At 42.7% G+C, this 1,153,433-nt stretch overlaps 2 protein-coding genes across 4 annotated transcripts; one reads left to right on the top strand and one right to left on the bottom strand.

Annotated features, from left to right (window-relative positions):
• Nucleotides 1-218,119: 218,119 nt before the first annotated feature.
• ITPR3 (inositol 1,4,5-trisphosphate receptor type 3) lies at nucleotides 218,120-693,158 on the top strand. Of its 3 annotated transcripts, none has more exons than XM_073616048.1 (58): nucleotides 218,120-218,478; nucleotides 273,743-273,813; nucleotides 278,479-278,600; nucleotides 282,063-282,149; nucleotides 284,483-284,641; nucleotides 285,958-286,056; nucleotides 296,250-296,333; nucleotides 298,090-298,236; nucleotides 304,970-305,065; nucleotides 334,476-334,532; nucleotides 335,881-336,023; nucleotides 343,474-343,573; nucleotides 349,934-350,094; nucleotides 403,503-403,644; nucleotides 403,981-404,142; nucleotides 405,794-405,966; nucleotides 412,928-413,047; nucleotides 416,141-416,323; nucleotides 419,308-419,559; nucleotides 422,635-422,773; nucleotides 424,958-425,108; nucleotides 428,084-428,172; nucleotides 439,855-439,984; nucleotides 466,428-466,485; nucleotides 468,346-468,508; nucleotides 478,979-479,143; nucleotides 480,328-480,402; nucleotides 480,678-480,803; nucleotides 501,832-501,954; nucleotides 527,570-527,770; nucleotides 535,624-535,875; nucleotides 536,185-536,310; nucleotides 536,436-536,561; nucleotides 536,923-537,043; nucleotides 541,165-541,352; nucleotides 542,253-542,401; nucleotides 543,013-543,121; nucleotides 546,552-546,642; nucleotides 546,933-547,102; nucleotides 562,517-562,688; nucleotides 563,425-563,609; nucleotides 567,747-567,947; nucleotides 578,930-579,040; nucleotides 587,483-587,578; nucleotides 587,722-587,823; nucleotides 591,221-591,304; nucleotides 599,691-599,804; nucleotides 617,475-617,667; nucleotides 620,714-620,839; nucleotides 632,695-632,867; nucleotides 634,410-634,574; nucleotides 639,253-639,433; nucleotides 639,715-639,822; nucleotides 646,348-646,469; nucleotides 646,632-646,797; nucleotides 669,868-670,028; nucleotides 691,197-691,358; nucleotides 692,818-693,158. In XM_073616048.1, the coding sequence occupies exons 1-58, from the start codon at nucleotides 218,390-218,392 to the stop codon at nucleotides 692,920-692,922; spliced, it is 7,926 nt and encodes a 2,641-aa protein (XP_073472149.1). In that variant the 5' UTR covers nucleotides 218,120-218,389; the 3' UTR covers nucleotides 692,923-693,158. The 3 variants fall into 3 exon arrangements, with proteins under 3 accessions (XP_073472149.1, XP_073472148.1, XP_073472147.1); XM_073616047.1 differs by having other exon boundaries at nucleotides 427,976-428,172; nucleotides 563,467-563,609; XM_073616046.1 differs by having other exon boundaries at nucleotides 427,976-428,172.
• A 4,029-nt stretch (nucleotides 693,159-697,187) lies between these two features.
• On the bottom strand, nucleotides 697,188-770,878 carry UQCC2 (ubiquinol-cytochrome c reductase complex assembly factor 2). The gene is made up of 4 exons (XM_073616049.1): nucleotides 770,665-770,878; nucleotides 718,544-718,618; nucleotides 697,690-697,759; nucleotides 697,188-697,384 (listed from the first exon to the last, which is right to left on the bottom strand). The coding sequence occupies exons 1-4, from the start codon at nucleotides 770,800-770,802 to the stop codon at nucleotides 697,287-697,289; spliced, it is 381 nt and encodes a 126-aa protein (XP_073472150.1). The 5' UTR covers nucleotides 770,803-770,878; the 3' UTR covers nucleotides 697,188-697,286.
• Nucleotides 770,879-1,153,433: the final 382,555 nt, after the last annotated feature.

Here is a 1,153,433-nt window from a genome sequence, read left to right as displayed (position 1 = left end):
ATTTTTTGATAATTTCAAACGTATTGGTTTGAAAGATTTGTTTGTTGAATTTAATGCCCGAGCCAAATATGTACCTGGTTTGTTTGTATTCATGTAGAAATTGTGTTTGGAGCGTTTGAGGGATTTATCAACTGACTCAGTGAGAAATAGATCGTATTCCAATCTAGATTTTTCAAGATGAGATTTTGTACTCTGAGATGGATTATCTTGAAATGATATGTAGGCTGCATTAAAATTGAGTTCTAGTTTTTTTGCTAGATTTTTGCGTTCCCGTTTAAATAGTGCCATTTGTCTTTGTATTGTACCACGCAAGACAGGCTTATGAGCTTCCCACAGTGTTATTGGGGAGATGTCTGTTGTATTATTAATTGATATGTATTCCTTTAAAGCTTGTTCAATGGCCATCTGATGTAGTGGGTGTTTGAGCATTATGTCCGGTAAGTACCACGTTGGGTCATGCGCTTTTGGTATGGCTGAGGCTATAGTAGTGTATACTGCATTATGGTCAGACCACGGAATCGGAATTATATCTGATGCAATAATTTCTGGTATCATTCCTATTGTTAGAAAAATATGATCTATTCTGGTGAAGGTTTGATGAGGGTGCGAGAAATAAGTGAATTTCTTTTTCATTGGGTTACTTTCTCTCCATGAATCTACCAGATTGTATTTGAAAAGAAGTTGAGAAAAAGGTAATCTAGAGGTTATTTTGGATGGTGTAAAAGGTGATTTATCTAGAAATGGGAGGAGGACCTGGTTCGAATCCCCACACATTATCACTGTTCCTATTTTGTGTGTATTAATCACTTGTAATATATGTGAGAGGAATGGTGTAGGTTGTCTGTTAGGAGCGTAGTAGGAAATCACCGTGATTGCTGTATCCATTATATAACCCATGAGTATAAGGTATCTACCATCTGGGTCTTTAATTTCTGATGATAAAGTGAATAGTGTGGATCGGTGAAATGCAATTAGAGTTCCCCTTTGCTTGGTACAGGCAGAAGCCGTGTAAATTTGTTGATAAAAAGGAGAAATATATTTTGGAGTAGAATCTTTGGTGAAGTGTGTTTCTTGGAGGCATACTATGTGAGCCTTCTTGTTATGGAAAGTACGGAAGGCTTTGGTCCTTTTTTGAGGGACATTTATTCCCTGAACATTCAGGGAAAGTATATTCAGTGGTGCCATGGCAATAGATCAAATAGTTTTGACTTACTTTTTGTTATGCAGAGCTGACTGCGCAGATCAACCTGTGTGGACTGAAGAGATGAATAGATAGAAAAGAAACCAGTGAATTCTGGAGTAAAGAGTAAACAAAAAACATATGAGATTAGATGATACATTGTATAAATTATTTTTTGCAAGTAATCACAATTTACCCGTGAAAGAGAATAAATATCTCTCTCAGGGGAATAAGTGCCTTCGTCACACTCCCACATAATATGGTTGGGAGAATGAGGAGGGCTAATGGGGGTACACGGATCTTCCGCTTACAGGAGAGAAGTGCTATGTCAAAAGACATCAAAATGATGTTTCATTAATTGGAGTGCAGAATATAGTTTTTGTTGAAATTATTTATTCCAGGGTGGTTGTATATGGTTAGTCTTGCCCTAGGCTAAATAATTCAGTTAGAAAGGTACTGTTAATAACATTGGTATTGATGAAGATAGTTTGAATTATTTTGGGATTTTAACCCTTTTAGAGTAAACAATTACATATTTTATTCATATGTAACTGTTTAGATATGTTAACTCATAAAATTGAGGTTGTATTGCTTCAGATTAGAATAAACAAAAACATAATTCTAGGAACTAGTTAGGTAATAATATATTTGTTTTAAGAAAAGAAAGAAAAACCTTCCATTACTTCTGGATTATTGAACATATTTGTCCTAAAAAGTAATAAATCTATTGTTATTACCTGATAATATATAACTGAACAAGAATTTCCTTATTTCACTTATATATTCTAAGGCCATATGAATCAGAAGTAATAAGAAATATAACTGGAATGTAACATGATCCCACACAGTGTGTGACTATCAGAATGTAGTTACACTCAGTTATAAATATAGTTTTTTTTTTTTTTATAGAGAACCATCTCTTAGTATAATAAATGAAGAGATATCAGGAATTAGGATGTCAGTCCATTGAATCTTCTTGGTCCATGGATGATGTGGCATAACGGCCTCTTTTGTGAGAATGATGATTCCCATTTTGTTCTGAAATTTTCTGGGTGCTGCCTGAAGGTGAAGATGATGCCATTCTTCTGCGTGTGGGAGTGTTGCTGCTTGTGGGTTCTGTCAGATTTAATTTTAAAAGGGTTTGTTGTAGTTCATCTGCTGATCTGCTTCTGTAAATTGTACCTTGGTAGTTAAATCTGACTGAAAAGGGGAAGCCCCATTGATACATAATGTTGTGGCGTTGCAGTTCCATTAGTTGGGGTTTCATGGATCGTCTTTTAGTAATAGTAAGTTGGGATAGGTCAGCAAAAATTTGATAATTGTGTCCTTGAAAATTAAGTTCCTTTTTTTCTCTTGCAGCAATTAGTATTTGTTCTTTCGTTCTGTAATAATGAAATTTTGTGATTATATCACGTGGGGGTCCATCTTTCTTTTTGGCTGTGAGGGCTCTGTGTACTCTGTCCAGTTCTAAACGTTCAATAGGGATATCTGGCTTTAGTTCTTGTAATAGAGCAGTAATAGTAGATTGCAGGTCTGTCACAGTTTCAGGTATTCCCCTTATGCGCAAGTTTGAACGTCTGGCTCTATTTTCGTAATCTTCGAGCTTAGTTTGAAGTATTAAATTCTCTTTTTTTAATTGTTCCAATTCTGTTATATTTTCTTGGGTTGTAATTTCAATTTCATCCATTTTTATTTCTAAGGCTGCGGTGCGGTTTCCCAGCTCTCTTATTTCTTTGGTTAGGCTTTTTGTTATTTGGTCTGAGGTTTGTTTTAAAGCCTTATGAAGCATCTTTTCAAATTGTAATAATATTACTGGGGATACTGAGGAGGCTTGTGGAGAAGTTTGTGAGAGGATTTGTTCTGTACCTGACTCAAATGGAGAGTCTTGCTGTGACATTTTCTGTCTGTGAGAGCGCCCTGATGCTGTATATTGTGAGGTGACTGGAGCTGCTTCAGCTGCAGTGAGTGCCTGTGAGCTCTTTGTGAGGTGATTTTTATTTCTGCCACGGTTTCCTCCCAGTACCATATTTCCTGCCCAAACTTTCACAGTTTGTTCCCTGGGGCAAAAAGGTTCAAATGGATACCTTTTGAGCCTGCAGGCTCCGCTTTGTCCTTCTCTTCTCTCCTCAGCAGTGTGGAGCTCTAACACTGCATGTCTGCTCCGCTAGGCTCCTCCCATACCTTTTCAAACACCTTCAATTTATCCTGTAGAATTGCTTTTAACCGCTCATCATAAGCCAGGAGAGCTTATGTTTAAGCTGCTCAAGTGGTATGGTAGCCGACTTCCAATTTCTGGCTGTAGTAAATTTGGTAGAGACAAATGACAAAAGTCATCTCTGGTTTTTCGAGGCCTCCTCCACCTTACACCCCAGCAGCGCATGTTTTCGGGGACTTGGTCAGATTAATTTGAGTAAGAGAAAAAATAAAGTTATAAACCCTGATCCAAAACCTCCTTACATTAGGACATTGCCACCATATATGGTAGGCCGTCCCTTCCTGACCACATCCCCTAAAACATTTAGACGAAGCATCCGGGACATAAGTAGCCAGTCTAGTGAGAACCATATACCATCTCAGTAATACTTTATTGTTTGCTTCTATGATAGAAGTATTGATGCGTGACCTCAAAGCCACCAGGGCTATTGAGTGCCAATCGTAAAGTTCAAGGCCTTCTTGGATATCCTGTTCACATTTGACCATATAACTCAGTTTGGCTGATGTATATGTTAAAATGGTATATATTGCAGATATAGGAACGCAAATTTTATCGTACCTGTAACATAAATATTCTATAGGTGACTGTCATGGTTATGCAATAGAGGTTGTTTGTCAGCTCACCTGTTTCCATGTGTTCATCTCGAAAGACCAGCTGTCTCTCACCTGACTGCTTTTATTAACTCTCCTCTAGCATGGCTCCACCCCAGCTCCTATCAAAGAACTCTATATTAACCTCTGCACTGCAGGTCAGCCCTGCTGATCAAGCTTTGTGTGTTTGGCTTCCTGTTCCTGCCTGCCGTGTGCTCTACATTTATTTCTGTTACCGACCTTGGCGTGTTCTATACTATTCCTGTCTGCTCGTGACCCTGACCTTTTGGCGTGTCCCCGACTATCCCTGTTTGCCTGTGACCCTGAACCTTGGCGTGCACTCTGTTGTCCTTGTCTGCTTGTGGCCCTGACCTTGGCTTATTCCTTTACTATCCTTATCCTTCTGTTGCCTACTGTGGGTGTGAGCTGGGGGACTCTGGGGGTCGCGACCTGGAGCCAGTTGCAGCCCAGTCCATCCTCACCATCAGAGGCTCTGGTGAAAACCTGCAGGCTCTTAGACTCCGCGCCCCAGGGAATCCTACGCTCTAACCTCGGTGGGATCCGTGTTGGTGTTCCAGCGACCCTGCCTTCCTTATACCCGGACTCCCATCCGCAGCAGTCAGCCGTAGGGTCCACTGCCTTGCGGTGCACTCCTGATCCCAACGGTGTGCATCGGTCACCTAGCCTCAAGGTGACCTGACAGTGACATAGTTACAAGATCACATTTGCGAGATAAAGTGTGCATGTAATGTGTTATGTGGGTGTATCGAAATTGTTCAGAGTCCGGCATTTGGTGTTTGTCTATTAAGATTTGTTTGGACAACATTCCCTTGTGATCGCATAGGTCTGCAATGCACAGGAAGCCCTTGTTGGACCATTCGAATACCAAAGGGGTGAGGCCCGGGGTAAAGTCCTTGTTTCGCAAATGGAATATTGGGCAATTTGAAATTATAAGGCTTAGACAATCTGTTCCATATACTAAATGCTAATGATAGTAATGGGCACAAAGATCGGTACCCGGTCTTTCGTTGGCAACAACATAGCATGGTAAATTGGCCTATATTGCCCTAAATATGACTACCGACATCCACAATGGATAAGGCTGCTAGAATGCAATTTAGTGAGTTGCGCTAACTGTGCCGCAAAGAAATACTGTATTTCAACAAATCAGGAACTCCCAAGCTCCCCTTCTGTTTTGGGGTAAACAGTATACATTTATTCAGTCTAGGCCTCTTGTCTTCCCAAATAAATTGAAGGCCTCTTATCTTCCCTAATAAATTAAAGAAGTTTTTTTTTTTTTAAAACACATTTAGATCACATCTAAACAGTGCCACTGGTATTGTATAAAAAAAAGTCTTGGTAGTCATTTTTACCGAATGTAGTCTGCCAAACCATGACAGAGGGTGTAGTTGCCATCTAGCTATGTCCGCTGTTAGGCGTTTATACAGTGCAGGATAGTTCAGAGAATATAAGGTGTTTAAAGAGGGTGTTAAGTGGATGCCTAGATAAGGGAGAGCATCTGATTCCCAACTAAACTTATAAGATCGTATATAAGGGCCATTTTAGTGCTATCCTGTAGAGATATCTTTAGTGCTCGGGATTTGTTCTGGTTGATGGTGAAGCCTGAGATTCTAGAGAAAGGCCGAAGGGTTGCATAAAGATTAGGAAGGGTGGTGATGGGCGACAAGATGACCGTCAGCATGTCATCTGCGAATAACATACATTTGTGCTCCCTATCTCCGCAATCTATTCCCTTTACATCTGGGCAATTTTGAATTTTAATTGCAAGCGGTTCCAGTGCCAGTACAAACTGGGGGATAGAGGGCACCCCTGACGAGTTCCTCTTTGTATTGCTTGGAACCGTGTGGAATATCCTCTAAGCATTATGGAAGCTGTTGAAGTTCTATATAATGCTTGAAGTATAGACAAGAATTTTTGACCAAAACGAGCTAATACATATAGTTACACAGTTACATAGTAGGTGAGGTTGAAAAAAGACACAAGTCCATCAAGTCCAACCTATATGTGTGATTATGTGTCAGTATTACATTACATATCCCTGTATGTTGCGGTCATTCAGGTGATTATCTAATAGTTTCTTGAAGCTATCAATGCTCCCCGCTGAGACCACCGCCTGTGGAAGGAAATTCCACACCCTTGCCGCTCTTACAGTAAAGAACCCTCTACGTAGTTTAAGGCTAAACCTCTTTTCTTCTAATTGTAATGAGTGGCCACGAGTCTTATTAAACTCTCTTCTGCGAAAAAGTTTTATCCCTATTGTGGGGTCACCAGTACAGTATTTGTAAATTGAAATCATATCCCCTCTCAAGCGTCTCTTCTCCAGAGAGAATAAGTTCAGCGCTCGCAACCTTTCCTCATAACTAAGATCCTCCAGACCCTTTATTAGCTTTGTTGCCCTTCTTTGTACTCGCTACATTTCCAGTACATCCCTCCTGAGGACTGGTGCCCAGAACTGGACAGCATACTCCAGGTGCGGCCGGACCAGAGTCTTGTAGAGCGGGAGAATTATCGTTTTATCTCTGGAGTTGATCCCCCTTTTAATGCATGCCAATATTCTGTTTGCTTTATTAGCAGCAGCTTGGCATTGCATGCCATTGCTGAGCCTATCATCTACTAGGACCCCCAGGTACTTTTCCATCCTAGATTCCCCCAGAGGTTCTCCCCCCAGTGTATAGATTGCATTCATATTTTTGCCACCCAAATGCATTATTTTACATTTTTCTACATTAAACCTCATTTGCCATGTAGTCGCCCACCCCATTAATTTGTTCAGGTCTTTTTGCAAGGTTTCCACATCCTGCGGAGAAGTTATTGCCCTGCTTAGCTTAGTATCGTCTGCAAATACAGAGATTGAACTGTTTATCCCATCCTCCAGGTCGTTTATAAACAAATTAAATAGGATTGGTCCCAGCACAGAACCCTGGGGAACCCCACTACCCACCCCTGACCATTCTGAGTACTCCCCATTTATCACCACCCTCTGAACACGCCCTTGTAGCCAGTTTTCAATCCATGTACTCACCCTATGGTCCATGCCAACGGAATGAATCCATGCTGATTACTGCTAATGATATCGTTCTTATTACTAAAATCATGTATATAGTCCCTTATCATCCCCTCCAAGAGTTTACATACTATTGATGTTAGGCTAACTGGTCTGTAATTCCCAGGGATGTTTTTTGGGCCCTTTTTAAATATTGGTGCTACATTGGCTTTTCTCCAATCAGCTGGTACCATTCCAGTCAATAGACTGTCTGTAAAAATTAGGAACAATGGTCTGGCAATCACCTGACTGAGTTCCCTAAGTACCCTCGGATGCAAGCCATCTGGTCTCGGTGATTTATTAATGTTAAGTTTCTCAAGTCTAATTTTAATTCCGTCCTCTGTTAACCATGGAGGTGCTTCCTGTGTTGTGTCATGAGGATAAACACTGCAGTTTTCGTTACTGAAGCCCCCCGATTCACTCGTGAAGACTGAGGAGAAGAATAAATTCAATACCTTTGCCATCTCCCCATCCTTTGTAACCAGATGTCCTTCCTCATTCTTTATGGGGCCAATATGGTCTGTCCTCCCTTTTTTACTGTTTACATACTTAAATAATTTCTTGGGATTTTTTTTGCTCTCCTCCGCTATGTGTCTTTCATGTTCTATCTTAGCCGTCCTAATTGCACCCTTACATTTCTTATTGCATTCTTTATAAAGTCTGAATGCTGAGGATGATCCCTCAACCTTGTATTTTTTGAAGGCCTTCTCCTTTGCTTTTATATGCATTTTTACATTGGAGTTAAGCCATCCGGTATTTTTGTTGCTCTTTAAATTTATTACCCAATGGGATACATTGGCTAATGCCCTTATTTAATATGCTCTTAAAGCAAACCCATCTCTCCTCCGTATTCTTTGTTCCTAATATTTTATCCCAATTTATGCCTTTTAGCAAGGTTTGTAGTTTAGGGAAGTTGGCTCTTTTGAAATTCAGGGTCTTTGTGTTCCCTTCATGAAGTAGATAGTCCCAGGACAGGGAATCAAAGGCCTTATGTATATCCAAGGACTGCAACATGCCCCGACGGGGCCCCCTGTCATCCGAATCAGAGTGAATAGCCGAAATTATGTCTATGATTCTCCTGGTTTGATCTGATGCCTGGCGGTTAGGGACAAATCCCACTTGGTCTGGGTGAATGTATTGTGCAAGAAATGAATTTAGTCTAAAGTTGAGTATCTTTGTCATGATCTTTAAATCTACATTTATTAAGGAAATTGGTCAGTAATTGGAGCATTCTCCGTGATCTTTTCCAGGTTTCGGTATAACATGTATGTATGCCGCATTCTCATGTTCTGGGATACTATTATATATTATGGGATATGCCTTATGTCATTAAATTTAATCATAAGTGGGGTACCAGAATCTCCTGAAATTTCCTATGAAAGTGCCCAGAGAAACCGTCTGGGCTGGTGCTTTGGAGGGATTTAAAGTCTTTATGGACATTTTATTTTCTGCCTCCAAGAATTCCTTATCCATACGTTCCACATGTATTTGCTGAAGGTGTGGTAAAGGAATATCGTGGAAGAAATCATCCACCCTGTCCCGTGGAAACCGTTTAGGTTCATGGTACAGCTTAGAATAGAAATGATAGAATTCCTGCAAAATCGGGTTGGGATTTTGGGTTGGGTGCCCATCAAACAATCTCAGTTTAGGTAAAGCAGCTGTGTAAACCCGAGGTAACAGTTTTCTAGCAGTGTGGTTGGTTTATCACCCAAGGTGTAAAATGTATGTCTTGACCAGCGGATACGCTTTTCAGCCAGGGCAGTAAGACTCAAATTTAGGGCTAACCTGGCTTCATCTATTTTGGGTCTTATATTCAGCTGTGGGGCCATTCGCTGTTCAGTCATAAGAGCTTCCAATTCAGCCTCCTGCTGCTTAATCACATTTTCCCGAGCGCGTTTGGTATTTGCTGCCAACTGAATTCGTTTACCTCAGATGGCGGCCTTATGAGCCACCCAATTGAGTGTAGGAGACATATCCGAGGTGGAGTTTTCACTAAAAAACACCCTCAACTCTGTTTCAAGTTTGGCGTATAAGATGGGATCATTTAACAAAGAGACGTTAAGGCGCTACAGAGAGGGACGCAACTTCGTCCAAAGATCAGATAATGATAGCTTGACCGGAGAATGATCTGACTAGGAGACAGACAAAATTTTACTGAGTTCACATACGATAGTAACGAGGTATGTACTAAAATATGGTCTATGCATGAATATGTATTTTGTACCTGTGAAAAGTGGGTATAGTGCCTGAAGGAGGGATTGGCTTCTCGCCAGGCATCTATCAAATCGTAAAGGTGTAGCAGACATGCCACTCTATTGCTGTCCTTGGGTATATTTTTAAGAACAGCCTTATTGGGATTAGATTTCTCTAGGATTTGATCCAACAGAATGTTACTATCGCCACCCAAAACCACCTGTCCCTGTGCCCTGGGCAGTAGGACCGACAGCATAGTGCATAAAAAGTCCACCTGTCCCGAGTTTGGGGCGTAATAAGAAATAAATGAGAGCAGTTGGTCATGAATATGACCCACTGCCATGACATACCTGCCATTCTTGTCTTTGATGATAGTCTTACAAGTGAAAGGGGTCTTTCTCTAGAAACATATTGCCACCCCCCTTTTTTTCACAAGACCAGATGACAAATAAAATTGCGGATATTTAGCGCTAAGGTATCTAGGGGCCGAGGACTTAGAAAAATGAGTTTCCTGTAACAGCAGCTCCCTGTGTGTGATAATTTTATAAAGCTTTAGTTCTTTTGATAGGGGAATTACAGTAAATCCATGCACATAATGGAGGACTACACAATATTTTGTGAGATAAATCTTAGCCATTGTGGTCAGGCAGAGTACACTCATCTTGATACATGAACTCGAAAACTGGAACTCCAGAGCGTGTAGACCTGGTTCCCCTTACCCTCCGAATCAGAGTACTGAGACCAGAGCGTGGAGTCAATGTCCAGGGTAGGGAAGGGAGAATAGAGAAGAAAAGAAAGTGAATGAGTAGAAAAAGCAGGAAGATATAAACCCAAAGGCCTAACATACATCTCGTAATAAACAAAACCATCAAATGTGGGTCAATACCCACCCTGGGGTCAATGCCCAGGGTATAAAACGTGAGGTTGCCGTCCACATCAGAAGAAGGCAAGCTCACCAGTGAGGCATGCGTGTTCACCCTGGCCCAAAGTCCATGATGCTGTAAGAAGAACAGGAGGCAAAATAACAAGTATAGCCCTTATGGCCTGTACACACGATCCGAATATCGGACAAAAACGGTCGTCCAAGGAAGAATCATACGATTTTTGGATTGTGTGTACACTACTTTCGACACTCGTTCATGACAGTTCATCCAATATTATTTGATCGCACATGCACGAAAATGTACCTCGTACGATTCCAGATCGTACGATTTTCTTTTAGTCAGTATAGTTGTTGTACGAAAATACAATTCAAATACATTACAACACGTGACATCACTTCAGTTTTTTTTTCTGTCGTACGAGAATTTTCGGGACTTTATTTACCTATTCAATTTCCGCTTGCGAATATTAAGCAAAAATGGTCATACGATCTGTCGTACGATATTCAGATTGTGTGTACGGGCCATTAGAGTCCTGATTGACTAAGCCAAACCCCCCTCAGTTCCTGAGGAACCAGAGAGTGGCAAGGCACATTCCTAATCAATTGCCAGTCCTGATAGGGCATCAAAGCTGCCTATCAAGATAGTCTCCAGCTTCCAACCAGAGTGGCGAGAGGGGGCAATTCGCCAAAACCCAAAGGTGAAGTGGCCTGGGGATCACGAGATATAATGCCCAACTCCAGCAGCAAATCTTCTCCATCATGAAATGTAGAAAAGAAGTGGGATTTGCCTTTAGATGTGAATGATAATTTAAACGGGAATGCCCATCTATATTTTATTGGCCGGTTCATTGGCTGCTGCAATAAAGGCTTCATGGATCTCTGTTTCTGTACCGTTGATGGAGCCAGATCTGTGAAAAGCTGGATGGGTGCTCCATACAGGGGCAGGTCTTGTCTGTTTCTGGCCACCATCATCATCTTTTCCTTTGTTCTGTAGTAATGGGGTTTAACTATTACATCCCGCGGCAGACCATCAGATCTGGGAGCTGTTGGAATCCATAGTGCCCTATCTGTTGTGGGGTGATATCCGGAATCAGATCTTTCATAAACTCCTGAATAGCCTCTTCTAAATCAGTGTGAGTTTCTGGAAGTCCTCTGATGCGCAGATTATATCGACATGACCTGTTCTCCAGATTTTCGATCTTAGTGTAGGCCTCCTCCAATCAGGGGCGTAACTAGAAATAGCAGGGCCCCATAGCAAAATGTTGTATGGGGCCCCCCTGCAAACAGCCCCCCCCCCACAGCTACCCTAGTGTCAATGCAGCGTGACCTGTGCCACATACAGCGTGAACTGTGCCCAATGCAGTGTGACCTGTGCCCCATACAGCGTGACCTGTGCCCCATACAGCCCCACCTATGCAAAGAAAGAGGCAAGCCACCCGGATCAGCAGAGAGCGGGATTGCCCGCTGTAATAGCTTTCATTTGAATTTCCTGTCTTCCCGGGGCTCATCGTCACATAGCCCCACCTCTTGGCCCGACGCCTTTGATGACGTCACATGTCCCGCATTGGATCGGCGTTCTGTCTATCAAAGGCACCGGGCCAAAAGGTGGAGCTATGTGACATGAGCCCCGGGAACACTGGAAGTTCTAATGAAAGCTCTTACATCGGGCAATTCAGCTCTCTGCTGATACAGACAGCTCGCCTCTTTCTTTCCTCTCTCTTCCCCTGGCTGGGAGACTGTGCCGGCGGTGCTCTTATCCCCACTGGGCCCCACTCGGCTGCGGGCCCCATAGCGCCCGCATGGGTCGCTATGGTGGTAGTTACGCCCCTGCCTCCAATCTAACTTGAAGCTCCGAGATCATTGCAGAATTCTGATTAACCCTTGTGACCATATTGTCAACCTTAGTCTCTATCATATAAAATCTTTCTCCTATACTTTGGATATCATGTTTAATATCAGCAGTGATAATAGAGCATGCTTTAGAAAGCTCCTGTTGTAGCAGCGTTGAAAAGTGAGCCAGAAGCACAGCGTCTCCTGCATAAGGAGCTGGTTGAGCAGATGGGAAATCTCTGTCAGGGATGGGCTGGCTAAACATCTGGTCAACCATTTCTGCCATGTTCCTATACATAGAGGACACTGGGGAGTCTGCTGGTTCATGTGTGCCCATGGGAGTTCCAGGAGATGGGGGTAGCGAGTAAGACTCAATGTCAGGAAGGGCATACCAGCAGCAAAGATGGTGGCTGCAGAAAACGTCCTGGGCTTCCAATTACTGTGAGAAGAATACCGCATGTGCGCGTGCTCACCCTGTGACAAGTCATGGCTCCAAAAGGGTTTAAAAATTTAAACTGGGTCAGCACCCAGAATTAATGCTGTCTGCTCTACAGCGTTCCGTGTGTCCCTGCTATCTGTGCCTGATACCTCTTCCAGTAGATTGACCCGGCTTGTTCCTGACTTCCCCTGCTATCTGCCTGCATCTGTCCCCAGCTTGTCTCCAACTTTACATCTGCCTGCTCCCTCTGCTACTTCGCTGCCAGATTGTTGCCGACCCGGCCTGCACTTAGACTTTGCTCCTGCCTCTGCATCAGTTCCTGACTTGCTCACCAGTGTATGACCCAGCCTGCCTGTACCTGCCTTCTCTCTGGTCCCTTCAGAGCATCCATCCCACCAGCAGCTGCACCTGCTTCTCAGCCCATGGTGTGTCCGGGACCAGTCTGTTCGATTTCCCAGCCTACCTGCTGTTCCTGCTTCTCCGCTGTGTCTGTGTTCCTCCACAACTTTGCTAGAAGTACCAGCCCAGCTCCGCAGCCAGCGATCCTGCCAGGCACTCGTGCAACTCTGCACTCCTGCACCTCCTTTCTACTCTATCAGGGGCCTCGAGTCAGAGGTGTAAGAGAGGCCATCCTCTGAACATCAGGCTCTACCACCAGGCACATGACACTCAGCCTGCTGTGCTGTGTCCTAGTCTCCCGATGATTGAGAGGATAAGGGGTCCCGTATGGCTGATGATTGCTGTGTTTGCTGTGTGGAGGGCTTTTGGGACTGAGATGTATCCAGGCCGCCTTGTATCTCTCCTGTCTCCGGCGCCATCTGCCATGGGGGGGGGGGGGGGGGGGGGGCGCTCCGTTCTTGTTTCTTTGCTTGTACTGCCGTTTCTTGGGCTTTCCAGTTGCCTGCCACTGCATCACCTTATGCGGATGTCTGGCAGGCTAGATGCTGGTGGTTTGACGTGCTCCAGTCGATGTATATAGCTGTCTCGGGGCGGCGGTACACGGAGCTCCTTCTGTCCTGCTGCTGTCCAAAGGTGCCCCCTATGTTCATTTATCCACAGCACTCTGATACAGGAGGTGTGTTACTAGCCAGTTCACCAGGTAAAAGCAGAGGGAATAAAGCCTAATGCCACGTACACACGATCAGAATTTCCATCAGAAAAAACTTGGATGCTTTTCCGAAGGAATTCCACTCAAGCTTGCCTTGCATACACACGGTCACACAAAAGTTCTCTGAGCTTTCGACTGCCAAGAACGCGGTGACGTACAACACTACGACAAGCTGAGAAAATGAAGTTCAATGCTTCCAAGCATGCGTCAAATTGTTTCCAAAATGTATACAGACGAACGTATTTTTGGATAGGAACTTTTCCTGACCGAAAAATAGAGTACATGCTCCCAATCTTTTTCTGGCTGGAATTCCGCCAGCAAAAGACCAATGGAGCATACACACAGTCGCATTTTCCGACAAAAAGCTCTCATCTGAGTTTTGCTGGTGGCATTTCCGATCATGTGTATGCGGCATAAGAAAAGAAAACTGATGCAATTCATCTAATGATTGGTAAGCTGCAATATAATATACTTTTGGTTTTAGGTTTCATACCGCTTTAATTTTGCCTACCATGCCAAGTCTAGGGCAACTTAGTTAAAATAGTAAAGAATAACTGCTATAACAACAAAATGGCCCCACTCTGTCCAGTATTGTGCAAGAATCTGTTCTCAAAGACAGACCTTATGGTCATGCAGTCTATCTCTTTTGACAGAATTTTAAAAATGTAGAATTTGGTGCACGTGGAAGGTTTCCAATTGGGCTATTTCAAGCATTCAGAAGTTTACTAGGACCCCAACAACTCTGTGGTTCAGAAAGTATCCTATGCCCTACAAACCAGACATAATTTAAACTTCTGGGGTTGCAGACCCAGTGGGAACGTAGCACTATTGAAAAGTGGAGCTTCTTCGGTGTATGCAAACTTGATTGTAGACAGTTTGCAGAAGATGACCAATAAGTGCAGTGAATGAGAAAGCACCTTATAAAGAGTATGTAGACATGCCCCCGTAGGGGCTGCTGAATGTTGTGGTTCACCCGTCACCCTGCTCAGCCAGACACTCATCTCTTACTCACTCAGAGACACAGAGCAGTCCATAAATGTTGTTTCTGTTGTTTTATTGAGGGATATACAGTAACTTTAAAGGGGATGGGAAATTATGGGATGCCCAGGAAGATTTAGCATAACTTGCTTGGGACTACTATATACAATCTTGTATATACACTCCAGTCTTCTCTCCAGCACAACTCTTACTTAAGACCTCTTTTCCTTACTCCTCCAGCACTTAACCTGCTGCAGACAGTTACTCCGCCAGCACTTTACTTGCTGCAGATTCCCAGACCAGCTAGCACCACATGGTTAGGCCTGACACTAACTCAGCCGGGTCTCAGTGAATTGCCTTTTGTGGGCAGGGGCCCCAGGCCCCTATGATGTAGAAATAGTTCTGGTGCTAACTGTCCTCAACTCGGCTACTTATCCCGGTAAAGCATGATGGAGACAGAGTGACTCTTTGTAGGCCATCCCTTGTGGATAGACCTTCCCAACCCATTCCTTCCGAATGTCCTTAAAGCGGGCCCAGGTCTCCTCACACTCTTGCACCCGCAGCAGCTTAGGGATGCGTGGATACTGCCAAACAGAGTCATCCTCCCAGTCTCCCCGTGAGTTCTCGATGATGTCCATGGTTTCAGGAGGGACATAGGGTAAGTCTAGACCCCACTCCAGAGCAACTCTCCTTTGAACTTTCCACTGAAACCGGGAAAGCCTGGGCAGCTTTCTAGGTTTTCCTTGTTTTCCATGTAATTTTGCGGATCGCCGCCTTGAAAGACACTTTGGGTTGTTTCCAGGCCTTGGCAATGGTGAGCTTCACACCCAGAAAAATGAAATGAATTAGTTTACGGGAAAGTTTTGGAGCCTTGGGCAAATTATCATTTAGGAGCGCCAATGCTGGGGTTTTCGGAATTTGGACATAAGTGATTTTTCTGATCAGGAGGAAAATCCTGTTCCAGAATGTCCTCAATCTCGGGCATTCCCAAAATATGTGGGCCAAAGAGCCCCTGAGTAGACATCCCCTATAACACCTGGGATCTGCCGGGGGGAACATTTTGGCTAGTCTGTCCGGGGAAAGGTACCACCTGGTAATGACCTTGAGACTGGACTCTATCATGGATATATTCTGAATGCCCCTAAAAAAGGCGACCCTCCATTTATCTAGGTCCCACTGTATGAACAGGTCTGACTCCCACGCGAGCATGTATGGGGTCTTGGTAGACTGGTTAGCGAGTGACTGGTAGATGATGGGGATTCCACCCCTTTATTCTGTAGACCGACCACACCATAGTTCGTATGGCGTGAATGTGTGGGGTGCGGATTTGGCCTCCCCAATGTGGGAGAGGAAATGACGTATTTTGATGAAATCTGAAACGCTCAGAGCTAGGCATCTCTAATTGGCTCACACAAAAGGCTAGGGTGATAGGGCCTACGTTAGTGAAGTAATGTCTGATCCGATACCCTTGTCCAACCACCATCGAAATGCTTTGATGTCTAGTCTCGGGGCAAAGTCCGGATTGTTGAAAATGTGTGCAAGTGGGTGGCAATTAGAAGTTAAAGCCTGGTTATTTCGTAATGTTTCCCATATATTGAAGGATTGTGAGAGAATGGGGGAAAGAATTGGGGGGCGTTTTCTTGGGGGGACCCACAAGAGGAAGTCAATAGTATGAGAGGGTACAGCCTGTCTCTCTATTTGAATCCAATCTGGTTTCTCCGCCTTCGCATACACTGTCGATATCTGGGCAAGCCTGGCAGCTTGGTAATACCAGAAGAGCTGAGGGAGACCCAAACCCCCCTGTGAGCTGGATAAGAATAAAGTGTTTTGCTGGATTCTGTGTCCCTTACCCCCCCAAATGAATTTGATAACCTTTCTTTGAAAAGCAGACAGATGATCTTTTACAATATGTATTGGAAGGGCTCTGAAGAGGTAGAGGAGTCTAGGAAGCAATGTCATTTAACTGCGTGAATTCTCTCTAGCCAGGATATTCCCCCCTTTGCCCAGTTGCCTAAGTCTGCCTCGAGCTTACGGTATGTGTGAGGGAAGTTGGCCGAATAAAGTAGTTCCGTTTTAGCTGTGAGCCCGATTCCTAAATAGTCGATAGAAGTGTCACTCTATTTGAATTCAAAGGCACTCTGGAGGGAAGTCATCGTGTCTGGTTTGAGGGAGATGTTCAAAGCTGAAGATTTAGAGTAGTTTACCTTTAACCCTGAGATCCATGAAAACTCCTTCAGGAGTCTGCACAGGTTTGGGAGGGAAGTGGTTGGGGATGTGATGAAAAGGAGCATGTCGTCAGCAAATAACCCGCATTTGTGGACTTGGTCCCCGCATGACACCCCTTGAATGTTGGGATTAGATCTAATTGCTATTGCCAGGGTTTCGATCGCGATTGCGAAAATCAAAAGGAGAGAGAGGGCAACCCTGCCTAGTGCCTCTTGCAATGGGAAGGGGTTTAGAGTATTGGCCTTGTAAACGAATCACCGCTCGTGGAGTGGAATATAGTGATCTGAGGGTCCCTAGAAAACTGGGCCCATATCCCCACTTCTCCAATAAGGAGAAAAGGTAGGGCCATTCGATGGAGTCGAAGGTCTTGTGAAGGTCCAGCGAAAGGATCGTTCCTTCCTGTTTCGGCCCACCTTCCCAGTTTGATTGGAGAATGGAAACTATATCTATTGCTCTCCTGATTTGGTCAGGGCCTTGTCTGCCCGGTATAAAACTGACCTGGTCCTTGTGAACATAAAGATTGATGAATGAGGAGAGACGATTGGCTAGGATTTTGGTCAGAATTTTGAGGTCATTATTAATCAGAGAGATAGGCCTGTAATTTTCCACTTCCTTGTGATTTTTGTTGGGTTTGGGGATTACAGAGATAAACGCAGTGTTAAATCGAGGGTCCAGTGGGGAACCTAATTTTATGAAATTGAAAAATTTAGCCATGTGGGGAGCTAAAATTTCACCGAATTCTTTGTAGTAGGGGACCGAAAGACCATCTGGCCCTGGGGCTGAGCCAGACTTAAGGCCTTTGATAACCTCCCTGACCTCTTCCACTGTAAAGGCTCCTTCCATTAAGCCTTTGCAATCTTTGGAGATAGAGGGAAGCTGCAAATTCTGCAGGAATGCATTGGTTAAGGGGCCTTTCTCTGCTTGGGGAGGTTTATAAAGATTTGCATAAAAATCATGAAATGCGGACATTATTTTGTTCGGATTAGCTGTTGGGGGTTGTCCAGCTATCTTCAGTTTAGGGAAGGAAAGAGAGCGGTATTGTGCAGCAATTTTTTGCAATATAAGGCAGTGCAGTCACTGGGCCCAGGGTTTTAGAAGATTTAGCCTATTTGGTGGTGGGTAAAATTTCCTCAGTGGTAAGCTCTCACTTCATGATTTCCTTATAAGACTGTAGACACAGGATTGGGAGATCAGTTAAGAATTTGTCAATATCATGGGCCTGGGTCTGGCTAGGTGCTGTATAAAGGACAAAATAATAAGAATGAAATTCACAAAGAAGTGAATAAAACTACTGAGTAAAGGAACCATCAGGTTTTCTAACCTTAAGCATGAAAGTATGTGAAGGGCGGTGAATACGATTCTTGGCAATTAGAGAACCTGGGAGATCAGACTGGGTATGAAACAAAGATTTTTTTTTTTTGCATTCTAGCTTTATTGTAAGTTTTTATGATTTTTTTTTTTTTTACAGCAGGAAAAACATACAATCATAAAAATAAACAATGTTCAAGGCTGCCTATCAGGCAAGGTAATGCAAACTGGGTTCATGTAAAAAAATTAGGGCACATAACAGCATCCAATACAAGTCAGTCTCTCTCTCTCTCTCTCTCTCAGGTACCACTGCGATCGTTAGAGCGAGATAAATAATTCTAGCCCAAGACCTCCTCTGTAACTCAAAACATGCAACCTGTAGAATTTTTTTTTTTAAATGTCGCCTATGGAGATTTGAGGGTAAAAGTTTATCACCATTCCACGAGCGGGCGCAATTTTGAAGCGTGACATGTTGGATATCAATTTACTCGGCGTAACATTATCTTTCACAATATAAAAAAAAAATTGAGTTAACTTGTTGTCTTATTTTTTTTAATTCAAAAAAGTGCGATTGTAAGACCGCTGCGCAAATACGGTGTGACAGAAAGTATTGCAATAACTGCCATTTTATTCTCTAGGGTGTTAGAAAAACGTTATATAATGTTTGGGGGTTCTAAGTATTTTTCTAGCAAAAAAAATCATTTTAACTTGTAAACACCAAATTTCAGAAAGAGGCTCTGGGCTGAAGTGGTGAATGAGCATTTCAGTGTTATTTTTAAGTCAAGTGGCTGTTAGTACTCCACTAATAGGGGACTTATGAGCTGGCCAGTGTCACATCTACCCCAACGCAGGTGGCCAGACACTATAGCTAGCTATTGTGTGCTTCACCTATAGCAGCCCCCTTTCCCTTAAGGCAAGTAGGCCTACCGGTACTTGGTTGCCCCCAGGACTTATACACAATGCTATAGTGCCTGGCCACCATGCCAGGGCAGATGCAAACAAAGCAAACAGACTACTTGCAGTTAGCAGACAGATAGCGTGGTTCTATGAAAGTCCAGGTAAAAGGCAGGCTGAGTTGAGGGAACAGTCCAATATCCAATCCAATCCAATGACAGTCCAGGTAAAAGACAGGCTAAGTTCAGGGAATAGTCCAATATCCGATCCAGGTCATACACAGGGAAATCCAATATAGCAAAGCAAGGCAGATATCACAAGCAAATACACATGTGCGGTTCGCTTCGTTCCAAATTTTAAAAAAATCGGGCACATTTTTGGACAAAATTCAAATTCGAATACTTTTTGAATTCAAACCGTTTTCCAATTTCCAAAGAGAATAGAATAGAAAATAAAGGGATAGAATAGAATAGGAAAAAAAATCTATTCTATTACTTTATTTTCTATTCTATTTTATTACTTTTGGAAATTGAAAAACTATTTCAATTTGAAAACTTTTCGAATTCGAAAACTATTCGAAATCGATTCGAAAACGAATAAACGAAATAAATCCCGAAAATGAATTAAAAGAATGAAACTAATTTAACTAAACAAATTAATGTAAATAACGAAACTAAACACATTTTTTCATTCTGCACATGTCTACAAGCAAAGGACAGAGCATTTGGCTTGGTTATAACAGGTGACTGACCACTTCAATCACCCAGCAGGTGGATACAGACATGAAGAATGCAACAACCAAAACTCAGATTCTGGAATTAGAAGCAGAAGCACTTAAGTGATTGTAAGAGTCCAGGGCTTACTACGCATGCCGCAAGAGGAAACTGAGCATGTACCAAAGACGCCTCAGTGCACCAACCCCCACCTGCGCAGAAGACTTGATGGAAAAAGGCAGGAAAATGCCCAGGAGGTGCACAGGAAGTGACCTCAACCTGATGGAAAAAAGGCAGGAAAATGTCCAGGAGGCACACAGGAAGTGACCTCAACCTGATGGAAAAAGGCAGGAAAATGTCCAGGAGGCACACAGGAAGTGACCTCAACCTGATGGAAAAAGGCAGGAAAATACCCAGGAGGCGCACAGGAAGTGACCTTAAACTTCCCTATATAAGCCCAGGCCAGACACTGCCAAATTGCTGGATTATCTTCAGTCTGCCCTTGTTCCTGTGCTAGTGTGTGATCTGTCTGAACTTGTTGTGACCTGGAAACCTATTTGACTACTCTTGATTGCTGCTTGCCATTGACCTCGGATTTATACCTTGACCATTCTACTTCTTTGTCCCTTTTGTACTCAGCTGCCAGATTGGAACTGACCCCGGCTTGGATCTCGACCATTCTTCTTCTGATTAACCCTTTTATACTTTCTTGCCCAACTGGACTTGACCTCGGCTCGGATCTCGGACTAAGGCTTGCATGGTGCTCCCCACCCCTGGCACCCGTGCCACTCGGTGTCCATCAAGTCTCTGTCTCCATCTCCAGAGTCTTCAAGGACCCGAGGTGCAAGGGAGGCCTCCCCACTACTTCAGTCTCACATCAGGTACGTGGCTCCCGTGGCAGTGATCCTGATAGCCTGTTAGGCCCCTTTCACACAATAAGCCCACTCGGTTCCGCCTGTCTGTTTTTCAGGCGGATCAAAGCAGGCCACACATTGACTCCTATGGGCAGGCGAATGTCAGGGGAGATGTGTTCGCTGATACCTGCCTGCCATCCTATCCGCTAAAAACAGACGTATGACGATATGTTCAGCCATCCATCTGGTGGATCGTATGAGGACTGATTAAAACGGAAATGCTGTCTGTTTTCGTCCGATCTCCCGAAATAAATCAGCTCTGACCCCTCAGTGAGCAGAGACGGACCTGTCATCTGCTGGCTCAGCAGAGATCAATGGAGCGATCTCCCCCTGAGCTGGCAGACTCCACTGAGCGGATCCGCCCTGTGTGGAAGGGGCCTTAAAAGGTGAACTCCAGCTTAAGTAAAAATCTTCCCTTGCAGGGGGCCTGCCCCCACACTGCAAGGGTTAAATGCTTGTTTACATCTTGAGGGCTCGATATAGCAGTTGTTCCTCCACATTGCAAGCCTAGTTCTTGCAGCCTCTTCTTCCATATGCTTTGGCGGTTGTATGTCCCTGACATCATCAAGACTGGTGCAAGGCCCATAGCCATAGCCCTTCAACGTGAGGATGCCAAGGAAGAGTTCACTGCTGGAGCATAAGTGAGTGTCATGTGCTAAAAGAGAGGAGGATCAGGTAAATAAAACAGCTTTTCCCATCCCTTAGACCTAAAACAAGAATTTAACACTTGCTAAGCAGGAGCAGCCTGGAGGATTTTACATTAAAGTGAAAGTGTGGAATTCCTTTAGTTGTTGTTTGTAATCCCTCTATATGTTTTGATATAAAAAAAAAGCCTCAGTGAGTCTCCAGGAGAAGGAAGTATCTGGTCTCCAGAGGTGAGCTATTATTGCCACTGTGACGGACCGCCTGGCACCCAGCTAAGGTGTCTCCACCAAGATACAGCTTCCTCCACTCTGGAACCCAGAACCAGGTATTATAGCTAAGCATTGCACCCAAGAACTAGACAACACTAGCTTAGGTGCAAACTGGAACTGACTTTATTGTAAATTCACACAGAATTTATACCACACAAAATCAGGTAAGAGCTTCATCACATTATCCTAAACAATGCAAACTACAAACAGTTGCTAGCTGTTGATTAGCTTACTGTTTACGTGTATAGTAGCTGTTCATTAGATGTATTGATACCACTAACATCTAACAGTGATCTAATCAAATAGTAATCTAAACAAACATTTAAACATTCCACAATAGTTTGGTAATGCGGTGAGGTGGACACAATAATTAGAAGACAGACAGAAACAATAGGTGACTTAATTAACAATGGGGGTTCACACCTAGGAGGCACACAATGGGGAATTTTACAATGAGAGAAAGACACCTTAATAAACAGATTACACATAACACCAGAAGACACCAGCATCAGGTTGTTTGAAACTCTAAGGAAAATATTATAATCAGTTTCAGTTTCAAAGTCTATGAGGGGGGTTGAAGCAACCTATGCTGGTTTGGAAACAGAGGCCCCAAATCTGTATCCTGGTCCTAGGTTCCCAGAGTCTGTTTTCAGGGAGACATGGACCTGAATCTAAAGCAAAACCACTCCAAAAAGGTCCCTCAGGCACACACCTCCCAAAAAATGGAGCCCCCTCAAAAGCCAGGCCATAGTCAGTAAGCAAGAAGCTACCCTGCAGTCTCATTCAAAACCCCCTGTCCCGGCTGGGTCTGTCACAGCCACTATTGTGGAATGATTTGAACTTCGATTTTAGCCATCAGAAACAAAAAACATTGAAAGAGGATGTGAGAATGCGGTCAAGTCATGAATAAGGGGAATGGATGTGAGAAAATAGATAAAGTCTCAAATGAATAGGTTGAGTTCCCCCCAGACTTCAATTAGGTCATGGTGGAAAATCATTCTGGCAAGTTCTAGTACCTAGCTTAGGGAGATGTTTAGGGAAGCTTTGTCTCTGTTAGACTTAGTAGTAAGTCTAAAACCATGCTGGAGTGTCCACCAATCAGAACCACACCCTCAATTTGTTGAAATAAGAAATGGAATAATGTAAGAAAGAAGTAATTGTCCTTAACTGAGAGCATAGTAAGAAATGAAGGCGACCAACATATCTTCTAGGGTACCCCAAGTTAGAATATACCAACTCTCCAGTAGCCAATAACTTTGCATGGTGGCGAGGGCACGTTTTTGGAAAAACCAACAGCCACTCCACTCTTTTTTTATCGGGTGGATTTGTACTATTCAAGGTAGTGCTTATGAAGGAATGTGTGGTTGTACAAGGCGGGAAAGCGTGTTTCCTGTAAGAGAAGAACTTCTGCCCCTAGAGAGTGATAATGCTGCAATGCTTTATGCATTCTGTTAGGCAAGTTTAAGTTTGGACTTTAAGAAGTTGTGTCGGGTATAGTGTAACCATAAAAAGTGAGAAAAGAAAAGCTACAACAGTCATAATCTTTGTACAAAAAAGTATATTGTTTGCTTTATAAACTGCAGCTTGGCATTACATGTTGTTTTTAGGTCTATGGCCTACCAGAACTCCCAGATCCTTTTTGATTATTGATCCCCCTAGAGCAGGGGTAGGCAACCTCAGCCCTCCAGCTGTGGTGAAACTACAAATTCCATCATGCCTCTGCTTCTAGGAGTCATGCCTGTGATTGTCAGGGTCTTGCAATGTCTCATGGGAATAGTAGTTTCACCACAGCTGGAGGGCCGAGGTTGCCTACCCCTGCCCTAAAGTATACGATGCATATGTAGCAATAACTCTCGGTGGAGCTGCTGGTTTAAAGCGGGCTGTCACCATCACCTTCGCTACCTCAATTTCACCAGAACCAGGTCTAGGGTCCCGTTGAGCTTAATACCAGACAATGTAGGCACTGGACACTTGAGTATCTTTTCCAAGGTTTTAATAAAGAGTAACTGAAGGAAGTAGCAGGAAAGCGGTAGAAGAAGAATTGCAGGGAAGTTCAAATACCTTTTCTTAGTGTAGTATTAGGAATTGAAATCTTGTAGATGAATGTACTCTCCTTTTAGAGTTGAATCTTTGCCCTCCCGGATATGTTTCTCTCACTAACCTAGCAGCCGGTACGCAGCACGAACGAAAGTCTCTGCCACAGACTTGAATGTAATAGAAACCCGTACGATCCTCTGCCACAGGATGTAATGGTTCACGATGGATAGCAAACACAGCACTAGAACCTTTAAGCCGACCCGGCAGTACTATGTGGTAGGTTAACTTTAGGATGCGTCCTCCAACAGGTCCCTCTCCAGACCAGCACTCTGCATGATCCTTCCATGACGGGTCTTCCCCTGGGATCTTCTCAGTTGTTCAGCTTCTTCCCGTAGGACAGACAGCACAGGACCATTCCCTCGCCGCTGTGGTAGACCCCAGGCAGGCTTCTGGGACCACCCACAAGCTGCAGCAACGTGGTCCTCCCGGTCGGAGGACCACGAGGTAGTACTCCTAACACATACCTGTTGGCCAGGAGGGCCAGCAGGTGGAACAAAAGACCCCTAAAACATGGCGTCTGTCCCACAAATACCCTCTCCCAGAATGCAACTCGGAGGACCACCTCCACCGAGTTATCTCCGGGCAGAGGAGCACTTATACACTTTAACGTGTTGCCTTTCCAACACCGACCCATGGCGACAACGACACCCACAGGCACAGCGTGAAACTACATGCAACACAGCCAAACTGGAACAGAGGCTAAATCTGACTATGTATGAACAGGTAACCCACTAAATTTACCTATAAGCGGTAAATTGAAAATCTACCAGCGCTACACATATATGTTTTAACCCCAAGTACATAACTTTACAATATTCAACAGTAAACATGATTTTTCACATAGCTACCAAAACAAATAGTGCATTTTTGTCTGCTATTAAAGTTCTGGAACTGGACATCCTGCATGCAGTATATGTGGTTGTGAAGAACAATAAAAGTTATTTTTTTTCTATGGAAGTGGTGTGCAGCTCCAGAATTTTACTAAATTAGGTATGGGAAGAACAGACCCTGGAGGAGTTAGCACCTGCAAGCTGGAGCTGAGGATTGTCGAGATCTTTGGAGTGGCTTAATTTTTTGCAAGTAGCAGGTCTGTTTGTAAGTTAAAAACATTTTTTAAAGACTTCCACTACATAGGGAGGGAGGGCAGTACCGGGAGTGTGTGGAAGCAATCCGGCAGCAGTGCAGTCATCCGAATGATTTCATCTGACAGGCAGGAGTCTTCTTGTCAGATTTACAACCACAATGTGTGTCAAATAGCCCGCTGTCAGGTCCATATGAGGGGGTCTATTCCCAGGGCTTCACCACTCTCTCTCTTCTAGGGATCTCTGCACTGGCTCCTGTGTTTGTCACCTCCAATATGCAGCCACCACTTGCTCCGTTGTTAGAAAAAGGAGGAATAGTATAGTGCTTTACCATTATAACACAAAATCCCTTTATTAAAAAGCTTAAAATATACACACCCACATGATAGGTGTCCTCAGACATCAGTGCACCACTTTAAACAGTTGCCACAATATCTGGGTACAGTGTCCCCTTAAGTCAAAGCCTCAGCATCAACTATTTTCAGCAATCCAACAGCATTTCCAAGTTGGCACGATGATGTCATAGGCCCTATACTGATGCATTTCGTTAGGCCCACGTGACTATCAAAGGGTTATCCTTAACAAAAGTTAAGTCTTTACTAGCAGGTGTGCGCAGAGAATAATTCCATTTATTATTGTCTAAAAAATTACAATAAGTTTACAAAAGGACTAAAGTGACTGGCCCCCAATTTACTCACCCCACTATACAACAAGGACTCCACCCTGAAAATGGACACACCCAGGAAGGTAAGTTCTGGGGCATCAGCTTGCTATACCACGCTTGGGGTCATTCCACACCACCCAGGGAGGAGTAGTGCTGCATGTGGACGGTCCTCTTTGAATGAACTGACCATTATTGGCATAAACTAAGGCAATGGTTCAGCCAGCGTCAGAATGAGCGGAGGGGGGCAGCAGGAACACGTGCCCTGGATGCAGTGTTAAAATGTGGAGACAAGATTGACTGCAGAAAGTGCAAGAGCCCAATAGCTGTTGGAGGGAGGATTCTGATCCTCCTTCCAAAAGCAGCCTGTGGGCTGGGCCTACTCACCCTACACATGGGGGTACCTTTCGCCATGCACACGCTCATCAATGTCCAGGACCAGTCAGGGCCGCGTTCATATGAAAGTCAAACTTTATGGCCAGGCTTAGAGATGAGCGGTACACTGTGTGCAGTAGTTAAATATGCAAAATGCCTCTGTAAAACATGTTATCCCATGTTATTACTCACCTTCCTTGTTCTATGTTGCATGTAGGAGGGACACTTGTGAGCCTATGCCCTCTCCACCAGTCCAGCGTACCACTGTCACCTCACTTCCAGTGACAGAATAGGGTCCCGCTTAGCACTAGCGGGGACCTCATGCGTACTCTCACTTAACTCCTTCTCTCCGATACCATGCGGCCAGGTACATGAAGTCTCCGTACCGCAAATTCGGTCCCAGATACTTTTGGGGAACTGACCACAATGGAGAGACCCGGAACACTGACCCCCTTGCTACTGGAGGACCTGTCACCCACTCCAGGTACCATGTTTTATGACCGGCTGTTATACATTTTCCACCAGTCCTTGGTTACCCGTGGCAACTGCTCTCCAACTCTTGTTCCAAGTTAACCCTTAACTAGTGACATTGTTTTATACCCTATGTGTGCTTTATAGGCCCTGTTCCTCTGATACTCGATGCACCCCTTGAATAACTTCAGATCAGGCTTAGAATATTTTAAAACTTTACATAGCAAAGTCTATAACAGAGCAATACATTCTCAATCCTAACTACCAAAATTGAGGCTGCCCAGGCATACCTTGATAAGGCAAAAGTCCATGCTTGCTATTCTCCAACAGTTTGGCAGATGCTCTGGTGTTCCATAGGAATACAAAGTGCAGAAGCCCCTCCCATGTGCAGCAGTGGCCCGAGAGCCTGAGACCCAGCCTCCCCCTTTTTTTATAACACAGGATAGGAAGGCAGGGGCCAATAAAGCCTGGGAAAAGAGTCCAAACCCAGTTAACCCCTTCCAGGCCTGGGCAGACTAACTTGCTAATACCGAAAACCCACATTGTAGGCAACCTCCCTTCAAGCCTGCTGTGGTTGGAAAGGAACGGGCCCCTGCCAAGAACAAACCTCCGTCTCATTATGACACCAATGTGGAGTGAGAGCAGGCTGCCATTCTTTCAGACCCCCTTTATCACGTGACTTGTCATATCAAATGACCAGAGCCAGGAAGAAGGAGAAGCTGCCTTCGTTCCTTGTACTAGGAACAAAGGCAGCTTCTCCTTCTTCCTGGCTCTGGTCATTTGATATTCACTGGAACAAAGGCAGCTTCTCCTTTTTCCTGGCTCTGGTCATTTAATATGACAAGTCACATGATAAAGGGGGTCTGAAAGAATGGTGCTGCACTGAGAAGCTGAGTGAACTGAGTGAGTACCCAGAGGTTTGGGGGATAGTTCTGCACTAGACCCCCCCCTTCTACTCTTCAGAACCCCCCCCAAAGAATCCCTTGGCCTCCTCCCTTCCTTTAGAGCCCTTCAGCCCCCCTCCCCTTCTTCCAACAGAAATGCCACCCACAGATCCCTTTAGTTCCACACACACTACAGACCCCACCTCCTCTCTTTCAGCTCACTGACATAGAAGCCAAAGCAGTCTTTCCCAGACTGGCATCATGAGGCAAGGGCATGTTTTTCCCACTGACACTGATGTAAGTTTTACTCTTGGGAAACTGTCCTTGGCTGGTCATGTTGCTATCTTCGCCCTAGACACTGGATGTTTCTGCACTGCAGCCATTGTTTTGCATGCTCACATGCTTAAGATTTGCATAGAATGAAAGCTGCCAGGACATTTTTGTCAATTGAAATATAAGTTAAGATGTGAAAAACCTTTGGATACAAATATTACCACTAGGTGGATTGCGTGCATCTTCTGAATTCATGGCCTTTGCCTACCGACAAGAACCATGAATCAGACGGAGACAAAAAATGCAGTAAAAAAATCACACTTTTTAATATAAAATAGTAAAAAAATGGTACAAATAATAAACATAGTCAAAACATAGCCAGGGCTAAGTAGCCAAAGTGGGTAGTAAGAACAAGCCAGTAAATCAGGAAGCCAGAGATCAGCGTAGTCAGAGGCACCAGACAGGATCAGAAACCAGAAGGGACGTCAGCCAGGCAAGTCTTCAACAGGAACACAGCAGAGAGTTTCCAGATATGTTTGACCAAGGCGAAGGCACTGAAGGAATGAACCATGCAGTTTAAATAGCCAGAAGGGGCTGGCTGACAAGCAGGAAATGATCACCAGGTGAGCCACTGTGGAACGATGGGTGCTGGCAATTAACTGACAGCTGAGCAACCTGAGCATTGAGAAGGGAGGGCTGAGCCCAGCCCTGACAGATGCACATTGGCAAATATATACTGTAAATCTACAATGCTTGCATCAGTTTTTGAAAGATATCATAATAACAAGACAATACAGATAACAATGACTCTACTGGAACCATACCTTACACCTATATGATATGTTCACAATAGATGGTTAACTACAACTTCAAAATTTTGCAGACATTTTATGGAATACAAATATGAAACTCACCCAGTCTTTACATTGATTTTGACACATTTTTTTTTTTCAATGAAATATTATAGTATTCTTGCAGAACCCCAGTGATAGGTTTTAAAGTTTCGCTTAGGAGTTTTGTGTTTTTTATTTTTTATTTTTTTGTATGAGATGAGATTAAAAAGCATTTTTAAACCTTGTATCTCTGCTTTTAGTATAGTTAAAGGTTTTTTCTAGGATCTATCTTACTCTCTTTATGTAGCGCTGGTAGATTTCTAATCTACCGCTTATATGTAAATTTTGTGGATCATCTGTGCTGTACATAGTTCAGATTTAGTCTATGGCTAAATTAGCCTCTGTTCCAGCATTGGCTGTGTTGCATGCAGTTCTGCATTGTTGCCTGTAGGTGTCATTGTCACCATAGGTCAGTGTTGGAAAGCAACAAGCTGAAGTATATTGAGTGCTCTTCTTTCTCGGAGGCAACTCGGCAGAGGTGGTCCACTGCTGTGCACCCTGGAGAGGGTACTTACGGGGCAGACGCCATTTTTCTCTCTCTTTCACCTGCTGGCCCTCCTGGCCTAAAAGGTATGTGACGGGGAGTTCTACCTCGTGGCCCTCCAGGCCGGAGGGTTGCGTTGCTGCAGCCGTGAAAGTGGGCCCAGAAGCCTGTCTGGGGCCTACTACTACGGAGATGGTCCTGTGCTGTCTGTCCTGCGGGAAGAAGCCGGACAATTGAGAAGACCCAGGGGAGGACCCATCTTTAGAGATGACCGAGCGGAGCGCTGGTATCTCAGGAGGGGCCTGGTGATCAATTGGAGGATGCATCTTAATCTAATCTATCGCACAAGTACTGCCGGGTCGGCTTAAAGATTCTGGTATTGTGTTGCTGTTCATCTAAAACTACTACGTCCTGTGGCAGAGGATCGTACAGTTAAATTGTTCTTCTCAAGTCTGTGGCAGAGACTTTTTGTTCGTGCTACACTCCGGCTGCTAGGTCAGTGAGAGAAATCTATCCGGGTGAGCAAAGATTTAATCTTGGACTGAAGGTATATTCGTCCCGGAGATTTAAAGTCCTCAGTGATATAAAGAAAAGGTATTTGAACCTCCCTGCAACTCTTCTTCTACCTCTTTCCTGCTACTTCTTCAAGTTACTTTCTATTAAAGCATTGAAAAAGAACTAAAGTGACTGGTGCCTACATTTTCAGAGACAAAGCTCAACATGGACTCCAAGTTCTGGTAGTGGTGAAACTAAAGGTAAAAAGGTGACGGTGACAGCCCGACTTAACTCAGCAGCTCCTTCGGGGGTAAGTGCTGCATTTAGAAACCCACAATTCACATTGAATGCTCAGTAATCTGATTTCATTTTAGCAGCTCTTATATTCTTTGTGATTCCTGAATGCTGAAAGTGTTCCATCAGGTTTATATTTTCTTAAGTGCCTTTTTTCTTATTTATTGTTTTGTTAATACTAAAAGCAAACCACACAAGTTCTATTTTTAGTCTATTATACTTAAAGCCTATGGTAATAAATTGTGTAAAATGTTTACATAAACAAAGATTTGAAATGCTGCTATTTGTGTTCTATATATTTTCTTGATAATATTTCCTATGGGTTTGCAAGTTTAAGGGCAGGACTCAGTATGTGAAAAATGCCTATTTTAACAGGGATGGATACTGTTTTTCCACATTATTTTCATTCTGTGTTATGCTGAGAAGTAAAAAATATAAATCATGAATTTTTTAAGCTAAACTTCACATTCAGAAGCATAGCAGTATAAAAAAATGTCTTTGTAAAATAAAGATTTTATACAAATACTAAAAATAACAATGTAGGCATCAATTGATTTACTTCAAATAGGTTTAAAATACATTTAAAGAAAACACTATAGTTTAATTTTAAAGAAAATCTGTATCAACTGTATTGAAAGACATATGTAGGCTGGCATGGAGAACCTCTACTCAAAATTCTTATTGTATGAGTCACATACCGATCCTCTGGCCTCAGTACATCCTTCCTGAGTCATTGACCCAGAACAAATACAGAGATCAAGAGCATTTAAAACAACCCTATATTAAGATGGCCGACATGCCCTTGTGACTAATAATGTAAGGGTATGTTCCTTAAACTCATTTGGATTAGGAATAGGAAGCTACATTGATGTCTTCAACATATCTAGTTTAATGTGACTTACTATTATTACTTATGACGACATCATCACTGTTGCCCTGCTTTTTCAGAATGGATACTTGTAATCTGAGATTTTTATAAAGTATGCCAGATATCATCCAGTAACTTTTTTCGGCTTTCTTCAATACCAAAATCAGGGGAGAACTGAGAACTTTTGACCTGGAGTGAAATACAACCAAGTGGTAGTTTCATGATAAGAACAAAAAATTGTGGGCTAAAGAAACTGTGCCACGCAAATATACAGTGTTGACTCACTGACTGGTAGTTGAAAACTGGGTGCTCTTAAATGACAGTTTATTATGAAACTTAGTTTTACATCTTTCAGTATCAGTTTATTTTAAAGTATATTTCCACTTTTGAAGCCAAATTGGGATAATACCTACTTTTTGTTTTTTAAATGTCCCCGTTCACATAGTAGAACTTAGAAAAAAAGTCTACTTAGGTTGACCATAGACAGTTCGAATTTCGGCCAGTTCCTACTGAACCAGCCACGATTTGAACCATTAATGGTCAGGCTGAATGTACCAAGGTGAACAATCGATCAACTTGGGTACAACCAGCCTGCTGGATTCGCTTGTGGCTGCTAGAAATAATTACTGTCGGGGGCGTGTACAAGATGGCAACCTGAGAGGATGTAGGATCCATAGCTCTGCTGGCTACACGGAATTTATCCTCACTCCTGACTGATCTTCTGCTACAAAACTACCCTGACTTGCTCCGGATGTCCTACAGAACAAGGCACAGGGGAAAAAAAGCTTTGTTTCCCGCTGAGTGCGGAGGATACAGCCCCGCGAGCGGCTCCCCACGTGGCGGACTCCCCTAGGCGAGCAAACAATATGGCGTCGCAGACCGAGATGGAGGACCAGAGGACTGAGACTTGGCTTGGATTTCAGGAGGTAATGGTGGCGATTGCATCCTGCCAGGCAGCCCTGACCAACAAAATAGAGGCCGTGCAGATGAATGTCAGTCTCATCCGGCAGGATCTCGATAAGCTCTGCTCGAGAATGTTGGAGGTGGAGCAGCGCGTCGGGCAGACTGAGGACACCGTAGTGGAACACACAGCTTCTATCCGCACAAGTGGACGATGCAGAGAATAGGAATAGAAGGAACAACCTCCGGATCGTGGGCATGCCTGAAGGAGTGGAGGGGAAGAACCCGACGGTGTTCGTGGAAGAGCTCCTGAGAGCCTTGCTCCCGGCTGCTCAGGTCTCTCCATATTTTACAGTAGAGCGCACCCACCAGATTCCTCCTGTCCCTGGACCGCCAGGCTCTAATACCCGCACCCTGATCTTTCGGATGCTCAACTTCAGAGACCATGACGAGATCCTCAGAGCAGCTCACAGGATGGGTGAGTTGAAACACCAGAATGCCAATCTGCTATTCTTTCCTGATTACTCCCTAGAGACACAAAAACTCTGCAGATCTTTTGATCAGTTTAAAGTGGGGCTGCGGGCACGGAACATCAAGTATAGTGTCCTTTTTCCCGCCAAGCTGAGTGTCCAGGACAGGTAGACCGTTAAGTGTTTTACCTCGCCTCGGGACACTGCTGCCTGGAGTCGCTGCCTCCCCTCCTCTAACTGTCAGCTAACCATTTATCTCCAGTTCCTCTGTTCTTTCTTTCCTAGTTTAACTGCGGGACCTACTGTGGAACACTGTCAGGTGCACCCTACTAACTGCATAACATAACTGTTTTGGTCCTTGGCTTTACCCTGCGTGTGATGTCAGGGTCTGTATGGTAGCGATCTCTATGGCTACCTGCTGCTATTTAACACTATTACTGTCAACGGGGTCATGTTATTCATACCTTGCCACCGGGTCTGGCTATCCCACGTAAGTATGTGGTCATTCCTGGGTAGAACTCTGCAAATAGACGGTGACTCTGACTAAAACACCCGTTGCTGCCCACGACCGTCACGCTTATACTTCTACACACATACTTGCGTGGTACTATGACCCCCTTGCCTTTCACATGTCATCTGGATATGTCTGGTACGCTCCCGTGTCCTGGCTCATGACTTGCTGTGGGCAACCAAATCTGTAATGATATCGGAATGCCAGGCTGGAAGCCACTCTGAACCCACTTGATGCCAAGAGGCTGACACATTTTCAGGTTTATGACTCCCTTGTTACCAACTTGACTACCGGAGACATACTTCTGTGGGACAGGAATGGGGCTGCTCTTGATCTCGGACCCACAGCTGTGTGCAGGTTCTGCAGCGGGTTCACATATTTGAGTTGTAAGTGACTGTTATACTGTTCAAAGGAGGATGTGTAACTAAGCTATGTACCCCGGGGATCACCCAGGAGAATGTCTATGCAACTTTAACCAGCATCTCTGTTGCCCTGTTAGGTAACACCTCTTTGCTCTAAGTTCACGCCCTCACTAAACATTGTAATAGTTGAGGGTTAGGGGATACCATGCATCACCAATTTCTTCCAGGGATGTGGGGTGGGAGGGAATGTTTTCTGCCATTGCAGATATTGGGAGAAATTGTTATTTTTTTTATTTCTGGAGTTGCTTTATTAATATTGGAGACCTGTTGTCTCACATGTGCAATATCTTTGTAGTATTGTATTGCTTGACCTGGTATTGCTCTTAACAAGACCTATCCGATTGAGGGGTGGTGTGGTTTGGGTTGTTTTTCTGCCCCCCGGGTCCCGACTAGCTGGAGTAAAGACATGCGATTCATGGCCATTTATTTACAATCAGTAACTAATGTCTAATATATTTATCATCTCATGGAAAGTTAGGGGTCTAAATTCAGCGACCAAAAGGTCCCTGGTTTTCAAATTTTGACAGAAATATAACCCACACATATGCATTATCCAGGAGACTCATTTGATAGGTTCCAGGATCCTTGGTCTCCGGAGGGCATGGGTGGGAGCCCACTATCATTCCACATAGTCAAACTACGCCAGGGGGGTAAGCATCTTGATCCGCAGGTCCCTCCCATTCCAGATATTAGATGTACAAACAGACCCTGGGGGCAGATACGTGATCATACACACCCTAATGTGTGCTAAACAATTGGTGTTGGGCCTGTACTTACCTCCTCCGGCTAATATACAACTTCTACGTGATATCATGCAGATTGTGATGGGATATAATACTCAGGAAGTTTTTCTACTTGGTGACTTTAACTTGGTGCCCTCACAGGACCTGGACAGACTGCACCCCGTGGCCCGCCCTTCCTTAGACCTACAACATTGGGCAGACACGTTTGTTCTGACAGATGTGGCACTTTCACCCACATGACAGTGAATACACCTGTCATTCTACCTCCTATTGAGCCCTATCCCGTATAGATTTGGCTTATGCCTCCTCTGATGCTTTACGTTGGACAAAGGAGGCAAAGCACTTGCCCTGAGGAATCTCGGACCATGCGCCCCTCAATCTTACTATCTCCCTAGCCAGGTCTACTGGTCTGAAATTGTGGTGTCTGTCCTGGTTCTGGGCCTTAGATGAAAGGATACAGGAGTCAATGTTGGAAGCCATCTGTAATTTTGGGGTTTTAAATGGGGGCTCTGCTAATGCCACAACCCTATGGGATACGTTTAAATCCTGGATAAGGGGGGGAATATATCTACCGCATCTCTTCTCTGCACAGGGAGGCTTCTCGGTCCCTGGAGGTACTAGAGGGGGGGCTGCAAGGTGTGAGGCAACATACACTGAATCTCCAAATGCCACCAATCACCTGACATGGCAGAGGGCCCTACAGGACCTCTCCCTGTATAATGTTGAACAAACCAAAAAAATCTATGCTACATTCCATGCAGAGAATATTTGAACATGGTAACAAAAGATGGAAGACATCTGGCTTGGTTGGCAAGAGGTCAGACAGCCTTCACACACATAGCAAGCATTCAAAGATGCTCAGGGGCAGCTGTTGTCTTTTCCTGAGGAAATCAGCTCCAGATTCTTCAAATTCTTTCAGGAAGTTTACACCTCTAGGACCCATTTTTCCCCCTCTGAACTGCAGGAATACTTGTGGAATATCCCCTTTCCTGCTCTGTCAGATGCTCATAGGACTCAACTTGACGACGATATCTCCCTGGAGGAGGTTCAGGCTGCGATTGGGGGTCTACAGAGTGGTAAGCCTCCGGGTGCAGATGGTCTGCCTACAGAGTTCTAATCCCAACATGTGGATCACCTTGCCCCTACACTCACAACTCTTTCTGTCCTGATCCCCAAACCCGGTAAAAACCCCCTTGAATGTGTATCATATAGACCCATTTCATTGCTCAACGTAGATGCAAAAACCTTGGCGAAAATACTGGCCACCCGTCTTCGGTTATCTCCACATTGATCCATGTTGACCAGATCAAGTTTATGCCGGGCAAGGGCACGGATATAAATATTAGGTGCCTCTTCCTCAACATGTCCCTAATCCATGACATTGCTGGATCCCAGGTGATTGCCTCTCTGGACACTGAGAAGGCATTTGATTGAGTGGAGTGGGAGTATCTTTGGGGGGTGCTGCAGCACTTTGGCTTAGGCCCTAACTTTCTGCACTGGATACATTACTCTACCGGGCGCCGAAGGCTAGGGTGTGCACCAATGATTGGATATCTGATTCCTTCCCGCTACACAGAGGTACTCACCAAGGGTGTCCCATATCTCCTAGTCTGTTTGCCCTGGCATTAAAACCCCTGGCGATATTAGTCAGGGAGTCTCTGGAGTTTCGGGGATGCAGATTGGCAGTTTGGAAGAGAAAATATCCCTCTATGTGGATGACTCCCTACCCTACCTGAATGATGCCAGTCCATTGCTAACTGCTGCCCCAGAGCTTTTTGATAAATTTGGAACCCTATCGGTTATCTGTATAAATCGGTCAAAATCGGTCCTTTTCCCCCTAGATAACCAGGCCCCTGCCACAGGGGGATAAGGGCATATGCGGACCTACCTGCTCCAACAAGGGCAACGGTACAAGTATGGATTGCGGCTCGATGCCAGTTCTTCCAGGCAGAGCGCTGGTCCCCGGTCCAGCCTCTCTGGGGGAACCCTAATCTGCCCCACTTTAGGTCGATTCTGGATCCCCAGGTGTGGGCGAGATTCGGTATCAGGACATTGAGAGATATTATACCTGCAGGTACATTACTGACATTCTCCCAACTTTCCAAAACTCAAAATCTACCTGGCTGGATGTATTTCCGGTATGCCCATCTCCGTCATGCGACCAGGGCTCAATTTCCTATACCTCCACTTTTTCAATTAGACCCGGTGGAAGACCTCCTCTCCTCCTGTAGTGATCTGGTGAAGCCTTTCTCTCTCTTGCTCTATATAGTACCTTGCTTACCACAGACTCCCCTAAAATGGATAAGCTGTGGGATATGTGGAAAATGGATATCCCTGCCCCTGCCCTTGATAAGGAGGATTGGGTGGACTGCTTAGAACAAGGTCCCAAATTGGTAATCTACGCAGGGGATAAGCTAATACAAATCAAGTTTCTTCACAGGGTCTATTATACCCTGGTGCGCATGTCCAGAATATATCCTGATAGGTATCCACACTGTCCCCGGTGTCGGACACACTTGGGTACCCATCTACGCATGTTTTGGGACTGCCCCGCTCAATCGACCTTCTGGTTGGGGATTTTTGAACAATTAAATGTCCGCCTTGAATTGTCTGTCCCCATGACTCCTGAACTAGCTCTGCTGGGTATTCTTGAGGACGAACAAAGATCTCACCATAGCAAACTGCTGATTTCATATCTTCTTTTCTATGCCAAAAAAAGAAATCCTCTGTAAATGGACTTCTCCTGCTTTGTCATCCTGGGAAAGCAGAGTCAATGCTGCTCTGCCCCTCTACAAGCTAATGTACATTAGTCGTGGCTGCCCCTGGAAGTTTGATAAGTTGTGGCTGCCCTGGACAGTCTTTTAGGGCAATCACGGCCACTCTGCATACTCACCTTGCCTGCCTGACAGAGTAGAATTGACTTGATGTAGTTGTGCGTGATCCTTCTCCCTGCCCCCTCTCCTCTTCCCTCCCCCCTTTTGCCCCTCCCCCTTACCTGGGCCTAACTCCTAAATATAGTACTTTCTCATTGCACAAACTTTTGTACTGCCTCACTGTCCCTACTGTTGATCGGACAACGAATACACAACATATGATGTATCAAATCCACTGTGATATACCATGTCTGTTCCATAAGATGACTGTATACTTTACTGTAACTTAAATTCTACTTCAATAAAGCATTCCTGATTGTTATAAAAAAAAAAAAAAAATAAAAAAATAATATGAAATAATCACTGTGTTCTCCCAGCGGGGATGGCTTCCCTCATGCCCCACCCCCAACCCCAACCTCCGGGAGAAGACAATTGCTCGGCAGGAGGGATTCCCCTGTGATCACTGATGTGTTGATGGGGGAATCGTGCAAATTTATTTTCCTGCACTGTCTATGGCCTGCCTTAAGCCCCATACACACGATCAGAGAATTGTACAAAAAAATACAGCTTTCAAAGTGATCTTATGATAATCTGATTGTTAGTACACAGCTTTCCTCCGAAATGTTCCAAAGGGAAAAAACTAAAAAAATTCTCTTACGATACCAGATTGTACTATTTATGTTTAAAAGTCCAAAATGCAGCGCTTAGATGAAGCAAAATATATAAAAATGTGTAATAGTCCATGTGAAAATCAATATAAGATAGAGATGACGTAGAGCAGGGGTCTTCAAACTATGGCCCACCAGTTGTTCACGAACTACAATTCCCATCATGCTTAGTCATGTCTGTGAATATCAGTGTTTTACAATGCCTTATGGGATGTGTAGTTCCTCAACAGCTGGAGGGCCGTAGTTTGAAGATCCCTGACGTAGAGCCTCCACCTAACTTCAATGTGCAAAAGAAAAGCAACAACAGTGAAGCCCGTAAAAGGTAAAACACACGTGCCATTGGGATCTATTATTAACCTCTTGCATCATATGATTACATTGCTTGTTTTCATATCTTTCTGGTAAGCAGATTGATAGCACGTGGGTGTGGTGTGCTTTTCTTTTGCACACTGAAGTTTGGTGGAGGCTCTACGTCATCTTTATCTTATATTAATTTTCACATGGACTATTACACATATTTTGATTCATCTAAGCGCTGCTTTTTGGACTTTTATACTTGTGTTTGATGAATCTGTGCTGGCTGCTTTTCCGGTTTCTTTTTTTTAGTTAGCGCAGATATTTGTTCACCCTGTTTTTACTATTTATGTTTATTCAGTACAGTTTTCGTCCAAAAATACAATACAAATTGTGACATTGGGGATTGTTCAGCTCAAGTGGATAAATGCGTTTTGGTGCAGTGAGTCCACATCAGAGAGGCATTTATAGCTGAGGGCCTGGTAGCCCACGTTTATTAAAGGGAAAAACAAAAGTCCATCCAGGAATCCCACGCAGGGGTCCAAGCTTCAATTAAACACACAAAATCCAAATGAAAATGCTAGCCCACCTGGCTACTCTTCAGCAGTAATGCTGCTATAGGGAACAGGCCCCTCAAACAAGCTGCTTGGATACACACAGCTTCAAGAGCTTCAACACACACAGCTTCTGGCTCCTTGGACCCACACAGCTTTGAAGCCCTTCAACGCACACAGCTTCTGTCTCCCTGGACGCACACAGCTTTGAAGCCCTTCAACGCACACAGCATCTATTCTCACACAGAGACACTTACTAGCAGCCACTGCTCCAACTTCACCTTCCTCCACTCTCTGCTCTCACTAGCCCCTCGTTATATGGGCTGTGTGCACCTGGGCACACACCCTGCTGGCTGTCCACAAGACCCGGACACAGGGTTGGAGATCCCGTCCCACCCAAGACTCTGAAGGATCTCCAAATTACAGAGCCCCATAAGGAACTAGCAAAACCTGGAGAAAACTGCCAGAGCAGTTTTCTCCATTTCAAATTTACACTCTGTAGCTCTGCACTCAGCCAATATGCAGACTCTGTGTCCACTTTTACCCCATTTTCATAGGGACAGAGCCTTGCTCTGCCAGAAAATATATTATGATTTTTTTTTCTGTCGTACGAGAATTTTCGTACTTTGTAAGAGACTAGTATGCAAAAATAAAAACGGACGATCAGTCGTCCAATAATCTCACTGTGTGTACTAGGCTTTAGTCTTCTTTGTTATGAGTAGGGCTGGGAAGCTGTGTTTGCCATAACCCTGTCTATACTGTGCAAAGTAGATATCATCTCTTGCATTTTACTAAATATGAAATTGCCTGTCTTAAGCTGGCCATATATGAATTGAATCTCAGCTGGGTTCAGCAAGGACTGGCTAAGATATTCGATCCATGTATGGGCTGGCTGGTTGTACCCAAGTGGATCCATCAATTGTATTTTTTACATGCTATAATGCCTCGTACACACAGTCAGATTTTCCGACAGAAAATGTTCGATGAGAGACTTGTCGGAAATTCTGACTGTGTGTAGGTTCCATCAGACAGTTTCCATCAGAATTTCTGTCGCACAAAATTTGAGATCCGGTTCTCAAATTTCCTGACAACAAAATCCGTTTGCGTAAATTCCGATCGTGTGTACACAATTCCGACGCACAAAGTGCCACGCATGCTCAGAATAATTAGCACTCGGTCTGGTAAAACTAGCGTTCGTAATGGAGATAGCACATTCATCACGCTGCAATTTTTTAAATAGCTTAATGCAGCGCATTCTCTTCTTCTTTAGAATGCTAGAAGAGTGAAGTTGTTTTGCTGCTCATATTCACACATTCATTCACAAACTGATTTCTTTAGCATTTCTCGTGATCTTAGAAATAATATTAATTTTTTTTTCGTCACATCTCCATAATAATGTATTTTTTTTTTTATTTATTTTGTTTCTTTTTTTTATCAAGATCTGAATTTTTTGATTTTTCTAGTGCTCTCCATAATATTATTTCTCGTTTTGTGTGTGAAGTTACCACAGCACCATTATTATCTTGTATTTTTTTACCTGAAGGAGGTTGGTTGGTGTCACTTGTTAATTTGACCTTGTATTTTTGAAATGTACCTGCCTATTCACAAACAAACTGTCCTTTTTGAAGTAAAACACAAGTATTTGTGAAAAATAAATAGCCATTTATTCTGGGTCATAACAAAATAAAGAGGAAGGCAATGCTGGAGAAACTGCTGAAATTTGCAAAGCCTTTGTACCCCAGGGCACACATCAATAATTTTACAGTCAAAATTGGTGGCCTGAGGAGTCCTTATAATAGGGAGCACAATCCGGTCCAGGACTACAAGAGATCAGGAACAGCAGCAGATGATATCTATGTCCCCAGGCTGTGGTCATACAACAGCCTGCATCTTTTGCCAGACCAGACTGAACCCAGGCCATCACACTCTTGTATTCCTTAGACGCTTCCTTCCAGGCTGTGGCTTTGGTGTTGAAGTTGCGGCAGGAGGTGGAGGAGGAGGACCTGGAGGAGGAGGAGGAGGACCATGGTTGAACTCACAAACGTGGCTTTGGCTTGTGAGTTCGCCCCTCAACCCCTTATTTAGGGCTTGTAACATCACTTCCTCACATAAGAGGCATTGGCCCTCCTCCATTTCCAGCATTTTGCAGGCTGTCATGTAGGCATAGTTCTCTTGAACACTGGGGGGGGGGTTTCTGAGTGCCGCAATAGCCTTCAGAAATAGGCCAATTGCTGCCTCCTTCAGGTTACTCCTTCTCCTGGCACTTTTTTGTGGAAGGCAGAGGGGAGGGACCTGGGATTCTGGCAGGCTACTAGGCCCGGCCACCTCCTGGCTGCCACTTACCCCCGCCACCTCCTGACTGCCACTTTCCACAGCCTCCTCCTGGCTGAGACTTTCCTGTGTATGAAAATGGGACATAGTTTTAGTTTTTTGTTCATCAATCACACCCAATTTTCAGCTCATGACTGTTGCAAATTGAATGTTAATAAATAGAAAAGACTATCATTCTGACCCCAGCATTTTTCATTCTTTTCCCAATCATTTGTGGCCCCTACTGTCTATTGATATGTAAAACACTTTGTGAAATCAGAAATTAGTGATCAAAACTGACATATATTTAACCTCATTAATTTGACAAACCGAAATATTTAGAAGAATGCTATACCTGACCCAAGCTGGGCTCCTCCACATGTTGCTGCCTGGAAGGCCCAGGTTGGTCGTCGGAAGCCTCAGCTGGGGGGGGAAGGAAGCCTTGATGGAAGACTGGAGAGTGCTGGCCTGGGTTCAGTCTGGCCTGCCAGAAAATGCAGTCTGTAATAGTACCACAGGCTGGGTACATAAATGTCATCTGCTGCAGCTCCTGATCTCTGGGAATCCTGGACCTTCTTGTACTCCCTATTATAAGTGCTCCTCATGCCACCAATTAGGGCCTTCAAATAGGGGATGTCTGCCGTGGGGATCACCGGCTTCACAAATTCCAGCAATTGATCCAGCGCTGCCTCCTCTTTGGTTTATTGTTATAAAACGGGTGGTTTACCTGCCTCAGACAGGGCAGCTCCCTATACATATCAATGAACAAGACACAACACAAGACAAACCCTAATGTCAGGCAACTTAAACTTAAAATTGTACCTTTGTTATAATGATGGTTGCTTCCGTTACTTCGTCCTCTGCTCACAGATCGTAAGTACGATGCACGCATGTTACGCTTTATATACACTGCGCATGCGTGAAACTCCGCCCACCCCTGACGTTCTTTGTAGTCTATTCCCCGCCCCTTCTCTTTTGGCGCAGTGGAAGAGAACATGGCGGAGAGACAACATGTGCATGCAGAGGAGAACAGCAACGACGAAAGGCCGGAGCCCCAAACCTCATGATCCCGGAGGAGATTGAAGGCCTCTAATGTGTCCTTTGTAGAGATGTTGGAGATGGTGAACATCTTGAAGAGGGCCGACTATGAAGGGAAGCATGGACCTTACCCAAACCCAAATGTGAGAAAGGCCAAGATCATGCCTAAAGTTGTGAAGAGTCTGCGCCAGAATTTTGGGGTACGGCGATCCAAGGATCAACTGAGGAAATGATGGTCAGGCCTCAAATTAAGGGAGCAGGATCAGTACAGAAGAATTAAGAGAGTGCTGCAAAAAAGTAAGTATTTTGTCGTGTGTTCATATTCTTCTTAACGTTCGTGCTGCCCCATGTTCTTTACTGTTGTACATTTTAAAATGACTACTTTGATGTTCATGGGCACAGTAATCTGTCATAGGAAACATTGTTCGTTCGCCCACTTTAAGATGATTTTGGCAGATACAGGTTAACTACATTTGTTCATGCCCATTTGTATTTAAAGAAGTTGGTTGTCTAGATGGGTTTGTAACTACAATGAAATGTAACTTGATTCAGTGTAAGGAGAGGACACTCAGCAGCTGTTTACACATCTGGATGCAGGAGCACTAGTGTGGGACACCAGAACAAACTTTTTTTGGGTGTTCCACACAGGTGCTCCAGTGGATACTAGGGGTGACTCCATGTGTGATACTTTAACAAAAAAGGGAAGTATTCCAGCTTGAGAAAGGAAATAAAATGTTCTTCAGCTTGGAACTCTGCCAAAACAGACAATTGTATGACAGTTCCAAGCAATGTTTTATATTTATTTTTTTCTGACATCAAATATCTGTGTGCTAAGTATACCTATTTTTTATTCACATAGGGGAGAAAAGACTCGGGACATCTGAGGACACCAGGGACCCCCCACCTCATAAAGAAGGGGACATCACCAAAACACAAGCAGAGGATGAGGAGGGAGAGGTTTATGAAGTTGGCGAAATTGTCACCACAACAGGTGAGTGTCTGAGACCACAGCTTCAGGTAAGAGATCTATGCCTGCATATTTATAATACATGGTGTGTTTTTTTCTTTTAGGTGATGTGGATGTTGTGGAAGAAGAATCTAATTCCACAAGTGAAAGTGCCCAGATCCTCATCGGGGAGAGAATGGGGTGCAATAGGTATTTAGAAAACACAGTCAGGTCCATAAATATTGGGACATCGACACAATTCTGTAATTGACTGCAAAGGATTTGCAACCAAGTATTAAAAAAGTGAAAGTTTGAGGGATGATTGTTAATCTGTCCCATTACTTTTGGTCACTTAAAAAGTGGAAGGCACATATACAAACTGTTGTAATTACTACACCGTTCACCTGATTTGTAAATACCGTCAAATTAAAGCTGAAAGTCTGCAGTTAAAGCACATCTTGTTTGTTTCATTTCAAATCCATTGTGGTGATGTATAGAGCCAAAAAGATTAGAATTGTGTTGATGTCCCAATATTTATGGACCTGACTGTATAAAGGAAAACATCAATGCTGTTCCACAAAAAATGAAGAACATCATTGACGTTTTAGGCAGAATATAAAAAATAACAAAATTGTACCGTTTTATTGCGTATTTTTGAATTAAAAAAAGTTTTAAAGTATTATAAAAGCCAAAGTTTGAAGATGCACACAATGTGTCAACCTGTGCTATCTGCCATCAAGGGATATCAATGTATGCGTTTTGTGGGTGCAACCCCTTCCTCCCAACTCAATTAGGTGAGAGGAAGGGGTTGCACCCCCAAAACACGTCCACTGATCCCCCATGATGGGAGCTAGCACATGTTGACTTTAGGCATGGGATCAGGAGGAAAATCACCATTTTTACTCTCAATTTGTGTGCATCTTCAAAATTTGGCTTTTACAGGGGTGACATCACCCCATCTGATGAAGGCAATATCAACACATTTTGGACATACTAATGTCTGATATTGCCTTCACTTTATCAAAGTTGAACTTCGTAAGTTCCTGAGTTGTGTATGTTATGCTTTTAAACATGCCTGTTTAACCAAAAAAGGATCTTTACAATGTAAAAAAAAAAAATATACACCAAAGATGTTGGTTTGTTCAAAAAACCCTTTCTAACGCACATGTGAATGTGCTTTGAGTAAAATGTTTTATACTCAACAATGTGTGGCTTCTTCTTTCAATGCTCAATAGCAATTTTTGTAGTAAGTCGGTGTTTACTTTGACAATGGGGGTTATTTACTAAAGGTATTTGCCTTTGGTAAATAATTCCCACAGTGCTTTCTAAATTGCCACAATCACGCTATTTTCATGACTCCACAAAATTCATTCATGGTGCTGAAAATCATAAATATAAAGGTCAGTTATGCATTACATACATTAACAACAAAAACAATGTGTGTGTAGCAGACCCACAACATAATAATAGTTCGCTGAAGAAGAGATTGTCACCTCATGTATCAAAAAAATTACATTTGCACTATTGAAGAAAATGTCCAAAAAGAAAAGCCCATTGGAGAACCTAGGAGGCAGCTAAAAGAAATCCAGGCAGTAAATCAAAGGAAATCTTCTTTCAGTTTAAGTTCAAAAATTGTTGATAAAATGTTTCTTAAACATTTTCTGGCATATCAATGGCCCCCCCACCTGCAAAGTACCCAACATACTTATGTCTTACTTTGCGGGCGCTTTGGGGGGGCAAGCCAGGACGGCCAGCTTCAAGCGCTGTCAGGGTTTCTTGTTGAAGTCTGGCCTCAGGCCCAACTGAGGCCACATAGTTCATTGAATTTCTCCTTAAATAGGTGTGTAGAATGCAGCATGCAAGGATTATATGGTTACGTTTATATTCTACCATTTTGATTGGCATAAGGAATAGGCGGAACTGGCTGGCCATTATCCCGAAAACATTCTCCACCACTCTTCTGGCTCTGGCAAGACAAGTTTGGATGTCCCTAGGGCCACACTGGGAACAAGTAGCTTTATAAAACCTACTGGGGGATCTCCGCTTGGAGCCATCTGCCCAACATATCTTATTAGTACTGGTCCAGAAAGAAAATGCCCCCAGTCTCCCCACCTATTTCACCACTAACCAGAAGTACTATCACATAAGTCAAATTCAGATTTGTTAAAGTATACTTACAGGCTACCTTTTTCCAGTAAGAAGACAGTAACAGAAGATCTGAAATACCTACTCCTACTCCAGACTTCCTCTATTGCTGCCCACATTTAGACATTTAGTAATATGGTCTTGTTTGAAGATAAGTATTTTTTAGATCTTGCAAAACTGTTAACATAACGTTAAACTAGCATTTGAATATTGGCCAATTTTTAAGTCCTCATTAGTACCATTGTGACAGCTGTGCATTTTTTTCACTTTGTGGGATTCTGAGTCACCGCTTCCTTATTAAAGGAGACATAAACTCTAACTACACCCCCAAACTTTTGTATACTTATAAAACTTTCTAGTTACTAATCTACTAACCATTCCAAGCTCTTAGGGAAGGGCTTTTTTTAAGGTAGAGTTTCTAGTTGGTTGGGTAGGCTAAGTGACCCTCATTAATCAATTGTAAGGCAAGTATAAGAAGTCTGGAATCATTGGTCAGTGGGTAAGAGAAAGTTTTATTAACATACTATATAACAGTAGCCTGGGTTTAGCTATGCTTCAATATAAGGGGTCACGTAAGAAGTTACCATATTCCATTAAAAAATCCTTAGGCTTTTTTCATTCAACTGGCATATTTTTTTCTAATTAGGGTAATTTTTGCGAACGTTCTTATTTGTTTAAGACTGTTTATAAATGTGTAAGCACCACTGAAATTCAGTAATTGGAATTCAGTAATGGACACCTTTTCCCAATAATTGGCATCTCCTCCTAGGAGACCTAAGGAGTGAAGAAGAGTGAAGTACTGTACACACACAGGTAAAGTGCTTGCTTTCATTTAGAAACAAATTGTGCGTGTGTGCTTTTTTAAAATATATTCTTTATAGAATACAGTACCAAAATAAATCAGTTTTTTGTTCTGTTTTTCATTCAAATGGATCTAAACCTAAGATAAAAAATGTAATATTTTTCAAAGTTTACTAGTTTTAAGATGTAGTGACTGCATTTGTTTTCTGTTTTTTTTCACCTGGTGATCCTGCCAATAACACTCTTCCTGTCCTATTGTGACAACATTTATCTTACCAGTATTTATAGAATAGCAGCATTGTCACCCTAGGACAGGAAGTGTGTTAGGACTACAAAGCATCTCCCCTCTCATATTATCCCTCCACTTCATAGCGAGCAAATTATTACATCTCAAGCAGGTTCTCTCCCCCAGCCTAAAACGGGAATCTACAAGCCGCTGGGGTAAGCCTCGGCGATTAGATCGCACGGTGCCACATGCGCCAATTCCATGATCAAACAACTGAATAAAAAGTGGCATGCTTGTGTAATAATTGTCCACATACAAGTGGTATTCTTTCCGAATAAGGGTGACATCAAGTCCCACACAATCTTACCAGTGCTCCCTATGTAATCTGAGCAGTTCTTCGGCTCTACGTAACTATCTCTTCCCTTGTAAACCATAAAACTATATTATAGCCTGTTGCCCTGTCACAGAGCTAATACATCTTGATCCCAAATCTGGCATAGATACTGTTTGAATGACAAGCGGCCAGAAAACTTAATCAGGGACTCATCAACGCAGACAACTTGATCGGGAGTAAACAAGCTGCAAACTGCTGGTTTAAGTGGTTTATGAGGGGCCAAATTTTGTAGAGCCGATCATATTTAGGGTCACCTCGAGGACGACAGAGTTCATTGTCAGTGAAATGCATGTACCGCAAGATCTGCTCGTATCGTGTCCTGGTCATGCAAGCAGAGAACACGGGCATATGGTGAATTGGGTCAGTGGATCAATATGACCGCAACTCACTTTTTTAAATATGTCCATGAGGAGGGATAGGCCCAGGAAGGTCTTAAATTCGGAGACGGTAATAGATCTCAAATCTCTGGCAAGGGTCAACTGGGTCTACAAATTGCTTTGGTCCACAATTAATCTATAGAGATCTTTCGTGAAAAACAGCGAATAAAAATCAAGTGACGTAATATCAGCTGTTTCCACCTAAATTCCGGGTTGGCAAGTGAATGGGGGAAGTACGGGTGCTGCAGAAGTGGTGGGCTCCCAATTCGGATTGGCAAAGGCAGCAGGAAGGGCACTATGGGCTCGACGGGCCTGTCTTTGTCTTCTTGGTGGCTGCGGGACACTAGTTGTGCTAGCCACCTGGCCAGCTTGAACTGCACTTATGGGTCTCACCATGTCACCAAGTGTTGCTGCAATGCTAGATGTACGACCATGATGTACTAGGCCACTAGTACTGGGCAGCACTAGTACTGGCTCTCTGCTCCATACGAGAGCCCTGCGGTTCTTGCACCTCAGCAACAGCAGAAGAATGGGGTCGGGTACGCCTGACCTTGGCTGGGACCAATACTTTGTTGTCAGAGCTATCTGTCAGGGTGCCGCTGCTGTCTACAGGTTCGTATTCTGAGCCTGAATCTGACAGATGGGTAACTTCCTCCTCACTCTCATCTGTCATGCTCAGAAACGTATAGCCCTCTTCACTAGTGTACCTTCGATTGGACATTTTGGCCTCTAAATTTACTGGAACTAGTGAGACTCACAGGAAAAAAGAGCACCTGACTGTCAGCGACTGCTTCAAACACTACCAAAAAAACTGTTAGCTTTCGCAAGGATCAGGCCTGACTCTGCGAATGCTGCAGTTATGTGTTCAGTGTTTTGTAAGTGACAGTGATCGATTGATACTGCACTTGGGTGGGCTGGGCTGGGCGGAGAGGCTAAACGCAAGTGCTAGCAGGTATCTGGGCGGATCCCGCTAACGCTGCTTGGGAACCCTAAACTATTGGGGACGCTAATATAGTTCTGATCAGATCAAAGATATTGATCCGTTCAGACTCTATACTACTAAGTGCGTGTGTGGGTGTTAGTGCTACTGGCCCTAATCTGACGCTGCCTGGGGCGACGCAGACCCCACCGGGTGATCAGGGGGTTAAACCTTTTATTAGGTAATGTACGGCGGGTGCCCTGAAGCTGTAAAAAAATACCCAACTAACCATCGTCACCCGTGACACTAATACAGTGATCATTGGTGACAGGGGGTGATCAAGGGGTTAAACCTTTATTGGGGGGTTTAGGGGGTACCCTAAAGCTACCTGGGCCTACTACTAAATACCCCAATGCTGATTATTGTCATAAATGACACCAGTACAGTGATCAAAGAAAAATATGAACACTGCACTGGGTGACACAGTGACAGGGAGTGAAGGGGTTAACTGGGGGGGGGGGCGATCAGGGGGTGATCGGGGGTCGAAATGTGTGCCTATGTGTACTGTGTCAGTGTAGTGTTGGTGCAACTCACGTGTGGATGTCCTCTCTCCACTCTCTGGAACAGAAAAGAATTCCAGAGAGGGAGATGACATCACTTCCCCTGTCTGTGTTTATACTTACAGACAGGTGAAGCATTTCATTCATCAGTACTGATCAGCAGGTCCAGGCCAGAAATCATTGGCCTGGAGACTGATTGGTTCTGAAACCAATCCGATCGTCGCGGCCGCTGTACAGCTATGTTGTTTCGCCCACCTGTGCCATTTTGCCGCAGTAAAACTGCAGGGGCTGGTTGGGAAGTGAATAACACGATCTGTAGATTCTGGCCCTAGCCACTTTATAAGAAAATCAAGTTCCTCCTTGGCAGTAAGGTTGAGATCAGCAATAGAAGCTTTGAAGGTTGAGCTCCAAGCTCTATAGTTCTCTGGACAGTCGTTGAACCTTGAGAGGCTTTTTACCAAAAGTATGTAGCAGAATACATATTGGCCTAAATTGATGAAGAAATTAGATTTTTTACATTTTTTCATTGGATTTGTTTTGTAGCAGAAAGTAAGAAATATTGTTTTTTTTTGTTTGTTTATAGCGCAAAAAATAAAAACCGCAGAGGTAATCAAATACCACCAAAGGAAAGCTCTATTTGTGGGAAAAAAAGGACACCAATCCAATTTTATTTGGGTACAGCGTTGCACGACCGCGCAATTGTCAGTTAAAGCAACGCAGTGTCGTATCGCAAAAAATGGCCTGGTCAGGAAGGGGGTGAACCTTCCGGAGCTGAAGTCGTTAAAAGTATTGAATACTAGTGTATCATTAGCGCTTTCAATAAGTTTCTATTGTCAATGTAGCGCCCTGCTCCTGAAGAGCAGACGCTATTCTTTTCAAATTTAAGTTAGTTGAAGCTACAGTTTGGCTCAGCTTATTATTACCTAAAGTTTCTGGTTTCTGTACCAGTTTGGCTGGACTGTGCAAATTTCCATCTGAAAATGGGTGGTGCTGTTACCATTGGTGGATGTTGTAAATAGTCTGATTGGACATATTGAATACTCTTTGCTCAGAGACAGTTCGGTGGGAGTGGTTCGTCCACTGTGCATTCTGGGTAGGGGTATTTAAGGAGCAGACACCATTTTTTGGGGGTTCGTGCTTCCTGACCTCATGGCCCTCCTTGCCTGGGGAAATTGCTGCTGCCTAAAATTCTGCCTTGGGGGTCAGCAGACCCAAGCGGACCCAGCTACTAGAAGAAGGCCCAAAGTTTTAGTGGCCTATTAGTCTATAGGATGGTCTCTTTGCTGTCTGGCCTGCAGGAAGAAGCAAGGGACTGTAGCAACCAGGGGAGGACTCTTCAGGAGAGGACCGAGCATAAGGCTGGTATCTTGAAAAGAGCCTGGGAACTCAGTCGGAGAAGCATCTGGGATCAAGCACAGCAATCAGTTTATTCAAATTTGTCAGGTCTGTGGCAGAGACCGTATCAAGCACAGCAATCAGTTTATTTAAGATTGTCAGGTCTGTGGCAGAGAACAGAGAAAGTTCCTATTCCAGGCCTCCGCGTCCCAGCTGTTCTGTAGCTCTCCCTCCCAGGCTGTCATGTATGATAATTTTGCGCTGTCTGAAGCAAGTAACAGGTATATCGTGGAGATGCCCACCCTCTGCTCTGTGACCTGGCCATACCATTGCTCATATGCAGTCAATATTGGGGGTTCTGGATTATTTTTCCATTATTTTTCCATTGAGAGTGCAAGAAGTGAGATATTTGCATGATTCAAAACCTCTCCAAGTCAGGCATTTCCAATTTGCTTTTGCAGTAACTGAGCGAGAGCGGGCCTAGGGGAGTAAGATAGTGTCCAATGCGGTATAACCCCTTGTCTAACCACCATCTGAAGGCCTTAATGTTCATTCCCGGTGTGAATTTGCAGTTATGAAAGATATGGGCTAAAGGTTGTATGTCCGAGGTTAGGGCTGCAAGGCTTTTCAGGTTTTCCCAAAGGGTAATGGAATGAGATAGTGTCGGAGACAATATGAGAAGGCGATCTTTGGGGGGGGCACCAGAGTAGGAAGCCTAACGTGTGTGTGGGTACTGTTTGCCGTTCGATATGCACCCAATCAGGTTTCTCCAGTCGAGTATAGACGGTTGACAGTTGTGCTGCTTGGTAATACCACAACATGTGGGGTACTCCCAGTCCTCCCTGTGTTCTAGGTCTGTACATAATTTTTCTGGAGAGGTGGTGACCCGAAGAGGCCCAGATGAATTTTATGATTTTGCTTTTGAAAATCCGCAGATGATCCTTATTTATGGGGATTGGAAGAGCCCTAAAGAGATAATGTAATTTAGGAAGCAGTGTCATTTTGACTGCATTCACCCTGCCCAGCCAGGATAATTCATGGAGCGCCCATTTCTTAAGGTCCATTTCGAGTTTTTTGTAAAGAGGCGGGAAGTTTACCATGTAAAGTTTCTCAGTCTTTGAAGTAAGATCTATTCCCAGATATCTAATTGTCGAATCGCTCCACTCAAATTGAAAGGAGCTTTTAAGATTCTCCGCCTTCTGAAGTGGGATTCTCACGTTTAGAATCTGGGATTTGAATAGGTTGACCTGCAACCCGGAGGCCTTAGCAAAGTCGTCTAGCAGTTTACATATGTTTGGAAGGGAAGTCGTCGGGGACGTGACGAATAACAGAAGGTCATCCGCGAAAAGGGCACATTTATACGTCTGTGGGCCACAGTGAACCCCTTGGATGTCTGGGTGGTTGTGTATGGCTATCGCTAGAGTTTCTATGGCTATTGCAAAAATTATGGGGCAACCCTGCCTGGTTCCTCTAGCTATTTTGATTGGCTCTGAGAGATAGCCTTGCAAGCGTACTCAGGCTTCCGGGAAGGAATAGAGTGCTGTCAGTAGGCCCATGAAGTTCTGTCCAAAACCCCATCGATATTAAATAGATAAGGCCAGGAGACCAAATCGAAGCTCTTTGGAGATCAATGGATAGGAGTAGTCCTTCCTGTCCCTTTATCCCATCCTGTCTGAACAAGAGAAATGAGGTTGATTGCTCTCCTAATTTGGTCTGGGCCCTGTCCCCAGGTATAAAACCTACTTGGTCCTTATGTATATACAGACTTATAAAAGTTGCTAAGCGATTCGCTAGTATTTTGGTCAGGATCTTCATGTCATTATTTATCAGGGATATTGGTCTGTAGTTGCCCACCTCCCCTTCGGGTTTGGGTATTACAGAGATAAATGCAGAGCTAAGTTGTCTATCTAAAGGCTCTCCTTTGGTTTTGGCATTAAAGAAGCGAGTAAGGTGTGGGGCCAAGGTCTGTGCAAACAATTTGTAGTAAGGTGTGGAGAAGCCATCTGGACCCGGGGTTGAACCCCGTTTAAGATACTTAATGACCTGGAGGACTTCTTCCTTGTTATTGGGGTCTCCATTTAGTCCTGGTGGCAGTCAGCCAATGTCGGAATAGGGAGGGAATCTAAAAAGGAGTTCATGTGGGCCTTGTTGTAATCATTCTTCTCGCTGTATAGCTGCTTGTAAAATGTGTGGAACGTTGCCATAATCCTTTGTGGGTTCAAAGTGTGCGTCCCGTCTGATGTTCTAATTTTTGGTAAAGCCCGCATACGTTGTTGTGGAGATAATTTAGGCAAGAAAAGATCCCATTCTGTCCCTCTGGTGATAAAACCTGGCTCCGCTCCATCTAATATTCTTTTCAGCTTTGGCAGTGAGAGCCAGGTTAAGGGAGAGGCACGCCGCGTCTAGTTTAGACATGGGGACCATTTTGGGGTCTTACTTGTGGAGACGTCGCAGTTGTGTAAATTCCGTTTCCAGTTTGTGTATGTCAATCATTCTTTCCTTTTTAAACTGTGAGGAAATCTGCATTAATGTACCCCTTATTGTGGCCTTGTGGGCAGCCCAGAGAGTTTCTGGCGAAACTTCCCCTGTGTTATTCAAAAGGAAGTATTCCTTTATCGCTTTTTCAAGTTCCACCACTCTAATCGGGTCACTAAGTATGGATTTGTTAAGTCTCCAATTACGTAGGATTGGACTATCAAGGCTCCTATTTAAGATGAGTAGGACTATAGAATGGTCTGACCAAACCGTGTCCCTGATAAACGACTTAGCTACTTTCGGGAGTTTGGAGGTGGAAATAAATATGTAGTCAATCCTTGCATAAGAATGGTGAGGGCATGAAAAGTGAGTGTAGTCCCCTTTGGTTGGGTTCATTTCCCTCCATGCGTCCGCCAATCCATATTGGAAAATTAATTTGGCCAATTTGAGGCTCCTTTTGGGAGGGCGGAAGAGTTGAGAGCCAGGTGGTCTGGATTTATCCAGCCCCTGATCTAGGGCCATATTTGAATCTCCCCCGTATATGACCGTCCCTTCCACTAAGGGGTCTAGTTTTTTTTTTTTTAAACTGACAATTTTTATTAATTTTCAACAAAAAGGACAAGAACATACAAAAAGATATACATGACAAAAGACAATAAGCGCCCATAGGCAATACCATCATGAAAGGAAAAAACAATAATAAAGATAGAAAAAATTGAAATTGGACATGCGAATGGTAGATATCAACTTTAGTTTTATTGGTCTCAGTCACAGTAACATAATGCCTACAATGGCACAACTGTCTAATGGTATACACTCTAATAGGAGAGAGCACTGGAATGGGCGTATTGGCAAAAAACAAAAACAAAACAAACAAAAAAAACAGACAAGTGAGCCTAAAAGAGGCAGAGAAAGAAGAAAGGGAGAAGAGAAAGGAGTAAAGAGCAACCACCCACACGAGGACGCACCTCAGAGACCGGAGTCGTTATCCACACAGGATGTCGCCAGGTTAGGAAGACTTCACGCTGAAGGGGATTCCAACGAATACCACAATTCCCAAACCCGATTATGAGCCTCGAGAGTATCATTTATTGAAGCGGTCAGGCTTTCCATCCGTTTCACATCTCAGATCCTGGAGTGCAAATCAGCCATAGAAGGAGGGTCCCACTTTTTCCACCTAAGAGCAATCAAGCACCGTGCGGCAGTTAACACATGCGCACCAAGCTTTCTAGCCGTTTTAGAGAAAGAAGGGGGTGGAAGGCCCAAAAGAAAAATTGTAGAATTGAAAGGCACCCAGGAGCCAAATATGAAATGGATTAGGGAGTGGACCAACCGCCAGTAAGGAGTAATTAAAGGGCATGTCCAGAAGATATGGTACAACGTACCCACAGCAGTGTTGCAATGCCAGCACGGATGATCGGCAGAGGGATATATGGAATGGAGCAGGTCTGGGGTTTGGTACCAGTGGTAGAGTATCTTAGATTGATTCTCTTTGTACAGGGTACAGATAGAGCTCTTAGATGACTGTGACCAAATTAATTGCCAGGATTTCAAGGGTAACTCCTCGCCCAAGGCCTGCTCCCACTTACGCATATAGGCGAGCCGAGGTCCAGCTGGGGAAGGGTCTGTGATTAAAAGTTGGTACATACGCGATATCATACCTCTAGGGGATGGGCCCTCCAAGCAAACTCTCTCGAAATCGGGCAGGGGGGAGAACTGGAGATTTGTGACTAAGGACTGCGCAAAATGTCGTATTTGCAAGTAACTATAAAAAGCCTGTCTAGGCAAGTTATAGGTTTCCTGCAAATCCTGAAATGTTCGCAACCTTCTAGTTCTAAGATCCACCAACTGACCAAAGTGAAATAGGGCCTTTTCCATCCAAGGGTGAGACATCAGTGAGGTCAAGCTGTCCGGGACATTAGGCGTGAACAAAATTTAGGTTGCCAGAGAAGCCGGGATAAACCGATTTGGCACAGAGCCATAGACGCCACACGAGTGACATGGGCCCTAGCAGTTGTACATTTTTAAGCAGGACTTCAGTGCTCCATAATATGGAATTCGGGTGGATCGGTGCCAGCCACAGCTTCTAAATTTGTGTCCAACGATTGTAGGCATGCAGAGTATACCACGAAACGAGAGGACGCAGTTGCTAGATAATATTTAGCTATATTCAGGAACGCAAGACTGCCTTGACTACAAGGGGCAAAGAGGATAGACCTAGCAATGCGGTGCCTTTTTTAATTCCAAAAGAAGTTCAACAGGTCCCCCTGGAGGGATGGGGTCTTGTTTTTTAAACAATTTCTGGAAAAATTCTGTTTGTCCCTGATTGGGTGCATAGTATGAAATAAAGGAGTAAATTTGATCATCAATTGTCCCCTTCACTAGTAAAAACCTGCCCTCTGGGTCCCTGTGTTCAAGTTGCGGAGTGAATTTATTTGAAAACAGGATGGCCACCCCCCTAGTTTTATCCTCGACATTCGCTAGGAAGAACTTTGGAAATTTGGCATGCAAAAAGAAGAAGTTATACCGCCTTGGGAAGTGTGTCTCCTGTAGGAGTACTACCTCTATTTTTTGGGAATGTAGCTCTTGTAAGATTTTTCACCTTTTCACTGGTGAGTTCATCCCCTGCTTATTGTGGGAAGCAATACGCAGTGGAGGAGAGGGTGCGGTGTCATTAGCCATTGAGCAGAGAGGTTACATTCCTACCTGATACGCTGTCACTTACTTTGAGGAGTAATTCCGTAGCTGTTTGGGAGCCATCTCGCGAAGGTGTGGTGGTCCTGTGAAGGATGAGGAGCATGTGGGGATCCCGAGGGCTGGTCAGAATAATCACGAGAGGAGCAGAAGCAAGAAAAAAGTAAGAAAGGTTATAGGAGAGATCTCTAATGCCCCGTACACACGGTCGGATTTTCCGATGGACACTGTCCGATCGGAGCGTGTTGTCGGAAATTCCGACCGTGTGTGGGCGCCATCGAACATTTTCCATCGGATTTTCCGACACACAAAGTTGGACAGCAGGAGATAAAATTTTCCGACAACAAAATCCGATCGCGTCAATTCCGACCGTGTGTGGCCTGTTCCGACGCACAAAGTGCCACGCATGCTCAGAAGAAATTCCGACACGGGACAGCTCGTTCTGGTAAACTTAGCGTTCGGAATGGATAAAGCACTTTCGTCACGCTGCAATGTTCAAAATGGTTTAATACAGCGCACTCTCTTCTTCTTTATAATGTGACAAGAATTAAGTCGTTTTGATGCTCATATTCACACACACTTCTCACAAACTTTTTTCGTTACTATTTATCGGGATTCCCTCAATATATTTTGATTTCTCACATCTGACAACATTTTTTTTTTTTTTTTACTTTAATGTAGAATCTTTTTTTGTGTTTCTCTTTTTTTTTTTTTTTTTTTTTGGTGATTTTGATTTGTACTCCCGAAAATGTTTGTGTGTTTTTTGTGACAAGTTCCCACAACACCATTGATATGTTGTTCTATTTAATCTGTAGGAGGAGATTGTTTGGTGTTGTTGTCCCTTGTTAATTTCACATTGTACTTTAGAAATGTACCTGAATACTCACCAACAAACTGTCCTTTTTGGATGAAAACACACACAGGAGAGTAGAATTTACCTAAAAATATTTTATTAAGGGGTCACAACTATAAACAAAGAGGGAGGCAACGCTGGAGAAACTGCAGAAGTGGGCGAAGCCTTGGACCCCCAGGGCAGACATCAATTATTTAAAAGCAAAATTGGTGGCCTGAGGAGTCCTTATCTAAGGGAGGGCAGTCTGGTCCAGAAGTCCCAGAGATCCGGAAAGCAGCAGATGACATCTGTGTCCCCAGGCTGTGGTCATACGAGAGACTGCATCTTCTGTCAGACCAGACTGAACCCAGGGTCATCACTCTTTGGTCTTCTTTCCACGCTTCCTTCCAGCCTTTGGCTGTGGTGGTGGAGTTGTGGCAGCAGGAGGAGGAGGAGGAGGAGGATGGTCCATCTCAATGACATCCGTCTTGGGTGTCAGTTCCCCACTCTCCCCCTTACGAAGGACTTTATAAATCAGGTCCTCAGAAATCTTGCGTTGGCCATCCTGCATGCCCTGCAATTTGGTGGCAGCCATGCAGGCAAAGGCCTCTTCAGGACTGGGGAAGGCTCTGAGGGACGTAGAAGCCTCCTGGATCAGCCTGTACGCTGAATCCCGCACAGGACTGGGAGTGGCCTTCCTGGCCCTTTTGTATGGAAGCCGGAGGGGAGGGACCTGAGACTCAGTCAGGCTGCGACTTGTCCCTGGCTTCTCTTGGCTGACACTTAGCCCCGCCTCCTCCTGGCTGCCACTAATCCCCGCCTCCTCCTGACTGCCACATTCCACAACCTCCTCCTGGCTGAGGTCTTCCTGTGTATGAAAAAGGGACATAGTTTTAGTATTGTTTTCATCAATCGAACACAATTTTCACCTCCTGACTGCTGCAAATTCAATGTTAACAAATATAACAGACTATCCTTCTGAGCCCAGCATTTTGCATTCTTGTCCCAATTTTGGGTGCCCACTACTGTCTATTGATATGTAAAACACTTTCAAGCAGCAATTAGTGATCAATAATAACATCTAATAAACATCATTTATTGATTGACCAGAAATCTGTAGAAGAATGCTATACCTGACTCCAGCCTGGCTCCTCCACTTCTTCCTGGCTGGAAGGCCTAGGTTGGACATCAGAAGCCTCAGCTGGTGTGGAAGGAAGCGTGGAAGGAAGAGTAGAGAGGGATTCCCTGACTTCAGTGTGGTCTGACAGAAATCGCAGTCTCTCATAGTACCACAGCCTGGGGACATAAATGTCATCTGCTGCAGCTCCGGACCTCTGGGAATCTGTGACCTTCTTGCGCTCCCTCAGATAAGTGCTCCTCAGGCCACCAATTTTAGCTTTTAAATAAGGGATGGTTGCTGTGGGGACCACCGGCTTCATCAACTCCAGCAGTTTCTCCAGCGCTGCCTGCCTCTTCTGTTTGTGGTTATAGTGGGGGTGTCTGACCTGCCACAGACAGGGCAGCTCTCTGTACTTGTCAATAAACAGGGGCAGGAAATTGTGGTCGTTGAACCCATCCATTTTCTCTGCAAGACACAACACAAGACAAACCCTAATGTCAGGCCAAACTCCCCTAATCTTGTTACAATATAGGCTTTAATTTTGAAGCAGTATAGGCCCAAGTTTAGATCCTACCTTCGTTAGCACGATCGGCGTCTCCGATGCTCCTTCCTCCGCTCACAGATCGTACGTAAGACGCGCGCGTTAAGATTTATACACACTGCGCATGCGTATAACTCCGCCCGCCCCTGACGTTCTTTCTATTCTATTCCCCGCCCCTTTTTGTTTGGCGCAGTGGAGGAAGAGCACATGGCGGATAGACAGCAGGATAGTGCTAAGTACAGCAACGAGGAGGAGGAGGAGGAGGAAAGGCCGGAGCCTGAAACGTCTCGATCCAGAAGGAGATTAAAGGACTCAAATATGTCCTTTGGGGAGATGTTGGAAATGGTGGACATCCTGAAGAAGGCCGACTATGATGGAAAGTATGGGCCTTACCCCAACCACAATGTCCGAAAGGCCAAGATCATGGCGAAAGTGGTCAGGAGTCTGCACCGGAAATTTGGGGTACGACAATCGAAAGATCAGCTCAGGAAGCGGTGGTCGGACCTGAAATTACGAGAACATGAGCAGTACAGAAAGATCCGGAGAGTGCTGCAAAAAAGTAAGTATTTGTGCTGTGTTCCTATTGTTCTTGTGTTTATTACGTTCGTGCTCCTCCATGTGCTTTTAGGAACTGTTGTACAGTTTAAAATGGCAACTTTCATGTTCATGGGCACATTATTCGTTCGGATCACACATTGTTATTTCGGACGATAAAATACCATTGTTTAGGCCATATGCATTTGGCCACCATTTTGAGGCCCTATACTTGTCTTCAAAGAATTGGGTTGTGTAGATGGCTTTGTTACTAGAATGAAATGCAAATTAGATTCTGTGTAAGGAGAGGACACTGAGCAGCTGTTTTCACATCTGGACACTGGAGCACTAGTGTGGGACACAAGAACACCATTTTTATTAGGGGGGCCACACAGGTGCTCCAGTGTATAATATAGGGGGGGCTACATCTGTGAAGCTTGTACTAAACAGGTAAAGTATTGCAGCTTGACAAAGGACACTAAAAAAGCTACATCTTGGAACTCGGCTAAAATAGACAATTGTACCCCACTTCCAAGCAATGTTTCATCTTTATAGTTCTGCCATCAAATATCTGTGTGCTAATTATACCATTTTTGTTTTACATAGGGGAGAAAAGACTCGGAGGACACCCCTCATCCCAGGAGACCAGAGACCCCCCCCCTCTGGAAGAAGGGGAAATCCACCCAACACAAGATGAGCAGGAGGAAGAAGACGTGGTGGAAGTAGTCACCACAACAGGTGAGTGTCTGCAACCACAGGCTCAGATAAGAGATGGATGGCGGCATTTTTTTTAGACCTAATTTATTTTGGGTTTCCTTTCTTTTTAGGTGATCGTGAGGTTGTGGATGAAGATCCTTTCACATCCGAAAGTGCCCAGATCCTGATCGGGGAGATCATGGGGTGTAATTTACAATTGGAAAACATCAAGCAAAACATCAATGATGTTATTCCAAAATATAAAAACATCATTGATGTTTTGGGGCGAGTTTAAAGCCCCTCAAAATCACTTTCTTCTTTTGTCTGCTACAATGTGCGAAATGTTTTTGTGATTTTTCCCAAAGCCAAATTTGTAGGATGCACACAGTGTGCCAACATGTGCTATCTGCCATCACGGGAGATCAATGGACGCGTTTTGGGGGTGCAACCCCTTCCTCAATAATAAAGTAGCGGTGAGGAAGGGCTTTCTCCCCAAAAACACGTCCCTTCATCCCCCGTGATGGCAGATAGCACATGTTGACATTGGGAAATTTGTGTGCATCTTCCAAATTTGGCTTTTCCTGGGGTGATTTCCCCCCATCTGAACGCAATATCAAACACAGTTCCTAAATACTCATGTCTGATATTGCCTTCAAGTTCTACCAAATATGGACTTTGTAAGATCAAGATTTGTGTCTTTCTTGTGGGTTTTACACAGGCCTGTTTTCTATAAAATGCACATTTTGATTTTGGATAATGACACCACAAAAATTGTTATACAACAAACATGTTGGTTTGTCAGAAAAACCTTTCGTAAATGCACATGTGATTGTGCTGGTATTAAAAAGATTGCTCATCAAGAATGTGTGGATTATTGTCTCACGCTACAACACTTTTGGGGTGATGTAATAATTGTTGTTTTATGAGAAAATGGGGGTAATTTCCTAAGGGCAAATCCACTTTGCACTACAAGTGCAGTTTCAGTGCAGTTGCAAGTGCACTTGTAGTGAAAAGTGTCTTTGCATTTAGTAAATAACAGCCAACAGTGCTTTGTATAAGGTTACACAATCACGATACTTTCTGCACTCCACACATTTCTGTCAGGGTCAGCTAAAACAAACACAAGCAGTAAATGTCCACAAAGAAGAGCCTGGGGGGAGATGCCTGTCGAGAACTTGAGGTCCTGCAGGCTTCTCCCTGTCGCCAAATACCGCAGGGTAGCGACCAACCTCTGCTCCGGAGTGATGGCTTGCCTCATGCAGGTATCCTGCCTGCTGATATAGGGGGTCAGCGAAGCCAACAAACGGTGAAATACGGGGTCCGTCACCCGGAGAAAGTTCCTGAAATCATCAGGATTATTCTCACAGATCTCACAGAGCAAAGGCATATGAGAGAACTGGTCACGCTGAAGCAACCAATTCTTGGTCCATGAACTCCTCCTCGCCCTGTTCATGGACTGGACTTGTGTCAAGGTCAGGACCCCAACACCAAGCCCCCGCACAGCACGAACTCTACGAGGAGTACGCATACGAAACATGGCTAGAAAACGGTCGGCTGCTCAGAACGAAGTAACAGAACGCACTGAAGAACAGCAAGGCCTGTGAAGAGCGACCTGAAAAACAGCAACGAGCGGACAAGATCGCACAGAAAACTCTGATACGAACTGACTGCACGCACTGAAGAGCAAATACAAACCCACAAGCACAAACTGAACGGCAGAAAACGATCTGAAAGCCACGAGTCTGAAAAAGCGCGAATCGTCTCTCACCAAACTTTTACTAAAACGAGATTAGCAAAAGGAGCCCAAAGGGTGCCGCGCTTGGTTCTGAACCGGCCTTTTCTAGTCTCGTCGTACGTGGTGTACGTGACCGCGTGGTTGTCGATCGGAAATTCCGACAACTTTGTGCGACCGTGTGTAGGCAAAACAAGTTTGAGCCAACATCCGTCGGAAAAAATCCGAGGATTTTGTTGTCGGAATGTCCGAACAAAGTCCGACCGTGTGTACGGGGCATAAGAGCTCCGTCTGGTAGGAGAGTAAAAACATCTCACTGCCTCTAATACCAACAGTCGTCTCAACCTCAGCATTTGAAGTTGAGGACCCACCAAGTGGGCATGGAATAACCATATCCTCTTGGTAGGGGGGAGGCGCAAAGGCAAGCCACCCCGGCCGAGGCCCACCAAAACATATGAACAGAAATTATAATGGCGTTAACTGCCTGTGAGTAGCTTAAAACATTATAAATAGTTTATAAACAGTTTCAAACAGCCTTTTCCTGGAAGGCTCGTAGAGGGGGAGAGGGATGCAAAGGGGAGGGGGGGTGAGGGGTAGAGGACGAGAGGGGGGATAGGTAGGGTGTTGGGGGACATGTGGGGGAAAGGGGTGGGAGAGGGAGTGGAGGGCATCATCATTGATCCAGTGGAGGAAGAGTTCTCATTGTAGAGTGATATGGTCCTCAGGAATATCAGTTCTTCCTTGTCACTATCAGTTCGGTGCAGTCAAAATACCCAAGCTCTTGGGTAAAGATTGTGTTTCTCAGGGGTCCGCCATTATAGTGGGGGGGTGCAGGAAACTGTCCTAGTTATGAACTTGGTAGCCAGAGAACTTTACTCAAACTTTGGAAACGCACTTGGTAACATCTAATTGAAGATCGCAGTTTTGATGGGCTCTTCTCTAAGGAGCAAAGCTGGAAAAGTCCAGAAAGGAGGAAATGTTGGTTCCGATCCTACAAGTTTCAAGGAGGCCTGACTTCTTTGGGTTTCTTGAAGCTGTTCTTGTTCCACATTGGGGAAATGGGACTAGAAAGAGTTTGTCGTTTTGTGGCCCCCGATTGGATGTTCGTGGGGGTGTGCAGGGGTTCGTGCGAGATGAGTCTCAGGCTCCACAGTAGCTTCTCTCCTTTCTGTAAACTGGAAAAGGAATAGGTTTTTGATTTATAAGTAAACTTGAGGGCGAAAGGGAAGGCCCACTAGGGCCTACCTTTTTTGTATGGTCAACGGGGAAATGTCTGCAAATACTTGTACGGGGTGATTGCGACAGAGGAGTGACGATTGTGAGCATGACTTCTTCATAACTTCCTCTTTCACCGAGTAGAAATGGGGTTTGATCACCACATCCTTGGGGGCCTAATCTTTGCGTGGGAGACCCAATGCTCTGCGTGCGTGATCCAGTTCCAATTTATGAGGAGGAATGTCGAAGATAAGGTCCCTGATAAAGTCCTGAACTGCCAGTGTAACCTCAGTGATTGACTCGGGAGCACCCTTAAAACGATCTGTTCTCGAGATCATCGATTCAAGATAAAGCTCTGTCCAATTGATCCTGGAGAACATGGATGTGATCCGAGTTCTGATTGGTCCTAGCTACTGTGGAATAGATTTTAAGTTCCATTGCTTCCATTTTGTATCCTAAGTTCTGGAGATCTGCCTTTATGTCCTCAGTGATTTTAGCTGCTGTAGTGGAGAGTCCCCTATTTAACAGTTCTGAAAGTTTATGGAACAGATCAGCAGTGTTGATCAGTGTATTTGAGCTGGTGTGCCCTGGCTGTTGTGAGGTAGCTGGATAGGCCTCAGCATATCCCATGGGGGAGAGCATATAATCCTCCAGAGTGTGCCCAATAAGTGACTCTGTGGAGGCTGGTGAGAGAGCCTCTGTGTGGGGATTACTCACTGCTGGTCCCGGAGGTCCCTGTATGGAATCCTGGATAAGTGGCAGAGGGAGTTCTTCCTCCATGTCAGCACACGATTATGCCGCGGCCTCCATCTTGGAAACGAGCGGGTCCCGCTCTGTGTAAAATCTTGGCTGCAGATCCCTCCTGATCGGATTTATAAGTATGTGCCGGTTCCCGGGGGTATCCCCGAAGCTACTGTGTGGCCGTAGTCAGGCTTATTAGCCGCAGGCTGTGACACGGTGAGCCGTTCGGCTGGGATGGTGCAGAGCTCCAGGCTTACGCAGCCATCTGGAAGCTTCCGCGCATGCAGCAATTCTTATTTAATTTAACTCTAATTGGAGTAGACTGAGAAGTGAGTGACCAGCAGTCATATGAGTGCTCAGTTATCTTTGTTATAGTGGAAGTGGGACAGCTGCAGCATCACACAGATGCTGCAGCATGGAGAGGAGTATGGATGTGATTTGTTTCAAAAGCCCATACTTTTTATTTAAGTACTGTACAAGGCGTGATGACAGTCCAACTGCTTGATAATGCTATAGTAAGCTAAATTGTCATAGCATTCATGTTCACCATTGCAAACTTACCAACGGTCCCGGATGTTCCGGGACAGCCCTGCTGCTTCTTAAAGTGGAGTTCCACCCACTTTTACAACTCTTCAGCATCCCTCACTAAACTGTGCACTGCAAACGAATTGGATATTTTAAATTTTTTTTCTCAGCACTTACTGTATATCTGCTGTATTCATTTTTCACTTCCTCCTCCCTAGCCGTGGCTCATCGCATCATTTCCTGTTTGCAATGTCTTCTGGGAAGGGGCGGCAACTTCCTCTGACACTGCCGTTGCTATGGAAACCTGACCTGAAACCTATTACACTGTTTGTGCTGCACTGAGCATGTGGGAGATCTGCAAGGATGAGATCCAGGAAGAAATACAGTCTGGCTTCAGATGCCCACACTTAAGATGGCCACAGCCTGCTGTAAGTTTATAAAATAAAAAAATATTGCTATAAACAAACAAAACAGACCTTAGTTTACAGACTAACTTTACTATAATACATTAAGCTTGTGTATTATATGGGTATTTTTATTTAAAAAGTATAATTTTGGCCGGAACACCACTTTAAGTTGGCACTGGTCTACTTTGTCCCCAGCTATGTCTCGAGATCTTAGCTTTAAGCACTCAACTGTAACTGTCTGCTGCCCTGCACTCACTCCTCTGCTCTAACTAGTAGGACGGTATATGACATGAAAACTATTCAGAGGAAGGACACAGGCAGAACTGAGAAAGGGACACCTTTAGCTGAACACAGCACACAGCACTTAAATAAATAAATTTATTTGAGTTCATTTATTATACTACACCAATTGAGGCTTGTTTTTTCTTCTCTCCTTCACTATATCATTCATACTTCATTGGAGCACATTTGGACAAGCATATGAATGTTAGTAAGAACTGAGAAGAAATCGCTAGAGCCATGGCTACTTGATGAGAACCTATTTGAGCCCCATTCCAATGCTGCACCTAGATCCATATATCTGGTCACATTTAGCGATGCTTGATTCTTCATACATCTAAGGTGAGAGTTTTGGGAGACTGGTGTCATTAGGAGATCATTTGTGAAGACATCCATGAACTTCCTTTGACTTTTTGTGCCACCTAGCCACTTTATATTTATTGATCCATTATTTGCACTTTTCAACTCCTGGAATCACATTTTATTCACCCAACAGATAGGTAGAACTTTGCACAATACTTGATTATTACCATTATTGTTATTATTATCATTAGTACTATTTTTATTCGCTTTTTTATTAATACAGTATACTTCATCTTTATGCATTTTATTTTTGCTATAAGAATTGTTTGTTTCTCACATTGTTGTGTGTGATTTTACATGATAGCGCAAGATCACTATTGCTTTTTATTAACAACAAGAGAGGGTAAGGGGATTTTTGCGGTGCCAAATACAAAGAGAAAGAATTTGCTTTCGTCAGTTAAAATAGACCAAATTTTTTTTTCGTAACATATTTGTAAAAACAAACAACTTTAGAGCAATTTAAAATTGCAGATATTTGGTGGTCATTAATAAGGAGATAAATCACAGATCACAAATGGAGACGTTGCACACTAGCCCAACATGTTTCGCTGTTAGCTTCCTCAGGGGATGTGCAAGGCTTAATTGAAACCACTAGACAGATAAGATATAAAGATGTTATGGCATATGTATGAAAACATACAGTCAAAATTAAGGTGCAGGAAATTGAGTAAGGTATGAGCTTGGTTGCCAAAAATGAGACAGCGTGGGTATAAACACTTACCCAAACAAATGCTAGCACCCGCAAACCACCAGGCTGGACCCCAGACAAACAACCCAAGCAACCCGATCCAAGGGAACCAGTCAGCTGCGACCATAGAGGGCAGATAGGGCGACACTGGGGGGCAGTGAAGGTTCATAAAGTTAAAAATGATAAAGGTAAATGAACAAATTCAAAAAGGGGGACAATCGGACCCTATCTGCCCTCTATGGTCGCACCTGACTGGTTCCCTTGGATCGGGTTGCTTGGGTTGTTTGTCTGGGGTCCAGCCTGGTGGTTTGTGGGTGCTAGCATTTGTTTGGGTAAGTGTTTATACCCACGCTCTCTCATTTTTGGCAACCAAGCTCATACCTTACTCAATTTTCTGCACCTTAATTTTGACTGTATGTTTTTATACATATGCCATAACATCTTTATATCTTATCAGTCTAGTGGTTTCAATTAAGCCTTGCACATCCCCTGAGGAAGCTAACAGCGAAATATGTCGGGCTAGTGTGCAACGTCTTCATTTGTGATCTGTGATTTATCTCCTTATTAATGACCACCAAATATCTGCAATTTTAAATTGCTCTAAAGTTGTTTGTTTTTACAAATATGTTACGTGATAAAATTTTGTTCTATTTTAACTGACGAAAGCAAATTCTTTCTCTTTGTATTTGGCACCGCAAAAATCCCCTTACCCTCTCTTGTTGTTTCTACCTACGTTGGGATGAGGTGTCTAGCCTAGGGGTGTTGCATCATCAACCAGACCAAACCTCTGCTATTGCTTTTTATTCTTTTGTTGTGTAGTGTGAACACTTTTAGATTTTGCTGCTATTTGTATTGAGATTATTACACATCTTTCACTTTTTAAACATTTACTTCATCTACTCAGAGTAGCGCTGAGGACACTTTTTCTTTTCAGGATCTGGGGGCCCCTTGGTAAAGGGGGCTTCCAGATTCTGACAAGCCCCCCGCCCATAGATCCCCACAACCACCACCCAGGGTTGTCGGGAAGAGGCCCTTGTCCCCATGGGCAGGGCCCCCCCTGCCCCAAAGCACCCACCCCCCCATATTGAGGGCATGTGGCCTTGTGTGGTCCAGGAGGGGGGGAGCGCTCGCTCATTACCCCCCCCTTTCCTGACCTGCCGGGCTGTGTGCTCTGATAAGCGTCTGGTATGGATTTTAAGGGGAATCTTCATGCCAAAAAAACGGCGTGGGGGTTCCCCTTAAAATTCATACCAGACCCTCCAGTCTGGTATGGTCTTAGAGGGGGAATCTAATGCCGTTTTTTATATTTTGGTGTGGAGTTTCCCCTCAAGATTCATACCCAAAGGCCCTGGTATTGTCAGGATCAAAGTCGGATCTTGTTCATTGAAGTCGGATGGAAGTCGGACTTTAAGTCACAGGGCAAAGTCGGATCCACAGTTGTACAACTGTGAGTCATACCAGTGTGACCCCAGCCTAAACAGAATATTTGCCATCCACAAAAACCTTCAACCCATCAGCAGCCAAAACAGGTGTTGCAGTACTGAACAGAACGGCTAGTGTCAATTGATGTTTTCAAAATATTATTTGCCAAATGTGTTTTGCTGTGTGGTGTTTATCACTGTATTCTCTGCAAGAGCTGTTGGGTTATCACACTATAAATAGACTGTATAGAGCAGGCATGTCCAAAGTCCAGACCACGTTTCGGTTTTGAACGGTCCGCCTGGTTAACTGGACATATATATCTTTTGTGGCCCCCAACGATCTCCTGGCGCCGGGGCCAAAAAAGATATATATGCTGGCTGCCTTGGAGGGGACAGGGAGGAGGCTGGACGAGTGCCGTACACACAGGAATATTTCCTATTTACACAGCAGCCTCTGTAATAGGAAGTACCGTCTCCGTTGCTACCATTGGACCACTGTTCTGTCCATCAAAGGAGGCGGGACTTTCTATTAAAGAGGCTGCTGAGAAAACAGGAGTTTTTCCTGTATGTAATTTTTTGACGCTCATCCTGCCCCCTCCCTGTCCCCTCTAAGGCTGCAGATGGGTGAGCATCAATCAGGCTGCACTGATGGCAATGGTGAGTCTGCATTCCTGGCAATGGTGGGTTCTGCATTCCTGGCAATACTGGGTGTTGCATTCCTGGCAATGGTGGGTGCTGCATTCCTGGCAATTGGGGTGCTGCATTCCTGGCAATGGGGATGCCGCATTCCTGGCAATGGGGGTGCTGCATTTCTGGCAATGGGGGTGCTGCACTGATGGCAATGGTGGGGCTGCATTCATGGCAATGGTTATGCTGCATTCATGGCAATGGTGGGGCTGCATCCATGGCAATGGTGATGCTGCATTCATGGCACTTGACCCTTATGCCCTGTACGCATGATTGGACATTGATCGGACATTCCGACAACAAAATCCATCAGATTTTTTCCGACGGATTTTGGGCCAAGCTTGTCTTGCATACACACGGTCGCACAAAGTTGTCAGGAAAATCCAAACATTCTGAACGCAGTGACGTAAAACACGTACGTCGGGACTATAAACAGGGCAGTAGCCAATAGCTTTCATCTCTTAATTTATTCTGAGCATGCGTGGCACTTTGTGCATTGGATTTGTGTGCACACGATCGGAATTTAAACGATTGGATTTTATATCCTGGATTGCATGTTGGATTGGAAAATTTTATATCCTGCTCTCAAACTTTGTGTGTCGGAAATTCCGACTGAAAAAGTCAGATGGAGCCCACACACGATTGGAATTTCCGACAACACAATCCGATCGCACTTTTTCCATCGGAAAATACGACCATGTGTACAGGGCATTATTTTGCTTCACAGTTCTTTATTTAAAATTTAAGTTTTTTTCCTGAAACTTTCCTCTTAAAGTGAAGGTGCGTGTTATATGCCAATAAATATGGTATATCCAAATAACACACCCGAGCTCATCTCTTTACTCACACACAGCCACAAAGGCAAGAGGATTCTTGTTGGGCAGTGTATTAGTGTTCAAACGAACACGTTTAGACTGAATTTTAATGGTTCAAAGAATGTCAAGCAAAATGGTCAGCCCCCATTCATGTTCACTTCATCAAATCTGGCCCTCTTTGAAAAAAGTTTGGACACCCCTGGTAAAGAGTAAAAGTCGTAGCTAGCTAAACAAATACATGGATTACTTGAACAATACCTTTTCAGTTGTGTTTCTGTCCTTATTAGGATAAATCTTACTGTATCCACTTGCTGACCAGTCACATACATTGTATGTCATTGGACTTCAAGTGGTCATACTGGGATGATGCCTGCACCTGCATTTTTTTGGAGCTGACAGTCAGCTCTCTTGTAAAAGCAATCCTAGCCGCTGAATTGCTTTTACAAGCAGCGGAAGAGGATGACACCCCCCACCACCACCACCACGTTCCGCAATTTTACCGGGATCTCCCATCCCACCGGGAGTCCCGGTCGGCCAGCCATCGCTTTTACCAGCTGCTCGGAGAGCCGCACAAAGACCATATCAGCTTTGTTCAGATCTAAGCTATGATAACCGAAAGCAAGGAAGAACCTAACATCACTTCTGATTTAACCAGATGTCAGCTGTATCATTTTCAAAAATTTAAAGCATTCAAACACATCAACCATGGGTTGCAGGAAAGAAATTTGATTCTCCCATCAACACAGACAGTGTTGATGCAGGAATCCCTCCTGTCGGGCCATTGTTCTCTCCTGGCGAAGAAGGCCGTCACTGCCAGGAGAAGACAGTGATTATCGCTAGTGGCTATAACACCTGCTTGCGACAATTACAAGTGAATCAGGCATGCTGGTTGTACCCAAGTCGATCGATCCATCAAATTGGTACATTCAGCCTGCCCCTTAATGGTTCAAATCTCTGCCAGTTCCTGCTGAACTGGTCGAGATTGGAACTGTGTATGGCCTAATTCTAGAACCAGATCCCCTGTGTAAATCTAAAGTGGTAGCCTGCAAAGTCTTTTGAAGAGTCGCCTATAGATAGTAAAATTTGCATCATTCTTAGCCGTTGCATGGGCATGCGCAATTTTAAAGCGTGACATGTTTGGTATCATCTTTTATATTTTACCAAAAATTTGGGTTATGTTTTTTATTTTTTTGCATTAAAATTTTAAAAAGTGTATTTTTTTCCCAAAAAAATGCATTTAAAAAGACGCTGAGCAAATACCATGTGACATTAAAAATTTGCAAAACCTCCCATTTTATTCTCTAGGGTCTCTGCTTTAAAAATATATAATGTTTAGGGGTTTTAACTAATTTTTACAATAGCTTCCTGGATGCACAGCAAGAAAAGGGGTCTCTGGAAACTTGGAAATTTTTGAAATGTTGGCAACAATGCAATTGAAAACATACATCATGGGACACAGAGACTTGATAATTACTTACTGGGTTAGATAGTCACCATCAAGTAATTGGACACTGGCAAGCCTAATTACAAGACGAGTTCCTCCCCTATCTAACCCCTCCCATATGGAGAGTACCTCAGTTTTTTCTCCAGTGTCTAAGGTGGTTGGTCACGCTAAAAGATGTGCTAAGAAGAAAGCTCTGCTTGATGGTCTCTGCGGGGGCCTAGGAGCTATACAACCGGATCCATACCTCGGGCCAATATATTATTATTATTATACAGGATTTATATATTGCCAACAGTTTACGCAGCGCTTTACAATATAAAAGGGAGACAATACAGTTATAATACAAAAAAATACAAGAGGATTAAGAAGACCCTGCTCAGAAGAGCATAGAATCTAATAGGGTGGGGTAGGTGGTACAAAAGATTGTAACTGTGGGGAATGAGCAGTTGGAAGTGGTAGGAGATTAGTTGGAGACGTGATAGGCTTTCCTGAAGAGATGAGTTTTCAGGGATCGCCTGAAGGTAGCAAGGGTAGGGGATAGCCGGACAGGTTGAGGTAGCGAGTTCCAGAGGATGGGAGAGGCTCTGGAGAAATCTTGGAGACGAGCATTGGAGGAGGAGATTAGAGAGCTTGAGAGCAGGAGGTCTTGAGAAGAGCGGAGAGGACGATTTGGGTGATATTTAGAGACAAGATTGGTGATGTAGCTCAGGGCAGAGTTGTAAATTGCTTTGTATGTTGTGGTTAGTATTTTGAATTTAATTTGCTGGGTGATTGGGAGCCAGGGATTGGAGGAAAGATTTGGCAGACACTGAGCGGTTGGTAAGGTGTATAAGTCTGGCAGCAGCATTCCTGATAGCCTGAAGAGGGGATAGCCTATGGAGAGGCAGGCCAATGAGAAGGGAGTTACAATAGTCAAGGCGAGAGATAACAAGGGAGTGAGTGAGGAGTAGGAATGAGCTTCGAGTTCGAGTCGAATTCATGTTTGACTCGAACATCGGCTGTACGCCAGTTCACTGAACAGCGAACAATTTGGGGTGTTCGCGGCAAATTCGAAAGCCGCGGGACACCCTTTAAAAGTCTATAGGAGAAATCAAAAGTGCTAATTTTAAAGGCTTATATGCAAGTTATTGTCATAAAAGTGTTTGGGGACCTGGGTCCTGCCCCAGGGGACATTGATCAATGCGAAAAAAGGTTTTAAAAATATCAGTTTTTTCAGGAGCAGTGATTTTAATAATGCTTAAAGTGAAACAATAAAAGTGTAATATTCCTTTAAATTTCGTACCTGGGGGGTGTCTATAGTATGCCTGTAAAGGGGCGCATGTTTCCCGTGTTTAGAACAGTCTGACAGCAAAATGACATTTCAAACGAAAAAAAGTCTTTTAAAACTACTCGCGGCTATTAATGAATTGCCGGTCCGACAATAGACATAAAAGTTCATTGATAAAAACGGCATGGGATTTCCCCACAGGGGAACCCCGAACCAAAATTTAAAAAAAAAATGACGTGGGGGGTCCCCCTAAATTCCATACCAGGCCCTTCAGGTCTGGTATGGATTTTAAGGGGAACCCCGCGCCAAAATTCCATACCAGACCCTTATCTGAGCACGCAACCTGGCAGGCCGCAGGAAAAGAGGGGGGATGAGAGAGCACCCCCCTTCCTAAACCGTACCAGGCCACATGCCCTCAACATTGGGAGGGTGCTTTGGGGTAGCCCCCCAAAACACCTTGTCCCCATGTTGATGGGGACAAGGGCCTCATCCCCACAACCCTTGCCCGGTGGTTCTGGGGGTCTGTGGGCGGGGGGCTTATCAGAATCTGGAAGCCCCCTTTAACAAGGGGACCCCCAGATCCCGGCCCTCCCCCCTGTGTGAAATGGTAGGGGGGTACTTGTACCCCTACCATTTTACAAAAAAAGTGTCAAAAATGTTAAAAATGACAAGAGACAGTTTTTGACAATTCCTTTATTTAAATGCTTCTTCTATCTTCCTTCGGTTTCTTCCTCCATCTTCTTCTTCTGGTTCTTCTGGTTCTTCTGATTCTTCCTCTGGTGTTCTCGTCCAGCATCTTCCTCCGTGGCGCCGGCGTCTTCTTCCCTTTGTCTTCTCAGGCTGCTCCGCATCCACCATGATGGGAGGCTCCCGCTGTGTGACGCTTCTCCTCTTCTGACGGTTCTTAAATAATGGAGGGCGGGGCCACCTGGTTACCCCGCCCCCCTCTGACGCACGGGAACTTGACGGGGACTTCCCTGTGGCAGTCCCCGTGACGTCAGAGGGGGGCGGACAGGGAAGGCACCGTGCATAAGAGGGGGGCGGGGTCACCGGGTGGTCCCGCCCTCCGTTATTTAAGAACCGTCAGAAGAGGAGAAGCGTCACACAGTGGGAGCCTTCCATCATGGTGGATGCGGAGCGGCCCAGAAGACGAAGGGAAGAAGGCGCCGCGGAGGAAGATGCCGGAAGAGAACACCGGAGGAAGAACCAGATGAACCAGAAGATGGAGGAAGAAACCGAAGGAAGATAGAAGAAAGAAGATAGAAGCAAGAAGAAGCATTTAAATAAAGGAACTATCTCTTGTCATTTTTAACATATTTGACACTTTTTTTGTGAAATGGTAGGGGTACTTTTGTATCCCCTACCATTTAACACAGGGGGGAGGGCGGGATCTGGGGGTCCCCTTGTTAAAGGGGGCGTCCAGATTCTGATAAGCCCCCCGCCCGCAGACCCCCACAACCACCGGGCAAGGGTTGTGGGGATGAGGCCCTTGTCCCCATCAACATGGGGACAAGGTGTTTTGGGGGGCTACCCCAAAGCACCCTCCCAATGTTGAGGGCATGTGGCCTGGTTTGAGGAGGGGGGGTGCTCTCTCATCCCCCCTTCTTTTCCTGCGGCCTGCCAGGTTGCGTGCTTGGATAAGGGTCTGGTATGGATTTTGAGGGGGACCCCACGGCATTTTTTAAAAAATTTTGGCCGGGGTTCCCCTTAATATCAATACCAGACCTGAAGGGCCTGGTATGGAATTTAGGGGGACCCCCATGTCATTTTTTTTTTTTAATTTTGGTTCGGGGTTTCCCTGTGGGGAAATCCCATGCCGTTTTTATCAATGAACTTTTATGTGTATTGTCGGACCTGCAATTTATTAAGAGCCGCGAGTAGTTTTAAATGACTTTTTTTCATTTGAAATGTCATTTTGCTGTCAGACTGTTCTAAACACGGGAAACATGCGCCCCTTTACAGGCATACTATAGACACCCCCCAGGTACGAAATGTAAAGGAATATTACACTTTTATTGTTTCACTTTAAGCATTATCAAAATCACTGCTCCCGAAAAAACGGCCGTTTTTAAAACTTTTTTTTGCATTGATCCATGTCCCCTGGGGCAGGACCCAGGTCTCCAAACACTTTTTATGACAATAACTTGCATATAAGCCTTTAAAATTAGCACTTTTGATTATTCATGTTTGTGTCCCATAGACTTTAACGGTGTTCGCGTGTTCGAACAAATTTTTTGCCTGTTCGCATGTTCTGGTGCGAACCGAACAGGGAGGTGTTCGGCTCATCCCTAATGAGGAGCTTGGTGGTTTCATTTGTTAAAAAGGGGAGAATTTTAGAGATGTTATGGAGGTGAATTCTACAAACAATATATACGCCTAAGATGGATGGTACCTGGGCCTCGTGTGTGAAGAAATTAGGTTTTGCCTGTAATGTCTCTCTTTGAGGACTGGGCTCTGGGATCCAGTGCTTTGATGCACAAATTAAGTTGCGCGAAAAGTTTTTCTGGCAGAGTCTTCTACAGGTCCAGGGAAGGGGATCCTGTGAGTAGGAACCAAGAACCCTGAAGGTTGGCACAACGCTACCCGCCGTGATGGGTGAAGGTTGGATCTGTCTGTTATCAGCAGTCCTGCGGCGGGGATAAAGTAAGTGAAGACAATCCTAAAGTATAACAGGAATTTGGAACACGAATACTCACAGTAAGAACTAGCACCACATCCCATATAGTAGAAATAGTAAATGGAGGAATTGTGGGATTTTTTAGGTGCGGGAAACAGGAAATGAATAAAAATATATTTCTTTTATATACATTTGTTTAACAATTAGAAAGATGGAAATTCATCCAGTAAAAACATCAAAATAGGACATAAATTATGGCAAGTACGGTTTGGCACATAGACAGTGATACAGCAATATAGAATGGACTTCCCTTCATGTTTCGCCCCTGTATCGGGCTTCTTCAGGGGATGCTGGTCACATGCACGGTACAGTGCTTTCTGACAAGAAATATAAATAGACAATTAAGTAGATTGAAGTAATTAAAGATCTATACATGTGATTACCAATTAACAACATAATACAAAAAATAATAAATATGCAAGTGCGTCTCCCAAGAATAGGGCACGGCTGCTTACCCATATCTCCTATAGATAGGGGACAGGTTTCTACTGCCAGGGCGACTGGTGGTAACTGCTATGTCCGGTTGCTCAGGTGCTACAGGTGACCATAGACGGCAAAATAGACCGGCTATAAATAAAGAAATAGAATAATACTAACCCCTACTAGCTGAGGAAGAGATGGAATAATCTCCTAGAAAATAGGGGCATACAGCATAATGATCAGAAAAAAAACTTACAAAAGCAGATGTAGCGGTTAACTTGATGCTATGGGGCAACACACCAGATGATGGAACACTGAGCAAGCATATCTAGTAAAAAAGGGGGGCATAAGGCAAAAAAATGGATAAATAAAGACCCGCTGTATATCAACAGCGGGACAAGAACATAGTCTTCATCATAAAAAGGGGGAGAGGAAATAACGAGGAAATGTTTTTACAGATAGCTTCTATGATAGTAGGAATATACTGAATAAGATAGCTTAAAATGGTTACCTTGGTAGAGCAAACTGGTGTGCATACGTTCCACAAGTCCTGCAGCATCTCCACGCTGCTAGTGAGGGCTATTTATACCGTCCATCCAAGCCATAGGACCAGATGCGGACGTAATAGCTGCACTGCACCGGCGCGCTCATTGCCATGACAATGGACGCCTATCGCCTCCGCCGAGTACTAGGACACGGTCGGAGAATGGCAGAAAGGGTCCCTCTGGTGGTGAAAAAGAAGAAACCAGCCTGTCAAAGGACACGCACAATTTCTAAGGCAAGGCAGCACTCGCGCCGGGCGTGCAGAGAATCAGGTGTCACGCTAAAGGGGAAAGGAAAGAGAAAAGAAAAGGGGAGAGGGGAAAGGGATAGACAGAAGGGAATAGAAGGCGGCAGGGGCTAAAAGGACAACAAGAACCAATTGATTATAAAAAAGGTTTATAGCTAAGCATATCATTTATTCCAGGATGTACTGTAGCTTTTAGTAAATAAATCCAACATGATTCCAGTTGTAACAATTTTTGATCGTTACTACCTCCTCTAACGTCTGGGGGAATGTGCTCAAGGGCCATAAATTTGATGGTATTGAGACTAAAACCATGAAAAAGACCCACATGGTGACTAATTGGCGTTTCCATTTTACATTTTTTTTATGAGAGAAATGTGATCACTAATTCTCTTATGAACTGGACGTTTTGTTTTGCCTACATTAAGGAATTGGCATGTACACTGCATAAGATAAACAATACCTTGAGTTTGACAAGTAACCCTGTGTCTAATTGAATGGATCTGTCCATTTGGTAATATTACCTAGTTGGTATTGGGCATAAAGCGACATTTGTTACATTTACCACATGAAAAGGTGCCTGGTAATTGATTGGATAATGAAGGAATTTGATAGTGACTCCGGGTCAGACGATCTTTAAGAGATTTAGCACGTCTATAGGTAATTTGGGGTTGTTCCTTGACATATTTAGTGGCAACTGGATCTGCCAATAAAAGTGGCCAATACTTTGCAATCATTTGTCTAACCTGTTTATGCTGTTTATTGTATGCAGTAATAATTCTAACAGTCTGAGACTCAGTTTTGGTGTTTTTTTTTATGTATCAAGGTATCTCTAACGTGGGTCTTGGCTCTGTTAAATGCTTTCTTTAGAATTCTATGAGTATAGCCTCTTTCTCTTAGTCGGCCATAGAGAAGATTGGATTCAGCTTGGAAATCACTGTCCCTGCTGCAATTGCATTGCAGTCTTAAGTATTGGCTGTAGGGGATGCTATTGATTAGGGATCTAGGATGTGAGCTTGAAGCATGCAATAAAGCATTACTCGCTGAAGGTTTCCTATATAGAGTAGTACCAAGTGAGCCGTCATGTTCAACAAATATTTGAATGTCAAGAAAGCTAACAATTTTTTGGTCATAGGACATGGTAAACTTCAAATTGTATATATTTTCACTGAAAATAACCATAAATTCGGTGAGTTCTTGTGAAGAACCAATCCATATCAGAAAAATATCATCTATGTATCAATGGAAGGTTAGCACACAATCCAGATATTTTTTAATGTCCTCCCTTGCAAAAAGGTTTCTCTCCCACCCCCCCAGGTACAGGTTGGTATACGATGGGGCACAAGGAGTCCCCATCGCAACCCCCTGCATCTGGTGGTAGTAGAAGGAGCTGAACATGAAAACGTTCCTTGTAAGGATGAATTTCAACACTTCAAGTATGAATTCGTTATATGAGTCAGCAGTGTGACCACTTTCCTGTATAATCCTAAAGTATACACATTATGGATTATCTTCTTTTGAGTAGTTTCATGTCTTACCTGGTTTTCACCACTAGAGGGAGTAAGAACATACCTGGTGTATACTTACGTGCCATCCAGGATACGCACTCAGTGAAGCTGGTCTAAGAAGCCGCTCACCTCCTTCACTGCAGGCTCTGCCACATAATATATAAGGGGGGATCCCACGCTGTCCGGGGGTCCCTTGCAGTTCTCAGAGTTCCCCTTTCTCCTCCCTCACCCCCGGCCGCAGGGGTGTGCTTTTATGGTGATTTTTGGCGGGGAAGGGGCGTGGTTGCAGCACGTGCAGCGTGCACAGCGTACCAGTGCGCAGGTGCGAAGCAGCTATGTTTAAAGCCCGGTACGCCAGAGCTACTGTAAGCAGTGGGACACAGAGCTGTGGGCAGTAAGCATCTCAGTGGATTCGGATCTAGGCATACCTAAGACACCTACTCAGCATCAGGTTGTGCAGACTGAGCAAATGTTTATATTGTAAGACCAGGGCACAGCAGTGATTGCATTTGTACTAGTACCTCTGCTTTGCAGCTTAGGACTATGTCTCCTTGTAAGAGGGCTTCAGAGGGAGGTAAAAGAGGCACTAAGAGATCACCACCTACTTCTAGGGGTTCTGGGCATGCCTGCAGGATTCCATCCCCTCTGAAAGACTGGAGGCAGCCTCACAGGATGAGTCTGTGCCCCTGTCAGGCTTTGCAGCCTCTCCCAATGTTACAGTCCCTTTATATGTCACTGAAGACAATATGAAGGCTGCAGTGGATGGTTTGGAAGGAAGGATTACTACTTTTATCACAGCTTCCTTAAAGAGTTGCAGAAAAAGGGGTAGATCCCCTCCCTCTGCTTTAGGTTCCCTATCTGATGAGCATTCTGATGATGATGAAATATCCCTATCTGGGGATGGGGATCGTGAGCAGTTGGACGATTCAGGGGAAGAGGAGAAGCTCTCTTCTGCCTCCCAGGCACTCAAAGTACAGGTGCAATATTTTACAGAGTTGGTGCATGCCACATATAGATTGTCCTTTGCTGAGGCTGCCAAATCCTCTGTTACCTCCCTGGGATCCCGGAAACCCACACAGGCTGCATATATCTTCCCAAATATCAAAGAATGAGACATAAAAAACTATGTTCAGTATCCTTCCCTCAGCGCACACAGAGAAAATATTGATAAAACAATAGTCAGCAGCTGCTATACTAAAATGAGATGCATCAAATATATGTCAAAGAAAAATTTCTAAAACATTAGCAGTTAGTTTTGCTAGTGCCAAAAATAGCAAATATTTAAAAATGTCAATGAAATTGCTTAAGAGTCCACTTAAACAAAGTATCAAATGGTGATCCACTCAGTGAAAGTCCATTAAGAAAAGGCAGGTGAGTATAAACTAGACGATCATGGAAGAAAATATTAGCAGTGATCCCAAGTCTCCATCACCACACCACTTGTGCCACAGCCCTGTAGGTAATCCACTTACCAGACCCTGCTGGTTAACACGCTTATCAATCAAAGGGATAATCACTGTTCATTGGACACTTTTCATCTGTATTTTGCTCATTGCAAGCAGTAGATAAAAAAATTTCACATAGCGTAATCCAGTACAATAATTATTTATTAATTTTAAATTATTCCACAAAAAAACACTCACAATGTTTGCATAATATAAGGTCATGTAACATTAATACTATGTCAGTCGTGCATTCCCCTCTAACCTCTCACCGCTCTTGCGCTGTTCCCGGGAAGGACAGACGAGGAAAAGCCGACTCTGTAGATAGCTGCGTTAGCAACGCCCTTATATTATGCAATCATAGGTGTGCGCAGCCCTAATGCATTAGGGTGTGCACCCTTAAGCTCAAACATACATGCATGTGTATGTATCTACATATATATGACCCCGGCACATTGATCTCCCTGCTGGCACAGTGAAAGAGAAAAGGATAAACACTTCTCTTATGGCAGAGTCGGTAAGAGGGAGAGCTTTCCCATGTTCCTGTTGCTACACAGAGCGATAACACTAATGCGCATGGGGTGATTAGGGTGTGCCTGGGCACAGCCGGCACACCCTGTGCGCACGCCTATGTATGCAATCATTGTGAGTGTTTTTTGTGGGATAATTTTAAATTAATAAATAATTATTGTACTGGATTATGCTATGTGGAATTTTTTTATCTATTGCTTGCAATGAGCAAAATACAGATGAAAAGTGTCCAGTGAACAGCGATTATCCCTTTGATTGATAAGCGTGTTAACCAGCAGGGTCTGGTAAGTGGATTACCTACAGGGCTGTGGCACAAGTGGTGTGGTGATGGAGACTTGGGATCGCTGTTAATATTTTCTTCCACGATCGTCTAGTTTATACTCACCTGCCTTTTCTTAATGGACTTTCACTGAGTGGATCACCATTTGATACTTTGTTTAAGTGGACTCTTAAGCAATTTCATTGATATTTTTAAATATTTGTTATTTTTGCACTAGCGCTGCTAATGTTTTAGAAATTTTTCTTTGACATATACTGTATTTGATGCATATACCTTCCCAATTAATCCCTTATTGGGGAAGTTGTTGTATGATGACTGGGGTCACCCAGATAAACTATTTTCTCCTCCTAAGAGGTTTTCTATGCTTTATCTGGTGGAGGAAAAATTCACCAAAAAATGGGAGGTGCCAGCAATAGATTGGGCTATTTCTTGTGTGAATAAAAGCCTGACCTGTCCTGTGGACAATGCTCAGGGGTTCAAGGATCCAACTGATAAGAAGCTGGAAACTTTATTTAAAGCCTCCTTTTCTATGGCTGGCGCTGTGGTCCAGCCTCAGTTGGAGCAATCGGCATGTGCCAGTTCCTCAAAGGAACAAATGAAGCAGGTACTTAACCTCCTCCCCACTGAGGAGGTTGAGGTTTATGAAGACCTTCCTAAGGCCTTATGTTTTGCGGTTGATGCCATTATGGATTCTGTTCAGCAAGCATCCCGCCTTTCCCTCCTGCTCGTACACATGCGCAGGGCCCTTTGGCTTAAGCATTCTGCAGCTGAAGCTTCGTGCAAAAGATATTTGACTGTGTTCCCGTTTTATGGGGAATGCCTGTTTGGGGATGACCTGGACAAATACATCCAGAAGATTACCGGGGGGTAAAACCACGGTGTTACCGGTCAAAAGAAAGAGTAAACGCCCCACATTTAGACGTTCTCTGTCCCCAGGCCTTGAAGCCTTGTCCTCCAGGCAGTGGCGACGGCCTCCCCAATCCAATACTAGGGGAAAGGTCCAAGGCCAAGCCCAAGGGCAAAAGAAGTCTTGGGGTTCAAGATCTGTTAAGAAGAACCCCAAAACCTCCCTATGAAGGGGCGCCCCCACTCGGCCGAGTGGGGGGAAGGCTACTGCAGTTTGCAGGCACCTGGCGGGAAGAGATTCAGTACAGATGGGTAACCTCCACGTTGTCTCTGGGCTACAAGCTGGAGTTCTGGGAGTTCCCTCCTTCTCATTTCCTAAGGTCAAGAGTCTCCAAGGATCCAGAAAAAAGAAGACCCTTGTTTCTGGCCTTAGAATGTCTACTATGCCAAGGGGTGATTATAGCGCTGACCCCAGAGGAGCAAGGCTCAGGGTTCTACTCAAAACTCTTTACGGTTCCATAACCAAACGGGAATGTCAAACCTATTCTAGATCTAAAAGACCTGAATCGTTTTTTAGACATTCGTTCTTTCCGCATGGAATCTATCCACTCGGTAGTTTCCACCCTTCAGGGAGGAGAATTCTTGGCATCAATAGACATCAAAGATGCATATTTACATGTGCCAATATTTCCCACTCACCAAAGATTCCTGAGGTTTGCGGTGGTTCAGCGCCATTTCCAATTTGTGGCCCTACCTTTCGGTCTCGCTACAGCACCTCAAGTGTTCACAAAATTTCTAGCCCCGCCCTTGGCAAAACTAAGAGCTCGGGGCATGACAGTGACAGCTTATCTGGATGATTTGCTTCTTGTAGAACAGTCTGTAGCACGCTTAGACCGCAGTGTGCTCAGGACAGTAGAGTACTTACAGTATCTAGTCCTCAATCTAGAAAAATCTTCCTTAAAGCCCCTAAAAAGGCTGGGGTATCTGGGCATGGTCATAGACACAGTCCAAAGCAGAGTATGTTTACCCAGGTCAAAGGCCAAATCCATAAAAGATTTGGTCCAGGTAGTCATGGAAGGAAGATGAGACTATTAGGGAAGATGGTGGCCTCTTTCGAGGCTGTCCCTTACACTCAGTTTCACTCAAGGCCTTTGCAGAGCAGCATCCTCTCTGCCGGAGCAAAAAAGGTACAAGCCTTGGATCTTCCAGTATGCCTGTCTCCTTGGGTACGCCAGAGTCTCAATTGGTAGCTGCTGACCAAAAATCTGCTAAAAGGAAAATCTTTTGTTCCAGTTACTTGGAAAGTGGTAACTTCCACCCAAGGAAGGCTCTTGCCCATCAACATTCTGGAGATTCATGCAATTTGGCTAGCCCTCAAGGTCTGGACTTGTAGGTTGCAGGGTTGTCCTGTCCGTATACAGTCCGACAATGCTACGGCTGTGGCATATGTCAATCACCAAGGGGGCACCAAGAGTCTGGATGCCCAAAAAGAGGTGAATCACATTTTTTCATGGGCAGAGAGACATGTTCCTTGCCTGTCTGCGGTCTTCATCCCAAGGGTAGAAGATTCGCCAGCAGCTGTGCCCAGGAGAATGGTCTCTACACCCCAACATATTTCAGGCCATATGTCGAAAATGGGGTACCCCGGACGTGGACTTGTTGGCCTCCAGGTTCAACAAGAAACTGGACAACTTTGTGTCAAGAACAAAGGATCCGCTAGCACAAGGGTCAGATGCCTTAACGATTCCATGGGATCAATACTATCAGATTTATGCGTTCCCTCCAGTTCCGCTTCTCCCACAATTCCTTCAGAGGGTCAAAAAGGAAGGAAATCCAGTAATTCTGGTGGCTCCGGCTTGGTCCAGGCGACCTTGGTATGTGGAGATCATAAAGATGGCAGAGGAAAAACCTTGGGTTCTTCCGCTCCGCCCAGATCTACTCTCACAGGGTCCAATATTCCATCCTGCCTTACAAAGTCTAAATTTGACGGTTTGGCGGTTGAGACCCACACTTTAAAGGGTGGTGGCCTCTCAGGCCAGTCCTGCCCACACTGGTTAATGCTAGGTTAGACAAGTAAACAAACAAATAGCGCAGGTTACATGGTTAATGTCATATGCAGATGTTGCTATAGAAATGTCCTTTTGAGCGTTGCGCTCTTTGTGAGATGCAAACAGCTTCTAGATAGGGCAGCCTTTTGATGGGAGGTGAAGCCACTCCAGATATGCAAAGAAAAAACAACAGGAAAGGCGCCTCTTAGTAAAACTGTATATTTAATGGAATATATGCATTAAAAACACTCACATTAAAAACTTAGATAGTCCGGCATGGGGAGTTCAGTATAGCCAAACAGGATTGCGTCCTCCTATGTCCACAGTCTTATTCCTCTATTGCTGACGGCTGGTCCGTGTGGTAGAAGCTTCCGGTATCAGTAAAGATCCACAACGAGGCTTGGGCACCGCCGAGTAGTCAATTGGGAGGCTGGGACGCTGGAACGCACATCCAGAGTATGTGCTGTACTGCCGTAAGGCGACGCGTTTCAGAGCATGCGCACTCGGGCGCGCTCCTTTCTCAAGCTAGGGAATACAAGAAACTGCAGCCTATTTAAGTGCTCTAGTGGCACCGCCACCTAGTGGATATAATGGTAATTGCATAGGGAATACAGGTAATGTTACAAAAAGGGCCAAACGGAAAGAACTGTATGTTAGCATTGCAATTTAGGTATTGTGTGCCTACTTATTGTAGGTATAAGATATTAATATGTGTAAGATAATATTGTTATGCATGCTATCACTACTTATGGCCATTATTAATACATACACTATATAAAATAACTGTAGTCGCGTTGGGCTAAATATTATGTAATTATCTAAATGGACTAAATACCCATGTATATGTGCAATATATGCAAATAGATAGTAATGAGGTTATGGGCACATTTATGCACAATGGCACTATCTGATAAAATAATACTAATATGAATTGATAATAAAAATTAATTAATAAAAGAAATTAGTTAACATTAATTTAAAATAAATTAAAATTAGAGCATATATATATATATATGTACTAAATATATATAAAAACTATATATAAAAAAAGTGGTACTTTATATTTAAGATGAGCCTCAACTGCTAATGGGAGGGCCTATTAGATATATGGCAGGGTTGTGGCAGAATTCTTACTTCATATATATGTATTCATATTCACTCTAGGTCAGTGTTATTAAAGGATGGTGGATATCTCTATTTCTTCGTTGATTCCACCGGGATTTAGAACGTCCAAAGAATAAATCCAGAAAGTTTCTCTTTCACATAATCTGTGAAATCTTTCAGCTATGGGTAAATTTTTTGGCATTTGTTCAATAACCCATACTTCAAGACCTTCAGTGGAATTAGCGTGGTGTTCACAGAAGTGGCGGGGGACACTATGTTTGTCCCTCCCGCCTTCTATCTTTCTTCTATGTTCCCCGAATCTTTGCCTAAGTGGGCGTATCGTGCGCCCCACATAGATAAGATTGCATGGGCAACTTAGGCCATAAACTACAAACTCCGAACCACAATTATAAAAATTGTCAAGTAAATAGGTTTTCCCTTTAGTAGTGAATTGTTTTTTACCATGTTTTACAAACATACACGTTTTGCACATGGTTTTTCTACATTGGAACATGCCTTTAAGAGGAATCATGTGGGCCTGTGATGGTGCGGTTTTTTTGATGGTCTTTAGTTTGCTAGGTGCTATTTGGTTTTTTATATTGGGGGCTTTTTTGTAAGTGATTTTGGGGTAATTAGGTAGAACTGGTTTAAGATATGGGTCCTCAAGGAGGATGGGCCAATGTTTTCTAAATATTGCTTCCATTTTGGAGAATTTTGTGTGAAACCTAGTAATAAAACGTCCTGATGGATTTGATGTGTTATCGTTTTGATGTTTGGTAGCAAGTGTGGGTTGCAAATATTGTTTTTGCGCTTGGTCAACCAATGACTCTGGATACCCTTTGTCTTTAAGTTTTTTTCTTAGTAGATGGCTTTGATCTATATAGTCAGAGGTTTGTGTACAGTTTCTCCGTAATCGGCAAAATTGCCCTTTAGGGATATTATTTTTCCATTTTTCATAGTGGCAACTTTTGTAGTGCAGCAAGGAATTTCCTGCCGTAGGTTTGAAGAAGTTCCTTGCGTGTATTTCATTGCCAACGTGAAAAAGGTCAAGGTCAAGAAAAGCTAATCTCTCTTTGTCCATGACATGAGTGAAACTCAGACCATGTGGATTATTATTGCAGTGGGCCACAAACTGGTTAACGACATCAGCTGGACCATCCCAAATAATAATAATGTCGTCTATGTAACGACCGTAAAAAATAAGATGCCTGAGGAACGGATTGTTTTGCCAGATATATCCGTGTTCCCATAGTCCCATTGCTAAATTAGCATATGAGGGCGCAAAGTTGGCCCCCATAGCTGTCCCCTGGATTTGTAGATAATACTGTTCATTGAAGGAAAAATAATTGTGGGTTAAACAATATTTAGCACAATCTAAGATAAATGTTGCCTGTTTGTTGCTCATATATGGGTCTTGGGATAGAAAATGATTGAGGGCTAATATTCCAAAGGTGTGAGGAATAGACGTGTACAATGAATTCACGTCTAGTGATAACCAAATATATTGATCCTCCCATCTGTATGGTTTCAATAGGTCTAATAGATGGGTACCATCTCGGATGTATGACTGCAGTCCCTGAGCTAGGGGCTGTAGATGGTGATCAATATATTTGGATAGGCCAGACGTGATGCTGTCCATGGCAGCGATTATGGGCCTTCCTGGGGGATTGGTCGGGTCTTTATGAACCTTGGGTATGTGATAAAAGTATGGGGTGCGGTAATAATCCTTCCGTAGGAAGGATGCCTCATTCTTATCAATAATGTCTGATAGAATGGCTCCATTGATGAGAAGATTTATATCATTTTGGAATTCTGGTAGTGGATCAGACCGTAACTTTTGGTAGGTAGAGCTATCTGCAAGTAAACGTTCTGCTTCTTTTATGTAATCTGATCTGTTTTGGATTACAATTCCACCACCTTTGTCAGCAGTTTTTATGATTAGATTGGTATTGTCTGTTAGTGCTTTTAGGGCCAGTTTTTCTTTTGTGGTGAGACTACCAAGGGTGGTGGAACTTGTTTCACCTTGACCACACATCTTTTTTAGGTCTGAGAATACCATATTATAGAATGTGGTGAGGTGTGGGCCTTTTGATTGATATGGGTAGAAGATTGATTTGGGTTTTAATCCAGAATGTTGTACTGGTGGAGAGGTGTGAAGATGTTGAGTAAAAAGGTCTAATCCTGTAAGTGAGTCGTCGTGATAGAGATGCTCAAGCATCTCGATCATTTCTGTATCAAAATTGAATTCTTGGGTTTCTAATAAAGGATCTATAGTATTTATCAGGCAAGAACTATTGGTATTATTTTTGGTTTTGTTTTCTTTTGCATTTTTGATTTGGAAAAATCTCTGCAATGTTAGATTTCTGATGTATCTATTCAAATCTTTGAACAGGATAAACGGGTCTGGTCTATTGGATGGAGAGAAATTTAGGCCACGGTTTAGCAAGGAGACTTCGGCTGGGGATAGGATATGTTGGGACAGATTGAAGATTTTGACCGTTTCCGGTTGTTGGATGCTTGTGCTTCTATTTCTGTTTCTGTTTCTGCCCCCTCTGCAGCCTCTCCGGTGAATTTTCTTTTTAATTGTATGGCTGGAGAGGGGTTTATGGATAAAAAAGGTGAATTATCTATTGTGCTGAGGGAGCCAAAGGTAATGGGTATATTGTTTGTGATTTGTGAAGCAGATTGGGAATAGATAGGAGAGATGTCTGATGCTGATCGGGTGGAGGGTAGGGTTCTGGAAAAGGGTTTAGTACTATCTGCACTGGGTATGATAACAGTATCAGTAGTGTTTAGAGTTTTTTCATGACTGGATTTATCTAATGGAATAGAAGCATCCATTTCTATAATCTGCGTTGGATTAGATATTGTAGAAGCAACTCTAGGGATGACATTTGACGTGTTTTTGGTGGGATCAGATTGTGAACGGTTATAGAATAGGTTTAGTTTATTCAACAATTGAGCTTTGGGTGACTTGATGGGGGGATGAGAGTTGTCTTGTAGTTGTATCTTACAAGCTGTGTGAGAGGAACGTTCTATGTTTCTACTAGTTTTTGATTTTTCCTTTAAAACTCGTGATGATGATAGAAGACGGGATGGAGGTAATGGGACAATGGGCTGGGTAAATGGATCTAGTTCCATTAATGATGGGATGTGTGTTGATTTTTTCATCCATGTGAATACTTTTTTGTTTGAATAGTCTTTGATATCACGCCTAAATTTTCCTATTTTACTGGAAATAAGATCATTTTCTTGTTTTTTGGTGTTATTCTTAAGGATATCTAGCCAGGGTGAGGGAACTTTGTGTCCTATGTTAATAATCTCAGTAGTTAAATTTTCTAGGGTTTTTTTAAGACTTTCAAACTTTTTTTCTCTGTGATTAACTAATATGTTCATCCATTTAGTAGTACAGAATTCTGCCAGGCTGCCCCATTCACGGGCATCCTCTGGTTCTAAAAATGAACAATTCTTGAGGATGCGGAGGCCTCGTGGGGAAATTCTGTTTTTCAAATATTGATTGAGGAAATATTTATCCCACCATTGGGAATTGGTAGAGTGAATGAGACGTTCAAGTTTTTTGAATTTTCCGCATAAGTTATAGCGTGTCTTTTTGTCTAGGGCAACATCTGGGCTAAACATAGACAGTGGTAATAGATTATATAACGAATCTAAGACACTATATTTGTGCGACTCTATATCGGTAATGAAATCCATAACAATAATATGCTAGGTGTGGTGTTGCTGTTAATATGTGCAATTGTACTAGTCTAAGAGAGGTTTGATGATGCGTAATGGAGACAAAACTACCCCTATTTTTTCTTACCAAACAATATTCGTGAGATAATGAAATCGCACCAATATATAAGTAGATAAACGACTGGGGAGGAGAAAGGAAAAAGGAAGGAAGATGTAAAGGGGGGGGGAGGGGAGAGGAAGGAAAAAGGAGGGGGGGGGGGGAGGGGGTGGGGGGAAGGAAGATGGGTTAGGGGGAAAGGATTGATTTACTAGAAGTATATATAATATAGATGAACAATAATAACAACATAGATAAAACCACTGATGTTTGCAGCCACTTAAAACAAGCTTCAAAATGTATTAAACAAGTAAACAAACAAATAGCGCAGGTTACATGGTTAATGTCATATGCAGATGTTGCTATAGAAATGTCCTTTTGAGCGTTGCGCTCTTTGTGAGATGCAAACAGCTTCTAGATAGGGCAGCCTTTTGATGGGAGGTGAAGCCACTCCAGATATGCAAAGAAAAAACAACAGGAAAGGCGCCTCTTAGTAAAACTGTATATTTAATGGAATATATGCATTAAAAACACTCACATTAAAAACTTAGATAGTCCGGCATGGGGAGTTCAGTATAGCCAAACAGGATTGCGTCCTCCTATGTCCACAGTCTTATTCCTCTATTGCTGACGGCTGGTCCGTGTGGTAGAAGCTTCCGGTATCAGTAAAGATCCACAACGAGGCTTGGGCACCGCCGAGTAGTCAATTGGGAGGCTGGGACGCTGGAACGCACATCCAGAGTATGTGCTGTACTGCCGTAAGGCGACGCGTTTCAGAGCATGCGCACTCGGGCGCGCTCCTTTCTCAAGCTAGGGAATACAAGAAACTGCAGCCTATTTAAGTGCTCTAGTGGCACCGCCACCTAGTGGATATAATGGTAATTGCATAGGGAATACAGGTAATGTTACAAAAAGGGCCAAACGGAAAGAACTGTATGTTAGCATTGCAATTTAGGTATTGTGTGCCTACTTATTGTAGGTATAAGATATTAATATGTGTAAGATAATATTGTTATGCATGCTATCACTACTTATGGCCATTATTAATACATACACTATATAAAATAACTGTAGTCGCGTTGGGCTAAATATTATGTAATTATCTAAATGGACTAAATACCCATGTATATGTGCAATATATGCAAATAGATAGTAATGAGGTTATGGGCACATTTATGCACAATGGCACTATCTGATAAAATAATACTAATATGAATTGATAATAAAAATTAATTAATAAAAGAAATTAGTTAACATTAATTTAAAATAAATTAAAATTAGAGCATATATATATATATATGTACTAAATATATATAAAAACTATATTTTGGTGGATATCTCTCAACGAAGAAATAGAGATATCCACCATCCTTTAATAACACTGACCTAGAGTGAATATGAATACATATATATGAAGTAAGAATTCTGCCACAACCCTGCCATATATCTAATAGGCCCTCCCATTAGCAGTTGAGGCTCATCTTAAATATAAAGTACCACTTTTTTTATATATAGTTTTTATATATATTTAGTACATATATATATATATATGCTCTAATTTTAATTTATTTTAAATTAATGTTAACTAATTTCCTTTATTAATTAATTTTTATTATCAATTCATATTAGTATTATTTTATCAGATAGTGCCATTGTGCATAAATGTGCCCATAACCTCATTACTATCTATTTGCATATATTGCACATATACATGGGTATTTAGTCCATTTAGATAATTACATAATATTTAGCCCAACGCGACTACAGTTATTTTATATAGTGTATGTATTAATAATGGCCATAAGTAGTGATAGCATGCATAACAATATTATCTTACACATATTAATATCTTATACCTACAATAAGTAGGCACACAATACCTAAATTGCAATGCTAACATACAGTTCTTTCCGTTTGGCCCTTTTTGTAACATTACCTGTATTCCCTATGCAATTACCATTATATCCACTAGGTGGCGGTGCCACTAGAGCACTTAAATAGGCTGCAGTTTCTTGTATTCCCTAGCTTGAGAAAGGAGCGCGCCCGAGTGCGCATGCTCTGAAACGCGTCGCCTTACGGCAGTACAGCACATACTCTGGATGTGCGTTCCAGCGTCCCAGTCTCCCAATTGACTACTCGGCGGTGCCCAAGCCTCGTTGTGGATCTTTACTGATACCGGAAGCTTCTACCACACGGACCAGCCGTCAGCAATAGAGGAATAAGACTGTGGACATAGGAGGACGCAATCCTGTTTGGCTATACTGAACTCCCCATGCCGGACTATCTAAGTTTTTAATGTGAGTGTTTTTAATGCATATATTCCATTAAATATACAGTTTTACTAAGAGGCGCCTTTCCTGTTGTTTTTTCTTTGCATATCTGGAGTGGCTTCACCTCCCATCAAAAGGCTGCCCTATCTAGAAGCTGTTTGCATCTCACAAAGAGCGCAACGCTCAAAAGGACATTTCTATAGCAACATCTGCATATGACATTAACCATGTAACCTGCGCTATTTGTTTGTTTACTTGTTTAATACATTTTGAAGCTTGTTTTAAGTGGCTGCAAACATCAGTGGTTTTATCTATGTTGTTATTATTGTTCATCTATATTATATATACTTCTAGTAAATCAATCCTTTCCCCCTAACCCATCTTCCTTCCCCCCACCCCCTCCCCCCCCCCCCCTCCTTTTTCCTTCCTCTCCCCTCCCCCCCCCTTTACATTTTCCTTCCTTTTTCCTTTCTCCTCCCCAGTCGTTTATCTACTTATATATTGGTGCGATTTCATTATCTCACGAATATTGTTTGGTAAGAAAAAATAGGGGTAGTTTTGTCTCCATTACGCATCATCAAACCTCTCTTAGACTAGTACAATTGCACATATTAACAGCAACACCACACCTAGCATATTATTGTTATGGATTTCATTACCGATATAGAGTCGCACAAATATAGTGTCTTAGATTCGTTATATAATCTATTACCACTGTCTATGTTTAGCCCAGATGTTGCCCTAGACAAAAAGACACGCTATAACTTATGCGGAAAATTCAAAAAACTTGAACGTCTCATTCACTCTACCAATTCCCAATGGTGGGATAAATATTTCCTCAATCAATATTTGAAAAACAGAATTTCCCCACGAGGCCTCCGCATCCTCAAGAATTGTTCATTTTTAGAACCAGAGGATGCCCGTGAATGGGGCAGCCTGGCAGAATTCTGTACTACTAAATGGATGAACATATTAGTTAATCACAGAGAAAAAAAGTTTGAAAGTCTTAAAAAAACCCTAGAAAATTTAACTACTGAGATTATTAACATAGGACACAAAGTTCCCTCACCCTGGCTAGATATCCTTAAGAATAACACCAAAAAACAAGAAAATGATCTTATTTCCAGTAAAATAGGAAAATTTAGGCGTGATATCAAAGACTATTCAAACAAAAAAGTATTCACATGGATGAAAAAATCAACACACATCCCATCATTAATGGAACTAGATCCATTTACCCAGCCCATTGTCCCATTACCTCCATCCCGTCTTCTATCATCATCACGAGTTTTAAAGGAAAAATCAAAAACTAGTAGAAACATAGAACGTTCCTCTCACACAGCTTGTAAGATACAACTACAAGACAACTCTCATCCCCCCATCAAGTCACCCAAAGCTCAATTGTTGAATAAACTAAACCTATTCTATAACCGTTCACAATCTGATCCCACCAAAAACACGTCAAATGTCATCCCTAGAGTTGCTTCTACAATATCTAATCCAACGCAGATTATAGAAATGGATGCTTCTATTCCATTAGATAAATCCAGTCATGAAAAAACTCTAAACACTACTGATACTGTTATCATACCCAGTGCAGATAGTACTAAACCCTTTTCCAGAACCCTACCCTCCACCCGATCAGCATCAGACATCTCTCCTATCTATTCCCAATCTGCTTCACAAATCACAAACAATATACCCATTACCTTTGGCTCCCTCAGCACAATAGATAATTCACCTTTTTTATCCATAAACCCCTCTCCAGCCATACAATTAAAAAGAAAATTCACCGGAGAGGCTGCAGAGGGGGCAGAAACAGAAACAGAAATAGAAGCACAAGCATCCAACAACCGGAAACGGTCAAAATCTTCAATCTGTCCCAACATATCCTATCCCCAGCCGAAGTCTCCTTGCTAAACCGTGGCCTAAATTTCTCTCCATCCAATAGACCAGACCCGTTTATCCTGTTCAAAGATTTGAATAGATACATCAGAAATCTAACATTGCAGAGATTTTTCCAAATCAAAAATGCAAAAGAAAACAAAACCAAAAATAATACCAATAGTTCTTGCCTGATAAATACTATAGATCCTTTATTAGAAACCCAAGAATTCAATTTTGATACAGAAATGATCGAGATGCTTGAGCATCTCTATCACGACGACTCACTTACAGGATTAGACCTTTTTACTCAACATCTTCACACCTCTCCACCAGTACAACATTCTGGATTAAAACCCAAATCAATCTTCTACCCATATCAATCAAAAGGCCCACACCTCACCACATTCTATAATATGGTATTCTCAGACCTAAAAAAGATGTGTGGTCAAGGTGAAACAAGTTCCACCACCCTTGGTAGTCTCACCACAAAAGAAAAACTGGCCCTAAAAGCACTAACAGACAATACCAATCTAATCATAAAAACTGCTGACAAAGGTGGTGGAATTGTAATCCAAAACAGATCAGATTACATAAAAGAAGCAGAACGTTTACTTGCAGATAGCTCTACCTACCAAAAGTTACGGTCTGATCCACTACCAGAATTCCAAAATGATATAAATCTTCTCATCAATGGAGCCATTCTATCAGACATTATTGATAAGAATGAGGCATCCTTCCTACGGAAGGATTATTACCGCACCCCATACTTTTATCACATACCCAAGGTTCATAAAGACCCGACCAATCCCCCAGGAAGGCCCATAATCGCTGCCATGGACAGCATCACGTCTGGCCTATCCAAATATATTGATCACCATCTACAGCCCCTAGCTCAGGGACTGCAGTCATACATCCGAGATGGTACCCATCTATTAGACCTATTGAAACCATACAGATGGGAGGATCAATATATTTGGTTATCACTAGACGTGAATTCATTGTACACGTCTATTCCTCACACCTTTGGAATATTAGCCCTCAATCATTTTCTATCCCAAGACCCATATATGAGCAACAAACAGGCAACATTTATCTTAGATTGTGCTAAATATTGTTTAACCCACAATTATTTTTCCTTCAATGAACAGTATTATCTACAAATCCAGGGGACAGCTATGGGGGCCAACTTTGCGCCCTCATATGCTAATTTAGCAATGGGACTATGGGAACACGGATATATCTGGCAAAACAATCCGTTCCTCAGGCATCTTATTTTTTACGGTCGTTACATAGACGACATTATTATTATTTGGGATGGTCCAGCTGATGTCGTTAACCAGTTTGTGGCCCACTGCAATAATAATCCACATGGTCTGAGTTTCACTCATGTCATGGACAAAGAGAGATTAGCTTTTCTTGACCTTGACCTTTTTCACGTTGGCAATGAAATACACGCAAGGAACTTCTTCAAACCTACGGCAGGAAATTCCTTGCTGCACTACAAAAGTTGCCACTATGAAAAATGGAAAAATAATATCCCTAAAGGGCAATTTTGCCGATTACGGAGAAACTGTACACAAACCTCTGACTATATAGATCAAAGCCATCTACTAAGAAAAAAACTTAAAGACAAAGGGTATCCAGAGTCATTGGTTGACCAAGCGCAAAAACAATATTTGCAACCCACACTTGCTACCAAACATCAAAACGATAACACATCAAATCCATCAGGACGTTTTATTACTAGGTTTCACACAAAATTCTCCAAAATGGAAGCAATATTTAGAAAACATTGGCCCATCCTCCTTGAGGACCCATATCTTAAACCAGTTCTACCTAATTACCCCAAAATCACTTACAAAAAAGCCCCCAATATAAAAAACCAAATAGCACCTAGCAAACTAAAGACCATCAAAAAAACCGCACCATCACAGGCCCACATGATTCCTCTTAAAGGCATGTTCCAATGTAGAAAAACCATGTGCAAAACGTGTATGTTTGTAAAACATGGTAAAAAACAATTCACTACTAAAGGGAAAACCTATTTACTTGACAATTTTTATAATTGTGGTTCGGAGTTTGTAGTTTATGGCCTAAGTTGCCCGTGCAATCTTATCTATGTGGGGCGCACGATACGCCCACTTAGGCAAAGATTCGGGGAACATAGAAGAAAGATAGAAGGCGGGAGGGACAAACATAGTGTCCCCCGCCACTTCTGTGAACACCACGCTAATTCCACTGAAGGTCTTGAAGTATGGGTTATTGAACAAATGCCAAAAAATTTACCCATAGCTGAAAGATTTCACAGATTATGTGAAAGAGAAACTTTCTGGATTTATTCTTTGGACGTTCTAAATCCCGGTGGAATCAACGAAGAAATAGAGATATCCACCATCCTTTAATAACACTGACCTAGAGTGAATATGAATACATATATATGAAGTAAGAATTCTGCCACAACCCTGCCATATATCTAATAGGCCCTCCCATTAGCAGTTGAGGCTCATCTTAAATATAAAGTACCACTTTTTTTATATATAGTTTTTATATATATTTAGTACATATATATATATATATGCTCTAATTTTAATTTATTTTAAATTAATGTTAACTAATTTCTTTTATTAATTAATTTTTATTATCAATTCATATTAGTATTATTTTATCAGATAGTGCCATTGTGCATAAATGTGCCCATAACCTCATTACTATCTATTTGCATATATTGCACATATACATGGGTATTTAGTCCATTTAGATAATTACATAATATTTAGCCCAACGCGACTACAGTTATTTTATATAGTGTATGTATTAATAATGGCCATAAGTAGTGATAGCATGCATAACAATATTATCTTACACATATTAATATCTTATACCTACAATAAGTAGGCACACAATACCTAAATTGCAATGCTAACATACAGTTCTTTCCGTTTGGCCCTTTTTGTAACATTACCTGTATTCCCTATGCAATTACCATTATATCCACTAGGTGGCGGTGCCACTAGAGCACTTAAATAGGCTGCAGTTTCTTGTATTCCCTAGCTTGAGAAAGGAGCGCGCCCGAGTGCGCATGCTCTGAAACGCGTCGCCTTACGGCAGTACAGCACATACTCTGGATGTGCGTTCCAGCGTCCCAGCCTCCCAATTGACTACTCGGCGGTGCCCAAGCCTCGTTGTGGATCTTTACTGATACCGGAAGCTTCTACCACACGGACCAGCCGTCAGCAATAGAGGAATAAGACTGTGGACATAGGAGGACGCAATCCTGTTTGGCTATACTGAACTCCCCATGCCGGACTATCTAAGTTTTTAATGTGAGTGTTTTTAATGCATATATTCCATTAAATATACAGTTTTACTAAGAGGCGCCTTTCCTGTTGTTTTTTCTAATGCTAGGTTAGAGCTGGCTTCCAGGCTCATCTACTACAGAATCTGGAAGGCATAAGTTTCCTGGTGTGAATCCAGAGGGTGGCATCCAAGAAAGTATGCCATTAGCAGAATTCTTGACTTTCTCCAATTAGGCGTAGAAATGAAGCTGGCCTTGAGTACTATCAAGGGCCAGATCTCGGCCTTGTCAGTATTCTCTCAAAGACCTCTTGCCTCTCATTCCCTCGTATGGGCCTTTGTTCAAGGAGCACTACGCTTGAATCCGCCAGTTAAGCCTCCGGGGTGCCCATGGGATCTGAATTTGGTTTTGCTTGTTTTACAGGAACAACCTTTTGAACCATTGCATCAAGCTTCTTTAAATCTTTTAACAAAGAAGTTAGTGTTTCTGGTAGCCATATCCTCGGCTAGAAGTGTATCAGAATTAGCAGCTCTTTCTTGTAAAGAGCAATATTTGATTATTCACAAAGACAGAGTGGTGTTGCGCCCTCACCTGACTTTTCTGCCTAAAGTGGTTTCATGATTCCGTCTGAATCAAGATGTGGTCCTACCGCCCTTTTTTCCAGATCCGCAGTCCGCGGAAGAAGAGTTGTTACATTCTTTAGATGTTGTGAGAGCAGTCAGTATCTATCTGCAGGCAACTGCTCAGATACGAAAGACTGATTGTCTCTTTTTTTTTCTGCCAGAGGGCCCCAAAAAGGGCCAAACAGCATCGAAATCCACAACATCTCTAGTTGGATTCAACAGGTTATTATTCAGGCTTATGGTGTAAAGAAGAAAGTTCCTCCTTTTCAGGTTAAAGCGCACTCTACTAGAGCAGTTAGTGCTTCATGGGCAGTGCATCACCAGGCCTCCATGGCTCCGATCTGCAAGGCTGCAACTTGGTCTTCAGTCCAGACATTCACTAGATTCTATCAGGTTGATGTAAGAGGGCATGAGGATGCCGCCTTTGGGCGCAGTGTTGGCGGTCTAAGTTTTTTTTTTCTAATCTGTGTCTCCCTCCCTTCAATTTGGGCATTGCTATAGGACATCCCACTAAGTAATTATCAAGTCTCTGTATCCCGTGATGTATGAACAAGAAAATAGGATTTTTTAATACAGCTTGCCTGTAAAATCCTTGTCTTGGGAATACATCATGGGACACAGAGCTCCCGCCCCTCTTCTGGATTATATGTTGGGACACTTATTGCTTTGCTACAAAACGGAGGTACTCTCCATATGGAAGGGTTTATATAGGGGAGGAACTCGCATTGTAATTAGGCTTGCCAGTGTCCAATCACCTGATGGTGACTATCTAACCCACTAAGTAATTATCAAGTCTCTGTGTCCCATGATGTATTCCAAAGAAAAGGATTTTACAGGTAAGCTGCATTTAAAAAATCCTATTTTTTCCAGCAAGATAAAGCCTAAATGATCATGCTCTAGACCAGCGAAGGACAAAAATAAGATAATGAACTGCACATCAAGTCAGGTAACCTGATCTATTCCCATTAAAACATGTTTAAGATATGATTGACAGATGCATTATTACAAATGAACACCAGACTCACAATATTGAACAATTGACTGTGGAAGTTATGCAGACCTGGAATAACCCTCTTCAAGAAGCCACTATTATCTTTCAGTTCAATGCTTATCTGAATAAATGTTTGTAATGCTTCAAAGGGAGGTCATATCTTCCTATTATTTCTTTTTTTTCTACTAACTAAAATTGGTTCAAGGCATTCAAATGTATAATCATCTATTATAGGTATTTTTAAGCATGTAACAATTTTACAAAGTTTGAAAAAAAACTCCTTATAGGTGTTGCAATGTTTATTTACATCAGTTTTAACTGCATAATATTATTTTTTATTTTCTATTTTTATTTTGGGAGTTTTAAAATATCTTCAAGCTTTTTATTACAGTATCTGTGTCAAGTTGAGATATTTCTCCCCATTTCCTGCCCGTTTGGTGACAGAAAAGGAAGTAAGGTGAAATCCAATCAACACATGCAGCAAGAAAAATATATTTTTCTGATAGAGTGGGGAGGGGGAAGGTTTGGGACTTCGTTAGGGAGATCTCCCCTCACTTCCTCTCCAGGTGTCAAGATTTATCTTCTTTTTCTGGTCTAGCAAACACTTATCTATGAAAACACAGACAGTACTTAAAGCTGAACTCCAGGCACAAAAATATCCATTTAAATATATTCCTCAATAGCCACAAATGGTATTAGCCCACCGTGTGTGAGTCAAATGCCTTTACAAACCCAGATATTACCCTATAAAAAAGCAGTGACATCATCACTGTGCTGGAGCCATGGGAGGCTCCACCCACCACAGTCAGCCTGTGTAATACTACCAGGGGGCAAAAACAAGACCAGTCACCCTGTACTAGGAGAGAGATCAGTAGTGACTAGTCTTTATTACAGGAAGTTTCTGCAAAAGCAAAGTTTTACACTGGATTACTGCACAGATCTGAGAGAAATACACACAGCACACCATGATTCAAGTAAGGATACACATGATGAATGTATGTGGGCAATATTTGCTTATCCCAGAGTTCAGCTTTAAACCTGACATATACTCTATCCCTTCCCATTATCCAAAGCTAAATAAAAAGATAGGCTTTAATGGGAATGTAAAGTGGTTTTATACCCATGTTAATTCTCTATTTATTAAGGTCAGAATTACTTGCCCTGTTTTATACTAACTAGCTAATAGCTTGGGATCTCTGCAGTATTTCTCAGGTAAATACGCACTGCTCCCACTGACCACCAATGAAAGAGTGCACAGAACACGGACTACCAATGAAAGGGGCACAGACCACTGACTACCAATGAAAGAGTGCACAGAACACTGACTACCAATGAAAAGGGACACAGAACACTGACTACCAATGAAAAGAGGCACAGACCACTGACCAACAATGAAAAGGGGGACAGACCACTGATCACCAATGAAAAGGGGCACAGACCACTGACCACCAATGAAAAGGGGCACAGACCACTGACCACCAGTGAAAGGGAGCACTGACTACCAATGAAAGGAGGCACAGACCACTGATCACCAATGGAGACACTAATTACCAATATTGACACTGTCCACCAATGGGGGTGCAGGCCAATGAGCATCCGTGTTACAGGGTCACACATACCACTGAACAACATTCTTATGAAGGCACACTTACTACTGACTCTCAACATTTAAGGAGATACACACCACTGACCACCATCATTTAAGGGGCACACATCAATGACCACCATCATTTAACCACTTAAGCCCCTGGGCCTTTTCCTCTGCCAAATGCTCCTTGAATCCCAGAGCATTTTATGGTTTCAACAATGTTACATGGAGGTTGGTTTACTAAAGGCAAATTTAGTTGCGGGGAGGTTGATTTACTAAAGGCAAATATACTGTGCACTAGCTCTAGATCTGAGGAAAAAATCTGAAATGAGGGGAAGCTCTGCTGATTTATATCATCCAATCATGTGCAAGCAAAAATTCTGTTTGTTTATTTTCCTTGCATGCTCCCCTCGGATCTAGAGCAACTGCATTTGCAGTGCACTTGAAATGCACTTGTGGGTGCACTTGCAGTGCACAGACTATTTTGCCTTTAGACAGAGGCGTAGCTTGAAGCTTGTGGGCCCCGATGCAAAAGTTGACCTGGGCCCCCCACTACTTCCAACATGCGTACAGATGCATGTACCACACGCCAAGATACTCAAAGAGCCTTAAGAGTTTTGAGTTCCCAGAGTTCATCTTTACATCAGAGGACAGGGATTACCGCTGGAGAATCAGAGGACAGGGATCACCCCTGGAGAATCAGAGGACAGGGATTACCGCTGGAGAATCAGAGGACAGGGATTACTGCTGGGGTATCAGAGGACAGGGACCCCTGGCAGGTCACTTGGCAGAGCTCCTTTCCCATTCCAGCACTGTACTGCACTGAAATCACATTCCTTTACACACAGTCTGTCAGTCTTCACAGGGAGTATCTGGCTTTTATGTTTCCCTTCTGACCTGTGAAATCCCCTGGTCAGAACGGCAGTGTAGTTGCAGTAGGCAGATACTCCCTGTGCAGATCATGGCTAACTGGCTGTGTTGTAAAGGAATGTGATTTCAGCCCTGCAGAGGAGGAATGGTATAGAGTGCTGTAATGGGAAAGGAGCTCAGCAGCTGGGCATAGCATGAAGGGTGGAGGGGGTGGTCAGGGGCTTAGGTGTGGGCAACTTAGATCTGGGAGGACAAAGCCATGTAACACAAAATCTGGAGCCTGCAGCCCTTCAGGGGCCCCCAGAGGAGGTGTTAAGGGGTTTGTTTTAGAAATTTCTGAAGGTTTCTCTGTCAGTGTTGGCAGGTGTTGAGGGAAGGTCACCTCCCGGAGGTATGTGTCTTTTCCCCAGTTGTCAGGGAAGTGGTGTAAGTAGACATCCCCAGGTCGAGGCTACAGAGAATCCCAGCTGGTGACTAGGAGACGCTGAGCAGTGTCATACCTCACCAGTGACATCGGTCCCATTGTGGCCACAAGATGGCAGTCTCCTCCTCTTGCCTCGCTGAGCTCAGTTACCATTCCATGTTGCCAGCACACAGCACAGACACTTCCCCATCCTCATGCTCCTCTCCATTCAGGAAATGGCTCACAGCTTCTCCCCAGCCAATGGGAACAGAGGGGTGTGGACTGTGAAAGGCAAAGTACAAGCCCAGTACTGGAGCGTGGCTTTGGGGCCCTAGGGCAGATTGGAGCTGGATTTTGTGGAGGATATGATAATATGATAGGGAGGCTGCAGGGGGCCCCTGGAGCTAGGGGCGGGGTTGCAATTGTGACCCCTGCAACCCCTTATGCTACGCCCATGCCTTTAGTAAATCAACTCCATAATTAGTCTGGTTGAAAAAAGACACAAGTCCATCTAGTTCCACCAATAAAAGGGAAAAAACTAATAAATATTTTTTTTTTTACAATCCTATATACACAATTCTATATCCACAGTTGCTCCAGAGAAGAATGTCTTGGCTCTGCATTTAATGCCTTTTAGTGTTTGTAGTCTACCCTAACATATTATCCATTTTGTAGAATATTTGAATACATTTTAATTTCCTTGGTTTTTATTGGGAATAAATATTAATTTTTATTTAGAAAATTTCCCATAACACAACATTTGCATAATCTGCACACCCCCATACATTTACACTAAAATATAATAAACAGAGTCTGCATTAGTATGAATTTTATGTAACATAGCTGATTGGTACAGCTAAAAGTGAATGCATATGTTTTGCTTTAGGAGAGCTTTATTCCACTTTTGATGCTACATTGCGATGCACGCTTGAAATGGTTTGCATAAATTGTTAGCTTAACATTAAGATAAGATTAGGTCAGGTTAATGAGGGCACAAACTAGCACAACAGTGATGTTTTCACAGTTTTGTGAATGATTCCAATAACATTGATTCAATTACATGAGCATTAAAGAGGAACTGCAATCTGCTCACATAATTTGTAATAAAGCATCTTTGCCATTCTGAAGCTTCCCTCCAACCACTTTGCATATTATTTTATACTGTATATACTGTGATTCTGTACTTGCCAAATATGCTGCAGAAATCTCCCTTCACTGAGTCTGGCTGCAACCATTTTAACTGTGGGCAGCTGAAGCAGCTGCCTGTTCACTTCCTGGAATTACACAGAGGCACACCTCCAGCTCTGCAGCTCTCATTGGCCCTCTTATGACTCACCCCCCTCCCTTACTGGCAAACTCTCACAAGAGTGAGAGAGAGAGAGATGTGCATGATGTCATAAGCCTAGGCTATTTACCAGAGAAGAAACAGGAAGTGGGCTGTATGCGGTATTTACTGGGAGAAAAAAAACTGTTTTACTATCCAAAGTTAAAACAACAAGGCCAGAAGATTTAATAGATGGAAAGTTGAAAAAATGACTGAAGGTCCGCTTTAAACACTTGTGCAGTAAACACAAATGTCACCCAGATCATCTGACCCTTAAACACAGTCTGATTTTTGTTCATTAACATCAGTTTGATGACTTGAGTTTTCTCATGCAAATATTCATATGTTTCACTGTCTGATCCTCATGATTTTACAACTTTTTCTCCTCCGAAATCACTGTGTATTTTTTTATCTTGTGCTGTTCTTACAATATAATTCACTTACCACATGCCAATGTTGGGTTTTTTTTTTGCTTCCCATAGGAAGTTGCTCTGCGTTAACACTGAGACGTATTACTGAGTCACATCAGTTGCAGCTGAACTCCAGATGGCGATCTTACATCACTTATTCAAAAGCCCTAAGCTTGTTTTTCCACTAATTTTCTTTGAGATTTTTGCTATTTTCTCAGCTGGGAGCCTGGGGCTCATCTTTTCAAGTCCCCCATACCAGCTTTCACCCTCCCATTTTCCTAGGGTGTGGTGCCTGCTCTGAGGGCAGAATGTAGGCACCATTTATCTGAGACACTTTAGCAGTGAAATTCTATTTGTCTTCTAATGTATACATAAAGAAGCAAAAGAAAAGTATTCACGTTGCATTCATAGCAACCAGTGATGTACTCATTTTTATTTTTCAATTCACTGTAGAAAAATCTGATGGAATCCAATATATTACTATGGATAACACACCAGGTTCAGGAGCCTACTAGACCCTGACACCTAGTGTGCATGACTCAAGTCTTCTGCTGAATGCCCCCAATGACCTTTGCAGTCATCATTGCCATCATTTCAAGAATGACAAATATAATTCAGTCTTTGTCCAACTTTGGTTGTGAGTTTTTTGTATATAGCACATCTGTTCTCATGACCATACCAGTAACTTCATTTTTTTCACACTTCTTTAAAAATACTCTAAATTGATCATTTAAAGAATATGTTATTTTTTTGTAAACTCTTTATTTTCCCAGTTGTACAGAGCATATGACATATTCATAAGCGGATAGGAAAAGGACAGGCAATTATCCTTGTGCCGCAGTACCGCACATTTGTTTACCTGTAACTCCAAGTAATTAGGACTAGACATCCTTTCCTTTTGTTCATTTAATCCCCCCTTTTTGAGTTAAAATCAGAGTTTATCTGGTGTTTGTATTCTTTGTAGGCATGTGGATGCATCAGCTCCTGAAGCAGTGGCCTTGTACCACGAAACGCGTCGAGCACTGTAGGATGCTACCATGCTCTTTCTATACATCATTATTGCATGCATACCATATTAATGTTTTTGTTACTTCAACAGTTTTCTCCAATAGAGTTTTATATATTTTATATCCGGTTACTGGAATGCGCTGCTATACCATTTTATGTGTTATATATATATATATATATATATATATATATATATATATATATATATATATATATATATATATATATGAACTGTATTATATCTATTGATATATATGAAATGGCTTTTTACATATGTATTTACTGTTTAATGCTATACTACCTTTTTATGACAATAAATGTGTCAAGGTTTTATATCATTCTGAGCTGTCTCTCAATTGCCTCATTTAAAATCCCAAAACCCTTTCTTTTAAATTATAGAAAAAGGAATCTTGCCTTTTTATTGAATTATTAGGTTTCTTGTTTAACGGTACTTTGCAATGCTTATTTCTTTTTCACTTAAATTAATGCTCGTTGATTGGCATTGAGATCATACGTTCTGTGCATAAAACCTTTATAATTTCATGTAGTTTATCTACTTTTGAATAATTTATTACTATGTTTAAATTAATGTATTAGTATTTCTTTTTTAAAGCAATGATGATAAAGTTGCTTTTTAATTTCAGTCATGTCATCATAATTATGAAATCAAAGTAATGATTGTTCAATTAATTTTTTTCAGAAAAAGGATTATATTAGTCTCAGACACAGATCAGTTTCTTGTAGGTTTTTTAATAATAGTGAATGTTCATCAATTACATTTTTGAGAGGGCTCAGGTTGTTTGTAACCGCCATATGACTTTTTAAAGCAGCTACATCCTAAGAAAAATAATTACCTAAACCTTGCCAAGCACACATCACACATTCTTACGTAACAATAACTAATGTCTGATCATCTAATCAACTATATCATCATGTTACTTATCATAACATGATCATTTTTACCATGACATTATAAAAATGACTGACATTACAACAATATTTTTGATAGCATAGTAAGTACTAGGTAATACTTTTTATTCTGACATCATGATAATATGTCTGGTACCCACAACAGGAACATAATATTAATTGTGACATTGTACTGTGACATCAGTCATTATTGCAGACTGGCATGATGGCATCTCATATGGGTAAACAAAATATAACAGTACAATTTGTGAAATTACATCACTTATGCTGGCATAAAATTCACTGTGACATCACAAAATATGTAAAATTTATTCAAGTAAAACCATTGATTCCATAGGTTGTTCTAAGACCAAATACAAGAAAAAAACGGCAAGATCTCTTCATTCACTGTTCGATTCTTCAAAGCAGACAAGTTTCCACAACTTGTTAGATATAAGTTTAAGCCCTGGTTCACACTGCCAAGACTTGAGAGTTCAAAGTTTCCTGACAAGTCACACTCCATTAACTGCAATGGAACCGTTCTAATCGGTGCGACTCAAGTTGCTCCGACTTAGAAAAAGGTTCCTGTACTACTTTTGGTGAGACTTCAATACGACTTGCATTGACTTCCCCTTAGGAAGTCATATGCAAGCTGCAATGAAGTCATGCAGGGATGTCAGATTTGAAGTCGCAGGAGTGTGAACCCAGGCTTAATAATACAAACAAAAAGCATATGAAGCACCTGTAACAGTATCAATGTATCAGAATGTACTACATAGAGTTATAAATGGATATTGCTTACATAGATATTTGGCTTAGGAGAAAATTATAAAATGCAGCACAGATTAAACATTTTTGGACCTGTCCAAGATCTTACCTTCATCAATTGCCTAAATGATGTAGCGATTATCCCTAACGCATTTGGTTAGACACTATAACTAGCTTCTGTGTTCTTCACCTTTAGCAGCCCCCTTTCCCAAAGGCAAGCAGGCCTACCGGTACTTGATTTCCCCCAGGTCTTTTACATAATGCTGTAGTGCCTGGCCACCACGCCAGGGCAAGCGCAAACTGAGCAAAGCAAACGGGTATTTGTGGTTGGCAGACAGACAGAGTGAATTTATGACAGTCCAGGTTCAAGGCAGGCAAGGTTCAGAATATGTGGGGTCAATCTATAGTCAAAAGGCGGGCAGAATTCAGAGAACAGTCGATATCTGATCCAAGGTCATAAATAGGGGTTCCAAAGAGGAGAGCAGGACAGGCAGAGAGCTTGCACGTATTACACAATATCACAAGCATGAGATAGACAGACCAAGAATTTACAGGAACTGGAGGCTTTTTGCCAAGAGGAATGGGAAGCTTTACCATCTGAGAAGATAAAGAGCCTCATCCACAAATACCACAAAAGACTTCAAGCTGTCATTGATGTTAAAGGGGGCAATACACGGTGTTAAGAACTGGGCTATGTAAACTTTTGATCAGGGTCATTTGGCTAGTTTCTGTTGCCATTATGATTTAAAAAGAATAAACACAGTTGATTGATAATAAATGGCTTTAGCCAAACACTAACCATGAGTGAAAGAACGTTTTTGTGTTATCATTCATATTCTCTGAAAGATGGCCAAGAAATCATAAATTCTGCTAGGGTATGTAAACTTATGAGCACAATTGTATACATATATATACTTTGTATTCAGTGTATACTCTACATTCAGTCAATGCAGGCAGTGTAGTTTATATAACACAGTGTATTGAAGTGGTTAAGGGAAACCCTGCGCCAAAATGTAAAAAAAGAATGTTGTGGGGGTTCCCCCAAAATCCATACCAGGCCCTTCAGGTCTGGTATAGATTTTAAGGTGAACCCTGCAGCAATTTTTTTTTTTTAATGACATGGGGTCCCCCCAAAATCCATACCAGGCCCTTCAGGTCTGGTATGGATATTAAGGGGAACCCCGTGACAATTAAAAAAAAAAAAAAGGCATGGGGTGCCCCCAAAATTCATACCTGTCAGAAACCATGAAATCAGACCGAGACAGAAGTACAGTTAAATCACGCATGTTTAACAATAAAAGTAAAAAGAACAGACTTAGTCAAAACATAGCCAAAGTTCAGTAACCGAAACGGATAGTCAGCCAAGCCAGAAGTCAAGGATCAAAGTAGTGGAACAGCAAGCAGGATCCAGAGCCAGAAGGGATGTCAGCAAAGCCAGTCTTTAAACAAGTTCACAGGAGATGTTTCTTGTGATGTTGACCAAGGCTAAGGCAGAGCTCCTCTAGACTGGACGGCTTAAGTAGGCAGGACTGATGAGCAGGATATCAACAACAGCTGAGTAACTGTGGAGAGAGATGGGAGCTGGCAATTAGCCGACAGCTGAGCGACCAGCTCCGAGAAGGAAGGGCTGAGCCCAGCCCTGACAATACCAGACCCTTATCCGAGCATGCAACCTGGCAGGCCGCAGGAAAAGGGGGGGACGAGAGAGCACCCCCCCTTCTGACCCATACCAGGCCACATGCCCTCAACCGCGAAAAGGCTGCAATTGGCACGACGCCTCCCATGTTTTTTTTCTTTTTCTCAGGACCATCGGCGTGATTGAAGATGGATGGACATCACGGGACACTTTTTTTTTTTAATAAAAGAATTGTCAAAAACTGTGTCCCATGATGTCCATCCATCTTTAATCACGGCGCCAACGGTCCTGAAAAAAAAAACAGAAAAAATTCCGGCTCCATGGGAGGCGTCCCGTCGACTGCAGCCTTTTTGCGGTGACAGCTGTTATATTGCCAAGGGCAGGCCACCGGGTGACCCTTCTGATGTCATGTGATGTTTATAAAAAAAAAGGATTTGTCAAAAACTGTCTGCTGTCATTCCAGACTCCGATAAGCCCCCACATGCAGACCCCCACAACCACCAGGCAAGGGTTGTGGGGAAGAGGCCCTTGTCCCCATCAACATGGGGACAAGGTGCTTTGGGAGGGACCCCAAAGCACCCTCCCCATGTTGAGGGCATGTGGCCTGGTACAGTTCAGGAGGGGGGGCGCTCTCTCATCCCCCTTTTCCTGTGGCCTGCCAGGTTGCATGCTCGGATAAGGGTTTGGTATGGATTTTGGGGGACCCCCACGCCATTTTTTTTTCATTTTGGCATGGAGTTCCCCTTAATATCCATACCAGATCCAAAGGACCTGATAATGGACTGGGGGGGAACCCACGCCGTTTTTTTCAATGATTTTTTATTTATATTGCTGGGATCCAACAATAAATTACAGCCGCGAGCAATTTTAAATTACATTTTTTCCTTTAGAAATGTCATTTTGCTGCTGTACTGTTATAAACATGGAAAAGAGGTGCTACTTTACAGGCAGACTAAGGGGACCCCCCAGGCACGATATTTAAAGGAATATTTAATTTTTATTGTTTCACTTTAAACATTATTAAAATCACTGCTCCTGAAAAAACGGCTGTTTTAAAAACTTTTTTTTGCATTGATACATGTCCCCTGAGGCAGTACCCAGGTCCCCAAACACTTTTTATGGCAATAACTTGCATAAACCTTTAAAATGAACACTTTTGATTTCTCACGTTCGTGTCCCATAGACTTTAACAGTGTTTGCATGTTCGCACAAATTTTTTGTCTGTTCGCATGTTCACAGTTAAAGTGGAACTACACTGCATCTAAACATAAAAAAAAAAAAAAAACACAATTTACTTTATCTTTAATATTCAAAGCAAACTTACCACACCCATCTATGTTTCCATGCTTTATTCTGCGGAGAATAAGTTTGAAAAACAATCCCTAGCATTTCTGATGCCATCTTGTGTAAGGGGAGATTCCTGGAATCCATCTGTCCTTAGCTCAGGCCTGCAGGCAGCAGGGTGTGCTTAGCTTGGAAAACCCCTCCTCCCCTCCTGAAGACTCCTGGGATGTATGGTATCATTTGCCTAGGCCTGGAAACCAGAAAGTAACTGAAGAAATGTAAAAAAAAAGTTTAAAACAAGTAAATATAATATACTTTTCTATCTATTTTACTAAAACTAGTAGCATAAGAGGATTAAAAATAGTCAATGCTGATTGACAGGGAATCCCTGGGAGTGGTTGAGTGGTTCAAAGCTTCTTGAGTCAGTTAAAGAGTTATGTAAAAAAAAACTGAGAAATATATCTTTGATTGCAAGAGAGTCAAATTACAAAGGGATAGAACAGATTTTTTAATGGGCCTTGCCTTTAGGTGGAAAAAATAAAAGTAACAGGAGAAGAGGTGATGAATCTTGAGGTAGGGCTAATGCTGAAGGGATGATAGCTGGTACAGATACAGAGAGGGATTTTTTTATGCCGAAACGATAAAAATATAAAAAGAGAACCAGGAGAGGCGTCCAAAGCATTACACGAATTGGAGGAATGGACATTGCCACCAGAATTTTTTTTTGGTTACACATGATGTGAAGTCAATCTACATAAATATGCTCTAAACATGGAGTCCCATTTTAGGTTCTACATGAATTGACTTTTGAGTTTGCAATAAAGTATAACTATTTTGCTTTTGATGGTATGTTTTTATTGCAAAAGGTTGCAAAGTGTGCACCATATGTGATTAACTTCCTGACTGGTGGGAGAGAGAGACTATTTTCAGTGAAAGGTATTCATTGATGGTTTAGATTCTGTTTTCCTTAATTTTTATCTGTGCTTCAGTGTTCTACCCATTAGATATGTGTAGAACGGAAACATTTGTTTTGTGTCGGATATATTCTTTATGTTACTAATTTTGTTTAGTTTCAGAATCAATGTTATATAGTTTTGGAATTTTTTTATTTTCGTTTTATTGTCGTTAAATTTCATTATGTTTTCATAAAACTTTGTTTCTTTTATTAATTTTCTAACGAATTCCAAATTTTCAGAACAATTTGAATTTCGGATAAGTCAAAAAATAATTCAAATTCTGTGTGAAGAATAGCTGTTGTTAAGGACATGGTGGCTTGCTTCCTGGCCCACTGCTTAACGACCGATGACTCATCAGCTGTCAGCTGGCTTCCCCACTAACAGCTGAAATGTAAACAAAACATGCTGGCAATAGAAAATTTGGGTAAAAAAGTGTGGGGTCCCCCCCCCATCCATACCAGGCTCTTCGGGTCTGGTATGGATTCTAAGGGGAAAAAGAAAAACGGAGTGAGGTCCCCCCCAAAATCCATACCAGACCCTTATCCGAACATGCAGCCCGGCAGGTTAGGAGAGGGGGACGAGCGAGTGCCCCCCCTCCTAAACCATACCAGGCCACATGCCCTCAACATGCTCTGCCGCCCCACCCCAAAGCACCTTGTCCTCATGTTGATGGGAACAAGGGTCTCTTCCCCACAACTCTGGGCTGTGGTTGTGAGGGTCTGCAGGTGGGGGGCTTATAGGAATCTGGAAGCCCCCTTTAACATGCCAGGCCCCCCTATATGAATGAGTATGGAGTACATAGTAACCCTACTCATTCACCAAAAATGTGTAAAAAGTGAATAAAGACAGTAAACGTGTTTTTGGCAATTTCTTTATTAAAAATAAAAAACAATGTCCCCCGATGTATGTCTGGCATAGGTTGCCTGTTTGGTCCGAAATTCCTACTGCTGCCTTTCTTTCTTTTGAAGCCATTTGGTTCTGTTGTACCAAAGCCTGGTTGTCCAGAAACCCACTCTGTATTAGATAACAGCACTCACTTTTACAGCTCCAATAGTAGAGTTCTTCTGGGGAAGGGCAGAGTTGCATTTGAACTTAGTCCTCTGCGACTCCACATGCATTAGGGGACCCAGGCTGGGTAACCAGTGCATTGGAAAGACTTGGATGGCTGTTAAAATACAAAGCAATTTCTAGCAACCAAACTAGTAACTCAGTTGTGGAATGTTCAGTTGCAATGGGACATTCTGTATGGGTTAAGGACTCCAGTGTTAAGCCTTCCGATGGCCCATGGGATGGCCCATGGGATCCCAGCATTGGGATATTTGCTACCTTATAGTTCTGCAAGTTCCAAGTGTTCCGCCTCTTACATGATCTGATCAACTGCCAGACCCTGGTGGCAGGGTAATTCAGGGGGTTGAATGACTATGGCTTAAGGAAATTAGAAAAGTCTTCTCCTTTTTGGACCCAGTGCAAGAGCCACTCACTCAGTTTTAGGTGCGAGTATCTGTAGGCCTCCGGGGGGGAAGAATTGGATCACTATGGTTCCCAAAGTAGAAGGGCACAGTTTCTGTGGCCACCAGTGGGTGTCTCCCAGCAGATCCCAATGATTAAGTTCCACCTGATGCTGGCTGCTGGGAAGATATATAATCACAATGTATGAATTTATGTACACTGCAGTTGCTGAAACAAACCTGAATGTTTGTTTTTTATAAACGTCTTTTAAGTATAACCATATCTTAACTGCTTATCCATAACTAGCCCCAATGAACTCCTTTCTCTCCCTGCTGGCCTTATTTCTTAGGCCCCTTTCACATTGGGCAGAATCTGCCTGCTCAGTGCCACACAGCCTGCTGCTCTCTATGAGGCGATCAGATGGAAATGGACTGCATGTACGTTTTGATCCAACTGTCATCCGATCTGATCTGGCGAACGTATCCCCATTCGTCTGTTTTTAGTGGACAAATTGCAAAATAGAATTACCGCTTCTTATATATAGCAACACTAGTTTTAAAACTATAATTGGTCTACATGGGAAAAAAAGTGATTTTATTTTACTTTATGCTTTACTTTAAAATATATACAAGATTAGGTAACTGTCAAAAAAAGACAGCAAAATAAAGCTAGCTAAAGAAAAGGGAAATGGTTTAGGAACTTGGCTAGTTAAGGCTTGCAAAATATTACCCTGGAGGGCCAATGAATCTTGGGGCAAATTTCAGAGAAGGAACCCGGAGCTTGATGTTCCTGGTGAAAAGCTAGACTTTGTCTCCTGGCTGTAGAGAAGGCGGCTTACGCCTGCAACGGCCAGCAAAACCTTTGAATTTGTCCGCAGCTGCCCAGAGGAAATCATGAACGTCACCCCAAATAGAATTGAATGAGTCTTGAACTGTAGCCAAGCTAGAATGTCCGTGGAACAGGTCATAGGAAGAGGGAGCTGAGGGTATCTTCCATAAACTATGAGAAAGGGTGTCTTCTGAGAACTCATGTTAACATGATTATTGTGAGAGAATTCTGCCCACGGGAGAAGAGAGGACCAATCATCATGATGAGCAGAGACTAAAGTGCGGAGAAAGACCTCTAACTCCTGATTAACCCTCTCAGTCTGTCCATTGGATTGGGGGTGGTAAGAAGAGGAAAAATCCAAGACAATATTTAGGGATTTGCAAAAGGCTCTCCAAAAGCGAGATGTAAATTGAACACCCCTGTCAGAAACAATATGGGTAGGAACCCCATGGAGGCGGAAGATTCCTCAAACAAAAATGGGAACCAAAGCAGAAGCAGAAGGGAGACCAGGAAGAGGAACCAAACGATTACCACCCCAGTGACCATGTTATTCTCAGACGGTGGAAGATCGGTGATAAAGTCCATGGCAATGTGAGACCAGGGCTCCTTAGGAATGGGCAAGGGCATGAGAAGACCAGCTGGAGCTTACGTGGAGGATTTAGACTGGGCACAGACATGACAAGCCTTAACATAGTCTTTGACATCCGAACGGAGAGTAGGCCACCAGTAGTGATGAGAAGGAAAGATCGGAGGAACCCAGCATGACCTGCCACCTTGGAATCATGTCTCCAATGAAGGATCTTAGCTCTTAGCCAAGTGGGGACGAATGTCTTGCCAGGAGGAATTTTTGACTCCAGGGTGGTACAATGAGCAAGAATGCATGAGGTAAGAATGATCGGCTCAGGTTCAGAGGTGGGCTCCTCATCCAGAATGTCAAATGACCTAGAAAGTGCATCAGCCTGACTGTTGCAGGAACCAGTTGTTCCTGTCCACCTGGCCTGTCTGGGATTCAGTTGTTTGGCGTTCTGTAAGTACTGCACATTTTTATAATCAGTGAAAATTGCTATGGAGTTAGAGGAGTGGTGTCATATCTTGGAGGGTTCCTCTAACACCAATTTAATTGCAAGAAGTTGAGGTTTTTTCTCAAAGGCTTGAAAAAGCACAGCTTTCACCCCAGTCGAAGAAGCGTCCACTTCAATAAAAAATAGAACCCTTGTATTAGGTCTCCTAAAGAGAGGTCCAGAAACAAAGTACTGTTTTAACTCATGAAATGCAGAGACAGCTTCTGAAGGCCACTTCTTGGCATTCCCACTCTTCTTGGCCAAGGCAATAATAGGCGCAGCAATGGAAGAGTAATTCCTAATAAACTGCCTGTAGTAATTCGTGAACCCCAGAAAGCATTGTGTCACCTTGAGGCTGACAGGGAGAGGCCAGTTAGTAATGGCCGAGACCTTTCCAGGATCCATACGAAGACTGAAACTAGACACAAAACAGCCTAAAAACAAGACTTCAGAACATTCAAAAGAACACTTTTCCAACTTGGCATACAGATTATTCTCTCTAAGGCGCTGGAGTACAGTCCAGACATGGTTTCTGTGAACCACAAGGTTTTAAGAAAAGATGAGAATGTTTATCTAGATAGATGACAACAAACAGATCCCTGAAGATTTAATTGACAAAGTTTTGGAACCCAGCTGGGGCATTACACAGACCAAAGGGCATAACCAGATATTCGTAATGCCCATCTCTAGTGTTAAACGCAGTTTTCCATTCATCACCTTCCCGTATCTGGACCAGATTGTATGCAACCCTGAGATCCAACTTAGTAAAAATGGAGGCAACTTTCAATCTGTCTAACAGTTCAGATATTAAGGGTAAGGGGTATCGATTTTTGATTGTCACCGCATTTAAGCCTCAATAGTAAATGCAGGGTCTTAAGGTACCATCTTTCTTGGCGACAAAAAAGAACCCTGCTCCCGGAGGCGATGGGGTTTTCTTGATGAATCATTTTTTCTGATTTTTAGCAACATATTCTGACATGGCCTGGGTCTCTGGGATGGACAGGGGGTAGGTACGACCCCTGGGCAGCATTTCTCCTGGAACAAGGTCAATAGCACAGTCAAAGGACCTGTGAGGAGGAAGCACTTCAGCTGATTTTTTGCAGAACACATCCCGGTAATAGCTATATGCAGCGGGAAAAGCAGAAGATACTGATGTGGGGGCAACGGGAAGTCTCTCCTTTGGGGCAACCTTGAGTAGACAGGACAAGAAACAAGAGGAACTCCAAGTCAGGATCTGCCCAGAAGTCCAATCAACGTGTGGAGAATGGAGCTGTAACCAAGGAAGGCCCAATACAATAGCGGTTGAGACTTAAGTAGGATAACGAAGGATATCCACTCCTGGTGGAGTACCCCTACCGACATCTTATTAGGGAGGGTCTGGAAGCGGATAGGGCCCCCTGGAAGAACAGTGCCATCAACTGCCACCAGCAGAGTGGTGAGGGGTGAAAGGGAAAGTTTCATGGAAGATGCAGTTTCCCAGTCCATAAAATTGCCAGCAGGGCCGGAATCCAGATATGTCGAGCGCAAATGAGAGGAAGCGCCAACATGGAGGAACACAGAAAGAAGGAGACAAGAAAGCGAAGGTGATATTTCTGGGTCCTATATTCCACCTTCCAGATGTATTAGATCCGAGCGTTTCCCAGACAAAGTGAGCAGGTGTCACAAAAATGACCTTTGCCTCCACAATAAAGGCACAAGCCCAGAGTTCTGCGCCTAGCATGTTCCTTAGGAGATAGTCTGGTCTGGCCCAGTTGCATAGGTTCCTCAGCTGGCAGGGGATGCTCCACGGGTCGAAGAGAGGGGAGCTCAGGCTGACTAAGGACCAAGGAGTGCAGCCGTTATTTTTCCAAGGTCCTCTCCTGAAAATGAATATTGATCTGATTACACAAGGAGATGACATTGTCCAGATCAGCGGGGATGGTTCTTCCCACTAATTCATCCTTCACTCTGTCAGAGAGGCCTTGTAAAAAAGGCCTCTCCTTGCAACTAAGGCTTCATTATTCCAGCTCAGCTCAGCAGTTAGTGTACGAAAATTAAGAGCATACTGTGCCACTGAATCAGACTCTTGGCGGAGATGTAAAAGGACGCGGGCTGCTGAAGAGACACAACCGGGTTCCTCGAAGATATTATGAAAAAGTTTTTAAGAAGTTAAACAGGCTAGAAACTACTGGATCATTCTTATCTGACAGAGGGGCAGCCCAGGCTAAAGCCTCGCCTTACAGGAGGGAAATAATATAGGCTATATTTGCCCGATCAGACAGGAAGTTTTGAGGCTGGAGTTCAAAATGAATGGTGCACCGGCTAAGGAACCCCCTGTAGGCCTTGGAGTCCCTAGAGTAATGGCACAGAGCTGGTATATTGCAAAGAATTTGTAGCTGCGGTTGTGACTGGAATAGGTACGGCAGCAGATTGAGGTTGTTGAACCGGGGGTTCTAAGGAGGCCTGAAGCTGTTCAAAGTGGGAGGCCAAATCACCTGGGTCTCGAGTCTGCGGAGTATGCCCTGCAGCTGATCATCAGTGGGTAGAGGCACATTAGCCGGGTCCACGGTCGAGCAAACTGTCAAGTCGCCTGTGGGACCAAGTAACTGGGAGCGGCCTTGGAGGTTTGTGGACCCAACGGCTGACTGCTGAGGGTCGATGGTTCTGAGAAGAAGACACAGGGTCGCAGCTATGGTCCAGGACAGGGGGCTAGAGCATAAGATTCTCCAGGGTGCAGAGTCTATGAGCCAACAGGTTTCACCAGGGCCTCTGATAGGGAGGATGGACTTGGCTGCAGTTGACTCCAGGTTGCGGTCCCCGGGGTCTCCCAGCTCATGCTCACGGCTGGTTCTGGTGGATGGAGAGGAAGCAGCAGTCCAGGGCAACAAGGAATAGTCAGGAGGACAAGCCAAAGGTCGGGGCACAAGCAGACAGTAATGGTCAGAAGAATGAGCTGAAGGTCGTGGCAACAAGCAGACAGGGATGGTCAGGAGAATGAGCTGAAGGTCAGGGGCAACAAGCAGACAGGGATGGTCAGGAGAACAAGCCAAAGTCGGTACACTGGAATCAAACGTAGAGCACTCGGCAAGAAACACCCAGGGAAGCCTTCACACTATTGTAGTGCACGGGGTTAAATAATGTTTCCTGTTAGAGGCTGGGGTGGAGCCATGCTGAGAGAAGATTACTTAAACACACAGGTGGGAGAGCATGGTCCCTAAAGCTGATACACAGATCAGAGAGGTAAGCAGTCAGGGCAAGAAACATTATTGCAAGAAAGTGACATATAGTTTTTTAGACCAGGGGGAGGGGGAGAGTGTTCAATAAGGAAGTGACTGCTCTGGACTTTAACAAAATGGCCTCCAGCAAGAAGAAACATGAGCACTGCTGGAGGCAATTTACAGCACACACTAATTTTGGCAGCATAATTATTAATGTGGAATGTATGTTCCTTGCTAGAGAACATTATTTTTAATCCGGTTGTTGTGGGTAAAGTTCTGCTTTAATGTGGTCCTACAGTGGAGATGGACTGCCGCAAACAGAAGATCTTTAAATACTGACTGAGCCATGCCGTTGAGTTGTAGAGTGTGCATTTGGAGTGTATGTTGTTTTGTTACAGAACATTAATGCCCTGTACACACGATCGGACATTCCGACAACAAAATCCATCAGATTTTTTTCGACGGATGTTGGCTCAAACTTGTCTTGCATACACACAGTCACACAAAGTTGGTCGGAAATTCCGAACGTCAAGAATGCAGTGACGTACAACACGTACTACGAGCCGAGAAAAATGAAGTTCAATAGCCATTGCGGATTTTGTTGTCGGAAAATTTTAGATCCAGCTCTAAAACTTTCTTTGTCGGAAATTCCGATGGAAAATGTTTGATGGAGCCTACACACGGTCAGAATTTCCAACAACAAGCTCCGATCGCACATTTTCCGTCAGAAAGTCCGATCCTGTGTACAGGGCATAATTGTTATCAATCTGTTATGGGCAAAGTTCTACTTTAAAGGGTAACTCCACTTTCGTGGGAGAAAAAAATTGCAAATAATATAGCATATACAATTGCGACACGTTTTTTCTTTAAGTCATATTGTAAATAAATGTTATTTAAAAAATTGTCTTTCATTTTCAATCTGCAGCGGCAGATTTTCTAAAAAGGCAATGCAATATGGCTATCTAGAGGTGTCCTGTACACAGAATCTGTACAGAACGCCCCGCAGAAACATAATTACCTGTTTGTTTGATTGGCTCACTGATTTTTTTAGAAGTGTACACTAAGATACAAGTCAGATTTCAGACATCCCCTGCAACAAAAATGTTATTTTTGGTGAGATACTCCCAATAGGAACACATCTAAAGGGATGCAGACCCAGCAGCTTTCCTCTTTCTTCATTAGAGCTTTGCAGGTGCCACAGCTGACTGATAATTATGAAACCACTCCTATTAGACTCACTTTCCCACATGAATACAGAGAAACACACAGGGATTTCATCAGAATAACAAAAGGTAGGAATCTGCAACAAAGTTTGTTAAAATCCTTGTAATGTACATATATCATCCAAGGGGGAATGTCAACAAAAGTGGAGTTACTCTTTAACACTCACAACTACTAACAACCGAAACACAAGATGAAGTTAAATGACAGTTTAATTAAACTTTTTTTTATTTATTTCACCTTAGCATTCTATATGTTTCTGGATTATTCATTTTGGGTGCCGAATGTACAATACATACCCAAGTTGAGTGACAATTTCATTCATTTTGCACTCCGGTGTACTTTTTACCAATGAAGGAGAATTTGCGCCTTCTTACTGTGAATTACTAAAGAATGATTACTGCACCTATTAACTGAAACCAATGAAGAGTGATATTGCATTCAAAACATTGTCAAGATTCATAGAACTTGACATTGATAATGATTTCTGAATTTACAAACTACCCATGAATAATTCATCTAGTTTACAACTGATAATGAAAATCTACCAGCACAGCACAAACAGGGTTAATTAAACTAAACATTCCTCATCTGCCTCCTTAACATCATATGGAAGGGGAAAGCTTGCTAGAAGTTTTCAGCAAGTAAAAAGCTAAGTTTTATTTTTTTATATTTCTTTAAAGTCATGTTATGTGAAAGGGAACATGCAATTACATATAAAGTAAGCATTATTCCAATATGGCTGAAAAGTGGAAATATATTTTGAAGTCTCTAATACAGTCACATAATAAACCACCAACTCAACTACCATGGGTTTAAAAGAGATTTTTACCTATTTAAAGTGATGTTCATCATGCATGATTTTCTGGATGTTCATGCTTTTCCCTGCAATTATCTCCCCAAATGTTCACCCTTGCCTTCTACTATTTAAATTACTGGAAAAATTTTTCAAACATTCTTTCAAAAAGTGTGAAAAATGTTGTTAAATGAGCCAATCCTGACCCATGAATTATTACGTCCTACATTTTCTGCTAGAAACGACAGAACCCACCACCAACCCTTTAATTATACATTCTCAGAAAATGCATACTTTGAATTTCCATAGAAAGAAAACAATGAAGAGAATAAAATCTCAGTTGTACTAGCACATGATAACAATCACATTTATCTTATTGTCTTCTATAGTACTCCTTTCTGAACTATGCAAAAGCTCCAACTGTTGTCATGATAGGTTTTCCAGAGCCAATTACTGGCACTTCTCTTTTAAAATGTACTGTAAATCCCATCTCCTTATGACTGCTATGTAGTAGTGTAGACCAGAAAATGTGGTGACCAATTTTATCTCTATTTCCCAAAAGAATCTTGCAGCACTGTCCATCATACACAGAGAGAAGGATTCTCTATGAGCTCCATTCTTCTTGATGATTGGTTCAGAAGCAAGAAACTGCAGATTATTGCTGGCTGAGTTGCAATTGTCTACACATTAAATTTTAATATAAGTAAATGCTTTATAAATCCATTCTATTCAGCTATACCTAGATCTTTTGCATACTAGTTAATTCATCTTTACAATGTTGTTCATTATGCAAGAATCTTGCTTTGGTAATACCCTTAAAATGTATCTCTCTTTTTTTTTGAGTGGTTATAGGTTAGAAAGTCTGTCCAAATTGTATTGCTGTCTGTAATTTGTATTGCTCCCTTGTTACCATTGTTAGTGAGGGAAGGAGATCTTCCAATGGGGACATCTGTTTTGGTGACAACTGTCTAAGGGGGAATCTCCCTATGACGGAATTCGCTCTCACTTGTGTCTTCTTGACAAAAAGTAAAGAAAAAAACTTCCAATGGCACAAAGTTTCTAACCAATCACTATTCTATCCAAAATTAAAATGGCTTTAGATACACTTAAATCAATTAAAAAAAAACAGATACAATAGATGTGTAAAGATCTCTCCCAGACCAAAATGTGTTTTTTGGCTGCTGTATTGCTGTAGACAATATATTGGAGCTGAGCTTGTGATGATTTTTTTTTTTTTTGGGGGGAGACATGTTTGATATGCCACGTGATCATCAGCCTTGCATAGTCTCAGGAGAAGAGCCCACTATTTTGCTTAATAAAGATTCTTAATAAACAATAGTGTTCATATTTACTGCAAGTGTATTGCTTTCATGCATATATATTTTTTTTATTCAAAATTCTTTTTTTTTTTTTTTTTTACACATAAGTGTACATGACAAGTTGGACCCAGACAGTCAGATGCTGTGAAAAAAAGGATCTTGCATTTTCAAGTGTTTATTTTTTATTTTTTCCTGTGTTTGAGATTAAGCACGTGCACACAGAGCCTAAATGACTTTGCTGTTACAGGCATTGGGGTTGATTTACTATAGGCAAATCCATTTTGCACTACAAGTGCCCTGAAAGTGCACTTGGAAGTGCATTCCCTGTAGATCACTGTAGATCTGAGGGGAAGCTCTGAAATGAGATGAAGCTCTGCTGACTTTATCATCCAATCATGTACAAGCAAAAATGCTGTTTTTTATTTTCCTTGCATGTCCCCCTCAGATGTACAACGACTGCACTTCCAAGTTGCTTTGCAGACTGAAATGAAGACAAAGTTTTTGTTTTATCCAGCTGTATTTACTCTTATACTATCCAAGTAAAAGATATAACACCAACATGTCAGAAAAAAAATTAAAACTTAAAAAAAACTGAATGACTGAGTTGGATCACTTTTGTGTCAGTATTTTGTTGATACTCCTTTATCCCTTGATAATGTTCTTTTGAACGAAACTAGTTGGGAGGAGCTACAGCGGTGACTTTATTACACCCGCTGGGGTGTCTCCATGTAATTGATTGTTTTAAATGTGATTTTACTCCTGCCTTCTTGTAAGCAGTTTTAACCTTCATTAACCACTTCAATACAGGGCATTTATACAGCCTTCTTGCCCAGACCAATTTTCAGCTTTCAGCGCTCTGACATTTTGAATGACAATTACTCAGTCATGCTACATTGTATCCAAACAAAATTTTTATCATTTTGTTCTCACAAACATACACTAATTTTGGTTGTTTTTTATTATTTGGTCTCCGTGAAAGTTATAGAATTAACAAGCTATGGTGCAAATCATTGAAAATTGATCACACCTGATGTACTGACGGCCAATCTCATTTCTTGAGACCCTAACAAGCCAGGAAAGTACAAATACCCCCCAAAATGACCCCTTTTTGGAAAGTAGACATTCACAGGTATTTAGTAAGAGGCATTGTGAGTTTTTTGAAGATGTAATTTTTTTTCCCACAATTCTTGGGAAAATTAATAATTTAATTTTTTTAAATTTTTTTTTACACAAAATTGTCATAATAACAAGTTAGTTCTCTTACACAGCACATGCATACTTACAATGACACTCCAAAATACATTATGCTACTCCTCCTGAGTATGGCGATACCACTTGTGTGAGACTTTTACATAGCCTGGCCACATACAGAGGCCCAACATTGAAGTAGCACCTTCAGGCGTTCTACAAGCATAAATTACACATCTCATTTCCCAACCACCTATTACACTTTTGAAGACCCTGACAGGGCCGATCCCAGGTGGGTGCATGGGGTGCAGTGCACCTGGGCGCCAGACAGGTGGGGCCGCTGGAGCGCTAGAGTGCTCCCCTCCTTCTCCTCCTCTCTATGTCCAGAGGTGGCTCTCTCCGCCTGTCACCACCTCCGCCACTGCGTTTCCTGCTGAAGCTCGTTCCCCCTCCCTCCTCCTGTCAGAGAAGGGGAGCAGCCAGAGATCGGAGCGGCTGTCTCTGTGTGGACAGAGACCAGCCGCGCAGTGACGTCCCTGGGGGGGTGGTCTGTGCCTGACAAATGTTCTCCTCCTCCTCCTCTCTGTGTCTAACGCCTGCCTGCTGTGATCTGTTCTCCACCCGGGTGGTGCGGCTGCGCATTGTCCTCTCCAACTGCCACTGGGTGTTTTTATGTACATTAATGGGGGGTTTGTCCTAGTGGGGGGGTCTGTAATAATGGAGGGGGGTTTGTTCTGGTGGGGGGGGTCTGTAATAATGGAGGGGGGTTTATCCTGGGGGGTCTGTAATAATGGAGGGGGGGTTGTCCTGGGGGGTCTGTAATAATGAAGGGGGGGTTGTCCTGGTGGTGGGGTCTGTAATAATGGAGGGGGGTTTGTCCTGGTGGGGGGGTCTGTAATAATGAAGGGGGTTTGTCCTGGGGGGGTCTGTAATAATGGAGGGGGGTTTGCCCTGGGGGGTCTGTACTATTGGAGGAGGTGGTTTGTCCTGGGGGGTCTATACTAATGGAGGGGGTGGTTTGTCCTGGGGGGTCTATACAGATGGAGGGGGTTCTGTACTGAGGAAGGTCTGTACTGAGGGAGGGGTTTATACTTAGTGAGGGGTCTGCACTGATGGAGGGGGTTCTATACTTAGTGAAGGGGGGTCTGTACTGAGGGGCAACTATAGTTGGTGGAGGGGGGTGACACCATGTTTTACCGCACCTGGGGACACCAAGGTGGAGGGGGGAGACACCATGTTTTACTGCACCTGGGGACACCAACCCTAGTGACGCCACTGCAGCTGCGGGCTCTGCTTTCCCCCTCCCTCTCCCTCTCCTCCTCGCATGCGCTGCTGTACTAGTGAGCTAGCACAGCCGCCCACTATGTTTCTTCCCCCACCTTCATATCAGTCAGGGAAGAAATAGAATAGAAAAAGGAGCAGAGAAGAGGATTGTGAGGCATGTAGTACCGAGGACTGGCAGCCCCACTGTAACATGGAAACTGCAGCCCACACAGCATGCTCAGCTGAATGGGAGAAAGAGAGCCAGGAGCTTGGGGAAGCTTTCAGGGAAGTACACCCAGGACTCCAAAGGGAGAGGACAGTGCTGAGAGAACACCATCAGAGAGAGAACCCGGCTGCCCTGCACCACCAGAGGGAAAGCCACAAATGCTAGCGCCATCCCTGGCGGGGAAAAGGAATGGAGTCATTGCCAGAATACAGCTCTAGGTGCTACCCAGCGGAGTCGCCACGGGCAATTCAGAGTGAGCTGACTCCTGATCGGAGGAACCGTTGCTGTATTGCTGGGTCAGGTAAGAGGGCTGATCGGCCATTATCTACTAACGTCCATAGGAACTGCAGTCTCTGATCATCTCCTGTACCATGTCTGCAGTCTCTGACTGTCTCTTGTATCATGTCTGTAGTCTCTGACCATCTCCTTTCTTATGTCTGCATTCTCTGACCATCTCCTGTAATACGTCTGCAGTCTCTGACCATCTCCTGTACCATGATTGCAGTCTCTGACTGTCTCCTGTATTATGTCTGCAGTCTCTGATCATCTCCTGTACTATGTCTGCAGTCTCTGATCATCTCCTGTACTATGTCTACAGTCTTTGACCGTCTCCTGTACTATGTCTGGGGGCTCTTTCTAACAGACTCTCTAAGAAGCCCTCTATGTGTGCATCAGAGAGACTCCCCTCCAGGTCTCATTAGTGTAAGCTCTTCCTCTATTTTCTTTATTGTTAAAAGATCATGGGAGGATCCCAGGGTAACAAGGACTTCTTAGGGGAGCATCTCTGTGTTTGAGTCATTGGCATAGAAATATTTGTAAAGGGGAAAGATTGGTAAGATTACCACGCCCATGTGGCGGCGCCAGAATTATTTCTGCACCCAGGCGTCTGTGACCCTAGGATCGGCCCTGGACCCTGGAGCACCAGGGCAATAGAAACGCACACAAAATGACCCCATTTTGGAAAGTTAACACCCCAACATATAATCTATGAGGCATATTGAGTCTTTTGAACGGTTCATTTTCTTTCCAGAAGTTTTTGGAAAATGTGGAAAAAAAATGAAAATGCATTTTTTTTTTCACACAAACTTGTCAATTTATAAGATATTTCCAACACACAGCATGTACATAGCAAAAATTACACCCCAAAATACATTCTGCTACTCCTCCTGAGTATGGCAATACCACATGTGTGAGACTTTTAAGTAGCCTGGCCTGCAGAGGCCCAACATCCAAGTAGCACCGCCAGGCGTTCTAGAAGCATAAATTAGACACACAAATTCCTGCCAACCTATCACATTGTTGAAGGCCCTTCATATTTCTAACCCATAGCATGTACTGTACATACCAATTACAAACCAAAGTACATTCTTCTGAGAAAAGAGTAAAGAAAAGATTACCTGTGGTTTTAGTAGTGCAGTGGTCCACAGAGGAGAGCATCGGTCCAAGTAGCAGGCAGGGATGTGGTCAGCAGCAGCAAAAGGATCGTCCATGCAGCAGGCAGGAATACTGTCCATAGTACACATAGAGACCCCCTAGTAACCCTCTAGTACCCCTAGAGATGAACACATGGTGATAGCGGACCCTTATGGTCCCCTTTTGTTAGTCCATCTGCATTCAATACCAACACCCATGGTTTTACACTATTGGAGCACTTATATTTTACATGCTATGCACATCCAACTATGGGCTGGGAATGAAATGAGGCGATCTGAGGAGTAATGGTTCCGTTGGGTGTCTTTGGAGATCATATTATAACCACTGACGATCTGAAGGTTATTGGCTGTATCTGATATGCCCTGGACGCCCATGATTACAGGCTTCCCTTGATCCTCTGTAGTGGTGGATTACGGGCTTCCGGTAAACAGTAACTCTCTACACAACTGTGGTGGATTTTGCACAATCTTTTCATTTCACACTGAAGATTTTACATCTATGGATGGACAATACATTCACTTTTTAATTTTTCATTTTTCATCTTTAGGGTTCACAGGTGATATTGGTTTTTCAGTTTTTTTGGACACTTTGTAATCATTTGTTTTCTATTTAGCTAATTGCTTTAGTCGAACAACCACCATTGGTCAATTTTTGCTTTTCCATGTGTGACGGTTTAATTTGACAATCAGGATTCTTGTCCATAGCACACATGATTGCACATATATGGACATTGGATTGCTTTTTAATTATTGGGTTAGTGCGTCAGTTTGCACTTGCTTTTTTTATGTAACATTTTTCACATGTTTAGCGCGATTGTATTTATTTTTTCCATTTTTGTTTACTGTATTGATGTTGTGCAGGAGAATCGCTGCTTTATCATTTTTCATGTACAATTTTACAGATGCCCTTTGAGATTGGGTATATGTGTTATAATTACTAAATCATCTATCCTAGCGCAGTTTCTTTTTCTGTTTACCATGTCCATAGTACAGGCAGCAGGCAGAGATATGGTCAGTGCAGCCAAAGTATTGGTCCAGTCAACAGGCACATGGTCCATGAAAAGTCCTGGGTCAGTACAGGTAGAGTTATTGTCAGCACAGCCAAAGTATTGGTCCAGGCATCAGACAGGACCATCAAGTTTAGGGCCTCGGTCAGGGAAGAATGGGGACAGGGGTAGAGGCTTCTCCCACTCAAATCACTTTGAAGCCTCCGGACAACCAGACCCAGTTCAGGGAATTACAAAACAAAGAGAAAACCAAAAACTGTTTTTCTCAGCTCAGAACACTATTCTGGAGCCCCTCACGTATGTGAGACCCCTGTGTAGCAGGGTGAAAGATCAGTCCAAGCAAGGGGCAGGCAAAAACATGGTCATAGTCCAGGGGCAGTTCACGTGAAAGGCAGAAACATGGCGGATAAACATGCAGACGGCAGGCAGAGGCATAGTCGATAGTCTAGGATCAAAGGGGCAAACTGGTGTAGTAATTGTCCATGTAAATGTGATACCCCTTTTGGAAGAGTGGGAATGCTCCCAGACAATTTTCCCGCTTATTCCCATGTACGTTGGACACTCAGGGGGCTGGAGCTGGGAGTCTTTGCCTTCGTACACACGAAAGGCATTCACATATCCAGAGGAGCTTTCACAGAGTTTGTTGAGCTTCAATCCATACCTCGCCCTCTTACTGGGGATAAACTGCTTGATTGGACACTTTGTATTCATATGTTTTCTATTTAGCTAATTGCTTTAGTCGAACAACCACCATTGGTCAATTTTTGCTTTTCCATGTGTGACGGTTTAATTTGACATTCAGGACTCTTGTCCATAGCACACACGATTGCACATATATGGACATTGGATTGCTTTTTAATTATTGGGTTAGTGCGTCAGTTTGCACTTGCTTTTTTTATGTAACATTTTTCACATGTTTAGCGTGATTGTATTTATTTTTTCCATTTTTGTTTACTGTATTGATGTTGTGCAGGAGAATTGCTGCTTTATCATTTTTCATGTACAATTTTACAGATGCCCTTTGAGATTGGGTGTATGTGTTATAATTACTAAATCATCTATCTTAGCACAGTTTCTTTTTCTGTTTACCATGTCCATAGTACAGGCATCAGGCAGAGATATGGTCAGTGCAGCCAAAGTATTGGTCCAGGCAACAGGCACATGGTCCATGAAAAGTCCTGGGTCAGTGCAGGTAGAGTTATTGTCAGCACAGCCAAAGTATTGGTTCAGGCATCAGACAGGATCATCAAGTTTAGGGCCTTGGTCAGGGAAGAATGGGGACAGGGGTAGAGGCTTCTCCCACCCAAATCACTTTGAAGCCTCCGGACAACCAGACCCAGTTCTGGGAATTACAAAACAAAGAGAAAACCAAAAACTTGTTTTCTCAACTCAGAACACTATTCTGGAGCCCCTCACATATGTGAGACCCCTGTGTAGCAGGGTGAAAGATCAGTCCAAGCAAGAGGCAGGCAAAAACATGGTCATAGTCCAGGGGCAGTTCACGTGAAAGGCAGAAACATGGCAGATAAACATGCAGATGGCAGGCAAAGGCATAGCCGATAGTCTAGGATCAGTTCACGTGAAAGGTAGAAACATGGCAGATAAACAATGCAGACGGCAGGCAGAGGCATAGTCGATAAATAGGGCCAGGGTCAGTTGAGTTGAGGCACTAGGTTGGTTGGTTGGTTGAGGCACCAGGGAAATAATCAGCACAGAAATTGAAACCGGGGAAATGGCAGTCTATTCAAAATTTAGGCTAATAGTTTACACCAGTGTGAAAGCGCTTGAAGCATTCTCCGATGCATAGGCCAGGTTGGGAGACACATTGGGGACAATGGAAACTGGTGTCTTTCCTAACTCCTCTTTTACTGCACACCCGACATCTTTTTGGTGTCTTCTTCTGGTTGCTGATGGTGGAATATTTTCAGGAAAATGGTGCTCCCGCAGTCTGCTGACACAATCGGAGTGAATGCTTTCTGGGGGGAGCCTTGCTGGGGGGGGCAGTGACAATATTTTTGATAAATTTGATAAAGGGGTTGGGGATTTCCATTTATTTTTGATAAGTGACGTATGCATTATAAATGGCCAAATGGAAGAAGTATATTGCAATTTTTTTTGTACCAGAAGAGGGACTTTCATGTTGAAAGGTAGGGCTGCAGCATTTGATCATTTTAATCCACCCCCCCATGAATTTATTGTATTCGTTGATACAGCAAGGCTTTTGAATGGGACTGCATCTTCTGTGAAGTTCCCCCGAGGTGTCATCATGGATGGTGGACATGATGTACACATCTTTCTTATCTCTCCACTTCAAGGCCATCACTTCTTCGTTCCTCAGGCTTGCTGATTCCCCCCTTTGTAGCCTTGTAGTGACTAGGGATGAGCCAAAGACCCCCCCTGGTTCGGTTCGCACCAGAACCTGCGAACGGACCAAAAATTTGCACGAACGTTAGAACCCTATTGACGTCTATGGGAATCGAACGTTCAAAATCAAAAATGCTCATTTTAAAGGCTAATTTACATGGTATTGTTCTAAAAAGGGGTTTGGGGACCCGGGTCCTGCCCCAGGGGACATATATCAATGCAAAAAAAACTTTTAAAAACGGTCGTTTTTCGGGAGCAGTGATTTTAATGATGCTTAAAGTAAAAAAAAAAAAAGTGAAATATTCCTTTAAATATCGTACCTGGGGGGTGTCTATAGTATGCCTGTAAAGTGGCACGTGTTTCCCGTGCTTAGAACAGTCCCTGCACAAAATGTCATTTTTAAAGGAAAAAAAGTCATTTAAAACTGCTTGCGGCTTTAATGTAATGTCGGGTCCTGGCAATATGGATGAAAATCAGTGAGACAAACGGCATGGGTACCCCCAGTCCATTACCAGGCCCTTTGGGTCTTGTATGGATATTAAGGGGAACCCCGCACCCAAATTAAAAAAGGAAACAGCAGTATACAGGCTCTGTACTCTGAACAGCAGTATACAGGTGGGGCAAACAAGACAGGGACTGTAGGTTTGTTGTTAAGTAGAATCTGTTTGTAATTTAGAACGGGTACATTTTTAACGTGTTTAGCTCCAGCAAAAAAATCTATTTTAAGCTTTTTGGAAAACATAGGGAAGGGTTATCACCCCTGTGACATTTGTTTTTCTGTCTGTGCTCCTCTTCAGAAGATTGAACCTCACTTTTTGTCCCAATGACAAATGTTTTTTGAAAATGTGGGGTTTTTTGTGAAACAAGGATTGGTGATAAAGCATCAGTGGAAAGGAGAAATGTTTTTCCCATATTAACTCTTACAGGAGAGAATTTCTCTTCCTAGGGGTAGATTTCATCTCACTTCCTGTTGTCTCCTTCCGTTTGCAAGTAGGAGTCATTTGTAAGTTGGATGTTTGAAAGTAGGGGCCTGCCCTATATACTTAGCAAAAATTTGGGCCTTAGGTGTTGTTGTGGCCACAACACTGTTAGCCCTTACTGGGCCCTGCTGTGAAATATTAGATCAAGAATTGTAATTACATGCCCCTGTTGAACAGGGGCAGAAAAATTGGGCCTTTGGTGGTGGTGCTGGTGCCACAACACTGTAAGTCCTCACTCGCTCTTGGTGGGTGCAGAAACGGGCCCTGCTGTGAAATATTAGATCAAGAATTGTAATTACATGCCCCTGTTGAACAGGGGCAGAAAAATTGGGCCTTTGGTGGTGGTGCTGGTGTCACAACACTGTAAGTCCTCACTCGCTCTTGGTGGGTGCAGAAACGGGCCCTGCTGTGAAATATTAGATCAAGAATTGTAATGGCATGCCCCTGTTGAACAGGGGCAGAAAAATTGGGCCTTTGGTGGTGGTGCTGGTGTCACAACACTGTAAGTCCTCACTCGCTTTTGGTGGGCGCAGAAACGGGCCCTGCTGTGAAATATTAGATCAAGAATTGTAATTACATGCCCCTGTTGAACAGGGGCAGAAAAATTGGGCCTTTGGTGGTGGTGCTGGTGCTGGTGCCACAACACTGTAAGTCCTCACTCGCTTTTGGTGGGCGCAGAAACGGGCCCTGCTGTGAAATATTAGATCAAGAATTGTAATTACATGCCCCTGTTGAACAGGGGCTGAAAAATTGGGCCTTAGGCACTGGTGCTGGTGCCACAACACTGCAACCCCTCACAGATACTCTAGCTGGAACGCAGGAACAAGCCCTACTGCAAAGTATTGCATCAAAAATTGTAATTACACGCCCCTGTTAAACAGAGGCTGAAAAATTGGGCCTTAGGCACTGATGGCGGTGCCCAGAACCAAAAATGTTCTTACAAGCTATCAGCATGATCATTGAGGAGGAAGAGGATAATTACTCAGGATAGTCACTCAGCATCAGCATAGGCAGTCTTTGAAGGGATCTGAGATTTCAAAAAAAAATATTCGGTTACATCAGCATCAGGTGCTTGGTAGCTGGTGGTGATCCAAGACTGATTCATCTTTATGAAGGTCAGTCAGTTGACCGAGTCGGTGGACAGATGCATCTGTGATCGGTTACAAAGCCTCCAGCAGCACTGAATGTGCATTCCGAAATAACGCTGGATGCAGGACAGACCAGTAGCTCAATTGCATACTGTGCAAGCTCTGGCCAGTGATCCATCCTCAAGACCCAGTAACCCAGAGGATTTTCGGTGGGAAAGGTGTCCAAGTCAGATCTTGCCCCTAGGTATTCCTGCACCATGTAAAACAGACGCTGGCGATGGTTGCTGGAACCGATCATACCCTGGGGCTGCGGACTAAAAAATTGTCTGAACGCATCGATCAGACGGCCACCTTCTCCACCGCTCCTTCTTTGACTGACCGAAGCCTCAGCAACACGTTGTCCAGAAACAGGAGTTTGAAACTTCCAGGTCTCTGGGAACGCGTTGCACAGACCTTTCTGCAAGGCCTCCTGAAGATGTTTCATCCTTTGCTCCCTCTGCGACGGCAAGATAAGGTCCGCAACCTTACCCTTGTAACGTGGATCAAGGAGGGTTGCCAGCCAGTATTGGTCCTTCTCCTTGATACCACAAATACGAGGATCCTTACGCAGGCTTTGCAGGATCAGGGAGGCCATGCAGCGTAGGTTTGCTGAGGCATTCGGAGTCATCTGGGTCACTAAGGACGACATGGTCCGCAGCCACCTCCTCCCAGCCACATACAAGTCCATGTGTTTCTTGGGACTGATCCCTTAAAGACTGCTGCTGATGCTGAGTGCCAGGCTCCACCTCCATACTGACACAATCCTCCTCCTCCTCTTCCTGTGTGATCGGCGAGCACGCAGGAACACTGTCTGGATAAAGGGGGCCTTGAGAACTAAGGAAGTCCTCTTCCTGCCTCTGTTCTGCCTCAAGTGCCCTGTCCATTATTCCACGCAGCGTGTGCTCCAACAGGTGGACAAGGGGGACAGTGTCACTGATGCATGCACTGTCACTGCTCACCATCCTCGTGGCCTCCTCAAATGGTGACAGGACAGTGCATGCATCCCTGATCATGGCCCACTGGCGTGGGGAAAAAAAACAAGCTCCCCTGACCCTGTCCTGGTGCCATAGTCACGCAGGTACTCATTGATGGCCCTCTGCTGCGTGTGCAGCTGCTGCAGTATGGCCAACGTTGAGTTCCACCTGGTGGGCATGTCACAGATTAGGTGGTTCTTGGGCAGGTTAAACTCCTTTTGGAGGTCCGCCAGCCGAGCACTGGCATTATATGACCGGCGGAAATGCACACAGACTTTCCTGGCCTGCCTCAGGACATCCTGTAAGCCCGGGTACCTGCCCAAGAACCGCTGCACCACCAAGTTAATGACGTGAGCCAAACAGGGCACATGGGTCATTTGTCAGAGGGCAGAGAGGAGGTTGGTGGCATTGTCGCAAACCACCATTCCTGCCTTAAGTTGGCATGGCGTCAACCACCTCTGAACCTGCCCCTGCAGAGCTGACAGAACCTCTGCCCCAGTGTGGTTCCTGTCCCCCAAGCACACCAGCTCAAGCACCGCGTGGCATCTTTTGGCCTGCATACTTGCGTAGCCCCTTGAACGCCTACGGAGCACCGCTGGTTCCGAGGACAAATCACAGGAAGAGGCCATGGAGGAAGAAGAAGAGGAGGGGTGGAGGAGAGGGGTGTGGCAGAATCACCACTAGTAGCATTTTGGAGGCGTGGTGGCGGAACAACCTCCAACACTACTGCACCTTGTCCTGCATCCTTCCCAGCTGCCAGCAGAGTCACCCAATGTGCGGTGAAACTTAGGTAACGTCCCTGTCCATGCCTGCTGGACCATGAGTCAGTGGTAACATGCACCTTACCGCTGACCGCCCTGTCCAGCGAGGCATGGACATTGCCTTCCACATGCCGGTAGAGAGCTGGAATCGCCTTCCATGAGAAAAAGTGGCGTTTGGGTACCTGCCACTAAGGAACCGCACATTCCACAAACTCATGGAAGGGGGCAGAGTCTACCAACTGAAAATGCAGCAGTTGAAGTGCTAGCAATTTTGCCAAGCTAGCATTCAACCGCTGGGCATGTGGATGGCTGGGAGCAAACCTCTTTCGGCGGTGCAGCAGCTGGGGCAGGGAAATTTGCCTGGTACAATCTGACGTCGGTGTACCGAAAGCAGATTGCCCACAAGTACTTGGCTGTGACACACCTAATTCTACACCTTCATTCCTCTCAGTGCAGGTCTCGGAGAGGACTGAAGGTATAGTGGGGTTGGAGATCTCAGCTGATGAGGAGCAAGGAGAGGTCCTCTTTGTTCTTTGGTGTGGGTCTTTTAGATACGCTTGCCAACGAACTGCATGGCAGGTCAACATATGTCTGGTCAAGCATGTGGTGCCCAAGCGGGAGATGTTTTGGCCACGCGAGATGCACATGCGGAGCTTTGGGGTGTGATGCAGTCAGTGTGCTGCCCTTAGGCTGGCCCCTGGAGGGCATCCTGCCTCGTTGGTGATGTGCCTCCTCCTCCTCTCTCCTATCAGGCACCCACGTTGAGTCAGTGACCTCATCATCCCCTCCCTCCTCATCACTGGAGCAAACCTGGCAGTATGCTGCAGCAGGGGGAGCATGACTGCCAGATTGCTGTCCTTCTTAGGCACCCCCTCTGTCCGTGCTCATGTTACTGCCTTCATCTAGCTCAGTATCATCATCACAGCCTTCCAAACGCTGGGCATCCTCCTGGAGCATGTACCCAACACTGTGGTCAAACAGTTCGAGGGACTCCTCAGGAGGACATTGTGGGGCTAGGGAAGGAGTCACTCATGACATTGAGCCAAGGGAAGAGGCCGCTGCTTTGCCAGACAAAGTACCCTGAGCATGGGTGAGAGAGGATAAGGAGGATGAGGACGGCTTGGTCATCCACTCGACCAAGTCTTCTGCATGTTGCGGGTCAACACGGCCAGCTGCCGAAAAAAAGGCCAAGCGTGTCCCACAGCCACGTGCTGATGAGGATGCACCGCCTCCACAACCAGCACTGTTGCCTCTAGACACAGAGCCTGCTTGCCCTCTTTTATTGGCTTGTGACTGTCTGCCTCTCCTTGTTGGCCTTCCAGACATACTAATGGCCTGTAGCTGCACTAAGCTGGGACATATATATATAGATATATATATATATATATATATCTATATATATACTGTATGTACTGATACTGCAGCTAGCAAAATCAACTGCCTGCCTGTAGTATGAGAACACCACCAACCTTCTGCAGGTAGCTTTAGCTGAACACTGTGCAGAGCTTGCAAAAAACTAACTTGTAGCTTATTTAGCTGCCTGCGGTAGTGATAGGATCAGGAAAACACCACCAACCTTCTACAGGTAGCTTTAGGTGAACATTGTGCAGAGCTCGCCAAAAAATAACTTATAGCTTATTTAGCTGCCTGCGGTAGTGATAGGATCAGGAAAACACCACCAACCTTCCACAGGTAGCTTTAGCTGAACACTGTGCAGAGCTCGCCAAAAAATAACTTCTAGCTTATTTAGCTGCCTGCGGTAGTGATAGGATCAGGAAAACACCACCAACCTTCTACAGGTAGCTTTAGCTGAACACTGTGCAGAGCTCGCACTACACTAACTTGTAGCTTATTTAGCTGCCTGTGGTAGTGATAGGATCAGGAAAACACCACCAACCTTCTACAGGTAGCTTTAGGTGAACACTGTGCAGAGCTCGCACTACACTAACTTGTAGCTTATTTAGCTGCCTACGGTAGTGATAGGATCAGGAAAACACCACCAACCTTCTACAGGTAGCTTTAGCTGAACACTGTGCAGAGCTCGCAAAAAAATAACTTGTAGGTTTAGCTGAACACTGTGAGGAGGACGCACTACACTAACTTGTAGCTTTAGCTGAACACTGTGCAGAGGTCGCACTACACTAACTTGTAGTTTTAGCTGAACACTGTGAGGACGCACTACACTAACTTGTAGCTTTAGCTGAACACTGTGCAGAGGTCGCACTACACTAACTTGTAGTCTTAGCTGAACACTGTGAGGAGGACGCACTAAACTAACTTGTAGCTTTAGCTGAACACTGCGCAGAGGTCACACTAAACTAACTTGTAGCTTTAGCTGAACACTGTGAGGAGGATGCACTACACTAACTTGTAGCTTTAGCGGAACACTGTGCAGAGGTCTCACTACACTAACTTGTAGTTTTAGCTGAACACTGTGAGGAGGACGCACTACACTAACTTGTAGCTTTAGCTGAACACTGTGCAGAGGTCGCACTACACTAACTTGTAGTTTTAGCTGAACACTGTGAGGAGGACGCACTACACTAACTGGTAGTTTTAGCTGAACACTGTGAGGAGGACGCACTACACTAACTTGTAGCTTTAGCTGAACACTGTGCAGAAGTCGCACTACACTAACTTGTAGTATTAGCTGAACACTGTGAGGAGGAAACACTACCCTAACTTGTAGCTTTAGCTGAACACTATGCACTACTATGAATGTGCAGAGGTCACACTAAACTAACTTGTAGTTTTAACTGAACACTGTGAGGAGGACGCACTACACTAACTGTAAATAGTCTAGCTGCCTGACTGTGGTACTAATAGGATCAAAAGAACACCAGAAATTTTCTTCAGGTAACTGTAAATACTGTAACAAGACAAGCCTGCCTGTCAGTAGGAAGATAACAGGAACGGATCTAGCTAAACTGAATACAGTGTATATATATATATATATATATATATATATATATATATATATATATATATGCGCAACACCTGGGATGCATATATATATATATACACAATACACTGTAAGTGCAGCTAACTCACTGACTGTCCTGCCTAATCTAGCTAACTCAAATGATATGACACTGTCTCTCTCTCTCTCTCTAAGCACGCCGGAACACACTACACAGGGCCGCCGTGCAGGCGGCCTTATATAGTGTGGGGCGTGTTCTAAACCCCCTGAGCCATAATTGGCCAAAGCCACCCTGGCTTTGGCCAATTACAGCTCTCTCTACCGATGGCGCTGTGATTGGCCAAGCGTGTGGGTCATAGTGCATGCTTGGCCAATCATCAGCCAGCAATGCACTGCGATGCCGCAGTGAATTATGGGCCGTGACGCGCCACATGAATTTGGTGCGAGCGGCCTATATCGTTCGCAATTCGGCGAACGATCGAACGATCGAACAGGCAATGTACACGAATGAACACGAAGCTCATCCCTAGTGGTGACTAGACTCTGTGGGAAGCCTTTCCTGTTTTTTCATGCTGTACCACAGGCCAAAGTTTTCTTCAGGTATACGTGGTGAAAAAGGGGCAAACTGGTGTAGTAATTGTCCATGTAAATGTGATACCCCTTTTGGAAGAGTGGGAATGCTCCCAGACAATTTTCCCACTTATTCCCATGTACGTTGGACACTCAGGGGGCTGGAGCTGGGAGTCTTTGCCTTCGTACACACGAAAGGCATTCACATATCCAGAGGAGCTTTCACAGAGTTTGTTGAGCTTCAATCCGTACCTTGCCCTCCTACTGGGGATATACTGCTTGATTCCCAGCCGGCCTGTGAAATGGACCAGGGATTCATCCACAGAGATGTTCTGGTCAGGGATGTAAAGTTCGGCAAACTTCTTATTAAAAGAATGATTACGGGGTGGGGGGGCACTGCGAGTTATCACTGAAATGCAGGAACCGAATGATCATGTCATAACGGGGCCTGGACATCACAGCTGAAAAATTTGGCATGTGGTGGATGGGGTTGGTAGACCAATATGCATGCAGTTTTTTTTTTTTGTAAGCCCCATGTTTAGCTCCTCCACTGTTAGGGGTCTCCATTCAAAAGGGCAGGCATAGCATAAGTTGTGGTTGTTTTCTATGTACTGACGGGCAAAAAGATTTGTTTGGCAAAAGATGCTTTGAAGTAACTCATCAGGGAAAAATAAATTTAAAAAATCGATTTCAGAGAAACCTTCGGTGTTGGCCTGCACACCTGGCTGTGCTGTGGAAGGGGGGATTGTGGCTGAACCTGTGATAGAAGGCAGCCACAATGGGTTTGCCAAGGCATCCGGAAGATGGGTTTGGGCCCTACTTCTTTGGCGTGGAATTCCAGCGCTTGTACTGGGCCTTTCCTCCTGGGGTCTAGCAGCACTTGTACTGGGCCTCTCCTCCTGGGGTCTAGCGCTGTTGGCATTTGCTGATTGGCCAATGGGGTGTCTGGCGCTGCTGGTAGCCACCTGGTGTTCAGACCGTCGTCTTTTTGGACGGACCACTTCCTCCTCCGATTCAGATGTACTGCTTTCGGGGGGCTCGTATTGCGAACCAGAATCGGAACTAGAATCAGAACTGTACTGGGGCAGTGAGAGCTCCCCACTGCTCTCATCAGTCAGGCTTAGCATTTGGTATGCCTTTTCTGGAGTGTATACTCTTCTGGACATGGTGGCTGTATGACAGGGCTGCACGACAGGGACTAATGGGCTGTACATCAGCTAGAAATTGGCTGCACATCTAGCACTGCTGGGCTCACAGGACAGGTACTCAGACGGGTTGACAGGTACTCAGAAGGGGTGACAGGTACTCCGGTACTCCTGATGGGGGTGACAGGTACTCCTGATGGGGGTGACAGGTGCTCAGGTACTCCTAATGCTGACAACAGGTACTGCTGACAGGGGAGACAGGTACTCAGGTACTCCTGATGGGGGTGACAGGTACTCCTGCTCGGGGTGACAGGTACTCCTGATGGGGGTGACAGGTACTCCGGTACTGCTGATGGGGGTGACGGGTACTCTTGATGGGGGTGACGGGTACTCAGGTACTCTTGATGGGGGTGACGGGTATTCAGGTACTCTTGATGGGGGTGACATGTACTAGCAGCGCTTGTACTGGGCCTCTCCTCCTGGGGTCTAGCGCTGTTGGCATTTGCTGATTGGCCATTGGGGTGTCTGGCGCTACTGGTAGCCGTCTGGTGTTCAGACCGTCGTCTTTTTGGACGGACTACTTCCTCCTCCGATTCAGATGTACTGCTTTCGGGGGGCTCGTATTGCGAACCAGAATCGGAACTAGAATCAGAACTGTACTGGGGCGGTGAGAGCTCCCCACTGCTCTCATCGGTCAGGCTTAGCATTTGGTATGCCCCTTCTGGAGTGTATACTCTTCTGGACATGGTGGCTGTATGACAGGGCTGCACGACAGGGACTAATGGGCTGTACGTCAGCTAGAAATTGGCTGCACGTCTGGCACTGCTGGGCTCATGGGACAGGTACTCAGACGGGTTGACAGGTACTCAGAAGGGGCGAGAGTTACTCAGAAGGGGCGACAGTTACTCCAGTACTCCTGATTGGGGTGACAGGTACTCCTGATGGGGGTGACAGTTGCTTAGGTACTCCTGATGGGGACAACAGGTACTCCTGATGGGGGTGACAGGTACTCAGGTACTCCTGATGGGGGTGACAGGTACTCCTGATGGGGTGACAGGTACTCCGGTACTCCTGATGGGGGTGACAGGTACTCAGGTACTCTTGATGGTGGTGACGGGTACTCAGGTACTCCTGATGGGGGTGATAGGTACTCAGGTACTCCTGATGGGGGTGACAGGTACTCCTGATGGGGGTGACAGGTACTCCGATACTCCTGATGAGGGTGACAGGTACTCCGATACTCCTGATGAGGGTGACAGGTACTCAGGTACTCTTGATGGGGGTGACAGGTACTCAAGTACTCTTGATGGGGGAGACAGGTACTCTTGATGGGGGTGACAGGTACTCTTTATTCGAGGGGGGCAATCTGGGCACAATAATAATGAACAGTAAACACTGTAACTCACTGTTCCAATTTCTTCTTCTCACACTGGATCAGTGTGTGAGGAGGAGAACCCAGCAACAGCCGTTACAGTCGGGTTTGTTTACACTTGTGACCAGCTGTGATTGGACACAGCCGGTCACGTGGTAAAGAGCCAATTTCATTGGCTCTTTACCCTGATCGGGGATAGGCTGTGTCCCCTGGGGGCCCGCAGTAGTGGCGACAAGCGCACGCCGTCATATGACGTCCACCCGGAGGGAGGGAGGGTTCCTGCCGCCATCATATTACTATGACGCGGTATGGAACTGGTTAAAGGGCCTGGATTTTTAATTACTACACTATGAGTTCCTCCTTTGTCTCTCTATTGCTGAGCTCACTGTTGAACATCCTGGTCATATGGTAACCCATCCTGGAATCTTGGCTCCTGATATCCATCAATCCCATAGGGATAATGGGATAAAGTTCAGCCAGACCCCTATCTTGGGTTCAGAGTAGCTGGTAAGTATTGGGTGTGCACTTTCGGGTTTGAAGATTTTGTTATCCACACTAAAATATGGATTTTTTTTTTACACACAAATTTAAAAGAACATTTTGCACAAGAGCACTTCTCTTCTTTTTTTCCAAAGGACTTTATTGGATTTTCAATATATATGAATGTTTGCTTGATTGGTTAATTGTTATGAATTTATGCACTGTATGTTGATAGTGCAACAAGTTTTTCAGTAATATTAATATGTATAATCTTTATGTGGACATTTTGTGAGTGCAGCTGTCACTGAGAAATTATTATTTTTTTGCGTAACTTATTTTTTTGTTTAGTATTTTGTTGAACCACCTTTTGCTTTGATTACAGCCTTTAGTCTGTTGGGATATGTCTCTACTAACTTTGCACATCTAGACTTTGCAATATTTGCCCACTCTTTTTTGCAGAACTGCTCAAGTTCAGTGAACTTTTATGGTGAAGTTTGTGGACTGCAGTCTTCAGGTCATTCCACAGATTTTCAATGTGGCTTAAGACTGGGCTCTGACTAGGCCATGCAAGGATTGTGTGGTAATTTTTGCTGTGTGTTTTGGGTCATTGTCATTTTGGAAGGTAAAGCTTCAATCCATTTTTCCTTCTATCCTGAGTGCTCCAGTCCCTGCTGCAGCATACTTGCCAACTGTCCTGAATTTCCCGGGACATTCTGGGATTTAGACCTTTGTCCCGGTCTTATCGTTTCCCGGGAAATGTCCTGGGTAATTGCAGTTTTCTAGTTTTTTCGCTGCTGCCGCTAGAGGCCGTGGCCGGCAGTGGTAAAATGTCTCTACCGGCTGCCATTTTACTGAAGACCAACTATCGTGAGGAAGAAAGAGACGGAACCCAAACTCCACCTCTTGGTTCTTCCCTTCGGCTAGTCTTCTGTAATGGCATGAAAGCCGAATCACCTGCGGCCCGCACTCGAGGGGACACCTGATGTAAGGAGGGACTCCGCTGGCTGGGGACACCTGATGTAAGGAGGGACTTCGCTGGCTGGGGACACCTGATGTAAGGAGGGACTTCACTGGCTGGGCACACCTGATGTAGGGAGGGACTCCGCTGGCTGGGAACACTTGATGTAGGATGGGACTCCTCTGGGGGCACCTGATGTAAGGAGAGACTCTGCTGGGGGCACCTGATATAAGGAGAGACTCTGCTGGGGGCACCTGATGTAAGGAGAGACTCTGCTGGGGGCACCTGATGTAAGGAGAGACTCTGCTGGGGGCACCTGATGTAAGGAGAGACTCTGCTGGGGGCACCTGATGTAAGGAGAGACTCTGCTGGGGGCACCTGATGTAAGGAGAGACCCTGCTGGGGACACCAGATGTAAAGAGGGACTCCGCTGGGGACACCCGATGTAAGGAGGGACTCCACTGGGGGCACCTGATGTAAGCAGGGACCCCGCTGGGAACACCTGATGTAAGGAGGGACTCTGCTGGGGGCACCTGATGTAAGGAGGTACTCCGCTGGTGGCACCTGATGTAAGGAGAGACTACGCTGGGAACACCTGATGTAAGGAGGGACTCTGCTGGGGGTACCTGATGTAAGGAGGGACTCCACTGGGGGCACCTGATGTAAGGAGAGACTCCGCTGGGGACACCTGATGTAAGGATAACCTCCGCTGGGGCACCTGATATAAGCAGGGACTCCACTGGTGGCACCTGACGTAAGGAGAGACTCTGCTGGGGGCAACTGATGTAAGGTGGGACTCCGCTGGTGGCATCTGATGTACGGAGGGACTCTGCTGGTGAAACCTAATGTAAGGAGAGACTCTGCTGGGGGCACCTGATGTAAGTAGGGGCTCTGCTGGGGACACCTGATATAAGGAGGGGCTCTACTGGGGACACCTGATGTAAGGAGGGACTCCGCTGGTGGCATCTGATGTAAGGAGAGACTCCGCTGGGGACACCTGATGTAAGGAGAGACTCCGCTGGTGGCACCTGATGTAAGGAGAGGCTCCGCTGAGGGTACCTGATGTAAGCAGGTACTCCGCTGGGGACACCTGATGTAAGGAGGGAGTCTGCTGGGGACACCCGATGTAAGGAGGGACTCCGCTGGTAGCACCTGATGTAAGGAGAAACTCTTCTGGGGGCACTTGATGTAAGGAGGGACTCTGCTGGGGAGACCTGATGTAAGGAGGGACTCTGCTGGGGACACCTGATGTAAGGAGGGACTCTGCTGGGGACACCTGATGTAAGGAGGGACTCCGCTGGGGACACCTGATGTAAGGAGGGACTCCGCTGGGGATACCTGATTTAAGGAGGGACTCCGCTGGGGATACCTGATTTAAGGAGGGACTCCGCTGGTGGCATCTGATGTAAGGTGGGACTCCGCTGGGAACACCTGATGTAAGGAGGGGCACCGCTGGGGACGCCTGATGTAAGGATAGCCTCCGCTGGGGACCCCTGATGTAAGGAGAGATTCTGCTTGGGCACCTGATGTAAGTAGGGGCTCCGCTGGGGACACCTGATATAAGGAGGGGCTCTACTGGGGACACCTGATGTAAGGAGGGACTCCGCTGGTGGCATCTGATGTAAGGAGAGACTCCGCTGGGGACACCTGATGTAAGGAGAGACTCCGCTGGGGACACCTGATGTAAGGAGGGACTCCGCTGGGGGCACCAGATGTAAGCAGGGACTCCGCTGGGGACACCTGATGTAAGGAGGGACTCTACTGGGTGGCACCTGATGTAAGGAGGGACTCTGCTGGTGGCACCTGATGTAAGGAGAGACTCCGCTGGGGGCACCTGATGTAAGCAGGGACTCTGCTGGGGGCACCTGATGTAAGGAGGGACTCCGCTGGGGGCACCTGATGTAAGGAGGGACTCCGCTGGGGGCACCTGATGTAAGGAGAGGCTCCGCTGGGGGCACCTGATGTAAGGAGAGGCTCCGCTGGGGGCACCTGATGTAAGCAGAGGCTCCGCTGGGGACACCTGATGTAAGGAGGGAGTCCACTGGGGACACCCGATGTAAGGAGGGACTCTGCTGGGGGCACCTCATGTAAGGAGGGACTCCGCTGGTGGCACCAGAAGTAAGGAGGGACTCAGCTGGGGATACCTGATGTAAGGAGAGACTCTGCTGGGGGCACCTGATGTAAGGAGAGATTCTGCTGGGGCACCTGATGTAAGCAGGGGCTCCGCTGGGCACACCTGATGTAAGGAGGGACTCTACTGGGGACACCTGATGTAAGTAGGGACTCCGCTGGGTACACCTGATGTAAGGTGGGACTCTGCTGGGGGGCACCTGATGTAAGGAGAGACTCTGCTGGGGGCACCTGATGTAAGGAGGGACTCGGACACCTAATGTAAGGAGAGATTCTGCTGGGGCACCTGATGTAAGCAGGGGCTCCGCTGGGGACACCTGATGTAAGGAGGGACTCTGCTGGGGACACCTGATGTAAGTAGGGACTCCGCTGGGGACACCTGATGTAAGGTGGGACTCTGCTGGGGACACCTGATGTAAGCAGGGACTCCGTTGGGATCACCTGATGTAAGGTGGGACTCTGCTGGGAATGCCTGGTGTAAGGAGGGACACTAATGGGGACACCTGATGGCATCTGGTGGCAGGTAACAGTGGCAAATGACACGCTCAGGGCTCCCACTGATCCTGCATTATGGTGAGTTGAACTATTTCATTTTATATTACAATGTAATAACAGAAATAATGCGCTTCAATCATCCTGACACCATACCAACCATGGTGCCGTGATGATTTAAGCACTAACACCAGTTGTTAGGAGTATCTTTATCTGTTGATTGTTAAACTTTCTGGAATACACATATTTCTATTGTGGTGCAGGGTCTGGGCCTGCTGTCCCTCCATCCCTCTCTCTCCTTCCCTCCCTATTTCTTTCTTTCAATCTTTCTGTCTTTCTCTCTCCCTTACTTTCTCCCTCCATCCCTCGCTCATCTCAGATTCTAACCACACCCCCTTTGAGCCATGCCCCCTCTAAGCCATGCCCATTTTTGTTAAAACCATGCCTGTTTTTCTCTGCAATGCATTTTTCTTTCCTCGATACCCCCCGCCTTCAAATGAATGCCCCACCCCCTAATTATAGCAAGACTCCGCCTACAGACAAAAAAATGTCCCTATAATTTTTTTGCTCTGTTGGCAAATATCCTGCAGAGAAACACCCCCATAACCGGATATTATCACCTCCATGCTTTACTGTAGGAATCTTGTTATTTGGATGGTGAGCTGTATTGGATTTCCGCCAGACATATCGTTTGGTGTTGAGGCCAAATAATTATGGTCAGATCAGACTAAAATATAATACCTTTTTTCAGCTCAGTTGTGCCTTTCTTGAGGAGTGCATTTTTCCTTGCATCCTTCCCATATAAACCACATTTGTGGAGAATTTGTGATATTGTTGTCACATGCACACAAGGACCATTCTTTGTCATAAATTCCTGTAACTGCTTCAGAGTTGCTGTAGGCCACTGGGTAACCTCTCTAACCAGTTTCCTCCAGGTTCTTTCATTCAGATTAGAGCAACATCCTGATGCAGGGAGGGTCTGTGTTGTACCAAATACTTCCACTTCTTAAAAATAGACTTCACTGTGCTTCTAAACATTGACAAAGCCTTTGAAAAAAAAAATTCTATCCATCTCCAAACTTGTGCATATCCACAACTTTAGCCCAGAGATATTTTGATAGTGCCTTGCCACCCATAGTTGATTGTTTGCTGCAGTTGCGCTACCAGGGACTTAAATGCTCCAGGAAAGCTCTTTTCATCCTGAGCTAATCAAAATGACCACAGCTGATCACAGTTTAACGTCAAATGGCTTTATGTGCAATTGAGAAGAGGAATAACTACACCTGATTGAGTTTACAAATCATTTTAGGAGGGGGTGAGCCTTTTTCCAACTCAGTGATTCTATTTTTGATATTATTTTTATTTTTTCTGACATGTTGGTGTTATATCTTTCACTTGGATTTTATAAGTTGCACTAATAAGTACAGCTGGATAAAACAAAAACTCTGTCTTCATTACTGGTTGCAAAGCAACAAAATGTGATTATTTTTAAGGAGGGTGCTTCTTTTCTATACCCACTGTAGGTATTTACAGGAGTATTAGGAAAGAAGCTTTACAGGCTGAAAAAAAAGTGTGTTCAGGAGAGGAGCTGAAGAGCAGAAAGAATGTGGAAAGCGTCTAGCCATGTGTAACGTTTGGGCATCGGACATCAATTTTAGTGGTCAGAAATAAAAGTTACTTTGATTTGTAAAATGACAATCCAGGAATTCCTGTCTGTACAGGAGGTTCCTAGTGGCCTTGCCCCCTCATGGTGTTGCTGTACACTGGCTGGTCTTCGGTGGTGTACTGCTGTTGTGCTGTGCTGCAATGGCAAAGGATGACACTCAAAGTCAACTTACTGCTGTGGAGCTGCATCCTAGCTTTGGGACCTTTCCCGACCCCGTATGTGGACCGCATCTTTGTGCGCTGGGAACTCACTTTGGAGAAGGAGGCAGCCTGAAGTGGAGCCCCATACCCCAGCCTAAAACCCCATCCTTTTTGTTTGGGGGTCCCTGTGTGAAAAGTTAGCACTTTAGTACTGCTTTTGTTACTAAAACTAGGTAAATCGCCGGTCAGATGTAATGGATATTCTTCTGTTTACATCTGACCACAAGCAAGTGACAAAGTGACTGGCTTAAGAATTTGTTTCTGTTTAATCCCATTTGTAATGTGTTTTCTCATAGGACCGCATCCAACTAGTCTGCGAATGAGAGGGAGAAGCAGGTGAAGACTAGAGAATGAGGTCGGGTCCTCTAGCCCAACAATATCAGTGAGCTCACCGGTTCCCTCAAGACCTGCCACACCAGGAGGATCCAAATAGCCTGGAAGCCTGAATGTGTCATTTTATTAGGTATATACAGTGCCTTGAAAAAGTATTCATAGCCCTTGAAATTTTCCACATTTTGTCATGTTACAACCAAAAACGTAAATGTATTTTATTGAGATTTTATGTGATAGACCAACACAAAGTGGCACATAATTGTGAGGTAGAAGTAGAATGATAAATGGTTTTAACAAGTTTTACAAATGGATACAACAGTGAACTGATTTTGAATGTTCATTACATGAGAAATGGAGCATAAGTCTATAAACTGGACATCATGAGCAGGGTTTGGGGGCACAGGTCAAAGGAATCTCTCTCTTTTTCAATTAGTAAATTGTGTAGCACACAGCAGGCCAGCACCACTTTTATGGCATTTTCCATATCCAATTGTATGGAGGAAAGGAGTACATGCCACTTAGCAGTACAGACTCCAAATGCACACTCTACAACTCAACGGCATGCCTCAGTCAGTAATTAAAGATCTTCTGTTTGTGGCTAAGTCCATGTCCACTGTAGGGCCACATTAAAGCAGAACTTTACCCACAACAACCGGATTAAAAATAATGTTCTTTAGCAAGGAACATACATTCCACATTAATAATTATGCTACTAAATATAGTGTGTGCTGTAAAGTGCCTCCAGCATTACTCCTGTTTCTTTGCTGGAGGCTGCCATTTTGCTGAAGCCCAGAGTCCCTGGACAGTAGTAAATTATTAGGCCAAACAAAACCCATAGATTTATGGTTTCAAAAAAAACAGCAATCCTGGCATTTCAAAAATGTAACTAACTGTCACATTTGCTTGTGTCCTCAACCAAACTGTCAAACATGACAGTTGTAGATGAAACAGAAGCTTGGCTGTAAAGGCTAGGAGGGTTTAATTCAGCTTTAAGGCTGTCAGCCGATCGGCCTCTAGAAATTCGGCAGTGCCTAAAAATAGAGATCAACTGAGCATGTGCAGAGTAGAGTGAGAGTGAGAGTGAGAGTGAGAGTATAGGGACTTATTTTTAATGTTTTGCTATTCCTGCAAAAGGGGCCAGCCTGAAGTGATCTAGCAGGACTCAATTTTCTGACCAAAGTTCCACTTTAATTTCTCTGCTAGTCTAAACACCTCCTTAGCTATGTTGACAAATAGAGGACTTGGCTCCATTGTACATAAAAAAGGCCTGCTTGGGGGAATCCTGAGAAGTCCTTGATATAGCCAATGCCCTATCTCAGACTCTCGGAAGGTTCTGACATCTCCTTGACTTCCATAGGCTCCCACATCAACAGATATGAAATGGAAGTGGGCAATAGGGCAATAGGACAATAGAAAACTATTTCTTGTAATTAAAATACTTTGATCCAAAGTTTGGTGGCATTTTCACCCTAACATGTTTTATGTCAAGCACTCCAATGCAATTGGGAAACTGATTTTTCTCCCAAAATTCTTCTGCTTGTCATGCTTTTGACATGACGCAACTCCTCCTAAAGTGCCAAGCAGGTTTCCTTGGTCTCTTTTGCTACTGTATAACAAAAAAAGCCATATAATAACAATGATATACAGTATATACAGTATCTAACAAAAGTGAGTACACCTCTCACATTTTTATTAAATATTTTATTATAAATTTTCATGTGACAACACTGAAGAAATTACACTTTGCTACTATGTAAATTGGTGAGTGTACAGCTTGTATAACAGTGTAAATTTGCTGTTCCCTCAAAATAACTCAACACACAGCCATTAATGTCTAAACCTCTGGCAACAAAAGTGAGTACACCCCTAAGTGAAAATTTCCAAATTGGGCCAAATTAGCCATTTTCCCTCCCTGGTGCCATGTGACTCGTTAGTGTTACAAGGTCTCAGGTGTGAATGGGGAACAGGTGTGTTAGATTTGGTGTTATCGCTCTCACTCTCTCATACTGGTCACTGGAATTTCAGCATGGCACCTCATGGCAAAGAACTCGCTGAGGATCTGAAAAAAAGAATTGTTGCTCTACATAAAGATGGCCTAGTATCATGTACCTGGTGCTGGAGGCCAATGGAGAGAGAGGGCTTTCCTTGCGGCTAAGTTCCAGACCCCCCTGAGGGTGAAAACAGGAGAAGTCAGGCCCAAAGTAGCACGGGTCGCCTGCTGGATTGTATGCAGGAGGTTCCAGAGTACAGCTGGTGTGCTGGCGTAGAATCAGCAGACAAGTGGCACCCGTGAGGTGTTGCAGGATTCTGCAATAATGCTTCAACTAGAGCATGGTCAGAAGGAAGCCTAGGTCATGAGCCGGTTTGGTATCAGAGCAGACATGGTCAGGTGGATAGCCGAGGTTCAACACAGGAAGCAAACAGGAGACAGGTCAAGCCGGATCGGTAACAGGAGACATAGGAACAGGAATATCATGGAGATAACACACTGGAGGAGCCGAAGGTCAACAAGCAAATGCAGACACTAGCAGACTTCCTTATATAGGTCCATGTGCCCTGCTGGTAGAGATGCTGGGTCCTAAAGTCTTTCTCCTGCCAGAGATGCTGGGTCCGAAAGTCCTTCTCCTGCCATAAGTGCTGGTAGAGATGCTAGGTCCTAGAGCCCTTCTCCTGCTGTTGGTTCCCTGACACCTAGGCTATAAGAAGATTGCCAAGACCCTGAAACTGAGTTGCAGCACGGTGCCCAAGACCATGCAGCGGTTTAACAGTATAGGTTCCACTCAGAACAGGCCTCGCCATGGTTGACCGAAGAGGTTGAGTACACAAGCTCAGCGTCATATCCAGAGGTTGTCTTTGTAAAATAGATGCATGAGTGCTGCCAGCATTGCTGCAGAGGTTGAAGGGGTGGGGGGTCAGCCTGTCAGTGGTCAGACCATATGCTACACACTGCATCAAATTGGTCTGCATGACTGTCGTCCCAAAAGGAAACCTCTTCTAAAGATGATGCACAAGAAAGCCTGCAAACAGTTTGCTGACGACAAGCAGACTTAGGACATGGATTACTGGAAACATGTCCTGTGGCCTGATGAGACCAATATAATCTTATTTGGTTCAGATGGTGTCAAGTGTGTGTGGCCGCAGTAGTACAAAGGCAAGTGTGTCTTGCCTACAGTCAAGCATGGTGGTGGGAGTGTCATGGTCTGTGGGGCTGCATGAGTGCTGCCGACACTGGGGAGCTACAGTTCATTGGGGTAACCATGAATGCCAACATGTACTGTGACATACTGTAGCAGATCATGATCCCCTCCCTTCGGAGATTGGGCTGCAGGGCAGTATTCCAACAAGATAACAACCCCAAACACACCTCCAAGATGACCACTGCCTTGTTAAAGAAGCTGAGGATAAAGGTGATGGACTGGCCAAGCATGTCTCCAGACCTAAACCTTATTGAGCATCTGTGGGGCATCCTCAAACAGAAGGTGGAGGAGTGCAAGGTCTCTAACATTCACCAGCTCTGTGATGTTGTCATGGAGGAGTGGAAGAGGACTCCAGTGGCAACCTGTGAAGCTCTGGTGAACTCCATGCCCAATAGGGTTAAGGCAGTGCTGGAAAATATTGGTGGCCACACAAAATGTTGACACTTTGGGCCCAATTTGGACATTTTCACTTAGGGGTGTACTCACTTTTGTTGCCAGTGGTTTAGACATTAGTGGCTGTTATTTTGAGGGGACAGCACATTTACACTGTTATACAATCTGTACACTCACTACTTTACATTGTAGCATAGTATAATTTCTTCAGTGTTGTCACATGAAAATATAGAATAAAGTATTAACAAAAATGTGAGGGGTGTACTCACTTTTGTGAGATACTGTATATATACTTTTTTTTTCCTTTTTCAAATTTTGGTAATGTTTATATTGACATTATTGTAGCATAATAACATACTTGAGTGTGACTACGAGACATTGTTTAGGTGACACACTCATCCTCATGTGGAGGTCCATGTGGGAGAGTGTGGGTTGCAGCCGTTGAAGAAGTTTATCAAAGTGCCAACAGACTTCCGCAAAAAAATTAAAAAAATTGTTAGGATATTTTCCCAGCTCAACAAACTTGCTTGAGAAGTATCCTAAAGAAAAACACTGAGACAGCAAAGAATGGATCTGGATCTCTTCTTTTCAAATTGTCTCCATCTTCTCACCCTCAATAATATCAGAAGGACTGCTTCAATAATCTTATTGATAATGGGATCCATGCTAAATGCAATGAAGAAAGACAGCTAGCTCTCTGTTCTTACACTGCTCTCTCTGCTCTCTGTGAAAATGGCACCAAAAAAATGTAATAAATAATGTTTTGCAATGCATTGTGGGCATTTGAAAGTAAAAAATGAGCAGAGGTGAGTGTATGAAAAACGAACGCTATACAAGCGTAAACTCGCATAAACACGTGGGCAATACACAGCTTTTAGCAAGTTTTTTTATACTTTTTTTGCCAGCAGTTCTGGCATTCCGGGGGCTTTTTCAGATGCTTTGTGCGCATGAGGCCTAAACTGGATCAGAAGTTCTTGTCACTGCTAGTAGCATAGGAATAGAAGATGAAAGCAAAAAAAAGAGAAAAAAAAAATCACACCAATGTAGTTCTTTTGTGATTTTCTGGATGTGGAAGAAAATTAAATGTCTTATCCTAGCTGCAGACAAGTACATACATCCTAATTAAGAGGGTAATTAAAGTTAACTCTTTGAATATAATAAAACTTAATCAAGGGTAGTTTTCCATCATATAATTTAGAGCTTTTTAAACTTTTACCATCAACAGTAAATTTCTTACAGGTTCAGTGTGTTTATCTCTCATAGTGTGTAAACCAAGTTATAAACTTAGAGATTAGCTGCACATCAAGGGAGTAGCATCCCAGATAGCAAGGATAACGTGCCACAAATTTGTGGCAGTGTTGAATTGTAAGTCTTGTTAAAGTGGAGGACCACCCTTTAAAAAATAATTGCATACAAAAATTCTTAAAAAAATGGAGGGGAAAAAAAAAAAATTTTTTTGACTTACCTGAAATGGCTGTTGCTAGGCAGTCTTCCTAATCTACCTCTTCCTACGCCGCGGTGATCTTCAGTCTTCTCCTCCCCGCATTGTCTTCTGGGGAATGGGGCGCGGTGTGTTATGGGAACTGTGTGTGTCCCACAACACATCGCTTCCCATTCACAAAGCGATGCACGACTCGCACATGCGCAGTAGGAAACGGGCAGTGAAGCCGTAAGGCTCCACTGCCTGTTTCCCTTAGTTAGGATGGCGGTGCCGCGAACCCGAGAGCCGAGGGACGGGTCGGCCTCAGGCAGCCGACATCACGGGCACCCAGGACAGTGTTTGTAGCTGCTGACTTTTACATTTTTTTTTTCCCGGCCGGAACCCCGCTTTAACTTGCTGCACATTTTCACTGGCATGTTGTACACTTGCGGAGTGCTTGAAGCTTAAGTTATAGTTGACACTTTTTCAATTTGTAGCAAATTTGCGTGGCAAGTCTCTAGCAAGAGCAAAGTTGCAGTGGTGAGAAACAGATGAGCCATAGATGGAGTGATTTTCTTTCTAAGGGTTGCAGGGAAAAAAAATGATTGATTCCCCATAACACAGTCATTGCTGCTGCCACTAGCAATAATCACATGTAAAATCCAACAGGCTTTTTGTTGTACCCAAGTTGATTGATCGATCAACTTAGGTACATTCAGCCTGCACATACATGGTTTGAATCTCGGCAGGTTCCTGCTGAACCGGCCAATATTCAAACTGTCTATGGCCGGCTTTAGAATGCTACTCAGGCTTGGCAGAAGCCACAGTTGGCCTATAGGTATGTCATTGAAAGGAAGCTCATGTTCTCTGTACTGCACTGTGATTTGTAAACTACTGGCAACTCTTAAAGAGGAACTGCAGTCTGCTCACATAATTTGTAATAAAAACATCTTTGCCATTCTGAAGCTTCCCTCCAACCACTTTGCAGTGAAGGTGATGATAATACTCCAATCACAGTATCTTCACCAAATACTAAGGCATGCAACATTGTACCCAAATTAAATTTTTATAATTTATTAGACACTAGGGATGGTCCCGATGTCCGCAAACAAACCGAATATATGGGGCATTCGTGGCAAATTTGAGTGCCGCGTAGTGCCCCATAATGCACTGCGAGATCGCAGTGCATTGATGACTGCTCCTGACCTGCATGCTTTGGCGAATCACAGAGCGATCTGCTGGGAGAGCCATGATTGGCCAAAAGCAGGGTGCCTTTGGCCAATCATGGCTCAGGGGGCTAAGTCCAGGTGTGATATGTGGAGGAGATTGAGAGAACTTGAGCTAGATTAGGCAGGTTAGTTAGTGGCTTGCAGGCAGTTTAGTATATATATATATATATATATATATATATATATATATATATATATATACACACAGGGCTTTTTTCCTCAAACAATAGGTGCTGGAACTCAACCATGACCCCCCAAAACCGCTCCCCTACACACACCCTCCAAATTACATCAAATAGTGGGTGTGGTCAGTCAAATTTCATGAACAGTATTGGGGGTCTTAACCGCTTCAATACCCAGCCATAGTCAAATGACGTCCACAGATGGGATCTCCCATCCTGGGTGGACGTCATATGACGGCCTTGGCTTTCCGCCGATACTGCAGGCCCCCGGGGGCCCGCAGAGCGGCGATTGGGGTACCATTGTGTCCCTCAGGACACAGCCGTTCCCCGATGGGGGTATTGAAGCGGCGGCGGGCAGCGGCGGGCGGCGGAGCGTCGGTAACGGCGGATGCAGAGCGGCATTGGGAAGTGGCGTGTATTCTGCGGGTTCCGGCGGAAGAGCGGTGATCAGGGCGGTGATCGGGGTTGAGGCTTTTCCCCTGGATACAGCTCAGCCCTGATCACTGTAGCCAATGACATGGCTCTGCATCACATGACCGGCTGTGTCCAATCACAGCCGGTCACTAATGTAAACACAAACACTGTGTGTGTAACTGCTGTTGCTGGGCTCTTCTCCTCACACACCGATCCAGTGTGAGGAGAAGAGATCAGCTAACAGTGAGTTACATATGTACTACTGTGCCCAGATCGCCCCTCCTAAATAAAGAGTACCTGTCACCTCAGAGTACCTGTCACCTCAGAGTAACTGTCACCTCAGAGTACCCGTCACCTCAGAGTACCCGTCACCTCAGAGTACCCGTCACCTCAGAGTACCTGTCACCTCAGAGTACCTGTCATCTCAAAGTACCTGTCATCTCAAAGTACCTGTCATCTCAGAGTACCTGTCCATCAGGAGTACCCGCCACCTCATCACCTGCCACCAGAGTACCCGCCACCTCATCACCTGCCACCAGAGTACCCGCCACCTCATCACCTGCCACCAGAGTACCCGCCACCTCATCATCTGCCACCAGAGTACCCGCCACCTCATCACTTGCCACCAGAGTACATACAACCAGTCAGCCACTATGTCCAGAAAGATGTACACCCCAGAAGAGGCATACCAGATACTGAGTCTGACCGATGAGAGCAACGGGGAGCTCTCACCGCTCATTCCGAATCAGAACCAGAATCTGAACTATGAGCCCCCCGAAGGCAGCACATCGGGATCCGAATCAGAGGAGGAAGTAGTCCATCCAAAAAGATGACGGTCTGAAAACCAGGCAGCTACCAGCAGTGCCAGCGGCGGTAGACCCCAGGAGGAGGGGCCCGGTACAAGCGCTGCTAGACCCCAGGAGGAAAGGCCCAGCACAAGTGGATGCCAAAGAAGTAGGGCCCAAACCCATCTTCCAGATTCCTTGGCAAACCCATTGTGGCTGCCTCCCTCACAGGGTCAGCCACGATCCCCCCTTTTACAGCACAGCCGGGTGTGCAGGTCAACACTGCAGGATTTTCACAAATGGATTTTTTTAAATTTATTTTTCCCGAACGAATTGATTCAAGGCATCGTGGACCAAACTAATCTGTTTGCCCAACAATTTATTGCAACCAACCCCAGCTCCAGCTATGCCCGCCCTTTTGAGTGGAGACCGCTAACAGTAGTGGAGCTAAAATTGTTTTTAGGCCTAACCCTGAACATGGGGCTTACAAAAAAAAATTAAATTCATAAGTATTGGTCGACCAAACCCATCCACCATATGCCAGTTTTTTCATCAGCCATGTCCAGGACCCGATACGAAATCATAATGCGCTTCTTGCATTTCAATGACAACTCACAGTGCCCCCCCCAAAATCACCCAAACTTTGACAAATTATATAAAGTTCGCCCCCTAATTCATTTTTTTTTCCCAGAAGTTTGCCAAAGTTTATGTCCCTGAAAAAAATATATCTGTGGACGAATCCCTGGTGCATTTCACAGGCCGGCTGGGAATCAAGCAATATATCCCCAGTAATAGGGCGAGGTATGGCTTGAAGCTTAACAAGCTTTGTGAAAGTGCCACCGGTTATGTGTACGCATTCCGCGTGTACGAAGGGAAAGATTCCCAGCTGCAGCCCCGAGTGTCCCTCGTACATGGGAATAAGTGGGAAAATTGTTTGGGAGTTGGCATTCCCACTCCTCCAAAAGGGGTACCATATTTATATGGATAATTATTATACGAGTTTGCCCCTTCTCCGCCACCTATATCTCAAACAAACTTTGGCCTGTGGTACAACTAGAAAAAACCGAAAGGGCTTCCCACAGCGTCTTGTCACCACAAACATTCCAAGGGGGGAATCGACAAGCTTGAGGAACGAAGAAGTGTTGGCTGTGAAGTGGAGGGATAGAAAAGACCTGTACATCATGTCCACCATCCACGATGACACCTCGGTGGAACTTCACAGAAGACGCGGTACCGTTCGCAAGCCTACCTGTATCACTAAGTACAATAAATACATGGGGGGGGGGGGTGGATTTAAACGATCAGTTGTTGCAGCCCTATCTTTCAACAAGAAAATCCTTATTCTGGTACAAAAAAGTCGCAATTTACTTTTTTCATTTGGCCCTTTTAAATTCTTTCATAATCTACCAAAAATCCACAGAAACACCCACCACCTTCATAAAGTTTATTAAAGACATTGTCACTGCCCTGATTTATCAGCAAGTATCCCCCCCAGAAAGCATTCACTCCGATTCTGTCAGCAGACTACATGAGCTCCATTTCCCAGACCATATTCCACCAACAGGATCTGGAAGACGACGCCAAAAAAAATGTCGGGTGTGCACCAAAAGAGGAATTAGGAAAGATACCAGCTTCCATTGTACCGACTGTCCGTCCCAACCTGGCCTTTACATCGGAGAATGCTTCAGGCGATATCACACTCTGGAAAATTATTAGTCCATATTTCTAATACTGCCATTTCCCCGTTTTTAATTTCTGTCCTGAATATTTCCCTTCCTCAACCAACCATATTATTGCCTTCCATGTGAACCGACCCTGGCCTGTTTCTCGACTATGCCTCTGCCTACCATCTGCATTGTTTTTCCGCCATGTTTTTGCCTTTCACGTGAACTGAACCTGGACTGTATCGACTATGCCTCTGCCTACCGTCTATTTCTGCCTTTTACCTGCACTGATCTCGGCTTGTTGACCATGTTTTTGCCTGCCCCTTGGATTGATCTTTCACCCTGCTACACAGGGGTCTCACATATGTGAGGGGCTCCAGAATAGTGTTTGGAGTTCAGAAAACCAGTTTTTGGTTTTCTGTGTTCCCATAACAGGGTCTGGTTGCCCGGAGGCTTCAAAGCGATTTGGGTGGGAGAAGCCTCTACCCCTGTCCCCATTCTTTCCTGACCGATGCCCGAAGCTTGATGGTACTGCCTGCTCCCTGGACAAATACTCTGGCTGTGCTGACCATACTTCTGCCTGCTGCATGTACTAACTATGGACAGTATTCCTGCCTGCTGTATGGACGATTCTTTGATCCTTTTGCTGCTGCTGACCACATCCCTGCCTGCTATCTGGACTAATGCTTTGGCTGTGCTGACATCTCTACCTGTACTGACTATTCCTGCCTGCTGCCTGTTTTGCTGTCGCTGTCCACGTTCCTGCCTGCTGCCTGGACCGATGCTCTTCTCTGTGCACTACTAAAACTGCAGGTAATCTTTTCTTTACCCTTTACTCAGCAGAATGTATTTTGGTTTGTAATTGGTATGTACAGTACATGCTATGTGTTAGAAATATGAAGGGCCTTCAACAATGTGATAGGTTGGCAGGAATTTGTGTGTAATGTATGCTCCTAGAACAACTGACAGTGCTACATGGATGTTGGGCCTCTGTATGTGGCCAGACTGTGTAAAAGTCTCACACATGTGGTATCGCCATACTCAGGAGGAGTAGCAGAATGTATTTTGGGGTGTCATTTTTGCTATGTACATGCTATGTGTTGGAAATATCTTATGAATGGACAACTTTGTGTAAAAAAAATGCGTTTTCATTTTTTTTCCACAGTTTCCAAAAACTTCGGGAAAAAAATGAACCATTCAAAAGACTAATAATGCCTCATAGATTATACGTTGGGGTGTTAGCTTTCCAAAATGGGGTCATTTTGTGGGCGTTTCCGTTGTCCTGGTGCTCCAGGGCCTTCAAAATTGTAATAGGTGGTTGAGAAATGAGATGTGTAATTTATGCTCCTAGAATGCCTGGAGCTGCTACTTCAATGTTGGGCCTCTGTATGTGGCCAGGCTGTGTAAAAGTCTCACACATTTGGTATCGCCATACTCAGGAGGAGTAGCAGAATGTATTTTGGGGTGTCATTTTTGCTATGTACATGCTATGTGTTGGAAATATCTTATGAATGCCTAACTTTGTGTAAAAAAAAAATGCGTTTTCATTTTTTTCCCACAGTTTCCAAAAACTTCGGGAAAAAAATGAACCATTCAAAAGACTAATTATGCCTCATAGATTATATGTTGGGGTGTTAGCTTTCCAAAATGGGGTCATTTTGTGGGCGTTTCCATTGACCTGGTGCTCCAGGGCCTTCAAAAGTGTGATAGGTTGTCATCATATGAGATGTGCAATTTATGCTCGTAAAACGCCTGACGGTGCTAGTTGGATGTTAGACCTCTGTATGTGGCCAGGCTGTGTAAAAGTCTCACACATGTGGTATCACTATACTCAGGAGGAGTAGCAGAATGTATTTTGGGGTGTCATTGCAAGTATGCATGTGCTGTGTGAGAGAAATAACTTGTTATTATGACAATTTTGTGCAAAAAAAAAAATAAAAAAATTTCCAAGAATTGTGGGAAAAAATTACAACTTCAAAAAGCTCACCATGCCTCTTGCTAAATACCTTGGAATGTCTGCTTTCCAAAAAGGGGTAATTTGAGGGGTATTTGTACTTTCCTGGCTTGTTAGGGCCTCAAGAAATGAGATAGGCCTTCAGTACATCAGGTGTGATCAGATGTGATCATTTTTCAATGATTTGCACCATAGCTTGTAGACTCTATAACTTTCACAGAGACCAAATAATATACACTAATTTGGGTTATTTTTACTAAAGATATGTAGCAGTATACATTTTGGGCCAAATTTATGAAGAAAAAATACTTATTTGCAAAATTTTACAATAGAAACTAAAAAAAAGTGTTTTTTTTTCAAAAATTTCTCTCTTTTTTCGCTTATATTGCAAAAAATAAAAAAAACAGCAGTGATTAAATACCACCATGATTAGGGTGATGTATTTGTACCTAGGTGGCTTAGACCCCAACAGAAATTTCAAAAAAAGGCTTTTGATGGAGTTAAAGAAGGCTCACGGGAACCACTGGAGGAATTCCTAAAAATATACGTAAATTTGAGAAGAACCTTCATTTTGAGGAGGTTAATGCATCCAACAAGCGATAGGGGGAGGTTGCTCCACGCTTTCAGTTTGGCCTTAACCGTAGCCACAACAGGGTCTAGATTCTCCCTCACAAAGTCTTTGCTGTGTCTAGAGATTACAACCCCTAAGTATGTGAAGCTGGTAACCCACTGCAAGGGGAGGGGGGGTAGGCGAGGAGGACCTAGCCCCTTCATCTACCAGAACAGTAATGATTTATGCCAGTTCACCTGTAATCCCGTAAAGGATGAGAAGTCATCCATAATCCTCAGGGCTCCCTGCAGAGAGGAACAAGCATAATTTAGAAACATTCGCTAATCATTAGCATACAAAGCCACTGTCAGGAAAGGCTTGCTGGGAATAGCAGTTCCACACAAGTGGATGCATGCTTGTGGGTGCCTATGCGCATGCATGGGTGCGTGTGATTACATGTGCCAGACAGGCTATTTAAACTCTGCTGTGATGATGAAACTCTGCTGTCTGATCTACAGAGTTCCCTGCGAGTTATCTGCTTATCCTGATTTGTTCCTGTGATATTCCAGCTTGCCTTGTGACTACCCCTGCTATCTGCCTGCACCTGACCCCAGCCTGTCCATGACCTTGCACCTGCCTTATCCTCTGGCTCATCCGTACCTGCCTGTGACTCTCCTTCAGTCTCCTGCATCTGTTCCAGTACTGCTAGTTTTGTGTATGACCCGGCCTGCCTGACCTTCCTGTGTTCCAATCCCTGGAACCACCTCTCTGTATCCTGTGAGTGTCTTCCTGTTACCAGCCTGCTCCTGTTTCCAGTCAGCTGCACCCAGCCTGTTGTTCCAGTCTGCCTCAGCATTATCCGGAGCTCCAGATCTACCGTTCAGCTGTTGATCCTGCCAGGCACTCGTGCTACCTTGTACTCCCGTACCTCCTGTTCATTCTACCAGGGGCCGCGAGTCAGGGACGTAAGAGAGGCCTCCCTCTGCGGCTCATCTACCAGGTATGTGACAGCCACTCTCTCCTCCAGCCACTCCACCCTAAGCAGGGGCGGATCCAGGGGGGGCAACGGGGCAATTGCCCCTCCGAGAAATTAGTGCAATGAACAGGCCAGTCAGGGCCCAGGGACGAGTGTGCGGGCGGGGCAGTCATCGGGAGTTGGCAGGTGAGTGAGCTCCTAGAGTGGGGGGTGCCGTGGCCCCGGGCGTGACATTTAGGGGGCGCCAGTATGTGTCACTGGCTGCCTCCTCCTAATTTTATCTTCCTGTGTCCCCGGGCTCCGGCCGCCATGTTCAGTGTCCGGCGCCCTGTGATTGGGCGTATGGGGGTCACGTGAGGCTAGAGCTGGCCTGTCCGTGATTGCTCCTGAAGTCCCGCCTCCGCACATGACCCCCATACGCCCAATCACAGAGCGCTGCGCCGGACACTGAACATTGCAGCTACAGCGCGGGGGAGAGAAGCATTGTGAGCCGCCGCTGTCTTCTCCTCCTCCGGACTGATGCAGGCCAGCCAGACACGAAGGTAAGTGAGACTCCCTCGTGACAGTCCTGTTACTGGCCCGGGGGGGTAGAGAAAGTCAGTTAGTGTAGTATAGTGGTCAGTTAGTGTAGTATAGTGGTCAGTTAGTGTAGCATGACGGTCAGTTAGTGTAGCATGGGGGTCAGTTAGTGTAGCATGGGGGTCAGTTAGTGTAGCATGGGGGTCAGTTAGTGTAGCATGGGGGTCAGTTAGTGTAGCATGGGGGTCAGTTAGTGTAGCATGGGGGTCAGTTAGTGTAGCATGGGGGTCAGTTAGTGTAGCATGGGGGTCAGTTAGTGTAGCATGGGGGTCAGTTAGTGTAGTATAGTGGTCAGTTAGTGTAGTATGGGGGTCAGTTAGTGTAGTATGGGGGTCAGTTAGTGTAGCATGGGGGTCAGTTAGTGTAGCATGGGGGTCAGTTAGTGTAGCATGGGGGTCAGTTAGTGTAGCATGGGAGTCAGTTAGTGTAGTATGGTGGTCAGTTAGTGTAGTATGGTGGTCAGTTAGTGTAGTATGGCGGTCAGTTAGTGTAGTATGGGGGTCAAAAAAGGGGGGGTTTCGGCGCTCTGCAACATGTGATGTCTAAGGTAAATAGTACAATGGTAGCTATAATAGCACATTAAAATAAGGCAGGTAAATTCTAGAATGAGGAGGCAGCCATCCTCAGAGGGTGTGCATTACCTCTGTTGATAATCAATGTTGAAAAAAGGAGGGGTGTGGAGGCGCCAACTGTGGTAGCTTGTTTATGCAAAAATAAAAGTTAGTGTAACAATTACACTTACTGGTTCGCAGGGTGTTTCTTTGAGATGGAAAGTGTCCTGGGATGTGCTGTTATCTTGTTTCAGGCTCAGATTTCATTCCTTCAGGCGTCTGGGTGTGGAGTCTGTAAACAGGCTGAACCGCTGCATCCAGTGCATGGAAAGCTCCACGCTGACCACTCTGGAGAGCGGAAGAGGAAATGACATCACTGATGCACGGCAAACGTCCAGGCTGGCGTTGGGGATAATGCAGGGATAGTACAGGCTACGCGCTCGGGGCTCACAGCTCCTTCTACTGGCCTTTTTGCTCCCTGGAGGAGAGCAGCTTGAATATATAGTGGAGGCAATTAGGTTAATTAGGTTAAGGTGTATGGGCTGGAGGTCTGTGGCTGTGGAACCACAACAGCCAGCAGACCCACAATCTTCCAAAAGCACATAAAAGTTGAAAGTAAAGTATGAAGAATTAAAAATATGATGAATTGGGGGTAAGTTTAATAAATATAAGGATAATAAAAGTAAGTGGAATTAGAGTTAAAACATTTATTTAGAAGATGAAAAAAATGTGGAAAAAAAAAGAAATAAAAATAAAAATAATAAATATAAACTGAAAAATAAAATGAAAAATAAATAAAAAATAAAAATAAAATAAAAATGGGAAAAAACAATGAAAAATAGAAATAAAAAAAAAAAAAAAAAAATATATATATATATATATATATATATATATATATATATATATATATATATATATATATGTATGTATATATATATATATATATATATATATATATATATATATATGTATATATAAATAAAATAAATAAAAAAATAAAAATAAGTATAAAAAAATTAGTATAAAAATAAAAATAAATATAAAAATAAATGTAAAATTAAAATAAAAAATAAAAAATGAGATTAAAAAGCACTGGGATACACATTATGAGGATGAGCTCAGAGGGGACATGAGGGAAGGGGGGGGTGGGGAGGGGTGGGGGGAGGAAAAAGGGGGTGAAGTTGTTATGTAGAACAGTGAAGTTGCTATCTGGGTCCATGAGGGGACAGCGGTCCCTCAGGTGACTGGATGATACGACAGCAAAGGACCATGGGGGTATTTTTATGTTGTAAGAAACTTACATGGTTTGTATAGTGATGGGCAAGGTGTATAAATATATAATAAGAAAGTGAAGAATGAATGTATGATTGGAGAGGGGAAGGGGGGGGGGAGTGAACTACAACAAAGAATGTGTTTCTAATTCTTCATTGAGTCCCCCTGGCGAGAGAGTACCCAATGAATATATCCAGTAGGCCTCCTGCTGACACAGGCGTTTAAAACGTTCCGCAGCAGGAAGACCTCTGGGCATGGCCTCGATGACCCAGACTCTGAGGCCCATGGTAGATTTTTGGTGTTCCTTCAAAAAATGAAGAGGGACACTGTGTTTGTCCCAGCCCTTTTCTATGAAACGCCTGTGTTCGCCAAAACGTTGGCGCAGGGGGCGTATGGTCCTGCCCACATAAAAGAGACCACATGGGCAGGTCAGGCAGTACACCACGTATTCACTGGAGCAATTATAAAAGTCTTTTATGGTGTATGTTTTGTCTTTAATAGTGAAGTTTTTTTGTCCATGGTCAACAAATTTGCACGTTAGGCATAATTTTTTCCGGCATTGGTACATTCCCACTAATGGAATTAGGGGGATGTGTGAGGCTGGAGTGAGTGGGACTTTACGGATTTTACTGGGTGCTATCCTACTTTTAATATTTTTTGCTCTACGATATGAAACCTTGGGTAGTTGGGTGAGGGAAGAACCTAGAAAGGGGTCTCCAAGCAAGATGCACCAATGTTTGGCTAAGATGTTCTCCATCTTCTTGTGACAATCATGAAACTGGGGGTCAGTTAGTGTATTTTCTGCCAGTGCCCCTCCCGAGACTAGGCTCTGGATCCGCCCCTGACCCTAAGGCAGCAAATCTCCAGAGAAACCCTAAGAGCCTCAGCAATTGGCTTCATGGTCAGGGTAAAGAGGGCCGGGTAGAGAGGGCAGCCCTGCCTAGTACCTCTCTGCAGTTGGAAGGGGGCAGACACAAGGCCACCTATCCGGATGCTTGCCAGGGGACCCGTGTAGAGCTTTAGTATCCAGTCAATAAATTTCAATGGAAGTCCCATTCTCCGCATCACCTCCCATAGGCCTATCTCATTTCTTAAGGCCCTAAAATGCCAGGAAAGTACAAATACTCTCACATTGGCCCCTTTCTGGAAAATAGGCAGTATAAGGTATTTTGTATATAAATGTGTTGCGTTTTAACTCAAAATAAACAAAGAGTCTGAGTGTCAAAGTCTATTAATAAGCAATGAACCCAAATTAGTGAAGATACTGTAGATGAAAGTGAATCTTGCGTTCCAAAATTAAGGTAGAATCCCTCCACGATGTGAGTTCACCGCCAGCACATGTAAGGATGTACTCCTACCACAGAGCATGAACCTCCTATTAGGGAAGGTCACATAAGCTATAATGTCTCCTCCCGCACTGGTCACATATGGAAATCAAATGGAAGTGGTTGCAAACAGGCCACAAGGTAACCTCAGTCCTCTGTCCTCAAACCATCCGCGTCAATGGCAGTAATCACCATAAAGAGATAAACGTTAATAGTGTAAAACCTCTTTATGAGCTGCATTTATTATATAATATTGCACTTACATGGTTCCAGAAACAAATCAGCCTAGAACAACGTGCTCCAGATCATAAATAGTGATCACTGCTGTATACGGGTAATGCGATGACAGGTATGTGTAACTTGCCCGACCGGTTTCGGGGCAAGAAGTCCTCTGATGTCGAGACCAGTGCGAGAGGAGACATAATAGCTTGTGTGACCTTCCCTAATAGGAGGTCCATGCTCTGTGGTAAGAGTACATCCTTACATGTGGTGGCGGTGAACTCACAGAGTGGAGGGATTCACTTTCATCTGTCATCACTTATTTGGGTTCATTGCTTATGAATGGACTTTGACACTCTGACTCTTTGTTTATTTTGATTTATAGCGCAACACATTTATACATACATATTACTTCATTGTGAAAAATATGTCATGTTAGCGGTGCAGCTCTAATTTTATCTGTGATATATGATGAGCGCAATATTCTATGGTTGTTTGTTTGTTATGTTTAAGGTATTTAGTAAGAGAGTTTTTTAAAGTTTAATTTTTTTCACAATTTTTTTTTTACATGCTGTCACCGGAGCAGTACAGCACCACCATATGACTGGGACACTGACTGGTGATAGTATGTAAAAAAAAATTATATTTTTTTTAATTTCTTTTAGCATTTTTTCTTACAATATTTTTGTTATTTTACATACTGTGACCAGAGCAGTAGAGTGTCACCATAGTGACACTCTACTGCTCTGGGGAGGTGATTTTTTGTCTTTGTTTAACACTATGATTATTACAGTAATGCAATTATTTTTACGAGTGGCATCCATTCATGTCCCATTGTGTACAACTGTGATAGCTGTGATTGGCTACAGCTATAACATGGTACATGCCAGCTGTTATTGGCCCTGTACCATGTGATCACTGTGACCAATCACAGAGATCACAATAGTACACAATGAATGGCTATGAATGGCAAGCCGTTGTGTACAACTAACATGTGATTACTGTGAATAGTCACAGCAATCACATGGTACCAGTCCCAGCCTGGTACAATGATCTGTCTTTGGCTGTGTCCGATGGACACAGTAAATCACAGATTGCACCGCTGCATGGCACCTAAAGCTTGACCTCCTCTCAGGATAATGGTACTCCCACCCAGCCATATTATTAGAACTTTTTATTATAAATTTGGATGAAGTGGAGAGGGATTAGAATGCCTGTCAGATCCCTATTTGGAGATCTACTCTTTCTGTTTTCCCTATTTTCCATTATCACTGAATTGAAAGGAAATCCCAAATTTTGAATTGTCCCCAGAACAAGAATAGAAGGGAATTCTCCTATTGAGAAAACTAGTTCTTGGGACCTTGGTGACAGCCAGATATTCCTTCGCTTTGAAGGGATTTCCTCTTGCTTCCTGCTTTAGCTATGGGACAGGAAGTGAAGGGAAATCTTCCCAATGGGACACAGATGGCAAAAAAAGGAGAATGCAAAAAAGGAGGTGCTGAAACACACATGATGGACAAAAACTCACAGGTGGATAGGATCTAAGCTACCAAATATGTCAGAGAGATCATGTTGTTTAAATATCCTAGACATATACAAAGCAATGGGCTAACTTAGATGACTAATGGTTTGCTGTGGAGTGTACGAGAATAGTTATTCTTCTGACACAAGATTGACAGCATACACATATGAGTACAGGCTCTGACCCCTGCCCAATCACAGGAGCGGTTATGCTATATAAATGAGTCACCCCCACAAGGTGGCATTCACCTTTTTTTTTTTTTCATTGCTCATCTGGTTATGGATTTGTTTAAAGCAGAATTTTTACCTTCTCCTTGCTGTAATTATCTGGCCTAGACGCACAGGTTCACCCTCTCCTTTCCAGATGCATGAGCATGACAGCATACAGGTACCTCCCTGGGCTTTGCATTTAGTATAGTTAAGAGAATGCTGCCTTGTGGGGTGACTTATTTATATCGCGTAACTGGTCCTGTGATTGGGCGGGGGGGGTGGAGCCTGTAACCATATGTGTATGCTGTCATGCTTATGTGTCAGAAAAGGAAAATAACCTTCAGGTAAGTATACAATTTTCCATTTTAATTGAGGTGGGAACTACTGGTTAAGCACTGTGCAATATGCATGGCATAAAAATATAACATAACAGTAATGACAGGCAAGATCGAAAATGTGTCTGGCTGGAAATATGTTGGCATATGCTACCTTATGTGTTCAGATTTCCTTTTTCTTAAGCTGGCTTTACACTAGTAGATTTTTACACAAATGTACATGTACTGTTAAACAAGTCAGTTGTTGTTATGAGATCAGGGCAGATGCTCCATGTTTTGTAAGAATGTTGCATAATGTAATGTTTGACCACTTTTCCCTGCTACATGCGGTCAAGCATGTACAGGGTGGAATTCTATTAGGTGGGAAGTTTGCAGACCAATTTGTGTAGATCATTCTGTCTCGGCAAGGCTACTAGGGGAGCCCTCTTGGCAATGCTAAATGCCTACACAAGCTTGCCAGATCTAAAAACTTTTGCTCTAGGTCTTTGGTACAGGTGAAAGGGATGAGGGATAGAGTTAAAATAGGAAAAGAGATTAAATCATACATTCATATTGAATAGTCATATAACTTAAAATATGAAAGGCAAAACTTTGGGGGGGGTGGCCAGAAGCCGATCGAGATGGCTGCTTTCTGAATATGCTCTAGGGAATGGCGGCTATCCAGAGCAAAAGCGACAAGCAGACACAGACAACTGCACTGACCAATACCTCTTCTAGGTACTGGAACCTCCAGCATCATGTCCAAAGGGATAAAAGAGAGCGTTCAGCACCGCGGAAACTTACCGAATTCTACCTGGTAAACAGCAGGAAAGATTTCCAAGATGATACCGGTGGACATGCAGGCACAGCACACGGCGGTTCTTCCTCTGCACATCCAAAGGGGATCAGGACGATGCGCTGACATCACCTCCAGACTGTGTGTTCTTTTCCAGTAGGACGGGTTTGTCCATGTGTGTTCGGCCGACACAACGGACTTTAGGCTTGTTTACGGATGTGCTATGTAAGTGTGTCTTTGACTTTTTTTATATAAATAAAGCTAAAAGGTTTTACACGGTCGAAGTTTCCCACTTTGTGTTACATGCCATACTTACCACTGCACTGATCGGGTCCCTATGACGATCTGAGGTACAGCCGCAGCAGTCCAGCACGGGAACTATACAGCTGACATGCCTGCTATGATCCTCTGTAATGGGGGATCATTTATGTCCGGTAAGAAGTAACCCCTTCTATACTGGTGGTGGTTCACATTTTTCGCTGCATAACAGTTGAAGATTTCCTTATGGATGGACTTTTGCAATCTGTGTTTTGCACAGGTGGATTATTTATCACTTATTGAGAGACTTTTTTCTTCTTTGTATCATCTGTTGTATCATCTGTTGTTTACGTGTGCACTTAATGTTTATTATTAATGAGCATAGAGTTATATACCAATAAGGTCATACACACATTTACTCAGTTTATTTATTTTTGGGACATATTAGATTCATCACTGATCACTTATTAATTTTTATGATTACTTATTAGCGTGATTCAGGTGTTTTCTATAAGTCTAAAATGAAACTGAACCAGGACACAGAACAAGTCACTGAGGTGAGCCCTGTTTCTCCGACATCTCCTATGTGCCATGTAAATACCAGTTCAATTGCTGCATACCCCACTCTAAATCAGCCAGTATTAGATACTACCCTGAAGGATATGCTTCTTACACTGCAAAATTCCATCCACTCTGAAATCACTAAAATGATGCATAACTTTACATTTGAAATACCCTACCCAGAGGAGAGAGTCACTACCATAGAAGCCAAAATGGGAGAAGTGACATCCTCCTTTAATGATCTAGTGCAGGGGTCCTCAAACTTTTTAGACAGGGGGCCAGTTCACGGTCCCTCAGACTGTTGGGGGGCCGCACTATAGTTTAAAAAAATATGAACTAATTCCTATGCACACATCTTATTTGTAGTGCAATAAAAAAACAGGAAAAAACAGTACAATATTTAAAATAAAGAACAATTGTAATCAATATGAACTTATCAATATTTCACAGACTCCCCTCATTACAGAACCACTCCCAATCACAGACCCCCCCTCCCCATCACAGACTCACCCCATAACAAAGCCCCCCCATGACAGATCCCCCCATCACAAAGCCCCCCAACACAAACTCCTCTCCATCACAAAGCCCCACATAACAGATTCCCCCCATAACAGACTCCTCCATATCACATACTTCCCCCATCACAGATACCCCCATACCAGACGCCCCATCACAGACTTTCCCCATAACAGACTCCGCCATCACAGATCCCCCCATATCACAGTCCCCCCATATCACAGATCCCCCCCATAACAGACTCCCCCATAACAGACTCCCCCATCACAGATCCCCCCATAACAGACTCCGCCATCACAGATCCCCCCATAACAGACTCCCCCATCACAGATCCCCCCATAACAGACTCCGCCATCACAGATCCCCCCATAACAGACTCCGCCATCACAGATCTCCCCATCACAGATCCCCCATATCACAGACTCCCCCATAACAGACTCCCCCATCACAGATCCCCCATATCACAGACTCCCCCATATCACAGACTCCCCCATCACAGATCCCCCATATCACAGACTCCCCCATAACAGACTCCGCCATAACAGACTCCGCCATCACAGATCCCCCCATAACAGACTCCCCATCACAGATCCCCCCCATATCACAGATCTTCCCATATCACAGACTCCCCCATCACAGATCCCCCATATCACAGATCTCCCCATATCAGAGACTCCCCCATCACAGATCCCCCATATCACAGACCCCCCCATATCACAGATCCCCCCCATATCACAGATCCCCCATATCACAGACTCCCCCATATCACAGACTCCCCCATATCACAGATCCCCCCATATCACAGATCCCATATCACAGACCCCCCCCCCCCATATCACAGATCCCCCCCTCATATCACAGATCCCCCCATATCACAGATCCCCCCCCCATATCACAGATCCCCCCATATCACAGACTCCCCCATATCACAGGATCCTCCATCACAGATCCCTACATATCACAGACTCCCCCCATATCACAGACTCCCCCATATCACAGATCCCCCCCATATCACAGATCCCCCCATATCACACACTCCCTCATATCACAGATCCCCCCATATCACAGATCCCCCCATATCACAGACTCCCCCATATCACAGATCCCCCCATATCACAGACTCCCCCATATCACAGGATCCCCCATATCACAGACTCCCCCCATATCACAGACTCCCCCCATATCACAGACTCCCCCCATATCACACTGCCGCTCCTTGTATAATATCACAGCACTCCCACTCCCCTCTGTTACCTGTATCACCGAGACACAAAGCATGGTAGGTCCGGACAAAGGGCAGGACTTTGCAAGTGAAAGGCAGGTGATTGATTCCTAGGACCGCCCCGATGCCTAGTAACCAATCACCTGCTTCTTAACACAAAAGGTCCTTTGTCCAGACCTGTCATGTTTCCCGTCCTGTGTGATAAAAGTAGCAGAGGGCAGGGGGAGTGCTGCGATGTTAAAGGGGCAGTCTGCGGGCTGGATAAAAAACGCTGGAGGGCCGGATTCGGCCCGCGGGCCGTAGTTTGAGGACCCCTGATCTAGTGGATGCACAGGGGGAAAAAGCAGAGGACATAGAGTGGATGGAAGCCAAAATCGCAGATTTGGAAGTCCGTTCTAGAAGGAACAATTTAAAGATAAGATGCATACCAGAATCCATCCAACAATCTGCACTAAAAGAATACTTCACACAATTAATCTCCGCTTTCCTCCCTGATATTCCTCCGGGAGAACTGATAATTGACCACATACACCGTCTGCCAAAACCACCACATCTACCAGATACTATACCAAGAGACACCATTGTCCGGATAAATTTTTTCCACATAAAGGAAAATTTACAGCGTGTCACACGCAACCCAGCCGAATACCCCCAGCCATATACAAATCTGGCTTTCTTCGCACATCTATCCAAATACACTATGCTACAGCACAAGAACTTGTCCACTATCACTAAACCCCTCCGAAATCACCAAATACAATACAAGTGGGGTCACCCGGTTAAACTGGTCATTACCAAGGACAACAAGTCCTATTCAGTCCGCACCCTGGATGAAGGCCTCTCACTACTGCGTCAATGGCACATCTTGGAACCATTGGAACAACATTAGCATAACCACAACCATTGCAATCATAACACTGGTGACTGGGATGACTTTGAACCATCTGATGATATGACCACCTGAATTGCTTCTACGACCCAAGGCTTACGTACAAGCCCTGGAACGCCTGCCAGAGCCCAGTTTTTCAGCCTTCGAACTCTGTGTGAGCGGTGTATACTGCGACTTATATTGGGGTTATATTATTGTTTTTAGTTTTAAGTGTATGGTAACACTAGTTCCTCATTGTTCACCCCAATATTGACTTGATCTTGATTCTTTTACAGTCTACAACCTAAACCTATTCTCCACCAACAGTGGAATTTCAGGTCAGACCTGTGGTACCCTGCCTCTGCCGGAAGCTATAAATTCATCTCTACAAAGAGTAAATTGACTACTGCATCACACCAAAAACCGTGCATTACATACATTATATAACCTAAAAGATGACCCCTAAACCACACAACCTACTGAAGCCAACATTACAAACTTCTTGGACTCCACGAACCTCCCCAGACTATCTCACAATCATCTTTCCTCTCTTAATGCCCCATTCACAGCCACAGAAATCACACAAGCCATCAACACTCCCCAATGGCAAAGCCCCTGGCCCGGATGGATTTTCGGCCGAATATTACAAATTGTTTGACAGCATCTCAGCTCCACAAATGTGTCAGTTGTTCAACTCTGCTGTGTCCTCAGGCGAATTTCCAGGTGAAATGTTATCTGCAAACATTGTGACCTTACCTAAAGCAAGGAAGGAACTGGTCACCCCATCCAATTTCTGTCCCATCTCTTTACTAAACACCGACCTCAAACTATATGCAAGACTTGTAGCCCAAAGACTAGCCCCAATCATGCCCAATCTCATACATCCAGATCAGGTTGGCTTCACTCTGGGTAGACAAGCCCCTGATGCCACATGCAAAATAACAAATCTTTTACACTATACTGAGGCTAAACACATCCCATCTCTATTTTTAACATTAGACACAGAGAAAGCATTTGATACTGCAGCTATCTGAGACACACTCAAAGTAAATTTGGCTTCCAAGGAAATATAGTATCAGCCATTCTGGCCTTATACCCAAACCCCTCTGCCCGTGTCATTTCAGACGACATCTTCTCTGACCCATTTGTCATCACAAATGGCACAAGCAAGGTTGCCCCCTCTCCCCACAAATTTTTACATATTGATGGAACCCTTAGCTCATAAAATTCACTCTTCAGATCTCATATCAGGAATTAAAATTAAGGACCAAGAATACAAAATTACCCTATTTACAGATGACATAATTCTCACACTAACAGACCTGGCTTCTTCAAATATTCTAAGTGTAATGGTACCTAACGCTATAAAACCTCACCTACAATCCATGGTCCCCTTTCAATGGGTAACTGCCTCCATGCCCTACTTGGGCATCTATCTAACCACTCCCTCCTCTAATTTGTATACATGCAACTATATTCCCTTTCTGCAGACCTGCAAGAAAGACCTCCAATTAATTAGTAAACAATATCTATCTTGGGCGGGCAGAACAGCTGCCTTTAAAATGTTTACTCTACCGAAACTTCTTTATCTATATAGAGCTTTACCTATTGAAATCCCCAAGATCCCCAAGACATTTTTCAACACCCTCAAACAATCTTTGAGCTCATTTGTTTGGCAAGATCGGAAACCCCCGCTGTCCATATTCTTCTATCATTAAACACAAATCTGTAGGAGGAATGGGCTTCCCTGACATAAAAGATTACCACATTGCAATGATTCTTGATCAAATCAGATACTGGTTTACACCCACCTGTAACAAACAGTGGCAACACATTGAACAATCGTTTATTGCTGAGGGCAAATTGAGCTCTCTCCTCTTAGCCCAGACCTTCCCCAATAAACCCAAGGAAATAAACCATCCCACTATCTCAGCTGCTGTAGCAGCATGGAAGTTTTTATGCCTGAACTCTTCACCACCAGATGATGGCCAAAATGTACCAATTCTGATAGAAGTCCTCAAGTTTCTAATCCCTAATCTATCTCTGACTAATTGGTCTCAAATAAGAAACCAACCATTGAACTCACTGATACACAACAACCAACCTCTACCATTTTCAGCTCTACAAAACAGACATAATATACCCCCACAGGGAGCATACACATACAAGCAAATATATTCCTACTTGCAAAAAAAAATCTACCCCATCATTTAAACTGCCACACAAAGCCTTTTGGACATCTAACTCTCAAAGCTAAAGGGATCACTCTTATGTACAACATCTTGCACAATAAAGACCAGTTTGCTAAAACGTCAACATATAAAAGATGGGTAAGAGATCTACAAACCTCATTCTCTGATTATCAATGGCGTAAAGCCATTCAATACAACCAGAAAGCTTCTAACTGCATCAAATATTGGGAAATCTCACAAAAACTCCAGCACAGATGGTACCTCACCCCAGTTGAAATGTACAAGTTTGCAAATTTAGATGATGTCCATTTTCGGAGGGGATGCTCCCTTAAAGGATCCATAATCCATATTCTTTGGAAATGCCCCCACATCTACCCATTTTGGAAAAAAAATTTTGCCTTTATTACCAGGCTGAGAATGGCTAGGGATGGAGAGGGGTTGGATATGTAACCCGTGATATCTGAGATAAACTCATACCCAAAATTCTTAAGTGACTGCACTTCCAAGTGCACTTGCAATGCAAAGTGGATTTGCCTTTAGCAAATCAACCCCATTGTATCCCACCCCTCTTCATCATCAATAACTGACCCAATATTAGGTGTTTCATAAACAGTGGTTTGTGCATTATGTACTCCTTGTTCATCCTTGCCGTTCCTACAGCTACAGTGCCTTGAAAAAGTTATACCCCTTAAAATTTGCCACATTTTGTCATGTTACACCTAAAAATGTAAATGTATTTTATTGGGATTTTATGTGATAGACTAACACAAAGTGGTACATAATTGTGAAATGGAAGGAAAATGATTAATGGTTTGCAATTTTTTTACAAATAAATATCTCAAAAGTGTGGCGTGCATTTGTATTCAGCTCCCTTTGCTCTGACACCCCGAACTAAAATCTAGTGGAACCAATTGCATTCAGAACTCACCTAATCAGTAAATAGAGTCCGCCTGTGTGTAATCTATTCTGAGTATAAATACAGCTGTTCTGTGGAGCCCTCAGAGGTTTGTTAGAGAACCTTAGTGTCGGTTCACACTAGCGCGACGCGCTAGTGTGATTCCAGTGCCAGTTCCCGCATCGCATAGGACTCGCAGGCAGTTCACACTGCCCTATGCGAACCACTGCGGGTGTCAATAGAAAGTTAATGACACCCCCAGATCTATTCCCATATTGCAGTGCGAATTGTAAAATCGTGCAGGAATCGGATCGCATGAGTGTGAACACCCATGCGATCCGATTCCAAAGTGGACCAAAAAAAGGGTCCTGTACCATGCAATGCAAATTTAGCCATTCAATCTGTATGGCTGAATTCACATTGCACAGACATCGCATGTGATCTGCACAGCAGTGCGGTTCAAATCACATGCAGTGTCTAACATCACACCAGTATGAACTCAGCCTTAGTGAACAATCAGCATCAAGGTCAAGGAACACACCAGACAGGTCAGGAATAAAGTTGTGGAGAATTTAAAAGCAGGATTAGGGTATAAAAAAAATGCCAAGCTCTGAACTTCTTACGGAGCACTGTTCAATCCATCATCCGAAAATGGAAAGAGTATGGCACAAATAAAAACCTACCAAGACATGGCCATCCACCCAGTGGCGTAGCGTGGGTTGTCAGCACCCGGGGCAAGGCAAGTAATTTGCGCCCCCCCAACCTGCGGACTTTTAGCTATCCCTGAGTCCCTTCAAATACAATAGTACTGACCTACCTGATTCCTATACTGACCACTACACTGAGAACTACACTGTCCACTACACTGACCACTATACTATACTGACCACTATACTGACCACTATACTATACTGTCCACTATATTACACTTACCACTACACTGACCACCATATTACACTGTCCACTATACTGACCACTATACTACACTACACTGTCCACTATACTACACTGTCCACTATACTACATTATACTGACCACTATACTACACTACACTTGACCACCATACTACACTGACCACTATACTACACTATACTGACCACCATACTACACTGTCCACTATACTACACTACACTGTCCACTATACTACATTACACTGTCCACTATACTACACTACACTTGACCACCATACTACACTGACCACTATACTACACTATACTGACCACCATACTACACTGTCCACTATACTACACTGTCCACTATACTACATTACACTGTCCACTATACTACACTACACTTGACCACCATACTACACTGACCACTATACTACACTATACTGACCACCATACTACACTGTCCACTATACTACATTACACTGTCCACTATACTACACTACACTTGACCACCATACTACACTGACCACTATACTACACTATACTGACCACCATACTACACTGACCACTATACTACACTATCCACTATACTACACTATACTGACCACCATACTACACTGTCCACTATACTACATTATACTGACCACCATACTACACTGACCACCATACTACACTGACCACCATACTACACTGTCCACTATACTACACTGTCCACTATACTACACTATACTGACCACCATACTATACTGACCACCATACTACACTGACCACTATACTGACCACCATACTACACTATCCACTATACTACATTATACTGACCACCATACTACACTGACCACCATACTACACTGACCACCATACTACACTGTCCACTATACTACACTGACCACTACACTACACTGTCCACTATAATACACTGTCCACTATACTACATTACACTGACCACTATACTACACTACACTTGACCACCATACTACACTGACCACTATACTACACTATACTGACCACCATACTACACTGTCCACTATACTACACTACACTGTCCACTATACTACATTACACTGTCCACTATACTACACTACACTTGACCACCATACTACACTGACCACTATACTACACTATACTGACCACCATACTACACTGTCCACTATACTACACTACACTGTCCACTATACTACATTACACTGTCCACTATACTACACTACACTTGACCACCATACTACACTGACCACTATACTACACTATACTGACCACCATACTACACTGTCCACTATACTACATTACACTGTCCACTATACTACACTACACTTGACCACCATACTACACTGACCACTATACTACACTATACTAACCACCATACTACACTGTCCACTATACTACATTACACTGTCCACTATACTACACTACACTTGACCACCATACTAAACTGACCACTATACTACACTATACTGACCACCATACTACACTATACTGACCACCATACTACACTGACCACTATACTACACTGTCCACTATACTACACTATACTGACCACCATACTACACTGTCCACTATACTACATTATACTGACCACCATACTAACTGACCACCATACTACACTGACCACCATACTACACTGTCCACTATACTACACTGACCACTATACTACACTGTCCACTATACTACACTATACTGACCACCATACTACACTGACCACTATACTAAATTTTCCACCATACTACACTGTCCACCATACTACACTGACCACTATACTACACTGTCCACTATACTACACTGACCACTATACTACACTGACCACTATACTACACTGACCACCATACTACACTGTCCACCATACTACACTGTCCACCATACTACACTGAGCACTACACTACACTGACCACTATACTACACTATACTGACCACCATACTACACTGTCCGCTATACTACACTGTCCGCTACACTACACTGTCCGCTACACTACACTGTCCACTATACTACACTATACTGACCACCATACTACACTATACTGACCACCATACTACACTGTCCACTATACTACACTATACTGACCACCATACTACACTATACTGACCACCATACTACACTGACCACTATACTACACTGTCCACTATACTACACTGTCCACTATACTACACTACACTGTCCACTATACTACACTGACCACCATACTACACTGACCACTATACTACACTGACCACTATACTACACTGACCACCATACTACACTGTCCACTATACTATACTGTCCACTATACTACACTAACCACTACACTACACTGTCCACTATACTACACTATACTGACCACCATACTACACTGACCACTATACTACACTGTCCACTATACTACACTGTCCACTATACTACACTACACTGTCCACTATACTACACTGACCACCATACTACACTGTCCACTATACTATACTGTCCACTATACTATACTGTCCACCATACTACACTAACCACTACACTACACTGTCCACTATACTACACTATACTGACCACCATACTACACTGACCACCATACTACACTGACCACTACACTAACCACTACACTGACCACTATACTACCCTACACTGACCACCATACTACACTGTCCACTATACTACACTGTCCACTATACTACACTATACTGACCACCATACTACACTGACCACTATACTACACTGACCACTATACTACACTACACTGTCCATTATACTACACTGACCACCATACTACTCTGACCACCATACTACACTGACCACTATACTACACTGACCACTATACTACACTGTCCACTATACTACACTGACCACCATACTACACTGTCCACTATACTATACTGTCCACCATACTACACTAACCACTACACTACACTGTCCACTATACTACACTATACTGACCACCATACTACACTGACCACCATACTACACTGTCCACCATACTACACTGACCACCATACTACACTGTCCACTACACTAACCACTACACTGACCACTATACTACACTACACTGACCACTGCACCACACTACACTGACCACTACACTGACCACTATACTACCCTACACTGACCACCATACTACACTGTCCACTATACTACACTGACCACCATACTACACTGACCACCATACTACACTGTCCACTATACTACACTGACCACCATACTACACTGTCCACCATACTACACTGTCCACCATACTACACTGACCACCATACTACACTGACCACCATACTACACTGACCACTATACTACACTGACCACTATACTACACTGTCCACTATACTACACTGACCACTATACTACACTGACCACCATACTACACTGTCCACCATACTACACTGTCCACCATACTACACTACACTGAGCAAAAAATGCCAAGCTCTGAACTTCTTACGGAGCACTGTTCAATCCATCATCCGAAAATGGAAAGAGTATGGCACAAATAAAAACCAACCAAGACATGGCCATCCACCCAGTGGCGTCGCGTGGGTTGTCAGCACCCGGGGCAAGGCAAGTAATTTGCGCCCCCCCCAACCTGCGGACTTTTAGCTATCCCTGAGTCCCTTCAAATACAATAGTACTGACCTACCTGATTCCTATACTGACCACTACACTGAGAACTAAACTGTCCACTACACTGACCACTATACTATACTGACCACTATACTGACCACTATACTATACTGTCCACTATATTACACTTACCACTACACTGACCACCATACTACACTGTCCACTATACTGACCACTATACTACACTACACTGACCACTATACTACACTGTCCACTATACTACACTGACCACTATACTACACTGACCACTATACTACACTAACCACCATACTACACTGTCCACTATACTACACTGACCACTATACTACACTGACCACCATACTACACTGTCCACCATACTACACTGTCCACTATACTGCACTGTCCACTATACTGACCACCATACTACACTGACCACTATACTACACTATACTGACCACCATACTACACTGTCCACTATACTACACTGACCACCATACTAAACTACACTATACTGACCACTATGCTAACCACTATACTATACTACACTAACCACTATACTACACTGACCACTATACTGACCACCATAGTGACACTACACTGACCTCCATACTATACTACACTACACTATACTGTCCTGCCTACAGTCTCTCTCTCTCTCGCCCCCCTCCCTCCCTCCCTCCCCCTCCCAGTAACAAGACTCTCACTCACCTTCTTATCCTGGGGGCATCGATCCGGATGAGGAGGAGAACACAGCGGCGGCTCACTTTCTTCTCTCCCCTGCGCTCTGCTTGCTGCCATGTTCAGTATCCAGCGCCCTGTGATTGGGCGTATGGGGGTCATGTGCGGAGGCGGGACGCCTCACATGACCCCCATACACCCAATCACAGGGCGCCGGACACTTAACATGGCGGCCGGAGCCCGGGGACACAAAATTAGAAATTAGGAGGAGGCAGCCAGTGACACATACTGGCGCCCCCCTAAATATCGCGCCCGGGGCCACGGCACCCCCTGCACCCCCCACGCTACGCCACTGCATCCACCTAAATTGACAGGCTGGGCACGGAGAGCATTAATCAGAGAAGCAGCCAAGAGGCCCATGGTAACTCTGGAGGGGTTGCAGAGATCCACGGGAGGGTGGGAGAATCTCAGGTGGGAGAATCTGTCCACAGGACAACTATTAGTTGTGCACTCCACAAATCTGGCCTTTATGAAAGAGTGGCAAGAAGAAAGTAATTGTTGAAATAAAGCCATAAGAAGTGCCCTTTGCAGTTTGCGAGAAGCCATGTGGGGGACAAAGCAAACATGTGGAAGAGGGTGCTGTGGTCAGATGAGACCAAAACTGAACTTTTTGGCCTAAAAGCAATGTGTGGTGGAAAACTAACACTGCACATCACCCTGAACACACCATTCCCAATGTGAAACATGTTTGTGGTAACATCATGTTGTGGAGATGCTCTTCTTCAGCAGGGACAGGGAAGCTGGTCAGAGTTGATGGGAAGATGGATTGAGCCAAATACAGAGCAATCTTAGAAGAAAACCTGTTATGCCGCGTACTCACGATCGGACTTCTCATCGGAAAAAGATATGACGGCTTTTCCGACGGGATTCCGCTCAAGTTTGCCTTGCAGACACACCGTCATGCAAAAGTTCGCTGAACTTACAACCGTCAAGAACACAGTGATGTACAACACTATGACGAGCCGAGAAAATGAGGTTCAATGCTTCCGAGCATGCATTGAATTGTTTCCGAGCATGCGTAGCAATTTTGCGCGTCAGAATTGCCGCAGACGATCACCTTTTTGGATAGGAACTTTTTGCGACCGAAAAATTGAGAGCGTGCTCTCAATCTTTTGCTCGCTGGAATTCGACCAACAAAAGTCCAATGGAGCATACACACAGTCGCATTTTTCGACTAAAAACTCTCTTTTGCGGGCCGAAATTCCGCGTGTACGCGGCATTAGAGTCTGCAACAGACTTGTCCTGCTGGAAGGTGAACCTCCTCCCCAGTCTCAACCACGCTTAAAACACAGCCAGAGCTACAATGGAATGGTTTAGATCACAGTATATTCATGTGTTAGAATGGCCCAGTCAAAGTCCAGACCTAAATCCAATTGAGAGTCTGTGGCAAGACTTGAAAATTGCTGTTCACGGATGCTCTCCATCCAGTCTGACAGAGCTTGAACTATTTTGCAAAGAAGAATGGGCAAAAATTTCAGTCTCTAGATGTGCAAAGCTGGTAGAGACATACCCAAAAAGACTTGCAGCTGTAATTGCAGCCAAAGATGGTTCTACAAAGTATTGACTCAGGGGGGCTGAATACAAATGCACACCACACTTTTCACATATTTATTTGTAAAAAAAAAATTAAAACCATTTATCATTTTCCTTCCACTTCACAATTATGTACCACTTTCTGTTGGTCTATCTCATAAAACCCCAATAAAATACATTTACATTTTTGGTTGTAACATGACAAAATGTGGAAAATGTCAAGGGGTATGAATACATTTTCAAGGCACTGTATATTTGACAAAGATATCATCAACATGAATGACAACTGTTGCATTTTCCAAATATACAGTACATTCCCCTTTCCTTACGTTGAAATTTCAACTTCAGTGAAAACTTCTGTGTGACCAAAAATAAGATAAAGAACATATAAGCACAATAAGTGGCTTTGCATTTTAGATACTGATATTTGCCAGTATTTGCCAAAAATTGATGAGGAGGTTGGTATTTTTAGGTTATAACTGCAAAAGAAAATTAGTGGTACACAGAGTTGTTACAGCACACACATGCCAAGCAGGACACTTTTCATTATTTTTTATCTTGATGTACAATTTTTAACGCTTATGCTTCACTGCTTCACTGAAAGGCCCTAACTATCTGTCTATCCACTATTGGCCTGTGTGTGTAAAACTATCTAGCAAAGTATATCAAGTGCAGATGCAGATTAATGACAATTTTGAAGAACGGGTGACTACCACAAAGCTATAAATGCTGTGCTAAAGTAGAAGATTATGATTATGATAATGAATGACAGTAGATTCCCCTGGGCTGTATTGTGGTTTAGCAGTTTTCAGTGCTCACTGCTTAAATATGTGGTTATAGACGGGGCATACTCAACAAAGATGCTCTTCCCTTGTGTAAACATGTTCACAGACAGCACTGTGCTTAACATGAAATCTCCGGTTGGCTCAAAGTGCTGATCCTCTCCGTGTCTACATGTTGCTGTGCAGGAGATTACAGGATGCTTACAATAAGGACAGATTCTGGTATTTACTTTAGCTGTATGTAAATAATACCTTTAAATATATTTTTTAAATGTATGAATGCTTCCACTGTACTAAATGGTTTTTAAAGTGTAACCTTTCCAACCATCTGGTTTTGAAGGTGGTTTTAAAGGTGAAGCACTCTGATGGTCTCCCTTTGCATTTTTAAACTGAAGAGTTGTCTTTAGATGCTGACTCTGGCTGTTGTGATAAAAACCAACTGAAGAGAAGGTGGAGGTGGATGATACATTTGGAGATAACATGGAAATAACCTCTCGAATGGGGAAAAGTGCATGGTGACCTATTAGTCTATAGGTCAGGGGTTCCAGGTGAGCGCATCAGGTGAATGGTGGTGGGTCTCACATGTATGACAAGATACAAGTGGAAGTAGTAAAATGCACATTGATCACAAGGAGGTGTTTTGGACTTTAAATTGTGAAACTTTGTGAAAAATGAATAAAATAAAGACTCTTAAGAAAAAGGATGTTTATATGTGGTTACACACATATACAAGCACTATTATGAGTTTGTATTGAATTTGCACAGTGCTTCAGATTGAGCTGCACTTGTTTGTATACTCATTTATCAGCCAAATGTTGTGGCCTTCCATTCATGCTTACTAAATAAAGGCAATTTTTTTTCGTTTTAGATGGGGGGAAGAGGTATAAGCTCTGTCAGCTTTTTCATTGCTGTGTCCCTGCTGTGAAGATTTACCCTTCTGTCCCAGTGACCTCTGCCACTGAGACAGAAATTGAGGGAAAATACAAAAGTTTACAGTTGTCACCACAGTAAAGGGTGAAGAAACATCTTCCAAATTGGACAATTGTTCCTCTAACAACTCCCTAAGATGGGCATTCCATTCACTTTAGGAGTAAATTTCCTTTAATTTCCTGTTGCGTCTTTGTGACAGGAAATGAGAAGATAGGCAGGGCAGGCAGTAAAAAAAAAAAAAAATAACTGTTCATGTGTTTTAACCCCTCTCTACTCTATATTAAACTAAAAAAAAAAGATCCGACCTTACACACACTTTAAATGAATACATTACTGTCTGAAGTTGTATTCTTTTTTTAACTGCTTCCACGTACAGATTGCTCTTTAGAGAGCACTAAACAGTTTTAACCCCCTAAATGCTGGACTACCGCTCCAAAACCACTGTGATGCAGTTACAGTGAGGCCCTATTCACTTGAATGGGTTCCGCTCAGTGGGTGGTAATGCCTGGTGAGCACAACAGCGAGTATATTTCCTGCTGTGGCATTTGTACACCTCCAGCCACTACCTTCCAAGCTAAAGGCAGAGTGGTGAAGCTCAACAGCGGAGTTTGATCTCCCCCCCAACCACAAGTGTAAACAAGCCTTTACACACTCACCTATAAAAGATACATGCTATCGACAGCCTGCTTGTTACACTTTTGTTACTCTAGATAACCACTTGTGTACTTCACTTTACTCCATTCTACACCGATGTCTTCCTACCCCAATGTTTTAGGACCCACTGGTTGACTGTGTGTGTGGGCCGGTTATGTGCGATACAACTCTTTATTAACTTCAGACCAGACTCAGCCAAAGCAAATCACCTGTGCCATGCGCAACACAGGGAAGATGGGGAGATTAGGCAACCGAAAGCATAGCTAAAGACCTGGTATAAGACCTAGGATTTGGATTCCTAGAGCACTGGGCTGACTTTTCGTTGGGGTACAACCTATATGCACCTAAATGGAAGGGGGTTTGCTCTGCTGCAGGAGAGGAATATGGGCTGGAGGAGTATTTAAACTAGGATTGGGGGGGAGGGAGAATTACCGGTAGATTATAATGGGGCAGACAGGTCAGACAGAGGTCAGTCCCTATTGGTGGGTGGAATGGGGAAATATGGGGGATAGGCTATGTAACTTGGGAACCTTTTTATAACCTGCCAAACAACCATTGGAAATGGTACTATTTACACTGAAATAAAAAATATGCAAAATATGTGTGCAAAATGTGACAATGAATTAAAGTGTTTGTTCACCAATGCCAGAGGTCTGCCAAGCAAAATAGGTGAGTTGAAATATTCGGTGCTTCAAGAGAACTATGATTTAATTGGTATTGCTGAATCTTGGCTTCATTCTTCATATGACTGGGCTATGTATATTTCTGGCTATGCTCTCTTTCGGAGAGACAGGGTATCTCAAAGCGAGTGTGAATGAGGACCTAGTTGATGGAGAGTGTGATGAGTTTGAAGCATTACGGGTGGAACTACACATGGGTGTTCGAACTACAAAGGTAATCGTTGGAGTTTGTTATAGACCCCCCAGTGTTAATGAGAAGGTGGAGACTCATCCCATTGTACAGATAGAAAGGGCTTTTACCTACCTGGAAATTGACTGGAGTAATGGCACTGCAGGAACAGTTAAAGGGCAAAAATGTATAAACCTGTTACAAGATCATTTTATGGTATAGTTCATAGAGGCCTCAACTAGGAATGATGCTCTGCTGGATTGGTAATCTCAAACCATGCAGAGCTTATTACTAATGTTCATTTAAAAGAACTTCTGAGTGGCAGTGACCATAACATGATTTCATTTAATATTAGCTGTAAACAACAAGCACATACTGGAAAGATAAAAACACTTAACTTTAGGAGAGCACATTTTCCAAGGATGAGGGCTGCTCTCCAGGACTTATCCAACATTTCCCGTCGGAAAATCTGATTGCATGTCAGGCTTTTGGTGGAAAATCCGACCGTGTGTATGCTCCATCGGACATTTGTTGTCGGACTTTTCCGCAAACAAATGTTAGCTAGCATGTCTTCAAATTTTCCACCGACAAATGTGTGTTGTCGGTATTTCCGATCGTCTGATCACACCTGATCACATCTGATGTACTGAAGACCTATCTCATTTCTTGAGACACTAACAAGCCAGGAAAGTACAAATACCCACAAAATGACCCCATTTTGGAAAGCAGACACCCCAACGTATAATCTATGAGGCATAATGAGTCTTTTGAACTGTTCATTTTTCCAGAAGTTTTGGGAAAATGTGGAAAAAAATGAAAAAACATTTTTTTTCCACAAAGTTGTCCATTTTTAAGATATTTCCAACACATAGCATGTACATAGCAAAAATGACACCCCAAAATATATTCTGCTACTCCTCCTGAGTATGGGGATACCACATGTGTGAGACTTTTACACAGCCTGGCCATATACAGAGGCCTGCCAGGAAAGTAGCACCTTCAGGCGTTCTACAAGCATAAATTACACATCTCATTTCTCAACCACCTATTACAGTTTTGAAGGCCCTGGAGCCCCAGGACAATGGAAACGCCCACAAAATGACACCATTTTGGAAAGCAGACACTCCAATGTTTAATCAATGAGGCATAATGAGTCTTTTAAACTGTTCATTTTTTTCCAGAAGTTTTTGGAAAATGTGGAAAAAAAATGAAAAGGGTCTGGTATGGATTTTAAGGGGAACCCCGCGCCAACATTTTTTTAAAAAATGGCGTGGGGTCCCCCCAAAAATCCATACCAGACCCTTATCCGAGCACGCAACCTGGCAGGCCGCAGGAAAAGAGGGGGGACGAGAGAGTACCCCCCCTCCTGAACCATACCAGGCCACATGCCCTCAACATTGGGAGGGTGCTTTGGGGTAGCCCCCCAAAACACCTTGTCCCCATGTTGATGAGGACAAGGGCCTCATCCCCACAACCCTTGCCCGGTGGTTGTGGGGGTCTGCAGGTGGGGGGCTTATCAGAATCTGGAAGCCCCCTTTAACAAGGGGACCCCCAGATCTCGGCCCTCCCCCCTGTGTGAAATGGTAAGGGGGTACAAAAGTACCCCTACCATTTCACAAAAAAAGTGTCAAAAATGTTCAAAATGACAAGAGACAGTTTTTGACAATTCCTTTATCTTCCTTCGTTTTCTTCCCCCATCTTTTTCTGGTTCTTCTGGTTCTTCCTCCGGTGTTCTCGTCCGGCATCTTCCTCCGCTGTGTCTTCTTCCCTTCTTCTTCTCGGGCTGCTCCGCATCCATGATGGGAGGCTCCCGCTGTGTGACGCTTCTTGTCTTCTGACGGTTCTTAAATAATGGAGGGAGGGGTCACCCGGTGACCCTGCCCCCCTCTGACGCACGGGGACTTGACGCGTGGGGACTTGAAGCGTCACACAGCGGGAGCCTCCCATCATGGCTAAGGGCCACAATCAGGTAAGACCTGTGCACAGGGGCACAGGGGTAGAGGCTTCGATCCACCCAAATCTCTATGAAGCCTCCGGACTCCAGACCCTAATCCGGAAATTACGAAACCCGGAGACAACAAAAAAAAACTGTTTTCTCCATCCGGAAAAACATTTCTGGAGCCCCATACATGTGAGACCCCTGTGTCCTACAGTAGCAGGGTAACAGATCAGTCCAGGCGGCAGGCAAAAGCATAGTCCATAAAACAGGCCAAGGTCAGATGACGTGCAAGCAGTCCAAGTGGTGGGCAGAAGCGTAGTTAGTAAAACAGGCCATGGTCAGTTCACATGTAAGCAGTCCAAACAGTTGGCAGAGGCATAGTCAAAAAACAGGCCAGGGTCAGTTCACGTAGAAGGCAATGGCATGGTTATTTGAGGAAGCATGGGAAATGGTCAGCACAGATGATGAAAATGGGGAAATGGTTAAGAATATGGGCTAATATTTTAGGGATGTATGATATAGTCTGAAGCATTCACCAATGCAAAGGCCGGGTTCAAGGGGACACTGGGGACAATGGTAGCTGGTATCTCTTCGAAATCCTTTACTGCTGCATACTCAACATCTTTTTTGGCGTATTCGGCCTGCTTCAGATGGTGGAATGTGGTCTGGGAAGTGGCGTTCATGAAGTCGGCTAACAGCATCAGAGCGAAGGTATTCTGGGGGGGGTCTTTGATGGTAGATGAGGAACGTGACAACTTCTTCAATGAATTTTAGGAAGTGGGCAGGGCTTTCGGTGGATTTGGTGTAAATTATGCAGGCATTATAAATGGCCAAATGAATTAAATAGAGTGCTACTTTCTTGTACCAGAAACGGGACCTCCTTATTGCTAAATAGGGCTGAAGCATTTGGTCATTGAAATCCACCCCCCCCCCCCCCCCCCATGTACAGATTGTAATCTTGTACACATTTTGGCTTTACAATGGGACCTTGTCTTCTCTGAACTTCAACTGTAGTGTCGTCATGGATGGTGGACATCATGTACACTTTCCTGGTATCCTTCCACCTCAAGGCCAGCACTATGTTGCATCTCAAAGTTGCTCTTTCTCCCCTTCGCAATTTCTTATTTACTATGGCTTGTGGGAAGCCCTTCCTATTCTTTCTGGAGGTTCCACAGGCCAGGGTTTGTGCGAGGTATAGGTGTTTGAAAAGGGCCAGGCTTGTATAGAAGTTATCCAGGTATATGTGGTAACCTTTCTTCAGCAGTGGGTAGGCCAGGTCCCATACAATTTTACCAGTTGTGCCCATGTAGGCCAGGCACTCAGCTGGGAATCTCTTCCTTCGTATATGCGGAACGCATACAGATATCCCGTGACTCTCTTGCAAAGCTTATAAAATTTCACTCCATATTTGGCCCTTTTGCTATTGTTTTATTCCTAGCTGGCCTGAAAAGGGTACCAGGGACTCATCTACACATTTATGCTGATCGGGGACATAGAGTTCTGCAAATCGTTGGGAAAAGAAATGAATGAGTGGGCTAATTTTATGTAATTTTGGATAATTTGGATGATTGCGGGGAGGGCACTGGGTGTTGTCACTGAAATGAAGAAAGCGCATTATCATCTCGTATTGGGACCTGGACTTTACAGAAGAATAAATGGGCATGTGGTGAATGGGTGGGTGGACCAATAGGCATGTCCTTCATTTTTTTTTGTAAGCCCCATGTTTATGGTGAGGCCCATAAACATTTTGAACTCCTCCAGAGTCAAATCCTTCCACTCGAATGGACTGGCGTATGAAGATTGGGGGTTGTTGGCAATATGCTGCTGGGCATATAAATTGGTCTGGTCCACGATGAGTTGCAGCAAAGTGTTGGGCAAAAATAAAATAAAACAATCAATTTTAGAAAAATTTTGGGTATTGGCCTGCAAACCTGGCTGTGTGGTGGAAGGGGGAATTCTTGTTGATCCTGAGTTGGAAGGCAGCCATGTTGGATTGGCAAGACCATCTGGGAGATATGTAGCGGCCCTGGCTCTTGGGGGACGTTGCACTCCAGTGCTGGTAGTTGGAGTTCCTGTGCTGGCATTTGGGCGTGATGCTGCGGAAATGCTGGTACTGGGCATTTCTTGTGGCCTTTCGCTGGCGGCAGCTCTGGTACTGGGCCTTTGGTTTTGGAGTCTATCGCTGGCAGCAGCGCTGGTACTGGGCCTGGGAATTTGATCCTGGGGTATATTGCTGGTGGCTGTCTGGTTTCCAGAGTGCCGTGCTCTTTTAGGAGGGATCCATTCTTCCTCTGATTCGCTTGCCAATCCACTACTATCGATCGGTTCAAATGCTGAATTTGATTCACAATCGGAATTGGCATTTGAATCTGATGAGAACTCCCCGCTGCTCTCATCAGTCATGGAGAGGATCTGAAACGCCTCCTCACTAGTATAGAATCTTTTGGACATTTTTTCTGATGGGCTGTGCGACAGGTGACAAATTACGGTTACTGATGGGCTACGGGTAATGGGTGACAGGTGACAGCCACTGATGGGCGACAGGTGATCGGTGACAGGTGACGGTCACTGATGGGTGACAGGTGACGTGTGACGGTCACTGTGAGCCGTTACTCACTGCTCCTGGCTCTTCTCTCCTCACACTGGTAACAGCGTGTGAGGAGAGAAGAGCCGGTAACAGCTAGTAACCGGTCTATGTTTACATTTAGTGATTGGCTGTGAATGGATCACAGCCGATCACGTGGTAAACAGCCGACAGCCATTGGCTGTTTACCCTTGTCGGTGACGAGCAGTGTTCCTGGGAACACCCCGCTACCGATGTGACCGTGCTGCGCACTCCCGATCACGCGCATGCGCGGTCTTAAGCGGGTAATATCCCTTTGTGATCTGCCGTGACGTAATCGCGGCCGATCACATGGTGAACAGCCATGCCCAATGGCTGTTCACCCCTGTTGGTGACGCGATGTGTCCCGGGGACACGGTGACACCGACAGAAAAGGGCTGCGCGCCCGCGATCGCGCGCATGCCCTGTGTGAATCAGCAGCCGTCATATGACGGCGGCCCAGAACAGGAGCCGCACCGCTCCGCCGTCATATGACGGTGGGCGGGCAGCAACAGGTTAATGGGATAATAATGAAGCTGCTTTGCTGGTGATACTGATGGAGTTATTGCAAACAAATTTTCAAAGGCTTTTTTTTTTTACTGATATCAAAAATAATATTATTATGTTTTTGTTTTTTTTATTTGTGCAAGTTACCACAACAACATTATCCCCTAGTTTATAAGATCAAACATACAACTATGTTGGTGTACCTTGTCAATTTTATTGTATTTTTTAAAATGTAACTGCCTACTCCCGAACTGTCATTTGAAGTAAAACACATAGCCAAGTATTATTCTCCACAATTTTTTAATTGTGTATTAAAAAAAAAAATTAGACATGCTATCGACCAATAGAACTTAACCAAAAAGTGCATTCTTTGCATCCAAAAATATAGAAAATATACCAAATCAAATCATTATTCAACCCAAAAAAAATGGGCAATAAGTTTAAAAGGCTGAAGATAAAACCTCACGGCCAAAGCTAAAAAGCTATAAATAATAAAAGAGCTTTTAACACTATAAAAATGAAGGTGCCCTACTATGGTTTAAATGTTACAAAGAAAACAACAGAATATGTAAAAAGGTACTCAAGGCCACAAAAATTCAAAACAAATGAGAGATTGCAAGAGATAGTAGGACAAACCCCCAAAAATTCTTCAAATATATTAATAGCAAAAAGGTCAGGTCTGTGCATGTAGGCCTTTTACAAAATAATCTAGAGTGGGTGACTGAGGACAAAGAGAAGACAAATGTATTAAATACTTTCTTCAGCTCTGTGTATACAGAGGAGTATGGGGGAGCTCATGTCCATAATGGAGATGATATTGACACAACCCCAAATGTTCCACTATGGCTCAAAAGTGATATGGTCCAGAAATATTTAGACAGCATAAAGGTGAATAAAGCACCTGGACCAGATGGCATCCACCCACGGATCCTAAAAGAATTGAGCACTGTCATTTCAAAGCCATTGTTTCTTATTTTTATGGACTCATTTTTTATAACTAGCATAGTACCACTGGACTGGTGTAGAGCCAATGCGGTGCCTATATTTGAAAAAGGATCAAAGTCTTTACCAAGTAACTACAGTCCTGTTAGTTTAACTTCTATAGTCGGGAAGATACTGAAGAGTTTATTAAAAGATCACATGGACAAGTTTTTGCTGGAAAAAATATTTTAAGCAACAGACAGCATGGATTCATGAAAGACAGAAGTTGTCAGACAAATCTAATTTCTTTTTTGAGGAGGTAAGTAAAACCTTGGACAGAGGGGTGGCTGTGGATGTGGTATACTTGGATTTTACAAAAGCATTTGACAGAGTTCCCCACACACGGCTAATGTGTAAAATATAGTCTACAGGCTTGGAGAAATCAGTTTGTAAATGGATAGAAAACTGGCTAAAAGACCGTATTCACAGAGTAGTGGGTAATGATTCATACTCTGAATGGTTTAAGGTTCTTAGGGGTGTACCCCAAGGTTTAGTGTTGGAACCCTTACTTTTTAATATATTTATAAATTATATCGGGTCTGGGATTAAAAGTACCATTTCAGTGTCTGCAGATGACACCAAGCTATGCAGCGGAATAACGTCCTTACGGGATGTCTCCAACTTACAAGCTGACCTCAATGCACAGTTTAATTGGGCAACTATGTGACATGTTTATGTTTAATGTCTATGTTTAATGTTGTTAAATATTAAGTTATGCACTTGGGGGCTAGGAATATACATGCATCATACATACTAGAAGGAGTACAACTGGGAAATCAGTGGTGGAGAAGGATCTTGGGGTTCTGGTAGATCATACACTTAATAATGACACGCAATGCCAAGCAGTGGTTTCCAAAGCAAGCAAAATCCTTTCTTGTATTAACCACTTTACCCCCCGGAAGGATTTACCCCCTTCCTAACCAGAGCACTTTTTACAATTTGGCACTGTGTTGCTTTAACTGCTAATTGCGTGGTCATGCAATGCTGTACCCAAACAAAATTTGCGTCCTTTTCTTCCCATAAATAGAGATTTCTTTTGATGGTATTTGATCACCTCTGCGGTTTTTATTTTTTGCGCTATAAACGGAAAAAGACTGAAAATTTTGAAAAAAAAAATGATATTTTCTACATTTTGTTATAAAAAAAATCCAATAAACTCAATTTTAGTCATACATTTAGGCCAAAATGTATTTGGCCACATGTCTTTGGTAAAAAAAAATGTCAATAAGCGTATATTTACTGGCTTGCACAAAATTTATAGCGTCTACAAACTAGGGTACATTTTCTGGAATTTACACAGCTTTTAGTTTATGACTGCCTATGTCATTTCTTGAGGTGCTAAAATGGCAGGGCAGTACAAACCACCCCCCCAAATGACCCCATTTTGGAAAGTAGACACCCCAAGGAAATTGCTGAGAGGCATGTTGAGCCCATTGAATACTATTTTTTTGTCCCAAGTGAGTGAATAATGACAAAAAAAAAAAAAAAAATTACAAAAAGTTGTCACTAAATGATATATTGCTCACACAGGCCATAGGCATATGTGGAATTGCACCCCAAAATACATTTCGCTGCTTCTCCTGAGTATGGGGATACCACATGTGTGGGACTTTTTGGTAGCCTAGCTGCGTACGGGGCCCCGAAAACCAAGCACCGCCTTCAGGATTTCTAAGGGCGTAAAATTTTGATTTCACTCCTCACTACCTATCACAGTTTTGAAGGCCATAAAATGCCAAGATTGCACAAAACCCCCCCAAATGACCTCATTTTGGAAAGTAGACACCCCAAGCTATTTGCTGAGAGGCATGTTGGGTCCATGGAATATTTTATATTTTGACACAAGTTGCGGGAAAATTACAAACTTTTGTTTTTTTTGCACAAATTGTCAATAAATGATATGCCCATGGCATGTTTGAGCAATATATCATTTAGTGACAACTTTGTGCAAAAAAAAAAAAACAGTATTTGCGCAGTTTTTGGGAAAAAACACCCTTTTTAAATGTTAATGCACTAAAACACACTATATTGCCCAAGTGTTTGATGAAATAAAAAAGATGATCTTAGGTCGAGTACATGGATACCAAACATGACATGCTTTAAAATTGCGCACAAACGTGCAGTGGCGACAAACTAGATACATTTTTAAAAGCTTTTAAAAGCCTTTACAGGTCACCACTTTAGATTTACAGAGGAGGTCTACTGCTAAAATTACTGCCCTCGATCTGACCTTCGCGGTGATACCTCACATGCATGGTGCAATTGCTGTTTACATTTGACGCCAGACCGATGCTTGCGTTCGCCTTTGCGCGAGAGCAAGGAGGGACAGGGGTTCTTTTTTTTTATCTTTATTTTTTTTTTGCTTTTTTATCTTATTTTTAAACTGTTCCTTTCATCTTTTTTATCATTTTTATTGTTATCTCAGGGAATGTAAATATCTCCTATGATAGCAATAGGTAGTGACAGGTACTCTTTTTTGAAAAAATTGGGGTCTATTAGACCCTAGATCTCTCCTCTGCCCTCAAAGCATCTGACCACACCAAGATCAGTGTGATAAAATGCTTTCCCAATTTCCCAATGGCGCTGTTTACATCCGGCGAAATATAAGTCATGAAATGCTCGTAGCTTCTGGTTTCTTAGGCCATATAGATGTTTGGAGCCATTCTGGTCTCTGATCAGCTCTATGGTCAGCTGGCTGAATCACCGTCTGTATTCTCAGGTTCCCTGTTGGGACAGGAGAGCCAGAGAAAAACATGGAAGATGGTGGGGGGGACATTCCCTCCCACTGCTTGTAAAAGCAGTCTAGAGGCTAATTAGCTGCTAGGATTGCTTTTACATGAAAGCCGACCGCTGGCTGAAAAGAATGATACCAAGATGATACCTAAACCTGTAGGCATCATTCTGGTATAACCATTCAAAGTCCAGCAACCTACCAGTACGTTGCTGGTAATTGTTGGGCATATATTGTAAACTTTTTTTTCATGCAGCCTGTGGGCTGAACGAAAAAAAGAGATTGATCGGTGGGTATGCCCACCATTAGAATACCTCCCTTCATCCACCTACTTCTAATGATGGGCATACATGCACCGTTTATATATGCCGAAGCATGGGGGCATCCGCCCCAAAAGATAGGAGCAAATCGCTCCTCCGCCCCTGCTGCCTGCATGCTTTGGCATATATGCTTTTTTTTTAACTGTGGTGGTGAAATCACCTCCTACAGCGCTGGAGTCACGGCTTTATGTATGGTGGGAGCAAACGCTGTTGCTGTCAAGATAAATAAATCCGCGCTGCAACTGAATGGCGTACCTGCTAAGCAAATGATGGTTAACAATAAAACAAAGTAACATTACAGTATAACAGTAAGACTTACCATACCTGCAAAGCAAATACAAATAAAAATAGTAAAAAATAAAACATTTAACGCAACCTGTGCCTAAAATATATATATGCCGAAGCATGGGGGCATCCTCCCACAAAAGGTAGGAGCAAATAGCTCCTCCGCCTACTGCTGCCCCCATGCTTCGGCATATATGCTGAAGTATGTAACTGTGGTGGTGAAATCACCTCCGACAGCGCTGGAGTCATGGCTTTATGTATCGTGGGAGCAAACGCTGTTGCTGTCAAGATAAATAAATCCGCTCTGCAGCTGAATGGCGTACCTGAAAACAAAAAAAATGGTTAACAATAAAACACAGTAAACAGTAAAGTATAAAAAAATTGCATACCTATAAAGCAAACATGATAAAACATAATAACAATAAAACATTGCAGAATAGAATACAGTAAAAAAGAGCAGAACAATAGAGAGAGAATAGAGAGAGAACAATAAAACGACAACTATTTTTGTTTTTTTTATTTTATATTTTTTTGTTGTTTTTTTTTTTTTTTTTACACCTTTTTTTGTAACTGTAACTTTTGTAACTGTAACCATTTCCAGGTTCGGGTCTCTCAAAATGCGATGGCATCTTGGGAGACCCTGTGAAAGTGTGTCCTAGTCTGTGCAGTGCTGTACCCAACGCTAATACTCAACTAGTGTATGGTAGCGTTCAAAACATTCACCAATGCAAAGGATTGTCAGGACAGGCGGGATAATAATAGCGGGTGTCACGCCTATATCCGCACTTGCTGCAGACATGACATCTTTTTTGGGGGGCTCGTTGGGTAGGGGTACTCGGGAGGACATAAAGAAAATGCCTCTCATGCAGCCGGCTTACTGCATTTGGTTGGGGAAGGTGAGGTGGAGCATCGTCTGGAAACAGAAGGGTTCTGACGATCTCTTTCTGGAATTTAAGGAAGGATCCAGTCTGTCCTGAAGCTCTGTATAGCACATAAGCGTTCAGCAAAGCCAATTGAAATAAATAAACAGACACTTTTTTGTACCAGCGTCTGGCCTTACGGGCAACTAGGTACGGCGCCAACAACTGGTCGTTGAGGTCCACCCCTCCCATATTTTGGTTATAGTCGTGGACACAGAGGAGTTTCTCCACAACACCAGTCGTCGTAGTAATTTGGACCGTCGTGTCTGCATGAAGGGAGGTAAGAACGAAAACATTCTTATTATCCCTCCACTTCATAGCGAGCAAATTATTACACTTCAAGCAGGCTCTCTCCCCCAGCCTAAGACGGGAATCTACAAGCCGCTGGGGAAAGCCCCGGCAATTAGGTCGCACGGTGCCACATGCTCCAATCTGCTGATCAAACAAGTGACTAAAAAGTGGTACCATCGTGTAATAATTGTCCACGTACAAGTGGTACCCCTTTCCGAATAAGAGTGACACCAAGTCCCACACAATCTTGCCAGCGCTTCCTATGTAGTCAGGGCAGTTTGTCGGCTCTACGTGACTATCTTTTCCCTCGTAAACCATAAAACTACATGTATAGCCTGTGGCCCTGTCACAGAGCTTATACATCTTGACCCCGTATCTGGCACGCTTGCTGGGAAGGTACTGTTTGAATGACAAGCGGCCAGAAAACTTAATCAGGGACTCATCAACGCAGACAATTTGATGGGGAGTAAATAAGTCTGCAAAACGTTGGTTGAAGTGGTTTACGAGGGGCCGAATTTTGTACAGCCGATCGTATCCAGGGTCTCCACGAGGACGACAGATTTCATTGTCATTGAAGTGCATGAACCGCAAGATCTGCTCATATCGTGCCCTGGTCATGGAGGCAGAGAACAAGGGCATATGGTGAATTGGGTCAGTGGACCAATATGACCGCAACTGTCAGAGAACTCACAGTTTCCGTCTCCGTGCAGCAGTGACTAACGGCCATGCGCGGTGTCCCCGACAGAGGCGAACGAGTTCCGTATCAAATGTGCACACCCACGCACCCGTACGAACGTGTGTGCGCACCCGCACAACCATACGAGCGGGTGTACATTCTCACGCACGCACGTTCACGTCCACCAATCCCGGCGCTCAGCGCCATATATAAACAAAGTCTTTGCCTGACACTAGTGCTGGATCGTCTTCAGCTAGTTTCTAAGTTCTTGATTCCTGTGTGACCCGTTACCTTGTTCCTGACTACCCGGCTTCCTTGACTACTCTTCTGGATCTCCCTTGCCTGTTACCTACCTCTGCTGATTATACCGACCCTGGCTTGAATTCTCTACTACGGCTCTGCCTCCTGACTTTGTACCTCGCTGCCAGCCCATTGCCGACCTCTGCCTGACCTTGACCACGAACTTGCCTCCTGTTTAAGATACCTCGCTGCCAGCCAGTTGCCAACCTTTGCCTGTCCTGACGTTGCAGTTGTTCTTGAACCCACACCTACCTGCCCGGCTTCTACTAAACAGTTCTGGTGATCAGTCTTCCCATCTTCTCCTAGAGGATCCTGAACCTCCTAGTTCCAGTTCTCCAGCTGCAGGCACCTGCACCCTTCCGTGCCCCGGCACTCCCTGTCCTCACTACCAGGGGTGTCAGGACCGGAACCGTGTGAGAGGCCTCCCTCAGCATTTCAGACTCCTCTGTAAGGTACATGACAGTACGATCCAGCCAAGATAGAGTCTGAAAGGGGGACCTCACCTCTAGACGCTCTGTGCCAACAGATTTCGGCCCCTACCCAGGCAGTCCAGGGCCTACAAGATGGCTACCGGCAACTCGAGCAAAGAGTGGAGTCATTGTCTCCAAATCCCTCAACTCACCAGGCGGCTACAGCATCTCGGCCTCCCGGCCCAGCGGCCTCAGCATCAGCACCTGCAATAATGATGCCACCCCCAGAGCCTCGAGTCCCCACTCCAGAGAGGTTTTCAGGAGATCGCAGCAAGTTCCGTGCCTTTAAAAATGCCTGCCAGCTATACTTCTTGGTACAGCCCCTTACCTTCTCTTTGGAGAGCACCAAGGTGGGGTTCATTGTCTCACTACTCCAGGGGGAACCCCAAACCTGGGCTCACCGCTTACTGGAGCAGGCCAGTCCGCTATTAGACACTATGGGCTCTTTTCTGAATGAAATGGCCGAATTGTATGACGACCCTCAACGTGCCACCACCGCAGAGGCCAGTCTTCATGCCCTCCAGCAAGGACGTAGGCCAGTGGAAGATTACGTAACAGACTTTAGGCGGTGGAGTTCCGATACCCAGTGGAATGATGCCGCCCTCCGCTATCAGTTCTGCATCGGACTCTCTGAGGCACTGAAAGATGAGTTGGCCCGTGTTGGACTTCCAGACTCTTTGGAGGACCTGATCCAATTGTCCATCCAGATAGACCGTCGTCTAAGAGAACGGAGATCTGAACGAACCAATCAGATGCGGCCCATGTGGATGTTGCCCAAGGTTCCTAGCAATCCTCCTATGTCCGCCTCCCATGTACCTGCTGCCACCTCCGAAGCTCAAGAGCCAATGCAGATAGGCCTGCTTCGTTCACCACTGCCACCTGAAGAAAAACAGCGTAGACGCCAGAACAACCTCTGCCTCTATTGTGGGGAAGCTGGCCACTATGCAAATATGTGCCCAAATAAGACCCGTAAGTTTAACTCTCTGCCTCATGAACCTAGTTCACTACCTGTAACAAGATCTGCTCACATTGCTGTCCCTGTTTCCTTGCAGCTTCCAGAAGGAACACTCCGGGTCCAGGCCATAATTGATTCTGGCGCCTGCAGCTGCTTCATAGATCGTGCCTTTGCCCTGCAACATAACATTCCGTTAACACCCAAACAACAACAACGCTCCATACGGCTAGCAGACGGGTCAAATATTAAATCCGGGCCCATGTGTGGACTACAGAGACCTAAATAAAATAACGGTTAAGAATCTTTATCCTCTCCCATTGATCCCAGAACTGTTTCAGAGACTTCGCTCGGCACGGATGTTCACAAAGCTGGATTTACGAGGTGCCTATAATTTGATTCGAATCCGTGAGGGGGATGAGTGGAAGACAGCTTTCCGGACACGCTTCGGCCACTTCGAGTACCTAGTTATGCCATTTGGACACTGTAATGCACCGGCTACCTTCCAACATTTTGTAAACAACATTTTTAGAGACTTTTTTGACTCATTCGTAATTGTCTACTTGGATGATATTCTGATATTATCAACCTCCCTAGAAGCTCATCGTGACCATGTGAGACAAGTTCTTCAGAGATTGAGACAAAACTGACTTTTCGCCAAAGCTGAGAAATGTGAGTTTGAACGCCAGACTATTCACTTTCTCGGCTTGGTAATATCAACTGGGGGTGTGGCAATGGATCCTCAGAAGGTCTCAGCCATCATGTCCTGGCCACCCCCAACCGATAAAAAAGGAGTGCAACGTTTTATTGGATTCTCTAACTTTTACAGAAAATGTATTAAAAATTTCTCCAGTATTATAGCACCCATCACACACCTCACAAGGAAGCAAAGCCGGTTTCAATGGACCACAGTAGCCCAAGCTGCGTTTGACAAATTAAAAGAACTATTTACCTCCGCCCCGGTGTTGAAACACCCTGATCCTGCAAGGCCTTATACCCTGGAAGTGGATGCATCGGAGAGCGCTGTGGGGGCCATCCTGTTCCAGCGCCAAGGGCCCAAATCCTTAATGCACCCTGTGGCTTTCTTTTCCAAGAAATTAGGTGTATCAGAGAGGAATTATGACGTTGGGGACCGAGAGCTCTTGGCGATAAAAGCAGCCTTAGAAGAATGGCGGTATCTCCTGGAGGGAGCAGCGCATCCCATATTGATCTTCACACATCATAAAAACCTAGAGTATCTCAGGACTGCCAAGCTTCTCAGACCCAGACAGGCAAGATGGGCTCTTTTCTTTTCCCGTTTCAATTTTCACCTTACCTACCGGCCAGGGTCTAAGAACATCAAACCCGATGCGTTATCCCGCATGTTCACGGAGGCTGAGGTTTCTTCACCACCAGATGCAATCCTGCAAGCTGGAAATTTCTTATTAACCCAATCTAGCTTTATATCACAAATCCGTCAGACATCTTTAAGGACATCGGTACCCCCAGGAACTAACCTCCAAGAAAAAGATGGGCTCTTCTGGCAAGGAAATAAAATTTTTGTCCCTCAAGATCTACGTACCACTGCCCTACAGGTCTGCCAGGACTATCCCTTAGCGGGCCACTTTGGGGGTCACAAGACCATGGACCTAATTCAAAGGCACTTTTGGTGGCCCAACCTTGCAAAGGAGTGTAGGAATTATGTAAATTCTTGCTTGACCTGCCTTAGGAATAAGAGTAGCAAGAATAAAGCATGGGGACTATTGAGATAACTGCCCATCCCTGAAAGACCTTGGGATAAAATTGCAATGGACTTCATTGTGGAGCTTCCCCCCTTCTGAGGGATTTTCATCTGTCTTTGTGGTAGTTGACCGTTTTTCCAAAATGGCACATTTTATCCCCATGAAAGAGACTCCATCGGGAACCGAGACTGCCAGGATTTTTATCAAGGAAATCGTTATACTTCACGGAATTCCCAGTGACATTGTTTCGGATCGTGGAGTACAATTCACATCTCAATTTTGGAAATCATTGTTTGAGGCACTAGGCATCAAACTGAGCTTTTCTTCAGCATATCACCCCCAGACCAACGGGCAGACTGAACGCACTAATCAAACGTTGGAACAGTACCTACGTTGCTTCTCTTCTTTTTCTCAGACAGATTGGGCCTCATTGCTGCCCTTGGCGGAATTCGCATTCAACAATTCTACGCACTCAACCACAAACCAGTCACCATTCTTCTCCAACTACGGGTTTCACCCCTCCTCCTCGTACCAGACTCTCCTGTACCCGCTGTCCAGGACAGACTCAATTTCTTTGCCGCAAACAATCAGTTGCTTAAAGAAACTCTAATGCCGCGTACACACGGTCGGACTTTTCGTCTACAAAAGTCCAACGGACGCTGACGGACTAAAGCTGGCTGGTAATCCGATCGTGTGTGGGCTTCTCCGGACTTTCAACGGACTTTTTCAGCCTCAAATCCGACGGACTTTAGATTTGAAACATGCTTCAAATCTTTCCGATGGACTCGAGTCCGGTCGAAAAATCCGCTTGTCTGTATGCTAGTCTGACGGACAAAAACCCACGCTAGGGCAGCTATTGGCTACTGGCTATCAACTTCCTTATTTTAGTCCGGTGTACGTCATCACGTAAGAATTCGACGGACTTTTGTGTGATCGTGTGTAGGCAAGTCTGTTCGTTAGAAAGTCCGCCGCAAGTCCGCCGCAAGTCCGTCGAAAGTCCGTCGAAAGTCTGTCGGACAGGCTGTCGGACTTTTGTAGCTGAAAAGTCCGACCGTGTGTACGCGGCATTAGGCACAGGAAGATAATAAAAAATTCTTCGACAAGAAAAGAAGGGGAGAATTGGATTTAAAGGTTGGTGATCGTGTGTGGCTGGCTACTACAAACCTGAAATTGGCATGCCCTTCTAAGAAACTGGGACTCAGATACTTAGGGCCCTTCCCAGTCAAGAAGAAAATCAATTCAGTCGCCTACGAACTTGAACTCCCCAATTAATTCAGGATCCACCCTGTTTTCCATATTTCACTACTCAAGGTCGATGTACCAAATTCCTTTCCGGATCGGGAGGTAGGACCCCCTGAGGCTATAGTTGTGGATGGGGAAGAGGAATTCGAGATTGAAGCCATTTTGGACAATAGGAAACGACAAGGGCAGAATCAATATTTGACCAAATGGAGAGGCTTTGGCCCAGAAGAGAATTCCTGGGAACCCGAAACAAATCTCCATGCCCAGAGACTCATACGGGCCTTTCACCGCTCTCGCTCAGAGTGTTCGGTTTCAAGAGGCATCCGGAGGCTGCCCTTAAGGAGGGGGCAATGTCAGAGAACTCACAGTTTCCGTCTCCATGCAGCAGTGACTAATGGCCATGTGCGGTGTCCCCGACAGAGGCGAACGAGTTCTGGATCGAACGTTCACACCAACGCACCCGTACGAACGTGCGCGCGCACCCACACAACCATATTAGTGGGTGTATGTTCTCACGCACGCAGTTCACGTCCACCAATCCCGGCGCTTAGCGTCATATATAAACAAAGTCTTTGCCTGACACTAGTGCTGGATCGTCTTCAGCTAGTTCCTAAGTTCTTGATTCCTGTGTGACCCGTTACCTTGTTCCTGACTACCCGGCTTCCTTGACTACTCTTCTGGATCTCCCTTGCCTGTTATCTACCTCTGCTGATTATACCGACCCTGGCTTAAACTCTCTACTACGGCTCTGCCTCCTGACTTTGTACCTCGCTGCCTGCCCATTGCCGACCTCTGCCTGACCTTGACCATGAACTTGCCTCCTGTTTAAGATACCTTGCTGCCAGCCAGTTGCCAACCTTTGCCTGTCCTGACGTTGCAGTTGTTCTTGAACCCACACCTACCTGCCCGGCTTCTACTAAACAGTTCTGGTGATCAATCTTCCCATCTTCTCCTAGAGGATCCTAAACCTCCTAGTTCCAGTTCTCCAGCCGGGGCACCTGCACCCTTCTGTGCCCCGGCACTCCCTGTCCTCACTACCAGGGGTGTCAGGACCGGAACCGTGCAAGAGGCCTCCCTCAGCATTTCAGACTCCGCTGTAAGGTACGTGACAGCAACTCACTCTTTTTGGTTATGCCCATGTTGAGGGAAAGGCCCAGAAAGAGCTTAAATTCGGAGACCATAATTGGTCTCCAATCTCTGGCAAGGGAGGACTGGGGAATAGTGGCGATGTGTTGACCAGCGTACAAATTGCTTTGGTCCACAATAGATCTATAGAGATCTTTGGTGAAAAACAGCGAATAAAAATCAAGTGACGTAAAATCAACTGTTTCCACCTGAATGCCGGGTTGGCCAGTGAATGGGGGAAGTACGGGTGCTGCAGAAGTGGTGGGTTCTCAATTAGGATTGGCGAATGCAGCAGGAAGGGCACTATGGGCACGACGGGCCTGTGTTCGTCTTCTTGGTGGCAGCGGGACACTACTTGTGCTTGCCACCTCGCCAGCTTGAACTGCACTTATGGGACTCGCCATGTCACCACGTGATACTGCAGTGCTGGATGTACGACCAGGGAGTACTAGGCCGCTGGTGCTTGCCAGTTTACCAGAAGGAATAGCGGCGCTAGTACTGCTCTGCTCCATACAAGGGACCTGCGGTTCTTGCACATCAATGACAGAAGAAGAAGTTCGGGGTCTGGTACGCCTGACCTTGGCAGGGACCACAACTCCGTCGTCAGAGCTATCTGTCATGGAGCTGCTGTCGTCTACAGGATCGTATTCTGAGCCTGAATCTGACAGATGAGTGACTTCCTCTTCACTATCTGTCATGCTCAGAAACATGTAGGCCTCTTCACTAGTGTACCTTCGATTTGCCATTTTGGGCTCTAAATTTAGTGGTACACTAGTGAGACTCACAGGCAAAAAAGCTCCTGACTGTTAGCGACTGTATCAAAACGCTACCAAAAAAACTGTTAGCAATCGCAGGGATCAGGCCTGACTCTGCGAACGCTGCAGTTATGTGTATTAGTGTTTTGTAAGTGACAGTGATCGATCGATACTGCACTTGGGTGGGCTGGGCAGGGATGGGCCAGGGATTCAAATCGCAGGTGCTAGCAGGTATCAGGGTTGATCCCTCTAACACTGCGTTTTTGGGAAACCTAAACTGCTGGGGACGCTAGTATAGATCTGATCGGATCAGATATTGATCCGTTCAGATACTATACCACTAAGGGAGGTGTGTGCTGAGTGCGTGGGTGTTAGCGGTACTGGCGCTAACCTGGCGCTGCCTGGGGCGACGCAGACCTTAGCTGACCCTAAAACTTAACTTATATCACTGTCAGGCGATTAGGGGGTTAAACCTTTATTTGGTAATAAACGGCGGGTGCCCTGAAACTATAAAAAACAAACTAACTAACCAGCGTCACCCGTAACAGTTATACTGTGATCACTGGTGAAAGGGTTAACTAGGGGGCAATCAGGGGGTTAAAACCTTATTAGATTGTAAGCTCTTCTGAGCAGGGCCCTCTTAATCCTATTGTATTGTATTGTATTGTATTATATTATAACTGTATTGTCTCCCTTTTATATTGTAAAGCGCTGCGTAAACTGTTGGCGCTATATAAATCCTGAATAATAATAATAATAATAATATATGTGGGTCTCTGACGCTATAAAACACTGACGGTGAACCTATATACTTACCTCCCTAACTAGCATCACCTGTGACACTAACACAGCGATCAGAAAAACGATCGCTTAGTGACACTGGCGACGGGGGGTGATCAAGGGGTTAAAACTTTATTAGGGCGGGTTAGGGGGGTATCCTAGGCCTAAAGGGGGCTACCACTAACTGCCCTACCACACTGTCACAAACTGACACAATGCAGTAATCAGAAAAAAATAAACTGCTTGGTGTCAGTGTGACAGGCAGTGGCGTAGCGTGGGTTGTCAGCGCCCGGGGCAAGGCAAGTAATTTGCGCCCCTAACCTGCGGACAATTCGCACTCCCTGAGTCCCTTCCCTTCCTACAATAATACTGACCTACCTGACCACTAATCTGATTCCTATACTGACCACTACACTATACTACTACACTATACAATACATTGACCTATCTCATTCCTATACTGACCCTTACACTGACCTACCAGATTCCTACATCGACCACTACACTACACACTGACCTACCTAATTCCTATACTGACCACTACACACCCCACCAACCTACCTGATTCCTACATCGACCACTACACTACACACTGAACACTACACTATACAATCCACTACACAATCCACTATACACTGACCACTACACTACACACCACACCAACCTACCTGATTCCTATACTGACCACTACAATATACTACTACACTACCCACTACACAATACACTATCCACTGACCACTACACACCACACTGACCACTACACTAAACACCACACACTGACCTACCTGATTCCTATACTGACCACTACACTATACTACTACACAATACACTACACTATCCACTGACCACTACACTACACACCACACACCACTAACCACCACTAACCACTACACACTACTAACCACTACACACTGACCACTACACACCACTAACCACTACACACCACTAACCACTACACACCACTAACCACTACACACTAACCACTACACACTAACCACTACACCATTGACTGACCACCATTAACCACTACACTACACACTGACCACTACACACTGACCACTACACACCACACTGACCACTACACACCACTACACATTGACCACACTACACACTGACCACTACACACTGACCACACTACACTACACACCACACTGACCACTACACACCACACTGACCACTACACACCACTACACACTGACCACTACACTACACACTGACCAGTACACACTGACCACTACACACTGACCACCACTAACCACTACACTATACACTGACCACTACATACTGACCACTACACAACACACTGACCACTACACACCACTACACATTGACCACACTACACTACACACTGACCACTACACACTGACCACACTACACTACACACCACACTGACCACTACACACCACTACACTACACACTGACCACACTACACATTGACCACACTACACACCACACTGACCACTACACTACACACTGACCACACTACACTGACCACTACACTACACACCACACTGACCACTACACACTAACCACTACACACTGACCACTACACTACACACTGACCACACTACACTACACACTGACCACACTACACTACACACTGACCACACACTACACTGACCACTACACACTGACCACTACACACCACTAACCACTGACCACTACACTACACTACACACTGACCACTACACAATACACTATACACTACCCACAGACCACTACTACTCAATACACTACATACTGACTGCTACACAACACTCTACCCACAGACCAATACACTACACACAATACACTATACACTACCCACAACACTATACATTACACTATACACTTAATTTCTGGCTGCTCCCTCTCCCCTGACCATATCTACTCCCCCCCGGCCGAGTGAGTCCCTTACCTTTTTTCTTCCATCTGATCTGTCTCTGCGCCGCCAACTGTCACACTGCCTGCCCCAGCAGGGACATGATGATCAGTGACCCGGGCCGGAGAGGAGGAGGAGAGGAGGAGAAGACAGCGGCCGGAGACTGCCTGCCGCGACAGGGAAATGATTGGTGACCCGGGCCGGAGAGGAGGAGCAGGAGAAGACGGCGGCCACAACGAAGGCCAGCCCCGCTCCGCTCCCCTGCAATTGAGGACAGGCCAGCCCCACCTGCTGCACATGAACCCTTTCGCCCAATCACAGGGCGCCAGGGGCCGGCCTGAGAATTAACATGGCGGCCGGAGCGCGGGGTCACCGAACATAGACTTTAGATGTATGGAGAGAGGGTGACACATACAGGAGCAGGATTTCGCCCCCCCAAATGTTGCGCCCGAGGCCTACGCCCCCCTCGCACCCCCCACGCTACGCCACTGGTGACGGGGGGGTGATTGGGGGGTGATCGGGGGGGATTGGGGGGTAAAGGGGGTGTTATGTGTGCCTGGCATGTTCTACTGTGATGTGTAGTGTTGTGCACAAACTGACACCAATGCAAAAAAAAAAAACTGCTATTGGTGTCACTATGACAGGGGGTACATGGGGGTGATCTGGGGTGATCGGGGATGAAAAGTGTGCCTAGTGTGTTCTACTGTTAGTGTAGTGTTGGTGCAACTCACATTGATGTCTTCTCTCCTCGGCGCCGGAACGAAAAGACCGACTCGAGGATAGATGACATCACTTCCTCTGCCGCTGTTTACATTACAGCAGCAGAGGAAGATTGTTATTCGTTGGGAGCGATCGCGAGGGGGTGGCAACAAATGAGTGGCCCCCACCCCCTAATGAAGCCGACCACCTCGGGCACTGGGGGGGTGCCAGATCACGTACCAGGTACGTGATTTTGCCTGCCCGTGCCATTCTGCTTCAGTATATCTGCGTTAGGCGGTTGGCAAGTGTTTAAGAGAGGCATGGACTCCAGAGAGAGAGATATCATGTTACCCCTGTACAAATCATTAGTAAGACCTCACCTGGAATATGCAGTTCAGTTTTGGGCACCGGTTCACAAAAAGATATCGGAGAACTGGAGAAAGTGCAGAGAAGGGCAACCAAACTGATAAGAGGCATGGAGGAGCTCAGCTATGAGGAAAGATTAGATGAACTGAATTTACTCTCTCTTGAGAAGAGGAGATTAAGGGGGATATGATCAACACGTATAAATACATAAGTGGTCCATATAATGAACTTGGTGTTGAGCTATTCACTTTATGGTCATCACAGAGAACAAGGGGCACTCTTTACATCTCGAGGAAAAGAGATTTAAGCTGGGTTCACAACTCCGACGGATGCGGCTCGCAGCCGTGGTCCGGTGCGTCCTTGTTCCCTGTTTCAGGGATGATTCAGGGACCACTTTTTGCCTGAATTCTGCCCTGAAACTGAGCCAAAGACACTCAGATATGTGAACCAACTCCTGTCATGCAAATTGGATGCAGGGAAACCTCCAATTCACATAGGTGTGAACCCAGCCTTAATCTACAAATACGGAAAGGCTTTTTCACAGTAAGAGCTGTAAAAATGGTCAATAGACTCCCTCAAGAGCTGATTCTGTCCAGCTCTGTAGATTGCTTAAAAAAGACCTGGAATATTTCCTAAATGTATATAATATAACTGGATAGTAACATTTATAGGTAAAGTTGATCCAGGGAATATCCAGTTGCTCCAGCAGGGGAACAAATTCCTTCCTTATCCCCCAGGAGGCAAATTGGATTATGCTTTGCTGGTTTTTTTTTTTGCCTAAAAAAAAAATTGTGTTGACATTTTGCAGCAACTTGACGCAGATCCAAACCTGTTTCGTAAAGTAATCACTTGTGATGAAACCTGGATCTTCCAGTATGATTCTGAAACCAAAACATCGTCATCACCAAGAATGAAAAAAGCTTGTCAAAGCAAGTCAAACTTTCCCAAAAGCAGTTGCGGCTGGTGGGTTTTTTGTGGGCAGCAAAACCCACCCCCCCGGCAGGGCAGCACTAACAACCCCCCGTGCACACGCGTCTGCCGGTTGGTCAGGCACTTACCTGGATAGATAGATCCAGAGAGATGGGGGGTGTCATCCAATGTGGCGGGGTGTGGGCAGTGGCTCCAGGCTAACTGGTGCGTGGTCCAGGCAGCGGCTCTAGGCTAGCGGGTGCGGGGTTCGGGCAGCAGATCCAGGGTGGCAGGCTTCCTCTCTGACTCCAGTGGCTTCCTCCCTGGCTCCACAACAGGCGTCCAATAGGATCGCCTGACGTTTTGGTCAATCGGGAAACAGATCTCACAACTGCTTCCTGATTGGCAGGGAGAAGATTTAGTGTGAAAATAGCAATAATTCACTATCGTCATGCAACTGGGTGGAATCAGGACGCAGTGCTCTGCGCCCCGAGCCCACCCTTTTTTGAAGCCTATTAGAGCCTCTGGCTCTAATCATTTGCTTCAAAAAACACACCTATCCATCCCCGCCATAGTAATTAATGTGCCCGTCGTCCTGAAAGAGGCCGGACGCATGTATACAGAGGGCGGCGGTGTTAGGGGGGTGGCGCCCGGGCGCCCACGATGCAGAGGCCGCCACTGGCTAAAAGTTAAATCAGTGCCTAAAGGGGACACGTTTTGAGTCAGTTGATGCTGTAAAGAAGAAAACAGATGATGTGTTGAAACAGCTGACAGAAATAGATTTTCTCCATGACTTCGACCAGTGGAAAACAAGACTGCAGCAATGTATTAGTGCAAATGGGGAATATATTGAAGGGGACAAGCATTCAATTTGTAATACATATAAATAAAGGTGAGTTATTTAACCACTTCCCGCCCGGCTTATAGCAGATTGACAGCCGGGAAGTGGTTCTGTTATCCTGACTGGGCGTCATATGACGTCCAGCAGGATAGCATGCCGGTGCGACAATCGCAAGTGCAGCGTGTCAGTCTGACACACCACTTCTCCGATCGTGATAAGGAGCCTCTGTCAGAGGCTTCTTACCACATGATCAGCTGTGACCATCACGTGAACCAGGAAGTTCCGGTAAACAGCATTCCTCAGTTTGCGTTGACATGGAGAGCTGATCGACGGCTCTTCCTGTCAGAGGGGGGGGTCTGTTATCAGCACAGCCCCATCAGATGTACCAATCAGTGCCCAGCAGTGCCCTAATAATAAAGTCTGTCAGTGCCCACCACAGTGCCAATCAATGCCCACCACAGTGTCAATCAGAGCCCACTACAGGGCCAATCAGTGCCCATTACAGTGCCAATTAGTGCCCAGCAGTAACACCTGTCAGTACCTCATCAGTACCTCATCATTAGTGCTGCCCATCAGTGCCACCTGTCAATGCCAATCAGTACCGCCTATCAGTGCCAATCAGTGCCACCTGTCAGTGCCCAAAACAGCCGCCTGTCAGCGCCCATCACAGCCGCCTATCAGTGCCACCTATCAGTGCCCATCAGTGCCGCCTATCAGTGCCCATCGGTGGTGCATATCAGTGCCGCCTATTGGTGCCTATCAGTGCTGCATATCAGTGCCGCCTATCCATGCCCATCAATTCTTCATATCAGTGCTTCCTCATCAGTGCCACCTTATCAGTGTCAACTCATCAGTCCTGCCTCATCAGTGCCCATCAGTGACACCTCATCAGTGCCTGTCAGTGAAGGGGGAAACAAAATTTTATGACAGAAACTAAGAAAAACTTTTATTTTTTCAAAAATATTGGTCTTTTTTAGTTTGTTCAGCAAAAAATAAAAACCAGAGTACCCGGAGAAAACCCACGCAGGCACAGGGAGAACATGCAAACTCCAGGCAGGTAGTGTCGAGGTTGGGATTCGAACCAGCAGCCCTTCTTACTGGTAGGCGAAAATGTTAACCACTACACCACTGTACCCACTACACCACTAGCCAATCACTACTGTGAAAACTCGCTCCAGTAGTGTTTCTCCTCTGTGATAAGGAAAAGATGCATTAGGGGAGATTTACTAAAAGTGGTGGACACAGAATCTGGTGCTGCTGTGCATAGTAACCAATCAAATTCTAGGTTTTATTGTCAAAGCCTAATTGAGCAAGCTAAAGTTAGAAGCTGATTGGTTACTATGCACAACTGTGCCAGATTATGTGTGCACCAGTTTTAGTAAATCTCCCCCTTAGGAACATGGGAGGACCATGGGTCTATTAGAAACATGATGAGACACAATTAAAACACATAAAAAGAAGAAGATACGTTACTAAACTTCTCTTGAAGGACTGACATAATAATCAAAAAAGTAGATAAGGGGAGTAACATTGTGCCAAGCCTGTGAAGATGTATACAAAGGAAACAATGTGACAAGACAAGAAGTTGGACTGTTTCTTGCTTGTAGCAAGAGTGGGTGGTCACCATTTCATTAGCATTTCACAACACAAGTATTACTACAACAGTTCAGTTTCCCTATATTTATATATTTCTGAAAGTACATAAAAATCAAATCCAGACGTACTAACAGCAAATAGACTGTGGACTTTGCAAGTACAGTTGCACTCTGCCAGTGCAGTTGTTCCAGAATTTAGTAAATGAGGGCAAGATTCACTTTGCAAAGAATACCCAACACATGCAAAGAAAATGTAAAAAAAAAGAATTTTTGATTGCACGTGATTGGATGATAGAAGTCAGCAGAGCTTCCCCTCATTTACTAAGCTCTGGGAGCAGCTGTACTGGCAGGGTGAAACTGCACTTGAAAACACACAGTCAATTTGCCTTTAATAAATCAACCCCAGTGTGTTTAGGTAGGACAAAAAAGAAACAAAAAAAAATACGTACTATTGTTTCTTGGCCCTATTGTGGCTACAAACAACAAATCACACACATGTGGCATTGTCACAATCATCAAGAGTAGGAGAATTTATTTTGCATCTTTAATTTGGCGTTGGGTCATAGTAATGGTATAAAAACACACAGTTACATTTAAAAATATAATTTTTTTAAAAAATTTTGGGCCAGTTTTCCTTTGATAATAAAACAAATCTGGAAATATCCATTAACATTTACTGCCAAATAAAAGGTCAATTTATCCTAAAAAAAACAAGGTAAAATCCACCTAGATACAGTAAGTAGTTGTGTTGATATGTACAGTTTTACTAGCATGTCAAAGTTGCAAAACTGGGTTTGGACCTGTAGCCTCCCTGGCAGTTTTCCCAAGTGTGGCTCGGGGTTAAATTTCAGTACCATTAGCGGTAACCCAGAGTCACACTCGGGATTACATCTCAGGATCCTGGTGCAGTGTACTTACCTTGTCCCCAGGTTACTGCGATGTCCCCCCGCTGTGTCTGTGAGCTGTGTCCTCCGTCCCGATGTCCTGTGTGCTGGGCTCCGTTCCCTGTGAGCGTTGCGACGCATGGGGGCGGAGCCTGGCGGCAAATTCAAAAAAGTGAAAATTCATAACACATACAGTACAGTGTAATCTTACAGATTACTATACTGTATGAAATTATTTCACCTCCCTTTTGTCCCTAGTGCTTTGTCCAATGCCCTGCATGCAGTTTTATATTATATATACTGTTCTTTCTGCCTGGAAACAGGAGATTGTCCATAGCAAACAAAAAGTGTCCCTTTACTTCAAAAGTGGTTTTAGACCAGCTAGAAAACAGCGATAGTAAATTAGAACACTTGCAGAATTAAGCGATAGTGAATTGTGGGGACATTTATTTTATTATCATTATATTATTATTTTTTATAATTATTTATATTTATTTATTATATTATAATTTATGATTTTGTGATTCAAACTTCATCATACCCGGGATTTCTACTAGACTCTTGGTGGACAGATTTAAGTGTGTTATTGCTAAGAATTACAGGCCTACAATATAAAACGCAAAATTTCTATGCAAAACAATTGTACCGATTTGAGACGCAAAAATCTGAAATAATCATACCGCCAGGGAGGTTAAGTGTTACTAAACCCACAACAGTAAAATCAGTCTGTATATGCAGTAAAGCATGCTTGTTATACTCACAGTGGAATCTAAAGGGTTATTCCTCCGCATTGTGTAAAAACGGTTGTTTTATCCTGTCTTCTCTGATTCTCACCGCCTTCCACTCTCCCCTAATAGTTTCCTGATAACACGGAGTCTATTGAGTCAGGCTGCACATGCTCAATTTGGAGTGTATTGCTGGAGAGGTTTTTTTTTTTTCTTTGGAGGATACATGTGATCAGCACAGGGCCAATCAGCACTGTCCAGAGTCAGTGGTCTTGCAGTCTCATAGGACAGTCAGAAAACTCCTCCTACAAGCTTTAACCAGTGCTTGGCTGGACACTGATAGAAGTCACAATACTGCTCTAACTGCTGATGAGAAAAGGTATTTAGCAGATTCAGTTTATGTTTACTAAAATAATTGCATAATTGTTCTGTGTACTGTGGGAGAGCAGATATAGTGAATGCAGAGCCTGGGTTTAGTAACACTTTAAGGTTTGTTTTGACCTTGGTTATGAAGGGGTAAATAGAATAAGGTAAATAAATGTTGGTTCTTAACCCTTTAATGCCACCTCCCGACAGCCCTTTTGGGTGACCTTTAATGCCCGGTAGATAGTGCAGCTTCTCTATCATGTGACTTCTGTGATTGGGAGCCAATGTGTGAGAGCCAATCAAAAGCCATGACTGAGAGCTGTGAGTGACAACTTGAACAGCATGCTCTAGTCTAGGCACACAACCTGAGGCTGACATAGATCAATATGTGCCCATATTTCCTGCCGCTGCATTTATTGTATTTCTTATGTGGTCAGTAAATGGTTAACGTGAAATTTCAGGATAACCCTAACTACTCTTAAAACTGTCCCCTCCTAACACCTATGCTGACTAACCTGTGTAAGAATGATGTACTGTATATACTTACCTATTTTCACGCTGCTCTGAACCGGTCACATGATCCTGCTTCCGCTGTTCACTGCTGCAGGGGAGAGGAGGGAGCGCCAACAACAGATGGACCGTGCCTATGGATGAAGTCACCCTTCCAGGCTTTACTAGCCGTTGTTAAAGCACTCTCTCCTCTCCCCTGCAGCCACTGATGACTGAGACAGGGGAGATCATGTGACCAGACTGGAGTGAGCTGCAAATAGACAAGTATATACATCCAGTGGCAGCTAGTGCTGGGGGATTTTGGGGGGGAGGGGCGCGGGCGGCCCCCTTCAGGTCCGCACTCACCTTACGGCAGAGCTCCCTTGGTCTGTCCAATGCCACAGCTTCTCTCTTCAGCAGGTCTTCTTTCCGGGTTGTGAATGGCCCAGAAGCGGGAAGGCACCCCGAGGACAATATAAAACTGGCCAATAGAGGCCTCGGGATGTGGTCACGTGCCTGTGAGGGGGTGACGGACCTGGTAGAAACCCATTGGTCCGGTTGTTCAGTAAGCAGCAGTGCAGTGGCTCAGTATGGGACCCAGATGCTAGAGATCTCTGAAGTAGCTGTGTCCAGGGCAAAAGGGGCAGCTGCCCTGGGCCCTGACATTGTTGGGGCCCAAAGCAGCTGTCTCATACTTGCCAACTATCCCAGTTTAAATTGCCTTGTCCCTTGAAGTTTTAGTCCTTTGCTGTGTCCCGATATCTCAGTGTGAAGTGCTGCTACTAATGCTGCCCAGCTCTGCCCTATTGTTGTGTACAGATGACTCACCTGCAGACCCTGTGTTTACATGTAAATAACCGGCATTAGTATGTAAATGGTGGTGGCATTACTAAGTAAATAGCTGCGGTCGGCGGCATTGTTATGTAAATAAAGGCGGCACTCATATGTATATCATGCTCCCCTGCAGTGAGAAGATGATGTGCTGTAACCTCTAGCAACCAATCAGTGAGCAGTACTACTGTACAGTAATCTCTAGCAACCAATTAACAACCAGAAATCATTTGCTGTAACCTCTACCAACCAGTCAATAAGCAGTAATGATACACTGTAACCTCTGGCAACCAATCGCAATTGCTGCCTGATCTGATACAGTAAACTGATTTTAAGTCTAGCTGCTATTTATTGTACTGTATTTCTCAGAGCAGGTGGAGAGTGAAATTTTCTTGCCCCCCCCCCCCCCCTGCAATGTTTGCCCAGGGTCCAGTCAATATTAAAGACGACCCTGGCTGTGTCTAGTGTAGAGATTCCATCTTCTAGAGGGATCCCACAGATATGTCAACCTGGTTCAATGTAACTATCAAAAAATTGCCATACCTAAACTTAAAGCCGTTGTACAGGTTACACTTTTGTTATACTTTGTACTTTGTTATACTTACCTGCACTGTGCAATGGTTTTGCACAGATCAGCCCTGAACCTCATCTTCTGGGGTCCCCCACTGGCGCTCTAGGCTCCTCCTCTTCTGTGTCTGCCCCCATAGGAAGCTACTTCCTATGGGGGCAGACATGTGGGCTTGCTCCCGAGCTGGGCTGCGTGCATTAATAGACACACATAGCGTGACTCGGTCCCACCCCTGGCTCTCTCCTCCCAGGATTTGATTTACAGCAGCTGGAACCAATGGCTCTGGGTGCTGCCTCTGTATCCTTTTAAAATAGAGAGAGAGAGAGGAGAAAGCCGCTACAGACAGGCACAGGGCTGGATTGAGCAAGGACTTTTTTTTAAAATAATTTAGTGGTCAAAATTGCTACTGGGACATTGTTTACCTTAATGCAGGGAATACATTAAAGTAAAAAATGTCTTGGCTTTGGGAGCACTTTCAGTTTTAACTACTTGACGACTGCCCACCTGCAATGTACTGCGGGCAAGCAGCTGCTGTAGACAAAGCGATGTACTGGTACGCCGCTGCCTACTTCCGGGTTTAGGGTGCGTGCATTCATGCATGCCCCCCTGCCTGGCACCCGCTGTGATTGTGCACAGCGGAAGTCTGTCAGCAAGTCCCGGCCAATGATTCACGGCTGGCATCTGTTGATCGGCTGTGTGCAATCACAACCCAGAGCTCTGTGACTGTACAGAGGGAACAATCTGTCAGTTTCTCATCCCCGTAAAGCAGCACATATTACACACTTACACATAGTTAGACACATATTTAACCCCTTGGTTGTCCTAGATGTTACTCCTTTCTAGGGGTGAGCGTAAGTTCGACTCGAACATCGGGTGTTCACCTGTCACCAAACATTATGGGGCGTTCACAGGAAATTTGAGCGCCCGTGGAACGTCTCATAATGCACTGCGAGATCGCAGTGCATTGACGGCTGCTGATTGGCCAAAGCATGTACCTGACCTGCATGCTTTGCCAATCACAGCGCGCTCTGCTGTGAGAGCCATGATTGGCCAAAGGCAGGGTGCCTTTGGCCAATCATGGCTAAGAGGGCTAAGTCCACGCCCCACACTATGTTAAGGCTGTTTACATAGCGGCCGTACATAGCGTAATGAATGAGAGCAGCAAAATGACATATCTAAAGGAAAAAATGTAATTTAAAACTGCTTGTGGCTGTAATGTATTGTCGGATCCTGGCAATATACATAAAAATCATTGAAAAAAATGGCGTGGCCCTTCAGGTCTGGTATGGACATTAGAGAACCCTGCGTCAAAATGGCGTGGGGTCCCCCCAAAATCCAGGTATAGAGTTTAAGGGGAACCTCGCACCAAAAAAAAAAAAAAGGGCTGGGGGTCCCCCCAAAATCCATACCAGACCCTTATCCGAGCATGCAACCTGGCAGGCCCCAGGAAAAGGGGGGGGGGACGAGAAAGCACCCCCCCTCCTGAACCATACCAGGCCACATGGCCTCAACATGGAGAGGGTGCTTTGGGGTCCCCCCCAAAACACCTTGTCCTCATGTTGATGGGGACAAAGGCCTCATCCCCACAACCCTTGCCTGGTGATTGAAGATGGATTTACCACGGGAACTTTTCACGAGAAATTTTTTTTTTAATAAAGGAATTGTCAACTCCTGTCATTTTTACTTTTTTTTACACCTTTTTGGTGAATGAGTGGGGTACAATGTACCCCATACCCATTCACATAGGGGGGCAGGATCTGGGGGCCCCTTTGTTAAAGAAGGCTTCCAGTTTTAGATAAGCCCCCGCCCGCAGACCTCCATGTTGTGGAGATGAGGCCCCTGTCCCCATCAGCATGGGGACAAGGTGTTTTGGGTGGGACCCCAAAGCACCCTCCCCATGTTGAGGGCTCTCTCATCCACCCCCTTTTCCTGCAGCCTGCCAGGTTGCATGCTCGGATAAGGGTCTGGTATGGATTTTGGGGGGACCCCCACACCATTTTTTTTAAATTTTGGCATGGGGTTCCCCTTAACCTCCCTGGCGGTTTTCCCAAGTGTGGCTCGGGGTTAAAATTCAGGACCATTAGCGGTAACCCCGAGCCACACTCGGGATTACATCGCAGGTTCCTGGTGAGGCTTTACTTACCTTGTCCCCGGGATCCTGCGATGTCCCCCGCTGTGTCCGTGGGCTCCGTCCTCCTCCAAAGCCTCTCCGTGCCAGGCTCCGTTCCCTGCGAGCGGCGCGACGCACGGGGGTGGAGCCTGGCGGCAAATTCAAAAAAGTGTAAAAACCATAACACATACAGTACTGTAATCTTACAGATTACAGTACTGTATGAAATTATTTCACATCCCTTTTGTCCCCAGTGCTTTGTCCTATGCCCTTGCATGCAGTTTTATGTTATATATACTGTTCTTTCTGCCTGGAAACTGGAGATTGTCCATAGCAACTAAAAAGTGTCCCTTTACATCAAAAGTGGCTTTAGACCAGCTAGAAAACAGCGATAGTAAATTAGAACACTTGCAGAATTGAGCGATAGTGAATCGTGGGGAAATTTATTTTATTATTCTTTTTTTTTTTTTTAATTATTTATTTTTATTTATTATATTATAATTTATGTTTTTGTGTTTCAAACTTTATCATACCCGGGATATCTACTAGACTCTTGTTTGGACAGATTTAAGTGTGTTATTGTTAAGAATTACAGACCTACAATATAAAACGCCAAATTTCCATGGAAAATAATTGTACCGCTTTCAGCACCTAAAATCCGAAATAATCATACCGCCAGGGAGGTTAATATTCATACCAGACCCAAGGGGTCTGGAAATGGAATGGGGGGAACCCACGCCTTTTGTTTCAATGATTTTTATCTGTATTGCAGGGATCCGACAATATTTTACAGCCGGGAGCAGTTTTAAATTACATTTTTTCCTTTAGAAATGTAATTTTGCTGTGGTACTGTTATGAACATGGGAAAGATGAGCTACTTTACAGGCAGACTAAGGAGACCCCCAGGCACAATATTTACAGGCAGACTAAGGAGACCCCCCAGGCACAATATTTAAAGGAATATTTCATTTTTATTGTTTCACTTTAAGCATTATTAAAATCACTGCTCCTGAAAAAAACGTCCCTTTTTAAAACTTTTTTGTGCATTGATACATGCCCCTAGGGCAGTACTCGGGTCCCCATACACAATAACTTGCATATAAGCCTTTAAAATGAGCACTTTTGGTTTTTCATGTTCGTGTCCCATAGACATTTTAACAGTGTTAGCGTGTTCGCACACATTTTTTGCCTGTTCGCATGTTCTGCTGCGAACCGAAATGGGGGGGGGGGGTGTTCGGCTCATCCCTACTCCCTTCCCAACCAGTGTCATTAGTACAGTGACAGTGTATAGTATTATCACTGATCACTGTATTAGTGTCACTGGTGATGTCAGGGGCAGTTAGTAAGTTTCCCCCCCTAGTGTCAGTTAGTGTCAGATTGACCGTCGCAGTATCACAGTCCCGTTATAAGTTGGTGATAACCGCCATTAGTAGCATAAACAAAAAATTGCAGTATTTATACCATAGTTTGTAGGGTTGTAGGCACTATAACTTTCATGCAAACTATAAAAAAAAGGGGGGGGGGTTGGGGAATTTGGGACTTTAAATTAAGCCATGGCCAGGTATAGTCATGTGCCTCCATCCTTATCATTGTGAGGAAAAGGAGCAAAAATGCAGTAGAAAAAGCAGCAAATATGCAACAAAAAGGGTGGGACTTTATATGAAGCTCATGGTAACAAATTACACGCCCACTAAGATATGTGCCCATGTATACAATTTTTATTGTGACAGGGATCAGAAAGACCATAGACCATGCAGATGCTATTTTTCAATTGTGTATACCCAATCATGAATATTGGTGGACTCCTTAATCTTTTTTTTTTTTTTACTCTTTCAATATGTTTATTGAGAATTTTGCAATAACAGAACAAGTAAAGATAATACAGACGTTATCTCGTATCTGGGGTCAACATGCCCCAATCACAGAGGCCAAGGGCCTATACAGACCATCAATATTCAAGGAAAGAAAAAAAAATAAATAAAAAGTTTAATACATATAAAGAAAAACGGAGAAAGGAAGAGACTGAACTTATTAATACCATAAAATATAAGTATTTCCGTAGCTGTCATATATAAATTGAGATTAACCTCACTATGTTAGCGTACCAGGGAAACCTAAGTAAGTTAAAAAAAAAAAACTCAACCCAGGGTCACTGGGAGTTATTACTGTAGGGGTCATTGGGGGGTTTCACAAGATATATTAGCACTATCTAGTCGGGCGGGTCACCCCTTTGGGATCATTCTGTGACCCGCTCGGCTCCAACCGGGTTAGTTGGATATCTTCGTATACCTCTCCCATCCCAATATAGCAATGTATCAAGACCCTAAGTTCCGTTAACTCGCAAGGTAGCTCTTCCCTGTTACAGAGCTACTCATTTCACTGGGAGCATTTACAACCGCTGGTACAGTGTATGTATGTCTCGTGTACGTAAAAAGGTCTCAACCTTGTAAGTCTCTCCATCCAGAGAATCAACCAGAAGGTATGTAGAAAGAAGAAAAGAAAAGAGAAGAAAAGGCAAAGAAGGGAGTAGGGGGAGGGGGAATAGGAAGAGAAGGTAACTTCAAGTGGAGTAGCTTTTCAGGTTAGTATATGACCTGGATAAAGTGGGACCTTGATGTACATTGCCCAAGGTTCCCAAATGGCCATGAATTTTTGGGTCTTATCCAAGAGAGTTGCTGTCATATATTCCTGGGTTATTATCCAGGAAATTTTGCGTTTTGTAGCTTGGATAGAGACCTTAGGTTTTTTCCATGATGTTTTGGCTCCTAAAAACATGAAGAAGATTAAAGCTTGGGTATGCTTGTGAACACCAGTGATTCTGTGATTCAATAGTGCAATTTTAGGGTCTTGGGAGATTGCTGTCCCGGTGACTTTCCGCACTAAAGCAATAAAGTGGTTCCAGAAGCTGCGGATGCATGGACACGTCCACCATATGTGGTGAATAGTCCCCAAGTGGCCACAGCCCCCAAAACAAAGGGGTGAAGCATCCGGGTATATCTTTGCTAGTCTTGTGGGGACATAGTACCACCTAGTGATTAGTTTGACATTTGCTTCAATTAAGCCCGTTTTTAAAATACCCTTATAAGAACGTCTAAAGGAGTGAAACCAATCCTCCGGATCCAGGTGGAGGTCCAGGTCAGACTCCCAAGCTCGAGCATAGGTAGGCAAGTTCACGTCCTGAGCAAGAAAGGTATATATGAGTGATATACCACCTCTCTGATCCGTGAGGATTGAGCACCACTGTTCATACGCGGTGGGATTGGGAAAGGGAGATTTGTCAGTCCATAGAGCGTGGAGGAAGTGCCTAATCTGGGAAAGGCGAAATATCTCCGTATCTGGCATCTCAAGCTTGCTGAGGCAAGTCCCCAGGGTAATTTGGCCCGATGAGGTGAGGAAGTGGCCTATTCTGAATAACCCCTTATTTAACCACCATCTAAAGGCCTGAATATTCATCCCCGGTTGGAAGCTGGGGTTATGGAATAGGTGAGAGAGGTTTTAGTGCTGATATTAATGAGGACTGTTTCTGCAATGTGTCCGAGAGTGTCATTGAGTGGGAAAGGGTAGGGGCTAAAATGGGAGGTCGTAGTCGAGGGGAGCACCATAGAAGGAAATCTATGGTGTGATGGGGAACTGCTTGTCTTTCCATATCAATCCAGTCAGGCTTGGATCCCCTGGAGTAGACCATAGAAATCTGCGTTAGTTGCGCCGCTTGATAATACAACCAAACATTTGGGAGGCCTAGGCCCCCTTGATTTTTGCTTCTATAGAGGATGTCTCTGGAAAGGCGGTGACCTTTCGATCCCCAGACAAAGTCAATAATCTTAGATTGAAGTTTGTTAATATCCTTTTTGGGGATAGAAATTGGGAGGGATCTAAACAGGTAGAGAATCTGGGGCATCAGAGTCATTTTTAACGCATTTTTCCTACCCAGCCAGGACAGATCACATCTCGCCCAGTTTTTGAGGTCCTCCTCCAATTTACGGAACATCGGAGGATAGTTGGATATATAAAGTCTGTTGATATTGTTTGTAAGAGTGACCCCTAAGTATGGTATCGATGATGAGGCCCAGGTAAAGGGAAGACTTTGTTTTAGCTGATCCAGTAGTGATGATGGGAGCGAGACGTTTAACGCTAGTGACTTTTTGGGATTGATCGATAGGCCTGAGATAATGCTGAACGTTTGGAATGTTTTGAGAAGAACTGGGTTAGAGATTAACGGAGATGTTATGAACAGCAACATATCGTCCGCAAATAATGTGCATTTATGTTCCTGAAGGCCACAAGTGACCCCCTTGATGTCTGAATTTGATCTGATAGCCAAAGCCAGGGTCTCAATGGCTATTGCAAAGATCAGTGGTGAAAGAGGACAACCCTGCCTAGTTCCTTTCCGAATATGGAAACTATTGGAGTAATGGCCTCTAAGGCGAACTTGGGCACTGGGGGTAGAGTAAAGTGAGTGAATAGTACCTTTGAAGTGTGGGCCAAACCCTCATGTCTCCAGGATCTTAAATAGATAGGGCCAAGCTACTGAATCGAAGGCCTTTTCCAGGTCTATTGAAAGTAGCATGCCCGTTTGTTTAGGGCCTCCATCCCATTGGGAATTTAAAAGAGAGATTATATCTATGGCCCTTCTCACTTGATCAGGCCCCTGCCTCCCCGGGATGAAGCCCACCTGGTCCTTATGTATATATCTGGCTATGAAGCTAGACATTCTGGTGGCCAGAATTTTTGTCATGATTTTGACATCATTGTTTATCAGAGAGATCGGGCGGTAGTTTCCTACCTCGCTGGTGTCTTTCCCCGGTTTAGGAATCACCGATAGAAAAGCTGTGTTCAGGTCCCTGTCTAGGGGGGCTCCATCCCGTAGAGAGTTAAAAAATTTTGCCATATAGGGGGCCAAAAGGGTCCCAAATTTTTTATAGTAACCGCTAGAGAAGCCGTCGGGGCCTGGTATTGACCCTTGTTTAAGCGATTTGATTACTTCTAATACTTCTTCCGTGGAAAAGGGTTCGTCTAGTAGTTCCCTATGATTTTCATTAAGCTGAGGGATAGGGAAGTCCCTGAGAAAGGCATCTATTTTGGAGGGCGAGGGGGTGGAGCTATCTGTATATAGTTTTTGGTAGAAGTTGTGGAAGGCCTTCATGATGTTGTCAGGATTTTGTGTTAGGTCCCCCCCTCCCAGTCGGATTTTGGGAAAAGATAATATTCGTGTTTTAGGGCTTAGTTTAGTTGCTAGTTTGGCCCCTATTTTGTTCACTTGATAATAGAACCTAGCCCCTGTCCAACGGAGATGTTTTTCTGCAGAAGTAGTTAGAATAAGGTTGAGTTGGACTCGAGCCGTTTCTAGTTTTAAAAGAGTTTCCTTTGTAGGGTTACGTTTGTGCGATTTACTTGTGACAAGGAACTCGTCTGTGAGTTTCTGGGCATCTGCGCTTTTCTCTCTCTTTAGTTTAGAGGCTAACTGTATCAGACGCCTCCTCATCACCGCCTTATGTGCCGCCCAGAGCGTCGAGGGAGATACCAAACCAGTATCGTTTTCCTGAAAATACTGATGGACCCCTCTAGGATAGTGCAGTGTACTAGGTTGCTTAAAAGAGATTCATTAAGTCTCCATTTGTGTGGCTGTGCTACTCTCTGTGGGCAAATCATTGTCAAGGACATAATGGAGTGATCCGAAAGTGATGTGTCCCTAATTTGGGCTTTCGTAGCTAGAGGAATTGCGACGGCTGGTAAAAAGATGTGATCTATCCTGGCATGGGTCCGGTGCGGGGCTGAATAATGGGTGTAGTCTTTTGCCCTTGGATTGAGTTCTCTCTAAATATACACCATCCCTAAAGTGTTTAATTGTTGAGCTATTTTGAGACTTTGTCTGGGGGGGATGTCTAGTCACTGGTTTCGGCCCCCTGGATTTGTCTAGGATCAGGTCAAATGAGAGGTTTGAGTCCCCCCCCATGACCACCGTCCCTTTAAAAAGTGGGCACAATTTCTGTAGCATATGTTCAAAAAATTTTCCCTGTCCCCTGTTGGGAGAATAGTAGGAGAGAAGAGTAAACGATTCTCCATCTATAGTGCCCACAGTCATCAGGTATCGGCCGTCTGGATCCCTGACCACCTCGGACATTGAATAGTTAATCCTCTTAGAAAAGCCTATTGCTACGCCTCTAGTTTTGTTCTCGGCGTTGGCCAGGTAAAAGTTGGGAAAATTTTGGTGAAGAAATGAGGGATTGTATGAGGAGGGGAAGTGCGTCTCTTGGATGAGGACGATATCAGCCTTTAAACTGTGGTATTGGTGAAATAATTTCCGTCTTTTAATTGGGGAATTTAAACCCTGGGCATTGTGGGAAAGGATCAGTAACTGACATGGAGTATTAGTGGTCACCATCACGGATCAGAGAGGTAGAAACACTGTGAGGAGAACAGAAGCTTACCCCGGGTGGACCAGCCATCTGAAGTGTGAACTTGCTCAGGTAGTTCTCTCTGTCTCAAGCTTGTGAGTCGGAACCGCCCCATTTTGTCTATGAAACCAAGGTGACCTGGTAGTTGGGAGGGAAAAAGGGTATGAGAGAGCAGGGTAGAAAAGAAAAAGAAAAAAAAGTTTGTTAAGGTAATTCCTAAAAATAACATTTGATCGTGTAGAACTAGGGGATAAAGAGTTGTCACCCTCAACCCCATGGACCAGGGAAGGCAGCGATTCCACCTCCCTGGGAAATTTTGGATTGTGTCCGACAGAAATGCAACTTCCTCTCGGAAACAATGAAAAGCGCACGGCAACCGTTCCGGTCCTCCCGCCCTAAAAAGAGAAACTGTTAATGGATTTAGCCCCGTAAGGAGACCAGACCCTCAGGTACAATAAAATTGAGCTCCCTGGAGTGGAGGGGGGATATATTCCTTTATAACGGTCATTGCGAGGGTGCCCCGCGGGTTCCCGAGGAACCCCCTAACTTCAGGGATCCCCATCAACCCCCCAGCACCCTCGCCCACACTCTCCCTCACCTCCAATCCCAGGGGGGAGCGCCATAGAGAATATAACAATATAATAACCTATTAAACAATTTAAACAACATACAACACACCGTTAATTTACCCCGTGTCACAACTCCGGGGTAACCCAATTGAGTGCCTGGTAAATGAACTGAATTCCGGGAAAAACATCCAACTGAGCTACATAACGAGTAGGTTTTGGAAGGAAAAAAATAAAAAAATAAATTTCTACTAGAAGTAAACAATTGAGAATGAATGCCATTCTAGGATCCCCGGTGGAATCCCAGAGAAATGTGCCCGAAGGCTCAGAGGGAGTCTGTTAGAGGTCAACAGAACAGATCCTGAAGGAGCTGTGCGAGAAATCTTCTCAGATCCCATTGATCGGTCTGTTAAGGGGGACAGGAGTCTTTGGCCCTCTTGCTTTGTTGCTTTTGCCATACCGGTGTAATTGGGCTAGTTGGAGGAGGTCTCTTGATTGAAGAAGATCCCTTTCCTGTAACCTGGGGTGGTATCTCTTGGGTAATGAGGCCTAATTGGATCAGCAGCCGCTCACCTTCAGCGAAGGACGAAAAACCATAGGGCTTGTTCTGAAAGGAAAAATTCAGGCGAAAGGGGAAGGCCCATCTGTATGTGATTTCCCTTTGTGATAGAATCAGTAGAAGAGGTTTTAGTGACCGCCTTTTCTGGACCGTGAGGGGAGACAGGTCAGCAAAAATCTGTATTTGATGATCCCTTATGGCAAGCTTTTCATTTGATCGTGCCGCTCTCATTACCTCCTCTTTGACCGAGTAATAATGGGGCTTAACTATAATGTCCCTGGGGAGTCCGTCCTTCCTCACTGGCTGTAGTGCTCTGTGTGCTCTGTCTAACTCCAGATGGTGGTCTGGTATGTCAGGGATAAGGTTCTTGAGAAGGGTACGGACCGCCGGTTGCACTTCCTTTACTGATTCCGGAAGACCCCGTATTCTGAAGTTGTATCGACGGGACCTGTTTTCGAGGTCATCGATTTTAAAGAGGGCCGCTTCAAGTTGTTCCTGAATGTCCTGGATCCTGGCTGTATTTTGGTTAATTCTGGCTGATGACTGGTCAGTTTTCTGTTCTATGTGCTCAATCCTCATCCCCAAGTGCTGGAGGTCAGCCTGTATAGCTGAGGTGATTTGTGTTGCTGTCTGGGCAAGACCTCTGGCCAGCATTGTGGAGAACACTTCCATCAAAGCAGGTAGATCTGTGGGGTTTTGTAATGGAGCCTGTCTGTCAGTAACAGAGTAGGTGGGAGTGCTCATTATGTCCTTCAGGGGGGTGAGATGAAATTCTCCCATGGATCTCTCTATCAGGGATTCTGTGGATGCTGGTGAAGCAGGGGCTAAGTAAGGTGCACTTATTGTGTTCCTCCCCTGTATTGAGCTGGGGGCAGGTTCCTCTTCCTGGTTCGCAATGGACTCCTCTGCTGCTTGGTGTGAGCTGTGTGAGCTCGCGGCCGCCATCTTGGATCGGCCTGGCTGCAGCAGCGATTCCTCCAGCTGTCTCGCTAGGTCTCTTCTAGCGGGGCACCCAGTCATCAGTTTATGCCCGGGGATGTCCCCGAGCAGTCCGCGCTGGAGCGGGTCCGGTCCGGGGGCTCTGGCGGCTACAGCGGGCTGGAGTGGACAGGAACGGTGCGGAGCTCCGTGGCTAAGCGGCCATATCAGGACGCTCCGCGCATGCGCTCTGGACTCCTTCATCTTATCATGTGATTAATGTTTATAAATATGTTACTACCAGAAATTACAGTTTTATAAATTGGCACCATAGAAGTGTGCATTTCTTTGTATATGAAATACAATGTATGTAAACATGTATCTATGTATTATTAAATATTTTACTATCCACCATTCATTTCATTTTGTTACCATGAGCTTCATATAAAGTCCCACCCTTTTTGTTGCATCTTTGCTGTTTTTTCTGCTGCATTTTTGCTCCTTTTCCTTTCATGCAAACCTATCAATATACATGTTGTAGAATACACTTTGGCCAAAATTTATGAAGAAATTTGATTTTATCTATTATTGGATATGTTTTACAGCAGAATGTTTTTCAGTCTTTTTTTTTGTTTATATTGCAAAAAATAAAAAAAACAGTGGGGCCCAAATACCACCAAAAGAAAGCTCTATTTGTGTGAAAAAATGAAAAAAATGTTGTTTGTGTACAGAATTGCATGACCGCACAATTGTCAGTTAAAATAACGCTATGCCACATATAAAAAATGCCCTGGTTATGAAGGGGGTAAAACCTTCTGGAGCTGGTTAAAAAGATCAATGCACTCAAAATTATGGGGTTGATTTACTAAAGGCAAATAGATTGTGCACTTTTGAAAGTCATTATCTCTCAGTGGGCTTCCCCACTGACAGATGAATGTAAAGATAAAGAATGCCGGAAATAGAAAAGCGTTAAAAAAAACAGTGAAGGCAACCCCCCCCAGTCCATACCAGGCCCTTCGGGTCTGGTATAGAATTAAGGGGAACCCAATGCCAAATTAAAAAAAAAAGCGTGGGTTCCCCCCCAAAAATCATACGAGACCCTTATCCGAGCATACAGCCTGGCAGGTCATAAAAGGGGGGGAACGAGCGAGCACCCCCTCTCCTGAACCATACCAGGCTACATACCCTCAACATGGGGAGGTGGGTGCTTTGGGGTGGAGGATGGGGACAAAGGCCTCTTCCCGACAACCCTGGGCTGTGGTTGTTGGGGTCTACACGTGGGGGGCTTATTGGAATCTGGATGCACCTTTAACAAGGGGCCCCCAGATCCAACCCCCCCCTCATGTGAATGGGTTTCCAGCACATCGTACCCGCACCCATTCACCAAAAAAGTGTCAAAAAATAAAAACCACAGGAAACTATTTTTTATTTCTTTTTTTTGGGCCCTACGCCGTTTTTCTAAACATATTTCTATTGCCTGCTGACAGATGATGACTCATGGTTGTTAAGGACACGGGTGACCGGCTTCCCGGGCCCACCAGCTATTTCTTCACACAGAATTCAAATCGGCCGATCGTTTTTCGACCGATCCGAATTCTAATCGTTCTGAAAAGTTGGAATTCGTTAGAGAACGAATAAATGAAACGAGTTTTAACGGATTTCAAATAAATAAATTGTTGCTGTTTGTTTGTTACTATTTCATTCAGAGAGCCGGATACATCCGACTCTCCGAATAACCAAACATTCGTCCGAATTTGTATTCAAACCTGAAACAAATTGCACATGTCTAGAAGTTGCTCCAGAGCTTAGGCTGGCCATAAACAGTTCAAATTTCCTGCTGAACTGGCCGAGATTCAGCACTGCCTGCAGATATTTGCACTGTGTATGGCTGGCCTGACTTCCATCATCCAATCAAGTGCTAGCAAAAATGCTGTACCACCATGTAAATCTCACCCCTTAATAGGTAACACCTTACACATCGACAAAGAAGTGTGTTTAAAACATAAGATCACCTCAATACCAGGACGTATGACCCCCAAATGGGAACAAGAACTCTCCATAAACTTAACAGAGGAGGAATTGGAAAATATATACACATGCATATACAAAGAAACAGTTAATGTTTAAACCCAGGAAAATGGATTTAAAATTCTTTCAAGGTGGTACAGGACTCCCTCACAATTGAAAAGGTTTCACCCAAATGTTGGCGATGGAACGACGCTGAAGGTTCACTGTTACACATCTGGTGGATGTGTGCACAAATCCAACCATTCTGGATGGAAGTCCATCGCCTTACCAACCAGATCATGGCATTCCCCTTAGACTTCTCCCTGGCACAAATCCTGTTACATCACTCCTCCATTTTGCTAAAAACATATGGTCGCTCTCTAGCCATGCATATGATCAACGTAGCGAAAATGTGCATAACATTCAGTTGGCGTAATTCCAACCCTTCCACGACAGCAGAGTGGCTTTGATGCATAACAAACACCGCAGAAATGGAGGAGCTTATCCACCAAGCAAAAGAGATGCAACCCAAATTCACCAAGATATGGTCCTGTTGGCACCACTTTGTAACAGATGAATTTGCACAACTCTCGGCCTAAATACTGGAAGACCCTAGTCCCCTTGCCTTTTCATTGCTTTAGCTCTTCCTTCTGGCTATCACCCGAAGTGATTACCAGTACGTTGCAGGATGTGCTGATTTGTTGATATTGATTCCACGATCCATTATAGTTCGCAACCAGAAACTACACTTTTGAAGAAGGAGAGGAGGGTGGGGGGTAGTCTATATCCTGGACACAGTTTGATCCCAATTGGGGTGTCTGGAGGGTGTTGGACTGCACCCCTAACCTTCTTCCTGGTTACAAGTAGTGCTTAATGCTTGAAATATTCATATCTGTTCACACCTTGATATGTCTTATGTACTTTTGCAAATCATTTCCTCAATATAGGATCTCACCGCGTGACAAAATTGTTAACTGGTTTTTACGTGCATTGTTCTTTTTATTGAAGGGTTTTACAAGTAACAAACGATTGGAATGAAAAAAAAAACAAAACATTCCTTGCATGTGATTGGGTATTGTTTGTAAAGTAAAGCTTTGTGGTTGATTTACTAAAGGCAATTGAGGTACAGGGGTTGCAGTTGCACTCTGCAAGTGCCATTGCTCCAGAGCTTAGCGAATGAGCAAAAGCTCTGCTGACTTCCGACATACAATCATGTGCAAGCACAAATGCTGTTTTGTTTTTTTGTTTTTTTTCTTGCATGTGATTGCGCACAAATGAGGTAAAGCTTGCAAAGAATACCCAGTCTTATTTGCCTTTAGTAAATCAACCCCTGTACCTCATTTACTAAGCTCCAGAGCAACTGCACTTTGCAAGAGTGCACAGTCTATTGGTCTTTAGTAAATCAACCTCTGTACCTCAATTACTAAGCTCTGGAGCAACCACAAAGTGCAGTCTTATTTGTCTTTAGGAAACAAACCCCTGTATCTCAGTTATTAAGCTCTGGTCTATTGGTCTGTAGTAAACCAACCCCTGTACCTCAATTATTAAGCTCTGGTCTATAGTAAACCAACCCCTGTACCTCAATTACTAAGCTCTGGTCTATTGGTCTTTAGTTAACCAACCCCTGTACCTCAATTACTAAGCTCTGGTCTATTGGTCTTCAGTAAACCAACCCCTCTAACTCAATTACTAAGGTCTGGTCTATTGGTCTTTATTAAATCAACCCCTGTATCTCAATTACTAAGCTCTGGTCTATTGGTCTTTAGTAAATCAACCCCTGTAGCTCAATTACTAAGCTCTGGTCTATTGGTCTTTAGTAAATCAACCCCTGTACCTCAAATACTCAGTTCTGGTCTATTGGTCTTTAGTAAATCAACCCTTGTACCTCAATTACTAAGCTCTGGTCTATTGGTCTTAGCAAACCAACCCTGGTACCTCAATTACTAAGCTCTGAAGCAAATGCACTTGTATATTTGCCTTTAGTAAATCAACCTCTGTACCTCAGTCACTAAGCTTTGGAGCAACTGCACTTTGCAAAGTGCACAGTCTATTGGTCTTTAGTAAATTAACTCCTGAACCTCAATTACTAAGCTCTGGAGCAACTGCACTCTGAAAAGTTCACATTCTATATGCCTTTTGTGAACCAACCCCTGTACCTCACTTACTAAGCACTTGAGAAACTGTACTTTGCAAGAGTGCATTTGCTTTTAGTAAACCAACCCCTATGTCTTTCCCATGCTCTTCTATTGCTGATTGTTCACAAGTCCTTGAAGAGATGGTGCAGATATGAAAAGTGCCTTTAGAAAGAAGTGTGAGTTTTGTGTGAGGAGGGAGGAAGGACACATGTGAGGAGGAGATGAAGGCAGCATGCCTGGAGTTAATGAGCTGTGTGCTCAGTGCTCAGTGTGCTCAGTGCTGGAGCCCAGGGGTGTGTCTGTAGTGTAGACACTATTTGCATTGAAGAAAACTTCCTGGTTGTGTACAGGTGACTAGAAGAGAGAGGAGGAGGAGTGTGAGAGGAGCAGAGCCTGATAAGAGGGCGCCAGGACGAGCCTGTACATTCAGTGAGGACTGAGGAGAGGACGGGGAGGTGTGCTCTTCTACACAGTGCCCACACCGACAGGAGCAGTGCCAGTCATAGGAGCAGTGCCAGTCACAGGAGTATGAGCTGAGCCTGTTATGTTTTCTCTCCATACATCACTCTGAACTTCATTGCTGGGACCCCCTACTACAAGGTGACCATGAATGAGATGTCCAGCTTCCTCCACATTGGGGACATCCTCTCCCTGTACGCGGAGGGATCGGTGTGCGGCTTTATCAGTACCCTGGGGTGAGTATGAGTGATGAGAGAGACAGAGATGAATGGAGGATGACTGCACGCAGCATTTCAATAGACAGCCTCAGGATTAGGTGAGGGCATATGAACAGAGCTGGGTGTGGGCAGTGTATGGGGGGGGCAGGACAGTGTGCTAGGTTCCTACAAGTAGTCCTTCTCACCCCATGGCACACAACTGTCAGCCTGCTTCCTTCTAATCATGGCAAGGTGTCCTGTACTGGAACATTCTGCCACATGCCGAGCTGTGCGCCAAAGACGCCACTGGTTCACACTACGCCCAAAAAGTCGCTTCTGGATGCCGCTACCTCGCACCCTTTCCCTGCCAGAGCCGTTTTTGCATTTTTTTATTGCACACATGCTTAAACAAAAGTCATTTTAGGCCTGAAGATTACATTGCTTTCAGAAAACATATTTTTTATGTCACACAATATTAACGCAGAGGTCTAGGAAAGGCAAAGTTTTATTCAAAAATACACTAAAGTTAATTCTAGGGCACACAAATGCAATAAATGACTCAATTTTTTTGGTAAAATATAAAAGTCGAGGTTGCACCGAGTAAATAGATTCGCAACAGGTCAAACCTTAAATTTGCGTGCACTCTTGAAATGGCGACACACTTCACTACCCTATATTTTCCATAGGCAACGCTTTGAAATTACTCTCATTCCGGTGTGTGCGCCCATATGTAATGTGTATCGAATAAGCGTTTTCTTGCATAGGTGCCCCTGATGTGTGCGTTTACATTCGTACGTGCATATATGTGGGGGTGGGGGGCCTCAAAAGTTTGGCAGGGATTTTATGTGCTTGGGTATAATTTTAACTTTTTTTTTTTTTTTTCACATAGGGGACTTTTTGTTGATTTTTATTGGTGACGGGTTCTCTTTCCCTTTTAGACCCTGGTTGTCTTCCCTGTGTTCCACTGAATTTAATGCAATGCAGATCGCATTGCTTTACATTCTTTCCCGGGTATGCTGCAGATTGCTTTGCATTACATTCCTTCCTGGGTATGCTGCATATCACGCTGCATTACATTCCTTCCCGGATATGCTGCAGATCGCATTGCCTTACAATCTTTCTTGGGTATGCTGGCCGTGGACACCGAGAGGCAGACCTGGATGTGACGTCAAACATGTCACTTCCTGGGTCAGCATCAAGGAAGGGAGGAGGGCAGACACGAGTCAGCTCTGCTCCCTCCCATTTGCCTGGCAGGACCTGCTATGTCAGTCCCAAGCCCATAGATTGGCAAGCAGAGCCCGGGATGCATGGCAGGGGCACATTACCGGAGGTGTGTGGAAATGCTTCCATTTGACAGATAGGGGTCTGCTTGTCATATTTACATACAATTCCTGTGGCTGTAGCCACCATGGATTGTGTGTAAAACCCTCCAAGCTATGATTAAGCACTAAACATAGTGTGAAACGCGTCAGTTTCCTGTACTTCTTGTTGTGGCATGTATTTTTGTCGTTTTTATCAATAAAAATTGCGGCTGTCCAGGACTTTTCTCACAAATTCTGTGTGTAAAATCCTCCACTGTCAGGTCCGTACGATGTATGGACCTGGCAGGGAAAAGATTAAAGCACAGAGCACTTTTTACTTTTTTTTTCTAAATCTCGGCTTTGGTATGGCTTTTGTTACATTGGGTCAGTGTGGATCATTTTAAGTATATACCATACCTGTAGGAAGCTGGAAATCACCGTAGTAGGCACCGTTATTACAGTGATTGCCACTGGCTTCTGGGTCCCATGCCTTGCTGCTTATTATTATTATACAGGATTAAATAGCGCCAACAGTTTGCGCAGCGCTTTACAACATCAGAGAAGACAGTACAATTACAATAAAATTCAATACAGGAGGGATCAGAGGGCTCTGCTCGTTAGAGCTTACTATCTAGAAGGGAGGGTCAAGTGGAACATAGGGTAGTAGTTGTGGGGGATGATCAGATGGACAAAATGAAAATACAGTTGTTAGGTGTGGGTAGGGTAGGCTTCTCTGAAGAGGTGGGATTTCAGGGATTGTTTAAAAGCTAATAGAGTAGGAGATAGACGAACAGATTGGGGTAGGGAGTTCCATAGGCTTGGAGAGGCTGTGGAAAAGTCCTGCTTGGGCTTGGTCCACCAAAGTAGCACAGGAGCCTTTCCCAAAATCACACCGCACTGTGCTGCATTGATGTGAACAGGCACCATCAAAACCATGTCATTTCTCTTGTCATGCGAGACTGTGAGACCCAAGACGCATCTGAAACCGCTCCAGGCCTCAGTGAACACTTGAGGTCACCTGCTTGGTGTGGGTGCAATTCAGAGAACACTTTGCATTTTCTAAATGAATGCAAAGCATTTTCTGATTGGAAGGGGTAGGGCGGTAACAAAATGATTTCCACCTCATTCAATCAAAGAACGCTTTGCATTCATTGAGACAATGCAAAGTGTTCTCTGAATGGGGACCGTAACAAGCAGGCCATCTCCTATGTTCACTTAGCAGCAGGGCAGCCACTTAACACGGGACCAGGCTAGATGTGGTGACTGTTATAGTGCAGCTTTCACAGGGGTTGGGTAGGTATGGCACATACATTGTACACACACACACATACACTAAAGAGGAAGTTCTGCTTTATGCTCCCCCTTCTACTTTTGGCAGTTTTTTTTGGACGGGTAGGTTTGCGAGTACCTGGTTTTGACAGGTACCTGCTCAACATCCAGTCAGATAACCATGCCGCTTCCACCAGAAGTTCTCCCCGCTGCCCGCAAACTTTTGGGACAGGTTCCAGAAGGCTGCGGGACCATCCAAAAAGCACATCGCAGGTCACGCACATGCGCAGTGGGAAGCTGCAGGGAATAACACATGGCTTTCCACGGTAAACCTGCTAGCGCCGGGGTCCTGAAGAATGGGCCCGGACGAGGACGGCGCTGGATCCCTGCACAGATAAGCGTCCTTTTATTAAAGCTGTAGTAATGCCCACTGTGTGATTTTTACCTACAGGTAAGCCTATAATAAGGCTTACCTGTAGGTAGAATGAATATCTCCTAAATGTGCCCGTTTACACCGGTCACCGGCGCATGTGCTCTGAAGGTCTGGCATACCATGCTGGACCTTCAGAGCTTTGTGCCGAAACCAAGGGCTCCTACGCACATGTGCGGGAGTGATGTCATCACAGCTTCAGCCACTCACATCGCTAAAGCCCACAAACCCGGAAGAAAGACCAGGGGAAGATGTCAGCCCTCTCAGCGGTGACAGCACAGTATTTGTAGCTGCGGTCTTTTATTTCTTTCTTCACACAGATCGAAATTCGGTTCAGCAGAGACCAGACAAATTTTGATCTCTGTGTGGCCCTCTCTGTTTGACAGAAGCCGATTGGTAGAGCAACTACCCCACTGTCAGAACAAAATGGCACAGCAGGGGTGATTCCACCATCCACCTCCCTTGTGTGGATGCGGGAATCTTTTTTTTTTTTTTTTTTTCAGCCCGCCAAAAAAAAAAAAACAAAAAAAAAAAACTATGCATGTATACCTAGATTTGCACTGGTCCGAGCTGGTTCACTGTAACAATGCAAAGAAAAACAACATCCCTGGAATACAGCTTTAACTCCACTGAAATGTCACAGTTTGACATTTCTTTCATTTTTGCGTCTCAGATGAGCTGTGGTGAGCAGAAATGCAAACTGGAATAGAGCTACCAGTGAGCTGTGGGGCAGGATGAAAAAATGCTTTGACATGTTGCAAATTTCTTTACTGCAGCTCACACAAAGGCTGTGTTAAAGTGTGAACAGGGCACATAGTAAACAATTGTTTTCTGTGTGCCCTTGCGGAGAGCCAAAGTTTTCAGGAGCACGGTATGTGAACAAGTATAAATAATGTGAACTAAAAGTATAAATAATGGCAAATGTTTTTTCAGATTTGGATAGAGTAGTGATAGAACCACTGTCAGTTTTCTGCTGCTGTCTGTGTCCACATTAGAGACGTTCACTCTCTAATTGTCTAGCTCTGGGAGTGAAAGTGAGGGTAGATCCAAAATTTTATGTTGCCACCAGTACAGAAATAAGGGGGAAATCTTCTAATGGGGACACTTGTTCTCGTCCTGTTCACACCTGAGCAATTTTCTGCTTGAAGCTTGTAGCTCTAAAATACTCAGCAAGCCAAATCCCATTCATTTCAATGACCTCTGTTCACATATGAGCGTTCTATCACCTGAAGGAAAACACCTGTCTCTCAGAAAAGTACATGAGCTTCTTTTTGTCAGATTACAAGCATTTTTTGGCCCTATAGACTTAGAAAGAAACGCCTGAAAATGCATGACTTGAGCTTTTTGTCGCACGTTTCTGCTCAAACTGGAGCTCTTCCCTTAATTTCTTCCTCCTCTCCTACCCCTAGTGCTTTGTATTGGCTAAACAAAAATGGCTGAGGCTGTAAAGCGCTTGTAATACACTTCTGAAAGTGCTCAAAAAGTAAAAAAAAAAAAAAACCTGAAAGTTGCTATGCTCAGGTGTGGAAAGAGCCTTAGTGCCGGTTCACACTGGGGCGACCTGTCAGGTGACTTAGCCGCCTGACAAGTCACACTCCATGCATTGCAATGCAACCGTTCTAATAAGAGCGACCCAAGAAAAAGGTTCCTGTACTACTTCGGGGCGACTTCGAAGGGGCTTGCATTGACTTCTATACCGTAGTGGTTTTTCAAGCCACACTAAAGTCGCGCTGTACATGGGCTGCTTCCGAGTCAGATGAGCGTTGGGCAACTTTGAAGCCGCCCCTGTGTGAACTGGCACTTAGAGTAGATTTCCTTCTCATTGGAAAAATTTCCTCTCGCTTCCTGTTGAGTTTACACAAAAAGAAGTGAGAGGATATCACTGTAATAAGAAAGAGGTGGCAGAAAAAAATGACAGCAGTTTTAGTCCTCTCCTCTATCCAAAATGATTTAAAAAGTTTGGGCTTTATATATACTTTAATGGTGATGAAAATGTCCACTGCATCTCTTTCAGGTTTTCGGCTGCATCAGTTCTGATATTACAAGTCAGTGAGAATACTGAATAGGGCTCCTGCACACACGCTGTACAAATGTCACATTTAGATTTGTGTAAAATTAATTTTTTTTTTTGTACGGATCTGAACGCAGTTCTATGATAGCCAATGCATCCATTGGGCGCAGCATATTCGGGGCGTCGCAATCAGATCTGTAAAAACAAAACGCCCCAGTCTCGCGTTGCAATTTTGTAGTAATGTAGATGCAGAAGTGCCTAAATGTATGTAAACATGCGTGCATATACACCTACATTTATTCTAGTGGCTAGACTAATTATTATTCTAGCCATCAGAATGAATTTACACCTGTATACTTCTAAGCATTGCATGTGAATAGTTGCGGGACCTTTACATTGCAAAATCTGTCATTGTCAGGCATATTCCAATCCAGTACATCACAAGACTGCAAGGCTTTTCATTGTCCAGATATCCCAGTACACACTTGGTGCTATCAGAAAAGTTTTAAAACTCGGAAAAAAGTTAAGATTGTGCTAAAGCTTATAAAACGATATTGGCGCTGGCAAGCTTTACCAAGGGGTTTCTTTTTTTTTTTTTGTTTGTTTGTTTGTTTTTTTTTTTTTTAGTGCCCTTTCACATTGATCAGTTTTTCTTCCATTTTTGCCTTACCAAAAGCAGAAGAAAAATGCATGACCATTAAATCCTATGGAACTCCTCACACCAGTCAGCTGGCTTTTTAGAAGTCCTGCATGCTGTGTTTTTGTTGTGAAAAAAAAAAACAAAAAAAAAAAACGCACATTTGGTTGCATTATATTTTTTTATTTCAAAATGTTCTCAAATACATACCATAGTCTTACAAATCAAATTTGAAACATATGTGTAAACACTAAACAATAAAACAATGTTGCATAACTGAAACATCAGAATAGAATATACCACACTTTCCTTTTCAACACTGTAAGCAAAAAAACACAAGTTACTCCCATATTTAAGAGTCCTAATTAAAAAAAAAAAAAGAAAAAGAATGAACAGAAACAATATGGTTGCCTTTTTGGTGCTTTTTGTCCATTTTTCACTAGGCGCAAAATGCACTGGAAACGCATATGCGTTTTTAACATGTTCTTGCAATGGAGCAGTGTGAAAGAGCGTTACCCTTTTGTTAGGCTAGGCCGACAATGGGAAATGATTACTCCTATTGCAAGGTTTTTTCTCAGTTAGATCATTACTCATTTAGATCTGCTCCCAAACAAGAAAGTGTATGGATGTAGTGCACATTTTAGGAGATGAGGATTCTCTTTCTCCATAGAAAAGTGAACAATTTGCATGTGGTTGTACAGAGACGCTCCAAATGTTGGAAGATCTCCATGTACTACAAACCTTCAGAAGCTTTGGTATTGCCCTGTAGTTACATCCTGCACGGTCCAATAGTCTCCTGATTCATGCAACCAGTTTAGAGTCAGTCACATTGCTGGAAGCTATTGGGCCAAGGATTGGCTCCCTACGGTAAACACGGCTGGACTGTTCAAACCTGCTGACATAGAAGGTATAAAACAATGAGAATTTTATGTACTGGTGCCATCCAGCTGTAAGGGATTATTACCGTCTGTAGTGGTGTTGTGTTGTCTTTATGTGTCGATGTATTGGGTAGATATAATTACAAAATAAAACTTTAGGACAGCATCACTCAAAAAAAAAAAAAAAAAAAAACACAAAAAAAAAGGTCTTATATCTGTTGGAATTTTTCAACCCTTTCTCCACTGCACACAGGTGTGATTCCTCAGCTTTTTAATCAGATTTTCATGGGAGATATGTTGGATGACATTTTTGGCTTGTTCAAAGAAAACAACCAACAATTATTTAGTAAATCTGCTCCTTAGTTTTCATATCCACTCAAACTGGAGAGTGCAAATCTGGTGTAGCTCTGCATGGTAGCCAATCAGCTTCTACTGTAACTTCAGATTGTTCAATTAAGCTTTGACAAAAAAAAATAAATCTGGAAGCTGATTGGTTTCTATGCAGAAATGCACCAGATTTTGCACTCTCCAGTTTAAGTAAATCAACCCCCTAAGTTCTTATAAGAGATGTTCAGAACAACCAGTGTCAGTAGCAAAGTAATGGGGAGCACAAATTAATTTGCCATTTAGTGCTGGTTCACGCTAGTGAGACTTCTGGTGCAACTCTGGTGCAGCCCTGCGTGGTAGCCAATCAGTAGCCAATTAGCTTCTAACTTCAGCTTGTTCAGTTTAACCACTTCAGCCCTGGAAGGATTTACCCCCTTCCTGACCAGAGCACTTTTTGCGATTCTGCACTGCGTCGCTTTAACTGACAATTGCGCGGTCGTGCGACGTGGCTCCCAAACAAAATTGACGTCCTTTTTTTCCCACAAATAAAGCTTTGTTTTGGTGGTATTTAATCACCTCTGCGATTTTTATTTTTTGCGCTATAAACAAAATAAGAGCAACAATTTTGAAAAAAACGCATTATTTTTTACATTTTGCTATAATAAATATCCCCCAAAAATATATAAAAAAACATTTTTTTTCCTCAGTTTAGGCTGATACGTATTCTTCTACATATTTTTGGAAAAAAAAAATCGCAATAAGCGTTTATTGATTGGTTTGAGCTAAAAGTTATAGCGTTTACTAAATAGGGGATAGTTTTATGGCATTTTTTATTAATAATTTTTTTTTTTACTAGTAATGGCGGCGATCAGCGATTTTTTATTGTGACTGCGACGTTATGGCGGACACATCAGACATTTTTGACACATTTTTGGGACCATTGTCATTTATACAGTGATCAGTGCAATTAAAAATGCACTGATTACTGTGTAAATGACACTGGCAGTGAAGGGGTTAACACTAGGGGGCGGGGAGGGGTTAATCAGTACTAGGGGAATGTTTTCTAAATGTAGGGGGGAGGGGCTGTATGTGTCACTAGACTGATCACTGCTCCCGATGACAGGGAGCAGTGATCAGTGACACTTGTCACTAGGCAGAATGGGGAGATGCTGTTTACATCAGCATCTCCCCATTCGTCCTCTCCATGAGGCAATCGCGGGTATCCCCGCGGCGATCGAGTCCGCGAGACCCGCGACCCGACTCACGGAGCTCCCGGCCGGCGTGCGCGCAATGGCGCGGTGGGGAATTCAAAAGGACGGACAGGTCCGTCCTTTTGCCCAGCCGTGCCATTCTGCCGACGTATATCGGCGTGAGCCGGTCGGGAAGCGGTTAAGTTTGACAAAAAAACTGGAAGCTGATTGGTTTATATGCAGAGCTGCACCAGATTTTGCATTCTCCAGTTTTAGTAAGTCAGCCCCATTACATTCAGGGGTTCTTATCAATGCGAGTCAGCACTTTGCGACTTTGGAAAAGGTTCCTGTGCTACATTGGTGCGATTTATAGTCCGATTTGGCCTTATAGACAGTCACATCACAATCACACTGAAAATCGTATCTCAGCACTGTGAACCAAGCACTAGCCGTTCTTTGAACATTTTCTTCTATAGAATTGTTTGCCCAGGAGCATTGTTTTGAGTTCACAAAACCTTTTGATATATTTTTAAGCCTTTCAAGCAGGTGGATTTTTTGGCCCTCCCCAAAAAACATATTAGATGATGTTTGATTCTCATGAAAGTAAAAAGAGACATTGGACTCATAAGACTTCTCTTTGATGTTCTTGTTGGTTCAGTTACACATTGATTTCTCAGTTTGGGTGAGCCTACTTCTTGGTGGACACCTCATTTTGTGGAGAGCCTCTGAACCCAAGCTATTAGAGAACAAAATCTGGTGCAGCTGTGCGCTCTGCAGTTTTAGTAAATCCACCCCAATGACTTTTGTCATCCTGTGTGCCCAGCGCCTCATTTCTACCCTTTCTTTATCATAATGATACAGGCAAATATAAGTATAGTACACATACCAGGGTTTTGTTTTGTAGTGGAATATTGTGGATGACACCAAATGTAGATGGAGTTATACTTTAATGGAGTCAGTAGATAAATACAATAAGAATGTGTGTTGGAAAGTGTGTAGGTGTTAACAGACTGCAGTGTGGCCGCACAGTGAGTAAACAGTGAGTATTTTGCCAGTATTAGGATAGAGTACTGTGCAGTGAGTTTAAAGGGTGCGGTGCCATAAAACATACTTTAGGGCAGACATATAAAACAGTATCTTGCATATATTTGCACTTATTTGTATGCTTTGCATATCTATCAGTTACCAGCATCATGTAAGATAATATACTAAACATACATCAATGCTTGTCTTAATGCATATGCTGTACATTGTAGCTACTAAATCTCTAGAAATACTTGTCCCACTGGTCTTGCTGGACTAATTCCTTACAGGTTTAAATAGTTTACTGGATAACTGAAGTCTAGTGTTTTCAGTGGTAATGACATGGAGGTAATTTGGAAAGGCATTAGTTCAGATTTAGTATGTGTAACGTGCCCAGCACTGACATAATAAAAAAAATAACAAATACATAAAATACTTGTATCTTCCTTGGTTATTTGACTAAAGTGAAAGCATCAAACAATCAACACATATGTGAAATAAAAACAAATCACGTGTTTAAAAATGATGACATACATTATCAAATTGTCCAGGGGGTTAATTAAGCCCAGGAGCTATTTGTGGGATAATTAGGGAAGAGCAGATTTTTTTTGTCATACATATTAGTTCAGATTTAGCAAATAACAGGTATAGACAGATCATGTGACACAAAGTCAAAAGAACTTCTGCTGATAAACCCTGTGCCTGATTTGTAGATAACCAAGCAAACGAGAGTGAACGTGTTGCCTGACCAATCTGATTAAAGATGCCATATTTGAATGCTGCATTACTATCATTTGTTCAGGTAAAGTGTCCCCAAATTGCCAGCACTAATGGGGCGTACACACAGTCGGACTTTTGGACCGGATTTGTCCGACAGACTTTCCAGCGGATTTTCGACGGACTTTTGACGGACTTCCGACGGACTTTTTAGCGAACGGACTTGCCTACACACGATCACACCAAAGTCCAACGCGGATTCGTACGTGATGACGTACACCGAACTAAAATAAGGAAATTGATAGCCAGTAGCCAATAGCTGCCCTAGCGTCGGTTTTTGTCCGTCAGTCTAGTTTACAGACGAGCGGATTTCTGGGTCCGGCGGAGTTACGACGTAAAGATTTGAAGCATGTTCCAAATCTAAAGTCCGTCAGATTTGCGACTGGAAAAGTCCGCTGAAGGTCCGGTGAAGCCCACACATGATCGGATTGTCCGCCGGATTTGGTCCGTCGGCGTCCGTCGGACAAGTCCGGTCGAAAAGTCCGACCGTGTGTACGCCCCATAACAATAAATGGAAGGGAAACTTATAAAAAGGAAGGACGGTTAGCATCAGATCTGAAAATACAAGCTAAAAGGCTAACCAGTAAATAGTTGCATTGTCTCTTAAGTTTCAAAGGTAAAAAAATACAGACTATAAATGGTAGAAACGTGGTAGATTTCAAGGGCTTGTTAGCAAATTGATGAGAAAAATCAATGTTAACAAGCCCATGGTCTTGGTAGAATTTGTCTTTACATGTATGTAGGGGCATCCCTACAAAGCCTGTAATTTCGCCATGGTGCTCATGGAAACCTTAGATTGTAATTATGCTTCCTTTGTTTTGTGAACTTGGCTAAAAACTGTCTGAATTCGTATTCTGAATCTTTAGTGCTATATGGCATGGCTGAAGCATTCTACTTTAGGAGTGCAAGTGCCAGGCACCACAATATTTCCCATAGGGCTTGGCATCTTGCCATTAAGCTGTGAGATGTGGAATCCCTATTATATTATATATTCTGCATTTGGATTTAGAATTACCTGGGTTGATTTTTTTCCCACTAACTGAGGGTGTTGTAAAAATTGATTGGTATGACATAGGATGGTGATTAATTTGCATTCTTTTTGCCATAGTCATATTTGTGGTTTCTAAGGTATGCTTTGCAGGATTTGTAATACAGTTTCTGTAAGGTTATACTGTCTTAGGGGTCTCGTTGTAGCAATAATAACCTTTCTTTATCAATGTTTATTTACCTGTATATAACAACCCCCAAACATTATATTAAATATAATGTCTGGAAACTGGACATTTAAAGTGGTTGAAAACTCAGAAAAAAAAACCCCTGCAAGACAAAGGCGTAATGAGCTAGTATGCATCGCATACTGGCTCATTATGAAATACTTCCTTTAGATCTAAGCTGTTGCAGCGGTCCCTGCACACCGCTGTGACCAGCAACATGTCTCCCAGAGTTATTTCCGGGGGCGCGGACTCTGGTGCTGTGATTGGCTGGAGCCACGATGACGTCACTCCCGCGAATGCACGCGGGAGCCGCCGGTCACGGCATGGCTACTGAAGAAACAGCACGAGTTGGCCGTTTCTTCAGTGTGCATGTGCCGATGACGTCGGCACATGCGGATACAGTGAATATCTCCTAAACTGTTTAGGAGATATTCATGGTACCTACAGGTAAGCCTTATTATAGGCTTATCTGTAGTGAAATGTGGTGTAACAGGGTTTACAACCACTTTAAATTTGATTGGTTTCTGAGGAGCAGAACAGACAGTTCTTATAAAAGACTCACGGATAAATGACACCCAATATTTAATAAGAATTCTGACTAGTGATATAATAAAATAATTAGTGATATACTGTATCCTAGAAAAACAGTTTGTACATATGTACATTATCTGTTCAGTATAAAGAATTTTGATAAGCATATCCTCTCCTCAGCATGCCATAGCTATCACTGGTAGTGACAAACAAGGACCTAGACGACATCCAATGATATAAACATGCACCTCTGTTACCACAGTTTACATCTCATTGTAAAAGCACCTGACACCTTCTCATAAGAAAGTGTTAAATATTAATTGATACTGATGTTCCCTGGAAAATGTGAACTAAAATAAGGCTGGGTGCAGGCAAAAATGATTTTCAGCTATTTCGCATAGCGAAAAAGCAGCCCCCACCTTCAGAAACTGGCACATTTGTTTAAAGCAGGGGCATCCAACCTGCGGCCCAAGATGGCTATGAATGTGGCCCGACACAAAATCATACATTTAATTAAAAGAGAAGTATGGGATTCCTGAAAAATCAAAACGAAATTATACTCACCTTGAATGCTGCATCTGTCCCTCACGGGCTCCAGACTGAGAACTGAGTGATCAAACACTGCTGATCGCTCAGTTCTTGGTCTTCAGCCTACAGAGAGCCAGTGACTATCAGCTCACTCTGCCCCTCCAGCAATCACTGGAGCGCTGGGCTGTGAAGGGGTGGGGGCGGCTGGCTCTAAGCGGATCGTTGAGAGGCTGTGCCAGCTGCCGGTCCAGGCTTCTCGGGGGGCCCCTGACTGTAAAGTCAGGATGTTTGCCATGCCTGAACCAGCTCTGTGATGTCAGCTGGCAGAAGGCTATAGCCTGGGGGGGGGGGGGGGGTTGTAAAAATTAGTTTACACTTCGCAAACACATGTGGTCTAAGAAAAATGTGACAGTGTCTCTTTACGGGACTTTTATCTTCCCAAAGAGAAATCTCCCACTCTTCACAATTGCACATTATTCATGTCATCAGTTTTCAGCAGCACCTATATTTGTGAGCAACTATTTTCAGGGATGAAGCACATGAAGTGCATAATTAGTTCCAAATGAGGGCCTTGAGAATTCATTGATAATTGCTACTACATCCACCGTACCAAATATTGATGTGTTCGTTTATCAAAAACAGTCAAATATTGCACAGGTTTTATGTCGCCCTCTTTTACTTTTATAATAAAAAAGTATTACAAAAAAATGATGTTTTTGTTAATCTTTTTCTGCTCATCAGTTATACTTATTTTTTGTGTATTTTATGCCCAAGACAATTCCTCTTCTTCCAATGTGGCCCAGGAAGGTCGAAACGTTGGACACCCTAGGTTTAACGTTTGTTTTTAAACATCTAGAGAGTCTTACAAATAAAAACTATACAGATGATCTTTATTGAGTTGCCTTTATGTGGTAGATGTGCCCACTAATGTACAGTCTATGAAGAGTTATGTTTCTGTGTAGTTGTTACACGTCAGTGGTGATGTTCTTCTTTTTAAATATCTGTTTGGTAACTTCGGTGTGTCATACTGGTATGATTCAGAATTCCTAATCATTTAGAAAGGGCATGTCATGCTAAAGTGATCACAAACATTCCTCTGGATGGGTTAAAGAAAGCTATGTCTCTGTGGCCTGCAGATAAAGAAAGGAAACAAGTGTGGGAAAAGGGAGGAGAAAGGGCCAGGACACAATGCATGTCTTTTTCTGTTCATCTAGTCATTGGCAATAGTTCATGTATTAAATTTGTAACTTCTTTGGAGTATATGCAATATTTTACAATTTCAGTTATCTCTGGATTAGGTAATATTTTCTGTTTTAATAGTTTTTGTTGCTTTTAAACATAAGAAGTACAACAGGGCACGATGCTATAGTGGTAAAGGACCAACAGTGAACAATTATAGGTGACCACGACTAGATAAATAAGTTGGAAGGACGATGCAGTAATTAATGTGCATATGTCAGGTGTCAGAGTGGTAAACAAATACAGATTTGGAATACTTTATTAATCCCAAAGGGAAATTATTAAGATACAATCAAGAAAAACAACACAAAATTATAATAACAAACAGAAACAAGACACAATAGCAGCAATATAAAAATATATATACAAAAAATATTGGATAAATCTTCAAATATTGTACTGTAGACTGTTAGTTGTTTGTTCACATAGGCTATTTATACCTATCCAAAAGTTAAGAGTAGAAAGTAAGGAGAAGAAAGTAAAAAGGGGGGTAGAAGGAAGAGGATTTCAGAAGGTGGAAGGGAAGGATGAAAGCGCCTGATGTTGTCCAATCCACATGTGCCCCAATGTTTAAATCATTAGCACTGTAAGGACAAAGTTTAGGGGCATATAATGTGTTTTCCACCAAGTCCAGACTTTATAGAATGTGCGCCAGGTGTCACACAATACAAACAAGATATTTGGGGGTCACACTCTAAAAAATGCATTAAAGATGGTGCAGCCATAAGACCATACAGTAGAAGAAAATATTACAGCGCACACATGCAAAAAAGACATTTACCTCAAGCAAGGCTAGTTTAAAACACCTAAGCATTTCTAGAAAAACATTATCAAAAAATATGTGGATTTGATCACACCATATTGCTATATGGTGCTAAGCCCACTTACTGCGACAAAGTACCCCATAATCAGTGGGTCCTACACTATCCATGGAGTGGGAGAACCTGCATCTCTGAACCATGAGAGCATTACACTCTTCTAAATGGGAGAATCATAAGATCTCCACCCATGACACAAGTGGACACTAATTAAAGGTACTTATGTTATGTAGTGAGGTGCTGTCACACAATGACGCAGAAAGTTCTTTGTTTATTGGATACCAAGACATTTTATGCTTAACTTGGGTTATCGTAGTTATTGCTGATTTCTATGCCTTTGCCAGAGTTTACTTGGCAGCTGTAAGAGTAATCATTAGAAGTTTAAATTGGGAGTTATTACAGCCTTAAGGTTTTAAATTTAGCAAGGCCTCCCAGGTATTTTTCCTGATGCTCCTGCCCAGGACTGTGTATATTAATTGGTAATTAGCTTATATTTTTAACTGTTTTTCTTGTGTGGTTGCTTAACATGTGATATCTTGTCATGGTTCAGCTATATGAAGTTATTAGAGCAGATGTGGCCATAAAGTAGCTTTCTATACTTCCCTTTATGCAAACGTCATTCTCTAAAGGAAAGACAGGTTTTGTGACTTGCCAATCTTACTGCACACACCACAAGCTTTGTACATAAAATGTATAATTCACCAAAGTAAATATAGACATGTTTTTCTATTACAGCAATCCCAATATTTTATGATATTTGTTTACCTGTGGCAGGTTACTTGTACAGCTAACCAAGCAAGTTATTGTAGGGCCCTTTCACACTGAATGCAGTGGGATGCAGTTGGCTGAACTTTGAACTGCACTCCAACTGCATAGACATCCCAAAATCAAAATAAGACCCCTTTCACACTGAGGCTTTTATCAGGCGCTAAAGGGCTAAAAATAGCGCCTGTAAAGCGCCTAAAAAACGCCTCCCCTGCAGCCCCAGTGTAAAAGCCCGAGTGTTTTCACACTGGGGTAGTGCGCTTGCAGGTCGTTAGAAAAAGTCCTGCAAGCAGCATCTTTGGAGAGGTTTAGGAGTGGTGTATACACCGCTCCTCCACCGCCCCTGCCCATTGAAATGAATAGGCACAGCTTCCGAAGCGCCTGCAAAGCAATTTGGCAGTGGCGCTTTTCGGGCCCATTTAACCCTTCAGCCACTAGCGGGGGTTAAAAGCGCCCGAAAAGCGATGCTAAAACCACGGTAAAGCGCTACTAGAACTAGCGGAGCTTTACCGCTAACGCGGAGCGGTGCCAGTATACAGTGTTTGCAACTTAAAACAGAGTATATGTATTAGCCATTACTTGCATTACAGATTGCCAGTGACAAGCTATGCATTATTTTATGTCACATTGTGTGAGTGTTCACCCAGATCCAAGTATTTATTGTACAAAATAATATAACTTTAATTTAGTCCAACTTGCATACATCAGCGGCAAACTTGCTTGCAGGTACTGGTGAAAGTTGAAAGAAATGGCTCCACAATAGTAGGCAGTATCTGTTATACTGTATATATTAGGGAATCTAGGTGCACAGCTGGCCCCTGGATCATAAGAGAATCATTTGCATAACCCCCCCCCCCCATTAAGCTTAAAGTAAAACTTCCTGTTTAAAAAAAATAAAGGCCTCTATCTTTATGTGGCGGATGGTCTTTCTGTAGGAATGAATGAAGATTTCAGTCCACTTGTAAGGAAGAAGTAGGGCTTGTCTTATAAAAACTCTGTGGTTCAGCTTAGTGTGGCCCATGCAATAAAGACCTCTGATGAGCAAGGACAGGTAAGTATATAAATTGTAAAAAATGTACATTCGTCCTTTTACATTGTAAACCTTAATTTTTTTTATTAAAACAAAAAAAAGATGCCACACTTACCTGCTCTGTGCATTACCATTGCACAGAGCGGTCACTTACCTCCTGTTCTGGAGTCCCCCGCTGGCACTCTCTTCTCCTCCTCTCCTGTGTGTGCCTCCATAGCAAATCCTGTGCTATGGGGGCACTCATGTGGGCGCGCTCCCTAGCTGGGCTGTGTGTGTCCTTAAACACACACAGTAAGGCTCCATTGCTTCCATAGAATGCATTAGGGTAAAAAATCTTTAGAGTTTAAAACCTTAAACCATCCTCATTGGTAAAAGACCAGAAACAACTTTTAAAGGGGAAAAAAATTAAAAGAATAATTCACCTTTCTGACCATGTTTCATGTTACACCCATTTATTAGGTGTAATGTGAAACATGGTCACATAATCCAACCCCCCCCCCCCACACACACACACACACACACACCACACACACACTAAAACCACACTCCGCATTTACCTGAATTACAGGGTTCTTCTCCTTGGAGTGTTCTCTTATCCTTTGAATTTAGTGTGGTTTCACAGATCAATTCACATGTTCTGTGAATGAAAGGACTACAAGTCCCATCTTCCACTGCAGCAGAGGGATACGTAGATCCCAGTGGAGCTCAAGTGTGGTGATGTCCATTCACATTGTGTACTTTCTCCGTGCAACCATGATGCCCTGATGCAAGTCCAAATGCAAAAAATACTAATGCAGATTTTTTTGCTTTCGTTAATGTGGGTGTTATTTATGATGGACCGTGCCTTCAAGGGCTTGTTTACACCAGCAGCTTCAAAACAGGACTTGGGAAAAATGGGGCATTTTTTCACAGGGTGCTGGAGTCCTAGAAAGCATGCTTTTAAAAAAGAGGGTTTAAAAAAACAAAAACAAAACACTGCAGTGCATGTGAAAAACACATTGCAGCTCAATGCAGTGCAGGTTAAAAGTGTAGATCAGCAGATGCCCGATACACACATACTATGGAGTGAATAAACCCTAAATGTAATGTCAGGTGCCTATATCTCTTGATCTGTAATCATTTGGCTACATCTGCATATGCAGCTTGTGACTGGTTTACTTTGAAGTGACAAAGCTGTATTTCATGTTACTTGCAAAGTACATTCTGGTTTGGTTTCTATTTCAGTTCCTTAATTTTGCATCTAAACCTAACAGGTTAAAAAAGAAAATAACACAGTGTTGCAAATATTTTGTGACCCTTCCTTGTCAATAGGTCATACTTAGCAGGTCTTGCAACAGAAGTGGCATCCAAGGAATTTTTAAATGACCAGTATAATTCCGCACATCCTTAAGACATGTTTGTACATCTGCAGAACTCATGTTGTGCCCTTCACCTATTTTTACTTTTTTTGCTTCACGTCCTTTGGTATTTTTGTAGGTACATATAGAGCTGGTCAAGTGTTTCTGAAAACTGGTTTTCACTCCTGGAGCTTGTTAATAGTATAATTATCTACCGAATGCAGAAGAACAAGCTATAATCCATTAAAGTGTTTTAGAGCTGCATGCAGACTACAGGATAATACAGCTATAGCCTACAATGTTGCCAATAGAGATCATATATTAATTAGTGTTTCTATGTTATACCAATGTGTTCCTTATTTGTTTCCTGTAATTCTTCTATTTTTACTATATTCTTTTAAAAGCATGCATTAATTGGAATATGTGACTGGAAAGAACTGAAGTGCTTTTAAGACTTCTATTGAATATAGTCAGACTGTTTACTTTGCTTGATAGCGAGCCTCTGCTGAGTGTGTAATACAGAGTAAAGTGATTGGTTAGCTTCCTTCCATTGACAGATCTGCAGAATACCTAGTGTTGCCCAGTATATCCAGTTTTGACATATAGCAGAACAAGATAATTACATTCATACCTGTTTCACTTTTCATATTTGTACAGATAAAATGCAAACAGGACTTTGAATAGTTCTTTGCATCCAGATGTGAAGAACGTGATTTGTTTACAGATCTCACATGATCAATCTTTTTTACTTGTGGTGTGGTTTAAATTTGTGAATGGGCCAACTCATAGGTTAGAAGATTTTTACTCAGGTTAGGCTACGGTTTAAAATGAACCTAACCTTTCCTTGGTTTAGGCAAAGTAACATATTTGCTCTACTAGGAGTCAAAGCAAACCTGTGCTTACTCATGCAAGGCAAAGCAATGTCTTTCATTTAACTACTTAAGGACCAGTAACCGCAGTTGTACTGCGGCGATGTGGCTCGATCGCGCACGTCATTATACGTCGGCTCGTACATGGCAATTTGTGGGCGCGCACGCGTCCATTGGCAAGCAGAGGAGCCAATCAGCGGGTGGGGCAGAATCGATGTCCACCGGCCACCCACGATCGTTCCTCGCAGTGACAGGATGGGGGTCTATCTGTGTAAACAAGGCAAATCCCCGTTCTGACAGGGGAGATCACACAGATCCTGTCTTTCTGCTATGCAGGAAGATGGATCTGTGTATTTTCCCAGTGACACAGTCCCCTATACAGTTAGTAAACACACCCAGGGAACATATTTAACCCCTTGATCGCCCCTAGTGTTAACCCCTTCCCTGCCAGTGTCATTAGTACAATAACAGTATTTTTAGCACTGATTACTGTAATAATGTCACTGGTTCCCAAAAAAGTGTCAAAAATGTCAGGTGTCTGATCTGCCCGCCGCAATGTCGCAGTCCCGCTAAAAATTGCAAATCGCTGCCATTACTAGTAAAAAAAATTGAAAAAATGAAAATGCCATAAATCTATCCCCTATTTTGTAGACGCAATAACTTTTATTTATATTTTATTTATGCTTATTTGCATTTTTTTTTTTTTTTTACCAAAAATATGTAGAAGAATACATATTGGCCTAAACTGATAAAGAAATTTGTTTTTTTTACATTTTTTTTGCATATCTATTATAGCAAAAAGTAAAAAATATATTTTTTTTTTCAAAATTGCTGCTTTTTTTTGTTTATTGTGCAACAAAAAAAACCCAAAAATGCAGAGGTGATCAAATACCACCAAAAGAAAGCTCTATTTGTGGGAAAAAAAGGACGTCAATGTTGTTTGGGTACAACGTTGCACAATTGTCAGTTAAGCGACGCAGTGCCGTATCGCAAAAAATGGCCCGGTCATTAAGGGGGAAAATCTCCTGGTCCTTAAGTGGTTAAAGTGTATGTTACCCCAGCATTTCAAATTCCTGATATGTGCCTGCTGTACCATGTACTTGTATGAAAAAGTATCCTGTTCTCTTTGTATTGCCTCCTCTGTGTACAATCCCTGGTGTTCCTGCCAGTCCCTCTGCTTTTCTGTTAAAAACTGACCACATTAGGCAGGAGAGCTCGTGGTCAGTTCCCTAGCTGTACTGGGAACTCAGGCTGCTCTCCTCCAATGATCAGACTTGTCCTGACATGCCCCTTCTGCACATGCGTTAACTGGGAAGCTCAGTATGCTGTTGCTCCCCCCCCCCCCCCCCCCCAGCTCTTGTGCAGCTGAGAAGAGGGAATGTGATCACTTATAAAAAAAAAAGGGGGAAAAAAAGGTATTTATAATTTTTTTTTTTATATCTATACATTACTATTACTATTTTAACTTTGCATGTTTCAAAAAATCTCAGTGTAAAGCCAGGTACGTGCTAACAGCTGGGTTGCACGAAAAAAACTGACAGCTCTGGTCACAGCTGCTGTACTAACCATGCACACTTAGTTCAGCGATCCCCCCCACTGAGCTGTTATGTTCTGACAGGGGGATATCCCCCCCTTGCCAGAACACTCCGATCAGCGCTCTCTGCCATTGGCGCTGATAAGGAGTCAGTCAGCTGCTGGCTTTCCAGCTTGTACGTCCGACATAACCTGACTGAACCTCCAGCTTCTGTCGAACCGACTGACATACACATGGGCCGAATGTCGGGCGTCTTTGTTTTTTTAACTGGCTGTTGTCTCCCGACATTTGGCCCGTGTTTTCGGGGCTTAACTGAGCCACTCTCATGACATTGTTCACAAAGTGGACATAATTCACAAAGCTAACACGGCACTGGAAAGAGAATATTTTTTTTTTTCTAAATGACTGGTACAGTATTTTCAACTGAGAGCCATTAGATTTAAACATTAAGCCAGGTTCACATCTGTTTGGTGTGTTTTTATGCATGCTTTACAGATGGTTTTAGGTGCACTGCCATTAAACTAAGGGCTTTGCAAAGCATACTAGCACATTAAGCCTTTATTTTACAGAGATGAAGAAAGGAAGAAAAAAACTATCAGGGTTTACTTTCTCTTTAATAGGAGTGCACCTAAAAGCATGATGCTAAAAAAACTGCACTGTGAACCCAGCTTTAAAGTGAATGTAAACCCTCACATATATACACAGTGAAGTGAACAGCCTCAGATGATACACAGAGAATAAACAAATCTCCCTTTATAAGTTTTACATGTATATCTGCTGTCTTCAGCTTTGTATACGGTTTAGAAAGTGCAGATCGTGTTAGAGCCCTTTCACACTGGGGCGGTTTGCAGGCGCTATTGCGCTAATAATAGCGCCTGCAAACCGACCCGAAAGTGCCGCTGCTTGCATTTCAGTGTGAAAGCCCCGAGGGCTTTCACACTGGAGCGATGCGCTGGCAGGACGGTAAAAAAAGTCCTGCCAGCAGCATCTTCGGAGCGGTGAAGGAGCGGTGTGTATACCGCTCCTTTACCGCTCCTCCCCTTTGAAATCAATGGGACGGCGCGGCTATACCGCCGGCAAAGCGCCTATGCAGAGGCACTTTGCGGTGGTATTTAACCCTTTCTTGGCCGCTAGTGGGGGGTAAAACCGCCCCGCTAGCGGCCGCATACCGACGGTAAAACGCCGCTAATAATAGCAGCGTTTTACCGCTGACGCCGCCCCCCCCCCCCGCCCCAGTGTGAAAGGGCTCTAAGGTTATTTTCTCTTCTTGTTCAACGCTGCAGTGAAGCCTGGGCATACAGCCAAGGCTGATTGGAGGAAAGGCACATGCCCCCCCTCCTCATAGGTACAGACTTTCAGCTCTGTTCCTTGAATCATTCAGGGCTAATCTATTTATAGCATCCTCCTCAACACAAAACTTAGGCTGGTTTTATCAAGTCTCAGAGAACTTGTCAGAAGTTATCATACTGATAACAAGAACAGAGCAGGAGAAAGACATGGGATTTAGGGCTTTGGAGAGAGATAAGAAAACACTGCAGATATACATGCCCAGCTCAAATTTCATGAATCGGGTTTACATCCACTTTAACCACTTGCCGACCAGCCGCCGTCATTATACTGTGGCAGGGCGGCTCGTTCCTGTAAATCGCCGTAGCTGTATGTCGGCTCTTTTAAGAGTTATAGCAGGTGCGCGCACTCACTGTGTGGCGAGGGAGCCGACGGCCATGATGTCCGCCGGCCACCCGTGATCGCTCCACAGAGGGCCAGTACGGGGATCTGTCAGTGTAAACAAACAGATCCCCATTCTGACAGGAGTAGAGTAATCGTCTGTTCCTTGTGATCAGGAGCAGCGATCTCTCTCCTCCTCCAGTCAGTCCCCTCCCCCCACAGTTAGAAACACCTCACACGGAACACATTTAACCCCTTGATCACCACTAGTGTTAACCCCTTCCCTGCCAGTGTTATTTATACAGTGATCAGTGCATTTTTATAGCACTGATCGCTGTATAAATGTCAGTGGTCCCAAAAAAGTGTCTGATCTGTCCGCTGCAACGTTGCAGTCCCGCTAAAAATCGCTGATCACCGTCATTACTAGTAAAAAAAAAATTACAATAAAAATGCCATAAATCTATCCCCTATTTTGTAGATGCTATAACTTTTGCGCAAACCAATCAATGTATGCTTATTGCGATTTTTTTTTTTTTTTTACCAAAAATATGTAGAAGAATACATATTGGCCTAAACTGATGAAAAATTTTTTTTTTTTTTTAATTTGGGATATTTATTATTACAATTATTTTTCAAAATTGTTGGCCTTTTTCTATAGCGCAAAAAATAAAAATTGCAGAGGTGATCAAATACCACCAAAAGAAAGCTCTATGTGGGAAAAAAGGATGTCAGTTTTGTTTGGGTACAACGTCACACGACACGCAATTGTCAGTTAAAGCGACGCAATGCCGTAACGCAAAAAATGGACTGGTTATTAAGGGGGAAAATCTTCCGGGCCTTAAGTGGTTAAAGGTACTTAACTGACTGTAACAGCTAGTTGCTGCCAGCCCCCTTCCCACCCCCAGCCCGATAAAATGCTCAGTTAAAACAGAAAAAAAAGAAAGAAAGAAAAACTTATAAGCACCACCTTACCAACTTTTGGCAGATTGTAGGCTTTCTCCCTGGACCCCTAAGATCCCTTTCACACTGCCAGAGTTTTTCAGGCGCTACAGCGCTAAAAATAGTGCCTGTATAGCGCATGAAAAAAGCGTCTCCTTTCACTCCAGTGTGAAAAGCCCGAGGACTTTCACACTGGAGCGGTGCGCTGGCAGGGTGTCACAAAAAATCCTACCAGCAGCTTCTTTGGAGCTGTGAAGGAGCGGTGAACTCACCACTCCTCCACCGCTGCTCCCCTTTGAAAGCAATGGGGCAGCGCTGTGATACCACCGGCAAAACGCTGCTCCGGCGACGGTTTATGGGCGGATTTAACCCCTTTTCGGCTGCTAGCGGGGGGGTTAAAACCGCCCGCTAGCGGCCGAATAGCAGCGCTAAAACTACCACCAAATCGCCGCTTTACCGCCGACGCCTCCTGCGGCTCGGTGTGAAAGGGCTCTAAAGGTTGAGGATTTCAAACCTCATGAAAATGCACTTCCGTCCTGTGCAGGAGATTTGGGCTGCTCAGCTTTCACAGAATCTCTCCAAAAGGAAGCCAGTGCGTAAGTTTTTTTTTTTTTTATTTTTGCTGTCAAATTGTTTTGTTAGTTTAACCCTTTCATGCCTAAGCCTATTTCTGACATTTGTTGCTTACAAGTTAAAATCTGTATTTTTTGCTAAAAAATTACTTAGAACCCCCAAAACATTATTAATATTTTTTTAGCAGAGAATTTAGAGAATAAAATGGCTATCATTGCAATATTTTATGTCACATTGTATTTGCGCAGCGGTCTTTCAGATTTAATTTTTTGGGGAAAAAAACACTTTCATGAATTGAAAAAACTAAGCAGTAAAGTTAGCCAAATTTTTTTGTATAATGTGAAAGATGATGTTACGCCGAGTAAATAGATACCTAACATGTGATGCTTTGAAATTGCGCACACTCGTGGAATGGCAACAAACTACGCACGCCATAGGCGGTGCATTAAAAAAAAAATAACGCTTACCAGGTTAGAGTTACAGAGGAGGTCTAGTACTAGAATTATTGCTCTTGCTCTGACGATCGCGGCGATACCTCACATGTGTGATTTGAATACTGTTTACATATGCGGGCGCGACTTATGTTTGCGATTTATTGGCTGCGCGAGCTCACGGGGACGTGTGCGCTTTAAAAATTTTTTTTTTCTTATTTATCTTATTAAATTTTATTTTTTTACATTGTCACTTAAAAAAAAAATGTGATCACTTTTATTGCTGTCACAAGGAATGTAAACATCCCTTGTGACAGTAATAGGTGGTGACAGGTACTCTTTATGGAGGGGATCGGAGGTCTAAAAGACCCCAAATCCCTCCTTTGCACTTTAAAGTATTCAAATCGCCAAAAACGGTGATTCTGAATACTGTTATTTTTTTTTTAAACTGCGCCATTGGCAGCCGAGTAAACCGGAAGTGACATTGTGACGTCGCTTCCATGTTTACTCAAAGGAGACTGGAAGGAAGCCGTTTCCAGCTTCCTTCCAGTCTCACTCTAGCCCGGCGGAAGTGCCAGATCGTGGATTGGGTCTCCTGGTGGGACGGGAAGAGTGGCGGAAGGTGGCGGGAGGGGGGACGTCCCCTCTCGCTCCTTCGGGATAACAGCCGAGCAGCTTTTATCGGTTGTTATCCCTGAAGAGCCGACCGCCCGCTCTAAAAAACGGTACCGGGATGATGTATGCAGCTGCATGCATTATCCTGGTATAACCCCTTAAATTCGAGGCCACATATGTGCGTACGGTCGCACGCTAAGGGGATGTATTAATCTAGAAGTTTTTATTTGGGAGTTGGGGGCTAGCTATTAAACAGACTTTGCATTTTCTTAAAAGGCCTACTGTAAAGCCGAAGGTTTGTTAAAAAAAAAAATCTCTACAGCTTTGATCACATTATTTACCTGTAAAAAAATATGGTTTTACAATGTGCAGGCAGCTGAATTTTGTGGAAATCTTTACTGCAGGGCTATTCTGTCCTCTTCCTTCTGCTAAACTTGCATTTCATTCATAGAAGTTGTAGTATCCACTTCTATCAATGGAGGCGCTGGAAGGAAAGGGTGGGCATAGTTGGACACTCTTGATGAGTACCTGTCACAGCACAGTTCTACTAAGCCCCTATCTCCCCAAAAGCTTACGGCGGTAGGTTGGGGGTCATTGGAGGAGGAAGATTTCTGTCAAACCAGGAAACATCACATTTAGGGTCCTTTCACACTGGGGCGGTTTGCAGGCGGTATTGCGCTAATAATAGCGCCTGCAAACCGACCCGAAAGTGCCGCTGCTTTCATTCCAGTGTGAAAGCCCCGAGGGCTTTCACACTGGAGCGATCCGCTGGCAGGACGGTAAAAAAAGTCCTGCCAGCAGCATCTTCGGAGCGGTGAAGGAGCGGAGTGTATACCGCTCCTTCACTGCTCCTGCCCATTGAAATCAATGGGACGGTGCGCCTTTGCGGTGGTTTTAACCCTTTCTCGGCCGCTAGCGGGGGGGTAAAACCGCCCCGCTAGCGGCCGCATATCGACGGTAAAGCGCCGCTTACAATGGCGGCGCTTTACCGCCGACAACGCCCCCGCCCCAGTGTGAAAGGAGCCTAAAGGTACAGTAATGCTCAGTTCACACAGGGGCAACACGACTTGCAGGCCGACTCTGTGAGGCGACCTGCACACAACTTCAATGGCGACTTGCAAAACGACTTATGTATAGAAGTCAATGCAAGTCGCCTGAAGTCGCCCCAAAAGTAGTACAGGAACCTTTTTCTAAGTCGGAGCAACTTGAGTTGCTCCTATTAGAACAGTTCCATAGTACAGAACGGGACGCGACTTGTCAGGCGGCTAAGTCTACTGACAAGTCGCCCCTGTGTGAACCGGGGCTAAGTAATATCACTTGTGCTGATATTTTATTTATTTAATTATTTAGTGAAGGAGATGAAGCTTCACTTTGCAAAGAATACCCAATCACATGTAAGGAAAATAAAAAGCATCATTTTTTCTTACACATGATTGGATGATGGAAGTTAGCGGAGCTTCCCTCATTTACTAAGCTCCGGAGCAACTGCCCTTGCAAAGTGCACAGTCTATTTGTCTTTAGTAAATCAGTCCCTTTTTTGTCACTGGCAAAGAAAGTAAAGGGAAATCTACACAACAGGTACGCAAACAACAATAACAAAAACTCTAAACACAGTCAATACAACTAGAAAAAAAGAGTTCTGCCTTAACAGATATCAGGTGGCTGTGTGGAACTGGGGAGCTTACTTTAGCAAATATACTATATGCACAGCCACACCTGTATACAACACAACATTTGTATTTTCATAAATCCATGCTGGTCATCTTTTCTGATACATACAGTATATATTTTTTATTGTATACTATTGCACCTGGTCCCTTAACATTTCCTTAAACATCTTCCCTACATTACAATTTCAGACCTAGAAAAGCAAAATGATTGTGTTCACCCCTATTTTTAATATAGTGTGATCTTGGGGAAGCTTTCAGTGAGTCCACGCCAACCAGGAATTACATTTTCAGGGCTTGAAAGCCCACTTTTCTTTTAAAACGAAAGAAGAGTTTGAATAAAACTGTTAATTATACTTGCAGGGGTTCCACCACCACTTCTAACATGAAAATAAATGACATTCAGCCTCCTTGCTCTCTTGTAGTGCCGTTGCTCAGGGTTCAAGCCTCGGCATTAGGCATGATCTCCTCTTGGATTGCCTCACAACACCTTTGCACTCTCTCAACTTCCTACTGCACTGGATTCAGGCTTAGGGCCTCTGTTTATTCCCTCACAGATGTCACTTGAACTGTGCAAACATTCACACCTCTGGCTGCTTCCTTGCAGCCTCACAGAGAAGACTGGGAAAGGTGTGAACCTGAACTATCCCCCGTGCCAGTAAGACCTGGACACTGGGTTGGGGGCTTCTTCCCTCCTAAGTGCCAGTTCACACAGGGGCGACTTGTCAGGCGACCTAGTTGCCTGACAAGTCGCCTCCCGTTCTGTACAATGGAACCGTTCTAATAGGAGTGACGAAAGTCGCTCCGACTTAGAAAAAGGTTCCTGTACTTCTTTTGGGGCGACTTGAGGCGACTTGCATAGACTTCTATACAGAAGTCGTTTTGCAAGTCGCCGTGGATGTCGTGTGCAGGTCGCCTCGGTGAGGCGACCTGCAAGTCGTGCAGCCCCTAGTGTGAACCGAGCCTAAAGCCTCCGAGCTCTGGGACCCCATCTGAGAATACCTAAACCTGGAAAAAGGTGTGAAACCACCTTTCTCCATTCAGCAAGAACATTTCGGAGCCCATCACTCTGCATTTTTACCTGTGTTCACACAGTGGCAAGGCTTAGCACTGTCACATTTCTTTGCACCTTACAATTGCCTGTCATTAAAATGCGTATAAAGCCAATGGAGTGGGGAAATGTTAAAATACCTTTCAAGTTTTATGGATGTCTGTTTCCCTGCTGGGGAGATTTACCTTATTTATCTGTTCTGGTCACCATTGTCTCTTGTACAGAAGATGGGAAATTCAAATTTTAGAGTTATCACAGGAACAGGGGTGAGGGGAAATCTTCTAGAGGGGAGATCTGTGCTGATCGGCAAACAATCATCTACAGAAGATAGAAGCTGAATAGTTGCCATTCCCAATTGCGGCAGGTTTTGGCTTCTCCAGTTTTGATAAATTCCCCCCATTACCTTTAATAAATAAGGAACGAATGCTCAGTTCTCATTCGGCTATTGGCTATGGTATTAAAGCATTCTGTCTTGCTTTTTTGTAGAGGAGAATATAAAAAATAATTTTGTATTAGCAGGCCATTACACAACTCACATTTTAACTTTTCAAATGCTAAGAGTTTGTTCACACTTGACTAAATTTCTAACAATTACCAAACACTCTTATAGTGTTAGTATGGGCGTTAGACTCATGTTAATGAGATTTAGTATAGGCATCAGACTGGCATTTTACAAGCTTTAATGACGAGTTTAACATGCTCCCAAAATGCCCTATGGGCAGTTTCAAAGCGTTTATTAAGCATTAAGGCGTGTTAAAACCGCTCCACAAATGCCTATTCAATTACAGTAAATCCTAACACCCCGCAACTGCACCACAATTGCCTGCCAGAGCATTTGTAAAGCGTTACCATAGACTTTAATGAGAGACATTTAAAGGCTTCAAACACCTCCAGACTCGACATGAGGCTTCAATTTTGAAGTGACGCGACACTAACGCTTCATGTTTTGATAAAGTGAACAGTACTGTGTGCTGTCTATTGTATCTTGCGCATAGGCATTTGAGGGACATTTTTAACACCTCTCAAATGCCTGCTTTTAATGCCAGTGTGAACTTAGCCTAACACCCATGTCTTATCTTACTTTTGCCACAGCATCTTTTTTTACTTGTAGAAATTGTTACTGAAACTATAAAACAAATGTCATACATATTGCCCAATATTTTAAAGGGAACCACTGACCACTTTAATTGGACAGCATCTTATTTCTTAATCTTAATCGGTAAACTTAAAGTGTTACTAAACCCACAACAGTAAAATCAGTCTGTATATGCAGTAAAGCATGCTTGTTATACTTACTGTGGAACCTAAGGGTTTAATCCTCTGCATTGTGTAAAAAGGCTGTTTTATCCTGTCTTCTCTGATCCTCCCCTTCTTCCACTGTCCCCTGATAATTTTCTGATAAGAGTCTATGGATTCAGGCTGCACATGATCAGTTTGGTGTGTATTGGGAGAGTGCATGTGATCAACCCAGGGCCAATCAGCACTGTCAAGACAGAGGGTCAGGGGTCTTGAAGTCTCATAGGACAGTCAGAAAACTCCTCCCACAAGCTTTAACCAGTGCTTGGCTGGACACTGATAGAAGTGCATTTCCATGTTCTGCGTACTGTGGGATATAGTGATATGCAAGGTCCTGGGTTTAGCAACACTCTACTCTACTCTTCACCTTCAGCAACATTTTCCAAAATCCCTCCCATGCAATTCCATATCTTCTGAATAGTACATACTAGTGAACCTTATGTTTTAAGTGCTGCAACTCTTTCCATTACGGACACAGCTGTGGAAAAAGCTCTCCACAAAAAACGCTGGCCCCTTGACCACCCTACATCCTGCAATTTCAGGGCAGGCTAGACACTACAATTGTGCACAGGATGAATAGACCGGTGCATCCACGACTAAGCTCAGCTAGAGAGCATGCTGTTTGAACACTTTGTAGCAGCTGTCCTTCGAACTGCAGGACAAAGAGGGATTGAGGGGCCAGTGTTTTTTGCAGGCAAGGGCCCCTCACAGCTGCATGTGTAATGGGAGTAGGTTTAGTATTTGAATAAGGAGGAGCACTGGTGTTCACTATTCAGAACACATAGAACTGCATAAGTGACTTTTTGGAAAATGTTGCTGAAGGTGAATTTACACTTTAACTGGCCAGGTGGGAGCTCTCTCACAGCAGATCATTTGGCAATTGTACACAATGAATGGCTTCCATTCATAGCCATTCATTGTGTACTATTGTGTTGCTTGCTGTGATTGGTTACAGTGATCACATGGTACAGAAGGGGCCAATCACAGCCCATATGCACCATGTGATTATCTGTGGCCAATCACAGCTACTCTCAACAATACACATTCAATGGATTTATTCACAACAATTAATTTGCTTATAACAGTGATTATCACTGTTTTAAGCGATCATAGTTACATAGTTACATAGTAGGTGAGGTTGAAAAAGACACAAGTCCATCAAGTCCAACCTATGTGTGTGATTATGTGTCAGTATTACATTACATATCCCTGTATGTTGCGGTCATTCAGGTGATTATCTAATAGTTTCTTGAAGCTATCAATGCTCCCCGCTGAGACCACCGCCTGTGGAAGGGAATTCCACATCCTTGCTGCTCTTACAGTAAAGAACCCTCTACGTAGTTTAAGGTTAAACCTCTTTTCTTCTAATTGTAATGAGTGGCCACAAGTCTTATTAAACTCTCTTCTGCGAAAAAGTTTTATCCCTATTGTGGGGTCACCAGTACAGGATTTGTAAATTGAAATCATATCCCCTCTCAAGCGTCTCTTCTCCAGAGAGAATAAGTTCAGTGCTCGCAACCTTTCCTCATAACTAAGATCCTCCAGACCCTTTATTAGCTTTGTTGCCCTTCTTTGTACTCGCTCCATTTCCAGTACATCCCTCCTGAGGACTGGTGCCCAGAACTGGACACCATACTCCAGGTGCGGCCAGACCAGAGTCTTGTAGAGCGGGAGAATTATCGTTTTATCTCTGGAGTTGATCCCCCTTTTAATGCATGCCAATATTCTGTTTGCTTTATTAGCAGCAGCTTGGCATTGCATGCCATTGCTGAGCCTATCATCTACTAGGACCCCCAGGTCCTTTTCCATCCTAGATTCCCCAGAGGTTCTCCCCCCAGTGTATAGATTGCATTCATATTTTTGCCACCCAAATGCATTATTTTACATTTTTCTACATTGAACCTCATTTGCCATGTAGTCGCCCACCCCATTAATTTGTTCAGGTCTTTTTGCAAGATTTCCACATCCTGCGGAGAAGTTATTGCCCTGCTTAGCTTAATATCGTCTGCAAATACAGAGATTGAACTGTTTATCCCATCCTCCAGGTCGTTTATGAACAAATTAAATAGGATTGGTCCCAGCACAGAACCCTGGGGAACCCCACTACCACCCCTGACCATTCTGAGTACTCCCCATTTATCACCACCCTCTGAACACGCCCTTGTAGCCAGTTTTCAATCCATGTACTCACCCTATGGTCCATGCCAACGCACCTTATTTTGTACAGTAAACGTTTATGGGGAACTGTGTCAAATGCTTTTGCAAAATCCAGATACACCACGTCTACGGGCCTTCCTTTATCTAGATGGCAACTCACCTCCTCATAGAAGGTTAATAGATTGGTTTGGCAAGAACGATTCTTCATGAATCCATGCTGATTACTGCTAATGATATCATTCTTATTACTAAAATCTTGTATATAGTCCCTTATCATCCCCTCCAAGAGTTTACATACTATTGATGTTAGGCTAACTGGTCTGTAATTCCCAGGGATGTTTTTTGGGCCCTTTTTAAATATTGATGCTACATTGGCTTTTCTCCAATCAGCTGGTACCATTCCAGTCAACAGACTGTCTGTAAAAATTAGGAACAACGGTCTGGCAATCACCTGACTGAGTTCCCTAAGTACCCTCGGATGCAAGCCATCTGGTCCCGGTGATTTATTAATGTTAAGTTTCTCAAGTCTAATTTTAATTCCGTCCTCTGTTAACCATGTAGGTGCTTCCTGTGTTGTGTCATGAGGATAAACACTGCATTTTTGGTTACTGAAGCCCCCCGATTCACTCGTGAAGACTGAGGAGAAGAATAAATTCAATACCTTTGCCATCTCCCCATCCTTTGTAACCAGATGTCCTTCCTCATTCTTTATGGGGCCAATATGGTCTGTCCTCCCTTTTTTACTGTTTACATACTTAAATAATTTCTTGGGATTTTTTTTGCTCTCCTCCGCTATGTGTCTTTCATGTTCTATCTTAGCCGTCCTAATTGCACCCTTACATTTCTTATTGCATTCTTTATAAAGTCTGAATGCTGAGGATGATCCCTCAACCTTGTATTTTTTGAAGGCCTTCTCCTTTGCTTTTATATGCATTTTTACATTCAGGATTTTTGTTCGCTCTTTTAAATTTATTACCCAATGGGATACATTGGCTAATGCCCTTATTTAATATGCTCTTAAAGCAAACCCATCTCTCCTCCGTATTCTTTGTTCCTAATATTTTATCCCAATTTATGCCTTTTAGCAAGGTTTGTAGTTTAGGGAAGTTGGCTCTTTTGAAATTCAGTGTCTTTGTGTTCCCTTCATATTTCCTATTTGTGTGATTTATACTGAAACTAATTGACCTGTGATCGCTGTTACCTAAATTGCCCCGTATTTCCACATCTGTGATCAGGTCTGTATTGTTGGTAATCAGTAGATCCAGTAATGTTTTATTTCTAGTTGGTGCGTCTACCATCTGACCCATAAAATTGTCCTGCAAGACATTAAGGAACTGGCGAGCCTTAAATGAATGCGCGGTTCCCTCCGCCCAGTCTATGTCTGGATAATTAAAATCCCCCATTATGATAACACTTCCCATCCTTGCTGCTAATCCAATTTGTGATAGGAGATCCGTCTCCACTTCCTCCCTCAGGTTAGGGGGCCTATAGCATACTCCCAGTATTATTTTCCCCTTAGCTTCATCCCTTTGGAGCTCTACCCATAAAGATTCCACCTCATCCCTAGCTCCCTCAGTGATGTCATCTCTCACATTCACTTGTACATTATTCTTGATATATAGGCATACCCCTCCCACTTTTTTACCCTCTCTATCCTTGCGGTATCATAGTGTGTAAAAAAAAAAAATAAAAAATCCTGATCACCTCCCCAGAGTAGTACAGAGTCACTATGGTAACTCTGTACGGCACTAAACAGAGTATGTAAAAAAAAAATTAAAAAAAGAAAAAAAATTTAACAAAAAAAGAAAAACAATTTAAGAAAAAAAAAATGAATACTTTTTTTTAACATACTATCACCAGTCAGTGTCCCTGATCACCACCACACCAGTCATATGATGACGCTGCACTGCACTGACAGTATGTAAAAGTAAATTGTGAAAAACAAACTTTTTCAATTTCTTAATTTTCAAAAAAAATTACAAAAAAACTCGCCATGCCTTTTAACCGCTAAGCCACCGCCCACCGTCATATGACGGCTGGACGAGGCTTCTGTTGTTCTGGGAGGACGTCATATGACGTCCTCGCCCTCCCGAGCCACTAGGGGGCGCGCGCGTGCCGCCGGCGGCGTGCGCGTGCCGCCGGCGGCGCGTGCCCGCTGCGTCACTCGGGACCCGGTACGCGTGCCCGGCGGCCGCGATGTCCGCCGGGCACCCGCGATTGCCGGTTAACAGAGCAGGAGCGTGGATCTGTGCATGTAAACACAGATCCACGTCCTGTCAGAGAGGAGAGGAGACCGATGGCGTGTCCCTTGTACATAGGGACAGCGATCAGTCACCTCCCCCAGTCAGTCCCCTCCCCCCACAGTTAGAATCACCTCCTTAGGTCATACATTAACCCCTCGAGCGCCCCCTAGTGTTAACCCCTTCCCTGCCAGTCACATTTACACAGTAATCAATGCAATTTTATAGCACTGATCGCTGTATAAATGTGAATGGTCCCAAAAATGTGTCAAAAGTGTCCGATGTGTCCGCCGCAATATCGTAGTCACAATAAAAATTGCAGATCGCCGCCATTACTAGTAAAAAATAAATAAATAATAAAAATGCTATAAATCTATCCCCTATTTTGTAGATGCTATAACTTTTGCGCAAACCAATCAATATACGCTTATCGCAATTTTTTTTTACCAAAAATATGTAGAAGAATACGTATCGGCCTAAACTGAGGAAAAAATTTGTTAAAAAAAAATTGGATATTTATTATAGCAAAAAGTAAAAAATATTGTGTTTTTTCAAAATTGTCCCTCTTCTTTTGTTTATAGCGCAATAAATAAAAACCGCAGAGGTGATCAAATACCACCAAAAGAAAGCTCTATTTGTGGGGAAAAAATGATAAAAATTTAATTAAGGTGCAGTGTAACATGACCGCGCAATTGTCATTCAAAGTGCGACAGCGCTGAAAACTGAAAAATGGCTTGGGCAGGAAGGGGGTGTAAGTGCCCTGTATTGAGGTGGTTAAGCCTCGTACACGCGATCGGATTGTTGGCAGACAAAGCGACAGACTTTTGTCCGAAGGGGGTGTGTTGGAACTTGTCTTGCATACAAATGACACAAATTGTCAACCAACAAACATGAACGTAGTGACGTACTACGTGGAATTTCAGCTCTTGAGTGCCACCCTTTGGGCATCTTCTGCTAATGTTGTGTTTGGTGAGCATTGATTCAGAGCATACTTTGAACTTTTGTGTGACGGACTTGAGTACAGACGATATGCAAATCTGACAACAGACTGTTGTCCGACAAAAATTTACTAGCCTGCCATCCAACATTTGTTGGTGGAAAGTTGGACAACAATTGTCTGAAGGAGAGTACTAACGGTCGGATTTTAGGCAAACAGTCTGTCATCACACAATTCCCTGCCGAAAATCCGATCGTGTGTACGAGACTTAACTAAATACATTGGACTGTCTACTTGCCAAAAGGGGTCATTTGGGGGATATCTGTACTGTGCTGATATTTTCGTTCTCAAGACATCAGGATTGATTGATTTTTCAAATGTGTATACTGTTTGTTGACTATAACTTTCCTACAGACTAAATAATATACACTGATTTGGGTTATTTTTACCAAAGAAATATAGCAGAATATATTTTGGTCTAAATCTATGAAGAAAGAATATCTATTTGCAAAATTGTATAACAGAATACCACCAAATTATTTGTGTGAACAAAATTATAATTATTTCATTGTGGTACAGTGGTGCATGACCACACAGTTGTCATTCAAAGTGTGGGAGCACTAAAAGCTTAAAACTGGCCTGGGCAGGAAGGGGAGAAAAGTGTCTGGTATTGAAGTGGTTAAATAAGAATGTTGGAGCTTTTTACTACCCACCAAGAGGTTAAGCTGCATACTGCAGCTGCTGGCTTTTAATAATAGGACACTTACTTGTCCTGGAGTCCAGCAATGTCGGCACCGCAGCTGATGTTCCCATCAGCTGTCGGGTGCTGCCACCGCCATTGCGGGTAAGGTAACCCGGCAGTGTAGCCTTACGGCTTCACGCAGGGAACCCTACAGCACATGCACAAGGCTCCGCTCCTCTTTCCTACTGGGCCGGCGGCAGGGGAAGGAGGAGGGAGCCCCAGCGATGACCTCAAAGGCTGCGGCCCGTACTCCTGGAAGTGGCATCAGGATACCTATGGAAGACAGGTATTCGCTCCCCCCTTCCCCCCCCCCGAAAGGTGCCAAATGTGGCACCGGAGGGGGGAGCAGGCAAATGAGCAGAAGTTCCACTCTTGGGTGGAACTCCGCTTATAGCAAGCAAAATTATTGACGTTATTTAAGACTGGTTTTCACTCTATTTGTTTGGTTCCATACAAAATAAACTGGCATTTTGCATTTTTATATCTGCAATCTATAAGATGATACTCATATAGTGTAAAACAGCTTATTTTGTGAGAGGTCTCTAAATGTGTTTAAAACAATAAAACCACCATTGTTTTTTCTATTAGAGGATGCATTAGTGTGGGTTTAAATCAAAGTATTTTTTCAGGTGGGGGGTGGGAGGACCCAACAATTTACTTGCAAATAAGTATATATTATTATTGTGGTAATTTTATTATTTTTATTTATGAGATTTGTATTAGAGAGATTCTAGAAAAAAAAAATTATTTTGTTCATGTTGCTTTTGTATGAGGGGTGTTCGTTTTATCAAGGGCTTTACCTAACACGGAAAGTTTGCCCAGTTCCTTGGGTGTTGAGCCACCCAGTCACCCATGAGCCATTGCACTTTCTGTGTGTCCACCCTGGTTTCCTTCAATTGTTTGTCTATAGAAATGCTCGCAATTAGAATCAAACATTGATTGTGCTCATTTGTATTCTAAAATACAATCCCTTGTTAATACATTTGGCATTTCTGAAAAGTTATATGTAAAACAGTACATGTTTTAGTGAAAACCAGTTTAAATTAGAACTATTTGGCACAATATACAGTGATATTCAGCTACTCTGTCCATCCTACGCAAATAAATTTCTTCCTGTAAAATGTGACCTGATTAAAACCTCAGTTCTACAATCATACTGGTTGTGCCAATTCTGTAACAACAATAATGGTCTCGTTGTCACTAAAATTCAAGAGGGCCAGACCTAAAAAACTTAAGCTTTTCTTTTAGAAAACATAAGATAAGAAATGTTAACATTTATGCCCCGTACACACGGTCGGACTTTGTTCGGACATTCCGACAACAAAATCCTAGGATTTTTTCCGACGGATGTTGGCTCAAACTTGTTTTGCATACACACGGTCACACAAAGTTGTCGGAAAATCCGATCGTTCTAAACGCGGTGACGTAAAACACGTACGTCGGGACTATAAACGGGGCAGTGGCCAATAGCTTTCATCTCTTTATTTATTCTGAGCATGCGTGGCACTTTGTCCGTCGGATTTGTGTACACACGATCGGAATTTCCGACAATGGATTTTGTTGTCGGAAAATTTTATCTCCTGCTCTCCAACTTTGTGTGTCGGAAAATCCGATGGAAAATGTCCGATGGAGCCCACACACGGTCGGAATTTCCGACAACACGCTCCGATCGGACATTTTCCATTGGAAAATCCGACCGTGTGTACGGGGCATAAAAGTGAATGTAAAGCTTTATGTATTTATTTATTTAAATAAAAACAAAAATGTCCTACTTACCTGCTCTGTGCAATGGTGCTGCACAGGACAGCCCCTGTCATCTTCTGGGATGCCCACCAGTGCTCCTGGCTCCTCCGCCATGCTGAATGCCCCCATAGAAAGCCACTTTCTATGGGGGTACTCCTGCAGGCTCGCTCTTGAGCTGCCCTGTCTGCATCTATTGACACAAACAGCACGGCTCGGCTCTGCCCTCCACTCGTCACAGAATTCGATTGACAGCAGTGGGAGAATGCATTATGGTAAAAAAAACCTTTAGTCTTTAGAACCTCTTTAAATGTTAATTACCACAATATATAGTGCTTGACGTGCATCTTAACCTCATACACCAAACATATTAAAGTGTCCATGTAGAAACAAAGTGTCCATGTAAAGTATTTTAAAAAGTGCTCAATGCTGTGCAGAATTCCTCAAGAAATATTATGCCATTTTCTTCATGTGCTTATCATCCAGATCACCATTACTACCTATAATATGGTAGGTCATTAAAAGTGTATGTTTCCCCAGGGGGTTACACCGTTCAGGGCCACTCTCAAGCTTCTCAAAACCTTCTTGACTCTTTTCACCAATGCATCTCCATACACATAAGGAGTTTCCATAGAGAAAAAAAGAAAGGCCTCTATAGTGTAAATTTTTTTATCTTTTTATTTAAAACGTGCCCATTAAAAACATAGGTAATGCCTATTCACATTAACACATGGTTTTCCCTGCACAGGTGGGGTTGAATGGGAGCTCTTCTCCCAGCGATCGCCCAGAGGAAGAGAGACGAGAGAGCCGGTCAGATCATCAGAGCACGGAACACTGCTGTAGCAACTTTCATTCAAATTGCCTAGTATTTCCTCTACTCGCCAACACATGCAGCCCCGCCTCCTGGCCCGGGGACTTTGATACACATCGTTTGTCGCAGGATTGGACGGGTGATCTGTCTATCAAAGTCCCTGGGCCAGAAGGTGGGGCTGTATGTGACGGCGAGCGTGGGGAACACACGGCAATTGAAGCGAAAGCTGCTACATGTTCCTCAGCGCTCTGATCATGGCCAGCAATCCTCTTCCTCTCCTCTCTTCCCCTGCATAGGTAGGCTGCATTGTTGGGCACAGGCTGTATTGTTGGGCACAGGCTGCATTATTGGGCACAGGCTGCATTGTTGGGCACAGGCTGCATTGTTGGGCACAGGTAGGCTGCATAATGGACACAGGTAGGCTGCATTGATACGCAAGTAGACTGCATTGATGGACACAGGTAGGCTGCATTGATGAACACAGGTAGGCTGCATTGATGGACACAGGTGGGCTGCATTAATGGGCACAGGTGAGGCAGCATTGTTGGGCACAGGTAGGCTGCATTGATGGGCACAGGTGAGGCAGCATTGTTGGGCAAGGTAGGCTGCATTGTTGGGCAAGGTAGGCTGCATTGTTGGACACAGGTAGGCTGCATTGTTGGACACAGGTAGGCTGCATTGTTGGACACAGGTAGGCTGCATTGTTGGACACAGGTAGGCTGCATTGTTGGACACAGGTAGGCTGCATTGTTGGACACAGGTAGGCTGCATTGTTGGACACAGGTGGGCTGCATTGTTGGGCACAGGTGGGCTGCATTGATGGACACAGGTGGGCTGCATTGTTGGACACAGGTGGGCTGCATTGTTGGACACAGGTAGGCTGCATTTTTGGGCACAGGTGAAGCAGCATTGATGGACACAGGTGGGCTGCATTGTTGGGCACAGGTGAAGCGCATTGATGGGCACAGGTGAAGCGGCATTGATGGACACAGGTAGGCTGCATTGATGTATACAGGTAGGCTGCATTGTTGGGCACAGGTGAAGCGGCATTGATGGACACAGGTAGACTGCATTGATGGATACAGGTAGGCTGCATTGTTGGGCACAGGTGAGGCTGCACAGATGGGCACTGATAAAGTTGTTGTTAATATTTATTTTTATAACTAATTCTGCATAAAACATTTAAGTGCCATAATTTATGATGGCGTGTTTAGGGGTGGGGCAGGGTAGGGGTTGGGTGGGGCAACTGGTGGCGAGTAACCCTGTAGGCCTGGTTAGTAGCTCAGGACTTGAAATTGTGAGCCCTGATCTACACGATCACAGGTGTTGCTGTATCAAGTCCATTTTTCACTTTATCATATAAACTGTTAGACTATATGTGGTTTTTACACTTCTTTTTATACAATTTATTTTTATTTTGTTTACGTTTTTGCCCTATTAACTTTTGTGCTTCATTGCATATCTGACATTGTTTATTGTATTTATTGGTGCTACACTACTGTTATACAGAAAAAGATTTGTTCTTGAGCGTGTAAACTCTAGCAATCAGATTTTTTATACATCTAGCAATGGTGGGCTTGGAAGCAGGGTCTCACTTGTGAGCCCATGAGGTTAGGAAAAAAGGCAATCTGTCTGTCTGGTTGATGCTGTAGCTTTGAGGTAGACTCCACTTTTCATTTCCTGGACATAGTTAGAGCCATTGATTTCCATTGGATGCTCTTGGGCATAAGACAGCCTTGTCTTTGTGAAGTATGAGGAACAGCTCTTTACAAGAGAAAGAGAGGAGTCAATTCAGAGACACATCTGATAGATGTGATAGCAACCAAAAAAAGCTTCTTTGAAGCAGAGGTCATCTAAGGGAATATGCCTGATGGGTTCAAAGAGTGGCTGCTACAGGGCAGAGAGAACCAAATTAAGATCCCATGGAAGCACAGGGTGCTGCAATGGGGGGCCTAATGTGAGGTATATCTTGAAGAAAAAACAGAGGTCACATGGAGAATAGACCAGGCCGAAACCTGTCCTTCAGAGTACTTAAGGCCGAGTTCTGGTGAAGACCTTATTTTAGGATATCCAGAATGTGATGCACTCTTGGATTAAAGTGTCTGTGTTCAAAGGCAAAGAAGGATTTCTAGGTACAGTCTTAGATCCTCCTGGAAGTGGCTTTTCTTGTTATGAGCAAGGTAGGAGTAACAGACTCAGAGACCCCTATATCTTTTAGGACCTTGACTTGCCATGGCATGAAGGCTAGAGACTGAGAAGCAGGATGAAAAAGAGGGCCCTGAGACAACAATCTGGCCTGTTGGGGAGAGGCCAGGAGCCATCTGCTATCTGGGGCCTTTCAGGGCCAGTTTGGTGGAATGAGAAACAGTTTTCTTCTCTTGCTCTATCCTTTGCATAGGCAAGTCTACATTTCCTTGCACTAGAGGATCCTTGGTCCTGGCTACAAACAAACTACCTCTGTTATTGAATCTTGAGGCTAGGATATCTACATCTGGAGTTTCCCATTTCTGAAATATCAGATTAAAGATGTCTGGGTGAAGAGCCTATTCTTCTTGATCCAGGAGGTGGCAGCTCAGGTAGTCTGCTTACCAGTTGTCCACTCCTGTGGCAAGGACTGCAAATATTGCTGGACAGTGAGTTTCCATCCATGAAATTATGGGACCAGACCTAAGTATTCCAAGCAAAGAGAAGGCTGGAAAGCAGATTTTATTTAAAGGCTAAGTTCACCTTTTTTATTTTATTTTATTCCAGCTTCCCTATGTACCAATATAGCATTAATGTACTCCTTTTGCAAAAATAAAACAGCTTTCCATTTATTCTACACACGCTTACCTTACTGTCTTTATGGTCATGACACAGGAAGGAGTAGACCAGCTGATCTCATTAGCGCACACCCTGCATCATCTACCCTCAGCTACCCACCTTTCTGTGTCATGACCTAAAGTCTGTCCAGAAAGTAAGGCAGACGTTATTCGAGGAGTGTTTTGAAACAGCCATAAAGACAGTGAGGTAAGCGTGCAGAGAATAAATGAAAAGCTGTTTTAATTTTGCAAAAGAAGTACATTAATGGTATATTGGTACATAGGGGAGCTGGAATTTAGAAAAAAAAAAAAAAAAAAGGTGAACTTATCCTTTCAATTGATCTCCCAACCAAAAGTCTGGAACACCTGAACTGTCCTATGGAATTTGCCATAAGCTGGTAGAAGAGCAGTCTTAAGTTAAAAGTTAAAGTAAAAAGAGATTTTAGGAGTGTTTAAAATGTTCTATCTGTAGAATCTTTGAAAGAAGAAACATCTTCAATAGGTACAGTGAAATGCTTGTTTAAAAGGGTTGTAAAGGTTCAGAGTTTTAAAAAAAACATAACAAACACGTCATGCTTACCTCCGCTGTGCAGTTGGTTTTGCAGAGTGGCCCTGATCCTCCTCTTCTGGGGATCTCTCAGCGGCGCTCCTGGCTCCTCCTCTTCTCGAGTGCCCCATCAGAGAAGCCCTCTCCTTCGTGGACACCCGTGCGGGTGCGCTCCCGTGTCCTGCATCTGTTCACACAGAAAGCAGGACTCATCCCTGCCCTCCAGCGCACGCGTCATTGGATTTGATTGACAGCAGCGAGAGTCAATGGCTGAGCTGCTATCAATCTGTCCAATCAGGACACGAGACACTGGCTGGAGCTGGTGTGCTCGTTCCTATCGTGGGAAACTCAGGGCTCAGGTAAGTATAATGGGGACTCTAAAGGCTGCTGAGTGACAGAAGGCTTTTCACCTTAATGCATAGAATGCATTAAGGTGAAAAAACACGAGGGTTTACAACCCCTTTAAGATTGAGACGTCAAAAAGTTTAGTGAACTATTTTTCTACTGGATCGAGTTCAGTAAGGATTTTGGCACCAGTGCAAAACCCTTTCTGGAGAAATCCAGTCATCATAGATTGCACTTTCTATCTGTTCATGAACATGGAATGTCTTTGGAGGTTGTATTTGAGGGTACAGGGTTTTTTGTATCCAAAGAAGCATAGGGAGATGGAGGATAAATAAGATGACAATGCCAAGGCTTTTGCGGACAGCAGCAATTTCAACATTAGCAAGCATGTTATGTGAAGTTCCCTCCTCAAAAATGCTGCAGTCTGGGGAAGAAAAAATTTCCACTGCTTCCTCCAATATTGCCAAAATATGATCTTCATTCCTTTCTGTGTCTGCCTTGTCTAGGGTATAAGATATGAGAGTAGGAGTATGGCGTTTTTGAGTCCTGGGCAAAGATGGCTGTATTAAAGCTGTTATTTGTTCAAGGAATTGTGACATAGATGCAGAAAATTCTTCCTTTGTCAGGTAGGCCACTTGTTGCATGCCTGAGATAGAGCTAGAATCGGATGAAGAGATCGGTGTTTGAGTAATCTCAATCACTCAATCTGAGATTGAGTGATGTGCATCCCTTTGGCAGAGCGAAAGTTCACCTGTGGTTTTGCAATGGCTCCCATTTGCCTGGTTTCCACCATAGTGATGTGTGAGAGCATTCCCTTCTGCAATACTTACCGAGTGAGGTGTTGAATAAAGTGTAAACATGTCTTGAAGTGGAACACAGCAACTGTAGACTGTCCTGTAGCGAATCCCTATGGCAAAAGGGAGAGAAGGATCATTGGAGTACCATACAAGGGTTCTATGCAGAAAAAGCAATGTGACCTGCGGTGGGAGGTAATACCAGGTCATCCACCTGAAGCTAAGCTCTACTCTGGTATGGGAGACAATTAAAATAGAATGTAACCCTTTGCAGCTTAGAAAACAATGGCGGGCTTCCATCCTTAAATATATTGTAAAAAAAATAAGAAAGTGGACGTGGGACTTTACATGGAGCCTGTCATTGTGATTAATTTATGCAAATAAATGAAATATAAGTACTATCTACTCTGGTATGAATTTTTTTTACATTGTAGTGAAAACAATTGTAACTGTAGTTTTGGTGATTACGGTAACAGTCAGAAGCTTACAGGGCCTTACCTGATGCTGGGCTTTGCCCGTATTGTATTGTTGTGGAAACCCCTTCAAGGGTATACCCATGATAAATTGCGCAACAATCGCAGCAATTCTGCCCGCGATCCCAAATCAATAGATGCGAATGAGGCTTAAAACTGGCGAGTGCAAAATCTGTTGCAGCTCTGCATAGAAACCAATCAGCTTCCGGGTTTTTTTTTTTTTTTTTCCGTCAAAGCTTAATTGAACAAGCTGAAGGTAGAAGCTGATTGGCTACCATGCAACAGCTGCACCAGATCTTGCACTCTCCAGTTTTAGTAAATCAACCCCTATAATTTCAAATAAAGTTGTTTTCATAACTGAATTGCATTATAAAAAAACATAACTTTTACAGTGGTTTGCAGGAATTTTGTGCTATACCAATACCTGGGCCAGTTATCGCCCAGGGTTGTGCCTAATTTTTTTTAAATCTCTTGAGTATGTACACTGATGCTTCTTATGTTTTATTTACTGAGCAAGACCACATTTGCCCATAGGGACATACTGTTTACACATTATTTGCATACAAACAAAACTGTTCATATGTACTCATATGCTCTCTGTGCACCATACAAATATCAGAATATCCAAGTGCAACCCGATTAGCAGATTATTTCTAATATTTCATAGCCATACTTTTAGAAAAATGATCAGAGCCTGACTATAGAACATATGTGCAAAAGATCCAGCTTTTGGATGCTTGAGTGAACATTTATGGTATGATGATTTATTAAGGATCTCTCTTGGGCAAGGGTTTTTACAAGCTAGAACCACAGGGATACCCTTGCACTTCTAGAACACTGATAAATCTAAATCAGTGTAATAAAACTTTTTAATACTCTATAAATATGGTTGCAATGTAGTTATATCACTGTGAAGTCTTGTAATGTTCAGATAGGGTAAACATCTGTATATGCGATTTTAATTTAATAGATTATAATAAAATTAACATACATTCATACAATACATTCTAAAATACAATTTGAATAATCTTTAACCTCTTATACAGTTTGTAATTCATTGTTACATAAGAAATGATGGGGCAAGAATTTAACATTTTTATCTTAGAACTTTTCACGGAACGTTTTAAATTGTCAGCTATGTAAAAATATAATACTGGGCTATATTTAACCATGTTTTCCGTGCATGACCTGTACTTCCTGAAGCGCCTCCCATGTGTATGCAGCATTAGATACCAGCTTTTACAATGACGTTGCTTTAAGTATACAGTGTATATTTTAATCCATTGTTACATTTGTATATATTATACATGCTTGAGTAAACACTGACACTGATAGGATATCAGTTAATATACCACAGACAAGAGAACACCAGTCAGCACAAAAAGAAAAAAAAAATGAAAAATGCATATTTTGTTGGTTGGTTCTCTGTATTGTGCGAAATGACAAGGTGTTATTTTAATTGCACAGTACAGGACACTGGCTGGATATTAATAGGCTCTTGGTTACTCTGGTGTTGGTACATATAAGATTTTGGACAATGGCAGAGCTTTGCTGGACACACACCCCTGCATGTACCCCTATACATAACCCACTCTGTAAGACCTCATTTTTTGCTAGTGTCCTACGGTGATGGACCTCTTTTCCCTTCCAGAAAAATTATTTGTTTCACTGGTTTATGATTTGTCTTTGGTTTCTTCAAAGAACTCCCAATGCCTTCTAAATCAGCAATAGAATCAGTACATCTGGACTGGTACTAGTGTAGCTATGATCACTTCTGCTGTGCGCAAAAGCCTTAGCATTGTCGCACTTGATTCTCCTTCATCTTACTGCAGGCTTGGGTCTGCAACTGGCTATTGCTGTTATTTCTGTTTCCCAGACCGCAGCTAATTGAGACTAGTGCAACCAGCCTGATGCTGTCTTTCAGGTTTGAACCTTGACAAAACATTTGCAGACACTGTCCTCTGACTTACTTTTTGTGTTGATGCCCTAGAACAGGGGTGTCAAACTCAATTTCATCCGCATCAGCAGTACAGATGCCCTCAAAGGGTTGGTTATATCTGTTCAGAGTGCAGGGTTCAGAAATGAGATACGTACAGAATGCAGAGTTCAGGAGTGCATTATGTACAGAGTGCAGGGTTCAGGGGTGCACTATGTACAGAGTGCAGTTCCAGGGGTGCAGAGTTTAGGGGTGTGCTGTGTACAGAGTGCAGGACCTCTACCTCTTCATTTTTTTCTTCTCTCAAACCAACCAAAATCTTCTCAAGGACATTCAGATCTCCAAACCTCCCTGAACCATCACTTGTCACAGGGAGTGGTTATTTCCATCCCACTGAAGGACAGGTTTCCGAATATTCTGTTCAAACCTATTCACAGTGCTAAACCCCAACAGGGGTATTTGTCCTATCTTGGACCTAAACAAGGATCTTCATGTTACAAAGTTTTGTTATTGCCTGTCAGAGAAAAGAGAAATACTTTTACATCAGTAGAAATCCAAAATGCTTAACTTCTGTCAGGTCACCGGAGGCCAGGTGACAGTAGCACACGGTTGGGGTCAGGAATGCACCGCTATGGTAGTGGACCCTATGGCTGACTGCTGCGGATGGAACTCTGGGTGGTTCAGAAAATCAGGTCCACTGGAGCACCAACACGGATCCCACTGGGAGCTAGAGCATAAGATTCCCCAGGGCGGCAGGTGTTCATCAGAGCCTCTAGTGGTGAGGATGGACTTCGCTGCAACTGGCTCTAGGTCGTGGCCCCCAGGGTCTCCCAGCTCAGGCTCATGGTAGGCTACAGGAGGATAGAGAGTAAGCAGCAGCCCGGGTCAACAAGGAATAGTCAGGAGATAAGCCAAAGGTCGGGCAACTAGCAGACAAGGATAAACAGAGAACACACCAAAGGTCAGGGTAACAAGCAGGCAGGGATAGTCAAAGAACAAACCAAAATCTGTAACAGAAACAGATGTAGAGCACACGGCAAGCTGGAGACAGGAAACCAAAGACACAATATTCCTCAGGCAAGGCAGGCTTGGACAGCACAGTGTTAAATAGTGTATCCTGTAGAGGCTAGGGTGGAGGCACGCTGAGGGAAGATTACTTAAAGAGGGAGTCCACCTAAAAAAAAAATATTAAAAGACAGCAGCTACAAATACTGCAGCTGCTGACTTTTAATAAATAGCCACTTACCTGTCCCAGGGTCCAGCGATGTCGGCAGCCGACGCCGATCACTCGCTCGACTCTCGGCAGCTGCCGCCGCCATCCTAAGTGAGGGAATCAGGAAGTGAAGCGTTGCGGCTTCACTTCCCGGTTCCCTACTGCGCATGCGCGAGTCGCGCTGCGCGTCGTAACTGGTCCCCGCTATCTCCTGGGACCTGTGTGTTTCCCAGGAGACAGCGCGAACGGACAGGAAGAGGCATAGACTCCCGTGGGAGTCTATGCCGGAAGTGGGTGCAAATACCCGTCTTAGACAGGTATCTGCACCCCCCTCCCCCCTGAAAGGTGCCAAATGTGACACCGGAGGGTTCCGAAAAGCGGAAGTTCCATTTTTGTGTGGAACTCCGCTTTAACCATGCAGGTGTGAGAGTGCAGCCCAAGGCTGACACACGGACCAGGTAAGCAGACAGACAGGGCATGAAGGTATTACTGGTTATTCATGACATCTACATATTCCCATTTACCCACCTCATTAGTGCTTCTTGCGCTTCACAGAGACAAACACTTCCAATTTGCTAGATTGCCATGTGGCCTATCCTTTGACCTCATAATAATCACAAAGGTACTTTTACCTCTTCTTGCCTTCAAAGAAGATCATTCAGGTAAGAAGGTAATTAGATGACCTTCTGAAGGACTCATCTCCCCTTCATCTGTCCTCTAACATCCAAAGGACTATTCATGTTTTAGAAATGTAATCAAATAATTAACTTTCAAAAGTCTGCTCTCCAAACCTTTGCTTTGCCTAGAATACTTAGGCCTCATTCTATACAAACTCCGGGGCATTTTTTTTTTTTTACTCATTCTCAGATCTTAAGCTCAAAGAAAAATCCCTCGGCAAGATTCTCTCACAGTTCTGGGCCTTATGGTAGCCTCATTAGAGGCCATCCTCTTCACTCAATTTTATTTAAAACCCTTCCAACCTAATATCTTGTTTGCCTGAAACAAGCACACTTTTTAATATCGTTTTAATAAGATAACAACAGATGACAGCCTCACAGGCTGGGGAGGAGTGTTCCAATCCTCACAGTTTAGGGGATGTGGTCATCCAAGGTCTCTATCAACATTCTGGAGCTCACAGCGAAAAAACTAGCTCTGAATCATATGACCTCCTTCTTCAGGGTCATCCACTCAAGGTACAATAAGACAATGCCATGGTCTATATCAACCAGCAAGGAGGTACCAGGAAGCAATCAGATAACCTTAATGGAAGTAGGTCTGAAAATCCTATAGAAGGAGAAACACTGACCAGCTCTCTCTGCTGTTGAAATCCCAGGAGTCGAAAATTGGAAGGCAGATTACCTAAGCTGTTACCGCCTGGACTAAGGTGAATAGGTCCTACATCCCGACATATTTGATCTCCTATGCCAGAAATGGGGAACTCTAGATGTCATAATTCTGACCTCCAGTTATAACAACTAGTAACCCCTGTTTGTAGCCTGAGCCAAGAATTCTCTAGCACTAGCATTGGACGCTCTGCTAACTTCCTGGACCCCGTTCTAGTTCATATATGCCTTCCTCCAGTGAAAATTCTGCCTCGACTACTATGCAAAATAGAGCAAAAGAAAAAGCAATAGTTCCCATTGCACCAAATTTGCCCAGGAGAACCTAGTACACAAACATAACTTCTAGGAGAGGATCCCTGGCCTCTTCCAAACATGTCAGACTGTCTGCCTCAGGACCGGTTGTTACACCCTTCTTCTTAGTTGCTGGCTTTAACAGCATGGCTGTTGAAACTCTGGTCTTGAAAGACAGGGGTGTCTTGGATTCTCTCATTCTTACGTTGCTCAGAGCCAGGAAAGCCACTTCCAGAACAAAATGTATCATCAGTTTTGGAAATCCTTCTCCTTGGTTTGAACACAGGCATTTCAGTCCTAGAGTTGGGTCTGTTGACCCTTGTTTTTGTTGGGCCTGTTGCCACAGTTCTGTTTGCCTTGTTTTTGCCCACCCTTCTTATTTATTGCCTAGGGACATCCCTGGGTCTATGAATTTTCAGTAAGCATTGGTAAGCTGCAATATATTACATTTTTGTTTTTAGGTTTAGGTTTAATACTGTTTTAAGTAAGGGGATTTTATTTTATTCCAATACTTGGAGTACAGTACAGTTCACCCTCATTACTAAAGAACTTATACTGTATGCATGTTTATACAGAATTTATTTTGGGAAGTTGGGTTTAATACTACTTTAAGAAATACTGTAAGAGCCATTTGCATTGGATTCCACGCTCAAAAAGGTTACTATCCTAGTCAACTATTCATTGTCATTACATGTAGCAGTCATTAACAGTTTTAATTAAATGAAAAATAGAGTTCATTGTTTAAATACATCATACCATATAAATGCCAACTGCCTGGAGGCATATAACACCAAGACAGAGCAGAAAAAAATCCTGCCCAGGGCCTCTGAACCAGTATACTTACATTAAAAAAGCAACTTAAAGGTATAATTTACAGATCATGGTCAATATTTACTTTTAATTCCTGTTAAACCACCTTTACTCAGCCGTACAAATACATTTATAAGGATAGCTTGTGATTTTGTGATCATACAATCTGTAAGTTCTAGTGTTTACTAAAGAATAGATCTGAATGAGCAGCTAGTATTTGGACAGTTTGCATAGGATAAATGGGTTAGAACATGCTGTGTGTGTATATTGATGTGGTTTGGCTTATCATCAACTCAGAGCTTGAGTAAAGCAGTTTGATTGGTAGTAAATGGATACTGATAAGCAATGGTATAACTGTCTGGCTTTTATAGGTCGCCACTTCTAATCTGTGGTAAAGACAAGCAGGATGGATAATGTCCCTTTTAGCAAGAGACCTAGTTTAAATAAGTATTTACTTGTAGAAAAACTCTCCTATAGCAATCTGTTTTGTCACCATATTATAGAATTAAAGTGACACTAAATGTTCGATTTTTATTTTTTAACCACTTGAGCCCCGGACCATTATGCTGCCTAAGGACCAGAGGTCTTTTTCCAATTTGGCACTGCGTCGCTTTAACTGCTAATTGCGCGGTCATGTAATGCTGTACCCAAACAAAATTTGCGTCCTTTTCTTCCCACAAATAGAGCCTTCTTTTGATGTATTTGATCACCTCTGCGGTTTTTATTTTTTGCGCTATAAACGGAAAAAGACCGAAAATTTTGAAAAAGAAATTATATTTTCTACTTTTTGTTATAAAAAAAATCCAATAAACTCAATTTTAGTCATACATTTAGCCCAAAATGTATTCGGCCACATGTCTTTGGTAAAAAAAATGTCAATAAGTGTATATTTATTGGTTTGCGCAAAAGTTATAGCGTCTACAAACTAGGGTACATTTTCTGGAATTTACACAGCTTTTAGTTTATAACTGCCTATGTCATTTCTTGAGGTGCTAAAATGGCAGGGCAGTACAACCCCCCCCCCCCCAAATGACCCCATTTTGGAAAGTAGACATCCCAAGGAAATTGCTGAGAGGCATGTTGAACCCATTGAATATTTATTTTTTTTGTCCCAAGTGATTGAATAATGACAAAAAAAAAAAAAAATTTTTACAAAAAGTTGTCACTAAATGATATATTGCTCACACAGGCCATGGGCCTATGTGGAATTGCACCCCAAAATACATTCAGCTGCTTCTCCTGAGTACGGGGATACCACATGTGTGGGACTTTTTGGGAGCCTAGCCGCGTACGGGGCCCCGAAAACCAATCACCGCCTTCAGGATTTCTAAGGGTGTAAATTTTTGATTTCACTCTTCACTGCCTATCACAGTTTCGGAGGCCATGGAATGCCCAGGTGGCACAAAACCCCCCCAAATGACCCCATTTTGGAAAGTAGACACCCCAAGCTATTTGCTGAGAGGCATGTTGAGTCCATTGAATATTTTATATTTTGACACAAGTTGCGGGAAAGTGACACATTTTTTTTTTTTTTTTTTTGCACAAAGTTGTCACTAAATGATATATTGCTCACACAGGCCATGGGCATATGTGGAATTGCACCCCAAAATACATTTAGCTGCTTCTCCTGAGTATGGGGATACCACATGTGTGGGACGTTTTGGGAGCCTAGCCGCGTACGGGGCCCCGAAAACCAATCACCGCCTTCAGGATTTCTAAGGGTGTAAATTTTTGATTTCACTCTTCACTGCCTATCACAGTTTCAGAGGCCATGGAATGCCCAGGTGGCACAAAACCCCCCCAAATGACCCCATTTTGGAAAGTAGACACCCCAAGCTATTTGCTGAGAGGCATGTTGAGTCCATTGAATATTTTATATTTTGACACAAGTTGCGGGAAAGTGACACATTTTTTTTTTTTTGCACAAAGTTGTCACTAAATGATATATTGCTCACACAGGCCATGGGCATATGTGGAATTGCACCCCAAAATACATTTAGCTGCTTCTCCTGAGTATGGGGATACCACATGCGTGGGACTTTTTGGGAGCCTAGCCGCTTACGGGGCCCCGAAAACCAATCACCGCCTTCAGGATTTCTAAGGGTGTAAATTTTTGATTTCACTCTTCACTGCCTATCACAGTTTTAGAGGCCATGGAATGCCCAGGTGGCACAAAACCCCCCCAAATGACCCCATTTTGGAAAGTAGACACCCCAAGCTATTTGCTGAGAGGCATGGTGAGTATTTTGCAGCTCTCATTTGTTTTTGAAAATGAAGAAAGACAAGAAAAAACATTTTTTTTTTCTTTTTTCAATTTTCAAAACTTTGTGACAAAAAGTGAGGTCTGCAAAATACTCACTATACCTCTCAGCAAATAGCTTTGGATGTCTACTTTCCAAAATGGGGTCATTTGGGGTGGTTTTGTGCCACCTGGGCATTCCATGGCCTCCGAAACTGTGATAGGCAGTGAAGAGTGAAATCAAAAATTCACGCCCTTAGAAAGCCTGAAGGCGGTGCTTGGTTTTCGGGGTCCCGTACGCGGCTAGGCTCCCAAAAAGTCTCACACATGTGGTATCCCCGTACTCAGGAGAAGCAGCTAAATGTATTTTGGGGTGCAATTCCACATATGCCCATGGCCTGTGTGAGCTGTATTTTGGGGTGTAATTTCACATATTCCCATGGCATGTTTGAGCAATATATCATTAAGTGACAACTTTGTGCAAAAAAAAAAAAAAAAAAAATTGTCTCTTTCCCGCAACTTGTGTCACAATATAAAATATTCCATGGACTCGACATGCCTCTCAGCAAATAGCTTGGGGTGTCTACTTTCCAAAATGGGGTCATTTGGGGGGGGGGGGTTTGAACTGTCCTGGCATTTTATGCACAACATCTAGAAGCTTATGTCACACATCAGCCACTCTTCTAACCACTTGAAGACAAAGCCCTTTCTGACACTTTTTGTTTACATGAAAAAGTTTTTTTTTTTTGCAAGAAAATTACTTTGAACCCCCAAACATTATATATTTTTTTAAAGCAAATGCCCTACAGATTAAAATGGTGGGTGTTTCATTTTTTTTTTCACACAGTATTTGCGCAGCGATTTTTCAAACGCATTTTTTGGGGAAAAAACACACTTTTTAAAATTTGAATGCACTAAAACACACTATATTGCCCAAATGTTTGATGAAATAAAAAAGATGATCTTAGGCCGAGTACATGGATACCAAACATGACATGCTTTACAATTGCGCACAAACGTGCAGTGGCAACAAAATAAATACATTTTTAAAAGCCTTTAAAAGCCTTTACAGGTTACCACTTTAGATTTACAGAGAAGGTCTACTGCTAAAATTACTGCCCTCGATCTGACCTTCGCGGTGATATCTCACATGCATGGTGCAATTGCTGTTTACGTTTGACGACAGACGACCGCCGCTTGCGTTCGCCTTAGCGCAAGAGCAGGGGGCGACAGGGGTGCTTTTTTTTTATTATTTTTTTGCTTTTTTATCTTATTTTTAAACTGTTCCTTTCATTTTTTTTTTAATCATTTTTATTGTTATCTCAGGGAATGTAAATATCCCCTATGATAGCAATAGGTAGTGACAGGTACTCTTTTTTGAAAAAATTGGGGTCTATTAGACCCTAGATCTCTCCTCTGCCCTCAAAGCATCTGACCACACCAAGATCGGTGTGATAAAATGCTTCCCCAATTTCCCAATGGCGCTGTTTACATCCGGCGAAATCTAAGTCATGAAATGCTCGTAGCTTCCAGTTTCTTAGGCCATAGAGATGTTTGGAGCCACTCTGGTCTCTGATCAGCTCTATGGTCAGCTGGCTGAATCACCGGCTGCATTCTCAGGTTCCCTGTTGAGACAGGAGAGCCAGAGAAAAACATGGAAGACGGTGGGGGGGGGGGGAATTCCCTCCCACGGCTTGTAAAAGCAGTCTAGAGGCTAATTAGCTGCTAGGATTGCTTTTACATGAAAGCTGACCGCTGGCTGAAAAGAATGATACCAAGATGATACCTAAACCTGCAGGCATCATTCTGGTATAACCACAGTCGTGAATGGTGTACCTGAAGACAAAAAAATGGTTAACAATAAAGCACAGTAAATGGTAAAGTATAAAAAATTGCATACCTGAAAAGCAAACATGATAAAACATAATAACAATAAAACATTGCAGAATAGAATACAGTAAAAAAGAGCAGAACAATAGACAGAGAGAATAGAGAGAGAGAACAATAAAACGACAACTATTTTTTTTTATTTTATATATATTTTTTTTTTTTACACTTTTTTTGTAACTAACTTTTATAACTGTAACCGGTTCCAGGTTCGGGTCTCTCAAAATGCGATGGCATCTTGGGAGACCCTGTGAAAGTGTGCCTAGTCTGTGCAGTGCTGTACCCTACGCTAATACTCAACTAGTGAATGGTAGCGTTCAAAACATTCACCAATGCAAAGACCAGGATTGTCAGGACAGGAGGGAAAATAATAGCAGGTGTCACGCCTATATCCACGCTTGCTGCAGACACAACATCTTTTTTGGGGGGGTTCGTTGGGTAGGGGTACTCGGGAGGACATAAAGAAAATGCCTCTCATGCAGCCGACTGCATTTGGTTGGGGATGTGAATGGGGGAAGTACGGGTGCTGCAGAAGCGGTGGGTTCCCAATTAGGATTGGCGAATGCAGCAGGAAGGGCACTATGGGCGCGACGGGCCTGTGTTTGTCTTTTTGGTGGCAGCGGGACACTACTTGTGCTTGCCACCTCACCAGCTTGAACTGCACTTATGGGACTCGCCACGTCACCAAGTGTTACTGCAGTGCTGGTTTGACTACGACCGGGGTGTACGAGGCCACTGGTGCTTGCCAGTTCACCAAAACGCTACCAAAAAAACTGTTAGCGATCGCAGGGATCAGGCCTGACTCTGGGAACGCTGCAGTTATGCGTTTAGTGTTTTGTAAGTGACAGTGATCGATCGATACTGCACTTGGGTGGGCTGGGCCGGGCGGAGGGGCAAAACGCAGGTGCTAGCAGGTATCTGGGCTGATCCCACTAACACTGCATTTTTGGGAACCCTAAACTGCTGGGGACGCTAGTATAGATCTGATCGGATCTGATATTGATCCGATCAGATACTATACCACTAAGGGAGGTGTATGCTGCGTGCGTGGGTGTTAGCGGTACTGGCACTAACCTGACGCTGCTTGGGGCTGGTGCTTGCCAGTTCACCAAAATGCTACCAAAAAATCTGTTAGCGATCGCAGGGATCAGGCCTGACTCTGCGAACGCTGCAGTTATGCATTTAGTGTTTTGTAAGTGGCAGTGATCGATCGATACTGCACTTGGGTGGGCTGGGCTGGGCCGGGCGGAGGGGCAAAACGCAGGTGCTAGCAGGTATCTGGGCTGATCCCGCTAACACTGCGTTTTTGGGAGGCCGGTAATCATCAGATGTTTTTTCACCTTAATGCATGGATTAAGGTGAAAAAACATGAACCTTTACAACTCCTTTAAGTATAATTTCAAAGATTATGCCTCCCAGTAGTCATGATTTTGAGGCATGGTCACAATTATGGCATCCTAAAGGATATGAAGATATGATTTAAAGCACTGTTTTATGCTCCCTCTATCTATGGTGGGTTATTTGTCTAATGCAGAGCTCTTTAAAAAGGATTGCTCTTCAAGGATAACCAGGCGATGAGCATTTCTGCCTGAATACTGTTCTTGCATTTTGAAGAAAATGATGCATTGGTCTTGTGACTGTTAGCAGAGGGGACCAACAGCTGAGGATTCTTCAGGAAAAGTGTTACTAAACCCACAACAGTAAAATCAGTCTGTATATGCAGCATAGCATGCTTTTTATACTCACCGTGGAACTTAAGGGGTTAATCCTCTGCATTGTGTAAAAAGGCTGTTTTTATCCTGTATGCACAGATCCTCCCTCTCCTGCACAGTCTATCTAGGGAAAGCCAGCTAACACAGGCAGAAAAGCCAACCTGCACATGCTCAGTTGTGTCTTTTATGCTGGAGAGAATAATTACTTGTTGATCAGAGCTAGCCAGGTCACATGATATTGGCATTACACATGTGGGTGTGTATACAGGATGCAGTGGAAATCTCCACCATCCTGAACTCTCAGCAATGGAGAAACTGTGCAGTTTATCACTGTTCAGTGTATACAGATCAGCCAAACAGGTATATAGTGGCAATATTTTAATGTAAAAACAAGATAAGCTGTGGGCAACTGTTAGGGGGGGGGGGGGGCACAGATGAACTATTTTCATATTACTGGGTTTAGTAACACTTTAAGGTCTCTTGCACACTGCGGCCTAAAAAAGCGTTTTTAGTCATACGGGTGTTTTCATTTTTTTTCTGATCTAAACGAAGTCCTATTGCTTTCAATATGGCAGGTAAACATGCACTGCATATAAATAAGTAAAAAAACAAAACTGAATTCTGAGTTGGCAGTATTTTATATGCGTGTGAAGAAATAGGCATGTAAAATGTTAATATGAAGAGGTTACATTTCCATTCTGAGAGAGAGAATTTATTTTACTTGTTTATGGGTCTACAAGTAAATTTGCAAAATTTGCTTTTATTTTGTACATATTTTGGCATAACAATTTTATAAAGTAAACCATGGGATACAAACAGGGATTAAAGCCTGCTGTGGTAATCTGGTGACCTGGGAACCACCTTTGCTTATCTGTTTGTACTACAGGAGAGGTATACCCAAACACACTCACTGCAGGTTCTTTGCTACCTCTCACACACAGAAAGCCTGCTGTATCAGGGTCAGTACAAAGGTAACAGGTGTTGCTACATTGTAGCAACCACTCAGATTCAAACCTTCCATGTGATTGAGAATGAGTGGTTAAGCACCAAGCCAGGGGTCCCCAAACTTTCAAAACAAAAGGCCAGTTTACTCCCCTTCATACTTTAGGGGGGCTGGACTGTGGCCAGTGGGAGTAGAAAAAACCCTGACATCAGCGGGAGAAAACAATGCCATAGCTTTGGTGGTTAGTGGGAGTAAAAAAAAATGGTGTCAGTGGGAGAATTACTTTCCCATCTCTGGTGTCAGTGGAAGGAATTGTACCCCATTTTAGTGTCAGTGGAAGGAATAGTACCTCATGTTTTAGGTTAGTGGGAGGAATAGTGCCCAGTTGTTGGTGTCAGTGTGGGAATTAGTTCCCCATCTGTGGTATCAGTGGAAGGAATAGTCCCCTTTTTTTGATGTGAGTGGGAGGAATAGTGTCCAATGGTTGGTGTCAGTGGGAGAATTCGTTTCCCATCTCTGGTGTCAGTGGAAAGAAATAGTATCCCATTTTTGGTGTCAGTGGAAGGAATAGTATCTCATTTTTAAAAGGGAAAGTGGGAGAAATAGTGGTCAGTGGTTGGTGTCAGTGTGAGAATTAGTTCCCCATCTCTAGTGTCAGTGGGAGGAATAGTACCCCATTTTTGATGTCAGTGGAAGGAATAGTACCCCATTTTTGATGTCAGTGGAAGGAATAGTATCCCATTTTTGATGTCAGTGGAAGGAATAGTATCCCATTTTTTATGTCAATGGGAGGAATAGTGTCCAATGGTTGATATCAGTGGAAGAAATAGTTCCCCATCTCTGGTGTCATTGGAAGGAATAGTACGCCATATTTGGTGTCAGTGGGAGAAATAGTGCCCAATGGTTGGTGTCAGTGGGAGAATTAGTGCCCAATCTCTGGTGTCAGTGGAAATAATAGTAACCCATTTTTGGTGTCAATGGGAGGAGAAGTGCCCCATATCAGTGGAAGGAATAGTGCCCCAAGGAAGATAAAGGCAAGCAAAAGGCCACATCCGGCCTACGGGCTGCAGTTTGGAGACCCCTGCAATAAGCAGATGAAGACAAGTCACCTACTGTACTACATGCTTCAAGAAATAGACCCACCCACCACACATGTGAGAACCTGTCTGGAATCTGGCTGCAGCAGATTACAAAGTATTTAGATTAGACAAAGGTAAATTGAACTGGCTTCCACGTGTTGTCTGGTATTATCTCTTTAGAATGATTTTACTATTTTTGGCAATAAAGTAATGAAGATAAGGGGTATGTTCAAGAAGATATGTTAGTAAAGGAAAATGCCTTAGAAAAGTAATAAAAAGCATTTGTATTTATTTTTTTTTTCTGCTCTTGTATAGATTGGTTGATGATAGATGTGTGGTGGAGCCAGCAGCTGGAGATCTAGACAACCCACCCAAAAAATTTAGAGGTGAGAAAACAAACATTCTAGAGTCTTTGCATAAGTGTATGGGAGTGTATTTCTGTCAACAACCAAATCATTTTTAGACTGCATTAATCCCACCCCAGAATTTGTAGCTGATGTCTGTTTAAAGGGACTCTGATGCTATTTTAAAAAAGTTAAAACAAATTTACCCGGGCCTCCCCCCCCTTTATGTGCTATTTAATGTATGACCAACCACCACCCATTCATTGTAGGACCGTTTAGCTGGATACTGTAGTTTATTGTTTCATTGGCTAACCCTGCTAACAGCTACTGAACATTATGTAGCTGCACTCTATTTTGTGTTCTTATGTGATTATTTAGCTCATGTACACTGGGCTTAAAATAGGCTTTTACAGGCAATTGGCTTTTTTTTTTTCAATCTGTAAAACCCCCTTTATGTAAGACTATGGGGGTTATTTACGAAAGGCAAGTGCACTTGAAAGTGCACTAAAAGTGCACTTGGAAGTAAAATCACTGACTGTAGATCCGAGGGGAATATGCAAGGAAAATAAAAAACTGCATTTTAGCTTGCACATGATTGGATGTTAAAATCAGCAGAGCTTCCACTCATTTCAGATCTACCCCTAAGATTTAGAGCGACTGCACTTCCAAGTGCACTTTCAGTGCAATTTCAACTGCACTTGCAGTGCAAAGTGCATTTACCTTTCGTAAATAACCCCCATGTGTCCATGCACAAGATGTTTACAGGCATATTAGAAGAGGAGCGTTTACAGCCTGAAAAAAAAAACAAAGACACGTTTAGAAGAGGAGTTGAATAGCAGAATGAATGCCTAAACACACCCAAATGCATGTAAACGCTTCTAAATGCGCCTAACGTTTGAACGTTAATGCATTCCAATGAAATAATATTCTGGCCGGTGGAATCCATTAACATTCGAATGCTTGACTTCTGAAAGTGCTTTTGTTTTTTTTGTTTTTTAAGCAACTTTTCTCCTGCCAGGAGTTTTGGCTTTCAGGAGGGGTTAAACAGACATCCCATGTGCATGAGGCCTGAAAAAACCTGAAAGACAGAGGCATAATGAGCTAGTATGCATCGCATACTAGCCATTATGAAATACTAAATAAAATAGAAAAAAACTGCTGCGCCAACTCAATATATATGAAGCTGCCAACACTACCAATTAGACTAATTGTATATGCAGATGAAGAAAAAGAAAAAGTGTAGTGCTATATTAAAATTATAAATATCAGTGTAAACCTTAGTGCCAACCACCTGTGTATACCTATACTCGATCCTGCCACTCAAGCAGGAAAAAACCACTAAGGTCTTATAATAACACCATATATGTAGAAATCTGATGGTAAAAAATAAACCACCCTACTACATAATAAACCTTGATATGCAGTGTAATCGCAGTGAAATAATCCCAAAAACCTCAGACAAAACACAAACGTGTGCAGTAAAACTTAAGGTGAGATAGAAAGCAAGTCTCTGGGATATTAAACAGTTCATCCAATCAGACGGATGTTTCTTGGCGAATCCATATGGGTCTCGCAGTGATATCTATTCGCATCCACAGTAAACTTTCATATATTCAACAAGGCCAGAAGTAATATGAAATGCCCTTACCAGAAGCGGTGGACTCACAGGCCGTTGGCGGTGAGTCATATAGGCTTTCACCGTTTTTACGGTCAGGTTACAGCTGTCCTTGATCCATAGTGGAAGATTCTGAATGACTCCACGACCTGCGATCTTTATCGATAGAATCGAGTTCACCCGAGAGAAGGGGCAAAGATCTTGAGCAGTACTGTGGGTTCCTCTTCCGGTGATCACTTAATCTCACTCATATGAAATCAAGAAAAAAGGGAAACAAAACGGCTCCACATAGCATAAAATCCGGGTGACCAGGGAGTTTTATTGTATCGATAAAAAATTCCAATAAAAATCAGGTTAAAACAAAGTTCATATGAACAAAATAGTAAATCTAGCGCAGTAATATCAGATGGCTGTGGTAGCGTCACACACCCGATGCGTTTCGTCTACCAAGACTTCAACTGGGGTAAAGCTAACCTGTCATCTGCTGCGCTATTTATCTACTACTGCTAGAAATTACATCGGGGACACCTGTGCGGCGTGACTTCCGGGTTTGCTGTGTCATGTGATACAACACTGCGACGAGCCGAGAAAATTAAGTTCAATGCTTCCGAGCATGCGTTGAATTGTTTCTGAGCGTGCGTAGGAATTTTGCATTGGTACAGGCGGTCGGAATTTCCATTCGGAACTATTTCTGACTGAAAAATAGGGAACCTGCTCTCAATCTTTTGCTGGTGGGAATTCCGCCAGCAAAAGTCTGATGGAGCATACACGTGGTCGAAATTTCCGACCAAAAGCTCACAATGGACTGCTGGCAGAATTTCCGCTCCTGTGCACGGGGCATTTGAAAAATATTTTGAATAAGTCAAGGTGAATATAACTTATATAGGTGGTGGGGGTCACACTATATCATGTACTATCCTTATTACATTTTATCTTGCCCTAGAGCCCTTTCACAACAGACGTAGTTGATTGCAGTTGGCTGCAGTTTGATGCATTTTGAATTGTACTCCATCTGCATAGACAGCCCAAAAGCAAGGTAATCCTATTCACATAGTCCACATGATTGCAGTGCAGTTCAGCGCAGTTAAGATAAGTAGAGCATGCTGCATTTTTCTGCACCACAAACGCAGATAACGCGCTACAAGCAAACTTCAGATGCACTGCACCATGCCTTGTTAAGCCAAGAAAGCCAAGCCCAAAAACGTATTAAAAAATACACTGCAAACACAACACAAAACACATACAAAGCACGTGTCAAGCATGCTTCAAACACACTTCAAATGCATGTAAACATGCAGTCAAATATGCGCAGTTATGTGCAGTTGCTGGTGTGAATGGGCCCATACACTAGATGATTTTTGAATGAATGGTTGTAAGAACATTTGTGCAAAATTTCTCATCAGTACATTCGATGACAGGACAGATGTCTTTAGAAAGTACTTTATCCTCCTAACGTCAGTGCCTCCCAGCCCTTCAAGAGGTTTATCATGCCGTGAGGCGGGGCTTAAGAGCACGTGACCACCATCATTGGCTGTCACGGCAGTCACGTGATCCAATCGGGAGCTTTCGGTTAGGTGCCGGAAACTGTGCTGTATGTGCCGTATGGACAGCAATTCACACAAATATGCGGCCCCTTGACACCAAGGACCAGGCACCAAGAGGCCACATATTTGCGTGTGGCCTGGCTCCAAGGGGTTAAATATTGCTTTTAACATTTCATTTTGGAGTTAGTGGATTTCCCAAATGAAAACCACATTCTTCATTTAAAATTTTTTGTTTGTGAAAAATTTTACATCCAGTTCCTTTAAATGTTCCCATTACTGTAGTAGAAAACGAATGTCGTTTTGACCCCACCAATGCTCAGAAAATGAAACGAACATTCTTAAAATGAAAATTTTCTAACGAAATTTTACTAGTGTATGGCAAACTTTAGCAAAAACAGAACATGAGTGTCGGTGTCTGTGTCTTTCCCTTATCATCATCAGGGTAATCTCTATATGCAGCTGCAAAACCCTTCCTGCTGCTTGTGTACTAAAGGCTTGAAGTTCCCCTCTTACCACAGGGAGCTATGCTACAGCTTACTCTTTATCAGCCTTTTGTCCTTTGTTTTAAAGTAGGGAAATGTAAAACTAAATTACTTGTCAAGAATACCATACTATTGGAGTTCCAAAAAGATAAAAGGAAATCGGGGTATAATTTGGCTTAGCATCATTTAAACGAGAAGATTAAAAACATTTTAAGTTTTAGATGTAATGTGGAAGGTGTTTTGTTTCTGGATTCTTTTCACTTCCTTTCCTGAGAACATAACAGATTATGAGAGGAAATTTTGAAAACAAGGAATGTTCTACTCTAAAGCTGGCCATATACAATTTTCTTCAATTTCCTTTAGATTTACCTTCAACTTCAATGTAGTGCAAGGGCCTGCCTGATTGCATACAAATTGAAAGTGTTTAGGTTTGACTTTATATTAAATGGTTTTGGTAAACTGTAGGAAAATTGTACAAGAAGTTTGTATAATGTATGGCCAGCATTAGGCAGGCCGTAGATGATGCAATTTTCCCAAGGGTTGCAGGTAATTAAATCGCTCGATTCCCCCAACAGTCAGTGTTCATGGGGAAATCCCTGAGCTATTGTGTTCTCCCTATGGGGGGGAATGGCACGGGAAGCCGTCCCTGCCAGGAGAACACAATGATTATTGCTAGTGGCTATTGTCTCAATAATCACATGCTAGAAATCCGACATGCTAGTCAATGGATTGACTTGGGTTAGCCTGCCCGTACATGGATTGAATCTCGACCAGTCCCTGTTAAACTAGCCAAGATTTGAACTACGTATCTATGGTCTCTTTTAGAGTTTTGTCATCGAAACAGATATCTCCATTGAAAGAATATTCCCCTCTCTTCCTGTTCCAGTGAAAACCATAAAATTTTGGATTTTTTAACACTTTTTTAACTGATGATAATGATCCAATATTTTGTTTATCAATGATTTAACCCTTTCCTACAGTCTTTTCTTTCATACTTCCTATCTCCCACTGCACATGGTTATTTCCGCAAACATCCACCTTACTCCCCTTCTCCGTGTCTTCCCAGACTGCTTGTTTAAGGTATGTCCCATGAACAGATACTCTGCTCAGAAACAATACTGGAAAGCTAAACAGGCCAAACAAGAAAAAGAAAAAATATCAGATGTTCTCCTCCTTCAGAAACTGCAGGTAATACTATATCTGTCTCTCTATCTTTCTGTCTGTCTGTCTGTCTGTCTAGCCTGGGAATTTTCCATATGATAAAAGCTTTTTTACACAGAGATGAAATGGATCCTCCTACTTATGTTGTACCTGTTTATCAGCAGTAATTTACCTTGTAGTGTAGAGCCTTCTACAACACTCAGATCAAAGGATATTTCTCAGCAGTAGAAAGTAGAGGGCAGGGATCTGACATCCCACACTGCAGAACTAGTGCACAGAGCCCCATGTAATCTGATAAACACACACCCCCTGTACACAGGCTCATGAAAACATACAGAGCTGAGGCTTTAAGTCATCTGCTGTGTGCTGGAGTGAGGGGGAGGGGTGTGTGTCTTCCTTAAGCTATCATCTATCAGTGATTCATGCAGAGGATAGAACAGAGAGGAACCACACTTGGTGCTTTGGATTTAGGCCAATACACACAATAGTGGGATGTACTTTGTTAATTTTTCATGTCTGAGGTTTACTACCACTTTAAATGATGCAAAAAGATAAAATTCATATAAATAGATGCTTTTAGAGGGCAGTTTGCAGAACAACCCTTTTGCCAAACTGTTACCATCTGATCATATATTTCACTCTAATGATATGTTTATTGTTGTTACTCTGTGTGCTGTACTTGGTTATTCTCTAAGTGGCTAAAGGAACACAGCATAAAAGAAAAATGTACTTTGTAAAAGGTCAACACAGAAGACACTGATGATATGCAAAGTATATTAATCCAGAGATTTGAATGAAATTTAATTTTATTAAAGTCAGATGAGTAAGAAGTGATTTAACTGCTGTGAAAACTGTTTGCATATTGCACCTCAATGTGTTATAAATAAAGGAAGCCATGCCAGCTTAGTCTAAGAGCCCCAATCTAATCAACCAAATACTGTGATCACAACAATATTCACTGTAACGCTGAATAGTTCCCAAAAATAATAATTATATTGTGAAAAATAATAATAAAAAATGTCCATCAATCCAAAATCGTGATTCCATAGTGTCCATACACCATTAAATTTTATTCTTCAATTCCATGCTCAGCATGCTTAATCTCCTCCAGTAAGGTTTATTATCCTCCACCATCCAAAATGCTCACTCACCAGACCAACAAGTTTAGAGCGTAGTTATTAAAGATTTTTTCCGCTCACTTCAATCCACCAGGGGTCCTGTAGCCAATGTAGTAATTATCTCCCTCACACAAGCATGCAGTTAGAAAAGGCCATCGATGCGCAACATATTTATTCAATTTAAAACTGTACATCCATGCAAGAATGCTAACCCACATTTAGAGGTTCCCTTAGACCGGCACTCAGTCTTTCTAGCAATCTCTGTCAAGTATCTGTCATGCCGCTCCGTGTATTACTGCCTGCGTTCATTCCAATCAGCAGATGCGACAATAACCAGGTACAGGAAATGACGTGCGCATCACTTAGCTATGCCTCAATGCATTTCACATAAATAATGCATCATCAGTAAGCTCCTGTTGCTGAGCTTCCTGATGACGCTGACGTGGCTTCTTTTATTTATGACATATTTAGCTGCAGCCAGCAATTTGAGAATTAAGAGGGCACTTGTTTGGATTCTAATTTTGCCCCGGTGATACATTATATACAAGGCATATTGCACCTTGCCTTATTAAAATAGTTTAGTAATGTTTTAACTCAACTTTTGCTAAGAGAAAGGCAAGAAAAAAAAAATCTAATAGTCCGTTACACACATTGCAAGGTTTTTTAAATTACTTCATTGTGTCCTGTCAACATATGGATTCCACTTACTTCCTTTGATCAAATTTCTCCTTTCTGAGTGGTACGTTTAGGCCTCGTTCACGGGGGTGTACTGTATTGACCCACACAGCTGTACATTCGGGGCCGTTTATGTATATTTAATTGGGAGCAGTATCTGTGTCCATGCAGTCGCTGCGTCCCAATTGACATCAATGTAATTGCCGGCACAGGGACTCCTGTGCACCCCCGTGCAGATATACATGGCCCCTCCGAGGGCGTACGCATTAGTACGCACTGTGTGAATGAGGCCTAAGGCAGCCCATACATTAAGCATTTTATTTTTGTTTAACCAGCGGGTTGAACAAAAAAAAAATATCCAATTGCTCCATTCACACATTCGCAATGGATGGGGGTGGGGGGGTGGGAATCCTTACCACTGTGGCATTGTATTCTGACAGCGGGGAGCCTTTCCTGCCGTAAGAATACAATTGTAAGTGTTGCCATCTATAGGCTGCGGCACTGATCGTACGGGGAAAAAAAATGACAGGCTGGTTGTATACAAGTTTATCGATTGATTGACTGGTGTATAATCAGCCTGCCCATACATGGATGGAAATTCACCCATCCCTTCTGAACCGGCCAAATTTCAATCCATGTATGGCTGGCTTTAATGATCTCATATGATAAGGATCTTCTACATCACAACTTGGTATAGTGATAATCTTGTCCTTTATTCACATAAAGTAGCAGGCATCACAGGCCGACATTTTGGGACATTTTTCAAGGGGTCCTGCAAAGTCCCAAAATCTCGGCCTGTGATGCCTGTTATTTTATGTGAATAAAGGACAAAATTATCACTATACCAAAGTGGGTTGGTGAAGATCCTTATTTTATGATGACTGTATGGTGGCACCATGCACTAATTCACTACACCACCCATACACACAGATCGAAATTCAGTTGATTCACAGGAACCAGATGAACTTCGAATTGTGTGTATCCCTGTTCAACAGAAGCCAGTCGTTAGACCGCCTTCTGTTGAATGGTCCTGCTAAAGACCAGCCAATGACTGTAGAGCTGATCAGTGTATTCTGCCAGTGGGGGGAGTCCCTACTGTCAGAATAAAATAGCACAGCGGGGAGATTCCTGCACATGGCTTGTGTGGATGCAGGAATCTGTGAGTTTTTGTTTGGTTTGATTGAATGAAAAAAAACTTACAGTGTGTACCAAGGATAAAAAGTGCAACATATACAGGTTGTTGTTAAAGCCAAATCATTTTGCCCCTTATCACACAAATAAAAAACACCCTGATATCACATCAAAACATAGCTCATCTGATTTATTTCTCAAAACGTAGTTCCCTATAAAACGCAGGACAATTACACTGTGCATTGTGATGCACTAAAGTGTACCAAAATGCACTGAGGTGCAATTAATAACAATTAGCAACTCACTGCAACATATATATAAAGTGCCTTGCCATGCGTTACATATCTTGCATTGTGGTGTGAGCAGGACACAGATCAAGAGGGTAGTTTTCATTATGCTAAATTGCTAAATTACTTGTGTTGTAATTTTATATATGTTATTTCAAAAGCATAGCTATCCTCATATATAGAAAGTGCTTTATTGGTACTTTATATGTAACTTTGTGTGAATATGTTGTTTATTGTGTGTCCAGCATTTTTGAGAAGTGTGTTTTCTGTATCTGTAGCATGCTGCTCAAATGGAGCAAAAACAAAATGACACAGAAAATAAGAAGGTGCATGGTGAAGTGGTTAAATATGGAAGTGTGATACAGGTAAGCTGTTCTCCGTACTTATTTCCTAAAGTTTTGCAAAACTATGACGTTTTAAGTAAGAAAAAAAAATACAAAATGATATCTAGGGCTCCTGAGAGGCATCAGTTTTCACAGATTCATTTATGCTAGGGTGATTGCTGCTTGGAACATGGATTCACCATGTTGACTCTTCAAATACTAGCAGCTACAGTTACTCTACTTATCCCATGTGCAGTTCAAAATAACAGAACACAAACCTGACAATTTTTCTGTAGCACAGTGTGATAGATGGCTAGGTACAATTCACTACCATAAATATCCCTGTCATTCTCCAGCATCCTACGGAAAATGTAATTTTTTATTTTGTAAAAATGAAGTATAGCATCTATCTATGTTTTCAGTTTGGACTATAAGGAAATTCTAGCACCTTGTGCCATGGTTGACCTTCCATTCTGAGAAACATGTATCCTGGAATGGAAGTTCAAACTGTTCCCTGGACTTTTCTTTGGAAACAACCAGAAAACATTTGTCATATTATTGAATTGCAAGGAAATGTTCACAAATGCCAGGAGCCTAGTCAATAAAATGGAGGAACTGGAGCTGCTATTACATGAGGAGGATGTGGACTTCATGGGAATAACAGAAACATGGTTTGATAGCTCACATGACTGGCTGGCAAACATCCAGGGGTATTCCTTGTATCGGAGAGACAGGGAGGGTAGTAGAGGCGGAGGGGTGTGTCTATATATCAGAAATGATTTACGGTTAGAAGAGCGGAATGACATCAGTAATGGGGCAAGAGTTGAGGTGGAGTCCGTATGGGTAGAACTTCAAAGGGTGGAAGTAACCGGGGAATTAATAGTGGGGGTAAGGCCCCAAACCTGAGGGAAGAGGTGGAGTTGGATCTCCTTTTACAGTTGGAAATGGCAGCAAGACAGAGAAATGTCATCATAATGGGGGACTTCAACTATCCCGACATTAACTGAGCGGAAGGGACAGTTTCCCGCCATTTCCTAAATGTTTTACAGGACAACTTCATGTCCCAATTGGTGGATTCCCTGAATAGAAGTAACGCATTGCTAGATCTATTAATTACAAATGATACAGATCTGATTGCAGATGTGGAAATATGGGACAACTTGGGAACTAGCGACCACAGAATTATTACTTTCCGCAGAAATCATAGGAAAGGGAGGCACGAGGGGAGTACAAGAACAATAAATTTCAAATAAGACAACTCTTCCAAAACTGCACTCAATGCTGCAGGATATTAAGTGGGACCAAATCCTTGAAACCCTTAAACATGGAGGAAAAATGGGAATGCTTTAGGAACATACTAAATAAAAGTATCACTGAGTGCATTACAAGGGGTAATAAATATAGAAAAATAAAGGTTAAACCAGGGTAAAACGTAAAATGTCATATTAAGGACAAAAAAATGGCCTTTAAAAGGTACAAAGCGGAGGGGTCAGTGTCAGCATTCCAACAATACAAGGAATGCAAAAAGAAGTGTGAGAACGCAATCAGGGCGGCTAAAAAAGACTATGAGAGACAAATAGCGGAGGAGAGCAAAAATAATCACAAAATGTTTTTTGTATATAATCACAGTAAAAAGGCAAGGTTGGAACACATAAAGGACGAAGAAGAGAAATTGGTTACAGATGACAAGGAGAAGGCAGCTGTAATAAATGCTTTCTTCTCCTCAGTCTTCACACAGGAAAAGGCAGGTTATACCGACCACTACAGTATTGTTAGTAACACGTCACAGAATCTATCCTTGTGGCTAACAGAGGCTGGAATCCGGAAAGGATTAGAGAAGCTTAACATAAATAAATCACCATGACCAGATGGCATATATATATATATATATATATATATATATATATACACATACATACACACACTGTAGATATACATACACATGTATAAAATAAGCTGAATTCATAGTCATCCATGCTGTTAAAACAAGTAAAACAAGCACAGATTTACAACGTCAAGCACAAGTAAACTAGGTGCTGCTGAACCCACACTGCAATCTGGTGGGTTGTACTAAAATAGGTGCAGGCCTGCATTTCCATTATGTTGATGTTCTTTGGTGGAAAATGCCTAATACATGAGTTGTTTTAAAACAATGCCCATTATTCTACACTAATATATCACAATGGAAAGTAGATATGTGAAGAGGCTGTAAATGTTATGCGTCCATCATGTAGGTCCATGTAGGATAATAATATTTTCGTTATGTCTATTCTTTTTATTTTGCTTTTGGTAGTATACCAAAGAGACATTGCATGACAACTGTATGAAATTTAAGAAATGACTAACAGACATACAACATCTGTGTTATGTTACAGCTGCTGCACATGAAGAGTAATAAATACCTCACTGTAAATAAGCGTCTTCCTGCACTTCTGGAAAAAAATGCCATGCGGGTGACACTTGATGCAACTGGAAACGAAGGCTCCTGGCTCTTTATTCAACCATTTTGGAAGTTGCGCAGTAATGGAGACAATGTAAGAGAAGCTCCTGAAAAAAACTGGGGATTTAGTTCAATATGGAGATTGGAGGGCAATGTTTGAGGTCAAATGACTGCAATTACTTTTTGTATTTACCTGTATATGATAAAATTTTGTCATGTCATGTTTTAGATATGCTTCTCCTGAGGAAGCGGTGTTTAACCGCGAAACCGGTTGAGACTTAAAGCTCTACATACGCCTTTCATCCAAACTTTGCAGAATCCACCTGTTTTTTTTTTGTGTGGTATTTCCCTTTTATGATGACATAGAGTGATGTTGTTTATAATCGCAATTGTGACTGTAACTGTATTTTTATTCTGTTTTGATTAAAATTTATATTTTAAGATCTTCTAACTCATCCTTATACCTACTATGGTACACCAATAATTCAGTACCGGAATAGTCCCACTTTTCTCCAATTGTTGGGGGGTCAGGACAGGAGTCGTCAGTAGCAGCAACTGCGACTGCGTCCTCACCCTCCCCTTCTTCCTCAATTATGACTTCTTGGGATGATGGTACTCTTATTCATTACTAATTATAGTGTAATCCAGGCCGTGATAATATTTTTCTAAGTTGCGCAGTAATAGAGACAATGTAAGAGAAGCTCCTGAAAAAAACTGGGGATTTAATTCAATATGGAGATTGGAGGGCAATGTCTGAGGTCAAAGTCCAGCTTTTTCCTAGTTTTGGATTTTGTGGCTAAGATTTGGCAGGTCTGTCAGGTTTTTATTGCAAGCAGATTTTCCCTCATTTCATGTTCAAATGCATGGAGATAATCTCCAAAAAGAAGTACAAATCCCACCTTAACTGTCACATGATCATGTTTCCCCTGTACTCTTGCTTGGGTGGAAATTGTTATATTTTATATTTGCTCTGAGATTCCATCCTGGTGACTATAGCCACCATAACAGAAAGTGAAAATGAACCTTTCCAGTTGGACACAGACAGCAATAACAAGCTAACAGTGGTTCTAACCCTTTCTTGCTCTATTTCAAACAAGATAAGTGTCATAACTTAAAGGAGAAAACTTGGAGGAAAGGGTAAAAAAAAGTCGGGAACAAGTGGAGATCTTTTGGACAATAGTGTGGATAAAAAATGACTATTAACTCATAATTAAACTTGTATATACGAGATTCCATTTTTTGTTGTATTACCCGAATATGTATGTATTGATGTATGAGCTAATATACTGTAAGTATGGAGTATTACTTATACCTTAGATAAAGAATTTCTATTTTAACACATGGGCTTTAAGATATTATATCCGTGAAATGTTTACTAAAGCTCTAAGTAATATTTGATTTCCTTTACAGGTGGTGGTTGGTGATAAGGTGAATCTTAACCCAGTCAATGCAGGACAACCCTTGCACGCTAGCAACTATGAGCTCTCTGACAACCCTGGCTGCAAAGAGGTGACCAAGTGATAAAAAGAATGAAGTAGATTTTATTTGCCTATGTTTCCTTTCTTTGTGAATCATTTCATAACTTAGCAGTCAGAGCCACTCCTGTTTAAGCACACATAAACTGAATGCAATGAAGTTATCAGGAAATAATGCAGTTCAAGCATATGCAGGTATGCTTGAGCCAAACAGTTTCATTATGCGTTGCCCAGTCTGTTTTATTTTGTCTTTTAAATGTTTAATCATATTGATTTTATTGTGACGATCAAATTATTGTCATCTGCATATGTAGTGATAAAACAAATAGATTATTATAATATATTTGTTCTAAATACTCTAAAACAACTTACACAATGAGCAAGGGATCAGTTTTTGCATGTGTAGCTCAGTAGTACAAGATTTTGTTGGTTGCTTAAAGTTACATGAAAGGCAACAATTTTTTTATAAAATAACAAACATGTCATACTTACCTGCTCTGTGTAATGGTTTTGTACAGAGCAGCCCAGATCCTCCTCTTCTCTGGTCCCCTGCCGGCGATCCTGGCCCCTCCCTCCTGCCAAATGCCCTTCATAAGATTTTGCAGTGCTGAGACAATAACTGGAGAAATGAAAATATTGCCAGTAGAAACCACCTTAATATTTTTGTAAAAAAAAATTGTGTAGTGATGAGCTAAGATTTGGGACAAAACCACTTTGGCCTATACCAGCATGAAGTTGTCACATGATAGCAGGCCAACTACCCAGTTTACTGCAGCCAGGGAATTCTTCACCCACAGCTGCATGCAACAAGGGGATGGGGATGCTGGTGACATTGTTGACCTAATATGGTCACATGGACATATTTGGTTAATGAGATTGTCCAAATATGGCCATATGGCCTGAACCTTAGCCAATCACAAAGTCTTTTTTTACTGATCTCCAGTATCCTTGAGTCAGCCCTTTTACAGAAATAAGCATACATAGGCAGATTGTTCTTACTGCTGACAAATGAAGATGACAACGTCTCACTTAAAGTGATTGTAATGCTTTGGTTTTTGTTTGTTTAAAAATAATACACGTCATACTTACCTGGGGGCCTCCTGCTGGAAACCCTGCCCCCCCCCCCTTAGGTTCCCCCAATAGGAAGCTGCTTCTTATGGGGGCAGTTAGCCCAGCTCAAGATCGAGTATGCCCATTTGCATCTATTCAGACAAATAGCCTGGCCCAGCCCCCCCCCCCCCTGTTTTCTGCCACTGGCTCCTGCAGCTATCAAAAAAAAAAAAATATATATATATATATATATATATATATATATATATATATATATATATTTATGGTTGGAGCCCTATGTCCGATATGGACATAGATAACACTTATAGTAAAGATGAGACTTACCATTGGAAATAGACCTAAAAGTGTGGACTTACCATATGAAATGGACCTGAAAGTGTGCCTTGGTCTAATGGCCGGTATGCCAAAATAAGGGGGCATACCCTGGTTTAAGAAATGATTTTCTGTAAAGAGAAATGAATGAAATGAATAGTTGAGAAATGTTGTGAAATGGGGATGGGAGGGTGGGTATCGCGCACAGGAAACCGACAAGCACCACAGGTGAGCGGGCTGCTTAAATACCCCCCGGGCTCCTCCCATAAATTCAGGCCACCATACTGGCCTTCCTACTTATGGTTGGAGCCCTATGTCCGATATGGACAAAGATAACACTTATAGTAAAGATGAGACTTACCATTGGAAATAGACCTAAAAGTGTGGACTTACCATATGAAATGGACCTGAAAGTGTGCCTTGGTCTAATGGCCGGTATGCCAAAATAAGGGGGCAAAAACATTCAGGTAGGGTTATAATATTTATTGGTTTTCAGTTATTTATTGAGCCAATTTGGAGAATGCCTGTGCCATCTCTATTTGCGGATTGGGGATATACCGGGCGAAGCAGGCTGATTTCCATCTGCCTAGTCTTTTGATGATGTGGTCTGGAACCCCGTGGCGGGATGCTGCGGAGGCTGCTCCGATGCGAAAGGAGTGTCCGGAATACTGACTAGGGTCAAGGTGAAGATTGCGGAGAAGTATCCTTATGTGTTTCACAAACTGAGAGGCGCTTAAGGGTTTAACTGGGAATGGTAGAAGGGGACTGGTGTCTGGTTGCTCAGGCAGGAGTGACCGGAGTCGGTTGAGTACCGCGACTGGACACCAGCTGTTGTTGGTTTTGTAGAGGTGAATGTTCACTCCTGAGCCCGTTTGCTGGGTTTTAGAGACCTCGAGGTGCAGGACGAAATGGTCTTGGTATGGAAGCAAGTGCCGTCTGCATAGTACTTGGTCTGTGGGTTTGTTAGAGGTGAATTCGCCAGGTCGCAAGAACCCATAGTAAGCTAAATATATGGCTGCTTGTAAGACCGTGCTGGGAAGCAGACCGAATGGCGAAGTAGCCAGAATAGTTGACATGTCCCTAAAGATAGGCCCCGTAATGGGTAAGCGCTTGGTGCTGATGACTGGTTGTTGTTTCTGAATGCCCCTTAGGATGGCTCGTATAGCGTGTGATGAGAACAGTGAAGATTTCGTGGGGTCTTCAAGCGTCAAGAAATGTTGGATGCCGGCTAGATATAGCCGAATGGTATTGTAGGATAAGGCCAGCTGCGTGTGACAGTGCGCAGTGAAGGCCAGTACCTGTTTGACATCTGTTGGTCCTTTACGGCAGGATGTGAGAAACTTATTGAACGCCTTCCAAGCTGTCTGGTAGGCTTTGAGTGTGTTGTGCGAGAGTGAATGATTAATGAGTTGCGTTGCTCCGTGTAAATGTTGAACTAGTCCAGGGTCAGTTGTGACCAGACAGGGATAGGGGCCGACATTGGTTCGGCTTCGGGAACCTGTTCAAAAAAGGAGGTATAATTAAAACGTGACAGTGCGTCAGCAGCTAAGTTGTATCTGCCGGGAATAAATGCACAGTGTATATTAAACTGATGTTGTAAAGACAGTTGTACCAATCTGCGCAGGAAGGACATGACTGCTAGGGACTTGGACCTGCCTCTGTTGATGATGTCTGCTGTGGCCTGGTTGTCGGTGGTGAAGACTACGGTTTGTCCTGTCCAGTGGTGGCCCCAGAGCTGTGCAGCTGCCACTATGGGATAAAGTTCAAAGAGGGCAGATGTTTGAGTAAAACCGGGTATCAACAGTATCTGTTGAGGCCAGGGTCCTGAAAACCAATGGTGGCCAAAAATTGCCGCGAAACCTGTGGAGGCTGCAGCGTCTGTCACTACCTGGGGTGACAGGGGCGAAACCATGGGTATAAATAGGGATATGCCATTCCAGGCGGACAAGAATTCCTCCCACATAGATAGGTCCGCTATAGCTGCGGAGTCTAGATTTAAGATCTGATCGGGGTCTTGAGTTTCTGACAGGAATCTAAGCAGGCGTGATACAAAGGTGCGGCCTTGTGGAATAATTCGCATGGCGAAATTAAGCATTCCCAGGAGAGACTGCAACTGCTTTTTGGTACAGCCCTTGGTGTGTGTGAATTCGTGAAGGACCGCCCTAATGCGTGTTAGTTTGTCGAGGGGGAGACTGGCTTGCATAACGCAGGTATCCAAGCTGACCCCGAGAAAGGTGATGATGTGTGCTGGGCCGTCGACTTTGTGCTCGGCGATGGGAACATTGAGGTTTCCAAATATCACTCTGAGTTTGTCGAGGTCTCCTGGTGGCTTGCTGGGAGGTTCTATTAGTAGGAAGTCATCCAGGTAATGGATGACTTCTTGGCATTGACCCTTGTGTAACAGTATCCAAACCAGGGACTGAGCGAACGTGTCGAAGAGCCACGGACTACTCTTCGAACCGAAGGTCAGTTTTGTGGCAAAATAATATGCCTCCTTCCACTTGATGCCATGCCAGCACCAAAGGGATGGGTGGATGGGCAGGAGCTTGAAGGCATCCGAGATGTCGGCTTTGGAGAGCCAGGCACCTGTACCTGCTTTGATGATTGCTTGTATTGCCATGTCGACGGAGGAATATTTTAGGGAAAACTCTTCGGAGGGGATCAGGGAATTGAGACTGGGGATGTGGGAAGAATGAGGCGCAGACAGGTCGTACACCAAACGCAATTTATTCGTGAACTTGCCCTTGACAAGCCCAATAGGGCTGACTCTCCATGTGCTGAAAGGGGGGCAAGTGAAAGGGCCTATAACATACTCTCAATCTACCTCTGCTTGTAAAAGCTGATCTATGGCTTGTTCGTCAATGGCTGCTGAACGAAGATTGGCACATTCGTGAGTACTGTGGGGTAGTGAAATGAGGCCGGTGTGAAAGCCTGCTGTGAAGCCTTGGATAAGGTAGGTGGCCAGGGAAGGGGTGGGATGTGAGGTGAGGTACAGTCCTAACCATAAGAGGTTGATCCGGCTTAGTCATGCCCTCTTGTGTTGTTTGACTTCACACAAATTCCTTGGGTGTGCTCTTTGGCATAAGGTGCAGATGTGGAGTAGGCGGCACTGGCTGAAGTTGCAGGACCCGTAGTTGTAGTTATTACAGATGGCTGCCCCTCCCACGGTTCGGACTGGACGTCCGAATTTGTCCACCTGAGGCGTTGGTTCAGGGGGCGACTGACCCTGAATTGTACCCGAGGTAGAGGGAAACTCGAAGGGCCGTCTGATCGCCGCATTGGCGCACCAGGTGGCAGTGTGGGTGGAGGACTGACAAATCGCACACAGAGGTGAGCGTAAGCCGGCAAAGTGGCGGCAGAAGAGCTCTGTGTCCATGAGACTCCAATTTGTCGTAGTCTGGAACTGTGTGAGTCTGGCGGCGGCCTTAGCGGAAAAGGAACGGTGGTAATCATAAAACGCAAATCCTCCATACTTGTAGCCCAAGTCTACCACCGTATGGAGATACAAGTCCAGCTCTTCCCGTCTGCTGGGGGTGGCTGAGCATAAGACGTCTCTGAGCATGTCAAAGGCCAGGGTAAATTCTGGGACCGATAACTTGCGATTCAATCTGGGGTCTTTGGCTTTAAGGACCACCGATATGTCACCCCAGGAGTAGGCCTTATTTTCTGCCAGATCGTGCACGGAAATAAGGAGAGAGGCCAGGTTGATGTCCCTGCCGTCCAAAATGTCCTTCCTGATACTGGTTGGGACCAAATGGGAGGGGTAGACAATGGGGCTCCAGCCTGAGGTACCTGCAGGAAGGGGTGTCAAGGTTTGAGTTGCGATTGGGTCAGGGACAGCCGTGGCCGGTCGAGCCTCCAGGAGTGCCACCCTGGTTTGGACGTCTGTAACCGAGGTAGACAAGGATGACACCATCGTGTGTAATTGTGAGATAGCTGATGATATTGACTGGAGGGATGCCTGTTGGGTACTGGGTCCTGCTGCTGGTGGGGGGAAGAGGAGTTTGAAGAGCTCGCCTTTCCTCGCTGTGGCGGGGAAGGGGACCCCTCTGCGTCTGAGCTCTGCCGTCAGTTTGGGGATAGTCCATCCCCTGAGGGACTGCACGCTGCCGCTCTCTGAGACCGGGGAAGGTGACAGGGGGGCCGTGAAGTCTTCGCTGCCGGCCTGAGACATAGTTGATCTGGTGAGAATCTCCTGTCTTGAGCTCTTATTTTCCAGTTGACTGTAACCTATTGGGGTGACATGAATTTCAAGTTTTTCTTTGATCCCCTGAGTCATACTTACCCGACTTATTCTCCCATTTTTTTTTTTTTTTTTACCTGGGGGGATATCGTCCAACCTGGTGCAAGGTGGACCTACTGAACTTTGACTGACCTAGAGGAAAATGAAAGGTGATAATTCGTGAAGGGATTGCTAACTAACTTGAAGCGACAATTTGCATGGTGCATGCAATCTTTGTGACAATGAAATGATTTGAAATGTTTGCCTTGATTATGAAATGAGTGAACTCCATGACAGAGGCCCGGCCCGGTCGTGTCGTGACTGATCCGACCGTGAACCGGGCTCTGGAGCATGTACTGAAATGAGGCAACTGAAAAACATTGGTGCACACCGGGACGAATCGGTGCCTGATTGATGCATCTGGATTCGAATCGGAGCGCAGTATGAAATGAAATGAGAGAAATGTTTACCTTGACCGAGGCTCGAATTGGTTGTGCCGTATTTTGCGACTGGCAACGAACCGAGCTCTGGTATAGGTATGGATACGGCCGAAACAAGTGAGGCATTCCGTGACGAATCGGTGCATCTCAGATGCGACTGGTTTCGAAACGGTGATGCGCTGTGGGAGTGAAATGGTCGTAATGGCATGACAGAGATGCGGATCAGTCGCCCGATATCTGCGACTAGCTATGATCCGGACTCTGGAGCATGTTTCAGAAATGAGGCCGAGCCCTGGGGCACGCCGTAACGAATCGGTGCATGGAGGATGCGACTGGATTCGAAGCGGAGCGCGGTAAGTGCAGGTGTAACATATCGTTTGCCATGACGGAGGCGCGAATCGGTCGTGCTGTTGTAGCGACTGACTACGACTCGGACTCCGGAGCATGTACTGAAATGTGGCCAATCCTGGGGCACGCCGAGATGAATCGGTGCATTCCCATGCGACTGAATTCATGTCGGAACGTGATACGTGGTAATGAAATGATAACCATGACAGAGGTACGAATGACTGATAATAACGTGACTCTGGAGCATGTACTGAAATGAGGCCGTGACTACTGGGGCACACCGGAGCGAATCGGTGCATCTTTTAGGTGCGACTGGATTCGAATCGGAGCGCGGTAGGTGACTGAAATGAGAAATGATTGAAATGATTTGAAATGTTAGAAATGAGTTTAGAAATGTTTCAGGAATGAGAAATGATTGGTATCGAACTGACGTGGTTCGAAAAGATTTATGCATTTACGAATCGCTATGGCTGTCTGCTGACACATGTTTAACAATTAAGACCTGTCTGAAATGAAGCGACGCTTGCGTCGCTATGGTTTCCTCAGATAACGCGAAATGGTAACATGACGACAGTGCGAGTAATACACATGCGGTTACGTTCGTGAAATTTGCAAGTGATTCGTAATTGTGATACCACGGTTTAGTGACATGACATAACGTACGAAAAAACAAAAATCCGAGGGGACCCTACCTGCGACAGCCCAGCCAGACGCGTGGTGCGAACGAATCGATAAACGCGGACTTCAAAGACTCTCGGGCACGGAGATCACGAAATGCGGGAGCCAAGTATTTGCGAACGCTGAAATCGGAATAGTCGGCCTAGTGACGTATATCGCGCACAGGAAACCGACAAGCACCACAGGTGAGCGGGCTGCTTAAATACCCCCCGGGCTCCTCCCATAAATTCAGGCCACCATACTGGCCTTCCTACATATAGTGTATATATATATATATATATATATATATATATATATATATATATATATATATATATATATATATATATATATATATAAACTTGCCCTGCAAAAATTGTGTATAGCAGCTTCATTCACTTTTGTATTACCCTAAGTGCTAAACACTTGACCACAATAAAAATAAAAGTACTCACAAACATAAACCCATCATAAGTGTAAAAAATGAAAAAAAAAACACAATGTAAAGTCCATAAAAAACTGAAAAAATGCTTCACATCTGGTGTGCAAACAGTGCAGAAGAAATGTTTCAGAGAATTTTTCAGGCGTACCAAGACACCCCCACTTGTGTCCCCACTCACCAGATCACAATGACACCCAGCTTTTCAGTCTGGGGGTCGATAAGGCTTGTACCGATATCCAAAGGACGTCAGGCAGAATGAATGGTGGAACTTGGTAAATGTTTCTTCAAGATGATATCTCAGCCATAAACAGGTACCCAAAAGGAAAGAGATGGGCTAATAGTGAAGTAAGCTAAGAACAGGCTTTATTGCGCATAAAAAATGCATGCTTACAGATGTAAGTTAAAAGTAGGCATAAAATGGGGAGAAAAAAACAGCAGACGCCGTTGCTGGCGTTCTTTCCATGAGACCGGAAGTGAGGTCAGTCAGACCGGAAGTTGCGTCGCGTCAATGCATTTCGCCCTCCCACAGGGCATCATCAAAGGACCTTAGCTGATCACAAAGTCTTTTTTTTACTGATTGCCAGTATCCTTGAATCAGCCCTTTTACAGAAATAAGCATACATAGGCAGATTGTTCTTACTGCTGACAAATGAAGATTACAACGTCTCACTGAAAGTGATTGTAAAGCTTTGGTTTTTGTTTGTTTAAAAATAATACACGTCATACTTACCTGGGGGCCTCCTGCTGGCAACCCTGGCTCCTCCCCCCTTAGGTTCCCCCAATAGGATATATGGGGGCAGTTGTGTGTACTCGATCTTGAGCTGGGCTATTTGCATCTATTCAGACAAAAAGCCTGGCTCAGCCCCCCCCCCACCCCCTTGTTTTCTGCCACTGGCTCTTGCAGCTATCAGCCAAGCCTGTGAAAGGAGAGGGGAGAACACATGCTGCAGACGTACAGTACTGGATCCAGATTGGGTTCAGGTGAGTATTTGGGGGGCTGGGCTGTGTGCTAACATTACCTTACAGAGAATGCATTAAGGTAAAAAAATTTTTACCTTTACATAAACTTTAATTTATCCAGATGCCAGTCTGCAGCGAAGATGGAAGTATCAATTAAAAATGTTGTTTAACTTGTTGAAAATGTTTTCGTCTTCAATAATTTTAACAATCCAACTGCACTTTTAGCAGCTCTGTGGCAGGCAAGATGACTACATCTTCTAGTGTGGATACAATCATGCATCTAGTTTGCTAGAGTGGTAGAATTAACAGTGGGAAATGATTAGGGCTGCAACTAATGATTGTTTTCATAATCGATTAGTTGGCCGACTATTGTTTTGATTAATTGGATAATAACCTTAAAAAAAGTGTGGTGTATAATTTAGTTAGTATGTAAAGTTTAAAATAAAAGGCAATTTGTTCTTAAATATCTACATGCAGTGGTAAATGTAAAATGTAAAAGCCCTCGGGCTTTCACGCTGAACAAACAGTGGAGGCTGTTTTGGGGCGGTTTGCAGGCGGTATTTTTAGCCTGCAAACAGCCCCAGTGTGAAAGGGGCCTTACTCAATGTCAGATAATCAAAACTGTATTGGCAAGCATTGTTAAGGACTATGTAATTTTTTTGGAAAAATAAAAACAGTAGGCAAGTGTGTACAGACAATTTCCATTGCCTTTGCATGTAAATGCTGGGTTTATCTTTCTGGTTTATATTTCTGGTTAGCATTTCTATATAATTAATTAAATATAAAGTTTATGTGTAATAAGTGAAAGTTTACAAATTTATACCCTCCTAGAAGACTCTGAGTATTAATAAAGATAGACTAACAAAATGTGCTTAAAACAAACCTGTCAGCTGTTTAAATGTGCTGTATAAAATAAGACACTAGAAGGAGCCTTACTTTTGTTGAAAAAACAAAATTATTTGAAAAAGCTTTTCTGTGCTTCTCTGAAACTAGGTAAACTTTGCTCCTAGGGATCTGGCTTCATTACTAAACTTGACCACACATAGCTTGAATTTTAGCCAATTCTTATGAAATTGGCTGAAATTCAAGCCGCGGATGCCCTGTTGGCACCACCCAGCTTTAAATAAAAATTCAAAGTAGCTTGATGGAAAATTGTTGGCTGAACAGTGACTACATCCAGTCAGATGCAGTAACTGTTCAGGTATTCAGACAGCCACAGGTGCTGCTTATCCTGAATAGAGAAATTCTATGTGTGTATGGGTAACTTTAGCTCACAAGCTGACATTGTCATTGGGCAGGAGGTGGCAGTAGGAAGGGCTTAAACATAAAGTCAGGACAGTTGGGCCCCTACTAACAAAGGGTACTTGGTTACAGGAAGCACGCAAAGGAGGGTTTCTTGGCACCAGGGAGACAGTATAACCATACAGTTGTATGCATTTTGGAATCAATGTCTCTATTGTATTAGACTAGGCTTGTTCTATACACCAGCAGTTCTGGATATGTATCTGGCTGATAAGGCATAAAAGAATGATTTGCATTGCTCCACCCAATATTCCGGAATTATGAGAAATGCCCCTATTTTTGGGATATGTGATGGAATGAGACGAACCATGAACACCATATGTTCTAATATCGGGTATTTTGGAGTGTCTGCTTCTAGGGTAGCATTTAAGAGTTTTAAATTGCTAACTTTTAAAAGTTTAACATAACTGACAGGTTAACTCTAAGGAAAGAATATTACTTACATCCATTATTATGGTTTGTTTTGCATTCAGGTGAATTCACTTAATTCAAACACCAGTTGGAAGATTAATCTTTTCATGCAGTTCCGAGATTACATGGAGGATGTCCTAAAGGGGGTAAGAATTCATATTGACATTTTTACAGCTGCATTAAAAACCCTCATCTGATTGATTTGCTGACACTTCTGAAGTTGTACACATTGCACTGTGTTTTGTTAAGAAGGGCAATAATGACATGGATGGGCCCATGGCAACTATCTAATTAGCCTTGATACTCTTTGTAAAACAATATTTCATAAATAATATGTATTCATGGGTTTTTTTCAAGATATTAACACAAATGAAAAGTGATTATTCTATTCACATTCCTACTTTGGCTTTGTCTATCTTGGGTATGAAAGTTTAAATTTGATCAGGAATGCCAGGATAGAACTTTGTCAATTTAAGGAATGGGGCTTAATGATTAAAGCCCCACAGCTCCATCTTAAAAAATGAAATTCTAAAATAATAGATTTTTTCCTAGGACCCCACATGGCTAGGATGTGGGTCTTTCTATAGGTTTCATTTTTGAAGCTCCTTTGTTATAGAGTCTTACCATTGGTGCCTGCAGAGATGTACCTTAAATTGGGGAGAGGGGGTGTCTCTCTGTCGTATTGTACTGTATTATGAAGAATGCAACAGTAGGTCCTTAGACAAGGAAATATGGTTAGGAACGCTTAAAACTATCAGGTAGACAGGAATAGAGAGGGGGGTTAGGGAAGGGAGAGCTCCTTGTTATAATATTTAAGAGATATAAGAAACCATGGACTGACCCAGCCCACTAGGTTTCACCTATAACTAAAATGGGGCTTTTGATTGGACTCACCCTTTGACTTTGATGGGCCCCAGTGCAAGAATGAGATCTTAAAGAAAGCATGACTTTCATGATGATCATTAAAGGCGGCCATAGACAGTTCAAAATTCGGTCGATTCAGCAGGAACTGATCTATGGGCAGATTGGTTGTACTAAAGTTAATCTATCGATTGACTTCAGTACAACCAGCTTGTCTGTTTTTTACGTAGCATTATAGCCAGAGGCATAGCTGTCAGCAGTGATCATTGTATTAAAATGGCAGGGAAACCACCCACTGTCAGAATACAATAGGACAGTGGGAGGCATTCCACTATTAACAATGAATGTGTTGATGGGGGAATCAAGCAATTTTCTTTGCTTCCACCCATGGTTGAAGGAAAGAAATTTGCATAATCTATGGCCAGCCTAACACCTGCCATAAATGATGGACCCCTGTGGCCAATAAGGACCGAGTAAAAGTTGTTGACTTCTTACTGCTTCTGTCCTAGAAGGTCCATGACACATGCTTCTTTTGCACCTTACAGACACTTGCCTATAAAGAATATCAAATGTCAGTTTATTTCCCTATTTAAACAATAAGTGTAATTTTACTAAACAAAACATTTATTTATTTATTTATTTTTTGAAAAGATTGTTTTAATGTATTTCTGTGAAGTATTACAACTATTGTTAGCAGACCAAAGGCGACAATTACGTTTCCCGCTTGGTTGAGCTCCATGCACAAGAACACACAAGCCTGCGCTATAAGATTAATAGAACAACTGTTGGATTTGACAGGGACAAAATCAGCCTAGGAGACAGAAGATATTTTACACATAAATGTATTTTTTTCTTTAACACGCATAATTACACATAAATGGTACCATAACACAATCCTGACACATCTGTGCCTTGTAATAACAGTTTTCAATTTGTTTGTTAATTTTTTTTCTCTTTAATTTGTTTTTTTGTAAATACAAAGATTGGTCTTTATCATAATGCTGTGTGTATAAATACATTTCTTTAAAATCTTTCCTCCAGGGTGATGTGGTAAGGCTCTTCCATGCTGAGCAGGAGAAGTTTCTGACATGTGATGAGTACAAGTCAAAGCTCCATGTTTTTCTACGCACTACTCTGCGGCAGTCAGCCACATCAGCTACTAGTTCCAATGCTCTCTGGGAAGTAGAGGTAAGAGTAACTGTCATCACTCAAACTACAATAATAGAAAAGTACATTCCAATTCAGAACTAGTTTGGAAGTTGGTGATCTCGTTCAAAATGATAATTCAGTGTTAGTTGAACTCCATATATTACAATGTAACTTTTTTTTACAGTTTTACGAGGATACCATTTTTTTGTGAACATTGTGTGTATGTAAACATTCCACTGTCAAATGTAGGTAGCTGTGAACAATTAGTCACACAGCTTGATTACTATTATAATTTACTATTGCATAGGATGGATTTTTTTAACAACCTGTACAATCAAAAGGTGAACAAAATAGGCATGTATTGCTATATACAAAGTTGATTATGTGTATTGAGAAAGATGGAGCTAGACCAGGGGTACGCAACCCCCGGCACGGTTGCTGCAAGCGGCACGCGAAGCCCCTTCTGCCGGCACTTGACTCCTTTCCCATCAGCAAAGCAGCACAAGTGTCAGTGAGACACTAATGCATTCCAATTTCAGAGTTCCCTACACCGCACCTGCACTGAGGGGGAGGCACTGTGCCCCCACACATTGTAAAAAATGGGAAACATTGTTTGGTTCTCTAACTTTGCAGTAGCTGCGATCATCTGCTTTTGTGATGGGGAAAAGATTGGTTGCAGTTCTGGTAGGGGGAGCGGTCCCTGTTCCAGGAGTTGGAGGACTGTCATTGGCCACTGCTAAAGCCAATCACAGTCCTGCTAGCCCAGTCCACCATCTGGAGGAAAATGACTCGCTTGGTTGCCACTACCAATCTCAGAAGGGATTCACTGTGATTGAGAAAACTACAATCAAGTGATAATTTGTGGAAGTACTGTTGAGCATTTGTTGAAATTATTCCTGAACCTTTGCATCACTTGCTACTGAACCCCGGCACTCTGTGTCCCTTTTAAGCCACAAACTTAACTTTTGCTGCGATGCAGAAACTTTTTTTCAACTGCGTGGGCCCACCTTTTGATCCTGCACACAGGCCCACTGCTTTCAGAAAATGCCCCTGACCTTAGTTCATCATTGCACATCCATGCCAGATGCTTGTATGTGGATCAGAAGGATGAGTGTGCCAGGACAGGTAGATGTGTCTCATCTCTGCTTCCTTTCACCACTCTGTATATCAGACATATCATAGATGAGAAGAGGGTACAGCGGTGGAGCAGATGAGCAGGAGGGGTTCAGAGGTGGGACAGAAGAGCAGGAGGGTACAGCAGTGGGGCAGATGTGCAGGGAGGTACACTGGTGAAAGAGATGACAAGGGTGTTCAGCAGTGGGGCAGGTGAGCAGGGGGGGTCAGTGTTTGGGCAGATAAGAAGGGGGTTCAGTGGTGGGACAGAAAATCAGGGGGGTAGAGCAGTGGGGCAGATGTGAAAGGGGGTGTATTGGTGGGACAGATGAGCAGGGTGTTACAGTGGTGGGGCAGGAGAGCAGGGGGGTACTGAGGTAAGACAAATGTGCAGGAGGTACATTGGTGAGGCAGATGAGAAAGCGGGTTACAGTGGTGTGGCAGATGAGCAGATGAGTTCAGTGTTAGGACAGATGAGAAGGTGATTCAGTAATGAGACAGAAGAGCATGGGGATATGGCGGTGGAGCAGATGTGCAGGGAGGTACAGTGGTGGGGCAGATGAGAAAAGGGGTACATTGGTGGGGCAGGTGAGTGGGGGGTTACAGTGGTGGGACAGAAGAGCAAGGGGGTACAGTGGTGGTGCAGATGTTCAGGAGGTACAGTGATGGAAGGCATGAGAAGGGGATTCAGCAGTGGGACAGAAAAGCAGGGGGGTACAGTGATGGGACAGATGACCAAGGGGGTCCAGTGTTTGGCCAGATGAGAAGGGGGTTCAGTGGTGGGACAGAAGAGCAGGGGGATAAAGCAGTGGGGCAGATGTGAAAGGAGGTGCATTGGTGGGACAGATGTGCAGGGGGTTACAGTGGTTGGGCAGAAGAGCAGGGGGTACAGAGGTGGGGCAGATGTACAGGGGGGGTACAGTGGTGGGGCAGAGGAGAAAGGAGGTACATTGGTGGGACAGATGAGCAGGGGTTTACAGCGGTGGGGCAGAGGAGCAGGGAGGTACAGAGGTGGGGCAGATGTGCAGAGGAGAATGGAGGTACATCAGTGGAACACATGAGCAGGGGGTTACAGAGGTGGAGCAGAAGAGCATCGGGAACAGAGGTGGGACAGATGTGCAGGAGGTACAGTCGTGGGGCAGATGAGAAAGGGGGTTACAGTGGCGGGGCAGATGAGCAGATAAGTTCAGTGTTAGGACAGATGAGAAGATGGTTCAGTAGTGAGACAGAAGAGCATGGGGGTACGGCAGTGGAGCAGATGTGCAGGGAGGTACAGTGGTGGGGCAGATGAGAAAGGGGGGACATTAGTGAGGCAGATGAGCAGAGTTTTACAGTGATGGAGCAAATGTATAGGGGGTTACAGTGGTGGGACAGATGTGCAGGGTAGTACTGTGGTGGGGCAGATGTGCAGGGTGTTACCGTGGTGGGGCAGATGTGCAGGGTGTTACCATGGTGGGGCAGATGTGCAGGGGGTTACCGTTGTGGAGCAGATGTATGGAGGGTTACAGTGGTGGGACAGATGTGCAGGGTAGTACAGTGGTGGGGCAGATGTGCAGGGGGTTACAGTGGTTGGGCAGATGAGCAGGGGGGTACAGTGGTGAAACAGATTTACAGGGGGACAGTGATCTGAGGTGTGAAGGTGCATGAATTGGGGCTGATCTGAAGTGTGGAGTTGCAGGAATTGGGGCTGATCTGAGGTGTAATGCCCTGTACACACGGTCGGACATAGATCGGCCATTCCGAAAACAAAATCCATGGATTTTTTCTGACGGATGTTGGCTCAAACTTGTCTTGCATACACACGGTCACACAAAATCCGATCGTTCTGAACGCGGTGACGTAAAACACATATGTCGGGACTATATACGGGGCAGTAGCCAATAGCTTTCATCTCTTAATTTATTCTGAGCACGTGTGGCACTTTGTGAGTCGGATTTGTGTACACACGTTCGGAATTTCCGACAACGGATTTTGTTGTCGGAAAATTTTATAGCAAGCTCTCAAACTTTGTGTGTCGGAAATTCCGATGGAAAATGTGTGATGGAGCCCACACACGGTCGGAATTTCTGACAACAAGGTCCTATCACACATTATTCCGTCGTAAAATCCGACCGTGTGTACAGGGCATAAGAGTGCAGTATGTTAATTTCTCACTACTACTCAAGTAGTTTACAGAATTTACTTTATAAAAAATCCTTTTCATGATTGGGAGTGTGAAGTTGACATTTTTTTATTAAAAAATCGTCACGCTCAATTTCTTTGAAAACATTTTTCGGCACACTGTGCTCAAAAGGTTGCCTACCCCTGAGCTAGACCCACAGGAAGGCATGGATAAAATGTAGGACCTTTTGCAACTTCCAAAACATAATTACTTTTTGGGCAGATTGACTTCTAAAGGCTAAGTTCACCTTTAAGTAAAAAATAATAAATAAACATATTTTTGCAGGAAAAAAAATAGCATTTATTATTTTTTCCCACAGGAGTCTGCAATGCAATGTCAGGCTCCTGCATACAATTCCTTCAGCTCTCTCCCCAAACCTCTGTACTGGCTTTCAGTTAAAACAGCTGGAAGTGTCAATGGATTATGAGTGCACTGGTTTCTGCTCTCATAGTCTATTGAGAAGTACTGAAACTCATGACATTGATAAAGAATGAGGAACTCACAGGAAAGTACATGGAATATGGGTAACTAATAAACACAATAATTTACAGATAATTGCTAATCAGGAATAATGCCATGTACACACGGGCGGACTTTTTCGACCGGACTGGTCCGAATCCGTCGGACAGTCCGACAGTGTGTGGGCTTCATCGGACCTGTAGCGGACTTTTTCGGGCGAAAATCAGACGGACTTTAGATTTGAAACATGTTTCAAATCTTTCCGACGGACTCGAGTCCGGTCGAAAAATCCACTCGTCTGTATGCTAGTTCGATGGACGGAAACTGACGCTAGGGCAGCTATTGGCTACTGGCGATCAACTTCCTTATTTTAGTCCGGTTGTACGTCATCACGTACGAATCCGTCGGACTTTGGTGTGATCGTGTGTAGGCAAGTCCGTTCGTTCGAAAGTCCGTCGGAAAGACCGTCGGACCTTTGATGCCGAAAAGTCAGCCCGTATGTACACGGCATAAGAGTAGAAAACAGGCTGCAGTTCATCAAATTCCAGCATGCCAACAATTACAAAATCAGGACCTACTGTATTACAATATACTGTAAATGTTTTGTATAATTTCCTAAGTGGATTCCTTTTTTGATTTTGGACATTGTTAGCTTGCTGCAACCATTTTCTGTTGCAGGGGGCCAGAGGCCATGATTCTTGTTACATATTTTTAGATGTTACCACAGGAAGGATTTGTTATTTAATCAGGTCACCTTCATATGTCCTCCTGTTAATTACCCACAACTCCCCCCTAGAAGCAGATTCACAGTTTTAACCACATGCCTATACACTTTAGCCAAAACACAGCTACAGCATGGTCAGCTAATTTTATTCACATCCTCCCAGAACCACGCCCCCCGTGCGCCCCCTGGGACACACATTAGGCACTGTGATCGATGTGTTCTTCAGACACAGCTGATTACAGATCGTGCTAAAGGACCAATCACAGTGCTTCTTTACCATGTGATCAGCTGTGTCCAATCACAGCTGATCCCAATGTAAACAGACTTGCAGGCTATCGACAGTCCTTACCTCACACGCTGTCACATCGTGAGGAGAGGAGAGCAGGTAATGACAATTCACACAGGGGACATTTATGCTGATCATCAGTGCCCTGATAATCAGTATAGCCCCATCAGTGCTGCCTATCAGTGCCCATCATATTAATGCAGCCTCGTCAGTGCTGAATCATCAGTGTCACCTCATCAGTGCCCATCAGTGCCCATTAGTGCAGCCTCATCAGCGCACATCTGTGAAGGAGAAAAGTTACTTGTTTACAAAAGTTTATAACAGAAACTAAGAAAAAAAAAAAACGTTTGTTTAGCAAAAAATACAGTGGTGATTAAAAATCACCAAAAGAAACCTCTATCTGTCTAAAAAAAGTATAAAAAATTCATATGGGTACAGTGTTGCATGACCATGCAATTGTCATTCAAAGTACGTCAGCGCTGAAAGCTGAAAATCGGCCTGGGCCTGGGGTAAAAGTGCCCAGTAGGCAAATGGTTAAAGACAGAATGAGCCACCTGTGAGATTTTTTAATGTTCTGGGTATTATTGGCTGAAAGATTTTCATTTACAAATATAAGCATATGATGCATAGCTGTGGACCGGTAGGTGTGTGTAGACTGGTGGAGTCCCCCTAGAGAAAATATGTATTTTGTCAATGCTGAATTTTTTTTCTAGTTTCCTGACTCTCTATTTAGAAGCAAATATTTAGACTGAAACTTCTGACTTCACTAACTGCATGCTTGTCCTGGGTCAGAGCCCTAGAAAGTACTGAGGCTAGAGACCTCTAGTCAATTAGCTATCTAAAATTAGATCAGCAATGGCAGGCTGCATATTGCTTTTATTAGAACTTTGCTTTAAAATGATGAGCAAGTTGAACGGCTGACATTAAGGAATTCCAAAATAGGCTCCTTACACACGGGGCAGGCTCTGTTGGAGTCTGTCTGCTCAGTGGGAAATCTGTCTGCTTATCCCCACTGAGCAGGTGGATTGCTGGTCTGTGTCTTCTCTGCTTATGCAGAATGGACACAGACACAGCCCGCTCTTCTCTATGGGTGGACAGATGTAAACAGACCGCCTGTCCATTGCCATTCGATCTGCCAGGGAGATGAGGAATGGATCCCCATCCGCCTGTTTTTAGTGGACAGGGTCGGATGGCGGCGGGTGTCAACAGACACATGTCCATTGACACCCACCGCTCCATAGAGGAGGCTGGAGGATCCAGTCGGTCTACCTGAAAAACTGACAGGCAGACTCATTCGGTCTACCCCTGCGAAAGGGCCCTTAGGAGCATGGCATCTCCTACATTTTAAGAAGTACAGTTCCCTGTACAGACAAATAAGTTGCAAATACTAAAGTTCATCTCTGATTTTATCTTTTAAACATCTCAGACTGGTTACATAGCTAACATAAAACCTTAAGATACAATGCTGGCCAAGGAAATACTTAGTTGCACTTTTCTGGTTGGTGGTATTTTTTATCATGGTAGAGAATGATGGATGTGCGGCTTCCGGGACACCTAAGTTAAAGCCTGCTGTGTTATAGTGAATGGCAGTCTCAGCCTGAACCCCCGCCAGGTGACGCCCCCAACATATTTCACTCTGCCCACCAGAACCTATCCCTCTCTACCATTGCCTGGAGCATGGACGAGCTCCCTTCCCAACCAGCACTCACAGCGGTGGGCACAGGACTTCATTCCCATACAGCCTGAGCGGCTCAAATACATATCTTGGTATTTTTATCATGTTTAGTTCTGAGTATAAAATAGTATTTGAGTGTACTTATTTATGTGAGGGAATTAACTGGCGAAAAATAAAACAGTCAGGCTTTTTGCATTTTGACCAGATATTTTGAATTACAAACTCATTTGAAGACTTTCTAAGCTGGTGACACAAATCTTTTAGGATTAGGCTATAGTGAGACCAGCAGTACAAGCATTGGAAAGGCCTTTTAGATGTCTTAACAGATTACGCTATGTCTATCTTTTCATACAGGTTGTGCATCATGATCCTTGTAGAGGAGGAGCAGGGCATTGGAACAGTCTTTATCGATTTAAACATCTTGCTACTGGGAATTATCTGGCAGCAGAGGTAAGCTTCAGGCAAAGGTGAACATTATGTAACAGTATTACTTATTTCACAAACGAAAAGCCTATAGCTTTTATTTAGTAAGGAGCAAATCCTGTATGGCATATTTATAAAAACTGGGACAAACAAAAAAAAAGGTGGGAACAAAAAGTAGAATTTTTGTTCATAGTAACGGCTTCTTTTTCCCAGAGAATAAAAGATGCTTGTCGTCATGAACAATAGCTATACAAATAAAGTTATGCTAAAATACATCTTGTTACTATAATTACCGTATTTATCGGCATATAACACGCACAGGTGTATAACACGCACATTCATTTTAAGAGGGAAGTTTCAGGAAAAAAACTTAAATTTTAAATAAGGAACTTTGAAGCAAAATAAGGGTCAGTGCCCATCTGCAGCCTCACCATTACCATCAATGCAGCCTGATCAATGCCCGCCTGCAGCCTCACAAGTGCCATCAATAGAGTCTTATTAGTCCACATCAATGCAGCCTTGCCATTGCCATCAATGCAGCAGCCTCGCCATTGCCATCAATGCAGCAGCCTCGCCATTGCCATCTATTGACTTCCTATTACAGAGGCCGCCAAGTAAACAGGAGATTCTCACTGTATGTAATCTGCACTCGTCTCGCCCCCGCCCCCCCCCACCTGTTGCCTCCGAGGCAGCCGAAATTGTAATATTGGCGTATAACACGCACACGCTATTTGCACCCGATTTTCATGGTGAAAAAGTGAGTGTTATACGCCAATAAATACAGTACTTTAGACGCTTTTGGCAGATAAATTGTATGTATGTTACAAAATGTATAATATATGATAAAATTAAGACTTGACTGGGTTTTTTTTAACCACAAGTAGCCAGGCTTCATGTAAGGAACCAGTGTCTTCCTAGACTGTCCTAAGTCAGTGTGGCTTAAACGTAGACATCTATGATGTCACCTGATGACAAGCACAAAAGTGGATCTGAAGTCTTCACATAGCCAACAGCTTTGAGCCCAGATTGGAGGGGAGGGACTCATCTCCCTTCACATATTATGGAAAACAGGCACAGCTGTGGGTAACAGTCACAGGCTGAGTGCTGTAGCTCCCCTCCCATCACCTTTTAACTCTTGGTGTCAGAAAAAGATGCCAGAAGTGACTCATGTTGATGACAGAGGAACCAGGCAACAAGTAGAAATGGCACTGTGCTTTTTGAGAGAGATACGTACACAGTATAGAAGGATGTGCTTTTTTCATATTTCATGTCTGAGGTTTGCAACCACTTTAACAGAACAAGCTGAAGATGGAAGCTGATTGGACAGCTGCTCTAGATTCTGTCTGCTCCAGTTTTGATTAATTACACCCTCCCCCCATTGTGGCTCTCCTGGGCAGGCACACTTTTCCTATCATATCATATATCATATGTCTTTTTACATTTACATTACAATTACGTCTTGTGTGTGACAAAGTGTACTGATGTTTGTGTCTATGTAACATAATAATTTAATATAAAAAAATATATTGTACATAGTGAGGTCTACACCCCCCCCCCCAACACACACATTCCACCCTCCTTCTCCTCGTTCCCTCTGTATTCCTTTTCCTTTCTTTCCCTCCTCCACCTCTTCCCTCCCTACCATTCCTTTCTATACTCCTTATCCACATACTTTCTTTTAGCCTACTGTCATTTACCCCTCTGCGGGTCCTATCCATAAAATCGATGAGGATATTTCAGGTGATGATTTTGTCTTATGTGGACATGTATTATGCTAACTCCAGAATATCTATCTGAGCACTGTCTGTCAATTATGATTGATATACTTGAATTATTCACTATATTTATACCATTACTTACATTTCATGTCTGAAATATGTGTTAAACACTCCCCAGCTGTGTCTGTGGGTCAGTAGCCTTCTTATTGTTATTATGATTGTGTTCTAAATAAAGAAATGTAAAAAAAAATTATAATAATATAATGTATTGTGACACTCAACTCATTACTGCAAACGTGTATCCAACTTTATATCAGCTTGTATGTATATCGTACAGTATACAGATATAACTGTATTCCCCTGACACCCGCAAACTATAGTATGGCTTGAAAACCATATGGCACCACCCTCCCTTGCACTGCCTCAGACATCAACCCACTCTCTGAACTGCTGACCCTGTTAAAAAAAACCCCACGCATTATATTTATATTTATTTATTTATTAGGGATGCACCGATAACGATACTGGTATTAGTGTCGATACCAAGTATTTTCACGAGTACTTGTAGTCATGAAAATGTTCCCAATACCCCGAAACCGATACTTTGCAGTGCGATTTGCACCCATATAAAATGAATGGGCGCAAATTACACTGCAAAGAATCGCATGCAATTTGAACAGGAATGTGATGCGATTCCTGTCCAAATCGCATGTGGTTTTCCGCTCTGCTCATGTGTGAACCCAGGCTGAAATCACTATGACAAGCCTGGGTTCACACGGGAGCGGTGGGGAAACCGCATTCGATTTGGATAGAAATTGCACCACATTCCTGTTTATATCTCATGCAATTATTTGCAGTGCGATTTGAGCCCATTCATTTTGTATGGACACAAATTGCATGACAAAGTAGGGTTGTCCCGATACCGAAACGAGTATCGATATCGGTACTGATATCGAGCATTTGCCCGAGTACTAGTACTCGGGCAAATGCTCCAATGCTTCACCCGATACCTGGACAGTCAGGGTGATCGAGCAGAGGGGGAGTTACAAGCACCGATGACCCTATATAGATTTCAATAAAGCCTGACAGCCCTTTCTCCGCTCCCCCCCCCCCCCTTCAGCTGCTTTAATGAAATACACACAGCAGTGATCACTGCTTATAACTACCCCCAAAGCCGCACCGATCACCGCTGACTGTCCCTGTATCCTCCTCCAGTCCCCCTCTGTTCTGCTGCTGTCCCCCTCCGTGCTGCTGACCCCCTCCATTCTCCTCCTTGTCCCCCTCCGTTCTGCTGTCCCCCTCCCGTTCTCCTCCTCTGCCCCCTCCATTCTGCTGTCCCCCTCTGTTCTCCTCCGTGTCCCCCTCCATTCTCCTCTTCTGCCCCTTCGATCTTTCAGGATGGAGAGCGGAGGTAGGAGCCAGTAAATCTGGCTCCTTCCTTTTCCGAATGAACAGTCATTGATAACTGACTCTGTCCATTCACATAACTGAAACATCGTAACCTGTGTTTAAGATGCTTTAGTTTATGAATGGAGAGGAGCCTCTTTCTCCTCTCCATTCATTTTCAGTGCAGCTGAGGCTGCTGAGAAGGGGACTGGGAAACATGTGTCCTCAGTCCCTTTCCCTGTCTCAAAGGGGAGATGTCAGGGGTCTATTAAGACCCCTAATATCTTACCAAAATCCCCCAACAGGGCTAATAATAGTAATAAAAAAAGAATTGAAATAAATAATAAAAAGAAATTAATTGTAAAAAATAATAAAACATTAAATAATAAACACACTGACACTGTCCACCCCCCCCCCTTAAAAAAATAAAGCATTGTAAAAAAAAACATAACAAAATACATTGTAAAAAATAATTTTAAAAAATAATTGTAAAAAATAAAATTGTAAAAACAAAAACAAAAAACTACTGACACACGTGCCACTGTCACATGACATTAAAAAAAGTATCAGTAATTGGTATCGGCCAGTGCTTGAAAAAAAGTATCGGTACTTGTACTCCATCGTAAAAAAGTGGTATCGGGACAACCCTACTGCAAAGTATTGGGAAGTACTTGGACGAAAGTATCGGCTCTTTCATTCCCTAATAATAAAAACGTATTGGTGCATTCCTACAATATACTGTGTATATATAGAGTGGGGACGGAAAGTATTCAGACCCCCTTCAATTTTTCACTCTTTGTTATATTGCAGTCATTTGCTAAAATCATTTAAGTTTTTTTTTTTTTCCTCATTAATGTACACACAGCACCCCATACTGACAGAAAAACACAGAATTGTTGAAATTTTTGCAAATTTATTAAAAAGGAAAAACTGAAATATCACATGGTCCTAAGTATTCAGACCCTTTGCTCAGTATTTAGTAGAAGCACCTTTTTGATCTAATACAGCCATGAGTCTTTTTGGTAAAGATGCAACAAGTTTTTCACACCTGGATTTGGGGATCCTCTGCCATTCCTCCTTGCAGATCCTTTCCAGTTCTGTCAGGTTGGATGGTAAACGTTGGTGGACAGCCATTTTTAGGTCTCTCCAGAGATGCTCAATTGGGTTTAAGTCAGGGCTCTGGCTGGGCCATTCAAGAACAGTCACGGAGTTGTTGTGAAGCCACTCCTTCGTTATTTCAGCTGTGTGCTTAGCGTCATTGTCTTGTTGGAAGGTAAACCTTCGGCCCAGTCTGAGGTCCTGAGCACTCTGGAGAAGGTTTTCCTCCAGGATATCCCTGTACTTACATTCATCTTTCCCTCGATTGCAACCAGTCGTCCTGTAATGAAAATATATTGACTGAGAAAGGTTAGTTTGAGAGTTCATAAAAAGACTCATAACAGGCTAGTTTGCATATTGAAGCTGAAGTATAGACAAACAGCTAAAAAACACAGTGGAACAGTGGAAATATGTATGTGTGCGTGTGTGTATATATATATATATATATATATATATATATATATATATAAAATTTATTATTACTGTTTTTCCTGTAAAAAGGTTTTGGTCTTGTGATCCAAGAATCCCTGCCAGGCAACATAATCAGGTTCTGGTTGTCTCTACATGCTACACTGCAGCTAAGCGATAAAGCCTGGTCCAGGACCCACGACATTCTATTTGTGGACAGTAAATGTGTAGGAGAAAACTGAAAAAGTCAGCTTTACTCTCCTCTTAACCTGTCACAGTGGTGAAGTTCTGCAAAGCAATAGAGCCCTGATAGCATGCTGAACAAACCTTTTCCATTTTGAGCACTGCTGTGCAGAGGATTGTGGGAATCTGACATTCAGTAAAAGTATATTTATTATATACTGTATATGTGGGAGTTTTTTTTGCCTTAATTGTTGTTTGGACATTAAAGCAAAACTACAATTCTGATTTTGTTTGGTAAATACTTGTATACAGTAGGTGCAGGTGTATATTTATCAATGCAGACCAGAGCTTTATATACATATGGATCCATGGTTTTCACTATTGTTACCTGTTGACATGTTATAATAGATTTGTGAAGCAAGTTGTATCTGAACAGTTATGGCCTTTATTATAGGACTTGACAAGGACTGAGAAGCAATTTCTGTGCAATCATGTTATGTTAAGATATATTTGTTTATTTAAAATATGTTTCTTGGTGGTTGTTCCCATACCCCTCCCTTGACTCGTTTCCTTACCTGATAGCATTTCCTCCTTCTGTATCACCACATGAAGTGTGTTCTGTTTTACAGTTAACATATTTTGAAAATAAAAATCAAACAAACACCTAGAAAGTACATAAAATCCCCAAATCCAACAAAGTAGGTTTCAAAGATGGAGAAATAAATCTCCTTCCTGGATTTTTGTATACAGAAGTGAAATTAGAGCTGAAGTATAGTGTATTCATATAATACTTTCCCTTATTCTTCCCCCTCCACATTGACATTCAGTGACAAGTTTTCAATCAAAAGTCCCACTTTGTAAATATACTTGTTTGTAGACATAGTGACATCACCATTGGGCCTATCTCGCCAAGCTTTGCTTTACTGAAAGATCCTGTTTGGTGGGAGAAACTGGAAGATATTTATGTAATCTTCATGTTACTAACCCCAGACTTTTTTCAAGGTAGAAAAGAAAGTTTACTTTACTGCTCCTCATAAAAATTGGTTTGTTCTAAATAACAATACTAATACACTTTTTAATAAATATGCATAGGAGGAATGATTACATCTTCTTGCCTGCACTTTAATCTACTCTTTATTCTACAATCTAGAAACTGCTGCTTAGTATCTGCGTAATCAGACACACAAATTACATAGCAAAGAACATGCATCCTCGAGGTCTCTCTCTACATTTTAGGCATAATTTTGGTGTAGACATTTAACCACTTCAGCCCCGGAAGAATTTACCCCCTTCCTGACCAGAGAACTTTTTGCGATACAGCACTGCGTCGCTTTAACTGACAGTTGCGCAGTTGTGCGATGTTGCACCCAAACAAAATTGACGTCCTTTTTTTCCCGCAAATAGAGCTTTCTTTTGGTTGTATTTGATCACCTCTGCGGTTTTTATTTTTTGCGCTATAAACAAAAAAAAGCAACAATTTTGAAAAAAAAGCAATATTTTTTACTTTTTGCTATAATAAATATCCCCCAAAAATATATAAAAAAAACAAATTTCTTTCTCAGTTCAGGCCGATATGTATTCTTCTACATATTTTTGGTAAAAAAAGAAATCGCAATAAGCGTATATTGATTGGTTTGTGCAAAAGTTATAGCGTCTACAAAATAGGGGATAGATTTATGGCATTTTTATTATTAATTTTTTTTATTAGTATTGGCAGCGATCTGCGATTTTTATAGTGACTGCGACATTGTGGCGGATGCATAAGACACTTTTGACACCAGTGACATTTATACAGCGATCAGTGCTATAAAAAATGTACGGATTACTATGTAAATGACACGGGCAGGGAAGGGGTTAAACACTAGGGGGCGATCAAGGGGTTAAGTGTGTCCTAGGGAGTGATTCTAACTGTGGGGGGGGGTGGGCTCACTACAACATGACAGAGATCACTGCTCCCAATGACAGGAAACAGTAGATACCTGTCATGTTGCTAGGCAGAACAGGAAAATGCCTTGTTTACATAGGCATCTCCCCGTTCTGCTGCTCTGTGTCGCGATCGCGGGCCCCCGGTGCACATTGAGTCCGCGGGCACGCTCACGGAGTAGGTGGTGCGCACGCCCTCTAAGCCATGTCTTAAAGGGGACGTACAGGTATGCCCATTTGCCCAGCCGTGCCATTATGCCGACGTACATCGTCGTGCGCTGGTCGACAAGCAGTTAATGACAGCTAATCAGACATACCTCTGACAAAATGGATGCCAAGTAACAGTGTGGGAGACAAAATATGGGTATCAAATGGAATCCTTCAAATGAGCAGTGGGGGTTCCAATATATATACAGTGTCCAAGGTAATGCCCACAACAGACATAGTAAGAAAAGTAGGCACACCCATAAATGAAGTGAGTCTTAACCTTCCTGGCGGTATTCCCAAGTCTGGCTCGGGGTGGAATTTCAGAACCAAAAGCGGTAACCCCGAGCCAGACTCGGGATCGCATCGCAGGATCCAGGAAGAGCTTACTTACCTTGTCCCCTAGATCCTGCGATGTCTCCCCGCAGTGTGAGCGGCTCGTTCTCTGCTCGATTCATCACAGAGCCGAGCTCTGTTCCCAGCGATCGTTGCGACGCATGGGGACGGAGAACGGCGTCATATTCAGAAAGTGAAACACACACAATACATACAGTATACTGTAATCTTACAGATTACATTACTGTATGAAATAATTTCACATCCCTTTTGTCCCTAGTGGTTTCTCCAGTGCCCTGAATGCAGTTTTATGTTATAAAAACTGTTCTTTCTGCCTGGAAACTGGAGATTGTCCATAGCAACCAAAACCGTCCCTTTACATCAAAAGTGGTTTTAAACCAGCTAGAAAACAGCGATAATAAGTTAGAATCACTCACAGAATTGAGGGATAGTGATTTGTGGGGAGATTCGTCATCAAACACTGAAAAGTAATGACAGCGGCAATTCTGCAACTGAGCAAATTTCAGTGTTTTTGATTACATTATTTAATAATTTTTATTATTATTATATTGTTGTTTGGTATAATTATTTATAGTTATTTATTATATTATAATTTATGATTTCGTGTTTCAAACTTTATCATACACGAGATGTCTACTAGACTCTGGTTTGGACAGATTTAAGTGAGTTATTCCTAAGAATTACAGGCCTACAATATAAAATGCCAAATTTCCATGCAAAATAATTGTACCGCTTTCAGCATCAAAAATATGAAATAATCATACCGCCAGGGAGGTTAAATGATAATGGCCACAAAAGATGCAAAAAAAAAAAGATTCACAGCAGGGGAAAGCAAATAGATGTGAGAGGTGGGCAAACAACAGAGAGAGGAAAGATTTTTGTGATGCATTAAAGTGATTGTAAGGCCCCTTTCACACTGGAGCGGTTTTCAGGCGGTATTGCGCTAAAAATACCGCCTGAAAACCGCCCCTAAACAGCCTCCGCTGTTTGTTCAGTGTGTAAGCCCGAGGGCTTTCACACTGAATCAGTGCGCTCGCAGGACGGTAAAAAAAGTCCTGCGAGCCACTTCTTTGGAGCGGGGAAGGAGCGGTGAATACACCGCTCCTAAACCGCTCCTGCCCATTGAAATCAATGGGACAGCGCGGCTATACCGCGGTAATACCGCGGCTATAGCCGCGCTTTACGAGCGGATTTAACCCTTTTTCGGCCACCAGCGGGGGTTAAAACCGAACGAATACCGCTGCAAGAACGACGGTACAGCAGCGCTAAAAATAGCGCTGTTGTACCGCCGACGCCCCCACCGCCTCTCTTGATCCAGCGATGAACCCTCTCTTGATCCAGCGATGTGCACAAGAGCCTCAGCCTCTGCTGTCAATCACAGCCAGCGAGCCACTGGGGGGGGGGGGGCACGTTCTATGTGTCTTATGAATGCACAGAGCAGGGCTTGGGAGCTAGCATGCACCTGTGCCCCCATAGCAAACAGCTTGCTATTGGGGGCACTGGTCTTGGGGGAGGACCCCAGAAGAGAAGGATTGGGGCTTCTCTGTGCGAAACCATTACACAGAGCAGGAAAGTATGACGTGTTTTTTTTTGGTCAAACCTTTAATACCACTTTAAGTCATTTACGCCGGAAATGAGTCAGGCTTCAGAGAGGTGCTGCAGATTCAATGGATTGTATTGGAAGATGACAACATGCAGCCAATTGTGAGTAATCATCTTCCACATAAATTAAATTGCCACACATTTGGGGAAAAAAAATAGATCTAAGTTCAGCTTTAAGTAATTATGACCTGCATATGCTGTTCAGCAAATATGTGTGGTATTGGCTGTACCTTACCTAAGAAATAAATATTTTTTCTCAACGAGTTTCAGTAAACTCTTTTCAAGGTGAACTATTCATAGAGTGCTTTCTTTTTCTCTTCCAAATAGCCTTGAGTCATTTTTGATTATTGCCTCACAATCCTGTTAAAGACAAAGCAAATTAAAAAAATGGGTTTCAAATATATTTTGGGCTATTGAAAATAACTTCCTAAGAGAAAAGTGTCCTACATACGGCCTAAAATTGAAATACTGTATTCAAGAATAATACTCAAAAGGATTTCCTGATATTCAAACATGATCAAGAAAAATTCTGTAATGCGTTCCCAGTGCCAAGCAATCATACCTATTCTTTCTCATATTCACATGCTTTTTTAATTGGAAAAGACAACTTCATTGAAAGAATGTACATGGTACAGTTATCATTGAAGTATACATGAAAACAAAGGGGATAACATAGGAAAATAATTTGCATAAAGCGCTCATGAGTAACATAGTACATGGTCTTAGACTTCAATGATTACGTGATGTCACACATCCGAAGCTGAACCTCAAATTTACAATCTAGTACACAAAAGGAGAACAATACCCTAAGCAACTGAGGAAGCAGAAGGGGATATGAAGTTCCACCATATGTATTATTATAGTTGCACCTTAATCCTACTATAGGAAACGTAGGGACCTTATTTAGGTACAGGTCTCACCATCCGCCAGCCACCTATCCCACACTTTAGTATATTTAAGTGGGCATCCTCTATATAGGTATATCAGTTTTTTTAAAAGGGGAGGTTATTGTTAATCTCCATTTTCCACCTCTGGATGGTGAGGGGTAATGCTTGCATCCAGTTCCGAGCCACTGTCTTCCTAGCTAAAAAGAGCATTTCATATGTAAAAGTAGCAAGAAATTTGTCTATTTCTAAATCTGGAAGTAAGCCTAATTTGGCAAGACATAATTTGGGGGTTGGTACTACTGGTGAACCCATCTTATCTAGTAGGAAGTGTATTCCTTGAAGCCAAAAACTTTGTATTTCTGGACAGCTCCATATTAAGTGATAGGAAGAGCCAGGTGCGGAAGCACAAGGTGGGCACAGTGGGCTATGCATGGGTTGGAATCGAGCTATTCTCTGCCGTGTCAAATACTGTATGCTCTATGTATGATATACAGTTGTGTAAGGCGTTTTGACATTTTAGGGAAGACGGTTTTGGTGTCATCCAAAATTTCCTCCCAACCATTGTCTTCGATAGCCCCAATGTCAGGTTCCCATGCATTTTTAGCTTTATAGTCCAATGCTGTGGCTGCGGGAAGGCAAATAGTAGATCTAGAGTGGAGATTAATTTAGAGGATTCTGTGCCTAGAATGATATCCAATACAGGGGGATATTAAGAGAGACAGTCACATTTGTGAATTGGGTTTGTAGGGCATGACGGAGCTGCAAGTATCTAAAAAATAAATGGTTAGGGAGAGCAAAATTCTTCTTTAATCATCTGAAATGTTTTGGGCCCTGTGGTCATCATAACCTGATGTAATTAAAGTATTCCGTTGGCGGCCCATACTATAGGATCCAGGACGGTGAGTAGTTCTGGCATGTGTTTATTAAACCAGATAGGAGTATGAGAGTGGATGTGAGTTACATTGAGTTTATGTAGAGTGAGTTCCCATATACGTTGATCGTGTGAAAGCATGCCATCATTGTATCGGAGGGGGTTGTAAGTATATGTTCCCACAAAAAATAGCTTGGAGGGGGGTATTGGCTTGGTGAGTGGAATCCCGACATACCAAGGATTGATATCTCTGTAACTCTGCTTTGTCAAAATAATAAAGGTAAGATAGTTGGGAGGCTAGATAGTAATCGTGGAAGTCAGGAAGGGTGAACCCACCAAGTGTTGTAGGGTTTTTAAGGATTGGCCAGGCTAGCTTGTGCCGTCCATGCCACCAGACAAAGGAGTTCAAAATAGATTCCAACGTCTTAAAGAATTAAGGGGCATGCAACATCATATATAAATCTTAGGGAGGAGTATAATTTTATTTAAATTTATACGCCCCACCACCGGTAATCTAGCCCATGTTTGTGTTTTGGATTTGACCAGAGTATACAAGGGTTCCATATTTAGGGGGATATAATCTCCAAGCCGTCTAGTGATCAACACCTCCAAATATTTTATTGAAGACACTCTAGATAGGGGTAGCTGAGGATATGTAGGCGATGGGGGAAAATGATCAAGGCATAAAATTTGAGATTTATTTCAGTTGATTTGTAGGTCGAAAAATTGCCCTAGGTTCTCTATAATGTGTAGTGTCGCCTGTAAAGAAGGTCCTGGGTCTGCTTAATAGAGAATGGTGTCGGTGGCGGATAGGCAATTTTTTTCTATAGTATTTCCCACTCTTAGACCAGATATTTTGGGATCTGATCTAACAGCGATGGCTAGCAGCTCAGCTGCCAGGGCATACAATAAGGGTGAAAGGGGACATCCTTAGCGGGTGCCCCCTTCCAGTGGAAACTGATCCGATAGCCATTCGTTAACATATACTAAGGCTTTGGGTGATTGATAGAGAAGCTGTACCCACTTTATGAAATTAGTGCCAAAGCCAAACTTGCGCGGACACTCCCAGAGGTAGTTCCACTCCACGTAGTCAAAGGCTTTAGCTTCGTCCAAAGTCACTACAACCCCAGAACTAGGGTTTTCATGTAAGGCCTGGATATTCATGAACAAAAGTCTAATATTCATACCAGTGTTATTCCCTGCAATGAAACTGGTTTGATCAGGGTGAATTAAAGAGAGTATGGCTTTATTTAAGTGGGAGGCAAGAATCTTGGATAGAATTATAATATCTACCTGTAATAATGAGATATGAGGGCGATAAGAATCAGGATATTGTGGATATTGTTTGGTAATAACTACAATTTGAGCTTCTTGCATGGAGGGTGGTAGGACCCCAGTTTCGAAAATAGGTTGGTAAAAAGCGTGTCATTTGGAGGTAAGTATCTTGGAATAGGTGGTAAAAAAAAAAACAAAGGTAGGGCATCTGTGCCGGGAGCTTTGGATTTGGCTAGTTGGGACATTGCAGTAGTGAAGTCATCAATTGAGATAGGTGCTTCTAACATTGTGATTTAGTCAGCAGTGAGACAGGGAAATGTTATGGTTTGGAGAAAATCACATACTGTATGTCCTGTTGTGAATGTGTGATCTGTGATGTATATAATACACTATAGAAGTTTTTTAATTTAGCAGTCTCTTGTGAGGGATCAGTAAGGATATTGCCAATTGAATCCAATAGAGACACAACGACTGGTGGTTTAGTGTCTAGGTGGGCTAGGTATGCTAATGCCGCATACACACGGTCGGAATTTCCAACAACAAATGTTCGAAGTGAGCTTGTTCTGACCATGTGTAGGCTCCATCGGACATTTGTTGTCGGAATTTCTGACAACAAAAACATGAGAGCTGGTTCTCAAATTTTCCAACAACAAAATCCGTTGTCGGAAATTCCGATCGTGTGTGCACAATTCCGACGCACAAAATTCCACGCATGTTTGGAATGAAGCAGAAGAGCCACACTGGCTATGGAACTTAATTTTTCTCGGTTCGTCGTACATGTTGTACGTCACTGCGTTCTTGATGTTCGGAATTTCCGACAACATTTGTGCAACCGTGTGTATGCAAGACAAGTTTGAGCCAACATCCATCGGAAATAAGTCCACGGTTTAGTTGTTGGAAATTCCGATCGTCTGTACTCGGCATAACAATTTTTCCGAATGTTCTCCATATTCAAATATTTTTTGCTTACAGAAAAAGTGCCGCTGCCTGGCCTTCTCTATGTGGAGCTGTGTGACTACTCGTGTTTGCATTTTAATGCTCTCAAGCTTTTCAGAGAAGGGTTGTCTGTGAAATGCCTCCTGTAGGTCTTGTAGCTTATCTGATGCCAGTTGGAGTATGACTTTAGAGGAGAGTTTGAGTCTATTTATTCGTGTAGATAGAATCATGCGAGCATGGAGTTTGAATGCTTCCCATACCATCTCAAAGTCAGATGTTCCCTGATTGGTGTTAAAATAGAACATGAATTCTCCCAGTAAAGCTTTCTGGTCTGGTAGAGCTGATAGCCAGTAGGAATTCAGTCTCCATAGAGGAGCAGGGGAGGGTATTAGCAGTGAAGCTGTCATCCAGCAGGGGGCATGGTCTGACAGAATCCTAGGGGTGAAGACCGTTCCTGTCACCTTAGGTAGGAGGGTTCTAGAGACTAGGTTAAAATCTATTCAAGACATAGTGTTGTAAATAACAGTGACATGTTTCCAGAGTACCCAGGTTATCCGTGAGGTGAGTATGCATATCAAAGTATAAACAGTATATATATCCAAAACATGGGAGCAATGCAAGTCACATTTGTAACCCTTATTCAATGGTAGAAGGAAGAAGAAGGGGATGTCAACCATAGGAGAATTGGACATAACCGTGCTTGTAGCACGTGAGGCAAACTGGTACTGTTAGGTGAGATTCAACTGGAACAGTACATATGCAGCAGGGAGTACTTACATGGTCCTTAAACAGATGGAGCCTATAGGCAGGACGGGCTCGTTGATCCAGCCACGTGGAAGCTGTGTCCGGGTCATCGAAGAAATGCACCCGACCATTTTCTTCCACTCTCAAGCGTGCTGGAAACAACATGGCATATTTCAGGTGCTGGGCGCACATGCGCCGTTTAACATCCTGGAACCGGGATCTTTGTCTTTGCACCTTGTTGGAAAAATCGGGAAATACAGCCAGATGAATTCTCCCGAAGGGAATATATCTTTCTCTCTGGTAAGACGCAGAATTCTATCTCGATCTTTGAAGTTGAGGGATTTGCAATAAAAGTGCTTGATGGGATGCCTGGAGGAGGGGTTCACGGGGATACGATGTGCCCGCTCCACCGCGAACATGACTGAGAATGCCTTTCTGCCAAATGTGGTAATGAGGAGATTTTTAAGGAATTCCACAGATTCAGTACTCTCTGCTTTCTCTGGAAGATCGATAAATCAGAGATTACAATGGCGAATACGATTTTCCATATCGTCCTGCTTGGCGCTTTGCTGTTGCAATTGACGTTGTACATTTTTAGTGGTGTGCTGCAGGGGGTGTACAATGTCCTCTGTTCTACTGATGCGGGCTTCAGTCTCGGTGATACGATCTTTCAATTTGGACATGTTTTGAGGTATAAGTGAGATGTCTATTTTAATTTCTTCAATTTTAGCTGTAAGAGTGCTCTGGCAAGCAGCTATAGCTTCCAGTACCTCGGTGGTGTCTGCCGCAGGTTGCTCTGAGTCAGAAGAGGTGCCAGCACTATCTTTCGGCCTGTTGGTCTTTTTCTTGCCGACGGAATTTGGTGAGCTGATTACCAGCCTCTGTGTTTAGTTTCAGAGGAGACACGATCTACCCTGTGGTGGAGTCCCAGTAGAGCAGGTTAGGTTAATAGACGGATTAACGATCAGGAGAGGTAAAACAGGATAGTTAGCAAGCGGAGCTCTCACTACCCATGTCCTACTCCATTGAGCAGCTTTTTAGTACCTTTAGCACCGTACTTTGTCCTCTGCCTTCTTCTCCCAACTCTTTTATTTTTTTATAATCTGAAGATTTTCCCACATAGTTTTAAAAAATTCAAACTGACAACATGGAAATCACTGTAGAAGGCACCACTGTTATAGTGATCTTCGCTAGTTTCTGGGTCCAGTGATGAGAAGTTGCACTTCTGCATTGTGAACACAGGAGGTCCCTCACTTGGCACAGGGGCAATACGGAGAACACTTCACCTTTTCTCAATGAATGCAAAGCCTTTTTTGATTTCCACACCATATTTACCTTCTGTCAGTTTGTATACCTAAAGTCTCATTCTATGGACCATTTTTTTCTATCTTTATTTATGATACTGGGCAGCATGTTTGTATATCCCTGTATGTTGTGGTCGTTCAGTACTGTAACACAAATTAACAATGTAATACTGACATATAATCACACACATAGGTTGGACTTGATGGACTCGTGTCTTTTTTTTAACCTCACCTACTATGTAACTATGTAACAGTATATTACTACCTGTTGATGCAGATGATGCACAATTGTACTTCCTTATTATCTTGTGTTCCTTACTTCAAAGCTCCTAGACTTCATAGAATGTTGCAGCCAGTGGCCCTCGGGCTAAAGAGACAGTAGAGCAGATCCCAAACCATTAGCCTTGGCTTGGCCAAACCTTTGTTTCTATGAAGAGGAGAGGGAGGTGGAGCAGAGAACAAAGAGAGGCCTCTCGGCTTATTGCAGGCAGGTAGAGAAATAGCAATTAGGGTGGTTTTTCCTATCTGTCTGTTTTTTGTACTTGTAGAAAAACATCATGCAGAGTTTATAAAGGTTTCACATATATGACATGTGACACAACAATTTTAATAATTATTTTTAGATTTTTTTTACAGTAGGCTGTCCACAGAATCACAAGAGGATAGCAACTTTGATGTAAAAATATAGTGGAGCTTTAGTAAAAGAACATAATATGGAAAGAAAATCAATTGAGGTATAAACTTCCAAGAAAGAAAAAGAAAATGAAAATGGAAAAACAGTACCCTTATGATCAAATAAGTTGTTTACAATTAGCGTGCCACTTATGAATATAGGTGAGAGATGTAAATACCAGTGAGTGGGTAGTTGTAGGGGCAAAAGGGGGAGGTTGGAGGTGGAATATGAGGAAGTGATGAGGAGGAGAGGAGGTGGAAGCAGTATAGTCTGATAAATAATGTAAAATTGTAATTAAGGAGGAAATTGTAGAGCAAGTTGTAATTTTTCTCCAAATTGTAGCTTTGTGGAAAGATTTCATTGGTGGTGCATTTGCCAGTGGATTTAAATTTTTCCCTATTATCAAAGTGGCCAGAAGTAGAGCTTTGATTTTCTTAGAATTTCAATATTGTTTAGCTCAAGTGTAGCACCCGCTAGCGAGAACAGTCCACACTAATGATTCCTTTTCAGGGCTTGTTGACCCACTTTTATTAAAGAAAATCAAACAAAGTTCCGAAAATTAAATCAAAAGTGGTTTCCCTCGCAGGGGGTTTTCACCATCAGCTTTTAATAAAAGGATATTCAGCCTCCTGGCTTACACATGCAGCATTGCAAACAAAAATGCCAAGCCACCTGGCTCTCTTCAGCAGCAAACGCACCACTGCTCAGGCTCCCGCATGGAGCTCTCCTGACTACTGTCAGCGACCTCAGACTCAGGTCTCTGGCTTTCACAGTGCAGCCTGCACTCTCTGGCTACTTTAGTGCACACCGGCACTCTCTGGGTTCTCCCTTGCAAGCCTGGACTCCTCGGGAGGGTGGAGCCCAGAACCACTGTCCTGACTCTACTATCAGGCCCACACACACCTGAACAATCAGTGTGCTGGTGAGTCTCAAAACCCGGACCCAGGACTGGGGATTTCATCCCACCCGGATCTCTAAGAAATCCCCGGGCTCCAGGTCCCACAGTGGACCTTATTAAATAATGAAGAAACTGAAAAGCCAGTTTCCTCTCAAACAAGCAATTACCCTGGAGCCCCTCAACCTGCCTGGTTTAGAATCCTGGACCCATATACTGGTAGGGTATGGTTTGTTGGGGGGACTTTTAGAAATCTGGAAGCCCGCTTTATAATAAAAAGACCCCAGATATCCGCCCTCCCCAGGGGAATGAGACAGGTAAACATTACTAACCCAGATAACCCAAAATGAAATGTAAAAAACCACAAAGACACTTTGAAAAGTCCATTAATAGAAATACAATCTAAAAAGTAAATAATGTCTCTCAATTTAAATCAATCATGAAGCCCTGATACTTGACACAGTTCAACGATGTATGCCCGCCGCACTAGTGCCACTAAATCACAGATCCCCAGCGCTGCTGTAATGTCAACAACAGTACTGGTAATCTTGGGTAACGTCACTGACCAATTATGCCCATTAGACAGTGGGTCATTGTAGCTGATGATGGATTAACATTGCTGGATGATGTTATTGATGATGGATTTACTTATTTATAATTATTTTTTGTACTGCTGTTCACTGAATCCGGGAATTGTGAATTACATCCCTAGGTATGGGGGTTTGTAACAAACACTATTATGTCATTTGGAAACATAAAGTGTTGTGGTAATATCCCTCTATTTATAGGTTGGAAATATTTGAAATATTCTGGATTGGAAGGGAGGTTTAATTGCCAATAGTAGTAGGTGAGGAGAGAGGGGCAAGGTTGAGTCCCCTTAAAATTGGGGATTTGTCTGATCTAAAAGCTGAATGTTTGATATATGCTTGTGGACTGCTGCAGAGGCATGAATCCATGTAAGCTAACAGGAGACAAAACTTCCTTTTCAAAATATTTAAAACAGATTGTTCCATAAAAGGGAATAAATAAATAAAGTTATTTTTATATCTAGCAAAAGCAGCATAGAAGGTATGTTTTGACAAATTTTAATAAGTGTAACTTTTTGTACATTATCACTTGCCTGCTGATATGGGAGAAAAGCCACTATCTTATATTGTGACCTCTATCCTCACAAGTGCTGCTCCCCTTTTTTACTCTCTCTACTGATTACTATGTACACTGAAAATGCAAAAGTGTAACCTAAACAGCTTCGTCCAACCTAGGTTTTCAGTGTTGTTCCTCAATAATTTCCAGACACAGTCCCTAAGTACAGCCTGTACCCTCATTTTCTCTACTCTATTTACCTTGTCACACTCTTTTTCACATGCCTCTATCTCTAAAGTTTTCTTTGTGGTGTCTTCCAGGCACTTGCATTGAAAATGCTTTCAAAAAGCTTCAAGCTTCAGATAACTAGAAAATCTGGCATAAAAAAAAATATTCTTGATCATTGATCGTGCTCTGTTTCTCCTCTACCAACAGGCTAAATACCTTCTCTCAACTCAAAAATAATTTACTCATTGCGTTACCTATTGTATCTACTCTTAATTTTCTTAACGTACTGCAAATACTTTGGGAACTGCCTGTGTGCAGGCAGAAAATAGATAAAATGCAACAGTAATACTGACTAACTAGTGCAGTTTGTTATGTTTATGCTGTAAAGGAGGGCTTTGTGATGCTTCAAGGGAGGTCTGTTGCTCAATAAAACTGTTATTTAAAAAGGACTATGTGGGCCTAAGGTACATTGTTGTCCCATTGACATGCCTTCAGTCCAGGCCAAACAGCTAAATTATGTGTTCACAATGTTTACTACATGCATGTAATGTTGTGGAGAGGACATCATACATTTGGTTAATTTACTAAGATATGCAGCTTGTTAAGCAGTACGGCATTCACGTGTGTGGCAGTGGTGGCGTATGTAGAGTCAAATTGGGATTTTCTAATGTTCTTAGGGCTATTTTACGTGTGCAAGGCACTTTGCTTGCACTTTTTTTTAGCAGGAACAACACAGATTTGAGTGCATACTGATATCATTGAATCGACTGTAAAAAAAAACACTTGTGGTTAAATATGACCCAAGATTCATACAACATTCACTCAAGATTAACCCATTTTTAGAATTGAATCCTATGTGAGTATTGATAAGTAGATCAGCTACTGGGGACAAGAGTTAAATCACACAGCAGAGTTGTCACCCTGTGAATAGGGTAGTCTTAGGTGAACATGTAGTTTTAATTGGACTATAAGTAAGAAACAAATTCAAGCTAACACTTTCTAAGTGGTTATAGTAGCAGTTTTTCTTTCTGAAAAAAATGTTTAAGCCATATAAATTAACGCTGACAATTGTCTGAGGTGGACAGGCAGGTGGATGACATCACATTCTCCACCTCTGCCAATCAGAGGAAGCCTAGTTCTCATTGAGAAAATACAAAGCTTCCTGTGAATGGCTGAGCAGTATTCAGTCCGACTGGATTTTTTTGTGAAAGCGGGATGGGAAGTCCCCATTTTGCTGCCAGAGAATATCACTGTAGCTACATACACTTTATACAGTGCTAACAGTTATCTGCATCTGTTAATGTAGGTAATAGTTTGGACTAGCTTGGAACTTTTTTACCGGAAGATTTTAACCCCTTCATGAACTGGTCATATTTTGCTATTTGGCACTGAGCTACTTTAAAGGGCAATTGCGCGGTCATGCAGCGCTGTACCCAGACAAAATGTATTTATTTTTCCCCCCACACAAATAGAGATTTTTTTTGTTGGTATTTGATCCTCTCTGTGTTTTTTTATTTTTTGCAAATATAAACAAAAAAAAAGACCAAACCTTTTTGGGGAAAAAAAAACAAAAAAAAACAATATTTCTACTCTCTGCTATAAAACCTATCCAATAAAAAAATGAAAAAAAATCTAATTTCTTCATACATTGTATGAATGGCCAAAATGTATTCTGCTACATGTCTTTGGAAAAAATAAAATCCCAATAAGTGTACAATAATTGGTTTGTGTAAAAGTTATAGCATCTACAAACTATGGGATATATACTGGAATTTTTATTTACGTATTTATTTATTTTATACTAATAATGGCGGCGATTGGCGACTTATAGTAGGACAATAATTAATGGGTAGGACCCGCTGGTCAGCATGTGCTGGAGCGAATAGCAGCACAGCCACAGCGGGATACCACGATCACGTACATGTATGTGATCCAGTGCAGGGAGGTCGACTTGCCGCAGTATATACCCAGATAGCAAGCAATTGAACTGCAAGTTTAGCAATAATTTATCAAGTCATTTTCAGACTTGTCAGGCTTCACAAGTTTGTTGCACAATTGCAGCAAGTCTGCATTGCATGACTCCAGATCAACTTTCTTCGCAAACATTCTGCAAGTCTGCTGCAAGTTCTGGTTCAGTTATAATGTGCAATAGCCATCCCACCACAGGGGTCAAGGTGAGGATCAGGACTTGCAGAGCTCTTACTGTAGACTCAGATCTGCAACTTTGCTCTTGCTAGAGACTTGCTCCGCAAATTTGCTACAAATTGGAAAAGTGTTAACTAGAACTTATGCTTCAAGTGCTCTGCAAGTGTACAACTTGCTAGTGAAAATGTGCATGCAGCAAGTTAAGACTTACAATTCAACACTACCACAAATTTGTAGCAAGTTATCCTTGCTATCTGGGTATACATGCAGCAGTCGGCAAGTGGTTAAAGTGACAGAAAGCTGGAGTTTGGCTTTACGGGATCATATTGGATACATGAACATCTGTGCCATTAGGCGAACCCTGATCACAAAAGTATCTGAAGGTATTAAAGTGATTTTCTCCCTGTTCTTGTACATTTCCTTTTAATAGATCAGGCTCATTGAGTCTGTTCATAATAACTGTAATTGTAAATTGGAACCTTGTTTTTCCAGGTAGCAAGATTTTATTGAATCTGGTTATAAGGCTCTTAAGTGTGAAAAGTGTGTTAAAGGTAAAATTTCTTGTTGCTAGAGTAACCTATCCTTCCTTTATTTGAAAATTGGTCTGTAAAAAAAATGACAGGGAAAAGCTAATTGGTTGCTGTGGATAATAGAAAGTTTCCTTTAGAACACTTTTCATCCATCAGACCCTTTAGCAGGGTAACTACACAGAAAGATTCAGTAACTATGGCAGGTAGCAATTTTGGTATTTTCAGTAGTTATATACATCCTCAGGAAGACTTTTACAAAGTCAGCAAAGCTCTGAAAGCAGCAATTTTTAAACTAGTAGTTTATATGTCAGAACTGTGAAGAGGCCTTAACTGCTATTGTAATGTATTATTAATATATTATTATGAAGGTGTTATGTGGCAGGCATAGACAAGCAGCTTACAGTGTCAAAATAATGCATATTACATAAAAGGTAGCTTGGTGTGTACAGTTAGAAACGAGTGGCATAGTGAACCCTGCAAAAAGTACATACAATTTACAAGCACTGAGATCGACTGTAAATAAGTGAAAACAGAAATATTAGCTGACAAATGTGTGTGGAGATTGGGTGTGCTGGCAATAACGAGGATTTGCTATTACAGTGTTAGACCCTACCCATTCATTTTTTTATTCACTGAATTAGTATTAAGCGGATTAATGTATCAGTATATACGTGGCATTTCTAACAAGTTTTCTTAGCTATGATACAATGACACTAGGTATAAATGCATAGGATTTGTAGGATGGTTTGAAGTTGAGGAATGCAGGGGAGAGTCGGATGCTTTGGGTTACATTCCAGTGATAAGATGCGGTTTTAGACCAAAGCGTTGCAAGCGTGACTAATATGTACTTAAGAGAAAATCAAAGAGTGAAATCTATTGTCTGTAAAAAAAAAAAAATAAATACATTTTTGTACATTAGGGTGGAGCAGTGAATGGTTTGCCGCTTAGTCTAACGCCTGTAATTTGATACTGAAATACTCAAATTAATTTCAGGAGTTTGTAAACAATAAGCAGTGCAGATACTTGCCTATATTTTAACAAGATAGTTTGCTGTTGGGCTACATTACCTAAGGCTGGCATTACGTCATTATTTATTTTAAAGCATAACTAGAAATCTCTTTAGTGCAGTCACCTAACTCAGCTCTTAAGGTTCAAGGACCCAAACCCATCAACTCTCTTTTTTTTTACTTGATGTGCATATATTTTGGTTTATATAGTACCAATATCTTTTTTTTTTGTTGTTGAGGAAAGTAAATGATCAGCTGTGCTGAATGCCTTGTTTTAAATGTTTCCCGGCATGTTGGACTGACCCTGCAGAATGTCACTGCCCCTTAGTGCACGTTTTTTTAAATCTTTTTTATTTCAGGTACTTATATAGTGCTGTCAATTTACACAGTACTTCACATATATACTGTACATTTACATCAGTCCCTGCCCCCAAGGAGCTTACAATCTGAGGTCCCTAATTCACATTCAGACATACACATACTAGGGCCAATTTAGACAGGAGCCAATTACCTACCAGCATGTCTTCGTAGTGTGAGAGGAAACCCACGCAAGGCACAGTGAGAACATGCAAACTCCAGGCAGGTGGTGTCCTGGTTGGCATTTGGACCGGTGACTCTATTTACTTGCCCATATACAATAACAATTATCACAAGTGGTGGAGAGATGTCACCTTACTAGGGAAAAGCTTGTGTTCTGTTATCTATTACATATGTCTATAATCTCATTGTTAAACAGTTAATTACCTAGAAATTACATATAAATAACATGATTCTCATCAGAGTGTAGTATTTATTGGTAATATGTGAACTTAAAAAAATAAAAATGAATACCACTCAGCACTCCAAAGTCCGCAAGTCGGCCATGGAAGTGATAGCTGTAGTCTCATCTCAATGCATTTCAACGCTGAGGCATCCTCAGGGGGCTTCCTGTTCCCATTGTGATGCCACTTCCAGGGCCGACTTCTGAGCTTTGGAGTGCACGGCAGTTCCGGTTATCAGAGTGGTGGAGCAGTAATTCTATACAGATGCTGTCATGTATTGGTGCCAATCTGGGGCACTGTAAAATGTGGATAGTATTGATTTTTATTATTATGTGTTCACATATTACCAATAAATACTGCACTAGGAGAATCTCTCTAGTACATGTAATTAAAAAACTTAAAATGACCTTCTTAAGTTAAAAGAAATATCGGCTTTTTTTTTCCATACTTACCTAGGTGGATGCAGCATCAGACTGATGCTGCAGCTGTCCCCGAGCATCTCTGCACTGACAACCGAGCCACCAAACACTGCCGATGGCTCGGTTCTCTCCCCTCCCAGAGTGGAGAGATGCTGACTGTCATTCGGCATCTCTCCTTCTCTAATCCTCCATGCTCATTGGAGCGCTGAGCTGTGGAGGGGCGGGGAGCGGCCGTGTGCCATCAGTTAAGGCAGCTGGCGGATCCAGACTTCAGAAGTTGGGATGATGCGCTGCCTCGACTGATAGCAGTGACGTCAGCGGAGAGCAGACTTCAGACCGCTCTCTGCTGAAAACGGTCATGGGGGTGCAAAACGGATTGAACTCTTTGACACAGAGGAGAAGCACAGCCTAAAAATCTCAGGCTGGACTTCTCATGCTTGCACTCAAGGAAGGAAAACCACAAGCACATGAATGACCCAGTGGTGGGTTTACACATACTTTGGACCTATTTCATGGAGGCATGTTTTGGGAAACGGTTTTAGATAATCATATCTGGTTGCAGGGTGAAATAGAAATGTATTTTTACACTACATTTGCAAGGCTTGTGTAGCAATTATACCCTGTATATGATATTTTATTCTCTAAAAAAGTGGAGTTGCTCTTTAAAGTGATTGTAAAACCTCACCTTGTAAAGCAACCCATTCAGTTTAAAACAGAAATGAAAGGAAAAACATTTGTGTATAGATATAAAAAAGGGAGAAAAGATGTCTATTTTTATTTATTTTTTATAAGTGTTCACATTCCTCTGTGAGAATTCTGCTGGGGGGGGGGAGGGTGCAGCAGATACTGAGCTTCCCAGTGAATAACTGGGCGGGGGGGGGGGGGAGCAAGGCAAATCTGATCATTGGAGGAGAGCACACTGAGTTCCCAGCATAGCTAGAGAACTGACTACGGTGTGTTCCCCTGTTTAGTGTGGTCAGCTTTTAATAGGAAAGCAGCGTGACTGGCAGGGATTTCACACAAGGGAAGCAACGCAAAGATAACAGAATACTTTTTACTATACGTACATGGCACAGCAGGCACATATTAGGAAAATGAAATGTTGGGTTTACATACTTGAGAACTTATTGTTTGGGCACTGTTATTGCATTTTGGATATATCTGTGTTAAGCGCCTACTTTTATTAATATTCTTGATTATATCAGAAATGTATTAATACAGACATGTACAATTACAGAAAGGTCAATTTTTAACTTGAGGATTGTTGGGAGCTGTTCTGTGATTAGTAGTAAATCATGTTAACTGGGATTGTTGCTACATCACTTGTAATATAAAATGCTAATAAGTTGCATAAGCAATGTTATTTTAACTTGCTTTAATTTCAAGTATTAGACGTGGTAACAGCTATATCCTTTTCAAACAGGGAAACAGAAATGTGCTCTCGTCAGTAATAGATACTATGTTTGCCTATTTTTTTTTTTCAGATAAATAGTTGTAAGTTAAATATAGTAGTGTCAAAATACTAAAAAAAATACTGAAAGTGTAAAAGTCTTTCCTAGCTGATCTTGCAGTAAGTAGCACAACTGAAAAAAAGAAAGGCACATTAAGCGAAGCACACTGCACTTTCAGACGTTTCCTAAGGCTTTATAAAAGAATGTGTTAGCATCCTCATTTTCTTCTCTGGCAGAGCCTGCTGGTCTCTTTTTTCCACTTCTTTTTTTTGTGTTAAACTCCCATAGTCATAATGAATCAATAAGTATTTACAGTTTCTGTGTGTAGCAGGCTTCATTTTTAGAAAGAACTTCTAAATGTGTTTTTGTCAGCATGTGATTTATGACTTGTAGCTGTTTTGTAGTTTTATCATTGTGCTGTTATTGGTATAATTCTGTTTATAGAATATCTGCTTTCAGTTTATGTTGCCCAGTTGGTTGAAATGGAATTACCACTGGGCTTTGTAGCTTCCACTAATAAACCTAGTGGCTGACTGAATATTGGTAAAGCAAGATGCTGCGTTGTGTGGCTATTCCAGTGCAGTCCCACCGCATTAAAGGCAAAATACCCTCTCTTCTTATCTGCCTGTTCACACCACTGCATTGTGGTGTGGTGTAGCTGCATGCAATACTTTTTTTTTCAGCGCAGAGCAGTGTGAGGTAATCCACCGCCTAGCATCACTCAGCGGCCAGTTCAACTTTATGAAATGTTTCTGTGACATTTCAATAACATTTATTTAAAAAAAAGAAGTTAACAGTACGATGCACTAAGATGGCTGCATCAGCACTGTGCTGATCTTGCCAGACCATAACACACAGCACACACAGCAGCCACTGCATTGTAACATACCCTTAGGGCCCATTCCCACCTCATTTACACCTCATTTACTCATTTACACACCAGCTGTCCATTCCAGTTGCAGTGAGCATGTGGGAGGGGGCGATTCAGCACATCACACAGCTCCATTTTTTTTTTAACACTCAACTTTATTTGAAGTGTACAAAAGTGACACTTCATTCATGCGCTGCTGTACGCTGTCCAGTGCGCTGCGATAAAATACAGCATGTCAGTACTGGGCTGTGTTTCAGTGTAAATAGAACACACAAAAAACAATTGTTTTCTGTTTTCACTAGCAGTTACTGGCGTTTTACAGTGCAGAAAAACACCGTTCACCACACAAGTGTGAATTGACTCTTCCCCCTTAAAGTGAACCTGTACTTTTCCCATGCTCGGCAAAGCAACAGTTTCACTTTAATGCCAGCCTTCACAAAGCATATACTTAAAGCGGAACCTTAGTCAGAAAATTAAGTCCTGTTAGATCACTTTAGTCTGGCCCCTTTTGCAGGTCTATTTAAAATTTTAAACATGTGTCTATACTGTTTAAAATCCATGAATACATTGTCTCACCATGCTCTGCACATGCTCAGTTGCTTTCTATTTTTAGGCACTGCCGAATTTGTAGAGGCAGATCTGCTGACAGCCTTCAAGCGGAATTAAGCCCTCTTACCCTTTACAGCCAAGGAAGCTGCTTCTGTTTGATCTACAACTGCCATGGTGCTGCACATGTGATCAGTTATGACACCAACCATTTGATGGTTTGACAGTTTGGTTGAGGACCTAAGCAAATGTGATAGTTACATTCCTGGAATGCTGGGATTGCTAATTTTTTTTATTGTGAAGCAAACAACAAATAGGACAAAATAACAGAAAAAGTCAGTATTCACCCCCTTAAAGTCAATACTTTGTAAAGCCACCTTTTGTGGCTATCACAGCTCCAAGTCGCTTTGGATAAGTCTCTATGAGCTTGCCACATCTTACCACTGGGATTTTTGCCCATTCATCCTTGCAAAACTGCTCCAGCTCCTTCAAGTTGGATGGTTTGTGCCTGTGAACAGCAATCTTTAAGTCTGACCACAGATTTTCTATTGGATTGAGGTCTGGGCTTTGACTAGGCCATTCCAACACCTTTACATGTTTCCCCTTAAACCATTCAAGTGTTGCTTTAGCAGTGTGTTTGGGGTCATTGTTCTGCTGGAAGGTGAACCTCCTTCCTAGCCTCAGATCACACACAGAGTGGTACAGATTTTGCTCAAGAATATCCCTGTATTTAGCACCATCCATCTTTCCCTCAACTCTGACCAGTTTCCCATTCCTATTGCTGAAATACATTCCCACAGCATGATGCTGCCACCACCATGTTTCACTGTGGGGATGGTGTTCTTTGGGTGATGTGATGTGTTGGGTTTGCGCCAGACATAATATTTTCTTTGATGACCAAAAAGTTAAATTTTAGTCTCATCAGACCAGAGCACCTTCCTCCATACATTTTGGGAGTCTCCCACATGAGTTTTCGCAAACTCAAAACGTGCCATTTTGTTTTTTACTGAAAGTAATGGCTTTCTTCTGGCCACTCTACCATAAAGCCCAACTCTATGGAGCGTACGGCTTATTGTTGTCCTATGTATAGACTCCAGTCTCTGCTGTGGAACTCTGCAGCGCCTCCAGGGTTACCTTAGGTGTCTGTGCTGCTTCTCTGATTAATGCCCTCCTTGCCGTGAGTTTTTTGTGTGCTGCCGTCTCTTGGCAGGTTTGCTGTTGTGTCATGTTCTTTCCATTTGGTTATGATAGATTTGATGGTGCTCCTAGGGATCATCAAAGATTTGGATATTTTTTTATAACCTAACCCTAACTTCTCAACAACATTGTCCCATACTTGTTTGGAGAGTTCCTTGGTCTTCATGGCAGTCTTTGATTAGTGGTGCCTCTTGCTTAGGTGTTGCAGTCTCTGGGGCCTTTCAAAAAGGTGTGTATATGTAATGACAGATTATATGACACTTAGATTGCAGACAGGTGGACATGATTTCACTAAGTATGTGACTTCTGAAGGTAATTGGTTGCACCAGAGCTTTTTATGGGCTTCATAACAAAGGGGGTGAATACATACGCACATGCCAATTATCAGTTTTTTATTTCTGAAAAATAGTTTTATGTATATATTTTTCAAATTTTATTTCAACAACTTAGACTATTGTGTTCTGATCCATCACATATAATTCAGATTAAAAAAACATTGAACTAAAGGCTGTAATATAACAAAATAGGTAAAAAGCCAGGGGGGGGGGTTGAATACTTTTGCAAGGCACTGTAAATAGAGGCTGTCTGACAAAGTGAAGCACGCTAACAGATCACAAAAAGCCACACATCATGCCACAATCTAAAAGAATTCGAGAACAGATTAGAAACAAAGTAATGTACATGTATCGGCCTAGGAAGGGTTTCAAAGCCATTTCTAAGGCTTTGGAACTCCAGTGAACCATGGGGAGAGCCATTATCCACAAATGGAGATAACTTGAAACAGTGGTGAACCTTCCCAGGAGTGGCCGGCCTACAAAAATGACTCCAAAAGCATGACGACGACTCATCCGGGAGGTCATAAAAGAACCCAGAACAACATCTAAAGAACTGCAGGCCTCACTTGCCTCAGGTAAGATCAGTGTTCATGATTTAACAATAAGAAAGAGACTGGGCAAAAATGGCACCCATGGGAGAGTTCCAAGGCCAAAGCCACTGCTGACCAAAATGAACACAAAGGCTCATCTCACATTTACCAAAAACGTCTTGATTATCCCCAAGACTTTTAGGCAAAAATTCTGTGGACTGATAAAACAAAAATTTCACTTTTTTGGAAGGTGTGCGTCCTGTTACATCTGGCATAAAACTAATACAGCATTTCATAACAAGAACATCATACCAACAGTCAGACATGGTGATGGTCTGGGGCTGCTTTGCAGCTTCAGGACCTGGGCGACTTACCATAATTGAAGGATCCATGAATTCTGAGCTCTACCAGAAAATCCTAAAGGAGAATGTCCGGCCATCAGTTCATGAGCTCAAGCTCAAGTGCACTTGGGTTATGCAGCAGGACAATGATCCGAAACACAACAGCAAGTCCACCTCCAAATGGTTCAAACAAAGCAAAATTTTGGTTTTGGAGTGGCCTAGTCAAAGCCTGGACTTAAATCCAATTGAGATGCTGTATCATGACCTTACACAGGCCGTTCATGCTGGAAAACCCTCCAATGTGGCTGAATTAAAACAATTCCGCAAAGAAGAGTGGGCCAGAATTGCTCCACAGCAATGTGAAAGACTCATTGCCAGTTATCGCAAAAGCTTGATTGCAGTTGTTGCCGTCAAGGGTGGCACAACCAGTTATTAGGTTTGGGGGGCAATTACTTTTTCACATGAAGCCAGGCAGGTTTGGACAGCTCTTTTACCTTAATAAATGAAACCATCATTTAAAAACTACATTTTGTATTTACTCGGGTTATCTTTGTGTACTAATACAATTTGTTTGATGATCCGAGTCATTTAAGTGTGACAAATATGCAAAAAAATTAAAATCAGAAAGGGGGCAAATACTTTTTCACAGCATTGTGTCAGGAATTTGAAGTGTTGGGGTAACAAACACTTTAGGTATAACCATTCATCTAAAATTTTTCATCTATAGACACAGCAATATAGTGACTAGAGGAGCAAGTACAAATAACTACTATATGCGTAGTACTGAGCTTATTTTAAATGTGTTGTACTGAGCCTACTTGAGGTTTAGGTATTTACTATATCATATGACTGAAGCCAATATGGTTTTAAAGGAAGATAGGCTTAATAGAACAAACAAGAAAGTAAATACAGTTTATAGACACATTGGCAAAAGCTAATCCTGAAACTGCCATAGCAATCAGCAGTCTACAATTTTGTTATGAAAAATACATTCTGAAATGTTAACCTAAAGGTAAGAGTTGTGGATCCCTTCATTCCCTGTGTTTATAATTAATTAAAGTGTTACTAAACCCACACCAATAAAATCAGTCTGTATATGCAGTTTAGTATGCTTGTTATACTCACTGTGGAACTTAAGGGGTTAATCCTCTACATTGTGTAAAAAGGTTGTTTTTATCCTGCATGCACAGATCCTCCCCCTCCTGCACTGTCTATCTGTGGAAGGCCAGCTAACACAGGCAGAGTAGCCGACCTCCACATGCTCAGTTGTGTCTTTTATGCTGGAGAGAACATTTACTTGTTGATCAGAGCTAGCCAGGTCACATGATATTGACATCACACATGTGGGCGTGTATAAAGACTGTAGTGAAAATCTCCTTTGTGTATAATTTAAAAAAAAGTGCAAACTTTGAAAAAAAAAGTCTGTCTATAACTGAGCTTTGAATTGTAAAGATTTTAGTACACTGGTAATATATGTATTTATTTAATCCTTGGTTAGGATGTTTTATATTGTACTTTGAATATTGCAGGAAAATCCAACTTACAAAGGAGATGCCCCCGAGTCTAAATCTGGAGCATCCTACGCAGTAAGTTTATGTAAATGTATGTTTATAAAATGTGTGCTAAGAGGTTGAATGTACATGTCATGGTAAATTCACAATGTTTTGTCTTATGGCAAAGAGTAGTGGTCAAAACACAGTAACCAACAATCACAAATGTTTTGAACTAATGAAAGGTGAAATCTGATTGGCTGATTTGGATGACAGCCCTTTGCACCTTATCAATGTTCTTTGCACTGCATTACACATGCCAGAGTGTGACAGAACCTGCCTTGAGCGCTCAAACAACCAAAATATGTTAAAGCATGCTTATGAATCTGTATGACATGCAGAATAAAAATGGCATGAAGATTAACTTTATGTAAAAAGAATTGGGACAATGTATAGAGAATTGAAATAGTCACTTGCTAGATTGGCCTAATAGCCGCAAATGAACAAAGCCTACAGTTCTAAAATTACAAATCTAGCTCAGCTCCCAGATGATGGTTAATTAAATTTCTCTAGTTCATACCCAGTGCTTCTGTCTATTTGCTTAGTGCTAATTTTACCACAGTGCACACTCTAAAATTGTGCCTGCTTTGTAAAACAAATGGGATTGCAAAATCGCTGTGTGCCTAGAGAACTGGTGCGTTCAGTAAATTGCCCTTTGTTCCTCTCAAATTAGTTTTTTTTTTAGTTTTTTTTTCGTTCTTTCTGCTCTAGGTTGTGATTTCTATTTTCTAACCGTGACATTGTTTAGTATTTAGTACACTCAATTCATATTTGTATTGTCTCTGCTGTGCTTTTTTGCTTTTTCATTTGTCTTTTTACTTCTCCCTGTCCAAGAACGCTTCCCACACTTCTCTTTGTATCCTTTTAATATTCAGACAGTGAAGTTCATTTATAACTGTCCATAGCAGCCTAAAAGGGTCCCTGTTTAACCTTTTCTACTGAAGGGTAGAGCATGAAAGCTTGTGGGCCTATACACACGAGCACTAGTGTTCATCCAGAATGATACAAGACTGGCAATGTCAGGCTCTGAGGGTCCACCTGGAGGAGCTGTTGAAATGACTCTGGCATCAACATGACATTTAATTTAACACAGTAAGAACCCAGATTTTTGCTGAGTATGTGCCAATGACCCATTCAGTGAAAACTGTTTTTCTGCAGCCAGTAGTGTAGGAACACATGGCTCACAGTTTCCTGATATGGCACTCATGTGCAAAAGCTCAAAAAAGATTGGTTATGAACAACAACCCTGTTTTATGAACTAGCCCCAGTGTCCTTCTACTATCACCATACGTTTCTCACATTTCTTCTTCTCTTCTTGTTTCTGCCTTCCTTTCTTAATTTTCAGCATCTCCCACCTCTTCATTGACCACCGATCTTCTCTCAGGTAGCAAACACACGCCCTAACCGTAGAAACGCAGGGGAGAAGATCAAGTATCGCCTTGTAGCTGTACCACATGGGAATGACATAGCATCTCTTTTTGAACTGGATCCTACCACTCTGCAGAAAACAGATTCATATGTTCCCAGGTACAGATCATGAATAATGGCAGAAAAAATTGTTTATATGTGAGATATGCAATGTGAAACTTCTCACAATGCTTTCCGCTGGCCCATTAATCCTTTTTAGCAATATTTTATAATTCGAATTACTGCAGAATTTTATATATTTTAATAGTACAGTACAGGGCACAGGCTGGGTATTCATAGACTCTGGGTTATAGTCCACTTCACCTTCAGGTGACTGGACACTGGCAAAGCTTTTGGACTTGTTACCCCTTTGGCGTACACTTATAATCCTACCTGACTCTGTGAGCACTCAGTTTTTGTTAGTGTCCTGTAGGTCAGCAGTCCCCAACCTTTTTGGTACTGGGGACTGGTTTCGTGGATGAAAATTGTGCCACGGACCGGGGGGGAGGGGGTGGTGTGAGGGAGAGGGGGACGGCGTGGGTGATTTGTCGGGTCAATGGCTGGTTGTAGCACTTCATGGTTGATTGGTGTCAGGATGATTGAAGCACAATATTTCTATTATTACATTGTAATATAAAATAATGCAGAATCAGTGGGAACCCTGAGTGTATCACTTGCCACCGTTGCCTCCAGCCAGATGCAGCTTGTCACTTGCCACTGTCGCCTGCCACCAGATGCAACATGTCACTTGCCACCATCGCCTGCTACCAGATGCATCGTGTCACTTACCACCGTTACCTGCCACCCGATGCGGCGTGTCACTTGCCACTGTCACCTGCCACCAGATGCATTGTGTCACTTGCCACTGTCACCTGCCACCAGATACAGCTTGTCACTTGCCACTGTCGCCTGCCACCAGATGCAGCGTGTCACTTGCCAACATCGTTGCTTGTCATTATCCTGCTACTAGATGCAGCTTCCCACTGGAGCCTGCTAGCACATACACCAGATGAAGCTTATCACTTTAAAGCCAATTTGTAAAGATTTTCTGCAGTGAAAACACTTACATTTATCCCTCCTCCTGCAGCCTCTCCCCAGTAGTAGGGCATCCGGAGCATCCCGCATTCAAGAGTGGGGAAACCGGCACATGCCCACCACACCCCTTTCGGTGCAGCCTTTGCGGCCCGGCTGCAAACAGGGCACGGACCGTTACCGATCCATGGCCTGGGGGTTGGGGACCCCTGCTTTAGGTGATAAACCTAGTTCTTATTTACTTAGACATTCTTCAATCAGCTCTTCACTGTCTTCTACTATAGTGTAGTAGAGTGTAGGTATGCTCAGTTCTGTTGTGTGCAAAAGTCTCTGTACAGTATAGACACACTTGGTTCTTCTTAGTCTTACTGGCCCCTCTAGGTATTAGGAGACCTGTAAGTCTAAAAAAAAAGTTCTCATTCATGAACAAATAGAACAGGCAATTTATAATGATTGGATTTCTCCTGAAAAGGTTTTCACCCCTCCAAGAGTTATTGCCAAGCTATATCCAGTGGAAACATTCATTAAAAGTGAACTCATCCAGTGGTATCCCCTGCTATCTCAGTCTTAAACAGACATTTTACTGTGCCTATGGAAATGTCAAAAGACAACAAACAAAAATTCCCAGCTCACTTACCAGCCAGCCTGGAACAAACTGAATTGACCCTGTCTAACAGTTCACACTAAAAACAAGGGGTTTAGTTTGCACACATTTGCAAATACATGCGTAAGCTGCAGTGGCCATGTCATGGCACCCCGGTGTAATGCAGTCCTAACTATAATTCTGAGAGTCTCTGGTTTGTTGCAGGCTGACTGGTTTGTTTGTTATTTTCTGACATGCGTCGTCCCTTACATGTGCTCCTTGCTGCATAGGCCAGTTATAGGTTGGGGTGGTTGCCAGTTGTTTGTACCTATAGGAGATTTTCCTTCCTTTAAAGTGGAAGTAAACCCTTATGGCTTTTACTTGCTCTTTGTTCCCCTGCAAAGTAAAAGCATAATGGGCTAGTATACATCGCATTCTAGCCCATTATGTGCCACTTACCTGCAAACGAAGCCCGAGCTGTCCCCGCTGGTGGCCGCATCCATCTTCACCCCTCTTCCTTCTGGGGCCACGGACTCCGGCTGTGTGACTGGCCGAAGTCGCGTGACGTCACTCCCATGCATGCGCGCGGGAGACGTCAGTCACGGCACTTGTGAGTGAAGAAACGGCACGGAAGGCAGCTTCTTCACAGCGCATGAACCGATTACATCATCGGCGCAGTGTACAGCAAATATCTCCTAAACGGTGCACATTTAAGAGATATTTCCACTACCTATAGGTAAGCCTTATTCTAGGCTTACCTTTAGGGAAAAGCCACAATCAGAGGTTTACAACCACTTTAAGGTTTCTGCAGAGAGAAAGATTGAGAAGCTATTATAGATTCTCTTTATTCTTGCAGGTCCAGGCCTGCAACCAGCTATTGCTGCGATTTCTGTTTGTCAAACCACAGCTAATTGGACATGAACACTAAACAGGATCCTGTCTTTCAGAACCGAACTCTGGCAGAACAGTTACAAACATAGTCTTATGCTCTACTTTTCTGTATTAATGCCAAATAACAAGTCATGATACAAATTTCTAGAATGGCTTTATTGTCTGCTCACATGTGCAGAATCAGCTAAAGCTGCCTGTAAAAGATGCCTCACTCATGTGCCCTTTGAAGAAAGATCTCTCTTTTTGAGACACTTGACAAGTTCATAAAGGATGTCACAGGAAGAAAAGTCCTTCTCCCCACATCCGAATGCTTCAGAACCCCACTCTTTAAAATGCAGAGCACCACATCGTTCTCCTCAGACTTCAGCTTCAAAGACAAAATCCAACAATTCCTTTCACTGCAAGACTTGGAACACAAAGCCCACCAAGTCTGCCACAATGCCTTCTCCACAATGAAGGTGTGCCCTCACTCCTAGGAGTGAGGGGAGGGTGTCTGTTACAATTTGCATTCCTCTGGGCCACAGTTGCCCCAGGCCTATGGGTTCAGCTGGTGGTTTTAAGGTTTCAAAGAGGTACATAACAGAGTTTCAAACTCCACCTTCTCATCATTATCTTCTCTTAAACTAAGCAAAATCAGCTCAAAGACGGTCAGATTTAAACTGCTCTGGACCATCTCTTGTCCCAGGGAGTGGTTGTTCCTGTTCCTCTAAAGGACAAGCTCAAAGACTTCTATCTAAATATGTTCACAGTACCAAAACCCTACGGACATATTCATCCTAGACCAAAGTACTTTTGTGTTCAAGTTATGCATGGAATCCACAAGGTCAGGTATTGCCTCTCTGTGACAAGGGGCATACTTGGCATCAGTACTAAAGAAGAAAGGGACCATCCATTTGGATCATAGACGTTGCCACCATCCCTGAGTATAAGGAATAAAAAATACCCCCAGCAATGTAAATGGCACTTTAAAGGCAAACTTTAAACTACTCAGTTGCCTTTAAAGTCCCATTTACATTGCTGGGGGTATTTTTTATTCCTTACTTGGCATCAGTAGACATTCGAGATGCCACCTCCATATTCCTATTTACCCACTTCAGCACTTTCAGTGTTTCCCATTAGTCACAGTGCCATCTTTGGCCTATCCTCAGCACCCAGAGTATTCACAAAGATGCTTGCACCCCCTACTTGCCCTCTTAAGAACCCAAGGCATCCAGATTATAGTTTATGTAGGCCAGCCTTTTTCAACCAGGGTGCCTTCTGGATTCTTCTGGGGTGCCTTGACAAAATGCCTAAAAATTGCCCCAAAATAGTGTACAAGCCAGCAGTTGGATCAAGCCTGCTTTTTTGTTACACAAAGCCACAGGGTTTCATTGTGCAATATTACAACCTTGGGTACTGTGCAGGCCAGCCACCAGTGTCCTAACAACTGCTGATGTCATTTATTGATAAGGACAATGGGCACTTGCACAGCATCCTTGTTTGACTTCCCCACCCCCCTCTGTCAGCGTTGGGGTGACATTAGCTGAGTGGGCTGAAAGAAAATGAGGAAAATGAGAGTAAAAACGCTGTGTTGCTAGTCAGTAGCAGTGTGTGAGAGTGTATTTGCTTTGAAAGAATAAATCCACTGTAATTCTGGGTGGCTCACATGAAAATTCAGACGGACCTAGAAATGGAACATGTTCTAAATATTTTAGACGGAACCAATTCCTATTGGGAAACCGATCGTCTGTATGCTGTTCCGACAGACCAAAAATTACGCATGCTCTGAAGCAAGTACGATACGGAAACTATTGGCTACTGGCTATTGAACTTCCTTTTTCTAGTCCCGTCGTAAGTGTTGTACGTCACTGCGTTCTTGATGGTTGGACTTTGGTCGGACTTGGTTTGACCGTGTGTAGGCAATACTGCTCGAATGGAATTCCATCGGAGTTCCGTTGGAGAAACCTTCAGAGTTTATTCCGATGGCAAAACCGGTCGTGTGTACGCGGCATTATAGTTCTTTCTAGTCAAGCAAGCAACTCCCTAGTTTGGTGGATTGCCAGTCCATCACTGGAAATGGGAAAGCCCTTTTTTCACTCTAACAATATATGCCAGGTTCTGTACTACTGTAACCCCCTTTTCCAGAGACACCCAATTAGGGTGCAATCAGACAGTGCTACTGTAGTGCAGTAGTGACCTAAATCAATCAGTAGAGGTGATCCAAGTGTCAGGCAGCCTTGAAGGAAGGAAGTCTGATCATCTCCTTGGCGGAAAAGCTTTGCCCAGCAATCTTTGCTGTTTACATTCTGGGGCTGGACAATTGGAAGGCAGATTTCCCCAGTCGTCACCACCTGAACCATGGAAAATAGTCCATTCCTCTTAGCATCATCATTCTCCTATGTAAGAAATGGGTGACTCCAGATGTGGACATCCTAGCCTCTAGGTTCAACAAGTTACCCCTGTTTGTGGCCAGGACTAAGGATCTTCCAGCACTGGTAACTCCCTAGACTCCTTTCAGGCTAATATTTGCCTTTTCTCCAGTGTGGTTTCTTCCTTGGCTGCTCCATAAAATAGAGGAAGAAAAGAAACTCACCTCAGAGGAACCTGGTATGCAGACACACTCAAACTTTTGGAAGACAACTCCTAGCTTGTTCCAGACAAGCCAGACCTGCTGTCTCAAGGTCCCCTGTACCTCCCTGCTTCTCAGTCACTCTTATCCTGGAGTTCAAATTTAAATATAAAATGTATTTGTACATGTTGCTACTTTTATATAGTAATAACTGAGTTTGCAAAGGCATTTGGTGCATGTAAAGTGGGTTTATCACTGTGGTGGCTGTTGAGGAATATACACTATATTGTCAAAAGTATTGGGATGCCTGCCCTTACACTCACATGAACTTTAATGGCATCCCAGTCTTAGTTTGCAGGGTTCAATATTGAGTTGTCAGGCATTGATGTTGGTCGAGAATGCCTGGCTCGCAGTCTCCGCTATATTTCATCCCAAAGATGTTCTATCAGGTTGAGGTTAGGACTCTATGCAGGCCGGTCAAGTTCCTCCACCCCAAACTCGCTCATCCTTGTCTTTATGGACCTTGCTTTGTGCACTGATATGCAATTGTGTTAGAAAGGGAAGGGGCCATCCCCAAACTATTCCCACAAAGTTTGGAGCATTAAATTGTCCAAAATGTCTTGGGAAATCTTAAGGCTTCAGAATACATTCACTGGAACTAAGGGGCCAAGCCCAACCCCTGAAAAACAACCCCACACCATAATCCTTCCTCCACCAAATGATTTGGACCAGTGAACAAAACAAGGTCCATAAAGACATTGTTTTGGGGTGGAGGAACTTTACTGGCCTGCACCTCAACCCAATAGAACACCTTTGGGGTGAATTAGGGCAGAGACTGCAAGCCAGGCCTTCTCATCCAACATCAGTGCCTGACCTCACAAATGTGTTCCTGGAAGAATGGTCAAACACTCCCATAGACACACTCCAAAACCTTGTGGACAGCCTTCCCAGAAGCGTTAAATCTGGTATAGCTGCAAAGGGTGGGCCAGCTCAATATTTAACCATACAGACTAAGACTGGGATGCCATTAAAGTTCACGTGTGTGTGTAAAGGCAGGTGTCACAATACTTTTGACAATATAGTGTATTAAAAAAAAATGTTTGTGCCAGGAGTTCAGCTTTAAAGGTGAAGTTCCACATTATTAAGATAAGACAGCTCAAATCAACAAAACCTTAAGACCCCTTTCACACTGGGGCGTTTGCAGGCGCTACAGCGCTAAAAATAGCGCCTGCAAAGCGCCCTGAAAGAGTACGCGGCCTTAGTAGTTGTATTTTTGTCAGATTTCTTGAACCAACTTTTGTTTAAGCTGTTCTTTCTGTTCTAATATAGTTTCAGAACATTTCAGAAAATTAATTCTGAACAGCATTTATATTATTTGAAGCTATGTGTTCAGCTCTTCCTATAGCCACTTTTATCCAGTGTACAGAAAAACTTCTGAAGCTTGTTTGCATATGTAAAATTTTATTGTTTGGTGGGTACACAATCAATATTGCTGATGATCCTATGCCTATAGGTTAACAAAATATTTTTAATTTGTATCCTAAGCATTATTTTTGATCCTACTACGAAAAATGAGATGGGTAGGAAATGCAAGTGCAATGTCACTATGTATTCTCTTTTATGGGATGCATTTATTGAGGTTGATTTACTAGAGGAGTTGAAATTCTTCATTCAATAAATAATAGCTGTGTTTCCTTTAAAAAATAAATTATGTGCAAATTAAAGAAAACAAACAGGAGTCATATGATTCGACAAGTGAATCTTCAATTAGTAGAGGAGTAAATATCCTCTAGCAGTAAGTAAAGCTGGCCATACATGCACCTAAATTCATCTGGTTCCTGCTGAACTTCTGAATTTCAATCCATCTATGGTCATTCTAGTTCACAAGACATCCATCTATCAATTGAGTTCTCATGAACCGGCTTGATGAAAAATTCTGCTTTGATCAGCACATGCTGCCAATTGGCTGAGGGCTGATCAGTATATTTCGATGGCAGGGGAGTCTCACTATTAGGGTGGGTTCACACTGATGTGGCTGTGGGTCACAGCAGGGGGTCCAGTATGTCCCTGTACACCGATTCATGTGAAAATCAGGTCCGAATTTTTGCCTGAATTCGGACCTAAAACGGAGCCAAAGATGCACAGGACCCTTTTCCAATGTGGACCACGGCCGCTCCGGAGCTGTGTGAACCAGCTCCATTGAGAGCCAGTCACACTCCCCTGTCATGCAAATTGGATGCCGGGAAACCCGCATCCAATTGGCACTGGTGTGAACCCAGCCTTAGACTACAAATACAGCGGGGAGGATTCCTTCATGAACCTTAAATGTGCGGATGGGGGAATCAGTTCAGTTTTTTTGATTCAGCCAGCAAAACCACATATGGCTAAATTTAGTCAGTCATATTATATGCATGTGCATGCTGAGTGATAGAAAATGATTAGACAGATCTTTTTCTTTTAAATTCAATTATTATTCTGTTTCTAGAGTGAGTTTAACTGTCTGAATAATTTTTTAGGAACTCATTTGTGAGATTAAGGCATCTGTGCACCAACACTTGGATTCAGAGCACCAATGTCCCCATAGATGTTGACGAAGAACGACCAATACGTCTCATGGTAATTAAATTAATTCTTTGCAGTTATTTTGGATTTTGGTTATTTCTGTCTGGAAAGAAATATGAGGGCTGCTGACCTGTTAATCACCTGTTAGTCACCTTTGTTCCGCTGTACATTTAAAAACAGGGAAGTGGTGGGCAGTTATTTACCCAGGGCTGTTGATAAAAAAAACCCACCGGATTACACACTGTCAGGCAGCCGTTCCGCTCATTAAAGAGGTTGTAACCCTAAAAATAAATTAAAAAGAGATCCTGTTCCCTTATAGCAGGTTAAACGGCACAGTGCTTGTGCTATCTAATTTGCCCCTTTCTATTTGTAAAACACCTGGTTGATTCTGCCTATTCCTGTGTCCCCCTTAGTGTGCTGACCACAGTAATCATGGCTGCTGATCCATGTTATTCTGGTCAGGTTCTGTGCTCCGTCATCCTGCTGCTCTTCTCTCTCCCCCTCTCCCCTTCCCTCCCTGCCTGTCAGCTCCTGTGTGCGTGAGCTTAACTCTTCCCCGCCCCTCCCCTCCTGCCACTATTAGTAGCTGGCAGTAAAGTTAAAGATTACTGCCAGGCCCTCTGCTCTACTACTTATGCAAACATACTACTCGGTGTACATGTTTGCATAAATTATGCCTGTAAATACCTTCTTTCAGTTAGTTTCTCGCCAGTCACGTGACCTCCAGCCGCTCTCCGCCCCCGATCTAAGGGCTACAGCGGGAGGGGCTGAGCAGACAGCACAGTGGTCACGTGACCTCCCAGCTGACGTCAGAGGGGGATCGCTGCCCCTCCCGCTGTAGCACTTAGTTGGGGGGAGGAGAGCAGCCGGAGGTCAGGTGACAAACCGAAAAAAAGGTATTTACAGGCACAATTTTATACAAACATGTACACAGTCTAGTATGGCTTAGTAGAACAGAGGGGCTGGCAGTAATCTTTATTTGAGTTTAAAACCACTTGAAAAAATAACTGAAGGTCTGCTTTAAACTTTCCATGTATTAAATCTTCTGACCTTATTGTTTTAACTTTGGATAGTAAAACATTTTTTTTTCTGCCAGTAAATACCTTATACAGCCCACTTCCTGTTTCTTGTCTGGTAAAAATCCTAGGCTTAGGACATCATGCACATCTTCCTCTCTTACTCTTGTGAGAGTTTGCCAGGAAGGGATGAGTCACAAGAGGGCCAATGAGAGCTGCAGAGCTGGAGGTGTGTGTCTGTGTAAATCCAGACAGTGAACAGGCAGCAGCTTTTTACAAATTATGTGAGCAGACTGCAGTTCCTCTTTAATGCCAGTAAACCAAGGCATCCTCAGACACTCAGATATGTTCACAGGCACTATGTACAAAGCCAATCTGAGTGGATCCGTACCTTCAGGTAATCATATCTACCTTATCCTACACATCTGTATATTAAGCCCCCTTCATCTCCATTCTCCCTTTATATGTGACCTCTACATTAACCCCCTCATCTCCCTGCTCACACTGTATGTGACCTGTACATTAACACATTTTTTTCTCCTCTCTATTGGGACCTGTATGTGCTGTGTCCAGTGCACCATTGCCAAGCTCCACATTTTACCCCCATGGAACCAGAATGTTTCAGAAAATTTGTGACAAATAAGATCACCTTAGGATGTCTACTTTCCAGAAAAGGGGCACTTTGGTGGTTTTCGCACTGTCCTGGCATTTTTATTTTAGCAGAAATTAAGGGAAAGGTTTTTTAAAACTTGTTGGTCTTTTATCCTTTGGTCTTGTCTTGGTCTTTTTATCCTTTGGTTGGTCTTTTATCCAAGTAACAAAACACTGTATTTTTTAAATAACACCAAAATAAATCCGTCTCAAAAAATGATAAATTAATTTGGGTGCAGTGTTGCATGACTGAGTAATTGTCAGTCAAACTGTCACAGAGCTGAGACTGAAATATGGTCTGGACAAGAAAGATGTGTAACATGCTTACGCTGTATTTTCCTGGCTCTGTGTTTATGTTGTTTCCAGTAAAACAGCACTGGAAACCTAATTATGTTTTGTAAGGAAGGGGTATTAAAGACTGGTGCCCAAGTGGTTAAGGGTGCAAGTGAGGGTCTATCATCCTTATTCTTACTTCACTACACTTTACTTCACCAACCCACCATAAAGTATGTAGTATCTACTTACCCCAGTTTAGTGACTCACCAGGCTCTGATATAAGAAAAAGATGACACCCCAGGACTTTACACTTTTCACTTTTGTGATCTCAGCTGAGAGAAGCAGCAAAGCTGGGGCCTCTTATGCAGGCTTTTCCCAGGCAAGCATGGACCATATTGAGGAAGACGCAGGTGGAGGCTCTCCCATAGTTACCAACATTGTGACAAAAAATTTTCGGGACACTTTTTTGGCTGTAGGCGGAGTCTTATTATAATTAGGGGGCGGGACATGCATTTGTAGGCGTGGCACAGGGAAAAGAAAAATGTTAAGCGTGCTGCGGCGGAAAATGGGGGTGGTTTACGCTAAATAGTGGGCATAGCTTAAATGGACATGGCTCAAAGGGGTGTGGTTAGAGTCTGAGATGAATGAGGGATGGAGAGGGAAAGTGGGGGAGAGGAATAGAGGGAAAGCAGCCCCAGTTCCTACACAACAATAGAAATATGTGTATAGAAAGTTCAACAATCAGCAGATAAAGATACTCCAAACACCTGGTGTTAGCACTTCAATCATCCCGGCAACATGGTTGTTATAGTGTCAGGATGATTGAAGTGCATTATTTCTATTATTACATTGTAATCTAGAATGAAATCATTCAACTCAACATAATGCCGAATCAGTGGGATCCCTGAGTGTGTCACCTGCCACATCGCTTGTCACCAGCAGAGTCCGTCCTTGCATCAGGTGCCCCCAGCAGAGTCCGTCCTTGCATCAGGTGTCCCCAGCGGAGCTCCTCCTTACATCTGGTGTCCCCAGCGGAGCCACTCCTTACATCTGGTGTCCCCACCGGAGCCCCTCCTTACATCTGGTGTCCCCAGCTGAGCCCTTACTTACATCTGGTGTCCCCAGCGGAGCCCCTCCTTACATCTGGTGTCCCCAGCGGAGCCCTTACTTACATCTGGTGTCCCCAGCGGAGCCGCTCCTTACATCAGGTGTCCCTAGCAGAGCCCTCCTTACATCTGTTGTCCCCAGCGGAGCCCCTCCTTACATCTGGTGTCCCCAGCGGAGCCCTCCTTACATCTGATGTCCCCAGCGGAGCCCCTCCTTACATCTGGTGTCCCCAGCGGAGCCCTCCTTACAGCTGATGTCCCCAGCGGTGCCCTCCTTACATCAGGTGTCCCCAGCGGAGCCCCTCCTTACATCAGGTGTCCCCAGGGCCCCTCCTTACATCAGGTGTCCCCAGGGCTCCGGTTACCTGGAGTAGTATAACACAAGATGGGGAAAGTGACAAGAGAAGTGCCGCCATAACCCCTTGCAGCACTCTCCAGCCTCCTCCATGCTCCTCTCCCACCATAACCACAGACTTGAACGCGTCTCACAGCCGAGGCGTGGAACGCAAGCTGCTTCTTCATACACAGCACTGCTACACAGGAAGGCTTACCCAGACCATGTCAGCTTCTGGGTTACATTAACGTCATGTTACCCTCTTCACTGAAGACTTCCCCTCTGCCCGGAACCGCCCCCTAAAGGTCACGGCATGCTGGGGGGGCAGTGTGGTGTATCAGGGTGGGAGGGGCTGTGGGAATAGGCAGGGTTAAACTGGGTGAGAGGGGCTGGGCGGGATGAAGTCACACAGTGGGATTTGTGTTACAAAGACAATCTCTATTGTTAGCCACCCGGCCGGCTCCGCCTCTTGTTCTTTCGTAAAATGGCGGCATCTCCGCCGGCCGTGGACCTCTAGCGGAGGCGGTGGGGAGTCGCGAAAAATCGGGAAAAAAAGAATTTCCCGGGACATTTCCCGGGAAATGCTAAAATCGGGAAAAAGGTCCAAATCCCGGGAATGTCCAGGGAAATTCGGGACAGTTGGTAAGTATGCTCTCCAGAGGCACTGAGACCTACTCCATGTGCTCAAGCTGCAATGGATCCTGGGCCTGTCCCTATGCAAGATGAGTCCTTACCAGTCCTCCAGGGTAAAGTGGTGAACAAACTTCGCCGCATTGCTAAAGAGGAACAGAAACTTTCTGTCATGACAGAAGATCTCAGGAAAAAGAAATCTCTGCAAAGTAAGTCTGGAAACAGTAAGAGGGAAGTCTCCAAGCTGAAGTCTCTGGAGGAGGCATTAAAAAAGCAGGAGAAGTTGGTTGCTTCTCTGAAGGAGAGCACCGGTGTGTTAAGAGAAAAGTGTGAGAATGAGGAGAGATTCCAACAGATGAAGGAGAGTGCCTGTGCCAGTACCAGTAATGGCGACAGTATGGATTGGGGGTAAGGAAGTAGCTTCACATAGTGGCCCCAGTACTACCCCTGTCTCATTATCTGCCCCCCTCTCTCTCCAGCAGCCTGGGTCATCTCAGGAGGAGGTTGAGGAAAATGGCGGATTGCTGCAGACCATTATAGAAATGGAATCTCCCTTGAGTGGCACCAACCCATAAGATGAAGATCATGGGAATGCAGGATGAGATGGCGTGTATCCAGACAGAGAAGTTTCTGCTGGCTGTTAGGAGTCCCACATGGACATTAACAGTGTAGAGTAGGAATGTCGCATGAACATTGAAAACGCAGAGCAGGAATGTCGCATGACAAACCAGATTTCAGAGGTTCCTATGCAGCCAGTTAATGTGTCATCTGTCCCAGTTATGAACTATGCTAAGGCTGTGTCGGGACAAAGTCATGCTGCTGCTGGTGGAAGGGAGCCAGTTGTGCGATTTTCACCCAATGCACCTTCTTCCATTAAATGCAGGAATGTGGTACAGCTCAGGTGGAAGGGAGAAGATATTCCACACTATCAGGAGGGTGGTTGTGGATAAGATTCTAGCCATGGGATTTAAGACAGAGGATATTTATGCTCTTATCAGTCCGTCTGGTTCCTATGAATATGATTTATCCTTTGTGCGTCCAGAGTCGCTGGATCTGTTTTGGGAGCGGTTTAAGCATGTATATGGGGGCCAGCCAGACTGGAAGGGGCTTGTCCCCAAAGTTGTCTCATGTCAGCGCTTAATTAAGAATGTGACTATCCTGACAAGGAATGAGTCTATACCCCCCCCGAGGATTTATGGGTCTGGTTAAAGAGGTTTGGTGAAACGTTGTGTCCCCTAAAAAAGATTGAGGATGATAGAGGAATCTGGATGGGTGGGTGGTCAGTGTCAGTGAGGTTGAGTGTGCGTGGGAATGTGGTCCAGCATTTGCCCTCCTCTGCATTTATTGGTAGAGATAGGATTACTGTCTTCTACCCTGGTCAACCTAAGCTGTGCCGTAAATGTGGAGTCAAGGGACATTTCTCCTCTAAATGTCCAGAACAGAAGTGCTCTTTGTGTCAGGAACTGGGGCATCTGGCGAGGGACTGTACCATCTTTAAATGTAACCTATGTGGTAAGGTTGGTCACCCTTATAGCCGGTGCCCTGAAGCTTTGCACAATAAGCCAGAGCTAGTGGAGGAATTTTTCCGTCTGGATGGAGAAGAGTCTGGGTTGGCGGAGGTTGTACCAGGGGATCCTAGTGTCTCTGTCCTGTCAGAGTCCGTGTCTGTGATGCCGTCTGTGGTGTCAGTGTCCCCCCAGTCTGTGGTTCCCCAGTCAGTGTCAGAAAGTGTGGTTGTCAAGTCTGTGTCTGCACCTATTGTTTCTCCTAGTGTAGTGAAGGCAGCGGAGGGTGCTGGACCAGGGTGTATGGTGGTGCCAACCCCTTCTCGGTGTAGCAGAAGTGCGGATGGAGTGAGGGATGGATTGGATGATGGTGGAGGGGGAGGTGGGAAAGGCATGAAGGTGGCTGGTGCAGAATGCAAGGTGAATGATGTGGAGGTTGGGGTGAATGATGTGGGGGGAGGGGTTAATGGGGGGGTTTGGAATCGCATCCTGATGGCGATTAGATCTCAAAATGTTTCTTAGCTTGGATTGTGTTTAAGTTGAGGTTTGGGGTTTGTAGTTGTCATTAAAATATGTTTCTTTCTATGTTATCTTGTCAGGAAACGGTTTTCTTTATTTGCTGATGTAAGCATGCTTGTTTTTGTTTAGTTGTTGTTTATTTTTGTGTAAATATGTTTTTATTAATGAACTGTATGTTTGTATGATTTTTTAATAAAATAATTTACACTTTTAAAACCCAAGCTAATAATGATAGCTATCATACTTTGCCCTGACAGTTAACTTTTAAAAGTTTTAAAATCATCCCAAACATGATGTTATAGAGCATATTACCTAGTTGTTAGTGTTCTTTGCACAGTCTGATTCTTTCATTACCAATATTTTTATGTTTTGCTTAGCTGGGTACCTGTCCCACAAAAGAAGATAAGGAAGCATTCGCTATTGTTTCTGTACCTGTATCTGAGATTCGTGATTTGGATTTTGCTAATGATGCAAGTTCCATGCTAGCAAATTTTGTGGAACGTTTGAATGAGGGATTCATCAGCCAAAATGATCGGAGGTATGTGGTGCAATATGGGGAAGTAAGACCGTCCACCTAATAAGGCTGTCCACCTAGCAAAGTCAATCTAAATAAGGGGAATCTATGTCCACATTTAATAACCAGTCATGTGATAGGGAAATTAAAAGCAGGATTTGTTCTTGCATGTGATTAGATGATCGAAGTAGATGCTATTTTGCCTCATTTACTAAGCTAAATTAATGTTCACTTTTAATGCAAGCATTCACTTTGCTAAGTGAATAGTCTTTATTCTCATGGTACATTATCTCCACAATATCTATGGTATACAAGTTATATAGATAATTATAGTCTGTCACTGTATTACTTGGATTTAATAAGCCAGAAACCCTTTTATAGTTTAAATGTCAAATTAATCTATGTGCAACCATAAGGGGCTCACTGGCAACTCTGGCAAGCAGAGAAGAATTCACAAGAGAATTAAATTGTACCAGTGGGGATGAGTGATAAGCAAATTGATTCATATATGTCAAACATATACATTTGGCCAGTTTGCTGAGAATCCTACAGTTCACAAATTAGGGGTCTGCATGCAATATTCAAGCCATTCATAAACTGGTGAACTGCTGATTCTACTGACTTTGCGAGGGCTACAGGGCTGGTGTTACCACTAAGCAAACTAGGCAACCGCCTAGGGCTCACTATTGCCTAGGGAACCCAGCCACTGGTGTTCCTACTCTCTTCTCTCTGCAGCAAGCAACTAAGTCTCAGCATCAGCAGGCAGCCGCCGCTCTGTACGTACATAGTGTCAGAGGCACAGCAGCAGCGGAAGACTGTGTCTGTGTCCTTACTCCCGAATGAATGTAAGCAAGCAAACATTCATTGATGGGCATTAGTAGGCTGCATTGATGGTCGCTGGTAGGCTGCCATTGATGGGCGCTAGTGAGACTGCATTTGACGAGTGCTGGTGAAGCTGCATTGATGGGTGCTGGTAGGCTGCATTGATGGGCACTGGTGAGGCTGCATTTGATGGGTGCTTCATTAAAAAGGTGGGTTATACATGGGCAGGGCAAAGGGGTGGAGTCAGGGGTGGAGCCAAATGAGGCGGTGGCAAAATGAGGTTTCGCCTAGGGTGTAAAAAATCCTTGCACCAGCCCTGGAGGGCTACCTACTTATTTAATATAAAATTTGAATATTTTGCCTGTGTCCTGCACATCACAATTAAAATAATAACACACCACAGGTTATAGGCGTATACCTTCATTGATTAGACACTGGCAGAGCTTTAGCTAACACACTGGGCGCCTTGCCTGTAACCCTACACAACTCCATGAGTGCCTCAAGGTGATGGACCTTTATTCCTTCATGAAGACATTCACCATTAGCTTGATTAGTTTATTATTTTTCTTTATTATTTTATCTTCTGATTCTTTAGTCAGACCTTCACTTCCCTCTTTTAAGGCCAGCATAGAACCAGTGTATTCAGATCCACAGCAAGCACAGCAAAACCTTGGGAGCCGTACCTGGACCCCACGCTGTGCAGAGGAACTGTAATGTTTCTTCGGGCACTGGATTCTGTATGGGCGGTCACCTTGGCACTTGGTGCAACTTGTTGCATTAGTTGCAGGGTGCTATACAGGTCCAGGGGCATGGTCCACCACCTTGGAACCCAGTACCTGAAGACTCTTTCAGGGGTATGCCCACTGTGATCAGCAAAGCCTGGGCTATTTACAATCCATTATTGTGGAAAGAAAAAACAGGGTCATCCTGTATCTTTGACCATTACTGAAAAAATGGGGCTTTGTTTGCAATGTACTCAGTGTAAACTTTTCAAGCTTATCGCTAAAATTCAACTGCTCAGGGGGGCGTGGCCTGGAGTGGCATGTAAGAGGACGCTAGGGAACAGAGCTCCGCCGGCCGTATATCCGATTCAGCATATCCTGGGACTAATTCACAAGTTGATCGCCTGAAAATCACCCCCGCTGCGCTGGGAACCCCCCCGGATCATGTCGCCGACAAAAAAAGCCGTTTCAGCGGTCACAAAACTGGGACAATACCGCCGTCAGGAAGCTGAGGCCCAGGGGGAAGATGGCGCCGCCATACAGGGGGAGGAGGGGGCCGTCGGAACAGACACAGCTAAAGTGCTGGAAGCCATCACAGCTTGCCAGGAAGTAGTAGCAGCCTGCCAGACCACGGTCACAGCAAAGATTGAAGAAGTGAAAGTAGACATCTCGCTGGTAAGACAAGACTTCCAAAAGCTGAGAGAGAGGGTGACAGAGGCAGAGACCAGGCTGGGCAATGTGGAAGACTCCCTCCCCCCGCTGCAGAACTCCACAGCAGAACTGCAAGGTCAGGTTAATCAACTCCTTCAAAAGCAGGATGAGATTGAAAACAGACTGAGACGCTGTAATTTAAGATTTGTTGGCCTCCCTGAAGGAGCAGAGGGGAAAGACCCCCCCCCACATTCCTGGAAAACCTACTTCGGGACACTTATGGGAGAGATTCTTTCTCCCCCACATTTGTAGTTGAACGCGCGCATCGCTTGTCGGGAAAACCACCGCCTGCTGGAGCACCCCCACGCACGTTCATAGCGAAGTTCCTTAACTTTAGGGATTGCGACGCCATACTTCGACTCAGCAGGGAAAAAGGCAATATTCCCTTTGGAAACAAAATGATACCTGTTTTTCCGGATTTCTCTGCTGAGGTACAACGCAGAAGAAGGACCTTCACAGAAGCTAAACGACGTCTCCGAATCAAAAATATAAAGTATGCCATGCTCTTCCCAGCATGTCTGCGAGTTGAAGGAGAGGACCGCGCTCATTTCTTTGAGGATCCGGAAGTGGCCATTGCGTGGTTGGAGCAAAGAGATGCACACAGATAAGTAACCCAGACGCTCCTCATGGTTTCTTTCTTATTAAACTCCCAATTGTTTGCGGGGAGAATGGGTAATGAGTAATATTTGGTTCAGTATAGATATTGCCAAAGCTGATCTCGACACACAATGACTCTGACTGTTCTCCTCCTTTTATCCCCAGTAACACACTGGTGTGTCGTGACTGCGATTAAGTGCACTGTCACTGCTACCCCCTCCATTTTAATTTTTTTTCTTTCCCTTTTTTTTTCTATACCCAAATGCTATATGTCCTGTTGAAAGAATAGTAGCTTGTCAGGGATATGAACGGAACTGCTACTAATTCTAAAGATGCAGCAGGCTAGAAGCTACAACATAAGCTTTACCAAGTATATGCAGGACTTGCATCAACATGGTCCCTGTTCCCCACCGTGCTCAGGGAGTGTACGGTTTGTTTACATACCCTATTCAAAGTTATACAGCGTATCTTGTAGGTTTGACACTGAACAGTCCACAATCATTACCGGCGGAGGATGATCATCCTTTGAAAATCTCACTAATGGAAGTGAGCCTAGTCCTGAGATGTGTATTGTTATTCAGCGCAGTTTCGCCCCACACATCAATACCCACAACCTGAGATGGAACGAACTGTTCACTGCTATACTTACCTACTCCTGTATATGCACTATTGCTCAGTATGTACTAGTCACAGTGATTGACTATATGAGTAGGTTTTTGCTAATTTGGTTTTTTTCCTCAGGTTGGATACTGTTTATGCCATGTTGGCAGTTTGGGATAAATGCCCGCACCAGTTCAGGATTGTGCAGGGCGGGGAGGGGGGGAGGGGAAATTTCAACGGTTAAAAAACACGTTTTATTGCTATGTACTGAACGCATGTCTACACCATCATGATAGATACAATTTATTTCCAGGAAATGTTTATTTCTTTAGGTTATGTGTCTCTGTGTATATTATGCAGGTTTTCCTGAATCCTGGAGCTCGACAGCCTTGTAAATGGCCCTGATGCCTAATCTAAAATTGCTCACGTGGAACGTTCGTGGTATTAGAGACCCGATTAAGAGGTCAGCAGTATTTGCACTGCTTAAAAAACAAAAAGCAGATATAGTGACATTGGTAGAGACTCATGCAGAGGGTATGGCACATAGAACACTTAAAAAACCTTGGATAGGTTGGGCGTTCCACTCAGTCCACACCACGCATTCCAGGGGTGTGTCTATCTTAATTACTAAAACCACACACTTTGAGCTCCAGGGTTCAGAAATTGACCCACTTGGAAGATATGTATTCCTAAGGGCCAAAATTAATGGGGACCTGGTAATTCTGTTAGCACTTTACGTCCCGCCACCATTTAGTTATGAGGTACTCACCGCTGGCTTAGACTATATGGCTACGTATCCTACGATCCCAGCAATTTGGATGGGGGATTTTAATAATGTGTTCGACCCCCGCTATGGATAGAATGAGCAGTTCAGCACCCTTGTCGCCTTCCCCTTATTTAACCAGATTTGCTAGACTAATGCATAATTTTAACCTTGTTGACACATGGAGAGTCAGAAACCCCTCAACCAGAGCTTACTCGTGCTTCTCCACATCGCACCATGCCATGTCCCGAATAGATCTCATACTACTGTCTGGAGCTCTTGTTCCCAGACTTACAGACGCAGGTTTCTCTCCCCGTTCATTGTCTGATCATTGTCCCTACTGGGTCACGCTCTCTTTGTCCTGTGGTCGTCCGCCTCCCTCTTGGCGATTAAATCCCTTTTGGCTGACATTGCTCCCGGAGGACGATGACCTCCCAATGGAGTGGGAGCAATACTTCAGGACAAATGATGACTCGGCCACAGTACAGTCCGTGTGGGAAATGTTCAAACTACACGCCCGTATGACTCTTACTAGACGCATTAACCAAATTAAAAAAACATCTGAGTTGTCGATTGATAGGGCAGAGGAAAGTGTACGAAATGCTGAGGAAGGGTTTCTTAATGATCCCACCACTGATAGAGCAAACGATCTTAAACTATGCTTGAGAGCCCTTGATCAACTACATTATGAGAAGTCCAAAAGAAAGATTTTTTTTCATAAGCAGAATTCATTTGAACATGGGGAGAGAACTGGGAAGCTTCTGGCGCATCTGATACATTGTGAGGAAAGACCTCCAGTAGTGATTTCACTGCGATCTCCTGATGATGTACTGGAGACGGAACCTGGCAAAGTGTCTGATATGTTTAAAGATTTTTTTAACAACCTATACAAGGCCACAGATACGGATAACACGTCCATTATGGAGTCCTTCCTAGGGGGAATTCAAATCCCTCAACTAACTGCAGAACAGGTGGAGGAACTAGAAGCCCCACTCACAATAGATGAGATATCTAGTGCCATAGCAGGATTCCCCAGATCTAAAGCCCCAGGATCCGATGGTCTACCGGTGGAATTTTATTCCACTTACTCAGACCTGCTGATTCCCAGACTGCTTAAACTATATAATGCCATCTTTGAGAGCTCTGAAGTGCCGGCATCGATGTGCGAGGCCACTATAGTAGTGATCCCCAAACCGGGCAAGGACCCACACGCCCCGGAGTCGTATCGACCCATCTCTCTGCTTCAGGTGGATGTCAAGATACTTGCGAAAGTGCTTGCCATCCACCTGAATAAAGTTATTTTGTCCCTAGTGCATAGCGATCAGGCTGGCTTTATGCCAGGTAGAAACACCTCCTTTAACCTCAGAAGATTGTTCATAAATTTACAAGCCATTCACGATTGTCCAGGGTCACGTGTGATAGTAGCCTTAGATACTGCTAAGGCATTTGACTCAGTAGAGTGGAGATACCTTTGGTCCTGTCTTAGTAGTTTTGGCCTGGGACCTAAATTCATAAAGTGGGTGCAGCTCTTATATCAGGCCCCGGTTGTGAAAGTACTGGCTAATGGCTGGACTTCTGGACGGTTTTCCTTGACCAGGGGTACGAGACAGGGGTGTCCTCTGTCGCCGCTGCTTTATGCGCTGGCGGCAGAGCCACTCGCGATAGCTATCCGAGCACATCCTGGAGTTATGGGACTTGGTAGAGGGGAGGTGATGGAGAAAATCAGTATGTACGCGGATGACACACTATTATACTTAGATGACTCAGACAATGCCCTACCGTTAGTTCTAGACTTAATTAAAAAATTTGGTACGTTTTCTGGCCTTCGAATAAATTGGGACAAATCACAGATACTACCCTTGGACAGTTTCCTGCCACCTAGGAATAGAGCCTTATTACCTTTGCAGAGGGTAGATACTATTAAATACCTGGGGATACGGCTGACTAGAGACCCAGCAGATTATATACCATTAAACATAGACCCACTATATGAAATGATCAGACAGAAGACCCAGATATGGGCTCGCCTTCCTTTGGGAGTAATGGGTCGTATAAACCTGACAAAAATGGTTCTCTTACCCAAAATTTTATACGTGGTCTGGCATTCTCCAGTATATTTAATTCTTAGACATTTCAAGGTGATAGAAGCTATATTAAAACCATTCATATGGGGCAATAATAGACACAAATTGTCCTGACATAAATTGAGGAACCCCACTGATCTAGCTGGTACGGCCCTTCCGGATTTCAACATGTACTATCTGGCAGCGCAATTGGCACAAATTTTCCACGTTGATAAGGTAGATAAGGAGAGATTCCTCAGTTTCTTATGTCCAGAATGGTCTAGGCAGACCCAGGATTCAATGGTGATGATAACAGGGGGAGTGAAGGGGGTTGCGAGGACAGATAACCGTAGATCTCTTTTGTACCAGTACAGGAAGATCTGGAAGCTAGCTTCTGATAAGCTGAGCATACCAGAAATACACGATTTCACTATTCTATGGCATAATCCGGACCTGTCTGAGTTCTCTCTGATCCCAGACAGTGAGGTGTGGAGCTCAAGGGGGATATTCTACCTGTCCCACATTGTCAGTAACGGAAAGTTGAAGAGCTTTGATAGGCTACAAACTGAGTTTACGCTTCCAAACTATTTATTTTTCAGATACCTACAACTCTGCCATGCCTTTCGATCACAATTTCCATCAGATGATCCTGTCTCAGCACGTAATCCTCTCATGGAATCTGTGAAATACCCAGACCCAAAAAAATTGATCTCCCAATTCTATCTTATGCTGACAACACCATCAGCGACCAAAATAGCATATGCACTGAAATCTAGGTGGGAAAGAGAGGTGGAGATAGGTAGTATGGAAGATGATGAATGGAGTGATGCTCTAGATGCTTGCAAAATAGTATCACCTAAGTTGTCAGACCGATTGACTCGATTGATTTTTATATTGCACAGATCCTACCTCACACCATATAGAATCTCCAGATATAAACAAAACCAACCTGCCACATGCACACTGTGCAATCAGGTAGTGGGCACCTTCTTTCACCTAATATTGCAATGCCGGAGGATTCAGGCTTTCTGGGCCCAGGTAGTGAGATTCCTACATGACACAATGGGCTCCCCTGTCACATTACAACCCAAAATATGTCTTCTGGGAATTTTCCCAAACACAGAGATTAACAAATTTCAAAAGGTATTTCTTCATGAAACACTTTTTTCTGCAAGAAAAGTTATAGCTAGGCTTTGGATGAGGCCTGATCCTCCAGAACTCGCGCACTGGATTACAGAAGTAAATACAGTATTACCCTATAAGAAACTCATCTACACACATAGAGGGTGTCCCACTAAGTATGAAAAAATCTGGGAAAAGTGGCTTAAGGCACCTGAAACCTGTGAATGACACTGGAAAATATAAAGGCTGTTACAAAAGAACACATAGACCAATAGCTTTTTTGTTAAACCGGTGTTGGAGGGAGAAGCGAAGTGTGTAAGGAAAAAAAAATCGTTCAGCCGTGAGGTGAGAGGCTGGGGGGACCATCATCCTTTACACACCTTTGACACATCACTGATTACTCCTGGAGGAATCTTTTCTGGCACAATCTTTTCAATTTTATCATCACGATTGGGATTGTACTGTTTATGGGACTCTTTTTGGACAATCTTTGTTTTATTCACATATTTTTCCTTTTTTACACATTTATGTGAAGTGTTGCATGTCTGGAAATGTTTTACCATTGGGAATAGGCATATTGATCTTGCACGTGTTATGCTGTGTTGCACTTGCTACACAATAATTATTTATTTAAGACCTTTTATTTATTAGGGCTAATTGATGTTGCACTGATTGCTTATTTGCACATATTAACATTTTTAGACATGAATTGAACATTTTTTGTTGTCACACATTGTTATTGCTGCACTGATTGTGTGTTTGCACTTAGTAAGTTTTTTAGTTATATATTGATCGTTTATTAATTTTTTTTTTTTTTTTTTCCTTACAAACTTTTGTGACATGCACCTTTGTGGATTATTGAGTTTTTAAATATGTTTTTCATCGTTTAAGGTTGAATTGAGGTTGCAGTTTCTTGCTGATTTGCGCGTCTTCTTACACATCATTTTTTCCCAGTGGATTTGTTATTTTTACACTTTGTATTTATTATTTTATCAAAATGCTCCCCTGAACTCACTTTTATTGAGGATTAATCACTTCATTGGAGAGTTTTTTTCGTTGGTTATTCATTACCTTTATTTTCTCAGGCTTGACTCAGTCCAGAAGTAGGTATACTAGGATTCATTTTTTGATGTAACACTGGTTCACTTCTAACCTTTGGTTACACAATTAGTGGAAGATTAATTTTAAGATACAATTAATACCTGGAATTTCTGTCTTGTAACTGTTGGTATGGTTGATTGTTTCACATAATTTAGCTTTATTTAAATTAGCGCCACATATGTTTACTGTTTTATTTGCTCTTGATTGGTGTGAGAACACCCTTATGTTGGAAGCTTTATTCTTATACTCCTTTAGTTCTCTTGTTTGGTGTGCGCACAAGTATTCTACCTTTTTTTGACACAACTGGCAAAATTTCTTTAACACCATTTAGATACCTTATAAGGTACTCAGGTGTTTCCTCATTACTTTTTACCACGAGGATTCATTACAGAACTGTCTACTCTGGGTTACCGTGTACTCCTTATGAACACGCTTAACCAAAACTTTGCACTATATTTTGTGGGTATCCCACAGGAAAATACCCTCATTTGTAGCTATAGTGAGGCTGATGCAAAATCACACATGAGCATTCACTCTGCCGAAAGCCCGCACAACACTCAACTTCAGAGTAAATGATGTGTCCCTTGCACCAGAGCAAGAACTGGCTCTAACATGTGATTCTAGCTCTATTTTAGGTACACAACATGCAGCCTATTTGACTAAAGCACAATTCTCTGCATCTATATCTCAATTTATTGAACAGAATACAGTCCTAATACAGCCATCTCTGCCCAGCCCCCCAAAATGCCACACCACTTCTCTTTTTCCGGTTGTTATAATATTAAAGAAAGATGCAGATTTTTCTCCCCCAGATTGTCACTATATTGAAGAGGGAGCTTCATGCAACATGCTTAATTGTAAACAAAAATAAACAAAAGTGATGCGTTACCCATCTAAAATCTTATATACTAGCTATGTGTGTGTATGTATATGAAAATATCTCACCACACAGCCATTAATGTCTAAACCGCTGGCAAAAAAACCCCTGAGTCAAAATGTCCAAATTGGGCCCAAAGTGTCAATATTTTGTGTGGCCACCATTATTTTCCAGCACTGACTTAACCCTCTTGGGCATGGAGTTCCCCAGAGCTTCACAGGTTGCCACTGGAATCCTCTTTTACTCCTCCATGACGACATCAAAAAGCTTCTTTAGCAAGGCAGTGGTCGTCTTCGAGGTATGTTTGGGGTGATTATCATGTTGGAATATTGCCCTGCGACCCATTCTCCGAAGGGAGGGGATCATGCTGTGCTTCAGTATGTCACAATAAATGTTGGCAATCATGGTTCCCTCAATGAACTGTAGCTCTCCAGTGCCAGCAGCACTCATGCAGCCCCAGACCATGACACTCCCACCACCATGCTTGACTGTAGGCAAGACATACTTGTCTTTGTACTCCTCCCCTGGTTGCCACCACACACGCTTGACACCATCTGAACCAAATATGTTTATCTTCCAGTAACCTATGTCCTTAGTCTGCTTGTCTTCAGCAAACTGTGGGCTTTGCCATGCAGACCAATCTGATGCAGTGTGCGACCTATGGTCTGAGCACTGACAGGCTGACCCCCCCTGCAGCCTCTGCAACAATGCTGGCAGCACTCATACGTCTATTTCCCAAAGATAACCTCTGGTTATGACGCTGAGCACGTGCAATCAAATTCTTTGTTTGACCATGGCGAGGCCTGTTCTGAGTTGAACCTGTCCTGTTAAACCACTTTATGATCTTGGCCACGGTGCTGCATCTCTGTCCCAGGGTCTTGGCAATCTTCTTATAGCCTAGGCCATCTTATGTAGAGCAACATAAAGAAAGAACTTTGGGCCTGACCTCTCCTGTTTTCACCCTCGGGGGTCTGGAACTTAGCCGCAAGGAAAGCCCTCTCTCTCCATTGGCCTCCAGCACCAGGTACATGATACTAGGCCATTTTTATGTAGAGCAACAATTCTTTTTTTCAGATCCTCAGCGAGTTCTTTGCCATGAGGTGCCATGCTGAAATTCCAGTGACCAGTATGAGAGAGTGGGAGCGATAACACCAAATCTTACACACCTGCTCCCCATTCACACCTGAGACCTTTTAACACTATAGAGTCTCATGAAACAGTGGAGGGAAAATGGCTAATTGGGCCCAATTTGGACATTTTCACTTAGGGGTGTACTCACTTTTGTTGCCAGCGGTTTAGACATTAATGGCTGTGTGTTGAGTTATTTTGAGGGGACAGCAAATTTACACTGTTATACAAGCTGTACACTGACTACTTTACATTGTAGCAAAGTGTTATTTCTTCAGTGTTGTCACATGAAAAGATATAATAAAATATTTACAAAAATGTCAGGGGTGTACTCACTTTTGTGAGATATTGTATGTACATCATATAAAAAAAGCTGAAAAATCGTGTGACATAAAGTTCATACAAATTATCAACCAGCGCTCAAGAAAGTCCACAGTATTATCTTCCAACTGTTCATAAATACTTATTTTTATTATCGGTGTTCTTTCACCAAATATTTCCAAGTCTCACAAGCAATGCATTGTCCAATCGGCCTGCTGCAATGTGGATGGAACCTCTCTGTTGCTTTGTTGTTTGGGGCATACGAATAAGCTGAGGAGAGAGGCATTGAGAGGGATCACTTGGAGGACCTGGAAGGCTAGAAGGTTGGAAGGCTGATTGAATGGAAAGTTATTCTGATCCCTGCACAGAATAACTGTTGCATGCACAGGATCATGTTGTGTTACATTGGATAATATTTTTAGATTATTTACACATATATAATGTGTGTGTACATATACTGTATATATCATTTTGGAGGGGTAGTGCATAACTTTTGTTTATTTTTGACTTTATTATTTTAACTGCTAAATTTTTATATGGTGTATGTATCCGTTATGGTGCTAGCAGCTCCCAATAAAAAGTAACAGGTGTTAAAATAGCCAAGGCATAGGATTCGTGTCACAATAAGAACATGCTTGTTATTGTAAAGCTGATTGCTTCTGTCTGCAAAAGCCTTGTCATTGTGCAAGCTAACTCTCTTCTGCCTTGACATGTTCTTTTGGTACAAAGAGCACTACAAAACCCTGTAAAACATTCCCTGTTCATGAACAGATAAAGCATGCAGTCCATGATGACTGGGTCACTCCTGAAAGACCTTTGACCCCTCCCTACATTTTTACTGAATTCTATGCAGAAGAAAAAGAGTTCACAAAGACACCATTTATGTAGTTCATCCTGCTGTCTCCGTCCTAATCAAACATATCACAGTTCCTATTGAAGATATTCCTTCTTCCAAGGATTTTGCAGATAGAAAGTTTGAGATTCTCCTAAAAGCTCTCTTTCATCTAAAGGCTTGGCCTTGCAAACAACTATTGTTGCAATTTCAGTATGTCAAACTGCAGCTAACTGGCGGTAAGACAATGAACAACCAGCATGACCCTGTATTTCAGGATAGTGGAATAACAGCACTTGCCTTCTGCTCTACATTTCTGTGTAGATGCCCTAGAACATATCATGAGACATATTTCCAGAATGGTTCTAATCTCCATTCGTGTAGGGAATCTTATGGCTGAAAGCTTGGAAAGCTGAAACTGCCTGCAAAAGGTGCCTCACATTCAAGGAAGACGTGTTCAGAGAGGCACTTTACCATTTGGTCAAAGAGGTCGTGGGCAGGAAGATTTCACTTTCACAGTGGAAGGTCCATAAAGCACCATCTTCAGAAGCACTTAGCTCCTCAAAACAAAGAAGCATCCTCACTCCTAAAAGTAGTGGCGTAGCGTGGGGGGGCAGGGGGTGCCGTTGCCCCGGGCGCAACATTTGGGGGGGCGAAATAGTAAATTACTATTTACTGTGTCCCCTGCGATCCGGCAGTCATGTTTAATAGATGGTGCCCTGTGATTGGGCGAATGGGGTCATATGCTGCGGCAGGCCTGGGCGGTGCATGTGCGAAGGCTGTTCCTGGAGTCCCGTTCCGCCTCCTTATTTGTGCCGCCGCCATCGTCTCCTCCTCCTCTCCATCTGACCGTGCCGGATCTGGAACTGGGACGTCATCTGGTAATCGGCATTGTGGCAGACTGATCAATGAAAAAAAGCAGGTGAGTCGTCTCAGAGGAGGGACGGAGCAGCCGCCAGCCAGCAAGCAGTTAGGGAGAGCCACGCTACATCCATGCATTCATTTCAGCCAGCGAGCAAACTTGCAGCAAGCCTGACAGTGTAGTGTTAGTGGGGTGGGCAGTGTAGTGTTAGTGGGGTGGGCATTGTAGTGTAGTGGGGTGGGCAGTGTAGTGTTAGTGGGGTGGGCAGTGTAGTGTTAGTAGGGTGGGCAGTGTAGTGTTAGTGGGGTGGGCATTGTAGTGTAGTGGGGTGGGCAGTGTAGTGTTAGTGGGGTGGGCAGTGTTGTGTTAGTGGGGTGGGCATTGTAGTGGGGTGGGCAGTGTACTGTTAATGGGGTGGGCATTGTAGTGTAGTGGGGTGGGCAGTGTAGTGTTAGTGGGGTGGGAATTGTAGTGTAGTGGGGTGGGCAGTGTAGTGTTAGTGGGGTGGGCAGTGTAGTGTAGTGGGGTGGGCAGTGTAGTGTAGTGGGGTGGGCAGTGTAGTGTTAGTGGGGTGGGCATTGTAGTGTAGTGGGGTGGGCAGTGTAGTGTTAGTGGGGTGGGCAGTGTAGTGTAGTGGGGTGGGCAGTATAGTGTTAGTGGGGTGGGCAGTGTAGTGTTAGTGGGGTGGGCATTGTAGTGTAGTGGGGTGGGCAGTGTAGTGTTAGTGGGGTGGGCAGTGTAGTGTTAGTGGGGTGGGCATTGTAGTGTAGTGTAGTGGGGTGGGCAGTGTAGTGTTAGTGGGGTGGGCAGTGTAGTATTAGTGGGGTGGGCAGTGTAGTTTTAGTGGGGTGGGCATTGTAGTGTTAGTGGGGTGGGCAGTGTAGTGGGGTGGGCATTGTAGTGTAGTGGGGTGGGCATTGTAGAGGGGTGGGCAGTGTAGTGTTAGTGGGGTGGGCAGTGTAGTGTTAGTGGGGTGGGCAGTGTAGTGTTAGTGGGGTGGGCATTGTAGTGTAGTGGGGTGGGCAGTGTAGTGTTAGTGGGGTGGGCATTGTAGTGGGGTGGGCAGTGTACTGTTAGTGGGGTGGGCATTGTAGTGTAGTGGGGTGGGCAGTGTAGTGTTAGTGGGGTGGGCAGTGTAGTGTTAGTGGGGTGGGCAGTGTAGTGTTAGTGGGGTGGGCATTGTAGTGTAGTGGGGTGGGCAGTGTAGTGTTAGTGGGGTGGGCAGTGTAGTGTTAGTGGGGTGGGCATTGTAGTGGGGTGGGCAGTGTAGTGTTAGTGGGGTGGGCATTGTAGTGTAGTGGGGTGGGCAGTGTAGTGTTAGTGGGGTGGGCAGTGTAGTGTTAGTGGGGTGGGCAGTGTAGTGTTAGTGGGGTGGGCAGTGTAGTGTAGTGGGGTGGGCAGTGTAGTGTTAGTGGGGTGGGCAGTGTAGTGTTAGTGGGGTGGGCATTGTAGTGTAGTGGGAAGGGCAGTGTAGTGTTAGTGGGGTGGGCAGTGTAGTGTTAGTGGGGTGGGCAGTGTAGTGTTAGTGGGGTGGGCATTGTAGTGTAGTGGGGTGGGCAGTGTAGTGTTAGTGGGGTGGGCAGTGTAGTGTTAGTGGGGTGGGCAATGTAGTGTTAGTGGGGTGGGCATTGTAGTGTAGTGGGGTGGGCAGTGTAGTGTTAGTGGGGTGGGCAGTGTAGTGTTAGTGGGGTGGGCATTGTAGTGTAGTGTAGTGGGGTGGGCAGTGTAGTGTTAGTGGGGTGGGCAGTGTAGTGTTAGTGGGGTGGGCAGTGTAGTGTTAGTGGGGTGGGCAGTGTAGTGTAGTGGGGTGGGCAGTGTAGTGTTAGTGGGGTGGGCAGTGTAGTGTTAGTGGGGTGGGCATTGTAGTGTTAGTGGGGTGGGCAGTGTAGTGTTAGTGGGGTGGGCAGTGTAGTGTTAGTGGGGTGGGCATTGTAGTGTAGTGGGGTGGGCAGTGTAGTGTTAGTGGGGTGGGCAGTGTAGTGTTAGTGGGGTGGGCATTGTAGTGTAGTGTAGTGGGGTGGGCAGTGTAGTGTTAGTGGGGTGGGCAGTGTAGTGTTAGTAGGGTGGGCAGTGTAGTTTTAGTGGGGTGGGCATTGTAGTGTTAGTGAGGTGGGCAGTGTAGTGGGGTGGGCATTGTAGTGTAGTGGGGTGGGTATTGTAGAGGGGTGGGCAGTGTAGTGTTAGTGGGGTGGGCAGTGAAGTGTTAGTGGGGTGGGCATTGTAGTGTAGTGGGGTGGGCAGTGTAGTGTTAGTGGGGTGGGCAGTGTAGTGTTAGTGGGGTGGGCATTGTAGTGTAGTGGGGTGGGCAGTGTAGTGTTAGTGGGGTGGGCAGTGTAGTTTTAGTGGGGTGGGCATTGTAGTGTTAGTGGGGTGGGCAGTGTAGTGGGGTGGGCATTGTAGTGTAGTGGGGTGGGCAGTGTAGTGTTAGTGGGGTGGACAGTGTAGTGGGGTGGGCATTGTAGAGGAGTGGGCAGTGTAGTGTTAGTGGGGTGGGCAGTGTAGTGTTAGTGGGGTGGGCAGTGTAGTGTAGTGGGGTGGGCAGTGTAGTGTTAGTGGGGTGGGCAGTGTAGTGGAGTGAGGTGGGCAGTGTAGTGGGGTGGGCAGTGGAATTTAGTGGGCAGTGTAGTGGGGTGGGCAGTGTAGTAGAGTTTAGTGGGCAGTGTAGTGTGGTGGGGTGGGCAGTACAGTGTAGTTTAGTGGACAGTGTAGTGGAGTTTAGTGGGTAGTTAGTGGGATGGGCAGTGTAGTGTAGTGGAATTTAGTGGACAGTGTAGTGGGGTGGGCTGTTAGTGGGCAGTGTAGTGTAGTGGAGTTTAGTGGGCAGTGTAGTGTAGTGGAGTTTAGATGACAGTGTAGTGTGGTGGACAGTGTAGTGTAGTGTACTGTACAGTGGGGTGGGGTGGGCTGTTTAGTGGACAGTATGGTGGGGTGGGCTGTGTAGTGGAGTTTAGTGGGTAGTGTAGTGGGATGGGCAGCGTAGTGTAGTGGAATTTAGAGGACAGTGTAGTGGGGTGGACAGTGTAGTGTGGTGGGCAGTGTAGTGTAGTGTACTGTACAGTGTTGTGGGGTGGGGTGGGCTGTTTAGTGGACAGTGTAGTGGGGTTGGCAGTGTGGTGGGGTGGGCTGTGTAGTGGAGTTTAGTGGACAGTGTAGTGGTGTGGTCAGGATAGGAATCAGGTTGGTCAGTGTAGTGGTCGGTGTAGGAATCAGGTAGGTCAGTACTATTGTAGGAAAGGAAGCGACTCAGGGAGTGCTAAAAGTCAGGTTAGGGGGGCGCAAATTACTTGCCTTGCCCCGGGCGCTGACAACCCAAGCTACGCCACTGCCTAAAAGTTAGGGAACGTTTGTCAGTTTTCCTATGTTTGGGTCACAGACATCCCAGACCTGTGGGTTCAATCAAGAGTTTCAAAAGGGCACAAAATAGAGTTAAAAACTCTTACCACCTCTTTCTTCTTTGCGACTGTATACAGTACATATATGGCAGCAAGGAGGCTCTCTTGCTCAGCATCACGTACCTAGGCTGCAATAGGAACCAATCAGCAGGTGCTGGCAACTGATTGGTTGCCGGAACCCAAAGATCAGCTCCAGAGATTATCCAAGAGAGCCCTGTGTAGGTAAACAAACACAGGGCTCTCTTCTGACAGCAAAGCAGGAAGTAAAAAACAGTACATTGCTTAGTAAAAACAGCTCACACAGTACACAGTAAAACTTGTTGGCCACACATTTAACCCCTTCCCTGCCAGTGTCATTAGTACATTGCATGTTTTTAGCACTGATCACTGTTATTGGTGTCACTGGTTCCCAAAAAATTGTCAAAAGTGTCAATTAGGTGTCCAATTTGTCCACTGCAATATCGCAGTCCCCCTATAAGTCACTGATCACCGCCATTACTAGTAAAAAAATTAAATAAATAAAAATTCCATAAATATAGGTAGGTCCATATATATTTGGACACAGGCCAATTTTCATACTTTTGGCTCTGTATGCCACCAGAATAAAATTAAAATGAAACAATCCAAATGAATTTAAAGTGCAGACTTTCAGCTTTAATTCAAGGGGTTTGAAAATAAATATCAAGTACAAATTTTAGGAACTGCAACCATTTTTATACAGCGTCCCCCCATTTTCAGGGGCTCAAATGTAATTGGAAAAATGAATATAATCATAAATAAAATGTTCATTTTTAATATTTTGTTGAGAATCCTTTCCTGGCAATGACTGCCTGAAGTCTGGAACCCATGGTTGTTCTTTGTTTGTGGGCCTTTCTGCCTTTAGTTTTGCCTTCAGCAAGTGGAATGCATGCTCAGTTGGGTTGAGATCAGGTGATTGTCTTGGCCATTGCAGAATATTCCACTTATTTTCCCTCAAAAGCTCCTGGGTTGCTTTTGCAGTGTGTTTTGGACCCTTGTCCATCTGTACTGTGAAGCTCCGTCCAATCAACTTTGCTGCATTTGGCTGAATCTGGGCTGACAGAAAACAGAAGCAGCCAGATGAATTCTGCAGTGTTTAGAGATATACTGTCACATCATAAATAAACACCAATGACCCAGTGCCCCTGGAAGCCATGCATGCCCATGCCATCACACTGCCTCCACCATGTTTTACAGATGACGTTGTGTGCTTTGAATCATGAGCTTTTTCAAGCCTTCTCCATACTTTTTCCGTCCCATCATTCTGGTACAGATGAATCTTAGATTCATCCGTACAAAGAATGCTTTTCCAGAACTGGTCTGGCTTTTTTTAGATGTTTTTTGGCAAAGTCTAATCTGGCTTTTCTATTCTTCAGGCTTATGAATGGTTTGCAGCTTGTGGTGAACCCTCTGTATTTGCTCTCGTCTTCTCTTCTTTGTAGACTTTGGTAATGATATGCCTACCTCCTGTAAAGTGTCCTTCACTTGTCTGGATGTTGCAAATGGGTTTTCCTCATAGAGAGAATCCGGCGATCATCCACCACTGTCGTCTTCCTTGGACGCCCAGGCCTTTTTATGTTGCTGAGCTCACCAGTGCATTCTTCTTTCCTCAGAAAGTACCAAACTGTTGATTTGGCCACTCCTAATGTTGCTGCTATCTCTATGATGGAATTGTTTAGCTTTTGAAGCCTTACAATGGCCTGCTTCACTTGCATGGACAGCTCCTTTAAACACATGATGTAGGTCCACAGCAATAGATTCCAAATGCATATACCACACTTAGAATCAACTCCAGACCTTTTACCTGCTTAATTGATAAAGAACTAAAGAAAGGAGTAGCCCACACCTGGTCTCTAAACAGCTTTTAATTCAATTGTCCAATTACTTTTGGTCCCTTGAAAAAAAGGGGGGGGGGTGGCTATTCTTAAGAGCTGTAATGCCTAAACCCTTCCCCCAATTGGATGTACATACTCTCAAATTAAACCTGAGAGTGTGCACTTTCAGCCCATATCTATTATATAACTTTAGCTTGAATACGTTTTGGTAAATACCTGAAAAAAATAAAATTGTGCCTGTGCCTAAATATACAGTGCCTTGAAAAAGTATTCATAACCCTTGAAATTTTCCACATTTTGTCATGTTACAACCAAAAACGTTAATGTATTTTATTGGGATTTTATGTGAAAGATCAACACAAAGTGGCACATAATTGTGAAGTGGAAGGAAAATGATAAACGGTTTTCAAATTTTTTTACAAACAAATATGTGAAAAGTGTGGCATGCATTTGTATTAAGCCCCCTGAGTCAATATTTTGTAGAACCACCTTTTTCTGCATTTACTGATGCAAGTCTTTTTGGGTATGTCTCTACCAGATTTGCACATCTAGAGAGTGAACATTTTGCCCATTCTTCTTTGCAAAATAGCTCTGTCAGATTGGATGGAGAGCGTCTGTGAACAGCAATTTTCAAGTCTTGCCACAGATTTTCAATTGGATTTAGGTCTGGACTTTGACTGGGCCATTCTAACACATGAATATGCTTTGATCTAAACCATTCCATTTTAGCTCTGGCTGTATGTTTAGGGTTGTTGTCCTGCTGGAAGGTGAACCTCTGCCCCAGTCTCTAATCTTTTGCAGACTCTAACAGGTTTTCTTCTAAGATTGTCCTGTATTTGGCTCCATCCATCTCCCCATTAACTCTGACCAGCTTGCCTGTCCCTGCTGAAAAAAATCATCCCCACAACATGATGCTGCCACCACCATGTTTCATGGTGAGGATGGTGTGTTCAGGGTGATTTGCAGTGTTAGTTTTCTGCCACAAATAGCGTTTTTGTCAGGTCACCTTGAGGCTAGGTGACAGATGCACACTGTTGGGATCAGGAGTACACCGAAAGGCAGTGGACCCTACGGCTGACTGCTGCGGATGGGAGTCCGGGTGGTAAGGAAGGCAGGGCCGCTGGAACACCAACACGGATCCCACCGGGTTAGAGCGTAAGATTGCCTGGGGCGCGGAGTCTAAGAGCCAGCAGGTGTTCACCAGAGCCTCTAGTGGTGAGGATGGACTGGGCTGCAGCTGGCTCCAGGTCGCGACCCCCAGGGTCCCCCAGCTCACACCCACAGTAGGCAACAGGAGGATAGGGATAGTAAAGGAATGAGCCAAGGTCAGGGCCACAAGCAGACAAGGACAACAGAGTTCACGCCAAGGTTCAGGGTCACAGGCAAACAGGAATAGTCAGGGACACGCCAAAGGTCAGGGTCACGAGCAGACAGGAATAGTTGAGAACACGCCAAGGTCGGTAACAGAAACAAACGTAGAGCACACGGCAGGCAGGAACAGGAAGCCAAAACACACAAAGGTTGATCAGCAGGGCTGGCCTGCAGTGCAGAGGTTAATATAGAGTTCTCCGATAGGAGCTGGGGTGGAGCCATGCTAGAGGAGAGTTAATAAAAGCAGTCAGGTGAGAGTCAGCTGGTCTTTAGAGATGAACACATGGAGACAGGTAAGCTGACAGACAAAACTCTATTGCATAACCATGACAGTTTTGCTTTTAGGCCATAAGGTTCAATTATGGTCTCATCTGACCACAGTACCTTCTACATGTTTGCTGTGCTCCCCACGTGGCTTCATGTAAACTGCAAATGGGACTTATTATAGCTTTCTTTCAACAATGGCTTTCTTCTTGCTACTCTTCTATAAAGGCCAGATTTGTTGAGTGCACGACTAATAGTTTTCCTGTGGACAGATTCTCCCGCCTGAGCTGTGAATCTCTGCAGCCCCTCCGTAATTACCATGGACCTCTTGGCTGCTTCTCTGGTTAATGCTCTGCTTGCCTGGCCTGACAGTTTAGGTGGATGGCCATATCTTGGTAGGTTTGCAGTTGTGCCATACTTTTTCCATTTTTGGATGATTGATTGAACAGTGCTCCGTGAGATGTTCAAAGCTTGAGATATTTTTTATAACCTAACCCTGCTTTAAACTTCTACACAATTTTATCCACGACCTGTCTGGTGTGTTCCTTGGCCCTCCAGATGCTGTTTGTCCACTAATGCCACATACACACGAGTGGACTTTTTGACCGGACTGGTCCGACAGTCTATCCGACGGACTTTCGGCGGACTTCCGACAGACTTTCCTAATGAACGGACTTGCCTACACACGATCACACCAAAGTCCGACGGATTCATACGTGATGACGTACGACCAGACTAAAATAAGGAAGTTGATAGCCAGTAGCTACTAGCTGCCCTAGCATCGGTATTAGTCTGCCGTTGGACTTTTGGGGAAAAAAAGTCAGCTGGAGCCCACACACAATCGAATTGTCTGGCGGAGTCCGGTCCGCCGGAAAGTTCGCTCGTGTGTACGTAATGTAATGTGTAATGTAATGTGTGCATTAGGTTCGCTAACATACTTCTGAGGGCTTCACAGAACAGTTGTATTTACACAGAGATTAAATTACACACAGGTGGACTCTATTTACTAATTAGGTGACTTCTGAAGGCAATTGGTTCCACTAGATTTTAGTTAGGGGGTATCAGAGTAAATGGGGCTGAATACAAATGCATGCCACACTTTTCAGATGTTCATCGTACTAGTACTGTGACAAGTCAGGTTTAAAGGATTCTACTCAAGCCTGTTCACTACCGTGAACAAAGCCCAACTATTCTTGATATAAAATACCTCAACAAATTCCTTCAACTTCCAACATTTTGCATGGAATTGGCAGGGTCAGTAATTGCATCTCTGAGACAAGAGGAATACATGGCATCTGTGGGCATCTGAGATGCCTATCTACATATACCCATGTACCACACCTCATCAACGCTTTCTGCACTTCACATTGTCAGACAACCACTTCTAGTTTCCCACACTGCTCTTTGGCCCGTCCTCTGTTCCCAGAGTGTTCACAAAGGTCTTAGCACCTGTGCTTGCCTGCTCAGAATTTAGGGCAACTAATGTCACAGGCTACATAGACGACCTTCTTCTGAAGGACTCATCTTCCCTCCAGCTATTAGAAAATGTCAACAAGTCAAATCAGATATCCCAGGCCTTTTGCTGTGTGATTAATTTCAACAAATCTGCTCTTCAGTCTTCCCTTTGCATGAAATATTTAGTTCGGTCCTTAAAACATTCCAAGCAAATGTCTTTCTACCAGAAAAAGTTATTTCACTAAGAGCCCATGCTCAGTAATTGAGATCCACATTTCGATTCTCCATAAGGGTTCTAGGCCTAATGGTAACCTCACCTCCTTTGAAGCAGTACCATTTAACCAATTCCATTCATGAACTCCCTCACAGAATATCTTGTCATCCTGAAAAAACAGACACCTTCTTTCAATTTGCCAATGCTCCTGTCCAGCCAAGTAAGGAACTCCTTATCTTGGTGGTTCACCATTCCAGCTTCAGCAGTGCTTCCTTCCCTATCACTGGAAACTTATCATAGACACAAGTCTCTCAGGCTAGGGGAGGAATGTTCCAATCCCTAACAGTACAAGAAACATGGTTATTGAGAGAAGCCAAGCTCCCTATCAACACCTTGGAGCTCAGAGCAGTCAGGTTGGCCCTGCAGCACTGGGCCCCCCTTCTGAAGTGGATACCAATCTGGGTGCAGTCAGACAATGCTGTGACGGTTTCCTACATCAACCTTCAAAAGGGCACCAGACGTCTGGCTGTCATGACAGAAGAGAACCAGATCATCTCTTGAACAGAAATTTACTGTTGAGTGATCTCTGCTGTCAACTTCCCAGAAGTGGGCAACTGGTAAATGGATTATTCAATGCCTGGATCAAGGGGAATGGGCTGTTCATCCAGATATCTTTAATTTTGGAAGTGGACATTCTAGCCTCCATATTCAACAGAAACAGGGGCCTTCTAGCTCTAGGCTTAGATGCCTTGATAATCCCTTGGTTTCAGTTCAGTTCCTTCACCCCTACCTCATCTGCTCAAGAAAACATTGCAAAAGATGAAAACAGTGGTTCTAATTGCACCAAACTGGTTCAGAAGAGCCTGGAACACAGACATAAAGAGGTTTCTAGCAGACGACCAATGGTCTCTTCCCAAAGGACTAGATCTGCTACCTCAAGGCCCCTCTATTCCAGCTCTGGCTTTAATGGCATGTCTGTTGAAACCCAGGTGTTAAAGGATAGAGGGGCTTCTGAGCTAAAAGCAAGAAAAGCCTCTTCCAGGAAGATATATTACCGCACCTGGAAATATTTTTTAGCCTGGTATGAAGACAAGCACTTCTTTTCCAGATATTACTATGCACTTCACATTTTGACCTTCCTACAATCAGGTCTTGACCATAAATTGGCCTTTAATGCTCCTTAAGGTCAGGTCTGAGCCGCATCCATTTTTTTCAGAGGCTCTGGCTTCACTCTCACTTTTTGTCAAGGTGTATCTAGTATTAAGCCCCCACTTGAAGAACCCTGTGTTTCCTTAAGATCTTAGCTGGGATCTCTGTTCTTCAGAAAGCACCCTTTGCACCTATCAGGGATAGAGGATCACATGCAAAGTAGCTCTTTTGGTCACCATCACATTTTCTAAATGTGTTTCTGAACTGACGGCTCCTGTAAAAAGCCTTTCCTCCTACTTCACAATGACAAGGTTGTCTTACATCCAAGGCCACACCATCTTCCAAAACTGGTCTCAGCATTGTAATGCTCAATGAGGAAATTGCCCTCCTATCCTTATGCTCTGTTCCTAAGCATCCAAAAGAATTCTCTCTACATTGCCTGGATGTAGTCAGTGCCATTAGAGTATACCTCAAGGCCACTGTTCCAATGAGATGGACGGATTTCCTCTTTGTCCTTTTCTCTGGACCTTTCAAAGAACACCCTGCCACAATGTCTACCATTGCACAATACATACAAAATATGACCTCAAGAGCTTACATTTTCAAAGAGAAATTTCTTCCTGTGCTTTTACGCAAACATTCCACCAGATTGGTGGGTGTTTCCTGGGCACCAAGCCTCTGTAGCCCAGTTGTGTAAGGCTGTTGTTTAGTCTTTGTGATGATAATGCACACTGGACACCCCAAAAAGCTGTGTGTGAGGACAGAGGGCAGCCATGTTGTTCATAATTCATAGGTCAGACATGACATTTTTAGAATACGAGACACATAGTATCAGTGATCGCCTATGTATAATCCCAGGAGGGCAGCTTCTACAACTCACAAACTTTTAGCTGCATTCCAGCCATCATTATTAATACTTTAGAAGGCCACAGCAGAGCCTCTTAACCCTATTAACTAACATCAAAATAAAACATGGCAAACAGATAACTTTTTGATTTATCCCATTGTAAACCCCATTAACAGAACCATACACTTCCCAGTCTGGCTGTCATAGCCATCATAAAAATTTCAAGTTTTAGGCTTATGTAATTACAATATTCCACAGCTATCCATCCTAGTTAATAGTATCAGACTAATCACTGGTCGTAAATAATTTAGTTGGAATAGTCAGCGAATACGCTATTCTGTTTATCTCTTCCTGGAGAATCGCAACTTCAGTGTATTTCCTAACTCCTGAGCTGGTAATAGTACAACCAGAATAAGGACACATTTACATGTATCAATTAATTAGCAGCACCTTAAATGCAAACACCACTATTCTAGGAGGTATCGAAGGCAGATGAGGCCCATTACATCTCTTCGGTGAAATATCCATCTGATAACCATCATACCGTATTTGTATTAATTCAAATGGTAATTTCATGCTGGACAATACTATACATGTTACCAGAATGCAACCTTTAGGTTTTCCATGGTCATAAACACTGTGCCATTCTGTCGGCCACTACCTTCTAAGTCAGTGGTTCTCAACCCTGTCCTCAGGTACCCCCAACAGGCCATGTTTGCAGGTTTTCCCTTTTATCTTGCACAGGTGCTTTAAATCAGAGCCAATGGCTTGGTATTTTGGACAGCTATTTTATCTAAGAGAAATTCCCAAAACATGGTTTGTTGGGGGTACTTCAGGACAGGGTTGAGAACCACTGTTCTAAGTGGCCAGGTCATTTCTGTACACTCTGTCCTTAGGAACCAGAAAAGAGAGCCTGCTTCAGTAGTCCGAAGCTCTGTCTTTTATCATCTTACAAAGAACATCATCCAAGATTTATGAGAGCCACTGATCCATCTTATGCTAATTGACTGGACTTTGCTGAACTTGCAGAACCAGGGCTTTGTTAAGTATTTTCACTTTTAAACCCTTTTTGTTTTTCTGTTGCATTATTGTAATTTTTTTTCCTTTTGTAAGACCCTTTTCTATAAATATTTTGTTTGGACCATTGTACTTATTTGCTTATTAAACAATATTTTGTTAAAAAATGCATCTTCAATGCACTATTGCAGAACTTAAAGAATCCCTGTCTTGTTGAAGAGCACTACTGTACAGTAAATCTCTGGAATTTTCCTGTCTGGGATGACATTTTGTATTACAGACATTTATGAAAAGGCATAATTGTGTTTGTGAATGTTAATATTTATGAGAAACATCTGGTGGCAGATTAAAGAGTTAACGGCATAGTTAATGAAACCCAGTGACGATTGCTCTCTGCCTTCTGACACTTAGATTGTGGTCCTGCAAGCTGCAAAATCTTTGTGCAGGATGAGGCTCAGAGTGCCATTGTCGTGTATCAGTGACAGCGCAGTATGAGTTTGACCAGCCATTTGCCAAACGTTGGTGAAGAAGGTGTCCGAGGTCTGACACCACCTCCATCATAGTCTTCTGGTCAAAGTTTTACCCGGTGGAGGTCCAGTCTTCTGCTGATGCAGTTTTTGGCTGCAAGCTTCTTCCAGCGGCTCTCTGAGGCTGGGTCATTTGAACCTTGTGGTTGGGCCCATTGGCACAGTTCTGTTTGCCTCTTTGTTGCAGGCCATTCTTATCCATTGGTTGAGGATTTCCTATGGCGTATGAATATTCTGTCCTGTACTGTGCCATTAATATAAGAGGATTTTTGATTCACCTGTAAATTTCATATCTTGGAGTACAGTACAGAATTCAGGCTGTCCTAAATTCTGTCCTACTCTCCATTGCTTGCTACAAAACTGAGGACTCACAGAGTGGGGTGGGGTTATAGGGGAGGCGCCCTAGGTGCAAGCCCACTAAAGCAGGGGTGCTCAACCTGTAGCCCAGGGGCCACATGTGGCCCTTGGAGCCCTCTGATGTGGCCCTCAACCTCAAACCAGGGAAGTGCATGCCCATGCTCTGGGATAGTGGGTTGGCAAGCCCAGATCACGATTAATGGGTTGCCAGCCCGCCATCCTTGAGCATCAGAGTGCATGGAGCCAGCGCCAGCTGCAGAGGAAGCAGGCAGCCGTGGAGGGAGCAGGAGCCGCATAAGCTGATACTTCCTCTGTAGCACTGGCTCCTGTCCCAGGCAGAGAGATACCAGGTGCAGCGCACTTTGCCTGGGACCTTTCTAGCATCCTGAAGAGTGATGCCAGGAGAACCTGGAAGAGGAAAAGTTCAGTGTATTAAATATCACATACACTGCACCTTTTTAAAAGTGCTAATATTGCTTATTGCAAAAGTGTTATTAGGCTGCTTTCACACTGATCAGTGCACCTGCCGCTTTTTTTGCAGATTAACTGCACTGAGCCATAGAAAGTGTACCACACCTGCAAGATGTATTAAAAGTCTATGGCAGGGTGCAGCTAACCCGCAAGACATCAGTGTGAAAGCAGTCATATTGGGGGCTCAGTAAGGACGTTTACATCTGCAGTTTGGGGGGGGGGGGGTGGTAAAACACTATAGTTCACTGTGGCCCGCGACCGCTTATCAAATCACCCTTTCTCTTCAAAAGGTTGATCACCCCTGTTTTTTTACAAGCAGGTCCATGCCAATATGCCATGGTGTATGAATATTCTACCTCTTTTTCATTTACTTCACATGTGCTTAATTTTAGGTTTCCTCTTGAAGCCCTAATAGCGTACCTCCACTTTTGTTAAGAAAAAAACATTCCCCTCTGGGTGCTCTATGTACATTACAAGGATTTTAAAGTGGAGTTCCACCCAAAAGTGGAACTTCTGCTCATCTGATTCCCCCCCCCCTCCGGTGCCACAATTGGCACCTTTCGGGAGGGGGGACAGGATACCTTTCTTTAACAGGTATCCTTTCCCACTTCCGGGAGCCTCAGCCGCGGCTATTGACATCACGGCTGGGGCTCCCTCCTCTTCCCTCCTCCTTCCCCTGTCGCCGGGCCAGTAGGAGAGAGCAACGGGCCTCGTGCATGCGCAGTAAGGTTCCCGGCGTGAAGCCGAAAGGCTACACTGCCGGGTACCCTTACCCGCAATGGCAGCGGCAGCACTCGACAGCTGATGGAATAATCAGCTGCGGTGCCGACATCGCTGGACTCCTGGACAGGTAAGTGTCCTATTATTAAAAGTCAGCAGCTGGAGTATGTGTCCCCTGCCCTGCCCTGCACTGGCACATTACAGCAGAGACCGTGCAGATTCTGGCCATTATCAATCAGCAGCTGGAGAGAGAAAAAGGGGTGGCTTTGCTGCCATGGCTGTCAGCTTCTGTGAACATAAGGAGATTGATTCACAGGGTTGACCTGTAAGGCTGGTTTCACACCTATGCATTTTTAGTGCTTTTTGCATTTTGCAGATTTGCACTACAGAACATGTTCCATAGAAAACCATGGTAAATGGATTGTAGTGAAAATCTGCAAAATGCAAAAAGCACTAAAAATGCATAGGTGTGCATCCAGCCTAAGGTGATGGAGGGCTTTCCTACAGGCCACTGAAAAGTAGGCACAGCATTTAAAGTAAAAACAAATCTGAAATCAAGGTAAGAGCTTGTACAGCACTATGTGCTGGTTTTTAAGTTAGAGTTTCATATAGCCTTAAATCTATCTTATCTTAAATCAATCTATCTATAATCAACCTAAAAACTATAATTTAGAACAGTATATAATATAGTGTACATCCTATATTTCTCTTTTCATTTGTTGTCACCTTGTTTCTAAAATGCAGTTATTTTCTTGTTGATAGTTTTTAAATAATGTAATATAGAAGTGACAATTTAAGCTGAATGGCAGTTAAGGATGAGCTCCGGCGTGTTCGCACACTCCACGTGCAGAGCCCGCCAGGAAGTTGGCACGGCACTGCGCTGATCACAGGCAGTGAGAGATTTTCCCGATGTGTGGCTGCAGAGATTGGGAAATGTCTCACTGCCTGTGATTAACGCAGCACCGTGCCGACTTCCTGGCGGGCTCTGCATGTGGAGTTTGTGAAAACGCCCGAGCCCATTCTAAATGGCAGTTATAAAAGATACAAAAGCGTGACATGCTGGGTATTAATTTACTCGGCGTAACATTATCTTTCACAAAATGAAAAAAAATTGGGCTAACTTTACTAATGTCTTATTTTTTAATTCAAAAAAGTGTATTTTTTCCAAAGAAAGTGCATATGTAAGACCGCTGTGCAAATACGACCACCATTTTATTCTCTAGGGTGTTAGAAAAAAATATATATAATGCTTGGGGGTTCTAAGTAATTTTCTAGCAAAATGTTTTTAACTTGTAAACAACACATCTCAAAAAGAGGCTCGGTCCATAAGTAGTTAAAAACGCTTGACGTGGCTTAAGAATACAGCATTAACACGCGTTTAGCCACGTCAGGCGTTTTTACAGCTTATTGCTGCTGCTCCAGAACGTGCTGGCCCTGGGTTTTATTTACTGCTTGAAAAAGCCTATGCCACTTACAGCTCCTAGAAGCCTATGTGTGCATGGACACAGAATAACACGGAGAGACACTTTTAAGCCGTAAATAAATGTCTGACGCTCCTAAAAGCAGACGGAAAACCTCCCTGTGTGCATGAGGCCTTAAGTGTCCAGGGAAAAAATGCAAAAGCTATCTGTTCAGAAGAAAATGGGAAATAAACTTCCTTAGTGCACTCACAGTACACAGCTGTCAAAGCTCGGAAGCCCCTGCTCCCAATCACATGATTACTGTGATTAGCAGAGATCAATCAGTAAAACCCACCCTTTCTACTGTTTTTCCTCTGAATGGAGAAGAAGATAAAGTGTATCCTTTTCTTCTAGTTTGGGGGAGGGGCACCTGTAAAAAAGGTATGTGTATAACAATTTAAATACAGATTAAATAGCTAGATCAGGGGATAAAGGCTTGATCTAAGATAGTGTAAAGGGTCTGGGTCAGAAGTCAGTTTGGTGTTAATATTAGAACATAAACAAATATATGCACTATTTTTTCATGACCTTACTACAGGTAACAACAATTAATATATACATATTGTTTATGGTATTACTACAAATGCCAGGAATAGGAGAATTAATTTTAGTATTTTTTTGTTTTGGTGGTGGGTCAGGCCAATGGCAAATAATTTACAGCTACATTAGTATAGGCTTACCTGTATAGCTTATTCTAGGCTTACCTGTAGGTAAAAATTACCAAGCGAGGTTTACAACTGCTTTAAAAAGTGTTAGCTGGAGTTAAAATGGCCATACATGGATAGAAATGTGGCTGGTTCCGCAGGAACCAGTCAAATTCCAATCCATGTATGGCCACTGTGGTTGAACAGAAGTTGCTATACCGACTGACTTTTGTTCAACCACCTTGCTGGTGCTTTCTCACTCAATCAGTCCTGCAAGCTATAGACTGCAGAGCTGATCTGTGTATTCTGACACTGGTGGAGTCTTCCTGCTGTCAGAGTACCATGTCAGAGCAGGGAGGATTCCCGCATCCATATTGAATGTGTGAATGGGGAAATTGGGTCAGATTTTTTCATTCAACCTGCTGGTTGAACAAAGAAAACTGATCAATATATGGCTAGCTTTAAAGCCTAGTACACAGGAACAGATAATTGGATGAAAAATACCACTTTCGAAGAAATCATTTGTTAATCTGATCGATAGTACACAGCTGATCACGACAGTTAGTCCGAAATTATCCGAAGGGACAAACACAACATTTTGACTCGTACGATACCAGATCATACGATTTTCGTTTAATCAGTACGGTTTTTCCCCGAAAATACATTACAATACAAATACAATACAATACATTGAATTACTTCCCAATTTTTATTCTGCCGTACGAGAATTTTTGTAACTTTAGTAACCTCTTAATTTCTGATATGGAGACTAGTAGGAAAAAAAAAAGCGGACAATCATTCGTCCAATAATTTCATTGTGTGTACCAGGCTTAGGCTTTCAGTAGTTTGTTTTTTAAAGTTCATGTAAATCTACTAGCCCATCTAATAATGGCCATACATAAATTTTCATATGAATGTTTTTGGAAAATCTTCTTTTTTTTTATTTTTATTTTTTTTTTAATTTCTTTCTTTTTCTTTTTTTTTTTTTAAACAAGGACAAAAAAAACTTAAATGAACAATCTTTCCATAGCTTAACATTCCATTCCTGTGTATATACAGCACAAAATACATTAAATCAATACATTCGATTCCCTTTATACCTGATCTTTCCTATAATGATATCCAGTGAAGCTAAAAAACACTAAGTAGGAGGGGGAGGAAAAAAAAAACACAAAAAAAACAAACAGAACAGGAGATTAAATGGAGAAATTTTCCCCTCTAAAATCCACCTCCAGTGCTGTTATTTTATGCCCGGTCCTGGGACAACACTGTACCAAGATCTGGCCGGTATGTGGCTACTACCTTCTAGTATTTCAACTTCAACCATTATTTGTAGTTCATTTTCATTCCTCTCCTTGCTTCCCCCTCCCAAAAAAAAAAAAGAAAACCCCAAATTCCCATTTTCATCTCTTACCCCCCCCCCCCCCCCCCCCACACCCTCTCTAAGTTGTATCAATTTTCTTTTTTCCTTCCTCTGAAGAAATATAGCAATTCCATGGTGTCCAGATTTCCAAATATATTTCTCTTTTTTTCCTGGCTGTCCATACTAGGTCTTCCATCCTGTTCACCTCCTCCACTTTCCTAAGCCACATACTCACAGTAGGTGGTTGTGTATGTTTCCACCTAAGGGGTATGCATGCCTTGGCTGCATTCACTAAATGACACAGGATGGAATTCCTATATGTTTTCCTTGGGATCTCTGACAGGTGCAGAAGAAATAACGCTGGGTCTTCGCGTATCTCTAGTTCACCAAATTTTTGAATGATCTCCCGTACTTCCTTCCAGAATTTCTCAACTCTCGGGCAGGACCAAAACACATGTAAAAGGGTTCCCTGTTCCCTCTGACATCTCCAGCATTCACTTGATGTGTTCAGGAAACACTTTTGAAGTATTTCTGGGGTTCTATACCATTGTGAGATAATTTTATAATTTGTTTCCTGTAACTTTGTACATGTCGCTGTTTTAAATATGGATTGTATCATATTTGTTTTCTGATCCTCTGAAAAGGTCCTCCCCAGATCTATTTCCCATTTTCAAAAGAAGAGCAACTGAAAGTTCTCCGGTGGTTTAGACAGTAACGCATACATTTTAGATATTGCATGCGTGATTGGCTCTTTTCCATACAACATTTCTCAAATGGCGTAAAACTACGGTCCAAAAGACCTGGTAGTATCTCAGTATTTAAAAAGTGTCTTAATTGCGCCGCTTCCCAGAAATCTAATTGAAAAGGGCCGTTTCTGTCCATCAATTCCTGCAGTGTTGGCCAATTACCTGATCTCATAAAGTGCGAAGCCTGATATAATCCTCGTTTAATCAGTACCTCAAAAGGTCCTTTCTGTATACCTGGTATGAATTGCGGGTTACCTAATATAGGTACCAAAGGTGAGTTCTGTGTAGATATCCTATCCTTGGATAAGAGGTTATAACATACCTGTAGTGTAGGTCCTAATGTTGGGTGCAACTTAGTATCAGATGCGAGATTTCTATAACACCAAGGTGCTCTATGTAATAACTCCCCTACACTGTGCTTGCTCTAGACTAGGCCAGATTTTCAGATCTCCAAGTCGACACCAATCCAACAGTTGGCCTAGATGTACTGCCTGATAATATTTATACATATCGGGTACCGCCAACCGAGTGACAATTGGTAGTGACAATAATGTCCTCCTAATCCTTGGCTGTCTATGCGCCCAGATAAATTTTGTAAATAGTGTTTGGATATTTCTGAAGAATTTCCTCGGTATTGAAATTGGAAGAGCCTGAAGAAGGTATAAGAATTTTGGTAAGATAGTCATTTTAATTATATTACTTCTTCCGAACCAGGAATGTATTCCCTTATGCCAGCCCTCCAGTAGTCCACGTACTTTACTTAGTACTGACAAAAAATGTAGTTCATATATTTTAGTGGGATCTACTGCAATGCAGGTCCCAAAATACTTCAGACACTGGTCCGCCCATTTAAATTTGTAATTTAATTTTATTGACTTCTTCATTTCCTTCAGGACTGCTACCATCAAAGCATCTGACTTGGAAAGATTTATTTTAAAGCAAGATAATGTACTATACAGCTCAATTTCCTTAAAAAGATTTGGGAGTGAAATAACAGGATTGGACATTGAAAAAAGCATATCATCTGCATATGCTGCTACTTTATATTGAATTCCTCCTATACCTACTCCCCAGATGTCCCTATTAAGCCGTATCCTACACAAGAAGGGTTCAAGGGTCAGCGCAAACAGTAAAGGGGACAACGGACATCCCTGTCTTGTCCCATTCTTTATTGCAAAGGGTGGGGAGACTACTCCGTTTACCTTCGCTTGGGCTGTAGGCCCTTTATACATGCTTGCGATTCATCTGATCATTTTCCCTCCTAATTTTATATGTTGAAGGCCTGCAAACATAAACCCCCACCCCACCCGGTCAAAAGCCTTCTCTGCGTCTGTTCCAAGGAACACACAGGGAGTCCCGATCGATTTGGCTATATGCATCAAGTTCAAGGCTTTGATGGTATTGTCTCTTGCTTCTCTTGTTGGTACAAATCCCACTTGATCTTGATGGATCAAAGAAGGGAGTTGCTGTTGTAACCTCATGGCTATTATCTTACTAAATATTTTCAAATCGGCATTCAATAAAGATATTGGCCTATAGCTTCCACATTGCTTTGGGTCCTTACCCTCTTTTGGTATCACCGATATCATAGCTTTCACTGTCTCTGAATGGAACGAGGCTGTATCCCCTAGTTCATTAAACATTTTAACCATATAAGGCCCCAGTTCCGGCATAAGTGACTTATAATACTGTACCGAAAGACCATCCGGTCCTGGTGCCTTCCCAGTTTTTGCTAGCCTTATTGCAGTCTGTACTTCTTCTAATGTGATCGGCGATTCCAGCTCCTCCTGCACAATAGTTGTCAAACTCGGCATTCCACTTGATGTTAAATACTCTTCCATCTCTGCCTGGTCTGGGACCTTCAGGTTCAAATTGTAAAGTGAGGAGTAGAAATCGCCGAACACATCCGCAATCTGTCCGAGTAACTCTACTTCCTCTCCATCCCCTTTCCTAATTGAGGGTATAAACGTTCTTGAGTGTATTTCACACAGTGCTCTCGCCAGTTGTTTACCGCATTTATTGCCCGACCCGTAACTGTATTTACGTCCTATCCGTAATGCCATTTTTGTTCTATACTGTAGTAAATCTGTCACTTGTCTGCGTGCATTAAATAGCTCTCGTTCTCCTTCTATGGTCTGGGCATATTTATGTCGTGCCTCTAAATGTTGGATTTTTGATAGAAGCTTTGTTAATTTAACTTCCCTCTCCTTCTTGATCCTTGCTCCATGTTTAATCAATACTCCCCGTATTACCGCTTTATGTGTTTCCCATATTAATCCTGAGGGATATTCTGGGCTTTCATTCGTCTGAAAAAAACATTTTATCTCTTTCTGAACATCCTTCATCACCATAGGATCCTGGAGGAGGCTTTCGTTAAGTTTCCACATCATGGGTACTGAACGATTTCTATCTGCCAGATTGTATTTTAAAAAACTGGGGCATGGTCTGACCAGGTGATTAAACCAATAGAGGCTTCTCTAACTGAAGGAAGTTGTTTGTGCGGGACAAAAAATACATCAATACGTGAGTACACTCTGTGTGGATTGGAAAAGAAAGAATAATCCTTTTCCTTAGGATGCAATAACCGCCATATATCTACCAATCTTGCTTCTGCTGTTACCTCAGAAATCCCCTTTCTTGTTTTAGGTGACACTGACGATGTCCCTGATGAGGTATCTTCACTGGGAATTGGAGGGGCATTAAGGTCTCCCCCCATGATCAACTGTCCCTCCGTAAACCCCATAAGTTTTTCTAATGTATTTTTTACAAAGCGATCTTGCTGTACATTGGGGGCATAATATGATGCTAATGTCACTCCAACCCCTCCAATGATTCCTTTAATAAATAGATACCTTCCCCTCACATCTATCAGAGAATCTCTATAGTTCCACGCCACTTTATTCGATATCATAATGGCTACTCCCTTGGTTTTAGAATCAGGATTAAATGCATGGTACACCCATGGATAGCTTCTATTTCTTAACAAAGGAAGGTTATTTTCTCTGAAATGTGTTTCTTGAATAAATGCAATATCTATCTGCAATCTCCTTAGGTCCTGAAATAATATTCGTCTTTTTTCTGGGATATTTAATCCCTTTACATTAAAGGACATTACTGTTAAAGTTTCCATCTTCCCTTACTCTTCCGTAATATTTATAACCGGGAGATAAACTCCCTCCTCCCCTAGGTTAGCAGTTCCCCAATTCCAGTAGACAACTAGGACCCCTAAGGAGGTGTAGTGAAGGGAAGAGAGGAAGAAGAAGAAGTGAAGGAAGATCTTCCCAATTGTATGCAGATGGCCAAAAATGACGGGGTTTACCTGTTAGACTTTTTATACTTTAACTAGTCTTAGAAAAAAGAACCCTTTGTACACTCATAATAAATTAGAATTTTTCCATTTTGCCATATGTCACCTTGTCCTTTCTACAGTCATTAGGGTTGGATTTTCTAAAGGGAAGTAGGCTGTTCACTTTGTAAGAGAAGTTGTAATTTGCAAGGAAATTTTCCCCAGAGCTTAGTGAATGAGGGGGAGCTCATGCTGACTTCCATCGTCCAATCATGGGCAAGCAAAATTGCTTTTTTTTATTTTCTTTGCATGTGATTGGCTTCACCAGGTTCACTAAGCCTGGGACAAATTCCCTTGCAAACTGCAACTTCCCTTGCTAAGTGAAAAGCCTATTTGCCTATAGTAAATTAGCCCTATTAGGATGAGTTAATTTTCCAAATGTTTATATAGACCTTGAATATATTTGTTATAATAATTTCCTAGGCTTTGTTTTCCAGACTAAACTTGCCTAGTCATTTTTAACCAATCATTCTAAGGGAGAATTCACTCTGAATGCTTTACCACTCTGGCAGCAGTCCATTGCCGGCTGCAGTAGGGGGCAGTGTGGTACCCGATTCAAGAGCATCACATGGCTCCTTTTTTTTGTACAAACTTTATATGAATTGTACAAAGTGTACAAAACATACACTTCATTCATGCCAATGTACAGCAGTGTAATGTCATGTGGCGCACTGCAGTAAAATGCAGAATGTCTGCATTTCATCGCGGCACCATGCTGCACAGCCTTAGCCTACATCACAGTGTGAGTGGAATGCATAGAAAACAATTGTTTACTGCATTGTAAAATGTCTGTCACAGCAAGGACAAACAGGAAAACATGTTATCACTGCACATAGAGAATTTCCCTAAGGCAGTGGTTCTCAACTCCTGTTCTCAGGACCCACTAACAGGTCAGGTTTGCAAGATAACTGAAATACATCACAGGTGATATCATTTGAGGTGATATCATTTGCTGCTCAGTGATTTTAGTCTCCATCTCCCCAAGGTAATACTTAAAATTTGGCCTGTTAGTGGGTCCTGAGGACAGGAGTTGAGAACCACTGCCCTAAGGGCTAATTCACATTATCTTTCTATTAGGCTGCCCACCTTTTAACCCTATCTAAACTTCCATTTCCTTCTTTGGAGTGATGTCTAAAACCATACTGTTAATGGGACCTTACAAATGATTTATCCATTGGCAGTCCTACACTAGCATCATATTTTAATCTTTATTTTTAAATGCATCCCAATATTTAATTTGACATTTTGGAGCTGCTGCTTGGATTTAAGTGCTGTTGATTAGTTTATTTTTAATCAATATAACCAAGTCTTCAGCTCTATTTTTGCCCAGCTATACACCATGTAACACAGAGCAGGTAAAGCCATTACCACAGCCTGGATATATAAGCTCACATTTTTCAACATTAAAGCACATATGCAAATCAACTGCCCGTGATGACATTTTTTATAGATCTGTTTGTATAATGATACCATTCTGCTGAGTTTTAGTACTTCTACTTTATTTTGTGTCTCATAGCAAAACTGGAAACATTATATTCTCTTTCAGTAGATCATTAATAAAGAGATGTAAAAAATAGGGCTCAGTACTGATTTGTCATCCACCTTTTCTGGCTTCAGCCAATTCTTGTACAATCATCTTTTGTTTCTGTCATTTAACCGGTTTTTACCCATCTGAATCTTCCTTGCCACCTGCATTTTCTGTAGTAGTTTGTTATGAGGAATAATATCAAATGCCTTTGCAGAATCGACATTAAGTCAGCAGCATGTTTATCATCCATATTTGAACCTTACTTCCCCATAAAAACAAATCATGTTAGTTAAACACGGCCCATCTTTTATTCCATTTCTAATATTTCCAGCATTGTATATGATCTATTAGAATAACTTCAGATGACTTACAAAACAATAGTCAGGATTACTGATGTATAGCTTTGCAATTTTAGGTTTTTATTGTTCATAAATAATGATAGCAAAATGTATGACAGCTTTGTGGAACTGTATCTGTTAAGCGAACGTCTAAGAACTTAATGTGGATGGAGAGTAAAAGATTATTGGTTTAATCTTTTTGCAGCATACCAATAATTAGTATTATTTAGCTTTCCCATTTGTAGTTATTATCTTCTGTAAATTGAATTTCATTGTGACCTTGCATAAAAGGATACATAGCGTGCTTGTTTTAATATGTGAACCAACTGGACTGTAGCTTAGATGCAAAAGACATGAATTAACATTTAAATGTAGACATATACCGAGGCCAAAATATTTTACAGCGCACACATACAAGAATGACATTTCCTGCAGGGCTAGTTAAAAACACCTGAACACCTGAACATATTAAAAAAATACGGGGGTTTGGTCACACTATATGGTCATATAGTGCTAAGCCCACTTACTGCGACAAAGTACCCCGAATTAGTGGGTCCTACACTAGTAATAGAATGGAAGATTCTTTGTCTCAACCATGGGAGCTGAACTCCTCTATGTGGGAGAACTGAAAGGGATACATCCTAAACACTGGTGGCCACTAAATAGGAGGTAATGAGGAGGGGGAGGGGTGCTCCAGCCCAAAAACCTGGTCAGGGCCTATTACAACATACAAGAACATATTTGGGGGGCACACCATACAATGCATTTAAATTCAAGATGGTGCTGCTATAAGACCTACAAACAGTACAAAATATTTTACAGCGCACACATACAAGAATGACATTTCCTGCAGGGCTAGTTAAAAACACCTGAACACCAGAACATATTAAAAAAATACGGGGGTTTGGTCACACTATATGGTCATATAGTGCTAAGCCCACTTACTGCGACAAAGTACCCCGAATTAGTGGGTATACCGAGGCCAGGGGTCACAGCTAGAAATGTCATCTTCGCTATATGTCATTGTCCAAAGACACTGTAGACAAATTCAGGCGTTATAACTTTCTACGGGATCAAGCTGGCTAGATAAATAATTATATAACATTTGGTCTGTATCATTATAACTTTGGTAATTCATAGTCAATATAACCTTGTAACTTGTATTAATTCATGCTCCTGGTAAATTATGAGGTTCACACACTCTTAAAGCATTTAACAAGTCAAGGTGTTTGGATGTATCTTGCAGTCAACATGGTTCAATCATATGGCTTTTAGGCCCCATGCACAGGGCATTTACTCAGCTCTCCTAAATGCCTTTCCTCCGGGCTGCGTTTGGATGCATTTAGGGGCATCAAGCCTTTTGGCGTTAATTCATTTCTTAGACCAGAATAATAATTGATTCTGACCAAAAGCAGCGTTGTTAACGCTTACTGTTGCATGGATACTGTTTCAGCTATCTAAAATGCTATTTGGAAGGGGAAGTGTTAAAGGGCTGAGCACTGTCATAACAAAAGTGTATTGGTGGGCTCTTTCCTACCTCTTCCTATTTGTTTAAGTGTAGTAATAGGATGTGTAGGATACATAGCACCTTTTATCAGTGGCTGATTTGCACAGCCATTTATTGAATTGTTAAACAAACCCTTATCTGCTCTGTGCACATTTATGATAAAACAATGAGCATCCGTTTACTACACAAACACAGATAACAGCAAGAATGGGAACAGCCCCATGTATATATAAGAGCTTGAGTGCTCTTTGCCATTAATTCAGTGCAGTCTGCTTTATTGTGCATAGATCATCATTTTACTATTAGCGTCCATATATCCAGCATAGTTTTAGAGCAGCATGCTCATTGCTACAGCACACAAGTACAGTCGGATCCAGGTCACTGAGACAATGTGGAGGGTGCTGGATATAATTAGAATGTTCTTACCCTGAGGTTCTGTTCTAGTCTTGTCCTGTTGAATGCACAGGATATCTCATGTCTGCTATGAAATTGTGTCTGCTGATCCATCTATGAATGGTAAAAATTCTTTATAGTCCACACCCCAGTGACTTCATCTCTGCTCTCTGAGACATGCATATTCTTTATAAGGTGCATGCAAAGCAAGGATTAACTAGAACCTACCCAGTTTGCAGTGAAGTAAATTCTGGTTTTCTCTAATCCCTTGTCATTACTGATCTCCTTATGATCACTCACGCAATATTTACATTATTTTTTTTTATCTATGCAATGTGTTCTGTAGTCCATTTCAGCAGTGTTTTCCAACAAAGATGTCTTTGTACGTAGCCGTATTTTTTTTCCTGCTTCCTTATTCAGTATCAACAAAAATTAGAGCATTCTCCGGTACTTTCAACTGTTGGGCCATGAGCCAGGTCTTTTGGATTGAGGAAAAATATAAAAAGGTTCTTGAGAAAGTGGAGTGGTGGTGATCAGCGGGCAGCCTTTGGGTCACACTGTGCCAACTGGCAACCCTCCAATCCCGGACTTGATTCTTTCTCACACAAAGCAGCAGCATCTATACACTTTATTCATCAAAATCTTCCATGAATTGAAATTGGTACACATTGTACACTGTGTCCATAATATTGAGAACAGAGGAAGCTGGCCGGTGGAGAGTGTAGAAAGAACAGCTGTAATGAGGACATTGCTATCTGACACTTGACTGCTAATGTAAAATATGACCTCATTGTAGTATCCACATGTGTATCTGAGAAAATACTGTGGAGTGTTGAATTACGGTCTTACCAGTAGCAAGAGATGAGAGATGAGACTTTACTAGGAAATAATAATCATGATTTGATTTTATTGGGGGAATATGGCTTTGAAAACATGCCATGCAGTGTTGCAAAATATGTAAAGTTATATGAGTCTATCAGTGGTAATGAGCCAGCCTAGTGTCATTGTAGAGCATGTTTGAATCATAGCTTAAATGAAAAAAGTAACCATAAAAGTAAATATTTAAAGAAAAAGTATTGTGTATTATTTTAGTGGGGACTACATTTTTTTTTTTTTTTAGTAAGATGAATATGAAATATTGTACTTGAGTGTTTTGTGTTCTATTCTTTCAGAAGGAGGAGGTCAGTGCTCTTTTAAATGTGTTTTATAGGCTGCACTTATCTGCTTTGCTTGAAAAAAGCCTATTGGTGACAGAGCTGAATAGTTAAAGCTAACATTTACGCACCACTTAATTTTGAGTCATAGAAGTGACTAATTTTTTTCACTCCCCCTCCAGACTTGTTTCCTGAGATGGTAACTATATTAAGTGTCAATCAAAGAGAACGAGTCTGATAGAAAACAGCTTCTGTTGTACTATATCTTTTGAAAACACATAATGCTCTGTGAAACTTGTGGCTACATCTATATTTAATGATTTTTGTAAAATTAAGTTTTTTTTATACGAAGCAAAAAAGGAAATAAAAAAATATTAAACCTAACACACAACCTTTTTTGAGGCTTCCCTTTAAACCCAGGTTCACATTGCTGCGGGTTAGAAATTGATTTCAAACTGGCAATGCAGTTCGACTACAAGGGCGATTTGACAGACATCTGTGTGGGTTTATGCGTAGATGTATATTCAAATCGCCCCCGAAGTCGCCAAAAGTAGTACAGGAACTACATTTGGCAATGGGTGTGGCACCGCACCAATTCGGACAGTGCCATTGCCGGCAATAGCCTCCATTTTGGCATGCAATTTGACATGTCAAATCGCATGCCAAATCGGCCCAATGTGAACATGGGCTTAAAGATGACTTCTTTTTAAATGAAATTTAAATGAAAGTTCAGTGCTTGCATTCTCTGACAATTGATATATTATCAGTTAGGGTGAGAGGTGCAGACAGGGGGCATGAACTGTATTGGCCTAACTTTTGTTTACCACTAACCAATATTACACAGATTTAATTCCCCATCTTCAGCTCTGAAGAGGTCTCCATCCTTGAGCCTAGTACACACGATCATAAAATCCAACAAAAAATACAGAATACCGAAAATATCATACAATAATCTGATTGTTAGTACACAGCTTTTTATCTGAAGGGATAAACACAAAATTTTTTCTCGTACGATACCAGATCATACAATTTTTATCAGTACAGTTTTTGGCCGAAAACACAAATACATTGCAATACATTACATCACTTCCGAATTTTTATTCTGTAGTACGAGAATTTTTATAACTTTAGTAACCTCTTCATTTTTGATATGGAGTCTAGCATGCAAAAAAAAGGATGATCATTCGTCCAATAATCTCATCATGTGTACCAGGCTTTAGAGTCCCTTAAGATGGATGGCCAGGGAATCGACAGCCTGTTTTTACCGTTTCTGTGCCCCAACTGCCCACCTACAAGATTTCATGGTCTTGCTTGGGTAAGCACACATTGCACTGCAATTTTAACACAACATTCCGAGTTTGACAGGTTGCACCAGCTGTCAAATTCTCCCATGTAGGTAAATGGGATTGCACAGTAGCCATGATGCAAATGCTTGGCTCACAGTTGCAGCGCAGTCCCGCAATGTGAAATCACCAGTAAATGCTTCCACATGTTTGCTGTGTCTCTCACATGGCTTCTGGCAAACTGCAAACGGGACTTCTTATGGCTTTCTTTCAACAATGGCTTTCTTCTTGCCACTCTTCCATAAAGGACAGATTTGTGGAGTGCACGACTAATAGTTGTCCTGTGGACAGATTCTCCCACCTGAGCTGTGTATCTCTGCAGCTCCTCCAGAGTTACCATGGGCATCTTGGCTGCTTCTCTGATTAATGCTCTCCTTACCCAGCCTTTCAGTTTAGGTGGACGTCCATGTCTTGGTAGGTTTGCAGTTGCGCCATACTCTTTCCATTTTCGGCTGATGGATTGAACAGTGCTCTGTGAGATGTTCAAAGCTTGGGAAATTTTTTTAACCACTTCAGCCCCGGATCATTTGGCTGGTCAAAGACCAGAGGACTTTTTACAATTTGGCACTGCGCTGCTTTAACTGGTAATTGCGCGGTCATGCAATACTGTACCCAAACAAAATTTGTGTCCTTTTTTTCCCCACAAATAGAGCTTACTTTTGATGGTATTTGATTGCCTCTGCAATTTTTATTTTTTGCGATATAAATGGATTTTCTACTTTTTGTTATAAGAAAAATCCAATAAACTAAATTTTAGTCATACATTTAGGCCAAAATGTATTCAGCCACATGTCTTTGGTAAAAAAAATGTCAATAAGCGTATATTTATTGGTTTGCGCAAAAGTTATAGCATCTACAAACTAGGGTACATTTTCTGGAATTTACACAGCTTTTAGTTTGACTGTCTATCTCATTTCTTGAGGTGCTAAAATGGCAGGGCAGTACAAACCGCCCCCAAATGACCCCATTTTGGAAAGTAGACACCCTAAGGAAATTGCTAAGAGGCATGTTGAGCCCATTGAATATTTTATTTTTTGTCCCAAGTGATCGAATAAAATTTTTTTTTTCAAAAAAGTTGTCACTAAATGATATATTGCTCACACATGCCATGGTTATATGTGGAATTGCACCCCAAAATACATTTTGCTGCTTCTCCTGAGTACGGGGATACCACATGTGTGAGACTTTTTGGGAGCCCCGAAAATCAAGCACCTCCTTCAGGATTTCTAAGGGCGTAAATTTTTGATTTCACTCCTCATCACAGTTATGAAGGCCATAAAATGCCAAGATGGCACAAAACCCAGTCAAATGACCCCATTTTGGAAAGTAGACACTCCAAGCTATTTGCTGAGAGACAGGTTGAGTCCATGGAATATTTTATATTTTTCCACAAGTTGCGGGAAAATGACAAACTTTTTTTTTTTTTTTGCACAAAGTTGTCACTAAATGATATATTGCTCAAACATGCCATGGGCATATGTGAAATTACACCCCAAAATACATTCTGCTGCTTCTCCTGAGTATGGGAATACCACGTGTGGGACTTTTTGGGAGCCTAGTCACGTACGGGGCCCCGAAAACCAAGCACCACCTTCAGGATTTCTTAGGGCGTAAATTTTTTATTTCACTCCTCACTACCTATCACAGCTTCGAAGGCCATAAAATGCCAAGATAGCACAACCCCCCCCCCCCAATTATTATTATTATTATACTGATTTTATATAGCGCCAAAAGTTTGCGCAGCGCTTTACAACGTGAGGGCAGACATTACAGTTACATTACAATTTGGTACAAGAGGAATCAGAGGGCCCTGCTCGTTAGAGCTCACAATCTAAAAAGGAAGGGTCAATTGATACAAAAGGTAATAGCTGTGGGGGGATGAGCTGATGGAGGAAGTAAAACAGTGTTAGTTAGAAGCAGGATAGATTTCTTTGAAGAGAAGGGTTTTCAGGGATCGCCTAAAGATGGATAGATTAGGGGACAGTCGGACAGATTGGGGTATGGAGTTCCCAAGGATGGGAGAAGCTCTGGAGAAATCCTGGAGGCGAGCATGGGAGGAGGTGACAAGGGACCTAGAGAGTAGGAGGTCTTGGGATGACCAAAGAGAGCGGCTTAGTTGGTATTTTGGGACTAGGTTAGTGATGTAGCTGGGGGCAGAGTTATGGATGGCTTTGTAAATTATTGTTAGCACTTTGAATTTTATTCATTGGGTGAGTGGAAGCCAGTGGAAGAATTGGCAGAGAGGGGTGGAGGACACTGAATGGTTGGTAAGGTGTATGAGTCTTGCAGCGGCATTCATTATGGACTGAAGGGGGATAGTCTATGTAAAGGTAATCCAATGAGGAGGGAGTTGCAGTAATCGAGGCGAGAGATGACCAGGGAGTGAATAAGAAGCTTGGTGGTGTCATTAGTTAAAAAGGGGCATATTCTGGAAATGTTGCGAGGCTAAGGTGGCATGATTTGGACAGGGATTGTATGTGGGCCTGAAAGGACAGTTCAGAGTCTAAGGTTACCCCTAGCACCCTGGCATGCGGGGACGGACTGATAGATGTGCCATTGATCTTGACAGAGAAGTCAGGGGAAGGGGCACGTGGGGGAGGAAATATTAAGAGCTCAGTTTTAGATAGATTAAGTTTGAAGAAGTGGTTTGACATCCAGGCTGATATGTCTGTTAGTAGATCAGTGATGCGTGAGGAGATTGATGGGGTGACCTGAAGGGCAGAGGGATAGATTTGGGTGTCATCAGCAGATAAATGGTAGTGAAAGCCATGGGAGGCTATCAGCTGACCCAGGTAGGACGTGTAGATTGAGAATAGTAGAGGTCCAAGGACAGAACCTTGGGGGACCCCAACGGTAAGAGGAGTTGGAGAAGAGGAAGTGGAGTTGTAAGTGACACTGAAGGTGCGATGAGATAGGAAAGATTCAAACCAACGGAGGGTGCAGCCATGGAGACCAAGCAAATTGAGTTTTTTGAGGAGGAGGGGGTGGTCAGTTGTATCAAAGGCAGCAGAAAGGTCCAAGAGTAAGAGTATGGAATAATGACCGTTGGTTTTGGCTGTTGGTAAGTTGTTTGTGAGTTTTAGGAGGGCAGTTTCTGTGGAGTGCTGTGGGCGAAATCCAGACTGAAGGGGATCAAGAAGGTTATTCTCAATGAGGTGATCGCTCAGTCGATTGTAGACTAAACGTTCAAGGAGTTTGGAGGCAAAAGGGAGTAAAGAGATGGGTCTTAGGTTGTTAAGATTGATGGGGTCTAGTGAGACCTTTTTTGGTATGGGAGTGACTAGCGCATGTTTTAGAGGGTTGGGGAGGATGCCAGTAGAGAGGGAGAGGTTGAAGATATGAGTTAAGGAGTGTAGGATTGAGTCAGATGGTGACCGTAGTATTTGAGAAGGAACAGGGTTCAGGGGGCAGGAGGTTAGGTGGGCATTAGAAAAAAGTTTAGTGACTTCCTCTATAGTAGCTGGGTTAAAAGTGGGAAGTATTGATTGTGCAGGTGGACAAGGAGTATAAAGTGAGGGAGATATCTGTAGAGCGGCGATCTCGAGACGAATTGTCTCAATCTTATTTTTGAAGTGATTAGCAATCTCCTGGGCAGTGAGTAAGTTAGTGTAAGTTAGTGGGTGGGGGTAATGGAGGACGAAGTAGAGTGGTAAAGGTAGAAAAGAGTTGACGGGGACTGCGTGAGAGGGTGTTAATGAAACTGGTAAAGTAGGTCTGTTTGGCAGTGTGGAGGCAGGAATGGTATTTTTGGAGGGCAGATTCATATTGGCTGAAATCTTGCTGTGACTTAGTTTTACGCCACAGATGCTTAAGAGCGCGGCTACGTTTTTTGAGGCTTCTGGTATTGTCTGTCAGGGTTGTAGCGGTCGGGGCCTGATTCTGTACGTAGTGAGGGGGGCGAAGGTATCCAGGGTGGATGACAGTGAACTATTGTAGACAGAAGTGGCCAAGTTGGGGCAGGACAAGGAAGAGATTTTGTCGTAGAGACAATCTGTAGCAGAAAAAAGAAGAGAAGGGTTAAGATGGCGAAGGTTTCTATGGGTAATAGTTTGGTAGCTGGAAGGCGAGGAGGCAGACAAGGAGAGAGTGAAACTAATAAGGTGGTGATCAGAGAGAGGAAAAGGAATATTGGAGAGGTTGTGCGGAGTGCATAGGTAGGAAAATATGAGGTCAAGGCAGTTGCCAACAGATTAGAAGCGCTTGTCCATTGTTTTAGGTCAAAAGAGGAGGTTAGGCTCAGCAGCTTAGAAGTAGCAGGAGTGTTAAGATTAACAGGAATGTTGAAGTCACCAAGAATGATTGTTGGAATTTCAGAAGAGAGAAAGTAGGGTAGCCAGGCAGAGAAGTCGTCAAGGAAGTTTGATACCGGTCCAGGGGGCCGCACAGCAATTCTCAATGAAACTGGAGAAAATAGACAAATACAGTGAGCTTCAAATGAAGACAGGGACAGAGAGGGGGGTGGATGAAGAACCGGAAAAGTGCGTTGAGGGGATAGGAGGATTCCAATACCACCTGCTTTCCGTCCACTAGGCCTGGGAGAGTGAGTCCAGAGGAGGCCACCATAGGAGAGAGAAGCAGGAGAAGGAAGGTCAGATTCTTGAATCCAGGTCTCAGTAAATGCAAGTAGCTTCAGGGAGTTTGTGATAAATAGGTCATGGACGGTGGTGAGTTTGTTACAAACAGAGCAGGCATTCCAAAGGGCACAGCAGAAGGGGAGGCTGGTTCTAGGCTGAAGAGGAATAGAAATGAGATTGTGTGGATTGAGGCTGCTATAAGAGGATGGGGGGTGCTGGGTATGTTGGTTGAAGGTAAATTATGGCAGTCCAGGATTTGGGGAAATATCTCCAGAAGTTAGGAGAAGCAGAAGGGTGAGAGAGGTGATATGGGAGTGTGGCTTATGTGGGGGGACACATCCCAGTGGCCTGCAGGTTTTATTGGTATATGGGTTCAGAATTAGCTGGAGCTGATAAGTGCAGTAATAAGGTGAAGACAGGAGTGAGGGTGATATATATAAGCTGTGGGGTGGAGAAGATGGGTGAAGGAGTGCGAATTTAAGGAGAGAGGATGAAACTGTGAGAAATGTAGGGAGTGCATGATACAGAGTGGTGAAATTGAGAAGAAGCCTGAATGAGAGATGAAAAAGTTTGATGGAGAATCAGGTCACCTGTAGTCTGTTTAGTGTTCTGCAGAAGTCTGTTGTGGATGTTCGCTTTGTGCATTCGCTAAAGTGCTGAGCAGAAGTGTAATACTTTATCCAAGATGATAGTTGCCAATGCAATCCCAGCCTGTGCAAACCCCTGCCTGTGCATCCCCCAGGTAAGGTCTAAATTTATACTGAGTTTGGGTGGGGGCATTGCCAATTAATTAGTCAGGATTGCATAGGAGGGACACATGGCTAACAGAATGAACTTCTCACACCAAGACTCACTACAAGACACAGCAAGAGAGCAGAGAGGTCAGAGCTGTAAAGATAGGAACTGCTCATAATTTAAGTATAGACAATAAGAAAGTAAAATAAACAACACTGATATGGACAGAGGTAAAGAATTTGAAGGCAGCATAGATCACCAAAAGCACATACACGGAATTTAGCAAGCAGATCCCAGTTTCAATTACAGGTGGAGGAAGATGTGGTTGAGCTGACACATACACAGAATTTAGCAAGCAGATCCCAAAATACAAATGCAAAATACTCACCATACCTCTCAGCAAATAGCGTGGGGTGTCTACTTTCCAAAATGGGGTCATTTGGAGGGGGGGGGTGCCATCTGGGCATTCCATGGCCTCCGAAACTGTGATAGGCAGTGAGGAGTGAAATCAAATATTTACACCCTTAGAAAGTCTGAAGGCGGTGCTTGGTTTTCGGGGTCCCGTACGCGTCTAGGCTCCCAAAAAGTCGCACGCATGTGGTATCCCCGTACTCAGGAGAAGCAACAGAATGTATTTTGGGGTGTAATTTCACATATGCCCATGGCATGTTTGAGCAATATATCATCTAGTGACAACTTTGTGCAAAAAAAAAATTGTCTTTTTCCTGCAACTCGTGTCAAAATATAAAACATTCCATGGACTCAACATGCCTCTCAGCAAATAGCTTGGGGTGTCTACTTTCTAAAATGGAGTCATTTGGGGGGGGGGGGGGGTTGAACTGTCCTGGCATTTTATGCACAGCATTTTGAAGCTTATGTCACACATCACCCACTCTTCTAACCACTTAAAGACAAAGCCCTTTCTGCCATTTTTTGTTTACATGAAAAAATAATTTTTTGTTTGCAAGAAAATTACTTTGAACCTCCAAACATTATATATTTTTTTAAAGCAAATGCCCTACAGATTAAAATGGTGGGTGTTTAGTTTCTTTTTCACACAGTATTTACGCAGTGATTTTTCAAATGCATTTTTTTTGGAAAAAACACACTTTTTTAATTTTAATGCTCTAAAACACACTATATTGCCCAAATGTTTGATGAAATAAAAAAGATGATCTTAGGCCGAGTACACGGATACCAAACATGACATGCTTTAAAATTGCGCACAATCGTGCAGCGGCGACAAACTACATACATTTTTAAAAGCCTTTAAACGCCTTTACAGGTTACCACTTTTTACGGAGATTAGATCAAAAGGGTGCTGAATACTAAGGACCATGTGATATTTTAGTTTTTCTTTTTTAATAAATCTGCAAAAATGTCAATAATTCTGTGTTTTTCTGTCAATATGGGGTGCTGTGTGTACATTAATGAGGAAAAAAAAAGAACTTAAATGATTTTAGCAAATGGCTGCAATATAACAAAGAGTGAAAAATTTAAGGGGGTCTGAATACTTTCCGTCCCCACTGTATATTGTAATCTTTTTTTTCATGCAGCCTGTGGGCTGAACGAGATTGATCGGTGGGTATGCCCACCATTAAAATACCTCCCTTCATCCACCCACTTCTAATGATAGGCATACATGCACCATTTTGTTTTTAACTGTGGTAGTGAAATCATCTCCTACAGCGTTGGAGTCACGGCTTTATGTATCGTGGGAGCAAACGCTATTGCTGTCAAGATAAATAAATCCGTGCTGCAGCCAAATGGCATACCTGCTAAGCAAATGATGGTTAACAATAAAACAAAGTAACATTACAGTATAACAGTAAGACTTACCATACCTGCAAAGCAAATACAAAAAAAAAACATAGTAAAAAATAAAACATTTTTTAACGCAACCTGTGCCTAAAATATATATATGCCGAAGTATGGGGGCATCCGTCCCAAAAGTTAGGAGCAGATCGCTCCTCCACCCCTGCTGTCCCCAGGCTTCGGCATATATGCTCTTTTTTTTAACTGTGGTAGTGAAATCACCTCCGACAGCGCTGGAGTCACGGCTTTATGTATCGTGGGAGCAAACGCTGTTGCTGTCAAGATAAATAAATCTGCGCTGCAACTGAATGGCGTACCTGAAAACAAAAAAATGGTTAACAATAAAACACAAAACATTGCAGAGTAGAATACAGTAAAAAAGAGCAGAACAATAGAGAGAGAATAGAGAGAGAGAGAACAATAAAATGACAACTATTTTTGTTTTTTTTATTTTTTACCTTTTTTTTTTTTTTTTTTACACTTTTATTTGTAACTGTAACGGTTTGGTTCCAGGTTCGGGTCTCTCAAAATGCGATGGCATCTTGGGACACCCTGTGAAAGTGTGCCTAGTCTGTGCAATGCTGTACCCTATGCTAACACTCAACTAGTGTATAGTAGCGTTTAAAACATTCACCAATGCAAAGAGTAAGCTAGTGGGTGGAATGTCCTAATAGATACGGCACCTCATCCCTGAATAGAGAATAAATAACAGAACAAAGAGGAGGGGATTATAGCGGTGCCGGTAACAATTGAAGCACATTTGGTGTTATATAAAAATTATATCAAATCTTTAATAGTATAAAGTTTAAAATCAAATCATAAAAAGAATTATAAACAGTATACAAATGTAGCACTATACAGTTTGTCTGTTGACCGACACCAGTGATGTTGAATGGTAGTAGCAGGTCAATTCATCCCTACTAGTTTCGCCAAAGCATTGGCTTCATCAGGGTAATAGAATATAGTAGAAAGTAAATAATGACTCTAAAAAAGAAAAGAAACCAGTCACAGAAACAAAATAAAGTAAATATGAAATAACTTAACACAGATCAATGAGCGATTGATCAACATGGAGATCACAATCCTGTCCAACTAAAACCCCATGCATGCCAGGAGGGGGGGCCTTTTATATGATGTAATAAATCCCCATGTAACCATGCCCCAGACATACCCCGTCAGAGCTCCCAGAGCATAATAGGCACAATCAAGCAGCTGGGGACGACAGTCGCACTCAGCCCTGTAATAGGCTACAGGGGGCCTATAGGGGATGCCTATAAAAACTGAAAAACAAAAGAATTAAATAAAGTAAAAAATATATGTCATTTTATTACTATTGGTGCGGGCTAAGAATCCTCAATACATACCAAAACCATACAGATGGAGGAAATGAGAATGAGCGCTGGGCGGATCTATATAATGTACTTGAGTGTATTGAGACAAAGGTATGATTGAAAAGGGGGACTGGAACAACAATGAAAGTTCATGGTATTAATTGCATAGATATTGACATTTCTAAAGCTTATAAAAAAAATGCCTCCTATGGTGCATATAAAGAACTTAAGTTTGTGAAGGAGCAAACGCTTACCCTTATATAGTAACAGCCAGCAAAGGCATCTGAAAGCCCAGTGAAGTCAAAATAAGGCAGTGTGGAAAGCTGGAGGCAAAGACCACACTTTCCTGCCAAAAAAGGCCAATTGGCTCGATCACCTAAGTCTGAGTTCAATGAAAAAACACATAATCAGCATAATGAATTACAATGGACATCTAAAAATGAAAAGAGGAACAGGAGTTCTAAAGGGATAGGGAATATAGTCAGAGAATCGAGTTTACCTTGTACGCAACTAGCAAAGCCACAGCGCTCAAAAAAGTCAGCAGTGAATGTAAGATAGTGGCAGCCTTTTAAACCCCCCACCTGAACGGCATGGCTAATTAGCCAATCGGGAGCAGACAAAGGACGACCCGAACGCCTGTGCAGTGTCTACGGTCGGTAGCCTACAATGCCCAGGATGCCGAGCGCGACCCAAGTAATGATGACAGGCTAGGGCGTGGTCAGGGCACAGGCCTACCAGTGAGTAAGGGAAGGAAGAATACTCCGCCCATCAGAGGAGGAAAGTAAAAGATGCTGATATACAATCGAACAGACAAGAAGTGCAGGCACGGGCCGAAGGGGCGGGCTGACTGTCAATGACAATCAGCCCTTGGGTGTCCATGCAGAATGCATAAAGGCGCCCAACTTGTTAAAGCCAGGAGAGGCGGGGCAGTCTGGAATTAGGGACAGGGGGAATAAGGCAGCAGGAAAAGGGTAGAAGGACAGGCATATAGGTGGTCAAGTAGTGCTCCATATACATGACCTGTGAGTCCATGTAGCCAATCGCTCAGAGAAAAAGAAAACATTAAAACAAACAGTTATGTATTCCAATATTGATAAATCCCATGCACTAATACCAAAGGTCCGATTTAACCTAAATATATAAGATACAAAATATATTTCATTATTTTAAATAAAACTTAACAAAAAAATATGTGTAGTAAATATAGCAATGATAAAGTTTATAAGGGACATTAATCCTACAGCATAAGCTCAAACTAAGTTGGTCCCTAGAATGTTAGAGGGACTGAAAAACAGCAAAATAAGCAGCACAAGCGGAGAAGAGGGAAGGAGATGGAAACAGGGGCATAGGGGCCTAATGCAAACAGACGGTCAAATACAATGGAGACCAAGGATAGATACACATATGGAGCGCGAAACTAATCAAATCAAATTTAATTTTAATTCATATCTGAATCAAAGAAAGGATTTGAAGCTAATATATTCATTCAACCTGGGAAATTTTATAGCGTCCAATTGTGTATCCATCTAGTCTCCAGTTGGAGCAAAGTGATGTGGATGTTACCACCTCGAGCATGTAGAGGTACAAGCTCAAGTGCAGCAAAGCGAACGACATCTGGATCTTAATCGTGTTGTCTAGCAATATGTCTATTCAAAGCAGTTGTGGTTAGATGTTTATACAAAGGTGTAATGTGGTCTTTAATACGTTTGAGGAAAGGACGCTTCATCTTTCAGACGTAAAAACAGCCACACAAGCAGATGGCCAAATATACTACTCTGACTGTTTTACATGTAACTCTGTGTTTAATACGATGAATATGACCGTTCGGAAGAAAAGCGTCTCTAGAATTAATAAAGGGACATATGTCACCTACCACATGGAAAGGTACCAAACAGCGGAAAATTCCTCTGGGCTTCTAACCATATGATGGCTGTGAACTAAACGATCCCTCATGGAAGGGGCACGTCTGTATGTAATCTCTGGATAAGGTTTTAGAAACTTTTTAACAGTTTTATCCGCCATCAGGAGTGGCCGGTATTTCTGAAAAATACCTCTCATTTGGCTGTGCTGTTTGGAGAATTGAGTAATAATTCTAACCGATTGATTTGATTTAGTAGGTTTAGTTGAATGAATGAGATCATGTCTATTGCATTTGGTAACTCTATTGAAGGCCCTTTTGAGTAGGGACCGACTATATTCCTGTTGAAGAAGTCTGTCATATAAATCTTTAGCCGCAAGATAAAAATCAGTCTAATGTGCAATTCCTCCTGAGTCGTAAAAATTTACTATAGGGGATACTGTTCAATAAACACTGAGGGTGTGCACTGGTGGCATGTAAAATAGTATTGCCTGCAGAAGGTTTACGATATAGGGATGAGTGTAGAATTCCATCCTCACCAACATGAATTTGCAGATCTAGAAAACTGATCTTAGACTGACTACATTCCATAATGAAACCAAGATTGTAGCTCGATCCGTTCAGATTCTATACCACTAAGGGAGGTGTATGCTGCGTGCGTGGGTGTTAGCGGTACTGGCACTAATCTGATGGCCTGGGGCTGACACTAACACCTAACTTATATCACCCGCCGGGTGATCAGGGGGTTAAACCTTTATTGGGTAATAAATGGCGGGTATAAAAAACAAACTAACTAACCAGCGTCATCCGTAACAATTATACGGTGATCACTGGTGAAAGGGTTAACTAGGGGGCAATCAGGGGGTTAAAACCTTTATTAGGTAGTATATGGGGGTACCTGACGCTATAAAAAGCTGACGGTGAACCTAAGTACTTACCTGACTAACTAACGTCACCTGTGACACTAATACAGAGATCAGAAAAAAAGATTGCTTAGTGACACTGGCAACAAGCGAAGAAGGGGTTAACTGGGGGGGTGATCAAGGGGTTAAACCTTTATTAGGGGGGTTAGGGGGGTACCCTAGACCTAAAGGGGCCTACCACTAACTGCCCTACCACTTATAACAGTCACAAATGACACCAATGCAGTAATCAGTAAAAAAAATGCTATTGGTGTCACTGTTCCAGGGGGTGCAGAGGGGGTGATCGGGGGTGATTTGTGTGCCTACGTGTTCTACTGTTAGTGTAGTGTTGGTGCACACTTACTTGATGTCTTCTCTCCTCGGCGCCGGAACGAAAAGACCAACACGAGGAGAGATGACATCACTTCCTCTGCTGTTTACATTACAGAAGCAGAGGAAGCTTTTCATTCGTCAGGAGTGATCGCGAGGGGGTGGCCATGAATCGGTGGCCTCCCCCTCAGCACGGATCGCTCCTGTAACGATTCCTACCGCCACAGGCACTGGGGGGGTCCCGATCAGGCCCCCCGCTGGAAGGCAGGGGCGCCCATATGCCTGCCCGTGCCATTCTGCCGATGTACATCGGCGTGCAGCGGTCGGCAACTGGTTAAAACCTAACCCTGCTTTAAACTTCACCACAACTTTATCCCTGATCTGTCACTAGGGTTCTTTAACAAACCTCTGAGGGCTTCACAGAACAGCTGTATTTATACTGAGATTAAATTACACACAGGTGGACTCTATTTACTAATTAGGTGACTTCTGAAGGGAATTGGTTCCATTGGATTTTAGTTAGGGGTATCAGAGTGAAGGGGGCTGAATACAAATGCACACAACACTTTGCAGATATTTATTTGTAAAAAATTTTAAAAACCATTTATCATTTTCCTTCCACTTCACAATTCTGTGCCACTTTGTGTTGGTCTATCACATAAAAGCCCAATAAAATACATTTACGTTTTGGTTGTAACATGACAAAATGCGGAAAATGTCAAGGGGCATGAATACTTTTTCAAGGTACTGTAGAGCGTTCCTTTACATTAGGCTATATGCATAAGTTATCCTTTAGGTTAGACTGTATGCTCTGTATATCTTTTATTTTTTTTTAAATGTAGTTCAGCTCAGAAGAATTAAATTCCTATATCCACCTCCTCCTAAAACCTTAAAGCAAACCTGGTAAAAAAAGACAATCTTAAGACCCCTTTCACACCGAAGGCGTTTTTCAGGCGTTTTAACGCTAAAAATAGCACCTGTAAAGCACCTGAAAAACGCATCCCATGCCACCCCAATGTGGAAACCTGAGTGCTTTCACACTGGGGGAGTGCAGTGGCAGGACGTTAGAAAAAGTCCTACAAGCAACGTCTTTGGGGCCGTTTGGGAGCGGTGTATACACCGCTCCTAAACCGCCCCTGTCCATTGAAATTAATAGGCAGCGCTGCCGATGCCCCTGCAAAGCGCTTTGGCATCACTGCAACATGGGTGCTTTTAACCCTTTTTTTTGGCCGGGGGTAGCGGGGGTTAAAAGCCCCCCTAGCCAACAAGAAGCCACTCTTTACATGCTACAGTAAGCCCTCAAGGAGCTTACAATCTAAGGTGCCTAACTCACATTAATACATACACATACTAGAGCCATTTTAGACAGGAGCCAATTAACCTACCAGCATGTCTTTGAAGTGTGGGAGGAAACCGGGGTACTTGGAAGAACCCTACACAGGCACAGGCAGAACATACAAACTCCATGCAGGTAGTGCCATGGTTGGGATTTGAACCACGACCCTAGTGCTGCCAGGCGGAAGTGCTAAACACTTAGCCACTGTGCTGCTTGTGGGTTTACTCATGAAGTTGCTTTATTACATCGCTGATACATTGATTACTCCCTCTGTGCATGACAGGCTGGGGAAAACAAAGCAGTGTCTTTCTTTCAAAGCACCCAAGCCATGTGTAGTTATAATAGAGCACTATTTGTATTGTTTTCCTTTACATTTTAAATTGCTGCCTTAAAAGTACTAGAAAATTTATTTTTAAAAAAGGGCATTTATTGTAAGTGTGCATCAGTAAGAACATAATATGAGAAAATTGACAAAAAATATATTTAATTTATGCACTTCTTCTTTATATAACATTCTTTGAGTAAAATTTGGTACTGCTAATTAATGGAATTTTTCTTTTTCACTCTGTAGGTTTGCCATCAAGCTTTTAGAAGATTTGGTTTTCTTTGTAGTGGATGTTCCCAACAATGGTCAAAATGTGCTGGATGTAACAATCACCAAACCAAACCGAGAACGGCAGAAGCTTATGAGGGAGCAGAACATACTTAAGCAGGTTAGAATAATTAAGAGGAAGATAGGGAAATGGGAGACTCGAGTCACTGATGTGCTTCACTTGTTTGCTAGTATCATTTCTATTTTTTTCTACTTTTTTTTATTTTGGAAGTAAATTTCTGCAGTAAATTACTTTAAACTGTTACTTATTCACATTTTCTGTTCTTCCTTGCCTTCTTGAGTGATGGATGATTTTATCTCATGTTAAATTTGTTTTACTTTATATTAACGGCTGTGTTTGGGATTTAAATAGTATCTCTAGCTAAAAAAAAAATTAAGAAAACGTTAACAGCTGATTTTTCTTTCACATTTTCTGCATTAAAACCCCTGTTTTTAGATATTTGGTATCCTAAAGGCGCCATTCAAGGACAAAAATGGTGAGGGTCCGCTGCTCAGACTGGAAGAACTTTCTGACCAGAAAAATGCTCCATATCAGTATATGTTTAGATTGTGCTATCGAGTGTTACGTCATTCTCAGGATGATTACAGGAAGAATCAGGTATGGGATCTACATATCTAATAAACGTTTATTGGGCAGGTTTGCATGCAGAATCCCTGGGTTGAGTAACATTCTCAAGCATTTGTCAGCATTCCTTCTTTAATGACCATTTTTGTATTCCTCATGCTATGCTTATATCACATTCACTGTACACATTTATATTGTACATATGGACATATGCAGGGCTGAGTTGGAGAATCATTACATCTATCAAAGGATTTGAAATGATTTGCTTACTCGGTCAACCGATAGAGGGGGGGCAACTACACATACTTAAAAAAAATAATCTTGTTTATATTTTTAGCTGCAAGGATAGCAATTTCTAGATTGTGAAAATCTTTGTCTATCCCGTTTGCACTGATACATGCAAAATTTTCATAGTTAATGGTAAATGAAAAATTGTCAGCCACTATAAAGAATAAAATACATTTCAAAATGATTCAAAAAAGCATTGGACCAATGGGTACAAAATATACTTACCTAAGCTCGATCTCGGTCCAGCGATGTGCATGAGAGCAGCAGCTCTCCTGTGTCTCCCCCTCCTCATTGGCTATGATGCAGCAGCAAGAGCCATTGGCTCCTGCTGCTGTTAATAACAGCAAGTGAGGAGGGAACAGGGGGTAGGGCTGAGCTGTGCTTTCTGTGTCTTAGGCCCCTTTCACACTGGGGTGGGGGCGCCGTCGGCGGTAAAACGCTGCTATTAAAAGCGGCGCTTTACCGTTGGTATTCGACCGCTAGCGGGGCGGTTTTACCCCTGCTAGCGGTCGAGAAAGGATTAAAAAGCACCACAAAGCTCCTCTGCAGAGGCGCTTCGCCAGCGGTACAGCCGCGCTGTCCCATTGATTTCAATGGGCAGGAGCGGTGAAGGAGCGGTATACACTCCGCTCCTTCACCGCTCCGAAGATGCTGCTAGTAGGACTTTTTTCCCATCCTGCCAGCGCACCGCTCCAGTGTGAAAGCCCTCAGGGCTTTCACACTGGAGACACAGCAGCGGCTGTTTCGGGTCGGTTTGCAGGCGCTATTATTAGCGCAATAGCGCCTGCAAACCACCCCAGTGTGAAAGGGCCCTTATAGACACAGGGAACTGTCTTGGGAGCAAGCACACACTAGTGCCCCCATAGCAAGCAGCTTGCTATGGGGACAATTGGCAAGGTGGGGGGTGGCCAAGAATAGGAGGATCGGGGCTGCTCTTTGCAAAGCTATTGCACAAAGCAGGTAAGTATGACATGTTAGTTATTTTAAAAAAAAATATCATTTACAAACACTTTAAAGAGTTACATATTTTTCTTTCAAAGAAAACATGTTAGAAGCTTAAAAAAGATGTGCCCCCATTTTAGCTGTCTTTGGGAGAGCTACTTCTTTTTTTGGGGACCCATCATAAAGCACCCCCCCAGTGATGAAGGAAATGCTTACTCTAATCAGCAACGCAGGGGAATTGACACTTATAGCCCCTTTACCATGGTAATAGCAACCAGCATTCATGGTAGTATTGGAAGGAAACAAGAGGCAATTTTGCTTTTCCTTATTCTAACATTTTTAAATGAAATTAAGGTAACCCCTCAAGTCAACCGTTATAAATATGCTCCTTTTTCTGTTGCTGTTACTTAACCTACATTCTCCTGTACTGTTTTTATTTGTTATTTCACTGTAGGAACACATAGCCAAGCAGTTTGGTGTCATGCAGTCTCAAATTGGCTATGACATTCTAGCAGAGGACACTATTACTGCCCTGCTACACAACAATCGTAAACTTTTGGAGAAGCACATCACAAAAACTGAGGTAGAGACATTTGTTAGCCTTGTGAGAAAAAATCGTGAACCGCGGTAAGTCACCTTTGCTATGTGGAGAGATCTTTTTCAGTAGGATTCTTCTGTTTTTATTTAGTAGAATGTAGTTGTATGAATTAGGTACATATAGAGAATGATCTGGAAATGAGCTGTCACAGAGTTAGTCTATGTATACTGGGCACATGATTAAAAATGTATAAACAGAGGTTACCTATAGTGCAATTTACATTTAAGAATAAGCAGTGGATCCAGAGATATAGGGAGGTTAAACTATATGCAAATCTCAACTCTTCCTGTAAAAAATCTAGTTTAGCTCTGAACCCTCTTGCCCCCTGTTGGTTCAAACTTTTCTTTTACAGGAAAAGTTCAAGTTAGCATACAACTTCAGAATCTTTCATCTCTTTGGATCTGCTGAATGTTTTGACAAAATACAGTTTTTTGTGACAATGTGCAGACAAATAAAATGAAAAATAAAATTGTGATCCAAAAATCAAAATATCGTGCTGAGAATCAAATACATTGAACAATTGTGAAGCAAACTCCTAACAGTGTTTCCCCAAATAATTGAGGAATGGAGCAAAATGGTATTCTAGTCCATGTATCAAACTGGTGCAATTCGTATTTCTATATGGCTGTTCTATCAGATGCACCTGTAGCCTTTACTGCATATAACCACCGATATCCAAAGGTGTTGTTTCCAATGGTAAAACAGACAGAGATGGGATATAGATCCCTACTCACCGGACGTCGTTGACCCTCTTTGTCTTATGACAAGAGGAGTCAAATCGGGTTTGTATGGTCACTGTGACCAAAATGTAGATCTCCAGCCAGGATTCCCATCCTCTCCGCCCGGCAATGCAGGATATCCAAAGTAAGAGCTCTCCCAGGTGTTTGTCCACCCTCCTTACCTCATGACAAGGAGTCTAATCAGGCTGAGTAGTCACCATGACCGGATATGAATCCCCGACCAAGATTCCGATCTCTCCGCACGGCAATGTAGGATACTACAGATGAAATCGCTCATTGGGACTGACATGAAACCTGCTAGAGGCCGAATAAAGGGTTAAAAGCGCCCCTACTATTGGCCAAAAAGCTCCGCTATAACAGCGATAAAGTGCCGCTAAAACTAAGGCCCCCCCCACCCCAGTGTGAAAGTAGCCTAAATGCTACAGGTGCATCTGATAGATCAGCCATATAGAAATACGGATTGCACCAATTTGATACATGGACTACAATACCATTTGTCTCCATTCCTCAATTATTTTGTGAAACACTGTTAGGAGTTTGTTTCACAATTGTTTAATTTATTTGATACTCAGCATATTATTTTGATTTTTGGATCACAATTTTATTTTTCATTTTATTTGTCTGCACTTTATTTAGCAAGTGCTGTTAATCACTGAGCTTTTCTTCTGTGTTGTTTATCACATTATCACTAACAAGTTGTAACAGCAGCTGCTTTCATCGCATTAATTGATTTAAGATATAGAGGTGTGGCGTGGGTGTTATATGCTTAAATCATATACTGTATATTCATAGTTTTTAGTGCTTCTGTGTTTCTTTTGTTTAGATGATCAGTTTGGGCCATCCAGATTTTTGTCAGGTTGATTTTAGCATTAGTAATATACAGGCAAAAATATGTTTTGCTAAATATAAATCATAAGAATAGCAGCTTACTGCTGCATTTTGTTTTGGATTCAGTAACTGTCAAAATAGCTAATTAATCCTTCCAGTACAGGCTATACGCTAAAGTCTGCTTGCAATAGATGGATTTCCAAATAATTTCAGGATGATGTAAAATGTTTAGCACCTCTGCTTAAATTACATGTTTTGTAGATGTTATGTGAAAATAAAGTAACCAAAATCTTGAAGCATGAAGAGAAAGACTGCCAGTTGTCTATGAGTAACATGTATAGATTTCTGCCAGAGAAGTGTTATCCCACTACTGACTGAAAGGTTGCCCAGACTTTTCCATATGCTTGATTTATTGTTTTCCAATCTGTTAATTTGATAAATTAATAGTAATTTATACAAATTAGCAGAAATATGTGGAATCTTGTTTACTGAAGAAATAATTATCACTTAATTTGATCAAGGGGTGGCAAACACGGGCTATAGGGCTGATTTATAAAGAAAACCAAATACCAATCGTTAGCCACACTCCAACAGATGAGTAATTAAATAAATTCATGTAGTGTTCAGCTTGCATATCTCGTGGAGTATTCTCTGCCTAATACTGTAAATAGCACTACATGATTGGAGAGGCTGGTCACATGTCTTTGGTGTCCCACAGCAAGCAAAGCAGAGGACACACTTTAAAGCACACCACTGTGCTCTGTAAAGGTTTTTTCAAAGCAGCACTTTGGTCACAATAAGGTCATAACATTTTTTTTATAAATCAGCTTGAGCAAAGCAATACTTAAATGCAATGATAGTAATTAGTATAGACGATGGTACTTGGAAATACCACTTTAATACTGGGAAATTTTACCCCCTTCCTGTCCAGGCCAATTTTCAGCTTTCAGCGCTGTCGCACGTTGAATGACAATTGCGCGGCCATGCAACATTGTACACAAATGAAATTCTCATAATTTTTTTCACACAAATAGAGCTTTCTTTTGGTGGTATTTATTCACCACTGGGTTTTTTTTATTTTTTGCTATTTAACCACTTTAGCCCCGGAAGATTTTACCCCCTTCCTGACCAGCGCACTTTTTCGAATTTTAAAAATCCCAAAAATGTTTTTAAAAAACACATTTCTTCGTCAGTTTAGGCCAATATATATTATTTTACATAGTTTTGGTAAGAAAAACACAATAAGCATATATTGATTGGTTTGCTCAAAAGTTATAGCGTCTGCAAACTATAGGAAAGATTTATCGCATTATTATTATTTTTTTGTTTACTAGTAATGGCAGTGATCTGTGATTTTTAGCAGTACTGCAACATTGCGGCGGACAGATCAAACACTTTTGACACATTTTTGGGACCATTGACATTTATACAGCGATCAGAGCTATAAAAATGCACTGATTACTGTGTAAATGTCACTGGTAGGGAAGGGGTTAACACTAGGGGGCGGTCAAGGGGTTAAATGTATGTTCCCTGAATGTGTTCTAACTGCATGGGGATAGGACTGACTGGGGGAGAAGACAGATCATTGTTCCTACGTAGTACCTACTTAGTAGGAACAAACGATCTGTCTCCCCTTCCCTCACAGAACAGGGATTTGTGTGTTTACTATCAGGAACCATGAATCAGACCGAGACAGAAGTATAGTTAAATCACACTTGTTTATTAATAATAATAATAATAATAATAATAATAAGGTAAACAGAATAAACATAGTCAAAACAAGCCAGAGTTCAGTAACCAGATCGGGTAGTCAGCCAAGCAAATGTCAGAGAGCCGGAGATAAATGTAGTAGTACAGCAAGCAGGATCCTGATCCTGATCCAGGAGCTAGAAGGAACGTCAGCTGAGCAAGTCTTCAACAGGAACGCAGGAGAAAGTCTCTGTGATGTTGACAAAGGCGAAGGCAGAGATCAAGTAAGCTGGACGGCTTTAAGTAGGCGAGACTGACAAGCAGAATCAACAGCTGGGTAACTGTGGAGAGAGATGGGAGCTGGCAATTAGCTGACAGCTGAGCGGCTAGCTCAGAGAAGGAAGGGCTGAGCCCAGCCCAGCCCTGACATTTACACACACAAATCCCTGTGCGGTCTCTCGTGCTCTCGATCGCGGGTGGCCAAGTTCAACATGGCACCTCATGGCAAAGAACTCTCAGAGGATCTGAAAAGAATTGTTGCTCTACATAAAGATGGCCTAGGCTATAAGAAGATTGCCAAGACCCTGAAACTGAGCTGCAGCACGGTGATCAAGATCATACAGCTGTTTAACAGGACAGGTTCCACTCAGGACAGGCCTCGCCATGATCGACCAAAGAGGTTGAGTGCACATGCTCAGCGTCATATCCAGATGTTGTCTTTGGGAAATAGACGTATGTGTGCTGCCAGCATCGCTGCAGAGGTTGAAGGTGTGGGGGGTCAGCCTGTCAGTGCTCAGACCATACGCCGCAAACTGCATCAAATTTGTCTGCATGGCTGCCGTCCCAGAAGGAAGCCTCTTATAAAGATGATGCACAATAAAGCCCACAAACAGTCTGCTTGTCTTCAGCAAACTAAGGACATGGATTACTGGAACCATGTCCTGTGGACTGATGAGACCAAGATTAACTTATTTGGTTCAGATGGTGTCAAGCGTGTGTGGTGGCAACCAGGTGAGGAGTACAAAGACAAGTGTGTCCTGCCTACAGTCAAACATGGTGTTGGGAGTGTCATGGTCTGGGGCTGCATGAGTGCCGCAGGCACTAGGGTGCTACAGTTCACTGAGGGAACCATGAATGCCAACATGTACTGTGACAAACTGTAGCAGAGCACGATCCCCTCCCTCTGGAAACTGGGCCCCAGGGCAGCATTCCAACATGATAATGAACCCAAACACACTTCCAAGACGACCATTGCCTTGCTAAAGAAGCTGAGGGTAAGGGTGATAGACTGGCCAAGCATGTCTCCAGACCTAAACCATATTGAGCATCTGTGTAGCATCCTCAAACGATAGGTGAAGGAGTGCAAGGTCTCTAACATCCACCAGCTCTGTGATGTCATCATGGAGGAGTGGAAAAGGACTCCAGTGGCAACCTGTGAAGCTCTGGTGAACTCCATGCCCAACAGCGTTAAGGCAGTGCTGGAAAATAATGGTGGCCACACAAAATATTGACACTTTGGGCCCAATTTGGACATTTTCAATTAGGGGTGTACTAACTTTTGTTGCCAGAGGTTTAAACATTAATGGCTGTGTGTTGAGTTATTGAGGGGAAAGCAAATTTACACTGTTATACAAGCTGTACACTTACTACTTTACATTGCAGCAAAGTGTCATATTTTCAGTGTTACCACATAAAAAGATATAATAAAATATCTACAAAAATGTGAGGGGTGTACTCACTTTTGGGAGATACTGTGTGTTTGTGTGTGTGTGTATATATATATATATATATATATATATATATATATATTATATATATATATATTTTTTTTTTTCTTTTTAGAAGTTTGTTTTTATTTTTTTTACATTTTTTTTTAACACACTGTGACCAGAGAAATACAAGGTTACCATACTACGATACCTAAAAATCTCCATAGGCGACATTTAAAAAAAAAATAACGGTTACCAGACTAGAGTTACAGAGGAGGTCTAGTGCTAGAATTATTGCTCTGACGATCGCAGCAGTTCCCCACATGTGTGATTTTAACACCGTTTACATATGCAGGCATGACTTCCATATGCGTTTTCTTTGCTGCGCAAGCTCGCAGGGACGGGGGCGCTTTAAAAAAAATTTTTTTATTTCATTTATTTTTATTTTTTTGCATTGTGTTTTTTTAAAAAAAATTTTTTTGATCACTTTTATTGCAGTCACAAGGGATGTAAACATCCCTTGTGACAGTAATAGGTGGTGACAGGTACTCTTTATGGAGGGATCGGGGGTGTAAAAGAAACCAAATCCCTCCTTTGCACTTCAAAGTATTCAGATCGCCGAAAACGGCTATTCTGAATACTGTATATTTTTAAAAAACCGGCGCCATTGGCAGCCGAGTAAACAGGAAGTGGCGTCACTTCCGTGTTTACAGAGAGAAGACTGGCACAAAGCCGTTTCCAGCTTTGTGCCAGTCTGTCTCTAGCCACCGGAAGTGGCAGATCGAGGATCGGGTCTCCCAGTGGGATGGGAGGCGCGGTAAGAGCGGCGGAAAGTGGGGGGCGGGATGTCCCCTCCCGCTCCTCCGGGATAATAACCGAGCGGCTTTTAGCCACATGGGTTGTTATCCCTGGATAGCCGATCGCCCACTCAAAAAACGGTACCGGGATGATGCCCAGAGCTTCGGGCATCATCCCGGTATAACCCCCTAAAGCCGAGGGCGTATATATGCTCGGCGGCAAGGGGATAAGCAACCATTTCTACTGAAAAAAACGAATTCATTCAGTGTGTTTTCTTGTGATTAACCACAGCTAATCATATAGTACAGATGGGCTGTAATTGGCCGTGTCTGCACCATGGGATCACTGTGACCAATTACAGCTAGCAACAGAATTGTACACAATGGATGACATGAAAAGAAGCCATCCATTGTTTGCAACTGTCTATCAAATCCCTCATGTGAATCCTATATTTTTTTCTAGCTCCTCTATGGCTTTGAACACAGTAACTTTAGAGATGATTGTAACCAATCTTAAAGTTTTTTGTGGTTAGAGCTTTTTAAGGCTTCCAGCATTGAAGAGGTGGTGGAGGTGAGTGGTAGACTTGTGGGGGAGCATGAGGGACTAGGGTGAAGTGTGCAGTAACATTTCAGGAAGACATTATATCTAAGGATTCATGGTCATTGGAGCTGTAGCCTCCAAGCATCCCTAGTGGCGACTATTAACAAAAAAGGAACCAATTTTTGTTTTATGCTTAGTTAGAACTAAATTAAAAAAATACTCCTTGAGTCCTGACCTATAGCATGTATGCAAATTCAAAGTCTAGATTTTACTGTCTACATACAGTATTTGTTCCAGATCAATGTCTCAAAGCATTGCAGGTAGAGAAAGCCAGGCAACTAGTGTTTTTTTTAGAAGAAGGTTAAAAAATGGAACTCACACATTGCCCTGTACAGATTTCGTTTATTAATTACCTTCCTAAAGACTGAGAAAACAGGCTGTTCAGTGTTTTCTTCAGGGTATTACCTTTCAAAAAATATTTTAGGTCTTCCAAGCTGTATCAACATAGTGTTTTAGTTAATAACTGAATATGCATTAGTTATTTATAGTAGAATTAGATCTAAAATATAAAATAAAAAATAAATTACAGTGGGGAAAAGCTATTGATTCATATCTGTCAATGTAAAGACATGAGGTATAGATACTGCATACATTTCTCAATGTTTATAAACATATTTTTCTTCCAGGTTTCTAGATTATCTTTCAGATCTATGTGTGTCTAATCATATAGCAATCCCAGTTACTCAGGAGCTCATCTGTAAGTGTGTACTAGATCCCAAGAACAGTGATATTCTCATAAAGACAGAGTAAGTACTCAACTTAAAATAATAATAATAGCTATATGTTGACTACAGGTAGTCTTAAAGCAGAACTCTGGCCAATTTTTTTTTCCATGTCCTTGTTGCTGATCTCCTACCATCACTAAATTTGCCATCCATGTTCTTCTGAGCTCTGTAGTTCCTCTGTAATTTGCTGCTGAACTGACTGAAATACTGTTATTGCCTGGGGTTTCCTGTTTGTAAGATCGCTGGCTTCTATCCCTCCCCTCAGCTCAGCCAGCAGTCTGGAACACCCCGTTGTAGTCCTCTGTAAAGCCGAGCAGGAAGGAAACAGAGATGTTGTGGGCAGAGGGGGTCTCACAGCCCCCTGGTTTGTGCCGCCCATGGAGTAGGTGTCCTCCTTCTCCTCCTCTGCTCCCTGACAGTCTCCACCCGCCCACTCCGTCCCCGCTGCCCGCTATCTCTGTGGAGAGTGGAGATTATCATCAGAAATCACTTGTATGACACAGTGGGGATATCCCACTGTGTCAAGTATAGTATATGAGAACGCTGCTCACTGATCTTCAGCCCTCTGCCGTTATAGGAACAGTGCGCTGTCAATCATAATAACGGCGGGGGGCAGGGCATCAGCGAGTGCCGTTCTCGTATACTATACCTGACACCACGGGAGATCGCTGCTGTGTATATACAAGTAATTGCTGATGATAATCCCACTCTGCACTGGTGGTCCCTGACATGGAGGTGACATGGTGTTCCCTTGCATGGAGGTGACATGGTGGTCCCTGATAAGCGGCACTGGTGGTCCCTGACATGGTGGTGACACAGTGGTCCCTTACGTGGAGGTGACACGGTGGTCCCTGACATGAAGGTGACACGGTGGTCCCTAACATGGAGCTGACATGGTGGTCCCTAAAATGGAGGTGACATGGTGGTCCCTGACATGGAGGTGACATGGTGGTCCCTGACATGGAGGTGACATGGTGGTCCCTGACATGGAGGTGACATGGTGGTCCCTAACATGGAGGTGACATGGTGGTCCTTGGCATGGAGGTGACATGTGGTTCCTGACATGGTGGTCCCTGACAATCAGTGCTGGTGGTCCCTGACGTAGTGGTCCCTGACAAGCGGCACTGGTGGTCCCTGACATAGTGGTCCCTGACATTTGGCACTGGTGGTCCCTGACATAGTGGTCCCTGACAAGCGGCACTGGTGGTCCCTGACATAGTGGTCCCTGACATGGTGGTCCCTGACATTCAGCACTGGTGGTTCCTGACTGGTGGTCCCTGACATGGTGGTCCCTGACATGCTGCACTGATGATCCCTGACATGCGGCACTGGTGGTCCCTGACATGCTGCACTGGTTGTCCCTGACAAGTGGCACTGGTGGTCCCTGACATTCGGCACTGGTGGTCCCTGACATTGTGGTCCCTGACATGCTGCACTGGTGGTTCCTGACATGCGGCACTAGTGGTCCCTGACATGGTGCTCCCTCACAAGTGGCACTGGTGGTCCCTGACATGGTGGTTCCTGACATTCAGCACTGGTGGTCCCTGACATTATATATATATATATATATATATATATATATATATATATATATATATATATATAGTTACAGTTATATAGTTACTAGACTTTCATATATGCATTTGATTATAGAAATGGACGTGCACACATAACTCAACAAGAACAATTAACATGGAAAAAATGTCTTAATTACTTTTAAGAAAAAAATAATTAACGCATCCTAAATTGTTGAGAAAAAACAATTCCTTCTAAAATAATTTATATAGGTTGAAAAGATGTTAATCATATCTCCTGCTGTTCTGTTGAAACAAAAACATGGATTTTAATCACTTATTCTGAGCTGTATGATGGTCGACTTTTTGTAATCGCATGACTATTCCGAGTGTTGTAATGTAAATATTGCTGAGAAAAGCAGTGACCTAATCAAATGAACAGGAGATTACATTTATCGAGGGGCTGTATATACTAGCAGTATATAGAGCAGCCCAGTGTTGGCATGGTTGGCACAAATACAAAGAAGGAACATTTGAGTTTTCTGGTAGTTTTAGAAAGTCACAACTTTCTAAAGTTTGAAAATGAAATGTAGTTATTAAAAAAAACAAATCACATAGTAATTAATTTGGTTATATAATTTTTTTTTTAACAAAGTGAAGTTGTCCTTCAGTGTTAACCTGTACTTCATTTGAAACTTTTAAAAGTAAAACATCCTGCCTGCAAGCGAACAGCAGAAGATTAACTTCATTAGCCAGAAACAATTATTCTGAGTTTGTTAATGTGGCCTGACTTTTAATCTAGCTTCTATCCCCTGTTCTAATGAGAGTGCCTTGATTGGCCACTGAGGCTCGGTTCACACTGGTGCGATGCAGGAAAGTTCCCACATCGCACCTGAATCGCCGGAAGTTCACACTGCCCTCTATAAAACGCTGCGGGTCTCAATACAAAGTTAATGACACCCGCATATCGGTTCGCAGATCATAGGGCGAACTGTAAATTTGCAGAATCGGATCGCATGGGTGTTCACGCTCATGCGATCCGATTCTGGTGCAGACAAAAAAAGGGTCCTGCTCGAATTTGGTCCAAATGCGATGCAAATTTAGCCATACAGTTTGTATGGCTGAATTTGCATTGCACATACATCGCATGTGATCTGCACAGCAATGTGGCGCGAATCACATGTGATGTCTGGCATTGCACCAGTGTGAACTGAGCCTTAGGCAGGCTTACTGAAAGGTGAAAGGGCTTAACCAGTAAGTTACAAAAGTCAGGTCCCCCAGTAGTAAAAAAAGAAACAACATCTAAGAGGGCCACAAGAGAATCTTTACTTACTGATAAAGGTAATAGCAGGCACTTTGTGACCATTTAGGTGGTACTTTTATTTTAAAAACTTTGAATTGAAGTACTTCTTTGATGTTTGATTAATAGACACCTAAATTATTGTTATAAATCTAGAGAATATCTCTTTACAGTTGTATATTTACTGACCACTACTGTGTATTATCAGTTTAGTGGTCAGATATAAAATGTAATTATGAAATTACCTATTATACAAGTAATTTCCCTAATTAGTTTCCCTAATTATTATATTTTTTGTAGGCTCAGACCAGTAAAAGAGATGTCCCAGTCTCCGGAATATATGAGTATTGAGTACTGTGAAGAGGAGGTGTGGCTCGTCTGGTTAGATAAAAACAATGATACACATGATAAAAGCGTCCGCCAGCTGTCACAAGAGGCACGAGCAGGGAATGCTCATGACGAGAATGTACTCAAATACTACCGGTAGTAAATCTTGTTACACCTACTGTGATGATGCAATTTTAAACTGCACCTTCTAAGTTTATAAATGACTAATTTTTTTCACTCAAAGGGACATGTAGTTCTTCATACTTCTCTTACATGTTCAGTTGATTTAAAACAAAACTCTGGGCAAAAGCTTCTTTACATTTCCTTTTTGCTGATTTCCTACCGTCACTGAATAACCTCTTGGTTCATTCATCTTCTGGTTCATTCAGTAGTTGCTCTGAAAAAAATGTTAATTATCTCTGGTTTCCCGTTTGTAAGACCGGTGGCTGTTATGCCTCCTATTCCCCCAGCCACTGGTCTTGGCACATGCCTTCTGTAGTTCTTTTTCCAGGAAGCAATTATGTAATTTACGCTTACAGTGCCTTGCAAAAGTATTCACCCCCTTGGCTTTTTACCTGTTTTGTTACATTACAGCCTTTAGTTCAATGTTTTTTTTTTTAATCTGAAGTATATGTGATGGATCAGAACACAATAGTCTAAGTTGGTGAAGTAAAATTAGAAAAATATATACATAAAACTATTTTTCAGAAATAAAAAACTGTATAATTGGCATGTGCGTATGTATTCACCCCCTTTGTTATGAAGCCCATAAAAAGCTCTGGTGCAACCAATTACCTTCAGAAGTCACATAATTAGTGAAATGATGTCCACCTGTGTGCAATCTAAGTGTCACATGATCTGTCATTACATATACACACCTTTTTTGAAGGGCCCCAGAGGCTGCAACAACTAAGCAAGAGGCACCACTAACCAAACACTGCCATGAAGACCAAGGAACTCTCCAAACAAGTAAGGGAAAATGTTGTTGAGAAGTACAAGTCAAGGTTAGGATATAAAAAAATCCAAATCTTTGATGATCCCTAGGAGCACTATCAAATCTATCATAACCAAATGGAAAGAACATGGCACAACAGCAAACCTGCCAAGAGACGGCCGCACACAAAAAACTCACGGACCGGGCAAGGAGGGCATTAATTAGAGAGGCAGCACAGAGACCTAAGGTAACCCTGGAGGAGCTGCAGAGTTCCACAGCAGAGACTGGAGCATCTGTACATAGGACGACAATGAGCCGTACGCTCCATAGAGTTGGGCTTTATGGCAGAGTGGCCAGAAGAAAGCCATTACTTTCAGCATAAAACAAAATGGCACGTTTTGAGTTTGCGAAAAGGCATGTGGAAGACTCCCAAAATGTATGGAGGAAGGTGCTCTGGTCTGATGAGACTAAAGTTGAACTTTTTGGCCATCAAAGAAAATGCTATGTCTGGCACAAACCCAACACATCACATCACCCAAAGAACACCATCCCCACAGTGAAACTTGGTGGTGGCAGCATCATGCTGTGGGGATGTTTTTTTGCAGTCGGGACTGGGAAACTGAGTTGAGGGAAAGATGGATGGTGCTAAATACAGGGATATTCTTGAGCAAAACCTGTACCACTCTGTGTGTGATTTGAGGCTAGGACGGAGGTTCACCTTCCAGCAGGACAATGACCCCAAACACACTGCTAAAGCAACACTTGAGTAGTTTAAGGGGAAACATGTAAATGTGTTGGAATTGCCTAGTCAAAGCCCAAACCTCAATCCAATATAAAATCTGTGTTCAGACTTAAAGATTGCTGTTCACAAGCGGAAACCATCCAAATTGAAGGAGCTGGAGCAGTTTTGCAAGGAGGAATGGGCAAAAATCCCAGTGGTAAGATATGGCAAGCTCATAGAGACTTATCCAAAGCGACTTGGAGCTGTGATAGCCACAAAAGGTGGCTCTACAAAGTATTGACTTTAGGGGGGTGAATAGTTATGCACATTGACTTTTTCTGTTATTTTGTCCTATTTGTTGTTTACTTCACAATAAAAAAAAACAATCTTCAAAGTTGTGGGCATGTTCTGTAAATTAAATGATGCAAATCCTCAAACAATCCATGTTAATTCCAGGTTGTGAGGCAACAAAACATGAAAAATGACAAGGGGGATGAATACTTTTGCAAGGCATTGTACTTGCTGTGATGGCTGAACAGGGACTCTCCGGCTCTCATTCAACATGTACAGGCCTAGTGTACTCGCCCACATTCAATACAAATCCCTGTAGTTGTTGGGAACTGTAGTTTCTTTTAGAGGAGAGCATATGACATAATCCCTGCTGTTACACCTCCTCTTTGGCAGAGCAGATCCTGTTATCTTTTGAATTACAGAGATGAAGTCATGAAAATTCAATTAGACTTTTCTCCTCAATGGTAAGGATTTTCAAAATTGTTATAACTGTGTAGTGTTTTGTGTAGGGAGGTGACCAATCGGTGATTTTTTGTTTGCCTATCCAGGAGTTCTTTAATGTTGCACTTTTTAAAGTTACGATTTCAAGATGATATAGTGCACCTTGCCTACTTTTGTTTTCTTTCACAGTCAGACAACAACACATAAACACTTGCAAAACTAGGGCTAATGTGGGGGGAAACACATTTTCTCTCCATTGTCTCTTTTGAATTATGGGAGAAAACTTGTAAAAAAAATTGCAAAGGCAGAATAAAGAAGGATAATATTCTCTCTAAAGTTATAGTATGAACTAGAAGCACTGCAATACAAACATCATTTTATTTATTGTATTGTGATGTCCATTCACTTCAGTATATTGGTAATAAAACATTCAAGTCATGAGTAAATGAGAACCTTATAACAGTGTACTGCACACTATATAATATGGTTTCATGCTTACTGCATTATTTCCACTGTGTTGACCTAGAGGACCGGTGGCAAGCAGCAGTTGGGGAAAACATTTAATTTTTTCTCAGGTAAAGGTGTAATTTTGAATTCTGACAACAATTTAGAGCCAGTGAGTTATTTGGATTAATTACATCCTTGTTTAGAGGCACTATTTAACCACGTATCTGGCCTTTATCCTTTTAAATTATTTGTGCATAGTTTTTGCACATCTCACTTTCTTCCTTGATTTCTATCAATGTTGCACAGGTATCAGCTAAAACTTTTTGCACGGATGTGTCTAGATCGCCAATACCTTGCTATACATGAAATCTCCAAACAACTAAGCGTTGACCTCATCTTTCTCTGCATGGCTGATGAAACGTTGCCTTTTGAGATCAGAGCTTCTTTCTGTCATCTCATGCTGCATGTCCACGTTGACAGAGACCCTCAAGAACTGGTTACACCAGTAAAATATGCCCGACTATGGACAGAAATACCCACAGCCATCACCATCAAAGAGTAAGAAAAATTAAATATGTCCATATCTAGTTTTTTTAAAGTATGTAATGCATAATTGTTTTAAAATATGCAATACAGTAAACAGTCCTTTAAATATATGTAATATTGTTATTTTATTAGTCCTTTCGAAATGGTATAATTTGATTTTGTGCAGACATTTCAGCTCTGTTCTTTTGGTGCTGATCATTTGGCACAAAATCTGAATGACTTTTTGAGCATAATAGTACTCTGAATCTGAACTGCTGTGATAGGATTAACTAGTGTAATAATATAGTGTTTATTGCCATAATATATATACCGGTATATATTTTGTGTGTGCTTTATAGATAGTGTTGAGAGGGCCATGTACATTGACCTGTTCAACAGCTGAATTTTACATTAACTATATAGTGTGATGGCCTACCTAACTGGATTTTCCTGAACTTACTGACCGGTTTAAGGTAAAACTAACTAATATGGGGCTGGCTTTGGTTTATGTTAAGAGTTAACTTTAGAGGTTAGATGTTACTAAAAGTCTTACAGGTTATGTTGAGGTAACAGATTCGTTTTAGGGTTATGTTTCCAGATTACATTTAGTTCACGAATGAGTAAATAATACTTTTTTGGGGTGATAAATCTTTATTTCATATGTGATAAGTTCATAATACTTGGTGTAAAACCTATTAACCACTTGATTACTGAGCACCTAAACCCCCCTCCTGCCCAGACTAATTTTCAATATAAAAAATGAAAAATGCAGTGCTCACAAAACATGCAAGACTAAGTTTAAATATGTGCAGATATAAATAAACAAAGCAAGAGTCATATAAAATAAAGTCCAAAAATGTTCTAATGTTCTCCATTCTAATCCACAATGGAGAAAAAAAAAAACTTTGGAAGTGCAGTGAACCACAGACGCTCCAGGACTTTTCAGGTGCAAATCAACACCCCCACATGTGTCCCCACTCACCAAATGGCGATGACCCCCAGCTTTGCAGTCTGGGGGTAGCTTCAGACTTAAATGATGGTGTCCAGAGAAGTTCAGGGGTAGTGATGTGCACTTCAGATCAACAGATTCGCCAGGCACCAAAAGAAATAAAAATGGAACTGATAGTGAAAGTACCGTTTAAAAGGAATTTATTCCACATACAAGTGGGTACTTACAAAATAGTTGATAAAAATAGGCATATAAGGGGATTAAAGATGTATCCGGACACCGATCACGGCGTGCGTTCTAGAAACCAGCAAGTGCATTCCACGGAGCAGAAAATTACATCAGCGCCGCCGGAAATGCGTCAACATGTTTTGCCCACCCACTGGGCGTTATCAAAGACCTGTCTTCACCAAAGACTTATCAAAGACTTTTTTTCACCATTCAGCGTGAGTTTATATTTTAGCACTTATAGTTTATCAGACTAATTTTTAGCTTTTAGCGCTGTCACTTTTTGAATGCCAATTGCGTGGTCATACAACACTGTACCCAAATTAAATTTTTTATTATTTTTTTCCCACAAATAGAGCTTTCTTTTGGTGGTATTTGATCACCTCTGGGTTTTTTATTTTTTGTTAAACAAATTAAAAAAGACCAAATTAAAAAAAAAAAAATACAAAACCGTTTTATATTTTGTTAATAAATTTTACAAACAGGTATTTTTTCTGCTTCGTTGATATACACTAATGAGGCTACACTGATGGGCACTGATAGGCACCGATAGGCTGAACTGATGGGCACCGATAGGCTGCACTGATGGGCATTGATAAGGTGGCACTGATGGGCACTGATGAGGTGGCACTGATGGGTACTGATGAGGTGGCACTGGTGGGCGCTGATAGGTGGCATTGGTGGGCACAGAGGTGGCACTGATGGGCAGGACTAAAGGGCATTGATAGGTGGCACTGAAGGGCACTAATAGGTGGTACTGATGGGTGGCAGTGATGGGCACTGATGGGTGGCAGTGATAGGCACTGATTGGCACTGATAGGCAGCACTGCTAGATGGCACTGATGAGGCACTGATTGGCACCACTGGTGGGCATTAATAGGTGGCACTCGTGGGCATTGATAGGCGGCACTGATTGCTGGCACTTATGTACTGGTGGACACTGATTGGTGGGCACTGATTCGTGGCACTGGCAGGCGGTACTGGTGGGCACATATGAGGTGGCTTTGCCTCTTCCTCTTCGGGGCCGATGTCCCTCAACAGAAGCCGGTGATCGGCTTTTTTTTCTTCTCACGCTGTTTACATCATCAGCTGTCATTGGCTGACAGCTGATCACGTGGTAAGGCGTCGGGATCGGCCCCTTATTCCGATCTGTGATCACCCAAGTCTCATTGACTCAGGTGATCACAGCGCGTGCCGCGTGAGCCCTTCAGGGGGGCGTGGCCAGCATGCAAAGTGGTGAACGTCTATTGACGGCCTCCCGGCAAAGCTGATCCACGCTGTAGCCGTTATTTGGCTATAGTGCGGATCTGAACAAGTTAATAAAGAAGGAGGATTAGATAAAGTAATCTGTGGGGCATTATAGGGCCCCATTTGAAAAATGTTTGTGCTTTTTTTCACCATAAAGTTTTGATTTTACCAGGCTGGCCTGTGTAGTCAACAGGGTTTTAATTAGTCAGAGTCAATTGGCATTCTTTTATGGATGTAGGAGCACACAGAGATGCAGTAGTTACTGAGTTACTGGGGGTTGTACACTGGTGGTTGTAAAGTTTTCCCCAGGGAGATACTTTACTCTAGATAGAGATGTAGTCACCTTCACCTTACTGCCTGATGGGAACTATAGGGAACTCGCCAAGTATTGCCCAAAAACATTTATCCATTTTGGAGCATTGCTGTCATGGCGAACGTTGTGTAACTGAGACCCAGTTAAAAGCTTGAGAGGGTAATTGTGATTTAGGGGTGTTTAGTAGTATTGACTGCACTGTCCTTGAGTGTGACTCAATAATTTGTACTTAGATTCAGATTGTGAGTTCTCTGTTTAAACCCCCCTTTGATGTGATGGTAGATCTTAAATATATATGGGCACCATAATTATGCAGGTTTATTGTTCAGTTTATGTTCAACCAACTGATTGCATTTTTTTTGTTTTTAAATAGTTATGACTCCAGTGATTCCAGAGATGATAAGAAAAATAAGTTTACAAACACAATGGAATTTGTGGAAGATTATCTGAATGCAGTTGTCAGTGAATCAATGCCATTTGCCAATGAGGAAAAAAACAAGCTTACATTTGAGGTAGAAACCTAAATTGTAATGTAATTTTTAGTAATTTATGCATAAAATATGAATGTTTTGTTTTTTCTATGTGTCTGATCTGTGTATTCTGTTGGCGACTTTAGTGTAGATTATGTGTGGATGCAAACTTTCAAGTACATGCACACATCATTTGTTTGTGAACATGCAGAATAGAGCTCTCACTAATACCATCCTCTATATTGCTAGCATCAACTTGCTGAGTGTTTGGATCTCCATTTTCTGCCAGAAGCTTGGAATTTTTACACTACCTGCCAAAACAGCCACCTGCATCAAAATAATTGTAAACATGCACTTGGTAATGGTTCAGAGCATGGGACAGAACATCTTAAAGTGAATCAGTGCTGCATTTTAAATGTTTAAAAGTAAAAGTTCAGCATAGGGATTTTGTATGTGATGTGAATTTCCACAGATTCAAGCTACTCAAATGAAGGAAGTGTACCAAAGTGGAGGTTCCAAAGAATGAAAAATCATAAATAGCATGGTCCAAATGCAATTATTGGATTTATTAAAAATAACATGAAGGTGTTGGCTGGTTTTGTTAAATCTTTTTCAATAAAGAATTTGATTTACAACCATACCACTTCTGATTTATAATCCTTTGGCACTTCCACATATTGATGTATCTTAATATATCTTAGCCCAGCAATTCTTCCCATAAAGCCCACTTTCCAATGAAGGAGCACTTTGACACCTAGGAGTGGGGGGACGTCTGTAACAGTTTTCTGTCTCTGGGTCCCAGACGTCCCAGACCTGTGAGTTCAGTCAATAGTCTCAAAGGGGTCCAAAATTCAATCAGCTCACCGCTTTCTTCTTTCATATCAGCCAAAATCTTCCTATGGACAGTCAGATTTGCAGAATGCACTGAACCTTGTCGCAGGGAGTACTTGTGCCAGTATCTCTAGAAGACAGTTTCAAAAGTTTCTGTTCAACTCTACTCATGGTACCAAAAACCCAATGGATCCTGTACCAAATGTATCCTTGACCAAAAATCCCTATACAAATACCTGAAAATTCAGTTTTTGACTCTCAGTGACAAGGGGAATACTCGGCATCCATAGACATCCAATATGTCTACCTACATATTCCTATTTATCCACTTCATCAGTACTTTCTATGCTTTGCATTAGAAAATAATCGCTTCCAGTTAGTCATACTGACATTTGGCTTATGCTCTGCTACCAGAGTATTGACAAAGGTCCTTGCTCCTCTTTTTGCCTAAGAACGTTAGCATTTTAGGAGTTTGCCCAGGGGGGCATGTCCAGCAAAACTTTGCCAGTGTCCAGTCATCTGAAGGTACTAGCCTATAACCCAGGGTCTATGAATATTATTAAAATAAAATATTTTTATGTTGCTTCAAGTTGACTCAGTGGGGTTGATTTACTTTAAGTGGAGAATGCAAAATCTGGTGCAGCTGTGCATGGTAGCCAATCAGCTTCTAAAGCTTCCAGTCGCTCTGACTTCAAAGTAGTCCCTGTACTACTTTGGACCGACTTTGATACGAGTTGAGGTCCATAGACCTCAAGTTTACACAGGCATTTCCTCAAATCGCAGCAAAATCGTGTGACTTTCAAGTTGCAGCAGTATGAAAGGGGCCTTAAGCTTTGACAGAAACTGGAAGCTTGGTTTCTAGGCACAGCTGCACCACATTTTGCACTTTTTAGTTTTAGTAAATCAACCCCTATGTGTGGTTTAATATTAGGCTAATTGAAGTTTGGGGAGTATCAGTGGGTTGTGTCACCCAGTGGATACGTTCTCTGCTGTACTTCCCAGCTCTGCCCCTTCTCTGTTGTAGCCATTTTAAAACCATGCAAGATAGGGAAACACTCCTTTAAAAAATGAATTCAACAGCAAGAATGAGAACTAAGAAACCCAGGGTCTGTGAATAGTCAGCCTATATCCTGTACTGTACTCCAAGATGTGGAATTTACAGGTTTGTCAAAATTCCTTTTATTTGTTCCTTACTGGACAGTAATCTCTTCGGACAGTGCACATAAAGAATTAACCGGTTAATGAATGTCATAGTAGGCACTGTTGGGTTTTGGCTGGTATAGAAGACTTTACATTTGAAATTCTAAAACTAAGGACAGTTTCACCTATGAAGTATAGATCTATAGGGCTAATTGAATGTATGATAGTTTAACCCAATTTCTTTACTGTTTTAAGGTGGTCAGTTTGGCTCGCCATCTGATATATTTTGGCTTCTACAGCTTCAGTGAACTTCTGCGGCTAACACGGACTCTTCTAGGGATCATTGACTGTGTCCAGAACCCGCAAGCAATGTTGTTGCACGCTATGTACAATGATGATACAGCAGGTAGGAAAAAAGATGAATAATGATCATAGAACTTCAAATGAAGTTCTTATAGCCTTGCACTGCACGCTAATATCCATATAACGCAAAGGATTTGGCTGCTTATGCATGCAGAGCCTGCAACTACATTATACAGGAATGGGATCGTTTACTGTATGTAGAATTCCTAAGACATTTGGCAAAGGTTTTTTTTAAAGAATTTGGAATATTAGGTCTAAAATATATTGTATTTGTTATAAAAAAAAAGTGCAGACTTATACGATCTGAACATTACATTTTGAGGAGAGAAAATGTTAAGTACCAGCCACGTTGAGAATTTCTATTCATGACAATGTGTATGTATGCTATGAGCAGTATTACACTGTAGTCTAATATCGATTAGTAACTGTGAACAGTAGTGTCCACAATAAATACTTCTCCATACAATATTAATGCAGACCTTAAGGTATGAATGCAGGGATACAATTTTTTTACCCTTGCACTGGGTCCCCCTTGCAAGGATTATCTGCTCATTTTGCCTAGGGGATGATGAACAAGGTGATATAATTATATGCAGACTTCCTCCTCTTCATGCGACTGGTCCCCCAAAGCTTCTTCTCTTTGCTGCCTGACTGGTAGCAGCTCTCTGTAATAAATGGGAGGACTCCAGCACACATTCCAGATTGGAAGAGTGCAGACTGCAGAGGGAATGAGAAAAAGGTAAGTATACCACCTTATTGATCAATCCCTAAGCAAATGAGTATTATGCATTATAATGCAATAATTAATGTTTTTCAGAGTTCAGAGAGTTCAACTTTACTTTTGCTAATTTTGACCTTGCTTGTGTCCCAAATCAAGAGTGCCTCAGATATAAACCAACAGGGCTGTCAAATGGGCACCAATACATTTTTCTTCATTATACTGTATACTGATGACATTATGGAATTACAGATCCCATAGTTGTATTAATTAGTGATGAACAAATATGGCAACTCAGCAAAAAAATTGGTAATTGATAAATGAATTTTTCTAGGCAGCTTTCTCTAGTCTGCTGAGATAATTGACAGCCTAGATTCCTGAACAGTGGGATTTTCTTGATAGCAGAGAGACCTATTCTCATATATGTAGGAGAAAGGAGAACTGCTGATCCCACTCTGTACATCCGTTTTTCAAATTCAGCTATCACTAGTACTAGCCCAATAAAGCCTAACTCAAGTGTAATATGGTATAGTAAAGCAAAGTTGGTAAATATAAAGATAAATATATATATTAATGTGCATTTAAAAAAATTTACTTTGTTTACTTTCAGTAAACCTACAAGCTGCTGTGATTTTTTTCCTGAGTATTAGAAGTTGCAGAGCTTCTGTGTTGTGTGTCCATCCCGCATGTGCAGTACAATCGCTAAAGCTTCTCAGCTATCATTGTAGCCACTTGAAGAAGATATTGAAGATATGTGCCACAACCTGCTGCTGTGGTGCTTCCATGTATAGTTGTGTGGCAATCTTGCATGTAACTGGTGAACTGTGTGAGCTGCCCACCAATCACTCCTGCCAAGAAAAGAAGACTTGTATGCAGTTCACTGCTGTGATTATAGCATTTTGTAGCCAGCTAATTTTTGGCAGTATCCAACTAGCTTGCTTGCATATATGCTATGCATCCTGCATGATTCATTTTACTGCAAGAGCCCCCAACGCTGAGGCAACACATGGACCTCGTAAACTGGCCATACATAGGACATTTTGGTAAATCAATCACAAATTATTTGTTACAAAATCTTTAATTTTATTTAGCTGACACAAAAAGTGTAAGCATTCAGTAACCTATAAACGTAGTGACCCGTAAACAAGTTGATTTTTCCAGGCCATATTTTTGCAGACTTTCAGGGAGTTGCAGTTGCGTTTTTTTAAAGTGGCATTGAATGGGTAAACTACTGACTCCCGGGCACTGAACAGATACACATTGGTGGACTAATTTTGTGTAAATAATAACACAAGAATTACATCTTGACTTTTCCTATATGCTTGTTCATATATATCTCTAGGGTTTTCTGCCTCTTACCATCTTTTGTAGATGTGCTACCTTCCTAAATTTGACAATCATAAATGATTTATTGACCTTAAAGAACACTATTCTAGTATTTGAATCTCACATCCATCAAAATAAAAAAAGGGTTTGTTACATACTTAAAGTAACCTTGATCTGAGCCATTTTAATCATTCTATTATGTCCCAGTGACAAACTATGTATCCAAAACAAATGGCTAGGGCACAGATACACTCTAAGATTATAGAGCCATTTGTTAATGTATATTTTACCCATGGTCAGTGAAAGGTACGTATACCAGAGTTTCAGTGGGTTAGGTATTAAAAACAACTGAAAAGCCCTCCACTGGAATACTTTGAAGTACAGATTGTCTTTGTGATGTGTTAACATTGCAGGGCTAGTTAGTGTGACCTTTCACTGCTCTGGGATCGAAAGTGCTAGATGTATAAGCCAGAGAAAAACCGCTGAACATAAAATTTAAACCCTTAGGAGGGTGTTGTTAATTCTGCTGAAATGGGAGAGAGGACCACACTAGAGACAGTACATTTAAGAGATCACATCTACAAAACCCTTCATAGACAAAAATTCAATTGATTAGGTAGTCATAGGACTGAAACAATCAAAGCATCTCTAAAAGTTTGAGGTAATGAATATTCCTACTTATTCCCCTCTGAGTCTGTGAAAAGAACTGGAAAACAGTGGATTAGAGAACACTTTCGTAAACAAGGATGTGTTCTTTACTGACATTTAAAAGTTTGTACTAAACGAAGAAAGTCTCTATGTATGGCCACCTTTACGGGTCCAGCTATGAGGTTTGTGGATCATATTAACATGTGTTGGTTTTACAGAAAAAAATGTCAGGCGATCTATACAAGGAGTGGGGCAGATGATGTCTACAATGGTTTTGACTCGGAAGCAATCTATGTTCAATTCCTCTTCACCTGTGAATTCTGTAGTGAGTCAGGACAAGTCTAAGAGGAAGAGCGTGGATACGGAAAATGTCACCGTCATGGAAACCAAGCTGAAAATCCTGGAGATCCTGCAGGTTAGTATGTTGTGCTGTTCTGATATTAACTGACATTTGGCTGCCGGATTGTGAGGTGTACGTTACATTTTAAACACAAATAAAAGGAAGTATTCAGACTCCGTATACATGAATATTAAAGTCAAGTTTTGGCAGCTCACAGGCAAAAGGTAATTGCTCGAGAACCACAAAGAACACTATGGACTTTACCTAGCTGGGTAGAACACTAATGCAGCAGCCCACTAACCTGGTTAGAATTTAATTTTCAATAGCTTAGCATAAGTACATGTTAGCTATTTAGAATGAATAAAGTGATGGAAATCATTATATAGCAAACATAGAAAGCATTATGTCACAGAAATAAAGAATGAGCAATTAAAGGAGAATATACAATACAGTGCCACCCACACTTCTGCAATCTGAATTATCACCATGTTCACTTTTCAGTCTTACAAAAGCTAAGGAACCCATTCACACATTTTTAAAGAGACAACATTGAAATTCTGTCACTTTTTTGGTGCGGGAGTAACTGGAAGTATTGTGAGTGCTGAGAGTGACTGGAAGTACTGAGAGTGATTGAAAGTACTGTGAGCACTGAGAGTAACTAAGATTATTACAGGTGCTGAGAGGAGGAGAGGACGCATGGGGACCATGTGATCGGGAAGCAGGAGGAGGGGGACATCGAGGGCCATGTAAATTTAGGAATAGAATTAGAGTCAGGAAGTGAGTTTAACATTAAATTGTACATTCAAATGTAATGGAAATAATCCTAGAATATTAGGAATTATGCCCAATGTCCAATGGGTATGGTAATGTGACTCTGCACATCATGCAACATGTATACGTTTCTTAAGCATCCGTTCAAGGGCAAATACTGCTGCACCAAATGTGAGCAGGTTGCTTCCTTGGAAGCCCAGGTTCTGAATCTAGAGAGCTGGCAACACTGCGAAGCATCACCAACCTGAAATCGAGTTTGGATCATACTTGTCAGGTGCTAGCAGGGTCCAGCACAGAGGCGGAGGGAGATACAGGCGTGCAGGCAGAAGAGCAGAGAAGTTGGATGACAGGTGGGGTAGAGGGAAAAGTGTTAGGGAGGCCAGTCCTCCAGTGAGGGCGGGACAAGGGTGAAGAAAGACAGATTCTGGTGGTGTCAGAAACCATGAACCAGACTGAGACAGAAGTACAGTAAAATCACACTTGTTTATTAATAAAAATAAAAAGGTAAATAGAGTAATCGTAGTCAAAGCATAGCCCAGAGTCCAGTAACCAGATCGGATAGTCAGCCAAGCCAGAGTTCAGTAACCAGATCGGTAATCAGCCAAGCCAGAGTTCAGTAACCAGATCGGGTAATCAGCCAGGCCAAAAGTCAGGGATCCAAGCAGAGGAACAGCAAGCAGGATAAGGAACCAGAAGGGATGTCAGCAAGGCCAGTCTTTAAACAGGAACGCAGGAGATGGTTTCTTGTGATGTGACCAAGGCGAAGGCAGAGATCAAGTGAGGTGGATGGCTTTAAGTAGGCAGGACTGACTAGCAGAATCAACCACAGCTGGGTAATTGTGGAGAGAGATGGGAGCTGGCAATTAGCCGACAGCTGAGCAGCTAGCTTAGAGAAGGAAGGGCTGAGCCCAGCCCTGACAGGTGGTAGGGGACTCCATTATTAGATGGACAGATAGGGCAATCTTTTACAAAGACCATGATTGCTGAACGGTATGTTGTTTACTGAGTGCTTGGGTTTGGCATATTGCAGATTGGATGGACAGATTGTTGGGTGGGGTTGGGGATGACCCAGCTGTCATGGTACACATTACCAACAACAAATTTAGAGGAAGATGGAGTGTCCAAAAAAAAATATTTCATGGACTTAGGAGCTATATTGAAAAAAAAGGACCTCCAAGTAGTATTCTCAGAAATACTGCCTGTACCTCGAAGCACAACAGAGAGGCAGCAGGAGGTTAGGGAAATTAACAAGTGGCTGAGGAACTGGTGTAGGATGGAGGGGTTTGTGTTCCCGGAGAACTGGGCTGACTATTCAGTCGGTTACCGGCTCTTTAGCAGGGACGGACTGCACTTAAATGGGGAGGGTGCAGCTCTGTTGGGAGAGAAGATGTCCAGAAAGGGACTTTTAAACTAGGTGGTGGGGGAGGGGGGAGACCAGAGGAAGTGATAGCCAGCAATAAGCAAGGTTCAGAAGGCGTTATTGGGGGCTTTAGTGGTAGGGTGACTAGAATACCTAAATACAAGGTAAGTAAGTTGGCAAATTCCAATTTCAGCCTCATAACAGCTAACAAGGAAATACATAAATGCTAGAATTCTAGCTAATAAAATGGAAAAACTGAAGCTGCTAATTTACGAGGAGGGTTTCAATTTTGTGGGAGTATCAGAAACTTGGTTTGACAGCTTCAAGAAGAAATGGGGCACAAGGAGGGGGATTTTGGGATTGTACGGTACCAATTAGTACAAAAACGAATAAATGTGTATGAATAAAAGTTATAAATCTTTATTAAATATTAACCATTAAAATTGATCATATAATAGAAATATAGAAAAAGTCCTGTAAAAATATTTCCATATAGTATGATATGTAATGTATAGCAACAATCACTATTCCTTAAGTCCGTCAGAGAAGAAACAGCTCACACGACTGGCTGGTAGCCGTTCAGGGGTTCTCTATATTGTGGGGACACGGAGGGTAGGAAAGGGGTAGAGGTATACCTGTACATCAAGAATGATTTGCGAGTGAATGTTAGGGACGGCATTACTAATGGAGCAAGGGAAGAGGTGGAATCCTTGTGACTGGAGCTCCAAAAGGAAGAAACAAACTGGAAAGTAATAGTGGGCGCAAGCCACAGGCCCCCCAACCTGAAGGATGAGGAGGAGTCTGATCTCCCATGACAGTTAGGAATGGCAGCGAGACATGACAATGTTATTATAATGGGGGATTTTAATTATCCAGATATCAACTGGGCAGAAGGAACTGCTCGTTCATCTAAGGCTTGCCATTTCCTAAATGTATTGCAGGACAATTTCTTAGGTCAGTTGGTGAATGCACCAACAAGTGCATTACTAGGCCCAGTGGCATAGCTAGCACGTCTGGCACCCGGGGCTGATAATTTTTTTGCACCCTTCCAAGAAAAATGGTATGTGGCAATATAACGGTGCTGCGGCAAAACTGTGGGTGTGGTCAGATTGCATCAACAGTGAGAGGGGCTCAAATGGCCATATTCTTTAATGACTGTGCCACAAGCGAGCATAAAATAAAACTGTTCTATTGCATATGCTTTACTACAGGGGTCCCCAACCACTGGGCTGCGGCCCACTACTGGGCCATGGCCTCTCTGTAGCCGGGTCGTGGGTGCGGTGGGGGGCATGAGAGAGCAAGGCAGGTGGGGAGGACGGATGAGAGAGCCGGGTGGATCACAGAGGTTGGCGGGCAGATAAGAGAAGCGGGCTGTTGAGCAGAGATGACATCATCTCTCCCTGCCCGCCCCGCTTTACCACCCTTCCGCCCTAACAGCGTGGGCCTCTTCAATATAGACGCTGCGGTGGGGAGCAGAGAGATGACCTCATCCCTTACCGCTTACCCCACATCACTGTTCTCCTGCCCTTGCTCAGAAACAACCACTGCACAGAGGCCTGCCTCTGTGCTAAATGAACCCATGCTGCCACCAATGCAATGACAATCCACATTTGGTGGCACTGGCAGACGACATGGCAAGTGACATTCCTCATCTGGTGGCACTGGCAGGCAGCGTGGGAAGTGACAATCTGCATCTCGGGGCAGGCAGCGTGGCAAGTGACAATCTGCATATGGTGGCAGGCAGCGTGGTAAGTCACAATCTGCATATGGTGCCAGGCAGCGTGGCATTTGACAATCTGCATATGGTGGCAGGCAGCGTGGTAAGTGACAATCTGCATATGGTGGCAGGCAGCGTGGCAAGTGACAATCTGCATATGGTGGCAGGCAGCGTGGCAAGTGACAATCTGCATCTGGTGGCAGGCAGTGTGGCGGGTGACATTCCTCATCTGGTAGCAGGCGACGTGACAGGTGACAATCTGCATCTGGTGGCAGGTGACATGGCAAGTGACATTCTGCATCTGGTGGTAGGCGACGTGGCAAGTGACAATCCATATCTGGTGGCAGGCGACGTGGCAAGTGACAATCTGCATCTGGTGGCAAGTGACAATCTGCATCTGGTGGCAAGTAACAAGCTGCATCTAAAGGCAGGCGACGTGGCAGGAGACAATCCACACCTGGTGGCAGGCGATGTGGCAAGTGACAATCTGCATCTGGTGGCAGGCGACGTGACAAGTAACATTCCGCATCTGATGGCAGGCTACGTTGCAAGTGACATTCCGCATCTGGTGGCAGGCGAGGTGGCAAGTGACATCCTCAGGGCTCCACTGATTCTGCATTATGGTAAATTTAACTGTTTCATTTTACATTACAATGTAATAATATAAATAATGCGCTTCAACCATCCTGAACCATATGAACCATGGTGCTGTGATGATTGAAGTGCCAACACCAGCCATTGCCCCAACAAATTGCTTGCTAAAAATCGCTTACCCCCCCCCACGCGTCCCCACCCCCTGGGTCTTGGCACAATTTTTTTTCATGCAGCCGGTTCCCGGTGTCAAAAAGGTTGGGGGACCCCTGGTTTACTACACACAGCTAACCTTAAAGTGATATTAAAGTACTTTTTTTTTTTTTTAATAACAAACATGTTATACTTACCTGCTCTGTGTTTTGCACAGAGCAGCCTGGATCCTCCTTTTCTCAGGTCTCTCGCTGGTGTCCCTGGCCCCTCCCTCTTTCTGGGTGCCCCCACATCAAGCAACTTGCTATGGGGGCATCCAAGCAGGCGCAATCCCACCCACTCCATCTCCTGATTGGCTCACTGGCTGTGATTGAAAGCCAATCAGGAGTGCGAGTCCCCAGAGAGCCAAGGCTCTCGTGGACATCACTGAATCAAGAGGGGGCTCAGATAAGTATTAGGGGGCTGGGGAGACTGCTACACACAGAAGGTTTTTTACCTTCATGCATAGAACGCATGAAGTGCCTTTACAATCACTTTAAAAGCATGTGCTGTACTTAGAATGCAGTAGCCAGGAGTAAGAAATGTAAAACACAGCAAGGGGAATTTATCAAAACTGCTGCAGTCAGAATCTGGAATGGCTGCGCATGGCAACCAATCAGCTTCTATCTTCAGCTTGTTTAGCTTTGAAAATTAAAGCCATGAGCTGTTTGGTTGCCATGCACAGCTGCTCCAAATTCTGTCTGTTCTAGTTTTGATAAATTCCCCTAAGGGCTCATTCAGACAGGCGCTGAGACAGGTCCTGTATGCTGAGCCACTTTTTGCTGCATCTGTATCTGCATCCACCAGAGAGCTTCAGAAGTGGGTGCACAGATCCAAATACATGCATGCATCCACTCTGTGTGTCAAATTTTGACTTTCGACTATGTCCATGCAGCTGCTGCGTCCCAATTGACCTTGACCGGACTGCCTGCATAGGAATACACAGAACACCAAGTATCCCCGCGGGGTACGCGGCCATCACACTGGGCACGGGCGCATATGCTCCATGTGAATGAGGCCTAAATGTCATGTGGGCCAGATAGCAGGAAAGAGGAGATGTCGGGTAATAAAAAGAGAAGTATGTGAATTTTTTGGTCATACTTACGTAGCCAGCTCTAAGGCTGAGAACCCAGTAATCAAACACCGCCGATCACTCAGTCACCAGCTCTCTGCTCAGGGAGCATTGAGAACTGTCAGTCTCTGGCTCCCTGCTCTGCCCCAACCCCCCCGCCCGCTGTCAGCTGAAAATGGGTCAGGAGTGCAAAACAATCTGCACTGCTGTGATCCACAGGAGAAGTACGGCCAAAGAAGCAATGAATCTATCACATGACCTGTCTCTCTGCTCCTGTTTGGCATTACTTGCGACAATTGATAAATGTCCCTATTTATGTTGTGAAATCACTCTCCAGTGCCCAGGCAGGCTCTTTCTCAGCTCAGGCTTTAGATCCAGGCTCTTTCTCCCTGAAACTGGCAGGTCCTTCAGGCACCCTCTTTCCTAGTCCAGAGGGCTTCCACTATCAGACACCCCTCTCATAATCAGGGGCCTCCAGGCACCCCCTCACCTAGTTCAGTATCCCCCTTGTACCCCCCATTCAGGGGTCTTTGCCACACCAACCACCATTTCTTAGTCAAGGGCCTCTTCTGCACCCCCCCCAGTCCAGGGCTTTCTATGCACTCTCCTTCTAGTATAAGGCCTCCCCTACCAAAGGCCTCCTTTGCCAAACCAACCCCATTTTTCAAGTCCAGGGCCTCTTCTACACCCCCCAGTCTAGGGTCTCTGATGTACACCTCTCCTAGTCCAGGGCCTCTTCTGCATCCCCTAGTTCAAGGCCTCCTCTGCACTCCCCTGCTAGTCCAGGGCCTCCTCTGCACCTCCCGGTCCAGGGCCTCCTGTGTACTCCCCTCCTAACCCAGGGCCTCCTGTCCTAATCCAGGGTCTTTGCCACACCAACTGTTTTCTAGTCCAGGGCCTCTGCACCACGCCCCCACCCCCCCTTGCAGTGCCTCCTCTGCACCTCCGCAGTCCAGGGCCTTCCGCTGCACCCCCCAGTCTAGGACCTTCTCTGCCCTCCCCCAGTCAAGGGCCTCCTCTGCACCACCTCCCCAGCCCAGGGCCTCCTCCGCACCTCGCCTATTCCAGGGCCTTCTCTGCACCCACCAATCCAGGGCCTCCCCTGAACCCCCCCAGTCCAGGGCCTCCTCTGAACCCCCCCAGTCCAGGGCCTTCTCTGCACCCCCCCCCCCCAGGCCTACCAAACATTTGCCATACCAACCCCAACTTCCTAGTCCAGGGCCTTCTGCACACAAACCCCTCTCCTTGTCCTAATAAATTCCTTCCAGTTCCATGAAGGCTTTCCAATGCTGAAGCCTTGCTCTGGAATGCCTTTCTATAGTGCTGGAGGAGCAGAGTGATTCAGCGCTAGTGCCCCTGTGCAGTCTCCCTTCTATTTGGTTCTCCGGTGTCTAGCAAACTATGCAGCGGGCGGCTGTGACACCCTTAGAGCAGCACTTCCCAGTGCAGGTGGTGGTGACAGAACCCCTGGCGGCGCCCCAAATGCATCACCCAGGGTCTGCTTCCCCCCCAGCCCCCCCTAGTTTCGGGCCTGACTAGACCCACTGATTACAAACAACACAGACCTGATCGCAGATGTGGAAATACGGGGCAACTTAGGAAACAGAGATCAAATAGTAATTACATTCAGTATTAATCACAGAAAAGTAAGCATGAGGGTGGTATAGGAGCACTGAATTTCAAAAAATGGGAGTACTTTAACCCTTTCACTGCCAGGTCCATACGTCGTACGGACCTGACAGCGGGGGGATGGGGGGGGGGTGCAGCCACCGGGCTTGTATGTGAAACTGACAGGCAGACTTCTGCCTGTCAGGTGAAAGTGTTTTGGCCAATCTGCCCGATTGCTCACACACACTCCCGGCATCGGTGCCTCCCTACACCCCTGCGCCCTGCCATGCTTTCCAGGCTCCAATAGCACATCTGCGGGCCTGGGAGTGAGATGGCGGGTGCCGATGGCTGGAGGGGAAGGAGAAGAGCGGACACACATCCACCCTTCTTATTGTGACCTGGTAAGCACCGTCTCTGACGTCACATCTGGGGTCAAGCTCTCCATGTCCCTGGCTAACTTAGCTGGGAAAAGATCTGCATTGCAAAACATTCAGTGGAGCAAAGGAAGACATGCAGGGTCTTTTAGAATTTGAACGTCTCATTAAAGAGTACCTGTCACCTAAATAAACATCACGTAGGTGACTTTTTGTCCCCTATGTAGTGAAAGAAAAACTAATGGTCATCATAAAGGAATGGAAGAGGACTCCAGTGGCAACCTGTGAAGCTCTGGTGAACTCAATGCTCAAGAGGGTTAAGGTAGTGCTTGAAAATAATGGTGGCCATACAAAATATTGACACTTTGGGCCCAGTTTGGACATTTTCACTCAGGGGTGTACTCTCTTTTGTTGCCAGCAGTTTATACATTAATGGCTGTGTGTTGAGTTATTTTGAGGGGACAGCAAATTTACACTGCTACAATGTAAAGTAGTGAGTGTACAGCTTCTATAACAAAGTGTCATTTCTTCACTGTTGTCACATGAAAAGATATAATAAAATCAGTGGTGGAACTACCAGGGTTGCAACAGTCGCACTTGCTACGGGGCCCTGCCATTCCACCACTGTCGAGGGGGCCCCAGTGGGGTTGCTAGTTGTACGGCTCTAAACTGAGAGTGTCTCTCTCATACAGCTCACAGCCATCATTAACAGTTCTCCCTCTCTCCTCTCTCCGATGGGATGAGAGAGGACACGGCCGATCTGCTCCGTCTCCAACCCCCCACCCCCCCTCTCCTGTGTGTGCTCCATGGGAAATGTGAGCTTGTTAGCTTCACACTTGACTGCCCACAGAGCACACACAGTAGGAGAGGGGAGGGGCAGGAGAGAGAGGACAGAGGGGGAGCTAGGACTCTCAATTGCGCCTCTGTGCTGTTCCATGAGAGACATACTCTCAGCTCAGAGCCGTGCTGAGAAGGCAGACAGCACTGATGAGTACTGACAGGCTGCACTGATGGGAGGCATTGATGGGCACTGATAGGAGGCACTAATATTGCACATTAGTGCCTCCTAACAGTGCTCATCAGTGCAGCCTATCAGTGCACATCAATGCCTCCTATCAGTGTCCGATAGGCTGCACTGATGAGCACTGATAAGAAGCACTAATGGGCACTGATAGGCTGCATTAATGAGCACTGATAGGAGGCACTAATGTGCACTGATAGGCTGCACCGATGAGCACTTTTAGGTGGCATTGATGAGCCCTTATAGGCAGAACTCATAGGCTGCACTGATGGGTACTAATGAACACTGATAGGCAGAACTCAGGCTGCATTGACGATCACTGATAGGTGGCACTGATGAGCACTGATAGGTGGCACTGATAGGTAGCACCGATGGGCATTGAGCACTGATAGGTGGCATTGATGAGCACTGATAGGCAGCATTGATGAGCACTGATAGATGCTGAGAGGCACTGATAGGCAGCATTAATAAGCACTGATAGAGGGAAATGATGGGCAGCATTAAAGAGCACTGATAGGTGGCACTTATGGACGCTGTTAGGTGGCATCGATGGGCACTGATAGGTGGTGCTGATAAGAAGAATTTATGGGCACTAATAGATGGCATTGATGAGCACTGATAGGTAACACTTGTAGGCATAATCGATGGGCACTGATAGGCAGCATTGATGAGTACTAATAGGTAGCATTGGTGAGCACTGATAGGTGTCACTGATGATTGGGGCACTGATTATCAGTGTAAACAATTTACTGACATTCTGTATGGTTAATGGAAGTTCTTTCCTCACACAGACACAGCGTGGGAGGAAAGGACTGCAGATAACCGGCAAGTCTGTTTGCATGTGATCACATGATAAAGGGCCGCTGTGATTGCGCTGGATGCACGTCCCAGGGGGCATGCGGGAGGCAGGTTTCCCTGGACACCCTTCCAAACTTGGAAGCCCGGGGCCCTGAAAGTTCTATGTACACCTCTGAATAAAATATTTACAAAAATGTGAGGGGTGTACTCACTTTTGTGAGATAATGTATATACCTGGAAACTACATGCTAGTTGGTGTAACAGCAATAGCTTGTAAATTATTGGAGGAGAGGATAAGGGACTATATACAAGAATTTTCTGTCGAAAACAGTATCATTAGTAATCAGCATGGATTTACTCTATGGAAGGTCATTTTTGCCAGACCAATCTATTAGCATTCTACGAGGAAGTGAGCTGCCATCTAGATAAGGGAAAGATGTTGTGTATCTGGATTTTGCAAAAGCATTTAATACAGTTCCACATAAACTTTTAATTTCCAAATTGATGTCTGTAGGCTTGGACCATAGGGTAAGTACCTGGATAGAAAATTGGTTACCGGAACACACTCAAAGATCTGTCTTGAGACCAATTCTGCTTAATTTATTCATAAATGATATAGAGGTTGGTGTAAATAGCTCAAGCTCAGTGTTTACTGATGATACAAAACTAAGCAGGGCAATAACTTCACAGCAAGATGTGGAAATCTTACAAGAGGACCTCAATAAAATACAGGGGGTGGGCAACTACGTGGCAAATGAGGTTAGGGGGAAGAACCACTTTGGGAATCCAGGATAGAAAAAGACCTAGTAGATGACAGACTCAGCAACAGCATACAATGCCAAGCAGCAGCAAGGAATGCAAGCTGAATATTAGCATGCAAAAAATAGGGGATTTATTCAAGAGATAAAACGATTATTCTGCCAATCTAAAAGACTCTGGTCTGGCTGTATCTTGAGTATTCCGTCCAGTTCTGGGCCTCAGTCCTGAGAAAGAATGTGCTGAAACTGGAGAGAGTCCAGAGACGACCAACAAAGCTAATAAAGGGACTAGAGGATCTCAGCTATGGGGAAAGCCTACAAGCATTGAACTTATTCTCCCAGGAGAAGAGATGCTTGAGAGGAGAATCGATATACAAATATCTTAAAGCGGAGTTTCGCCTGCAAAAAAAAAAAATAAAGTCAGCAGCTACAAATACTGCAGCTGCTGACTTTTAAAATAAGGACACTTACCTGTCCAGGGTGCCCGTGATGTCCTCACCTGAAGGTGACCCAATCCTTGACTCAGGGTGGAGGCGCCGGCATCTTAAGTAAGGGAATCAGGAAGTGAAGCCTTGCGGCTTCACAGCCTGTTTCCCTATTGCGAATGCGCGAGTCATGCTGTGCATTCTGAATGGCCCTGCTGTCTTCTGGGACCTGTGTGTCTCCCAGCGGGGGGGGGCGGAGGAGGGGCCGGACTTTCGCTGGAAGTGGGAGCAAATACCTGTATTAGACTGGTATCTGCTCCCCCCTGAAAGGTGCCAAATGTGACACTGGGTGGGGGGAAGGAACCAGGATGAACCGGATAAGCGGAAGTAACATTTTTGGGTGGAACTCTGCTTTAATGGTGTCATCACATCAGTACCACTCTCTACATTAGCAGAGGACTGCCAAGAGAAGATGTAAAAAGGAAGAAGACCCAGCACATGGTGATTCACATCATGTGCTGGGTCGTCTTCCTTTTTACAGCTTCTCCAGCCCTTGGCAGTCCTCTGCTAATGCAGTGAGTGGCACTGATGTGATGACATCAGACACCCTCTCTGCAAAAATACATGATGAATGAAAGGTGCTATTGTGGCACTGCCTTGGGGGTGGGGCGGAGGCCAAGACACCCTGCATTCATAGTAAGCCCGTTAGGTATCCTTGTTCATACATAGTTACATAGTTGGTAAGCTTATATAAAGACACCAGTACATCCAGTTCAACTTGCGTGTGCGTGTGTTTAGGTCGATAATGAATCCCATATTCATATAAGATGGCCATCTAATCGGTTTTTTAAATTATCGACACTCCGTGCTGTTACTACTGCTACTACGGCCTGAAGACATCCCAAAAGAAAAATAAAATATAGCAAACACTAAAGCAGGATATACAGTGTAAAGGTCCCCTGGGTTTGAGGAGGGGGGGGGGCATTTAGGGGCCCATACTGAGCCAGAGTTGGGTTTTGAATGATATATGGTCTCAATGCTCAAGGTCTGTTTTGTATTTCTATCAACAGTTCATCCTGAATGTAAGATTGGATTACAGGATATCGTATCTGCTCTCCGTTTTCAAGAAGGAATTTGTTGAAGTTTTTCCCATGCAAGACAGCGCAGCTGATGGGACAGCACCAACCTTTGACAACACAAGTAAATCACATGCAAATATTAATGATACAAGTATAGCAGTCATTGTAAAGCGAACTACATGAAATATGCTGCTTTGAATACATGGCAGCAGATGATCTTCGCAAACTCTCAGCATGCTAGTGTCTTGACTGCATGAGAAGGAGTTTCAGATAATAGCAAAATGAAATATCCATTTTTTTAAATACACATGAGGCTTAATTTGCAAAACTTTACACATATAGATAAGTATCTGTTTTTTTAGGCCATGTGACTGTAATTTTCAGATTCTGTACATAGCTGAAAATAACTGTCAAATTTTACCATTGTGAATTGAGCCTATGGTATAATAAACAAACAGTGGGCTGTCCCTGAAATTCATAAATTCTGTCAGGTCTCCATACCACAATTTTCAGTGCTTGTGATGGATTCATGTACCTGTCAGAGACAGATGCATGAATTTGTTGAGTGGAGGCCATACTGGTCAGTCCTTCCTCAGCGAAGCTAGTAGTGCAGAGCTCCCTACCTGGCCACTGCAGCTGTCACACAGAGGTGGATGGAGACGGATGGGGAACTCCATAAGACTAGTTCCACACCAGGTCCACCTTGTTTGTGATTAAAAGAAGACAGCAGTGGATCGATTCCATAGCCGCTATTAAAACCAATAACAGCTATGAAATCTGTCCACTGTCATCCGCTAAAGTCCTAGCAATAGAACTTGTCCTAGAACTAGTCTGCTTGGATTCACATCAGTCTCCACTCACTATGAATGTTTGGTCTGCGTCATTGATTGCTAGGACTCTTGCAGTAAAAATACAAAACACATTAACCACTTCAGCTCCGGACCATTTGGCAGCTCAATGACCGGAGGACTTTTTACAATTTGGCACTGCGCTGCTTTAACTGGTAATTGTGCGGTCATGCAATGTTGTACCCAAACAAAATTTGCATCCTTTTTTTCCCCACAAATAGAGCTTTCTTTGGATGGTATTTGATTGCCTCTGCGATTTTTATTTTTTACGATATAAACAGAAAAAGACTGAAAATTTTGAAAAAAAATGATATTTTCTACTTTTTGTTATTAGAAAAATCCAATAAACTCAATTTTATTCATACATTTAGGCCAGAATGTATTCAGCCACATGTCTTTGGTAAAAAAATGTCAATAAGCGTATATTTATTGGTTTGCTACAAGCTAGGGTATATTTTCTGGAATTTACGCAGCTTTTAGTTTATGACTGCCTATCTCATTTCTTGAGGTGCTAAAATGGCAGGGCAGTACAAAACTCCCCAAATGACCCCATTTTGGAAAGTAGACACCCAATGGAAATTGCTGAGAGGCATGTTGAGCCTATTGAATATTTAATTTTTTGTCCCAAGTGATTGAATAATGACAAAAAAATTTTTTTTTTACAAAAAGTTGTCACTAAATGATATATTGCTCACACATGCCATGGTTATATGTGAAATTGCACCCCAAAATAAATTTTGCTGCTTCTCCTGAGTATGCGGATACCACATGTCTGGGATTTTTTGTGAGCCTAGCCGCGTACGGGCCCCAAAAACCAAGCACCGCCTTCAAGATTTCTAAGGACATTAATTTTTGTTTCACGACCTTACTACCTATCACAGTTTAGAAGGCCAAAAAAATGCCAAGATGGCACAAAACACCCCCTAATGACCCCATTTTGGAAAGTAGACACCCCAAGCTATTTGCTGAGAGGCATGTTGAGTCCATGGAATATTTTATATTTTGCCACAAGTTGCGGGAAAATGACAAACTTTTTTTTTTTTTTGCACATAGTTTTCACTAAATGATATATTGCTCAAACCTGCCATGGGCATATGTGGAATTATACCCCAAAATACATTCTGCTGCTTCTCCTGAGTATGGGGATACCACATGTGTTGGACTTTTTGGAAGCCTAGCTGCGTACGGGGCCCCAAAACCAAGCACTGCCTTCAGGATTTCTAAGGGCGTAAATGTTTGATTTCACTCCTCACTACCTATCAGAGTTTCGAAGGCCATAAAATGCCAAGATAGCACAGAATTCCCCCTAAATGACCCCATTTGGAAAGTATACATGCCAAGCTATTTGCTGAGAGGCGTGGTGAGTATTTATAAAGTCTCACACATGTGGTATCCCTATATTAGGAGAAGCAACAGAATGTATTTTGGGGTGTAATTTCACATGGCATGTTTGAGCAATATATCATTTAGTGACATCTTTGTGCAAAAAAAAAAAAAAAAAAAATTAGTCTTTTTTCCCGCAACTTGTGTCAAAATATAAAATATTCCATGGACTTGACATGCCTCTCAGCAAATAGCTTGGGGTGTCTACTTTCCAAAATGGGGGGTTTTGAACTGTCCTGGCAATTTATGCACAACATTTAGAAGCTTAGAAAAAGGCTAAACCTCAGTGATGGGATTTTAAAGGCAATTCAAAATAAATTTGAAGGAATTTCTTATTAGAAAAATACATTTAAAAGCAGAATATATTTAAAGTACAAAATTCTTTAAAAAAAATTGATCACAACAAAAGCACATATATCATACGAAAAATTACAAAATCATAATTGGTAGTAAACAGTTATGGCAATGACCATCCGACACGTTTCGAGAGTATAAAAATTATAGTCTTCATCAGGGACAATTTGCCATTTCTAGAATCACAAAAACATAATATCAATACAGAATTTTATTTATAAACAACAATTCAAATGCTTTACAGGACTGACAGGTTTGTATGGCCCTCCAACATTGTGCCAAACAATGTTTACGTGCAAAATCCGACATCCATATAGTCTGTATTGGCCTTTGAACATGCAAGGGAGCCCCCAGATATTATAATCCAATTAAGGCGTCAAAGTAAATGTATAGTTGCAGTTTGGAGGAACCCAAGATAGATAGCAACAGGGAGCATCTAAAAGGAGAAATATGAGCCAATGATAAGACTACCTTTCAAAAAATGATAAATAATCAAAAATAGGGCAAAAGGTTGTACAATGAAGACAAACCCCCTATACGCCCCCACAGATAAGAGGGAAGGAGGTGGGTCAAGGGGACTAAAAAGCCCATAAATAAATTAAAAAATAAAATAAAAATAAAAAATGGAAAATGAAAATTAATGAAAAATAAAGAAGCAAAACAAAAAAAGAAAAGAAAAGAAAAAAAATGAATGAACAGAAAAATTCCCTCCACTTACGATAGAAATATTTCAATAGGGATACTAGAGTCACCCTGAGGGACAGATTGAAGAGCCAATTGGAGGAAAACTTTCTCACAGACCCATATCTGAAAAGATTGATTGAACAGAGGGGATAATGTCAGTATCGCAGTGGGGCATCCAACAAATGTTGATAAGTAAATATTAATTCAATATAGAAATAGAAACCGAAGCTTCAAAAAGAAGGAGTGAGAGAAGGAACCACACCACAATCAGTTGAGCCTACCGCAAGTAAGAAGAAATACAAAACCCAGAATAACCCAATCAATGAAATGGGATATACCCAAATACAGCATAATAGAAAGGAGCCATAGCGCTTACCATAGGCAAAGAGATCTCCAAAGGCTCCCCAGAAAAGAAGAAATCACTGCATCGAGGAGAGAAACTAATCCTCCAACCTGCCTGTCACAGCATCAAGCAACACAAGTTTTGTTGTGAAAAGGGATGGCGCCTCGAGGGTTCCCGGCGTTCCCCTTATATAGCCCAGCTAAACACAGGGTCTCATGGGGTCCGAGAAGCGCCGTATGCCATATAGGCAATGACGTTACTCCCCTCACGTCGCTGTATTAAGAATCAATTAACAGCTGATGACTCCAGGAGAGGCCGCAAGACAAGGCCGCAAGACAAGTCCGCCCCCCTGATCACATCAGCCAATCCCAAAAAAAGAAAGGACATACCATACCTGCAAAGCAAATACAAAATAACATAGTAAAAAATTAAAAATTTTTTAATGCAATCAGGGCCTAAAATATATATATGCCAAAGCATGGGGGCATCCGCCCCAAAAGTTAGGAGCAAATCGCTCCTCCACCCCTGCTGCCCCCATGCTTCGGCATATATGCTCTTTTTTTTTTTAACTGTGTTGGTGAAATCACCTGCTACAACGCTGGAGTCACGGCTATATCTATCGTGGGAGCAAACGCTGTTGCTGTCAAGATAAATAAATCCGCGCTGCAGCTGAATGGCGTACCTGCTAAGCAAATGATGGTTAACAATAAAACAAACATTACAGTATAACATACCATACCTGCAAAGCAAATACAATAAAACATAGTAAAAATAAAACCAAGAGAGAACGATAGATATAGAACAATAGTCTGCAAACAGTAGAGTGGAATGTAGAGAACGAATATAAAAGAGAGAACAATAGAGAGAGAGAAGAAAAATACAACCACAACTATTTTTGGCTTAATTTTTTTTGTGTTTTTGTGTGTGTTTTTTTTCCACTTTTTTCACTTTTAAAAAATGTAAAAAAAACTATAAACCGAATGTTGCAGATTAGGGTCTCTCAAAATGTGATGGCCATCCCATATTTCGAGACCCTGTGTACGTGTGCCTATGACTGCATGGTGCTGTACCCTACGCTAATACTTCAACTAGTGTGTGATAGCATTTGAAATAGTCACCAATGCAAAGACCAGGTTGGTCAGGACAGGAGGGACAATAAAAGCGGGTGTCACACCTAAATCCGCGTTTTCTACAGACACGACATCTTCTTTGGGGTGTTCTTTGGGTAGGGGCACCAGAGAGGACATGCGGAAAATGCCTCATGCAGCCAGCTTACTGCATTTGCGTTGGGAAGTTGGGCCAGAGCACCGTCTGGAAACAGAAGGGCTCTGATGATCTCTTCCTGGAATTTAAGGACGGATCCAGTTCATCCTGAAGCTCTGTATAGCACATGAGCATTCAGCAAAGCCAATTGAAATAAGTATACAGACACTTTTTTATACCAGCGTCTGACCTTATGGGCAATTAGGTACAGCGCCAACAACTGGTCATTGAGGTCCACCCCTCCCATATTGAGGTTATATTCCTGGACACAAAGGGGTTTCTCCACAACACATATAGCCTGTGGCCCTGTCACAGAGCTTATACATCTTGACCCTGTATCTGGCACGCTTGCTGGGAAGATACTGTTTGAATGACAAGTGGTCAGAAAAGTTAATCAGGGACTCATCAACGCAGACAACTTGATGGGGAGTAAACAGGGCTGCAAAACGTTGGTTGAAGTGGTTTATGAGGGGCTGAATTTTGTAGAGCCGATCAAATTCAGGGTCGCCCCGAGGACCACAGAGTTCATTGTTGTTGAAATGCGTGAACCACAAGATCTGCTCGTATCGTGTCCTGGTCATGGAGGCAGAGAACACGGGCATGTGGTGAATTGGGTCAGTGGACCAATATGACCGCAATTCACTCTTTTTAGTTATGCCCATGAGGAGGGATAGGCCCAGGAAGGTCTTAAATTCGGAGACCGTAATTGGTCTCCAATCTCTGGCAAGGGTCAGCTGGGGATTAGTGGCGATGAATTGACCAGCATATAAATTGCTTTGGTCCACAATAGATCTATAGAGATCTTCCGTGAAAAATAGCGAATAAAAATCAAGTGACGTAAAATCAACTGTTTCCACCTGAATTCCGGGTTGGCCAGTGAATGGGGGAAGTACGGGTGCTGCAGAAGTGGTGGGTTCCCAATTAGGATTGGTGAATGTAGCAGGAAGGGCACTATGGGCTCGACGGGCCTGTCTTTGTCTTCTTGGTGGCAGTGGGACACTACTCGTGCTTGCCACCTCGCCAGCTTGAACTGCACTTATGGGACTCGCCACGTCACCAAGTGTTACTGCAGTGCTGGATGTATGACCAGGATGTACTAAGCCGCTCTCTGCTCCATACGAGGGACCGTCGGTTCTTGCACCTCAACGACAGCAGAAGAAGAAGATCAGGGTCTGGTATGCCTGACCTTGGCAGGGACCATAACTCCCGTCGTCAGAGCTATCTGGTGGGTTGCCGCTGTCATCTACAGGTTCGTATTTTGAGCCTGAATCTGACAGATGAGTGACTTCCTCTTCACTGTCATGTTCAGAAACGTGTAGGCCTCTTCACTACTGTACCTTCGATTTGCCATTTTGGGCTCTAAATCTACTGGTACAGTAGTGAGACTCACAGGTAAAAAAGCTCCTGACTGTTAGCGACTGATTCAAATGCTACCAAAAAACTGTTAATGTTAGCAGGGATCAGGCCTGACTCTGCGAACGCTGCAGTTATGTGTGTTGTGTTTTGTAAGTGACAGTGATCGATTGATACTGCACTTGGGTGGGCTTGGCGGAGGGGCTATACGCAGGTGCTAGCAGGTATCAGGGCTGATCCCGCTAACACTGCGTTTTTGGGAACCCTAAACTGCTTGGGACACGAGTATAGATCTGATCAGATCAGATATTGATCTTTTCAGACACTATGCTACTAAGGGAGGCGTATGGTGTGTGCGTGGGTGTTAGCGGTACTGGCACTTATCTGACGCTGCCTGGGGCAACGCACACCCTATCTGACGCTAAAACCTAACTTTGATCACCTGCTGGGTGATCAGGGGGTTAAACCTTTATTGGGTAAAATACAGAGGGTGCCCTGATGCTATAAAAAAAATCTAGCGAAACTGCGTCACCCGTGACACTTATACTGTGATCACAGGTGACAGGGGGTAATCAAGGGGTTAAACCTTTATTGGGGGGGGTTAGGGGGGGTCCCTAAACCTAATACTAATTATCTTAACACTGATTAGTGTCACTAATGACACTAGTACAGCAATGAAAAAAAATCTGATTGCTGTACTGGGTGACACAGTGACAGGTGGTGAAGGGGTTAATTGGGGGGGTGATCGGGGGGGGGGTGAATTGTGTGCCCAAGTGACCTGGTGTCAGTGTAGTGTTGGTGCACTTACTTGGATGTCTTCTCTCCTCTTGGTCTGGAACGAAAAGACAGACACGAGGAGAGATGACATCACTTCCCCTGTCAGTGTTTACAGTTACACAGACAAGAGAAGGATCTCATTTGTCAGGACGGATCGCCAGGTCCAGGCCAGATATCATTGGAACGGTGTTCGGTTCCTGATCGAATCCGATCGTCACTGCCGGCACGCGCCCCACAGCTGGCCGCGCGCCCGCCGTACAATGACGGCGATTCGCCTGCCTGTGCCATTCTGCCGCAGTATAACTGCAGCAGATGGTCAGCAAGCGGTTAATAAAGTGAAACACAGTGGGAAAAATAATTATTTGATCCCCTGCAGATTTTATAAGTTTGCCCACTTACAAAGAAATTAAGGGTCTATATTTTTTATCATAGGTGTATTTTAATTGATAATAGACAGAATATTAACCAAAAATCCAGAAAAAACACATGATACAAATGTTATAAAATGAGTTGCAGTTCAGTGAGTAAAATAAGTATTTGATCCCCTACCAACCAACAATAATTCTGGCTGCCACAGACTGGCTACAGTATGTGCTTATGTGGTACACAGTTTGTCCTGTCAATTTAAGAAGGTGCTTCTAACGACAACACAGAATCTCTTTCTTACATCAAAACCTCACCATCATGGGCAAGACCAAAAAGCTGTGAAAGGACATCAAAGACAAGATTGTAGACCTACACAAGGCTGGAATGGGCTACAAGACCATCAGCAAGAAGCTTGTTGAGAAGGACACAACTGTTGGAGTGATTTTTTGCAAATGGAAGAAATGCAAAATAAAATCTTGCAGACCGAGGGCGATTGATTGTTGTCTTATGGGGTATAGATGATCATGAGAAAAGCGAGGGATCAGCCTAGAACTACACGGGAGGAGCTTGTGAATCATCTCAAAACAACAAGTAAAAGGCGCAAAACACTTGTGGGTCTATTGTTACCCAATATAAGCCCATAAATTAGTCAATGAAAAATGAAATAAATATAAAATCCATACACTGAGGGCTGTCACCACGTTAAAATAGAAGCCAGTTTCCAGTGGAGCTGAGAATAAACAAGGAAGAGAGGTGCCTCTTAGACCCTTTTCACACTGGGGCATTTTTCAGGAGCTTTAGCCCTAAAAATAGTGCCTGTAAACCTGAAAAATGCCTCATCTGCAGTCCCAGAAAGTCCTGCGAACAGCATCTTTGGGGCGGTTTGCAAGCAGTGTATACACCGCTCCTCCACCACCCATGCCCATTGGAATGCACGGGCATTTGGCAGCGGCACTACACGGGTGCTTTTAACCCCTTTTTAACCCCTTCTAGAGGGTTAAAAGCACCCCGCTCCCGTCCCGCATAGCGGCACCAAAGCGCCGCTATAACAGCTAACGCCCCAGTGTGAAAGGGCTCTAAGTGCAGAAGTTAACGATGGGAAAGATCCTGCGAGCCACACAAAACTTAGTAAAACACTACTTAGTAAAACTACTCAGCTGCGTGCGTTAAACACGTCTCATGCGCATGCAAATGACAAATGTAAAAAAATATTACGCTGCGCTAGAATGTGTTGGACATGCTACTAAATTATAGCATGATAGAACAACTGCATCTAAATAATGTAAAAAGTGCTAAGTGCCAAAAACAATAAAAAAGGTCATTTGGTGTCACACAGTTCATGTGTAAAAAAAGTCCTCAATGGAACCAAAACATATAGTTCACTATGAAGTCCCTCACGAAAAGTATCATATTTGCCATGCTTAGAGCGGTTCACTGATGCACCTATATATTGTGAATACCCCTTTTGGGGAGAGTATCTATTTTTTAATACATTTTAAAACTGTATTACACTATGTATTTTTTTCTTCCCATCTATATATACCTTTTACTGCATTGGAGCCTGGGATCCTGTGATAGAACCCGGGGTGGTTCACAAGCGTGGTTTGACTTTGTCTAGCGACTTGGTCACACGCTCTGAGGTGAACGCATTACCTTTGGGGTCACCGAATTGCACCATTGCATGGTCTTTGGCACTTTGAGAGTTACTAGCAAGTTTGATTGTATCACCAGTGGACATCACGTTTAGGCACCTTTATATCTTTTGCAGGACTTCATAGTGAACTATATGTTTTGGTTCCATTGAGGACTTTTTTTTACACATGAACTGTGTGACACCAAATTACCTTTTGTATTGTTTTTGGCACTTAGCACTTTTTACATGCTCATATATATATTTATATTGTATTAAGTATGTTTATGTGCACATTTGCACTCTATGCGTTTATATTTTGCACATTTGAGTAATATTGTCATCTAGTTATGCTTATTGGTACTTGTGTACTTTGATGCGTTTATTTGTCATATTTCACATTTGAATTTGCATTTATTACTTTGATGCATTTATATTTATTTGTCATATTTCACATTTGTATTTACATTTATTAGTATCCATCTATTATTAGGTCCGCTTACCTTGTAGAGGTATTCTGTTTCCCTCATCCACATGCTTTTATTTAGACGCAGTTGTTCTATCATGCTATAATTTAGTAGCATGTCCAACACACTCTAGTGCAGTGTAATCTTTTTTTACATTTTTATATTTTTATAAGTGTAGAAGTTGAAACCACTTTAAAAAGAATGTACAAATGGCAACTCACATTTGTGGAGATTTTAAAAACCTACAAGCTTGTAGGTTTTCTCCTTAGAGCAAAAGGATTTTTTACCATGCTGGACAAACTTACATGTTTTACAAAGAGCTTTTCGGCACTGATACATACCTACAGGGGGGTATCAGAACTGATGAGCTAGGTCTGGTGTCAATGAGTTTGTTTGCTCGGGGTAATCTTATTTATAAGATTGCAAGCTTTACGGTAAGTAACTCTGGGATTTTCCAGGAGGATGGTTTTGAGGTGGGGGTCTTGTTGCAATGTGTTTCAATGATTAGCAGGATTCTTTCAATTTTTTTTATATTGAAAATGGAACGTAGTAACAAATCTGATGGGATGGTCACCAGGTTCTGAAGCTGTTTTTGGAGGTTTACCTTTTAGATAGAGTTCATAGGCTCGGTCTACTAGCCATTCTGGGTACTGTTTGTCTAGAAAATGTATTTTGAGGGCTACTCTCTGTTCCACGTGTGCAGGGGTCGAGTGTGAATGGGAGGAGGGAGGGAAGAGGGAGAAAAAAAAAGTACTGTTTCCTTCCAAATCTGTTTCCAGACACCCACCACCCCCTCCAGTAAAAGTTAACAATAAGAATGATGAACTACTGGCTGACCTTAATCAATTTTACAACAGACCTACAAATACATGCAACACCGAGGATAATCTTAGACATGATCATATGGTCTCCCTTCATAAACCTGACCACCCGCAGGTTACTAGTTATAACACAAACAAGAAGAACAAAATTGCCTCATCTTATAACTCTTCTAGAAATAGACCACCAGACATCAACCATTCAGGTGTTGGTAAGGGTCATATAGATCTAGATAATACAGCTACACCCCCTGTTAATCTATCAGACATCCCTACTACAGCTAAACAGGCTACTAACGTCCAAAATATCCCCCCAGTAATCAGTATGCTATCAGTTAATACGTCTATACCATCTCTTCCCATAGATACATCTTTTTTAGTATTCAGCCCTCTTCCAGTCAGCTCCAAAAAAAGAAAATTCAGTGGAGAGGCTGCAGAGGAGGGCGAACTAGGTCCAAAAACATACGTTCAGAAAAGCCGAAAACTGTGAAAATATTCAATTTATCTTCACATGTTCTCTCTGCTGCTGACACCACCCTTCTTAGTCGAGGATTGAATTTTGCTCTTATTAATAACCCCAGTCCCTTTTTGCTATTCAAAGACTTAAACAGAAATATTTGTAACCTTACCCTCAAAAGATATTATCATATTATTATTATTATTATTATTATACAGGATTTATATAGCGCCAACGGTTTACGCAGCACTTTACAACAACAAGGGTAGACAGTAAAAATACAATACACTTTAATACATTAGGAATCAGAGGGCCCTGTTCCTTAGAGCTTACAATCTAAGAGGGACGGTCAAGAGATACAAGAGGTGATAACTGTGGGAGATGTGCTGATGGAGAAATGTACAGTTTTTAGGTGGGGGCCAGATAGGCTTCTCTGAAGAGATGAGTTATCAGGGAAGATGCACCTGAGGGAGGAAATATCATGAGCTCAGCTTGGATAGCTTAAGTTTGAGGAAGTGATGTGACATCCAGGCTGATATGTCTGCTAGCAGGTTGGTGATGCGTGAGGAGACGGAGAGAACTGGTGGGTGGAGAGATAGATTTGGGTGTCATCAGCATAGAGATGATAGTGAAAGCCATGGGAGGCAATTAACTGACCCAGGGAGGTGGTATAGATTGAGAAAAGGAGAGGTCTAAGAACAGAACTTTGGAGGGGCCCCAATGGAGAAAGGAAGAGGAGAGGAGCAAGTAGAGTTGTAAGTGACACTGAAGGAGCGGTGGGATAGGTAGGATGAGAATCAGCGAGGAGTACAGTCACAGGGACCAAAGGAGTGGAGTTTATTGAGGAGGACGGGTGGTCCACTGTGTCAAAGGCAGCAGAGAGATCCAGGAGAAGTAGTACAGAATAGTGTCCACTGGTTTTAGCCGTTAGTAGGTCATTTGAGAGTTTAAGGAGAGCAATTTAAGTGGAGTGTTGAAGGCGAAATCCGGACTGAAGGGGATCAAGAAGTTTGTTCATGGTAAGATGGTCGCTCAGTCAGTTGTAGACCAGTCTTTCAAGAAGTTTGGAGTAGAAGGCGAGTAAGGAGATGGGACTTATATTATTAAGATTGGTGGGGTCCAGTGAGGGCTTTTTAAGTATGGGGGTGACTGACTCTCTAAAATATGAGCTAGAGGGTGAACGTAACATTTGCGAGGGAGCAGGATCCAGGGGGCAGGTGGTTAGATGAGTGCTAGATAAAAGTTTAGCAACCTCATTAATACTAGCAGGGTTAAATGAGGGAAGTAATGATTGTATCTGTGGACATGGGGCGTTGCATGGGAGAGGTTTCTGCGTGTTGGAGATTTCCTCATGAATTGTATCAATCTTATTTTTGAAGTGATTGGCGATCTCCTGGGCAGTGAGTGAGTTAGAGGGTGGAGGCAGTGGAGAACAGAGTAGAGTATTGAAAGTAGAGAAGAGTTGACATGAATTGGATGAGAAGGTGTTAATGAGTGTGATAAAGTAGGTCTGTTTGGCAGTGTGGAGGCAGGAATAGTATTTTAGGAGGGCAGATTTATATTGTGTGAAGTCTTCCTGGAACTTAGTCATATGCCACAGACACTCAAGAGTGCGGCTACGTTTTCTGAGACTTCTGGTTTCGTATGTTTGCCAGGGTTGTAGCAGTCGGGACCTAATTCTGCATGTATTGAGGGGGACAAGCATGTCTAGGGAGGAAGACAGTGAGCTGTTGTAGATGAAAGTGGCTAGGTTGGGGCAGGACTCAGAGTACTGGGGGTTTTATCAGTGTTATGGATGTAGAATGAGCAAGAGTTGGTAGGAGCAGTAATAGGGAAAGGACAGAAGGCAGGGTCATATGTATAAGCAGGGGGGTGGAGAAGAGGGGTGAAGGTAAGAGGGTTTGAGGAGAGAGGACACAAGTGTCAGAAGGAGTGGTAGAGAGCGCATGTTACAGAGTGGAAGGAGAGCTTAATAGAGAGACAGGGTCACCTGCAGTCTGTTAGGCGCTTTCCAGTGCAGTTTGCTATGTATGTTTGCTTTGTGCAATCCCTGAAGTGCAGAGATTTAAGTGCATATTACTTGTAGAAAGAATCACTATGCATGTTTGCTTTGTGCAATCCCTGAAGTGCAGAGATTGAAGTGCATATTACTTGTAGAAAGAATCACTTAGAGAAAGAAGCCTTAACCTCCCTGGCGGTATGATTATTTCAGATTTTTGCATCTCAAAGCGGTGCAATTATTTTGCATAGAAATTTGGCGTTTTATATTGTAGGTCTGTAATTCTTAGCAGTAACACACTTACCCGTATTTATCGGCGTATAACACGCACAGGTGTATAACACGCACATTAATTTTAAGAGGGAAGTTTCAGGAAAAAATTAAAATGTAATAAGGATTTAATATTTAAGCAACATAAGGGTCAGTGCCCATCTGCAGCCTCACCATTGCCATCAATGCAGCCTGATTAATGCCCATCTGCAGCCTCACAAGTGCCTCAATGCAGCAGCCTCACCACTGCCATCAATGCAGCAGCCTCACCGTTGTCATCAATGCAGCAACCTCACCATTGCCATCAATGCAGCAGCCTCACCATTACCTTCAATGCAGCAGCTTCCTATTACAGAGGCCGCCAAGTAAGCAGGAGATTCTCACAATATTTAATCTGATGGCACTCGTCCCGCCCCCCTCCCTGTACCCTCCGAGGCAGCTAAAATTGAAGTATTGGCATATAACACGCACACACTATTTGCACTCAATTTTCATGGTGAAAAAGTGAGTGTTATATGCCAATAAATACAGTATATCTGTCCACCAAGAGTCTAGTAGATATCTTGGGTATGATGAAGTTTGAAACACAAAATCATAAATTATAATATAATAAATAAATATAAATAATTAAAAAAAAATAATAAAACATTTCCCCACGACTCACTATCGCTTAATTCTGCAAGTGTTATAATTTTTTATTGCTGTTTTCTAGCTGGTCTAAAGCCACTTTTGACGTAAAGGGACAGTTTTTGGTTGCTATGGACAATCTCAAGTTTCCAGGCAGAAAGAACAGTATATATAATATAAAACTGCATGCAGGGCATGGGCCAAAGCACTGGGGACAAAAGGGAAGTGAAATTATTTCATACAGTACTGTTATCTGTAAGATTTCAGTACTGTATGTGTTATGATTTTGACATTTTTTGAATTTGCCGCCAGGCTCCGCCCCTGTGCGTCGCAACGCTCGCAGAGAATGGAGCCTGGCACGGAGAGGCTTCGGGCAGAGGACGGAGCCCGCAGACAGCGCGGGGAGAAATTGCAGGATCCTGGGGACAAGGTAAGTATACCGCACCAGGATCCTAAGATGTAATCCCGAGTGTGGCTCGGGGTTACCGCTAATGGTGCTGAAATTTAACTCTGAGCCACACTCGGGAATGCCATCAGGCAGGTTAAGGATAGAAGCCCCTGCAATGTGCTCCCCCAGCAATGTGCTGACCCCTTAAAGGGTGCTCAAATTTATACTGTTATAAGGGTGGGATGGAAGTTTGTTAATTAATCATGAGTGAATATAAGGATGCCTAACAATAAAAGTGGACCTTTCGCTTCTAAAGTCAGAATAGCAAGAGGCCAAGATAAGATCAACACATAAAACTTAGGTAAGATAGTCCAGAGTAACAAAATACAACATCATGGTTATGCACACAGGACAACAGATAGAGAAGCCAAACATACCAAAGACACATAAACAGAAAGAGCAAGCTGATCCCAATTTCATTTAAAGGTGGAAGATGTGGTTGAGCTGACACAAACACAGAAAGAGCAATCTGATCCCAATTTCATTTAAAAGTGGAACATGTGGTTAAGCTGACACATACCAAAGACACATACACAGAAAGAGCAAGCTGATCCCAATTTCATTTAACCACTTCCCGCCCGCCCTATAGCGGATTGACGTCCGGGAAGTGGTTGTGTTATCCTGACTGGACGTCATATGACGTCCAGCAGGATAACATGCCGCAGCGCGCCCCCGGGGGCGCGCATCGCGGCGATCGGTGGAGCGGTGTGTCAGTCTGACACACCGCTACACTGATCTTGGTAAAAAGCCTCCGACGGAGGCTCTTTACCATGTGATCAGCCGTGTCCAATCACGGCTGATCACGCTGTCAATAGGAAGAGCCGTTGATCGGCTCTTCCTCACTCGCGTCTGACAGACGCAAGTAGAGGAGAGCCGATCGGCGGCTCTCCTGGCAGGGGGGGTCTGCGCTGATTGTTTATCAGCGCAGCCCCCCCTCAGATCACCCCACTGGACTACCAGGGATGCCACTAGGACCACCAGGGAAGGGGCAACATGGATGGCCAGGTATGTACCCCATGGCCATCCACATGTGCCCAATCTGTGCCAATCAGTGCCCACAAATGGGCACTGATTGGCACTATTATATCCATGATCTGCCCAGCAATGCCCAGATCTGCCTAGCAATGCTTTTTTCAGTGCCACCTGTCATTGCCCATCTGTGCCAACTGTCATTGCCCATCGGTGCCACCTGTCAGTGCCCATCTGTGCCCATCTGTGCCCATCAGTGCCACACATCAGTGCCACACATAAGTACCCATCAGTGCCACCCATATATACCAGTCAATGCCACCTACGAGTGCCCATCAGTGCCGCCTATGTGTGCCCATCGGTGCCACCTATGAGTGCCCATCAGTGCCGCATACCAGTGCCACCTATCAGTGCCCATCAGTGCCACCTATCAGTGCCCATCAGTGCCGCCTATCAGTGCCCATCATCACTGCCCGTTAGTGCCACCTCATCAGTGCCACCTCATTGGTGCCACCTCATCGGTGCCCATCAGTGCCGCCGTATCAGTGCCCATCAGTGCAGCCATATCGGTGCCCATTATTGAAGGAGAAAGCATACTTATTTACAAAAAAATTTAACAGAAACAAAGAAAAACTTGTTTTTTTTCGAAATTTTCAGTCTTTTTTTATTTGTTGCGCAAAAAATAAAAACCGCAGAGGTGATCAAATACCACCAAAAGAAAGCTCTATTTGTGGGAACAAAATGATAAAAAATTTGTTTGGGTACAGTGTAGCATGATCGCGCAATTGTCATTCAAATTGCAACAGCGCTGAAAGGTGAAAATTGGGCTGGGCGGGAAGGTGTCTAAGTGCCTGGTATTGAAGTGGTTAAAGGTGGAAGATTTGCTTGAGCTGACATATACCAAAGACACACAGAAAGAAAGAGCAAGCTGATCCAAATTTCATATCAAACAAGCTAAAGACAAATCTTTCCCAAACACGTATCCCACAGATCCTGATTCACCCATCCCATCTTCTAGCCTTTTTGACTTTGATACTGAAGTTATGGATACACTGGATTTACTTTCTATAGAGGATGGCTCACTCAACTTATTTACACAACATCTAGCTACCTCTCCTCCTATAGTCCACTCCTCTCTAAAGCAAAAAATCATTTTTTTATCCTGCTCATTCTAAAGACCCCTACCTAGAGAGCTTCAATAGGGTTGTATATGCCGGCTTCCAAAAACTGTGTCGGTCGTCTTCCACCACCACCCCTAATAACCACAACCGCTCTCCTTTAGAAATTAAAGACTTAGAATCTCTGATGCTAGCTATAGACACCATCATCAAATCTGCTGATAAAAGAGGAGGGATAGTTTTACAAAACAGAGTTGATTATGTAGCAGAAGCCAACAGGCTTCTCTCTGACAATACCCCATATACCATAAAGACCAACAATCCCCCCCAGGTAGACCTAAAGTGGCTGCGATGGACAGTGTGACCACGGGATTCAGTCAATATATAGATCAGTATTTACAGCCACTGGTCCACCAGCTACAATCGAACATCAGAGACGGTACACACCTCTTGGAACTTTTATCTCCATGTAAATGGGAATCCACCTATGTGTGGATTTCCCTAGATGTAAATTCTTTATATACCTCCACGCCCCATAGTTTTGGTTTGCTAGCTCTGGAATTTTTCCTGGCAAAAGATCCATTTTTTAACCCCAGACAGGCAGCTTTCATTTTGGAAGCTACCCATTTTTGCCTAACCCATATTTACTTTAATTTTGATGGTGATTTCTATTTGCAGCTGCAGGACACTGCCATGGGGCCAATTTCACACCTTCCTATGCTAACCTGCCATGGGTTACAGGGAAACCAATTATATTTGGCAACAGAACCCATTTTCTGTCCACATTATCTTCTTCTGAAGATACATTGACAATATAATTATCATTTGGGATGGATCTGTCGATCTCATCACCTCATTCGTCAACCATTGCAACAATAACCCTTACGGTTTGTCATTCACATATGTTACAGACCCCAACACTTTGGTTTTTCTGGATCTAGAATTGGGTCATTTAGAAGATACTATCTACAGTATCTCACAAAAGTGAGTACACCCCTCACAGTTTTGTAAATATTCTATTATATGTTTTCATGTGACAACACTGAAGAAATGACACTTTGCTACAGTGTAAAGCTTATATAACAGTGTAAATTTGCTGTCCCCTCAAAATAACTCAATGCACAGCCATTAATGTCTAAACCGCTGGCAACAAAAGTGAGTACACCCCTAAGTGAAAATGTCCAAATTGGACCCAATTAGCCATTTTCCCTCCCCGGTGTCATGTGACTCGTTAGTGTTACAAGGTCTCAGGTGTGAATGGGGAGCAGGTGTGTTAAATTTGGTGTTATCGCTCTCACTCTCTCGTACTGGTCACTGGAAGTTCAACATGGCACCTCATGGCAAAGAACTCTCTGAGGATATGAAAAAAAGAATTGTTGCTCTACATAAAAATGGCCTAGGCTAAAAGAAGATTGCCAAGACCCTGAAACTGAGCTGCAGCACGGTGGCCAAGACCATGCAGTGGTTTAACAGGACAGGTTCCACTCAGAACAGGCCTCACCATGATCGACCAAAGAAGTTGAGTGCACGTGCTTAGCGTCATATCCAGAGGTTGTCTTTGGGAAATAGATGTATGAGTGCTGCCAGCATTGCTGCAGAGGTTGAAAGGGTGGGGGGTCAGCCTGTCAGTGCTCAGACCATATACCGCACACTGCATTAAATTGGTCTGCGTGGCTGTCGTCCCAGAAAGAAGCGTCTTCTAAAGATGATGCACAAGAAAGCCTGCAAACAGTTTTCTGAAGACAAGCAGACTAAGGATATGGATAACTGGAACCATGTCCTGTGGTCTGATAAGACCAAGATAAACTTATTTGGTTCAGATTGTGTCAAGCGTGTGTGGTGGCAACCAGGTGAGTAGTACAAAGACAAGTGTGTCTTGCCTACAGTCAAGCATGGTGGTGGGAGTGTCATGGTCTGGGGCTGCATGAGTGCTGCCGGCACTGGGGAGCTACAGTTTATTGAGGGAACCATGAATGCCAACATGTACTGTGACATACTGAAGCAGAGCATGATCCCCTCCTTTCGGAGACTGGGCCGCAGGGCAGTACTCCAACATGATAACAACCCCAAACACACCTCCAAGATGACCACTGCCTTGCTAAAGAAGCTGAAGGTAAAGGTAATGGACTGGCCAAGCATGTCTTTAGACCTAAACCCTATTGAGTATCTGTGGGGCATCCTCAAATGGAAGGTGAAGGAGCGCAAGGTCTCTAATATCCACCAGCTCTGTGATGTCATCATGGAGGAGTGGAAGAGGACTCCAGTGGCAACCTGAGAAGCTCTGGTGAATTCCATGGCCAAGAGGGTTAAGGCAGTGCTGGAAAATAATGGTGGCCAGACAAAATATTGACACTTTGGGCACAATTTGGACATTTTCACTTAGGGGTCTACTCACTTTTGTTGCCAGCGGTTTAGACATTAACGGCTGTGTGTTGAGTTATTTTGAGGGGACAGCAAATTTACACTGTTATGCAAGCTGTACACTCACTACTTTACATTGTAGCAAAGTGTAATTTCTTCAGTGTTGTCACATATAAACATATAATAAAATATTTACAAAAATGTGAGGGGTGTACTCACGTTTGTGAGATATGGTATGCCAAAAACTACACCAAGTCCACTGCGGGCAACTCCATTTTACATCACAATAGCTGCCATTACCCGAAGTGGATTCAAAATATCCCAAAAGGGCAGTTATGTTGGCTGCGACAAACCTACATATGAGATGAGGTTTATATGGAACAGCTTCATTTGGTAACCATTCCACCAGATTCGTTACTATATTCCATTTTCAATATAAAAAAAAGCAAAGAATCCTTGCTAATCATTGGAACATATTGCAACAAGACCCCCACCTCAAAACCATCCTCCCGGAAAATCCCAGAGTCACTTACCGTAAAGCTTGCAATCTTATAAATAAGATTGCCCCAAGCAAACTTAAACTCAGTGACACCAGACCTAGCTCATCGGTTCTGATACCCCTTGTAGGTATGTATCAGTGCCGAAAATATCTTTGTAAAACATGTAAGTTTGTCCAGCATGGTAAAAAATCCTTTTGCTCTAAGGGAAAAACCTACCAGTTGGACAATTTCTACAACTGCTCCTCAGATTTTGTTGTCTATGGGCTCACTTGCCCCTGTGGATTGATCTATGTGGGCCGCACCATCTGCTGCATTTTGGCCAACATAGAAGACTCATAGAAGAGGGAAAAGCTCAGCATAGTGTCCCACAACATTTTGCTGAGTTTCACCAACAATCCACAGTGGGTCATCGAACAGATGCCCAGATGTCTTCCTGAGGCTGAATGTTTCAAAAAAGTATGTGCCAGAGAAACCTTCTGGATTTATAACCTTGATGCCCTTTCGCCAGGAGGGAATTGAAATTGCTACCGTTTTCTAGGCTTCCTATTCCAGTTCAATTTGTACTATGTGTTTTTTCATCTTTCCTTGCCCCATCCCATTTCTAACTTAAATAGTTTTTATCATTTTTTTTCCCAGGAGTCTTTTTCTTTTTTTGGGGGGTGGCAGGGTTCACGTTTATGTGAGTATCTATAATGTAGTATATAGTAGTTATGTGATCTGGAATCTATGTTCATCATTCAGAAGATCCTCCCATCTTCATAAGCCAACCATCTACCCAGCACTTCAGTTTTACTGTTGATGGGAGATGTCTCTACCAATTATGTTCATTAGGTAAACTACAATATCCACATTTTTGACATTTTATGTATATGTTTTTTTTAATTTTCTACAATAATTAGCATTTTCCAATCTAGGGATTACATAGTGATGTCTCTCTATCACACTCTCTTTTTTTCCTTTTCTTATGTCCCTTTCCTTTTTTCTCCTTGATTTTTTCATCTTCTCCCTATCCCTTACCTTACAAATACTTATTCCATGTTAGATATGTAATGATCAGAATTGTTTATCTTACAAGCCATATATGATATACAGTTGTGCTCATAAGTTTACATACCCTGGCAGAATTCATTATTTCTTGGCCATTTTTCAGAGAACATGAATAACACAAAACATTTCTTTCACTCACGGTTAGTGTTTGGCTGAAGCCATGTATTATTAATCAACTGTGTTTAATCATATTAAATCATAATGGCAACAGAAACTACCCAAATGACCTTGATCAAACGTTTACATACTCTGGTGATTTTGGCCTGATAACATGCACACAAGTTGATACAAAGGGGGTTGAATGGCTATTAAAGGTAACCATCCTCACCTGTAATCTGTTTGCTTGTAATTAGTGTGGGTGTATAAAAGGTCAATGAGTTTCTGGACTCCTGACAGACCCTTGCATCTTTCATTCAGTGCTGCACTGACATTTCTGGATTCTGAGTCATGGGGAAAGCAAAAGAATTGTCAAAAGATCTGCGGGAAAAGGTAGTTAAACTGTATAAAACAGGAAAGGGATATATAAAAATAAAAAAAGGAATTGAGAATGTCAATAAGCAGTATTGAAACTCTAATCAAGAAGTGGAAAATGAGGGGTTCTGTTGAAACCAAACCACTGTTAGGTAGACCAACTAAAATTGCATCCTGAACAATTTTCCTGGCAGTTGTGGCTGCAAAGAAAACCCCACAAATAACTTCAGATGAAATACAGGACTCTCTGAAAACATGTAGTGTGACTGTTTCAAGATGCACAATAAAAAAGAAAAAGAAATAAGGAGGCACTTGAAGAAAGATGGGCTGCATAGTCGAGTCGCCAGAAGAAAGCCATTGCTACGCAAATGCCACAAAGTATCCCACTTACAATACGCCAAACAGCACAGAGACAAGCCTCAAACCTGACACAAAGTAATTTGGAGTGATGAGACCAAAATTGAGCTTTTTGGCCACAACCATGAATGCTACATTTGGAGAGGAGTCAACAAGGCCTATGATGAAAGGTACTCCATTCCTACTGTGAAGCACGGAAGTGGATCGCTGATGTTTTGGGAATGTGTAAGCTACAAAGGCACAGGAAATTTGGTCAAAATTGATGGCAAGATGAATGTAGCATGTTATCAAAAAATATTGGAGGAACATTTGCATTCATCAGCCAGGAAGCTGCGCATTGGACGTACTTGGACATTCCAACATGACGATGATCCAAAACACAAGGCCAAGTCGACCTGTCATTGGCTACAGTCGAATAAAGTGACGGTTCTGGAGCGGCCATCTCAGTCTCCTGACCTCAATATCATTGAGCCACTCTGGGGAGATCTCAAACATGCAGTTCATGCAAGACAGCCCAAGAATTTACAGGAACTGGAGGCTTTTGGCCAAGAGGAATGGGCAGCTTTACCATCTGAGAAGATAAAGAGCCTCATCCACAAATACCACAAAAGACTTCAAGCTGTCATTGATTTTAAAGGGGCAATACACGGTATTAAGAACTGGAGTATGTAAACTTTTGATCAGGGTAATTTTACTAGTTTCTGTTGTCATTATGATTTAAAAAGAGTAAACACAGTTGATTGATAATAAATGGCTTCAGCCAAACACTAACCATGAGTGAAAGAAAAGTTTTTGTGTTATCATTCATATTCTCTGAAAAATGGACAAAAAATCATAAATTCTGCCAGGGTATATAAACTTATGAGCACAACTGTATGTATGTGTGTAGAATATATACATGTTTGCATACATGCATATTTCTTTTATATTGTTTTTTATAGGGCCACACTTATATTATTATATCTAGCTCAGTTTATTTGGTAGCTTTTTTATTGGATTCTACACATTATAGCTGCCAACCAATACTATCTTTGACTATTGATGATTAATCAGACTTTTATATGCATAGACCTCTTTTAGTATTAATCAAAGATTTTTCCCACTGCTGCATGCTCAATACTTATTCGTTTTGTATATATTCTCTCTTTGGAAGATCTAATGTAATTTATTTTATTGTGTATAGTATTTTTAGTCCCTATGGTCATTGCCCCACTACTTAGTCTTCAGTATCTTCATTTATATAAACTGTGTCCTATCATATTGTTTTGCCCCCCCCCCTGCTGCGCTTTATATGGTCAGCCATCTATCCCAGTTACTATGCTTGAAAAAGGAGCACGGCTGCTGCAATACGCACACCGCGTGCTTGCTCGGAAATGCGTCACACTCTTTTGATGTCATCCCTCCTCGCCGCCTAGCAATCTGCGCATCAAGCCTCAGTTTGGCTTCTCCACACTTCCCGGCCATTTGTTTTCACCCTACGGTGACCAGCGGGGATTGCAGTGCTCTGTTGCTGAAACTAGAGAGGCGGAAGGGAGGAAAATTGACTCGTTCATCTATTCCTACTCCTGGGATGCTTGTACCTACAGATGTGCCTTTTTAACGAGTTACCAACCGGCCCATAGCCAAATGACGGGTGCAGGGCGGTTGGATAACTCTGGGAGGGCGTACAGTGACGTCCTCACAGAATCCTGCTCTCGCACGGCCCCTGGGGCGTGCACCCGAGAACATCCGTGACCGCAGGGTCAAATGACGGAGCGATCACATGTAAACAAACCGGAGTCGTGTCACAACACCGGTTCCTCCCTCCCCTCTGTGTACTGATCGGTACAGCGTGAGTGGAGAGAGGGAGGGATCGGATGGCAGCAGCTCTGTGGGCTGGATGTGTAGTGCCCACAGCGGTGCTCTGTGATAATTGCTGTCACATCCATGGATCCATCCATCCATGCTCAGCCATCCCTCCATGCTCAGCAATACCCTGCACTACTCTGCAATACTCTGCAATACCCTGCAATACTCTGCAATACCCCGCAATACTCTGCAATACTCTGCAATACCCTGCAATACCCCGCAATACTCTGCAATACCCCGCAATACTCTGCAATACCCTGCAGTACCCTGCAATACCCCGCAATACTCTGCAATACCCCGCAATACTCTGCAATACCGTGCAATACTCTGCAATACCGTGCAATACTCTGCAATACCCTGCAATACTCTGCAATGCTCTGCAATACCCCGCAATACTCTGCAATACCCCGCAATACCCCACAATACTGTGCAATACCCCGCAATAATCTACCATACCCAGCCATACTCTGCCATACCCAGCCATACTCTGCAATACTCAGTAAAACCCAGCCATACTCTGCAATACCCAGCCATACTCTGCCATACCCAGCGATACCCAGCCATACTCTGCCATACCCATCAATACCCAGCCATACTCAGCCAATTTGCAAAATTTTATAACAGAAACAAAGAAAATGCATTTTTTACAGAATTTTTGGTCTTTTTTCTTTCATAGCGCAAAAAATAAGAACCCAGCAGTGATTAAATACCAACAAAAGAAAGCTCTATTTGTATTAAAAAAAAGACAAAAATTTCATATAGGTACAGTGTTGCATGACTGAGTAATTGTCATTCAAAATGTGAGAGCACTGAAAGCTGAAAATTTGTCTGGTTATTAAGGGGGTTTAAGTGCCCAGTGGTCAAGTGGTTAATTCTCCACAAATGTTACCATTTGTATGTTCCTATTAAAGTGGTTTCAACTCCTACACTTAGAGGTGCCTCTCTTCCTTGTTTATGTGAATGATCTCAAGGCAGTTGGGACCACAGTCACCAAGCAAACCACTGGTAACACAATATGCTGCCATGGATTGAAATTCTGCAGCGTCTGCAAGGTCCCCCTCCTCAAGAAGGCACATATACAGGCCCGTCTGAAGTTTGCCAATGAACATCTAAATGATTCAGAGAAGGATTGGGAGAAAGTGTTGTGGTCAGATGAGACCAAAATTAAGCTCTCTGGCATTAACTTGACTCACCGTGTTTGGAGGAAGAAAAATACTGACTATGACCTTAAGAACACCATCCCTATAGTCAAGCACGGAGGTTGAAACATAATGCATTGGGGCTGTTTCTCTGCTAAAGGTACTGGACGACTTTTCCACATTGAGGGGCCAATGGACAGGGCCACATATTGTAAAATTTCGGATGGGAACCCTCTTCCCTCAACCAGAACACTGAAGGTGGATAATGAATGGGTCTTCTAGTATGACAATGACCCAAAACATACCGCCAAGGCAACAAAGGAGTGGGCTTAAAAACAAGCACATTAAGGTCATGTAGTGGCCTAGCCAGTATCCAGACCTTAATCCTATAAAACATTTATGGAGGGAGCTGAAACTTCGAACTACTAAGCGACAGACAAGAAAACTTAAGGATTTAAAGAAGATCTGTAAAGAAGAGTGGCCCAAAATCCCTCCTGAGATGTGTTCAAACCTGGTAACCAAATACAAGAAATGTCTTACCTTTGTGCTTGCCAACAAGGGTTTCTCTACCAAGTACTAAGTAATGTTTTGCTTGGGGATCAAATACTTATTTTACTCACTGAACTGTAACTCAATTTACAACATTTGTATCATGTATTTTTTTTTTAAATTTCCAGTTGATATTCTGGGGTTGAATTACTAAAGGCAAATAGACTGTATACTTTGCAAAGTGCAGTTGCGCTCTGCAAGAGCAGTCGCTCCAGAGCTTAGTAAATGAAAGGAGCTCTGGTGACTTCCATCAACCAATCTTGTGCCAGCAAAAATGCTGTTTTTTTAATTTTCCTTGCACGTGATTGGGTACTCATTGCAAAGTGAAGCTTTAGCTCATTTACTAAATCTCGGAGCAACTGCATTTGCAAAGTGCACAATCTATCTGCCTTTAGTAAATCAACCCCTCTGTCTCTATCATTTAAATACACCTATGATAAAAATGATAGACCCTTCATTTGTAAGTGGGCAAACTCACAAAATCTGCAGGGGATCAAATAATTATTTTCCCCACTGTACCTTCCCCCCCTTACTCTGGTCTGTCTGTATGCCAACTTTGAGTTAGTCTTAATGAAGTTCAGTTTCATTATCTATGAATCAAAGGCATTTTTTTTATTTGTTGCAGCCAGTTTGTTAATGAAAACGTTGTAGTACTTTAATGAATTTGCCGCAGAACATTTTAAAGTAACCATACTGCCAGAATAGTGTTGCAATTGCTTTACTGAATTCTCCCTATGTGTTTTTTTTACATTTTGGTACCCAGGGGGAAGGAATACAATGATCACTGTTGCTGGCATTGATCTGTTGGGAAAAACCCAACCAGATAGCCCATACATAGATCAAAATTTGGCCAGTGCCTGCTGAACCAGCTAAATTTTGATCCATGCATGACTGGCCTAAGGAGAGCTGGAAGAACATTTTTCAACTGATTAGGATATTTGGCAATAGGTAGGTAGCACGATTGAGTATAAAAAAGAGCATCTTATATTAGAGTAAGTGTCTCAGAAGTATACTTGGGCAGAGGTTCGCCAATCTCTGAAAAGCTGCATTTTAAAATTGTCAAACAATTTCAGATTTATGTTCTGCAACGTAATATTGTAAAGACATTACATTTTTACAAAACCCAGGACCCTGCATTCACACAGGTGGACTCTATTTACTAATTTAATAATAACTACTAGAAAACCATGTATTATTTTTCTTCCACGTCACAATTATGTGCCACTTTGTGTTAATCTATCACATAAAATTCCAGTAAAATACATTTACATTTTTGGTTGTATCATGACAAAATTTGGAAAACTTCAAGGGGTATAAATACTTTTTCAAGGCACTTAACTGGCCTGTCTGCTGTCCAGACATTTCACCAGTTGAAAATATTTGGTACACCCTGAAATGAAAAATACAACAAAGAAAACCCAGGACTGTTGAGCAGTTAGAATCCTATATCTGGCAAGAATGGGACAACTCTCCAAAAAAATCCAGCAACTGGTCTCCTCTGTTCCCAGATGTTTACAGAGTGCTGCTAAAAGAAGAGGGGTTGCTAAACAGGGCCTTGCCCTAACTTTTTTAAGACGTGTTGCTCCCATCAATTTCAAAATGACCTTTGTTTCTTAAAATGGTATATTTTCTTAGTTTAAACATTTGATATGGTTGCTACTTTCTATTGTGAATAAAAAAAAGGGTTTATGGGATTTGCAAATCATAGATTCTGATTTTACAGTGTCCCAACTTTTTTGGAATTAGGGTTGTATGATAAAATTTAAAGTGATGCATTTAGCATGTGAATTCCGATGAGCACAAGGAACAAACAAAGTTTGTAGCTTGCCATTTTTTTTAGGGAAAAGTCATTTATCAGAAGGGTGATCACTATTTCTGCATGTGGTACGTACTATAGAATTCAACACTTTAGTTAACATAGTTGATATACGTTATATAATTATAACATCCAAAAGTACATTGTAACAGTCTATACTGCACTGTCATTACCAGTTTGCTGTCAGTAGATGGACAAAATATGAAGATGTTACTGTAACATTGGTAAATTATATACAGGTAATTGTATATTTAATTCCTAATAAATCTTGAACATTCCATAATTCTTTCTTGGTTGTACAGATGCCACCTTAAATCTAGAGCGTATTTCAGAACAAGCAGAAGCTATGTTTGGAGTGGGGTAAGTAAATATGTCTGCTCAATTGGGGTCAATAAATGGTGCAGGTTATTGCATAAGCACTGCTGTTGCATACAGGGGTTGGACAAAATAATGGAAACAAGTATGGTAAAAGAACTAAATTGTTACGTAATATGGTGTTGGACTGCATTTGGCATCCAAGACAGCCTGAATTCTCCTGGGAAAACATATAAGTCTTGCATGGTGGAAAATGGAATGTGATACCACTCTTTATACAAAAATCTGAGTCACAATCCTGCGCAATGTCCTTTTGTCTCTTTCGATCAGTTGTTCATGTCGACCACACTCATGCTTATCAGACGAAATGTTCCCAGAAACTGTGTATGCTGTTGTCACTGACTTGGGGCTACAGGAGAAAAATTGCCCAGAGATCTCTGTGTCTGAATGTGTTTTCAAGTTATCCAGAATGAGCTGGTCATTAATTGACTTTTTGCTACCTATGTATAATGTATTCCTTTGGGGAGCCGGACTGTCTGAGGTGGCCATTGTCTATGATAATAGGATTAGCTCTACTGTCTGAGGACATTGTCTGTGGTAATGGGAGTATCTCTTATCTTTTAGTTTTCTGTATAAATTCAGTGTTGTTCTCTAATAAAGCAGTTCTTCTGGTTTGCTCCAAAAACTGGTGTTGCCTATATATGCCTATAGCTATATTCACTGGCCTCGTGTTCCAGAGTTTGGAAAGCAGCTTCTTAGTGAAGATACCGGGTTGTCCAGAGTCCGTCACAGTCAGCATAACCTTTGATACTGTTCCTAGCAACACCGCAAATAAATGATCAATTTCAATCACAGAGACACCAGCTAAGTGGGCACCAACAATTTGCCCTCTTTGAAACTCGGTAAATCTCTGACATGACTCCATATTACTAGCAGCGCAATGACGAAAGCAAGGCTTCTCACCTGTTAGCTAGATGTCTCATCACAAAGCGGAAGCAAAATAATGATACATCACTTCCGCTTTCAATGCGAAAAAAGTTGTTACTTTCACACCTGCAAATCATGTCGTGATTCCATGTTATTGTCCAACACCTGTACATTGGGGTTGATTTACTAAAAGTATTTAATTTTGCTATGTGCAAGTTCACTTGGCTTAATAACTGAGGTGAAGCGGGTTGGTATAATCCAAGGGAAAAGCCGCACACCTATGATGTCTTCACAGGCAAAACTTTATTCAGCTTTAGCATATGGTCCCGGCCCCAGGACCACCCCTCTTGACATGTTTTACCCAATGGGCTCTATAATTCATCTATGAAACATATGAAAGGTGTTCCTGGGGGTAGGGGCATGTGTTTAATTTTGGCTGATTAAAGTTTTGTGAAGATATCATTGGAGTGCAACTTTACATTTGGATTATACTAAGCTTTGTGTGGAGGAGTGACAAATTCCTAAATAGCACCTGATTTCAGCATATGATGAGAGCACTTGGAGGATTGAAGTGATGCACTTCTCTTTGACTCTACAAACTGTAAGATGAAACTGTGTTCACTTTGAATATGTAAGGGAAATGAAAAAAAAACAAGGATTTAACTTGCACATGACTGAATAATATGAATTTATCCAAAGTGAATGTGTTTGGTCATGAAAAGTTATACTGCCCATACACAGCACATATTCTAATAATTACATTAAAGGACACTTCCAGCAGTTTGTGCAGCCCTTTTCTGGTCTAAGTAGGCAGAGAAAATAATACTGTAGCCTGTCATCAGCTGCACAGCAAAAATAAATGAAGAGTCAACTGTTTCAGTTCTGAACTGCTGACATTCACATTTCTAGATATTATTATTATAAACCGCAAGTTGTTTGTTAGGATTGATGGACCAATAATTTGATTCTTCCCTGCAGGAAGAATACTATGCTGGAGGTTGATGATGAGGGTGGTAGGATGTTTCTGCGTGTCCTCATACAGCTGACAATGAATGACTACCCCGCCCTCATCTCTGGATCTCTACAACTTCTTTTTAAACATTTTAGCCAAAGACAAGAAGTGCTACATACATTTAAACAGGTACCTCTGGAAGTATGTTGGAAGTAGAAACTTTGATCTGTTTGAAAAAAAGTTGTGTAATGCAGCAGTCATTTATATAACCATGAAAGTTGTTTTAGTAATGAAATGCACAGTGACCAGAAGTCAAAAGTTTTGGTATATGATGGCCTGAACTTTGGAAATCAAACCAGTTGCAATAAATCTATCCTTAGTTCTAAACTCCTGTATTACAGCCTAATTTTAATCCCCTAAGCCAGTTTATTAAATAGTATTTAAACACAGTGGTAGTTAATATTTACAAATGCATATATCCCATGTGATAAAGTAAATTTTTTTCAGAGCTAGGTTCACATTATTGTAACATGCGTTCTGCGCATAGGCAGTCCATTCATTTCATCAGGCTGCCCTACCTGAAGAAACAAGGGGAAAGAAGTCTCCAACCCCTTTTTTTTAATAGTGCTGCACCAAGCTGCACGATGCTGCGGCACCATGCAGTTCAGTGCATGAGAAAAAGTGCCATGGTTGCCAATGCGTGGAGCTGGTATTAACAATCAATGGTACCCCTGTGCGTCTGCTAAAGTGCAATCTAAGCCTAGCCTTAGCATAAATGATCAGGTAATAAATGTGTTGAACAGTATATAAGCATTGATCCCCCCACAACATTAATCATGTGTCATAAAACAAACAAACATTTCAATGTCAAAAAAACAGTATGTGAATAAAACAGTAAATAACATACATTAATATAACTCAATGGCAATGTTTATCACATCTTAGGACAAATATAAGGTGTCATCCAACACCAATAAATGCAATTTATCTTAAAGCGAGCTTGCTTCTTCATATAACTTTCAGTGTTCATCCCACAAATGGTGCTTTCCTCTACCAGTAACCCCAGGACAGACACTTTGCATAAGAATATGTTATATGTACAGGTTATTGCCTTTATCTTCTGCATGTTATGTGTTTGTTTTATGGCACAGGATTACTATTAGTGTGTTGAGAGCACTGTTTATATACTACACAACATGGTTATACTGATCAAGCCAATTGCATATTGGATTTTATACATCACTGCAAATGTTCAGTTTTAAGTGATATTGAGCCCAAAACCAAAAATATAGTATATTGCAGCTTACTAATCATTAGAGGTTAAAAAAAATAATAATACAGCCACCACATCTGTTTTGCCCTGGTGATCTGGCCAGTGACACACTTCCTGTATTACATTCACCCCATTCTGGATGAAGGAGCACAGGGGGCAGATTTTGATAGCAGCATTGTCACTTTGGGGGCAAGGGAGTGCTAGATGTACTGTTTTGGATCAGAACAAAAAAGTCAGATATTATATCTACCCCAGATCAGATTGTTGAATATAAAGCATGCATGCTTCAAGTAACTCACACTGAGACTTAGTTCAGAGTCAAATTACTTTCTGTTTTATTTCCTCTTTTCCAAACTTTTATACAATTTTGTTAAAGATTAAGATACATCAATAAGACTAGCGCATGCAAACCACAAAACAGCCACAAATATATAAATACTTTAGGACAAAGTATGTGACAAAGTTTTGGCCTTTAGCTGGGACATCCATGAGGAAGTGGCCATGTTCTTGCTTCATTTTTAAACCATTGGTGTTATGTTGTTATATTTTGAATGTATTCTCGGAAGCAGGCGCAAACTTCTGTTAACTGTTGCAGTCCAGTTCCTAAGCAAGAGAAGGGTGAGCTTTGCAAAATATCTGAATATGTCTTAAGGCTTATAAGCATAGAAGCTGATATATCAGGCATATAAAACATGTACTCATATACACATTGGAATCGACATTTCATGATTCCCTTAATCACATCCATTACAGACCCCCCTTGAAACTGTCTATTTCAATTATTTTAATCTGTCCCTCATAGTAAAAGTCCTACTCCCCTGGCCCATTCTCTTCTGCAACTCTTTTGGGCTGTATATAGAGAAGAGCAGTGACTAATTCACTACCCCCCTCAATACAGCTTAGAGAGGGGCAATCGGGTGCTGTCTGTCCCTGTAATCCTATGGTGTTGCATCTCAGGGGAAAGTAACTGTAACGGAGCGTAACACATAAGCATCATCAAGTCTTACATAATCTTCATCATCTGGTATTTCCTGGTTCACAAACATGGGAGTAGATTGGTCAACGGCTTTTTCTACACACTTCTTAAAGCAGGGAAGAACACAGCAGACCATAACGGCTAGGGTCACTAGAATTATCAGAATGGCTATTCCAATCTGTGTTAAAATTCCCTGCCATCCTCCCTTGATCCAGGTTTAGTACTGAACCCAGGGGTTGGAGAGCCCTGAATTCTTCTTTAATTCTTTGGACAAAATCCTCAAGTTTCTGGATGGCTAAAGTCACTTTACCATTTGGGCCTGTGTTATCTGGGATGTAAGTACAGCATGTACTTATTTCAGGTAACATCTTACACGTACCCCCCTTATCAGCTAGGACCATATCTAAGGCCATAAGGTTTTGGAAGGTCATATGTGAAGCAGGTTCTAGTTGTTCGGCTAAACCTCGGAGTGCATGTCTGGTGTAATCAACAATCCATTGTTGGTTGTAGTAGATGTCATTTATCCAGTCTACATTCTTGTTTACAGTGATGATGGGGATCAGGGACTCAAATCCTGCTGCTACTTGGTCTCTTGCTTTGAACTCATCTGGGACCCCTCTAGGGACCCCTATGGCATCTATGTATACATGAGGGTCGAAGCTTCCTGCTGGGGCACTCCTACGCCTCCTGTTAGGTCGGAGTGTGTTGTTTGTATCTGGCTTTGGATTCTCTGAGAAAATATGTAGAGGCATTATGGCCTTGGCCAGTGCACATTCTCTTGTCCACTATCCTGTTAATCTGGTTCTAATTTTCATGGTTCCGCAGATCCAGTACATGTCTCCCAAAGACTGGACTTGATTTTGCACCAGATCTGCAGACACCTCACTATAAGACCCACAGTAACACTTAGTGAAATTCTCAAGAGATTTCCCCACTCCCTGATACCGTCCATAGCATGTGTAATTGCCAGGATATATGGTGATACCTTCTCCTGGCTTGGGGGTCTTGGTGACTATGGGATATTCCGTCTTCCAATGTTCACACAGGGAGTGGTTAGTGGTTGTGTTGGTAAACAGGCTGAGAAAGCATGTCTCATGTTTGGGGGATATGTTTAGGGGTACCATTCCTAAATGTGGTCTAGCCCCCCCACACACATAGCAATTGGTCTTATTGTGTTTCCTTGCACTGTACCTCATCCAGTCAAGCCACAAGTTGACATCTGAGAACCCGGTTTCTGCAGCCATAGTATCCGCAAAGGTAGGGTCTGCTATGGCCACCATGTCCTTTAATGTCTGCATATGGGGCCTCAGAGGGTTTGAGCTAGATGTGGATTGGGGAACTCCCCACTCTGGGTTATTGAACATATCTTTCAGTTGGAAAGGTTTTCTATAACTGAGATACCCACTCCCCCACCACAGGCCCAGAACATAGGTCCCACTGTCTCCTGGGCTAGAATTCTCAATGATCAACTTAAACTCTTTGGTGTAATACTGATCTGTGTGCTTGTTGATTGTCATTCTATCTAAGAGTTACTTCCCATTTTTGTCCTTTCTATTTTGGGTGTTTTCAGGTTTGTACCCCCAGTGTTCCAACCCACTGCTCCCCAGGAATCACAGTTGTTACCCCAATAGAAATCAGTAACGCATACATACACAGTCATGGGTCTTACTGCTTCATCCCAGGACCGGGTCTTGTACATAGTACCTGGAATTATCTGTTCATAAGAGGATATAAAAGTGGCAACATGTGTATTGGATAAGTTATACCAGAATTGGGTTATACCATCTTTTTGTTTGATGGCTACCTCTTGTGCCTGAGCAGTGATTACTATGAAAAGGATATACAGAATCATTTGGTCCCCTCTGCCTCTTCCTCAGGTACAGGGACTTTCTTGCAGTGGGAGGCGTGTATCCACATGTTCTTTTCGGCCACCTTGACTGATGTGGCAGTTGTTAGGAGAACCTGGAAAGGACCAACATATCTGGGTTCAAGAGTGTGCTTTCTCACAAACTTCTTTACCAGGACCCAATCATCGGGAACCAGCTTGTGTGTTCCTGTATCTAGCTCAGGATCTGGAATGGAAGAAAACACTTGCGAATGGATACGGGTTAATTCTCGAGATAAAGCAGTCACATAATCAGTCAATACATCAGATTGGAGCTGCAATTGCTGTGGGAAGTAACAACCCAGTCTGGGGGCTAAACTAAACAATATCTCATAGGGTGACAGACCATGGTTTCCCCTTGGAGTGTACCTAACACTGAATAAGGCAATGGGTAGGCTGTCTGGCCAACTCATTCGTGTTTCCTGAGACATTTTTAGCATTCCAGATGTTATTGTGCCATTCAATCTTTCCACCTTCCCACTGCTTTGAGGATGGTATGGGGTATGTGGAGTGTACCTAACACTGAATAAGGCAATGGGTAGGCTGTCTGGCCAACTCATTCGTGTTTCCTGAGACATTTTTAGCATTCCAGATGTTATTGTGCCATTCAATCTTTCCACCTTCCCACTGCTTTGAGGATGGTATGGGGTATGGAAAGCTAGTGTGACCCCTAAAGCTGCCCATATTTCCTTGGTCACTGAGGCCATGAAATCCGGCCCCTGATTGCTCTATATGACCTCTGGGACACCATATCTGCACACTATTTCCATTAAAAGTCTTTTAGCCGTGGTCTTTGCCGTCATGTTGCTAACGGGATAGCCTTCTGGCCATGCGGAGAACATGTCAATGACAATCAATACATATTCATATGGGCCACTCTTCGGCATTTGGATGTAGTCGATCTGTACCCTTTGGAAGGGGTACTTGGCTTTTGCTAGATGCTTCAAAGGTACCTTCTCTGTTCTTCCAGGATTGCACTTAGCACAGATGGTGCATGACTTGCAGAAGTTGTTGGTGAATGGAGTGATCCCCGGAGCCAAGTAGTATTTGTTGATCAGGGTGTTCATCAAGGTTTTTGACAGATGAGAGGCACCGTGGGCCCACTGTACCACTGCAGGAAACATTCATCATGGCTTGTTTAATTCCATGATTCTTTCAACTTCTGTGGCTCCTTTTTTGATCCACACTTCTTTTTCTTCTTTGTCAGCTGCCTCCTGTTGCTCCTTGAGGTGAGTCCTGTTTACAGGAGGGTTTTGTAGAATCATGGTGGTTTGTACAGTCTCCTCAGGGGTGTCTATTGGGTCATCCAGGATAGGTGCATTCGCTCTGCTGACCACTTCTCACGTCCCATCTGTAGCTTGTTTCGCAGTGGTATCTGCCAGGTGGTTGCCTTGTGCTTCTCGGGAAACCAGCTTGCCGTGCACCTTTACCTTAAGTATAGCCACTTGTGCTTGGGAGGAGTAGGGCATCCATCAAGTCCTTGATAGCTGCACTGTGTTTTACAGGTGTTCCTACTACTGTCCGGAATCCTCTGGTTTTCCAGATGATCCCAAAATCGCAGGCCACACCAAGGGCATATCTTGAGTCTTCTGCCAATTTGCATGCCATAGTTAGGGCCTGGAGTTCTGCTTCCTGGGCAAACATGGAGGATGGCAATGCTGAAGCCTGAAGAATTGTATCTTCAGTGGTGACTATGAATCCTGTGTGGTACCGTCCAGTGCTGTCTGCATACTTGGAACCATCCACAAAAATTGTCAAGTCAGGATTCTCAAGGGCTGTTTCACTGACTGTCGGTAGGTGTGATGTCTCCATCTTCATCACTTCGAAGCAGTCATGAGCGGTGAGGTGAGGATCATTCTCCAAAGAGGTTCCCCCTCGAGAAGAGGAAGCAGAGTGGATGGGTTAAGGGTATCACATCAGAGGATGGTGATGTTATCGGGGAGAAGCAAGGCACACTGGAGTCTGAGGTGCCTCTGCGAGGACAGGTGTTTGGGCTGTACTTGGTTTAGTATGGCAGTTATGTCATGAGGGGCAAGGAGGATCAAAGGATGGCCCAATACGAGGTCAGCAGTCTTGTCTAAAAGGGCTTGGGCTGCAAAGACAGCTCTGAGGCAGGAGAGTCCCCCCTGGACACTGAGTCCAGTTGACAGGAGTAATACCCAATGGGTCTGAGTCTGTTGCCATGGGCCTGAGCCAGAACTCTTGTGGCATGTCCTTGTCTCTGTGAGACAAACAGTTTGAAAGTCTTTTCATAGTCTGGGAGGCCCAAAGCAGGGGCTGTTGAGAGGATCTCCTTCAGAGTTTCAAAATTGTCCACAGCTTCTGGAGAAAGCAGGAAAGGGTCAGATTTCAGGGCATCATAGAGAGGTTGCATCAAGAGGGAGGCTCCTGGGATCCAATAACGGCAGCAGGAGATTAATCCCAGAAAGGCGTGAAGGGGCTTTTGACCTTGAGACAAAGGGATGGCCTTGATTGCAGCAACTCTTTCTTCAGTGAGATGTTGGGTGCCTTGGGAGATGCAGTGCCTAGGAAAATCACCTTCTCTCTGCATTACTGGACCTTTTGCTTCGAGGCCTGGCATCCCTGCTCAGCCATTTAGCGGAGGAGGCTTTCAGAGAAGATTGAGGCATCACCAAGGGTATCTGCACAAAGCAGGAGGTCATCTACATACTGAGGGAGTACAATGTCTGGGTGTAACTTCATCCAGGTGTCCAGAATGAGGGCCATTGCCTTGGCGAATTGTTCTGGGGAGTTCTGGGCCCCTTGTGCCGTAGGCATTCCTCTCAGTGGTGAAATGAAGGGGTTGTATTGGGAACGTTGTTTTTGGTGGTGTGAGGGTCCAGGGGGAGTCAATTTAAGGAGGGGTTTAGGAAGAGCACTGGGGGGGTGGCTGCTGGATTTGTGTATTGGGTTGCGAGGGGCGTAAGAGGGACTGTAAATGTGTGTCACCAAATAGGTGGTCAAGTGGGTTGTTGGACAGTAGCGCAAAGGAATCCATTGCCCCTCCAGCTGATGAGTCATACAGGGGAATGGATCCAATGTGGGGTGTGCCTTGAAATGTAACAGTCTGTTGTTTTGGGATTGTACCTATTCCAGCATGTCTGTCAGCTTGGAGCATCCTGACAGGGCCGGCGTGACTCTGGTCGGGACTGTGAGAGGAGGGACCGGGTTGGGGCTGAGGTTGGGTCCCTTGGTCCATTAGCATTAGGTCGGGCTGAGTCTGAGTCCCTAGTCCCGGGTCTGTTGGGGCAGGAGGACCAAGGGGGAACCTCTTGAGGCTTGAGTGCCTGGGTTTTCCCCCTGGGAGCTGTCCGAGTCTTTCCCAGAATATACAATTGTCATTAATGGGGTAGGTTGGGCCTTGTAATATGATCCTGAGGATTGGTCTATCACCGGATACATGTGGGTAGGTTCCGGTGTGGGTGGTGGTGCAGGTGGTACAGATTGGGTCAGGCGTGTGTGGCAGCAACCACCCGAGCCGTACAAAGACAAGTGTGCCTTGTCTACTATTAAGCACGGCGGGGGAGGTGTCAGAGGCTCCTCTGTCACTTGGAACAGAGGGGCGGTAGGGAGAGGTGTCACTTGGAACAGAGGGGCCGTAGGGGGAGGTGCCACTTGGAACAGAGGGGCGGTAGGGGGAGGTGTCATTTGGAACAGAGGGGCGGTAGAGGGAGGTGTCACTTGGAACAGAGGGGCGTTAGACGAAGGGCAGTGTCTACTTCCTGGGGACCAGACGCCATTATAGGGTGGTGGCTGACTGCTTAGCTTCCTCTTTTCTGGTTTCTTTTACACATATACAATACAACCATCTTGATTCGTTTCCTGCTCTGTCCACCCTTCCTCATGAATAGCTTTTGCAACTTTGAACCAAGAGTCTGCTGCTCGTAGCAGCCGTGATCTGACAACAGACCTTTTTTATGTTTCAAAATAGTATGCCATTCATCTACCTGTAGCCTTCCGCCCAAACGCATATCAACCCCACACACTTTTGCCAATTTCTTTCCCTTTTTGACAGCACCCTCTCCTTGCCCTTCTAATACCAAGTCACAAGCCAAACTGCCCTCTTTGGGCCTCACTAACTTTTGCCCCATTGTTTCGTTAGCTATTGGAGAGTTTATGCATCCAGGCACAGGGTTTTTATGGCGGTTTTATGAAGCTGTCTTGGACTCAAGGGGTCCCACAATCTTCTGACTGCCACCTGTCCTCTTTCGGACCACTTTCCAATATATAACGCTACCTTGCGTTCTGGCTTGATGACTGGGATATTTATGTGTCTGCTCAGGATTTCAGACGGGTCACAAGGCTGTCCTGGACTCAAGGGTCTGACAATTTATCTATCCGTCACCTGGTACGGTTCAGACTATATCACAGTCTCAAGTTAACGAGGACAAGACAGAGAGAGAGAGAGAGAGAGAGAGAGAGAGAGGGTGAGAGAAAGAGAGAAGAACGTCTACAGTGTTCAGCTGCCAAGCAAGGCTCCTTGCATGTGCCTTCCCAAAACGTAGACCAGTCACAGCCCTGTCCACCCCCGAGGTGGCCACAGGTAGAGAAGCCGAGTAATATGTGATCACTTATTAATCTCAACAAGACATTTAACAGACAAATAAGGAGTACAGCAGTTAGTATTCAATAATGCACCACTTCAACTTTCATTTACAAATCCCAGCTCAAAGCTTTTACATGTCCCAACTCTGTCCTTTTCTACCTCTGCAAGCCCTTCTGGTTGTTGAGGTTGTAAGGGGCACCTTTTGGCTGCATGTCCTGTTATTCTAGCCTGAGCCTCTATGATTTCCAGTGATTTGCCGCAAGCAAATTTGACTGGATAATATACATTTTATCTGAACACCAATACGTGTGTGGTCTCCGGGAATAGGGGTTTATAACCAAGAGACTCAGCCCTATATCCTGGCTCTACCACTTCAATCAACCCCCAGCCCTCTTCATGTATCCCAAACAGCAGACCATAAACAAACTTAGCACATGACATTACCACAAACAACAAGATGTGACCAACAACCAACAACAAGATGTGTGACAACCGTAGAGAAATACAGGATTGTTCAGATCTCACGGGATCCCCACGCCACCGCTGGGGGTATTCCTGACACTCCCTCCTGGTTTTCCAGTGCTTCACCGCACCTGTGCTTTACTGCACAATTATTTATTCCCCAGGAGGAGTTTAACCGCGTCAAGTAATTTCATCCGTGACTATGTAATCAATCCCTCATTGTCAACAGCTGCCACAAAACACAAGATCAATCAACAAAACAGAACAGAACAAAGCAGGTGGCAGATATAATTAGTACAGGTTCAATAGGCTATGGGCAAGATATATACCTGTCTCTTTTCTTTGCTGACCGTGGAGAGACGATACAGACAGAGATTAGCCAATCACGGGGGGTACAGGATAAACAGTAGACAAGATATCAAAAGTGTCTTACCGTTTTCAGAGGTGATTAGTCTCCTTCCTGTCCCCGTGTTGGTTTGTCCTGGCCTTTTCTCAATTGGCTCCCTCACAAATCAGAACCCAAACAGCCCCACGTTGGGCGCCAGATGTTTTGGATCAGAACAAAAGTCCAATATTATTATATCTACCCCTGATCAGATTGTTGAATATAAAGCATGCATGCTTCAAGCAACTCACACTGAGACTTTGTTCAGAGTCAAATTACTTTCTGTTTTATTTCCTCTTTTCCAGACTTTTATATAATTTTGTTAAAGATTAAGATATGTCAATAAGACTATCGCATGCAAACCACAAAAAAGCTACAAATATATAAATACATTAGGACAAAGTATGTGACAAAGTTTTGGCCTTTAGCTGGGACGTCCATGATGAAGTGGCCATGTTCTTGCTTTTTTTTTAAACCGTTGGTGTTATGTTGTTATATTTTGAATGTATTCTCGGAAGCAGGCGCAAACTTCTGTTAACTGTTGCAGTCCAGTTCCTAAGCAAGGGAAGGGTGAGCTTTGCAAAATATCTGAATATGTCTTAAGGCTTATAAGCATAGAAGCTGTTATGTCAGGCATATAAAACATGTACTCATATATACATTGGAATAGACATTTCATGATCCCCTTAATCACATCCATTACAGTACTAGCAGATTTAAATACAGTAAGAAACTGAAGCTGAACTCCAGATACTACTTTAAAATCAGTTGCAGCAAACAGTTATTTTTCCTTTTGGGATAAAGGTTTTACAAAAATAAATAAAAGCTGGTCATTGTAAGCACCCCTGTCAGTGGTAAATGGTTTATCTCATCCCTGTAACTGCAAGAGAGATTTTCTGTTGAGAAACAACAGACTTATTGGCTGGATCACCAGATAAAATAGAAGTAAGCCTAAAAAGGAAACTAATACAGCCATCACATCTAAGAATTATAATATATTATATTATATATTATATTATATATTATAATATATTATATTATTATATTATAAGCTGCAATATAATAAATGTTTGCTTTTGTGTTTAATACAGCTTTATGTAAGTTTCCTTTGTGTATGCTTTCAATCTTTCAGGTTCAGCTGCTGATCTCAGCCCAAGATGTTGATAATTACAAAGTGATCAAGTCTGAGCTTGACAGACTGAGGACCATGGTAGAAAAATCTGAACTCTGGGTTGACAAGAAAGAAAAATCAGGAAGTAGTGGTTCATCAGATAGTAACAAAAAGGAGAAAAAAGAGGTGATACACTTAAACTACGATAATCACATTTACAATTTTATCCTACAGAAGCCATAATATTCTTTTAGGAAGGCACTCCTATCACAAGCAGCTCTACTCTGCTGTGGTCACTGCTGCACCCATTATAAATTACAGAGTCTGGTAAGATGCAGATCATAGTTTCTCAATTTCATAAGTCTGTTGCAACATTGGATGTGCCTATTGTTCATCTTGGTTATTGTATGAGTTCTGAAGAAGCTGCAAAATATGTACGCCTATACTGTAGCTGAAAAGTTTAATATTTTTTTAAGATGATTACGTAAACAAATTTTTATAGTGTAGAAGATTTCAAAGCTCAGTCCACACGTAATGGGGCGTACACACGGTCGGACTTTTCAGCTACAAAAGTCCGACAGCCTGTCCGACAGACTTTCGACGGACTTTCGACGGACTTGCGGCGGACTTTCTAACGAACAGACTTGCCTACACACGATCACACAAAAGTCCGTCGAATTCTTACGTGATGACGTACACCGGACTAAAATAAGGAAGTTGGTAGCCAGTAGCCAATAGCTGCCCTAGCGTGGGTTTTTGTCCGTCGGACTAGCATACAGACGAGCGGATTTTTCGACCGGACTCGAGTCCATCGGAAAGATTTGAAGCATGTTTCAAATCTAAAGTCCGTCGGATTTGAGGCTGAAAAAGTCCGTTGAAAGTCCGGAGAAGCCCACACACGATCGGATTACCAGCCAGCTTTAGTCCGTCAGCGTCCGTTGGACTTTTGTAGACGAAAAGTCCGACCGTGTGTACGCGGCATAAGTGGTGTTTGACTTAGAAATGGAATGTGATTGGCAGAAACACCTACTGGCTTCTTATTTATCCTGTGAATTCCTATTGGCAAGATCTGTCTTTCGTAGTTTCCCAGCTTCATTTCTGGCCACCTTGAAGTTTCAGATGTCATAATGCAATTGGGGTGTTCCAACTTTTCCTGTTGCATTCTCTGTATTATGAAATCATTTACAAATCCAAACATAGATTGGGGATCCTTTATGCCTGCCACATCAGGTGAGCAGACCTGGGAACAGATTTCAGCACTGGAGTCCCTAAGAAACCATTAGGTGTTTTTTTTTTTTGTTACCAGCATATGGGGAAAACATTAACATATCAATAAAATCAACAAGATTGATTTGCTTTCTTTTTAACAGCATGAAGGGGATCAGGGGAGCACTGGAAAACCAGCTACAGAGAAGAGCAGTGAGAATTATCAGATTGTTAAGGAGGTAAGAGTTTGTCATATGTTTTGTCAAAGCTGATGTGGCAGAGTTTCTTGACTGCTTCAAAAGATATACATCATAATTTGTTTTGCTCTATACAAATCGATTAGTATACAGTATATGCATAGAAACACTTTTCACAGTCAGTTTAATCCAAGTATGTAAAGATATTAGTTTAGTCGAGTGTATCATCATAAGGACATGCAAACATGATAGATTATGTTATAATTCAATACTGCTGATCCCTATAAAATATTTTTTTATAATGTTCTTCCCGTTAGATCTTGGAAAAATTGAATAAAATGTGTGGTGTTGGAGAGCAAGTCCGTAAGAAGCAACAAAGGTTATTAAAAAATATGGATGCTCATAAGGTTATGCTGGATCTTCTTCAAATCCCATATGAAAAGGTATTTCCTTTTATCTTATCATTGTAAACAAGTATTTTCCCAAAGATTACTGTAAAGTTAGAACTAAATATGTAGCATTGATAGTTATGATTAGCTTTTTCACTGCCAGGCCCTGCACTCCAATTTTAAACGTAGCTGGCCAGACAATTTTTTCAATTTTTTTCATTGCTTTTTTATTTTTCCCTTACAGCTTTCAAAGCTTTCATATATTTTCTGAAAGCACATGACCAGTAGAATAAAAATAAGGTGCTACTGATTTTTAGGGCACAAAATTGTTTACCAAAACAAAATTTTCTTTGAAATAAATTAAAAAACATAGAAAATAAATATTGTTTTTTACTTAACAGAAAGTAAGTAAGATAGGCAGTCTTCCTAATCTGCCTCTTCCTAGTCCACAGAGCTGTTCCGTCACTTCCTCATCTTCGATGAGCTCCCCCGTTGTCTTCTGGGACCTGTGTGTGTCCCAGAAAACGACGGGGCCATTCACAAAGTGCCGCATGACCCGTGCATGCGCAGTAGGAAACAGGCAGTGAAGCTGTAAAGCTCCCCTTCCGGTTTCCCTTAGTTGCTATGGTGGCCCCAGCACCCGATCCGATGGAAGGATCAGCCTCGGGGGGCCGACATTGCGGGCTCGCTGGACAGGTAAGTGCCCTTATTAAAAGTCAGCAGCTACAGTATTTGTAGTTGCTGACTTTAAAAAAAAAAAAACGGATGGAAAACCGCTTTAACAGATAAAAAAAAGCACATTTTACAAAATTCCTACTAAATAAAAAAGCTAACCTGTATTAAGTTAATAAACAACAAATATTTGTACATTTTAAATTGCTCCTTTTTGCAAAATGGTGAAAATTGAACATACGCAAAAATGTAAACATTCAAATTGCTCTAAAATCTAGAGGTCTTAATTTTTCACTTGCAGCTTTCAGAGTTTGTTAAGGACCCCCCAAACCATATATTTTCTGAAAACATAGAACCAGTAGGATAAAAGGAAGGTGCTACTGATTTTAACGCCCCACGATATTTGCACAAATGTTTATCAAAACAATATTTTCGCTAAAAATACACTAAAATCATTATTAGTAGATACAAACACAACAAATTTTACAAAATTCCTGCTAAATTCCTACTAAATATAAAAGTTTAACCTCTATTGAGTTAATAAAGAACAAATATTTTTAAATTGCACCTTTTTGCAAAATGGTGAAAATTGAACGTACCCAAAGCTATAAATAACCAAATTTCTCTAAGAATCTGGAGGTTCTCATTTACAGCTTTCCGAGTTTGTAAAAGACCCCCCAAACTATACATTTCCTGAAAGCATAGGACTAGTAGAATAAAGGAAAGATGCTACTGATTTTTAAGGCCCCACGATATTTGCACAAATGTTTACCAAAACAATAATTTTGCTAAAAATGCACTAAAATCATTATTAGCAGATACAAAAACAGCAAATTTAAAATAATTATTTCTAAATTCCTACTAAATATAAAAGCTAAACCTGTATTGAGTTAATAAATAACAGGTATTTGTAAATTTTAAATTGTGCCTTTTTGAGAAACGGTGAAAATGGGACATAGCGCAAAAATTTCTTAAAATCTGGAGGTTTTCAATTTTCACTTACAGCTTTCAAATTTTGTAAAAGACTCCCAGAAACCATTTTCTGAAAGCACATGGCCAGGAGAATAAAAAGAAGGTGTTACTGATTATAAAGGCACCGCGCAAATGTTTATCAAATCAGTATTTTTGTTAAAAATACACTAAAATCATTATTAATACAGAAAAAAGGAAAAGGGGAAATGGGACTTTATATGAGGTGTATCATTGCAAATGATGATACGTGAAATATATATATATATATATATATATATATACAGTACCTTGAAAAAGTATTCATACCCCTTGACATTTTCCAAATTTTGTCATTTTCAATCGGAAAATGGAAAGAGTATGGCACAACTGCAAACCTACCAAGACATGGCCATCCACCTAAGCTGACAGGCCAGACAAGGAGAGCATTCATCAGAGAAGCAGCCAAGAGGCCCATGGTAACTCTGGAGGAGCTATAGAGAGCCACAGCTTAGGTGGGAGAATTTGTCCACAGGACAATTAATTAGTCATGCACTCCACCAATCTGGGCTTTATGGAAGAGTGGCAAGAAGAAAGCCATTGTGGAAAAAAAGCCATAAGAAGTCCCATTTGCAATTTGCGAAAAGCCTTTGGGGGGGGACACAACAAACATGTGGAAGAAGGTGCTCTGGTCAGACCAAAATTGAACTTTTTGGCATAAAAGCAAAACGCTATGTGTGGCGGAAAACTAACACTGCACATCACCTTGAACACACCATCCCCACCGTGTAACATGGTGGTGGCAATATCATGTTGTGGGGATGCTTTTCTTCAGCAGGGACAGGGAAGCTGGTCAGAGTTGATGGGAAGATGGATGGAGCCAAATACAGGGTAATTTTAGAAGAAAACTTGTTAGAGTCTGCAAAAGACTTGAGACTGGGGCAGAGGTTCACCTTCCAGCAGGACAACGACCCTAAACATACAACCAGAGCTACAATGGAATGGTTTAGATCAAAGCATATTCATGTGTTATAATGGCCCAGTCAAAGTCCAGACCTAAATCCAATTGAGAATCTGTGGCAAGACTTGAAAATTGCTATTCACAGATGCATCCAATCTGATTGAGATATTTTGCAAAGAAGAATGGGCACTTTTTAGATGTGCAAAGCTGGTAGAGACATCCCCAAAAAGACTTGCAGCTGTAATTGCAGCAAAAGGTGGTTCTACAAAGTATTGACTCAGGGGGGCTGAATACAAATGCACGCCACACTTTTCACATATTTATTTGTAAAAAAAAATTGGAAAACCTTTTATCATTTTCCTTCCACTTTACAATTATGTGCCACTTTGTGTTGGTCTATCATAATAAAATCCCAATACATTTACGTTTTTGGTTGTAACAAGACAAGTTCAGGGGCATAAATGCTTTTTCAAGGCACTGTATATATGAAATTTGTAAAATGTATTATCACAATCATATTGGTCATACCGTAATCCTAAGAAAAACATTTGTATCAATCAACAATAATATATTAGTAGTCAAAAAGATATATATATATATATAATTTGCTATTGCATCATTTGCAATTACACGCCTCATACAAAGTCCCATTTCCCCTTTTTCTTTTTTTTCTGTATTAATACATTAGGGATGGAGGCCTATCATTACTGGGCTTGTCAGGTCACACCTTTTCCTATTTGTCCTGAAATCATTATCGGTGGATTCATGCATGGCACAATTTACAAAATTCCTACTAAATACAAAAGTTAAAACTGTATTGAGTTAAAGTGGTTGTAAACCCATTTAGTAAAAATCACGCAATCCCCTGGCTTTCATAATACTACTGTCCTTTATATGTGCCTTATTAAAAAAAAGCCATTCTATATCTTATTTTACCACTTCAACCTCGGAAGGATTTACCCACTTCCTGACCAGGCCATTTTTTGCGATACGGCACTTTGACGCTTTAACTAACAATTGCGCGGACGTGCGACGCTGTATCCAAACAAAATTGACGTCCTTTTTTTCCCACAAATAGAGCTTTCTTCTGGTGGTATTTGAACACCACTGTGGTTTTTATTTTTTGCGCTATAAACAAAAAAAGAGCAACAACTTTGAAAAAAATAATTTTTTTTTTACTTTCTGCTATAATACATACAATTATACATACAAAATAAAATACAGATCTCATATTTAGGAGGTCATGTCATGCTTTTTTTCTATTACAAGGGATGTTTACATTCCTTGTAATAGGAATAAAAGTGACACAATTTTTTTTTTCCTTTAAAGAACAGTGTAAAAATAAAAGGTAAAATAAATAAGAAAAAAAAAAATGTAAACGCGCCCCGTCCTGCCGAGCTCGCGTGGAGAAGCGAATGCATATGTGAGTAGCATCTGAAAACGGTGTTCAAACCACATATGTGAAGTATCGCTGCGATCGTTAGCAATAATTCTAGCCCTGGACCTCCTCTGTAACTTAAAACATGCAACCTGTAGATTTTTTTAAACGTTGCCTATGGAGATTTTTATGGGTAAAGGTTTGTCGCCATTTCACGAGCGGGCGCAATTTTGAAGTGTGACATGTTGGGTATCAATTTAATCGGCGTAACATTAGCTTTCACAATATAAAAAAAAAAAATTTTTCCAAAAAAAGTGCGCTTGTAAGAGTGCTGCGCAAATACGGCGTGACAGAAAGTATTGCAACAACCGCCATTTTATTCTCTAGGGTGTTAGAAAAAAATATATATAATGTTTGGGGGTTCTAAGTAATTTTCTAGCAAAAAAAACAGTTTTTAACTTTTAAACACCAAATCTCAGAGAGAGGCTCTGTCTTTAAGTGGTTAATAAGGCACATATATAGGACATTTAGTATTATGAAAGCCAGGGAATTGCGTGATTTTTACTTTTAGTTACGTTTAGTTATTACAGCAGCAGGAGGGGGCGGTGGGCCCTGACACAGAGCTGACGGGCAGGGAGGGGAGGGGGGAGGGAGGATAGAGGGAGACAGAGGAGAGCTGCAGATAGCAGCAGCTGACGGACACGTAAATTGACCACGGTGTCGGGGCTCAGCAGCCATGATCTACTGTGGTCAGTTTACAGGGGGGGAGGGTATAGCCAGGCAGGATTAGCCAGATATTTCAGGTGATAGAGAGCGCCAAATTACACTGCACACGGACCCCATGGGGTAAAGGACCGCACTATACCGCAGATGGACACCGGCGGCAAAAAGCACCCTGAGGCGATTCAGTTCGCATAGGTAGCGCTATAAAAGTCACTCATTTATTCATTCAACATGCTTTAAAGGAGCAGGATCCATTTTTTAATTTTTTTTAACGTTAACGAATGCTTATTAAATAAATAACAAATATTATGTACATTTTAAATTGCACCTTTTTGTGAGATGGTGAAAACTGTAATTAAAAACAATTTAATCCAGAGGTTACTATTTTTCACTTACAGCTTTCAGAATTTGAAAAGAACCCCTAAACCATACATTTTCTGAAAGCACATATCCCGTAGAATAAAAAAAGTGCTACTGATTTTTTGGGCCCCAAAATAATTGTGCAAATGTTTATCAAATTGCTATTTTCACTAAAAATACACTAAAATCATTATTGGTGCATAAAAAAACAACATAACTTACAAAATCCCTGCTAAATTGCTACTAAAGCATCATTCACCTGTGGCATAAAACATCTGTGCATCCCTGTACAGGTAAACACGACCTTGCAGGGGTTAGCCTGTGTACGCCCTGTGTGAACAAGAGCCCCTTTCACACGAGCACAGCGATTGGGCCCGTCTGTCCATTTTACAGGCGGGCCCGATCAGGCCACCCATTGTTCTCTATGGAGAGGCTGATGTAAATGGACATGTGTCCGTTTACACCCGCCTGCATCTGATCCAGTCCGCTGAAAACTGACGGCTGGGGATCCGATCCTCATCCGTCTAGCAGATCGGATTGGATAAGAATTGGATGGAAATGGACAGGCGGTTCATCCGACCGCCCCATAGAGAACAGCGGGCTGTGCCTGTGTCCACTTTGCATTAGCGGAGCGGACATGGACCTGTCATCCGCCTGCTAAGCGGGGATCAGCGAACACATTTCCCACTGAGGCGGCAGATCTGCTTGATGGAGTCTGCTCCCTGTGAAAGGGGCCTTACTATGTTTATTTTAATATGTTTTAAATTTTTTTTACAATTATAATATTTTATATTTTGTATTCTTTTATGAGATATCAGAGGTCTAAACAGACCCCTAATATCTCTTTTTTGAGGTAGAGAAAGGGACTGAAGACAGTCCCTTTGTCTGCAGCCTGAACTGCACATTACATGAATGAATGAGTCACTCCTATTCATTCATAAACTGACACATAGTAAACACGGTTTACTATGCTCAGTTATCAGTGGACACAGGAACAATCGGTAGTGATTGTTGCCCGTGTCCATTGTAGTACAGGGAGGGCGCTGGTAAATACATGTTTATCAAGCCCCCCCAACCTCACCCACCCCTGCACTGCTCCACCCTCCTCTCTCCAGCTTGAGTGCTGAACAGCAGCTACAGGCGGTGAGAGGGAAAGGAAGGAATGCCGCCATCCAGCAGCGATGGATGGGGGAGCCGTTTTAGAGGAAGGGGAGCGAGGGGAGATGGAGAGAGGGAAGCAGTGGCATGGGGGGGGGCATTTGAAGTGAATAACTCTGATCAGGTGATTGTAATCCGCTGATCATGGCTATAGGTTTGTTTAGCAGAGTCTACTGAACAATTCTGATATAAGTTTATGGACACTGAAGTAACCATGAGCTTATATTATAGCAAAGGGAGGAATGAGGTCCGGGCCTGACTAGCTAGAAACAGTGTTGTAGGTCCGTAAGACGTATGGACCTAGCAGTGAAAGGGTTAAAGCTCAGTCACAACCTGAACTTTTTATGTGGAGAAGGATTAGAACATCTGCCACTATTTATTTCTGCGTTGGGTCATTTCCCCTTATGCCTTGTTTTTTTAAATCCATCAAAAGGAAAAGGGAATAAGGGAATCAACATATAGAAATAGCAGGTGCCAAACTGGAAGGAGGGCAAGCATGTATATAATTATTTATAATTTGATTAACCACTTGCCTGCTGGGCACTTTTACACCCTTCCTGCCCAGGCCAATTTTCAGCTTTCAGTGCTGTCACAATTTGAATGACAATTGCGCGGTCATACAGCACTGTAGCCATATGCCATTTTTATCTTTTTTTTCACACAAATAGAGCTTTCTTTTGGTAGTATTCAACCACCACTGAGTTTTTAACTTTTTGCTAAACAAATGAAAAAAGACCAAAAATGTTTTTTATAAAAAAAATGTTTTCTTACTTTGCAAAATTTTATAACAGAAACAAGTACTTTTTCTCCTTTGCTGATGTGCGCTTATGAAGCTGCACTGATGGCCACTAAAAGGCAGCACTGATGAGGCGGCACTGATGGGCACTGATGAGGCTGCACTTTTGGCCACAAATAGACAGCACTGATGGCCACTAACAGGCAGCATTGTTGGGCACTGATAGGTGGCACTCATGGGCACTGATGGGCAGTGATTGACAGCATTGATAGGTGGCACTCATGGGCACTGATAGGTGGCATTGATTGGCAGCACTGATTTGCAGTACTGGTGAGCACTGATTGTCATCACTGATGGGCACAAATATGCAGCACTGATGGGAAATGTTGGGGCTGCACTGATAATCAGGACACTGATGAAGCTGTAGCGTCATTTTGATATAGCGCGGTCGGCAAGTGGTTGAACTAAAAAAAACTTGTTTTGATTTTTTTTAGGGGGGGGGGGGGGAGGGCAACAGAATTCTCCCTTCATTACAGCTAAGAATGGGATAAGGCCTTGAATGGACTTTACAACCAACTGATGTATAAATTATTTATTATAAACTCTTCTTTAGGACTGGAAATTTATGTATGTGATCAGCAGTATCTGAGTATGTTATTTCAAAAGAAGCCCCAGTAATACACATTTTGCAGACACTTGCAGTTAAAGCCTTGCTGTAAATGTATTATGTTGGCAGGGTGTGATTTTTTTCTAACAATTCTTTTGTGAAACCTACTTAACAGAGCATTAAACTGGCAAGTCTGTTCTAGGTCTGGGCTTGACCATTCTTTTTCACAGCTTATTACCTCTTTAATTTCTGTTGCTTTGCTGTGTAGTAGCGGTAGCTGGGTGTGATATTTATCGTCAGGAAACCTAAATCAATAACTTTTCAACAAAAATAAATGACTCAGGCAAGCTTATTTACCTGAAGTGTATTGTAGCAAACCATTTGTTTCACCTTTAAGAAATGTTTTTAAATGCATATAATTTTCTATCTCCCACCAACTTTGCCATCAGAATGTAAGTATTGAAGGTTTACCTGAAAACAACAGAACTTGTATTGACAAAGCACTCCTTAATTGTCCATAGAAACTAATTTGTTGTCATAAGGTAAAAATTGCTTTCTCTAATAAATCCCTTTGGGCTTTGGTTGTGTGGATTGCCTACCCATTATAAATGAGGCATTTCCCCTACAAAATGAGCATTGATTTCCTTTGAATGAGTAATCTCCAGCTAACACAGTAGCCATACTCCCTATGGTGAAGTGATCATGGCCTAGTTATCGAGCAAAGGAATTTTTCATTATTCTGGGAGCAAAAAGCTTTCACCTGTAAAGTTATTCAAAACATATGATATAATATAACTATTCTATGAACAGATATTACAGTTGTTTTGTGAATCATATGTTTGTTTCTTTACTTATTTTAATTCATATTTAGTGACAAGTAATGCCAACAGAATAACAATATAATCACAGTACATAGTACAAGGAATAATGTAGATTATGAGGTAAAGATAATTTAATGTAGGATATTTTATGCACCCAAATGTGTCAAAATTTTGAAAACCCATCAGCACCTAGAAAATTTCACATATGTCTAGGAAGCAAGAGCAGTCTAAGCATTTTAATGACCTCCATGCCGCAGTTATTGTGAGCCACCATTCCAGTGTCCTACATAAAGCATATAAATTTATGGAAACCTCTAAAACGAATGTAGAATACCTGAAGAGAAGTTAAATCCAGAATTGCATGATGGACCATGCTGGAACAGGAGCCTGGTTAATGCCATGGAGAAGTAAACTGGATAAATGAGATTTGTGCCTGCAAGTGGATTACTCATTAGCATCCTACATCTTTTGGGGGCACTACTCCATTGCGTTATGATCTCAGCATGATTTATTGCTGGAGAATGCTTAAGGTAGATTGGGTACACACTGTTTTTTTAGAGCCATGCAAGAGGTTGGGCTAAACCAGAAAAGAAAGACATATATCTAATATATCTGATTGGCCTAAATACATACAGTCATACCTGTCAAATATGCAGTGAATCATAGAATTCATGAAACACAAATGCCTGGATTCTAATTGTGATACTCTCTATAGTCCAGGGAGACCAGCAGGTGAATTATCAAGCCAAACATTTGTAAACTAAGGTCCCTTTCACACTGGGGCAGGGGTGGCGTCGGCGGTAAATCGGTGCTATATTTAGCGACGCTTTACCGTCGTTTTAGCAGCGGCATTCGGCTGCTATCGGTTTTACCCCCCTGCTAGCGGCCAAGAAAGGGTTAAAACCACCGCAAAGTGTTGCTGCAGCAGCGCTTTGCCGGCGGTATAGCCGCACTGCCCCATTGATTTGAATGGGCTGGAGCGGTGAAGGAGTGGTGTATACACCGCTCCTTCACCGCTCCAAAGATGCTGCTAAGCAGGACTTTTTTTACCGTCCTGCCAGCGCATCGCTCCAGTGTGAAAGACCTCGGGGCTTTCACACTCAAGACACAGCAGAGGCTCTTTCAGGGCACTTTGCAGGTGCTATTTTTAGCGCTGTAGCACCTGCAAAGCGCCCCAGTGTGAAAGGGGTCTAACAGTTCTCCTGACTTATCGCTACTTGTCGCTTAGCTTCCTTGTGAAGCAATTCTAGCAAACATAGGTTTTGTTTATATTTTCAATGTTACGTATTGTAGATGCGTATCAATTTTTTGCACTTGGCTTCCCCTATTATACCATATGTTTATTTCAATATAAGCTATACATATATAATGCAGTGTTATATATAATGATTTATTTCTAACTTTCTTCATACGTCCGGCAGAGGTAATAAGCTAACAAAAAGCAAAGGGATTCTTACGAGGTTGCTCCATTGCTTTCCTTTTTTCCTCTGAGCACAGCTCTTGAACATTCTAGAAGCGCCTGTAGAATGTAAATTATAGCTGTAGTTTAGAGTTAGCTCTGCTTTCTTTGCTTCCTCAGGCTCTGCAGCTCTAAATGAGGCACAAATTATAAATGGGACATTTTTCTTCCAAATTATCCTCAATTCACATGAAATTGCCCCTGAAAAAAATGTTTGACAAGGCCTGGGCGATAAATTGATTTCTTATCTGGAGTGAAGAGTTATAGCTATAGCTCGCAACAAGGTGCTGTTCTAGGAAATGAATCAGAAAAGCACACTCACAAATGCTGTGCATGGATATGCTAATCATTTAAATGCACTGTGCAGCAATAGACAGATATGTAATGTACTTTGCACGATCGTTGGCTCGAATGTTGATGTAGTGGTAAGGAGATGTCTATAGTATACATCAAAATAATGTGTAGTGTGAATAATATATTCATGTTTAATGAGGTGGACTATTTGCATTAGGGCATTGAGGGAAAAACAGGAACTGCTACCGTCATTTTATGGCCCCTGCATTACTGTGCATGAATGCGTTATATAAATACAATTTATAGTGCTTTGTGTTGGCCGATCTAAACAGTACATATGACCCTCCTTGTAAAGATTCCAGGCTGATAAAACAAAGTGGTTCTACTTTTCTAGCATTGATTAGAAGACTCGGCTTTATAAAGCGTAGAACATAAAAGTGGTGACTGTGTCCTTCTGATCCCCAGTAACAAAATAGCCTTTCAAGATTTAGCATGCTTTTTCAACAAGGCTCTTTTATTATATTAGTTTGGACAACTATACAGTATAAAGGCAAAGTAAGATATACTATAAACACAACAGTAATATTGTGTACTTAAGCAGTATTGTGTATTTTATACTTTTTTTTTTTTAATTGTTTTTAATTCCAAGCCTGGGTATGCCCGGTAGGCTTTATTTTGTATTTTTCACCTTATATTCTTACAATAAAAATAATTTAAAATAAAAAAATAATTAAAAAAAACAAAAGCAAAGAAAAACAAGGTGATTGGCAACCAAGGCCTAAGGTGACTTAATTTAAGATATCTGGATTGTGCAAAGTAAATATCATGTCGTTCTCTCCCAGTATACAGTGCCATACCTAAATAATAAACAGAAGCAAAACAGAGCATCATATGAAGGTGTTGCCGAGGATCCGACAGTATCCCTGGACTCTGTGCAAATATCCCATACCTTGGAGAATTTTTTTGCCATCCCCTAGATTCATATGTAAATACAATGGAACCAATTTGTTGACAATATTCTTCCAATAATCTAAGGTGGGGGCTTGGGTAGATTTCGATTTAAGGAGTATAGACTTATGTGCGTAAAACAATAAGAGGCCTATCAATGTTCTCATAGATTTAGAGGTAGCCAGTAAATGAACGAAACCTAAAATGCAAATGTCAATAGGTACAGCAATAGTGGTGACTGTGCAGATACATCGGGAAACCACTGCCCAGAATAATTTTATGCCCGGATACTTCCAAAACACATGCAGGAATGTGGCAGGTCAGCCGTACAGCGCCAGCATTGTGAGGAGTGTGAGGGATAAATCGTATGTAACCTTTCAGGTGTGAGATAAACTCTATGAAGAATCTTAAATTGTATTAGTCTGTCTCTGGCTGAGACCAAGGTTTGCATAGGGTAGTCCCAAACATCTTCCCAGTCTTCTAAATCTAACTCTGGAACCTCCTCGCGCCAGCGCAACAATAACTTGTCGAGGCCATCATGAACAGAGAGTTGAAGAGACTTATATATTGAAGAGAGTGGTTTACCTAGACTATCCTCACGTAACATAGATTCAATTCTAGACAAGGTTATGTTTATAGGCTGATTGCCAAATTGCAACTGAAAGGCATGATGCAAGTGAAGGTACCTGAACAGATATGAATTGGGGAGGGCATAATTCACTTTAAGGGTGTTGAATGTCTGGAGCACTCCCCCTTCACAAATTTGGCCAAAATATTTTATCCCCTTAAAAGCCTCACAATAGGGTCAGGAATCAGGAAAGAATGCTTTAGGGAGGGATTATGCCATAGTGGTGTATGTGGTAAAAAAGTATTAGAGGGCACTGGGTGCTGAAGTTGCCATGCCTTAATGACAGCTCTCATAGACTGAGTGAGTGGGAACAAGGCTAACCTACCTCTATATAGTATATTATATAGTGCTTAGTAAGAGCCGAGCTGTGCAGCCTCAAGCACAACGGCAGCATTAGTCTCATTAGCTTTCAACCAGTTGTGGGCCTGAGTAAGCAGAGTGGCAAGATAATATGCAAATAAATTTGGACATGCCAGACCACCCTCAGTCCATGACCTTTGCAAAATTTACAGTCGAAACCTAGGCCTTTGAGCTCCTCAAAAAATGAGGTCACTACAGATTCAAATTGCCTAAAATATTTCCTAGGGATACACATCGGGGCATGTAAATGCTTTAAAGGCATCCCACACCAACTGAGGGGATGCAGTGGATTCATTTACCTCCCAGTAGTGAGGACCTTAGTCCTGCAGCAGCTCCTGCACCCTCTCATTATAAACCCATTTAGAGTCCAGGTGCCAGACACCCAGGGATCTACCCTCCCCTACCTTCACAGTAATTTCCATCGGGGAATGGTCCACAATGCCAGCCAGCAGATAGGAAGCACCCCGAATGGTAGATAGCATAAGTCTAGAGCCAAACGCCAAATCAATGTGCGAGCCAGATTTGTGTGAGGCGGAATAACGAGAGTAAAAATGGTCTGGAGGGAATTTATATCTCCAGATCTCTGTCAAGTCAAAGGTGTGAGCCACCCGCTGAGGATTGGAGGAGTCCAAGTCAGCCTGCAAGGCAGCATTAAAGTCCTCAGCCCAAATAACTCTAGTGAGCTGTAATGGTGCCAATTTCTCTTGGATGGTGTACAGTATGCAAGGAGAAAAGGGCGGGGAATCTAAACATTGAAAAATGCATATTTCACAGTACCAATTTCCAGAACTAAAATGTTGTATCTGCCTACTGGGTCTAAACATACGTGTATAACCTTATAAGCAAGAGATTTATGTAGAAGAATGGTGACCTCCCTGGTATAACTGGAATAGGTGGTATGAAATGCTTGTTGCACACATGCTCTTTTGAGGGATAAAATTGTATTCCTTAGGAGGTGAGTCTCCTGTAAGAAGAGAATATGTGGTTTGTGAGATTTAAGGAATTTAAACATCAGGGCTCTTTTAAATTTATTATTAAGACCCCTTATTTTCCAAGAAACTAATTTCAACTCCATGGGGACACTATAGTAGATATGCATAGCAAAATGGGCACAGGGTACAGAGAGGTATAGGAGGGGCCCTGAAACCAACCCAAAGGAAGGAAAGGGGACCCACCCTCCAGGGGAGTTGCCACACCCCTAGGGAATTAACCCCTTGATGAGGGCACTCCAGCAAATGAGGATAAATGTTAAGCAAGGCAATTGTTTACCAAATAACACAAAAATAGTGAACATGGTAAATATAGTAAACTCCCTACCGAGCAGCAACCCCAACAACTATGCCAGTCAGTTTGATACCCGTAACTAACAAAACGTCGGTTTTCTTTGAAGAAGTCCGGGAATGCGGCATTGGTGAAGCCTCTTTAGAAAGGCAGAACCTGAGGCGCTAGGTGTGTAAACTAAGTACTTAACTAGCAAGGTAGCTTCAGTGAAGAAGAAACCAAAAAAAAAAGAAGGGTGTATAACATGACTAGGATCATAAGGACTGCTTACTTCCACAAACTCAGTGAAGAAAGGCTTGTCCAGTAGAGCCGAAGGTCAAATGTAGCAGTCCCAGGGAGCAAACCTTACAGTAACAAGGATATTCGGATTATCTTTATGAGAGTAACAAGGATTCAGCCAGGAACAGGATGAGTATTAAGGAGGTCAGCTGGATTAGCTAACTTGTGGCCAGTAGCTGGATACAGAACAACCAAAATAATAGATCTTAAAGGAAGATGCCATTCTCAGAGCAACTCTTAAAAGCGACTTGTAATGTTGAATTGGTGTAACTTGCTCATCCCAGGGTATTCAGCCAGTCATCCGCGTTGGCCGGGGAGTTGAAGAAACAAACTGAGCCGTTATGTGGGACCCGGAGGCGGCTGTATTTAATGTTCTTTTCACGTTTGCGCTTACGAACCTCTTTAAAAGGTTTTCCACTTATGTTGCAGCTCAGCTAAAAAGTCCGGAAAAAGTAGGCTGGAGGAGTTGCCATATGGAAGCGTGGGGTGTCTACGAGCCTCGTAGAGAATCCTGTCACAATCCCTGTATTTGAGAAAACAAACAAGGAAGGGTCGGGGATTTGCTCCAGAGATAGCGCGACCTGTGGGTACACGGTGGGTACGCTCAACGACATAGGTCGGGGAGACATCAGTGAAGCCTAGCAAGTTCTTAAATAAACCTTCCGCAAACTCAGCTGGCTGATCGCCCTTTTCACCTTCCGGGAAACTTAGAACACGGACATTGTTGCGCCTCGCCCTGTTTTCTGCGTCATCTGATTTAGTGACTAGCATTTGTATTGTGCATTGTAAGTCAGCTATTGTGTTGGTGTGAGCTGCTGTGAGGTCCTCAGTGGCGGATATTCTGGATTCTGATTCAGTCAGCCAACTTCTGATTTTATCCAGGTTATTTTTTATGAGATTACATTCTTCCGTTAGACGATCTATTCTCACAAGCATGGAGGTTTTGCTATTCTCAATGGCAGCTAGGATCGCAGTGATACCATCTTGAAGGGAGGAGGCAGGAGAAACTGTGTTCGGGGATGCCCCAGGCTGCTCCATAGCTAGCTCAGATAGTAGGGCCTGCAGCCTCCTAACATGAGAGGCATCTGGTTGCGGAACTGGGACAGAAGGTGGGCGGCTTGGCGTAGTTGTTTTTTTAACACCCCTGTTTTTAGTGCCCGTGTGAATAAGGCCCATACCTTTATTAAATGAATGGTTTAATATGAAGGCCATTAATGGAAAAATGTGTGAACTCATATTTAGTAACTTGGACCTCCCTTATAGGCAAAAAAAACCTCCACAAGCTTGCTTTCTGTAGCTGCTAATAACTTAATAGAGATTAGGAGGCATTTTGGTTACATCCTACATAAAAAAAATTTCAGTTCATGTACAGTGGGGACAGAAAGTATTCAGACCCCCTTAAATTTTTCACTCTTTGTTATATTGCAGCCATTTGCTAAAATCATTTTAGTTAATTTTTTCCCTCATTAATGTACACACAGCACCCCATATTGACAGAATTGTTGACATTTTTGCAGATTTATTAAAAAAGAAAAACTGAAATATCACATGGTCCTAAGTATTCAGACCCTTTGCTCAGTATTTAGTAGAAGCACCTTTTTGATCTAATACAGCCATGAGTCTTTTTGGGAAATATGCAACAAGTTTTTCACACCTGGATTTGGGGATCCTCTGCCATTCCTCCTTGCAGATCCTCTCCAGTTCTGTCCGGTTGGATGGTAAACGTTGGTGGACAGCCATTTTTAGGTCTCTCCAGAGATGTTCAATTGGGTTTAAGTCAGGGCTCTGGCTGGGCCATTGAAGAATAGTCACAGGGTTGTTGTGAAGCCACTCCTTCGTTATTTTAGCTGTGTGCTTAGGGTCATTGTCTTGTTGGAAGGTAAACCTTCGGCCCAGTCTGAGGTCCTGAGCACTCTGAAGAAGGTTTTCATCCAGGATATCCCTGTACTTGGCCGCATTCATCTTTCCCTCGATTGCAACCAGTCGCCCTGTCCCTGCAGCTGAAAAACACCCCCACAGCATGATGCTGGCACCACCATGCTTCACTGTTGGGACTGTATTGGACAGGTGATGAGCAGTGCCTGGTTTTCTTCACACATACCGCTTAGGATTAAGGCCAAAAAGTTCTATCTTGGTCTCATCAGACCAGAAAATCTTATTTCTCACCATCTTGGAGTCCTTCAGGTGTTTTTTTAGCAAACTCCATGCAGGCTTTCGTGTGTCTTGCACTGAGGAGAGGCTTCCGTTGGGTCACTCTACCATAAAGCCCCGACTGGTGGAGGGCTGCATTGATGGTTGACCTTCTACAACTTTCTCCCATCTCCCAACTGCATCTCTGGAGCTCAGTGATCTTTGGGTTCTTCTTTACCTCTCTCACCAAGGCTCTTCTCCCCCGATAGCTCAGTTTGGCCGGGCGGCCAGCTCTAGGAAGGGTTCTGGTCGTCCCAAACATCTTCCATTTAAGGATTATGGAGGCCACTGCGCTCTTAGGAACCTTAAAGCGGAGCTCCACCCAAAAGTGGAACTTCCGCTCATCGGATCCCCCCCCCCCCGGTGTCACAATTGGCACCTTTCAGGGGGAGGGGGGTGCAGATACCTGTATAATACAGGTATCTGCACCCACTTCCAGCATAGATATCCGCAGGATCTGCGGGTATTTACGCCACTTCCCCTTCCCCCTCCGCTGTCTGCTGGGAAACACACAGGTCCCAGAGACAGCAGGGACCATCCGTATTGCGCTGCGCGACTCGCGCATGTGCAGTAGGGAACTGGGAAGTGAAGCCGCAAGCCTTCACTTCCTGATTCCCTTACCGAAGATGGAGGTGGCAGCACCCGAGGACCGAGAGACGGTTCGGCCTCGGGTGCCGACATCGCAGGCGCCCTGGACAGGTGAGTGTTCAAGTTTTAAAAGTCAGCAGCTGCAGTATTTGTAGCTGCTGACTTTTAAAAAAAAAAAAAAATTCGGCGGAGCTCCGCTTTAAGTGCAGCAGAAATGTTTTTGTAACCTTGGCCAGATCTGTGCCTTGCCACAATTCTGTCTCTGAGCTCTTCAGGCAGTTCCTTTGACTTCATGATTCTCATTTGCTCTGACATGCACTGTGAGCTGTAAGGTCTTATATAGACAGGTGTGTGGCTTTCCTAATCAAGTCCAATCAGTATAATCAAACACAGCTGGACTCAAATGAAGGTGTAGAACCAGCTCAAGGATGATCAGAAGAAATGGACAGCACCTGAGTTAAATATATGAGTGTCACAGCAAAGGGTCTGAATACTTAGGACCATGTGATATTTCAGTTTTTCTTTTTTAATAAATCTGCAAAAATGTGAACAGTTCTGTGTTTTTCTGTCAATATGGGGTGCTGTGTGTACATTATTGAGGAAACATAATGAACTTAAATTATTTTAGCAAATGGCTGCAATATAACAAAGAGTGAAAAATTTAAGGGGGTCTGAATACTTTTCGTCCCCACTGTATATTTTTGGGATCTCTTATATAAACAGCAAAACATTTTATCGGGATTGATTTCAGGGAGCTGACTTGGTTGTTCAAACATAAGGGACTTTTTTATTTTTAACTTTTTTATTCACTTCTGTGTTTCGTGTCCCAACTACATTTGAGATGAAAACTAGTGTGAAATTCTATGTTAAAACTGATGGATAAATAGCAAAAGATGTAAAAATAGATGTTAGACATCCACAACAGGCTTAGTGATGCAAGTTGCAGAAAACTTGATTATGCCATGGCAATAAAGATGTGTAAAAGATGATTAAATAAGCAAATCTTGGCCCCTCCCTAATTGAAGGATCTTAAAGTGGTTGTAAAGGCAGAAGGTTTTTTTTATCTTAATGCATTCTATGCATTAAGTTAAAAAAACCTTCTGTGTGCAGCAGCCCCCCTCAGCCCCCTTAATACTTACCTGAGCCCCATCTCTGTCCAGCGATATGCACAAATGCCTCGGCCGTCTGGGACTCCCCTCCTTATTGGCTGAGACACAGCAGTGGCACCATTGGCTCCAGCTGCTGTCAAAGTCAATTAGCCAATCAGGAGAGAGGGGGTGGGGCCGAACCATGGCTCCGTGTCTGAATGGACAAATGGAGCTGCGGCTCAGCTCGGGTGCCCCCATAGCAAGTTGCTTGCTGTGGGGGCACTACACAGGAGGGAGGGGCCAGGAGGGCCGACGAGGATCCTAAGAAGAGGAGAATCAAGGCTGCTCTGTGCAAAACCACTACACAGAGCAGGTGAGTATAACATGTTTGTTATTTTTAGTTCCCTTTCACACTGAGGCTGTTTTCAGGTGTTTTAGCGCTGGAAATAGAGACTTTTCACACTGTGGTGGTGCTCTTACGGGACATTACGAAAAGTCCTGCAAGCAGCATCATTGGGGTAGTTTGGGCGCTTTGTATTTAGTGCTCCCAAGACGCCCTGCCCATTGAAATTATTTGGGCAGCGCCTCCAAAGCTCCTGAAAAGCCCCTCAGAAGCGCCGCAACATGGGCGCATTTAATCCCTTCTTTGGGGTTAAAAGCGGCCCACTAGTGGCGCAAAAGCTTTAGCACTAACGCGTCCTCTGCCCCAGTGTGAAAGGGGTCTAAAAGGGAAAAAAAACGAGACTCTAGCATCACTTTAATCTGAAGTAGTAAAGTAGCTTAACACCATTATGGTTTACTGTTAGTATACAGTGTTTGTTTTTTTTTTGTTTTGTTTTTTTTAGTACATTCCAAATTACAATAATAGAGTACAGTTTAAAGTTTAACATCACCTGTTCTCTATAAAAAATTTCAGTAGTGCTGCGCAACTTCCAAGGGCAAATCTTTGTTTTTCCTACAATAGGCTTATAGATACAGATGACATCACATACTGTATGAGGTCCAGATCCTTAAGCTGGCCATAGATTGATAGAATTTTTCTATCTTTCGACCCGTGTGTATGGCAGCCGGCATCTGATCAGTGCTGACCGTAGTGTTCTGGCGGGGGGGGGGGGGGGGGGGGATGGGGGTAGATCCCAGTCCTCCTGTCAGAACACAATAGCTTAGCGGGGTTCTAACTATGCAATGTTAGCACAGTGTACAGAGACTCCTCCCAAGCTCTTCACACCGCTGGGTTGAATGAAAAAACAAATAGTGTGTACTAGGCTTTAGGAAAATTTGTAGAAAAATTCTCAGAATATTAGAATGTCTTTAGAAAGAAGTAATTTGCTTAAAACATTTGATTTTTGGAGTGAATGTACTTTAATGAACGAAAACCAGATACAGTTTTAGAAATTCAAGCAAAAATTTCACTTTGCGTGCTTTTTTAATATTTCTTGTCACCGCAATCAATTTGACCCACTAATGTTTAGAAGAATAAACAAACTTTCTTGGAACATTCTTTTCCAAAGACTTTTTGTTTGAAATTTTACCCATCTATGGCCAGCTATAGCTGTCTTAGGATTCTTTGTCAGCTTTTGAAGCTAGAGGCTGCGGTGGTCAATTTCTCTTCTACTGTACTGTCTGTCTGACGATAGGCTTAAAATTCCTTTTGAAGCCCTTTGTAGTTTTATGAGCTTTAACAACTTCTCTTCTGAGCTCATTTTTAATTGGGGCATAATGCAGTTCATCAAGATTCTTGTATGCAGAGCCACCACATTTTTTTTTATACATTAGGGTGGGTCAAACCCCCTGCCTGAATTGATTGGAGCAACTGTCACTTTGATTGGATTACTCCAGTTGCCATATTCAAAATGACCTTAGAGGCCAGCATACTTCTTCTTTCTTCTTGTACTATTTGTTCAGTAAGGATAATATGTAACAAAGAACACATGCAATATTTCACAAGACTTTAATAATATGACTTGGATTAAAATCAAATCACATGTAGTAGCAAATCATACAAAAATTCTAAGAATTTCTACAGGTGCATACAACCTCCATTCCAAAAAATGTAAACTGAGAAAATTTCCCATTTTACGAAAAAAAAAGGTAATTTTGAATTTAATAGCAGCAACACATCTCAAAAAAGTTGGGACAGGGTTATATTTACCACAGCGTAGCATCCCTTCTTCTTTTAACAACACTCTATAAATGTCTAGGAACAGAGGAGACCAGTTGCTGAAGTTTAGGGAGAGGAATGTTGTCCCATTTTTGCCTGAGCACATTCTGCTCTGAAACTTGGATATATCTTTCAGCATTGATGGTGCCTTTCCATACGCAATAATTCACCCTCATACAATCAGAGATGCAGGCTTTTGAACTGAGCCCTGATAACAAAAGTCCCTCTCCTTTTTAGTTCAGAGGATGTGGCGCCCATGGTTGTCAAAAAGAATGTCAATTTGTCTGACAATAGAGCAGTTTTCCACTTTGCAACAGACCATTTTAAATGAGCTTTGACCCAGAGAAGATGGCGGCATTTCCGGATCATGTTCAGATATGGCTTCTTCTTTGCATGGTAGAGCTTTACCTTGCATTTCTGCATGGCACAGTGAACCATGTTCAAAGACTGTGGCGCAGGGCTCTGAATGAACAGCATGAGTATGCTGTTCTTTCAAAGTGCATGCGTCAGTGGTCTGCTCCAGGCCACATGTTGATTGCAGTTGATAATTAATCCAAACGTCTATTATATGGATATCCGACCTCCGGAAAAGTTTGGAAGGTGATATGTCCATCTGGACATAGGATAAACCTGACGTCCTTTTAGCTCATCAGTAGAAGAAGGTTGATATCTTCACCTATACACAGAATACAGCCAGCAGTCCCAGTTATTGGTGGAAGGCGATATTTCAACTTATATACCAGGCGTGTTTAAAGATTATCATTGGTGAGTGGTGAGCAAGGATTGTCATCAAGATCTGCACCAGCTGTATAAGTTGCATAAGATCAGCACACCATGTATTTATTTGGATGGACTTTATATGATTGCACCTTCTATGTTTGCACTATATTTTCACTTTATATTCACTTTTATTCACAGTTTATTCACTTTATATTATTAATTCTATAAGACTGTTTACGTTATATGATATTTTATTACTCACTGTTTATTGGAGCAGCGCTGAGTTTAACATTTACATTCACTCACTTGGGGTTTTTTACCTTGCACTATAGCAGCAACTCATAACACATATTTGTTTTTATTTTATTTAGTTTATTGTCTCCATAGCGCGGGTATTTACATTATTATTTACCATAACAATCAATCTCAAGTCACATTTTACAGATTTCACTTGACCATGCTGAATCTGATTGGCTGCCGTAGCGTGTTGAACTAAGCATTTTTTCCCAGTGCTTCAACTAGTTAAAAAATGCTTCCTCCATTTACTTTTATAATTCCCTACAGATACATCAAAGTCTAATTTCTTCAAGCATCAAGTAGGTTTTTACACAGGCAAGGTTTGTTGACACAAATATAACATTAAAGGTTCATCTGTCTCACGTGTAAGTACAGCAATAGAACAATAGATTTTCAGGTTACTAACTGATATTACCTTTGTACAGGGAGACATGAAGATGAAAGAGATTTTGAAGTATACACACCAGTTTCTGCAGAAATTCTGTCATGGGAACCCGGAAAACCAGGCTCTGCTGCACAAGCACCTTTCCTTGTTCCTGACCCCTGGGGTAAGTAGCATACACATACAGAACATTGTTAGTCACTAATACCTATTTCTTTCTTCTATGTATTTAGTGTACTCTTTGTGACTAAACCACATCACCACATATTTCAAGCTATAAAACACAGTTTTTTTGCCTAGAGTGCACCTTAAAAGGAACTTATGAATATAGGAATATGCATATTATTTACATGTGGAGCTTCCGGGGCTGTCACCATGATTCCAGCATAAATATCTAGAGAGGGAGACACCTGGAGCAATTTTGTAGGATGGGAGTATACTGACTTCACTGACTACATGCTTGATCCAGTTTTGCAGCTGACTGGATATATTGCAGTCGCAGAGCATGTACTTTATGGCATATTTCTGTTGTCACAGATTCCCCTTAAATTCGATGATTAAAATGAAATATCTGCAATGTATCACATGCTGTGTTTATTCTGGTGGTTAGTGAAAAATGTTTTGCTTGTCTGTTCCTAAATTCAGTTTTAGGTAGAATCATCATACAACAGGCTTTTAGTTTAACAGCATAAATTCCAGAAATTTACAGAAATTTCATAAAACTGTCAACTCATCTAAGGCCACAGTGAACTGAATAATGATATGTGTACATGTCCAAGTTCTCTATCCATTCTGTTTCAGCAACATATTGGAGTTAATTCTAGTAAATCAAGTCAACCCCAGTATTTGCAGGAGACACACAATCCAGCATAGTTTTGCTTGATCGGCTTTAATACCCTTCCTCTCTCTGTAGTTGCTGGGCTGGTTTACTGCTTTTCAGATGGCAGGGTATGCAGTGTGTTACTACCTACACAGCCAGTGTTCTATATGCATGCACATCTCTGTTTTGGGGGTTTCACATGCTTTCAATCCTGCTTCAGTCAACTTCAACTGCTGGAGATGTAAGTTGCAGTTGGGATATTATGCATTGTTTCATATATTAGGATGCATTAGCTAACTGACAATAATACATTTAGTTTTTACATAAATTATTACACAGACATATGCTGCTCTACAATTTTTTCTGTCTCCTTAGCACCTAGATATTTGGCTTGCAGACATTTTTAGCTGTTACTGTTCTTATATACAAAATAAGAGAATCAAAGGTTAAAAAAAGAAAACGAATTTGGCAACCATATGTAAGAATTGGTAAGCTACAATATAATTCATGTTAGCCTTTAATATCACTCTAAACTAAAAAGCAAATTGTTTTATTAAAATAAAAAAGAAGGTATATTAACCTGCTCTGAGCAACAATAATGCACAGAACGGTCCCTTACCTCTGTTTTTTGTGGTCCCCCACTGGCCTTGTCTGCTCCTTCTTTCTCCGAGTTTCCTTCTAGCAAACCATGTGCTGTTGGGGCACCTGTGCAGGTACTTTCCTAAGCCAAGCTGTATGTGTTCATAGACACACACAGCATCGGTAAGCCACGTCCCTGCTCCCTCATTACAGGAGTTTGACTGACAGCAGCAGGAGCCGCTGCTCCCAGAGTCTTTTGTATGTCTGATGCTGCAGCCAGGACAGTGCTAGATCGTTTAGAGGAGTCACGTAATTGTTTAGAGCTGGGAGGGGGGAAAAGTAATTTGGGCATTTTTTATCTTAGTGCAGGTAATGCTTTAAGTTAAAAAATGTTTAGTTTTTAAAACCACTTTAATACCGCTTTCAAGTGGACCTTCCCATGGACTGTAACAAAGAAATTAAAGCCACCATGAAAAGGTTGTGAAAAGACATAAAACAATTCTGCCAAAAAATCTGCGAGATCTTGCAGTGTATAAGCAAGATTTCTTAGGAAGGCACTGCGTGGGGAAGCCTTCCCCGGATGCATATGTGGGACCCTGGCTACATCACCAGGGCCTCTAAAGATCAGAAAGTGCGATGTAGTTAAATATAAGTAACAGCCAAATGTCTTATTTTGGATAAAAAGAAGGCAGAGTTGGACTTCTCCTCTCCCCACAAAGCACCTTCCAGGTGCTTCCTACACCTTCCTCTCTTTCACTCTTTTCTTTTGAAGTGCACTGCAATTGTCTTTTTTTCCCCAGTTTGTCTGAGGATTGCAGTAATTTACTGGCCTCCCGGCCCAGTGTGACCCATTCTCAACGATTTCTCTGCATGGCTACCCTACTTTCTCTCCTCTGAAGTGCCCGCCATGATCCTCTGTGACTTTAACTTTCCAATCAATGTTAACACCTCAGCCACTTCTCAACTACTCAATTTACCTCCTCTTGTAACCTAACACAGTGGACACAAACCACCACATACTCCAATGGCAACATTCTTGACCTCGTATTCTTCAACCTCTGTACTCCCTGCAACCTCTCTAACACTACTTTTCCTCTCTCCGATCACAACCTAATCCATTTCACACTCTCCTTGTCTCCTACCTCCCATACTGCCAACCTGAAAACAGTTAGCCGCAGGAACCTTTGCCACTTGAGCCCTTCCTTTCTTCATTATGCTACTGACTGCCTTTATGATAAAATCGCAACCCCTGTCCTGCCCAGACCTGACCACTTCCGTCTGCAAGAACATACTGTCATCCTCCCTGGACACTTTTGCTCCTCTTTCTACACGCAGAACTAGGCCTCGCCTGCTACAACCCTGTAAAACAGACATCACCGGACACAGCCGTGCTCTTGTGCGAGTGTGGCATAAATCTAAATCCCTGAAAGACTCTGCGCTTCTCAAATACAACTCCCGCCTCCACACTGCTTAACAGACTTATTACACCACTCTCATCAAAACCCTCTCATCCAAACCTTGTCAACTCTTTTCTATCCTTAATTCCTTACTTTACCCCCCCCCCCCCCCCCCCCCACTGCCACTGCCTTCACCCACTAACTTGCTTACTGCCCTCGAGATTGCCAATCATTTCAAAAACAAAATTGACAGAATTCTTGATGAGATATCCAGCACCCAGCTTTCTCCCCAAACCAGCAAACTAGGTCCAACAGAACACTCAATACTTTCCTCCTTCAGCCCTGTTACCACTAAGGAAGTTGCCAAACTCCTTTCCATGGCCCACCTCATCACCTGTCCCCTCACAATTATTTCTTACTTCCCTCTCTATCCTAAACTCTCTAAACCACATCTTCAACCTCTCCCTCTCGTCCTGCACCTTTTCCTCCCTGTTCAAACATGCACTGGTTACCCCAATACTTAAATAACTCTTACTAGACCCCACCGGTTTGAATAACTTAAGATCCATCTCCCTGCTCCTGTTTGCCTGCAAGCTTCTTGAATGGCTTGTCCACAATCAAATGAGCTTCTACCTCACTGACAGAAACCTTCTCGATTCTCTACAGTCTGGCTTCCGCCCACAACATACCACTGAAACTGCCCTACTAAAACTCACCAACGACCTACTAACTGCTAAAACCAATGGCCAGTACTTAATAATCATACTTTTGGACCTTTCTGCTGTCTTTGACACAGTTGGCCACCCACTCCTCCTCAACAAACTCACTGCCTTGGCCTCCATGATTCTGCTCTTTCCTGTTTCTCCTCCTACCTCAGCGCACTTTCAGTGTCACATATAATACCATCTCCTCCGCTCCTCTTCCTCTTTCTGCAAGTTAACAGACTTACAATTCAACACTGCCACAAATTTGTAGCACGTTATCCTTGCTATCTGGGTACATCATTAACCTCATCTTCAGATATCGCCCAAATAGTCCTCTCCGCTACTGCCAGGACCTCTTGCTTTCTAACTCCCTTGTTACCTCCTCCCATGCTTGCCTCCAGGACTTCTCCAAAGCCTTTCCCATCCTCTGGAACTCCTTGCCCCGGTATGTCCAGTCAGATCCTACCCTATCCGCCTTTAGGTGTTCCTTGAAAACTGACTTATTCAGGGAAGGCTACCCCACCTCCACCTAAAAAGCCGTAATTGAGTCAACTCCATCAGATCATCCCCTGCAGCTATTACCTTTTGTGCCACCTCCCCCTCCCTTTAGATTGTAAGCTCTGTGAGCAGGGCCCTCCTAGTCCTTCTGTACTGAACTGTATTGTAATTGTACTGTCCCCCTTTTTATTGTAAAGCGCTGCATAAACTGTTGGCGCTATATAAATCCTGTATAAGAATAATAATACGTAGAGCTTCCACAGTTATTTACTAAAATTCAATACAATTGTCAGGATTGTAAAACTGAGAGGGGGCGGGGATGAGCCGCGGCTCTGTGTGTGAATGGACAGCAATCTTGCTTGGGTACCCCCAGAGCAAGCAGGCCACTTAGCAGCAGGGAGGAGCCAGGAGCGCTGGCAGGGGACCCGAGAAGAGGAGGATTGGGGCTGCTCTGTGCAAAACCACTGCACAGAGCAGGTAAGTATGACATGTTTGTTATAAAAAAAAGGCAAGCCTTTCAAATCACTTTAACCACTTCAGCCCTGGAAGATTTTACCCCCTTAATGACCAGAGCATTTTTTGCGATGCAGCACTGCGTCGCTTTAACTGACAATTACACAATCGTGCGACGCTGTACCCAAACAAAATTGACGCTCTTTTTTTCCCACAAATAGAGCTTTCTTTTAGTGGTATTTGATCACCTCTACGGTTTCTATTTTTTACGCTATAAACAAAAAAGACCGACAATTTTGAAAAACTATATTTTTTACTTTTTTGCTATAATTAATATCCCCCAAAAATATATTAAAAAAAAAACTTAATTCCTCAGTTTAGGCCGATATGTATTCTTCTACATATTTTTGTTAAAAAAAAATTGCAATAAGTGTATATTGATTGGTTTGTGTAAGAGCCCTTGCACACTGGGGCGGTTTGCAGGCGCTATTGCGCTAATAATAGCACCTGCAAACTGCCCCGAAAGTGCCGCTGCTGTCATCCCAGTGTGCAAGCCCCGAGGGCTTGCACACTGGAGCGATGCTATGGCAGGACGGTAAAAAAAGTCCTGCCAGCAGCATCTTCGGAGCGGTGAAGGAGCGGTGTGTATACCGCTCCTTTACCGCTCCTGCCCATTGAAATCAATGGGACGGCGCGGCTATACCGCCGGCAATGCGCTTCTGCAGAGGCGCTTTGCGGTGGTATTTAACCCTTTCTCGGCCGCTAGCGGGGGTTAAAACCGCCCCGCTAGCGGCCGCATACCGACGGTAAAACGCCGCTAATAATAGCGGCGTTTTACCGCCGACGCCGCCCCCCACCCCAGTGTGCAAGGGCTCTAAGTTATAGCATCTACAAAATAGGGCAGAGATATGCAATTAGTGGACCTCCAGCTGATGCAAAACTACAAGCCCCATCATGCATCTGCCTCTGGGTGTCATGCTTGTGGCTGTCAGAATCTTGCTATGCCTCATGGGACTTGTAGTTCTGCAACAGCTGGAGGTCCGCTAATTGCATATCCCTGAAATAGGGGATAGATTTATGCCATTTTTATTATAATTTTTTTTTTAGTAGTAATGGCAGAGATCTGCGATTTTTATGGGGACTGCGACATTGCGGCGGACAGATCGAACACTTTTGACACTATTTTGGGACCATTGCTATTTATACAGCAATCAGAGCTAAAAATAGCCACTGATTAGTGTATAAATGTCACTGGCAGGGAAGGGGTTAAACACTAGGGGCGATCAAGGGGTTAAGTGTGTTCCCTCAGCGTGTTCTAACTGTAGGGGGGATGGACTACCACTGACATGACAAAGATTACTGCTCCCGATCACTGGGAGCAGTAGATCCTTGTCATGTCACTAGGCAGAACAGGGAAATGCTTTGTTTACATAGGCATCTCCCTGTTCTGCCTCTCCTCGCCAAGATCGTGGGCTGCCGGCGGACATTGAGTCCACGGGACCTGCGGGCACCCGCTATCCTGCTTTTGCGGACTGTAGCACAGGAGTGCCATTTTGCTGACGTATATCCCCGTTAGCCAGTTGGCAAGCGGTTAAACCCAAAACTGTAATTTATTGCAGCTTACCAATCAATAGATGTGGTGGCTGCATTAGTTTTCTTAAGCATTTTCCCTGCTTTCACCTGGTGACCTGGCTAGTAACACACCTCCTGCATTAGGCTTCATGCACACAGGATATTTTTTTTTTAACTCTCCTAGAAGCCAGCAGTGTTTTTGCAGAAATCTGACGCTTGTAAAAGTGTCTAGCGCTTTTACAAGCGTTTAGGCACGTTACAGGCGTTTACAGGCGTCAATTGCTTTAGACGTTAATTTATTTTGTTGGCCAGAATAAGTAATTTATTCTGGTTAATAACTAAAGGTCTTGCGAGCTAGCAGGACCAACACACTTTTAAATGATGAATGTATAGTATGTGTATATACACATACATATAAAGGAACCTGCTGACATTGTTCACAATCCCACAATGTGCTGCATAATCAAAAATAAATAATAAGTGTCACGCTAAATGATTACAACCTCGGATTATACAATTAGGCCAAAGTATCCTTAATGTTCACACAAATAATGCTATATTAAACTGCAAGTGACATATGTTAAAAAAACGTTTGGGTGCAAATGTGCAATTTCATAACTTTCCAGAAACCAGTAGAAAATATTCCTTATAACATCACATGTGGATAACGTGCTTAATGGTGAAGTCCATGAATAAATCATTGATAGAAATTACAAGTAGAATTGAAATGAGTCTTTGTGAAAGGATGCTTCAAACTTTATGATAGGTGCCAACACTCTCGTGCTCCCCCTTTGTAATCATCCTCACCTTAAGGCGTGTGACCACACAATTAAGTTTGGTCAACACACACTGTTGAATCACCTCTGGACTCTGTGTAAATAAAGCTGTGTGGATATCCTGGATCATCCAAAGTATTATCCTTGTGGCATATAGAAAAAAAAAACACTTTATTTTTAAAATCCCAAGATGGGTACTCACATATTGCAAGTGCTAAAGCTCACCAATCTATATCTGGCAGATCTGTGTATGAACCAGTGGGAATCGCAGGTACGCTCATGTATTCACCTCAGGTAGTGCTATCGCTGCTGCATCTACCAACACCGTGATGTCCCCTCCCCAACATTTGTCGACACAGGGAATCACGTCTTCCTCAGGGGGATTGCTGACAGCATTATTTACACAGAGCCCAGAGGTGGTTCAGCAGAGTATATTGACCAAACTTAATTGCGCGGTCACACGCCTTAAGGTTAGGATAATTACAAAGGGGGAGCAAAAGAGTGTTGGCACCTATCATCAAGTTTGACGCACCCTTTCACAAAGACTCATTTCAATTCTACTTGTAATTTCTATCAATGATTTATTCATGGACTTCACCATTAAGCATGTTATCCACATGTGATTATATGTATTGTTTTTGCACATCAGCACTTTATTGCATGTATGTTATAAGGAATAGTTTCTACCGGTTACTGGAAAGTTATGATATTGCACATTATCACCTAAACTGTTTTTAGAGGTATGTCACTTGCAGTTTAATATAGCATTATTTGTGTGAACATTAAGGATACTTTGGCCCAATTGTATAATTAGAGGTTGTTATCATTTAGCGCAACACTTTTTATTTTTCATTGTAAATAATTTATTCTGGCCATTGAAATTAATCAATGCTTAAGTGCTAAACGCACCTAGCGTTAACACGCGTTGAAGCACATTTAGCCCAGGTTCACATTGGAGTGATTTGTCATGCGATTTGAGAGATCAAATTGCATGAAAAGTCGCAGCCTATTGGAAGGCAATGGCACTGTTCCAATCGGTGCGACACAGATTTTGCGGCTCCGCACTGATTTGCAAAAGTAGTTCCCGTACTACTTTTGCCGATTTCAGGTGCGACTTCAATAGACATCTGTGCATGAAGCCACACAGATGTCTATCAAGTCGCACCTGAAATCGCGCTGACCTTGCTACTTTGAAATCGCACTACGTCACTTAAAGTAGCGTGATTTCAAAGTAGCATCAATGTGAACCAGGGTTTAGACACGTTTACAAGTGTCAAGTGTTTTTTCTGCCCAAACTCTGCTGCTCCTGGACGCACTGGCTGCTAAAAGCTCCTGCCACTAAACACTGCTAAAAGCCTATGTGTTCATGGACACTTACAGTATTTATACCCCTTGAAAGTCTCCACATTTTGTCATGTTACAACCAAAAACGTAAATGTATTTTATTGGTATTTTATGTGATAGGCCAACACAAAAAAGTGGCAAATAGTTGTGAAGTGGAAGGAAGGAAAATGATAAATGGTTTTCATATTTTTTTTTTTTACAAATAAATATGTGAAAAGTGTGGCGTGCATTTGTATTCAGCCCCCTTTACTCTGATACCCCTAACTAAAATCTAGTGGAACTACTTGCCTTCAGAAGTCACCTAAGTAATAAATAGAGTCCACCTGTGTATAATTTATTCTCTATATAAATACAGCTGTTCTGTGAAGCCCTCAGAGGTTTGTTAGAGAACCTTAGTAAACAAACAGCATCATGAAGGCCAAGGAACACACCAGATAGGTCAGGGGTAAAGCTGTGGAGAAGTTTAAAGAAGGGTTAGGTTATAAAAAGATGTCCCAAGCATTGAACATCTCGCGGAGCACTGTTCAATCTATCATTCAAAAATGGAAAGAGTATGGCACAACTGCAAACCTACCAAGACATGGCCGTCCACCTAAAATGACAGGCCGGGCAAGGAGAGCATTAATCAGAGAAGCCGACAAAAGGTCCATGGTAACTCTGGAGGAGCTGCAGAGATCCACGGCTCAGGTGGGAGAATGTGTCCACAGGACAACTATTAGTTGTGCACTCCACAAATCTGGCCTTTATGGAAGAGTGGCAAGAAGAAAGCCGTTGTTGAAAGCAAGCCATAAGAAGTCCTGTTTACAGTTTGTGAGAAGCCATGTGGGGGATACAGCAAACATGTGGAGGAAGGTGCTCTCATCAGATGAGACCAAACTGTAACATTTTGGCCTAAAAGCAACACGATATGTGTGGTGGAAAACTAACACTGCATATCATCCTGAACACACCATCCCCACCGTGAAACATGGTGGTGGCAGCATCATGTTGTGGGGATGCTTTTCTTCAGCAGGGACAGAGAAGCTGATCAGAGTTGATAGGAAGGTGGATGGAGCCAAATACAGGCAATCTTAGAAGAAAACCTGTTATGCCCTGTACACACGGTCGGATTTTCTGACGGAAAAAGTGCAATCGGATTGTGTTGTCGGAAATTTCAATCATGTGTGGGCTCCATTGGACTTTTTCCGTCTGAATTTACGACACTCAAAGTTTGAGAGCAAGATATAAAATTTTACGACAACAAAATCTGATCGGTTAAATTCTGATCGTGTGTACACAAATCCAACGCACAAAGTGCCACGCATGCTCAGAAAAAATTAAGAGATGAAAGCTATTGGCTACTGCCCTGTTTATAGTTCCAACATACATGTTTTACGCCACCGCGTTCAGAACGATCGAATTTTCCGACAACTTTGTGCGACCGTGTGTATGCAAGACAAGTTTGAGTCAACATCCGTTGGAAAAAATCCATGGATTTTGTTGTCAGAATGTCCGATCAATGTCTGATCATGTGTACAGGGCATTAGAGTCTGCAAAAGACTTGAGACAGGGTCGGAGGTTCACCTTTCAGCAGGACAACGACCCTAAACATACAGCCTGAGCTACAATGGAATGGTTTAGATCAAAGCATATTCATGTGTTAGAATGGCCCAGTCAAAGTCCAGACCTAAATCCAATTGAGAATCTGCAAGAATTGAAAATTACTGTTCACAGACGGTCTCTATCCAATCTGACAGAGATTGAGCTATTTTGCAAAGAAGAATGGGCAAAAATGTCACTCTCTAGATGTGCAAAGCTGGTAGAGACATCCCCAAAAAAGACTTGCAGCTGTAATTGCAGGAAAAGGTGGTTCTAGAAAGTATTGAAACTATTTATCATATACCTTTCCACTTTACATATATGTGTCAGTTTGTGTTGGTCTATCACATAAAATCCCAATAAAATACATTTATGTTTTTGATTGTAACTTGACAAAATGTGTAAAATTTCAAGGGGTATGAATTCAATTTCAAGGCACTGTAAGTTAACATGCAGGGGAGTTTAGAGGCAGGAAAAAAAACGCCAGACGCCCCTAGGAGAAGCTGGAAAAAAAGTCCAGCGTGCATGAGGCCTTAGAGTGCCCCCACTCTGGCTGAAGGAGCAACAGAGATGCCTTTGGACAGCAGCATTGTCAATCTGGAGGGAGGGTAATGTTAGATGCAATAACAGATTTAAATAAACTAAACTCCATTTGCATGGTTTATTTCAACCCTTTAACTGCTACATAGGCAAGACAGCTTGTTCTGTTGAAAAACAACAAACTTACTGGCAAGATCATAAGGTGAAAATATATATTTTTTTTAAAAACCTTAAGAAAGAAAATTAATGCAGCCACCACGTCAAAGAACTTAAAAGCTGCAATGTAATAGATATTTGTGCTGGAGTATAATACTGCTTTAAAGATTCAGTGCAATAGCATATAAAACAGTAGTGATGTGCTGTAGCTCAGGGCAACTAAAATAAGGATTTTTTTTAGTGCAGTATGATTTTGATTGGTTCATAATTCACATTGTGGAATTTACAATATATGTTTAAGGGGTTCTGCACTTAAACGTTTAGTGTGTCTTATAGACATTCATTAGTACAATTTAATGCGACAAAGCCATCAGCAAAAATCTATACCTTTTACCTTGCACCTAATCACATGTGAGACACTGTCCATGCAGCCTCACCTAACGCCTGTTTATAATTACATTAATAGTGTCAGCAGTGGCAGGTCCTAAAATCAGGAGAGCTGTGTCCACAGAGAACATTGAGCAATGGGTGAAAAAGTAGGCCTAAGCAAAAGAGCTGCTTCAGAATGCCTAATGTAAGTGCTAGATAATTCACACATTGTTTCACATTGTTTAATAATAAAATGCCTGATTTTAGATTGGCTTAGAGCTTATCCTTACGCCATTAGGCTTGGGCTGTGTTGGGCAGGGATGCCCAATCACAACACATGGACAAGGTATATATCCTTATGTCCTTTGGCTTCAGATCATACCATCACACTGATAAAAGGACATGTAGCATTTTTTGGCAACACAGTGTTTTTCGAGAACAATGTTTATAGTAACTCAGCATTGTTTATTCAACATTCACATTCATGTTCCAAATGCTCTAAACTGATTAAAGTGGATGTAAACCCAATGTCATCCTTTCTAAACTACTGTCATAGGGGTTATCTATAAGGATATACATGCCTCCTGCATGTATCTTTACCTGTCAAATGTCTCCCCTCTGTCTGTTATGAGACCCGAAAAACTGCCTATTCTGTGGGTGGGTCTGTTGTCTGGAGCTCGGTGGGTGGAGTCGTGATGTCAGTAGACTCCCCGCCCACCTCTATACTCCCCTTGTCAATATGCATTTTCTCTGTGTATTTCTTACACTGAACTTCTGCTATGATCTCTAACATCCAGTGAAAAGGCAGGAAAGTAACCACATGACTTCAGCATGCCAAATCATGCTGAGGTGTGGAACAGCCAATCCTTGCAGAGCTGCTGAAGAAAGGAGTGGGGGAGGGAATTAAAAAATAATGCATGTCTTATGCCGCGTACACACGGTCGGACTTTTCGTCTACAAAAGTCCAACGGACGCTGACGGACTAAAGCTGGCTGGTAATCCGATCGTGTGTGGGCTTCTCCGGACTTTCAACGTACTTTTTTAGCCTCAAATCCGACGGACTTTAGATTTGAAACATGCATCAAATCTTTACGTCGTAACTACGACGGACCCCGAAGTCCGCTCGTCTGTATGCTAGTCCGACGGACAAAAAAACGACGCATGCTCATAAGCAAAAACTAAACGGAAGCACTCGGTCTAGTAAAACTAGTGTTCGTATTGTAGGTAGCACATTCATCACGCTGCAAAATCTGTGATCGTTGAATGTAGCGCATTTTATTTCTTCTTTACGAATGCTCTAAAGAACGAAGGTGTTTTGCTGTTCATAATCAGAGTTCTCCCAAACTAATTTCTGGATTCTTTTTCTCTTTGATCTCAGGAATGATATAGTATGCATTTTAAAAACAATGTTTCCATACTAATAATACTTTTTCCCCTTTTTTTTTTTTTTTTTAGGTTTGTAAAGTTACCACAAAGAACCCATTATTCTTTTTTTTTTTTATAGTGATTATTTTTTAGTTTTTAGATAAAGTTAACCCAAAGCACCGTTTTTGGTTATGTAAATTTTTTTATTTTCAAGACTTACCACTTGAACATTATTAACATTAGTAATGTATTTTTGGTGTGTTTTTTCCAAACTCAATGAGATTGTTGTCCCTTGTTAATTTAACATTGTGTGTAAAATCAATGATTTAAAAGAAAACACATAAAGTCTTTTGCTAAACTCAAAAATGATCCATTTATTCATGGTCAAAATAAAATAAAGAGGAAGTCAACGCTGGAAAAAGTCGGTGTACCAGAAAATTGGGATCTTGCGGAGTCCATATAAGAGGGAGCACAATCTGGTCCAAGAATCCCAGAGATCAACAGCACCAGCAGATGATCTAGATGTCCCCAGACTGTGGTCCTACAACAGCCTGCGTCTTCTGTCAGACCAGACTGAACCCAGGTCATCACTTTCTTCTCTTCCCTGCAGCCTTTCCTCCACGCTGCCCTGCAGCCTTCCCTGTAGCCTTCTTTTGAGGCTGTGGCTCTGGTGTTTCAGTTGTGGCAGGAGGAGGAGGAGGAGGAGGAGGAGGGGGGGCTGCCTCATGTAGTTGGGTGTTTTGTGTTAGCGTGCCCTGCAGCCCCTTATGGATTGTTTCCCCAAATAGGCGCTCACAAATGAGGCGCTGCTCCCAATCCATCTGAAGAAGCCTGCTGGCTAAGTAGCAGCCATAGGATTCTTCCGCTTCGGGGGGGCTCCTTAAAAAACGGGTGGCCTCTTGCATGAGGCGCAGGGATGCGTCCTGTGTGACCATCCCCTTCCTGGCCCTTTTTTTGGGAAGGTGGAGGGGAGGCACTTGGGATTCGGTCAGGCTCCTACTGGGCCCAGCCACCTCACTTGGCCCAGCCACCTCACTGGGAGCAGCCACCTCACTGGGAGCAGCCACCTCACTGGGAGCAGCCACCTCCTGCCTGACACTGGGCCCAGCCTCCTCCAGGATGATGGTGAATCCGGCCTCCTCCAGGCTGTCCATGGGCCCGGTCTCCTCCTGCCTGCCACTTTCCCCACGTTTCCTCCTGGATGGACTCATCCTGTGTATAAAAAAAGGACAATAGTTTGAGTATATTTTTTTGGGTTCATCAATGACACACAGTTTGCTTCTCATGAATAGCAAATTCAATGTGAATACATCTCTTTAATAAAAGAGTCTAATCAGACACCCTAATTATTTCAAGCAGGTGCCAAACATATTTAGCCACTACTGTCAATTGATATGTATACACAATTTTGAGTGACAAATTATTTTAGACAATTATAACATCCAGTTAACATCATTAATATTAGTACAGTAAATATTTGTTAAAATAATTTACCTGACTCCAGATGGTCATATCTGGTTCATCCAGGATGGAAGACCCAGCTTGCTCCTCATCAGCCTCTGCTGGGGTGGAGGGAAGGGTGGAGGGAAGGGTTGAAAGTGATGGCCTGGCTTCATTCTGGTCATCCAGAAAACGGAGTTGATTGTAGTACCACAGCCTGGGTACATAAACATCATCTGCTGATGCTCCTGATCTCCTTGATTCCTGGATCTTCTTATGCTCCCTCTTATACATGTTCCTCAAGACCCCAATTTTCTTGAGCAATGTCTCCATTGTTGCTTCCGGGATGGTCGCCTGGACAAAGGACAGAAGTCTCTCCAGCGTTGACTTCCTCACATGCTTTGCATAATACTGAGGGTGTTTCACCTCCCACAAATTCCTCATCTCTCGATATTTCGAAATAAAAGCTGTAAGGAACTCTGGATCCTTAAATAGGGGATTCATTATATCTGGAAAAGATGAAGTCACAAGACAAAAAACACTTTTATTATAGGTTTCTGCTAACCCCTCATCATCTTCTCCCTATGTAGGCCTCATCAATCTATCAAGCCATATAGGCCGCTTGCTACAAAGTCATGACCATAAAACCCAAAAAATATATATCTAAAATTACCTTCGTTTTGTAACGTCCTGGTCCACTATCACCTACCACAGAACGTACGTACGACACGTGCGCAAGGGCCCTCTTTACACACTACGCATGTGTGAAACTCCGCCTGCGTCGCCCGCCCCTGACGTTCGAAATTAACTCATGTTCTCCGCCCCCTAATTCGACGCACAGAACGTACGTACGACACGTGCGCAAGGCCCCTCTTTATACACTACGCATGTGTGAAACTCCGCCTGCGTCGCCCGCCCCTGACGTTCGATTTTAACTCATGTTCTCCGCCCATTTTTTGTTACGGCGCGTAGTGGAGTTAAATAATGGCGGAGACACCTGAAATGTTGACGACCTCAGGTAGTGGAGACAGCCCGGAGGCTGGAACGTCAACCAAATCTATGAGGCCTAGATTTAAGGCCTCTAATATGAGTTTTAAAGAGATGGTGGAGATGGTGGCCATTCTTCACAAAGACGACTATGATGGGAAGTATGGGCCGTACGCACGGCCAAATTTGCGCAAGGCCAAAATAATGGCGAAGGTCGTGGACACTTTGCAGGCATCTTTTGGGGTCCAGCGCTCCAGAGATCAACTGAGAAAAAGATGGTCTGACCTGAAACTCAGGGAGCCGGATCAATACCGACGTATCCGGAAAGTTCTTAAAAAAAGTAAGTACTTGTCGTGTTTTTCTCTTGTGTTTATTACCTTGTATACTGCTCCATGTGCTTTTCCTTCCTATACGATTTTTTGTTCATCGTTTTAAACGATCTTTTAATAAACCTCGTTACATATCTATAGATAGATCTATATATATCTATATAGATATATAGATATATATAGATATATATCTATATATATAGATATATAGATATATATCTATATATATATCTATATAGATATATAGATATATCTATATAGATATATATATAGATATAGAGAGAGAGAGAGAGAGAAATATATAGAGAGAGAGAAATATAGAGATAGGTAGATAGATAGATATAGAAATGTAAAACATTCTTTTTGAATATTTTAAGTTATCTTTATTTTTTTTCTTTACATTTAGTTAGATATTTAGAGATTTTGTTCCAGATATAGAGAGAGAGAGATCAAAAGATTATTAACTATATTTTGAGATATTGATATCTATCTATCCGATATGTCTTTATAATTTTAAATATTGAGGTAAAATAGGAACTCTACACAAACCACTTCACTACAAATGTTTGAAAATTACTATGTACTAAAATATCTGTGTGCTAAGTAGATTAATAATTTTTTGTTTCACATAGGGGAAAAATCACTCAGCCAACAAGAAGACAGTCCACCCCAAGCCAAACATGATTGGGAAATCAGCCCAAGTCCCACTGAGGATGTGGAGGAAGGAGAGGTGGGCGACATGGGCACCCCACCAGGTGAGTGTCTGACACACCAGCTTACGTTAATCTATGCATGGCTGCCTTTTGTTTAATGTAATTTGTCTACTCTATTTTAGGGGATCTGGTTGTGCTTGATTCAAGCAACAGCACCACCCCCGAGGATGTGGAGGAATTATGCTACATGGGCACCCCACCAGGTCAGTGTCTGAGACAACAGCTTTATTATGGTAAGGTAAACTATGTATGTGTGCATATTTCTAAAGACATTTTTTGGTTTCATTCCACTTTAGGTACAACAAGAAGTGACTATTTCACCTCTGAAAGTGCCCAACGGCTAATTGGTCAAATAATGGCCTGGAATAAAGACATCGATGAAATGCGTAATCGGCTGGATCGTATGCAGCAGTAAATGAAGGACATGATTGATGTTTTGGGTCGAATCTAAATGCCCTTTTTTAAACCCCAAAACATCAATCATGTCCTTCATTTCCTGTTTTGCTGACCCCATTCTGGGCCTTCTCTTTCTTTTTTTGGCTGAACATAAATGGCTGTGTAACCTAATTTAAAAAAGGAGGGCTGTTTCTCGTAAATACCTAAAAAATCCACAAAAAAATAAAACTTGATTTTCTCAAAAACCCAAAAAAAAAAAAAAAAATGATTTTAAAAAACCAAAAAAAATAACAAAACTTGATTTTCAAAAAACCAAAAAAAAAAAAAAAAAATTGATTTTAAAAAACCAAAAAAAATAACAAAACTTGATTTTCAAAAAAAAACAAAAAAAAAAAACTTGATTTTAAAAAACCAAAAAAAAAAAAAAAACTTGATTTTAAAAAAACAAAAAAAATAACAAAACTTGATTTTCAAAAAAAAACAAACAAAAAAAAAACTTGATTTTAAAAAACCAAAAAAAAAACTTGATTTTAAAAAAACAAAAAAAAAAAACTTGATTTTAAAAAAACAAAAAAATAATAAAACTTGATTTTCAAAAAACCAAAAAAAATAAGAAAAAATTGATTTTAAAAAAACAAAAAAAATAACAAAACTTGATTTTCAAAAAAAAAACAAAAAAAAAAAAAACTTGATTTTCAAAAAAACAAAAAAAAAAAAAAAATTGATTTTAAAAAAACAAAAAAAATAAAACTTGATTTTAAAAAAACAAAAAAAATAAAACTTGATTTTAAAAAAACAAAAAAAATAACAAAACTTGATTTTCAAAAAAAAAAAAAAAAGCCTGTTTGCGAAAATCAAAAAGCCAAAAATATTTTTTTGTGGATTAGGTAGAAATATTTAAATATAATTATATTTTTCTACATTATTAAGATATCATTATATTTTTGTCTATGAACATTTTATACTAAATGCAGAACTGAATGCATAACAACCATTAATAAAAACATCTCCTTATAGGAATTAAATAAATGTGTGGTTTGTTATTTCAAGGCTCAGTATCAGTTTGGTTATAATTGCAAAAAAGTTGTTTACAGTGGCAATGGAGCTTATTTAGACATTTAAAATTAAAATACAGTTGGCACTACAACTGCTCGACCATAACCTAGGAGACAGCCCAAAAGAAAGGCAAGCAATAAATATAATGCAAGATTTCCTCAATATTTTTTTTATTGTAAAAAATTATATATCCTGGCCCATTGCAATGGCCCCCCTACCCATAAAATAATTAACATATTGCTGTCTAACTTGACGGGCACTTTGGGGGGCCAAGCCAGTACGGACAGTATCCAGGCCCGTAAGGTTGGCATCTATTTGTCCGGCCTCAGGCCCAACTGTGCCTATATAATTCGGAGAATGTTTGTTTAAAAAGTTGTGCAGAATGCAGCACGATAAAATGATAAAATTAAGTTTGTATTCCGCCAAATTAATGGCTGTTTGAAACAGGCGGAACCGGCTGGCCAGAATTCCAAACGCATTCTCAACCACTCTTCTAGCTCTGGCCAGCCGGTAATTAAAAACCCTCCTCTCCGGGGTGAGAGTTCTTTGGGGGAATGGCCTCATGAGGTGCTTGCTGAGAGCGAAGGCTTCATCGGCAATGAAGACAAAGGGGAGTCCTTCCACGTTATCTGCATCAGGTGGCAATCCCAGGCCACCACTCTGGAGACGCTGGCAGAACTCCGTCTGGGCAAATACTCCTCCATCCGACATCCGGCCATTCTTCCCCACGTCCACATATAAAAAATCATAGTGTGCCGACACCACCGCCATTAAAACAATACTGTGGAACCCCTTATAATTAAAATAGTATGACCCCGAATGGGGTGGTGGCACAATGTGGACATGTTTCCCATCTATAGCCCCTCCACAATTGGGAAAGTCCCAACGGCTGGCAAAATGGGATGCCACAGTCTGCCATTCCTGTGGCGTTGAAGGAAACTGGGGAATCAAACAAGAAAACCAAAATCAATTAATTTGGAAGCTAACATTGCAAGAAAATTAGACAATTAAAAACATTATTCCCCAGCATCAGTATAACATTAAATAATTTAATTCTTCTGGAATAACTAATATGGAAAGGCACACTTATCAGATTGCTCACCCCCTCTGATGGAACATTGATTACATTTTAGGGGGTTGTGAAATCCCTAAAAAAGATTACTTTTAGGACACGCAGGAATTTAGGGACTAAAAAGGCTACAATACTGCAGTTGTCGCACTCTGCAGGTGCAGTTGCTAACCAGCTTACAGTAAATGAGGTAATGTAAAAAGGCATTCATGTTGCAAGGAGTACACAATCACAGGCAAGGGCAATTAATGAAAACACTTTGAGGCTTGCATATGATTTGATGATGGAAATCAGCAGAGCTTCTGCTCATTTACTAAAGCACTGGAACAAATGCACTTGTAGAGTGCACATGCATTTTGCAAACTGCAACATATATTTGCTTTAGACAAATCAACACCACAGAACATTCAAGCAAATTTTTACGAGGGTGGGGGGGGGGGGTTGTGAAATCTAGATAATTGCTAATTAGCAGCACACTATTTGGAGTGAGTTTAGGTGGGGGTGGGTGGGGGGGTTGGGAAATCTAGATAATTGCTAATTAGCAGCACACTATTTGGAGTGAGTTTAGGTGGGGGTGGGTGGGGGGGTTGGGAAATCAAGATAATTGCTAATTAGCAGCACACTATTTGGACTGAGTTTAGGTGGGGGTGGGTGGGGGGGTTGGGAAATCTAGCTAATTGCTAATTATAAGCACACTAAATACACTCAAACAAAATACATTCAAAATGAGTAGACTAGGTGGATATGTTCCCATCACTTCATGCTGGGAAGGTTATTGAAGGAAAATATACATGCATGACAAAAAATAACAGGAAAAAAATGCAGCATGTGTGAGGATAAAAAGGGGACATTCACACTATATTGCAATGATGGTAAGTAGTGTTTGAAGCAAGAAATACATTACATTATCAAAGATTACATAAAAGAACATGTGATGCTAATAAAAGAAAAATATCTTACTTTAATATAGTCCTTCTGCAGGACCTGGATGATGGCAGAACAGGTCTCTGGGATAATGATCCCCAGAGCCTGGGGGGAGATGCCTGTCGAGAACTTAAGGTCCTGCAGGCTTCTCCCTGTGGCCAAATACCGCAAGGTAGCGACCAGCCTCTGCTCCGGAGTGATGGCTTGCCTCATGCAGGTATCCTGCCTGCTGATATAGGGGGTCAGCAAAGCCAACAAACGGTCAAAAACGGGGTCCGTCATCCGGAGAAAGTTCCTGAAATCCTCAGGATTATTCTCACGGATCTCACGGAGCAAAGGCATGTGACAGAACTGGTCACGCTGAAGCAACCAATTCTTGGTCCATGAACTCCTCCTCGCCCTGTTCATGGACTGGTCTTGGGCTGAAGAATAAACTACAGCACCAAGCACATACAATGCACGAGCTCTACGACGAGTACGTACAGGTAACATGGTTTCAAAACGGTCGGCTGGTCAGAACGCACTAAACAGAACGCACTGAAGAACAGCAAGGCCTGTGAAGAACGACCTGAAAATCAGGAACGAGCGGCCAATAAAACAAAGATTTCTCAATGCCAACTGACCAAACGCACTGAAAAGCAGATACAAACCTCACAAGCACAGACTGAACAACAGTTAAAACGAACTGAAAAATACGAGTCTCACAAGCGCGAATCGTCTCTCACCAAACTTCTACTAACACAAGATAAACACGAGATTAGCAGAAGGAGCCCAAAGGGTGTCGTACGGGCTATTGAACTTCCGTTTTATAGTCTCGTCGGACTTGGTGTACGTCACCGCGTACTAGGCTGTCGTACTTTTGTGTGGTCGTGTGTAGGCAAGTCCGTTCGTAAGAAAGTCTGCCGCAAGTCCGCCGAAGGTACGTCGGAAGTATGTCGGACAGGCTGTCGGACTTTTGTAGACGAAAAGTCCGACCGTGTGTACGCGGCATTAGGCTAGTGCACGAGATATGTAAATCACCTGTCACTCACAGCAAGGGGGAGAATTTGACAAAGTTTTTCTCTGTTAGTCAAGATTTATCTCACAGAACAAACAAAGCGGATTGCTCAGAGATGGATTAACTCTTTGTGGCAAGACTGGGCTCAAATGATAGGAAATCTCTACATTATGACATAAAAAAAAATAAATAAAAAAATTTCAGGTTTACATCCACTTTAAGTATAAAACGTGATGGCTGCCTGCACAATTTTGCTGTTTACTCTGTCTTATTATAAAAGTGCACATTGATTGGGCTGAATCTCTGGTGGATATTTAAAGGTGCACTAAGGTTTCTGGTGTAGTAATTAGAGTGAGATACTATGTTTAATATGGGTAGTAAGCTTAGGAGACCCATTGAAATTAGAATACGTGATAAGTCTGCTATGGTTATATAGTTAGTGTATTGTCTTTTAATAGTCATTGTCTGGATATGAAGGCACATTTTTGTTGACTGGTAAAATAGTGGAATAGGTGGAATTCGGCATTAAACATTATTTTACATATCTGAAGTTGGGAGCCAGTACATGGTCTGCTAAATATACCATTAAAAGTGTTTTGTTATATCTGTTCAATAGTTACGTAGTTACATAGTTAGTCAGTTTGAAAAAAGACACTAGTCTACCTAATTCAACCAATAAAAAAAGACCAAACCAAATAGAAAACCTCCATATACACTATTCTGTACCCATAGTTGGTGCAAAAAATGCCTGCTAATATTTCTTTCTGAAATCTTGTAAATGTTCTGTGCTCTCTGCCTGTTCACATAGAGGGGTTATGGGGATGAGTAGGGGAGATGATGCAGAGAGGTGTGTTTTTTGTAATCCACCAGAAAAGAAGTAGGCAGGTCTAACTCCATGTGCTTAGGAATTCAGAGCTGTGTTGGCATGTCAAAGTGGAGAGTGAGGAGCACACTATATTTCTAAGTTGTACATTATGGGACACAGAATATTGGGCTCCATTTTACAAAGTAGCTTGAGGCTGCGCAGTCGCCACAATAGACATCATATCTGGATGGGGACATCTCTGTCCTATCCGGCCATTGGAACACCCGCCGGACCGGCGGAGCGGTGATCAATAGAAAGGCTGTCTATATTGGTGCTTTCATAAAAAAACGTTATATGCAAGTGCATTGTTCGCTATCTTTCAATAAAATTACTACACTACGCTATATTAGCCCCTATATCTCTCTACTTTTTATTCATGGTATTGTGGAGTGGAACATCTATTGGTATAGGTGGAACTGTATTAATCCACCCCAAGAAAGGAAACCTCGAAAAGTGACATTAGTGGAGTAACCCTAATAAGTGAATAGGTCCTTGGGCCGTTTGAATCTGGTTCATGAGAATTTTTGCCCTCACAGTGGTGGAGCACCATTTTTAGTGAATTGATGTGAGCACTGGTTCTTTTGTAGGCACGGTGATTGGAAGGATTCACTTTTTATGGACTCATTGAGTTTTTTCATTTTATTTTAATTTCATGTGTGTAAAAGATTTATTTTTGTTTTTCATATATGAGTAGCGTCATTTCTTTTACGGTTTGTTGATTGTATTGCTGGGGTGATTTAATCACTTTTAAGGGGGCATCTGCTTTTTTTCATTTGTCATTACTGAGTTTTATTTTAGAGGCATGGCACCTTTTCTTATTGTTAGTCTAAAGTGTACAAAGAGGTATCTGACCACAACCGACTAAGATACCACACAGCGTTTTCACAAATAAATGCTACTAAAATACTGCATGCGCTATTTTATGAAGTCATGCAGTAATTTAGAAGTGAAAGCCTGTGGTAATTTACTTCTGGCGGTAGCTGGCGTCCTTAACAAAGACTGTAAATAACTGGTTGTTAAGGAGCGGGCAGCCGCCGGCATCTTTCACAACCAGTAAACAACATGGTTGTTATGGAGCTGGCTGCTGCTGCTTTCTCCTCAAAATCCATTCCAGACCCGAAGGGCCTGGTATGGATTGGGGGGGACCCCATGCGTTTTTTGTTTTTAATTTCAGCTAACAACTGATGACTTATCAGTTGTTAAGGACGCAGCGGACACCTGCTCCTTAAAGTGGGAGTCCGGCGACCAATCTTTTTTTTTTTTTTTTTTTTTTTTTTTAGGTTATTGAGACACTTTGCTAATCCCAAAATAATACTCACAGTTTGGGTGTAATATTTCCGCCTCTGTCTGTTTTCGTACTGAAGAATAACTTTAAAAATGTGATGCTGGCTGTTTCCATCTTGCTTGTGGGCATGTGAAGCCCACAAGCATTGATTTCCTGGATGCGGTGAATGCTGCTCATTCACAGCTTGTTCACACGCATGATCATTGTTTCCGCACTGAATCTTGGGAAGCCTGACACTAAGCTCCCAGGAGACAGTGTGGCAATAAACACGCCTACTCCCATGGGAGGAGAGACAGGAAGTGCCACAATAAAGTACAATATAAAGGTAATTACAGCGATAAAAAAAATTTTCGTGCAACATTTGAACATCTATGCAATTAACTGAAGGGGATAAGATTAAGTTAAAAATTTGAGTGGAACCCCGCTTTAACATCCATGTTGTTTATTGGATGTTAAGGATGCCAGTGGCTGCCACTTCATTAAATATTGCATGCCACGACCACTACTTATTTTCCGCATGCATTTTTTTTTTCTTTTGGGAATTGACTTTTCTTACTGTTTTATGGGGTAATTACCAAGCATTTTTGCTTTATGTGGTATGGTCCTATGCAGAAACTGGATCCTGCACACCTTGGCACCTGGTCCCTGAAGACCCCTATTATCATCCTATGAGGAAGTGAGCTGTCATCTAAATAGAAGAAGGCCTGTGTCTCATCAGACCACAGGAAATTGTTCTAGTAATCCATGTCCTTAGTCTGCTTGTCTTGTGTGGTCTGAGCACTGGCAGGCTGACACCCCACCCCTTCAACCTCAGACGTTTGAGTGCTGCCAGCATTACTGCAATTTCCCAAAGACGACCTCTGGATATGACGCTAAGCACGTGCACTCAACTTCTTTGGTCAACCATGGCGAGGCCTGTTCTGAGTGGAACCTGTTAAACTGCTGTATGGTCTTGGCCACAGTGCTGCAGCTCAGTTTCATGGTCTTGGCAATCTTATTATAGCCTAGGCCATCTTTATGTAGAGCAGCAATTCTTTTTTTCAGATCCTCAGAGAGTTCATTGGCATGATGTGCCCTGTTAAACTTTCAGTGACCAGTATGAGAAAGTGAGAGCGATAACACCAAATTTAACACACCTTCTCCCCATTCATACCTAAGACCTTGTTACACTAACGAGTCACATGACACCGGGGAGGGGAAATGGCTTATTGGGCCCAATTTATTATTATTATTATCATAATAATTTGGACATTTTCCCTTAGGGGTGTGTCTTTACTTTTGTTTCCACTGGTTTAGACCAGTGTTTCTCAACTCCAGTCCTTAAGGCGCCCCAACAGGTCATGTTTTCAGGATTTTCCTCAGATGAAACAGCTGTGGTAATTACTAAGGCAATGAAACTCACCTGTGCAAAATAATAGCAAGCCTGAAAACACGACCTGTTGGGGTGCCTTGAGGACTGGAGTTTAAAAACACTGGTTTAGACATTAATGGCTGTGTGTTGAGTTATTTTGAGGGGACAGCAAATTTACGCTGTTATACAAGCTGTACACTCACTACTTTACATTGTAGCAAAGTGTAATTTCTTCAGTGTTGTCACATGAAAAAAATATAATAAAATATTTACAAAAATGTGAGGGGTGTACTCACTTTTGTGAGATACTGTATGGTTATTTTTGTAGATCTATACATTATACCTAAAAGAGGAACAACTGAAAAATTAAAAGGAAAGGGAGTCCATAAGAAGGATTACTCCTTAAGGGAACCTGTTACATCTAGAGCGGCTTAATACATGTCCTGTATTAGAGGAAAGATTGAAAATCTGTATATGAAATGCTTTCATAAAACATGCATACAAAGTAAAAAAGTGAAATTACTTTCAGATAATCCATACAATAATTACCTAAAACTACCTTCCCTTTAAATGGGAAATATTGTGTATATTGAGTGACTTTTTATGTTAAATCACTTTTATCATGTTTACACGTAAAGCCTAAGTTTAGTCACAAATGAAAAAACTTACAGTGTGTAGGATGTGTCCCTTATAATGCTGGATCCTTTAAAAGCTGAAATCTCCCCATCCCTGCCACCATAATCTCCCAGTAGAGAAGGGGTTAATGGGGGCCACCAAATCTGTGACAGGCACTCATCAAGAGTGACTGACTATGTCTGACCTTTCCACCCAGCTTCTCTATTCATAGAAGCCATACTCTTGCTTCCTTGAATGAAACATAATCTATGTTTGGAGGACAGTGGATGATTGAGAGGCCTGCCCCCTCCGTTCATAGATCCTGTTTTATTAATGGAACCTATAGTACAACTTCTAAAAGGGTGCAGTCAAATTTGTAAATGCACCCGCACCTCAATTAGATACGAAAAACCCAGTGGGGGTTCCTTCAGTTGGCTACAGGAGGTATTCCCATTGATAGCAACGGGAGTTTATCAGCTCCTGCAGCTAATTGTGGGAACCCCTGCTGGGTTTTCTCACATCTAATTAGAGTGCGGGTGCATTTGCAGGTGTGAATGCACCCTGAATAGAGGAGGTGGGTGGAAAGGGTGGGCATAGTCAGGCATTCTTGATGAGTGCCTGTCACAGCTTTGTTAACCCTATTAACCCATGCTGCTGTGATCTTTTGGTGTGGCGGGTATTTGGAGGGGATGGATCGATGAAGAAGGATTTCAGCTAATAGAGGAGCCAGAGGCACATGGGACATGTTCTAATGGCTGTAAGTATTGTCCCTTGTGCTTATTTTTTATTTTTACTTGTGACTAAACTTGGGCTGTAGCCTCCCTGGCATTATGATTATGTCAGATTTTTTAATCTCAAAGCGGTACATTGTTTTGCATAGAAGTTTGACATTTTATATTGTAGGCCTGTAATTCTTAGTAAAAACACACTTAAATCTGTCCAAACAAGAGTCTAGTAGACATCCCGGGTATGATAACTACAATCACTCGATCACCCTGTTGAATAAGAACAGCTACATAGAGAATCTATTGTATTCAATCAGTTAGGCCTCATTTGTAGACATGCAGAGAGAAGAACAATAGGGCTTAATCATACTACACTACATTGCAGCATACATTGCAGAACTCATATATGTACTTAACAAATATAGCTCTTCTTGTGTATAGATTTATTAATTATCTATACATAGAAACACATATTATAGTACAACACTACAGACCGATAAGTTTATAGAAACAAATATTATGATGCAACACTACAGAGTGAGAAGATTATTTAAATTATGGTAAACACTTTCACATACAAATCTAAAAAAAAAACCCTTTATTTTCACTTTAAATATTTTCTCCTGGGAATCCAATAGACCAACTGAATGAAAATGGCATTGTAACAGTATGCTATATTGTCCGCTCAACTTAGAAAATGTGTTTTACACTTTGTTTTAATTACTTTACTGTTTGACAAGAGGGTAGTCCCTTTCATATATGATGTGGTGTATCAGTTGGTTGTAGATTTTTTTGGATCTTTTTGTTTTATTTGTATTTGTGATAAGATGATTCAGCTTTATGAAGGACTTTGTGTTAATGTGAGTTTGTTTCCCCAGCTACTGGAGGCTGAGACCATGCAACATATATTCCTCAATAACTACCAGCTGTGTACAGAGATACATGAAACTGTCCTTCAACACTTCATCCATTGCTTGGCCACACATGGACGGCATGTCCAGTACTTGGACTTTCTGCATACCATCATCAAAGCTGAGGGAAAATACATTAAAAAGTGCCAGGACATGATCATGACAGAGGTAAATGTTAAAAATCCTTATCATAGCAAGTGAATGTAGTTCATGGAAGCACAATGGTTACGGGGAAACAAATCCAGTAAAAACAGAAAAGATACATGAAACACAATGATAGAAATTTGACATTATGCCAAAGGTTGTCTATGGCTCTGGAAGGTCTCTAAGCTATGAAGCTAAAGGGGTTTTATGTTTTTGTTTCTAATTGTAGGCATAGCAAAAAGATGTACACTGGTCATAAAGAAAACTTGCTTGACTAGTCATGACATCAAACAACTTTCAGTTTTCCATGAGTTATTTCTGCTTGTCAGTGTACCGCTTGTCTTCATATGTCATACATTTTAAAATGAGCTAGTAAATATTATTTGACATACTTCTACAGTTTTCTTCAAGCTGAGCAGGAAGGGGCATGTATCTGGTTTATTTAGACTTTAGTATTGACAAAGGAGTTACATAGTGATCTACAGAATAGTACTAATATCCAAAAAATCATGTCAAATATATGCATTTATTTGGTGAGCTGTCGTGTTATATTTTCTAGGTCTGACATTACCTTCTAAAAAATACAACTTGCATTGAGAAAAATGTATGTATTTGCATAAAGGGAATATTTTGTGTTTTGTCATTTATTAATGTTTGGGGCTAAAAATGCATTTTTGAAATATTTGTTCTTTTTTTAGTACAGTAAATGTAAAAGAACCATATTTATATTTCCAGCTAACATGTGCCGCTCTGGGTTTCTCTTCACATGTTTACTTCTCTGATTTGTTGAAAAAGCTTGTAATTTACAGAAGTGAACTTAAAACAAACCTAAATAAAATACAAAAATAAATATATTGCAGCCTGCCAATCCCTAGATTCTGTTACTGAATGTGTTTCTTTCTTCAGCCTACTTGTTTTCACCTGGTGAACACCCCCCCCCCCCCTCATCTTATCTTCATAAAAAGGTGGGGGAAGTTTTGTAGTTCACAAAAGTTAAGGTTTCTGGATCAACAGGTATTTTCCTGTACTTGCAGAAAATGCTCTTAGCCTGAAAAAAACCATCAAGGACTGATAAACTGCAATATATGATACATTGTTTGTTCTTGGGTAGGGATATAATTTATGTTCAAATTTACACATACTGCTGAACAATTTAGATAAGTTATTCATTCCCATTTGCTTCCCCACTATTCCTTCCCTATTCATAGGAGGCCCTATACAGCTTCAGCTTGAGAAAGAGCCAACCTGAAAGGAAAAATGTTTGTTATGTTTACTGTATAGAAAACCTGTAATCCTCTGTGATGCCAATGTCAGGGGTGCGTATCTATTTAAAATGTTTAAAGGAGAAGTACAGCCAAAGGTCGTTTGGCTGTACTTCCTCTGTGGATCACAGGAGTGCAGTTCGTCTTGCACTCCTGTGACCTGTTTTCAGCAGACAGCGGGCTGAAGTCCTCTGTCTGATGTTACAGAGCCGGGCCAAGCTCGGGCAAGATCGCTACACTGGGGTCGGGATCCACCCACATGCCTGGACCTGAGAGCCTGAGCAGCCTGCTCCTGCCCACCCCCACAGCCCAGTACTCCAGTGAGCAAGAAGGGGCAGAGCAGAGAGCGGTCACTGACTGTCAATAAGTATCTGGCATTCCACATAGTAAATGATCTTAGTTGAGGTGTAATAAACTTTGTGCATTACATTCAGGAGACTGTCACCAGCCCAGATAAAAAAACCTCAACAGGTGACAGAACTCTTACAGCATACATATATACTGTAAGTACAGCCTATATGGGTAGGGCCCTGTCCCTAGCTAATAAATGGCTTGTCCATTAATAAACAAATAGCATGAATACATACAAACTATTAAATTAAGTGCAAATTTCACCATTCACCCACAAAAGAACAAAGTTAGACGAGCAGCATAGACATTACAACTCAGAGTTGGAGCACCATTTCTGCAAAGATGATCCCCCAACAAACCAGCAACACATGACAATAATCTGCAATCCTAAAATGTAGCGTTTTAATGTCCTTAAATTAGCTTCTTAACTGTACTGCCACCCTGTGGCCAAAAAAAATTACCATTCATAAATGACAACAAGCGTGCATAAATATAAACACTGAATCTAATTTAAAATGATATTATTTGCAACAGATGCAAAAATCTTGACATGCTGTTATCTTCCAAAGCCCTGGAATAAGTCTGACACTTCCTATCTAACCTAAATCCTAACTGCAGTAACATTATATTTCCTGTATAACAGTACTATTCCCTGAATGAGGGCAAAGAATGTTTGCAGTACTATTTAACCTGTTGGTATACATATATTTACAAATCAACACTGTGGCCATTGGCTTTTGTTTCCTTTTTCCTTGTATAAGTCCAGCAAACTGAGAACAGGCAGAGGCTCCCCTCTGCAGACCAATGATGCATAAGGTGCGTGTCACCCATCAGAATACACATTGCCCCTAACTTTAGGCAACAGTTCAGTTTAGTTCTTCAACGGACAATGGTGAAGGCTAGCAAACTGTGGTAATTGCCCACCTGGGCATAACAGCAGTAAACTTACAAAGCACACATTATGGCTCAAGGTCAGGCACTTGGTCCATACCATCTGTGGAGACCCTGAACAGCTCCAGTGCTCCAGCTGCTCTTCTGAATCTTCTATTGCAGCTTTGAAACTAGGTGATCCTGGATCAGTCCCTTCATCACTGCCTCCTGCCATAAGCACACCTATTTGATTAGCAACCCCCAGGCTTCTCCGGTGCAGTCGCAACAAGAGGGACTACAACTTCCAACTTTCCCAGCACAACCCCCACCACAGACTCTAGAGTAGATGAGTGCAGGTAGATTTGTCTTTCAGATGTGCTCTGCTACCTTGACCATGCAGAGCACCCGACACCCATTATGCTCCAGGCGCACACCTGTAACCATTAGCAGCTCTCTTTGAAGTGCATCCAGCTGAATGAGCACCCACATGTAGCGCTTACCCCGCAGGGGCCTTTGACTTTATCTGGTTCTCCCACAAACAGTATGGAGGCCACCATCCACCAAAGAAACACACCATTCACTCTGGCTTCAATAAACAGTCTAGAGGTTGTCTTTTTGCATGTAGACCTTGTAACAGGAGAGGGAGGTTAGGACATTGGTTACTTCAAAATGGTTAGCAGTTGGCTCTGAGGGGACAATCTTCTCCTTAAGCAACTGGGAATATTGGACAGTCTAAGGTTTCACAGCTGGGGACCATAACGCAAGTTTCTTTGGAATCTGATTATCCTGCACCACTACAAAGCTATTAGTACCCAGTGCAATCTCAGGAACACTGCACAATAGAGGATATCACTCTTCTCTAAGCTAACAGTCCAGGAAAATGCAGAGGATGGAGAATGGCCAGTATCTGAGATCCTATAAAAGCAGCCGCAGTCCAACCTCTAGCACTTATATTCCAAAAGCACACAGTCACAAAGAATCAATTCAGTGCCATTACTCACAATTCCGCAGGACTGCTGCCACCTTCCAGCCTCCTCTGGACACAGCTCAGTGAGTGAGATAGTTCTTCTCTAGAACAGATCCTTCTGGTGAAGTCATGCAGTAAATTCCAGATCACTTCTGGGTCCCAGCTGTGCCACTGCTGAGAACTCACAGATCAGCAACACAGCCCATAGGCTGCCTCAGGGGCAATAGCACTCTGAGCAAAATATGAATAAATCTTGTGAGCCACACTGATCCTGTGCCCAATGTGTGTTACCTATAGCTGCGTGCGCGGATCACGTCTCATATATCGTGCAAATATGTAATGGAAAAATATGCGCTGCGCTCAAGTAAACCAAAAAATTAAATTAAATATATTATGACAAAATAAATGAAATCCAACTATGTGTGTATAAATCTAAATTCAGCAATATTGCTGTTCTTATACATATAAAGTGCAAAGTGCAAGCGTATACATATGAAGGTGCACAGTGCAAAAAATTTAGATAACTATAAAAAACATCAACATTGTACATCCAAACAATAAAGTGCATAAATGAATATAAACAGTGCTAAATACTCCATATAAGACACGATAAGTGCCCCAATGACTAAGTGCAGGGTAAGAATGTGAAAAGTTCTATATAGCACTCCAAATCAGTGCGTGCAGGTGATGTCCAAATGTGATAACATTCATCATGCTGAAGTAAAAAACAGCAAGAAGCTCCAATCTAAGTGCAGTATCATGAAACTTTAATGAGATAATTATGAACGGACAAACAGCCAAATGGCTACTCACAAAAATGAAATGGGTTAAAACAAGGACAAGTGATGGGTCCAGGGACGTCCTCCTCAGATGTGGGCAAAGTGCATGGTGCAGGTTCTCCTGGAAGCGCTGTCCACGTTGGGATGTACAAGTAGTCACCGGGGTCACCGCAGGGCGCTAGGCTGCAAACGATGGAGGTGTCTGCAAAGACAGCCAGCGTCTAAGCGGACATGGAGAGCCAGAGCCGTCGCAGTAGACGGGAACCGGAAGACGAGCGTGGAACGCAAGGCACTAGTCCAGGAACCAACAAAGCGGAAGTGACGTATGGACGTGTCGGATGACGCGGTTCAATGCTTCCGCATTTTCTTCAGATCCGATAGGCTAATACAACAGGTGTCCTTTTATGGGAGCTATGGAGTCAGTAACTAGGCAACGGCTAAAAACAAAACACGATATACTAAATACAATAACAATGAGATGAAGAAATTGAGTTCAAAAACACCAGAAAAATGTGAAAGTGAGATATAAAAAGGTAGAAAAGAAAAGAAAAAGAAAAACGGAAAAGGATGAATAAATGAAATGAAATAAGGAAAATCAAAAATAAAATTCAAAAAAATATATTAAAAATATACAAAAAATATATAAAAAAATATATATAAAAAATATATATGAAATGAAATTAAAATATAAAGAAAAAATAATAAAAGAAAATTATAAAAGAAAATTATAAAAAAATTGTTATTGGAAGAAATAATGAAAAACCTTGGTAGTAAAAAATATATATATATAGAAACATATATACATATATATAAAAAATAATAATAATAAAATAATAATAATAAATAGAAATAATAAATAGAAAAAGAAGAAAGAAAAAGAAAAAATGGGAAAAAGATCTGAGCGAGAAACGAGAATTAAGAATTAAGAAAAAAGTGAAACCAGATCTTTAATTTCAGTGACTATATATATATATATATATATATATATATATATATATATATATATATATATAATTTTTTTATATATATATAATTTTATTGACTATCACACCCTGGATTTTTTTACATTTACTTTGGACTCTTTATATGCATGTTTGTATGTTCTAGCGCCATTTATCCTTTTTGTATATCATGCTGAAGTATCCTAAGTGCTGCGAAACACGCTCCGGTGCACTTCAGTGGTTCCCTTAGGCTAATCTGCTCACCTCAGAGCGTGTGACCCAGCTGTTACCCTGAGTCCAAACACGCTTTGGAGCCACCCCTGGGCTCAGTGCTGATGTCAGAAATACTCCTCCAGCTGGATTTAATGTAGCTCCATGTATATGAATGAAAAAGAAACTATATAGTGTAATATAGCCAAGTAAAATTTATTAAATAAAAACACTCCCCACAATGGGGTACTCACATAGTACTGGTGCGTCAGTGCACCATTCTATAACAGCCTTCAACACCAAGGTATGGAACTGCCAGACGTATGGTGTAGTATGCTGTGGCAAAAAACTTCTGCTGTGTGTGCTCCGTCTCGCTCTCTCCGTCCTGGCCCCTCTCCTATGCGTGTTTGACACAGGGATCACGTGTCTTCATCAGGGATATATGATTGGACGGATGCTCTACAGGGCCACACTGTGCAAACAGAACTGCACAGTGGAGGTAAGTATGATATGTTTGTAAACCTATGTCTTTTTTTTTAAATAACAATCATTTTAAGGCTGCAAGTGCACCTGAGAGATCAGCCATTTAGGAATACTGCTTTCCACCATCTGATACATGGGCAGGTTTATATATACCAATTATGTTCCATTAATTGAATTCCCGCATAGGGATCACTGGCAAAGAATTGGTTAATTTATTATATCTGTTTATATTGCATATACAATTTTTATTAAGTAATCACAGTTTTTATTATGTACCATTTTATTTATTCATCCAATTAGGATTATTTGGGTTTTTCAATGCTTGATTACACATTGTCACTTTATTGATACATTTGGTTGACACAATAGCAAGTGCTGTTAGTCACCAACTTTTCTCCAGTGCATTATATACCGTATTTATTGGAATATAACACACACGTTCATTTTAAGTGGGAAGTTTCAGGAAAAAACGTAAATATTAAATAAGGAACTTTGAAGCAAAATAAGGGTCAGTGCCCATCTGCAGCCTCACCATTGCCATCAACACAGCCTCATCAGTGCACATCAATGCAGCCTCGCCATTGCCATCAATGCAGCAGCCTCACCATTGCCCTCAATGCAGCAGCCTCACCATTACCATCAATGCAGCAGCCTCACCATTGCCTTCAATGCAGCAGCCTCACCATTGCCATCAGTGCAGCCTGATCGATACTCATCTGCAGCCTAGAGGGGACAGGGAGGGGGGACAGGGAGGGGGGACGGGACGAGCGCCGACAGATTACATACAGTGAGAATCTCTTATGATAGACAGAACAGTGATCCAATGGTGGCCCAGGAGACGGGACTTCCTATTACAGAGGCCACCAAGTAAACAGGAGATTCTCACTGTATGTAATCTGACGGATTGTCTCCTCTGTGGCAGCTAAAATTGAAGTATTAGCGTATAACACGCACACGCTATTTACACTCGATTTCCATGGTGAAAAAGTGAGTGTTATACAACAATAAATACAGTATATCACAATATCACTCACAAGTTTGTAACAGCAGCTGCTTTTTTGCACATTTATTATTCGAAGATACACAGTTGTGGTGGCGGTGATATATGCTTTAGCATATAATTTTTATATCCTCTGAGTATAGCCAGCTCTGTAACAAAGACAAGGAGGCAGAGAAAGGGAATCGCCACCTAAGTGTAGAGGTTAAAAATAATTTATTCCACAAGGATTAAAAATCACTTACAGGGTAAGCAGGTAACAGGCTCAACAAAGCAGGGATGGGAGAGAAGGCTGCTCTGGTCCATTCTTTGGGTATCACGCCATCCACAGGGGTTTGTGGGGATCAGGTGTAGGTCCTCAGGGCATCCTGTGGCCACCAGGAAGCAAACCAGCATGGAACACAGGCGCAAATGACGTCTCCAGATGGATGAGCCAGGCAGGCAGACAGGCTAAGCGCTCGGAGCTCCAGCTCCTTCTATAGGTCTAAACTCAATTCAAATATGATGTGAGTACAAACATCTGTCCACAATCCTGGTAGAATAATGTGGGCATCTAGATACCATGCTAATTTTAAGCACTCAACAAACCAACCAATTGACACTATGGGGAATATTTACTAAACCTGGATAACTCGGAAACTGATTGGCTGCCATGCACAGCTGCACCAGATTCTAACTTAAGCTTGTGCAATTAAGGTTTGACAATAAAACCTGGAAGCTGATTGGTTTCTATGCAGAACTGCACCAGATTTTGCATGCTCAAGTTGTAGTAAATAACCCCTGTGTAACGATTCACATTAAAAACAGAGGGTTTTGTTTGCAAACATTTGCAAATATATGCCTAAGCTGCAGTGCCCATGTCAAGGCTATTCTGTGTACTGAAGTCCTAACTCTAGAATTTTCAGAGTCCCCCAAGTTGGTGCACATATAGCAGTGGATATATTAAGGGCAGGTTTTAAGCACTCACAAGATTGTCTTTAATAGTCTATACATTAAAACATGTTTGTTTCCCTTCAGCTGACCAATGCAGGAGATGATGTGGTAGTCTTCTACAATGACAAAGCATCATTCACTTCAATGCTAGAATTGATGGCAGCGGCTCGTGAAGGTGTGGAGGAAAACAGTCCCCTTATGTACCACATATCACTGGTTAATCTTCTTGCAGCATGTGCTGAGGGAAAGAATGTGTACACCGAGATCAAGTGCACGTCTTTGTTGCCTCTGGAGGATGTAGTGCGAGTGGTGACCCATGAGGACTGTATCACAGAGGTAAGAATGCCTTGTGTGTTTTAGTGGGGTTTTTTTTTTGTTACTAAGATTGAATTGAACCTCCAAATACCACTTCATTAACAAAAGCAAGTATATTAACCACGATGCCTGGATATATGTTATCTCCTTGATGTCAAAATGAGGTTTTGAAAGTATTTCAAACATAATGGTTAACATTCCTGCTTTGAAACCTTGAGGTCCTTAATATTATTCTCTTTAGGGCGTTAGAAACTGATTTCTGAATAATGCGAGAATGTGAAATGTGATCTTTTTTTCAGTATCGTTATTCTTGGTCTTTTTCTTTTAAAGGTGAAAATATCTTATGTAAACTTTGTGAACCATTGTTATGTGGATACCGAGGTAGAAATGAAGGAAATCTATACCACCAACCACATATGGACCCTCTTTGAGAATTTCATCCTGGATATGGCTCGAGTAAGTATAAAAGACCAAGTGCTTTTTATGTTTTTTTTTGTAGTTGAGCTCAAAAATATCTGCAAGTAAACCTCAAAATCAAAATAGTTGGGGTGAAATGTCTTAATAATTTTTTTATTATTCAGGTATGTAACAAGCGTGAGAAGCGACTTCCTGATCCCACCTTAGAGAAGTATGTTCTTACTGTGGACTTGGAGACAATAAGGTCCTTCTTTAACTCCCCATTTTCAGAAAACAGCACTTCACTGCAGGTACATGGCTATCAAATTGTTTTTTCATACCTGTAAAGGTTTTGTGTCAGAACTGCTTCTTTTCCATTCATGTGTAAATGAATACAAAAGTAGATTGAAGCAGGTCAACTGTAGGTGCACCTGTCAATGAACTATGAATCATCAGAAGTGTCTCAAACTGATGTCAAAAGCAAGTTTATTTACACAGCCCAAAGCCCATTAACACCATCGGCCCATAGACTTTTATTTATCACGTATATGTGCATAAATTATTTATTTCAAACCGATACATAATATAATTGTTTGAACTTATGTGTTTAAAAACATTGCTATTGTAACAAAATCAGGGTAGAATTTAATGGCTGATATTTAATCATTTTAGACTCATCAAGCTATTGTTGTCCAACTACTCCAGTCAACTACTCGACTTCTTGAATGTCCTTGGCTTCAGCAGCAGTATAAGGGCTCAGTAGAGGCATGTATACGGGCCCTGGCCATGGTTGGTAAGGACATAAAATTCAATGTTCAATGATTAACAGTGAATTATTGTTCAATTATAAAGTTAGGTTTTGCATAGTTTACCTAACTCTCAAGACACAGATGTCTTAATATTAACATATAGCGTAGATACGGTATTCAGGCCAAGCAAAACAAAGAGCAAAGATAAAGTTAAAAGTGCAGTAAGCCATGGCAACCAAAACAGATATCATCTTTAACAGATAGAAATTGAAGTTGCTATGGGTTACTGCACATTATCATTGCACTTTGCATTGCTATATGGCAATGTGTCCATTGTTCAAGTAGGTATTTATGTTTGAAAGTGAAAAATATGAAACAGACAGTATGCATACATTAATTGTTTATGAACACTATAAGCAGAAAGTGCAATATAAAAGGAATGTACCTTAAGGCCACTTTCACGCTGAGGCGCTTTTACAGGCGCTATAGCGCTAAAAATAGCGCCTGTAAAGCGCCTCTCCTGTCACTCCAGTGTGAAAGCCCAAGGGCTTTCACACTTGATAGTTGCGCTTGCGGGACATTAAAAAAAGTCCTGCAAGCAGCAGCTTTCATCTTTGCAGCGCTTTAGGAGCGGTGGGCCCCAATGGGCAGCACCGCCGAATTGCCTGCGAAGCACCTTGGCAGCTGCGCTTTGTAGGCACTTTTAACCCTTTATTCGGCCGCTAGCGAGGTTAAAAGTTTTGGTACACAACCTGAAAGCAGAATTAATTCAAAGAAAAGTGAATGATCCTGAAGCATGTCTAACTAGCGATAGGACTTTATTCTAGGTTCATCATTCATTTCAATTGCTTTTTCTTCATATAGAGGGAGTAAGTCCAGATACATGTAACCATTTTACATTACTATTAAAGTGGTTGTAAAGGTAAAATGTTTTTGTTTTTACCTTAGTGCATTCTCTGCATTAAGGTAAAAAACCTTTCAATGTCTGCTCCCGCAGCTCCTCCTGAAATTAATAACATTATTATTGCTGCATCCACCTATGTTAGTATGAATCTCAATCAAAAAACATACTTCTCTTTTAAGTGTAAGCTTGTGTAAGTGTGCTATGAATTACTGCAGTCTGTACATTAGAACTGTGCTCAGCTTGATTTGTATAAATTTAATTTGTTATGTATGGAATGATAAAATACCTACATTCTTTATCTTTCCTTCAAAGTTTAACAGAACAAAACAGAAAGTTTGTTGGTCCACACATGAGACCACACATACATATTAATGGTCCTTTTACACTGATCAGTTATCGATCAGTTTTTCAGTTGAAAAAAAGTGGAAGAAAAATGCATGAAAAATGCATCCCTTTAAATTCCTATAGAACTTTTCACACTGGTCAGTTGCATTTCAGTTTTTTAAGTCCTGCTTGCTGCATTTTTTGTTCACTTTTCAAAACTACACCAAAAATGCAGATCCCCAATGAAATGAATACAAAACACATCAAAAGTGCATAAAAATGCACCGCAGTTGCATTTTTGGTGCATTTTTTTGAGTCACTTGTCCATGTTTCACAGGAGCATGCTGGGAGTCAGGCAACCCAAAAACGCACCGGAAACACATTAAAAAAATGCTATTTCAACTTTACTGTAAACAAATATTAGTTCAAAGTCCCAATGGAGCAAATTGATTCTAAAATCAGTGCTGTAAGCTGCTTTATGTAAAGCTCTCCCCTTACTAACAGAATTAAGTGCTAGCTATCATACCACAAATAAAGGCCTACAGTATATTATATCAGAGTATATTTATATACAGTATATGGAAATTGCAAACATGCTATTGCAATTTCCTTATATTGCCATTGCTGTGTGAAATAAGCAGCTTACAGCATTGATTTTAAGATTGATTTGATCATCAAAGTTGTTAAATATTTTTAAACTGTATGCATGCTTTTTTCTGTACCAGTAAAGTCCAACACCTTTTCTTTTTTGCGCAATTACGGGTGGAGTACTAAAATGGTCTCTTTATTATTTTAACTAAATATAAAGCATCAAAAACACCAATAACAAAATATTCATAAATTACATATATTTATATGTAAATGTTATGCAAAACCACAGTATCCAAGCAGTATAGCTGTAGAATGTTTTCTAAGGGAAGAAACTTAAGACAAGTGCTACATTTTAGGTTCACTATTAATGTACAGTACTATAGTGTACACAGATTTAGAGGATCTAGTTTAATGTAACCATATTAGACAGTGCATGGTAAAGAGTACACTGTTCCCTGAATCTTTTTGCAAGTTACAATTAATATTTTGCCTTTCTGAATATGTGGTAAACTACCTATGCTGCACAAAGATTGTAAAGTCCTAGAGTTACTAAACATCTCAAATTTTAAGAAGTAGTGTCATAAAAAAGTGTTTGGTATCTTGTGCCCACATCCAAAAGAAATTACATATTGTCACCTAAATACATTTTCAGCAGCACTACACAACAGTGTGAGTTTTTGTATTTTTTCTTTTTAATTTAGTAAAAAAAAAACTAGTTTGAGTAAGAACTCTTTCGCACTGCCAGCGCAGGGGTGGCGGCGCTTTACCATCATTTTGCGGCGCTTTTCGGGTGCTTTTAACTCCCGTTAGCATCCAAATAAAGGGTTAAAAGCGCCCACAATGTGCCGCTGCCGAAGCGCTTTGCAGGCGCTTCGGCGGTGCTGCCCATTGATTTCAATGGGCAGGGGCGCTTTAGGAGCGGTGTATACACCGCTCCTAAAGCGCCTCAAAGAAGCTGCTTGCAGGAATTTTTTTGACGTCCTGCCAGCGCAGCGCCCCAGTGTAAAAAGCACTCGGGCTTTCACACTGGGATTGCAGATGAGGCTTTTGTCAGGCGCTATTTTTAGCGCTAAAACGCCTGAAAAATGCGTGATAGGGGTCTAACTATTTCCTAAACTGTGCTACAGTTTAAAGAAGATTGTGGTCACAGAATACACTTTCATTTTATAACATCGGCATTGTAATAGCAATACAAACAATAGTTATTTTTAACAATTCAATTTAAGCTTACTTGAACCATCTCTTTTCATTTTGTGAGTTCTGTTTGTCTCCTGGTCATCTCATTCCATAACTTCTTGGATTGCCTGCATGCTTTGCAGCTTCTCCCCTGCTGTTTACTTTCAATTTTCAAAGACTACTTAGTGCATGGTACCTTGCTGCCTGCAAGCAGTGATTCTCGTACTGACTCCACCTCCTGAAACTCCTCTCAGCCACTCTGTAGTTCAGAAGGCAGGCTCTAGGAATTTTGTGACACAGCTGTACCTGCTCACACAGCATAGTGAATGCGTGTCACAAAATACAAGGTTGTGAATGTGTGGGGGTCGTCACAAGGTAAGTTTACAAACTTCAAAAGCATTCAGATTATTATGAGTAGGCTAGAAATAATTGAAATACTGTGTGGAAATGAGTATATACGGTATATGGCCAAAATGTAAAAGCATATTTTCGACTATAAGCCGACTTTTTCAGCACATTTGTTATGTTGAAAAAGCCCCCCTCGGCTTATTCTCGAGTGAGGGTCTCCCGCTGTGTCATGGAGTCTTAACTGTTCGGCGGCCGTCCACTGTAACAAAGCCCCGCCTCCTCCTTGTCTATGATAGACGGAACACTGAACACTGATACAATGCTGGGAAACTGAATCAGTGTTCCGTCTATCACGGATGAGGAGGAGGCGGGGCTTTGTTACGGTGGACGGCCGCCAAACAAAGACTGCAGTTGCATGACACAAAGGGAGACACCCGCTGTTTGTAATCAAAGGTACAAGTCAGCACAGTGAGGCTGCAGATGGGCACAGTGAGGCTGCAGATGGGCATTGTTTACCTGTAGCTGCTGCATTTCCCACTGTAGGCGTATACTTGAGTCAATATGTTTTCCCAGTTTTTGATGGTAAAGTTAGGTGCCTCGGCTTATATTCGGGTCGGCTTATACTCAAGTATATATGGTATGTGCTTTAAGCAAATGTGTATTTAAGAAATTCCTAATAGACACACCTTTGTTCTATATTATATTTATTGTTGTCATCTTTAGGTCATGTTGTCTGTGTCTGTGAAAGTAATCTGTGGACAATAACATTTTTGGATGATCTACTGATTTATTTTTTATCTTGTTTTTGTATTTTTTTTCTAGCCAAAAGTCGGAGCATAGCTCTACCTATGGACTTAGATTCACACGTGAGTTCTATGCTAAACAGCTCCTCTAGTTCTCTGTTGAGAAACCAACCCACATACAAGCAATCTACAACCACAAGAACCTTCACTCGTGCCAGTGCCACTCAGAATCAGTGGGACTACAAAAATATTGTGGAGAAGTTACAGGTTGGTAAAAACATTTTTGGAAATTTAGAAAATACAACAAATACATAGTTTTGCTAAAATTGTATGCAATTACTTTTCACCTGAATATAATTATACGATTTTGTTACAAGTCAAGTCAAGTGTGATTGTAAGTCAAGCAGTGGCATACCTAGCGTAGCTTACACCTGGTGCAGCTTATTTTTTAATACCATCCTCCCCTTATGCTCCGCTATACATTTACAAAATTAATTCTAGTGGTAACTTTAAAATACATGATGGCAGTGAGGACTTTTTTTATCTGAAAGTGTTCTATATAATCATATTGGGAAAAAAAATACAGCTCAAGATTTTAATAGTTGTGTGTGTAGTTCACCGTGGTAAAACATGGCATACTAAATATAATAAAATTCAAGGGGTTAATAGTAGTGCACGTAATGCAATGTGGTGAAATGAGGACAATAGCAGCATGCCTTGATAGCATTAGGACCTACAGGGGATAATAGGCCTATAGCCGGCAGCACTGATTGTTCGGGTAAAATTCGATTGTACACAAATCAATTGATAGATCCACTTGCATACAACCAGCCTGCCCATACATTGATCAAAATTTGTCCAACCTCTGCTTAACCGGCAGATGTTTGATCCATGTATGGATCTTTTCTACCAGGACTATATGAGCTGCTCTACATTAATTCTTATGCAGAGCAATCAAACACAGCCCATCACTGAAAAGTATTATTCACTACGTTTTTTTTAACATCTATCTATATTAAATAATGATTATATCAATATTAAATAAATCTCTCTAATGTAATGGTGACTTTACTGTGATTAGTTGTAATGTCGACTATCCATTAAATAAAGACAGAAGATTGACTTGCACAGGGCACAATAATGATATGTTTATTTTACTCTCACTAGGATATTATAAACACATTGGAGGAAAAGTTAAAGCCACTTGTAGAAGCTGAGCAGTCTGTACTTGTAGATGTCCTCCACCATCCTGAACTACTTTTTGCAGAAGGAACTGATGCCCGTGTACGATGTGAGAGTGGAGGCTTTATTTCTAAGTAGGTGTCTCATTCTGTTTCTGCAGCACACGCATAATTAACAATCAGTCAGCAATTTTTCATTGAGGGTGAACCATCTATTATCTGGAACTCTTGGAACTGGGGGCTTTCACAATAAGGGATGTTTGAATAATTCAGAGCACTATGCTTAAATATATTATTAATGCCTGCCATCTCCATAATACACTTACCTTTCCTGTGCTTATGCAAGTTATTAAACAGTGAGAGCTCAGTACACATATGTGCGTAGAATGTTTTAACAGAAAAGGATTCCACACACAACTTAGTGAATTAAGTTACTGTGCCTTCATGCGTAGTCAGCACTGTGTTGAGGCAGTACTATGGAAAATTTAGACTGACTATTTAAAATTATAGTATCAATGAAATTTTATGGATTATATCAGACACCTGATGAGAAAAACTTTCCATTTTAAATATTATAGGTATAGCCTGTGAAATTTTACATGAAAATAATTGCACTCAGCACACAATTGAGTAACTAATGCTTTTTCTAAGGGCAAATTGGGAATATAGAGAGTGGAACAGGGATTGATAACTAACTGGAGGAACATGCTTAAGACATAGTGAAAGTTATGACTTTTTTCCCTTAGATTGATTCAGCACACCAAAAATCTTATGTCCTCTGAAGAAAAACTGTGTATAAAGGTTTTACGGACTTTACAGCAAATGCTGATGAAGAAAAATAATTATGAAGAACAGGTAAGATAAATGTAGTTAAAGCTGATATCTTTTATGTGCTCAATAGTGTCCAAAAGAACCAAAGACTTTTTGTCTTTGTGTTACCCAAGGCTGTTATCTACAGTATGTTTTCTCTGACTGCGGAACATATTTTTAAAGAAAGAAAGAAAAAACGAAGATAAAGAAATAATGAAGGTACAACAAAATATTAAACGATAAAAAACATGAGAATAGTAAAGAGTATATATAGACTAGCACTTTTTATAGAGTATAATGAACAACATAGAGATATAGAGAAATATATCAATACCAATTGGCCTATCCTAAAAAATGACAAACATTTGAGCTGTGTATTGCCAGATACATTGAAATTCATAAATAAAAAGGCCCCATAAAAAGACAGATTAGTGAAATATATAATAGACCCTCCAGGGAAGAAAACAGCATAATTTTTTTGCATTTTTCACAAAGAATGCAATATATTCTCTGAGTGGATAAGGTGCAGAGGCAGGGCGGTAACTTTACATTGAGAAAAATGTATGGTGTTCTGTGAAAGGTACCTGTGCAGAGCAAGTGACCCAAAGAGAAAGCAGTGATGCAGAGGTAGTAGTCACTGCAGTAGCAGTGACTACTACAGTGATTCTCTTCTTCCACAGCAGTCCCACAGGTATGGCATATGCATGCCTTTATTGGTCCAAGCTGGGGCAAAGTAACTATGCAATGACATTTATACCTGGAATTTAGCTTTAATTACAGAATGTGATTTTAGAGAAAACAATATGAATTGTTCTGAAATCTATTTCTGAGTTTGATGTCTATGAAGGCCTGATTATTTGGATTGGTAATTTTAATTCTTTGGGGGTAGAAGGAGCTGTCCGGCACTTTAGATTTATGAGGTCCATCAAACAGGGTGAGAATTTGTTCACTGTGGGTGAAGTGCGACAAACACAGAAGGGTGGTTCAACCAAAGATGTGTGTATGTACAGGGAAGAATGGCTAACATGAAAGTAATTTGTGGACACAATTTCTGTTGTAGACACATTATATGGATGTTTTTGATTACTGTGATATTGTGATTTTGCACTAGGTGGATAGATTAAGTATTGAGATCACATAGCACATAGTGGCTTGCATTGTTTATTCTGGTTTGTAATGAGAGTAGTTGATAAATCCTGCACAATCACTTTTGTATATAGGTATTATTTATATTGTATTTTTAATAGTTACAGATAGAATGCTACATTAGTTTAGGCAGCCAGTAATTTTGTGGTGCTGCACCCCGTTTATGGTATATCTTGAAAAAAGTGGAGAACTTGCCCTAAGCCCCCAATCAGATTGAGAGGATTTGAAATGATCAAACATAATCTTATCTAAAGTCATCTAAACGTTGGCAAAGGAGGCCAAGTCACCAGTTCACGTTGTAGGAATTGGAACATGTCTACAAAAGCAGCAAACAATATGCATCCATCATGTTAGGATTTTCACAACTTATATGAAGAATTGTTTGCTGAATTTCACCGAGAAGAAAATGGAGAAAGATGTAAGCGCTGTTCAGAGCAGCTAGTTAAACCCTAGGAGTTATTTTTACATACAGGTTAGAAAACAATAGCAAGAATGTAATTGTTTGCTAAAGCAGCAAAGACATTTCAGTAATCGGTCCCGCTAATATGTTGGCAGTTAAATATACAAAGGTTAATTTATTAAAGGATTAGTATATGAGGTAAATAATGTTAATGAAGTGTACTCTGAAAAATAAGGTGAATGAGGCAAAGCTAAGCGAAAATACACTTTACAAAGAATACCCAATCACATGCAAGAAAAATAAAACAAAGAAAAGTTTTGTTCACACATGATTGGATGATTGATGTAAGCACAACCCCACTCATTCACTATGCAAATTCAACATATTCTGCTCCTTTAGTAAATTAACTAAACATTTTTCACTTTTTTGTGATGGGATCAGATTATTTACATTTTAGGTGCATCTATATTGTCAGATTTCTTTATGTTTTTATTGTTATAGGTAGAAATCATGCATCATAAACTCATTCATGAAACCAGAAAACTCAAAAGGGCCCTTAACGTGTCATTCAGTTTATGGCATACATCAGTGGTGTTCAACTGAAAATTTTTAGAGAGCCTCAAGTGCAGTCCCTGACAATTTTGGAGGGTTGCACAATAGCACCTCAATGCCCAAAAAGTTTTGGTCCTGTTGCATTTTTTGCAGTATACAGCAATGCACACTGAAGCGGTTGGAGTACAATAACCCCCAGCACTGGTGTCAGTGGCCACAATATGAATCCCCAGCATTGGTATCAGTGGCCACTTTAATAACCCCCAGCATTAGTGTCAATGACTGCAATAATAACCCCATCATTGGTGTAATTACTATTTAACTATAACAAACATTGATTGTCCCAACCTACACTGATAGTAAGTGGCAGTGAAAGTTAACACGCCCCCCCCCCATATTGGTAGTCATGGAAGTAAAAGTTAATCCTCTCTCCCATGCATTGGTGATCATGGCAGTGAAAGTTAATCACCCATATTGGTGGTCATGGTAGTGAAAGTGATGATCCTCCCCCACCCTGTTGGTGATGGCAGTGAATGTGTTAACCCTACCATCCCCTGCGTACTGGTGACCATGGCAGTGAAAGTGTTAACTCCCCCCTGTATTGGTGGTTATGGCAATGAAAGTGTTAACCCCCCAATCCCCCCTCCTGCACTGGCAGTCATATCAGTGAAAGTGGTAACCCACGCCCCATTGTTAAACACTTACCCATCACACACTCCTAAACCACTCTCTCTCTCTTCATAGGCCGGTACCTTATTGTTCTGCGGGTGGCGATATCTCCGCCCTCAGTACAGTCACTCTTTCAGTGCTGGGTACAGGGGTACAGAGAGCATTCCAGTGCCCGGCACCCCACTTCCATTGTGCAATCTGACTGATGCCCAATAGCCCACAGGCCACATATAGCTGGTTGGTGGGCGACATATGGCACACAAGCTGTGTATTGGGCATCGGGGTCATATATAATTTTATAGGACATATCACTTTAATGTGTATTTATATTTATGTAAAGGTAGAGGTGTGTTTTTTGCTACATTCATAGAAATATTTACATTTGGCATTTGTGAAAGTTGCCAGATGATGTCTGTGATGTTTTCTCTACAGGTGTGTACAGTACATAAATCTGTGACACACATAGTTAAAATCAATTCGATCTCATAATTAAATCTGAACAGCAGCTTCACCATAAGTGTTTAATGATGCTCAGCATCATTATCCAGAGCGGTTTGTTCATTATCAGTATACAGATAAGCAGCATCTTTATATAGCTCAGCATGTTCATTATTAGTTCACAGATACTCAGCATCTTTATAAATGAAACTTGCAATTTATGTTTTCCTCCCTCCCTGTCTGACTCGATTTTCGCTCCTGTCCCCATAGGGAAATTTACTAAGGAAAACCCTTCTGAGTAATTACCTGCAAAACAAGAAGTCAAATACTAAAGGCGAGACAGCTGACAGCTCTGCCATCGGTAATAAACACCCTTCCTCCCTAGTAAATCAGTATCTTTTCTCGATTATCATCTCTCTGTTGCTGTAACGCTGATATACACTGCCCTTTGTACATAAAAACATTGTACATTGTAAAAATGCAGTGTATCTATTCGTGCTCCAGGGCTGGAGCTAAAATTTGATGACATTATTCTTTGACACTTATCTATACCTTAATTCTATTTCTAGACTCTGTCATTCACTGACTTCTGTTTTTCATTTCATTGTCCTCCATTTGAAAATGTAATATTGTTTTTAATTGATTTCACAGGTCAGGACCAAGATTGGTCTCTAATAGCACAGATTCAGTGTAAATTAGACCGAGAAGGAGCCACCAAACTCGTGGCTGATCTAATTATGAGCTCAAAGAATGATAAGATCTTCCAAGAAAGCATTTTATTGGCCAATAGGTTACTTGATGGTGGCAACACTGAGATACAGGTATTACTTATACTCTAACTGGCATCAAAATAGATGTATATGCATTTACTCAATGTGTCAATCTACCAAAAACTGATATTTTAAGAGTGAGGTCAATGGCTTAGTATGTCTATTGGGGAGTCAAGCATTGAGCCTTTCCCTTTAATGTTTTTGACGTTGTTCCCATCCACCCCAGAGTTTTACCCCTACAGCTACAACAGAGGTGTTCCTTTTGAGTGAAAGATAATATGACTGCAACTCCACTACTCCCACTCAGCTTCTTTCTGCCAAGTTACTTAGGTGGTTTCCCTACCTGTCTGTCGCTGCCTGTGTTGATGTAAAATAATTCACATTGACACTAACTGACAGCTGAAGTACAGATGAGAGGAGATCACTGGAGGTGTTGTACAGTGCTATAGGACTATAAGGATAAATATAAACATTTAAAATATAATAGCAGAATAGTACCAGCATCTGTCATGTAGTTTTTATATTTTAAAAAGTGCTAATTTTATTAATCAGTAATACCAATTAAGGTTCTAAAATGAGTGGTAATCGCTAATTACACTGAGCAAAATTATTAACGCAAAACTTTTGTGTTTGCCCCTATTTATCATGAGCTGAACTCAAAGATCTACAACATTTTTCTATGTACACAAAAGGCCTTCTCTCAAATATTGTTCACAAATCTGTCTATCTGTGTAGGTGAGCGGTTCTCCTTTGCCGAGATAATCCATCCACCTCACAGTTGTGGCATATCAAGATGCTTATTAGACAGCATGATTATTGCACAGGTGTGCCTTAGGCTGGCCACAATAAAAAGCCACTCTAAAATGTGCAGTTTTATTACACAGCACAATGCCACAGATGTCGCAAGTTTTGAGGGAGCGTGCAATTGGCATGCTGACTGCAGGAATGTCCACCAGAGTTGTTGCCCTTGAATTGAATGTTCATTTCTCTACCATAATCTGTCTCCAAAGGCGTTTCAGAGAATTTGTCAGTACATCCAACCGGCCTCACAACAGCAGACCATGTGTAACCACACCAGCCCAGGACCTCCACATCCAGCATCTTCACCTTCAAGATCGTCTAAGACCAGCCACCCGGACAGCTGCTGCAACAATCGGTTTGCATAACCAAAGAATTTCTGCACAAACTGTCAAAAACCATCTCAGGGAAGCTCATCTGCATGCTTGTCGTCCTCCTCGAGGTCTCAACCTGACTGTAGTTCATCATCGTAACTGACTTGAGTGGGCAAATGCTCACATTCAATGGTGTCTGGCACTTTGCGGGTGAGCGGTTTGCTAATGTTTGCTAATTAGCGGTTTGCTAATTTGCTAATGTCAACGTTGTGGATCGAGTGGCCCATTGTGGCGGTGGGGTTATGGTATGGGCAGGTGTATGCTATGGACAACGAACACAGGTGCATTTTATTGATGGCATACTGGGGCCTATTGTTGTGCCATATATCCATGACCATCACCTCATGTTACAGCATGATAATGCATGGTCCCATGTTGCAAGGATCTGTACACAATTTGTGGAAACTGAAAACATCCCAGTTCTTGCATGGCTAGCATACTCCCCAGACACCCATTGAGCATGTTTGGGATGCTCTGGATCGGTGTATATGACAGTGTGTTCCAGTTCCTGCCAATATCCAGCAACTTCGCACAGCCATTGAGAAGGAACATTCCACAAGCTACAATCAACAACCTGATCAACTCTATGCGAAGGAGATGTGCTGCACTGTGTGAGGCAAATGGTGGTCACACCAGATACTGACTGGTTTTCGGACCCCCCCAATACAGTAAAACTGCACATTTTTGAGTGCCCTTTTATCGTGGCCAGCCTAAGCCACACCTGTGCAATAATCATGCTGATAATTAACATCTTTATATGCCACACCTGTGAGGTGGATGGATTATTTCGGCAAAAGAGAAGTGCTCACTAACACAGGTTGCGCCCTGGTTCACATTGGGGTGTTTTGAAATGCGATTTGACATGTCAAATCAGCGGCAATTGCCGGAAATGGCACTGTACTAATCGGTGCAACACTGCATTTGCGGCACCGCACCAATTTCAAAAAGTAGTTTCTGCGATTTCCATTGACATCTGTGCAGAAACCCACACAGATGTCTTTGAAATCGCCGCCGAAATCGGGACTGAGATGCGGGAGCTGAACTCGCACGGCTTCATTCCCACAGCTCAGTATGAACCAGGGCTTTGACAGATTTGTGAACATTATTATTTTTTTTTTTAATTCTTTTTATTGTAAGAATATAAATTGGAATACAAAACAAAGCCTATTGGGCATACCCAGGCTTAAGTGAAAACACACACATTAAAAGACAAAACAAAAGGCAAGTGGTTGGTAACCAAGGCATAGGGGAACTGGAAGCAAGGTATCTGGAGTGTGCAAAGTAAAAGGGTCGGGAGGTACATTCTTTGTATACAGATCCACATCTAAGCAGTAAACAGAAGCAAAACAGAGTATCCTATGAAGGGGATGCCAAGAATCCAACAGTATCTCTGGACTCTTTCCAAATATCCCATACTTTGGAGAATTTTATTGGACATCCCCTAGATTCATATGTAAATTTATACAATGGAACCGCTTTATTGACTATATTCTTCCAATAATCTAATGTGGTGGGCTGGGTAGATTTTAATTTAAGGAGTATAGACTTTTGTTCGTAAAACAATAAGAGTCCTATCAAAGTTCTCATAGATCTAGAGGTAGCTAGTAGGTGAACGAGACCTAAGATGCAAACATCAATTGATAGAGGTATTCTAATTGTGGTGACTGTGCAAATACATCAGGCAATTGCTGTCCAGAATAATCTAATACCCGGACACTCCCAAAACACATGCAGGAACGTGGCAGGGTCAGCTGTACGGCACCAACATTGTGTGGAGTGTGAGGGATAGATCTTATGTAACCATTGAGGTGTGAGATATACTCTATGAAGAATCTTAAATTGGATTAATCTGTCTCTGGCTGATACCAAGCTTTGCATAGGGTAGTCCCAAACATCCTCCCAGTCTTCGGAATCTAACTCAGGGTCTTCCTCCTGCCAGCGCGACAATAGTTTGTCGAGGCCAACGTGAACGGAGGGTTGAAGAGACTTATATATTGAGTGGTTTGCCCAGACTATCCCCCCGTAGCATAGCTTCAGTTCTGAACAAGGTTAAGGTTATGGGCTGATTGCCAAATTGCGTCTGAAAGGCATGCCTCAACTTAAGGAACCCTAAATAGATATGAATTGGGGATGGAGTTAGGGCTGGGGAAAAAAACTATTCAAATCTTGAATCGAGTTGAGAGGTCAAATCGATTCAAAATTTAAGCCGCAGACTAGGCCGAATCTGCGGCCTCGCCTAAAAACTCCTGCCTGCAGTTCCCCAGGACCGGCGCAGTGTCCAAAAAAGTTTAAAAAACTCGATTTGAATGGTGAATCAAGTTTTTTTTTTTTTAAATCGCAGATTTTTTTTTGAGAAAATCGCCCAGCCCTAGATGGAGTATTTTGCCTTGAGGGAGTAAAAAGTCTGGAGCACACCCCCCTTTACAGATTTGACTAAGATTTTTTATCCCTTTAAAAGCCAACACAGTGGGGTCAGGAATCAACAAGAATTGCTTTAAGGAGGGGTTATGCCATAGAGGCGTATGTGGTGAGTAAGTAGATGAGGGCCCCGGATGTTGGAGTTGCCATGCCTTAATGACAGCAGTCATAGATTGGGTGAGAGGGAGCGATGTTAAACCACCTCTGTAAAGTATATTGCGTAGTGCTTCATAAGAGCCAAGCTGTGCAGCCTCAAGCACCACGGCAGCATTAGTCTCATCAGCTACCAACCAGTTGTGGGCCTGAGTGAGCAGAGCTGCAAGGTAATATGTAAATAAATTCGGACATGCTAATCCACCCTTGGTCCATGGCCTTTGCAAGACCATCAGCCGAAACCTAGGCCTTTGAGTGCCCCAAAAAAATTAGGTCATTGCATACTCAAATTGCCTAAAGTATTTCCTAGGAATCCACACCGGGGCTTGGTGGAGCATATACAGTATAGAGGGTAGTAACTTAATTTTGAAGAGATTAATCCTTCCCACTAGTGAGAGGGGGAGGTGGGACCACACTGATAAACATTGCTTCGTTAGATTCAATAGCGGTAGTAAATTTAGGGTCGCATAGTCGGATGCTTTTGGGGAAATCACTACCCCCAAATATTTGGCAGAAGCAGTCCACTTGAGGGGCAAATCCGGGTCGGCCCTGGCCAAGTCTCCCTATCTATAGGCAGGATCAGAGATTTGTCCCAGTTGATCTTTAACCCTGTCAGGGGGAATAAAAGGAGAGTAACGCCAATGTCTCTTTAAGGGAGGTCCAGGGTCTTTTAAAAAGAGGACCATGTCATCTGCATAAAGTCCTACTTTTTCTGTGTTGGTACCTACTTGAATGCCTTTAATGAGGGGAGTGTTACATATGACTTGAGCTATGGGTTCCATGACAAGCGTGAACAGCGCAGGGGACAATGGGCACCCCTGTCTGGTCCCTCTACCAATGGGAAACTGCTCTGATAACTCACCTCCCAGTTTAAATTGTGCTAAAGGGGCTTTGTATAGGATCTTGATCTAGTTACGAAAACGTGCACCAAAACCCATGACTTCCAACACGGCCAACATGTATGCCCAATCTATTGAATCAAAAGCTTTCTCTATGTCGAGCATAACCAGAACTCTAGAGGCTAAATCGTCAGGGAGGGAGCTGCAAGTGAGTCAGAACTCTGCGTAGATTAATGTCAGTTGATTTCCCGGGGATAAAGCCAGTTTGATCAACACTAACTAAAGATGGTAAGATTTTGGTCAGTCTTGTTGCTAGCACTTTGGTCAGGACTTTAAGATCGCAATTTAAAAAGGGAAATTGGCCTGTAAGAGGCACAGTACTTGGGGTCTTTCCCTGACTTAGGTATGAGTATGATATGTAACAACAAAACCTGGGGAACGCCCAGGAAAAAACTCCAAGCCTACTTACCACCAGCTCGCAGACAACCAATTAACCTGTCTAACAGTACGCATTAAAAACAGGGGTTCAGTCCGCACGCATTTACAAATGCATGCGTAAGCCAAAGAGCCACGTCACGGCACCCTGTAATCTGTAGTCCTAACACTAAAAATTTGGGTGTCCCCACAGTGGAGGCACATGCATTCTGATGGTTAAGTGAGGGCAGGTGGACTGAAGGGAGCCCACCCCTTCTTAAAGGTACAGGACACACCAGACACCCAGCAAATAGCACAATGGCTGCAAAGGTGCTGGTGCGTTGCTGGAGCAATACACACCCCAACATGATTACAAAAACATTGCCCCCACCCTCACTTATAGCTGGTTATCACAGTAAGAGTCATTGGAAGTAACATTGTACTGTTAGACAGGTTAATTGGTTGATTGCGAGCTGGTGGTAAGTTGGCTTGGAGTTTTTTCCTGGACATTCCCCAGGTTTTGTTGTTATCTGTTTGTGGCCTTCCAATGCCTCTTACTGCGATAGCCAGCTATAAGTGAGGGTGGTGGCAATGTTTTTGTAATGAGTATGATATGTGCCTGATACATGGATGGGGGGTAGGGACTGGGACTCATAGCTTTCTGAGAAGACCTTAAACAGCCTGGTTTAATTTGTAATTTATATTTGTAATTTATACCAATCTCCCAGGAACCCGTCAGGTCCGGGAGATTTATTAGGGGGAGAAGAGTTAACTGCTTTAATTATTTTGTGGATAGAAATTTCTGCATCTAGTAAGGCAGCCTCCTCATCAGACAGGGTCAACAAGGAAAGCGTGAGTGTAAAGCAGGGATGAGAGATCTGGGGAAGGGCCCTGGTGATATAAGGACTGAAAAAAAATTTGGAACTCATGTAATATGTCGGTGGTGTTGGTTATAGATCCTCCCGCGTCCGAAAGAAGTTTGGAAACTACTGTCAGATGTTGGGAGTCCGCTGCAAGGTTTGCAAGCAATCTGCCGTTTTTGTTCCCAGACTCAAACACCCTGCCAGCCTGTAAGGCAGCATCGGCATGAGTGAGGGAAGTGAGGTGACGTTCCAGGTCCCTACGAGCCTGTGCAAGTGAAGAGTAGTTGTCCCCAATGGGGGAGGACACAAACTCAGAAGCTGCGTCCTGCTCAAGTAGGGACAACTGTGAGTTATACTCGACCCTTGCAGTTTTAATAGCTGAGATAAATTGACCATGGTTGAAGGCCTTTAAGGCATCCCACACTAATTGAGGGGATGCAGTGAAGTCATTCACCTTCCAGAAGAGAGGACCCGAGTCATGCAGCAGCTCCTGCACCCTCCCATTATGAACCCATTTAGAATCCAAGCGCCAGATGCCTGGGGATCTACCCACTCCCATTTGCGCCGTAATTTCCATCGGGGAATGGTCCGAGATGCCAGCCGGGAAATAGGAAGCACCCCGAATGGCAGATAGCATAAGTCTTGAGCCAAACGCCAAATCAATGCGGGAGCCAGATTTGTGTTTGGCAGAGTAATGAGAGTAAAAATGGTCTAAAGGGAATTTGTATCTCCAAATCTCTGTTAAGTCAAAAGTATGTGTCCAGGACTCTAGGTCCAGACAGGACGCCCGCTCCATGGATAACAGCAAGTAGTGAAGTAGCCTCGATGAGGACACTCCAGCTATTGAGGAGAAACGTTAAGCAAAGCAGTTGGTTACCAAAAAACATTAAACTAGTGAACATGGTAAACATAGCGAACTCCCTAGCGACCCCAACAACTATGCCGGTTGTTTTGATACCCGGAACTAACTAAACCTTAGTCTTTCCCGAAGAAGTCCGTAGTGCGGCGGCGGTAGCCGCTGAAGCTTCTTTAGGAAGGCAGAACTCGGGGGGGTTAGGAGCGTAACCTAATACTTAACTAGCAAGGTAGCTCCAATAATAAAGGAACCTAAAAAGGGTGTATACCATAACTAGGAATATAATGACTGCTTCCTTCCAGAAGCCAGTGAAGAAGACTTGTCCAGTAGAGCCAAGGGGCGAAAGTAGAAGCCCTGGCGGGCCAACCCAACAACCCCAAGGGACCGTTGGGGTGTCTTTATGAGGGTAACCAGGCGTCAGCCCGGACAGGATGGGTGTAAGGTGAGCAGCTAACTTGAAACAAGGAGCTGAGTGCAAAGCATTCAAAATAATGGATATTCAAGTTAAAGTTATGTCCCACAGCGATTCCTAAAGGTGATTCATAACATTGAATTAGTGGGACTTGTTCATCCCAAGGTATTTAACCAGTCATCCGCATTAGAACTACAAATTAAGAAACAAACTGAGCCATTATGCGGGGACCCTAAGGCGGATAGGGTACAGCATGCTGTATTTAGTGTTCTTTTCACATAGGCGCCTACGGACGTCGTTAAAGGTTTTCTGCTTGCGTTGCAGCTCAGCTGAGAAATGCGGAAACAGTAGGGCGGAGGTGCCACCATGCTGAAATGTGGGGTGTCTGCAGGCCTCTGAAAGAATCTTGTCGCGATCTCTGAAGTTAAGAAAACGAACAAGGAAGGGTCTGGGATTTCCTCCCAGGATAGCTCGGCCTGTGGGTACCCGTTGGGCACGCTCCACAACGTAGATTGGGGAGACCTCAGTAAAGCCTAGCAAGTTCTTAAAGAACCCCTCTGCAAATTCAGCTGGTCAGTCGCCCTCCTTGCCCTCCGGCAGACCCAGGACATGGACATTGTTGCGTCTCGCCCTGTTTTCTGCATCATCAGAGTTAGTGACAAGCATTTGTATTGTGCATTGTAGGTCGGCTATGGTATTGGTGTGAGCTGCCATGAGGCCCTCAGTGGTGGATATTCTGGATCCTGTTTCAGTCAGCCGACCCCTGATTTTGTCTAGATCATTTCTTATGAGATTGCATTCTTCCGTGAAACGATCTATTCTCAAAGGCATGGATGTTTTGCTGTTTTCAATGGCCGCCAGGATCACCGCAGTACCATCTTGTGTGGATGGGGGGCGTTCAGGGATGTCCCAGGCTCAATATCTAGATCGGATAGTAGGGCTTGCAGTCCTGTGACGAGGGAGGCATCAGTATGTGTAGCTGGGATGGGCGGACGGCTCGGCGTGTTTTTGTTTACCCCCTTGTTTTAGGGCCCATTGGTTTGGGGGGTAGAGGAGCACTTCACAGAGCTGGGCTGTTCACCCCACTCCACACCAACTTTTACTGTCTCTGTGCAAGGATAGGAGCTAGCATGGGAGGTACTGTGGTTCAAGTATCAGAGAGCCAGCTAGGCCAGGGGTCTCAGGGAGTCACTCCACACATATAGCCTACAGTCACACTCAGGATGGTAGTAGACACACACCCAGGCCTCTGGACAAGGGATGTTGTGGAAGCCAGGCAGGGTTTGATCACAGGGGTCAGAGGCACCAACCACCTGCACCGCTGTTCCTCCACGAACCAGCCGTGTCCCCAGGGAGGCAGGAGTGGTAGGAGGGAGCCAGGAGAGCAGTATGGACTCACCTCTCTCAATCCACAGTGCTGATTGCAGGCCTGGTGTACAAGATGGCAGCGGGTCGCGGGAGTACAGAGGGTCGCGGCCTATGCTACAGCTGCTCCACGCACAAATCCTCAGTGGCAGTAGGACTGGAGGATGAAGCTCTTGCCCAGCAACAGTCAGCAGGTGGTGTAGGGCCCACCGCAGCCACGGATGGGCCTGATGCCTGATAACGGCCGCTGTGGACTAGGCCACAACCACGATGCCCGCCGGAGAGGCCGCAGCTCAGGAGATATCCACCTGGGGGGATGCTCGGCAGCCAGCTGAGTGGGATGAGCTCTGTGGCGGTGTCCCTGGGTGTGTAGGGCGGACAGATGGAGAAGGATGGGCCGGTGCTGGATGGCGGCTGCCGCGGACTAGGCTGCAACCACGATGCTCCCCTAGGAGGTCGCCTCGCAGGAAATAACCACTTGGGGGGATGCACGGCAGCCAGCTGAGTGGACTGAGCTGTGTAGTGGTGTCCCTGGATGTTTGGGCAGTCAGATGGAGAAGGATTACGTTAGGATGCTCTGGAGCTCCTCTCTGACACGTCCACCGCCGATTTGTGAACATTATTTGAGAGAAATAGGCCTTTTGTGTACATAGAAAAAGTCGTAGATCTTTGAGTTCAGCTCATGATAAATAGGGGCAAACACACAAAAGTGTTGCATTTATAATTTTGCTCAGTGTAGTTAGTTAAATAGTAATAATTACTTACCGAAGAATTAATATAAAATTCAAAAGATGTTAAATAAAAATAGTAGTCTTTACCGATGCTGCAGAAAAACTGAACAAAGAGATCGGTTACAGCAGTACTTTTAAAAGGGTGAGGATTAATCTTGCATTGTGTAAATGCAGAATACAATTTTTTTTCTGAAGCAAGGTTTGAGTGTTCACTTTTCAAGTAAGAGCAGATGAAAGGTAATTGGGTTGATTTACAAATGGAGTAAAAACTGTTTACTTAGCAAGGTGAATGTCCACTTAAGCCAGCCATATATGGATCGATATTCGACCAGTTAATTAAGGTCGATCCACTTTCAGGCGGGGTGGTTGTACAAAAGTTAATCTACCGATCAACTTCTGTACAATCGTCCTGTCAGATTTTTTGCTGATCAGTGTATTCTGATGGTGGGGAAATCTCCCCACTGTCAGAATACAAAGGCTCAGCGGAAACAAATTCCCCTATTACCAAACCCCTAACCCTTTAAAAAAAATAAAATAATAATAATAATAAGTAATTAAGCCCCCCAACCATAACACATAATAAATAAATTACTATTATTATTATAATTATTAATAATTGATTTTTTTTTGTTCCGGTTTGGGTGTTTATTATTATTAAATTATTAGAAATAATAATAATAATACTATTTTTGAAGGTTATGGGGTTAATTATCATGTATGTATTATTACGTATTATTAATTTATTTTATTTATTTATGATAATTTTAGTTCACATTTATTTGTTCATATATTTTTGCTATTTTATGTTCTACAATTTTTAGTTTGAGCATAAAATTGTGCACAAAAACACGCGCATGGCGCGTTTCTTTTCATTTCTATGAAGTAAAAACGTGCCAAAAACACTCAAATCTGCCCAATTCGAGCTAGAAAAAAGCTCCAGAACTGTATTGGGCTTCAGACGTTTGGCTTTAGGCGACTTGGAGTGGAGATGTGAACCATTTCCATAGAGAATCATTGATTTTTTTTTTTCTCCTCCAGCGTTTTGAAGCTTCAAGCTCCAAAACGCTGAGGTATGAATAGGGCCTTAGTAAATAAACACTAATAGTTATTGAGATAGACCAAGATATTTTATTGATAAATGCCACAGGGGCAGTAGTCAGCTTGAATACAAAATGCACTGGCATCAGTCGTGAGAGTAATAAAGGCCCAGGCCTCAGTGGTAGTAAAAAAGTGCCCTAGCACCAATGGTCAGTGGGAGTAATAAATGTCCTGGGGTGAGTGAAAGTAATAGAAGCCAAGTTCACCTTTAAAAAAAAAAATAAATGCACATGATTTTGCAAAAAATGTGCATTTTTTTTTCTACACGAATAGTGGGTGCAATGCCAGGCTCCTGCAGACACTCAGTACAGGTGTCTGCCCTTACCTTCATGCGGGCAGATAGTTACTGAAGTGCAGTCAAACTATGGGGACGCTCATCACCATGGTGGCAGACAGGACTGGTAGTTCATTTATTCACAGAACTCTGTGAATTATTAATGTGGCTGTGTGGGCAGAGCCCTGCACAGCCGTGCTGGTTTTAAAATGTGACAGTAGGTGTGGGCTGAGGCCCCCTCACCCACCGTCACAGGGGGGTCGGGGGTACGGGAGACTTCTTCAAATTAACATGTTACAAAAGGTGAACTTATCATTTACATGCCTCTGCATTAATTAGTGTAATTTTTGACCCAGAATCAGTGGTTGTAAAAATAAAAAATGACCCAGCATCAGTGGTCAGTGGCAGTAATAAATACCCTGGTGCCATAGTCAGTGATCACAAACTTAGGGCGCATTGTTTACTGTAAGTGGGAGTTATAAACTCCCCTGGGTCAGTGGTCAGAATAGTGCTCCATTATTGGTGTCAGTGGTCAGAATGATGCCCATGTGTAAATGGAAAATGGTGTCCCATCATAGGGGTTCAGTAGTCACTTAGCTCTTCGTAATGATGTCACAGCCAGCAATATCCATGCACCACCATGAAGAAGATCGCTACGTATGATAGTGCCTGTTACATCGCGTGTTCCCACTACCACTCTGCATGCAGCGGCACCCTCCCTCAGGTTCGCAATGGGAAAGACCTGCTTACAGGGCTTCTCATTGCAGGGGCTAGACTACTGCAACCCGTGGGCCATGGCTTGGAGACTTGCTCCTTTAAATGGATACACAATTAAGATGTGGTCAGGGTCAGGTTTCATTATGTTGCAGTGCTACTTTAGAGAAGCTTATGGGAAAACTTATGAATCAAGTAGTGAATCTGTTCCAAAATCTGTCTTTAGCTCCTGTTTTGCTCTTGTCTTGCTGTGAGGCAGAATTAGTAAATGTCCCCCACTGTATTTTGATAACAGTAAGCATATACATGGGGAAAATAATTATTTGATCCCCTGCAGATTTTGTAAGTTTGCCCACTTACAAAGAAATGAAGGGTCTATAATATTTATCATAGGTGCATTTTAAATGATAGAGACAGAACATCAACCAAAAATCCAGAAAAAACACATGATACAAATGTTATACATTGAGTTGTAGCTCAGTAAATAAAATAAGTATTTGGTCCCCAAGCAAAACATGACTTAGTACTTGGTGGAGAAAACTTTGTTGGCAAGCACAGAGGTAAGATGTTTCTTGTAGTTGGTTACCAGGTTTGCACACATCTCAGGAGGGATTTTGGTCCACTCTTCTTTACAGATCTTCTCTAAATCCTTAAGGTTTCTTGGCTGTCGCTTGGCAACTTGAAGTTTCAGCTCCCTCCATACATTTTCTATAGGATTAAGGTCTGGAGACTGACTGGGCCACTCCATGACATTAATATGCTTCTTCTTGAGCCACTCCTTTGTTGCCTTGGTAGTATGTTTGGGTCATTGTTATGCTGGCAGAACCCATCCACGAACCATCTTCTGTGTTCTGGCTGAGGGAAGAAGGCTCTCATCCAAAATTTTACAATGCATGGCCCCTCAATGTTTCCACCTCCGTGCTTGACTGTAAGCATGATGTTCTTAGTCAAAATTTTTCTCCCTCCAAACATGGCGAGTCAATAGCAAAGAGCTGAATTTTGGTCTCATCTGACCACAGTACTTTCTCCCAATCCTTCTCTGAATCATTTAGCTGCTCATTGGCAAACTTCAGACCGGCCTGTACATGTGCCTTCTTGAGGAGAGGGACCTTGCAGGCACTGCAGGATTTCAATCGATAGCTGTGTATTGTGTTACCAATGTTTCGTTTGCTGACTGTGGTCCCAACTGCCTTGAGATCATTCACAAGCGCCTTCCATGTAGTTCTAGGCTGATCCCTCACTTTTCTCATGATCATCCTTACCCCATGAGGCACAATCTTGCATGGAGCTCCAGACCGAGTGTGATTGATGGTTATTTTGTATTTCTTCCATTTGCGAATAATCACTCCAACAGTTGTCTCCTTCTCACCAAGCTTCTTGTTGATGGTCTTGTTGCCTATTCCAGCCTTGTGCAGGTCTACATTTTTCTCCCTGACGTCCTTTGACAGCTCTTTGGTCTTGCCCATGATATTGAGTTTAAAAGAAAGAAACATTCTGTGGATAGGTGTATTTTATACACATAATGAATTGTCTTTAGGAGCACCTTCCTAAATTTACAGAACTAATCTGTGTACCACATGAGCACATACTGTAGCCAATCTGTGGGAGCTAGAATTATTGTTGATTGGTAGGGGATCAAATACTTATTTTACTCAATGAACTACAACTAAATTTAAAACCTTTGTATCGTGTTTTTTTCTGGATTTTTGGTTGATATTCTGTCTCTATCATTTAAAATACACCTATGATGAACATTATAGACCCTTAATTTTTTGTACGTGGGCAAACATACAAAGTCTACAGAGGATCAAATAATTATTTTCCCCACTGTATTAATCATTCAGCTATCTTGTGTGGTACTTATTTCTTTGATAGTAGTGCTGACGTTTACAGAGAGAAGAGAGATGTTGCAAATAGAATCGTGCAGATAAAAACTGTTTAAAGTTAATTTAAAACTACAACTTTTTTCTATTTTTGGATACAATGTGGAAGGATTTAAGCCTCTTTCAGGTTAATATTGCTGGTTATTCTCTATTTGTTCTGGTGCCCATTGTCACTGATGCAGATTAGAGTTTTTGCTCTGTCACTGAAACAGCAGGGGTGGGGAAATCTTCCAATAGGCACATCTGTTTTGATTAAAAAATTTCTAAGATGTTATATCTCCTGCCTTAAAGGGTTTGTTAACCCACATAACACAACGAATGCCAGACCTTCTATTAGAGTCTGGCATAGCACACTGTACCTGTCTTGTAGAAAAACGAGCGTTGTAAATACTGATTTAGAGCGGTATTCAGGCCAGTCACATGACTGGCAGCCGCTGTACAGCTTCGATAGATGGATACTGCAGGAGGGGCCGTGATCTCCCTCTGATGTCAGCTGGGGAGATCACATGGCCGCTCAGCCTCTCCTGTAGTAGCCTTGGAAACTGGCCGAGAGTCACGTGACCGGCCTTGAGACAGTGCTAAATCAGTATTTACAACGCTCGTTTTTCTACAAGACAGGTACAGTGTGCTATGGCAGCATATAATAGAGGGGCTGGCAGTGAGCATTTCACATTAGTAATTTTGCTAATAGTGGCGAGGGGGGGGGGGGGGGGAGACACACAGACACTATCTGAATGACAGGAGGGAGGGGGAGAGCAAAGGAGACAGCAGCGTATGATGAAGGGACCCAATCAGACCATGGTGGTCAGGACGGAGCGGCCCTGATTTTCGTGGTCTTTATAGAGAGGGGATACAGGAAGTGGCAGGTTCAAGTTTTTTTTTTTACAGTTTAGAGGGGGGCGGATTACACAGCGCAAGCACTGTGCTGTTTAATCTGCTTTAAGGGACCAGGAAATCTATTATTTTTTGGGGGGTTAACACTTTAATAGGGATCTCTTACTTTCCACTGTACCTCTGGAACAGAAAGTGACCTGGGACCAAACATTACTGTTTAAAAAAAAAAAAAAAAGGTTTTGGCTTCACATACACTTTAAATTCCAGAGCCATTTTCCCATTTCAGCTATGGGCATGTAAATTCAGGAAAAATGGTATTATCTATGCGGTTATGTGTTGAATATATATTTTAAGAAACAAACATGGCTTTCTTTTGACAATATTGTATTTAAAGGGTCATTTAATTTAAAGAAGTAAAAAAAAAAAAAAAAAGGCAATTATGTTTTTTTACAGTTTTACCAGTGATTCATGTTTAAGCTGAAGTGTGATGTACGCATATAATACCTTCCGTTGTTCCCCCTTCCCCCCTGATCAACATGCAATAAAATTTTTCAATCAATTTTTCAATCAAATTAATTTGATGTAAAGAAATACATCTTTTGAGTGATGTAATCACTGGGTCTTTCTGCTGGTCTTTAAAAAAATTGAGTTCCGTGGGAAGGACCAAAAGGCTTCTGCCAACTTCACTTCCTCTGATCTCTTTTCAAAAGCTTTCACGTTATATAAAAGAACACATCCCTGGCATTCCTTTAGATGTACATGCTACTCCCTGCTGGTCACTGGCTGCTGCAGACTTTAGCTGTGCAATCTTGTGATCAGGGTGCAGTCTGCACCACCCAGTGGCCAGCAGGTAGGAGCTAGTCGGGGGTGCAATCTTTCATACAATGCTCAGGAACAGCAATGCAGTGGCTGAATCCAGCCTTAAAGATCATTCCCACACATGAGGAAGAGCAAAAATGATTGATGGCAGAGCAAGCTAATATAAATATTAGCTTTCTCAGCTTGTGTTGCTGCTGGCTAGTGTTTTTGGGAAAGACAACCCTGCTCTCCAGTCGCTGTCATTCACAACACAAGCTGCCAGCTATTACTGTAGTTGCCTGCTTCAAATTAGCTGGCGGCGTTTGTGGTAAATGACGGCAACTGAAGAGCAGCACCTTCAGTCACAAAAAAATAAGCCCACGGTTGTTACATTTGTCCAAGAGACTAGTGTATTTTTTTTTCATTCGCAAACAACCTGGCTCAAACACGGACCTGCACATCTGACACCCTGGTCTGGGTAATATGTCAGTGAGAATAGGCTACAAAAATATTTGCCTTAAAACAAAAGCACATTTTTGCTATTGGTTACTTCATTTTAGTTTTCATCAATAAGTCACACTATATTTGTTTATAATATCAGATCAAATGAACTAACAGTGCCTATTTTTGTCCTTTCTCAGAATTCATTTTACAATTTATTAAAAGGTGACAATAAGTCAGAAAAGTTTTTCAAGGTTCTGAATGAAAGAATAAAATGTGCCCAGCAAGAAATAAAATCCACTATGTCTGTAAACATGAATGATTTAGGGGCTGGAGATGTCCAGGAACCTGCTACGAACCTCACCTCGAAAGGTACAACGCAATAGCAATAATAGTAATAATAATAATTATACTAATAATGTTCATTGCATTTTATTTCTATCGAAAGGACTCAAAGGGAACCCATCACAATATAGTAACTGACATTTGCTGGCTTTTATTTATAAAATTCCTGATTCCTATTCAAGTCCCTTATCTGTGTTTGTCATCTTCTGGTTTTTTTACTTATTAGAGGGTCATAGACCTGGAACAAGATTGCACCCAGTAAAGTTGGTGAAGTCAGAACTCCTTTTTTGCATTCTCTGCAAGTCTCAGCATACCAGTACTGTGTCAGTGATTTATTTACTAAGCATGAAATACAGAGGGTGACAATATTGCAACTTTCAGATTTTAAAATGTTAAAAGCCAGCAGTGGCAGCTTCTGTAGTTCTCTCAAATCGATGAAAATAACAAATGGAATGTAATTTTATTATCAGATAATTTTTTTTGTGTTGATACAGGTCTTTCAGAATTACGTTTTGTGTTTTTGTACACCCATACACTATTAGCCTGTCAAGTTCACATTTGAGAAAGCTAAATAAAGAGTTCTGAATAAGTCTAACAGAAAACAATAAGTTCACGTTGTTGATTATTCCCTTTGTGCCATATTATAAATTAGGATGAGCAGAATGATGATACTTAAATTAAATATTTCATTGAAAGCTTAGTGGTAAGGGTGTTGTTCCCCCTGGCCAGAATACAAGAAAATTGTTATGTCATTTTTTTTAAGGTCATGATGCTCACTTTGTTGTGCCTGCTTCCTATTCAAAAGCTGTAACAGGAGGGCCCCACCAAAAAGGGCATGAAGGAGGTGAGACTGGAGAAAGAAATGAAGTGGGCCCACTTATCTTAATCATGGAGCCCATTCTGAGATTTCTTCAGCTGCTGTGTGAAAACCACAACCCAGATCTGCAGGTAACTGTATATTATTAATTTCAGCATCAGTCACTGTAGACGCAGTAAAGTTTGAATTGAATCTCCATAATTAGATTACTTGGATTTATTGGCTTCACTGTGTTTGCTTGCAGTTTTTCTTAAATACATTGCTTTGTATTTCTAGACTTTTAATTTGTCTGATTTACAGATATTTATTGATGCAGATACTTTTATGTTGTATGAATGGAATGTCACAAAGAGAGATCATTAAATCTTTCAAGATTTTTTTCTTAATAAAAAAAAGTTAACAAAAAGGCACAGATGAAAAGCCCCTGCAAAAGAAAATATCTAAAACTCATCTTTCTGGCAGCTTGTGTGCATTGCCTTCCCTGTTTCAGCACTGCGGCCTCCATCAGTGTCTCCTGCACCAGTGGTTCTCAACCCTGTCCCCAAGTTCCTCCAACAGTCCATGTTTGCAGGTTTTCCTTTACCTTGCACAGGTGATTTAAATCAGAGTCAATGGCTTGGTATTTTGGACAGCTATTTTATCTAAAAGAAATTCCCAAAACATGGCCTGTTGGGGGTACTTGAGGACAGGGTTGAGAGAACCACTGTTCTGAAGGAAACACTTCAAGAAATATTGGATTCCTGTGTCCCCTGCTGTGTTCTGTGGTTTCCTCTTCTGGCACCTAAGTCACTGTTGACTCCCACAGTGACATAGGGTTTGAAGCATGAAACCACGACACGAAGAAGGGGACACATGTATCTAACACACTTTGAAGTTTTGAATATCAAAAACACCATGGGAGGTTGCAGCACTGTAACAGAGGGAAGTTAGAAGATGTAAAATACTGGAGCGGTCAGTTAAAGAGCTCTTCCACGACAGTGACCTTTTACCTGTATATTACCTGTACCTGTGTGTTGTATGTTAACCTGACAGAGTCACGTTAAAAAAGAGGGATGCTGTCCAGACAGTATATCCCTGTTTTGATGTACAGTAGGTTTAGAAATCAATAGGTGTTTTAAGAAAAACCAAGGGTTTCAGTACACAGGAATCAAACTCAGAAGCAAATGCAGTTTGCTTTTAGGTGCTTCTGCTTACATAGAAACATAGAAAAGTGATGGCAGAAAAAAGACCAAACGGCTCATCGAGTCTGCACCATTTTTTTATAACCATTTTGAGTATAGATCTATTATTGTCCCAAGCACATTTACATACACTTACTGTTGACTGACACACAGAAATAATTGTTCATGTTTGCAATTAAGTAAAGATTAGTTGTGAGGTTTCCTCCTGCTAGTTTGAAGTCATTTCCCGTGTTCTTGATCTTGGTGTCGTATTGAGTTGCTTTGACTTGGCCTCTTGGTGTCGTATTGAGTTGCTTTGACTTGGTCTTAAGTTGCTTTTATTTACCTTTAATTTGCTCAGAAAGTCGTTTCAAACTGCTTAGAGTTGCTTTTACATTGACTTGTTTAAGGAAGAAAACCTGCTCAGATGCAAAGCAAAACCTCTGTACTGTACATTAACTAAAAGGAAGCAACTATATGTATTCATAAGAACATAAATCACAGGAGGGAGGAGTCTAGTAATGGTGCTGGTTAGGTGCACGCCGTAGGAGCTTCCGGTCTCCAATCCCCTCTAATAGAGCAGTACTAAGCCTCCCATGCCTTGGCCTGGTTTAGATCTTGCCCAAATCCCCATCCTATGCTTCTGCACCCCTCTCTGACTCTCTGTAGCGGGTGTCTCACCATGGATCGTGGATGGAGGAGGTTGTCTCCCTCCCGCTTGTCTCGCTCTGACGTCTCTCCCCTTCCTGTCTGCCGAGACGTGTGCTGCTGCAAGGAGACGGAGGAGGTCGGAGGGTGCCCGTGGAGAGTGGAACAGGTCTGAAGGAGAGCTAAGTTACCACCCCCCTCTCTTCCCTCCCATCTGGGGTGCTGTGAGCAGAGATCGCAGGTATCCGGCGGGACTCGGAGGTGACCAGAGATAGTAAGAGGAGGCGGAGACACCCAAGCATTTGGCACTCGGCCACTCGGAGGTGGTCGGTGGAGATCGGGAGATCGGGAAAGGCCGAGTAGAGGTGAGTAGAGGTTTCTGAACAGAGAGAGAGAACTACACGGAGACGTGGATTCCTCCCCCCCCCCTTTTTTTCATGGTTGAAAAAAGGAAAGGAGGAACTTGATAGAAGAGAAAAAGAAAAAAAATTTCCTCCTGCATCTGGAAACCCTGGGGCAAAAAAAAAATGTATATAAAAGAAAATTTATAGAAGAAAGGTGGAGTGGTGAGTACATCTTGCATATTATATTTCCTATACATATAGCATGTGTGGCATACAAATGAAGATACAGTCTGCACAAACTGTTAGCTCGGTATGCACGGTATAATTTCAGTTGCATATGCTGTAGCTTGGAGAAATTATATTTATCTAAGGTGTACTATTCATTGATGTTATCTGTGTTCTTGCAAGTATATGATATATTATGAGAATACAGCAAGTTTTGTGGGCCCAGCAGTCACCGTGAAGGTCTGACCACTGGGAGGCACTGAACAAAGGTGATATAATTTTTTTTTTTTTTTTGAGACCCCCAAGAGACTGTAGGTTGATTGTGCCTGCTGGTTAAAAAAAAAAAAAAAAAAAAGAAAAAAGTAGACGGCGGAGAGAGCAGGAGACTCACCACCCCACCACCGTATCCTACCTGGACCTTATATTGCCATATTCCTGGACAAATTTTAATAAAGTACAGGGCCCTAAAGAAAAAAAGAAAATATGAGGGGGAAGTCGGCAAGAGGAGGAGCGGTGGTAAAATCACCCCGTTCTAGCTTAAGCCCTGGCCCCGGCCCTATGAATAAATTTGTAATCCAAGGAGGGAACAAGGCAAACAACAGAAAAACAACAAAGTACTAAAGGGCGTCAAACGGAGACTAAGGAAAAAAAAGAGAAAAAAAGGTCAGGACAAAATATCTCTAGAAATAACCACACTTTCAGAATCCAGAATAGAACAGGATCTTGACCTAGACCTGGGGACAGGGAAAGACGAAGAACAGCAGAGGACAGCCCAATTGCCAACAAAAATAGATATGGAAGCCATGTTTGCGGCCCTGGAAAATTCCCTAAAAACAGAAATGACAATAATTCACAAAGATCTGGGTCACGTGCTTACAAGAGTAGAGGAAGTGTAAAAAAAAAACAGACTGCCAAACAAACACAATGAAAGAACTAAATGGAGAAATAAAATCTTTAAAAATAGAACAATAGGAACAGGCTTATAGGCTAGAAGATCAAGAAAATAGAGACAGAAGGAAATTTAAGAATACAAGGCCTTCCCGAACCCACCTGGACAGAAGATTTAACAGAAATAACAAGGAAGATTTTTAACCCAATACTTGGTAAAGAAGAAACAACCCCAATAAAAATCAAAAGAGCTCATAGAATAAGAAAACCGAAAGGATTTCTGATGGAAAGTCCAAGAGACATTATAGTTAGATTTGACAATTGGGAGGAAAAAAACAAATATGGAGAAACATGAAGGGTAAGCCACCAATTAAATTTGAGGAAAAAACTATACAAAATTTTCAGGACGTCTCACAAGAAACCTTAAGAAGAAGGACATTAAAACCTCTATTGAAGGTACAACAGGAACAAGAAATCCAATATAATTGGGGCTTCCCCGCATGTTTGATTGCTAGGAGAAATGGACGTACTGCTAAACTTAGGTTCATAGAAGAAACTATTGATCTTTTGAAAAGGGGGAGGGGATATGGTTTGTAGATGTATATGTACTGGTTGTCTCTCATAATACATGTTTAGCAGTTGTCTTTACACACAGTTACAAAGAGCCTACCTTGTAAACTTTCTAGATACATTTTCATCATTTGTCATTTGCAGGGGGTATGTGTGTAAAAGCACTGGTAATGTAAAAAATATAGCACTGTACTAAGCATAAGGATTTTGTTATTGCTCACCATTCCAACTCCTAGAGCGACTGGTTTGTCCCTCCTTTTATGCCAGGTAAAATCCCCTTCTTGGGGCATCTTGGTGAATACAGATGTCCTTTTATAGAGATGCTCCAAGAATGGTACATTTTTTTATAGTTTCTGGAACTGTATGCAAACGATCTCTTTGTCTAATGAATAAAACAGAATATTACAGCTCTTTGCATTTATTATCCAAACAGAATTACTTGAGGAGTCAAGGTAATAAGACCAATTATAACCTGGTATGTGAGACCTTGCAGTTCTTGGATATTATGTGTGGGAGCACTACAGGAGGACTTGGCCTTTTGGGTCTCTACATCAATGAAAAAAATGTGGCTCTTATTATTCAGACCTTGGAAACCCTCACAGAATATTGCCAAGGACCATGTCATGAGAATCAGGTAAAGACTCCTTCAAGTATCACTTTCTTAATTGTCCTTAACAACAATATTGGTGGTAAAAACGAATGAATGTTGCTGTGTAATTTATGGTGACCATTTTTTGATAATTCCCTTTGCTACACAATGGAGTGTGTTCTCTACTCCAGGAACAATGAGCTTGTGACTCTGTGGCCTGCTGTGTAGTAGTGCATAGTAAATTAAAGCTGTGCCAGGGAGATCTTATGCTTTTTTTTGTGAGATCTGCTCATATTCACACTTATATAAAACTACCATCATCTTTAATATTGATAACGCATCAGATTGAGTAGAAATCTTAGTAAAAAAAAAAAAAAAACGATCTTAGTATGTTTAGTTTTTCTTCTAAGTGACATTGGATATCACTTTTAGAGTTCGTTATTAATTTTTGATTTGTGTAATTAGAAATGATCAATTAGTCATAGCTTGTTTGATGTTCTAACCTTTCTCGGGTCTACTAAGTACCGTAAGTGTGGTTTTGTTGCTGTTGCTATCCTCAGAAATGTATCCTTCCTGTCCTTGTGACACCCTGTCATCGCAACATGAAACAAGGGTCAGTCTTCTTAATGTGTACACAGACCGCCTTAGAGGGGTTGTAAAGTTAGAAGGTTTTTTTTATCTTAAGGCATTCTATGCCTTAAGATAAAAAGCCTTCTGTGTGCAGCAGCCGCCCCAGCACCCCCTAATACTTACCGGAGCCCCATCTCTGTCCAGCGATGTCCACGAGTGTCTTGGCGCTCCGGGACTCACCCTCCTGATTGGCTGAGACACAGCAGTGGCGCCATTAGCTCCCGCTGCTGTCAAAGTCATTTAGCCAATCAGGAGAGAGAGGGTGCAGGGCCGAACCGCAGCTCTGTGTCTGAATGTAAACAGAGCTGCAGCTCGGCTTGTGTGCTTCCATAGCAAGCTGCTTGCTATGAGGGCACCCATCAGGAGGAAGGGGCCAGGAGCACAGAAAAGGGACCCGAGAAGAGGAGGATCGGGGCTGCTCTGTGTAAATCCACTGCAACAGAGCAGGTAAGTATGACATGTTTGTTATTTTTATATGGAAAAAAACAAGACTTTACAATCACTTTAAAAACCTGACAAAAAATTAGCACTTAAGTATAAGAGCTCTATATAGAATAGTTTATTACAACCAATTTATCATTATGGGACTTATGTGAAAAATGTGCTAACAAGAAAGTTCATTAATAGCTACCAGCCATTTTCTGCTTGTCATTTCTGCAGAAATTAAAAAAGGACTCATTAACTGAAATGGTCAAAAAGAAATGTTCTTATTAGCACTCTTTTACTACATTAACCCCTATTTATTCATATATTTAAATGAACAGTAACTTTAAATATTTTAACACATTTTACTTTTTTAAATCTGTCTGGATCTGTGCCAGTTAGAGAAACAATAGGGGTGTGGTTATAGAAAAAATCTGCACAATAAAGGGGCTAAGGTTCGAATTTAATGTAAATACTGAAATATCCCTCTTTTTCACACTGTATTTGTTTGAATAGGTCACACAGCCAAAGCATGGGGAGTCACAAATCTTGGGATACACTGGGCCTTGTTTTATTATTAACACCTTTTATTAACAAATGATCATACAATAGGGTTGCCACCTTTTCAACAAGTCAATCCTGAACACTTTAACCACTTCAGCCCCGAAAGAATTTACCTCCTTCTTGACCAGGCCATTTTTTTGTGATACAGCGTCGCTTTAACTGACAATTGCGCGGTCGTGTGATGTTGTACCCAAACAAAATTGATGTCCTTTTTTCCCACAAATACAGTTTTTTGGGGGGGGTATTTGAACACCTCTGCAGTTTTTATTTTTTGTGCTATAAACAAAAGCAGCACAGCCCCCTTACATCAGATATGACACCAGAGCCCCCCCTTACATCAGATATGACGCCAGAGCCCCCCTTACATCAGATATGATGCCAGAGCCCCCCTTACATCAGATATGACACCAGAGCCCCCCTCCCTTACATCAGATATGACATCAGAGCCCACATCAGTTATGACACCAGAGTCCCCCCCTTACAACATATATGACACCAGAGCCCCCCCTTACATCAGATATGACTTTAGAGCCCCCATGAAATCAGAACTCCCCCCTTACATCAGATATGACATCAGAGCCCCCTTACATCAGATATGACATCAGAGCCCCCCCTTACATCAGATATGACATCAGAGCCCCCCTTACATCAGATATGACAACAGAGCCCCCCTTTCCCCCTGTACTCACTGATCACTAACTGCAAAGGAGTTCCTCATTTCTCTTTCCAGGCTCCACACATTCGTGTTCGTTCCTCGGCAGTGCTGCTGAGACTTTTCAGTCAATTCCACTCTGTATTGCCACCTGCAGGCTGGAGAGAGGAGAATACCTAATCCTCTCTCCAGCTATGACCCAAGATTCGATCTGAATAATGTGTCTGGTTTTCAGGGGGCTCAAAACCGGGCACATGATGAATCCCATACAGGTGGCAGCCCTGTCATACAATAAAAAAAAAAAAAAAAAAACTTTAAAGCAGTATTAAACATGTATAGGCATTTTTTCCTTTATTTTCAGCTACTGATCCCACCAGTAACACACAGGGGTCGATTTATTAAAACTGGAGAGCGCAAAATCTCATGCAGCTCTGCATAGAAACCAATCTTGTCAAAGCTTAATTGAACAAGCTGAAGTTAGAACCTGACTGGCTACGATAAACAGCTGTACCAGATTGTGCGTTTTAGTAAATCAACCCCACTATCTTCCACTAGAAGGGCAACAGAGACTCCTTTGGACAGCAGCCTTGTCAGTATGGGTAGAGGGTAGTATTAGATGTGCTAGCAGATTTAGATGGACTTGACCAACAAATTAAAGCTGAACTCTAGCTAATACTTTTTTTTAAGCAGCTACAGCAACATGTTTTTCTATTGGGATTTATGTAAGTGAATAAAAGCTGACCATTGTAATGGCCCCTGCCAATGTCAAAAGGCTTGTCTCAACTCCCTAACTGCCACTTTTGCTGGACATCTTGGCCTGTTAAAGGAAATTGAAAAAATACAGATTTACTGCCTTTAAATAAATACAGCCATGACATGTAAGAATTGGTAACCTCCAGGTTTGGCCAAGCTGGCCCAAACTAACTATGTCCTTTACTGTCCCATGCTGCCTCTATCAGCGCTGTATAAACTGTATGTAGGATCAGCAGTGGTACGTATGTTTCTGCAGTGGTACAGGCACTTCCTGTTCTGATCCTGGAGCCAAGTCAAATTGGGCTGAGCACCATTCAGCCACCCACAGGAAGCTTTGTGTTTTATAATTGATTACAAGAATTCTATGATTGGCTGAGGTGGAGAGGCAGACAGATGACATCTCATATATTTTGATTAATTTTCATTTCCATAAATTTAAAAGATTGCCCTTAGCAGTGATATAGAGGACATGCCTTCCTGTACATTTTTTTTACCTGGCTGTAGAACTGATGAGCTATGGAACTGCAGAGCCTTTGTAGAGATAAAAGAAATAAATATTCGGTCCATACAAAAAAACCAAAGTTGACCATCTTGAAATGTAACGCGTTGCTAAGATGTGCAAACATACAACAACATACGAAGTGTGTCTATTAAATAACAAGACTGCCTAAAAAACCTTTATTTATATGTATTACAAATTGAATGCTTGTCCCCTTCAATATATTATTGTTATTATTATTATTATACAGGATTTATATAGCGCCAACAGTTTGCGCAGCGCTTTACAACATGAGGGCAGACAGTACACTTACAATACAAATCCATACAGGAGGGATCAGAGGGCCCTGCTCGTTAGAGCTTACAATCTAGAAGGAAGGGTCAAGTGGAAACAAAAGGTAATAACTGTGGGGGATGAGCTGATGGAGAAAATGAAAATACAGTTGTTAGGTGTCGGTAGGATAGGCTTCTCTGAAGAGAAGGGTTTTCAGGGATCGTCTAAAAGCTAATAAAGTAGGAGATAAGCGGACAGATTGGGGTAGGGCATTGCATAGGATTGGAGAGGCTTTGGAAAAGTCCTGGAGGCGAGCATGGGAGGAGGTGATAAGGGAGCTAGAGCAGGAGGTCTTGAGAGGAACAAAGAGAACGAGTAGGTTGGTATTTAGAGACTAAGCTAGTGATGTAGCTGGGGGTGAAATTGTGGATGGCTTTGTACGTAGTTGTTAGAATTTTGAATTTAATTATTTGGCTGAGCGGAAGCCAGTGGAGGGATTGACAGAGAGGAGTGGCAGACACAGAGCGATTGGTAAGGTGGATGAGTCTGGCAGCGCATTCATGATAGATTGAAGAGGTGATAGACTATATAGAGGCAAGCCAATGAGAAGGGATTTGCAGTAGTCGAGGCGAGAGATGACAAGCGAGTGAATTAAGAGCTTTGTTGTGTCATTGGTTACAAAGGGGCGTATTTTGGAGATGTTGCAGAGGTTGAGGCGGCAGGATTTGGACAGTAATTGGATGTGTTGCTTGAAGGAGAGTTCAGAGTCTAGGACTACACCTAGAACCTTGGCATGTGGGGATGGGCTTATAGTTGTGCCATCGATTTTGACAGAGAGATCAGGGGAAGGGGCATATGGGGGAGGAAAAATTATAAGTTCGGTTTTGGATAGATTGAGTTTGAGGAAGTGGTGTGACATCCAGACTGATATATCTGATAGTAAATTAGTGATACATGAGGAGATGGGAGTGGGCTGAGAGGTAGAGAAATAGATTTGGGTGTCGTCAGCGTAGAGGTGGTATTGGAAGCCATGGGAGGCTATCAGTTGACCCAGGGAGGCGGTGTAGATTGAAAATAGGAGAGGTCCAAGAACAGAACCCTGGGGGACCCCAACAGAGAAAGGAAGACGTGTAGTTTTTTGAGGAGGGCTTTCACACTTGAGAGGTGCACTTGCGGATGTTAAAAAAAGTCCTGCAAGCAGCATCTTTGAGGCACTTTAGAAGCGGTGTATACACCTAAAGCACCTTTGCCCATTGAAATCAGTGGGCAGTAGCGGTGCTTTGTGGGCACTTTCAACCCTTTATTTGGCCACTAGAGGGAGGTTAAAAGCAGCCTGCTAGTGGTCGAAAAGCGTCTCTAAAACGACAGTAAAGCAACACTAAAACTAGCAGCGCTTTACCACTGACGCCCCCGTGCCTCAGTGGGAAAGTGCCCTTAAACTTAAACACAACCAAACTAAATGGCAACTTACAATCAACTGAACAGCATAGAGAGTTGCTGCTTGCCATGCAGATTCAAAAATGTTCAAGGTCAGCAGGCATGCAGTTACTGTATATGCAGTTCAGACTGCTTTGTTTACTACCCCTGACTGACCCTCAGATGATGTTGATGACGAAATGCGTCAGTGTTGGGCCAAGCGACTGCCAATAGTGACGTCATCATGCTGATCGGGACGGGCGCTTACTAGTGAGCATCGCAGAGGGAGGTAGGAGACGCCACTTGGTATCTGAATCCTCCCCGGACGCGGATGATGTCAGTGTGATTCATTGCTTGATTTTATTGTCTACATTGTAAGTGAAATTCTTAAGAGGGGGTTTGGATGTTGAGATTAAAGCATTTTAAACGGAATTATGCTATGGATATATTTTTTTGCCTTTGCATGAGAGTATCAGTATAAGATCCAACTTCTGAGCCGCAGTATGGGAGGGAGATGCCCAATCATTAAGTGACACCTGTGAGCATTGATTGATGCCTATTTTCCAGCTTAGTCTGGTAAGAGTATTTCCTATAGGGGTGATCTGTCCCCCGACTTTATTCACGAGTGGAGGTAATGGTGGTAGATTACCGTTGAACATAAGTGATTGGGATCTTTATCCAGACGGGACTTTTTCACTGTATATGGACTGAGGAATTTATCACCTGCCCTTTAATATCATTTTAATACCACTGTCATTTTTGCACTGATACATGCATTGATGTTATGGTTATTTTTATGTGGCGCTGCCTTATTTGGTTTATTTTGATGTATTCATACATCATTTGACAGGTGAACAGTAGCAGCTTCTACCTTAATTGGCTCCGTTTGTGAGGGAGGTGTTTTATAGTCCACCTACCCTTTGATTCATTTTACTAAATCCATGAGCGCTTAGACTCAGGGAGGGCCAGTATTTTGTTTTAATTTGTTTACTAGTTGGGATCACAATCTTGTGATTTTAATAGACACACCTCGTATGCAAGAGTTACATTAAACTCGCTATCTTGACCAGATGTTGGCAAATCGGACTGGGTTCTTTGTTTTTTTTTAAGTGAGATCAGTCAGAGTGTGTTTTCTCATATTTAACTGATAAGATTAGTAGGTAGCCCCTGTTGTAGCAAGGACAAAGAGCTGCATGTTTGACTAAAACCTCTGTAAGGACGGCCGAATTTCGGTCTGTCTATGGACAGGCTGGTTATACTATAGTCAATTCATCGATTAACTACAGTACAACCAGCCTGTTGCGAGGTTTTTTTGTGCGATCACTGCCGGCGGCTATGGCTCCAATATATACTCCAAAATATGGAGTTTACTGGTAAGTCAAAATTGTGTTTTTAAACTTCTATCCTTTTTATATACTGTACTGATATGGGGTAGACTAGAAATGTGGAATTACTACTGTAGGTTTACAAAGAAAATAGATAAATGTACAACAAATGTCAATGCAGCTCCTATTGATGTGAACTTTGTCTGAACTTCCCGGCAGTAGGCACTGGTGTACAGTATATCAGCAATGCTGCCTGCACTCTAGCTCTTCCTATCACCAGATCTTAGGAAGACAAGGGGTTGTATCAGGTTGCCTAGTGTCCAGAAATGTACAGATAGTCCATCAAAAATGCAGGTTGAATCAGGTTATACATAAAATCCATGAAGAAAAATTAAATGTCTGTAAAAACTATTGATTTTTTATGCATTTGAATATAAACCAACCACAGTCTTCGTTTCATATATTAACATCTGATGAAGTATTGATTATAACACTGTATGCTTCTTTCTGTGTTGTGCTGTACTGCTAGGAAACTCAAACACTGCCCTTCTCACACCCTGGTCAAGCATTAGTACAAGATCTCATAACTAGGATATTAATAATATAGTGTCGGTCTTATAAATTGGACACAGTAGTAACAACTATATATCTGTTATATATTTTTTTGGTTTTCCATAATTCTTTGAGAAACTGGTGCTGGTAATTTTCTGGTCCATTTTTTTTTCAGTATGCTTACTGGAAACCTACAGTTTGGTCACTTGCTTTGAATATGCATGTCAGGAAAGGCAATACTAAATTTAACATAAATGGCAACTTTTGTCTTTGTCAGAAATCTGCATTCATGTGGTCTTTTTTTGTTATTCTCTTTAAGTGAATTTTGGCATCACAACAATTTAGAAAGCATCTTACAGTCTGAATTACCAGAGTTGTAATTAACACGTATGAGGCCGTTCACTTGTAAAAGTCAGAAGCTTGTATTTTCCATATTTCCAACACCACATGAATGCAGCAGTAGGAGAACATTTTCAATGCCAGTGCCAACCAATAACATTCTTACTTTCATATTTTGAAATCACTGGGAGAGAATGTGATTATCAGGTTTGAACTGTTTCTGTTGCCTGTAACAGCTAATCATATTCTACATATTTTTTAACAGATGCACTGAAAGGAAGAGTCTAGTCAGTCTTTGTTGGGACACTTTGATATGTTTTAGACTACTTCTTTAATTTGCTGTTTCTATTTTTTTGTGTTAGGTCTCTTTTACACTTTTTAGTGTTTATATTTTAGCGTTAAAATAATACTGCATATTTATGATGTGTTAAAAGTGCAGTCATATCTTACAGGAAGTATCACAGTCATTGTCATCCTAAGAATAGTTTTGTATCTAGAACAGACTGGTAGGAAGCTGACTCATCTGGGTGGCACAAGAGAAGAGTAGAAAGTTGTAAAATAGATCAAACAAATTGATAATGAAATAACATGTACTCCAGATCAGCAATTCAGCTTAATTTTACATAATTTTTCATTTATGTGTGTGTATATATATATATATATATATATATATATATATATATATAACAAAAGAAAGAGAGAGAGATCTTCAATATCCTCCTTGTAGTCCAGCGATCTCCCCCGGAATGCTCCACCCCTCCCGCGAGAATACTCCAATCAGCGTTTTTTGCCAATGGCTGAGAGTGCTGATTGGGAGTTGGTTGGCTACTGGTTTTCCAGCATGTACGTCTGACAGGAGGAGGAAGACATGTACATGGGCACAATGTCGGCCTTTTTTTTTTTTTTTTTGAACCGACAAACGTCTCCCGACATTCTGCCTGTGTGTACAGGGCTTTAGTCACTGCTTTGCAGATGTAATGATATTGTAGTATGTCACAATATAAAACTAGGTTTTACCACCTACAATATATGAGTAGCTGGCTTAAGGGCCCCTTAAATCAGCTGCTAACAAACCGGTTAAATCGGTTAAAATCACTTTACATCCAAAGAAATTGCAGTTTCCAGTCTAGTACACAATTTCAGTAATTTTCAAGCCCTGATGAAGGGGTGTTATTTGACCCCCTAAGCTGTACCTGTATGCGCAAATTCATCTTGATTTTCCACCCATTAGTGGAATTATCACAATTAATTTCATAGGAAGCAATTAGCTTACAACTGCAACTTTTATAGTCCAGTTTGGAAAATAGATCATGGATTTATTTGGTTGCTATGAGTAGCTAATGTTTTCAAGAACAGTGTTCATACCCAATAAACCTTATTATGTTTATAAGTCGGAAACTGCTTTTATGCTTACAAGTTAGCACGTATTAATAATGAGGAAATGTTGGGTCTTGGATTACATCTAGCTATTTGTGAAAATGACAGATGTAAGTCTACCTTTCTCTGCTTTCCAAGCTAAGGAAAATGGATTGGATTTATCAGGAATAAGGATTTCACAATACATGACCATACAGTCACTATAACTATATAACTCTAAATGTTATGCTTAACATTTCACACATCTCATTTCATAAAGCTGAGCAGAGCAGCCAACATGAAGTGCTGTAGAATACTTCATTAATGCTTCTGCCTCAGAACAATGTAAACAGGCTGGCACATTTCTACATGAAACAACCTTCTAATGCCAGAGTCTCCTGGGACATTTATGAAGGGCAGCGATTAGCTGGGGTGGAGTAGAGGCACTACACTTGACAGCTGTTTGCTGAAGATGGGAGCACAGAAAGCTTTCTTTTACGGGAAGTGCATACAGACATCACAGACAGTCAAAAATATCTGTCTGCAAAGTAATGGGCGGTAGGCAACCCAGCATGAGCAGCATTATGTATCAGGAGTTCTACATACCTGGCTTGTCATACACATTTCAAAGAAGTCAGATGTTAGAGGTAAAACTACAAAGAAGTCTTTTTTTTTTCTCTTATACACACAGACATGCACTGCTGCTGTGTAAACAATGATCATGCTTGGACTTTGAACCAGAGTCATATATGACTCCTAGGGTAGCGCAAGAGAGCTATGAATTATTAGCCCATTCTTCTTTTTTTAACTCAGTTCTTTTTTTGTCTTATTGTGGTTATAGTGGTATCACCAGGAGGTCTGTAGCCATATTTCTACCTCCTGTACCACCCAACTGTCTTGACTAGTTTTGACTAGGTCAAATCGCAGGTATTATATTATAGGTATGTATAAAAAAAACTAAGTCCAGCAAGTATTCAAATACACTGTGGCAAAAAAAATTGGGTAGTGCGGGAATTTAAGCCTAAGTGCAGTCAAAATAAAAAACACAAAAAACCAGCACAAGGGACAAAATGTACAATCAGTAGTATGTTTCATGTTTGCTAATGCCTCTTCTGTTAGCTGAAATTCTCTACCATTGATTACCCCCACCCGCACTACTGTAATCTTCCGGTGGGTTAATAGAACTGTGGGTGCTATCATAGAATCTTGTCAAAAATGCCTGCCCTTTCCGCCCAGCCCTGCTATTCATAAAAGCCGTACTACATCTTCTATGAATGAAACACAATCTATGAATGGAGAACAGACAGATTATTTAAAAGTCCACTCACTCCATTCATAGATTGCTTTCTGTCCATAGAAACTGCAGTATTGGCTTCTATAAATGGTAGAGTTGGGATGAAAGGGCAGACATAGTCAGACACTCTTGATGAGAGCCTGTGACCGCACCCACAAGATTGCAGGGGTGGGGGAGGGCATCGATGAATGATAATTTCAGCTAACAGAAGAGGTATCAGCACTAGTAGCACATCCTATTGACTGTAAGCTATGTCCCTTGTGCTGAATTTTGTGTTTTTACTTAAACTTGTATTATTCAAGTCTTCAAGCCTAAGTACATAAAAAAAAAATTATCCAGTACATAATGGTTCAACAGACAGAAAGATTTTCCAGCATACTTAAGGGATTTTATTACTAAGCAAACAAAATTGTGGTTAGACAAATTGAAACAGCCTTTCCCCAACTAGGCCTTTTTACTGTCCTAGAATTATGTGGCACTTTAGTAAAAAAAGGTGCCTTCTGAGTTCTTCAGGGGTGCCTTGGCAAAATGCTTAAAAATTGCACAAAAATTGGCAACAAGCCAGCAACTGGATCGAGCCTGCCTGTTTGCTAATGCTTCTGAATTATGTAAAACTATTAGTTTAGTCTTTTACATTTTTAAATGGGGTGCAAACTTTTAAAGGGTGCCTTGACTGAAAAAAGGTTGAGAAACACTGACTTAACCACACAGATGTCATCCTTTGTGACGCTTACTGTATTTCTTCTAGAGTACAGAACTTTTCACATCATGTATGCCCAAAAAAAGTGGACTAGACATAACATAAAGTTTATTAGAAAGTCTGTCATTTCCTCAGTATAAAGGTCAGCTACTGTATTGCTAGCCCAATTCTCACATTATTATTTGTCTTTCATGTTCCTAATAACTTATGTACAACATTATATATAATTTCTTGACTTTTTTGTTTTACAGTCCTGCATAGTGACACATGACTCCAATGGTATCGATATCATAACAGCCCTAATACTTAATGACATCAGCCCTTTGTGTAGGTATAGGATGGACCTTGTTTTACAACTCAAGGTACAGTATGGAGATCAACTAAACAGTGTAAATTACTGGAGTACAGCTTCCTTTAGCTGTTGAGTTTCTGTATATTAAAACTTACATAATCTTAGATGTGACTTCTCCTGTTTTTGCAATATTTGAGTGGTAGTCTCCTGTTTACAGACAAAATTCCATGCTATCTTTTTGGATTTTAATGGATAGTTGCTCACAGGAAAATAAGGTAGAGGAGTAGAAATAAACTGAACTATATTTAACTTCACAGGCTTGTATACTTTATTTGTATATTGTACAAAGAGGGTGGAGAAAATAGCTAAAGGTTATTCATTCTACTTTTGAACTAAAAAGTAAATGGTCTTTCTTTGGTACTGGGGCAAGCAGGTGACTGTCACCTGCAACTATGCCGAGGCTTGGGGAAACTAGAATAAATATTGCTGTTGTTTCCTGACTGCACAGCTAGCGTACAACGGAATATTATACAATGTGTATATATATATATATATATATATATATATATATATATATTTATTAAGTGTTGACGCTGTTATAGCTGCAAAGGGTGGGCCAACTCAATATTGAACCCTACGGACTAAGACTGGGATGTGAACAAAGTTCATGTGAAAGCAGGCGTCCCAACACTTTTGACAATATAGTGTATATATATATATATATATATATATATATATATATATATATATATATATATATAGTTGTGCTCATGAGTTTACATACCCTCGCAGAATTTATGATTTCTTGGCCATTTTTCAGAGCATATGAATGATAACACACTAACCATGAGTGAAAGAAAAGCCTGTAAAGCGCCTGAAAAATGTCTCATCTGCAATCCCAGTGTAAAAGCTTGAGTGCTTTCACACTGGGGCGCTGCGCTGGCAGGACGTCAAAAAAAGTCCTGCAAGCAGCTTCTTTGAGGCGCTTTAGGAGAGGTGTAAACACCGCTCTTAAAGCTCCCGCCGCCGAAGCGCCGCAGCAGTGGTGCTTTGCGTGTGCTTTTAACCCTTTATTCGGGCACTAGCGGGGGGTTAAAAGCTCCCCGCTAGCGGATGAAAAGCTCCTCTAAAACAACAGTAAAGCGCAGCTAAAACTAGTATACACCGCTAAAACTAGTATACACCAATCCTAAAGCAATCAATGGGCAGTGCCGCCGAAGCGCATGCAAAGCGGGTGCTTTTAAACCTTTATTTGGCTGCTAGCGGGGGTTAAAAGCGCCCCACTAGCAGATGAAAAGCGCCTCTAAAACTACGGTACAGCACCGCTAAAACTAGTGGCGCTTTACCGCCAGACCTCCCCGTGCTGTCAGTGTGAAATGGCTCTAAAAGGTCAATAAGTTTCTGGACTCCTGACAGACCCTTGCATCTTTCATCCAGTGCTGCACTCACGTTTCTGGATTTTGAGTCATGGGGAAAGCAAAAGAGTTTTCAAAGGATCTGCGGGAAAAGGTAGTTGAACTGTATAAAACAGGAAAGGGATATAAAAAGATATCCAGGGAATTGAGAATGCCAATCAGCAGTGTTCAAACTCTAATCAAAGAAAATTGAGTACTGTCCGTGATACTTTTTTTATATGCACTAACATACAATTTTTCAGGACAAGCTTTCGGGGTATGTCCCCTTCTTCAAGGTCCAACAGTACTGCTTGGACCTTGAAGAAGGGGACATACCCCGAAAGCTTGTCCTGAAAAATTGTATGTTAGTGCAAATAAAAAAAGTATCACGGACAGTACTCAATTTTTGCGCTATAAACAAAAAATATTGACAATTTTGAAAAAAACAAATTATTTTTTACTTTTTGCTATAATAAATATCCCCAATAAATATATAAAAAAACATTTTTTTTCCTCAGTTTAGGCCGATACGTATTCTTCTACATGTTTTTGGTAAAAAAAAAATCGCAATATGCGTTTATTGATTGGTTTGCGCAAAAGTTATAGCGTCTACAAAATAGGGGATAGTTTTATGGCATTTTTATTAATATTTTTTTTTTTTTACTAGTAATGGCGGCGATCAGCGATTTTTATCGTGACTGCGACATTATTGTGGACAGATCGGACACTTTGACATGATTTTGGGACCAGTCACATTTATACAGCGGTCAGTGCAATTAAAAATGCATTGATTACTGTGTAAATGTGACTGGCAGTGAAGAGGTTAACCACTAGGGGGCAGTGAAGGGGTTAAGTGTGTCCTAGGGAGTGATTCTAACTGTGGGGGGGAGTGGCTATGTGTGACACAAAACTGATCACCACTCCCGATTACAGGGAGTTGTGATCGGTGTCATGTCACTAGGCAGAATGGGGAAATGCTTGTTTACATCATTTCCCCGTTCCTCCTCTCCGTGAGACGATCGCGGGTATCCCCGCGGACATTGGGTCCGTGGGACCCGAGATCACACTCGGGCCCGCAAACTCCTTCTTAACCATTTGACCACTGGGCACTTACACCCCCTTCCTAACCAGACCAATTTTCAGCTTTCGGTGCTCTCACATTTTGAATGACAATTACTCAGTCATGCAACATTGTACTTATATGAAATTTTGTCCTTTTTTCACACAAATAGAGCTTTCTTTTGGTGGTATTTAATCACCACTAGGTTTTTTATTCTTTGTGCTATAAAAGAAAAGAGACCGAAAATTCTGTAAAAAAAATTTTTTTTCTTCGTTTCTGTTATAAAATTTTGCAAATTAGTAATTTTTCTTCATACATTTTGGGCAAAATTTATACTACTACATATCTTTGGTAAAAATAACCCAAATTGGTGTAAATTATTTGGTCCTTGTGAAAGTTATAGAGTCCACAAGCTATGGTGCCAATTGATCTCACCTGATGTACTGACAGCCTATCTCATTTCTTGAGACCCTAACAAGCCAGTAAAGTACAAATACCCCCCAAATGACCCCTTTTTGGAAAGTAGACATTCCAATGTATTTAGTAAGAGGCATGGTGAGTTTTTTGAAGTTGTAATTTTTTCCCACAATTCTTTGCATAATCAAGATTTTTTTTTTTTCACAAAATTGTTATATTAGCTGGTTATTTCTTACACACAGCATATGCATAGCAAAAAGTACACCCCAAAACACATTCTACTACTCCTCCTGAGTATGGCGATACCATATGTGTGAGATTTTTACACAGCGTGGCCACATACAGAGGCACAACATGCAGGGAGCACCGCCAGGCGTTCTTGGAGCATAAATTATACATCTAATTTCTTGACTACCTCTTCCACTTTTGATGTCCCTGGAGCACTAGGACAATGGAAACACCCCAAAAATGACCCCATTTTGGAAAGAAAACAACCCAATGTATAATCTATGAGGTTTTTTTTCTACAAGTTTTCGGAAAATGTGTAAAGAAAATGAAACCGCATTTTTTTTTACACAAAGTTGTCCATTTATACAATATTTCTAACACACAGCATGTACATACCAAAAATTACACCCCAAAATAGATTCTCCTACTCCTCCTGAGTATGGCGATACCACATGTATGAGACTTTTACACAGCCTGGCCACATAGAGGCTCAACATTCAGGGAGCACCGTCAGGTGTTCTAGGGGCATAAGTTTCAAATCTAATTTGACTACCTATTACACTTTTGTGAGGCACTGTAGTGGCATGGATGAGAACTGATGTGGCATGGATGAGCATGAATTGGAATGGATGAGCCATGGATGGGGATGGCTGAGTATTGATGGGATGACTGAGCATGAATGAGTATGAATGAGCATGGGCTGAGTACGACTGAGTATGGATGGGATGGCTGGGTACAGCTGAGTATGGAAGGGTACTGCTGAGTACGGTTGGGTACGGCTGAGTATGACTGAGTATTGCTGGGTATGGCAGAGTATTGCTGGGTATGACTAAGTATTGCTGAGTATGGCTGGGTCTGACTGAGTATAGCTGGGTATGGCTGAGTACGACTGAGTATTGCTGGGTATGGCTGAGTATGGCTGGGTATGACTGAGTATGGCTGGGTATGGTGAGTATGACTGAGTATTGCTGGGTATGGCTGAGTATGGCTGGGTATGGCTGAGTATGGCTGGGTATGGCTGAGTATGGCTGGGTATGGCTGAGTATTACTGGGTATGGCTGAGTATGGCTGGGTATGGCTGAGTATTGCTGGGTATGGCTGAGTATGACTGGGTATGACTAAGTATTGCTGGGTACGGCTGAGTATGGCTGAGTACGGCTGAGCATGGAAGGATGCATGAGTATTGGTGAGTATGAATGGATGGATGAGTATGTATGGCTGAGTATGGATGGATGGATGAGTATGTATGGCTGAGTATGGGTGGATGAATGGATGAGTATGTATGGCTGAGTATGGGTGGATGGCTGAGCATGGATGGTATGGATGGTATGAATGGCTGAGTATGGATGGCTGGCTAAATGGCTGGAGTGGGCACATATCAGCGCTGTGGGCACTACGCATGCAGCCCACAGCGCTGCAGCACTCAATCTCTCCCCCTCTCCCCTCGCACTGTACAGATCTGTACAGAGAGGGGAGAGAGGAACCGGACGTCACGCCGGTTTGTTTACATGTGACCGCTCCGTCATCATCAGCGGCCATTTACCGTGATCCGTGATGCGCCAGGTCCGGTCACGGATGTTCCCGGGTACGCGCCCCGGGGGCGTCCATGGACGCCCTCCCTGAATAAGCCGACCGCGCTGTAGCCATCTTTCGGCTATGGCCCGGTTGGCAAGTGGTTAAAGGGCAATGTACAGGTACGTTAATCTGCCTGTACGTGCCCTTCTGCTGACGTATATCGACGTGAGCTGGTCGGCAAGCGGTTAAACAGTGACAGCGCTGAAAGCTGAAAATTGGCCTGGGCAGGAAGGGGGTGTAAGTTCCTGGTATAGTGGTAGTTAAAGCCAATTGGGTAAGATTGAAATTTGAAAATGGCATTTACCTAGAAATCATTTCTTCTTTTCAAGAGACTTATTAACATACAGTTGCGATTACTCATATTAGACAGAAAATCTTATTCTCTGCCGCTCTCTGATTTGGTTTCACTTTGTTACCTAGGCCTGACTTTGTGTTTAAGCCCTGCCAATTACTTTTTCACTTTTTCCACTAAGAATACTCAATATTCTCAGTAACCATCAACTCTCACTGGGAAGAGGAGTGGTATTTGGTGTAGTCAGCTGTACGGTTAAACTGCTTTTATGTTCACCAAAACTACAAATCAGTTCCAAGAATAATTTTCCGTTTGTAACACTGTATGGGTTTGAACAATGGACTGCATGAAAATAAATAGGACTGCATGCAAATTACTTGTGATAATATCAATTTGCTTTAACAATATATGTTAGGCTACTTTCACACTGAAGCACTTTACAAGCGCATGTAAAGTGCCTCTCCTGTCACTCCAGTGTGCGCTTGCAGGACAGTAAAAACAGTCCTGTAAGCAGCATCTTTGCAGCGCTGTAGGAGCGGTGTATACACTGCTCCTAAAGCGCCCCTGCCCATTGAAATCAATGGGGCAGCGCCACCAAACCGCCGGCAAAGCGCTGCTTTGACAGTGGTTTTAACCCTTTTTCGGCCACTAGCGGGGGTTAAAAGTGCCCCGCTAGTGGCTAAATAGCGGCACTTTACCGCCGACGCCCGTACGCCCCAGTGTGAAAGTAGCTTTAATTTATACAGGTGCATATGAAAATACAAAGCCCAACTCCAGTCAAAACATTTTGTTTTGGATAGGGTATGGAAGAGTCTCTGTTTTGATTTAATCGACAACTGTGTGCTTTTTGAAGAGATTTTTCAGCTTTCTTGTTAGCAGGAAATGATGTGTCGGATTCAGCAGCTGACCAGATATATGTAGCTACACACAGAAAACTGGGACCAAACAATGTATAATACCTTTTATGTGAGATTTATTTACAGTGAAACAAGAGACAAACACGCCCCAGCAAACAGTAAACATTAACAAACCCTAGTGACAAAATACCTAATAAACTTAACAGAGACCTAACAACTGACTATATACAAAATATTTACACAATGATGGACAAGTATAGAACGTTTGTGGTCAATTCCAGAATCAATCAGTTTGATATAAATGGCACCAACATCCCCTATTTGTAAGTAGAAAGTAATCTTGGGGAGATAATGAAGGACAAGGGTAACAAGGAATACCAGGGATGCAAGGAAGGAGGGCATCAAGACTGGGCACAGGAACCAAGAGCAGGAGTAAGCAGCAGGGTACATGATGCAAGATAAGCACAGGATACACAAGAACAAGGATCTGGCAGCAAGGATGGCTATCAAAACAGTGACACAAGGTGTGTTAGTTTGAGCAGCCTTATATGGTCACCTAGCAGCTGAAACCAGATGAAGTTTATCACTGAAACCTGCTGGCTTCTGGGAGACACATGTTGGTGGACACTGGAACTGCAGCAATCAGCCCAGAGCACCACAGTGCCACCAGCAGGTGAACTCAGTGCTAACAGATGGGAAATCTCTTTAATGGGAACATACACACAAAAAGCAAAACACATTGTTGTCCGCACTTTCTTGTTCCGATGACATTTGCAACCATTTTAGGTATAGCGTTACAGGGACAAGATGTGAGGTAAAATCTCCCCAGTGATATTACAGACAGAAACAAGAACTTGACAAAAAATATTACCTCTTCTCCACTCCAAAATAATAAAAAATAAATAAATGTTGAGTTTTATGGATGAGAAATAGTATTTGTAAATGTGGTGGTAGTGGCGCTGCTAGGTATTGGTATAGGTTATTAAAGTGACACCTGCTTCTAACCTGTGAGTTGATGTAAACCAATACATAAAACCAATATAAAAAAATACATAAAATATCAAATGACACTCCTCAATAGTGCAAGCAACCTTAATTGACTCAGTGTATAAAGTGACGTGTGCTAATGTTGCACTCAATATAAAGTAACCCAAAAAATATGATGCAGTTGAGATGGCAATAATGATCTGTGAAGATAAAAACTTTTAAAGTTTGTAAAAAATGTTATCGCAAATTGATAAAATAAAAATAAGTGACAAAAAATTAAAAAAAAAATAAAAATGAAAATAAAAGTTGATTGCAAAAAATTCAAAAATAACAGTAATTAGTATGTTGTGCAAAGTTCATCATTACAAAGTGACTGGTGACTTTTCTCTCCGTGCCTTGGAAATATAAGTGCAAGTGGTCCAATCCGTGCTCTTCTTCTATATACTCTTACCAGAAAGTTCTCCCCACTAAGGGATGTCACGCTTTCACAGCCTCTATGCTGTACAATGCAACAGACCTCCAGCATAGGTGACTCTTTACCGCCCCTTCTCCTCATTTTTACACAGTATATGTAAAGACAAAACAGTACTCCACAGTGCAATAACGTTTACCTTAAGTTTATTTTACATACAAAAATGGGGTATGCACTCACAATGTAAAAGAATTCAATGGCGCAATGAGAAATGATTATGTATACTTCCTCTGCGCTCCACGAACAGAAACCGAAAGTGACATTTTTTACTAACTTGAAAAGTTTTTATCTTCACGGATCATTATTGCCATCTCAACTGTATCAAATATTTTTGGTCACTTTATATTGAGTGCAACATTAGCACACGTCACTTTATACACTGAGTCAATTAAGGTTGCTTGCACTATTGAGGAGTGTCATTTGATATTTTATTTATTTTTTGTATTGGTTTTTGTATTGGTTTACATCAACTCACAGGTTAGGAGCACATGTCCCTTTAATAATCTATAACAATACCTAGCAGCACCACTACCACCACATTTACAAATACTATTTCTCATTCTCAGACCCTACTTAGTAGGTGTCACAGTGGAGGCAGCAGCCACTAGCATCAGATTATTAGGTTAATTGCCATCAGCGTGGGACATTCCTTATTAATTAGGTTTTCTGGATGCCTATAACTGTATTCATAATGATATGGATGGAGGATTGTGAATGAATTTAATGTAAGCATTCATCTTTTGCCCATGTTGACTAAAAGGTCATATTTGGTTATAAGTGGAGTCTGGTATTCTGAGTCTTAGATATCCAAACTGCCATCTACCTGTCATAACTCCCTACTCAGTTCTTGTCCACCTGAGAATTTTGTGTGTTCCAGCAACTACTTTTGCATTAGCCACAATAATAATATAAATAAAACAGGGAGAATAAGATCTCCTTACAATGGCCACAGGAGCATCCTTTTATAATGTAATAATGGCATAGAAATAAGCTGTTGTGCACAAAATGACCAGAAAATTGCATTTATTAATGTAACAACGGTTACCTTGATTTTTTGTCATTATGACACCAATAAATGTCATTATACTGGGAGACAGAAAGATGATATTTTCAAATGCAGGTCATAATTTGCAAGCTCTCAAAGATATGTTGAATATGTTGCCTAAGAAGCTTTTGTCGGTGTTCTTCATTTACATTTGTTAAATCCTGCTTAATCTTGACTTATTACAGGACAATGCCTCAAAGCTGCTATTAGCTCTTATGGAAAGTCGTCATGACAGCGAGAATGCAGAAAGAATACTTATAAGTCTAAGACCCCAGGAACTGGTGAGTTAGTTGTAGGGGCAAAATGATTTTATGTAATGGATACTCGTTTTGGTAATGTTGGCACACAGCATAATTCTTTGGTAGATTGTTACTTTTAGCTTTCCCCATAATCACTCATAAGATGAGTTTTGCTTGATTGTCAGGTGGATGTCATGAAGAAAGCTTATCTACAGGAAGAAGAAGGGGACAGTTCTGATGTGTCACCCATGGAAGTTGGACATAATATTTACATCCTTGCTCTACAGGTCAGCTCAACTGTTTTTTTTTTTGTTTTTCTGTACAAGGAGTAATTAGTATTATATAAAATGTCTAAAATTCTAAAGATATCAGAAGTCATTAAGGAATTCCTGATGTATATCATGTACTGCATTTTAAGGACACGTATGTGCACTTTGTTTTATGAGGCATAGACAGCACTGAAACATGTAGACATAACCAATACATAAAGGTATTAAACAGAAATGTAAAATTAGCTTTTGGTAATTCATATCTTCTTTTATTAGTTTACTAGATTATAAATTGATATTTCATGCTTATATCAAATGTTTTCTTTTACAAAAAAATGCATTCTTTACAGCTTGCAAAGCATGCTGGGCTTTTTATTAAGAAATCCCAGCATTACCTGCATGTTGGAAGCACCCTTTGTATAACTGTAACTCTGTGTATAACAGTCACACTGCCAAAAACATGCTGCCAACAAGTATAAATTGCAGGCGCCTGTCATTACAGATGCTTCTGGGACATTTTATTTGTGCAAGGCTGCGGCACTTCATGGTAGGGTCAAAACTTGCCCCCTCCTTTCTCATGAACATTCCTATTGGCAATTGAGGTATCCTAACATAGTAATAGGCCAGCAGGACCTGTGCCAGGGAGCGGGCAAGCTTTGGCACAGCAGGAAGTGTCCAGTCAGTCAGTCCAGGCCAGGTGACAGCAGTCTAGTGAAGAATCTAGGCAACAATGAAGCAAGAAGTTGCAGTAGTCTGCTCCGGTTTCAAGGAGCTAGAACGTTGCCCTCCACCTGGAAGGATCTAAGTTAATGTTCCTTGGCAACACATTTTGGTGTATGACCTCCTATGTTAAGCCTTGTTTGTTGTGTGGGGGAGCTGTTATTTTACATGCTTAGCTGCAGGAAGGAGGGGGATCCGTGGATTGTAAAAAAATGTTAAATGCATTACAAACCATTATCAACTCAAAAATGACAAACATTTATTTTTTTAATTAAAAAGGCTGCAACGTTTTTAAAACATAGAAAATATATATTGAAAATATATTCAAGTGTTTTTTCTTTCCAGCTCCTATTTTTTGTTTTAAAAGCTTTAGATATATATTTTTATATTTTCTCTATAAATTTAAAATGTAAAAAAAACCCTGGCTGTGCTTCCACCAACCAGAAGGATCAGAACTCATATTTCATGAGGCCAGCACAATATACAGTCACTTATTTCTCTTTGCTCCGCTGTTACCTGGGTTTTTCACAACACCACTGTCATTTGCTCAACCACAGACTTGGGAAAAAAAAAAACCTGCATTACTGGCCTGGACTAACAACTTCTGACAGTCAAAGGGAGCTGTCAGATTTAACTGCCCCCCAGGAAATCCACCACTTCGGAGTTGTCGGGTTTTAAATAGTGATTGGAGCAAGTGTCATTAATGCACATTCTCCAACTTCCCATGGCTGTGATTCACTTCGGCCTTTACGGTATCTACGCCTGTGTTATATGCTTTTTGTCTTTTGATTATGACATTCTTAGCTCCAACATATATGGCTGCAAGACTTAGTTGATATTGCTATATTATGTGAGCTGTTTTTCTTCCCCAGCCCTGAATTAACTTTTAAATATTTCATACAGTGCTATGAAAAGAATTCCATGTAAAACTCTGTGCGACAATACAAATGTATGTAACCCTTCTCCCTAATTTTGTAACAGGTAACTTGTTTGATGAACACAATATGATCATTAAATACAACTAGGGGTACCCACAGACATCAGAAGTCAGTTATGTGGGCTGAACATCTGAAACAGTGGTCTTGTGTCGATGGGTCCCTACAGACACTGCCAGGCAGTGGTTCTCAGAGTAATGTTCTCTCAGGTTGGAAAACCTTATTTGGTTTCTAGACCCCCAAGTTAAGCTAACAATAGAGATATAGTTGGTACATAGACATTAAAGAGGACATTTCTACTGGCAAATCTAAGAATTGGTTCATTTTCACATGAAAGATTTCTAAAAAATGTTGATACTTTTAGCCAATATTAGCACAATCAGAGCATGTTATGTCTTTATTGTGTTTGGAGAGCTTAAACCTGTGGCATTGGCTAGATAAATCTTCCAGCACACTGGACAAGGTTTTGTTGTTCAAAGACCAGTATGGTTATATAAGCAATTTCTGCTTTGCAGTATGAAGGTAATTATTATTATTATACGTGTTTTATATAGCGCCAACAGTTTACGCAGTGCTTTACAATGTATAGGGGGACAACACAATTACAGTACAGTTCAATACAAAAGGTACAGGAGGGCCCTGCTCGTAGAGCTTACATTCTAAAGGAAGGGGGTGATGATACAAAAAGGTAATAGCTGCAGAGAATGATTTGATGGGGGTGGCTCGGGTTGTAATGTGGGTGTGGGATAGGCTTCCCTGAATAAATGAGTTTTCAGGGATCTCCTAAAGGTGAACAGGGTAAGGGCTGATTGGACATAATGGGGCAGGGAGTTCCAGAGGATGGGAGAGGCTCTGGAGAAGTCCTGAAGGCGAGTATGGGAGGAGGTAACAAGGGAGCTAGAGAGCAGGAGGTCCTGGGAGGAGCGGAGGGGACGATTTGAGCGATATCTGCAGATGAGGTTGGTGATGTAGATGGGGGCGATGTTGTGAATGGCCTTGTATGTTATGGTTAGCATTTTGAATTTTACACGGTGTGGTAGGGGAAGCCAGTCAAGAGATTGGCAGAGAGCGGCAGCAGTCACCGATCATTTAGTGAGGTGTATTAGTCTAGCAGCAGCATTCATAATAGACTGACGGGGGGATAGCCTGCTTAAGGGTAGGCCATTAAGGAGAGAGTTGCAGTAGTCAAGGCAGGAAATAATCAAGGAGTGAATAAGTTGCTTTGTGGTGTCATTAGTCGGGAAGGGTCGAATTCTGGAGATGTTGAGGAGGTTAAGGCGGCAAGATTTAGCCAGTGATGTGATATGGGGGCTGAAGGAGGGGTCAGAGTCAGACCAATGGTTGTGTTGTTGATATTAATGGTGAAGTCACAGGGGGGGAACCGTGAAGGAGGAAATATAACAAGCTCAGTTTTAGAAAGATTAAGTTTGAGGAAGTGGTGTGACATTCAAGTAATAAAATTGACCACAGCCACAGGAAAAGGTGGAATTCTAATCTAGTGTCCAGTGTTACAAACGTTCTTCTGATAACAGGTAGCTGTAATAGATTACATAGCAGGGAGGTTCTTGGTTGGAGTTTTCCTTTAAGTGGCTGTAGAAAACCACTTTTTATCTCCCTTTAATAGTGGTAATGGCAAGTTTGTATAAGTGCAGTTAGTGGCGTATTGCATTTTTCTCTGACATGTCTTCCTTGTTAACATCCTATCGCAGTATGTCAGCTTTTTTCTTTATTTAATGCACAATCCACTTGTTATATTGTAGCTGGCGCGGCATAACAAACATCTTCAACAACTTCTGAAGCCAGTTCGAAGGATTCAAGAAGAAGAAGAAAGCATCTCTACCATGGTAATTATGGTTGGAATTGCTTGTCATTGTAAATGAATGTAAATCTGTTTAACCACAAATCCATCTTCTGTCCTATTTAACTATTAATGTGTTTGAATGTTCTTCTAGAGCTATCGTGCCCTGTCTCTGTCACCAGCATCATTTTCTTTGTCACTGTCTCCTTTCAAACACACTTGTTAAACCATCAGCGGGTGAAATTCACAAGACTCTTTCACATTCCACATGAATTCCAAATTCTCTTGACAGTACTGAGTAATTAAATGGGACAAAGTTCATTCATTTATTAACTTAAATGGTGAAACAGTCAAGTGTAAGGCAGCCCTAATTGCTAACATTTATCAGGCCATCCAACTTTTCAGGGATGTTTAATTGCTTTATTTTGATATATTTCTCTTGGGTTAACTAGGGTATAAAAGTTCCATCATCTCTCCATCCGATAAGCTTTTTAAATGAGTAATAAGTTCAGTTATCAACTTAAATGGTTAAAACAGCTACACTTCATAGACTAGCATATAAGTAGTAGCACACATTCAGAAGTTGCAATCAACAAATACAGTATGTCATACAATATACAAGGATAAAGACTTGAGATGCTTATTATTATCTATATACTATTGTTCTTAGACTACAAAAACATACATTAATCTCTATCACAGTGCTATCCTTTTCATGCTACTATCACCACACCAATGATATCATACATATCTCCATCATATGGGCATATGTACAATAAATGCAAATTAATTCATCATAAAGTCCCCCCAAAAATTGATAATTTTTGGGGGGACTTTATGATGATTTAATTTACATTAATTGCACACATATCATACATATCTCCATCATATGTACATCACTGGTGTGGTGATAGTAGCATGAGAATGATAGCGCTGTTATAGAGATTGCTAGCTGAAACAATTGCCAAAACATCTTGGTGTTTGATGAACCGCAAGCACTGCAAGGGAAGCATTCATGCTCTTAAAGTGACAGTGCTGTGTTAAAGTTGTCATTACAAAAACATATAGTTCCCATGGGCATACAAAAAAATGAATAATAACTTTAATAACCTGGAAACCTGACATATAGCTCTTGGGGCACATTTTTGGCCTCAGATCACAGGATGCATACTTATAGTATAAATTATTTAAAACTGTGATTAGCACTAGAAGGAAGACCAGAGAGCCTATGTGATCAATGATGAAGGACTAGATTAACCCTTTCATGACCAAGGGTCATCAATGTCTAGGGATCCATGCCCAAAAATAGCACCATCATGTGTCTGTTAAATTGATTAATTTGCATACTAATTTTATTTTTTATATAACTTATAGAACTTTTATTTAGTACACTGTTTAATAAAAACTATGTTCCTTCTTATTTTATTATAGGACGAGAAGTTTGTAAAAATGTAAAAAAAAAAATTGTAATTATTTTTAAAGACTGTAGTTGTGTCCGACAATTACAGCATTAAACAGATAAACACTGTCACTCTTTAGATGCAGTGACATCTGCAGGCTAAATGCCTATTACGTATATGCTTGCAATGCTATTACATATGTCAGTAAACCTTCAGACTGCATGTGATCATTCTGTGGCAAGTGACATACCAGTGATTTGACTGGGAATGAAGTGTTGGCTGGTGACTCTCAAAGGGAGGATGCTTGTTATGGCTCACTAACACATGTAGACACAGATGAGTACAGAAAAGGCACACATCCTAAAATCCACTATTCAGTAATGAGCTCTGTTGTTAATACTGATATGTATCGCAGTTGCCAACAATTACACAGGCTCATGCACATACTTTCATGCAGTTCTGGTGCACTAAAATGCATATTGCTGGTCTGCTTTCAATTGTCAGTAACAGCCTGGTTTGAGAGCCTCCAGCTATGCAAAGTGCATAATGCTTGCCTACTTTGTAAATGTCCATTTAAACAAAGCTTTGTACTGGTAGTGCCAGATGGAAAAGCTATTTGACCTGGTATCAGCCTACTACAGTCCATGTAAATCACTGTGCTGCTTTCTTTGCCAGTGTCCAATAACTGGCAAAGGATGGACTGGGGAGGATGACCTGAGCTAAGAGAAAGTAGGTTACATGACGCTGGCAATCAGTTTGAGAACATTATATGGCAGAGAAAGTACTGCAGGTGAATTCTCTGGATTAAAGCTGAATATTGCAGTAAAAGCTGTTATTTTTTATTTAGTCGTTTTATGGGCTAATATTTTTGATCTTGTTACTTTTGTTTGGAGTTCTGCTTTAAGGGTTACCATTAGAAATGTTGCTAAATTCTTTTTATCCAGTGGTATAATAGAGACAACCACAAACAAAAAAGGTATAACATGGTCAAAATCACAATTAATGAAACTGCCCACATTGAATTATTTACAGTTTGATAAGGATACTAATGTTTTTGGTGGTTTATGAAGGGAAATGCTCATTAATAATTCAGATAAGAAAGTATAATAGCACAGCAATAAACAGTGGAATGAATTAAATATGACAATATTTCAATACATACACATATTTTGTACAAGAGCAGCTTCATGGGAAGTACAGACTTTTTCTTTCAATTTACATTTCAATTCTGTTTCATTGTGTCCAATGTGTGGGACTAGTACCCTGGTACTACAGTATGTTGTAAATGTGACTTAACAAGTGTATGAAGATTTTTTTCTTTTGTTGACATCAATTACATTTTTAGGTTTTAAACCATCTTTACCCATAACATCCGGTGAGAGCAAGATAAGGGATGAAAGCAATAAAAGGCAAAAAAAATAACCAGTATCAAACCTGTTACAATTAATATGAAACATATCAGAATATCTTTCACTGCTTGGCAATAAAAGGGAATAATTATCTTAATGTGAAACTAAACTGCATCTGAGAACCAGAAACCAAAAATGCTATTTAATTCATTTTTAATATTCAAAGCAAACATACCAATCTATCTATGTTATGTCTCCATGTTTTTTTTTGCGGACAAATCACTTTCAAATATACACCCTAACCCCTCTCCCCCCCCCCTTCCCCCCGCCATAGCATTCCTTGAGTAAGGATGATGATTCATGCAGCATTTACCTCCTAGAAGTCATCTGTCATTAGCTCAGGGGTGCAGACAGGAGGGTATACTTAGTTGATAAAAACCCTCCTCGCCTCCTGATGACTCTTGTGATGTATGACATAATTTGCCTAGGCCTGGAAACCAGAAAGTAACTGAACAAATGTAAAAATACATTTTTAAAGAAGTAAATATGATATACTTATCTATTTACTAATGTTTACTAAACTATTTACTTAATACCTATCTATTTACTAATGTTAGCAGCATAAGGCCCCTTGCACATGGGTGTCATAATTTACTGGTGTTTACATGCAGTTTTTGGTCCCTTGCACATGAGCGTCACAAGTTCCTGAGTAAAGACCTGAGTAATGTTGGGTATATGCGAGTAAAGGTGCGCAAGTGTCTAGACAAGTAAAATTCTTCTTCATTACCAGTATTGTAATATATCCTTTTAGATGAGTAAACACACATACTGTATAAGGTAAATTACTGCACTCAGATGAAAAATGTTCTATTTTTGTTTTACTACTCTTGTCTATGTGCATGGCTCCATAGACAACAATGCATCTAATTTCAGATAAGTAAAAAACTCAACATTTTTTACTCCCATGTGCAAGTGGCCTAATGATGAAAAATTAGTCAATGTTGAATGAGAGAGTGAAGTTCTGCTTTAAATTAAGGTATGAAGAAAAGACAGAGGAAAATACAGTATCTCACAAAAGTGAGTACACCCCTCACATTTTTGTAAATATTTTATTATATCTTTTCATGTGACAACACTGAAGACATTACACTTTGCTACAATGTAAAGTAGTGAGTGCACAGCTTGTAAAACAGTGTAAATTTGCTGTCCCCTCAAAATAACTCAACACACAGCCATTAATGTCTAAATTGCTGTCAACAAAAGTGAGTACACCCCTAAGTGAAAATGTACAAATTTGGCCCAATTAGCCATTTCCCTCCCTTGTGTCATGTGACTCGTTAGTGTTACAAGGTCTCAGGTGTGAATGGGGAGCAGGTGTGTTCAATTTGGTGTTATCGGTCTCACTCTCTCATACTGGTCACTGGAAGTTCAACATGGCACTTTCAATGCAAAGAACTCTCTGAGGATCTGAAAAAAAAATTGTTGCTCCACATAAAGATGGCTTAGGCTATAAGAAAATTGCCAAGACCCAAAACTGAGCTGCAGCACAGTGGCCAAGACCATACAGCGGTTTAACAGGACAGGTTCCACTCAGATTAGGCCTTGCCATGGTTCACCAAAGAAGTTGAGTGCGCTTGCTCAGCGTCATATCCAGAGGTTGTCTTTGGAAAATAGACGTATGAGCGCTGCCAGCATTGCTGCAGAGGTTGAAGGAGTGGGGGGTCAGCCTGTCAGTGCTAAGACCATACGCCGCACACTGCATCAAATTGGTCTGCATGGCTGTTGTCCCAGAAGGAAGCCTCTTCTAAAGATGATGCCCAAGAAAGCCTGCAAACAGTTTTCTGAAGACAAGAAGGCTAAGGACATGGATTACTGGAACCATGTCCTGTGGTCTGATGAGACCAAGATAAACTTATTTAGTTCAGCTGGTGTCAAGCGTGTGTGGCGGCAACCAGGTGTGGAGTACAAAGACAAGTGTGTCTTGCCTACAGTCAAGCATGGTGGTGGGAATGTCATGGTCTGGGGCTGCTTGAGTGCTGCCGACACTGGGGAGCTACAGTTCATTAAGGGGACCATGAATGCCAACATGTACTGTGACATACTGAAGCAGAGCATGATCCCCTCCCTTCGGAGACTGGGCTGCAGGGCACTATTCCAACATGATAACAACCTCAAACACACCTCCAAGATGACCACTGCCTTTCTAAAGAAGCTGAGGGTAAAGGTGATGGACTGGCCAAGCATGTCTCTAGACCTAAACCCTATTAATCATCTGTGGAGCATCCTCAAATGGAAGGTGGAGGAGCGCATGGTCTCTAACATCCACCAGCTCCATAATGTCATCATGGAGGAGTGGAAGAGGACTCCAGTGGCAACCTGTGAAGCTGTGGTGAACTCCATGCCCAAGAGGGCTAAGGCAGTGCTGGGAAATAATGGTGGCCTCACAAAACATTGACACTTTGGAACCAATTTGGACATTTTCGCTTAGAGGTGTACTCACTTTTGTTGCCAGCGGTTTAGATAATATTGGCTGTGTGTTTAGTTATTTTGAGGGGACAACAGATTTACACTGTTATACAAGCTGTACACTCACTACTTTACATTGTAGCAAAGTGTCATTTTTTTCAGTGTTGTCACATGAAAAGATATAATAAAATATTTACAAAAAATGTGAGGGGTGTACTCCTTTTTGTGAGATACTGTATATATCTGAATCGCACAGTACATGACACAAGCTTGATAATCATGAACTGTAGGTTTTAGGTTGATTTGTTTAGGTGATTAGACACAAAAAAGCGTACTCCCAACAACCTTACCCCACTTTGTGATTACTTCCTTTACTCCCTTTCTCTTATGCATTGCAAAATGCTGCAAAACATACAGTGGGACCAATATCTTTGTATCTTTGGGTGCTGTGGTGGATTACATTCATTTTCAGTGGGCTGCCTAACTTGACATATGGCATCTCAAAGCATGAAAACAAACTGCTATTGTGTTAAAAGCTGCACTTGATGCCATGTATATCTTACAAGCTGACTATCACCACTGTACAGTCAGGGGGTTGCAGCTGTGAGTGAATTATGTTTTTTTTCTTAATTATACCTCTATTATCTCAATCGTAAAGTACAAGACACAGGCAAAGTATTCAATGACCCTGGGTTATAGGCTCCTACCTTCAGATGATTGGACATTGGCAAGCTTTTAAAGACACGTCCCCAGGGTGCCTTCCCTATAACCCTACCCAACTCCATAAATCCTTAGTTTTGCAACAAGTAATGCAGAGTAACAAAGGAATGGAAAAAAGGGTGTCCTGTGTCCTGTATTGTACTCCAAGATATGGAATTTACAAAGAAGTCAAAATTCCACTTATGTTCATAATACAGTACAGTTCAGTTTTGTCCTAAGTTGATGGACCTCTTCTACTTCACAGAGAAATCACTCTTAACATAACTAGTTTATTATTTTTTTTTCCCTTCAATATTTTATCTTGAGTTCCTTCATTCAACTAATCAGGGTCTTCTAATGCCACAAATCGGAAGCAACCTGAGTAAACTTTGAGAGTTGTATGTGGACCCCACGTTTTGGGGACGGCCTATAATGTTGCTCTGGGCACTGAATTCCGCATGGGTGCTCACCTTGGCATTTAGTGCAATTCATATAGTCAGCTGCAGGTTCATTGCTATAGAACCCAGTCTTTGAAGACTGGGTAATGGCCTCTGAGTTGGGCAAATCCTGAACCTTACATACAGCCCAGCATCATGCACAGGTAAGACAGGGTCACCCTGTATGCTTATGACCATTACTGTAAAAGGCCAGGACTATATTTGAAGTATATTCACTCTTGAAGTTTTCAAATGTATTGATAAAACTCAACCACTCAGAGCTTAGTCTCTGGGTGGTACATCACACCACAGATTGCATGTTTTACTGCCAGTTAGGCCTAGAGCCCCTGTATGGTACTCAGGTACATCCTCCCGCCTTTTCACCAACAAGATTCACTACAGGCTGGTCTAAGCCCAGGTTGCTGCATTCACTTTCTGGACACGTTTACCCTATAATTTGTACCCTACTCCATGAGCATCCCACTTGGGAGTACCCCAACATGTGGCTATGGTGGAGACCAGGCTAAAGGGAGCCATTGAAAAACCACAGGCGCCACCTGCTGGCTGGATAGAAGACTACATAATATTATTTATTATCTTGTGTTTCATAATTGCCTGACTTTTCTGCTGTTTTTTTTTTTTTTGGGGGGGGGGTTTCAGCTTTAATGCATCTATATTGTATTATTGTCCTCTTAATAATAAAAATCATCATTGTAACAGCAGTCTCCACAAGGCTGTTATAGTGTAAACCGTCTTCCATGTAAAGGTTCTTTTTTAGAGATTAATGAAAGAATGAGTATAGCATGTTGTTCTCTCCCTTTCTTCAGATCCATCTGTGTTAAGTGCCATTTTCTTGGAGGGTATATTATTCCAGAGAGATCAATTATGTCTGTGCAAGTATTTGTCTGTGCCGTATGCACCCACATTTATTCTTATTTTTCAGTAAACACAGCATGTATGTTCCAAAAAATCACAATACATGCTTGTTTTATTGAAAGCTGTACAAGGGTTAAAGTGGATACAGTGAAGAGGGATTAGAACACCTATCAGGTTTTTATAACTATCTGTGCCCCCTTAGGGGAATCAACCCTCTCTATTTGTCATGTTACCGTTATCGCCAAAAGTGAAAGAAAGAAAATCCCACATTTTGGGTTGTCCCCAGAACAAGAATAGAGGGGAATTCTTCTTATGGGAACATTAATTTTGGTGTCCCTTGTGATAACCAGAGATTCCCTCACTTTGTAGGTATTTACCCTCACTTTATGTTTTGGCAATAGGAAAGAAAGTGAAGGGAAATCTTTCCAATAAGACACGAAAAGGACAAATAAAAAAAAACTGGCAGGGGTTATACCCTCCTTTATTTCATCAAAAAAGTTTTGCCTTTAGTCCTATTTCTTTGTTCTACTTAATCTACTTTTTCGGGATTTAACTAAATTTGAACTTACATTATACAAACATTAACATTGTAGCTTTTTACAGTAATATAACTAATGTTATCATCCAGTGTAACAGATTCCCAGGTAGCTACATGTAAAACCTACTATGAGAGGACCCTTCAGTTAGGTTATATGTCATCTTCACATACCTACTGCCTTTGCCACATGGCCTATTGGCTGATATACTAAATTGCTGGGCAGCACAACTATCCAGCCTGCTGTTGGAGGGCAAATGGCTTCTTACTGCAAGCACATAATTTCATTTTTAACATTACCGCAATACAGTTTTCTTAATCTTGTTCTCGAATGTTATGCAGAATGAAGTATGACATATTTTTCCCTGGAGCATGTTTCAATCCTATAAGAAAGCATTCAGTATCCTAGAAAAGAGTGCTGAGACTTGCAGCGGTTCACTAATTATGTGATAAAACGTTTAATTAAAGTCTTGCATTGCCAATATTAATGCTGCATTTATTGTGAGCACAACCATTGTTAATAATTCTAGTGGACAAGGCACAGAGCAATGCCAACATCAATTTGAAAAGCAAACATGTCTGTATTGTTTCAGTCTGCTCTACAATATTGTAATCCTGCTTCATGCATGATTTGCTTTGAAATTAAAATATATCTTTATCACTTTTGCAGTTAAGTCTAAATAATAAACAGCTGACTCAGATGCTGAAGTCAACAACTGCTCCTGTACAGGAAGAGAAGGAGGATGCGTTAGCGTATTATGCCAAGCATACTGCACAGATTGAGGTGGGTATTGTGTCACAGAAATGAATACACTTATAATATGCATGCTAGTAATAAAAGGACATGATAGTAGGAAAGCAGACCAGAGGCAGATACATGCTTCAGGGATAATGATTAATATTTAGGGGTGTATTTACAGAAAAATATAACACTAAAATGATGGACATATGAGTTCTTGGTTCTGACAGCTCAGTGCTGGTATCTTTTGGTCCAGAGCTTTCAGCACAATGCTAAGCTCGTCATACAATGTTAAAATTTCAACTGGTTTATAAGGAACCAGCTGAATTTCACTCAGTGGGTGGCCACTGTCAGCTGCCTCCTGCCCAAAATCTGTTGTTTGAAAAATCAAAAGTGCCATGCAGAAAATTGTCGGATGCACATCAGCTGCATCCAATCAGATGCAGCCACTGTTCAGGTATTTTGACACCTGGTGGGGCACTGTTAGCATAGATGGCAAAATCGGTTTAATTCAGTCTGCTTAGGATTTGCCGTGACTACTTTGTAGTGCAGGATGAGGTGAATATACAAACAGGAGGTTAGTTTAGTATCAGGAGTTAGTTTAGGAGTTACATTAAGTTAGGGATAGGGGGTTTTAGACATCCCATATTTGCCCCAGGCCTTTCAAACATCCTATGTAAGTACAGCTTTCTGGTGTTATTGAGTGCTTTATTATTGGGTAGACCTAGGTAGCCTACGGGGATTTGTTTTTTGGTGCTGAAAGGCTTTGCGCCAAAAACTACTGGTGCTGGCAATCAACACACTGAAAAATTACTGTTTTTATCATTTCTGCACTTAATCCTTTTCTACTGTTAAACATTATCTGGTCTTTTTTTTTTTCCACAAAAAAGATTTTATTGAGAAAAAGCACAATTACATGTACAAACAGTTGAACAGATTTTGAGAAATGCTCCATGACATTTTATATAATAATGTTACAATAAGTGTTAATGCCATTAAAGTCATGGGGAGTACAAGCATATTGTAGGTTAATTAGAATGTATAAAAGAAGAACCAGCTGAATATGTTACTACGAGACATTTTCTGTATACAAGTACTATAGGAATCAGGAGTACTTCGTGTGAGCCATTTTCACCAGGATCAGTCACGAAGTAAGTAGGAGCATGAGACTTGTGTGGAACTAAAACGGGAAGGTATGTCTCTATTAGGTTTTAAACTGTGTTGTCACAATCTGGTATTGCAAGGAGGTTAAGTATAGGTATGGGTAACAGGGATATAGACCTTGGGTGGAATGGGGGTAATGGAAAGATTTGGAAGGGTAAGGTGTAGGGGTAGGGAGAAACAGTGGGGGGAAAGGGAAAAAGAGGAAAAACAAAGAAGAAGGATATACGTAGAGTATTAGAGTAAAGAGGGGGGGATAGGGGGCCGCCCCTTCTCCCCAGCTGATCCACTCTGCTATAAGGAGCTTCCGAAACCCTTCTCGTCTCTCAAGAGAGGGAAAGTATTATATTGGGAAGTACGACCTATAGCAGTTAGTGCTTTTGAAATGTGTCCAGCAAGCCCATAGATTGGTGAATTTTTGTATGCGGTCTTGTGAGATATAGACCAATTCCTCCATCTCCTCTATCTTAGCAACCAGCCTCCCTGATCGTCGGGGGGCTGGTTGATCGCCATTTTACAGGAATGCATAATCTGACTGCATTTACCATATGCATGGCCAGCGATCTGTGGTAAGATCTTTTAGGTAAGGTTGTATGATGGAGGAGATATTGTGCTGGTTCGAAATCCAGGGTGTAGGTAGTGACTCGTTGTATTATGTCGTGAACCCCCCTCCAGAAAACCTGAAGGATCGGGCATTCCCACCATATGTGGATCATAGAGCCCCCTTCTTTGTTACACCTCCAGCACGTATTTGGTATTGAGGGCGCGAATTTATGTATGCGAGACGGTGTTCTGTACCATTTGGTAAGTATTATATATCCATTCTCTTGGATAGCAACATTTAGTGAGCCTTTGTGGGTATGAACATGAATGGTTTCCCAATCTTCCTCAGTGAGGTCTATGTGTAGGTCAGGGTTTCAGTTTGTGAGTGGTGTGGGGTTTCTTGGAGGAGAGAGTAAATGGTGGATATTAGATGTCTCTGAGGTGTGTTCTGGGTACATAGGGTTTCAAATGGAGTTAGTTTTCTCGACCATGTATTATTAGAAATTGCAGAGGAGAGAAAGTGTGTCAGCTGTCTATATGTCCAAAAAGGGAAGTCTTTTGTGAGGGATATGGATCTGAGATTATCATACGATCGTAGCCGGCCTGCATGGAAGAAGTGGTGTGCTTGGACTTCTTCGTGTGGCCATTCTTGTTTTAAGAATGTGTCTGATGCCCCCGGTGAAAAGTCTGGATTTCCCCTCAGGGAGGTCAAAGGCCCTGGTCGTGAAGATAGTTGAGAGGCTGTCATAGCAGAAGTAAAAGCGAGTAGTGACGGGTAAATAAGTGGAAGTTTCTTGATTGGTTGTGTCCAATGTTTGGATGAGAGCCAAGGGAGATTGTGTATATGGCCGGGTATAAAAGAGTTTTCTAGAGTCACCCAGGGTTTCCCTGTTCTGTTAGTACACCAGTCAACTACTCTAGTTAAATGGCAGGCCATGTAATATTTGTGGAGATCTGGAAGTGCAATCCCACCTTTGACCTTGCTGCAGGTCAGACGTGAGTATTTGATTCTTGGAGGACTGTTCTTCCAAAGAAAGGTCGAACAAGCCTTTTTATACGAACAAAAGAATGCAGGGGGTAAATGTATTGGAATGGTCTGCATTAAGTACAGGAGGCGAGGGAGGACAATCATTTTGATCAGGGCTGAGCGTCCGAACCATGATACGTTAAGGGTGGCCCACTCCTTTAGTTCCGTCTGAATTTTCGAGAGGGCATAAAGGAAATTCTGGTCATATAGGTCTGTAAGTCGCTTAGTAATTTGGATGCCTAAGTAAGTAATGGCGGCGCCTTTCCACTGAAAGGGAAAGGAGTCTTGGCAGTGAGTGACCACCTGCGGGGAGAGGGATATGTTCAGAGCGTGTGATTTAGGATAGTTTATCCTAAAATTTGATAGGTCCCCAAAATGGTTGATATCTTTCAGCAAGCTAGGCAGGGTTATGTGAGGTGATTGGAGTGTTAGCAGGATATCGTCTGCGAAAGCTGCTACCTTAAATTCCCTCCGATTTATAGTTATTCCTTGAATATCCGTATTCGCTCGCAGTCTATTTAGGAGGGGTTCTAAAGTTAAGATAAAAATTAGAGGGGATAGGGGACATCCTTGGCGGGTGCCGTTGGTTATTGGGAAGGCGTTTGACAGGAGGCCGTTTGCTTTAACCGAGGGATTGTCATATAAAGCGTTAATGTATGTACACATGCTTGGTAGTGCGTTTCAGCACTTCCCTCATATAGTCCCAGGCCACCCTGTCAAACGCCTTCTCGGCGTCGAGTGACAACAGGAACCCCTTCGCTTCCGAGGAAGTAAGCCAATGGTGTATGTTTAAAGTGCGGATGGTGTTCTCTCTGGCTTCCCTCCCCGGGACAAAACCCACTTGGTCTGGTGAGACCAGGCCAGGAATTAGGGGCAGCAATCTATTTGCTAACATTTTTGCATATAATTTGATATCTACGTTGAGTAATGAAATGGGTCTGTAATTGGATGCTAGGGATGGATCTTTATCTGCTTTCGGTATGACTGCTATATGGGCTTCAAGCAGGTTGCCTGATGGGTTAGAAGGGTCCGACAGTGAGTTGAAAGCGTTGATCATTTGCGGTGAAAGAGTATCTAGGAAGCTTTTGTAGTAGATTAGTGGTAGGCCATCTGGGCCTGGGCTCTTGCCTACTTTCATTTGTTTTATTGCCAGACACAACTCCTCTGTGGACATAGGGCATTCTAGGGCCGCAGCCTGTTGTGGAGTTATCGGTTTAAGGCAGTATTGGGTTAGGAAATCATGTATTTGAGATTGGCGAAGTGAGATGTTGGGTGAGTCTGTGTTATGGGATGGCAGGTTATATAGTTTAGAATAAAAGCTTTCGAAATGGGCTGCTATGTCCTCATTTTTAGAGAGTACTGCACCCTTATCGGTGCGAAGGTGATGAATTATGGAAGAGGTCTTGGCAGCTTGTATAGTGCGTGCAAGCAATCTCCCACTTTTGTTACCGTGTTCGTAGAACACTTTTTGTCTGAGCACATATTGTCACCTTGTGCGTTTCCCTAGTTCCTCCAATAGAGTGGATCTAGCATAAAGGAGGTCCTGAAGTGTGGAATGAGAGGTAGATTGTTTGTGTGTTTTTTCAAGTCTATTGATAGTTTCGAGGAGGGATGCAATGTGGGCTTGTCGTCTTTTTTTCTCTTTTGTTGCTAGGGCTATGAGTTTCCCCCTAATGACACATTTGTGGGCTTCCCAAAGTGTGACCGGGGTTATATCTGGGGAGGAGTTTTCTTGAAAGTACTGTTGGAGTCGGGTGTTTATTTGTCTCATTACGTCGGGGTCTTTAAGGAGGGAAGGGTTCAGTCTCCAGGTCTTGGTTCTGTTATTGTAGTCTGGGAATGTTAAAGTGATCATGATGGGATGATGGTCCGATAGAAACATAGGTTCTATTGTGGCATGGGAGAGAAGTGTTAAGTCTGTTTGGCATAGAAATATGTAGTCAATTCTCAAGTATTTTTGGTGTGGGGAGGAGAAGAATGTATAATCTTTGTCAGTCGGGTACATGGTGCGCCATGAGTCGTGGAGTGTCAAGTTCTGTAGTTGGAGCTTAATTTGTCGTAATGCCCGATAGGGGAGTGCAGAGGTCCCCGTTGAAGAATCTAAGGTTGGGTTTAGTGGGACATTAAAATCACCACCAAGAAGTATTATGCCCTCTTGAAATGTGGAAAGAAGGTCACAGATTCGTCTGAAGAAAGTTACTTGGTGCTCATTTGGACAGTACACATTTGCAATTGTGATTGGTTTTGCTGCATAAGTGCCTTTAATGAAAATGTATCTACCCTCTTGGTCAATCAGGGAGTCTTTCAGTTGAAAGTCAGCGTGTTTGGAGATAAGGATAGATACTCCTTTTGTTTTCGACGTTGGGTTCGTAGAGTGTAGTGTGTGTTTATATATATGATTCGACAGTTTGGGGACATGTTTTGCACAGAAGTGTGTTTCCTGTAATAGGAGGAAGTGGGCTTTGTGTTTAGTCAGTGCCGATAATACTTGCAACCTTTTTTCTGGAATATTTAAGCCTTTTACATTTAGTGATAGGCCTTTGAGTGAAAGCTGTTGTGCAGAGATTGCAGCTCCCCTCGGCATTGTGGAAATCCAAGAGATCAAGGGTGTTAAGTTGAGCTAGCTGGTGTCGTGTCCTGAACGCGTAGTGCAGAATGGGTCTGCGGATAATTGGATGCTGGAAAAGGGGGAAGGAGGAGCGACCCCCGCCCTATAGAGTAGATGTGTTATAAAAAAGGTGCAGAATAGACAGGAAGGGTTAGACAGAGTAGAGACAGTAGGGTACAAGGGGAGTGAGAGAACAGAAAAAGGAGGGAGGAGGAGGGGGGAGAGTGAGGGGGGTAAAAGATGGGGGGAAGAAAAGCTGAAGTAGGTAGATTTAAAGTCTGGGGAATTAGGGAACGTACCTCAAAGATACAACGGGTACGTAAATAGGACGTACCGGAGGTGGGCGTAGGCTTGCCTAACCACCTATGGGGGAGATGTCCGGTTTAGTAGCTCTCGTCCGTATGGACAGCTGTGTGGGGTATGCGAGCTGTGGTAGGAATGAGTGCTGCAGCACTATGGAGGACGAATCATGCTAAATAATAGTGGTTGGGGGCACGGAGATGTGTGCAATAAACTGCATTATGGAAAGCTATGTGTTGGTGGTGAGGGACCATATGAATGTCAGTTCAATCCTGTATATAATAAAATTTTTCGGAACCTTATATGTTAGTTCTGGTGTTAGTAATGGTATCCTAGGATCCCTGTCAATGATCCATGTTTCTGCACATTAAGTCATTATACAAAAAAACGAAAAGAAAAAAGGGGGGAAAAAAGAAAAACTCCCCTCATAAAACTTAATAAACATGTATAGAGTAGGCCATAACAACAACCGATAGTAACCTGATCTCTTGGGGACTTATCCATTAGGGAAGGCAAGAAAAACTTCTACACATACTGTAACTAAGTTTTCCTAATATTTCTCTAAATTTTTTTGTATTTTCTGCATTTTCTGCCCCCCCTTTTCAGAAACAGGCCTATTAGTGTGGGAGTCTGGATCTCTGCTCTGGGTCCGGGAATATGTGTAGGCAATGGAGAGTTAAAGGGGCGATAGTGTTGGTAATGATTTATTGTTAGTGGGATGGGTTAGCATAATTTCCTTACTTGTTAATGGTAAAGTGGGGTTGCATAGAGCTTGATACAAGTGCAAAAGTCATGGGTGGGGTATGAGATATCGTTGGAAGGGAAAATTAACTGCACGTCTGGCGAATATAGGCCGTACGGACGTTAGATTGAATAGGAACTAATAGTTTAAGGACCCAGGCTCCCACCATTTTGTCTTTCAAGTAAAGTCTTAACCATTTAAAACAAGCAAAACAAGCATAACATAACCAAAAATAGAATTAAAGCCCTTTGCTTTGGGCAAGAGCCATCGGCCCGTTTGAATAGCTATTGTTACAACCCAGGTAAATGTAAGACTGGTATTGGTGTTAGAGATGTGAGTGAGTAGTATACCAGATCGTCACATCTTGGCCAAAGCGCTACTCACAAGTCCAGATGAGGTGTTGGAGCTTCTGCAAGGGTCATGAATATGCATCTCTTCACTAGGCGAAGAATTTCCAATACTAGTCCTTGATAAGACTGGTGTTGCTCCTTCGGCTAAACGAAAAGGGGGAGAAAAAACATAGGGAGAGAGAAAACAAAAAGAGAGCCGGAGGAGGGGGATAAACAATATGCTAGAAGGGAGGAACAGTTAGGTTCACTGTGTAAACACAGTATGGTCAGTGTAAAGGAGAGCGATGTCCTCTAGTAGTTCCGACGAGGAGTATCTGCCGGGCCTGGGCTGCGGGCTGGGAGGTCTCGGCGGGATTGGCGATCTCCAGGTGATGTAGGGTCCAGTCTGCGGCATCTGGAGCGTTGTCTTTGGGCCTTGGGTGATGAGTTGTATGAGACTGGCTTCCATGGATCCGTAGGGAAGTAGAAAGCATACCACTCAGGTATGTCCATCTGAGGAATGTCCATTTGTTCGCAGAAGGTGGGTAAATCTTCCGGGGTTCTAAGAAAAGCTGTGCGACCCCTAGTGGATGCCGATAGGCAGAACGGAAACTTCCATCGATATTTGATATTGTGCGTGCGAAGGACTTCCAGCAGGGGGCGCAAGGTGCGTCTGTTCTGTAGAGTGATTTGAGATAAGTTCTGAAACCATTTCACTTCAGTACCATTGAGTAATATGCGGCCTCTGTCTCTTGCTTTTTTAAGAATCTCCTCTTTCAAGGGGAAGTTGACGATACAACAGACAATGTCCCTGGGTGGTTCATTATCGCGGGGAGGGGGTCTTAATGCACGGTGTATGCGTTCCATTTCTATGGGGGAGTCTGCTGGTCGGCCCAGTAAGTCATTAAAGATGGAACAGACTGTGTGCTGTAGTGCGGCCTGGTCGACTCCTTCTGGGACCCCCCTCATCCTCATGTTATGCCTGCGTCCCCTATTGTCCAGGTCTTCCACTTGTCTATGGAGCTCAAATAAATGTGGCAAATGTGAGTCATACGTTTTCTGTACTTGCCTGATAGCGGTGGCTTGTGTGCGAGCGTTTTCCTCCACCTCTGCGATTCGATCGTTCATGGAGTGAATGTCCGCCTTGATCTGATCTGAGATCGCCGACATCATGGTGTGTTTGATGTCTAGGGCTATCTGGTCTTTTTATGGTTGATAAAACTTTGGCATGAAATGTTGTGATGCCAGAATACGGGGTATAAAATGATGAAAAGTGGAAAGATTGGCAAATATGATGAATGCACTGGTGAAATACTTGACAGTTTACCTACACAGCATTGTTGTGTCGTCGTGAAATTTTTAATTATGTTATGTGAGGGGATTAGTGAGAATCAGGAGCCCTATTTCCCCAGACAAACTGGTAAAACTAATTTATTAGTTTGTATCCCTCCAACTGTGTTATTATAATGCTGCATGTGCCTGGCTATTAGATGCTGTGGAATGCTAACAAACACAACCTGCTAGTCACACATTACTCCAGTCCTCCACACTCTCTACTCGCTTCCAGTGGAATGGAGAACCCAATGTAAGATTGGTCCTCTGACTTTCATTTCACTGAAAGACTCATCTTACGAATTTTCTGAAGTCATACATGTTCATTTTCTTACTTGTTTTTAGCTAGAATCCACCTAAACTAACAGCGCATGGGCCTTCTTACATGCAGACCCAACACTTTGAAACTCACACCCCTCATCTGTCTGTGAGCCTCCATCCCTGGACATATGTGGAGACAGATTTTATGTAAGCCCCTGGGATTTATTACCCAGCACTTTTACAATACTATATGGAGATTTACCATGTTTTGTAACTAAATGATATATTGCTCACACAGGCCATGGGCCTATGTGGAATTGCACCCCAAAATACATTCAGCTGCTTCTCCTGAGTATGGGGATACCACATGTGTGGGACTTTTTGGGAGCCTAGCCGCGTACGGGGCCCCGAAAACCAATCACCGTCTTCAGGATTTCTAAGGGCATACATTTTTGATTTCCCTCCTCACTACCTATCACAGTTTTGAAGGCCATAAAATGCCCAGATGGCACACCCCCCCCCCAAATGACCCCATTTTGGAAAGTAGACACCCCAAGCTATTTGCTGAGAGGCATGTTGAGTCCATGGAATATTTTATTTTTTGACACAAGTTGCGGGAAAGTGACAATTTTTTTTTTTTTTTTTGCACAAAGTTGTCACTAAATGATATATTGCTCACACAGGCCATGGGCATATGTGGAATTGCACCCCAAAATACATTTAGCTGCTTCTCCTGAGTATGGGGATACCACATGTATGGGACTTTTTGGGAGCCTAGCCGCGTACGGGGCCCCGAAAACCAAGCACCTCCTTCATGATTTCTAAGGGCGTAAATTTTTAATTTCACTCCTCACTACCTATCACAGTTTTGAAGGCCATAAAATGCCAAGATGGCACAACCCCCCCCCAAATGACCCCATTTTGGAAAGTAGACACCCCAAGCTATTTGCTGAGAGGCATGTTGAGTCCATGGAATATTTTATATTTTGACACAAGTTGTGGGAAAGTGACAATTTTTTTTTTTTTTTTTTTTGCACAAAGTTGTCACTAAATGATATATTGCTCAAACATGCCATGGGCATATGTGGAATTACACCCCAAAATATATTCTGCTGCTTCTCCTGAGTACGGGGATACCACATGTGTGGGACTTTTTGGGAGCCTAGCTTCATACGGGGGCCCCGAAATCCAATCACCGCCTTCAGGATTTCTAAGGGCGTCAATTTTTGATTTCACTCCTCACTACCTATCACAGTTTCGAAGGCCATAAAATGCCAAGACAGCACAAAACCCCCCAAAATGACCCCATTTTGGAAAGTAGACACCCCAAGCTATTTGCTGAGAGGCATAGTGAGTATTTTGCAGCTCTCATTTGTTTTTGAAAATGAAGAAAGACAAGAAAAATTTTTTTTTTTTTTCTTTTTTCAATTTTCAAAAGTTTGTGACAAAAAGTGAGGTCTGCAAAATACTCACTATACCTCTCAGCAAATAGCTTGGGGTGTCTATTTTCCAAAATGAGGTCATTTGGGGGGGGTTGTGCCATCTGGGCATTCCATGGCCTCCGAAACTGTGATAGGCAGTGAAGAGTGAAATCAAAAATTTACGCCCTTAGAAAGCCTGAAGGCGGTGCTTGGTTTCGGGGTCCCGTGCGCGGCTAGGCTCCCAAAAAGTCCCACACATGTGGTATCCCCATACTCAGGAGAAGCAGCAGAATGCATTTTGGGGTGTAATTTCACATATTCCCATGGCATGTTTGAGCAATATGTCATTTAGTGACAACTTTGTGCAAAAAAAAAAAAAAAAAAAATTGTCTCTTTCCCGCAACTTGTGTCACAATATAAAATATTCCATGGACTCGACATGCCTCTCAGCAAATAGCTTGGGGTGTCTACTTTCCAAAATGGGGTCATTTGGGGGGGTTTGAACTGTCCTGGCATTTTATGAAAGCTGACCGCTGGCTGAAAAGAATGATACCAAGATGATACCTAAACCTGCAGGCATCATTCTGGTATAACCACTCAAAGTCCAGCAACATACCAGTACGTTGCTGGTCCTTGTTGGGCATATATTGTAAACTTTTTTTTCATGCAGCCTGTGGGCTGAACCAAAAAAAAGATATTGATCGGTGGGTATGCCCACCATTAGAATACCTCCCTTCATCCACCCACTTCTAATGATGGGCATACATGCACCATTTATATATGCCGAAGCATGGGGGCATCCTCCCGCAAAAGGCAGGAGCAAATCGCTCCTCCACCCACTGCTGCCCCCACGCTTTGGCATATATGCTGAAGTATGTAACTGTGGTTGTGAAATCACCTCCGACAGCGCTGGAGTCACGGCTTTATATATCGTGGGAGCAAACGCTGTTGCTGTCAAGATAAATAAATCCGCGCTGCAACTGAATGGCGTACCTGCTAAGCAAATGATGGTTAACAATAAAACAAAGTAACATTACAGTATAACAGTAAGACTTACCATACCTGCAAAGCAAATACAAAAAAAACATAGTAAAAAATAAAACATTTAACGCAACCTGTGCCTAAAATATATATATGCCGAAGCATGGGGGCATCCTCCCGGTAAAGGCAGGAGCAAATCGCTCCTCCACCCACTGCTGCCCCCACGCATCGGCATATATGCTGAAGTATGTAACTGTGGTGGTGAAATCACCTCCGACAGCGCTGGAGTCACGGCTTTATATATCGTGGGAGCAAACGCTGTTGCTGTCAAGATAAATAAATCCGCGCTGCAACTGAATGGCGTACCTGCTAAGCAAATGATGGTTAACAATAAAACAAAGTAACATTACAGTATAACAGTAAGACTTACCATACCTGCAAAGCAAATACAAAAAAAAACATAGTAAAAAATAAAACATTTAACGCAACCTGTGCCTAAAATATATATATATGCCGAAGCATGGGGGCATCCTCCCGCAAAAGGCAGGAGCAAATCACTCCTCAACCCACTGCTGCCCCCACGCTTCGGAATATATGCTGAAGTATGTAACTGTGGTGGTGAAATCACCTCCGACAGCGCTGGAGTCACGGCTTTATATATCGTGGGAGCAAACGCTGTTGCTGTCAAGATAAATAAATCCGCGCTGCAACTGAATACCTGAAAACAATAAAATGGTTACCAACAAAACACAGTAAACAGTAAAGTATAAAAAAAATGCATATCTGAAAAGCAAACATGGTAAAACATAATAACAATAAAACATTGCAGAATAGAATAGAGTAAAAAAGAGCAGAACAATAGAGAGAGAATAGAGAGGGAGAGAACAATAAAACAACAACTATTTTTGTTTTTTTTATTTTATATTTTTTTTGTGTTTTTTTTTTTTTTTTTACACTTTTTTTAGTAACTTTTAACTTTTGTAACTGGTTCCAGGTTTGGGTCTCTCAAAATGCAATGGCATCTTGGGAGACCCTGTGAAAGTGTGTCCTAGTCTGTGCAGTGCTGAACCCTACGCTAATACTCAACTAGTGTATGGTAGCGTTCAAAACATTCACCCATGCAAAGACCAGGATTGCCAGGACAGGAGGGACAATAACACCGGGTGTCACGCCTAAATCCGCGCTTGCTGCAGACACGACATCTTTTTTGGGGGGCTCGTTGGGTAGGGGTACTCGGGAGGGCATAAGGAAAATGCCTCATGCAGCCGGCCTACTGCATTTGGTTGGGGAAGGTGAGGTAGAGCACCGTCTGGAAACAGAAGGGCTCTGATGATCTCTTCCTGGAATTTAAGGAAGGATCCAGTCCGTCCTTAAGCTCTGTATAGCACATGAGCGTTCAGCAAAGCCAATTGAAATAAATAAACAGACACTTTTTTGTACCAGCATCTGGCCTTACGGGCAACTAGGTACGGCGCCAACAACTGGTCGTTGAGGTCCACCCCTCCCATATTAAGGTTATATTCGTGGACACAGAGGGGTATCTCCACAACACCAGTCGCCGTAGTAATTTGGGTCGTCGTGTCTGCATGAAGGGAGGTGAGAACGAAAACATTCTTCTTATCCCTCCACTTCATAGCGAGCAAATTATTATACTTCAAGCAGGCTCTCTCCCCCAGCCTAAGACGGGAATCTACAAGCCGCTGGGGAAAGCCCCGACGATTAGGTCGCACGGTTCCACATGCTCCAATCTGATGATCAAACAAGTGACTAAAAAGTGGCACGCTCGTATAATAATTGTGCACGTACAAGTGGTACCCCTTTCCGAATAAGGGTGACACCAAGTCCCACACTATCTTGCCAGCGCTTCCTATGTAGTCAGGGCAGTTTGTCGGCTCTACGTGACTATCTTTGCCCTCGTAAACCATAAAACTACATGTATAGCCTGTGGCCCTGTCACTGAGCTTATACATCTTGACCCCGTATCTGGCACGCTTGCTGGGAAGGTACTGTTTGAATGACAAGCGGCCAGAAAATTTAATCAGGGACTCATCAACGCAGACAACTTGATGGGGGGTAAACAAGTCTGCAAAACGTTGGTTGAAGTGGTTTACGAGGGGCCGAATTTTGTAGAGCCGATCGTATGCAGGTTCTCCACGAGGACGACAGAGTTCATTGTCGTTGAAGTGCATGAACCGCAAAATCTGCTCGTATCGTGCCCTGGCCATGGAAGCAGAGAACAAGGGCGAATGGTAAATTGGGTCAGTGGACCAATATGACCGCAACTTACTCTTTTCATTCAAGCCCATGAGGAGGGAAAGGCCCGGAAAGATCTTAAATTCGGAGACCGTAATTGGTCTCCAATCTCTGGCAAGGGAGGACTGGGGAATAGTGGCGATGTGTTGACCAGCGTACAATTTGCTTTGGTCCACAATAGATCTATAGAGATCTTCGGTGAAAAACAGTGAATAAAAATCCAGTGGCGTAAAGTCAACTGTTTCCACCTGAATTCCGGGTTGGCCAGTGAAAGGGGGAAGTACGGGTGCTGCAGAAGTGGTGGGTTCCCAATTCGGATTGGCAAATGCAGCAGGAAGGTCACTATGGGCACAACGGGCCTGTCTTTATCTTCTTGGTGGCAGCGGGACACTACTAGTGCTTGCCACTTCACCAGCTTGAACTGCACTTATGGGACTCGCCACGTCACCACGTGATACTGCAGTGCTGGATGTACGACCAGGGTGTACTAGGCCGCTGGTGCTTGCCAGTTCACCAGAAGGAATAGCGGCGCTAGTACTTCTCTGCTCCATACAAAGGACCTGCGGTTTTTGCACTTCAAGGACAGAAGAAGTTCGGTGTCTGGTAGGCCTGACCCTAGCAGGGACCACAACTCTGTCGTTAGAGCTATCTGTCATGGAGCCGCTGTCCTCTACAGGATCGTATTCTGAGCCTGAACTTGACAGATGAGTGACTTCCTCTTCACTATCTGTCATGCTCAGAAACGTGTAGGCCTCTTCACTAGTGTACCTTCGATTTGCCATTTTGGGCTCTAAATTTAGGGGTACACTAGTGAGACTCACAGGCAAAAAAACTCCTGACTGTCAGCGACTGTATCAAAACGCTACCAAAAAACTGTTAGCGATCGCAGGGATCAGGCCTGACTCTGCGAACGCTGCAGTTATGTGTGCTTAGTGTTTTGTAAGTGTCAGTTATCGATCGATACTGCACTTGGGTGGGCTGGGCAGGGCTGGGCCGAGGGGCAAAACGCAGGTGCTAGCAGGTATCTGGGCTGATCCCGCTAACACTGTGTTTATGGGAACCCTAAACTGCTGGGGAGTATAGATCTGATCGGATCAGATATCGATCGGCTCAGATACTATAGCACTAAGGGAGGTGTATGCTGCATGCGTGGTTTTTAGCGGTACTGGCGCTAACCTGATGCTGCCTGGGGCGACGCAGACCTTATCTGACCCTAAAAATTTAATTTATATCACCGCCGGGCAATTAGGGGGTTAAACGTTTATAAGGTAATAAACAGCGGGTGCCCTAAAACTATAATAAACTATAATAAACTATAATAAACTACAAAAAACAAACTAGCTAACCAGCGTCACCCGTAACACTTATACGGTGATCGCTGGTGAAAGGGTTAACTAGGGGGCAATCAGGGGGTTAAAACCTTTAGCAGGTAGTATATGGGGGTCCCTGTCGCTATAAAACACTGACAGCGAACCTATATACTTACCTCCCTAACTAGCGTCACCTGTGTCACTAATACAGCGATCAGAAAAACGATCGCTTAGTGACACTGGTGACGGGGGGGTGATCACGGGGTTAACCTTTATTAGGGGGGTTAAGGGGGGTACCCTGGACCTAAGGGGGGGTACCCTAGACCTAAAGGGGGCTAACCTAACTGCCCTAACACTTATAACTGTCACAAACTGACACCAATGCAAAAAAAAAACTGCTATTGGTGTCAGTGTGACAGGGGGTACAGGGGGTTGATCGGGGGGTGAAGGGGGGGACAAGTGTGCCTGGCATGTTCTACTGGAAGTGTAGTGTTGTGCAGACTTACTTGATGTCTTCTCTCCTCGGCGCCGGATCAAAAAGACCGGCTCGAGGAGGGATGACATCACTTCCTTTCCCTCTGTTTACATTACAGAGGGAAAGGAAGCGTTTTCATTCGCCGGGAGCGATCGGGAGGGGGTGGCCAACAATTGATGGCCTCCCCCTGACCTCTCATCGCCCGGGAAGACCCCCCACCCGCGGAAGGCAAATCACGTGTATGTACATGATTTTGCCTGTCCGTGCCACCTTTTCAGACGTACATCGGCGTGAGGCGGTCGTCAAGTGGTTAAGTTCTTTAACTTAAAGTGGTTGTAAACCCTTCTATATACCCAGCGAAGTGGCTATCCTCAGATGATACACAGAAAACAAATCCTCCTACATAAGTTGTACCTGTCTGTCTGCGGTCTTCTCTTCTTTACAGCCGTTCAAAGTTCAGCATTTATAAAGCTTGTCTGAGCTGTTGAAAAAAAGGAGGTATAGAGCTGAAGTTGCACTCTGCAGAGCTCATTGAGGAGCTGTGAGGACCCCCCACAGGAACAGAGCTGAGGCTGACAATCAGCTGGAGCTCCCTCCCCATCACCATTTTTCTCTTGGTGTCAGGAAAACTTGTCAGAAATTATTCATGTTGATAGCAGAGGAACAAAGCAGCAGACAGAAATGACACTTAGTGCTCTTAATTGAAACAAGTACACGCTATAGAAGGATATGCTTTGTTCATATTTCATGTCTGAGTTTTACAACCACATTAATTAAATTAATTTGATTGAAAAGAGTGCATTTAACCAGTAATATAAATGGTCATCAACAATTTTGTTAAAAGACTTTCCTCTTGATTTTTTTTTTTTATTATTTATTTTACACCTATTTGACCTTTCAAAAAACAGGCCCTCTAGTGCTAACATGTTCCATATGTACAGCACAGAACTGTAACAGGAAGAGATAGATATTTTTTAGACTACTTGCAAGTGTTATATTAAATGTCAAGTTATATTTTAGCATATTGATATTTTGCACAAATCTAAGAAAGTAATGGAATTCATGGCTGCGCAGTCTACAGAATTGATGAAATATACAGTATATTGTGAAAGTGCTGTGCCCTGCCAAGGTTTAATAAGGATTTTGTGTCATCCAAAGTTTTCATTCGGGCAGTTTAAGGGACTGCAGTGTGCTTGTCTCACACAGAAACAATTCTCAGCAGGGATTTCAAATCTACCCAATACAAATGTTACTATATGTGGGAACCAGATTCTAACAGTAGAGCACTGAGGAACCATCCACTCAGTTAAATGTTTTTTATAAGGTCTTTTCTTGCCCACTTTTATTAAAACAAAGTTCAAGACATCACATGGTTTTCCCCCGCTCTGGTTTTTCAGCATTTCTCAGCCAAAAAACAAATATTCATCAGCATCCTAGCTTACATTTGCAGCACTGCTGCTCTGGCCTCGCACTTCAAGCTCTTTTGTCTACAGGGTTTTTCTCAGAGAATAGGTGCAGGTACTCCCCCTTCTGAGTCACCACTTGTCCCCGCCCCCTACCCCTTTGAGCACATCCCTTGGTACTGCCCCCTAGCCACCTCCCAGTACTGCCTATTTTAGGGAATACAGAACCAAGTGCCTTTTACCAAGAACCAAGTGCCAATTACCAAGGTAATTTCTATGGAATTTGTTCATTATAACAAGAAAAGCAGTAAAAAAAATACCTCCAGCAATTACAGACCCCACCACCAACAATAGATCCCCCAGCAACAATAGATGCCCCCACCAAAACACCAGGTCCACTTCAGCTACAATAGACCCCCCCCCCCCCCCCCCCAGAAAAAATATATCTCCTATCAGCCAACTTCAATAGACTATACAGCAGCCAGAAACAATAGACCATCACTCAACAGTAGATCCCCCAGCAACAATAGTCATCTTCCTCAACAGTAGATCCCATCAGCAACTTCCTCAGGATGCCAAACGAAAGGAGTTTGAGTCACTTGTTCTTCTTTTGTAATGAATGCACTTAAAAGGGAAAAGCATTTTGTCACTTTCAGGTTCAGAGCTGATTAGCTGTATTGGAGCACAGGAAGGCATTAGAGGTCTAGTAGACCCCTGAAGTGTCTATTATAAAGAGAATAAATGAAAAAGGATTATCCGAAACAAACTGTAAGAAAAATAAAGGTGTGCCGCATCCCAAATATATATGGAAATGGGGGACCCCCCTGGGGGTGGGACTTTGAAGGCACTACCAAAACAATGTAGGTAAATGTAAAAAAAGTATAAAGTTTATTCAATACATAAAGATCACAGAATAAAAAAGAAAGGATGCATTAAATAGTACAAACAAGAGGCCAAACGGCATGATACATATTCCTAAATCCAACGACGTTTCAGAGATGTACTGTGGTCTCCTTCATCAGGGGTTTTCACAGGAAGTATAATGTCTATAAGATATAAATATATGCCAGCTGGGTTGTTGGTGCCTATTGGTGGACAGGATCAGTGGGAGACCGATCCTATATATATAGCCAGGTATGCAACATACCCGACCCCACATTGGCTACGCAGGGCCAAACTCTTGAGAACTAACATAGTTCAACCTAACCCCCTTTACCTCCCCCCCCCCCGTCCCCTAACCCGACCAACTACCACAACCTAGGATTCACATAGACGTGCACCTTCTAACCTTGTACGGTTATATTTTGTCCTCTGTATACACAGTTATCCTCATTCCTCAGTAAGTGAATATGATCTTGGATACCTCGGGGGGACAATGGTTATTTCCAAAATGGCAAACTCCCATTCACTTAAAACATGCTTAACCTCCTATATATATTTATTCAATTAGCCCACAGTTGCTGAAGAGTCGAGCCATGCTTGCCAGACTCTTTTAAACTTTTTTTCACAGCTTCTAGCCCTGTATGTAGCATTTTTGTTTTTCTAAGGTCTGGTTTTTGATATTCACAGATTGTGCGTTTAGATCGAAGCATGGAGCAGATTGTATTCCCTGTTCCAAACATCTGTAAGTTCCTGACAGAAGAGACCAAGCACCGAGTTTTCACCACCACAGAGCAGGATGAGCAGGGCAGCAAAGTTAGTGATTTCTTTGACCAGTCATCATTTCTTCACAACGAGATGGAGTGGCAGAAGAAACTACGAAGTAAGCATTTTCTCAAAAACTTGCTTATTAAGATATGGGAACAAACTGTTAAATAGGTTCTGCACTGGTTGTATTCTCAAATCTACAAGGACAGTGTCCAAACTGTCTTCTGTCGTTACATGCAATGGACTGACATCTGGTTACAATGAAACTTAAGTCATCACATAGCTACAGAATATATTAGCAAAATTTGCAGTATTTTTGGGTGACATACTGGAGTCACAAGAGCTGGTGCCAGTACTCATCTATTGTGACCTTAAATGGTAACAAAAATATTAAAATAAATGTGGTAACTTGGGAAATAGAGAGGGAAGATGTTACACAACACAGGTTTCAGGAAGAGTTCTTCTGTTGTCCCTGTGAGGTGCTTTGTGTCTGTTGTGGCTGCAGCAGATAATAGAGAACTCAGACTAAGGTAAGGTGAGTAGAATTTCTGATTTAGCATAGCTGTAGTGTGCTGGAATGCATAAGATGCTCATGGATTTGTTTTATTTGTGGCTTGAAATTACTTTTTAAAGTCTAGTTAAAGTTTTTAGTTTTAAAGTGGTAGCAAACTCCGTTTTGCCACTTGTTATAGGCTTACCTGTAGGTACTGTGAATATCTCCTAAACTTGCACTGTTTAGGAGATATTCATAGTGCATGCAGCCGGTGATGACACCGGCGCATATGCTCTGAAGGTCTGGCATACCGTGCCAGCCCTTCAGAGCCCCTGCCGTAATTGGCGGTTGCCGCATGCATGTGCAGGAGTAATGTCATCGCGCCCCCGGCTACTCATGTAGCCGGAGGATGCAAACCTGAAAGGAAGACCAGGTGAATATGGAAGCCCCCTCAGCGGTCACAGTGGGGCACTGGAGGGCTTTGTTTTAAGGTAAGTCTCGCATAATGTGCTAGTATGTGATGCATACTAGCACATCATGACATTGCAGGGGCATTTTTTTTTTCCTTAACTGTAGTTCACTACCGCTTTTTAAAATGAGTAAGACGGGATTAAAACCAATTGCTATCCATAGTTCTATTAGAGAGATTTCCTATCACTTTCTCTCCTGGTTTCATAAACCAGGAAGTGCGGGGAAATCTGAAGCAGGTATACAGACTGTAGTAAAAAAAACTAATGGAGGTTCTTTCTTTACACTACAAGAATTTCTTTTTAATATATGTCCCTTACCTCCTCCCTGGTGAAACTATTGCCACCAGTGAGGTGAAAACCCTCTAAGGGCCTGTGTCTGTGAGCTTTTGTTTTCTTTTTCATTTCTATGGGAATGTAAAACCTGCTTGATGCAGGTCAACTTCAGGTGAAATGGTCAGTAAATTCTAAATGATCTCAGAAGCATCCTAAACTGATTTCAAACTGATGCTAAACTAGAGCCATTAACACAGGCCTAAAGACAGTTGACACAGGCCCTAACAGAGCTCCAGACAGCAGGAAAATTTCCACAAAAGTTCTTCTTACCCTTTCCTGCTCTGTTCAATTTGGAAGGATGCACTTCAAGGACCTGCTTTGATGGGCAAATGCAGCATGTTTCGACATTGGTCTGAGACGTTTCTGAAATTATTATTTGCTTCTCCATAGACTTGTATGAACTGAGAAGCAGTTCTAACACAAAAAAAAAACGCCTAGCCAGCACCGGCTCTAATGGTAGATAAAGGTATATACCAGCCATAATGGAATATTAAACCTTGAGCTACATACAGTGAGAAAAGCCTGGATCAGGGGTAGGCAACCTCTGTCTTCCTCCTTTCAAAGTCTCATGGGACTTGTAGTTTCAAAACAGCTGGAGGGCCGAGGTTGCCTACCCCTGGCCTACATGTTTGATTTAAAGCGGGGGTCCACCTATCTATTGTTTTTTATTTTTTTAGTTCATTCACAAACTTTTCTTCTCAGCATTACATACTCACTTATTGTGTGCAATATGTCCGCCTGTGTCAGATTTCGGCGGAAAGAATAACTTATATTATTCACTGCAGGCGGTTTCCATCTTCATTGTGGGCATTTGAAGCCCACAAGCATTTATTTCCTGGATGTGGTGAATTCTGTGCTCCTAGCATTCACCGCTCGTTCCCGCACATGCTCAGTGGCATCCTGGGAAGCCTGAGACTAGCTCCCAGGAGTCTGGGAGAGGCTAGAAACACGCCTACTCCCACGGGAGGAGAACCAGGAAGTGCAAAGAAGAATAGAAAAATAAAAGATAATTACTGCGATTTAAATTTTTTTAAACGGCATGACAGCATCTAGGCAAGGAAGAGAATACATACAGATATTGTTAAAAATTTGGGTGGAACCCCGCTTTAAGTAGTTTTCTTAGGTAGTTTGTCCTGGCATTGATATACCACACCAGTAAATTAAGTGAACTTTACAACTTTACTACACCTGCAGTGTTTATTTGATAGCATCAATAGCTTTGCTGATTGATTTCGCTTATTGACTAAAATTGCACTTTAATGGTACTTAATAGGTACGCTCCAGCCATAATTGAACATTAAACCTTGAAATGCATAAAGGGAACACAGCCTACCTGCTCTGCGCTTCAGTTGTTTACCCAGGCAATGCTCAGCTACGCTGTTTACTTGAAAACATTAGTAGCTCACTGATTGCTTTCACTTATTGCCTGGAATTGCTCTTTAAGGAAGAATTTTGGGGAGGGAAAAAAGACGTATTAACAAAGCCACATGAACTCACCTTTGGTATTCTTTGGTATTATAGAGGTTTAAGCCTATTTTGTAAATAGTTATAAACAGCCTATTGTTATAAAATGTTATTTTACATACTTCCTAGTGCAGTGTGTATGGAAAATTAATTGTTTCTTGACCTTTAAAATGCAATTGAATATAAGAAGTAATTTGGTTTACTTGAACATGAAACATGGATGAGAATGAAGTCAATGTTACTGTACTTTCACTGAATGTCTTGTTAGATAAATAGTTAAAAAAAAAAAAATCAGAAATAAAAAAAAAAAAAACTCAAATAAATTAATAGGTTAATAGTGTAAAAATAATGCTACAACAGAAAATAATTTTGTATATTTTATTCATTCAACTTTTTTTCAGGTATGCCTTTAATGAACTGGTTTTCACGAAGAATGGGCCTTTGGGGAACAATTTCCTTCAACCTGGCAGTTTTCATTAATCTGATCATTGCCTTCTTCTATCCATATGTAGAGGGGACATCTATGGGTAAGATACACTATTCCTGACATGCAGAAGACATCTACAGGCTAGAAACTGGGGCTAGAGCAGAGATAAAGTATATTTTGTCCTATTACCCCATGTATGTGTTTCCTTCGATTTTTGAAGTAAACAATGGCTGTAATATGGTCGCTATGGGCCACACGTCTTTGCCCCAGTTTGTAGAAATAGGAACTGATGTTACTGTATACGTATGATTCTTCATTGTCTTCAGTTTCCAAAGAGAAATGTTTATTAGTTATAACAACTTTTAGAGTTTTATTATTATATTAATAGGTCTTTTTTAATTTTGAGTGAGTCCCATATAAACATATGGCACATAAACATAATGGATACCTGTAAAGAAAAACTGTACTGTATGGGGTTGATTTACTAAAACCAAAGAGTGCAAAATCTGGTGCAGCTGTGCATGTAGTGCATATATCAGCTTCCATTTTTTTTTCCCAAAGCTTAAAGTGATTGTAAAGTCTTGTTTAAAAAAAAAAAAAATAACAAACATGTTATACTTACCTCCTCTGTGCAGTTGGTTTTGCACAGAGCAGCCCGGATCCTCCTCTTCTTGGGTCCCTCTTTGCTGCTCCTGGCCCCTCCCTCCTATCGAGTGCCCCCCACAGTCACCAGCTTCCTATGGGGGCACTGGAGCCAAGTCACAGCTTTGTGTGTCCATTCAGACACGGAGCACCGACCTGGTCCGCCCCCTCTCTCCCCTGATTGGCTGACCGACAGCCGCGGGAGCCAATGGCGCCCTTCTGTGTCTCAGCCAATCAGGACGAGTGTCCTGGACAGCTTAACATTCGTGGGGAGAGATGGGGCTCAGGTAATGCCGCGTACACACGGTCGGACTTTTCGTCTACAAAAGTCCAACGGACGCTGACGGACTAAAGCTGGCTGGTAATCCGATCGTGTGTGGGCTTCTCCGGACTTTCAACGGACTTTTTCAGCCTCAAATCCGACGGACTTTAGATTTGAAACATGCTTCAAATCTTTCCGACGGACTCGAGTCCGGTCGAAAAATCCGCTCGTCTGTATGCTAGTCTGACGGACAAAACCCACGCTAAGGCAGCTATTGGCTACTGGCTATCAACTTCCTTATTTTAGTCCGGTGTACGTCATCACGTAAGAATTCGACGGACTTTTGTGTGATCGTGTGTAGGCAAGTCTGTTCGTTAGAAAGTCCGCCGCAAGTCTGTCGGACAGGCTGTCGGACTTTTGTAGCTGAAAAGTCCGACCGTGTGTACGCCCCATAAGTGTTAGGGGGGCTTAGGGGGTCTGCTACACACAAAAGTTTTTTTATCTTAATGCATAGAATGCATTAAGATAAAAAGCCTTCTGCCTTTACAACTCCTTTAATTGAACAAGCTGAAATTATAAGCGCATTGGCCACCATGTAGAACTACACCAAATTTTGCACTCTCCAGTTTTCTGTTTCAACCTTTTTATTAAAGATTTTGACAAAAAGGTAATAGATAAACAGGTCACAAATTGTTATCCAAGGACAGAAAAATTAACACATAGTGGAATCTCCATTGGACAAAGTGTATGCATAAGGAGAACACATGAGATAATACAAAACCTAAAAACATAGAGAATGGTGCCAAAGTACTGGTGATTCCAAAAGGAAGATAAGAATGCCAATATTTCGATTTAGCATAACACACTCATGTATCAGGGGTAGGTTTTCATAATTGTTGTAAGAAATTGAATTGATTGCAATGCCCTTAGGTGGCAATCAAACATCTTTAATATGAATGTGCCACATCCTACATAATCTGAAAATACTGAAATTGGGAGTAATGGACTTTACAGGCATGTATAAAACAATATAACAAATTTTAATAGTTCACATAAAATTCAAACATATACAGCACAGTAATTTATAAAAGAATCCTGGAGGATAAACTTAATCATATACTTCTTGTGGGGCAATGCTAAGAATATCAAGAAAATGCTGAGATGTATGTATTCCTCTTGGTTGTTCCCACAATCCTCATAGATTATAATAATTGTTCACTCTACACGTTTCACGACCTAAACTGTTGCTTCTTCATGAGCTTCAATGTTTCTAGTCAGAAGAACTTTAATTAGAATAAAAGTTTTTAAATATTAAGGTATAGATGTGCATATGTATACACATTATACATGAACTCACCAATAATGCAGTGCTTTGACAAAAAGTTTCAACACTCATCTCGCCAGGGAATTCGTGACCGCAAAGAGGCCCCTGCCGAAAGGAGGTAATGACTGAGGACCCTAATGCTGAACGGTAGCCAAGAATCAGCAGATTTGTGGGGATGTACAGGGTAGCTATGGATGTAAAACATATATAAATAAGTACTAGTAACTACCTTAGTTGGTGTTTGGGTAAACTACAATACTGGGTCCCATACTCACATATCAGTTGATATATAGCCACTACTGCTGACATCACCTTAAGCCAGGTTCTTGCCTATCTATAGAAAAAACCATAGAGTTTGTCTTTCCAGGGTCTGTAATCATTTAATGATCGACACTAAATCATAACTTTAACAAAAAAACAAACGTACCTTGGTTATTAACTGATCCGGGATAGAAGGATTCAGTCACAGTGTGCACACTCAAATAAAAGCGTGCATACAGAGCATAAATCCACTTTCCTAAAAAGCGGAGGGAAAAAAAGGATACCATAAAGACAAAGAAGTAAGATATTTATATAAAAGGGCTAGAATTACCACTTTGCTAGAACCAAAGCTCAGTGCATAATAAAGTACCTGGAGTTGCAGTGGTTCCAAATTCCGAGTGTGGGGCTGCCTATTTGCCGTTCATGGTGTATAATGGACATCCACTTCGCTCAGAGCGCCTGGGGAATGAAGTCCTCACCTCGCTATTTGTGCACTCCGACTGAGCTCGGCCAGACTGGTGTCTGATGTCACTCAGCCCGGCCTCTGGTGCACCGCGCATACGCCAACTGGCGCATGCGCAATTGAATACTGGACACGCCGGTCCTAATGCCCACCTTCTGCGGTGGCCGCGGTGGATCTAGGAGACACAAGTTGAGAAGAGTCTCCATGGTTGCCGCGGGTGGTTGCATGCCCTCACTGTCGCCGGTCTATAGGACCAGGGAGAGTAGGTTGCAACCCCAACAGGTTGGGCGGCCACACATCCCGGCTATGCTAAACATGGCATCGCACAGCACATGCCCCCCCCCCCCGGTGGCCAAGGGAAGAACTGCGGTCAAAACCCTGGTCATAGGCGAGAGGAAACAAAAAGATTATAAATATACCACACAATGCCAGAAACCAAACTTCTTGGCAAAATAAATTAGTTCAATTGTAGCAGTTCATTACAAATTGGATCAATGCCATACTGATATATACTTTTTATTAACCATAGACTTAAACGCATTTCTTGTTTGGGTCTGTTTGGCAATTAACAGACAGGAGAGACCCCACATGCACTTGAGCACTATCAAAACAGTGGTATATACACACATCCATGGTCTCTGTTGCTTAGTGCCCAGTCAAACAGCATACATAGTGTTATTGCCTAACCGATGATCAATGCAGCCATCACACAGGTCCCTCAAAGGAAGGGACGGTATGATAGCACCTCATTGATAACCTGTGGCTTGTTTGCTACAAGACACTCAATCCAGAATGTCTCCTTCTAGAGAATGCGTTTGTCCCAGTTGCCGCTACATGAGTCTTGAGGTATCACTTCCAAAACGTCAAAATGGACAAAGGTGGTATAAAATTTGTGGTACAAGCCCAAGTGGCGGCTAACTGGGGTAAGCATTTTGGCATATTGGGAATAGTAGATATGGTCATATATGTGTTGTTTAAGCTGGCGAATCGTCTTGCCTACATAGAATGCTCCGCATTTACTCTGCTGCTTGAGTCCTAAAATCTACTTTGTGTGTACAATTCCGCCGAAGGCATATGTACTGAGCATATGGTATGCTGTGAATGAAAGAGATAGGGTGTATGCTCTGTGCATGCAGCAGCGTATTGCCCGCGGTGCTTTTCCGATACAGTTTTGTGGCTAGATTGTTGTCTACATCTTTTTAAATCAATAAATCCAAGAAAGATATAGTCTTCCTGTGCCAATTCACAGTGAATTTCAAATTAAACCGATAAAGTGTTAAGTTGATGCATAAATTCCTGTAATGATTTGACAGTACCTGTCCAAATCAAGAGGTTATCATCTATATACCTGAACCAGCATAATGCTTGGTCCAGGTATCGACTAAATGCATAATTTGAACAGATCTCACGTTCCCACTCCCCAGGAACAGGTTGGCGTATGTCGAGCCACAACAAGTACCAACGGCAACGCCCTGTACCTGGAGGTAGTGGGAATCAAGGAATGAGAACCAGTTGTTTTTAAAGTATGTATGATAACAGCCTCAGCACAAATGAGTAGAACTCCCACTGCCGATGATCCTGTTCCATTAGGAATGTTTTGATGGTTTGTAAGCCTAAATCATGGGGAACACTGGAATATAACGTCTCTACATCAATTGTAACCAGTAATGCATCCAGAGGGATTGTTAATCCATCCAATCGTTTAAGGAGGTCTGACGTATCTCTAACATAAGATGGGAGTCCAGTGACATGGGGCATGAGAAAGAAATCCACAAATCTGCTTGCATTCTCTGATGGAGACGATTCCTGACACTATCTGTCTCTATATGTTTATGTATTTTTGGAATAGCATAAAAAATAGCTTCTCTTGGAAAGAGTATGTTTAGATACTCGTATGTTTGTTTATCAATTAAAGCATCCATAAAGGCAGTATAGATAAGCAGTTTATATTTCTGCTTAAATTGAGAGGTGGTTTCAGCTGTGATTGGTCGATACCACTCAACATTATTTAAGATGTTAAATTATTATTATTATACAGGTTTTATATAGCACCAACAGTTTGCGCATCGCTTTACAACATGAGGGAAGACATTACAGTTACATTACAATTTGGTACAAGAGGAATCAGAGGGCCCTGCTCGTTAGAGCTTACAATCTAAAAAGGAAGGGTCAATTGATACAAAAGGTAATAGCTGTGGGGAGATGAGCTGATGGGGGAAGTAAAACAGTGTTAGGTAGAAGTAGGATAGGCTTCTTTGAAGAGAAGGTTTTTCAGGGATCACCTAAAGATGGATAGATTAGGGGACAGTCAGACAGATTGGGGTAGGGAGTTCCAAAGGATGGGAGAAGCTCTGAAGAAATCCTGGAGGCAGAGCATGGGAGGAGGTGACAAGGGAGCTAGAAAGCAGGAGGTCTTGGGATGACTGAAGAGAGCGGTTTGGTTGGTATTTTGAGACTAGGTTAGTGATGTAGCTGGGAGCAGGGTTATGGATGGCTTTGTAAATTATTGTTAGTACTTTGAATTTTATTCATTGGGTGAGTGGAAGCCAGTGGAGGGATTGGCAAAGAGGAGTGGAGGACACTGAATGGTTGGTAAGGTGGATGAGTCTTGCAGTGGCATTCATTATGGATTGAAGGGGGGATAGTCTATGTAAAGGTAATCCACTGAGGAGGGAGTTGCAGTAGTCGAGGCGAGAGATAACCAGGGAGTGAATTAGAAGCTTGGTGGCGTCATTAGTTAAAAAGGGGCGTGTTCTGGAAATGTTGCTAAGGCGGCATGAATTGGACAGGGATTGTATGTGGGCCTGAAAAGACAGTTCAGAGTCTAAGGTTACCCCTAGCACCCTCGTATGTGGGGATGGACTGATAGATGTGCCATTGATCTTGATAGAGAAGTCAGGGGAGGGGGCACGTGAGGGAGGAAATATTAAGAGCTCAGTTTTAGATAGATTAAGTTTGAGAAAGTGGTTTGACATCCAGGCTAATATGTTAGTAAATCAGTGATGCATGAGGTGATTGATGGGGTGAGCTGAGAGGCAGAGAGATAGATTTGGGTGTCAACAGCATATAAATGGTAGTGAAACCCATGCGAGGTTATCAGCTGACCCAGGGAGGTTGTGTAGATCAAGAATAGTAGAGGTCCAAGGACAGAACCTTGGGGGACCCCAACGGTAAGAGGAGTTGGAGAAGAGGAAGTGGAGTTGTAAGTGACACTGAAGGTGCGATGAGATAGGTAAGATTCGAACCAACGGAGAGTGCAGCCATGGAGACCAAGCAAATTGAGTTTTTTGAGGAGGAGTAAATGGTCAACTGTATCAAAGGCAACGGAAAGGTCCAAGAGTAAGAGCACGGAATAATGACCGTTGGTTTTGGCTGTTAGTAAGTCGTTTGTAAGTTTTAGGAGGGCAGTTTCTGTGGAGTGCTGTGGGCGAAATCCAGACTGAAGGGGATCAAGAAGGTTGTTCTCAATGAGGTGGCGCTCAGTCAGTTGTAGACTAAACGTTCAAAGAGTTTGGAGGCAAAAGGGAGTAAAGAGATGGGTCTTAGGTTGTTAAGGCACATTGTTTCGTACTGTTGCTGGGTCATGAGTACTGTGTTTCCATCCTCATCTGAGGGCTTGATGACTGTGTCCTGGCTACAGTGTAGCTGTTTTAGGGCTTGTTGTTGTTGCATGGTAAGGTTGGGATGGTTAGTTAACATTGGCATGCGTTTAATTTCACTGATCATGGCAATAAGAAAAGCTATATTTGGGGATTCGTGGTGAGGTCAGGGAATTGATTTGATTTATTCTTAAATCATGAATCACTTAGTGATTGTGTGTTTGATACTGAACTGGATTCTATTTGTGAGCTCTCATTATGTTCCTGATTTTCTTCCAACAGGAGCATAAGGTCCCTCAATGCCCAGAAATCCGTTATTGTAAATTTCTTTATTTTATCCGATAGTTCTTTTTCTTCTTCTTCTGACTAGAAACATTGAAGCCCCTGAAGAAGCGACAGTTCAGGTCGCGAAACATGTAGAGCGAGCAATTATTTTAATCTATGAGGATTTTGGGAACAACCAAGAGGAATACATACATCTCAGTGTGGGCATTTTTGTGATAGTTTTAGCATTGCCCACAGGAAGTATATGATTTAGTATATCCTCCAGGAAAAACCACTGTGTCCTATAGTCTTTTATAAATTACTGTCCTGTATATGTATGAATTTTATGTGAACTATTAAAATTTGTTATATTGTTTTATACGTGCCTATAAAGTCCATTATTGTCAAATAGATACCTAACATGTCACACTTCAGAATTACACACGCTCGTGTAATGGCGCCAAACTTCGGTACTTAGGCGACATTTTCAAAATTTTTACTGGTTATATGTTTTGAGTGACAGAGGAGGTCTAGGGCTAGAATTATTGCTCTTGCTCTAACGTTCGTGGTGATACCTCACATGTGTGGTTTGAACACCGTTTTCATATGTGGGTGGGGCTTAGGTATGCGTTCTCTTCTGCGTGCGAGCACACGGGGACAGAGGCGCTTTTTATATATTTTTTTATTGTTAATTTTACTCTTTTTTTTTTTTACAAAATTTTGATCACTTTTATTCCTATTACAAGAAATGTAAACATCCCTTGTAATAGGAATATGGCATGATCGGTCCTCTTTACAGTGAGATATGGGGTCAATATGACCCCACATCTCACCTCTAGGCTAGGAAGCCTGAAATAAAAAAAACGATCTGGGCTTCCCAGCCAGGGCGGCATCATTTGTATGAATGCATGTTATGACATCACGCCCAGCCTCCGAAGGATCATAGAGACTCCGGTGACCATCTGGTCCACCGGAAATCTCTATGGTAAACATCTGGGGCCGGCGGATCCTGTCTCCGAGTCACTGATGGAAGCAGTGAGTCGGTAGAAGCACCGGAGGGGGGGGAGTCCCCTCTCGCCACCCATAAGAACGATCAAGCGGTGGAACAGCCACTATGATCATTCTCATGGTGTAGGGAATCGCTGGCTGAAAAAGCCGATATTTGAATAATGCCTGTAGCTGCAGGCATCATTCAGATATATCCGCACAAAGTCAAGAACGTTATATGACGGCCAGTGGGCGGGAAGTGGCTAAATAAGAGAGAGGGGAATTCTGGGCACTCTTTGTTACAAACAGAAACTGTTTCGGTTGCAAGAGGGATATTTACATTTTGGTTAGCTATGCAATTTATTGCTGGATACAGATTTGGACATTAAGAACAGTTAGTTGTATGAAATGATAGAATGCCTTGTTGGCACTTATGCTGTTTTAAATGTTTAACTAAATCAGTTTTTCCGTTCTTCAGAGCAGGAAAGTAATAAGATAAGGTAGGCTTTACACCTAATCACTGAGGCATGGTGCGTTAAAGCACAAACGTTTTTGCTTTGCACTGTTTTGCAGGGCACCATTGCCGGCAAGGTATATTGAGGTGCCATTCAGAATGAATGGCAGCCCATCACACCATTGCAAGTAGCACGTTGTGCTACAGTAATGTGATAGTGTAACTGGGGCCTAAAGAGACAGCAAAACTGCAGTGATCCATTTCCTATTACACCTCAGAGCAGGGAAAGAATAAGATTAGGTTTTTCACCTAACCACTGAGGCTTGGTGCTTTGAAGCACAAACGTTTTTGCTTTGCACTGCTGTGTAGGGCACCACTGCCGGCACAGTGTATTGGGGTGCCATTCAGAATAAATGGCAACCCATCACTCTATCGCATGTAGCATATGGTGCCTTGTGCTACAGTAATGCGACAGTGTAACTGCGGCCTAAAAAGACAGCAAAAGTTCAGTGATCCATTCTAGTGGCCTACTTACTCACCTAGTACAGGGCATACAAACTTCTCAGAAATCCCAATGCACAAATCAAATCCATATCACTGCCACAGAAAAATTACATCTCATCTTGTGACAATGTAAACAAAAGTTTCAGACATAGCTATGTACTATCAGGTATATCATACAAATGTATTCTGCTTCTGTACATTTATGTCAAAGAAAAAAAAAATAATGTTTACTTTTTCACAAGATGCAGTACAACTTTACCCATTCTAACATGACAGAGACCATGCTTTTGAAACTTACTGTATGTAAGTATATTAATCTGTTTCCTCTTTGGGGATTATACATATTTGTTATACAATTTAAAAAATCTTGGAAATAGCCAATAATGGGTATAAATACTTTGTATTGTCTTTTTCAGCACGCAGTGGTGCTTTAAGCCGTGTACACACTACGGTTTTTATTTTTCATTTTCATGCGAGCTTAGGTCAGCAATCTCTATTTATGAGCTGTTGTGTTCTGACAAGGGAACGCCTCCGCCAGAACACTCCATTGGCTGAGAATGCTGATCAGGAGTCGGTCAGCTGCTGTTTTTTTTTTAGCTAAAAACTGTTTACAGAGCTCAAAAACTAAAGCCCCACTTTTCACACACAAGTGAATGAGTCAAAGTAGTTGCTCATCGCCCTTTTTAGCTTTCTAACTCTGTGCAAAGTTCTGAGCAGAAAGGTAGCAGATTTTTTTTTTTAGGAAACCTATAACACTCCTTGAAAAGCCAATCAAAGGTACATACTGAATTAAATGTGTAATTGTAAAAACAAAGATTTTTTTATTAATAGTAAAAAAATCTGACATTAAATATTAGTCAAAAAATAGAGAGGAATTTAATAAGGCATCTGTGCATGACAGTCAATCAGCTATTACCTTTCAAAGCTTAACCGAACAAGTTAGGCATTATGTACACTGCAGCTGGCAAACGGACGTTTAGGCTCTGTTTCCACTACTGCGAGTTGGTGTGCGACTTGACATGACAAGTCAAAACCCATGTATTTCAATGGTCCTCATTCTAATTGGTGCGACTCAAGTCGCAGCGACTCCAAAAAAGGTTTTTGCACTACTTTGTTCCGACTTTGGTGCGACTTGTTCTCACATGGTTTTCACCAGTCGCATGATGTCACATCAAAAATTGCATTGCAAATTCGCACTTTAAATTGTGCGACTTTGGGGTTGCAATAGTGGAAACAGAGCCTTAGGAGCAGTTCGGTGTTTTTTTCAGCAGCCCCTGAACTCTCCTCAATGTTATCTTATGGGTACATGTACATTGAGTCGTTTATAGTAGTTTAGAAGCAGTTGAAGTTAGAAGCATATTTTGAAAGCAGATAAATTGCGTTCAGGATGGTAGTTTACTGGCATTCTAAACACCAAATGCTTGTAACAACGTGTAAACACGCCTAAACGTGGTAACCCATGTTTATAAGCATCTTCGTTTATAGGCGTTTTCAAAGGGGAAACATTTCTGACTATTTATGTGGAAAAAACAGACGTTTTGTGTACATGAAGCCTTAGAAGCTAATTGATTACTATGCACTTTTAATCCAGATTCTGCCTGCTTTCATTTTAGTAAATTCTCCTAATGAAATTGAAAAAATGTATAAGAGCCCATTAAGACTATGCCTTGCGTCAATGCACGCTAATGTGAAAAATAAAATGACTAGCACTCTAATGCTCCGTACACACGGTCGGACATTGATCGGACATTCCAACAACAAAATCCATGGATTTTTTCCGACAGATGTTGGCTCAAACTTGTCTTGCATACACACAGTCACACAAAGTTGTCGGAAAATCCGATCGTTCTGAACGCTGTGACGTAAAACACGTACGTCGGGACTATAAACGGGGCAATAGCCAATAGCTTTCGTCTCTTAATTTATTCTGAGCATGCGTGGCACTTTGTTCGTCGGATTTGTCTACACACAGTCGGAATTTAAAGGATCGGATTTTGTTGTTGGAAAATTTTATAGCATGCTCTAAAACTTTGTGTGTTGGAAATTCCGATAGAAAAAGTCCGATAGAGCCCACACACAGTTGGAATTTCCGACAACAAGCTCCGATCGCACATATTCCATCGGAAAGTCCGACCGTGTGTACAGTGCATAAGAGCTCATTTACACTTGCTTCGACATTAACACACATTAAAGGGCCTACAGCTTTATCATGCTTTTTTGATGGGTTTTTGATGCTTCTGTGATGCTTCTATGATGCTTCGGTGATGCTTTTTTGAAGCTTTAATGATTCTTGGCAAAGGCCCTGTGTGTGTATGTGCCATCTGCTAGTTGCTCCATTCCAGTTTGGACCCCTCTCACCTTCCTGGTGCTCCATGCTACACACCAAATGTGACATCTGCACCATATACTCCCAGAATATATACACATGAACCGGAAGTGATTGCTGATGATGTCTTTATGGTTCGCTTGTTGGTTTACCAGTGCATCCTGGAATATCTCATACCTACAAAACAAAGGGAAGCTAAAGCTGAAAAATAACCTCTCAAAAGCTGCAGGTGCTGTAAGCGAGCCTTGCCATAGACGTCTATGGGGGCTTTGAAGACGCTTTGAAGCACCAAGAAAGCGACATGGGATGTCATTTTTTGAAGCAAAACAAAGCAAACACCACATATAAATAGGAATATAGGCTTACCATCTTATTTAGTGACCGATGCTTTGATTAGCATTCAGAGTGCTTTAAAAAAAGTGCTTCCAATGCCACATTTTGAAACAAGTGTAAAGAAGCCCTAACACAGTGCACTGAAAAGCGTGAATACACCATTGCATGTGAACATATGTTATGGTAATGCGTGTTGCTGCATGGATCCTAAAATTCGACTTACTAGCCTCGGAGTTCTTTTTGAAACCTCTGTCCTTAATGAACACTGGTAATTTTGATCAGAGCTACAGTGGGAATAGATATTTGACATGCAGAGTATTTTGTCTGTATGAGCCAAGTTCTTTCCCTATGAATTGCTGCAGGTGTACAGTGACTAAATTATTGTCATGCAATGGGTGAATAAAAAAATATGCTTACACGTTTGATATCCTGCTTAAGTTTCTAAAGCATTTCAAAGTTATTTTAAAAAAATCCTTTGATATGTATGTGCATTCTAGAATTTCTCTCTAAGAGTATTTTGTTTTTTTGTTTTACAGGAGTGCTGGATTCCCCTTTGATTTCTCTTCTTTTCTGGGCCATGGTCTGTTTCTCAGTTATGTCTCTCTTCACCAAGCGCTATGGTCTACGACCCCTTATTGTGGCATTAATCCTGCGTTCTGTGTACTACTTGGGAATAGGCCCTACGCTTTACTTATTGGGAGCACTAAATGTAAGACTTTACTCATTTTTTCCAATAACGGAACTGTCTTTTGTCAGTGCAACTTCAGCACCTCCATTCTGTCATTCTTAAGGCCAAAGACCTATTTTTGGAAATCCATAATTTGAATGTCTTTAATTTCAGTCTCTAAATACCAGCCTTTGTTGCAAGTTTGGTATGAAATATTTGATATTTGATCTGAAATTTGGTATGACTGAATTAGTCAACTAAATATTTTCACTGAAAACAACCAGTATTATTGTTACACAGCCATCACATAGTCACATGTCTTCTGCTCCTAATGTATATACATTCTTTGGTTATCTTGACTAGCTTTATAGTACCGTATATACTCGAGTATAGGTCGTTCCGAATATAAGCCGAGGCCCCTAATTTACCACAAAAAACTGGGAAAAACTTAATGACCTGAGTATAAGCCGAGGGTGAGAAATGCAGCAGCTACTGTAAGTGGAAAAAGAGGGTCAACAATGCCCATCTGCAGCTGCATGCCTCCCTGTGTCCTGTGCAGCCTGCATGTGTCCTGTGCATGTGTCCTGTGCAGCCTACCTGTGTCCTGTGCATGTGTCCCTGTGTCCTGTGCATGTGTCCCGTGCAGCCTACCTGTGTCCTGTGCATGTGTCCCTGTGTCCTGTGCATGTGTCCCGTGCAGCCTACCTGTGTCCTGTGCATGTGTCCCTGTGTCCTGTGCATGTGTCCTGTGCATGTGTCCTGTGCAGCCTACCTGTGTCCTGTGCATGTGTGCATGTGTCCCTGTGTCCTGTGCATGTGTCCTGTGCATGCCTCCGTGTGCTGATCTGCAGCCTCCGTATGGCGATATCCATCCTCCGTGTGCCGCTCTGCATCCACCAGTCAGCGTGTCAAAAATAACATTCGGCAGCCATTCTGCTATTCAAAAGCCGCGCCTCCTCTGTGATAGGCAGAACACTCCATTTCCCAGCAGTCACGGTCAGCCTATCACGGACATTCTCTCATCCCCATACCATGAACGAAGATGAGAGAATGTCCGTGATAGGCTGTACACTGACTGCTGGGAAATTGAGTGTTCTGCCTATCACAGATGAGGTGGAGGCGTGGCTTTTGAATAGTGGAATGGCCGCCGAATGTAATGTATCACAGGCTAGCCGCCGTCTATCTGTATGACACGTTGATCATATAGGCAGACGGCGGTGACTCGAGTATAAGTCGAGGGGGCACTTTCAGCCCAAAAAAAAGGGCTGAAAAACTCGACTTATACTCGAGTATATACGGTACTATAAAAACATAATGCAGAAATATGTTTAACTCGTATTTACTAAGACAGCGAGCAATGTGTAGTGACCTATAGCAGCTAATCAGAAACCTGCTAAGTTGAAAAGGTGAACTATGATTAGTCACTGTACATTGCCGTCTTTTGAACCATGATATTGAACATATCTTCTTTCATATAAACCTAGCAGTCTTAAAGCAGATGTAAATAAATGCTCGTTACTTGCAGTAGTACAAGTCCTGTGATCCTCCAGCAGTAAAATGTCTTTCTTTTTTCATTCTTTGCAGTTGACGAATAAAATCGTTTTTGTAGTTAGCTTTGTGGGCAATCGTGGCACCTTCATTCGAGGTTACAAGGCTATGGTTATGGATATGGAATTTCTTTACCATGTTGGCTACATCCTGACTAGTGTCCTGGGAGTATTTGCTCATGAACTGTTTTACAGCATTCTGGTATGTGCTACTGTAAACAAAGCTTTAATAACAGAAAAAAAATATCTTGACAACAGGCCGGTACAGATTTTTAGAGTTAGCAGGGTCTAGCCACCAGAGACCTCTAAATAGTTTAGCCATGAGTCGATAAAAGAAAAAAGTACTTTAGCTGCTGTCAAGAGTGAAAACTCCACTTAAAGCTGAACTCCAGGCAAACAGATGAAATATGAAATACATATAAGATGTTTTAAATGCTCAAAAAATGTCAGCTTTTGTCCATTTAGTTCTGGAATTTACACCGATCCGGCACAAAGCACAGTCCTGCTGGACAGCACAGGGGACCTAAACTTTTCTGCTGCAGTTTCAGTTTCACTTGCAGGTCTTCTTTGCAACCCTACCCTGTGATGACATTGAAAGGAGAAATAGTACACTGATGAGCTCATACCTGTCACTCTGCTCCTCCTATCAGCATGTTCCTTTCATTGTAACTGTGCTGCCTCTCCCTCCCCCTCTCTGATGTCTGCAAGAAGTGGATACAAAGTCAAGTTAAAGTGGTTGTAAACCTTTTGAAATTAAAAATGAACAAAGAATATCCTCATATAAAAGGGTACTTGCCTCAATCCATACCACCGAGTGTGGATCCTGGCTGCTCTCTCCTTCTTCTGCAATCTGCATGATCATTTCTGATGCTTTTCTCTAATACCAGGAAATCCATGGTGATGGCACCCCTCCCCCTACCCCACTGCACAGCAGGTGATTGACAGCCTCAGATGTGCATGTTTACCTATGAAACTGTGAGGGTCTGTCCATTCCCTTTACTCAGGTTTCCGCCCCCTGCCTCCTGGAGGGTGAGAAATACCATCTGATCAGCGTACTGTAGAGAGCTCTGGAAGGGAGAGGGTGTCAGACAAAGAGGTGCAGGAGGCTGCCTCTCTCTCCTCGCTGACTCAGAGACAGCAACAGGAGCTATTGGCTCCTGCTGCTGTCAATCACAGCCTGTAAGGAGATGGCAGGGGTGGGGCCGAACTTCGCTGTCTGTGACTATAGATACAGGCAACGTAGCTCTGGATCGAGAACGTAGGTGTGCCACCATAGGAAGAGGCTTCCTAAGGTGGCACACCAAGAAGAAGAGGGCCAGGAGTGCCAGCGGGGGACCTGAGAAGAGGATTGAGGCTGCTCTGTGCAAAACAACTTTATAAAAATAAGTACCCCAACACTACTAAAAATATAAATTATTGCTTAAAATAATGTCTGTAATAATATTGTTTGTAAAGAGCAGCTGAACTTCCCTGTGAAATCACTAAAACACAGTATTGCAAACATCTATAAAACATCAGTGCAGCTTTCTTACAGAAAAACAATATATATGATCATCCCAAAATATTTCATAAACAATAAAGTGTTTTTGTTCTTCAATTGTGCATAATAAATAATCCCAAATAATTAAATATTTCATAAACAATAAAGTGTCTGTACTTAAATCATGTATATTGAATAGAATGTTCATATAGAGTTCAAAATAATAAAGTGCTCCCCACTTTTGGTATGCAGTATCATGCAACAAAATCTGAACGTGTAAATCAGTGTAAGAAATCCACCATCCCTAACGCATACACTTCATACACCTCTGTGCTCCAATCAAGTGTATCCTCACCTATTTTGATGGACCTCACTAATAGGTAAGATCAGCAACAGCTTAATACTGTAATCATAGGTGTGCGCAGCCTATTGCATTAGGGTGTGCACCCCAAAGCATATATTACACACTCGCTCTTATAAATAAATGTAAACACACATTTTAAAACATGGACAGTGTCAGTAGAGCAGTAGATGGTGTCAGTAGGGCAGATGTTGGTATCAGTCAGTAAGGCAGTGGACTTTGTCAATCGGGCAGAGGACGATGACAGAAAAGCAGCGGCCAGTGTCAGTAGTTTTTTTTTATTTCATTTTTTTTTGTTCAAATATTTTTTACAATTTTATTTTTTATTATACTTTTTAATTTTTTTTAGGAGCCCCGTTGGGGGGCTTTGATAAATAATGTCTAAACAGATGCCTGATGTCTCACTTTTGAGACAGGGACAGAGACTGAAAACAAAGATTCCCCAGTCCCTTTCTCTGCAACCTCAGCTGCACTGGACAGTGAATGAATAGGAAGTTCTCTGTGCTGAGCGGCTTCCTGTTCAGTCACAAACTGAAGCATAGTAAACACAGTTTACTATACTTCAGTTATGAATGAACATAGTGAGTGATCGGTACCAAGTGGAGGCAAGGGCAGCAGGGGGAATCTGTACCACAACGGGTGATTAGGGTGTGCCCAAGCACATCCGGAACACCCCCTGCGCAAACCTATAATTGTAATCCTTCCACAATGATCCTTCTCAGCTCATCAACCTCTGCCTGGCTCCAAGTGTGTATGCACTAGTGGGGACAGATTTTTACACTGATTTTTTTGCACAATACTGCATAGCAATAGTGTGGAGCACTTTATTATTTTGGACTATATATGGACATTCTATTCAATACGCATGATGGAAGCACAAAGACACTTTATTGGTTATGAAATATTTTGGCATTATCATATGTTGTTTTTCTAAAAGAGGACTGCACTGATGTTTTAGAGATATGTGCAAAACCATTGCACAGAGCAGGTAAGTATAAACCTGTTTGTTATTTTTTAAAATAGCCTTTACAATTACTTTAAGGTACTCACATTAATTGCATTCAAGCCAATACATTTAAGGATATATTCATGATTACAGAGCTGCATTCATTTGTATCTGTAATTCTGTAAAAAAAAAAATATATAAAAAAAGTGTTCACAGTGACATACTGTATATGGATTATCTGGACAATGAATAATGTATAATCAATATTCATAAAATAATCAAAGAGAGACTAATATAATATAAGAAATACGCATTGCCTGACTGTTAGGTCAAACTTCTTTACTTTCTGTGACACTGACCTGGAGCAAATATGCGGGCCAAGCCACTGACTTATGCTTATGCGTGCTTGTTCAAGGTTAGCAAAAGGTACAGGATCTCTTTAGTTGACAAAGCATTCCGTAAAACTAAACATTTTTTGTATGTTACATCTATATATATATATATATATATATATATATATATATATATATATATATATATATATATATATTTTATATTCACATTTCATTTTTATTTGAAGCTGCCAAAATCTAGGCAGGTATACATGAGAGAGAACATTAACACTTCAATCTTCTTTCAACATGTCTTTGGCAACAACTCAACAATCACCACAGACTCTGGAATGGCTAATGGCATGCATGCTATAAAACCTTTTTTATTATTATTTATTTATTTTATTAAATTTTTTAACATTTTTACACTCTCTCCCATTAAAAAAAAATATTTTGATTAATTTTATTGCCATCACAAGGAGTGCAAACATCCTTTGCGATAACATCACATCATGACAGGTCCTCTTTATGGAGAAATCAGGGGTCAAAGAGACCCCATATCTCTTCTCTACAGTTAAAAGCAAAAGATCAAAGCAAAAAAATGTTATCTTTTGCTTTAAAAAATAACAAAAAAACATGGCCGAGAATCAGAAGTGATGTCATGACATTGCTCCGGTCCTCCAAGGGCATAGAGATGAGCGCTGGCCATCTCGCTTATCTCTATGGCAAGACACTGCTGGCACTGGATGGTTCCCGGGCTTAGTGATCGGTAGAATAACCCGGGAAACCACTCGGAAGCGACGGAGGGGTGGGCACCTCTCCCACCGCTTCTAAAAGTGATCACGCGGCAGATGCACCACAAGGACCACTTTTATCTGGAAAGCCAGCCGCCTAAGGGAAAAGAACGTACTGGGGTTTAGGCATCTACAGTGTCTTAAAAAAGTATTCATACCCCTTGAAATTTTCCACGTGTTGTTATGTTGCAACCAAAAATGTAAATGTATTTTATTGGGATTTTATGTAATAGGCCAACACAGAGTGGCACATAATTGTGAAGTGGAATGAAAATAATAAATGGTTTTCAAATGTTTTTACAAATAAATATGTGAAAAGTGTGGCGTGCATTTGTGTTCAGCCCCCTTTACTCTGATACCCCTAACTAAATTCTAGTGGAACCAATTGCCCAGAAATCAACTAATTAGTAAATAGAGTCCACCTGTGTGTAATTTAATCTCAGTATAAATACAGCTGTTCTGTGAAGTCCTCAGAGGTTTGAATACAAATGCACGCCACACTTTTCACATATTTATTTGGGAAAAAAAAATATGAAAACCATTTATCATTTTCGTTCCACTTCACAATTATGTGCCACTTTGTGTTGTTCTATCACATAAAATCCCAATAAAATACATTTACGTTTTTGTTTGTAACATGACAAAATGTGGAAAATTTCAAGGGGTGTGAAGACTTTTTCAAGGTACTGTAGCTGCAGCCATAACCCTGGTATTTAACATTAATTTCTTGGGTTTAGATACACTCTAACATGTTTTCTAGCTATAGCCTTGGAATGGTTAAAGTTGCCTCTAGCACTTTTAAGAATAGCCAGTAAACTATTTCACTGGAAAAAGCACAGGATATTTACTGAGCTAAAAACATTGATTTTCTAAGCCTATGTTATTTATTACTATGAAAGGGGAAAGTTATACAGTATTTCTGTCAATGGCTGCCTCATTAATTTGTGTTAATTGCCTCCACCTCCAGCTGTTTGACCTGATATATCGTGAAGAGACGCTGTTTAATGTGATCAAGAGTGTGACACGTAATGGTCGATCAATTCTTCTGACTGCCTTGCTTGCCCTGATTCTGGTCTACCTCTTCTCCATTGTGGGATTCCTTTTTTTAAAAGATGATTTTATTATGGAAGTGGATCGGCTACCCAAGGGTGAGCTGGAGGGGGATCGACTGATATTGAATGTTCAGTATAGTTCTGCCTGAATCTCGACCATCAATTCCATGAATAAAGTATTCGATTTTTAAGATACTGGCGCAAATGTGACTGGAACATTTTAGTGCTGTGATTTGTATTATAAGGTTGACGTTTATGTCAGTCCATATAAATACTTTATTCATGTAAGGCGGTTTTATGCAGTATAAATTACTGTATCTTGGTCTGGAAGGCTATAAAAGCATGAATGTAATTCAAATGAGTCCGTTTCTCCACAGCTCCCAACACAATGACCCAGTCATTTGGATCAAACACCTTTGCAGAGTATTGCAACGCGGGCCAAACTGACTGTACTTCTGATGTTACAGTACTGGAAAATACAGAAGGTGATTTTAGATACCATATTGTATAAATTACTGCTGTCACTTTTTATTTTCTTTCGTACCATATTTTGATGTTTTGCATTGTTCACAGATCAGTTCTTGTGCTTTTGCCCTTTATTGCTTGTTTTTTTTAATGCATTTTAGTAATTTATTCTTAGAACCACAGGGTCTTTTTTAAAAGGATGTACACAAATTCCTTATTTCAACCATGCAGAAAAGTGTGGAGTTGCAAATAATAAAAATGGTAAAATGATGAGCATGCAAAACATGTCCCTGCCAAAGGAAGAAAGCTAACAATTTATTGTATAAAACAGAAGGATTCAAATGTAGTCTGGCATGTGTTAACTGGCATTCTTTTCCTAGCTGAAATTAAAGGTCTCTACTTTCTGAAAACTTTCAGCCTTACTTCAGCAAATAAGATGGGTGCTGTCTTGTTGTATTGTTTAATGAAGAACATTTACACAGAATACATTTTAAAGAGGATTAGTCAAAAGTGACCTTATGCAAGAATCTGAATATAAAATAATTATAATTGTGCAGTCTTACTTATGAAAAAATCTTTATTTTCCACCAATAATTAGCTTTATATATGTTGTTTAAGTCTGAGTGTCAGTGGACATCTAAAATGTGACAGTTGCTACCTTGTCCACTACCTGACCTCAAACACATATCCTAACACCAGAGGACATAACAATAATATATAACAAATCTCTGTAGTTTTGTATAGCTTAAATAAAAGGCTCTGTAATTTTACACTTTTATCACACTCAGGGCAGTGGGCCTGATTTACTAAAAGATATGTGCATACACTGATGCATCAATCATGCGAGAACAAGCAAATCATATGCTAATGGAATATACTATGTGCAAGGCACATGTACAGGCTACATATATACATATATATATATATATATATATATATATATATATACATATATATATATATATATATATATATATATATATATATATATATATATATATATGTTGAGTTTACTAACAACTCTGATTTGTTATAGAATTTATGCTCTAGCCTCTGAACATATGCCAGCTAAGTTGTGACGTGCCCATCATTGCCCAATCAATGTTGGTTTTGGGTCCATATTATGTTGGAAAAAACTACATATATCTATAATTAAAGGAGACTATAAAAAATATTAATATTTTAAACTAAAGTTAAAGCTGAACTCCAACTTTCTTTTCACTAGCACTGAATGGAATGATCAATCCTAGCATAGATCATACCTCTGTACCATGTTGCTCTGTTGTCTGCACATCCTCTGATTTCTGGGTTTAGTTGTGGCTTTGTATCATGTGACACTCTGTATATCCTGCTGATAGACTTTGTCCCTTCCACAGCCACTTCCTGCAGCAGCTAGAGTCTATAACACTCCTCTTTGTAGTCTTTCAAACTCTGCAAATGATGTAACTTCCTTAACAGCTCTAATGGTGGGTGGAATTAAATACATCCTAATTAGCATTCTTTGCCACCTAGCCACACCAACAGAGTCTCCAAACCTCCCAAGTCCCACCTCACAGATCACGGCATAATTCAAGAAGGAAACTCCTTTATAAACAGTTTGTTCTGAAAGCTACCTGTACTGCTGCTGGGAAGGATCGAATGGATCACAATTAGAATTCAATCCTGCACAGTCAAATACTTTGACCAGTGTGAAAAGGGAGACTCCCACCCCTCAGAGCCCACCCTCCCAGACACTGCTCTCTGTGAAGTGATTAATTTGCATATGAAGGAAACACATTCATAATAACCTCCCATGGCCCTTCCTCTGTAGTCTAGCCATTACTCTTTGGCATACTGCAAGACAGGAATGACACAGCAGGAGGTATGACACATGTACACCTTTCACCACCCAAATGAAGGCCCAGAAACATCCATAGTAACCCTAGGACCCACCCACATCAACGGTATTTCTGACGGACTTTCAACTGAGTTACGATGGACTTTCGGACGACCGGACTTGCCCACACATGAATGGACTAAAGTCTGTTCGAAAGTCCGTTGGTATGAACGTGATGACGTACGAAGGGACTAGAATAAGGAAGTTCATAGCCAGTAGCCAATAGCTGCCCTTGTGTCCTTTTTTGTCCGTCGGACTAGCATACAGACTTACAGACGGATTTTTCGACCGGACTCGAGTCCGTCGGAAAGATTTGAAACATGTTCCAAATCTAAAGTACACCTGATTTTCGACAGAAAAAGTCAGCTGAAGGTCTGATGAAGCCCACACATGGTCGGAATGTCCGACGGATTTGTTCCGTCGGACCAGTCCGGTCGAAAAGTCCGCCCGTGTGTACACGGCATAAGAATGAGAATTGGAAGCTCACCAGTTACTAAAATGAGCTTCAAGCTCTTTTCCTGCCTATCCACGCCTTTCCTGACTGCCAAGATTTCACATTTAATAATATCTGTGGCCAAGAATAGCACCTTTATAGCACAAAAATACCTAGGCCATCACTAAACCAAATACCTATTCAGATGAAATGTATTGAAGAGGTTGGAAAATTCCATTAGAAGATTAGGCATTAGCCAGCAATCATCTACTACCACTCAAGAGAAATTTGGCAGATTTTAGCTGTTACAGTGCTGACAATTTGTATAGCACTTTATATCATAATCTACATTCTTATTAGTCCCTGTGTTCAAGGAGCTTACAATCTAATATCACTACCTTACATGCAATGGCCATATTAGGCAGGAGCCAATTAACCTACCAGCATGTGTGGGGTGAATTCAGAGCACCAGCACCCAAACCCACACAAATATCTTGCAAACTCCATGCAGAAAGAGTAATGACTGGGAATTGAACCAGGGACCCTAGGGCTACAAGGCAGAACTGCTAACCACTAAGCCAAAGTAAGTGTGTCAAATAGCCTAGGAAGTCATATTTGCAAAAGGCATACCACTTTGTTCAAACAGTGAAGGCTTTAAACCGTACCTAAAGCCAAATTTTACTTTTGGATAGCATGGGAAAAGACTAGAATCCTTGCCAGGTTTTACTGCTATTTGGGGCTCCATTTAGAGGATTTTCCCATTAACTTTATGTTCTGGGGACAACAGTTTATAAGATAGGAAGGTGGCCAAGATCTGCAACAGGGAAAAAAAATACTTATGTATTTTTTGCTCTTGGTGAGTTTTCTTCACTTACTGTGTGGCAAAAAGATTGTCTCTCTCTAATGGATCCCCAAGGCACCAGTAAAACCTGACAGGGGTTCTAATCCTTCTCCATCCTATCCAAATAGAAAAAAAACATGTTTTGACTATAGATACTTTCTAAACCCCAAAGATAATGAAAAGAGAGAGACACAAAAAATTTTAACTGTCTCAACTATATTTACACAAGTACAAGATTTTTGGTTTTTCCCAGGAGGAGTTTTTGTAGAAACCAACTGTCCCTATGCAGTTAGTCTGCTATAAATTGGGAATTTACACCACAGGGTAAACCACACCCTTTAGTTCCATTGTGGCTGACACCAATCACAAAAGACGCAAAAGGTGTTTATACAGTATCTCACAAAAGTGAGTACACCCCTCACATTTTTGTAAATATTTTATTATATCATTTCATGTGACAACACTGAAAAAAACGACACTTTGCTACAATGTAAACTAGTGAGTGCACAGCTTGTATAACAGTGTAAATTTGCTGTCCCCTCAAAATAACTCAACACACAGCCATTAATGTCTAAACTGCTGGCAACAAAAGTGAGTACACCCCTAAGTCAAAATGTCCAAACTGGGCCCAATTAGCAATTTTCCCTCCCCGGTGTCATGTGACTTGTTAGTGTTACAAGGTCTCAGGTGAAAATGGGAAGCAGCTGTGTTAAATTTGGTGTTATCGCTCTCACTCTCTCATACTGGTCACTGGAAGTTCAACATGGCACCTCATGGCAAAGAACTCTCTGAGGATCTGAAAAAAAGAATTAATGCTCTACATAAAGATTGCCTAGGCTATAAGAAGATTGCCAAGACCCTGAAACTGAGATGCAGCATGGGGGCCAAGACCATACAGCGGTTTACCAGGACACGTTCCACTCAGAACAGGCCTCGCCATGGTTGACCAAAGAAGTTGAGTGCATGTGCTCAGCGTCATATCCAGAGTGCTGCCAGCATTGCTGCAGAGGTTGAAGGGGTGGGGGGGTCAGCCTGTCAGTGCTCAGACCATACGCCGCACATTGCATCAAATTGGTCTGCATGGCTGTCATCCCAGAAGGAAGCCTCTTCTAAAGATGATGCACAAGAAAACCAGCAAACAGTTTGCTGAAGACAAGCAGACTAAGGATATGGATTACTGGAACCATATCCTGTGGTCTCATGAGACCAAGATAAACTTATTTGGTTCAAATCGTGTCACACTTGTGTGGCAGCAACCAGGTGAGGAGTACAAAGACAAGTGTGTCTTGCCTACAGTCAAGCATGGTGGTGGGAGTGTAATGGCCAGGGGCTGCATGAGTGCTGTCGGCACTGGGGAGCTACAGTTCATTGAGGGAACCATGAATGCCAACATGTACTGTGACATACTGAAGCAGAGCATGATCCCCTGCCTTCGGAGACTGGGCCGCAGGGCAACATTATAATGACCCCAAACACACCTCCAAGACGACCACTGCCTTGCTAAAGAAGCTGAGGGTAAAGATGATGAACTGGCCAAGCATGTCTCCAGACCCAAATCCTATTGAGCATCTGTGGGGCATCCTCAAATGGAAGGTGGAGGAGTGCAAGATCTCTAACATCCACCAGCTCTGTGATGTCATCATGGAGGAGTGGAAGAGGACTCCAGTGGCAACCTGTGAAGCTCTGGTGAACTCCATGCCCAAGAGGGTTAAGGCAGTGTTGGAAAATAATGGTGGCCACACAAAATTTTGACACTTTGGGCCCAATTTGGACATTTTCACTTAGGGGTGTACTCACTTTTGTTGCCAGCGGTTTAGACTAAAGCAGGCCATACATTATTAATTTTTTTTTGGTTTTTCAACCAGCAGGTTGAATGAAAAAAAAAAGTGACCTAATTTGATGTGGATAGTGGAATCCTTCCTGCTGAGGTATTTTATTCTGACAGCGGGGAGCTTTCTCCACCATCACAATACACTGATCAGTGCTGCTGGCTATAGCTGGCAGCACTGATCGAGCAGGAAAAACCTGACAGGCTGGTTGTACAGGAGTTGGTCGGTATGTTAACTTCTGCAAAAAGGAGGGAGGTTGGGACTTTATGTGAATTTGTTTGGTTCCACCACACACACCTCATCTAAACATTTGTATGTTTATTGGTAAACCCATGATTGGCATGACATAAAACAGTATAACATGCATGTAGGCATAGAAGGTATCAATGTACGTAGTAAAAATATATATATAACAGCATGGCACAAGCAAAGGAAATTATACATCATAATCCCCCATGTACAGGATAAACCATAACATAAACTGGAATCTAGGGGAGGGTAAATCCCTGGCATGTGGTATCGCACAGTCCCATTATCGGTTATGCGTGTGTATTTTTCGGCATGGCCAATCATCTCCAATTTACTCCCTTCTCCCCATGTGGTTATTTACACCAGATTATATTGGTATCTATATCCCTTTACAGAACATCAATGCATTTGGCTCCTGATGAGTGGATAGAAGTCCATGAAACGTGTCAAGCCCATTCTGATGCATCCAACACACATTGAGAATTTTAAATGGTTTTACCCATGTCATAGATTCCAGTTTATGTTCTGGTTTACCCTGTACATGGGGGATTATGATGCATAATTTCCTTTGCTTGTGCCATGCTGTTATCTATATATTTTTATTATGTACATTGATACTTTCTATGCCTACATGCATGTTATACTGTTTTATGTCATGCCAATCATGGGTTTACCAATAAACATACAAATGTTTATACCTATGTGAATTTGTTTGGTCCCACCATGCACACCTCATCTACAGTCCCAACCTCCCCCTCTTTGCATATAGTTATGGATGGGGGCGTGAACCCTCCCTCATGTCCCATTTAAAGTCCAAATGTTTCTCCCCCACTTTTCTTGCACGTTAACTTCTGTATAACCAGCCTGCCCATACATGGATCGAAATTCGTGCAGTCCCTGCTGAACCTGGCAAATTTCAGACTATGTATGGCTGCTTTAACATACTGGGCAACTTTACAGTGTCAGGCCCGCTGCATACAAAAACAGGCCACATCCTAGTTACTTTGTAAAATGATCTGCAAAAAAAAAACCTACACTCGCAAATGTTATTGAAAACAGTATGGTATATTAATGATCTTTTCATAAAGGAGGATGGAGCACATCGTTTTTGAACATCCCTATAATACTTACAATTTACAAAGTATAGGAAAGTAGCATTTATTATCCAATAAATCAATGTCTTTATTGGCGGAGAATTAAACTTCAGCCTTTGACAAATAGATCCTGCTGTCTCATTTATTATTTTATTTTAATCTACGGCTTCTTCCATATCCCCATCCTTCTTTTTTTAATTCTCTTTATCCCTCAATATCTTAGATGAAGAAGATGACACGGAGAGAGCGTGTGACACGTTGCTCATGTGCATCGTCACCGTACTTAATCATGGCTTAAGGAATGGAGGAGGTGTTGGAGACATTTTAAGAAAACCTTCTAAAGACGTAAGAAAAAGTGATTTCATTAGCCTTTTAAAAAAAGAACCTGTCAAAACTTATTTGCCTGTTACTAAATTTAATGCAAGGTTAACGTTGTTTCTGCAGTTAGAATTTAAGATGCAATTCTTACCAAAACTTAATATAGGCTATTTTAATTTTTTTCTACAGGAATCCCTCTTTCCAGCTCGGGTGATCTATGATCTCCTGTTTTTTTTCATTGTCATCATCATTGTCCTGAACCTAATCTTTGGTGTCATTATTGACACATTTGCAGATTTGAGGAGTGAGAAACAGAAGAAGGAGGAGGTGCTAAAAACAACCTGTTTTATTTGTGGTAAGAATTCCTAGCGCAGTGTAAATTGTGTGTGATCTGAATTAAAGTGATTGTAAAGTAAATTTTAAAAAAAAATAAAAACATGTCATGCTTACCTGCTCCGTGCGATGGTTTTGCAGAGTAGCGCTGATCTTTCTCTTCTGGGGTCCCCTGCTGGCGCTCCTGGCTCCTCCTCTTCTCCATGTGGCACCATAGGAAGCAACTTGCTATGATAGCACACATGCAGGATGGATCCTGGGCCGCACTCATTGACACACAGAGTGTGGTTCAGCACCACCCCCCACACCATCATCACTGGATTTGATTGACAGCAGCAGGAACCAATGGCTCTCACTGAGTTCAGTGAGGAGTGAGAGAGAGAGCAGCACTGCTGCTCTTGGGCACAGCACTGGATCGAGATCGGGCTCAGGTAACTATTTGGGGGGCTGGGGGAGCTAGCTAACAATAGAAGGTTTTTAATCTTAATATAGAGAAAGCATTAAGGTAAAAAAAATAACCTTCAGCCTTTACAACCACTTTAATAACTTCTTAACCGCTTCAGCCCGGGAAGATTTTACCCCCTTCCTGACCAGAGCACTTTTTGCGATTCGGCACTGTGTCACTTTAACTGACAATTGCACGGTCGTGCGATGTTGCACCCAAAAAAATTGATGTCCTTTTTTTCCCACAAATAGAGCTTTCTTTTGGTGGTATTTGATCACCTCTACAGTTTATATTTTTTTGCGCTATAAACAAAAAAAGAGAGACAATTTTGAAAAAACGCATTATTCTTTACTTTTTGCTATAATAAATTTCCCCCAAAAATATATAAAAAAACTATTTTTTTCCTCAGTTTGGGCCGATATGTATTCTTCTACATATTTTTGGTAAAAAAAAAATCTCAATAAGCGTATATTGATTGGTTTGCACAAAAGTTATAGCATCTAAAAAACAGGGGATAGTTTTATGGCATTTTTATTATTAATCTTTTTTTTTTACTAGTAATGGCGGCGATCTGCGATTTTTTTTTAGGACTACGACATTATGGCGGACACATCGGACAATTTTGACACATTTTTGGGACCATTGGCATTTATACAGCGATCAGTGCTATAAAAATGCATTACTGTAAAAATGTCACTGGCAGGGAAGGGGTTGACACTAGGGGGCGATCAAGGGGTTAATAGTGCCCTTGTGTGTGTTCTTACTGAAGGGGGAGTGGACTGTGTAGGGGAAGAGATAGATTGCTGTTCATACTCTGTATGAACAGACGATCAGTCACTTCTCCCCTCAGGGAACCAGAAACTGTGTGTTTACACACACAGATCCCGGCTCTCCGTGTCCCCGAGCGATCGCAGGAGCCCGGCGGTGATCGCGACTGCCGGGCACTCGCATCGGCTCTGTGGGTGAGCAGGGGGCATGCGCCCCTAGTGGCCACAGGGCGAATCGACGTTACATAACGTTGTTTCACCCAGCCGTGCCATTCTGCCGCAGTACAACTTTCAGCAAGTGGTTAAAATGAATTGCTCTATCCAGTTACTCCAATACCTGCTGCACATTGAAACACAAGTATGGAAAGTGTCCATTATTATATACAGTACCTTGAAAGAGTATTCATACTCTGAAATTTTCCAAATTTTGTCATGTTACAACCACAAATGTTAATGTATTTTATTTGGGATTTTATGTGATAGACCAACACAAAGTGGCACATAATTGTGAAGCGGAAGGAAAATGATAAATGTTTTTCAATTTATTTTTACAAATAAATATCTAAAAAGTGTGGCGGTTCAATACTTTGTAGAACCACCTTTCACTGCAATTACAGCTGCAAGTCTTTTTGGGTATGTCTCGACCGGCTTTGCACATCTAAAATGAAAAATTTTTGCCCATTCTTCTTTGCAAAATATCTCAAGCTCTGTCAGATTGGATGGAGATGTCTGTGAACAGCAATTTTCAAGTTTTGCCACAGATTCTCAATTGCATCTAGGTCTGGGCTTTGATTGGGCCATTCCAACACATGAATATGCTCTGATCTTAACCATTCCATTGTAGCTCTGGCTGTATGTTTAGAGTCGCAGTCCTGCTGGAAGTTGAACCTCCCCCCAGTCTCACGTCTTTTGCAGACTCCAACATGTTTTCTTCTAAGATTGCCTTGTATATGGCTCCATCCATTTTCCCATCAACTCTGATCAGCTTCTCTGTCCCTGCTGAAGAAAAGCATCCCCACAACATGATGCCGCCACCACCATGTTTCACGGTGGGGATGGTGTGTTCAGGATGATGTGCAGTGTTACTTTTTGGCCTAAAAGCAAAATGCTATGTGTGGCGGAAAACTAACATTTGGTCTCATCTGACCAGAGAACCGTCTTCCATATGTTTGCGGTGTCCCCCACATGGCTTCTCGCAACTGCAAATGGGACTTCTTATAGTTTCTTTCAACAATGGCTTTCTTCTTGCCAATTTTACATAAAGGCCAGATTTTTGGAGTACAAGACTAGTAGTTTTCCTGTGGACACATTCTCCCACCTGAGCTGCGGATCTCTGCAGCTCCTCCAGAGTTACCATGGGTCACTTGGCTGCTTCTCTGATGAATGCTCTCCTTGCCCGGCCTGTCAGTTTAGGTGAATGGCCATGTCTTGTCAGTTGTGCCATACTCTTTCCATTTTCGGATTATGGACATGTTCAAAGATTGGTATATTTCTTTATAACCTAACCCTGCTTTAAGCTTCTCCACAACTTTATCCCTGACCTGTCTGGTGTGTTCCTTGGCGTTCATTAGCTGTTTGTTCACTAAGGTTCTCTAACAAAGAGTAAGGACAGCTGCACTTACAGTTAAGTACTGCAGCCCACATTTTTTTAATGGGAGGCCAAAGTTCTACTTTAGCACAATGCAGAGCAAAGACGTGAGTAGTCAAAAAGAGTGGTAAAGTAACGCTGTCAAAGGTTTCTTTTAGAAGTTGAGGGAAGTCAAGCCTATGAATGCATCCTATGCCTATGAACACATCCTATAGCAGCAGTCTGGCTTTTATTTGATTTCCAAGTACAAGTTCTACTGTTGTACAAAAGCTCATCATTTTTAATGGCTACTTTTACTAAGATGGAGTCATGTAGTGAAAATGAAATTGATAATTATTACAATTAGATAGTGTGCATCGGATTAATATGAAAAGTATGTGCATTGTGCAGTAAATGAAACTTTAAACTGGAAACATTTAATTTTGTGAACATAAATTTGCTGTAGACTTCTTACTAATGGCGAACTCTGTGACTGCTGCGTAATGATTAAAGCTTTCAGCAGAGATGTAATTTGTCATATTACAGCCAAAGCTTCTGAGCTTCTTCCTGGTATTTTTCAAGAGGAAGCCAGAGATCTATTTGTAGAGTTGTGACCACAGATATTAACTCAAAAGAACAGATGGCATAATGACAGCAGAAGGAAGAAGTGAACATCACAGGCATCGCTCAAAAAAAAAGATAGAGTAAAGAAAGCATAATTTATATACATATATATATAAATGCAAACCATTAAGATTTAAAGCCGTATTAAACACAAAGCAAACATTCATTATATTGCAGCTTACCAAATCTTAGACATGGCTGCATTTGTTTCTTTTTTAGGCTTTCTTTCTTCTATTTTCATCTGGTGATTCAGCCAGTAAGTCTGTTGTTTTTCAAAAGAACAAACTCTCTTCCAGATGTATCACTTTACAGGAATGGGACAAACCATTTAACAGTAGCAGAGGTGATTACAATGATCAGCTTTTATTTATTCATTTAAAAACTTTATGCCAAAAGGAAAAAAATGTTTGCTGTAACTGATTATAAAGTCTGAGTGTTTTTAAATCTACTAGTATACCTATCCCCCCCCCCCCCCCCCGACTGACAGTGCTGCTGTCTGTTGTGCCCCCTGTGCTCTTTCATCCAGAGTGAAGGAACTTTAATACAGGAGGTATGTTACTAGCCAGATCACCAGGTGAAAACAGAGGGTAAAAGCTTTAAAAAGAAAACCAATGCAGCCACCACATTAAATGATTGGTAAGCTGCGATATATACAATTTTTAGCTTTTAGGTTAATACCGCTTTACCAATATTTATTATTTTTTTATATTTATTATACAATATGGAAGAAGACATCTTGTATGTATTTATGGTATAGGTGGCATATATCAAGCTGATAGTTTATATAGGACTTTTGTAGGCAGGCTTTGTTTTGTTTCATTTAAAGGCTTCTTTAACCACTTCAGTGCCTGTATATACCCATTCATTACCAGGCAATTTTACAGTTTTCAGTGCTGTATCACTGTTTGACTGACTATTAATCGATCATGCAACACCCATGCACCCGAGTGAATGTTGTGTCATTTTTTGAGAGGTATAACTTTTCTTTGGTTGTATTTAACAACAGTTTTTTTACTACAAACAAAAAAAGACAGAAAATGTAAATAGTGTAAAAAATTTATATCACTGTTCTTGAGAACAATTGTTTAGTCTAGGGCAGTGATGGCGAACCTTGGCACCCCAGATGCTTTCAAACTACATTTCCCATGATGCTCAACTACACTGCAGAGTGCATGAGCATCATGGGAAATGTAGTGCCAAAACATCTGGGGTGCCAAAGTTCGCCATCACTGGTCTAGGACATGATGCCTGCCTTTACACAAACTTTAATGGCATCCCAGCCATAGGTTAGCCCACCCTTTGCAGCTATAACAACAGCTTCAACTCTTCTGGAAAGGCTGTCTACAAGGTTTAGGAGTGTGTCTATAGGAATTTTTGACCATTCTTCCAGAAGTGCATTTGTGAGGTCAGGTACTGACTCAGGCGAGAAGGCCTGGCTCGCAGTTTCCACTCTGATTCATCCCAAAGGTGTTCTGTCAGGTTGAGGTCAGGACTCTGTGCAGGCCAGTTAAGTTCCTCCACTGCAAACACGCTCATCTATGTCCTTCTGGACCTTGCTGTGTAGACTTGTCCAAATCATTTGGTGGAGGAGGGATTATGGTGTGGGGTTGTTTTACATGGGTCGGGCTTGGCCCCTTAGTTCCAGTGAAGGGAACTCTTAAGGCGTCAGCATACCAAGACACTTTGGACACTTTCATGCTCCCGACTTTTTGGGAACAGTTTGGGGATGGACTTTTCCAGTTCCAACATGACTGCACACCAGTGCACAAAGCAAGGTCCATAAAGACACAGATGAGTGAGTTTGGGGTGGAGGAACTCAACTGGCCTGCACAGAATCCTAACCTAAAAATATTTAGGAAGAAAAATCTTTGTTGTCCAGTGATATTGGCCTTTACCCTCGCAGTGGTCAGTGTGCCCGACTTTCCTTTGTGGTCAGTGGGAGAAGTTTTTCTGACAGAGGAGGAAAACAAGAGGATCAGGAAGAGCAGGGCAGGCTCTTAAATGTAAATAGTGATCACGGGGCAAAAAGCCACTCTGATCGGCTCTCTGCCTTTAGTCTGCAATCTAAGATGTCTAATGACAGCTTAATCACAGACATTTAACAGGTGCACTGAGTGCCCATGCATTATTTCTGCAGTGTTGTTCATAAATGGCAGTCCAGAAATATATGTACACCACTATTAAAATGTACGTCAGTAGTAAAGTGGGTATTCATATATGCCTTCAGATTTCTGTTTAATTTTAGTGGGGTAGATAACCATTCTGAGGGTGTGTTTGACCTGCTTTGTATATCTCTGGATGCAGGTTGTCTTGTTGAGATCTGTTTGTATTGCAGGGGAGCACAGCTTCTTCACCCAAATATATTGGACTAGTGCTGTGAAGGAAAGCAAAAGGTGGCATTCATTAACAAAGCATTTCCCTTTGTGCCCATATACATGCAAATTAGTTTACATATTTTTTTTGTTTTGGATAGAGTGGGGAAAAGTTCAAGTTCCTGTAAATTTTCTTTTTGTGTCAGTGACCCAATTGGGGAGCCACCGGTACAAGAAAAAGATGTGGCAGTTATCACTAGGACAGGAAGGCACAAACAGCAGTAACATCATTGTGCTAGCAACCCTTTGCTACCAAAATGTTTTTTGTCTGTGTCCTATTTGTTGTAAAAATCTTAGTGAACTGTGTTATTTTTTTAAAAATAACATTGGGGCAGCTGGCTGCCTATTAATGTTGCTTCTATGGGTTACCTAGATAGATAAACAACACATCTTCACCTTATTCTGTAGATATCTCTTTAGCATTACCTGGCACAGATTATTCACTGAAATGATTGAGGACAAGCTAATGTAAGTAAATGCCATAGGTAGTGAATAAGTGTGTTTTAATACACAGAATAAAATAGAGCTACAGATTTGTTTCCCATTTATCCCTTTATCCCTTGGGAGCATGCTTTCTGCCGCTTTTAACATCTACAATTTGCCCCTGATGTTCCTATTGGCTGATGAGTTGTAATTCAGTGTTTTCCTCACATGCCAAGTGTCTCTGCACAGCAGAACCCAGAGTGCTCCATTATAGCACCGTGAAATGTGCAGAATACTAATACATGTCTTACTGATGCTGTGAAAGTTAACTGCACTAGCAAAGTACAAGTGCCAGGGGAGCTAAAGCTAAAATTTCACAACCAAGTTTTATTGAGCATACAACTTACATTACTGTACTCTTAACCCTCCTAATAGTGCAGTAAATGTTTTTGTTGAAATAAAATTATATTTTCTGTGATTTTTCCTATCTCCTAATATTCACACAAGTTACAGTAATATTAGGACTCTGATAATAGAATCATAATAATGAATAGAGATGACTGAATTATGGAAACTCAGGTCTGACTAAGCAAAGGATCAATTACCACTTAATTTTTTAGCACCCCACCCTAATGAAATGCACAATCTACACCACCACAGGGGGGGAACCCAGTAGGGAACTCACTTAGTTGTACAGGTTATGGGGTCCCTATATCGCCCCCTAATAGTCCCCTAACAGGGAAATAACTTTTAAAGCATGTGCAAAGCATTGGATGACCAGAGTAATAAAAAAAAAATTGTATATAAAAACTCTATACACTTCCTATAAGAGGTCCTGTGTGTTGGTGAGTGTTAGTGGTCATCTCAGGATGGGTGCTATCAACACTGAGACGTGACTTGCAACTGTTGGAATGCTAATCAGATTGCCCTTGCTCAATTCTAGACAATTCCTCTCTATGGGTTGCTTTTAAACCCCGTCTTCTGGTGTCCTTAGGGGAATTTTAATGTTCTGGAAAAAGACCTATGTACCTCACTTCCTTTTGAATTCCCCTGTTCCTAACAGGTGGCAAAGCCATATAACATGCTATCTTTTTTTATGCACTTTTATGGCTGGATATTTATAGCTGCTGTGTAACTTTTTATTTGGCTTTATTTTCCTTCCTCCGATTACCATCATCCCTTCACCCGAACAATTTATTATTGAGCATACAGTCAAAAATGCATGAACGGGTTACAGTCAGTGAAAAAGAGGTCAAAATAATCAGCAGATTAAGACCTTTATAATTATCTGACTTTTTCAGTAGTTGTCGAGCTTGGTAAAAACCTCTTTCACCTCCTAACCTTTGGGTTAGTGCATCAACGACTAAAAGGGAGGTTGGGCAAGCTTCTATAGGTGAAGATTTACCAATAGATTCAGCAGCCTATATCTTGGCATCTACTGATTCTATTTATTTGTAGTTTTCAATGTAGGTAAGCCATGCTTACATATTTGTTTCCATTATTTTATCAGTTTGAATTTGCTAGGATTCCGGCAGGTTTCCTTTAAAACAGTTTTAACTGTATAACCATCTGTTAAAGTGGAACTAAATCCTCCTATTCTCACAACCAAGGAAGCTGCCATCTTAGCCTGTGTTTTGTCCATGGTGCTGCACATGTAATCAGCTATGACACCAGGCATTTGGTGGCTTGATAGTTGGGCTGAGAGCTGACATAAGCACGCCGGTAACTGTAATGCCACGTACACATGACCGGACTTTACGGCATACTTGGTTCGGCGGACCGGAGTCCGCCGGACAATCCGATCGTGTGTAGGCTCCCGCTGATTTTTTTTCCCAAAAGTCTGACGGACCTAGAAATGAAACATGTTTCAAATCTTTCCTTTGTAACTCCGCCTGACTCAGTTCCTGACGGAAAGCCCATTCATCTGTATGCTGGTCCGACGGACCAGATACGATGCAAGGGCAGGGTACTGCATCTCGCGCGCGCTGCAATAGGAAAAACAAATGTTCCTATTGCGGAGAGAGTGGGGCATACCAGGCCCCTAGGTCTGGTATAGATTTTAAGGGGAACCCCCTACGCCGAAAAAACGGCGTGGGGTCCCACCCAAAATCCATACCAGACCCCCGATCCGAGCACGCAGTCCGGCCGGTCAGGAAAGGGGGTGGGGATGAGCGAGCACCCCCCTCCCTTCTGAACCGTACCAGGCCGCATGCCCTCAACATGGGGGGTGGGTGCTTTGGGGCTCCACCCCCTTTCCTGACCGGCCGGGCTGCGTGCTCGGATCGGGGTCTGATATGAAATTTGGGGGGGACCCCACGCTGTTTTTTCGGCATAGGGGGTTCCCCTTAAAATCCATACCAGACCTAAGGGCCTGGTATGCCCCGCGATGGGGCTCGCAAGGTGTCAATCTCGCCGATAAAAGCGCCGAGATTGACTTCCTTTTCTAGTCCCGTCATACCCAAGTCACGTTCAAAATGAACGGACTTGTCCATGTGTGGGCAAGTCTGTTCATTCTGAAAGTCCGCCGTAACTCCGGCGAAAGTCCGTCGGGAAGACCGGCAAACCTAGTCTGCCAGAAAGTCCGGTCGTGTGTAGGCAAGTCCGTCCGTTCAGAAAGTCCGGCGGAAGTCCGACGGGAGGAACGTCGGACCTAGTTTCCCAGAAAGTCCGGTCGTGTGTACGCGGCATAACAGTTATCATTGAAGGCATGCTCGGAATATAACTATTTTGGGAAACCATTAAATAAGTGGGTTTACTTCTGCTTTAGGTCTGTCCACATTGACTTCTGTTAGTGGCTTATTTCACACTGCATATCTAACAGAATATTTCTGTAAATGTGAATATTAGATTTTTGGGACAGCATGTTAATGTCTTTGCCAGCTGTCCTTGGAAAATACTAACCCCTATCTCTTAAGCAGTTACTAGTGTATATTTTATGGGACATGCTGCTGTCTTCATGTGTTATGGCACCAAGGAAGCAGAAAGATCTATTCTATTATCTATTTCCTATATCATCTCATTTGTAAATGCACCTGTTCAAATGTTCTCTGTGTGAAAGCAGTGATCTCTCTGTAGAGAGCTATAGGTCTAACTCAGCAGTGGGCGTTGGACCTTTGCAGAGCAAGGGTCATTTTCTCCAGTATGCTGCTATGGAACAAACATTTTTTATAGAAAAAAAACTTTAATTTCAGATTCACATCTATCCCTATCTACTTTTGTCTGTTTTTTTTTAGTGTGACGGGCAGTGGTGGCCCGCCCATAGGGCGCAATGACCATAAACTTATAGAATTATCTGCTGAACAATTCTACTATAACTCTGATCAGCCAATTACAACCCGTTGATCCATGCCGCTGCTTCTCTGTCCCAAGCCTCTCCTCCCCCACTGCTCCCTTCTACCTAAAACTACTCTCCTTTCCTATCCCATTCAGCCCCCTTCTTCACTCCCAGCACTGAGTACCCCCCCCCCCCACCTGATCCGACCCCCGCAAATTGGATCCCCTGCAGCTAGCATCATAAACCAGCATCCCTCCTCTGCTGCTCCCGCCGGATTCAGGTGCTGCATGGGGCTTTGGGAGGGTCCTGATGTGGCCCCCCAATCACTCTGATCACCCCCCATGCCGGCCCAGCACCCCCGATCCATCCATGCTGGGAGCAGCATCTCCCCTTACCCTCCCACAACCTGCAGCTTCTGCTCCGGCAAACTGATAGGCTGGGGATCGCCGTGGGGGGAGGGGGGGGGGTCGTGCGGGTGATGTTTGGGTTTATGGGGGGGTTGGTAAACTTGTGTTTACCACCCCCTCAGTGTAGCACCCTGGGCGAATGCAGCGATCACTATGATCCATCCTATATACCCACTGACATCTGATAATCGTAACTGCGAGTGTTACTATGTATCAGACTGTCAGTTTATGAATGAATGGAATCTCTATACAGATTCCATGCATTCATTCAAGTAAAGTGATGCAGAGAAAAGGATTATCTTCAGTCCCTTTCTCTGTCTCAAAAAAAAAGAGATATGCACGGAACACCTGTGCATCCCTGTGCAGGTAAACATGGCCCTCCATGGGCGTACACTTTAGTATGCCACATGTGAACGATGGTTTAGTACTAATTTAGCCGAAATTTTGTAAGTTACATTGTGTTTATGTGCAATATTAATGATCTTAGTGTATTTTTAGTGAAAATAGTGATATGATGAACATTTGCACAATTATTGCAGGGCCCAAAAAATCAGTAGCACTTTTTTTTATTCTACAGGTCATGTGCTTTTAGAAAATGTCTAATTTGAGGGGTCTTTTCAAATTCTGAAAGTTGTAAATGAAAAATGGTAACCTCCAGATTTGTTATTTACAGTTTTGTGTCCCTTCAGTTTTCACCTATTCACAAAAAGGTGCAATTTAAAATGTACAAATATTTGTTATTTATTAACTCAATACAGTTTTAACTTTTATATTTACTAGGAATTTTGTAAATGTTGCCATGTATGAATCCATTATTAATTATTTTAGTGTATTTTTAGCGAAAAAATTGCTTTGGTAAACATTTGCGCAAATATTGTGGGGCCCTAAAAATCAATAGCACCTTATTTTTATTCTACTGGTCCTATGCTTTCAGAAAATATATGGTTTTACAAATTCTGAAAGCTGTAAGTGAAAAATGAAAACCTCCAGATTTTTAGAGAAATTTTTGGGTACATTCGATTTTCACCATTTTGCAAAAAGGCGCAATTTAGGATTTACAAATATTTGTATTTATTAACTCCATACAGGTTAAGATTTTATATTTAGTAGGGATTTAGCAGGAATTTTGTAAAATTAGCTGTGTTTTTATCTGCTAATAAAGGTTTTAGTGTATTTTTTGTGAATATATTGGTTTGATATACATTTGCACAAATACCGCGGGGTCTAAAAAAATCAGTAGCACCTTCTTTTTATTGTACTGATCATGTGCTTTCAGAAAATATAAGGTTTGGGGGGTATTTTAAAAACTCTGAAAGCTATAAGTGAAAAATAAAAAAGCAAAGGAAAAATTGCAAAAATGGTCTGGCCACCTGAGTGTACAAAATGGAGCACAGGGCCTGGCAGCGAAAGGATTAAGTGTGTGCGGGATGCTGGACACACAGGTGTATGGAAAACATGATGTGCTGCAATCAGTGAAAAAAAATGCCCCTTTAAGTGTGTGCAGGGCGTCGAAGACACAGCTGCTATGGGAAGCATGACGTGTTTGCAATCGCGTGATTGTAAACAAAAAGTTCTATTGGCTTCCTTTATAAAGTCCTCAGGCCGCAGAGCTCTGATGTAAAGGGGGACTCTGATGGGGACATCTGATGTAAAGGGGGACTCTGATGGGGACATCTGATGTAAAGGGGGACTCTCAAGGTGACATCTAATGTAAAGGAGGATTCTGATGGGGACATCTGATGTAAAGGAGGACTCTGATGGGGACATCTGATGTAAAGGAGGACTCTGATGGGGACATCTGATGTAAAGGAGAACTCTGATGAGCACATCTGATGTAAAGGAGGAATCTGATGGGAACAGCTGATGTAAAGAGGGACTCTGATGAGGACACCTGATTTAGAGGGGGATGCTGATGGGGACACCTGATGTAAAGGGGGGCACCTACTGTAAAGGGGGACTTTGATCAGAACACCTGATGTATAGGGGGATTCTGATGGGGACAACTGTTGTAAAGGGGGACTCTGATTGGGACATCTGATGTAAAAGGGGGCTCTGATGAGGATACCTTATGTTAAGTGGTTTTATTTTCTTTTACTTGAAATGTGGATGTGAATGGCCTACTGTGACGGGCACAGTGAGGCTGCATATGATGGGCACAGTGAGGCTGCAATTGATGGGCACAGTGAGGCTGCATTTGATGGGCACAGTTTTATCTAGCAGTAATGATACATAATCACCTGATAAATGGCTTTACAGTCCTGCATTACTAACAGTTTAATTTTTCAGTTTGTTTGCCCCCCCAAAGAAAATTTTGAGCACCAGCCGCCACTGGTGACAGGGAATCGCAAACTCATGTGGTTTTAGTAATATTTTGACTGCTGAACCTGATGTGAAAAGTAGATGTATTTACTATACAGACATGCATTGAGTTCAACATAGAGTATTAGATTCATATTTGCTCTAACTATCCGGGGCTCCCTAATACAGTTTATATTTACTAGGCTAGGATAGCCACTTGAAGACCAGGCCTTGTCTGGCACTTTTTGTTTACAAGTTTAAATCAGTATTTTTTGCTCGAAAATTACTTATAACCCCCAAACAATATTTTTTTTTTTTTTCAGAAATTTTTATGTCACATAGTATTTGTGCAGCGGTTTTTCAAATGCAATTTTTTTGGGGAAAAAAATACACTTGAATGAATTAAAAAAAAAAAAAAAACAATTTATACCCCAGTTTTTTTGTAAAATATGAAAGATGATGTTACGCCGAGTAAATAGATACCAAACATGCCATGCTTTAAAATTGTGAACCAGACAAGGAAATGATCGCACACTGGAACTCCAAATTATCTCAATGTCATCTTTATTGTCAAAAAAGGGTCAGACAGATACAGGCAATGGTAGACGTTTCACAAGCGATAGCTTGCTTGTTCACAAGTTGTTGGGTTGTGAACAAGCAAGCTATCGCTTTTGAAACGTCTACCATTGCCTGTATCTGTCTGACCCTTTTTTGACAATAAAGATGACATCGAGATAATTTGGAGTTCCAGTGTGCGACCAATTACTTGTCTGGTTCGTCTTCTACGGTGGTGAGCCGAGGTCTGCACCTGTGATCCATCCTGCACCTGAGTTTGCCTGGAGCGGTGTGTTTCTCTCTGTTCTTTAAAATTGTGCACACTTGTGGAATGGCAACAAACTATGGTACTTAAAAATCTTCATAGACAACACTTTAAATTTTTACAGGTTAACTGTTTAGCGTTACAGAGGAGGTCTAGTGCTAGAATTATTGCTCTCGCTATAAAGTTTGGGGCAATACTTCACATGTGTGGTGCGAACACTGTTTACATGTGCGTGTGAGCACGGAGAGATGGAGGGGCGCCTTACATTTTTTTTTTATATTTATTTTATTTATTAACTGTTCTTTCATTTTTTTTTTTTTTTATTAATCGCTTTTATTCCTTTTACAAGAAATGGAAACATCCCTTGTAATAGAAATAAAGATGACAGGTCCTCTTTATGGAGCGAGATCTGGGGTCCAAAAGGCCTCAAATCCCTCCTTTACCTTTAAAAGCAAAAGATCAAAAAAACATTTGAAAACGGTAAACTGAAGAAACACCGGTGGGAGGGGACGTCGCTTCTGAAAGCGATCCAGCGGCTAATGAGCCACTCAGGCTGCTTTCATGAGAAAGCCAGCCGCTGACTGAAAAAAAAAATATTGGGATTATATACTGACATTTACTGGTAGCTTCAGCCATAACCCCAGTAAACCACTTGCAAACTGCAACGTATTCATATGTTTTGTGGTTGGCAAGTGGATATGTAGTAACCTATCTGTCCTCATGTTTTTTGAGGTTTCATTCCTATTTCTGGTGAAATTTGAGGTGACTACAGTTGTTCACACAGGCTGTTTACATGTGACACAGTCCTCCTAAAACTATTTCCCAAGGACAGAGAACAATGTCTCAGATAATCAGGAAGTGTAAATAACATTCTAACACAAATCATACAGAATTATACAAAAGGTTATATGGGGGGGATTTACTAAAACTGGAGCGTGCAAAATCGGGCGCAGCTCTGCACAGAAACCAGCTTCTAGGTTTTTTTTCCCCCTTCGAATGTATCTCTTAAAGTGCGCTGTAACAGGTTTACACACGTTTTCATTATTCTACTGGAATAACAGACATGCCTCATTTTGCAAACTTCAGCGCAATACACAGCAGAGACCTGATCAGCCTCAGTGAATAACATTGCTTCTTATGACATATGCACACATTAAAATGCAAAAGTGTGAACAGGGCCTTGGACTTTGCATTCTGTTTGTTTTGATGCACCTGGAATGTATTTTTGATCCTAACTGAGAGTCCAATTGGGACTTAATGTACACTGGTAGTGACTTATTTTGTTTTCTAATTGGGAATCTAGTCTTTAAGCTAGAAACTTAGTAAAAAACAAACAATATCGCTGTATCCCATACATATTATTTTATCCCTTTTTTTATGTATAAGGACAAACAAAAAGTTTTCAATCCTGTGTCAGTCCTCATTCTCTCATATTCTGCAAAGACATTCAAAGACCTTTCTCCAAAATTTTCAATGTGTCACCATTTCTACTGTAATTGTATCCTCACCTGCAGCCATGTTTTTCCTTGAGGTTTTAGTTCATTTAAATTTTTCCCTTAAAGTGATACTAAAGTCTTATTTTTTTTTTTGTTTGTTTAAAAAAAACAAACATGTCATTTGCTATGGGGGCACTCGAGCTGAGCCGCTGCTCTTTGTGTCCATTGAGACACGGAGCCACGGCTGGCCCCGCCCCCTCTCCTCATTGGCTCACTGACTTTGATCGACACCATTCTTAAAGCGGAGTTCCGCCAAATTTTTTTTTAAAAAAGCAGCTACAAATACTGCAGCTGCTGACTTTTAAAATATGGACAACTACCTGTCCAGGGCCCTGCGATGTTCTCACCCGAAACCGATCTGTCCCTCGGCTCTCGGGTGGAGGCGCCGCCATCTTCGCTAAGGGAATCAGGAAGTGAAGCCTTGGGGCTTCACAGCCTGGTTCCCTACTGCACATGCTCGAGTTGCGCTGCGCGTCCTCACTGGCCCCTGCTGTCTTCTGGGCCAGACATGGGGTAGATCACCGCGGAGCCTGCCGTGATCTATGCCCGGAAGTGGGAGCAGATACCGGTATTATACAGGTATATGCTCCCGCCTCCCCCCTGAAAAGTGGCAAATGTGACACCGGGGGGGTGGGGAATCCCAAAAGCGGAAGTTCCATTTTTGGTTGGAACTCTGCTTTAGCCATAGAATGCATTAAGATAAAAAAAAAACTTTAGAAACACTTTAAGCTTCTGTTATGTATTTTCATTCGTACCATTTCCCCCCTCTCTGCTTTCAATATTTCAATTTGACATCTCCCAAAAAATGTTTTTCAACTCTCCTTAACTTGCCTCTTTACAAGTTACTACTACTGCTCAGGTTTTCTCCCTTTCTTTTTGTTACTAATTATCATTAAAGTGCCCTTACGTCCTTATTATGTGCTTCTAGTAATTCTTTCATTTGCCTGCCTGTCATAGTCACCCGTTTCTTTTTAGCTTATCATTTTGCTCCTTTGTATTCCTTCACAGTTGCTTTTGTCCTACTATTAAATATTCTCTTTTTGTTTTGCTCCAGCATCAATTTTCTCTCACACAATCCTCTCTTCCTACCTTCAGTTTGCAGTAGTTGTCATGCTAGCTCTACGAAAATTAAGTTCAATAGCCAGTGTGGCTCTTCTGCTTGATTCCGAGCATGCGTGGAACTTTGTGCGTCGGAATTGTGTACACACGATCGGAATTTACGACAATGGATTTTGTTGTCGGAATATTTGAGATCCAGATCTCAAGTTTTGTTTGTTGGTAATTCCGACGGAAAATGTCCGATGGAGCCTACATACGGTCGGAATTTCCGACAACAAGGTCCCATCAAACATTTCCCGTCGTAAAATCCGACCGTGTGTACGCTGCATTACTGTGTGTATGTCACTACTGTATCTCCCACAAAAGAAAATTATACTAACATATTCTGCACTCATTTTATTTGAATATTATGATTTATAAAAAGTTGATAGTCTTTAATGATTGGGTATGCTTTAATAAATTGCCCTGTTGGCTGCGCAGCTGTTAGGATTAAATTACTTGAAAGTAAAGCACATTGCTGGATAGCAAAAAATAAGCTGGTTGTGAAGGGGTTAAAATCTTCCGTGGTTATATTGGATTGGAGAGTCAAGTGAATGTAAGTAATCTAAACGTATATGGTTAGACTTAGGCTCTACCGGGCAATATCCAACAGGACCGAAAATAATCTTGTCTGCAGTTTCCAATTATCTGTTAATTATTGATTCTGTATCTAGAATGCTGTTTGTGGTTATAGAATGTTTAAATAATATTAATTACCTTTCCAGCCACAGTGTGTTGCTGGATGTGTAGGAATTGTAACTAGCAGCTTGAACACATATATACCCTTAGGGGATGTGCTGGAACACCTTTAGCTATTTTTAGCAAAGTGGGTGAATGCATGTTCCTGAATAGACAGGTGAACGATTGCGTAAGATATGTAATGTCCTTGGGTAGATGTTTTTTTTTTTTTTTTTTTTACACCAGGGAAAAGCCCTAAGCTGTAGTTATTAAAACTGCAGGTATTGTAAATCTCACCAGGTATCACAGGAAAGAACTGGACAAGCTAGTTGCTAGTCTCTCAGGGCCTTGCCATATTCGTCCTACATGCTTGTTGCTTTAATGAGAAGAAAGCTTGCGGGGAACTTGATGAACTGTACTAAACATAAAGTCAAATGTGTGTGAAATACCATGAATTACTGACACTCTCAAACATGAATTAGTTATATTTTCTTCTCTTTCTAAATGTCACGATTCAAACTGTCCTAAGGCGAAATTCATATTGATATCTGAATTGCATAGCTAGAAAGTGTTAGGGCAAAGAGGATACTACTGTACAGCACTGACTACACCTTCCTCATTAAAACGCAGCTGAGCTTTTCACCTCTAATGCCAAATCATGAGTATTCTGTTTCTCAAAGGGTAATTGGGATGCTTTCAGTTTACTTTTATTTAACCGCTACAGGGCACTTTTACCCCCTTCCTGCCCAGGCCAATTTTCAGCTTTCAGCGCTGTCACAATCTGAATGACAATTGCGCGGTCATTCAACATTGTACCCAAATTGCATTTTTATCATTTTTTTCACACAAATAGAGCTTTCTTTTTGGTGGTATTTAATCACAGCTGGATTTTTTATTTTTTGCTAAACAAAAAAGACAGAAAAATGTAAAAAAAAAAAAAAAAAAAAAAAAAAAGAAGCTTTTCTTAGTTTCTGTCAGAAAGTTTGTAAATAAGTAATTGTTCTCCTTCACTGATATGTGCTGATGAGGCTGCACCAATGGGCACTGATAGGTGGTACTGATGAAGTGGCACTGATGAGGAGGCAGTAATAGGTGGCACTTATGGGCAATTATTGGCGGCAATGATGAATAGGCACCGATGGGCACTGAAAGGCAGCACTGACTGGCATTACTGATGGGCACAGATTGGCATTACTGATGGGCACTGGCTGGCATCACTGCTGGGGCTGCACTGATCATCAGTGCCCTGATTATCTGTACAGGTCTCCCCTGTAAGGAGATGCCGCTGATCGGGTCTCCTCTCCTCACAGGTGGAGAGCCAATAAACAGCATTTCCGTGTTTACATGTGATCAACTGTGATTGGATACAGCTGATCACATGGGTAAAGAGCCCCGTCATTGGCTCTTTAACGAGATCGGGGTTACGCCGTGTCCCAGGGACACAGCATGCCCGTAACTGCTGTGAGGCGCGCAAGCGCAGTGAGACTGGGGCGATGTCATATTGCAGTTTTTTAAAATAAACTTGTATAATTATGTAGTAAAGTTCATTCACACAGACACAGAGGCCTGTACTGCGTGAAAAGCCATTTGCTTAACCTCCCCAGCAGTATTCCCGAGTCTGGCTCAGGGTGAGATTTCAGTACCAAAAGCAGTAACCCCCAGCCAGACTCGGGATCGCATCGCAGTATCCAGGCAAAGTAACTTACCTTGTCCCCTGGATCCTGCGATGTCTCCCCGCTGTGTCTGCGAGCTGTCATCTCGCTCGATTCACAGTGCCGAATGCTGAGCTCCGTTCCCTGTGAGCGTTGCAACGCACAGGGACGGAGTTTGGCTCCAAATTCAAAAAATTAAAAACACACAATACGTACAGTATACTGTAATCTTACAGATTACAGTACTGTATCAAATAATTACACATCCCCTTTGTCCCTAGTGGTTTGTCCAGTGCCCTGTATGCACTTTTATATTATAAAAACTGTTCTTTCTGCCTGGAAACTGGAGATTGTCCATAGCAACCAAAAAGTGTCCGTTTACATCAAAAGTGGTTTTAGACCAGCAAGAAAACAGCGATAATAAATTAGAATCACTCGCAGAATTGAGAGATAGTGATTTGTGGGGAGATCTGTCATCAAACACTATAAAGTAATGACAGCGACAATTCTGCAACTGAGCACATTTCAGTGTTTTTGATTTGATTACATTATTGAATAATTTTTATTATTATTATAATATTATTTATAATATAATAAATAACTATAAATAATTATAACAATTTATGATTTTGTGTTTCAAACTTTATCATACCCGGGATGTCTACTAGACTCTTGTTTGGACAGATTTAAGTGTGTTATTGTTAATAATTACAGGCCTGCAATAAAAAAAGCCAAATTTCCATGCAAAATAATGGTACCGTTTTCAGGACCTAAAATCCGAAATAATCATACCGCCAGGGAGGTTAAGCACCCTGACCAGCATGAAGCTGAATGCAGGCTGTTTGTGTTAGTTAGTGGAAAGACAATGGCTGTACTGACTCCCCTGTACATTCGAGTTTGACAGGTGCATAGCCAAGAACACAGACAGTGTGCATTACCTGTCACCCATTGCTGCTTGCCTGTCAAAATCAGATGGTCAGGTGAGTCTGTAAGGGCACTGCGTATCAATTGACTTACAAAGGCTGTCTGCAGGCAGCTCCACGCTGCTTAGGGTGCATAAACATGTGAATGAGCCCATAGACTCACAATGGATTGAATCTATGCTGATGTGAGGAAAATCCAGGAAAACTACAGTATGTATCTGATAATTTTCCTTATTCCTGGCTCACCTCATGTGTGCACACTTAGGACATAAGCAATGCTTTATCCAGACAAAGAAATTATCATGCCTCTAATAAATGCAAAGGGTGGAGTTTCATTCTGAAATAATGCCATGGTGTGCAAAGAAGAACCAAAGGAAGATCCTTGTACACTACTGTATAGTGTTGAATAAAGGTATTTGGAGAGCACCAAATAGTTGAGCAATACCAGGTCACCGAAGCTTTGGAGCAGAAAGCCTAGGAGAGTTTCACCTTCTGAAGTAGTAATTTTGAATGAGCTTTTACATCTTCAAAATTTAGAAATCCTATTGAATGGTCTTAAATATTTATTCCAGAGGGATTTTATTGTGGATCTTTAAGATCATTTCTACAAATATGTAATTTTATATTATTCTGTGATTTGGAAAAAAATGTTTCTGATAAAAAATGCTTTACAAAGGAATTTAAAGGATGAATGACTCCACAATATCTGCAGCTACAGGAGTCAGTGAGGGTTTGGTTAAAAGCTTATTTACTGCTTGTTAGAATATGTTGGTACCTTGATCTCTATTAGCTGGTCTTAGGTCCACTTTAAGCCTTTTTTTAAATGTGTGTGTATGTGTATATACACTCACCGGCCACTTTATTAGGTGCACCTTGCTAGGGGTTGGACCCCATTTTGCCTTCAAAACTGCCTTAATTCTTCATAGTATAGATTCAACAAGGTGTTGGAAACATTCCTCAGAGATTTTGGTCCGTATTGACATGATAGCATCACTATCAGATTTGTCGGCTGCACATCCATGATGTGAATCTCCCAATCTACCACATCCCATTGGATTGAGATCTGGTGACTGTGGAGGCCATTGGAGTACAGTGAACTCATTGTCATGTTCAAGAAACCAGTTTGAGATGATTGGAGCTTTGTGACATGGTGCATTCTCCTGCTGGACATGGTCAGCAACAATACTCAGGTAGGTGGTGGCGTTTAAGCAATGTTAAATTGGTACTAATGCCCCGTACACACGATCAGAATTTCCGACAACAAAACCGTGGATTTTTTTCCGAAGGATGTTGGCTCAAACTTGTCTTGAACACACATGGTCACACAAATGTTGGACAAAAATTCAGAATGTGAGAACGCGGTGACGTACAACACGTACGACGAGGCGAGAAAAAGGAAGTTCAATAGCGAGTGCGGCTCCTTCTGCTTGATTCAGAGCAAGCGTGAACTTTTGTGCGACGGACTTATGTACACACGATCGGACTTTCTGACAACAAGAATTGTTGTCGTAAAATTTGAGAACCTGCTCTCAAACATTTGTGTGCAGAAATTCTGACAGAAAATGTTCGATGGAGCATACATACGCACTTTCCGACAACAAGCTCACATCGAACATTTTCCGTCGGAAAATCTGACCGTGTGTATGCGGCTTAAGGGACCCAAAGTGTGGCAAGAAGATATCCCCCACATTATTACATCACCACCAGCCTGAACCGTTGATACAAGGCAGGATGGATCCATGCTTTCATGTTGATTACGCCAAATTCTGACCCTACCGCCTGAATGTCGAAGCTGAAATCAAGAATCATCGGAAGAGGCAAGGTTTTTCCAGTCTTCTATTGTCCAATTTTGTGGAGCCTGTGCGAATTGTAGTCTCAGTTTCCTGTTCTTAGCAGACAGGAGGGGCACCCGGTGTGGTCTTCTGCTGCTGTAGCCCATCTGCTTCAAGGTTCCATGTGTTGTGCATTCAGAGATGGTACTCTGCATACCTTGGTTGTAACGAGTAGTTATTTGAGTTACTGTTGCCTTTCTATCATATTGAACCAATCTGCCAATTCTCCACTGACCTCTGACATCAACAAGGCATTTTCATCCACACAGTACTGCTCACTGGATATTTTCTCTTTTTCAGACCATTCTTTGTAAACCCTAGAGATGGCTGTGTGTGAAAATCCCAATAGATCAGCAGTTTTTGAAATACTCAGAATAGCCCGTCTGGCGCCAACAACCATGCCACGTTCAAAGTCACTAAAATCCAATTTCTTCACCATTCTGATGCTCGGTTTTACCTTCAGCAAGTCGTCTTCATCAAGTCTAGATGTCTAAATGCATTGAGCTGCTACCATGTGATTGGCTGATTAGCAAATTGTGTGGACGAAAATGCCTTGTTGATGTCAGAGGTCAGAGAAGTATGGGCAGACTGGTTCGAGCAAGTGCAAAAATTTATAAAACTTGTCTGAACTGTCAGAAAATAGGGGGCAGAGAGCTGAAGTTGCACTTTGCAGAGCTCAGTGAGGAGAGCTCTGAGAGCTGATTAAAGGGAAGGGACATGTCCCCCCTTTCACACAGCACACAGGAACAATGCTGAGGCTGTCAGTCAGTTGGAGCTCCCTCCCCTGTCACCTTTTTTCTCTTCGTGTCAGGTATACTTGTCAGAAGTGACTCATGCTGATAGCAGGGAAATAAAGCAGCAAACAGAAATGACTCTTAGTGCTCTTAATTCAGACACTGTATAGCAGAGGTTCTCAACTCCTGTCCTCAGGACCTACTAACCAGATTTTAAGTATTACCTTGAGGAGATGCAGACTAGAATACTGCAATCACTGAGCAACAAATTATATTCCCTGTGATGTATTTCAGTTATCTTGCAAACCTGGCCTGTTGGTGGGTCCTGGGGACAGAAATTGAGAACCACTGCTATAGAGGGATATTCTTTGTCCATATTTTATGTCTTTGGTTTACAACCACTTACCGACCACCAATGTACCGGTACATTGCTGGACTTCAATCAGTCATACCGGAATGATGCCTGCAGCTGCTGGCATCACCCCAGTACCGTTTTCTTAGAGCCGGCGATCGGCTGTCTTGTAAAAGCAATCCTAGTGGCCAACTTTCCGCGGCTCTCTCAGGCTCTCCTGTCCCATCGGAAGACTCGATCGACCAGCCGTCACATTGGCCAGACAGCCGAACGAAACTGGGTTCGGCTTTGACCGGCTCTCCACTATGGTAACCCGTAAGCAATGACCTGACATCACTTCCGGGTTACACGGACGATAACAGCGCCATTTTTAACAAATCAAAACTACTGATCTTGATGTTTTGAATGCTTTTAAGGGCAGAGGAGGGATTTGGCGGGTCTTGTAGACCCCCGATCTCTCCATAAAGAGTACCTGTCACATCCCTATTGCTGTCACAAGGATGTTTACATTTTCTTTTGACAGCACAAAAAGTGATAAAATGCGCATGTCGGTCCCACACATGTGAGGTACCACCATGAACATCAGATCATGGACAGTAATTCTAGCACTATACCTTCTCTGTAAACCTAAAGTGGTAACCTGTAAAGGCTTTTAAAGCGTCTCCTATGGATACTAAAAGTTGTTTGTCACCATTGCATGGGCATGCATAATATTAAAGCGTGACATGTTTGGTATCTATTTACTCGATATAGAGGATTGATGATGATGATTTGGAGGCTGCAATTTATCTGCTGGCTCAAGAGCATAAAAAAATCATCACCTGCTCTAGAAGTAATCAATGAGTTTATAATTGTTGGCTTTAGTTGCACTTTAATAATTTATTTTACATAAAGAAGTAAACAGAACCCATGCTGCATGATTCACCTTTGTGGTAAGAAAATATATTCTACAGCAATCCTGTATGTTGGAACTTCAAAAATGCTGTCAAAACATTGTCAAAATATAATCGTTTTATTTAGTAATATGGTTTTATTTAAGTAAAAAAGGCTGATCCATTGTAAAATATGTATTAACAAGAAAAACTATACAATGTATTATTCCATACAGGACTTTGGAAAAGGCTTTAACAAATCTGGTATAACAAGCACAATGCCTGTAAAAATCAATGTTTTTAAAAGTAAGCCATGCAATCTCCCTCTCAATAATATTCTGAATGTGGCTTATTAATAAAATGCAATCCTAAAGTAGAATTATCTAAAATGGCTCGCATACACATGCTAATAGTGCTCTTATCTAATTGTAAAATGTGATTCTCATTCATTTCTGCAGGACTGGAGAGAGATAAATTTGACAATAAGACCGTGTCCTTTGAGGAGCACATTAAGGAGGAGCACAATATCTGGAATTATCTGTACTTCATCGTGCTGGTGAGAGTGAAGAACAAGACGGATTACACTGGTCCAGAAAGCTATGTGGCTCAAATGATAAAGGTCAGAATCACATTTGTGTATTTAAAACGCTGTCAGTACTGTAAAGGTGTGCTCAGCCACGAGATGCAAACAATTCCAAGACAGCCTTAATTTGGCTATAGGCATTGAAAGTAGGGTGGATGGACAGGCATAGTCTTCCTTCCAAACATTTATGTACTATTACTCTTATAAAATTAAATGGCGAAAAAGATATCAACAGATAAACTGTATACCTTACATTAACGCTTTTTTCCTTTTTTTCGTTATCTGCTGCCACCTCCTATATCACTGCAGGGGCTATCCGATTGTAGTAGAATTATTCCCTGCATTAAACTGTTCAGACTACCTAAGCTTCAAAATAGTCTATGCATAGTATTCACATACATTAGTAGAAATGTAAGCCATTTCTGGTTACTTAGGGCTCATACACACTGAAACTCAAAAAAGCTGCTTTTATTTCAGCTTGAAGAAGCTTGTACTTTTTGGGCTCTTTTGCACATTTTTATTGAGCTTCTTTACCCGCTTCAGCCCTGGAAGATTTTACCCCCTTCCTGACCAGAGCACTTTTTGCAATTCAGCACTGCGTCGCTTTAACTGACAATTGCGCAGTCGTGCGATGCTGCACCCAAACAAAATTGACGTTCTTTTTTCCCCACAAGTAGAGCTTTCTTTTGGTGGTATTTGATCACTTCTGCAGTTTTTATTTTTTGTGCTATAAACAAAAAAAGAGCATCAATTTTTAAAAAAAAAAACGCATTATTTTTTACTTTTTGCTATAATAAATATCCTCCAAAAATATATAAAAAATATATTTTTTTCCTCAGTTTAGGCCGATATGTATTCTTCTACATATTTTTGGTTTACGCAAAAATTATAGCGTCTACAAAATAGGGGATAATTTTATGGCATTTTTTTTTTTTTTTTAAATTAGTAATGGCGGTGATCTTATCGGGACTGCAACATTATGGTGGACACATCAGACAATTTTGACACTATTTTGGGACCATTGTCATTTATACAGCGATCAGTGCTATAAAAATGCACTAATTACTGTGTAAATGGCACTGGCAGTTAAGGGGTTAACCACTAGGGGGCGATGAAGGGGTTAAGTGTGCCCTAGGGACTGATTCTAACTGGGGGGGATGGGCTTCAAGTCACATGACAGTGATCACCGCTTCCGATGACAGGGAGCAGTGATCTCTGTCATGACATAAGCCAGAACAGGGAAATGCCTTGTTTACATAAGCACTTCCCCGTTCTGAGGCTCCGTGACATGATCGCCGGTCCCGCGGGCACAGTGACGCGGGGGCGCGCGCGCCTGCTATCCCCGGCTCTTAAAGGGGACTTACAGGTACACCCATTTGTCCACCACTGCCATTGTGCCGACGTATATCGGCTTGCAGCGGTTGGCAAGTGGTTAAGCTTTTTTGAGCATAAGCATTTTTCAGCTAATCTTTCCTGTTTTTTTTTTTTTTTTTTTTCTTTTAGTGTGTGTTTTCGAGCTTCTTTGAGCTTTTTCATGCTCTTTTCATGCTTTTTTTTTTCACGCATTGTTGGGCACTTAGGCGTCTTTTCTGCTTGAAAGCTCCTCTCACAAACGCGAGTTTGGGGGGGGGGGGGGTTCTGCTTGTAAGCGCATATGTCTGTACATGCCTGAAAAAGTCATAATGTGCATGGACACATTGGCTAATATAGGGGGAAGTTTCCAGGCTCAAAAAAGCTCAAAAGCCTGTAGGAGCAGCTTCTTTGAGCTGCAATGTGCATGACCTGTTAAAGATGAAATTCAGGTAGGTATATATTTATGTATATATATTTATGTGTATATGTATATAGTTACATTTGTCCAGGTTAGACCAATGTACCTATGCATAGACTGTGCCTGTGGGATTCCTCTAACCAAATGCTAAGTGAACTGTGAATGGCCCCGTGCCAAGCAGCTAACTTTCTGTATTCAGAATGCAGAATGCAGCAGGGCAGTTGTTCAGGAGTCAGACCCGGAAGTCAGTGAAGATCAATACAGCAGTGTTCACTACAGTGATTTCCAGGTTTTAGAGGGATCCCACAGGTATGGTAAATGCATAGTTACATTGGTCCAAGCTGGACCAATGTAACTATGTAAAAATATCCATACCTGAAATCCATCTTTAACGTTGTACCATCAATCAAAAGCTCCACACTGTGCTGGAAAATGTTGATGACCTAGAAATGTATAGCCAAAAGCATTGTATTTAAATGTCTATCCATTTGACAGGCAAAATCTTACAACAAAAAGATGAATGTGAAAATATAAACATGCAACAAAGTATAACTACAGATTTTTACTCCAAAACTCATTTGCACTAATGCAACCTTCAACCTTCCCCTTTAACATACAGTCCCAATCCGACCAACTACCTTCATTCTCGTCTAGGCAAGAATCACTTGTATTATTGCCACAGCATCCTGGGTTATCTACATCAGACATCCCAGAAGCCATCGGCGTCCATAGAATAGCAAGATGGTGGACCTGACAGCCTCATCATCAGGGGACCATCTGCAAGCAAGAGACAGGTGGCTCCCTGATGACGATAGAGAAAATGATGGGGCTAAAAAGAAAAATCAGCTGGGGGAGTGAAGTTGCCCTTAGTGAGAAGAAGAAATTCTATTTGTCTTAGTGACAGAATTAGGGGATACAACATTTTACAGTTGTCACCAGAGCAGGAATACGGGGAAATATTCCAATGAGGACACCTGTTCCAGTGATTATGGTCTGACTTTTAGAGAAAGCCTCACTCCATTCTAGTTTTTAAAAGGACAACAACAAAAACAGCCGGATATAAGTTTTAGGGCCCATTCTCACTAATGTGTTCCATTGGGGTGCAGTAAATTACACAGCCTAAAGCATGCATTAATGCAAATCCATTATGAATGGGCTGCCAATGCACAACAGTTGAAAAAATGTGAGGCGTTCTTAAAAAAAAAAATAATGGTATACTCATTCTTATGTATGTTATTCTTATGCTTATGTTTAATAGTACAATGTATTGTGGCACCATTCACAATGAATGGTATTGCAACACAATGCACATAGGGCAGGTGCACTGCCATGTGTTGTGGTAGCACACGTTAACCTGTGTGTTTTAGTGCGTGTTGCCAAAACACACATGTGCAAATGCAATATTAACCATTCTCTGCTTGAAAATTTTAAAAATGGCTCCAAGTACTATTGTAAAGTAAATAAACTTACATCAATTTATTTTAGCTTTTTGGACCAGATATAATCAATCGGTATCATAATCTAAGCCAATAAAATATGAATAATGCCACTTATGTGCAATTGCCAGCATGTTGCTGTATTTACATAGCTGATCCAATTAAATATCTGTGGAATGTTACGATGTAACATTCCACAGAGCTGTGGAGCTGCTGGTGCAGCTGTATAAAAAAAGGAAAAAGCATGTGCATTGCCCTTTGCTGATGTTAGAAAGATTTTTCTTAAACTGCACAGGAAAATGATAGAATGCGATTAGTTGATGTAAACCTCACAGGTATTTTCTATTCGATTTTCTACACAAGGCTCATAGTTAGTTCTTGTGTAAAATGAATTTAGAATCAGTTTTCAGCTGCCTTTGGCAGTGATATGCCGAATGATAGTCATATTTTTTGGCTCAGCCTGGGTAGAAGGTGGAAGGGAAATTTAGAGTGACTTTAAAGGATAATTCCACCCTAACACTAAAATCTCTAAATCTACAGACATCCACGATCTAACACTAACCTATCTTACTCTGTAAAGAAGAAAATCAGTATACATACCTTTTTTGAAGCCGATACGGTCTCCAGCGGCGGAAGCTCTGCAGAGGACACAGCCGACAACGGCTGGGAAATTAATGGGAAGTGATATCAACCATAGACTTACTATGGGGCTTCAGTTGTCGGCTGTGTCCTCTTCACTCATCTCCACTGCGAAGCCGCAGCTGACAGCTCAGCGTCGGATCAGGTAGGATAGGCTTAAAAAGGTATGTATACTGATTTCTTCTTTATAGGGCTAGATAGGTTAGTGTTAGATCGTAGATGTCTGTAGATGTAGAGATTTTAGTGTTAAGGTGGATTTATCCTTTAAAGCAGTAGTAAACCGCTACAGTTAAAAATAAAAATCTACTATACTAGCACATTAGGAGATACTCACCTTAGAATGAAGCCCTCCAGCACCGTGCTGTCACAGTTGACAGGGCTTCCAGCTGTATAAGTGGCCGGAGCCACGATGATGTCACTCCCGCGCATGCGAGACTGGCAGTGTAAACCAGGCCGTAGATGCATCTGTGTACAGGCACAAGAATTCACATGATTTTTTTTATCTCAGTCCAGAAATTAGATGTTGACCTTTGATGACACCTGAAAAGTAAGTCCTTCTGAGAAGAAAACCTGATAAAAGCATTGTCAGGGGGAGCACTGTGTCATCTGTAAGAGAGAAAATAAGTGTTTTGTATTACACTTATTACTTATACATTACTAAAGCTGCCTATAGATGGGTCTTTTTTTTCAATACGCTAGCAAGTTGATCAAAGCAAAAAAACAAGTGGATTTCCCCATCCACACAACTGAGGTGGATGGAGAAACTTTCCCTGCTGTGCTGTGGGACCAAAATTTTCTAAAATTCCCATTCGACAGAAGTGCTGAACCAACAGAATTTCGATCCATTTATGGCCAGTTTTAGTAAGCATGCATTTAAAAGTAGTTGTAAACCTCGGTCATAAAATCTGAGCAAAGCACATATACAGTATCTGTACTGTTTACTTATCTCTCTCCAAAACTCTAGGCACGCAGGCCATACATGGTGCAAATTTCTATCCTGCAACCACGGATTGCCGGAAAGAAATTAGTTTGCTCCAGGCAGGGAAAGCCATCCCCACTGGGAGAAGACAGTGATCATTACACAGCTATAGCAGCTTCTAGCGATAATCGCAAAAAAATACGGCAGGCTGGTTGTACCCAAATTGATTGATCAACTTTGTACATTCAGCCTGCTATTACCGGTTTGAATCTTGACCGGTTCCTGCAGAACAGGCCGAGATTCGAACCGCGTATGGCCGGCCTAAGTGTAGCTTCTCTCTGGTGCTTCGTTCCTATGTTATTAGCATGAGTCGCTTTTCCCAACACATGAGATAAAATTTGTGTTGGGGAGGAAGGGTGTGTTCCTTTCCTCCAATAAGCACTCACACACTAACTGCAGCATCTCCACCCCCTCCTCTGTGATACTAACAGATGAAGAAGGATTTTAACACCTTTCTGCCCCGTTGAAGGGGTGTAGGGAGGAGAGGGCTGCAAATAAACAAGTAACACCTATGTAGGAGGATTTGTTTCATCGTGTATAGGGCTGGGGAAAAAAATCGATTTGAATCTTGAATCGAATTGAGAGGTCAAATCGATTCAAAATTTCAGCAAATCGATTCTTTTAGATTTTTTTCACCAGGACTGGCACTGACACCGCGCCGTCCTGAGGAGCTGCGGGCAGGAGTTTTTAGGTGAGGCCGCGGCTTCGGCCTAGTCCGTGAGGCCGGACATCGCGGACTAGGCAGAAGCCGCGGCCTCTCCTAAAAACTCCTGCCCGCAGCTCCTCAGGACCGGCTCGGTGTCCAAAAAAAAAAAACTCGATTCAAATCGTCATTACAGTTTCCGGTGTCAAAATTTGTCACAACCTGTATTTTGGAGCATTAATTAAAAAGGCAGAGGTAAGAATTGCCTATGATATATTCATGGCTCCCAGCTGTCCATGATTTCGAGGGACTGTCCCTCTTTCCTCCTCATTTGTCCCTCATTTTGGTTTCATCTATGTAGTTGTATATAAAATGCACTTTTTATCTTCCAAAAAGTATTTCCCAGTGCTAAACCTTTTTATTCAATTTCTAAATTGCTGCATTTTCAAAAGCAATTTCAAAAGCCAATATAAAAGGAAAAGTAGTGGTAAAAAAAGCACTTGTGGGTTTAACCAACCTTTTTATATATATATATATATATATATATATATATATATATATATATATATATATGTATTTATCTTTTAAGGGGGCATGGCAGGGGTGTGTGTCCTATAATTATATACTTTTGCTAATAGGTGTCCCTTGTTTTCATCTCAAAAATTTGTGAGGTATATTTGATGTGCATTAGGAATAATTTTGTTCCATATTCAGTTCCATTTTTAATACAAATTCATTTCAAGTTAAAAAAGGTGTTCCAAGCCCTCAGTAAGCTTGTTTTTCCACCCGCTACAGGACTAAATTACCCTGCAAGCTAACAAGTAACTTTATACATCACCTGGAAAGCCTCAAGTAGCAAAAGACTACAAACTTCGGCTTTAAGCTTTTAAGTCAAAGTAATCTGCTTATATTGCACCCCCACCCCCCACCCCCTCCATTAAGATGCTAATGAAAGTTTCAAATAAAACCCTTCTTTCTTTTTAAGTTATGCTATGCTATGTGAATGGGAACATGTAACAAATAAAAAGTAGGTGTTACAATTCAAGTTTAGCTGCAAAAGGGCAAATGTACTTTAACCCCTTGTCTACAGCCACCCGATCACTTTTACCGGGAGAGAAAGGCCTGGCAAACTCTCTCAATAAAGAGTACTTGTCACTGCCCATGCTAACGCAAGGAATTATTATTATTTATATTTATATAGGATATATAGCGTCAACAGATTGTGCAGCACCTTACAAAATAAAGGCAGACATTGCAGTAACATTACAATTTGGTACAAGAGGAATCAGAGGGCCCTGCTCGTTAGAGCTTACAATCTAAGGGACATTTATCCTTTGTGATAAATAAAGTTGATCCAAAAGAAAAATTTGAGACAGTATAAAAAAAAAAAAAAAAAAAATTAGAGCACCCTGTCCCTTCGTGCTCATGCATAAATGTAAATGCACATGTAGGACCCCCTGCTGTGAGCCGCTCCGTGCTGCAGTGTGAACCCAGTCTCACATTTATATCCATAAAATGGAAAAAGACATAGTCCTTTCCATTTTTTTTTCCTGGACCTGGTTGGACTCAGAGTTAGGTGAATGTAAAAGGGCACAAATCAGATTACATCCACCTACTCATAGACCTGCATGCAGCTTTCAATCAGGTTCGCCTGAAAAATTAAAAAATATGATTGCTATTGGTTGGCTACGCTCATTCATCCACCATGGATGTCATTAGGCTGCTCTCCTGATTTGGACTACTGGGAATCCCTCTGTATCTCTATTACAAAGTGATATATTCTTTTGTGGTTTATCCGTGTTAGCTGGTAAAACTGATATGATTGTTTGATACATCAGTTCAGTATATATAAAGGCATGAGGACACAAATTCTCGCAAGGTAAACACTTTTCTTTCTGTACTTGCACCACCTGAAAAAAACAAATGCAGCCACCACATTTAAAGTGGAACTTTACCCATAACAGTTTGATAATAATTATTGTTCTTTAACAAAAGATCATACATTCCACAATATTAATTATGCTACCAAAGTTAGTATGTGCTGTAAATTGCCTCCAGCATTGCTCCTGTTTCGTTTTGCTGTAGGCCGCCATTTTGTTGAATCCCAGAGCAGTGACTTCCATATTGAACGCTCTCCCCCTCTCTTTGGTCTCAAAAACTACCGTATATGTCTTTCTGTGATTAAAATATGTGCATTTCTAGCCTTGATTGTATGTCTTGGCTCAGCTAGACAGGAAACCTAACAGAAGACGGGTCTGTCTCTTCTCACTGAGCGGGGAGGGGCCTGTCAGAGCGCCGCCGATTCCTATGGAGAGATCAGATTAAAACGCACAGCATGTCTGTTGTCATTAGATCTCATCCGATCTATCAAGACAGATGGGGAACGTATCGCCATATGTCTGATTTTAGGGGATCGGATGGCAGACGGGTGTCAGCGCACACATCTCCGCTGACATCCATCTCCCCATAGGAGTCAATGGATCCGCTCGGATCCGCCTGTCCGTTTTTCAGGCGGATCCAAGCAGGCCATCCATTGACTCCTATGGGGAGATGGATGTCAGCAGAGATGCAGTGTGAAAGGGGCCTAAGTTTAACTTGTTTGTGTCTCCCAGGCAGCAGAGTCTTTCCTGTCACCTCTCCTGCTTTTATTTTCTCTCTCCCTTATCTGTGTTCTCACCACACAGTCTATGTCATTCCTGTTGCTTTCTCCCCTTTCAAAAACAGTAAAACTTAAAGCTGTCAGATGACCGGCCTTTATTGGCTCTGATTTTAGGCACAGTGCTGAGAATAGAGAGCAAATGAGCATGTGCAGAGCAGAGTGAGACAGTGCATTACTGGATTTTAAACAGTATAGGTACTTATTTTAATGTTTTACATAGCAATACCTGCAACAGGGGTCGGCATGAACTGATTTAGCAAGACTTAATTTTCTGACTAAAGTTCCACTTTAAGGATTGGTAAGCTTCAATATATTCCATGATTGTTTGTTCTTGGGATGAGATATGCTTAAACGTACTCCTATATTATTCCTTTGGATGAAACTTTAGTACTTTGTGTTAACCTCTGCATGTTCTCATGTACACCACTAAGGCCCCTTTCACACATGCGGACCGGTCAGATCCAATGCCTGTCAGTTTTTTCAGGTGGATCTGAACGGTCGCTCCATACAGCTCTATGGAGCGTCGGATGTCAGCGGTGACATGTCCGCTACGCAAAATCCAGAGGGATGGATGTCCTATTTTCCATCTGTCTGGCGGATCGGATGAAAATGGACAGGCGGTCCGTAATCATCCAATCCCCCCATAGGGGAGAGCGGACTCTCTGACAGGTCCGTCCCTGCACAGAGTGCAGAGATGAACTTGTCATCCGCCGGCTCAGCTCTGAGCAGGCGGAGTAGTGTAAACAGACAGCCCCGTGTGAAAGGAGCCTTAAAGAGTTTGTTGTTTTATTGTTTCAGCATGCTCAATAAGAACACAGCATTTAACCACTTCAGCCCCGGATGATTTGGCTGCTCAATGACCATGCCATTTTTTGCAAAATGGCTCTGCGTCGCTGTGACAGACCTACCTGGGAGAGAGACTTTTGGAGGGGACTGAATGCTAGCCTCTTGCCGATCGATCGTGGGCCCTGGCATTTGGGGGAACTCTTTGTGAGCTGTATGCCTGGGGACCCTTGAGGTGGTATTACTGTGGATTCGGGTCCTGGTCCCCCAGGTCACACAGACTCTGGGGACCCTGGATTTGCCATATTAGAAATAGTGGCTGATTCATAATGCTGGGACAAATACTGTTAGGAGATGCTGATGTCAATTCCAGCTGCCTGTCTGTCTGTTGCCTGCTAGAATGTGTATTGTAAATAAGTCTCTAGTATGGGATCTAAGAGTCATTAGATCCCCATTGTTGTTTGTGTTAATTAACTCTGCTATTGTGATAATGTTGATTGGGTTCTCTGAACTACAAGACGGCCAGTCTGGCCTAAAGGTCATGTCTGAGTCATCTAGGCTGTCTAAAGGGATTAGTTAATTAGCCCATGTTAATTAGGTTTCTGGTCACAGGTGTATGTTCAGAGTAATATGAGCCGGAGGTACGCACCTCCTCTTTTATTGTATAAAAGAGCCTGTATTTTTGAATAAAAGAGATTCCTGGTTGAACTTACATACAGCCTGCCTGGTGTTTGTTCTGAGCTACACAACTGGATTAGAACGGCACATAGCTGTAGTTCTAGTCCCGGAGCATCGGATGACTGAACCATCAGATGTTGTGATCTGCAATCTGATTCTATAGCTGCAGAGGAGTGTCGGGAGAGTGGAACCGAGCCAGCAAGGGGCTCGTTACAGTCGCTTTAACTGACAATTGTACGGTTGTGCAACGTTGTACCCAAACAAAATTGACGTCCTTTTTTTCCCACAAATAGAGCTTTCTTTTGGTGGTATTTGATCACCTCTGCGTTTTTTATTTTTTGCGCTATAAACAAAAGAAGAGCGACAATTTTGAAAAAAACACAGAGAGGGTTATTTACGAAAGGCAAATCCACTTTGCACTACAAGTGCACTTGGAAGTGCAGTCGCTGTAGATCTGAGGGGGACATGCAAGGAAAATAAAAAACAGCATTTTAGCTTGTACATGATTGGATGATAAAATGAGCAGAGCTTCCCTTCATTTCAGATCTTCCCCTCAGATCTAAAGCGACTGCACTTCCAAGTGCAAAGTGGATTTGCCTTTAGTAAATAACCCCCAATATCTTTTACTTTTTGCTATAATAAATATCCCACATTTTTTATCAAAAAAATTTTTTTTTTTTTATCAAAAATATTTAGAATACATATCGGCCTAAACTGAGGAAAAAAATCACAATAAGCAGATATTGATTGGTTTGCGCAAAAGTTATAGCGTCTACAAAATAGGGGATAGATTTATGGCATTTTTATTATTATTATTTTTTACTAGTAATGGCGGCGATCTGCGATTTTTATCAGGACTGCCATATTGCAGCAGACAAATTGGACATTTTTGACACATTTTTGGAACCATTGACAATTATAAAGCGATCAGTGCTATAAAAATGCACTGATTACTGTATAAATGTCACTGGCAGGGAAGGGGTTAACACTAGGGGGTGATCAAGGGGTTAACTATGTTCCCTAGGTGTGTTCTAACTGTAGGGGGGATGGGACTGTCTAGGAGGAGAGAGAGATCGGTGTTCATACTTAGTATGAACACACGATCTGTCTCTACTCCTCTGAAAGAACTGGGATCTGTGTGTTTACACACACAGATCCCAGTTCTCTCTTTGTCACGAGCGATTGCGTTCCCCCTAGCGGCCAAAAGGCGAAGCAACGTAAGGCAACGTTGTTTCGCCCAGCCGTGCCATTCTGCTGCAGTAAAACTGCGGCTGCTGGTCGGCAAGCGGTTAAAGTTGTATCATAATCTCAGAAGATTTCAAACATATATTGTCTACAAGGGAAACATTCCCCAGTACATTACATAGCTAATACATGCCCCCAAGTGCTTACATTTATTATCCTTTGCCGGAGCCGATGCCTGATTCCTAAGTGCAGCTTCCCTGAGCTTCCTGTTGGGGGAAGCATGTGCTGTGTGCCAATTGAGAAGGGATTGTGCAGCTTCCAGCAGCTGTCCATCAGGAGGAAGTAGGTGGGAATGGGACTGGCTTACTTTGTGGCTGTGTGTAAATGGATGTGCACAGCATCAGCTTTAGTCCGGGCTGGGAGGATACTTGTATGGATGGCTCCATAGAATCCTGCAAGGAAAGCAGCCACCCTGCATCCAGGAGGCAGGGAAAGCACTAAGGGGACCAGGAGAAATACGGGAAAAGGACATATTTCAGCTTTCGGCTAAAACTAACCTATGCCATACCTAGATGTGGTTTACCAGGGTCCTAGCACACTGTGGAAACCCAGCTCTCTCTGAATTGGAATCTTATGGTGTTTTTCTGTATTTACAAAGGCTGCAAGTGCTAACTATGCAGCTGTATGTATGAATGGACGCACACAGCTTCAGCTTTAGTCCTGGCTGGGAGCACGCATGGATGAGTGACTTTATAGATCCCTGCAAAGAAATGAGTCACTCTGAAACCAGGGAACAGGGAAAGCAATGAGGGGAGCAAGAGAAATAGGGGGAATGGACATGTTTGATAAATGAAGAAACAGCATACATATGAACAGTATAAACTACTAAAAAGGAGGTTTTAAGAAGGCCACATTTTTGGGTTGATTTACTTGTGCACTACAATTGCACTGCAAGTGCACTTGGAAGCAGCCACTGTAGATCTGAGGGGAAGCTCTGCTGATTTCTATCATCCAATCATGTGGGGGCAAAAATGCTGTTTTTTATTTTCCTTGCATGTCCCTCTCAGATCTACAGCGATTGCACTTCCAAGTGCACTTGTAGTGCAAAGTGGATTCGCATTTAGTAAATAAACCCGTGTTCTGCAACTTATGGCGTTTTCTGTAACTACAGAGGCTGCAAGTGCTAACGATTTAATAGCAGAAATCTATCAAACATTGCTACAATTTTGGATAATTACCCTAGAGTAGCTAAGTTAAAATGAGAGCACAATGTGGTACCAGGTGAACAAAGGGGCAGATATATTTCAAGCATATTGTGTTATTATAAAGAGGCAAACATAAATGAACACAGTTTTGCATAGCACAGAGTATATCATATTCCCCAGTTGTTTTATGCTGGAAACCTTAAACAAACTCCAGATTGTACCAGATGTGGCATAGACTCAGGAGATACACAATTTATGTGCAGATGTTCCAAACTTGGCTGGTAATAGAATCAGGGTAACAATGCCTATAGTTTTCTGCAGCATTACTTTAGATTCTATAGCCTGTGTACCAGGTTGTAGTGTTGATGTTGATGGAATGAAGGACAGGGACACATCTACAGCATTGTTTCAAGCTGGATAAATTACAGCACAATTCTGGTATCACTACATTCTCCAAGAGTAAGGCAGTGGATTGATGCTATGAATAAAAATTTCAGCATGAAAATGAAATCATATCTCAATCCAAGAAGGAAAATGTAATATATTGTGGCTTATCAGTCCTAAAGAGGTGGCTACATTACTTTTCTTTTTTCAGCTTTCATTCCTTTATTTTCACCCTGTGATTCTGCCAGTAATACTCTTTATATGTACAGTATCTTTTTTTTTTTTCTTCCACAATTAGGCCTCATGTACACTGCTGCTGGTAAACAGACGTTTAGGAGCAGTTGGGCATTTGTTTTCAGCTGCTCCTGAACTCTCCTCTATGTTATCTTATCAGTACATGTACACAGGGTCATTTATAGTCATTTCTAGGCAGTTGAGTTTAGAGGCTTTTTTTGGAATCCAAAAAAATGCGTTCAGAAGCTGTGTTTAGAGGCATTTCAAGCGTCAAACGCGGCTTAACGCGACTACCCACGTTTAGGCGTGTTTTTGTCTAGTAGCGTTTTTAAAGGGAAACATTAAAGGGAAACATTTTATTCACTACTTTTGAGCCTGGAAAAAGCTAAAAACACACCAAAAACTCAATTATCACTGCCTGCAAGCTTGATATACCATGTGATATTCCCCTCATCAGCCAACTGTGCTGTACAATACACATTCTCGGGGTAATTACGCAGCTGAACATAGATATTAGAAAGTATCCTGTGGACATGCTTTGAGCCATCAATCGGTGTGTCCAGTAGCAACAAACTCTGGTCCTCTCACGCAATTTTCTACGTCTTTGGAGCCTCAGCAAAAGCAACATCAGGACCATTTCCTCACACATGCTCATCATGGGATCCATATTAACAAACCAGCCAAAAAATAATAGCTAGCTACAAGCACAATGCTTTCTCAGCTGCTACTTACACTGTTCTCTCACAGAGATGACTGAAATAGTTAATAAATACTTGTTTTTAGTGCTTTCTAATCATTTGGGAGGGTCTCCTGAGGTTATCTTTAGTAAATGCTCCTGAACGCAAAGGGTGCTAAATGCAGCTTGTAAACGCTGCTAAACACACGTTTTTAAATGTGGATTACTAGCTGTGATGTTCCAGCGTTCAGGAGAGGTTGAGAAACATCCCATGTACATGAAGCCTAAAAGTTTTATTAGAAGGAAAGATTCAACAAAATACAGCACATTGACCATGAGGTAAGTACATATTATCCATACAATGTACTTTATCTATTGGGAAGCTGTGTTGTCACCCTAGGACAGGATGTGAACTGGGCATGCTGATAATACCTCTGATAACACTGCACAGTACATAAGAACTAACAAGCTCACTAGATTTTTGGTAGAATCAATGGGTATTTTGACTTTGCTATATTAATTTGTATAGGTTAAATCTCAACCAGTTTTGCCAGCATTATTTATTGGCAGTAACAGCAATAACCAACTGTGTCAGTTTTAGTGGCAGTAACCACAAGCTTGCTGGCACAACTGGTTACTGTTCTCACTGCCAAAAACACAAAAGGGAAGTATTTTTGGCTTCCAAAATGTGTTGGCTGTTTCCTGGTGAACTAGTAAAGTGATTTGGGCTCTTCCACCATTTTAGCCTGTTGGCTTATGCTTTGAGTGACTTTCTCTTTATCCATCGAAGGGTAGCCCTTTTTCAACTGAGTTGCCTAACCTTTGGAACCCTAGTTAACCTAGTCAGCCCCAATTAACTCCTTCTTCTATTTCTTCCACTAGCTATTTTTTTTTATTTGAGCTTTGACCATTCATATGTAAACTTTGTTTGATTTTTGTTTGTTTAGTTAGTTTGTTTTTGTATCATGACATTACAAAAACACACCAAATAAAAAAAAATCCCTTTTGCTTCCTATGTACCAGCAATGTAATTTTAGTGTCAGAAATGGTGACTTGGTGGCATGACATATTTATTACAGTGACATACAGTATCTGCAATTTAATGGCATTCTAAAATTGTTCAGGCCAACTTGCTGCTTTTATAGTTCATTGAAACGTAAGAGTAGAACTTCTTGGTTAGAGTCCCCTGAAGGTACATTTACCATGTCTGAGTTTAATCGTCCCCCCTCCCCACCTGGTCTGCACTCACACTGTGCTTTATAATAACATCATCCAGGCTATTGTCATCCATGCTTCTGTGCTCAGTGATCTATGGAGATTTCTGTGCTCTGGCATTGTTTGTACTCACATTGGAGAGAACCGCTCTGTACCACAAGTGAACTGTGCCCGAGTAAACCCTTTCCAAGTAGTTCCAGCAGTGTGCTTAACCATTCCTGAGCATGGTTCACAGCACTCACAGTATACAACTGAAGTGGACCAAGGAGTGAGCCAAGCCTGGCCATGGGTAAAACTGCCAGTGTGAGTGCATCCTCTAATCTGCCACGTGGTATATCACCAACAACGACAAGTCAACGTATAAGCCTCATTTAACTTTCTTTTGTCAAAAACCATAATTCTTGCACAAGGTTGGATGTCAATTTAGCAGCTGCTAAGGACTTCCTTGTGCAATACCATCTCACATTTTTTCAGTTATGGTTAAGTTGGGCGTTTAGATTTTACCTGTAGTAGCACCTGTTTGTAAAACCTGCTCTTGGTGCCCAACCATGCACATGTCATACTGCCATTACATATGAATAAATATATATGAAGTATGTCAACACAGTACAGACAGCAGTGGGATGACAATCTCATGCTAGTAAGACACAGGGGGGACTGAAGCTGGAGTCTGCTTTTCAGTTAGAACTGGAATCCCTTTAGTAAGAAACCCTGTCATCTCTGATAAGAATCACCCTTTGATGTACATTAGTGATAATAATAATAACAAGCCTGGATAAAAGCATGTGGTTTCCCTATTTGGGGAAATGCCATAAGCAAACATAGCTAGTCACACGTGGATAAGTGACCAATTAAATTTACTGCTAGCCTGTAGACTGGTTTGTTTTTAAAAAATACCAAGAACAGTCAGATAGTAATTTTGATAATGTGTATATTTAAGCCCAATCACTTGGCCTTAGGGCACTCTTGGTTTTGACAGATGATGCTTAGAGTGGCTCAGAACAGCCATACTCCAGTGTACACATGTAAAACACATGTCAAGGCCAAGGATGGGAAACATAGGCAGTTCCCTTTCATTTATCCTGGAACACTCTAGTTTCATCTTTAATCTTCCTTTTCATCTAGAATTAATATTGGCTTAGCACTGGTAAGCATAGATAGCCCATGAGATGGGCTTTGTGAGCTTTGGGGGAGTGTAATCCGCAGTGTATCCACCAGCCAAACTTACTGATAAATACATTCTTTAGCTCAAATGTTCTGTCAATCACCATTTTAGCTCAAATTCACCACCCAGCACTTCCTTTAACTCAAGTTTACTGCCATCACCTTTTTAGCCTAATTTTGCTGCCTAGCACCTTTTTCATCTCAATTTAAATGCCCACCATGTACACATCACCTTCACACTGCTTTCTGTTCACCTAAACGCACGTAAGCGCCATTGCTCATCTGCGTGTGCAATATAGTCCTTGCTCATCTTGTTAGGCTTCTATGCTCACGATTCCGCATGTGCACATAAGAATGAGCTCCTGCTGCATAAGATCCCTGGCATATATGCAGCCATGGCTTAAATCCATTTTGGCCTTGCATGCAGAGGCACGCTCTAGCCAGCATCACTGTGTAAGCCAGGTTCAAAAGCAGTAGCGGCTGGTGCTCAAAAATTTTGGGAGTGCGCAAACTGAAAAATTCAGAAAAATACTGAAACAAAAACATCAAATGCAGCCACTGCGCCCCATCAAATGCAACCACTGTGCCCATGAAATGCAGCCACTGTGCCCATCTTATGCAGCCTCTGTGCCCATCATATGCAGCCACTGTGCCCCCGCCCGCTGTCTGACCGGCACTTACCCCATCTTGATGGCTGTCAGGCAGCAGGTTACGGCAGCGAGCTATGGGATGGGTAGCGCGGGTCGCTACTGTGTCCTGTGTGCATCACTTCTTCGCTTCTGCTAGCTGGCCAACGGGATCGCCTGTGCCTTCAGCCAATCAGGTGACCGGTATTAGACCCACGCCTCCTGATTGGTGGAGAGGTGGTTCAGTGTTAGAAAAGTGAATATTCATTTGCTTTTCTAACACACCTGGGTGGACTGCAAGCGCAATGCCTATGGCTCTAATCAGGTGCTTCAAAAAAAAAAAAAAAACCTTGCCGCTGGAATTCAGGCGCCCGGCATCCGAAAAGGGGCCGTGCACCTAAATAAGGGGTGGCGGTGGCCATGGATAGATTCATGCACTGCATGAAATTATCCATTTGTCATATAGGGGACAGCGTGACAGAGGGGGCTGCTCCCAGTCAAAAGCTGTCAATTACTGCCTGAAGCTAGAGTTGGGAATAAAACAGATGGGGGGGACAAACATTTTCAACTCTAATCATAGCTTGTGGCAACCACCACCATTTTCTTTGTGCAGCTAGATAAGAAGAACCGGCAACTCGCACATCCATATAAAAGTCTGGCTACAGAATAGTGAAAAAAAGAACAGCTTAAATGTTTTGGCAAATAGCCTTATGCCGGCCATAGCCGATTCGAATCTCGACCGCTTCAGCAGGAATTGGCTGGGATTCAAAACGTGTATGAGCAGGCTGAATGTGCCAAGTTGATCGATCGATCAACCTGGGTGCAACCAACCTGCTGGATTTTACTTGCGATTATCGATAGCGGCTGGTATAGCAATAATCACGGTCTTTTCCCTAGGAGACGACTTCCACCTCCACCTCCCCTTGCTGGGAGAAGACAATGGCTCCGCGGGAGGGATTCCCACATCAACACTGTCTGTGCTAATGGGGGAATCATCACCCATGGTTGTAGGAATGAAATTAGCACCAGGTATGGCTGGCCTTAGTCATATCAAATAAAGACTTTGACAGGAGTTGCCGGCTCTCCTTATCTATCTGCATTCTGTTCAGGTGTTTGGAGGAAATTTGAAGCTAGATCTCTGACTATTCAGATTCCTCAGATGTCTATTCTGGAACCCTGAAGTGATAGCTGCATCTGTTTTTCAGCAGCTACTTTGTGCATACGCAGGCACCTTTCACACAGGCTGTTGAAGGTGTGAGCAGAAAATCCTCAGCAGCTCACGAAAGGTGCCTGTGGTACACAAGTTTGCCATTCCTTCTAAGAGCATGACTTGACAAGCAATGCGTGTTTGGTAGATTTCCTTTAGGGTACAAAGGGGCTGTGATCACTAATTGAAAGAAGTATGTACCAAAATTTCTGTATCTCTTGAGAATATTCTGTATATTATGTGCCATTGGTGTGGCTTGAGCACCTTTGCTTCACAGTGTACTTTAATCCCAATCCTTGACCTAATATTGTCAGATGCATTTAGCCTGGCCAACACTGATGTTTTTCACACTTTTTGTCAGGCCCTTCCTTCGTGGTCATATAAAAATGGGGCTTCAGAGATGTTTTACGTTACAGGGCTCAGTGTTTTATCAATTGAAGCTATTGGAAGAAAATGTACATGCAACAAAAATTTTAATAATGCTTAATAATAGCACAAAGCCAAATCTGTAATCCTTGACATATATATGCCTGTCATAGAAAATATGCACTTATTCTGCTGTTAGCTGTTGCTTTGACGTAACTAGGCCACAGGCCTCAGATCCACAAGAGCAACCATCCAGTTTTTAACATATAGAACAGAAAGCATCTGTTACATATAGCAAAATGTTCAGCTATTTCAGCATTTGGCAAGAAAATGCAGACTTTTGCAAAGAAAACAAATGGTGACAAGATGAAAATGGCTTTATCCATATATGTATACTACTTGGGCCAGAAAAAAATAAATAAGAAGTACACTCGAAAGAGGCTCATATTTATACAAAATGGTTGAAATAAGAAGTCTATATTTTGTTTAGTGATCAGTCAACTATTGCCACAATTTGAGAAGCCTCTCCATCAGAAAATCCAGTGAATGTCTGCCTGAGGTTATCTTCTTCTTTGGAAATTCCTGCAATATCTACAGCAGGGGTCTCCGCAGGGCCATCCATTAAGGCTGAGTCAACATCTTTTCCCTGACTTCTAGGTCTTCGGGCATCTTAATTGGCCTGCGCAGGATGACATCACTTCTGCGCAAGTGCAGGAGTGAAGTCATAATGGCACACAAACACTGTGCAAGCGCAGCTCAGTGTACATTCTATATAGGGGATTGCAAACAGGCATGTACTGTAAGTGTATTTTTTTGCAAAAGAGACAGGCAGGCTCTTTATTGCAGAAGAGACATGCAATTTTTTCTTTTTTAACCTCAAGATGTTCTGTATTCCATTGTTTCTTCATGACATAAACTACTGCAGATATTCTAAAGTTTAACCACTTCAGCCCTGGAAAATTTGGCTGCTGAATGACCGGGTCATTTTTTGTGATTCGGGACTGCGTCTCTTTAAATGACAATTGCACGGTTGTGCGACGTTGCACCCAAACAAAATTCACATCCTTTTTTTCCCACAAATAGAGCTTTCTTTTGGTGGTATTTGATCACCTCTGCGGGTTTTATTTTTTCCGCTATAAACAAAAAAAGAGCGACAATTTTGAAAAAAAAACACAATATTTTGTACTTTTTGATATATTAAATATCCCCATTTTTTTTTAAAAAAAAGCTAATTTTTTCTCAGTTTAGGCCGATATATATTCTTCTACATATTTTCGGTGTAAAAAAAAAATCGCAATAAGCGTGTATTGATTAGTTTGCGCAAAAGTTATAGCATCTACAAAATAGGGGATAGATTTATAGCATTTTTATTATTTTTTTTTTTACTAGTAATGGCGGCAATCTGCAATTTTTATCAGGACCGTGACAATATGGCGGACACATCGGACACTTTTGACACATTTTTGGGACCATTGGCATTTATACAGCGATCAGTGCTATAAAAATGCACTGATTACTGTAAAAATGTCACTGGCAGAGATGGGGTTAACTGTGTTCCCTGCTACGTGTTTCTAACCGAAGGGGGGAGGGGACTGACTAGAGGAAGTGATGGATCGTGGTTCCTAGCTAATAGGAACACACGATCTGTCACTCCTCTCAGAACAGGGATTTGTGTGTTTACACACACACGTCCCTGTTCTGCCTCTCGTGCCTGCGATCGCTCTTGGCTGGCGGTCATCGCGACTGTCGACCACGAGCATCGGCACCCCCGCAGTGCAGTGGGTGTGTGCCTCTGGCAGCGCGCCTGCTATTCTAATCCCACGAGCCAACGTATAGCTACGACGGTTCGCGGGATCGCGCCGACCTGCCGCAGTAAAATGATGCCGGCTGGTCGGCAAGCGGTTAACTTAGGACCAAGTTCACACCAAAAAATTGCACTCCAGATTAATTCCGGATGCGTTTCTGCATGTGCGTTAACGCGTTTTTGATGCGTTTTCGAATGCATTCCAGGTGCTTTTTTTTCTTCTTTTTTCCTGTTTTTTTCCCACTATACTAGGTGAAATAAAATCACTGTAAAAAGAAGAAAAACCCCTGTAATCTGCCTAAAGGAAAGCTCCAGAACTTTTTTGAGCTTCAGGCCTTTTGGAGTAGAGATGTGACCCATCTTCACCGAGAATAATTGATTTTTTTCCCTCCGGTGTGAATGGGGGGGGGTCCGGGAGATTTACCCCCTCTATTTGTCCTCTTTACAGTTATCACTCTGTGTAAAAGCGAAAGAAAATCAAACTTTTCAGTTGTCACCAGAACAGAACATTTTCCAGTATGGACACTAGTTCCAGTTGACAACCAGAGATCTCCTCACTGTGGAGAAATTTCTCTCACTTCCTATGGGACAGGAAATGAAGGGAAATCTTCGAGACTGATGGAAAAATGAAAAAAAAAAAAAAAAAAGACAGGGTTATAACCCTCCCTTAGGCCCCATTCACACTAGCACGTTTTTTGATGCATTTTGCATTTTGCAGAAATGCACGGGAATTTTTTAACATGGGTTCCTATGGAACATGTTCACATCAATGCTTTTTTGTATCTCAGCGTTTTTGGAAAGGGTCGGGGACTTTTTTGCATGCAAAAAGCAGCGTTTTGCATGTAATGGTTTTCAATGGACAAGCATCAAAAACGCAAGTGCTGCGTTTTTGCCGCGTTTTTGATGCGTTTTTGGTGCGTTTTTGCCGTTTTTTTTTTTTTTGTAATTTTTTTTTAAGACTGTAAAAAAAATGAAAAAAAAAAAAAAAACGCAAAACGCAAATCGCGGCAAAAACGCCGCTAAAACGCGGCAAAAACGCGGCTCAAAAACGCGGCAAGCATGAAAAAAAAACCTCCAAAAACGCTCAAAAGCAACATGCATAGGTGTGAATCGAGCCTTACTCTATTCACAATTTAAAAAAAGTTTTGCTATTAATTTGTTTAAACATGTGAAAACAACTGAATACTTTTAATTATCTGTAAAAAAAGAATAGACAGAAAACATTTGGTAACCATAACAATGCTTATGGTAATTATGCATGATATATTTGAAGATATCACGGTTATAATAATGCATTAACTCAGGGGTAGGCAAACTTGGCCCTATAGCTGTGGTGAAACTACAAATCCCATGAGACATTGCAAGACCCTGACAATCACAGGCTTGACTCCTAGAGGCAGAGGCATGATGGGATTTGTAGTTTCACCACAGCTGGAGTGCCGAGGTTGCCTACCCCTGCATTAACTGGTTGCTTAGAGAAAGGATACTGAAGGAATTATATAGAATTTTAAATGTTCTAACTGAATATGCATTGATGTTTTCTTCTGTAGAGAAGAGACCTGGACTGGTTCCCCAGGATGAGAGCGATGTCCTTAGTCAGTAATGAAGGGGAGGGAGAGCAGAATGAGATTCGCGGTCTACAGGACAAACTCAACTCAACTGTGCGGCTCGTAACGCATTTAACATCACAGCTCAATGAGCTGAAAGAACAGGTATGGCTTCTGTATTTCTCCAATAACAATATTATTTATCTTCATCTAGATGCCAAGGTGGTCAAATCCAGAACTATTGACTATTTTATGAACCCTAGCAAATTTTGCATTTACTTTCCCTATTATGTGGATAATTTTGACTGTGAACTTTAGTAAACCTAAGGTCCTAAAAAGGTTTTCCACTTTCAAAACTATCTCAAGTCCACTATAAACCTCTTCAAGGCTACTCATACTGGGCATTGCTAGAGCGGTCTTAGGCCCTGTTACAATCTTGCGTAGTGGGAAGGAGCGTTCCTGTGCGGCCTGGCTCCCAAGTCCCACTGCTGCGTCCATTGACAAAGACAGTGGGACTCAGCCCCGCCCCCCGTCACAGATTGGATTGAGCTCAGGTAAGAAATGGGGGGGGGGGGGGGGGGGGCTGGGGGTGACTGAAGCACGGAAGGTTTTTCACCTTAATGCATAGAATGCATTAAGGTGAAAAACCTTAAGGTTTTACAACCACTTTCAGTGAGTCGCACATAGGACAGCCCATTCACTAGGCTGCATTATGTGCACGTGTCACCCAAAAGAAGCCCCTTCTCCTTTTTGAGCGATTTTTAAAGGCGTGTTTTGCTGTAATTTCACGCAATTCTGTCGTGCAGCAAAATTACACTGCTTTTTTAAAAAAATGAATGGCACCCAAATACACGTCGTGCGTTTTACTTTGACTTGGAATCATGGGCAGAATCATGGCAATTCCAAGTCGCCCAGTGTGAATGGGGCCCTAAGGAAAACACAACCTATTCTGCAGGTGCAGTCCGGTCTCAGAAACCTATTAAAGAGCAATGTTTTTCTAAGAGCATGTTTTCTTATAAAAGTGCAATGTGCTTGTAATGTTCAAGATGATGATTACATGAAGTGGTTTGGAGATATAAGGGGTCATTATAGGATTGTATCTGTATACAGCCCTGAAAGGTGCCCTGCGTTTAGTTATGCTTTCAACACTACCAGCTTAGTTCACTAAGCTTTAACACATTCATTATTTGCTGTAACATTTACAGCCATGCATTGCATGTTCACCGTTCTATGGTTAAATTATCCAAATAGAAAAATATTAATACATTATAATTTAATCCAAATATATAATTCCACTTCAGTTTGAAATGTCTTTCCCACACCAACCTATTATTGAACAAGTTATTAAGAGAACTGTATATGTGCACTGCGATTGGGGCTGGCACTATCTTCTATGCACTTGTTGTTTGAAGCATTCCTCTTAACTGCTATATTATGAAACAACATTGTTTTTATTTGACTGGTTTTGTCAGGACATGAACCCGCACAGCAAGCAGTTTATTACTCGCTTAAATATCCTGCCTTAGAAATTAACATATGCTGTGCTTCACTGTGTCAGTACTGTGGCAGAAAGCAATTTAGATACATATTTGATACATTTCCTCCTTGTACATTTTTCATTTAGATGACCGAGCAACGGAAGAGACGGCAGCGGATGGGATTTGTAGATGTACAGGCGAATGCGGGACATGCAGCAGCAAGCAATCAGATAGTAGCCAGCCAGTCCTAGTGCGCTTATGCGCCAAAAATGAATTCTGCACTGTAAAACTATGTTGTGGACTACTTTGAACACATTGCCAATGATGTTATTACAGTGGTGAAAAATGCTGCTTTTTTACATACAAGAAAAAGATATTCAATGTAAATTACACCCACTGTTTACAATGGCAGCAATTCACTGCAAAATTAGAATATATCTATATATACACACACACAAACACTAAAATAAATGCTGAAATCATATTATGTCTTTGTTATGTCATGTCATTTATGTTTGTATAGCACACAATTAGCACAACAGTGATTGTTGTAAAGATGTATATGGAGCAGTACTTCAAATGGTGGTCACCAAACCCCCAATAAGACAGTCGTAATACTGAGTAAGGGAGTTTGTTAATAACCTGCAAAAAAAGTTGAACCTTATTTAAATGATGCTAATAGAATATATAAAACAAATTGTTTTTATTTTTAAAGCGAAACTCCATCCCTTTTAAAGTATGCTGGTTTATAAAGGGTTAAGTCCACTGAGGTGTACATCACCTCATAGACTTCTCTTTTTTGTTTTCTATTTACTGAGCACAAGAGTACAGCTTTATCTATACTCCCAGAACTCTGACAGGAGAGATGCACTCTTCTGCCCACCCCTCTGTCCCACTGATTTCACAGAATGCAAAGCCTTCTGTCATTGGGTAAGAGAAGATGTGGGGTGGGAGGAGTGCTGAAAATGACAATTCAGCTGCAAGATCAGAGATCCAAAAGGTCCAGCAGCAGAAGTATGGGGATGACTGTACTCCCAGCACTGTAAATAAAAGAGGTAAGTCAACAGAATACCATACACCTCGGTGGGACTTATAAACCAGCACACTGTGTAAAGTGCTGCAATTCCTAGCGTTCACCTTTTAACTGTCATTAAACCATCCAAAATTTGTGTATTTGTGTATATATATATATATATATATATATATATATATATATATATCTTTAAAATGAGGTTCAATACCTGTGTGCATATGCTTGTTTTCATCCAATAGTTCATTTTATTTCTAAATAAAAATAGTTGCATCATTTCCATGTACTGCCCCCATTGTCAGTGTCCACCTCATTCCAGCCAAACTTGTGTCTGCTGCATTGCCTCTCTCCATACGCCTACTCCCCATACCGCCTGTTGCAAAGCCCTTGATTTCACTCATATCACCTTTTGAAGCTGCCCCATGTGTCTCTCTTCATCACTTGTGGGTCACCTTTAGCTGCTTGAGTGACTGTAGCTCCCTATCCATCCCGCGCGATGACTGGGGCTGTCCATCAGAACAAACTGCCTTCACCATTCAAAACCATTGTTTATTATTTTTCATCAAACGTAGAATACTTTCTTTTTATTCCAGTTTAATCACATGACTGCAACAGCACCAATCTGGTCTTGGCAGTCATCTGCTGATTGTGGGTGCAATGCTCTGCTTAGAAAAAAAATACATAAATGCAAATTTTTTTACCTGCAAAAAAAAAAAAATGCATTTATTATTATCTTTTTAAAGGTGAACTTCAATGCTTCTCTTCGGTGATTAATTGTTATAGACTTTGGTTAGGATGGTAACGTTTCGCCTTGCAGCTAATGCTGGCTACACACCTTGCAATGTTGTTGTTTTCAACCATAAATTGCTTTCTAGCAGCCAATATACTAAAAATCGAGAGTGGAAATGCCTTCTTTATTGGTAAAGAGGTGGCTTTGATTGATTTACACCCTATTTTTGATCATTTGGCCCTTGAAAACAAATAAAACAAAATGGTTATTGTTTATAGCTGATTGAAAACCAACAATTGCTGTCCACAAGCATGGTCATTGTCACACTATTAGAATTAGGATTCCCTAAGATCAATAAATGGATCAATGCAATCTTCACTGTCTATTGAAGCTGTAAAACAATAACCATTGGGGGTATGTTGCCCTAATCTGTTCGTTTTTTTTTACAAGTTCTGTGTTTGGTCAGCAACACTCTAAAACTGGCCATAGATGGAGCAATTTTTTTTTTCTGTAACCAGGAAAGAAAAATCGTTTGATTCCCCAATTACACTTACTGTGGCTCCTCCTGAAGAGCCATTGTGTTCTCCTGTCAGCAGGCGGAGCGGCTGCTAGGGCGGTGAGCTGTCCCCACCGGGAGAACGCAGTGATTAATGCTAGTGGCTATAATAGCCACTGGCAATAATTGCATGTAAAATCCAACAGGCTGGTTGTACCCAATTTAATTCAGCCTGTCCCTACATGGTGTGAATCTTGGGTGGTCCCTGCCGAACCGGCAGGGATTCTAACCATCTATGGCGACCTTAAAGAGGTTGTAAACCTCCATGGGGAAGTTGTACCTATAATAAGGCTTACCGATAGGTACAGCAAGTATCTCCTAAAAATGCATCGTTTAGGAGGTATTTACCTTGCAGTGTGCCGACGAGGTTATCGGCGCATGCGCTGTGAAGAAACGGACCTGCGTGCCGTTTCTTCACTAGCGAGTGCCATGACTGGTGGCTCCCGTGCGCATGCGTGGAAGTGACATCACATGACTCCAGCCAGTCACAGAGCCAGAGTCTGCGGCCCTGGAAGGAAGAGGGGTGAAAACATGGATGCGGCCTCCAGCAGGGACAGCACGGGCTTAGTTTGCAGGTAAGCGGCACATAATGGGCTAGTATGCGATGCATACTAGCCCATTATGCTTTTACTTTGCAGGGAACTAAAGCCCATCAGGGTTTATTTCCTCTTTAAGGGCTTATTCTCATAGAAGGCAGCCTTTGCCACCCTTGTGCTGGATCATTTTTCAGTATATGGTTGACAGGTGTCTGGGAGGTGATTTGTCATCTCCTCTCTGCATATTTAAGCGCTAATAAGGTTGAACCATGGGGCGACTACTGCATGCATTGCAAGTGGTTGTGGCACAGGCCCATTAACGTTAATAGGTTGAGTTTGGCAGAGGTACTGCCCCCTGACAGTGACGGGGTATGTAGCCCTGAACAACAGCATGTCCTTGTTTTGGTGGAGGGTGATAAAACCACAACTTTGTCACCTGCTTTTACCAAACCTTGACTGCAAGTCTCAACATTGCCTATTACCTTTTGAATAACATCTAGTGATCAGAACACATTTCAATGTTCTGCTGTAAATCAGTTTGCAACTTATACAGCGCTGGAACTGTAGCAGCTCAAAATAAAGAAAACACCAAGTGCACACAAACTGATATTATGTACATTTCCAGGAATTTTACTCTGACCAGAATTACTAAAACAGAACAACTTCTTGCAAAGCGAGGGTAAATAAAAATGTGCATGTAGAAAATCTTTGAGGACGATACTAAGCTAAGCAGGGCAATACCTTCTCCGCAGGATGTGGAAACCTTGCAAAAAGACCTGAACAAATTAATGGGGTGGGCAACTACATGGCAAATGAGGTTTAATGTAGAAAAATGTAAAATAATGCATTTGGGTGGCAAAAATATGAATGCAATCTATACACTGGGGGGAGAACCTCTGGGGGAATCAAGGATGGAAAAGAACCTGGGGGTCCTAGTAGATGATAGGCTCAGCAATGCCAAGCTGCTGCTAACAAAGCAAACAGAATATTGGAATGCATTAAAAAGTAGATGAACTCCAGAGATAAAATGATAATTCTCCCGCTCTACAAGACTCTGGTCTGGCCGCTCCTAGAGTATGTGGTCCAGTTCTGGGCACCAGTCCTCAGGAAGGATGTACTGGAAATGGAGCGAGTACAAAGAAGGGCAACAAAGCTAATAAAGGGTCTGGAGGATATTAGTTATGGAGAAAGGTTGTGAGCACTGAACTTATTCTCTCTGGAGAAGAGATGCTTGAGAGAGGATATGATTTCAATATACAAATACCATACAGGTGACCTCACAATAGGGATAAAACTTTTTTAACAAGACACATGGCCACTCATTAACATTAGAAGAAAAGAGGTGTAACCTTAAACTTTGTAGAGGGTTCTTTACTGTAAGAGCGGCAAGGATGTGGAATTCCCTTCCACAGGCAGCGGGGAGCATTGATAGTTTCAAAAACTATTAGATAAGCACCTGAACGTCCGCAATATACAAGGATATACAATGTAATACTGACATATAATCACACACACATAGGTTGGACTTGATGGACTTGTGTCTTTTTCAATCTCACCTACTATGTAACTATGTATATGAAAAGTTAAATCCACATATTTCACAGGGAATGCACCTGGCAATTGCTCAGACGTTTCCATGGGTTAAAGAAAGAACACACAAGGAATGGGAAGGAAAACGCCTGTTTATTAGGAGAGATCGTATATAGCAGATGGGGTTTGTTCAGGAAGGGAGTGCACATGGATTGTTCTGATAACAATAGGGGTTACTCCTTTGCTCCATCCTGAGGGGATTTCACATTAAACTTGTCCACGAGTCTCTTCCACATTCCTCTTTTCATTTCATCCATCTGTTGCAGACTGTCTGTAGCAAAAAGGACATTATATTGATACTGTTTTTTCCAGCAAATAAAAATGAGTTAATGGCTTATAAACACAAGGCACCACAAATATAAATGTTTACATGAATATAAAATATATTTGCAATAAAATAAATATTTCCTGCAACTCTAAAGCTGATGTATTATAGAAAACATCTAACTGTAAATAAAAATGTAAATGGCAAAAGTTCTGCTTCTCCAATTCTGCTACTCACTGAGGCAAGGGGTCAAAGAAAATAATGCACAGAAACAAAAATAGCAGCAGATATAATATGAATTAATGGCTTACCAGTTGCAAGTACCATTCTGTATTCCTCAGCAGTGATTTCTGTAAAACTTGTATCCTGAAGTCGTGGATACTTGGAGAGAGGAAAAAAAAAAGAAGATTTAAAAAAAAAAAAAAAGCTACATGCTGCTTTGAATCCATCTAAGCAATATATTAAATTTACAATGTACTTGTGCGCCCCCTGCTGGACACAGCTATTGCCATTTGCGTGTGGAGGGGAATGAAAGCCACACAAGAGATAAAGGCATTACTATTTGAGTGAAAAGGCCTAGTAATCAAAGACCACCAAAAAGCATGCACAATTCAGTAATCTAAAAAAGTTTGTGCCAGAAGATTCAAGAGACAAGTGGTACAATACAGTTCATTTTAAAATGACAAAAATCCGAGCATCTGGCACAGCCCATTCCCCTACAAACACAGGGGTATTGTGTTTGATAGAACTGTACGGAAAATTGACCTACTATCCTATAGCCAGCACAGCTATTTAGTTCATTTTTTGTTCATTTAATACACATCATTGATAAGGAAATCGCTTCACTTAGGACGGTTTGTGTAATATTTCGCTGGAAATTAAAAAAGGCAAAAAAACTTAGATTTGTATAGGGTAGTGAGAAGTTAGAAGCACTGTCAGATTTGTATTGCTGTCTATATCCTTATTAGGGAGAGTCACTCATCCTGATCAAGAATGTCACTGGGAAAGAAAGCCAGGGAAATCAAAAATTTTGAGTTGTCACCAAAACAGGAATAGAAGGAACATCTTCTAATAGGGAATCTTGTTCCTGTAACAACTGGAGATTTCCCTCAAATTGGAAAGGCATCTTTCTACTTCATGAGTCTACAAGGCAGAAATTGAAGGTAAATCTTTTTTTTTTTTTTTTTTTTTTTTTATTAGACAGATGCCAAAAAGAGAAACTGACTGCAGTTTTAACCCTCTTTTTTTATATAAAGTAGTAGAGGGTTAAAACTGCAGTCAGTTTCTCTTTTAGGCATCTGTCTAATAAAAATAAATAAATAAAAAAAAAAAAAAAATGTTTTCTTGTGATAAGCATCCTTGCTGAATGACTGCAGAGTAAACAAATCCTCCTTTTAGAATCTGTGTAAACGTATAAGGAAACTAGTGTGAACCCAGCCTGAAGGGGAAATATGATGCACAGTCAATCCAAAATTCCCCGTTGATGGACTGTGAACCAATGATCTTCCTACAGTATTTTAAGGCAGTCCCAGAAAAGCTGGGAGATCATTTCCTGCCAGGATATCCTGGGTCTGCGACTTTATCATCTCGGTTGGATTAACATCATCCAACTGGGATGATCATTCAACTCCAGTGATAGAACACTAAGGATATCTGTAACCACTGCAATCAACACCTCCTTATAATAAAAAAAAAAAAAAAAAAAAAAAAATTATATATATATATATATATATATATATATATATATATATATATATATGCTTAACCACTTCCATATCGGGCCTATTCTGGCACTCCTCTCCTACATGTAAAAATCATAATTTTTTTGCTAGAAAATTATTCAGAACTCCCTAACATTATATATGTTTTTTTTTTTTTTTTTTTTAGCAGACACCCTAGGGAATAAAATGGCGGTCGTTGCAACTTTTTATCTCGCACGGTATTTGCGCAACAATTTTTCAAATGCATTTAAAAAAAAAAAAAACAACTGTTCAATGAATTAAAAAATAACAAAACAGTAAAATTAGCCCAATTTTTTTGTATAATGTGAAAGATGATGTTATGCCGAGTAAAGAGATAGCCAACATGTCACGCTTTAAAATTGCGCACACTCATGAAATGGCGCCAAACTTCGGTACTTTAAAATCTCCATAGGCGATGCTTTAAATTTTTTGTTACAGGTTACCAGTTAAGCGTTACAGAGGAGGTCTAGTGCTAGAATTGTTGCTCGCGCTCTAACGCATGCGGCGATACCTCAAATGTGCGGTTTGAACTGCGTTTACATATGTGGGCGGGACTTACGTTTTTTTTTATTGTTTATTTTACTTTTTTTTTTTCTTTTTTACACTTTCTCTTTTACATTTATTTTTGTTGATCACTTTTATTCCTATTACAAGGAATGTAAACATCCCTTGTAATAGGAATGGTGCGTGACAGGTCTCCTTTATGGAGAGATGCGGAGTCAATAAGACCCCACATCTCTCCTCCAGGCTGGAAAGCATGAGATCAAAAAATTTTTAAAAAATTCACAATCCCATGCTTACCAGCCGCGATCGCGGCTTTGTTTACAATTGCGGCCCGGACATGATGTCATAACACCGTGCCCAGGCCTCTGATGGTCATGGAGATGACTGGTGACCATCTGGTCATTGGAAATCTCTATGTTCGTCATTCAACGGCAGCCGATTCTTTCGCTGGGTCCCCAGAGGTACAGGACAGCCCAGAGAAGCACTGGATGGCGGAGGGAGGGGGGTTGTCCCCTCCCGTCGCCTGTAAGAACGATCAAGCGGCGGAACTGCCGCTATGATCATTCCTGTGGTACACAGAATCGCCGGCTGAAAACAAGGATATCTGAATGATGCCTGTAGCTGCAGGCATCATTCAGATATTCCCATTGAAAGTCAAGGACGTCATATGATGGCCTTGGGCTGGAAGTGGTTAAAGTAGTTTTACAACTACCAAACACTATATCCAGTCATGTGGAGCCTGACAATCCTGAGGGAAAACCTAATTTTTTGCTAATTGACCCATATGCCTTTTCAATTATTACACACAGCCTATGACCATTAGTTACATAGTTAGTCAGGTTGTAAAAAGACACAAGTCCATCTAGTTCAACCAAAAAAAAAGAAATCCTTCACCCACAATTGATCCAGAGGAAGGCGAAAAACCCAGCAAAGTATGCTCACATTTGCTACAGCAGGGGAAAAAATTCCTTCCTGATCCCCCGAGAGGCAATCGAATTTTCCCTGGATCAACTTTACCTATAAATGTTAGTACCCAGTTATATTATCTACATTTAGCAAATAATCCAGGCCTTTTTAAAACAATTTACTGAGTTTGCCAAAACCAACTCGAGGGAGTCTATTCCACATTTTCACAGCTCTTACTGTGAAGAAACCTTTCCGTATTTGGAGATCTTCCTCTAGATGTAAAGAGCGCCCCGTGTCCTTTGTGATGACCTTAAAGTGAATAACTCAACACCAAGTTCGCTATATGGACCACTTATGTATTTGTACATGTTGATCATAGCCCCCCTTAATCTCAGTTCCTCTAATCTTTCCTCATAGCTGAGCTCCTCCATGCCTTTTATCAGTTTGGTTGCTCTTTTCTGCACTTTCTCCAGTTCCTATATCCTTTTTGAGAACCGGTGCCCAAAACGGAACTGCATATTCCAGATGAGGATTTACTAATGATTTGTACAGGGGCAAAATGATCTCTCTCTCTGGCGTCCATACCTCTCTTAATACAAGAAAGGACTTTGCTCGCTTTGGAAACCACAGCTTGGCATTGAATGCTATTATTAAGCTTATGATCTACCAAAACCCCCAGATCCTTCTCCACTATGGATTCCCCCAGTTGTAGCCCCCCCCCCCCCCCCAGTCCCCCAGTATGTATGATGCATGCATATTGTTAGCCCCACAACTGCATAACTTTACATTACATTTACAGGTATAGAAACTCAGAATGTACATACAGAATTGAAGTGTACATTAAAACTCATCTTACACAAGTAAACACATAAAACTAGTACAATAAAGAAAAGCGAGTGGGTTATACAGTATCCAAAAAACGAAATAAAATAAGCAACTGATAACTCTTCAGGCCAATTTCACTCAAAATCACCTTTGTTTTGCATGATTGCCAGTGAATTGAGTCACATTATTTCTGTTTGTATTTCTTGGGCACGCCAAAGGGTTTTGCAAAATGTAGGAAAAGGGTCTGTTCCACCCAAACATGTTGTCATGTATTTTACAGCATTTTTTTCAGAAAGGGAAAAAAGCATACACATGAAAAAATGTATTATTTAAACTGGGCCTGTTCACACCAACAAATCACAATGTGGCACTTAGCCCTCGTTCACACTGAACACGGCTTTGAAGTCGTGCAAGTTCATCTGAACTCGCACGATTTCAAAGCCGCATTTCAGTCCGACTTCATGCACAAATGTCTATTGAAATCGCCAAAAGCAGTGCATGAACTACTTTTGGAAATCAATGCGGCGCCGCAAAGTCAGTGTCGCACATATTGGGATGCTCCTATTGCCTGTAATAGGCTCTCATTTGACCTGTTAAATCGCATGTCAAATTGTGCCGATGTGAATGGGGGCTTAGGGGCATTCACCCAGAAAATACATAGGATCGGGTAGCTGTGTCTTCATAGTTTTTGCTGCAGGCCGCATGCATGTCATCACAAGGCTGGCCGCAAGAACCCAGAAGAGACAGCTGCATCCCTCTGGTGGCGCGGCACTGGATGTGCTGCGGATAAGCGGTGGATCCATGGATTGCTGGACATGTATGTTTTTTGTACACATGCCAGCTTATAGAGGTTGGGGGGGGGGGGGGTCCTCTTTAACCTTGTAACTAAAGGCAACTCCCCCCCCCTCATTTTGGATAGGAGTAAGGGAGGGTTATAACCCATGTCAGTTTTTTTGCCATCTGTGTCCCATAAAGGTGATTTACCTTAAAGTACTGGCCCACAGCCAGAACAGAAAGTGAGAAAATCCCTCCAAAGTGAGAGAATCCCAGGGTGCAACAGAACTAGTGTATCAGTTGGAAGATTTCCCCTCTATTACTGTTCTGGTGTCAGCCCAAAATTTGAGATTTTCTTTTCAGTTTCACTTTTAATGATAATGGTAAACAGGACAAAGAGGGTGGATCTCCCTAACAGGGGCACAGACAGCAATAAAAACTGAAAGGTGCTGTAATCTCTCTCCACTCCATCTAAAACTAAAAACAGTTTTGCCTTTAGTTATACTTTGAGGTTGATTTACTAAAACCGAGAGTGCAAAATCTGGTGCAGTTGTGCATGGTGGCCAATCAGCTTCTAACTTCAGCTTGTTCGACAACAAACCTGGAAGCTGATTGGTTTCTATGCGGAGCTGCACCAGATTTTGCACTCTCTAGTTTTAGTAAATCAATCAGTGTCTGTTTAAATTGTGTAAAAATTACTTTACATCCGCCACTATCTCCACAATCTTAGCCGGGGTGATATGATAGTACCTCTCTCTGAGGTTATAGATAGGAACCTATTTCCACATAGACTTCCTAAAATGTGCGTGGCCAGTGTGCCCATATGGAAAGAAGCCCCCACCCTGGTCAGGTGAGTATAAATGTAACAGTTAATCCTTTTTTTTTTTTGGTTCAGCAAAATCTGTCCGAGTCTTCACTGGGTACCAGTGTTGGCAGCCTTCTGTCACGGGTGGGTGAGATGGTTCAGATTAAGGCACCTTTTAGTATCAGGCAGGGAGTTTATAACTTCTCCATTGAGGGAGAGTAGGGACCTGTTCCTTCTGGATGTTAAACCCAGCGTTTGTTTTTTTTTCAGTTCACCCCATGAGGTTGTTGGTTTATTCTTCCTGTTTTGGAAATGTGTTTTTGTCCCACCTGTTTCTTTGGTGGTTTCTGGTCAATCAGCTTCTTGCTGACACAGGATCGGTGTTCCCTTTTCTGTGGTGTAATTCTTGAGGTGTTGTTCTCCATCCTAAGCATTCATCAATCCTGGATTGTCCAAACTCTTTAGTTGTGTTGGCAGGTTTCCCTCTCCGATGAAGAGTTTGCCATCAGGTTTGTGCATTTGTCCTTCAAGTGGCTCCTATGCTGTAAGTGGTTCCCAGTTCATCCAGTAAGGACTTTGATTTGTTTTATGCTGGGTTGCCTACCCCCCACCCCCTCATCCCTCTGTTTATTATCACTTTATAAAAGGTATAAACAAAGTCTTGTTTTTTGTGTTTAAAAATAACAGACAGGTCATACTTACCTGCTCTGTGCAGTGGTTTTGCACAGAGCAGCCCCGATCCTCTGGCCGGGTGACCCCACAGCAAGCAGCTTTCTATAGGGGCACCTGAGCTCCCCCTCTCTCTTCATTGGCTCACTGACTTTGATTGACAGCAGCAGGAGCCAACGGCGAGATAAGGCTCAGGTAAGTATTAGGGGGGCTGAGGGGGGCTGCTGCACACAGGTTTTTTTTTTATCTTTAAGTGGATGTAAACCCTCACCCAGTGAAGTGAACAGCCTCAGATGATACACAGAGATGAAACAAATACTCCTACATACGTTTTAATTGTATATCTGCTCTCTTCAGCTTTATATATTCTTTAGAAAGTGCAGATCTTGTTAGAGATGTTTTCTTCCTGTTCAGCACTGGGTGTGGATTCTTGGCATACACTGTGTGACAGCTGATTGGAGGAAAGGCACACCCCCCCTCTCCACATAGGAAGAGTAAGGAAGGAATGTGCAGAGCTGTGCTGTAAATAGACCAGCTCTCTGCTAATCCATTTATAGCACCCACTCCAACACAAATTTCAGGCTGGTTTTATCTCACTTGTCAGAAGTTATCATGCTGATAATAGAAGAACCGAACAGCAGAATGATACAGTATATGTGCTTAGGTGAAATTTCATGAATCAGGTTTACATCCACTTTAATGGATAGAATGCATTAAAATAAAAAAAACCTTCTGCCTTTAGAACCACTTTAACCACTTCCTGCCCAAGTGGTGCAGCTACAGCCATCATTCAGATATCCATGATTTCAGCCAGTGATTCTGTGCACCATAAGAATGATCATAGCAGCAGTTCTGCCGCTTGATCGTTCTTACAGGCGACGGGAGTGGACATCCCCCCGCCATCCAGTGTTTTTTGGGCTCTCCCGTGCCATTGGGGACCCGGGGAAAGAATCGGCCGCCGCCAGATGACGACCATAGAGATTTCTCTATGACCGTTGGAGGCCTGGGTGCGACGTTATGACTACACGTCTGGGCTGCGATTGTAAAACAAAGCCGCGATTGTGGCTGGTAAGCATGAGATTGTGAATTTTTTTTGATCTCATGCTTTCCAGCCTGGAGGAGAGATGTGGGGTCTTATTGACCCCGCATCTCTCCATAAAGAGGACCTGTAACGCACCATTCCTATTACAAGGGATGTTTACATTCCTTGTAATAGGAATAAAATTGATCAAAAAAAAAAAAAATGTAAAAGAAAGTGTAAAAATAAAAGTGAAGTAAAATAAACAATAAAAAAAAAAAAAAAAAAAAAAAAAACACAACAACATTTTTTAAAACGCCCCTGTCCCCGGTAGCTCACGCTCAGAAGTGAACGCACACGTAAGTCCCGCCCACATATGTAAAAGCCGTTCAAACCACAGATGAGGTATCGCCATGTGTGTTAGAGCGCGAGCAACAATTCTAGCACTAGATCTCCTCTGTAACTCTAAACTGGTAACTTGTAAAAAATGTTGCGTCGCCTATGGAGATTTTTAAGTACCGAAGTTTGGTGCCATTCCATGAGTGTGCGCAATTTTAAAGCGTGACATGTTGGGTATCTATATACTCGGCGTAACATCATCTTTCACATTATACAAAAAAATGGGCTAACTTTACTGTTTTGTTATTTTTTAATCCATGAAACAGTTTTTTGTTTTTTTTTAAAAATGCGTTTGAAAAATTGATGCGCAAATACCGTGTGAGATAAAAAGTTGCAACGACCGCCATTTTATTCCCTAGGGTGAACTATTGGAGAAAAACACCTGGGGCTGCGAGTAGCCCGTTGTTTAGAAAGGAATTAGGACTATCACGGTACCCATAGATAAGAGCAGGGGATTGTAATAAAATTAACAATTTATTTAAGTAAAAGACATGATTAAAAGCAATTGTACATACATTGATAAACAGTTAATGACAACTGTACATGGTAAATACAAATGGTTCCAAAGGAACAGGTGAACCCCATTGGTAGTAAGGGGAGCTGAGATGTATGTCGTGACGTGGTCCTCTACATGTTTCACGACTGTAGTCGCTTCCTCAGGAGGAGTCAATTACACCATCTATAAGGTAAGTACATTCCCATAGTTACATATTCAAAAATCATTTAAATATTTAATGACAAAAAAAAACAAAAAACTATATACAGTAGAACACACATAGTATGAATGTTGAGGTTCATACTATTTGTTTGGGTGTTGCTTACCAATGGGGACCAGTGGAGCACAAAGCAGCACTTATTGAGGCACCCGAAGGTGATTCCCCCCCACGGTGGACATGGGAGACACTTGAGGGAGTGGATATTCTAATTTTAAAGAAGAGCAATAAAATAAAGTAATAATATATAAAGGAAGTCGCCTGTAGGCAGCTACAACAAAGCGATAGTCCATTGGAAACAGGGTGGGGAACCATGGATAGAAGATAAAGGATAATGAAAAATGAAAAATAAAGAATAGAAAAATTGGTCACACGTGTGCGGGTCAATCGTGCATGTGCAGTGCGGAGAGACGGACCCGGTAAAGTCATACGCCGGTGTCAGCCGGTCTAATGGCGTGGGCCGGGTTGGAGCTATTTAAGGGCGCTTACAGTGGTCTTCATTTAGACAGCTGTAACCCGGGGGCACTCAGGACTAAAGGCTACTCATGGTAAGGCTCATTTTATCACCCTAACTACCTACTGTGATAAGAAGTCTGCATACCTATCAGCAGCACCTCCCAAGTGGTGGGGGTTGCTGCTGCAGACTCAAAACCCCACACATCCTACTCTGTGCTTCTGGATGAAGTGCTCATTTTGGTGCACAAGCCTTGTCCTCATGCGTTTATATGTTTACTATTTTTCCAGGGGTTCTGATTTATCTATTGTTAGAGCCATCTGGAATATTGGACACAGCATCTACCCAACGGAATATTTAGCCTTGCACTAATGGAATGATACTGCCATCAGCCCTCTGCCTGTGACGCCCGGGTTTTTTACACTATATTGAAATATTAGGTGGGTTTGGACCATTTATTTATTCCCCTTTTCCTTTATCTCGGTCCTTCTTGCACTCCCCTTTTTTTGTCTTCCTCCCCCATATCCACCTTCCTCTTCTCCTCCTTCCTTTTCTCTTGGTCACTCCATTCTTAATCTTCCCTTTTTTTCTGCCTCCATTTTTTTCTCTCCTCTTTCTCCCTTCTCCCTGTTCTCTCCCCCACCCTCTCCCTCCTATCTTTGCCCTTTATTCTCCTCTTTCTCCCTCCACCCCCATCTCCCCCCCCCATTCTCCTTCTCCCCCCCCCCTCCTTCTTTCCTTTCCCCACCTTCTTTTTTTCTTTTCTTTCATCCCCTTCTTATGTTTTTTCCCCTCTTCCTTCCCTTTCACCATCTCTTCCCTCTTTCTTTCCCCTTCCCTAATTTTTCTATTCTTCATTATCCTTTATCTTCTTCTATCTATGGTTCCCCACCCTGTTTCCAATGGACTATCACTTTGCTGTAGCTGCCTACAGGCGACTACCTTTATATATTCATTTATTTTATTCCTCTTCTTTAAAATTAGAATATCCATGCCCTCAGGTGTCTCCCGTGTCCGCCATGGGGGTGGGGGGGGGGGGTGGGGGGGTAGAATCACCTTCGGGTGCCTCAATAGGTGCTGCTTTGTGCTCCACTGGTCCCCACTGATAAGCAACACATGAACAAATAGGAACTTCAACATTCATACTATATGTGTTCTACTGTATATATGTGTTCTACTGCAGCCCCAGGTGTTTTTCTCCAATAGTTCACTCCAAAGGATGATGGTACCCACCCCTACCTCTAGATCTAACGGATCGAGGCAACCCTTTCTATTTATTCCTTAGGGTGTCTGCTAAAAAAACATACCGTATATACTCGAGTATAGGTCGATCCGAGTATAAGTCGAGGCCCCTAATTTACCACAAAAAACTGTGAAAAACGCATTGACCCGAGTATAAGACGAGGGTAAGAAATGCAGCAGCTACTGTAAGTGGAAAAGAGGGTCAACAATGCCCATCTGCATCTGTATACCTCCATGTGTCCCTGTGTATGTGTGTATGTGTGTATGTGTGTCCCTGTGTCCTGTGCATGTGTATTTGTGCATCCTACCTGTGTCCTGTACATGTCTCCGTGTGCCGCTCTGCACCGATCAGCGAGTGATAATACCATTCGGCGGCCATTCACTGTTCAAAAGCCGCGCCTCCTCCTCGTCTGTGATAGGCAGAACACTCCATTTCCCAGCAGTCAGCCTACCATGGACATTCTCTCATCCTCATACCACGGAAAAGGATGAGAGAATGTCCACGATAGGCTGTACACTGACTGCTGGGAAATGGAGTTTTCTGCCTATCACAGACGAGGAGGAGGCGTGGCCTTTGAACAGTAGAATGGCCGCCGAATGGTATTATCACACGCTGGCCGCCGTCTGTCTGCATGACACGCTGATCATGTAGGCAGACGGCGGTGACTCGAGTATAAGTCAAGGGGGGCACTTTCAGCCTAAAAAAAAGGGCTGAAAATCTCGACTTATACTTAAGTATATACGGTATATAATGTTTGGGCGTTCTGAGTAATTTTCTAGCAAAAAAATTATGATTTTTCCATGTACGAGAGGAGTGCCAGAATAGGCCCAGTATGGAAGTGGTTAATACTGGTTATAAAACAGAGGCATGCTGGGTAGAGGAAGGGGTTAAACTTGGGGTCTATCTTATAATTTTTCTGTTTGCCAGTTTCTGATTTCCCTGTATATTAAGGCTGCTTTCACACTGAAAGCGCCAGCCGCTAGCGCTAAAGCGCCGCTCATTTTAGCAGCGCTTTAGCGCTGTTTAACTACTTAAGGACTGGGCCTATTTTTCAGACTTGGTGTTTACAAGTTAAAATCTGTTTTTTTTGCTAGAAAAGGACATAGAACCCCCAAACATTTTTTTTTCCAGACACCCTAGAGAATAAAATGGCAGTCTCTGAAATACTTTATGTCACACCGTATTTGTGCAGAGGTCTTACAAGCGCATTTTTTGGGAAAAAAACACTTTTTTTAATAAAAAAAAAAAAAAAAATTAAGACAACAGTAAAGTTAGCCCAAGTTTTTTTTTTTTCATATTGTGAAAGATAATGTTACGCACCCGCTTGACCCTTAAAAATCTCCAAAATCTCCAAATTTTCTACAGGTTATCAGTTTTGAGTTACAGAGGAGGTATAGTTCTAGAATTATTGCTCTCGCTCTAACGATCGCAGCGATACCTCACATGTGTGGTTTGAACACCATATTCATATGCGGGCGCGACTTACTTATGCTTTCGCTTCTGCGTGCAAGCTCCATAGGACGGAGCGTTTTATATTTTATCATTTTACTTTTACACTGTCCTTTAAAAAAAAATAAATAAAAAAATTGGGTCACGATTATTCCTATTACAAGGAATGTCATAGGAATATATGTAAACATCCCTTGTAATAGAAAAAAAAACAGGACCGCTTAAATGTGAGATAGATCTGGGGTCAAAAAGACCTCAGATCTCATATTTACACTAAAATGCAATAAAAAAAAGTTTTGTTTGTTTTTTTTTTTGTTTTTTTTTACAAAAAAAAAAATAAATCCCCCCTTTAAGAGCATTGGGCGGAAGTGACGTTTAAAGTCGATTCCGCCATCCAATGTTATGGAGCAGAGTGGGGGCCATCATTTCCTCACTCGGCTCCAGGCCTGCCAGGGAGAAGGACGAGATTGTCTCCCCTGCTACTGACAGCGGAGACGACCGAAGCGCGGCAGGGGGGCCCTCTCCCACCCCCGATATAAGTGATCTCACGGCGAATCCGCCGCAGAGACCACTTTTATCTGAAAGTGGACCGCCCGCTGTTGAAGAGGATACCAGGCTTATGGCAGCTATATGCTGCCATAACAACGGTATTCCACTTCAAACAGCTGACGTACAATGACGGCAGGCAGTCCACAAATGGTTTTGGCCACTAAAGGGGCACTTTTAAACTCAAAAAGGGTTAAAAAAAAACTCCCATTTTGTGGCGCTTTTTCATCCCAATGGGTGGGGAATTTTGGGAGCGCTAAATACAGCACTCCCAACCCGCCCCAAAGATGCTGCCAGCAGGACTTTTCAGAACGTCCCACAAGCGCACCACCCCAGTGTGAAAAGACACACTGGAATGAATAGGAGGGGGTTTTCAGGAGCTTTGCAAAGGCTATTTCTAGCGCTAAAGCGCCTGAAAACCGTCCCAGTGTGAAAAGGGTTTAAGACATATGTCGCCAGCACACCAAGCATCTCAGAGAAAACATCCAGAAGTTTTTTTAAAGGGTCACATCTCAGCTTCAAGTAGCCTTTGACATTTTGAGGCCACACAGGACCCCTTCTTCAGGCATGTGACAATATGATGTGTACATAACATAATCAATATGTCAATGTTTAACATGTTTCCATTGATACAACCCCAATTCCAAAAAAGTTGGGACGCTGTGTAAAATCTACATAAAAAAAATCAGCGCAATGATTTGCAAATCTCATAAACCCATATTTTAATTCACAAAAGAAAACATATCAAATGTTTAAAATTTGAAATTGATAGCAGCAACATGTCTCAAAAAAGTTGAGACAGGGCCATGTTTACCAAGGCGTAGCCTGTTTTAACAAAACTGTAAATGTCTGGGAACGGAGGAGACCAGTTACTAGAGTTTTGGGAAAGGAATGTTGTCCCATTCTTGCCTGATATAGGATTGTAACTGCTCAACAATCCTGGGTCTTCTTTGTTGTATTTTTAGTTTCAAGATTCACCAAATATTTCAACTGGTGAAAGGTCTGGACTGCAAGTAGGCCAGTTAAAGTGGTTGTAAAGTCTCTGCTTAAAAATCATCATAAATCTTCTCTTGTAGGTAAATATAAACTTCTGGTTTTTTTTTTTGTTTTTTTTTTTAACTTTGCTAAATAGCTTTTTTAACCACTTCAACAACGGGCACTTTCACCCCCTTCTTGCCCAGGCCAATTTTCAGCTTTCAATGCTGTCTCACATTGAATGACAATTGCGCAGTCATGTAACACTCTACCCAAACTTTTTTTAATTTTGTTCACACAACTAGAGCTTTCTTTTGGTGGTATTTAAATCACCACTGGGTTTTTTATTTTTTTTCTAATAAAATTAAAATAAAATAAAAATATCAGAAAATTTAGAAAAAAATAAATGAATGCATTTTTTCCTTGTTTCTGTTATATAATTTTGTAAATAAATAATTGTTCTTCATAAATTTAAGCCAAATATAGGCTAAAAAAATTATGGTATATCTCTGAAAATTAATCAATCCTGATGTATCGATGGCCTATCTCATTTCATGAGGCCCAAAAATGTCAGGGCAGTACAAATATAAAAGAGGCATGGGCAAGTTTTGGAAAATAAGAAAATTAAAAAAAAATTTCACTTTTTTTTTTTTTTTTAAACATACTGTCATTATTGCAGTACAGAGTCATCACATAACTGGCATTGTGGCGATCAGTGACACTGACTGGTGACAGTATGACATTTTTTTTTCAATTTTCTTTTTTTTTTTAGTACATTGTTTTTACAATATATTTTAACATACTGTGACCACAGCAATATAATGTTACCATAGTAACATTGCACTACTCTGGGGAAGTGATCAGGATTTTTTTTTTTTTTTTACAGATTATGATTGCTTATAACAGTGAGTTACATTGCTATAAGCGAGCATTTTACTGAATGAAACTGATTCAGTTTGTTTTGTTATTGACTGTGATTGGCCAGAGCTAATGACATGGTACAGATGGGCTGTGATTGGCCCTGTCTGTACCATGTGATCACATCGACCAATCACAGTTAGCAACACAATTGCACAGAATAGATGGCATAAAAGGAAGCCATCCATTGTTTACAGCTGTCATATGATCTGCTATGATTGGTCACCGCGGTCACATGGGACCAGCAGCGTGCCAGTACACTGATCAGTCATTGGCTGTGTCTGGCATGGCACCTTCTGAGAGGACATCATAGGACGTCCAGTCAGAAGGACAAAATGCCCGCCCGGCCGTCAATCTGCTATAGGCCAGGCAGGAACGCGTTAAGCATCACTTCTGCACTGTTCTGTCTTCCTTTTTCCTCTCATTCCCAATCTCTACGAGTCCAGTAGGAGGGAAGGAAGAAGAGGACTCTGTGTCCTCTGACCCAGTTTCAGTACTTTGTTGATTGGTGCCATGCCAGTCACATGTAAGAGGGGGGAAAAAAAAAGGAGGAGGGGAGGGGCAGCTGCTGTTGAATGATAAGTCATTCAAGGCTGGAGAGGAGAGGAGGGGAGGGACGGGAGTTGATCGGCTTCAAACAGACAGAGACACAGACCATGAAAATGACAGGGAGAGAGAGGGAGATAAAGGCACGCTGAGTAGAGAGCTAGATGACGAAAAAATATGTAAACTGACCATGCAATCATGGATCAGCAGCCATGATTAGCATGGTCAGTTTGGAGAGAGGAACACAGGAAGAGGCAGGATCAACCGATTATTGTAGAATATTGCACAGACTACAAACCAATGCACCTCAGCCTCCCTTAAAGAGACAGGCACATATATTTTTGTGCAAGGTTTCAGGTCTGGTGAGCGGTGTGTATTTTGGAGTGGAGGTGTATCAATGCGGCATTATTGGTGCAGCTGAAGCTTACCATTTACTCTATCCAATCACATTGGATTAAAACAGTGATATTTGGGCTTGGGAGCGGTCTGCATCCTTTACAGTGGCTGTTACCACCACCCCCCCCCTCTTTTGTGCGGAGTGTGTGGCTAGTCATATACAGGTGCCTTTTATGCAACTTAAGAAAGTGTTATCTCCTATACAAGTGGGAACTTCTTATTGGCTTTTGCTAAGGCTGTATTTAAGACAAACTTTATGGTTATGCTGGTCAGAGTTCTGCGTCTCCTGGACACTACTCACTCCTCCCATTTTTGGGCACATCGCCTCCGATCTATAGATTGAACTGTCTTGGGTTCATAATATGATTACGCTATGTGCGCTTTTCTTTTGTTGTTGATTCATTTCTGAGCCCTGATCATCTGTGAATCTTCCGGAGTGGTGTTGGTAGCGGCTTGTGGCTTGGATGTGTCTTTCCTTGGAGGCTTATTATTGCTTAGCTCTGGTGAGTTTAACCCCCTGAGGGGAGTGTGTTCTCACATGGTGGAATTGGACTGATCGGTGGAAGGTGCACACTGAGATTCTGCTTTATGATCACCTTTGAACACTGTCTGAACTACTTTCTGAATTCCTCACCACTCTTAAAAGACTTTCATGTGAAGTTGGCCACATGCATGTTTATTTTAGCTCAACATTAGTGCTGTTTTTAGTGTGATATCATAGTCTATTTTATTGATTATTTTATACCACTGTATATCATGATTTGTGTATAATTTTAAAGGGCTGCTTTTTTTTTACTATTTGGATTCCGTACCTTTTGTGTGTTAGCAAATTGGACGTTACTTTCATTTTTATCAATTTCTGCTTTGGAAGCAGCATCTCTTCCTGGCGCTGAGTGGTGTACTTTAGGGCCCATAGGAACACCTTTTTTGTACATATATTTTTGTATTTTATTTTTAGGGTTTCAACCACGTTAAGCACCCAGACTCTTCTACTATGAAGCCATGCTATTGTCATAGATGCAGTGTGCAGTTTAGCATTGTCCTGCTGAAATATGCAAGGCCTTCCTAGAAAAAGATGTCTGGATGGAAGCATACGCTGCTCTAAAACCTGGATATATCTTTCAGGACTGATGGTGCCTTTCCAGATGTGCAACTGCCCATTCCATACGTATAATTGCAACCCTATACCATCAGAGATGAAGGCTTTTAAACTTGGCACAGAAAACAAGCTGGAAGGTCCCTCTTCTCTTTAGTCCGGAGGATGTGGTGCCCATGATTGCCAAAAAGAGTGTCAATTTCTATTCATCTGACCACAGAACAGTTTTTCACTTTGCAACAGACCATTTTCTAGTTCAATAGGTTTTTATTGCAGAAATAGTGTTAAACATACAACAATGTCTAAAGGAACTAGATTGCCCACACAGGAGCTAAAACTAGCGCATAAGAGACAAAAAAAAAAATACAACAAACAGAGGAGGGCAGCCTCCTATTTAAAACGGTCACAGAAATCCTGAGTGCAACATACGTAATTTGGGGTAGCCCCCATAAATGCAGGAATAACCAGGACAAAAAATGCATTAACTCTGCATTAAGGGCATCTGTCAGCAATCGGAAAGGGCTAAGAGCCCTGGTAAGAGAAGGAAAACTGAGAGAGAAATAAGAAAGAGGGGGAGAATAAGAAAAAGTGGGGTGGGGGGAAGAGAAAGAAGGAGAAGGGGACCCGGGATCACCCAGGAAACCAGTCAGAGCCGATCCATACTAGCCAGAGGGCGTTCAGGGAAGGCATATGCCAACCATGGCTCCCAAACTTTAAGGAACTTGTCTAGTATACTCAAAGACACGCATGCCATTAGTTAATTGACCATCATAGACGTCAAGCGGTTTTTCACTTCCTGAAAGGGGACTGTTTTTTTTCCATGCTTGAGCGATTGTCCTTTTGGCCGCTATAAACATATAGGTTGCCAATTTCTGTTGACGAGCAAACAAACCTGGGATAGGGCAATGTAGTAGTGCAATTTTGGCCTCTTTACGGACATTCAAATGGAACAGAGAAGACACCAAACACTCAGGACCAGAAACCCACTAAACATGGGCAGGCCCACCAGGTGTGAATTACATCCCCACAATGGCCACATCCCCGGAAACAGCGATCGCTAGAGATCGGGTTGGCATAGGCAATACATGCTGGAACCCAATACCACCGCAACAGCACTTTGTATTCCGCCTTTAAGGTGGCAGTATTAAAGGAACATTTAGCTACATAAGCCTTGCTCCAGTCCGGGGGATCGACCCCATGTCCCAAGTCTCATTCCCACTGGGACACATAGGAGAGTGGGGTGAGAGATGATCGACCATTCAAAGCTGCGTAGAGGGTGGAGATAAGGCCCAGGGAACCTGGGGCATGTAGACAGATATGTTCGAAAGTGGATGTCTGGAACAGGTAGGAGGAGGTATGTTGGAGCGTAGTTATCCAGTGCTGGATCTGCAGAAAACAAAAGAATTCTGCCTGGGGAGCGTCATTGGATTTACAGAATAAAGACCATGTCGGTGGAGTACGTGTGGTCAACAGATGGCGTACCTGGGTAAGGCCCCGTGAGGCCCACCACGCTAATGCCTGAGGCTGGTCAAAACCAGGGGGGAACAATTGGTTAATAATAGGCAGCAGGGGCAGGAAGGACATTAGGGAGCTTGAGTATCTTACAGAGTCCCACAACTTTAAGCTATGTAGCATGAGAGGGCTCAATGAAGTCAGGCGAAGTTTCTGGGGAAGCCAAAGAAGTGCTTGCATAGAAAGAGGGGCACAATTAGGGAGCTCCAGAAACACCCATAGAGGGACATTGGAGGAAGCATGGAGTAGTGATAATTGGGAGATCTGAGCTGCCAGATAGTACTTAGAGACATGGGGAACCCCCACACCACCTTGCAATCTATGTATAAAAAGGGTAGCCTTAGAAATTCTAGGGTGTTTATTAGCCCATATAAAGCGCATGATCCTGCTCTGGAGTAGGCAGAGAAAATGTGACAGGACCCGTACTGATAGGGTGCAGAAAAAGTACAGGAATTTTGGTAAGACCATAATCTACAGAGAGGATTCAACCCAACCAGGACAGGTGTGGAAATTGCCATGTCTACAGAAGAGTGGTCAAGGATCTAAGCAGGGGGTAGTAATTAACAGAGAATAGAGAGGAGCAAGTGGGGGTCAGCCGGACTCCCAGATATTCAATGTATGTGGTTGTCCAACGAAAAGGGAAGTGGGATTGCAGGCGTGCAACCAGGTCAGGATCTAGGGTGACATTTAGAGCTACAGATTTCTCTGTTAATACGGAGGCCCGAAATGGATGAGAAATGTGTCAAGAGGCGTAACAAGTTGGGGAGGGTAGTAAGGGGATTAGTCAAGGTCAGAAGTGCGTCGTCAGCAAAGAGGCTTAACTTGAACTCATGGCCTGCATAGGTGATTCCAGTCACGTTCCAGTCTGCACGAAGTGCAAGTGCTAAGGGTTTCAAAGCCAAAAGGAACAAAGCTGGGGAAAGGGGGCAACAGACCATTTTTAATGAGCTTTGGCCCAGAAAAAATGGCCCCGTTTCTGGATCATGTTCAGATATGGCTTCTTTGCATTATAGAGCTTTGACTTGCATTTTTGGATGGTACAGCAAACGGTGTTCACAGACAGTCATTTTTGGAAGTATTCTTGAGCCCACGCAGTGATGTTCATCACAGAATCAAGTGCCATCTGTGGGCCTGAAGATCATAGGCATCCGATATTTTGTTTCAGCCTTGTCACTTGTGCACAGAGATATCTCCAGGATTCTCTGAATCTTTTGATATTATGGACTGTAGCTGATAATATATACAAAATATTAATATTCTGAATTCTAAATCTGGACATTATTCTGAATTTGTTCAACAATTTTCAGATGCAGCTTTTCACAGATTGGTGAACCTCTGCCCATCTTTACTTCTAAGACACTTTGACTATCCAAGATGCCCTTTTCATAACCAGTCTGGTTACTGACCTGTTGCCAATTAACCAAATTAGTTACAGAATGTCCCCCCCCTTCTTTCTTGTCAGCACCACTTACTATGCCAGCTGTTCCGTTGCCCTGTTACAAATTTGAGACAGGTTGCTGCCATTGGTTTCAAAATTACCTTATTTTCTCAGTTTAAACATTTGATACATTTTCTATTTTCAACTGTGAATAAAAATGGGTTTATGAGATTTGCAAATCATTGCATTGTTAGAATGTAGATTTTACACAGCGTCCCAACTTTTTTGGAATTGGGGTTGTAGTTTGATTATCTATGTACATGGGACAGCCATATATAGCATCTCCAAAAGTACACTCCTCACATTTTTGTAAATATTTTATTATATCTTTTCATGTGACAACACTGAAGAAATGACACTTTGCTACACTGTAAAGTAGTGAGTGTACAGCTTGTATAACATTGTAAATTTCTGTCCCCTCAAAATAACTCAACACACAGCCATTAATGTCTAAACCGCTGGCAACAAAAGTGAGTACACCCCTAAGTGAAAATGTCCAAAATCGGCCCTAAGTGTCAATGTTTTGCGTGGCCACCATTATTTCTCAGCAGTGCCTTAACCCTCTTGGGCATGGAGTTCACTAGAGCTTCACGGGTTGCCACTGGAATCCTCTTCCACTCCTCCATGACAACATCACTGAGCTGGTGGATGTTAGAGACCTTGCGCTCCTCCACCTTCTGTTTGAGGATGTCCCACAGATGCTCAATAGGGTTTAGGTCTGGAAATATGCTTGGCCAGTCCATCACCTTTACCCTCAGCTTTTTTAGCAAGGCAGTGGTCATCTTGGAGGTGTGTTTTCGGTCATTATGTTGGAATACTGCCCTGTGGCCCAGTCCTCGAAGGGAGGGGATCGTGCTCTGCTTCAGTATGTCACAGTACATGTTGGCATTCATGGTTCCCTCAATGAACTGTAGCTCCCCAGTGCCGGCAGCACTCATGCAGCCTCAGACCATGCAACTCCCATCACCATGCTTGACTGTAGGCAAGACACATTTGTTTTTGTACTCCTCACCTGGTTGCCGCCACACACGCTTTATACCATCTGAATCAAATACTTTTATCTTGGTCTCATCAGACCACAGGACATAGTTCCAGTAATCCTTGTCTTTAGTCTGCAGCAAACTGTTTGCGGGCTTTCTTGTGCATCATCTTTAGAAGAGGCTTCCTTGTGGGAATACAGCCATGCAGACCAATTTGATGCAGTGTGCGGCATATGGTCTGAGCACTGGCAGGCTGACGCCTCACCCCTTCAACCTCTGCAGCAATGCTGGCAGCACTCATAGGTCAAGTTCCCAAAGACAACCTCTGGATGTGACACAGAGTACGTGCACTCAACTCCTTTGGTCGACCATGGCGAGGCCTGTTCTGAGTGGAACCTGTCCTGTTAAACCGCTGTAAGGTCCTGGCTACCGTGCTGCAGCTCAGTTTCAGGGTCTTGGCAATCTTCTTATAGCCTAGGCCATCTTTATGTAGAGCAACATTTCTTTTTTTCAGATCCTCAGAGAGTTCTTTGCCATGAGGTGCCATGTTGAACTTCCAGTGACCAGTATGAGACAGTGAGAGCGATAACACCAAATTTAACACACCTGCTCTCCATTCACACCTGAGACCTTGTAACACTAACGAGTCACATGACACCCAGGAGGGAAAATGGCTAATTGGGCAAAATTTGGACACTTTCACTTTGGGGTGTACTCACTTTTGTTGCCAGCAGTTTAGACATTGATGGCTGTGTGTTGAGTTAATTTGAAGGGACAGAAAATTTACACTGTTATGTTGCACACTTACTACTTTACATTGTAGCAAAGTGTTATTTCTTCAGTGTTGTCACATGAAAAGATATAATACATTTTTTACAAAAGTGAGAGGTGTACTCACTTTTGTGAGATACTGTATGTGTGCCATATAGAAGGACATGCATGGCTAGCCGCTTAGCAGAGTGGCAGAGTGATTGCTTTTCACTGCAAATCTATAGGGGTTTTTTTTTTATAATTTCTTTTAGCAGTCATTCAGCAAGACTGCATCAGCTTACTGAAGGGGATTGTAAATGTAGTTTGTGAAGGTATGGACACAGAAAAAAAAAAAAAAAAAAAAGAAGAACATATGAGACACACACGTAACATTCAAAGGTTTCCTGCACATCTACTAGACTTTCCCTTTAAATTCAGACTTACAATGCTAGATGTGTTTTCGTTTAATTGGAGAAGAGAGTACAAGTATACTATAGCATGGAATACCTTTTCTTTATAATGATTGTTGTTTATCCTATTCAGGCTTTCATGCATTTGGTCACATACTTCTGGATCTTGAATCTGCAATAAACAGTAATTGCAAACTATAATTACTGCACGAACGAAAGCTGTAAAAACAAATTATTCACAATAGAAAATTGGCAACATTGATATGACTGCCCAGGTTCCCCACAGGATTAGAACTACCAAGAAGGTTTATGATAAACATGTTTTTTTATCTATAATCTACATGGCTATGCCAGAATAATTATATTAATGTTACAAGGTCTATTATTTGCTGTAGACATCTTACAGGACTCTAATATCAAGGAACAATTAATAAAATTTCTAAATAACAAAGCAGCATCTCCAATTTCCTTGATGGAGTTTTCCATTTTTAGCTCATTATGGATTCTACCTAAAGAGAACCACCATGCAGAGACAATTAAACACATATCTACCAGAGAAATGTTTTAATTTTTTGCACATGTTAAGATCTGCATTTTTTGCTAGAAATTACTGTAAACCTCTTCAAAAAAGTATATATTTTCGGAAAACCAAGACCATAGAGAATAAAATGGTGTTAGCTTAAAATAGTATTATTCATGATATTTGAATATGCATGCAAACGCATATTTTCAGGAAAAAATACACTAGGATGAATGTTAATGCAAAACACACACAGTATTACACCCATATTTTGGTAAAATATAAAAGATTGGTATCTCTTTACCCAACACAACCCAAACATGTCAATTGCGCACACCCATGCAAAAAACTATGATACCCAAAATTCTCCATAGTTGACACTTCAAAAGCCTTTACAGATTGTCACTTTAGCATTAACCATGAATTACAGCCCTAGAATTATTGCTCTCTCTCCGATGTTCACAACGGTATCTCATGTGTGGTGCAATTGATTTTTACATACACGTGCTCACCCTTTGCTGCACTTTTTATGTGGGGTGTGTACAGGGGGTGACAGGGGTGCTTTAAAAAATGTATAAAAATTATTTTTATTTGATATAACTCTTTTTATAGAACAAGCCCCCTATGTGATAGCACGAGAAGTTGGCAGGTGTTCTTTATGGAGACACTGGGAATCTATTAGACCCCAAGGTCATCCTGCTCTAACCGTACATGCAGTTTCCCCCTGTCCCATGGGTGCCACCGTCAGAGGGAGGGTATGGGGGGCTGGGGACACTTATAGGAAAGTCCTGCTCTGGCTCTTAAAGCCAGAACCAAGCTCACAGCTGGTTCCCAAGACACTGGCATCCCCTGCCTTTTACTAGTGTCTCCTTAGCTGGCTACTAAGAAGACACCAATGTGTTCATACTCAAGGCCAGTGTTCATAGACACACAAAGTACCCCACAAGACACACCCCTGCCTTCTCCTCTCAGTAACTTTACTGACAGCAGCTGAAGCCTATGGCTCTGCTGCCCTTAGTAATTTCCTCTGCAAGACGGTGTTCTGTCAAAATAGCCAATTCATCGAAATCTCCAGTTACGTTGCTTCCAGTTACTGTAAACCATCAGTAATTGTAGATTTCGATAAATTTCTGTTTTGACACAATATCAGAAACCGTGTACACTCCAGTACACAATATTATAAGCAGACATTGTTAGTCCACTCCGATACAAACCAATAAAATGGCCGCCTCCGAGGCAGCGACAACTTTTATCTCCTTACCTACTGTTCTGTCAAAAATGCTAAATCTTCGTGTACCCAAGTGTACATGGTTGCCAGTAATGTGTCAAAACAGCAATTCATCGAAATCTGCAATTAGTGATGGTTTACAGTAAGCGGAAGTGACGTTATTGGAGATCTCGATAAATTGGCTATTTTGATAGAACACCGGGAATAAAGGAACCAGCTCAGATTGTGGAGGACCTGGCAATGGTGAACAAGGACCATGGGTAAGTGCTTTGAGGACAAACATTTTTGTACCTTGATGCAGAGATTGCATTAAGATAAAAATGCCTAGCATTTAGTACCACTTTAACTAGTACTTGAAACTAAATTTCACCCGTGCCAGTAAAAGAGCTTTAAAAACTAGTAATCTGTGACCTCTAACTGCTTGTGTTGGAAATTAGTTCATTCTCAAAGATTACAACCAGGTCTGAAGAAGTTGGGTTTCAGGCCAGGTTCACAATGGTATGACAGAACTGTTGTACAGCTGTCATCTTACTTTGCCCTGCAACATCAGTCCTACGTCGGTCCTACTTCCATCCAACTTGAATGAACAGGATAAGAACTTGGTGATAGTCTGACTTGTCCTTTGACCAATCAAAACAATCCCAATGTGACATAAATTCCTTTTACTGCTGCTGTGTTCACCATGTCGGATGTCACAAGTCAGATGGTTAGGACAAGAATCCGACTTCAATAATATTCAATGGGCTGAAGTAGGTCCAAAGTCGGACCAAAGTAGTGCAGGAACCTTTTTCAAAGTCGGACCAGTTAAGACAGCTCTCATAGGTGTTTAGTGCAGCCAGCCTGTTCAAATCAATGATGTGTGGCCAACTGCACAGACCTCCATATGCATACCGGAGTTTACATCTGTACATGTTCAGTATACAGATCAGGACACAGTCTATGCATTCTGGTCTGTGCATTGAACCCGCACTGTGTGTTATATCGACTAACAAATTAAAGTTGAACTCCAGTTAGTCCTTTTTAAAGCACTTACAGCAAACAATTTTTCTTTTCTTTTTAGAATAAAGGTTTTACATAAATGAATAAAAGCCATTGTAAGCATCCCTTGTCAGTATTAAATGGGTTGTCTCAAACCTCTAACTACCAATTTTGCTGGACAGCTTGGTCTTGTAAAGGAAGTTGAAAAACAACAGACTTAGGGGTCGGATCACCAGGTGAGAAAAAATGAACAACAATCTACCTAAAAAAAAGTGTTAGCTGGAGTTTAGCTTTAAATTGTCAGTCAAGTCCACCTAAATCTGCTAGTGCATCTAATACTACCCTATTCCTAGAATGACATTGCTGCTGTCCAAAGTTGCTTCCACTGGTCCTCTAAATGCAATGGAGACACCCTAAGGCAAAGTCTTACTGGCCAGATCAATAGGGGAAAAACAAGAAACCCAAATGCAGCCAACACATTGGTGAGATATTGGTAATCTGCAATATATTACATTAACAAGGGGTTTAATATTGCTTTAAGGTTTCATTCACATTTGCGCTAAGGCTTGTACAGTGTGAATGAGACGTTTTTCTGTATTAGTACTGAGCTGCATGCAGGCAGCCCTCAGCACAGCTGAGTTTGATAGGTTTGCAGGAACAGATGCATGGACCCAGACACAGTGCCTGTGCAGCCAGTTCCATTCAGTTATCCCTGTGTACTGGTCAAATACAATACAATAGAAGTATATGGTACAACAGACACATATCAGGAATATGAGATGTTGGGGTAACATACATTTTATTGAGGTGGAGACTCCATACACAGTTAGAAAAGGCTACAAGGGCTGGGACAGTGGTGGTTATGATAGATTGTAACCGACATTGACTTGAGTAATGGCAATGTTGGCACAGTAAAAGGGTGGAAATGTATAACTATTGCAAGACCATTTTATGGTGCAGTTTATAGAAGCCCCAACTAGAAATTATGTTCTGCTGGACCAATCCCAACATTCATATAAAAACATCTGGATAGCAGCGACCATAACACAATTTCATTTAATTTTAGCTGTAAACAAGCAGCACATACTGGAAAGATAAAAACATTTAACCACTTCAATACAGGGCACTTTTAGTTTCTGTCAGAAAGTGTTGTAAAGAAGTAAATTTTTCTCCTTCACTGATGTGCGCTAAAGAGACAGCATTGATGGGCACTGATGAGGAGGCATTAATATGCAGCACTGATGAGCACCGATAGGCGGCACCGATGTGCAGGCACTAAAAGGCAGCACTGATGGACATAACTGATGGGTACAGATTGGCCTCACTGATGGGCACAAACTGGTGTAACCGATGGGCATAGTTGGGGCTGCATTGTAATCAGGGCACTGATGATCGGTGCCCTGATTACATTTACAGAGAAAAAAAAAAAAGAGAGAAAAGCGCCTCTGAGTGCAGGTATTTATTACTGACAACAACAGGTTATCCACACTTACAGCTTAGTAAGGAGAAAACCGGCTACAAATGGGGTACGGCTCCAGTAACAGTCCCAGCGTCCATGGCATGGATACGGCAGCGATGAGCAGAAGAGATGGCCTCGATCCCCCACCGGAGGAAGCAGACAGACCGCTGCGCTGGATGGAAGTCCCGTAATCCAAGACGAGGGCGTGTGACGTCACCGGAGTGAAGAGAACCACAACACGTTTCTGAGCATGCGCGAAGTTCCCACTGGGCATGCGCGTTCCTTTATCAAGTGTCCGTTTGTAGCCGGTTTTCTCCTTACTAAGCTGTAAGTGTGGATAACCTGTTGTCAGTAATAAATACCTGCACTCAGAGGTGCTTTTCTCTCTTTTTTTCTCTTTCATGTTTACTTGAGAGCTGACTTCGCTCACTTGGAAAGCTTGCCCTCAGCGCTGGTCACAAATTAGAGACATTTTAGCTGTTCTTAGAGACATTTCAGCCTTGTTTTTACCCCTTTTGTACAAGTTTAATGCCATTCATTGGCTGTTGCTATGGACTAGTAATTATACTATTCTGCAGTTGCAGCTATGCTGTTGCTATGGACTATTGATTAGATTACCTTGCAGTTGCTTTGACTGTATTTGTTTTTAGCTTATTGATTTTATATTTATCTATTTAATAGTGCATTTTCTAATCTTGTCCTGAGCGCTCACACATATCTGTATATATATCTGATTACATTTACAGGTCTTCCCTGTGAGGGGATGCCGCTGATTAGCTCTCCTCACGTCACATTCTGTCAATGTGAGACGAGGGGAGAAGATAAACGGCACTTCCTTATTTACATGTGATTGGACACAGCCGATCACATGGGTAAAGAGCCACGGTCATGGCTAAACTGGGTGTCTCCCCAGAACAAGAGCCACACTGCTCAGCCATCATTTTCCTATACGGTGAGCGGGAAGTGGTTAAGATGGCAAATTTTCCAAGGCTGATGGATGTCAAGACTTAAACTGAAAGGGAATAAATTTCATCAAAGAACACACAACAGAAAACAGGAATGTTTCAAGTTGTAGGCAAACACATTGCAAAATATATTCCCATTGGCAACAGGTTTAAAAAAAAATTAAAAACAAAACCTACATGACCCATAAAAAATAAGAAAAGTTAATTTTAAAAAATATATTGTACAGGACACAAGGATTGTGTCCTGGATGGCAGGTACATTCCCCCAATATTTGAGTCGTGGTCCCTTTAAGGGGGACAGTTGCATAGTCTTCAAACCCTGATTATTAGGACTTTGGTACTGAAGGGGTTAATTCCCAGGGGAGGGATGCTTGAAAGGCAGCAGAGGGAAATAGGCACCTGTGTCAAGGAAGTGAGAGAGAGTCTCACAAGCTGTGCAGCCATTGTGAGCGCTTTGACCTACAGAGACACAGGCTGCTGACCTGCCTGGCACCCTTGCTCTGGAGAAGTCCAACCCCTGTATGGGACCAAAAAAAAAAGCAGTGAGCCTGCTTAAATTACCAATACCAGGATTTTGGATTGTTTTTTACTATGGCTGAAGTAAGCTGTCGTTTTGTGTAGTTGTGGTTGAAATAAACAAACTGTTTGCTTTCAATAAACTGGCTGGCAGTTATTACAGAGCTACCCCAGGTTACATTGTATAAAATTAAAGAACACGATCATCATTTAAAAGTTAAAAGAATAAGAGAATGTAAAATGGAAATGAAGGCCACAAAAAAAAAAAAAACTCTAAACTAATCACAGGTTGGGAAAGTAGTAGGAAAACCCCCAAAAATTCTTCAAATATATCGATCGTGAAAGGGTCAGGTCTGAGCATGTAGACCCTTTAAAAGATCATTTAGAGTTGGCGATTGGAGACAAAAAGACAACTGTATTAACCACTTGCTTAATGGGCACTTAAACCATCTTCCTGCCCAGGCCAGGGCAGGACGATGGTTTTATAAAAAATTTTGTTATAACATTTTGCAAATAGGTAATTTTTCTCCTTCAATGATGTGCGCTGATGAGGCTGCACCGATAGGCAGCACTGGTGGGCACTGATAGGTGACAATGATGGGCAGCACTGATAGGTGTCACTGATGGGCACTGGTAGGAGACACTGATAGGCATTGATAGGTTGCATTGGTGGGCACTGATTGGCAGCACTGATATGCACTGGAAGATGGCACAGATGAGGCGGCAGTGGCTCTCACTGTTTGAGACCAATGTCCCTTTGAGGGAAGCCGGTGATCGGCTTTTTTTTCTGCTTGGCGTGAGCAGAAAAAGAGCCGATCTTTTGTTTACATCACGTGATCAGTTGTCATTGGCTGACAGCTGATCACGTGGTAAGAGGCCAGGATCTGTGATCAGCCGAGTCTCATTGACTCGGTGATCACAGAGCAGGTAGCTTATGCTCATTCGGCTATTGCGTGGGTGGGAAGAGGTTAAATACTTTCCTCAGCTCTGTACAGTGAGGGAAAAAAGTATTTGGTCCCCTGTTGATTTTGTACGTTTGCCCACTGACAAAGAAATGATAAGTGTATAATTTTAATGGTACGTTTATTTTAACAGTGAGAGACAGAATAACAACAACAAAAAAATCCTGAAAAACGCATTTAAAAAAAGTTATAAACTGATTTACATTTTAATGAGTGGAATACATTTTTGACCACTTCGCAAAACATGACTTAGTACTTGGTGGCAAAACCCTTCTTGGCAATCACAGAGGTCAGATGTTTCTTGTAGTTGACCCCCAGGTTTGCCCACATCTCAGGAGGGATTTTGTCCCACTCCTCTTTGAAGATCCTCTCAAGTCATTAAAGCGTTTGTTAACCCCCCCCAAAAAAATATGAATCCTGCTCGTTTGAAGCATTTTATACAGCACAGTGCCTGTGCTGTGTAATTTGGCCTCCTGTAACACCTTAAATACCTGGCTGATCCTGACAGTTTCTGTCCTCCCCTTTGTGAACTGGCCACAATGTGTTTCATGGCTGCTGAGCCCTGACACCGTTGTCAGTTTACGTGCCTCCGTCAGCCGCAGCTCTATGGAGCTTACGGCTTATTGTCGTCCTATGTACAGATACTCCAGTCTCTGCTGTGGAACTTTGCAGCTCCTCCAGGGTTACCTCAAGTCTCTGTGCTGCCTCTCTGATTAATGCCCTCCTTGCCCGGTCCGTGAGTTTTAGTGTGCGGCCGTCTCTTGGCAGGTTTGCTGTTGTGCCATGTTCTTTCCATTTGGTTATAATTGAGTTGATGGTGCTCGTAGGGATCATCAAAGATTTGGATATTTTTTTATAACCTAACCCTGACTTCTCAACAACATTGTCCCTTAGGGCCCTTTCACACGGACGTGTCTGTGTACGGGCTCCACTTTGCTCAGAGGGGGAATCGCTCTGTCGATCCCTGCTAAGCAGGTCTGTCTCTGCACACTGTGCAGGGACCGACCTGTCAGAGCGCCGCTCTCCTCTATGGGGGATCGGATAAAGATGGACCATAGAGTCTGTTTTCATCCAATCCACAGACAGATGGAAAAGTAGGGTTTTCCTCCATCACACTTTAGCGGATCAAGTTGGATGGCAGCGGACATGTCGCTGCTGACATCCGTCGCTTCATAGACCCGTATGGAGCGTCCGTTAAGGTCCACCTAAAAAACTGACAGGCGGACCTGAACGGCCCGCCCGTGTGAAAGGGGCCTTACTTGTTTGGAGAGTTCCTTGGTCTTCATGGCAGTGTTTGGTGTTGCAGCCTCTGGGGCCTTTCAAAAAGGTGTGTATATGTAATGACAGATCATGTGACACTTAGATTGCACACAGGTGGACATCATTTCACTAATTATGTGACTTCTGAAGGTAATTGGTTGCACCAGAGCTTTTTATGGGCTTCATAACAAAGGGGGTGAATACATACGCACATGCCAATTATCAGTTTTTTATTTCTGAAAAATAGTTATGTATATATTTTTCTAATTTTACTTCACCAACTTAGACTACTGTGTTCTGATCCATCACATATAATTCAGATTAAAAAAACATTGAACTATAGGCTGTAATGTAACAAAAACTAGATAAAAAGCCAAGGAGGGTGAATACTTTTGCAAGGCACTCTATGTAATCACCATGTGTGAATTACATAAGAGGTCCAAATAGTGATCTATGTGTGAAGTTATTCACTTTCAGGGAAACACTCTTTACGTCTGGAGGAAAATACATTCAACCTCCACACATGGAAAGGCTTCTTCACAGTAAGAGCAGTGAAAATGTGAATAAGACTCCCTCAAGAACTAGTTCTGGCCAGCCCAGTAGAGCTGGATGCATTTCTAAATGAACAAAATGTAAATGGATAACATGTATAGATAAAAATACCAGGGACTGTTGATCCAGGGAATATCCGCCCTATACGAAAGGAATTTGTTTTTCCCCCACTGCAACAAACTGGACAATGCTTTTGCAGGATTTTTGTGCCTTCTGGATCAACTGTGGGTAGAGGATTTTGTATAAGCAGGTATTTCTCTATTGGTTGAACTAGATTGCCTTTTTTCAACCTAACTTTGTAACTATGATATTCATCATAACAATGGTAAGGCAAAGATTGTACCATAATTGTAAGATACATTTACAAAATCGATGTTATAGCTACGTTTGTACTATTGTATTAAGCAATTGGACTCATGAAACAGATATATATTCTGTGTCCATTGGGATCTTAAGCACCTGCCAAATTTTATACAGCAATTAGTGCAAATTTAATATGCCTAGTAAAGATAGAAGCCAGTGTTTAGAAAGCTATTCAGTTAAATGAATATATGAGCAATGAATCATTCCAGAAAAAGCACATCAAAAGCGTGCATGAGCTTCTGTGATTCTGCCGCTCTTTTCATGTTCTTTTGATGCGTTGAGAAGTCGGACCAAACACAGGAATGCATGGGGGAAGGGAATTGGGTGCAAAGGATATAACAGAATAAGAAGTATTGCACTAAAATGAACCATTTCCAGGCCTAATATTCTTCTTTTTTTATACTTACAAGTCCTGTAGTATGTGAAACAAAACTATAGATACACAGAAGCTCCAAAAAGATGGAGGCTGTCAGAGAACCTCTGTATTCTAGGTTTTGAATTTCTACTTTACATATTTAGGATGCATTATTTTTTGCAGGGGCATAGCTCCCAACTGTCCTTGCTTTCAAGGGACTATCCCTGATCTCTATGTGCAGTGCATGGTGGTGCCATTCTTTGTGAATGAAACCCCAGCACATCGTACAGTAAAGCCCAGTGGACTGTAGAGCACCAAAACAAACATCAATTGTGATGCACTGGTAGCCGATATGATACCCCGAAATCTGATTGACTGCAGCTTCTGCTTAAAGCAGCTATCAATAAACACGAAAGGGCTGAGCGGGTGGTGCGGCGATCAAACTGACCGGGGAAGCATAGGCAAAACACCCTGTAAGGCTGGCCATACATTATAAAATTTTCTTGTACAACTTTCCTTTAGATTTACCAAAACCATATAATATGAGGTCAAAACTAAACTTTAATTTGTATGCAATCAGGCAGGCCCTTGTACTACATAGTTGAAGGTAAATCTAAAGAAAATGGGGAAGGGGGACAAACGGACGCTGTGCAGTCATGCGATTGCCACATACAATACAAAAAAAAAAAAAGGGTATTCAGGTTTTTGAGGTTTTTTTATTAAAAAATGCAATTAAAGTTAGAAAATACTTTGTGAGCACAATACTCTTCTAATTAACTATAATTCAATACAAATTCTTTTGGATAGAATTGGCTCTGAAACAAAAATGAGCAACATAGCAGAGATATTGCTATCAGTGCTGTCATCTGGGAGTAGCTTCCAGGCTTGTGAAAATATAGTTCAAAGCAGACCATTACCAAAACGGAACATTTATGATGGTGGCACAAGATAGATTTCCAAGTTATTAGTAAATTAAAGAATAAGTAAACCCTAACAACAAATATCTCTGCTCTCTTTGGTCTGTAATACAGTGTGTGCCAGGGAAGTGCGGTGAGGTACTGGCTAGTATCAGAGCCAGATATACACAGGTTACATGCGCCGCAAACGTTAGACCTAGAGTAAGCACTAGACCTCCTCTGTACCTCTAAACATGTAACCTGTAAAAAATTTGACAGTGCCACCTATGGAGTTTTTTTAAGTACCAAACTTTGGCGCCATTCCACCAGTGTGCGCAATTTTAAAGCATGACATGTTAGGTATCTATTTGCTCGGCGTAACATCATCTTTCACATTATACAAAAAAAAAAAAAAAATCAGGCTAACTTTAGTGTTTTTTTTATTCATGAAACAGTTTCTTTCCAAAAACAAACACATTTGAAAAATTGCTGCAAATACCGTGTGACATAAAAAAGTTGCAACGACCGCCTAGGGTGTCTGATAAAAAATATATACCAATTAGATAGATAGATAGATAGATAGATAGATAGATAGATAGATAGATAGATAGATAGATAGATAATCTTTGGGGGTTCTAAATTATTTTCTAGCAAAAAAATTATGATTTTTATATGTAGGAGAGAAGTGTTAGAATTGGCCTAGGTGGCAAGTGGTTAATTACCATAGGTAAGTGATATACAAATAATTATTGTATAAGGTAATTTACTATATTTTCAAAAACTGTACTCAAGCAGGTGGCTTAACGGACAAATTACTAAAGTTTAAATTTATGACTTCAAACCAGTACATTTCAGTTATTATGTTATAAAATATAGAGCATAATAATATATGATTTAGCTTGATTATAACAGTACCTTTTCAGCAGCTGCAGATTCTCCCTCCTAACTGTGTGAAAAGAACATGGGATAGTGGGTACATCTTATACCCATAAATCCATGGTTTTTATTCTCCTTGTAGTTAAAGTGTAAGTAAACCCCCCCTATCGTTTTCAGCCAAGGAAGCTTGTTTAATCTACAACTGCCATGATGCTGCACTGTCAGGAAGGCCTTGCCAGAAACAGAAGTTCTTTGCAAAATGTAGCACGATTGCGGGTGCCTATGCGCATGCGCATGGGAGCGCGCGTGATTCCTGGTTCCAGGCAAGCTATTTAAACTGACACACTGAAGCTTTGCTGTCTAATCTACAGCATTCTCTGTGTGATACCTGCTACTCTGCATCCGTTCTGGCTTGCCTTTGACTACCCTTGCTATCCGCCTGCATCTGACCCCAGCTTGACTTTGACCTTGCATCTGCCTTCTCCTCCGGTTCCTCCGTTGCCCGCCTGTTACCGGCCTGGCTCCTGCCTCTGCATTTGTTCCATTAGTACCTGTCTGTTTATGACCCGGCTTACCTGACCTTCCTGTGTTCCAGTCCCTTGGAGCCTCCTCTCTGCCTGCCTGCCTCCTCATCCCAGTGTGTGGCACCCTGACACGAGCCTGCTCCAGTCTCTGACTGACTCTTTTAGTCAGTGTCATCCGGAACTCCGGATCTGCTTCCCAGTTGTTGATCCTGCCAGGCACTCATGCTACTCTGCACTCCCATGCCTCCTATTCTGCTCTATCTGGGGCCTCGAGTCAGAGGCTTAAGAGAGGCCTTCCTCTGCATAGCAGGCTCATCTACTAGGTACGTGACAGTATCAGACAGTCATGTCTGAGCCCCAGCAAGGAACCTCCCCAATGGATGAACTTTGTCATTATCTGGCAGGCCTGACACAGGCTGTAAAAATCTGCAAGAGGGCTATACCCAATTGGAGGAATGTGTTCAAGCTCTGTCATCTCCAGCTGGAAACCCAGGGGTCAACTCATCCCTCTGCAAGCTAGTGCACCCTCTACACCTGTAGTGATGCTTTCCCCCAAGGCTCGTGTTCCTACACCTGAAAGGTTCTTTGGAGAACGCAGCAAATTCAGGGTGTTCTGCAACACCTGCGGAACCTGACTACCTTCTTTGATGCCATGGCTCAGCTATAAGAGTATGCTCAGCTTTCCGCAAATGCTGAAGCCGCACTACATACCCTATAGCAAAGTCGCAGAGCAGCAGAGGACTATGTCGCTGAGTTTAGACATTGGAGTGCTGATACCAACTGGAATGATGCTGCCCTCCGCTACCAATTTTGTATAGGGTTGTCAGACCCCCTAAAAGACGAGCTAGCCCGAGTTACGGTGCCCCAAACCCTTAATGCACTCATTAACCTGGCTATACAGATTGATGGACGTCTGCGGAAGCGGAGATCACAGAAGGCTACTGGACAATCTCGTCTCACCTGGATGTTACCAAGAGTTCCCAGCTTCTCCAACCTGGCCCCACCGGTATAGCTGCCACCGCTCCTGACACATCCGAGCCTATGGAGCTGGGCTTGCTACGCCCCTCACTTATGGGTGAAGAATGCCAAAGTTGTCATCTGAACAACCTGTGTCTGTACTGTGGAGAATCTGGGTATGATGCAAGATCCTGCTCGGCAAAGCTCCGTAAGTGCCCATCAATTTCTTCTGACAATAAATCTGCTGTGACCAACACTTCGTCTCACTTTGCTCTCCCCATTCTGTTACAGCTTCCCAGAAGGAACATCCAGGTATCTGCTATCATTGACTTTTTCACAGCTAAACATCTGATTCCCTTACAACCCAAGGCTCAGTACATTTAGCCGACGGGTCTGCCATCAAGTCGGGACCCGTTACGCAGGAAACCACTCCTCTACCTGCCACCATTGTCAACCTCCACCAAGAACTGTTACGTCTGGATATCATCACCTCACCCTTGTTTCCAGTCATCCTTGGCATGCCCTGGCTACAGGCCCACAACCCACACATCAATTGGACCACCAGGGAAGTCACATTCCCTTCATCTTACTGTCATCAGCACTGTCTTCAAAAGGTTGCCAGTGACTCTTCTTCCCTGCTGTGTGTAAACTCTGAAGTACGCCAATCAGTCCCAGTAGCGTATCATGATTTAATGGACATTTTCAGTAAAAGGGGTGCTGAGACTCTACCTCCCCACAGGGTCTATGACTGTCCGATTGAGTTCCTCCCGGGGGCTGAAGTTCCTTTTAGGAAAATTTTCCCTCTAACAGAGCTAGAGCTGGGTACATTAAAGGAATACATCGATGACAATCTGAAAAAGGGTTTCATCCGCCCTTCAACCTCCCTGGCAGGAGTAGGCATCTTCTTTGTGGAAAAAAAGGATCACACCCTAGGGCCTTGTATTGATTACCGCAAACTTGACAAAATTACCATTAAGAATCGATACCCTCTTCCTCTGGTGCCAGAATTATTTCAAATACTCGGAGCTGCAACCATCTTCACTAAACTAGACCTTCGGGGGGCCCTACAACTTGGTCCGCATCAGGGAAGGTGACGAATGGACCCGATTCAGGCACTTCGAATACCTGGTAATGCCATTCGGGTTATGCAATGCGAGATTGCCTAGACCTTTTCGTCATTGTATACCTAGACAATATTTTGATCTTCTCATCTTCCATAGACAATCATCTCAAGCATGTCAGGTGTGTGTTGGGTCGGGGAGAATTTATGGGGAGAATTTATTCTGGAACCCGGTGACCAGGTGTGGCTATCCACAGGAAGCCTAAGGTTGGCATTCCCTTCAAGGAAGTTGGGTCCTAAGTTTGTGGGTCCTTTTCCAGTGAAGAGAAGGATCAATGAGGTAGCCTATGAGCTGTAACTGCCAGACTCATTCAGAATTCACCCAGTTTTCCATGTTGCCTTATTAAAACTCATTCTTCCCATTTCCTTTCCAGGACAGAATATTGGTCCACCAGAACCTGTAGTAATTGATAGGGAGGAAGAATCTGAGGTGGAAGCAATCATGGATTATATGGGCGGCACAGTGGTGTAGTGGTAGCACTCTCGCCTAGCAGTAAGAAGGGTCGCTGGTTCGAATCCCAACCACGACACTACCTGCCTGGAGTTTGCATGTTCTCCCTGAGCCTGCGTGGGTTTCCTCCGGGTACTCCGGTTTCCTCCCACACTCCAAAGACATGCTGGTAGGTTAATTGGATCCTGTCTAAATTGTCCCTAGTATGTATGAATGTGAGTTAGGGACCTTAGATTGTAAGCTCCTTGAGGGTAGGGACTGATGTGAATGTACAATGTATATGTAAAGCGCTGCGTAAATTGACAGCGCTATATAAGTACTTGAAATAAATAAAAAAATAAAATGGATTGTAGTAGGAGAAAAATCCAAGTTTAATTCTTGATTAAGTGGAAAGGGTATGGACCAGTAGAGAACTTGTGGGAATCCTTCTAAAAAAAAGGTCCCATCCTGAGAAGTTGGCCCGGTTGGGCATCCGGAGGCTGCCCTTTGGAGGGGGGCAATGTCAGGAAAGCCTTGCCAGAAACAGAAGTTCTGTGCAAGCTGGTGTGTGATTTCGGGTGCCTATGCGCATGCATGAGCGTGCACGTGATTCCAGGCAGGCCATTTAAACTCAGCTGACACACTGAAGCCTTGATGTCTGATCTACAGCCTTCCCTGTGTGATACCTGCTACTCTGCACCTATTCCTGTGTTTATCAAGCTTGCCTTTGAATACCCTTGCTATCCGCCTGCATTTGACCCCAGCTTGACTTTGACCCTGCATCTGCCTTCTCCTTTGGTTCCCCCGTTGCCCGCCTGTTACCGACCCGTCTTGTTCAGTGACTCTGCTCCTGCCTTTGCATCTGTTCCAGTAGTACCTATCTGTTTATGACCCGGCTTACCTGACCTTCTTGTGTTCCAGTCCCTTGTAGCCTCCTCTCTGCCTGCCTGTCTGCCTGCCTTCTCATCCCAGTGTGAGGCACCCTGACATGAGCCTGCTCCAGTCTCCAGCCAAGTCTGCTGTTTCCAGCCCGCTGACTCTTTTCCACAGTGTCCCAGCTGTTGATCCTGCCAGGCACTTGTGCTACTCTGCACTCCCATGCCTCCTGTCTGCTCTATCAGGGGCCTCGAGTCAGAGGCGTAAGAGAGGCCTTCCTCTGCATATCGGGCTCATCTACTAGGTATTTGACATGCACATGAGATCAGATATGAGACCAGTCATTGGATGGTTTGACAGTTTGGTTGAGAGCACAACCAATGGAAATGTTACATTTCTGGCACGTTTCATAAATTAAACTGTCTTATGGATGGATTTACTTCTACTTTAAGAGGGCTGGGCTGCAAGGGAACATGTGTCTTTTAGACACATGCCCCCTTCTATGACACTGCAGTGAGAGGTGTGCCTCCACTGCAGGATGTTTATTGGACAGCTGGGGCCAATTGTACTTTACCATTGGTCCAAAGCTCTATGCTGTCCATTGAGCTCAGTGCCTCTGACAAGAAGTGAGGAGAGGCACTGTGAGCTCATCCTCTGTCTGGTGCAAACAGAGTGTGCCAGCTTGTATTTAAACTGCCCGCTCTGTAAGTAGCTTCTGACAGGCTGCGCAAGGATTTCCGGAACCATAAGTTCGGGGAGCCCCAAATTTTGACCAGTGGTGGGGTAGGACTTTGGCTACCTAACCCCCAAACCTGCCTCCCGACTGCACGTCATATTAATTATTTTTTGTTAGGCCTCTCAGTGAAAGTAGGCACCTTTCTCCACCTCCAGACCCCTTGGTTTTGTATAATACAAGACTATCCAATGTGCCAGCTTGGGTTATGACACTATAAATATTAGCGCTTTGAACACTGCTAAAGGGCTATTAAAAAAGCCTGGAACAGTAGAAGTTACTTAAATTTAATTACAGGTTTAAGGCCAACATTCGTAAAAATATGAAATATAAAAAAAAAATATTTTTTATATAAAATATATTTATTTATTATCTCTATCTATATTTATTTATTAAGGCCTGGTGCACACCACAAAAACACACTCCAGATCAGTTTCGGATGCGTTTCTACATGCACGTTTTTGGCGCATTCTGGTGCAGTTGTGGATGCATTCCAGGTGCGGTTCTGGATGCATTCCAGGTGCTTTTTTTCTTTCTTCTTTTCCTGTTTTTTTTCCTCACTGTACTGGGGTCCGGTGCGATGTTGATGCGTTCCAGTGCATTCCGGTGCGTTTTCATGTGTTTTACCGCGTTCCAGTACAGTCAAGTGCAGGAAAAATGCAGCATGTTCTACTTTTATTTCTGTAACTGGAAATCCCTGGAACTGACTGCACTGGTGTGATCTATACCATTGGAAAACATATAACCTACTTTTCATGCATTTTTGATGCAGTCATACTAAATCTTTTTTTTATGTTAGTCGTTTTTTTTTTTTTTTTTATGTTATATTTATCTGCTCTGTGCAGTGGTTCTGCAGAGAGCAGCCCATAGCCTCCTCTTCTTGGGTCCCTATTAGGCGCTCCTGGCCCCTCCCTCCTGCCCCCACAGCAAGCAGCTTGCTATGGGGGCAACCGAGCCAAACCACTGTTGATTCCATTCAGACACGGAGCCGTGGTTCGGCCCCACCCCCTCTCTCTCTCCTCATTGGCTCACTGACTGATTGACAGCAGCAGAAGCCAAAGGTGCTCGCTGTGTGTGTCTCAGCCAATGCGGAGGGAGAGTCCTGGACAGCCGAGTCTCTTGTGCAACATCGCTGGATCGAGATGGGCTCAGGTAAGTATTAGGGGGGCTGCTGCACACAGAAGGTTTTTTTTTTATCTTAAAGTGATACTAAAGTCTCAGGTTTTTTTTCTTTAAAAATAACAAAACATGTCATACTTACCTGCTGTAGGCAGTTGGTTTTGTACAGAACAGCCCAGATCCTCCTCTTCTCAGGTTTCGCACCAGCGCTCCTGGCCCCTCCCTCCTGTCGAGTGCCCCCACAGCAAGCAGCTTACTATGGGGGCACCCGAGCTGAGCCGCAACTTTGTGTTTCCATTCAGACATGGAGCCGTGGTTCGGCCCTGCCCCCTCTCTCTCCCGATTGGCTAACTGACTTTAATTGACAGCAGAAAGAGCAAATGGCGCAGCTGCTGTGTCTCAGCCAATCAGGGAGGAGAGTCTCGGATGGACGAGGCACTCATGCACATCGCTGGATAGAGAGGGACCTCAGGTAAGTATTATGGGAGCTGCTGCACACAGAAGGTTTTTTTATCTTTTTTTTTTTTTTAAAGATATTTTTATTGATCTTAATACAAACCAGTTGTACAAAACAAGCACAACAATCACTAAATAAAGCTCGGTTAAGCATTAGTATACATTGTCAAGTACATTGTTCATGTGGAGATATAAAAAACAAACAAATAGTGGTATATTGGTCTGAGATTGATTACATAAGTACATACACAAGCATTCTGTTGATGTATAGCAATATTAGTAATCCGCATATATGGTACATCTCCTGGCACAGCCTGTAAGTGATCCATACTGAGTATACATTATAGAGAGAGGGTCATGGGGCTAGCCAGCCACCAGTCCCATATTTTATGGAACTTTTTTTTCATTTCCTGAGTTCAAAGGTAAGTCTATACAGCGGTATAACGTCATTAATTAATTTTAGCCGTAGAGATTTCAGAGACGTTTGTGTACCTTTCCAAGATAACAGTATAGTCTTTCTGACATAAAAATAAAGGATACGTAATAGTCTCTTAGCCATTGATGATAACTGTAAATCACCAAAGACCCCTAGTAAACCGTTCTTAGGGTGAACAATGTTAGGAAGGCCTAGAGCAGAGGAAATGAAAACCACCTCCACCCAAAAGTCCTGAACCACTGGACAAGTCCAGAAGCAGTGCAGGAAATCAGCGTCCCTTCCACAACCGCGGAAACATTCAGCCGTGGGCTTCAACCCCATTTTACACAGCCTAGCCGGGGTAAGGTGAGATTGGTAGAAAATCTTGATCTGTATAACCCGGTCCCCAGATGAAATAACTGTGTTTTTGTATATGTCACCAAATTCAGTCCAGTCCTCCTCCGTGAGTGAAATGTCCATGGATGCCCATTTTTCCTGTGCTGTACTAAATCTGGGGTTAAAATCTGTCATTAGGGCAGCGTAGTAGGCAGAGATAAGTTTATTAGGATCAGGTTGTCTCAGCAGTCTCTCCAGTGGGGGCAAGTTAGTGGGATCATTTAGGGAGCCAAACTGAGCTCGGATAGCATGTCTAAGCTGGTAATAGTAGAACAAGTAAGAGCGTGGTAAGTCAAAGTCAAGTCTCAGTTGGTGAAAAGATTTGAAGCCTTGGTCATTGTATAGATGGCATAGATATTTTACCCCCTTGGAGTACCAGTGCTTGGTGTCGGGCAAAGAGTATAGTTCCTGCAGAATAGGGTTAAACCACAGAGGATTATTTGGGGATGCTGACCAGGTATGTCGGGAAATTTTTGTGACGATATATCGGAAGATTGAAAGGGAGGTAGCCAGCATGGAGGTGCCTGGTCGATTTGGGACCCTGCCCCTATAAATAATATTATGGAGAGTTTCCATGGAAGCCGCAATGGCTCCTTCAGTGGTGGTACATGCATTTGCCGAGACTGGATGTAGCCAGTCATGAATATGCAGCAGCTGCAACGCCAAATAAAAAAGAAAACAATTAGGAAACGCCAAGCCTGCCATGTGAGACGGCAGCCTTAGCGTCTCAAGTACCACTCTAGGGGATCCCCCACTCCACAGGAACATTGTACAGATCATGTCTATATGTTTAAAAATAGATTTAGGGATTTTACAGGGGGAATTAGCCAGAACATATAACAATTTCGGAAGGTAAACCATTTTGAGTAAATTTGCTCTCCCTATAAGGTCAAGAGGCAGGACCATCCATTGTTTAGTTTGCTCCTGTAGGTGATTCAATAAAGGATCTAAATTATTAGTGATATAAGTGGATAAGGGCGATTGTACCAGGACCCCGAGGTATCGAAAAGAGGACACCACCTGCAGTTTGGAGTCCGAATGAATCTGAGAAATCGCTGCAGAATCCAGGGGGAAAAGACTCGATTTGTCCCAATTCACCCGGAATCCGGAGAAATCTCTGAACGTATTGATCTCGGCCAAAAGTGACTGGAGTGACCCGTTGGTATCTGCCAGATACACCAATGTGTCGTCAGCATAGAGCGAAACTCGCTCCTCTATGGTAGCAATAGGAAGGCCTAGATAGATGAGGAGGAAGGAATTTGTGCCGCTAACGGCTCCATGGCCAGGGCAAATAGAAGCGGGGACAACGGGCATCCCTGTCTTGTACCCCTAGTAATTAAGAATGTCCCAGTGACCGAGGAATTATCCCGAACCCAAGCCCGGAGAGAAGCATAAAGGAGTCTTATCCATGCCATCACGTGAAGACCAAAACCATACAGCTGCAACACCCGAAAAAGATACGGCCATTCCACATTATCAAATGCTTTACAAGTGTCCAAGGATACAATGGCACGTGTAGGAGAGCAATCATGTGGATATTGCAAGTTGTGAAATAATCTACAAATATTCATTCTGGTGGATCTTCCCGGTATAAAACCCCCTTGGTCACTATTGACTAGGGTAGCAACTACATTATTTAAACGATTTGCAAGCACTTTAGCCAGGATCTTAACGTCCACATTTATGAGGGATATTGGGCGGTATGATTCACATTTAAGTGGATCCTTGCGGGGTTTCAGCAGAAGTATGATCAAGGCCTCTCGCATAGTGGGGGGGAGGACCCCAGTGTCTAAAGCTTTGTTATATGTACGCAATAGAAGCGGGCATAGTAAATCCCTAAATTGTGTATACCATTCGGTGGGATAACCATCCAACCCAGGAGTTTTATGGGTTGGCATTTGTGACATGGCTGCGGCAATCTCTTCAACCGAGATGGGTGCCTCCAACTCATCCCTCCTCTCAGTAGAAAGGGAGGGGAGGGATATGTCAGTAAGGTAGTCGTTTAGTTGGGGTTCAGTGTACTCAGCCCTGGATGTATATAGGTCTTTGTAAAAGTTTAAAAAATATATAATATCTCCAGGAGCATCACTAATTTGGCCTTGTATGGTCTGGGTACGTGGGATAGATACAGGGGGCGGTCGGGTCTTGTCAAATATGCCAGGAGGCGTCCAGCTTTGTTACCGTGTTCAAATGATTTCTGTGTGGTATGTAACAGTCGCTTTTGTGTAAGGTCTAGTAAACGGAGTTCATATTCCCTACGCTTCTGTAGCCATGCCTCTCTCTCGTCAGGGGCCGGGTCAGTGGCATAAACAGACTCAGCCCGCACCATGGCGGCCTCTAGTTCCTTAGTAAGCTGCTGGTTATTTTTTCTCATAACCCCAGTGATGGACATAAAAGTGCTCCTCAGTGTGGTTTTAAAGGCTTCCCATTCTATAGAAGGGTCCGCAGTTCCCATATTGTCTTTCCAGTATTCCACAATACCTCTCCTACATGTTCCTTGTACCACCTCGTCCTCCAGCCAGTAAGAATTTAGCCGCCAAATGGCAGGGCCTGTGCCTGGAAGGATGGCGAGGTCCACAGAAAGAGGAGCGTGGTCTGAGACACCTCTGGGTAAGTATGAAACCGCAGAGACAAGGGGAAGGGTATCCGTAGGGGCAAAGACCATATTAATCCAAGACATGGGGCGGAAGGAGTCAGAATGACAAGAAAACTGTTTTTCATCTGGGTGTTTCCAGTGACAGAGTTCGGTAAGGTCATAAAGCTGCATCCAGTTCAGAAGGGAGGGGAAGGATCTACCCCCACCCCCCAAGCGGTCCATGGCTGGATCCAGTATAGCATTAAAATCACCCACGTAAAGTAAAGGTCCAGGGGGTCTGTTCAACAATTGAAGTGACAATTTGGACAGCATCTCCACCGAAAATGGGGGAGGAATGTAAATGTTTACAAGAGTAAGCTTCACGGAAGAAATTTGTAGGGTGAGTATAACAAATCTCCCATTCAGGTCCGTCTTGACCTGTATAGTTTCAGCTGGAAGGGATTTAGCCAATAAAATAGAAACTCCCCTAGAGTAGTTCGTGTGGGTAGCTTGATAACATTGAGCCAGCCATGGACACTTAAGGGCCCTCACCCTAGTATCAGTCAGGTGAGTTTCTTGGAGGCAAATGATATGGGGACTGTATTTTTTTAGGACTGAAAAGACAAGGGACCTCTTTAGAGGTGCATTCATACCTCTAGTGTTCCATGACACTATTTTGGGGGACCCGGTCATTGTAAGACAGACTTTATACCATAATCACAGAGACATGTAAATGCTTTCACATCTAATACCTCACAGGCCGTGCCAATCCACCCGCATTCAACTACATCCATATTGTATTGCAGATATCCGTTTTTACAGAAGTATGTGCTGTTAACCGAGAATACCAATAAGCTGCTCTGAGCAGCAACTAAAAAAAAAAAAAAAAAGTGAAAAAAGGAAAAAAAAAGAAAAAAAGAACCAAAAAAGAACACTGTATGAAAAACCTGTATCCCCAACCCCGCTCGGCCATCCCCAACTTAGCGAGCCTTGGATCCCTAAACCTGAAAGAATCCCTCTTACCCCATAAGCAAAGAAAAGGGGGGACGTTATCGAGGGTCCAACTATTCCGTGGCCACGCCACTAACCGGTGAGGGGGTAATGTGGAGTCCGGTGTGGCTCTCAACTGAAAAAAGAAAAAATAGAATGTGTCCCGGTCCAGGATGTTCATCTCTGCAGGCACGTAGAAGTTCAGAAATCATGCAGTCCTTTATGATAAATAAAAACAACAATAGGCCAATCAAAAGAAAAAAGGAATAATAATAAATTCCGGTCGCATGAGAAGGGCCTGGTAGAGAAGGAAGTTATGGAATGGAAAAAGACAAAAGTTATTGTGGGACTTGCAGTCCAATTAATAAAAGGTGGGTGACCTCAGTAATATGGGTCAGGCACATAGCGGATAGAAGACTTCAGAGCTGTATCAAGAAGGCAGGCAGCAAAGGAGTCAATGAGCTTGCTATCAGTTACCTCTGCGTCTGGCTGCAGGTACGTAGCGATCATTCAGCCACACCATGGCTTCCTTAGGATTAGTGTAAAAGTGAGCTTTACCATCAAGTATGATGCGAAGCTTGGCAGGAAAAAGCATGGCGTATTTCAGTCCCTCTTCACGTAAGCAATTCTTCACTGCTGAGAAAGAGATACGCTGGCGCTGAACTTCAGCTGAGAAGTCAGGATAGATTGATATATTATTGCCATTATACTTGAGCGGACCTTTCTCTCTTGCTATTCGCAGGACAGCCACCTTATCTTGAAAATTGAGAATGCGTGCTATAATGGAGCGTGGAGGTGCTCCTTCTGGGGGAGGACGTGGAGGGGTACGGTGTGCCCTTTCAATCACATGAGAGAATGAGGGTGCATCTGTGCCGAAAATGTCCCTTAAGCAGGAGTAAAGAAATTTTTCAGGGTGCGAGCCTTCTGCGCGTTCAGAGAATCCCACAAATCGAAGATTGTTCCTTCTGGAACGATTCTCCAAATCATCAATTTTAGCGTGGAGGGCGACCAGTTCCCCAGTATTAACACACACTTTAACAGAGAGGGGGTGCACGGTGTCCTCTAAGGAGCTAATGCGTTCCTCCGTGTCCCCAGCCCTGTCACGGAGGTTCTGAACGTCCTGTTTCAGGAGGGAGAAGTCCATCCATATAGAGGCTATTTGAGTAGTGAGTGAGGCTTTGCAATCTTGTATAGCCAGCATAATGGTGGCTAGGGTAGGCTCAGCAGAGGGAGAAGCCTCCTCTTGATCATTATCAGCAATGTGCTGGGGGTCCTGTACTGATTGGGAGTCTTGTAATTGCTGGGAGTCTATTTGTGTGTGGAATATGGCTGGAGTAGAAGCACTCACCCCACTAGCAGAGCTCCGGTCAGCAGAGAAGGATGTCTGCAGCGTGGCTGCCTGAGGAGCCTGTGTCCCGGTGCCATCTTGCCTCCGGAATCCTGCCAGCCGGTCCGACGTGGATGGGGCAGCTGGCCTGTATTTCACCATATTTCCCAGCCTGTCGGGTGCCCCCTGCCGTGGGGAACAACTAGAGCCCTTCGGTGAGGAGATAGAACGCAGGATGCCTGTAGGATGGCAGTTAAGAGCCAGAGCGGTGTAACTATGCGGCCGCTCGCTCCATGATCAAGCCACGCCCCCAGGTTTTTTTATCTTAATGCATAGAATGCATTAAAGCGGAGTTCCACCCAAAAATGGAACTTCCACTTTAAGTGCAGGTGACCCCGACATGCTACATTTGGCATGTCATTTTTTTGGAGGAGGAGTGGGTACCCTGTTTTTACGGGCACACAGCTCCCACTTCCTCCTCTGGCTCCGCGGCCCCAGAAGGAAGTTCACCTCTTCCTCCCTCCCATCTTCTGGGACACGTCACAGATCCCAGAAGATTGCCCGGCCATTAACAGCACGAAGCGCGGCTCTGGCTTGCGCAGTGCCCACAGTTAGAATGCCGTAGAGCAGCGAGGCTTCCTGCACCCGCATCGCTGGACCTTGGGACAGGTGAGTGTCTGATTGAAAAAAGTCAGCAACTACACTTTTTAAAGCTGTTGACTTGTAAATGGGTGGAAATACGCTTTAAAGATAAAAAAAAAAAAAAAAAATCTTCTGCCTTAACAATCACTTTAAAACCACTTCCAACTGAAGACCATTTGATGAAATGCTACTAGCTCTGACTGCCTCAGGCATCAATAACCCATAGCTAGCTAGTTTCAACTAAAGAGAAACAGGCTCCTGCATGAGATGTCTGCAAGCTCCCTTACTCCTCTGGGGTCAGCGTTTTTGGTCATGCCGATTAGTTGGGCTGAAATTTTGGGACTGGCACAGAGGAATGCCTGAACAGCTTTGTGTACAGTGTAAAGAAGTTTGCAAGCAGGAAGGATGTATTGCAGAAAGAAAATATAGGGGTAGTTTAACCACTTAAGGACCGAGGCTCTTTCTGAGATTTGTTGTTTAAAAACAGTTTTTTTTTATAGAAAATTACTTAGAACCCCCAAATATTATACAATTTTTTTTCTAACACCCTAGAAAATGGCGGTCGCTGCAATACTTTCTGTCACACCGTATTTGCACAGCGGTCTTACAAGCGCACTTTTTTTGGAAAAAATACACTATTAAAAAGTAAAACAGTAAAGTTAGCCCAATTTTTTTTATATTGTGAAAGATAATGTTACGTCGAGTAAATTGATACCCAACATGTTACGCTTCAAAATTGCGCCCGCTCATGGAATGGCGACAAACTTTTACCTTTTAAAATCTCCATAGGCGATGTTTAAAAAAAATTCTACAGGTTGCATGTTTTAAGTTACAGAGGAGGTCTAGGGCTAGAATTATTGCTCTTGCTCTACCGATCGCGGCGATACCTCACATGTGTGGTTTGAACACCACTACTTATTCCTGTTACAAGGAATGTAAACATCACTTGTAATAGAAAAAAAGCATGACATGACTTCTTAAAGAGGAGTTCCATCCAGGGGGCCGTCAAAAAAAAAAAAAAAAAAATTAAAAGTCAGCAGCTACAAATACTGCAGCTGCTGACTTTTAATTGGACACTCACTTGTCCCTGGGTCCAGCGATGCGGGGGATCGAGGCCCCGCTCGTCCCCCCCCCTCCGCTCGTCGGCGCCGGCATTTCAACTGTGGGCGCCGGGCTGTGGCTTCACAGCCTGGCACCCACTGCGCATGCGCGAGCGGCGCCGCGCGCCGTGATTGGCCGCTCAATCACCTGGGACCTGTAATGGGTCCCAGATGATTGACAGGAGGGAGGGAGCAGAGCGGAGCCCTTCCTGTGCCTGGGGGGAAGTGATGTCACCAGCCCAGGCAAAGGAACAGGCAGACTACGAGGGACCACCTAGCAACAGGCATTTAGAGGTAAGTGAAAAAAAAAAAAAATATCCAAATGTTTTGTTTTTTTTTTTTAGATTTTTTCCAGGTATTTTTGTTTTTTGGGTGGAACCCCACTTTAAATAGGAGATCTGGGGTCAAAAAGACCTCAGATCTCATATTTACTTTAAAATGCAATAAAAAAAAATAAATAAAATAAAAAAAAAAAAAATGTCCCTTTAAGAGCTATGGGCGGAAGTGACGTTTTGATATCGCTTCCGTCCTGCAGTGATATGGAGACGGGTGGAGGCCATCTTCACCTCACTCATCTCCATATCCAGGCAAGGGACAGACATGATCGCCGCTGCCGACGGCTCTGGTAAGAGGCGGAGGGCACCGGATTGTGTCGGGAGGGGGGGTCCCCTCTCCCGCTGCAGATAAAAGTGATCTTGCGGCGAATCTGCCGCAGAAACCACTTTTATCTTAAACCGGACCTCTCACTGAAGAAGAGGATACTGGGGTTATGGCAGCTAGTTGCTGCCATAACAACGATATCCTCTTTCAAAGTACCGAAGTATAACGACAGTGGGCCTTCCAGAAGTGGTTAAAACAATAGCAGCCATTATCTGGAGCAGCAGTGCATGGCAACCAACCAGTTTCTGGCATTCATTTTGAAACTGAACAAGATTGAGATGGAAGCGGTTGCCATGCACAGCCAATCTACAATCTGTGTGCCCCAGTTGATAAAATTCCCCACATAGTAGATTTCTTTTGCAATAAAAAAAAAAAAAAAAAAACCCTTCCATGTTGCATGCAGAACTGTAGTAAATACTTTTATCCATTTGGATAGAGTAAGGGAGGATATAACCCTTGTTGTTAGGTAATTTGTTGCCTCCTGTGTCTCCTTGAAGAGATTTCACCTCATTTCCCGTCTCATAGCCACACCAGGAAGTGAGGAAAATCCCTGTAAGGCTAGGTTTCCACTATTGCGACACCAAAGTCGCGTGATTTACGGTGCGACTTTGCAATGTGATTTTTGATGCGATGTCATGCGACCGGTGAGAGCAAGTTGCACCAGAGTCGGAACAAAGTAGTGCAAAAACCTTTTTTGGAGTTGCTGCTACTTGAGTCATACCAACTAGAACAGGGACCATTGAAATAATGGGATTTTTGACTTACCGTAAAAACCATTTCTCAGAGTTATATCGCACCCTACAGGAGTAGGACACTAGACAGAAAAAAAAAAAAGAGTGCTAGGTGATATACACTCCCCTCTCTGCTATAGGCCTTCAGTTTAGTAACAAGCAGTGTCAGAAGCATCAAAACTCCTTAGAGGGGTGGGAGATGTGTCTGTCAAACTCAGAGAAATGGATTTTATGGCAAGTCAAAAATCCCATTTTCTCTTTCGTTCATTGACAGACACAGTGCTCCACTATTCTGAACCACAGGGACGTCCCACAGCAGTGCCAAACATGAGGGTTGGGACAACAAAAAATCCCAAGGCTAGCACAAGAGCCAACCAGGTAACTGGAGCCCAACCTGAACAATACACCCCAAAGAAAGATTAGACCCCCTAAACAGCAACCCGCATCACCTTGCGGCCAAAAGAAGCATCACCAGATGCCAGCACATCCACGTTCTGGAATTTTGCGAAAATGTACACCGACGACCAAGTGGCAGCCTTGAAAACCAGCACAGCTGATGATGGAAGGCCCAAGAGGCAGTAAGCAGCCAAGTAGAATTCGCCGTAACAGGGAAAGGAGGGACCCAACCCCTGATAGAATAGGCCATTGTCTGCTTCTTCTGCGACCTTTCTAGATGGATCAGACAGACAGCCCCTTTTTTGGCCCGTCCGTGATCACAATCAGTGAGTCTGAAAAGACGCTGTGACTGCCAAATACATCCGAATCGCCCAAACACATCCAGGGCATGTAAGGCAAAACCCTTATGACATTTTGACCTGAGACACAATTAAGGCAATACAATGTCCTTAGTCAAAAGGAATCAGAGGAGGGAACCACGGACAAGGGCGAAGAACCACTTCATCTTTGTGGATCACCAGGTAAGAAGAAGTATGACATGGTAATGCCTATAGTTCCGACACTCTGCGAGCAGAGGTGATAGCAACCAAAAAAAAAAAAAACACCTTCTGGGACAGAGCAAGCAGAGGAACCTCCCGAATATTTTCAAAAGGGAGGCTCCTGTTGAACCGAACGCACCAAGAGCAGATCCCATGGCGGTAGAAGAGACCGCACCGGAGGAGGCAGATGTAAAACCCCTTGATTAAAAGCACGCACCAAGGAGTGCTAGATTAGGGAACGCCCAAGAAAACTGCCAAGCCCGACACCTGGCCCTTGATGGTACTCAAGGCCAAGTTCTGCTCAACCCCCCCCCCCCCCGGTGAAGGAAGGTTGAAATCCGAGCCACCGAGAAAGAACGAGGTTAAATGCCAAATGCCTCACACCAGGATATGTATGCTATCCACGCCCGGTGGTAAATCTTCCTACAGGAAGGCTTCCTAGCCTTCAGCAGCGTTGTAACTTCAGCACCTGGCTCATAACAGCTAGGCCTTCAAAACCAGCGACTGAAGCAGAATGGAATATCAGCCCTTGGGACAGTAGAACCTCCCTGAGAGGCAGTTGCCAAGGGACGTCAGCGACCAAGAGCACCAGGTCTGCGTATCAAGACCGACAAGGCCACCTGGGCCTACTTGAATGACCAGAATCCCTTCGGCTTTGATCCTGAGCAAAAGCTGTGGCAGAAGCTTGAGAGGAGGAGAGGCACAGATCCAACTATACCGGCCCCACGGGGCCACCAGAGCGTCTGCAGTGTCCACCAGAGGATTGTGTGACCTTGCCAGAAACCTCAGCACCGTTCGGTTAAGCCAGGATGCCAACAGATCTACCTCGGGAGTGCCCCATCGGAGACATATCCGATGAAACACGTCCTGGTCAAGGGACCACCCCGTGGGCCAACACTAGCCGACTAAGGAAACTGCCTGTCAGTTTTCCACTTCTAGAATGCATACAGCGGAGAAGGCCGGAACAAGACGTTCTGCCCACCAGAGGATGCTGGCTAGTGTCAGGGTAGAGCTGCACGATTCTGACCAAAATGAGAATCACAATTTTTTTGCTTAGAATAAGTAATTTTTTTCAAAAAAATGCATTTGAAAGACCGCTGCGCAAATACAGTGTTACATAAAATATTGCAACCACCAGTTTATTCTCTAGGGTGTCTACTAAAAAAATATATATGTTTGGGGGTTCTAAGTGATAGTCAAGTTAAAGAAATGATTTTAACTTGAAACCAACAAATGTCAGAAAAAGGTTTAGTGTTTAAGAGACACACTCTCTCTCTCTCTCAAGAATTGTGAAACACTTTAGTCAAGATCGCGATAACGACCCCCCCCAAGTCGACCTCCATGATCCATACATACATAGTCTGATCACTCGAAGTCCCAAAATATTGATCAACAATCCGGATTCCTCCAGCTTTCAATGAGCCTGAGCAGAACCCAGTCCCAGGACACCTGGACAGACTGGCATTGGAGGTGACCACTGTCCAATACAAGTGGAGAAAGAATGTGCCCTGCCGAAATCCCGGTGAGTGAAGCCACCAGACCAGGGACCCTCGCTTTTCTGGCTCAGCCGAACCTGATAGCCCAGAGACCTCAGGCACTTTATGCCAGGATCTCACTTGAAGGGAGCTCGTATGGAACTGCGCAAATAGAACCACCTGGAAGGTAGATACCATCAGGCCCAACACCCACATGCAGGACCGCAGGGAGGCCCACCTGCGAGACAACAGTAGTTCAAGCACAGCATGCAACTTCTGGAGTTTGGCTTCATCTCTAGCTAGAGGGTTTCTTTCTCTGGACAGAGTCAGGCCCAGATAATCCAATTTTCTGGAAGGAGCTGGAGCAGACTTCAAAGTAGTATAGAAGCCAACTGAAATCTGTGGTCTGTATAGTGAGCTACATCAGCCCTCAGGGTAGTCGAGGACTCTGCTCGCAGAAGAAGTTAGCCCAGGCAGCCCAGGACCGCAATCTCCTGCTGACGTAACCATGCCAGAACTAGGGCCAACACCTTTGTGAATACGCAAGGAGCGGAGGCAAGACCAAAAGGTCAACACCGCGAGCTGATAATGCTATTCTCCCACAGTAAAACAGAGGAAGTGTTGATGTCGGGCACATATTGGAGCGTGTAAATAAGCATCCGTGATGTCGACAGAAACCAGAAAATCCCCATGATAAAGGTACGCCACCACCATGCGAATGGACTCCATTCTGACCTTTTGTACCCACTGGAACCGGGACAAGCACACCCGAAGCAATAGAGCTTGCACAGGAGAACTGCCAACAGTCTGTTGACAGACACCTATTGGAAGGAAAAAACCCTTTTTGGAGGTTCAAGGCCGGAACACTGGGACATAAGTGAGGACGCGCCTTCATGCTGAAGGGGCCTTGTCCGTAGGTCTAGGGAGCCCAGCTTTCTGCTCTCCAGACCAGGCCCATTGCGTGACGAGAAGGAGGACCGCATCCGCTACGAGACCCTTTCCCCCCCCATTTCAGACTGTGGAAGAGATGTACACTTCCCTCCTGTGAGACTCGTAATGATGTCATCCAAGGTAGCCCCAAACAGACATATGCCCTGAAATGGTAACCCAGTCAAAGCTTTTTTAGAAGCCCATTCCACAGACCAACACTTAAGGCAATACATGTCTAAGCACCACTGCAGAAGCAGAGAACTTAGCAACCAGGAGAACTGCGTCCAAGAGGCAACGCATACAAACTGCAGCCCCCAGACCAACTAGTCCGCTTTGGACACTCCTAGTCTTTACGAACAAATATTCCAAAATATAGGGGGGGAAGGGAACGGTTTTGCTGTGCGAGACAGTCTATGGTGCCAAGGAGACAGCACCTCCGCCACAACCATAGCTGCATCCTCCATCTTTTTAAAGTTTCCCACACAGATGTAATAAGGGTGACAACTAGCACCTTCTTGTGCGCCACTGCAGTTGTGGAGGAGCAACCTCACTAACTGACAGGATAGGGAGTGTGGCCACCAACCCCGCAAGGTGAGCCACATCCACAACGGCAGAGCCAGACATAGGATCAGTCGAGACCAATGAGGTGGGGGGAGGGTGGGGGCGGCATGTACTAGCCTAGATGCTTAAGTGCCACCTGTGAAAACACAAAGAACAAAAGGGGACCGCCGCCTGAGACCTCCGCTGCTATAGGCCCCGCACAGGGGCGTCACTGAGGTCCCACACAGGGGACGTCGACCGAGGCCCAGCACAGGTGGCACTGACCAAGGTTCCTCACAAAAGGCACCGGCCGAGACAGATAACCCGCACAGGGGGCACCATTGGAACCCTAACAGGGGCACTGGCTGAGACCCCTCACAAGGGGCGCCTACGGAAAACCCTGCATATGGGGCACCTACGGAAAACCCTGCATATGGGGCACCACTGAACCCCGCACAGGGAGGCACCACTGAATCCTTCAGAGGGCACCACTGAACCCCGGACATGGGGCACTGGCGGAGAGCTCACATAAACAACCCCCCTAAAAGGGGGTCACCCTCAGAGCCCCCACAGTGCCGTCACTCTGGGAGAAGGCGTCCGGCGTGGCCGCACGGACTAGTAGGCTGCGGCCTAAATTTTCCATCCCCCTGCGAGTGCAAGGTCTGCGGGTGGAAACAGACCAGGCAGAGCCGAGGAAGGAGGGCAGATGCCTGCAACGGAAAACAGCGGCCTTCGCCTCCCATTCTAGGACCGCCCCACACGTTACCCGGTCGGTAGGCCGCAAAAGCCGCGGCCTAAAATTTTCAGTGCACAGGCCCGCGGGGGGGGGGGGACTGGACCAGGCAGAGCCGAGGAAGGAGGACAAATGCCCGCTCTAGGGCCGCCCCACACACACCTGGTTGCTAGGCCGCAAAGCCGCAGCCTAAATTAGTGGAGGGCCGCCGCAGGGGCCGCAGATCCGCGGATGCCTGGTCACCCGCCCAACCATCCAGCAGATGCCCAGATGTATCCCCCCCATAGTGACAACCCTGGAGGGGAGAGGGAGTGGACAGAGTGTCCGAAGCACCTATGCCCGAGCGTGGAGGAGAACCCCAGAGGGACCGACCACCCCAATGGAGTACCTGTGCCCCACACCACTCCAGGGAAGGAGAGGAGGGGGCCCCTTACTTATCACTCCAGCAAAGTGCGCGGGTAAAGCTCCCAGACAGACCCTCTCCACCAAGAAGGTTTTACCACTTGACCACTTAAGGTTAGAACTAATCTGCATAATATATTTATTGTGGGTCAGTAAATCGCATTACTCCTTCCAACTAATGCCAGCTTGTGGCAATAGATGCAACATTCTGTTAACTGTCAGTTTTTCTGCCTCACCATTTAAATGGAATGCCGATGTGACTTACGAATGCATTGCAAGTGTGCAATAATCAAGCAAATTACATCTACTGATGGTATGCTAGTTTCCAGAATACAATAACATTGTAGCAATGGGCTTCATTTTCTACCTTTAAAAGCACATGGTTAATGTGCACAAGATTAGATAACACATTTAGCCCCCGTTCACACCTATGCGAATTAGATGCGGATTACACCGCATCCAATTCGCAGGACATTTTAAAATACATTCATTTGAATGTATCTGGTTCACATATGTGCGTTGCATTCGCACTGCGCATTGCACAAAAAACGTGTGTGTTTTCTGGGCATTGCGGTGCGAATTACAAGCACATTATCTTCTATGGGAACGCATCTGATTCGCAGATGCAATCCGTTCTGAACACAAATTCTCTCCTTCTCCTCACTGCACCTCCCCCCTCTCCCCCTCACTGATCTGCAGCTAAAACGCAGAGGAACCTCTGAACAACTGATTTTTATCTTTGCAGTGAAACCAGAGCTTCAATTCGCAACGCACATGTGTGAACCCGCCTTAGAGTGCAAGTACAGTTAAGAGAGAACCCCCCCCCCAATGTTCTGCAGTAAGGATATCAGCAAACCTTTTTAGAGCTTCACATGGTTCCCTGCTTTGAAAAAAAGAATTCTTGCCTGAATACATCCCTTTCGCTAACCGATTCCTAAGAGAAAGGCTCTGCCTTCATCCACCAGCAAAGCAGATTCAGTTGTGAAATAAGAAAACCTACTGCATCTGCATCCCTTTAGGTGAGGAATTGTCTAAGCTAAGAAAATGTTCCACCAAAAATGAACCTCTTAGCCCTGGTTCACACTGATGCAATGCGAGAAACGCACAAGATTCACTGCACTTCCCTGCATCGCACTGCATAGCAATCACACGGCATACATGCGATTTGCTGCAGGTGTCAATGTTAGATTAACGACACCCCGAAACAGATCGCAAAACGCAGTGCGATTGCCAGAATTGCAACACCCATTCCATGCAGTTCAGGTGCAGGAAAAAAGGGCCCTGCACCATTTTGGTGCGGATGCGATTTGAGCCATAGACAATGCATGTGATGTGCCCAGGAATGCGGTGCGATTTCTGTGCGAATCATATGCAGTGTTCCACACGTACCAGTGTGAAACTAGGCTTATTGTAAAGATATCCTAAACATTGACTTGATGTTTCATGGATACTTCTGGGTAAAGCGGCAAGCCATTGACACAAGCAGGAAATAACATTTATTTTGGAATCTGCACACATACATTCTGCAGAGTGCCTGTCTGTTGCCATATTGCAAGTGACATTCAAATTGTGAACATTATGACAGTTTTAACTGACTGCAGATGACAAAAAACATACCTAGATAATTGTAAGGCTGGGTTCACACTAGAACACACAGCGGCTTACAGCAGGAGTCCGGTGCGTCTCCATTCACCATTTCAGGTCCGATTTCAACCAGAACTTTGGGCTGAATTCGGACCTGAAACAGACCAAAAGACGCACAGGACTCTTGTGCAATTTGCACCAGAGCCGTTACAGAGATATGGAAAAAACCAAAAGAAAGCACCTCTGAGTGCAAGTATTTAATAAAGAATAAAAAGCACATATTCACACTTACATAGAAGTAAACTGATTGCAGCTTCCAGTGAAGAGAACATCCTGGGTTAGTCCTGAGTCCATATGCAGTGGGCTGCGATGTGGCTCCGAGGGGATGGCCGCAGACCTCCACATGGAGAAGCAGGCTGCTGGGCTGGATCGGCACTTCCGTGTTCCAGCAAGGCGCTCGTGAGCGTGTGACACTTGACAAAGGAGCGCGCATGCCCACTGGGAGCCTCACGCATGCTCGGAAACACGTCGTGTATCCCCGCCCATCTGAGCCATCCTGGTGACGTCACACGCTCACGAGCGCCTTGCTGGAACGCGGAAGTGCCGATCCAGCCCAGCAGCCCACTTCTCCGTGTGGAGGTCCGCAGCCATCCCCTCGAGCCACATCGCAGCCCACTGCATATGGACTCAGGACTAACCCAGGATGTTCTCTTCACTGGAAGCTGCAATCAATTTACTTCTATGTAAGTGTGAATATGTGCTTTTTATTCTTTATTAAATACTTGCACTCAGAGGCGCTTTCTTTTGGTTTTTTCATGGTTGTTATGGAGAGTTGACTTCGCTCAACAGGAAGCTGCCCTTAGTGCTGATCTCCCTGGTTACCATACCCACCTATTATCACGGACCATCTATAGACTTTTTCATATATACTTTCTAGCAACCAGCATCGGACTATTGTTGTGATCTATGCCATTGGACTCGAGCGCTGCCACATATATATATGTTTACATTGTTACAGAGATATGGGAACTGGCTTCCATAGGAAGGACGGACCTCTCATAGCATAAAAAGTTCCACATTTTATTTCAAACCAATCCATATAGGTTACATCCACAAAAAAAAAAAAACAATGCAATGATCGACAACCCAATGTACACCAGAAGCCGCGGGCCGCTCTGCTCCAGTGTGCATTCCAACTGCGTGTGAGTCTACGCACCGTGCGTTCCAACTTGACGTGTTTTGTCACCACGTAACGTCTTGAAGCTTCTTTTCTTTTGAGGTTCTGAAGACATTACGTGGTGGCAAAACTCGTCAAGTTGGAACGCACAGTGCGTAGACTCACACACACTGGAGCAGAGTAGCCCGCGGCTTCCGCTGTGCATTGGGATGTCGATCATTGCATTTTTTTAGTGGATGTAACCTATATGGATCAGTTTTAAATAAAATTTTGAATTGTATACGCTATGAGAGGCCTGTCCTTCCTTTTGTTTTCTCCATAAACATCTGCATATGCTCTGAGGATCCACTGGGGAAGAAGGATACTGGCGAATCCCTGAAGGGTCCACGGGTCTGTGAGAGACCAAAGTGATTTTTGACTACTCTTTGTCATATGACAAGAGGGTCAACTACGTCTGGTGAGTAGGGACCCTTACTACTACACATGTGGTGGATTGGTGACACTGGAAAAGTATCTAACATATGAAGAAAAGCACAAGGCATTTTAGTATATTTATTTTATGCTGAAGATTGCACCATTTGCACATATCCATTGGGACTGAGCACTTTAATATATCAACTTATTGTTGTTCATCTAGTTCACGGTTATTGTTTAGAGCACATATGGATTGTGCACATGTCATTGATTGATTGTATTAGTTTAATAGGGATGGTTTAATTTTATTTGTATTGATTTAAGTTTTTAAAGCGGTAGTAAACCCGCTGAATTTTTTTTTCTTTCCCTACACCTGTAAGGGAAAAGGCATAATGAGCTAGTATGCGGTGCATACTAGCTCATTATGAAATACTTACCTTAGAACGAGGCGCCGGCATCTCACCCGGTCCACGCCGAGGGAGCTGACATTTCCCCTTGGGGTGTCTTCCGGGTATCGAGGCTCCAGCGTGTGAGTGGCCGGAGCCGCGATGTCTTCACTCCCGCATGGGAGACTTCTTTCCGGCAAGGTCCGGAGTTTGCCGGGCTTTCAGCCAAGAATCCCCTGTGCGCATGCAGCTCATTGCGAGGGGAATATCTCCTAAACCGTACAAATTTAGGAGATATTTTTTTTTACCTACAGGTAAGCCTTATTATAGGCTTACCTGTAGGTAAAAGTTTTAAAAATAGGTATACAACCACTTTAACTCATTGCAAGTGCTATTTGGACATAAATGCAGGCCCATAGGTCGAAACCTATTAAGGGGTTAAAGCAGGCAGTATTGTGTTGCTTTCTCACCACCTGCTTCAACCCCTTGAAGCAGCACACTTGCCGAGTGGCCCCATTGACTTGAATAGGTCGCGATTGGCAGGTTGTAGCACCCACCAAAAGCAACAGGGGGCTTAAATTCCTGCTGCCGCATGTGTACACATTGGGCTGCTGCATCAGTAGCTAAATGGTGTAGGGATTGGGGGAGGTAAATGCCCTCAATGGCAGGGCTTTACTACCACCCCCCACCCCCCCAAATTTTTGTGCGAACAAGCTCTAAAGCCTCATACACATGTTACGATTGTTAGCAGGGGATTGTCTGTTGACAGACTGTTGTCCTAAAATCTTACCGTTAGTACGCTCCTTTTGACAATTGTTGTCCAACTTTCGGCCAACAAATGTTGGTTGACAGGCTAGTAAATTTTCGGCGGACAAATGTTTGACGTCAGATTTTCATATGGTCACTACACAAATCCGTCACACAAAAGTCGAAAGTACAAACTTGCATGCTCGGAATCAAAGCTCACCAAACACGAAATTAGCAGAAGGGGCCCAAAGGTGGTGCTCAAGAGCTGAAATTCTTCGTAGAACGTCACTACATTCGTGTTTGTAGCACGACAATTGTGTACCGTTAGTATGCAAGACAAGATCCTGCCACACGCCCTTTTGACAAAAATCAGACTCTCGGTTGGCCAACAATCGTACCGTGTGTACAAGGCTTAAGGGTGCCGCTGCTGAATTCAACTAAGGGCTCATTCACAAGTGCAGCAGGCACTGTTGCTCCTCTGAAAAAGCGATCCAAATGTGTTTGGCAGGTGGTGACCTCACCACCTGAATTAAATCCATGATTGCCGTGCAATGCACGCAATTTGGTAGTATGGCAATTAGAGGTTTAAAGGTTGGAGGAGGCGACACTGGACAACACTGTGCCCGGTGATTTTGGATTTCTCCCAAGTTGTTCAGGTAGATCTCCACCTCTTTAAGTTTGCCTACCCCTGGTCTATACAATACCCTGTCCATGTGCACCTTTCCCACTTCCTACTTATCCAGATGGCAAGGGAGCTACACATGCAAGCAGATGAGTATTTCACTGCCTTTGTTCTGCATAGCAATCCAGCCAGTGGTGATCGTATCGCTGGCCATACATGATTTTTACAACAAATTAAAATATAAAATAATCAAACACAAATACATGCAATGAACTGGGTCTTAAAAATGTTGCTTAACTTTTCCATTCAAATATCATCAGTAAGAAAATGCACTCTCCCAAAGCGTGGGCCTGAAAGGTTGAGAGGGCTACTGTGACAGATCACATCACTGCATTAAGCAGCTTGCTGTCAAGCTTCCTTGAGAGATCAGAGACATACTTTCTGACCACATATGGAACGCTTTCATTTTCTAGTCACTAATGCTGTATTGTAACATGTACAACTTGTCATATTTTCTTGTCAAAATGTGACCAAGTGCACTCCCATGTCAGCAGCTGTAGAACAGTGGTTGTTAATTTTTATCTTTCCATCCGCTGTCACATGCTAACTCATCATATTTATCTTTCCTTCACCTAACATAGCTTATACACCCACGTATTTGTGCAAGAATATATTAGTAGCATGCTCTTAAAGTAAACCTGTCAGTATACTAAACAGGCTGTAGCACTACAGCGATACACTGAGATGTCTTTTTCAGTGCCCCAGGTGCCTTGAATCTGAAAGTGCGAAGGTCTACACTATGGGGGAGATTTACAAAAACTGGTGCTGCTGTGCATAGTAACCAATCAGCTTCTAACTTCAGCTTGTTCGATTACGCTTTAATAAAACCTGCAAGTTGATTGCCAATAGAAAAGTGGGGGAGATAATAGAAGATAGATCAGCTTTATCAGAATTGTCAAAATTTGCACGTTACAGTGTCCCAAAATTCATGGCACTTGGGGCTTTATACAAGGTATCTAAATGTAAATGCAGGCACAGATAGGTGGTGCTGAATCCTGTTCAACCTTTAACAGGTACAGTATAGGCCTCACCTGAAGTCTCTGAATTGAATCACGGTCATCTTTTGAAGGTGCAAACTCAATAATTTGTTTTTTAAAATGAGGAGATTATATATGTTTTAAAATTTCCACCCTGGTTAAAGTCTGGCGAAAAAGCTTCCAGGTCTTTGTTGGTCCAAAGTGACCAGGTTGATGTCTTGCCCAAATTTCAGACTCGCCATTTCACAAGGAGAGAAGGTAAAAAGACTGAGAGACAGGATGAGAGATGGAAATCCCCAACAGTCCCCTGAAAGTAGGCAATGGGTCAGAGGTCTACAGGGATTGTAGACAATGGGATACTCAACTTGAAGAACTCAGAATTTAGGACAATTGGCTTATTTAGGAAAGGTTCCCAGTACGTTCCACAATGGACAGACTAGAAAAACCAAGCACTAGGGTGGATTTAGGGACCAGTGCCATGAGAAGGGACCAAAACTACTGGAATGACAAAAAAAAAAAAAAAAAAGTTCTCACTAGTAAAGAGAACTGTAAAGACTGGTCCATGTCGACCTTGTAGACCAAGAGGTCTTTTAGGAGAACAAAAGGGTTGAGAAAAGTTAAGAACCATAAAGGGTGCAGCCACCAGTGATGGAAAAGGGCTCCCTTGTGCAAGATAGAGTGAAATACTTTTCCCAAAGTGTGGGAATCAGAGATCCCAGGGTGAGGGGAACCCAAAATAAGCATGGGGAGATGAACAATAGTGTATAAAAATACCAAAACAGTTATCAGGGACGGTTAAAGAAGTCGCCTAACTGAAGGAGCTACCAGTGGAAGCTACAAGGGAAACCACAGCATCCAAACCACAAGCAGGTAAACTAGCAAGGGACCCAGTAGGATGAATAAGGATGTCCCCACTTGCAAAAGTGTAGGAGCACTTTCATGCAGAGAGCTGAGCAGATGAGACAGAGGATTTTTTGCCTCAAAATCTGGGGCTTGAGAGGGTGGTAGACTCCGATTTCCTACTGTAGAAGTAGATCAAGAGTGGGGTTTCTCCTCCCAGTCATCTCCTGTGTCTCCTACTCCACAATCGCTCATGACATTGGGAATGGCAATGTCAAGGGACAAATTTGTAGAGATGCCTTCCCAAGTAAATCATTTGCTTGGGTGTATCCTCAGTATTATAGGGCGCACACACGGTCGGACTTTGTTCGGACATTCCGACAACAAAATCCTAGGATTTTTTCCGACGGATGTTGGCTCAAACTTGTTTTGTCTACACACGGTCGCACAAAGTTGTCGGAAAATCCGATCGTTCTAAACGCGGTGACGTAAAACACGTACGTCGGGACTATAAACGGGGCAGTGGCCAATAGCTTTCATCTCTTTATTTATTCTGAGCATGCGTGGCACTTTGTCCGTCGGATTTGTGTACACACGATCGGAATTTCCGACAATGGATTTTGTTGTCGGAAAATTTTATCTCCTGCTCTCCAACTTTGTGTGTCGGAAAATCCGATGGAAAATGTCCGATGGAGCCCACACAAGGTCGGAATTTCCGACAACACACTCCGATCGGACATTTTCCATCGGAAAATCCGACCGTGTGTACGGGGCATTACAGGCATGTAGGCAAAACGCCCTACACATATGAGCATGTACATGTCCCCCTAGGAGCCCTCTGAACCAAAGCAGGTAATATGGGCCTAGGGCATATTTAGAGGGGGAGATCCAGTAGGGTCAGTTTTGAGGGTGATGTAAATGGGATGTTTAAAGCCTCTCTGCAAGCAGATTGTTCCATTAATTATGCACAAACCAACAAAAAGTGGATATAAGCAGTCTTGTGGACACAGTGAAGGTCTTAGCCTCACACAGCGGAACTATATAAGACCCGATAAGGATAATCCCATAATAGGGGTCCCAGGATCAAGGTTACAGGTGTCTGTTCATTGTAGGGTGTAGGGATACAGAGAAATTGCCCCCAGGAGTGATGGAGGTATATGAGCTTAAGTCACTCATACCCTTATATTCATACTGGTGTATTTCTGTGCTAGTTTGCAATTGGTTGGGAGGTTTAAACATCTGTTGGTGTTTTGTGTCTGCACTTGTTTGACTTGAAAATGAACTAGTGTGGGCTTGGAATATTGACTAAGATTTTATGCCGTGCTGCAGTATTTTTTTGATGGGGAAAAAAAAAGCTATTTTTGTACAAAGTACTTTTTGAAGTCCTTGGTGCGGGACACCTTTTGCTGCAATATAATTATGTACACAGGTGTTTTGTGTTTTGTTTCTGTCAAGGATTTTTGAAGGATACTGAACACAGTGTGCCAATTTTGAACTGCATCACTGGAGTAGGGTTTACATTTGTTACATTTTGTCAAAGCTTAAAAAACTTGTCTCAAATGCAAGTTATTCTGTGAGCTGAATGAAAAAAATCTAACAGATTACTTCATCCACGCTAAACAGTGTGGATCAGGGGTCTCAAACTGGTGGCCCTCCAGCTGTTGCAAAACTACAAGTCCCATGAGACAATGCAAGGCTGACAGTAACAAGCATGACTCCCACAGGCAGAGGCATGATGCGACTTGTAGTTTTGCAGCAGTTGGAGACCCCTGGTGTAGATGGATGAATTTCTCACTGCTGCTATTGTATTCTGCCAGCCGGTGCTATTGGCTGTCAGAATACCTGAACGAGCCCAGCAGGTGCTGTCAGCTGACAATTTGCCACCCGCCTCCTTCAATTTTTTAAATTAAAGGATGTCGATTGGAACACTGCCGATAGGAATTGGATGAAAATCACTCAGTGTGTGGCCAGCTTTACTCACTACATGCTTTCAATAAACCCTTGTCTATTAAGGTAAGTTTATAAAACAAGCAGTGAGCAACATTCATGTAAAAATGATCCAGGCAACTGTAAAGCCACCCAATCACTTTTACAGTACCGAAAATGTGTCATTACCCCCACCGCCCCTACCCTCCACTAGTGCCGCCTGCCAGCACCCATGGTGGTTCTAGCCACAACCATTTTAGGGAGACAGGTATCAAGAAGATGCCTCAGCATGTGTGGGAGGAGCCAGAGGAACATTAGTTCCTCGATCTCTTCTTCCCTGAATGAACCTGAAAGCGACAAGCATTTCATCATTTCCAGGTTCAGGGCTGTCATTTCCCAGCTACAGTAGCCGAGGAAACAGCTAATTAAGAATGATCTGCGCTTGGAGGGCAGAGGCGACATTGGGGATTATTTGACTCATTGTGATGACAAAGGTAAATTAAAAAATAAAAGTTTAAAAAAAAATAATAAAATAAGAAAACAATATTTAATTACACCCCCATCACTCAGCACATTTGAATTGCCACAATTGTCAGAGGGAGAGCAATTATTCTAGGGCCATAATTCACAGTTCACTCTAAGTTAATAACCTGTAGAGGCTTTTAATAGCGGCGCCTATGGACATTTGGGTACCGTAGTTTTTCCCTATTTCCCAGGCACATACAATTTTAAAGTGTAAGTTCACTTTTTCACAAAAAAATGAAAAGGTGAGCTAACACCCTACACCAGTGGTTCTCAACCTCAGTCCTCAAATACCCCCAATGGGCAATATTAATGACATGGTATTGATAAGAGCTATTTTATCTAAGGGAAGTTCCCAAAACATGGCCGGTTGTGTGTACTTGAGGACTGAGGCTGAGAACCACTGCCCTACACACCTTCCCCACTGCACTTACCTCTGAGGGTGACTAGCTGTCAGTGCCCACGCAGCCAGTGAAGCTGCCCGGGGATTTGAAATCCCTGCTTTTTTTTCCCCTTCTTTTTTCGGAAAACGTGAACTAACCCTTTAAGGCTTGACATGTTTTCTATTTACTTGATGTAACCCCATCTTTTATAGTTTACCAAAAAAAAAAAAATGGGATAAATATTGTGCGTTTACCAAAATTCATTTTAGCTTAGTTTTTCCTAAAAGCAGGCCAAACCTGATAAACAGTTGCACATACAGTGGGAACGGAAAGTATTCAGACCCCCTTCAATTTTTCACTCTTTGTTATATTGCAGCAATTTGCTAAAATCATTTAAGTTCATTTTTTTCCTCATTAATGTACACACAGCACCCCATATTGACAGAAAAACATGGAATTGTTGACATTTTTGCAGATTTATTAAAAAAGAAAAACTGAAATATCACATGGTCCTAAGTATTCAGACCCTTTGCTCAGTATTTAGTAGAAGCACCCTTTTGATCTAATACAGCCATGAGTCTTTTTGGGAAAGATGCAACAATTTTTTCACACCTGGATTTGGGGATCCTCTGCCATTCCTCCTTGCAGATCCTCTCCAGTTCTGTCAGGTTGGATGGTAAACGTTGGTGGACAGCCATTTTTAGTTATCTTTAGAGATGCTCAATTGGGTTTAAGTCAGGGCTCTGGCTGGGCCATTCAAGAACAGTCACGGAGTTGTTGTGAAGCCACTCCTTTATTATTTTAGCTGTGTGCTTAGGGTCGTTGTCTTGTTGGAAGGTAAACCTTCGGCCCAGTCTGAGGTCCTGAGCACTCTGGAGAAGATTTTCGCCCAGGATATCCCTGTACTTGGCCGCATTCATCTTTGCCTCGATTGCAACCAGTCATCCTGTCCCTGCAGCTGAAGAACACCCCCACAGCATGATGCTGCCACCACCATGCTTCACTGTTGGGACCGTATTGGACAGGTGATGAGCAGTGCCTGGTTTTCTCCACACATACCGCTTAGAATTAAGGCCAAAAAGTTCTATCTTGGTCTCATCAGATCAGAGAATCTTATTTATCACCATCTTGGAGTCCTTCAGGTGTTTTTTTAGCAAACTCCATGCAGGCTTTCATGTGTCTTGCACTGAGGAGAGGCTTCTGTCGGGCCACTCTGCCATAAAGCCCCGACTGGTGGAGGGCTGCAGTGATGGTTGACTTTCTACAACTTTCTCCCATCTCCCGACTGCATCTCTGGAGCTCAGCCACAGTGATCTTTGGGTTCTTCTTTACCTCTCTCACCAAGGCTCTTCTCCCCCGATAGCTCAGTTTGGCCGGACGGCCAGCTCTAGGAAGGGTTCTGGTCATCCCAAACGTCTTCTATTTAAGGATTATGGAAGCCACTGTGCTCTTAGGAACCTTAAGTGCAGTAGAATTTTTTTTGTAACCTTGGCCAGATCTGTGCCTTGTCACAATTCTGTCTCTGAGCTCTTCAGGCAGTTCCTTTGACTTCACGATTCTCATTTGCTCTGACATGCACTGTGAGCTGTAAGGTCTTATATAGACAGGTGTGTGGCTTTCCTAATCAAGTCCAATCAGTATAATCAAACACAGCTGGACTCAAATGAAGGTGTAGAACCATCTCAAGGATGATCAGAAGAAATGGACAGCACCTGAGTTAAATATATGAGTGTCACAGCAAAGGGTCTGAATACTTAGGACCATGTGATAGTTCAGTTTTTATTTTTTAATAAATCTGCAAAAATGTCAACAATTCTGTGTTTTTCTGTCAGTATGGGGTGCTGTGTGTACATTAATGAGGAAAAAAAAAAAGAACTTAAATGATTTTAGCAAATGGCTGCAATATAACAAAGAGTAAAAAAAGGAAGGGAGTCTGAATACTTTTCATCCCCACTGTATATTGCAATTGCTGCCATTTTATTCTACAGGGCCTCTGCTTTCAGAAAACACTAGTTGCCTGGCTATCACATTGGACCTCTGGCATGCAGCCTGTGAAGTCGGAAACAGCTGATCCGGATAATATTTCAAATCAGCAATTCAAAAGTACTGAAGTCAGAGGATTTGTGTGACAGCTAAGCAATAGGCATTTACTATGGCAGCCGCTCTATTTTGCTCAAGACAAATTTTCCTTAATTGAATCTGAAAGCAAATATATACTACTTTCTCTACCATTAAAGAAGTATCTTTGTAGGTAGTGAAGCAGAAATCCCAATTAAAGTCTGCAGGTTTATTTTCTGTGCCTTCCTTTTTGTGTATTATTTAAATATACAGTAGTTGCAGACTCATATTGTAAGGCTGTGCTCAGAAAAAAACTTACCTAATAAAAACCTGTAATTGCTGAAAACCAGTGGACCTTATAATTCGGGAAGGGCTCAGTGGAGTCGCTTCAGCATATTCCTGCAAAAGCTGCATTGTTAGGCCTCCCTTTTCCAACTGAGGACAAGGCGACACCAAGCCACCTAAGTCTCAATGCACCTTATAGTGACTGACTATATTAAAAATATAAAACAAAGCATTCCCTGCACTGCGGCTCTTCTCTCTCAAGTGCTATACTTGCTGAAAAAACTGAGTGCTGGATGTCTGGTCCCTCTGTATGTACTGTGGTTCCTTCCTAAAAAATACATTAGTGACATAGGGACCAGCAGCAATTACCACAGTATGCATCGGATGCCTGGTCACCCTCTGGAGGTAGGTCTAATATTAAAGATTCGTCTGCAGCTTTTAGAAAACTGCGATATGGTCGGTAGGATCGTGTTCGCTTATTCCTTCGTAAGGAATTTTTTTTGTTTTTTGTTTTAATGTGCTGACAGAGTTGTCTTAAAGGCATATTCCACCTTTTGCAAAAAATAAAAAAAAAAGGCATGCATATTGATTAACCACTTAAGCTCTGTAAGGTTTTACCCCCTGCATGACCAGACCATTTTTTGCTATTCAGCACTGCACTACTTTATGAACAACACAAATACCAGAGTTGTCAAGCAACTCAGGTCCAAGCGCTCATGGAGTAAACCAAAATGGAAAAAGTCCAATTAACTGCTTCAGCCCCGGAAGATTATACCCCCTTCCTGACCAGAGCGTTTTTTGCGATTCGGCACTGCATCACTTTAACTGACAATTGCGCGGTCATGCAACATGGCTCCCAAACAAAATTGACATCCTTTTTTTCCCACAAATAGAGCTTTCTTTTGGTGGTATTTGATCGCCTCTGCGATTTTTATTTTTTGCGCTATAAACAAAATAAGAGCGACAATTTTGAAAAAAAAAAAAAAACGCATTATTTTTTTACATTTTGCTATAATAAATATCCCCCAAAAATATATAAAAAAACATTTTTTTCCTCAGTTTAGGCCGATCGTATTCTTCTACATATTTTTGGTAAAAAAAAAAAAAAAAAATCACAATAAGCGTTTATTGATGGGTTTGCGCAAAAGTTATAGCGTTTACTAAATAGGGGATAGTTTTATGACATTTTTATTAATTTTTTTTTTTTTTACTAGTAATGGCGGCGATCAGCGATTTTTATTGTGACTGCGATGTTATGGCGGACATTTTTGACACATTTTTGGGACCATTGTCATTTATACAGCGATCAGTGCGATTAAAAATGCACTGATTACTGTGTAAATGACACTGGCAGTGAAGGGGTTAGCCACTAGGGGGCGGGGAGGGGTTAAGTGTGTCCTAGGGGAGTGATTCTAACTGTAGGGGGGATGGGCTGTGTGTGTCACTACGCTGATCACAGCTCCCGATGACAGGGAGCTGTGATCAGTGACACTTGTCACTAGGCAGAACGGGGAGATGCTGTTTACATCAGCATCTCCCCGTTCGTCCTCTCCGTGAGGCGATCGCGGGCATCCCCGCGGCGATCGAGTCCCGGCGGGTATCCCGGCAGCGTGCACGCAATGGCAAGCCAGGGAATTCAAATGGATGTACAGGTACGCCCATTTGCCCAGCCGTGCCATTCTGCCGACGTACATCGGCGTGCACCTGTCGGGAACCGGTTAAACTAATTAAAAGCTGCTGTTATAAAAACAATGATACAGCACAATATACTTTCTTATAAGAAGGAAGTATTAATGCTAATACTGAGCTTTAACAGTGTAATATATAAACTCACAAGAAGGTGAGCGTAGACATGAGGTAGATGTTCATAAAACATATGAAAAATATATCTATAGGTATCTGGTTATGTCAGCTGCATAGACTCAAAGGTAACATAAATAGTTCATTGCATGAAGAGGACAGTGATCATAATTAGAGAATATATTTTCTTCTGGAGTGCAACTAGACCATAATCACATCACCGCGTAAAAAAAAAAAACCCTAAGAGCCCTTTCACACTGGGGCGGTTTGCAGGCGCTATTGCGCTAATAATAGCGCCTGCAAACCGACCCGAAAGTGCCACTTCTTGCATTTCAGTGTGAAAGCCCCGAGGGCTTTCACACTGGAGCGATGCGCTGGTAGGACGGTAAAAAAAGTCCTGCCAGCAGCATCTTCGGAGCTCCTTTACCGCTCCTGCCTATTGAAATCAATGGGACGGCGCGGCTATACCGCCAGCAAAGCGCCTCTGCAGAGGCGCTTAGCGGTGGTATTTAACCCTTTCTCGGCCGCTAGCGGGGGGTAAAACCGCCAAGCTAGCGGCCGCATACCGACGGTAAAACGCCGCTAATAATAGCGGCGTTTTACCGCCGACGCCGCCCCCCGCCCCAGTGTGAAAGGGCTCTTATGGATGTGAGCTTACCAGAGGTAAGACAAAGACAAGCCTACTCTTATAAGAGAGTATATTGTACTGCACTACTTTAACTGGCAATTGCTCCGTCATTCTTTTGGTGGTAGTCGATCACCACTGGGTTTTTTTTTTATTTTTTATTATACACTAAAAGAAAAAAAAAAAAAAAAAAAAACACATTTCTTCATAAATTTAGGCCAGAATGTATTCTGCTACATGTCTCTGGTATAAAAAAATCCCAATAAGTGTATACAGATTAACGTTTGCGCAAACGTTAGAGCACCTACAAACTAAGTTATATATACAGGAATTTTTTTTTTCTTATACTAGTAATGACGGTGATCAGGGACTTATAGTGGGACTGTGATAGTGCGACAAGAACTGACATTGTGTGGGAACTGAGTAACGGACACCTACAAAATGTTCAGGAGCTTCTTTTGGGCGACAAGCTTTATGTGATGTGGTTTGCCGCGAATGCAGCGTTATTGATCGCCCCAGAACCGCACCCTGTTTTTAGGTGCCATTCAAATGAATGGCATCTGAAATGTGCATTGTGAGATTTGTCATTCACACCTGGGCGTTTTGAAATCGCACGCAGAATCATGGCTATTCTGCCTGTGATTCAAAATGCCAATGTGTGAATGATTCATACCTGAGCATAACAATTCTCAGTCGCCCGAACAAAGTCATTCTGTGACAAAACGCGTAGGACGGAGCAACTTGCTGACATCTCGTTCTTTGATTCCTGGAAGTGCAGGTTGCTTGTGTTTTGCTGGCCAGCGAGATTGTTTTCAAAGGTGTGCAACTACTATATTGATGAAAGTGCATATCTTACCTTTTCAATAAAGCAAAAAACTTAAGTTTTTACACTATGTGAAGCTATTTTATATATTTTTGGGACAATATCTGGATGACCTGCACCTTTGGCCCAGAGGGGATTCCATAAGAACCGTGTTAAAAGGCCCTGGCTGGGAGCATAGCTTGCAAGCGCTGCTGACCTTCCGTTATAGAAGGTCCTTTTTTACTGGTAAGCAGCCATTTTTACCATATACAGGTCCTAGTCAAGATTTCACTTTTCGGTGATGAATGGTAACTTTATTCAACTATCTCAACATTCTGGTCATATATGAGGAGGACTTTATTTTAATATATACTTTTTTCATTTTTTAAACAATTTATGATTCACAGTTTTCAATTTTGGTTTCACTGGAATAGATCTTTGAAATTATTGATGTATTGTACTGTCATGTTGTATTCAAAGTATGCAAAGCGCGCCCCTATGGTCTGAATATGTTATGAATGTGTATATATGTCTTACAGTACAGATGCAGCTTGGACTATTTTTCTTTTACTTTTCACATTTGATTCCACTGTTTTTAAGCGCAGTCTTTTCTTTCCTTCTGATATTTTTTTTTGGGGGGAGGGGGTTAATGCATACAGGTAAAAGCCAGTAAATTAGAATATTTTGAAAAACTTGATTTATTTCAGTAATTGCATTCAAAAGGTGTAACTTGTACATTATATTTATTCATTGCACACAGACTGATGCATTCAAATGTTTATTTCATTTAATTTTGATGATTTGAAGTGGCAACAAATGAAAATCCAAAATTCCGTGTGTCACAAAATTAGAATATTGTGTAAGGGTTAAATTTTGAAGACACCTGGTGCCACAAACTAATCAGCTGATTAACTCAAAACACCTGCAAAGGGCTTTAAATGGTCTCTCAGTCCAGTTCTGAAGCCTACACAAACATGGGGAAGACTTCAGATTTGACAGCTGTCCAAAAGGCGACCATCGACACATTGCACAAGGAGGGAAAGGCACAAAAGGTTATTGCTGAAGAGGCTGGCTGTTCTCAGAGCTCTGTGTCCAAACACATTAATAGAGAGGCAAAGGGAAGGAAAAACTGTGGTCAGAAAAAGTGTACAAGCGATAGGGATCACCACGCCCTAGTCAAGATTGTGAAAAAAAACCCATTCAAAAATGTGGGGGAGATTCACAAGAAGTGGACAGCTGCTGGAGTCAGTGCTTCAAGATCCACCACCAAGAGACGCTTGAAAGACATGGGTTTCAACTGCCGCATACCTCGTGTCAAGCCACTGTTGACCAAGAAACAGCGCGAAAACCGTCTCACCTGGGCTAAGGAAAAAAAGAGCTGGACTGCTGCTGAGTGGTCCAAAGTCATGTTTTCTGACGAAAGCAAATTTTGCATTTCCTTTGGAAATCCAGGTCCCAGAGTCTGGAGGAAGACAGGAGAGGCACAGGATCCACGTTGCCTGAAGTCTAGTGTAAAGTTTCCACCATCAGTGATGGTTTGGGGTGCCATGTCATCTGCTGGTGTCGGTCCACTCTGTTTCCTGAGATCCAGGGTCAACGCAGCCGTCTACCAGCAAGTTTTAGAGCACTTCATGCTTCCTGCTGCTGACCTGCTCTATGGAGATGGAGATTTCAGGTTCCAACAGGACTTGGCGCCTGCACACAGCGCAAAATCTACCCATGCCTGGTTTACGGACCATGGTATTTCTGTTCTAAATTGGCCAGCCAACTCCCCTGACCTTAGCCCCATAGAAAATCTGTGGGGTATTGTGAAAAGGAAGATGCAGAATGCCAGACCCAACAACGCAGAAGAGTTGAAGGCCACTATCAGAGCAACCTGGGCTCTCATAACACCTGAGCAGTGCCAGAAACTCATCGACTCCATGCCACGCCGCATTAATGCAGTAATTGAGGCAAAAGGAGCTCCAACCAAGTATTGAGTATTGTACATGCTCATATTTTTCATTTTCATACTTTTCAGTTGGCCAACATTTCTAAAAAATCCCTTTTTTGTATTAGCCTTAAGTAATATTCTAATTTTGTGACACACGGAATTTTGGATTTTCATTTGTTGCCACTTCAAATCATCAAAATTAAATGAAATAAACATTTGAATGCATCAGTCTGTGTGCAATGAATAAATATAATGTACAAGTTACACCTTTTGAATGCAATTACTGAAATAAATCAAGTTTTTCAAAATATTCTAATTTACTGGCTTTTACCTGTATATTAGTGTTTTAGCAGATTATTTCAAACATAGAAAAGTGACGTCAGACAAAAGACAGAGCAGTCCATCAAGTCTGCCTTTTCCTTTTTTTTTTTTTCAATACAGGTATACAGGTTTTTGTATTATTTTGTTTTGTCTGAGTATATAATTATGTTTGTCCCAAGCCTAGGCTGAGTATAGATCTATGTTTGAAGCCATTTACTGTTGACTGGCTCACTACTATTGCTGGAAGTTTATTCCAAGTATCAACTACCCTTTCAGTAAAAAAATACTTTTCTAAGATTAGTTTTGAACTTTCCTCCAGTTAGTAAACAATTTCATATGTATTCAAGCTTCAGGTGTTTTTTGTTTGAGGGCCATGTAGAGGCAGTTTCATTCAGGTCTATTGAGGCACAGCTCCCAATTTGACAGACATGTGGGTCCAGGTCCCACAGAGATTTGCACCCCAAGCCCTCATTCACACTGAACATGGCTTTGAAATTCATCTGAACTTTCAGGATTTCAAAGTCGCACTTCAGTCCAACTTCAGGGGCGACTTGAAAGACATTTGTGCAGGTTCATGCACAGATGTCTATTGAAATCGCCCCTGAAGTTGCCAAAAGTAGTGCAGGAACTACTTTTGGGAACTTTTTGTCGCACCGATTGGGATGCTCCTATTGCTGGCAATAGGCTCCAATTTGACCAGTCAAATAGCACCGATCTGAACAGGGGTATAAGGCAAGGCTGTCGAATTGGGAGCAGCAGCTGTGTCTCAGACATAATTGGGATTGATCCCTGTGCAGACAAAACACGAAGTACCCCATGTAAACAAGGCCCAAGTCAATGGAAAGCACTAGGGGGAAAAGACTGGTGATAACAGGATATAAAACATTCTATTTGCATATTTTCAGGTGTTCCCATTAAGCGTCGGCAAAGTGGCATGGGTGCCCAAAACCATGTACCCGTACGTCACTCCGTCATTGGCGACTAGCGGGCACACGTCACGGGAGCGTGCCCAATGTCCGCCGGTGGCCCGCGATCATGGCACAGAGAGGTGCCTATGTAAACAAGGTATTTCCCTGTTCTGCCTAGCAACATGACAGGGATCTACTGCTCCCAGTGATCAGGAGCAATGATCTCTGTCATGTTCTAGTGAGTCCATACCCTCTACAGTTAGAACATGCTGAGGGAACACAGTTAACGGATTGATCGCCCCCTAGTGTTTGAGCCCTTCCCTGCCAGTGACATTTACACAGTAATCAGTGCATTTTTATAGCACTGATCGCTGTATAAATGTCAATGGTCCCATTGCGCAAACCGATCAATATACGCTTATTGCGATTTTTTACCAAAAATATGTAGAAGAAAACATATCGGCTTAAACTGTAGAAGAAATTAATTTTTTTATATATTTTTGGGGGATATTATGGCAAAAAATAAAACAATATTGCTTTCTTTTCAAAATTGTCACTCTTTTTTTGTTTATAGCGCAAAAAATAAAAACCGCAGAGGTGATCAAATACCACCAAAAGAAAGCTCTATTTGTGGGGAAAAAAAGGACATCAATTTTGATTGGGTACAACGTCGCACGACCGCACAATTGTCAGTTAAAGCGACACAGTGCCGTATCGCAAAAAAGGGCTTGGTCAGTAAGGGGGTAAATCCTTCCAGGGCTGAAGTGGTTAAGTCAATGGGACAACAAATGCCCATTCTTCCTCAAAAGCAGCTCATGTATCTTTTTGAGAATCAGTCATCGAGCTACATAAACTGAGCGCTCATATGTGAACTGCCATCACTAGAAAGCATGGGATGCAGCCGGCTTTAATGTGGGGCAAAAGGGGCAGCTGCCCAGGGTCCAGTCATTGTTGAGGGGCCCAAAGCAGCTGCCACTTGACCCCCTTGTCATGGGGAGGCCTGGACTGGTGGTGGTGGTGGGGCCAGGGAGAATCGAGAGCCCAGAAGGGAGAAGAGCTCCCTGACCACCCGTCAGAGTGAGGCGCAGCAGGCGCAGCATATCTGACGTGACGGCGCCAACCAGAGCCTGGATCCCTCCAACCTCCTCTGCACTTCCAGCTCTGGCAGCGGCCCATAGGACAGGCGGATCGGGCCCCCTGAGGACCGGCGGGAGGTGCAGGCAGCCAGGGACTACTAACAAATGGCCTCTGCCCCCACCTATAACTGGCCTTCACAGCAAGGAGCACATGGAAGGGCAAACGCACAAAAGACAAAAACAGAACATTCCATAGCTCAACTCACCAACCAGTCTGCTAACCAACCAAATGAACCTGTCCAACAGTGCGTTAAAAACAGGGGATTTGTTAGTACGCATTTGCAAACACATGCATAATCTGCAAGGACTCTTCACGGCACCTTGTGTATGCTTACAGTCCTAAACGCTACTGAATTTGTTTATTACTGGTGTAAATATGGTCCGGGGTCACACTGGGCACCTTCCCTGCCACTGTGCTACGTGTCCAGTGTGCTCCTGTTCCTTTAAGGGGGATTGGGCTGCCTCCAGGCCCACCTGCCCCTCATCTATCCATTAAATGTACGTGCTTCCATTGTGGAGACGTTCATAAATTCAATAGCATTAGGACTGCAAGCAACACACAGGGTGCCGTGAAGAGGCCTTGCAGCTTACACATGCATTTGCAAATGTGTGCTAACTAAACCATTGTTTTTAACGCAGACTGTTGGACAGGTTAATTCGGTTGGTTAGCTGAGCTATGGAATGTTCTGTTTTTGTCTTTTAGCCAGGGACTGCTACCTGCCCTCCTCTCCATTTCCAGCTCTGACAGCGGGCACCAAAGGCAGGTAGATCGGGCCCCCTGGGGAAGGGCGGGGAGGAGCAGGTAGCCAGAAAAACTGTTACCGCCCGGGACAGTCCGCTGAAAGGAGCAGAGCACCTCATCAAGGAAGAGAATGGGCCCCACCCGCTGCTGGACAGCATGGACGTCCTATGGAATGTACTGGTCATCACACACACTCCTGACCCACAGACAGGGGGGCTGCAGACAGGGCTAGGGGTCTCTCTCACCCCCCCCCCCCCCCCCCAACTCTCGCTCTTTCACCCACCATACAGTTAGGGGGAAGTGACTGGGCACTGACAGGTGACACCAAGTGAGTGTCACTGATCCCATCTCCACCCAGCACCGCCCCTGATCCCACCCCCCAAACACTGTCTGCCACTTATCCCATCAGCTCTGCCACTGTTTCCATTAACCCCCCCCAGCACTGCAGTTAATACCATTCTACCCCCCAGCCACCAATGGGTGAGCGGTGATGATGTGCAATAACCTCTAGCAACCATGCAGAAATGATGTGCTGTAACCTCCAGTGACTAAGCAGTGAGTGGTAATGTTCTGCTGTAACCTCTCCAAACCAATCACAATTGCTGCCTGACCTGCACTAAATTGATTTTGAGTTTAGTTACTATTTATCTCAAAGCAGATGGAGAGTGACATTGCATTGGGGGGGGGGGGGGGGGGGGGGGGGGGGGCAAAGAAAATGTTTGCCCACGATGCAGCACATTCAAAGTTCTGGAGCTTTGAGCTCAGGCGTAAACTTCACAAAACAACAAGCTCCGCCTACCCGCAAGCACCTATCCAATCACATAGACTGAGGGAGTCAACCCTCGCTCGTCCTATCAGCGACCTATGACGCTCAATGACAGCCCGCAATGACCTCTCCTACTATTGGCTCTCTCTCGCCCCTTACGAGTCACGTGTCCCCAAACCTAGGAAGCTCTAACGCTCCCCCTAATTACCTGCGTATTGTCTCCTTCCCGGAATACCTGAGCCACCCGCTGCCTCAGGAAGGCTCCCAGGTCCCGGCCTTTCCTAGTTTCGTCCACAGGCCATTCTTCACATAGTTTTAGAAAACGCCGATACCGTGCAGCCGCCATTTACTCGCCGGTCACATTCAACTACTAGCGAATCACAGGCAAAGGGCGTGACCGTCCTTAGCTGTGTAACCAATGGTATTTTAGAACCAGTGGGCGGGTACTGTTGCTAGGCGCTGCTGGTGGTGTGTGTCCGGATTTGCTTGTCATTGATAGGTTCCCTCTCCCAGCCTGGAATAAATATTTTTGGTGTATGTGTGGGCTGCTTGTCTGTAGCTGAGTGATGAGAGGTCCTAGTGACGAGTGCGAGACGTCACTGTGCTCATGTACAATGCAAATAGACAGGGCTTCTCTCATCAAACCACTCAGGGACTATGTCAACGTTTGGGGAACTCTCCTATAGACATTAGTCTGGGGACATGCACATTATTTAGTGGAGCTATAAACTTCATATCACGAGGGCATGTCAGCATTTTACTACATCTTTTTTATTTTTATTTTTTTAATTAATGTGTGAGCCCCCTTCCCCAAGATCCAATGTGTGATCCCCCCTTGCCCAAGATCTAATGTGTGATCCCCCCCTCCCCAAGATTTAATGTGTGACCCCCCCCTTCCCCAAGATCCAATGTGTGATCCCCCCTTCCACAAGATCCAGTGTGTGATCCCCCCTTCCCCAAGATCCAATGTGTGATCCCCCCTTCCACAAGATCCAGTGTGTGAGCCCCCCTTCCCCAAGATCCAATGTGTGAGCCCCCCTTCACCAAGATCCAATGTGTGAGCCCCCCTTCCCCAAGATCCAATGTGTGAGCCCCCCTTCCCCAAGATCCAATGTGTGAGCCCCCCTTCCCCAAGATCCAATGTGTGAGCCCCCCTTCCCCAAGATCTAATGTATGATCCCCCCCTTCCCCAAGATCCAATGTGTGATCCCCCCTTCCCCAAGATCCAATCTGTGAGCCCCCCCTCCCCAAGATCTAATGTGTGATCCCCCTTCCCCAAGATCCAATGTGTGAGCCCCCCCGAGGGCATGTTAGCATTTTACTACATCTTTTTTATTCTTTTTTTTAATTAATGTGTGATCCCCCCTTCCCCAAGATCCAATGTGTGAGCCCCCCCTTCCCCAAGATCTAATGTGTGAGCCCCCCTTCCCCAAGATCTAATGTGTGAGCCCCCATCCCTAAGATTTAATATGTGATCCCCCCCCTTCCCCAAGATCCAATGTGTGAGCCCCCCTTCCCCAAGATCCAATGTGTGAGCCCCCTTCCCCAAGATCTAATGTATGATCCCCCCCTTCCCCAAGATCCAATGTGTGATCCCCCCTTCCCCAAGATCCAATCTGTGAGCCCCCCCTCCCCAAGATCTAATGTGTGAGCCCCCCCGAGGGCATGTTAGCATTTTACTACATCTTTTTTATTCTTTTTTTTAATTAATGTGTGAGCCCCCCTTCCCCAAGATTCAATGTGTAAGCCCCCCTTCCCCAAGATCAAATGTGTGAGCCCCCCTTCCTCAAGATCTAATGTGTGGGCCCCCCTCCCCAAGATTTAATGTGTGATCCCCCCTTCCCCAAGATCTAATGTATGATCCCCCCTTCCCCAAGATCTAATGTGTGAGCCCCCTTGCCCAAGATCCAATGTGTGAGCCCCCCTTGCCCAAAATCCAATGTGTGAGCCCCCCTTCCTCAAGATCTAATTTGTGAGCCCCCCTCCCCAAGATTTAATGTGTGATCCCCCCTTCCCCAAGATCCAATGTGTGATCCCCCCTTCCCCAAGATCCAATGTGTGATCCCCCCTTCCCCAAAATCCAATGTGTGAGCCCCCCCTCCCCAAGATCTAATGTGTGAGCCCCCCCCCGAGGGCATGTCAGCATTTTACTCCATCTTTTTTCTTTTTTTTTTTAATTAATGTGTGAGCCCCCCTTTCCTAAGATCTATGTGTGATCCCCCCTTCCCCAAGATCTAATGTGTGAGCCCCCCTTCCCCAAGATCCAATGTGTGATCCCCCCCTTCCCCAAGATCCAATGTGTGAGCCCCCCCTTCCCCAAGATCTAATGTGTGAGCCCCCTTTCCTCAAGATCCAATGTGTGATCCCCCTTCCCCAAGATCCAATGTGTGAGCCCCCCCCCTCCCCAAGATCTAATGTGTGTTCCCCAAGATCCAATGTGTGAGCTCCCCCCCCCCCCCCCCGAGGGCATGTCAGCATTTTACTACATCTTTTTTATTTTTTTTTTAATTAATGTGTGAGCCCCCCTTCCCCAAGATCTAATGTGTGAACCCCCCTTCCCCAAGATCTAACGTGTGAGCCCCCCTTGCCCAAGATCTAATGTGTGAGCCCCCCTTGCCCAAGATCTAATGTGTGAGCCCCCCTCCCCAAGATCCAATGTGTGAGCCCCCCTTCCCCAAGATCCAATGTGTGAGCCCCCCCTCCCCAAGATCTAATGTGTGAGCCCCCCCTCCCCAAGATCTAATGTGTGATCCCCCTTCCCCAAGATCCAATGTGTGAGCCCCCCCGAGGGCATGTTAGCATTTTACTACATCTTTTTTATTCTTTTTTTTAATTAATGTGTGAGCCCCCCCTTCCCCAAGATCCAATGTGTGAGCCCCCCTTCCCCAAGATCCAATGTGCGAGCCCCCCTCCCCAAGATCTAATGTGCGAGCCCCCCTTCCCCAAGATCTAATGTGTGATTCCCCAAGATCTAATGTGTGAGCCGCCCTTTCCCAAGATCCAATGTGTGAGCCCCCTTCCCCAAGATCTATTGTGTGAGCCCCCCTCCCCAAGATCCAATGTGTGAGCCCCCCTTCCCCAGGATCTAATGTGTGAGCCACCCTTCCCCAAGATCTAATGTGTGAGCCCCCCTTCCCCAAGATCCAATGTGTGATCCCCCCTTCCCCAAGATCCAATGTGTGAGCCCCCCTTCCCCAAGATCCAATGTGTGAGCCCCCCTTCCCCAAGATCTAATGTATGATCCCCCCTTCCCCAAGATCCAATGTGTGAGCCCCCCTTCCCCAAGATCCAATGTGTGAGCCCCCTCTCCCCAAGATCTAATGTGTGATCCCCCCCCGAGGGCATGTTAGCATTTTACTACATCTTTTTTATTCTTTTTTTTAATTAATGTGTGAGCCCCCCCTTCCCCAAGATCCAATGTGTGAGCCCCCCTTCCCCAAGATCCAATGTGTGAGCCCCCCTTCCCCAAGATCTAATGTGCGAGCCCCCCTTCCCCAAGATCCAATGTGTGAGCCCCCCTTCCCCAAGATCCAATGTGTGAGCCCCCCTCCACAAGATCTAATGTGTGAGCCCCCCTTCCCCAAGATCTAATGTGTGAGCCCCCCTTCCCCAAGATCTAATGTGTGAGCCCCCCTTGCCCAAGATCCAATGTGTGAGCCCCCCTTGCCCAAGATCCAATGTGTGAGCCCCCCTTCCCCAAGATCTAATGTGCGAGCCCCCCTTCCCCAAGATCCAATGTGTGAGCCCCCCTTCCCCAAGATCTAATGTGTGATCCCCCCTTCCCCAAGATCCAGATTTTCTAACAGGAAATGTTAGATGACAGGCTGTTGGCGGGAAATCCGACGGTGTGTATGCTGCATCGGACAATTGTTGTCGGACTTTTCCCCAACAAATGTTGACTAGCAGGTTTTCAAATTTTCCGCCAACAAATGTATGTTGGATTTTCCCAGGGTGTGTACACAAGTCCTTCGGACAAAAGTCCAAAGTACAAACACGCATGCTCGGAAGCAGAAGCAGTCGGTCTTGTAAACTAGCATTAGTAATGGAGAAAAACATTTGTGACGTGGCAAATTATGAAATCTTGAAATGCTGCACACAATTTTCTTCTTTAATGGGATAATAATGAAGCTGCTTTGCTGGCGATACTGATGGAGTTATGGCAAACTAATTTTCAAAGGCTTTTTTTCTAGTGATATCAAGAATAATATTATGCTTTTTTTTTATTTGTGCAAGTTACCACAACACCATTATCCCATAGTTTTTAACCACTTGCCTACAGGACACTTAAACCCCCCTCCTGCCCAGACCAATTTTCAGCTTTCAGTGCTCTCACACTTTGAATGACAATTACTTAGTCATGTAATACTGTACCCAAATGATTTTTTGTCCTTTTTTTAACACAAATAGAGCTTTCTTTTGGTGGTATTTGATCACCTCTGGGTTTTTTGCGCTATAAATGAAAAAGACCGAAAATTTTGAAAAAAATGCATTTTTCTTAGTTTCTGTGATAAAATTTTACAAATTATTAATTTTTCTTCATAAATTCTGGCCACAATTTATACTGCTACATATCTTTGGTAAAAATAACCCAAATTAGTGGATATTATTTGATCTGTGTGAAAGTTAGAGAGTCTACAAACTGTGGTGCAAATCATACAAAATTGATCACACCTGATGTACTGGTGGCCTATCTCATTTCTTGCGACCCGAACAAGTCAGGAAAGTAAAAATACCCCCCAAATGACCCATTTTTTGAAAGTAGACATTCCAAGGTATTTAGTGAGATGCATGGTGAGGTTTTTGATGTTGTCATTTTTTCCCACAATTCTTTGCAAAATGAAGATTTTTTTTTTTTTTTTCCCCCACAAAATTGTCATTGTAATAGGTTATTTCTCTCACATGGCATGTATATACCACACATAACACCCCAAAATACATTCTGCTACTCCTCCTGAGTATTATGATACCACATGTGTGGGACTTTTTCACTGCTTGGCCACATACAGAGGCCCAACATGCATGGAGCACCATCGGGTGTTCTAGGAGCATAAATTACACATCTAAGGCCCCTTTCACACGGGACGGATCCGTGTTGATCCGCCCCGTGTTTATCCGCTGCTCAGCGGGGATCGCTCCGTTTTCCCCAGCTGAGCAGGCAGATGACAGGGCGGGACCCGCACACTGTGCAGGGACCGCCCTGTCAGATCTCCGCTCTCCCCTATGGGGGATCGGAGGAACACGGGCCGTCTGTCCGTGTTCATCCGATCCGCTCTGCAGACGGATAGAAAAATAGGATTTTCTTCCGTCCGCAGAATCGGACGAGAGCGGAGCCGGACAACATCGGGTGTTAGCGGATGTACATCCGCTGACACCCGCTATCCCATAGGATGCATGTATGTCCGTATTTCATCCGAAAACGGATGGATGAAATACGGACATACTGTCCGCATGTGTGAAAGGGGCCTAACTTGTTGACTACCTATTACATTTTTGAAGGCCCTAGAGCACCAGGACAATGACAGGTGGCACTGATACGTGGCACTGATGACACTGATGTGGCACTGATGACAGATGGCACTGATACATGACACTGATGTGGCACTGATGACAGATGGCACTGATGACAGATGGCACTAATACGTGGCACTGATGACAGATGGCGCTAATACATGGCACTGATGACACGTGACACTGACAGATGGCACTGATACGTGGCACTGATGACACGTGACACTGATGACAGATGCCATTGATACGTGGCACTGATGACACGTGACACTGACAGGTGGCACTAATCACAGATGGCACTAATATGTGGCACTGATGACAGATGACAGTGGGGACGGATGGCACTGATGACAGATGACAGTGGGGACGGATGGCAGTGACGTGACTTTTTTTCCGTTTTTTTTTTTTTTACACTCACCGCTGCAGCGGTTCGCTCTCCCTCCTCACACGCTATCTCTGTGTGAGGAGGGAGAGCCGGCGATGAGAGATGATCTCATATGTTTACATATGAGATCATCTCTCATTGGCACCGCCGATCGCACTGTAAACGGCCGCTGTGATTGGCCGTTTACAGCGATCTGTGACTGGCTGTGTCCAAGGGACACGGCCAGCACAGAACTTCCACGATGCGCGCCCACGGGAGCGCGCATCGTGGAAGTAAACAGCAGGACGTCCAGGGACGGCCGCCCGGCAGTTAGCGTCCGCGCTGCAGCCGTCTTTCGGCTATAGCACGGGCGCGAAGTGGTTAAGAACGAATATACAATTATGTTGGTATCCCTTGTAAATTTTATATTGTATTTTTTTTTAAATGTAACTGCCTACTCCCAAACTGTCATTTGAAGTAAAACACATAGCCAAGTATTATTCTACACAATTTTTTTTATTGTGCAAAAATAAAATAAAATTAGACATGCTATCTGCCATTAGAACTTAACCGAAAAGTGCATTCTATGCATCCAGAAATATAGAAAATATACCAAATCAAATTATTATTATTCAACCAAAAAATAATGTCAAAGTAATAACTCCAAGGCCAATAATAAATAACACATTATCTCCTCCGATTCCACAACATGGCTGGTTGACGAATGGCCGTTCAGAAACAAACTGAAAAGCGCTAAATCAAAAACGCGAAAAGAAAAGTACGAATCAACACTCACCAAACTTCTACTAAAGCGAAATTAGCAGATGGAGCCCAAAGGGTGGCGCTAAAGTGATGAAAAACCATGTAGTCTGTCACTACGTTCATAATTTTTTGCCAACATTTGTGTGGCCGTGTGTATGCAAGACAAGTTTGAGCCAACACCCTTCTGACAAAATTCCACGGTTTTGTTGTCGGAAAGTCCAATCGTGTGTACGAGGCATTAGTCTGTATGGTTCAATATTGAGTTGGCCAACCCTTGGCAGCTAGAACAGCTTCAACTCTTCTGGGAAGGCTGTCCACAAGGTTTAGGAGTGTGTCTATGGAAATGTTTGGACAAGGAATAAAGACGAGGATAAGGGAGTTTAGAGTGGAGGAACTTGACTGGCCTGCACAGAGTCCTGACCTCAACCTGATAGAGCACCTTTGGGATGACTTAGAGCGGAGACTGCGAGCCAGCCCTTCTTGTCCAACATCACATCAGTGCCTGACCTCACAAATGCACTTCTGGAAGAATACTTTTGACAATATAGTGTAGTTGTCGGTAATATAAAGATTCCCCCTTATATGGGGTCAGTGGGAGGAGTAATGCCCCTTATATATTTGTCTGTGGGAGAAAGATTACCCTTTATATAGGTGTCAATAAGGTGGGTAGGGGAATCTGCCTCTTATAAAGTTGTCATGACGCTTAAATTGGAATCAGCGGAAGGTAGACCATCCCTTACGCTGCTGTCAGAGAGAGGAACAATACCCCAGCATTGGTGTCAGTGGAAGGAAGACTGCCTTCACGTCAGTGGAAGGAAGATTGCACCTTATATTGGTATCAGCAGGAGGAAGCATGACCCTTAGGAAAAATACCCCAACACTGGTGTCAGTGGGAGGAAGGCTGCCCCTTACCATGGCGTCAGTGGGAGAAATAATGTCCCTTATAGATGTGCCAGGAAGAGGAAGACTACCCCTTACATTGGTGTCAGTGGATTAAGGACTGCTCGGCAGGAGGAAGCATGACCCTTACATTGCAGCAGGCAGACCATCCCTTGCAATGGTGTCAAAGAGAGGAAAAAAATATTCCAATATCAGTGGTGTCAGTGGGTTTAAGACTACCCCTTACTTTAGCATCAGTGGGAGGAAGAATGCCCTTGATATACGTGTAAGTGGGGGGGGACTGCCCTTTATAATGGAAAATCATCCTGCCACTGACACCAATGTATTTTGTTAAGCACTGTGCAAACTGTTGGCGCTATATACATCCTGTATAATAATATAATAATAATAATAATAATAATATAGGTGTCAGTGAGTCTAAGGCTGCCCTTTACATTGGTGTCAGTAAGTGGAATCATGACCCTTACAATGGAAGATAGACCATCCCTTACAATACTATAAGGAAGGAAAAATACCACAGCATTGGTGTCAGTAGTTTGAAATCTGCCCCTTACCTTGATCTCAGTGGGAGAAAGAATTTCCCTTATATAGGTGTCATTGGGAGGAAGATTACCCCTTACATTGGCGTCAGTGGGTCAAAGTCTTCCCCTTACAATCATGTCAGTGGTAAGAAGCATGACTCTTACATTGCAGTCAATAGAAGGCAGACCATCCCTTGCAAAGGTGTCAGAGAGAGGAAAAATATCTCAGCATTGATGTCAGTGGGAAGAAGGCTGCTCCTTGCACTGATGTTAGTGGATTGAAGACTGCCCCTTATATTGGTGTCAGTGGGAGGAACATCACCCCTTACATTGGTGTCAGTGAGTCAAAGACTGCCGCTTACACTAGTGTCAGTGGAAGGAAGACTGCCCATTATATAGGTGTAATTGGGTCAAAGACTGCCTCTAACATTGTTGTCAGTAGGAGGAAGCATAACCCTAACAATTGAATCAGTGGAAGGTAGAAATCGTCTCCTATAACGCTGTCAGAGAGGAAAAATACCCCAGAATTGGTGTGAGAGGGAGAAAGACTGCCCCCTATAAAGATGTCACCGGGAGGGAGACTGCCTGTTACCTTGGTGGTCAGCGGGTCAAAGACTGCACCTTACCTTGGTGTCAGCAGGAGGGGAAGGAAGACTTCCTCATATATTGGTGGTCAGTGGGAGAAATGTTTTCTCTTCCATTTGTCGAAGTGTCAGGAAGAGTGCCCGAGCATTGGTAGTAAGTGGAAGGAAGCACAAGCCAGCTTTGGTTAATTAGTTACTTACCCATGAGTTCAGAGGGGGTGCTCTATGACCCAGGTCACTGGCTCTGTCTCTGCCAAGAACTGATCTTTAAGTGATTGTAAACATTGCCGGGTATTATTAAACTAATAAACAGGTCCTAAATACCTGCTCTGTGCAAAAGAGTGGCCCTGAACCTCCTTCTTGGGTCCCCTGTACTCCAGGCTCCTGCTCTTCTTCGTGTACCGCCATAGCAAGCAGCTTGCTATGGGGTACACCTGTGGGCTTGCTCCAGAGCCGCACTGTGTGCATCTATAAACAAACATAGTGCTGATTGGCCACGCCCCTCCTTCGAGCATTTGATTGACAACAGCAAGAGCCAATGGCTCCCAAATTTTTGCCCATGTCCCTGTGAGAAGAGTAAGAGAGGGGTGAGAAGACTTGAAGCCGGGACAGCGCTGGACTGCTGGCAGGCTCAGGTACGTGTTTGGGGGGGATGAGAATAGTTAGTGGGGTGTTTTTTACCTTAATGCAGGGAATGCATTAGGGTAAAAAACACCAGGGCTTTAGAACCACTTCAATAGGATCGGTTGCTTCCACAGAAAACACAAAGCCGGTCCAACAGCTTCCGAATGACCATTCACAAAATACAAGGTGAAAAGGAATGTGCAGTCTTGCAGCTGAAGCAAACTTCAAATGCAAGCCAACTGCAAAAATAAGAAAATCATTTGAGCCCTAAAGCTAGCTAGAGAATGTTTTCATGTGCGACTTTAGTCATAAACCAGAATGATTGATTTAAACAAAATTCCTGTTAAGAATATGTGAAGGGTGAAGGTATATGTGAGGGTGAAGAAGGTATCAGTTAGCATGTTACTGACTATTTGAAAGCCAGCTTATCTTGAAGACTCTGTAGCTGCCACGATCAATTACCCAGATAGCAAGGATAACTTGCCACACATTTGTGGCAGTATTGAACTGTAAGTCTTGTCAACTTGCTGCACATCTTCCCTGACCAGTTGTACACTTGCAGAGCACTTGAAGCATAAGTTCTAGTTGACACATTTTCAATTTGTAGCAAATTTGCGTGGCAAGTCTCTAGCAAGAGCAAAGTTGCAGTGGTGAATGTACATAAAAAGCTCTGCAAGTGTACAGCAAGAGCCCCGTAAGTCTCCATTTTTGGCAAGATACAGCAAGCAGTGCAAATCTATAATCCCACAATCTGATGATAGTGAACCCACTGCTATTGCCTAATTCCTTACTGTACATGTGTGAAATACATTCACTCCAACAATCATATATAATGATAAACCCTGTGTCATTGCATAAAATATTTAATCTATCAAACAAAAATGGTTTGTTTCTATGAAACAATCCCAGATAGCAAGTAATTGTGCTGCAGCAAGTCCACATTGCATGACTCCAAATCAACTTTGCAAACATTCTGCAAATTCTGGTTCAGTTATATTGTGTAATAGTTATCCCACCACAGGGGCACTGTGGCTGAATTTTCATCATTGCTCCCTGCTGTGTGTAATGGGGCGTACACACGGTCGGACTTTTCGGCTACAAAAGGCCGACGGACCAAATCCGGCAGACAATCCGATCGTGTGTGGGCTTCCCCGGACTTTCAGCAGACTTTTCCAGTCGCAAATCTGACGGGCTTTAGATTTGGAACTTGCTTCAAATCTTTACGTTGTAACTCCGCTGGAATCAGAAATCTGCTCATCTGTATGCTAGTCCGACGGACAAAAACCCACGCTAGGGCACCTATTGGCTACTGGCTATCAACTTCCTTATTTTAGTTCGGTGTACGTCATCACGTACGAATCCGTCGGACTTTTGTGTGATCGTATGTAGGCAAGTCCGTTCGTTAGAAAGTCCGCCGCAAGTCCGCCGAAAGTTTGTCGGACGGGCTTTCGGACTTCTGTAGCTGAAAAGTCCGACCATGTGTATGCCCCATATGGTTTTTCATTAATTGGTGCTGGGGGGGTGCGCAGAGAGGTGAGTGGTAACCAAGAGATCTGATATGGAGTTCAGAGAGGTAGAAATCCCTAATATCCCATTGGTGGAGCTCATTTCAGAATGTTTTATTTTTATCAGAAACCATGAATCAGACTGAGACAGAAGTACAATTGTTTAATAATAATAAAAAAAAGGTAACCAGAGTAAACATAGTCCAAAACATAGCCAGAGTTCAGGAACCGGAATGGATAGTCAGACAAGCCAAAATGTCAGGGAGCCAGAGATGAGCGTAGTAGAACAGAAAGCAGGATGTGGAGCCAGAAGGAATGTCAGCCAAGCAAGTCTTTAACAGGAACACAGGAGAGCGTCTCTAAAGATGTGACCAAGGCAAAAGCAGAGATCATCTGGACTGGACAGATTAAGTAGGCAGGACTGACGAGCAGGATATCAACAGGTGAGTCACTGTGGAGAGATAGTAGCTGGCAATTAGCTGACAGCTGAGCGGCCAGCTCTGAGGAGGAAGAGCTTAGCCCAGCCCTGACAATTTTTCCTTGTTGATATGCTGAGATTTAGCAGAAAATGTGTCTGTTTAACAAGAGGTGGAAATAGAAACTTTAAAGAGAATTACAAATCCCAGCAATACAGTAACAATGCAGAATACTATAAGCTATAGGGGGTGTATATAGAGAGTCATGCATTGTATATAGAGAGATGAATGCACTGTACTGTGTTGTAAAGAGATCCATATACTGTACTGTATAAGGGAGATTCATGCACTGTACTGTATAGAGAGAGATACCTTTTGTGGGAAATAGGAAAAGGTGTATACTTTTGTCACCATCTATACTGGGCTCACCTCACTCTACAGAGGTCTCAGGTCACATGACCTTTATGGTTTAGGCATGCCTTATATTCCTGACAGTAAAGCAGAGAGATGAGCGGAGGGTTCTCCACTACTGGTTCCTCTATTGTGCTGTATTCGGCTTGGTCTATGAATGGCTAGATTTGTCTCCTACATTGTGTGTAATGTCTACCATTTCCCTCTTACATTCTGTTGACGTCTTCTGTAGTTTTATTCCTGGCTGGCTATTCTCTTCAATCTCTGTATTTATGCATCTGTTGCCCTCAATCTGAAAACACGATTCCCATCATGGAATGCCCTGTGTATTTGTGTATATGTAATAATAATAGTACTAAAAAATGGTGTGCTAATTCAAGAAGCTATGCAGCAAAAATAGATAAATATGCAGAAATGACTATCCCTAATTAAAAAAAAAAAAAATCAAGTAAAATGTGATAATGTTGTGAAACAATGATAAAGTGCACTAATTGAAGAAGCTATGCAGCAAAAATAAACAAACATGCATGAATGACTATCCCTCATTTAAGAAAAGAAAAAAAAAAATGCGATAAACTGTTATACAGCTTGTATAACAGTGTAAATTGGCTGCCCCCTCAAAATAACTTAACACACAGCACAGCCATTAATGCCTAAATCGCTGGCAACAAAAGTGAGTACACCCCTAAGGGAAAAGTCCGAATTGAGCCCAAAGTGTCAATATTTTGTGTAGCCACCATTATTTTCCAGAACTGCCTTAACCCTCTTGGGCATGGAGTTCACCAGAGCTTCACAGGTTGCCACTGGAGTCCTCTTCCACTCCTCCATGACAACATCACCGAGCTGGTGGATGTTAGAGACCTTGCGCTCCCCCACCTTTCGTTTGAATATACCCCACAGATGCTCAATAGGGTTTAGGTCGGGAGATATGCTTGGCCAGTCCATCACCTTTACCCTCAGCTTCTTTAGCAAGGCATTGGTCATCTTGGAGGTGTGTTTGGGATCGTTATTATGTTGGAATACTGCCCTGCAGCCCGGTCTCTGAAGGGAAGGGATCATGCTCTGCTTCAGTATGTCACAGTACATGTTGGCATTCATGGTTCCCTCAATGAACTGTAGCTCCCCAGTGCCAGCAGCACTCATGCAGCCCCAGACCATGACACTCCCACCAACATGCATGTCTGTAGGCAAGACACACTTGTCTTTGTACTACTCACCTGGTTGCCGCCACACACGCTTGACACCATCTGAACAATATCAGTTTATCTTGGTCTCATCAGACCACAGGTCATGGTTCCAGTAATCCATGTCCTTAGTCTGCTTGTATTCAACAAACTGCTTGCGGGCTTTCTTGTGCATCATCTTTAGAAGAGGCTTCCTTCTGGGACAACAGCCATGCAGAACAATTTGATGGAGTGTGCGGCGGATGGTCTGAGCACTGACAGGCTGACCCCTTACCCCTTCAATCTCTGCAGCAATGCTGGCAGCACTCATGCGTCTATTTCCCAAAGACAATCTCTAGATATGACGCTAAGCATGTGCACTCAACTTCTTTGGTCGACCATGGCAAGGCCTGTTCAGAGTGGAACCTGTCCTGTTAAACCGCTGTATGGTCTTGGCCACCATGCTGCAGCTCAGTTTTAGGGTCTTGGCAATCTTATAGCCTAGGCCATCTTTATATAGAGCAATAATTCTTTTTTTCAGATCCTTGGACAGTTCTTTGCCATGAGGTGCCATGTTGAACATCCAGTGACCAGTATGAGAGAGTGACAGTGATAACACCAAATTTAACATACCTGCTTCCTATTCACACTTGAGACCTTGTAACACTAACGAGTCACATGACACCAGGAAGGAAAAATGGATAATTGGGCCCAATTTGGACAATTTCACTTAGGGGTGTACTCACTTTTGTTGCCAGCGGTTTAGACATTAATGGCTGTGTGTTGAGTTATTTTGAGGGGACAGCAAATTTACACTGTTATACAAGCTGTACACTCACTACTTTACATTGTAGCAAAGTGTCATTTCTTCAGTGTTGTCACATGAAAAGATATAATAAAACATTTACAAAAATGTGAGGGGTGCACTCACTTTTGTGAGATACTGTATCTCCCTGATTGGTGGCAAAAAAATCTCCCTTATATCCATGGACAGGCCTTACACCATAAAGAAATCTGTACCAGGTCTGTGTTCTTTGTAATCTTTCAGAAATGAAATGGCCAGGGCTGACAAGTGCTTAGGAATTCAGAGATTTACTGTCATGACAAAGAGGAAGGTAGAAACATACTATGTTTCTGGCACATTAACGTTATGTTTTTGTACTTCTAGTATGTTTAAAGGGATAAAACACTGGGAGATAATGCATGTATTTCAGAAATGTACTAAATATGTTTTTATTTTTTTTATTTTGTCTTGACATACACTTTGATCTTTTTTTTTCTTAAAGTGGGCAAAATAAAAAGTGACATATTTTCTGTTTACTATCTTAGTATCTCAGACTGCATCATATAACAGTTCACAGACTATGGAAATTATAGTCCATAAGAAATCCACAATAACGCCCAGGAACAAGAGAAGAGAATGGAACACACTCTGGCATGTAGCTCCTGATAACCAGGGAGATCCAGCACTGAGACACAGAAAAAGAGTGAGGGCGCAAGACTTGTGCATTAAAATGGTTATTGGTAAAATGTTTAAAAACACATACAGGTAAGTAACCTGCAGTGGGAGACTCCCTTAAAGACGGTGTATGCTTGGCATCCTCAGTTGTCAGGAAATTGAGGACGCCAAGCATATACCATCCTTAAGCGAGTCTCTCACTGCGGGTGCTACTGATGGCTGGCACTTCCATCTCACACCCCCGCCAATGGCCATGGTCTGTCGGGCTCCAGCTGTTGCTGTACTCTGATTGACTTTGATGAGCTGATACATGGTTACTGAACTGTAAGTGTTTTTAAACACTTTACTGATGAATCATTTTTTAATGCTTGAGGCTGGCATCCTTACTGTTTTGCTGAATTTTCATGATGTAGTCTGTCACTAATATTAACAAAGCAGTCTTTGCTTTTCTCATATGTCCCCCCGTGAAATAGTTTTATTACCTGTTGATCCTGCCAAAAGGTCTGATGTGTTTCCACTTCATGTAAAAGGGTGACAGCACTATTAGTACCCTGACAGTATCCTAATATTATACATCCTTAATAAATAATATTAGGGTACTCTACATGCAACAGTTTCTGAATTGCTTCCTGGCAATCTGTGCACATTATCTGCGTCCCAGATAGCAAGCAATTGTGCTGCAAGTTTGAAAATGACTTGCTAAGCTGTTGCTAGACTTGCCAGGTTTCACAAGTGTGTGGCACAATTGCAGCAAGTCCGCATTGCATGACTCCAGATCAACTTTCTTTGCCAACATTCCGCAAGTCTGCTGCAAGTTCTGGTTCAGTTATGTTGGGCAATAGTCATCCCACCTTAGGGGTCACTGTAGCTGAATTTTCATGCTGAAGATCTGCAGAGCTCTTGCTGTAGACTCACCATTGCAACTTTGCTCATGCTAGAGACTCAAATTTGCTACAAATTGGAAAAGTGTCAACTAGAACTTTTGCTTCAAGTGCTCTGCAAGTGTACAATATGCCAGTGAAAATGTGCAGCAAGTGCTATCTGGGGTGTTCATGACATCCATGACCCGCAATAATTTTTCAGTCCGAGTGTAAAGCCTAGTACGCAGGGGCAGAATGTCATGCTACATTGGCTGGTAAAAAAACAAACATTCGGCCTGTGTATATGGTAGCCGGTCCAACAGAAATCCAGCAGCGGACTGGCTCCTGATTAGCACTCTTAGCCAATGGCTGAGAGTGCTGACCGGAGTTTTCTGGCAGTGGGGGCGTCCCCCTGTCAGAACACAATAGAATAGCAGGGGGGATCGCTGTACTAACATAGGATTGTTAATACAGCGGCTCCGACCTCAGCTGTCTTTTTTTTTTTTTCGTTCAACCCCAAAAAAAGGAGTGTATTGGTACTAGGCTTTACGTAAACAATATATACTATATTAAGCTGGGTACCTGCTACTGTCTGACTGCTTATCCACAGGAAGCAAATTGAAAGGATTATTATGTCTTGTATGATTTGTTGTTGTCCTTTCAATGAGTAGTGATGCTTTCTGAGAAAGTGGAAATTATGGTGATGATTATAAAAAGTACTTTTCCCGATACTTTTCATGTTTGAGAGGCAGAACATCTGTTTGGCCTTGGTGAGAGTGCAAACAAAACATAACACTGCTGAATAGTGTCAAGATTACACTAATCTATGGTGAAATTGACCGAAGTTTGGGCTACTCATGCTGTTGTTTGAATTTACTGTGAATGGGACAGGGAAATTAATCAACTTCTAGTTGGTTTAGTAATGGGTATTGAGCAATTTGTTGATCATTTGCATGAAACACGTAAGCCTCATGCATACAACCATGCACATATGGGCATTTATGGACTTATTTTTACGCAGCATTCAAGGGCACAAAAAAAAACTTGCCAAACTCGCATTTGGAGCATAGGTTTTCAGCATGTTTTTATGCGCGTATGAGAATAAATGCGTTAAAATGCACATAAGTGCGTGCGTATAATATGCTTCCATGTAGCATGCATTTACACCAAACACAATATGCGTGCATACATATGCAACATTAGAGGCATTTTTTTCTGCCAATTTCTGACATATCCAGAATATTTGGAGCATTACCGTGTGCATGAGGGCATTAAGACCATTATTTTCCTGTACAGACAGGTGTGTAAACATAGGCTGCTTGTAGATCAGTAAAAAGAAAATATAGAAATCTGCATTGCCTAAGGTCATTCATCTCTTTTTTAACTCTTATCAATCTCATTTTCTGAAAGTAAGATATCATGTGACTGAAAATCTCCACTCAACATTGTTTACAATTTCTCTTTTATTGATTTTCAGTTTTAGACAAAACATCCAAAAATACATAAATCACTTGTAGAATTTTATATTCTAATATCTTAAAGCAGAGTTCCACCCAAGAATGGAACTTCCCATTTAAGTACTGGTGACCCCCTGACATGCCACATTTGGCATGTCATTTTTTTTGGGGGGGGGGAGCGGGTACCCTGTTTTGACTGCCACCCAGCTCCCACTTCCTTCTGGCGCCGCGGCGCCAGGGGAGGAAGTCTACCCCTCCCTCCCTGCAATCTTCTGGGACACGTCGCAGGTCCCAGAAGATTGCCCGGCCATTCACAACGCACAGTGCGTCTCGCACATGCGCATTGTGCGCCCGGCTGTGAAGTTACAATGCCGGTGCCGTGGAGAGGAAGGGTAGAGGAGCGAGACTTTGTGCGCCTGCATTACTGGATTGTGGGACAGGTGAGTGTCTGTTTATTAAAAGTCAGCAGCGACACTTTTTGTAGCTGCTGACTTTTAAATGGGTTTACTAAAACCAACAATATATCAAAGTACTCCACCTTACTGAATTTTCCTTTCTATACTTACTTTTTTTTTTTCTATTTTGATTATATCTATTATTTCTCCTTTATATCTAACACCAAAAATACAAATTTAAACATTAAACCAATTTTTACTATATAAAAAAAAAAAAAATACTTATTACTTTAGATCCCTGTGTTTATAAATACAGTGCCTTGAAAAAGTATTTATGCCCCTTGAAATTTTCCACATGTTACAGCTAAAAACGTAAATGTATTTTATTGGGATTTTATGTGATCGACCAACACAAAGTGGCACATAATTGTGAAGTTGAAGGAAAATTATAAATGTTTTTCAAAATTTTTCACAAATATATTTCTGAAAAGTATAGTGTGCATTTGTATTCACCCCCCCTGAGTCAATACCTTTAGGTGGACAGCCATGTCTTGGTAGGTTTGCAGTTGTGCCATACTCCATTTTTGGATGATGGATTGAACAGTGCTCCCTGAGATGTTCAAAGCTTGGGATATTTTTTTTATAACCTAACCCTGCTTTAAATTTCTCTACAACTTTATGCCTAATATGATGTGTCCCTTGGCCTTCATGATGCTGTTTGTTCACTAAGGTTCTCTAACAAACCTATGAGGGTTTCACAGAACAGCTGTATTTATACTGTGATTCAATTACACACAGGTGGACTATTTATTAATTGTTGAAAGAAAGGGGAGAGTGAGGAATTTGGGCAGTTGCTTCAGCTGAGCAAACAATTATTCCCACCCCAATGGTTCTGGTGGACTATCTCGGTACTGATTAACAACAACGTGGTTATTAGGTGAAACACATTGTTTATTACATATAAAAATGACATACAGAATTAATTTTAAAAGCAAAATTGAAGTAATCAATAAACAAATACTCAGGGTTCCCCCAAGTGCTGGTTCACACAGGGGCGGCACGACTTGCAGGTCGCCTCAGCGAGGCGACCTGCAAACGACTTCTGAGGCGACTTGCAAAACGACTTCTGTATAGAAGTCTATGCAAGTCGCCCCAAGTCGCCCCCAAAGTAGTACAGGAACCTTTTTCTAAGTCGGAGCGACTTGCGTCGCTCCTATTAGAACGGTTCCGTAGCACAGAACGGGAGGCGACTTGTCAGGCGACTAGGTCGCCTGACAAGTCGCCCCTATGTGAACCGAGCCCAAGAGATATCTGTTGATGAAGTGTGTCTCAAAGATTGACCTTTCCTCCACTAGTTTTGCAGTACATACGCAGCTTCTTCAGGAGAAATAATCTATAAGACAGATAATTGGATAAAGCACAAATCAAATAACGTACATTTGAAAAACTTATACAATTATGATTCAGCAAAAATATATAGGAAATGAGTTCTCACATAACGGGTCAGTGGCCAGGTGTGGAACCACATGGCTCAAACGATTCCACCCACGGCGGACAAGGGGGATTATGCGAAAAACTTTCTAAATAAGAGGGAATAATAATGATAGAGGGGCATATCATACATAGTCACTCCACATTAGGTGAGGATGAGAAGGGAGAAGGAAAGGGGTAGGGGAGAGAGGTGGGAAAAAGAGGAAAAAAAGGGAGGGAGGGAGGGAGAGAGCAAGGGAGGGGATATTAGGAGGGAAGGAAGGAAAAGGGGGAGGAAGGGTTCAGAGGAAAAGGGAAGAAAAAGGGAAAGAGAAAGCAATTAGATAAGAGAATGGAAAAGAGGGGGGTGGAGAAAAAGGAGAGGGGAAGAGGTGGGGGGAGGGGGGAGCGTTGGATGCTCAGGCCACCGAGGAAGGATTGAAACTCATGCAATGTAAATTGAGTTCCATTGTCCGAGACTATGGTTGTTGGCAAGCCATATTGAGCAAAGAGCTTCCTTAACTGCTTCCCAACTGCCTCACACAGATATACTGTGGCAGAAGGGCACGTACAGGCAGATTAATATACCTGTACGTTGACCTTTAAGAGGCGGCTCGCAGGCGCGAGCGTCCGCCAGGAGCTCCGTGACCGCGATCCTGATGTCCATGGGGATACCCGCGATCATGTCACGGTGAGGAAGAACGGGGAGATGCTAATCTAAACAAGCATCTCCCCGTTCTGCCTAGTGACACTGATCTCTGCTCCCTGTGATCCGGAGCGGCGATCAGTGTAGTGTAACACACAGCCCCTCCCCCCACAGTTAGAAACACTCCCTAGGACACACTTAACCCCTACAGCGCCACCTAGTGGTTAACCCCTTCACTGCCAGTGACATTTTTACAGTAAGCAATGCAATTTTTTTAGCATTGATCGCTGTATTAATGCCAATGGTTCCAAAAATGTGTCAAAATTGTCCGATGTGTCCGCCATAATGTTGCAATCATGATAAAAATCGCTGATCCCCGCAATTACTAGTAAAAAAAAGAATTATCAAAAAAAAAAAATGCCATAAAACTATCCCCTATTTTGTAGACGCTATAACTTTTGCGCAAACCAATCAATAAACGCTTATTGCAATTTTTTTTTTTTTTTTTTACCAAAAATATGTAGAAGAATACGTATCGGCCTAAACTGAGGAAAAAAAACGTTTTTTTAAAATATTTTTTGGGGATATTTATTATAGCAAAAAGTAAAAAATAATGCGTTTTTTTTTCAAAATTGTCACTATTTTTTTGTTTATAGTGCAAAAAATAAAAACCGCAGAGGCGATCAAATAGCACCAAAAGAAAGCTCTATTTGTGGGAAAAAAAGGACGTCAATATTGTTTGGGAGCCACGTCGCACGACCGCGCAATTGTCAGTTAAAGCAACGCAGTGCCGAATCACAAAAAGTGCTCTGGTCAGGAAGGGGGTAAATTCTTCCGGGGCTGAAGTGGTTAAGACTAGAATGGTAGCGGCTGAAGTAATAGGAGGCATTTGAAATACCTCTGGCTATTTTGAATGTGCATCTGCCACGATCAAATACATTTTACCCTGGATTGGGCCAGCAAAATCAAGATGGACTCTTGACCACGGGTCTGTCGGTCATGGCCAAGGTTGCAGGGTTCCTTTCTTTTGGGGTTGCTGAGCTAGACAGCACCCAAGACATTGAGCCACATAATCTTTAATTGCTGTATCCATTTGTGGCCACCAAACATAGCTCCGGGCTCGCTGCTTCATGTGCACCATGTCAGGGTGGCCCTCATGTAGTATCCTTAGTGTGGTTGGTTGCAAATACTGAGGTATAATCACTCTATTGCCCCCCTGTAGGCAACCAGCATTAGTCACAAGCTCACATTTTCTGGCAAAGTACGGACAAAATTCACCTGGGACTTTCTCTGGCCATCCAGCCTGAACATACGAGAATATCTGAGACAGGAAGGGATCTGTGGCTGTATGTCTGGCAATTAGGGAGGTGGACATGCAGGATCGTGGCCTGTGTACTTCCACTATGCGTATGTCTTTTGGTGGGTGATCTCCAATTGGCAATCTGGAAAATGCATCTGCATTGCCATGGCATTGACAACAGAGGTTTGTGGTCAGTGATAAGTGTGAATTCCCGACCATAGATGTATGTGTGAAATTTTTTTGTGGCCCATACAATGGCCAAAGCTTACTTGTCTATCTGGTAGTAGTTTTGTTCTGTTGAGGTTAAAGACCTGGAGGCAAAAGAGATGGGGCGCTCCGTACCATCTGGCATGACATGGTAAAGCACAGCACCCAATCCATAAGGTGAGGCGTCACAAGCCAAGGTGACGTGTTTCTTTAAATCATAGTGGACCAGAACTTGAGAGGACAAAATGAGCTCTTTAGAAAGCCAAAAAGCTTCTGTACATTTGTCTGTCCATATCCATTTAGCTCTTGCATCCAGTAAGCGATGAAATGGGTAGAGCTGGTGTGCTAGGTTCGGCAAGAAACGGTGGTAGTAATTTAGGAGGCCAAGGTAGGACCTGAGCTGTGTGACATTCCGGGGAGTAGGCGCATGGGTAAGGGCTTTAACCTTTTCTTCACTAGTGTGTAATCTATGTCGGTCCACAGCGTGAGCACAAAATTCCAGTCGAGACTTGAGAAATTTGCATTTTGAAAGATTGACACATAAACCATACCGTTGGAGTCCCTCTAGCACAACTTCAACATTCTTTCTGTGTTCAGTGGGACTGGTGATGAGCATGTCATCTAGTAGACATTGGATGAAAGGTATGCCTACCAGGACCTCATCCATAATCCGCTACCAGATGGTTGGAGCTGGGGCTGTGCCAAAAACAGTGCGGTTATATTGGAATTATCTTTTATGGGTGTTAATGGTCAACAGATGGTGTGAATCTGGGTGTACTTGCAGTTGCAGGTAAGCTTGATTTAAGTCTTTTTTTGTAAACTTTTGCCCCCCAGCCAGTGAGCCAAATAGATCTTCAAGTCGAGGCAATGGGTATTGATCCACAAGAAGTTAGGTGTTCAGGGCAACCCTGAAATCCCCACAAATCCGATGTCTCCATTCTTTTTCTTGACAGGCAAAATTGGCGATGCCCATTCACTTCTATCAACTTTAGCCTCTTTTAAGCCAATAGGTGGTCCAGCTCTGCTTCTACTTTCTTTCGTAAGACAAAGGGTACTGATCTTGCCTTACAAAAACAAGGTGTAGCACCAGGCTTCAAGAGAAGGTGGGCCATTTTCTCTTTTACTCAGCCCAAAGAGTCCTCAAAAACCTCTTTAAAGCATGACTTCAGGGATTCCACCCAATGGTCTACCTTAGAAAGCAATGTACATTGGGCAGTGGCAAGAGGGTGCATGCCCATGGCTTTGATCCAGTCCCTACCGTACAGCGGAGGACCTCCTTTACTTACAACATAAAGGCTTAGAGTTTGACTGCGGTTGCCTAATGTCACAATGGGTTTCACATAACCTAAGGGTTGTAGAAGTTCTTTGCTGTAGGTTTGTAGTGTGAGATTTGTAGGTTGGAGCGGTAGGGACAGACCCGATGCCTTTAAATCAGTCCATTAAATGACGGACACAGCCGCCCCTGTATCAACATCTATTTTGACAGGACAGCCATTGAGAGTGACATCCACTTTTGGGTAGCTGGGAGCACTCCTGCGATAAAACAGTCCAACATGCTGGACATAGCTCTCCTCATCAGAGCTGGAGCCGTTATTGCCAGTATCCACATGAAAAAACTGACGTTTTTTGGGGAGCAGTGATTTTTTTAATGCTTAAAGTGAAACAATTAAAATGAAATATTCCTTTAAATATTGTGCCTGGGTGGTGTCTCTAGTATGCCTGTAAAGTGGCGCATTTTTCCCGTGTTTAGAACAGTACCACAGCAAAATGACATTTTTAAAGGAAAAATTGTCATTTAAAACTGATTGCGGCTGTAATTAATTGTCGGGTCTTGGCAATATAGATAAAACTCATTGAAAAATAAGGACATGGGATCCCCCCCCCCCCCCCCAGTCCATTACCAGGCCCTTTGGGTTTGGTATGAATATTAAGGGGAACCCCGAAATAAAATTTAAAAAAAAATTGAGTGGGGGTCACCTTCGGGTCTGATATGGAAATTTAAAAAAAATGGCGTTCCCCCCCAAAATCCATACCAGACCCTTATCCAAACACGCAACATGGCAGGCCACAGGAATTAATTTGGCGCAGGGTTCCCCTTAATTTCCATATCAGACACAGTCATACTATAGACACCTCCCCAAGCACGATATTTGAAGGAATATTTCATTTTTATTGTTTCACTTTAAGCATTAAAAAAAAATCACTGCTCCTGAAAAAACGTCTGTTTTTAAAAAAAATGTTTGCATTAATACATGTCCCCTGGGGCAGGACCCAGGTCCCCAAACACTTTTTATGACAATAACTTGCATATAAGCCTTTAAAATGACCACTTTTGATTGTTCATTTTAGTGTCCCATAGACTTTAACGATGTTCCGGCAGATTTCTAATTTGCCACGAACACCACATATTGTTCGCTGTTCGGCAAACACTCGATTTTCGAGTCGAACTTACGTTCCACTCGAACGTCAGGCTCATCAGCACCAGGATCAAATGGTTGAATAAACCCTATGAAGGCCATGTGTGCTAAAATCCACAAACTTCGTCACCACTGTTATGTCCCTTTGACACGGGGTCTCTCAGGGTGCTGCTAGCAATGCTGCCTGTATCCGCTCACCAAGTTACACATGGGCCGGATGCACTTCTTAACCAGGGAAAGGTTTATTACTCACTCAGAAAGCGATGTACAGCATCATGTGGCTGCTTCCAGTCCCACACACACTCATGACTGACTTCCTGGTACAGCCCCTCCCCCAGCATACATCAGGAGAAGGGGGTCAAGGGTCCAGTGATTTTGCACAAACATTACACAAAACAATCTCTTCTTCAGGGATATTGATTTACAACCATGTCCATCAAATGTATTTATATCATTGCTCATAATAAGAAAAAACAAAGCAGAAAAGAAAACAAAAAAACAACCAAATGAATATATTCACTTACATATCATGCACTCAGGGCTGGTGCTTACCTATTTTCCACACCCTAGGCAAGATGGGGGGGTGGGAGGGGGCGTTAGTCTAGCCTAGGGCCATGCAGGTGACAGGATCAGAGAGCGGACTCACCGGACTGCAGCTACATCTCTGCCTCCCCAGTTGTGCCCGCCGCCGCCTCCTCCACTGCGCTGACCTCATGCACGACGCCTCCTCTGAACCCTGGATGGGAGGGGCTAAACTGGAGGGCTGGCTACTAAAGGCTGCCGCTGAGAGGTGCGTGGCACGGCCCCATACTATTTAATCACTTCCCGCCTGCCATATAGCAAATTGATGTGCGCAAAGTGGTTAAGTTATCTTGACTGGACATCATATGACGTCCAGCAGGATAAGCAGCGATCGCATGACCATGGGGGTGCACAGCACAGCGATTGTTGATGTGGTGTGTCAGTCTGACACACCGCATGATAACCGATCTCTGTAAAGAGCCTCTGACGTAGGCTCTTTACCATGTGATCAGCTGTGTAAACAGGAAGAGCCATTTATTGGCTTTTCCTGCACTCGCACTGACAGATGCGAGTAGAGGAGAGCCGATCGGCTGCTCTCCTGACAGGCGTGTCTGATTATCCGTGCAGCCCCCCAAGGATGCCCACCCAGGACCACCAGGGTTGCCAATAAGTCCCATTAAAGGTGCCAATCAGTGCCCATCAGTAATGCCTGGCAGTGCCTCCTCATCAGTCTGCCTATCAGAGCCATCTATCAGTGCCACCTATAAGTGCCCATCAGTGTTGCCTATCAGTTCCCATCAGTGCCACCTATGAGTGCCCATCAGTGCCCCCTATCAATGCCCATCAGTGCTGCATATCAGTGCCCATTAGTGACTCATCATCAGTGCTCATCAGTGCCGCCTTATCAGTTCCCATCAGTGAAGCAACCAAGATAGCACTCCACTAAAGGTGTTTAGGTTAGGAGTAAGAATTTGTAGATATTGTAATAGAGAGCAAGTTAACATGTTTTTATTACATATCATGAGATGTATTTTTATATGAATTATACTTCTCTCCCCATTGTATGAAAAGAGTGTTTAAGCGCTTCCCGAATGCCTCATGCAGATATACTGTGGCAGAAGGGCACGTACAGGCAGAATCACGTACCTTGCCCTTTAAGAGGCGGCTTACAGGCGCTCCCGCCGGGAGCTCCATGAGCGTGATCGTGGGTCCCGTAGACTCGATGTCCACGGTGGATCTCTGTGATCCTCTTACGGAGAGGAAGAACGAGGAAATGCTAATGTAAACAAGCATTTCCCCGTTCTGCCTAGTGACAATGTCACTGATCACAGCTCCCTGTAATTGGGAGCGGTGATCAGTGTCATGTCACACACAGCCCCTCCCCCCCACAGTTAGAATCACTCCCTAGGACACACTTAACCCCTACAGCACCACCTAGTGGTTAACCTCTTCACTGCCAGTCACATTTACACAGTAATCAATGCATTTTTAATTGCACTGATCGCTGTATAAATGTAAATGGTCCCAAAATCGCGCCAAAAGTGTCCGATCTGTCCGCCATAATGTCGCAGTCATGATAAAAATAGCTGATCGCTGCCGTTACTAATAGAAAAAAAAATATTAATAAAAATGCCATAAAACTATCCCCTATTTTGTAAACGCTATAACTTTTGGCGCAAACCAATCAATAAACGCTTATTGTGATTTTTTTTTTCTTTACCAAAAATGTGTAGAAGAATACGTATTGGCCTAAACTGAGGGAAAAAAATTTTTTTTATATATTTTTGGGGGATATTTATTATAGAAAAAAGTAAAAAAATAATGCGTTTTTTTTTTTCAAAATTGACATTTTTTTGTTTATAGCGCAAAAAATAAAAACCGCAGGGGTGATCAAATACCACCAAAAGAAAGCTCTATTTGCGGGAAAAAAAGGACGTCAATTTTGTTTGGGAGCCATGTTGCACGACCGCGCAATTGTCAGTTAAAGCGACGCAGTGCCGAAGCGCAAAAAGTGCTCTGGTCTTTGGCCAGCCAAATGGTCCGGGGCTTAAGTGGTTAAAGAGGGAGTCCACCTGAAAAAAAAATTATTAAAAGCCAGTAGCTATAAATACTGCAGCTGCTGACTTTTAATAAATGGACACTTACCTGTCGAGGAGTCCGTAATAGCTCGGCTCTCGGCTGCTGCCACCGCCATTCTCGGTGAGGGAGTAAGGAAGTGAAGTGTTGCGGCTTCACTTCCCGGTTCCCTACTGCGCATGCGCGTGTTGCGCTGCGCGTCCTAAGTGGTCCCTGCTATCTCCTGGGACCTGTGTGTTTCCCAAGAGACAGCGGGGGGGTGCGGGAGGGGGCGTGACTCCCGCAGGAGTCTATTCCCGGAAGTGGGTGCAGATACCTGTCTAATACAGGTATCTGCACCCCCCTCCCCCCTGAAAGGTGCCAGTTGTGGCACAGGAGGGGGGGAGGAATCCGATGAGCGGAAGTTCCACTTTTGGGTGGAACTCCGCTTTAAAACCAGCATTGTTTGGTATGCAATCAGCTATGAATAAGGCCACCTAGGCCTAAACATGTGACCATATTAATAGCTCTTTGGACTGCTAATAAAGATATTGCAGAGGATTTAGTGATGTGCTAAGTGTTCTTACTATTTTTTTTTTTTTTTTGGCTAATTCTTAGCTCATTAGGAAATACTGTTTCTTCATTGACTTCCTCATCCATTGTTTGGAAGGTTGGCAGCTTAGACTTTATTATAGAACAATTATTTTTTTGGTTCTTTCATGGTGACAAAAATACTTAGGCTCATTTAGAATGTGTCTGTCGCAGGAAAAAAAAATATTGTGACAAGGACCTCAAGGCACGGTAGCGGATGCAGGCCTTCAAACACACCCAGAAGCGTTGAATGCGGAGGATTCTGCCAGCAGCCATAGGTCTGCAAGAAAGCAAATTGTCTGTGGAACAGGTAAGTATTATTAGTATTCATTTGCATGGATTTTTATTTTTAAATTCTTGCAAAAGAGACACTTTAGTGTATTAACGTGTTTTTCCCTACAAATCAACCATAATTCAAATGTTTGTAGTAGTTGGTTTCCTTGGTAAAAATGTATGAATATATCTAATTCCCCTCTTGCTTAAAAACATACTTATCTCCAAAGTTAGCCCCAATACCAAGAATCATAATATTTATTTTTAATCTTTCCTTTGAAATAAAATTGTAAAATAACATATTTCTTTTTCTGTCGTCCATTCCTCCCTCCCCCAGGTAGCAGCTATTTACCACGCATAAAGGCATCCAAAATTAGAAAGTAGAAAGGACTGTTTAGTAACAGAAATTTTTACATACATTCAACTACAATTATCTTTTCATGTGACAACACTAGGGATGAGCCGAACCCCCCGGTTCGGTTCGCATCCAGAACATGCAAACAGGCAAAAAATTTGTTCGAACACACGAACACGCGAACACCATTAAAGTCTATGGGACACAAACATGAATAATCAAAAGTGCTAATTTTAAAGGCTTATATACAAGTTATTGTCATAAAAAGTGTTTGGGGACCTGGGTCCTGCCCCAGAGGACATGTATCAATGCAAAAAGAAATTTTAAAAACTGAAGTTTTTTTCGGGAGCAGTGATTTTAATAATGCTTAAAGTGAAACAATAAAAGTGTAATATTCCTTTAAATTTCGTACCTGGGGGGTGTCTATAACATGCCTGTAAAGGGGCGCATGTTTCCCGTGTTTAGAACAGTCTGACAGCAAAATGACATTTCTAAAGGAAAAAAAGTAATGTAAAACTACTATCGCAGGCTATAATGAATTGTCGGTCACAGGGGAACCCCGAACCAAAATGTAAAAAAAAAAAAAATGTGTGGGGGTCCCCCTAAATTCCATACTAGGACCTTCAGGTCTGGTATGGATATTAAGGGTAACCCCGCGCCAAAATTTAAAAAAAAATGGTGTGGGGGTCCCCCTCAAAATCCATACCAGACCCTTATCTGAGCACGCAAACTGGCAGGCCGCAGTAAAAGAGGGGGGGGCAAGAAAGCGTGCCCCCTCCTGAACCGTACCAGGCCACATGCCCTCAACATTGGGAGGGTGCTTTGGGGTAGCAGGTCTGGAAGTGGTGGTAGGGTCCATGGGGGCCCTACCGCCATATTTACTATTTCTGCGTACCAAGATCTGCTGGGCCACGCTGGGGCCACCAGAAGCACCAACTTCTTTTCCTGCTTGATCCTGTGAAGAAGTCGTGGTAGCAGCAGAATAGGAGGGAATGCATAAATCAGTGAGAACTGATACCACAGAGTCACCAACGCATCTGTCCCGCATGCAAGTGGATCCTTTGTTCTTGACACAAAGTTGTCGGTCTTGTTGTTGAATCTGGATGCAAACAGATCTACGTCCGGGGTCCCCCATCTTTGGCATTTAGCCAGGAAGATGTCAGGGTAAAGAGACCTTCCCCCGGGGAACAACTGCTGGCGACTTAAGTAGTCTGCCTGCCAGTTCTCTACCCCTGGAATGAAGATTGCCGATATGCATGGCACATGCTTTTCTGCCCAGATGGAGATCTGGTTTACCTCTCCCTGGGCTGCACGACTCCTGGTGCCCCCTTGGTGATTTATATAAGCCACTGCTGTGGCATTGTCGGATCCTGACAGGACAACCCTGCAACCTGCATGTCCAGGTCTTTAGGGCTAGGTGCGCCGCCCGAATCTCTTTCCACTTCCTTTTTATTAATTTTCAAATTACAAAATTAAAAACATACAACATCATGCATTGACATGTAATATCGCATAATATACAAAAAGAGCTATTTTTGTTTTAAGTTACCTCTCCCACCCACTCTACCCCCAACCCTCTACCACACATCAATCCACCATTAATAAAGCATATCAAATTTTCTATTAACTATCAAAAATAAGCAAAGAGAGTAAAGCAACCCACGCTGTGGGCAGAGAAAAAGGCGTAAGACAGAGATCCGAAAAGTAAAAAGGTGGAGGAGACTGGAGAGTGGTGGAGAGCGGGGGGAATCTCTAGAATGTTGATGGGTAAGGTCCTCTTTGGACCATTTCCAAAGAGGATGCATTCTATGCATTAAGATAAAAAAACCTTTTGTGTGTAGCAGGCCCCCCAGAACCCCCTAATACTTACCCTGAGCCCTCTTTCTCTCCAGCAATGCCCATGATTCCCTCGGCCGTCCAGGACTCTCCTATTGATTGCCTTGGGCACAGCTGTCAAAGTCAGTTAGCCAATCAGGGGAGAGAGGGGGTGGGGCAGGGTTGGGGCTCCATGTCTGAATGGATACACAGAGCTCTGACTTGACTCGGGTGCCCCCATAGCAAGCTGTTGGTTTATGGGGGCACTCGTCAGGAGGGAGGGGCCAGGAGCAGCGAAGAGGGACCCAAGAAGAGGAGGATCCGGGCTGCTCTGTGCAAATCCACTGCAACAGAGCAGGTAAGTTTACCATGTTTGTTATTTTTTATTTTTTTAAAGCGAGGCTTTACATTCACTTTAAAGTACATCTCTGATCTTGTGCATTTCTCTTGCTATTCCTGCTTTTAGCTCTTCTGCCACCTGTTAACAAGATTAGTCTATAGTTACCTTTGGAAGCTGCTTTATATTCATCTAACTCAACCACCTGTTTATGTGAAATAGAGCTACGTTGACATTTTCTTAGAAAAGAAGACACACAGATGTTGTTTACCTTCAAGAGACTGAAGAAGAACAGCTCCAGCTCCTACCAAGAAGGCATCTATTTCAATGAAAAAGGGTTACACAATATAGGATGCTCAACAGAAGGCAGCACCTCGCCAAAGTGCTTGAGGTCCCAAGGGAGAGTAGATGATGTGGAATCTAACACAAAGTCTAAAGGCCAGCTAGTATTCACCAAGGACCCCCCCAAGGTTTTTGGATTGTATGCTGACCCTAAGTCAAGTCCCCTGGGTTCATACTGCTCTAAGCACCATGGACTGCAAGGTATCAAGAACTGACTAAATGGTGTCAAACTGAAGCAGATGGGAGGACTGCGGATCACACCGAAGTGGTAACCAGCACACTGGCCACAGTGCAGGCAGCAGATATGGCAGGCAATGAATACAGAAAACCAGTATACTTACTAGGAGTCAGGCCAAGCAGCAGACATGGATTACCAGGATGCAAAGCCAAAGGTCAATACATGGAAATCAAATAGTTAGGGTACAGGTGAGGGGATACTAGCAAATCTCACTACAGAGAAACAGGGTATGGCAGCCAGCTATAAGAAGCATTGCTTGGGCAGTGAGCAGGGAAATGATTTGAGTATAAGGATGTCCCTCTGATTGTCTGTAGGTGGACAGAGGAAGCAGTTCTGATTGGTTGGGGCTGAGAGCTGTGCTTATTGGCCATGACCGTGACACTCTAGGTGAAACCTGTAATGCACATGCCCATGCAGGCTAGAGACAGATGCTGGAACAGAATAATGGTAGTGCTGACACGGTGTCATCTGCCAGTGGAGTGATGATGGGTATTCCAGCACTGCCATCCACCTGGGCCAACTGGATGCCTCCTCGTTACATCATAGTGTACAGTCTTTAGGAGTCTAAGAGAACCCAACCACTGGACAGTCAATAGAAAGTGTCCACATTAGCCAGTCAGACAGTGGTTTCTCAAACTGTCACACCTTCTATCATTTTCTTATACAATCAACTTTGTCTTGATACATTCTATGGTTCAGTTAAGATAAATTAATTGGCCATGTGGCTGTAAATGCTGGAGTATGTTTCTGACAATCATTTAAGATGAAGAAGCTGCTTGGATAACCAGTGAAATGTCGTCAGCTTTGCATTATAAGTCTAGTTGAATGTGATTAACTATGACTAGCTTTGCCTTGCCCTGTATAGGGCCCCTACATGGGCCAGATGCCTTTTTCTCAGCAGTGTCCGCTGATTCCCTGCAGAGCTGAGCAGAGTGCAGGGTGAGACACTACCCACTTTACATCCTACTTCCCATAGAGCAAACAGACTGGCTGTCCATTTACACATGACTGCCCTCCAATCCAATCCGGCCACATGAAGGGGAAATGATCCCCTTCCATTTGTTTCTGCCAGATAATATTGGGGTAGGCGGGTGTAAACAGAAAGAAGTCCATTTATATCCACCAGTCCATAGAGGAGAATGGAGGGTCCAATCTGGTCCGCCTGAAAGATGGACAGGCGGACCTGATCAGACCCCTCATGTGAAACAGGCCTTAATGAAACCCTCACAGACAAATATATTGGACAGATATTTCTAGAGTTTTAAAAATGTTCCCCCTCTTCAATCCATTTTTTTGAGTCAAATTACTTTTTATTCAAACAAATACCAAGGTACAAACATATACTGTATAAGGACATAAATGTTAAGACTTTCCATAATAAGTCATACTGTCAATGAGGACTACATATAAAAAAGAGATTGGAAGGGTGGACACACTATACTGCTATTAGATTTCGGAAAGCAACTGAATCGCTATAGGCCAGCCAGCACATCCACGAAGTGTGTACTTTCTCAGGATCTCAATCCACCCTAGGTAATGATGCCACCGTCCACTGACGCGTATCGCCCAGTCAGCTTTCTCAAAGGCTTATTATTCTAGGTATATCTCCTACTAATCTCCCAACTTTCTCCTGCATTTTAAGTGGGTATGCCTAAGATTATATCAATAAAAATAATAGAAAAGATTAAAAATAAGAATTTTAAATACATATTATCAGCATGGTTATATCCTAACCTTTCCCACTTTCCTACTGTGTCTTTGTGTTAACTTTCCTTGTCCCCTTCCACGGTTTCTCAATGCCACTGCATCATTTGTTGTTCTACATATTATAATTATGTAATTATTTACAGTAGCAATCCATAAGGGTGGATTTGTTTTGTGTGTAATAAAAAACATAAAGTGGAATTACAGAGCCTGCATAGCCTATACTTTTTCCTAGTATTTACAGTAGGAGCAGACACTTTGGTGATCAAGTATGTATTAGGAGACACCAAGAGATACAGTGAACCATAGAACAAAATAAATCTACAGACTGCAATAATGAAAAGTTTCTTTATTTATATATAGTATTTATTTTTAACTTTTATTTTTATTCAAAGCAAAGATATTAAAAAATAAATAGTTACTATTGCCTACAAAAACTGTCTCTGTGATGTAGTATTGGAAAACAGAGGTTTATACTGTATGTGTAAATCATTAAAAATATTGGCTAAACTATGAAAACTTAACACAAGGGATCCTATTAGAAAAAGTGGACAACAGTTCATCTTATCTTCCACCTATTATTCTGTTTCAAATGCATATACCCTGTTTCACTCCCTGGTTATCTCTCGCCTCGACTACTGCAACTCACTCCTCATTGGATTACCTTTACATATGCTATCCCCCCTTCAGTCCATAATGAATGCTGCTGCAAGACTCATCCACCTTACAAAACTATTCAGTGTCCTCCACCCCTCTCTGCCAATCCCTCCACTGGCTTCCACTCACCCAACGAATAAAATTCAAAGTACTAACAATAATTTACAAAGCCCTCCACAACTCTGCCCCAGCTACATCACTAACCTAGTCTCAAAATACCAACCAAGCTGCTCTCTTTGGTCCTCCCAAGACCTCCTGCTCTCTAGTTCTCTTGTCACCTCCTTCCATGCTTGCCTACAGGATTTCTCCAGAGCTTCTCCCATCCATTGGAACTCCCTACCCCAATCTGTCCAACTGTCCCCTAATCTATCCATCTTTAAATAATCCATGAAAACCCTTCTCTTTAAAGAAACGTATGCTGCTTCTAACTAATACACTGTTTTTACTTTCTCCATCAGCTCATCCCCCCACAGCTATTACCTTTTGTTTTTTTTTTTCATTTCTTTATTTTTCTCTCTTTTTCTTTTAAACAAGGAAAAAACATTTAAATGAACAATCTTTCCATAACTTGACATTTCATTCCTATGTATGTACAGCAAAAGATAAATTGATACATTCGATTCCCTCTAATCCTGCCCCTTTCTAGAATGATATCCAATGGGGATAGAAGGAACTAAATAAGAGGTGAAGACAAAAAATAGAAAAAGAGGGGAAATCTTCCTCTCTAAATTCCACCTCTAGTACTATTGCTCTGTGCCTGACCATGGGACGACGCTGTCCCCAGATCCGGCCGGGATGTGACTACTACCTCCCAATATTCCAACTACAGCCCCTCTTTGCAGTCCATTTTCATTCCTTCCCATACCCCCCTCCCCCAAAAAAAAACCCCAACCCCAACATTACCCCAGCCCCCCCCCCCCCCCCCAAAACAGAAAAAAAAAACCCTTCCTCTCTATCTCCTCACTCACCCCCCCCCCCCACCTCCTCTCAGTTTGTATCAATTTGCTCTTTTCCTTCCGCTGAAAAAAGAAAGCAATTCCATGATGACCAGATTTTTAAATAAATTCCTCTTTTTTCCTGGTTGTTCCATCCTGTTCACTTCCTCTACTTTCCTAAGCCACATACTCACAGTAGGGGGTTGTGTCTGTTTCCACTTAAGTGGTATACATGCTTTGGCTGCATTCACCAAATGCCACATAATGGAGTTCCTATAGGTTTTCCTCGGGATCTCTGACATAAATCACACAAATAGGAGACATGAAGGGAACACAAAGACACTGAATTTCAAAAGAGCCAACTTCCCTAAACTACAAACCTTGCTAAAAGGCAAAAATTGGGATAAAATATTAGGAACAAAGAATACGGAGGAGAGATGGGTTTGCTTAAAGAGCATATTAAATAAGGGCATTAGCCAATGTATCCCATTGGGTAATAAATTTAAAAGAGCGAACAAACATCCTGGATGGCTTAACTCCAATGTAAAAATGCATATAAAAGCAAAGGAGAAGGCCTTCAAAAAATACAAGGATGAGGGATCATCCACAGCATTCAGAATTTATAAAGAATGCAATAAGAAATGTAAGGGTGCAATTAGGATGGCTAAGATAGAACATGAAAGACACATAGCGGAGGAGAGCAAAAAAAATCCTAAGAAATTCTTTAAGTATGTAAATAGTAAAAAAGGGAGGACAGACCATATTGGCCCCATAAAGAATGAGGAAGGACATCTGGTTACAAAGGATGGGGAGATGGCAGAGGTATTGAATTTATTCTTCTCCTCAGTCTTCACGAGTGAATCGGGGGGCTTCAGTAACCAAAACTGCAGTGTTTATCATCATGACACAACACAGGAAGCACCTACATGGTTAACAGAGGACGGAATTAAAATTAGACTTGAGAAACTTAACATTAATAAATCACCGGGACCAGATGGCTTGCATCCGAGGGTACTTAGGGAACTCAGTCAGGTGATTGCCAGACCGTTGTTTCTAATTTTTACAGACATTCTATTGACTGGAATGGTACCAGCTGATTGGAGAAAAGCCAATGTAGCACCAATATTTAAAAAGGGCCCAAAAAACATCCCTGGGAATTACAGACCAGTTAGCCTAACATCAATAGTATGTAGACTCTTGGAGGGGATGATAAGGGACTATATACAAGATTTTAGTAATAAGAATGATATCATTAGCAGTAATCAGCATGGATTCATGAAGAATCGTTCTTGCCAAACCAATCTATTAACCTTCTATGAGGAGGTGAGCTGCCATCTAGATAAAGGAAGGCCCGTAGATGTGGTGTATCTGGATTTTGCAAAAGCATTTGACACAGTTCCCCATAAACGTTTACTGTACAAAATAAGGTGCGTTGGCATGGACCATAGGGTGAGTACATGGATTGAAAACTGGCTACAAGGGCGTGTTCAGAGGGTGGTGATAAATGGGGAGTACTCAGAATGGTCAGGGGTGGGTAGTGGGGTCCCCCAGGGTTCTGTGCTGGGACCAATCCTATTTAATTTGTTCATAAACGACCTGGAGGATGGGATAAACAGTTCAATCTCTGTATTTGCAGACGATACTAAGCTAAGCAGGGCAATAACTTCTCCGCAGGATGTGGAAATCTTGCAAAAAGACCTGAACAAATTAATGGGGTGGGCGACTACATGGCAAATGAGGTTCAATGTAGAGAAATGTAAAATAATGCATTTGGGTGGCAAAAATATGAATGCAATCTATACACTGGGGGGAGAACCTCTGGGGGAATCTAGGATGGAAAAGGACTTGGGGGTCCTAGTGGATGATAGGCTCAGCAATGGCATGCAATGCCAAGCTGCTGCTAATAAAGCAAACAGAATATTGGCATGCATTAGAAGGGGGATCAACTGCAGAGATAAAACGATAATTCTCCCGCTCTACAAGACTCTGGTCCGCCCGCACCTGGAGTATGCTGTCCAGTTCTGGGCACCAGTCCTCAGGAGGGACGTACTGGAAATGGAGCGAGTACAAAGAAGGGCAACAAAGCTAATAAAGGGTCTGGAGGATCTTAGTTATGAGGAAAGGTTGCGAGCACTGAACTTATTCTCTCTGGAGAAGAGACGCTTGAGAGGGGATATGATTTCAATTTACAAATACTGTACAGGTGACCCCACAATAGGGATAAAACTTTTTCGCAGAAGAGAGTTTAATAAGACTCGTGGCCACTCATTACAATTAAAAATAAAGAGGTTTAACCTTAAACTACGTAGAGGGTTCTTTACTGTAAGAGCGGCAAGGATGTGGAATTCCCTTCCACAGGCGGTGGTCTCAGCGGGGAGCATTGATAGCTTCAAGAAACTATTAGATAATCACCTGAATGACCGCAATATACAGGGATATGTAATGTAATACTGACACATAATCACACACATAGGTTGGACTTGATGGACTTGTGTCTTTTTTCAACCTCACCTACTATGTAACTATATATGTAACTATGACAGATGCAAAAGAAATAACGCTGGGTCTTCCTGTATTTCTACCTCGCTAAATTTTTGAATAATCTCCCGGACCTCTTGCCAGAATTTCTTAACTTTGGGGCAGGACCAAAAGACATGTAGCAGGGTTCCCTGTTTCCTCTGACATCGCTAGCAGTCACCTGATATGTTTGGAAAACACTTTTGGAGTATTTCTGGGGTTTTATAGCTATTTTGTATCAATTGACCCTCCCTCCCAGATTGTAAGCTCTAGCGAGCAGGGCCCTCTGATTCCTCTTGTACCAAATTGTAATGTAACTGTAATGTCTGCCTTCATTTTGTTAAGCGCTGCGCAAACTATTGGCGCTATATAAATCCTGTATACTAATATAAATATACCCCAACAGATGGTTTTAAATTAACATATTTTGTTGCAAGATTTGCCTTTTGTGTCAATTTTCTTATTTGTTATATATATTTTTTCTGTTGCTCTCTTTCTCCTCCTTCCTAATACTCTATTGAACCAATTAATTAAAACTTTAAAAAGTAAATGTTCACAAAATAGCTACCAATATCAACCATTCAAAATTCTTATTCCTATAAGATGAAAGGTGAAACTAATTTGGTTGCTATAATTTATTTTTATGTAGGATATATATATATATATATATATATATATATATATATATATATATATATATATATATATATATATATATATATATATATATATATATATATATATATATATATATATATATATATATATATATATATATGACTGTGACGCTCCGCCAAGGCCATCCAAGTGCCTACTACAGTGTGTTCATATGGTACGGGTCTGGCAGAGGCAGTGCCTGAGCGTGTCATGTGATGTGATGGTGCAAGGGAGCCGAGAGGCATGACCAGACCTCATGTGTGGGTCTGTGGTTCAGGAGCAAGACAAGCCATGAGCGGGACTGTCAGTGTTGTTTGGACTGGAGTAGACTGAAGCCACCTGGCATAGAGAGAGATTGTCACTGTGACTCGGGGGGGGGACATCTAGTGACGGTGTGCTGCTGCACATTGCTTTGACTGTCACAGTGAGAGTCAATTTCATGTCTATGTGCCTGACCAGTCTAACTTTTTGCACTCCTGAGTTCGGTCCCTGAGCTACTTACTTACTAAATTGAAAATAATATAAGAAATATGTTTTTTGCCTTAATATCTACCTTAAGGCGGAGCTTCATCGAAAAGGGGAAGCTCCGCTTGCTCGCACCCTCCCTCCCTCCAGTACAACATTTAGCACTTTCTGGAATTTCTCCCAATTTCTGGAAGGATCGCCAATCTACAACCTTTTTGGCCCTTCCTCCTTCCCCTGCTGCCTTCTGGGACACACACACACAGGTCCTAGGAGACGGCTGGACCGTTCAGAAAGCGTAACACGACTCGCGTATGTGTAGTAGGAAACTTGGTGTGAAGCCTAAAGGCTTTTTTTTTTACAGACTGAAGCTCCTCTTTAAATTACAGTACGAATTGCATATTGTACTTGTTTGTAGACTAAATACTGAAATTTGCACTGAAAGCGGAGTTCCAGCCCCAAAAAATGTTATTTTAAAAGTCAGCAGCTACAAGTCCTGTAGCTGCTGACTTTTAATAAGGACACTTTCCTGTCCAGGAAGCCTGCGATGTCGCCCCCCCCGTGGCCGATTCATCCACCGGCTCGGATGCAGGCGTCGCCATTCCAGCTAAGGGAAACCGTCAGTAGAGCCTTCAGGCTCCAATTTCCTACTGTGCATGCACAAGTCACGTGATGCTTTGTGAATGGCCAGCTCGTCTCCTGCGACACACACAGGTCCCAGAAGGCAGTGGGGGAGAAGGAGGAGGGCTCACTGCAAAAGCCACAGTCCCAAGCCGGGCTGGGACTGAAGTAAATTTATTCTCTCTAAAATGGTAGGTAAGAAAAAAATAAAATAAAATAGATATTAGAAAAAGATGGGTGGAGGGGTGGTCTTTAGTTTAAGACCACCTTGTAAAAGTGGGTGGAACTACGGTTTAAAACTGTAATTTTGTAACAGGATCCTTTTTCTGGTGTGTTAGCTCTCCGAACTTAGCACCATGTACAATATAGGGTGTGTGTAAAGAGGTAATATAAACTTAAAGCCTAAGTGCAGCTGGAATAAAAAAAAGTAAAAATCAGCACAAGGGACATAACCTACTTGTATGCAGGTGGGGAGATCATGATGTTTATGTGCCCCTTCATCTCATCTCATCCATTCACAGAATACAAGACATTTTTTGAAGGATGGAGAATAGAGATGAGCCGAACCCCCCCCCCCGGTTCGGTTCGCACCAGAACCTGCGAACGGACCGAAAATTCGCAAGAACGTTAGAACCCCATTGACGTCTATGGGACTCGAACGTTCGAAATCAAAAGTGCTCATTTTAAAGGCTAATTTGCATGGTATTGTCCTAAAAAGGATTTGGGGACCCGGGTCCTACCCCAGGGGACATGTATCAATGCAAAAAAAACTTTTAAAAACGGCCGTTTTTTCGGGAGCAGTGATTTTAATGATGGTTAAAGTAAAAAAAAAAAAAAGTGAAATATTCCTTTAAATATCGTACCTGGGGGGTGTCTATAGTATGCCTGTAAAGTGGCGCGTGTTTCCCGTGTTTAGAACAGTCCCTGCACCAAATGTAATTTTTAAAGGAAAAAATCTCATTTAAAACTGCTTGCGGGTTTAATGTAATGTCGCGTCCTGGCAATATGGATGAAAATCAGTGAGACAAACGGCATGGGTACCCCCCAGTCCATTACCAGGCCCTTTGGGTCTTGTATGGATATTAAGGGGAACCCCGCACCCAAATTAAAATAAGGAAAGGTGTGGGGCCACAAGGCTCTATATACTCTGAACAGCAGTATACAGGCGGTGCAAACAAGACAGGGACTGTAGGTTTGTGGTTAAGTAGAATCTGTTTGTCATTTTGAACGGGTACATTTTTAACGTGTTTAGCTCCAGCCAAAAAATCTTTTTTAAGCTTTTTGGAAAACATAGGGAAGGGTTATCACCCCTGTGACATTTGTTTTGCTGTCTTTCCTCCTCTTTAGAAGATTTCACCTCACTTTTTGTCCCAATGACAAATGTTTTTTGAAAATTTGGGTTTTTTTGTGGAACAAGGATTGGAAAGCATCAGTGGAAAGGAGAAATGTTTTTCCCATATTAACTCTTACAGGAGAGAATTTCCCTTCCTAGGGGTAGATTTCATCTCACTTCCTGTTGTCTCCTTCCGTTTGCAAGTAGGAGTCGTTTGTAAGTTAGATGTTTGAAAGTAGGGGCCTGCCCTATATACTCAGCATAAATTTGGCCCTTAGGTGTTGTTGTGGCCACAACAACGTAAGCCCTCACAGGGCCCTGCTGTGAAATATTAGATCAAGAATTGTAATTACATGCCCCTGTTGAACAGGGGCAGAAAAACTGGGCCTTTGGTGGTGGTGGTGGTGGTGCTGGTGACACAACACTGTAAGTCCTCACTCGCTCTTGGTGGGTGCAGAAATGGGCCCTGCTGTGAAATATTAGATCAAGAATTGTAATTACATGCCCCTGTTGAACAGCACTGAATGTGCGTTCCGAAAGAACGCTGGATGCAGGACAGGCCAGTAGCTCAATTGCATACTGTGCAAGCTCTGGCCAGTGATCCATCCTCAAGACCCAGTAACCCAAAGGATTTTCGGTGGGAAAGGTGTCCAAGTCTGATCTTGCCCCTAGGTATTCCTGCACCATGTAAAACAGACGCTGGCGATGGTTGCTGGAACCGATCATACCTTGGGGCTGCGGACCAAAAAATTGTCTGAACGCATCAGTCAGACGGCCACCTTATCCACCGCTCCTTCTTTGACTGACCGAAGCCTCAGCAACACGTTGTCCAGAAACAGGAGTTTGTAACCTCCCAGTCTCTGGGAACGCGTTGCACAGACCTTTCTGCAAGGCCTCCCGAGGATGTTTCATCCTCTGCTCCCTCTGCGATGGCAAGATAAGGTCCGCAACCTTACCCTTGTAACGTGGATCAAGGAGGGTTGCCAGCCAGTATTGGTCCTTCTCATTGATACCACGAATACGAGGATCCTTACGCAGGCTTTGCAGGATCAGGGAGGCCATGCAGCGTAGGTTTGCTGAGGCATTCGGTCCGGAGTCCTCTGGGTCACTAAGGACGACATGGTCTGCAGCCACCTCCTCCCAGCCACGTACAAGTCCATGTGTTTCTTGGGACTGATCCCTTAAAGACTGCTGCTGATGCTGAGTGCCAGGCTCCACCTCCATACTGACACAATCTTCCTCCTCCTCCTCGTCCTCTTCCTGTGTGATTGGCGGGCATGCAGAAACACTGTCTGGATAAAGGGGGCTTGAGAGCTAAGGAAGTCCTCCTCTTCCTGCCTCTGTTCTGCCTCAAGTGCCCTGTCCATTATTCCACGCAGCGTGTGCTCCAACAGGTGGACAAGGGGAACAGTGTCACTGATGCATGCACTGTCACTGCTCACCATCCTCGTGGCCTCCTCAAATGGTGACAGGACAGTGCATGCATCCCTGATCATGGCCCACTGGCGTGGGGAAAAAAAACCAAGCTCCCCTGACCCTGTCCTGGTGCCATAGTCGCACAGGTACTCATTGATGGCCCTCTGCTGCGTGTGCAGCCGCTGCAGCATGGCCAACGTTGAGTTCCACCTGGTGGGCATGTCACAGATTAGGCGGTTCTTGGGCAGGTTAAACTCCTTTTGGAGGTCCGTCAGCCGAGCACTGGCATTATATGACCGGCGGAAATGCACACAGACTTTCCTGGCCTGCCTCAGGACATCCTGTAAGCCCGGGTACCTGCCCAAGAACCGCTGCACCACCAAGTTAAGGACGTGAGCCAAACAGGGCACATGGGTCATTTGTCCCTGTCGGAGGGCAGAGAGGAGGTTGGTGCCATTGTCGCAAACCACCATTCCTGCCTTAAGTTGGCGTGGCGTCAACCACCTCTGAATCTGCCCCTGCAGAGCTGACAGAACCTCTGCCCCAGTGTGGCTCCTGTCCCCCAAGCACACCAGCTCAAGCACCGCATGGCATCTTTTGGCCTGCGTACTTGTGTAGCCCCTTGAATGGCTACGGAGCACCGCTGGTTCCGAGGACAAAGCACAGGAAGAGGCCATGGAGGAAGAAGAAGAGGAGGGGGTGGAGGAGAGAGGTGTGTCACAATCATTAGCATTTTGTAGGCGTGGTGGTGGAACAACCTCCAACACTACTGCACCTTGTCCTGCATCCTTCCCAGCTGCCAGCAGAGTCACCCAATGAGCCGTGAAACTTAAGTAACGTCCCTGTCCATGCCTGCTGGACCATGAGTCAGCAGTAATATGCACCTTACTGCTGACCGCCCTGTCCAGCGAGGCATGGACATTGCCTTCCACATGCCGGTAGAGAGCCAGAATCACCTTCCGTGAGAAAAAGTGGCGTTTAGGTACCTGCCACTGAGGAACCGTGCATTCCACAAACTCACGGAAGGGGGCAGAGTCTACCAACTGAAAAGGCAGCAGTTGAAGTGCTAGCAATTTTGCCAAGCTAGCATTCAACCACTGCGCATGTGGATGGCTGGGAGCAAACTTCTTTCGGCGGCGCAGCAGCTGGGGCAGGGAAATTTGCCTGGTACAATCTGACGTCGGTGTACCAAAAGCAGATTGCCCACAAGTACTTGGCTGTGACACACCTAATTCTACACCTTCATTCCTCTCAGTGCAGGTCTCAGAGAGGACTGAAGGTATAGTGGGGTTGGAGATCTCAGCTGATGAGGAGCAAGGAGAGGTCCTCTTTGTTCTTTGGTGTGGGTCTTTTAGATACGCTTGCCAACGAACTGCATGGCAGGTCAACATATGTCTGGTCAAGCATGTGGTACCCAAGCGGGAGATGTTTTGGCCACGCGAGATACGCTTGAGACATATGTTGCAAATAGCAGCGGTGCGATCTGATGCACTCGTCTCAAAAAAGGCCCACACCAAAGAACTTTTTGAATAACGCGCAGAGACTGCAGCGCCCTGCACATGTGGAGCTTTGGGATGTGATGCAGTCAATGTGCTGCCCTTAGGCTGGCCCCTGGAGGGCATCCTGCCTCGTTGGTGATGTGCCGCCTCCTCCTCCTCCACCTCCTCTCTCCTATCAGGCACCCACGTTGAGTCAGTGACCTCATCATCCCCTCCCTCCTCATCACTGGAGCAAACCTGGCAGTATGCTGCAGCAGGGGGAGCATGACTGCCAGATTGCTGTCCTTCTTGGGCACCCCCACTGTCTGCGCTCATGTTACTGCCTTCATCGAGCTCAGTATCATCATCAGAGCCTTCCAAACGCTGGGCATCCTCCTGGAGCATGTGCCCAACACTGTGGTCAAACAGTTCGAGGGACTCCTCAGGAGGACATGGTGGGGCTAGGGAAGGAGTCACTGATGACATTGAGCCGAGGGAAGAGGCCGCTGCTTTGCCAGACAAAGTACCCTGGGCATGGGTGAGAGAGGATGAGGAGGATGAGGACGGCTTGGTCATCCACTCGACCAAGTCTTCCGCATGTTGTGGCTCAACACAGCCAGCTGCCGAAAAAAAGCCCAAGCGTGTCCCACGGCCACATGCTGATGAGGATGCACCGTCTCCATGACCAGCACTAGACACAGAGCCTGCTTGCCCTCTCTTATTTGCTTGTGACTGTCTGCCTCTCCTTGTCCAGACATACTAATGGCCTGTAGCTGCACTAAGCTGGGATATGTATATATATATATATGTACTGATACTGCAGCTAGCAAAATCAACTGCCTGCCTGTAGTATGAGAACACCACCAACCTTCTACAGGTAGCTTTAGCTGAACACTGTGAGGTGGACGCACCCCACTAACTTGTAGGTTTAGCTGAACACTGTGAGCAGGACGCACCCCACTAACTTGTAGGTTTAGCTGAACACTGTGAGGTGGACGCACCACACTAACTTGTAGGTTTAGCTGAACACTGTGAGGTGGACGCACCACACTAACTTGTAGGTTTAGCTGAACACTGTGAGCAGGACGCACCCCACTAACTTGTAGGTTTAGCTGAACACTGTGAGCAGGACGCACTGCACTAACTGTAAATAGTCTAGCTGCCTGACTGTGGTACTAATAGGATCAAAAGAACACCATTAATTTTCTTCAGGTAGCTGTATATACTGTAACAAGACAAGCCTGCCTGTCAGTAAGAAGATAACAGGAACGGATCTAGCTGAACACTGTGAGCAGGACGCACTGCACTAACTTGTAGGTTTAGCTGAACACTGTGAGGTGGACGCACCACACTAACTTGTAGGTTTAGCTGAACACTGTGAGCAGGACGCACCCCACTAACTTGTAGGTTTAGCTGAACACTGTGAGCAGGACGCACTGCACTAACTGTAAATAGTCTAGCTGCCTGACTGTGGTACTAATAGGATCAAAAGAACACCAGTAATTTTCTTCAGGTAGCTGTATATACTGTAACAAGACAAGCCTGCCTGTCAGTAGGAAGATAACAGGAACGGATCTAGCTGAACACTGTGAGCAGGACGCACTGCACTAACTTGTAGGTTTAGCTGAACACTGTGAGGTGGACTCACCACACTAACTTGTAGGTTTAGCTGAACACTGTGAGCAGGACGCACTGCACTAACTGTAAATAGTCTAGCTGCCTGACTGTGGTACTAATAGGATCAAAAGAAAACCAGTAATTTTCTTCAGGTAGCTGTATATACTGTAACAAGACAAGCCTGCCTGTCAGTAAGAAGATAACAGGAACGGATCTAGCTGAACACTGTGAGGTGGATGCATCACACTAACTTGTAGGTTTAGCTGAACACTGTGAGCAGGATGCACCCCACTAACTTGTAGGTTTAGCTGAACACTGTGAGCAGGATGCACTGCACTAACTGTAAATAGTCTAGCTGCCTGACTGTGGTACTAATAGGATCAAAAGAACACCAGTAATTTTCTTCAGGTAGCTGTATATACTGTAACAAGACAAGCCTGCCTGTCAGTAAGAAGATAACAGGAACTGATCTAGCTGAACACTGTGAGCAGGACGCACCGCACTAACTTGAAGGTTTAGCTGAACACTGAGCAGGATGCACCCCACTAACTTTTGTAGGTTTAGCTGAACACTGTGCAGGCGGCCTTATATAGTGTGGGGCGTGTACTAAATCCCCTGAGCCATAATTGGCCAAAGCCTCCTTGGCTTTGGCCAATTATGGCTCTCTGTTCAGGCGGTGCTGTGATTGGCCAAGCATGCGGGTCATAGTGCATGCTTGGCCAATCATCAGCCAGCAATGCACTGCGATGCCGCAGTGAATTATGGGCCGTGACGCGCCACACGAATTTGGCGCGAACGGCCCATATCGTTCGCAATTCGACGAACGATCGAACAGCCGATGTTCGAGGCAAACATGGGTTCGACTCGAACACGAAGCTCATCCCTAATGGAGAACATGTGGCCCACTTTTGTTCACTGTACCAGAGCTGGAACTGTCAGTTTCGGTGCCAGAGGTTTGGCGCTTACATTAGTATCCAGGTTGAATGAAACTAATAGTTTTACCTAACACAGCGCCATCCACACATGGGATACCCATGATTGGCACTAATTCATTTTTACATAGCTAATGTACAAATATTGTTTGCCATAGTTTGGCTTTAAGGGATTCATGTGTTAGATATTCATGTACATTTAAATATAAATGTATACAAAAGGAGACTTTTTTCCTGCTGTAAAAAACGAGCTATATAAAACATGAAACAGATTGTTTGACTGAACAAGTCATTTATTATTTAGGATGTAAATTTTGTGATGCATTTTATATAGCAAAAACAGTAACATCTTTGAGAAAACGAGTTTATGAACATAAATATGATATAGTGACGAGTAACTTGTGAACCACAATTGGAAGATATTTCAGTCTACAACATGATTGAACAGCAAAAGGATTGATGGTACAAATTTTGCACAGTTTTCATGTGAGCTCAAGAAGGGGTGATATAGTCAGAATTATTTGAACTAGAAACCAAGTCAATATATAATAGATATCCCATATGTAACCACTTAAGGACCGAGGGATTTGCCTCCTTAATGACTAGGCCATTTTTTGCGATATGGCACTGCGTTGCTTTAACGCGGTCGTGCAACATTGTACCCAAACAAAATTGATGTCCTTTTTTTCCCCATAAATAGAGCTTACTTTTGGGGGTATTTGATCACCTCTGCGCTTTTTATTTTTTGCGCTATAAACAACAAAAGAGCCACAGTTTAAAAAAAAATAAAACAATATTTTTCATTTTTTGCTATAATAAATATCCCCAAATATCCCCAAATTAAAAAACAAAAACAAATTTCTTCATCAGTTTAGACCAATATGTATTCTTCTACATATTTTTTGTAAAAAAAACGCAATAAGCGTAGATTGATTGGTTTGCACAAAAGTTATAGTGTCTACAAATTAGGAGGTAGATTTATGGCATTTTTATTATTATTATTATTATTATTATTTTTACTACTACTATTTTTTTTTTAAAACTGTGTTTTTTATTAATCATTATAACACAGATGATACATTAGGAACATAATTCATAGAATATTCAGTGTACATGTATCAGTCCATCATCAACTGCATTTTTTTTTTTTGACAATACAAAAAGTCAATTATATTCTGCAGATTCTTGTAATAGGTTGATCTTTAACTAATTCCCGAACTATCTAGAATATTTAACAGTTCTGAACTAAACAAGCTTAAACAGCTAAGCACTTGTAATGATGTACAGTAGGGACTTGGAAATATAATTCTCGTACCTTGGGTACCGCAGAAAGGTAGGAGTTTTATTCCTCATTATAGCCTAGTAAACTCATTACAATGCCCACACTTCATGAGTCCAACTCACTAAGCAGGAAGTTCACATGTATGTGAGAGTTCAATCCACTGGCCCCATATTTTCTCAAATTTACTAGAACATCCCCTAGCTTCGTATGTGAGTTTGTAAGTTGGTAATACCTGTTTAATCAAGGTTTTCCAGTGATTGACGGAAATTGGTTTTCCTGGCGTAAAATAAAATTATATGAGCTTATCTCCATATCCTCGAGAACCGCTAATATACAGCACTTTGGACTGCACACATTGGGTAAATTAAAACCAATCGCAATAAAGTGGGTTACTTGTGACCAAAATGGTTGTGTGGTTTCGCAGTTCCAGAGCACGTGAAGTAAATCACCCGTGTCCTTATGACATTTATGGCATATGGGACTGTTTATTTTACGCATTCGGAAGAGTCTTAATGATGTATAATAAATTCTATGAAAGATACGTAATTGTATCATCCTGTCCCTAGCAGAGATTGCAGTGACAAAATACGTATTAAGAAGCTCTTCCCAGTTGTCATCCGAGAGGTCTGTGATGTCCACTATCCAGTGATTTTTCAGAGTTTGTAATCTAATGGATTTGTGTTGCCCCAAAGTCTTATAATATGAGGAGATTAGACCTGTGTGTTCTGGTTGTATTAGTGCCCTTTCTAAGGTAGAGTTTTGAAAGTAAATGCCTCCAAGTCCTAATTGGGACACGGCCGCATGTTTTAATTGAAGATAATTAAAAATCCATGTATTAGGAATCCTGAGTTCCCGCTGTAGTACTGAGAAAGTTTTAAATTTGGCCTTGGTCATATAGTTGATGTATATATTTTAACCCCTTTGAAGCCCAGAGGCAAGCGTCAGGTAGATCATAAAAATGAGGAAATGTGGGGTTAAACCATATAAGGTGATTAAGGGAAATGGGAGCTGGGTCGTCTGGAACCAAAGAGAGACAGTTTCCGTATATTTTAAGAGAGACTTGTAACATCTCTGTACCCTCAAAAACCCTAACCGTTTTTCAAAAGATTAAGTTATTCAGAGTTTCATAGGAGGAAAGCAATGCCGCCTCTGCCGCTGTAGCAGCATTATCTAGCTGTGGGAAAAGCCATCAGTGTATATGGACAAGTTGTGATGCATAATAAAATAGTCCTAAATTTGGCAGGGATAATACACCCTCAGCCGTAGGCAATTACAACATTGTCAGGGCTATTCTAGGGTTCTTTAGGAACCACAGAAATGTTGTCAATAGAGAATCAATTTCCTGAAAAATTTTCCTAGGTACACACACACAGGGCTGTTTGCCAAGATATATAGGAATTTGGGAAAAAACACCATTTTAAATAAGTTATCGCTACCCATTAATGTCAATGGCAAGTTTGCCCAGCTGGTCATTTTACTTTTAAAAGATTACTATGCACGGTAAGAGGTTATTCGTAATATAGGTAGAGATCAGTAATTGTACTGTAACTCCTAAATATTTAAACACTGAAGTGACTTGTAACGGGCAGTCTAACGGAAGATCAAATGGGAGGGTGGGATCGACAGGGAACACACTGGATGTAGTCCAATTCATCCTGAGACCAGAAAAAGTCCCAAAGTTACTAATTAGTTGAAGCATCATAGGGATCGTGACACAGGGATTGTAGAGGTAAAGTAACATATGGTCTGCATATAGTGATATTCGTTCTTCTAATGAAATGATCCACATACCTTGCAGATCCTGGGAAGACCGGAGAAGTCTGGCCAGGGGTTTCTTTAGTAAGTGCGAATAATAGCGGAGAAAGTGGGCATCCCTGTCTTGTGCCCCGACAAATAGTGAAGGGTTTAGAAATTATACCATTAATCCTAATGCGAGCTAGAGGTTGGTCATACAGTATACGGATCCAAGTGAGCAAATTATTTCCAAACCCAAATTTCCCCATTATATAGAAGAGATAAGTCCATTCAATGGAATATGAGGGAGGCTAGAATTCTAGATATAATCTTAAGACTGTGTTAATCAGGGAAATTGGCCTATTGGATTCACAGTAGAGGGGGTCTTTATTAGGTTTGGGAATCAATACAATTAGGGCCTCACGCAGAGATGGAGGGAGACTTTTCTGTGCAAAGATAGTGGAATAAAGTTTATGTAGTCTCGTTACCAGGACATCCCAATGCATCAGATACCACTCAGTGGGGAAACCATCCGGCCCTGGAGTTTTATGTTTAGCAAAGTTTTTAAGGGCATGCTCTATCTCCTCAATGGAAATGGATGCTTCCAGGGATAATTGTTTACTTGATAAGGTAGGGAAGGGAGTCTACATATTAATATAGTTCCGGGGGAGTATAATGAGCTTGGGATTTATAGAGGTCTGAGTAAAATTGTAAAAAGGCATCCATAATCAGATCCTGGGAGGATTGGAGAGTGGCTGAACTTTCATAGATGCTAGAAATAGTGATGGGATCAGGCATAGGTTTAGCTAAGAAGGCAAGGAGCCTCCCATTTTTGTCCCCATTGTCAAAAACCCTCTGACACTGAAATAGTAAATATTTTGAGTACTCATCACTAGAGCCAGCTCATAATTCCTTTGGGCATCCTGTAACAATTGGTAACAAAATAGGGAAGTCCCTGCCTCTTTCAGTTTGGTAGCCAAAGTAAACTCCTGTTCCTCATTAGCTTTCTTAAGGTCTGTAACTCCTTTCATATAAGCTCCTCTTAGTACTGCCTTAAAAGCATCCCATGTAATTAGCGCTGACACTTCCTGGGAATTTTCCAACCAAACTTTGGATATAGCATCCGTGCATGTGTATAGAACCAATGGCTCCACCATCCAATAAGGACTCATCCGCCAAACCTGGCCACCAGAAGGTCTAGACACTGGGATTGTAAGCTCCAAAGTAGAATGATCAGGATGTGCTCTTGGTAAATATAACACCTCTTCCACTTTGTGTAAAACATCTTGCGATAGGAGAAACATATCAAGTCGGGGCAGAGATTTACAGGACTCCGATGAGCATGAAAATTCCCTCTTATCCGGGTCTTTCCATCGCCATTTTTCAATTAGATCACAGGCAGCTGCCCAGTCTCTTAAGGTGTGAGACTGTGGTCTAGCATATAGGAGTCTATCCATCCCCGTATCCATCACAATATTAAGATCTCCCCCAATTTAGGCCTCTAACATTCCATGTAAGGCATTTAAGACTCATGATGGGGAATAAAGGGTAATGACTCAAAAAATAGAACACTATGACCTCGGGCACGAATAGGTGTCCTAGGCATACATTTAGCTATCATAACATGGGTTAACGTTTCCTCGAGTTGTCCTTGACAATGACAATGCATAATTAGTACCTTTCTGGGGCATAGCTGTGTAGTGCAAAAAGAACAAAAGAAAAAAGAAATTGAGGGGGGCGTGGCTTGCCGGCATCTGTGATGGCAGCTTAATCCTTCTTCTCCGCTCCAACCCCGGCTAATAGCGGCTTCACAGCACTTCATCCACCACGAAAATCATCCGTTCACCCCCCCCGCGGGTCACACGGCACCTGGGCGCAATGTTAAAGAGGAGGAAAGAGCGGACTGTGCCTAACAAGCTGACTGACTTCTACTCGTATGAGAGAACGGGCAGGGGACAAGATGGCGCTGACAGTTCTGACAGGAATGCAGCGGTGCGGTCTCCTCACACCAGCGGCGGCAGATCACAGCGCTCAGCCTTCTCACAGGCAAACTGTGAGTATTCTCCACCTCGCTCACCCTCTTCTGCCTCCCCTGTGAAATCCAAACCTAGGAGAGAGGATGACACCCCACAGAGCAGCCATAACCTGCCCTTCACATTACCTCCCTCTGATGTCCAGCACCACACAGCCATAGATAGCTTCCCTGCTTCTGATCAGCCCTTGTCTGAGCTCACAATGAAGAACATGCTGATCTCCCTTAAACAATCGCTGTACACGGATCTCTCAGCTGCAGTATCCTCTCTGGCCTCTGTAGTGCAGCAACAGGACCAGCGCCTCCAGCATGTTGAAAACAAAATGTCTGACCTTTTCACTGCTCATAATGATATGGTAGATGTATGCACGGAACATGACGATGAAATGCAGGCAATACATCTTAAATTGGCAGATCTCGAAGATCGTTCTCGAAGGAACAACATCAAATTCCGCAACGTACCCGAATCGGTTCAACCACCCGAATTGGTGCGATTCCTACAATCCTTGATGCGCGCACTAGTACCTGACCTCACTGACAGAGATCTGGAAATTGACAGGGCGCATAGGCTACCAAAACCGCCTCACCTCCCGGCGGAAAAACCCAGAGATGTTCTAGCCCGTATACACTTCTTCAATGCAAAAGAAAAAGTGATGTTCGCTGCAAAACGATCGCCTAACCTTCCTGATCCTTTCACAGCCATCGCACTATATACAGATCTCTCCAAGGTGACCATGGAAAATCGTAGGCAACTAGCCACAATTACTAAAGCCCTCCAGAATCATCGCATACCATATAAATGGGGATTTCCCACTAAACTGCTGATCACGTTCCAAAGCAAAACACATGTAGTGCGCACACTTCAGGCAGGCCTCCAATTACTGAGGCTATGGCGCATTATACCGGAGGATAGCCCAAAACCACCTCCGTCTCCTCCTTCTCAAATGGAAGCCGAGTGGTCCCTTCAAGATGCCTGATGCCTTTAGTGGTACATGAAGTCTCACATGCCACCCAGCCGGGTGACGGCGGTTAATTGTCTCTTTGAAGCCTATCCTTCCATCCACTGGCTCCACGTTTTTGGAAGCCACTGGAGGAAATCCCCCCTCTGTTTAGATAGATCCAGCAGTATTTCTGCACATTGAACCCGTATTGTTCACGGGCTCTTTCTTTTTACTACCCTTCCCACCCCACACCAGCCTTCACTACGCCTTCTGGACCTGCTCCAACGATCCACTGCTGACGACCTGCCTATCCCGATCATCTCAGACCACAATACCATCTAATCAACATTCCTGGCACATTCCTGACCACGCCTAGCACTATCGTCTCAATATAAAGAGCCATACTCAACAACCTTACCATGCCACTCAAACTAACCTCCCTTAATGTCAAAGGCCTAAACAGCCCACAAAAAAGGGCCAATCTGCAAAGAGAACTAACAAATCATAATGCGGACGTTGTCTTTATACAGGAGACGCATTTTGCAGAATCCAAAACTCCAAAGCTGAAGCTAAAAGGATACGACACCACATACCTGGCCTCGGGACCAAAGAAAAAAAATGGTGTACTGACAGCTATACGCGCTACTCTCCAGTTCCAACACCTTCACACTTATGCCGATCCACAGGGTCGCTACCTCATTCTTATTTGCTCCATTGCTCAAACCACATACACTCTAGTCAACATCTACGGACCAAACTCCAGACAACTTCGCTTTCTTAGACGCCTCTTCAAGAAAATCAACACTCTACGCCAAGGCAACTTAATCGTGGGCGGTGACCTGAACATTATCGGCGACCCATCCATGGACACCTCTACCAACAAAGACCATTCCCGACCAGCCCTGAATCCCCTACTCCACGACCTGGATCTCTTTGATGTATGGAGAGCACAACATGGATCGGAACGCGATTACACATTCTTTTCTCACCCGCAGCTATCCTACTCACGCATTGACTCCTTCATAGTGGACAAATGGACACTCCAAAATGTTATGGACTCTAATATTGGTCTCATCACATGGTCGGACCACGCACCTATTTCGATCACCCTTGGAGATCGTAGACCGGGACCACCGAGAATATGGAGACTTGACACCTCCCTTCTGGAGGACCCTAAAGTCCTACAAGAAATAGAGACTGAACACCACTCCTTCTTTGAACTTAATGACTTGCCTGATACCGACAAATTTATACTATGGTCAACCTACAAAGCTTACCTTAGAGGTATTTTCATAAAGCTTAGTAAACGAGCGAGACGACAGAGGACCCAGCAGATTGACGAGGTTTTATCTAACATTTCCGAAATAGAAAAAATAAACAAATCTTCCCCCTCCCACATGCAAACTCTTAAACTCCTGGAGCTAAGACAAAAACTACGCATCCTTCTGCTACATAAATTTGAACTTAACTTTAAATTCTCCAAGGCCAATTTTTATGCTTTAGGTAATAGGGCTGGATCACTACTAGCAAAACAAGTCAAAGCCCATCGCACAAAAGCCAAAATTCTCTCTCTCCGACACCCCACTTCAAAACAACTCTTAACCAACCCTCAGGAAATTGCAGATGCGTTTAGTGAATTCTACGCATCACTCTATAATCTTAGAAATGACCCTCTCACTCCCCAACCTACAGCGGAACAAATTTTTAGCTATTTAGACCCGATTAAATTGCCTAAAATTTCAGAGGCACAATTCGAAACTGTCTCTAAACCATTCACTAATGAAGAAGTCCTCAAGGCCATAAACACCCTCCCTCTCCATAAATCCCCGGGAGAGGATGGCTATTCCAACCTATTCTACAAAAAATTTGCCACCATTTTAGTCCCTAAACTAACTGACCTCTTCAACACTGCTGGTTCCTCTGGCTCTTTGCCTACAGATATGCTGCGCTCACTTATAGCAACCATTCCAAAACCTGGGAAAGACGCCTCTGTTGCCTCTAACTATAGGCCAATCTCGCTTTTAAATACCGACATCAAGCTGCTCGCCAAAGTTATCGCCAACAGACTGATGATGTTTCTCCCAGAGCTGGTCCACCCAGACCAGGTTGGGTTTATCCCAGGCAGACAGGCACCTGACGCAACTAGAAGGGTGCTCAACCTCGTCCTTCAAGCTGCGCAGAGTCGAACGCCTTCTCTGCTTCTGTCCCTAGATGCAGAGAAGGCGTTTGATAGGGTACACTGGAACTTCCTCCAGGCAGTGCTGACAAAGTTCGGTATTACCGGTTGGTTCCAAAACGCAATCCTTTCCTTATACTCTAAACCATCAGCTACAGTGTTTACTGGGGGGACGATATCTGCTCCTTTTGAAATATCTAATGGTACACGGCAAGGGTGCCCCCTCTCCCCACTTCTTTTTGCTCTACTAATGGAACCCTTGGCCTCCAAAATAAGATCCGAACCCCTAATCTCTGGCATACCATGTAATGGTACAGACCACAAAATTAGTCTATATGCAGACGACGTAGTTCTAATGGTCACTAATCCCATCCAGTCCCTACAGACTATACAAAACATCCTTCACCAATTCAGCTCTATCTCTTATTATAAACTAAATGCCACAAAATCCATGGTTCTCCCTATACATCTCCCTCCTCAATTGGCTACCCACCTAAAATCCACCACGCCTTATGTATGGACAAACAAGTCTATTCCCTACCTGGGAATCCAGCTAACCCCCAATCTAAACCGATTGATCGACTTGAACTTCCATACCTTCTCTCGAAATTTACCCACGCTACTGAAATCTCTACGCTGCATGGGTCTCTCTACACTGGGGCGTATAGCTACCTTCAAAATGATAATACTGCCAAAACTTCTCTACTTATTCCGAACACTCATCTTACCTATTCCTCGCTCCCTCCTGACCACAATCCAGAGTCAAGTAACTAAATTTATCTGGAACTCTAAACCACCTAGATGTGCCAGCTACATACTCACTAGACCCCACAAATTAGGCGGAGCTGGACTGCCTCATATTGGCAACTACTACTACGCCTCCATATTGGACCAACTGTACTATTGGTGGCATCCTACACCTGAAAAACAATGGTCCACCATTGAAACCTCCTATTCCCCACTGGCTAACCTAACTGACCTCCTCTTATTATCGACGGCCGGCTACTCCACAACACCTAGATGCACTAATCCTATGATATCTGCCTCTCTACAGGCATGGAATAGACTTCTTACCGCGTACCCCCGGGACTCACCTAGTAAGACATTATCATTACCACTAAGAGCCCTGTCCTCCTGCATTCCAGACTTGAACCTCTCCCGGTGGCACAAAGCTGGTATACTGGTCATTGGTGACTTGATCAACCATAACTCAGTACATTTGTTTGCAGATCTGCAAACTAAATTTCAACTCCCAAACTCAGAAGCTTACACGTACACCAGAATCACTCACTTCTTGACCACGACCAAACTACCCTCCACAGTAAAAATTCCTGTACCAATCTACCTACATTACTTCTCTAACCCATCCCCTAGCAAAAGTATTTCCAGGATATACTCCTGCCTTAATGACGCCAGACCCTGCTCTCAGGTGCACTCCTTAAATAAATGGGCCGAAGAACTGAAGGTCCCCTTCACCCAAACTCAATGGCTACAGGCCTTTACAGACACCTTTCAGGCATCTCACTGTTCCAACCACTGGGAATCCTACCAGAAAACCATCCACAGATGGTACCTCACACCCTACCGACTCTCAAAAATGTACCCTGGCCACCCTCCATCATGCTGGAGGAACTGCGGAAGTATAGGTTCCATTGCACATACCCTCTGGTTCTGCAAATCCCTTACATCCTTTTGGAACCAAGTATTCGCTTTACTCTCCTCCATTACTGGGACGTCCTGCCCTCCGTCCCCAGCTCTAGCCCTGCTACATATTGGCATGGACAAAATACCATTCTCAGCTAGAAGTATTATTATTCACCTACTCTATGCTGCCAAATTAAATATCACTAGATTATGGAAAACTGCTAGAATTCCCTCCATCTTGCATACCATCGCTGACCTCAACTTTCAATGTGAAATGGAGAGAATAGTAGCCAGAAAAAACTCACGTTTACATAAATTCAAAGATATGTGGTCTCTTTGGTTACAACATCCGAAATGTACTGTTCAACTGTAATTACCCTGGTATAAACAACTTATGGATCATTTATCCCTTCACTCATAACCTGCTGGTGCCCTTCTCCCTCCACCTCCTATTTCCTACCCCCCCTCCCCCCCCTTTTTCTTTCCCGTCTAGAACCTGTTACTACTCGACAACCATCCTCTGTTCAACATTCTACTGTTTCAAACCACCACAGTGTTAATTAACGTATAGACAGTTTCTAGTCGGAACATCTGTATATGTCACTACTGTTATGACCCTAACATGTATGTACCTGTTTAAAACTTCAATAAAAATTACAATTCAAAAAAAAAAAAAAGAAAAAAGAAATTAAAAAAACAAGAAAATACAAACTTCCCTGTCCCCTCTCCCCACTCATTGCCCTAAACGTCAACAAGCTTTATCCCAGTAACCATAAAAGTAACCAGAGAGGTGATCAGATAGATCCCTCAACTAATGGAATAGTAGTTCCATGTTATCGAATAGAAAAGCAAAGTGTTAATGCAAAAAAAGTACTGTTAATGTCATGATGGGCAGTAGTAGCACCCTCATGTGATAAGTCAGAGGGGTTTGTATCCTTCCGGGGATTCCTGTGTAAAGTGTCTGCCACCCAAATGAAACTAGATCCTGGCAGGAGAGAAAAAAAATTAAAAAATCATTTGGCAATTGCACAGTCAGCCAGAAATCAAATGCAGAAGTGGAGTACCAGGCATCTCAGGTATGTCTCTCAAGGAACAGGACAACAAAGCATTGTATATGCAGGAGTCTCAGAGTCAAACGACAACAACTGCTGATACTCATTGACTGCAGAGTACGTCTGCCGCTTCCAGGAAGCTTATAAAAGACAGAGCCGCCAACACAGCAACAACGGTTGCATGAAGAAACGACATGGATTTTGGGAACCGTCGAACTGGAGCTTTCTAAGGGGGTTTTTTATTGGACTTATCCTAGACCGTCGAGCCAATCAGAGGCAACTGAGGGATATAGGAAAAATTGAGCCTTGCCTTCGTTGATGACCCTCAGTTTGGTAGGGTACAGCATGCTGTAGCTGAGTTGCTTGTCTCAAAGGCGCCGTTTCGAATCCTAATATCCCACACTTCTACAAAATGCTAAATCCATATGCATGGACCAAACATGGGATCAAACTAATATCACAAATAACACATTAATTCCCTTATCCCAACTCTCACAGATGCATAATCTACCAAATTACTATATATTTCGCTATATGCAATTATCTTATGCCTTCAACACTAGGGATGAGCCGAACACCCCCCGGTTCGGTTCGCACCAGAACCCGCGAACGGACCGAAAGTTCGCACGAACGTTAGAACCCCATTGACGTCTATGGGACTCGAACGTTCGAAATCAAAAGTGCTCATTTTAAAGGCTAATTTGCATGGTATTGTCCTAAAAAGGGTTTGGGGACCCGGGTCCTACCCCAGGGGACATGTATCAATGCAAAAAAAACTTTTAAAAACGGCCGTTTTTTCGGGAGCAGTGATTTTAATGATGCTTAAAGTAAAAAAAAAAAAGTGAAATATTCCTTTAAATATCGTACCTGGGGGTGTCTATAGTATGCCTGTAAAGTGACGCGTGTTTCCCATGTTTAGAACAGTCCCTGCACCAAATGTCATTTTTAAAGGAAAAAATCTCATTTAAAACTGCTTGCGGGTTTAATGTCATGTCGGGTCATGGCAATATGGATGAAAATCAGTGAGACAAACGGCATGGGTACCCCCCAGTCCATTACCAGGCCCTTTGGGTCTTGTATGGATATTAAGGGGAACCCCGCACCCAAATTAAAATAAGGAAAGGTGTGGGGCCACCAGGCCCTATATACTCTGAACAGCAGTATACAGGCGGTGCAAACAAGACAGGGACTGTAGGTTTGTTGTTAAGTAGAATCTGTTTGTAATTTTGAACATTTTTAACGTGTTTAGCTCCAGCCAAAAAATCTTTTCTAAGCTTTTTGGAAAACATAGGGAAGGGTTATCACCCCTGTGACATTTGTTTTGCTGTCTTTCCTCCTCTTCAGAAGATTTCACCTCACTTTTTTGTCCCAATGAAAAATGTTTTTTGAAAATTTGGGTTTTTTTGTGGAACAAGGATTGGAAAGCATCGGTGGAAAGGAGAAATTGTTTTCCCATATTAACTCTTACAGGAGAGAATTTCCCTTCCTAGGGGTAGATTTCATCTCACTTCCTGTTGTCTCCTTCCGTTTGCAAGTAGGAGTCGTTTGTAAGTTAGATGTTTGAAAGTAGGGTCCTGCCCTATATACTCAGCAGAAATTTGGGCCTTAGGTGTTGCTGTGGCCACAACACTGTAAGCCCTCACAGGGCCCTGCTGTGAAATATTAGATCAAGAATTGTAATTACATGCCCCTGTTGAACAGGAGCTGAAAAATTAGGCCTTAGGCACTGGTGCTGGTGCCACAACACTGCAACCCCTCACAGACACTCTAGTTGGAACGCAGGAACGAGCCCTGCTGCAAAGTATTGCTTCAAAAATTGTAATTACACGCCCCTGTTAGACAGGGGCAGAAAAATTGGGCCTTAGGCACTGGTGCTGGTGCCACAACACTGCAACCCCTCACAGACACTCTAGTTGGAACGCAGGAACGAGCCCTGCTGCAAAGTATTGCATCAAAAATTGTAATTACACGCCCCTGTTAGACAGGGGCAGAAAAATTGGGCCTTAGGCACTGGTGCTGGTGCCACAACACTGCAACCCCTCACAGACACTCTAGTTGGAACGCAGGAACGAGCCCTGCTGCAAAGTATTGCATCAAAAATTGTAATTACACGCCCCTGTTAGACAGGGGCAGAAAAATTGGGCCTTAGGCACTGGTGCTGGTGCCACAACACTGCAACCCCTCACAGACACTCTAGTTGGAATGCAGGAACGAGCCCTGCTGCAAAGTATTACATCAAAAATTGTAATTACACGCCCCTGTTAAACAGGGGCTGAAAAATTGTGCCTTAGGCACTGGTGGTGACGCCCAGAACCAAAAATGTTCTTACAAGCTATCAGCGTGATGATTGAGGAGGAAGAGGATAATTACTCAGCGATAGTCACTCAGCATCAGCATAGGCAGTCTTTGAAGGGATCTGAGATTTCAAAAAAAATTATTTGGTTACATCAGCATCAGGTGCTTGGTAGCTGGTGGTGATCCAAGACTCATTCATTTTTATGAAGGTCAGCCGATCGACCGAGTCGGTGGACAGACGCACCCTGTGATCGGTTACCACGCCTCCAGCAGCACTGAATGTGCGTTCCGAAAGAACGCTGGATGCAGGACAGGCCAGTAGCTCAATTGCATACTGTGCAAGCTCTGGCCAGTGATCCATCTTCAAGACCCAGTAACCCAGAGGATTTTCGGTGGGAAAGGTGTCCAAGTCTGATCTTGCCCCTAGGTATTCCTGCACCATGTAAAACAGACGCTGGCGATGGTTGCTGGAACCGATCATACCTTGGGGCTGCGGACCAAAAAATTGTCTGAACGCATCGGTCAGACGGCCACCTTCTCCACCGCTCCTTCTTTGACTGACCGAAGCCTCAGCAACACGTTGTCCAGAAACAGGAGTTTGTAACCTCCCAGTCTCTGGGAACGCGTTGCACAGACCTTTCTGCAAGGCCTCCCGAAGATGTTTCATCCTCTGCTCCCTCTGCGATGGCAAGATAAGGTCCGCAACCTTACCCTTGTAACGTGGATCAAGGAGGGTTGCCAGCCAGTATTGGTCCTTCTCCTTGATACCATGAATACGAGGATCCTTACGCAGGCTTTGCAGGATCAGGGAGGCCATGCAGCGTAGGTTTGCTGAGGCATTCGGTCCGGAGTCCTCTGGGTCACTAAGAACGACATGGTCCGCAGCCACCTCCTCCCAGCCACGTACAAGTCCATGTGTTTCTTGGGACTGATCCCTTAAAGACTGCTGCTGATGCTGAGTGCCAGGCTCCACCTTCATACTGACACAATCTTCCTCCTCCTCCTCCTCCTCTTCCTCCTCGTCCTCTTCCTGTGTGATCGGCGGGCACGCAGGAACACTGTCTGGATAAAGGGGGCCTTGAGAGCTAAGGAAGTCCTCCTCTTCCTGCCTCTGTTCTGCCTCAAGTGCCCTGTCCATTATTCCACGCAGCGTGTGCTCCAACAGGTGGACAAGGGGGACAGTGTCACTGATGCATGCACTGTCACTGCTCACCATCCTCGTGGCCTCCTCGAATGGTGACAGGACAGTGCATGCATCCCTGATCATGGCCCACTGGCGTGGGGAAAAAAAACCAAGCTCCCCTGACCCTGTCCTGGTGCCATAGTCGCACAGGTACTCATTGATGGCCCTCTGCTGCATGTGCAGCCGCTGCAGCATGGCCAACGTTGAGTTCCACCTGGTGGGCATGTCACAGATTAGGCGGTTCTTGGGCAGGTTAAACTCCTTTTGGAGGTCCGTCAGCCGAGCACTGGCATTATATGACCGGCGGAAATGCACACAGACTTTCCTGGCCTGCCTCAGGACATCCTGTAAGTTCGGGTACCTGCCCAAGAACCGCTGCACCACCAAGTTAAGGACGTGAGCCAAACAGGGCACATGGGTCATTTGTCCCTGTCGGAGGGCAGAGAGGAGGTTGGTGCCATTGTCGCAAACCACCATTCCTGCCTTAAGTTGGCGTGGCGTCAACCACCTCTGAACCTGCCCCTGCAGAGCTGACAGAACCTCTGCCCCAGTGTGGCTCCTGTCCCCCAAGCACACCAGCTCAAGCACCGCATGGCATCTTTTGGCCTGCGTACTTGCGTAGCCCCTTGAACGCCTACGGAGCACCGCTGGTTCCGAGGAAGAGGCCATGGAGGAAGAAGAAGAGGAGGGGGTGGAGGAGAGAGGTGTGTCACAATCAGCATTTTGGAGGCGTGGTGGCGGAACAACCTCCAACACTACTGCACCTTGTCCTGCATCCTTCCCAGCTGCCAGCAGAGTCACCCAATGCACCGTGAAACTTAGGTAACGTCCCTGTCCATGCCTGCTGGACCATGAGTCAGCGGTAATATGCACCTTACCGCTGACCGCCCTGTCCAGCGAGGCATGGACGTTGCCTTCCACATGCCGGTAGTGAGCCGGAATCGCCTTCCATGAGAAAAAGTGACGTTTGGGTACCTGCCACTGAGGAACCGCACATTCCACAAACTCACGGAAGGGGGCAGAGTCTACCAACTGAAAAGGCAGCAGTTGAAGTGCTAGCAATTTTGCCAAGCTAGCATTCAACCGCTGGGCATGTGGATGGCTGGGAGCAAACTTCTTTCGGCGGTGCAGCAGCTGGGGCAGGGAAATTTGCCTGGTACAATCTGACGTCGGTGTACCAAAAGCAGATTGCCCACAAGTACTTGGCTGTGACACACCTAATTCTACACCTTCATTCCTCTCACTGCAGGTCTCAGAGAGGTCTGAAGGTCTAGTGGGGTTGGAAATCTCAGCTGATGAGGAGCAAGGAGAGATCCTCTTTGTTCTTTGGTGTGGGTCTTTTAGATACGCTTGCCAACGAACTGCATGGCAGGTCAACATATGTCTGGTCAAGCATGTGGTACCCAAGCGGGAGATGTTTTGGCCACGCGAGATACGCTTGAGACATATGTTGCAAATAGCAGCGGTGCAATCTGATGCACTCGTCTCAAAAAAGGCCCACACCAAAGAACTTTTTGAATAACGCGCAGAGACTGCAGCGCCCTGCACATGTGGAGCTTTGGGGTGTGATGCAGTCAATGTGCTGCCCTTAGGCTGGCCCCTGGAGGGCATCCTGCCTCGTTGGTGATGTGCCGCTGCCGCCTCCTCCTCCTCCTCCTCCTCCTCCTCTCTCCTATCAGGCACCCACGTTGAGTCAGTGACCTCATCATCCCCTCCCTCCTCATCACTGGAGCAAACCTGGCAGTATGCTGCAGCAGGGGGAGCATGACTGCCAGATTGCTGTCCTTCTTGGGCACCCCCTCTGTCCGTGCTCATGTTACTGCCTTCATCGAGCTCAGTATCGTCATCAGAGCCTTCCAAACGCTGGGCATCCTCCTGGAGCATGTACCCAACACTGTGGTCAAACAGTTCGAGGGAATCCTCATGAGGACATGGTGGAGCTAGGGAAGGAGTCACTGATGACATTGAGCTGAGGGAAGAGGCCGCTGCTTTGCCAGACAAAGCACCCTGGGCATGGGTGAGAGAGGATGAGGAGGATGAGGACGGCTTGGTCATCCACTCGACCAAGTCTTCCGCATGTTGCGGCTCAACACGGCCAGCTGCCGAAAAAAAGGCCAAGCGTGTCCCATGGCCACGTGCTGATGAGGATGCACCGTCTCCACGACCAGCACTAGACACAGAGCCTGCTTGCCCTCTCTTATTGGCTTGTGACTGTCTGCCTCTCCTTCTTGGCCTTCCAGACATACTAATGGCCTGTAGCTGCACTAAGCTGGGACAGAACACCTGTAATTTTCTTCAGGTAGCTTTATATACTGTAACCAGACAAGCCTGCCTGTCAGTAGGAAGATAACAGGAACGGATCTAGCTGAACACTGTGAGCAGGACGCACTGTACTAAATGTAAATAGTCTAGCTGCCTGACCGTGGTACTAATAGGATCAAATAGAACACCTGTAATTTTCTTCAGGTAGCTTTATATACTGTAACCAGACAAGCCTGCCTGTCTGTAGGAAGATAACAGGAACGGATCTAGCTGTACACTGTGAGCAGGACGCACTGTACTAAATGTAAATAGTCTAGCTGCCTGACCGTGGTACTAATAGGATCAAATAGAACACCTGTAATTTTCTTCAGGTAGCTTTATATACTGTAACCAGACAAGCCTGCCTGTCAGTAGGAAGATAACAGGAACGGATCTAGCTGAACACTGTGAGCAGGACGCACTGCACTAAATGTAAATAGTCTAGAAGATAACAGGAACGGATCTAGCTGAACACTGTGAGCAGGACGCACTGCACTAAATGTAAATAGTCTAGAAGATAACAGGAACGGATCTAGCTGAACACTGTGAGCAGGACGCACTGCACTAAATGTAAATAGTCTAGAAGATAACAGGAACGGATCTAGCTGAACACTGTGAGCAGGACGCACTGCACTAAATGTAAATAGCAGGAACGGATCTAGCTGAACACTGTGAGCAGGACGCACTGCACTAAATGTAAATAGTCTAGAAGATAACAGGAACGGATCTAGCTGAACACTGTGAGCAGGACGCACTGCACTAAATGTAAATAGCAGGAACGGATCTAGCTGAACACTGTGAGCAGGACGCACTGCACTAAATGTAAATAGTCTAGAAGATAACAGGAACGGATCTAGCTGAACACTGTGAGCAGGACGCACTGCACTAAATGTAAATAGCAGGAACGGCTCTAGCTGAACACTGTGAGCAGGACGCACTGCACTAAATGTAAATAGCAGGAACGGATCTAGCTGAACACTGTGAGCAGGACGCACTGCACTAAATGTAAATAGCAGGAACGGATCTAGCTGAACACTGTGAGCAGGACGCACTGCACTAAATGTAAATAGTCTAGAAGATAACAGGAACGGATCTAGCTGAACACTGTGAGCAGGACGCACTGCACTAAATGTAAATAGTCTAGAAGATAACAGGAACGGATCTAGCTGAACACTGTGAGCAGGACGCACTGCACTAAATGTAAATAGTCTAGAAGATAACAGGAACGGATCTAGCTGAACACTGTGAGCAGGACGCACTGCACTAAATGTAAATAGCAGGAACGGATCTAGCTGAACACTGTGAGCAGGACGCACTGCACTAAATGTAAATAGTCTAGAAGATAACAGGAACGGATCTAGCTGAACACTGTGAGCAGGACGCACTGCACTAAATGTAAATAGCAGGAACGGATCTAGCTGAACACTGTGAGCAGGACGCACTGCACTAAATGTAAATAGTCTAGAAGATAACAGGAACGGATCTAGCTGAACACTGTGAGCAGGACGCACTGCACTAAATGTAAATAGCAGGAACGGCTCTAGCTGAACACTGTGAGCAGGACGCACTGCACTAAATGTAAATAGCAGGAACGGATCTAGCTGAACACTGTGAGCAGGACGCACTGCACTAAATGTAAATAACAGGAACGGATCTAGCTGAACACTGTGAGCAGGACGCACTGCACTAAATGTAAATAGTCTAGAAGATAACAGGAACGGATCTAGCTGAACACTGTGAGCAGGACGCACTGCACTAAATGTAAATAGTCTAGAAGATAACAGGAACGGATCTAGCTGAACACTGTGAGCAGGACGCACTGCACTAAATGTAAATAGTCTAGAAGATAACAGGAACGGATCTAGCTGAACACTGTGAGCAGGACGCACTGCACTAAATGTAAATAGCAGGAACGGATCTAGCTGAACACTGTGAGCAGGACGCACTGCACTAAATGTAAATAGTCTAGAAGATAACAGGAACGGATCTAGCTGAACACTGTGAGCAGGACGCACTGCACTAAATGTAAATAGCAGGAACGGATCTAGCTGAACACTGTGAGCAGGACGCACTGCACTAAATGTAAATAGTCTAGAAGATAACAGGAACGGATCTAGCTGAACACTGTGAGCAGGACGCACTGCACTAAATGTAAATAGCAGGAACGGCTCTAGCTGAACACTGTGAGCAGGACGCACTGCACTAAATGTAAATAGCAGGAACGGATCTAGCTGAACACTGTGAGCAGGACGCACCGCACTAAATGTAAATAACAGGAACGGATCTAGCTGAACACTGTGAGCAGGACGCACCGCACTAAATGTAAATAGCAGGAACGGATCTAGCTGAACACTGTGAGCAGGACGCACTGCACTAAATGTAAATAGCAGGAACGGATCTAGCTGAACACTGTGAGCAGGACGCACTGCACTAAATGTAAATAGCAGGAACGGATCTAGCTGAACACTGTGAGCAGGACGCACTGCACTAAATGTAAATAGCAGGAACGGATCTAGCTGAACACTGTGAGCAGGACGCACTGCACTAAATGTAAATAGCAGGAACGGATCTAGCTGAACACTGTGAGCAGGACGCACTGCACTAAATGTAAATAGCAGGAACGGATCTAGCTGAACACTGTGAGCAGGACGCACTGCACTAAATGTAAATTGCAGGAACGGATCTAGCTGAACACTGTGAGCAGGACGCACTGCACTAAATGTAAATAGTCTAGAAGATAACAGGAACGGATCTAGCTGAACACTGTGAGCAGGACGCACTGCACTAAATGTAAATAGCAGGAACGGATCTAGCTGAACACTGTGAGCAGGACGCACTGCATTAAATGTAAATAGTCTAGATAGAAGATAACAGGAACGGATCTAGCTAAACTGAATACAGTGTATATATATATATGCAACACCTGGGATGCATATATATACACAATACACTGTAAGTGCAGCTAACTGACTGACTGTTCTGCCTAATCTATCTAACTCAAATCAAATGACACTGTCTCTCTCTCTCTCTATCTCACAGCACACCGGAACACACACTACACAGGGCCGCCGTGCAGGCGGCCTTATATAGTGTGGGGTGTGTACTAAATCCCCTGAGCCATAATTGGCCAAAGCCACCCTGGCTTTGGCCAATTACAGCTCTCTCTACTGACGGCGCTGTGATTGGCCAAGCATGCGGGTCATAGTGCATGCTTGGCCAATCATCAGCCAGCAATGCACTGCGATGCCGCAGTGAATTATGGGCCGTGACGCGCCACACGAATTTAGCGCGAACGGCCCATATCGTTCGCAATTCGGCGAACGGGCGAACAGCCGATGTTCGAGTCGAACATGGGTTCGACTCGAACACGAAGCTCATCCCTATTCAACACACAATTCCCACGATCCTCCTGCATAGTGGTCCAGTCAGGGTTGGAAAAGACACTTCGCTCCAGATGCGCCGAAAAGCAACCCTCCCATCTTTATGAACATCTGATATTTGTGTCTCTCCTGCCCATGGATAAACTCTGGTCCTGCTGGCAAAGAGACATTCCAACACTGGACAACGATGACTGGGATGACGTGTGGGATTTCCCCTTTAGCTCTCTGGTCTTACTAAGAGACAGACTTATACAGTTCAAAATAGTGCATAGAGCATACTTCACACCATACAGGCTTCATAAAATGAAACCAGAACACTCCGCAGAATGCTGGAGGTGCAACACCTCCCCGGGAGATTTTACACATAATTTCTGGGCCTGCCCTAAGATTCAGCGGTATTGGACTGAGGTGCTAGAGATGATTACTCTGGTCGCCTCAATCATGGTACCAATGAAGATGGAGGTGTGTCTCTTGGGCCTGATAGAAACAATAGTGCGAAAAGAACGTTGATTGGGCTGCTGCTCTTTAATGCCCGGAAGAACATTACTATGCATTGGAAAAAGCCTACGGATGCCTTCTTTGACTACATGGAAACGTCTCATAAACGAGAGGCTTCCATTATTCAAAGATACATACATAAATAGAGGATGCCCCTGAAATATGACAAAATCTGGAGTGCGTGGCTGGCTGAACCTACTACTGCTTGAAGGTCAAGAGAAGAGGTTACCGAATAAGCTATACATGTAAACATATATTCATATGTGCCTAAATATGTAAACAGAGGAAGTGTGCCTGAACAGCCAATAGCTGACTCCGAAAGTAGAGTGAGACATCAGTAATCATAGCTACCTAGCAGCACACCAAGTAAACATACATAGAGACATAAACGATTTAACAACATGTTAACCTTGCAGATAATTGCTAAGCACTAAATGGTTGTTGTTTATGTATGATCTTTTGTTCATCTTTTGTTTTTCTTTGTCTGTCTGTTCGGAAATACAATAAAAAAGATTTTTAAAAAAGGCGCCGTTTCACTGCAGTAAGGGCAGATTTTTGCTTCTGAGTGGCGGAAGAAAAGTCTCCTTATCTCTGAAATGAAGTAGCTTTACCAGTAGGGGTCATGGGGGAGCTCCCGATGGTGGTGGTCGCAAAGGGACTCTATGCGCCCATTCAATTGCAAACAAGGAGGACAAAGTCTCTGACCCCACTAGTGATTTCAGCCATTTTTCTCAGAAGAAGTTCAGGATCCTTGCCTTTAGTTCCTTCTGGGAAGCCAATGAAACGCAGATTGTTCCTGCGCATGCGGTCCTCTAAATGCCCCAGTTTCACTGTGCGTTCCTTTGAATCTTCTTGTTGCAAGCCTAAATTAGCAGATATAGGATGTGCTGTATCTTCAATATCGCTAATGCATTGTTCTGTAGTAGTTAGTTGCACATTGTGTTTCACAATGGAAAAGTCCAGCTGGACTGATTCAATCTGAGTTGTCAGTGTGGACTGACAATGATGAATGGCTTCCATTACATGTTTTAAAGTGAGTTCCTCATCCTCGGTGTTTTCCTCTCCAGCTCCCCCAGGGACCATATCCGGCTGTGAGGGGCCGCCATTCTCACTGTCTGCATCCCACCTGCCTGCGTGCCATGGGTCTGACTCCGCCACCTCTGGGGATGCAGCCAAGGCTGACAAACACGGGCTCCATGGGGAGTCAGCAAAATGCTCCTTTATAGTAGTTGGTAGTTAATTTTTTTTTGGTAGTGGCAGTGAGAGCAGGGTTGTGAGACTCACCGGATGGCTGCAGCTTTTCCTTTGGCGGCTTCCTACACAAGAAAGAGGAGCCGGCGCCATCTTTAGATCTCCCCTGGGCTGTGTGAGCAGACGTTTGTCGGCTGGTTTAGTCTCCGCTGGGCTGTTTCGGACCATCTTTGCAGGCTCAGGACAGCGCTGGAGGTGTACCTGATCCCGCAGTGTGGGTGGAAAGAGTGAGTAATGTCTGGATGCCTGTCGGGATCTCTCGGTGCCGGAGGAGCCTGTGTGCCTCGCTGCTTACATATCCGCCGCAGGCCACGCCCAATGTGCGATTTTTAGTGGGACTGTGGTGTTGCGGCGGACAGATCGGACGCTTTTGACACTTTTTTGGGACCATTGACATTTATACAGCGATCAGTGCTAAAAATAGCTGCTGATTACTGTATAAATTTCACTGGCAGGGAAGGGGTTAACACTAGGAGGCGATCAAGGGGTTAAATGTGTCCTAGGGAGGTGTTTCTAACTGGGGGGGGGGGGGGTGGGAATGACAGGGAGTAGAGAAAGAAAGCTGTTCCTGATTACTAGGAACAGCTGATCTCTCTCTACTTCCCAGACAGAACGGGGATCTGTCTGTTTACATTGACAGATCCCCATTCTGTCTCTGTGAGGAGTGATCGCGGGTGGCCGGCGGACATCGCAGCCACCGGCCATGCGCATTGGCTCCGGGGATGTGGCGCACGCCTGCTACAGCCTTTTAAGGAGCCGACGAACAATGACGGCGATTCGTGCAGCCGTGCCAACCTGCTGCAGTACAACTGCGGCGGGTGGTCAGCAAGTAGTTAAAGTGCATGTACAGCATATATCTATGTCCTAGCTAGGTAGGTTTACCCTCTCTATCTGTCCTGGTGACCAATATCTTTGAGAGAGAAAATGATGAGAAACCTTGCTTCCATGACAATTATTTAAAAGAGGAATTCTCCTCATTTTAGAGAGATTTCCTCTGACTTCTTGTTGCATCTCAGGAACAGGAAGTGGAGAGCGATCTCCTCAATAAGATATAAAAAGGCAAAAAAAAAAAAAAAACGAAAGGGGTTTTAACACCAACCTAAAAAATAGTATTTGGGATATACACTTTACACATGAATACACTTTACACACTTAATGATTTTTTTGTGCGTTTTCAGTTTTGCAGAAACACACTACAGTCCATTTAACATGGTTTCCTATGGGTCACGTTTACATCTGTGCGTTTTTTTGGAAAGGGCCAAGGACCAGCAGGTTGGGTTTTTTTGGTTCCATAGACTTCAATGGTTAAAAAATATATATTGAAAAACGCACCTGGAATATGCAAACTGCAAGGTCCATAAAGACATGGATGAGCGAGTTAGGTGTGGATGTACTTGACTGGCCTGCACAGAGTCCTAACTTCAACCCGATAGAACACCTTTGGGATGAATTAGAGTGGAGACTGTGAGCCAGGCCTTCTTGTCCAACGTCAATGCCTGACCTAATAAATGCACTTCTGGAAGAATGGTCAAACATTCCCATAGACACACTCCTAAACTTTGTGTACATCCTTTCCAGAAGAGTTGAAGCTGTTATAGCTGCAAAGGGTGGGCCAACTCAATACTGAACCCTATGGACTAAGACTGGCATGACATTAAATTTCATTTGTGTGTAATGGCAGATGTACCAATACTTTTGACATTATAATGTATGTCAAAGATTCAACGAAATTTGAAATCTCGGAAATGTGGGTGTCAATTGTTCCATCCCAGCCTTAGCTCAGGTTTTTTGGGGGGCAATTGGCTCCTGAAAAGTACTAGAAACAAGATGTGGAAAGGAAGGGGCAAGGAAAGGGTGGGGTAGGGGGAGGTCCCAGGGATAGCATTGAACAGTCCACTGTAATAAGAGGGCCAGTTGGTAATAGTATCTCAAGGCTCCAATAAAGTTTCGTTAAAATTCGGTGGTAGGAAGTTATTTACCCATGGCTGCCATACTTTTAGGTAAGTGTGAACTCTGTCATGTAAAATCTCCTAAATTTTGGCATGCACCATGGTTTGTGTAGCCGGACAGAGAGTCGGGGTCTTTGACGACTGGCAAAACATTTTTTTATCATCTTGAATAGTAAAAAGGAGGGTTATAACCCTTGTCAGTTTTTATTTTGCCATCTGTGTCCCATAGAGGAGATTTCCTATCACTTTCTGTCCCAGAGTCCAAACAGGAAGTGAGAAGAAATCCCTCCAAAGTGAGGGAAGCCACCAGAACTGGTGTCCCCATTGGAAAATGTCCACTCTATTACTGTTTTGGTGTCAAGCCCAAAATTTGGGATTTTCTTTTATTTTCATTTGCGATGATAACAGTAAACAGAACAAATAGAGAGGGCCGATCTCCTTAACAAGGGCACAGACAGCAATAAAACCTGACAGGTATATTGAAACTAACCAAAACACTTTAACCACTTGAGGTCCGGGCCATAGCCGAATGACGGCTACAGCACGGACCTCAATCTCCGGGAGGACGTCATATGACGTCCTCCCCTATGCACGCGCACCGCGCGCACCCTGCAGGGCGCGCGGTGTGCGCGCTGTGATCACCGAGTCACGGAGACTCGGATGATCACAGATCCGAGTAAGGGGCCGTTCCCGGCCCCTTACCATGTGATCAGCTGTCAGCCAATGACAGCTGGTCACATGATGTAAACAAAAGCTCGGTGATCGGTTTCGTTTTCTCCTCACGCTGACAGCGTGAGGAGGAAAAAAAAGCCGATCACCGGCTTATGTCAAAGGGACATCGGTCCCGAAGAGGAAGGAGGCACAGATGCCTCATCTGTGCCTCCAAGTGCCATCTGCCAGTGCCCACAAGTGCCACCTATTAAAGCCCACAAGTGCCACCTATCAAAGCCCACAAGTGCCACCTATCAATGCCCACAAGTGCCACCTATCAATGCCCACAAGTGCCACCTATTAGTGCCACCTAGCAGTGCTGCCATCAATCAGTGCCCAATCAGTGCCCAACACTGCCACCCATCAGTGCCCATAACCGCCACCCATCAGTGCCCATCACTGCCACCTATCCTAGCCCATCAGTGCCGCCTCATCAGCATACATCAACGAAGGAGAAAAATTAACTGTTTGCAAAAATTGATAACAAAATATAAAAAAAATATAATTTTTTTTTTTTTAATTCTGTCTTTTTCAATTTTTTTAACAAAAAATAAAAACCGTAGAGGTGATCAAATACCATCAAAAGAAAGCTCTATTTGTGGGAAAAAAATGATAAAAATTTAATTTGGGTACCGTGTTGTATGACCGCGCAATTGTCATTCAAAGTGCGACAGCGCTGAAAGCTGAAAATTGGTCTGGACAGGAGGGGGGTTTAAGTGCCCAGTAAGCAAGTGGTTAAGAAAGAGAATGTAAAAAAAAAAATAAATAAATAAAAAAAGGTCTCTTTTAGGCATGAAAAGAACCATAGTAATAAAATGTCATCCCTTTTTATTAATGCAAGCTTCGCTGTTACTTTAAAGTGTATTTCCACATTAGTGGCAAATTTGATAAAACTCTACTATACGTTTGTTATGTGTTACTATTCATGCTGTATACCTGAATTTTTTTTTTTAAATATTCCTTACCTTTTAGAGCAGGGATCCTCAAACTACGGCCCTCCAGCTGTTGCAGAACTACACATCCCACGAGGTATTGTAAAACTCTGACATTCACAGACATGACTAGGCATGATGGGAATTGTAGTTCCTGAACACCTGGAGGGCCGCAGTTTGAAGACCCCTGTTTTAGAGGTTTCTGAGGAGAAGGTGTCATGGCTAACTGCAAGGATTTCTCAGCTAGGTCAGTTTGATCTGTCCCAATAGCTGGGCTTGGGACTGGACTGGAGAGAGAGTGCTCCAACTCCTAAGAGCCCCAATGTGGCAAACATTTGAGTATACTGGCCAGTGGTACAAAGAGAGTCCTTTCATGCTAGTTGAGCTCAGTTTAGAGATATCTTGCACAGTGTTAGAGTATTCTTGCAATATATTTGTGAACTGTGTTCTGTAGCGCTGCCTAGTTAAACTGAAGCTCACTTTTTGCTGTGCTTAGCATGGCAGTTAACCATAACAGAGAACATTACTGTTTGTCGTCATAAATTTAAATGTGTTTTCTGGACCACTGAGCAATGTTTTCTCTATAAATTTGATTGCAAACTCAAGGTATGTTTGTGAGTGCAGGAGCTATCAATCCAAGCCACCCTCTTGAGGATAGAAGAATGCAATACAACCAGCGGCTCTTTGAGATGTAGCGCTACATATGCTAAACACATACCAGGTGGATCAGAAAAAGAAAAGCTATCCTGCAAATAAGGACGCTTTTTCTCTGTGTGGAAGTAGTGGTGTCTCTGAGAGGTAAAATATACCCCCTACAGAGTCAGAGTTAAAAGCTCCCCATTCAGCGAAGCTCATGTCCCCTGCCGATTGGAGAGATATAGTTCTGACTTAGCAGGTGCTGTATTGGACCTCAGCAGACAGATCACTGCTCCTATGTAGAATGTGCTCTGTTTGGGGTGCCTTGATTTTAATGAAGGACAACTAGATCTTGAAATAAGGGTTTTTGTTGGAAAATAGGCATTGTAATTGTCCTGGGCTCATGAATACCTCTGTGTGTAGCAGCCATTTTGTTCAAGTCACAAGTCTTCCATGCCATCTTGTCATAAGAAGACGTAGCTGCAGTGACCCCCCCCCCCTCTTCTCCTTCAGCTCACACAATCCACAACCTCTTCATGCCAGACACCTCTAACCAATTTCCCAATGACCATCTCAGGGTCAGTAAAAGTGTCTGATTTAGCCATTTTAGTGACTAGAAAGTTAACAGACTTGGGTCGTAATTATCTTAGTACACATTATCTGTCTCTCGGTAGAATCCATCATTCCACTATATTCCATACCTTTTAAAACAACAATAGCACAGCCTGAATATAAACGTATTTACTTTCCTCAGTTAATTTTTAATGTTTCAAGTCCAGACACCCCTATGTCAGATCATATGGGGAACCACTGGTACCCCTTATCCATCCTAGGTAAAGTACACTTCAGAAACCTGCCATATTTATATTTGTTTTGAAGCAAATTTCACGCTTGACAAAAATCTGCTGGTTCGTAAACTGTAAAATGGAGATATTCAGAGATATGAATACTTTTCACAAACTGTATCTGGGACATGGTCATAAACATGGTGACCTTCCATCATCCTCCCCTCAGACGCTTAATTGGTCAGATGGCCTCCGTCAACACCCCTTTGATCCCAAATAAAAAAGGAATGCCAGGACAGTTTGACAGCTCTTATGTATCATCAAACCAGGAACCTCTGTCAAGTTTGAGAACCGATAATACCTGGCTCATCGACTGAACTCTGCTAAACCCAATTACACTGCAAGTATTCTTCCTTCTCAACTCTGTCTTATTTCTCTGTTGCTGTATTATGTCTTTATTTCTTTGAAACACCATTTTTTTCTGTAAATATTTCAATTGCACCAATTTGACCTTTTCACTATTGTCTATTCCTGGAATGCGCCCATCAGGCAGGTCCCAGAAAATTGCATCCATGCTTGCAGATTTAAATAAGACTTGTCCAACAGGTCATACAAGTTCATTATTGTCCACTGTTCCAATCTGCCAGTCTCCGAAGGTGGTAAAAACAGACTGACATAGGGAGAATTGTACCTTGGCTCCCAGCTAGCTGCAGACCATATTCCCATTGGGAAAACCTTGTGAGCTGCCACACAAAACCTAAATAAACACAAAAGATATACCTATAATCAGCTGCCCGCACTTTCCACACTTCCCCAGATTGTGATAATGCAATATACATAACACACTGTGCAGCCCTGGTATATATGGAAACAATACTAGTATAAATATATAAATCCAATAAACACTATATATAACATAAATGTCTAGAACATATCAGCATATAAAAAATATAAATAAAGTGCTCGTGCTCTGTGATATTGCACTCAGTACTCAATGAGGTTTTTAAATGCAACAGCAATAGTCCATATATATGAAAATAAAGTGCTTGTGCTCTGTGACTTTCAATTAATCCTCAATGATTGTTTAAACTAAACAGCAAAAGTCCATATTAACATCAACCATGTGATAACTGTGTCTTCATGCGTTGTGCACACACAACCCCCACCAGGTGTACCCTGACCTTAGGGGCTTAAAAAATAAACCTGTAAATGATAGCAATAGCCTGCAGAGATCCTCTTTACTACCTTTATCCTATGCAGGTTTATGGGACACTTGAATGGAACACAGGCCACCTGCTGCTTCCAATAATAACCCAGCTCATTGAGGACTGAGTGCAATATCACAGAGCATGAGCACTTTATTTATATTTTTTATATGCTGATATGTTCTAGACATTTATGTTATATATATAGTGTTTATTGGATTCATATGTTTATACTAGTATTGTTACCATATATACCAGTGCTGTACAGTGTGTTATATATATTCCGTATGCTTTCTCCCCTAAAGGTAAGCCCATGTGCAATGTCTCGCTTACATTGTACATCATTCTAAACCCTTTACTTTGGAATAATGTCCCCTCTCAGGGAACCATCCAGCAACTTACCCAGCAGCCAATTCTTGGCACCAAAACTAAACTACATTTTTATATCTGACTTTGCTGGGACACATACAGGCTCCTGTCAAAAAGGCTCCCTACCCAGCCTCTGTGATGGCGACATTTAGTGGATGCTCAGGGGTATTAACAGGGAATTACTCAAGGCATACTAATCTATTCTCCACTCCCCTACACTATCTAATCATTTCTTGATAAAGGCTGCATGGTGCTGCAGAAAGCTTGCGTCTGCTGTTAAATATTCATTCTTATTAATAAAATCCATCAAAGAATTGCAGTGCGCTGCAGGCATCTCGGGATCTTGGGAACACTCTTTGCTACATGCAACAATTAATAAATAAGAAGAGTTGGGTGTGTAGATAGATAGACATATTAGATAGATAGATTAGATAGATAGATTAGATAGATAGATTAGATAGATTAGATAGATAGATAGATAGATAGATAGATAGATAGATAGATAGATAGATAGATAGATAGATAGATAGATAGATAGACAGGCAACACAGAATTGTACACAGAAACAACATATGATAGCCTTACAAAGGAAAGATACAAAATACATGGTAAATAATTTTATATACAGTAGATGTAAAATTAGAAATGGCGAAAAAGTCTGAAATGGACAAAAAAAGAGTTGCACTATTAACACTTTCACACTCAATCATTACTGATAAAACTGATAATAGTTTCTAAATAAAACCCTTTAAGTAGTAATATGTACAACTGATTAAAACAGTTTGCATTCATGTAGATCACTTGTCTTTTTAGACCCTTTCCAATATAGGAATACAAAGTCAATTCCACAAAATTTCAGTTCTGTGAACGTAAGGCTTGCAGACCATTAGGGATGATCTTCGCATGTTTGTCAAATTTCGAACGTTATGGGCCGTTCGCGCCAAATTCGAGTGGTACATCACGGCCCAAATTCAGTGCAGCATCGCAGTGCATTGCTGGCTGATGATTGGCCAAGCATGCACTATGACCCACATGCTTGGCCAATCACAGCGCCGTCTGTACAGAGAGCTGTAATTGGCCAAAGCCACGGTGGCTTTGGCCAATTATTGCTCAGGGGGTTTAGTACACGCCCCACACTATATAAGGCCGCCTGAGTGGCGGCCTTGTGTAGTGTGTTGCGGCAGCAGAGAGATAGACAGAAAGACAGTGTAATTTGATTTAAGTTAGATAGAGTAGGCAGACGAGTCAGTTAGCTGCACTTACAGTGTATTGTGTATATATATATATATATATATATATATATATATATGCATCCTAGGTGTTGTGTGTATATATATATATATATATATATATATATATATATATATATATATGTAGAAAGGCCAATATGGTGGCCTGAATTTATGGGAGGAGCCCGGGGGGTATTTAACCAGCCCGCTCGAAGAATGAAATATAGGGACGGGACAGGCACATCCCACTGATTGACGCGCACGAGCCTGCTGTTCGTTGGTGTTATGCGAGATTTGCTGTGTTTTATGTGAGTACCCTTGTTACAAATAAACTTTGGCTTTTGCTATTGAAAATTACTACACTATGTGGCATCCCCTTCTTTTCCTTTACGACTACTGCACCCCTAGAAGGACTTAGATGTTTGGAGAACAAGAGTCGGGTCCAGGTTTATGGGAAGGAGCCAGTATCAGCTTTGCTGCTAACGCTGTTACCTCAGTAATATGAGGTAAGGGGCCATTACCTATTAGTGCAGGATCTCTGTCACGAAGAGGAGTCACTGTGTTGTTTTACTGGTTTATACACTTCACGGTGTCCATCTACTCTACTATATGCTCTGTGGAGAATCATCTTGCTTGGTGTGAAGTCACTGGATGTTTTATTGGCACAATATGGACTGAACCTCTGTCACCTGATTTATTGCACTAGGCACCTTTATTTATTTATGTATGTATTATTTATTTGGCATTTTTCCATTGGAAGATTTAGTTCTGCGATTTGTCACTGCGTTTAGTTTCACATTGGACACGCTGGTATTACAGTGTGCCCTGATGTGTGCATGACACACATTATTGCATTACTTTGCACTGAATTGCGTTGCACTTTTTTCACCGTTTGAATTTACTATGCACCATTATGTGATAATGTACTAGTGTTTTAAACCTATTGGCATATAATTTTACATTGCGTCCTTAGATGGGCACTACACCCCTAGTACTGCATTAGCTTGCACTGAATTGCTTTGCACTGTGTCACTTTCTGAATATAATACGCACCATTACCTGTTATGTATTAGTATGTTAATTTACTGATATTTATTTTAATTTTACTATCCATACACTGCTTGTGCACTCTGCACTTTATTTGTGCTCACTAGCTAGATATTGCCTTTCTCTTTTTTTTGTGAAACAGAATCAGTGCATGCATTTTCCCATTAGGGATCTCTATGCATACTGCTACTTTTAGCAGCAGTGTCAGTTTATTATTGGATTAGCGCAGCACCATATCTTTCACTAACCAGCCCACTCGCCTGTGGTATTTGTCGATTTCCTGTACGCGATACTACGTCACTAGGCCGACTATTCGAAACTCAGCGTCTGTGAGTTCTCGTGTTCGTGAGTTCCCATATTCGTAAGTTCCCGTGTTCGAGGTCCTCGTTACCGATTCGTAAATTCGTACAATGCGTCTGGCTCGGCTGTCGCAGGTAGGGTTTCGAATGACGTTTTTTATTTCACGCATTGTTAGATATCATGTCACTAAACCGTGACATCAAACTTACGAATCACTCGCAAAAATTCACTACGTAATCGTAATGCATACCACTCGTACTGTCGTCACGTTAGCCATTTCGTTATTTGGTACCCCACCGTGACGCAGACGTCGCTTATTTCAGGCATGTCTAAAACGGTTGCCATGCTTCATAAGACAAGTCGCTGTCATTCGCAAATATCCTCTATACCGACTGGTGTCAGTTCAGTACTGTTTAATTTCACAAAACATTTCAGAACATTTCTGAACATTTCTAAGCATTTCAAACCATTTCGAATCATTTCATTCATTTCAGTCACGTACCGCGCTCCGATTCGAATCCAGTCACATCTAAACATGCACTGATTCGCTCCAGTGTGCCCCAGTTGCTTACGACCTCATTTCAGTACATGCTCCAGAGTCAGATTCATTGTCAGTCGCAGGTTACGACTCACTGATTTGTGTCTCTGTCATGGCCATCATTTCACTGTCACGTATCATGTCCCGATACGAATCCAGTCGCATTACAAGCGCACCGATTCGTCTCGGCGTGCCCCAGGTGTTTGCCACATTTCAGTACATGCTCCAGAGTCTGATTCATAGTCAGTCGCAACAGCGGCATGATCGATTCGTGCCTCTGTCATGGCAATCAAAACCATTTTTTACTGTCACTTACCGCACTCCGATTCAAATCCAGTTGCATCCATCATGCACTGATTCGTTATGGTGTGCCCCAGTTGTTGGCCTCATTTCAGTACATGCTCCAGAGTCCGGATCACTGTTAGTCGCAGATGCAGTGCGACCGATCCACAACTTTGTCATGGGAATTAATTACCATTCATTTCACTCCCACATACCGCACCCCGTTTCGAGTCCAGTGGCTTCCGAGATGCACCGATTCATTTCAGGGTGCCCCAGTTGTTTCGGCCTTATCCAGTACCTGTACCAGAGCCCGGTTCATTGTCAGTCGCAGTCACGGCACAATCAATTCGCGCCTCTGTCAGGGCAAAACATTTCATTCATTTCATTGTTACGTACTGCGCTCCGATTCAAATCCAGTCGCATCCAAGATGCACCGATTCATTCCGGTGTGCATCAATATTTTCTGTTGCCTCATTTCAATACATGCTCCAGAGTTCGGTTCGCTGTCAATCGCAGTTGCGGCATGACCGAGTCAGGCCTCTGTCATGGCAAGATGTTTCATTCATGATCAAGGCAAACATTTCATTCATTTCATTATCAACACGTCGCACTGGTTTCTTGGGCATTCGCGAGGCATCGATTCATCCCAGTAGGCCACAATAGTCTGGGCCTCATTTCATGCCATGCCCCACACTTCGATTCATAGCTTGTCGCAGTCGCGGCATACCAATTCGAGCCACCGTCAGGGCATACACATTTCACTCATTTATCTCGTCCCATGCACATGTCGGTTAAGTCACCATACAAATTACTTCTTCAACTTAGGTAAACAAATCCTTCACGACTTATCACCTTTCATTTTCCTCCAGGTCAGTCAAGTTCAGTAGGTCCACCCTGCACCAGGTTGGACAATATCCCCCCAGGTAAAAAAAGAAGCAAACTTGAAATTCATGTCACCCTCAATAGGTTCCAGTCGACCAAAACATGATCCCAAGGACAGGACATCGTATCTAGATAAACCATGTCCCGGGCCGGCAGCGAAGACCTCACGGCCCCTCTGTCACCTTCTCCGGTCTCAGAGAGCAGCAGTGTGCAGTCCCTCAGGGGATGGACTATCTCCAAGTTGACGGCAGAACTAAGACGCAGAGGCGTGCCCTTTCCCGCTACAGCCAGGAAGGGTGAGCTCTTCAAGCTCCTCTTCCCTCCACCAGCCACAGCAGGACACAGCACCCTGTCACGGATGTTCAAACCAGAGTGGCACTCCTGGAGGCTCGCCCGGCCACGGCTATTCCTGATCCGACCGCAACCGAGGTTTTGACACCCCTTCCTGCAGGTACCACAGGGTGGAGCCCCATTGTCTACCCCTCCCATTTGGTTCCAGCCAGCATCAGGAAGGACATCCTGGACGGCAGGGACGTCAACCTTGCCTCTCTCCTCATTTCCGTCCACGATCTGGCGGAAAATAAGGCCTATACCCGGGGTGACGTGTCGGTGGTCCTTAAAGCCAAAGACCCCAGACTCAACTGGAAATGATCCGTCTCAGAATTTACATTGGCCTTTGGCATGCTGAGGGATGTCCTATGTTCAGCTGCTCCCAGCAGGAGGGAAGAGCTGGACTTATACCTCCATACTGTAGTAGACCTGGGCTACAAGTATGGAAGATTTTCTTTCTACGATTATCATCGTTCTTTTCCCGCAAAGGCAGCAGCCAGACTCACACAATTTCAGACAACCACAAATTGGAGCCTCATGGACACAGAGCTGTTCTGTCGCCTCTTTGCCGGCTTGCGCTCACCACTATGTGCGATTTGCCAGTCCTCCACCCACACCGCCACCTGGTGTGCCAATGCGACAATCAGACGCCCCTTCGAATTTCCCTCTACCTCCGGTGCACTTCAGGGCCAGTCGGCCCCTGCACAAACGCCTCAGGTGGACAAATTCAGACGCCCAGTCCGAACCGTGGGAGGGGCAGCCATCTGCAACAATTATAATTACGGTCCTGCAACTTCAGTCAGTGCCGCCTGCTCCACATCTGCACCCTATGCCAGAGGGCGCATCCAAGGAACTTGTGCGAGGTCAAGCAACAGAAGAGGGCATGACTAAGCCGAGTCAACATCCTGTGGCTAGGGCTCTACCTCACCTCACACCCCACTCCCTCCCTGGCCACCTACCTTATCCAGGGATACACAGTAGGGTTTCACACCGGCCTCATTTCCCTGCCCCATACTATCTACGAATGCAGGAATCTCCGCTCAGCGGCCACTGACAAGCAGGCCATAGACCAGCTCTTACAGGCAGAAATAGACCAAGATTTCATTATAGGCCCCTTCACTCAGCCCCCTTTCAGTATTTGGAGAGTCAGCCCTATTGGGCTTGTCAAGGGCAAGATCTCTAATAAATTACGTTTGGTGTACGACCTGTCTGTGCCTCATTCTTCCCACATTCCCAGTCTCAATTCCCTAATCCCCTCCGAAGAATTCTCCCTAAAATATTCCTCCGTGGATATGGCAATCCAAGCAATCATTAAAGCGGGTACAGGCGCCTGGCTCTCCAAAGCCAACATCTCAGACGCCTTCAAGCTCCTGCCTATCCACCCGTCCCTTTGGTGCTGGCATGGCATTAAGTGGAAGGAGGCATATTACTTTGCCACGAAATTGACTTTCGGTTCGAAGAGTAGCCCCTGGCTCTTCGACACATTTGCTCAGTCCCTCACCTGGATACTCTTGCACAAAGCTCAGTGTCAAGAGGTCATCCATTATCTGGACGACTTCTTACTAATAGAACCACCCTGCATGCCCCCAGGAGACCTCGACAAACTGAGAGTCGTATTCGGAAATCTTAATGTTCCCATTGCTGAGCATAAAGTTGACGGTCCAGCACACAACATTACCTTTCTCGGAGTCAACTTAGATATCTGCACCATGCAGGCCAGCCTCCCCCTCGACAAACTAACCCGCATTAGGGCGGTCCTCCGAGAATTCACCCACCCTAGGGGGTATACCAAAGAGCAGCTGCAATCTCTCCTGGGAATGCTGAATTTCGCCATGCGAATCATTCCACAGGGTCGCACCTTCGTGTCACGTCTGCTGATATTTCTTTCACAAACACAAGACCCTGATCAGATCCTCAATCTAGATACCGCAGCAGTAGCGGACCTATCCGTGTGGGAGGAATTCCTTTCCGCCTGGAATGGTATATCCCTATTCATACCTACGGTCACGTCCCTTTCACCCCAGGTGGTGACAGATGCTGCAGCTTCCACAGGCTTCGCTGCAATTTTTGGCCACCAATGGTTTTCAGGACCCTGGCCTTCACAGATACTGTTAATACCTGGCTTCACCCGAACATCCTCCCTCTTCGAGCTCTATCCGATAGTGGCAGCCGCACAGCTCTGGGGTCATCATTGGACATGGCAAATGGTGGTCTTCACCACCGACAATCAGGCCACGGTAGATATTATCAACAAAGGCAGGTCCAAGTCCCTATCAGTCATGTCCTTCCTGCGCAGACTGGTACAACTGTCTTTACAACATCAGTTTAATATCCACTGTTCATTTATTCCAGGCAAGTACAACCTAGCAGCAGACGCACTGTCACGTTTTAACTATACTTCCTTTTTCAAACAGGTGCCCGGAGCCGATCCAGTTTCGGCCCCTATCCCCGTTTTGTCTCAGCTGACCCTGGACTAGTACAACATCTACAAGGAACGACCCAGCTCATCAACTACTCACTGTCCCATAACACACTCATAGCCTACCAGACAGCTTGGAGTGCGTTCAATAAATTCCTGGCACCCTGCTCCGAGGAAACAACAGATGTCAAGCACGTACTGGCCTTCATTTCATATTGCCATACTCAGCTGGCCTTATCTCATAACACTATTCGGTTATACCTAGCCGGCATACAACATTTCTTGACTCTACAAGACCCCGCAAAGTCTTCTCTGTTTTCATCCCACGCTATCCGAGCCATCCTACGTGGCACCCAGAAACACCATCAGGTGGTTAGTACCAAACGTTTACCCATGACGGGGGCCATCTTTAGGGGTGCAAACAGAGGTACACGACCATGCCACAAATGTGGTTTCTGCAGGTACATTCATGCAACAGGCACCATTGCCCTTCCCAATGGCCGCCTGTATTCTCCTAAATTTTCAGTCACATGTCAGTCAGTTGGCATTGTCTACCTAATGACCTGTGGCTGTGACGCCTTTTATGTGGGCAAAATAAAGCGCCCATTTTTTCACCGTATACGGGATCATGTTTCCCTTGTGTGCAAAAAAAGAATGGAGACGCCCATTAGCCGCCATATGGGCCTCTTTCATAAATTCGATGACACTATGATGCGCTTTGTAGCCTTAGAACATGTTCCCCCAGGAGAAAGGGGTGGCAACTATGACCAAATCTTACTACAATGTGAGGCTAAATGGATTTCAAATTTAGATGCTTTAAAAGCCCCAGGTCTAAATGATGCTTTAAGCTACAAACCCTTTCTGTGATTTTTTTTTTTTTTTTTGGGTCCAATATTCTTTATATTAGTATTCTGTGTTTGCCACAATTTTTGCAGTATATATATTTCTTGTCGTATTTATTTATTTTATTTTATTTTATTTTTTATCATTTATATTTATTTTTTCTTTTTGATCACTTACCTCCCAACAATATTTTTCAATATGAATATACTTTTTCATGCTATTATTAATTTATCTATCTATTAATTTTTTCCACATTAATGAATATTTCCTTTATGTTTTAGCCCCTCCTCTATCCTGGATCGCCCCTTTTTAAACTTGCACGGGCACCCAGGCATTTGTTATCTAATCAGTGGCCTCGTCTCCAAATGCCTCTCCTGGCTCCCTGCGTTATGTATCACACTCTCAAATATATCTTTATCTATTTATTTTGTAATCTGGCCCGCTCATGTAGCGACTTATGTTCGTCTCATCAGTTTTTACATATTCCTCTCGTCCCCTCGAGTCAGGCCAGCCCCCCTCCCATCATGTGAGGGTAAAACCACTTCTAAAATGGCGATCGACAGCTGTATGTTCTAACAGCTCATGACACCGCTTGTCCTGATGTGTGCGCATGCGCAGAGAGACCTTATGAACGTCCGCGGAGCGGCGGTGACGTCAGACGCCGGCTGCTCCGGAGTGCAATATTTAAACAGGGAGATTTTCTTTTACTCCCTGTCATTTCTCTGCTGGACACCACAGAGGTAGGAGGGAAGGATCTCTCCTCCTCACTCCATTGAAATCTTGAAATATTCCTGCAAGAGGGGCAGGAGGCGAAGCCTAGCGGAGCAGACATGCATTGTTAGAGCTCCACACCGCTGAGGAGAGAAGAGAAGGACAAAGCGGAGCCTGCAGGCTCAAAAGGTATCCATTTGAACCTTTTTGCCCCAGGGAACAAACTGTGAAAGTTTGGGCAGGAAATATGGTACTGGGAGGAAACCGTGGCAGAAATAAAAATCACCTCACAAAGAGCTCACAGGCACTCACTGCAGCTGAAGCAGCTCCAGTCACCTCACAAGATACAGCATCAGGGCGCTCTCACAGACAGAAAATGTCACAGCAAGACTCTCCATTTGAGTCAGATACAGAACAAATCCTCTCACAAACTTCTCCACAAGCCTCCTCAGTATCCCCAGTAATATTATTACAATTTGAAAAGATACTTCATAAGGCTTTAAAACAAACCTCAGACCAAATAACAAACAGCCTGACCAAAGAAATAAGAGAGCTGGAAAACCGCACCGCAGCCTTAGAAATAAAAATGGATGAAATTGAAATTACAACCCAAGAAAATATAACAGAATTGGAACAATTAAAAAAAGAGAATTTAATACTTCAAACTAAGCTCGAAGATTACGAAAATAGAGCCAGACGTTCAAACTTGCGCATAAGGGGAATACCTGAAACTGTGACAGACCTGCAATCTACTATTACTGCTCTATTACAAGAACTAAAGCCAGATATCCCTATTGAACGTTTAGAACTGGACAGAGTACACAGAGCCCTCACAGCCAAAAAGAAAGATGGACCCCCACGTGATATAATCACAAAATTTCATTATTACAGAACGAAAGAACAAATACTAATTGCTGCAAGAGAAAAAAAGGAACTTAATTTTCAAGGACACAATTATCAAATTTTTGCTGACCTATCCCAACTTACTATTACTAAAAGACGATCCATGAAACCCCAACTAATGGAACTGCAACGCCACAACATTATGTATCAATGGGGCTTCCCCTTTTCAGTCAGATTTAACTACCAAGGTACAATTTACAGAAGCAGATCAGCAGATGAACTACAACAAACCCTTTTAAAATTAAATCTGACAGAACCCACAAGCAGCAACACTCCCACATGCAGAAGAATGGCATCATCTTCACCTTCAGGCAGCACCCAGAAAATTCCAGAACAAAATGGGAATCATCATTCTCACAAAAGAGGCCGTTATGCCACATCATCCATGGACCAAGAAGATTCAATGGACTGACATCCTAATTCCTGATATCTCTTCATTTATTATACTAAGAGATGGTTCTCTATAAAAAACCTATATTTATAACTGAATGTAACTGCATTCTGATAGTCACACACTGTGTGGGATCATGTTACATTCCAGTTATATTTCTTATTACTTCTGATTCATATAGCCTTAGAATATATACCGTATTTATCGGCGTATAACACGCACTTTTTTCCCCTTAAAATCAGGGGAAAGTCGCAGGTGCGTGTTATACGCCGATCCCCGCCGATCCCGAGCTGTCACATTTTCAAAATCGCGGACCGCGATTTGAAAATGGCGCTGCCGGAGCCGAAGTACACAGAGCCAGTCCTCGGCTCTTTCCGGCGGCTCTCGTTTACTTTCGGCTCCACTCGTAGTCCCGAGCGGAGCTATCCGAACCTACTCGAGGACCGGCTCTGTGTACTTCGCCATTTTCAAATCGCGGACCGCGATTTTGAAGCCCTGGAAGCAGGGACAGGGGATCCCAGGCTGCACTGGGGCAAGGCTGCACTGGGGAAGGCTGCACTGACAAGGCTGCACTGGGGAAGGCTGCACTGACAAGGCTGCACTGGGGAAGGCTGCACTGACAAGGCTGCACTGGGGAAGGCTGCACTGACAAGGCTGCACTGACAAGGCTGCACTGGGGAAGGCTGCACTGACAAGGCTGCACTGACATGGCTGCACTGGGGAAGGCTGCACTGACAAGGCTGCACTGACATGGCTGCACTGGGGAAGGCTGCACTGACAAGGCTGCACTGACAAGGCTGCACTGACAAGGCTGCACTGGGGAAGGCTGCACTGACAAGGCTGCACTGACAAGGCTGCACTGACATGGCTGCACTGACAAGGCTGCAATGAAGGGCATTTAAATGTAAGTTTTTTTTCCTTAAAATTCCCTCCTAAATTGGGGTGCGTGTTATACGCCGGTGCGTGTTATACGCCGATAAATACGGTAAGTGAAATAAGGAAATTCTTGTTCAGTTATATATTATCAGGTAATAACAATAGATTTATTACTTTTTAGGACAAATATGTTCAATAATCCAGAAGTAATGGAAGCTTTTTTTTTTTTTTTTTTTTTTCTTTCTTTTCTTAAAACAAATATATTATTACCTAGCTAGTTCCTAGAATTATGTTTTTGTTTATTCTAATCTGAAGCAATACAACCTCAATTTTATGAGTTAACATATCTAAACAGTTACATATGAATAAAATATGTAATTGTTTACTCTAAAAGGGTTAAAATCCCAAAATAATTCAAACTATCTTCATCAATACCAAAGTTATTAACAGTACCTTTCTAACTGAATTATTTAGCCTAGGGCAAGACTAACCATATACAACCACCCTGGAATAAATAATTTCAACAAAAACTATATTCTGCACTCCAACTAATGAAACATCATTTTGATGTCTTTTGACATAGCACTTCTCTCCTGTAAGCGGAAGATCCGTGTACCCCCATTAGCCCTCCTCATTCTCCCAACCATATTATGTGGGAGTGTGACGAAGGCACTTATTCCCCTGAGAGAGATATTTATTCTCTTTCACGGGTAAATTGTGATTACTTGCAAAAAATAATTTATATAATGTATCATCTAATCTCATATGTTTTTTGTTTACTCTTTACTCCAGAATTCACTGGTTTCTTTTCTATCTATTCATCTCTTCAGTCCACACAGGTTGATCTGCGCAGTCAGCTCTGCATAACAAAAAGTAAGTCAAAACTATTTGATCTATTGCCATGGCACCACTGAATATACTTTCCCTGAATGTTCAGGGAATAAATGTCCCTCAAAAAAGGACCAAAGCCTTCCGTACTTTCCATAACAAGAAGGCTCACATAGTATGCCTCCAAGAAACACACTTCACCAAAGATTCTACTCCAAAATATATTTCTCCTTTTTATCAACAAATTTACACGGCTTCTGCCTGTACCAAGCAAAGGGGAACTCTAATTGCATTTCACCGATCCACACCATTCACCTTATCATCAGAAATTAAAGACCCAGGAGGTAGATACCTGATACTCATGGGTTATATAATGGATACAGCAATCACGGTGATTTCCTACTACGCTCCTAACAAACAACCTACACCATTCCTCTCACATATATTACAAGTGATTAATACACACAAAATAGGAACAGTGATAATGTGTGGGGATTCGAACCAGGTCCTCCTCCCATTTCTAGATAAATCACCTTTTACACCATCCAAAATAACCTCTAGATTACCTTTTTCTCAACTTCTTTCCAAATACAATCTGGTAGATTCGTGGAGAGAAAGTAACCCAATGAAAAAGAAATTCACTTATTTCTCGCACCCTCATCAAACCTTCACCAGAATAGATCATATTTTTCTAACAATAGGAATGATACCAGAAATTATTGCATCAGATATAATTCCGATTCCGTGGTCTGACCATAATGCAGTATACACTACTATAGCCTCAGCCATACCAAAAGCGCATGACCCAACGTGGTACTTACCGGACATAATGCTCAAACACCCACTACATCAGATGGCCATTGAACAAGCTTTAAAGGAATACATATCAATTAATAATACAACAGACATCTCCCCAATAACACTGTGGGAAGCTCATAAGCCTGTCTTGCGTGGTACAATACAAAGACAAATGGCACTATTTAAACGGGAACGCAAAAATCTAGCAAAAAAACTAGAACTCAATTTTAATGCAGCCTACATATCATTTCAAGATAATCCATCTCAGAGTACAAAATCTCATCTGGAAAAATCTAGATTGGAATACGATCTATTTCTCACTGAGTCAGTTGATAAATCCCTCAAACGCTCCAAACACAATTTCTACATGAATACAAACAAACCAGGTACATATTTGGCTCGGGCATTAAATTCAACTAACAAATCTTTCAAACCAATACGTTTGAAATTATCAAAAAATGTTTACACTTGTAATCCAGTTAAAATAGTCCATAAATTTCACTCACATCTCGCAACTTTATACAAGACAAACAATGAATTTAATCCTACAGAGGCTGAATCCTTTTTCTCAAAAATAACCTTACCTGAGTTATCTCAGAATCAAAAAAGCAGTTTGGATGAGCCTATAACTATAGATGAAGTTGCTAACGCCATAAAAGACCTAAAACTTAACAAAAGACCAGGCCCAGACGGCTACTCGGCTTTATACTATAAAACATTCTCAGAAATACTCTCTCCCATTCTCACTGAAACGTTTAACAAACTTCTAGATGGACATGCTTTTCGGCAAGAAACACTAATGGCAATTGTTTGTATGATCCCAAAACCCCTTTCTGATGATACTTCCTGTGTGAATTATCGGCCTATCTCTCTGTTAAACCTCGATATTAAATTATTAGCAAAAATAATAGCAAAACGCCTCAATAGCATTATAGGAAAATTAATACATAGAGATCAAGTAGGCTTCATGCCAAATAGACAGGCAGGCGATAATATACGCAGGGCAGTGTTATTGGCACATATTGCTAAAAAACGGAAAATCCCTTTATGTTTTTTATCTCTCGATATTAAGAGGGCATTTGACACAGTATCCTGGCAATATATGCAATATTCATTACAAAAATGGGGTTTTGGACCCCACTTTTTAACATGGATCAAAGCATTATATAATAAACCCAAAGCCTATATAAAATATGCTGGATACAAATCTGAAGCCTTTAATATCGAAAGAGGTACCCGACAGGGTTGCCCATTATCTCCCTTATTATTTGCCCTTATACTCGAACCCATGGCCCAATATATCAGAACAAACCAAACTATAACTGGCATTGAAGTAGGAGGTATTACACACAAATTATGTATATTTGCAGACGATATATTACTTTTTCTATCATCACCACAGGTCTCTGGTCCTAACTTAATACCAGCTCTTGATGGATTTGCAGCCCTATCCGGCCTTATGATTAATCCTAAGAAATGCCTAGTGCTTAATATTTCACTCACAAACATGGAATTGATCCCGGCTAGGGCTGCACTCCCATTCACATGGGCAGAAAAATCAATCCCATATCTTGGAATTCATTTAACAGCCTCTCATTCTGACTTATTCTCAACCAATTATCCTCCTGTATTAAGACAGATCACAAATCTAATAAAACAATGGTCGCAACTTCCTTTATCCTGGATGGGGAAGATTAATGCAATCAAAATGACTATTCTACCCAAATTGCTTTATCTATTCAGAGTCCTCCCTATTCCAATTCCTTCCTATTTTTTGAGAATAGTACAAAAAAGAGCAACTTCGTTTATATGGGGCTCTTCTAAACCACGTATACCTATACACACACTACATCTTCCCAAAAATAAATGAGGCCTGGGATACCCTAATTTTACTAACTACTACAGAGCGGCACATTTGGCCAGTCTGTCCAAATACCATGCAAAACAGGAAATCCCATTATGGGTATTTATAGAGGCTTCAGAAAATGACCCTCTATTAATATCAAATTTATTATGGCTTGATCCTAAAGACCGCTTTAAAATTCATAATCCCATAACTAAACACTTCTTATCTCTCTGGGATAAACTAAAAACCAAATATCAGTTACAATCTCCACACAATCCTCTCCTTTCTTTTATCAGAAATCCGGCCTTTTATCCGGCATGGATCTACCCAAATTCTTTTAAAGCTTGGACAACATCAGGCATTCAGATACTAAATGACTTCATAGCATCTAAATCATTCCTTTCATTCCCATCGCTTAGAGAAAAATATGATCTACCAAACTCTGAGATATTTAGATATCTCCAAATCAAAAACTTATATACACCATTCCTAAAGGGGGATACACCATTATCCCAATTATCCATTTTTGAATCAATCTGTACAAAAGATCCATTTGCTAAAGGTACAATTTCATCACTTTATAATCAATTATATGGAGTACCAAATCTTAATAGACCCTCTTACGTTCAGAGGTGGGAGGAGGACCTGGGACGAACTTTAGAAGACACGGACTGGTCTAACATATGGCTCACATCTAAGTCATCTTCACCCAACATCTTAGCACTGGAGACAAATTATAAAGTCCTAACTCGCTGGTACCTTGTACCCGCTAGAGTGGCAAAATATTCACCTAATACCTCAGCTCTTTGTTTTCGAGGATGCCCCGAAATAGGCACATATTTACACATATGGTGGACGTGCCCAGTAATCCAAACCTTCTGGAAGGAAGTCTTCGTGATTGCATCTAAAATATTTAAAAAAATAATACAACCAGATCCATATTTAACTTTACTTAATCTAAAACCGGAATGGTTAACACTCTCTCAATTCAAACTTATGATCCAACTAATAACGGCTGCAAAACAAACAGTGGCCAAGGCATGGAAATCTCCTACATTGGTACTAGCAGAAACAATTCACAGAATGAATAATACAATGTCCCATGCTAAGATGGTAGCCATCGATCAAAATCAAATTCCAAAATTTGAAAAACTTTGGCATCCTTGGATAAAACAACAGTTCCTGTCAAACTTCAATGACTCTGTCCTGTTGCCATGGTAACAGATTAAATGACTTACAGAGACACCCATTCTAAGGCTTCAAAGAGAACTAAAAAGAATAATAAACTGACGAGCGGGACAACCTTGTGGACCATACCTCTACCTTTCAACCCTTTTTCTTCTTTCTCTTTCCTTTTCTCCATCTTACGATTAAAGCTCATTATCAGAATTTATTTGACCTATATACACTCTACTTGTAAACAATATGTATAGTAGGTATAAATCATTTAAATACCTACAAAAGTAACTAAGGAAATGATATATATCTTTAATTTAGGTTTACGTGAACCCAATGTTTAATATTTGAAAATTCATGATATTTACCTATATAAACCCTACTGTAAAACAATGAGCTTACTTTATAGATCCTTGTAAACTTACTTTATGTATCTTTATAACATTGTATACTCAATAAACTTCTTTTGACAAGGAAATATTCCTGCAAGGTAGGCAGCTTCATTTAATGCTAAGTTTTGGATCTTTTTCTCCACTATTCCCTTACCCACAACGGGATTGACTTAATTAAATTTAAAGTTAATCTCATTTTATTGGGCTATCTATATGGCTAATATGCTGGATCCAAGTGTAGGCTGATTTTGATTCCTCCCTTTCCAGACCGTCTCTACTTCTCTTCCATATTAAAGTTTTTTCCTATTACATCCTATGGCTGGTGCTCCTGTCCCACTAAACACCCAGGATGTCTTATGTTATCAAAATTGATTCTATCATCTAAAGCTTGTCCAGGTAAAATCTTTCAAAGAAATACTATTTGATATCCTTAATATAATGATTTTTGAATGAATACAATCAGAAAATGACCCTCTATTAATATCAAATTTATTATGGCTTGATCCTAAAGACCGCTTTAAAATTCATAATCCCATAACTAAACACTTCTTATCTCTCTGGGATAAACTAAAAACCAAATATCAGTTACAATCTCCACACAATCCTCTCCTTTCTTTTATCAGAAATCCGGCCTTTTATCCGGCATGGATCTACCCAAATTCTTTTAAAGCTTGGACAACATCAGGCATTCAGATACTAAATGACTTCATAGCATCTAAATCATTCCTTTCATTCCCATCGCTTAGAGAAAAATATGATCTACCAAACTCTGAGATATTTAGATATCTCCAAATCAAAAATTTAGTTTTTTTCTTTTCAAATATTTAAATATTCAAATATCTATTTCTTCAACCATATGCATCCTGTCTTTTTCAGTTAGGACACTATATAAAACTTTGATTGTAGAAGTATTGCCTCTGCAAGCAAACCGGTGATCCAGGAATCTCAAAGAGAGGGGGTTAACCTAGGGATTAACCTTTTCATTATCTGGCAAATCTTCAGCCTCATTTTATAAATATTGTTTCTTGGTAAGGTTATATTTTCTTTTTAATTTAATTTAATTTTATTTTATTTTATTTTATTTTTCTATTCATCTTTTGTTTAATTCATTAATTAAACATCAATTTAACATAAATTAAATTAATAATGATCTCTATAAATTTCATTCAATATTTTTTATAAAATTGATATTTCGACTTGTAAGAGTTGTCTCTACTATCAAATGTGTTTAAATTTTATTCTGTACTGATGGTTTTCTTTTTTATGTAAATTTCAGTCTTACAAATGGTACCACATGATCTCCTGAAGAAGCTCCACAGAGCAAATCATGTTGAGAAAAAAAGTGGTATCTGTATCATAAATTGTTGTTGCACTTTATGAATTTTTTGGAAAGTTTTGTACTATGTATGGCCTGTCAATAGGCTTTTTTTAAACTTAATTGTAATAAAAAATTCTTCTTTTATTCCAATATGGTTTGAACCAATGTTTATAATTTTTGATATTGACACCTCTAAAGTCCCAAGGCTCTATGTCTACAGCCCTTTCTTCCTATATCTATATGTATACGGGATGTGGTGTCTTATTTGTTGGTCTTTCTTGTTTCCATCTTTTATCATCTTTAGGGGTATGTCGACCATCCTGAATACTTGTCCATTTGGTCTTCTCCCCAGTACGGTCCTACAAGCAGCCATATACTTGGCCTACTGTGGGTTCTTGCAACCTGGCGAGTTCACCTGTAGCAACCCCGTAGGCACTTGGTTCGCTACCAAGACCACTTCGTCCTCCACCTTGTTTCTAAAACCCAGCAGGCAGGCTCTGGAGTGGACATCCACCTTTACAAAACCAATAATGGCTGGTGTCCAGTCACTGTACTCAATCATCTTCTCTCACTCCTGCCTGAACAACCAGACTCCAGCCCCCTTCTACCATTTCCAGTCAAACCCTTAAGTGCCTGTCAGTTTGTGAAACACATAAGAATACTTCTCCGTAACCTTCACCTTAACCCCAGCCAGTACTCTGGCCATTCCTTCCGTATTGGAGCGGCCTCGGCGGCATCCCACCACGGGGTCCCAGACCACGTCATTAAAAGACTAGGCAGGTGGAAGTCAGCCTGCTTCGCCCGTTATATCCTCAAGTGGAGATGGCACAGTCATTTTCCAAATTAGCTCAATGAACAACTGAAAAACTAATAAAATACTATACCCCTACCTGAATTTTTTTGCTGCCTTATTTTGGTATACCGTCCATCAGACCAAGGCACACTTTCAGGTCCATTTCATGTGGTAAGTCCACACTTCCAGGTCCATTTCATATGGTACGTCTTATGTTAACGATAAATGTTACCCATGTCTGTATCGGACATAGGGCTTCAACCATAAATATATATATATACACTGTATTCAGTTTAATTAGATCTATTCCTGTTAGTTTCTTCCTACTGACAGGCAGGCAGGTGTTTTTGCGGTATTTACAGCTACCTGAAGAAAATTGCTGGCGTTCTTCCGATCCTAGTAGTACCACAGGCAGGCAGCTACAGTATTTACAGTTAGTGTACTGTGTCCTCTGCACAGTATGCACCTAAAGCTACCTGAAGACAATTGCTGTTGTTCTGATTCTATTAATACCACAGGCAGGCAGCTGCAGTATTTACTAAATTGCTAGCACTTCAACTGCTGCCTTTTCAGTTGTTAGACTCTACGCCTTCCGTGAGTTTGTGGAATGTGCGGTTCCTCAGTGGCAGATTCCCAAATGCCACTTTTTCTCACAGAAGGCGATTCCGGCTCTCTACCGGCATGTGGAAGGCAATGTCTTGGCCTCGCTGGACAGGGCGGTCATCGGTAAGGTGCATATTACCGCTGACTCATGGTCCAGCAGGCATGGACAGGGACGTTACCTATCTTTCATCCCGCACTGGGTGACTCTTTTGGCAGCTGGGAAGGATGTAGGACAGGATGCAGTAGTGTTGGAGGTTGTTTTGCCACCACACCTCCAAAATTCTACTAGTAGTGATTCTGCCACACCTCTCTCCTCCACCCCCTCCTCTTCTTCTTCCTCCATGGCCTCTTCCTGTGCTGATTTGTCCTCGCAACCAGCGGTGCTCTGTAGGCATTCAAGGGGCTACGCAAGCATGCAGGCAAAAAGAAGCCATGCGGTGCTTGAGCTGGTGTGCTTGGGGGACAGGAGCCACACTGGGGCAGAGATTCTATCAGCTCTGCACGGGCAGGTTCAGAGGTGGTTGACGCCACGCCAGCTTAAGCTAGGTATGGTGGTTTGCGACAATGGCACCAAACTTCTCTCCGCCCTCTGACAGGGACAACTGACCCATGTGCCCTGTTTGGCTCACTTCCTTAACTTGGTGGTGCAGTGGTTCTTTGGCAGGTACCCGGGCTAACAGGATGCCCTGAGGCAGGCCAGGAAAGTCTGTGTGCATTTCCGCAGGTCATATAATGCCAGTGCTCAGTTGGCTGACCTCCAAAAGGAATTTAACCTGCCCAAGAACCGCCTGATCTGTGACATGCCCACCAGGTGGAACTCAACGTTGGCCAATGGCCATGCTGCAGCGGCTGCACACGCATCAGAGGGCCATCAATGAGTACCTATGTGACTATGGCACCAGGACAGGGTCAGGGGACCTTGGTTTTTTTTCCCCATGCCAGTGGGCTATGATCAGGGATGCATGCACTGTCCTGTCACCATTTGAGGAGGCCACGAGGATGGTGAGCAGTGACAGTGCATGCATCAGTGACACTGTCCCTCTTGTCCACCTGTTTGAGCACACGCTACGTGGAATAATGGACAGGGCACTTGAGACAGAACAGAGGAAGGAAGAGGATGACTTCCTTACCTCTCAAGGCCACCTTTATCCAGACAGTCTTCCTGCATGCCCGCCAATCACACAGGAAGAGGACGAGGAGGAGGAGGATTGCGTCAGCATGGAGGTGGAGCCTGGCACTCAGCATCAGCAGCAGTCTTCAAGGGTTCATTTACAGTCCGAAGAAACCCATGGACTTGTACGTGGCTGGGAGGAGGTGGCTGCGGATCAAGTCGTGCTTAGTGACCCAGAGGACTCTGGACCGAATGCCTCAGCAAACCTACGCTGCATGGCCTCCCTGATCCTGCAAAGCCTTCGGAAGGATCCTCGTATTCGTGGTATCAAGGGGAGGGATGATTACTGGCTGGCAACCCTTCTTGATCCACGTTACAAGGGTAAGGTTGCAGACCTTATCTTGCCATCGCAGAGGGAGCAGAGGATTAAACATCTTCAGGAGGCCTTGCAGAAAGGTTTGTGCAACGCGTTTTCAGAGCCTGGGAGGTTACAATTTCCTGGTCCTCCTGGACAACGTGTTGCTGAGGCTTCGGTCAGTCACAGAAGGAGCGGTGGAGAAGGTGGCTGTCTGACCGATGCGTTTAATTTTTTAGTCTGCAGCCCCAAGGTCTGATCGGTTCCAGCAACCATCGCCAGCATCTGATTCACATGGTGCAGGATTACCTAGGGGCAAGATCAGACTTGGACACCTTTCCCATTGAAAATCCTCTGGGTTACTGGGTCTTGAGGATGGATCACTGGCCAGAGCTTGCACAGTATGAAATTGAGCTACTGGCCTGTCCTGCATCCAGCGTTCTTTTGAAGCGCACATTCAGTACTGCTGGAGGCTTTGTAACCGATCACAGGGTGCGTCTGTCCACCGAATCGGTCGATCGGCTGACCTTCATAAAAATTAATCAGTCTTGGATCACCAGCTACCAAGCACCTGATGCTGATGTAACCGATTGATTTTTTTTTAATGTGAGATCCCTTCAAGACTGCCTATGCTGATGCTGAGTGACTATCCTTTTATGCTGAGTGACAATCCCCTTCCTGCTCAATTTTCATGCTGATAGCTTGTAAGAACATTTTTGGTTCTGGGCACCACCACCAGTGGCCAAGGCCCAATTTTTCTGCCCCTGTTTAACAGGGGCGTGTAATTACAATTTTTGATGCAATACTTTGCAGCAGGGCTAATTTCTGTGCTCCAACTAGAGTATCTGTGAGGGGTTGCAGTGTTGTGGCACCAGCACCAGTGTCCAAGGCCCAAATTTTCAGCCTCATTTAATAGGGGCGTGTAATTATAATTTTTGATGCAATACTTTGCAGCAGGGCTCATTCCTGCGCTCCAACTAGAGTATCTGTGAGGGGTTGCAGTGTTGTGGCACCAGCACCAGTGCCCAAGGCCCAAATTTTCAGCCCCTGTTTAACAGGGGCATATAATTACAATTTGCACGAACTTTTGGTCCGTTCGCAGGTTCTGGTGTGAACTGAACCAGGGTTGTTTGGCCCATCCCTACAGACCATATTTCCTATTTATCATATTATTATATTTTTTTTCTGTCTTTTCAGTGAGCTTGTTGGCCGAGCATATACTGTAACCTATATTCTTGCGTATAATATGCTCTTTTGATGTCATAAGCACAATCCATTATCTAAAGAGTAAATTTTTTTTTTTTTTTTTTAAACTGTAGAACTTACATCCTTTGCACTCAAACAGATGTAATGCCTTTTAGATTTAAAAATCCTAATTAGAAGCCGATAACTCCAGAATAAAAAATGCTTCACACTAGGAGTTCTGTGAATAACTTATAGGTGGAACATCAGGGATTTTTCAATATTTTGAAAAACTATAATAAAAAATACAACATTATACCCATCAGCAAACTAACCTTTTACCTAAATCTTAGTTTTATCTGCCATAACTCTTTTTTCCCCAGTGCTGAATTTTGCATGATAGATCTCTGTGCATTCTGAACTGATCTGGGCACAATGAGTACAGTCTTGCAGGTTATGTTAATGTTAAATATTAGGTTAACCACTTAAGGACCGAGCCTATTTCTGAGATTTGGTGTTTACAAGTGAAAAACATTTTTTTTTTGCTAGATAGAAATTACTTAGAAAAAAATATATATAATGTTTGGGGGTTTTAACACCCTAGAGAATAAAATGTCAGTCGTTGCAATACTTTCTTTCACACCGTGTTGGCGCAGCGGTCTTACAAGCACACTTTTTTGGAAAAAATAACACTTTTTTTGAATTCCAAAATAAGAAAACAGTAAAAAAAAAATGTTATATTGTGAAAGATAAGGTTACGCTGAGTAAATTGATACCCAACATGTCACGCTTTAAAATTGTGCCCGCTCGTGGAATGGCGACAAACTTTTACCTTTAAAAATCTCCATAAGCGATATTTAAAAAATTCTACAGGTTGCATGTTTTGAGTTACAGAGGTGGTCTAGGGCTAGAATTATTGCTCCTGCTCTAGCGATCACGGCGATACCTCACATGTGTGGTTTAAACATCGTTTTCATATGCGGACGCTGCTTGCATATGCGTTCGCTTCTGCACGTGAGCTCGGCGAGACGGGGTGCGTTTAAAAAAAGTATTTATATTTTCTTATTTATTTGACCTTTTATTTTTTATTTTTACACTGTTCTTTTAAAAAAATGGTGTCACTTTTATTCCTATTACAAGGAATGTGAACATTCCTTGTAATAGAAAAAAGCATGACAGGACATCTTAAATATGAGATCTGGGGTCAAAAAGACCTCAGATCTCATATTTACACTAAAATGCAAAAAAAAAAAAAAAAAAAAAACATTAAATGTCATTTGAAAAAAAAAAAAAAAAATTCTATTTAAGAGCTATGAGCGGAAGTGACATTTTGACGTCGCTTCCGCCCTGCAATGGTATGGAGATGAGTGGGGGCCATCTTCCCCTCACTTGTCTCCATACCTAACAGGACACAGGACCTGATCGCCTCCGCTGCTACCGATGGCTCCAGCACCCTCTCCCTCCTCCGATAAAAGTGATCTTGCAGCGAATCCACTGCAGAGACCACTTTTATCTGAAAGTGGACCATCCGTTGAAGAAGAGGATACCAGGGTTATCGCAGCTAGCTGCTGCCATAACAACGTTATCCCTGTTCAAAGTACCGACGTACAACGTCGGCGGGCGGTCCGTAAGTGGTTAAAAGCTAAGTTCACCTTTTTTTCTAAATTCCAGCTCCCGTATGTACCAGTATACCATTGATGTACTTCTTTTGCAGAAATAAAAAAATGCTATCTCTCTTTCCTACACACCCCTTACCTCAGTGTCCAGCTGGCGGTATTTTAAAAAAACGTCTACATTACTCCCAGGACAGACCTTTGGATGTGACACAGGAAGGAGTTCACCAGCTGACCTCATTAGCACACACCCCGCCTCTGCCCTCCCCCCTTCCAGCAGCAATACCACCCACCTCCTCAGGTGCACGATTTTTCCAATACAATCAGTGAATACCATTCTCACTAAACAGTCATAGATCGTTCATTTGGCAGAGTGTGCAGGAGTTGAGCGATCAGATAACAGTCTGTGTGGTGCAGCAGAGCTTTAGTATTGAAAACAGGAGAAGTATGTTCTAGTTTCTATAAAGATCCCCATACACTATACAATCTGGTTGTACCGTCTCCTTTAGATCTAACATCTATATGTAGTGAAAGGGTCAGCCTGATTGGATACAGAGTAATTGGATAGATGGTGTCTCCTATTATATAGTTTTGGTAAATCTAACGGAGATGATACAGAGATTATACAATCAAATTGTATAGTTTATACACATAAAATTAACTAGTTTTAGCTTTCAGTGCCATTAGTTATTAACGGCACACCAAACACAAAAGCAAACACGCATTTTGCCCCCTAAAAAAAACAGGCGACAAATGCAGCACAGCGCACAGTAAAAAAAGTGCAACCAGCAACCAGCCAAAATGTCCCATGAGCTACTTTGCCACGTGTAGGGCAGCCTGTTGCAATCAACAGGCTGTCCTTTACGTGTCAAAGAAAAAACGAGCCAAAAAGCGTGCTCCCACTACGCTAGATGTGATAAGGGCCTGAAAGTGAAATTGGTGTGTTTACAAAAGAACAATGAGGCTCCATTCACATCTGTGTGTTTCCAAATGCATGGCAAACCGCACAGAAAATACATGCTTTGCAGTGCGTTTTAGAAACAAGTGATTTTATCTCAAGATGCTCTGGTGCCAGAATTTTGTCTTTCTTCAGACATTAGATGGTGTGTACAGCGTGTATCCTGGCAAAAGCATTTGATCCTCATCCTTTCATATATTGAATAGGGGTTTCAGCGCTGCAATTTGTTTCTTTAGCTTGGATGCTGGTATGGCTGAGCTCTTCCTGTTTCATTGAAAACAATCGAAATACAGAGAAAGGAAATTACACCATAACCATGTGGTTTAACAAGAAAGATAATTTTACAAGAACACAATACCTTCTAATAGCAGAACTACTAATCACAGTATTAAAGTGAGAATGGTTGTTGCATCTGTCTGTGTATGTCTGTAAGTTCTTCAGACTTTGGCTTTGGTAGTGGTTTTCAGTGACGTTGTTAAGTGGGTGCAGGGGGTGCGGGCCACACCCGGGTGACACCTGCCAGAGGGGTGACACCCGTAGGTAGCGGCACTGCTAACACTGCCCGCTGCCCTGATCTGCGTCTCAGGTCTTGCGCTGTGTCCTGAAGCCGCCTACCCCTCACCTCTGTTTACATCCACACAAGAGGAGGCGCCCGAGGGACACACACGGCTGTGTGTACCTGTCCGCGCTGTTCTGAGGTCTGTAAACTTTATGTATATGTGGGTGGACATGTGCAGGGGGTGGCTAAACTAATGGGGGGGTCTGCACTGAGGGGGGAATCTATACTAATGGGGGGTCTGCACTGAGGGGGGATTCTATACTAATGGGGGGTCTGCACTGAGGGGGATTCTATACTAATGGGGGTTGGCACTGAGGGGGGATTTAATACTGATGGGGGTCTGCACTGAGGGGGGATTCTATACTAATGGAGGGGGTCTGCACTGAGGGGGGATTCTATACCAATGGGGGGGTCTGCACTGTGGGGGGATTCTATACTAATGGGGGGTCTGCACTGAGGGGGGATTCTATACTAATGGGGGGGTCTGCACTGAGGAGGGATTCTATACTAATGGGGGGGTCTGCACTAAGGGGGGATTCTATACTAATGGGGGGTTGGCACTGAGGGGGGGATTTTATACTGATGGAGGTCTGCACTGAGGGGGGATTCTATACTAATGGGGGAGTCTGAACTGAGAGGGGGATTCCATACTGGTGGGGGTCAGCACTGAGGGGGGTGTATGTACTGATGGTGGGTCTGCACTGAGGTGGGAGGTTGATACTGATGGAGGGGGGTCTGCAGACTCTGCACTGAGGGAAGGTGTCTGTACTGATGGGGGGGTCTGCAATAAGGGAGGGGAGTCTGTACTGAGGGAGGGGGTCAGTACTTAGTGGGGGGTCTATACTGAGGAAAGGGGGTCTGCACTGAGCGGGGGTCTGTACTGATGGAGGGGGGTATGTACTGAGGGAGGGGAGTCTGTACTTAGTGGGGGGTCTATATTAATGGAAGGGGGTCTGTACTGAGGGAGGGGGGCTATATTGATGGAGTGGGGTCTGTAGTTATTGGAGGGGGGGTCTGTACTGAGGTAGTTGGTGTTGCTGTTTGACTGTGTGGCAGGAAGTGAAGGGAAATCTCTGCAGTGGGACAGGGATGGTAAAAAATAAACTGACAGAGGCTCCCTTATTCTATCCAAAATGAAAAAAAAAAGTTGCCTATAGTTCTACTTTAAGCACAAATATCTGATAATTTTATGGAGAGGACTAAGAAGATATAACCATGCCAATGGTGCAGTAGAAAACATATAGCACAGGGAGGAAGGGATGATAGGATGATAGGACAGTCAAAATTAGAAGCGACCCCCCCCCCCAGAATGCCGGCTGCCCGCCCCATTAAACTGGCGCTACACTGAGCCGGCGGGGACTCTTTCCGTGCTGCCCCCCTTCAAAGTGCTGCCCTAGGCCTGGGCCTTGTTGGCCTAGGCCAGGATACAGTGTTGCATCTAGGAATGTAATCAGGGCACTGAACATCAGTGCCTTGATTACAATTAAGTGCCTACCAGTGCCAACAATGCCAGCAATGCCACTGCCAGCAATCAGTGCCAACCAGTGCCCACAATTGGCACCAATCTGTGCCCACAAGTGCCAGCAATCAGTGGACATCAGTGCTGGCTATCAGTGCTGCCCATCAATGCTCGTCACTGCTGCCCATCAATGCCACTCACCAATGCTCATCAGTGCCTATCAGTGCCACTCATCCATGCCGCCTATCCGTGCCACCTATCTGTGCCCACCAGTGACACGTATCTGTGCCCAGTGCCACCCATCAGTGCCACCTCATCAGTGCAGCCTATTAGTGCACATCAGTGCTGCCTCATCAGCGCCAATCAGTGAAGGAGAAAAATTACTTATTTACAAAATTTACTGACAGAAACTAAGAAAAACTTTTCTTTTTCAAAATTTTTGGTCTTTTTTTTTTTTAATGAAAAAAATAAAAAACCCAGGAGTGATTAAATACCACCAAAATAAAGCTCTATTTGTGTGAAGAAAATGATAACAATTGTCACATGGTTACAGTGTAGCATGACCGCGCAATTGTCATTCAAAGTGTGAAAGCTGAAAAATGGCTTGGGCAGGACGGGGGTGTAAGTGCCCTGTATTGAGGTGGTTAAAGCGTGGTCTGCCCCCCCCAAAAAAAATTAAAAACCAGCAGCTACACATACTGCAGCTGCTGGCTTTTAATAATAGGACACTTACCTGCCCTGGAGTCCAACGATGTTAGCACCGCAGCTAATGTTTCCATCAGCTGTTGAGTGCTGCCTCCGCCATTGCGGGTAAGGAACCCGGCAGTGTAGCCTTTTGGCTTCACACCGGGAATCCTACTGAGCATGCGCAAGGCCTGCTCCTCTCTCCTGCTGGCCCAGCGACAGGGGAAGGAGGAGGGAACCCCAGCGATGACCTCAATAGCTGCGGCTGAGGCTCCCGTAAGTGGGAAAGGATATCCGTCAAAGAGGAATCAGATGAGCGGAAGTTCCACTTTTGGGTGGAACTCCGCTTTAAGTCTTTACATTTAAAGAGCAACTGTCATTTCAGATCCATCATAGCAGAGCTTGTTGGGTAGGGATGGGGTTTATGTTCGGGTCGAACATGAGTTTGACTCGAACACTGGCTGGTCGCCGAACAGCGAACAATTTGGGGTGTTCGCGGCAAATTCGAAAGCCGCGGAACACCCTTTAAAAAAGTCTATGGGAGAAGGGGACATATATCAATGCAAAAAAAAGTTTTAAAAACTACCGTTTTTTCGGGAGCAGTGATTTTAATAATGCTTAAAGTGAAACAATAAAAGTGAAATATTTTAAATTTCGTACCTGGGGGGTGTCTATAGTATGCCTGTAAAGTGGCGCTTTTTTCCCGTGTTTGTAATAGTCTGACAGCAAAATGACATTTCTAAAGGGAAAAAAAGTCATAAAGTAATAGCGGTGTCGGCTATAGTGAATTGTCTATGGGAGAAATCAAAAGTGCTAATTTTAAGGGTTAATATGCAAGATATTGTCATAAAAAGTTTGGGGACCTGGGTCCTGTCCCAGGGGACATGTATCAATGCAAAAAAAAGTTTTAAAAACGGCCATTTTTTCGGGAGCAGTGATTTTAATAATGCTTAAAGTGAAACAATAAAAGTGTAATATTCCTTTAACCACTTGCTTACTGGGCATTTAAACCCCACTCCTGTCCAGACCAATTTTCAGCTTTTAACATTGATTGGCAATTGCGCGGTCATACTACACTGTACTCAAATGAAATTTTTATCATTTTTTTCCCACAAATAGAGCTTTCTTTTGGTGGTATTTGATCACTTCTGCGGTTTTTAGTTTTTTTTAAAAAAATTGAAAAAGACCAAATTTAAAAAAAAAAAAAATTATATTTTTTTTATATTTTGTTATAAAATTGTGCAAACAGGTAATTTTTCTCCTTCATTGATGTAGCTGATGAGGCAACACTTATGAGCACCGATAAGTGGCAGTGATGGGCACTGATGGGTGGCAGTGATGGGCACTGATTGCTTACACTGATAGGAGCACTGCTAGGTGGCATTGATTGGCACCACTGGTGGACATTGATAGGTAGCACTTGTGAGCTTAGATAGGTGGCACTTGTGTGCATTGATAGGTGGCACTTGTGGGCATTGATAGGTGGCACTTCTGGGCACTGTGGGCACTGGCAGGTGGCAATGGCAGGCGGCACTGGCAGACACAGATGAGGCATATGTGCCTCCTTCCTCTTCGGGACCGATGTCCCTTTAACATAAGCCGGTGATCGGCTTTTTTTTCTCCTTACGATGTCAGCGTGAGGAGAAAAAAAAACGATTACCGAGCTTTTGTTTACATCATTTTGAAAAAATAAAAGTGAAATATTCCTTTAAATATCATACCTGGGGGGTGTTTATAGTATGCCTGTAAAGTGGCACATGTTTCCCGTATTTAGAACAGTCTGACAGCAAAATGACATTTGTAAAGGAAAAAAGTCATTTAAAACTACTCGCGGCTATAATGTATTGTCGGTCCGACAATACACATAAAAGTTCATTGATAAAAACAGCATGGGATTTCCCCACAGGGGAACCCCAAACCAAAATTAAAAAAAAAAAAATGCGTGGGGGTCCCCCTAAATTCATCTGGTATGGATATTAAGGGGAACCCCGCGCCAAAATTTTTTTAAAAATGGCGTGGGGGTCCCCCTCAAAATCCATACCAGACCCTTCAGATCTGGTATGGATTTTAAGAGGAACCCCACGCCAAAATTTAAAAAAAAAATGTGGGGTCCCCCCAAAAATCCATATCAGACCCTTATTCGAGCACGCAACCTGGCAGGCCGCAGGAAAAGAGGGGGGACAAGAGATTGCCCCCCTCTCCTGAACTGTAGCAGGCCACATGCCCTCAACATTGGGAGGGTGCTTTGGGGTAGCCATTTTGAGCAAAATCAAAATCAGCAAAATGTCATTTTGCTCTGGGACTGTTCTAAACACGGGAAAAAAGCGCCACTTTACAGGCATACTATAGACAACCCCAGGTACAAAATTTAATGGAATATTTTACTTTTATTGTTTCACTTTAAGCTTTATTAAAATCACTACTCCCGAAAAAACGGCCATTTTTAAAACTTTTTTTTGCACTGATACATGTCCCCTGGGGCAGGACCCAGGTCCCCAAACACTTTTTATGACAATAACTTGCATATAAGCCTTTAAAATGAGCACTTTTGATTATTCATGTTCGTGTCCCATAGACTTTAACGCGTGTTCGAACAAATTTTTTGCCTGTTCGCATGTTCTGGATGCGAACCGAACCGGGGGGTGTTCGGCTCATCCCTATTAGTGGGCATCCACTCACCTGCTGTTGCCGCGTCCCTCACCTTATTGTGTAATTGCCGCATCACCGGCCATCCAATTAAAGTGAACGGGACTGTTGGTAAGTCAACAGATGCTCAAAGGAGGAGCCGCTGTGGGACAGAGATGACCGTTGCTCTTTGATTTAAATGATTTAAATCAAGCCTTTTTACTTGTGATTTAAATTGTGCTTTAAATGTTAGCAATATATAGCAGTCTTGTATCAGTGTCTGGTTAAAACTTGTAGGAGGAGTTTTCCTTCTACTCTGATGGTCCTATGAGGCAACATTACTCCTGACCCTCTGTCTGGACAGTGCTGATTGGCCCTGTGCTGATCACATGCCCCCTCCAAAAAAAAGTCTCTAGGAATACATACCAAACTGAGCATGTGAAGAGTGCCCCCTAGGCTCATTACTATCAGTAGATGGATTGGGGACTGTGGAAGAAGGGAAGGATCAAAGAAGACAGCATCAAACAGCCTTTTTACACAATCTGGAGGATTAACCCCTTAGGTTCCACAGTGAGTATAACAAGCATGCTTTACTGCATACACAGACTGATTTTACTGTTGTGGGTATAGTAACACTTTAAGATGAAAGGTAGAACAATAGAGTGGGACTTTACATGAGGATAGTGGGGCCGTTCGAACCCCTCCTCCATCCCGATACAGTAGTAAAATAGGGGGAGAACAAGCGCCTGACTTTGTACAAGGCACATGGGAGCAAAATTGTAGATTGAATAAAAATGCAATTTATTGTTGAGAAATACAAAAATTCATAGTTACATATTTAGGCACATAGCTCTGCATATGTTGGCACTTAGCTCTATGGTATTAATATTATGGTCAAAAAATATTCCATCAATGATTACAAATACGAACAAATAAATACATTAAAATAGGAAGGTTCATGCATATAGGTTAATCATGTGTACACATAACGGTAGTTGTAAGCTCTACGTCGTTTCGGGGCCTTATAGCCACTCATCAGGAGCATAACCGTAGTGATACCTATGAGTAGGAGAGATAGCAGTGTTGAATGGTATGAGTATACAGGTGGTTAAATGTAAAACATGAATATCACATTATTACTTTTAGCCAAGGACTCACAATAGTGTCTGCGCAGAGGCGGTGTGGCCCAGGATGCCGAGCCAGCCAAAGATGCCCAAGCCCGAAGCTGAGGGGGCATATCCCAGCAGGTGGAACCAGCACACAGAGCCCCCCAGGCGGGGGTGAGGTGTGAAAACAGATTTGTGGGTTTGAAGGGTAATCCCTTGAATAGGGAGGAAGTGCACTGAGTGTCTATCTGAAAAAATATATACAGGGTAGGTGAGTATGTGGTGAGAAGATGTGAGTAGTGGGTATGTGAAGTGGAGCTGAAAAGGTTAAGAGGGAAGCAAAAAAAGGGGAGAAAAGGACAAAGATGAAGAGAGAAAAAGAAAAGAGAAGAAAGGGCACAAGAAGGAAGGAGATAAGGGAACAGAAGAGACCAAAAACCAAGGGGAAGAAAGAGGGAGAGATAAGGGAAGGGAGAACCAAAGAAGGAAACCTGAAAATAGGTTATATGGGAAACGAGAGAGTGAGAGTGGTCAAAGGAGTGACCAAATAGGGAAGAGGGGTGACTGTGAGCGTGCAAAGAGAACATACCTGTACAAGTGCAAATAGGGGCAGAGATGCCAGCAGACAAGTGGTGTAATTGAAGTGATAGGTAAGAGAGCCAGAGAGGAGGACCCCGTACTAAAAGACGATGCCGCGGGGAATGCCGCCAGAGAGAGGCCCCCAACGTCAGGCACCAGCAGCCTAGAGGAAGCGGGGGAGCGCCCCAGACCCATGCGGCTGGACACAGATACTGGCCAGCCGTGAGCGGCCCCCTGATCTCATCAAGTGCTGGAGAGTGGAATCCCAGGCATTATAAGGCGCCAAGCAGGACGCCGAACAGCTGGTGCGAGAAGCGTGACATCGACGCGCAGTGGGAAGTACCCCGCCCACCACCCATCAAAGGAGGGAGGGGAAAACCACAGTGCGCGTCGCAGCTTCGGGGAATCACTACGGTTATGCTCCTGATGAGTGGCTTTAAGGCCCCGAAACGACGTAGAGCTTACAACTACCGTTATGTGTACACATGATTAACCTATATGCATGAACGTTCCAATTTTAATGTATTTATTTGTTCGTATTTGTAATCATTGATGGAATATTTTTTGACCATAATATTAATACCATAGAGCTAAGTGCCAACATATGCAGAGCTATGTGCCTAAATATGTAACTGTATGAATTTTTGTATTTCTCAACAATAAATTGCATTTTTATTCAATCTACAATTTTGCTCCCATGTGCCTTGTACAAAATCAAAAAGGCAAAAAGGCTAGTTTTCCCCCTATTTTACTATAGTAACACTTTAAGACTGACATCCACATTTAATGTCCCTTTCAATAGTTAGCGCAGTAAATAGTTTGGGGCAAGCTGGCCTAAATAAGCTAACAGGTGCACTTGCTGGGCCAGCTGTACTAACTACTGTATATGTAGTCTCAACAACATACAATATACAGTGCTGTTTTTCGGCAGTAAGACTACCAGAACAAAATCAATCAGATGCTCAGCTTTTCATAGGAAGCTTTAAATTCTATATATGAATATAAAGCTTTCTCTGATTGGCTGAGGTTGAGATTGTGATGTCATCCGCCCGCTTCTCTGCCTCAGTCAATCAGAGGAAGCTTTGTATTCATTCATAGAATACAAAGCTTCCAGGGAGTGGCTGGGCAGTGCTCAGCCCAACTCTGTTTTATTCCAGGAGTAAGATGGGAAGCCACTGCCAGAAAATAACTGCATACTTTATGTAACTGAGCCTGAGCCTACATATAGGTAATACAGTGTGCCCAGCAAGCGCACTGGTTCGAGCAGTAAATGGTTAATTTGGGCTGGCTAGGCCCAAACAAACTATTTAAATGTAAATTAATGTGGAGATCAGCTTTAGGGCTGGTTCACATCACTATAACACACTGCAGATCCGTTGCGATACGTTTTTGCATGTGAGTTTTTGAGGCCTTCAGGTATGTTTTTGATGCGTTTCCAGATGCATTCTAAATGCTTTTTTTTTCTACCTTTTTCCAGTTTTTTTTTCACTGTACTGGGGTCCGGAGCTTTTTTGATGTGTTCCAGTGCATTCCAGTGCATTTTACCACGTTCCAGTACAGTCCAGTGCAGGAAAAATGCAGCACGTTCTACTTTTTTTTCTGGAACTAGAATGCCCTGGAAATGACTGCACTGGTGTAATCTATACCTTCGGGAACCATATAACCTACTTTCCATGCGTTTTTGATGCACAAAAAAAAAATGCACTGGATTGCATGTGGTGTGAACTAGCCCTTAAGTATTATGTGACTCTCTTTTTTCATGATACAGTTGTTAACTCTGAATGTCAACACATATTCTTGCTTCGTAAGCCTCTTCACAGGAGGTTATTTCTAGAATGTATAATATATCCTTGATAGGTATTTTTCTGGTGACTGTTTGAGATAGATAACCTTCCCCTATTCCCTCTGAGACCATATACTACCCATTAGCTGTTGTAATCCTTTCTTCCTGGCTCTGATTAGGCTGAGTGAAGAAATTTTTATCATTGATCACATGACTTATATTTTTAGAGTTAATGCACCAGGTACAAAATGATAAGGAGCGTTCTTAGCTGTGAACGGCACACTTAGTATCTGAAGCATCTCCTATTTCTTCTTTAAAACCTCTTGGCCTTTTATTGTTTAGTATGTCTTTTTATTGATTTATTCTAGCTTTCCAAATTCTGCAGTTTGCTTTTAGATGACTTTTTTTTTACTATTACTGTGTGTCACATACCTAGTATAATAGCCTGATACAATGAGGAAGGCCTGCCTTACACCTTTGACTCAGGGCTCCTGATAGAGTAGACCAGTGTTTCTCAACTCCAGTCCTCAAGGCTCCCCAATAGGTCATGTTTTCAGGATTTCCCTCAGATGAAACGGCTGTGGTAATTACTAAGGCAGTGAAACCTGTGCAAAATAATGGAAGGCCTGAAAACACGACCTGTTGGGGCGCCTTGAGGACTGGAGTTGAGAAACACTGGCGTAGACAGGTAGTGCAGGAGTGTAGCGTGGCGCGAGTGCCTGATGGTCTTGCTGGCTGCAGGGCTGGACAGGTTCTCCCGATCAAGCAGAGGATGGTCATCAGTGAATCACAGCAAGCAGAGATGCCGAGTAGAAGCGGATGAACAGTAAGCAGGAACAGGCTGGCACTGGAGACAGCGAGCAGGTGAACCGCAGGCAGGTAGCAGGCAGATAGATAACAGGCACCAGTGGGTAACAGACAGATGCTTGCAGCTTGGAAATCCAGTAATGGGGCAGGAGGCGGAGCCTAGCGGAGCAGACATGCATTGTTAGAGCTCCACACCGCTGAGGAGAGAAGAGAAGGACAAAGCGGAGCCTGCAGGCTCAAAAGGTATCCATTTGAACCTTTTTGCCCCTGGGAACAAACTGTGAAAGTTTGGGCAGGAAATATGGTACTGGGAGGAAACCGTGGCAGAAATAAAAATCACCTCACAAAGAGCTCACAGGCACTCACTGCAGCTGAAGCAGCTCCAGTCACCTCACAAGATACAGCATCAGGGCGCTCTCACAGACAGAAAATGTCACAGCAAGACTCTCCATTTGAGTCAGATACAGAACAAATCCTCTCACAAACTTCTCCACAAGCCTCCTCAGCATCCCCAGTAATATTATTACAATTTGAAAAGATGCTTCATAAGGCTTTAAAACAAACCTCAGACCAAATAACAAAAAGCCTAACCAAAGAAATAAGAGAGCTGGGAAACCGCACCGCAGCCCTAGAAATAAAAATGGATGAAATTGAAATTACAACCCAAGAAAATATAACAGATTTGGAACAATTAAAAAAACAGAATTTAATACTTCAAACTAAGCTCGAAGATTACGAAAATAGAGCCAGACGTTCAAACTTGCGCATAAGGGGAATACCTGAAACTGTGACAGACCTGCAATCTACTATTACTGCTCTATTACAAGAACTAAAGCCAGATATCCCTATTGAACGTTTAGAACTGGACAGAGTACACAGAGCCCTCACAGCCAAAAAGAAAGATGGACCCCCACGTGATATAATCACAAAATTTTATTATTACAGAACGAAAGAACAAATACTAATTGCTGCAAGAGAAAAAAAGGAACTTAATTTTCAAGGACACAATTATCAAATTTTTGCTGACCTATCCCAACTTACTATTACTAAAAGACGATCCATGAAACCCCAACTAATGGAACTGCAACGCCACAACATTATGTATCAATGGGGCTTCCCCTTTTCAGTCAGATTTAACTACCAAGGTACAATTTACAGAAGCAGATCAGCAGATGAACTACAACAAACCCTTTTAAAATTAAATCTGACAGAACCCACAAGCAGCAACACTCCCACGCGCAGAAGAATGGCATCATCTTCACCTTCAGGCAGCACCCAGAAAATTTCAGAACAAAATGGGAATCATCATTCTCACAAAAGAGGCCGTTATGCCACATCATCCATGGACCAAGAAGATTCAATGGACTGACATCCTAATTCCTGATATCTCTTCATTTATTATACTAGAGATGGTTCTCTATAAAAAACCTATATTTATAACTGAATGTAACTGCATTCTGATAGTCACACACTGTGTGGGATCATGTTACATTCCAGTTATATTTCTTATTACTTCTGATTCATATAGCCTTAGAATATATAAGTGAAATAAGGAAATTCTTGTTCAGTTATATATTATCAGGTAATAACAATAGATTTATTACTTTTTAGGACATATATGTTCAATAATCCAGAAGTAATGGAAGCTTTTTCTTTCTTTTCTTAAGACAAATATATTATTACCTAACTAGTTCCTAGAATTATGTTTTTGTTTATTCTAATCTGAAGCAATACAACCTCAATTTTATGAGTTAACATATCTAAACAGTTGCATATGAATAAAATATGTAATTGTTTACTCTAAAAGGGTTAAAATCCCAAAATAATTCAAACTATCTTCATCAATACCAAAGTTATTAACAGTACCTTTCTAACTGAATTATTTAGCCTAGGGCAAGACTAACCATATACAACCACCCTGGAATAAATAATTTCAACAAAAACTATATTCTGCACTCCAATTAATGAAACATCATTTTGATGTCTTTTGACATAGCACTTCTCTCCTGTAAGCGGAAGATCCGTGTACCCCCATTAGCCCTCCTCATTCTCCCAACCATATTATGTGGGAGTGTGACGAAGGCACTTATTCCCCTGAGAGAGATATTTATTCTCTTTCACGGGTAAATTGTGATTACTTGCAAAAAATAATTTATACAATGTATCATCTAATCTCATATGTTTTTTGTTTACTCTTTACTCCAGAATTCACTGGTTTCTTTTCTATCTATTCATCTCTTCAGTCCACACAGGTTGATCTGCGCAGTCAGCTCTGCATAACAAAAAGTAAGTCAAAACTATTTGATCTATTGCCATGGCACCACTGAATATACTTTCCCTGAATGTTCAGGGAATAAATGTCCCTCAAAAAAGGACCAAAGCCTTCCGTACTTTCCATAACAAGAAGGCTCACATAGTATGCCTCCAAGAAACACACTTCACCAAAGATTCTACTCCAAAATATATTTCTCCTTTTTATCAACAAATTTACACGGCTTCTGCCTGTACCAAGCAAAGGGGAACTCTAATTGCATTTCACCGATCCACACCATTCACCTTATCATCAGAAATTAAAGACCCAGAAGGTAGATACCTGATACTCATGGGTTATATAATGGATACAGCAATCACGGTGATTTCCTACTACGCTCCTAACAAACAACCTACACCATTCCTCTCACATATATTACAAGTGATTAATACACACAAAATAGGAACAGTGATAATGTGTGGGGATTCGAACCAGGTCCTCCTCCCATTTCTAGATAAATCACCTTTTACACCATCCAAAATAACCTCTAGATTACCCTTTTCTCAACTTCTTTCCAAATACAATCTGGTAGATTCATGGAGAGAAAGTAACCCAATGAAAAAGAAATTCACTTATTTCTCGCACCCTCATCAAACCTTCACCAGAATAGATCATATTTTTCTAACAATAGGAATGATACCAGAAATTATTGCATCAGATATAATTCCGATTCCGTGGTCTGACCATAATGCAGTATACACTACTATAGCCTCAGCCATACCAAAAGCGCATGACCCAACGTGGTACTTACCGGACATAATGCTCAAACACCCACTACATCAGATGGCCATTGAACAAGCTTTAAAGGAATACATATCAATTAATAATACAACAGACATCTCCCCAATAACACTGTGGGAAGCTCATAAGCCTGTCTTGCGTGGTACAATACAAAGACAAATGGCACTATTTAAACGGGAACGCAAAAATCTAGCAAAAAAACTAGAACTCAATTTTAATGCAGCCTACATATCATTTCAAGATAATCCATCTCAGAGTACAAAATCTCATCTGGAAAAATCTAGATTGGAATACGATCTATTTCTCACTGAGTCAGTTGATAAATCCCTCAAACGCTCCAAACACAATTTCTACATGAATACAAACAAACCAGGTACATATTTGGCTCGGGCATTAAATTCAACTAACAAATCTTTCAAACCAATACGTTTGAAATTATCAAAAAATGTTTACACTTGTAATCCAGTTAAAATAGTCCATAAATTTCACTCACATCTCGCAACTTTATATAAGACAAACAATGAATTTAATCCTACAGAGGCTGAATCCTTCTTCTCAAAAATAACCTTACCTGAGTTATCTCAGAATCAAAAAAGCAGTTTGGATGAGCCTATAACTATAGATGAAGTTGCTAACGCCATAAAAGACCTAAAACTTAACAAAAGACCAGGCCCAGACGGCTACTCGGCTTTATACTATAAAACATTCTCAGAAATACTCTCTCCCATTCTCACTGAAACGTTTAACAAACTTCTAGATGGACATTCTTTTCGGCAAGAAACACTAATGGCAATTGTTTGTATGATCCCAAAACCCCTTTCTGATGATACTTCCTGTGTGAATTATCGGCCTATCTCTCTGTTAAACCTCGATATTAAATTATTAGCAAAAATAATAGCAAAACGCCTCAATAGCATTATAGGAAAATTAATACATAGAGATCAAGTAGGCTTCATGCCAAATAGACAGGCAGGCGATAATATACGCAGGGCAGTGTTATTGGCACATATTGCTAAAAAACGGAAAATCCCTTTATGTTTTCTATCTCTCGATATTAAGAGGGCATTTGACACAGTATCCTGGCAATATATGCAATATTCATTACAAAAATGGGGTTTTGGACCCCACTTTTTAACATGGATCAAAGCATTATATAATAAACCCAAAGCCTATATAAAATATGCTGGATACAAATCTGAAGCCTTTAATATCGAAAGAGGTACCCGACAGGGTTGCCCATTATCTCCCTTATTATTTTCCCTTATTCTCGAACCCATGGCCCAATACATCAGAACAAACCAAACTATAACTGGCATTGAAGTAGGAGGTATTACACACAAATTATGTATATTTGCAGACGATATATTACTTTTTCTATCATCACCACAGGTCTCTGGTCCTAACTTAATACCAGCTTTTGATGGATTTGCAGCCCTATCCGGCCTTATGATTAATCCTAAGAAATGCCTAATGCTTAATATTTCACTCACAAACATGGAATTGATCCCGGCTAGGGCTGCACTCCCATTCACATGGGCAGAAAAATCAATCCCATATCTTGGAATTCATTTAACAGCATCTCATTCTGACCTATTCTCAACCAATTATCCTCCTGTATTAAGACAGATCACAAATCTAATAAAACAATGGTCGCAACTTCCTTTATCCTGGATAGGGAAGATTAATGCAATCAAAATGACTATTCTACCCAAATTGCTTTATCTATTCAGAGTCCTCCCTATTCCAATTCCTTCCTATTTTTTGAGAATAGTACAAAAAAGAGCAACTTCGTTTATATGGGGCTCTTCTAAACCACGTATACCTATACACACACTACATCTTCCCAAAAATAAAGGAGGCCTGGGATACCCTAATTTTACTAACTACTACAGAGCAGCACATTTGGCCAGTCTGTCCAAATACCATGCAAAACAGGAAATCCCATTATGGGTATTTATAGAGGCTTCAGAAAATGACCCACTATTAATATCAAATTTATTATGGCTTGATCCTAAAGACCGCTTTAAAATTCATAATCCCATAACTAAACACTTCTTATCTCTCTGGGATAAACTAAAAACCAAATATCAGTTACAATCTCCACACAATCCTCTCCTTTCTTTTATCAGAAATCCGGCCTTTTATCCGGCATGGATCTACCCAAATTCTTTTAAAGCTTGGACAACATCAGGCATTCAGACACTAAATGACTTCATAGCATCTAAATCATTCCTTTCATTCCCATCGCTTAGAGAAAAATATGATCTACCAAACTCTGAGATATTTAGATATCTCCAAATCAAAAATTTCTATACACCATTCATAAAGGGGGATACACCATTATCCCAATTATCCATTTTTGAATCAATCTGTACAAAAGATCCATTTGCTAAAGGTACAATTTCATCACTTTATAATCAATTACATGGAGTAGCAAATCTTAATAGACCCTCTTACGTTCAGAGGTGGGAGGAGGACCTGGGACGAACTTTAGAAGACACGGACTGGTCTAACATATGGCTCACATCTAAGTCATCTTCACCCAACATCTTAGCACTGGAGACAAATTATAAAGTCCTAACTCGCTGGTACCTTGTACCCGCTAGAGTGGCAAAATATTCACCTAATACCTCAGCTCTTTGTTTTCGAGGATGCCCAGAAATAGGCACATATTTACACATATGGTGGACGTGCCCAGTAATCCAAACCTTCTGGAAGGAAGTCTTCGTGATTGCATCTAAAATATTTAAAAAAATAATACAACCAGATCCATATTTAACTTTACTTAATCTAAAACCGGAATGGTTAACACTCTCTCAATTCAAACTTATGATCCAACTAATAACGGCTGCAAAACAAACAGTGGCCAAGGCATGGAAATCTCCTACATTGGTACTAGCAGAAACAATTCACAGAATGAATAATACAATGTCCCATGCTAAGATGGTAGCCATCGATCAAAATCAAATTCCAAAATTTGAAAAACTTTGGCATCCTTGGATAAAACAACAGTTCCTGTCAAACTTCAATGACTCTGTCCTGTTGCCATGGTAACAGATTAAATGACTTACAGAGACACCCATTCTAAGGCTTCAAAGAGAACTAAAAAGAATAATAAACTGACGAGCGGGACAACCTTGTGGACCATACCTCTACCTTTCAACCCTTTTTCTTCTTTTCCTTTCCTTTTCTCCACCTTACGATTAAAGCTCATTATCAGAATTTATTTGACCTATATACACTCTACTTGTAAACAATATGTATAGTAGGTATAAATCATTTAAATACCTACAAAAGTAACTAAGGAAATCATATATATCTTTAATTTAGGTTTACGTAAACCCAATGTTTAATATTTGAAATTTCATTATATTTACCTATAGAAACCCTACTGTAAAACAATGAGCTTACTTTATAGATCCTTGTAAACTTACTTTATGTATCTTTATAACATTGTATACTCAATAAACTTCTTTTGACAAGGAAATCCAGTAATGACTGAAACATAGACAGGGTCATCTGAGTCATACACAGGCAGACAGATCAAGTACAGATGTGGAAGCAGGATCGAAGTCAACTCAGTCAACAGGTCGGTAACATATCAGCAGAGTAGCACTAATCAGCACAGGCAGAAGCAAGGTCAGGGACTAGCCGGGGTTGATGCAGGCAGAGTTCAGGAGTAGTCAATGCCAGGCAAGGTGGGTCAATAATTGGAGACAGATGCAGAGCAACAGGTTGCAGGTTGGCATGAGAATGCTGTAGAAAAGACAATACTGATCCTGAGTACTTTCCCATGTTAAATAATCAATTTGGCTCCAACATCTGTCACCGGGTGTGCGTGCAATGCAAATGTGTGCTCACACATATCTGTGAGCATTCCTATGTGCACGTGAAGAGCCGTGAACAGGAATCTCCCTGAGGGTGCCATCTTCTGCTGGCATGCCCTTCCCTACACTGTGGTTGTTCATTAGTGCAGGTTCTGCCAAAGAAGCATTTTTTGTTTTTAAATTTAAGGTAAATTCATTAGCTTGCTTTTAACATATTCCAGAGTAAGCTCATCATCTGAGCAAATATCAAGTGCTGTAACAAATGTCTTATAGCTCTCTACGAAATCATTAAGTAGCAGTGCTGCTATATGAAAATCTTTTATTTCTTCTCCTGTAGCTCACAGGCATTCCACCATTTCTAAGGTACAGCTTATGTAGTTCTGTATGTGTTGTCCTTTCATTAGTTTCGTCTTATACAGCTTCCTAATTAGGTACAGTTTATTGCTAAGGTTTGCTCTCATGGGTATTTTCTGTAGCTCCTCCCACATTTATTTTGCTGTTTCACAGCTGTTTTACAGTTGCATATGTGTAAAATGCAATCGACTACAATGCTCAAGGGTATAGTATTTTGGGCTTTTTGACCTAAGTCCTGGCTTTTCGATTTAAGTCCTTTCCACTGTTTTGTAATTGGGTTTGGTCTGGGCCAGTGTTTCTCAACCTTTTTTCATTCAAAACGCCCTTTAAGATTTTGACAATATTGAGGCACCCCATTCTAAAATATAAAAAACGAAATAGTTTTACATATCGCAGAAGCATCCACACGTGTAGGACATCTAACATTAGAGGTGTTTTATTCTTACAAAGCAAATATACCTTTGCACACTGCTACTGATTAGTATTTCAGCCTTTTTCTCCTTCACTCAGCTAACGTGACCCCGGGGCTGGTGGAGAGGGTCAGAGAAGGGACAAACAAGGATGCTGTACAGGCACCTGACATCTTCCTTACCAACCAATAATGTCTTTATTATTATGATGCCAGGTGGCCGCAGGGTGTCCAAGGTTGTAATGCTGCACAGTGGAAACTAGTGGCTTTGTGTAATAAAATGTCAGGCTTGATCCACTTCCTGACAATTTCTTTTAGGCAATTTGGGGCGGTTTTTAGGCATTTTGCCAAGGCACTCCTGAAGAACCTAGAAGGCAACCTGGTTGAAAAAGGCCATTCTGGACTGTTGTATACACTTCCTTGTACACTTTCTTGTTAGCAGCATCTTCATTTTAAATGTCCAGAATTCGTAGTTCTGGTTTGCCAGATTATTAGCAACTGAAAATTTTGACGAAACACAGTTAATAGCCATTATATAAGCTTTCTTAGCTTTTTTTTTTTTTTTCAGAAACTGTTTTGCGGTAATTCTGGGCTGTATTTGTATCAGTTTTTAGTACTTTGGCTGTAGATAGGCCCATAACCTGTTGAAAAATTGGAAAGTATCTGCAGATATGACTCTTAATCCCCAGATGGTGCTAGAGATGTGGCTGAGCCCTCCTTGTTTTACTGGAAAACAACAGGAGTACAGAGACAAAAAAATGACAGAATGGCAGCACTACTAACACTGTATAAATGTGAGGATGGTTGATAAATCTGGATTCAGTCCAAATCCAAAAAGAAGCCATCAGTGCAAGTACAATCAGCTGCACATTCCCTGTCCCAAAGCTGCATGTTCACAATGGGGCAAGAATGCTTGTGACACAATTGGCCCATTATGGCTACACAGCCATATTAGGTGAACATTCCCACCCACGACACTACCTGCCTGGAGTTTGCATGTTCTCCCTGTGCCTGCGTGGGTTTCCTCCGGGTACTCCGGTTTCCTCCCACACTCCAAAGACATGCTGGTAGGTTAATTGGATCCTGTCTAAATTGTCCCTAGTATGTATGAATGTGAGTTAGGGACCGTAGATTGTAAGCTCCTTGAGGGTAGGGACTGATGTGAATGTACAATGTATATGTAAAGCGCTGCGTAAATTGACGGCGCTATATAAGTACCTGAAATAAATATATAAATAAATAAATAAATAAATAACATTACTCACCCCTAGTTGGTGCATCTATTTCTGTATAAACAACACACTAACAGTTAAGTATTATGACGCGTACACACGATCGGATTTTCCAACGGGAAATGTTGGATGTGAGCTTGTTGATGGTAAGTCCGACCGCGTGTATGCTCCATCGGACATTTGTTGTCGGACTTTCCGACAACAAATGTTGGCTAGCAGGTTCTCAAATTTTTCCGATCGTGTGTACACAAGTTCGTCGCACAAAAATCCACGCATGCTCGGAATGAAGGACAAGCCGGAAGCACTCGGCCTTGTAAAGCTAGCATTCGTAATGGAGATATCACGTACGTCTTGCATGTCACTACGTTCATAATTGCAAGACAAGTTGGAGCCAACACCCTTTGAACAAAAATCCACGGTTTTGTTGTCGGAACATCCGATCGTGTGTACGAGACATAAGATTCAATTTTAGCTCGGGCTTGGCTTGGGTTAAATGTTGTTTAACTGTTTATTTAAAGGTTATGAAATCGGGTTAGGGTTTGGTTAAAGTTTAAGAGTTAGGGTCACTTTGAAGATCAACTCCATGCTCAGTTTCTCCCCACTCTCATCCTCTCTTTGTTCTTCCACAACATGTTAAATAAAAAATGTTTTTGCTTGCCAATCCTAACCGCTCTGTAAACTCCATCCATTTAGGCTGCTGGGAGGAGGGGTCTACAGCGTACATTACATCATATCTTGTTAGCATCTAGGGAAGCTTAGGAAAGGTGCTGCTATTCAACATGTAAACACCCTCAGACACTGATATGATGTTGCCAGGACATTCTCAAATGATATTACAAGTGGATGTTGAGGTGAATGATCACCCAACATGCATTGGGCAGGCAGGGGTGACCAATCTTCTCCACAAGAAGTGCTGGGATCCCATTGTCTCAAAGTATAATTTGAGGAAAGATTGCCACTCATTGGATGAGCAAGGCAAGAAACTTTTATTACAAAACACACATAGAGAGAGAGACAGATAATAAAATACCATATTTGGAATACAGTTTGTGAATAGATATATTGGCCGGATTATTCTGGATGTTTTTTGCTAGCTGCAATGTCTAAATCATATAAACCAGGATCAATCGTTTAGGAAGCAAAGGAAAAAAGAGATTAAGTTTGCGCAAACCTGTGTAACAAAAATTCTGATACAATCCACCTATGTGTAATAAAAAATCCTAATACATTCGAATTGTGTTGACATTCAAGTCCTTATACTGTGTCAAAAATAGTGTTTTTCAAAAATAAAACAAAACTAGTTATATTATCAAACTGTGTTGACATTCAAGTCCATATGGTGTTTCAAAAATATATATATATAATGAAAATAGCGATGTCAAACATTCATGTTGGGATTTGAAACTTCCAATTCAGTGTTGAATCATAACAGGGGCCGCTTACCGGATAAGGTGGATCTCCAATTACAGAGATCAAACAGGTTCAGTAATATAGATATTCCTTCCAAGGTACCTCCAGAACCAATGTAACACTCGCTCAGGGATGGGTCAATCCAACTGTGGGTATTTCTCCTAATACACCTCCCAAATCAGTGTTCCTCTCGATACAGCGGACTGCTGTTACATGCAATGTTTCCTCACAGCATTAAACAATCCTCCTTATTTGTCTTCCAAACCCAAATTTGTTTACTAGGTAGAGAAGAAGAAGAGGCTTCATGGTGTAATATTTCCATTAAAAGAATTTATTGCAAAGACTTCCATAAACACTGACATCCACAAGCAATGAAACGATTTTTCAAAACAGCCGCGGCTCAAGCCAGCCGGCTGATACGTAGTGACGTCAGAGACTAGTGCTCCACCCAACGCGTTTCCCTGTACAAGGCTTCAATTGGGAACGGAGGCAGCCTGTGTGCAGGCAGCCCGGGGTTACATGGACCATTCACACAAATAGGATTCCAGGCATGCCTATTGCCACAGAACCACACACAAGAGCAGTGTGGACTGTTAAGCATACACTACATTCACATGGTCGTGACATGGTCACTCGGTCTTCACCTGGTTGCTGTCTCTGGTCTGGATGGGACTCCTCACCTCAGCCCCGGGGGAGATGATCATCCTTGTCCCCTGTCTTCCCTTGGACCTAAGGTTGGGCGCCACCATTTGGCCGTATTAGCATTTTACTCCTGATGATTGGCATGAGCCATGAAATGTGCGTTGAGTTACATCGAACTGATGCCTAGACAAGTTTGGCTCACCATGAGCAATCGATTATGTTCATTGAATTTTCATGAATGGATGAGTTTTTTTATGTAACTATAATGCTTATTATATTTTACCTTACTCTGTATAACAACTATATATTCATACAAGTGTATCATAGTGCATTGTGTCCTGTATTTGCAGATTGACACTCATCTATAACGTGATTTGTTTTTAATAAATTATTTTATAAATTATTTGAATAAGGTATCCATTCAGTGACCTGCCTCACACAAAGTCCCATTTCTTTCTTCTTTCTGTTGTTTAATACATATCAGGGATGGAGGCTTGCCACTGCTACAATCAGGTTATGTTAGGTCGCATCATTATTAATACGACAATGTTGTGTTTTTTTAAATGCCCATGTATGCATATACACTGCATGTTTTGTAATTGTTATCCCACAGGCTTTGTTGTGTTAGTTCTAAAGACAATAAAACCTTTTGTAAAAAAAAAAAAATATATATATATATATATATATATATATATATATATATATATATATATATATATATTCATAACTTTTAAAATGGAATGACTTTGATTAGTAGTTAGGGGGATGGCAATCTTATAATTGAGCTATTGACGAGAACAAAATCAATGTTGGTCACAATCAGATGACCTAGTGGTGGTACTACCTCAAGCATATAACACAAGCAACAGAAAGCCTAGCAATCAAACAGCTTTTGTTACTTTAACAATAATAACATTATTATATGCAGTGAATACAATCTGATCACATTTACTGTATATAAATAGATATACAGTATAATATAGATGATGAACAACAGAGAGCTGTTAGGTTTCTTACACAAAGAGATATCGATAACTGTCTCAATATTTCGTTTTCATATTTACATGCATCTATGACAATGATACAGCCTTTGTTGGTGGGTTTGATAATGGTAGTAAACTGCGCTAACAATAAATTAAAAGCTCCCTTTTAATAATTCGTAATTGTTAGAAATATAATCACAATAAACATTATTTAGTATTTATGACATATCATGTGCAGCTTTCTAATGAGCATCTGAAATTGTTTATACGTAGTAGGAGGCAAAACATTACTTTTGTATCTTGACTCAAGGTTTTTGAGACATAGCCCCAGGTGCCAAACATCGGGGAGTTATTGCAATACATACAAATTATTTTAAGCTGTATATGTCTGTAAAAACAAATGAAGTCTCATTTTAATACCAAAGAGTCCATCTTAGTTTTTTGACAAAAAGAAGTTTTATTTTTATTTTTTATGTAGGGCTAAAAGGTCAGGTTCAGTTAAACTTATTGAAGAAGTGTTGCTTACTCTCTTTATATTGTCATTCTAGGTTCCTGCCATGGTATGGTGGATTTCGGTGCAGATTTCTTTGTTGTCTACCTTCCACCTCCTCCTTGGTTATGAAAATTGTGCCAGTAAACACTGGTACCAGATCATGTAGATATACGGGTACCTGATCATGCAGATACGATTTAGGTATGCTAGTCTGTGTACCTTTAAAAATGTTCTGTTTATGATCTGTTATATCCACACTTGGCCTATTTTCATAATCTTTTTCTCATTCGAGTTTGTTACATTTACATGTGTCGATTTCCGCTCAATAACATAATTGGTATTTTTACTAGTTAGTAAGTTAAATGAAATTAGATTTTATGGCTGTCTTTCTCTATAGCCATAGTGACCATAGAACAATTATTTCAAAATTGTGCAAACTAGAACATGCATTTAAATTTTGTACAAACTTTTTGAATTCTTTGCTTTGTGAAAATTATGCAAGTATGGAAAATATGTACTCAGAGACCTTTGCAAACCTATTGCAATCAATGATGTTTATACTTTGTAATTTTAATAAGGTAATATGAGACATTTTTTCTAATAGTTTCTCATTTTTTAGGAATGGATAGTTGTAGTAATGCAAAGTAACAAAGTAATTCTATTCACTACCATTGTTTGGCAGTGCTGTGCCCTGTCTGGGTGTAAAAAGAATCATTGACAAGGATTCTCATCTAGCCAGGTTAAGGGGCTCCAGGGGGCTTTTGTCATTCAGAATAAACTGGCTTTTATTTATTTAAGGTACTTATATAGCGCCATCAATTTACGCAATGCTTTACACTTATATATTGTACATTCCAGTGGTGTATCTTGATTTTGTGCTGCCCTAGGCAAGACTAAAATTGGGTGCCCCCTCCATTGGACGCCCCTCTCATCTAGATTTGTCCCACCACTTCCTTTCACATGAGCAGTCCAATTGTATCTGCCTGTCTGTTTTTAGCTGACTGGAACGGATTGGAGATTGTACCTGCTGCTCCATAGAGGAGAATGGAGGATAGGATTCAATTGGGTCCGCCTGAAAAACAAACGGAAGGGGATCCGTTCCCCTCTGTCTGGGCAGATCGGATCAGATCGCTGTCGGGTGTAAATGGACAGCAGAGTTCGTTTACATCAGACTGCCCATAGAGCTGAGTGGGCTCTGCAGAGGGTGTGCATGGTGCACCGTACAGCACCGGACAGGCAGGTAAGTAACTTTAATGCAGAAGAGACAAAGTATGCCTGTTCTGCATTAAAATCCCCGCCTGTCCGCTCATTTTAAAACTCAGGACTAAAGTTCCACATTAATATAGCTCTTACAGTTTCAGACAGGTTCTAACCTTTATATTTGTGCTGCGGCTGGGGTGCCACACTTTCTGGCAGAAAATGCATATGGCAGCATGATGGTATGTGGGCAGGACCTATGCGAGAGGAGTGTGACCTCACAGGGCACCATTGCTAAATCACTCCGCTCCACCTGCCCACCCCATAGAAAAGCATTTTTAGTGACTAGGGATGAGCTACGAGTTTGAGTCGAACCCAAGTTCGACTCAAACATCGCCTGTTCGACCGTTCGAATTGCGAACGTTATGGGCCGTTCACGCCAAATTTGAGTGGCGCGTCACGGTCCATAATTCACTGTGGCATCACAGTGCATTGCTGGCTGATATTTGGCCAAGCATGCACTATGACCCGCATACTTGGCCAATCACAGCGCCGTCTGTACAGAGAGCCTTAATTGGCCAAAGCCAGGGTGGCTTTGGCCAATTATGGCTCAGGGGTTTAGTACATGACCCACACTATATTAGGCCGCCTGCATGGTGGCCTTGTGTAGTGTGTTGCAGCAGTGGAGAGATAGACAGAGAGACAGGGGTTGATTTACTAAAGGCCAATAGCCTGTGCACCTTGGAAAGTGCAATTGCACTCTGCAAGTGCAGTTGCTCCAGAGCTTAGTAAATGAGGTAAAGCTTCACGTTGCAAAGAATACCCAATCACATGCAAGGAAAATAAAAAAACAGCATTTTTGCTTGCACATGATTGGTTGATGAAAGTCAGCAGAGCTTCTGCTCATTTACTAAAGTCTGGAGCAACTGCTCTTGCCGTGTGCAACTGCACTTTCCAAAGTGCACAGTCTTTTAGCCTTTAGTAAATCAATCCCACAGTGTCATTTGATTTAGGTTAGATAGAGTAGGCAGGCGAGTCAGTTAGCTGGCTGCACTTACAGTGTATTGTGTATATATATATGCATCCTAGGTGTTGTGTATATATATATATATATATATATGTATATATATATATATATATATATATATATATATATATATATATATATATATATACACACACACTGTATTCAGATCTGTTCCTGTTATTCTCTTCCTACTGACAGCCAGGCAGGTGTTTTTACACTATTTACAGCTACCTGAAGAAAATTGCTGGTGTTCTTCTGATCCTATTAGTACCGCAGGCAGGCAGCTACAGTATTTACAGTTGGTGTACTGTGTCCTCTGCACAGTGTGCACCTAAAGCTACCTGAAGACAATCGCTGGTGTTCTTCTGATCTTATTAGTACCACTGGCAGGCAGCTGCAGTATTTACAGTTAGTGTAGTGCTTCCTCTGCACAGTGTGCACCTAAAGCTACCTGAAGACAATTGCTGTTGTTCTGATCCTATTAATACCACAGGCAGGCAGCTGCAGTATTTACAGTTAGTGTAGTGCATCCTCTGCACAGTGTGCACCTAAAGCTACCTGAAGACAATTGCTGTTGTTCTGATTCTATTAATACCACAAGCAGGCAGCTTCAGTATTTACAGTTAGTGTAGTGCGTCGTGTGCAACTAAAGCTACCTGAAGACAATTGCTGTTGTTCTGATCCTATTAATACCACAGGCAGGCAGCTGCAGTATTTACAGTTAGTGTAGTGCGTCCTCTGCACAATGTGCACCTAAAGCTACCTGAAGACAATTGCTGGTGTTTTGATCCTATTAATACCACAGGCAGGCAGCTGCAGTATTTACAGTTAGTGTAGTGCATCCTCTGCACAGTGTGCACCTAAAGCTACCTGAAGACAATTGCTGTTGTTCTGAATCTATTAATACCACAAGCAGGCAGCTTCAGTATTTACAGTTAGTGTAGTGCGTCGTGTGCAACTAAAGCTACCTGAAGACAATTGCTGTTGTTCTGATCCTATTAATACCACAGGCAGGCAGCGTCAGTATTTACAGTTAGTGTACTGTGTCCTCTGCACAGTGTGCACCTAAAGCTACCTGAAGACAATTGCTGTTGTTCTGATCCTATTAATAACACAGGCAAGCAGCTGCAGTATTTACAGTTAGTGTAGTGCATCATCTGCACAGTGTGCACCTAAAGCTACCTGAAGACAATTGGTGGTGTTCTTCTGATCCTATTAGTACCACAGGCAGGCAGCTGCAGTATTTACAGTTAGTGTACTGTGTCCTCGACACAGTGTGCACCTAAAACTACCTGAAGACAATTGCTGGTGTTCTCATACTAATAATACTACAGGCAGGCAGTTGATTCTGCTAGCTGCAGTATCAGTATAAGGCCAACAAGGAGAGGCAGTCACAAGCCAATAAAAGAGGGCAAGCAGGCTCTGTGTCTAGAGGCAACAGTGCTGGTCGTGGAGACGGTGCATCTTCATCAGCACATGGCCGTGGCACACGCTTGTCCTTTTTTTCGGCAGCTGGCCGCGTTGAGCTGCAAAATGCGGAAGACTTGGTAGAGTGGATGGCCAAGCCGTCCTCATCCTCCTCATCCTCTCTCACCCAGGCTCAGGGTACTTTGCCTGGCAAAGAAGCTGCCAGCGCGGCCTCTTCCCTCGGCTCAATGACATCAGTCACTCCTTCCCTAGCCCCACCATGTCCTCCTGAGGAGTCTCCCGAACTGTCAGACCACAGTGTTGGGTACATGCTCCAGGAGGATGCCCAGCGTCTTGAAAGCTCCAATGATGGTACCCAGCTAGAGGAAGGCAGTAACGTGAGCCCAGAGAGAGGGGGTGCCCAAGAAGGATAGTCTGGCAGTCATGTTCCCCCAGCTGCAGCATACTGCCAGGTTTGCTCCAGTGATGAGGAGGGAGGGGATGATGAGGTCACTGGCCAAAACATCACCCGCTTGGGCACCACATGCTTGACCAGACATATGTCGACCTGCCATGCAGTTCGTTGGTAAGTGTACCTAAAAGACCCACACCAAAGAACAAAGCGGACCTCTCCTTGCTCCTCATCAACTGGGATCTCCAACCCCATTATACCTTCAGTCCTCTCTGAAACCTGCACTGAGAGGAAAGAAGGTGTAGAATTAGGTGTGTCACAGCCAAGTACTTGCGGGCAATCTACTATCGGTACACCGACGTCAGATTGTACCAGGCAAATTTCCCTGCCCCAGCTGCTGCACCGCCGAAAGAAGTTCGCTCCCAGACATCCACGTGCCCAGCGGTTGAATGCTAGCTTGGCTAAATTGCTAGCACTTCAACTGCTGACTTTTCAGTTGGTAGACTCTGCCCCCTTCCATGAGTTTGTGGAATGTGCGGTTCCTCATTGGCAGGTTCCCAAACGCTACTTTTTCTCAAGGAAGGCGATTCCGGCTCTCTACCGGCATGTGGAAGGCAATATCTTGGCCTCGCTGGACAGGGCGGTCATCGGTAATGTGCATATTACAGCTGACTCATGGTCCAGCAGCCATAGACAGGGACGTTAGTAGTGTTGGAGGTTGTTCCACCACCATGCCTCCAAAATTCTACTAGTGGTGATTCTGCCACACCTCTCTCCTCCACCCCCTCCTTTTCTTCTTCCTCCATGGCCTCTTCCTGTGCTGATCTGTCCTCGGAATCAGCGGTGCTCCATAGGCCTTCGCAAAAAGATGCCATGCGGTGCTTGAGCTGGTGTGCAGGAACCACACTGGGGCAGAGATTCTGTCAGCTCTGCAGAGGCAGGTTCAGAGGTGGTTGACCCCACTCCAGCTTAAGCCAGGTATGGTGGTTTGCGACAATGGGACCAACCTCCTCTCTGCCCTCCGACAGGGACAACTGACCCATGTGCCCTGTTTGGCTGACATCCTTAACTTGGTGGTGCAGCGGTTCTTGGGCAGATACCCGGTCTTACAGGATGCCCTGAGGCAGGCCAGGAAAGTCTGTGTGCATTTCCACAGGTCATATAATGCCAGTGCTCAGCTGGCTGACCTCCAAAAGGAATTTAACCTGCCCAAAAACTGCCTAATCTGTGACATGCCCACCAGGTGGAACTCAACGTTGGCCATGCTGCAGCAGCTGCACACGCAGAAGAGGGCCATCGATGAGCACCTATGTGACTATGGCACCAGGACAGGGTCAGGGGACCTTGTTTTTTTTTTCCCCATGCCAGTGGGCTATGATCAGGGATGCATGCACTGTCCTGTCACCATTTGAGGAGGCCACGAGGATGGTGAGCAGTGACAGTGCATGCATCAGTGACACTGTCCCTCTTGTCCACCTGTTGGAGCACACGCTGCGTGGAATAATGGACAGGGCACTTGAGGCAGAACAGAGGGAGGAAGAGGAGGACTTCCTTACCTCTCATGGCCCCCTTTATCCAGACAGACAGTGTTCCTGTGTGCCCGCTGATCACACAGGAAGAGGGCAAGGAGGAAGAGGAGGATTGTGTCAGCATGGAGGTGGAGCCTGGCACAGAAGAAACCCATGGACTTGTACGTGGCTGGAAGGAGGTGGCTGTGGATCATGTCGTCCTTAGTGTCCCAGAGGACTCTGGACCGAATGCCTCAGCAAACCTACTCTGCATGGCCTCCCTGATCCTGCAAAGCCTGCGGAAGGATCCTCGTATTCGTGGTATCAAGGGAAGGGATTACTGGCTGGCAACCCTCCTTGATCCACGTTACAAGGGTAAGGTTGCGGACCTCATCTTACCGTTGCAGAGGGAGCAGAGGATGAAACATCTTCGGGAGGCCTTGCAGAAAGGTTTGTGCATCGTGTTTTCAGAGCCTGGGAGGTAAAATTTCCTGGTCCTCCTGGACAACGTGTTGCTGAGGCTTCGGTCAGTCACAGAAGGAGCGGTGGATAAGGTGGCCGTCTGACCGATGCGTTCAGACAATTTTTTAGTCCACAGCCCCAAGGTCTGATCGGTTCCAGCAACCATCGCCAGCGTCTGATTCACATGGTGCAGGATTAACTAGGGGCAAGATTAGACTTGGACACCTTTCCCACCGAAAATCCTCTGGGTTACTGGGTCTTGAGGATGGATCACTGGTCAGAGCTTGCACAGTATGTAATTGAGCTACTGGCCTGTCCTGCATCCAGCGTTCTTTAGGAACGCACATTCAGTGCTGCTGGACGCTTTGTAACCGATCACAGGGTGCGCCTGTCCACTGAATCGGTTGATCGGCTGACATTCATAAAAATGAATCAGTCTTGGATCACCAGCTACCAAGCACCTGATGCTGATGTAAACGATTGATTTTTTTTAATGTGAGATCCCTTCAAGACTACCTATGCTGATGCTGAGTGACAATAATCTTCCTCCTCAATTTTCATGCTGATAGCTTGTAAGAACATTTTTGGTTCTGGGCACCGCCACCAGTGGCCAAGACCCAATTTGTCAGCCCCTTTTTAACAGGGACGTGTAATTACAATTTTTGATGCAATACTTTGCAGCAGGGCTCATTCCTGTGCTCCAACTTTAGCATCTGTGAGGGGTTGCAGTGTTGTGGCAGCAGTGGCTAAGGCCCAATTTTTCTGCCCCTGTTTAACAGGGGCGTGTAATTACAGTTTTTGATGCAATACTTTGCAGCAGGGCTCATTCCTGCGCTCCAACTAGAGTATCTGTGAGGGGTTGCAGTGTTGTGGCACCAGCACCAGTGCCCAAGGCCCAATTTTTCTGCCCCTGTTTAACAGGGACATGTAATTACAATTCTTGATCTAATATTTCACAGCAGCGCCCATTTCTGTGACCACCAAGAGTAACTGTGAGGGCTTACAGTGTTGTCGCAACACCACCACCACCAAAGGCCCAATTTTTCTGCCCCTGATCAACAGGTGCATGTAATTCCAATTCTTGATATAATATTTCACAGCAGGGCCCGTTCCAGCGCCTACCAAGAGTAACTGTGAGGACTTACAGTGTTGTGGCACCAGCACCACCACCAGAGGCCCAATATTTCTACCACTGTTCAACAATGGCATGTAATTACAATTCTTGATCTAATATTTCACAGCACGTCCTGTTCCTGCGCCCACCAAGAGTAACTGTGAGAGCTTACAGTGTTGTGGCAACACCAAAACCTAAGGCCCCAATTTCTGCAGAGTATATAGGGCAGGCCCCTACTTTGAAACATCCAACTTACAAACGACTCCTACTTGCAAATGGAAGGAGACAACAGGAAGTGAGATGAAATCTACCCCTAGGAAGGTAAATTCTCCTGTAAGAGTTAATATGGGAAAAATGTGTCTCCTCTGCACTGATGATTTATCACCAATCCTTGTTTCACTAAAAACCCCAAATCTTCAAAAAACATTTGTCATTGGGACAGAAAATGAGGTGAAATCTTCTGAAGAGGTGCACAGACAGCAAAACAAATGTTACAGGGGTAATAACCCTTCCCTATGTTTTCCAAAAAGCTTAAAAATAGTTTTTTTTGGCTGGAGCTACACTTTAAAAATGTACCAGTTCAAAATTATAAACAGATTCTACTTAACAACAAACCTACAGTCCCTGTCTTGTTTGCACCGCCTGTATACTGCTGTTCCGAGTATATAGGGCTTGGCGGCCCCACGCCTTTCCTTTTTTTAAATTTGGGTGCGGGGTTCCCCTTAATATCCATACAAGACCCAAAGGGCCTGGTAATGGAATGGGGGGGCTTACTTCAGTTTATCGGCGCCACGCTCCATTCCTGTCCCATCTGAATGACGTCACCTCTAGGGCCGGGACTTGTATATTCACAGCAGTCCCTGCCTTCAAGGAGCTTACAATCTAAGGTCCTTAACTCACATTTATACATACACATACTAGGGCCAATTTAGACAGGAGCAATTAACCTACCAGCATGTCTTTGGAGTGTGGGAATAAACCAGAGTACCCAGAGGAAACCCACACAGGCACATGGAGAGAACATGCAGACTCTAGGCAGGTAGTGTCAAATCAATGACCCCAGTGCTGCTAGGTGAAAGTGCTAACCACTTAGCCACTGGCTTTTCAGTTTCCTCATTGTTTAGCACCATTAGTTTTGAGACATGGAGCCTGGAGATTACATAGTGATCTGGAAGGAATGAAATCTCCAACCCTGGCTTTTGGAATCACCAGCACACTAATTGGGCAGGTGTGTGCTGGGCATTTTAGAGACCTGAACATGATCCTGGGCTCCATTCTGGAAGACAGAGGAGGTCTGTACCTATGAGTCAGGAGGGCCTCATCTAGCAGAGAGGTGAAAGCCAGAGCAGAAAGGGGCTGCTAGCTATTCGGACAGAGTTTGTGAGAAAATGTTCTGTAGAAGACACATGAGGACCTGGAGTGGAAGACCAAATCAGCTGTGCTGTTTGTTTAAGCCAAGAGGCTGAGTGTGTATTTCTTTGCAAGGGAGAGAAACGCTGTCTCTCCCTGAAAGGCAAACTCTTTGCTTTGATCTATGGAACTTTCATTTAATAAAATTGGGCAAGAAAAGCCCTTAAAAAGAACAAAAGCGAATGACGGTGTCCTTAAAAGCTCTAACGTTTGATGCTATTTCTCACAATTGGTTAAGATCTTTATTCTTTTATGTAAGAAAAATACCACTTTCAACTATTTTATTCTTAGTTTACAAATAGAAAGCAGGTTCAAATAGGACAAAATACAAAGCAACCAATGGGGGTGGACAGCACTCCTCTAGAACACAAGCAATACCAGCAACAGAGACCCATCCAGACAGTCATAAAAGAAAGTCAGAATCCATGTTGTAGCAGTCATAGTTTTTTTTGTAAATCCAAACAGTAAAATTACAGAACAGGTTTACATGATACAGTTAAAGCCTAAATTTAGTCAGAAAACATAATCAGCATAAGGGACATTGCTTACGATTAATCGTATCTCTGGTGTCCCTTGTGCTGTTGGTCTCCTGCATACATTGAAATCTTCCTTCATTGTCTCCCACCCTTGCTGCAAATCTCCACCTGTGTCAGGCATGCATTAAGAGTGCCCAGCTATGTATGCCTTCCTCCATTCATAGAAGCTGTACTATCTCTTTAGTGAAAGAAAAACGATCTATAAATGGAGGATGGGCAGATGAATAAAAGGACTGCCCCCCTCCATTCATAGATGGTGTATCTCTTTTGCAATTACTTTTATCTGAGCTTCAGTTCATAACATTGTGGGGATGGAAGGTCAATCATAATGTAATGGTAAAGGATGTTTACCAGGCAAAAAAAAAAAAAAAGGAACATTTTCTTGAAATAAAGATTACATGAATTAAAAAAATGGTAAATGATGTTAGTTTGGCCAGATAATTCTGAAAAGTAGCAGACAGGGTCCCTGATCACCAAACTGGTATACTTTTTGCTGATGTCGGTTTCTGCCAAGAGAGCCCCCAGATCCTTCTAGGGTTTTATTAAGTTAACATGTTATATTTGGAGGGGTTTTCTCTTTCTAGACTGGTGTACCTGGTAGTTGGCATCACTGCTTTTCTCTATGATTTCATAGGGGTCCTGCCAAATTGCCATACATTTGCTCTATAAAGTGGGCACCAAAACTAATATTCTCTCCCCTGGTGTTGATTTTAGCAGAGCAGTTATAAGTTCTGTACTTCCTTTCTTGGGCTTGCTGCATATGTTCCCAAATTATGGGCATAACTGCTGCTATCCTATCTTGCATCTGAGCAATGTGTTTGATTACACTTTGAGAATATATATACTTTATATGTATATTTATTTCCCACTGATTAGAAATGCAAGGGGCACTGTGCTGATACATAATCCTAACTGCTGCTTCAATCTGTAAACTGTGTTGTACATTGCATACTCCTGACCAAAGTGTTTATTGTCTCAAAAGTTGCTGATTGCTAAGTAGTCCTAAATGTTTTAATAAAGTTCTTCTTCATAGCAGGCTCAAACAGAAAAACATATGTAACTGAAGAATTGTATATTAAAAAAAAAAACTCTTGTTCCTAATGTTTGCTTTTTTGGGTGGCACAGTAATTACAGCGTATTTTGTGAGTACAAGGACAGCAGCATATGTGTGCATTTTATGCATGGAGTAGATTTAGATTCCATTTCACCATGTCCCTATACCCATATAAACTCCAAAGTGAGGATATGTCATAATTTATTGCATTGTCAAACACAATATATAGTGCAATAACTTTCAAAGTGACAATGCAAAAATATATGCAAATGATGAGTGAAAAAAATTCAATAAACATGCTCAGTCCAAAATTCATGAAATATAAAGTGCTTGTGCAAAAATGTGAAATGAGTGCAAAAAACATCCAGTTCATATAAATACTTCCACCATCTGGAGTGCGCTACTGATGTGCCCCAGCCTCTCACCTCAGAGAAAGACCCCTACAGGTCTAGTTGTGCCTTTGTTGATGAATGACTCCAATATCCAGGGCAGCCAACTCCTTCTCTTGGAACATCCAGCCAGATTGGATAGGGAAATCACTGATAATGATATTCTCCTTGATACCTTCACTTCCCTCCATCCACCGCTTATATGCAATATAAAAAAGTCTCCATGGTGCAGTAATCTAATAAAGGGATACCCTTGATAAAGTCACAGGATCTGTGACGCAACGCGTCAGGAGGAGCCGCGTGACATCACTTCCAGTCACGGACCGAGACCTGAAGTTTCCATTTTATGTGAAGCTGATTACTGTAGTTTCAAATGTAAGTTTGCTGCTGTTTAATAAAATACCTTTATTGAAATAATGCACCATGGAGACTTTTATCTATTGCATTTGAGCGGTGAATGGAGGGGAGTGAAGGTATCAAGGAGAGTATCATTATCAGTGGAATTCCCTATCTGATCTGGGTGGATGTTCCAAGGGTGTTTGCTGCCATGGATATTGGAGTCATTCATGAACAAAAGCGCGACTAGACCTGTGGGGGTCTTTCTCTGAGGTGAGAGGCTGGGGCACATCAGTAGCGCACTCCGGATGGTGGAAGCATTTATATGAACTGAATGTTTTTTTGCACTCATTTCACATTTTTGCACAAGCACTTTATATTCCATGAATTTTGGACTGAACACATTTGTTGGATTTTTTTCACTCATCGTTTGCATATATTTTTGAATTGTCACTTTAAAGTTATTGCACTATATCAGTGATGGCGAACCTTGGCACCCCAGATGTTTGAGAACTACATTTCCCATGATGCTCATGCACACTGCAGTGTAGTTGAGCACCATGGGAAATGTAGTTGCAAAACATCTGGGGTGCCAAGGTTCGCCATCACTGCACTATATATTATGTTTGAGGATAAGTCATAATTTATTTCATTGTCACTTTTGAATTTATTGCACTATTTATTGTGTTTGAAGAAACAACCTATTTATTATTCATCATTTGTACATATTCATTGGATTGTATATTGAGTAAGCGCCACATTATTTATTATTAATTTATCACTGTGTGGGAACACTTTTTCATGTTGGCAGCCACTCACTCTTGATACATATATTTTTGGTTTGCGCGTTAGTATTTTTACCTTACCTACTGGTACTCAGTTTCTCCGAGGACTTATACACAATGCTATAGTGCTTGACCACCACACCAGGACAGATGCGAACTGAGCAAAGCAAATAGATACTTGCGGTTAGCAGGCAGATAACATGGTTCTATGACAGTCCAGGTAAAAGGCAGGCTGAGTTCAAGGAATAGTTCAATAATCCGGTCCAAAATCATACACAGGAAAATCCAAACTAGCAAAGCAGGACAGACAAACAGGGAGCTTAATCAGGAACAACACACGTATCACTCTATATAACAAGCACCCAAATGAGGTTAGAGCTAGCTTATAACAGGCTTGGTTTTCACCCAGAGACTGATCACATTAATCAGCCTGCAGGTGGACAGACAAGGAGAGTGCCATAGCCAAAACCCCAGATGCTGGAATTAGGAACAGGAGCACTAAGTGATCCTGACACCCACGTTTCACCTTGCATAGCCTTGCTTTTGGCTGTCCTTTTTAAAATAAAGTTGGGAGGTATATTATTGCTTCCCTTCAGCTTCTCTTCAGCAAGAAGGGAAGGGCAATATTGTAAAAGGGGAAAACCAAATACTTCTTAGAGGAAATCACTACATTGGGAGTGCTTACAAAGACTACTGAAAATGTCTTAGCAGCTACTTGGCAGAGCTTTCCCCTGCAACTACCATCCTGTTAACCCTCTATCTATTTAGGTTCTCACAGATCCCCATGGTTATTGTACACAATATCTGGGTCTCTCACCCTTCCATTGGACTATAGTTAGCACCAGCCATCCCACTTCTGGAAATACATTCAGGGGTTGTTTTTGCCAGCTTCTTCTGTTCATTTGTGCAGCAAATTCAGATCTCTGGGGAGCACTGAGGACATAGTAGTTAGCTGGATAACTGCGTTTAAAATTTCCATGCAATGCTGTTCCTCCCTGACAATTATAACCATATCTCTGATTACTAGTAGTGTACGACCTATGATGAAAACTCTCCTGCTGTCTGTCCTGTATTTTAGACATACTTTATGCTAAGATCAGTGAGTGACAGTGTTGTCACAGTTTATACCACAAGGAGGTAATAGGAAAGATCCATAGGAGGCCCCATTAAAATTTTGATATGGAGCTCCATGACCCATGTGCAGTATATATATATATATATATATATATATATATATATATATATATATATATATATATATATATATATATATATATATATATATGTTGTGTACACTGAGCCCTTTGTTCTGTCTGAGAAAGGTGATCTGTACTGGTTTTCTTCTGTCACTGGCTTCAACTGTCACCACTGCATGTTGTGTAAAATATGCGAAATCTCCTGGTTCTTTTATACACTTGTTTTGGAGATGCCCAAAACTGCATTGGTACTGGCAGGATGTGATACATATGATAAATTCTATATATGACATCTCACTGACTCCTGATCCTGTCCTATGTTTCCTCGGGGATATAAACTCTAATAATTTAGACTACAATGAGGCTGAACTTGGGCTGAAAATGGAGAGCGGGGAATTCTTGACTTTTAACTCTGTTCTCTGGTTTTCATGAGTGGCTGCCTCTCCTTTCCTTAAATTAAATTCAATATATTATTAATAACATGAGCATAGCGGTTGCTCTGGGATACTGTATTCTAAGATTTAATGTTGGATGAGATGGGGGAGGGGAAAAAGAGAGAGAAGGAAATAATTTATTTATTTTTTTCCTGGTGGCTTTATTCTCTTCCCTCTCTCAAATACATTTTGAGAAAGTGGACGATAAACAAACCAAAAAATACTATTAATGATGCTGATTTATCTGCTTAAAAATGTTTTTTTTTTTCTCATTATCTAAATGTATGTTATGTTTTTCTTTCTTTATTTTTTCTTTAATTATTTATCTATTTTTTATTTTTTTATTTCTTCTTTTTTTTGGATTTTCAAAAATAAAATCTGGTTAAAAAAAAAAGAAACCCATCTATTATTTAGGAGTATATGGAGTTTGTGTGGGGTAAATTGTTTTGGTCACGGATATTTATATTTGTCTTTGACCCCATTGGGAAGATTTTCTCTTACCCGTGTCTGCCTTTGTGATGATGCCTGATATAAAGTTTTTTCGGTCTTCTTTTTATTCACTAAACTATGTAGTGCAAGGACCTGTATAAATAGTCCATGTAATTTATATCCAATTAGGTAGACTCTCGCACTACACAGTTGTTAGCAAGTCTAAATTAGACTGTACAGATTGTAGCTGGAGTTTTATATGGAAGCTGTGCTGAGAGAGTAGGAAGAAAACACATGCTCTGCAATTCATAAAGAGTGTCAAAAACACTTATTAAAAATATGTCTCTCTTTATAACAACAAATGATTCAGCTTGCAACAGATTCATGTAACTGTTAAGGTATATATGAATCAGTGGCAGCATTTCCTTAGACAGAATACTTTGATACAATTTACTCCAACATGGAAGGGATCTTATTTACCTCCACTTTTCTTATCACTGATATGGTCTCTATTCCTACTGAATTTGTCGCTGCCATAGTCCTATAATGTAAAAGTGTCACACATGAGAACTACTAAATTTGCTGCATTCATGAAAAATATGGCCCTAAAGCCGGAAAAGTATCAAACATTTTATTAAATCACCCCCATGGTTTCTTAGCTCCACAGTAACAATTGTTTCAGATGTAGGAGAATGTTTCTCTGATTCATATCTCTGCATTGAATATTTTTTACTGACACCGACTGCTAAAAGTAGTAGTTTAAGTAGTCTTAAATCTTTGCATGTAAAATATACCTATTTCAATCTGAGAATATCTACACTGTTTAACAAAAAAATCCTCAAAAAATCAGTGGCTTTCACTAGATGCGTATTCCCAAATATAATCAGAATAGTGGAAAAGTTAGTACGATGGCTGAGGTCAATGCCAGGACTCATCCAGAGCCCAGGGCGAACATGCCAAACTGCGCTGCCCCCCCCCCCCCCAAAGATGTATGAGCATTATATGTCATAATGTCAGCAGGATCCCCCTCCACACACAAAAAAAAAATGGGCACTAGTCTGCATGTTTATCCCCTAACTATAATTTCCTCCTGCTGCCTGGACAAATCCACCCCTCTGCTGAAATCCCCCCTCTCAGCGCAAATCTTTTCCCCCTATTCCACTCCCCCCCCCCAGCTCAAATCTTCTTTCTCCACAAATCCCCCCTGCACAAATTAACCCCTCAAAAATCCCTCCACTTAGCACAAATCCTCTAACTTTCAAATTCCCCCTCCCGGTACACATCCTCTGCCCCCACTCCAAATACCCCCTCCCAGCACAAATTCCCCATATCCACCATCCCAGCACAATACCCCCCTCCTCCACACTTCCTCTCTTAGCACAAATAACTCACAATCATCCATACTAGCACAAATCCCCCCCACCAAAAAAAAAAATTCCCTCCTTGCACAATTCCCCTCCCCCTTCACCATATCCCCTCTTCTTGCACAAACCTCCCAAATCCCCCCTGCTAGCACAAATCCTCTTCCCCCACCCCCCCTTCAAAACACAGATCAGCCCAAATTATGACTCCTAGGATCCCCTCCAAATTTTCCCTCCTAGAACAATTTATATCCCCTGCCACCTCCCCAAATTCCCCCTCCCAACACAAATCCCCTCCCCCAATCTCCTTGTGGCGCCTCCCTCCACCTCCCATGATACCACAGTGCCCAGGGCAGCCACCCCTTCTGTCCCCCTTTGGTATGGCCCTGGCCGAGATTACATTGAGTGTTTATTTGAAATGGGCTTGCGGTGGGTCATTGCTGTAAATGCCCGTAGCTCAAAGCTACCAGTGCCAATATCCCACCAATGAAAGCTAATCTATTGGCTTTTTTGTAGATGTCTCTGTAGACATGTAGGGATCTTGAAAATTGTCTGTTTTAGATCCAAGTTTTTTTTTAAACCCCCACATGTTGCACCGCTGTTGGTTCCTTTTTGTGTACTTTACATTATAACACAAGTTTCATTAAGATTTATTAAAAAATATTCCTTTCTTTCAAATGCTGGGAGGGAAGTGTATGTTTAAATAGCTATCTGTAAAATTGAAAGCTTTGGGTTTATTACATGTTAGAGTTCACAGCAAGACTTTAGGCAAGTGTGTCAAACTAACCAGATTGGCCACTCAACAAATCCTATTAGCTGCCATCACATTTACTGAAGAGTCTGTAAGCTGGTACATCTCATTCCAGCCAGAGTGCCAAACAAACCTTGTTAAATAAAATCTTGCTTTTTCTCCATCAATCACTTTTCACCAGCAGGGAATCAATATCCCAAGAGGTAGACCAGACGTCCTAAGCGCTGCATGGATGGGATTTAATTTATATATACACAATTTAATGGGATGGGGATGGCAGACGGCAGGTAATCCACTGCTCCTCCGTGGGCTTCATTTTAGATGGTAATACATAATATCAAGTTAAGCGCTATTCAACAGCTGTGAGAGAAAAATGTGAATTACAAAGTAAAGAAGAAATAAATAACAGCTGTAGACTAGAGGAACCAATGGCAAGCGCATATGTACAAACCTTAATCCTTCATTGTTTGCTTCTGGTTGAAGTGACATCTTGTAAAGCCATTTGTAGTTGGATATTGATCTTATGTTAATTTACTTATATTAAGCAGCATAGTGCAGTCATATATCGAGGAGCCAATGCATTAAAATTAAGTAAGAGAAAATTAGAACAAAAGTTGCTGTCTGTACTAACCATCAGAATTCTTGCCTGCTTTGTTTTCATGAAATGAATGCTGATCACTTCCTACTGGCAAGAACTTGTTTTTTTCCCCTCAGGTTTCAATGAATCAGCCCATTTTTGTGACACGGCTATTAAAAATAAAACTTATGTTACATGTCATTGAGCTATTTTTCAAATAAATCAGAAAAAAATGATAGACTCTCATGAACATTGTCAGTCAAAGAATATTTAAACTCAAAAAGTTAATTTTCTACAAGTATTAAAAAATAACAGTTATCTTGTCCAGAATGAATTTGTTGTTATAACATTAATCTAATACTGTACTAATCTAATACTGTACTAATCTAATCTAATACTAATACTAATCTAATACTGTATATTGAACAATTTAATCGATTTTCCAAGCTACTGTCTGTGAACTACAGAAGAATGCCTTCCTATGTGATGGAGATGAGGAGTGGAGGAGGGGTTTGTAGTCCAAATCAGGAGTGGGGCCTAGTGAAACTACGGCTCCCTCCATTGGCACAGTGGAGCATAGCCACCGTAGGATGAGAGGTGTGCTATTGGCAGGATCATTAATCCTTTGCTGGTAAATAGAGAACCTGCTCTAAATCCTTTGCTGGTAGAAATTCTGCCAGCAAAAGTCCGATGGAGCATACACATGGTCGGAATTTCCGGCCAAAATCTCACTACGGCTCCCTCCATTGGCACAGTGAAGCATAGCCACCCTAGGATGAGAGGTGTGCTATTGGCAGGATCATCACGCAAAAATAGAGGGAAACATTTTTGAAAAAAGGAGCCACCTCGTCTAAGAACTGCTAAGTTGCAATATTTAAAATTTTTTGGTTTGGTGTTTAGATACGCTTTATGCCTTGTACACACGATCGGAATTTCCGACCAAAAGCTCACTATGGCTCCCTCCATTGGCATAGTGGAGCATAGCCACCCTAGGATGAGAGGTGTGCTATTGGCAGGATCATCACGCAAAAATAGAGGGAAACATTTTTGAAAAAAGGAGCCACCTCGTCTAAGAACTGCTAAGTTGCAATATTTAAATTTTTTTGGTTTGGTGTTTAGATACGCTTTATGCCTTATACACACGATCGGAATTTTCGCCAGAAAAACTTTGGATGGTTTTTCCGACGGAATTCCGCTCAAGCTTGGCTTGCATACACACGGTCACACAAAAGTTCTCTGAACTTTCGACCGTCAAAAACGCGGTGACGTACAACACGTACGACAGCACTAGAAAAGGGAAGTTCCATACGAAGCGATGATTCTGAGCATGCGTTTTTTTTGCGTGTCGGAATTGCATACAGACGAACGGAATTTCTGATAGGAACTTTTTCCAACGGAAAAATAGAGAACCTGCTCTAAATCCTTTGCTGGTAGAAATTCTGCCAGCAAAAGTCCGATGGAGCATATACATGGTCGGAATTTCCGACCAAAAGCTCACATCGGACTTTTGCTGGCGGAATTTCCGATCGTGTGTATGGGGCATTAGGCACAAATGTAAGTATATGAAGAAAAAACTGAACTGAGCTGACACAAAACTAAATTTGCGAGGCAAAGCAACAGGTTTACATAAATTATGGCCCTGGCAACTGATTGTACTTACTTTTATTACATACTTGTAGCAACACTTGTGGGGTGTTAGGACCCTATTGTATCTCCTTGGTAATATTCTGCTGCAATGCTCCTGGGTTCCTGTTGATACCACTACATATCCACAATGTATCTGCTTAGGAACTTTTCTATAGGAGATCATAGCATTATGACTGCATGACCTGCATGAGAACACTAATGTGTCCTTTTGTTGTGAGCTCCAGGCACTATCTTGGAAAGGCCTGTGTCACAACTGGACACCAAGCTCTTGATTTCTTGGCTGCTGTTTTGGAACAGATATGGTATATAAATAGCATGTACTGCATCACGCTAAATAAGTCCTTTGTGGGAGAGAGAAAGAGGGGCGAGCAGCAGGAATGCAGTCTCAGCGAGTACACGTGAACACCTCTTCTAGAGAGTCCTTCATGGCTGAGTGGAGATGAGGCACAGGTGTATTTTACGCAAGCACTTTCTTTTTGCGGGTCCCTAAGTGCAATAGGATAGAGACTGTGATACTCTGTGAGTATGGATGGATCTTACCCTTAGTTTAGGATAGCCTTCTGGACAGGGTTTTCACCCTTTTAAGAGACTAGCTGAGCACCTGTAACTCTGTAAGCACCTAGGTAGTAGAAATTCTGAAAATTGTTTGTTCTGAAACTTGACTTAATGTGATTGTAAGGGTTTTTTTACATTTTTTTTTTAAATAACAAACATGTCATACTTACCTCCACTGTGCAGCTTGTTTTGCACAGAGTGGCCCTGAACCTCATCTTCTGGGGTCCCCCGGCAGCTCTCGTGGCTCCTCCCCACATCAGATAACCCCCTAGGATAAGCGCTTTCCCGGGGGGGGGTTACCTTGCGGGCACGCTCCCAAGACCAGCATTTGCATCCATAGACATGAATGCCGGACTCGGCCCCGCCCCCCTGGTGCTTGCGTCATTGGATTTGATTGACAGCAGCGTGAGCCAATGGCTGCGCTGCTATCAATCTATCCAATCAAGAGCCAAGACCCTCGTGGAGAGAGGGAGAGCGTGTCTCTGCCAACAGAAATACGGGGCTCAGGTAAGTAAAAGGGGGGGGGGGCTGGTGGGCCGGTTACTGCCAGGTGTTTTTTCACCTTAATGCATAGGATGCATTAAGGTGAAAAAACACGAGGGTTTACAACCACTTCAAGCTACTATGTTGGAGATGTCCCTTTGTGAAAAAAATATTGTTTGCTATAAAGTTTTTTAAAGTTAAGCAGTTAAAATGCAATTCAAACCTGACTGGAAATGCTGTGCCTTTAATGGGCTGGAATGAAGAATCAGAGCAAGCAGAGAGTAGAAAAGGTGCTTGGCACCATCTTGGCTCTGGTTTGAAAGGGAGCAGTTGGCCTGCCATTAGGTTGTCACTAATGTGGTGTGGGGTGCATGGATTCCCCCTTCTGCTGAATTCTACTGTAAACCTTGTGTCCTGCTGGATCAAGGGAATTGATGTCTCCCTGACAGAACTGGGGCTGTATAGAAGTGAGCCCTGAGTTAGATGATCTGGTTCCAAACTTCCATTAACTACCTGATAAGGAAGATGGCCCTCCAGCAGGAACTTGCTTAACAACCTGTTGGAAGAAGTGGCAATAATTATAATGGTGAGGGTGTCTCTGTAGGGTGCCACATCCAAATTGACTATACAAAGAAAGGGTATCCCCTAAATGGACGTTTAAGGCACTAACATAGTTTGTAGAAAAAGTATTTTTCTTTAAACATAATATACACAATAAAAACAAAGTATATTGGAATGGTTGCAATTACCATGTACAAGGTACAAAATCACCACAACGATTGACTGTAAATTTCTTGTAGTTCACCCTACGCGTTTCAGGGTATCTGTGTCTCCTTCAGGGGTGTCTATAAGAAGGTCAATCACATATCTACAATGTAGTGATAACAAAAATTCAAACACAAGCAATATAGAGATATAAAATAACATTCCTAATAGCATATATGTCACTATCAAAAAGATATTGTGTAGACTCACATATTTTGTGAAGATCTCGTAAGCAAAACATTCCAATAAAGCTATTAAAATCAAAGAATATGAGCGGGACTGTGTCTCCAAGAATCTGCCCATTTGAAATGGCTGGTCTTCACAGCGTATAATGATATCACATCAGGTAAAAATTGAATATAGCTGGGCTAACCTGGGGGAATTGGACAGGTGACAATACTGAAGCCAAAGGAGGGCGTAGCCCTGTAAGTAAAAGTAATAAAGTATGGTATGAGTCATTATAAGTGATAACAATTAAGCTAACTTGCATTTGTTATTCAATATTTTTTATTTATTTTTTGTTTATAATATGAATTCTTAAAGAGTTCACAAATAAAGTATATGCAAACATCTTATATTGAAAAAACAAATGTGTAAAGACAATATATATGAGTATATGTCCTACCTGCTTGTGTTGGAACATCATTAAATTGTTGAAAGGTTGATATAACACACTATATAGTGGATGTCAACTGAAAAATAATAGATGCATGATAAACAGTAATATATATTACTGAATTTCCCAAATAAAGCATGCTCAGGGTAATATATGTTCCTTGTTGACTATAACTCATACATATTTTTGATAAAATTGCACCGTCTATGTATGTAGCTTACTAATAATCGATAAGCCCTATGATTGCGCTGGATATAATGCAGGAATATATAAAGCTGTTTGTAACCTGCATGAGGTCAAATGTTAATAGCCAAGGCAGGAGACTTGAAGCTAATATATGTATAAGGTGCTTGGTAAATATCAATCTTATAATGAATGGAGCAATGTCAGTAAGAACAGCAGTGATGGTACACACAGTGATATTGAGGGTATCGGAGTCTTGCTGAAGTATCTAATGAGTCATACCTTAGTGTGTAGGGAGCAGCCACATGGAGACACGTCTTGGCGTCCAGACCACCGGGTGTGCGACGGAACGACAATGTGCACCCACGGCCCACCGACACAGGAGCTTCCCCGGCATACAGCGCATGCGCACTGGAGTAGCAAGATAGCGGCCAGACAAGATGGTATCATCTGTAGCCTGCCATGGGGGGCCGCCGGGGGTAACCAAATCCGGGCGGCTTAGTGTGCCGGGCATGGCAGACGTGCAGCCCCTAGGGGACAACCGGCATGTGACACTTGTTTGAATAAAATAAAATAACTCAATTGAGCATTGTGGAGAGGCAGAGTAGGGGACATACGATTGTTACCATAGCCTCCTGATGGCCAAACCTAAAAGCACAAGATAACAGGCATATTCAGGGAAACACAAATACTAGTAAGCATTAAGCATATATTAACAATAGAGTATATTTACATGAGGCAGAAACATCTCAGGTACATAATAAAGTACACAATTAAATAATCAAACATTAAACAAATATACTGATAATACAAAATTACAAGTAAGAGGGAGGGAATGCAGAAAACCATCAATACAAACTGATTGGTTATATATTCACAGACAGAATTGTCTGAAAATATATTGTATTTTCTCTACTATTTTATTTCTCCATTCCTCCAGATGAGAAAACTTCCAAAAAGGGCTTAAAACAAATAGCCTTTGTCATGAACAGGTGTGACCAGAACCGTGTGATCTGCGACAGAGGACACCAAAACGTATATAAGTGAAAATATAATAATTTATTAATGTAAGTGAATAATATAGTATAACCACCTCCAATATGACACAGTACAATAACCAACCACAGACAGAGACCCACAAATAACAACACACAGATAAGTACAATAAATGGGAAATACCAGGATCATTAACAATAGCCAGGCCAGGGTCATACACAGCAGATCAGCAGATGGACAGGGATGTTCCAGAGACATAAACGTAAGGCAGGCCAAGGTCATACACAGGGAGATCAGCAGATGGGGTACAAGCTAGCAGGTCAGGGCACAATGAAGAAACCAAGGCAAACATGTCAGTGCTTGCCGGGTATTTAAAGACCTGTGATTGGCCTCAAGTGACACCTGATTGTAGGAGGTACTGTCTGCTCCACACTGCCAGGATCCATCCGCTGGTGGACGCCAGTACTGCGGCCCAAAGATGACATAACATCAGCAGGGAAAAGCTCTCCTGACAGTTCCAAACTGCCAGGAGACACCTGCTGGTGGACCTCAGTACTGCATGCCAAATGACAGATATTACCAGTGGATGGAACATTTCCTGACAGTACCCCCCCCTCAAAGGAGCAATCTCCGGACGCTCCAACTGGTTATAATTGTCCATAGTCTATGGCATCAAACAGAACAACAGATGGGGGGTACGTCAGGCTGGGCAACAGGCACTTCAGGCTGGGTATCAGGCACCTCAGGGCAGACAGCGGGCACATCAGGGCAGACAGTGGGCTCCGGGTCCTCGAGCTGGGCAGCAGGCTCTGGGTCCTCGGGCTGGGCAGCAGGCTCCGGGTCCTCGGGCTGGGCAGCAGGCTCCGGGTCCTCAGGCTGGGCAGCACGCTCCGGGTCCTCAGGCTGGGCAGCAGGCTCTGGAACATTAGGCCGAACAGCGAGCACCGTAAGGGCAGGCTGGATCACAGGCACCGGCTCAGCAGACTGGATAACGGGCACCGGTTCAGCAGACTGGATAACGGGCACCGGTTCAGCAGACTGGGTAAAGGGCACCGGTTTCAGCAGACTGGGTAATGGGCACTGGTTCAGCAGACTGCGTAAAGGGCACCAAAACTTCAGGCTGAGACACGGGCACCAAAACTTCAGGCTGAGACATGGGCACCGAAACTTCAGGCTGAGACACGGGCACCAAAACTTCAGACTGAGACACGGGCACCAAAACTTCAGGCTGAGATACTAATTTCAAGACATCAGGCTGGAAGGCAGGCAACGAGACACCAGGCTGGAAAGCAAGCACGGAGACATTAGGCTGGAAGGTGGGCACAATAGACCAGGAAGCAGGCACATCAGGCTGGAAAGCGGGCACATCAGATTGGGAAGCAGGCACATCAGACTGGGAATCTGGCACATTAGACTGGGAAGCGGGCACATCAGACTGGGAAGCAGGCACATCAGACTGGGAAGCAGGCACATCAGACTAGACAGCGGGTACCAAGACATCAGACCAGGCAGCAGGTACTGGACCTTCAGACTGGGCAGCAGACACAGGCGCTGGCACATCAGGCAGAACAACGGGTGCATCAGACTGGATAGCAGGTAGAGATTTGGCAGAATCAGATGGGTTATCAGGTTCAGCTGGCATGCAAGCAGGATCATTTGGGTTGGAAAGAACTTCAGTTTCTTCTTTGGCTTAACTGCTGGATATCTGTAGGTGACTGCAGGACTGTAGGTAGGAGGTGAGTCGTACTGAAGAGAAGGGCTGGGATATGACAAGGAAGAGGGAACAGCGGCCAGAGGAAGTTCTTGTGGGGAAGTGGTAGGTAGCAGAGAAGGGAAAGGTGGGTTAAAGGCAAGATAAGTGCAGCGGGTAGAAACAGGGTATTGATATTTGGTGGGAAGCAGGGTATATTGGGCTGAAACAGAGGTTGCCATGGGTGAAGGGGAAAAAGACTACTGGGCAGGCAGGTGTCTAATAGCAGGTCAGCAGAGGCGGCTCTCTAATTAGGCGAAATAGGCGGTGGCCTCAGGCCTCGCAGTCATAGGGGCCTCGCACAGCTGGATTGTTTACCTAATTAGAGAGCCGCCCCTTCCAGCAGCAGAGATCTCCTCCATCACACAGTCCTGTATCCCCTCACTTTGCTACAGGGAGAGATACAGGCTGTGAGTGAGATGTGTGATCGGAGCTCCGGATCACAGACAGGGAGAGAGAGCCGCTCAGTAGAGCTCTGACAGATCTCCCCCCTCCCCCTGCTGCCCGCACAGCCAGACAGAAGAGGAGAGAGAGCTTCTGCTCCTCCTCCTCCCGCCCTCTCCTCCTGTGTCTGCCCCGCCCATTCTCCTCGGCAGTGTTCTCTGTTCTGCCTCACAGAAGGGGATGTGTGGGCGGGAAGATTCAAGCTGGAGCCCAGGAAAAGGAAAAGGGGAGTCTGATCCATCCATCCATCCCTCCATCCATCCATCCAGTCCCTCCTGCCTCCCAGTGAGTACACTGATGTAGGGGATGCTCTTCCTTCCCTTCCCTCTCCACCCCCTTCTCTTTTTTCTTTCCATCTATCTATCTATCTATCTATCTTTCTTTCTTTCTTTCTTTCTTTCTTTCTTTCTTTCTTTCTTTCCTTCCATCTTCCTTTCTCTTTCTTTCTTTCCTTCCATCTTTCTTTCTTTCCATCCATCTTTCTTTCTTTCCATCTTTCTTTCTTTCCTTCCATCTTTCTTTCTTTCTCTTTCCTTCCATCTTTCTCTTTCTTTCTTTCTTTCTTTCTTTCTTTCTTTCTTTCTTTCTTTCTTTCTTTCTTTCTTTCTTTCTTTCTTTCTTTCTTTCTTTCTTTCTTTCTTTCTTTCTTTCTTTCTTTCTTTCTTTCTTTCTTTCTTTCCATCTTCCTTTCTCTTTCTTTCTTTCCTTCCATCTTTCTTTCTTTCCATCTTTCTTTCTCTTTCTTTCTTTCCTTCCATCTTTCTTTCTCTTTCTTTCTTTCCTTCCATCTTCCTTTCTCTTTCTTTCTTTCCTTCCATCTTTCTTTCTCTTTCTTTCTTTCTTTCCTTCCATCTTTCTCTTTCTTTCTTTCTCTTTCCTTCTTTCTTTCTTTCCTTCCATCTTTCTTTCTCTTTCTTTCTTTCCTTCCATCTTTCTTTCTCTTTCTTTCTTTCCTTCCATCTTTCTTTCTCTTTCTTTCTTTCTTTCCTTCTTTCTTTCTTTCTCTTTCCTTCCATCTTTCTTTCTCTTTCTTTCTTTCCTTCCATCTTTCTTTCTCTTTCTTTCTTTCCTTCCATCTTTCTTTCTCTTTCTTTCTTTCCTTCCATCTTTCTTTCTCTTTCTTTCTTTCTCTTTCCTTCTTTCTTTCTTTCCTTCCATCTTTCTTTCTCTTTCTTTCTTTCCTTCCATCTTTCTTTCTCTTTCTTTCTTTCCTTCCATCTTTCTCTTTCTTTCTTTCTCTTTCCTTCTTTCTTTCTTTCCTTCCATCCTTCTTTCTCTTTCTTTCTTTCCTTCCATCTTTCTCTTTCTTTCTTTCTCTTTCCTTCTTTCTTTCTTTCCTTCCATCTTTCTCTTTCTTTCTCTTTCCTTCCATCTTTCTTTCTCTTTCTTTCTTTCCTTCCATCTTTCTCTTTCTTTCTTTCTTTCTTTCTTTCTTTCTTTCTTTCTTTCTTTCCATCTTTCTCTTTCTTTCTCTTTCCTTCTTTCTCTTTCTTTCTTTCTTTCTTTCTTTCTTTCTTTCTTTCTTTCTTTCTTTCTTTCTTTCTTTCTTTCTTTCTTTCTTCTTTCCTTCCATCTTTCTTTCTCTTTCTTTCTTTCCTTCCATCTTTCTCTTTCTTTCTCTTTCCTTCTTTCTTTCTTTCCTTCCATCTTTCTTTCTCTTTCTTTCTCTTTCCTTCCTTCTTTCTTTCCTTCCATCTTTCTTTCTTTCCTTCCATCTTTCTTTCTCTTTCTTTCTTTCCTTCCATCTTTCTTTCTCTTTCTTTCTTTCCTTCCATCTTTATCTTTCTTTCTTTCTCTTTCCTTCTTTCTTTCTTTCCTTCCATCTTTCTTTCTCTTTCTTTCTCTTTCCTTCTTTCTTTCTTTCCTTCCATCTTTCTTTCTTTCCTTCCATCTTTCTTTCTCTTTCTTTCTTTCCTTCCATCGTTCTCTTTCTTTCTTTCTTTCTTTCTCTTTCTTTCTTTCTTTCTTTCTTTCTTTCTTTCTTTCTTTTTCTCTTTCCTTCTTTCTTTCTTTCCTTCCATCTTTCTTTCTTTCTCTTTCTTTCCTTCCATCTTTCTTTCTCTTTCTTTCTTTCCTTCCATCTTTCTTTCTCTTTCTTTCTTTCTTTCTTTCCTTCTTTCTTTCTTTCTTTCTTTCCTTCCATCTTTCTTTCTCTTTCTTTCTTTCTTTCCTTCCATCTTTCTTTCTTTCTTTCTTTTTTCCCTTCCTTTTCCTTTTCCTTTCCTTCCTTCCTTCCTTCCCCACCCATCTCCCTTTTATTTCTCTCTTTGTGACAGCCTACCAGAATAGGTAGGATCTGTGAGAGCAGCTTCCCTGTGCAGCTCTGCTTGAGGAAAATATATCTTTATTATGCCCACTCACCTACCCCCTGTACTGTCCACTCCCCTATACTGTACCCTCCTAATACAGTTCATTTTCATCCCTTGAATTTTTTATTTCCCATTATGGGCGTGGATGGGGCCTCATGTCTAAGTTTTGCCTAAGGCCTCACAAAGTCTAGAGCCGCCTCTGCAGGTCAGGGTTGTGAAGAGCTGACTGAGGCTGGAAATAATAAGTCTGACCATGCCTGTAGTACAGGTTGAACAAACGTGGGTTCACATACTGCCTGTCTAACCAGGGACTGCACCAATTCTATACAATCCACTAGCACCTGTTTAGGACAAGCTGAATAATGCTCCAGAAAGTATACAGCATCATCCTCCAACAGCCATACCAGAGACTCCACCTGATCACTACTGAAGGGGGGAGAAAAATCGTCACTTCCTTTAGGACTGCTAGACAAGGCTAGCTCAGCACACACCTGTATCAGGGGCTGAATGTTTTTAAACAGTAATCTACCCTGATCAACCAGAGAATGGGCCAGATGGATACACTCCAGGAGCTGATCCCTGGCCCACTCTTTCAATACCAGATGACAGTAATTGTTATCCTCCAACACCAGTGAGGCAAGTAGAACAACTGTTTCTGATTGAATTTTAGTAGCAGTAACAGCAGTACAATGGTTCCTCTGCACAGTCACTTCTGGTCAGAGATGGCCTTGGTTTACTATCATGAACAGGTGTGACCAGAACCGTGTGATCTGCGACAAAGGACACCAAAACGTATATAAGTGAAAATATAATAATTTATTAAAGTAAGTGAATAATATAGTATAACCACCTCCAATATGACACAGTACAATAACCAACCACAGACAGAGACCCACAAATAACAACAGACAGATAAGTACAATAAATGGGAAATACCAGGATCATAAACAATAGCCAGTCCAGGGTCATACATAGCAGATCAGCAGATGGACAGGGGATGTTCCAGAGACATAAACGTAAGCCAGGCCAAGGTCATACACAGGGAGATCAGCAGATAGGGTATGGAACACAGGACAGGGAGAGGATGGATGGATCAGACTGCAGGCAGGGATGCAAGGTAACAGGTGGGACAGGATAGGGATCGGGACAGGGAGACAGGATCAGAAACACGGGTCACAGGTTCAGGGCACAGGAACAGGTTCAGAATCAGGATCAGATCACAAGCTAGCAGGTCAGGGCGCAATGAAGAAACCAAGGCAAACATGTGAGTGCTTGCCGGGTATTTATAGGCCTGTGATTGGCCTCAAGTGACACCTGATTGTAGGAGGTACTGTCTGCTCCGCACTGCCAGGATCCATCCGCTGGTGGACGCCAGTACTACGGCCCAAAGATGACATAACATCAGCAGGGAAAAGCTCTCCTGACAGTTCCAAACTGCCAGGAGACACCTGCTGGTGGACCTCAGTACTGCATGCCAAATGACAGATATTACCAGCGGATGGAACATTTCCTCACAGCCTTATTTAGGCCAGGTGGTAGCTTTGAGGCCATGTATCCAGCGAAGCTCCATTTGGAGGAGGGTTTGTTCCAATCCCCTCCTCTGGAGCTGGGATGGACACGATCCAAAATGAGGAATTTGATTTTAGGAAAGCTACCTCCATGTACTATTCTGGTTTGTCGACCCAAGGCTGATTCAGGGTTACTAGTTTGCATGCTTCTTATGTGCCTATAAGCACGTTTCCAAAATTCCAATTTGGTCTTACCAATATAAAAACAGCCACAGATGCAGCGTAACATGTAAATGACCCCAATGGTTTTACAGTTGGCAAAATGTCTAGGACGGAATATTTGTCCATTAGGGAGAATGGGGTTTCTTTCAGTGTACATGTATTTTCAATAATTGCAGGCACCACACATATGTATTTGCATGGGTCTGTACGGGCTTCCCCTTTATACTCGCTGGTAAAAAGTTTATCTCTAATGGATGTTGCCCTTTTGAATGTTAACAGGGGGCGATCCGAGACAAATTGCTGAGTGTGGAATCTAGAGACAGCTTTAGCCAGTATTTATTGACAATGTTAACTTTGGCTTTGTGTATCTGGTAATAATGCGTAGAGGATTATTATCATTTTTGGCTTCTGTGTATATGAGTTTTTGCCTATCATGTAAAAGTACTCGTTGATAGGCTCTCTTGAGGGAGGCATGAGAATAGCCTGTCTGTAAGAGCCTGTCACGAAGTTGTTGGGCTTGTAGTTTGAAATCATCTTTAGAGCAGTTACACCTTGTCCGTAGATACTGGCTATAAGGTATGAACTTTACCAACGTTTGGGGGTAAAAGCTTGATGCATGCAAGATGCTGTTGCTTGCCATGGGTTTCATGTAAAGGTTACTGCCTAGGTTGCCCTCATTGTACCTATAGACCTCAACGTCTAAAAATGCTATACGCTCCCTGTCACAAGTCATAGTGAAATTTAAGTTGAACTCGTTTTTATACATTCTACTCAAGCAGTGCTGTAGCGTTTCAGTAGGGCCATCCCAGATGACGAAAACATGGTCGATGTATTGGTACAAAGCCAACATATGGTCCGTATACATCGTCAATGATTCGTCAGCAAAAAACATCTTTTCCCACTCCCCCAGATACAGACTGGCGTAGGATGGCGCACAGGAGGTCCCCATTGCCACGCCCTGTATCTGGAGGTAGTGGAAATCATGAAAGTTAAAGAGTTTGTGTTCTAAAATAAATTCTAGGAGAGAGAGGATGAACTTGTTGTAGGCCAAGTCCCCCTCTCTTCTCGCACATATGACATGTTTAACTGCTGCAAGACCTTTGGAATGAGGAATTGAGCTATACAAGGCTTCGACGTCAATCGTGACTAGCATAGCATGTTCCCGGAATATGCAAGCTATCTAAGATTTGTAGGAAGTAGATAGTGTTCTTTACATGAGATGGTAGGGAGGTGATGTAGGGTCTAAGAAATTCATCCACAAGTTTACTGGCATTGTCACTGATGGCGCCTCTCCTTGAAATTATAGGTCTACCTGGAGGGTTAACTGCATCTTTATGAACTGTGGGGAGTGCGCAGAATGTTGGTATTACGGGAAAATGTATTCTAATAAAGTCCCATGTAGTTTTTTTGATGGTTCCATTCAGATATGCCATATCAACCAATGGATAATATTCACTGTTATATTTTGCTACTAAATCTGATGTGATCCGCTGATACCAGTCCTGATTTTTCAGGATCTTATTACACATTGCTGTGTATTTTTCATTGTCAAATATCACAATGTTACCTCCTTTATCAGCCGGATTTATAGTAATAAGATTGTCGGAAGAGAGTTGTTTTAAGGCTTGGGTTTCTTTCACATTTAAGTTGTTGTGTTTGCAAGTTTGTATTTTAAGTTTTTCCAAATCATTGTTGATCAGCCTTAAAAATGCTGCTGCATTGGGGTTGGTACTTGGGGCTGGGCACAGATTTGACTTATTTTTAAGTTGTGACTTTATAGGATTATTATCAGTGAGTACTGGTTCCTCAATTGTTCTTAATAGTTGTGAAAGATCAATGCGATCAATCAGATCGGTTGTATCGTTCTCTTCTAATAAAGAAATTAGTTGGTCAAGAGCCCTAGCTTCCTGTGGGGTGTGGTCAGTGTTGGTATGCTGCTTTTGGTATAGACTTTTGAGAATTAGTTTCCTAATGAAAAGTTGAAGGTCTTTGTAGATTTCAAATTTGTTAAGATCATGATGTGGACAGAAACTCAGTCCCTTTCTCAGAACTGTGACTTCGCTCACAGATAGACTGATGATATTCAAATCAGTATCAGTAGAGGCTGTGTTAACAATGGGTTCTATAGAACAATCAGTGTGACTGTGTCTGTCAGCTCCAGGGGAGGAATGGAGAAATAAAATAGTAGAGAAAATACAATATATTTTCAGACAATTCTGCCTGTGAATATGTAACCGATCAGTTCGTATTGATAGTGTTTTGCAATCCCTCCCTCTTACCTGTAATTTTGTATTATCACTATATTTGTTTAATGTTTGATTTTTTACGTGTGTACTTTATTATGTACTTGAGATGTTTCTGCCTATATATACTCTTTTGTTAATATATGCTTCATGCTTACTAGCCGTCCCCTGGGGGCTGCACGTCTGCAATGCCTGGCACACTAAGCCGCCCAGATTTGGTTACCCGTGGTGGCACCCCATGGTAGGCTACAGATGATACCATCTCCCCTGGCCGCCATCTTGCTACTCCGGCGTGCATGCCCTGTATGCCGGGGAGCTCCTGTGTCGCTTGGCCGTGGGTGCACGTCGTTGTTCCGTTGCGCTGATGTTGCGCATGTGCGGTCAGGACGGGGGCATGCACGTTCGGCTCAGGAAGTCTATGGATGACACGTCCCTGATCTCCTCCTCCATCTCAGATGAGTCTGATAATTATCAGCTGCGCCTGTGAGTGAAGAGAGAGGGGTATATTAGGCAAGCCCTTGCTGGACATGGCTGACATCCACTCAGTGGTCTGGATGCCAGGAGGTGTCTCCATGTGGCTGCTCCCTACACACTAAGGTATGACTCATTAGATACTTCAGCAAGACTCCGATACCCATAATATCACTGTGTGTACCATCACTGCTGTTCTTACTGACATTGCTCCATTCGTTTTAAGATTAATATTTAACAAGTACCTTATACATATATTAGCTTTAAGTCTCCTGCCTTGGCTATTAACATTTGACCTCATGCAGGTTACAAACGGCTTTATATATTCCTGCATTATATCCAGCTCAATTATAGGGATTATCGATAATCGATTCACAAAGCTTGATTTGAGAGGGGCATACAATCTTGTGAGGATTAAGGAGGGCGACGAGTGGAAATGGCCTTTGTAATGTCCTGGCAGTTTTCCAGGAATTCATTAACGATGTCCTCCAAGATTTGTTGCAGTTATGTGTGGTGGTTTATCTCGATGATATCCTCATATTTTCCAAGTCCCTGGAGAGCTACCACACAGATGTCTGTCGTGGGCTTCAGAAACTAAGAGAGAACAATCTCTATTGTAAATTGGAGAAGTGTGAGTTCCATCGTGAACAGGTTAAATTCCTGGTCTTCCACTGCTGGTTTTTCGATGGACCCAGAGAAACTTTCTGCAGTCCTACAGTGGCCCCCGACCCATGGGTTTACATCCCCTGCAGCGTTTCCTGGGCTTTGCCAACTATTATCGGAAGTTTATGCGTAACTTCTCATCTCTTGTCAAGCCCCTAGCTGATATGACCAGAAAGGACGGTAACCCACAGAGTTGGTCTCCAGAGTCCGTTAAGGCCTTTGAGAGTCTCAAGGCTGTCTTTGTTTCTGCTCCTGTGTTGGCACATCCTGATCCTACATTACCTTTTAACCTTGAAGTTGATGCTTCTGAGACTGGAGTTGGCACCCTTCTGTGTCAACGTCCTACCTCTGAGAGCACTTTTCATCCTTGTGGCTACTTTTCCAAGAAATTGTCACCTGCAGAGTGCAATTACGAGACTGATGACAGAGAGCTGTTGGCGATCATTTTAGCCCTGAAAGAATGGAGACATCTCCTCAAAGGTACCACTGTGCTGGTTCTCATTCTTACTGACCATAAGAATCTCACATTCTTGTCTGAGGCTAAATGCCTCTCTCCAAGAAGGGTGTGATGGTCTCTTTTCTTATCAAGTTTCAATTACATTGTCTCATTCTTACCCGGTACTAAGAATGTAAGGGCTGACGCCTTGTCATGATAATTTTCCTCCACTTCAAGTCGGCTCCGGTTCCTGTGATTTCTCCTGATCGTATTCTGGCTACGGTTCGCACCAGTCTCACTTCTACTTTGGGTGACAAAATTCTTGCTGCTCAGGTCCATGCTCCTCCTGAGAAACCTATTGACCGCTGCTTTGTCTCAGAGAGTCTCCGTACTGCCATGCTCCAGACTTACCATTCTCCCAAGGCTGCTAGCCACCCTGGGAAGAATCAACTCTTTTGGGCCATTTCCCAACAATTCTGGTGGCCTAGCCTACGTGCTGATGTAACCGCCTTCGTAGCTGCCTGTTCCGTGTGTGCTCAGAGTAAGACTCCACTACACCTTCCATTGGGCCTCCTACAACCCATACCCAATGGAGAGAGGCCCTGGACCCACCTGTCTATGGATTTCATTGTGGAGTTACCCAACTCCCAGGGTAACACAGTTATCCTTATGGTGGTTGACTGGTTCTCAAAAATGTCTCATTGTATTCCATTTAAGAAGTTGCCCACTTCTAAGGAACTGGCTTCCATTTTAGCTCGGGAGATCTTTCGCTTACATGGGCTACCCAAGGTGATTGTCTCGGACAGGGGTAGTCAGTTTGTGTCCCGGTTCTGGCAAGCCTTTTATGCACAGTTGGGAATTCAGCTTGGTTTTTCCTCTGCGTATCACCCGCAGTTCAATGTGGCTGCAGAACGAGCCAATCAGTCCTTGGTGCATTTCCTACATTGCCCATGGTAATAGGTCTGACCAGTTGTAATCATGGTCAGAAATATAGCAGAGTTTGCTCTCAATAGTGCCTTGAATTCTGCTTCCCAATTGTCCCCATTTATGGCGAACTATGGTTTCCAACCTTCTATGTTGCCTGACTCATTTGTTCTGCAGAGTATTCCTGCGTTAGAGGAGCATCTCCGTGGTCTTCGTTCCACTTTGGGGCAAGTCCAGGAGGCTTTGTGACATGCTAATGATATGTACAGACTGCATGCTGACCACAGACGCCTGCCCGCACCTTCCTACCAGGTTGGGGACAGGGTCTGGCTGTCATCTCGCAACCTCTGACTTCGTGTTCCCTCACTGAAGTTCGCAGTTCGATTTATTGGGCGTTTCCGTATTCTTCACAGGATTAACCCAGTGGCTTACGCATTAGACCTTCCTTCTAACATGCTTATTTCAAATGTATTTCATTTCCCCTTATTAAAACATTTGGTCTGCAACCGCTTTACCACCTCAGTGCTACGTCCTCACCCTGTACAGGTTGAGAACCATGAGGAGTATGAAATACAGTCCATTGTTGACTCCCATAGGTTCCCTGGGCGCATACAGTACCTGGTGCATTGGAAGGGGTATGGTCCGGAGGAACACTCTTGGGTCTCATCCTCAGACGTACATGGCCTCGTCCTCCTCTGTGATTTCCAAAGATGTTTTCCCCTCAAGCCTGGTGGTCCTCCAAGGGGGAGGGGTTGTTAAGGAGGGGGTACTTTCAGGGCTGGGCTCAGCCCTTCCTTCTCTGAACTGGCCACTCAGCTGTTGGCTAATTGCCAGCTCCTATCTCTCCACAGTTACTTAGCTGTTGATCCTGCTCGTCAGTCCTGCTTACTTAAGCCGTCCAGCCCAGAGGCTCTCTGCCTTCCCCTTATTCAACATCACAGAGACGCTCTCCTGCATTCCTGTTAAAAGACTTGCTTTGCTGACATCCCTTCTGGCTCCAGATCCTGCTTGCTGTTTTACTACGCTCATCTCCGGCTCCCTGACATTTGGCTTGTCTGACTATCCGTTCCAGTTCATGAACTCTGGCTATGTTTTAACTACATTTGTTCTATTTACTTTTGTTATTAAACAAGTGTGATTTAACTGTACTTCTGTCTCTGTCTGATTTAATGGTTTCTGACACTAAGTTGCCCACAAATACATAAATAAATAATTATTTTTAAATTAATTCTAATAATAAATGTATGAATCAAGTATGACCACAAGGTATATTCATGAATTATTCACAAAACAGTTGACATCCCAATCCACATTCAAGCCGTGTGGGATATACCTTTTCAAAATATAGGTCCATTTCGTTTCCATCCTGGAGAGCTCTCCTACCTTAAGACTACCTCTCCAGGGAGGAACAAAATCATCTATTCCTTCAAAAAGGGTACCACGTGGGTATCTATTATGAACTAAGTCATAATGACGCGAGACACTATGATTTTTAAATCCCTTAACCACTTCAGCCCCAGAAGGATTAACCCCCTTCCTGACCAGAGCACTTTTTGCGATTCGGCACTGCGTCGCTTTAACTGACAATTGCACGGTCGTTCGACGTGGCTCCGAAACAAAATTGACGTCCTTTTTTTCCCACAAATAGAGCTTTCTTTTCATGGTATTTGATCATCTCTGCAATTTTTATTTTTTGCACTATAAACAAAATAAGAGCGACAATTTTGAAAAAAACGCATTATTTTTTACATTTTGCTATAATAAATATCCCCAAAAAATATATAAAAAAACATTTTTTTTCCTCAGTTTAGGCCGATACGTATTCTTCTACATATTTTTGGTAAAAAAAATTGCAATAAGCGTTTATTGATTTGTTTGCGCAAAAGTTATAGCTTTTACAAAATAGGGGATAGTTTTATGGCATTTTTATTAATAATTTTTTTTTTACTAGTAATGGCGGCGATCAGCGATTTCTATTGTGACTGCGACAGTATGGCGGACATGTCGGACATTTTTGACACATTTTTGGGACCACTGTCATTTATACAGCAATCAGTGCTATAAAAATGCAGTGATTCCTGTATAAATGACACTGGCAGTGAAGGGGTTAACCACTAGGGGGCAGGGAGGGGTTAAATCAGTACTAGGGAGTGATTACTAACTGTAGGGGGGATGGACTGTGTGTGTCACTACACTGATCTCTGCTCCGATGACAGGGAGCAGAGATCCAGTGACACTGTCACTAGGCAGAACGGGGAGATACTGTTTACATCAGCATCACCACGTTCGTCCTCTCCGTGAGTCGATCGTAGGTATCCCCGTGGCAATCGAGTCTGCAGGACCCGCGACCCGACTCACAGAGCTCGCGGCACGCGCGCACACGGCGGCAAATTCAAAGTAACGTACGGGTACGTTACTTTGCACAGCCGTGCCATTCTGCCGATGTAAATGTAAAGGAGCCGGTCGGGAAGCGGTTAATAATGTTACTAATAAGTTCATTAAGTCTAAAGTTAAGGGCCCTGGTGGTCCGGCCCACATATTGTATTGTACGGACATTGGAGCAGGTATACTACATGTGTAGTGCTTCGTGTGATGAAAGGTCCTCTTTGTAATATTGAAACTAAACTCTACACTCTTTTTGGTTTTATGACTATTGTACTGGCAGAAACGATATCTACCACACTTGAAATACCCAACAAGTTTATGGAAGAACGAGGATCTAACAGGGGGATCCAATCCACTCTGTCTTTGATTAAAGAAACACCTCTATAGACAACTTGAGGCCTTGATGGGAGTAATGGTGCAAGACTGGTATCATTAAGAAGAATATGCCAATGTTGGATAATGCATTTAACTGCATAATGTTGGGAAGAATAGGAGGTAATGAATGGCATATCAAATTAACCATGAACCATAGCCTCCAATCTTTCCTCCAGCAAAGAATTTCGGTCTTTCATTTTTACTTCCTCTATAACCTTATGTAAACCTACAGGGTCATTCCCCTTCTCTACAAATCTTCCTAATAGAAGTGTACACTAATGCCGCGTTCACACGGTCGGAATTTCGGCCCGCAAAAGACCGGAAAATGCGACCGTGTGTATGTTCCATCGGTCTTTTGCTGACGGAATTCCAGCCAGCAAAAGATTGAGAGCATGCTCTCGATTGTTCAGTCGGAAGCATTGAAGGTAATTTTGTCGGCTCGTCGTAGTGTTGTACGTCACCGCGTTCTTGATGGTCATAATTTCAGCGAACTTTTGCATGACCGTGTGTATGCAAGGCAAACTTGAGCGGAATCCCGTCGGAAAAGCCGTCATGTCTCTTTCCAACGAGAAAACTGATCGTGTGGACGCGACATAAGAGTTGAAATCTTCCATACTAGTACAATACCTCCTTATTCTGAGGAACTGGCTTTTTGGAATCCCATTAAGCCATGCTTTGTGATTGCAGCTATCCTTAGGAATGTAGGCATTTCTATCTGTGGTCTTGAAAAAGGTGGAGGTAATCGACTTTCCCTCCTCCACTATTATGTCAAGATCCAGAAAATGTATTTTGGTTTGGCTACTTAATTCAAGAAAATTCCTCTTTCATTATGATTAAGAGAATTAAGAAAGCTCATAAGCGACAAGTAATCACCCTTCCATATGAGGAGGATGTCATCTATATATCGGGCCCATAAGACCAATTCTGGTCTTTCTTGGGCATAGATGTCATCCTCCTCCCATTTCGCCATGAACAGATTGGCCACACTTGGGGCATATTTTGCCCCCATTGCGACACCCCTGTTCTGTAAAAAATATTCACCTCCAAACCAAAAATAATTGTGCGTGGCCGCAAATTTCAAGAGATCCATAATAAAATCCCTCGGGATCGGCAGTAAACCAGAATTCTGATTTAGATTTTGCAAAACTGCAGCCAAACCCATATCGTGAGGAATTTTGGTCAGGAGGAGAAATGTGAAATCCGCTGTTATGAGCCACCAGCCTTCCTGAAAAGGCCACTCTCTTACTAAGTTAATCACTGCCCTAGTATCTTTCATAAAAGAGGGCATAACTTTAACAAAAGGCTGAAGGTAAAAATCAATATATTTGCCCACTGATCCTATATCACTCACTATAGGATGACCCGGGGGGGCAAACAGGATTTTGATGTATCTTCTGGAGATAGTACATCATAGGTGTTCTAGGAAACGATGGTACCAGAAATAATTTTTCTTTCTGATTAATGATATCCTGCTGAAAGCCCCTATAAATGATTTTTATCATTTCCTTTTGGAACTCAAGGCCGGGATCATTTCTCAAAGGAATATATGTGTCAGTAATGTCAACATCTTCAGTCTAAAGCCGGGTACACACTATTTTTTTTCATGCAATCCGGTGGGTTGCACGAAAAAAACCTGACAGCTCCAGTAGGAGCCGCTGTGCTAACCATGCAAGGTTAGCCCAGCGATCTCCCCCGCTGAGCTGATGTGTTCTGGGGGGGGGCATTTTTTAGGGTCAAACATTCTACTCAGAGCATTCTTAGAATGTTCTTTTCTGCCATTATTGAGTCATCTCTTTTTTTTTTTTTTTTTGAAAGCCCTTAACATTTAGTCCAGATCTGCTATTTGAATGTAATCCCCCATGTATAAAAGAGGTTTCATTACAATATGTAGGATTTTTCATACATTTTTCCAGAGTGAAAACCATATTCACAGTTAAATTTTCAATAACTCAAGAAACATTTTCCACCCCGCTCTTTCAAATTTTTTTGTCACTACGGTCAAAAACAAACATCGGTTTGACACCTTAGATTTATTGACAAATATCACACTATTTTTACTTTGTCGACATCCAAAAGATCTCAAACTCCTTGTGTTTAATGTGAAAATGCCTCCCTTTTATCATTTTAGGGATAAGAAAACAAAAGGATGAAGCTGACTAGTTACTACACATAGGACAAACAGTGCCTTCAGACAATTTCAAGAGCTTGTGTGTACACACTGTAAAAAGGAACATACCTGTGTTTATTTTCATGCAATCTATTTTGTATATTTTTTTAGTTTAAATTGTTGGGGAATATGTGTGCATTGATATAATTCTGATTACCCATCTGCTTCTTATAGAGTGGAACTGGGACTTCCCAATAAAAATGTTTTCTATTAAAAAAACTTTACAGTTGAAAATAAGCTCCATTCACAAAAGCATCTTGCATTCAGTATGTAGGTGTCCAGACACATTTTCCCTAAATACCACATGCAATCCTGAAACTGTCAATTCGCTCTACTATTCTGCTGTATTTACAGCAAAACGCTGAAAACGCTCTGTAAATATCGCATGAACAAGCGTTAAACTCAATTCACAGAAGGAAATAACTAATTGAATGCATGCAATAATCAAGTAGTGATTGAAGCATAGAGTATTTATGGACCGTGTACTGGTTGTTAACAAGCGGGCAGCTGCTGTGCCCTTAACAACAAATGAGTCATCAGCTGTCAGCGGGGTTTCTCACTGACAGCTAAATGCAAAAAAAAAATAGTTGCCGACAATAAAAAAATAAGAAAAAAACTGTGTGCCCCCCCCCCAATCCATACCAGGCCTTTCATATCTTATATGTATATTGAGGGGAACCCCCACATTACATTTTTGTTTTAAAAAGTGGCATGGGGTTCAGCCCAAAATCCATACCAGACCCTTATATGAGCATGCAGCCCAACAGGTCAGGAAAGGTGGGAATGAGTGAGTGCCCCCCTCTTTAATCATACCAGGCCACATGCTCTCAACATGGGGGTGCTTTGGGGCAAGGGGGCCTCTTTTTCACAACTCTGGCTGGTGGTTGTGGGGGTGTGCAGGCGGGGGGCTTATCGGAATCTGGATACCCCCTTTAACAAGGGGGCCCCCAGATCCTAGCCCTCCATGTGAATGAGTATGGGGTATGTAGTATGAGTAAGGTATATAGTACTCCTACTCAATCACCGAAAAAAAAGTCTAGTGCAAAAAAAAGACAGTAGGCAGTTTTTGACAAGTCCTTTCTTTAAAAAACAAAAATGAAAAAAAAATGTCCCCTGGTGTGGATCCATCGTCAATCACGATGCCTGCCTCCACCGCCAACCTGAAAAAAAAAGCTCTGCTCCCAACGAAGGCTCCCATTGTCTGACAGTTCTTAACCACTTGCCTACTGGGCACTTATACCCCCTTCCTAACCAGCCAATGTTCAGCTTTCAGCACTCTCACATTTTGAATGACAACACTGTACCCATATGAAATGTTTGTTCTTTTTTTCACACAAATATAGCTTTCTTTTGGTGGTATTTAATCACCGCTGGGTTTTTTTATTTTTTGCGCTAAAAAAGAAAAAAAGACCGAAAATTTTCTAAAAAAATGCATTTTTCTTTGTTTTGGTTATAACATTTTGCAAATTAGTAATTTTTCTTTATATCTTTTGGCCAAAAGTTATACTGCTACATATCTTTGGTAAAAATAACCCAAATAAGTGTATGTTATTTGGTCTGTTTGAAAGATATAGAGTCTACAAGCTATGGTGGCAATCATTGAAAACTGAGCACACCTGATGTACTGACGGCCTATCTCATTTCTATAACAAGCCAGGAAAGTACAAATACCCCCCAAATGACCCTTTTTTGTAAAGTGGACATTCCAAGCTATTTAGTAGGGATGAGCTTCGAGTTCGAATCGAACCCATGCATTTCCACAGGTCATATAATGCCACTGCTCGGCTGGCTGACCTCCAAAAGGAATTTAACCTGCCCAAGAACCACCTAATCTGTGACATGCCCACCAGGTGGAACACAATGTTGGCCATGCTGCAGTGGCTGCACAAGCAGCAGAGGGCCATCAATGAGTACCTATGCGACTATGGCACCAGGACAGGGTCAGGGGACCTTGTTTTTTTTTCCCACGCCAGTGGGCTATGATCAGGGATGCATGTACTGTCCTGTCACCATTTGAGGAGGCCACGAGGATGGTGAGCAGTGACAGTGCATGCATCAGTGACACTGTCCCTCTTGTTCACCTGTTGGAGCACACGCTGCGTGGAATAATGGACAGGGCACTTGAGGCAGAACAGAGGGAGGAAGAGGAAGACCTCCTTACCTCTCTAGGCCCCCTTTATTCAGACAGTGTTCCTGCGTGCCCGCCGATCACTCAAGAAGAGGATGAGGAAGAGGATTGTGTCAGCATGGAGGTTGAGCCTGGCAGTCAGCATCAGCAGCAGTCTTTAAGGGATCATTTACGTTCCTTAGAAACCCATGGACTTGTACGTGGCTTGGAGGAGGTGGCTTCGGATCATGTTGTCCTTAGTGACCCAGAGGACTCTGGACCGAATGCCTCAGCAAACCTATGCTGCATGGCCTCCCTGATCCTGCAAAGCCTGCGGAAGGATCCTCGTATTCGTGGTATCAAGGGGAGGGATGATTACTGGCTGGCAACCCTCCTTGATCCACGTTACAAGGGTAAGGTTGCGGACCTTATCTTGCCATCGCAGAGGGAGCAGAGGATGAAACATCTTTGGGAGGCCTTGCAGAAAGGTTTGTGCAACGCGTTTCCAGAGCCTGGGAGGTTACAATTTCCTGGTCCTCCTGGACAACGTGTTGCTGAGGCTTCGGTCAGTCACAGAAGGAGCGGTGGAGAAGGTAGCTGTCTGATCGATGGATTCAGACAATTTTTTAGTCTGCAGCCCCAAGGTCTGATCGGTTCCGGAAACCATCGCCAGTGTCTGATTTACATGGTGCAGGATTACCTAGGGGCAAGATCAGACTTGGACACCTTTCCCACCGAAAATCATCTGGGTTACTGGGTCTTGAGGATGGATCAATGGTCAGAGCTTGCACAGTATGCAATTGAGCTACATTCAGTGCTGCTGGAGGCTTTGTAACCGATCACAGGGTGCACCTGTCCACCGAATCGGTCGATCGGCTGACCTTCATAAAAATGAATCAGTCTTGGATCATCAGCTACCAAACACCTGATGCTGATGTAACCGATTGATTTTTTTTTAATGTGAGATCCCTTCAAGACTGCATATGCTGAGTGACTATCCTGTTATGCTGAGTGACAATCCTCTTCCTCCTCAATTTTCATGCCGATAGCTTGTAAGAACATTTTTGGTTCTGGGCACCGCCACCAGTGGCCAAGGCCCAATTTTTCTGCCCCTGTTTAACAGGGGCGTATAATTACAATTTTTGATGCAATACTTTGCAGCAGGGCTCATTCCTGCGCTCCAACTAGAATATCTGTGAGGGGTTGCAGTGTTGCGGCACCAGTGCCCAAGGCCCAAATTTTCAGCCCCTGTTTAACAGGGGCATATAGTTACAATTTTTGATGCAATACTTTGCAGCAGGGCTCATTCCTGCGCTCCAACTATAGCATCTGTGAGGGGTTGCAGTGTTGTGGCACCAGTGCCTAAGGCCCAATTTTTCTGCCTCTCTTCAACAGGGACATGTAATTACAATTCTTAATCTAATATTTCACAACAGGGCCCATTCCTGCGCCCAACCAAGAGTAACTGTGAGGGCTTACAGTGTTGTAGCACCAGCACCACCACCAAAGGCCCAATTTTTCTACCACTGTTCAACAATGGTATGTAATTACAATTCTTGATCTAATATTTAACAGCACGGCCCGTTCCTGCGCCCACCAAGAGTAACTGTGAGGGCTTACAGTGTTGTGGCAACACCAACACCTAAGGCCCCAATTTCTGCAGAGTATATAGGGCAAGCCCCTACTTTCAAACATCCAACTTACAAACGACTCCTACTTGCAAACAGAAGAAGACAACAGGAAGTGAGATGAAATCTACCCCTAGGAAGGGAAATTCTCTCCTGTAAGAGTTAATCTGGGAAAAATGTGTCTCCTCTTCACTGATACTTTATCACCAATCCTTGTTTCACTAAAAACCCCAAATTTTCAAAAAACATTTGTCATTGGGACAGAAAGTGAGGTGACATTTTCTGAAGAGGTGTACAGACAGCAAAACAAATGTCACAGGGGTGATAACCCTTCCCTATGTTTTCCAAAAAGCTTAAAAATAGATTTTTTGGCTGGAGCTACACTTTAAAAATTTACCAGTTCAAAGTTACAAACAGATTCTTCTTAACAACAAACCTACAGTTCCTGTCTTGTTTGCACCGCCTGTATACTGCTATTCAGAGTATATAGGGCCTGGGGGCCCCACGCCTTTCCTTTTTTTAATTTGGGTGTGGGGTTCCCCTTAATATCCATACAAGACCCAAAGGGCCTGGTAATGGACTGGGGGGGTTACCCATGCCGTTTGTCTCACTGATCTTCCTCCATTTTGCCGGGACCCGACATTACATTAAAGCCGCAAGCAGTTTTAAATGACTTTTATTCCTTTAAAAATGTCATTTTGTGCAGGGACTATTCTAAGCACGGGAAACACGAGCCACTTTACAGGCATACTATAGACACCCCCCAAGTATGATATTTAAAGGAATATTACACTTTTTTTCCACTTTAACCATCATTAAAATCACTGCTCCCGAAAAAATTGATGTTTTTAAAACTTTTTTTTGCATTGATACTTGTCCCCTGGGGCAGGACCCGGGTCCCCAAATCCTTTTTAGGACAATAACTTGCATATTAGCCTTTAAAATGAGCACTTTTGATTTCGAACGTTCGAGTCCCATAGACTTTAATGGGTTTCTAAAGTTCACGCAAACTTTCGTTCCGTTCGCAGGTCTGGTGCGAACCGGGGGTGTTTGGCTCATCCCTACTATTTAGTAAGAGGCACGGTGAGTTTTTTTAAGTTGTTATTTTTTCCCACAATTCTTTGTAAAATAAGATATTTTTTTTCACGAAATTGTCATATTACCAAGTTATTTCTAACACACTGTATAGGCAAATACACCCCAAAACACATTCTGCTACTCCTCCTGAGTATGACAATACCACATGTGAGACTTTTACACAGCCTGGCCAAATAGAGAGGCCCAACATGCAAGTAGCACCTCTAGGTGTTCTAGGAGCATAAATTACACATATAATTTCCTGACAACCTATCACACTTTTGAAGGCCCTGGAGCACCAGAACAATGAAAACGCTTACCAAATGACCCCATTTTGGAAAGAAAACACCCCAGCGTATATTCTTTGAGGCATTATGAGTCTTTTGAACATGTCATTATTTTTAAAATTTTTGGAAAATGTGAAAAGAAAATGAAAACACATTTTTTTTACACAAAGTTGTCCATTTATAAGATATTTCTAACACATAGCATGTGCATAACACAAATTACACCCCAAAATACATTCAGCTACTCGTCCTGAGTATGACGATACCATATATGTGAGACTTTTACACAGCCTGGCCACATACAGAGGCCCGACATTTAGGGGCCACCGTCAGGGGCCCCTAAATGAAATCAAATTTCCTGACTACTTATTACACTATTGTTAAGCACTGTAGGGCACTGATAAGCACTGTTATGGCCTGGATGAGCAGTGATGTGGCATGGATGAGCACAGTTGAGGCATGGATGTGGCACGGATGGGCATGGATGAGGCATGGATGTGGCATGGATGAGGCACAGATGGGCATAAATGTGGCATGGATGAGGCACATATGGGCATGAATGAGGCACAGATGGGCATAAATGAGGCACAGATAAGCATGGATGAAGCACAGATGGGCATAAATGAGGCACTGATGGGCATGAATGAAGCATAGATGAGGCACAGAGGGGCATGAATGAGGCATGGATAAGGTACAGATGGGCAAAATTGAGGCACATATGGGCATGAATGAGGCACAGATGGACATGAATGAGGCACGGCTGAGGTATGGGTGAGGCACGGGTGAGTACTGCTGCAGTCTCCCTCCTCTCCTCGCACACTGTAGCGATCGGTGTATACAGCGTGCGAGGAGAGGAGAGAGCTGAACTGGATATTCGCTGGATTGTTAACAAGTGATTGCTCCACCCAAGGGCAGCTGTCACTGGCTCTTTACCCTGACCTGTGATGCACCAGGACCGGAGGACCCGACCATCACGGACATTCCTGGGTGCATGCCCCAGGGGGCGTGTGGAAAGCACAATTCTTGGAGGATGTCATTGTACACCCTCCCAGAATAAGCCAATTGTGCTGTAGCTGTCATTCGGCTATGGCCTGGCCAGCAAGTGGTTAAACAACTAAGGGGTACAGGATGGCACCACCCCTTGTGACATCACTGACCGGGGGCATGTTGGGTTTGTGATGTAACAAGGGGGCGGTGCTCTGTGGCACTGCCCCTTAGTTATTTAAGAACTGGCAGACTGCTGAGCTGGCAGACGACATGGGCCTTTGTCGGGAGTGGAGCTTTTTTTTTTCGGGCCGGCAGTGGCAGCAGGCATCGTGATTATGTACCCCACACTCATTCACATGGGGGCCAGGATCTGCGGGCTTCCAGTTTCCAAATAAGCTCCCTGCCCCACAGACCCCCACAACCACCTGCCAGGGTTGTGGGGAAGTGGCCTTTGTCCCCATCAACATGGGGACAAGGTGCTTTGGGGGCAGAGCCCCCCCTGCCCCAAAGCACCCCCATGTGGCCTGGTATGGTTCAGGGGTGGGGGGCGCTCGCTCATCCTGACCTGCCAGGCTGCATGCTTAGATAAAAGTCTGGTGTCAGGTCACCTTGAGGCTAGGTGACAGATGCACACCGTTGGGATCAGGAGTGCACCGCAAGGCAGTGGACCCTACGGCTGACTGCTGGGGATGGGAGTCTGGGTGGTAAGGAAGGCAGGGCTGCTGGAACACCAACACGGATCCCACCGGGGTTAGAGCGTAGGATTCCCTGGGGCGCGGAGTCTAAGAGCCAGCAGGTGTTCACCAGAGCCTCTAGTGGTGAGGGCTGCAACTGGCTCCAGGTCGCGAACCCCAGGGTCCCCCAGCTCACACCCACAGTAGGCAACAGGAGGATAGGGATAGTAAAGGAATAAGCCAAGGTCAGGGCCACAAGCAGACAAGGATAACAGAGTTCATGTCAAGGTTCAGGGTCACAGGCAAAAAGAGATAGTCGGGGACACGCCAAAGGTCAGGGTCACGAGCAGACAAGAATAGTAGAGAACACTCCAAGGTCGGTAACAGAAACAAACGTAGAGCACACGGCAGGCAGGAACAGGAAGCCAAAACACACAAAGGTTGATCAGCAGGGCTGGCCTGCAGTGCACAGGTTAATATAGAGTTCTCTGATAGGAGCTGCTAGAGGAGAGTTAATAAAAGCAGTCAGGTGAGAGTCAGCTGGTCTTTAGAGATGAACACATGGAGACAGGTAAGCTGATAGACAAACTCTATTGCATAACCATGACATCTGGTATGTATTTTGGGGGGGCCCCCCATACCATTTTTTAATTTTATTTTTGCGTGGGGGCATTGGCTAAGGACGTGGCGGCCGCCTGATCCTTAACAACCATGACAGTTACTGAATGTTAAGGACGCAGCGGCCGCCCACTCCTTAACAACCAGCTATTTACAGCCTGTGTTAGGGACGCTGGCTTTCACTACTAAAATACTGCATGACTTCATATAATAACTCATGCTGTATTTTAGTAGCGTTTTTTAGTGAATGCCGAAAAACTTTTTGAAAAATGCTGTACGGTATCTTACTGCATACTCGGATGCAGTCGAATACCGCTTTGTGAATGGAGCCCAATATGGCCTATCTAATGGGACCCCCCTCTTACTCCAGGCCCCATAGCAGCCATGTGCACTTCTATAGCTATTGGTGTGCCATTGAAGATAATCCAGGGAAGAGTGAAAACAAAGGGTAGCACTTGTGAGCCACATAAAGAGTTGGCTAAAATCAAGAGTAGAGTCACAATAGTATGAATAATAATAAAAGTGTTTGATGATGATTTAGAAACTGAGATATGAGATTGTTATATTTAGTGTCAAAAGAATTAGAACTTTCTTAGTTCAGAAGTTTTCTTTTCCACAAGTAATGTGTAAGTTAAACATGCACAGATATTTATTACAACGGAGATCAGAGCACCCCCCTTCACAATCTGCTTTTCTTGCAGAGACAGCTTTGTTAGGTTTAAAGCAATGTCTGCATCTACTTCCAGGAGAGAGTCTCTTATCTGATGTGTCATCTTTGATGTCATAGATCATGTAAATTCTGGTGCATGTGCATTTCTTTCCTGTAAGCACAAATATCTTACACAGGTCAGCCCTCTTGCACAGCCTATTACCTTGACTTGCTACAAAGTTATAATGTTGCAGCCTGATCACTAGAGTAGAAGGGACCGGGGAAAAAGACAGCTACTTTATATTGTAATAAATTTAGGAATGTATTCCCGCAAACATCTAAAGTAACTTAAGTGAACCACTTAAAGGTGAGTTAAAATTCACTAAGGCTGGGTTCACACTATTGCGGGTTTCTCCGCATCCAATTCGCAATAGCAGGAGATTTTGACCGGCTCTCTATGGAGCCGGTTCACATAGCTCTGCTGCGGCTCCGGTGTGAATTTGCACAGGAGCCCTGTGTGTCTTTTAGTCTGTTTCAGGTCTGAATTCAGCCAAAAATTCAGGCTGAAATGGTGAATGGGGACGCACCGGACCTCTGCTGTGAGCCACATGCGAAGATAGTGTGAACCCAGCCTAAAAGATGGAGGAATCCTCCCCGCTGTGTTCTGACAGCGGGCCTTCTGATTGACAAAAGCTTTTTCAACAATCCCATTTGACAGAAGTTGTTCTAACATGTCCCTGCTGAACCTGCCAAATTTTGATCTATTAGCAGCTAAAGATAACGTGATAATAATAACTGAGGGGCTACCTAAACATGTCTTACATAAACATTAGAGTGCAACAAGTATCACCGTATCTTGAAGAATCAGGACCAATTATTTGAGATACATACAATAATGAAACGACTCACCTTAGCTTATATCATCAAATATATTTGGCTGCCTTTTGTCTTCTATGACCTTCCCATTATAAATCCATTCAGCATCCCATTGTATTCAAAATATAAATTGCTCTAAATAATATCTATAATCACAAGTAATCTAACTTGTGACTTTAATGAAGATGTGAGAGGTATTAATGAAGTCTCATTATCCAAATTGACTGAAAGTTGTATGCAACAGTCTCTTGATGCAGACTGATAAAAAGACTAAATCCAAAGGTTAGTAATCCCATTGGAGGATTAGATCACAGAATCACAGATCATAAAGAAAGTCTGAGCACACTCAGAGTTCATTAGACTTCAAGAAGCTTAATTCCACATATTTGTTCATCTGGATTTATTAATGATTACATCTGCATCTAAAGCCCCTTTATCACACTAGCTAAAGAAGTTTTGACCCAGGCATATGCAGGAATTGGAATGAAATCTATGGCCTTAGCAGTAACTAAAAATAGGTAATTATACGGCTTCTCCATTTTAATTAGGGAGAAATTCACAGGAGAGGCACATTCTCAGCTTGCATTATATTTTTAAAATAGTTATATTCCAACTTGTATGATTACTTTTTCGGTATTACATTACATAACAGATAATTTAAAATACTCCATGTCAGTCTAATTCCTTCTAGACTGACATTGAGTAGGCCTTTTTATGTCCTATGTATTGCAAAATATTGTACATGAGTATAAAGTTAAAGTTGATGTCTAGTCAAATTACTATGGAAGGGTTAAAACCCCTGCCAAGTTGTTACTGCTGTCTGTGTCACTGCTGGGTGAGATTCAACCTCTATCCTTCCTGGTCATCGGGACAAAAAGTAATGGGAAATCCAAAGCTTTATGATTAATATAAGAATAGGAACTGGGAGGAAATTGTTTATTGGGGGAGCCTGTTACTATAGCAACTGTCTAATAAAAAAATTTCCCTGACTTTGGAGAGATTCCCTCCCCCACTTCCTGTTGTGTCTTCAGGGCAGAAGGTAAAAGAAAATGGGGACACAGACAAAAAAATAATCACAGTGGTTTAAATTATATGCTATCCCAAATTAACTAGAGATACACATTCAATAGTATTTATAATATTGGGATTTTCAAGGTGCTTCACCTCATTAGTAGCACCACATTATATAGACAAAACAAATCTTCACAATTTTTTTTATACAAAATGTTAAATGAACAACATAAAATAAAAAATCCAGACAATTACAAGATATTATAATTGGTTACATTTTCAAAACCACTTAAGAATATAAACAGCTAATGGGCATATCTCCTTGACTTGCGGGATATAAGGGCATATCCTTAGCTGCATTTTTCCTATCTCCTTTTTGGGAGACTTGTAGTGCTTTACTTCTCCAGGACCCCTATTGTAGGAGGGGTCAAGCTTAGAGACAGCATGTCGAGGGGGTGTATTAGGTTGGGTGTACTGGGTTGACACCCAGTTTCTATTTTTTTGCTATCCCTACACTCCTTCTATGCCCCCTGGCAAGCCTTCCCCTGCTACCCTTCTCCCCCCTTTATCTCCCCGCCTTTTTTCCCTCCCTTTTCTATCCTTACTCTGTGAAACATATCTTTGCCAGGATAGCCTCCTTCCCAGCGGCAGGCTGTTGATTTGCTATGAGAGTCGCTCCTGGATACTCACCCTTTGATGATTTCTGGTACTGTTTATACACAGCAGATATTAAGATGCTCGTAGACAGTTCAAATCTCGTCTAGTTCAGCAGGGAGCGGCTAAGATTCAAACCATGTATGGGCAGGCTGACGGTACCCAAGTTGATTGATCGATCAGCTTGGGTGCAACCAGCCTATCGATTATTGCTAGCAGCTGCAAGAAAGAAAAGCGCTCTGTCTATGGCCAGCTTTAGGCGCTAGACACCTTTATTGATACAGATGATATGTTCACATATTGCTGTTTATTTCTTGCACACAAATTATTGGGTAACTCTTTTTTGGCACTCCTTGTCTACTTGCCATGTATTATTATACAAAATTTATATAGCGCAACAGTTTGCATATCGCTTTACAAAATTAAGGCAGGCATTACAGTTACAATAAAGTTTGGTACAAGAGGAATCAGAGAGCCCTGCTCCTTAGAGCTTACAATCTAAGAGCGAGGGTCAAGTGATTCAAAAGGCAATAACTATGGTGGATAAAAAAAGTGAATGAACCTCAGAGTTGGGATTTTTAAGGCAATTTTCAAAGAATTATACATTTTTAATAGATTTTTCATAAAAATGCTTTATTTTGAAACAAACACCATTAATTTAAGATTTGTAAACAAAATGTTCAGACATATATACACAGTACTACAATGATGAAAACATCACATGATACATGAATATCTTGAAGTGGTATTCCCAACTACTTGCTGTTCCACCATCGGTATATTGTGGATGGTAACCTGCAGGTGGGATATCCAACGCGTTTCAAAATAAGCAAAAAGCCAACAATCTTCTTTAGGGATTTATACCACTTCTGAAATATAGAGGATTCTCATTATAGAATCCATATATATTGTGAGAACGTTTATACCGAAATATTAAAACAGTATTGTATTTATGAAATTATGCAAAAATCTGTGTGGTTTAGGAGTTTTTCACATTTTGCCACAAATAAAACCAATTAATTCAAGTTTGTTTACCCGTGCTATTTGAAGACAAGTGATTACAATGATATGCTAAAAATAGACAAGTGATTACAACGATATGCTAAAAATATATATTTATTAACTAAAATTTAGTGTAAAATAATATCAGATATATTTGGTGATGATACAAAAATTGATATACTTTCAAATATCAAATATATATGGGGATACAGATGATAATCACATTTGTACCACAAGCTCTTAATACAAAATACCATATTTCAATACTTTAATGATAACTTGGTAAATTTAGACTTGGTAACTTAGTAATTAGCTTTCCGTAGCTCTACGGACTTATGTAAACAGACTAGGTGTTGACGTTATCACTTGTGACTTTTCTCAAAACAAACAGACCTTAAAGATTACACTTCTTTTACAGTATATGGACAATTTTGTTAACCATTTACAAACTTGGTAATTTAACCAAGATTCAGTTTTAAATTTAGAATGAATCTATGGTTCAACACATACTATAACTAATCCAATCATAACATTTTGAAGTCAGTTTTGTTGAGATAACAAAATATTTATCTCTTTGTTTAAAAGGTAAAATAACTCCTACTGCAGTTAGAATTCCACTCACTCCCAAAACTGACACTTCCAACCTTGATTAGTTTAGTTAAGCATATGCTCAAACAACTTCACTTACCCAAAAGGGTAATTAAGATTAATACTTTACCAGGGCTTAAGAACTCTTTTGTTTTGAGAAGCATCAAGTTAGGTGCCCACAGGACTTCTCCAACATTTCCACATCTCTGCGCTCTATTTTTCTCCTCTCGTCTTCCAAGATTCTTTCCGTCCCCATAAATTCTTACAGACCTTCAAGATTGTCCTTTCTCTGCTATGTGTATACTCTTTTATCCCACCCAAAAAGTGTGCGTGTGTGTCACTACCACGTAATTTATTATGTAAAATGACTGGTTGTTTCCATGTAACTATGACAACCTCGTCTAGGGGGCCCTCTTGGACTCTTAATATTTTCATCACCAGGGGCAGTATAGGATAATTATATTGAATATTATTTTCTTTTGTCCAAAATTAATCTTCGTGTTAATCTTTAGGCTTAACAGAAAGCTATGAATTATATAAAGTTGACACTCATGTGTCAACTTTCCTAGACATTTCGGCTCCTCTTGAAATATATGTTTGAGAAAATATCCCCACACAATTAACTTGTGTTCTAAATGCCTTGAAAGTGAAGTCATGATTCTGACTATAAGCAAAACAGCTATTCATGAATATTCTCATTAATAGAACTCCTAAACATACCAACTCATATACAGTATTTGAACCATATACCTCTCGTATACTAATATTTTCATGATTAACATTCAACAATAGATAATAAGTACATATATTAGTATTATAAAAAAAATATTATAACAAAAATGCACAATACCAAAATATGTGACGCTGTTCAATTATGCATATAATTACTTCGATATAACGTAAATATATATTTGGCATTATAGCTAATATGATTGTTTTTGCAATACATAATACAACATGTTTCATTTGTGAATTTGTGAAAGCCCCTTCTCTCATTCCTGGAAACAAAAATTAGGTCTGTGAGCTCATTTGAAATATGAGTCTCTTATGGGGTGTACACACGGTCGGACTTTTCGGCTACAAAAGTCCGACAGCCCATCCGACAAACTTTCAACGGACTTTTGGCGGACTTTCTAACGAACGGACTTGCCTACATACGATCACACAAAAGTCCGACGGATTCGTACGTGATGACATACACCGGACTAAAATAAGGAAGTTGATAGCCAGTAGCCAATAGCTGCCCTAGCGTGGGTTTTTGTCCGTCGGACTAGCATACAGACGAGCGGATTTCTGGGTCCGGTGGAGTTACGAGGTAAAGATTTGAAGCAGGTTCCAAATCTAAAGTCCGTCAGATTTGCGGCTGGAAAAGTCAGCTGAAAGTCCGGGGAAGCCCACACACGATCGGATTGTCCGCCAGACTTGGTCCGTCAGCGTCCATCGGACTTTTGTAGCCGAAAAGTCCAACCCGTGTAAGTCTAAACACTGCCGTGGATCCTTTTCTTATCTTTGCAGGCTGACAGAAAGATAATTTATGATCTTAAGAGAACTTAACACAATACACTTAAAACCTTCTGGTGAGGGTTCCTTAGTTTGAAAGACAATGAACTAAAGTTAACCTCTTTATTTAAACAAGATGGCTTCTGGTTTGTTCATAGCATATATATGAAAAATATACAAGGGTGGAGGGCCACCAGTTTAAATCCTGTGCCATAGATACACTCCTAAACCTTGTGAACAGTCTTCCCAGAAGAGTTGAAACTGTATAGCTGCAAAGGGTGGGCCAACTCAGGATTGAACCCTATGGACTAAGACTGGCATGCCATTAAAGTTAAGTGCGTGTAAAGGCAGGCATCCCAATACTTTTGGTAATAATGTATATCTGAGCACTGTGGGAGCACAAGTTTATGTTTGCAGCCACTTTACTCAATATTTAATTAATTGAAATGATTTGTTTATATTTTTTTAGGTTAGTTGTACACATTAGGGGTAGCGCGGGAGTGTTTTACACAGGTAATTCTAAGCATAGTGGAGATACATTTGGGGCAATGCAGGTACAGGTAGGAATCTTTTCCTAGCTGCAAGTCACGTGTTTATGGTGGATGATTCTGGCTCTTTTTGCTCCCCTTTCTTTTATATTAGAGAAGTTGATAGATGCTTTTCCCTGATACTGGGAATGCCAATTCATAAAAGAACCCCTGAGCTTTGTACCTCTGCTATTTCAGCTAAATATTATAGGAAAAAGTAGATGTTGTAGTGAGAAGGGAATAGTTTGGTGCTATATTTTAATTTAGTCATGCATTTATACATGATCTTTTGTAGATACTGACTCTCTCCTGCTAAGGAAAAACACAAACACCTTCTCTTCTCCCCTTACCCTACCCTATTCCTGTTCCCATCATCCATTCCTTCGGTCCCTTTCCCAGGTGTGGGGGTGAGTTTTTAATCTGTGGATTGCAGTGCCAGCCACAAGCTGGATGAATGTATATAGAAGCTAGTAAATTCATTCTCGTGGAACTTGAATGAAAATTTACTTAAAGTTAACCAAGTATCAGAAAAGGTGCAGGAAGAAATTGATTTTTTTTTCAAGGTCAATGACACAGGGATATGTCCCCACCCATCCTCTGGGAAGCTCACAAAGCGTACATTAGGGGGGTTCTTATCTCCATTGGGGCTGGGGTGAAAAAAAAGAAAAAAGAAGAAAGGGGAAAACTTCTTGAAGAAATCACCTTACTAGAACAGAACCATAAAAAGCTCAAGGGACAGAACCAGGAAAGTTTCCGCCTGCTAGCTTCAAAAAGGGAGGAGTTAAAGGATAGTATGGAGCAGGACTCAAAAAGGGCTTTACTTAAAATAACAAAAGATAGATACTTTTGGGGTAATAAATCAAGTAAACATCTGGCGAGGTTATTGGAAAAGAAGAGAGACCATAATTTCCCCTGGAGGAAGGAAATTAAGTATCTGGGAATTAAATTAGCTAACACACTGAAAAAAATGTTTCTAATTAATTATATTCCCTTGTTGGACGAAATTAGGCAGGAAACAAGAAGCATGTCAATGCGGCCCCTTTCTTGGTTCGGACGCATTAATGCAGTCAAAATGATGTTAACCCCTAAAATATTGTATACATTCCAGATGCTTCCAATCCCACACTATTATTTGAGAGCCTTACGAGGCCTAATCGCGAGGTTTGTCTGGCGTGGCAAAAAGGCCACGAATTGCTCACTCAGTCCTGATTAGAGGAAAAAAAAAGGAGGACTTGCTCTTCCAGATTTCAATAAATATTACACTTCAGTGATTCTTTCACGGGTTATAGAGTGGTCAAAGGAGGTATCAGATAGGAGGTGGGTTAATATTGAACACAGTTTAAGTAGCACAGATCTAGGTTACATTATCTGGAACCCTCCAAAATATAGATTACTAAGCACTCAGACAGCATCACTAACGCGAAACACTCTTAAATTATGGGATCAGGTACACGCACATAACAAATGGAGTTATAACTCTCCTCTGATATATATTAAAGACAATACATTTTTTGAGCCGGGGATGAGGGAGGTGGGAGGGAATTGGATAAAAAATAGTAGCACACAAATAAAAGATATAATTAGAGAGGGGAAATTGCACCCGTACCTCGACTTGAAAGCCGAGACCGATCTTATGGTGGTTGACGTGTGGAGGTACACCCAGTTGACGCTCTTTATTGAGAAGCCTCCGAAACCTATTAGAGGTGAGGATGAGTACAGGCTGTTAGAGCAGCTATGTAAGAGAGACAAATTGGGTAATACCATCTCCCATCTCTATAAAATTCTGACTTTGAAGGAAGAACTGGTTGAACCTCCATACATCAATAAATGGAAAGGGAGTTAGGGTCACAGTGTAGTAAATTCACAGTAGAGAAGATTTTGAGAATGTTACACAGTTCTTCAATTGATATTATGCGGACTGACTAACTTTAAATGCCTTGCAAGACGGTATGCTACGCCGGACAGACTTAGCAAACTTTACCTGGATATAACGGATAGATGTTGGAGAGGGTATACAAACATAAGCACGATAGCTCACATATGGTGGGAGTGCCTTGTTATTAGAGCATATTGGAAGAAAATTATACAACTAACCAAGGAAATAACTAATGAATCTTTAGTAGAAGATCCATGGATATGTTTATTCCATGGTACTGAGAAGCCTATTAAGCATTACCAATCATCCATTGTCCCTATATTATTGGATGTGGCTAAGAAGCAAATATCAAAGAAGTGGTTGCAGCCAGAGAGTCCAAATACCTGTGACTGGCTTCTCTATATAAACAAAATCTATAATATAGAGTATATGGTCAACCCTGGAGTGGTGTCAGATGAGGGGGATGCAGGAATAGATAAATGGGTAGGGTGGCAAAGTTTTAAGAGTTACTTAGTGGAGATTACAACTTAAATTTATGGGTTCGGGCTTAGGGAAAGTACAGAAGGATATACAGAGGTTTGCTAGTTTTATTGTAACCACCTGCAGGAAGGGGGAGGGGTGGGTGGGTTTGGGCGGTTGGGTGGGTATTAATTATGAGGGAGATTTTTGTATTTTTCCATGATAATGTTGTGTAATCATACTTTTAAATATTGTATGGCTTTAGTTTTGTACTTATAAAATATAAATAAAGAATTAAAAAAAAAAAAGGAATTTACTGATACAGGCTCACTGCCCACTGTAGTCATTCAAATTATCCACCTTAATAAACTCATCACCAAACAGGCTGACAACATCATTTACTTTAGTAATTTCACTGACTATCAGTCGAGTTCCCTATTTAGATCTACATTTGAATTATCTAGTGTAACTCTACATCCCTTACTGACACTGACTTGGACTTGTGACTCTATGTCAGTGTGTATTAAATGTTAAATAAAACTGCTTTAATGATACCAGATTGTGTCCTGAAGCTTCTTGAACAAATGTCGGGAGCACTGCACTATAGCTGTGATGGTTTCTTGCAAGCATCTAAGCTGGTGTATCACATGGGTGCTATGTCAGTAAGGGGGGTTTGGCTTCATACCTGACATGTTGAGGATATGAACAAGGAATATTTCATCTCAAGTTACTCACCCTTCCTTTAGTCGTTCCTTTAGTTCTACCCTTGACTCGGATATCGTTGATGCCTGTCCTGCTAGGGATGCGTGCCTGCCTCAGCACAGGAGATCTTGGAATAGGATAGGAGAACCCCTTTTTTACCTCTGGAAGAAATTCTCAGTCTGCCTCCCGTTCAGCCCATAAAGGTAACATGTCACTTATTCCAGTTGGAGGTTGTTTGCTAGTCCTACTGGTTCCCCTACTGGGTTATCTCCTAGCAGTTTGAAATCATTTGAAAATGATTCCCCTTGTAGCTCCATTCTAACTCTTTGGAGTGTCCTGATACCTAAGATCTTGAATTCCTACCTTGTCACTGGCAGAATTCTACATTAGGGAGTGTTATTTTATTCTATTACACACTCCTCTCTGTAGCAGAGTCTTTTTTCATTAGGCTGGCTTCCTTGCACCACTTGGCTGTTTTCAAGCCTTACCCCTCTGGAGGTATTTTGTATCTTGCCAGGATCTACAAGGATTACTTTTTACTACTCTCTTGCCTGTACACTTCACACATTCTCACATTTTTCTGCTACACATTTATTCTCACATTTCCTGCTAAGCCAAAGATCATATCATCCATGTTTAAGTATTTCAGACCCTTTCCCACCTATCCTTTTAGGTAATTATGAGATCGTAGGGGGATTTCATTTAATATATTTTCCTTTCCCTTGTTGTACCTCTGTACTATTCAGTTATCTTCCTAAGTTGTAAAATGTGAAATTTGGCAAATGCACACCATTGGTTCTTCAGAAAAAAAAAATGATGTGGCCTTGCAGTGACTGGCTTTAATCAAGTGCAAAAATATGCCAGTCACTGCATGGACTTTAAGGATATTCAATTTAAACCTACAGCTGTTAACTGGTTGCTCCTTTTGTTTGGACATACCCTCTCTGTCCAAACTTCCTTTCCTTGTAGTTAAGGGTTAGCTATACTATGCTTCAGCCTTTACTCCAGTAAACACTCTGTTTTGTTGACCACCTAAGCTGTTGTTTTTTCCTTCTCCTGTCAAGTAGCTGTTAATCCACCTATTTTCTTTATGATGGATGACTGGTTGTCCTCCACATTATTAGAAGAGGTCTATCATTCTTTCAGGTAGCCATTTCCCCTTAATGCAACTTACCTGTCATGCTCTGGAACAGCAGGTTATTCCTTGATGTCCTTTCTTTGGTTGTAAAAATTTACATATTTATTTTCACCCTTTTTTGGTTAGTTTTTGTTCAGCCATTGTTTACTTTGAATATCCCTGTAGTCAGATTTTACCATCAGTTGGATTTCTCAGTGGCCATTGCCCACCCTCAGTTGGACTGCTTTTGGACACATTGGACAGAAGGAGGCACTGCCACTGGCCACCAATTCAGAAAGGGGGGTTACATTTCACATATCACTGCCCTTGATCAACAATAGAGAGCGTTAAATTTTACTTTCACTGATCACCAATGCAGGAGGGTTACATTTCACTGCCACTTTCCACTAGTGGAGGAGGTTAAATATCACTGCCACTGATGCAGCTCAGAATTAAATAGTAATGGCAATTGACACTAATGCTAGGGGTGGGGGGTTAATGTGGCCAATAAAATCAATGCTGGAAATTACTATTTCTCCACTGACAGCATTACTGAGGGTAATTATTGCTTCCACTGACACCACATATGGGTCTTATTTAACTCACACTTTCGCTGCAAAGAAAAGGGGGTAGGTGCCATACTACAAGCTATATACAGTGAATAAATTGACCTATAAAATATCCATGAATTGAATTCTTCTTTAAAGGCGAACGCTGTCTTTGCAAACCATATCAATCATATAAATACCAATGCCAAAGCAGTTTTTGGCTATGTTCACAAATGCCTGACACAGATCAGTTTCTTTTGAAGCCTTTCAGTTTGTGACTTTCTACAATGTTGCTTAGGATCATCAGAAAGGGTCACAAGAACAGACTTGAAGTAGAGCATGTGTGCCCACTCTTACTTTTCATCCTTCTTTAAACATCCTTACTCTGGTCAGTAAGCTTTACCCATTACTAGAAATGTAATTCATTCCTTTTGTAAGTCTGTGTTCACAATTACTTTACGCTAGAAGACACATAACACTTCCACATGCAGGCTTAGGTTATCTATCATGCATGCATAGTCTCCATTACATAGTCTCCATTACTCATAGCTTGTCATTCATTTTGTCACTCATCAGTAATCAATCTTAACTCATCACTGTTTGGTCATCCAGGTAATTTGCATTGATTATATTTACTCTGATGAATAATAATGTTTCAAGGATGAATAATGACATTACAGTTGCAATCATGGTTATTTTTTATTTTATTTTTTCACAATGGTGCAAACTTAAAATCAAAGTTGTAAGTTCAACATTCTATAAACTTTTAATCTATATAATATGCTTTGAAAACGAAGATAGACCAAGTTAAATTTTATACTCTCATGTAACACCCTTTTTGTGAAACAAACTTTTTTTTTTTTTCTTTTTACTGTGCATACATTCATAATAGCTGTGTCTCCATGATTATTATGATGACTAGTGTGCTCTTCACGTATGTTTTTCATTTGTATTCCCTCTAATATCACAAAATATTTTCACAAGATTTTCAAGGCCAAATATATATATATATATATATATATACACACCTGGTCTGGTCCCTCATATTCTGTTAAACTATTTCTTGGTTCTGTAAATGTTGTATGAGCAAAGTCGATCATTCTTACATCCACCTTGCCATGGCGGCTCTCTTGAAACCTTGACTATGAGAAGTGAACTGGAATAAAATCTGTAGGAACCTTGACATTCTAACACTGACTTAAGGGACATTAGTTGAAAAATGTTTGGATCCATTAGATCAGATCTTAAGTGATGTCCATTGCGGAGATACCTGTAAAGGGCATAAACTTTCAGGAGATAGCTTCCTTCCATAATATTTATCTTTGCAGAGGAATTGTCCACTGTCTTCTTGATAGACCTAGAATACATAAAAGTATTTAATAAATATTTTACATTTTCCTCTTAATGTATGCATTATTATATAGTTTAATAGGTTGAAGAAAAAGAACACTTTATACAGGTTAGATTTAAAAAATTCTAACCAAGAAAGAGAAAGAAAACCACCTGTCTGACAGTTAAAGTGGAAGTCCATGCAAAAAACTAAAATCCCTGCATTTATAGCCACCAGCATTTTAACACAAACCTCTCTAGCCCTGTAAAGAAAAAACAAGTATACATACCACTTTTGAAGCCGCTTTGACCTGATCTCCAGCGGCGGATGCTCTGATCCCATGTTGATTTGTCAGCCGCGGCTTCGCTGTGTGGGCAGGTGCAGAGGACACATCTGTCAACGGAAGTCCATTGTAAGTCTATGGGCAACGTCACTTACCATTCATTTCACAGCCATTGTCAGCCGTGTCCTTTGCAGGGCTTCCGCCACTGGAGATCAGGTTCTAAAGAGGTATGAATACTCATTTTTTTCTTTACATGGCTAGAGAGGTTAGTGTTAGATCAGTGGTGTCTATAGATGCAGAGATTTTAGTTTTTGCATGGACTTCCACTTTAATGCCTGAATATGTAAAAACATACATTTCCAACGGCAGGAATAGAAGTTGATCATTTCCCCAAATAAACATCTCCATAACATCCTCTACTAATTATACCCTGTATGGGTATCATTTGTCTTAGCAATGCAATAAGCTCTAATTCCATGAACTATTTTGCCATTGCCAGTGTCTAAATCCAACGAGTATCTATCTGTCCAAAATTATGATTTTTTAAGAACAATGCAAAACAACACAACACCATTCATTGGTGGCTAGTAGGTGGATACCTCAGCAGTAGCTAAGTGACATAACCAATTAACTGAGAACAATGAAAGCAATGTGTTTGTGACTGAATGATACAAAATTCTATTTACTGGTACTTTGTAGAAAAATTCACATATCACTTAGATGACCAAACAATGTCTCCGAATAAGCATGTTACAGCAACAACAAAAATTCATTCATTCATGACTAGTGTATTTGATAGAGTACATTTCCTAACAATGAGGACCAGGCATTTAGGACTTCATTCACACATGAGCAGTGATCCTTAGCATGCAAAAACATATTAAAGGAAGCAGCAAACAAGTGGCTTTTACCAATATATTTTAGCAGTGCCATAGATCATTTTCTTTTCCTCGATGGGGTTCAGCCTGCAAAAATGTGTGGCAAATTGCACTAACAGTGGGGGAGAAGCTTACAACTTGAGCTGACTCTCTGTGTATACAAGTAACATATGAAGGAGAGCACACAGACCTAGTGCATTACCACTGTTAAGGCTTTATTAAAGCATAAAAACAGCAAGATATATACTCACAAACGAGCATTTGTACAAGGCTTTGACAATGGAGCAGGTACCTGTCATGTCATATACAGCCCAGTGTACAGAGTGTAGTGGTCAGTTAAAGTAATTTTTTAGAACCATCCATACTGGAATGGTTGGTATGATATGGCAGTCATAATATACTATGCATAGAGAAGTGGTTCTCAACCTTAGTGATACCAGAGCAAGGAAACTTTCTTACAAAACCCTCCATGCCCAAACAGTATATATATATATATATATATATATATATATATATATATATATATATATATATATATACTGTATATATATATATATATATTGTATGAATATAAAAAAATTTCACCTGTCTAATGCCTGGTATGTATGTCCGATTATCTACCTTGTTGTCATGTAATCACACAATCACACATACATAACAAGCATGAGGCAAGTGACGCATCTGTTTTGCCTGTGCAATACTAGGTGTGTTATTCAGTGTAGGTATCCTCCATTCACCCATGCTGCCACTGACTTCCTTAGTCTCTGTGCCACTTCTTTAATCTGTGCTGTTGTTCCAGTGCTGCAGATGGAGAGAGGACATTGGTGCTTCTTTATAGTCCAAAACCCAGCTTCTGAGATACCATGAGCAGGCAACCCCAGCATCAGTGCACTCTCTGCAACCCTCTTCAAACACTATTCACATCTGCAACACTCTTACAACACTGATAATCTAAGAATGTAAATACTCATGGACCTTTTGCCACCCTCTTCTAACACTACTCTCCCCTGCATCCCCTGCCACCGTCAGGTGTGACTTTAAGCAGAACTCCTGCTACTGCCAGCGGCGGTACCAGAAGCTGTGGGCAGAGCCAGGGGAAGGTAAGTATATTATCTAATTCCCCCCCATAACTTTTATCCAGCATGTCATCAAGGGTCAGTGGGGATTTTTTGTCTGTTTTTTAATGTCATGATGATTATTCATTAAACTTGTCCTGATCCACCAACATTACCCATAAGGAATATATTTATTCAACCCATTGCCTGCCATTCATGGTTCCTGCCAGTGCCAGTGTTCTCTTGTCCACCTAATGTTACCCACTGAGCGCTGACATTGTTTGTTTTATACTGGAAATATAAATGACAATCAATAATCAATAATAAAATTATTTCAATCAATCATTCAATCTATATCAATAATAAAACAATTGATATTTTCAATATCCGGCTCAATGTTAAGACCATTAGGGCTAAGAGAATTTAAAGCAAAAATCCATTGCATTGCTTTTTTGGAGAGGTCTCTTACCCTATTGGAACCTCTTCTATGTGGGAAAACTCTGTCAATACCCCAGAACTGTAATAATAATGAATCTCTATTGTGTGCTTCTCTAAAATGTAATAATACACTATGTTGTCTATAATCATTTTCAATGTTTTCAATGTTCTCAGCTTTACCTTTTCTAAAAGGTCTTTTTGTGTGGCCCACATATTGGAGTCCACCTGGACATTGGAGGGCATATACAACATGCATTGTGTTACAAAAGATAAAATCATGTCTTCTCTTTTAGTGCTCTCCGTGATAAAATGTATCCCTTTTGTTGACAGTTCTGGTTCTACATCCTCTGCACCTACCACATGAGAAAAAGCCATTACGGTTCAGGAAACCCTATCTATCTGAAGGATGGGCCAATGTTTCTGAAAAGCATTCTCCACTTTTCTTTACTGGGCATGTATGCCCAAAATAAAGATTATAGATTGAAAAAAAACGAACAATTCGAAGCCAAACTCCGGCTAAAACTTTACAGGCAGTTACAGCAAAAGCTGTGTACCTTTTGGGGTAAAGGTTTTACATAAATAAAGAAAAGGGGTAGAAGGCACAAGCTGGTAGACTCATGAGACGCACCTACATGATATTAGTACATAAAACCATCAACTGCTAAGAAATATCTGCTTGTGAGTGATACATACATTGTCTATGCCTTTGCTGTGAATGGAACCTCTATTTCTGCTTAAGTCAAGATTAATTCTTGCCCCCCTCTTGGTGCCAGACTCCACTGACTCATTTAAAGGAGAAGTATGGTGAAAGTTGTTTTGGTTATACTTCTCCTGTGGGTGACAGGAGTGCACTTAGTTCTACACTCCTGTGATCCAGATTCAGCTGATAGCGATCTGATGTGACTGTGACTTATGTCACACTGCCAGCCCAGGCTCTCAGCATGCTGCCGAGAGCCTGAGCCAGCCATGCATGCCCCTCCATAGTCTGGCGCTCCACTGCTCTGTGCTCAGAGCAGAGCCGAGAACTGTGCGATCAGTGGTCTTTGACCACACAGAAGAGATTGCGGGGGACAGCTGCAGCATCGGATCAGTGCTACCCCCACATAGGTGAGTATGTAAGTTTATTTTTTTCCTTATCCTACACTTCTCTTTTAACTGTCAAAAAAGCTGAGCCTCTACAGCCCACTTGAGTTCTAGGATTTCACAACTGAGGAACAATGATGGGCTTCTCACTAGGAGAAGGTACAGCTTCATCTTGACTTGGGCAGAAGTAGAGTTACCATGTACAGTCTGGGCCGAATATCTAAGGAATCCCCTAGAGTAGTGATGGCGAACTTTGGCACCCCAGATGTTTTGGAACTACATTACCCATGATGCTCATGCACTCTGCATTGTAGCTGAGCATCATGGGAAATGTAGTTCCAAAACATCTGGGGTGCCAAGGTTTGCCATCACTGCCCTAGAAGCACATGGATTAGTTTAAAGACTAACACAGGAACCTGTAAGCATCACACAAGGTACTGGTGTTACCTAGAAACATATATATTAAGTATGCGTGTGTGTGTTTGACTATATATTAGATGTACATCTTACTGTACTGCACATTATTGCAGGCATATGCAGCTTTTGTAAATGGGGCCCTGCAATATGACCCAAGGTTAATACTTCTCTTGTTTACTAGTAACAACCAGATATGGTGTTACTGTTAGACAGCACTGAGTTAATTCACTGGTTGCCAATAAACCCCCTCTCATGAGAGCAGGACAATTTCTACACTGGTATGATGGTTACTGCAGTGTTCTTTGCAGCCTGATCCCAAGTTATTGAAACTATGCAAATATAACATTAACATCTAATATAATATCTTTGGCACTTGCCCATAGGTCTTGGATTTTATAGTTAAATTGTCATATATCCTTATACTGCACAAGACAAGAATGGATGTCGGTGAACTGAGAGTAACTGCACAACACGGGTTGACATAGGCTGCATTTTAATCAGAAGTTTTTGTATAATTCATAAATGCTAGAAAAACAGCTATCACTCATAAAGTTTTGAATTCAATATGCTAAAATAAATATGCTTATTAATAACGAGACGAAGACAGTTTTTACTCTATACATATGAGACGTTTAGTTTTTCATGTGATTTATATCTCAGGGTTATATTTCAGCTTTAATGGTATGCTAATGTTTCAGCAAACCTATGGATTTACATACATATCCTTCAATAATAATTATATAATTTTCATGTCCTAATCAAATGTAAGATGCTTCTTAAACAGAAAAATAGCCTTATGTCTATAATTCAGATATAGGGCTCACAGTGAAAACGGAATCAATATTCTACAAAGTAAACGAGTGGAAACAGACAGGGCCTTGGCACAGCCGATCGATAGGAAAACCTCAGCCGCCATCCAAAAAACCTTCCCGTGAAGCAAATTTATCGGCTTAGCCTTTAGGGACAGCATTTTCAATTAAAGGCAGCTGTAAAGGATCAACATCCACTCTGCAGACCCGTTTATTCTGGGCAACTCCTATAAGCCAGAGCTGAAGGGTTGATGAATGACTGAGGTTGAAGGATGAAAAGCAGTTAGGGGTTGAAAACCTGTAGAGTTTTAACTCCTTCACTAGTTCTTTTTAGCAAACTCAGCAAAGAAATATTGACATTCAGAATGCTGCAAACTAATGGCATACATTTTTAATTCTGCAAAGGTGAAGACATTCAACATGAAAAATATTTCTTTCAGTAAGAATTTGACACAAAAGATTTATCGATATATAAAAAAATCTTGACCCAGCTAGTAGTTTAGACTTGGTGGCTGATGGCCATAAAGGTGTCGGTCTTTGGTAGTTTAATGATCTGTAAATACCCAATTTCAAGTTAATACATTTCTTTTTAACCTACAGAACAAACATTTGGCAAGTTTAATGTGATAACATTGCATTGCTTTTATTTAAAGTGGAGTTCCACCCAAAAATGGAACTTCCACTTTTTGGATTCCTCCCCCCCTCCGGTGTCACATTTGGCACCTTTCAGGGTGGAGGAGGGAGCAGATACCTGTCTAATACAGGTATTTGCTCCCACTTCCTGGCATAGATCACCGCGGAGCTTGCAGTGATCTATGCCACTTCCGGCGCCTACCCCGTCCTCCCCCACTGTATTCTGGGAGACACACAGGTCCCAGAACACAGCATGGACCTGAGAGGACGCGCAGCGCAACTCGCACATGCGCAGTAGGGAACCAGGAAGTGAAGCCGCACAGCTTCACTTCCTTATTTCCTTACCGAGGATGGCGACGGCAGCAGCCGAGAGCCGAAGGACGGATCGGCTTCGGCTGCTGACATCGCGGGCTCCCTGGACAGGTAGGTGTCCATATATTAAAAGTCAGTAGCTGCAGTATTTGTAGCTGCTGGCTTTTAATATTTTTTTTTCAGAGGACCTCCTCTTTAAATATTGGTAAATAGTTATTTGGCAACATCCATCCAGCATGTGAGCTTTTCTTGCCCAGATCAAAACCCTCTTCCCCATCAAAAAATCTTGCAACAATATCTGAAAAAATAAAGATACATTATTATGATTGGTATATTTAACATAGACAGATATAGGGGTTGATTAACTAAAGATATACTGTGCACCGCGAGTACACTTGCTTCAGAGCTTGTAAATGAGGTAAAACTTCACTTTGCAAAGAATATTTAATCACATGCAAGGATTAGGATTGCAATATTATTGTATGTCGTGTTTTTTGGTCAGGCAACGCACTGACACCTTTGCAGCCATTGTGCTATATGCTGGGTGTTTAGTGTGCCCCTGTACCTTTAAAGTGGAGTTTCACACATTTTTTAGTTTATTAAAAGTCAGCAGCTACACACGTCACGTGTCCCAGAAGATTGCTGGCAGGGAGGGGCCACCTAGGGGTAGAGGAGGAGTCGCCTAGGTGGCCAAGCGCAGGAAGAAGGAAGTGGGACAGGAAGTCCCACTCTAAGCTAAGTACCCACTCCCCCCAAAAAAAATGACATGCCAAATGTGGCATGTCAGGGGGTGAGGAGTGCTTAAAATGGAAGTTCCACTTTTGGGTGGAACGCCGCTTTAAGAAGGGGTGGCTTCCCTTCAGTCCACCTGCTCTCACTTATCCATCAGAATGCATGTGCCTCCACTGTGGGGACACTTATAAATTAGTGTTAGGTACCACAGATACCAGGGTGCCTTGACAAGGCTCTGTGGCTTACGCATGCATTTGCAAATGTGTGCAGACTAAACCCCTGCTTTTAACGCATACTGTTAGACAGGTTATTTGGTTGTTTGTGGGCTGGTGGTAAGTTAAGCTTGGTTTGTCTCTTGGATTTATCCTTATTCTTGTACCTGTTGTTAGCCTTCCAATGCTTCGTACTGCGATAGTCAGCTAGAGATGGGAGCAAATGGCGTCTTTTTTGTATCACTGACGTGTTTTTTGGTCAGGCAACGCACTGACACCTTTGCAGCCATTGTGCTATATGCTGGGTGTTCGTGTGCCCCTGTACCTTTAAGAAGGGGTGGCTCTCCTTCAGTCCACCTGCTCTCACATATCCATCAGAATGCATGTGCCTCCACTGTGGGGACAGTTATAAGTTAGTGTTAGGTACCACAGATACCAGGGTGCTTTGATAAGGCTCTGTGGCTTACGCATGCATTTGCAAATGTGTGCAGACTAAACCCCTGCTTTTAACGCATACTATTAGACTAAGGTGACCAGATTTTCAAAATGAAATTCGGGGACATTTGTTTTTTGGCAAATGGTAAATGATTTTATAAGCATATATTCCATAAATTATATATGCAGTGTATGTGGTATATGTTTATGGAAGGATTATATGATATATACGTTATTTCTCACATTTCGTCCATAAGATAAAGGAAAAAAAAAAAATTCTTTAGAATTTTTTGGGATACGACTACCAAATGTTAAGAAGATAAGATGGAGATAAAACTTTTCAATGCATATTTTGTATTTTATTCTTGCCAAAGAATTTTGGGTCAACAATAACAATGAACAATAAATTAACAATTCAACAGTAAAAGATTGCATGGTAACAACACGTAGGATACCTTCGAACATACATAATCAAATATTAATAGCTAACTGTTATAAGACTACAAATGTACGGTAAAGTGCCGCTAAAAATAGCGGCGCTTTACCGCCGACGCCGCCCCCGCCCCAGTGTGAAAGCAGCCTTACAGCAGATGTCATTTGTGGACTGAGCTCCTGTATGTTTCATTGTATTCACTAATACAGTTTTTTTGGACAGTTTTGATATACACAGCTCTAATTGGATAATAATTGTATGGTTTTTGCACACTTGACTATCACATATACAAAAACATATTTGGGGGACACACCCTACAATGCTTTTAAATTCAAGATGGTGCTGCTATAAGACCTACAAACAGTACAAAACAGATTACAGCGCACACATTCAAGAATGACATTTCCTGCAAGGCTAGTTAAAAACGCCTGAACATATTCAAAAAATACGGGGGTTTGGTCCCACTATATGGTCATATAGTGCTAAGCCCACTTACTGCGACACAGTACCCTGATTTAGTGGGGAAACATATTACAGTGCACACATTCAAGAATGACATTTCCTGCAACGCTAGTTAAAGAAAACTATCACATATATTTGATTTTTTTTTATATAATCAATTGCATATTTTATATATATATATATATATAGATATAGATATCTATATCTATATATAGATATATATAAATCTATATCTATATATATATATAGATTTATATATATATCTATATATATATATAGATATCTATATATATATATATATATATATATATATATATAGTTATATCTATATATAGATATCTATATAGATATCTATATCTATATAGATATATATAGATATATATCTATATCTATATATCTATAGATATATATGTCTATAGATATATTATATATATATATATAGTGCCACATGAGTGCTGCCTGTCAGAGTGCCCACCAGTGAAGGAGAAACATTTTATTATGTTAGCTGCTAGCATAAAAACTCACCTGCTTGTGGCCATTCACTCTCTACTACTTCTTGCCTACAATTCCCATAGTGCCTTGCAGGACCGAAGGGAAGGGGAGGAACGCTGTACTCTGTCCTCTCCCCTATGCTGCCAGGAGCGCGATTGGAGGAGGGAGCAGAGGTAGGAGGAAAGGGGCGGGATGCTGGAAGAGTCATGTCATATGATGGATTTTTCAGCTGAGGAGGAGTGGCGGCTACTAACTACACTAGCACAGCATAGGCAGGCTGGAGCCGCTCCAGCTCCTCCTCTACAGTCACTCTACACGGATCTGCATGTGCTATCTCTTGGGGCAACGCCCCCGTCCATCGGTAAACGCCCCCATCCATTGGAAAACTGCCGCAGCCTGGCTGCCCAAATGCCGACCGGCAAAACCGGGGACAAAACCGGGGACAAACGGGTCCGGGGATCATAGTCGGAAAACGGGGACTGTCCTCGGAAAACGGGGATGTCTGGTCACCTTATGTTAGACAGGTTATTTGGTTGTCTGCAGGCTGGTGGTAAGTTAAGCTTGGTTTTTCCCTTGGATTTATCCTTGGTCTTGTTTGAGCAAATTGAAAGAGCAGTGTTGGCCTCTGACTGCAGTGTCTGGACAAGGTTCTTGAGCTCAGAGGGTGAAAGCTCTCCTCCCCCGCCATGAACTATGTTATAGTTTAGAAGCATAGGTTGCAGGTCCGGCCCTTTTTGTACCCCCTCCTGCTGAAGCAACCAATGTTGCCACATCTTCTGCACACCCCAACCCCAAAACTGCATGTATCCCTCCTAATTCCTCTTTTTACACCCTCCACAAGATTCACTATCTGGATCCGCTGCAATATCTGTGGCCTCAAGTGGTAGGGAGGAAAGTTTGGCAGGGAGTTTGATAGGCTTACCTTATGGCACATCAAGCAGAGAAGAGGATCAGCATGGTCATACTTGACAAGCATAGGGAAGTAAGGAAAAGCATAATCTTAACCATCACTCTAATGCCCCGTACACACGGTCGGACTTTGTTCGGACATTCCGACAACAAAATCCTAGGATTTTTTCCGACGGATGTTGGCTCAAACTTGTCTTGCATACACACGTTCACACAAAGTTGTCGGAAAATCCGATCGTTCTAAACGCGGTGACGTAAAACAAGTACGTTGGGACTATAAACGGGGCAGTGGCCAATAGCTTTCATCTCTTTATTTATTCTGAGCATGCGTGGCACTTTGTCCGTCGGATTTGTGTACACACGATCGGAATTTCCGACAACGGATTTTGTTGTCGGAAAATTTTGTAGCCTGCTCTCAAACTTTGTGTGTCGGAATATCCGATGGAAAATGTGTGATGGAGCCTACACACGGTCGGAATTTCCGACAACAAGGTCCTATCACACATTTTCCGTCGGAAAATCCGACCGTGTGTACGGGCATAAGTCTCATAGCTCATCTCCATCATCTCATGGAGCATACTTGACCAGGCATGTGTTTTTTTAACAGTTGTTGGAATGGACAAAAACAATATCTGCTAATAATCCCCATGCCAAAATTGACAAAACTGTTGACTTTAGAGCTAGCCTCATTTCATCTGGTGGGCTTAGTCCCCTTCCCCCAGTTTATGACCTGTGCTGCACCACAGTCGCAGATACACATTTACCATTTTGTGCCTAGAAGACCATGCCTGTCCTCCACCAGCATGACCAATGCTCATGTATGCACAGTATAATGCTAATGCAAGTAGAAAATATTATATGGGGAACTATGCCACCATCCAAGAGAGAGAACAAAGTGCTCCACTGCAAACTAGTACAACAAAGACCATCTCCAGACAGAGACTGCATCCACAGGTCTGTAGGCATAGATGAAGGGGGAACACCTATTGGAAAAATGCTGGCCTCCCTACCACAAGGTGGTCTTGGTGTCACTGTACATATACGACCCAGTGGAATAATTGCCATTCTGGGAGGATGTTTCCCGCACACAGCGGATCACAGATTGGGGTACAGGGTCGCTGTCATTGACCCTGTTCCCTGTGATTACTGTGACCAATTACAACGATCACTGTTAGCAGTAGTAAACAAAGGCTGTCATCCATACAGCCTTTGTTTACTACTGTGATTGTTGTGATTGGTCACAGCAATCACAGTAGTAAGCAATGCCTGCATGAATGCAGCCACAGTGTTAGGAAAGAGATTGCTTATACAGTTATTATGATTAGGTGATAGGTAGTCAGGAAATTAGATGCATAATTTCTGCCCCTGGAAAGCCTGAAGGTGGCTCCTTGGATTTTGGGCTTCTCTATGTGGCTAGGTCATGAAAAAGTCTCACACATGTGGTATCAGCACACTTGGGAGGAACAGAAGAATGTGTTTTGGGTGTATATCTAAGTATGCCTATGGTGCGTGTTAGAAATCATATTAACAAGTTTATGTAAAAGAAATGCACTTTCATTTTCATTCCAGATTCTCTAAAAACATATTGCAAAAAAATTATATCTTCAAAAGACTTCCCTTGATTACAAATGGATTTTATGTAAATGTGCATATATGGCATTACAATACTACTCTATAGAGTTTATTTTCCTCCTCCATATGACATTGTACATGATAAGCAACTTGATCACAACAGTGTGGGGAGCACGATGGTTTTCTTGGTTTAACATTAAATAGTCTGAGAGGAAATTTATCCCAACAATAACATGTTGGACGCTGCTTAGATCACTAAAAATTTTTCAATTACCTTTGAGCACTGGGACGCAGTCATTTTTCTAATTTTATATATTTTCTTCAATTGTTTGTATATCACTAGTTGTGTTGTAATTCATTAGCTCTGCACATTGTTCTTACATGTCAATATCTACTAATCAACATTTGAATGTAATTTTATTGACAGAAAAAAAGCACCCAAAATTAAAATCACTTGTACTAGGTTCCATTTTGAACAGGGCACCCATCATCAATTGTAAAATAAAAAAGAAATTAACATTATAATGTAATTTATTCACAGAAATCCCCCAAAGCATTATTGTCCCTACATGCACAGTATTAAATTACTTATATTAGGCCCTATTTTGAATAGGACCACCACAAGCCATTTTACATTCAAGAAATTATCACTAGAGTGTGATTTAGTCAAGGCTAAAAACCACCTAAAAAATTATTGTTGCTATGTGCACAGTTTTTAATTACCTGTTCCCACATGTGTAGCATGTAAGTTGCTTATATAAGGCTGCAGTTTGAACAGGAACCCCTCCAGCCAATTTTAAATCAATAAGTCAGCAATTGTTTTGTTTAGAAACGATTTTTATTATTGTAGAAGGTCATAGTTTAGTACAAATGTGTTACAGAAACGTAGGTACAGCCAGTATATCAAGTATGTACTTAATATGAGGTGAATGGTACATATAAAAGAACATAGCAATACAACATAAGAATGATAATGGCAAGGGATCCAAGTATGAATTTTTCCTATCAGATTGTATAATTTAAAATGCAAAAAAAGTTCTTTCTTTTTTTTTTCTATACTGATCTGTATTTTTAGGCTATATAAAGTGATATTTAAGGAAGTGGTATGTCCCGAGGGGACCATTTAAAAAAAAAATGTGCATGGTGTCAAAGAGTGTATGGTGGATACGCTCTGAGAGTTTTATTTGTTCCATTCTACTCAATACCTGGGACCAAGGGACTGTTCATGAATGCCAATTAAAAGCTATCATCAAGTGGATTGAGTTAAACAGTGTGTGTATTAGTCTGATATTTTGTGTGGGTACATTAGGTATAGGTGCAAACAAACACATCTTAGGTGTAAGGAGAATTTGTTTGCCTATAATATGTTCAATCTTAGCAGCTGCTTGTAGCCATTAGGGTTTCAAAATGTTGCAGTTCTAGAAGGTATGTAAGATGGTAATTGGATCTGGGCATCCCCTGAAACATGTGGGAGATACCGATGGATAAAATGAGTTTATTTTATACTGGGTTAGGTACCATCTGGTGTGTATCTTGATGGCTCTTTCTCTCATCAAAATTGAGTGAGTACATTTCAGTAGGTTTTGGATCATGGTGTTCCATTCTGGTGGTGTAAAAGATTGGTCCTAGGCAATTTCCCATTGAAGCATTGGTTTTGACTTTTCTGAGAGGGAAAATTAGTTAAAGCAGTGGTAAATATGAGAGATCAATCTCCTATAGGGGCTTGTAATGTTAGAGAGAATTATTTTTGGTAGAATTTTTTCATTTGAGTATAATGGGGTAATTCTGATATTGGGAGATTGCATAGTTCACATAAATTTGAAAGGGCGAAATTTATTATTTAGGAATAGGGATTTCGAAGTTGTGAGGTTGCATAGTTTCCATATACAAAAAGTGCTGCTATTTCTAAGGGCAGGGGAAAAGCAGGGGTCTCCTATAAAGGATGCTGGGGGGGTGGTGAGCCACCACCATATTTAGGGGAAAGATCTCTCTGGGTTGAATCGACTTGGGCCATAAAATACCTTGAAGATGGAATGATATAATTGATTGTTTTTTCAAAATGTAACCAACAAACTTGATTTGAAGGAGCAAACCATTGAGTTAACTGTGTAACTCTTGCTGCTAGATAATACCATAGTTTAGGAAGGCTTAAACCACCATTTGATAGATCTGTGCACGAGAGAGTAACCAAATCTCAGTTTTTTTGTTGAGCCATATAAATTTGTTAATTTCTTTTTTGAAGGGAGTCTAAAGTACTTTTAGGGGTCAGTATGGGTAAAGGTCTAAAATAAAAAAGTAGTTTAGGTAAAATCACCATTTTGGTAGCTGTTATTCTCCCCAAAAAGGAGATGTGATAATTAGACCATAATTTTAGTAAACTTTTAATATTAGTGAATAGTGGTGGATAATTGGTTTGAAAAAGAGTTTTATAAGATGGGGCGAGGAGGATGCCCAAATATTTAAAAGAGTGTGAAGTCCAGGTGAAAGAAAATCTCTCCTGCAAAGATGCCGTTAACAATGGTGCGATGTTTATAGGCATTGCAGTACATTTGGATAACTTAACCCCTAGGCCTGTGAGGTCCCGGAATGTTTCTAGTTCTTTGATGAGGTTTGGAAGGGATATTAAGGGGTCTGAGAGGTATAGCAAAACGTCATTGGCATAGATGCTCAGTTTGAAGTCTTTTAGGCCTTTGGAATAGCCTTTAATACTAATATTATTTTGAATGGCACATGCAAGGGTTCAATGGCCAGGGCAAAAAGGAGAGGGGAAAGGGAGCACCCCTGTCTAGTTCTTCTACCTAATACAAAGAACTCAGAGTTTTCACCTGGAGGTCTAATTTTAGTTTGAGGAGTTTGATATAAAGCTCTAAAGCCATGCATAAATTAATTGTAAAGACTGTATTTTGGGAGTAATAGTTCCAGATATGACCAACTGACACTATCAAAGGCCTTGTGGATATCAACGCTGAGAATAACTACTGGGTTTGCGTGTAGGTTAGCATCCTGTATTATATTTGTGACAATCCTTAAATTGTCCGTGATCTGTCTGCCTGAAATAAAACCAGTTTGGTTCAGGTGGATTAGTGAGGTGATAACCACAGCCATTCTGTCTGCCAGCAAACGGGCAAAAATTTTTAGGTCATTATTTATAACTGATATTGGGCGGTAGTTCTGTGGTGAGGTCTGATCTTTATGGGGCTTGGGTAATAGACACATATTGGCTAGAAACATTTCCTCTGGGAATGTATTTCATTGTAAAATATAATTGTATAGTTTGGATAAATGAGGGGTCAAAATATGGGATTTTTTTTTATAATATAAGGTAGAATACCCGGCTGGACCAAGTGCTGTGGAAGTTTTTAGGGACTTAATTTAAACTTTAAACTTTATTTCAATAGCAGTACATGGTGCATTCAGTTTCTCAATTTGCTGGACAGACAGAGTGGGAAGCAAAATGTCTCCAAGCCAATCCAGAGAAAAATGCCTTGGTGGAGAATGAGGAGCAGACAGTAAATTCTTGTAGAAATCAGTGAAAATTTCCATAACATCTTTCCATAACATCTTTAGAGACTAAATTTCTGGTAGAATTGCATATCTTATAGACATTTAGGGGGTTTGCAGATTATTTTAGCTTTCTAGCAACATGGTAAAGACAGAGTTGCTATATAATAGGAATTTTGCTTTGGACCATTTAAAAGGTCTTTTCTGTGTCAGTAGAAAATAATGTGTCAAGGGCTCTTCTTTTATCTTGGATTTGATTATATAAATCTGGAGACGGGGATTGGAAATGTTTGTAATATAGTTTGTCTAATTCTTTAGTTAGGGTATTAATATCAATTAATTTTGATTTATTTTTGGCTGAGGCTGTATTAATTAGGTGACCTCTCATAACTGCCTTATGTGCTGTCCATAAAGTGGTAGAAGGTATGTCTGGAGTTATATTATGAGTAAAGTAATCTGCTAATTGTGTTGGAAGTTGTTGGGTAATAGTGGGGTCTGTTAACAGAGAGTCATTAATACACCATTTATATGGAGTAGGGGCCATGCCTATGTGAGAGGAAGTGAAAGAAGTGAAAGAAATTATGTGATGGTCAGACCAAGGGTACGTATGGATGTTAGCATTAGATGAGTTAGCTAAAAGGATTGGGGTTCCAAAAATATAGTCTAATCTTGCATAGCTTTCATGTGGATGAGAATGAAAAGTATAAGCCCTTATGCCAACATTATGTGCTCTCCATGTATCTATTATTTGCAGGTTGTGTAGGGAGTGGGAAAGAGATTTAGGGAATGCCTTGATGAAGGGACAACTCTACTTCTATCAAGTATGGAATTTGCTGCTAAATTAAAGTCTACCCCTACTATTAGGTGGGGGAATGATATCTGTCAAGAATATCATTTATTTATTTATTTTTTAATGTAGATTATGCCTCATTTGGGGCATAAATTGAGGCAATAGTGATTTGGCGACCTTTAAGGATGCCTTTCAGATCAGGAATCTACTCTCTGGGTCCTTGTATATGTTGAGTATTTCCATGACTAGTGATCTCCGTATAAAGATGGCAGTACCACGGTCTTGCTTGCTATAAGACTTGTCAAAATATTGCGGGTGATTATTGGTGGCGAAGTGGGTTTCCTGCAGTAAAATAATATTCCCTCCTAATCTTGTATAGTTATATATGCTTTTTTACATTCATTAGATGAATTAAAACCTTGAACATTGTGCGATAATACTTTAAGTCCCATTGTAATAATCATAGATAGAGATTGATCTGATATGATAGTAAGCGATATTCACTATAGTAGGGACCAATAAAACTAGAATTATATAACCATAGTGTTTATTTATATTATTCTTAAACTTACGACAAATGGAGAATAGAGTGTCTGTCAAGCAGAACAACAGAAATGATAATCTTAGAGAAAATATCAAAGTTGCATTGCATAGGGTTCAGCATATATAACACCTTATGGAAAAAAAAAAAGATTTTTTGTTAGACCTTTTAAAAAACTTGTAAAAATAGACTAACTTAGAAAAACTATGAGAAATAATATATATACCCTGTAGATTGGGAGTCAGGGTGTAGAACACCACCTGACCAATAACCATTTTGGTGTGGACAATAATGTTCAAAACTCACAAAAGGAGCTCTATCCCTTAAATCAATAGATAATGTGATCAGTCACATAAGAATTGTCACAAACTGAACCATGTTTTGGGATCCCATTGTGTGTAGGGGGGTCAAACTAACGAAGACGGAGCAGATCAGCCTCAGTGGAGATTCTATAAAACAAAAAAGTATGTGCATGCTGTATATCATATATTGAAAAAGAGAAAAATAAAAATATATAAATTCGTATAAAAGGTAATATATCAACTAGAGTCCTTTTTAAGGAGTAGATCAGTTGATTACTTTGAGCTGTCATTTAAACTTGCAAACTTTCAAAACGTTAAGAACTTTTCTTAAAGTTTCATATTTCTGAAGGGTTGTCGCCATCGTCTTTGATCGTGGCTGGGGTAGCCCAAATAGGTGAAGTATGGGGAGTAGTAGGAGATCTTGTAACTGCAACTGAATCCAAAAGTTCCAACTTTACCAGGAGATCTTTACCTTGCGAGACATTAAAGACTGTGTAGATAGTGCCATTGTATGGTACTCTTCATTTAAATGGAAATACCCACCGGTATCTGATGTGAGCAGATTGTAATACAGAAGTTATTTCCTTCAATTTGCTTTCCAGTGTAGCTTGGGAGATGTCAAAAAAAAAAAATTTGGATTTTTGTACCATCCAATTCAATGTTGTGCATGTCTCTGGTTGCTCTTAATATGCTTTCTTTTGTGATGAAATCCTTCATGCACAGAATGATGTCAAGTGGAGGTTTGTCCGGAGGTGGTTTAGGACGCAAGGGCCTATGGATTCTGTCACAAGCAAATGAGGATGGAGGTGACTCAGGAAGGAGATTGTGAAACTGTTTAGATACTGCAGGCATCAGGTCAGAGATTGTTTCTGGGATGCCACAAATCCTTAGGTTGTTCCTGCAGTTTCGATTATCCAAATCTTCCACCTGTGATTGTGAATATGAGTAGTTTTCAGTAAAAGTTCTTTCTAAGATCATTATATGCAAGTAATAGCTCATCATGCTTGGGTTCTAGAATGTCTGTGCGTCCCCCTAGGGTTGCTATTTCTTGTGTGAGTGTTCTTGTTGTTTTTTGGAGCTCATACTGTATTATCAGCAAGTTTTTCATAAATCTTAGTTAAGCTGGCATCTAAATCAGCTTTTGTGAGCTGAGAGGAGTACTCACTGTTATTTTGTGTGGTAGTAAACTCCTGCGGGAGGTTGCATGCTGTTGTAGGAGAGTGTGCAGGCTGTGGAGAGCTGGTGCCATTTTAAGCCATTTTGTTCTTCTCCTTATTGCGTAGCAGATAGGTGGTCAATGAGTGTTGTTGTGAATAATGTTGGTGTGCCTTCTTGCCCGAAGGCCTACACTGGTGTGTCCTGCAGAGGTGGTGATGAAGATTGGGTTGGTTTGCGGTGGTATCTCCCTGCATATATTTATATGTAGACGTGCTACAATACTATTGTGGGGTGACAAACTGTCAGGTGAGGGAGCTGTTGCACCCTGATGATACAAGTGACAGGCATAGGGGAAACAGGCCAAAAGGAAGATCTTTGGGTGTAGAAAGATGGTCCTACTCTCAGGGCTGGGGCTGAGAACTGCTATTCTGGTGGCTGTAGAAACTTAAGTGTTTTCCTGATGAGGACTGCAGGTGGCAGTCAAACAGGCTGGGCAGCTCTGATGGCAGTGTAGGGACCGATTCAGGCTCAGAGGTGTTACGGAGGCCACAAATAACACTACGGTTGGGTGTAGCAAAATGGCGGCCACACGTGGCTCTGAGGACAGGGCTGCGACTGCTATCTGCACCTCAGACGGATGTGGATATCAGTCACAATTCCCATCAGGGGCCCTGATCTGCCAGGCCGGGGTGCTCCGGTGGTGAGATGGGGCCTGAATTGGGCTCAGAGGAGATGAGGGGGCTGCGAGTGTCTGGCTAGGTGAAGCAAGATGGCTGCCACTTATTTGCTGGGTCCTTAATGCTTCTTCAGGCTGGTATACAGGAGCGGCACCACAGGGACTGCAGGCAGCGGATGTCAGGATGAAATGTTCTGGTGATCTTGCCAGTTAGAGGAGCGAAGGTTGGGACTTTAAATGAGACATGAGTCTCCATCCCTGTGCATACATAAAACAGGAGAAGTGGGACTTTGAATGAGGTGAGCAAAAAGGCCAAGAGATCAGTCACCGTATAACAAACCATTTATTGATTGACAATAGCCTAGTGGCACAATATAGGTCCGAGTGTGCATAAACAGTCAAGTAATATACATATACATCCTTGTATATACATGGTAAACATAAATGACAAAATTCCCAAATGATGCAGGGCAAGAAATATTTAAAAGTTATAACATCCATAAAATGCATAAAGTCACAGCATTGGTATATAAAAGCCTGTAGGTGTGTAAACCTAATGAGGGAATGGTGATATGGTGCATGTGGTAAGCCCGACGCGTTTCGTGCATCAAACACTCTTCAGGGGCAATTAAGCACCAACATGTAAAAATGAAATAGAAAAGAGAAGAAAAGAAAATAAAAAGAGAGGGATCCAAATGAGTAAAAATTTGATGTGCATAAAGGGAAAGGAGCTATGCATATAGGAGAGGCAAGAAGCCACAATCCCAGATGTAAACTTACATGCCAAAGTAGTGCAAGCTCCATGGGGTCCACAGTCACAGGCCACCGACTGAGTCAGGTCCGGGAGCTGAGGGAGGAGCGCTCAGAGAGGGGGAGAGCGAAAGCGCCAGGCGCATGCAAAGGGTCCCCATAGAGTGGTATGTCCACATTGGTAAAGGAGGAGGGTGGTGAATCTGTAGTAATAATAAGAGTAATGTGTATAAGGTATGCTCCTAGGCTGACAGGAGCCCCAAGTCACAAGGTATATATGGTAGAACATGTAAGCATGTAATAACCCCCTTACCTATGGATAGTGGGTAATGGCCACAGATATCTTGTCCAGTGATAGACGTGCTGCCTATAAAAGGGCTAACAAAGAAATGGGGGCCTTTATGTGCACCTAGCCACCCCCCAACAGAGAAACTCCCCCCAGCGTTAATCAACGCAGACCAGGCGAACCGAGGCCTCCTCCAGTGCAGCGGCACTCGCCGCCCACAGCTGCTGGGGACGCCGCCGACCACGTATCTGCACGGATGGTAAACACAACGCCGACATCGGGACAAACGTCACGTTCACGGCATGGAGGAATGATGCTGACGCAGGGAGGGGAACCCGCCCCAATCACCCATCCCCCCGAGGATGACGGGGAGAGGAGGGGAAGGGGGAGGGACCCCACCATGCGTCGCAGCTCCCGGACGCCGAAACAGGGAGGTAACCATGGAGACGTGGACTCCCTGTCAGAGGCACATTACAGAACTGCACCAATGGGGGAAAAAGGAGAAGTAGAAAGAGAAGACCGATGGATAAAAGGATGCATGTAGACAAAAATAAAAATAAATATAAAAAGATATGTCTCATGCTAGACAACCCCCCTTGGGGGGCCACCTATTCAGGGCAAGTGTCCTGTGGACTGATGTCCATGTTGGTGAGATCACCCAGAGGTCTCAAAGCACACCTCCATCCCTATATCGAGTCAGAGGAGCGAAGGTTGGGACTTTAAATGAGACGTGAGTCTCCATTCCTGTGCATACATAAAACAGGATCTTGCCAGGAGGGAGCTGGGCGCAGGTGAGCCAGTAAGGCCAGGGGGCAGTGGTGGTATAGAGGCCGGGTGTAGCAAGATGGCCGCTATTCCCCGTGTTTAGGCTGGAGCCGCAGACTTTCCTTCAGGCGGCTGGAACCGAGAGAAAAAAGCACCCAAAATATTATAGTTACTATATGGGCAGTATTAAATCAACTGTACCAGGCCCCATTTTGAACAGGACTCCCACCAGCCATTTAAAAATTAAATTCAGTTCTGGCAGATGTAAGCACTGCTAATTTGTTTCTGGAAAGCAAAGATTAATGTTTTTTTTTAATCTCATGCTTTCCAGGGTAGAGTAGAGATCCGGGGTCTTATAGAGCCAAATGTCTTCATAAAGAGGACCTGTCATGCCTTATTTCTATCACAACGGATGTTTACATTTCTTGAGACAGGAATAAAAGTGATAAAAAAAGGACAATGTAAAAAAAAAAATTGAAAGCACCCCCATTCACACTACGCATGTGAGGTAAACATTATAGCATGAGCAATAATTCCAGCAATGTTTCTTGCTTAAAAAAATGAACTTAAATTGGGGTTCCACCCAGGGGGTCCATTAAAAAAAAAAAAAAATTAAAAGTCAGCAGCTACAAATGTTTTTTTGTTTTTTTGTTTTTAATTTTTCAGGAATGTTTGTTTTTTTGGGTGGAACCCCACTTTAAACAGAAAGGACACATACAGATGACATCCATTCAGATCCATCTAAACGGAAAGGGATGCAGACCATAATGGGCATGGATATAGGCAGATGCAAACGAATGATCATCCATTTACATCCGCCTACATCTGTGTCCATTAAGGCCTATTTTTTAAATGAACAAACCTGCGTCCTTTTTCATTTAGACAGATCTAAACGGATGTAAACAGCTTTACATCTGTTCCGTTTAGGTCCTTTTAAGGGAAGAAGCATATTGCTGTTTATATTTTTACTACCTATGATTTCTTCAATATCAAAAAAAAAACCAGATGTATAATGGATGTGAACTGAACTGAAAATGGATGTAAACTGAACTAAAATGAAGATGAATTTGCAAACTGATGTAAACCAGATCTGTATTCATCAGTTTTTTCTCAGCAAAAAATGTGACTGAACTGATGACACCCGTGTCAAAGGGCCTTGAAAGGGCTCTAAAACTCTCTCGCTGTCACAGTCAAGTGCCAAGCTTGGAGACTAGTAGCTATAGCAGTAGAGTGGTTCCAATTAAGCAGCATGATAAGTACATGAACAAGTCACCCTGACTGATGAGCGGGCTCACCTGAGGTGCGGTGCGTAAGCACTAACCGGTCTTCACCAGAGCTCCTGATGGTAGAGATAGGTATTACTGTGTGCTAGTGCCATGTCACAGTCCTCAGGATCTTCCCACCAGGAGCTGCACAAGCCAGGGTCTGGTAGCAGATGCAGCAGGTAGGGATCAAGCAAAGCATAGTTGGTAAACAAGCCAAAGGCCACTAACAAGTAGTTGCAGGTTGGGATCAAGCGGAAGCGTAGTTGAGGAACAAGCCAAAGGTTGGTAATGAGTGGTAGTGAAGATACGGATAGCAGTAGGAGTGACAAGAGAGAGATATTAGCTAGAGAAGAGCACAATAATCTGGCAACCAGGAAATGCAAAGGCATGACTTAAATAGGAAGTTCATGGGAAGAGCAAGGAGATCAAAGTTCACCAGAAACAAGCTAGAACACAAGGTTGTGTAAGGTGTAAGCATCTCAGGTAGCTCAGCAAGAAAAGCTTCTGCCAGACACAGCAGAAGTTGCAGGTTCAAATTTGCCAAGGCGGAATGATATTTTAATGTTGCATTTTCTTTTCCAACACTATACATTTACGAAAAGTTTAACTTTTGTCTCAAATGTCCCTGTTCTTGCACTGCTGCAATGGATCTAGGTAGTTTTTACCAAACTTGAGACAGATATTTTTTTTGATGAGCAGACATTTCCTTGAGTAGCATTAACTGTTTGCCGACCAGCCATCATTATATTGATAATAGTCTAAACCCTAAATTCACAGGTACCATGAATCATAAATGCATTGAATTTTTAGATGTTGTCCTTATAGGTGAAGGAGAGCACATCTCCTCTGGCCTGTACAGAAAGCCTTCGGCTGGTAACACCCTGCTGAGGGCTGATTCTGGTCACCCCAGACATACCATTAAGGGCATCCCAGTCGGCCAATTTTTAAGGCTGAGATGTGTATGTAGTGACGATTCCACTTTTTTGAAAGAAGCCTCTGATATGAGAGCACAGTTCATGGACAGGGGTTATACAGTCTCTGTCCTTGATAGGGTATTTAATATAGCATGTAAAACTGAGAGAAAGCATCTCCTCTAAGACAATGTCAGTGGACATAGGAACGGAGGTAAGAGACTTCATGAATTGGACAAATCTATTAACATTCCTATTTTTTCCACCTCCTATAGCCTAGAATTCAATAAAATCAGAAATATGATTGAAAAAAATCTCCCGATATTATACAATGACTCTATTATGCCCAATTGTTATCTAAGGGCATTAAATTTGTGTCTTGCAAAGCCCCCCGACCATCGGTGGGTTATTGTCCCCCAGCCTTTACACAAGCAGCTCACATTGCCCACATTGGTTACAATTCAAAGGATCTTTCTGATGTGGGGGCAATGGTTGCTCCTGTTGTCCACACATACTATGTGGTGACACCATTCATTCTAGCTCTTTGGATAAAATGTTTAGAGCATTCACCTTTATTAACGGTAACACTAAATACATATATGTTATCACAACCTGCAGACTGAGGGACAGGCTATATGACCATGTTTACGATATTTCTAAAAATCATTCTACTAATGTAGCGAGGCATTAGAACGTGTGTCATAACAAAGATGTTAGTAGTCTGCAGATTCAGGGAGTAGAGAAGATCGTATTGCCTAAAAGGGAAGGTGACAAGTTTAGGTTACTCTGCAAGAGAGAAGTACACTGGATATTTCACCTCAATACTAGGCAGCCTTCTGGTCTCAACTTTAAATGGGACATCACACACTATTATGAGTAGTATACTATTATTTTTCATCTCCTATTTATTCATTCTACTCTGGTTGGTGCCCCTTATTTACATTAATTGTTAGTACTAACATTGATTATACCTCCAAATGGAGGTTGGGTTTTGTTTCCTTTTTCCATTGATCATTTTCGTTGTTGGTCTGTTTGTTTTACCATCTGTGTTCTGCTTGACTCACCATCTCCGTTTTCTGCTACGATATCTTTCTTTTTTCTGTCAGTTTTTCAGTCCTTCTTTGTTTTATGTGTTCTCTTCTGATTATTCTTGGATTATGAGAGACATGCATTTTTAATACATGCTATTGCCATTACCGTTAAGCAGAAAAGAATCTTTTTGATATTTATTTCTATTCATTTTACATTCTGTGTTCTGGCTATACAGCATGATTTCATATATGCACGTCTTCTCGTTTGATTTATAGCTTTCTCAAAAAAATTTTTTTTTTATAGTCAGTTTATCTATTTTCTGGCACATGTCCATGTGGACATTTATATGATTGTTCTTATATACTCAAGTGTTTCCCTCATTTTGAGTATAATGTGTCGATACGTTATATACATTCTATGTTTGCACTTTCTCTTTATATCATCTAGAGTTTTTACCATAGTTATACCATTAGGGTTTTTTTTTTATACATGCGTTTTCCATATATGCGTTTTTTTATATGCAACTTTATATATGTGTTTTTTTTTTTTTTTTCATATGCTACTCTATTCCATCAACCATCATACTCTATATAATCACATAGGGGTGTCTTTGATGTTTAATGTTTATTCAAGAGGACAATATTGGACTGAAAATATTGATGCACGGGTGATACATAACTTTGTTTTCGCCCAGGTGCACATGCTGGTTTATGCCGAATTTTGTAATACATATGTTATGTTTTTATTTTCTATTTTGTGTCATTTTTCTTCTACATCGCACTTGTGTTCTCCTTTTCTTTCTTTTCACATTAGATATTTACCGTTGCTATCACTTTCTTTATGTGGTATTTTTGCTGGGTGGAGGGGAATTTTCTTCTCTCCTCTCCACCCAATGGTTAATTCCTTAGGTGGCCACAGGTGCGTTTCTCATTGGGATCTAATGACAGACATGATTTACTCATTTGGTTAATATGTTTAATTATATTGTTTGGTATATATATCTGTATGTATCTTTAGCACTCCACCATATCTGGTGTGAAACGCGTCAGTAGCTGTGCAGTTGGTCTGTATTGCCCTGTGATGCTTTGATATTAATTTTTTAATAAAGGTGAACTTTTTTGGACTGCGGCTATCCAGTGTTCTATTTTTCCATTATCTCTGTTGCAAACAGAGCCAGCACCCTGCCTGATTGAGGAGACAGCTGTATTTAGGAGAGGTGATCACTTTGGAGCGGTGCGGCTCTTCTGTGCAAATTGCCGTAGCTGTACGGCGGCTCGTGCAGGCGCAGTTGCGCTCTCGCGCCCGCTGCAGGAGTGTTCCAGTGGGTCGGGTGAACTCGATATCCGCCAGTGACCAGAGATCACCTATTACAGAGGCAGAACGGGGAACTGCCTTTGTAAACAAGGCAATTCCCCGTTCTGACAGGTGACATGTCAGATCTACTGTTCCCAGTGATCAGGAACAGTGTCATGTCCCTGGCAGCCGATCCCCCCTACAGTTAGAACACACCTAGGGAACACATTTAACCCCTTGATCGCCCCTAGTGTTAACCCCTTCCCTGCCAGTAACATTTATACAGTATTCAGTGGCTATTTAAAGCACTGATTGCTGTATAAATGTCAATGGTCCCAAAAAAGTGTCCAATCTGTCCTCTGCAATGTTGCAGTCCCGCTAAAAATTGCAGATTGCCGTCATTACTAGTAAAAAAATAATAATAATAAAAATGCCATAAATATATCTCCTATTTCATAGACACTATAAATTTTGCACAAACCAATCAATATACACCTATTGTGTTTTTTTTACCAAAAATATTTAGAAGATTATATATCGGCCTAAACTAATGAATACATTTGGTTTTTTTACATTTTTTTTTGGATGTGTTTATAGCAAAAAGTTAATATTTGTTTGTTTATAGCGCAAAAAATAAAAAATGCAGAGGTGATCAAATACCACCAAAAGAAATCTATTTGTGGGAAAAAAAAGAACGTCAATTTTGTTTGGGTACAACGTCGCACAACCACGCAATTGTCAGTTAAAGCGACGCAGTGCCGTATCGCAAAAAATGGTCTGGTCATTAAGGGGACAATGAATGGCCTGGTCATTAAGGGGGCTGCAGTGATTAAATAAACTTTATGTTTAAAAAAATTCCTGCAAGCTTTCTTGGTAATTAAAAGGCTGTACCGATTGCCTTTTCACTGATATTTGTTAGGGGTCCACACCTAGGTAGAATAGCAATGGTGATGATTTTTTTTCCACTTATAGTTCAACAGAATTCTGTTGGGAAGATCAGGCATGCAGAGCAGATGAAAAGCTCAATTTGTATAACTGAAATACCTGACGAAAAATAGCCTATTTGCAAGATGTTAACACAAGGGTACATGTAACTTCACCCATCAAAGACATCAGTAGATGAATCCATTTGCAAAATAAAGATACAGCAATATAAATGTTGTATGTACTGTCTTTATTTGTATCAAATCACATCTAATGAGCCACACCCACATGCAGATTTCCACAAAATACCATGCCAGACAGAAGTTAGACAATGCAAGCTTGTTAATCAACCTAGTTTCATTTGTTAAGAGTTGTGCAATCTTTTCAGGTGAGTAGTTATCTCTACGTAGGCTTTTGTCAGCCACGCAGAAGGATTGTATTCTTTAGTTTAAATAAAAGATGGTTTTAATACCAGAGATGTGAGCCAAGAGACCTGATTTATATTACTTGCTTAAGGCAAGTCTATTGTGCCTTCCCCTAAGACAAGAGACCTTTGTAATCACACAATTCTTCAACACCATATTATATAAAAAAGTACTGTATATCTTATGTGCAATGCTATATTAATATCATTGGTTTAATTTTTAGAATAACTTACAGCTGAATTCCTGGGCAAATTTTGTTTTCCCATGCAGTGGGGCTGTGCCCACATGAGTTAACTGCTTTCTTTTGTCTAGGGCAGGGGTCTCCAAACTATGGCCCCCCAGTTGTTCAGGAACTACAATTCCCATAATTTGAATTAAATTGAAAAGGGGTATGGCGCTCCCTATGGGGTTGAATGGGTTAGTGTATGGGGGGGTTTAGGTTATGTTATATCCCCAGGTGATTTCCCCACTATGATCCTAGTAGAGGTACCTAATACCAGCAGGAAAGATTAGTTACCAATTATAGGTCTATAATTATATATATATAACAGCAAAAATAAATAAATGATTAGACAAGGAGCTGTCTTCAATGGTAGTTCGAACAGACCCTATAAGTAAGGGATGTATGCTGAGGCCCCTACAGCTGTGATAGGTCTGCACCATATACCACCACAAAGTGAAGTGGCTATAACATATAAATGTAAAACATAATGTGCTCTACTAGTGCAAATAGTATCCAAAGCATATAATAAACTCTGCCTAAACAGTGCAAATAAATGTATAAATATAAATGTATTGCAAAGAAATACACATCACAATCAAAGTCCAGTGATCAAATAATTGCATCTCGAACTAGTTAGTGCAGAAAAGAATCAATTAAAAATTTTTTTGTGGTTATAGTCCTTAGAGTGAAAAAACTGTTCAAACCCAGTGTTCCAAGCAATTTTCTTAGCAAAAGAAAACCGTGACTTGAGTGCTCTCAGATAGTTCCTGTGACTTTTGTGCTCCCCCTTATGGGTCCCCACTCACCGAATCCAACAGCCCCAGAAGGGGCAACCAGCGTAGGGTATCTCAATCACGATCTCCTCTCCACACCAATCATGTAGGGCATTCGGGATGATTTCTGTGCTGTTGGTTTTCCCAATGGCTTCCCGGATCCACCAGCCCCAGACGGGGCAGACTGCATGGGGTATTACGATCCCAATCTCCTCTCCACCACAGTCCTACTGAGCATCCACCTGATGAGTGTAGAGGAGACTGTGGATGGTGGTTTTATGTGCAGCAACAAAAGTGAACGGCAGTGTCCTGCCTGGAAGCCTCCTGGCAGGGGAAGTTACCTGTGATAACACCCAAGGACTGTTTAACTGTGATAGCAGTTCTGGACTCTGCAAGTTGGGAGCCATTGTGAACACCTTAACTCAATATTAAGGAAATCACCCGGATGCTCAGTAGGACTGTGGTGGAGAGGAGATTGGGATCGTAATACCCCATGCAGTCTGCCCCGTCTGGGGCTGGTGGATCCGGGAAGCCATTGGGAAAACCAACAGCACAGAAATCATCCCGAATGCCCTACACGATTGGTGTGGAGAGGAGATCGTGATTGAGATACCCTACGCTGGTTGCCCCTTCTGGGGCTGTTGGATTCGGTGAGTGGGGACCCATAAGGGGGAGCACAAAAGTCACAGGAACTATCTGAGAGCACTCAAGTCACGGTTTTCTTTTGCTAAGAAAATTGCTTGGAACACTGGGTTTGAACAGTTTTTTCACTCTAAGGACTATAACCACAAAAAAATTTTTAATTGATTCTTTTCTGCACTAACTAGTTCGAGATGCAATTATTTGATCACTGGACTTTGATTATGATGTGTATTTCTTTGCAATACATTTATATTTATACATTTATTTGCACTGTTTAGGCAGAGTTTATTATATGCTTTGGATACTATTTGCACTAGTAGAGCACATTATGTTTTACATTTATATGTTATAGCCACTTCACTTTGTGGTGGTATATGGTGCAGACCTATCACAACTGTAGGGGCCTCAGCACACATCCCTTACTTATAGGGTCTGTTCGAACTACCATTGAAGACAGCTCCTTGTCTAATCATTTATTTATTTTTGCTGTTATATATATATATAATTATAGACCTATAATTGGTAACTAATCTTTCCTGCTGGTATTAGGTACCTCTACTAGGATCATAGTGGGGAAATCACCTGGGGATATAACATAACCTAAAACCCCCATACACTAACCCATTCAACCCCATAGGGAGCGCCATACCCCTTTTCAATTTAATTCAAATAATCAGCGGAGAATCCTTAGGGAAGCTCCTTTAGAGGGGCAGCATACCTAAACGATTGTTCTAAGCGCAGCGTTCACATTTATTTTACAATTCCCATCATGCCTAGTCATGTCTGTAAATGTCAGAGTTTTACAATGCCTCATGGAACGTGTAGTTCTGCAACAGCTGGAGGACCGTAGTTTGGAGATCTCTGGTCTAAAGGATTGGAAAGGGGAGATATACTTACCTAATCCTCCGATCCTCCCTCCACAAGACTGGTCCCTGTGGCTCCTGCTCCCCCCAGGCTAACTGGCGGAATGTTCCTGACATCATCATGCTTATAGACCTGCTCTGGACGTAAAGAATTTGGGAACAGTACACTGCTGGATCGTGGCGGAGCGCTGTTAGCCGCTGCAGAAGAGGATCAGGTGAGTATACAACATTTTTGGTCGTCCCTAGACAAAACAAGCAGTTAACTCATGCAGTGCGGGCATAGCCCCACTGCATGGGAACAAAAATTGCTGGAAGTTCAGCTTTAAATAAAAGAAGAGTCAGCTGGCATAGATCCCATTGTATGTGGTATTTCCATAAATCTGATTGATCTTCCTGCATTATTAACAGTTCTGTTGGTTTGCACTTTTCCTGATAGGCCATTTTACATCACATTTCACCTCCAGCCAGAAAACACATCCACGCTACATTCTGTATCAATACACACCAATATACCTTAGTTCAAAACGCTACACTACTTATTTGCATACTACATAGTCTTACGCCAAGGCTAGCAGATGTACTATGAGCACACTTCTTCTCTCCTTCTTCTCTTCAGACGCATCATCACCATGTTGCCGGGTTCCCATCTTTAAGTCCAGGATACATGGAAGTGCATACTTAGATGTGACATTCACCAAAAGCAAATATTCTGAATTCAGTGGTAAGAAACCATTGTATAATCTTATTTAGTACAATAGAAAATGTAGCTGAGGGAAACAATAATGGTTATATTGAAAATATTATTACATTCAATAACATTGTGCTAATGTTACACTATGCATACAGTTTCTCCAAACCCTGCTGGAAAACGTATTTGCTTCCTCTTTCAAAATGCATTACTAAATCCCAAACTGTATATGTTTTGCACAAATTGGCTATAGAAATTCCATATCTGGAGGATATTGGGGCAAACCTGGTCCTCTACACCAGCTATATTGACAACATCCTGATCACCTGGGATGGTTCAGATGCCATGTTAGAAGCGTTCATCGCCTAATGTCAAAGCAATCCGTTCAATATTGAATTCACTTATGTGGTGGATAGTAACATGTTGGTGTTTCTAGATGGAACTGGAGTTTTGATGCAGACCTCAGAATGTTATTCCAACAGTTTTGTAGATTAAGAAGGACCTGCACTCAAATTGAGGACTTTGATAAGCAAAGTATAATTTTGAAACAGAAGTTCTTAGACAAAAGTTAAAGTAATGACTTGAAAAATGAGGCCTGCAAAAAATATAGGGGAGATTATCTTGCAGAACATAAGGCCCCCATAAAATAGCCCATATCAAACAGAGAGTTAAAATTAATTCTGTTTAGTAAATAGTTTAGCAATAAAGCTTTAGAGATAAAAAGAGTTTTCAGTAAATGTTGGAACATCTTAAAACAAGATCACCTTCTCTCCAATGTTATAGTACTGACAGACCTAGTATTGTTTTCAGAAAACCAAGAGACCTCAGAATCCACTTTGCCCCAAGTAGGGTAAAACCGTTTAGAAATAAGAACTCCACATCGTTATGGAGTTCCCTATTTCACCACAAAGGGAACTTTCAATGTGGAGTTATCAGCTGTGGGCATGTAAATATATGTGGCATAGGTGTGGATGAGTTCACCCCATCCAACAATTTATAAACTGAGTCTCAGTTTGTAGCATATGTGTCCCTGTGGTCTACTATATGTGGACTGAACTTCACATACTGTCAGAATACATTTTAGGGAATATAAGAAGAATATCCTGAAGGGTTATAATAAACATTCTGTCCCTCATTCTTTTTTTGAGTTGTACAACAAAGACCCTGATGGCCTTACGGCGGGAGTCAGCAACCTGTAGATCACAATCTACCAGTAGATCACGGACAGGTGACTGGTAGATCGCGGTCTGGGCTTGCTGACCTGCCATTCCAGAGCATCACACAGTGTTCAATGCAGAGGGACTACTTGTAATGTTTAAGCTGTAGTAGGGAGCAAGAGCCACATAAGCTGATGCCTTCACTGTATTGCTGGCTCCTGTCCCATGCAGAGTGATACCAACTGCACTCCACCTCTTATCCCGGCTAGCGGTCTCCTGAGTGGTGCCAGCAGAAGGAAAGAGGAGATCTTCAGGTTAGTGTGAAGCAATACACTGGGCATAATAGTATAGGGCTGCTTTTACACTGATGTGTTGCGGTTTACCCACACCACAAGTGCAGTGCAGTGTACCTGCAGCTTTCCTGTGGGTTTGCTGCACTTAGGCATAGACTTCTATTAAATCCTACGGGTTTGGTGCACTTTCAGAAAGTGCACCACACCTGCAGAATATAATAATAGAAGACTATGGAAAAGTGCAGTTAACCCAGGAAAGTTGCACATGCACTGCGCTGCACCCGCGGTGTAGGTAAACTGCAGCACATCAGTGTGAAAACAGCCTTATAGGGGGGCTCAGAACAGTAAGGGCTCATTTACATTTGCAGTTTGGGAGTAATAAAACCCCATAGTTAAGACATGTTTTTATCATCCCCGCCCCAACCTAGGGGTTTTCTCCAGTTCCCCAATATCCTTTTTATGAACTGGTGCCTAAAAGTGAACTGCATATTCCAGATGAGGTCTTAAATGATTTGTACAGGGGCAAAATGATGTCCCTCTCTCTGCAGTCCATGCCTCTCTTAATACAAGAAAGGATTTTGCTTGCTTTGGAAACCGCAGCTTGGCGTTGCATGCTATTATTAAGCTTATGGTCTACCAGAACACACAGATCCTTCTCCACCATTGATTCCCCCAGTTGTACTCCCTCTAGTATGTATGATACATGCATGCATATTCTTAGCCCCCAAATGCATAGCTTTACATTCAGCAACATTAAATCTCATTTGCCACATAGTTGCTCAATTAAATAGTGCAGTGAGGTCGGCTGGTGAGTTGGAAACATCCTGTAAGGACGTTATTCCACTGCATAGCTTGGTGTCATCTGCAAACACTGAAATTGCACTTTTAATCCCAGACCCTATATCAATTATAAATATATTAAAAAGTCCCAACACTGAACCTTGGGGTACACTACTATTAACCTTGGACCATTCAGAGTATAAATCATTAAACTACTACTCTCTGAATATGGTCTTTTAGCCAGTTTCCTATTCATTTACAAACTGATTTTTCCATGCCTGTAGACTTCGGCCAACAGAAGCCAGCCTTTTACCCGGCTTTGGTTGGATGAGCATGCTGAAAAAACAGCAGCTGACTGGGAACTTATCAGGGCTCTCAGCCAATGGCAGAACACAACAGCTCAGCGGGGGGTCGTTAGTACAGCGGCTCCGACCAGATGTCACGTACCTGAAGGGAGACTGAAATGATGAGGTTGGCCTATCTTGTAAAACAGAAGGAGCCTAGGGACAGGAGGAACATGAGTACCTGCAGATGAAGACCCGGAAGCTTGTAGCAGGAAGTCGCAGCTGGTCGCAGGACCGTAGTCGCAGACACTCAGATGGCAGCGTTGAGCCAAGCAGGAAACAGGAACAAGGTCACAAGGATAGCCGGGTTCGGTAGCATACGGGCAGCAAGGTACCAAGGCATCAGGCCGAAGCAAGGTCAGATGGGAAGCCAGGATCAGGAGCCAGAGATCAAGTATAACAGAGTCCAGAAGCAGAGTCAAATGGGAGCCAAGGTCAGCAACAGGTATCAGACAGGATAAACACAGGATTCAAGGTATCAGGAGCACAGCTGAAGACCAGTCAGCACTGATCAGTGGTTAGGGCACCCTTTAAATAGGCTGTCTGGCACCAATTGGCACTAGGGACGCGCTCCTGCACGTGCACGCTGTCCGCTGCGCACGCGCATAAGCGACTATGGGCATGTGAAGTTGCCTGCGAGCGTGCGCATGCGTGCAAGTGTGCGCCAGGTGGTTCCCAATGGTTTCCTTACATTACCCCCCTTATAGGCAGTCTCTGAATGCCCACTATGGACTTCTTCTCAGGGTGGAGGTAAAGATAGGCTTGAACCAATCGTGGAGCATACACATTGCAGGAAGGTTCCCATGAATTATCTTCAGGGCCATAGTCCTTCCACTTAATGAGGAACTGAGTTTGGTCCCTTCACTTCCTGCAATCCAGGACAGCTTCAACCTCAAATTCCTAATTTCCTTCAACAGGCAGTGGAGCAGGAGTCTCAGTTTTTCGAAACTGAGGAAAAGGATCAGACACAGACCGTTTCAAGAGGGACACGTGAAACACCGGATGAATTCTTAGACTCTCCGGCAAACTTAGCTCGAAGGCTACAGCGTTAATCCTCTTGTTTACAGGGAATGGGCCAATGTACCTTGATCCTAATTTCTTTGAGGGGCAAGCCAGCTTTAGGTTTGCAGTAGATAACCAAACCTTATCCCCAGGTTTCAGGTCTAGATTACCCCTCCTCTTTTTATCATAGAATCTTTTGTTATTTGCCTGGGATTTGATGATAGCTTCTTGTTAGATCTCCAGAACGCCAGATGAGCTTGTACTGCTGGTACCGGATATTCTTGGGGAACATCAGGCAAGAAGGATGGGTGAAACCCATGGTTAGCAATGAAGGGTGTTAGTTGGATAGAAGAATGTATTAAGTTATTATAGGCAAACTCCGCTAACGGCAAAAGAGATGCCCAGCCGTCTTGTGCAAATGAAGAGAAAGAGCGCAGATATTGCTCCAGGGTCTGGTTTGTTCTCTCTGTTTGACCATTAGTCTGAGGGTGATAAGCAGATGATAAACAGTGTTTAATGCCCAAGACTTCACATAAGGATTTCCAGAATCTGGAAGTAAATTGTACCCCATGGTCTGAAGTGATGTTAACCGGAATACCGTGTAGACGTACTACTTCCTTGACAAAAGAAGAGGCAGTTTTTTGTAGCGGAAAGGGTACCCTTTAGGGTCACAAAGTGGACTAGCTTGGATAATGGTGGTAAATCCCTCGGATGGGGGTAACTCCACAATAAAGTCCATAGAGATCATGCTCCATAACTTATCAGGTACCGGAAGAGGTTCCAACAGGCCCCAATTCTTAGCTCTATCAGACTTGTTCCGTAAACATGTTGTGCAAGATTGGAAGCAGAATCTTGCAAAAAAGAGGGCCCATCTGGCCTGGCGGGGTCTTAATCTTTTTGCTGCTCTCAAATATTCAAAATTCTTGTGATCAGTGAATACAAGAATAGGGTGTGCAGCTCCTTCAAGCAACGCCATTCCTCCAGGGCTGATTTAATAGCAAGTAACTCTCGATCACCGACATCATAGTTCCTTTCCGGGGCACTTAGTTTCCTGGAGAAAAAAGCGACAGGATGAAGTAGGTATTTTGTCCCCTGTCGTTGGGACAGCATGGCTCCTACAGCAATTTCAGAGGCATCAACCTGCGTTACAGAGTTCAAATGGCATCACCAGGTACTCAAAGTTTAACAGTTTCAGAGTTCAGATTGATGCAGAGGAGTAGTTCTCCAGGACTGGGTGTAGGAGGAAGACAGAATTCTCAGCAATAATTGGAAGGAAAGGGCCCTGTGGCCCAATTGATGAGGGAGTTATGTGCCTTCAACCAGGGTTGCACAAAGATAACATGGAACAGAGGGGATGTAATGACATCCAAAGGTAAGAGCTTTTGATGCCCAGAAGCTGTAAGACACAGGATAGGTTCAGTCTCTAAAGTGACAGGTCCAGATTTGATACCTGAACCATCCGCCAGGTGGACGAGAAGCTATTTCTCTTGGCACATAGGGGCAGTTCATGCATGGCTGCAAAGGAAGAATCCACAAAACAACTACAGGCCCCAGAGTTCACAATGGCGGAAACAGCGAGGGTCTTTCCTGCTAACTGGAAAGAGACTGGCAGCAAGGTGTGGTTTGGGCTGGAATACAGTGCAGCAACTGTAAGAGATGGAGGAGAGGGTCTCCTACGATGTCTTTGGGGAAAAGTCTGTAGAAAGTATCCTTCATCAAGTATAACAAAGTCCAGAATCAGAGTCAAATTGGAACCAAGGTCAGCAACGGTTATTAGACAGGATAAACACAGGATTCAAGGTATCAGGAGCTCAGCTGAAGACCAGTCAGCACTGATCAGTGGTTAGGGCAGCCTTTAAGTAGGCTGTCTGGCGCCAACTGGCACTAGGGACGCTCTCCTGCGCATGCACACTATCTGCCGCACACGCGCATAAGCGCCTATGGGCATTTGAAGTCGCCCGCGGCACGTGAATGCGCACAAATGTGCGCCAGACGGTTCCCAATGGTTTCCTTACACCGGAGCTGAAAGTTCTTTTTCGTTGAACCAGCTAGGTTGAACAGAAAAAAAACCTCATAGTGTGTACCAGGCTTTACACATTAGCCGTATGTGGAGAACTGTGTCAAATGCTTTTGAAAAATCTAAACATACTACGTCCACAGCCACGCCTTTGTCTAAGGTTATGCCCATCTCATAAAAGGAAATCAGTTTTGTCTAACAAAATCAACAGTGATAAAGAGAAATATTGTATATTGTAACTCTTGGCCCTTTTAGATCAGAGGAATGAACTTCGGTCTGTAAATGAGGTCAGTTTAACCACTTAAAGACTAAACCTTTTTTGACACTTGTTGCTTACAAGTTAAAATCAGTATTTTTTTTGCTATAAAATTACGTAGACCCCCCAAACATTATACATATATATTTTTTAGCAGAGAGATCATTGCAATATTTTATGTATTTCCCCAGCAGTCTTTCAAAAGCAATTTTTTGGAAGAAAATACACTTCAATGAATTAAAAAAAAAACTAAACAGTAAAGTTAGCCTAATTTGTTTGTATAATATGAAAGATGATGTTACGCCAAGAATCGTGATCTTGATTCTAAGCAAAAAAATTGTGATTTTCATTCTATCCAGAATCATACAGCTATAATCTTTTTTTAAATATAGATAACACACTGGCCTTACGCCAATCCAGTGGTACTATGCCAGTCATTAATGAGTCCCTAAAAATGATAAACAATGGCTTTAAAATGACAGAGTTCAATTCTTTTAGGATCCGTGGGTGGATGCCATCTGGTCCAGGTGCTTTATTCACCTTTATTCTGTCTAAATATTTCTGGACCATATCAATTTTGAGCCAATGTGGATCATTTGGGGCTAGGTCAATATAATTTCCATTATGAACAGGAGCTCCCCATGCCCCTTTGTATACACAGAGCTGAAGGTATTTAATAAATTTGCCTTTTCTTTGTCCCCAGTCACCCACTTCAGATTATTTTGTAAAGGGCCTACATGCTCAGACCTGATGTTTTTACTATTAATAAATTTGAATAATTTTTTGGAGTATGTTCTACTTTCTTTCGCAATCTGTCATTTGTTTTGAAGCTTTGCACCCTTTATTTCCTTTTTTACAAATTCTGTGATATTCTTTGTAACATTTTTATATTTTTTAAAAGCTTTTTTCTTATTATTTATAGCTTTTTTAACTTTGGATATGAGTCACATAGGTTTTATTCTTAGCCTTTAAACGTGTTGCTTATGGGAATATATTTTGCAGTGTGTTGACATACAGTGGCTTTGAAGAATTCTGTTCTGTTCTGTGTTTATCGATGCCAATATTCCCTCCTCCTAAGGCTGGATTCACATGTATGCACTTTTAGTGCTTTTTGCATTTTGCAGATTTGCACTACAGAACGTGTTCCATAGGAAACCATGTTAAATGGACTGTAGCGCAAATCTGCAAAATGCAAAAAGCACAAAAAATGCATAGGTGTGAACCCAGGGTCAGGACCAGTTCACACTGGAGTGAGAGGAGAGGCTCTTTACAGGCGCTATGTAGTGTGAAAGCAGCCTAAGACGTAAAATATCTTGCACTTCCCCAAAACCACCACCCCCAAAACTAATTAAAAAGAAGAAAGAAAAGAAAAAAAAAACACAACAAACAAGCTCAATAATTTACTTTTATTTTGCCAGCAGAAACTTAATTGTGTACATTAATTTACTAGCTTCAAAAAAAATTCTACAGGATATATGGTGCTACATTTAGCAATCCAGCCTAAGTCTTGGCTAGCAGCCCTCATCCTTGGAAAATTTGCTCTAAAGCCCCATACACACTATCAGATTTTCTGATGATTTTTGTCTTCAGATTTACCAAAACCATGTAGTGCAAGGGCCTGCCTGATTGCATACAAATTGAAACTCCTAAGGTTTGACCTCATATTTTATGGTTTTGGTAAATCTGGAAAGAAAAAAATCAGCAGAAATCTGATTCTGAATGTGTATGGAGCTTCAGACTTCATGTACACTAACTTACTCTGGCAGCTCCTAAACTTGAGTTTAGGAGCTTTTGACGTTTTTTTGCCAAAGCTCCTAAACACAACTCCATAAAAGCCTATGTGCCATGTACACATAGGCTTTTAGCAGAGTTTAGGAACTTCCGTGTTTAGGTGAGCTTCAACCTCCCTCTCCTGAAAGCGGAGATATCACATTCAGGATAGGAACGTTTTGACCACCAGCTGCAGTAAATGTAGGCTAGTGTACATGTCAGTTTAGCAGGATTAGATGAAATTGTAATTCAGAATATGAATTTTTGGAACAGTCAGATGTATTAATTGAGAGATTCTTAGATAAAGGATATGAATATCCATTTTTGATAAAAGAAAGGAATAGACTATTAAGGAAAAACAGACAAGATTTACTACATCCAACAAGGAAAGAGAAGAAACATGAAGGCATCTGTAATTTTATTACCAATTTCAATGTGCAATCTAAAGGAATAGAAAATATTATAAGGAGTTACTGGCCAATATTGTTAAGAGATGAAGTGTTCAGAAAAATACTTCCCAGATATCCTAAATTCACATATATAAAAAATAGAGCAATAAGGAGGAATTGTTAAGAATATTGTTGATCCACCTACAAGGTCAAAAATGTTTTTAGGTATGAAAGGCTTCTACAGATACAACAAATGTAAGGTTTGCAAAACGACAGTGAGGAGGAAAGAGAGAAGATTGGAGTTAAATTCCTTTACAGACAATAAGAATTATGATATAAAAAATTTGATCACTTGTGATTCCTCTCATGTAATATACGTATTAGAATGTCCATGTCAGATGCAGTATGTCGACAGGACCACTAGACAACTAAAAGTGAGAAGTTGTGAACATATAAAAAAAATCAAAAAAGGAGTAGAGACACACAGTGTGTCTAGGCACTTTAAATTGAAACATAATAAAGATCCAAGTTTGGTAACTGTTAATGGAATTGAAAGAATAGAAGGACATTGGAGAGGCATGGATAGATTAAATGAGGTGTCGAGACGTGAGACCCATTGGATCTATCTTATGAATACTTTATATCCAAATAGGTTGAACATTGACATAGACCTGAATTGTTTTCTGACTTATTTTTAGTTGGAATTCAGTTGGAGACTAGTGTTCACCCATATACTGAATATTTCAGGTGGACATTTGACTATAATATCCATAGAAGTTTATAGAGGGGAGTACCCCTTTAAGTCATGAGAAGACCTCTTTAAGGTTAAGGTTTATTAGTTGACCCCTTTAAGAAAATAAGAGTCTATGGATTTAAGTGAGCCGACCTAGAGATGTTCTTTTTTGACGTATTTTATAAATAGGATTGACATGAGGAAAAAGTTTATTATTGTAAGATGTTTTTTATAATAGAGATGTACTAAAATGTTTATCATGTATTTTATACATATACTTTTGGGATGTACACACACTGATGCAAAAAGCTGCTGATAGGGCAAAGTTGAATGAATGCACTCTATAAATATGTTGCGGTGTCTTCAGATATCCTGCCGATCCTTGAAGACTATGCATGATGAAACGGACGTAGAGCAGGGCTAGGACACTGATGACATTGTGGATGCCAGTTCATACTCGTGGTCTGTGACAGGTCCGGAGGTGAACGGCTAAAAACTTTTCAAATGTGAGTGGATTTTTAAATGTGAGTGGATTACAGATACGTTTTACCAAGCCTGTTAGATGTTTTTACACTATGGGAGCCACCTTCCTTCTTTTTTTTTATCTTTCCCATGACATGCTGTGATCTGTGAGAGGGAAATCTGACCATAGAACTGTTATTGATGATCGTTTGAGGAGATTGTGGTCCTCCAGCTGGTTTATATTTTTCCAATATCTGGTGAGTCCAATTTAGGGAGAGCGGTGAAGAATTCACACAGTGGTGGAGCACTTGAAGCTTTTACAAAGTAAAGATGTTTCATTTCACTGCTTTTTTCACTATTTTTGATCATATTGTTTTTATATTTCTGATTTTTTTGGATTATATTTCTCAACACTCTAAAAAATATTGCACACAAGTTTTTCTCTTTGCACTTTGATATGCACTATCACTTTTTATATAATCTTTTTGCACAGAATTTGCTTATCATATATCATATATGGCATCATATATACATATAGAGATTTATAACATTCACAATTATTAATTGAAGGGTTCAGGAATGTATTGTGCGTATTAGTGCACTCTTATCACCTATACACAGTTTTAAGTGTACATGAAGCCTTAAAGTTAAGTGTTTTTGTTTTTATCTTTCCCGTATGCGTTTATTGCTTACAGCTAACATTAAATGAATGATATGGTTACTGCTACCCAAAAGTTCTTTTATATGAACATTTGTAATAAGCTCTGCATGGTTTGAGATTACCAGGTCCAGCAGAGCACCATTCCTAGTCAGGGCAGCTATGATCTCTACCATAAAATTGTCTTGTAATAGGTGTATACATTTTTGCCCTTTAACTGTTCTAGCGGTGCCCTTACTCCAGCCAATTTCTGGGTAGTTAAAATCCCCCATTATTATCACCGCCCCAGCTTTTGCAGCCCTTCTATCTGTACATTGAGCCAAGTCCCCACCTCCTCATTTACACTGGGTGATCTATAAAAAAACTCCAATGATTAAATTTGAACTGTGGGCAGTTTCACCCATTGAAACTAGAGCATTAGTGCATCCACCTTGGTCATTTGAACTTAACCACTTCGTGCCCAGGCCAATTCTGACATTTCTCTCCTACATGTAAAATTCATAATTTTTTCGTTAGAAAATGACATAGAACCCCCAAACATTATATATGATTTTTTAGCAAAGACCCTAGAGAATACAATGGCGGTCATTGAAACTTTTTATGTCACACGGTATTTGTACAGCAATTTTTCGAACTCGTTTTTTTTGGAAAAAGAGTTTCATGCTTTAAAAAAAAACAAAACATTAAAGTTAGCCCAATTTTTTTGCACAATGTGAAAGATGAAGTTACGCAGAGTAAATAGATACCTAACATGTCACGCTTCAAAATTGCACACGCTTGTGGAATGGCGCCAAACTTTGGTACTTAAAAATCCCCATAGGCGACGCTTTAAAATTTTTTACTAGTTACATGTTTTGAGTTACAGAGGAGGTCTAGGGCTAGAATTATTTCTCTCGCTCTAATGTTTGCGGAGATACCTCACATGTGTGGTTTGAACACCGTTTTCATATGTGGGCGGGACTTAAGTATACGTTCACTTTTGCGTGCAAGCTCACGGGGACAGGGGCACTTTAATTTTTATTTTTTTTATTGTTAATTTGACTTTTATTTTTTAGTTTCACGCTTTAAAAAAGAAAAAAAATTTGATCACTTTTATTCCTATTACAAGGAATGTAGACATCCCTTGTAATAGGAATATGGCACGATTGGTCCTTTTTACAGTGAGATGTGGGGTCAATAAGACCCCACATCTCACCTCTAGGCTGGGAAGCCTAAAAGAAAAAAAAAAAAAGGATCACCGCTTCCCAGCTGAGGCGGCGCCGTTTTGTTTTAATGCAGAGGCCGGGCGTGACTTCATAACATCGCTCCCGACCTCCGAACGATCATAGAGACTCCGGCGACCTTCTGGTCCACTGAAAATCTCTATGATCACCATCCTGGCTGGCGGGGGCGGCAGGAGGGGGCTGTCCCCTCCTGCCGCCCGTAAGAACGATTAAGCGGTGGAACAGCCACTATGATCATTCCTATGGTGTAGGGATTCGCTGGCTGAAAAAGCCGATATCTGAATGATGTCTGTAGCTGTAGACATCAATCAGATATAACCCCGGAAAGTCAAAGACGCCCCTGGACACCCTCCCAGCGCGAAGTGGTTAAGTCACATAGAAGAGTTGTTTTGTTTATTTATTGTTACATGCCGTGTTTCCCCGAAAGTAAGACCTACCCTGAAAATAAGACCTAGTGTGATATTTGGGGAGGGCTGCAATATAAGCCCTACCCCAAAAATAAGCCCTAGTTTAAAGTGGTTGTAAACTGCTAGAATCCCCTTTATTCCAGTATTATATAATGTAAAAGGTGTGAGTTTCTGTAATCTAATTGAGTCAAATACCTTCGTATAGCGCTCAGCTGATCGTCTGCTCTTCTCCCAGCTGTCAGCAGGGAATTTCGCCCCTCCCCCCTATGTAGTGCTCGGAGCATAGAAGACAGCTCAGGCGGGCCATGGAAGCACCAAGTGGCGCTCAGCTGATCTCCCACTGCTCTCCTCTTTTGCTCGCTGTCACCAGTGGAACTCGGGCCCCCCTCCCTCTGCCATGCTCAGAGCAGAGAAGACCGCTCAGGCAGGTCACGGAAGCACCGAGTGGTGCTATAAAAAGGTATTTGATACAATTAGATTACAGAAACACCCACCTTTTACATTCTTTACTACTGTAATAGAGAGGATTCTAGCATATTACAACCTTTTTTAGTCTGTTCACACTGGGGATTCCTGACAGGGAGGGAGAGGGGGAGAGAAGAGAGCACATAAAATGGCAAGCCCTACCCCGAAAATGAGCCCTACTGTGTTTTTGATTGCCAAAATGAATATAAGACCAAAATTAATATAAGACCCGGGCTTATTTTCGGTGAAACATGGAAATTGTAAGTGTAAGTATACACAAATATACGTTTTGGGCACAGGTGTTTCTTCATGTGATAGAGTATCTATTAAGAGGAATTATAACAAGAATGTTTAAAAATATCACTTAAAGAGACGATCAGCGCACTGCAGGTCCAGGAGCTCCACCCCCAGAGCTCACTCATTTATTTAATTAATTATTCATTAATTTGTTTGTGTAAACATAAGGTTTATTTTATGAGATTTTTGTAATATAGTATTTAGCAATTTATTTTAATTATTTATTATTCCATCAAATATGTTTCACCTTGTAAAATTCTCCTTTATTCTTGGACATGCTCCTCATGATTGGCACTCTAATTAGTCAATAGGATTATAGGTACATTAGTGGATTTTTTATTTTTAATGTAATTTATTCAGCTATTTATTAAGCCGGCTGCTGGACTGACCGAATTTTGATCCATGCATGGCTGGCTTTACCGTTCTCACTGAGGGCCTATGAAACAGATCTTCCATTGACAAAAGAAAAGGAAGGCACCAAGACCAGACAGAACACCACCCTGCTGTCTCAAAGTCTGTGCTAATTAGGGATGAGCCGAACACCCCCCGGTTCAGTTTGCAGCAGAACATGTGAACAGGCAAAAAATTTGTGGGAACACGCAAACACTGTTAATGTCTATGGGATGTGAACATGAAAAATCAAAAGTGCTTATTTTAAAGACTTATATGCAAGTTATTGCCATAAAAAGTGTTTGGGGACCCGGGTCCTGCCCCAGGGGACACGTATCAATCAAAAAAAGTTTTAAAAACGTCATTTTTTTCAGGAGCAGTGATTTTAATAATGCTTAAAGTGAAAAAATAAAAATGAAATATTCCTTTAAATATTGTGCCTAGGGGGTGTCCTTAGTATGCCTGTAAAGTAGTGCATCTTTCCCATGTTTATAACAGTACCACAGCAAAATTACACTTCTAAAAGGAAAAGATGTCATTTAAAACTGCTCGCGGTTGTAATGTATTGTTGGATCCCGGCAATATAGATAAAATTACAAAAAAAATGGCGTGGCTGTCCCCCCCAAAATCCATACCAGCCCCTTCAGGTCTGGGTTGAATATTAAGGGGCACCAAAATGTAAAAAAAAAATGGCGTGGGGGTCCCCCAGGCACTATATACTGTGAACAGCAGTATATATACTATACGGCCTGCCCTATATACTCTGCAGAAAAACTGGGCCTTAGGTGTTGGCAGTACCAGAACACTGTAAGCCCTCACAGTTACTCTTGTTGGGGGCAGGAACGGGCCCTGCTGTAAAATGTTATATCAAAAATTATAATTACATGGCCCTGTTAAACAGGGGCAGAAAAATTGGGCTTTTGGTTTTGGTGGTGCCAGAACACTGTAAGCCATCACAGTTACTCTTGTTGGGAGCAGGAACAGGCCCTGCATTGAAATAATATATCAAAAATTGTAATTACATGCCCCTGTTAAACATGGGCAGAAAAATTGGGCCTTGGATGGTGGTGGCCATGCATCGTAAGTTTGCAGAGGCATTTGATTCTGAGTCCTCTGGGTTACTAAGGATCACATTATTCGTAACTATCTCCTCCCAGCCACGTACAACTCCTTGGGTTTCTGGGGACTGAAAACCATCCCTTGAAGACTGCTGCTGAGTGCTATTCTCTACATTCATGCTGGCACAATCCTACTCCTCCTCCTACTCCTCTTCTTGCTGTGTGTTTGGCGGGCCCGCAGGAATGCTATCTGGATAAAGGGGGCCTTGAGAGAAAAGGAAGTCCTCCTCTTCCTCCCGCTGTTCTGCCTCAAGTGCCCTGTCCATGATTCCACGAATCGTGTGCTCCAGCAGGAAGACTAGAGGGACAGTGTTACTGATGCATGCATTGTTGCTGCTCACCTCCTCAAATGGTGACAGGACAGTGCATGCATCCTTGATCAGTAGCCACTGGCGTGGCCAAAAGAAGCCAAGCTCCCCTGACCCTGTCCTTGTGCCATACTCACACAGGTACTCATTGATGGCCCTCTGCTGTGTGTGCAGCTGCTGCGGCATTGCCAATGTTAAGTTCCACCTGGTGGGCATGTCACAAATGAGGCAGTTGGTGGGCAGGCTGCATTCCCTTTGAATGTCAGCCAGCCGAGCACTGACATTGTATGACTTGCAGAAATTACCACAGACTTTTCTGGCCTGCCTCAGGAGATCTTGTAAGCCTGGGTACCTGGTCAAGAACCGCTGCACCACCAAATTTAGGACATGGGCAAAAAACATGGAACATGGGTCAAATGTCCCTATCAAAGGGCTGAGAGAAGGTTGGTGCCATTGTCGCATACAACCATGCCTGGTTGAAGCTGGCATGGTGTCAACCACCTCTGAGCCTGCCCCTGCAGAGCTAACACAATCTCTGCCCCAATGTGGCTCCTGTCCCCTAGGCAGACCAACTCAATCACCGCATGGCATCTTTTAGCCTGACTGCTTGCGTAGCCCTTTGAACACTTACGGAGCACTGCTGGTTCAGAGGACAAATCTGCAGAAGAGGCCACAGAGGAAGAAGAAGAGGAGGGATGGAGGAGAGACCTGTGGCAGAATCACCACCAGCATTTTGGAGGTGTGGTGGCGGAACAAGCTCCAACAACACTGAACCCTGTCCTGCATCCTTCCCAGCTGCCAGCAGAGTTACCCAGTGCGCCGTGAAAGAAAGGTAACATCCCTGCCGATGCCTGCTGGACCATGAGTTAGCGGTAATATGAATCTTACTGCTGACCGCCCTTGTCCAACGAGGCCAAAACATTGCCTTCCACAGGCCGGTAGAGAGCCCGAATGGTCTTCCGTGAAAAGAAATGGTGTTTTGGAACCTGCAACTGAGGTACAGCACATTCCACAAATTCATGAAAGGGGGCAGAGTCTACCAGCTGAAAAGGCAGCAGTTGCAGTGCTAGCAATTTGGCCAAGCTAGCATTTAGACGCTGAGCAACTGGATGGCTGAGACCGAATTTCTTTTTACAGTTCAGCAACTGGGGTAGGGAAATTTGCCTGCTAAAATCAATTGGTGGTGTACTGCTAGCAGAGTACTGCAAGTACTTGGGACACCTATTGCTATACCTTCTGTCACCTTCTGTCATGCTGTTGGGGATCTGGGTCCACTGCCCAGCATCCCTGGGGTATACAGGTGGAGACTGAAGTCCCATCCACCTTCACAGGAAATCCATCCTCTGTTAGTTGAGGGCAGAGTCCAGCAGTCCTCGGCCCTGTTGCCAGCCCTTCTGCTGGAAACCCCACACCATCTGTTCCAGCTAACTGTTGGGGAGGGAGGCCGACTGCCCCGCCTCCCTGGAACTCTGTAGTTGTTGCCGGTGCTGGGCAGAGGTTGGTAGCACTCTGCCCTGTTGTCAGCACTTCTGCTGGGGACTCCGCATCCTCCGCTCCGGCTAACCGTTGGGGCAGGAGGCTGGCTTCCTCCACTCCCAAACTGTGTAGCTGCCATTGGGGAGGTGAGCCGGCTGCTTCCTTTTCCATTCCCTCATCTGGCTGCTGGGACGACATGTCGATGGTACTGTCTCTTAGGTGCACGGATCTTTGCTGGGGAGGAAAGCCCGCTTCCTCCACCCTGGCCAACTGTTGGGGAGGGACAACACCCGCCTCCTCTCCCTTCTCCCCCTGTATCTGCTGCTGGGAAGTGATTGCCATCTTCTCACCCTGAGCCTCCACAATTGCTGCAGGTGTGGGGCAGAGGTCTTGGACCCTCTGTCCGGTTGCAAGCACTTCTGCTGGGGGTTTACCAGGTGGTTCCTCCTCTACAGAAACGTCTATTAAATCCCCAGTCTCTGGAATTGGTAAAAGTGTGGGACAGAGGTCTTGGACCCTCTGTTTAGTTACCAGATCTTCAGCTGGAGAAGTTTGTTTTAACTCCATAGATGCTGCTGGCAGAAAATCACATGTCCCTGTGAGTGTTGTGGGAGAAAGGCCGACTACCTCTTCTCTCAAGAAGGCCGAAGCCACTGTTGGTGCTGGGCAGAACACAGTGAACTTTGGCCCTGATAGCAGCTCTTCTGCTGGAGGCTCATCAGGTTGTTCTTCCTCAGCCGAAAAGTCTATCAAATCCCATGTCTCTGCAACTGATGTCTGGGGATAGAGGTTCACCATCTCCTGTCCATGGAACCCAGAAGATGCTATCATTTCTGGGCAGAGATTAGCAGAGCTCTGCCCTGTTGTCAGCACTTCAGGTTTGAGGACGGCAATCTCCAGATTTTCCACTGCCGATTCTCTGGCATGCTGCTGAACTTGTTCTAGCAGTTTCCTGTATGCCCTTTCCAGATGCTGTTCCTTCCTTAGCAAATGATCCAGATCAGGTTTGAGCTCTGAGACCCCTGCAAGAACGAGCATAGACTCTCTATATTCTCTCAGGTCCTCAAGGTCAGGTTCCCCTTCATCGCCAAACATAAAAAGATCTGTAAGGCTCTCCCACAGCAATCCAGGGCCGCCAAAGTCATATCCCTCCGGAGAGCATTCTGTTGTCTCCCCTAAATATCCCTCCTCTGCGTGCCATTGCAGAGCCCGATAATGATTGTCCAGCTCTATCTCCTGCTGGACCAACCTGTCCAACTCAGTCACCCATTGCTCCTGGGGCTGCTCTCCCAGGAATGCCATCCGCAATGCCCGTTGGTCACTGGCCCGTTGCTCTTGGGTTGGAAAGCACTTGTCCTGTTTTATACCAGCGAGACGGAGGGCTGCAATCCAGAGCTCCACCCGAATTTGCTGCCTAAGCTCCAGGTATTCATCCTCAGACACAGTCCTGGTGTATGTTGAAAGGATGATCCGCAGCAGCCCCGGGAATTCTGATGCCAGGTCCATATCTCCGCTGGGGTGACTGAAGTCTGCTATCCTGATCTTGGATCCAGGTGGAGGTTTAGTTTTCCCAGACTGCAGGAAGCTTTCCCGCTGCTTGCCACCAATGTCACGGAACGTCCCACACTCCGCTTGAGTGCTTCCGTCAGTATACCGCTTCCTAAGTTCTGGAACACGAGCCCAATGGATCTGGCTATAGGAACCCCCCAGAACTAGACAACACCAGTCTTGGAGTACATCAGAACTAACTCTTTATTTGAGATCTGACACACATTTATACACCAGGCTGACTCAACGCTAACCTAATTAACATGAGCTCCAATAGGAGTCGTCCCATCTCCTACATTGTATAGAGGACAATGTGATCAGCTCATTCAATTAACATACATTACCATAAACATCAACACAGGGTTAATTAGAACAAACAACAATGAGTTGAATACCCTTAGAACCTAGACTAAACTTATTTACATTAAACCCATTATAGCTGACATCAGACAGGTGAGTGGAGTTGATGACATTAGCATCTCCTCACAGGATGTGTCCCAACAGTATAATTCAGTCTTATCATTCTAATATGGCATATAACAGGTTCCAGAGTCTGTGTGTTTTGGGGGGACATGGAGCTGAATCCAAAGCACCAACCCCAGGGTCCCCAGGCATACAGCTCACAGAGAGCACCATTCCCCCAAATGCTAGGGCCCATAATCGGTGGACAAGAGGCTTGGGTTCAGTCCCCTCCAATAGCCTCTGTCCCGGGTGAGTTTGTCACACCTTCATTCCTCTCAGTGCAGGTTTTTGAGAGGACTGGAGGTATAGTATCGTTGGAGATCATAGATGAGAAGCAAGGAGAAGTCAGCCTTTTTCTTTGATGTGGGTCTTTCAATTGCTGTTGCCAACGGACTGCATGGCATGGACAGGGGAGTCAGTGGCGCCATGCACCTGTGGAGCTCTGCGGTGTGATGCAATAGGGTTGCTACCCTTAAGCTGCAGAGGACATCCTGCCTCGTTGGAGTCGTGACTCCTTTTCCTCCTCCCTTTCCTCCTCTCTTCTCTCAGGCACCCAAGTACAGTCAGCGACCTCATCATCCCCATCACTGGAGCAAACTTGGCAGTATGCTGCAGCTGGGGGAACATGACTGCCATTTCTTGTCGTTCTGTGGCACCCCCTCTCACTAGGCTCACATTACTCCCTTCCTCAACCTGTGAACCAACATCCAAGCCTTCAAATCGCTCCTCCAGCAGCATATAACTGACACTGTGGTGGAATAATTCTGGGGACTCCTCCATGCATGATGGTGGGGCTACGGAAGGCGTGACTGTGGAGAAGGAGCCGGTGGAAAAGGCCGCTTTGGCAGCTGCATTGGAAGGCAAACTCTCTGAGCCTGGGTGACAGAAGATGAGGAGGATGAGGAAGGCTTCCTTATCCACTCTACCAACTCTTCTGCATGGCCAGCAGCAGCAAAAAAGGACAAGCCTTCCCCACGGCCACCTGCAGAGGATGCACTATGTCCACGACCACCACTGTTGACTGTAGACACAGAGGCTGCTTGCCCTCTTTTAGTGGCCTGTGAGCGTCTGCCTCTCCTTGGTGACATTTCGGACATTATGTATTTTCTGTTTTGCAACACCACACTGTATTAGATACTGTGTACACCGCCTGGACTGTACTAGCAACTGTACAATGGCTCCACTGTATTGTATACTGTGTACACCACCAGAAGTGTAGTAGAAACTGTACACAGACATATATATATATATATATATATATATATCAAATACACTGCTACTAACTGAATAACCTGCCTGCATAATCTAACTCAAGCTATCTCTCTGTCTACGCCAACAACACTACACATGGACGCTCTGTAAGCAGCCTTATATAGTGTGGGGCGTGGACTTAGTCCCCCTGAGCCATGATTGGCCAAAGGCACCTCTCTCAGAGCGCGCTGTGATTGGCCAAAGCATGCAGGTCAGGTGCATGCTTTGGCCAATCATCATACAGCAATGCACTGCGATCTTGCAGTGCATTGCAGTACCCCCCTCCCCCCCCCCGGTTTTTATTGAATCGCCTGGCATTCGGCTGTGTGTATGGGGCTTTAGGCAGGCCATACATTATGCAATTTTCTTAAAAAGACAATTGCTTGATTCCCCCATCAACACAGTGAGTTTTGATGGGGGAATCTCTCCCGCTGCTGCTATTGTATTCTGGCTCTGTTTCTCAGGCATCAGAATGCAGTGATGACCACTAGCAGTGATCGGACAAAAAAAAAAAAAAAACAGGCTAGTTGTACTGACATTGATACATAGGTTGACTTCAGCACAACCTGCCCATAGCTGGATTGAAATTTGGCTGGCTCCTGCTGAACCGGACAAATTTAGATCTGTCTATGGCCGGCTTTATGCAGCCTATAGAAAATATTTTTTTTTGTTTAACCAGCCGATTGACTGAAAAAAATGACTCAATTACCCCATCCACACATTTGATGTGGATGGGGGAATCCTCCTGCTGTGTCTTTGTATTCTGACAGTGAGGAGACTGCCCTACTGCCAGAATACACTGATCAGTGCTGCAGGCTATAGCCGGTGGAGCTGATTGAGTGGCAAAAATCGGACACGGTGGTTGTACAGAATTCAATCAGTACACTGACTTCTGCACAACCACCTGCCGAGACATGGATTGAAATTCGGCCAGTCCCTGCTTTAGGTCTGCAGAAAAAAAACATTGATGCTGACCTGTCTACAATCTGGAACTTCTACAACTCTCGAGTTAGGAAACGGGCAGAGAAGATAACTGCAGACTCCTCACGTCCTGGACATTGTCTGTTCCAACTGCCCCCTTCTGAAAAGCATTACAGATCACTGTTACCCAGGACAACCAGACTTAAAGTGTTTGTTACCCCAACATTTCATTGTCCTGATATGTGCCTGTTGTACCATGTACTTGTATGAAAAAGTATCCTCTTCTCTTTGTATTGCTTCCTTTGTGTGAAATCCCTGGTCTTCCTGCCAGTCCCTCTCCTTTCCTAGTAAAAACTGACCACACTAAGCAGAACACACTGTGTTCAGTTCTCTAGCTGTGCTGGGAACTCAGTCTGCTCTCCTCCAATGATCAGGCTTGTCCTGACATGCCTCCCCACACAGCCATTCACTGAGAAGCTCAGTGTACTTTTGCTTCTCCTCCCCCAGCTCTTATGCAGCTGAGAACAGAGGGAACAGAGGAAATGTGATCACTTATAAAAAGGGGGGGAAGGGTATTTATATATTTTTTTATATCTATATGCAAAAGTTTTGTCTATTGTTTACGTTTTAAACAGAATGGGCTGTTTCTAGTCACTTTAAACTGTTTCTTTCCCTAAGTTTTTACACTCATTAAAACATGAACCATCACTTGCACAATTGCCATTTTGCACTTTTTGTACTACTTTAGCTTTTAGATGTTTACTACAGATCTCACAGCGATACAGTTTCTTTTTGTCTTATATTACTATATGTACTTAGTAACTGGATCTAACTAAGGTTGACCATGTGCGTTTTGTGATCCGATGGTGCCACCGTTTATTTCGAAATTTGACCAACAAAGCCATCAATTTCACCTCCTGTTGCTACAGAAAATAATTTTCGTGGCTGGGAATCTTCTTTCCGGAAATTTTCTTTTCTTGCACATGCACATTTCTTTTTCGATTACATTTCTCGCACGTTTCTTCCATCATTGATTAGATCTTTCATTTTTTTTTAAAAATGCCCGACTACTCAAATTCGATGGCTGCATGAAAATCGCTGTTGCTGCAGCCCACTAATGGTGCGAAATTCGAACAAAAATTCTTAGATAAGATTTTCAAAATTCGACACATGTATGGCCTGCCTAAGGCCTGCATATTGGGGGTTATTTACGAAAGGCAAATCCACTTTGCACTGCAAGTGCACTTGAAAGTGTACTGAAAGTGCACTTGGAAGTGCAATCGATCTAAATCTAAGGGGTAGATCTGAAATGAGTGGAAGCTCTGCTGATTTTATCATCCAATCATGTGCAAGCTAAAATGCTGTTTTATATTTTCCTTGCATGTCCCCCTCTGATCTACAGCGACTTTACTTCCAAGTGCACTTTCAGTGCACTTGCAGTGCAAAGTGGATTTTCCTTTAGTAAAAAAACCCCATTGTATTGTTGATGCAATGTAGCTTTGTATGTTTACTTTTGTGTGTGTTAAAACTTCAAACTTTAAACCAAAGACAAACTCTTTATATGCCTGTACATTCTGATTCATCATGCTAATAAAATTATTAAATAAAACATTTCTGTTTTCATTATGTAGCGGTACCCCCATGAGGGCTGCTGATTGACTCTATACCCCGATTCTGCAGATCCTCTTACCTCTGACACCTTGGGTTCCATTCTGTAATGGGATGTTATCAATGAGAAACTCACACAATGTCACTGAACCACTCAGAAAGTTTACTAGAGTGAATATTAAACACAATGAACAATGTGATTAAACACAAACAGTAAATGACAGTTGATAACAATCAGTATAGATAGGAAACTGTGGATTCAACAATTACCGTAGGGAGTGTATGTAGACAGTTGTACAATAGGACAAGTGTTCAATATTCTCCAAGACCTATATTAAACACCTTCCCACTGAGGCCTCAATACACACACCAAATTGCAATATAATGTTTCCCACATTCAATAATACAATGCAATATTTAACCTGTACTCAAGGGCTCCCCCTAGATTGTAATTCAATGTTCAAACTACAAAATAGAACCATGATGCTTTGCAAAAGAGGATAAAAGTTCCTTGACTCCAGATATCTTCAGCTAGCCTGTAGTTTAAACTACAGTATTTGTAATCCAACAAGGAAACAGAGAGAAAGCAAACTGTAGAATAATTGGTACGTTGATAATTGTTTAACTGAAGAAATATGGCACCTGTAACTTCCTCCTAATGTGTCAGTGTAATACAGTACTGACTTTACAGCACAGGGAATAACAAACCCCAGAGTTCAGCTGTATGTGGCCTGTGAATAAGTAGAATCACTTCTGTGGAACTACAAGTCTCACCAGCAGTCTGTAAATAACTCACTCAGCAAACAGTGCACTTTACTGCAATGGGCAGGTGCCATCTCACCACAATAGACTCAGAGGCTGTGAGGCTCCATCCGGACTCCCCTCCTGATGTCTCTGTCTGATGAAAATATGGCGCCACTGTGCTGTACTGCTCCTTTGGCTGGCTGAAACGCAGGAAACCTCCAGATGCCCTGGTTCTGCAAACCGATCCGCTTGCTAGGCCAGCAAGGCTGTACTCTGAAGCACCTCAGAGGCTGGCAATCCTGGCTGGTATAGGCTGCAGTCTCCTGGTCACACACACACACAGACCTCCTGCTGACAGGTATTGAATGGCGTCCAGAGAGAGCCAAAGATGGCCGCGCTGTTCTTTTTATTACTGCTCCCAGCATGCAGTGTTGCGCGCTTTGCATTGTCTGTAATGTAGTTCAGGGCTGATCCAGCTAACAGAGTCACTTCCTCCTCCAAACTACATCTCCCACAATGCTTTGCAGCACTGTTTCTCAGGAATTAAAAGAAAGTCCTAACAGCATTAAAAGTACACTAGAGGGAGCCAAACTCATTTGCAACATAATAACTGTAATGCCTTATATTAGCAAACCCTTGGCTACAATTACATATGTAGCGATACCCCCTCCCCCCCGAAGGAGCTGCTTAAGTTTGTTTAGTCCGTTACTCTGCCTCTCAACCCCAGGAATGGCCTCAGCCCCTCTGGTACACCTGGCAATGTAATTAGTAGAAAACCACAGTAATGACACACGGGGGGGGTCATTCACTATAGCATCACGGTGCTAATTAGCGCTAAAACGGTATTCACTATAGCGCTGTGAGCAAATACTCCTAAAATCGAATTTACAATAGTTCCCTGAAACAAAATAGTGCCCAAACCCTTACTCTGCTAAAACCTGGAGAATTGCACATGGAAATATTGTTTAGCACATGATATAATTGCCAAAATACTACTGAAATATGCGGTATATTATTTAAAGATAATCTGCATTTAAACTATGTGAAAAGGTAATTTCTACACTGAAATATCTTTAAAAGTCTGAGAAGAGATAAATTCCCCATTTTTGTACAACTAGGAGCCAACACAACTGAGCATGCTCAGAGCTGCAAATAGCTCTCATTTTAGCTCCAGTGTCTATTTTACAAGGCGCTATAGTAAATACGAAAATGAGTGCTGAGTAAAAGAGCATTTTTTGGAAGTGAAAATTGGCGCTATTATAGTCCAATGCAAGTTTTAGCCATTGATTCTAATGGAACAATTGTAACTTTCACAAATAAATCCTTTTAATGTTGAGATGAAATGTATCTTTCTCTGAAATAACTATTTTGTTTTTAAGAATGCTAGAATGTGGAATGTTTTGATAAAATATATTTTTTTCTCTGTCACTTTTACTTGTTACTCTCCATTTCACAACAATCTTTACCCAAAGTCACACAGGTGTCTTTACAATCCATAAACAATACCATTGCTGATGCAAATTTAAAATGAGTCACAATTTTTTGTGCTTTTTATTATTTCCAAATAATCATAATTTGAGCCCAAAAAATGTGATATGTGGACCAACATCAGAAATCAAAATGTAATTCCCAAAAATTTGAGGGTAATATCACTATTCTACACTGACCCACAAAAAACACCAAATATCACAAAATAAATCAAGAAGAATAACTCTTGTTATCCATCACCTGTATGTCCAGAAATGCAGTATTTATGTGTAGGAGGGTTGCACCACCATTGTAATTCTTGCCAGATACACTATCCAATCAAAAGTATTGGGACGCCTGCCTTTACACACACATGAACTTTAATGGCCAGCCCAGTCTTAGTCCGTAGGGTTAAAAATTGATTTGGCCCACCCTTTGCAGCTAGAACAGATTCTGGGAAGGCTAGGAAAGCTGTCCATAAGGATTAGTGTGTCTATGGAAATGTTTGACCATTCTTCCAGAAGTGCATTTGTGAGGCCAGGCAATGATGTTGGATGAGAAGGCCTGGCTCGCAGTCTCTGCTCTAATTCAGCCAAAAGGTGTTCTATTAGGTTGAGGTTAGGACTCTGTGCAGCCAGTCAAGTTCCTCCACCCCAAACTTGCTCATCCATGTCTTTATGGACCTTGCTTTGTGCATGTTGGAACAGGAAGGGGCTATCCCCAAACTGTTCCCACAATGTTGGGAGCATGAAATTGTCCAAAATGTCTTGGTATGCTGATGCCTTAAGAGTTCCCTTCACTGGAACTAAGAGGCCAAGCCCAAACCCTGAAAAACAACCCCACATCATAATCCCCCCTCCACCAAATGATTTGGACCAGTGCACAAAGCAAGGTCCATAAAGACATGGATGAGTGAGTTTGGGGCGGAGGAACTTGACTGGCCTAGACTTAGTCCTGACCTCAACACAACAGAACACCTTGGGGATGAATTAGAGCAGAGACTGTAAGCCAGGCCTTCTTGTCCAACATCAGTGCCTGACCTCACACACTCCTAAACCTTGTGGACAGCCTTCCCAGAAGAGCTGAAGCTGTTATAGCTGCAAGGGGTGGGCCAAATGAATTTTGAACTCCACTGACTAAGACTGGGAAGCCATTACAGTTCATGTGCGTTTAAAGGCAGGTGTCCCAATACTTAGGCCAATATATTGTATATTGCTTGTGAGACTGAGCATGGCTAAGGACTTAGGGCTGGTTCACACCACATAGATGCAGAGAACACATGTGAGGCTGCCTGCTGGCTAAATGGGTAGCAATTCTGTCTAGCAGCACTAGGGTTGCTGGTTCAATTCCCCAACATCCTAATGCTTGTGTCAAAGTTGATATGCTCTCCCTGTGTGGGTTTCTCACTACAATCCAAAAACATGCTGGCATTCTATTTGTCTCTTGTCGAAATAGTCTCTAATGTAAGAAAGTTAGTTTTGGACTTTATATTGGAAGCTCATTGCAGCCAGGGACTCATGTTAATGTTTGTTAGCACTAATCATGCCCAGGGACTTGGACATTTAAAATTGTAGGGTCTACACTGCACAGGTACATATGTTTAGAAAACTGTTGCTTTGTTTATGTGCATGCAAATGGACTTCGATCTTTGGCCTGTAGATGGAGATTTGATGCACATAACCAAGGGCTAACACAGTTGCAAATAGTATTGTGTTCCTGCCCATCAGGTGCAATCACTTTAGACATACACGAAGAGACAGATTGAAAGATACTGGTGGGTGTGTACTTCTATTGGACGTGTGTCAGTGTGCTAACAATACAACCTACCTTATATGAAGGGCTGCAGTGGGGGGTGTGATTTTGCTGTGATTTGTGGGGGAGAAGGAGGGCCTAAGAACAGGCCAGAATCTTCCTTACAGAGTGCTGCTCGGCCTCCTGACTTACGATCAGGTGTCAAATGTGCCAAGGTTTTAAGTTGGGGGTGTTCTGGGGGCCCCTCTTCTGGGGGGGACCCCCGGATAAACGAGAGGCCAAAGAAAGGCGGAATTAAAAAAAAAGGACGTCGCCATGTCGTGGGGTTCGATGCGTTTGAGAAATGTTATAAGAATCCAGGTAAAGCCTGAATATCGTGAAGTGGGTCTGAAGACGATCGCTGTGGATGTTTTACAGAAATTGCTGAATTTACAGGTCAGTGATAAATTTGCTCTCTAAGATTTTGTGGCCAGTGGTCAATACAATATTTCTTTTCATATTGAGGATACCTGCCAAGCTGCATATGAGAATTGGGTGAAGGCGATCTGGGAGGAAATTTGCTAACTAAGATGATGGGCGTCAGTTTATTGTTTTTTTTTTTTTGTTTTTTTTAAAGGGTAAATTTATTGAGATTCACAAAATTTACATTTCCATATCACAATTCACTGTTTACATACAATGTCATTAAATTACATTATAGACTGTTAACATTTATTTAAACCATATCACTGTTGATATGTATATATATATCGTTATTAACCTAGAAAATAACCAATAAAGTTGTTGATTCCACAAGTCATCTGCTTTACTGTTACTTTCTCAATCCACTTTATTGTGCATCTTATCCATGTTCCACATATGTCATTTATCCTTTCACATCCTATGTACTTGTCACTTTTATCATCCTGTCATTATCACTAACGATAAGGCTTTTACACTACAATTTCTCCAGAAATATTTTTAATCCATTTTCCCCACACTTTATCAAACTTTTTATTGCTACCTCTGGCCTGGTATGTAAGTTTATACATTGGTATGGCATTATTAACCAATTTTAACCAGTCTTGTAGAGTGGGGGGATCTGAGTTTTTCCATTTTAGAGCCAGTGCTTTCTTAGCATAACAAAATACTATTCTCAGAAGGGTCTTTTATGATGTGGGCAATAACTCCTCCTCCAGGTCCCCTAGAAGACACCTGGCCGGGGAGTATATGTTTGGAAGCTCGAGTTTCTCCTCCATATAAGTAAGGATTGTCTTCCAATATGATACCACCCGAGGGCATTGCCATACCATATGGAAGAAGTTCCCCACCTCTATATTACAACGGGAGCATTCTGGGAGTTCCCTCCTACCCATTTTGTGTAGTCTTTCTGGTGTATAATAAATTCTATGTAAATAATTGAACTGAAGCATTTTATCTCTAGCTGAGATTACTGAGGACAGCATTGTATCCAACACCTCCATCTAAGTCTCCTCCCCAAGGGACGGTATATCCATCTTCCACTGTGCTGCCACCCTCTCCACCCTGGGGGTAGAGGATGACAGCAGAGATGAGTAATACCTAGAGAACATTTTTACACGATCTTCTTCTGCAATCATTTTTTCCCCGACAGAGGGGGATAAATTTATTTTACCCCTACCATATTGAGTCATTGCAGCATGGCATAGCTGGAGATATCTGAAAAAGAAGGCATTGGGGATGGCGTATTCAATTTTCTGGTCTGTAGATGAGCTAAAGAATCCATCTCTGAACAGCTGGTGTGCATACTTAATCCCATATGTTGCCCAACACATCCCATCCGGTATTTTAGATATTTCTTTAAGCTGGGGGTTATGCCACAGTGGGGCATTGGGAGATCCCACCAGGCTAGACCCACCCATCTTGGCATTGCACAAATGAAATATTTTGTATGACAGCTTCAGAATATCAGCCCCCTGTTCCGGATAAGGGATGTTTCTGTAAAGTATATTGATCAAAGCCTCATACGAGTACACCTGAGCAGCTTGTGTTGCCACTGAGGCGATATTCATCTTCGGAAAACCCCACCAGTGCACATGCGTTAGTTGAGCAGCAAGGTAATAACAGCGTAAGTTTGGCAAGGCCAACCCTCCCGCTCTTATAGGTAGGTGAAGTGTCTCTAGTGATATTCTAGCTGGTTTAGGGCCCCACAGGAAGGAGGAGATTGTCTTATTTATTTCCGCAAACCATTTTTTGGGGATATATACCGGGGCATGCCAGAGCAGGTACAAAAACCTGGGCAGGTAAATCATTTTAAATATGTTGATTTTCCCTAGGAGGCCAAGAGGCAACTTGGCCCAGGTCTGTGTACTCTCTTTTAGTCTTTTCCAGACCGGCATCAGGTTGTTAAACACATATAAGCTTAGTGGCAACTGGATCTCAACCCCCAAATATCTAAATTTGTTAACTATTTGCAGTGGGATTTCCTGAGGGAGTTCCAGATCATGCACAGGGTCCAAGGGGAGTATCACTGATTTACTCCAGTTCACTTTGAACCCAGAGTACTTCCCAAAATCAGAAATTTTATCCAGGGCTGTGCGCAGTGATCCCCCTGCTTCCTCTAGATATAACAGCATATAATCTGCGTATAAAGATGCTTTCTCCTCCCTGTCATTAATCATACAACCCTTGATCGATCCGTCCGCTCTCAGCATAGCCGCCAACGGCTCTATTGCCAGGGCAAACAGCAGGGGCAATAAAGGACACCCCTGCCGTGTGCCCCTAGCTATTTTAAATTGCCCTGTCATGGTATTATTAATCCGTAGTCTAGCTTGGGGGTCTGTATACAAGAGTTCAACCCATTTTATGAATTTTGGGCCGAATCCCAGCCGCCCAAGGACCGCAATCAGGTAGGGCCACTCTTTAGAATCGAACGCTTTATGTATGTCTAGTGACACCACCACTCGGGTATCCAGGGCAGGGCCCTTAGATTGAATTATAGAGAAAAGGCGTCTCAGATTTATGGCAGTCGACCTCTCAGGAATGAATCCTGTCTGATCAGGATGGATAATGTATGCAATAACCTTATTCAGTCTTTTCGCCAAAAGTTTAGCTAAAATTTTTGCGTTAACATTAATGAGCGATATTGGTCGGTATGACTCACACAAATCATGGTCCTTATGCGGCTTTGGGATCAACACTATCAATGCTTCTCTCATGGATTCAGGTAATATACCCCTATCATATGCGTCTTCATACATTGCCATGAGCTTAGGGGCCAAAGTTTCTGCGTAAGTCCCATACCACTCCACCGGGAATCCATCTAAACCAGGAGTCTTATTAGATTTTAGTGACCCAATAGCTGAGATAACCTCTTCAATCGAAAAGGGACTATCTAGTTCTCCCGCCCTCTCCTCCGTGAGCTCTAGTAGGGGTATTGAACAAAAGGAAAAAAGGGGGGTTTTGGGGCTTTAAATGAGACATGCAGCTAGGAAGGGAACACAACATAGTACTAGAAAGAATATCTAATAAGTGCACCATATATGCGACCGCATCGTGTTGCATAGTAACAAGTTAGTAGACAGTCAAGTAAAATAAATCAAGGAAGCTTTATTGGATGGTCAAATTCATAGTATTAAAATGTCATATAACAGCATGATGGTATGGCAGCCTATTATAGTCATAATGGTACCATAATACACAGTCAGACTAATATTTGCATGTAGCTGCATCATAATATCAGTAATGTCTGATGAGTGGACCATATTGGTGACAAAATAGCCTGCATATACACATAATCATATAGTAAAACATACAAGTACACGTTCCATAAAGCTGATCCAGAATAACAAAGTAACCCAGCAACAAAGCAGCACGATGTGGATCGCAATGGTGAGGTAAAAACTGGATTCAAGCTAATAGTTTTGTGTCTTCACAGTATCATAATGATAATTGGTGAAATCCAAATGGCATAATAACATGGAGGTATAGGGAGGTTGTTAATGTGAATAGCATCTAAAAGCTCGACGCGTTTTATGGATCTTTCCAATCTTCAGGAGCAGATGCAAAGTAGCTATCTATAAAAAATATATAAATATAGGGAGATGTTTAGGGGTTGACCACAGGACAGGCAAAAGAAGGTTTTTTGTAATAATATCTTAAAGTAGCAGTGGTTGCTTTGGACCATAGTAAATTACTTACAAAGAACCTATGTGGGTGGGTGGAGGGCATCGAGGGTGTGAACCTGTCAGGGATAAATATGTACACAATCCCGGGAGCTGAGGCGGCACCTAGAGGGCAACTGGTGTTTGTGAGGAGCTTAAAACGTTGTGATCGCATGTTCATAACCTATAAAAAATAGATATAAAATTGCTAAATGTGACTGTATTAATAGGGCAAAGGTGAGATAAAATAATTATCATTGAATGAATATAAGTGGATACCAACGTGAACCAAAGAGTATAGAAGTTACGATGTTTTGAAATGTAGGGGGACAAAAGATAGAGTGGATACGTACAGGTAGATAATAATGTAATGACCATTCCAAGGGAAAAAGTAGTAAAAAGAGGTAAAGTTTCAATAGGTAAGCCTATACCAAGAAGAAAGGGGGGAGGGAAGGGGGGGAGGGCATTGGTAGCCGCAATAGTAAAGATAAAAAGTAGCCATAATAATACCTGTGAATCCCCAGACACCAAATGACATCTGAATGGCCACCGGTAGGAAGTGTTTGCAGGGAATGTGTGTCTAGCTAGGAAAAGCAAGTATCCCAGAAAGCCACCAATAGGTACCCGCCAACGCCACGTGGGTGACTAAATAGAGAAGGGAGCCAGCCGTCAGAGTGGAAAACAAAACCGCCCCGCAGCTGGTGCTTCTTGTAGACGCTTGGATGTAGAACGCAACAGTGTCAGCGTGATGGCGTCCAAGAACGACATCACACGCAAGGCACTGGGGGCGTGGCGTCGATGTGTGGTGGGATAACCGCCCCAACCCTCGCGTCACAAGGACGAAGGAGGGAAGGGGGGGTTCACAGCATGCATTGCAGCTCTCGGGATTGCGAACCCCGGGGTATTGGACCTAAATATTCCCGTACCTCCTCCATCCCATAATCCACTTTTGAGGTATATAATTCCTTATAGAATTCTAAAAATACATTTGCAATGTCTACTTGTGATGTGCATGGTTTCATATTCGCATCCCTTATTCGTGGTATAGAGGTCGGAGCTTGCTGTGAGTGGGCCAAGTATGCCAATAGTCTGCTGTTCTTATCCTCAAATTCAAATATCCGCTGCACTTGATAAAGTAACTTCTTCTGTGTTTTTTCTATTAACACTAAATCTAATTGTCTTATACTCTCCCTCCATATTCTATGCATGTCAGAGGTAGGGTTTTTAATGTATTCCACCTCAGACTCGGTGGCCACCTGTTCTGCCTCCCTCACCTTCCATCCCCTGTCAGACTGGAGTTGCTTGATCAGTCCCGATGTGGAGCCCCGAAGCGTGGCTTTAAAAGCATCCCAAGTGATCCCAATTGGAACCTCTTTTTTATTTTCTATCCAAACGTTATTAATAGATGAAGCAGTTGACCTCTCAAAGCACTCTTCCTTAAGCCACAGAGGGGTCAATCTCCACACCACATATCCCCGTGGTCTCTCCATGTCAATAGTGAGAAGCATGGGGGAGTGATCCGAGATGGCCCTCGGCAAATATTGAGCATCCATCACCCTCGGCAACAATTCTCTAGACACAAAACATAAATCTATCCTGGAAAGAGTATTGAAGGTGGAAGAAAAACATGAATATTCCTTGACATCTGGGTGCTTCCACCTCCAAGCTTCCACCAGATCATAGGGTTTTACACATGCCCCCAATGGGGAACCTCCCACCGTAGCCATCCCATGCCTATCCTTATCCAGAGAGAATACTGCATTCAAATCTCCAGCTAAAATAAGAGGACCTTCCGCCATCTGCAACACCTCCGTCATCATCGCCTCCCACACCTTAATTGTAAACGGGGTGGTATATACACAGCTACAAAAGTGTATACCTGATTATTAATAATCAATACTAGTGCCACATATCTGCCCATAGGGTCTAGTTTCACCGTCTTAGTAGTATATAAAAGTGATTTGGCTATCAGCACAGACACACCTCTAGCATAACTGGAGTAAGTTGAGTGAAATACTCTACTGAAACCGGCTCTATGAAGGGCCAACGTTTTGGATCCCACTAGATGTGATTCCTGGAGGAATATGATGTGTGGTTTTCGCTTTAAAAGGTATTTAAATACTAGTGCTCGTTTGATCTTAGAATTGAGCCCTCTCACATTCCATGAAAGGAGACTAAGAGACTGCATCAGGACACATAGGTTGTATATTTCCTACAATACTTAGTTTGTGGGGAGACGATAATACCCTCCGGAAATAGCCTGGTAACACAGAAGCATTATCACCCAACTCCTCCATAACGTATATAATAACATCATTTTTAACCGTAACTATCTGGAACAGTATTTGCGTGCACATGTAGAACCTATTCGCAATGCACAGTCCTCTCCAACACTTGTGATGAATTAGATTTAGAGAATACCCAACAGTAACCAAAAAAAAAAAAAAACAACAAAAAAAACATAACTTTTCTTGATATCAGCTTCAACGAGTTGAACTCCCCCCACCCTGCCTGCATCCCCAAACATCCCGCAGACTTTTACCCTAAACATCTCAGCAAATTTTCCCTAAAGGGGGGGTATTCTTCCTGCACCAGCCGGACAGGAGGCTTTAGGGATAGGTATGTTAGAGTTCACTGAGCACTCACTGGACCGCGTTGCTTGAAGGTCTCATAATAGTGTTCCTGTGTGGCTTAAAGTTCAGCAGGATCTTGTAACCCGATATCCCTTCATCTTGCTGTATATTCTTGCGGATAGTCAAAGTATATGTTACAAAAAGCATGCCTGCTTCCTCAGCCCAGGAAGCCTCCTCGGTTTTTCAGGGTAATGTTTCATTCTGGTGTTGATGACACATGCACTAGGCCTGTCCCAGGGACTCCAACCATCTATTCGCTTCCTTGGGTGACAAAAAGAATTGTGTTTGTCCCTTGTGCACCACTCGCAATTTAGCTGGATAGAGCATACTGTATGGTAAACTGCGTTCCCTCAGCCGCTGCTTCACACTTTGGAATGCCGCTCTTTGTTTCTGCGTGGCTGCAGAGAAATCAGGGAAAATAGAGATCTTATTATTGTTGTGCATCAATTCAGGTAGATTACAGGCTTTCCTCAGTATAGTCTCTTTATCTCTAAAGCATAAAAAGCGCGTCAGCATGGGTCTGGGATATCTCCCTACAGGGGGGGGTCTCAGTGGGACCCTGTGCGCGCGTTCAGTAGCGAACAGGTGGGAAAAACTTTCAGGCCCAAATGTTTGCTTGAGCCAGGACATTAGGAATTCCTCTGGATTCTTCCCTTCTGTGCCTTCTGGGAAACCTATGAATCTGAGGTTGTTCCTTCGCAGCCTGTCTTCAATATCTCTCAGTTTGGCCTCCTGGGATTTGTTGTCCGCCATCATATCTCTCACCTGCATTAGCAAAGGGTTAAGATCATCCTCTACTGTGCTTATTCTTTGCTCCGTCTGTGTTACTCGTTGGTTCACCTTCTGCACGTCATCTTTAAGCAAGGCAAAGTCCACCCGAATGGTTTCTATTTGCTTAGATAGGGCCGCATGGCAGCTCTTAATAGTGTCCATGATCTGCAGCAGCGTCGGCTCACCTCCCTGTGTCCCGGAGCCGCTCTCCTCAGAGTCTGAGTGTGGAGAGGGCAGGGGACGAGCCAGCGGATCAGTCGGATCCAGCCATTCTCCATCCCCCTTGGTCCACTCACGGTCTGGTGGGTCAATATTAGCCGACCGTCTCCTTCCCTGCCGGGCGCCATCTTGGGAATCTCCATGGGCAAACTTTGCCAGCTTCTCCGCAGGCGTGGGGTCCACACTTGGGCCGTATTTCACCATAATCAGGTGCATGGATTGTTCCTCTATCCGGTCCGGTAGGTTTGGAGTGAAGATTTGTAGCCTACAGGTCTTCAGGATTATTCAGGATTTTGGCGCGGTCGGAGCTCTGGAGAAAAGCTTCCTCACACACCGGAAGTCAGACACGCCCCCGTCAGTTTATTGTTTGATCCTGGATTGAAGACCATGATTGTACATTGTTATAATCCTTTTTTGGAGCCAGAATTGGTGAGACAATTTTTGTTGTGGTATTGTGTGGGGGCTGACAGAGAAGAAAAGCTTTATAACCAGTATGGCATGTATAGAGGTAAACTGCGTTTTAAAGTACGCATGAAGAGGTCACATCAGGGTTTTGTGACGTGTTACCCTCCCCCGGCATTTACCGTTGCTGGGGAGCAGTGTACTGTTTTCTATTCTGGGCAACCCCGTTACTGCAGAGGGTGCTTTCAGTATGGACATATTCGTGAGTATTGCCCTTCTAAGCATTGCTGTAGAGTGTGCTTGAAGCTGGGACACCATGCAGTGGAGTGCAAGGAAAAAAAATGTGACCTGTGTGGTTCAGGGGAGCATATGGTCAGAAACTGTCTGAAAATAGTGGGGAGGAAGATGTTCTCATATGCGGAGGCTGTGCAGAGATGGCGGTTTACAGGGCAGATGCTAAAAACCCTGCTAGTAGCTCCAAGGAAGGTGTCGGACAGGAACTGCAAGGGAGTATGGGTAAAAGCGGAGTGAATATTATTCTGACAGAGGAGGGGGATAATGAGATGCAGGTTGGTGAGGCGGAGGAAGCTGTGGCGGATGAAGGCAGGGAGGGAGGGAGGTGGGAAGAGTGTGTGAAGAGTTGATCTCTTTGATAAAATAGGTGGAGGCAGAGCAGGAGAGGCAATATGTAGATGAGGATATGGAGGTGCTGGAGGTGAGGAGGAAGGAGGGGTCAGGATCAAAAGACTTTTAAACCGCAACTCAAATACCAGGGCCTGAGGTGGAGCAGGGGAGTGAGGCATGGAGAAAGAAGCCTAAATGGGACTTGTCTCTGAGTTCAAGCCCAGGTTGTGGTGGGTGTGTACTGCCGAGTTTAAGTATTGATTCACAAGTGTCAGATGATTCAAGTGGAGCAACATCACCAATGGGCTTGGTAGGTTCTCCTGCCATACAATATTTGGAGAGTGAATCAGTTGATCTGCTTGTAAAAGGTACAGGGAACGAACCCGGAAAAGAGCTTCCTGATGGAGGGGTTTAGTGTTTTCTGCAGGGTTTTTTTGATCCTTCTCATGGCTTTGTCTATATGTAGTGTAAATGTGTGGTCAATTGGATCTGTCTATCGTCGTGCAGCTGGGAGGAAGTGGTGATAGGAAGAGTTCTGAGTGTAATGTTTACCTACCTGGAAGCATCCTTTAAGTTGGTATGTGTTTATGCACCAGTGCAAAAAACTGCCAGAATGGGTTTGTTGGAAATTTTGAGGCTCCACCTTGTGGGAAAAGGAAAGACCATTGTTGCTGGAGATTTTAATCTTATTAGGACTGCTGAAGATAGAGTAGGCCAAGGTAAAAGCTGGACCGATGTCACCAGCACAACTTTTAATGCAATTTTGCAGAATTTTTGTTTGCTACTATGGAAAAGGTAAAGCCCCAGCAACCTTTTTTTCAGATAAGGGAAGCATGAAATCCCAACTTTATTTTAGGTTCCAGGGCACTGAAGGTCGCAGAGTGGAAGCAATGGGAGGTGTCTTTCTCCGACCACCAGGTTTTGGTGGGAAAGTTTATTTTTGATCAAGATGTCAAGACTGGGAGAGGAATCTGGAAAGTAAATAATCTGCTATTGGAAGACCAAGGGATTTTTTATAAGTTTGCTCTGCAATACAAAGTGGGGTTGGGAAGGAAGGGGGATTTTGAATCCTTTTTCGAGTGGTGGGACTGGCTGAAGGAGCGAATCAAACTCTTCTTTCTTCAAGCAAGTGTGAAGAAGGCAAGGAAAGAGAAACAAGAAGGGAGGGCTCTCCAGCATAGGTTGAGACTCCTGCTTAAATTAAGGCAGGGGAGCTGGGAGTTAGAAGAGGAGATTGGAAAGCTTCGGGAGAATATAAAGAAAGCTTGGGTGATGAGAGGGAAGAAGCTAATCTTCCGAGCTAAAGTCGTTGCTGAGGGATGTTGTATACTAAGCGCAATCTAACAACTTGCCATGCCTTCTAGAGTCGATCGACCTCGAAAAGGCCTACGACAAAGTCTCCCATCAGTTTCTGTTTTAGATTCTGGAGGTCCTAGGGTTTCCTAGAAACTGGTGGTGACAAGAGCTTAATGGAATGAGACAACCAACCCGCATCCCTTTATACATATACAATGGACGATTTTTCCTCTTAAGTGGGATTTTAAAGGGTGGAAGTCTCAAAAAAAGTATAACAAAAAGTATAAAAAATTATCAGAATTTTATTGTATCAAAATTTAAAAGAAAAACATGTGCTAGAATAGAAACAATGGATAAAAGCAACAATGGATGCCAGAATTAACAAATGATGAAAAATACAACCAGGATATACATGACAGGTCGACAGAGCTACACAAAACCCCACAAAGGCTATATCAGCAAGGAGCCAATTGACAGTGCAGGCCCAACGCGTTTCGAGGCTTTATATAAGGATTACGACCTCTTCTTCAGGGGCTAGAGGTAAGGTGTATATCTGTCTGAGAAACATTGTTACAAAAAAAAAATAGTCATTTTAGATAATGACCAATATGTTGCAATTTGCAACAAAATACTATCTAACCAACAATGGTATTCAAAAATTTCATCTAATAAAATCGATAAATTTAATAAAAAATTCTACAGACTGGTAGATGAAGCATATGCCACTGGCGTACTAAGTAAACCAGAATATGACTATGTTAGGATCAATCAATCTCGCACCCCAACATTCTATGCTCTCCCCAAACTTCATAAAGACCTACATAAACCATCGGGAAGACCAATTATTTCTGGTAACGGCTCTCTGACCGAGAATCTAAGTCAATTTATAGAGGGCCATTTACGAGCACACGTATTAAACATACCCAGCTACACGAGAGATACTTTGCATCTCTTGCAAACCATAAATAATATCCAAGTCCCACCTAAATCATTACTGGTAGCGCTGGATGTGGAAGCGCTTTATAGCTCGATACCCCACGACAAAGGGCTGGCATGCATCCGGCATGTGCTGTCATCCGACAGCCATCTTTACGCAAAGAAAAAGAACTTTCTGATTGATGCCCTGGACTTTGTCCTTAATCACAATTACTTTGCGTTCAATGGCAGCTTTTTCCTCCAGGTACAGGGGGTTGCGATGGGGACTTCTTGTGCCCCATCGTATGCCAACCTGTACCTGGGGGAATGGGAAACCATGTTAAAGCAATCCGAATCCACACGCCCATACATGGACAATGTAGTCCTTTGGCATCGATATATTGACGACGTGCTGATTGTATGGGACGGTACTCCAGACAACTTATTGAGATTCCTGCAGGAACTCAACAATAACCCTTTCAATTTAACCTTCACCATGACATTTCACGCATGGGACATAACATTTTTGGACGTTACAATCCACAAACAACAAGACGGTTCACTTCTTAGTTCATTATTCCGCAAACCAACTTCGGGCAACTCCATTCTACATGCCACAAGTTTCCACCCTCAACCTCTGATCCAATCAATCCCTTACAGTCAGTACCTGCGTGTCAGACGTAACTGCACCAGTGACGAAGTCTTTAAAAGAGAGGCCGACTTGCTGATGAGGAGGTTACTGACACGCGGGTACTCAAAAAAATGCCTTAAGAGGGCATACAAACGGGCCTGTCAGAAGACCAGGCATGACCTTATTTTTGGCACAGTATCAAACAGGAAAAAAACGAATCCTATTCGAATAATTACTAAATTTTCAAATCAACATAAAACTGTCAAAAATATAATTGAACGCTACTGGCACGTCTTGAAACTAGACCCTACCATCGGTCCATTTATACAAGATAAACCATCATTTACGTTCAAACGCGCTAGGTCCATTAAGGACAATTTGGTATCGAGCGAATATGTGGGGGGTGGGACAGGAAAGCGAGATCCATGCAAACGCATGGGAACCTTCCGCTGTGGCGGATGCCCTTACTGTCAGTTTATGAATACCAAATCTAATATCAAACTACCCGATGGCAGCAAATATACACCAAAACACTTTGCTAATTGCAAAACAATTGGTGTAATATACTTACTCATGTGTGACTGTGCAAGCTATTATGTCGGTAAAACAAACCAGGAATTCTGGCGGAGGGCCTACCGCCATATAATTTCTATGAAAACGTGTAACCCCAGTTTACCACTGGGCAGACACGTTTCTAATTTTCATTCTGGGGTATTTCCCAAACTGTCTTTTCTGATTCTTGACCGCGTCCATCCAGGGTTACGTGGGGGGGATTGGAACAAAATCCTTCTGCAAAAAGAACAAAAGTGGATTTTTCGCCTTCAGGCCACTAGGGCACCAGGCCTTAACGATACCACGTCCATTAGACCCTTTCTAGAGGGTTTTACTTCGGGGGGGTCTGAGTGGGAACCCCCCGATGTAAATACCCCCCTTTTCCTGTAGAATCAGTGGGAATTGGATAAAGGTGAGCCAATAATAATTTGCAATCGGATGGGGACTGTGTTAGAAAAGAGCCATCATCCTTTTTGTATGTCACTATTAGCGTTCAATTAATTTTTTCCTTCTCCCCCATTTTTTTTTTTTTTTTCACACTCATGCTGGAAAATCTTTTTTTTTTTTTTTTTTTTTTTTTTCCTCCCCTCCTTTTGCAATACATGCTCTCAACCACTAGTTATGTCTGCATTGACATCTTGCTGTTATTGTCCTTCATGTGTGGCTATTCATGGGTCAATGTTGTGTTATTCCACTCTGCCCTGGGGCCTGGGGGGGCGTGTGTGCCGTCGGGGATGCAGGTCTGGGGGCGCCGCTGTGTGTGCGGTCTCGCCTGTCGGCATTCGGATCTGACACTCGGCGCACGGGGGCCGAAGCTGCCACTTTTAGCTGGCAATGCTCGGCCTCCGTATAGACGATCGCTCATGACCGGGATTTGCTTATCCCGTTGTCATGGCGATCTGTGCGCCGCGGGTGCCTGACGGGGACGTCAGTCCCCTCCCAGCACGGGTCATGCTTTCCTTCCAGGGTGTGATACAATCCGCTCTTGGATTGGACTCGTGCGTGGGGCGGGGGGGCTGGTCTGCGTGCCGGGGACTCGGGGGGCGGCTCCTCCTGTCAGCAATGACGCTGCTCCCTGTGGAGTCAGCTGTCTCACATATGCTCCTAATTAGGAACACTATTTAAAACCACACTAAGACTGTCAGCTGATACCCTGGGAGGACACAGAACTGAAAGTGCAGCTGCTATAATATGCTCAAGGTAAAGAACTTAACTCTTTTTGTTATATCCATAATTAAGGCTTACTTGAAACTAATTATGGAGCTGCAGTGTGCATATACACACTGAGCACCAATAGGGCTTATGGAGTTGTAAGATATTTTTACAACCTATGCTCTTTGATACATTTAAGAGCCTTTATTCATTTACCATTGAGACACATACTTTCCCTGTTTATATCACTCTAGCCGCTGAATAAAGACGCTCTTCTGCCATTTTTCCCCCGGAGCGAGGTATCTAAAATCTATCAGCCACTATAGACAACACTGTTGTGTGAATCAGCACAGGGATCAACCCTTCATTATGCACCAATAGGTATGTTCACAGGACTCCTGTGGATGTGTGTTTACAGGAAAAATATTTATTTGAGTAACCCCCCCTTTTTTTTTTTTTTCCTGATGCTGATTCTTAGTATATCCTACACACTGGGGGTGCTGTCAGTTGCTGTTTACCCGCCCGAGAAGTCAAGGCTTAGATAATCCTAGCCTGCGTCAATAGGTAGGTACAACTTTACACTTACTAGAGTCCCCCGTCTTGAACCCATTAGGGGGAACTTCTCATACAGCAAAATAGTAAAATCTTGTCCTGGGACCTGTGTATCCCACACTTATAAATCCTCCCCTTGTCTTCTTGGTTTTTAGCTGACAAAGAGATTTTGATAAAGAGAATTTAAAATACAGCTGAGGGACGTGACGCCCTCTGTATCTGGTCCTGATCTGCTGGCGGTCCTGGTTGCGTGGCGGCGTCGCTGATATTCGGATCTGGGCCCCGGTGGACTACCGTTCTCCCCTTCCCCCTTGTCTGGGGTGGATGCCATACAGTATTGACCCTGCAATAGCATGGTTAGGATACATTTTTTGTAATTACATCACAATCTGATTATGTAAATAGTTGTATATATGCATGATTTTCTGACATTAATATGTTTTTCATTGTGTGTCTTTTTGTCTCTTTTTTTTGTAACAATGTTTCGCAGACAGATATACACCTTACCTCTAGCCCCTGAAGAAGAGGTCATAATCCTTATATAAAGCCTCGAAACGCGTTGGGCCTGCACTGTCAATTGGCTCCTTGCTGATATAGCCTTTGTGGGGTTTTGTGTAGCTCTGTCGACCTGTCATGTATATCCTGGTTGTATTTTTCATCATTTGTTAATTCCATTGTTGCTTTTATCCATTGTTTCTATTCTAGCACATGTTTTTCTTTTAAATTTTGATACAATAAAATTCTGATAATTTTTTATACTTTTTGTTATACTTTTTTTGAGACTTCCACCCTTTAAAATCCCACTTAAGAGGAAAAATCGTCCATTGTCCTAGGGTTTCCGGACCAGCTGATGAAGATTATCAGAGAACTATACAAAGGTGTCTCAAGTCAGGTTTTGATCAACGGTACCCTAGGGGGGAGTATCCCTGTGATGTCTGGTGTTATGCAGGGGTGCCCCCTGTCGCCTTTGATGTTCATCTGCGTGATGGAGCCATTATTGAGTGCAGTGAAGGACAAGGCATTCAAGGGTGTGTTTGTGCCTGGCAGTGGTGGAAGGAGTGTGAAAGTATTAGGGTACATGGATGATGTTGTGTTGGTGGAATGTCTGATGTGCGGTGTGGAAGATTGCAAGTGAGGCTGTTCTGCAGTGTGTCTGGGATGAGTATGAATTGGAGTAAGTGTCAGGTGTGTAGTGTGGGCCGTGAGGTGGAGATGAATGAGGGACGGAGTCAGAAGGTGGAGAGGATGGAGGTGCTGGGTGTGTGTTTTGACAGGGAGTTGAGGGGGAGTCGCAGTTTTCAGAAGGTGACTGAGCGTATGGAGGAAAAGTGAATTGTCCTGCACAGGGAAAGTTCTGAACATCAAGTTAGTGATCCTTCCGATTATGTTGTATGTCTCTGTTGTCTTCCTGCCTCCTGATGGTTGGGCGAGGAAGATGATGAGGCTACTGTTCTTGTTCTTTTGGGGAGGGAGGATGGAGAAGTGTGCAAGGGAGAAGATTACTAAACCAAGGGCCAAAGGTGGCTTCGGACTTCCAAAGATCGGGGACTTTTTGATGCTGCATTACTGGGTGACGTTGATAAGGACCCAGAATCAGGAAGGAGATGATGCAGTACCTTGGAGGAAGATTGTTTACAAGATGGGGACTCTACAGGCGGGCCCTGGAAAAGCCACAGGCATAGGTCGTTCCTCAGTATTTTTTGGTCTTAACCAAGATCTGGGAAGGATGGAGGTTGGGGGGGGGGGGGTCCGGGAAGGATGGAGGTTAGGGGGTCTGGGGAGGGAGGTTGGTGATAAAAAGAAACTTAAAGCTTGGATTGCTGGGGAGATTTTTCCTAATGGGATACAGTACTTAAGAGAGAAAGAAAGTGTGCAAATTTGGAAGCGTATTAACACAAGAGGAGTGACTAACTGCCAAAGGGACATATCCTGGATGACTTTTATGGGTGTCTGATGACCATGAGTTTTCTGAAAAGTAGGGATTTGGTAAGATCAGAGTTGTGTCCAAGGGAGGACTGTGTGTGTGTGTGTGTGTGTGTGGGGGGGGGGGGGGGTGGAGGTCATGTTCCTTGTGTTTTGGAACTGTCTTTGCTAAAGAAGTGCTGGGAAAGTTGAAGGGCTTCCCGAGGAAGGTGGTGGGGGTGGTTTTTGTAAGGATGGAAATGGAGGTTCTGGGTTTGTGGAGACTGGAGAAAAATGCAGCCAGGAAGGCGTGGTGCTTTTCTGTTGCCTACAAGGAAGTAATGTGGGATGTTAGGAATATATGGGTAGGAAGGAAGAGGTTCATTTCTGTAGAAGATGCGGTGAGGTTATTTTTGGCTAGGATGTATATTGTTTATCTTTTTGATGTGAAAGATATGAGGAAGGAAGAAGCTGGGAGATATTGGAAGAGGGATAAGTGGAATGTCTTTTGATATATTTGCATGATTATTAATATGTGCTCTGTATTATTAATTTGTTTGGTCATATGATGTGGAGGAGGCAGTCACTAAGTACTGATAGTATATGTGTGCTGTTGTCCGTTTACTGAATTGACAAAAAAAAAAAAGTGGGGGCGAAGGAACGATATTGTGCCTATTGACAAATGCCCAACTAGGGGATGTTTGTTTGAGGAAAGTCTTGTGCATTTTTTCAATCAAAAGTGGGTTTATGTGGCCATGCTTTCAAATGTTGTGTGTATTGTTCCTGTCTGTCCATGCAAACATGGTTTGGGAGCATGTGCTGACCTTCTACTCTTTGATCTCATTGCTTAATCGTATACACAGAAATACAGCTTCCAGCAGAACATACTCACCAATGTATGTATGTATGTGGATTTGTGTGGTGGGGTGCGGGTGTTATATTTTGAACATGTGGCTTTTTTAATATTATGTTGGAATGCTATGTAAGAATAATGACTGTTAAATATGTTTCTACAATCTTGCAGATAAAAATGTGATGTGTTGCCCGTTATACACTGAATGTAAAGCTGTGTCCACGCTAAGGTTTAGACAAATTTTAGATCGTAAGCTCCTATAAGCAGGGCCCTTAAAACCCAATTGATAACTGCTTTGCTAAATGTAGCACCATATATCCTGTAGAATTTTTTTTGAAGCTAGTAAATGAATGTGCATAATTTTGTTTCTGCTGGCAAAATAAAAGTAAATTATTGAGCTTGTTTGTTGTGTTTTTTTTCTTTTCTTTCTTCTTTTTAATTATTTTTGGGGGTTGTGGTTTTGGGGAAGTGCGAGATCTTTTACATCTTAGGCTGCTTTCACACTAAATAGCGCCTGTAAAGAGCCTCTCCTCTCACTCCAGTGTGAACTGGCCCTGACCCTAGGTTCACACCTATGCATTTTTTAGTGCATTTTGCAGTTTTCAGAAACACACTACAGTCCATTTAACATGGTTTCCTATGGTACTAGTTCACATCTATGTGTTTTGCAGTCAGTGCGTTTTTGGAAATGGTCGGGGACTTTTTTCACGTGATTTGTGAGTAATAGATTTCAATGGAACTGCACCAGAAATGCAACTGTTGTGCCCCCCCCCCCGGGTCTAGTATGGATTCAGAGGGGATCCCCCCATGCCAAAAATGGCGTGGGGTTACCCCCATTACCAGGCCCTTCAAGTCTGGTATAGATATTAATGGGAACCAATTTTAAAAAAATGGCGTGGGGGGTCCCCCCAAAATCCATACCAGACCCTTATCCGAGCATGCAACCTGGCAGGCCGCAGGAAAAGAGGGGGGCAAGAGAGCACCCTCCCTCCTTCTGAACTACACCAGGCCAACATGGGGAGGGTGCTTTGGGGCCCCCCAGAACCCTTGCCCGGTGGTTGTGGGGGTCTGCGGGTGGGGGGCTTATCGGAATCTCTGGAAGCCCCCTTTAATAAGGGGACCCCCAGATCCCGCCCCCCCGTGTGAATGGGTATCGGGTACTTTGTACACATTCACCAAAAAAAGCAGTAAAATGTGACAAAAGACAATAGCCGGTTTTTGACAATTCCTTTATTGTAAAATAGCTCTTCTTCTTTCCCCGCTTCTTTCTCTGGTCTTCTCCATCTTCCTCCAGCTCCGGTCTTTCTCCTCCGCAGCTCCCACCTCCGACTTGCTATGAAAATGAACCTCCTCCGATGCTGTGGCCAGCCAATCTGTCCGCTTCCATGGATTTTGGGGGGACCCCTATGCCATTTTTTCTTTTTAAATTTGGCGTGGAGTTCCCCTTAATATCCATACCAGACTCAAGGGCCTGGTATGGACTCGTGGGGGGAACCTACGCTGGTTTTTTCCTTGATTTTAATTCTATATTGCCGGGAACCGGCAATATATTACAGCCGCGAGCAATTTCACATTAAATTTTTTCCTTCAGAAATGTAATTTTGCTGCGGTACAGTAATAAACACGGGAAAGGTGCGCTACTTTACAGGCATACTATAGACACCCCCCAGGTACGATATTTAAAGGAATTTTTCATTTTTATTGTTTCACTTTAACCACTTCCCGCCTGGCCCATAGCAGAAGACGGCCGGGCAGTGGTTCAGTTATCCTGACTGGGCATCATATGACGTCCAGCAGGATGACCTGCGCCCACGCGCATCGCGGCGATCGGTGTGTCAGTCTGACACACCGCTCCACCGATCTTGGTAAAAAGCCTCCGGCGGAGGCTCTTTACCACGTGATCAGCCATGTCTAATCACGGCTGATCACGATGTCAATAGGAAGAGCCGTTGATCGGCTTTTCCTTACTCGCGTCTGACAGACACGAGTAGAGGAGAGCCGATCAGCGGCTCTCCTGACAGGGGGGGTCTGCGCTGATTGTTTATCAGCACAGCCCCCCCTCAGATGACCACACTGGACCACCAGGGATCGCTACTAGGACCACCAGGGAAGGGGGCAACATGTGGATGGCCAGGTATGTACCCCATGGCCATCCACATGTGCCCAGTCAGTGCCCAATTTGTGCCAATCAGTGCCCACAAATGGGCACTGATTGGCACCATTATATTGCAGTGATGCCCAGCAATGCCACCCTTAGGGGCATCAGTGCCACCCATCAGTGTCCATCGGTGCCACCTATCAGTGCCCACCTATCAGTGCCCATCAGTGCCCATCCGTGCCACCCATAAGTACCCATCAGTGCCACCTATAAGTAACCATCAATGCCACCTATGAGTGGCCATCAGTGCCACCTATCAGTGCCCGTCAGTGCCACCTCATTGGTGCCACCTCATCGGTGCCCATCAGTGCCGCTGTATCAGTGCCCGTCATTGAAGAAGAAAACGTACTTATTTACAAAACAGAAACAAAGAAAAACTTGTTTTTTTAAAAAAAATTTTTATTTGTTGCGCAAAAAATAAAAACCTCAGAGGTGATCAAATACCACCAAAAGAAAGCTCTATTTGTGGGAACAAAATGATAAGAAAATTGTTTAAGTACAGTGTAGCATGACCGCGCAATTGTCAAAATCACTGCTCCCGAAAAAACGGCTGCTTTAAAAACACTTTTTCCAATTGATACATACACTTTTTATGACAAAGAACTTATTATATTATATATAATAATATATTATTATATAAGCCTTCAGTGAGAACTTTGGATTTTGCAGGTTCGAGCCCCATTGACTTCCACTATTCCGCATATGTGATTTTGCCCACAATAGCGCTGCTTTGCATTTACATTAGCGCTCAGTTTCTGAGAGTTGAAGTCTTACTTGGCCTTATTTGGGCACTATTTTCTGGGACTGCAGGATCATTTTTCAGCGCTATAGTAAATGACCCCCACTGACAGTTCAAATATTAACGTTTTCTTCAATTTACTTAGGCAGTAGGAAACTCAAAATGGTATTGGTCAACTGGATCACGGACAAACAACCAGGATTTGGTTGAAGTGATTTTTATAGTGCTTAAACAAATATGCAAATAGACAACATCAATACAGTCAGGGACAGATAACCCGTAAATGCATTCTTCAAAACTATTGAATACTTGTAGATATTACCAATAGTAAGGGGGAGCCCCAGGCCAAACTATCAACCATTAACTCTAATGAGATATCTGACTTAAAGGTAATGGCTTAAGGGCCCTTATAGCAGCGATGTCCCCGTTGCAGATCTGATGTTCTTTACCGGCTTGTTGGAGCTCGTTAACTGTAATCCGATTAGGTGTAGTGGGAACAGTAAATATCTTGTAATGAAAAAGGCTAAAGATGTTTAAGCACAGTGTTCAAATAAATGCAGTAACATATTCCTGGAGTAAAGATGTCTGTGTAAAGTGTCCCAATGTAACTGTGACAAAGAATGGGTAAAGGTCAAGCGATTTGCCCTCTCACCAACGACCAGATTACTCTGATGTCTTCTGGACAGGAACTCATGTAGTGACACTCGTGCAGTGGATCCGCTGTCTCGATCTCCCAACGTGAAGCTTAACACACACCGACTGGCAGGCAACCAGACTGGTGCTGGATGGATGTCAGACGAACAGCAAACAGAGCCAGGCCCCTCATCTGGGTTGGAACGTGGTAGGCCGCAATCCCCCTCTCACAGCAACGGGATGGTGTCCACATGAGGGGATCCAGGAAGCAAAGAGATCTCGGCCTAGTCCACCCTATGCTTTTATAGTCTCTCCCAAAATTCTCTTAGCACTCTGCAGTGCAGCCTGGGAATTGTAGTCCTGTCATCTTAAAAGTCAGTTAGGCTGCTTTGTGCTGGGACGTCATATTCCACACTTCCTTCTGCTGCTCCCCGATTGGCTCTCTGCCTCTGCCAATAGAGAGGCATGGGAAAGAGCAGAGTGGGCGGATGCCTTGTGTGTGAATGTCATTCTGCACACAGGGCAACAAGAGGATGAAAGGTGAAAAGCCTGCGCAGTGGCTGACAGGCACGTCCATACCTGTGTCATTCTCTGCCTGGCAGGGATAACTGGAGCTGCGGGAGCCACGGGTGGCAGAGCAGACCCCCGCTACACATACAATACTTTAGACCCAGTGGCATCATCATTATGTCTGTGTGCTTTTCTATGCAATGCAAGCAGATCATGGCAGGTGGAAGGGGCCAGCAAAGAGCTTTACATAGCTTCTTGAAAACGGGAAGCTGTGTTAATGTACACATGTGATCCTGAGCCTCCCTAATTGAAATAACTGTGAGGCTGGGATCAAAGTGCTAAATGATGCTAAATGTCCTCTAGCCAGGAAATGACAGGATAGACCTCCAGGGGTATATCTGACTTGCTGCAGCTTCCAACGTGCACTGTAAGAATCTTACAGTGTGCAGTGAAAACAGAATAAACAATTTAAGTACAGGAGAATGTACAACTGTGCTGGATGGAAGGTAAGGCTTGGTTCAGCCTCAAGATTTCTGGTTTATTTTTATATTATGTTTGTGTTAACAGAATGTAAAGGAAAAGGGAGAATGGGTTTCAAGGGCCCCGCTTTCCTCATGGGATTGCAGCAGCTGCAGTTTCAAGGCTCCCCTTATAACCTAGGGGCTGTGGAGGGGCCTTGTGACTGTGACACTTGAGGAAGCTTTGAAACCTATTACATGACCCCGTGCAAGGTTTTGGAACCCTTGGGTACAGTATAAAAAGGACTCAGCTCTAGGCATGACGCTAGTCGGCTCAGGAGGTGAGCAGCTGTAGAGCTTGGGCAAAAGAGCTGCTTCTATTGAGTCAATCAGGGGATCAGCATCTGGAGGCGGCGGCGAGGAGACATGCGGTGGCCCAGAAGAGTCCCTGGGAGAAGAAGAGGATCAGGTGGAAGATCCACTTCCAGCGCATCAGCAGGAAACACCTGGAGGAGGAGCCACCGAGGTCATGAAGCCGTCGAAGCAGAGACCACAGCGGCACCTGTACAGCCCAGCGGCTTCCATGGGAAGGAGTGGCAGACTCGCCGGGTGGGGTGACATCCGCGGAGGCAGGGCATACAGCATGAGGAGCCAGAGCTGGCAGCTACAGTGGATTGGTCGCCCGCCTTCATGGCAACAAGTGACACCAGAGAGGCCAGAAGCTGTCCACAGAGCAGCCGCCAGGGAACAATTAAGCACTGACAAGTTGGAGAGGATCTGATTTGCCTAGAAAAGGTCTTCCCAGCCTACTCTCACAGCACCATTACAGCAGGATTCTGATTCCATTACAGCTGCAGGAGTTGGTGAGTCTGCTCAATCTAATTTGCTGTGTTCTCTATCTTCTTCTTTATCTCAACTGTTACATGATCTGTCAGCTTTACAAGGATCTTCTTCTCTCCCCATTCTAACTTAGGGGGATGTGATGGACCCTGTGTGGGTGGGTCCTCCAGATGTTTCTATGCATTCTTCTGTCACCGGTTCATCCTCTGAGAGGTTAGTAGTGGGATCTCATAACACAAAGAGAGAAAGTTTGGTCGGCGGGGCTTTGAATGAGACCAATCACTATCATAAGAATTTTCTCTCTATTTGTTCAAATTTGGGATGGAGGCCAATTATTTATGGTGCCTTGGACCACATCATTCTCTCTCGGATCTCATAATACAGTTTCTTCAGCATCAGCTAATCTTCAGCGTGTGCCAGAGAACTGTTGTAAAGAATCCATACCCTTGTTCTGTCTCCGCTGGGCTTTCATTTGCCTGCTGCCATTAAAGACAAATTTTGGCACAGATAATTTATTGACATTTTGTCTTAGTTGCCATCATGCAAAGAGTTTATTTTTAAATCTGAAAAAACAAAAGCAAATGAGGATAAGAGAAGGTCTGTGGCCTGTTCTTTCTTTCAATTTGGCTTCATGCATTCTATACATATTGTAGTCATTTATGTGAAAAATTTCCAGAGCTCAGCTTTGGACTTGTTCAACACATAGACATCATTTTAGAGGCTTACAAGAATTTTGGTGGACTGGGACGGTTTACCTATGATGAATCATTTAGGCGTAAGCTGTCGGTACATTATGGTCTACAATAGACAATTGCCGCTGAACAGGAGGCGAGGGAGAAGAGGGGGAACCTGGGAGGGGCTGAGTCAGGCCAGGGGGAGGGGCCAAGTGAGACCAGGGAGCGGGACCAGCAGGCACAGGAGCTGGAATGGCACAGATAACGATCTTCAGTGGAAGGTAGGACATAGCTTAGGTGTCTCATTCTATGTGACTGTCCGTGCTCTTACTGTACAGCCTGCTGCAACACATCATAGGGACCTTCCAGAGGTGAATACATGAAGGAAAGATTTGGGACAGTTAAGCTACATAGGGACAGAGCAAAGGAGATGGGGACAAAACAGAATACATTGACAGTACTGACCCTTTCACAAGACAAGCTTCGCAGGTGGATTACAGGCCTGTGTCCACTCAGTTTCTGCACAGAGGACACAGACACAGCCTACTCTGCTGCATAGGATGTCAGATGTAAACAGGCTCTGCTGTCCGTTTACATCTGACTATCCTCCGATCCAGTCCACCTAGATGGAGGGGAACAGATCTGTTTGTTTTTAGGGTCCACCTAAAAAACAGACGGGTGGACCCGATCGGACTGCTGGTGTCAAAGTGCCTAAAGTGCAATGTGATATGGAGAATAATTTATATACAGTATATACATTCCAAAGTGCTAGTGCTTTAAAATGTATGTTTTATGCATATTATTTATACAAAAAGTCCAATAATATTGTGCCTTGATAAACATGTGCAGATCCACTGCAAGCTGTTTGCACCATCTTCGGTGTGCCATCATCATGACAGAGCACACAACATCTTCTTATCAAAAAATGTTACCTCTTAGGCTGGACATTGCACGTGATTCGCACCACATTGCTGTTCACATCACATGCGATGTCTTTGCGATGCGATTTCAGCTATACAAACTGGCTGAAACCTCATCTCATTTGCAACAAAATGGTGCAGGACCCTTTTTTCGGTCCGCACTGGAATCGGATCACATGGGTGCTCACACATGCGATCCAATTTCCGGTATCGTTTCACAGTGCACACTGCATTCTGTGAACCGACTTGGGGGTGTCATTAACGTTACATTGGCACCCACAGTGGTTCGCAGAGAGCAGGGTGAACTGCCTGTGAGTCAGATGCAATGTGGGAACCCGCATAGGAATCGCGTTGGTTTCCACATCACATGAGGGTGAACCCAGCCTCAAACTTTTGCACTATAGTGTACTTTATATTTTGCATATACAGGGTCGTGGGTGCAGAGTAGTTAAAGTTATTGGGCACCAGACACTTCTTATATGCAAAAGAAAGTTTATTTCTCTTAAACTTTTTTGGGGGGAGAGAGGGTTAGGGCCAGGACACCCTTAGGTAGTTGCAAGATTAATTGGCAGACTCTGAGACTTCAATAGGAGGACAGCCATGCAGGGAAAGGCATCCAGCAAGAAACCACATCTGCATGTGCAGGAATGCTGTCTCCTATGGCAACAGTCTTTAACAGTTACTAACACAAAACGTAACAGTCCTTTCACTTCCACTACAATCAATCCTTGTAGTTCTTCAGCCCACTGAGCTCCCAGTCTCTCACTAGACTAGATGATTCACTGCCACTAAATCCCTTGAGCTCCTCCAATCTTCACAGTGGTATCTTCCTCCCCCCGCCTCTCTGCTGGGTCCCTGGGTCCCTAGCTTGGCACTCAAGATACCTCTCAAGCTTTACCCCACTGGCCTGCTTGGTTCCTGGCTTGACACACAAGACTGCTCTGCAAGCATCACCTCCGCTGGCTGGGTCCCTGGCTTGATACCCACTTAAGTTTCCCGATTCTTCATTGTCCCTGGTTGGTGAGAATGCTGCTCCAGTACTTGGTTCAGTTACTCCCTGTGGTCCCTGGTAATAAGGCGAATGGTCCCTTATGGCATCAGCTTCCCCTCTACCTCCGACCACGACAGGTTCAATGGCCAGCTGACCCGTCACTTTTGGTTTGACTGCAAGCCACAGTCCCAACCCTGCGCTGCTCTCTTGCTTCTGAATAGGCCCTCAGACAGCCTAGCAGCCAGATGTGCCCAATCCCCTGCCTAGCAGCCCGGGCAGTACAATACACGCCCACCCAGACAGCTGTCCAGGTGGCACAGAACACTGATCACCTGACTCCACCCAAATATATAGGTTCTCCTAGCAGGCCAAGGGATTAAAGAAAATCCCTGCCCATTGGTTGGGATACCTCATATACCCATAATCTGACCTTGCATTGCCCTTTTCATATCTAATGCCACCAGGTACCTGGCCACCTAGCGGCAAAAGAGAGAAGTGCAGCAATTACAGACTAATGCCGTGTACACACGGGCGGACTTTTCGACTGGACTGGTCCTACAGGACGAATCTGTCGGACAATCCAACCATGTGTGGGCTTCATCGGACCTGCAGCGGACATTTTCGGTCGAAAATCAGACGGACTTTAGATTTGGAACATGTTTCAAATCTTTCCAACAGACTCGAGTCCGGTCGAAAAATCCGCTCGTCTGTATGCTAGTCCGACGGACGAAAACCAACGCTAGGGCAGCTATTGGCTACTGGCTTCCTTATTTTAGTCCGGTTGTACGTCATCACATACGAATCCGTCAGAATTTGGTGTGATCGTATGTAGGCGAGTCCGTTTCGTTCGAAAGTCTGTCGGAAGTTCGTCGAAAGTCCGTCGGACCTTTGATGCCGAAAAGTCCGCCCGTGTCTACACGGCATAAAAGTGAAATCAATTGATCCCTAACAAACGCCAAGGTAGCTATACCTGGCAGGTAAATTTAGGCGCAACCCTGCATAAACACCAGGGTGCTACATCTGTATTGTCACTTTTTGAGTGAAGTGGCTGCAAATATCTGGCAAATGCAAAGCACACATGATCTCGTGTTTACGTTTAAGAGGTAACATTTTTTGATAAGACGTGTGTTCTGTCTTGGTAATGGTGCACCGAAGTTGGTGCAAACAGCTTGCAGTGGATCTGCACATGTTTATCACGGCGCGATATTACTGGACTTTTGTATGAAATTTATATTTTATGCATATTATTTATTGCACTAGCACTTTAGAATGTACCAGGGACGTGCAGTCAGGGGAGGCAGGTGAGGCGGGGCCTTACCTGCCATGCACATTAAAAACATTAATAAATAAAATAATAAAGAAAAAGGGGAACTCTGCAGATTCTGATGAAAGGGCTCATTTAGACAAGCGATGAGTCCCGTTCTCCAAGTAGAGCTGTCTGCTGGAGGGGAGGGGGTGGCGGAAGAATTACGGGGAGGGGGGCACCAACATGCACCTTCGGCTATGTACACAAAAATCCTTGCACCGGCCCTGATCCTGGTAAACATTGTACCGTGGCTAATGCGGTATCCAGACCAGCAGATGGCGATACTAATATTTTATGGTTTTAAAGATGGTTTTCATTTACCTCCCTTTGAGCCCGGGTTCGCACCTATGCGAATTAGATGTGCATTTCCGCACATCTAATTCGCATAGCAGGAGAATGTGACAGGCTCCCTATGGAGCCGGTTCACATATCTCTGGGGCGGCTGCGGTGCGCACTGCACAAAAACGCTGTGCGTCTTTGGCTGTGTTTCATCGCCGAATTCAGGCAAAGAATCGCCCCTTATTCGTCCCTGAAACGGTGAACAGGGACGCACAGCGCTCCTGTGCGGTCCGCAGCGCATTATGGTGTGAACCCGGGCTGAAGGTTCAGACTGCACATTGGAAGATAATTTACCGTCTGTATGAGAGTTATCTTCTGTTGTTAAAGAAAATGTTTTAAAAGGAACTAGAGGAGGGTCGAATTTCAGGTCCTTTTGATTTCCCTCCTTATAATAATTTTAAATTATCTCCTTTAGGAATTTTACCAAAAAAAGAAAAAAAAATGCATGTAGGAGTCATTCATTATCTTTTTTAACAATTTGGAAACTCCCTAAACAAACAAGTACCTGAAGAGTTATGTTCAATGTCCTATGCCTCTTTTGAAGATGCAATATCTATGCTTCCGAAATGAGGACCTTCTGCATTATTGGTGAAGGCAGATGTGAAATCTGCCTATCGCTTGTTACCTTTACATCCGAGTTGTTTCAATATAATGAATTTTCAATTTGAGTGAAAATTTTAATTTGATAGATGTTTATGCTTACCATGGGGTGTCCGCTGTTATTTTTTATTTTGAAGCATTTTCATAATTTTTAGAATGGGTGGTAGCAAGAGTGGCCAGTTCTCAATTTTTAATACACTATCTTGATGATTTTTTTTTTCTAGGCCCTTCTATTTCTCTAGATTTTTACAATTCTTGCAGACCTTTTTTGCGGTCTGTCGTGCCTTTGGTGTTCCCTTAGCTCAGGGTAAAACAGTATTTCCCACAACATGTTTAGAATTTTTAGGAACCACTACTGCCATGCAATTCAACCTTCTTTCTGAAAAAATATCTAGAATTTCAGAGCCCTTAAAGTCTATTATTAGAAAGAAAAAAAGTCTTGCTAAAAGATATGCAGCATTAGGTCTATTGGCCTTCACCACACGGATATTGCCAATGGGTAGACTGTTTTCTAGAAGACTCTATATGGCCATTGCAGGCATAAAAAGTCCCACTGCTCATATAAGAGTCACTTCTGAATTAAGAGAAGATTTATTAATTTGGAGTCATTTCTTAGCGCACTTTAATAGCAGATCTGTGTGGCAGCAGGAGTTTTTTAGATTCAGATTTTTGCTTATGCACAGACTCTGCAGGATCCTGTGGATTCACTGCCATTTGGAAAAACCATTGGTGTGCTGACAAATGGCCTGTAAGCTGGAGAAATACAAAAAAATATAGTTTTATTGGAGCTTTTTCCAATTGTTGTGAGTGCTTCCATAATAGATGACTCTTGAATAGGGATGAGCTTCGAGTTCGAGTCAAACTCATGTTCGACTCGAACATCGGCTGTTCATAAGTTCACCGAACAGCGAACAATTTGGGGTGTTCGTGGCAAATTCGAATGCCGCAAAACACCCTTTAAAAGTCTATGGGAGAAATCAAAAGTGCTAATTTTAAAGACTTATATGCAAGTTATTGTTATAAAAAGTGTTTGGGGACCTGGGTCCTGCCCCAGGGGACATGGATCAATGCAAAAAAAGTTTTAAAAACGGCCGTTTTTTCAGGAGCAGTGATTTTAATAATGCTTAAAGTCAAACAATAAAAGTGTAATATCCCTTTAAATTTCGTAGCTGGGGGGTGTCTATAGTGTGCCTGTAAAGGGGCGCATGTTTCCCGTGTTTAGAACAGTCTGACAGCAAAATGACATTTCAAAGGAAAAACGTCATTTAAAACTACTCGTGGCTATTGCATTGCTGGTCCGACAATACACGTAGAAATTCATTGATAAAAACGGCATGGGAATTCCCTGGCCGGTGGTTGTGGGGGTCTGTGGGTGGGGGGCTTATCAGAATCTGGAAGCCCCCTTTAACAAGGGGACCCCCAGATCCCGGCCCTCCCCCCTGTGTGAAATGGTAGGGGGGTGTACCCCTACCATTTCACAAAAAACTGTCAAAAATGTTAAAAATGACAAGAGACAGTTTTTGACAATTCCTTTATTTATATGCTTCTTCTTTCTTCTATCTTCCTTCATCTTCTTCTGGTTCTTCCTCCGGTGTTCTCGTCCAGCATCTCTTCTCCTCGGGCCGCTCCGCATCCATGATGGCATGGAGGGAGGCTCCCGCTCTTCTCTTCATCTTCTTCTCTTCTTCATCTTCTTCTCTTCTTCATCTTCTTCTCCGGGCCACTCCGCATCCATGCTGGCATGGTGGGAGGCTCCCGCTGTCTGACGCGTCTCCTCTTCTGATGGTTCTTAAATAATGGGGGCAGGGCCACCCGGTGACCCCGCCCCCCTCTGACGCACGGGAAATGACGGGACTTCCCTGTGGCATTCCCCGTGACGTCACAGGGAAGTCCCATCAAGTCACCATGCGTCAGAGGGGGGCAGGGTCACCGGGTGGCCCTGCCCCCCGTTATTTAAGAACCACCAGAAGAGGAGTCGCGTCACACAGCGGGAACCTCCCACCATGCCAGCATGGATGCGGAGCGGCCTGGAGAAGAAGATGAAGAAGAGAAGATGAAGAAGATGAAGAAGAGAAGAAGATGAAGAAGAGAAGAAGATGAAGAAGAGAAGAAGATGAAGAAGATGAAGAAGAGAAGAAGATGAAGAGAAGAGCGGGAGCCTCCCTCCATGCCATCATGGATGCGGAGCAGCCCGAGGAGAAGAGATGCTGGATGAGAACACCGGAGGAAGAACCAGAAGAAGAAGAAGATGAAGGAAGATAGAAGAAAGAAGAAAAAGCATTTAAATAAAGGAATTGTCAAAAACTGTCTTTTGTCATTTTTAAAATTTGTGACAGTTTTTTAGTGAAATGGTAGGGGTACTTTTGTACCCCCTTACCATTTCACACAGGGGGGCCGGGATCTGGGGGTCCCCTTGTTAAAGGGGGCTTCCAGATTCCGATAAGCCCCCCGCCCGCAGACCCCCACAACCACCGGCCAGGGTTGTGGGCATGAGGCCCTTGTCCTCATCAACATGGGGACAAGGTGTTTTGGGGGGCTACCCCAAAGCACCCTCCCAATGTTGAGGGCATGTGGCCTGGTACGGTTCGTCCCCCCCTCTTTTCCTGCGGCCTGCCAGGTTGCATGCTCGAATAAGGGTCTGGTATGGATTTTTGGGGGGACCCCACTCCGTTTTTTTTTTAATTTTGCATGGGGTTCCCCTTAAAATCCATACCAGACCTGAAGGGTCTGGTATGGAATTTAGGGGGACCCCCACATTATTTTTTTTTTTCTTAATTTTGGCCGGGGTTCCCCTTAATATCCATGCCAGACCTGAAGGGCCTGGTATGGAATTTAGGGGGACCCCCACATCATTTTTATTTTTAAATTTTGGTTCGGGGTTCCCCTGTGGGGAATTCCCATGCCGTTTTTATCAATGAACTTTTATGTGTATTGTCGGACCGGCAATGCAATAGCCGCGAATAGTTTTAAATGACTTTTTTTCCTTTGAAATGTCATTTTGCTGTCAGACTGTTCTAAACACAGGAAACATGCGCCCCTTTACAGGCATACTATAGACACCCCCCAGGTACGAAATTTAAAGGGATATTACACTTTTATTGTTTGACTTTAAGCCTTATTAAAATCACTGCTCCCGAAAAAACAGCCATTTTTAAAACTTTTTTTGCATTGATCCATGTCCCCTGGGGCAGGACCCAGGTCCCCAAACACTTTTTACGACAATAACTTGCATATAAGCCTTTAAAATTAGCACTTTTGATTATTCATGTTCGTGTCCCATAGACTTTAACTATGTTTGCGTATTCGAACAAACTTTTTTCCTGTTCGCATGTTCTGGTGCGAACCGAACAGGGGGGTGTTCGGCTCATCCCTACTCTTGAATAAACTGTTTATATTCAAAATCAAAATCTATCATAGCTCTACTCAGATATCTTGTATATAAATGTTTAAGTTTGTACATTTCTGTTAAGACCACTTACTGTATATACCAGGTAAGAATAATCTGTTGGCAGATGCTCGCTCTCATTTTCAGATGCAGCATTTTTTTGAGCTCCTGCCAGAAGCAGACAAGTATGGAACCTTATGCCCACCGCAGTTATATGAACTGATTTAGTTACTGCAAATATTGTAAATTCTCTGGCTCTCTCTACATGGTCAGGATATGTTTCTACATGGCTTTTATGGTTATCTTAAGTTCTTATTCAGAAAATGTATTACTTTTATTTGTGAATACTTTAATGGCTGCAAAATACTCCTGGGCCCATATTAATAAAATTCTTTCTGGAGTTTCATTTTTATAAATTGACATGATTTTCCTTCCTGCTTTAGCTACTTCTCTTTCTGTCAGGCTACGAAGGGCTATAGAAAATGTCAATCCTATATGAATAAAAGATTGCCAGTTACATTGGATGTTCTGCGGGGGTTGTGTTAAGTCACTAATGATGTATGTTTTTCTGCTTTTGAGCCTATTCTTTTTGGAGCAGCTTTTTCTATCTGTTTTTTGCTGCATTGCAGATATCTGAATTACTACCTTCTAGCTCTAGGTCAGTCGGGCCTCAAGCTAAAGGATGTGGTTGTGAATTCTAACAAGGTTAAGATTTTTATTAGCCATTCAAAAATGGATATATATGGTACTGGATCTTGGATAACCTTATTCATGCTCTGTTTATAATACATGCCCAGTACTGTTGCTTAACAGTTATATTGCACTAAGACCTTTGCATGGAGAATGATTGTTTTTACATATGAATAATTTGCCCCTGACAAAATATCAATTTAAGAAAGTTCTTCAGAAGTCCTAACATTTGCTTTAATTGGGGCATGTTGCCATCTCTTCCCATTCTTTCAGATTTGGGGTGGCAACAGAAAAAGCTAAGATGGGATTGATTGCTACAGCAATTAAAAAGCTTGGTAGGTGGAAATCAAATGTATGTTAGAACTAACTCTGTGTTTTGAATCATTTCAGGTAACCTGCATACAATATGGACAGTCGGCACTCATTTGTTAATTGGGCACATAGTGAAGAACGGCATCACAAAATTTAGACATGGATCCAAATCTTTTCAAAATTCTTTGATTTGGTAAGTGTGGAATGGTTTGGGAGGATATGATGGCAGAGTTGGGGAGACAGTCTTATGGTTAGCCTCACCCTGATATTTTAATCTAATTTTTCATATGTTACCTAGCTCTCATTGTTTTCTCTGAAATTATCCCTTGTCAAAAATGGTTGAATTATTTTGCTTTCAGGCCTTTTCAAAGACGTTTGAAAAAGTGTATCAATAGAGTATTAGAAAAGTATGTCTCTGGGATATGGTTTCTGCTTTAGACATGTTGATTTGGAGGGAGGGAGGTATTCCTGGATTATATCAGGAAGATGGAGTCCATCTTTCCAATATAGGTCAACACATATTTAATCTGGCTCTTCAGACATGCATCGAACAGGCCACAGTTTTTGGGCGATAGACAGTGGGGCTTGCAGTCCCCCTGTCTGTTTGGGGACAGTTTAATTCATGTGTGATTAAATTACAGCTTGAGCTGCAATAGCTGAACTGTTTTAAGTTGTTGATTAACTAAAGATGCTATGTATTTATTGGATGTTACTTTATTATAATTGTTTGTAAAAATTTTTTTAAACCAATAATAAAGGCCACGGCCCTTTAATCCCCAGATTGGTGTGGCAATTTGATGCATGTTTGTTAACATTTAGCTTGAATTCCCATGTAAAAGAAAAGGGGAAATTGGTTTCAAGGTGCTCCTTTTTCCTTTTTGGGATAGCAGCAGCAGCGGTTTCAAGGCTCCCCTGAAAACCTGGGGGCTGCTGGGGGCCTAGTGTTGGAATTCAACTAGTGACTGTCACACTAGGGGAAGCCTTGAAATCAATAACATGACCCAATGTAAGGTTCTGGAACCCTTGGGGCACAGTATAAAAAGTGGCTCAGCTCTAGGCTTGTCACCTCAGGAGGTGGCAGCTGGGAAGCTCCCCACCCTCTCTTCCCTTGTTGCATCCTGTGTTATTTGGTGGGTCATCTTAATATAAAGGGGGCAGTTGTTTAAATAAATTGATGTGTTGTTCAATTACAGCTTGAGCTGCAATTGCGGAGCTGTTTTTACTTGTTAATGAGTGATTAAACTTGATTGATTTCATGTGAATCCAATAAATACATATCTGTGCAGTACAAAAAATACATTTAAATATACAGAAATCTATGTATATAATAGTCGCCAGCTGAAACACCAGAGGAATATTTCATATCACCTCCATAAACAATGAATGATAACAAGGTGCAGCACAACTACATAAAAAGTCTAGATAAAGGAGAAGAAAAATACCAAACTGAAAAGTCCATCAGATAGAAGATGTTCAATAAAGTGATGAAAAAGTGGTTAGGAATATTTCAGCAGCCTCAGGTGTAGGCTCCACCACCAGTAGTAATACAAGCCACACACCTCAAGATATTGACCTCTGAACCAACAGGATGGCAAAATGCGCTTTCCCATCAAGGGTTAAGACATCCAAGGAGTTTGGCTTCAGTAATTCAGGCATGGTAAGTTCCCTAACATAAAAAATAAAGGCAAACCAATAGTGCTCTCTGTATCGGTAGCTTTAATGTATAGGATAAAATACTCACATATAAACGGCTTGCAGCCAGGCATAAAAACATATACAAATCCACCTCTCGATGCAGACTCAAGATAGCAGCAGGTGACTTCACATGAAAGCTTCCTCCTCCCATATGTGTTACGTCCAAAAGAACTTGGTCAGTGGGGTGAAGCTAGTGAGTCACCTGAAACTTAGAGTGTCAGTGCCATAGTAACAGTAGACGACAACACAGCACAGCAGAAGAGTCTAACATGTAAACTGCCGCCCATCCCCATAAGAAACTTGCGGGAATGTAGAAATACTACAATAATTCAGGCCATCAAATAGTAAAAGACTTATACAGTCACCAATCCTAGAAATATATTTATAATCATAGAGTAAAAATCCCATTACATTTTAAAAGGATATATATGTCACCCACTACTATCCTTCACAATAAAATAGCCTCAACAGTCGTATATTAAACTATCATATAAAAGGTAAAAAAAAGGAAAGAAAACACAGCTTGTAATTACCACTAATATCCTGTATAATCATCAAATTATTATGATCACAACAAAAAAAAAATTTTTTGACCACACAGGAAAAAACTTAAAAAAAAAAAAAATTTATTTTACAAACACTTTTATAATAAAAGCCTCACTAAAAAAAAATGGTATCTATCAGATATAAAACAGTTGAGATCAAAATCAACATTCAGTGCCCCTGGAGTAGGGATGAGCCGAACACCCCCCGGTTCGGTTCGCACCAGAACCTGCGAACGGACCGATAGTTCGCGCGAACTTTCGAACCCCGTTAAAGTCTATACGACTCGAACGTGAGAAATCAAAAGTGTGAATTTTAAAGGCTAATATGCAAGTTATTGTCCTAAAAAGGGTTTGGGGACCTGGGTCCTGCCCCAGGGTACATGTATTAATGCAAAAAAAGTTTATAAAATAGCCGTTTTTTCAGGAGCAGTGATTTTAACAACACTGCAACCCCTCACAGAAACTCTAGTTGGAGCACATGAATGAGCCCTGCTGCAAATTATTGCAGCAAAAATTGTAATTACACACCCCTGTTAAACAGTGGCTGAAAAATTGGGCCTTAACCAATGGTGTCACAACACTGCAAGCCCTCACAGATACTCTAGTTGGAGCGCAAGAACTAGCCCTGCTGCAAAGAATTGCATCAAAAATTGTAATTATACACCCCTGTTAAAAAGGGGCTGAAAAATTGGGCCTTAGGCACTGGTGCTGGTGCCACAACACTGCAACCCCTCACAGATACTCTAGTTGGAGCACAGGAATGAGCCCTGCTGCAAAGTATTGCATCAAAAATTGTAATTATACGCCACGTTAACCTCCCTGGCAGTATGATTATTTCAGATTTTAGGTGCTGAAAGCGGTACCATTATTTTGCATGGCAATTTGTCATTTTATATTGTAGGCCTGTAATTCTTAGGAATATCTCACTTAAATTTGTCCAAACCAGAGTCTAGTAGACATCCCGGGTATGATAAAGTCTGAAAAACGAAATCATACATTATAATATAATAAATAACTATAATTATACCAAATAATAATATAATAATAATAAAAATTATTCAATAATGTAATCAAATCAAAAACACTGAAATTTGCTCAATTGCAGAATTGCCGCTGTCATTACTTTTCAGTGTTTGATGACGGATCTCCCCACAAATCACTATCGCTCAATTCTGCAAGTGATTCTAATTTATTATTGCTGTTTTCTAGCTGGTCTAAAACCACTTTTGATGTAAAGGGACGGTTTTGGTTGCTATGGACAATCTCTAGTTTCCAGGCAGAAAGAACAGTTTTTATAATATAAAACTGCATGCAGGGTACTGGACAAACCACTAGGGACAAAAGGGATGTGAAATAAATTCATGCAATAATGTAATCTGTAAGATTACATTATACTGTATGTATTGTGTGTGTTTCACTTTTTGAATTTGGCGCCATTCTCCGTCCCCATGTGGCGCAACGCTCGCAGGGAACAGAGCCCAGCTCCGTGATGAATCGAGCGGAGGATGAGCCGCTCACACTGCGGGGAGACATCGCAGGATCCAGAGGACAAGGTAAGTAAGCTCTTCCTGGATCCTGCAATGCGATCCTGAGTCTGGCTTGGGGTTACCGCTTTTGCTACTGAAATTCCACCCCGAGCCAGGCTCAGGAATACCGCCAGAGAGGTTAAACAGGGGCTGAAAAATTGGGCCTTAGCCACTGGTGGCGGTGCCCAGAGCCAAAAATGTTCTTACAAGCCATCAGCATGAAAATCGAGGAGGAAGAGGATAGTCACTCAGCAAAACAGAATAGTCAATCAGCATAGGCAGTCTTGAAGGGATCTCACATTAAAAAAAAAATTATTCGGTTACATCAGCATCAGGTGCTTGGTAGCTGGTGATCCAAGGCTGATTCATTTTTATGAAGGTCAGCCGATCGACCGATTCGGTGGACAGGCACACCCTGTGATCGGTTACAAAGCCTCCAGCAGCACTGAATGTGCGTTCTGAAAGAACGCTGGATGCAGGACAAGCCAGTAGCTCAATTGCATACTGTGCAAGCTCTGGCCAGTAATCCATCCTCAAGACCCAGTAACCCAGAGGATTTTCAGTGGGAAAGGTGTCCAAGTCTGATCTTGCCCCTAGGTATTCCTGCACCATGTAAATCAGACGCTGGCGATGGTTGCTGGAACCGATCATACCTCGGGGCTGCGGACTAAAAAATTGTCTGAACGCATCGGACAAATGGCCACCTTCTCCACCGCTCCTTCTGTGACTGACCGAAGCCTCAGCAACACGTTGTCCAGGACCAGGAATTTGTAACCTCCCAGGCTGTGGAAACGCATTGCACAAACCTTTCTGCAAGGCCTCCCGAAGATGTTTCATCCTCTGCTCCCTCTGCAATGGCAAGATATGGTCCGCAACCTTACCCTTGTAACATGGATCAAAGAGGGTTGCCAGCCAGTAATGATCCCTCTCCTTGATACCACGAATATGAAGATCCTTCCACAGGCTGTGCAGGATCAGGGAGGCAATGCAGCGTAGGTTTGCTGAGGCATTCAGTCCGGAGTCCTCTGGGTCACTAAGGATGACATGATCTGCAGCCACCTCCTCCCAGCCACGTACAAGTCCATGGATTTCTTGGGACTGTAAATGATTCCTTGAAGACTGCTGCTGATGCTGAGTGCTAGGTTCCACCTCCATGCTAAAACAATCCTCCTCGTTCTCTTCCTGTGTGACAGGCGGGCCAGCAGGAACACTGTCTGGATAAAGGGGGCCTTGAGAGGTAAGGAAGTCTTCCTCTTCCTCCCTCTGTTCTGCCTCAAGTGCCCTGTCCATTATTTCACGCAGCGTGTGCTCCAACAGGTGGACAAGAGGGACAGTGTCACTGATGCATGCACTGTCACTGCTCACCATCCTTGTGGCCTCCTCAAATGTGACAGGACAGTGCATGCATCCCTGATCATGACCCACTGGTGCGGGGAATAAAAACAAGCTCCCCTGACCCTGTCCTGGTGCCATAGTCCCACAGGTACTCATTGATGGCCCTCTGCTGCGTGTGCAGCCGCTGCAGCATGGCCAACGTCGAATTCCACCTGGTGGGCATGTCACAGATTAGGCGGTTCTTGGACAGGTTAAATTCCTTTTGGAGGTCAGCCAGCCAAGCACTGGCATTATATGAAAGGCAGAAATGCACACAGACTTTCCTGGCCTGCCTCAGGAGATCCTGTAAGCCCGGGTACCTACCCAAGAACTGCTGCACCACCAAGTTAAGGACGTGAGTCAAACAGGGCACATGAGTCAGGTGTCCCTGTCAGAGGGCGGAGGGAAGGTTGGTGCCATTGTCGTAAACCACCATTCCTGGCTTAAGCTGGCGTGGCGTCAACCACCTCTGAGCCTGCCCCTGCAGAGCTGACAGAATCTCTGCCCCGGTATGGCTCTTGTCCCCCAAGCACCCCAGCTCAAGCACCGCATGGCATCTTTTTGCCTGTGTACTTGCATAGCCCCTTGAACGCCTATGGAGCACCGCTGGTTCCGAGGACAAATCAGCACAGGAAGAGGCCATGGAGGAAGAAGAGGGGGTGGAGGAGAGAGGTGTGGCAGAATCACCACTAGTAGCATTTTGGAGGTGTGGTGGCGGAACAACCTCCATCACTACTGCAACCTGTCCTGCATCCTTCCCAGCTGCCAGCAGAGTCACCCAGTGGGTCATGAAAGATAGGTAATGTCCCTGTCCATGCCTGCTGGACCATGAGTCAGCGGTAATATGCACCTTACCGCTGACCGCCCTGTCCAGCGAGGCCAAGACATTGCCCTCCACATGCCGGTAGAGAGCTGGAATCGCCTTCCGTGAAAAAAAGTGACGTCTGGGAACCTGCCACTGAGGAGCCACACATTCCACAAACTCACGGAAGGGGGCAGAGTCTACCAACTGAAAAGGCAGCAGTTAAAGTGCTAGCAATTTAGCCAAGCTAGCATTCAACCGCTGGGCATGTGAATGGCTGGGAGCGAACTTCTTTTGGCGGTGCAGCAGCTGGGGCAGGGAAATTTGCCTGGTACAATCGGACGTTGATGTACCGATAACAGATTGCCCGCAAGTACTTGGCAGTGACACACTAATTCTACACCTTCATTCCTCTCAGTGCAGGTTTCTGAGAGGACTGAAGGTATAGTGGGGTCGGAGATCCCAGCTGATGAGGAGCAAGGAGAGGTCCGCTTTGTTCTTTGGTGTGGGTCTTTTAGGTACGCTTACCAACGGACTGCATGGCAGGTCGACATATGTCTGGTCAAGCATGTGGTGCCCAAGCAGCTGCTGTTTTGGCCACGCGAGATACGCTTCAGACATATGTTGCAAATAGCAATGGTGCGATTTGCTGCACACGTCTCAAAAAAGGCCCGCATCAAAGAACTTTTTGAATAACGCGCAGAGACAGCAGCGTCCTGCACATGTGGAGCTCTGCAGTGTGATGCAGTCGGTTGGCTGCCCTTAAGCTGGCCCCTGGAGGGCATCCTGCCTCGTTGGAGATGTGCCTCCTCCTCTCTCCTATCAGGCACCCATGTAGAGTCAGTGACCTCATCATCCCCTCCCTCTTCATCACTGGAGCAAATCTGGCAGTATGCTGCAGCTGGGGGAACATGACTGCCAGTTTGCTGTCCTTCTTGGGAACCCCCTCTCTCTGGGCTCACGTAACTGCCTTCCTCAAGCTGGGTACCATCATCGGACCTTTCAAAACGCTGCGCATCCTCCTGCAGCATATACCCAACACTATGGTCAAACAGTTCGGGGGACTCCTCAGGACATGGTGGGGCTAGGGAAGGAGTAACTGATGCCATTGAGCCGAGGGAAGAGGCCGCTTTGGCAGCTGCTTTGGCAGATAACGTACCCTGAGCCTGGGTGAGAGAGGATGAGGAGGATGAGGACAGCTTGGTCATCCACTCTACCAACTCTTCTGCATGTTGCAGCTCAACACGGCCAGCTGCCTGAAAAAAAGGACAAGCATGCCCCACAGCCACGTGCTGATGAGGATGCACTGTGTCCATGACCAGCACTGTTGCCTCTAGACACAGAGCCTGCTTGCCCTCTTTTATTGGCCTGTGTGTGTCTGCCTCTCCTTGTTGGCCTTCCAGACATACTATCTTTGATGTATTGGAATAGGTACACAAGGAATTGTCTGCAGTCAGCTTTAGCTGCACACTGTGCCCAGTAAACAGTACACTGACTTAATAAACTGCAGCTTAGCTCAATCAACTGCCTGTATTATTAGGAATAGAACAGGAATAGTCTGCAGTCAGCTTTACCAGCACACTGAGCCCAGTATACAGTACACTGACTTAATAAACTGCAGCTTAGCTCAATCAACTGCCTGTATTATTAGGAATAGAACAGGAATAGTCTGCAGTCAGCTTTACCTGCACACTGAGCCCAGTATACAGTACACTGACTTAATAAACTGCAGCAAGAATAACAGAAACACTCTGAAGTGAGATCTAGCTAAACTGAATACAGTGTATATATACATATACAACTCCTGGGATGCATGTATATACTAAATACACTGACTGCAGCTACCTGAATCACCTGCCTGCTCTATCTAACTGAAATGAAATGAAAGGACACTCTGACTCTCTATCTCTCTCACGCGCCGCAACACACTACACAAGGCTGGCACGCAGGCGGCCTTATATAGTGTTGGGCGTGTACCTACTCCCCTGAGCCATGATTTGCAAAAGGCACCCTTCCTTTGGCCAATTATGGCTCTCTGTGCAACGGGGCTGTGATTGGCCAAAGCACACAGATCATAGTGCACGCTTGGCCAATCATCAGCCAGCAATGCACCGCGATGCCGCAGTGAATTATGGGCCATGACGCGCCACTCGAATTTGGCGCGAATGGCCCATAATGTTCGAAATTTGGCGAACGGCCGAACAGACAATGTTCGAGTCGAACACGAGTTCGACTCGAACACGAAGCTCATCCCTACCCTGGAGTAAGTATTGGGTTTCAAAAATCCAGAAAGATTACCTTTGGCTAAGGCGCCTAATAAAATGTTTTTTTAACCCTATCTATGCCCCAGAAGCGTAAGCCAGTGAGTCTCTGTGTGGTCAAAAAAAACATTTTATTTGGTATGGTCATAATATTTTGATGATTATACAGGATATTAGTGGTAATTATAATGTGAAAGTGCAGTGCTTCTTTATTTATTAGTGGTAATTACAAGCTGTGTTTTCTTTCCTTTTTTTACCTTTATATGATAGATTGTAGTATAAGACATCACTTTTAATTGAGGCTATTTTAATGTGAAGGATAGCAGTGGTTAACATATACATCCTTTTAAAATATAATGGGATTTTTACCTTATGATTATAAATATATTTCTAGGCTTAAACGAGGAACTAGAGATTAATACCATATTATAGTTATTCAGCTGCATGTGTGTATATGTAACCTTATTCTCATTTTAATTTTTTCAGATGCCAAAATACATTCCAATACACATAATCGCCATATAATAAAAATTCTATCAAATACATTTTCCTTATTCGCATTGAGAAAGTGTGTAAGTATTGGTTAGTCTCTATGCTACATCAGTCACATAGACCTGTCCATTAGATTCATAGGAGACTTTTTATCAATCCATCCATAAATATTGTATTCTAATACATATTACAATTTGATTAAACACACACAGATGTGCCCCTCTTCCCCTTATGGTTCAGCATACTATATCATGATTATATCATGTGCATGTGTAATGATTGTTTCTTGCTGTTGATACATCTGTTTTTAAATTGTCGCTTAAAGATGTATTTTTAAGACTTATTAGGCTTTCTTTGGGTCCTGTCGTGTGTGTACGCACATGTGCGACTTGTGTGCGCACATGTGCCTGTACACATGTTCTTTTACTGTATACATCATGTTGGTATGTGCGTGCATAGCTGTTGCAAGAGTGTGTGCGCGTACCGGTATGTGGGGATATACTTCATCTCAAACTGATCAAAAATCGTGATACACATTGTTCATTGTTCAATTTTATATTTGTTTTTATTGTAATCCTCTCCATTTCCTTCCCCCTCCCCTCTTTTCAAAACCATGTGCATTAATGTTTTCCAAGCATAATGATAATGTGTTCTTTTATATAAGTTTTTAATATAATCTTTTATATAATGTTCAAATAACATTTTATTGTTTGTTATAATTTGCATACACCCTGTTAGTCTCAATTGTGAACAGTGTTTTAGTGGCCTATCCTTATCTAATAAAGAGATGATGTTTGCTGTGCGGAGCATTTAAACTTGCCCTTTCCCCTCTTCTGTATCACTTGTGAAAGGGGCGTGCATGCTCCGTACGAGCCTCGTGCATGCTTTGAAACGCATTGTGGTTTCTCCCTTCCACCCCGGTGACGTCACACACCTATGGGCGCTGCGTTTCAAGCTGGTTCCTCCCAGCCAACTCGGAACAATACAGCACTTGCTGGTGTCTTCCTGCTTCACCGCCATTGTCGCAGGATGTGTACATCCCCAGACCAGAGGTGTTGTGGCCTGCTCCCATGGTTTTCCTTCCCCTAGATGAGCCAATCATCCTTTACCTGATGTGAGTGTTCATATGTTACTTGCCATTGCACAATAACTATTGCACTTAGAGGCGCTTTTCTGTTTTTTCTTTTCATATTGTATCTCAGAGTCTGCTTCACTCCAGAGAAAAGCTTTGTCCTTAATGCTTTTCTTCCACTTAAGAAATCTCCATCATAAATCATCATCATCATTAAGACTTTTTGTCCTTTCCCCATGGACGTTTTATTTCCCATATTTCCTGCCATGGACTTTTTTAACCCATTTCCCATTTTCTGTATGTTCTCTATAAACATCCAGGGCTCTAGCATTTCCAATTTTTTTTGTATCTTCAGCTGAAGTCTTTTTGAGCTGCCAGGATTGTCTATTTATTATTCATTGTTTTTTGGTTATTACTTAATTGTCATTGTCCTTGTCATCCTCTCTTTGTATAATTTTGTATTGACAATATGCTATAGTCCCTATTATCATTTAACATTCTTGTTTTATTAGCTGTATTCTTGTTGTTTACTTGTATCCACGGGTACAATTTTATCTCAATAACAATTTGCTTGTTCACCATGGATATAATTTAGTGAGATAGAATATCATAAATATGACATACTTGAAACATTATATACCACTCTTCCTCCTGACATTTTTTGCAGCACAGCCAACCTCACACGTTCAGATCGATACATATTTTGTGGCAAAAAATTTGAGAGACTCATCCACACTAGCCAATGTCCATTGGTGGGATCAGTTCTTCCTTAAATAATATCTAAAAGAAAAAATCTCTCCCAGAGGCCTCAGGGTCCTTAAAACCCGCTCCTCCCTGACCCTGTTCATTCTAGGGACTGGGAAGGAGTAGCAGAATTCTGTACAACAAAATGGATAATAATCCTTATTAGTCAAAGACACATTAAATATGATGAATTGGTACATCATATACAAATGGTACCATCAGATATTCCCACATATCACCAAAAGATCCCTGCAACTTGGTTAGATACTTTAAAAAAGAATATGAAAAATAAAGAAGATTCCCTCATCCCGACTAAATTAGGTTAATTTAAACGAGATCTTGACGATTATTGTGGTAATAAGATTTTTTCATGGAAACGCAATAATTCTATACCTGCCTTAATGTCTCTATCCTAAGGTTCCGTCAAGTGGTTCAACTAGGTGTTTAGGACCCGGTACCACCCACCCCAACAATCTGCAGCCATGACACAACATCACAATCCGCAGGTCCTATCACTTTAAATAGAAAAAAATGACCACCCAAAAGGGGCACACCTAAACAAACATCTCAGGCAAAACAATTGGTCCCCAAAAAAACCTTTTCATCCTCCAACATTGCAGTCCAGTCAAACATCTCTAATAACATTAGCCACTTCCTTGGGATCTCGGTTATCCTCAGTCAACCCAGATTCTTTCTCTACAGTAACACATATAAACCCATTATCCCTTACGAAAGATTTGTGTCCATCTATAGTTTCGTCCTCCACGTCTACGGCCTCTACATCTACCATCATCAGTAACTAGGCTCATAATCACCAGCCCCCCTCACCCACTACCACAATTGATATTAGAGATGGTGATTTCAATAGCGGTGAGATACTGTCCGAATCCTCTTTACTTTCTTTTTTTTAGAGAACATCCCCAATCCAAAATCCAGACTAAAAAGAAAACACACAGACGAGGGTGTAGGGGTGGACATAGGAAACCCAAATCTAAGTGCCAAACTGCGGAAACTGTGAAACATTTTAAATGTATCCTCTCACATGTTATCCTCTGAAGACATTTCCTTACTGAGCAGAGGTCTCACTTTTGCCCCCCCCCCCCCCCCCACTACACAATCCAATTCCTTCTTATTGTTTAAGGACCTTAACAAATTTTTTTAGGAATCCTACCCTCAAAAGATTCTTCAATATCAAATCTAAAAAGGATATAAACTTGGATCTAGATACCACCTTGACAGTAATAAATAATCTAGAATCCATCCCAGACGATTATTCAGAGAGCTCCATCAGTATATATAATTCATGCCTAGAATCTGGTTATATAGATATGGATCTAGACTAAGATCTGAACTTATTCACACAACACCTCCAAACATCCCCCCCAATGTACATACCCAATTACAACCTAAAGCAGCCTTTTATCCCACTAAATCCAAGGGACCTTATCTTGAAGCCTTCAATAGAGCGGTGTTCTCAGAATTTCAAAAACTATGCCACCAGTTCAATAACACTAGTAAATATCGATAACACAATCTACCCGCCAGTGAATTGGCCGCCTTAAAACAATTCACCAATAATCCTAATCTAGTCATAAAGCCAGCAGACAAATAGGGAAGGACTCCAAGACAGAACTGATTACGTTACGGAAAGCCATGAGACTACTCTCAGACTCTGGAACATACCAAAAACATCCCCAAGATCCTCTGCCATCATTCAAAATAGAGGCAGAGCAATTAATTCATAGGGCCATCTCTGATCAGGTTATTTATAAAAAAGAGGCCTCCTTTTTACAAACACCATACTTCTATCATCTGTCAAAAGTGCACAAAGACCAACAACACCCCCCAGGTAGACCTATTGTGGCATAGATGAATAGCGTCACCAGTGGTTTCTCTTTATACATTAACTCCTTTTTACAACCGTTAGCTCAGAATCTTCAATCGTATATACGTGATTCTATACACTTATTGGAACTCTTGGCCCCTTATACATGGGAAGAAAGCTACTCCTGGTTGTCCTTGGATGTAAACCCATTCCCCCCCACACAGGTATGTTAGCCACACAACATTTTCTATCAAAAGACCCCATGTTAAGTACCAAACAGGCATCTTTCATCCTAGATGCCACTCTTTTTTGCCTCACACATAACTATTTCTTTTTTGAGGGTGATTTCTATCTACAAACTCATAGCACAGCAATGGGGGGCCAATTTTGCACCCTCATATGCCAATTTAACCATGGGTTATTGGGAGAATCAGTTTATATGGAAACACAATCCCTTTGCGAAACATCTTGTCTTCTATGGCAGATATATTGAGGACATCTTCATCATCTGGGATGCCACCCCCCCCCCCGATAGGGGACTTTGTCATACATTGCAATGCCAATGACCTTGAGCTCTCTTTTACCTCGGTCTGGAATCAAGATAGTCTAGCTTTTTTAGATCTTGAGTTTGGCCATGACCATATTAAAATATTTGCCCCTAATTACACCAAATCTACTGCAGGAAACTCCTATCTGCACTTTGACAGCTGTCATCACCCTCCGTGAGTAAAAAATATACCAAAAGGGCAGTTCTGTCGTTTAAGACAGAATTGCACTAGAGGCTGTGACTATATTGCCCAGAGTACCCACCTTAAGCAAAAAATTCCTGAAAAGGGATACCCGGAAATATTGGTGGATCAAGCCTATACCACCTTTCTTCCAGGTAAAAAAACTGAAGGTTATAAAACCTCCTGATAATCCCACCTGTTCGGTTTATACCTAGGTATTATGGTCAATATAAGAGAATGGAGCACATTCTTAATAAACATTGGAATACTCTTAAACAAGATCCTCATCTCAACACCATTCTCTGCGATAAACCAAAAGTTACTTATAGGAGGGGCCCCTATATTAAAAAAGAAATAGCGTCCAGTAAATTGAAGTGCATTAAAGAAAAAAACCCGCCATGCCTAATCCCCCTTAAAGGGATGTATTCCGTTGCAATAAAGCTTTATGCAAGACTTGTGAATTTGTGAGACATGGGCAAAAAACTTTAAATATAAAGATAGGACTTATAACAGACAATTTTTACAACTGTTCCACCGATTATGTGGTATATTTCCGCACATGCCCTTGCAAACTTTTATATGTTGGCCGTACCATCCATCCACTGAGACAATGCTTTGGTAAACACTGTCGTTTCATGAAGGTTTATTGCAACAAACATAGTGTACCACAACATCTTCTAGAATACCACAATAAATCTACCAAAGGTCTCCAGGTTGGGTTTGGACATATACTCTTGATACCCATGCACACAGCGGCTTAAACGAGGAACTAGATTAGTACCATATTATAGTTATTCAGCTGCATGTGGGTGTATATATAATCTCATTCTCATTTTTTCAGATGACCAAATACATTCCAATATTCATAATCACAATATAATAAAAACTCTATCAAATACATTCCTTATTCGCATCGAGAATGTGTGTAAGTATTGGTTAGTCTCTATGCTATATAAGTCACATAGACCTGTCCATCAGAATCATAGGAGGCTGATTACTTTTTATCAGTCCATCCATAAAAATATTGTATCCTAATACATATTACAATATGATTACACATGCAGACATGCCCCTCTTCCCCTCATGGTTCAGCCTAGTATATCATGATTACATCATGTGCATGTGTAATGATTGTTTCTTGCTATTGATACATCTGTTTTTAAATTGTCCCTTAAAGATGTATTTTCAAGACATATTAGGCTTTTTTGGGTCCTTTTTCACGTGTGTGTGCTCATATGTGCGACTTGTGTACGTGCATGTGCCTGTACACATTTTATTTTACTGTATACATCATGCTCTTCCTGTGTTGGTAAGTGCGTGCATACCTGTTCCAGGCGTGCGCATACGCATTTGGGTATATACTTAATCTCAAACCGATCAAAAATCGGGACACACATTGTTAAATTTAATATGTGTTTTTATTGTAATCCTCCATTTCCTTCCCCCTCCCCTGTTTTAAGAATCATGTGTATTAATGTTTTCCAAGCATAATTATGTGTTCTTTTATATAATATTTTAATATCATATTTTATATAATTTTCACACAAATTATGTTTTATTGTTTGGTATAATTTGCATACACCCTGTTAGTCTCGATTGTGTTCAGGTGAACTGTGTTTTAGTGACCCATATTTTGTCCAATAGTTAGATGATGCTCGCTGTGCAGAGCATTTAAACTAGCCCCTTTCCCCTCGCTCTGTAGCACTTGAGAAAGGAGCGTGCATGCTCCGTACGAGCCTCGCGCATGGTCTGAATTGTGTTGTGGTTTCTCCCTTCCACCCTGGTGACGTCACAAACCTATGGGTGCTGTGTTTCAAGCTGGTTCCTACTGACCAACCCGGAACAATACAGCACTTGTCGGCGTCTTCCTGCTTCATCGCGATTATTGCGGCATGTGTACATCCCCGGACCAGAGGCTTTGTGGACTGCTCCCGTAGTTTTCCTTCCCCTAGATGAGCCAGTCATCCTTTACCTGATATGAGTGTTCATATGTTACTTGCCATTGTACAATAAATAGTGCACTTAGAAGCGCTTTTCTGTTTTTTCTTTTCATAAATGTTTCTAGGATTAGTGACTGTATAAGTCTTTTACTATTTGGTGGCCTATTTTATTGTAGTATTTCTACATTCTCGCAATTCTCTTATGGGGATGGGTGGTGGTTTAAATGTTAGACACTTCTGCTGTGCTGTGTTGGCATCTCCTGTTACTATGGCACTGACACTCTATATAAGATCTGGGTGACTCACTAGCTCCACCCCACATCGAACGGTGGATTTGTGTATGCTGTTATGCCTGTCTGCAAGCCATTTATATGAGTATTTTACCTTATACAATAAAGCTTTTTTTAAAAACAAGTTGATTGATAGGGGAAAACGCCTGGAGATGAATTAGAAGGCAGTCAGGAACGACTAGTAGGAGTATTAGGTGGTAATCTGTATAGGAAAAAGTGAACCAGTTACCTTTGTAGAAATTGTTCGGCAACAGTTATGTGAATCCCTATTCACATAACTGTTGCTGAACAATTTCTACAAAGGTAACTGGTTCACTTTTTCCTATACAGATTACCACCTAATACTCCTACTAGTCGTTCCTGACTGCCTTCTAATTCATCTCCAGGCATTTCCCCCTATCAATCAACTTGTTTTCAAAAAAAGTGTGAGTTCTTTTGAGGCTTTTATGCCCTATTTAACCTATGCATAGCTAATTATTCTCTTTTTTTCTCTAAAATTAAATGTTTTAGACTACTTCTAATCTCATATAACTACCACCACTCCTTAACCTTCAATATATCCAATCGCCAGGTTTTCTATGTGCCCCCTGCAAGCATAATATACGGTGCAGCCTGTCCTCCCCCCGCCCGGGGGCCCCCTGCCGCGCCTCCCCAGGGTGTCTGCTGTTCAGGTATGTTCAGGGTCCTGGGATCATTTTAGGGTTGCCCTCTTGTGTGAGATTGCCCCGCCACAACATTTAAACACCCAGCAATGTCCACATTAATTGATATCCCGATGTTTTTGTATCTCTATGCATAGATCCTTTTATACTGCAATAAGCTCTTGTTCCCTGAGGAAGCCAATGCTTTGGCGAAACATGTAGGAAACTGAGCACTTACTTCGAAGGCCGTCTCCATCTGGCCCACCTTATTACATTAGGGTCATACGTACCATATATGCTTTTTGCTGCTAACTATTTTATTGTTTTTTCTATGTATTGAATATTGTGTAATAAAATATTTGTAATTTTATATCTTTTTTTTTTGCATCTTTCTCATATATTGTGCCTGAGCACCGTTATAATCCCCTGTCCCTCTATTTATCTACTATTTAACTATTTTTTGGGATGAGGTGCTGTATCTAAACTAACCATCTAGCCACACCTGCATTTTGTGGCTGATATTTACCTACACACATTTTCATCACTTTATTGGACATCTTTTATCTGATGCACTTTTAAGTTTGAGATTTTACTTCTCCTTTATCTGGACTTTTTATGTAGTTGTGCTGCACCTTGTTATGTATTTATTGGATGTTACTTTATTATAATGATTTGTAATATATTTTTAAAGGCAATATTAAAGGTTGCAACCATTTAATCTCCAGACTGGTATGGTAATTTGATGCATGTTTGTTGAAGTTAACATTTAGCTGCTTGCAATACCATGATTGCACATGCATATATATATACAGTTAGTACTGAGCAATAAAATGAATGGAGAAGAAAATACTCATTATTTAAATGTAATTAAAAGCAATATATTTTCTGATGAAATGGAGCACAGTATAAATATACCAAGGCATTTGTATACACAGCAACAGAATTAGAACAAATCAAAATAATTTTCCCTAAAATCTGAACCGCAAATTCTAATTCATCCAGCACTGACATCCTTGTAATCTACTACATTATACACAATATTATTTAAACATGAACAACATTTTTTTTGCAGCTGCTCTGTGCTGTCAACACTGAAGTCTTGGTGAGGAATTTTCAGCAGCCACCCTGCAAAATGGAAATATGTACGTATATTCTGAATACATTGTTACCCAAACACATTCAGCTGCCAGACAAAAGGCCCAGAAAATAAAAACCAGTTCCGCCCACTGCAAATTCTCTGGTCGTGTACAGCTGCCTTATGCTGACAGTACGGAAATACATAATTCACAGTCTAATTACAGGACGCTTCAGTGCTTTTTCCTATCGCTCAGAATAAAAAAACGTTAAAAAAAACAGAGCATTTCAAATCCCCTGTTAATGGAAATTCAGATACTCTGTTCACAGGCAATTGAGCCAAAGGTTTGAATTTTGCAGGCATAGAAGATTTGTTTTATTTGTAAAATAAAATAAACAATCTACCTTTATATTTAAGTATATAATACTTAAGGAATTACAATTACCCAATAATCTTTCCTCTCTATTTTGCTACTGTAGTTAAGCAACAAATAGCAATATACATTAAGATGTATATTAAAAAATATATATATCACTCTGCGAATGTCTGGGCATTTGCACAGGCTTTGCCCCATAATGTTTTTAATACGTTTATTTCCTACGATTGTCAGCTCCATCTAATGACCATAATACAGCATTTTCCTGATTTAGTTTTTTCAGGAAAATACTACAATATGGTGGTGACTAGATGGAGCAGATGAACACAGAAAAATAATAACATATTAGTCACATCACTGGGATTATTCGTGACAGCAGTGCCAATGCTCAGGCACTCGCACAGCAGATTGTTTTATAAATGCACCCCACAGAGTACAAAATTTGCATATATATATATGCATTATGTATAATATTAGGTATGCTAATCTTGAAGTGGTACTCCTCTCTTGCAAAAAAAAAAAAATAACCCTCTCCAGTTCAGGTATATACAGTACATTGCAAGGATTTATAGCAGGGATATGCAATTAGCGGACCTCCAGCTGTTGCAAAACTACAAGTCCCATCATGCTCTGCCTCTGGGTGTCATGCTTGTGGCTGTCAGAGTCTTGCTATGCCTCATGGGACTTGTAGTTCTGCAACAGCTGGAGGTCCGCTCATATCCCTGATTTAGAGCAACCTTCATTGCAGTTTTACCTACTGCTCTGTTGAAACATTTGTGTGTATCCCATTTACTTTCTACTGTCCAATTTCTGAGTAAGAAGGCCTGTCTGTTCTAATCATATAATTAATCCCAGTGTTGTAGTAAGAAAAAAATAAGATAAAATACTGCGCCAACCCCAAATGTGAGCAGCCAACACAACAATAAGACTAATTGTGAACAAATATATAAAGTGAAATGTGTAGCGCTAATAATGTGTAAGGCAAGTAAACCTAACAAACCTTAATAAAGAATATGATACAAAAATGTGTATCTCATGATAAAGAGCACATAAATATATGAATTTGATGAATATTTATATTTAATGAATATAAATATTTGTTCCACACAGTGAGTGTATATAAAGAGCCACATGTGATAGCAAGTCGCAAGGAAGTCGCATGACTGAAAAAGGAAAATACTAGTGTGAGTGATCTAATATTAGTGAATTAATAATAAAAACACACTGTAATAGAAAAATACTTAATAAAACAAACCCATGTATGACCATAAATGTGTGATAAAAAAGCAATCAACAAACGAAAAAATTTGACAAAGATATTAATGTGTTGTACAGATATGACTACACCCCAGTTGAAGTCTTTGCAGACGAAACGTGTAGGGTTATTACGCTTGCCAAGCCACCTCATACTGTGCATTGTAATTGTTCAATTGAACCGTTTTTACTTAATATTCATTTGTTTGGATATTGGATATTTCTACTTTAATAAATTCCATCATTTGGATTTACACTATTTGGAGGTTTTTCCTGTTTGAAGGAAACGTATTTGGTGAACTGTGCTTGCAACCTCCGATTAGTTGGCCTATGAGAAGACAGAGTATCTTACCCTAGGAGCCCTATCCATTTTCATGGTAATTGGCGTTTTGGATTTCCTATTAGCCTACAGAGGAGGGGATCGAATGGTTTTACATAGCCTTTATTAAGGTTTGTTAGGCTTACTTACCTACATTATTAGCGCTACACAGTGTTGTAGTAAGATAACAATTTCTGCAAAAATCTGTGAACCATTCAGATGAGCAGGGATTTTGATTTTTGGAGGTATTCTGTACACTGTTCATGTACAAAATGAGCCCTGAAATTTTAATTTCCTACCATGGTTGCCAAGGTTACAAGGAAACATTTTAAATATTTAGTGGTTTAAGAAAAAGAAATGGCTATAGATTGAACCAGAAAGGTAGTTTTTAAGAACATAATATTACAAAGTGTGTTGCATGACAATCATATATATTATGCCAATCATTATTAAAAATAAAATTAATTTAATGTTATTTTGAAAAGATATATTTGACATCACTAGCATAATTGTATGTTAGATGGCATACATTTGTAGCCACCATGAACATGAAGTAATAAATAAAGTTAAAGAGTAATTCTACTCCAAATTGATTACTGATTTTTATTTGAATTTCGATGAGTATAATAACCTAGTAATAATTACAAGTCATCCTACATGGCAGAAGTTTTTTGTAGGGGTTGTCACAATGTGTTGTCACCCTGTCACCCTGTCACTACCCCCCCCCCACCACCACCACCACCAAAATTCTCACCTGTCCTGATACATTTTCTAAAATTCTCACTGGAAATAAGCAAAAAGCTAATTATGGGCTGGATCCACCTAATTAAGTAAGATATTTTGTAAGCTTAAAGAAACTTAAAGGCTTGCCTGTGTGTATGTCAGTCTGTACGACAGAAGCCGGCTTGTGTTGGACGAGCATACTGAAAACCAGCATCCAGCCGACTACCGATCAGAGATCTCAGCCAATGGCAGAGAGCGCTGATCACAGTGTTCTGGTGGGGGGCCGTCCCCCTATCAAAACACAAGAGCTCAGTGGGAGAAATTGCTGAACTAACCTAACATGGTTAGTACAGTGGCTCTGACCAGAGCTGACAGTTTTTTTTTCATTCAACCCACAGGGTTGAACAAAAAAAACTACCTGTGTACCTGACTTAAAAGTTTATGTAAAGCTCAAACTCTGTTTTTTTATCTTCAATACAATATGGAAGGCTTAGAACCTCTTTCAGATTGTAATTGCTGTCTATGTCTTTACTAGGGACTTTTCTACTCATTGTTGGTCCTGAGACCGAAAGGAATGAAAACTCTATAATGTGTTATTTGTTTCACGAACAAGTGGAGAAACCTGTTCTAATAACCACTGTCTAAGAGGGAATATCCCATCACTTTGGGTAAATCTCATTTTATTTCTTAATTCTGGCTTTACAAACACTCTCAAGGTATTGCTATAGGTTTTTTCAGAGTGAACCAAATCATATATTGTCCTGATACATTTTCTAAAATACAGCCCCTAATCAAAATCATCTCTCCCAAAACCTTGGGACCAAAACACTGGCTGGCCAGTGCCACAAATATCAAAAGGGTGACCTTGAGGTGAGGTCTGTAAAGGAAATTGAATAGGAAACATGGGTCTACAGATTTTAACACCAGAATCCCTTATAGGCAGTTGATTCTGTGGGGATTCTGAATGCCTCTTGCCAGAGAGTTGCCTTTTGCTATGAAAAGTTTTTTGCTGTCTCCATCATATGAGACATCAGCGAAGAATTCCCACAGAAGCAACTGCCCCCTACTTTCTCACTGATGCATGCAGGCTGCAGTTCCCCCACAAATCTTGGATGCAGGTACAATTGACAGACCTACACAGAAAGAGAAACACATCTCTCTACACCACATAGATTGCTGGGATGTGGACAGTTCTAGAGCTAAGGAGAACGGATCACTTACCATGTGATACACCTCCCAACTAGCCATCCCTTGTATGTTGGTCTACCGTATTGTACAGACTTCTCTCCTTTTTTTCAAGGCTCTGATGAAGAGGGAACCCCTCAAAACGCGTCAGCCCACCTTTGAGTACTTACCCCTGCATGGGCATGTTCCACTTTAAGACTTTTAATTTCTAATGTGTATATTTTGTAACCCAGCTTTTATGAATACGTAGGATTTTTTTCTATATACATTTATTTATTTTTGTATATGAATAAATTGTATTATCTTGATCCAAGCGTTTGATCACGCGCCTTCCACCTCTTTTCTTCCACTTGGCCTTCTTCGGACCACCCCTGATCAGTTTAGGCAGCAGGACATGCATGATCATCTTCTATTTTTTTTCTTTTGAAAATACTACCACTTTATACCAATACCACCTTCACGAGCGCAGGAGTAATTCTTTCTTTGCCTACATTGTTGCTATACAGCACTGCATTACTATAGCTGACAATTGCAGGGTCATGTAATGCTGTACATAGAATAAATTGTCATTTTCCCCCCACAAATAGAGCTTTCTTTTGGTGGTATTTGATCACTGCTGTGTTTTTTATTTTGACCGACAATTTTGAAAAAAAAAAACAATATTTTTTACTTTTTTGTTATAAAACATATCCAATAATAAAATTCTGCTACATGTTTTTTTGTAAAAAAAAAAAAAAATCCCAATAAGCGTATATTGATTGGTTTGCGCAAAGGTTATAGCGCTTACTAATAAGGATGGGAGAACGGCCTGGACCGAGCATGAGTTGTGCTGAACATTGGCTGTTCGGAAGTTCTCCGAACAACAGAATTATAGGGTCGTTCGGCCCGCTGAATGACCACAATGCACTGCGCCGCCGCACAGGCAAGTCCCTGCCACTCATATGCCCACTTCTGCCTTTCCGCCTGGTGGATTCTGCCCCCTTCCATGAATTTGCAGAATGTGCTGTACCACAATGGCAGGTTCCCAGTCGCTATTTCTTTTCATGTAAGGCCATTTAATTGCTCTACCATCACGTGGAAGGCAATGTTGTGGCATCGTTAGGCAAGGCAGTCAGGCACAAAGTCCACGTTACTGCTGACACGTGGTCTAGCAAGCATGGACAGGGACGATATATTTAGTTCACAGCACACTGGGTAACTCTGCTTGCAACTTGGAAGGATGCAGGACAGGGCTCAGTGCTGCAGCTTGTTGTGCCCCATGTCTCCATACAGCTGGTGATAATGCCGGATTCGTCAGTTCTACCCCCTCCTCCTACATGCCCTCCTCTGCTAAATTGTCCTATGAACCTCAAGTACCCCCTAAGCGTTCAAAGGGCTATTAATGAGTCAGGCTAAAAGATGCCATGCAGTGCTTCAGCTGGTGTGTCTAGGGGACAGGAACCACAGTGGAGCAGACATTCTTGCAGCTGTGCAGGGACAGACCCAGATGTGGTTCACACCACACCAGCTGGGGTAAGGAATGGTGGTGTGTGCTAATGGCACAAACCTCCTGTCTGCCCTTAAACAGGGAAAGTTGACAGATGTCCTCAATTTGGTGGTGCAGTATTTCCTAAATGGATAATGCCCATTATCTCCCAAAGGTAGCCGCACTCAACAAAGTCAAATGCCTTTTTGGCATCCAAAGAGGCAATGACTCTGGTACCTCCGCTGTCATGGACATGTTGAGGAAGAGGCTCCTCAAATTAATATCAGTGCCCTTTCCGGGCATGAACCCCATCTGGTCAACATGGATGATCTCATCCAGGACCTGTGATAACCGGTTTGCAAGGATTTTGGCCAATAACTTTTCATTGACATTAATTAATGGTCGATACGATGCACAGTCCTCGGGGTCCTTACCCGGTTTAGGCACCAATACAATTACTGCCTCTGACATAGACCCAGGCAGGGATCCCAATTGGGAGAACTGGGAAAACAATTTGGTGAACCTAGGAGCAAGGAGTTCCTGATAAGTGGAATAGAATTCAGCTGGAATTCCATCAGCTCCGGGAGTTTTACCTGGTTGCAGTTGGGCCATAGCAATTTGGACCTCTTCCAAGGAGATATCCTGGTGTAGCTTGACACTAGCCTCCTGGTATAAGGTAGGAAAGTCCACCCTGTCCAGATAAGCCCCGAGGTCCATTGCTTCACAATCTACCCTAGTAGAGTATAAGGAACTATAGCATTGCATGAATATATTATTAATTTCATCGGGGTCCGTAAGGGGGGCCCCCCTTTCATCCCAGATTCTCCCAATATGGGTACTTGAAAATTGCCCACGGGACAACCATGCCAACATTTTACCATTTTTGTCTCCGTATTCAAGGACACGTTGGGCCATACTGAGCATAGATTTCTTAGTCATATCTGTTCTATGTAATTGCACTGCCCTGATTGCATATTGGCAGGAACCATAGTTTAGGGAAGTTGAAGCCTCAACATAACTAGCCTCCTTACTGCGGAGGTCTTCTTCCAGTTCCTCCAGAAATTGCACAGACTGCTTCTGGCTTTTAGCAATATGGGAGCTGTATTCCCCTCTAAGCCACCCCCTAAAAGCATCCCACACCATCAAAGAATCAGATGTATCTGCATTTTCCAACCAACAATTACATAACGCCTCTGGCATGTCCTCCTGAACTTTCGGGTCCACTATCCAGTGCCCAGACAGTCTAACACAATTTCCGTCCAACAGGAGGCCCCAGCAGCATAGTTATCAGAAGGGGGGCATGATCTGAAATACCTCTGGAAAGGATCTGCACTTTCGACACTCGCTGCTGCAACGCCCCCGGGTAATAAACGCCAGGTCTATACGGGAGTGGGTCCAAAGCATAGACGAGTGACAGGTGTACACTCTGAGGGAATTTTAGTGACGCCAAGCGTCGATTAACTCAAAGGTAGTTGCCCACTGTAAAAGATCTGGTGACCTTCTAGCTGATGGGTGGAGCCTGTCCAGGGTCATACACGGAGCCAGATTATAATCCCCCAGCAAGATAACATTCTGCATTCCATATTGTGTGACCTGCTGCATAATATCATATAAGAGAGAAATATCAGCAGGTGGCGGTAGGTACAGTCCCACCAGTACATAGTCTGTAGTGGCAATAGTAGCCAATAGTAACTATCCTGACATTTAGAAGTTGGAAGGGAAGGGATCTGTGGTCCAGAATGCTCACCCCCCTAGAGTAGCTAGAGTAGGTGGCATAATAATGACAGCTTACCCAGGCCTTTTTAAGACCAAGGACTCGGGAACCCACAAGGTGAGTCTCCTGCAAAACACATATTTGTGGAGTATATTTTTTAGGATATGTGAAAACAAGGAACAGCTGAATTCAGTCCCCGGACATTCCAGGAGAGTACTGAAAAATTAGCCATAAAAGGTAAGAATAAAGCATGGACACCGGAGAACAGTACAGCAGCCCCGAATCACAAGGAGCTCAAAACCTATCCGGGCAGAAGACCACTTTGCAGTATAAACAGTACTGTATAAAGCAAAGAGCTCACAGATCTATACATTGAGAACCATACTAGTAAACATTGGGACATAATGTGAGGAAAAAAACGTGAAAAATAAATCCAAAACTAAACCAAGAAAAGTCAACAACGGCTGACCACCCCTCCCCTCCACCCCGAAGATCCCCAAAACTGGAATCATGCATATTTCCCCAAACCAGTCTCAGAGTAACCAAACCTGGGAGACATGTGCCAATCAGCAGGGGATCACCCCTCTTCATCTGACTCGCAGATGGGGGACTGCAACCCCAATTGAAAGGGAGCACGCAACAACATTCCCAGCAGGAGATGCTAGAGTTCTAGTAGTAAAAAAAGCATGTTAAGCAAGTGCAGTTCACCTGGGCTAGCCAAGGGTAGAAACTTAGGAGTCTGTTGCATAAAGACCTGAAACAGTTCAGGAAGGCAGACATTGTGAGGCATATCCCTGAGACGAATATGGGCACAGTCACTTACTGATGCAAGGAACAGAAAGTTAATATAACTTATAAACATATAAAACAGATAGGGACTGGGACTCCACCATGCCTCAGGGAGCAGTGCCGATCCTCCAGGGCTAACATGGGACACCGAGCAGGCATATAAACTCAGCCATGGTCTCCAGGGGCCACAAACAAAAGTGGGTATGGAGAGAGTTGGGCCACTGATAACAGGGAGAGCAGCAGATTCTCCACAAAGGTAGAGCCAGTAAATTTGGCTGTGTGATAACACCATTTCTATGTTGGCCTAATCAGACTCCAGATTTCTTAATAGGAAAGTGTCTGAACAGCTATGTTCATTTTCACTTTCAGCTGTCACTAATAATAAGAACAGGTGCTAATAGGAACTATGTGAATTTGGTTTATGCGATGCAAGATACAAGAAAACAAGTCAACAGTGTAATTTTACAGTTAATACCAGTGGCTCCAGATTGAAAAGGAAAGGTAATTTTTAAGAGTATTAAAATTACAGTATCACTTGTATAGCAATTGTATATTCCATACATTTTTTCTTTTATTTCCTTTTTTTCCAGGAAAGTGAAGTTACTCTTTAAGTGATAGTGAATTAAGTACACAGGAAACATATATCTCAATAAAGCCAGATTTCTGAAGTAAATGCATTTATGAACTTCCCTGTATAGGTGTTCCTGGGGGTGACATAGAATCCTTGTGAATCTTAGTTAATATGTATAAAATTGGTACATATGGGTGTTGTGGTTGCATTTTTTTTTTAAACTATATGTTTTTTGAGTTTAACCACCTCAATACAGAGCACGTACACCCCCTTCCTGCCCAGACCAATTTTCAGCTTTCAGCGCTCTCACACTTTGAATGAGAATTACTCAGTCATGCAACACTGTACCCATATGAAATTTGCATCCTTTTTTTCACACAAATAGAGCTTTATTTTGGTGGTATTTAATCACTAGTTGGTTATTTATTTTCTGTGCTATAAATAAAAAAAAATAAAACGTACATTTTGTGAAAAAAACGCCTTTTTCTTTGTTTCGGTCATAAAAATTTTGCAAATTAGTAATTTTTCTTCATAAATTTTGGCCAAAATTTATACTGCTACATAGCTTTGGTAAAAATAACCCAAATTAGTGTATATTATTTTGTCTTTGTGAAAGTTATAGAGTCTACAAACTATGGTGCCAATCACTGAAAATTGATCACATCTGATCAGGCCTTCAGTACATCAGGTGTATCTCATTTCTTGAGACACTAACAAGTCAGGGAAGTACAAATACCCACCAAATGACCCCTTTTTAGAAAGTAGACATTCCAAGGTATTAAGTAAAAGTAGCATGGTGAGTTTTTCTAAGTTGTAATTTTTTCCCACAATTCTTTGCAAAATTAAGATTTTTTTCTTACAAAATTGTCATATTATCAGGTTATTTCTCACACACAGCATAGGCATACCACAAATTACACCCTAAAAATACATTTTGCTACTCTTCCCGAGTATGGCAATACCACATGTGTGAGACTTTTACACAGCCTGGCCACATACAAAGGCCCAATATTGAAGTAGCACCTTCAGGCACACTACGAAAATAAATGACACATCTAATTTCTCAACCACCTATTACACTTCTGAAGGCCCTGGAGCACCAGGACAATGGAATTGCCCACAAAATGACCCCATTTTGGAAAGCAAACACCCCAACATATAATCTATGAGGCATAATGAGTCTTTTGAATGGTTCATTTTTTTCCAGAAGTTTTTGGAAAATGTGGAAAAAAATGAAAACGCATTTTTTTTTACACAAAGTTGTCAATTTATAAGATATTTCTAACACATAGCATGTATATAGCAAAAATTACACCCCAAAATACATTCTGCTACTCTTCCCGAGTATGGCGATAACCACATGTGTGAGACTTTTACCCAGCCTGGCCACATACAGAGGCCCAAGTTTGAAGTAGTACCTTCAGGCGTTCTAGGAGCATAAATTACACATTTCATTCCTACCTATCACACTTTTGAAGGTTCTTGAGCACCAGGACAGTGGAATTACCCACAAAATGACCCCATTTTGGAAAGCAAACACCCCAACGTATATTCTATGAGGCATGGGCTGCAGATAGGTACTCGGGTACTCGGATAACTTGATGAGCTGCAGACAGGTACTCGGGTACTCTGATGGGCTGGTGACAGGTACTCGATACTCATATGAACTGTGAAAGGTACTCAGATGGCCTGTGACAGGTACACAGGTACTCAGATGAACTGTGACAGGTACTCAGGTACTTAGATGGACTGTGACAGGTACTCATATGGACTGTGACAGGTACTCAGGCACTCATATGGGCTGTGACAGGTACTTGGGTACTCAGATGGACTGTGACAGGTACTCGGTACTTGGATGGACTGTGACAGGTACTCGGATGGACTGTGACAGGTACTCAAGTACTCGGATGAACTGTGACAGGTACTCAGGTACTCATATGGACTGTGACAAGTACTCAGGTAATTAGATGGACTGTGATAGGTACTCAGATGAACTGTAACAGGTACTCGGGTACTCAGATGGACTGTGACAGGTACTCGGACTGTGACAGGTACTCGGGTACTCGGATGAACTGTGACAGGTGCTCAGATGGACTGTGTGTGACAGGTACTCAGATGAACGGTGACAGGTACCTTGAGGGGTGGTGACAGGTCCTCTTTATTGGGGGCAATCAGTGTGTGGGTGTACACTGTAAGCAGTAACAAGATGTTACCACAATCTCCTTCTCACACACGATCGGCCCGAGTTTGAAGTAGTACCTTCAGGCGTTCTAGGAGCATAAATTACACATTTCATTCCTACCTATCACACTTTTGAAGGTTCTTGAGCACCAGGACAGTGGAATTACCCACAAAATGACCCCATTTTGGAAAGCAAACACCCCAACGTATATTCTATGAGGCATGGGCTGCAGATAGGTACTCGGGTACTCGGATAACTTGATGAGCTGCAGACAGGTACTCGGGTACTCTGATGGGCTGGTGACAGGTACTCGATACTCATATGAACTGTGAAAGGTACTCAGATGGCCTGTGACAGGTGCACAGGTACTCAGATGAACTGTGGCAGGTACTCAGGTACTTAGATGGACTGTGACAGGTACTCAGGTACTCTGGTACTCATATGGGCTGTGACAGGTACTCGAGTACTCAGATGGACTGTGACAGGTACTCGGTACTTGGATGGACTGTGACAGGTACTCGGATGGACTGTGACAGGTACTCGAGTACTCGGATGGACTGTGACAGGTACTCGAGTACTCGGATGAACTGTGACAGGTACTCAGGTACTCATATGGACTGTGACAAGTACTCAGGTACTCTGATGGGCTGGTGACAGGTACTCAGGTACTCTGAAGAACGGTGACAGGTACTCGGTACTCATATGAACTGTGCCAGGTACTCAGGTAATTAGATGGACTGTGATAGGTACTCAGATGGACTGTGACAGGTACTCTGGTACTCATATGGACTGTGACAGGTACTCAGGTACTTAGATGGACTGTGACAGGTACTCATATGAACTGTGACAGGTATTTAGGTACTTAGATGAACTGTAACAGGTACTCGGGTACTCAGATGGACTGTGACAGGTACTCGGACTGTGACAGGTACTTGGGTACTCGGATGAACTGTGACAGGTGCTCAGATGGACTGTGTGTGACAGGTACTCAGATGAACGGTAACAGGTACCTTGAGGGGTGGTGACAGGTCCTCTTTATTGGGGGCAATCAGTGTGTGGGTGTACACTGTAAGCGGTAACAAGATGTTGCCGCAATCTCCTTCTCACACACGATCGGTGTGTGAGGAGGAGAACCCGGTAACATCTCTTTACCGCTCTATGTTTACATTTAGTGATCGGCTGTGAAAGGATCACAGCAGATCACGTGGTAAACAGCCACCGGCCAATGGCTGTTTACCAGCGTCGGTGACGAGCAGTGTTCCCGGGAACCCCTAGACCTATGTGCACGCATGCACCGTGCAAAGTGGGGCAGTACCATCTGTGAACAGCCGTGACTTCATTATGGCCGATCATGTGGTAAACAGCCATGCCCAATGGCTGTTCACCCCCCTCGGTGGTGAGCGGTGTCTCCGTGACACGCCGCCACCGAAGGTACAGGGCTGCGCGCACACGATTGCGCGCATGCCCTGTTTAAATGGACGGACGTCATATGACGCCCGCCCAGAATAGGAGCCGTGCCGCCTCATATCATGGCCTCATATAACGGCTGGCGGGTGGCAAGTGGTTAAAGACAAACATACATACAAAAAAATTGTATCCAGAACAGTGCAGAAGAGGATCCGGTCAGGTAGATATTAACCAAAATTAACAGGGTCAACAGCACAACCAAAGAATGATATAGCAATCATATTTATACTGATGTAAGAGTCAGAGGACTAGCTATCCATCTGCCCCAGATTTAATGAAATGTTTTAGCTCTTTTACAAATCTCAAACATAAGCTTATACAATGGTAAAGTGTCATTGATTAGTTCCAGCCATAGGGATCTTGTGGGGGGCTGTGACCCCTTCCATGACAGTAAAATTGATTTCTTAGCATAGAAATATAAGATGCGTAGTAATCTCTTAGCATGAGAGGGGATGAGTAGGTCACCAAAATACCCAAAGGACAGTTCTTGGGGTTCACAATGTTTGGCAGACCTAATGCAGAGGAAACAAAAGAACCTATAGCCCTCCAGAAGTCCTGAACCATGGGACAAGTCCAGAAGCAATGTAGGAAATTACCGATCTGGCCGCAGCTTCTAAAACATTCAGCTGAGGGGACTAATCCCATTTTATATAGCTTAGCAGGAGTAAGGTGGGAGTGGTGAAAGACCTTGAGTTGTTTAATGCGGTCCCAAAATGATATGACTTATATGTGTCACTAAATTCAGACAAATCTATAAAAGGAATGTCGAGTGAGACCCACTTCATCTGAGCAACCCGCAAAAGGAGAGCATTAATCAGAGAAGTAGCCAAGAGGCCCATGGTAACTCTGGAGGAGCTGCAGAGATCCATAGCTCAAGTGGGAGAATCTGTCCACAGGACAACTATTCATTGTGCACTCCACAAATCTGGTCTTTATGGAGGAGTGGCAAGAAGAAAGCCTTTGTTGAAAGAAAGCCATAAGAAGTCCCAATTGCAGTTTGTGAGAAGCCATTTGGAGGCACAGCAAATATGTGGAAGAAGGTTCTCTGGCCAAATGAAACCATAATTGAACTTTTTGGCCTAAAAGCAAAACTATGTGTGGCGGAAAACTAACACTGCACCTTACCCTTAACACACCATCCCCACTGTGAAACATGGTGGTGGCAGCATCATGTTGTGGGCATGATTTTCTTCAGCAGGGACAGGAAAGCTAGTCAGAGTTGATGGGAAGATGGATGGAGCCAAATGCAGGGAAATCTTAGAAAAAAACCTTTTAGAATCTGCAGAAGACTTGAGACAGGGGCGGAGGTTCACCTTCCAGCAGGACAACGACCCTAAACATACAGCCAGAGCTACAATCTAATGGTTTAGGTTAAAGCATATTCCTGTGTTAGAATGGCCCAGTCAAAGTCCAGACCTAAATCCAATTAAGAATCTGTGGCAAGACTTGAAAATTGCTGTTCACAGAATCTCTCCATCCAATCTGACAGAGCATGAGCTATTTTGCAAAGAAAAGTGGGCAAAAATGTGTCACTCTCTAGATGTGCAAAGCTGGTAGAGACATCCCCAAAAAGACTTTCAGCTGTAATTGCAGTGAAAGGTGGTTCTACAAAGTATTGGCTCGGGGGGGGGGGGGGGGGGCTGAATACAAATGTCCCCCACACTTTTCACATATTTATTTGTAAAATATGTTGAAAACCATTTTTCATTTTCCTTCCCCTTTCACATGTGAAGCCATGTGCCACTTTGTGTTGGTCTATCACATAAAATCCCAAAAGAATTACATTTACGTTTTTGGTTGTAACATGACAAAATGTGGAAAATTTCAAGGCACTGTATATGAAGACAAAGGTAATTGAACTATAATACCCAGGTATCTAAAGGAAGGTACAATTTGTAATCTGGAGTCTGCGTGAACCACAGGTATTGCAGCTTGAGCTAAAGAAAAGAGATTAGATTTGTCCCAGTTCACCTGGAAGCCAAAATAGTCGCCAAAGGCGTTGATTTTGGACAGAAGAGTTTTCAAGTAGTCATGAGTGTCAGCCAGGTAAACTAACATGTCATCCGCATAAAGTGAAGCATGCTCCTCTATAGTGCAAATTTGGAGACCTCTTATTAAAGGGGAACTATGCATACATACAACGAGGGGCTCCATAGCTAAGGCGAACAGGAGAGGTGACAATGGACACCTCTGCCTGGTGCCCCTAGTTATTGGGAAGACATCAGTAACATGAGAATTGACTTGTTTACAGGCCAGCGGTGAAGTATAAAGGAGTTTTATCCATGCTATAATTCGAGGGTCAAATCCATAAAAGCTGTAACACGTGAAACAAGTAAAACCATTCTATGCTATTGCAAGCCCTAGACGTATCTACGGATACAATAGTACGAGTGGGAGAACAATCATGGGAATACTGTAAACTATGGAACAACCTACGTGGACCGACTGGGTATAAACCCTGTTCGCTCCTCACCAGTTTCGCAACCACAGTATTTAGATGGTTGGCCAGCACTTTAGCTAGGATCTTAACATCCACATTAACGAGAGAAATCGGGCGATAAGAATCGCATTTAAGAGGATCTTTGCAAGGTTTTAATAACAGGATAATCAGAACCTCTCATATAGTGTGAGGGAGAATTCCGACTTCCAAAGCCTTGTTATAGGTGTAGAGAAGGAATGGGCATAATAGTTGTGGTTGCATTTATTCACACAATTATCAGTTAAATTAAACCCTCTTTTAATGTACAGGATAATAAATCCTTGATCTATTTCTTTAACCAATTAGCGATTGCCCTATAGCAGTTTATTTGCTACAGGGTGGCAGCTGTGCGCAGGATCACGTATATATACGTGATCCTGCCCTTGCGGGTATGGGGCGCAAATGCGTGCCGCCGATTATAAACAGTGGGAGCTGATCAGTGGGTACCACAGAAACTGAATGTCTGCTGGCACCCGCCGATCATCAGCCAGAGAGTCAGAACTGCAATCTGCCTATGTAAACAAGGCAGACTGCTGTTGTGACAGGAGGGAAGAGATGGAACCTGTGTCTCTGCAAAGAAGGGACTAGGATCCATGTCTTTCCCTAGTAAAAGCACCTACCACAGTTTAGTAAAACACTGGCTAGGCACAAAGTTAACCCCTGCCCATCCAGTGTCATTAGTACAGTGACAATGCATATTTGTACCACTGATCACTGTATTAGTGTCACTGGTTCCCAAAAAGTGTCAAAAGTGTCAGTTAGTGTCAGAATGTCCACCGCAATAGCGCAATCCTACTATAAGTCGCTGATCACTGCCATTACTAGTATGAAAATAAATAAAAATAAACCATAGTTTGTAGACGCTATAACTTTTAACTTTTGCACAAACTGATCAATATAAGCTTATTGGTATTTTTTTTACCAAAAATATGTAGCAGCATACATATTGGCCTAAACTGATGTAGAAATTAGATTTTTTACATTTTTTTATTGGATGAAAGCAATAAAGCAGAAAGTAAAAAAATTGTTTTTTTCAAAATTGTCAGCCTTTTTGTGTTTATAGCACAAAAAATAAAAAACGCAGAGGTGATCAAATACCACCAAAAGAAAACTCGATTTGTGGGAAAAAATGGACATACAATTTTTTGGGTGTGTTGCACGACTGCACAATTGTCAGTTAAATTAATGGAAAAAATGGCCTGGTAAATCTTCCAGAGGTCAAGTGGTTAAACTCCAAACTCCAAAGTTGGATTGGCTTCTAACTTCTTGCACATTGCTTGACTGGCTAACTGGGACCAAATTTCCCTTATATACGGGTGCATCTCATAAAATTAGAATATCATCAACTAATTGGTTGTCTGCGGGCTGGTTGGTAAGTTAAGCTTGTTTTTTTTCCCTTGGATTTATCCTTGGTCATGTTTATACCTGTTAGCCTTCCAATGCTTCTTACTGCAATAGCCAGCTATAGATGGGGGCAAGTGGTGTCTTTTTTGTATCACAATACTTTTCAGTTAGCCAACATTTCTGTATTAAAAATCCTTTTTTTTTTTTGTCTTATGTAACATTCTAATTTTCTGAGATACTGAATTTTGGGTTTTCAGTAGCTGTAAGCCATAATCATCAAAATTAAAATAAAGAAATGCTTGAAATATGTCACTCTGTGTGTAACGCATCTGTGTAGCCAGGGGTTTACTACTATAGTCATTACAGTTGAACAGTTCGTTGTTGTTTGCAAATGAGTTTGGCTCCCCCTAGTGTCTGCTGAACTCTGTTAGGATTTGTTCCCCACTCTTTGAGAATAATGCAGCAAAGCATTGTGGGAGATGTAGTCTGGAGGAGGAAGTGACTCTGTTAGCTGGATCAGCCCTGGACTACAGGACAGACAATGCAAAGCGCGCAGAACTGCCTGCTGGGAGGAGTGATAAAAGGAGAGGCGCAGCCTGTTTTCAGTTTTTCTGGATGCCATTCAACACCTGCCAGCAGGAGCTCTGTGTGTGACCAGGAGTGAGAGACTGCAGCCTATACAGCAGAGAGCCAGATCGCCCGCCTCTGAGGGATCTTGGAGGACAGCCCTGCTATTCTAGCACGCGGACCAGCCTGCGCTTCAGAGCAACTGGAAGCCATCTGCATTTCAGTCCATCTGGAGTTGCAGCACGGCGTGGCAGCACCATTTTCACCAGACGGAGAGACAAGGAGGGGTTTCCGAACAGAGCCTCACAGCCATTGGAGTCTATTGTGGTGAGAGGGCATCTACCCATTCCAGTAGAGATTACAGTATTGCTCAGTGAGTTCTTTCTACAGACTGCTGGTGAGACTTGTAGTTCCACGGAGGTGAATCTACTTCTTCACAGGCATCATACAGCTGGACTTTGGGGCCTAATCTTTCTCCCCTGCACTGTAAGGTCAGTACTGTATTGTACTTACATGTAAAGAGGAATCTACAAGTGGTGATATTTCTTCAGTTAAGCAATCATCAGCACACCAGTTGTTCTACAGTCATTTCTTTCCTTTTGTCTCTGTGGATTACAAATTACAACAATATACTGCAGTTTAACCATCAGGCTAGCTGAACACATCTGGAGTTTAAAGAACATTCACCATCTTCTTTTTTTACTAAGCATTGCTGTTCTACTCACAAGTTGATCTCTGAATTATAGCCTAGGGGGAGCCATTTGCATATATGCTTAATTTTATACTGTGTTACTGAATGTAAAGATTATATACTGCATTTTGGTCTGTGTGTTGAGGCCTCAGTGGTAAGGTATTTAATATGTCTTGAAGATATTGGGTACCTTTCAGGTGATTATAAGGTTATATGTTCTGTATATGTGCATTAAGTGATAACTGTTGTCAATCATAATTTGTGTTCATTCATGCTTTTCATTGTGTTCCATTACTTATCTCAGTAAACCTTTCTGAGTGGTTCTATGATATCGTGTGAACTTCTTATTGCTAATGCCACATTGCAGAATGGAACCCAAGGTGTCAGAGGTAAGAGAAGATCTGCAGAGTCGGGGTAGCCAGTGGGGTAGAGAGTCAATCAGCAGCCAACATGGGGGTACCGCTACATCTGTAGAAAATATATGAGTTTCACTTTTTTAAATGAATTACTGAAATAAATTAACCTTTTGGTGATATTCTAATTTTATGAGATGCACCTGCACATCATTGGGTCCATGACCAACCCCCTATCGGCAGGTTTGAAGATAGCACAAAACATTGGTTGTACAAAACATTTGTATTTATTCATGTAAACCCTTTAAATATTGCATACATCATTTCATCCTCTGAAACAGTCTTTTGTGCTTTACAACATGTTTCTCAGATGAGATCAGCTTTTTTGGTATATTTTGTAATTATGTCAATACAAATAGGATTTGTAGACAAGTAGATAACAATCACTTTTTATTTCTGCAGTGTGTGTGATCAGTGAAACTCACATAGTAAACAGGTGGAAACAGCAGGGTTGATTTACTAAAGGCAAATAGACTGTGCACTTGGCAAGTGCAGTTGCACTTGTTACCCCAGAGCTTAGTAAATGTGGTAAAACTCTGCTGATTTCCATCACGTTCAAGAAAAAATGCTTTTTTAATTTTTAATTTTCCTTTAACCTGATTGGGTATTGTATACAAAGTGAAGCGTTACCACATTTACTAAGGAAAATGAGTGCAGCTGCACTTGCAAAGTGCACACTCTATTTTCCTTTAGTAAATCAACCCCAATGTTTCATTGGTTAGTATGTTTTTTTACTATAGATTATTCATACTTGGCTGTGACGTGCTTCTGGCTGTATGAACATTTAAACCTAATTGTAGATACCTTTATTTGCTTTGAACATGAAGAGGGATGAAACGGTCTTCCTGATGCATGTTACTATATACCTTAATGTGTGAAAAATAAAACTTTGTTATTCAGTATCTTGGAGTACAACACTTTTTTTTGTGATTTTGTTTTAGGGAGAAGAGTGGAATCTGTTGGTGGATTATAACCACAGACAATTGACCAATGGCTTCTGTGCACCTCTCCCCAACTGAACAGTGTTGTAAATCATTCATAAATTTACGGACAGTTTGCAACATACACCCTTATTTCTCCTGTCTGTAAAAGTCCATAAATGGGAGAAAGACAAGGAAGGGAAGAGTGCCTCCAATGCCGTGTACACACGGGCGGACTTTTCGACCGGACTGGTCCGGCGGGACGAATCCGTCGGACAATCCGACTGTGTGTGGGCTTCATTGGACCTGCAGTGGACTTTTTCGGGCGAAAATCAGACGGAATTTAGATTTGAAACACGTTTCAAATCTTTCCGACAGGCTCGGGTCCAGTCGAAAAATCCGCTTGTCTATATGCTAGTCCGACGGATAAAAACCGACGCTAGGGCAGCTATTGGCTACTGGCTATGAACTTCCTTATTTTAGTCCGGTCGTACGTCATCATGTACGAATTAGTCAGACTTTGGTGTGATCATGTATAGGCAAGTCTGTTCGTTCGAAAGTCTGTCGGAAGTCCGTCAAAAGTCTGTCGAAAGTCCGTCGGAAAGACCGTCGGACCTTTGATATCGAAAAATGCCCACTCACATATATACATTAAAAACAGGCTCATCTGTGGTATGCCAGGATGCTGGTGTAGACATCAACACAAGAGAAACTGACAAGGTCCGCTGCGTAACTCTTTTGTGGAGGGTGAATCCAGCTGTGATCATCCAAGATAGTGGTGGAACGCAGTGTGTGCCAAATGACATCACCAGAGGGAGGAGAGCAGTGCATTTCCAAGCATGTGCAATGCAAAAAACAGGTGTACCTGCTCCTTTCTCAAGCTCAGGAAGTATCCAGTGACATCATTCCACACATGCTGCATTCCACGCTGCGTTACACCACTATCTTCAATGATCACAGCCGGCTTTCCTCTCCACGATACACAGTGGACTTTGGCAGTTTCCAGGCATGCCACAGATGAGCCTGTTTATAATGTGTATATGTGAGTGGCCATTTTTCTGGTTTTAATAAAAGTGTCTTATCCAGTGGCGGGACAAGGTATTTCAGTGCCCAGGGCGAGGATGCCAAAATGCGCCCCCCCCCCCCGTGCGCAGAGCAGGGGGCGGAGCTAGTAGAAGTATTTTCAGCTCACAAAAACATATGTGATGGTTGCGGATAGCGGAGAGCTTCAGTATTACTATTTACATTTGTGATTGGTAACTAAAGAGTAACTTGGCTGCCCAAGGGTGGTTTTTGAAGATTGTAAAAGGTGCTCTAGAACTAATTGAAGCTGATCTTGGTCCTGCTTGCAAACCTCCTTTGATCTGCGGGCTGCAGCGCTGATCATTGCATTCTGACAGTGGAGGAGTCCTGCTGTCAGAGTACAATAGTACAGAGGGGGGATTCCTCCATCCACCTTGTTTGAGTGGATGCAGGGATATGTTCAGCCTGCTGGAAAAAAAAAAAATAGCGTGTACTAGGGTTGCACTGATACAGATATTGGTGCTGATACCAAGCATTTGCACGAGTATTTGTACTCATTCAAATGCTCTGATACCTAAAACCAATATTTTGCATTGTGATTTGAGCTCATACAAAATGAATGTGCTCAAATCCCACTGTAAAGAATTGCATGCAATACGGTGTGATTCCTGTCCGAATGACATGTGGTTTCCCACACAGTTCCTGTGTGAGCCTAGGCTTGTCATAGTGACTTCAGCCTGGGTTCACATAGGAGCGGTGCCTAAAACCACATGTAAAAAAAAGATCTCTCTAAACCTAAGCCCTCTTCAGGATCTAGTGACTAATGACCAATTGCCCTCCCTCGATACAATTAAAGAGACTTACAATGCCTCCTCCTTGAACCACTTTGCATTTCTGCAAATTTCAGCATCCTTACATCATAATCCAACCCCTTCTCTTACGATACCCCACACAGCCTGGCAGTGGCAGGACAAGGTATTTCAATGCCCAGGGCGAGGATGCCAAAATGCGCAGGAATCGCACCGCATTCCACAAGATTCTTTGCAGTGTGATATGAGCCCATTCATTTTGTATGGGCTCATATCTTACCACAAAGGTTTCAATAACTGGTATCAGTGAGTACTTGAGCACAAGTATCGGTACTCGCAGAGGCATAACTAGAATCTTTAGGGCCCCAGTGCAAGAAACAATGAAGGGCCCCCACCAGGGGCGTTGCTAGGTCTACAAAAGATCTCGGGCTAGAGCGCATAGCAGCAAAGTAAAGAAAGTCATACGCTTAGGCATACACATGTATATAATATACATGTGTGTGTGTGTATATTATATATATACATAGTGCGAATCCCCCCTTACATTAGGGTCCCCAGAGAGCCTTCCCTAACATCAGGATCCTCAGAGAGCCTCCCTACTTACGTTAGGATCCCCAGAGAGTCACCCCCTTACATCAGGGTCCCCGGAGAGCTCCCCCCATACATCAGTGTCCCCAGAGAGCTTCCCCTTACATCAGGGTCCCCAGAGAGCTCCCCCCCGTACATCAGGCTCCCCAGAGAGCTCCCCCTTACATCAGGGTCCCCAGAGAGCCTGCCTTTGCATCAGGGTCCCCAGAGAGCCCCCACTTACATCTAGGTCCCCAGAAAGCCCCCCTCTTACATCAGGGTCCCCAGAGAGACCCTTCCTTACATCAGGGTCCCCAGAAAGTTCCCTTACATCAGGGTCCCCAGAGGGCCCCCTTCCAGAGGTTCCCCTGTACCTGGCTGCTCTCCGCTGTGCACCTTGGACCCCCAGCCCATCTCTGTACCCCCCTCCACCTGGGGGGAGGTGTGAGTGGTGGCGATCAGCAGCTTTATGGTGTCCACGGGCCGCAGGATCTCCCTGGGGCTTGTAGTTCTCTCTCCGACTGTATCCACTGGAGAGGGGAGGGGCCTCTGACCCTGGCATGTATCATCAGGAGTGATGAAGCAGAGCGACTCACTGAAGAGTGAAGCCGATACATGCCCGGGTCAGAGGCCCTTCTCCACTGTATACATTCAGAGAGAGAGAGAGAACTACAAGCCCCAGGGAAATCCCGCGGCTCGCTGGCACCATAGAGCTGCCGATTGCTGTCTCCCACCCCCCTGCATGTTAAACAAACAGCCAGGGTTGCAGGGGAGATGCCGAGTCTTGGAACCCCCCCCCACAGCGGTAGAACGGCAGGGCACAGTCGAAAGTGCGACTGCAGCGACTCCTATAGTTTCGCCACTGGGTACTCGTAATTGCCAGTACAAAACAGGTATTGGCGCAACCCTAGTGTGTACCCAGCTTTATACAATGTGTCAGGGTGTTAACGATATATAGGTGTTATAAAGATAACAGGAAAAACATTTGTCATTGTTAGTACTCATGAACAAGAACACTATGCTGTAGGTAAGCATACACTATACAATCTGATTGTGCAGAGATTGTACAATCTCCTTTAGATTTACCAAAACTTTGTAATATATGGACAAACCTAAACAATTAATTTAAGTAGTATCCAATCAGGCAGGCCTTTGTACTACATAGTTGGTGGTAGATCCAAGAGTTATTGTACAATCAGCTTATATAGTGTATGGATCATTTTTCAATTTTTTTTTTTTTTTTTTGATTTATCAGTCCATGTCCGATAAAAAAAAAAACTGAGCAGGTCCATCCATCTATGGTCAGCTTTGTTAGCTCCTATGTAAAATCCCTGTTGTGTTCTTATGCCTGGGGAGCCAGGAGCTCACCAAGCATCCATGTACATGAGTTCTTTAGGGTCCATTCACATGCAATGCAGACATGTGTGTCCTGTGCAGGGCTCTCTTATCAGTACAGTGTGTATCCCTGTGCCAGCTTCCTATTTACTTCTATTGGAACCTGCACCTGTATGTCATATTAGGATACAGCAGCTGTGCCCATGCAGCCTCATGTCCCAGTAGAAATGAATGGGTTGCTGGCATGGGGATACAGCCCTGCATGGGAGACGCATTGTTCGCACCCCTTGTGAATGAATGTGCATGTACTCAAAATAGAATGTGAAAGAACAGTTGTCTTCCACAGCAATGAAGAGAGATATGAAGCCTGAAAATGTTACCTGTTAGCTGAGAGACAGAGAGAACACCACTCAGTTTGGCCATGCAGCTAGCGAGGGGGGGTCTGAGGGAAAGGGCACAGGAGGAGGGGGCACTATACAGAGGAGTAATGGGCTCTGAGATGTCCAGAGCAGGGAGAGATAAGAACAGGAGGCTGGGGAGAAGGCAGAGGTGGTCATGTTGTCCCACACTGTGAGAGATAAGGCAGGAGAGATAGAGATGACTGGAGAGGGAGGAGAGAAGCCGCTGTCCAGGCAAGGAGAGGAGCAGAAAAGTTAATCAAGAAAGCATGGACAACTCCTGATGTGCACGCCTGCTCCACTCTCCTGTCGCTCAGACAGTAGTACAGTGCACTGTGCAGGCAGGGGGCGGGTGTAGTGCTATGATGTAGCCTACATGCAGGGACAAAGCCGCTCTCTGCCTGTGTTACATTCCGCAGCATATTCTATGCTGGAAGGGTTGTACCCAGCAAACTGCGCCATCTTCCCACGGGAAATAACTCCGCCCAGGGCAGCTGCCCCTCCCGCCCACCCCTAGTACCGGCTCTGGTCTTATCAGTCTACACTTAGAGGCGCTCTTCCCTTTCTTGTCTTTTTTGCATAACAGAGCCAGCTTCTGCTCCTTGGAACAGCCTGCCCTAATGAATGGACTCTATGGCACAATATATTTAAAGCGTAACTCCACTTTTGTTGAGAAAAAACCATTCCCCTCTGGGTGATCTCTGTACATTGCAAGGATTATAACAACCTTTGTTGCAGATTCCTACCTTTTGTTATTCTGAAGAAATCCCTGTGTGTTTGTCTGTGCCTCTGTACTAATAGGGTCTAAAGGGAGTGGTTTCATAATTATCTGTCACCTGTGGAAGCTGCAGGGCACTAATGAGGAAAGCTGCTGGGTCTGCATCCCTTTAGATGTGTTCCTATTGGAAGTATCTCACCAAAAATGACATTTTTGTTGCAGGGGATGCCTGAAATCTGACTTGTATCCTAGGCAGACTCCTGGGAAAATTGGTGAGCCAATCACACAAGCAGGAAATTATGTTTCTTGGGAGTGGTCAGTATACATTCTGTGTACAGAACAACTCCATGTAGCCATATTTCAATGCATTTTATAGAAAATTACAGCGGCTGCAGATTAAAAAGGAAAGGTAATTTTTAATAACATTCACTTACAATACGACTTGTATCGCAATTGTACATGCTATATTTTTTCTTTATTTGCTATTTTTTTCCCCATGAAAGTGGAGTTACCCTTTAGCAATCTAATACTGCCTTATAACTGTTATACATTACCTGTTTTATATGAAGGTGTGAGGTAGATTTACCTGTATGTGCCCACTTCTTGACTGATTGCCTGAGTCCCCCCTTTGTTTTACACTTACAAGCAACTAGTCCCGACTCCCGCTGGTGCCACCCACAGCACTGGCTCTTGAGTCCCAGCCTCCTGCTGGCCGCTGTTGTCAAAATTATTTGTTGCTAGGACTGCCTGTCATCCTAGCAGCCAATCACATGCATTCACTGGCCCTGCAGAGGAGGAGGATGTAACTTCCTTCTCCCTGCATCTTAGTGCTCTACCTTCTGGATTCCTGCTGCTGAGAATGGAACTGGAACTCTGATGAGGGGGACTCTTGGAGCGTTCACCTAGAGCAGGAGATCAGGGGACCTAAGAGAAGCGATGCCTGTAGAGGGGAGGTGGGCACTGCTGGAGTGGGAACAGCTGTGAGGGCTGAGCAGGGCTTGGAGGGGAGCAGGTTGGAGGAGAGCAGAGAGAAGGGGAAAGGGACCATAGTCTCTGTTTTCAGGGGAGAACATGCTGTTTGAAAACTGGTTGGCAGGGCTGATCTGTCATCTTTGCTTTCTTTACACTTGGTATTTGGAAAGCCAGCTTAATGTAAAGGGGAACTCTGCGGACCTTGATGTAAAGGGGAACTCTGCGGACCTTGATGTAAAGGGGAACTCTGCGGACCTTGATGTAAAGGGGAACCCTGGGGACTCTGATGTAAAGGAGAAACCTGGGGATGCTGATATAAGGGGGACGCTGATGTGAACACAGGGTTCATCCTGACTGCCACACTCTATTTTTTGTTTTGTATGTTACTTATGCACTGTATTGTGCTATTATGCATTATGTTCTACAATACATAGTCCTGCCCAAGGTGTTCATTCTCCCAACAGTTGCTAGTTTTATTGAAGTTCTTCTTTAACTAGTTGCCGCTTGTCCACCCTCAAATGATGGCGGGGCGGTGCGGCTCTCCTTCTGGGACGATGTCATATGACAGCATCCTAGAACGCCTGCTCTCGTGCGGCCCGCGGGGGGGCAACATGGCGCGCCCTGATCTCTGTAAAGATCCACGTCCGCGGCTCTTTAATGTGATGTCCAACCACAGCCGGTCACATGTAAACACAGAGATGCCGGTAATCGGTGCTCCTCGCCTCACACTGACAGAGTGTGTGGCAAGGAGAGCCGATCAGCGGCATCTCCACGCAGGGGGACATCTACACATGTAATCAGGGCATTAGTCAGCAATCAGTGCCCACCAGTGCCCACAAGTGCAACCAATCAGTGCCCATTAGCGATGCCAGTCAGTGCTATCAGTGCCGCCTATCAGTGCTGCCCATCAATGCCCATCAGTGTCGCCTATCAGTGTCACCTATCAGTGCTCATCAGTGTCACCTATCAGTGCTCATCAGTGCCACCTATCAGTGCCCATAAGTGCGGCATATTAGTGCCTCCTCATAAGTGATGCCTCATCAGTGCCCATAAGTTCCACCTTATCAATGCCCACCAGTTCAGCCTATCAGTGCCCATCAGTTTCTCATCAGCATTTTTCAAAATTTGTGGTCTTTTTTTTTTGTAAAAAATAAAAAACCCAGCAGTGATTAAATACCACCAAAAGAAAGCTCTATTTGTGTGAAAAAAATGTGTTTTGGTACAGTGTAGCATGACAGCGCAACTGTCATTCAAAGTGCGACAGAGCTGAAAGCTGAAAATTGGCCTGGGCAGGAAGGGGGTGTAAGTGCCCGGTAGGCAAGTGGTTAAGGTAGGCTCAGTCACTTTTTTTTCTGCTTTATCCCAGGGTACCCCAGGCCTTTTATAATCCTAATCATGATCAAATGTTGTCACTGTTTTGAGTTTTTCATTGTAAATCTAGCAGATTACTTGTTCTTAGTATTGTTAATGTTTACATATTGTTTATACTGCTTAAATATCGATTGTCTTCATTTATAATAGGTGTCTCTGTCAGATTTCAGGATGTCAGTAAAAAATATGCTCCATCAGTAAATTGTCTATGTTTGGTCAGTCAAAAAAGTCATGCAACTGACAGATAAATTGATAGAAAATAATAAATCTCATATAGATGTCACAACCTCCGTCCATCTTGTTCTGGTGTCCTTGGACCAAGAGCTGCTAACCCATTTCTGAATTTTACAATGGCCAGACCACTGTACACGAAGATGTACAGGCTCCATCCATTTCACAAGAAAGGACAGATATACATGATGCAAAAATGTAAAAGATGATTAAAGAGGACCTGAACAGTGGACGCTGGGAGGATGAGGGCAAAGGACAAGTCACCAGTATTGCCTGTAGTCCTCTTGCAGCTGACCTTTTCCCATGATTGATTTAACATCTATCGTTCTGGGCTAAGTTTTGTAAGGACTTGACCATCTTGGTAGAGAAAAAAGGCTTAGCTTTCTCATGTCAGAGGTGCTCATCTAATGACAGGTGATCAATCCAATCAATTGAAGCTAACGTTTAAACCTGATTTTAAAACAAACAATATCTGTAAATCAATATTCGTGAGCTTTGAGCCTGTTGATACTTCAACCTATTTACTGAAAAAAAATATACAAGCTGCATATGATAACTTTACCATAAGCCAGTCTTCTCACTGAACAATATACCGTATTTATCGGCGTATAACACGCACTTTTTTCCCCTTAAAATCAGGGGAAAGTCGCAGGTGCGTGTTATACGCCGATCCCCTGCGATCCCGAGCTGTCAAAATATCAAAATCGCCGACCGCGATTTGAAAATGGCGCCGCCGGCGCCGAAATACACAGAGCCGGTCCTCGGCTCTTTCCGGCGGCTCTCGTTTACTTTCGGTTTCACTCGTAGTCCCGAGCGGAGCTATCCGAACCTACTCGGATAGCTCCGCTCGGGACTACGAGTGGAGCCGAAAGTGAACGAGACCCGCCGGAAAGAGCCGAGGACCGGCTCTGTGTATTTCGGCGCCGGCGGCGCCATTTTCAAATCGCGGTCGGCGATTTTGAAGCCCAGCAAGCAGGGACAGGGGATCGAAGGCTGCACTGGGGCAAGGCTGCACTGGGGCAAGGCTGCACTGGGGCAAGGCTGCACTGGGGAAGGCTGCACTGGGGAAGGCTGCACTGGGGAAGGCTGCACTGGGGAAGGCTGCACTGACAAGGCTGCACTGACATGGCTGCACTGGGGCAAGGCTGCACTGAGAAGGCTGCAATGATGGGCATTTAAATGTAAGTTTTTTTCCCTTCAACTTCCCTCCTAAAAGTTATTTTTTCCTTAAAATTCCCTCCTAAATTGGGGTGCGTGTTATACGCCGGTGCGTGTTATACGCCGATAAATACGGTAATATCTTATATATTCTTTTTAAAATCAAACAACCTTTTGAATCATTACAGTCATGTACAGTCAGTTCTGGGGTAACTTTTGTTATAATAATTTTGCAGTCACTTTTGAGATAACTATTAGCATAAAGTACCTATTTTATTTTGTTCATGTCTATGACAGCCCATAGGGAGAGACTAATTCTCCTGTCTAGAATAGACAGCAAGGACAGAGAGGTGCCACTGCCAACCTCATAGTCATGTTCTGCTTTATTGTTGCTGGGGACAATAAAATAGGATCTACTTATCCAGGTGATAAAGGATAATACGGGGTGTCACTGGTAAAAGAATAGAGGAAGAATCTTTGCAACATGGACACAAAGAGCAATAAAACTTGAAAGAGGTACTAACCCTTTTGCAATCCGAACCCAGAGCTATATTTTTATATATTTTTTTCTTTATGGGAAAGTGCCCTTCCCCATCTCTATAGTTGCAGATTGCTAATAATAATAATGCATTTGTTAATGTTTTCAACAAGCAATACACCACTGTTTCAATGACCTGTTGCTTTAGGAGTTGGCTTTATCATCTCTGCCATACTTCAAGGCGGCTGCCAGAATTTAGATAACATTCTAATAACATCAGAAATTACATCACTGGGATTTCCCTATGTAACAGAGTTGTGGAAGCATTTTGATTACATTGGGCTACAGAGTTCCTATATAAAGCACTTTGTAGCAGGATTGTAGAAAATTATCAGTTCAGTTCTTGGCCTGAGCACAGCACCTAAGCTGTTAATGTTAGAGCCTAATTTTGAGTTGACACTACAAAATTGAACATTCCTGACTTTCAGGGTTTTTTTTAAAAACTAAGGTGTGTGCTGGTGCCTCTAGAAGTTCTGCTACCAGTTAAGCATCTGTCAGTAAGGAGTTTGAAAAGCTCATTCCATAAGGCTTGCCTCACACTTCTGCGTGTGGCTGCGGGTGCAGCAATCGCATGCTGTGGCCCATAGACTTCAATGCAAAACTGCATCCCATAGACTTTAGCGCAAAAACACCCCCTAGTGACTTCAATGCAAAGTCACATCCCATAGTGACTTCAATGCAAAACTGCCCCCTAGTGACTTCAATGCAAAATTACGTACCATAGACCTAATGCAAAATCGCATCCTATGGACTTCAATGCAAACACGCCCCCTAGTGACTTCCAAGCAAAAATGCCAGCCACATTAATTAAAATTTAACTGGTTGTTCAGCCACTATCTCCTCTTTATATCATCCCCCCCGTCAGATAAAAAGCTGCAACATAGTGCCTGTGCTTTATAAAAAAAAAAAAAAAAAAAAAGCAGATTTCTACCTGTTTTCACAGCATCTCCCAGCAATCATGTGACTCCCGCCTCTCTGCTCTTCCCGTCTGATAACTCCAACGGGTGGGGCCGAGATTCCCTTGCTGACATCACCTGGGGTGGCGGGGAGGAGAGGAGGAGAGAGCCTGGAGTCACGTGATCGCTGGGAGATGCTTTTTTTTAATAAAGCACAGGCACTATAATACAGCTTTTTATCTGACAGAGGGGATGATATAAAAATCACATAGTTTTGAAGCAGCAGGGAGAGGAGCAGAGCAGCGCTAGTGAGAGATGACAGGCAGGGATGGGGGGGGGGGGGGGACAGAGGCTGACACAGAGAGTGCTGCAGATAGCAGCAGATGACGGAGGCACGTACACTGACAACGGTGTCAGGGCTCAGCAGCCCTGATATATCGTGGTCAGCGTACAAAGTGGAGGGTAGAAACTGGCAAGATCAGCCAGGTATTTCAGGTGTTACAGGGGGCCAAATGACACAGCACAAGCACTGTGCTGTATAACATGCTTTAAAAGGAGCAGGATCCATTTTTTTTTTTTTTTTGGAGTTCAATAAAACTCCTTACATCTTTTTACCTCTTCAGCCCAGAAGGAATTACCTCCTTAATGACCAGGCTATTTTTTGCGATATGGCACTGCGTCACTTTAACAAAATTGATGTCCTTATTTTCCCATAAATAGAGATTTCTTTTTGTGGTATTTGATCACCTCTACGGTTTTTATTTTTTGTGCTATAAAACAAGAAAAGGCCGACAATTTTGAAAAAAAAAAAAAAACAATATTTTTTATTTGGGCCAGTTTGGGCCAATATATGTACTCTACATCTTTTTAGTAAAAATAAAAAATTACAATAAGCGTATATTCATTGGTTTGCGCAAAAGTTATAGCATCTACAAAATAGGGGATAGATTATGGCATTTTTATTATTATTTTTTTTACTAGTAATGGCGGTGATCAGTGATTTTAAGTGGGACATTGCGGCGGACAGATCAGACACTTTTGGCCCTTTTTTGGGACCAGTGACATTATTACAGTGATCAGAGCTAAAAATAGCCACTGATTACTGTATATGACATGGCAGCGAAGGGGTTAACACTAGGGGGCGATCAAGGGGTTAAGTGTGTCCTAGGGAGATATTTCTAACTGTGGGGGGAGTGGACTAACTCTGATCACTAGGAACAGAAATCTTTCTCCCCTGTCAGAACGGGGATCTGCTTTGTTTACACTGGCAGATCCCCATTCTGGCTCTCTGTGGAGCGATCGCGGGTGGCCAGTGGACATCGTGGACATCGGCCACACTCTTCGGCTCCAGCGACGCGGGTCATTGCGCCTGCTATAGCCATCACATGGAGCGCCGTGTCGGTACGGCAATTCGCGCAATAGAGCTGCTCTGCCGCAGTATATCTGCGGCAGCTGGTCGGCAAGTGGTTAAAAAACTGTCCATTTCAGTTTTGGTTTTTGGCCAAGTGCATCCTTCAGTTTTCTCGCTGTGCGGCGCGCTCCCAGCACAAAGGGAGATACTGTACACATATATGCAGCCCCACAGTAAAAAAGCCCAGTGCAGTGGGGCTGCATATATGTGTTATGTTGGTGGCAAGGGGTTAAAATAAAAGCTTAGGCCTTTGGTCACATTATCTCTGAGGGGGAAGATCAGCCAATTCAAACTCTGATGTTTACCAGAGATCTGTAACTAGAAGCTTAGGATTTAAGTTGCATTTTATGTACATAACAGAGCCTAAAGCAGCATTTTCCTTTGGACAGGCTAGTATTTCAGGCTTTTTGCTGCTGTTTATTTATCTTTGCCAACAGTATTGTTTTCAATGGGCAGGGGTGCATTAGGAGCGGTGTATACAAAGATGCGGCTTGCAGGACTTTTTTGACCGTCCTGCAAGCACACGGCTCCAGTGTGAAAGCCCTCGGGAGACAGGTGAGACTCTTTCCAGGCGCTATGCAGGCACTATTTTTAGCGCAGCAGCGACTGTAAAGCACCCCAGTGTGAAAGTAGCCTAAATCTCACCCAGCATTGGCACAGGCGGGGCAAAGACCTGATGTTGGTTCTAAACTTTCCCTACTTTCCCCTCCCTTTTTCAAAAATAGCAAAAAAACATTTTTAGGTAAAATACAGAAAGAGGCACTGAGATCTAGAAGCTGTACCCGAAAAGGCAAACAGAGGGCAAAATACTAGTCAGTAGTACTGCCTGTGGTCTTCCTTGCAGCTGATCTTTCCCTAGTAATGGCTTACCATGCCTTATTCTGCAATGTGTCTCTGTGTGGAAGTGGCCATCTTGGCAAAGGCAGGACTTTGCTCTCTAATGTCAGAGCCTCCAGCCAGGAGAACAGTGAGCAGCACATTAATAATATTGCCAAAATCTCTGTCCAAATCTCCCGAGACTAGCAGTCAGAGGCAGCAGTGCCTTAGATCTTACATAGAAGAAAAACAGATATGAGGATGCAGTTACAGAAGTGCCAATACACCCTCATACCAAGAAGTGTGCTGATATTTTCAGAAGGAAGTAATTACATTTTTTTTTCTGGGTACTGCTTAGGCACCATTAACATTTCTAGTTATTTTATAACATAGGAAATCATCAGTTTTTGAGTTCAGGTCCACTTACATCCTAAAATGTCATTAAACTCACATCATAAACTATTAATAAATGCTGTATTACATGCTGTTCATACTCACTCAGTCACTATGGATGTAGTTTTCAGTAATCTGCAAAAAAAACTGGTTGATCCTTCTGTTCCTTGTTCCTCCCTTCTGTTCATGCCCCCACTGCAGCTGGCGATTCTGCAGAGCAGCTGTTGGTGGCTAGTGCACATGCTCAGTTTTCTAAGCTTAAAATAACATCCTTATGCCCTGTACACACGGGCGGACTTTTCGGCAAAAAAGGTCCGACATTCTTTCCGACAGACTTTCGAACGAACGGACTTGCCTACACAGTCCGTCGGACTAGCATACAGATGAGCAGATTTTTCGATAGGAACTGGGTCCGGCGGAGTTCCCACATAAAGATTTGAAACATGTTCCAAAACCAAAGTTCCTCAGATTTTTGACAGAAACAGTCCGTTGAAGCCCACACACGGTGGTCCGTCGGACCAGTCCGGTCGAAAAGTCTGCTCGTGTGTACAGGGCATTAATCACACGTGATCAGCCCATGTGACTATAGAGTCACACATGAGCGTACGCACTCTGGTAAATGACAGCCAACTCCCTCCCTTCTCCTCCATGCCCATTAAACAGTTAAACACAATAAGGGTGAGATATTAGATCTTGATTTATGGAGGTTTCACCTCCGTGTTATTCTAAGACACAGGCTGGAGGCACATGACATAGCCTGTGATTGGCAGAAATCCACTCACATCATGTCATTGCCAAAAAAAATAAAGACTTGATTTCTAATATGTACTTACTCTGCATTTCAAGGCTGTTTATTTGAACACGTGACCAGCAGCAGAGGACCAGAAGCTCCTTCTGCCATTGTTTCCCTGCAAACAGGATGGGAAAGAGCTGGGCCATGTTGCTGGGGAGGAGCGGTGGGACTGCACTGGATTAGCTGCCCAATGCAGCCCCACCACACCTGGTGTGAATGGACCTATGTGCCGCGTACACACGACCGGACTTTCCGGTAGAAAAGGTCTGACGGTCGTTCCAACGGACTTCTGACCGAACGGACTTACCCACACACGAACGGACCAAAGTCCGTTCGCTTTGAACGTGATGACGTACGACGGGACTAGAAAAGGAAGTTCAATAGCCAGTAGCCAATAACTGCCCTTGCGTCGTATTTGGTCTATCGGACCAGCATACAGATGAATGGTTTTCCCGATAAAAATTGATTCCGTCGGACGTTCTATTTCTAGGTCCGTCGGAATTTTTGAAGACAGAGGAAAGACATTACTTTCAGCAAAAAACAAAATGGCATGTTTTGAGTTTGCGAAAAGGCATGTGGGAGACTCCCAAAATGTATGGAGGAAGGTGCTCTGGTCTGATGAGAAAAAATTGAACTTTTTGGCCATCAAAGAAAACGCTATGTCTGGTGCAAACCCAACACATCACCCAAAGAACACCATCCCCACAGTGAAACATGGTGGTGGCAGCATCATGCTGTGGGGATGTTTTTTCAGCAGTCGGGACTGGGAAACTGGTCAGAGTTGAGGGAAAGATGGATGGTGCTAAATACAGGGATATTCTTGAGCAAAACCTGTACCACTCTGTGTGTGATTTGAGGCTAGGACGGAGGTTCACCTTCTAGCAGGACAATGACCCCAAACACACTGCTAAAGCAACACTTGAGTGGTTTAAGGAGAGACATGTAAATGTGTTGGAATGGCCTAGTCAAAGCCCAGACCTCAATCCAATAGAAAATCTGTGGTTAGACTTAAAGATTGCTGTTCACAAGCACAAACCATCCAACTTGAAGGAGCTGGAGCAATTTTGCAAGGAGTAATGGGCAAAAATCTCAGTAGTAAGATGTGGCAAGCTCATAGAGACTTATCCAAAGCGACTTGGAGCTGTGATAGCCGCAAAAGGTGGCTCTACAAAGTATTGACTTTATGGGGGTGAATAGTTATGCACATTGTCTTTTTCTGTTATTTTGTCCTATTTGTTGTTTGCTTCACAATAAAAAAAAAAATCTTCAAAGTTGTGGGCATGTTCTGTAAATTAAATGATGCAAATCCTTAAACAATCCATGTTAATTCCAGGTTGTGAGGCAACAAAACACGAAAAATGCCAAGGGGGGTGAATACTTTTGCAAGGCACTGTATGTGGGTTAGTGGGGAGTTTGTTGGGGACGGGGGGTGTATTATGCACATTTCTGCAAGATATGATCCACTCAGATCCATACATTTTTTACAGATCTGAGCTGTGTAGTATGCCATGGGCCCATGCATATAGCTGCCCACATCTTCATTATCTGAAGCTCCATGTAGCTGAGAAATTAAAAAAACCTGCATCAACGGTCCTGCATATGGACCATCTTTCACTCTGTTTGCAAGTAAACATTTGTGCTAATGTATAAATGCGTAGAGCATTTAGCGCTTATGTATGCTGCTGGTCCTTGCTAGGCAGCATGGGCCGCTGATGTCCTAGCAAGCCTGGACGCTAGATGGAGCAGCCACCTGTCTCCTTGTTCACACTGTATGCTGTACACAACAAAATATCACATGTGTACAATGTAAGGACAAGATTTTACATAGTAACTCGCTGCTATAGCAAGATCCTATGTAAAATCATACAGCTGTGTGCATGACCCCTCAAAGTTTTGAACCATTAGACTCCGGATGTATGGCAAGTTGTTGAGACCATCCATACGTTAGTTGTCTGCTTTTGTAATAGCTATATTATGTTCCATTTAAAATGGTAATGCATTAGTGTGATTTCATGTTTGCTTTTGTTCTGGTACAGAAGCGTGTTGTGGGCAGTGGACTCCAAGCAAATACATGACCTCACAGCAGAAGCATGATATAAGCTTTAGATTTCATGTGCAGCTTTAAGATATAGATTAGATTAACAGGATTAAAGAACTGCAAATTTTCCTTCTACAAAAAGCAAAGTTGATTGTTTCTCAAAGTCTACTTTGTAGATCATTAAAATAATTATTTAAAAACTTTTATCTGCATCGATGTGGAGTGAATTTGCACCGAAATATAGGTCTTAAAGGAGCAGCAAATCTGTGATCTAAACTAGCTTCTCTTGTGTATTTACTGTAGACATGCTGCTTGTAGGAGCCATGCATTTTAATATATTATTGGAGTAAGTGAATTATGTTAATCCCTAAACTTTGCATGCTTATGTTTTCACTCAATTCTTCCGAGTTAGGATAGTATGATTCATTTCTCTCTGCAAGGTAGATTTATTTAAAAAAAAAATAGTAGTAAAAAAAAAAAAAAAAAAAAAAAAAAAATCACCTTTTAAACTGCAATTTTATTAAAAATGCTAAGTGAGAAAAAAAACCTTGGTTGTTAATGATGGTGAGAGGTGTAATGTGCGTTATAAACCTTTAACATGATTAAAATAGCTTATTGCACCTGTGGAATGGTGAAAAGAAAAAAAATGCTACTCACACTTCCCGTTGCATGTGCTCTCATTCATGAGCTTTTTATTACTAAATAAATCTGCATTATATATCATTCTCCAGCCATTGCCAAAAGTGAGCAGAGTCTGCCAATGGCTACACTCCTTAACGTAATTAGTTGCTGTACCCAACACTTCATCTTAACGTTCATATAATTTTTTTTAATGAGGCCAAAGGTCAGATGTAAATTCTCCAAAAGACAGTCTTTAAAGTAGACCTTTTAGAAAGTCAGCGTAAATAAATTTCTAACATGTCATAATACAAAGCAACAGAAAATTTCAAAAATCAGTACTTGAGCTCCAGACTAGTGAATGAGGCTGATATGATGTGATCAGTCTGCTGCAGAAGTATTTCCTTAGTCTCCAATCTGCAGTGATCAGACTGCAACATTATAACTTAGTAGTAATGTGAGATGAGTGTCCTACATTTGTTAACAGTGTTTTAGACCAGGGTGGTGCTGTGGACATAGCGTATCTTGATTTCAGCAAGGCCTTTGATACAGTTCCACATAATGATCTAATACAAAAGTAATACAAGCTGGGATTTAACCCTTGGGTGGTTCAGTGGATATGCAGTTGGCTAAAGGTTAGATCCCGGAGTGTGGTTATAAATGGGGTTCACTCAGAACAGAGACCAGTCACTAGTGGGGTACCAGAAGTCCCGTTCTATTTATGTTTAAAGTATTTTATTGGTTTTTCCAAAGGAAACAGAAGATATCATTACATCCGACATGTCAAGTAATAAACAGAGAGCTGATACAGTCAGATAAGTCTACATATCTATAATCTAATCATTAGAAAGACAGTCTTCAAGCAATCATTTAACATCCTGGGGAGTTGGGAAAGACAGTTACTGAACCGCCTCAGACCCATGTACGTTTTGTAGCCTATTATACCATCTCCTCTTCCTGCACCCCAAAAGGGATCACACTGTGCTGGAGAGGAGAAAGATACCTAGCTTCTAGTGACCTGAAGTCGAATAAAGAGTAAGATAAACCATCCAGGTTTCTAGTGAGGACTGTCTGAATTTTAAACAATCAAAACTGGTTGAATAAGTCACTCTAATGCCCCGTACACACGGTCGGACTTTGTTCGGACATTCCGACAACAAAATCCTAGGATTTTTTCCGACGGATGTTGGCTCAAACTTGTCTTGCATACACACGGTCACACAAAGTTGTCGGAAAATCCGATCGTTCTATACGCGGTGACGTAAAACACGTACGTCGGGACTATAAACGGGGCAGTGGCCAATAGCTTTCATCTCTTTATTTATTCTGAGCATGCGTGGCACTTTGTCCGTCGGATTTGTGTACACACGATAGGAATTTCCGACAACGGATTTTGTTGTCGGAAAATTTTATCTCCTGCTCTCCAACTTTGTGTGTCGGAAAATCCGATGGAAAATGTCCGATGGAGCCCACACACGGTCGGAATTTCCGACAACAAGCTCCGATCGGACATTTTCCATCGGAAAATCTGACCGTGTGTACGGGGCATAAGAGTGACCCCGCATGGTAAATAATGAATATAACAATACTAAAAGAAAAGTAAAACAGAGGGAAATGGGAATATGTCCCGAAATCAACTTTACATATGTCCTTCTACAGGACATTGTTACACCAGGACACGTCCCGAGTTAACATTCAAGGGGATAAGGAGAGAAGGGGGGGTCAGGAGAAGAAAGAAAAGAAAAAGAGAACAAAAAGAGTTAGCCGTCTGCCAGTCAGTTCCGGAGTGTAAATAGCACTAGAAGTGTGAATTTGAGGAAGCACCTACGCCTATGTATTTGGACCAAGGTTCCCAAGTCTTCTCAAACTGTGCTGAGGTGTCTAGTATGGAGCTCACCATCTTCTCTTGGGCCATTATCCATGAAATTTTGCGTTTGGCTGCTATAACAGAGACCTTAGGAAGCTTCCAGGCTTTGGCTAAGGTGAGTTTGGCACCAAGCAGAATAAAGAATATTAATTTTTGCAAGTATTTCGGAGCCCCGGGAATTAGGTGATTGAGTAGAGCCGTTAGGGGAGACTTGGGAATGGTCAGGGCTGTAACTTTAGATATGATGTGAAAAATTTTGTTCCAAAAGCTCCTGATTTTGGGACAATCCCACCAAATGTGCATCATGGTGCCTTTCATATGACACCCGCGGAAGCATAAAGGAGAAACCGAGGGATACATGAGGGAAAGCCGGGAGGGGGTTAAGTACCATCTGGTGATGACCTTCAGGCTAGCTTCAATTAATGTGATATTGAGTATACCCTTAAAGGATCTAAAGAAGGTTTTGTGCCAGTGTTCCAGATCCCAGGAGTCCTGTGTATCCCTCTCCCATTCCAGCGAGGAGTAGACTATGGAGATCCCCCCCCCCCGCTCCAGGAGTTGTCAACACCATAGTTCATATGGGGTGAATTTAGGCGGTTCATAGTTCCCGATCCGGTACATTCCCCTGTTTAGCCACCACTGAAATGCTTTGATGTCCATGCACGGATGGAAATCCGGGTTGTGGAATATGTGAGCTAAAGGCTTGCTTTGTGACACCAAAGAAGGAGACTTCCTGAGAGTGTCCCAAATCCTCAGTGACTGTGACAAGGAAGGTGATAAGATGGGAGGCCTAGTCTTTGGAGAGCACCAGAGGAGGAAATCTATAGTGAAGGATGGGACTGCCTGCCTCTCCATTTCTACCCAATCAGGTCTGGCTGATTTAGAATAGACCATGGATAGTTGAGCCAATCTAGCAGCTTGGTAGTACCAGAAAAAATTAGGGAGGCCCAGTCTCCCCTTATTTCTCAGGCTGTATAAGGATTGTCTCGCAGGTCGATGACCAGATTTACCCCAAATAAATTTGACAACAGAGTCTCGGGAGAAGGGTCATTTTGACAGAGTTTATTTTACCCAGCCAGGATAGTTGGTGAGGGGACCATCGCTTAAGATCTAATTCCAATTTCTTGTAGATGGGGGGTAATTAGCTTGATATAGTTGTTCAAATTTAGGTGTGAGATTTATACCAAGATATCGTATGGAAGACTCACTCCAAGAAAAGCGGAAAGAATCCTTCAGCCGAGATACCAGAGACGATGGGAGCGACACATTGAGTGCTTGGGATTTAGAGTAGTTAACATGTAATCCTGAAAGCTTGGCAAAGTCTTCCAGGAGCTTACATAAAACAGGAAGGGAAGTGACCGGGGACGTAAGGTAAAGAATGAGATCATCGGTGAATAAGCCGCATTTGTGAATTTTGGGCCCACATCTGACCCCCGCTATGTCTGGGTTAGTGCGGATAGCAATTGCCAGCGATTCAATTGCTATCGCAAATATAAGTGGCGATAATGGGCATCCCTGGCGGGTCCCTTTCGCTATTTTGATGGGTTCTTAAAGTTGTCCTTGTAATTTAATCCTAGCTTCAGGGTTAGAGTATAGTGATTTAAGTAGCCCAGAGAATCAGGGGCCAAAGCCCCACTTTTCTAGGATGGAAAACAGGTAGGACCAAGAGACAGAGTCGAAAGCCTTTTGTAGGTCTAGCGACAGCAACATACCCTTTCGATCACGACCGCCATCCCAGCCAGATTGCAAGATAGAAACCACATCTACTGTTCTTCTGATTTGGTCAGGACCCTGCCGTCCGGGAATGAACCCAACTTGGTCCCTATCAATATAAAACCCAATAAAGGACGCCAGGCAGTCAGCCATAATTTTAGTCATTATTTTAAGATCGTTATTGATCAAAGATATGGGTCTATAGTTAGAAACCTCACCTGGATCCTTGTCCAGTTTTGGGATGACGGTTATGAATGCAGCGTTCATTTGCGGGTCCAGAGGGTCCCCTTTGATTTTAGAGTTAATAAATTTGTCCAGATAAGGTGCTACAGTATTCGCAAATGTTTTATAATATGGTATGGAGAAACTGTCTGGACCCGGAGCCGAACGCCTCTTAAGTTTTTGATTACTGCTAGGACTTCCTCAGTAGATACTGGGGCTTACAGGGTGGGAATCGGTAGATTATCCAACAATTTGGTCACAGCATGAAGCCTATTTAACTTATGTTCACTATAGAGATCGCGTAGAATCCATGGAAGGCTTCCATGATATTCAGAGGGTTCGCCGTGTGTGGTTGGCCTGCTATTTTAATTTTAGGGAAGGTGTAATGCCCCGTACACACGGTCGGATTTTCCGATGGACATTGTCCGATCGGAGCGTGTTGTTGGAAATTCCGACCGTGTGTGGGCTCCATTGGACATTTTCCATCGGATTTTCCGACACACAAAGTTGGACAGCAGGAGATAAAATTTTCCGACAACAAAATCCGATCGCGTCAATTCCGACCGTGTGTGGCCTGTTCCGACGCACAAAGTGCCACGCATGCTCAGAAGAAATTCCGACACGGGACAGCTCGTTCTGGTAAACGTAGCGTTCGGAATGGATACAGCACTTTCGTCACGCTGCAATGTTCAAAATGGTTTAATACAGCGCACTCTCTTCTTCTTTATAATGTGTCAAGAATTAAGTAGTTTTGATGCTCATATTCACACACACTTCTCACAAACTTACTTCGTTACTATTTATCGGGATTCCCTCAATATATTTAGATTTCTCACATCTGACAACAAAATTTTTTTTTATTTTTGGACTTTAATGTAGATTCTTTTTTTGTGTTTCTCTTTTTTATTTTTTTTTTTTTGGTGATTTTGATTTGTACTCCCGAAAATGTTTGTGTATGTTTTTGGTGACAAGTTCCCACAACACCACTAATATGTTGTTCTATTTAATCTGTAGGAGATTGTTTGGTGTTGTTGTCCCTTGTTAATTTCACATTGTACTTTAGAAATGTACCTGAGTCGTCACCAACAAACTGTCCTTTTTGGATGAAAGCACACACAGGAGAGTAGAATTTCCCTAAAAAAATTTTATTAAGGGGTCACAACTATAAACAAAGAGGGAGGCAACGCTGGAGAAACTGCAGAAGTGGGTGAAGCCTTGGACCCCCAGGGCAGACATCAATTATTTAAAAGCAAAATTGGTGGCCTGAGGAGTCCATATCTAAGGGAGGGCAGTCTGGTCCAGAAGTCCCAGAGATCCGGAAAGCAGCAGATGACATCTGTGTCCCCAGGCTGTGGTCATACAAGAGACTGCATCTTCTGTCAGACCAGACTGAACCCAGGGTCATCACTCTTTGGTCTTCTTTCCACGCTTCCTTACAGGCTTTGGCTGTGGTGGTGGAGTTGTGGCAGCAGGAGGAGGAGGAGGAGGATCGTCCCTCTCAATGACATCCGTCTTGTGTGTCAGTTCCCCACTCAACCCCTTACGAAGGACTTTATAAATCAGGTCCTCAGAGATCTTGCGTTGGCCCTCCTGCATGCCCTGCAATTTTGTGGCAGCCATGCAGGCAAAGGCCTCTTCAGGACTGGGGAAGGCTCGGAGGGACGCCGAAGCCTCCTGGATCAGCCTGTACGCTGAATCCTGCACGGGACTCGGAGTGGCCTTCCTGGCTCATTTATATGGAAGGCGGAGGGGAGGGACCTGAGACTCAGTCAGGCTGCGACTTGTCCCTGGCTTCTCTTGGCTGCCACTTAGCCCCCCCTCCTCCTGGCTGACACTAATCCCCGCCTCCTCCTGGCTGACACTAATAATCCCCGCCTCCTCCTGACTGCCACATTCCACAGCCTCCTCCTGGCTGAGGTCTTCCTGTGTATGAAAAAGGGACATAGTTTTAGTTTTTTATTCATCAATCACACACAATTTTCACCTCCTGACTGCTGCAAATTCAATGTTAACAAATATAACAGACTATCCTTCTGAGCCCAGTAGTTTTCATTCTTGTCCCAATTTTGGGTGCCCACTACTGTCTATTGATATGTAAAGCACTTTTTTTAATCAGCAATTAGTGATCAATAATAACATCTAATAAACACCATTTATTTATTGACCAGAAATCTGTAGAAGAATGCTATACCTGACTCCAGCTGGGCTCCTCCACTTCTTCCTGGCTGGAAGGCCCAGGTTGGACATCGGAAGCCTCAGCTGGGGTGGAAGGAAGCGTGGAAGGAAGAGTAGAGAGGGATTCCCTGACTTCAGTGTGGTCTGACAGAAATCGCAGTCTCTCATAGTACCACAGCCTGGGGACATAAACGTCATCTGCTGCAGCTCCGGACCTCTGGGAATCTGTGACCTTCTTGCGCTCCCTAAGATAAGTGCTCCTCAGGCCACCAATTTTAGCTTTCAAATAAGGGATGGTTGCTGTGGGGACCACCGGCTTCACCAACTCCAGCAGTTTCTCCAGCGCTGCCTGCCTCTTCTGTTTGTGATTATAGTGGGGGTGTCTCACTTGCCACAGACAGGGCAGCTCCCTGTACTTGTTTATGAACAGGGGCAGGAAATTGTGGTCGTTGAACCCATCCATTTTCTCTGTAAGACACAACACAAGACAAAGCCTAATGTCAGGCCAAACTCCCCTAATCTTGTTACAATATAGGCTTCCATTTCGAAGCAGTATAGGCCCAAGTTTAGATCCTACCTTCGTTAGCACGATCAGCGTCTCCGATGCTCCTTCCTCCGCTCACAGATCGTACGTAAGACGCGCGCGTTACGATTTATACACACTGCGCATGCGTATAACTCCGCCCGCCCCTGACGTTCTTTCTAGTCTATTCCCCGCCCCTTTTCGTTCGGCGCAGTGGAGGAAGAGCACATGGCGGAGAGACAGCAGGATAGTGCTAAGTACAGCAACGAGGAGGAGGAGGAGGAGGAGGAAAGGCTGGAGCCTGAAACGTCCCGATCCAGAAGGAGATTAAAGGACTCAAATATGTCCTTTGGGGAGATGTTGGAGATGGTGGACATCCTGAAGAAGGCCGACTATGATGGAAAGTATGGGCCTTACCCCAACCACAATCTCAGAAAGGCCAAGATCATGGCGAAAGTGGTCAGGAGTCTGCACCGGAAATTCGGGGTACGACGATCGAAAGATCAGCTCAGGAAGCGGTGGTCGGACCTGAAATTACGAGAACATGAGCAGTACAGAAAGATCCGGAGAGTGCTGCAAAAAAGTAAGTAGTTGTGCTGTGTTCCTATTCTTTTTGTGTTTATTACGTTCGTGCTGCTCCATGTGCTTTTAGGAACTGTTGTACAGTTTAAAATGGCAACTTTCATGTTCATGGGCACATTATTCGTTCGGATCACACATTGTTATTTCGGACGATAAAATACCATTGTTTAGGCCATATGCATTTGGCCACCATTTTGACGCCCTATACTTGTCTTCAAAGAATTGGGTTGTGTAGATGGCTTTGTTACTAGAATGAAATGCAAACTAGATTGTGTGTAAGGAGAGGACACTGAGCAGCTGTTTTCACATCTTGACACTGGAGCACTATAGTGTGGGACACAAGAACACCATTTTTATTAGGGGGGCCACACAGGTGCTCCAGTGTATACTATAGGGGGGGGGCTACATCTGTGAGGCTTTTACCAAACAGGTAAAGTATTGCAGCTTGACAAAGGGCACTAAAAAAGCTACATCTTGGAACTCGGCTAAAATAGACAATTGTACCCCACTTCCAAGCAATGTTTCATCTTTATAGTTCTGACATCAAATATCTGTGTGCTAATTATACCATTTTTGTTTTACATAGGGGAGAAAAAACTCGGAGGACACCCCTCATCCGAGGAGACCAGAGCCCCCCCCCCCCCCTCTGGAAGAAGGGGAAATCCACCCAACACAAGATGAGCAGGAGGAAGAAGACGTGGTGGAAGTAGTCACCACAACAGGTGAGTGTCTGCAACCACAGGCTCAGATAAGAGATGGATTGCGGCATTTTTTTTAAAACTAATTTATTTTGGGTTCCTCTCTTTTTAGGTGATCGTGAGGTTGTGGATCCAGATCCTTTCACATCCGAAAGTGCCCAGATCCTGATCGGGGAGATCATGGGGTGTAATTTACAATTGGAAAACATCAAGCAAAACATCAATGATGTTATTCCAAAATATAAAAACATCATTGATGTTTTGGGGCGAGTTTAAAACCCCTCCAAATCACTTTCTTCTTTTGTCTGCTACAATGTGCGAAATGTTTTTGTGATTTTTCCCAAAGCCAAATTTGGAGGATGCACACAGTGTGCCAACATGTGCTATCTGCCATCACGGGAGATCAATGGACGTGTTTTGGGGGTGCAACCCCTTCCTCAATAATAAAGTAGCGGTGAGGAAGGGCTTTCTCCCCCAAAACACATCCCTTGATCCCCCCTGATGGCAGATAGCACATGTTGATATTGGGAAATTTGTGTGCATCTTCCAAATTTGGCTTTTCCAGGGGTGATTTCCCCCCATCTGAACGCTATATCAAACACAGTTCCTAAATACTGATGTCTGATATAGCCTTCCAGTTCTACCAAATGTGAACTTTGTAAGATCAAGATTTGTGTCTTTCTTGTGGGTTTTACACAGGCCTGTTTTCTATAAAATGGACATTTTGATTTTGGATAATGACACCACAAAAATTGTTATACAACAAACATGTTGGTTTGTCAGAAAAACCTTTGGTAAATGCACATGTGATTGTGCAGGTATTAAAAAGATTGCTCATCAAGAATGTGTGGATTTTTGTCTCAACACTACAACACTTTTGGGGTGATGTAATTGTTGTTTTAGGAGAAAATGGGGGTTATTTCCTAAGGGGAAATCCACTTTGCACTACAAGTGCAGTTTCAGTGCAGTTGCAAGTGCACTTGTAGTGAAAAGTGTCTTTGCATTTAGTAAATAACAGCCAACAGTGCTTTGTATAAGGTTACACAATCACGACATTTTCTGCACTCCACACATTTCTGTCAGGGTCAGCTCAAACAAACACAAGCAGTAAAATGTCCACAAAGAAGAGCCTAGGGGGAGATGCCTGTCGAGAACTTGAGGTCCTGCAGACTTCTCCCTGTGGCCAAATACCGCAAGGTAGCGACCAACCTCTTCTCCGGAGTGATGTCTTGCCTCATGCAGGTATCCTGCCTGCTGATATAGGGGGTCAGTGAAGCCAACAAACGGTGAAACATGGGGTCCGTCATCCGGAGAAAGTTCCTGAAATCATCAGGATTATTCTCACGGATCTCACGGAGCAAAGGCATATGACAGAACTGGTCACGCTGAAGCAACCAATTCTTGGTCCATGAACTCCTCCCCACCCTGTTCATGGACTGGACTTGTGTCAAGGTCAGGACCCCAACACCAAGCCCCCGCACAGCACGAACTGTACGAGGAGTACGCATATGAAACATGGCTAGAAAACGGTCGGCTGCTCAGAACGAAGTAACAGAACGCACTGAAGAACAGCAAGGCCTGTGAAGAGCGACCTGAAAAACAGCAACGAGCAGGCAAGATCACACAGAAAACTCTGATACGAACTGACTGCACGCACTGAAGAGCAGATACCCACAAGCACAAACTGAACGGCAGAAAACGATCTGAAAGCCACGAGTCTGAAAAAGCGCGAATCGTCTCTCACCAAACTTTTACTAACACGAGATTAGCAAAAGGAGCACAAAGGGTGCCACGCTTGGTTCTGAACCGGCTTTTTCTAGTCTCGTCGTACGTGGTGTACGTCACCGCGTTGTTGGCGATCGGAAATTCCGACAACTTTGTGCGACCGTGTGTAGGCAAAACAAGTTTGAGCCAACATCCGTCGGAAAAAATCCTAGGATTTTGTTGTCGGAATGTCCGAACAAAGTCCGACCGTGTGTACGGGGCATAAGAGTGAGTCGGGAGGCCAAGAGAGACCCAGCTCTATCCTTTTGGTAGTAGTATTTTGCCCCTTGCCATAAAATGCTTTTTTCTGCCTTAACTGTAAGAGCTAAATTAAGTTCAAGGCGCGCCGCATCCAGACAGGACACGGGTACCCGAGCTGGATCTCTCTTGTGCTCTGAACAAAGTTTTTGAAAGGTCTTTTCAAGATTATCTATGTCGACCCTGTGTTCTCTTTTAATTTGGGAGGCAATTTGAATTAGTTTCCCTCGTATGGTTGCCTTATGAGCTGCCCATAAGGTTTCAGCCGAAACGTCTGCAGTGTCGTTTTGCATAAAGTACTCAGAAATGGCCTTTTCGATTTCTACTTTCCTAATAGGGTCAGAGATAATTGTTTCTTTTAGTCTCCAGTAAGCGGATTTGGTTTGTGGGGCTTGGTTGTTTATCATAACACTCTATAGAACCCTTCACAAGGATATACCTCCCCTCTGGGTCCCGCAGCACCTGCTGCAGTGTGAATCTGCAGTTCTTTGAGATGAGGATAGCCACCCCTCTGGTTTTATCTTCCGCATTAGCTAAATAAAACAAGGGGAACTGGGCGTGTAGGAAATTGGGTTTGTACCGGATCGGAAAGTGTTTCTTGAAGAAACAGGACATCAATTTTGCGGGATTTCATATAATCAAGGACCTTCCTTCGTTTAGAAGGTGAATTTAGACCTTGGGTATTATGAGTCGCAACCCTAAACAGGGAAGACGATGAATCAGTGGTAGCCATGGAGCAGAGGGGGTGGACGTACCACCCATCCACCAATGCTTACCTGATCTAAGTAGCTGTGGGGAACTGAAGCCGGTGCAGAGGTGGAAATCCGTTGCTTCATGCATGGAAAATGGACGTCGACTAGCCGACGGCCAACTGCAAAAAGATGAATTGTTAGAGAGGAAAGAAGAAGAGGAGAAGGAGGGGAAGGGAAGGAGGGGTGATTCAAGTCCCCAAGGGGCTTGAGTGAGCAGTGAAGGCTTCGAAGCTCACCACTCATCGAAGAAGGAGACACGTCCAGTACCTGTGTACAGGGTGGACTCCTAACCCAGGGAGTAGGAATGACCTAATCCATGGGGTAGGGGGAGGCGCGGCGTAACTGCCCCAACCTCGGCGCACCTTTAAATAAACAACATAACTAGAAAACAGAATCATTCTGATTTGAGGGATCAGGGGGCCCTGAGAACCAACCGCCCCGCATTGCCTTCCCCCTGTCCGGCGAAAAAAGCCGGGAGGGGGGAACAGACTCCTCAGGTACCAACCCCAGGGGGAACAGTACCGGTCCCACATATAAAGCACTTGAACAGATAATGCTAGGGGATAGACATCTACGGCAAATGGCATCAGTGAACTTGTGCCTAAAACCGTTAAGGAGGCAAGTGCTAAACAAAGGATTAACATTAAACCCTGACCAATATCCATGAGAGCCTACATCACTCTCATAAACCTGTAATTAGCTCCTAATAGAAGGACCTCTATGGGCTGCAAAGGGTACAGTTGTAAAGAAGAGGGGGGGGAGAAGGAAATGGCGCTTAAAACCAGCAAAAAGGTTTAGTGCGTATTGTAAGATTGCGAAAAATTTTTCCCCCTTTCCTTTCCCTCCCCCCAAAAAAAGAAAAAGGGTTGAGTGAAAAAGAAGTAACGGGTATATCTACCCCAGAATCTCTCAGAGCTCAGATTGGATACTGAGGAGAGAGTCCAGTTAGAAAGTTAACAAGAAAAAACCCTTGACTCGTGGTGTCATGGAGGTCTGGCTTCTTTGGTGCGTTTGTATTTAGGTTTGTCCCAAACAGGCTGTAGTGGACTCGCTGGAGAAGGGTGTTTGGAGGAACCCGCTGAGGAGTTGGTAAGGTCCATTGCGGACTCTTGTGAGATGAGGCGAAGATCTAGAAGGATACGTTCACCCTCTGGTAGGCTGTGGAAGGAATGTGTCTTGCCCCTGTAGTCAAACTTGAGTGCAAAGGGGAAGGCCCATTTATATTTAATTTCACGTTGAGATAAAATAGTAAGTAGGGGTTTCAGCGACCTCCTTTTTTGTATTGTGGTCGGTGATATGTCTGCGAATACTTGTATGGCATGACCTCTGTATATAAAAGGGTGTTGATATCTGCACTTTGTCATCACCTCTTCCTTTACCGAGAAGTAGTGGGGTTTAACCACTATATCCCTAGGCAGGCCATCTTTCCTCGGGGGTCCCAAGGTTCTGTGAGCTCGGTCTATCTCCAACTTATGTGAAGGAATGTCAGGGATAATTTGCTTGAGAAAGTCCTGAACTACTGATGTGGTGTCAGTTATCGATTCTGGGAGCCCCCTAATTCTGAAATTCTCCCTTCTAGATCTATTTTCAAGATCATCGATACGTGAAAGAGCAATGTCCTGCTGATCTTGTAACACCTGGATGTGGGCAGAGTTCTGTCTGGTTTTAGAAATGGTACGGTCAAGTTTGTCTTCAATAGCTTCCATCCTGGAGCCCAGTACTTGGAAGTCAGGCCTCTGTCTGATAGGGCTGACAATTGGGAGAAGAGGTCCGGAGCTGAGAGCAGTGTGTGGGAAGGGATGTCTGTCAGCGCAGGCCCTGTCACATTGTGAGGAGATGTAGGCCTCATGGAAGAGTGCTGAAGCTCCTCTACTGACTGTTCAATAAGGGGTTCTGTGAATGCTGGAGAGTGTGCCATAGGCTTGAGGTTACTCACTGGGGTCCCAGGAGGGTGAGAGCGGGTCACTGCAGCATAAGACAGCCTGTCTCCAGGGCTCTCCTCAGTGTTCTGTATGCTAGGCAGCATGGCGCCCGCCATCTTGGATTCAGCCCGCTCCGCCGAGGCTCTGAAGAGCGGTTCTAGGTCTCTCCTGGTCGATCCCACCGACATGGACTTGTACCCCAGCTATTCCGCCCGCAAATGAGGTGGGTCTCTTGGCTCCCGGGGTCCCGGATCCCCCGCTAAGTGTGCCAGGTGGTTAAGGCAGTGCGGAGCTCCGGACTTAAGCAGCCATCTTGGAGCAGTCCGCGCATGCGCCCCCCGTCCTGTTCTATTTAATCTATATGTAAGTGATAGAACTAAAGGTTTGTTGGTGTGCAATAGGGCTGATATCCCTGGAGGTGTCTGTAACATGGAACATGATTTGGCATTGCTGGAAGATTGGTCAAAGCAGTGGAGACTGCAGTTCAATATTTCTAAATGTTAAATAATGCAAGGAAAAATAATCCCCGGCGAGAGTACAACATTGGGGGTACAGCGTTAGCCAGCACTACAGAGGAAAAAGATTTGGGGGTGCTTATTTCAGATGATTGCAAAATGAGCAAACAGTGTGACCAGGCAGTGGGAAAAGCAAATAGAATTCTAGGATGCATCACTAGAGGGGTCACCAGCAGGAGGAAGGAGGTTCTGATTCCTCTATATAGATCTTTAGTGAGACCTCATTTAGAATACTGTGTCCAGTTCTGGAGACCTCACCTACAAAAAGATATTGATAATATAGAACGAGTTCAGAGACGGGTAACAAAAATGGTGAAATGTTTGTGGGATAAAACATATCGTGAGTGACTTCAGGAACTTAAAATGTACAGTCTGGAGGAAAGAAGGGAAAGGGGAGACATGATTTAAACATTTAAATACATCAAGGGGGTGAATAAGGTTCAGGAAGGCGGTCTTTTCAATATTAAACCAAAATCAAGAACATGGGTACATGACCTCAAACTAACTGGAGGAAAGTTCAAAGAGAATCTTAGAAAGTATTATTTTACTGAAAGTGTGGTTGATGATTGGAATAAACTATTAACAGAGCTAGTGAGACAGTCAACAGTAAACAGTTTCAAACATGCTTGGGATAAACATAAATCTATAGTCAGACAACGAGGTTAATGAAGAAAAAAAAAAATAAATAAATAAAATGGGCAGACTCGATGGACTACTCAGTCTTTTTCTGCCATCACTTTTCTATGTTTCTATGTTTCTAACAGACCCAAGAAGACAGGCAACAAATTTTACATGATGGTGTATTTTCAGCCAGCATTTCAGTTCAGGAAGTAGATTTCCACCCTGAACCTAAATGTCGCTTTCTTTTTACAGAGGAAAAACAAGTGAAGGCATTGTTAGGAGGAACAATGTGATTCCTCTGAATGGTAAAATTTTCCAAAGGGACAAACATGAAAATTTTTCTCGTACGATATCAGAATGTATGGTTTTCAGTTAATCAGTACAGTTTTCGTCCAAAAATACAATACAAATACACAACACATTACATCACTTCCAAATTTTAATTCTGTTGTACGAGAAATGTTGTACTTTAGTAACCTATTCATTTTTGATATGGAGATTAGCATTCCCAAAAAAACGGATGATCATTCATCCGATAGTCTCATTGTGTGTACCAGGCTTTACTCACTACTTGGAATGCTTTCCCACATCTGATGCTAAACGTGGACTGTAAGTGGAAATCAGAAATCCCTAGTTGCTGTAGTATTGTGTAATACACCTTATATTATTCTATTCTATTTGAAACAATCCCTTAGGGTAAAGTACAAACACTAAGCTACATTTAAAAATGTATTTTGTTTTGTTCTTTTGTTTGACACAATAACTTATCTCAGCAACAAATGGAATTCTTGATGAACTTCCCACTATGTTCCACAGGTCTTGTTACCATACCTGTGACCTTCATCCCATAATGCACCTTTGCAAGGATACTGTATGGCTTGTTTTGTTGGCACTGAGAGGACATCCGAGACAGATATTGTTGATGAGAGTGAAGCCCCCAACGGTTATAAGCCTGTTCGCCCAATGACTGGCTGGGGCTGCCGATCTGACAGGAAATTTCAGAATTGAACCAATTCTCAGCTTTATAGGATGACTTGGAACAGATGTTAAAATTCAGAGTCAGAAATATGGTATTTCCTTTAACAATTTAGCATAAATATAAAGTTCATGTAGACCTGTTCATTTTTACCATTGTACCCCCTCTCTCATACAAGATATGACAAAAAAATATATATGCTACAACATAACAAACCAGTCACTTAGTTATAACTTGTTATCAAAAGCTTCTAGCTGCTACAACCCTTTGTAATTGAGGATGATTTTCATGCATTCTGTCATTTGTAGCCCAATAAACACATACAATGGCTTGGGGGAGAAGATACTATAAATTCCACCCTATTCTGCAAACTGCTTTTAAAGTGCACTCATCCTAGAGGTCATAAACAATTGCCGTGATTTTTTTTTTAATTCCACACAATAACAATTCATTATTACAGCTCTAGCTACACAGGCAGGTTTTTAGTTGCATTAAAATCTATCGGAGTCATCTGCAAACTGTAGATCAATGGATGCAGTATGCCACATGGGGTTTATTTAATCAACTGGACTCATAGTTATGAGGCACATTCAAGGCATCATTCCATTGTTCTAGATCAATTGGTGGTCGTGGGATTAAATAAATCTAGTGTAGCTTTTCCTGTAGACAGTGTAGTCCCTTTCCTCCTGCCCTCATCCTTTTATTTTTTTATTTACCACTGTACATATCACACATGTATGAACAATTTATGTGTCATTTAAAGCACCCCAAGGAATGATTATGTTGAAACATATCAAGAAAATAAAATTTTTTAAAAATTGCACGAGAAGCACAAGTTATAATCAAAAGGATGTAGGACAGGAGGAGAGCTAACTTACCTCCTCTAAGTAGGTATTAAATAGATACTATACTTTCCTGATCTCTCTTGTTCACGCTTAGAAATAGGAATAGCGTAAACCTCACAAATTCTCTCCTTGTGTACCTCTATGGCAGGGGTCTCAAACTGGCGGCCCTCCAGCTGTTGCAAAACTACAACTCCCGTGAGGCATTGCAGGGCTGACAGTTACAAGCATTACACCCTCAGGCAGACGCATGATGGGGCTTGTAGTTCCGCAACAGCTGGAGGGCCGCCAGTTCGAGACCCCTGCTCTATGGGCTAACCCTACTTTACTCTTTCTGAATATGTTACCTGATCCCCATATGTGGGCTTCTTGAGGGATAGTGGGCCTCAAAACACATAATTTCTAATGTCAGATATCTGCAGTTTAGGCATGCGGTGCTCTTGCAGTTTCCTGCTACTGTTACCCTAGAATCTGACCCCTGGAGTGTCTTCTGACATGTAGGGTGATGGGAAAACCCTTGTCATGAATCTACCTTCAGAAAACACAAGAAAACTAGCGCTCAGCGTTACCAATGCAATATCATACAAGCAGACAATACATGACTATAAAAAATTACTATATAAAAAATAGTATAATAAAACAATCATTGCTAAAGCACAAGAGAAGTCCATAAATATTGTGAATGTCCAGTGGATGAAGGTAATTAGTGTTTGGCTAATTGGAAGGGTGAATCACAACGATCGGCACTATCAACAAAGGGCAGCTCTTCCCAGGAGTGAAGCCGGCTTTGGAGTCATCAAAGGAAACAAAAGAAAGAGGAGTGCCTCTAAGTGAAGTACTTTATTCCATAAAATAAACAGTAGCTACTTACATGTGGAGGAGACCCCAAGAGTGTATCTGATCCATACTATAGTGACAGCGGGGAACCGAAGCGGACAAAGCGGATCCTTGCAGAGGAAGGCAACGAAGGACTTGTGGAGCCTGCGTGTGACGTCAGCTGGTGAGGGGAACACAACACGTTTCAGAGCATGCGCGAAGTTCGTGAGGTGCAAGCGCTCCTTTGTCAAGTGTAATGACAGGGAATGGATAAAGCGACATTTATATGCGCCATCTGCTGACCAAAAGACAGCGCACAGCTGACCGTATAATGGGATGTCTAGTACATGGCACTGTGAGAACTGGGAAATACATGGTAAAAGGTTGTGGCCCATATCTGCTCACAAATGAAATAATCTAACTGTATATAATTAATAAAAACTGGTGCACTAAATAATTGAACTAAATGGATATATGTATGGGCAATAGCACGACTAGGCATGCATCGATACAAAGCTGTATTACTATACCAGCCAAGAGTTGATCAATCAATAAATTAATAAAAAATATATACAAAACTGTAACAAACACTAGAACGTAGTAGTATAAAAATAATAATTAGAAAATAATAGACAAAAAATAATAAAGTAGAAATAATAATAGTAATAAATAATGAATTAATAATAATGATCATAAAGATAAAAATTAAACATATAAAAATCTAAATAAATATACATCTATATGTGCATACACACATATACACACAGTTACCGATAAAGGTTGTGGGGGGGTGGGACTTACAGAAATGATGAATATTAAACTATATATAAAAAAATGTTAAAAATATTAAAAATCAATTAATAAAGAGTTGCCCATTCTACTTGTAAAGAGACAATGAAGAAGAGTTATAAGATGGTATTGACTTCAAGTTCCTCGTTAAGTCCATTGGGTGCAAGAGTGTCCAAACGTCCATAGTCGCGAGAAACGTTCTGCCTCAGATAGGCCCCTGGGTATAGACTCAATCACCCACACCCGGAGGCCCACTGTAGATCGAGCATGGTGCTCTAAAAAGTGACGTGGCATGCTATGTTTGTCACATCCCAATTCCACCAGGCGGCGGTGCTTTGCGAACTGCTGTCTTAATGGACGGATGGTGCGGCATTGCATGCCATTGCTGAACCTATCATATATCATATAACAACTTTCAGGGGCATATGAGACAATAGACTACATAGTCACACCACTTTGTTTTTATCAACCTGTGTAGAGCTTTATCTTTTACCGACACGTAAGTGGCTACTGTTTAATTTATTTTATGGAATAAAGCACTTTACTTAGAGGCACTCATCTTTCTTTTGTATCAATCTACCTTCAACTCTCCGTTGCTCACTCACATTGTGTAAATTATTCTCCAAGTGGCAGCCCGATCTGCCAGACCTTTCTGAGGAAGACTGGGATGACTGTACAAACCACTATGTTACTACTATGGTTTCGGCCATGGATAGGTTTATCCAAGTTAAATTTCGATACAGAACTGACATCCTTCTGTTCATTTGGCTGGCATATATTCCACAGTTAGCCCCCTATGTACTAGATGTCACCTAGCTAAAAGCACCTTCCATCATATGGTCTGGACTTTCCTTAAACTTCGGGGTTTTTGGGCATCCAATTGGGAGGTTATTAATGATATGTATGACCTAGCGCTCAGTTTAGACCCTAAGGTGCTGCTAGGGGGTTCTGGATGATGCATAGCTGGGCTGCTATGTTAAATGTTTTTTGTTTTTTTTTGCCTCCTTTAATGCTCGGTGGGAGATCTCTCTAGAGTGGACATCACATAGTTACATATATAGTTACATAGTAGGTGAGGTTGAAAAAAGACACAAGTCCATAAAGTCCAACCTATGTGTGATTATGTGTCAGTATTACATTGTATATCCCTGTATGTTGAGGTCATTCAGGTGCTTATCTAATAGTTTCTTGAAGCTATCAATGCTCCCCGCTGAGACCACTGCCTGTGGAAGGGAATTCCACATCCTTGCCGCTCTTACAGTAAAGAACCCTCTACGTAGTTTAAGGTTGAACCTCTTTTCTTCTAATTTTAATGAGTGGCCATGAGTCTTGTTAAGCTCTCTTCAGAGAAAAAGTTTTATTTCTATTGTGTGGTCACCAGTACGGTATTTGTATATTGAAATCATATCCCCTCTCAAGCGTATCTTCTCCAGAGAGAATAAGTTCAGTACTCGCAACCTTTCCTCATAACTAAGATCCTCCAGACCCTTTATTAGCTTTGTTGCCCTTCTTTGTACTCGCTCCATTTCCAGTACATCCTTCCTGAGGACTGGTGCCCAGAACTGGACAGCATATTTTATTTATTTATTATTTTTATTTATTTATGGTACTTATATAGCGCCGTCAATTTACGCAGCGCTTTACATATACATTGTACATTCACATCAGTCCCTACCCTCAAGGAGCTTACAATCTAAGGTCCCTAACTCACATTCATACATACTAGGGACAATTTAGACAGGATCCAATTAACCTACCAGCATGTCTTTAGAGTGTGGGAGGAAACCGGAGTACCCGGAGGAAACCCACGCAGGCACAGGGAGAACATGCAAACTCCAAGCAGGTAGTGTCGTGGTTGGGATTCGAACCAGCGACCCTTCTTACTGCTAGGCGAAAGTGCTATCCACTGCACCACTGTGCCGCATACTCTAGGTGCAGCCGGACCAGAGTCTTGTAGAGTGGGAGAATTATCGTTTTATCTCTGGAGTTGATCCCCTTTTTAATGCATGCCAATATTCTGTTTGCTTTGTTAGCAGCAGCTTGGCATTGCATGCCATTGCTGAACCTATCATCTTCTAGGACCCCCAGGTCCTTTTCCATCCTAGATTCCCCCAGAGGTTCTCCCCCCAGTGTATAGATTGCATTCATATTTTTGCCACCCAAATGCATTATTTTACATTTTTCCACATTGAACCTCATTTGCCATGTAGTTGCCCACCCCATTAATTTGTTCAGATCTTTTTGCAAGGTTTCCACATCCTGCGGAGAAGTTATTGCCCTGCTTAGCTTAGGATCGTCTGCAAATACAGAGATTGAACTGTTTATCCCATCCTCCAGGTCGTTTATGAACAAATTAAATAGGATTGGTCCCAGCACAGAACCCTGGGGAACCCCACTACCCACCCCTGACCATTCCGAGTTCTCCCCATTTATCACCACCCTTTGAACTCGCCCTTGTAGCCAGTTTTCAATCCATGTACTCACCCTATGGTACATGCCAACGGACCTTATTTTGTACAGTAAACCTTTATGGGGAACTGTATCAAATGCTTTTGCAAAATCCAGATACACCACGTCTGCGGGCCTTTAACCTCTAGGGTTTCCTCCTGGCATGCAACCATTAATGCAGTAATACCACTGCACAAACACACCTATGAAAGTCATAATTGCCCTAGGAAATTTGACAAAATTTGGACACCATGGATAGACTCCTAGGGAAAGTGACTCTGTCTCTGCTTTATTATATGTGGAATTAATTTTTGGCATCTCCCTTTTGACCTAGTCTCTCCGATCCATCCCCCTTCCCTGTTCCCTTCCCTGTTCCCTCCTCTCCCCTTCCTTCCTTCCTCCCTCTTCCTTGCCCTCCTATCCTTCCTTTTTCTCATATGCACTCTCCTGGTCCCTCTTTACTTGCATTCCCCTGCCCCCCTTCCCCATTCCCTTGCCTCTCGTGCTGAAATCTTGAGTCGTTACTGATGCAACCCCTTATTTTTGCCAAACGCACCACATGCCTGTAATTACTATACATTCTGCCTTGTATTTTTTTTATACTATATGCTATGATTGCCTAAGCTGTTTTGATTCAATGCACTACTGATCACTATATTTTGTTGTACATTGCTGTATTGCTTATACCAGCCACACTTGTACTGATTCTTCCTACCTCAATAAAACTATATTTGTGAATATATCTAAGAATCCTGCTAGAATTTTTGTCAGCTAATGGCTTTCTGTGTTCTCTGCCTCTGCTGCTTTCAGATTTTATTGTTTCCAGTTCTGTAGTTTACAGAATACTTCTCCACGGGTTATGGAAAGGAGGAAAGGGGGAAGTGTCTTGTAGTCTTGTAACTGTAAACATGTCTGTCCTAGTGTGACAACATTGCTTCTCTGTAGATACAGTACAGTGAGCGTTGTCACCCTAGGACAGAAAGTGTATTACTGGCAAGATAACTGTTACGTTATGTTTATATGAAATCTCCATTAACAGCTGTAAATAATATTGCAATTAGAAATATATTTCAGTTAGAAGGAAATATATTTAAAGTATTGAGTGTTGTGTTGGTGTTACGGTAATTAGTTCAACTTCAAAGGTTAGCCTTTTGTTTTCCCTGATAACATCTCACCTGGGTACTAAACAACAGCCTTCTTTGACTCATCCAATCAGGCCCAATATAAATTTACTAGGTACAGTGACCAATTAGGGAGAATTATATTAGCCACAGTACAGAAAGGAGAGGGGGAAATAATGCTTTGTGTCCAAGGTAAGTTCCTCTTTGGTGTGGGGACAGAGAGCAGTCACCATGGGTGACTGCCTCTTTGGTGTGGGGACAGAGAGCAGTCACCATGGGCCGACCTGAAGTTAACAGGTAATCTAACATTATACTTGCATCTTGTACTGTAAATATGGTTGTTGTGGGTAATTTGTAAATATCATGTAAGCCAGGGGACCTATACTGTACATTGTGTTGTAAATACAGTCTGGTGTGTAATTTGCATATATTATATAACCCTATCAATAAATGTGTATTGCAGATGGAACTAGCTCTTTTGTGTAAGATCTCTCAGATCTAGATATGTATATGTCCATACTACTACAATGATTGAGGTGTATGCACATGCTCAGAGAAATTAGGCAACATAACTAAGTGTATACAAAGGAAAAAAAGCCTTCAAAATAAAGCCAATTAATCCACCACATTTAAGGACTGGTAAGCTGTAGTATATACTTGGTTTAGGCATACTTTAATTCCCAATATGCCCCATTCTTTATTCACCTGTAACATTGATATAACTGACATTCTGCCTTACTACAAGGGCAAAGCTTCCAAAGTGGCAGCTTCGATATCCATACTCCTGCAGGAGGAAAATTAACACTTTTTTGAATATGAATTGCAGAAAGTCATCTACTAACTACTTCCTAAAGGTGGTAAATCTGGACCAAGAGTAATAAAATTAAAATTCTGTAAAAATATTAAATCTTACACTCTCCTATTGGTAAAGTAACAGCAGTTGACTAAATTAGAAGGTTGAGTGAAATGTCATTTAGCCCACATTCACATTGGGCTGATTTGACATGTCAAATCGCATGCCAGATCGGTGACTATTGCCGGCAATGGCACAGTCCAAATCTTTGTGGCGCTGGCATCAATTCCTAAAAGTAGTTCCTGTACTACTTTTGGCGACTTCGAAGGGACAGGGCGATTTGAATAGGCATCTGTGCAGGAAACCGCACAGATGTCTGTCAAATCGCCCCCGAAATTGCATTGCCAGTTTGAAATCGTGAACTCGCATAATTTCTAACCCACATCAGTATGAACCTAGGCTTACTGTAACTCAGTTCTTAAAAGCCGAACTAAATCTTAACTTGATTACATTTAGTTGTATATTTTTTTTCTTTCAGAAAATAGTTTTCTCATTCATTTCCTACTTTAGTGCTGCTTACCTTCCCCTAGCCTCTTTGCAGCCACTTCCGGTCTACATGCACTTTCTCCAATGGCAGCTACTTATTATTGCTTAGGGAGGGGCTACGTCATGGTGACAGGGACATTGCCACTAAAAGTGTATGCAACCTGGGGAAAATGCAGGTGAGCAATCAGGAAACAGGGACATTGCATTGTCACCCCATAACAGGATGTGCTAAAGGATCTTCATGGCAGTATCACTAGGTACTATTTTAATGGAAGCTGCAGATTTAACAAAGAATGAAAATTACTTTTGCAATTACATTAACTGCTTCCCCTCAAGCCACCACAGTTGTACTGCGGCAGAATGGCACAGGCAGGTGAATGGCTGTTATGTTACGTGTGCCCCCTCGGCGGCCATGGCGATTGGATTAGATCCAGAACCGATCAATCCCTAGGCCCAGGCCAATGATATCTGGTGATCGCTCCTGGAGAATGAGATCCTCCCCCTGCATGTGTAAGTGTAAACACAGCAGAGGAAGTAATGTCATCTCTCCTCGTGTCCGTCTTTTCCGTTTCAGACTAAGGAGAGAGAGCATCTCATAGTAAGTGCACCAACACTACACTGACACCAGGTCACGTAGGTACACTTGCCACCCCCCGATCACCCCCCTGTTAACCCCTTCACCCCCTGTCACTGTGTCACCCAGTGCGGTGTTCAGATTTTTTTTGGATCACTGTACTGGTGTTATTAGTGACACTAATCAGTGTTAGAGTAATTAGTGGTAGGCCCAGATAGGTCTAGGGACCCCCCTAACCAAGGTTTAACCCCTTTATCACCCCGTCACCAGTGATCACTGTATAAGTGTCATGGGTGACACTGGTTAGCTAGAGTTTTTTTTATAGCATCAGGGCACCCACCGTATATTACCCAATAAAGGTTTAACCCCCTGATCACCTGGCGGGTGAGATCAGTTAGGTTTTAGAGTCAGTCAGGGTCTGCGTCACCCTAGGCAGCGTCAGATTAGTGCCAGTAGCGCTAACACCTACGCACGCACCATACACCTCCCTTAGTAGTATGGTGTCTGAACAGATCAATATCTGATCTGATCAGAACTATATTGGCATCCCCAGCAGTTTAGGGTTCCCAAAAATGCAGTGTTAGTGGGATCAGCCCAGATAACTGCTAGCACCTGCGTTTAGCCCCTCTGCCCAGCCCAGCCCACCCAAGTGCAGTATCAATTGATCACTGTCACTTACAAAAACACAGCACACATAACTGCAGTGTTCGCAGAGTCAGGCCTGATCCCTGCGAACGCTAACAGTTTTTTTGGTATCGTTTGAAGCAGTCGCTGACAGTCAGGTGCTTTTTTTCTTGTGAGTCTCACTAGTGTACCAGTAAATTTAGAGACCAAAATGTCAAATCGAAGGTACAGTAGTGAAGAGGCCTACACATTTCTGAGCATGACAGATAGTGAAGAGGAAGTCACTCATCTGTCAGATTCAGGCTCAGAATACGAACCTGTAGACAGCAGCGGCACCTTAACAGATAGCTCTGGCGATGGAGTTGTGGTCCCTGCCAAGGTCAGGTGTACCAGACCCCGTTGTTCTGCTGTCGCTGAGGCGCAAAAACCGTAGGGCTCTCGTATGGAGCAGAGAGTCAGTATTAGTGCCGCTCATCCTTCTGGGGAACTGGCAAGCACCAGTGGCCTAGTACATCCTGATCGTACATCCAGCACTGCAGTATTAAGTGGTGACGTGGCGAGTCCCATAAGTGCAGTTCAAGCTGGCGAGGTGGCTAGCATGAGTAGTGTCCCGCTGCCACTAAAAAGAAGACAAAGACAGGCCCGTCGAGCCCATAGTGTCCTCCCTGCTGCATTCGCCAATCCTAATTGTGAGCTCACCACTTCTGCAGCACACGTACTTCCCCCATTCACTGGCCAACCCGGAATTCGGGTGGAAACAGTTAATTTTACGTCGCTTGATTTTTATTCACTGTTTTTTTAATTGAAGATTTCTATAGATCTATTGTGGACCAAAGCAATTTATATGCTGGTAAATTCATCACCGCTAATCCCCAGCTGACCCTTGCCAGAGAATGGAAACCAATTACAGTTTCTGAATTTAAGACCTTCCTGGGCCTATCCCTCCTTATGGGCATAACTAGAGTGAGTTGCGGTCATATTGGTCCACTGACCCAATTCACCATATGCCTGTGTTCTCTGCCTCCATGACCAGGACACGATACGAGCAGATCTTGCGGTTCATGCACTTCAATGATAATGAACTCTGTGGTCCTTGGGGTGACCCTGAATTTCATCGGCCCTACAAAATTCAGCCCCTCGTAAACCACTTCAACCAACAATTTGCAGCCTTGTTTACTCCCCATCAAGTTGTCTGCATTGATGAGTCTCTGATTAAGTTTTCTGGCAGCTTGTCATTCAAACAGTATCTTTCCAGCAAGCGTGCCAGATATGGGGTCAAGATGTTATAAGCTCTGTGACAGGGCCACAGGCTATACATATAGTTTTATGGTTTACGAGGGAAGAGATAGTTACGTAGAGCTGGAGATCTGCCCAGACTACATAGGGGAGCGCTGGTAAGATTGTGTGGGACTTGGTGTCACCCTTATTCGGAAAGGGGTACCACTTGTATGTGGACAATTATTACACAAACGTGCCACTTTTTAGTCACTTGTTTGATCACCAAATTGGCGCATGTGGCACTGTGCGATCTACTCGCCGGGGCTTACCCCAGCGGCTTGTAGATTCCCCTAGGCTGGGGGAGAGAGCCTGCTTGAGAAGTAATAATTTGCTCGCTGTGAAGTGGAGGGATAATAAGAATGTTTTTGTTCTGTCCTCCCTTCATGCAGACACGACGGTCCAAATTCCTACGGCGACTGGTGTTGTAGATAAACCCCTCTGTGTCCACGAATATAACCTTAATATAGGAGGGGTGGATGACCAGTTGTTGGCGCTGTACTTAATTTCCCGTAAGGCCAGGCGCTGGTACAAAAAAGTGTCTGTATTCTTATTTTGGCTCTGCTGAATGCTTTTGTGCTATATAAAGCTTCAGGATGAACTGGATCCTTCCTTAAATTCCAGGAAGAGATCATCACAGCCCTTCCGTTTCCATATGGTGCTGTGGCCCAACTTCCCAATCCAAATGCAGTAAGCCAGCTGCATGAGAGGCATTTTCCGCATGTCCTCTCTGGTACCCCTACCCAAAGAAACCCCCAAAGAAGATGTCGTGTCTGTAGAAAGCGCGGATATAGGCTTGACACCTGCTTTTATTGTCCCTCCTGTCCTGACCAACCTGGTCTTTGCATTGATGGCGGTTTCGAACGCTACCACACACTAGTTGAGTATTAGCATAGGGTACAGCACTACACAGTCCTAGGCACATGTACATGATGGCCATCACATTTTGAGAGACCCTAATCTGCAACATTCAGTTTACAGTTTTTTTTTACAGTTTTTATAAAAAAAAAAAAAAAAAAAAAAACACACACACAATAACACACAAAAAAATTAAAAATAAAAAAGCCAAAAATAGTTGTGGTTTTATTTTTCATCTCTCTCTCTATTGTTCTCTCTCTTATGTTCGCTCTCTACTGTCCGCTCATTATTGTTCTATAGCTATCGCTCTCTCAGTTTTATTTTTACTATGTTTTATTGTATTTGCTTTGCAGGTATGGTATGTTATACTGTAATGTTTGTTTATTGTTAACCATCATTTGCTTAGCAGGTACGCCATTCAGCTGCAGCACGGGTTTATTTATTCTGACAGCAACAGCGTTTGCTCCCACGATACATAAAGACGTGATTCCAGCGCTGTAGGAGGTAATTTCACCATCACAGTTAAAAAAAATAGCATATATGCCGAAGAATGAGAGCTGTGAAATACTCAACATGCCTCTCAGCAAATAGCTTGAAGTGTCTTCTTTCCAAAATGGGGTCATTTGGGGGGGGGGGGGGGGGGGTTGTACTATCTTGACATTTCATGGTCTCCGTAACTGTGATAGGTAGTGAGGAAGTGAAATCCCCATACTCAGGAGAAGCAGCATAATGTATTTTGGGGTGTTATTTCACATATGCCCATGGCATGTTTGAGCAATATATCATTTAGTGACAACTTTGTGCAAAAAATAAATAAAATAATTTGTAATTTTCCCGCAACTTGTGGCAAAAGATAAAATATTCCATGGACTCAACATTCCCATCATCAAATAGCTTGGGGTGTCTACTTTCAAAAATGGGGTCATTTGGGGGGGTTTGTGCCATCTTGGCATTTTATGGCCTTCGGAACTGTGATAGGTAGTGAGGAGTGAAATCAAAGATTTACGCCCTTAAAAATCCTGAAGGCGGTGCTTGGTTTTCGGGGTCCTGTATGCGGCTAGGCTCCCAAAAAGTCTCACAAATGTGGTATCCCTGTACTCAGGAGAAGCAGCAGAATGTATTTTGGGGTGTAATTCCACATATAACCATGGCACATGTGAGCACTATCATTTAGTGACAACTTTGTGCCATTTTTTTTTTTTTTTAGTCATTTTTCAATCACTTGTGACAAAAAAATAAAATATTCAATGGGCTCAACATGCCTCTCAGCAATTTCCTTGGGCCCTTCCATTTTAGTACCTCAAGAAATTAGATAGGCAGTCATAAACTAAAAGCTGTGTAAATTCCAGAAAATGTACCCTAGTTTGTATATAACTTCTGCACAAACCAATAAATATACGCTTATTGACATTTTTTTACCAAAATGTTTGGTCTTTTTCCATTTATATCGCAAAAAATAAAAATCACAGAGGCAATCAAATACCATCAAAAGAAAGCTATATTTGTGGGAAAAAAAGGACGCAAATTTTGTTTGGGTACAGCATTGCATGACCGCGCAATTACCAGTTAAGGCAGCGCAGTGCCAAATTGTAAAAAGTGCTCCGGTCATTGAGCAGCCAAATCCTCCGGGATGAAAGGGTTAATGTATTGATGAATATATTGATTTTTGGTGACTGGGTTTACATCTAATTTAAGAAAAGGAAAATGGATCAGAGCTACCTTTGAGAGGCTATATGCAGCTGCTAGCCAAACATGACTGCAGACGTCACACAAACCCAATCTTGCTTTTATACTTCCAGGTTCAATTAACCACAGGTGGCAGATGGTGGGAGATTTTTGACACCAGGTGAGAACAACTGAATGTCTTCTAACTAGAGAGGATCCCCAGCTGGGCTGATGTTTGCAATCAGTGCAGGCAAGGTGAACTGCTCACATTCTTTTTTTTTAAAAAGGTATGCACATAGGTCGATCACATATATTTTCCAAAATGTTGAATTCTATTTACAATAATAAATTCTTCCAACACTTGAAAGTGCCTATTGTTGTCCACTAGTTAATCCCTACAATGCCTAATTATTGTAAGCAGTGCTCAAATAGGTCACAACGCTCACAGATATCAGGCTGTGTATGGATATGCTTAGCCAATGGAAAGCGCAGTGAAGTGCACATATTCATAACAATAAATTAGATTTCAACTTTCATCAGTATAAAGTAAGCAAGAGGATGAATTCTGATTGTTTACTCTGCGTTACTGCACTTTACACATTGCTCTTTTGACATTATATAAAGGCCATAGAGTTATCATTTGTCCCTTCATGTCATTTTCTTTCTAGAATAAACATCTTATATTCAAATTGTATCATTCTCAGAGTGAGAGAATAGAATTATTTTTTGTAATACAAAATATACTTTGTAAACTGCAACATTTGGAATTTCTATGGTATTAATAAATGTACTTTCTGTATTGTAAATGGATCACAAAAAAACTGCAATTACCATATTATTTGAGCTTCATTAAGCTGCTTAGCAAAATAAACTAAGCAAAATAAATACATATATGAAACAGAACTCCAAAGTCTAAGGCTCTATACACACTGAGAGTTTAAGTTAGACAGGACACAAACGTTTAGGGCAGTATGTGCCCAGGGACAAATGCCCAGAATGCAGACTTCTGGCATTCTGAGCATTGATCCCTGGGTGCATACTGCAATAAACTTTAATATCACTAGGTGCATAATCCAGCCCCAGTCAAACTCGCACAACTGTGCTCTCTGTCCAAATCTAAATTCCAGAGCCCTGTTCACTTGGGGAAGATCTGAAATGAGGGGAGGCTCTGCTGATTTTATCATCCAGTCATATGCAAGCTAAAATTATGTTTTTTCTTTTCCTTGCATGTCCCCCTCAGATCTACAGCGACTGCACTTTCAAGTGCACTTGTAGTGCAAAGTGGATTTGCCTTTCGTAAATAACCCCCATTGTCTGGAACTGACACTTTACTAGTTTGTACCATAAAACGCTTAGCCTTACAACAATCCTTAGCTCTTCAATTGCTTTCTTACCGTTACCTATGTCATGTTTGGAGACTACCCCCCTACCCTGCTCAACTGCTGAGACCCTGAATAGAAAGCTCTTTGCAGACTCTGGGGTTGATTTACTAAAGGAAAGTGCAGTCGCTGTAGATCTGAGGGGAAGATCTGAAATGAGGGGAAGCTCTGCTGATTTAATCATCCAATCATGTAAAAGCAAAAAAATGCTGTTTTTTATTTTCCTTGCATGTCCCCCTCAGATCTACAGCGACTGCACTTCAAAGTGCACTTATAGTGTAAAGTGGATTTGCTTTTAGTAAATAAACCCCTGTGTGTTGGCTTGTTTTAGAACTTGTACAGACCTAAGGACGTTCCCCATTAACCCTGTGTGACAGTGCTGGAGTTTGGCAAATGACCATTTCGGGACCCAGAAGAATAGGGCGCCAGGAACTGGGCAGAGCATCGGAGAGCACGGTGATTGTAAGTTTCAGGAGATGGTGTGGTATCCTATGAAAAGAATCTATTGCTTTGCCCTATAATTCAAACTGATAAAGCTTTTAGTTATAACATTGCCAGTGATTTTACAAGTTCTAATGATGTTTATTGTAATATATTTAGTATTTTAACATTAAAAAAGGTTACAAAAATTTGGTGAAGCCTACGTGCCAGTTCACACTACAGCGACTTGGGATCCGACTTGTCAGAGCTCAAGTTACCCCAAGTCGCTGGACATAAGAAATTCCGTTGAAGTGAACGAGAGCCGTCTTAATGTACACTACTGAAGTTGCTCCGACTTCAGAAAAGGTTCCTGTACTACTTCAAGGTGACTTCTAGGCAACTTGTACCCATAGATTTCAATGGAATTTGCCTACAAGTCGAATTTCCATCTATATTGAAGTGACTTTACAGGTAAAAGAAAATAATTTACCCAGGTACTTCCCACGTTTACCCAGGCAACCCCCTCCCTCCCACAGAGCTGATTATTCTGTGATTGGCCACAGCCAAAGTCACCTGTCCTGGAGGCGTTGTAAGTTGCGCAAAGTCACGCTAAAGTCGCCTTGCAAAGTCGCACTGTAGGTGGGGTTGCCCCTGTGTGAACCGAGCCTACATATAAATGCATTTGCTTATGTCTGCCAAAACAAAAACATATGGGAATAGTAGAAAATTCAGCAAGCTGCTTCTTGGTGAAGTCTTGGGATGAGCCCAGGCATTTTTGGATTCTAGTCTGAATCCACCTGAGCGATCCTGCCAGGAAGCAGTCACTGTACTGGGCCAATCATATGCAGCTGAGGCATCCCCTTCCCCACATCTGCATGTATACACTCCCCTTGTATGTGCGTGGTTGAATGAATGCCTCAGCTACTTACGATTGTCCCAGTACTAGTGACAGTTTCCTGGTGGGCTCGCACAGGTGCATTCAGACTACCATCAAATATGCCTGAGCTCATTCCTGGTGGAGTCCTTTAGCCTCATCTAGTAAAAAAAACAAAAAACAAACAAAACAGCCAACATCCAATCATGTTTAGAGAAATTTAAAGTAGATCTTTTAGAATGTCTGCATGAATGAATTCCCAACGCCACAATATATAACAGACTATTTTTTCAAGATCTGCCTTTTATCATTAAGGCCTCATGCACACTGGATGTTATAACGTTATAAAAAAGCCCGTAACTTTGCAGTGAGTTTTCAACATTTTTCAGCGTTTTTGCAATAGCGAATTTTTAGCATTTTTCAGCATTTTTTTTTTTTTAATCAATGGGATCAAAAACATTAAAAACCGCCGTTGAGCTGCATTTGTGAGCGTTTATCTGCGTTTTTTGACGAGCGTTTTTACAGCTGAAAAACTCCTCTCACAACCCACTAGTTTTGTTTTTTTTTTTTTTATAGCCAATAAACACCCCAGCTAAAAACAGTTGATAACAGCCTACGTGTGCATGGACACATAGAATAACATGCTGGGGAGTTTATTGAATCTAGGGAAAAAAAACGTCTGAAGCCAAAAACGTCCAGTGTGCATGAGGCCTAAAGGTCAATACTTGGGCTCTAGACAAGTGACCTTGCCTAAGCTGAGAAGATGTCAAAAGTCTGCTGCAGATTGAAGGAAACACTTCCTCAGTCTCTTCTCACCCACTAATCACATTGCAACACTGTAACAAGAACATTTGTTAGCACAGACAAGAACAGCACAGGTACCAGGATTGACATGACTGTGTTTTATCTAAATCAACATCTCAATTCATAAAGTAGATTTTGATAATGCATACACCTGAACAATGATGGCCCCTACTTCTGGGGAGAAATAGGGCATTACTGTGATCTCTGTGAAGGGTTATACATTATTTAGCATACATGCTTTTGAAACAATATATTTAATAAAAGGTTCACACAAACAATAAAGCTTTTTATGCCTATGATTGGACATTCAAGTGTATACAGACTGCCCTCATTACACTTCATCTCACACATACATAAGCCAGTCTTCAACCAATTAGAATTTAGCTTTCATTGGTCTGTCTATTTTCTATTACAGAATGACAGAATGACCATAGGTTACTGCACGCCATAGTTCTCTTTCCTTGTATTGCTATTTTAACAGACCTTAAACACTTTAGTTATCTTTTTATTTCTTTTTTTTTTCTTAACAGAAAATCACTTTGGTTATCTTATTTAGAATTAAACATATGGATGAGTTGTGTGTCTATGAATTAATTTAGTTCTGAATCCACAGCTCAAAAAATAAAAAAGTACATTTTTACTAAACAACACCAGGCAAAACACACCATGCACACACATAACTATAACATATCTATCCATGAAAATCTGTTTATTATTTAATGTGAAAGATGTTGTTATCTGCAAGAAATAGATTCATTATTTGCCCTAAAAGATGTTGTTATCTTTGACATGTTGGAATGTCAGAACAAGATGCAGATTAGAATTATTTTTCACAGCTGCCGCATAGAGTCAGTCCTCCCTTGCCGTTACTGCTTTGCTCATTACTCTCATGTGTGACAACTGTTCATGTATAGAAGCTTAAAAAGGCAACTGCTTACCTACAAGAAAATCTGTCATATTGTCAGGGGGTAAAAATTGCTCCTGGGTCCGATAAGTCACTGGCTTAACCACTTGCTTACAGGGCACTTAAACCCCCCTCCTATCCAGACCAATTTTCAGCTTTCAGCGCTGACGCACTTTGAATGACAATTGCGCAATCATACAACACTGTACCCAAATGAAATTTTTATCATTTTTTCCCCACAAATAGAGCTTTCTTTTGGTGGTATTTGATTACCTCTACAGTTTTTATTTTTTGTTAAAAAAAAATTTAAAAAGACCAAATTTTAAAAAAAAAATGTATTTTTTTCATATTTCGTTATAAAATTTTAAAAAGGGTAATTTTTCTCCTACATTGATGTACGCTGATGAGGCGGCACTGATGGGCACTGATAGGTGGCAGTGATGGGCACTGATGGGTGGCAATAATGGGCACTGATCTGGTACATTGATAGGCAACACTGCTAGGTGGCACTGATTGGCACCACTGGTGGGCATTGATAGGTGGCACTTGTGGGCATTGATAGGTGGCACTTGTAGGCATTGATAGATGGCACTCATGGGCATTGATACGTGGCACTGGTGGCACTGGAAGGGGGTACTGGTGGCACAATCGAGGCATTATTGCCTCCTCCTCTTCGGGACCGATGTCCCTTGCTGATGAGGCGGTGCGAGGAGAAAAAAAAAAACGATCACAGAGTTTTTATTTTGATCATGTGATCAGCTGTCATTGGCTGACAGCTGATCACATGGTAAGGGGCCGGGACCAGCCCCTTACTTGGATTGGTGATCACCCGAGTCTCAGTGACTCGGTGATCACAGCACGCTCCACGCGCGCCCTATAGGCGCGGGGCACGTGCACAGGGGAGGCCGTCATATGACGGCCTTCCGGCAATTCAGGTCCACGCTGTAGCCATCATTCGGCTATAAAGTGGATATCAAGTGGTTAAGCATAACTTCAAATGGTTACAGTGGTTACTTACATTTCACTGTTATCTGTTGCTTCAAAATGTAATAGCTTTAACTGATCTTATTAGGATCATTCCAAATTCTTGTATGTAAGTAGGCCTTGATTTTTTTGTATAATGGCTCTATAATGACATTTAGTTACAGCTCTGCTAATAAACAGGTCATCTGCCAGTGTGTGAACAAAGAAGTCTGAAGATACCCACACAGGGCCTCGTTTATTCAAGTGTTTTACATAAAAATTGTCAGTACTGTATTGTCTCAAATACACCACTTCCGCTACTGTTTTGATTCTTCTTGACACTTCCTATTAAACATACTTTTATAAATGGCCAATGTTGTTCAACTTTTTGAAATTGGTGATGGAAACCTGAGCTTCACTTAAGATATCAGGAAAGTTTATGGGAAATAAATGAATGGCAATGTGACGAGAGTCACTTTGGTCAGAAGGGCCCGTGGAACCCAGCTTACTTTAGAGAGGTTGAGAAACTCATGATTCAGCTCCCCAGGCTCTTCTTATGTGTAGGTTACTCTGTGTCTATTAGGGGTACAGGGTGACCAAGAAAATAATGGCCAGCTACTTAATGGACACTGAGAATGTGGTTTTGACTACTTCAAATGGGATAGTAATATTTATCAACAATATCTCTCAAGAAATATACAAAGACTATTCCTGGTTTGTTTGATTCTGAACTAAACATGTTCAATGGAAGATCTGGTCACATTGATCTCTGTTTCATTTACTCCAATGTAGGAGCCGGACAGTCTGTTGCTGGTGGTCTCTGGTGCTATTGTCTGTTTATTAAGGTGTTATGTGGTTTCTGCTAAGCATGTCTGTCCCATGGTTAATTGTGAATTGGGTCACCTATTGTCTGATTAATCACAACATTGTCTGGGTGGGCATTGAGTCATCTAGGCTGGTTTAAGTGACTAGTTATTTAGCTCAAGTTAAATCACTGGCAGCTATTAGTTGCTAGTGGGGAAGTAGTATACTGTTTATGTTGGTTGTTTCTTAGTTATGTTAACTATATTTCTGTATACAATTTCATCTGCATACGATAATATAATCAGGCTCACCCGACATGGTGGGGTATATATTCTGTGTGAGTTTGTTCAATAAATGGTTCCAGTTTCATACAAGCTATTTGTCAGCTAAATAGGTAAAGTTATTCCTGCGCTACCATGTGTAAGGGAAGGAGAGCGATAATCACAAAACAATCTGTATATATAGACTAGGGAAGCTGCCTGCACCGGATAGGGTACACCCTGTCCCTATTAATAAATACAATCCAGAAAAGGGGAGATGTGGTGCTGCGCTAATCCAATCTAAAAACTGATATTAAATATGAAATATAAAAAACCAAGTGACAGTGCTATAATCCTCAAAATCACAATATCAGCAAATAAAGCTATAAAGTGGCTGTGCTAATAAAAACGTAAAAATATATAGCATAAAAACGTATGAATTCACATGTGACAACCAACATGTGCAAAATAGCAAAGGTGAATCTGATTAACAGACATGACCATAATATTGGAAAAAACCTTATAAGTAATGTGCAGACCAAGTGCACAGCACACAAACTAAAAGTGACTGGTGCAAATAAGCAAAAAATAAGCGACAAATGACTACAATGTCCCAAGATAAAAGTGCATAAATAGTGGTCCTCTAAGGAGGGGTGGGGTGATTGAAGCTACTGTAACACAGTGATGTTAATCCTCTTCGTGCAACACAACACACTTGTGTAAGTAGTGGTCCCTTATCTGCAGGTAATGGGGTAACAGCATGGACCAATTTTAGGCATGGCGGCCTTTTCCCATGGTGCAGGGGTTAAATCCTTCTAGATGGAGGGATACCAGCGAAAGACCAGTAAAGGTGGCGATGGCCTTTAATCCTTACACGCTAACCTCATTCAGGAACTCCGTCCCTCCACAATAATGAAGGGGGTCACCAATAAGAACAAAGGAAAGTCCCACCATAGTGTAGTATAGTTAAAACCAATAAGCTGGGTTTATTGAAAACAACAGGTACTCACATTAAAAACACATAAGCAGTTCCTAACTCCGACGAGCAGCAAGCTCGTATTCCAAATCAACAGAGAGTGCCTATCCCATCCCTACGCGTGACGTCACGGGTCACGTGACTTCTTCAGACTGGAGGAAGTGGTATATTGACAGAAGTACTCAAGCGGGGTGCTGGGACCGGGGCAGACTGACAACTCATGGGTCCCCCAGGCAATAGGAGATTTTGGGGCCCCCCAGCAAGCTGCATGCTGTGGGGGCACTCCATAGGGACCCGAGAAGAGGAGGATCTGGGCTGCTCTGTGCAAAACCAACTGCACAGAGGAGGTAAGTATGACATGCTTGTTATTTAAAAATAAATAAAAAACAAGACTTTACAATCCCTTTAATTAAAACCAGCAACTGTTGAGACAACACCTTGGTCAGGTCTATGCACAGTATAATGTACAGAGTACGTGGGTCGGGCGTAAGTAACAAACAAAACAACATATAGAGTACAGCAGTCGTCCCTTACACCAAAGTCCCAACATTCTCCCTATACATCATAGTCCGCAGAGTCAGTCCCCCCTTACATCAGACTCTCCCCTTACGACAGAGCCCCCACAGTGGCACCCTATGGCAGAGCCCCCGGAGTAGTACCTCACAGCAGAGCCCCCAGAGTAGTACCTTACAGCAGAGCCCCCAGAGTAGTACCTTACGGCAGAGCCCCCAGAGTAAGAAAGATTTTTTTCTGCTGTGGCATGTTTTTTTTATGATCATCATTCAATAAAGGTAAAACATTATTTTGAGTGCGGCTGTCCAGGACTTTTTCTCGGAGCCCCCAGAGTGTCACCTTTTATCGGTGTCCCTTTACACACACCTTTGCACCTTAGTGCTTGGTGTGGTAGGCAGCTGGCGGGAAAAGGCTTTAAAAAAAATCCACTCATTGCAGGCTCTGAACTGCACAAGTGAGTCGTGGAGCCAGCTGAATAGTGAACTGCTGTGGTTGGCCACAGATTGGCAATTGGGGCATGTGAATAAAAGCCATGCCTGATGTGTGCCATGATGTCACTGCACAGGTGTGTACCCAGACCTGCTGCCGGATCCGAGGCCGAGCTCAGCAGTTCACAAATCAGATGGCTCCAAATGGCAACAAGAGCATTTTTCATGGGCACGGGATTGTTAGAGCGATTTCTGTTGAGCGGCAGTGGGCACACATGGATCATACAGTATACACACACAGTATACAGACACACACACAGTATACAGACACACACACACAGTATACAGACACGGAGACACACACACAGTATACAGACACAATATGCAAACACGGACACACACACAGTATACATACATAAACAGTATACAGACACACAGTATACAGACACAGTATACATACAGACACACACACACACACACACACACAGTATACAGACACACGCACAGTATACACACACAGTATACAGACAAAATATACACACAGACACGTACAGTATACAGATACAGTATACACACAGTATACAGACACAGTATACAGACACAGTATACACACACAGTATACACACAGACACATGCACAGTATACAGACACAGTATACACACAGACACATAGTATACGCACAGTATACAGTCACACACACAGTATACAGACACAGTATACACGCACACAAACACACACACAGTATACAGACACAGTATACACAAACACGCACAGTATACACACAGACACAGTATACACACACACATGCACAGTATACAGACACAGACACAGTATACACACACACACACACACACACACACAGTATACAGACACAGTATACACACAGACAGTATATATACACAGACACACACACAGTGCACAGGCACAGTATACACACAGACAACATACATACACACACACACACACACACACACACACACACACACACACACATTAAGCATATATATACAAACACAGTATACACACACCAGCACTTTTCATCTAGAAATCAGCCTAACACACTACTGCTGCCCCCATCTCCTGACATGCTGAGACTTGTAGTGCCGCAGCAGCTCACAGACACATTTGGTGGTAATACAGGAGAGGAGGATGATGTGCCTGTGTATTGGTGGGCAAGTAATCAGTAGGGAGGTGTAGCAGAGATTGGGGAAGAAGTTCAGAACATCCTTTCCCCAGGAGAAGTGCACTTCTCACACACAGAAAAACGATCTAACCGCCTCAGAGACAAGAGCTCTGCTAGAGGAAACACAGCCTCCTTCTGCTCACCAGAGAAAGCACTGATAAAACGACATTTAACTCAGCCAAGTTAGTCAGCTTACCTTGCATCAGCCTGAAGTCTATCCCACACTGCAGCTGTGTCCCCGCCTCCCTCTCCTCCAGCTGTCCGCATATCCTGCTCTGTATTCAAAGAAGCCGCGCGGGGGAAGGGGGCGTGTACACTGTGTTCCCATTGGCTGAGGAGGTAGTGGAGCGGCGGAGCAGCTATAGCCTCCAAAATTTTACATCAAAATGTTGTCGGTGTCAGACATTTCGGGACAGATGTAAAAATACACTGATTTTTACAATCTGTCCCTGGTTTTACTGAGGCTTGCAACCTTGATGGGGCCCCCTAGTGGCATGGGGCCCTCGGTCAGTGCACGAATGGTCAGTCCGCCCCTGGCTGGGACGGTTCTGTCACAGGCAACAAGCACAGAATATCTACTGCAGAAATCTTATTGGCATATTGTAAAGTTGTCTGTTCTGCTACACGTTTGCCTGTGTGTAACTCGACATGCAGCTAAACCCTTTTATTCTGCAGTAAGCCAGACTGAATGAAATTTTGAAGCTTTTGAAGCAGGGTGGGTGAAACTATGAAGAGAAAAACGGATAAGAAGTACATATGATCAATGTAAGAACATACAGAAAACACAATGAATGTTAGGCTATAAATGGCAGAAAGTCCAAGCCTACCAGTGTTGCTGCTATGGGGATGCAAAGTAATGCAGTTCCAGTCCAACATGTGCTGTAATAGCTGGCTTCCTCTCTCCAGTATTGAAGATGGAGTCGAAGCTCCCAGAATGCACCTGTTTCCTTTTCCTAGACTGAAGGATAATGAGAAATTTTATGAAAGTTTTCTTTTGTCATGCTGATATTAAAAAAAAATCCTTTTGATCCTAAAGGGAAGTTTCATGTCCTTGTATTGTTATGTGCACTGAGATAAAATATCAAACAAAGTTATATGGTCTTTCCAGCTATCTTCTCTGAACTACAAAACAACTCAAGCAAGTTGTTTGTTTGGAAGCCCAGATTCTGATTCCAAGGACTCAACTATCAACATTGTGAAGCATTACTAACTTAGAGAGGAGCTTGGTGTGCTGGCTAAGGTCAGTATAGGGGAGGGTGGAAATATAGTGGTTTATGGCCCAGGGTAGATACCTGGGTCACAGTTTGAAGATAGTGAAGAGGGAAACGTGTTTAGAGAAGCTATTCCCGAGTTAATACAGTGCAATAAAAATGCCTGCTTGCATGATATTGGGGAATATCACTTCTGGAGTAGCGCTGCTTTAAAACATACTGCAGCAGCCAGCCAATTGACTGCTCCAGTAAGGATGAGAGCATGTGTCTAGACAAGGAGAAAGAAACTTGTGGTGGGGGGTTTCAATTACAGTATAGAAAGAACAGACAGGGTAACCTATCACCAGGGCAGTGATTGCCAAAATGTCTGCTATTAAATCAGATGTTCTGGATCGACACATTGTGGATAAGGCTGACAAATTGTTGGATGGGGCTGAGGAAGGCCCAGCTGTCATGGTACATGAATACAAACAGAGGATAAAACGTCTAAAAAATAATTTGGAAAAAAAATAATTTGGAAAAAAAATACATAATTATGCCACTCTCCTCTATGAAATGGAGATGAGAGGAGGAACGGGTGTTTGTAGTTCAAATAGGCTCAGCAGCCTAGGGTGACAAGAGATACTAAATGCAGTGTGGGAAATTGAACCTTTGAACTATGTCCGTGATTGGGAATGAGAGTTGGGAAAGGAACAATACAGTTACGGCAAATTCTAACTGTAGAATACCAGAAGACCCGGCCTTTTTCCTTCTCCACGTGTCCCACATACCAGAAAAGGTATATAAGAAATCTGTGATACGTCATCTTTTAGATGCTGCTAAGGCCTGTGTTCCTTTGACATGGAGATCGACGTTGCCACCGACGATAGAGATGTGGTTGCGTAAAGTGAAAGAGATCAGTAAATTAGAAGATTTGGTTCTCTCTGCACGACACCAGCAGGAGAGATATTCCGAGACTTGGTCCCCTTGGAATACTTTTCTGGCCTCGGAAGAAGGAAGCACCCTCTTTGATGGTAATCTGAATAGTAGTCATTTAAGGATTTTACCTGCATCCTCTTTATGGGATGCCAGTGTACTGGAGATGTATCTCTATGGATTGGCTCTTCCTTTTTTTTTTTTTTTGGTTTGTTTGGTTAATATATAAAGGTATAAAATTGACTGGGACCGGCTCGAGACTATAAGGGAGGCAGGATAATGGCTGAGTTATAGGGCGTACACACGGTCGGACTTTGTTCGGACATTCCGACAACAAAATCCTAGTTTTTTTTCCGACGGATGTTGGCTCAAACTTGTTTTGTCTACACACGGTCGCACAAAGTTGTCGGAAAATCCGATCGTTCTAAACGCGGTGACGTAAAACACGTACGCCGGGACTATAAACGGGGCAGTGGCCAATAGCTTTCATCTCTTTATTTATTCTGAGCATGCGTGGCACTTTGTCCGTCGGAATTGTGTACACACGATCGGAATTTCCGACAACGGATTTTGTTGTCGGAAAATTTTATCTCCTGCTCTCCAACTTTGTGTGTCGGAAAATCCGATGGAAAATGACCGATGGAGCCCACACACGGTCGGAATTTCCGACAACACGCTCCGATCGGACATTTTCCATCGGAAAATCCGACCGTGTGTACGGGGCATAAGAGTTATTTTAGACATAGATTCAACTTACTGCTGGATGATATAAAATCATGTTTTAAGTATGCTTAAATATGTTAATGTTTTTTCTTTTCTTATGTATGTTCTTGAGCATGTCCTATGTTTAAAATAAATAAAATTTAAAATTTTGGGTTTGGATGCAATTTAAGTGTACACACATTGGGGTTGATTTCCTTAAACTGACAAAAGGGTGTAACCCTTATCTGTCCTGGTGTTGGTCAAAATGAATATGTTTATAATCATTTCCCACCTGCAGGTAAAGCTGTCAGTCACATTTTTACATATTCTAAGCATTTCCCATTTTCTCTGTTGTGAAAGGCTCAATAGCTCAAGCTAAAATTTACATATACAGTGAATAAGTTGGAGCAGAAGGAAGTCTCCCGCAGCACACCATACAATAAAGTCTCCATACTAGAGTGCTTGAAGAAACAGGACAGATTGGTCAGATGGCACCATTCTACATCAGGATGAGAATAGTAATGATGTTGCGCTGTCAACAATAAACAATTCATATACTATACGGTGAATGATGTGCATAAGCAAATATATAAAAAGGTGACTGCGTCAATAGGTACTTTTGTAATATCCACAAATCTCAAGTGATAATAAATAACTAAAGATATAAAGTCCCAGTGGTGACAAATAAAGTGCAATGCCGTGTACACACAATCGGAATTTCCAACCACAAATGTTCGATGTGAGCTTGTTGTCAACTGTGTGTAGGCTCCATGGGACATTTCGTGTCAGAATTTCCGACAACAGATGTTTGAGAGCTGGATCTCAAATTTTCTGACAACAAAATCCGTTGTCGTAACTTCCGAGCGTGTGTAGACAATTTCCGACGCACAAAATTCCACGCATGCTCTGAATCAAGTAAGAGACGGAAGGGCTCGGTCTGGTAAAACTAGCGTTCATAATTGAGATAGCACATTCGACACGCTGCAAATTTTTTAATCTTTTAATGCAGCACATTCTATTCTTCTTTATAATGCTAGAATAATGAAGTTGTTTTGCTGCTGATATTCACATAGAGTTCTGACAAACTGATTTCTTTATTATTCCTCGTGATCTCCTGAATAATCTTTTTTTTTTTTTTTTTTTCGCCAGATCTCCAAAATAATGTTTCTATTTTTTTATTGTGATCTCCTTTTGTTTTAGCAAGATCTTCTGCTTTTTTTTTTTGTTTTTTTTTTCTAGTGATCTCCATAATATTTTTTGTCGTTTTGTGTGTCAAGTTACCACAACACCATTGTTATCTTATATTTTTTAACCTCAAGGAGATTGGTTGGTGTTGGTGTCCCTTGTTAATTTGACATTGTATTTTTGAAATGTACCGGCCTACTCACAAACAAACTGTCCTTTTTGAACTAAAACACATAGCCAAGAATTTGTGAAAAAAAAATAGACATTTATTAGGGGTCATAGCAAAATAAATAGGAAGGCAACGCTGGACAAACTGTTGAAAGGCGAAGCCTTTGTACCCAAGAGCAGACATCAGTTATTTGACAGACCAAATTGGTAGCCTGAGGAGTCCATTTAATAGGGAGCACAATCCGGTCCAGGAGATCGGGAGCAGCAGCAGATGACATATATGTCCCCAGGTTGTGGTCTTATAACAGCCTGCATCTTTTGCCAGACCAGACTGAACGCAGGCCATCACACTTTTGTCTTCCTTCCACGCTTCCTTCCAGGCTGTGGCTGTGGTGTTGGAGTTGTGGCAGGAGGTGGAAGAGGAGTATGGTCCAACTCACATGACTTTTTTTTTGTGAGTTCGCCCATCACCCCCTTATTTAGGGCCTGATACATGACTTCCTCACAAATGAGGCATTGGCCCACCTCCATTTCCTGCATTTTGCTGGCTGCCATGCAGGCATAGGCCTCTTGAAGATTGGGGGTGGTTCTGAGGGCCGCAGTAGCCAAAGAAAGCGATGACTCCTCCACGTTACTCCCCTACCTGGGCCTTTTTGTTGGAAGGCGGAGGGGAGGAACCTGTGATTCAGTCAGGCTACTGGGCACGGCCAAGTGGAGAATGATGGATGAAGGGCGCGTGATCAAGCTCACATCAAAACATAGAAAATTTATAAAATTTATTTCAGAGGAAATAAAGAGCAAATAAAAACAGTAGAATAATACCAATACTACGTATCATGCAAACAGGTGACAAAATATAAAAGACATCAGAAATTAAAAATGGGTTAAAAATATATCAAGAGCCCATGTTTAGGCAGGTATTTAGAGTTGGCTAACGCGTTTCGAGGATGACCTCTTCATCAGAGCCTGTTTGAGAACCAGGGTGCAGTCTTTAATCGCCAGTAGGCCAAAGTATGTACATCAACATGATGGCTAGTTGGACAAAGCGGCCTGAAATGGAAGATGCGATTTTCTGTGTTCCATACCAGTCCACCATCAAGCGTTCTAGGTGGAACAGAGAACAGAAGAGAAATATATATATACATATATATATATATATATATATATATATATATATATATATATATATATCTATACACACATATATATATACATACACACATGTGTACAAATTATAGACGCGTATGCACCTGTGTGCACATGCACAGGCACACACGTATACACAGACAGTATAAAAAGGAGAACATTTGTATATGTGTGCAATTACATACATAGACAGAATATCAGCTAAAATTGCAGTATGGAGCACATGACGAGAAAATGCAACAAGAAATCAAATAAACAAAACAAAACAAAACAGGAAGCGCATGATGGGTGAATATGCATAAAACAAAAGACACAATCACACAATAAGTGAATAAAAATGGATTGATGTATGAATGTGATGGAATGGAAACTCATATGTGTACAGAGAATTGGCAAAGGAACAATATCCATCCCAATTGGAAATGGCATAGTGTTTAAGGATAGTATACATGAATGGTCAAAGAGAGAAAGATATATATAAAAAAAAATATATATATATATATATATATATATATATATATATATATATATATATATATATATATATATATATATATATATATATATATATATATATATATAAAGATTTTTTAAAAGAAAAAGAAAAAGAAAAAGAAAAAATGCATACATACGCATATATGTATATATATATGTGTATGACTCAGAAGGGTTAATTTAAGAGGTTGTTGTATTAGTTGGAAAATATATATATTGACAAAGGAAAAGCTGGTGCCTTGTCATGTAGAAAAAATACACCTACCTATGTGATAGTATATGGTGTGTGGGTTCTCCTTTAAGTATGTAGAGACTGGTTATGGGGTGGTGTGTACCTGGTGGAGGGGGAGGGAGAAAAGGAACATGATGTTAGAGGAGGGGGGGGGGGAGGGGGGATCCCCCAGGACACTGGCAGGAAATCATATTTAGGCATATAGCTAGATAAAAAGATGGAGAAGGCTGTGTACCTGTCACTGGCTGGGTGGAGGGAAGATTTTTTGTCTTGTAGCACTCCTGGAAAGGTATTGTCCAGTAAATGGAGGATGGAGGGGGGTAGAAGTCTCACGAGAGAATGCTGCAGCCATGTGTGTTCGCAGCAGTCACTCTGTCTTAAGTGAGGGAGAATGGCAGACGAGGATACTTACTATAAAGCCGGTTGAGGGGGCGGGCCTGAGCGTGGGCTGTAAGAGGATTGGATGACTGGGAGGTGTATGTGTGGCCAGCGGTGGAGCGCACGCCGTCAGGCGGGTGAGCGTGGTTGTGCGCTCCAAGGGCGGTCATGTGATCTGGCTCCTGTCAGCGCCTAGAGACAGAGAGAGCTCTAGGCGGAGAATGAGCCGGTCTGGTGTGTGTCGTGTGTTACCATTTATAATAATAGGTTTATTTCTACTTTCATTTTCCAGAGAAGATGGAGAAGAAGAGGACGACGAGGAGGACAGAAAAACAAAAAAAGGGAAAAGATAACTCCTACACACACCACAATCAAAATTTTTTAACCTATCCAGTTCAGTCTTTGATGACACAGAACTAGATGTCCTACGCAAGGGCCTTAATTTTGCCCCTAAAAATCCACCAAACCTCTTCGAGATCTTCGTAGACCTCAACAGGTACACAAGAAATCTCACTCTGAAAAGGTACTTCGCTCTCCAGGAATCGGCCTCTGAAGCATCATCCTCACTCACAAGTACTAGATTTGACAAGACTCCGTATGTAGATAATGCACTCGAAAATCTAGAGAGTCTATACCAAGAAGGAGCTTGCGAGGACTATGAAATAGAACCAGAACTCCTAGCCCTTATGGAAAAACAGATCGTACACACAGAGTTCCAACCCAAGTCTTCTTTTCATCCCCACTGGGCAAAAGGAAAATACATTCCCATCTTCTATGAGATAGTGCTGGATGAAATTAAAAGGATTTGCCAGAACGACCACACCAACGGTAAATATACTAAAATCAGGAACAAAGACTCCGAAGTCTGCAAAGAAACCCTTAAGAACTTTCAAGACCGTGAAGACATCATTATTAGACAAGCTGATAAGGGCGGTGGTCTTGTAATTCAAAATAGAGATGACTATATGGCTGAGGCTCTTAGACTAATCGGAGACACTGAGACTTATGAGAAACTCCCTGCCGATCCTTTACCATCTTTCTCCATCTCTCTGGAAATTCTACTTAAACAAGCTAAGGAGAACGGAGTCATCACAAAACGTGAATTCCTTTTCTTGAACAAACAATACCCACTCACCCCCCACTTCTACCATATCCCCAAGATCCACAAGAACCAGACACATCCACCAGGCAGACCCATCATTGCTGGTATTGACAGTCTAACTAGTAATCTAGCCTGCTATATAGACCATTTCCTACAAGACTTAGTATCACAACTCCCATCTTACGTTAAAGATTCTGGTCATATGCTCGATATCCTCTCATCTGTCTCATGGCAGCCGCAATACAAATGGCTTTCTCTTGACGTCTCATCTCTTTACACCTCCATAGAACACAAATACGGTTTAGAAGCAGTGGAGTACTTTCTATCAAAAAGCGATACACACCCCTACAGACTAAATTTCTCCTCGACTCCATAAAATTCTGCCTCACTCACAACTACTTTTCTTTTGTGGGTGAGTTCTTTCGACAAACAAAAGGGACAGCTATGGGAGCAAAATTTGCTCCCAGCTACGCGAACCTATTCATGGGCCTATGGGAAGACTTGTCCATCTGGGCCAACAACCCCTTTAAGGATCAGCTTGCACTGTACACCAGATACATCGATGACATTCTGATCATCTGGAACGGATCGCATACAGATCTCAATAAATTTCTGGACTACTGCAACTCCAATCCCTTTGGCATCAACTTTACCCACGTAACTGATGACACATCACTTGTCTTCTTGGACCTCGATCTCTTTATCGACGAAGAAGGAATGATCACATCTAAAACCCATTTCAAACCCAGTGCAGGGAATTCCTATCTTCATGCCAAAAGCCACCATCATCCCAAGTGGATCCGCAACATCCCTTTTGGGCAATTCTGTAGGTTGAAAAAAACCTGCACCAAAAGAAGCGACTACGAAATACAAGGGTCCATCCTAAAAAAGAAATCTTTTGAGAAAGGATATAAAGAACATCTGATTGAACAAGCCTTCCTAAAATACTGGTCACTCTATGATGAACACCCCACAGCTACCATGGTAACAACCTTCAAAAAAACAGAGAGGAAAAAGCAGACAATGAAGGATTCCATCAGATTTAGCACACAATTCAACACCAAAGCCTTTGACATACAGAGAGCCATCCAGAAAAACTGGAACATTCTCAAGCAAGATCCCATTCTCAATTCAATCTTACCACCCAAACCTGAAGTTGTATTCCGGAAAGCAAAAGACCTCAGAGGTCTAATAGCACCAAGCAGAGTACACAAACCACTGAACCAAATCAAGACACCTACAGACCGTTGGACATCCCTGTTTGACCAGAAGGGTAACTACAAATGTGGAATCAGAAACTGTGGAGCTTGCCCTTTCATGGCACATAGAAAAAAAGAAGTCACTGGAACAGATGGCCGGAACCATAAGATTGGCCAATTCATCAATTGCGGCACCCCCTATGTGATTTACGGCCTTATTTGCCCATGCGGGCTACTATATGTCGGATGTACAACACGTCCCTTGAGGACAAGGTTTAGCGAGCACAAATGCAGCATCATCAACAGCAATATACATCATCGGTCCATAAAAAATAAGAAAAACCACAACTACTCAGTACCCAGGCACTTCAGAGAGCACCACAATGGAAACCCAACAGGTCTCAAAGTGTTTGGTATCGAAACCATCAAAAAAGACGATGATGCTGGGAGGAGATTCAAAAAACTCTGCAGACAAGAATCCTTCTGGATATTTTCTCTCGGGTCTATGGTTCCTGATGGACTAAATGAAGATCTAGAAATACATGGCATCATTTAGCTCCAAATTTACATTAGCATCCATCATCACCATTCCCCGTCTTGAGCAATTCCCACAACCCCCCCCCCCCCAGTCCCACTCTGTCCAACCCACCCTCTGCCGACTTGTCATTCCCATCATTTTTCATCAATTTACTGATGATAATAATAATCAAATAATTATATTATATTATATATAATAACCATTTTTTCCACATATATAATTTTTCTTAATTTTTACCGGTTTTGCCGCTGTTACCTCTTTCATTTGTAATATTACCATTTATAATAATAGGTTTATTTCTACTTTCATTTTCCATTCATTATTATTTTTTCATCATTCTTTCATCACCTTTTCATATATTTTTTTTTTTTTATCATTATCATTTTCATTCCAAATACTTTAATTTTATTTAATTATTTAATTTTTTATTTATTTTTCCATTTTCATTTTCATTTTCATGTTTCATTCTCATTTCATCTATTGCTATCCCATAAATTCATTTCATTTTCATTTTCAATACATCTGTATTCTAATATACATCCCCCCCTCCTGATGCCCCTGCACACCTGAGCCGCCTGTGTGTGAGTGTGTGTGTCCGTGTGTCCCCATCCGTTCCACACGACACACACCAGACCGGCTCATTCTCCGCCTAGAGCTCTCTCTGTCTCTAGGCGCTGACAGGAGCCAGATCACATGACCGCCCTTGGAGCGCACAACCACGCCCACCCGCCTGACGGCGTGCGCTCCACCGCTGGCCACACATACACCTCCCAGTCATCCAATCCTCTTACAGCCCACGCTCAGGCCCGCCCCCTCAACCGGCTTTATAGTAAGTATCCTCGTCTGCCATTCTCCCTCACTTAAGACAGAGTGACTGCTGCGCACACACACGGCTGCAGCATTCTCTCGTGAGACTTCTACCCCCCTCCATCCTCCATTTACTGGACAATACCTTTCCAGGAGTGCTACAAGACAAAAAATCTTCCCTCCACCCAGCCAGTGACAGGTACACAGCCTTCTCCATCTTTTTATCTAGCTACATGCCTAAATATGATTTCCTGCCAGTGTCCTGGGGGATCCCCCCCCCCCCCCTCCTCTAACATCATGTTCCTTTTCTCCCTCCCCCCTCCACCAGGTTCACACCACCCCATAACCAGTCTCTACATACTTAAAGGAGAACCCACACACCATATACTATCACATAGGTAGGTGTATTTTTTCTACATGACAAGGCACCAGCTTTTCCTTTGTCAATATATATATTTTCCAACTAATACAACAACCTCTTAAATTAACCCTTCTGAGTCATACACATATATATATACATATATGCATATGTATGCATTTTTTCTTTTTCTTTTTCTTTTTCTTTTAAAAAATCTTTTTATATATATGTTTATATATATATATATATATTTTTTTTATATATATCTTTCTCTCTTTGACCATTCATGTATACTACCCTTAAACACTATGCCATTTCCAATTGGGATAGATATTGTTCCTTTGCCAATTCTCTGTACACATATGAGTTTCCATTCCATCACATTCATACATCAATCCATTTTTATTCACTTATTGTGTGATTGTGTCTTTTGTTTTATGCATATTCACCCATCATGCGCTTCCTGTTTTGTTTTGTTTATTTGATTTCTTGTTGTATTTTCTCGTCATGTGCTCCATACTGCAATTTTAGCTGATATTCTGTCTATGTATGTAATTGCACACATATACAAATGTTCTCCTTTTTATACTGTCTGTGTATACGTGTGTGCCTGTGCATGTGCACACAGGTGCATACGCGTCTATAATTTGTACACATGTGTGTATGTATAAATATATGTGTGTATAGATATATATATATATATATATATATGTGTATATATATATATTTCTCTTCTGTTCTCTGTTCCACCTAGAACGCTTGATGGTGGACTGGTATGGAACACAGAAAATCGCATCTTCCATTTCAGGCCGCTTTGTCCAACTAGCCATCATGTTGATGTACATACTTTGGCCTACTGGCGATTAAAGACTGCACCCTGGTTCTCAAACAGGCTCTGATGAAGAGGTCATCCTCGAAACGCGTTAGCCAACTCTAAGTACCTGCCTAAACATGGGCTCTTGATATATTTTTAACCCATTTTTAATTTCTGATGTCTTTTATATTTTGTCACCTGTTTGCATGATACGTAGTATTGGTATTATTCTACTGTTTTTATTTGCTCTTTATTTCCTCTGAAATAAATTTTATAAATTTTCTATGTTTTGATGTGAGCTTGATCACGCGCCCTTCATCCATCATTCTCCACTTAGCCTACCTGACCACCCCGGGGTCATTCTCTGGGCAGCGGGACAAGCATTACCATCTCTTCTAGCTTCGTTACAGTTCACAATACTACTCTTCCCAAAATCAAATCAGACCCTCACAAGCGCAGGAGTAATTTTTCCTTGTCCACAATCTATACTGGGCACGGCCACCTCCTGGCTGCCACTTTCCATGCCCTCCTCCTGGCTGAAACTTTCCTGTGTATGAAAATGGGACAAAGTTTTAGTTTTTTGGTCTTCAATCACACACAATTTTGAGCTCATGACTGTTGCAAATTGAATGTTAACAAATAGAAAAGACTATCCTTCTGACCCCAGCATTTGTCATTCTTGTCCCAATCATTTTTGGCTACTACTGTCTATTGATATGTAAACCACTTTGTTAAATCAGAAATTAGTGATCAGTAATAACATCTAGTTAACATCATTCATTTTTTTTTTATCCAGAAAAATATTTTATTGAGAAAAACATATAAAAACATACACATACCGATTTCACATCTGCATTCAGAAGTACACATTTCCACCAGTCATTTCACAATTGTATGCTCTACAGGCTGCATTATTTAACCAGCATGTCCTAAGTCACTAACTTGACCAAGTAATATCAGTTTGTTTATTACTCCAGTATATTTTAAACCCTTTGAGGACTCTGTCCTTATCATAGCCAAGGGAGATATTTCAACCACATAAGAGGTCATACCTAGTGAAGGAGACCTAAACTATCTGACATTTAAGGTCTCATGTCCCCATCCCCAGCAGTCTGCCCACGACCAAATCCATTGGGGCAAGCCCCGGAACATTCAGCCATGGCCCCCAGAGTTTCTCAAACTTCTGCAGGCAGCCTCTATGTTGGTAAATTATTTTATCTTTTCTTAACATCTCCCCTACAGCATTAATCCATTCTTTAAGAGCAGGAGGCTCCTCTGAAATCCAGTGTTTCATAATTAGTTTACGTGCCAAGAACACAGCTTTGGTAACTGCCACTTTGGTATATTCCTCCCATCCCAGCTCGTCTAACACATCGAGCAAACAGTGCTTGGGATTTGTGGGCAACTTGACCTGAAATACCCCATTGACAGTGTCCACCACCCCTTTCCAATAGGGGTGAAGTTTTGGGCACCTCCATAGCAGGTGGATCAGGTCTCCGTGTTCCCTTTTGCATCTAGTACAAAGTGGGGTGGGTCGAAGACCCATAGCATACAATCTGTGTGGGGTATAATACACTCGTAATATGATATACAGTTGTGTCAGTCTTTGTGTAACATTCAAGGAGCATGTGGGTACGGCCTGCAACACCTCGTCCCACTGATCCCCATCCAGCGGGCCAACATCTCTCTCCCATTTGGCAAGCATTCCCAAAGGATGTTTATTTAAAAAACTTTGTAGTAACATATTATAACATTGTGATATAAACCCTTTAGTATTATTGGCTCCTGCAATCACATTAAACACGGGTGTAGGTCAAGAGACCCAATCCGTAGATTTACTCTGAGCCCCCCACTGCATGTTGCATCTGCATGTAATAGAACCGCTTAAAGTCTCAAATGTATGTAGTTTCCCGTGTTGAAAAATCTGCCGAATATACATCACTCCATATCTTCTCCATATTGCCCCATTTTGCATCTTGGCTAACTCTGGGTACGTGTCATTGAACCATATTGGGCTGTAGTCTGTGAAACCTGTCACCCCCTGCATATATTTGGATTTGGACCATATTTTTTGGATTAAGTCATAGGTCGGGTACTTCTTATTGGATTTGCCAAAGTTCATTGCCTCCAGGGCTGTCGGAACCGAATCTTTTTTAACTGTATGTAACATTACCATTTCTGAGGCGTTGCTTATAGGCCTCTCTTTTTCTGCACCGATGCACATTGTACCTATCAAGTGCTATAGCTGCGCAGCTATATAGTAGAGCCAGGGATTGGGAAGGGCGAGCCCTCCCTCGTCCTTAGGGCATTGGAGGTGCTCGAGTTTAATCCTTGGAGAGCGCCCTCTCCAAATAAGTAGTCTGAACAGGGAGTTAATAATCCTGAAAATCTTAAGGGTCACTACCATGGGTGCATTATGAAGTACATATAGCAGTTGGGGCATAAGAATCATTTTAATCAAATTCACCCTGCCTGCAACCAACAGGCAGAGTGAATTCCATGTTTTAATCCTTTCTCTAAATTTTTGTAACAATGGGGATATGTTTAATTTACCGAAATCTCTAATGTTAGGAGTCACCTGAATACCTAAGTATCTGAACGAGGCGGTTAAAGGTACTATACTGTTGTCAGGAGTAGAGCTCCCTTCATCAATGAGCATCAAAGAGGACTTGGTCCAGTTAATCTGGAGTCCTGAGTATCTTACAAACTCCACTATGGTTGACATAGCTTCATTGAGAGATTTGTCTACGTCACCAAGCAGGATCATGGTATCGTCTGCATATAACATCAATTTCTCCTGCTTGTCTCCGTATCGAAATCCGACAATATTGGGATTGGCTCTTACTTTAATGGCTAGGGGTTCTATAGCTAGCGCGAAAAGCAGGGGTGACAAAGGACACCCCTGCCTCGTGCCTCTTCCCAAGTTAAAAGTGTGTGACACAGCCCCCGATGCCCTAATGGCAGCCTGCGGGCTGTGATACAGCAGACGCACCCATGAGATGTAGACATCACCAAATCCGAAGCGTCCAAGAACTCCCCACAGGTATTCCCACTCCACGCTATCGAAGGCCTTCATAGCGTCAAGTGAGAGTAAAGCCCTCTGCTCCAAATTATCCGCCGCAGATTGCATATTCAGATAAAGCCGTCTCAAGTTTACTGCCGTGGACTTATTAGGCATGAACCCTGCCTGATCAGGGTGTATGATGGACGTGATGGCACCATTCAACCTCATCGCGAGTACCTTAGCTAGAAGCTTAATATCACGTTGCAAAAGAGATATGGGTCTATATGAACCTGGATCTGTCGGGTCTTTTCCGGGCTTCAATATGAGTACTATATTGGCTGTAGTCATGAAGGGGGGTAAACATCTATTTTCCCTGGAAGCATTGAAAACCAATAGTAACTTTGGTAAAAGAATGTCAGCATATTGCTTATAGACCTCTATGGGTATCCCATCTGCCCCAGGGGCTTTACAGTTGGGGAATGCTGCTAGTGCGGTCTGTAGTTCGTCCAATGTAAGAGGAGCATCCAGATCCTCTTTTTGGCTCCTTGTAAGTTGTGGAAAGTCAATGTCTCGAAGGTAATCTACCAATTCCTCTGAGGTATATTGCCCTGTTGGAAGATACAGATTTTCATAGAACTTGGCCAGTTCCATCAGTATAAGGTCAGGGGAGCTCACCAACCTACCCTCAGATGTTTTAATGGCTCCTATTACAGGGGCGCGTTGTTGTGAGTTAGCTATCCTGGCCAGGAGGCGCCCAGTACTCTCTCCCTCCTCATAAAACGCCAACCTGGAGAAGAACAGCTTTTTCTCCGCCGTGGAGGACAGCAATCGCTCATACGCAGATTGAGCCGACTGCCATGCCTCCCTAGCCGAGTCTGTCGGTGTGCGTATATAGGTCTCCTCCAGGGTCACTACCTGCCTCTCAAGTTCCTCCTTATGTTCTGAAGAGTTCTTTTTCACTCTACTTATCTCTGAGATAAGTAAGCCTCTCAAATAGGCCTTAAAAACGTCCCATTGTTCCATTGGGGACTGCAAGAATTCCCGATCATTAAGAAACTCTCCCATGCTCCGCTCCATCTCACTGTGTGATAAGAATAGTTTTAGCCAAAAGGCATTACATTTCCATGGGGATCTAGGTAGCCCGGACTTCGGGGATATAATCAAGTTAATCACTAAATGTGAATGATCTGAGACACTACGAGGCTTATATATCACTTCCGAGACGGATGGGAGCATGGCCAGGTTACCCACAGCTAAATCAATTCTGGACAATGTCCCATGAGTTTTGGAAAAACAAGAGAACTGTTTTTCACCCAGGTGCCTGTGCCTCCATATGTCCACCCAACCAACCTCATTGAGTAATCTAAGCAATGGGGAGTCCCTCGGCGTGACAGAGACCCCAGAACTAGGGTGCCTGTCCGCAGAAGGACTCAGCCAGCAATTAAAGTCCCCTACAATCAGCAACGGCAGATCCGGCCGACTCTCAAGATAAGTCAACATCATTCATTTTTGACAAGAAATATGCTATACCTGGCTCAAGCTGGGCTCCTCCACTTCTTCCTGGGTGGAAGGCCCAGGTTGGACTTCTGAAGCCTCATCTGAGGTGGAAGGAAGAGTGGAAGGAAGGGTTGAGAGTGATGGCCTGATTTCAGTCTGGTCTGACAAAAACCGCAGTCTGTCATAGTAACACAGCCTGGGGACATAAACGTCATCTGCTGCTGCTCCTGATCTCATGGAATCCTGGACCTTTTTGCCCTCCCTATTATATGTGCTCCTCAGGCCACCAATTTTGCACTTCAAATAGGGGATGGTTGCCATGGGAATCACTGGCTTCACCAATTCCAGCAATTGATCCAGGGCTGCCTCCCTCTTTATTTTATTATTATAAAAAGGGTGTTTCACCTGCCACAGACAGGGCAGCTCCCTGTATTTATTAATGAAGTTGGGGAGGAAGTCATGATCGTTGAATGTATCCATTTTATCTGCAAGACACAACACAAGACAAACCCTAATGTCAGGCTAAACTCTCCTAATCTTGTCCCAATATAGGTTTCAATCTATAAGCAGTATAGGCCACTGATGCCCCAAGTTAAAATTGTACTTTCGTTAGCTTGATCGACGCTTATGCTACTCCGTCCTCCGCTCACAGATCGTAAATACGACGCATCCGTGTTACACTTTATATACACTGCACATGCGTGAAACTCCTCCCGCCCCTGACCTTCTTTCTAGTATATTTCCCGCCCCTTCTCCTTCGGCGCAGTGGGAGAGCACATGGTGGAGACAGAGCAGGTGCATGCAGAGGAGAGCAGCAATGACGAGGAAAGCCCGGAGCCACAAACGTCATGATCCAGGAGATTTAAGGCCTCAAATATGTCCTTTGGAAAGATGGTGGAGATGGTGGACATCTTGAAGAGCGTTGAATATGACAGGAAATATTGTCTGTACAGAAACCCAAAATGTGAGAAAGGCCAAAATTATGAGTAAAGTTGTGAAAAGTCTGCAGAAGAATTTTGGGGTGCAGCGATCCAAGGATCAACTGAGGAAACGATGGTCAGACCTCAAATTGAGGTAGCAGGAACAGTACAGAAGAATCAAGAGAGTGCTGCAAAAAAGTAAGTATTTTGTCGTGTGTTCCTATTATTATTATGACTTTAGTGCTGCTCCATGAGCTTTTCTTTACTGTACAGTTTAAAATGGCGTTTAAAATGGCAAGTTTCAGGTTCGTGGGCACAGTAATCGTTCGTAGTAAACATCGTTCGTTCGCTCACTAATAAGATGTTTTTGGCAGATGCAGTTTAACTACATTTGTTCAGGCCTATTTGTATTAAAAGAAGTTTGTTGTCTAGATGGGTTTGTAACTAGAATGAAATGTAAACTTGATTCAGTGTAAGGAGAGGACACTCAGCAGCTGTTTACACATCTGGATGCAGGAGCACTAGTGTGGGACACCAGAACACCCTTTGTAGGGTGTCCCACACAGGTGGATACTAGGGGTGTCTCCATGTGGGAAACTTTACCAAAAAAGGTAAGTATTCCAGCTTGAAGAAAGGGAAAGAATCAAGTCTTCAGCTTGGAACTCTGCCAAAACAGACAATTGTACGACACTTCAAGCAATGTTTCATATTCATATTCCTTGCCTTAAATAACTGTGTGCTAAGTATACCTTTTTTTTATTCACATAGGGGAGAAAAGACTCGGGTCATCAGAGGACACCAGGGACCCCCAACCTCCAAAGAAGGGGAAGTCACCACACCACAACCTGAGGATGTGGAGGGAGGAGAGGTTCACGATGTGGTTGAAATAGTGACCACAACAGGTGAGTGTCTGTGACCACAGCTTCAGGTAATAGATGTATGCCTGAATATTTATAATACATGGTGTTTTTTATTCTTTTTAGGTGATGTGGATGTTGTGGAAGAAGAAACTCATTTCACAAGTGCAAGTGCACACGTCCTCATTGGGGAGATCATGGTGTGCAAACGTGATTTAGAAAAGATAAAGGAAAATATCAATGATGTTCAACAAAAAATGAAGAACATCATTGATTGGCAGAATCTAAAACACACAAAAATTTTGTCAAAGACTTTGTTATTTTAATTCAAGTTTTAAATTATTTTAAAAGCCAAATTTTGAAGATGCACACAGTGTGTCAACATGTGCTATCTGCCATCACGGGATATCAAGGTACTCATTTTGGGGATGCAACCCCCTCCTCGCAACTCAAGTAGGTGAGAGGAAGGGGTTGCACCCCTGAAACACGTCCATTGATCCCCCATGATGGGAGCTAGCACATGTTAACATTAGGCATGGGATCAGGAGGGAAATCCACATTTTCACTCCCAATTTGTGTGCATCTTCAAAATTTGGCTTTTACAGGGGTGACATCACCCCATCTGATGAAGGCAAGATCAACACAGTTTTAACATACTAATGTCTGATATTGCCTTTACTTTTTCAAAGTTGAACTTTGTATGTTCCTGTGTTGGTTATGTTATGGTTTTAAACATGCCTGTTTAACCAAAAAAGGATATTTATAATGTCAACCATAAAAATGTTATACACCAAAGATGTTGGTTTGTTCAAAAACCCTTTTCTAAACACACATGTGAATGTTGAGTATAAAAAATTTTACTCTGTGCACAATGTGTGGCTTCTTCTTTCAATGTTCAATACCAGTTTTTGGAGTAAGTCTGTGTTTAAGGTGACAATGGGGGTTATTTACTAAAGGCAAATCCACTTTGCACTACAAGTGCACTGCAAGTACACTTGCAGTGCACTTGTAGTGCAAAGTGGATTTGTCTTTAGTAAATAACCCACACAGTGCTCTAAAATTGGCCCCAATCAGGCCATTTTAGGGACTCCAAACAATTAATTCATGGTGCTGAAAAGGACGATTATTTCTATCATTAATGCATTACATACATTAACAACAAAAACAATGTGTGTGTGTGGCAGACCCACAACATAATAGTTAGCTGAAGAAGAGATTGTCACCTCATGTATTAAATAAATTACATTTGCACTATTGAAGAAAATGTCCATAGGAGAGCACCTTGGAGAACCTAGGAGACAGCTAAAAGAAACACAAGCAGGAAATCAAATGAAATATTAGTTCATTTTAAAATAAAAATGTATTTTAAAAATGTTTTATACATTTGCTGGCATATCAATGGCCACCCTACCCGCAAAGTACTCCAGATATTTTTGTCTGACGTCGCGGGCACTTTGGGGGGGCAAGCCAGGATGGCCAGCTTCAAGTGCCGTCACGGTTGCTTGATCTGGAAATCTGGCCTCAGGCCTAACAGAGGCCACATAGTTTGTAGCAGTTTTCCGTAGGAAATTGTGCAGAGTGCAGCAGGCAAGCACTATATGGTTGAGTTTATATTGCGCCATGTGTATGGGTGTTAGAAATAGGCGGAACCAGCTGGCCATTATGCCGAAAGCATTCTCCACCACTCTTCTGGCTCTGCAACCTAGCCCAAACGCTTCATCAGTGACGAACACAAAACGAAAGACCAGCCTCGTTGTCTTCCGCAGGTGGCAAGCCCAAGCCACCATTCTGGAGCCGTCTGTAAAACTAAGTCTGGGCGACGACTCCACCATCCGACATCCGGCCATTCTTCCCCACGTCCACATACAGGAACTTATATGTCTTAAGAGCATTATAGGCCCCCGGGCAATACAGTGCACTGGGGCCCTGTCTACACAATCACGCACAAGAATAAAAGTGCAAATTATCAATAAGGCTATATTTATTGGTACTTCCAACACCTGGATTGAGCCAAGATGTTAGTTTTGCACATTTTCTCTTTCTCCTCTGCAGCCTTTTTCCTCTTCTGTGCTCCACTGAAAAACATTAGGTTTCATTTCTGCACTAAAGGTTATTTTCACCAACACGTAATAAAGTTTCTTTTTCCTCACCTTTCTTACACTTCCTCGAACTAGTGGCAACTCTAAGATTGATATATAAGGGGGACACATAAGATATTACAGTCAAAACTTGGGGGGGCCCAGGCACTAATAACTTTCACCGCTAAATCATACAACTAAAAAAAACTAAATAAACATATATAAATGTACACACTCTGGTGCTGCCTGCTGGGTATTAATGCTGGCGTTGGTACTGCTGGTGGGTATTAATGCTGGTGTGTGTACTGCTGCCTGGCTCCTCTGAGATACGGAAGTGTGACAGGAAGCATGCGGCTGCAGTAGAGAGCAGAGCCTATGCTTCCTGTATCTGTCACATGCGGAGTGCATTTCATATCACTTCACCTGTGAAGAGCCGGAACTACGCAGAAAAAAAGCATCGGCTCCATTCTTCAAAGTGACAGCTGACTCACACTGCCCTCAGCTGAGTCGCTGACTGATATCGGGACTGATTGCGTGGCACTCTGTCTCTGTGAGGGAGCTGCACCGCACAGCACTGGCACAATGCGGCAGCTAACTTTGTGACATCTGAATGATGCTTGTCTGGGGTCGCTGGGCAGGTGGGGCCCCCAGGTAAGTGGGGCCCCCGGGCAACTGCCCAGCGTGCCCATGCAAAAAGATGGCCCTAAGTGGGATGCCACAGTCTGCCATTCTTGTGGGGTTGAAGGAAACTGTGGAGTCAAACAAGAAAAAAAATTTGGACTGCACATAAACATTGCAAGCAGATTAGACACAAACATTCTTGGCCAACATAAGTATAACATTTATTTTAATGAGTATTTAAAGAAAAAAGTATAAGGTCTTCTTATCAGATTCCTCCTCTCCTCTGATGGCCCAGTGTAAAAATTTTTGGTGGGGGGGGGGGAGTTTTGGACAGGTAACCCTCGCCACTTCATTGAGAGCTGAATGCATAAATAATGTGTGTTACTTTGGCTAGCCCCTCCTTACTTACACTATTGGCAGCCCACTGGACAGGTAAAAAGTGTCATAATGCAAAAATATTAATACACACTGTCGAAATTGAAGCACAATTTTACATTCTGCAATTACCTATCAAGATAATAGGAGAACAACACTTTAAACAGTACCATTTGAAAGTATTCAGGCAGGTCCTTGCACTACATACTTTGGTGAATTCATCCATAAATCTCACCACAAAAGAGGTAGGTATAGTGTGTATGGGTTTGACAAAGTCAGCAGATAGAGGATTGGTATCAGTTGACTTAGTGGTTGGGGGGGGAGGGAGTGTTCCAAATGAGTTTGGGCCCCCCCCAAAAAATCCTCTTGCACTATGCATGAGTTTAAGGACAAAAATAACATTTGTACACATTTTAGGGGGTGTTTAGGGTAAAGCACTACAATGGAGCTGACAAAATACATTGTTAAGTGACTAGGCTAGGTGTGTATGGGCCCAGGATAGCATGCTGGTGAGGTTAGTGAAGGTAAATATGCATGAAGGACAAAAAAGGAGCATTACAAGCTTCCAGCATGCATGAGGACAAAGAGGACATTCACAGCATATTACAATCATGGTATTTGGGGAATGATGAAATAAATCCAATGCATTAGCAAACATTACATACATATAATGTGATGTTAAAGCATAAAACTTATCTTAATATAGTCCTTCTGCAGGACCTGCATGATGGCAGAACAGGTCTCTGGAATAATGATTCCCAGAGCCTGGGGGGAGATGCCTGTCGAGAATTTGATGTCCTGCAGACTTCTCCCTGTCGCCAAGTACTGCAAGGTAGCGACTAGCTTTTGTTCCAGAGTGATGGCTTGCTGCATGCAGGTGCCCTGCTTGGTAATATAGGGGGACAGCAAAGCCAACAGACGGTGAAAAAACAGGGTCTGTCATCTGGAGATAATTCCTGAAATCATCAGGATTATTCTGCTGGATCTCCTGCAACAAAGGCATGTGCGAGAATTGGTCACGCTGGAGCAACCAATTCTTCATGCATGAACTACACCTCCCCCTGTTCATGGATTGGGCTTGGGTCAAAGTAAGCCCCTGCATAGCACAAACTCTATGACAAGTACGTAAACGCAACATGGCTTCAAAACGGTCGGCTGGTCAGAACGAACTAACAGAACGCACTGAAAATCAGAAAGGCCTGAGAAGAGCGAGCTGAAAATCAGAAACGAGAACGCACTGAAAAAACAGATACGAACTGACTACACGCACTGAAAAAGCAGATACGAACCCACAAGCACAAACTGAAGAGCAGTAACTAACTAAAAAGCACGAGGCTGAAAAGCGCGAATTGTCTGTCACCAAACTTCTACTAACATGAGATGAGCAGAAGGAGCCCAAAGGGTGGCGCACTGGCTATTGAACTTCCTTTTTCTAGTGCCATCGTAAGTGTTGTATGTCAGCGCGTTCTTGCCGATTGGAATTTCCGACAACATTTGTGTGACCGTGTGTATGCAAGACAAGTTTCCTCCAACATCCGTCAGAAAAAAATCCACGGTTTGGTTGTCGGAAATTCCAATTGTCTGTACGCGGCATAATGGTGATTAAGGTGCTCTGATTCTTCCACATTACAAACGGTGAATAAAGATGATGATGTCTCTTCTTATAGTGTATATGACACCTCAGTGCTCACAGGCCTCATCTTACTGCTGTAAGGTAACAGCATTGAATTAATAGCTCTCATGGGCAATCCTTGGGTCTCAGCTTTTCCCTGGGGATCTCTCTGTAGTAGATGCTGCCTTTGCGACTGGATATATGGCAATATCTCCTTAAATGTAATCTCAGGGTTCCTCCTATTCTCCTCTGTGGTGATGGTATGTAAAGGTGCTCCAATAGTGTGATATAGTTTCACAATGTATTTTATTGTAAAAATGGCTAAAATTTTACTAACATTAACAAGCTTTTGCAAGGCATAAATTCCACGAGCAGCGAGCTTGTACTCCTACGTCACTTCTGGTCTATCTGTGGCCCAAACCCGACGCGTATCGCCATGTGTCACGTGACTTCATCAGGGGATAACAACAGATAGAGCTGATGTCCTTATATAGTGTAAAGGGAAATTATATGCTGGTGGCCATTTTCCCATAGTCTACCATTGGAATATATTATAGCGGCCATTTTACTGTGGCCTGCCATATTAAACATTGGAGTCGGCAGCCATTTTCCCATAGCCTCCAATTATTTAGATATTCACTATACCAATCGACTAGGGCAGGCATCTTTCAGTGGATATTAAAGCCACTATTTAGCTGGATGATATTAATATACATATATAATCCTTTCAAACTCAATATATGATGGCCTAAAACATGTAGTTAATAAATGACAGCCTAATATTTAAAAAGACTAAATAAATTATTAAAATTAAAAAATTAAAAATAGATTAAAAACGAGCACAGAGATACTGATGTACATACAGATACTGATGTATGTACTGAGCATCATAATAAATGACCATGAAAACTGGATAAATTAAAATGATTGAAAACATGGATGTATAAACCCCACAATGTGTGGAAGACCGAGATAGATAACCAAAATGAATAAAATTGAAGAAGATGTAATATAAAATGGAGTGAAACTGGAGTGGATGAAAAGTGATACATTATGTGACAAATGAATGAATGAAATATGGAATAGTAATATGTATAATAGGGGTAGTCCAGAAAAAATTTTGAAAGTAGATCATAAAGATATCTCTAATGGGCACATATTAATTTAAAAGGATAGTGGATCAAAATGCAATCAAAAATCATTAATAAAGCAATTTAAGTCGAACTCCACATTTAATCCATGGGGTGTGAGTGTATCCATTAAAAAAAATCCATTTGGATTCTAATTTGCTAAGGGTTCTTATTTTATGGATACCTTGCCAGTGTTTGGTGTAGGGTACCATTTTACATCAGGATGCATTCATTAGAAGCTATTTTCTTTTTTTATGCTGTTGTGGCAAATGAATTATATATGAATAAGAGCAGAGACTCACCCCCTCTCCCCTACCACCTGATGGTTCCTAGAAATAAACAATGAAAGATCCCGGGGGGCAGTGACGGCTGGTGCTCAAAATTTTTTGGGGGGGTGCAAACAAACTGAAAAATTCTGAAAAAACCCCATCAATTGCAGCCTCACTGTACCATCATTCGCAGCCACGACAGACACTGCAGCCATGGGGACTAGTTCCCTATAAGGTCCCCTATCCTGTGAGGTTGCCATTTTCCAAATATGGGCATTGTCATCTCTGGGTAATGACATTACCAGTATCCCCAACCCCTTTTGTTTACACTTAGCTCCTGTCCAACTGAATGAGGATAGAGCTCTGTGTGGAATGCTTCATGTTCCTGACAGCTTCCCAGCAAAGACAGTTGTTTAAATACCGGTAAAGCGCTCAAATGAACTCCCCAAAAATAATGACAATAGGCAATTCCTTCTGGATAGTTCATAGTTACATAGTTAGTCAAGTTGAAAAAAAGACACAAGTCCATCTAGTTCAACCAATAAACGGGAAAACAAAAACAAAAAAATCTCATACAACCCCATAAACACAATTCTGTACCCACAGTTGATCCAGAGGAAGGCAAAAAACCCCAGTAAAGCATGATCCAATTTGCTTCAGCAGTGGAAACAATTTCTTCCTGATCCCCTGGGAGGCAATCTGATATTCCCTGGATCAACTTTACTTATAAATGTTGGTACCCATTTATATTATGTACATTTAGGAAAGAATCCAGTCCTTTTTTAAAGCATTCTACGGAGCTGGCCAGAACCGACTCTTGAGGGAGTCTGTTCTACATTTTCACAGCTTTTATTGTGAAGAAACCTTTTCATATTTGGAGATTAAGACTGGGTTCACACTAGAAAAGCGGATCACAGCAGAAGTCCGGTGCATCTCCATTCGGTCTGATTTCAGCCCGAATTGTGGACTGAATTTGGACCCGAAATGGACCAAAAGACGCACAGGGCTCCTATGCAATTTGCACCGGAGCTGCTGCGGAGATGTGTGAACCTGCTCAATAGAGAGTCGGTCACAATCTCCCACATCCAATTTGCAACAGTGTGAACCCAGCCTAAACTTTTTTTCCTCCAGATGTAAAGAGCGCCTCCTTGTCCTCTGTGATGACCTTAAAGGAGAAGTCCTAAGCTTGTTTGGCTGGGCTTCTCCTATGGGTCACAGGAGTGCAACCCGTTTTGCACTCCTGTGACCCGTTTTCAGCAGAGAGCAGGCTGACGTCACAGAAATCAGTCCAGGGACCAGGTCATAAGACCAGGCACCGCGTCACCAGACTTGTAAACTTAACCTTACACATTAGCCGTGTGTGGGGACCTGTGTCAAACGCTTTTGCAAAATCAAGTATACCACGTCCACATCCACCATGGTATCTTACATGGTACATGGTGTTCACAGCCAACAATGAAGCAGAGGCAAATAGCACTTTTCCAATGATGGAAAGAGCTAGCAAGGAAGGAGCTAGCAATGTGCTAAGACATCTAGTGTGCTGAGGCAACAGGTGGTGAAACACTCTTGGGAGCACCAGGAAAAGGAATAGACAACGCTGGTTGCAAAACATGTTTCGGGGTGTAGTCCCTTTCTCAAGTCCTGAGACCGGCAGTGAAGTTTAAATACCCACGCATCAGAAATGGGAACAATTAAAAGGTATGCACACACCAAAATGCCATTACTGCATACCGCCTTAAAAAAACATATTGTGTAGGGCAAAAGAGTAAAAACTCAGAATATTATGGGTTTTAATGACTGTTGCTATTCCACTGGTCACTTCTGAGCTGCTAAAGAACTATCCATGCACCTGGCTCTGTACATATTAATGGTCCAATTGTTGCAATATAGCACCTGGATTCTTTTTTCAGTTTACTATCCGGCATAGGCATTGCCCACTCTGAATAATGGCATACCTTTGTATATCAGCTCTGTCACGCCTTCACCGGGAATCGATCCTGGGACCTGGTGTTCTTAGGTCGGTTCCCTACTGCTTGAGGCCCCAGGGAACTCCTGTATGTGCAGAGCCCTTGGTGTCTACTGCTTCATGGTAATGAACTGTGGCTCCACCCAGTGGTCAGCTGTAGGCAGTTTCCTGATCTAGTACTCTATAAATCTTCAATTCCACTTCCTGTCTCTGCCCTAGTATAGGTTCTACTTCCTGCTTTGTGGCGTATCATATTGTACTTCTTGTTGTTGACTTTTGCTTGTTCCCTACTTCGCTTTTTGGACTACTCCTTTGGATTACAATTATACTTGTTGCCGACCCCGTCTGTCCCCGACGCCGCCTTCTGGAATAACCCTGTGGACTTTTGTCTTGGTTTGCTGACTCGGTCCGTTGTGGATTGCCCTTTCCTTCTGCCTGGCTTCCTACTTCGCCAACTACTAACTGTGAGTTACTTGTTTTTGTTGTCCTTTGATGTGGCCTGTCCTGGGATAATTGGGCCTGTAAAGCTTCTTTCCGCAGAGGGCTAGTGGAATGCATAAAGGATTAATTAACTTACCGTGAGGGTTCAGTGGGCCTGGAGGATTTTTATCAACCTGTGTATCCTGGTGGACACTCGCTTCTCTGAACGTCCGTTATAGAGAGGGCGCCAACGACAATATAATCCTCACAGACTTGGTTATAAGTCTATTCCTTGGCAAACACTAGCCCCCACTATTCCTCCTCCTGTCGGATCTGAGGAAGAACCCATGGATGTAGGGGCTGTGCGTTTGTCTGATAGTGAACATACCAAACGCAGGACCCTAGGCCTCTGTCTATATTGTGGGAAGCTGGGTCATGTCCTGCATTCTTGTCCGGTTCGGCCGGAAAACTTCTGGGCTTTATGTGTGATCGAGGTGTCCCATTAGGCCATGCGGTTTTGAATCCTCCGCAGGAGAGACTATCAGTTCCTATTTTCTTGTCCTGGAATGATCAGTGCTGTGCCACAGATTCTGGTGCTGGTGGTGTGTTTCTAGATGCAGCGCTGGTTAAAAGACTCCAGATTCCTACGGTTTCTAAGAACCTACCGCTTTGTGTAACTACTCTTGGTGGAGACCCTCTGGTGATGGACTTATTACTCATGAATCCAAGCCTCTCTCTGTCCTGTTGGGTGCTCTGCATCAAGTTTTATCTTTTGACATTATTCCATCCATTATTCCATCATGAGGTGTCCACAGATCCTGACTTACCTGATACCTGCCAATTTTGCTGATGTATTTTCTGAAAAAGAGGCGGAGGGGCTCCCTCCACACCGCCTTTATGACTGCTATTGAATTGCTTCCCGGTACTCCTCTACCTAAAGGGAGAACCTATCCTTGTAACCTTATGGAGACAAAGGCTATGGATGAATACACCGAAGACAGTCTCAAGAAGGGTTTTATTCGGCTTTCCACCTCTCAGGTGGGGGCAGGGTTCTTTTTTGTGGAGAAAAAAGATGGAGGACTTAGACCCTGTATTGACTCCAGAGCTCTCAACCGAATCACGGTAAAAAAAAAAAAAATTGGTATCCGCTTCCCTTAATTACTGAGCCATTTGACTGTGTCCAAGGATCAAAGATCTTTCCAAAATTGGACCTTCGTTCTACATACAATCTCATTAGAATCAAAGCAGGAGACAAATGGAAGACAGCTTTTAATACTAGAAGGGGGCATTATGAGTGTCTCATGATGCCATTTGGACTTTGCAATGCCCCTGCCGTATTTCAGGAGCTTGTAAATGTAATTTTCAGGGATCTCTTTTTTGTCATCTACTTAGATGATATACTTATTAACTCTAAAAACGTAAAGCTTTATTGGTGCCATGTACGCACTGTCCTCCAACGTTTAAGAGATCATAGGTTGTACACCAAACTTTCTAAGTGCTCATTTGAACAATCGGAAATACCTTTCTTAGGTTATATAATTTCTTCTGAAGGATTCCAGATGGATTCCAAGAAACTCAATGCCATCCTACAATGGCTCCGACCTTCCATTTTAAAAGAGATACAGCGGTTTATTGAATTTTGTAACTACAAAAGTTTATCAAGAATTTTTCCAAGATTCCCTCACTAAGAAAGGGACCGACTGCTCTCAGTGGTCTCCAGAAGCCTTGAAAGCTTTTGATCACCTAAAGCAGGGGTAGGCAACCTCAGCCCTCCATCTGTGGTGAAACTACAAGTCCCATGAGACATTGCAAGACCCTGACAATCACAGGCATGACTCCTAGAGGCAGAGGCATGATGGGATTTGTAGTTTCACCACAGCTAGAGTGCCAAGGTTGCTTACCCCTGACCTAAAGGTTGCCTTTTGCTCTGCTCCTGTTCTCCACCATCCTCAGCCTTCAGCTCAATATTTCTTGGAGGTTGATGCCAATGAGAACCTACTTCCAACAAATTACATCCGGTCGCCTTCTTCTCCAAGAAATTCTCTGTCGCAGAACAAAATTATGACATAGGGAATAGAGAACTTTTGGCTATAAAACTAGCATTCTTCAAATAGAGACATTTATTAGAAGGTACGGAACTTACGATTGTGGTTCAGACTGACCATAAGAATCTGAGCTACTTGGAGAAAGCCCAAAGACTGAATTCCAGACAAGCCCTCTGGGCATTATTCTTCACTCTGTTTTACTTTGTAGTAACATACATTCCGGGTACTAAGAACACTAAAGCCGATGCCCTGTCTCACAGTTCTCTTGCTCCTCCTGAACAAATCGTTCCTCCTGAACAAATTATTGCTAGAGTTAGAGCTTGTACTGTTTGTGAGGCCATCAAAATGCCTGAATCTGTCCCTCAAGGTCTACTACAACCGTTATTTGTTCCTCGTGCTCCCTGGACTCATATTAGTATGGATTTTATTGTGGACTTCCCTACCTCCAGAGGGAATACCGTCATCTGGGTTGTAGTAGACAGATTTTTGAAGTTAACATACTTCTTTTCTATGCCTGCCCTACCTTCTGCCTCAAGCTTGGCTCTATCCTATATTGAAAATGTCATCCGTTTAGACGGTATTCCAGACGACATTGTTAGCGACAGAGGCCCTCAATTCATATCTTCCTTCTGGAAAGCAGTTTGCAAACATCTGGGTATCAAGAATTCCCTATTGTCTGGATACCACCCCCAATCTAATGGCCAGACAGAAAGGGTTAACCACTTCACGCAAATCGCTGTACTCGTACGGCAGTACTTTGACGCTAAATACTGGGGTTATGGCAGCAGCTAGCATAACCCCGGTATTTTCTGAAAGGGTGTGCGTTTCTCTTTAAGATAAAAGTGGTCTCTGCGGTGGATTCGCCCGCGAGATCACATTTTTTGGCAGAGGGAGAGGTGCTCACCCCCCTCTTGCCACGTTCTGGTTGTCTCCGCTGCTTACCGGACCCGCCAGTAGCAGCGGAGATGATTGTGTCCTCTCCTGTGGATGCCTGGCTGCTGAGGGGAAGATGGCCCCAGCTCGGCTCCATAGCATGGGAGAGCGGAAGCAGCGTCAAAACTTCACTTACGCCCATAGCTCTTAAAAGAGAATTTTTTTTTTCATTGCATTTTAGTGTAAATATGGGATCTGAGGTCTTTTTGACCCCAGATCTCATATTTAAGTCGTCCTAGGTCTATCATTCTTTTTTTCTATTGTTTACATTCCTTGTAATAGGATTAAAAGTAACCTTTTTTTTTTTTTAAGACAGTGTCAAAATAAAAAATGAAAAGTAAAATAAATAAGAAAAAAACAAAAATGTTTTTCTTATTTTTTTTACTTTATATATTTTTTAAAGCTCCCCATCCTGATGAGCTCGCACGCAGAAGTGAACGCATACATGAGTAGCGCCCGCATATGAAAAACGGTGTTCAAACCACACGTGAGGTATCACCGCGATCGTTAAAGTGAGAACAATAATTCTAGCCCTAGGCCTCCTCTTTAACTCAAAACTGGTAACCTGTAGAAATTTTTAAACATCGCCTATGGAGATTATTAAGGGTAAAAGTTTGTCGCCATTCCTTGAGCGGGCGTAATTTTGAAGCGTGACATGTTGGTATCAATTTACTCGCCATAATATTATCTTTCACAATATTATAAAAATAGAAAATTGGGCTAAATTTACTTTAGTCTTATTTTTTAATTTAAAAAAGTGTAATTTTTTCCAAAAAAAGTGCGCTTGTATGGCCACTGCACAAATACGATGTGACAGAAAGTATTTCAATGACCGCCATTTTATTCTCTAGGGTGTTAGAACCCCCAAACATTATATATTTATTTCTAAGTAATTTTCTAGCAACAAAAAAATGATTTCAACTTGTAAACAACACGTGTAAAGAAGAAGCTTGATCCTTAAGTGGTTAATCAAGATTTAGAGAACTGTCAGTTTTACCCAGAATACTATACTTCTTCCAAACAGTACCCATATTACTACCTTCAAGCTTCTTTAAATCCCTACACTCCCTGCTAAGAAAATTCCTTTGGAACTCCAAAAAACCTAGAATCAGTCTAAATTCACTTACTATGAACAAACAAAATGGAGGCATGGGTTTTCCTAATTTTAAAAATTATTACCTAGCTACACAATTAACTAGAATCATAGATTGGACATGCCACAAAGAGAATAAAGATTGGGTGGGACTGGAAAATAACATAGGACCTATTCCGATATCATATGCTCCATGGATTCCTTGGAACCTGTGTCCGAAACAATTAAAACATCCTCTCATAGGGGCAACATTAAAAACCCTACAAGCAATTAATCAGAGACATTTACTTACCTCCTCACTAGGGCCACTAACTCCACTGACAACAAACCCTGACTTCCCCCCAGGAATGGATGGTTCCATCCAATCACTTTACAACAGAAACACTCCACTTCTTGTCGCACATTGTTTAAAGAACAACAAAATCAAGTCTCAAGCAGATCTACAAAAAGAAATAGGACAAACACCACTACATTTCAAGGAATACCAACAAATACATGACTTCATCATGAACACTCAGAGACAAAAACATTTCCTTAGACCCTTAACACCCTTCGAAACTATATGTTTTTTGGCTAGTACGACCACTAAGAACATTTCATTAACATATACTTGGTTGCAGTCCAGCGATTTACAGGAATCTAACAGACACAAAACTTTCTGGGAATCACCCCTGAACAAACCCATTACAAAAGACCAATGGCTACAAGCATGTGTGTTCGCACACAAGTGTGCAATCAGTGTGAGATTACAGGAAACTTCATTCAAAATCCTAACAAATTGGTATATTACACCAAATAAATTACACAAATGGTTTCCGACAATACCTGGACATTGCTGGCGCTGCTATCGGGAAGAAGGCACTCTATACCACATCTGGTGGGAATGTGATTTGATTAAACCCTTTTGGAACCAAGTAATCAAGATCATAAAACACATCACAAAAACGAAAATTCATTTAGACGCTGCTTGCTGTCTTATAAATATTACCAATTGCACCCTAAAAAAATACAAAAACTCCCTGACCAGATTCTTAATCACAGCAGCAAAAACAGTAATACCAAGACACTGGAGAAACACCGCCGCACCTACAATTAAAGAATGGTTGGAAGAGATACATCTGCTCAAAGGTATGGAGGAGATCAGGGCAACAGCACAAGGGAATACAGAAAATTTTAATAAAATATGGCAGCCGTGGATCATCTTTAAATTTTCTGATTCTTATAACACTTTCACATAGGGATATACCTCTTAACATAAAGAAATGTGAATAATTACATCTCTCTTATATTTTATTTACTCTTCTTTCCCTCTCTTTACTTTTCATTTCTGTTACTATATATATTTAGAAGGGTATTTTTATAGACCCTTGAATTTATTTTTCTCTTGAATTAAATAATAGATTTTGATACATAAATTCAGAGTATTTCAAATAAACAATTGATGTAAAGATAGGCTGATTACAAAGCCATCTTGTTGGTTTTGCTAGTAAAATACTCTATCATTAAATTCAATTATATACAGTTATATTTTTATATGATACTCATGTACAAATGTTAGTATGATTGTACAAATGCTATATTTTAACATCAATAAAAGCTTATTGTTTAAAAAAAGATTTAGAGAACTACCTAAGGGCTCATGTTAATGCTGAACATGACAACTGGAGTGAGATGCTGCCCCTAGCTGAACTAGCGCACAATTCACAATGACACTATAAAATGTTCACCTTTCCAAGCTGCCCAGGGTTTTTCACTTCCAATATTCTCCGGTAGAGGTACCTGTGGCAGCCAACATGGTGACCAGGTTAACTAAGCACTGGAGAGACATAAGAAAAGTTCTGCTTCAGTCTGTTCACAGATAAAAAGGGTATGTGGGCCGTCGCAGAAGACTTGCACCCCCTTATCGTCTCAATTAGCTTGTATGGTTATCCACTAAGAATATCAAACTGCGACAACCCTCTCCCAAATTAGGTCCCAGTTATATTGGACCCTTATGCATTCTTCGTTAAGTCAACCCAGTGGCCTAAAAACTTTGTTTGCCCCCACACCTGCAGATTCCCAATACGTTTCATGTATTCTTGCTAAAACCCTTTTACAAGAATAGGTTTTCTTTACCCTCTAGACGTTCTTCTCCAGTCTCGGTTGATGACCATCAGGAATATGAAATCAGTAAAATTCTGAATGCTCGACGTAAGGTACAGTATCTAGTAGACTGGAAAGGCTACTCTATTGCTGAAAGGACAACAACTTGACCCCACAGCTGGTCCACGATAAACACCCATCCAAGCCCTAATAGCCTGGGTGCATCTTTGTGTGTATGGGGGGAGGGGGGTACTGTCACACCTTGACCAGGAATCGATCCCGGGACCTGGTGTTCTTGGGACGGTTCCCTACTGCTTGAGCCACTGGGGAACTCCTATATGTGTGGAGCCCTTGGTGTCTACTGCTTCATGGTAATGGACTTTGGCTCCACCCAGTGGTCAGCTGTAGGCAGTTTCCTGATCTAGTACCCTATAAATCTTCACTTCCCCTTCCTGTCTCTGCCCTAGTATAGCTTCTACTTCCTGGCATATCATATTGTATTTCTTGTTGCTGACTTCTGCTTGTTCCCTACTTCGCTTTTTGGACTACTCCTTTGTATTACGCTGATACTTGTTGCCTACCCTGCCTGTCCCTGATGCCGCCTTCTGGAATAACCCCGTGGACCTCTGCCTTGGTTTGTTGACTCGGTCCATTGTGGATTGTCCTTTCCTTCTGCCTGGCTTCCTACTTCGCCAACTACTAACTGTGAGTTACTTGTTTTTGTTGTCCTTTGATGTGTCCTGTTTGCACTTTCTTTTGTGGTCCCAGAATTCTGGCTGCAGGATCTCAACCATCCCTCCACCTGATACTGGGATAAGAAGACTACCAGTCAGGAAACCGGAGTGACGGTTGAGGTTCCCTGGCAGACCTGACAAGCTCAGAATTGGTCTTAAATACCTCCAGTTTCCTCATCTGTGAACTGGTCATAATTTTTAAGAATCTGTCCCTGTCAAAGCAACAGGTTCTTAAAGTGGTATTAGTGGGAACTACTTGAATTTGTCTCTTATGTCGGAAATGTTACTGACACTGGCACAAACGCTTGCCTGAATTAGGCTCAGGTAGTTTTAAAGGAAACTACTGACAGAAAAGTGATGTTAATGCATTATTGAATTCCCCGGAGTGTCTGAATAGAAGAGCTTGTGCTGTATCGCTCTTTAAAAAACCCAGATTGCTGTTTGCAAGCAAATACTGTTTTTTTGGGAATCTGAACACAAGGTCAATTGCCCTGTCAAATGTGTTGGTTTTACTGCTTTGCACAAGCTCACTAATTTATGTAAAGCTGGAAGCAGTGCTGTACCCTTTTTTTAAGCAGATAGTGAGCTAAGGCATGTTTTAGCTAGTCCTATAGTGTGAATAAATATTTTAAAATATATATTTGAATACTGTATATATTACAAACGTATGATTATAATAAGTTTCGAAACTTTAATGCAAAACCACAGTAGATTCCCTTTAAATGGTGCCAAGTTATAACAAAGAGATGAGCAGAGCAAGTGAACTGATCTTGTTCTTTTGACCGTACTGAGAACTCTTCCCTTGGGACATTGTGAAAGCTTGTCCCACTTGCATGAGTTGACAAATTTTCCACTAGAGTAAACTTAAAATAACTTCTTTATTTAAGTTTACTTTGAATGAATCAGATTCTGATTACTCATGTTATGAGTCACACATTTTTTTTCTAGCCAAGGTACGCATTTACTAACTTTATATCTACATGTATAAGACTGCTGC

The sequence above is a fragment of the Aquarana catesbeiana genome, linkage group LG02, assembly GCF_042186555.1.
Source record: "Aquarana catesbeiana isolate 2022-GZ linkage group LG02, ASM4218655v1, whole genome shotgun sequence".
Lineage (NCBI taxonomy): Eukaryota > Metazoa > Chordata > Amphibia > Anura > Ranidae > Aquarana > Aquarana catesbeiana.
Note: the sequence above shows the minus strand (reverse complement) of the source record. Positions and strands in the feature narration are given on the sequence as shown.

Excerpts from the sequence above, each read along its gene's own strand:
- ITPR3 (XM_073616046.1), top strand. The coding sequence starts at position 218,390 with ATGAATGAGATGTCCAGCTTCCTCCACATTGGGGACATCCTCTCCCTG. Across the intron at positions 536,311-536,435 it reads TCATCCTGGATATGGCTCGA|GTATGTAACAAGCGTGAGAA; the intron begins GTAAGTATAAAA and ends TTTATTATTCAG. Across the intron at positions 599,805-617,474 it reads AGCATACTGCACAGATTGAG|ATTGTGCGTTTAGATCGAAG; the intron begins GTGGGTATTGTG and ends TGATATTCACAG.
- UQCC2 (XM_073616049.1), bottom strand. The coding sequence starts at position 770,802 with ATGGCGGCTGCACGGTATCGGCGTTTTCTAAAACTATGTGAAGAATGG. Across the intron at positions 718,619-770,664 it reads GGGAAGGAGACAATACGCAG|ATTCAAGATCCAGAAGTATG; the intron begins GTAATTAGGGGG and ends TGTTTATTGCAG. Across the intron at positions 697,760-718,543 it reads ACAATCATTATAAAGAAAAG|TATCCACGACTTCAGGATAC; the intron begins GTATTCCATGCT and ends CCTCTCTCCAAG.